The 1,153,433-nt window shown below is 40.8% G+C and overlaps 2 protein-coding genes, 1 long non-coding RNA gene and 2 other non-coding genes across 5 annotated transcripts; 1 reads left to right on the forward strand and 4 right to left on the reverse strand.

Moving 5' to 3' along the window:
- The first annotated feature begins 57,204 nt into the window (after window positions 1-57,204).
- Window positions 57,205-701,558, forward strand: DCC (DCC netrin 1 receptor). The gene is given in 30 exon segments (XM_039911321.1): window positions 57,205-57,304; window positions 63,547-63,867; window positions 149,075-149,359; window positions 160,054-160,204; window positions 162,061-162,197; window positions 293,731-293,885; window positions 296,566-296,686; window positions 384,885-385,015; window positions 385,017-385,042; window positions 400,929-401,083; window positions 432,157-432,305; window positions 434,222-434,360; window positions 440,992-441,041; window positions 527,877-528,018; window positions 530,153-530,263; window positions 540,483-540,677; window positions 573,621-573,716; window positions 582,141-582,379; window positions 586,310-586,448; window positions 591,309-591,416; window positions 598,740-598,934; window positions 605,144-605,176; window positions 628,733-628,798; window positions 637,332-637,494; window positions 645,352-645,578; window positions 646,449-646,565; window positions 653,175-653,336; window positions 662,015-662,227; window positions 690,680-690,822; window positions 698,744-701,558. Coding segments are annotated over 30 exon segments (4,359 nt in total). The 3' UTR covers window positions 698,834-701,558.
- LOC114810946 lies at window positions 266,610-266,747 on the reverse strand. The gene has a single exon (XR_003758635.1). It is a non-coding gene; the product is annotated as a small nucleolar RNA SNORA7 (small nucleolar RNA).
- On the reverse strand, window positions 665,319-665,456 carry LOC114810485. The gene has a single exon (XR_003758184.1). It is a non-coding gene; the product is annotated as a small nucleolar RNA SNORA7 (small nucleolar RNA).
- Window positions 701,559-950,556: 248,998 nt separating the features above from the next.
- LOC114810080 lies at window positions 950,557-953,291 on the reverse strand. The gene is made up of 3 exons (XR_003757811.1): window positions 953,227-953,291; window positions 952,820-952,963; window positions 950,557-950,782 (listed from the first exon to the last, which is right to left on the reverse strand). It is a non-coding gene; the product is annotated as an uncharacterized LOC114810080 (long non-coding RNA).
- A 97,710-nt stretch (window positions 953,292-1,051,001) lies between these two features.
- MBD2 (methyl-CpG binding domain protein 2) lies at window positions 1,051,002-1,137,497 on the reverse strand. The gene is given in 9 exon segments (XM_029059860.1): window positions 1,051,002-1,051,482; window positions 1,055,841-1,055,979; window positions 1,066,440-1,066,617; window positions 1,067,628-1,067,718; window positions 1,088,164-1,088,301; window positions 1,096,006-1,096,165; window positions 1,118,807-1,119,083; window positions 1,119,086-1,119,410; window positions 1,137,450-1,137,497. Coding segments are annotated over 8 exon segments (1,344 nt in total). The 3' UTR covers window positions 1,051,002-1,051,482; window positions 1,055,841-1,055,852.
- Window positions 1,137,498-1,153,433: the final 15,936 nt, after the last annotated feature.

Raw genomic sequence — 1,153,433 nt, forward strand, 5'->3', positions numbered from 1 at the left:
GGCTGGCAAGAACATTGCAGGAAAAGAAAGACGAGTAAAACTAGGAAAGATGCAAAGTGCCCATTTTGCCTACAGTTCTCAGGAGCTGTTGGGACATTCTGGTAGAATTTTAGCTTCTCTGCTAGTAGGGAGAGGTGGCACTTTCCTAAGAAGAAACTGGGGAAAAAAGTCTCAGTTCTGTCTGTGTGCACCTTTGAACTCTGGTGACTGTGTGCTGCTCCCCTGGCCAGAAGGAAGGTTCCATGTGAGAAGGTATTTCTCTCTGCTTACCCGGGCAAATTGGAAGCTAGGATGGGCTAGGTTGGGGTTATTTTAGTCTAAAACCTTTTCCATACAGTGACCCAACAAGGCCTTTTGGAGTACCATATGGCTGAATAATATTAATAGTAATAATAATAATTGTGGTATTTGTTAGGCACTTACTATGGTTTAGGCACTGTACTAAGTGCTGGAATGGATACAAGCAAATCAGGTTGGATACAATCCCTATCCCGCTTGGAGCTCACAGTCTTAATTCCCATTTTACAGATGAGGTAACTGAGGCATAGAGAAGTTAAGCAATTTGCCCAAGGTCACATAACAGACAAGGAACAGAGGCAGGATTAGAACCCGGGTCCTTCCCAGCCCCATGCTCTGTCAACTGGGCCACACTGTTTCACTGAATTCATAGTAAGTGATTTCTGGTAAGTGGGCAGTCATGCTTTGCATTTTCAGCTTTAAACCTCCGTGAAACTAGATATTCTGTAAATCTTAGTCTTTGTGATATTGTTATTCTTTCTAATATGTAATTTTGTTTCAAACTTGACTTTGGAGGCTACTCTGTTTGGAAACCTGTTTAGCTATGATTACAGAGGCCTTCCCAGAGCTATGAACTGGATATTGGCTGGGTTTTATAATCCCTCATTTCCCTTGGATGGCATGGATTTAGGGTGGTCAATCTTAGTCCTAGTTTGGGGCCATTAACTCTAAAACACCAATATCCATCTGGGCGTAATAATTTATAGTGCTCAAAAAAGGCAACCAAATCCAGACTACAAACTCACTGTGGTCAGGGAATGTGTCTGTTTATTGATGTATTGTACTTTCCCAAGGGCTTAGTACAGTACTTAGCACACAGAAAGTGCTCAATAAATATGATTTGAATGATTGAGTAAAATTCCTCACCATTGGCTTTAAAAGCACTCAATCACCTTGGCCCCTCCTACCTTATCTTGCTACTCTCCTACTACAACCAGCCCACACACTGTGCTCCTCTAATGCTAACCTTCTCAATGTGCCCCTCTCTCACTTATGTTGCCGCTGATCTCCCACCCATGCCCTGCTTCTGGCCTGGAATACCCTCCCTCCTCAAATCTTACAACTACTCTCCCCTGCTTCTAAGCCTTATTGAAGAAACATCTCCTCCAAGAGGCCTTCCCTGAGTAAGTCCCCCCCGCCCCCACTTTCCTCTTCTCCCGCTCCCTTCTGCATCAATCTGACTTGCTCCCTTTGTTCTTACAGCAAAGGGCTGTAATCTGTATCTGTAATTTTTTTTTTATAGTAACGTCTGACTTCTCTCATCTAGACTGTAAGCTTGTGTGGGCAGGGCATGTGTCTCGGGCAAGTCACTTAACTTCTCTCTGCCTCAATTACCTCATCTGTAAAATGGGGATTAAGACTGTGATCCCTATATGGGATATAGACTGCGTCAACCTGATTATGTTGTTTCTACCTAGCCCTTAGTCCAATTGCCTGGCACATAGTAAGCATTTACAAAATACCACAAAAAAATAAATAAATTTGAACATGCTTCTGGTGGGTCTTGGGAGAGCAGGAAGGCACAAATCTCTACCTGACTTGCCTTTGCTATGCCCTCAGGAGAATTTGCCCTGCTTTCCTTCCTTCCTTAGGGTGGACCTTTCCCATTACAAGGCTGAGGAATCAGCATCCTTCCAGCATGCAGGACCCTCTCTCAGGCTTGTGACTTTGCTGTCGTTTGAATGGTTTCACATGATCTCTTAATCAACAGCTTTGAGGGAACAAACACATGTATTGGGGACAAACTGTGACACTAGTCGTTCTTTGTTCCACAGCAAATGGTGCTGTAATTCCAAATTGATGCTTGTGAACTGAAAATAATAAGGATTTGATATTTAAGCTATCATGTAAAGCCTAGGTTTGGGGAAATATTATGATAGGGTGAATTCATTTTGATTGAAATATATATAAATTTAGTAGAGCCTTTAGTAGAGTAAATATACGACTCTAATATAATATAAAGTTTACCTTAGTGTAGGGAGAGTAGCACAAAGGTCTGGTAAAGGTGTTGAGGTGTGTGGATTAGTGTTAGAGAAAGTGCTTTGGCGTTGTCCTTGCTTTAAATTGTCATTCAACTGTTAATGCATCATCTCCCTGCTTTGACTGGAAGGGATGAATTTGTGCTAATCAGAAAAGATCCTTTGGTTTGCAGGGACACTGCAAAGCCACTGCATTGCAGTGTAATGTCTTTGAGTGCCACTGAGTTGCAAAGCCACTGTCATTCTATATGGAGCCTCCCTGAAGACAAACCTCTGGGTCTGCTATATACCTAACAGAAGCAGGGCAGTCGGCTGTTCTTTTGTCAAGCAACCATTTATGGCCCCAAAGTATAATCCTAGCATTTTACCTAAAATGTTATAATCAATAGATGGTATTTACTGAGTGCTTCCCATGTGTAGAGTCCTGTAAGCTTGTTGTGGGCAGGGAATGTGTCTGTGGATTGTTGTCCTCTCCCCAGTGTTTAGTACAATGCTCTGCACACAATAAGCACTGAATAGGATTAGACCGACTGTACTAAGTATTTGGGAAAGAAGAATACAACTAAATTCGTAGACATGTTCCTTGCCCATAATGAGTATAAATAATGAAATAACCCAAAATATTTGAAAAAAATGTAGAAAGAAGAGGAGAGAAATTGGAGCAACATGGAAATTGTAATTTAAAAAGATATGCATTAGTTAGTAATTTTATAGAAATATATATAATAAATGGATTTCTCTTTTAATGCAAGGACTCTTGTTTTGGAGAACCTCTGCTATGGAACAGTCCATTGAAATAACCATTGGGTTAATGGGAATTTTTGAGTTAAAGAGGAAACCACCATGTCGGGATGCTCTTTGTGGGCAGGGAACATTTATATCAACTCTATAATACTGTACTTTCCAAAATGTTTAAAATAACTCTGTATAAAATGAGAACTTTATAAATACCATTGATTTGTTGATACAAATTCCTGTATCATTATGTCCTCCACTCTGCAAAATGCTTTACACACTTGCCACTCATTGCAAGTCATAGACCAGTTCCTCTAAATAAAATGAGCAGAGTGAAGGGCTTGTAGAGCATGATATTAGTCTATGAGTTCTGGATTTTAGTTCCGGATTGTAAACTGAGTCAGTATTTAGGAGTTTCAGACTTTCACTAAATCAATTTCTGATTCTTCAAAAATCGGGGCCAGAAAAAATCTCGTGTGAGTCCACAACAGTGGAAGTGTCAATCCCTTTTCAACTGTTCATGGACCACAAGTATAATACATCCTAAATTCACTCCTCCTGCGCTCTTTTGCCACTCTTCTTCTTCCCTTGTCCATTCATTGTGATATTTATAATATGTTTCCTATTCACTCTGTTAACCACCAAAGCTGACACAAATGTACCAGATCAGACACAGTCCCTGTCCTAACTGGGGCTTGTTTTTTTTTTCCCTGTGGGAATGTTTTACCCTCCCTGGAACCCCCTTATTCATTTAATCAATTATATTTATTGAGCATTTACTGTATGTCAAACACTTTACTAAACATTAGGAGAAATACAATTAATTTGGTAGGTGTGATCCCTTTCTAAAGGAGCTTATCCTTTACAACCTCTGAATTCTTCCTCTGAAATATCTTTGTACTAATGTGCTTGCAGAACTAACATGTTCTAGTCTCTTCATGTCCACTTCCCTTCTTGCTACAACTTAATCAGTTTGAATCCACAACAGCACCTGCCAAGGAGCAAGGGGAGAGAGTGGTGCTGATGGAAAAGCTGAATGTTTGACTAATAGTTAACTGTCAAAAAGAGGATACTAATGCAGGTCTAATCTGTGGGATGTGTCGGAAGGGTTAATTAATGAGTATCTGAGCCATAGAAATTTAAAGTTACTTCTGTGGGGTGACCTACAGCTCATCATTATATAGAAAATGGCATTAGCTTTCCCATATGGATCAGGAAGTTAGGAAACCTGGTTCCTAACTCTTCCATTCACCTGCTTTGTGACCTGGGGCAATTCATTTAACCTCTCTCAGTTCAGATAAGATATATTGGAAGCCCTGTGTAGAGCGGGAGTTGTGTTTAATTTGATAACCTTGTGTCTGCTCCAGCTCTTACCACCTAATCCATCAGTTGAGAGCTTAATATGTGCAGAGCACTGTTCCAAGCCCTTGGGAGTGTACAATACAACAGAGTTAGCAGTCACACTTCCCACCCACAAGGAGCTTACAGCCTAGAATAGGTGACAGATAGTAAATACTTAATGTCAGTAGTTTTTATCCTAGTTACTTCACCAAATGGTTTAAATTCATCATGCTTCAGTTTCCTAGTTTAGACAAACTTAGTCATCATAATCAATAGTAGTCACTGTATAGGGTATCCCTGCAAGTCCTTAAGGAACATTCAGAAGAAGTATAAGAAATGCCCCAACTCAAAGAGATTGCAATTTAATAGGAGAGAAGTACGTATACATTGCCAAATACATAAAAAAGTGAGAAGAGATTAAAAAAAAAGTGCAAGGGGATAAATATATCAATAACAAACAGCTGAATATATTAAAGAGTTGAGGGAGCAGAGGGGATGCTATTTCAGAGATAATGAGGGGATTAATCAGAGAATGTTTCATGGAAGAGGGAGGTTTTTTAAGTAGAACTTTGAAGTAGGTGAACTCTGCTGAAGCCAACCAGAAAGAGCAATGTTGGGAGCAGTGGATTTGAAAGAGGGAGTTTGACAGGAGATGGATTCCATTATGAGATTTATTAGGAGAGAGGGACAAACCTATCATTAGTACCATGGGAGAAAAGAGAGGTTATGATAGAGGGAGCCAGATAATGGAGGCAACTGGAAGCAGTGGTCAAGATCTTTTGTTTTATATAGTGGGGAGACATTGGCGATAACCCATTGGTCATGAGAAGCAGCATGGTGTAGTGGATAGAGCACCAGCCTGGGAGTCAGAAGGTCATGGGTTCTAGTCTTGGCTCTGCTACTTGTCTGCTCTGTGACCTTGGGTAAGTCACTTCACTTCTCTATGCCTCAGTTATCTCATCTGTAAAATGGGGATTAAGACCGTGAGTTCTGCGAGGGACAGGGACTGTGTCCAACCTAGTTGCTTGTATCCACCCCAGTGCTTAGTAAAGTGCATTGCACAGACTAAGCGCTTAAATACTGTAATTATTATTATTATTGTAACAAGGATGTTTATAATAATTATATTTGTGATGGTATCTGTTAAGTGTTTACTATGTACTAGGCACTATACTAAGTACTGGGGTAAATGTAAACTGATCAAGTTGGACTCATTTTGTCCCACATGGGGTTAGCAGTTTTAATTCCCACTTAACAGATGAGATAACTGAGGCTTAGTGATGATGGGCAGAAGCTTTTGTCATGCCATGCCAAAAAAAAAGAAAGATTAACCCAAAGTACCATACAGAGGGCTTAATATACATGTGACATCTGAAAGCTGACCTGTAGTAGAAGTGATGGATCACTCTAAGTATTAATGTGGAGTTATCTTCTCTAAAATGCAAACCCCGTGGAGGACAGCAGTTGAGCTGTTTAATTATCTTATTTAGACCCAAGACTTATCAGTAACATAACAATAAGCAGCTCTTGGAAAATAGAAAGAAGGGTGAAAGTTTAGGCTCCAAATTGCCTGGAGGAAAGAGTAAACACGTTTTCTCGAACAGATTTTTCCACTGTGCCTGTGATGGGATTCTTGGTGGTTTTAAAGATGGCTGTTTGCTGCATTTGTTCTATGGCCATGTTCATCAATCAGTAGGTGCAGCCACTGTCAGCTTGTTTCTCAGAAGAGAGATGGGCAAGGAGATGTCGACTGTAAGCCCGTCAAAGTGCAGGGACTGTCTCTGTTAGCGATTTATACATTCCAAGTGCTTAGTACAGTGCTCTGCACATAGTAAGCGCTCAATAAATACTATTGAATGAATGAATGAATGTCACCATTGTAGGTGGCAGGTGGCAGCTGGCATTTCAGGGGAATCTGAATTGAAGATTGATAAATTTCTAGATAATCTGCCTCCTGGAGATTATTTTCTTCAAAGACTTTCTGGAGATGATTTTCCAGGTCTGACTTCATTCTGGCTCGTTGGCTTGATTGCCAAGTCAGTGGTGGCATTTGTTAAGTGCTTACTATGGGCCAGGCACTCTACTAAGTGCTTGGGTAGATACAAGCAATTTGGGTAGGACACAGTCTTTGTCCTACATGGGGGCTGACAGGCTTAATTCCCATTTTACAGAAGAGGTAACTGAGGCACAGAGAAATGAAGTGGCTTACCCAAGATCACATAGCAGACGAGTGGAGGAGCTGGGATTAGAACCTATGACCTTCTAACTACCGGGCCTATCCTCTACCCACTGTGCCATACTGCCATATACATTTTATACATATATATATATATTTTTAATCTAAATGTCCTTTGAATATGGGTGTCCAAAATCACTGAGCAATTATTTCATAGCATTAAAGGCAAAGTTTATTTTCCTTTTTATCCCTTATTTTTTCTTTATTTCACCCCCCTATATCTAGCCATTTTCTGCTCTAAACTTTAGCAGTTGATTAGTACAGAGTACCCCTGGCTCATGGAAGAGCAGTTCTGAGAGAAAAGGAGAAGGGGTACCCTTGAGGGGAAGGGGAACAAGAAGAAAGATGCCATTCCATTCACAAGAAAAAAAGTCTCCATGGAACAAGAACTGAAAAGTATCAACTTCTAAGAATAGAAAGCTGGTGTTAAATATGTGGTTGTGTTCTTATAGAAGCCCTCATTAGAAAGAACTCACAATTTGGTATTAAGTCTTGTGTCCAACACATTTGCTTGCACACAACTCTTTCTACCAACATCGCATTGTCTGGGATCCAGGCAGGAGCATATTCTTTTGAAACTGTTCCATGATCAGTCATCATGTCTTATCCAAAACGTTTATGAAAATATGTGTACTGATAGACATGAAGGTATGTGATGTGGAGAACATGGCAAGTGCTGAGTAGATGCTATTGATTATATAATCAATAGTCACTGAGCACTTACAGTGTGCAGAGCATAATAGGAAGTACTTGGGAAAATGCAATATAATAGAGTGGTTAGATATGATCTTTGCCCACAAAACATAGAGAATAGAGGGGGAAACAGATAGTAAAATAAATTACGGATAGAGTCTTTATATATGTGCTACAGGGCTGGGAAAGTGGTGTCCATCAGTGTGCTTAAGGAGTACAGATCAAAATTCATAAGCAACATAAAAGGGAGAACTTAGACTGGAAAGTGTTGGTTTAAATCAGAGAAGGCCTCTTGGAGGAGGTAAGATATCAGTAGGTCTTTTAACGTGGGGAGAGTGGTGGCCTGTTGGCTCTGAAAGAAGAGGAGGAGTTCCAGGCCAGAGGGAGGACATGAATAGGATACCATAAGAAGGAAGTACTGGAGAGTTTTTTGAATTGTAAAATCTGGACTCAGTATTGGATATAGCATTTATTCATGTTTTTCTTTCCTTGGAAAAGATATGATCTACTTCTGATTCTAATTCTTACTTGGAGCCACACTTTGGTAGCTATACATTTTATTTTCTAGACTGTGAGCCCGTTTTTGGTTAAGGATTGTCTCTGTTACTAAATTGTACTTTCCAAGTGCTTAATACAGTGCTTTCTATATAGTAAGTGCTCAGTAAATATGATTGAATGAATGAATTTGTAATTAAGAACTACAGAAATATCTTGAGAAAACATTAATCATTTTCACTATCATCACTCCATTTCTTCCATTCCCTTGAATGGTCATTGCAGAAATGTCTATGTAAGAGTCCTTGCTGGAATCTTACAAATCTGCAAATGCACTTATAAATCTAACCAATTGCAATTGCAACTTGCATTTCTTTTTCTTTTTTTCTAGCCCCCAAACCACCACTAGTGCTAAACTCTGCTAATACTAAGAAGCTTAAAAAACTCAAAATATTCTCACTAAAATGGAGTCTGAGCTATGACTCACCAACACTCATAGGGGCAGGAATTCCTGGGATGAGGTAACCATAGAAAGAAAACAATAATAATAGAGAGTGTTTGTGCAACTAGAATGAATGATCAATATGTGTATCTGATGGAGTAAACCAGCATCCCAATTATTACTGTAAACAATGCCGAAATGCACTTGGTGTCCATTTACAAACCTTTGGGAAATGTTTTTTGCCTCTACAAGCCAAGGACATCAACAAGTGTGTATGATAAAGGGCAATTTTTAAGATACATTGTCACATGTTTCTAGGGCAAACATTATCGGTAAGATAGAGACTGAGACAATCCAAACTTCACTTACAAGCTACCTAAGTAGTCTGAATATTTTATTAACAACATTCTGATAGAGAAGTTATAAACCAGATCTCACCATAGTTGACAGAAAATTAGAAAGATATAATTATTATGTTATAATCCATTCCTCACATATTCATTTTATGTCTGTTGCAACCAGCTCAACTTATCCTAACTGCATATTTTGTATAAGATGTGCAGATTTGTACTTTAAGAAAGCATTTTTGGAAAGGCTCTTCTGAATACGTTTGTCAAAATGCATTGCTCCTATTATCCTAACATTGAAAATAAAAACAGCAGTAGTAACAATAATAATAATAACAATTGTGGTATTGAATAAGTGCTTACTATGTGCTTGGCACTGTACTACATGCCAGTCAGACACAGTTCCTCTCCCATATGGGCCTCACAGTCCTAGAGGAACAGGTATTTAACTCTCATTTTAGTAATGAGGAGACTGAGGCATTGATAAATTAGGTGACTTGTCCACACAGGAGGTCACACAGCAGGCAAGTGGAGGAGCTGGGATTAGTACTCAAGTCATGAAATTTAGTAGTTGGGTTGGAAAAATACCAACGCATATACCAAAGTGTTTTTTCCCCCTCTTTAGAATGTGCTGTTCTGTTAATGGAAGTCATAGCCCACAAACTCTAAAAAGGAAAACTTAAATGGAAAGAATTAATCAGAAGAAATGTGAATGACCCTCATCAGGTGGAAAGCACGGTTTGCCATTTGCTGGTTGAAAAATGACCCGAGAAAAGTAGAACAACATCACAGCCAATCAGTGTAACACTAGCTTTTACTCAATTAGAAAGCTCAGGGAAATGCAATTTAAACTATTCATCATAAGGGAAACTGATTTGGAAGAAAATTATTTTGATCCACCATATACAATAGCTGCACTGCATACCAATAGAGCACTTCAAATTGGAAACACATCAGGTCTTGGTGATATATAGTTGGAACAGATTAGCATTTCAGTTCCATAACTAAATTTCAGTTCTCACATTTTTAGTCACTTGCCGACTAGTTATTACCCACATTGGCACAACAGGTCCATTTTATATGTATATATCTGTAATTTATTTTGATGTCTGTCTTCTCTCAGCCCCAAACTATAAACTCTTTGTGCGCAGGAAACATGTCTGCAACTCTGTTATATTGTACTACCTCAAGTGCTTAGTACAGTGCTCTGCACATAATAAAAGCTCAGTAAATAAAATTGATTGGCTGGCTGGGAGTACAGCTCACCTGAATCCACCAAAGTCACCTGGTTCAAATAATTTCAGTCTGTTTTCATGGTAGGTCAACGTAGTAAAAGCTTTGAATGCCATTTTCTCCATCACTTGCCTTCTCCAAATGAATAGCACAATGCTGAGTAAACCAGATTTTGACCTGCTAATCCAGTACCAGGATTAGTACATTCCAACCCAGGCAAGATGTGAGAAAATGATCATAACAGGTATGGTGTACGTAGACTCCTCACAGGTCTAAACCACAGTTAATAATAGGGTAGTTGTTAAGTGCTTACTATGTACTAGGCACTGTACTGAGTGCTGGGGTGGTTACAAGCAAATCAGGTTGGACACAGTCCCTGTCCTACATGAGATTCACAGCCTCAATCCCCATTTGACAGATGAGGTAACTGAGGCCTAGAGAAGCAAAGTGATTTGCCCAAGGCGACACAGCAGACAAGTGGTGGAGCCGGAATTAGAACCCATGACCTCCTGACTCCCAGGCCAGTGCTCTGTTCACTAGGCCATGCCGCTTGCCTGCCGTTCCCTTCAACGTGAATGATTTCTGCATGGGCTTTCCTACTTATCACACAACTGAGGTTCTGTCTTCCTCTATGTGAACTGGGAATTTTTCAGGTTCCATGCAAAACATACTTGTCAGGGATTACGATATAATACATGGCTACCATCTAGAGCAGCCAGTTTCCCCCTGGAGGATAAATACTTTTACACTGATCTGGGAAATTGTAGTTGGTGGGCTGAAAGAAACGGTACTTAAAGTTGGCAAAGTGAGAAGGTGGAAGTGTAGGACTTTTAGAAATCAACTGAAAGCGCTTAAACCCGAATCAAATATTTTCTTATACAGAGGCTTCCTATGTAGATTCTGTGCTCATGTAAAGAGATTGATGTTTGTCTCATTGTTTAGTCCAAGTCTTAATTTGTGCTGAGGGAGACCCTTGAAAGATAACCTTCTTAGGGAGAAAAAACATTCTTTTCACCTGGTCTGGGATTTCCGCTTCCAGTGTGGAAGCTATAGTCATTCATTCATTTATTCAATCATATTTATTGAGCACATATTTACGGTGTGCATAGCACTGTACTAAGCACTTGGGAGACTATAATATATAATTAAACAGCCACATTCCCTGCCCACAACAGATTTTCTTTGACTCATTCATTGTCAGTCATATTTATTGAGCACTTACTGCTTGCAGAGCACTGTCCTAAGTACTTGGAATGTACAATTCAGCAACAGAGAGGAACAATCCTTGCCCAACAATGTATTCACAGTCTAAACGGGGGAGACAGAAAACAAAACAAAACAAATAGGCATCAATACCATCAAGATAAATAGAATCATAGATATATACACATTATTAATAAAATAGAGTAATAAATAATATATATAAATATGCACAAGTGTTGTGGGGAGGTGAAGGGGGAAGAGCAGAGGGAGGGAGAGGGGGAATTGGGAAAGGGGAAGGAGCAGAGGGAAAGGGAGGGCTCAGTTTGGGAAGGCCTTCTGGAGGAGGTGTGCCCTCAGTAGGGCTTTGAAGAGGGGAAGAGAGGTACCTTGGTGGATGTGAGGAGGGGAAGCATTCCCATTCAGTGGTAGGACGTGGGCCAGGGGTCAACGGCAGGACAGGCGAGAACGAGGGACCGTGAGGAGGTGAGCAGCAGAGGAGCAGAGTGTACAGGGTGGGCTGGAGAAGGAGAGAAGGGAGGTGAGGTACGAGGGGGCGGCAAGTTGATGGAGAGCTTTGAAGCCAAGAGGGTTTCATGCGACGGTGGATAGACAACCACTGGAGGTTTTTGAGGAGGGGAGTGACATTCTCAGAGCGTTTCTCTAGAAAGCTAATCCAGGCAGTGGAATGAAGTATAGACTGCAGTTTCGAGATAATAATTAGGGTATTGGTTAGGCGCTGAGCGTGAGCCAAGCTCTGTTCTAAGCATCTGGGAAAGTATTAGGAAATCAGGTTGTTCCACGTGGGGCCCATTTTCCAGATGATGTAACTGAGGGCACAGAGGAGTTAAACAGTTTGCCCAAGGTCACACAGCAGACAAATGGTAGAGCAGGGATTAGAACCCACCTCCTCCAACTCACAAGCCCAAGTTCTTTCCACTAAGCCACGCTGGCAGTCTAAGCCACTCTGGATTTACTTCCCCAAGACCTGGTAGTCTATGCTGTGAGTGGCAAAATGCTTAAAAATTGGCAAAAATAAGCTGATCCTGGGGGGTCGAATCCCAGACTTTTCATTTCACATCAATCGGTCCATCCAATTATTTGGTGCTTACTGTGTGCAGACCATTCTAATAAACACTTAGAGAACAGTACAACAGTACTGTTGGTAGACGTGTTCCCTGCCCACAAGAAGTTCACTGTCTAGATGGGGAGACAGACATTAATATAGATAAATTATGGCTATGTATATGTGTTGTAGGGCCGAGGTTGGAGTGAATATCAAGTGCTTAAATGGTACAAAGTTAGTGCAGAAGAGAAAAGGAGTAGGGGAAAATGTGTTTGTTTACACACATTGCCTTTTTCTGAAGCTGACATTTATAAAGGACTTTTAAAACACTCTATTTATCCACAAGGCAAAGGTGCATATAATGACGATTTTCCTTTCTGTAAGCTATGGAAATACATTTTTTTTTTCCTTTTTTCCTGGCACCATATTGCCTGACAAAGAAAATCTGCCTTCCCAATAACAAGTAATATATGGAGCTCATTGGGAGCCCCAAAGTATTCCTTAAAAAGTGAGACAACAGTGATTTTTATTGCTTTAACTTTTTGAAGATGCTGAGTGGCTGTTAGCTGAAAGGCCACTTTTCCTCTTTCTGTTGGACAAAGCATTCAGTCGAGTTCTGTACCTTATGTGACACTTCAGTCCTGATTTTAAGAGTATATCAATTTGAGTCAACCAGTTGCTGGGAATAGTACTTGAGAACTTTGAGCAGAGATAGCATAGAGATGCCATAGATAGCAGTCCCTGGTTTTGTCTGAGAGCAACCCAGAGCTGTTTTGGAGGGGCTTGGAGGGGGTATAAAGACCCATTCTCATTCCCCAATCACAATATATTTTTATGTATGTTGTTGGTCTGCCCCTCTCTCCAAAACAAAAACAACAATTTTGAGTATATCTTCATTAACTCTGAGCTATTTTTGAACAGCTCTAGGCCAAACTGTAAATGTGAATTCATTCATTCATTCAATCATATTTATTAAGCACTTACTATATGCAAAGCACTGTACTAAGAGCTTGGAATGCTTGCTAATGTGTAGTTTCTTTTCAAGTATTCCCCAAGGTGCACCACATCCATTCTTTCTATGCCTCTGTAAGCTAAACTGTAAACTCTTTATAGGCAGGGAATTGTCTGCTAATTCTGTTGTATTGTTCTCTACCAAGTGCTTAAGTCAATGTTCTGCCCATTGTAAACACTCAACAAATAGCATGGATTGATTGATCTGTTCCCTGCCCTTGATTGGAAACATTTCATGAAACTTGATTTGATAAAACAGTTTGTGGTTAAAGACCTGATCCTGGAAATTGCAATTTACAATTATTTGGAATATTTAAAAAATAGAACAATTCAAATCAAGCCTCAGTTGACACCATGGTAGATGAACAGATTTATATGGCTTAGTAGAGCACAGGTCTGGGAGTCAGAAAGTCATGGGTTCTAATTCAAGCTCCGCTATTTATATGCTGCATGACCTAGGGTAAATCACTTAACTTCTCTGTGCCTCGATCACCTCATCTATAAAATAGAGATTGAGATTGTGAGCCCCACGTGGGACAGGGTCTGTGTCCAATCTGATTTAATCAGCACTTAATACAGTGCCTAGCACAGAGTAAGCACTTGAAGTGCAATAATTACTATTTGAATGTGGAAATTCAAGTTAATATTGTAGAAGGTGAGAGATTCACAGAGAGAAATTTCCCTAACTTAGCACTTCACATCTGACATTAGGCATCTTTTCCAAATTCAACCCGAAGCAGCATGGCGTAGTGGATAAAGCAGAAACTTGGGAGTCAGGAGGTCATGGGTTCTAATCCCACCTCACAGCTGGTCTGCTGAATGGCCTTGGGAAAGTCACATTACTTGTTGGGGCCTCAGTTCCCTCATCTGTAAAATGCAGATTGAGACTGTGAGCCCCACTTGGGACAGCAACTATGTCCAACCCAGTTTGGTTGTTTCCACCCTGAGAGCTTCGTACAGTTGTCTGGCACATAGTAAGTGCTTAACAAATACCACGGTTATTATTATAATTATTATTATTTAGCTCACTTTGGTTACCCTCAGAAGAGTAGAAGAATAGAAGTGGAAATTTTCAGGGAAGCCAAAAAGCAAAAAACAAACAAAAAACAGATGGTCACAATAGCAGGGCACAAGATAAAGTCACATTTGCATTTCAAGTCAGTTGTGCCCCTATAAGTCCTAGATCTCTTTCCTCACCATTCCTCCACCAGTCAGAAGATGGAGGCTGGGAAGGGGTCTGGCCTTTTGTTTTGCCCTGAAACCTTTAAATTGCAAGCATCGCAAGAGCAGACACCTCAACTTCTATTTTTTTTTAATTGGCTGTTTCCCAGGATTATATTAAAGGTCTTGTACACAAAAGATGTTCAGTAGCTACTGATGAGGGTGATGTTTGCCTTCTTATTTCACATTTTCTTCATGTTTTTTTTTCCTTGAGGAAACAATGTGGTTTAATCAAAGAAGTGGGGGACAAGATGTCAGGAGACCTGGGGTCCAGACCTGTTTGTGCCACTGGCCCATTGTGTGACCTTGGAGAAAGCATTTATTCATTTTGGTCCTCAGTATCCTCACTGTTGAAATGGGGATAATAACCCCTGCCTCTCCTTCCCATTTAAACTTTGAGTACTGTGAGGGACATGGACTGTGTCTAACCTGGTTAACTTTGTATCTACCCCAGCACTTAGAACAATCCTTGATCTATAGTAAGCAATTAACAAATAATATAATGATAATCATGGTTCTCTTTATCTCACAAGGATATTGTGACGATAAAATGAGTTCTTAATGCAAAAATACTTTGGAAAAGAGAAAATAATATCCAAAAAATTTTTTATTATTTGGTTTGAATTCTTATCCAGTCAGATTCTTGTTCTCTTGACCCCTAGAATATTTCTATAACATTTTTTTTAGAACTGAATCCACACCATCATTATTTTTATATTTTGGCTGATTTTAATATTAAGAAGAGTCTTCACTCCTTGGCAATTGGCCATATATTTGCTAAAATGAAACTTTGTCAAAATCTATCAGTCCAAGGAGCGTAAAATGCAATTACAGTGATAACAGAGGCTCTTTGAAGTACAGACATTAATGCTGAGAATAACACATGGTATTGATTTAGTGCTATTGAGTTTTATAATTATACATTACTCACCAATGGAAGTTAAATAAACTTGTATGAAGCCCTTAACAACAAACCCAGTCATTGTAAATTTCACTGACCTCAGGAAATTGTATCTATAATATCATCTGATGAATGGGGAATATGGGTTTGGGGATTTTCTGGCTAGTAACACATGGGGTTCTGTGATTAGATCTTATCTAAGATTACTGAAATTTGCTTTTTCTACTCAAATCATTTCTGTTGTACAGCATATTCAAAAATCTCTGCATCTGTTTTTATCTTCTGCTGCTAAACTGTAGAAAGTTATTTTCTGAAATGAGGTATCATCTTGATCACTGGTATCTCACTAATAACCATACTTGACTTGAAATTTTTAATTTGGAATATGCCAACAGTTGACAGTCTTAACAGCTCAAGCTATTATAAAGGATCAGCTCCTGAAATTGTGAGTTCATATTGTCTTAGTATTTGGGAATATAGGGTAGTTATTGTATCAAGCAAAACTGCACACATACACAAGCATCATCATTTTCATGCCTCAACTTGTTATAGGATAATTGTAATGATAAAATAATGTGAATTTCCAGTTTCCACAAGTCAGTTGTAACTACTTGTATAATACTGGCTTGAAGAATAGTCCTTTTCCAGTTTGAGCTTTTTGAATTTTTCCCCTAAGAGGAGTTTCTGTTTATCAGAGCTGGGCATCTGCCAAGTCTTTTGTTTTCAAAATTGTCTTGGGAATTTTCAAGTCACCAAATGCTTTTTTCCCCTCTCATAGTGCACTGTGATTTTAGAAGAGTATGTTCCCACAATTAGACTAAACTGGTCTACTAACTTTTGAAAAATGTTCCTCTTTTCTCGACCAAGCCATGTCTTACTCTGATCACAAGCCAGGGAACTCTTCTTACAAGTCGTGCTTCAGGTTGTATGGTGATGGAAACTCATTCTAAGTGAAACCCAAACAAAAACATTTGATATGTATTTAACATTCCAAAAGTGAGAGACAGACACATGTTTGAATCATATCATATCTGGATGATTGACTCAATTACTTGGCTTTTTTATGTGCTTATTGTGTCTTCCTTATATTGTGTTTACATTCCTTGTTGCATTCCTGTTCTTTGTGTAACTACAACATCTACTCAACGAAGAGGTTAAAAACTTGATTACTTTAAAATATTATTTTATCGTATTTGCTCATTTTAGATTGACCATATGTTCCTGCAGTATCATTTTCATTGGAGATCTAATTTATTAATAGTCATGCCTTAAGGAGATGGCACTGCATCAAAATAGGGGGCTTTGGAGGTGCAGGTTTCTGGTTTGTGGAGTTACTGGGAGTATAAGATCCACATCTGTGCCTGTGTTTTCCACTTTCAGACCCTCCATCACTGTAGATTCTCCTTTCTGTGAAACACGTGAAAAACATTGTCATTTGATGAGTTAAGGAAGAGGGTCATCTTAATAATAATGATCATGGAAAGTTACAGCTCTTTCATTCGATTGTCCAAAGGTTTCAATGGGAAATCAGTGAAAATGGAAGAAAAAAATGTGTATATTTGTGTGTTCTCAGTAACATAGAAGGAGGCATATAGCAGAAATATGGCAAACCAACTGGATCCTGAACACTATTGCTTTCATTAGGTGGCTCAAAGAAGGACAGATTTAACTTGATGGGAAAGACTGTTAATTTTAGAAGACAGTTGACTTGTCAATCTTTGATGATGGGTGAACTACTGACTTTTATCAATCCAAACTTCACTTTTGGCATGCTTCATGGCAGACAGAAAACACAGGTCAGAGTTTGAAAGAGGTAAAGTATGTTATTTGGAAATACCTTTTCTTAAGAAAATTTAGTTTTGCTTCTCAATTTAATTGCCTTTCTAACATTATCAATATTGTCCAGATGTAAGGTAAATCCAATCCTCACCTTCCATCAGCACAGAGTGACTCTCCAGGAGATGAGGCCTCTGATAGTCACAGGCTGAGGCCCTGCAGCTTTTCCCATTAATTAAGGTTTGCACCTAATGTCCCACTAACCCAAAGCAAGTACCAGTCTAACTTGTAATTCATTCAATCATATTTATTGAGCACTTACTTTGTGCAGAGCACGGTACTAAGCACTTGGGAAAGCACACTATAACGATAAACAGACATATTCCCTGCCCAGATTGAGCTTACAGTCCAGAGTGGGGGAGACAGATATTAATATAAATATAAAAAAATAACAGATATGTACATCAGTGCTTTGGGGCTTGGGGGGTGGGGGAAAAGGAAGTAAGTTAGGGCGACACAAAAGGGGTCAGAGAAGACGAAAGGTGAGGCTAGTGAGGGAAGGGCTTTTAGATGTGCCTTCAATAAGGCTTTGAAGGGGGGAAAGAGTAACTGTCTATCAGATTTGAGGAGGGAGGGCGTTCCAGGCCAGAGGCAGGATGTGGGCAAGGGGTTGGCGGCAAGATAGGTGAGATCGAGGCACAGTGAGATGGTTAATTTTAGAGGAGTGAAGTGTGAGGACTGGTTGTGGTAGGAGAGGAGCGAATTTAGGTAGGAGGGGGCAAGGTGGTTGATTGCTTTAAAGCCAAATGGTGAGGAGTTTTAGTTTGACGTGGAGGTGGACGGGCAACCACTGGAGTTTTTTGAGGAGTGGGGTGACATGTCAGTCCTGGCTGTGGCTTGAAGTATGCACTGGAGACGGGAGAGACAGGAGGCTGGGAGGTCAGCAAGAAGGCTGATGTAATAATCCAGGAGGGATAGAATGAGTGATTGTATTATTCATTGAATTCATTCATTCAGTCATATTTATTGAGCGCTTACTGTGTGCAGAGCACTGTACTAAGCACTTGGAAAGTACAGTACAGCAAAAAAGGGAAACGATTCCTGACCACAATGGACTTAGAGTCTGGCAGGGGAGACCGACATCAAAACAAGTAAACAGGCATCAAAATGGATAAGTAGAATTATAGATATAGACATATATACATAAGCGCTGTGGGGAGGGGAGACGGGGGAAGAGCAAAGAGAGCAAATTGAGGTGACGCGGAATGGAGGGGGAGCTGAGGAAAAGTGGGCTTAATCTGGGAAGGCCTCTTGGAGGAGGTACACCATCAGTAGGGCTTTGAAGGGAGGAAGAGTGATTATTTGGTGGATTTGGAGAGGGTCGGTGTTCTGGCTAGAGGTAGGACTTGGACCAGGGGTCAGCGGCAAGACAGGCAAGATAGAGGCACAGTAAGAAATTTAGAACCAGAGGAGCTGTGTCTGCCCTGAGATGTAGAAGGAGAGAAGGGGGGTGAGGTAAGAAGGGGCAAGGTGATGGAGAGCTTTGAAGCCAAAAGTGAGGCATTTTTGCAGTTTGGATGGAGAAGAAAGGGCAAATTTTAGCAATGTTGTGACTGTGGGACCAACAGAATTTAGTGATGGATTGAATATGTGGGGGGCGAATGAGAAAGAAGAGTCAAGGATATGCTAAAGTTGGAGGCCTCTCAGGGGCCTCTCTGTGGTATTGCAACTTTCCCTTTTTTTAAAGATCTTGATTTCCAAAAGGATCTCGGTTCTGTTTTTCACACAAGAATAATTTTACCGACCTTCTGACTACCCCAAAACCCACTGATTGATTGATTGGTATACATAGGCCCATAGTAAAATTCAATCAACTGAGATAAATATGGACTGCAGTAAAAATTTTCTAAAGCTTCAATTGCACTGTTTCCGTTTTTTTCTTTTTTTTCAAAATCAGAATTTAATACTTATTCAGAGATATGATTCAGCTGTGCTCTCATTAAAGTTTATTTTGGAGAATCCAAATGTTGAACAGGTGCTGAGAGTGGTTTTCTAGGTACTCAGTGAAAGGGTGATTAAAATGAAAAGAAGATAGAATAGAGTGGGAGCAGGTCAGAAAAGGAAAGTTCATTGAGTCCTCCAGGACACATTGCCCACCTGGCAAACACTACTGTAATCTGGAAGCCAGTGTGCAGAGTACAGCACTTCAAGACAGGAATCCCAAGTTCTAGTCCCAGCTCTGCCAAGAGTTCTGAGTGACTTTGTACAAGTAATTTAACCACTTTTGCCTCAGTTTTTTCATCTATAAAGCCATGGTAATAAACTGCTCCCCCTGTCACTTTAGGCTGCCTGCATTTTGTGGATCAGAGGCAATGTCTAATCTGATCAGCTGATATCTACCCCATTGTTCAGTTTGATGTTTGATACAAAGTGATTATTATTAATAATTATAATTAAAATGTTATATTTGTTACATGCTTACTATGGCATTGCACTAAGCATTAGGAATGATACAATAGGAACAGAACAGGCACAGGCGCCTGTCGTTCATGGGACTCACCATAAAGGTAAGGGAGATAAGGTGTCATTCTTACTTTTAGACAAGGAAAGTGTGGCACAAATTAAGTGACTTGTCCAAGTTAACCCAACAGTCAAGTGGCAGAGTGAATACTGGAGAAGCAGCATGGCCTAGTAGATAGATTGCGGGCCTGAGAGTCAGAAGGACCTGGGTTCTAATCCCAGCTCTGCCACTTGCTTGCTGTGTGACCTTGAGTAAGTCACTTCACTTTCCATGCATCAGTTCCTTCACCTGTATAATGGGGATTAAGACTGTGAGCCCTGTGTGGAACAGGTACTGTGTCCAACCCAATTATCTTTTATCTACCCCAGTGCTTAGAACAGTGTCTGGCACATAGTAAGCACTGAGCATGCATCACAAATATTATCATTATTATTAGAACCCAGGAGTCTAGCGTTCTTTCACCTAGTCCCCACTGCATCTTTATTACTCCATGCTTAAAAAATAACAAATAACGATGCCAATAATGACACATGGAACCCTTGAAGCTCACATGGAAGTCAAGGAAGGAAGGAAAGCTGCCAAGGCAGTCAGATCAGGAGTATCCCATGGCAAGTCTCCAGCATTAAGCTGCCATCTGGATTCATTTCTCAACCTGGGGAGATCCAGTTATAACAATAGGACCTAATCTTACACAACTCATACAGAAAGTAAGACCCAGCACTAAATGTGAAATCTTTAATAATTGTAATCCCATTTGGGCTAACCAAGGATGTATGTCAGCAGCAGCATAGAAGTGATAGCTTCTCTTTTTTATTCAGCCATTTGATTCTCCCCCTTAGGTGGATATATCCAGCATCCCTAATTCCTGCCCCTTCCCTTCCTCACCTTCATTATCCTCTATGTCCCCTTAGTCTGATTGGCTCCTGCCTTTTGTGGCTGAGCTGTAAAATTCTTATCAGTTACACTAAGCTTTTTTTCTAGGACAGAAAGTGTGACTCTTTCTGCCTCTTTTGGTCTTCTGCCCAGATATTATAATTAACTGTCCTTGGCTGGTTGAAACTGCCTCTGGTCATTTTCCTACCTATTGATTGACCAAATCTTATCTGAAGCTTATCAGTACATTCCTGTTATTCTACCTGTCCTTGGTTGTTCCCTAAAACTGTATCTACCATGTCCTAGTGGATAGAGCAGGGGCCTAGGAGCTAGGATCTAATCCTGGCTCTCCACTTGTCTGCTGTGTGACCTCGGGCAAGTCACTTAACCTCTCTGTGTCTCAGTTACCTCATCTGTAAAATGGGAATTAAGACTGCAGCCTCATTTGGGTCAGGGACTGTGTCCAACCTGATTAGCCTGTATTTACCCTGGTGTTTGGCACCTAGTAAGTGCTTAACAAGTACCATCAGTATCATTATTGTTATTACTGAAATTGGACACTTCCCTGATAGCAGTTTGTTGGCAAGACAACAGATAATGTGTTCCACCTTTCCCTATCCCACATTGTTGGCCAAAAAGAGCTATCATGGGTCAGTAGCACAAAAGCCTTCTTCATCTTCAAAGTGGATTCTTATGGGGAAATTTTAAATATGTAAAATCAAATGGATCTTTTAAGCCTTAGAGACTTCATTAATAGAGAAAGGCATTTTGACTCCAATACATTATTGGATGGGAATCCACCCTATCTATGAAATAAATCTATGAGCACTTAACCTGTGTAATCTAATCATATTATTTTGCTTTGAAGGTTTCTTCCTCCCTCCCCAGCTTATTTTACTTCCTATCAGAGTCAGCTTCCTTATGTCAATTATTATACAATATGAAGTATGACCTGTGCACACAGAATTGTTTGTAGTGCAAACCATAGCTGTAATGAAGAGCCCTGTAAATGATAGGCGCTGTAACTTGTAGTTATTTGTCAGTTGAACTGTTTTGGAGAGAATTTTAATATCTAAACGTCTTTCCCTTCACCCTGGTCCTCCTAGGGAGACAAATCGAGGAAACAGAAAATATCTCCTTTTCTTCTATTGGTGTTTGAATTTTTCATAATAGGTAGTAAAAGGTCATTTGAGATGCCAACCCAATTTAATGGTTAGCAGGAAAACTTTTTAATGCTTTGTAAAGGTGGAGGGTGAGAGTGATTTAAGACAAACTATTAATCATGTTTGTTCAGCTGTCTTAGTCTGAGTGCTTCATGTGCCACTTTTCCCTGGTTTAGTATTCACTGAATTGTGGTAAAATGTGAAGCTGGCAAGGCAAAGCAGCCATATTTACACACAGTATAAACAGGAGCAGAAAGAGTGCCAGCAGTAATAAGATCATGAGGCTTGCAGACTGGACAGTTCTGAGAAACTCTGCAGTTGTTAAGAGCTTTAATAGATTCATAAAGCCTAAAGAATTGCTTAAATTTAATCTACTTCCCTGCAAAGAAAACATATTGACAAATAAGGAACTCAAAAAAACTAAAAGAGTGAAGCACAAAGGCAACAATGTGGTCACAGAGATTAACTCTTGTGTTTGCCCTGATTTATAGCTTAAAGTTTAAACCAAAAGTTTAGTGCCTGATAAATTTCTTTGGTGTCTATAGAAGAGTAAAAAGTATTCTGTGTTTGGAAGCTTAGTCTACTGGAAGGCCATACAATTAGATGATGGCTGACAAGGTCTAGTAAGAGCTTCAGTGAATTTGAATGAATCATGGACCCTTCTTCAAAGCCTCAGTATTCCTGTCTATCAATCTGGGCACCACTGGTCCTATTAGAATCCCCCATAATTGCCGTAGTTTTCCAAAGGAGAGGTACATTCTGGCTAGATGCTTTTTAAGTGGATTGTTTGTACCTCATCCTTCAAATTTGACATGTCATATATATATAAAAAAAAGGATTTGAATTCTGTTACAGCTGTAGGGAGGGCAATTTTTCAGCGAGGTGCCCGAGAATCTTCTGATGTGTCCTTCATGTTCACAAGAAATCATACTGAAATGGTTTAGAAAGGGCCCTATCCAATATATGATGATGACCCACATGACAATATTGGATCCAACTGAGAGGGTTTTGAGAAAATCCTGTTAGGGTATGGAGGTATCCCTATCCTGCAACACTCCAAACTATTTTTTTTAAATATGCACAGTGGGTTGCCTCAGTCCCAACCCCCCAATTCCCTCCCACCCCTCTGGCTCTACTGATGTCCTGAGTTGAATCCTGAGCTCTTGACACCATCCTGTCTCTCCTGTGACAGCGAGAATTTGTAAGCATTTCCACCTCTTCATACCCCTATACCACTCTTATCTGGGGCAGTGGTTAGCAGTACATTGAGGAGGATTCAGGTGTTCTCCAAAACTATCTGGGATGCTATTCTTCCAAAGGTAGCCCTGATTTCAGATCACTTTAAAATGGTCTTTATTAAGTAAGAATCAACTGGATGTGAAGGGTGTGTCAATTGCCGCTCACTGTAGAAATCAAGTCCAGCTCTGAAGGAACTGATTTTTCCTTTAATGGGTCACTTCAGAGAGCTGGAGGAGGAATGCCTAGACCATCTAGGACTGGGGTTTTAATAGTAATAGCAGTACATGCTTACCTTGTGCAGAGTACTGTACTAAATGCTGAGAAAATGCAAAAAGACAGGAGTTAGACATGGACCCTGCCTCTCAATCTAGGAATATAGTGGGGTGGGGTGGGAGTGGGAGGGACTGAAGATGTATTCATTGGGAGCAATGAAACACAAAAACGTTAAAACAGCAAAAGGGGTAAGTACTGCAAATATGTAATATACAGTATAAAAACAAAAGCTGTGCCTGAGAGGAGCAGGATTTCTCCTGGTGATTCAGTATACACAGCAGTGCCTCTGCAGTCACTAATAATAATAATAATAATAATGTTGGTATTTGTTAAGTGTTTACTATGTGCAGAGCACTGTTCTAAGCACTGGGGTAGATACAGGGTAATCAGATTGTCCCATGTGAGGCTCACAGTTTTAATCCCCATTTTACAGATGAGGTAACTGAGGCATAGAGAAGGTAAGTGACTTGCCTGCAGTCACAGAGCTGACAAGTGGCAGAGTCAGAATTCGAACCCATGATCGCTGACTCCCAAGCCCGGGCTCTTTCCACTTAGCCATGCTGCTTCCCTCTTTTGCAAGATTCTACGAGGCCTCTTGCCGCAGGTGCTGTTCTCAGTCCAGCCATGGGGGTGGAAAGCAGTATGGGGTTGTTCAGGTTGGGGCCCTGCTTTCTCCCTCAGTAAAGTGTACTGAAGCTTGTTTATTGTTTTTCTAAAAGTCCCCAGAAATAGAAACTCCACAACCCCTCAACAGCCTAATGTAATAATCAGTTACTTTTGAAGACTTCAATTACTTGTGTAGTCTAATTGAACTCTCACTGAAAAATATGCCCATTTGCTCATTTAGATACTCTGGGGCAAAAACAATAATTGGTTCCTGTTTTTCCAACCAGTCCCTTCCTGTTCTTGAAGAAAATGTAAGTTACTATTATAAAATTTACTTTTGCACTTGCAAACCAAATTTGTGTCTTAACTAAAAGATAATAAACCAGTTGTATGAGGAGAATAAGATCATCTTCTAAGAATAATCATTGTTATTATGGTATGTAAGTGCTTACTATATGCCAAGCACTGTTCTAACCACTGGGGTAGATACAGGCTAATTCCGGGTCCCACATGGGAGTCACACTGTTAACCCCATTTCCATTTTACTGATGAGGTTCCTGAGGCACAGAAAAATTAAGTGACTTGCTCTAGGTTACATAGCAACATGTGGTAGAGCTGGGATTAGAACTCAGATACTTCTGATTCCACTAGGCTACACTGCTTTTCAGCATTCTGATCTGTTCAGAGTTCAAACATGTCCTTGCTGGAATTTAGATTGAGAACTGCCTCATAAGGCAAAGAAACGCTAGTTTAAAAATACTCCTTCCGGATCTGATCAATTTTTCCTCCATTAAAAACTTCCCTCTGGATTTAGACGAGTTCTGAAGCATTCAGGAAGGGAAATAGGGTGCAGGTATCTATGAAAAAAATGCAGATAGGTGAGTTAGGTGTCCTAGAGGCAGGGCAAAGCATGAACTGCCTGCCTAAGGTAATGTCTGCAAAAAGAAGAAAATACCTGCAGAAAGCTGAAAACACCCAAGGACGGTCAATGCCAAAGCTTTTTGGTCAGAGATAGATACAGTGTGCTCGAAAGATAATAGAGTGGTCCATGGATGGCTTGAATGACAATATCTTGAGAAAAACGGCCAAATGAATTCTCCTGTAAGTGTCAGTCTGTGGGAATAACTAGATAAAATATTTATTTTGACAGCTTTTTTGTGCCTTCTGCCCCTATAAAGAATACCCCAGGAACCAAAGAAAGATTATATAAAGTGGAAGGTATGAGTTTGGGTTGATAGACTAAGATTTGCAGAATTTGAACAAACATCACATGTATTCGAATTTTGATTTTTCTGGGGTCATTGTCCCTAATCCTATTGCTGCATTACAGTTTTTTATTAGGTCCCTCATATTCACCGTATTAACAGATTTAAGATTGAGGCAGGGTAGATTAAACATTTGTTAAGACTACTTTCGATATTTATTGTACCAATAATTCCACTTTTTTAGGTGGGAAAATCCCTAGTAATTTTCTTTGAAATGACTTGCACCCAGGAGAGCTTATGAGTAACACTGTAAAGATGAAGTGTTTCTTTTCTGAACGATTTTTTTATTCTCTTTTCAGCGCAAGTATTTATTTTTTCCATTTTTTTTCTTCTCCAACGTTGATGTTCATTTCCCCATAGTGAGAACTCTTTTCAAATAAAAATTTCATTGCTGCATGTTAGGCTGGAATGAAACCTCAATAGGGCATCCCAATTTTTTCATGGCTCCTCATCCACACTGGAAAGCCAAACAGCTTGGTTTTCATGCCTCAGAATTGAGACTTGGGACTATGACAACAAACCTGTCCAGAGTAAATCATTTTACGCACACTAAAGTCAAGAAGAAAGCACACTGATTCAATTTAATGAAAATTGCCTAACAGTTGAATGGGGCAACTTCTAGTATCTCTGTGTGTTTATGGTGCCGGTTAACAACTGGATTGAACATGAGGGAGAAGGGTTAGTTTTTGTGTTTTGCTAGATTTTTTTTTCCTATGTTTATCTCTTCTTGCCATTTAGATTATATACAGGCATATGCATATATTTGCAGGAATATATTTGCATGTGTAGATTTATATATGTGCATTTATATGTATGTGTGAATGTTGATACAGATATCTATAGCTCCCCATCTGTAAAGATTTCTAGGCATATATCTAAATATATACACGGGTGTATAAATATATTTGTTGTATATATATAATTGTACATTTTATACAGACATATATAAGATATAGCACACAGTAAGCCCTCAGTAAATACGAATGAATGAATATACTATATATACTAACGTGTGAATATCTTATATATCTATATCCAAGCACCTAGTAGACTGCTGTTTATAAAGTTGGTGGTGAACAAGTATTAGAAATAAACAAAAATACTGTGAAAGAGAATACCTTTCAGTGGATAGCAACAGGAACTCTGCCCCTTATGAATATACCCCTTTTATTCAAGATGCCATGAGTAGGTAAAGAGAATTCTCTATCTTCTCTTTCAATCTTTTGAATGATGGACATTCCTCATTTTGAGCAAAATCACTCCCATGGAAAGGAAACCATGTGTCCTGATAATGATCTCTCCCAATTAGTGCTTCTTCAGCTTGTTGCCCACTTGCCTGGAAGCAGGTGCATTCCTGGGATCTTTAGTTGTTCCAGGTTCACTGTTGTGTTTCATTTCCTCTGCAAGTGCCATCTCCAGATAAGGATTTGCCTGTGAAATGCCTGCAGGCTATGCTTTCCTATTGCATAGAGGCAATACCCTCCGGGTGTCTGTCATCCTGGGATTCAGAGTCACCTAATGATCTCTTTGCTTTCTGTATTTCTTCCATTGTGCATATGTCAACCATATGTGACCCAAAGAATGAAGGATAGGAGTGTGTTTTAATGTGGTATGGAAACAAAGGAGAGTTTCCTGAAGATGATGATATTCAAACTGTAACAGTGTCTGAAATTTTGTGGCTTAGAATTTTGTCTGTTAGCAAGGAAGCTCCACATATATCACTGTGCCATGAATGTTGGCGTGAGGTACATGGTAAAGATCCTTTATATGATTCCCAGTTGAGAAGTGTAAGGTCCCTGCCCACATTCTTAGCCAGCTGCTTGTCAGCTAGCAGTATTTTTGAACAAAAATGTATTTATCGAGTGTTTTTTGTGTGGAGGGTGCTGAGGTGGGTGCTGACGTGTCCTCAGTTGGAGGGCAAGATTTAGTTAGAGGCGGCAAGATTTTTGAATTTGTCTCCACTGTCATGGAAATTAATGCCAATTTCTCTGCTTACCTCCTTTTCCTTGGTATGGGTCCTTATGGTTTTCTCCACCCCATTCAATATTTAGGGCAGTCTCCTTCAGCTTCACTATTAATGGCTACTTCTCATTTCTCCCGATAAGTCCTACAGAGAACTCCCCAAAGAAAGGTCCATCTAAACTCAAGTGTTTGGGGTCATGAAAAAGAATCAAAAGAAATCATAATGAGAAAGCAAGACTTTTTTCTAACCTGAATGAATTGTCCTTTTTATTTCCTTTAACGTGCTTTGTCTTATCTGTCTGAGCCAGAAAAAGTGCACAAGAGAATTGGACAAAGCATTAACTGAAGGCCCTCTTTCTTTTTTTTGGCTGACCACAAGAGGGCCCCAGGGAATAGATGAAAATAAATTCTGCTTGCCGTAGCCTAACTCGGATTTGAATGGAAACTGTATGAACAAAACAATTGCACAGCCTATGGAGCAGCAGGGGAGTATAATATTGAGTAGAACTAAAGCCCATAAAGCTAAATAAAAATGCTTTATTTCAGAACGTTAAGCCATTATGACATAACTTTTAAAACCGCTCACGGTATAAATCAGAGGCTAAGGTTTATGGGCTGGCTTAGCACTCGTTTATCAGGCAGCATTATAATATTGGGGCTCAGATCCCTCCTTCCTCTTTGTTGGGTTAGCTTTTGAATGAACATTAATGCTCAGTGAAGCAGGTTACTTTACGAAGAGTATAAATCAGGTCTGTATGGCTTGTGGGGGGCACTTGGATTCCTGGGCCAGAAGGACTTCTACTATTACACTTTGAGATGCTTCTTAATCAAAAACCTTCCTCTTCCACGAAGCAGTATGGTGTAGTGGAAAGAGCACGGGCCAGGGAGTCCTCTGACTCTGGGTTATAATCTTGGCTCTGCTGAATGTTTTCTCTGTGACCTTGGACAAGTCACTTAAATTCTCTGTGCCTCAGTTTTCCTGTTCTCCCTCCTACTTAGACTGTGAGCCCCATGCTAGACATGTCCAAACTAATTAACTAATTCCTGCTGCTCAACATATCTGATGTGTGACCTTGCGCAAATCACTCCACATCCCTGGAACTCAGTTACCTTGTCTGTAAAATGAGGATTAAGAGTGTAAGACCCATGAGGAACAGGGAATATGTCCAACTTCATTAACTTGTATGTACCCCAGTGCTTTGAACAGTGATTGACAAATAGTAAGTGCTTCACAAATACCATTATTATTTTATTATTGCTAGGAATTTTTATTTTGAGTTGTCAGGATTTAGAACATGAAATTCCTAAATTATAGAAAAAATCATGTAAGACGATTCCACTTTGCTTCGTAAATCCAGAGTCTCCCAGCTATGAGTACTAAATGAGATTTTGGAGTCTGAAAGAGTTATGCAGGCTTCCGAAACTTCTGATTTCCTTCTGTAACTAGATTTCACAATGGGAGAATCTGTCTCTGCCAGAACCATCCATTTTGGGTAGTAGAAGTAATTTTATTTAGTACCTACTGAGTGCAGTGTGATACATTATACCTTGGGGAAACTACAACAGAAGCTCAAGGTAGAATCCCTACCCACAGGAAGCTTACATTTTAATGGGAAAGACATCTAAAAAAATTTGCAATTGGTAGAACTGAAAAAACGATTAAATTTACAATTAAATATTCATATGTATTCAAAGGCTGAAGATAGGTATAAACACCTAGTCTAGAGATGGTTGTTAGATGAATGTATAATTGAATGTAGGAATGCCTCCCTGCCCTCTAGGCTGTGAGCCCATTGTGGGCATGGATTGTCTCTCTCTAGTGCTGTGTTGTACTTTCCAAAGAACTTAGTGTTCTGCACACAGTAAGCACTCAATAAATAGGATTAAATGAATGAATACAGAAATGTTGAAGATAGGTGTAAATTAATATATTTATATCTGAATTGCCTAGTGAGAAGAGCAGGGTACTGGAGTCAGAGGACCTAGCTTCTAGTCCTGTCTTGTCTCCTATGTGGGACAGGAACTTTGTTCGACCTGATTATTTTGTATCTACCACAGCTCTCAGTACAGTGACTAGAACGTAGCAAATGCTTAACAAACACCATACAAATGAAATGAATTGTCTAGAGATGGATGATTATTGGGTTGACATGTTTTAGGGTGTTGGAAATTAACGAGAAAGGGATTATTAGATTAGGTGGAATTTTGATGGTTTGGGGCTGGAGAGCGCATCCCAGGCCTTGACAGTGAGGTGAGCAAGGGGTCAGAGCAGCTTCAGTTAGGAGGTAATTTTGGGAGGAGTGAAGAAGGAGGGAAGGAGTGAAGATAACCCTGGAATCCACTAAATCCTCACCTGAGCAAAAACGGACAATAGTCAACCTGTGAGTCTGACTGCCACATTGCAGTTGAAATTGCTATGGTCCTGCTTACACGAATGAATCACAGGGCAGAACAATTATCCAGTTGAATAGTTAGAGGTGGGAAGAAAGAATAGGGGCCTTCCTCTCTCCTCTTCTCCCATCTCTCTGTGCTTCAGTTTTCCTGTTCTCTTTCCTACTTAGAGCCCCATACTGGGCTGTGCCCAAACTAATTAACTTGTATTAGCCCTAGTGCTTAGAACAGTGTTTGCTAATGGTAGGTGCTTGACACATACCATAAAAAAGTCATGGATGTCAAATGCCAAAGGATGTTTTCCCTAGAAATTGATCATCAAAGCAATGGATTCAAGCTAGAAGAGTGCCAGGTTCTTGGGCTGGTGATACACTGGGTGTCCTGGACTCCTGTTACTTCTCTCCAACTCCCGTACTGGAATATTTCCTCTTCCTCTCTTACTCTTCCGGCAATTTGGGTCTTCTCATGCTCTAAACATTAAAGCATAATATGAAAAGAAAACAGCTCTTTCATGCTTAAAAGACAGAACAGTTCTGGGAGCATTACCTACTGAGTATTCACCAACATTTTTATGCTTGTTTTGTTTATCTGAGAATAGCAGTACTTAGAGGTCAGGGTACTTTATCTCTAATTTCTGCAGAGCTCTACTTAACTATCACACATCCCCAGCTTCATACAGCTAATTATTACACAGTAACCCATAACTGCTGCTGCTCATGATGGTGATTGACGAGGATTGATAGTAATGAGAGAATGATGATAGATGAAAAGCAGGGGCTTTTTTTCTTCCACTATTACATGAATAGTCCATTTTGATGGCCCAGATTAATCAAAAACCAATCAACAATGCTTTCCTTTACTTCAGTTGTAAACAAAGGTAAGAGAAAATCCTTCCTTAAAATTAATGAAGACCCTTGTCCACCCATCTATCTTTTGCCTCACGTCATCAAATTTTGGCATTTCCCTGCCCAGATTTGATACCTTCAAGTCTAACACCTGAGCATCCCAAGGGAATTGTTCTGTGTTGCTTTTTGATGCCAACAAGAAAATAATCCTACCAAGGTGCTGCCCGTTGTGGTCATCTTTAGCAATATTTCGCAAGATGACTCTTTCCAGCTAGGGGGTACTTCTGACAGAAGGTTTGGGTACAACTAATCTAAATCCAAATTAGAGTTGGCAGAAAGCATTCTAAAGACTATCTGTGAGAGGAGAAGAGGAGAAGGGGAAGCTAGGGTTGCCTTTACACATTTCATCACCTTAGGTGGGGAAAAATTCACCACTCCTTCCCTTACTCCAAAGCCATTGTATTCCTTTCCAAGCTAGTTACCTTTCATCAAAGGCCTCATTTTCAACTTGGTTGGATGGAGACTGGACAATTTCTATTTTTTTTTTTTTTTACCACCACTGTTGTCTTCTCTGGTGGTGCATCACTAGTTTATCTTCTGGAGCCATCCATGGGAGGAGATTGTTGGAAAATATGTCTCAAAAAGGTAAAAAGATATTAGAGCCTTTAGAACAGAAAAGAAATATTTTGCTTGCTACCTTTTTTTTTTTTTTGGTCCTCAACCATATTAACTAATGAAATGGAGAATGGTGGTCTATGATTTGGTCAGTATTCATGTTGATATTTATTATGTGTTTACTAAGTTCCAAACACTGTGCTAAGTACTGAGATAAGTACAAGAAAAACAAATTGAACACATTTACTGTCCCACACAAGGCTCCCAATCTAATTATAGCAATAATAATTAATAATATTATTTGCTATTTCCTTGGTGCTGAGGTAGATAAAAGATGATCAGGTTGGACAGCCTGTCTCTGTCCTACACGTGAGTCTCATTCTAAGTAGGTGGGAGAAAAGGTATTTAATCTTCATTTTACTGATGAGGAAATTCAGTCACAGAAGAGTCACAGCACAGCAAGGTCTCACAGCATGAAAGTGACAGAACCAAGATTAGAACCTAGGTCCTCAGGCTCGTACTCTTTCCAGTAGATCATGTTGCCTCCCTAGAAAAGTAAAACATGATAATATTTAACTACTCACTGCTCCATCCCCTTTTTACCCTCTTCAATCTGATTTCCACCCCCTTCACTCTACTGAAACTGTCCTATCTAAGGTCACCATTGACCTCCATACTCAGTAAAGTTAATAAACTCTATTCTGTCCTAATCCTCCTCAGTCTCTCAATTACATTAAATACTATGGCTGTGACCTTTCTCCTGGAAATATTATCTAATCTTGGTTATTCTGACACAGTTCTCTCCTGTTTCTCCTCCTACCTCTCTGGCTGACCTGTCTCCTTTGTGAGTTCTTCTTCTACCTCTGATTGTGGATATATTACAAGGTTCTAGGTGTCCTTCACTTTTGATCTAAAAATCACTCCCTTGGGGATCTCATCTGGTCTCATGGCTTCAACCACTACCTCTATACAGATGATTCCCCAATCTACTTCACCAAGTCCACCCTCTCTCCTCAGAAGTCCCTCATTTCCTCTTGACTTCATTGTATCACTTTGCAGATGTCCTGCTGGCTCTTCAAAGTCAATGTGTCCAAAAACAAATTAATCTTCCCTCCCAAATCCTCTCCTTCATCTAAGTTTATCAGAGTTGACAGCACTCCCCCGCCTTCATCTCTCAAGCCTGCCATTTTCCTTGACTCTTTTCTCTGTCTGTCTGTCTCTCTTTCTCTTCCTCCCCACATATTCAGTCTGCTACCAAATCCTGTTGGTTCTCATCTAAACACCTACCCTACCCCTTTAATCTTAAGCCTATCCTTAAGCCTAGTCCTAGTTGCAGCCCCTTTCTTTAATACTAACACCATTCCAAACTTAACCCTAATCTTTCCATATCCCCAATCCTAATGATAAAACTATGAAGCATATGCTAAGTAGGCTTCTCTACAATTAAAGCTGTTGATAGATTAATTTAAATTTTGGATAGTTAATAATTAGAATCTATTTATCCATGAGTGGTGGCTAAGTAGTTTCAGGCAATTTGTCACTCACCCAAAGGAAAATAATTGCAAGAGAATTTAAACTAGGTTCCTGTAGGATTCATTGTTGAATTGTATTGATGAATATTAATCTGTGTAGAAGAGTTGAATTTCATGCTTCTAACAGAAAAACATCCATTTACTGAAGGTAATGGGTACATGTATTTTTTCCCTTTTACTAAAATTTGGGATCTGTGTGGAGTTTAATCAAAGGGCATTTGGTGTCATAGGTGGCCAGGAGCAAAGAAGGTCTTGGCAAAAGGCTGAAACACCACTGCTCCATCTGCAGAGTATTATCCACATGATTAAGTTCTCTCCATTGAAATCAACAGGACCGTATGGCAATGCTCAGATCTAAAATTATTTCAAATCGTTTCCTGTGCAGTTACAACACTGTCCTTGCAATCTTTGAGATTTCAATTTGGAAAGCTGTTGAAGTGAATAATTTAATGTAGGCTGGCTGTTCCTTCTGTTTTCCCTTTGAGTTCACAAAATTCCAAAAATCATTTTCCTAGAAGCAAACGTAGAATGGATATAATAGGACGTCAGGGAGGTGCAATGGTGTTTGTTCCAACTATGAAAGATGAGATGTGATCTTGAATTTGTTAATCAGACTGAATGTTTTATTAAGTCATGACTAATTCTTTACAGCCAAATTCTCCCAGGGTGCCCCCACACAAGAATTGAGAAGTGACCCATTTTTGAAAACACTAGGTGTGATGATACATTCTGTTGAAGCAAGGGGGCAGTTTGACAGTTTTCAGCAAGGAGAATAGTGAAATCAAGCAAGTTATTTTATTTATTGAGCATTTACTATGTGCAGAGCACTGTATTTCAGAACTTTTGAAATCACAGCAATTCTGCTGATTCAGCTATATTCTTATGCGAAGTCCCTTTATTTAAATAGCTAACACCTGCAATCAGTCAATATTTATGGCTTACTCAGTGAACAGCTTGGTAATACACTTGGGGGAATACAATATAACATATTTAGTAGACATGTTCCCTGCCCAAAATGAGAAAGCAGCGTGGTCTAGTGGATAGATCATGAACTTGGAAATTAGAAGGACCTTGGTTCTAATCCTGGCTCTGCCAATCATCTGCTCTGTGACCTTGGTAAAGTCACTTTAATTCTCCGTGCCTCAGATACCTCATTGGTAAAATGAGGATTAAGACTGTGATCCCCATTTGGGCCAGGGACTGTGTCCAACCTGATTATCTGGTATCTATCCCAGTGCTTAGAAGAGTGCTTGGCATGTAGTAATGACTTAACAAATGCCACAATTATTATTATTGTTATAAAGATAAATACTTTCATTGAGTTAAGCCCATTTTGCTTCTAGACTTAAATACTTTCTCCAGTAGTAGCTGTGGGATGCTTTGGGTAATGTCCTCATTGACATCATTTGGAATGATTATGATATACCATCTAACATTACTAATTTCCCCTGTACATTCCTCTGACAATCCTTTTAGGTATGATGCTCTGAACGCAGTAAGAGCTCAATAAATACCATTAATTGATTGATTGAGTGGGTATTCACTCACATTTTTCTTTAAAGGTAAAAAGAATACCCGTAACTTAATAAACTGCAAATCTAACACTATTCTAGGGAGCTTGGCCCAGGGGATACAGCTTGGGCCTGGGAGTCAGAAGGACCTTGGGTTCTAATCCCAGCTCGGCTCTTGTCTGCTGTGTGACCTTGGGCAACTCACTTAACTTCTCTGTGCTCAGTTACCTCATCTGTAAAATGGGGATTGAGAGCATGAGTCCCATATGGGAAAGTGACTGTGTCCAACCTGATTTGCTAGTATTCACTCCAGGACTTAGTACAGTTAGTAAGCACTTAACAAATGCCACAATTATCACTATTATCTATTATTATATTCAGGAAACCTGTCCTTGTTAAGCCCTAAATCCTATCTTCATTTGGATTTGTGACCTTTGGACATTTGATCTTCATCCCACCCTCAATGCCACAACGCTTGTGTACATATCTTTGAAGTGTATGTTATGAATTATTCATTTATATTAATGTGTCTCCCCCTCTAAACTATAAGCTCATTGTGGGCTTGTCTGTCAACTCTGCTATACTATACTCTTCCAAGCACTTAGTACAGTGCTGTGCATATAATAAGCACTCAGTAAATACAAGAGACTGATTTAAATGATTTAATAATAATAATAATGTTGGTATTTGTTAAGCGCTTACTATGTGCCGAGCACTGTTCTAAGCACTGGGGTAGACACAAGGGAATCAGGTTGTCCCACGTGGGGCTCACAGTCTTAATCCCCATTTTACAGATGAGGTAACTGAGGCACAGAGAAGTTAAGTGACTTGCCCACAGTCACACAGCTGACAAGTGGCGGAGCTGGGATTCGAACTCATGACCTCTGACTCAATAATGTTGGTATTTGTTAAGCGCTTACTATGTGCCGAGCACTGTTCTAAGCGCTGGGGTAGACATAGGGGAATCAGGTTGTCCCACGTGGGGCTCACAGTCTTAATCCCCATTTTACAGATGAGGGAACTGAGGCACAGAGAAGTTAAGTGACTTGCCCACAGTCACACAGCCGACAAGTGGCAGAGCTGGGATTCAAACTCATAAGCCCTGACTCCAAAGCCCGTGCTCTTTCCACCGAGCCACGCTGCTTCTCAAGACTCCAAAGCTCTTTCCACTGAGCCACGTTCTGCCTTTAATGGAAATGGAGAACAGTTGTTCCTTATCATCTACACAAATTTCTTAGGCAACTGTTATGCAAGACGAAATGCCAGTCAGGTATTTACTTTGTATTTGAACTGCTGTCTTGTGAGTCTAGTGCCTACCTCCTAAAAGGAAGGTATCTTAATGAAGAAATATTCAAGACAATCACAGAAGTCTAAATCGATATGATTATGCTCTGGTATGGTCCTAATTGGGTGTTAACTTCATTCAGTGTGCCACATGCAAGATGTTACTTGGAGAGCACTAAGCTCTACAACAACCCATATTATCAGTTAGCATTTTGTTCAGTCGTGGTAAGAGAGGAGTCAGTTCTAGTTTGGTAGTCAGCCTATATACCAAGAAAATGTAGTCAGCCTACGTACCAAGAAAACCATCAAGATACTTGGATCTAAAACCACGCAAATATCTAGCTATGAGTAGGGATTATTTGGGAGAGATGTTTCATCTGCCACCTCTGATTTTTCTTCTACTATCCATCCCCTGTGCATCCTCTCCCCCTTTATTAATCAGTGGGGTTAATACTGTGAACCCCATGGGGGCCATGGACTGTATCTAACTTGATTAGTTCATATCTTCTTAGTATAGTACCTGCCACATAATAATGATAATAGTAATAATGATGGTATTTCATTCATTCATTCATTCAATAGTATTTATTGAGCGCTTACTATGTGCAGAGCACTGTACTAAGCGCTTGGGATGAACAAGTCGGCAACAGATAGAGACAGTCCCTGCCGTTTGACGGGCTTACGGTCTAATCGGGGGAGACGGACAGACAAGAACAATGGCACTAAACAGCGTCAAGGGGAAGAACATCTCGTAAAAACAATGGCAACTAAATAGAATCAAGGCGATGTACAATTCATTAACAAAATAAATAGGGTAACGAAAATATATACAGTTGAGCGGACGAGTACAGTGCTGTGGGGATGGGAAGGGAGAGGTGGAGGAGCAGAGGGAAAAGGGGAAAATGAGGCTTTAGCTGCGGAGAGGTAAAGGGGGGATGGCAGAGGGAGTAGAGGGGGAAGAGGAGCTCAGTCTGGGAAGGCCTCTTGGAGGAGGTGATTTTTAAGTAAGGTTTTGAAGAGGGAAAGAGAATCAGTTTGGCGGAGGTGAGGAGGGAGGGCGTTCCAGGACCGCGGGAGGACGTGACCCAGGGGTCGACGGCGGGATAGGCGAGATCGAGGGACGGCGAGGAGGTGGGCGGCAGAGGAGCGGAGCGTGCGGGGTGGGCGGTAGAAAGAGAGAAGGGAGGAGAGGTAGGAAGGGGCAAGGTGATGGAGAGCCTTGAAGCCTAGAGTGAGGAGTTTTTGTTTGGAGCGGAGGTCGATAGGCAACCACTGGAGTTGTTTAAGAAGGGGAGTGACATGCCCAGATCGTTTCTGCAGGAAGATGAGCCGGGCAGCGGAGTGAAGAATAGACCGGAGCGGGGCGAGAGAGGAGGAAGGGAGGTCAGAGAGAAGGCTGACACAGTAGTCTAGCCGGGATATAATGAGAGCCCGTAACAGTAAGGTAGCCATTTGGGTGGAGAGGAAAGGGCGGATCTTGGCGATATTGTAGAGGTGAAACCGGCAGGTCTTGGTAACGGATAGGATGTGTGGGGTGAACGAGAGGGACGAGTCAAGGATGACACCGAGATTGCGGGCCTGCGGGACGGGAAGGATGGTCGTGCCATCCACGGTGATGGAGAAGTCTGGGAGCGGACCAGGCTTGGGAGGGAAGATGAGGAGCTCAGTCTTGCTCATGTTGAGTTTTAGGTGGCGGGCCGACATCCAGGTGGAGACGTCCCGGAGGCAGGAGGAGATGCGAGCCTGAAGGGAGGGGGAGAGGACAGGGGCGGAGATGTAGATCTGCGTGTCATCTGCGTAGAGATGGTAGTCAAAGCCGTGAGAGCGGATGAGTTCACCGAGGGAGTGAGTGTAAATGGAGAACAGAAGAGGGCCAAGAACTGACCCTTGAGGAACTCCAACAGTTAAAGGATGGGAGGGGGAGGAGGCTCCAGCGTAGGAGACCGAGAATGATCGGCCAGAGAGGTAAGAGGAGAACCAGGAGAGGACAGAGTCCGTGAAGCCAAGGTGAGATAAGGTATGGAGGAGGAGGGGATGGTAGACAGTGTCAAAGGCAGCAGAGAGGTCAAGGAGGATCAGAATGGAGTAGGAACCATTGGATTTGGCAAGAAGGAGGTCATGGGTGACCTTAGAGAGAGCAGTCTCGGTAGAGTGGAGGGGACGGAAGCCAGATTGGAGGGGGTCTAGGAGAGAATGGGAGTTAAGGAATTCTAGGCATCGATTGTAGACGACTCGTTCTAAGATTTTGGAAAGGAAGGGTAGTAGGGAGATAGGACGATAACTGGAGGGGGAAGTGGGGTCAAGAGCGGGTTTTTTTAGGATTGGGGAGACGTGGGCATGTTTGAAGGCAGAGGGGAAGGAGCCCTTGGAGATTGAGTGGTTAAAAATAGAAGTTAAGGAAGGGAGGAGGGCAGGGGCGATGGTTTTAAGAAGGTGAGAGGGAATGGGGTCCGAGGCGCAGGTGGAGGGGGTGGCACTTGCGAGGAGGGAGGAGATCTCCTCTGAGGATACTGCAGGGAAGGATGGGAAAGTAGGGGAGGGGGTTGTTGGGGGGGGAGGGGAGAGGCGGAGGGGTGACTTTGGGGAGCTCAGACCTGATCGTGTTGATTTTCGTGAGGAAATAGGTGGCCAGATCATTAGGGGTGAGAGATGGGGGAGGGGGAGGAACAGGGGTCCTAAGGAGAGAGTTAAAGGTCCGGAACAATCGGCGGGGGTGACGGGCATGGGTGTCGATGAGGGAGGAGAAGAAGCTTTGCCTGGCGGAGGAGAGGGCAGAGTTAGGGCAGGAAAGGATAAATTTGAAGTGTGTGAGGTCGGCTCGGTGCTTGGACTTTCGCCAGCAGCGCTCAGCAGCTCGAGCATAGGAGCGTAGGAGGCGGACGGAGGAGGTGATCCAGGGCTGTGGGTTAGTGGAGCGAGAGCGGCGGAGGGAAAGGGGGGCAAGAGAGTCGAGATGAGTAGAGAGGGTGGAGTTGAGAGCGGAGACCTGATCGTCGAGAGTGGGAAGAGAGGACAGGGAGGCAAGGTGAGGAGAGATGCCATTGGAAAGACGGATGGGATCGAGAGAGCGGAGGTATTTGTTAGGAGCCTACTATATGCCAAGCACTGTTCTAAGCACCGGCTTATAATAATAATAATAATAATGTTGGTATTTGTTAAGCACTTACTATGTGCAGAACACTGTTCTAAGCACTGGGGTAGATACAGGGTGATCAGGTAGTCCCACATGGGGCTCACAGTTTTAATCCCCATTTTACAGATGAGATAACTGAGGTACAGAGAAGTGAAGTGACTTGCCCGCAGTCACACAGCTGACAGGTGGCAGAGCTGGGATTCGAACCCATGACCTCTGACTCCCAAGCCCGTGCTCTTTCCACTGAGCCACACTGCTTCTCTGATATACAGGGTTATCAGGTTGTCCCACGTGTGGCTCAAACTTTTAATCCCCATTTTCCAGATGAGATAACTGAGCCACAGAGAAGTTAAGTGACTTGCCCAATATCACACAGCAGACAAGTAATGGAGCCAGGATTAGAACCCACATCCTCTGACTCCCAACCCCGGGCTCTTGCCACTAAGCCTCGCTGCTTCTAAGCGCTCAGTAAGCACTTAAATACCATAACAAAGACATATGCCTTTCCCTCCATATTGTAAATTAGACTTCCTTTCTCGTCCTCTCTTGATCTGCCTTCAGGGTCATGTGCAAAAGATGGGAGAAGATCTGCAGAAAAACTTCAAGTTATTCTAGAACATCAGTCAGTTCAGACAATAATACAATGCAATTAATTTTTATGTGACATCTTTCATAGGAAAGTATCACAGAATGATTCACAGATGGTTACTGTCTATTCAGACAGTGACAAATAATGTGAAAATTACAGTATGCAACAAGCTGAGGTTAGCAGTTCAGGGTATTATATGGAAAGATGTGGAACAGTTCACAGGCCAAGTTGGAGAATTGAAAACCTAAAATGGGGCAGCTCAATGAGAAGGGTTTAATTTTTTTCAGGATGAGTAAAGATTCAATAGGTTAAATATGAGATGATCTTGACCAAGATGGAATGCTTCTCTAATGCTAACTTTCTCACTGTACCTCGATCTCATCTATCTCTCGTCTTACCTCTTTCCATTGTCCTGCCTCTGGCCTGGAATGTCTTCCCTTTATATATCCGACAGACAATTACTCTCCCCTGCTTCAAAGCCTTATTGAAGGCATATCTCCTCTAAAAGGCCTTCCCTGTCTAAGCCGTTCCTCTTCTCCCACTCGCTGACTTGCCCCCTTTTTTCATCCCTGCTCCCAGCCCCACAGCACTTATAAAGTGTAATTTGTTTATACTAATGTCTGCCTCCCACTCTAGAATGTAAGTTTGTTGTGTGCAGGGAATGTGTCTGTTTTATTGTTATATTGTACTCTCTCCCAAGTGCTTAGTACAGTGGTCTGCACATAGTAAGTGCTCAATAAATATGATAGAATGAATGAATGAAAAGGGTCATGGTAGAGACATTAGAAGGAGCCCCATCCAGGCAGAGGGGGTAAATAAAGTGTCAGAATAGTGGCTCTGAAAGTCATTTGAGGATATCTCAAAAAATGCCCAACCAAAGAAAAAACATGATAGAGGAAAGGTGGCCACATGCTTGAAAATGCCTAAGGTCAGCTCGCTGGAGGAGGGTAATTTGGAAATATATTGTAGAGATTATCTCTGTGTTTTGGAGGAGGAAAATGAAATAGATGTTTCTGATTCAAAGGATGTGCAAGAATAATCATCTGAAGAAATTGAATAGTGAAGGGAAAGGCTTACCACTTGCCAGCATAAGATGTTTGAGGTGTCCTTTACTATGAAATTACATCCTTTCGTGATGAAACGGTCATGTTTCCAGAATATTTCTGGAAAAGATGAAAGATCCTATTTGGTCCTTTTCTCCTGAATGTCTATCAAGAAGGTGGAAAACACTACATCCTAAGAGGAAAGAAAGATGTTCAGGAACAGTGAAGGAGTGGTTAGATATCATCAGAGACCAAAGAGAGGGAAAGCTAAGGTTAAACATTATTAAAAGAGTGAGAAACTCCTTAGCAGTTGGACTCTTCTGGGTCCTCTGAGGAGGGAGATTTATTCAACCATAATTTGTTTACTAAGGTGGACTCATAAGGCTTTCTTTTCCTTTTTACCCACAGCCATTATACAAAAGATTGTTCAGTATTGTATGGCAGTACGCCTGTTAGGTTTTCTGATACAGGAATGCCGTTCATTATTCAAGCAAATCCCAGTGGATTATAATAAGGACTTATATTCTTGACAACTAGTTTTGATGAAATACTGAAAGTGCAAAGAATAAAGATGCTTCAGTAGTCCATGACTTTGAATACCCCTGTCTCTCATTTGCTTTTGTTAGTCTCCAGGAAGCAAATAATCCACACTTGTAATGTCATCTATTTCTGGAGTTGGACATTAAACATTTATTTTAAACATTAAAATGACTGGGCATGCTGGTTTATGGCCCCCACATTTTTATTTTTAATTTCTTTTTTGTTGAAATAGGGGGATTCATTGAATTGAAAAGAAAATGAGATCTGGAAGCTGGGACATCAGAAAATGTAACAAAATAAAATGTGCTCTTCTGGTAAAGATGTTGATGTGTATGTTAGGAAGACCGTGACGATAACCCTTTGCTGGCATGGGGCTGGTGTTCACCGGTGCTGAAATACCATTTTTTATTGGAGGGTTTATGATTCAGATTAGGCCAGGATTATGATTTTTTTTCAAAAATTTCTTTGGGTTCTGAAAACCTGAAACAACATATTCATAACCCATGGCCCATCGGCTTTATGACATTGCTTTCCCTATGCCAGGAAAGAGTGGCTTTGCATTTTCACTACATCCATCATTTATTTCTCAACTCTTCTATTTTATTGGAGCAATGCCATTTGTTTTTTAATGGTGAACATTTTTCCATCTCCTACCAGCAGTTGGATCGAAATGGTAGGGTTTCAATTTCCAGGGGTGGGGAGGGAGGTTTAGAGCCCTAGAATATACAGTCCTCTTATATTGACATGGATATGATTAAGTGCCTATTTGCATGAGGTGCTATGATGCGCTAAGTGCTTTCTATGTCTAATTACTATTGTTCATCTCTCCTTTTTCTCTTTCTTAATGTATATCGAAGATGTTGAGCTTGGTTATTAGGAGTTCATAAATTCAGTAACCAACACTCAGTGTGTTATCCTATCTTTTTGCACCCCTTTTCTTCTAGAAATTACAACTTTTATTCTATGGGAATCAGTATTGCAGCACTGTCATTGAGTAGCTATTGCCTTATCCTGAAAATTATGAGTCCTGAGGTCTCCCCTTCCAAGTTTGTCATTGATTTGCTAGAAGACTTTTGGCAGCCATTTACTCTTGATGGGCCAGGTTTCTTGAGACATGAAAATGTGGTCTGTGATACCTTGATCTACCTTGAAAAAGCAGTACAATGCAGGTACAGACCTGAGAATCTGAAGGTCATGGGTTCTAATCCTGGCTCTGCCACTTGTCTGCTGTGAACTTGGGCAAGTCACTTCATATCTCTGTGCCTCAGTTACTTCGTCTGTAAAATGGGGTTTGAGTCTGTGAGCCCCAAATGGGACAGGGACTGTGTCCAATCTGATTTGCTTGTATTGATTGATTCATTCAATCATATTTATTAAGCGCTTACTATGTGCACAGCACTGTACTAAGTGCTTGGGAAAGTACAATACAACAATAAAAAGTGGCATTGCCTGCCCACAGTGAGATCTCATCTAGAGAGTGAGAGACAGACATCAATACAAATCAATAAAATTACAGATGTACACATAAGTGCTGTGTAGCTGGTGGTGGGGAGTGGGGAAAGCAAAGAGAGCAAGTCAGAGCAATGCCGAAGGGAATGGGAGATGAGAAGAAGTTGGGCTTAGTCTGGGAAGTCTTGGAGGAGTTGCGCCTTCAATAAGGCTTTTAAGGGTGGGAGACTAATTGTCTCTCGGAACTGAGGAAGGAGGACATTGCAGGCCAGAGGCTGGATGTGTGCCAGTGGTCAGCGGCGAGACAGGAGAGAATGGGACACAAAAAATTGTATCTGCTTAGTATGTTCCCTGGCATGTAGTAAGCTCTTTACAAATATCGCAATTATTATTGCCCCAGAGTGATGGTGAAGGGAAGGTAAAGCCTTTTGAACTCCGAGAAAGGTGCTGGCTCCATAAACACAAGGCATTTTTCTTTAACAAGGTAGACTAGAAATACATTTATGATTCATTTGTGAGACAGGCCATCATGCTGCTCCATGGCATGTTTATTGGCTGGACAAGTTAGCCAGGTTTCTTGATGATAAGAAATTTAACTTAAAAGATTTGATGTCAAACCTAGACCTTTTAATTCATACTCTCATGAGCAATTCCAGTAGCACATAGGTTAAAATATCTTTTAGGAATGGGTTTAAATGAGAGGTCTGTGGCTGAGTGATTCTCAGTGGCCGCTCTTTGACAGTTCCCCTTGGCTCCTAGTGGAGGGTGGTGTTATAGAATTGTCGCATCCTTTCAAGTGGGAAGTATCAGGTAACAGTCAAATTAACAGAGAAGCCTTGGGAGTCGAGACAAATTGTGTATCTACAAAGAAGTGGCTGGGTGTGCACGGGCGAACGTGAACATAAATGCTGCTGGCTACTTAGAGCTGTGAATTAGAAAATGAGTGCCGCCTGGGTGACACTGGACAAGTCACTTGACTTCTCTGTGTCTGAAAACGGAGATTCAGAGCATGTTCTTTTCCCTACTCAGGCTATGAGCCTCATGAGTGAAGGGTCTGCATCTGCCCTGATTAATCCTAGCACTAATAGGGGCTTGGCACAGAGTGAGCAGTTAAAATGCCAGTCAATCAAACAATTAATTGTTTATATCAAACACTTACTGTGTGCAGAGCACTTTAATAAGAGTTTGGGAGAATACAATGTGACAGAGTTGACGGACACATTTCCTGCCCACCACAAGCTTACGGTCTAGAGAGGGTCCTGTTGTTATTATTGTCATTAGTACTGTTACTTAAAACCTAGATTACCATGGAGTCAGAACGTTAAGCATATGTTTTTATTATATTTGGCTTTGGAAGCTGCTTAAAAATGTGCACTGGGTATCAATTTTTAAAAATAAATTGTGATATGAAGCACTTAATCTGAGCCAAACACTATACTAAATGCTGGTATTGATACCCTATACAGAGATCAGACACAGTCCCTATCCTACCTCTGGCTCACAGACATAGGAGGGAAGGATAACAGGTGTTTAATCACCATTTCACAAGTGGAGAAACTGAGATACAGCTAAATTAAAGTCACATAGTAGGCAGATGGTGGAGGCAAGATTTTGAGCTTCTGGTGGAGTTTTCTGACAAGCATTGTATATGTAAATCCATAGATGGTTCTGGAATTCCTGACTTCCTTTCAAAGTGTGTGCACATCTATATGTCCCGAATTCACCATTGACATTCATTCAATCATATTTATTGAGTGTTCACTGTGTGCAGAGCACTGTACTAAGCACTTGGAAAGTACAATTGAGACTTCTCCCTCATTCTCAAGTCACTCATGGCTGATCCCTTCATCAGATCTTTCTTCCTGCCTGGACCTCCTATAAGTCTGCTAGATGACAACTCTTCCCATCTTCAAAAATCTCGCCTCCTCCAGGAGGCTTTTGAAATCTCACCTCCTCCAGGAGGCTTCCCCAATAGATTATTTTTCACCCCAGATCACCTCCTATTTATTGAGCGCTTACTGAGTGTAGAACATTATACTGTTGTGTTGAACACTCCCAAGTGCTTAATATAACAGACACATTCCCTGCCCACAGTGAACTTAGAGTTTAGAGGGGGAAACAAACATTAATATAAATAAATTAATCACACATATGTGCATAAATGCTGTGGAGCTGAGAGTGGATGAGTTGAAGTACTTCTGCAGTCACTTCTCATGTGTTACTTTTGTACACATTGTTTTATGTAAATGACTATTTGAGCACTCCTTTCATCTGTATATTTGAGCGCTCACTGTGGGCAGACCACATTACCAAGTGCTTGGAACAGTACAGTACAACAGGGGTGATAGCCTGGTTACCTGCCTACAATGAGCTTACAGTCTAGAGGATATATTTGAGTAGGTAAAAAAATACCATGCATCTGAAAATGGTCATTAGACCTATTTTACAGAAGACACTGGATCACAGACAGTTTAAGCCACATACAAGATCATATAGCAAGTCAGTGGCACAGCAGAGCCTAGAACTGAGATCATTGGACTTCCAGACTTGCTTTTGGTGCATTCTGTTGCATTTCTAGCTCTGATAAAGTTTTCTCATCAGTACCAGTCATCAAAACCCTGCACACAGGGATTGTGGCACACACAACCCCCACTGGATTTCTAACCTATCCTTATCTCTTGAGTAAGCAAACCACTAGACTGAGGATGCTACCAACAAAAGAATAAAAATTGTCCATGTATCATTAAGATAATTGATATTGATTAGCCTCTTAGTAATTTTCTGCTTTTTGTTTTCAGATGCCGGTTATAAATCACACCCCCAACAGGCACTGTGGTTGTGTTTGTGTCTATTATGTTGTCCTGATAAGGCTGGGCAGTGTTTTTCACCTTCCTGATGCGAGTTATTGAGATTGATTGAAGCACTATGCTTGTCCTATCCAAGACACTATGTAATTAATGTTTCATTATGTTAATGCATGCAAATTTGGGAGTATGTGTTTGATTGGGAGGGGAGAGAACAAAAAGGATTAGAGAGTTCACTCCAAAGTACAAATTAATTTATTGCATTACTAAATGGCCTCTGAGGAATGAGGTAGTATGCTAAGGAAAAAGAGAAAAAAAGAAAAATGCTTTAGACATGTTTTTGTCTCTGTGAGCTATTTCACTCTAGGACTAAAACAAGAGGGCTACTCTATAAAGCTGGCTTTAGAAGGTGGGAAAAATCATAGCTAGTTCTATTCCTTCCCAGGTTCTTTCAAAAATATGTATTTTTCAGAGGAGGAGTGGTCACATGGATTATCTTTGTTTATGTAAGTGTGTAGCCTTGCATTTCCACTTTGTTCATTCATTTGAAGCATGTTGGTTCCCTTGAAATTTAAATTTGAAAGCTGGAAGGAGCACCTCTAATCTTGGATCACTGGTTCATCGTCCGTGCAACTGGGATCTTTCTGTAGGGGTCTTGTCACCGTAGGTAACTCCAGAGTTCCTGTCTCTTCTTAGAAGGAAGTGAAATGATAGTTGCTCTCTGCCTGGTATGAACACTTTGCTTAGTGTAATCAGGAATAAAATAATCCTAAGTGCCCCCATAGGAGCTGGTCCAAATGGATTTGCGGTTTCTAGTGGAAGGCAGTCAGCCCTATGAGTAGAAAAGATTAACCGAAAGGACTCTATAAATGACAAATGAATGAATTATTGGGAGTCACTGGATGCGACAGAACAGGTCACCCAGTCTGCTTGCAGACACATATACCTCATTATGCCACTGCCCTTTACTTTTGAAGCTGACACTGTTGACTTCCTGTGGGAAGCCGAAAAGACGGGGGTTGGCGACCTGGCGCCCTTTTCTCCAAGGCTGCCTAGCGTGTCTCATTTGGTCAGAAGGCAGCCGCTGCTGGCGGGATCTGTTGCTGTTGCCTTCTAGCTTCGCGGACAGAGTGATGCACTTGTTTGAATGGATGCACCTCTTTTTGATGGCTGTGAATCAGCCAGGCTTGTCTGCAGCTGTCACTCTTCAGCTCTTGTCAGCTATGCTCCATTGGTTCATGTTATGCTTCAGTGTGCCCTCTTTGGCCCATCTTCTGTGAAAAGAAGCTCTGGCCCATTCTCTTGGACTTAATGAAAATGAGGCAGTGGGCCCAAAGGAAGTGAAGTAGCATCTTCTTATCCTCGGTTTCCCTCTGGTTGGTTTTGGGAAATATGTGCTACATTTCCTGACTAGCTGAAAAGACAGATATCTAGGCAGGGGATTTGATGTTTCTGCTCACACTATGCAAAAACAAAGAACATTCTGTGGAGAGAGTGAAAACCTTGTGTTAGGTTGTTGCACACCCTCCTTGGCACAGAGAAAACAGATGAATTTAATCCACATAATGTGCATGTATCCACACTAGGTTGACCACTGATGCTTCTTCCTTTCCAAGCCCTATACCCCCCTGTACCTCTAAACCTCTGTGGAGCTTTTCAAATGATCCAGTCATACCAACGAGTCTCTGGGAGGTAGTAATAATAATAAGGGTACAGTAAATACAAGTTAATGAGGCTTCACATAATCCCTGTCCCACATGGGGCTCACACTCTTCTCCCCATCTTGCAGATGAGGTAACTGAGGCACAGAGAAAGTCAGTGTCTTGCCTAAGGTCACACAGCAGACAAGTGGCAGAGCCAAGATTAGAACTCAGTTCCTTCTTACTTGTGGGCCCTTGCTTTAGCCACTAAGCCATGTGAGGGTGAGGTATATTCATAGATGATGCCATTGCTGGAGCTAGTTCAGCGTGAGATGGGAAATTATTTGGACTAGAGTAGACAGATTAGCAGTGAATTGCCTCCCTCCCGCACCCCTCACCCAATACAACTTGGTCAGGTGTCTCTCCAGTTTCCACTCTAGTTTCCATTATCTATCCTTTGAGGCAAGTGAAATGAGAATTGCATTTGGAACACCAGAAAACCAACTTGCATATATACGTTCATAAATATGCAAGAGAGTTTTCTCTGTGTTCCAGTGATAATCGCCTTGGACTACCTTGGTTGGGGAATGAGTGGGGAATAGTATAAGGAATAGTATAGTATAAGGACAAGGGAAAACAGAAAAGCTGTGTAGTTTTCATTAAAATAGGAGGGAAGTAAAGAGTGAAACAGGACACTCAAAAGCAGAAAAAAAAGAAAGCGAAGTTGGTAAAGGAGTCACTGAATAATCTAACCCAAGTGCTCAGAAAGGAGGATGTTGGGCAAGACATATATTTGAGGTGGAGACCCATGCTTATTTTAAAAGTAAACTGACTGTGAATCTGTTATGCCAGGGAATTGCTCTGTTGTATTTTACTTTGCCAAACAGTACAGTGCTCTGGATGCAGAAAGTGCTCAGTAAATGTGATTGAACAGATGCATTTTTTATTTATTCCAATTTTCATGTAAGTTTCTGCCTGAATTCCAGTCAGGTATGTTTTGGGAAAATTGGAGAATTAATACCACAATCTTCCTCAAGACCTGTAGTTTGTTCTTAGGTAAATTACAGACTTGAACAATTCCCATAACAGAGTCCAGGTAGGGTGATTTAGGTCATTAAGTTTTACTGAGTTTAATTTTTCCACTGGAGAAACTTTGAAAGGAATATGCTAAAGATCGGATACATTCAAGTACTTTAAAAGCAGCAGAGATAGCAACTTACTCAATGTTATGAAAATGGCAGAAAAGGCTTCGGCAATGCTCACGGCAGCAGGAGGTGTAAAATATGGCAGTCTACAAGCTTTCAGCTTGTAACAAACACATGTCTTCATAATCCCTGTGCTGTGCTGCTCCAGTAGAAAAAAAACGATAGTCTTCCCCTCCGACATCTAACTTTTGATTTCTCCATTTGTGATAAAGAACAAAGTTTGCCCAACTGTATCCAATCTAAGGCACTATTTCTATATATATTCACTATACCAGTGAGTATGACACACTTAAATGACTTGAGTATTGATTCCATCTATTCTCAATAAAAATGCACCTGCCATTATATGGTGGGTATTATTGTCTTTCTGCTCTTTACAATAGAAAAAGAGGAAAGTACGTTTCTAAAAGAACTGAATTCATTCCTGAGGGAGAGTAAGTCTGTGAACTGTCTGCCTCCTCTGTGGTGGGTAAATTGAGTCAATCAATTATCATGACCGACAGGCCGCTACTCTTCCCCATCTTCAAAGCCCTACTAAAATTGCATCTCCTCCTGGAAGCCTCCCTTGAGTAATTGCTCATCTTTCCATCCAATTTTCCCTTGTTAGTGCATCACCCATGCACTTAAATCTATACACCCTAAGCACTTAGGCTCCATCCTCAGGACTTCTCTGCATATCTTTACAGTTGGCTGCTTCCCCTACCTGTAACTTATTTTAATTAGTCTCTCCTGCTAGATTTTAAACTATAGGGATTAAGGGACTAAGCCCTCATTTTCCTTTTTACCTCTCCCTTCTTTGTCAGCCTGACTTGCTCCCTTTATTCCACGCTTCCCTCCCCACATCCCCACAGTATTTACATATATATGTTTCACTTATGTATTTATATTAATGTCTGACTCCCCTTCGAGACTGTAATCTCGCTGTGGCCGGGGAATATGTCTGGAGCTGTGTTGTACTCTCCCAAGCACAGAGAAGCAGTGTGACTCAGTGGAAAGAGCACGGGCTTGGGAGTCGGAGGTCATGGGTTTGAATCCCAGCTCTGCCATTTGTCAGCTCTGTGACTGTGGGCAAGTCACAACTTCTCCATGCCTCAGTTACCTCATCTGTAAAATGGGGATGAAGACTGTGAGCCTCACGTGGGACAACCTGATTAGCCTGTATCTATCCCAGCGCTTAGAACAGTGCTCTGCACATAGAAAGCACTTAATAAATGCCAACCTTATTAGTACAGCGCTCTACCCACTCTAAGTGCTCATACAAATGAAATTGATAGGTTGATCGATTGATTAAGCTACAATAGGGAAGGAATTGTCTCTACTTACTCCCAAGCACTTAGTACAGCACCTTGCATTGAGTAAACACATATTTATGGATTGATGATATATCAGAATTTGATTAGTGTGGATGACCAATACCCAGTAGTTGATGACCAAATTTCTTTTCTTTAAATAAATAGTAGTATGACTTTGGGTAGAATTATATGGATAATTGACTGGACACATTCTAACTCTCTATGAGGCTTTGCAGTCACTTAATTCACTTTGTTGCATCTCCATTGTTTCCTTCCACAAATTAGTGTTAATGACTCAAACACCTCCCATTAGATGTTGCTAGAGTTTTTGTTTAAACAGAAGTTTAAGTTCTGTAGCTATAAGAAGCTAGATTGCAAATATAATGTTTGTCATTTGAATAATCTAAATAATAGAGCAGATTCAGCTTCTTAAGCGTAAAGTGAAGGGAGCCTATCCATGGTGTGGAGGATAAAGCCCAGGCCCAGGAGTCAGAAGGTCATGGGTTCTAATCCCTGCTCTGCCACTTGTCTTCTGTATGACTTGGGCAAATCACTTCACTTCTCTGGGCTTCAGTTACCTCATCTGTAAAAAGGGGATTAGGCTGTGAGTCCCACATAGGAAAGGGACTGTGTCCAACCCAATATGCTTGTACCCACACCAGCGCTTAGTAAAGTGCCTCGCACATAGAAAGCACAGTGCTTGGCACATAATAAGTGCTTAAATCCATCATTATTATTATTATTATTATTACTGAGAGGAACAATGAATAATACTGATGGTGATAATGGTGATAAGATGATAATGCAGATGGAATATGACAGAGGGATCCTAGCTCCATTATTCTGGAGTTCCCTAAAGCCAAGAAGGGAATTGGCAGAAAACCCATCAGCTCAGTTTGGGAAGCTTGGAGTCTTCTGAGCCACACATACTCTCCTTTGACCCTGGAACCATAGGAATTCCCTGGAATTCAGCATTGCTCAAAATAGAGCTGGGTTTCTACAGCTGAGCTCTGATTTCCTACAGTGCCCAGGAAGTTTCAGGGGACTCTGGAGAATTCAGGTTAGAATCTCACCTCCTCTCCTTTAGTGGAAAGCAACATATCAATCAATCCATCAACCATATATGAGCGATTAGTAAGTGCAGATGTATGCAGCATTTGGGAGAGAAAAATTAGAGAATTGGTTAACACACTCTCTGCCCACAGTGATCTTACAGTTTAGAGAGAGAGACAGACATTATTATAAATAAATTAATTACAGATATGTACATAAATGCTGCAGGGATAAGGAAGGAGTGAATAAAAGGAGCAAATCCAGGCATCACTGAAGGAAGTGGGAGAAGAGAAAATGAGGCCTTAAGGAAGGTCTATTGGAGAAGTGCCTTCAATAAGGCCTTGAAAGTGGGGAGAGAAAAACATATTCAGTAAAGGATGCCTAAAGGAATCAGCTGCTTGCTTAAATCTCATTGAAACAATATTGCTGCTTTATTTGGTTAAAGACTAGGTTTTCCGAAGATCCCCGCTGCCCTTAAGATAACTATATTATACATCAATGCTTAAATGGTGAGACAGCAGAACAAGACTGAGGTGGGATTCCATAGCAGGGATCCCAGTGGACTCTTTTTGGTGGTGTTTGTATGAGCAAACACTGTTGGGGAGTTTTCACTGTTGCCTAGCTTCCAGGCCAGGATCATTCTTTACTCCAGTACTCCGTCCTCAATATCTGAAGGGGAATTGGGGTTGACTGAATTCCTCATTGGAATTCAAGGCTAAAAACACATAAGCTCACTGAGGATCTTTGCAAACTGTCATTTTGATGAAAAGGTTAACTTTGAGACAGTGCTAAAACAGGACATTTGAGGAAAGAGGTTCCTGTTCTCTGAGGAGGACAAGAGTCAGTTCCTGGTAATGCTTTGTCCTCCAGATTTTATTTTTCCCAGCCATTTGACCCCCCAGTCTCAGACCCTTGCTACTTTCTTTATTCCATTCTATTTCGCTCGTCTTGCCAATGACTCAAAGCCACCCAACATTTGGATTGCCTTCTTAGGCCTGAGCACTGTTTATAAAACAAAGAGAAGAAGACATTCAGCCACAACATGGTGAGCATCCAGAATTTCCTTCTCAGCAACGGCTGAGCATCAGGTAAAAAGATTGCTATGGGATGCCAAATGAAGTGAGGTTCTAGAGGGGATTGCACCACCAAGCTAAACCTCCCAAAATTATGTCCAATATTTACAGGTCTTTTAGATCTGCCTTCTGAGATACACTATAATTTTCCTACCGAAACAAAGTGCAGCTTCTTGGCGTGGATAAGCTGCTGTGTGTTCAACAATCAAAGCCACAGCCAGAGTCTTTTGGGAATCCTTGTTCTCCTAGGCAATTAAGCTACTTCACGCTAAGCATAGCCTGTCTGTTTGGTGCCAGAAGGTAGCCTTAAATTTTCAGACTCCTGATTCAGTGGTTCATAAAACGTAACTTGAAACCATCATCTGTCCACAATCAGTTTTCTAAACTTTCCTAATGAGCTGCCCCAGTGTAGTTAGAGCTTGGCTGCTAAGCTTCTGGGTTTCAGCAGCTCCAGGAACATTTTTTTTTTCTGCTCTTCTCAGGTCATTGTCAGGAACAAGCAAAGACAGTGGTGCTTCTTCTTTGGAAGCAGTACATTTTAGATGACAAACTTTGCAGAATCTCAGATTTATGTCTTTAATAGGGAAACTGAAGGAAAGTCTCTTTTCTGGTTTTCTGTTTGCTTGGGGCTTTTGGTTTCCTGGAGAAAGTTGGAGTACTCACATTTATGTGCACACACACACACACAGAAAATAGGTGCATCACCCCTCCAAAACCAAACCCACCATCTAAATAAAGACTTCTCAAAGGATATAGTGTGAGACACTGAAGTTTGAAGTGGCCCAACAGGTCATGAATTCTCTTAAGTTGGCATTTTTCATACAACTATGGTTTAATTTATTACCTTGATGATGCTGGAGAGCAGGACAGTATCAGTTTTGCCATTATGAGGCATGGTATCTCTCAAAACAAGATGAATGTCAGCCTTTTAATGAAAATCATTGTTTGACCTCCCCTTGGGGAAATCTGTTTTGAGTATCTCTCAGTCTAAGCTACCATTTCTTCTTTTCTATCACTACCCCAATGTTGCATAGTTTTTAACATTGGCTTTCAGGATGTCTCAGAGGTTGTCTGCTCTCCATGGAATTAATCCTTCAAATTTCTAATAAGATTTTCCCAAAGATGAATACTTCTGCTCAGATGAATCTTAATACTCTACCTAGACAAAGTCACTTTTGTTGCCTGAGTGACCTCTGTAATATGTAATCATTTATCTTTTAAGGGCAATATTAGATTCTCTCTTTCTTATAGATGATGAGTTTGGTTGTTCATCTTTGGCACTTTTCAGGATTATAACTCTTCCTTCCTAATTTCTGATAAACTGATCCAAGAGTGATTAAAATAGATCCTTTCAACATAATGGAATCTGTCTCACATTTGGGGAAAAGCATTCACGTAATAGCTATGAACTACTAAAGTCTGTCTTTGGAAGATAGTGTGTGCAACTCTCAATCTTATGAATCAAATTTACATAGAATAAAATTATTTTGACATTATTAAATTAAACTCGGTTTTAATGTTGGGATAAATGTAATCTCATATGATTGATGCACAAAATACTTTATTTCTCCAAACTTAGAGATGCATTATATTCCTTAGATTGAAATCTCCTTTAGTCCTTTATGGTGCCTGTCAACTCTATTGCACTCTCCCAAGCATTTATGACAGTGCTCTGCACACAGTAAGCACTCAGCTATCATTCTTTGATTGCTGGATCCTGGGAAAGAACATGGTATCTTTTCTAGAAATTATCTTTGTCACAAGTGAGTTTCAGACTTCATGGACTAATGGATGTAAACTGCAACAGAAAATGTTGTCAAGAAAAAGCCCTTAGACTGGGAAAGAGAGAGCACCAGTATCTGTAATATTTGTGTGATGTTCAAGGAAATGATATAGCTGTATATTTATAGGTCACTATCACAATTTCTAGTGATGAATCCCTTAAATTTCACAGTGCATTATGCTGGTCGGTGTACTGCAGTGAAAACAGTCTCAATTCATTTTGAACAGACTAGGATAGATGTAGAGAGAATGCCTGTTTGGATTCTTCATCACTTTGAAATGATGTATCATTAGTTTGATTCCTATAGAAATGTGGTGGGACAACAGATTTATATCACTTCAAGTAGAGAGTCAATTAAAATTGTGCTTTTGGTAGACATACCTAACCAGTAATTGGGGACAAAGGGTCCTGACATCAAAACTGAAGGTGAAAAATGAAAAGCCTTCAAGTAAAAGTTTCATCGTTAATTGATGATGCAACTGTGCACATAACCCTGTTGAGAAGCTGCAAGCCCAGAACATTTCTGAAGATTTGGGAGTGAACGTAAGCAGTGTGGCCTAGTGACTAGAGCACAGGCCTGGGAACCTAAAAGGATCTGAGTTCTAATCCCCGCTCTGTCATTTGTTTGCCATGGGACCTTGGGCAAGGCTTTTCACATCTCTGTGCCTCAGTTACCTCATGTTTAAAATGGGGATTAAGACTGAGCCTCAGTATGGGACAGGGGCTGTATCCAACCCAATTTGCTTGTCTCCACCCCTGCAGCGATTAGTAGAGTGCTTGGCACATAGTAAGTGCAAAACAAATCCCACAATTATTATTATTAATATTATGACCAAAAATAATCTGAGCAGGAGCTTACCAAGTTCTGTTAAATGGCTTGCCATGCATGGTTCCCTGGTTTAATAGGCTAGGGCAGGTTGGCTAACCCAGAGGGATGGGAATAAATGATCCAATGAATTGTTGCCAGGAACTAGCTTGGTGTATGTGCACTCTTTAGAAACTCAAGACAGGACAGAACAAAGACAGGACCACCCTGAACTAGCTCAGAACACCACTACTAAACTTTAGTTGTGATGCTGGTAGAGTATGTGAGGGGTAAGCAAGGATAACTGAATCAATCATATTTATTGAGAACTTACTGCATGCAAAACACTGTACTTAATACTTGGTAGAGTACAGTAGAACAGAGTTGGTAAACGTGTTCTCTGTCCACAGTGAGTTTATAGTCTAGAGGGGAAGACAGGTGTTATTATGAATCTGAATGGACGTTCTTATGAAGAGCTGTGGTATGAGAGAAAGGAAGGGAACTAGTTATGAAAACTGTTGGTTTCATAGGGCTAAAACTACATAAAGCGGATCGCACTAAAGGACAATGCTGGTTAAAGGTGCATCAAACTGACCGTCTCTAGGAGCAGAATAATTGTTTGTGCTGATTTTCAGCAGGCTGCAGTGAGCAAATCACCCAGTTAGAAGCCAGCTTCAAAGGCGGAATCCTGTCTGGACATAAATGTTCCCTGAACTGTGAACACACTGAAATGGATTCCTCTGAACCCATACTGGAACCCCATCTTGTTAGTCACTGGACGTATAACACAACTTTTGGTCCCATTAGCCTTTCATATTTCCTCTTTTGACTTCTGGAACAAATGTTTTACAGTCATTTTGTTATGATTCTTGAGTGAATGAGCAAATTTCTAGGTATAGACAATTTTGAATTCCAACCCATTATTTTCTTATGTTAAGGGATTCCCCCTCCCTCACCAGGAGTGTCCTGATTCGATGCACCATGAATGTAAAACCACTTAATCACCTACAGTGGGAGTAACTGATGTAGAACATTAAGAAAAGATTGGGAGATGGGATTTGACAAACCCAGGCTAGGGCGGGGAAGGACTCAAAGCTGGGGGAGGTTTAGAACAACATCAAAGTTTATCTTTTCAATGTTAATTTTGTGTCTGGCCTAGAGTAAATGATAACCCGAAGGTGATTCTAGTGTTACCTGTAGAGTTGAAAGATCCCATTAAGTTTCAACTTATATCAAATAATGAATCATCCTGTGGTATAATGGCTTGGTTCCTGGAGTAGCAAGGGAAACGAATAGTGTTTAGTTGGGCTCTTATCAGTTTTCTTACCACTGGCATTAGTCAGAGGTCACTCAGGAAAGTGTGTGGGGTTCCCACTATCTAGAGCTTAAAGCTTCAAGCTTCAGATCCCTAAAATGCTCCCAGTGTTGTTTTGATGGTGCAGTGAAGTCCCAAATAGTTGAAGCAAGGCCCTTTGACTTGAGGCTTCTGAGAACTCCATAAAACTCATCTTTCCATTTGAGCCATATATCTTGTCTCTCTGGGATCAGAGTCTCACTGTCATTTTTAAGGGGAGTCCAAAGGAAAGTAGGAATAGCCAAGCCAGGAACAGGGCAGAGTCAGGAACTTCACTGTCATGGAAATGTTGTCCTTTTCATTTAGCTTTGGAGAGTACTGGTTCTTAAACCACTTCCTAGTAATTAATGAGGCAGACTCTCATGGTCGTTGTGGAGTTACCTTCAAACCAGGTGGAAAATCACTGCCAGATCAGTAGCTGTTTTTGCTACCATTTCCTCTTCCCGCCTGTCCCCAACAAAGGGGCTCTTTAAACAGCTGGAGCAGAATAAGGGGGACCTAACATAAGGCCCCCAAACTAATCGTCCTGTGCTTTTAAATAGGTGGGTGGACATTTTCTCACTCCACCATCACCTAATTTTCAAGGGATCCCTATAAGACTAGTTTTCATATTCCTGACCTATGCATTTTTGGGAGAGGAGCTTGGAGGCCAATATTTTCTATTCTAATGCCCTTTTTGACTTTTTAATAGTATTTATTATTGATAATAATAGTGGTAATAACAACAATAATAACACTTCTGGTGTTTGTTAAGCCCTTACTATGTACCAGGCAATGTACTGGGGTGGATAGAGGAAATTGGGTGGTACACAGTTCCTGTTCTGTGTGGGATTCACAGTCTCAATCCCCATTTTACAGATGATATAACTGAGGTCCAGAGAAGTGAAGTGATTTTGCCCAAGTTCACACAACAGACAAGTGTCAGAGTGAGGATTAGAACCCATGATCTTCTGATACCCAGCCCATGCTCTATCCACTATGCCATGCTGCTTCTCATTAATTGCTTACTATGTGCCAGGCACTGTGCTAAGTGCTGAGGTAGATACACGATAAACAGGTGGAATACAGTCCATTTCCCACATGGATTTACAATCTTAATCCCCATTTTATGGATGAGGTAACTGAGGTTTAGAGTTTAGTGACTTGACCAAAGTCACACAGCAAAGTGGCAGACATGGGAGTAAAACCCAGATCCTTCTGACTCCAGACTCATGCTCTATCCATTATGCTACATTGCTTCTCATAATCATAATGAATGATTATAATGTTCCTCAAAAGCCAAAACCTTCTGTTCTTCCATGGGATTAGGTTTAGCAAGGGGGCAATAAAGTCATCTCCAAGATCAGGATTGCTTTGGGCATGTGACTTCTTGGACTGTAAATATGATCCCCAGTCAATAAATCAATCAAGGGTACTTTTTGAGTGTGTACTATATGCAGAGCACTCTACTGATCTCTTGGAAAAGCACAATACAACGGAATTAGGAGACACATTCTCTGACCGCAACAAGCTTACAGTCCAGAGGGGGAGACAGCATCTCTTCCCTCTATGGCGAGCCCAGGCCACCATAATGGGTGAAAGGGCTTGGGGGATGGTGAAGACCCTCCCCTTGCCTCGGTTCTTTGGCCCCATGGCTTGTCTAGTGGGTGCTAAGGTCATTGATGACCCTTCATTCTGACTTGATCTTAGGCCTCCCTAAGATCAGGGAGGGCTGAAGGGCTTGGGATCCATTCTCCCTGGGGTGATCCCAGGAGTCCCACAGTGGCGGGGAGGGGCATGGGGGATAGCAGAGACCTCCCTTTGTCTCAGTTTCTTTGGTCCATGGTTTGCTGAGTAGGTGCTGGGATGGTCAGCGGGCCATCTCCCTGATGTGATTTTAGGCCTCTGGAGTAAGTGGAGGAGCCGGAGCAGTCTTTTATCCGTGGAGAACCCAGTTCTCCCACGGAGGGAGGAGGGTGGGGGTGGTGACAGAGACCCTCCCCTTACCTCAATTTTGTACTCTGTGTCTGACCGAGTGGGCTCCGAGGAGATCAGCAGCCCTTCCCTCTGGCTTGAGCCTAGGCCTTTGGTATGATGGGTAGAGCTGTGGGTCTCAGTGTCCCATCTTTTGGATAGATTCTAGGTCACTGGTAGGGGTGGAGGAAGGAGGGACTTTCCTCGATTCAGCTTTTTGCCCCCAGTTTTCCCGAATGGTCTCAGCCCTTCTCTCTGGGGCAATCTTAGCCAACGTGATCAACTTGTACAGGCTCCACCAGTCTCCCTTGAGCATAATACTTCCACGGGTGGCAGAGAGTCCTGGAGAGACACCACTTCACCTACTGACTTCTCCAAACACTGGCCTGACTCCTGAAGTATTTTTGGAACTTCAACTCATAAAAAAGGAGCACTATGGGAGCTCTGAGAATCCACACTATTTCTCCTATTGCTTCAGGAGGGCTCCTACCATTATGGATTGCCATGGATAGGGAGGAGGCTGGAAGGTACCTTGGTAAATATCCGTAGGCAAAAATTTGTTATGTACTAATTGCTGCAGTAAACCAAGAGTTTTAAGTTCCATGTCCAAAATTACCTCCGGTCACAGCTGGTAAACCTATTCTTTTTGTATTCACAACCCTGCATGACTCATTTCAGCTCTCCCCTGTTCACCATTTCCCCACTCCTAAAGTGGTTGCCTATCCACTTCCACATCAAACAGGAAATTCTTACCATCGACTTTAGAGAACAGCATGGCCTAGTGGAAAGGAGCAGCCTGGGAGTCAGTGGACCTGGATTCTGGTACGGACTCCTCCACTCGTCTCCTCTGTGACCTTGAGCAAGTCACTTAACTTCTCTGTGCCTCATTTTCTTCATCTTAAAAATGGGTATTCGACCCTGTTCTCCCTCCTACTTCCTCTGATTTCTTCTATCTGGCTGCCTACCCCTTTCCCATACATTCCTTCTGGCTTGAAACTCTCTCTCCTTCCATATACACCATTCCATACTGTCCCCACTTTTAAAGCCTTATTAACATCACATCTCCTTTTCCCTGGCTCCCTCTATCTTCTGTGTCATCTATGCACTTGGATCTGTAACCTTTGGACATTGTTATTTGCTCATCTTCTGCCTCACAGCACTTACATGCATATCTATAAATTATATGTTGTAAATTATTTATATTAATGCCAGTCCCTCTAGACTGTAAGCCCGTTCTGCCAGGGAATGTGTCTACCTACTCCGGTATATTGTACTCTCCCAATCGCTTAGTACAGAGATGTTATGTGACTTGCCTAAGGTCACACAGAGGCAGGATTAGAACCTTGGTCATCTGTTTCCATAGAATTCCTTAAAAAAATAAAAGATTTGAAAAATCCTGCTTTAGTGATATCTTCCATCTTCAGATGGAGGCAAGGGAAATAAAGGGATGTTACTGTATAGCTCTTGGATCAATCAATTATATTAAATGTTTACTGTGTGCAGAGCACTGTGCTTGCGAGAGTACAGTACAACAGAGTTGGTAGTCACATTTCCTGCCCACAAAGAGGTCACAGACTAAGGGAGATAGTATAATATACAGCTGAATTCTTTAAGATATAGATTCAACTTTCCCATTTTGAATATTTCTTGAACTCCTTTTTTTGTTTCTGAAAGAGTTTTTATATCTTTTCTTTTAATGCTTCTTTCATTAACTTGAAGTTTTACATTTTTGCTTGGATAGGTATTTCCAACTCCATCAGAAATTACTGTCCTCACTAAATGTAACCTAAAATCTTAGATATAAGATAACTTTCTAAAACTTCTTGGAAAATATATTCTAATAGCGGGTGTCTGTGACTGTACTTTAAATTATTTAAAATGATTAGGTGAGCAAGTACCATGAGACCCTTGCTGGTGGAAGCATTTTAGTATCTTTTGATCTTCCTGGTGAATTACAGTAATAGAATAAAGATCTTTTTTTATTTTCTTTTAGAAAAAAATCCAGATGTTTTGAGGTCCTCATCATGTAAATAAATCTTAGAATACTTCAAGCACTCCCAATTCACTGAAACCTACTGGTTAGTCACCCTTTGATTTCATTATTTAACTCGAGCCATAGCAAAACACATGCTTGGAAAATTTAATTTTACTTTTGTTTCTACTCTTGTTGAGAGAAACAGCCTGGCCTAGGGAATAGACCATGAACCTAGGAATCAGAAGGACCTGGGTTCTAATTCTAGCTCTGTCACTTATCTGACCTTGGGCAAGCCACTTTATTTTTCTGTGCCTCAGTTATCTCATATGTAAAACGGGGGTTGAGACTATGAGCCCCACTTGGGACAGGGACTGTGTCAAACCCTATTTGCTTGTATCCACCCCAGGGCTTAATACAGTGCCTGACTCATAGTAAATGTTTAGCAAGGGCCATAATTATTATTATTATTTTAAGGTACACTTGTTTTTCCATTCTTCAAATGGTCAAAAGGGGAAAGAATAAGATATTTGTCCTCTGTTTATCTTCATCTCACTTGCCAGATCAGATGTCCTCACTATCTAGGCTTTAAAAAGTTTTTAATCTTACTAATTCTGAATGTTAGCCTTTAAAGAAGAGTCTGTTGACAGTGATTGGAAATGATGATCTTAGCCCTCTGGGACTAGATCTGCCCTCCAATTTTGAATCACATGTTATATTCTTGCCCATATGGGTTTCTACAGGCTGTTTTTTTCTTTTGTCTCATGGTAGATATAAATTTGGATTGCCTTTTTGTTTGTTTGTTTTTCCTTCTGAGTAAAAGACCACTAGAGTTCCTGTTTCTGTGAGACAGATAGGGTAGAAAGCATAGAAATCTTTTTGGTTACATCCCCCAAACAGTTGAATTGGACTGGTCGGTTTGAAATTAGCTTCTCAATTAGGAGTCACTAAAATTCACTTAAAAATGCAAGTTGAATAGCACTAAATGAATTATATAGTGTTTTGCACTGTTTGATGAATTGAAACAAAACCTTTGATTTTTCTAGTCCTCCTTTTGGAGTTGTGCCAACTAGCTGTCCCTGCAAAAATCACAATCATATTAGAGAAAGCTTTTATGCTGCTGGTTTCCAGTAATTAGCATATTTTTCTCTGCTCTACTTTAAGAAAATGTCTTTCATCCAGTTTAAACCTTTGGAATTGTCCAGGACATATCCCATCTGACATTTTAGCTTTTGTTGCTTAAAGGTAGAAAGAGATATGAAGGATGGGACATCAGAAAAAGGAAGGAAAGACCAAGTTTTGTCCCCTTTTCTCTGCACAGCATGCCTGACATCTTACTAAGCAGAATACATGACTTTCAAACACATTTCTCCAGTAAAAACATGCAAAAACCACCCCATCCCTTAACACAATAGATCTTCTCCCTAGGAACCTCAGAGAATTGAAAGAATATATAGAAGAATTTTCCATCTCATATGGCAGAACTAATGAAAGTCAGTTAAACGGTGAGGTAGACTATTTCAAAGCTATATGTACTAAATGTGGTTTTTACAAGTAGAAATAACTCAAATTGCAAGTGACTGCAAGGTACTTATATTAAAGAATGATAATCTTTAACTGGAAATTATGTTCTTGCAGCACTGGGAACTCCATAACCCCCCTGGAATGAGGTTATGGATGCTTATATGGAAACATGAACTATTTGTGATATCACATGCTCATTAACTTTTACTGTCACGATCAGTTACGTTAATATGTATTGTGCTTTCTGGAATATAAATTAAATGACCAACAGAAAGGCTTTGTTTAAAAATGATGCCAAGAAAGAACAAAACAGCAAATGCTTTTTAATAACACGTGAGCATGAAGTTCAATTTGATTCCTGTTATGCTAGTTACCCAAAAAGCATGTGCTCCCACAGCTAAGTATCTCAAAGTTGTAAGACCTCAGAATTTGGTTATTACCATTTCTTTAGATTGGGTCATCAATCAAAATCAATGAATGGTATTGAGCACTCACCATGTGCAGAGCACTGTACTAAGTGCTTGGGAGAGCACAACAGAATGATTTTCTCTGTACACATTTAATTCACTGTTGTGACTACAGTGAGAGAACCTAAATATACAGACACAACCTAGATGGATTCAATATGGTTGTCCCATTGATCTTTTCATCAAAAAGTTAGGAAGATACAAAATTCTAGTTCTGTTTTGGGGTGTATAGCTAGCTGGAAGACTGCTTTCATTACACCCAAGGGCACCTGGCTAGAATTGTCACACAGAGACCAACTCCCTGCTGTGTGAAAGTCCCTTTACCAAAGATAAGGATGACAACATGAGAGGGTCTGCCCACCTTTAAAATGTTATCTACCAAAGCCAGTTAGTTAACATCTTGGAATGCAAGAATGAAATGGCATTCAATGGAGTTATATTTAGAGTGCCCTGTCCATCTAGTGCTAACCTTCTCACCAAGTCTCGATGTCGTCTGTCTCACCAAGGACGCTTGGCCTACCTCCTGCCTCTGGCCTGAAACACTCCCCCTTCTCAAATCCAACAGACAATTACTCTCCCCACTTCAAAGCCTTATTGAAGGCACATCTCCTCCAAGAGGCCTTCTCAGACTAAGCCCCACTTTTCCTCATCTCCCACTGCTTTCTGCATCACTCCAACTTGCTCCCTTTGCTCTTCTCCCACCTCTCAGTCCCACAACACTTAAGTATATAGCTGTCATTTTATTTATTTATATTGATATCTGTCTCCCCCATTCTGGACTGTGCGCTCGTCGTGGGCAGGGACTGTCACTGCTAATTGTTGTATTGTACTTTCCTAATTGATTTTGGTCAAGTCACTTAATTTGTCTGTGCCTCAGTTACCTCATCTGTACAATAGATATCAAGATGCTCCCTAGGGGTTAGGGTCTGTGCAAATTTTATTAGCCTGTATCTATCCTAGGGCTTGGTACAGTGGTTGGCACATAGTAAGTACTTAACAAACGCCGTAAAAAAAAAACTAGGTTGTTGGAGTTTCTTCTTACTCTCCACCTCTGTTGATGATGATGGTATTTGTTAAGCGTTTACTATGTTTCAAACACTGTTATAAGCGCTGGGGTAGATCCAAGGAATTCAGGTTGTCCCATGTGGGGCTCACAGTCTTAATCCCCATTTTGCAGATGAGGTAACTGAGGCACAGTGAAGTGACTTGCTCAAGCTGACAAGTGGCAGAGCCGGGATTAGAACCCATGACCTCTGACTCCGAAGCCCATGTTCTTTCCACTAAGCCACACTGCTTTTCAGAAGCAGTTGTAGTAGCAGAGAGAGATTGTGGTGAGAATAGTGAAGGCCCATTCCTTCATCCTTGCAAATAACATGGGCATGGGCTCTGGAGCTGAGTCATGTTGCAAGACCAGCAGTTTTATTTAAACATAACATTGGGATATTCCGCTCCTGGTGCAGCTGGTGTTATAATTCTGAAAGGGTTAGAGTGGACATGAAGAGGGACCAGAGTAGAGGAACAAAAATACTTGGAGTTACAGTCTCTCAAGAGAAAAAAACAAAAGAGCTAAGCTAATATAGCCTAGAGAAGAGGAGGCTGAATGGTAATTTGTATTTGAGTAAATGAAAGATGGTCCTCGGTCTGAATATATAACAAAACACATACATTTAGTCAGAATGGGGTTAGAATGGCATGCAGAGAATTTGATTCATGTAAGCAAGTATTTTTTGAATATAAGGCCAATTATAGTCACTATGATCAGACACTAGAGGAGGAATTATCAATCACTGGAGACCTTTACTAGGAGGATCAACCCACTGCGTCTTGGATGATTTCAATGTGGTCCCGTCTGAGGACAGACTAGGACCAGAATATCCTGTAAGGTCCCTTAGATCCATTAAGGGTCATCTTTTACAATCTTCTCTCCTGCTAAATTCCATGTGCTTTCAAGCCTTTGAAAAAATCACTTTTACCAGCTAAAACTTAAATAGGTCTGCTCCATTCTCCAGATCTCAAGTCTCCTAATGTTTATTTTCTTCTTCTGATTTGCTTTCTCCTCCCCTATTTTGTTTATGGGGGGAGGAGTAGGGGAGAGAGGAAACACTCCAACAATGTTTATGCTTGGGAAAGAACTTATAAATTAAAATTGAGAATTGGTAATTTACTGGGTTTGATCACTGTAAGTTAGTTTTATTAGCATCTATGCTTCAGGATGTGTCTCACCAATTTAAAAACTCATTTAAGCTTTGTGAGCGTTGCTCCAAATTCTAACTTGAACCAAATTTATCAGATGAAAGATTTATTTCTTTTAGAAAAAAGATAGCACCTGAATGGAGGGTCCTTTTTGAAATTTTAGAAATGGTTTTTGTCATCCCCAGGGTATGCTTAAGGGAAGGCTCAGTAGGTGCTCATATCCCTGAAGCAAGTATACCATTTGCCAGGCTTCCTAATGATTAAATGAGAGTTTCAGCCATTATTATCATTTTTCCCTATCTGAATCTCTGAGTATTGGATAACTCTGGAAACCTGGACTTAATAAAAGTTGATGCTTTCCTTATGTTCTGTTTATCTTTGCCAAATGTTCTATATAACCCAGTAACATTGAGTACATTTATCCCAGGGGGTTATTTTCTTTCTTCAGGTTAGGCACGATGGTTTTTTACTTGCATTACTTCTAGAACTACTTGCCAAGGATCCAAGGTGCCTTTGGAGAATCTTTATTAAAATACTACATTTAATTTTTCCTTCAGTGTGAGTGAATATCTTTTGGGTTTTGAATCAATGAACAATAGACTTCCTTCTGTTTTCTTCCAGCTTCCCAGGTTAAAACTTTTACATCCCTGCGGTTCATCTCTGAACCTTCAGATGCTGTCACCATGCGTGGAGGTAGCGTACTCCTGAACTGCACAGCGGAGTCTGATCTTGTCGTACCAGTCATTAAGTGGAAGAAGGATGGTGCCCCTTTAAACCTAGCCGTGGACGAGAGGAAGCTGCAACTGCCCAATGGTTCGCTGTATATACAAAACATAGTCCACTCCAGGCACCATAAACCAGACGAAGGCCTCTACCAGTGTGAAGCTTCTCTAGGAGATTATGGATCGATCATCAGCCGAACAGCTAAGGTGACAGTAGCAGGTAGGCAAATCCTTCCCTTCATCCCTTTGAAATCCAGTAACTGATGTCAATGAATGAACTGATAATGTTTTCCTTCTGAAAGATACAGAGAGGGGAAGTAAATCCTGTGGCACCAAACTGACACTGTTATTTTTAACAAGACCTATATTATTTTTCTGACTCATTTATGCAGTGATTTGGTAATCCTCTACTTGAATACGATGAAAATGTTCTTTAGTTTATGTAAGTTGCATTTACCAGACATTTACATTCTTCAGGATTGGCCCCATCTTGTTGTTTCTGTCACTCCCTTAGATTATCACTCCCTGGAAGCAGTGTGGCTCCGTGGAAAGAGCCCGGGCTTGGGAGTCAGAGGTCATGGGTTCGAATTCCGGCTCTGCCGCTTGTCAGCTGTGTGACTTTGGGCAAGTCACTTAACTTCTCTGTGCCTCAGTTACCTCATCTGTAAAATGGGGATTAAGACTGTGAGCCTCATATGGGACAACCTGATTACCCTGTATACCCCAGCGCTTAGAACAGTGCTTTGCACATAGTAAGCGCTTAACAAATACTAACATTATTATTATTATTATTATCAAAGGAATGTGTATAATAATTTCATCCAACACTGTAATAGCAGTACATTAGAAGAATTGGCCTCTGTGTTGAAAGTCTGTGTGTCACAAGTCATCTGATAACTCTTTTGCCAGGAGCATGGGTTTTCATTTTTGACCAAGGCATAAGGAAATGTTAAATGGGCCAATCTCATATCGTAAATAAAAGAACACCTAATTTTGAGTTCTTAAATATTTTATGAACCTAACTCTTTCTTGTAAGTAATAAACCATTCCTAAATGGATATAATTAAATTTCATGATGATTCTTCAACTCAATTAGAAAAACAGCCTGGCCTCGTGGATAGAGCACTGGCATGGGAGTTGGAAGGATCTGAGTTCCAATTCAGTGTCTTCTACTTGCTTGCTGTGTGATTTTGAGCAAGTCACAACTTATCTGTGTTTGAGTTTTCTCAACTGTAAAATGAGAATTAAATACCTGTTCTCCCTCCTACTTAAACTGTGCGCTCCAAATGGGACAGAGACTGTGTCTGACCTTATTAACTTGTAACTACCCCGGTGCTTAGAACATGTTTGTCGCATAGCCTTCAACAACTACCATAAAAAATATTTATTTAGACTCCCCAGTAATGCATCTTGGAAAATATATCAAATATAAAATCAACTATCTGATGGAAGAGAGAAGAGACCCTGAAAACTTAGTATAATGGTTAGGAAGGAGTCAGAGGATGAAAGGATCAGTAGACTAGCCAAATTGGATGTCAGACTGGGCTATGAACATCTTGAGGATCACTAAATATATCTCTTAACAGTGAAACCATGGATAGTGTGCATAGAAGGATACTTGTCTGACCTAGTGGTAAACTATTTAGACAGTATGCCTTAAAGATCATGAAGAAGGAATATGGTTGCCTGAAATTAAGTGGCAAATACCACCAAGGAATTTATTTTAAACACAACTCCTGAGAAGTAGTATGCTCAATTGGAAAGAGCACAAGCCTGGGTGTCTGGGTTCTAATCCCAGTTCTGCTACTTGTCTGCTATATGACCTTGGACAAGTCACTTAACTTCTTTGTGATTCAGTTGACCTCAATTTTAAAATGGGGATCCAATACCTATTTTCCCTACTACTTAGAATGTAAGCCCATGTGGGACAGGGACTTTGTCTGCCCTGCTTTTCTTGTATGAATGCCAGCACTTCTGAAGGAATTAATGCTTGGCAAAATAGCAGACGTTTAATAAGTACGATGATGATTACTGAAATTTAAGAAATTCGTGCCATAATCAATCAATCAGTGGCATTTATTGATTGTTTTCCATGTACATAACATTGTACTAAGTGGTTGGATGGGTACAGTATAACAGAGTGGATAGACACGTTCTCCACCCACAGCGAGTGTAGAATCTATACCTAAATGGATAGATGATAATTCAGCATCTTGACTGAATAGAAATTTCTGGGCTCTTTTTCATGTTTTCGCCAAATTGCATGTTATGTTCCATGGGAATTTCCTTCAGTGGAAAAGATTTCCAGACGTGCTTTTAGAAATCTGAATTTATTTTTGTTTTCTGTTTGTTTCTTGGGTGAAATGAATTAAGGATTCCATTCCTTCAATATATTGAAATATATGGACAGAGCTTTAGTTTTCTGAACAAAGATGAATAAAATAGTTACTGAGTTACAAGACAAGTCTAGGTTATATCATTTAGTGTCAGTAGGGTCATTCTCAGCATTTAAACCCTTACTATGATGTTTAGGTAGCATATATTAGCGCTATGTCTAAAGAAATTAAGAGTGCCAAATGGCAGAAATTCACAGTGAGCAAATATCTTTCCTGGAATAGAGTACTACAATGATTTCATCATTTGTAAAGCTATGGCAGTCAGTAGACCAGACTTCAAGAAAAAAATAAACTTAAATTCAATGGTGTAGAACAAACTGTTCAGTGTACTGAAGTTGCCTTCTTTATTTATAGGAGTCACTTCTTAAAGTTATTTCTGGTAGAGGAAAATATGGCAATTGAACTCAGCCTTTAATCAGTGGGAACATGTTATGCATTAAAACTTACCAAGTTGTACATTAGCTCTTCTCAGGAATTTCTCAATGATTCTTCAGCTCCTGACATTCACTTAGGTGAAGTAGGAAAAAGAACGGGGAAGGCAAAATAACATCCTAACTTCTTAATTCAATGGCTACTCACTTTTAGTATTTGTGGTCATTGTTAGGCCTATGACTTTAGACATGATACAGAGACAGTCATTTCCACTGATCTGGATTTTGCCACAGCTGCTCTAAACCTGAGAATTTTTTTTTGCAGCAACTCTATATATGACACTCAGAGGTTTCCTCTGAGAACGTGAGAAAATTCATTATTTTTATTTTTTTTTGGTGTTTCACTTCTGCTTTGGTATTGTGCAAAATTCTGTATTCACTTGGGATATTTAACTGGTGAAACAAAGGGAGATGTTTTAGAAAGTGGGAAGGTTAACTTTCATTTCGGGGTAACAGGAAGCAATGATGCTCCTTGGGTATTTCCAAAGAGCCACATTCCCCTTAGTTATTGACATGATCCCTTCCCACAGGAAGCTTACAGCCTAGAGGGGTGACCAACATTGCAATAAATCAGAGATGGGGAAATGGGGCTGAAGGTGCATTTAATATCAACTGCTTAATGGTACAGATCCCTGTGAAGAGACTGTGCAGAAGGTAGAGAGAGTAGGGGAAATAAGGACTTAGTAGGGAAGACCTGTTGGAGGAGATGTGATTTTTAGGATGACTTTGAAGGTGAGGAGAGTGGTAGTCTGTCGGATATCAAGTGGAGTTCCAGACCACAGAGAGGATTTGGGCAAGGGATAGACACTGAGATAGCTGAGATTGAGGTACCATGAAAAGGTTGTTGTTAGAGGAGTAAAATGTGTGGACTGGATTTGTCGGTAATCAATGATATATTGATTTATCAACAAATGAATGGTATTAAGCACATACTGTGTACAGAGGACTGAATCAAGTCCTTTGGAAAGTGGAACAGAGTTGCTGGATGTGATTCCTACCTACAAAGAACTTATAGTCTAAACGGAAAGAAACACTAAAATAGATTAAGGATAGGGAAAACAGTAGAGCATAAGAATATTTACATAAGTACTATATTAAAAGAGCTTAAGGGATACACAGCCAATTTCACAGATAATGCAAAAGGGAATGCATATAGGGGAAATCAAAGGCTTAGTCTGAATAAGCCTTTGGAGGAGATGTGATTTTAGGAGGCTTTTGAAGATGGGGACAGTAGTGGACTGTCAGATGTCAAAGGGGAGAAAGTCATGAGAGAGAACCTGGGCAAGGGTTCAGTGATGAGGCGGACAGCAATGAGGTACAGAGAGTTTACAGAGAGTAGATTGGTGTTAGAGGGGAGTGTGAGGTTTGTACTAGATCAGCGAGGTTAAGTACAGAAAGAAAGATGATTGCCTTAAAGCTGATGGATGTGGTGATGAATGAGCAGAGCTTGGTGATTTTTGAGAAGTGGGGACATATGAATTGATTGGATTTTTATAACAATGAACCAAGAGTGTGAACTGAAATGGGGAGAGACAGGGGCCTGGGAGCTCAGAGAGGAGGTTGATAAAGTAGCCAAGTTGAGATATAAGTGCTTCCATTAGTGGGGAATTAGTTTGTATGGAGAGGAAGTGGTGAATTTTATGAAGGTTGTGAAGGGCTTTTTGTTTTTTTTAAAATAGTATTTAAGTGCTTACTATGTTCCAGGTGCTATACTAACCACTGGAGTAGGTATGAGTTACTCAGTAGTCCCTGTCTCACATAGGGCTCACAGTCTTAGGCCCCATTTGACAGATGAGTTAACTGAGGCCCAGAGAAAGTAAGTGACTTGCCCAAGGTCACACAGCAGGTAGCAGAATTAAGATTAGAACCCAGGTCCTTCTGACTTCCAGGCCTATGTGCTATCCACTAGGCCACAATTGGTGACAGAGTGAATATGTGGATTGAATGAGAGATGAGTCAAGGATAAACCCATGGTTTCAGGCTTGTGAGGGGGGGAGGATAGTGATGCTAGCCTACAGTGATAGGAAAGTCCTGAGGAAGATAGAGTTTGGATGTGAATAAGAGGAATTCCATTTTTTGAACATATTAAGTTTGAGGTGTTGGCAGAACAGCCAAGTAGAGATGTCCTGAAGAAAGGAGGAAATGCAAGACTGCAGGGGGGAAAGGTCAGTACTGAAGCTGCATTTGTGACTCAGAAACATAAGGATGGTAGTTGAAGCTGTGGGAGCAAATAAATTCTCCAAGGTTGTGGGTGTTTATGGAGACTACACCCCAGTTCACATTTTTCAGTCCTCCCCAGATAACCTACTCACTGTGCCTTTTTCATAATTCATTCATTCATTTAATTATATTTATTGAGCATTTACTGTGTGCAATGCACTGTACTAAGTGCTTGGGAAAGTACAGTGTGACAATAAATGGACACACTCCCTGATCACAATGAGTTTACAAGTCTATAGGGGGAGACATTCTCCCATCACCAATATCTTGTTATTGTCATTCCTCTCACCTGAAACTTCCCCTGAGGTCTTTTATCTTCAAACTTTCTTGAAAATCTTCCTTCTGGAGACATTTTTTGAATAAGGTCTACTTTTTTGGGTATTTGTTAAGCATATACTTTGTACCAGACACTGTACTAAATACTGGGGTAGCTGCAAGCTAATCAGGTCAGACACAGTCCTTGTTCCACATCCAGTCTTAATCCCCATTTTACAGATGAGGTAACTGAGGCACAGAGAAGTTAAGTGACTTACCCAAGATCACACTGCAGCCAGATGGCAGAGCAGAGATTGGACCCCAGGTCTTCTAACTTCCAGGGCTGGGCTCTCTCCATTAAGCCACCCTCCTTCCCTAGGCCACCTGCCCAGATTGCTCCCATCCAACAGTCATCCTTAGCATTTATGCATATCCTTGGTTTTTCTTAGCTTACACATTAATCTCTTATTATTATTTGTTATGTATTGAGCACCTGTCACAAGCAGAGTACTGTAGTAAGTTTTTGGTAGGTATGTAGGTATGAAAGACAGAGGTCCTGCCCTTTATGCTACAGGTCAATATAAATTATTTACAAATAATGGGAATAGGTGGAATAGATGAATCTATCATTCCATACCCCTGTTACTAAGAAAATACAGCAGCGTTGTTTCTCTCATTCGTTCCAACTATTTATGAATGTTTGTGGCTGTGCTCCCTTGTTGAATTGTGAGGCAGGGATCCTTATCTCTACCTCAAATCTAATTCAGTCTCTTTCTTCCAAAAATTTACTACAATGTTCTTCATCCATTATGAACTCACCAAATACTCTTGGTTGATTGATATTGGTAAACTCAGCTAATACGTGAAACCCAGGAGGATGGGGTGACATATAATGGAAGCTTATGTATATTAGAAACTACAGAGAAAGTAGTAACAACACAAAATTTTCTGGATGGGGCTAGAGCTGAACCTCTAGGTGAGTTTATTGCAAAACTGGGTAAAGGTGACTTAATGGTTTGGCTTATGATAATTTGTTTTAGAGTCATCCATACAGTCCACAAAAGAGTTTTGGCCTTAGTCTGTGGCTTTCTGTGAATCCTTGCAACCTTTGAACAATTTGTTTCTAGAGCCTGTGAGCCCTTTTACTACATGTACTCTGGTCTGTCCAGTTTTTGTTCATTGTTTTAGAAAGTTATTCTATTAAATTTTGTTGAAAATAATACATTTTAGTCTTTAACAGCCTAAAATCCATAGATTCTTGGTTGTTGGTGTAGGATTATGTTTCCTTTGGCCATTTCAGTGCTTTCTTGATGGAATTTAGTGATTTTTATAGTCCAAATCATATTTGCATTTTTGTTTCTTTTTTGCCAAAATAAAAGCTAAACCACTTTCATTTATTTGAACCAGTATTTTATTCATAGGTATAATTTTTCCTCCAGTACAATAGCTATTTCAAGATGCAAATTGAAGCACTCTGCTTTTAAATAACACAGGCTCATAATTAAAATTCCCCTGTGCTTAAAAAAAGTAATTGGTTACTTGAATAGTTGCTTCAATGAATTCTCATCTAGAATACCTCTTATTTAAATGAGTTATGAAACAATTAGTGGAAGCATATTATGGCAAGACAAGTTAAAATCAACTAAATAGTATGGGACATTTGGAGAAGTGATAATCTGACCTTTAAATTCTTGCTTAAAGGAAATGGGGGGGAAAAGTTTTGTCTTAAGGAAAAGGTGAATTGGCTAGATTGCCTCAGGTCACAAAATGTTCAAAAGGAAAACATTAAGGAAAAATGTGTATATTACTTCCTCCACAGGAACAAACATTAAAAAAAAATGCCATTTGGGCCCAGTTCATATGGAAAAACAGCTTGAAAATATATCCTGGGGACTTATGATGGCCTAAAAGTTTTATTATGAGTAGCTTCACTTGTAGCACAAAGCTTTTCATTTTCAGATAATGACTTTTTTTCAAATGATGAGCAGGAAAAACAAATTACTCCGCTTTTGTAATTTTTAATGGTTTAATGCTCTGTATATAACAATATCTGTGGATCTCTGGGGAAAAAAGGAATTGTGAAAGGTGTATGTGATAATTCCAAGCAATTCTCATTTTATGATACGGTAATGTAATTTCTTTAACAGAATTGGCATTATAAATAAACAGAGAAAGTAGCGCAGATTTGGAGCAAAAATAAATTCTACTTAAAAAACCTGATGCTTCTGAATAAATTAACCATGGGAGAAGGATTTCCTTCATCAAAATATGCCCAACAAAAAGATACCACATTGTTGTAATAAAAATAACTTTAGCATGCTTTTCATAACGAGAAAACCTATTCAGGAAAGCAAAAAAAAAAAAAGATCTCCCTTTCGGTATTATTTTCCCGAAATTCACATATTAAAAACAGTTATTCTTTCTTCTCTCAGAATAAGAAGGGCAGTACTGTTCTATTGATTGTATAAGTAGTCACTGTATAATTTCACTGGCAATGTAATGGGAGAAACACTCCAAATAGCTTTTTGTGAGAGTAACTATAAACAAATTTGAGTTTTAGAGTGCCCCATGGAGTACTAAAAACTGATCACCCTCATGAACACAGGGTTTTTAAAGACTTAAATCTTAGTAACTAAATAGACTAGGTAACATATCTATGAAGAGCTGATGAAAATACAGGTGTCAGTAAATTCAGTAGAAAGCAGAATAATCAAAGTTTTATGAAGTCACTTCTAATGCATTACACTTTTTATGTTTGGGTTGTATTGTCATCTCAGTTTAACATTTTTCTAAATATCTTTTAGTAAGGTGTTTACAGAAAAAATTTGGGAGTCTTTGGAGAACTAATGTGCACCTACAAAAGTCTCTGGGTTGAACATGTGTAAGATTCTGAGGAAAATGATTGGAACGGGGGAGAAATTTCAGTGAGCCATGGGAGTAGATGATTTGAATGCTTTTCAGCAGGGATGCACAGTGTGTGCACATAAAAGCATCGACTAGAGGGCTTGATGGCCAGTTTGATTTGGTCACATTGTTGCTTAATGGATTGGGCAATTTCTGGCCATCTACTTTAGTATATTGCTCTTTAATGCTCCCATTGTTCTTTTTGGAAAAGCATTTTCCAAAAAGAAAGAGGGAATATTTAGTCACATTAAATAAAACGTGTTTAATTTTTAAAAAGCCTCATGATTCATAGTACTGAAGTAACAGAAAGTAAAAGAAACCATTTTGGTAATTTATATTTAACACGGGCCTTGCCTTGATCTCCAAAAGGTCCCCAATTTTTGTTCATAGATGGATAGATAGACATGTGTATATGACTAAGCACCTAGGGAGTAAAAAAAAAATCAGGTGTTAAATTAATATCGGGGCCAATAAACAAAAGATAGCTCTCTACTGGTTAAATCAAGAGAAATAATGTTAAGGTACTTAAGAAACCAAAGTTCCATAATTTGTACCTTAGTCTGGTCTTAATCTGGATTTATTAATGGTATTTAAACTCTATATTATGAGCCAGGCATTGTTCTAAGCACTGGGGTAGATATAAGGTAGATAAAGGTTGGACACAATCTATGTCCCTCATGGGATTCACAGTTTTAATCTGCATTTTTCAGACAAAGTAAAATATATGCCTATATTCACATTTAGGACTCAGTATCTGTCTCATAGCACATGTGACTATGTTTTTCTAGTCATACACCATGATATTCAAATTGGATTTTAAAAATACATTTGCAAACACACAGATGAGCACAGAACTCTGTGTACTAATTAACACAACTTTGGTAAGAACAAACCATGCCAATCTAGTTTCCTTATATGGCAAAATAACAAACATATTAGTGTGTTGCGGGCAAGCAATTGGAATGATGTATATTGACATCCATAAAACACTTCCTTTTTTAAAAAAAATAACCTGCTCATCCACAATCCAGGGAAATAATATTCTATACGGTACTGTAGTGGGGGATCCCATGGATAAGAAGGCAGACAAATGACATTTCGATTCAAGAGCAGTCAAGCATTAGGTTCAAAAATTTTCAGGACTGTACCTGCCCTGACTACTTCTATCAGTATATAGGAGAACGTGGAGATGTTTACATGGATTTTCATTTGAAACAAAGCCATTATTGCTAACTTCTCCATGGCCTAGTTGCTGTTCCCACTTGTAGGCAATCTGTGGAATGAAGTGTTGGCATTTCACTTGCGGGAAAGATGAAACTCATACTTTACATTGTCCTCCAATGGTGGACAGCAGGGGAAAGGGAAAGGTGTGGATTTAGTTTTGTTCATTTATTTATTCATTCATTTATTTTTAGAAAGTAACGTTGCCTCTCAGGCTTTGTGGTACACAGAGAATATCTCTATTTGTGAAGTGCTCCCACTACAGAACTCCAAGACAAGGTTTAATGCCTGTGTCTTAGGAAAATAATAGTTTTAACAACTGTGGCCTTTTACGTGCTTATAATGGACTGAGCAACAAGAAAATTAAGTTGGACACAGTCCTTGTTCCCCCAAATCCTCTGGATGTAGTAGATTTTCTTGCTAGCAGAAAAGTCATTTAGCTACACTGGGTCAAGTGCCAAGCAACAAGTTGGTGGTAAAAAAAAGGCAGCATTTCCCCTGGCTACTTTACAAATGTTCTTCGATTTCATCAATTGGTGAAATTCATCAAAGGCTTACTGTGTTCAGAGCACTGTACTAAATGCTGGAGGGAATAAAATACAGCCCAGTTGGTAGATATGTTCCCTTTCCACATCAGTGTGGCTCAATGAGAAATAATAGTGGGATTACATCAAGTAGAGGTTCAATTCCGTGTCATCCCCACTTCCCCCAATAAACTTGTCCACTAGTTCCCAGCCATTTAGTTGCCTATCTAACCAGTCACTCATTTCACTGATCACTGCCCCAGCTCTGAAGCCAAGTCCTTTCTCTATTCTAAAATTTTACTCAAGCTTCTCTTTTTCCAGAAATATCCTGTTTTCATACGACAGTCTGTAGCCACCTAGGTCCTTTTGAAACCATCTCAGAGTGAGTTTAACTTGTGCATTCATGTTACGTATATGATGATATACTCCATTCTTTATAGGATGTGAACTTTTACCCAATTTCCTCAGTTTCTATCTCTAGGAATATGGGAGTCTCAAGAGTATACTCTTGGCCCACATATTTGCCTGATGTACTGTGTCACAGAGAATTGCCTGTTTACTGGGCATGTCTTTACCTGAGGTTGAGGTTCCTAGATCCTAAATGCTCAGAATATGTTACATCGCAGCATCAGCAAGGGAAAAGAGCAAAATTGGCCATTGTGCCAAGGTGACAGGTTGTAGGCTTGTGTGGTATATGCCTGTAGACTTGGCTTCTTTGGACAGGTCATTAAGTTCCCTCAATTTTCTCATCTGTAAAACGGAGATTAAATACTTGCTTTCCCTCCTTCTTAGACTCTGAGCCCCAAATGGAACAGGTATTCTTCAATCTGCTATACTGTGTTTACCTCAGCATTTAGAATGGTTCTGTGGCATGTAGTGCTTAACAAATATCAGTGCTTAAGAAATCAAGGAGCAGCATGGCTTAATGGAGAGACTGTGGGCCTGGAAGTCAGAAGGACCTGGGTTCTAATTATAGCTCTACCATATGTCTGCTGTGTGACCTTGGGTAAGTCACTTCACTTCTCTGGGCCTCAGTTACCTCATCTGTAAAATGGGGATCGAGACTGTGAGCTCCATGTGGGACAGGGATTGTGTCCAACCTGATTAACTTGTACAGACTCCAGTGCATGGAGCAGTGCTTGGCACATAGAAAGCAGTTAACAAGTACTATGAAAAATCACAAATCACACAATATGAAAGAAAAGACTGACAAAAACCAGAGCAGTAGGGCATTTGGGGTAGAGGAGAAGAGTTATCAGTCTCTTTGAAGCTCAGTCTAACAGCCCCATACAGTCTCAATCACAGCTTTCCTAACATTCAAAAAATTGAGAGGCCTCACATTGCCCAAATTCTTTCTCCCTTTTGGGGCAGGGGCAAGAGGCAACTAGATGTCTGTTGACGTAGAACTGAGCAGCCTCTCTTTCATGTGGTAGGCTGCTGTGGCAGTCTGAGGTCCCTATATTTTCAGTGCAAAATGTTTTTTCAAGTTGAATGCTTCGAAAGAATGTGCACCGAAATATGGAGCGGACCCTTTCACAAAACCAGAAACTAGCTGCCTGATTACCTGTTAAAAGGTTAGATCTAATCAAATTCCATCCTTCTACCACCCTCTCTGGCTCCATGTACACCAGCTATATGGAAGATAGGAAAGCTGTGCTTTGATCTAACAATTTAGAAGGGTTAGAAAATTTTCATATAGATTTAGGCCTTTGTTCCCCTACACCCAAAGAACCCCATTCTCTGAAGTTTAGCATTTTATCATCTTGTCATGCTGTCATAGTTACCCAATTCAAATATTAGCAGACAGAAGTTCTTTCGTCAGTAAATAGCCTGTCCAACCTCTGCCCTACAGTACATCGGGTCTAATGTGGTTTTCCAGGAAGTATAGGTAATGAACCCAGACACCCACTGTGTCAAAGAGAAAATTGTTGCCTCACTTTAAACTTGTACTGGTCTTCAAATATCTGTGGGTTTTAAACTCCAGTTGGGGGGTACTGTCTAGTTTCCCTGAACAAGATGTTGTTATTCATTGACTTCTCAATTGGACATCTAAATTTTAAATCCAGGCAAAGAGAACACAATGAAGGGGTCAGAGTAGGATTGCACACATGATTTTAGTTTATGCATACACCTCATTCACCTTGTGTTCATGTACTTCTCTTCTGAGAAAGTCATTGGTTTACAATTTGCAATGTTGCAGGCATCACATGCTTTCAAATGATTTAACCTAGTGTTATGAAGTCCTGGTTTCCCAGGCTTCCTGATAAGAAAAAATGCAACCTCTTGTCCTGTGAATCTTTCAATCCAGTTTTCTAGTGCTCTGCTGTTCACACCTCAAAATTACCTAGGAACTAGGTTGGTATGAGTGTATGATAAATAATAATAGCTTCAGTTTTGTAAACAGCCTTCCCTTGGCTTTGCAATCTTTGTTGCTTGTTTTCCTTGATTTTTCCATTTTTTCATTCAATTTTACAACAGTGTGCATCCCATACTTGGCCATTTCCACCCTCTGAGTGGAATCCACAGGCAAATACAGTTTTCATGAAGAGTTTATATATTATATATATATATATATTCATATATTCATTTATTCAGTAGTATTTAATGAGCACCTACAGTGTGCAGTGCAATGTAATTCAGTTCTTGCTCTTGAGGAGTTTGTAATTTAATGGGGAGGCAGATAGACATAAATTACATACATACGGTGGAAGCAGAAGGAAAAGCATTGATATAATTTATATGAGCAAGAGTATGGGAAAGTGAAATAACTTAATAAATACATGGATAAGTAAATGGCATGAGTATATTGATATATACATACATGTTAAGCATATCTGACTATAGACAAGTGCTAAAGTTGCCAGTTGTGATAACTTCTACCACTTCTAGTTGTTTCAGCTACGGTTTCCTCTTTGTCGATGTAGGCTTTCAGGGGAGCTACAAATGGTTTTTTATTAATGGTGGTTTTAAATCCAAAAGGGACTTCAAAGAGCTTTGAGTAGTTTCCATATCTAGAGATTTTTTTAAGAAGGGACACAATCCTATCTCAAACGGCTTAGTTGGTACCTTCCCTGAAGAGGGCTAGACATAGGCCCCTTTCCAGCAATTTGATTCACGGTTTCAAAAAATCACTCCAATCAATCAATAGTATTTATTCAACAACTGGAAGACTACAATATAATGGAGTTAATAATGGAGTTTGGAATCTAGTAGGGAAGGCAGATGTCTAAATAGTGGAATAGAAGGATATGTATTTAAGTTTGGCAGGGTTGGGCTGGTTAGTCAAATGATTAAGGGATACATACCCAAGTACATAGGCAATGCAGAATGAAGGGAGAATTGGGAACGGGGAATGAGAGTGGCCGGGAAAGGCTTCCTGATGGAGATATGAAGGACTTTGAAATGGGTAAAGCAGTAGACTGTGGTGGGAGGGAGTTCCAGGCAGGAAGAAAGACATGAGCAGGATTTGATGGTGAGTGGTAAAGTAAGTAGGATGTTGTTAGAGGAATCATGTGTGCAAACTGGGTTTTAGTGGGAGAAGAATGAGGTTAGATGGGGGAATGGAGGGGGTAACTGAATGAATGTCTTAAAGCCAGTAGTAAAAATTTCTGTTTGATGCGGAGATGGATGAGCAATCACTGCAGGTTTTTGACAATCCATTGACAGCTCAGCCAAAATTTAAATACTTCCTGAGCATGTGGAATAGCTTGAGCCAACATAATAGCCCTATCTTTAGGATAACGCTTCCTCATCCTTCATGTGTTTTGGAATAAATCTGGGCCCCTCAAGTTAGAACTCTCTTTCGAGTCACCTACTGTTTCTAAACATTGCTATACTCTGACCTGGCCAGTGTCAATCCTACGAAAAAAAAAAAAAAAAGGAGAGCAAAACCTGGGTAAAAGGTGACATCCTTAGTGCCTGCTACCAAAGGACTACATTTGGGGTTCTTAGAAAGTTCACTGTCCTGGGGGATTTCTCTAAAGCTCCTTCTAGAACAGTGGAATTCAATGGTAGTCCCTCCCAACTGCCTAACATCTCAAACAACATGGTAAAACACTGGTCACAGGTGATTGCCCCTGTTGCATTCGTCACATGGTTAGATTGAAGTTTGGCTGTAGAAAGGCTGAGATGTGATGATGGCCTCAGACAGGGTGACTGAGCTTACTGAAATGCTTGCTTTTCAATGGCTGCAGTCATTTCTGCTGTAATGTGGTAGCTCTTTTCCCGAAGAAACTCATGTTACGATAACCACTGACTCAATGGGGATTGAGTTAAGGTTAAGGGGTGGATGGTACAAAGATATTGGAAGACTGACCTTTTTAAATACTAATTCCTATGTTAGACCCACCACTAGCTGAATGGTTTATACTCTTAGTTGTCATTATTTTACTACAGTAAACGCACTCAGTTCACCCATAACCCATTTTCACTCAGCCAAACTGACCCTGCACCTTGTTTCACCTCATCATTATAAAGCATGAGGGTGCTTCATATGTGACAGGGTTACATTTATAATCTTGCATCTTAGGCCAATTTGTACTTGCCATTACAAATCTTTCTGTCAGGATGGATATATTTACATATATATATATATGAATATACAATTTATATATATATATATATACATACGTATGTAAATATATAATGTATAATTTATATATGTACACATACGTATATATATATATATATATATATATCAATAGCTTGATATATCTTTCCATAGAGAAAAAGAAAGATTTTCATAAACATAGATACATATTATAGGTAGTAATAGTGATAGTAATAGTAATCCCTGCCCACAATGAGTTTACAGTCTAGAGGACGGGCTTACAATCTAACGCTCCTTAGAATATAGCGAAGGAAAACTTATGAAAAAATGGCAAGGGTTAGAAATGTTTCTTTTAAACATCCACACCAAAAGAAATAAAATGCCCAGAGTTGATTTGGGGAGGAGAAGGGTGACTTAAGAACAACTTCATTGTATTGTACTTTCCCAAGCACTTAATAAGTCTCTGCACACAATATGCTTTCAATAAATACCATTCAGTTGTTGATCAGGAACAGTGGGAAGAAAGAAATTTCAAAGAACACTGAAAGGTGCCTATTTCTGTAGAGGATAAATACTCTTGAAGCAGAAATAGAAATCATTTATGGAAGAATTTTAAAATGCATAAAACTAAAGAGAGTATCAATATTAGAAGGTGAAAATTGAGGCAGTGATAGAGTGGAGAGGCCAGTTGTAAAAATGATTTTTTTTCCTGAAAGTTTCTAAAGTCCCAGTCCAGGGCTCACCATGATAGTCCATTGTTCTGAGGCAGTCACAATCTCTTCTGAGAGTCTTAACATCTTGCTTCAGTCCTGAAGTTTAGGGTTCTTTTGCTGTTAATGAAGCACTCTATATTACTCATTGTATAAACCCAATGTACTAATATATCCTGCCTCCTTTACATTTATGTAGTCTAATGCTATCTCTGTAGGACTGTAGGATTTATAGGCTAGACAGAGGTTTGAACAGGGCAGTGAGGAACTTATGGAACAAAAGCAAAACAAGAAATAGTCTGCTGTAGGAAACAGTGGGGCTCCCTCCCCTATTTTTTGTTACCCATGACACAAAATATATTAACAGAGGAGAGATAAGGGCATTGGTCTCTCAGAGGAAGGGGCTCTATGCCTTAACTTATTCCCAGTGGAGTCATTCCATGTTTCTGTAATCCACCAAATAATATTTAGCCAGTCACTTCCTAGGATTCCTAATGTAGCTTTACACAGGGCAGATAAACCAGCAGTCTTCTGCTTCCCACAGGCTATATAACTTACTGGAGAGTTGTAAACTTCAAGGGGAGCCCTGGGTGTGGTAGTAAGGTGTGGTGAGTATACAATCGTGACTACACCCCATCCTTGTATATCTACATATTCCTATGAGAAGAATTACCTAGTAGTTATTGGGGTGGGATAAAGTTTGGTCCCCTCACTGCACTTTATAATGAGAAACTAGGCTGAAAGGATCAACATAGCTCCTCAAAGTGGAGGAACAAACCCACAGTGTGTTCATTTTGCAGAGTAGATCAAGTTTAGGAAAATCTAAGCACTGATTTTACTAGATCCATAGTCCACCTACAATATTCTGTCTTCATCTCCCACTAAAACTGAGCTTAGACATTTCACTTCTATAATAGCCACCTCTCCCCTCTCAGGGTCGCATCTGGAGAATTTCCAGGACTCAACCAGTCTGGACTATGGAAGGGAGAATCAAGCAGGGGCCTACCCATTCCATTCCTAGCTTGGGCAGTGGCTAGCAAGTGGAAGGCAGTGTGCTATAAGTCAAAACTCACCCGAGCTGGGCAGCAGTGGCATGGGAGAGAGTTGAAGGTGGACACTCAAGTTTACTGTTTGGAAGGACGCAATGGTCAACCACTTCCGTATCGTTACCTAGCAAACTCTGTGGATATACTACCAGAACGATTGCCAATGGAGGTGGGACCTTCTGGAAGAGATGTGTCCATGGCATTGCTATGGGTCAGAGACAACAGCGTAAGACAAGACAATACCCTCCTCTAACTTTGCCTCACTCATCTCTCACTGTTGGACTTTTCTCACACCCTCACTCCTATGTGGAACACCCTCCCCCTTCACATCTGGCACCATCATTGTGTTCATCTTTAAGTTCCTACTAAAAAAAAGATTAACAGGTGGCAATGCAGTATTCACATCTGCTATTTCTTTGGAAGTACTGGGAAGATTTTCTTTTCCCATTGTAATATCACAAAACATCTAGGAGTTGCTGTGCGACTGAACCGCAACTTGGAAATTCAAGATGCTATGGCTCTAGTGTTACAAAATATGTCAAAGATGTCAAAGGTTATTGTTACAGAGAAGAAAATTGAGCTTACGTGCTCTTGCACTTTAAATCATGGTTCAAGAGTCATAGAATATCATTTGAAAAAGAGAGTCCTAGAATTGGGTGAGAGCATTAGATTGAAACTTTTGCCTTATTGGGAATGCTTAGAGTTGTATAACATAAAACCAGCAAAATTAACAGTCTGGATTTAGAGCACTCCAAAAAAGAGACAGGAATAAAAACCCCTTTATCATTATCATCATCAACAACAATGTTATTTACTGAGTGCTTACTTTATGCAGAGCACTGTGCTAAGTGCTTGGGAGAGTACAGTGCCACAGAGTTCATAGATATATTCCCTGACCACATTGAGCTTTCAGCCAAGACCTAGTTCCCTGACTAAGCCTTTCTTTCCTCTTCTCCCACTCTCTTCTGCATTGACCTGTCTACCCCCTTTATTCATCACCCCACCCCAGGACCACAGCACTTAGGTACATATCTGTAATTTCATTTATTTTTATTAACCTGCCTCCCCCTCTAGACTGTAAACTATTGTGGCCAGGGAAAGTATCTGTTATATTGTTAGACCGTGTTCCCCCAAGCACTAAGTTGGGAGCTCTGCACAAAGTAAGCACTCAGTATGATTGACTGATGGACTGACTCTCTGAAGGCCTTAAGGACCATGGTTAATGGGAGCTTGCAAATAGAGTCGTGATCCAGGATGAGAATTAATAAACAAAATGGAAAGACTAGAAACAGAAATTTATAAATGTGGAGCTTTACATAGTGATGATTAAAGCTGCAAGGCCCAAGTTAGATGGTCTAATTACTAGAACCAGTCATTATTTTATTGCTGCATGGCTACCGAAAGACTTTCCTAGGGAAAGTTGATGGAAAAAGATTTCAGATTAAAATTAACCTCATATTAGCTCTCCCAAGCTTCCTTTTCTCCCCCAGGTATAAATTAAGTACATTTCCAGTCATTTAATCAATAGCACTAAGCGAATGCTTACTGTGTAAGAGCACTGTACTCAGTGCTTGGGAGAGTACGGTTGAGTTAGTAGACAGTCCTTGTTCTCAAGTTAATGACATGAAACACTTCTATAAGATATTCTGTAAGAACTATAAGTCTCTTCCGGGGATGGGAAGCTGATAGAAAAGGGGAAGAAGCATAGAAAGCCCAGACAAAATTTCCTTTCCAAGCTCTTCCTGAGGAGAAATCAGTCTGGGGACCTTTTTGGCCTGTAGTCTGTAAGCTCGTGTTTTTTTGTTTTATTTTAGGGGTGTTTTCATGGTATTTGTTCAGTGCTTACTATATACCAGGCACTGTACCAAGTGCTGGGGGTAGATACAATCTAATCATGTTGGACACAGTTCCTGTTCCACATAGGACTCGCAGTCTTAATCCTCATTTCGCAGATGAGGTAACTGAGGCACAGAAAGAAATGATTTGCCCTAGATCATACAGCAGAGAAGTGGCTGAAGTCAGGATAGAACCCAGACCCTCTGACTCCCAGGGTCCTGTACTTTCCACTATGACATGCTGCTTCTCTTGGGCAGGAAATGTGTCTAAAAACTCTGTTGAATTGTATTCTCCCAAGTGCTTAGTACAGTGCTCTGCACACAGTAAGTTCTCAATAAATACCATTGATTCCACTGTAGTGCTCCTTCCAGAATAACCCAATACGTTATCTGGGAAGTGGTTTGTCCTTCTGTTCTATTCCTTGTAATTATCGTGCTGGGCCTTTTGTGGTTCTGACCTTCCTTGTTACCCAACAGAGATTTGATATCCTGGATGGAAGAGCAAAGAAAGAGGTAAAATTACAACCCGGGGGCAGGAAGTGGAAAAAATTAGACTATTGTGCTAAATTTTAAACATTTCCTGGGCAAGAGATGCACATTTGTTTGCAGGCAGTGAATGTATTCTTTGGCAAAACATTTTCAATAGATTATTCCAAATCTGCCTGGGGCTAATGCTAAGTGGCTAATTCGCTTTAGCAGTGATGCAGCTGAGCAGACAAAACAAATATTAGGAAACCGCTTACTGCAGAACTCCAGCTTGCCGCCATATCTATATCATCACTAGGGAGTACTTCAGAATTTTTCATCCCCTTATACCCAGTACCCCATACTTGCTATTGGCCTGGGGTCTTCAGAAGCATCCTCAGGCCCCAGGCTGGCTGGCTGCAGAATGAATTGGGTTGAGCTCGGCCATTTGCCGGTTTGGGAAGCAGCTGAAAGGTCCAGCCAGCAGGCACACTTGAAAGAGCACTGACCTTGTCTGGACAAGTCCAACATTTTACCTTTCAGTGCTAGAGTGTTAAATATGGAAAAAGTTGTAGCTACTGCCTGCTTTCTGCTAGTTTGAAAGCAAAGCTGAGAATGCTCGTTGCCATTAAGAAAAAAAAGCAAAACAAAACCGAGACCATTAACTTTTCATTTTTTATATATATCTGCCATTAAGCTCTCCCAGTGCCGGCACATACTGTGACTTTTGTTTGCTATGTATGGTACCTTGAAGTATACCACTGATTGCGAATCATGTGAGGTCCACGGAGAAAGAAACTGTAATAAAAGAAACTTTGCAATGAAGTCAACTAACAGCTTGAAAAACTGCAAGTTCTTTTAAAGCTTCTGATATTTTGTGTCAAAAGAGTAGGAGAAAGACTTCTGTAAAATTCTGAGTCAATTTTTTTTCTTTTGAGTCAGGTGGGGCAGTGCTTGTAGGAGGTGAACAGTGAGCCTGCCATGTTCACAATCATAATAATAGTAAGGATAATGGTATTTGTAAAGTGCTTCCTATGTGCCAGGCACTGTACTAAGCACTGGGGTGATGTGGGCTGCACCATCCTCACTCACACCCCCAGATATTAGGTACATATCCTTCTATTCTGCGGTTTATCCTATTTGTAAGCAGTGTCGCCTAGTGGAAAGAGCACGGGCCTGGGATTCAGGAGGTCATGGGTCCTAATCCCGGCTCCCCCCACTTGTTTACTGTGTGACCTTGGGTAAATCACTTCACCTCTCTGGGCTTCAGTTACCTCATCTGTAAAATGGGGATTTAGACTGTGAACCCCATGTGGTACAGGGACTGTGTTTAACCCAGTTTGCTTGTACCCACCCCCCTGCTTAGAACAGTGCCTGGCACAAAGAAAGAACTTAAATACCGCTATTATTATTTTTATTATTATTATTAATTTTAATTTTGGTCTCCTTCTCTGAACTGTAAACTCCTGTGAGCAGTGATCATCATTGTTACCAACTCTATTGTATGGTACTCTCCCAACTGCTTAGGATAGCGTGGTTTAGTGGAAAGAACATGGGCTAGGAAGTCCGAGGACGTGGGTTCTAATTCTGGCACTGCCACTTGTCTGCTTTATGACTTTGGGTAAGTCACTTCACTTCTCTGGGTCCCAGTTCCCTCATCTGTAAAATGTAGACTAAGACTGTGAGGCCCAGGTGGGACAACCTGATTACCTTGTATCTACCCCAGCGCTCAGAACAGTGCTTGGCATAGAGTAAGCACTTAACAAATGCCATCATCATTATTATTATTATTACAGTACTCTGAACATGTAAAAGCCCAATAAATACCATTGATTGATGGATAGATAATCTGGTATTGCTACTCAGAAGACTGCCGAAGGGGGAGAGGATTTGGGGCTCTGGATATTGACCTGGAGCCTCACGTAGTCCTGTGAGTCAGTATGCTGTGGATCAAGCCATGGCCAGAGGTTGGAATTCCAGGTAGGTCACATTCAGTGATGGATGCTGGCGTCTGCTAATGCCTGTTCTATCCCTTTCAGGTCTGAGTGTAATTCAAATCATCATATATTTTGGATGGTATTCCCCTATTTGAATTTCAAGCTACATTTACATCCTCTGTGTCAATTCTTTGTAATTCCATACCTCCCTCCAGCTCATATTTTAATTAACCCTTTAACATGTGTGCGGTTACCAATCTATGCATAATGGAATCACAATTTCCACCTTCCTCGTCACGCTGGGACATTTTTCATGATCTAGATGAGTCCCCATCAACTGCAGAGTCTTTTTTTTTTCAGTAAACTATTAGCTTACCTCTATTTATTAAGGAAGCTATTATTATGAGGAATTTTAAGCAAATAGTCATTTTGCCAAGCCAGGCTGAACATTTCATGGCTTAGCAGTTTCATGTTAACAATTATTCTCTGAAGAGGATTCCATTGTTTCATGATTAAAACCAACCAGTAAGCCATGACTATCAGAAGGATAATTGCAGGAGGTTTGGACATATACATTTTGGGGAGAACCTGATGAAAAGCCTCTCAGTGGATTACTAAACTTTATGGTAGAAGGGATATAATGATTGCATTGCACTTTTAATAGGTTTATAGCTAAAAATGTTTTTTCAAAATATGGATCAGTAAATGCGTTGCCTTTGGGAATAGTTGATGTCTGATTTAAAAGCTAGAGTTAACTTTTGAGGTGTGTATAAATTGGCAGTTCCACACGACAAAGGAGGGCAAGTATTGCTTGAGAGTAAATATTAAGCCAAAAGTATTTGAGTAACTGGAGACTGCCTAGCACTCTGCTACTCCATAGGAAAGATGCAGCATGATCCTGATTTCAAAGAGCTTTCAGTCAAGTATGGAAATATGAAAAAATGGATTCTAATCTTAACTTTAGTGTATTTTGGCCTTCTAGCTGTCAGCAAACTCCTTAACAGTCTTAGAAGTCGAGTCCCTCATCTGTAAAATGGAGATAAAACTCATTTCTTCTCCATTGTGTTTTCCAAAGATAAGCAAGAAAAGTGATTGGGAAGCACTGTGCAAATCTAAGAATCTTGTTCTAAGGATCGTTATCAGTTTGACTCCTGATTGGCCCTGGCACTGTCAAAATCTGGGTGTAAGCCTGGCTTTGAGAGAGAAATGGGACAAGATTATTCTATGTTTCTGGAAAATGAAGTGGCAGAAGGTTTGAAACCATTTTTTAATTGAATCAAGTTTACCCTTTACAAAACCTCCTTAATCAATTAATCTGCTGTACTTTTTGAATCTTACTGTGGGCACAAAACTCTACTAAACACTTGAGAGAGTACAATATAATGGAGCTGATAGACATGTTCCCTGACCACAAGGAGCTTACAGTCTAGAGAAAGTGCCAGACAATAAAATAAATTACAGTTTTGTATGTAAGTGCTGTGTGGGACTCAGGTTGGGGTGAATAAAGAGTACAAATAGAAATGCAAGGGTGAGACAGAGGGACAAGTAGAAACGAGGGCTTAATTGGAGAGGGCTGCGTGGAGGAGGTAAAATTTTAATAAGGCTTTCAAGGTGGGGAGAGCGTTGATCTGTCAGATATGAAGGGGGAGGGAGTTCCAGGTCAGAGGCAGGATGTGAGTGAGGGGATGATGGTGAGCTAGGTGAGATTGAGGCACAGTGAGTAGGTTGGCAGTAAGAGAGTGAAGTGAGTGTTCTTGGGTTTTAGTAGGAAATGCAAGGAAATGCAGGAAATGTAGTAAGAGTGCAATTGCCACAAGAAAAAAATTATAGTTTTACAAGAAAAATCCTGTTGGTTTTTTTTGTTCCTATCATTTTTGCCCCTGTATGGAGAAGTAGGTGAGGTTCAGGAAGGTTGGTAGGAACTAGGTTCCTCAAAGAGGGTAGTACTATGGGGAGGAAGAGGAACAACATATTCTCTGAGTGACAAGGAGGAAAAGGAACAACATATTCTCTGAGTGACAAGGTAAAAATCTACTCCAGTAGGCAGAATTCAGGAAAACTCATAGCTTGCATCAGTTTGAGGAGAAAAATTTCAAATGGTGTTAGTTTGGACATCCATTTGACTTCCAACCCTTGGTGAGCAATGGTACCTTTTTTTCTGTTTTTCTTACTATCAAAGCAGAAATGGACAGTTAGTGCAGGGTTTCAGGACTGCGTTCAAATTTGATTAGAAGAATAAAGCTGTCACGTAGGAGCATGCTTTGTTTTTCAGATGGGTAAGATTGGGGAACTATTCTGTGGATGTGTATCCTACATCCATGAGCTGGCTAGTGGATTCTGACAGCTCTTCTCAAACAAGAATAGCAAAGCAAATGAACTCTGGCTGGTTTTGATGCTGGTCCAAGAACTCATTTCTAGAGAAAATAAAGAGTAGTTCTATTTAAAAAGATGATTTTCTTAGTACCAAATTGAATATGCACCAAATGCCCTGCAACATGAAACATTGCTTGATTCTTCTTAAGTAAATACTCTCTAAAGGAATCAGCCTGATAAAAAGGACAGTATTCCAATAGATAGGAAAGGTAAAATGCAATTCAATAGAGCTCTGTGACAAGAAGCTACCCCTTCAGTTTAATACGTTTCCCTGGGCCAAGCTCAAAGATACTTAATAAACAAAGGAGCTCTCAAATGCAGGTTCATTTTCAGAAAGGATCTCTGAAGAACCCAACATCTTTTTTTTGTTGTTGTTTTTTGGCGTGTTTTTTTCCAATAGACTTTTCCCAGTGCATTATTTTTATAGGCCAATAAACCAATGGAACCATCTCCATAATGGTAGGATGTAAGTTTTGAGCCAAACAGAAAAAGGCATCTCTCGGGAGGTAGGTTAGCTTGTTGCACGTGCTTTGATGCAGCTGCCTGGGCTTTGATCTAGTTTTGTTCAGCTTAGGGAGACCACTGTAGTCCATACAGTGTCTTGATCCTTTCACACATGACTCTTAACCCAGTTAAAAGGGTCAGGAGAGATCGGAACTGAATTTTCAGGCCGACAAAATTTGGGGTCAGCTCTCTGACATGATGTGTCTAAAGATAGGACTGTTTCTAATTCCCCATTTGTTCCCCATTACTCTGCCTGTGGGTTCTCAGTATAGGCCCAGAGAAGTAATTGAAAAATTCAGTTAAACTCTTCCTTGAATCATCCTCCTGTTGATGTTTTGTGTGTCAATCTTACCTCGTGATACAATGTAAGCATTTGCTGAGGAACTCATCTATAACTAGTCCAGCACATAATATTCGCTAATAGTAAAAGGACAAAATGATTTGGGACAGATGGCCTGCTAGAAGCCAGGCAACTAAAAATACCATAATAGTTTCCAGTATGGCAGATGCTCTTAAAAAAAAGTATGAACAAGCTATTAAACCATGTTATAATGTAACACATATGGATATGCAGTTCCCTTTTCCAGGCATCAAGTGCCAATATTTATAATCATCTTAAGTCTGGTCTTCACAGGCAAGAGAAAAGATGTTCACTGCATGCGGTGGCGGCTCTATAAATATTATTAGTGATGAATAAATATGATAGTGAGGTTATCCTGGACAATGATGAAAAGTATCTTATGTAGAGAATTTAGGATCTCAAAACCGCTTTTACCTTAGTATCACCTACCGCACCAATATACACAAAAAAGACAATTTCTTCAACACCTTTCCTTTGTGTCTTTAGGCCAGTGCTGGAAATAAGGAGGAACCAACCAGAATTCAGCTCCTGGAGTAGGGTTCTGGTTGGTTGTGAGCAGTGGGTCAGGCCAGGCTGGGGAGGGACTGTCCCATTTAGCCTTATCCCCAGTTGCTGCTGTCTTCAGTCACTGGTTACCAACAGCTGCAGCTCCTCCTCTCCCATTGTATTCTGCAGGAAAAACCCTAGCCTTCTCACCAGTTTCATCTTCAGTGTCTGGCCTGCTCAAAGCCCGCTCACCTATCACCACAGCCCCTCCAATCTGGCTTCCACCACTTCCACTCCATTGAAACTGCCCTCTCAAAGGTCAGCAATGACCTCCTTTTTGCCAAATCCAAACAGTTCCATCCTAATCCTCCTCAATCTCTCTGCTGCCTTTGACACTGTGGACCATCTCCTTTTCCTCAATGCATTATCCAACCTGGGCTTCACTACCTCTGTCCTCTCCTGGTTCTCCTCTTATCTCTCTGGCCATTCATTCTCAGTGTCCTTCATGGGCTCATCCTCCCCCCTCCCATTCCCTTACTGTAGGGGTCCCTCAAGGTTCAGTTTTTGGTCCCCTTCTATATTCTCCATCTACAGTCACTTGCTTGGAGAACTCATTCACTCCCATGGCTTCAATTATCATCTCTATGTGGATGACACCCAAGTTTATATCTCCTTCTCTGCTCTCTCTCCCTCAACAATGGGCCCAAGTCCTACCTATGGATTGGAATGCCCTCCCTCCTCAAATCCACCAAGCAATCACACTTCCCCCTTCAAAGCCCTACTGAAGGCTCACCTCCTGCAAGAAGGTTTCCCAGACAAAGCCCCACTTTTCCTCAGCTCCCCCTCCCCTCTGTCACTCTGACTCGCTCCCTTTGCTCTACCCCCCCTCCCCATCCCACAGCACCTGTGTATATATATGTACATACCTATAATTCTGTTTATATTGATGCCTGTTCACTTGCTTTGATTTGTGTCTCCCCCTTCTAGACTGTAAGCCCGTGGTGGGCAGGGATTGTCTCTCTTTATTAATGAATTGTACTTTCCAAGAGCTTAGTACAGTGTTTGGCACACACTAAGTGCTCAGTAAATACCACTGAATGATTGATTGGCAGTAGTAGTGGCTGCCGGTGTTCCAGGTAACATTTTTTAAAAGTCCCAGGACCAGCCTATATACAAGCTTAGTGAGTTCCAAGCAGGTCTTTTGGTTTATTTAAGGACCACACACCAAACAGGCCAGTTCTCCAAACTCAAGCTGAAAATAATTTGGACTCCTTTAATTTTGATGCTGAAAAGTATTTCTCTCTTCAGACTTTCCCAATGACTGCTAACCCCAAAACACTACAAACCCAAAGCATCTGTGGCCAAGTCCACCGACAAGGTGACATGGTTCAGGTTCAGATAAGGTAGAAGACGTGGGTTCAAACTCCATTTCTCTGCAGACCTTTCCCCGTTGTCTTGTAAGGAAGTATCCTATTGTCCATTCTCCATTAGCTGTCATCCTGCTACTAAGCTGAAAATCTCCCATTGACAATTGAGGCTTTAGAGTTTGAAGAGCTGCTCTGCCAAGTTAGAACCCAGCACTGGTTTCTCCCACATCATTCAAGAAACTTTCAATGTTCTTAGAGCAGCAGTGGGTTGTAGGAACCCAGGAAAATGCCAAAATGTTATCCACTTTAATCCAAAATACCATTTCACAATAAAATATATAGTCTTAGGTACCCTTAGAAAACATTCAAGATCATTTCTTTAAAGCCACTCTATTATGACAAAGAAACCAAGCAAAACACCATGTAGTGAATTAAAGCTGAAAATCACCTTGAGTCCTTTGAAGGATTCCCAGGTGAAATGCCTTTCGTCTTTTCAGGATTCTTTTCAGGTTCTCTCAATGACTGCCAACCTGCAGGTCCTTAAATTCTCCATCTATTGTTCAGCTTTGATCTTTCCAAAGAACAGATGCTATGTTTAATCTAGGAAACAACAAAAAAAAGCCTTTTATGTGTTTAAGATCTGATTTGTGAACCAGGGCCAGAGATGCGAGACAGTAAAATTTACCAGCCAGGAGCCCAGAACTCTTAGAGGCTAAGGTGCCTGCAGCTTAGTTTAAAAAATAAAACAGCACATTTTTGTACCGTGTCTATTCTTGGAAACCTTTGTTTCCTGTTTGTACATCATACACTATTTCACCTAATTTCTCCTAGGCCTGTTGGTATTCCATCATTCGTGTTATCAGATGTGACACAACTATTTGTTAGACATAACCAAGAACTGTATTCAAGAACCTCTGGAATTCCACTGTATTCCAATACAGCCACTCATTTACATGAAACAGTGACACCAAGAAGACCATTTAGACAAGCAGCGTGGCTCAGTGGAAAGAGCTCGGGCTTGGGAGTCAGAGGTCATGGGTTCGAATCCCAGCTCCACCACCTGTCAGCTGTGTGACTGTGGGCAAGTCACTCAACTTCTCTGTGCCTCAGTTCCCTCATCTGTAAAATGGGGATTAAGACTGTGAGCCTCATATGGGACAACCTGATGACCTTGTATCTACCCCAGCGCTAAGAACAGTGCTCTGCACATAGTAAGGGCTTAACAAATACCAACATTATTATTTAGATTGAGAAGCAGCATGGCCTACTGGATAGACCCTGGACCCAGAAGTGAGAAAGACCTGGGTTTTTTAATCCTGGTGCTGTCACTTGTCTGCTGTGTGACCTTGAGGAAGTCACTTAACTTCTCTGTGACAGATATCTAATCTGTAAAATGAGGTTTAAGAATGTAAGCCCCATATAGGAAATGGACTGCATCCAACCAGACTAACTTGCATCTATCCCAGTGCTTAGTACAGTGCTTGGAACATAGTAAGTGCTTAAGAAAAACCATAAAATACTGAGAGCAAAGCTGGAGCAGGGTGCATTAAAATAGCTGGCAGAAGTATTATAGAGAAGGAAGCATGGACTTCAAACTCCAAGATGCAGATGCCTAGTTTTGCCTAACATTTGCCAGAACTTGTTGAAATATTCAAGGAGAAAAATGGCTCTTCTGTCAGTAGCGAGAAGGTACCCCCTCCCTTTTTAGAGCAAAGTTTCCAAAGGGAACTGTGAGATGGAATTCCATTTTTGCCTTGCTGCATGATCCCTGAAATTTAATCAATCAATACTACTTATTGAGTGCTTATTGTGGGCTGAACACTGTATTAAGCACTTGGGAGAGTACAATACAACAGAGTTGGTAGGCACATTCACTGCCCACAAAGAGTTCTTAATCTAGAGGAGAAGCTTAGCCAGAAAAGCTCTCCAAGTGGTAAAATACATCTTTTGGCTAAAGCTATATTTAAGTGACAAGGAAGCTAAGGAAATTATTTGGGAGTTACCTTAGACTGAGCCCTGTTTCCAGCCATTTACCCTAGCAAGCTCACAAGTAGGGTCATACCTGAACACATGGTGTCCGATTTCTGTTCATCAGATCATCAGTTTGGTTCTAGAAGTTTTGATCCCCAGTGACTATACATATTTCCTTGTAAACCTTCACTTGAATATTTTCCGTTGTTCTTTTTTAATTGGTAGCACTACATCCTGACTTTGGTCATTATCGTGTTTATGAATTTGGTTCAGCCACAGTCGATGTGGCTATCCCCAAATTTTCAACTTTGGCCTGGAACCCTTATTTTCCTTGGATTGTGTCAAACACAGTGTGATCAGTAATATTAGTCCTAGTTTGGTGGCATTCAGCTAAGTGTCCCTAATTTTGATTTCCTGACAAGAAAGCTTGGGTACCTAATGCTTGACAGATTATTCTCTTATTATCGAAAACTTCATTTTCCATCACACAGCTAAGTTTGACTGGATCATCGCAGACTAAAAGCAGCTGTGGGGTTAGATCAGAAAACTCAAGGAAAAAAAATATTGTATTTAGCTTTCTTTCTGGCTGTGAAATTGCTTTGTTTGTAACCCCAAGAAAGTCACTCTACTTCTGTTTATCACAACAACACCATCTGTTCAGAGACTCTTCAAAACCTGTGCCTAACTAGGTTCAAAATGGAGGACACGATTTTCTCAGTAGTGGGCTCTCTGGCAGTGCATGCAATGGAACTTCTTAGCCTGAATGAGTTAACGTGCCACCCTGGCTGCCATTCTTGTACTGTCAGAGTGTTGCAGATCTCCCGGGGAGAACCTGGCAACTTCAGCATGGTGAACACCCCGATACTCATCTGCCAGCCAAGGCGGATCCAGGCTTGTTAGCAAAGCTAATCTCCATTGTTATAAAATATTTTAATGATTTTAATAACGTGATATTTTATGCCTAGGGATTGTATTGCTCACATTTCCTTCCTCACTGCTCCCCTCCTCCAACATCCCCAACTCAATGTCAGTGCTTCTAAATGGCATATCATGTGTCTTTACAGAACCTAAGGTGTTGGGAAGCAGTAATATTTGGCAGGCTTTTTCGGGATTCCTCTCCAATGGAGCCCATGCAAAATTGGATGCGACCCCCTGTGCCTCCTGATTGGCAGGGGAGGGTTCTTGATTGGCAGCTGCTTCCCAGGAGTACTGTGAGCTGTGCACCCCGCTCCTCACACTGCAGTCAGAGTGGAATTTGGAGACAGCCCTGGGGGCCTTTCATCCAGACAGAGGGACAGGGCTGGAGTAAGAAAACACCCACGTTGCAGACTGTCAGTCAGGTGGCTGTGCTGACATCATGACATGTAGGGTGCCCTCTGGGGCCGGACCAGTGGTGTGTGGCTTCAAATACATTCTCCTGTCATAAAGCGTGCTCTCTGTGAGATTGATGTTGGGGTGAGAGTTCCCCTTTGTAGGCTCAGGACGAATGAGGAATTTTTTAGCTTACAAACTCCTCAAAAGTATTATTTTTCTCAGGCACACCTGACCAAAAACTCCTTTTCTGGCTTGGGGAATGTTCCTGAAAGTTAGCAGTTGCTTCTATCTTGAGGAATTCTATAATCCTAATTTATCAGGGATGCTGTTGGGATTGAAACAAATTTAGTTAATCCTTCCAAAGTTCTTGTTGATGACACCTCAACATCCTGCTCAATATTTACTCAGAAGCAGCATGGTGTAATGGATAGAACACAAGGCTGAGAGTCAGAAGGTCAAGGGTTCTAATCCTGCCTCCAGCACTAGTCTGATGTGTGACATTGGGCAAGTCACTTAAGTTCTTTGTGCCTCAATTGCCTCATCCGTAAAATGGGCTTTAAGACTGTGAGCCCCATGTGGGACAGGGGCTGTGTCCACCCGATTTGCTTGTAGGCACCTCAGTGCTTAGTACAGTGTTTGGCACATAGTAAGCACTTAACAAATTCTGTAATTATTTATTATTATTTCAAGTAATTTTGACTTTTAATTTCCTAGGTGTTCCCTTGTTAATGTGTGATTAAATGGATGCAAAATGAAATGCAATATGGTATACTATGTTTTTTAACACAAGGCTCATTGAACAAAGACTTCAATATTTCCAGGATTTTAGAATAACCATGATGAGGCACGAAGTATAATAATTCATGTTGTTGTGAGAAATTAAAAGCACCAAAGGTATTCTCATGACTGTCTCCTGAAATCTGAACTGCATTCAATCTTTTCAGATCATCACTGGAATTTTTTAAGAACCTACCATGGACAGAGCACCATACTAGCCTGCAAAATAATAAAAGACATAAAAAAGCTACTGTGTGTATCTTCAAGTAGCATATAGTCTAATGGGAGGAGGCAATAATATGCAAATAGATGGGTATTACAGAGTCACATGTCATTTTTCAAAACTTAAAATTGAGAGTGATAATGATAAACAAAACATGACCATTGTACACTTTTCATGGAATTGAAAATGTGGCTGATGACTTTTCCATCGTCAAGCTAAGGAGGGACTAAAAATACCAGTGGGTGATTTAGGGACTTTTGGAGTATAGTTCATCCTCTGTTTATAAGAAAAAGCTCCTGTATGTATTTTTTTATCACATTATAATTATGAGTGCATTCCCGAGAGGCAGTACAGATGAATAAGGGCACCAGAATCTATGGAATAAAATACTGGACTAGGAGTCATTCCAACTGAGTTTTATTTCCAGCCCTACTATTGACTTGGAATTGGAACCCAGCACAGTTTCTCTGATCATCACTTTTGTCCATAAAGAAACAAATATTCCTTTTCTATACCTCCTTCAAGAGTGTATTATCTATCAATCAATCAGTCATGTTTACAGTGCACTTACTGTATGCAGAGCACTGTACTAAACAGTTGGAAGAATACAGTAACAATATAAAGTAGCAATATAAAGTAACAATACAATGGGAAGCAGCGTGGCTCAGTGGAAAAGAGCCTGGGCTTTGGAGTCAGAGGTCATGAGTTTGACTTCCGGCTCTACCACTTGTCAGCTATGTGACTGCGGGCAAGTCACTTAACTTCTCTGTGCCTCAGTTACCTCATCTGTAAAATGGGGATTAACTGTGAGCCTCACGTGGGACAACCTGATTACCCTGTATTTACCCCAGTGCTTAGAACAGTGCTCTACACATAGTAAGTGCTTAACAAATACCAAAATTATTATTATCATTATTATTATAAAAGATACAATCTTTTATATGCAATGAGCTTACAGTATAAATGGAAGACGGACATTTATAAATAAATAAATTATGGATATGGTTATTAACTTCTATGGGGTTGAAGGGAGGTTGTGAATAATGAGAGCAAATCAGGGTGATGCAGAAGGGAGTAGGAGGAAAGGAAATGAACTTAGGGAAGGCCTCTTAGAGGAGATGTGCCTTCAATAAGGTTTGAAGGAGAGTAATTGTCTGCCGGATATGAAGAGAGAGGGTCTTTCAGGCCAGAGGCAGGATGGGGGTGACAAGGTAGATGAGATCTAGCTACTGTGGTTCCCCGCACATAATGAGCTTACAGCATAGAGTGGAAGACAGGCATTAATATGATTTGATTGCTCCTAACTTCCCCATCCCTGTAATCATCAACACCATTCTCCCTTTTCAAGAGATCTGCAAACTTGGTGTCATCTTTGCCATATCCAGAACCTTCCACAGCCCTCACAATAAATCAATCATTAAATCCTGCCTTATTTTGTCAGATCAACCTCTTCCTTTCCAACCATAAGGTCATCACACTGATTCAAGCTCTTATCGTCTCCTGACTGATTAGGTTATTGTACTGGTTTCCCTGTTGCCATCACCTCCCATCTTCCATACTACACTCTGAAGCCCAGATCATCTTCTTTAATTGTCATTATAGTCATTATTCTGCTTGCTCCAAAAACCTCCGTTTTCCCTTTAATCAAAGTCCAAACACCTGACCACTGGTCTCCAGCCAATCCATCGGTTCTCGCCTCCTTTCCTTTCTTCCCTCTTCACCTGCTACTTTCCAGTTGTACTTTGTGGTCCACCCAAGCAAACCTTCTCACTGTCTTTAACTCTCAACTCTCTGTCCTCCAGCTCCTTGCTCATGCCCTTCCCCTTGCCTGGAGCTCTTTGCCCCTTTAAATCTGTAAGACCGCAGATCTCTCCATCTCAAAACTCCAACTGAATCCCCACCTCCTCCAGGAGGTATTCCTTTGTTATTTTTCTTATCCCTAAGTTCCATCTTCCCAAACTATTACCTGAGCACTCATAACACCTATGTACATATTGATTTATTTAATCTATTATTTAAGAATCTGAATATTTTCCCCCTAATTATAAATGATGTCTCGGCTCTGCCAATAGATTGTAAATTCTATGAGGGGAGAGTTTGTCATTTTAACCTCTATTAAACTGTTGTAAACATTTAGTACAGTTCCTTACACACAATAAATATTGTTCATAAACTGGATTCCCCCGCCTCAAACCGTTTTGAAGAGTATGTAAGGCTCAATGTATATATTTATGTAGGGGGTGTGGGGGTGATATAAGGTAAATATAGTGGTGATTTCTATTGGTGTTTTTAACACCCTTTACCCAATGTAATTCCAAAGAGCTGAATTTATACACCCTTCAAAATAAGGCAGAAGAAAATTCAGAAACATTTTTGAGTAAGCTAAAATGTGATGAAATAATGGTGAATATTCCAATAATTGTCATTGATTGAGGAACAGCTAGACAACTGACAGTGTTAATATCTGCGGCTGCTGCTGATGGTTTTTGTTAAGCCCTTTCTATGTGTCAAGCACTGTTCCAGGTTCTGGAGTAGATACAAGCTAATCAGGTTGAACACAGTCCCTGCCCCACATGGGGTTCACAGTCTTAATCCCATGTTACAGATGAAGTAACTGAGGCACAGAGAAGTTGAGTGACTTCCCCAAGGTCACAGGGAAGAGACGTGGCAATGGCAGGTTTAGAATCCAGGTCCTTTTGACTCCCAGGCCCATGCTCTACCTAGTGCAGATTAGCAGTGGGCAGTCTTCAAAATATAGTCCACTGAGGCATCTTGTTTCTACCACATCGCTAATACAAGGACACTACCATAGTGACTTTACAACATTCTTCTCTGCCTACAGATTATTAATGATCAATTAACTATAAAATACTGTTTAACCCCAGGCAGGCATGCCAGATGAGACTTTGATCCTAGCATGTTCATGGTAGAAAATTGTATATATTTCCAGAGTGTTAAAATGAGAAGAATAGAGGAAAAAATTTCAAAGCATAGATGCTAGCTTAGTAACACATAGCAGAAATGAAAATGCTTGCGGCTTTGAGGGAAGTAGAACATTATTATGACGTTGTCTCACAATCTGACTTTTCATTAAAATCAGTAAGAAAAAGTCAGTTCTGTCATAATCCTCCCCCTGCCTGTGGAGTGCTTTTTAAAAGATCCACAATAACCCTAGAACATCGTGTAATTTTACTTTTGATACGAACAAGCACCTATCATCCCCCTTTCTGGAAGTTTCTGGTTAACGTACATGCAAGTTTAAAATGTTTTTACCATTAGTCATTAAGGGATCATTTGTTTACATTACCACCATGTTTCTAATCTTACTCAGAAGAGTGTTCACAGTTTCCCTTCAGTTTTTTCACAGCCAAGCTAGGACTGCTTGATTCCTCCTTGATGCCTTAATTTTGATTGATGCCATATTAAATGGCTGAAAGGCCATTGCAGAATGGTTGCTATGACCACTAATGCTTTGTGTTGCAAAAACCCTTACTTACCTTCACTTCTGGAGTCTTCAGCTGGTAGTTAGACCCTAATAAGCATTCCTTTTATATATTGTGAGTAAAGCAGTGTAGAAACTAAAAGAAAGACATAGAGTGGCACCCAATAAAAATGAATAAAATCCTTTGAGAAGGCATGCCAGATTCTTAGATTCTATATACAGGTTCAAATTATATTTATGCTTAATGGTTTTATTCTGGATTCCACATTGGACTGGTACATTAATGTGACTGACACTTTCAAAGAGCCTCCTACCTTATGGTGTAGTTATAGTATTTATTTAATCTGTTACAGTGCATTTGTTGGGTCATTCTGATGGACAGCTGATGTCTTGTTAAATAACTGTCTGACAAAGGGATGTAGGTTTATTCTCAAAAATAGCCTGAAAAGCCTAGTTTGAGAATTAAAATATTTCCCTAGTTGAAAGAATCCAAGCTGAAGGGAAGGAAGAGGCTCCATAATTAGAGTGGGAGCAGTATATAACAAATTCAGACAAACCCCATTTTGATTCTATATTCTTCCTGCAACACTTAGTGAGGTTCTCTGACCAGAATATTTGCTCAATAAATAGAATTGATTGATTGATTGACATGGGTACCTGAGCATTAAGAATTGGTTTGGGATGGAATCCAGGCAAAGAAGGAGCATTTCAAGACAGTTTGGCAGGGGGAGTGTACCTAGGCTAGTTGTAGTGAGAAAGTGTTTCTGAAACAGTTAAGGAGAGGGAAGATAAGTGAATAGGGAAAAAGGAAGAAGCCAACTAAGAAGATATTTTGGAAAGTGGCCAGACTGAAACTCGGGTGATTTGGAGGGTATGTAAAACAGAAGGGAGGTGAGAAGAGGGAGATGGGACAAAAATATGTAAATTACTAATCTATCATTAAAAGTACGTGAGTATCTACTATATGCTAAGCACTTGGAAAGGATAAAATTGAATTGGTAGAGATGTCTTTGCCCTCCAGAGGAGAGACAGACACTATAATAAATTATAAGTATAGGATAGAAATTGAGTTTAAAGTTACGTACTTAAGTCATCCTCGGGAGGTGGGGCAGGGGAGGGAAGAATGGGGATGGGGCTAGAGGAGTGAGCATCCAAGCGCTTAGGTGATGCAGAAGTGCTGAAGTGGCAGTCATGAGGAAAATGGATGGAAAAATGAGAGCTTAATCAGGGATGTCCTCTTGAAAGATATGTGATTTCAGAAGGGCTTTAATGATGGGGAGAGCCTGGGAAGAGTTCTGCTTGATGTGATTGGGAAGACAAAAGAGAGTATGTGAGCAAGAGGTCAGCAGCAGGATAGATGAAAGCAAGACACACTAAGTGGTTTGCTTTGCTAGGAACAAAGTGTGCAAGCTGAGGTGTAATGAGAAGAGGAGCAAACATAAGTAGTGAGGAAAGAGTTCATTGAATGTTTTGAAGCTAGTGGACAGGCGTTTCTTTTTGGTGCAGGGAAGAATGGTTATAGAAGTGCTGGAGACATGCCACAGAATTTTTGTTTTTTGGTTTGTTTTTTTTTTTTTAGAAAAAAGATCTAAGGCAGCAGAATGATGTGTGGAGTGATGAGGAGAGAGACTGACTAGAGGCAGGGAGGTCAGCATTAAGGCCGATGCATTAGGTGTCTGGGATATGACAAACATGGTGGTATTTATTATTATTATTAAGGTCATGGAAGTGGGGTGTTCTGGGAGAGATGTCTCTAGGGCGTCGCTTTAGGTCGGACATGACTTGACATCATAAGACAACAACAAGCACAATATGTAAAGCACTCTTCTAAGCACTGGGAAAGTTATAAATTAATCAGGTGGGACACAGTCCCTATACCACGTGGGAGTCACAGTCTAAGTAGGTGGGAGATCAGGTATTGAATTCTTATTTTTACAGATGAGGAAACTGAGGCCTAGAGAAGTTAAGTGATTTTCCCAATATACTAACTGTGGTATTTAAGCACTTACTATGTGCCAGGCACCGTACTAAGTACTGGGGTGGATACAAGTAAATCCGGTTGGACACAGTTTCTGTCCTATATGGGGTTCACAGTCTCAATCCCCGTTTTACAGATGAGACAAGTGAGGCACAGAAAAATCAAGTGACTTGCCCAAAGTCACAGACCAATCATTCATTTATTCATTCAGTCTTATTCATTGAGCACTTACTGTGTGCAGAGCACTGTACTAAACACTTGGAAAGTACAATTCAGCAGGAGAGAGACAATCCCTGCCCTCACTGGGTTTACAGTCTAGAGTAGATATGTGGTGCAGCTGGGATTAGAACTCATGAGCTTCTTATTCCTAGGCTCTATCTGCTATTATTATTATATATTATTATTGATGGCATTTGTTAAGTGCTTACTATGTGCAAAGCACTATTCTAAGCACTGGCGAGGATACAAGGTGATCAGGTTGTCCCCATGTGGGGCATTAATGCCCATTTTACTGATGAGGTAACTGAGGCACAGAGAAGTTGTGACTTGCCCAAAGTCAAACAGCTGACAAGCAGCAGAGCCAGGATTTGGACCTATCACCTCTGACTCCCCAGCCCGTGCTCTTTCCACTGTGCATGCAGCTTCTTCAGCAGGGAAGTATCGGAACCTGGATTAGAAAGCTAGAATTGCCAATTATGAGGGGAAAAATTACATGGTGGAGAGGATTTAGGAGGCATGATAAGAAGCTTAATTTTGGATATGCTTAGCTTGTATATCAGCAGGACATCCATGAAGAAATGTGAGGTTTCAGAGGAAAGAGGTTGGAAGTAGCAGGGTAGATTTGTGAGTCATATGCATAGAGGTGGTAAATAAAGCCATGGAAGAAATTATGCTTATCAATCTAGCAGTGGTATTTCTTGAATGCTTACTATAGGCAAAGCACTGTACAAAACTTGGGAGGGTATACTGTGACACAGTTGGTAGACACGTTCCCTAGAGATTGAGTTTATATTGAGAAAAGAAGGGGCCACAAAATTGAGCCACGAGGGAACACCCAAAGTTAAGAGGTAGGAGACAGGGTCAGCTTGCCAAAGACAGTGAAAAAGATCATCCAGAGAGGTAAGAGGAGAACCAGGAGGAACTGTGTCTGAAAAACCAAGATTAGTGTTTCTAGGAGAAGGGGAGGATTAAGTGTCAAAGGCAGATGAAAGCCAATGAGGACTAAGACAAGGAAAGTCCATTAGATTTGGCTGGAAGGAGATCACGGTTGGCCTTGGAGAGAGCAGTCTGTGTTGTGAGGGGGGAGCAAGGCAAATTATAGCCAGACAAGAATGTAGCTGGAGGAGAGGAAGTGGAGGCAGCCAGTGCTTATAACCCATTTGAGGAGTTTGGTTAGGAATGGAAGGAAGGAGATGGTAAATAGTTGCTTAGTGTAGTGGGTTACCAAGAATATATTTTTTTTAAAGATAGGAGAGATATGGATGAGTTTGAAGGCAGAAGGGAAGGACCTATGAGAATGAGTAGTTGAAGACTCAGAGAGGGAAGAAGAATGGAAACAACTGTTTTTATAAGATGTGATGACATAGGGCCAGAGAGATATATTTCAAAATAAGGAAAGGAATCTCCTCTTGAGACATGGCTATGAAGGATCATAAAGTGGATGGAGTGATAGGAGGAAGTTGGGAATGTAAGGGTGAGATTCTGAAGAGGTCATGACTTTTGATTTTTGTCAGTCAAGTAGTTGGCAAGATTGTCAGGGTGTGTAGGAGGGGGAAACTGGGGACACTGGACACCAGGACTGAGGAGTTATTGGATGCAGTGGGCATGGGAGCCGGTAAGGGAGAAGTAGTGTTCCTGAGCAAAGGAGAGGACAGAGATACAGTGGAACTGAGTTCAGCAGAATGGGTAGAGTTGAGTTCTTGGATACCACCATATCTAAAGATTTCTGCCTTTACATTTTAATCAATCAGTTGCTTTTATTGAGCACTTCCTGTTGCAGAACACTGTATTTAGGGGTTTGGAGAGTACAGTATTTGAAAATCAAGCTAACTTTTCATTTGAAGATTTAATAATAATAATTATGGTACTTATTAAGCACTTATGTGCCAAGCATGTTAATCAGATTGGACACAGTCCCTGTCCCACATGGAGCTCACACTCCTTAGCCCCATTTTACAGCTAAGGCAACTGAGACCCAGAGAAGTTAAGTGACTTGCCCAAGGTAAGCATGTAGCGGCAGCCAGGACTGGAACCCAGATCCTTCCTACACCCAGCCTCATGCTGTATCCACTCAGCCACGAATCTGTCTCTTTCTGTAAGACAAGCTATATATAAGCTATTTTCCTTTCATCTAAACTTCCATCCCTCCCAACACCATGTCCAACATCAAGGTTCATAACTCTGCCCCTGCCTGAAAAAGCAGGTGAAGGATGAAAGCCTATCTTCGTAAAGTTTGAATTGGTGGGAAGGTGGTATCAATTTTGACTCCACCTGACACTGTGAGGAGTCCTAGGACTATTTTCTGTGAGCATTGTTGTCTGATTGAATTGCTTTATTGAATTTATCCTGATATTCTTTTCCTGGGTATGTTTCTGCCTTTGTACCTTGATTGTGAGCCCCTAGTGGGCCAGGGACCTTGTCAGAATTAATATCCTCCAGTTATTTTCCAGCAGGTAGTACAGTGCCTGCATATTGGAAGGTTTTAGTAGATGTCAAAGCAAGTAAAATATTTTCCCACCTTCATCTTATTCATTGCTTGGATTCTGTCCTTCTAGCTCCCCTGGTCATGCATCAAAACCGAATGTGCATGAGCTTGTTATCATGATAAAGACAAGGGAAATCTATAAGACTGACTTGGGAAGAAGAACTAAAGTGTACTGCTTGGAGCTCATATAGTACAGAGCTGATCAGATTAGGGGGGAATAGCCAGGTGGCTAACAAGTTGCTTTGAAAAATGTGACCTGATTGATTTTATTTGAAGTTTATATTTTTCACCTTTAATAGGAATTCTACTTTGAAATCAATCAATGGTATTTATTGACCATTTACTCTATACTAAGTGTATGAGAGCACAGTGCAACAAAGTTGGGAGAAACATTTCCTACCCACAAAAAGCTTACAGATTATTGGAATTGATGAATCACAAAAGTCAGACCTTTTAAGATTAATTTTTGTATCAAGTATCTACTGATATTCTGTAACAAGTATCTGCCTGTTAGATTCATTCATTCAATCATTTATTGAGCATTTACTGTGTGCAGCGCACTGTACTAAGCGCTTGGGAAAGTACAATTCAACAATAAACAGACACATTCCCTCCCCACAAGGAGTTTATACTCTAGCGGTGGAGACAGACATCGATACAAATAAATTATAGATGTATGCATAGAGGTTCTGAGGGGCTGGGAAGGGGTGAAGGACTAAGGGAGCAAATCGGGGCCATGCAGAAGGCAGTGGGAGAAGAGAAAGGGAGGGGGGCTAGTCTGGGAAGGCCTCTTGGAAGTGATATTCCTTCAATAAGACTTTGAAGCATGAAAGAGTAATTGTCAGATTTAAGGAGGGAGGATGTCCTGGGCAAGAGGCAGGACATGGGCCCGGTCAGTGGTGAGACAGGGGATCTGACTTAAATCTCTCATTTAGAATAGAACATATCTCTTGTTGGATACTTGACATAGTATGAAAAACAGAAAAAAACAATTTCAACAAGTTGATTACACTGAGTATTTAATAGAGAAAGAGCAAGCCCAGCATAACTCATTTGAATAAATACATTTTAGCTGGTCTATGTGGAACAAGTTTTTTTAAAGTTACTTTTTCAGAAGGAAATTGCATTTTTAAAGTTTTGAATCTGCTTAATGCAAACTTAACATTGTGAACATCTCTTTGAATTATTGGGAATTGGGCCGTGCAGTTAAGATGAACCATGTACCACTGAACTTGGTACTACTTTATTTGCTGTAGTTTACAACTGTGCCTTGCACATGGTAAGCACTTAAATATCATTATTATTATTAAGCTTCTTGTGGGTAGGGCACTTGTTTATCCTCTTTGTTCTAGTGTACTCTCCCAAATGCTTAATAGAGTGCTCTGCACACAGAAAACACTCGATATGATTGATTGATAAGGGAATTATCAACTGAATGGAGAGTGCTGAGGTGCAAACGTTTTCAGCAGCTGGGATGAGTTCCGAGTGGAAACACAGAAGAACCTACTGTTACAGCAAATATGCTGTAGCTCCATGAGCTCTCGTTCCTCTGTGCTGTAAACTCTTTATGGCAGGGAATGTGTCCGTTTATTGTTATATTGTATTTTCCCAAGCCTTAATCTAGTGCTCTGCACACAGTAAGAGCTAAATAAATAAGATTGAAAGAACTGATAAAATGGAATAGTAGCTGACCTCTCCCACCATTGTAAACTGGTTAATGAGTCAGATACTGTTACTGCTGAGAAACAAAGGTGATTGCCTTGAAGTTTTTTCCCAAGGGTTGTTGAGATTGTCCCAAGCCCTCTTAGTCTCAGAGTTTTAGGCTGACCTACAGACTCAAGTAAGAATCCAAATCCCAGCAGATCCATACTAAGTGTATTCACCCCAAACCTCCCAGCAAATCTTGGTGAGCGAACAACCGATAGGAAAGCCAAGTTACTTACTCTAGTTTTTGCTGTATTATTTATCTTGACTATCAAACTTGATACAGATATTTTTTGCTATTTTTTTCTGAAAACCTAGAGTAGCTTTCCAAAAAACTCAAGTTGGAGACAAGATATAATTAGACTGGATACAGCAATTTGGGTCAGTAGACCTTGAGCCCTCTAACACTGTTATAAGCTGCTCACATAGCCCAGAGGGGCAGATGCATTAAAATTCAGTAGATCGCTGTACCTGCAGAATGTCTCTCTGTGTCTGATGATTTGATCCTGATCCTGTGGGCCTGCAATGGTTACCTAGAATCCATCTGCAAAATCTATACTCTACTAAAATTTGAACTATTTGAAGACTCTTCAGTAAACCACATTGCCTGTAATGATCATTATCAGAAATATGTAGCTATTTCAAATGTCAGTGGTAGCTGTGTTTTTTTTAAGTAATCAAAATCACTAGGCTCACCCTAATTTCTGGTTGTTGTTTTTTAATGTATCTATTTTAATTTTGTCTGTACTCAAAGAGTAATTATTAGGGACTAGGCTTGTGTGCTTGACCTTTACATTTGGAGAGCAGAAATTTGGTCTCCTCCTTTTCTGATAGGCTGCTTAAAGTTTGAAAGTCTACTAAGATAATGTAATGTACTAACTAGTTTGACTTGGCCAGCAAACTAACTCTAGGAATTTGTCATCAAAAGGGTTTTCCTGTTCAGATAAGTTAACTTAAAAGTTATACTCAAGGGGTTAAATGGGTAGGTTCTTTTCAATTCAGAAGAGCAAAAAAACTACAAGAATAATTGTGATATTTGTCGGCACTTACTACAAGCCAAGCACTGAGGTGGATACAAATTAATTAGGTCAGTCACTGTCCCTGTCCCACATGGGGTTCACAATCTAAGGGGGAAGGAGACTCCCCATTTCACAGAATAGGAAATTGAGGCACACAAAATTTGTGACTTCCCCAAAATCAAGTGGCAGAGGTGGAATTAGAATCCAGATCATTTGATTCCCAGTCCACTCTTTTCACTAGGCCAACTGCTTTTCTAACTTGAGGAAGAGAGATCATTATAGTTACTTAGGTATTTCAACTGTTCTGGCCACATGAATTACAAAGTTGGAGGATCAGAAGTGGATATTGATAATTCCATATGCAGTGAAAGGTTATACTACTTTATATTCTATTATTCATTCTTATAGATGCAGTGTGCATTCTTATAGATGCAGTGTGCAGAGTACTGAACTAAGCATTTGGAAAGTACAATTCGACAACAGATAGAGACAGTCGATATACAACAATGGGCTCACAGTCTAGAAGGAGAGAGATAGACATGGGCTCACAGTCTAGAAGGGGAGAGATAGACAACAAAACAAAACAAGTAGATACCAGGTATCACTAGCATCAAAATAAATAGAATTATAGATGTGTGCACATCATTAATAAAATAAATAGAACAATAAATATGCACATATATACACCAATGCTGTGGGGTGAGGAGGGAGGTAGAGCAGAGAAAAGGAGTATGGGTGGTGGGGAGAGAAGGAGGAGCAGAGGAAAAAGGAGTCTCAGTCTGGGAAGGCCTCCTGCAGGAGGTGAGCTTTCAGTAGGGCTTTGTAGGTGGGAAGTGAGCTAGTTTGGCGGATGTGAAGAGGGAGGGCATTCCAGGCCAGAGGTAGGACATGGATGGTGGGACAGGCTAGAACGAGGCACAGTGAGGAGGTGAGCGGCAGCAGAGGAGTGGAGTGTGCGGGCTGGGCTGTAGAAGGAGGGAAGGAAGGTGAGGTAGCAGGGGACAAGCTGATGGAGAGCTTTGAAGTGGAGGAGTTTTTGCTTCATGGAAGGTTGATAGATAACCACTGGAGATTTTTGAGCAAGTGAGTGACATGCCCAGAGCATTCCTACTTCTGAATTGAGCCCAACATAACACAGAATAGTTAAGGAATGGGCCACATTGAGTGAACCTAAAATGAAGAAATATGTCAACAGAATGAGTGATCATCTAGCCCCCAAATCAGAACAGATGGCATTTATTTTTGCAAAAGCATGACCGAAAGTGGTTAGGATTCATATCCTAGACCTCATTCAGCAGGTGTTCATTCTAGTGTGCATGGTTACTGCCCCCTGTCCATGCTGAGATAAGTATTGTCTCGGTGTGCAGTGTGCTACATACTCAATTTACCTCTACCACTCCCAGCAGCCCTGAGGTCTTCCCTGGAAGTCTCCATCCTGCAATTGACCTAAACAATCCATTTAGGGTAAAGGCTGTAGGGAGTAGGTGGATGATGAGGGCAATAGGTGGATGTATTTAGAGTTCAATATAAACCTAAAGCTGAGATTCCACTGTATTTTTCCAGCAGGAGGTGAGTAACCAATATACCTGAATTGATGAAACTAATAAGAAAGAAATCTTCAGTGGCGCTCTAGGCATCACTCCACAAGAAGAAAATCACACCAACACTGAAAAAAAATCAAAAGATAGCTCTAGGCATAATACGTTCAAATCAAACTCTTCATAGGTGTTAGGGGGCTAGCATGGAGCGCAGGATGCATTCAACTCTGCACATTCAAGTCAAATGGTTTGGCAGTTCAGCCATGCTCCCCATAGTTCTGGGATACTGGCCAATTAACCTTTTTGGATTCCAGACTAAGCCTCCCCCAGGGAACAGCAACCTGTGTCATCATCATTACTGGCAGCAGCAATATCTGTGGACAGGGAATGTGTCTGTTTATTGTTATATTGTACTCTTCCAAACATTTAGTACAGTGCTCTGCACACAGTAAATGCTCAATAAATATGACTAATATATATATTGAACATCTACTGGGAGCATAGCACTGTACCAGACACTTGGAAAAAAAACTCTAAAACTAAGAGACAATCTTTCCTTAAGGAACCATCATGTTTCATCTGCAGGAATCTCTAAAAAGGAAAGGGGATGGGCTGCGGATTGGGAAATTGTGTGTTTATTTTAGAGTCTTGATTTCAAGTTTACTCTAAGGAATTTTCCCAAGGTAGTTCTGCCCCAAGGTGCCAATCTTCAAGAATAAATTTTACCAAGGAAAGCCACTTCAGTCCTTCCAACAAGGACAAGGGGTTCTGGAATGTCATGGAAAAGAAAGTAGGGAGATAAGAGCTAATGGACTGCCTTAAAGCCAGTGGTCAGGAGTTTCTGAAGGTTTGTTTAGGATTGGAGAGATGTTTGGAGAACATTTTAGAAAAGCAATGCAATCAATGCTATTTAGTGAGTACATTGTGCGGAGCACTGTACTAAGCGATTGGGAAAGTATAATACCACTGATTTGGTGATGTGTTCCTTTTGGGAACATAGTCTACTGGGGCAGACGGACATTAAAATAGACTAGGGATGGGGAAATGGTAGAGAACAAAAATATTTGTATAAGTACTCGCTTGCTGGGGTGACTATCGAAGAGGTTGAGAGTGTACAGCCAAATGCATAGTCAGTGCAGAAGGAAGAGTGGCTAGGGGAGATAGTACTGTGCTCTGCACACAGTAAGTGTTCAATAATTATGACTGAATGAAATAAAGGGTTTAGTCGGGAATGTGTTATTGGAGTAGATGTGATTTTAGCAGGGCTTTGAAGATTTTGAAGAATTTACTCACCCATCAAGATATGATAAAGAACATATAATATTCTACTATTTATGCTAAATTATCTGGAATATGAAATGCCTCCAGGAATTTGTTTTCAATAATTTAAAAATGTACATGTTTAGGTGATTGATCTTATTGGAACTGGCCATTCCAAAAGGACATGAAAATTTCTGTAATCATGATTTTTTGTTTAGCTTTCTAACACTGGAACTCATCCATCTGACTTTTTTTTTATTATGTTGATAATTTCCAAAAGCACTGTCACCTTGGAGTATGCTTGGAATTCAGCATATTGAATTGTTACTTAGACTGTGAGCCCCAGGGTCTATATCCAATCTGATTAATTTGTGTTTGCCCCAGCGCTTAGAACAGAGCATGACACATAGTAAGCAAATATAATAATAATAATAATGAGAAGGTTTTAGAAAATTTGAGAGCACCAAGCATCCTAGATGAAAACATGAACCTAGTTACATATCTTCTGAGTGACTGGAACTGATACTTTTTACTATTGCAGAAATAATCTCTTAATTAAGGGTGATTTGGCTTTTGTTGTTTCTTGTGTTGAGTTCATCATTTATTGCTGGTAAAATTTAGCAGCCACACAATCAATTAAACATATGAAAATCAAGACTTTACACAACAACTGGCTAACATGAACTATGGGAGCACCAGGCTACTGAGATGTTCTCTCCTGTACTAATCAGCAGTGATGTGTAAAGTCATCATGAGTGACAATTACAAACTGCTCATTAGAGGAAATGATTGTGCAGCTAGGCAGGATGATTAGCTGATTGATGTTTGCTAAAGATCCTGAGCTCCTCCCTGGCAGCTCCCTTCTGACAACATTGCTGAATATTATCAAATATGTATTTAACTTGACTCCAATCCAGCTTCCTCGCCTGGCAAAATGGGTTTATGATTGCTCGAAAATTTATTCAGAAGAATATTTTATACATACCTCAAATTATAATAGTATTCATCGTTTGTGACATTTGTCATTTCCAGAAAGCTTTTCTGCCTTCAGTCCATCCGCATAATACCACTGAGATAGAGGGGGTTTTTTTCATTCTCTTTTATGCTGGGAGAAGTCAGGCAGTCAGTAGTATTTATTGAGTGCTTACTGTATGCAGTCCCTCTCAGAGTCACAACTGGAGAGTTTCCAGTACCTACAAGTCTCGGCTATGGGAGGGAGAGTCAAGCAGAGGCCTACCCATTCCATTCCTAGGTTTACTGATTTACCCAAAATCAATAGGGAGGCCAATGGTAGATTGGGTATTAAAATTTGTTCATTCAGTTAATCATATTTATTGAGTGCTTACTATGTTCAGAGCACTCTTGGGAGCATACAATCCAACAATCAACAGCCACATTCCCTGCCCACCAGGAGCTAATGGTCTAGAGACGAGTTTATAGTCTAGAGATGAGCTTATAGTCCTGAGCCCAAGCCTCCAGACCGATATTAAGGCATAAAAGTTATATGAAATATATAAGCAACTGAATATCATTTAACCAGCACAAGTACGGTATTGTAAATATTAATAAGGTAAACATTAATATTCAAATCAATGGAGTTGAATCCTAAATAAGGTGAGGTAAGAAGAAAAATGCCTCCTCTCCTCCCTGTTACAGAACTTTCACAAAGGAGGGGAATTTCAGAAGCTGTTATAATAAAAGAAAAGAAAGAAGGTGCCTAGCAAGCTGGGGAGAGGGAAATTGAGATGTAAAAAAAAATCAATAGATTGGATAGATTCATGGACAAGAGGTCCTTAAATGAATATTAGAAGGAAAAATTAAGAATATTAAAAGACCATTACAGATCATTAAGGGAGAAAATCAAGGATGTTAGAAAGTAACTCAAACATTGATATCTCTGTTGTAAAAATAAATTATGGTTCAGGGTGACCATTAAATTGTGGAACAAGATTATATTCTGTGTGGAAACTCTAGGAACTTGGTAGCCTGTTCTGATTGAGGTAGGCACATGTAGGTAGATGGCTAGCGAAGCTGCATGGCCTAGTGAATAGACCACAGGCCTGGGAGTCAGGAGGTCACGGGTTCTAATCCCAACTCTGCTGCAGGTTTCCTGTGTCACCTTGGGCAAGTCACTTGAGTTCTCTGAGCCTCAGTTACCTCATCTGTAAAGTGGGGAATGAGATTGTGAGCTCCACATGGGATAGGGATTATGTTTAATCTGATTTGCTTGTATCCACACCAGCTTTTCAGTGCTTGGTACACAGTAAGCACTTACCAAATACCACAATTATTAGTATTATTATTAATAGATATTGATGGATATGCATGGGTGAGTGTGGGAGAAGTAAATGCCCCTTTGTCTAGAAAGCAAAGGAAAGTGTAACCTTGGTTTCACCCTGGCCTGCTGAGGACGTTGAAGCCTAACTCAAAGCAGCCAGAGAAAGCCACTGTTTTCTTCTTGGGAAAGCTCAGAAAGGCCTAGGTTTGTCTGAACTGGTTGAATTGGAATTACAGACCATAAATTCTAGGTTTTCTGTGCTCCAACACTAAGGAAAAAGGGCCAGGGCCACCTACTATGGGTGAAGATTATACACTGTGACTGCTATAGGTTGTGATGAAACAAGACTGCTTTCAAGCAACCTCCCTGTGGGTTGACTTGAAGGTGAAGTGGGTTGGAGAAGGGTCCCCGGAGAGATGTGTAATTAGTTCATTTCCTTTAGAGAGCATCCAGAGAAATGCTGTACATGTTATAGAAAGTTCTTTCAGTGAAACCCCTTTGGGAAATTCCTTTTTACAAAATCCAGTTCCATCCTGTCTTCAAGATAAATCAGTCTGTGTAAGAAGCTGGAAAACTGAAGACTTTAGGGCGAATTTCTTTCATGGGAGAAAGGAAAATGTGGAACTTTTTATTTTTGCTTCTTGGCCAAATCCCTGACCCTCTACCCTCTGTTTTTCACTCTGCTGGACATTGTAGAAATGTAAGAAATTGATAACAAACTTTGACAACACATTGATGAGACTGCCCTATTCACCACCTATGTAGCGCCTGCCATCCAGATCAATTACCTCAATTTTCTTATGAGATAGGGGACACACAGGATTTCCTCAATTTTACAGATGAAGAAGCAGAGTCTGAGAGATCATGACTGGTTTGAAGTCCCAAAGTAAGATAGTGGCAGAGTTAGGACTAGAACCCAGGTTTCCTGATTCTCAGACCCCAGTGTTATTTCCATTAGGTTACCACTTTGACCCCAGAATGCTTACCTGTGTCTGTGTCTGGTTTCCCAGTCAAACACTTAGAATTTGCCCATCCATACATAGAACCTTCTCCAGCCAGACATGGAATAATCCTGTTACTCGTGCTCATCACCTTTAAAGGTGAAACTAATGTGACAGCTCTGTCCCAAATTTCAACATTAAAAATGTAGTTGTGTTATAAGGTTGGCAGCTGTCATGTTGGTTTACAGCACCGAATGGTTATTTCATCATTTTATATACAAACAGCCAAATGCCAGCGCGATAGCACTGATACTTTGCAACTATGTACAGCATTTCCAAGAACCTGAGTGCCTTCTGACTAGATAACTCTCTTTTAACACCAGTGGGTGTCTTTAACACATCATCCAGTTTTATAAAAAAAAAAAAAGACAAAAAAAGAAACTGGAACTCATAAAAGCTGATTGACAAAACCAAAGCTATATAGAAACTGTTCCCAGTGGGATCTGAACTCTACCCATAAGATAATTCTTCCTCCCTAAGATACTACAAATTGAATAGCAGCTCTAAATCGCTCTTCTTAGCTACTTGAGACAAAAGTTATTTCTGTTAAACCTAGAGAAATACAAAATTCAGCAAAGTTTCTAGTTCAACTCAAACAGCACCTCTCCTTCAGATCATTGCAAGAATTAGGTATTATCCTAATCTTCCTAGAGAAGCAACGTGGCTTAGTGGAAAGGGCATGGTCTTGGTAGTCAGAGGTTTCATTCATTCATTCAATAGTATTTATTGAGCGCTTACTATGTGCAGAGCACTGTACTAAGCGCTTGGAATGTACAATTTGGCAACAGAGACAATCCCAGCTCCACTTGTCAGCTGGGTGACTTTGGGCAAGTCAGTTAACTTTTCTGTGACTCAGTTACATCATCTGTAAAATGGGGATTAAGACTGTGAGCCCTACGTGGGACAACCGGATTACCTTGTATCTACCCCAGCACTTAGAACAGTGCTTGGCACAAAATAAGCTCTTAACAAATACCATCATCATCATTATTATCCGCACAACGTAGGAAGGAGCATGGCGTCTTGGAAAATGCATTAACCTGGAAGTCAGAGGACCCGGGTTCTAATCCACTTCATTCATACAGCTATATTTATTGAGAGCTTATTGTGCGCAGAGGACTGTACTAAATGCTTGGGAGACTACAATACAACAATAAACAAACAATCGTGGCCAAAACGAGCTTGCAGTCTAGATGTGGGGGAAGACTGACATTAGTATAAATGAATTAATTACAGATATGTACGTAAGTGATGTGGGGCTGGGAGGGGGATAAATAAAGGGAGTAACTCAGGGCAACGGCAGAAGGGAGTGGGAGAAAAGGAAAGGGGAGCTTAGTCCAGAAAACTTTCTTGGAGGGCATTCCAAGCCAGGAGCAAGATATGGGTGAAGAGTCTATGGCGAGATAGATGAGACCGAGGCACAGTGAGAAGGTTAGTATTGGACGAGAGAAGTGTGCAGGCTGGGTTGTAATGAGAGAATAGCAAGGTGAGGTGGGGGTGGGGGGTGGGCAAGGCAATTGAGTACTTTAAATCCAATGGTGAGAAGTTTTGTTTGATGTGGAGGTGGATGGGCAACCACTGGATTGCTTTGAGGAGTGGGGAGACGTCCTGCTTTTGTAGAAAAATGATCCAGGCAGCAGAGTGAAGTATGGACTGGAGTGGGGAGGGACAGGAGGCTGGGAGGTCAGCAAGGAGACTTGATGCAGTCATCATCCTTCACAATCCTTCTTGTCATTGGATTTGGCAAGAAGGAGATCATTGGTGACCTTTAAGAGGGCGGTTGCTGTGAAATGAAGGAGGCAGAAACAGATTGGAGGGCGTCAAGGAGAGAATTGGAGGAAAGAAATTTGAGACAGCAGGTGTAGACAACTCGCCCAAGGAGTTTGCAGAGGAATGGTAGGAGGGAGATGGAATGATAACTGGAGGGAGTCATGGGATCAAGGGAGGATTTTTTTTTTAGGATAAGAGAAACATGGGCAGGTTTGACAGCAGTGCAGAAGAAGCTATTGGAGAACAAACAGTTAAAGATGACTGTTAGGGAGGGATGAAGGGAAGTATTTTGATAAGGTGTGTAGGAATGGAGTTGGATGCACAGGTGGAGGGGTTGGATTTTGAGAGGAGGCAAGAGATCTCCTCTAGCGATAATGTTGGAGAGATGGGAGAGTTGAAGAGAGGGCCAGAAGGGGGAAGGACAGGAGAGGGGCAGGGAGATTTCAGGGAGCTCATGCTGGATAGTATCAATTTTATTAATAAAATAGATGGCGAGGTCACTAGGATCAAGGGATGAGGAACGTGAGGGGATGGGGGCCTGAGGAGGGACCTAAGTGTATGAAACAAAGGGCGAGGTCGATGGGCATGTGTGTCTGCTGTGTGATCTTGGGGAAGTCATTTCATTTCTCTGTGCCTCAGTTACCTCATCTGTGACATGGAGATGGAAGCTGAGAGCCCTATGTGAGGTAGGGACTGTTTCCAACCCGATGAGTTTGTATCTTATCAAGCACTTAGGCTTAGTACTGTGCCTGGCACATAGTAACTGCTTAACAAATACCATAAAAAAATACCTTCAAAGTGGAAGCCTATTTTATACAGTGGAAAAACCAAGACCCAGGGTCTGAAAATGATGTGGCTAAGGTAATCTCTAGAAATGAGTAAAAGTCAGTGTCTATGAGTTTCTATCATATAGTGAGGCCCAGGCTGCTGCTCTGTCATTAAACCATCATATTCTCAAGATATAAATTGATGTTTAAGCCCTAGTTTAAAAAAATCATATTTTCCTACTATTAAAATGCTGACAGAAAAGACCTACTATTGTGTATTCTATTAATAGTGTTTTGGTGTTGCTTGGGTTATGGGTTATATTATCTTGGCATGGCTAAGACCAGGCCCTGCCTTGTTTCTGCCTCTTAAGCCCCATCACATTAGCTATTAGTGTAACTCAAGGATAGAGAAACATCTGTTTTCCTATAATTGATGAAAGCACTAGTCCTATGTTTAATAGTCCTTCATTTTCTTCTACTCTGGTGACTTTTTTTTCCTTGTCTTTAATGCAGCTATTTTCCATGAGTAATTAGCTATCTTGGGGGATCAATTATTGCTCTGATTGTAGAATAGCTGGATTTATTGTTTTCTCCCTGTTGCTGAATATGGTTTATACAGAGAAACATTCTGGTTAGGATGTGTGTGGGTGTGTGTTTCGTTGCATTAGCCAGTTTTCCATAACTACTTCACATATCTTTATGATGTCCCTTTTCTCATATTTCTGACACTGAAGAGTCATCCCCACAACCGGAAACTATGTCCCAGGTAATATGTTCTCCTGAGCTGACCCCACCTTACCTATGCCTGGATAAATTATGGGACTGAAGGGCTTCCTTTTCCTTCAAAACAGAACCAAATTCCTTAGCCCATTTCGTTTTTCAGACCCCACCAGTGGGGTCTACGCTCTTCCTCTTCTTGAAAAAAATTATTCATAACTAAACACGAACTAGCTGAATTACAGAAACCAAATTCTATAACTGAACCTCGAGCGGGATATATGAAAACCATTTCTGAATGATCAGTCTAAATGAATCCAGATATGAGTGAGGTATTGACATCTATGAAAGTGGGATATTGAGGGAAAAAAAGCATCATGACTTTGCCTCTTAGTACAGTGACTCATAAATGTTGCTTTTACTGCTTGATTATTTATTAGAATTATTTCCCTTGTTTTAAGAGAGGCTCTCCATTCTGGAATTTCATATGAATGGAAATAGCCCAAGGTGTAAAAATTTCTTGTACATCTGCCAGTGGACTGAACTTATGATTACAACTCTGTAATCAGGTAGAAAGATCATATGAACCCTTCATCTTTTTTATTTGTCCTGGAAAAAAAAATCACCGATCTGGTTAAAGGATACAGTATTAAGGTAATGCCCCCAGGATTGAATATCATTGCTCTTAAGAGAAGGAAAATTGTAATCAGAGGCAATGCTTCTCAGATACGTGAATTTAATCAGAGATTAGGTAGGCATGCCATTATTTGGACAGTAAGAGAGTCATAAATGTATTTTGGGACTTTAAAAGTTCCTATAGCCAGCTGCTATAGTATTTATCCAGGGTGGGCCTCAAATATTTTTTGAGGACGTGGAACAGACAGACTAGTCAAAATCTGGAAGCACTCCAAGTTCTTCAGAAGTAAAGTTAATGAATCTGGGCACATACCATTTGTATAAAATTAAATTCTAGAGAAGTATAATTATTTCAGCAATCATCAACTTTTTTGGAAATATTTTTCAAAAAGTAGTCATTTAAAAATGTCTTCCTTCCTCCCTCAATTACATTTTTAACCGGTTAATTACAGTGGGTTGTTTAACACACAATCTCATTGGTGAATCATGTTGTAGAGAAGAAAAATCCAATATTAGCTCTTTCTGCACTTTCAAGTTCTGTTTATCTAAAATCTCAGTTGTGAATTAGTGTTTGCCCTTAATGAGCAGATGCTTATGGATGTGTGGTAGTAACATTATCTAACATCTCAAATTGACAAAGACTAATGATGCCTTCTCTACCTTTTTTTTAGCATTCCTAGTTAACACTTATAGCCATCCTTCTTCCTAATGCTAGAATCACCAGAATGATCCATGCAATCTATCCTTTTCTGAAAATCAAGTGAAATGGAATTTTGCTTCTCTAATTCATCCATCTCATAAAATTCAGTTCATTTTCAATTCAGGGTCCAGCATCTCTTCATGGTGTTGAGCATCTAAATTGGGATGATTACTTTATCAAGAACTTAGTTTGGTGTTTCAAAGAACTATGTGGTATTATATGGTCTGGGTTTTTTTTTTCCCCATCCTGGATATTCTTTATAGCTGGGTTTCCTCAAATAGGATCTCTGCAACGACATGCAGCCATCAGATCAGTCAATCATATTTTTTGCAGAGCATTGTTCAGAGCACTGTACTAAGCGCTTGGGCAAGTACAATACAACAGAGTCTGTAGACACATTCCCTGCCCACAATGAATTTACAATCTAGAGGAGGGGACAGGCATTAACATAAGTAAATATATTATGGATATGTACATAAGTGTTATGGGGCTAAGGGAGGAGGTTAATAAAAGGAGGAAATCCAGTGGAAAGGAGATGCAGAAGGAAATGGTAGAAAAGGAAATGAGGGCTTTGTCAGGGACTCTTGGAGAAGGGATGTCTTCAATAAGGCTTTGAACTGTAGAGAGTGATTGTCTGTTGGATATGAAGAGGGAGGAAGTTCCAGACCAGAGGCAAGCCTTGGGAGAGGGGTCAGAGGCAAGATAGATGAGGTTGAATTACAACGAGTAGGTTGGTATTAAAGGAGTGAAGTTTGTGGACTGTGTTGTAGTAGGTGAATAGCATGGTGAGGTAGGAGGGAGCAAAGTAATTGAGTTTTTTAAAGTCAGTGGTAAGGGATTTCTGTTTGATGCAGATGTGAATAGGCTCCCAGGCCCATGTTCTTTCTCCTAGACCTTTGTGAAATATCCTTGGTTCACCCATTACACACTCCTGCTGTGTATGGATTTCCTCCCGACTCTGCTCCCCTAACCTATATTTCCACCCCCGTATCCACTCTCTAAAACTGATTTTGCTTTCTTTGGTGCCTCTTGGTCTTCAGCTTGCCTCCAGCCAGATGGCTGAGGAAGGGGAAGTTTGAGGAGCTGTTCCTCTAGGCCAGGGCTAGCTGAGGAGACCAAAGTAGGATGGAACCTTTGCAGTCTTAAAGTAGTGTTGCCTCAGCTTCCACACTGCTGACACATCCCTTGCACCAGTAAGCGCATGGATTCTTGGTAGAAAGAAGATGGCTGTGGGGCCCAAGAAGGTGCTACAGTCCTGATGCCCACCCCACTCAAAAACCGCAGGTCAGGCTGTATTTCAATTTTATTCATTCATTCATTCATTTAATCATATTTATCAAGTGGTTAATGTACCCACAACAAGCTCACAATCTAGAGGGGGAGAGAAGACATCAATTAAATAAATAAAATTACAGATACATACATAAGTGGTGTGGTGCTGGGGGAAGGGGAGAAAGCCAAGGCAACATGTTAGGACGATGCAGGAGGGAGTGGGAGATGAGGAAAAGTAGAGCTTAGTCTGGGAAATCCTCTTGGAGGAGATGTGCCATCAATAAGGATTTGAAGTGGGGGAGAGTAATTGTCAAAAATATGGAACGCTTCACGATTTTGTGTGTCTTCTATTCTCAGCTCAAGGATAGGGCTGCCTTCATGCAAAAACCAGCCCACACTGGAGCTAACTGGATGATCAGTCACTCAGTCAGTGATATTTATTGAGTGCTTACTGTGTGCAGAACACTGTACTAAGTGCTTGGCAGAATTCAACAGAGTTGGCAGTTTCCTATCCACAAGAAGCTTTCAGTCTAGAGGGAAGAGTGCAGAACCTGGCAGACATCCCAATGGCATGACATCCCAATGTTGTGTCCTCACCACTGCAGGTTAATGGTTTAATGTTATATTGTACTCTCCTGAGTGCTTAGTACAGTGCTCTGTACACAGTAAGCACTCAATAAATGACAGAATGAATGAATGAATGGTCCTCAGAGAGGTTCACTGACTATTGTTATGAATTAGTGGACCTTATCATTGGAGTAATTGTTCAGGGCAGTGGAAATTGCAAAGGAGGACATCTCCTGCATCACACCCTCTCATCCGATTTGCCCTTTCTATCCCTATCATCCTAAATGAATAGATTAGGACCTACCTGAATAGACTAGAGAAGCAGCGTGTCTTAGTGGAAAGAGCAGGGCTTGGGAGTCAGAGGTCATGGGTTCTAATCCTGACTCTGCCGCTTGTCAGCTGTGTGACCTTGGGCAAATCACTTAACTTCTCTGTGCCTCAGTTACCTCACCTGTAAAATGGGGATGAAGACTGTGAGCTCTACATGGGACAATCTGATTACCTTGTATCCCTCCCAGCGTTTAGAACAGTGCTTGGCACATAGTAAGCGCTTAAAAATACCGACATCATTATTATTATTATTATTATTATTATTATTATTAACGGATTCCTATCTTCAGAACATAATGCAGAGCTGATAAGCACCCTGAAAGAAATATTCAGTAGAATATATATACTGGGGAAAAATATTTCAGTAAACTTAGATTATAGCTTCATTTTAATCAGTCTGAGTTAGTGGCATTAATGAGAAACCTATTCTGTTAAATTATTGTGGTTTTTTTTTCTGTTTAGTGTCCAAGGGAAAATATTCTCTTAACTGAAAAAGTATGCACATTAAAGCTCTAGATGTGTGATGTCTATTTCATTTCTAACTTGATTCCCAACCATTACGAACAATTCCTATACATGGCCTTGTAGTTACCTGATGAGAGATATTTGAGACATACAAACTAGATGCCTTTTGAATTTGCCTGGCTAGACACCATGGTGTTATGCAGCATAATTAGACTTTAACATCCCTTCCTTACACAGCCAAAGAGATGAAACATAGTTACTTCCTGAAATGATTTTACTAAGTAGTCACTGTAAACACAGGGTGAGTATTTTGCAAGCTCCCTGTTTTTATTTCACTGCACATTCCACCACCCTTCACTGTGCATTTATGCTCTGTATAAAAAGGTGATTTTGATACTCAAGTCATCAGAAAGGTTACTTGCAGACAGTGGGCTGAAGGAAAAGGATTACAGCACTAATGAGCCAAATCGGTGCAAATGAGAAAATAATAATCTTCTTCTAATTAGAACTTCCTCTTTTCATCCAAACATTGCCCATAAGCTGCAACAATAATCCATTTTCTTTTGTGGTTAAAGTGTTCTCTTAAAATTCAAGCCAAAGATGTTGCTGGGCCAGGAAAATCAAACTGAAAACACATTCATTTTCTTTCAAGGTTCTCATTTTCCTTCAAGGTTCTCATTGTGTGAAGCTCAGAAACTCGGAGTAACAAAGGGTCTTTCCAGTTATTAAAAGCAATTTACACAGTACTCCCTATAACCTCCTAACTCCTTTTGAGAAATGCCTCCTTTCTAGAAGACATCCCTGAAGACCTCAAGTTTCATCTTGCCAGTCTTGACTTGTCTATAACTATAGAAAAGAAAAACCCACCATTGTTCCAGCTGAGATAATTCCACAGTTTATGCCCCTGCAATTTGAGATAATTAACAATCAGAAGGTATGGGGCTCTTTTTTTCTATATGAGAGCATGTATGGCATGTTAATCCATCTCTTACTGGGGGAAGTATGAGTGCTATGGGTACTCAACAAGCCATCAAAAACCGAGTAGACATGAAATGCAGTAAATTTCATGCTTGGAAGAAACCAGAGGAAGAAAATGTGCTTTTTGTTTGTTTTAAAGAGCTTGCCTGTTTAACACAAATCACCTATTCAGAACTGGCCTATTCCAGTCTCTGGCTCTACTACTGGAGAATCCTACTACCCTTTGCACTGTCTCAAAACCAGTTTTGACCTGGAAATCCCTCAAGCAGGGTTACCCACTGTTCATATATTCCACAGAGCATGACCTGGTGGTGCAGCACAGGCCTGGAGTCAGAGGACCTAGGTTCTAATCCTGATTCTGCCACTAACCTGCTGTGTGACGTTGGGCAAGTCCCTTAATCTTGTTGTGACTTAGTTTCCTCATCTGTAAAATGGGGATTCAATACCTTCTCTGCTCCCACTTATAAATGTAATCATTAATAACTGTGATATTTGTTAAGCCTTTACTATCTGCTAAAAACAGAACTAAGTCCTGGGGTTGTTGCGAGATAATCAGGTCAAACACAGCCCCCATCCCCCATGGGGTTCATAGTCTAAAAGAGAGAGAAGAAATATTTAATTCCCATTTTACAAATGAGAAAATTCAGTCCCAGAGTAGCCAAGTGACTTTGCCCAAGGTCACAGAATAAGCCCGTGGCAAAGACAGAATTAGAACTCAGGTTCTCTGACTCAAAGCCCATCTCTTTCTATTGGACCTCACTGCTTTTCAGTCCATCAAGAGTATTTGAGTGCTTACTATGTGGAGAACACTGCATTAAATGATTAGGAGAACACAGTGGCTGCACACAAGGGAGAATACAGTCCAGTGGAAGAAACGGACATTAAATTACCAATCAGGTAATGGTATAAAGGATATGCTGTGGTGGTTAGGAGTGGGTTGAGTAGAAAAGTGCAGCTAGGTTATGGGTGCAGGTGCATAGGCAACCCAGAAGGGAGGTTGAGTATGAAAAGGAGATGAGAGGTTAGTCAAGTGAGGTTTCCTGTAAGAGGTATGATGTCAGTAAAGTTGAAGATGGGTAGAGTGGTGGTCTGTCAGTTATGAAGGGTGTGGAAGTTCTGGCCAGAAGGGAAGGGTCAATGGTGAGAGAGACAAGGTCAAGCCTCAATAAAAAGATGGTGGTAGAGGAATGAAGTAAGTTTTAGTAGGAGTGTGGTCAGGTAGGAGGGATAAAGTTGACTGACTCCTTTTAAAGCCATATAACTCAACCAATTTATGGTATTTATTTAATGTCTACTGTTTGGAGAGCACTGCACTAAGTGCTTGGCCTACCTTTTTCAGAGCTTAATGCAGTGGTTGGCACATAGTAAGTACCTAACAAATACTGCTATTTTAATTATTAATGCAAAGCCCTGTAATTAAACTCCTTGAGAAGCAGCATGGCCTAGTAGAGAGGACCTGAGTTCTAATCCCAGCTCTGTCACTTGTCTGCTGTGACCTTGGACGAGTCGCTTCACTTCTCTATGCCTCAGTTATCTCATTTTAAAATGGGGATTAAAGCTTTGAGCCCAATGTGGGCTAGAGGTTATGTCCAACCCAATTGACCCATCCACCCCAGGGCTTACAACAGTGCCTGGCACATAGTAAATTGTAAGTGTAGTCTGCACACAGTAAGCACACAATTAATATGATTGAATGATTGAATAAATGAATTAAAGTCCTTAACTACCATTAACAACAACAAAAAACTGAACTAAACATATGGGAGAGTTCCACAGAAACAAGGTGTATTGTTCCTACTCTCAAGGAGTTTTGAGTCAGGTGGTGGAATTTTCAATCTAACTCCTAGGCTCAGAGAAGTGTGATTTAGGTCATGGTAGCCAAACGGGATACCCTGATGCTGAAATGATGGAAACTTGTGAAAGGGTTTTTGCTCTGAGGGATAGTTTATTCATCTGCACCAGGACATCATAATGAACTTTCAGTTGAAATTTTTTTCTTTTTTTTTCCTAGTTTCTTAGATGCTTTGGTGTTCTGAGATTATGAATTCAGGAGGGTAAAGGAAGAGTAATGTAAAAATAATAGAAGTTGGGAGCAAGGAAAAAAGCCTTTTGGGAGCTCCAAACCAAGCAATCTTGGATAAAATGTGTTCATTCTATAGAAAAGCTATCTCATGAAAACAAGAAATACATATGTCCTGGGTTTAAATCTTATTTTTTTGACACATTTCAGTTTTCTTCTGTTTTTCCTAACACCTCACTTGAAACCCAAAGATCTGAGCATTTGTACTGTATTTAGCTCATTTCAGAAAAATGGCCGGAAAATATACAACTGCTCAAATCTTTGGATTTCAAGTGAATTGTCAGGACAAACAAAAGCCAACTGAAAAATGTCAAAAAATAATAAGATTAATAATATAATAATCATCCAACAGAACTTGGGATGAAAATGATCTAATAGCTGGGAGTAGAATAGTAGGGGTGTAAGTTAGCAAATGATCCTCATAGGACCCTGGGAAAAGTTTATGAAGTTCTTAGTGTGTTGATGATTTCTAATTGCCTACAGTTCAAAGAAGGCCCAAAATTCATTTAGATAATTTACATTTCATTTGGCTCTTTAGGAAATTCTCACTACACAGGGGGCAATAGATTACTAATTCACAAAGTTAAGTGTACTTTCATATCCATCTTTAAAGCTGTTATGTCATAGTTTTCAGGTGATTATTTAAATAGTGTTCTTTCCAGGAGGGAATATGAATTATAATGCTTTTTGTTTTTCTCCTCTGAAGCTGGAAGGAGAAAAACACAGATGGCAAGAAGAGGGTCTGCATCAGAATAATAGTAATGATGGTATTTGTTAAGCATTTATTATGAGCCAAGCAGTGTTCTAAGCACTGAGGTAGATAGAAAATTGTCATGTTGTCCCACGTGGGGCTCACAGTTTTAATCCCCATTTTACAGATGAGGTAACTGAGGCCCAGAGAAATGAAGTGACTTGCCCAAAGTCACACTGCTGACGTAGCAGAGCTGGGATTAGAACCCATGACCTCTGACTCCCAAGCCCATGCTCTTTCCACTAAGCCATGCTGCTTCTCAGAAGTCATTTTTTATTCAAGGAATGAAGAGGGACTCAGTAGTTTCTGTTGGTAGAGATCCATCTAGGAAGAATCTTGTCATCTTAAAATGAATATACTTGGCAGTTTGGTTGCATGAAATGTTTGTTTTTTTTAATAGCACTTTTTGTTAAGCACTTACTATGTGTCAAGCACAGCTCTAAGCGCTGGGATAGATGTAAGCTAATCAGGTAGGATAAGGTCACTTTTCAACATGAGACTCATACTCTGTTTTGAATACCCATTTTACAGTTGAGGAAAATGAAGTCCAGAAATGTTGATTGATATGCCCAAGGTCACACAGCAAACAAGTGGTGGAGCCAGGATTAGAACCCAGGTCCTCTAAATTTGAGGCCCAGGCTTTTTCCATTAGGCCACCAGACCACACTATTTCCCAAGATAGAATTTCCTTTGGTTTTTAACTGAATGAACTGCAGCAGATTAAGGACATACAGTACTTAGGTTTGAGCCGTTATTTGCATTTTTTGAGCACCTACACTTTACAGAACTCAGTTGTAGACTGGGAACATACAATAAGAATAACAGACACAGTACATGCCCTTGAGGAGCTTACCATCTATTGGAGGAGTCAGACATACATCTATTGATTACATAATAAAATAATTATGGTAATTATTAAGTGCTTAATGTGTGGCAGACACAGTATTAAGCACTAGGGGGAGATACAAACAAATTGGGTTGGGCACAGTCCCTGTCCCACACAGGTTTCACAATCTTAGTCCCCATTTTACAGATGAGATAACTGAGGCACAGAGAAGTTAATTGACTTGCCCAAAGTCACACATCTGATAAGTGGCATATTAGATTAGAACCCACGACCTCTGACTCCCAAACCCATGCTCTTTCCACTAAACCACGCTGCTACAAGCATCCGAGTCTTTGAAAAGCTTTAATGGAAATAATAATAATAACTATGGTAATAGTAATTTTTAAATAGCATTTGCTAAACCCTGCTTGCTGAATGAGTACCATCCTGGTTCTTTTTCTACCTTCCTGACTGCTCCACAGTATCTTGTACTGACTCCTACTCTCTCTCTAACCCTTTTATCCTAAGTGTCCTTCAAGCCATGGTTTTACATACTCTACTTTCTCTGTTTGCACATGGCTTAGTGGCTATAACAAATGCCTTGGGAATCAGAAGGACCTGGGTTCTGATCCCTACCCTGCAGCATGTCTGCTGTGTGACCTTGGACAAATCACTTCTTTTTTCTGGGCTTCTATTACCTCATCTGCAAAATGGGGATTAAGACTGTGAGCCCCACGTGTGCAGGGACTGTGTCCAACATGATTAACTGGTATCAACCCCAGTATTTAGAACAGTGCTTAGCACAAAGTAAGCATTTAACAAGTGTCATTATTATTATTATTATTACTTCATCCACTCACATCACCTCAACCACTATGTGGATGACTCTCTAATCTAACTGTGTAGCCCTGACCTCTCATCTGACCTTCAGTTTCCATATCTCATAATCCCAGGCCATGTCCACTTAATTTCTCAGCTATCACCTCAAACCTAACTCATCTAAAACTCATCTTTCCCCCTAAACGCTTGACCCCCATTCAATTTTTTCATCTCAGAAGCCCAAAACGTTGTTGTCATCCTTGACTTGTTGCGATTTTTCAAGTCTCACATCCAGTCTACTGCTTGGTCCCGCCGGTTTTTCCTGCACAACATTTCTGGAATCCATCACTTTCTGTTACTGTTACTGCCCTAATACAACCATGGCTCGACTATTGCATTTACTTCCTTGCTAGTTTTCTAGTTTGCAGTCTATCTTCCCTCCAATCTATACCACATGCTACTGCATAGATAATGTTCCTGAGGTATTGTTTGGTCTTCATATTTCCTCTCCTAAAATTCCTTCAGTTTTCACATTAAACTTGTCCTCAAAGTCAGTTTCAAAGTTCTTGTTCCACTTTACCTAACTGCTGTCTTCTCCCACTATTCATCAACTTTCTGTCTTTTCTCTCAAGACAACCTTCTAATAGTACTTTGCTGTTGATTTCTCACACAGTTTCGGCAGTTTGGAACTCCTCGCCTTTCCAAACCAAGTCTGCCCATATTCAAATTCTTCCATAAATCCCATTCTGCTTAATTTCCCAGCAACCTGAGCCATACCATCCCTGAGCCAACTCTAGCACTTATGAACTTATTTATACTCTCCTAGGGTATGCTGTTTTTGATCTCTATAATTGTGAATATTTATGTATTTGTCAAATCCCCTTTAGAATATAAACTCTTTTTTGGCAGAGAACATGTCACTTCATTACTCTGTACATCTCAAGCACTTAGTACAGTACAGTGCACTAAGTGGGAATTCAATAATTGCTGCTACTTCTACTATTTGCTTAACTAATAATAATGATGATGGCATTTGAGTACCAAGAAGTGACTAAAACCCTAGAGAGTTAACAACAATATCAAAGTTTGTAATTTACCTAGTGTGAGTTTGCCAGGTTCACAACAAAATTAGGCTTGTATTCCTTTAAGCTTGAAAATCCTTGATTGGAAAAAAATAGAACTATTTTACAACTATTTTTTGGTAAAAATCTCTTATACCAGTTGTCCCTTTTTCATCACTGGTCCTCATTTATACAGCATCCTTATTGTAATGAACTTAGTTTTTTGGGTTGTTTTTTTTTTGAAAGAAGAAAATGGTCATTTCTACTTGTATCAAAAAGTCACAGTTCTTTTTTTCCTTTTCTCTTGAAATTCATTGCCACAGTCAGACCACTACTTTTGCACTGGAATTTAGCCTTCTTTATTTTTCTCAGCAGAACTATGTATAGTTATAATCTATCTCTGCCTCTCCCTGATATATGAAGCTGTGGAATGCAAACACTGAGCATAATATTCTCTGTGCACACATAAAACAGCAAGAAATGCATGTAGAAAACATAATGGTGAGAAATTCACTAGAGAAATGTGGTTTCATGTAACCATCCCCAGATGCTGAAAAATCTGAACTTGAAGTAAGATATGCTACAATATAAAATATTCATGTTACTTATTGGTGTTGAAGTCTACTACTGATTTATTTGAAATTGGTAGTAAAGCATTTATAACAATGCTTCAGTGTTCAGCCCATATAAGCCTTAAGAGGTTTCTTCATGCTTCAGACTTTGGATTTTGTTGCCATTGCTATTATTTTCAGGTAGCAAGGGGCTAAACATTTTCAGAATGGTCAATGATGTCTCCCAAAGCTCTCCCTCTCCAAATTGGATCTATAAGCACAGAAATTATACCGTTACACACAAGTTGGACAGTTCCAACATCTCATGGGAATTTCCTCAGAAAGCGCCCCTTGTTCTCATCTATTTTCTCTTTCCTTTCTCCTCTCCAAAGGGAAGGGATCATAGCCCCATACAGCTTGTTTTTGAAAGATCACCCACCACATGTAGGATTACGAACAAAAATTAAAATGAAATAAATTAGATTTTACTCATTTTTCCCCAAAGTGGTGCTCAGCTGAACCCAGGGATTTACTGTTTATTGATCTGTTACTCTTGGTTGCTTTTCTTAAATTCCTGTTTGTCACTACTCTACATATTTTTTCTCTGGGTTTAAAGAAGGATTGTTCTTTGCTCCTTTAACTCTTCTCACTGTTTTGCCTTTTAGATTTGGCCTTTAACCATATTTTTTTATATACAAAATTTAGCTTATGAAAAAGAAGCCCCATGATTTAACTGCTGAAGCTGCCAACTGACATTAATAAATCCAGCTGCCCTATCTGTATCTTCTAGCTCCTCAGGCAGAACGGCACTGAATCCTTGGGGGTCATTAAAGTTTTTAATGATTTGCAGATGAGATGGTCTTGAATATATGATCAAATATTTTTCTGAGTAACCAGGGCATTTACATGTTTTAAAAAATATGGAATATTTGAAAAATTCATCTTTGGTATTTAAAGCACTTAGATTTAAGGGATGATAGACAGTTTAAAAATATCTAGATAGACAGAGAGATTAAAATAATGGTTTATGCATTCCACCATTCTGCATGTCACAATGAACCTTGTCAGAAGGCAAAAAATTCACTTTTTCAAAATTGCTTTTTCAGTTCTTATCAGTCATCTTAAGCAGCTTTTCAGGGAGGCCATAAAAATAGGTCCAGATAGGTATCATACAGATATAAATTAGGTATTTTGTTCTCCCTCAGGTATTACCTTCTGGGTTCACTCCTTTCAGACATTTGCCACCCCTTCTGCGGGTGGATGCTATTGATTCTTAGCTCAAATCCAATCTATTCTTAGGTATTTTGGCATTTCAATAACCACAGATAGCACAAGACAAAACAACAATGACAAAAAAACAAAAAAAACGGTTAGGTCTTTCTGTGGTTCTGGCCCTTGGCCAAGGTATGAAGCTGCAAGAAACTTTGGCTTACTTGGCATTTCCATTGGGATTTGAAATGCAGTAGAAGAGAAATCTTCCAGGAGTCCCTGTGACATTTCATAGTGCGGAAATGCAGTTTTGAAATGTTTAGTGGGGAATACGGTTTGGGTATTTATCCAGCCGTTTCACCACAGCTTATCATATTCTCCCACCAATATAGCTATCATGTCTGTTTAGAGGTTCATTGTAAATCGCTGAGCCTTTCCCATATCTCTATCACTTGACATTATAAATCGATGGCTGCAATGCAAAATTAAACAAGTACTTTCAGCCCTGTAATTCAGGAGTAACTTGCTGGTGGTATGAAAGCATCCGCCCATTCTGCCTTTTTACTGAAGAGTGTGACCTTCAAACAATAAGAAAAGAGCCTGTTGTATGAAAAATGTATTTTGCCAAGGCACCAAAGATCATAACTCTATTGAAAGGGCTTTCTCTGGCCAAGATTTCAAAGCTGCTGAGAGCTAGCTTTTCAAAGAAGATAAAGGACTAGAATCAGTAACCATTATGGACAAGTTTTATCTATGTTTTGGCATTACACAATGGTCTTTATTTGGACACTTCTGTAACTATTACTTTTGAGTAAAATAGACTATGTTTGACTTTAGTTGGACACTTCAGGTTGATTCCTGCTGTTTTCAGGAATAACATTATCCTTGATTTTAAACATCTCATTTGATGCCACCATTCCGAGATGGGAGTCTTGCTTAGAATGATTACTGGGGTAGAGGAATGCTAATCTTTGCTTTTGGTCTGGAACTCTCTCTGACACTGTGTTGGAAATGGAGGTAGTGCTAGAATGGTAAGCTTTGAAATTCAGGTTGTTGAATTATATCGTATCCTACTTTAGTGCCTCTACATAAACTACACTAAAGCTTGATTAAAAAAAAAGATATGAAGCCTGCTAATGACCCTAGTTAAAATAAATTCTGGATATGTACATAAGTAGAGGAGCAGCGTGGCTCAGTGGAAAGAGCCCGGGCTTTGGAGTCAGAGGTCCAAAGGTGAGTTTGAATCCCAGCTCTGCCACTTGTCAGCTGTGTGACTGTGGGCAAGTCACTTAACTTCTCTGTGCCTCAGTTACCTCATCTGTAAAATGGGGATTAAGAGTGTGAGCCCCACGTGGGACATCCTGAGTCCCCTGTGTCTACCCCAGCGCTTAGAACAGTGCTCGGCACATAGTAAGTGCTTAACAAATACCAACATTATTATTATTATTACTATGGGTACGAGGCTGCCATGAATTTCAGATGGTTAAATAATAATAATAATGATGGTATTTGTTGAGTGCTTACTACGTTCTGAGCACTGTTCTAAGCGCTGGGGTAGATACAGGGTAATCAGATTGTCCCACGTGAGGCTCACGTTTTAATCCCCATTTTTACAGATGAGGTAACTGAGGCACAGAGACTTGCCCAAGGTCACACAGAAGACAAGTGGCAGAGTCAGGATTAGAACCTATGACCTCTGATTCTCAACCCCATGTGCTTTCCACTAAGCCACGCTGCTTCAGAACTAAGTGCATAGACAACACACAAGGGAAAGGAAGTAGAGGGAATAAGGGCTTATTTGGTGAATGCCTCTTGGAGGAGATGTGATTTTTAATAGGACTTTGAAGGTGGGGAAAGTGGTAGTCTGTTGTATCCTATATATTTTAGGTATGATACTGGCACCATTTTGTCCTGTGATTAGCCCAACAGACAGCTGATATCCAGAATCCTGGTGGTCCTGACTTACTCTGGGGAGTGTCCTGAGGGCAGCCAGGATACAATGAGAAAATAATAATAATTGTGGTATTTTTTATGCGTTTACTATATGCCAGGCACTGTACTAAGTGTTGAGTTGGATGGAAGTAAATCAGGTTGGACACAGTCCCTATCCCATATGGAGCTCACAGTCTCAATCCCCATTTTACAGATGAGGTAACTTTTAAGGTACAGAGAAGTGAAGGGACTTGTCCAAGGTCACACGGCAGACAAGTGGTTAGAGGTGGGATTGGAACTCATGACTTTCTGAAGATGATATGAGGCAGAGAAAAACACCTATCTGTTGACTTTGAGGCACTCTTGGCCTTCTTCCTCTTCCTTAACCATTCCCTTCTCTAGGTACATAAGCTCATTCTCTTGACTCCTTCCATGTAAGCACCTCATAATGTGACTCTATCTTTGACTTACTCTTCCCACCCTTTTTCCTGCATCAGAAAAATTTTGAAGGAATGATGTATTTGTCAGAAACATAATAATAATAATAGTGCTCACTATGTGTCCAGCACTGATCTAAGTTCTGGAATAGATATGTGAAAATTAGATCAGATGGAATCCCTGTCCCACTTGGCTCTTACAGTCTATCTATCAGGGAGAACGGGTATAATCCTCTGCTGTGACCTTGGGCAAGACACTTAACTCCTTGTGCCTCAGTTATCCCATCTGTAAGATGGAGATAAAGACTGCAAGCCTCATGAGGGACAGGGACTGTATCCAACCTGGTAAGCTTGTATTTACGCCAGTGCTTAGTACAGTGTCTGTCACATAGTAACCACATAACAAATACTTAAAAAAATTGAATACCCATTTTACAATTGAGTAAATTGAGGTATAGATAAATTAAGTAACTTGCCCAAGGTCACACAGCAAGTAAGTGGCAGAGATGGGATTAGAACCCAGATCCTCTGATTCCCAGGCATTTGCTATCCTTATGTATGGAAACGACAATTTCCATATTGATATTATCAGGTAATTTCACTCCTCTTTGTCGATTGCTAACACTATGGCTCTTCCGGAACTCCAGACTTTATAAATAATTGTTCCTGTTCTCCTGCTCTATGCTTTCAGCTGGTAGTAAATAGGGACCTTAAGAGAAAAGCATCTTTCAGACTTTTAAGTATGAGATGATGTAATGGATTGTGACACATATTCAATATACATTTTTCCCATCTATGTAGCACTCTGTGCCACAGCAGGCATAAGGCAGGAAATATGTCTATGAACTTCATCTCCCAAGTATTTATTACAGTGCTCTGCACATAGTAAGTGTTCAATATATGCCAATGATTGGTAGAATGAGAGCCTGAGTGGTACTGCACAAGCCACTAGCAATGTAATCAATTGCTCTACTCAGATTTTTGGATCCACAGTCTCATTCCTAATGAGACACTATGCCATCTACACTGTGCAGAGCATAAGAACATGTACATAATAAACTCATGAGCCTAGAATGTAAAAGGTCTGTTATATTCCACTCTTCCAAGTGCTTAGTACTGTGTTCTGCATGCAATAAGCACTCAATAAAAATGATTGATTGATAAATGCTGTGGGACTGGGCTGGGGTGAGTGTCCAAGTGCTTATAGGGTCAGACCCAATTGGGAGGTTGAATAAGGAGGGGAAGTGAGGGATTAGTAAGGGGAAGATTCTCGGAGAAGATATTTTAGGAGGGCTTTGAAGATGAGGAGAGTGGTAGTGAAAGGGAAGGACTGGAGTGAGTATGTGAATAAGGTACTGATAGCAAGAGAGAGGAGACTGAGGTTCAGTAAATAGGTTTGTATTAGATTACCCTCTCAAATATCTAATTTACTACATTAGGCTTTGGAACAATTGGGCTAAGTAAGCCCCCTAGTCATCTTCTAATACTTCATTACTCCCTACAGTCATACACTATCATTTTCTCTAGTAATGTGGCAACATCACTATGACATTTTAAAATTAAGAAAAATATTCCATTACCAATGTCAGGGACAAGTTTAACTCTCTCTTAAATAGGTCGACCTTACTTTTCATTCATTCAATAGTATTTATTGAGTGCTTTCTATGTGCAGAACACTGTACTAAGCGCTTGGAATGTACAATTCAGCAACAGATAGAGACAATCCCTGCCCATTGACGGGCTTAAAGTCTAATCGAGGGAGACAGATGGACAAGACAACTTAATCACCATAAATAGAATCAAGGGGATGTACACCTAATTAACAAAATAAATAGGGTAATAAAAAGCTTACAAAAAGCTAGGGTGTTTTTTTTTCTAGACATAGGCCCCATGTTTCTTCTGAGAATAGAGCATTTTAAACAGGAGTAGAATATTTTCATTTGTAGGTGGATTTATATTTTGGGAATCACTTTCTTTAAGCTGAATAGATGGACATTCTAAATCTGAAGAATCTGTTTACCAATTGATATGTAAATTGAGGATCGATTTCCTTTTTCCTTTGTTTCTTCATATCATTCCAAAGAAGATCTGGGGTCTTGAGTTCACTCCCCCCCCCCCCTTGCTTACTCCTTGTTTGAGAAGTAGATTAAATGGTTTCCTTGTTGATTGGCTGGAAGCCTACTCAATTTCCTGGCTGCAGGCCATTAACACCCTGGCAAGAAGTGCTGACAAGAAGATGAAGAGATTTACACATCTGATTTCTGTATTAACAACAGGGAAAAAGCAGTATGTGGGCTTGTCAGTGGATAATAGAATGTAAGGGAAGGATTCTTTTTTTCCACAGGTGCATTTGTCGTTGAAAATTAGCAGTTCAGTTTGGTGTGAACGAGAGGTGGACGGACTCTGATGGGTTCAAATTCATACTCGCCAATGAGAAGTATTTAAATGGCAAGACATGAAGTGTAAAAATTCACACCAACCTTTTAAATTAAAAATTGGTCAGCTATATTAGGTTTAGATCTGGGCTGTGTTTTTAAAATGCAGGAAAGAGTGAAGACATTAAAAATAGTAGAAGGTATAATAATGTTCTTCCAAAAAACCAGTAATGTGTAAATACATGTATAGAGAAGAGAAGGACATTAAAACCTTACTCTATTGCTGTAAATTCAAACCCGGCATGTTAAAATATCCCATAAAGACTAGAAAGGGAAATTTACTGTAGGTTTTCATCGAATGAAATGAAAAAAAAAAACACGTCATCTTAAGTATTTGTAGTGTCAATTTTGCCTGTTCTTTCAGCCATTCAAGGAAAGTTTGGGAGACTACAAGAACTCTTTTGAGATGGTTTATTGTGGTCCCGTAGTTGACCTTGTTAAAAGAGATCTCCTTGTCTTCCCACATAATCCCTCTCTTCCCTCTGACTTTCCCATCACTATAGATAGTACCATGACCCTTCCTGTCCCTCAGGGCTATAACCTTGGAATTATCCTCGATTTATCTCTCTCATTCAGTACTCATTTTCAGTGTTACCAGATCCTGCCAGTTCTTCCTTCACAATATCCTTAGAATCCGCCTCTTCACGTCCACCAAAACTATTACCACACTGGTCCAACACCTACCATACTCCTCCTTGATTATTGCATCAGCCCCCTCACTGACAGCCCTAACTCTGGTCTCTCCTCACTCCAGTCCATACTTTACTCTGCTGCCCTAAAAAAAAGTTGAGTCCACATCTCCCTTTTCCTGAAAAGCCTCTACTTCTGCACCAAACAGAAATTCCTTCCCTCCTACTAATCTCCTGTTTATAACCCAGCCCACACACTTTGATCATCTAATACAAACCTATTTACTGAACCTCAGTCTCCTCTCTCTTGCTATCAGTACCTTATTCACATACTCACTCCAGTCCTTCCCTTTCACTACCACTCTCCTCATCTTCAAAGCCCTCCTAAAATATCTTCTCCGAGAATCTTCCCCTTACTAATCCCTCACTTCCCCTCCTTATTCAACCTCCCAATTGGGTCTGACCCTATAAGCACTTGGACACTCACCCCAGCCCAGTCCCACAGCATTTATCGATCAATCATTTTTATTGAGTGCTTATTGCATGCAGAACACAGTACTAAGCACTTGGAAGAGTGGAATATAACAGACTTTTTACATTCTAGGCTCATGAGTTTATTATGTACATGTTCTTATGCTCTGCAACAGAGTTGATAGTCGCATCACTGGCCCACAAGTTTACTATGTACATTTCCTTATGCTCTGCTGCTTCTCCTAATTTATTATAATGTGAGTCTCCCCTACTAGATTGATACTCTTTGAGGACAGGGATCTTGTTTACCAAGTCTGTTGTATCTTACCTCCCCAAGCACTTAGTACAGTGTATTGCACACAGTAAGCACTCAATAAATACTATTGATTGAGGATTAGTTTTGAAGGTTAATCATTCCTTATAAAGTCTGAGCCCCTCAGGTAGTTAAATAGAAAGAGCACTGCTCTAAGATTTTGCCTCCTGGCTCTATGCTACCAGTGGTAAAGGTTTTTGATTGAAGGGCCACCTAGAGCAATCTATGGGGCTAGAGACCCAGCAAGATTTTTGAAAAATAGTTGATTAATATGGTCAGGCCAGGATACTATGCCTACTGATTCTTGGCAGCTAGGTACTATATCAGCACTAAGGTGCCATCAATTTAGTTGTAAATCATTCTTCACATTAAGAAAAAACATAAACAAAAAAATACCTTCCTATTTCCTTTGAAATGTGCTGGGACCCTTCACACTGGTTGCTCTCTATGTCATTGTGGTTATGTGATTGGTAGGGACAAAAGAGCATGAGTGACCTCTTTGAAGCCACTGTACAATAAACGATTCCTCTGGGCAGGTTCTCAGTAATGAAGTCTCAGGATTGAAGCCTGATGGGAGACTCCAACAGATCAATTATGACATCAGCTTTTACAGCAGTTTCCTATGTTTTCTCTACATCCCCATGCCAGGTAAATAGTACCACTTTGTACTTGTTAAGTCAGAGGAGGCTTTAATAATCTTTTAGCTTCCTTCTGGGAAATTCAATTCTGGCAATAGTTGGTCATTTATCTTACTGATATGAATATCTGGGAGTGAGGAAGGGCAGCTCTGACCACTGCTATGTCAGAGCTGGAAAGGAATAAACATGTTTGAGGTTGGAAGTCAAAAGCAAGGGGAATGTAGACAGAAAGGAGATAGGCATATAGGATGAGTAATTACTCAGGTAAAATACACTCACCAGACATGAAAAAATTAACATCTTTCACTGGACTGACAGTACTTGGAGATCTCCATATGACAGGTGTTTCATAATAAAGAGGCATGAATCATTAGAAGTTTATTACAGTCCAAGAAAATGCAGAAAAAATATTGACCTTCCAACAAATTGCTTATTCTCCGACCAAATAAGAAATCAATTTCCCATCATTGTGACACAACTTCATGACATAATTTCATAGCAGGGTTGAAGAAAATCCCAACTTTAATACTCTTCCTCACCAGCATCCACCCAGTATACTGGAGGATATGATATTGCTAACTATCATCATCAGTAGTATTTAGTACTCATTTACTATTTAGTAGAAGCAATATGTAGTATCTGGAAGCATCTCTTTTGGCGAAGCAGCATGGCCTAGTGGATAGAGCCTGGGCCTGGGAGTCAGAAGGCCATGGGCTCTAATCCCAGCTCCACCACTGGCTGCTGTGTGACTTTGGGCAAATCACTTCACTTCTCTGTGCTTCAGTTCTCTCATCTGTAAAATAGGGATTAAGACAGTGAGCCCTATGTGGGACAGGGACTGTATCCAACCCAATTATCTTGTGTCTATCCTAGTGCTTAAAATAGTGCCTGGCATGCAGTAAGTGCTTAACAAATACCATTATTATTATTATTATAGTAATTGGGTTATTGTTTAAGCACTCGTTGTGCACTAAGCATTGTACTCAGTGCTAGGGTTGGTACAATACAGTCAAATCAAAGTCCTTGTTCCACATGGGGCATAAACTCAGATCCTGCCCTCCAATTGTTTACTACCTAATTGAAATGTACATTATGAAAAGCTTAGGGTAAATACTTTATTAGGCTACCTGAAATAAAACTATTACTCCTAGTGAACCTGGCACATTCTGAACAGACATCAAGTAGATTCTATTGGCATTTCAGTAAACTCATAGAACCATTTTGATGAATACCTTCTAAACATGACTCCTGGAGGTTGCAGCAAAGATGATGATCATGTGATCTCAATTCAAATATTTTCCTAGATTCAGTGAATTTTCCTCACATCCTCAAGTTGTTGAGGAAAAAAAGATCAGTTGAATTTGAAATGTTTACTGGGCAACAAACCTGGTATAAATCTGAAAGACAGTTGGGCCTTTCTCATCCTCTCTCCAGAAAGTATTACTACTCTCAGATGGCAGTTTCTAATGACAGGGATAACAGGAAATCAGTAAAAATGGCTGTAAATTGAATCTCTGATCAGAAACAATCATTAAAGGCCTTTAAATAACTGAAATAGCAATGTGTTCATTACCCCTTTTGAGTCTTCTTTTACCTTTGCTTAGTAAGTCTACTAAAACTGCCCTCTCTCTGGTTACCCATGACCTATTTTTTGCCAAGTTTAATGAATTCCATTCTGGTACTCTTCAATCTCTCAGCTGCTTTCAATCCTGGACTGCTTCTTGCAAATACAGTTTAACCTAGGTTTTACAGATTTATTTTCACTGTTCTCCTCTTACCTTCAAAGTTCTAATCTAGGTCCCTTTCACTTCTCACTGAAAACTAAGCGCTGTCATGGCTGCAACTACCACTCTCAAATCCACCTCATTAATCCTGATCTCTCTTATTATTTGCAATCTTCCATGTCCTGCTGGTACATCGGGTTTATGGAACTGAACTCTTCATCTTCCCTCCCAAATAATATCCTCCACTTAACTTTCCCACCATAGTTGCAACATTATTATCCTCCTCATTTCTAAAGCACATAAACCTCTAATTCTTCAAACTCTTTCAATCCTTATGTTTAATCACTTGCCAAATTTCTCAGTTTTTCTTCCACAATATCTCCAGGATTTACCCCTTTCATTCATTCATTCAATTGTGGTTATTGCGCACTTACTGTGTGCAGAGCACTGTAATAATAATAATGTTGGTATTTGTTAAGCACTTACTATGTGCTGTTCTAAGCGCTGGGGGAGATACAGGGTAATCAGGTTGTCCCACGTGAGGCTCACAGTTAATCTCCATTTTACAGATGAGGTAACTGAGGCACAGAGAAGTGAAGTGACTTGCCCACAGTCACACAGCTGACAAGTGGCAGAGCCGGGAGTCGAACCCATGACCTCTGACTCCGAAGCCCAGGCTCTTTCCACTGAGCCGCACTTGGAAAGTACTATTGGGCAACAGAGACAATCCCTACCTAACAAAGGGCTCACAGTGTAGAAGGCCAAGACAGACAACAAAACAAAACAAGTAGACAGGCATCAATAGCATCAAAATACATAAATAGAATTATAGATATGTACACATCATTAATAACATGAATAGAATAGTAAGTATGTACAATTATACTTTCTCTCCATCCAAACAGCTACCAAGCTAGAACAGACACTTGTCACATTCTCTAGGCTGTAGGCTCATTTGGGCAGGGATTAAATAAATCAATCAATTGTATATATTGAGCATTTACTATGTGCTGAGCACTATACTAAGTACTTGGGAGAGTAAAATACAACAGAATTAAGCAGGCCTCTTCCCTGCCCATAATGAGCTTACAGTTTAGAGAGGAAGACAGACATTAATATGAATCAAGTAATTTGCAGTATACAATTTAAAGATTGATATGTGCATAAGTCCTGTGGAGTTGGGGGAATTTGTCTATCAACTCTGTTGTATTGTACTCTTCCAAGCACTTAGTACAGCACTCTGTAGACAGTAAGCAGTCTGTACACAGTAAGCACTCAGTAAATGAGATCGATTGAAAGCCTTGGTTTGACTACACCATTAGCCTACTCTTGTCTCTATGCCCCAAGTCTCTTCCTTCTCCAGACCATATTTCATGCTGCTGCCCAGTTCATTTTTCTTAAATGTCATTCTGCACACAGTTCCCCTCTCCTAAGACGGTTTACCCATTTCTCCCTGTATCCCTTCTTCCCTCCCTGACCACCATCTTCAGCTGTTCAGCTTCTAGTGGCTTTTTTGCCCGGGACTTTCAAACATGGTCATGCCTCCCTTATCCTAAAAAAGCCTTCCTTTAGCCCCAAGGCTCCTTTCAGTTATTGCTCCACTTCCCTCCTACCATTCCTCTTCAAACTCCTAGGACGAATTGTCTACACCCACTGTTTCTATTTCCTCTCCTTCAATTCTATCCTTGACCCCCTCCCATCTGACTTCTGCCCCCTTTGCTCCACAGAAATTGCCCTCTACACTTTCACTAATGATATCCTTCATCCCAGATCCAGTGACTTATACTCCTTCTTCCACGACTTCTTAGCTGCCCTTGACTCTGTTGACCACTCCCTATTCCTGGAAAAACTATCCCACCTTGCCTTCACTGACACTGTCCTTTTCTAGTTCCTTTCCTATCTCTTTGGCCACTAATTTTCTGTCTTGTTCATGGGCTCTTCCTCTGCCTCCCACCTCCTACCTATAGGAGTCCTTCAAGGCTCAGTTTTGGGTACCTTTCTATTCTCCCTGTAAACCAAGTCCCATGGAGAATTTATTCACTTCCATGCCTTTCAACAACTACTCTCTTCTAGGTGGACGATTCCAAAATCTCCATCTCCAGTCCTGATGTCTTTCCTCTGCAGTCTTACAATTCCTCCTGCCATCAAGACATCTCTGCTTGGATGTTCTGCAGACACCTCAAACCTACCATGTCCAAAGCAGAAGTCCTTATCTTCCCACCCAAACCATGTTCTCTCCATGACTTCCCCATCACTGTAGACATCACCACCAGCCTCCCCATCTCACAAACCCATAACTTTGGTGTTTTCCTCAACTCATCTCTCTTAGTCAATCCACATATACAGTCTGTCTCCAAATCCTGCCATTTAAATCTTCACACCATCCCTAAAATCCACCCTTTCCTCTCCATCAAAACTGCTACCACTTTAATCCAAGCACTTATTCTATCCCTCCTTGATTCCTGTATCAGCCTCCCTTGCTGATCTCTCTGTCACCCCTCTCTCCCCACTCCAGTCTACTTCAGTCTGCTGCCTGGATCATTTTTCTACAAAAATGTTCAGTCCATGTTTCCCCACTCAAGAATATCCAGTGGTTTCCTATCCACCTCCATGTTCAGTAGAAACTTCTTATAATGGTTTTAAACCACTTAGTCACCTTGCTCCCTCCTACCTCATCTGACTACAGTCTTACTACAACCCAGCCTGCACACTTCACTCTAATGACAAACTGCTTGCTGTACCTCAATCACATCTATGCTGTAGCCAGTGTTCTGCCTCTGTCCTGGAATGCATCCCCTCTTCATGACAGATGATCACTCTCCTTAGCTTCAAAACCTTTTTAAAAGCATAGCTTCAACAAGAGGTATTCCCTGTTTAAGCCCTCGTTTCTGCTTCTTTCACTCCCTTGTGCATCATCCTTGCACTTGGAGTTGCTTTCGCACAGCACATATGCACATATCTCTAGTTTTACTTATATTAATATCTGTTTCCCCCTATAGACTGTAAGCTCATTTTGGGCAGGTAATGTGCCCACGGTGTGTTATATTGAATTGTCCCAAGCACTTAGTACTGCTCTCCCTGCACACAGTAAGGGCTCAGTAAATACAACTGAATGATTGATTGATCAAGCAGAAACTCTTGACATTAGAGAAGCAGCTTGGCTCAGTGGAAAGAGCCCGGGCTTGGGAGTCAGAGGTCATGGGTTCGAATTCCGGCTCTGCCACTTGTCAGCTGTGTGACTGTGGGCAAGTCACTTAACTTCTCTATGCCTCAGTTACCTCATCTGTAAAATGGGGATTAACTGTGAGCCTCACATGGGACAACCTGATTACCCTGTATCTACCCCAGAGCTTAGAACAGTGCTTTGCACATAGTAAGTGCTTAACAAATACCAATATTATTATTACTAATCAGTTTTCTCCCTCCTACATTTCAACTCCTTTCTGCCATTTCACCCTAACTTGTAATCTTCCTTAAGCTAACCTATATTTTACCTCATTCTCAGGTCTTCCTTCCAGTCCATTGCTTATACCCTCCCCCGTTTGGAACTCCTTCCCCTTTCACTTCCATCAGACCACTGCTCTCCCCATCTCCCAAGTCCTCTGAAGTTGCATCTTCTTCAGGAGTCCTTCCTTAATGAAATTCTCTCTCCCCACCTTACATCCCCCATCTATTACTTCAGCACCAAATACAACATTATGTAGCACTTATGCCTATGTCTTACATACCCTATTAGTTAAGCATAGATATGTACATATCCCCCGTTTTTCCTTCTCTTTATTTTTAGTTAGTGTTAGTCTTCCCCACAAGATTATAAACTCCTTGAGAGCAAGCATCTTGTCTCCTAATTCTATTGCATTTTCCTAAGTTTTCGTGCAAGTGTATGTGCTTAATAGATGCTCAGCAAATACTATTGGTTGATTGCTCATCATGTCAAAAATCATGTCATGATTATTTCCTATCATTTCCCCACACTCTGTATCTCATGTTCTCTCTCCTGGTTACAATACATAATCAGATTCTATTGATGCATCTCTCCAAGTCTAGTGTAATGTCCTCCTGGCCAACTTGTTCCAATTAGTTTAACCTCTCTACAATCTGTTTTAAATATGGCGACCAAAACCACCCTCCTGAAGAAACACTTTAGCCTGAAGACATTCTTTCCCAGAACCCTGTATTCGCTCCCTGCCACTCTTTAGTTAAAGGATCTAACTATTGATTAAGGATTTCAAGATCTTCCAACAACTAGTTCCATTACTACCTTACAGACTCACTCCTTTTTTTGTGCTCCACCACTGCTAATCTCCCATTTAAAGCCTTTGTCAACCCTTCCCATTACTCTATCAAACTTTGATCCTTTCCTATCCTAAGAATATAGCTCTCCTTCGCATAAAAAACCCACTGATGGTGAAATTCAATGTGAGTGAGCGTATATACGTGTGTGTGTGCGTGAGTAAAAATGCCAACACAAATCTCACAGTGGCATTGAGTACGCACAGAGACTGCTCTCCTGTTTGTAGAACCTGTTGTTGGTTTTGCTGTTGCTTATATCATTCTTGATCTTGTCCCTGCTTCAACAGAGACACTCCTGATTACAGTGTGCTAGACTGGTTTAGGGATAGCAATTGACTCCCACCTTTCATCTTAGATCCTGCATTGTCCAAGGCCCTGTTTTTCCTATCCTTTAATACGCAACTCATTATCACATTATCACTTTATGCAGTCAGACTGCATTTACAGTAATGAAATTTGGGAAAAATACAAAAACTCAAGTGGCGGCATACACACAGTGTCTACAAATGCTCATGGCAATAACTTTGAATTGTGTTCACATTTGTGTTCTTTTTGTTTGAAATTTATAGGCTTGTCACTCAGTGGGTTGAAAACAATTGTTCCAATTCTCTGGACTCTGATTTGCAGTTGAGGCATTTTTACCACTCAAATGACTATCTGAATGGTATCTTTATATATATCTATATGCATAGATATATAGATATCTGTATCTATCTATGGTCTCTATCCGAAGTAACTCTGTGGATAAGCAAGAGCTGTGTTTTTTTCACATGGTGAATCCCTGTAGTACTTAGTTCAGTTCTATTATCCCAGCAGGTGCTTAGTAAATATATGTTGATGATGATGAGATATATGAGGAGGTCACAGAGATTTGCTGTCAATTGCTTTTGCTGCTGAACCAGGAGAATGTGAACTGCAGGAACATCTTCCTTCTCTTAGGGAAATTTCCTACCTTAATAAGCAGCAAAAAATATCTTGTGTCTGAACTTGCCCATTTAAAGCCTGAACCAGTTTATTTACCATATGAGGATATCAGATGTCCAAATATTACTAGGGGTGCAGTGATTTCTTCAGAAGCAGGATAAGTTCTTCCCCATCTTTTTGACATTTCACTTGAGCTGTGTAATTTCTTGGGGAAAAGTGATCTACATTAAGGTAGATATGACTGATTATTGTAAAAATGAAGAGATGGTGGGGTGGTCATTTTTCATTTTAGCTTGCTTATGCCAGCTCTCTTTCTTCAACTCGGTTCTGTCTTGAATATGAAATGTGTTGTGCTCTGGATTACCAGCCCTTTCTGTCATTTCTGTGCCCTTTGCATTAGGTCAGACCCCTAACGTTTGGTGATTGAAATAGGTATCTAGACTCTGGGAACAACTCTGTCAAATGTTCTTCGAAGTCATCCAGTTTTAGTGCCGAATGAAATTCCCTTTTTGATGTTGGGTTTTTTTTTCATTTTCACTGTATGGTATTGGCCGATGTATTTCATTAGCTTCGATTTTATCCCAATATGTATTTCTGAATGAAAATCTAAAGTTGATAGACTTCCCAGAAGCTTTTAATCTATATTTATTATTCCACTGGAAGGGTCCTCTTCAGAACATTATGGGTACTGAGGTTAGAGTCTTTACTGCCACCACCCTCAATGTGATGCAAGATCTAACATTTCCAAAATGGCATCTGAAGGCATATGTTTTTAATGTGTATTGTACTAATCACTGGGGTAGATACAAGCTAATCAGGTTAGACACGGTCCCTATCCCACATGGGACTCACAGTCTTACTCCCCATTTTACAGGTGAAGTAACGGAAACACAGAGAAGCTAAATGCTTTGTCTAAGGTCTCACCCCCACAGCAGAGAAGTGGTAGAGCCAGAAAAAGAACCCAGGTCCTCTCACTCCCAGAAACTGGCCATCTTGTAAATCAGAGGGGGACTCACCAATGGGTGTGGAAGGTGTCGAAACGCTGCGGTGGGAAGGCGATTGCAGAACCCGACAACAGCCCGGGACCTGCAGAAGTGATAGCTGCTTCGGTTCTGTTAGTTTCACTGTGTCTAGAATGAGAGGTAAAATTGTGCTAATTTGGTAGATTTGCTGTAAAACTATTGTTGGTTTAAAGTTCTCACTAACTGTACACTAAAATTAAGACCTAGTGCTTGCACCTTTTTCCCTCTGCTGTTCATTGCACTGAATAATTGTGTTTCCTCCACTGGTTCCAGGTTAGCAATCTACTGCAGAGTTTAGTAAGGATATAATTGACTGGAGAAATCCTTTCAATTGATAGAACAAGGCCAAACATATTGACAGTTAATTGCAGCCCTGTTCTCAGGCCTTTGTTTACTACATAGCTACACTACAAATAGTTTGTGTTTTTTTACCGTAACAAATCACAAATATTAATGAGATAATCAGGAGACATTTTTGCCTCCTTGATAGAACACTGACCTCTAGACTTAGCCCCTTAGGGGTTTTTGCTACATGAATTTAGACATTCACATAACCACTTCTCTGGGGATAATTACCTTTCCAACCTCCCTATTATTGCAGCAACATCTGAGCACTGTTTTGACATCTCCTATAAAATTACTATTTAGGATGCCTCTGAAGCACTTTGAGCTTCTAGGAATTTTGATGTATGAAAAAAATTTTAGTAGCATTCCAATACAAATGGTTTCCCGACCACTGAAAAGAAATGACTACAGTATTTGTTCACACCTAGCTTATTCAGACAGATGTGAGGAACTGTGAACTAATCACAAACTTAAGAACTACTCCATGCTGTGTTTTGATTAGATTATATGCACCCCTTTTCAAGGTGAAAACCTTCATGAAAGATTTTGGTGAAAACATCTTTTTTCTTCAAGACAGGGGTTATGTATAATCATTCTTTAGGTCATTTGATAAAACCTCAGAAGGAAGCAATGCTACCTACTCCATCATTACCAATAGTAGTAAGTGTGTTTATTAAGAACCCACCTGAGGTAATGTCCTGTACTAGGTTTTGGAAGCCCAGAATGACTTTACATTTTAGTTGAAGAGGCAAATATAAATATAAAAATATTTACAGCTAGATAAATAAAAAAGTGGCCATCCTCATGACTGCTAAGGAGTGTGGAAATAAGTTTATAAATTCTAGAATTGGCTGAACTATTTCCTCTGTGCATAAGCCACTTTAATGTCCATTTCTCCCTGAAGACTATGATCCCCTTGTGGACTGTAATTGCATCTCTACTAGTCTGAAAGCCTCCTAGGTTTTCATGTTAAACGCTTTACAAGCACTTATCCTATTCTGCCTTGGTTACAGTATCAACTTTCCTGTCTCTCCCCACTTCAGTCCTTACTTCACTCTAATGCACAGATCACTTTTCTACAAAAACATTCAGTCCATGTTTCCCCATTCCTCAAGAACCTCCAGTCTTCATTTCTGTTTCTCCCACTCCCTTCTGCATCACCCTTGCGTTTGGATTTGCTCCCCCTTCCCACCCCTCCTTCAGCCCCACAGCACTCATGTACGTACCTGTAGTTTATTCATTTGTATTAATGTCTGCCTACCCCTTTAGACTGTAAACCTGTTGTGGGAAGGAATGTGTAAACCAACTCTGTTATATGGTACCCTCTCAAGCACTTAAAAGAGTGCTCTGCACACTGTAGGTGCTCAATAAATATGACTGATTGAGGGATTGTGCCTTTTATCAGTATATCCATTGGATCATGCTTCCCTCCGAGACTGCAGTGCCTGCATTTTATCTGGATAAAAGCATCACTTAATTGTGGAAAAGAGTGATAATTAAGAGAAAGGAAATTAGAAAGTGGATTCTGAAATATTTTATTGTCCACCTTCACTGTTTATCTTCAGTTAGCCTTGCTGGAACTGAACCAAAGCGAATTACACTTTTGATTACCTTCACTCCATGCCTTTCGGCTACTATATGAATTAGAAGTAAAAAAAGGTCTTACTTTGTGCAGTAACCTTACAGGCTTTAATTTGAAACAAACAAAGCATTTAAAATGCCTTACCTCTGGCAATTGTACTATTACTAAATTGCTGAATATTTAATAATGACGCATGTTCCAAACCCCAAGGTCTGTCCCCCAAATGATAAGCCTTTTTATTAAGTGAACTTTAATTACTTAATAATTAGGCCTTATGTAGGAGAGATTGGGATCCTGATAGTTTGCCAACTGCGCTGAAAGGCAAATCAGACGAGCATGGCTTTTTCTGATTAAATTAAAAAAAAAAAGGTTAGCTGGAAAGGAGGCTTCCAGAGAAAATCCTGGAATAAACCTGGATTATGAAATGCTTTATTTCCAGTATTGCTTAATTTTTGAATTAAAGGAGTTGTCTATCAACTTTTTTGAAGGAATTTAATGGGAACTACCTCTATTATTGTTGTGATTGTAGTTCTTCTCATTATACTCCACAAACATTGTTTTTAGATGTTTCTGTAGCTTTAACTGCTTTCCATTCTTTGCCTTAATGATTTTAACTTTACTTTTTGTACCAAAAAAAAGGAAGATGTCAAATGTGCGACTACCTTTGCTATTTGCAGTTCGCATCCTTTGACAGTGCCAGCAGATTCATATAAAACCTATTGGCATTCTGGTAATGAAGCCAGTAGTTAATTACATTATACATAGTTTATGGAATTTTTCCAATGACAGGGAATGATAAATATTGCATTTTTACAGGGAAGGGACTTGCAATATAAACTAGAATCATCCGTAAAAAGTCATCTTTCCAAACACAAGGATAGAGAATTTGTCAATTAACTGTATTGTCCTCTCGTAGGTGCACAGTACAGTGTTCTGCAGGAAATATAAATTCACTAAGTATTCATTCATTCATTCAATAGTATTAATTGAGCGCTTACTATGTGCAGAGCACTGTACTAAGCGCTTGGGATGAACAAGTCGGCAACAGATAGAGACAGTCCCTGCCGTTTGACGGGCTTACGGTCTAATCGGGGGAGACGGACAGACAAGAACAATGGCAATAAACAGCGTCAAGGGGAAGAGCATCTCGTAAAAACAATGGCAACTAAATAGAATCAAGGCGATGTACAATTCATTAACAAAATAAATAGGGTAACGAAAATATATACAGTTGAGCGGACGGGTACAGTGCTGTGGGGATGGGAAGGGAGAGGTGAAGGAGCAGAGGGAAAAGGGGAAAATGAGGCTTTAGCTGCGGAGAGGTAAAGGGGGGATGGCAGAGGGAGTAGAGGGGGAAGAGGAGCTCAGTCTGGGAAGGCCTCTTGGAGGAGGTGATTTTTAAGTAAGGTTTTGAAGAGGGAAAGAGAATCAGTTTGGCGGAGGTGAGGAGGGAGGGAGTTCCAGGACCGCGGGAGGACGTGACCCAGGGGTCGACGGCGGGATAGGCGAGACCGAGGGACGGCGAGGAGGTGGGCGGCAGAGGAGCGGAGCGTGCGGGGTGGGCGGTAGAAAGAGAGAAGGGAGGAGAGGTAGGAAGGGGCAAGGTGATGGAGAGCCTTGAAGCCTAGAGTGAGGAGTTTTTGTTTGGAGCGGAGGTCGATAGGCAACCACTGGAGTTGTTTAAGAAGGGGAGTGACATGCCCAGATCGTTTCTGCAGGAAGATGAGCCGGGCAGCGGAGTGAAGAATAGACCGGAGCGGGGCGAGAGAGGAGGAAGGGAGGTCAGAGAGAAGGCTGACACAGTAGTCTAGCCGGGATATAACGAGAGTCCGTAACAGTAAGGTAGCCGTTTGGGTGGAGAGGAAAGGGCGGATCTTGGCGATATTGTAGAGGTGAAACCGGCAGGTCTTGGTAACGGATAGGATGTGTGGGGTGAACGAGAGGGACGAGTCAAGGATGACACCGAGATTGCGGGCCTGCGGGACGGGAAGGATGGTCGTGCCATCCACGGTGATAGAGAAGTCTGGGTAGAGAAGTCTAAGTAGTGTTGCATAAGTGTTGATTGATAGTGAAAATGTAAAAAAAGTAGGAGGTATATTAAGAATATTAACTAGATGTTATTTCTTGTACAAGCCATAGTGGCCATTTAAAATCATAGGGAAAGCAGTGTGATGAAGCATCAGGGCATCGGTCTAGAAGCCGGAGGACCCGAGTTCAAGTCAGAGCTGTGCCATTAGCCTGCCGTGTGACCATTGTCAAGTCACTTAACTTCTCTGTACCTCAATTTCCCCCTCTGTAATTGAGGTAGTAATATCTGCCTTGTCTCCCTACCTCACAGAGTTGTTGTGAGGGTTTAAATGAACTAATGTGAGTGTGCTTTGGTAATGAAAGCACTATAGTGAATCAAGGTATTATTACTTCAGTATTTAGTGCTGGCCTGGCACATAGTAAGTGCTTAACAAATACCATTATTATTATTACTATTATACTATCAGACATTTTACTCTTATTGTTTGGCTGCTGGTATGGTAGATATTAATCTTTTCATGTGCACCATCTAACTGCTTTTTAATAGTAGACTAATTGCTTAAAATATATGACTTAGAAAGCCTATGTTCCTCATTTTGGGGAGGGTGAAAAAATGAGGTGAGAAATTCCTTCAAATATAAGCGTACACACTTGTGCAACCACAAATAGTCTTAGAAAGGAAGGGAGAGAGAAAACGAGCTATTTTGGTGTAAACATACCTTTAATTATATACTAAATACATAGCAATATTAATTTATATAATATATATGCATCCATTAGCTTAATATTTGCTAGTACATTTACAGTTACCATTTGAGCACGTGGTGTATTGTCATTGTTCATTTAAATATATGCTAGAGTTGTTTCAATTTTGTGTATGCTTAGTTATGATTGTACCTGAATTTTACCATGAACAAAGTATGCACAAATCCTCTGGATTGAACTGAGGCCTTAAATGATTCTCATACACACAAAAAAAAGGATATATTTCATCATTTTTATTTTGTTAATTTTCATTGAGTTATTATTAAATAAAATATAATGAAATCAATTCTCCCCACCAGATTCCAGAAAAAATCCGAGGTAAACTCTTTGCAGACTTGTGCAGCGGGAAGACTAGAGTTCTCAGAGCTCAAGCATAGAGATGCCATTCAGCATGAACCACAGTATGCAGACTGAGGGAACAAGCTGTTTGGAGCTTGGCCAAGAGGGAAGCAGGAGCTGTGTTCTTCCATATATTCTGCTTCTGGAGCTCTGGCAATCCTCACGCTGCCTTTTTGATATCTTCTCCATATGTCAGTGTGAGATATAACGGGCTGCCGCTCAGTGGTTGGTGGGTAAGGAAACCGCCAATACCCTGGAAGGAAATGCTTTTTACTCTGCAACTGGTTTCATATCTGACGATGGGGATGTGGAGACAGAAGTGTCTCTCTCCCTGGTTTTGGAAGAAACATTGCTATGCCTTCCAGAGCCAGAATGGAAGAGGATGGCAGCATTGCCATGGATAGAGCGCAGTTTAAGAGTCAAAAGGACCTGATTCTAATCCCAGGTTTGCCTCTTGTCTGCTTTGTGACTTTGGGCGAGTCACTCGCTTTTCCTTGCCTCAGTTACCTCATCTGTAAGATGGGGATTAGAACTGAGAGCCCCATTGTGGGTCTTGGACAGTGTCCACCCCGATTAATTTGTAGTACAGTGCCTGGTGCATAGTAAGTACTTAAAACACCATAAAAAAGACAACATCCTTATTTCTATCCAGTTAAAGTTTTATGTCCACACGAGTTGATTTTATTTTGGGTGTGGGGTGGGGGATTTATAAACATTTGCTTCCAACAGACAAGCTACAAATAGAGTTCCAAACAATTCATTTTTAAAAAATAAAAAGTGATATAAATCCATGTAGATTTAGAATCCTGAATGCTGGCTTTGCTATTTCTCAGCTCACTGAAATTCACTGAGAGGGCTATTCATTTAGTCATATTTACTGAGCACTTACTGTGTGCAGAACACTGTACTAAGCACTCGGGAGAGTACAGTATTACAATAAACAGACATATTCCCTGCCCTCGACAAGCTAGCTACTAGGATTACCATGTCAAATTCTGTCATGATCAGCAGCAATAGTATTATTTATTGAGCACCTACTTTAATAATAATTGTGGTATTGGTTAGGCGCTTACTATGTGCCAAGTACTAACTCTACTAAGCCTGAAGTAAATACAAAATGATCTGCTTGGACACAGTCCCTATCCCATATGGGCTCACAGTCGTAGTACAAAATAGATCAGGTAATGAATCTGCATTTTACAGATGAGGAAACTGAGGCACAGGGAGGTAAATTGACTTGCTCAAGGTCAGACAGCAGGCAAGCACCTGAGTCAGGATTAGAATCCAGGTCCTCTAAGTCCCAGGGCTGTATTCTTTCCACTAGACCAGGTTGCTTACTTATTTTGTTCAGATCACTCTACAAGATACTTGACAGTATTTGAGGTAAAAAGCATACTCTGTCCCCAAGTAACTTTCAATCAAAGAATCCAGGTAAAATTAGGTTATTTAATGGAAAATACTGTGAGGACAAAGACAGATCCATTTATCCAAATTCTGCACCAGAGCCAGAACACATTTTAACTAATTAAATGGAATATGTACTGTTTAACTAAGTTGAATGTCAGGTGAATGGAGGATTTTGAAGGTGGTCAGTTAAATTTCTAGTAGTTATGGTACACCCTAGAGGTGTGTCAGAAGTGGAGCCTTGTTAGACTCAAAACTGTGCAAGAAAAAGTCTGCAAGTAGGCCTCTGGTCAATGAACCATTGCACACATTAATTGATCTTTCTGGTCCTCATCCAGTAGTAGATCTACTGGAGATATAGATTTTTACTTTAAATGTGTGCCTGGAAGAACTGAACAAAATTGAAATGTAGTGAGTGCAAATAAATCTGTAGAGTTGAGAGGAAAATAGGTTGATGCACCTTAAGGACCCTGTGTTTTCCCGAATACTCATCATCTAGTGCCTTCATCTATTCCAATATGATTCATACATACTGCCCCATAGGTATTGTTGTGAGCTGGGAATGTATCTGTTTATTGTTATATCTTACTCTCTCAAGTGCTTAGTACAGTGCTTTGCACACAGTAATCACTCAGTAAGTGTGATTATATGAATGATTGCCTGGCATATATTCTTTAAATTAAGTTTATGTACTTCGGATAATTTTTTGGTTATGTCTTCCACCATTTTGATATCAAAACAAATAACATATAGTGGAGCATCTGTGTCATTGCAGAATAACTACAGAATGAGAAAGATGGAAATAAAAGGGAGACCTAATGGGTTACTACATAGACCCTGCTTACACCTGATGAATTGCATGTACTTTTGCCAAAAAAACAAAATTAAAAAAACAAATATATTCCACCTGCTGTTAATGATCCTAGACTCATGAAGTCAAAAAACAGAGAAATGATCACTTGGTTGAAATTTGTTTAGAGTGCATCCTTTCTGATTGGCCTGAAATTTTGCATGATTAAATACATGATTGACAGTTTATACACAGAAACTTTGGTAGTTTCTCACTTCTAACTGTCAATGAGAAGCACCATAACCTAGTAAATAGAGCTTGGACCTGTGAGTTAGAAACACCTGCATTCTAATCTGCACTCTCTACTTGTTTGTGCAAAATAATTCTCCATACCTTAGTTACCCCACCTGTAAAATGGGGACCAAGACTGTAAGCCTCTTGTGGGACATGAACTGTGTCCAATCTGATTACCTTGTATCTTCCCCAGCACTTACTACAGCACCTGGCAGAGAATAAGCACTTCAATACAATTAAAAAAACAAAAAAATAATAATAATCCTTGGATTCTGGGAAAGTCTTGAGATTGGGTCAGGGATGGAAGCTGAATAAAGTTGGGCACTCAAGAACCTAACTGCTTAGCAGGGGAGGCAAACGCTTATAGATAGAGGAAGCAATGGAGTATATATGATACATTTGACTCTTGCATTCATGAACACGGTATGCCTGTGCTGTAACTTGAGTTTTCCTTACCGTGGGATTTGTCAAGTACATAACCCTCCTGTGATAGGAAAACTAAATGTGCTATTTAAGCTGGCCCTGAATGGTAGCAGTTTGCTTTTTTCTACTTGGGCAATACATATTTTCTTTCCCTAAACTGTACTCATTAATGACATTCTTCAAGTCATTTAGCAGTCACTATGACCCCTAAACCTTGAGGAAATAAGAGTTTTTGAGAATGGATGATTAGCAAAATAAAAAAAAAGCAAAAGAATAAGCCATTTATGTTTTCTGCACCTACATCCTGTAATTTCCTTTTTGACATTACTTTTTATTTTTCTTCCCAGGACCACTGAGGTTTCTTTCTCAGACAGAATCTGTCACAGCCTTCATGGGAGACACAGTGCTACTGAAGTGTGAAGTAGTTGGAGAACCTATGCCAAACATCCACTGGCAGAAGAACCAGGAGGACCTGATCCTAAATCCTAGTGACACGCGGATAATTGTCTTACCCTCTGGAGCTTTACAGATTAGTAGACTTCAAACAAGCGACAGTGGGATCTACAGATGCCTTGCCAAAAATCCGGCTAGTTTGAGAAGTGGAAATGATGCAGAAGTCAGAATTTTGTCAGGTATGGAATTCTTCTCCTATTGCCATTTTATGGGATAGAGATCGTCTTTACATGAAGTAATTTCAGGCCCTGGTATCCATACCTGTTTGCATCTCATTCTCTTTGGCACTGGTTGATAGATACCATAAAAGTTTTCCATCTCTGAATGCCGAATTCCTTCATTCTAGAACCCCAAATTTCTTAGCTACTGAACCTTTCACATGGGTTACAATAAAGTAGTCCCTTACCTTTATAATTAACAAGCTATAAAACCACATATCTGCTCATTTATAAGTGATCGCAAACTGTGCTATAATTCTTAATGGATAGAAAATATCCTGTCAGAGACAACCTCTCCTTCTTGCTTCCAGTTAGTCCAGAGGTTAAAATGAGAGTGAAAATAGTAAATAGATGTCTGTGTAGAAAGAGTACCCAAAGTTCCATGCTTCTAAATTGGTCAAATTAAAATAAAGGTCACAATCTAGGTGAATGTCCAGGATTTAAATTTGTTTAAAAACGATAGAAGTTCATGGGAAGAATGTCTACTTCCTGCAGCAATTTGAACTAAACCAAATCAATCAGTGGTACTTACTGTGTGCACTTCCTAAGTGCTTGGGAGAGTACATACGATACAACAGAATTGGTGGACACACTCCCTGCCGGCAAATAACTTACATTCTAGAGTGGGAGACAGATTTTAATATAAGTAAATGAATTAAGGCTGTTATGGGTTTAAAGTGGGGCAAATATCAAATGCTTAATGGGTAAAGATCCAAGTGCATAGGTGACACATAAGGGAGAGAAGGAGTAGGGAAAAAGAGGGATTAACTGGGGAAAGCTTCTTGGAGAAGGTGTGATTTTAATAAGGCGTTGAAGGTGGAGAGAATGGTGAAATGAGTATATGTAGGCAGGGAGCATTACAAGCCAGAGGGAGGACATGGGTGAGGGTTCGGTGCCAAGATGGACAAGATCGAGATACAGTAAGTTGATTTTTGAGCAGTGTAGTATGCAGGCTGGCTAGGTTGTAGTAGTAAATCATCAAGATAATATAGAAGGGGGTAAACTGACTGAGTGCCTTAAAGCCAATGGTAAGGCATTTCTGTTTGATTTGGAGGTGGATGGACAACCACTGGAGATTCTTGAGGAAAGGGGAGATTTGGACTGAATGTTTTCTTAGAAAAATGATCTGGGCAGCAGAGACAAGTATGAACTGGAGTGGGGAAAGACAGGAGGCAAGGAGGTCAGAGCAGAGTCTGGTTCAGTATCAAGGCAAGATAGAATAAGTGCTTGGTTCAGTGAAGTAGCACTTTGGATGGAGGGAAAAGGAGAGATTTTAGCAATGTTGTGAATGTAAAAGTGACAGGATTATGTGACAGATTGAATATATAGTTCAAATGCAAGTGATGCAAGTGTGACTAGAATTAACTTCTCCTGGTTGGAAATATGATTTTGCTCACTATCAATCATTCAGTGAAATTGAGTACTTTCTGTGTGCAGAGCACTATCCTAACCACTTTGAAAAGTAAAATGTAGTAGTGTTGATAGACACAATCCCTGCCTCCAAGATCTTCCAACCCAGATTTTAGGGCAGTGTTGATTTTATATTCTGTCATTAACACTAGAAATGAAATTGATAAGGAAAAAGGCCAGAAATACCATGGAATTGATTTAGTGAGAAATTTCACTTTTCCCAAATATGAAGTCCCCTCTCAGGATCACACCTGGAGAGTTTCCAGTCCTTTACCAGTCTCGGCTATGGGAGGGAGAGTCAACATATACCACTCCATTCCTAGCTTGGAAAGAGGCTAGTGAGAGGAAGGCAATCTGCTACAAGTCAGAACTCACTTGTGCTAGGCAGCAGAGACCTGGGAGAGAGTCGAGAGTGAAGACTCAAGTTTACTGCAGGGAAGGTGGCAATGGTAAAACACTTCTGTATTGTTACCAAGGAAGCTCTATGGATCCACTGCCAGAATGATTGCAGATGGAGAATGGGGCATTGTGGGAGAGATGTCCATGGAGTCATTGCAGGTCGGAGATGCCTCGACAGCATAAGACAAGACAAATATGAAGGAGGGCTTTGGGCAAAAATTACTCTCAGTGAGTTTTCACAAGGAGCTGTGTGAATAATAATGAGTATTGTACTTGTTAAACACTTACTCTGTGCCAAGCATTGTCGTAAGGGCTGTGGTAGATATGTTAGGTTGGACGCAGTCTCCGAACTTCACTGGGCACACATTCTTAATCCCCATTTTTGTACAGATAAGGTAACTGAGGCACAGAGAAATTAAGTGACTAACCCAAGGTTACACAGCAGACAAGTAACGGAGCCTAGATTAGAACCCATGACCTTCTGACTGCCAAGCCTCTGCTCTATCCACTACACTATGCTGCCGTGCTTGTAAGGATTGGATGTTGCAGAGGGCAGACTCTATACTATAGACCCGAAAGGCCATTCTGGGCAGGGAACATGTATACTTTGTTGTACTGTACTTTCCCAAGTGCTTAGTCCAGTATTCTGCACACAGTAAAGTGCTCAGTAGATGCCAATGATGGCTTGATTCTTTAGTACAATTGCCTTTCCAGTTGCACGCTGAATGTTATAATAATAATAATAATGATATTTGTTAAGCACTTACTATGTGCCAAACACTGTTCTAAGCATCGGAGCAGATACAAAGTACAGGTTGTCCCACGTGGGGCTCCCAGTCTTAATCCCCATTTTACAAATAGGTAACTGAGGCACAGAGAAGTGAAGTGACTTGCACAAAGTCACACAGCTGACAAGTCGCGGAGCCAGGATTAGAACCCACAATCTCTGACTCCCAAGCCCAGGCTCTTTCCACTAAGCCACACTGCCCCTCTGTGTTATCCAACAGTGTGTCTCCTTTCTGTGTTTCTGAACAGAATTGCAAAGAGAAAACTCCTTTTTAACCATTTTGGAATGCTATAATAATAATAATGATATTTGTTAAGTGCTGAGTGCTATGTTTGCTATGTGGTGAGCCCTGTTCATTTCATAACAGAAAGTACTTATAGCTGCTAGGATTTAGGTTTGGGGATGCAGCTATTCTTTTTAGGGGTCTTGAGACTATTAATGAAATAGTTGGAAAGAAAAGGAAACGTGTTAAGAAGACTTGATTTCATGGCACATCTTGTTATTTTTCTACACTAAATGCATTCAAAAATGAAATCTAAAATGGGGATATCATTCTGCAGTAACAATCAATCAATCATGGTATTTATTGTGGGTAGAGAATGTGTCTCTTTATTGTTATATTGTACTCTCCCAAGGACTTAGTACATGCTCTGCATATAGTTAGCGCTGAATAAATATGATTAAATGAATACTGAGTGCTTACTATATGCAGAGAGGAGTTCTCAGTATCCTTATGCTTCTTCAATCAGCATAAAGAGAAATGATTTAATGTATAAGTGTAACACATCCCAAACATGGCTTACAACAAATCGGTTGTGTATTGAAATGAAAGAAAAAAAAGAAGAAAAACTTGAGAAAGTTCCAGTTGGATAATTCATTGTCTCAAAATTGTTAATTTTCTATTTTCAAATAATAATAGCCCTATGTTAAGACATTAATACTGACTGCTCAAGTTATTTATCCTCATTATTTTTTAGCCTCTATTTTCTTTGGTTTTTGGCAACATTGAAAATTTACCAAACACAATATGGATAAAACTGTGGTTGGGGAATCAGTTGCACTTTTTAATGTATATTTCTTTGAATAGAGGTGTCTGAATTATAAGTGGTACTTCATTTATTGAGAAAGGCCCAAAATGCAATAGACACAAATCGACCAATCAATGGTATTTGAGTGCTTGCTGTGTGCAGAGCATCGAACTAAGTGTATGGGAGTATACAATACAATAGAATTGGAATACATGATCCCGGCACCCAGGGAGCTTATAGAGGGGTAAACATTCATTAAAATGAATTAAAAATTGGAGCAACAAGATAAAAGAAACAGTTGGTGTTTTGTCACATGTAAGACAGCACCCAATATTTTAGTAAAATACATTTTATATTCTACCTCTTTCCCCTTTAATACAATGTGCTGTTTTAAAGTTCTTGCCCAAATCATGATTTCTACAGAAAACTGTTTCTTTTAAACTTCCTTACTGTGGCTTAATAATTAAAATAGTATTTGGAACCCATCTTGTCATATGAGGAACCATTTCCTAGTTCTTTCACTTACACTTCTCTCTAGCTTTCTCCCTCCACCAAAAAATTTTTAAGTCCTGACCTATACATTTAATGTGTTGACACAGTTTTGCAGTGTCTATTATGAACCAGAAAAGTCTATTTCATCCTTCTCCTCTCCTCAAGTCACTACATATTTCCTTTATTGTCACATAACATCAGAAAATGAGCCTATTTTCACCCAACATTTACACCTTTTGCTAGTTCCAACTTTAAAGTCTTGGGCTAATTTCATATCAAAATAATTTCTCTCTTAATCACATGTTAGGATTCTGGATATTTAGACCTTCTTTAGACAGAAGGAGAAAAATCACTCTTTCTAAAGTAAAAAATGTAGATTAAATTGTGAAGGGTTTGACTTTAATGTCTGTCTTTCACTCTAGACTGTAAACTCACTGTGGGCAGGTGAAGCATGTAACAAATCTGTTGTATTCTCCCAAGACCTTAGTACAGTGCTTTAAACAATAAGGGCTTAATAAATATCATTGATAATGATGATGATCTTGATTCTTAAAGATAGGATGCCTGTTATCTTGGAAGTTAGGGCACCAAACTTGAATTAATAGGGTTAAAAATTCTGATAGATTTGGGATTATACAGGGGTAGCCATGTATTATTCTTTTTTTGGTCTAAAATACTCATTATTTAAATCTCCATTTTTGAAGCTCCCTAAAGTTTAATAAATCTGTCATAAATTCAGCTCACTTTTTTATCCTTTTTAAGAATGGAGGTGAAATTGTACTCTCGGGGTTTCCAAAGTCACCCTTTCTTGCTGTGATGAAGATTATAGTACCTTGACAAAAAATGATATGGTTCAGAAACTCAAAGTCCATTCAAAATTAAGAACAGTTGTATATCTGATCCATATTTTAATATAAAATTTGACTATGAGATGAAATTAGCATTTTTCAACCTCCAAATTAGAGATTGCATAGACTAAGTGGGAATTTATAGATAGGGACAAAACTTCTCAACAAACAGCCCTCCACATATCTTTAATGAAAATCCATGCCTAAATCAAAAATGTTTTCAATAGTGTAATACATTCTAAACCCACACTTCACTGATATTCAAAAATTGTGACTTTTGGATTATTTAACTTAACATTAGCACATCATAATGAAAACATTTGGTTTCTTGTTTGTAAATTAAACGAAAACATATTTTTTCAGACCTATATAAACCTACTGTGAAACCATCCCCCAAAATGAATCAAAAATAGACTTTAATTGCCAAGAAATATAGCAATGTTTTGCATGCATGGAAGGAAAATGAAAAGGCACAGATATGGGAATATTTGGAGAGACATTGTGTCACTTTGGGGACCAAATTAATTATAGGACAGAACAGAAATAATAGAACTCTACAGCAGTTACTAATGACTATTAAAAATGACTCCTTTCTCCCCTAGCTCAAAGCCTTTAGGCATGGGACCAAATTACAACTTATTTTTATGACATGCATTCAATTTTTTGTGATAATTCTAGATTGGATTGTTTTTTTTTTCTTCTAAAGATATCCCAACAACCAAAATAGGAACGAGAATCATTTTAATATCAGGACACTTTTCTCCAGAAGTATCTGTAAAGGCCCAGATTGTGGGCACATAGTTCAAGCTGAAATTTATGAGGCAAAGCTGAAAAAAGGGTGGTGATATAGATAAAAAATGCAAATATTGAGATCTAGCTGTAGAGTGCTGGGCATGTTTTAAATTGACTCTTCTATTTGGTAAACAATCAGAGGGAATAACAACAGTGTATTGCAACAACCTTAACTTTCCAAATGATTGGTTTCAGTGTACTCATCTGTAAAATGGGGTATTCTTTGCCTGTTCTAACTCATACTTAGTGAGCCCCATGTGGGTCAGGGACTGTGTCCAACCTGATAAACTTTGATCTATCCCAGCATTTAGAACAGTGCACAACATATAAGACAAGTTTAACAAATACCATAATATGAGTACATACCATAATAATTGATAGCTCACTTCAAAATGCACTATAGCATAATTTTAATTAAAAAATCACAAAAGAGGAGGAAAAAGGGACCAAGGCTGTGCTACTGACTTGTTCAGCTGTGTCTTCCCCCACTTAAAAAATCTACCCAGATTAAAAAAGAAAATATTTTGTAAAAATGCTCAGATCTTATAATTGGGTTCTTACTGGTTTTTGGATTTTACCAACATCATCATTTTTCTCATCTTCCTCTTGACTGGGCAAAAATAATTTTTTAAGAACAGAATCACAATTTTGAGGGGTTGTGAGATAAAGTTTTTGTATAAGGGTGAACGTGTAAAATCGAGGTCTTGAAGTAAGCTCATAGAAAGCCTGGTTATATCACAGAAATTTTAAAAATAGTGCTTGAAAGATTTTCACAGAGTCATGGGGGAGTCACAAAGAATGTGGGGGCAAAAATCCTTGTTGAATGGATAGTGGGTAACTCCAATAAAATTCCTTCCCTGTGTCCCTCTTGCTATAATGGGGGTGGTTTATATTTCTATTTTCTCCCCCTCACTCTTGGCTAAAGGCATTTGGAGAACAAGGGGAAGCTGATTTTCAGCAAACATCTTTCTAGAAATTAAATGTAAAAAATAAATCCCCAAAGGGAGAGGTGGCGGGTGCCCTCATTTTCACAAGTATTGCAGTAAGAAGATTGCATTAATGGAACCCAGTATCAGTGTTGTTATCCTTTTACCTTATTATTACATATCAGCACCCATCCCTATCACATAGAACAGCTTCTGCTAAACCAGCACTGAATTTCCATCTGAAAAAAAGGCAACAAGTGACCATATAGTGGTTATAGCCTTTAATGCATTCTGTATACAGAGAGATCAGTATCACTTTAATGACCGATTTCTCTATTATTGCTCGCATATAACTCTGGCCCTCTCAGCAGGATTAACAGTTCAGGCACTAGGCATGACAGTGAGATTAGGTCAGAGAATTAGGCTGGCCATTCCTCACTGTCAGGAAAAAGTAAAATTGGGTTTTAGTCCATATGAATCTAGATCTCTTTTAATCAAATTTAGAAATATGACTGGGTTCTTATGAACATTCCATTACACTAGTGACACATTAAAAGAATCAGAGCTCTCTAGTGTTAATGTAAAATTGATACAATAGGGAAATATATTTCTGTTGGCACCAGCGAAATATATTTTCCAGGAGGCACAAATACATCATGGTGCCTTCTCCTGCCTGCTGAGCCTAGCCCATGCCTACCAGCACTGTCATGTACCACCATCAACATTTCTTCATCCTAAATCCCTAGGAAAGTGAGAAGAAATTTTTTTTTAAATCTATTGAAAGCCCCCAGAAAACTGTATTCTTTGGATACCATAACTCTGGCTAGGTCTCTACTAAAATCAATTAAGTCAATAAGAACCTCTCATCAGAATTTCCAAATCATAACTCAAAATCTTATTTTATTTATGGGATTTTTAAAGGAAAATCTTTAAATCTTAGGTACATTTGCCCAGGAATTTAGTATTTAAACTTAGTATCAGTGATTTGGTATTTATGTAGTTTCTCCATTCTGTTTATATTTTTCCCCACCCAGTTTTTCTTTAATTCAGTATCTATCGATGAAAAAGTACTTTAAAAGTCAAAAACAAAATAGGTAGTTAAAATGAAGTGATACTCTGAAATATATTAAAGAAGATTTTTGTCATTTAAAAAGTATCTTGATTTTTTTTTTGCATTTGAATGAAAATTTAGGGGCTCCTTATTTTGTTGCTAAATGAATTTTCCATTTTTCCTTCAAGCAGGTTGTCTCCAAACTTCATATGTATTTATTTATTCTGTAGTAAAAGTCGAGGGAACAGAAAGCAGAAACTTCTGTCCAAGTCTGAAGATTTGTTTTAACTATGTGGTTATTCAAATAAGGACTCATTTTGTTGATTATATGCTAATAATAATGATAATTATGGTATTTGTTAAGCATTTACTCTGTGCCAAGCATTGCAAGGTAATCGGGTTTCCCATGTGGGACTCACAGTCTTAATTCCTATTTTACAGATGAGGTAATTGAGGCATGGAGAAATTAAGTGGCTTGCCCAAGGTCACGCAGCAGACAGGTGGTGGAGCCGGGATTAGAACCCACGTGCTCTGACTCCCAAGCCCGGCCTCTAACCACTAAGCTGCTGTTCTCTCTCATGCTGCTAAGTTGGAGACATAGTCAAATGTGGCTGTGCTCAAAGGAGGAGGAGCAGGGCACTGCTGGAGGTGCATTTGTTGATCACTAAATTTATGGTTTCAGGAGATTGTAGAGAAATCCCCCAGGGTAAATGTCTCAAACATCCAAGAATAGTTTGGCCAACTGTCCCAGTTTTCAGAAGATTCTGATATTGTGCTGAAATTTTTATGTCAGTTTTTGAGAAAAATTGTGGTATTTAAGTGGTGATGATCACTGTGCTAAATTAGGCTCTGGGATAAATTATCAGTTTGGACACAATCCCTGTCCCACAAACGACTCACAGTCTACAGGCAATGGTGGACAGATGAGGAAACTAAGGTACAGAAAAATTAAGTGACTTGTCCAAGGTGTACAGCAGGCAGGTGGAGGAGCCAGTATTAGAATGTAGGGCTCTTGATTCCAGTCTTGTGCTCTTTTCACTAGGTTATGTACAGGTTTGGTCCTAAGCCTCCCTCTGTTGTGGTTCCTGTTGCCCACTTCAGAGATGGGAAGAAAGGCCTTATATGAAGGGCTGAACATGTTGTAAATGGGCTACCAATTGAAGGTCCCCATAAGAATTTCCCTAACTCTTTCCCTTTCCAAAGTTCCTCCTGCTCTTCTCCTGGCCCACACCCCATTTTGAACTTGACATTCACAAACTGGAGAGTGGGGACCTAAAAAATTATTAGGGAAAGTGGGGCACAAGCCGAGACGGGATATGTGTTAAGGAAGAGACAGAAAATATGTTAGTGACGGTGAATCTATAGGAGTGGGAGTAATGACCTTCTGTACTGCTGTGTCAAAACACATACTTTCAGTCCCTTAAATTATTAGGGAAAGTGGGGCACAAGCCGAGACGGGATATGTGTTAAGGAAGAGACAGAAAATATGTTAGTGACGGTGAATCTATAGGAGTGGGAGTAATGACCTTCTGTACTGCTGTGTCAAAACACATACTTTCAGTCCCTTTCATTGGTCATCTCACCTCACACCCACTAAGGGGGTTGGTTGCTTGAGGAGAATTTCTGTTACTAGATATATACACCAAAGCATTCTCTTAATTCACCTTTTCATATCTTTACTACAGTCATTTCCACTTTCTGTTGAAGACACACTGTGTGTAAGGTGCATGAAAAACATATTTCAATCATTTGTTGTTCCAATCTGGAGATATTTTTCTGTAAGCCTGGTTAAACAGGAAATAACACATTTCATTATGAAGATAAATTATTTTGGTTTCTGAAATAACTAAAAACAGATGTGAAATGCCCCCACAAAATTTGGGTTTCCACATCCTTCTCAGTCACAACAGGATTTTGAATGAAGAGTCAATTGTATTGACTTTTACAGACATTGTAATTAATATTGCCCTGATCCTTTATTAGGTTCTATCTTGAAAGTATCATGTGGTCTGTGGTTTCATATTTTACTTGCATATGAGACAGACATTGACTAAAATCTCTTGATTTGTATTCAAGACCAAACTCTCTAATGGTGAAGTGTCTATTTGCTTCTTGCGATGCAAATAAAAAAAGTCAATTTTCTGTTCACATGTAAATCTTCTAGATAAACTTCAGTTTTAGCATCTGATGGTCTACAGGATTGTGGTGTGTAACTTCGGGCATTGAGAAATCAATTATTTCTAAATTTTGCCTATGAGAGATGTGTTTTGATAGAATGGTCGTTGTCCTCATCAAAAGTATTTATTGAATTCCCACAAGTACAGAAAGTATCTGCATTCTAAGCTGAACTAGATACATCTATGATGAAGAAGGTGCATAAGAAATAAAACATGATCTTTGCACACAAAAAACTTATACTAATCCCCTTAAAATCTGTTAAACAGAATATTAGAAACAACTATGTAGGTTTTCAAGTCTGGGTTCTGTTTCTGAATTTATGGAGCGCAGGGTGTAACCCAGTGGAAAGAGCACAGGCCTGAGAGTCAGAGGATGGAGGTCCTAATCTCGGCTCTACCACTTGTCTGCTGTGTAACTCTGAGCAAGTCACTTTACTTATCTGTGACTCAGTTTCCTCATCTGTAAAATGGGTATTCAATACCTCGTTCTTCCTCCTACTTAGACTGTGAGCCCCATATAGGATGGAGACTGTGTCCAGCCTAAATTACTTGTATCTATCCCAGTGCTTAACACATACTAAGAGTTCAACAAATGCTATTATTATTATTGTTATTATTATTAGCCTCTCTTCTATCTTTATCACTGGAATAGTATCCTTTGTGTATTTTATTTATCTTAGATGCAGTTCTAATTTGTGTAATATTGTAATAACAGTGAAATAACCCTTTGCTTTCCTTTTTATAGATCCAGGTTTGCACAGACAGCAGATTTTCCTCCAGAGGCCAACCAATGTGGTTGCTATTGAAGGGAGAGATGCCATTCTGGAATGTTGCGTGTCTGGGTTTCCTCCACCAAGCTTTACTTGGCTGCGAGGCGATGAAGTGATCCACATCAGGTATCTTATGATATTTCTTTGTTAGCATTCAAAAACAGAATGTAGACAGTCACTGTGGCCTTAGAGTACACACCTCTAGCAAGACAATCGTTCATTTCCTACTTTGCTTTTTAGATGCAAGTAAAGAACTCCTTGCCTAAGTAATTAGGCTTGACTTCCAGAGACCTAATATAAAGGAGGGTTTAAATAGTAAATTTCTTCCGTGGAAAGTCCTCATTCTTTGGTCTGTAACTGAAACACTATGGCAAAGCTCAACTGCAGTGAAGTTGTACAGGCTTGGGAAACAATCTCAAAGAGAACCAAAAACAGATGTATACAGGGATTTATGGGTTGAAATGAAACTCTATATGTATATCTATCAATCAATCAATTGATAGTTTGTTTTTTTATTGAGCACCTACTGTGCATAGTGCTGTGTACCTCACACTTGGGAGTTTACAGTAGACAGTATCCTGGCTCTCATGAAGCTGAAAACATAGTGGGGAAGACAGACGTTAAATTTTAAATTAGACATTAAATTAATTATATGACATTAAATTCAAAGCAGGACGAAGCAACAGAGCATAAAAATATGCACATTAGAGCTACAGGGGGAAGTAAGTTCCCAAGTAAGTTCCTGGTGCTTGGGTAATGTGGAAGTAAGGAAGTGGCAGTTATGGGAATATAGGATGGTTAGATGAAAGATTAATGCCTCCTGGAGAAAATTTGATTTCAGACCACATTTCATTTGAAGATGAGCAGATCAGTGGTTTTCCATCTGTAAAAAGGGATGGAGGGACTTAGAAGTAGGAGAGGAGGTGTGTGCACCCCAAATCAAGGTAATAAAACTTCAACTACCCTGGTAATGTGAATATAAAACAGGTTGCAAAAAAAGCAAGGTGAACACCTGCAAGCTATCAAATATTACATCCTTAGGCTTAGACAGATTATTTCTGCTTTGTAATTTGCTCCTCTTGCATGCTTTGGCAGCTGCACCTAATCATCCAATGTGGAAGAAGTTTAACCCAAATGATTTCCTGTCAGGAAGCAAAGTGTGGGTACCTTCCTGAGCTTCCGTTCCAGGACTACAAGAAAAGTATTGGATAGAAAGGCTGGAATTATTACGTGGCTCAAAAATATTTAGACAGATTAATGATTGTTAGGGATATTAGAAATCTCTTTAATCTTGAGAATCATCATAGTGTTCCTTCAAGCATTTTTTTTGATGTCTGAGTCAGAATCCTTGTTGAAATGGACCATTGAGTCTGACCCAGATTCTCTTATGTCACTGATACTAGACAGAATAATTGAGAGAGTCTTTTCATTGAATTAATAGTCTTTTTAAGATTGGAGTTAGAAGATTAGAGATAGCATTTATTGATTGATTTGTTTAACTTATACTAAGCCCCTTAAAATCTGTTAAAAAGAATATTAGAAACAACTTTGTAGGTTTTCAAGTCTTGGTTCTGTGTTTCTGCATTTATGGAACGCAGTGTGTAGCCCAGAGGAAAGAGCACCGGCTTGAAAGTCAGAGGATGGAAGTCCTAATCCCGGCTCCACCACTTGACTACTGTGTAACCCTGAACAAGTCACTTTACTTATCTGGGCCTCAGTTTCCTCATGTGTAAAATGGGTATTCAGTACCTTGTTCTCCCTCCTACTTAGACTGTGAGTCTCATGCAGGATGGGGACTCTGCCCGCCCTGACTTACTTGTATCTACCCCAGTGGTGTAGTGCATTGTCCTAGGTATTTGGGAAGTACAGAATAAAGAAGGGACATATTTTGTCCCTGGAAAATTACCATATAAAAATTATCTTGGCTTTTTAGGGTTTGGGAGTCTAATAATAACCTAATCTCACAATTTTCTTTTTCACAGGACCAAAAAGTATTCTTTGTTAGGTGGCAGTAACTTGCTTATCTCCAATGTAACGGATGATGATTCTGGGACATACACATGTATTGTTACCTACAAAAATGAGAACATTAGTGCCTCTGCAGACCTCACAGTAATGGGTGAGTACAAACTCCAGACTGACATAAAGTATACCCTCTGCAACACAATCACTGCCTGCCATTTGAAGTGAATTGCTTCATTTATACATGTATAAGCAGAAATTCTAATACTAAATCTCCTTAACTTAGTTACATATAGGCCAAATTCAATAATTAGATACTTCATTATGGTATGTTTGTATGCTGTAGATAAATGAAACCCCAAGAGAAGTTGTCTATTCAGAAATACTATTAAATTTATACTATACCAAAAAAAAAAATCCCTCAGGGTAGAAACATTTAACTACAAGATATTCACATAGCTGGATAACAAGTACAAACAGTGCTCAAAATCTAGTGTTCAAAATTTCAAGTTATGGTGCTGGTCTAAGCTCATGTTTACTAGCAAGGGACTAGATGCTGGTGTTTGAGTGGAGAAGAATCACTAAAAGTAAAGTCAGAGAAGGACCATTTTTCTACCATGAGTTTTCAAAACTACAAGTGTGCCCCCTTCCAGGAACACAATGTCCTGTAATTCAGAGGTTGGTGCTATAAGTCTGTATTGTATAATAATGCAACTCATGCAAGAATACTAACTTGCAATTGCCTATGCAAATTTGGATGACATAATAACTTCTTCATGTGGTGATGACTTTAGATGCTTCCTATAATTTGGGCAAGATGACTTGAAGTTTAAAAATTAATGTTTTTTCAAAGGGTAAATTGTGACATCATTATCATTGTCTGCTCTTATCTGGTAGAAGATATAATTTTGCTCTTTTAATATGACAAGTTTCTGTACCATCTTACTTTCGTTAAATGTGGGTTAAAACCATACTGTTCTCAGCTAATACCTCGTCAAACAATGGCATAATAACATCAGTTATCCTTTTTGCTTTCTGGCTTTAAAGCTCATGCATAAAAGTGTTTTCATTAATAAACAGAATTTTCATTTAAATAGAGCATATAATGTTTGTTTAAAACTCCCTTTATTTTTTTTCAAAACTCCTAGGGCAGATTAATTTTATCCACACATTGAACAGGGTCTCATGCATTTATTCTAGAAATAACACCGTGCACGATTTCATGACTAAAGCTACAGTGCTTTTAAAAGAGTACAAGTTTGTTCACTATTTGGTGGTCTTGTTGTTCAGTATAGAAGATGGGAAAAAACATGAATTGAAAGTTTCTGGAATGCTACATATTTTCAAATTTCAGAAACTCTGAGTGACAGTATTTGCTATTAGAATCATTAATCATTTTTGAGAATAATTTTCTCATTTTGGATATGATATACTATGCTAGAGTTGTAATGGACTCTCATATATGAATATTCCCATGCAAATACCTCAGGTCAGCTTCTAAAGTCAAATCAAGGTTAATGGATGTATCCTGATTGCAACTTTTCTATCATTTGTCACATTTATTAAGTTCATTTTACCAAAGAAAAACTGTGCCCTCCAAGATTTCAGTGGCAGCTCTGTGGATGAGTTGGAAACCTATGTTAATTTTACTTGGCGTAATAACCGCACAGATGATCTAGCTGGAATAAAGAAGGCCCCGGTAGAATCAGATCGTACGTCTACGCCCTAGATGTAGATTTAATCATTTTGCTGCTTTCCAATTTAGAAGTAGCACTTTAAATAACAATGAAATGGTTATTTATTACAAAATTTATACCACCTTGAACCTTCTCTTTCTTTCAATAAAAGAATGGATGGTGACGTAATAAGTAGATGCCAGTGGTTCTGAACTGCTGATTTATTTCTTTCACTTAGTTTTAGCTTCATTTTCAAAGTGAGAGCCACTGAAGCACATGTTCATTAGAGATACTCTTTTCTTCATTTCATCGAGTTCATAAAGTGTTTATCATCTGAGTTGAAAGTGCACAGGTTTGAATTGTTTACATATAGCTAGAGGTAGAATTTTTTTATTTAATGAGTGAATTCAGGCTTAATTAAACATAAATTTTGGGTTATACCTCAAATGCTATTAAAAAAGTAATATATAAACAAATGTGTCAAAGACATTTAGTTCTTTTTAAAAGGTTGATCCAAATTAAATGGAGTAGAGCCAATTAATCAATCCATGGCATTTACTGAGCATTTATTGTGTGCAATGCACTGTAATAGTGGTTATGAGAGTACAATTCCACAAAGTTGGTAAACACTTTCCCTGCCCACGAGGAGTTTACAACCTAAAGTCTAGAGCCAACAGTCGTATTAACTTGGGTATGCTATATTTCTGCCGTTACCCTTGAGAAATCTAAACAAGATTATCTTTAGCTGATTTGGATCAAATGCAGCAACCATGCCCTTCGTAGCTTTTCTTTCTTAAGCACTTTGTTTTTGGCACTGTTTTTCTTTTACAGGAATATTTTGATTAATACTCTTAACTCTCTCAACTGCATATCTGTTCATAGAACAATCCCACCATGCTATTTGTACTCTTCAGTATATTTGACATCGTTTATCTTGAATGGAAACAACTAAGGGGCTCATCAGGTTTTCATGGATAGTAAATGGTAAATCTTTATTCAGAGAGAGAAAAAAAATCCATTTACAATCTATCTGAAATCCTCACCCCATATTTTTCTGAACAATAAAACAAATGGAATTAAAAAACAATATCAATTGGCCTATTCTTACTTCTAAAGTCACCTTCCAAATCTCATTTGACTTACCTTTCTGGCTTCTAAGTTTCTACATCAAAGTCCCTTAAAGTTTGAGTTGATTGTGTCCTTTATTATATGAAAAATTTTCTGAAGACATTTTTTCATCTTCCCTTTATGCACATTCTCTGCACACGGGTTTAAAGAACTTCTGAAACCCCCTTTCCTGTGCTCTTTCAGATAGCTAATAACTGTTTCAATGAGCTAATAACTTACTGACTCTACCGACAGTCAGATAATAGAACAGACTACCCAGGGAGGTGTTGGAACATCATCTTTAGAAAGAGTCAAGAAGGGAGCAGTCTGGGAAATATGGGGTGATGTTACAAAAGCCTATTAAAGCTGTCAGCCAGTAACATAGGGTGATGGGGAAAAAAGGCACCTAATAACTCCCTAGCTGCCTTTAGCACAGATTAATGTGGGGGACTGATATGAAGACTGACAGGCATCTAGCCTAGGAAGCATGAACTAAAAGAAAAGTAGGGCTTTAATGAATAGGTAGGTTGGGGTCCAGAAAATTCAGGGGTCTAGTCTAGCCTCTGCAGTTGAGCCAAAGAATAAGGTAATTTAGAAAAAAAAAAAGCAGTACTTGATCCCTGCCTAAGGATATGGGAAGGTCTGTCAGCATCTTGTCCCCAAAGCACCCTGTAGCAATCCATATTATAAGGAATCAATGTATTTTGTGTCTAGCACTTAAATTGAATTCAATATGAAATGTGAGCTTTTAAATTATATCTGAAATAGGAGAAAGACCCTTCATATTTTATCTACAAGGTCTGAGATTGTGAGTTTCCTTACACATCTAAGAGAGGATGGTTCTTTAGGTAATAAATCTATCATTTCACAGCTCTGTATGTTTTTTTATAGTTGATAGTTTGTCTCTAATTTGTAGGAAAAAGCATGCTGGAACATCACTGAATTCTTTGCAGGGGTCAGTAATCATGTGGAAAGAGCAGAAACAGTGGACACAATACATTTAGATTTTCAAATGGGTTTTGATTGCCTTCCACACATAAATCTTTTTAGAAAAGCTGCATATTCATGGGATTGGAGAAAATTTTCTCACATGGGTAAAAATGGGCAAAAATATAGAAAATGTAGTGTATGGAGTCATGGACACGTAAGTATTCATCAGGATTGAAAAGTGTAAATAGTGGGCTCTTCCAATTGTTTATGGACTGATTTCATAAACATTTCATAAATGAACTGGCAGAGGGTAATTGCTCTGAAATTTCCAAATCTTCACATGCGATTGGGTGTAGAAATGCAGTGCAGAAGGGAATAAGCAAGCAAGAAGAAACTATCAACCAGAGTAAATGTGCAGAAAACTGGCAGCAGAGTTTTATTGCATGCGAATTGAAGGTAATGCATTTATAGAAAAAGAATCCAAGCTACAAATATATGATGGAGAGTCAACCGGTCAAGAATATGCATTACGTTCTTTGTGTGGAACACTATATCAAGTTCTGGGAAGAGTACATTATACTTTGCAGATATGGAACCTGCCATCAAGAAAAGCAGCATGGCCTAGTGGAAAGAGTATAGGCTTTGGAGTCCAAGAAACTGGGTTCTAATGCTGGCTCCACATTACATTATGTGTCCTTGGATAAGTCTCTAGACCTCAATTTCCTCTACTATAAAATGGGGATTTGATCCCTGTTCTCCCTCCTACTTAAAATGTAAGACCCATATGTAAACTGATTATCTTGTATTACCTCAGTGCTTTAGTAAAATGCTTGGCACATAGTAAGCACTTAACAGATACTACTGTTATCAAACAACTTGCAATCTAGCAAGAGAGAAAAAAACTAAAACCGTTAGGGGAAAGTAACAAGAATTTAAAAATCTGCGCAAACATGATTCGGTAGGGCAGGAAAGGACATAAGAAGCTTGTTTTCATACCACTCACTCAGTTCCAGTAGGTATTCTCCCCAAGGTGGCTGGCTTCCTTCCAGGTGATATGGAATCTTATAAATGTCCATTATCCTGTTATACTGTACTCTCCCAAGAGCTTGGTGTAGTGCTCTGCACACAGTAAGTACTCAGTAAGTTCCATAGGTTGATGGATTGGTTATGTGGAAGTGCCGGAATTACTGAGACTCATCAGAGGTCTGAGCTATCAGAGAATCAAATCAATAGTATTTATTGAGCACTTACTGTGTGCAGAGCACTGTACTAAATGTTTGCGAGAGTACAACACAAGATCTTGGAGTCATTATTAAGTGTTCCTTCAAGACACTGGTTTAATTTAGGGAGGAAATAGAGACTGAAAAGCAGCTTGAAATAGTAGGAAAATCACAGGACTGTGTGACAAGAGACCTGGGTTGGAGTCCCAGCTCTGCCACTGGCCTGCTATGCTTCCTGGGGCAATTCACTCTAACCTCTTTGAACTTCAATTTCCTTGTCTGTAAAATGGGGATCAAATAGACTGTGAGCTCACTGTGGGACAGGGACTGTGTTCAATCTACTAACCTTGATTCAACCTCCCCCTGTTGTTAGCACACAGTAAACATTTAAAAAGCGCCATCAGTATCATTAGTATTATTGCCATATTTAATAGCCTCTGCAGCCCAATTATCCCACCCTTATAGTTGAGAAGGAAATCAAATATTTTCTTTGTACTAATCATTATAGAGAGTGATAGCTATGGGCTAGGGGGAGGAAGTGGAGGAGCAGAAAAGGGTGACAATTAGGAAAAGCGGATGGGGTAGTTCATTAAGGCTGCTACGTACCAGATAGAAGGAACCAAGGCATGAGAATTGGACAACACACTGCTTTGAGAAGCAGCGTGGCTTAATGGAAAGAGCACAGACTTGGGAGTCAGAAGTCATGGGTTCTAATCCCGACTCCGCCACTTATCAGCTGTGTGATTTGGGGCAAATCACTTAACTTCTCTGTGTCTCAGTTACTTCATCTGCAAAATGGGAATTAATACTGCGAGCCCCACGTGGGATAACCTGATTACCTTGTATATACTCCAGAGATTAGAATAGTGCTTGGCACATGATAAATGCTTAACAAATACCATTATTATTATTATTATTGTATACAGCACTTGGAAGAGGTGATTAGAAGTAGGAGAAACAATTTCAGTAATGATTAATGATTATGGTACTTGTTGAGTGCTTAACATGTGCCAAACGCTACTTTAAGCACTGCGGTAGATACAAGTTAATCATATTGGACACAGACCATGTACCATATGGGACTCACAGTCTTAATCTCTATATTTACAGATGACACAACTGAGGCACAGAGAAGGTAAGGGACTTGGCTGGGGTCACATGGCAGACAAATCGTGGAGGCACAATTAGAATTCAGGTCCTTCTGAATTCCAGGACCATGCCCTTTATCTTCCTCTTCCTTCTTTCCTCTTCCTTCCTTTTTCTTCTCCTGCTTTCCTTAAAGCTAGATATAATTACCAGATAATAACATCTAGTTGTTAAATTAGAAGCAAAAATTAGACAAGAATTTGGAAAGTTATGTGAGCATTGGGATAGTATAAAATGTGTTCTTTTCAGGAAAAAACATAAAATGAAACTCTGCCATTTCTTTGGTTTTCTGTCTTTGTCCATGGTTCATACAACTTGAATATGTTAGCACGTGGCTAATTCAAGCAGTTTTGTTAGCATCACCATAGGAAAAAAAAATAAAGAACAGTCAAAATCAACAAGGGGAAGTGGAGAAGCTTCCATATGAAAGTGTATGATTAGATGATATATGCTTAATAAATTCTCTTAATAGATGAAATATGCATATTGGGTTCTCCCCATAGCTTGATGGTTAATACCACTAATTTTAAATCTTTGGTCGTGTAAAAGTTCTAGTTTTCAGAACTACTTTTGAACAAGATTATTTCACATTTTTAGACTGCATTGTTGAAAAATTCTAATGACTTTGTGAATTTTATAATCTTTTGATTCATTTTAAGTGTTACACTAAAATGATTTAGATGTTAGATGTGAAATCAAAGTTACAATGATTCCTTCAAGAGAATAACATATTATATATTTGGATATGATTCTAGGGTGTTAATGTTTCATAATTTCTCAAGCATTCTACATTTAAATTTTCTCTCTTTTTATGATATTACATAGTTATGCAATATTATATGAACAGTAATTTCCAAAGTGGTTAATATACATAATGTACAACAAAATATACAATGTAGGGTTAGTTCAAATGATTGTGTCTATTGCTTCCTCCTAATCTAGTAGGTTGATCACTATCAAAGAAAGATAGGTTAATTAGATAGAATTTTTTGTTTAAATTATTGCAAATGGTCCAGAAATGTATATTTTGATTTCTTTATGCTGCTTCTTAGTCCTTTTACAGTCATAAAGCTAAGTGATATGAGTTGGCCTCTGATACCATTAAATTGTTTGGGCAAAGGATCTTGGAGGAGGTGAGGTTTCAGAAGGGCTTTGAAAATAGAGAGGGCTGAAGTTTGAGAGATTTGAAGTGGGGTGGAGTACCAAGATGGAGTCAGATGCAGGGAGTTTAGAAGAAGCTACAGTGAGAAGATACCCATGGGAGAAATGGTGAGAATAAAGTGGGAGGAATAGGAGTGGAAAGGTAAGAGGGACAGAAATAATGGAATACCTTAAAGCTAGTCACTCAGTGAATTAGTCACATTTATTGATTTCTAAAAAAAATGTGGTTTTTAGGTGCTTGCTAAGTGCCAAGCACTATGCTAAATCCTGGGGTAAATGCAAGATCATCAGATCCCACATGAGGCTCACATTGTAAGTAGGAGGGAGACAAGGTATTGAATCCCCATTTTACAGATAAGAGAACTGAGGCCCAGAGAGGTTAGCTGACTTGCACGGTCACACAACAGGTAAGTACACTTGTATCTGTGACCTTTGGTCATTTGACAATCATCCTACCCTCACCTCTGCAATAAAATAGATATCTTTAAATAATATATTCCAAGTTAGGTACTGATGTTAATGCCTGTCTCCCCTTGTAGATTGAAAGCTTGTTGTCATCAGGAAACGTATCTGCCAACTCTGTTGTGCCAAAGGCTTAGTATGTGCTCTGTACATAGCACAAAAACCACTGATACCTCATCAAACAGAAATATCTTAGTTAAAACAACTTTAAAGCACCTAATTACTTTGCTCCTCATACCTTACCTCCCTGATTTCCTACTACAACCAAGCCCTCTAATGTCAACCTACTCAATCTCATTTACTTGGCTTCAGACCTCTTCCTCTTGCCTGAAAGAAACTCCTTCTTCATATCTGGCAGATGATCTCTTTCCCTACCTTCAAAGCAGTGTTTAAAAAATGCATCTCCTCTAAAAGACATTCCCCAAATAAACCTTCATTTCATAATATCCCACTCCCTTCTGTATTGCCTTTGCACATGGAATTGCATCTTCATTCACTACCTTTATTCCCTCAGCCCCACAGCACTTACGTACTTATGTACAGTGCTTAGAACGGTGCTTGGCACATAGTAAGCGCTTACAGATACCATCATTATTATTATCTGCGACATTTATTTATAGTAATGTCTTTATCCCCTTCTAGACTGTAAACTCATTGTAGGGAGGCAACCTATCTTCCAAGTCACCCAACCACTAAATACAGTGCTATGCACACAGTAAATGCTCAGTGAATACGTCTGATTAAGTGGAAGAGGTGGAATTCGAATCCAGGTTTTTTGATTACCAGGCCTGTGCTCTTTCCATTAGGCCGGCTGGTCTCTGTGCAGAGACTGTAACTATACACTGCAATCTTCTTGTGGGCAGGGGTTGCTTCTACTGACTCTGTTGCATTGTATTTTCCCAAGTATTCCGGGCAGTTCTCCGTGCACAAGAAGCCCTCTATTTATACCATTGATTGACTGTAGAGCACTCAGAGCAATCGATTGATTTCAGTGCAATCGATCATATTTATTGAGCATTACAGAGTACAATATAACAGAATTAGTAGACACTTACTTGCCCAAAACAACCTTTTGATCTACAGTACGGTACTAAGATCTTGGGAAAGTGCAATAAGACAGAGAAGCAGCGTGGCTCAGTGGAAAGAGCACAGGTTTAGGAGTCAGAGGTCATGGATTCTAATCCTGGCTCCACCATCCGTCAGCTGTGTGACTTTGGGCAAGTTACTTCTTGGTGCCTCAGTTACCTCATCTGTAAAATGGAGATTAAGACTGTGAGCCTCATGTGGGACAACATGATTACCCTGTATCTACCCCAGTGCTTAGAACAGCGCTCGGCACATAGTAAGAGCTTAACAAATACCAACATTATCATTATTTTTATTATTATTATTCGACGGGATCCTTGCCTTTGAAGAGTTTGCAGTCCAGCTGGGAGGAGATCATGTTTGATGTGGAAAGGTTTTTGAGGCATGAACAGGTGACATTTTAGAAAGATGATTGAGGCAGTGGAGTGAAGTATAGGCAGCAGATTATAGAGGCTAAAGTGAAGTGATCATTCAAAAGGTCAATCCCCTAGAATGGTAGTGGTAGCCAAAGAAATACTCAAATTCTCTCCCTCCTTCACATAACCCCTTCCCCAACACACAACACCTACTCCCATGAACTCCCATGAACTCCCATGTCTTTAGATAAAAGTGATATATATAAATACATATGCATATGTGGGTCTACATAATCACGTGTGTGTATCTATACAAATAATACCCACATAATAGAGAGGGAGATAGAAGAAGAGGTGCTATTTCTCTATTTGCCCATCCAAGTGTTTATCTATAGCTAGTTCTATATTTCTTGATTCTATTTATAGACCAATGGGGGAAAGTGAATTTTGACTCAAACTTCCAATAATAAACATGAATTCTAATCATGCCTCTAGCACTGTGAATGTAAGTGATCTTTGAAGTGTTTGGTGGTTTGCATCAACTAAACAATTTTGCATCGCTTTAAAGTATATTCAGGTTTAGCACAGAAATGCCCCAAGACCATAAGACACTTTTTAATCATGTCAGGATTTTTGGAAATGACATAAATTATTTTTCCCTTTACTGTGATTAGAAGTCAAATGAGCTGCAAAAAAAAAAAAAAAGCATAGACAGATAAGGGAAACAGAAATACTATGGAAATGGGTGGTTTGTAATTCATTCTTAGAGATTTGTGTTAGCAAAATCAGTCAATTGAACCCCCAAATTTGTCTTTTTAGACAGTGCTCACTTCCACAAGTGATGGCTGTGAAATCATAAAGGAGCAATGCAGAAAACAGTAGCATTTTTTACAAGTGCACTTTTCCCCCCTGGTTTTCTTCTGATAATCCCTGTCAAAGAAAACTAAAGCAAAAATCAACTTCCAGTGCATTTTCCTTTCTCACAAAATCAGGTTACCTTATTCAGGAAAGCTGGTTAGGGAGAATTGATGACATCAGATTTTCTGCTGTCACTTGGGTGACTTTGGTTTGGCTTTCTATTGCGTGTACTGTTTGCAGTTTGTACTTCTAAATATCAAATGTGCATTGGATCTCTAATAGCTGACTGAGTGAAGGAGATGGGATGAGCTCTGTACCTCGATCTTGCCTATCTTCTCGAATGACCCCTTGCCCCCGTCCCCCCTTGGGCCTGGAGCTCCTTCCCCTTCATACAGACAATCCACCACTCTTTCCACCTTCAAAACCCTCCTAAAATAATATCTCTTCCAGGAGGCCTTCCCAGGCTAAGATCTCATTTCTCCCATCTGTCTTGCCTTCTGTGTTATCTATGCACATGGGTGTATATCCTTTTAACACTTTGGTACTCGTCCAAGACCTACAGCATTTGTATGCATATATTCCTTCATTTCCCCTATCTCAAGTTAATTTTAATTTTAGACTATAAAGTAGCTGGGGGAAGGGGTTGTGTCTATTATCTCTATTGTACTGTCCTATGCACATAGATCAGTCGTTAGTCAATTGTATTTATTGAGCATTTACTAGGTGCAGAACACTGTACTAAGTGCTTGGGACAGTACAGTATAACAGACATATTCCCTGCCCACAACAAACTTACAGTCTAGATCAGGAGACAGACATTAATATAAATAAATTACAGGTATGTACATAAGTGCTGTGGGGCTGGGAAGAGGGATGAATAAAGGGAACAAGTCAGGGCAATGAAGAAGGGGAACGGAGAAGAAGAAAAGAGGGCATAGTCAAGGAAGGCCTCTAAAAGGAGATGTGCCCTCAATAAGGCTTTGAAAAGGGGGAGAATAATTGTCAGATTTGAGGAGGGAAGGCATTCTAGGGCAGAAACGGGACATACGCAAGAGGTTGGCAGCAAAAGAGATGCGATCAAGGTAAAGTTAGCATTAGAGGAGAAAAGTGTGAGGGCTGGGTTGTAGTAGGAGTGTAGCGAGGTGAGGTAGGAGCAGACAAGGTGAATGAGTGTTTAAAGGCAATGGTGAGGAGTTTCTGTTTGATAGAGAATTCATCCATGAATCTAGGCTTCAATTATCTCCAGCTGCCCACTGATAGATTTAGGGCCATTCAGATCAATCAATAAATCGATGGTATTTATTGAGCACTTACTGAGTGCAGAGAGAGACTGCACTGAATGCTTAGGAAAAAGTGGTGGGCAGGGATGGGAAATAAGTCCGTCATTGGACAGGGATTGTCTCTATCTCTTGCCGAATTGTACATTCCAAGCGCTTAGTACAGTGCTCTGTGCATAGTAAGCACTCAATAAATACTACTGAATGAATTGCTATCTATAGTGTAGTGAGAGAAACACTTCACTTCTTTGTACCTCTGCTTCCTTATGATAGCAAAGTAACTGATAAAAGTGTCACCAAGTTTCATATCAATCAATAAATGTTTTTTTTTTTCCTTATTTGAGCACTTACTGTATGCAGAGCACTTTATCATTTGGGAAAGTACCATACAATAGTGTTGAGAGACCCAATCCTTGCCCATCAGGGATTCATCTAAAGGGGGAGACAGATATTAAAATAAATTGCAGATGAATAGAAATGGTGAGGGTGGGTTGAATATCAAGTGGTTAAAGGGAAATATTTTATTTCAAGAAACCAGATTTGGCTCAAAATACAAATCAAAATCAGAGATGAGGGTGAATGGTCTAATAATTAACAGATCTGGAAGAAAAAGGACTACTTTGATTTTCAGTAGGAAATTACAATTTGCAGCAGAGTCTCAATACAAGTCACTCTTCCATGATACATAATAATAATCACGGTATTTGTTAAGTGCTTACTATGTGCCAAGGAACATTCTAAGCACTGGGGTAGATACAAGGTAATCAGGTTGTCCCACGTGAGGCTCACAGTCGTAATCCCCATTTTACAGATGAGGCAACTGAGGCACAGAGAAGTGAAGTGGGGACACTGGGGACATTGTGCTCCCCTTCTCGGCCCCAAGGACATTGTGTCCTCGGGGGACATTGTGTCCCCCTGCTCGGGCCCGGGGACATTGTGCTCCCCAACCGCTCCCCAACTCTGCCTGAGGCGGCCATTTTGGGAAGGCCTCACTCCCTCTTCCCTCTTGAGGTGATTCATCTCTCCCGCCCCCGCCCCGGGCGACGACGTCCTTGTTCTCACCATGTTACCTTACCTTAGCCGCCGCCTACGGCCGCCACCCACCCCGGACAACCTCAGGGCCCCCCCGCCGCCACAGGGTTATTTGGTCATGAGCTCTGGGACTCTCTCGGCCGCTGGACTTTGAGTCTGATCGGGTAGGGTCGGCTCGTCCCCCGACCCTGGTCATCGCCTGCTTATTAACACTATTGTAGTGTGCCTTACTGTAGCATGTTGCTATATTTGCGATCTCGCTTGTTATTGTTTATTGTCGTCAGACTTTGAATTTGATCAGGTCGCCCCTTTATCGAGTCTACCCCCGACCCTGATCATCGCCCCTTTTATTAACACGACTGTATTGTATCATACTGTATCATGTTGCTATATTAGCACTACTGTATTGTATCATACTGTATCATGTTGCTATATTACCGATTTCGTTTATTACTGTTTATTGTTGTCAGTGCTGCCACCCACCTCTCTGGCCTCGCCATGTCCCTCCTCCCCCCCACCACCTCCCGCCCCTTCCTATCCTCCCCTTCCCCTTCCCCTCTCTCGCTCAGCTCTTTCCCCCCTCTCCTCTGTCTCCTCCCCCCCTCCCGCCCTAGAACCCCACTTTACCAGCGCTACCCCTCTTCCCCCTCCCCCTACTCTTCCCCCCACCAAACCCCCTCTTCACCCCCTCCCCCCTTCTCTCTTCCCCACCCATGCCCCATCCCAGTCCTCTTGTCCCACCGCTACCCCTCGTCCCCCTCTCCCCGTCCAGGGCCCCGCCACCTCCTTCCCATCCAAACCCTCCCCTCCCCCCCGCCCTTCCCCCCTTCCCCCCCTTGCACCCACAGCTACTTTCAAGTGTGGCCTCTGGAACCCCCGCTCTATTACAGGTAAGCTACCTTTCATCCATGACCTTTTCCTCTCTCGCTCTCTCCTCCTCCTCGCCCTTTCGGAAACGTGGCTCTCTCCCGAAGACACGGTCTCCGCCGCCGCTCTCTCCGGCGGAGGCCTCTCCTTCTCCCACTCCCCCAGACTCACCGGTAAGGGAGGAGGCGTCGGCTTCCTCCTCTCGCCCCGTTGCCGCTTCCGCACTATCCCTCCTCCCCCCTCCCTCTCCTTCCCCTCCTTCGAAGCCCATATCATTCGCCTCTACCACCCACTCCGGTTACTTGTCGCCGTCATCTACCGCCCTCCCGGTCCCACCTCCGACTTCTTCAACCACCTTGACCCCTTTCTCACCTTCCTCCTCTCCTTCTCTCTGCCCACTCTGATCCTTGGAGACTTCAACATCCATACGGATGTACCCGACGACTCCTCTGCCGCCCGCCTGCTATCCCTCCTCGACTCTGCCGACCTCCTCCTCCACCATACCGCGTCCACTCACCGACTCGGTCACACCCTCGATCTCGTCATCTCCTACCGCTGCACTATCTCCTCACTCACCGACTCTGAAATCCCTCTCTCTGACCATAACCTTCTCACCTGCCTCATCTCTCACACTCCCTCCCCCTGCAGATCTTCGCTACTGCCCCACAGAGACCTCCGCTCTCTCAATCCCATCCGTCTTTCCAATAGCATCTCTCCTCACCTTGCCGCCCTGTCCTCTCTTCCCACTCTCGACGATCAGGTCTCCGCTCTCAACTCCACCCTCTCTACTCATCTGGACTCTCTCGCCCCCCTTTCCCTCCGCCGCTCTCGCTCCACTAACCCACAGCCCTGGATCACCTCCTCCGTCCGCCTCCTATGCTCGAGCTGCTGAGCGCTGCTGGTGAAAGTCCAAGCACCAAGCCGACCTCACACACTTCAAATTTATCCTTTCCTGCCTTAACTCTGCCCTCTCCTCCGCCAGGCAAAGCTTCTTCTCCTCCCTCATCGACACCCATGCCCGTCACCCCCGCCGATTGTTCCGGACCTTTAACTCTCTCCTTAGACCCCCTGTTCCTTCCCCTCCCCCATCTCTCACCCCCCAATGATCTGGCCACCTATTTCCTCACGAAAATCAACACGATCAGGTCTGAGCTCCCCAAAGTCACCCCTCCGCCTCTCCCCTCCCCCGCACCAACCCCCAGCGCCTACTTTGCTGGCGGACGGTTACACTGCTCCGGCCCCAGGCCGGTCCGAACTGGTTATGGGGCGTTATGGGGAAGATACGGAGAAATTGGTTGGAAACTGGGAAACTGGGAAAATCAGTAGTTTGTGGAAAAATAAGAGCTCCGCCACAGAACTCGATAGTCAAAGTTCTCTAATCTGAAATCTAACTGGTTTCACTTTCATCACTAAAATTATTAAAATCCTAGGCAAGACAAGTATATAGTATCGTCGGTTGGAGCGATTACACCCGTTTGGCAAATTCCGGCTAAATCCCGTATCGGTCATTCGTCTTGTCTCCGGTCCAATGGAGGGCGACAGGTCCTTCACCGGCCAGTGTCCATTGGTGATGCTGGCCTGTGGAAGCCAAGTAAAAAGTATAAGAGGCAGAGCGAGCATTCATGACTGGGGCTAGGAGCTCTCAATAAATACCTTCCACTGATTATTAGCTTGGCTCTTCGTTTGGAAATGACAGAAAGGTTTCTCCAGGCAATAAACGTTAGATCCATGTTCTTGCCAGCTCCTGTGCACGTTCATTCATGCAATCATATTAAGTACTCTCGGTGTGTGCAAAGCACTGTATTAAGCACTTGTGAAAGTACAATACAACAAAAAGTGATGACATTCCCTGCCCTCAACGAGCTCACAGAGTTAGTTCACCTGCTCAGGGCTGCTTCAGCCCAACTCCTAGTGTGGCCTCTCCCTCCTCCCCCATCATCCTCTCGGGCCTCCCCGGCCTCCCCACAAGTGTCAGTTGTGAGCGCTACGTAGCCAGGGAGTCAGAAGAATCTGGGTTCTAATCCCGGCTTTACCACTTACCTGCTCTGTGGCCTTGGGCAAGTCACTTCACTTCTCTGGGCCTCCGTTACCTCATCTGTAAAATGAGGATTAAGACTGAGTCCCACGTGGGCTATGTTCCGTGTCCAATCTGGTTAGCTCGTCTCTCTCCGAGAGCTTAGTACAGTTCCTGGCACGTAGTAAGTGCTTAACAAGTACCATCATTGTTATTGTGCCATTTTCCCCACCTGCCACTTGCACGTGATGGTGTCTGTGATTGGATCCTTTCTGTACGCAAACATCAGGAATGAGCTGCAGGCTGTTTCAGACTAATTTCTTCCTCTTCTCACCCCGTGCACCATTACGAACGTCTCCCTGTCCTGACCTGTTCAGTTTCCAATTATGGTTACTGGGTTGGTTCTCACTTTTGGAGTAGCTCTTTTCTCTTCCCCATACCCTCCAGATCTTCCCCCTGACAGAGAGAGAGACTGTCTCTTACTTTTTTCTTTCATTTGGGAAGAGTTTGGGACTATTTGTCAGGAGAGCTGAGAGGCAGCATGGACTAGTGGATAGAGCATGAGCCTAGAATCAGAAGAGCCTGAGTTCTGTTTCTGGCTCTGCCACTTGTCTGCTGGGTGACTTTTGGGCAAGTCACTTGGCTTCTCTGTGCTTCAGTTCCTTTGGACGAGGACTATATCCAACCTGATTAGCTTATATCTATCCCAGTGCTTCATATAGTGCCTTGGACACTTTGGAGTCAGGGCTCATGAGTTCGAATCCCAGCTCTGCCACTTGTCGGCTGTGTGACTGTGGGCAAGTCACTTAACTTCTCTGTGCCTCAGTTCCCTCATCTGTAAAATGGGGATTAAGACTGTGAGCCCCACGTGGGACAACCTGATTCCCCTATGTCAACCCCAGCGCTTAGAACAGTGCTCGGCACATAGTAAGCGCTTAACAAATACCAACATTATTATTATTATTACTTTCCCATCCTTCCCTGCAGTATCCTCAGAGGAGATCTCCTCCCTCCTCGCAGGAGCCACCCCCTCCACCTGCGCCTCGGACCCCATTCCCTCTCACCTTCTTAAAACCATCGCCCCTGCCCTCTTACCTTCCTTAACTTCTATTTTTAACCACTCACTCTCCAAGGGCTCCTTCCCCGCTGCCTTCAAACATGCCCACGTCTCCCCCATCCTAAAAAAACCCGCTCTTGACCCCACTTCCCCCTCCAGTTATCGCCCTATCTCCCTACTACCCTACCTTTCCAAAATCCTAGAACGAGTCGTCTACAATCGATGCTTAGAATTCCTTAACTCCCATTCTCTCCTAGACCCCCTCCGATCTGGCTTCCGTCCCCTCCACTCTACCGAGACTGCTCTCTCTAAGGTCACCCATGACCTCCTTCTTGCCAGATCCAATGGCTCCTACTCCATTCTAATCCGCCTTGACCTCTCTGCTGCCTTTGACACTGTCGACCATCCCCTCCTTCTCCATACCTTATCTCACCTTGGCTTCACGGACTCTTTCCTCTCCTGGTTCTCCTCTTACCTCTCTGGCCGGTCATTCTCGGTCTCCTTCACTGGAGCCTCCTCCCCCTCCCATCCTTTAACTGTTGGAGTTCCTCAAGGGTCAGTTCTTGGCCCTCTTCTGTTCTCCATTTACACTCACTCCCTCGGTGAATTCATTCGCTCTCACGGCTTTGACTACCATCTCTACGCAGATGACACGCAGATCTACATCTCCGCCCCGTCCTCTCCCCCTCCCTTCAGGCTTGCATCTCCTCCTGCCTCCGGGACGTCTCCACCTGGATGTCGGCCCGCCACCTAAAACTCAACATGAGCAAGACTGAGCTCCTCATCTTCCCTCCCAAACCCGGTCCTCTCCCAGACTTCTCTATCACCGTGGATGGCACGACCATCCTTCCCGTCTCTCGGGCCCGCAATCTCGGTGTCATCCTTGACTCGTCTCTCTCGTTCACCCCACACATCCTATCCGTTACCAAGACCTGCCGGTTTCACCTCTACAATATCGCCAAGATCCGCCCTTTCCTCTCCACCCAAACGGCTACCTTACTGTTACGGGCTCTCGTTATATCCCGGCTAGACTACTGTGTCAGCCTTCTCTCTGACCTCCCTTCCTCCTCTCTCGCCCCGCTCCAGTCTATTGCGGTGTGGCTCAGTGGAAAGAGCACGGGCTTTGGAGTCAGAGGTCATGAGTTCGAATCCCGGCTCTGCCACTTGTCAGCTGTGTGACTGTGGGCAAGTCACTTCACTTCTTGGTGCCTCAGTTACCTCATCTGTAAAATGGGGATGAAGACTGTGAGCCCCACGTGGGACAACCTGATTCCCCTTTGTCTACCCCAGCGCTTAGAACAGTGCTCTGCACATAGTAAGCGCTTAACAAATACCAACATTATTATTATTATTATTATTCTTCACTCCGCTGCCCGGCTCATCTTCCTGCAGAAACGATCTGGGCATGTCACTCCCCCTCTTAAACAACTCCAGTGGTTGCCTATCGACCTCCGCTCCAAACAAAAACTCCTCACTCTAGGCTTCGAGGCTCTCCATCACCTTGCCCCTTCCTACCTCTCCTCCCTTCTCTCTTTCTACCGCCCACCCCGCACGCTCCGCTCCTCTGCCGCCCACCTCCTCACCGTCCCTCGGTCTCGCCTATCCCACCGTCGACCCCTGGGTCACGTCCTCCCGCGGTCCTGGAACGCCCTCCCTCCTCACCTCCGTCAAACTGATTCTCTTTCCCTCTTCAAAACCCTACTTAAAACTCACCTCCTCCAAAAGGCGTTCCCAGACTGAGCTCCTCTTCTCCCTCTACTCCCTCTGCCATCCCCCCTTTACCTCTCCGCAGCTAAACCCTCATTTTCCCCTTTTCCCTCTGCTCCTCCACCTCTCCCTTCCCATCCCCACAGCACTGTACTCATCCACTCAACTGTATATATTTTCGTTACCCTATTTATTTTGTTAATGAATTGTACATCACCTTGATTCTATTTAGTTGCCATTGTTTTTACGAGATGTTCTTCCCCTTGACTCTGTTTATTGCCATTGTTCTTGTCTGTCCGTCTCCCCTGATTAGACTGTAAGCCCGTCAAACGGCAGGGACCGTCTCTATCTGTTGCCGACTTGTTCATCCCAAGCGCTTAGTACAGTGCTCTGCACATAGTAAGCGCTCAATAAATACTATTGAATGAATGAATGAATGAATGAAAGTGACTTTCCCAAAGTCACACAGCTGACAAGTGATGGAGCTGGGATTAGAACCCACGACCCATGTCTCCCAGCCCTGTAGACTTTCTACTAATGCTTCTCGTGACATGAATGCATACTTCTCATGACATGAATTGCGTATAATACATCATTATATGTAGGTTTTCACTTTACAATGTTTTCATTATGAAAAGGTTGTTTAATTGAATTAGCCTAAAAAATAGAGATTAGTTTCCAGATTCTTTCAGCATATGATTTCCTACTGAAAACTGGGTTTCCTTTACAAACACACCCATTCACACCCATCCACCTCCTCTCAGTGCTAGCATATGCAGTGTGGGAGAAAAGAATATTTTGACGCAATTCTGAACTGAGTATTGACATTCTGGTTTTTCTACAGCTGAATTTTGGTTTCTGAAGTTTGGATTTTAGTAAACAAAGTAAATGGTATTTCATTTTCCTGGTCTTATTGTCTCATTAAGGTTAGCCATTTTCCCAAGTTTATATAGCAATGAACAAGTAAATCTTACATTTTTCTTAACACAAAGCTCTAGTTCTATAGAGGAGTTAATGTTATTCATTAAGTTTTATAAGAAATGTAATTAAGAAGTGAAAACCGTTATTAAATTCCAGTTTAAATATTTATGAAGTTTTCTTTTCCCTCTTTAACAAAAGCAAAGGCGTATAGACTGGTAGAAACCAAGCAGAGGAAGATTGAAACATTCACAAACACTATTGCTAAGCAACTGTACAAGAATGTTCCGAGGTACAGGTACTGTGAAACCTCCTGTGGGTGTGCCTTTACCTCTCTTCAAACCTGTTCCCTTGCTAATGCTATAGATTCTAGATTCCTTTTGCAGTGACTTCCTTAGTTTGGCCTGCTATTAGCTAAAAGATCAGCAGTGAAGATGCATAGAATAGGAAATATGCTGCTGAAATATATCAGTTTTTTTTAATAATAATAATATTGGTATTTGTTAAGCGCTTACTATGTGCCGAGCACTGTACTAAGCACCGGGGTAGACACAGGGGAATCAGGTTGTCCCACGTGGGGCTCACAGTCTTAACCCCCATTTTACAGATGAGGGAACCAAGGCACAGAGAAGTTAAGTGACTTGCCCAAAGTCACAGAGCTGACAAGTGGCTGAGCTGGGATTCGAACCCATGACCTCTGACTCCAAAGCCCGTGCTCTTTCCACTGAGCCACGCTGCTTCTCCTAAATGATAAAGGATTTTACTACAGTGGGATGTGTGTTCCCGATGCTTTCTTCAAGTAGATCAAAATCATTGCAAATGCGATGGGAAGCTCTGTGAAATCATTTTAATCACAGCACAGAATTCCCTCCTGATTAAAAAAAAAAAAGACTGCACTGTTTATAAATTCATGTTTTCCCATCTTTAAAGACCAGGAAGAAAAAAAATAGCCATGTGATTAAATTATATAATTCCATTTTTCCTTGGTGTGCTATTACTGACATTCAAAAAGCAGTTAGAGAGTTTGGTTGTTTAGTAGTAACATTGTATCACCAATTTACAGGGCCTGAATTTTTAAATAAGCAATTTTACAAGGAATTGGTAGAAGAATAGGGATGGGCTAAATACTGACAATTTAGTTTACAAATTATCTCTGGGATTGTTGACTCTTGTTCAATACAAAGATGTCTTCAGAGAGGTAGATTGAATACAGGGAGCCCTTCCTTGCTTGTCTAAAATATCCTCAAGTAGGATATCACAAGAGTGTCTCCTTGCTACTCTTTCCCTTACCTTTCAACTCACATTTGGTCTGGGAACTAGAGAGAAAACAAATCAATTATTCAGAGCCTTGTAATCCTGGATTATTCAAGCCCTTTCCTTTCCTTCCACCTTCTGACAGTATACTTTTTGGCCACCTTTCTATATATCAACACTCTCCAAATCAGCCATTAATAGGATGGCCTCTGAATCAGAAAAGGTGATGTGTAGACATCGTGGGTACCATTTTGCAGAAGACAGATTTTCTATAATCCTAAAACTTTTTTGGGTGAACTTCTGACCTCTCCACTTCCTCCAGAGTCTTTGCCCTTTCCCAGACTGGATAATTTGAAGTCTGGCACCACATCTGAGCTATGGAACTGCCATCGCTCAGGGCTAAAATTTTTAAAAGACAAAAAACAATTGGTTCCTCATTCGGAACTGGACAGGGAATAGGCCGGCTGCAAAGAGGAGTCTGATATAAAACTGGACAACTTGCTACCCTAAGTAGAATGCAATGCATAATGATGGGTGATAGACTCATGAGAATATCCTCTATAAATTGTAGGAGAAGAGGAATAAAAAAGCTAATCCTGAATGGTGCTGGGAAATGATGGCTGAGGTGGTTGAGATTATTGCCCCCAAAAGATGACCTGTCAACTTCACTGATTCCTATTATCCCCATTCCATTGTCTATGGTAAATTAGAGATGACTCCAGTGAAGAGTAGAGTGGAAAGGATTTAAGATCATGGGTGAGTGATATGCCTCATATTTAAGTTGCTTGCATGTAAAAGCATTTTAAGTATCAAAGAACACACTGAAGCTAAGTGGAAATCATTAGAATTCAAGTTCCATGGAAGAACAGACCATATCTTTAAGTTCTTTACAACAGCCCAGAATTCTTGAAAAAATTTCCCGTTTTCACTGTTGAACATACTGTGTAAAGAAATAAAGGCAAGAATCTTAATGTGAAAAACCCTATGAACCATAATTCTATATGGAGATTAAAATACCTTTAAGTAAACAGTTTGCAATCACAAGATTTATTATGACCCACCATCCTTGAATTAAAATCTCACACAACCACGATGGTGGTAATTCTTATTCCTTTGCTACTCTAATTTGGAATCTTAGACACTTTTCTATTTTAAAGTTTTATGTGCATTTCAATCGTGCATTGTATATTCTTAGATAAGCAGTGTGGCTCAGTGGTAAGAGAACAGGTTTAGGAGTCAGGGTCATGGGTTCTAATCCCGGCTCCACCACCTATCAGCTGTGTGACTTTGGGCAAGTCACTTGACTTTGCGGTACCTCAGTTACCTCATCTGTAAAATGGGGATTAAGACTGTGAGCCTCACGTGGGACAACCTGATTACCCTGTATATACCCCAGTGCTCAGAACAGTGCTCAGCACATAGTAAGCACTTAACAAATACCGACATTATTATTATTATTAATGCTGACCCCAATTATCCCCCTGTGTTAGGTAAGGTTTCTGAACAGACTTAAATGGACCAGAGGAAATTCTAGGTCCTTTTTCTCTTTCTCCTCCTCCTCCACTCCCAACACAAGGATATACACATGATACATGACCATCAATCTGCCTCTTGAAGACCTCTCACTTGGGCTTAAGGACCTGCACTGAGAAGACTTCAGCCACCAAAGCAATGATTCTGTCCTTGAAGCAGGTGCACCACTGCTTCAAATAGAGAATAAGCAATGGGGCAGAAGGTTGGTTGCTCTCCTCTCCCCTCTGTTATTGAGAGTGTTCAGAAACCTTTACAGGGAGACCAGCAATATCCTTATTATTATTGTTGTATTTGCCTTTCCTCAGATCTATAATTTATAATACCGTCCCCTCTACAGGTTGCAGGAGGAATGCCTCTTGATAGAAGTAAGCCCCTTTTAATTTATAAATAGTAAATTATGTAGGACACAACGCATCCCATCCCTGAGGTTTTCAAATGCTCTCAGTGATAAAGCATGGAAGGTTCTTAAATAATGCAAGGAGTCTGCTGTGTTTGTATTAGCAAATTCCTTATCCAGGGCTGTCCAAACCCTACAAGCTGTAATTGGTAATTTGGCCAGGAGCAGCTGTGGTAATAGGTTGCAAGGAAGATTGCACATAACTTTGAATAGGACTATACAGAATGAGGTGAGTGAGACAGCAAGAGAAATTGTAATTTTCTAGTCCCCGATGAGGATTTTCTAGAAAGATTTGAGAGTCACGGAGTCTTGATTCAAGTATCTGACCTACTCTTATATAAGCAAACCTCCTAGAAATGTTTTGCTAAGTCATAAAAAATGTCAAGTTATCATTAAAAGTTTTCTTAAGAAGTTATAAGATTTTTACAGCAGTCTTACATAGGTAAATGGTAAGCCTAGTAAAATATTGCTGATGACTATATTAGCTTTCATTATTTTATTTTATGCTTTAGTTTCTTCATCTCGTTCATCACTTTGAGAGGTGGAAGAAAATGCTAGTGGCTGAGATAAGTACTTCAGCCAATGGCTGTTAATTTGGGAATCTGAAATTCAAGACCATATAAATATATGCTTAGCAAGATGAATAGTTTCTTGTTACATTTAGAGTTGTTTGTGGTATAGTTCAGAGTTGGTGTTGAATGAAACTCTCGAGTGCAGGTCTTGGCAAAACTCTCAATGAGAAGTGAAGGTCTGGGACAATTACATTTTAGCAGTAATGAAACATATCTGTTTTATCTTCTAGACTAATTGTGGGTTTTTTCAATTTTAAATCACATCTATTAATGATGATGTGTTGACAACTTTGTCTTATGTGAGTCATTGAAAGAGCACCCCCAATCCACTCTAGCAGCCCGACATAGTTCCCCAAAGAATGAATCAGCATGACAGGAAGTCCAAAGATACGTGGTTTACTGGATACCGTAGAACCTGTTTTACCTCTGCCTCCCACCCCCTAACTCTGGTTCTCCAAGGCTCAGTTCTGGGTCTCATTCTATAAGTACCTTGGAGGAATCATTCACTTCAAGTACCATCTCTATGTGGATGATTCCAAAATCTACATTTCCAGCCCTGAACTCTTTCCTCTTTACAGTTTCCTATTTCCTCCTGCCTTCAGGAAATTTCTACTTGGATGTTTTTGCTACCACCTCAAACTTAACTTGTCCAAAACAGAACTCCTCAGTTGCCCTGTCCAGAACCAGACTTTCCCATCACTGTAGACATCATCACCATCCACCCTTTTTCACAAACCCATCAGCTTGGCATTATTCTTGACTTATTTTTCTCATTCAACCCAAAATTAAATATGTTAGCAAATGCTGTTGGTTCTAACTTCAAACATTGTTAAAATCTACTCATTACTTTGCAGAGCCAAGGATTTACCCTATCCCACCTTGATTACTGTATCAACCTCATTACTGACCTCCCTGCCTCCTGTTTTAACCCACTCCCATCCATTCTTCACTCTACTGCCTGGATCATTTTTCTATAAAAAGTTTAGTCCATGTTTCTCCACTTTTTAAGAATCTCCAGTGATTACCCATTCACCTCTGCATCAAACAGGAACGCATTTCCTTTGGCTTTAAAGCACTCGATCACTGTATTTGCTGATTTCCTGAGACAACCCAGCAGGCTCACTTCACTGTATTGCAAACCTACTCATTGTACCTCAATCTCAGTTATCTCACCAGACCTCTCGCCTACCTACTTCTGGCCACGACTTCCCTCCATCAATCAGTAAGTGGTATGTATTGAGTATTTACCATGTGCAGAAAAGTGCTTAGGAGAAGACAACAGAGTTGGTAGGCACATTCCCTTTCCACAGGGAGTCTAGAAAGGGAGTAGACATTAATGCAAATGAATTATGGATATGTGCATAAGTGCTGTGAGGCTGAGAATGAGGTCAATATCAAGCGCTTAAAGGGTGTAGGGAGGGGGTATAGGGGAAAAGTGGGCTTAGTTGGGAAGTCCTCTTGGAGGAGGTACTATTTTCATAAGGCTTTGAAGGTGGGGGGAGTGATGATTTGGTGTCCATGACAGAGAGCACTCCAGGCCAGAGAGAAGTCAAAGGAAAAGGGTTAGCAGTTTGAGGGACAAAGATCAGGTTTGGTACTAGAGGAGTGTAGTATGTGGGCTGGGCTGTAGGATAATGTAGGTGGGGGCAAGCTGATTGAGTCCTTTGAGGCTTATCATAAGGAGTGTCTAATGTGGAAATGGATAGGTAACCACCGAAGGTTCTTGAGGATTGGAGAAACATGGCCTGAGTGTCTTTTAAGAGAAATGATCAAGGCAAAAGAGTGAAGTATGGCCTGGAGTGGGGAGGGATAGATGGCAGGAAGGTGTCCTAGGAGGCTGATGGAGTAATCAAGGTGGGCTATAAGTGCCTGGCTCAGAATAGTAGCAGCTTGAATGGAGAGGAAAGGGTGAATTTTAATGACTTCAAATGACTTTTAATGACTACCTGTCAGAACTGACAGGATTTGGTAATTGAGCATGTGAGTTGAGAGAGATGAGTTGAGTTTAATAACAAGGCTACGAGCTTGTGATATAGGGAAGATAGTGGTATTGTCAACAGTGATAGGAAGAACAGAGTTTGGATGGAAAAAAGAGTTCTGCTTTGGGCATGTTTAGTTGGAGGCATCAGAGGGACTTCCAGATAGAGATGATCTAAAAAAAGGAGGAAATACAAGACTCCAGAGAAGGAGAGAGGTCAGGAGAGATGAATTTTGGAATCATCTGCATAAAGATGGTAGTTAAAAACTTAGGAGTGAATGAGTTCCTCAAGAGAGTGGGTAGAGAGGGTGAAGAGAAGAGGATCCACAGTTATGCCTTGAGAGACCCCCATATCAGAGAGTGGGAGGAAGAGGAGGAGCCTTCAAAAAAGACTGATAAGAACCATCAGTGAGGTGAGAGGAGAAGTAGGAGAGGACAGTGTCAGTGAAGCCAAAGTTGGATAATGTTTCAAGGAGGGAGTGAGTGGTAAACAGTGTTGAAGGCAGCTGAGAAGTTTAGGAGAATTAGGATGCAGTAGAGGCCATTGGAATTTGTGAGGAGGTCTTGATGACCTTAGAAAGGGAAGTTTCTCTGGAGTGAATTGGATGGAAACCACACTGGACAAGATCAAGGAGAAACTTGCAGGAGAGAGTGGAGAGAGCAGGGATAGACACCTTTCTCAAGGAGTTTGGAGAAGAATGGTAGGAGATATATGGAGCAATAACTGGAAGGAACCATGGAGTCTAAGGAGGGTTTTTTAAGGATAGGGCCCCTCTCCCCACCTTCAAAACATTACTGAAATCACATCTCCTCCAAGAGGCCTTCCCTAACTGAACCCTTATTTCCTCTACTCCCTCTTGCTTCTGGGTCATCCTTTGGATTTGTATCCTTTAAGCACTTGATGTTCACCCCAGCCTCAGCCCCATAGCACTTATGTACAGATTCATAATTTGTTTCAATATCTGTCTCTCCCTCTAGGCTTGTTGTGGGCAGGGAATGTGTCTACCAAGCCTGATATTGTACATTCCCAAGTGCTTAGAATAGTGCTCTACACACAGTAAATGTTCAGTAAATACAATTTTTAATTGATTCCCACACAGGCACACCAACTAGAGGTGTTACTGCAGGTCCTATAAAACTGTGTACATAAATAGTCAGGAAAAACAAGTCAAAATGTCTTTTTCATCACAGAGTTATCCAGGTCAATTAGACTGAGCAGACAGAGCATGCATTCCAATTTGTTTGGACCCCTGAATAAGTCTTGATTAATAGATGGAAAAGTGGCCAAATGAGAACTAGGTGAGGTTTTCTCACCAACTGCTAGGTTGAAATGAACAAGCGTAACAAAAAAAAAAACAAAAAAAAACCCAAAATAGACAGGTACCTAATTAAAAAAAATCAAGCAATGGCATATTATTTCTTAGCCCCCATGCCTTAATAGAGAAATGTTCCTAATTTCTTCATTTCACCCTTTAGAGCTTCACTAGAGTTAGTATGCAGTGCTGATTATTTATTAAAAATGCAAATACTGCAGAAGGAATTTATGTAACTGACACTCAATTATCCACAAAAGATGGTCCAGGCAGATTTAGAGATGTTTGCATCTTTGGGTCCGACACAGATTGACAAAGGGATTTGAATAATTTTGCAAAGCAATAGGTTCATTCCTTTGAATGCTACCATAAGGGAAAAACAATTGAACTCCTTCAGGTGCAGGGAATGTAACAGGAAGCCAGTTGTATGAACACATGGAGTTTTATCATTCTTTCTGGGGCCTACAATAATGGCTGTGGTAGCTGCAGTAATAATTTAGTGTCTATTTTGTACCGAATTTAGTACCTTAAGTGAAGTGAAGAATTAGAAGAGAAGTATAAGATGAAGTCCCTGCTCTTGACAAATGTACTCTCTGCTGGCAGGGGGAAACACACACACACACACACACACACACACACACACACACACACACACACTAGGTATGTAAGTACGTTCTTGGGAGGCCATGATGAATGGGGTGACCAGGGTGAGGGAAGGAAATGTATATGGAAAAATCATTTGGATTTGTATTCCATGTTTGCACTACCTCTGGAAATAATCACTACTGTATCGCTAATATAAACCTACTCATTTGGCACTCATTAATGTAGATTATACCCTCACTGTGAAATAAAGGTTTTTTAGTTTTTAATATTAGATTGTAAACCCACCAAGGGAATGCAGTGTTTGTTTTTAATGTGGTTTCTCCTAAAAGCATAGTATTCTGCTTTTTAGGCAGTTCCTAAAATCCCAGTGATTGATTAATATGCATTTTTGTTTGGAGGGTATAGAAGCAAGCACAGAATTCTGAGGTGTCTTTTCACCAGTTTGATTTGAATGCATATAGTGTCTATGAGTACCCATTTTGTTCAGTTCAAAACCATTTAAGGAGTTTAAATGCTCATCAAAGTTGCTGAGTAGCAGGCATGCATACATATGTGTCTGAGCTGTCTGGATGAAGCCTTCCATTTGGATTCATTTAAAAGAAATGATTTAAAACATCAAAGTGGCTTCTTGCCAGGCAGTTATGTTTCCACAAATTTGGCACCTTAACCAAATATTTTAGTATGTCAGTGCTCTGCACGGGGTAAGCACTCAATAAATACCATTGATTGACTGAATAGAATGCAGGACCCAGTAAAACAATGAAGGCATATAAAACTGCAATATCACATCATTACAACTCTATAGTGATCAATAAATAAATGTTGTTTGGCAAGGGAGCTCTGTCTTCCTCTCTTTCCCATACCCTGAGTTCAGAAAAGCATTGATAGACTTTAATGAATGCTTTTGTGGGACTCTCTGCAATAGAATACTACACTTTGCAGCAACCTGAATGTGTCTCTATTTTCTGAAATTGTAGGGTGTGATGGAAATGTTTTCGATTCTTACTGGTGTTTGCACAAGCTGGAAGGTAATCTGAGCTCTAGCATTGACTCATCTTTCAACACCTCCATAAAAGAGTCTTCACCCCAACCTTCCCACCCATGAAATAACAATAGCTACTATCTTCGCTTGGGTAACTGTTACCAGAGTTCTATTGCCATAATTAGATTGCTCTCTGGTGACCTTGAGGAAAGGCCCTAAAATATACAGCTATATTCCAAAACAGCCGTGCTTTCTGGATCTTGGAGATAGTACCTGAATTTTGGCTGAAGTTTTATTAGGGAAGTGAGCTCCATAACACCAATTTTTAAGATGTTTTGCATACAGTATACTTTTAATGCATTGTGCTGGTGATGGAAAGTGTCCGATATCCAGATTTTTCCAGCAAAATAATCACTTTCAATTGAAATTTCTACTATAATAGTGCAGTGAGAATGTGATTTGGTTATACCAAACTCTGGTAAATGGAGAATGCTTTTCAGCCTAATCAAAATAGTCCCTATTGCTCTCTCTGGCTTGCAATGGAAAGTTCAGGGAGATAGAGGTGGACAGGAAGAGTTCTAGGGCAAGGAGATTTGGCTCAAGAGAGCATGTCCTTCATTTTCTAATACGATGCTATTGACTCACTACTCTATGGGAATTGTTAATGTGTTATGAAAGGTGCCCTAAACTGTGCCCACCTTGCTAACCTCAACCCTGGCTCTCTGAGGACTTGCACTGTTACTGTAGTTTTGACCACTAAGCATAAAGTTTATCATCTCTTAAATCTTGTTTAATGACATGATGAAGACAGATTCCATAGTCAAATTTCTCTGAACTAGAGTTTGCAGCTTTTTGATTCAAAATTTGTATTACTTTTTGACTTACAGATTCAGCCAACATACCGTAATGCAAAAACTTCAGCCAGCTCTCTAAGAAATCTATCCTCAAATTTTGACATGGGTTTCAGGGCATTTGTTCCATTGACCTTCCTGTTGTTATGTTTCCTCTTTTACCTTTATAGGTCAGCGGGTCTTTTCATAAGAAGATTCATTCAGTGTGACCCAGGGAGTCATAATTCATGATTGTGAGGACCCCATTCCTATAATTGAGGAAACAGTTATGATATTTATTTATTAAGTGCTCAGTGACAGGTGGCTAAAGGGGCACCCCGTGGAGCCCAGAGCTCATGTGTAGAGACGCAGCATGGTCTAGTGGAGAGATCATTGGCCTAGGAGTCAGAAGGACCTGGGTTCTAATCCCAGATCCGTCACTGCTGTGTGACTTGGGCAAGTTACTTAACTTCTCTGTTCCTCAATTTACTCATTTGTAAAACGGGGATTAAGACTGTTATCCCTATGTGGGATAGGGACTGTGTCCCACCCGATTATCTTGTATCTATTTAGAACAGTGCTTAGAGTAGTGCTTGTTACATAGAAAGTGCTTAACAAATGCCATTATTCTTATTATTAATTGCTCTAAAAATAATTATGATGTTAAGCACTTACTATGTGCCAAGCACTGTTCTAAGCACTAGGATAGATATAAGGTAATAGAGTTGTTCCACGTGGGGCTCACAGTCTTAATCCCAATTATATAGATGAAGTCATTGAGGCACAGAGAAGTTAAGTGGGTTGCCCAAGGTCACACAGCAGACAAGTGGTAGAGCTAGGATTAGAACCCACGTCCTCTGACTCTCAAGCCCATGCTCTTGCCACTAAGCTATGCTGCTTCTCTAGAGTGGAGGGTGTCAGCTGTAGCTGTATCCCAGTTGGGAGGGGGGAAAAAGGGATTTCTTGGGGCAAGGCTGACATTGGGGTTCATAATGTGGGTTGGGAGACCCTAAAAAGCTGGATTCTCCCACTGCTTCTGGCTGTCCCATTCCTAGGGCTGCAGTATTAGCCTCATATCCACATTAGCTTTGAGATGGAGTCTTTGCCCATTTTCTTGTCCTTGGTCAAGCTCCCAAATATTCACCTTCTCTCCAAGCACTTCAAGGTGGCAGAGAAACTTCACAAGCTCTCTGTATCCTGGACAAATGCTGGCAGGGGAATGCTCCTCTTCTTATAAGACCAAAAGTATGGTATTTGTTAAGCACTGGGGTAGATAAAGTCAACAGGTTGGACACAGTCTCCATTCATTAATTCATTCATTCAATCGTATTTATTGAGTGCTAACTGTGTGCAGAGCACTATACTAAGCACTTGGGAGAGTACAATGCAACAATAAACAGTCATATTCCCTGCCTACAGTGAGCTTACAGTTTAGAGTTGGGGAGACAGACATCAGTGCAAATAAATCCATTACAGATATGTACATTAGTATTGTGGGGCTGGGAAGGAGAAAGAGCAAAGGGAGCAAGTCAAGGCGATGCAGAAGGGAGTGGGGAGATGAGGAAATGGTCGGGAGGGGACTTAATCTGGGAAGGCCTATTGGAGGAGATGTGCCTTTAATAACGCTCTGTAAGTGGGGGGAGAAATTTGTCAGATTTGAAGAGGAAGGGTGTTCTAGGTCATAGACAAAACATGGGCTATGGATCAGCGGTGAGATCGAGACATAGTAAGGAGGTTTGCACTAGAGGAGTAAAGCGTGTGGGCTGGCTTGTAGAAGAAGAAGAATAGCCGGTTGAGGTAGGAAAGGGCAAGGTGGTGGAGTGCTTTGAAACCAATTGTGAGGAGGTTTTGTTTGATGCAGAAGTAGATGGGCAACGACTGGAGTTTTTTGAGGGGTAGGGTGACATGTTCTGAATGTTTTTTAGAAAAATGATCTGGGCAGCAGAGTGAAGTAGTACTGGGGTGGGGAGAGACAGGAGGATGGGAGGTCAGCAAGGAGGCTGATGCAGTAATCCAGACTGGATAGCATGAGTGACCATATTAACATGGTAGAAGTTTGGAGAGGAAAGGGCAGATTTTAGCTATGTTGTGAAGGTGGAACTGACAAGATTTAGTAATGGAATGACTATTTGGGTTGAATGACAGAGAGGAGTCAAGGGTATCGCCAAGGTTATGGGCTTGTAGGGGCTCCCAGTATATTCATTCATTCAGTCGTATTTATTGAGTGCTTACTGTGTGCAGAGCAATGTACTAAGCGCTTGGGAGAGTACAACACAACAATAAGCAGATGCATTCCTTTCCCACAAGGACCTTACAATCTAGATAGGGACAAGCTTACAGTCTAGAGGGGGACTAGTAGGAGGGACTAAGAGGAATAGTATAAGTAGGAGGGAGAAGAGACATTAAATACCCAATAATCAGGTGAGGAAATGGAGGCACAGAGAAGCTAAGTAACTTGCACAAGGTCACGAAACAGGCAAGTGTCAGAACTGGGATTAGAATCCAAGTGTTCTGACTCCCAGGCCTGTTTGGTATCCACTAGGCCATGCTGCACCTACTCTTACTTGGGTCCTATATTCTTTCTCCACGAGGCATTCTCAGGACCACTTGTTCATTTATGCCCAGTGAACGAAACTTCTCAAGAAATCTCCTAAAATCCTGTAAATGATCACCCAAATACTACTTAGTGTCTGTCTCTTTGGATTTGATGATGCTACAAAATTCTATTAGCGGATTCATGGAATGGGTGGGGGTGGAAGTATTCATAGATGCTTTGCTTTGTGTTATTTTACAATACTTAGAAAAGTCTGGATCCTAACCTAACAAATTGGGAACAGAGGCAGGCTCAGATCTCCTAAAAGCTCTAGCCACCTTCCACACTATAGAAATTCACTAAATGCAACATGGAGCAGCCTTTTTAGAAAAATAAATTTTATCTTTACCAGGTTGGATAATGATTGAGTGTCTATAGAGGTTATTCTCTACCAGTTAGGCCTTTGAGAAGATGGATGCTTCCAGAAGAAAGCACCAGAATAGTTTTGATGAAAATGACTTCAAGATCAAAGCCCTACTTGAAGCTAAACGAGCAGTGCAATAACTGTACTTTGCAGATCTTCCTAAGCCTGACAAAAGAAATGCCATTTAAACTTAGATCATGAAAAACAGAATAAATTATGAGGTTCACATGAGAATTGGTGGGATATCTGACTGAAGAAATTCAATACCATGCAGACCATCATCATACCAAGAACATGCCACGAATGCCAAAAGTTAGGATTACAAACAATGAGATTGTAGATTCAAGATATTACTGGTCACATCACATCTCTGGGCTGGAGGTGTGAGGATAGCTGGTTGAAGGAGATTAGTCAAAGAATTCTTTTTCTGCCACTTGATGTTGGTAGCTATTGAAAGTGTGGATAAAGTAAATATTTGCAAGAACTAGTGGAGCAAAATATCAAAGGATGTAACACAGCAATGAAAAATTGGACACAGTCACAGAGGACTGGCCAGCCTAATGTCCAGTCATCAGAAATGAGGTAGAGCAGAGACTTTGGAAAATAGTGGCACCAAGAGGGAGTAACAGGACAACAACAGTCAGTCCTTCTTATGTATTGAGCACTTACTGTGTGCAGAGCACTGCACTAATTGTTTGGGAGAGTACAGTATGACAATATAACAGGCACTTTCACTGCCCACAATGAGTTTACAGTCTAGAGGATCCTGTGGATAACAAATTCAATAATACAGGAAGAGGCAATCTTTACAGGAACGTGCTGTAGAAGGGATTGCGAGTCATAAATTGATTTTTATCAGCCACACCCGCTGATTACATTTCATACATGAATGTTTGTAAGAGCTAAATTTTGTACGGTGGTTTAGCAGTGTTCTCTCTCCTCTCACCAGTTTTGATGTTTTAATTCCTTTTTTTTTTATTTTTGAGAAGTGCTTGCACTTTCCTCCTATCATCTTTGATTAGTTTTAAAGTGCCTCTAGGTAAGCAAGGCCTGCAAACTTTCAGGTACTCCTGAGGGAAGATAAGTAACCCAATTTAAAAACAGTCATTTTTGTTCTGCCCCTGGATGCACTTCTTGAAATGTACCTAACTTGTGAATTTTATATTATGTACTACATTTGTGATTCTGGGATGGGAAGTTTGTCTTCTTTCATTTTTCCTTTCCTTCAGGCGCTCTCTTTCCGTTATATTTGTCTGATTGTCAAAAGCTTTATCTTAAGAAGCAGTATGATCTAGTGAATAAAGTGCAGGATTGGGAATCAGGAGATGTGGGTTCTTTCCCAGCTTTGCCTGCTCTGTAACCTTAGGCAAGTCAGCTGACCACTCTGTGCTTCAGCTTCCTCATCTGTAAAATGGGAAATAAATAACTGTTCTCCCTGCCTTTCAGCTTTAGCCCCAAGCAGATCCAGGGACTACTTGTAATTTGATTATTCCCGAATCTACCCAAGTTCTTTGCATAAAGCAAGTGCTTAACAAATATCATTATCATTATGGTATTCTTTAAGCAGTTGTTACATTTCAAGCACTGTTCTAAGAGCAGGGGTAAATACAAGATAATCAGGTGGAACACAATGCTTGTCATGCATGGGGCTCCCACATGAAGTAGGAGGGAAAGCAGATATTAGTCTTGTATTTTCCCCTATGCTTAGTAGAGTGCGTGGCATGGAGTCAACGTAGAACAATTACCACTGTTATCCGCTTTATGGTTATGGGAGTGAGCAAGCTAACTCCCTTGGCTGCCCAATCTCTCTTGTTGCTTGGCTCCGTGCTGGTGACCCTAATGAGTGGGAACACTGGGGACAAAACCCTTGGCTTATCCAGCCAGGAAAGCTTTTTCCAAGTCAGTCAAGGAGTGGTATTTATTGAGCCCTTACTTTGTGCACAGCGGTGTACCTAGGGGAATAGACTACTGCAAGACCATGCAGTCTGTGAAAATTACACGTGAACCACAACCTTTATGAGAAGCAAAGTGGCCTGTAAGACCCAACTAAGAGAAAGTGCTGCATGGGTTAGTGGACAGTACACAGGCTATCTTGTATCTAGCCCAGCATTTAAAACAGATCTTTTGACACACAGTAAGCACTTAAATGCTACTAGTATTATTATGATTACCATCTGATAGCCCCTTTGATATACGCCAATGCTGATAATGAGTAGGTTAGCACATAGTGGAGGCAGTAATAGAAGGAGAACACTTTGTTCTGGGGAGGCCTCAAGAATCATCTGACCCTTTAGACAATAAGACCTTTGTGGGCAGAGATCACATCTACCATCCTATTGTATTATATTTCCCAAATAATAGTGGTCACATCACATCTCTGCTCTTTCCTCAATCAGGGGAGAAAGACACCTTAATTGCAATCACCTGGGTTTGCTTTGGGCAAAGTGGTGGAGTGCTTTGAAACCAATTGTGAGGAGGTTTTGTTTGATGCAGAAGTAGATGGGCAAAGACTGGAGTTTTTTGAGGGTTATCAGGTTGCCCCACCCCCTGATAAAGGGTTATCCCTAAAACTTTGTAGCTACAAGACCCATCATTTGCAATATTCCAGATATAGGTTTCTTGGTTTAGAGCTCATTTATTTCACCTTAGGAGAATCAAAATTGGGTTGACCATTGAATTAACAGACCAAACCTGACTTGTTATTCGCATCTAAGTTTGTGAATGAATGAATCATAAGAAGCATGGAACATTTCATTTTCTACTAATGAATGAATTCCTCATGGCATGCTAAAGCATAATCATTATGGGACTCCATGCTGGGCAACCTGATCCCATCCAGGGGCTCATTGTGGAACTATTACTGTTTACTTACTAGCAAGAGGAGCTTTGGGGATTATTAGGCAAAATTAAAACAGGGCAGCACTGCTGAGACAGTCAGCTTCGTCTCTGAAATTCTTCCTCTTAAAACTAATGTTGTGAGGCCTTAACTGTTTTTTTTATTGAGATTTAAGGGATTGAAAAAGGTCATCACTATTTGTGAAGATTTTGTGCTAAATTTGTTTCATCAGATTTTTTCTATCGGTTCTTTAATATGTAAATGAGATTTTTATTTACAAAACCCATTCCCACCCTGATTCTCTGACAGCTGTTCAAGTGAAGAAGAGCAACCAAAAGCCTTTTCTTGTTCCTTGCTTCTTCTTTAACAGAGGTTCCAAAGCCTCAGTGCATTTACCTGGAATTCTGTGAGGGGACTTTCAGGTTCTGATTGATTAATCATAGTATCGGGTTTACTGCTCTGTAGGTCTCTTGCTGCCAATTTAACGTTATGAACCGTACCTATAAAGTTAGCTTGCTCAGCAGCTTTTGAGTTGGGCCCTGTTTAGCAGTTGTTCTCTAATTCTCCATGACTCCAAAGAGTAGAATTGGCTCCAGGATGATGAATGGTAGTACTGAAGAGGATATCCTTAGAAATTCCAGTGGAGCTGTTTGACTGATTCAAAAGCTAACCTATGGGCTGATGACAAAAAAAAAAGGCATTCTCTATACTTGCGCATAATATTTGTTGATGATATTTGTTGAGAACTTGCTATGTGCCAGACACATAGTCTACTAAGCATTGAGGTAGATACAAGGCTATCAGGTCGGTCACAGTCTCGTTCCTACATGGGGCTCGCAATCTAAGTGCAGGTATTGAATCCCTGTTTCATGGATGAGGAAAATGAGGCACAGGGAAGTTGAATGACCAAGGTCATACAACAATTTATGAATTAATGATTTGATGGAGAATTTACTGTTTGCAGAGCACTGTACTAAGTGTTAGGGAGTCTACAGAACAACAGAGTTGGTAGACATATTCCCTACCCACAATGAGTTTCCAGGCCAGAGCAGGCAAGTGGTGGATCTGGGGTTAAAAATAAGTTTACTCTAACTCTCAGGCCTGTGTTCTTGGTTTAAAATCCAAATCCCCTTACCCCCAGGCCTGTGTTCTTTCGAGTAGACCACACTGCTTCTGCATGAGTACAGTACAACAGAGTTGGTAAGCATGTTTCCTGCCCAAAAGCTTAGAGTTTAAAAGAGGAGACAGATTTTCAAATGTTACAGAGGAATGTGTTATAGGGGAAATGGCAGGTTGAAATGGTAGGTATTTAAGTGCTGTGGAGCTGGGGCAAGTAACTAAGTGCTTAAGCCAAGCGTATAAATGACTGAGAGGGGAGAGCAGGTAGGAGAAATAATGACTTAGTCATGCAAGGTCTCTTGGAGATATGATTTTAAAAGGATCTTGAAGGTAGAGAGAAGTAGACTGTCAGATATGAAGAGGGTGGGAGTTGCGGGCCTGAGGGAGAATGTGGGCGAGGGATCAGCTGTGGTATAGACAAGATGGAGCTAGAGACAGTAGGTTGGTGTTAGAGGAGTGAAATGCGTATATTGGATTGTAGGTGGAGGAAGAGATGAGGAGAATCTAGAAGAGGACTGTGTTAGTGAAGCCAAGGTTAGATAAAGCTCAAGAACCAAGCTCAATTTCTCCTGTTCAGTGGGAAAGAATGGGTAGTATATGGGCCTTGCACTTCTTGTGTGACAAACATACATGGTGCTGATTGGAGTGAGACCAGGCAGGGGAGAAGGACACAGTGCAGCCAGGATCATTTTCTGTCAATTCTGCAGTGTTGAGTTGTTCACCATTTACTCCTTCCCCAAAAATTTCTCCCGAGATCCATATGGAGAAGGATTTGGAAGGTGTACAGTGGCTAGTGGTGCCTGCTACTATTGTCTTAGATGCTGTTCACTGGAAGCTGTTTCTAGCAGAGAAGAACTGGTAAAGACATTCCAAAATCTACAATAACCAAAAATACATTGTAGCCTCACTCTTTCCTCAATGCTTCTAAAAATATTATCACCTCAGATTATATGATGCTTTTCTTTTGAGACCCTCAGTGTACCATCAACCTGTTCATTTCTCTTCAGAATATCACACCACCTAATTATTAGACATCTCTGATGGAATCTCCCATCACCAAGGTGACCTTCAGTCCAATTATGAGGGACAAACGGGGTGAAGGAGTTGATGGTGATGATGATGATGATAATGAAAGGTGAGCATCAGTCACCCTCTCTTATTCCTGACAACTATATTCCAGCTGAGACAGTAGACAGACAACTATGGAGCACATTAAAGATGAACACAGTTGCATGTACCTAAAGGAGCATAACTTAGCAAAGAAGCTGTACAGTAATATCGTGAACCTGCAGTCTTTGACTGCCCAAATTGGCAGGTTTATTTTTTGGGATTCCTGCTGACTCAGTCCACCATGCAAGATGTCCTCAGTTGTTCTGTGATTATAAACCTTAACCACTGGTGGTTTAATCCCAGGAGCCAGTTCCCTTCTTCTCTTTCACCCTCCAGTCCGGTGAGGTAGGGATCGGACATTCGTCTGTCTGTAACCCATTATCCTCCAAGACCATATTCACCCTTCCTTTCTCTAATGACATGAAAATGTTATTGACAAAAATCGCCCACCAATTTGTAAAATTCTTTATCAATCCACTCAGACCACACCATCATATTTTCATTTATCTTGACTTTGACCCTATAATTTGGTTTAGAGGCAGCTGTGGTTTAAATGCAGAGTAGGAAGACCTCTACAACCTTTCTCTTCGCTTGCCATTTTTTAGATAAGTGAAAAGGATGTGGACTATTAAGATATGTCTGAATTAAGGGCAAACAATATTGGCAAAGGTCTTAAGAGGCTCTGGTTTCTAGTCCAAGTAGTCTTGATGACTATTTCTGGTTTCTGAGAAAGCTGAACAAAATAAGGGACACTCACTCTGGAATTATTGTATTAGGAAAAGACTTGATTGTCAAATAGCAAATGTGCTTTCTATCATATGAAGGAAAATCGTTTTATATGAGACTGCCCTGATTTACTCTGAATGCTAATAACTGTCAAAGGACTAGCAGCAAATCAAAACACAAGTGCTACTAAAATGAATTTCTAAGCCAATATTGAATGTATTTTCTTGTAACCCTTAGGGGAGAGTCTGTGGAGTCCAGTGCAGGAAAGATATGGGGATTGATGAAATCAAAACCTAGCGTCTTTAGTGTGGACAATCAAATCCAGTTAGCGCCAGCATGTTCCCACGTATTTTACCTATAAATGAATCAGAGTGGAAAGCTCATTTCTTAGTTTTCAATAAATATTCCTGCCTTTGTTCTTCTTTAAGATGATGCTAATGACAGTGAGGTCTTATTATTATTAATGTCATTATTATATTTGTTAAGCATTTACTTCGTGTCAAGCAGTGTTCTAAGCTACATAGATGGGTACAAGTTAATCAGGTCTGCACAGTCCCACATGGAGTTTAAAGTTTTAGGAGAGGGTGGGAACGGGACAGGGATTAAATCTGCATTGAATGAATGAGGAAACTGAGGCACAGAGAATAATAATAATAATTATGATATTTAAGTGCTTACTATGTGCCAAGCAAATCAGTTTAGACACAGTCCCTGTCCCATGTAGGGCACACAGTCTTATTCCCCTTTTTATAGATGAGGTAGCTGAGAGAAGTTAAGTGACTTACCTAAGGTAATACCGCAGGCAGCTGTCAGAGCTGGGATTAGAATCTAGTTTGGCTTACCCAAGACCCACGCTCTTTCCATTAGGTCATGTTGCTCCTCCTTCTATATATATATATATATATGGCATTATGTTCCTGTGAAGATAGTTCAGTGCTGAACTGAGTTTTTCTCATTTCTAATGTGTTTGTCTCTGTTTTTGAGCCTACATTTTTGCACCCTGATCTTCATGAAGCCTACCCTTAAGACAGCAGCAGCTATTTAGACAGCAGATAGTTTTATAGGCCTTCAAATGATGTGAAGTTTGATGCTTTATTGTTGCCAAGCTCTGCCTGTCAGTCCCTCAAAAATATTCGGCCAAAGTGGTGTTTATATATTTAATACAGTTCCAGAGTTTAGATGGCTCCCTGATAAACAGTGTTTTGGAAACGTGAAATCCAAAAGTATTCATTCTTTCCATCAATCATAATAATTGGGCACTTACTATGTGCAGAGCACTCTACTAAGCACTTGGGAGAGTATAACAATATAACAGACACAGTCCCTCCCCACAGTGAGTTTACAATCTGGGGTGGAGGGAAGTGTGGTGAGTGGAGACAGACATTAGTATGAATAAATGAATTGCAGATATGTGCATAATTCATTTATTCATTCATTCAATAGTATTTATTGAGCACTTACTATGTGCAGAGCACTGTACTAAGCACTTGGAATGTACAATTCGGCAACAGATACAGTCCCTGCTCCATGACAGGCTCACAGTCTAAACAGTCAGCAAAGCAAAACAGAACAAAACAAAAACAAGACAATATCATCAAAATAAATAGAATCAAGGGGGTGTTCACCTCATAACAAAATGAATAGGGTAATAATATATACAAATGAGCACAGTGCTGGGGGAGGGAAAGGGGGAGGAGCAGAGGGTGGGGGGGAAGGGAGGGGGAGCAGAGGGAAAGGGGGGCTCAGCCTGGGAAGGCCTCTTGGAGGAGGTGAGTGCTGTGCAGCTGGGAGGATGATGAACAAAGGGAGTAAGGCAAGGAAGAAGGGAGTGGGAGAAGAGGAAAGAAGACAGCCTCTTGGCGGAGATGTGTCTTCAGTGAGACTTTGAAGGTGGAGGAGAGTAAACGTTTGTAGGATTTGAGGAGGGAGGGTGTTCCAGGCCAGAGGGAGGAAGTGGGTGAGGGGTTGGCGGCAAGACAGATGAGATCGTGGTATGGTGAGAAGGTTAACATTAGAAAGGGGTATGGGATATTGGTCTAGGGCCAAAGAAAGATATTAAATATTATCCCTTAGCATCTTATCTTCAAACTTTTACAAACATAATTGACTTTTAGTAACTTTTATCAATTGTTAGTTTACTATAAATTTGGATATATTTTACTATATAACCCAGAAATCTTGCAATATATTTTCCATTAAGAATACAGGGAAGCAGCACTTCCTAGTGGATAGAGCACAGTCCTTGAAGTCAGAGGATGTGGGTTCTAATCCTGTCTCCACCACTTATCTGCTGTATAACCTGTACAAGTCACTTCACTTCTCCTTGCCTCAGTTACCTCATTTGTAAAATGGGGATTAAGACTGTGAGCCCCATGTGGGATAGGGACTGTTAAATTACCTTGTATCTACACCAACAATTAGTGCAGTGCCTGACACATACTAATTACTTAACAAATACCACAACTGTGAAACAGCATGACAGTAGATAGAGCATGGACCAGGGAGTCAGTAGGATCTGGGTTCTAATCCCGGCTCCTCCACATGATTGCTATGTGACCTTGGACAAGTCACTTAACTTCTCTGGGCCTCAGGTACCTCATCTGTAAAATGGAAATTAAGAGTGTGAGCCCTATGTTGGACAGGAACAGTGTCCTACCTGAATAATTTTTATGTACTCCAGAGCTCTGTGCTTTCTTTTGAAATGGTTCTAGTAATCCCATATCTACAATCCTGGCTGATCTGGATATCCTTAGATGAAACCTTGTCTGAAATTAGGGACTAGTTATCAGGACTAGGGATTTAAGGTTATGATTCTCTTTTCCCTTTCTGATGTGGCTCCAATCGGATAATGGACTAGAAGGATGGAAAGAATAAGCACAGGACCTGAGATGGTTGCTTAGCTTGGCTCTCAAAACCAGGGACGAGAAGGGCTGTTTATGATTCTTCATTGACTTTCATCTTGAAGGTGGGATCTGGGGGTTAGTGGGGAGGGTAAGTGGGTCTTAATGACTGTCTGGGCTGGTAGACCCAAGATAATGCCTTCCTTTATTATTTATTGATCGCCTCCAATACTTGTATCTTCCAATTCAGCTCCCATTTCTTCAGGGGAAAAAAAAATCCCAGGAAAGTTTCTTATGTGTTTCCTCAATCCACAGTGAAGTCCCTGTATAGCCCCAGATTAGTTTATTCTCCCATCATATCTCAATTTCTCCTTCTGCAAAGTGGGAAAAGTGTGAGTAGTCACCTCCTACGTGTTCTGTCTGATCCATTCTATTGTAAGTGCCTGAAGGGTAGAGGACTTGTCTTTTTCTATAGTTCCTCTCCACAGGGCCTATTTAGCCCCAGTAAGCACCTAATAAATAACACTGATGGACTGATTGCATTACTGTCATCAGTGAGATTTCACTCCTCAGTGATACTGTAAGGAGTCACAAAAATATGTCCAAGATCTTAGACTTCTTCAGATTAGAGGTAGGCAAATAAAGTACCATATTCTGGTTTTACTCTGTATGAACATGCCGCTGTGCTTTAGTGTTATGGTGAGACACGTCGTATAATCTTACAAGCCTGAAGAACAAATGACAGACTAAATCCCAACTCTCAATGGGATTTATTTTCCTTATCCAGCTTCATTCCTTTAAAGGTAGGGAATGCTTTCTTCTCTTTAACTGCCAATCACATGGAGCTTGCACAGCTCCTTTGAAGTTGTTTTCTTGTCTTCAGGAGCACACTCACCCATGGGGGTGATTTTCACCACTAAAATGATCCTTCTTTCCACTATTGATCTTGAGCTACTTTCTTTTGGTTCTATTGCTTTCCTTAAAGCTCTGTGGTGTTGAGGCTTTGTTAAAAAAAACACTGAGGGGAAAATAGATTTAAGCTGCTTATTTCCTGGAGATGCTTAAGTACAAAGGCCTCCTAATATTTTAAATTGTGTTCAGTGACAAGTTGGAAATGTTAAACAACTCAGAATAGGTAATGTGAAGTGAAATGTTGACAGTTTTCCAGATTAATGTGCTTGCATCTGGTTTGGAGAGTCATTCAAATAGAAGTGAAGCAGTGTGATCTAGTGGATAGACCATGGGGATGGGAGTCAGGAGGACCTGGGTTCTAATTCCGCTTCGCCACTTGTTTGCTGTAATAAAAATAATGACTGTGATATTTGTTAAGTACTTACTATGTGCCAAGCACTGTTCTAAGCACTGAAGTAGATACAAGGTAATCAGGTTGGACACAGTCCCCGTCCCACATGGGGCTCACAGTGTTAATCCCCATTTTACAGATGAAGTAACTGAGGCACAGAGAAGTGAAATGACTTGCCCAAATGATGCAAACAAATGATCACAGCAGACAAATGATGGAGCCATGATTAGAACCCATGTCCTCTGACTCCCAAGCCCATACTTTTGCCACTAAGCGATGCCGCTTCATTCATTCATTCATTCAGTCGTGTTTATTGAGTGCTTACTGTGTGCAGAGCACTGTATTAAGTGCTTGGAAAGTACAATTCGGCAACAGATAGAAACAATCCCTACCCAACAATGGGCTCACAGTCTAGAAGGGGGAGATGGACAACAAAACAAATAGACAGGTATCAGTAGCATCAAAATAGATAAATGGAATTATAGATAAATACACATCATTAATAAAAATAAATAGAATAATAAATATGTACAAATATACACAAGTGCTGGGGCGGCGAAAGGGGTAGAGCAGAGTGAGGGAGTAGGGGCGATGTGGAGGGGAGGAGGAGCAGAGGAAAAGGGGGATCAATCTGAGAAGGCCTCCTCCAGGAGGTGAGCTTTCACAGCTTTGCCACTAGGCCATGCTCTTTGACCTTTGGCAAGTCACTTAATTTATTTGTGCTCAGTTACATTATCTCTAAGCCCCATGTGGAACATAGACTGTGTCCAATTTAATTAGCTTATGCCTACCCTGATGCTTAGTACAGTGACTGGCACATAGTAAGTGCCTAACAAATGCCATAAAACAAAGTTTTCACTCAATAGTATTTATTCACATTGTAATAAGCACATGGAAGAGTGCAATGTGGGTAAAAGACACTACCCCCATCCTCAAAGAGTTTAACCTTTAATAAGGGAGGCAGGCAAGCACATAATTATTCACACTTATGAGGACAAGAGACAAATGTGATTGATTATACAGGTTAAGGGGTCCATGAATAAGTGATTAAATAACTGCATAGTTATTATAATAACTGTACATTGCTATGACACAAAGGCTATAGGTGACTCTTGGGATGATAAGGCCAGTGAGAAGGAAATTAATTAGGGGGAATATCACCTGTCAGTCAATTTTATTTATTGAGCACTTACTGTGTGCAAATCACTGTACTAAGTGCGTGGGGGAGTATAATTTCAGGAGGGCTTTGAAGGTTGGGAGACTTTGAGCTGCTCATCCAGCCCTCCTTCATTTCCATCTCCTCCAAGAAGCCTTCCCTAACTAAAACCCCATTTCCCCCTATTTGCCATCCCATCTGGGTTGCCTATATACTTGATTCTGTTCTCCTTAAGAATTTTATATTCACTCCATGCTCAGCACTTATGTATCCTTATGCTTTATTATAACCCTATCTTTAATTTATTTCAATGTCTACCTCTCTCACTAGACTGGAAACTACTCATGGTCAGGGCGTATTTCTACCATTTCTATCATATCGATCTCTCCCAAGAGTTTTGCGTTGTTTTTTTTTTAATGGTGTTTGTTAAGTGCTTACTGTGGGTCAGCAATACCTCTACTAAGGATGATGTAAGGCTTCAATTTATTTTGGTATAGATCCCGAGAGAAAGGTATAATATAGCTTTCTTCATTAGGATGAGCAATTCTAGATTGGTTATTTGCATTTAGTTTCTTCCACTGTGTTTATTTTACTCACATATACAATTTAATCATTGACATAAATTGCATTAACACTGTTTGAGTGTTAAAGGCACATAGTTCTGTGGTAGGCATTAAAGGAAAATGTATTGGGATCCATCACTTTCTTTTCAAAATGTCCTTTGAAACCTCATCTGGATTTCATTGGGCCTGTTTGACATGATAATGGTAGTCTGTGAGTTCTTGTATTGGAATCTGGGCATTATGCTTTTTATTTGTTTTTCTATTTGAACATTGGACTTGAAGAATCTCAAATAGCAAGTTGAGTGAAATATTTAATGTGCTCTGTATTGCTCTCCTAGTTTCTTCTTGGTTTCATTTTAATAAGAATGCCAAGAGAGAGGGAGGTGAAAGACTATGCATTTATTTTCTGCAAGCAGATTCCTGTGCACTCAGTCCAGCAACTTGTGAACTTGTGAGAAGGTTCGGAGAAGGAGTTACTATTGCTATGTATGGGTGAGGTCAAAGCAGATATAATTGTTATCGCCTTTATGTTTTTTTAAAAAATGAATTGCCAGGAAGATGTAAATTCCCTGTGGAAACATTTTTTATTAGAGCAGTCCAAATCCACAAACAAATATTCTTGGCTTCCGTGATAAATTTCATCATTCACTGAACCTTCTCACTTCACTGTCCATCTAGAAAGACTCCTACTCCATAGATTTGCATATACTTTTCATGTTCATTCTCTTTAATAAATTCAGAGCTCTGTTGCATGAGCTTCAATTATCTTTTGGACAAAAAGTAATGGTTGGGAGTACAATGTCAATCAAGTCTGCATGCTGAAGGACTTTCTTTCAACCTGTAAGCAAAGTTAGTAACATAGTGACTTCACTGACTTAATTGCAATCTATTGCACAGCCATTGATGGAAGTTTTCATAAATTTTAATTGTTTAGTTTGACATTAATTGCCCTGTATTTTTGCTCTATTCTTCCCATGTTTTTCCAAAAGATTCTGACTAGAGTCTTGCCAGTAGTGGAAAGCAGTGAGATACCAGAGTAATTTCTTCAGTTTTCTTGGTAAGTGTGGTTGCCTGTTTAAAGTCATCCGGCATTTCTTCAGGGTTTTTGATGTGCAAGAAAAGCAAGGACAAATGTCTGAGAATTAGTTGTCCTCTTTGTTTATGAGGTAAATATAGGAATGGCATCAGGTACAGATTATTTTTAAATAGCATTAAGGCTATGCCTTTACTTTTGGCTTGTTTCCTGTGCTGCATAGGACCTTCCCCATCAATGGTTAAAGTTGTGTTCAAAAGAGAATTGTAATATTCTCGCCATTGGTGTAAGATTTTGTTTCTACTTTTCTCTAATTTCTAATTTCTTTTTTTCTAATTTTCTACTGTGGTAGGTTCCATTTGATATCATCAATTGGAACCTACCACAGTAGAAAATTAGAAAAAATTTGATATCATCAATTAATACTGGGTGTAGGGCGATTGGTAAAATACAATATAACAGAGTTGGTAGCCAAAAAAGTGAGTGAGACCTTTTTTACTATTTTCATTGGCAGTACAGAAGAATTTGACATCAACAGGACAGGGTTTGGGCAACTGCTATGTAAATTTGAGACACGTGCTTGGTCAAATCAAAGTTACAGTTAAACTGCCCAACCTTCTCTCTGTCATCACTGTATTCAGGTTTATGTGGTAAGTTCAGTCTCTCTTTCATTTTTGAAATGTAATGAGGGATCTAGAAGTCAGATTATAAATCTGATCCACTGGGAAACTTTACCGACTGAGCGGGTTACTGGCATCATCGAAGCCTTTAAAACACTTATCAAAGAACTCTTGTACCCTGATTAGTGTTCAACTTACTGTGTCAGCTTAGCACCTCTTCATATACATTAATCAGCCCATAGTAATAATAATGTTGGTATTTGTTAAGTCCTTACTATGTGCAGAGCACTGTTCTAAGCGCTGGGGTAGATACAGGGTAATCAGGTTATCCCACGTGAGGCTCACAGTTAATCCCCATTTTACAGATGAGGTAACTGAGTCACAAAGAAGTTATGTGACTTGCCCACAGTCACACAGCTGACAAGTGGCAGAGCTGGGATAATTTCTAGAAGACTGCCTCAAGCTCTTCCACAGTGCACACACTCTAAATATAGATGTCGTCCCTGTCCTCCGTGGGTATGGATAATTGAGAGAAGGCGCTATTCACTGCTATGATGCACATGTTTAAGTTTCATATATTTGGAAGAATGGAGGCAGCTCACATACATATAGACTGCTGTTTAATGGTTTGAAACTTTCTAAGCTTGGCAGAGCTAGAGTTTGACATCATTAGGCTCTACAGCCTGCGTCTTAGAAACAGAAGCAACGCCTATTTTGAGTCAAATTAAAGCAAGAGAAGGCAAGAGAAAATTTCCCTCCAAATTCAAAGTGCAATTGAACCATCTTCTAATACTTTTATCTTATCTGCGTGCAGCCAACAACACTAAAGTTTGAAAAATAAAGAAAATGAACTGTATTTGCTGCTTAACAGCTATTGCAGTTTCAGAGTAACTTCCATTTACTTTTTCCATGATTGTAATATTTGTAACAAAGAAGAAAAAAAATCAACGTACATTTATGATCGAGCTGGGAGGAGGGATCAGAGAATAGAATAATGGGTAGAAGAAGAAATCATTTTAAAATGAGAATCCGTGAATCTTGGGTAGAATAGGAGATATATCCTCTTAGTAGTTGCATAAATCATTTTCTTTAGGAGAGTACCTATTAAGCTCAAAATCTATTAGATAAAGCATCCAAACTAACTGGCCGGGAGAAAGGATTTTCCTTTTTTCCTGTTCTTTAAGAAACAACAACAACAACAAAAACAGAATAGACTGCACTACCCTACAAGCAGATGACCACCCATTTCCTGTGTCTGTTATATTGTTATACTCTCCCAGATGCTGTGTATAATGCTCTTCACACAGTAAGATCTTGATAAATTGATTTATGGATTAATCTATTTTGGGGGATTAAGACTGAAAATTGAAAAATAATTTATAACATGGCTCATTGAATAGACTCATAATATCCATTAACTTTATGCTATTGGATGAAACTAGGTGTTATTATCTACACTGAAGTGGATGTCAGGCTCTCTATATGATCAAAATTCAGGGGAATTTTTTTTCCCATTTGGAATTTTCATTGTTTACATTATAATTGTGAGGTAAAGCACAGTCCTTGTGCGGTAAAGCACAATCCTATTGGTGCTCAGAAGTTTAGTTTCCTTCTCCATAGTCTGTTGTCTAAATGCAGTCAAACAATCAATCAGTGGTATTGAGCACTTACTGTGTGGAGAGCTCTTGGCCACAGCAGGGCCAGTAGAAGGAAGATGAGCAATTGGGTTACCGAGGGAGAACTCTAAGTTAGCATGAAGTCTTCTGGTCTAGGAACAGGAAGTAGTAGTGACAACTAGGGCAGTAAGATAATGGGAGGCCTTAGGAAACCAGGGGGAAGATTGGTAGTGCTCCTGGAAATGGGAGCTGAAATAGCCATCACCTTGGAAGTAGTCTACAGTATGTTCTTCAGGAGTTTTCTTCACTATGGAAGTGGCAGAGTCCACACACACATGACTTCCATTGTCTGGCCTGTGAGCGTAAGTAGCTAAAGCACCCGAAGAAACTGAGGGGAATCAGAAGAAAGGCACATTGAGGAAGTTACGGGAAGGGGTGCCTCAGATCCCATCCTTTGAGGAGCAGTGAGCTGTAGTGGAAAGAGCACCGGCCTGCAGGTCAGAGGATCTGGCCTCTACTTGACCATTGTGTGACCTTGGGCAAGTCACTTGACTTCTCTGTGCCTCAATTTCCTCATCTGCAAAATGGGAATTCAATTCCAGTTCTCCTACTTATTTAGATTGTGAGCTTCATAAGGGACAGGGACTCTACCCAACCTAATTATCTTGTTTCTACCCCAGAACTTAGTACAGTGTCTGGCAGATTGTAAGCCCATAATCTATTATCATTATTATCATTATAATTATTATCATCCATAGTGCCCTTCCCAGGGGAGAGGCATGAATGAGTCTGGAAAGCATCAACTATTGCTGAAGAATTTTTAATTATCCAGTATAGAACTCAAGTTACCAGATTTACCCCTGAATCTTTTTGTTGCTAACTTACCTACTAGCAGGACTGACCTGAGGATAGCTCTTTATTTTCCCTCTTGGCTGAAAACAGTGAAATAGAACCTCAGTAACAACACCATTTCCTTTTTACAGCTGTTGCACACAAACAAAAAGTGGAAAAGGTAAGCAATTGGAGCACTGCTGAGGGCGACAAATGGTGCTTTCCTTGTCTGTGGAAATAAGGCTGTCATCTCACATATTCCTGCTCCTGAGCTGCCACGCACACCATCGGCCACTAAATTGCTTTTACCGTTCACTACCTTTGATCTCTTTTCCATGTTCTGGTGTTTATATATATGCTAGCCTTAAAAAAAAAAAAACACCTACTCCGGTTTATAGAAAAAGAGATATTTACCTTCACAGTGCTAGGTTGAACAATCATACATGTGATTTGTTTAGGATGGGAGATTTAGAGAAACATAAAGATCATTCTAGGGTTTCTCTTGGCCTTGGAGCTTCTTATAAGCAACTCCCTTTCTCTGTTATCTTGGATCCCCTCTTTATAGGTGGGTCTTTCAACTGGGGTTTTTTCTGGATGGATGAGGTTGCTTTGAAGGCACCATTTACACTGACCTGAAGTTAGAACTTTAGACATTCTAAAGATATTTGATAATAATGATAATAACTGTGGTATTTAAGTGCTTGCTTTATGCCAAACACTGTACTTATGCTCAGGGGAACCTGTTAAATAAGGGTCACTTATGGGCTCACGATCTAAGTAGCAGGGAGAACAGGTACTGAATTCCCATTTTGCAGATAAGGGAACTGTGGCCCAGAAATGTTAAGTAACTTGCCCAAGGTCACACAAGCAGGCAGAGTCTGGATTAGAACCCAGATCATCTGACTCCCAGGCTTGTGCACCTTGTGCTCGTGGCACCAAAACCAATATGCCAAAAAGCAAAATCTTTCCTTCACCCTTTTCCACAATCCAATGAGTACACCTCCATGCTGACCGTATAGACTTGACCAATGGGCAAACTACTCATCAGCTATCAGAACTGAAGTGAGGCAATGGTCATTGAAAAGCAGTATGGCGTAGTTGATAGAGTTCGGGCCTGAGAGTCAGAAGGTATTGGGTTCAAATCCCGGCTCCGCCACTTGTCTGCTGTGTGGCCTTGGCAAGTCGTGTCACTCCTCTGGGACTCAGTTACCTCGTCAGTAAAATGGAGATAGAGACTGTGAGTCCCATGTAGGACAGGAACTGTGTCCAATCCAAAATGATTGTATCCATCCCAGTGCTTAGTACAATGCTTGGCACAGAGTAAGTACTTATAATACCATTATTACTACTGGAGTCATTGTTCAGCACTGGCTTCAGGAATGTATGGTTAGAGCATAGCCCTGAGAGTCAGAAGGACCTTGGTTCTAATCCCAACTCCACCACTTGCCTGCTTTGTGACCTTGGGCCAGTTCCTTCAGTTCTCTGTGCTTAAGTTCCCTCATTCGTAAAATGAGGAGCAAAAATGTGAGGTCTATGTGGGACAGGGACTGTATCCAAACTGATTAACTTGTATCTACCCCAGGGCTTAGGACAGTTATTGGCACATAGTAAGTGCCTAACAAGTATCATTATCATTATTATTATTCCTACATTTAGTTGTATTGAGTGCTTACTGTGTGCATAGCACTGTACTAAACACTCGGGAAAGTACAACACGACAATAAACAGTGACATCCCTGCCCACACTGAGCTTACACTCTAGTGTGGGGGAGAAAGACATCATTGCAAATAAATAAAGTTACAAATGTGTACATGTGTCATAGGCTGGGAGCAAGGAAGAGCAAAGGGAGCAATTATTATTATTACGCATATTCACTCTATCACCTTTAATTACAAGGAAAACATGGATCTCAGGTGGTTATGAAGTACGGGACCTCAAAATATAGCTGGCAATCCATCAGTTATATTTATTGAGAACTTTCTGTGGTTAGAGAACCATGTTAAACACTTGGGGGAGTATAATACAACAAGAGTGGGTAGACATTCCCTACCAACAAGGAGCTTATAGTCTTGAAGCAGAAACTCTTCACTATTGGCTTCAAAGCTCTCCATCACCTTGCCCCCTCCTACCTCACCTTCCTTCTCTCCTTCTATGGCCCAACCCGCACACTCCGCTAACCTCCTCATGGGCCTTGTTCTCGCCTCTCCAGCCGTCAACCCCTGGCCCATGCCCTACCTCTGGCCTGGAATGCCCTCTCTCCTCACACCCACCAAACTAGCTCTCTTCCCCTCTTCAAAAGCCTACTGAGGGCTCCCCTCCTCCAGGAGGCCTTCCTAGATTGAGCCCCCCTTTTCCTCTGCTCCTCCTCCCCTCCCCATTGCCCCTACTCCCTCCATCTGCTCCACCCCCTTCCCTGCCACACAGCACTTGTGCATATTAGTAAATATTTATTATTCTATTTATTGTATTAATGATGTGTATATATCTATAATTTATTTATCTGTTTTGATGCTATTGATGCCTGTCTACTTGTTTTGTTTTGTCTGTCTCCCCCTTCTAGATTGCAAGCCCATTGTTAGATAGAGATTGTCTCTATCCGTTGGTGAATTTTACTTTCCAAGCTTTTAGTACAGTGCTCTGCACACAGTAAGTGCTCAATAAATGTGATTGAATGAATGAATGAAGGGGAGACATAATTCATCAGTTGTATTTATTGAGCACTTACTGTGTGCAAAAAACTGTACTGAGGAAGTACCAGTTACAAAAAACTGTACTGAGGAAGTACCGGTTATCTAACAGGACTGGAGGGGAAATGCGCCTGAATTGAGTGAGTGTGTATAGATGTGTGTGAAGGACTTACACATCCTAGCTCTCCTCCTTCAGCTTTTGTGGACGGGTTCGTAGTGATGACATAAATACATAACGTCCAGAATACCATTAAAAATAGAGATTTCAAGGGTTCTGGTAGGAATCTTATGGCAGCATCTGTAGTTGGTTTTATTAAAAGCAGTTTAAATTCCACTGCCTAGAGCAGTTTGGAATTACAGAGATGGGCTGCAGAAATTTACATTTTAATTGAGGCAGAAGACAAAATAGGGCATGGTGCAGCGTTCACACATTACTGGGGAGAATAAATAAGATATGTATCAGCTCAGAAAACCAAAACGACTGGTCGTTTTTCACTGCCTCCTGCATGTTATGTTTTCGCAAGGCACTGAGCAATGCTGAACTTACTTCTCTGAGAAAATTGTTCCCTTTGAAATATAAACCATTTCAGAAAGCTTTGATATTTCTTCTTAGTGCCTAACCAACTTTATGAGTACACATGTGTATCATGCATGATGTGTTTGCATATGTGTATTTGAACTGTCAGTAAAAAAAAAAATTCCTTGACAATTTCTTTAAAGCAAATCCATTGGGATAATATTGTTGCATATGTATCAGAGTGATCAGCACCAAATATCTACTCCAATCCTATATTCTCAGTGGTTAGCAGTTGATTTTAAATGGTTAAACAGGAGTTGAATTGATCAGAGTTGTTTCTTTGAATAATGCAGGATACAGTGTATGTCAGAATGTGCAGGATTGATTTTGCTGTGCTCAGGAAATGGTCACCTTGGGAGACGTATCTATATGTGGGTGTATACTCATGTTTCTCCAGATCTTATCCGTGCTGTGTGGGTGTGCTTGAAACGATCTGCGCTTGATGAAGACATCGTTCCACATGCTGAGTGTGCAGAGATTTTCATTTGTCAGACAACTTACACTTGCAGCTCCTTTTGCTGTTTTCAAATCTGCTTTGCTTCTCCCTCTAGACTGTGTTAGACTATAACACTTATCCTTGTAAGCAGGGCAAATGTCCACCAACTCTGTTATATTGTACTCCCTGAAATGCTCAGTCCAGTGCTCTGCATGTAGTAAATACTCAAATAATGATTGATCATTGATTATTTATTACTGTGGCAGAGAACTGCAATAAGTACTTGGGAGAATACAATGTAACAGAGTTGGTAGACCTGTTCCCTGCCCCCAACGAGCTATGATTGATTGATTTATTCTTCTTTCAATCTTCCTGAATTCTCTGTTCAAGGCTAGCAAATACTCTTCTGAACAGAGAATGTCAGGTGGGTTTGTCAACTAGAATGCCTGTTTTACCACATAGTTTGAGACTGTGCTTCAATATGTCCACTAGTTTACCACTATCTGTAAATCATTTGCTAGCTCTCCGTATTGAACTCTCTCAGCTCACTCTACAGTAGCTTTTTGGGTACCTCCCTTCCCATCCATCCTTCTCTTAGGTTCAGTCAAGGAGCTGTGTTAGTATTTGGGAAGCAGCATGACGTAGTGGATAGAGCACGGTCCTGGGAGTCAGAAGGACATGGGTTCTAGTCCTGGCTCTGCCACTAGTTTGCTATAACCTTGGGCAAGTCACTTCACTTCAATTTGCCTTGATTACCTCAACTGCAAAATGGGGATTGAGACTGTGAGCCCCAACAGGGACAAGCACTGTCAACCCCTATTTGCTTGTAGTGCTTAGTACAATGCTTAGCACATAGTAACTGCTTAACAAATACAATTATTATTATTAACATAGGCATGAAGATAAAAACTAAATGTATTCTAGCATGTCATTGTTGGCACTACCGACTTGCCCCCTAACATGGTGCATCACCTTAAGGGGATGCTGATAAAATTGATTGAAAATCTGGATAATCAATCACACATATTTATTGAGCACATATTGTGTGCAGAGCACTGTACCAAGTGCTTGGGAGAAAACAACATGAAAGAGTTGGTAGACATGTTTCCTGCCCACAATGAGCTTACAGTCTAGAGGAAAAATGGCATTTATTAAGTACAGGCACTGAAATAAGCCCTGGGAAATAAACAGGATAATCGGGTTGGACCCAGTCCATATCCCACATGTGGCTCACAGAAATTAGCCCCATTTTACAGATGACTTAACCGAGGCATAGAGAATTTATGTGATTTGCACAAGGTCACCCAGCAGACAAGCAGTAGAGGTGGGAATTAGAACCCAGGGCCTCTGACTCCCAGGTCCATGCTTACAACCCAAATTGTTCCTGAAAAACATATCTTCAGTTAAAACGTTGTAAATCAGGATCCATTATGTCATAGGAGCAATTTTATAAATTAGAGATTTGTTCCTGACCCAAGGTGAGATACACTATTTTCACCAAAATTATCCAGAACATGGTCAAATAGAGGTGAAGAATATAACTACAATAAAGTATTTATTCAGGCATTGAGTTCCACATTAGGAAGTCAATTTTTCCTTCATCTGAAGTAAAATGGACATATTTGACCCTCCACCAGGCAATCAGGTAAACTTTCTCAACTTCAATTCCCTATTTCCCTCCCAATTGCTGAATAGTGTTTTTCTATTGCATTATGGCTCCCGTGTGCCATCTATTCTCCACTAACCATGCCTGTGGAAATTCTTGCCATAAAAGAGGGTAATGTTATAAAGCTGAAAAGATATCAATTCAGTAATATAATGATGCCTCTATTCCCTATGTGGTCAGCCTGGGTCTCACAACCATATAGAAGTTAGACAGCTTTGTTGACTTTAATTTAATATGAAGGCTGTTCTCCTAACTCATCAATCTCCCAAAAGACATGGCGACTTGGAGAAACAGCTTGGCCTAGTAGATTGAGCATAGGCCTTAGAATCAGGGACCTCAGTTCGATTAATGATTCTGCTGTGTGACTGTGGATGTGACACTTTACTTTTCTAGGCTTCAAGTTCCACATCTGTCAAATGAGGATAAGATACAAGCTCTCTCTGTAATTTATTCATTCAATTGTATTGAGTGCTTACTGTGTGCAGAGCACTGTACTAAGTGCTTGGAAAGTACAATTCAGCAATAAAGAGAGACAATCCCTGCTCACAGAAGGCTTACAGTGACAAGTGCTTAGTACATTGCTCTGTTCGTAGTAATAATAATTATAATAATTATGGTATTTGTTAAGTACTTACTATGAGCTGAGCACTGTTCAAAGCGCTGGGGTAGATACAGGGTAATCAGGTTGTCCCACTTGGGGCTCACATTTTTTAATCCCCATTTTTACAGATGAGGTAAGTCAGGCACAGAGAAGTTAAGTGACTTGCCCAAGGTCACACAGCAGACAAGTGACAGAGCCGGATTAGAACCACGACCTCTGACTCCCAAGCCTGGGCTCTTTCCAGTAACCACACTGCTTCTCTAATAAATACCCTTGATTTATTGATTGATCATCATCACTTTCTGTTGAGAAGGAAAAGGTTAATGTTGAGAAGCATCTGCCAGGGTGGGTGAGGCCATTTCCAGGAGAACCTATTATCCAAGATAGCAGTAATAACAGATTACTATTATCTATAACAGATTATCTAATAACAGATTGTGAGTTGAGAAGAGATGGAGCTTTTTGGAGACAGTAATGAGTTACATATGATGGTGCTAATGGGAAATTGACTAGAAGCCCTGCTGTGATAAGGCCTGAGTTGTCTATTAACTGATTTCTGCCCTTCTAATAGTCAATCAGCGAGTGCTTATTGTGTTCCAAACACTGTACTAAGCATTTGGAGAGTACCATATAGTAAAGTTGTTAGACACAACATCTACCCACCAAGTCTGACCTGTCAGATACAAAGGAGCAGGGAACTTCAGGTCCCAGTGACCAGATGCCATTGCACAGAGGCCATTTTTAATGGAGCAAGAAACTCATTTGAATTCATTCACTCATTCGGTCGCATTTATTGATCACTTACTATGTGCAGAGCACTGTACTAAGCACTTGGAATGTACAATTCGGCAACAGATAGAGACAATCCCTGCCCAACTAGGGGCTCCCAGACTATGCAAAGAGTATGTAAGATACTAGGCAATACTAAGCCTCTGGGTGGCACTCACATGAACCACAGGACACAGAATGAGAGCCCAAGATTGGAAGAGGTGCTTCTTGCCCTTTGGCTATCACATGGCATTGCTTGCTTTTTTAAAATTTTTCCCTCTCTCTTCCCACCTGGGTTCTGCCTTTTGCTGCTTTTGCCACTAGAGTCTGGTTGCCAGGCTTTGTACATCTCTTGGTTTGGGGGTCTTTGGGCAGAAAGAGGCATTTTGATGGACTAAGCTCTGCGGGGACCCACCTAATGAACACAGATGTAGTCACATAAGGGGACTTTCTTGCTGTTGGATAACTGTGGGGGAAGGAATCATGGGGGCCCTGACTAACACTAGTTATCCCCCCAGGGTAGGGATGCAAATCCCAAGGGAAAGAACTCGGGAACTCCAGAAAGTTGAAATGCAGTCAACATCTCTCAGTGTTTTGGAAAGTGAATTATTTCAAGTTTTCCTTTCCCTGCTAAACAAAAAAACACTTTTAAAATGTATCATCTTTAAAATGCATTAAGATTTACAAAATTAAAAAGGAAAATATGATAATTGGAAAATTTTGCCAGTGGCAACATGCATTGTAATATTAATTTCACCTATGAAATAATCTTTAAACTACTTGGGCAATTTTGATATCATATGCGCCCAGCAAATATTTTGAGAAGAAAATGAAAAGGTGAATTCTGTAGACTGAAGTTTAATTGCAGTTCCTGCTCTGTTTGAAAATTTTTCAATATGTCATTTGACCCTGCCCTCTGTTTCTGACAATTTTGCTCAGTTTAGTCACAAATATTCTTGACATTGGAGCTGATAGCATTTTTTTTGAAAACCTTTGTAATGATCTAAAAATTAATACACTTGAAATTATCTAAACAACAAAAATGTTATATAATAGTTCAATTTTTGCTTATTTGTCTCAAAATCATTCAAATTTGCTACCCATTTATTAACTCCTATTCTTTAGTAGTCATGGTTTCCCATTCCATACAGAAGCAATAACCTATGAAATTGATTATGTACTGAGAGGCTGCCTGTAAAATTAGTAAGTAACCCTTGATGTCCTGGGACACAGTAGTTGCATTCTTCCAGAACACTTCATTAAGAAAAACTCTGACGCTGTGCTGATACACACTCTTGTTTGTTCTTGCACCACAATGTGCTGTAGAAATCAATCAATCAGTTGTATTTATGGATCACTTACTGTATACAGAGCACTGTACTAAATGCTTGGGAAAGTACAATATAACAGAATTGGTAGACGCATTCCTTGCCCACAATGAGCTTAAAGTGGGAGTGGGAGAGTATTCAGGTTGGAGTTGTTGGAAGAACGTTTCTTAATTCTGTCATGGTATTCTAGCTGAAATGCACAATGTAACTATAATTCAGTCTGATTCTACTACTTAGGGTGATGTGGGAAGCTGATAGGTACATTCCTAAAGACAAGCAGTGTGGCCTAGTGTATAGAATATTCTACTTGCTTAGTCGTGCTTAACAAACACCACAGTTAATGTTATACTGGCACTTCGACATTCCCTTTGCCCACTTCCTCCTCCACCACACCTCATCCGTTTACCAACTTGGAAAAAAAACCCAATCTCATTATCTGCAGTCAATGTACCATCTAGTCTCTAACCTCACAAACTCTGGAAAAAAAAAATCATTTCTTACAACCTTCTCATCTGGCTTCTCTCCCACACACCCTCTCCCTGCGAAACTGCTTTTTCCCTTCATAGAGAGATCTCTAATCTCTCCACCTCTTCCAGTTTTCCAAAGTCAACTGTAGCATCTTTGGCCTCTCTACTGAACCAAACATCTTTTTATATCCAAATCCATAACATCAATTCCTCCCTCTCCAGTGAACTCAACTTCTTTACACCCTTGTCTCTATATCAGTCTCCTACAACCAACCTGCAGCCCTGGATCACCTCTGCAATATGCTTCCTCTGCTCTTGGGCCTAAGCTATGGAGTGCTGTGGGCTGAAATCTGGGTATCACCCCAACTTTTTTTAATGGTATTTGTTAGTGCTTACTATATGCCAAGCACTTTATTAGGTTCTGGGGAAGTCAAGTGACTTGCCCAAGGTCACACAACAGACAAGTGGCAGAGGCAGGATTAGAACCCAGGTCCTTCTGACTTCCAGCACCATGCTCTGTCCATTATGCCACACTGCTTCCAACTAGTCCATCTCAAACTTGTCCTTACCTACTTTAATGCTGCCCTCTCTTCTGCTGGACAACAATACTTCTTCATCCTTACTGACTCCCATATCCATTGCTTGCACCAACAATTATAAGACTCCCTGCCCTCTGCGTCTCCCGTGTCTTGGCCGTAATGACCTTGCCACCCATTTCTCAGAAAAAATGAAGACTATCAGGCAAGATCTCCCTAAAATCTCTCCTTCACCTCTAAGAGTCCCACATTTTTCCATCTATTGCTTCTTCTTCTTTGCCTCCTTCCTCACTGCCTGCAAACATGCCCATTTATCCCTTATCCTAAAAAAATCCTCCCTAAACTCTATGATACTCCTTGCTGCCCCTTCAAAGCTGAAAGCTCATTGTGGGCAGGGAACATGTCTACCCTCTGTTATAATCTCCCAAACTCGTTTTCTCCTAAGCTTTAATACAGTGTTCTGTATGAGGACTCAATAAATACGATTGACTGATGAATGACACCCTCCATTTATCCTCCCCTTTCCCTCCTACTTTTCCAAATTCCTTAAGCAAGTAAACTTATACCCTCTGACCACTTTCTCTCCTCTAATTCACTCCTTGATCCGCTTCAATCTGGCTTTCACTCCTACACTCCATGGAAATGTCATTCTCTAAGGTTACCAATGATCTCATTCTTGTCAAATCCAATGTACTTTATCCTAATTCTCCTTGACATTTCAGCTGCCCTTGCCATTATGGACCACCCTCTTCTCCTGGACCACTATCTAATTTCACCTTCTTTGTTACTATCCTTGCCTAATTCTCCTATTTGACTGCTCAGTATATTTTCCTGGCTCCTCCTCTGCCTTCCACCCTCTGACAGTGGAGGTCCCTTATGGCTCAGTTCTACATCCCCTTCTATTCTCCATCTAAATCTACTGCCTTGGAGAACTTATTCAATTCCATTACTTCAACTACCTTCTCTATGCAGATGCTTCCCCAATCTACAACTCCAGCCTCGACCTCTCTCCTTTTCTGCAATCTCACATTTTTTCCTGCCTTCAGTTTTTAAGAGCTTATTATGAGTCAAGCACTTTCTAAACACTGGAGTAGATATAATGAATCAGGTTGGACACCAACCCTGCCCTACATGGGACTCACAGTCCAATTAGAAGGAAAAACGTCTACTTAGATGACCCTGGACAGTTCAAATTTAAAATGCCCAAAACAGGGTTCCTCATGTTTTCACTAGACTTTCCCTATACTCTTCCAGACATTCCTATCACTGTGGACACCACCATCTTCCTCCTTGACTCACAAGTCCAAACCTTGGCATTATCCTTGACTCATCTCATTCATTCAACCCGCATTATTCAGTGCATCATCAAATCTTAACACTTTTCCTTCACAACATTTCTAGAATTTGCCCCTTCCTCTTTGGTGGATCAAAGCATTTATATCCCTCCTTGACAAATGCATCAGTCTCCTCACTGACCTCCCTGCCTCCTGTCTCTCCCCACTCCAGGTCATGCTTCACTCTGCTGCCGGTATCATTTCTCTAAACACAACTGAGTCCATGTTTCTACACTTGTCAAAAATGTCCATTGATTGCCCACCTATCTTCACAAACAGAACCTCCTTACCACTGGCTCTGGGCGTACTCAATCAGCTCTTCCCCTTCTCCTTCTCCTCACTGATCTTCTATAACCCAATCTGCTTATTTCACTGTTCCAATGCCAAGCTACTCACTGTTCCATGATCTTATCTGTCTCACTTCCGTCCCCTTACCCATGCCCTCTTTCTGGCCTGGAACTTCCCCCCAACTCGCCTTCACAACTGACAGATCAGGACTCTCCCCATCTTCAAAATACTATGAAAATTACATTTCTTCCAAGAGCCTATCCCTGTCTAAGGACTCATTTTCCTAACATATTCATCTTCCTTTCCACATCACCTATGTTCTCTTGGGTGTGTTCCCCTTAAATACTTGGCTACTCACCCCATCACACTTATGTACATATTGTGCTGCTTCCCCTATCTCAATTTATTTTAATGTCTGTCTCCCCCTCTAGACTGTAAGATCCTTATGTGCAGGGATCAAATCCACCAACTGTATTGTATTGTACTCTCCCTTAGTCCAGTGCTTAGAATACGATAAGCACTCAGTAAACACCTTTGATCCAGGAAATGCCTCAAGATGAGCCATTAAAAAACAAACCTTTGACATCCTTATAAATTATTTGGTTTGGTAAAACTCTCAATATTTTACTTTCTTGTAGAAATATATGTGGAAGGATAAAAGTTGCAGTGATTTTGGTATTATTAAGCACGTACTCTTTCCCAAGCATTGTTATAAATGCTGGGGTAGATACAAGATAGGTCAGACAAAATCCCTGCCACACATGATGCCCATGGCCTAAGTGGAAGGTAGGAGGAATCATTTTGCACCACTTTTTCTTTAAAGGTTTATCTCTTTATGTTATTAAAGAAAATCATTTTCATCCCTTAATCCCCTGAGTTTTGACTTTCATTGTCTTTGATCTAAAATCTAATTCAGCAATAATTTAATTTTGATATGATTTTCAATTTTGATTTCCTCTGGACTTTGAAGTTGATATGAAGCATGAATCAAGTACCACAAAAGCATGGTGTTAAGATCATGAGAGGGTAGGATTGTGTTGACATATTTTCAAAAAAACAAAAAGTTAAACTTGAAAGCGTAGTGATTAAATGATATCAATCAGAATGAGAACTTCTTCCTCATGAGGTAAATCAATGAGAGATAAATTTATTTCATATTACAATTGAGTCTCTTGAAGTCCAGAGACCATGTTTAGTAAAGTACTCTGAACAAAATAAACATTTAAAAACTACTTTTACTGCTACTCTTATATAACACCCTTGGATAATTGACTATGTCCAGGACATGGATAATGTTTGGAAAACTCAGTCAATAATCACATTTTTCAGTCACAATTCAAATAGTAGAAGCATCATTATCACCAGAGTCATCTTTAAGTGTAAAGAAAATGTATAGATCAAAGTGAGGAGTAATACATCCCTAATGAATGATTTTTTTTATTCCCAGAGAATATCTATAAATCTATAATTCTATTTATATTGAAGCCTGTTTATTTGTTTTGATGTGTATATAGCTATAATTATATTTATATTGATGCCTGTTTACTTGTTTTGATGTCTGTTTCCCCCATTCTATACTGTAAGACCAATGTGGGGATGGATTGTCTCTATTTTCAAGCTTTTTGTATAGTGCTCTGCATACAGTAACCACTCAGTAAATATGTTTGAATGAATGTGATCTCCAAATAAGCATCCTAGATCTGTAGAGCATTAGAGCTAATTAGTCTTTCCCAAGTTCTATAAGCTTCATGGGACTCAAATTCAGAATCAATAAAGGGCTTCTGCTAGTGCTAATTCCTTCATATCTTGGGTTTGCATAATTTCCCCTTAAAAACAAAATGTTAATGTGTTTTAGACATTGCATGACTTCCACCAAGCTGAATTATCCTTCAATTTATCCATTTGGGTTTAATCTCTTAAAATGTATTTTGCAATTTAAAGCTCCGAGAAATGTATGGGTATAACAAATAGACAAGACATTTAAAAACAGCTTAGGGTTCTCAGTTCCCCAAACAAGTGGCATATTGTCCCAAAGCAGAGACCAACACACAGCCACTCCTGCCTTTCTTTCTCTAGACTGTAAACTTGCTATGGACAGGGAACACATCTCCTAATTCTGTTATACTCTCCCAAGTGCTTAGTTAGAGCTCTCTGCCCTTAGTAAGCACTCAATAAATACAATTGATTGATTAATTTCTTTAGTAGTTGTGAGGGAATAGGTTAAGATTTCATGAAGAGAGATGTAAGGAAGGGTGATTACTTTAGTATTCCTCTTATTCTGCTCCTTTCCTTTTCCTTTGGCATATGGAATCTGTTGGAGAATTCGATCTTCCACTTTCTAGAGCCCCCATGAAATTCATTAGAATTGCTTATCCCAAAGGGTCTATCACTTCTTATCTAACACGCCCTTCTCCAGAAAGAAATATTCTTCCTCTTTTTGAAAAACTGCACTGACTCAGATGACCAACTAGCCAAGTTAAAAAAAATACTCTAAAATTTATAAAGTGTACACTTCTTGGTTCATTTACGTCAAGACCACCACAGCGAGTGTATGTTGATTTCGAGACTCAGCATGGAGTAACATCTAGTTAGTGGAGTGAACCAAGAAATTGTCATCCTACTTTCTCAGGAAAAGTTTTTTTTTCTTCTTCTTTATGGACAGGTTAAATAAAATTGCAATTAGAAAATATCCCTCTGAGTAAAATACAATTATTTTGTGACACCTATTGAGGAACATAGAAGTTTGCTATAATGGGACAAAGTGCTGTGAGATTTGATGGAAAAGGACAGTTAATACATGCAGAGTGCTTTCCTGATTTCTCTCTTGTGAAGATTTTTAGCAAGATCAGGCTGTGACTAATAAGTGCAGTTCGGTAAAGCAAAGAGGTCAACAGGGCCGAGTAATATAAATGAAATTGATCAATCAGTGATATTGTAGTATTTTCTGTGTGCAGAGTACTATACTAAGTGCTTGAGAGAATAAAATACCATGGAGTTGGTAGACACATTTCCTGCCCACAACAATCTTACAGTCTTGAAGGGGAGGCAGACATTAATATAAATAACCAATACACATTCTAATTCTAGAATGATTTGACTGTAAGCATTGGAGCTCTCAGCATTATAACTTCTCTCCACTCATTGACTCTCATACTTGTTGGCTGCACCATTATTCCAGATCATTAACTCCCTTCTGAAATTCCCCCTGCCTACCTTCCTCCTCTCTTGCCCACTCAGACCTGGGTTCTCCAGAGTCCTCCCCTTAACATCCATGACTCCCTCTCACTTTCACATTCACACTGTCATCTATCCATCTCTCAAAAAGAAATCTGCCTGCCTGCTTTCAAAAGTGCCTTCCTTAACCTATGCCTCTGATCTCATGTCCTCTCAGTCAGTCATATTTCTTTAGCGCTTATTGTGTGCAGAGCACTGTAATAACTGCTTGAGAGAAGATATTACAAAAGAGTTGGTAGATATGTTTCCTGCCCAAATACCATCTAATCTGTCAGATTTTAGAGGGAAGGAATTTTCAGACTGAAAGAAGGGTATAATCAAGAAGAGGTCAGAGGCGGAAGAAACAAGAACAAGGCACAGTATATTTTAGGAATGGAGAGATGTGTGCTGAGTGACAGCGTAGAAAAGTGAAGCAGAGTATCGACTGTATTGTCAATACACAGAGTACAGACAGTATTGACTGAAGAGGGGAGACACTCTAGGCAGAGAGTCCAGGCTAATTTAGATTTAGGTACCTGGACCAATTTGATGGCTTTTGGTTAGAGAGGAACAAGCTGTCCTGCATATACTGTGGAGGAAAAACAACAAAATATAGTGACAGACCAAAAATGGGAGTCAAAAAAGAAGGAGTAATCAAGGATCACGCCAAGGTTGGAGGCATGACAGTCAGGAAGTATGGTGGTACGATGAAACAGATAATTGTAGTAGAAGGAAAGTTTTTGTGAAGGAAGATGAGCCCAGTTTTGGACATATTGAAATGGCCTGGAAATAGGAAGAAATGTGAGAATGAAGAGAAAATGGCCAGGGCTAGTGAGGTAGATGGAGAATAATCTGAACAAAGGTGGTAAGTAAAGGCACAGGAGAGGATGCGAGCCCCTGAGTGAGCATATCATGAGTTTAGCATTTGGTAGCATTGCTCAGCATTTTTCATTCATTCACAATTTGAAATTATAACTAGAAGCTTCTCTTTGTTAACTTTTTGGAGAAAGGGTGCTAAAACTGTAGATTCTTGTGAGTAAAGTTGCGGGGGGCGGGGGGGGGGGGGCAGCAAGGTGATTAGGATTCCAATTATCACAGGGGAGGGAAAAAAATCAATATGTAGACAAAGTCTCCATACCTCACTATTATTTCATTTTCACTTGTGATTTCCAGTAGAAATTTAAACTGATGAAACCAAAGTCAAAAATGTACCAAAATTTAAATAAGGGAGTCTTGTGGCTGTAACTAGTGTAACTAGGTAAACAGGTTAAAGAGTTCTAGTGGAAAAGGCATGGGCCTGGGAAAAAGAGGGACCTGAGTTGTAATCCTGGATCCTCTACTTGTCTGCTGTGTCACCTTGGGAAAGTCACTTAACTTCTCTGTACTTCCACTAACTGCTCTGTGAAATGGGATTATAACTGAGAGTCCCATGTGGGACAGGAACTGTGCCCAACCTGATTGTCTTGTATTTACCCCAGAGCTTAGTACAATGCCTAGCACATAGTAAGTGCTTAACACATACCTTTTTTGAAAAGGTTCTGACAGGAAGCTGTTTCCACTTCTGAAAGGCAAGGCAGACTTATCTGGAAAAATTGTTGCAGTTAAATATCATAAGATCGGTAATTGTTCCTTTTAAATTTAATTGATAGAAAAAATGTGTCTAGAGCCTAAAGGGAAACATTATAAATGTATTATGAGAAATACTTCAGAGGTATTTGCATATGGAGATCATCTGTGCTCTAAATCATAGGATAACTTGTTCCTGAGCATTTATGGTATTCAGAGGAAATAGTACCCCTCCCGAAGAGTAGTGGTAAATAGGAAAAGAGACAAGAATTGGGGGGATCTTCTGGCCTCATATATATGCAAATAATTTAGCAGCATAAAATTATCAAAAAGGACTAAAGTAGGATTTACAAAATAAATAATCAGTCTCTGTCCATGGTGGAATACTGATTAATATTTTCATAGGGAGCTGGGACATAATGATGCATAGAATTGCACCATCTTTGGATGACTTTCAAAGGTTTGCCACGTACTGAAAATGTTAGTGCATTTCAATTTGCCATGCCAATTTGCCAAAGTAATCAAACAAGTCAACCAGTGGAGAAGAAACTGACTTCAAAGTCCTGTGACTTATTGACATATCCCCTGGGTCCTCCCACAAGTGACTAATACAGATGAGCTCTCAGGTTTCTGGAGTACCCACAGTTTTGATGATGATGATGATGATATATGATAAGTGCTTACTATTGCCAAGCATGTTCTAAGTTCTGGGGAAGATATAAGCTAATCAGTTTGGACGTAGTCCATGTTCCAAACTGGGCTCACATTCTTAATCCCCATTTCACAGATGAAGTAACTGAAGCCCAGAGAAGTGAAGTGACTTGCCCAAGGTCACACAGCAGACAAGTGGTGGAACCAGAATTAGACTCCAGGTCCTTCTGACTCCCTGGCCTGTGCTCTGTCCACTAGGCCATGCTGCTTCCCTAAACCCCGTTGTCCCTGAACTCAAATTTAGGGGAAAAGGACATCCCATCCCTGGTCCTCCTCGCCCTGGAGTTTTTGGGAAGCCAAAGGGTTCTCGTATGAAATGAAGTTGTGTAGAGTCCAAACAGCAGAATTCCAGCTATTACAATAGCTACACCATAGCCTGGTACACTTTCCCAGCTGCAAAAAGTAAAGAAGTGACTTTCTGCTAGTTTCCGTGGGTAAGGCACACCACGTTTCCCCTGAATTATGTCTGAATTAGAAATTCATGCATTGTATTGAACTGTCTCATCTTCGTTTCCTTTTTCTGCTGGTGGGGCTGCTTTTTGAAGAATATGTTGTTGCATTTTATGTTTAGCAAATTATTCCAGTGAGTAATGCACAAGCTGCTTTCCTGATGGATTTTTTTCTTAGTCCAGAAATTCACCATCATGCACCATCCATTATTTTTACTAATTGCTTCATATCATTTTATTTCTGAGTCAATAAGGATTGCTAAAAGGGATTAGAAAATGCTGTTGATTAAGTGCCAGTCTAGCATAAAGATTTAGTTAAAAAAAAAAACTGCTTCCAATTGTCTCCTATCTGGAGAAATCAAGTTTATTTTCATCCTATTTTGCTATTCTTTATTCATAGGGAATCTCCACCATCTTTTTTGTGTTGCCTCTGAAGGTATAGATTTTTCGTTCTTCCTTAAATCTAATACTGCTCATGGAGTTCCAAGCTGTGGCATTTTGATGGAGAACTCTTTATTGGAAGCAAGCCATAGCTCTCGGTTATTTTATGGGGCTGATCCATGTGCTGCATTTCTACAGATCATTTATGCTTCTCTCCAGAAGGCTAGCTAAAGCTGGCACAGCTATAAATGCTTGGACAGCCGACCGAAGATTGCATGTTCTTTTTCTTTCTACAAAACAGTAAACAGGAGTGAACTCCTAGGGAAGCAGCAGGGTACAATGGAAAGAGCACGGGCCTGGGAGTCAGAAGGTCATAGGTTCTAATCCCAGCTCCATCACTTATCTGCTGCATGACCTTGGGAAAGTCACTTCACTTCTCTGTGCCTCAGTTCTATTATTTGTAAAGTGGGGATTAAGACTGTGAGCCCCATGCGGCCAACCTGATTTGTTTGTTCCCACCCCAGCGCTTAATAGAGTAAGTGCTTAACAAATACCACAGTGATTATTATCATCATCACCGATAGGATAGGAAGGGTGGATTTTACTTTGGCCTGCAAGGTAAAAAGGCAGTTTCTCTATCTGTTTGTTGATGGTAGCATAGACCAAGAAAATAACTATAATTTCCAGTGAAATAAAGGCAAAGTTGTTAGCCAAAATGTTATGATTATGGACAGTAACTGACTTTATAGTATCACAGATATGCATCATTTTAGTGTCTATCTTGCCTCCTCCTGTATCAAGACTTATATTTACATACCCCTTTTATAAAATGACAGTACTTAACTTCTTGAGTTTCAGTTCTAGGTTTTTCAGAAAATAAATACTCTCTGTGGCAAGAAACTTGCATGGCATCTTGAGGTTTGAGTAGTTGGAAGAAAACAGATTCAGACAACAGAACCAAAATAACTAGAATAAAAATAAGTTATAGACAGGCAATAAATACGTTAGGAACAAGAGTTATTGATTGCTAAGAGGAAACTGTCAGCCAACAGAGGTAATCCTCATCAAAATCAACAACTGAATTATGGGTCAGGCTAAAAATAAAAATATTCCTGATTCTCCAGCTCCTCCTCTGCCTCCCACCTCCTAACTGTGGAAGTCCCTTTAGGTTTAGTTTGGTGTACCCTTCTATTTTTTTATCTATACCAACTCCTTTGGGAAAACTATTCGTTCACATGGTTTCAACAACCATCTCTATGCAGATGATTCCCAAATTTGCCTCTCAAGTTTCTCTGCAGTGTCATGTTCCCACCTGCCTTAAGGATATCTCTACTGGAAGTCCCACCAACAGCTCAAACTTAACCTATCCAGAACAGAACTCCTCATATTTGTTCTCTCCCAAACCTCTCCAAGTCTTTCCCATCACTGTAGACAGTACCCCCATCCTACCTGACTCGATCTGTAACTTTGGCATTTTCTTTGGCCCATCTCTCTCATTCAAACCACGTATTCGGATTGTTAACCAATCTTATTGGTTTGAGTTCATAGCATCTCTAGAATCTACCCCTTCCTCTCCATCCATGCTTGTCCAAGAACTTAGAATAGCCCACCTCTGCTATGGCTTTAACCTTCTTTCTGACCTCCTTGCCTCCATTTTCTCCCCACTTCAATGCATACTTCACTCTATTTTCCAGATCATTTTCTAACGAATATCCTCAACATGTCTCCCCACTCAGAAATCTCCAATACTTGTCCATCTGTCTCCGGATCAACCCGAATCTCCTTATGATCAGTTTTAAGGACCTCAATCACTTCTCTCCCTCATATATAACCTTTTTAATATCCTACTGCAACTCAGCCTTCATACTTCACTCCTCCGACACCAACCTATTCACTGTACCTCCAACTTGTTCCTTTCACTGCTAATCCCTTGCCCACATTTTCCCTCTAGTCTCAACTCCCTTTCCCTTCAATAGAAATTGAGACTGTAACCCAAATGTAGGACAGGGACTGTGTCCAACCTGATTTTCTTGTATCCACCACCCCAGCACTTAGTACAGTGCCTGGCACATAGTAATAACTTAACAAATACCATAATTATTATTATTATAATCATTATTACCTGTAGTGAGTACTCAATAAATATATCATATTTTCAGTATAATTATTTGTATATATCTGTAATTCTATTTATCTATTGAGGGTATCGATGCCTGTCTACTTGTTTTGTTTTGTTGTCTGTTTCCCCCTTCTAGACTGTGAGCCCACTGTGGGTAGGGATTTTCTCTATCTGTTGCAGAATTGCACTTCCTAAGCACTTAGTACAGTGCTGTGCACATAGTAAGCGCTAAAAAAAATACAATTAAATCAATGAATATTAATTTGGGGTCCTGGTTTTGAGTTTGTCCATAGGGTTCCCCAGATAAATTGACATACTCTTTAGAAAATCATTCTCCTAAAGCATATTTTCAGTATTTTTTTCTCCACATTCAAAAATAGTGAAGGGCATTCTTTGAATACAAGGATGTACTGTCATAAAACTTTAAAAAATATCAGAGAACAGCTAAGGGTTGTCTAGATTAAAGCTCTTTGGGCTAGGGAATACATTTGGGTGAAGTACTTCATCTCCATCAGGCTTACCAACTGTCTTTGGTGGAATATTTCATTTCACTGGATAGGAGAAAATTGTCCAGGTCCCCATATTTTTGATAAAGTTGCTATGATGACAGAGATATTGATTTACATAAGTACCATGAGTTTAATCCAAGACATACTTTGCTGTATTGAAAAGGGTAGGGAATACAAAGTAGAAAGACAAGCCTGATAAATAGTGATTATAAGAGGGAGTGATGTTCTTAGAGAAGAGACTTACAGGAGATCATGACATCAAAAGGGAAATAGAAAATTTTGGTATTAGCCATGTCACATACCCAGATAAAATCTTACTAGCGTCATTTTTAACCCCAAAGGATAAGGATATATGGATATTCATATATGCATGTATGTGTACACGCACACACACATACTAGAGAGAGAGAGAGAGAGACATAGAATCTTTTCTTTCAGAGTGACTTGTCTTCGAGTTTGGATTTGATCTTTAACTGACCCAAGGACCTTGTTTCTGTTTATTTAATTCAGCCCAACATGTTTATCTTTGTTCTTTGCCAATAGGCAGCATGTAAGGATTAACTCAAAGTCTGATGAATGAGCAGTACTATAGTACTCCACAGAATGAGATCAAAGCAGGGAGAACTGCTTTATCAATTCAAATGTGGAATTGCTAACTTTCATTTGGACATTCAGTTTACTAAGAGTTTTAAATGCAAGTACTTTGGGGACAAAAGAGAGGGGGCTATTTGGGATTTCACTTGGATGAATCATGTGCACCCTCTTGCTGAAAAAAGTCCATGTGGGGATGATTAAGTGATTTCCTAATGCTATTTGATCATTCCAGCTAGTTGCTCAGTGTTTTTCGTCTTACACTTGAGCAGCATAACTTTCATTCCCTTACTGTCATGGTATCTAAACTCTTGTTCTTATGAAGCTTCTTTTAGAAATGAGATGAATGGTGTCTTATGATTCTACAGAGATGGGGTATTAATCTAGAGAGAGAGCTAACAGTGTTCTTACAGTAGTGTGTGCTACTTCTATAATTTTCCTGCTCTCCCTGAATTAGTTGTTGCCTATTTTAGTATCTTGTACTACATAGAAAGAAAACATTTTCAGTCCACGGCAGCCCAGAGGTATCAAATATTTAGACTCATATAAATGACATTGGAGGCACAGTTGACAATACTGCAGTCACAAGGGTTATTTCTTTGAACATTTTAAAGCCATCTTGTCATTATCTCTGGTGTCATAACTAGAGAGTTCAAGAAGTGGTAAAAAGACATCATTTTCAAAGGAAAAGTAATAGACTCTCCTTTCGTTTTGTAGTTGCAGTGTGTCATAAATTATTTTCTGGGCTCTTAGGTGGAATTATATTTAGGAACTTCTAAGTAATGAACAGTTCCTGTGATTATCAATAGGCTTGGCTTTCTTTTGACACATGACAGAACTCAAAGCAGTTTATCACTTCATAAACATCAAAACCCTCACTATGATCCGTTTAATTATAAATGTTTAGGCTCATGTCATTGAAAAATATAGTTTCTGACAGGTTTTGGAAGCACTTGTTCTTGAAGTGGTATTACTCTTGAAACAGCTGAAGAGGAAAGAATATGGTATGTTGTGTTACTTTTACATTTAATATGCCAGCATCAAACTTAGGGAATGAGATAGATTGGATGTGATACAAATTGACCTCTGCAATGGCCTTGTGCTGAAATATGTTCTTTATGAGAGTCAGAAAAGTTGATTTTGGGCTTTTCCAAAGTTAGAGAGTTGGCCTGTTAATACTGCATAATGGAGAAGAGAAACACTACCCTAGGGACATGTCTAAGGTTGGAAGCCAAGGGCTGAAGACACCAGGGAGTTATATGAGTTTATAATAATAATGATAATAGTAATTAGTAATACTATTATCATTATTATTATACTTGTGGCATTTGTTTAAACCCATACGTGTTGGGGTAGGTACAAGATAGCAAGTTAGGCATAGTTCCTGCCCAACATGGGGCTCGCAGAATAGTAAGAGGGAGAATACCCATTTTACAGATGAGGAAGCTGATGCCCAGAGAAGTGAAGTGACTTTCTCAAAGTCACACAGCAGGCAAGTGGCAGAGCCAGGATTAGAATCAATTTTCTATGACTTCCAGATCCATGATCCCCCCATTAGGCTTCTCTAATGCTATAGTGTTCTGAAGACAGAATTGCTAAAACCTGATACAGTACTGGGTGGAATGCCATGGAGAAATACTTTCAAATCAGTATTTCCAAGGCCTCCACAGTATGGTCTCTGCAGCCTGATCTTTCAATTTATCAAGCAAGTTGGCCTCCCCCCAAATCAGCTCCCCTTTGAATCCTGAGACCTCTAGCCACTCATTAGCTAACTAGTTAAAATATTAGAAAGAACCAGTATTTCTTAATTAAATTATAGATTATTGAAAGCAAACCATCAATTTATGATTGATGTACATAATTATACATAATTATAATATAATGATTTTGTAGGACACATGCTCTAGGTCAACTATGTTTTTATGTACTGTGAAGAGACCTTGGCTGTGCTTTGCAAAACACGTGCTTTGATCTAGGTTCTCCTTTACCATTCAATTCCTGCCAGACTAAAAGAATTCAAAGGGAAGAGTCAGTATTTCCATTCCACATTCCTTATCACAGTTTGACAATTTGAAAGCTCTTGCATTTTGTGACAGTATCCTGATTCATGTAAAACTTCGAGGTTCTTCATGATTTAGATAAAATAAAGATTCTCTGAAGAGTAGCCAAATGTTTTTGCTCATAAACTCAAGATAACAAAATCCTAAAAAGTTTGTATCCTCTCTAATTTTTTTCAGTTCTCTATAGTTCCACTGAGCCCAGTAATAACATAAAAACAGATATGATTTGGGAGTTTAGGTAGAAGTGATCTTGTCAATCTTGCAAGTGATAATGCAAAGGAAATTTGAAAAATGTAACAGTCAGCCTACATTTGGGACCACTTTGTTTTCCTTGTACTAAGCCGGGTAACCAGGTCCTTCAGGTTCCTAAGTTACATTCTGCTACATATTAGACCACACTCTTGGGCCAGGAGAGTTATCTTTTGGTTCAAAGATGACACTGTCAACAGTGAAACTGTCCATGTGTGTCTTTGAGAAAGAATCTCCTGTCAACTTGTACACTTTGTCTATGAAAATATAGTAATGCACCTTCTCTGCACCCGATACACATGAGCATCACTCAGGAACTCAAAAGCAGTTTGGCCTAGTGGAAAGAGCACAGTTCAAGGAGTTAGAGATCCTGGGTTCTAATACTGACTCCACAACTTGTTTACTGATCGTTGGCAAGTCACTTAACTTCTCCGTACCTCATTTACCTTAAATATAAAAATGGGGATTAAGACAGTGAGCTCCATGTGGGACATGGTCTATGTCCAACTTGATTATATTGTATCAGCCCAAGCTCTTAGTACAGTGCTTAGCACATAGTAAGGACTTAGAAAAATACCATTTTAAAAACAAAACAAGAAAGAACCATTGGTCTGGAGGACGGTGGACGCGAGTTGATATTGCGGTAGTGGCAATGATTTATCCCAAGCCATCCGAACTCTGTTGCTTAGACTTCTATACCCAGAGGCCTGCGATGAGAGATATCTGGTAATGAGGACAGATGCAATCTGTAGTCGCATAACAAAATATCTCTGAGATCTCAGTAGCAGCAGACACCACTCTGCCCTTACCCATTTGGTAAGCCAATATTGACTTTGATACTCAGAGTGGATTAGTGAGGATTGGATTGGATTTTTTCCCACTCTTAGGCTATTATGCTATTTAACAATAACTTATGATCCTCTAAGTTTCTAAAAGTGGCTCACCTACTCCCAGAAAGTAGCTCATTTCCCAGAATTTAGGAGGCTGGATGACCGCAGGTATTTCAGACAGCTATTCTATAGCAATCCAAAATGTGAAACAAAAGTCTGAATGGCAAAATAAACAATTTCATAGCCTAGCACAGTCCCAAATGATGAGAAGTATAGGAGAGGTGACAAGTGTAGCAAGCAAGCTAACCTGGTAGGCAGATTTCAGGATAGAGATTGCCCTCCTTGAACAAGTTATTTGCCAAGATCAGGATACTAAGAGATAGACTAAAAAACATACACTGGCCTTGTATTGGACAAGCCCATTAGTACAGCAGGTATCTATACTTAGTACAAACAATATGGCAGGTTTGTTGGTCACATGTCTGTCTTTTCAGACACAATCTTTGTAGATAGGCTTTCCTCATCCATGGCTTCCTCTTCAAAAGTGAAGCACCACATGAATGTTTGTTCCCTCCTCCATCTTCCTATTCTCTTTCTCTATGTGCATGTCTCCTCCTTAGTCCATCCCTTCCATATGTGAATATGAGTTTATATAAAGCCCATCTTTAGATATTTTGCTCTCCTGAGGTGGGGAATAAGTGGCTTCTCCTTCCTTTGTCCTATGATGTTGTTATGTTACATTGCACATGCGTAAGTGACATTTGAATATTTTTCTTCCACCATTTCTGGCCACCTGACCAAGTGCCTGGGTCAGCTTGGCTCCAAAACACTGACTCTAATGATAGATCACTTCTGCCCTGGGTGACACAAATATCTGCCACCATCTTAAGAAAGCCTTTGCTATCTTTGTAATGGACTGCTGCAGTGCCCTAAAAGGATTGCTCACCTCTTTTAAAGTCTTTATCTGGCCCTGGTTTGAGAGAGAGGGACCAAGTCTACCAACTCTAATGGAGTGTACTTTTGCAAGCACTTAGTACAGTGCTCTGCACACACTTAGCTCTCAATAAATACCTTGATTGATTGATTTAAAGAGTGAGAGTTTGGTTCTTCCAGAGCTATGTGATAGAATTGACAGGGCAAACACTAGACTTGTTGTGGGCAAGAAATGTGTCTTTATTTTTATATTGTATGGACCCAAATGCTTAGTACAGTGTTCCACCTACAGGAAGTGCTCAACAAATGAGATCGAATGAATGAATAGGTGGGTTAGGAGGTTTGTAGAATATTTCAATACTGGATTATTGATTTTAATCCAAATTTTTGGCAATTGTAGTCTTTCCATTGGATCTGAAAGCAGGGCAAGCTTTCACAGTTTGGTAAAGCTGAGGGTCTCTAGTTCCCATTGTATCTGTCTTTTCACACATCAGTTAACATTGCAGAGCAATTCATTTTCTGGTAGGGAGCCTGTCTCAGATAATTTTAAGTGGATAATCAGTGTTTTGTTTTATTTTCTACCTCACTAAAGAAATGCATTTTAGGAAGGCAGAGGGCTGTGAAGCATTTCGGGAATTTGAATCCAAGTTCTAAAGCCAAGTCTCCATAGGCCAATTTTGTATTTCAAAGATAATTTTCCCAAAGGAAGTTTGATTTGAGGTGTGTCTGCATAGAGCTAATCTAATCTAAATGGGGATTGTGGCATGCAGAAGGGATCATACATTTTGAAGTCCATCTGCCCTTACACTGATACGTTCTCCTAAAGCCTTGTCCATTCCTCAGTCCTTTCTACCTCAGACTGCCTTTAAGTGTTCACAGGGCCTAGAAGTGCTGCCTGGGAATTGGAGGCCAGTGTCAAGCTGCCAACACTCCCGAGTAGTTGTTCTAAGTCAGGTGGGTTACTGTGCCACTCAAGAGCAAAGACACAATCATTAACTGCATGACCTCAGTGTAACGCTTTTCAGTCTGTCCACTTTGAATTACAGAGAAAGTACTATTCCCTCTAGAGTGTAAGTTTGTTATGGGTAGGGAACATTTCTACCAACTCTATTATCTTGTACTATCCCAAGTGCTGAGTACTGTGTTGTGTACACAGTTAAGTGCTCAATAAATACCACTGATTGATTGATTAACCAGCTAAAGAACTGTATATGGCCATTACCTTTAAAATAGCAGCCAAATTCAATAGTATATATTAAGTGTGTATTTTGTTCAGTTGGCTGACTACTAAACACTGGGGAAGATTATAGTTGAGGATTAATAAGACAGGGTCTCAAAATCTAAGAAAAAGGTGGGTGGGGAAAAAAAAGCGATGTATAAGCAAGGTAAGATGATGAAAACAGCAAAAACCTATATGAAAACAAGGATAATAATAAAAGTCATGAGCTAATGTAGATTACAACTAAGGGAGCCTTTATGGTGTTTTCACTGTGGCAAGAGGCCTGTCCCAAAGCTTAAGAGATGCATCTTTGGAGGGCATCGCTTTTCCTTGTTCCCATGTACTAGCAAATAAAAGGGCAATCTAAAGAGGCAGTAAAATGAAAAATCTCCCATTCATGTTCCAAAGAAAACAAGTTACATGGATTATGTATATACGGTCAAACTCAGTGAACTTTTGGAGACATTAAATCCAGTGGTTTTGGTAAAAATTTCTTGTCACATCCTAACCAGTTACAAATCTTTTTCACAGCATGGTCATCTCCCAAATTTTGCCCACTTAAATCCATCCTTGAAAAGGGTTAATCCTAAGGCTGAGCAGGATGGGGAGGACAGTTCATTTAAAAACTATCATTGTAAATCATAATATCTAAAGACTCACACCTCGGTATATCCGTGTATCATTTCTGTTATAATCTCTGGAAATTGTTTTGCGCCTGTTTCTTTTGTGAAAGTGTAAGCTTTTTGAGGGCAGAAATCTGTCTTCTAACCATCTTGTACTCTCCCACAGCCTTAGTACAGTGATCTGCACTTAATAAGAATTCAGTAAATTTAATTGATTTATTAATTGACCAACCAGGCAAGGAAACTCCCAATGCCATATAGTGTTTGGAGGAGAGGAAACTAGGTAACTCAAACCTTAGCAGTCTGAATTGCTCTTCCTAGTGAAGGATCAGGGAGCTTCAAGAGAGAGTCCACTGAAGTTCATAGCCAGCTTTGACTTTCCTTCTTTGCAGGCCATTCAAGGGTTGGAAGGACCACTTTCAGTAAGCCTTAAGTCAGTAAAGACTCTTTTATGGTGGTGACCTGCAAGAAAAATATGGACTTATTAGGAGGAGGAGGAGGAGGAGGAGGAGGAGTAATGTTAGCATGCTCCCTTTATTCATCTCCCCTCCCAGCTCCACAGCACTTATGTATATATCTATAATTTATTTATATCAATGTCTGTCTCCCCCTCTAATAGTAATAAAAATGAATAATTATGGTATTTGTTAGGCCCTTACTATTTGCCAGGTACTGTTCTAAGTGCTGGGCTTGATACAAGCAAATTGGGTTGGACATAATCCATGTCCCACATGGGACTCACAATCTCAATCCCCATTTTACAGATGAGGTAACAGAGACACAGAGATGTGAAATGACTTGCCCATGGTCACATAGCAGACAAGTGGTGGAGCTGGGTTTAGAACCCAAGACTTTCTAACTCCCAGGCCAGGCTTTATCCAGTACTCTATGCTGCTGCTCTAAACTGTGGGCAAGGAATGTGTCTGTTTATTGGTATATTGTACTCTCCCAAGTACTTAGCACAGTGATCTGCACACAGTAAGCACTCAGGATTGACCAAGTCCACAATCACCCCAGCTTGTCCCATTATGTCCACACCTAGAATGGACTGAGAGTCAGATAAAAGTGTCAGAGCAATTTGGTACTTCTCTCTATAGCCCTACTCAGAATGCTGGAGCCTTAGAAATCCAAGACCTCAACTCCCCTTCAATAAAATCCTAGTGGGTTACCCACTGAGTCCATCTCCAAGAAAATATCCACAGGTATGCCTTGTGCACAGTGATAATAATAATAATTGTAGTATTTGTTTATATGTGCCAGGCACTGTAATAAGTGCTGGGGTAGATACAAGTTAATTGGATTGGACACAGTCCCAGTCCCACATACGTTTCCCAGTCTCATTCCCCATTTACAGATGAAATAACTGAGGCACAGAGAGGTTGAAAGACTTGCCCAAGATCACACAGCAGACAGGTGGTAGAGACACAATTAAGCCCAGAACCTTCTGACCCCTGGGCCCTTAATCTATGCACGAGGCCACACTGCTTCTCTGCATAACAGGCATGGACACTCCTGTGTTGACTGGATCTAGAAATGATTACACCTAATATTGAGGGTCAGGTCTCCATCTCATTTAGAGTAAGAGAAATAATTGCTCTAGTGAATTTAGAGGCTCAGTTTCCCTAAACAAATGAGAAGAATGGTTGGTTTATTTGTTATTTATTGGTATATCATACTCTCCCAAGTAGATAGCACAGGCATCTGCACATGGGAAGTACCTTTACCTCTACCTTTTCACTGGACTTCAGACTCCTGCAGCTTCCTTCAGTCTTTCCACCTGCTCCCTCAGAGGACCAATCCAATTTTGGTTACACCTATCTCTGGTTACATTTTATCACAATATCAGTTTGTCCCCTTTTCTATTGCTTTCTATAGAAGAGCTTTCTAGAGAAGCAGCATGGCCCAATGGATAGAACACACTACTACTATTTGTCTTGGTTTGCCTCTACCAGGGATACCTCAGAGCTAAATTCTGGAAGGGTGCAACAAATTTTGGTTGCAAAGCTCATCCACTTGAAGCAACTGTCCTTACTATCATTATAAATGGCATTTGTTGAGCACTTCCTAGGTGAAGAGCACAGGTATGGGAGTCAGAAAGGCCTGGGTTCTAATCCCTGCTCCCCCACCTGTCTACTATATTGACCTGGGGCAAGTCACTTAAATTCTCCGTGCCTCAGTTCCCTCATTTGTAAAATGGAGATTAAGACTGCGAGCCCCATGTGGGACATGGATTGGGTGCAACCTGATTAGCTTATATCTACCTCAGTGCTTATTACAGTGCCTGGAACACAGTAAGCACTTACCAAATACCATAAAAAACAGGGCAGATCCTTGGAATTATCCTCTGGTCCAATTGGTATAATAATGTTAGTATTTGTTAAGCACTTACTATGTGCAAAGCACTGTTCTAAGCGCTGGGGGGATACAAGGTGATCAGGTTGTCCCACGTGGGGCTCATAGTTTTAATCTGCACTTTACAGATGAGCTAACTGAGGCACAGAGAAGTAAAGTGACTTGCCTAAAGTCACACAGCTGGCAAGCGGCAGAGCTGGGATTAGAACCTATGACCTCTGACTCCCAAACATGAGCTCTTTCCACTGAGCCACTGAGGTTTCTGGAAAGAGCTTCCCAAAGTTCTGCTGATGGGTAGTGTGGGGGTAGTGCCCTATTCAAACCAGTGAATCACTCAGACTTACTTCTCCCCCACTGAACAGTTTCAACTGATTAATGTGGAACCATTTATCAGTGTCCTACTTTTTGGGGTATTTAAGTGCTTACTATGTGTCAAAAACTTTTCTAAACATTGGGGTAGGTACTGGTCAATTAGGTCGTTCACAGTTCCTGTCACACTTGGGATTCACAGGCCAAGTAGGAAGGAAAATAGGTATAGAATCTCCATTTTGCAATAGAAAAATTGAGATACAAACAAGTCAAGCTATTAGCATGAGGTCAAACAGCTAGCAGTGGGCAGAGCCAGGATTAGAATCCAAGTCCTCTCACTTCTGAGCCCACACTCTTTCCTCTAAACCATGCTGCTACTTGCCTTGGTTTACCTGAACAACAGATACGTCAAGGCTAGACATCCACCGTGTGGAAAAATCCATCATATTTGCAAAAGTCATCCACTTAAACTTCTTTCTATTATCATCATTATTATTCATGGTATTGATTGAGCACTTAATATGTGCAAAGCACTGGACTAAACACTTGGGAAAGTATGATACAACAAAGTAGGCAGACACTTTCCTTGCCTACAACTAGCTTACAGTCTAGAGGTGATTACAGACATTAAAATTAATAATTTGTAATCTAATTTATAGATCTCTACATAACTGCTGTAAGGCTAAGGGTGGGGCAAATATCAAATGCTCAGAGGTCACAAATTTAAGTGTACAGATGACATGGAAGGAAAGGGAACCGGGGAACAGAGGTCTTAACTGGGGAAGGCCTCTTGGAAGTGATGTGATCTTAAAAGGATTTGAATGAAGGACACTCATGGTCTGGAATATATAGGAATTCCAGGGTAGAGAGGAAATGTGGAAAATGGATTAATGGTGAGATTAGGGCCCAGTGATTAAGCTGGTTATAGAGGAGCAGTGTTTATGGGCTGGGCTGTTGTAGGAAATTGATGAGGTACGGTAAGGGGGATCAGCTAATTGAGGGCTTTAAAGCCAATGATATGGAGTTCCTCTTTGATATGGGGGAGAATGGGCAACCACTGAAGGTTTTTGAGAGGTGGAGCGGCATGGGCTGAGTTTGTTTTTAGAAAAATGATCCTTGCAGCAGAATGAAGTATGGACAGAAGTGGGGAAGGACAGGAGGCAGGAAGGTCATCAATAAAGCAGATGTAGTAGTCAAGGTGGAATAAGATAAGTGCTTGGATCAGCATGGTAGCAGATTGGATGGAGATGAAAGGGTGGATTTTAGCTGTGTTGTGACAGCTTAAATATGTAGGTTGAATGGAAGAGATGACACTACGACCCTGTCTCTAGCTTTTCATTTCTGCTCACTGACATGTTTTTCTCATGAAAAGTGATGATTCCTCCAAATAAGGTCTTGAAACTGGAACCATCCCAACACTTCCAAATCTGTGAACCAATTTTAAAAAAAGGAAAGTTTGATATTTTGATGCCACTCCCATAACTGTAAACATCATTTTGGACTGTTTCTTTTCATCTACTGCAGAAGCTTGCAAATATTGGAAGGAACAAGATTCTGAGCAGGGAAATTTTAGAGGAAACCCCAAGTGATACCATGAAGTCAATCTGACTTTATTTACAGAGATCCGTCTCTTTGGCAAATTCCCCAGATATTGACTGTTTTCGAGGTGGCCCTTTTTTCAAGTGTGCTTGATGGGAACCAAATCCCCTGTAGCTTACATTTCGTGGCAACAGACTCTCTGTTTTCCACATCTTCTGACTACCAGTCCCGTGCTCTTTCTGTAGCAAAAAGTAAAAAGGTGGGAGGCAGGGAATCAGCATGGATGTGATTGAGAGGGTGTCTGGCAAGTGCAGTGAACAGGGCATGGAAGAGGGGGAGGGTGTGGGGTGAAACTCCCTTTGCAGCCAGGTCAGGGTGAGCAGTGAAGTTGTCAGAGGTATATGCTCTACATTTCACTTTTCCTCTTGGGAAGGGTCTGCATAGGAGACTCCCTCTGGGTTCTAGACCCATTCTTCTCTCCCTTCTTGCCCCTGAGGGGCCAGGGACAGAGCTGGGGCTCCCTTCCAGGCTGCAGAAGATACAAGAGCGGAGGTGTGATGGCTCAGACACCCACTCAATCACTTCCATACTGCTTCTTCAACCACCCCTGTCTCCCACAGTTTCATCTTTGGCTACAGATAGAGCATGGGAGTGGTAGTCAGAAGATCTAGGAAACAGAGAGTTTGCTACCATGAGATGCAAGTTACAGGATACGTGGTGCCCATCATACCATTCTTTCCAAGTTCAACACCAGGGATGATTGCATCATTGGCACGGGGAACTTAATAGGTAGATGTGCCCACCAATCAGAGAAAGTGACTGGAGGGATAGATAATAATAATGATAATAATGATGGTATTTGTTAAGCTCTTACTATGTGCAAAGCACTGATCTAAGCGCTGGCGGATACAAGGTGATCAGGTTGTCCCATGTTGGGCTCACAGTCTTCACCCCCATTTTTCAGATGAGGTAACTGAGGCACAGAGAAGTGAAGTGACTTGCCCAAAGTCACATAGCTGACAAGTGGCAGATCCGGGATTAGAACCCATGACCTCTGACTCCCAAGCCCGGGCTCTTTCCAATGAGCCATGCTGCTTCTCAACCTCTGTTGTGTGTAGAAGAACCCAATAAGCATAGGTTTCCAGGAAGCCTTTACTTTGACGTGGGAGTCACAGATTAGCAAGTCACAACCCTCTTGAGTTCTCAATACACTGACAATACACTATCTGGTGTTCCCTAAACACTACATTCAGAGCAGTCCAAGGGATGTGCACTATTAGAAACTGCATCCAGGATTCAGTTGACAGCTCTGTGAAGGTCTTAGTAATCATAGCTGAACTAGATTACCCAAGCAGAATAATGAGCAAAGTTATGATTTAATCAATATTACAAATTGGAGAAAAAAGCAACAGAATATTTAAAGGTTAAAGTTTACTAGATGATATTTAAAGTTACTGTGGTTTTCATGGCTTAGATTATAGTTAACCCTAAATTACTTACCCTGGCTCCAATTTACCTCAGATATAATTCATGCATTATGAGATGCATTACTAACTGAAACTCTTCTTATAATAATCATAAATAAGTTCTCATTAAGCTCTTACTATGTTCCACACACTGTACTAAGCACTGGGGAAGATACGAGGAAATTGAGTTGGATACAGTCCCTTGTCCTCATGGGTCTCACATTCTCAATCCCCATTTTACAGATGAGGTAACCTAGGTGCAGAGAAATTGACTGCCCGAGGTCACATAGCAGACAAGTGATGGAGTCGGAATTAGAACTAATGACCTTCTGACTTCAAGGCCCATGGTCTATCCACTATGCTGTGCTGCTTCTCTGTGTAGTCCTAACCAGGATCCAATTTAAATCACATTTCACAGGAAACACATAGTTAACAGTTAACAACTGAACTTCCTCTCCAAGTTTTTTCCCTGAGAAGAATTTGGTCTCCCTTCCAGGAAATTTAATCTTTCTTATTGGCAGAGGAACCAATCTCCAATGTTGACCCAGAATATCCCAAAAGCTTGTGGGTGGGTGTGTGGGCAGACTCTTTATGCTTCTGTTCCCTTCTCTGCCGTTAACTTACCATTCAGTTTTGGAAGGCGTTTTCGATAAATGAATCATATTTATTGAGTGCTTACTGTATGCAGTGTACTAAGTGCGTGGGTAAGTATGGTACAGCAAAGTTGGTAGACACATTTCCTACCCAGAAGGAGCTTTTAGTTTATAGAGGAGCTTGCAGTTTGGAGCACACTCCTTCTTGTAACATCTGTCCACTTCAACTCTGCCAGAACACAGCTTACCCCATTTTCAGAGCTCTTTTCAATTCTCACCTGTAGGAAGTTTCCCAATTCATTTATTTTCTCCCCAAGTCACATTCTTTGAAGTATAATCTCAGCATATTTGCACCCAATACCTCTCATTGCACTTTGTACATAGCAAATTTTGTTCTCTTGTATTGGAGCACGTTCTCCTATTTGTATTTCATTTAAAAGTATATCTCGCTCTTTATGGTCAGGGATTTTGTTTTCAAACTCTGTTGAACTTTTCCAAGTATGTAGTACAGTGCCTTCCACAAAGTAAGTCTTCAATACATGCTCTTAATTAATTTTGATATTAATCCAATGCACATTGAGAATTAAATCAGGCATTTCCTTTACCTTCCTAAATAGTCCATGCCGATGTACAAAGGACCTTTAGTAATTTATTTCATTTCTGTTTATCCTAGAAGCCAGTGATAGCACCAAGAGAGCTGGATTTCTTATTAGCTTATGTAGCTAGAATTCCAGAAGTCGTTTTTCCTCTTCCAGACTTCCTCACTAATTTACTTGTTAGATTTTATTTAGTACTAAAGACTGAATCACAACATCATTCGGGCATTCCTGAAAAGGAAAGAAAAAAGGGCATGCTACTGTTTTTCCCCCTTTGTTGTGCATGAATTGTGGGGTTTACTCATACATAAACAATCTTGCAGAGACTGGAGCCAGCAAACTGACCAATCTTCAAACAAGGTGCATTTGAATGCCAAAGTTACCATATTTGATCCCCATCAGCTTGGAGATGCACATTCATTGTTCATGTTCGGTTTCCTGAAGGCACCCAGGATTCTCTTTTGAGGTGACTGACTGCATTTTTTTTTTTTTTGGCAGCCGTGGTGTGAGGATAGGCTCTCTCATTACAAAGTTCATGGTATCTTAAATGTCAAAGGGGGAAAAAAAAGAATCAATACTATTCCCATGGCATCTCCTCCATGACTGCAGTTTATTAAGAAAAAGCCAGACAGGCGGTGTGAAACAATGACAAAATCAGCAAAATTCCACTCAGACAAGCTTATGACTCTGGGTCTTGCTAGGCTGTTAACATATGCTGTTTACATTTACCTTCTGTAGTGTAGGGAGATGATAGTTCAAGCAATTTATGCCATTTTGTCTTTCGGTTTTTATTTAAATATTCAGAACCTTTTGGTGTCATAAACAGACTCGAGATCCAGGCTAGCCTCATGCTCCATCCTATATAAGTCCATAAACTCTCTTCAGAGTGTTTTACATTAGTACATATTTGCCAAGGGAATCCTTATAGCTCTGATTAGAGTTTCCAGTCAAACCTCTTCTAATACATATAGACTGATTAATTATAGTGACTAATCTGCAGCATGAAAATGCTTAGCTCAAGCACCCTGGACTAATCCATTATCAGCGCTGATTCCAAGTATGGACAAAAGGGAAGTCAGTGAACAAAGAATTTCAGGGAAAGTGGGGAAGTGTGAGCCAGGTTGCTGAAGACAAACCTTAGAAATTGCTAGAAAGGTGATAATCAGAAGTCAAAGGAGCTCCTGAAGGGACTTGGCCCGAAGAAATCTCATAACACCACAGAGAGATAATTTAGCTAAAGGTTTGAATCATTCCCTAGTGATAGACTGAATGACTGGACAGCTCCATCACCGGGAATCAGAACATGGACCCCTACCACACTCGGCATGCACCTTTGCCTGAAAGTAAATGTCAAGAGGAGCAATGCCAGATGGATGTAGAAATCATCTTGCTAAATGGCTGCTTAGATCAGTTTCATTATTACCCGTGAGCTACTCTGACCTCGTCAGCTCTGGGGAGAAGAGAGCTTAAGTCATCGACCCTGTCAGTGAATATCCAGCAGCTGGTTCAGTTCAGTCAGAGCACAACAAGGTCTGGTTAGGTCTGTGCTATGTCCTAACAAATGATAATGACCGCCGAGAGGCAGTGGAATTCCTTAACACACAGGGTGCCATCAGATACGATATGTTTGATTAGAACGTATTAATTGTGATGAGAGGTTTCAGCCCAGTTGCTGCATTGTCAAGTCATTAGTGATATCAGCGGGGTTAAAATCAGCCTGACCGAGTTGAAGCAACTTGTTCAATGAATTGCATTTGCTTTGACCTGAAGTATTCAGAGATGCCAACTGTACTGGTTGTAATCTCCTCCTATGGAAGCCAGAGTGACTCTGCTTTATTTGGCTGGCTCTTGTAAAGAATTATATGGTGCCCTCTGTTTTAACAAGGAGAGGTTACAAGTATAGCAATGAAAGTTGACAATGAAATAATATCATATCACATACCTGTAAGATTAGCATAGATAGGCCAATTAAGGAAGGGGAGATGGCTATGGTTTCCTGCGAACTGTCAGCTGGATAAAGAGGCAGGTGCATCCCTTGGCAAGCAATGTTAATGACTAGAAGGACTGCATTAAATTGCACTGCCTACAAAAAGATCCAAATTAAGGATCAAAATAAACTCACGGACAACCAATGAAGGGTGAGTGTTACAAGAAGAAAAAGGGTAGGTACTTGAGCACGTAAAGCCTTGAGCTGTAGAAGAGCCGGTAGAGAAGGAGGGAACAGGGAACAGCTTGTCCCGTCCAGGTCTGCCTGGCATTTCCTTGTTCTTCTTTAGTGCCAAGGGCATCATGGGCAGCTGAAGGCAGGGCAGAAGTATCAGGAGTGAAAAGTCAGTACTAAAAATTGAGGTTATAACTGCACATGTCCTCAGGGAGTCCATTGTGCCTCCCAGCCACTGTTCGCAAGATCTTTGTCCCACTCTTGGCTCTCCTTGGTGTGCTCCTTTCTCCAAGATGGTAGGCCCTGGTGGAAACTAGGATGGGTCAAGTCTGGAGAAGGGCTACCCAAACCTGGCAGCTGTGGCTGAATTTATTTCTAGTGTGGAGATTACTTCCTAGACAGAGCCTAGGATGCCAGCCTATTTTGATTGGCATAATCAAAATGGTTGTGTGTCTTTGAGCTACTTAGGCTCTGTCATGTAGTGGAAAGAAAATGGTTCCAGGAGTCTGCTGATTCAGGTTCTAATTCTACTCTGCCACTATCGGTCGTGTGACTTTGGAGAAGTCACTTAAGTTCTCTGAGCTTGTTTTCTCAACTATAAAATGGGGTAAGGTGAAGCAGCATGGCCATGTGGAAAGAGCACTGGCCTAGGACTTGTAGGAATATCTTGTCCTCAGCAGCACTGAGGACAGGGCTTGGTACATGGTGAGCACTTAACAAACACCATTAAAAAAAATTTTTAAATCCATACAGTGAATCCAAACAGCCTACCCCTGTTCCAATGAAGAAGTTATGAGTTTGACTGCCAATGCTGAAATGATTGCTGGTATTTGTGGAAGTTCATTCTCTAGGCTGTAATTTCATTGTGGGCAGGGATTGTCACTGTTTATTGTGATGTTGTACTTTCCCAAGCACTTAGTACGGTGTCCTGCACACGGTAAGTGCTCAATAAACGTAACTGAATGAACATAAAACCTATACAATTAATCATGCCAGAACATGTGCTTTTGCTATGTGTTTTGGGTAGAACGTGATAGCAAAATTAGGGAATATTTTTTGACAATGTGTGTCTGGATAAAGTGAGATAGTGTCAGAAAAATAGAAATGTGTGTGTAAATGATGTCAGTCACTGTGTGAGCTCTACAATGTGTGATTTTGTGAGCATTGGGTTCTGCAAGAACACAACTCTCACTTTCTAGAAGAACTAAATGTTCATTTCTCCCATGGGTCTCCAGCTCTCAACTCACTGTAGAAGAGGGTATTCGTGAAAGTGAAATGAGAAGCAGCATGGCCCAGAGCAAGGCCCTGGGAGTCAGAAACATCTGTCTATTAATTCTGGTTTTGGCCCTTGTCTACTGTTGAGACCTTGGGCAAGTGACTTAATGTCTCTGTTCCTCATTTACCTCATCTGTAAAATGGAGATTTCAAACTGCGAGCTCCACATGGGATACCTACTATGTCCAACCTGATTAGCCTCTAGCTATTCTAGCACAGTACAGTGCCGGACACATAGTAAGCACTTAAATGACATTTAAAAATAAAAAAGCTGAGTGCCCCAAGATACCCATCCCTTAATATCAAAGTATAGGAAAAATCCTTCATGTGTTAATTTTGCAGGCAAGGAATGTGTCTGCCAACTCTGTTGTATTTACTCTCCCAAAAACTTAATTCAGGCTCTGTACATAGTAAGAACTCAATAAATACCATTAATGACATTATGTACTGGGCTCAGAGTCTTGTTTCCCCAGTAATAATAATAATAATAATGCTGGTATTTGTTAAGTGCTTACTATGTGCCAAACACTGTTCTAAGCACTGGGGTAGATACAGGGTAAGCAAGTTGTCCCATGTGAGGCTCATAGTTTTAATCCCCATTTTACAGATGAGGTAACTGAGGCACCGAGAAGTGCAGTGACTTGCCCAAAGTCACACAGCTGACAGGCGGCGGAGCTAGGATTAGAACCCATGACCCCTGACTCCTAAACCCGTGCTCTTTCCACTGAGCCACGCTGCTTCTCTACAGACCACTGTTTAAATGATTTAACATATGTTCAGTGTGGCTCAGCTTTGCAAATACATTGCAAACACTTAGCCCAATACATTTTTTCCCATAATTTCTTGAAAATATGAACTCCCCATTATTTTCTTTTGCCCTCAAAGTGAACGTATGCTTCCCAAATGAGTTTTTCCAAGGATGGTGTTACCAGTGCCAATGTTTATAAGATTGAAGGGATGGGTACAGGATAGGGTGAGAGGGGCATGCTGAATGCCAATTTGGAGCTGTTGGAGTCGTCTTGATGCATTTTCAGGTTCAGTCAACCATATTTACTGAATGCTTACTGTGTGCAGAGTATTTGTATACTAAGGGCTTGGGAGAGTACAATACAACAGAATTAGTAGACACATTCCATGCCTATATCGAACTTACGTTCTAAAGGAGGAGAAGAAAAAATTGAGATTCTTCTTCTGGAGGTTGTCTCAAAAGTGGCTAAAAACCTAAAAATATCACAGGATAACCAGCTCAACACAGGAAATAAACAATACCATAAATGGCAGGTTGGTTAGGATTGCATTCCTACCATTTCAGGTTCAGTGCATTTGATTTCTGTCAAATATATATCTCATGGACACTGTAGTGATTCTGATCTCAAATGCAGCCAAATATGCAAAATATGCTAAACAGTTTAGCTTATGAAATACAAAATAATTTTTTTTAAATGATAGGATTTGTTAAATGCTTACTATGTGTCAGGCACTGTACTAAGCACTGGGATGGATACAAGCAAGTCAAGTTAGACACAGTCCCTGTCCCACGTGAGGCTCACAGTATCAATCCCCATTTTACAGATGAGGTAAATGATGCATAGAGAAATGACGTGACTTGCTCAAAGTCATACAGCATTCATTCAGTCATTCAGTCTTATTTACTGAGCGCTTACTGTGTGCAGAGCACTGTGCTAAGAGCTTTGGGAAGTACAATACAGCAATAAAGAGAGAAAATCCCTGTTCACAAAGGGCTCACAGTTTAGAGAAGCAGCATGGCTCAGTGGAAAGACCCCGGGCTTGGGAGTCAGAGGTCACGGGTTCTAATCCCCACTACGCTGCTAGCCAGCTGTGTGACCTTGGGCAAGTCACTTAACTTCTCTGTGCCTCAGTTACCTCATCTGCCAAAATGGGGATTAAAACTGTGAGCCCCATGTGGGACAACCTGATCACCTTGTATCCCCCAGCACTTAGAACATTAATTCATTCATTCAATAGTATTTAGTGAGCGCTTACTATGTGCAGATCACTGTACTAATTGCTTGGAATGTACAAGTCGGCAACAGATAGAGACAGTCCCTGCCCTTTGACAGGTTTACAGTCTAATCCGGGGAGACAGACGGACAAGAACAATGGCAATAAATAGAGTCAAGGGGAAGAACATCTCATTAAAACAATAGCAAATAAATGGAATCAGGGTGATGTACATCTCATTAAACAAAATAAATAGGGTGATGAAGATATATACAGTTGAGCGGATGAGTACAGTGCTGAGGGGATGGGATGGGAGGGGGGAGGAGCAAAGGGAAAGGGGGGAGAAGAGGGTTTAGCTGCGGAGAGGTGAAAAGGGGGGTAGAGGGAGCAGAGGGAAAAGGGGAGCTCAGTCTGGGAAGGCCTCTTGGAGGAGGTGAGCTTTAAGTAGGGATTTGAAGAGGGGAAGAGAATTAGTTTGACGAAGGTGGGGAGGAAGGGCGTTCCAGGACCGTGGGAGGACTTGGCCCAGGGGTCGACGGCGGGATAGGCGAGACCGAGGGACGGTGAGGAGGTGGGTGGCAGAGGAGCGGAGCGTGTGGGGTGGGCAGTAGAAAGAGAGAAGGGAGGAGAGGTAGGAAGGGACAAGGTGATGGAGAGCCTTAAAGCCTAGAGTGAGAAGTTTTTGTTTTGTGCAGAGGTTGATAGGCAACCACTGGAGGTTTTTAAGAAGGGGAGTGACATACCCAGAACATATTTGCAGGAAGATGAGCCGGGCAGCGGAGTGAAGAATAGAGTGGAGCAGGGAGAGAGAGGAGGAAGGGACATCGGAGAGAAGGCTGACACAGTAGTCTAGCCAGGATATTATGAGAGCCTGTAGCAGTAAGGTAGCCATTTGGGTGGAGAGGAAAGGGTAGATCTTGGTGATATTATAAAGGTGAGACCAGCAGGTCTTGGTAACGGATTGGTTGTGTGGGATGAACGAGAGAGATGAGTCAAAGATGACACCAAACTTGTGGGCCTGAGAGACGGGAAGGATGGTCATACCCTATCCCATGGTGATAGGGAAGTCTGGGAGAGGACAGGGCTTGGGAGGGAAGATAAGGAGCTCAGTTTGGGTCATGTTGAGTTTTAGGTGGCGGGCAGACATCCAGGTGGAGACGTCCTGGAGGCAGGAGGAGATACGAGCCTGAAGGGAGGGAGAGAGGACAGGGATAGAGATGTAGATCTGTGTGTCATCTGTGTAGAGATGGTAGTCGAAGCCGTGAGAGCGGATGAGTTCACCAAGGGAGTGAGTGTAAATGGGCAACAGAAGTGGGCCAAGAACTGACCCTTGAGGAACTCCAACAGTTAGAGGATGGGAGGGGTTGGAGGAACCTGTGAAGGAGACCGAGAATGACTGGCCAGAGAGATAGGAGGAGAACCCTGAGAGGACGGAGTTCGTGAAGCCAAAGTGAAATAAGGTGTGGAGGAGAAGGGGATGGTTGACAGTGTCAAAGGCAGCTGAGAGGTCAAGGAGGATTAGAATGGAGTAGGAGCCATTGTATTTGGCAAGAAGGAGGTCATGGGTGACCTTAGAGAGAACAGTCTCGCTAGAGTGGAGGGGACTTCTCATTGTTAGTCACAGAAGGCTCTCTGCCCTCAGAGGAAGCTTGACTGAACATAATTGATGATAGAATGTGGTCCACTGTGGTGTGGAATTATTTCCATATTATCAAATAAAGCATAAGACTAATGTATATTAATCATAATGATCCATAGTAATATTTAATCCACTTGAGGCTCTTTAAACACTACATGCCCGTAAAATGACACCTTTATAGGTAAATATGCCTAAATTCATTTTTAAAAGCACTGCATAAGCAGGCTGGAGTCAGATAACGAAAATATCAGGGGAGTAGAACAGTGCTTTGCACATAGTAAGCGCTTAACAAATACCACAATTTTTATTTTAGAGGGTGCCTATTGTGTGTAGAACACAATAGGCCAGGGTTAGAACCCATGACTTTCTAACCCCTGGGCCCATCCTGGGCCCATCCTCTATCCACTATTGCTATGCTGCTTCTCATTACGCCGTGCAGCTTAAAAGAAGCTTGTTCTGTTTTGCTATCAATTTTACTGTCTGAATGAGTCGGTCATGTTTGGAGGTAGGATATCTTTTCATGTCCAGAATTCTCAGGCCTGAAGGATTGAGTGAACATCCCAAACTGTCTTACAATTCTGGAATGTCAACACCTGACAAGAATGAGCCTCGGATGGCCTAGTGGAAAGTGTGCCTACCTGGGAATCTGTGTACCTGGGTTCCAATCCAATCCTCCACCTGTCTGTTGTGTGACCTTTGGCAACTCACTTTAACCTTGTTGTACCTTAGTTTCTTCTTTAAAATGGGGATAAAAGACTTGTTCCTCCAGTTTCCTTTGCCTGTCAACTCTATGTGGGAAAGGGACAGTGTCTGTCCTGATTAAATTGTTTCCACCCCGGGACTTAATACAGTGTTTGGCAAATAGTGCTGAGCAATTATTACCATTATTATCATTACTGTTTTTATTAAGTGCCTGTGTTTGACTTTTCGGTTCTCCTGCCATTTTCTTAAAGCATCTTATCTAGAGGTACGGAAGTGATGAAAAGAGCTCTGTGATAGATGCTTTTGAAAGCAAATGCATCAAGTATTTCCATTTTAAATACACTCAAAAAGTGATTAGACCCACTCATATAGTATTGCTTTATAGTGGTTTGGTTTTGTTTAGTTAATATTGCAATTAATCTTGGCAAAAATCTGTCATCCCTGAGCTGTTTGCAAGTCATGATCTGTTTGTCTAATCTACTGCAACAACAACAACAAAAAAACCTCGTCTAATTTGATCTCTCGTTCTGATTGAAAATAAAAAATTGATATTGTTTTGTTTTTTCATGGTGAGATAATTAAGATGCACTTGTATTTCTAATGAATTTAATCTCCATTTTTTTTTGACAGTTCATTTTTCTCCTAATTCAAAAAAGGGGAGAATTCGTTTTGCCATGTTTGCACACATCTAATATTCTTTTATTCAGTTTCTGAGCTAGTCAGAACAATATGCTTAATCATGCACCTCCACTACTAGGAAAGCAAATCTAAGCAAAATCCTTTGAAAGAGGATATTAACGTTATACAGAATCTCACATCTGCCCAAAACTAGAGGGATTTTTTGTTTGTTTTCTGTAGATTCAGGATGAAAACCAAAAATCATTTGAATTAAACACGTATATAGACTTTAAGGTTAAAATGTCGTAAGGTATATTTTTAAAAATGGTATGAGACTCCAAGTGGAGCATTTCAATAAGCCCAAAATTCATTCATTTTCCTCAGTGGACACTTTACTGTTTCACCTGCCTTGAACCTTGTCTAAAAGAGGGCCATGAAAAGAAGTTACATTTTAGGATGAAGGTCGGCATGAATTATTTGCTGAAGAGAAATGTTTTAATTAGATGTTGCGTAATCATGAGGGTCCAAGCTACTGATGCATGGACTGTTTTCAGATACGCTGTGTGCATGTCCTGTTCAGAGTACTGTACTAAATATTTGGGAAAGTACAATACAGTAGAGCTGGGAGATTCAATTCCCGCCCATGAGGAGTTTATAGTCTAGAAGGAGGAGTCTGTATTCTCGAGGGAGGAACTGGCTAATCTAGAGGTGAACTGTGGTACTGTGATCATCTTGAAAAAGATAGAACAATAAATTGGACACATGGAAAATCATTTTCATATGAAGCAAATGGGTATAGTGTACATTGAAGGATATCTAGCATTTGTTCTTGCAACACCTGGATTAAGCTAATACTTAGCACAAATGAGTTTGTCTTTGTTTAGTCTTTTATCTCACGCACACAATCCCCATTGTCTTATGCCATTGAGAATGAGACCCACAGTCATTAAAACCAAGAGTAAGAACCTTTTTCATCATTTAAATTAAAACCTTAATATTAAGATAAAAACTATATGTCCTGAGGAAAAAAATATTCTCACTGTTAGTCACAGAAGGCTCTCTGCCCTCAGAGGAAGCTTGACTGAACATAATTGACGATAGAATGTGGTCCAGTGTGGTGTGGAATTATTTCCATATTATTAAATAAAGCATAAGACTAATGTATATTAATTATAATGATCCATAGTAATATTTAATCGACTTGAGGCTCTTTAAACATTACATGCCCATAAAATGACACCTTTATAGGTAAATATGCCTAAATTCATTTTTAAAAGCACTGCATAAGCAGGCTGGAGTCAGATAATGAAAATAGCAGTATATTTGATAGTGTATTATTGTTTGGGAGACATTTAAATCATTCATTTTTATTATGACCCTTATCTGCAGGGAGTCAATAAACGGACACTCAAAAAAAGCATGTTCCTCAGGGAAAAAAAAACCCAACAGTTTGGTAAATATCCTCCTGTTTAGATGTAGTACAGCTTTAATATGCAAGTTCCTGTATCTCACCTGCTGATCTTTATTACTGATTGTTGTGAAATGTGTGGCCTTTCAAATGTTTGTTTGGATCTGCCGAAGTAGGTGGTTGGTCTATTGTCCTCGATTTGGCTTATCACTTCTCACAATCAGGGTGGTAAATGTTAACTATCACCTTGCAACAGATTTACTTTCCCAAGTCTTCTGTTCTCTTACTCTCTGTTATTTATTGCTCAGGTTGAAGACTGCTATGATTATATCACAAAACTTTAACAGATAAATAGTACTTATGCCTATGCCCAGGATTTGGAACTGCCATTCACTTCCAATCACAATTTAATCTCTGCTCCAGTTTTCCTCTTCTCCAAAATGGACTTGTATTAGGACTCATACCTGGGAGAATATTATGGGGCTGAATGAGGAGAAGTTGGTAGCCCTGTTAAATTCCTTCTCTGAGAGAAGGGCATAGATTAGAATAGACTTGAACTGTAATAAATAAGGTCAAATTAAGACTGGAGTCTCTGAAACTGCTTCAGGAACTATGAACATAGCAGAGGATGTTATAAGAGAAGAAGGTTGAAAAGAGAAATTGTTTCTTAAAAATTTTAGAAAGGACAGCTTGATGTGAATTTGGGAGTCCTAGAAGAGATGTAAAAAGCCGGCAAGTCTGAATTCCAGTGTTTCCCGTTGAGAGGCAAAGGAAGGTTGAGATGGAAAAAAAGAATGAACGGCAGAACATATATTACTAGCCCACCCAGCCCAATGTCCTTCCTTTGACAGTGGTAATAGGGCCTTGGAGGACCTGTGTTATTGTTGACCTTCTTGACATTCATCATAATGTTTAGGGATGTACCACCTGACATTCCTTATGTTCCCTCTCTTACATTCCTAACTTTCCTATCAATAAGCCATTGAGGACTACTCTTCCAGAGATTTAACCAAGTTCGTCTTGAGTCGCTGATTTATTTATTTTTTCTTGCCTGTGATTCATCATTCCCATAAGCTTATTAACCCCTGATTGAAGAAGTGTCCTTGTTTTTGGTGTTTGGGTTTTTTTGTACCCATCGCTTTCAAGCTGGCAAGTGAGGAAAGGTTCCATTCGAGTCCAGAAAGCTCAAATAGCTGGAAATGTACCTAACCTTCTCTTTGGATGTGCTAAGTGAACCTTAAAATAGCATGGATTACATGAGGAGTTTGATCCTAATGTAATGGTACTATTTAAACTAGTTTTCTTTCCACACTATCATGTTTTGGTTGTTCATGGGCAGTTGCCTCGGATTTCTTCTCCCCCTCCTCTTCCCTCGTTCTTGGTAAAGGAAAGTGGGGGGGAAAATGTAACTCACACATCAATTTGGATGCTTATCAACGACTCTTGAATAAGTAGAATAGAACTCAATCATTCAGTCAGTTGAGTTCTCCTTGTGGGCAGGGATCACACCTACCCTATTTCATTGTACTTTCCCAAGCTCTGCACACTGTTTTATTTTGCTGTCTGTCTCCCTCCTTTTGAGCCCGTCATTGGGCAGGGATTGTCTCTATCTGTTGCCGAATAGTACATTCCAAGAGCTTAGTACAGTGCTCTGCACACAATAAGTGCTCAATAAATATGATGGCATGAATGAATGAATGTAAGCACTCAGTTAATACCATTGATTGATTTGGAGGCACCCACTGTATATAGATCATTGTGCTAAGTGCTTGAGAGAGTACAAAACAGTTGATAGACCAGTTCCCTGCCCTCAGAAGGTTTATAATTTACTGTGGGAGAAGAATCTGAAATCAAATAGGTGCAATTTTTAAGTGTCTGTTAATTTTTCCCATATGTAGTAGGCATGTCCAAGATCAAGATGGATAACTTAGGGTTGGCTGTATGGTATTTTTGAAAGAAATAATTCCTAATTGTCTTCACTTAATTTTAGAATAGAACTATATAAGAGATCAAAATTGCAGAAGAAGATTTAAAATGAAAAACTTAAATCCCTTGTGATTAGCTCAATCAAACTGGTGGCCTTAAGTTTCCTGAACTGGCTTACCTTCCTTTACTAAGCTATCAGTCAGTAAATCAATGGTATTTATTGAGTGCTTACTATGTGCAGAGCAATGTACTAAGCACTTGGAAAAGTAGAATACACTCTCAACACCACCCTTTCTATTGAACTCAACTCACTCACTCCCCATCCTCATCTCCCCATCTCGTATTACTAATCCAGAGCCCAGGATCAGGACTACAGACCACCTCCTTCAATCCTGTGTACAAGCCGCAGAGCATTGCTGGTGGAAATCTAGATATCAGCCCAATTTCATCCACTTCAAGTTTACCCTTACATGCTTTAACTCTTCCCTGTCCTCTGCCTGGCAAAACTATTTATCCACCCTTATTGACACCTATGCCCATTGTCCTTGCCAGTTGTTCCAGACATTTAACTCCCTACTCAGGCCCCCTGTCCCCCTGACCTCACCATCCCTTGCGCCGAATGACCTGGCCACCTACTTCATCAACAAAATTGACACTATCAGGCATGATTTCCTGAAAATCTCCCCTGCCCCTCTCCAGTCCCTCCCCTCTCCGGCCCCTTCTTCAATTCTCCCATCTTTCCCAGTAGTATCTCTAGAGGAAGTCTGCATTCCCTCAAAATCTCCCCCCTCCAACTGTGCATCAGACCCCATTCCTTAGCACCTCATCAAAATAATTGCCCCATCTTTTCTTCCTTCTCTAGCTGCCATCTTCAGCTGTTCACTCTCCAGTGGTTTCTCCCCACTGCTTTTAAACATAGCCATATCTCCCCATCCTAAAAAAATCCCTCCCTTGACCCCATGGCTCCCTCCAGTTACTACCCCATCTCCCTCCTACCATTCCTCTCCTAACTCCTTGAGTGAGCTATCTACACCCACTGCCTCAAGTTTCTTTCTTCCAATTTTCTTCTTTATCCCCTCCAATCTGGCTTCCTTCCCCCTTTTACTCCAAAGAAACCACCCTCTCAAAGGTCACCAATGATCTTCTTCTTGCCAAACCCAATGACCTCTATCCATCCTAATCCTCCTCAGCTTCTTAGCTGACTTTGACAATGTCTTCAACTCCCTTTTCCTGGAAACATTATCCAAACTCGGCTTCCCTGACACTATCCTCTCCTGTTTCTCCTCCAATCTCTCTGGCCACTCTTTCTCAATCTCTTTCATGGGCTCCTCCTCTGCCTCCCATCCCCTAACAGTGGGTATCCCTCAAGGTTCAATTCTGGGTCCCCTTTCCTCCATCTACCCCCATTCCCTTGGAAAACTCATTTAGTCACCCAGCTTCAACTACCACCTCTATGCTGATGACTCCCAAATCTACATCTCCAGCCCTGATTTCTCTTCCTCACTGTATTCTCGCATTACTTCCTGCCCTCAAGACATCTCTACTTGGATGTCCTCTTGTCACCTCAAACTTAACATGGCTAAAACTGAACTGCTTATCTTCCCATCCAAACCCTGTCCACTTGCTTTCCCATCACCGAGGGCGGCTCCATCATCCTTCCTGTGTCACAAGTCAATAACTTTGGCAATATCCTTGACTCCTCTCTCGTTCAACCCACATATTCAAGCCGCCATCCCTAAATCGTGCCAATTCTACCTTCACAACAGCACTAAAATCTACCCCTTCTTCTCCATCCAAACTGCTAACACATTAATGCAAGCATTATCCTATCTTTCCTTGATTATTGTATCTGCCTCCTCGCTGTCCCCCTGTCTCTTGTCTCTCCCTACTCCAGTCCGTATTCCATTCTGCTGTCTGGATTGTTTTCCTTCAGAAACGTTCAAACCATGCTTCCCCCCTCCTCAAGAAACTCTGGTCATTGCTCATCCACCTCTGCATCCAACAAAAACTCGCCATTGGCCTTAAAGCACTTAATTACCTTGTTGTCTTCTACGTCACTTCGCTATTCACCTACTATAACCCAGTCCGCACATTTCGTTCCTGTAATGCTAACCCTCTCACTGTACCTCAATCTTATCTATCTCACTGCTGACTTCTTGCTCATATCCAGCCTCTATCCTGGAACCTCTCTCTCCTCATCTCAGACAGATAATTGCTTTCCCTCACTTCAAAGGCTTATTGAAGGCACGTCCCCTCCAAGAAGCCTTCCCTGACTAAACCCTCCTCTCCTCTTTTCCCACTCCCTTCTGCATCACCTTGACTTGCTCTCCACTCATCCTCCCTCCCATCCCCACGGCACATATGCATGTATCTGTAATTTATTTATTCATTTATTTATATTAATGTCTGTCTTCCCCCTAGACTGTGAGCTCACTGTGGGCAGAGAATATGTCTGTTGTTATACTATACTCTCCCAAGTGCTTAGTGCAGTGCTTTGCACATAGTAAGTGCTCAATAAATAATATCTAATGAATGAATGAATGAGTACAACAAAGAATCAGCAAATATGTTCCCTGCCTCTAATGGGCTTACAGTCTAGAGAGGGAGACAGAAATTAATATGAATGAATAATTAGTGGCAAGTGCATGGGCTTGGGAGTCAGAGGATGTGGGTTCTAATCCTGTCTTCGCCATTTGTCTGCTCTCTGTCTGCAAGTTACTTACCTTCTCTGTGTCTCAATCACCTCATCTGTAAAATGGGGATTGATACTGTGACCCCTACGTGGGACAACCTGATGACCTTGAGTCTACCCTAGTGCTTAGAACAGTGCTTGGCACATAGAAAGTGCTTAACAAATACCATAATAATTATTATTATTATTATAATGCATCTTGGTAAAATTCAGGACCTCTCCTGTCCAAGGCCCAAATTTTTGAGACATAGAATTGTGGCATGAGTGACTTAAATAATGATAACAAAGATAATGTTAATGACAGTAGTAGTAATAATAATTATTACTATTATTATAATAATGTTATTTGTTAGTCCTTAGTATGTGCCAGGCACTGCACCATATAATAATAATAACGATGGTATTTATTAAGTGCTTACTTTGTGCCACACACTGTTCTAAGTGCTGGGGTAGATAATAGGCCATCAGCTTGTCCCAAGTGGGGCTCACAGTCTTCAATCCCATTTGACAGATGAGGGAACTGAGACACAGAGCAGTGAAGTGACTTGCCCAAAGTCACACAACAGACGAGTGGTGGGCCTGGGATTAGAATTCATGACCTCTTGCCACTAGGCCAGGCTGCTTCTCTGTAAGAAAATTGGGCTGGACACAGTCCCTGTCCCACAAGGGCTCACACTCTTAATTCCTATTCTACAGGTGAGGCAACTGATGCATAGAGAAGTGAAATAACCTGCCCAAGGCCACACAGCAGACAAGTGGTGGAGTCAGGACTAGAATCCAGATCCCTCTGACTCCCAGGCCCACACTCTCTCCACTAGGCCACACTGCTCTTTATCTTTAAAGGGAGTCTCATCTCTTTCAGCTGCTGCCTAAGCTTTCTGGCAACTGGCCCACATTTGTCCTCTGTTGCCATTAGGAGCCCCAGCTCACCTGTCTGAGGATACAAGCCCCAGGGTGCATCATCCCCACTGAGAGCACTACAAAACTCTCACAGGATGTATTTGGCCTTGCCTGGCTAAAGCCCTCATTTCCTCTTCTCCTTCCTCCTTCTGTTTGCCCTTGCAATAGGATTTGCACCCTTTATTCACCCCTAGGCTCATTCCCATAGCATTATGTACATATCTGTAATTAATTTTTACTAATGTCATTATCATCGCCATCATCATCAAAGTAAAAATGAATGTCCTTTTTCCTCTGTGCGTAGTAAGCTTATATTATGTAAGTAAATAATGAGGAGGGTTAGTATAGTTCAATGCATTCCTCTAAAGATTATGTAGAAAGGGTCATTATAGTATTTCCAGTGAAACTACTAAGCTTTCCAGCAATCCCTGTATTGATAAAGGGAAGATATATGGAAATAAGTTTTGGGGGAGAAGCATTAATTTACAGAGTTGAATTTGCTTTGAGTGCTTTTGGTGCACTTACTGTCACCAAATCGAGTTGGTTTTAAATGAACAAGATTTCCTGGATCTTTTCATCCAGATAATCACCCCTTTGGCCAGGCACTTTTCAGATTCCAAGTATCAGTCTCGGTATCAGTCTCCTCAGGGCCTCCAGTCAACATGCTTCCAATCTCTCCTTTCTCCAATCCATATCTCATTACTCTGCCTACATCATTATAGGACATTATCATTCTGTTCATATTTTTCCACTTCTCCAAACCCTCCATTTGTCTATGCATCAAACAGAAACTCCTGAATACTGCCTGGCTTTAAGGCACTCAGTCGGATGTCTCCCTCTCACTTCTTTATCCTCTTCTCCCACACTACCCCAACTCATACTCTTCATTCCTCTAAAGCCATTCTACACATTATGTTTAGGTCTTGATTATGCTGCCTCTGACCCCTTGCCCCTACTCTCCCTTCTACCTGGACCTTCAACCCCCTTCAAATACACCAGCCAGTACATATCGCCATCTTCAAAGCCCTTGCAAAATCAGTGTCCTCCGATAAGCCTTTAGTGATTAATTTTTGTTCTCCACAGGTCATATTCTCCAACTACCATCTCCACATTCCAGTGTCATTTGTGCAGTTTTGTTCCATAGCTCTTCTACATCTAGTGACTTGCACCACCCACTTTTGAGCACTGGCTGATTTCCCTAACCATCTTTCCCTTCTTTTCTGACTAACTTATTTTGTGTCTCTCTACTTCAGTGAAGTTAAGATCCTTGAGGATAAGCACTGTGTTTTCTAACGCTGTTGTACTCTTCCATAAGAAAAATGAGACAGGGAGGAAATAGAAAGAAATGACACTGGGTGCTGCAAATATTAAATATGACAAGACAGTAAGGGACATTCTTTTTGTATGCATAATGTGCTTGGGACTGTGGATTTCACATTGGCCTTTTCATACACAAACATACACACACACACTCTTAGGTGAATTTCACTGTCATTGATATCTGTGTCAAATCAAAGATAAAATATAGGCATACTTATGTATGCATTCACACACATACACATGCACACACTTTCCCAAGAGCTTAGTATAGTACCCCACTCACAGTGGGCACTCAATAAATCCTGTTGATTGATTAATTAATGGATAATTTTTGTCTCCCCTATTTGAAACTCCTTGAAGGTAGGAAGCTTGTGTTTTGGCTCTGTTTTACTCTCCCACATGTTAAGTATAGTAGCTTGTACTCAGGAGGCAGCCAGTTAGTGCCATTCAGTGATGGATTGATATTCTCCCAGAATGTGGTGCCATGTTAGATTGACTTGGCAAAAATAGACCAGTGCCACGTGGGTCCCAGCCTAATAAGTAGAGTGCCTTTTCTCCATAACTAACACTAGTGAAATACTCCAAAAACAAGGAAGATGAAGTTGACATATGTAATTAGTAATTTTAATAATAATTGTAATTAGTATTATATTATCAAGATTGGCTGTTTTACTTGCCTTGAAGAACCAGGCTCTTTTTTTTGTTTAGTTTTTATTAATGAATCCTACTCATTGTAGGGGAAGATCATGCCATTTAAAAAAAAAAAAGTTCATTTTTGCTTTGGCCTGTTTTACTAAAGAAAAACCTCTTTGAATTTGCAAGCCATTTGAGAATTAGAATCCTGATGGGTTATGTGCATCCATTCCCTGCAAATACAGTTTCTCTTTGATGGAAATACTAACCTCCAAAGGTCACTGAATATCAAACTGTAACCTTTCACCTGCAAGAGAATGGTATAAATGTATTGTTTTTTTATGTGTTGAAAAGCTTCAAAGCCTTAACTAATCTATTGCATTCACATGGTTTCCTACTGACATGTCTGCAGAATTTAGAGTCTTATTCTCAATGTTTTCGTAATCTTATTGGATGGAGGAGGGAGATTCGTGATGGGTTTTGTTTCAGCATAGCAATTTTCAAGTTTGCTGAGGCTCAACCCACTGCAATTTTTAATGCAGAAATCAAAGTGTGTCTCTTAGAAGAGATTATTTAATGCATGGATAAAAATGTGTAATACCTCAGAGTATAATTCATATCTGAATGTTGAGATTTTGGTCAATTTTAACATAGGTTTGAAACATGTTTGTCAGTTTTCCCTTTCCAGGTCTATCACTGTGTGACAGAATTTTTTTTTTCTTATCCTGGCTGCTTCTGATTTTCTGTGTGATTTTAAGCAAATTAATTTACCTCCCTGGGTTTTATATTCCCAATTGTAAAATGGTGACATCAGCCCCTCCTGCCTCATAGGGATGTTGAGAAGCTGAATAAGATCATGGAAAAATATTTTTGAAGTAAAAGTACAATTTTGATACAAGTTTAATCATAGGTTCAGTCTAATAAAGTTCATTCTAGCATGTATATTTTTTGTCATATCAGTTACAAACACCTATATATCCTATGCAATTTACATCTATTCCTGGGAGAAGAATAAAAGTTAGCACTCATCTGTCTTTTAGATTGGCCGGTAGTTGGGAGACAGGGATGTTGAATGTACCTGGATATTAGGAACTCTAAAATGTCCTTGGGTTTTCACTGTCTCCTGTTTACTGAATGTGAAAATTTTCAGTGGTAGGAGGAAATTTTTCAGATAAATATTCCACACCTGTAGAAATAGGCTAACTATATGGGCAGTCAGGAAAATGTGAATGTCCTGGTTTTTGTTTCCTCTACAAATATTTTGTCACATCAACTCCAGTGGATTAGCATTTAATTGTTAATAAGAATTAAAAGTACACCACTAGTGAAGGAGGAAGCTTAGCTATTAACTGGAGGAGTAGCAATAAAGCCAAATAAAATAATCAAGCAAGGCAAAGAAAAGTGAACTGTCAGGAATATATCATTTTTACATTAATTACTATTATAACATGGCTTACCCTATGTCACACATAATCAGTTCTTCTTATATCACATCATGCTATATCCAGATATATGTGCATTATCAGAAGAAAATTACCTAGTTCCCAAATAACGTTCAAGGCTTAGTGAAAATATGGTGACACCCTGGTCCTTTGATATACTTGAATCAATAGCTCTTAGGGCACAGCACTAATGGAATTGGAGGCAGCCAAGTTTTCTGAGGTTCGGTGGTAAGTTTGAAGGTGAATTTGCATCTTCTTCAAAGATAAAATACATTTTCTTTTAGGAAGAGTATGAGTAGTGTGGGATACAGTTCATGTGAGAACTACTTTCTCTTCCCCCTGCTCTCTCCATAGGTTATTGATTTGTCTGCCAAACTTGAGTGTAACATTTAAAACACTTAGGACTAGTTTTAAGTAAACTGAATATGGAGTCCCCTGATTCATACAACTTCTTGGAGATCTGCTTGTAAGAATTCAGCAACGATCAATGATAATCAGTAGTGCTCTAGTTTCTTGGTGTCTTTTTATGCTACTGGACTAAAGTTGAAGTACACTTACAAATGATAAACAGTGAAAAGTGGGTGTTTTTTTCTGGCATCAAAAAAGTGGTTTCCTTCCAAGCTTTCTCCAAATCTGGACCAAAAGTCTTGTGGCCCTAGTCTCGCCTAAAATGTATTGATCCCTTTGCCTGGCATTCTGTATCTAGATCACCAAACTTCCATGAGTTGTGATGATCAATACTAGACCTACAACTCTATTAAAAATCTGACTAACATATGGTTCAGGAAAATGGGACCAGTTCCTCTTCCTTGCAAGATATATCCCTATTAACAGTAGAAATAGTGGTAGTATTTATTAAGCAACCCCCTGACGTATGCAGGAAACTTTACTACGCACTGGGAAAAAAATAAGCGGATGAGAGTTAAACACAGTTCCTTGCCCTTCAATCTAAGAATAATGTGGGAAAGGATTTGGTAGCAAATGCAATAGGAAAAATAAGGCAATAGAAGTATAAAGACAACACAAATTAAAACAACACAAATTACAAAGCTCAGAGTCCAACAAGTCAAGTGGTAATGGGGGTCAGGTACTGAAGGCATAGTGAGCCACATCATCCAGGGTCCATTCACAATCAGTGTTCCCAGATTTGTAGAGACTGCTCTTCACCAGTTAAATTCATAGGATATGTTGGAAGCAGGGGCTCCAGTGGTGGGAATTGGAAGGTTACATTCCCGTTTCACTTTGGCTTTTCAATAGTGACATCGTGTTGCTGACTCATTTATTTTATCATTGACTATGACCTGCCCTGCACCCCAAATCCTTTTTCTACTGAGCTCGTATCTGCCCATTATTTGCTTTATGTCTCTTAATGCTCTATCTTGTATTTGCCACTATTGCACTACATGTGGACTTGGGAAAAACATTTTCCCAGTTTGTCTATGACACATTGAATTCCATTTATTTAAATTGAATTTTTTAAGTGCTTTACTATGTTTCAGGCAAAGTAATAAGTGTCTGGTTATTTACAAGGTTGGACACAGTCCATGTCCTACATGGGGCTCATCTTAATTCCCATTTTACATATGATGTAACTGAGTCACTGAGAGGTAGAGTGACTTGACTAGTCATACATCAGGCTAGTGGCGGAGCCAGGATTAGAACCCAGGTCCTCTGGCTCTCGGGCCCATGGTCTATCCATCTGGTCACATTGTTCCTCAAAGTTTTTTTCAAAATGTTAACATCCCTGGCAATTAGCAACTCCTCCAACTAGCAATACTACCCATTTTTAATGCCACTTTTGGAGACAGAATTCTGGATTAGATGCCCCAGTATAGTCATTGCTTATCATGTATTCTTTAACATTATCTAAAAAGTGGATGATGAGAGTCTTTGTCCTCCCCAGCTGGCAAACCTTTGATAGCAGCTCTTAGGTTGTCATATTCAAGATACACATATTAGTAGGTAGGGTTAAACTTTCTACCTTATAAATGAGAATGTCCACATAGGCTACAAACCATATTCAATTTCAGTGTTTAGCACACTGATATTCACGATATCCTTCACGATATTGCCTCAAAATCTTCTATAGTTATGTGTGATTCTATTAGAGCTGTTAAGCTGTTGAATTGGTCAGCAAAATTACCATACGTATTTCTTTGTACACCATTATTTTTCTTGACATAGTGACCATGGAAATGTAAGGAAAGCTGTGCTTGACTGATCTGCTTTTTAAAGCAAACACAGCCATGGTAAGGTACAAGAAAGGAGATTCCTTATACTTAAATTTCCTTTGCCACAGGTCTTTATCAAATCTCACTGGGAATAGGAAGCCTGAATGAATGAGATAGATTGGATGAAAACCTTCAGCTAAGAAAAGCAGACTTCATTTAGAGAAAAGGCTGAGTATTGGCTTATGCTTGCAAATATAACCACAGATAATGGAAAGTTTCAATGAAACTCTTTCATTCAAAAATGTGTGTTTTTCAAGTTTTATTTCACTGAAGATAAAATAATGTAATACCAATATTTAGGGCATGAAATTTGGAGGTTAAAAATACAAATTCAAGCTATAATGTGTTTTTAATTTTTTTAATCCAGTTTTCTTTCAGCTTTTATTTTTTGTCACACAAACATCTGCATGACAAATGTTTCATCTAAAATATTCTCTATGTTTCATAATCATTAGAAACAACAATGACATTTATTAAGCATTTACTATGGGCTAAGACCTGGAGTTGGTCACACAGTTACGTGATCAGACACAGTATTCGATCCACATGGAATTCACAATCTATCTTCTTTTTTTAATAGCATTTGTTGAGCATTTACTATGTGATAGGTACTGAACTATGACTGGTGTAGGTACAAGATAATCAGGTTGGACATGGTCCATGTCCTACATGGAGCTCACAGTCTTAATCCCCATTTCACAGATGAGGAAACTAAGGCCCAGAGAAGTTAGAACTAGATAGAGGCAGAACTGGGTCTAGAACTTGAGACTCCTTACCCCTCTTCCATGCTATTTCACTAGGCCAAACTAAATAAAATAAAAGCTGAAAGAAACAAATATAGTGAGATAGGATCCCCAGATGTTTATAATTAAAATGTGTGCTGAAGTAGAGCAAACTGGCCATTTATTTGTAATTGCTAGTTGAGTTTGCTCTTAGAAAATGTGCCCTAGATTAGTTTTTTCCTCTTTTATTGGTAATTCATCTATCAGAATCCTTTCAAGATTAGAGTAATTGTGTTGTAAGCTATAGTGTCATTTCCATTAGTGTTTCATAAAAATGATCTGTTTTGAGACTGTGATCTAATTCTAGCCTTCACAGCTAGGCAAGGGTTAAACTAGGTGAGTTTTGCTTGTGACTAAATACCAAGCAATGAATAACTAGCCCCTTGTGACCTTGCCACCTAAAAAAGACTTCCTACTCCCATTTGTTTTTCCATTTTTCTGATTTCAATACTAATATTCCTTTATATCTGTAAGAATGCAGCTCTACTACATTGTCAGGGAGAAAAAATGTTACTTAATACTTCTTCAAAGGCAAGGCAGACCTGAAACACAGCAAAGTTTAGTTGACAAACGTACTGTATTTAACATCCTTACGTACTTTATAAAGTGAATAAAGTGCTTGCCTTCCTAAAATCTCCCCTTTCCAGTCCCTCTCTCCTCCAGCCCCTTCTTTGACTCCCCCATCCTTCCCAGCCAAAAGTCAAGAGAAGACTTCTCACGTCATCTCAATATTGATCCCCTCCACCTGAAGCCCCAAGTCTTTCCCATCACACCTTATCAAAATACTTGCCTTGCTTTCCTCCCTTACCACCAACTTCAACCTTTCACTCTCTAATTGATCCTTCACCACTGCTTTCAGTCACACTTGTGTATCCCCTAGCCTAAAAGAAAAAGCCCTCCCTTGACTCTATGGCACCCTCCAGTTTTTGCTCCATCTCACTCCGGCAGTTTCTCTTCAAATTCTCGAATGAGTTGTCTACACCATTGTCTCCACTTCCTTTCCTCCAATTCTCTCCTAGGCTACTTCCAATCTGACTTCCACCCCCTTCATTCAATGGAAACTGTCCTCCCTAAGGTCATCATTGATATTCTTCTTCCTAAATCCAACAACTACAGTCAATTCTGTCCTACTCCTCGTCAACTGCTCAGATGCCCTTGGCCTTGTGGACCACCCCCTTCTCCTTGAAACATTATATAACCTTGGCTTCACTGACACTGTCTTCTCATGGTTCTCCTCCTATCTTTCTGTCCACTCCTTCTCACTCTCTTTCACAGATTCCTCCTCTTCCTCCCATCCCCTAACTGTGAAGGTCCTTCAAGACTCTGTTCTGGGTCCCCTTGTATTCTCCATCTACACCAACTTCCTTGGAGAAATCATTTGCTCCCATGACTTTAACTACCATCTCTATATAGATGATTCCCAATCTTTTCCAGCTCTGACCACTCTCCTCCTCTGCAGTCTTACATTTCCGGCTATTTTCAGTACATCTCTACTTGGAAGTCCCACTAATTACCTCAAACCTAGCATGTCCAAAACAGAACCCTCATCTTTCCACCTACACCCTGTCTCCCCTCTGTCTTTCCCATCACTGTAATGAGTCCCACCACCCTCTCTGCCTCACAAGCTCATAACCTTGGCATTATCCTTAACTCATCTCAGTTATACAATCCATATAGTCCATCTGCCACCAAATCCTGTTTGTTCTACCCTCACAACACCACTAAAATTTACTCTATCCTCTGCATCCAAACTGCTGCAACCTTGATACATGAAGTTAGATTCTTCTTCCACTACAGCCTTGACCTCCTTACTGATTTCCTTGCCTCCTGTTTTTCCCACTCCGGGTTCTTATTTCACTCTGCTTCCTGAATCATTTTTCTAAAAACACTTTCAGTTCACATCTCCCCACTCTTTAAGAACCTCCAGTGGTTGCCCATCCACTTCCCTAGCAAACAGAAACTCCATATTATCTCTTTTAAAGCACTAAATCAGCTTGTCCTCTGCTAGAGAAGCAGCATGGCTTAATGTTTGAGCATGGGCTTGGGAGACAGAGGACATGGGTTCTAATCCCAGCTCTACCACTTGTCTGCTGTGGGACCTTGGTCAAGTCATTTAAACTTCTCTGTGCCATAGTTTCCTCATGTGTAAAATGGGGATTAAAAGTGTGAGCTCCACATGGGACAACTTGATTACCCTGTATCTACCCCAGCACATGGAACAGTGCTTGGCACATAGTAAGTGCTTAACAAGTACCATAATTATTATTATTATTATTACCTTGCTTTGTTGATTTCCTACTATAGCTCATTCACTTAGCTCCCCTAATGCCAACCTACTCACTGTACCTTGGTCTTATCTATCTCACCACTGATCCCTTGTCCATATCCTCCCTCTGGCGTAGAACTCTCTTTCCCTTCATGTATGAGAGACTGTCACACTACCTACCTTCAGAGCCATCCAACAGTCACATCTGTTGCAAGAGGTTTTCCCCAAGTAAATTCTCTTTTCTCCTACTCCCTTTCCCTTCTACATTGTCCTTGCACTTGGATCTGAATCCTTTAAGCTGTTGATATTCATCCCAACCTCAGCCACACAGTCACTTATGTCTTGTCTTGTTTTATGCTGTCGAGTCTTCTCGAACCCATAGTGACTCCATGGAAGCGTCTCTCCCAGAATGCCCCACCTCCGTCCGCAATCATTCTAGTAGTGTATCCATAGAGATTTCTTGGTAAAAATACAAAAGTGGTTTACCACTGCCGCCTTCCAAGCAGTAAACTTGAGTCACCACCCTCGACTTTTTCCCATGCCTCTGCTGTCCAGCAGAAGTTTTAACTTGTAGCAGATTGCTTTCCACTCTCTAGCCACCGCCCAATCTAGGAATGGAATGGATATGCCTCTGCTTGACTCTCCCTCCCTTAGTCAAGACTGGTAGAGTACTAGAAACTCCACAGGTGTGATCCTGAGAGAAGGAATCACTTTTGTACAAATCCACAATTCATTTTAATGTCAGTCTCCCCCTATAAATGGTAAGCTCCTTGTGGGCAGGGAATGTGTCTCCCAATTCTGCTATATTGTACTCTTCCAAGTGCTTAGTATAGTGTTCTACTCACTTTAAGTGCTCAATAAATTTTATTGATTGATTCTTTTTTTTCCTTGTAAAGAAAACAGCAGGTGACTGTTCATTTAGTATCCATGGACAGACATGAAATAATTCACTCACAAATGTTTGTACTTCATGACTTCTTTTGGAAGAAAATATGTAGGAAAAATACCTGAGAATGGGAAGGAGGTTCTAGACCTCATTTTTTCTTAATGAGAGATCAGTGATCTCATGGAGCTCAAGAGTTCTCTTTGTTTTCTCTGTTAGTCTGAATACTTCTGTCCTAGAATCATTATTTCTCCAAACAACTCCTTTGGTTCATTTCTTTTTCCAAAGCAAGCAGATCAACTAGGAAATTCCACTGCCTATAGTGAAAACTTGATTAGCAAAACTGGTCCTATATTTTCCCATAGTGTTATCTGTTCTGCTCATACAAATAAATATGAAATTTTATTGCTGTGTATGCATGTGTGGATGTAAAGGAGGTGAAAAGACTTGGGACTAGGGTGGCCAGGAGTTTTCCTTGAAACATCCAACCGCTGAGGAATGCGTGATAGGTAACATGCTACATTGGAATTGGTCAGAAAATAGAAGCATCTCACTGATAGATTCTGATCTTTCCCCACCTGAGTGCTACTCAACTATCATATTCCCTTCAGAGGTCCATGTTAATTCAGATGCCTCCTCAGAATCATTCAATTCTTCAGGATTAACTGGGGCCAAGAGAGGCTAATGGCTGATTTTTTTTAAAAGACACAAAAAAGCTATGTGACATATAAAGGTGGGGAAGAGAATCTGAAAACGAGATAGACCATAGAAAAACTTGACTACTGACCATACTAGTTATGACATGACAGGAGTCCAGTTCAGGATTCCTAAATGATAATGATGACTGTGGCTGGGGGTTTACATGCCAATTTGTCACTTGAAGTTCAAGGTAGAAAGAGGAGCAAGGATTTTAGGCAGGTGGATACTGGAAGAAACAAATTTCAAAGAGTTTAATAAATTGGAAAGATACCATATGGGATATTTTTAGCCCTGATGAGAAACTGGAATAAGCAAATCTGGGGGTCCAACTAAACTGAAAGAAAAAAAAATTATGTGGGCCATTTTCTTTATTGTCCCTGTTATCCCCATGACATTCACATTTTTGTCCAAGAACCTAATTTATGGTCCAGGGCCAGATAGGAAGGTAGACTATGTCTTTGGATTTTTAAGAGACTGTTTTTCAGAAGGGTCTAGTCATATTTAGCTTGGGTTCTTTTTTCACCCATATCTAACTTATCAACTTTGAAACTTCCCAGGTAAAGTTAAGGTTCATGGTTCACCCAAATCTCTGCTCTGTTTCATATTTTATTTAATTTGATTTGTGCTTCCCAGTGATCCCTGAGTGGATAATATTTTATTGAAAGAAAATTGACTTTGTATAATAAACAATCTTCTTTTCAATTTCAGATTTTGCACCTATCTCTTTCTGGGGTACAGGGTTATGATGAATATTTGTTAATTGCTTATATCTGCATGGAAAACATTCAATTAACAACCATGAAAGGAAAGAAATGAAGGAAAGACCAACTAAAAGGAAAATTATGCCACATCACTTTTAATGATATTTTATAAGTTGAGATGTTCCACCCCGAAAAATTCAACAGTACATAATGTAGTAAGGATAATATGTAGAGTTCATGACCACAATTACAATAATTAAAGATCCTCTAGGATCTCAAAATCTTACGGAACTTGTATTACCACATTTGTAATCGAGAAAAATCTAAGACTAAAAATGATTTCCTTGATCACCCCTTATTTTCAGCTATTTGTTTTGAACACTTTGATTTTGGTGTTAAATTTCTGAGCCTAGATAAAATTTAGGAAAATTTATTCTTCTGGCTTTGTTGCCAACCAAATCAAAAGGCACCAACTGAAAAATGTTAAGCATGGCCTCAATTTTGTTCTCAGTGAAGACAAAAAATTCCTACTTTTTGACCTGAGACAATCATAGTGCTTGGAAGTGTGTGTTTAAAATCAGTTTGGTAGAGTGCTTAATGATTACTTACATGCTTATTTTCTGAAGCCAGGAGCACAAGAATTGAAAATAAATTCTTTTGTTCTGAAGGTTAAAGGTCAAAGAAGTCTAATGATTCTCCCAAGGCCAAAACTCATTTCCTTCTTCTCATCACTTCTTTGCTTTCCAAACACCTATTATAGTGCACAACATCAAGTAGAAGCTCAATAAATGCTGCTACTATTTATCAATCAATCAAATGTATTTATTGAGCACTATGAACAGAGCACTGGTCCACACACTTAGGAGAGTAAAACAGATGTGTTAAACACATCCCCACCTTCTACTACTAAAATGAAAATAATTTGTTTAGTGCTTACTATGTGTCAAGTAATGTACTGAGTGCTGGTCCCAAATGGAGCTCGCAGTCTACATGGAAGGGAGAACAGTTTTGAATCCCCTATTTGCAGATGAGAAAACTCTCACCCTCTTTCTTTAAAGAGTTATGAATCCTTACATCTGTGAATGAGAGTGAATCCCTGTCTGAGACTACTGTGCCCTTACTCATCACGGAAATCTGTGGTGCATGGTGAAGCTGCGTTGTTCGAGGGGTTGTAGGCCGCTTATAATGGTTCCTACTGATGGCTGTGGTGGGCCCTCCAACCACTAAAGGAGTCTCAAACTAAAGGCCACCAGACACCACATTATCTTAAGTGAGCCCTTCTACTTTGGTTGGTGGCACTCTCAAGTTATTAATAAGAGATCTGCCCTCCCTCCTCACGTCCTAGAGACGCTTATTCTCCTCCCCTTCGATGCCTTATTGAAGGCATATCTCCAAGAGGCCTTGTCTGACTAAGCACTACTTTCCTCTTCTCCCCCTCTCTTCTGCATCACCCTAACTCACTCCCTTTACTCATCCCCCCTCCCCAGACCAATAGCACTTATGTACATATTTGTAATTTATTTATTCCTATTAACGTCTGTCTCCCCCGCTAGACTGTAAGCTCATTGTGGGCAGGGAATGTGGCTTTTATTGTTATACTATAATAAATGTATTACAATATTTCTTAAGCAGTTATTATGTGCCAGTCACTATACTCAGCACTTGGGCAGATACAAGCTAATTGAATTCATTCATTCATTCAATAGTGTTTATTGAGCACTTACTGTGTGCAGAGCACTGTACTAAGTGATTGGAAAGTACAAATCGGCAACAAATAGAGGCAATAGGCTCACAGTATAGACTTGGACACAATCCCTGTCCCACGTGGGGCTCGCAATCTCAATTCCCATTTTACAGATGAGGTAACTGAGACCCAGAGAAGTGAAATGACTTGCCCAAGGTCATGCAGCAGAAGAGTGGCAGAGCTGGGATAAAAGCCCATGATCTTTTGACTCCCAGGCCCGTGCTCTTATCTACTATGCCATGCAGCTTATCAAGTGCTTAGTACAATGCTTTGCACACAATAAGTGCTCATTAAATACAATTGAGTAAGTGAACAAATCAATCACAGCAAAGTTCTGTGAGCCTCCATCCTTCTCCCCTCCCTGTCACATCTAACTGCTGTTGCAGCTCTTCCTGCTTCCAGAGAACAGTTGTCTGACAGGTTTTTTTTAGATCCTAAAGCATTGGGCTCTTGGCTCTTAATTTCCCTTTGTTGGTATTCTTGGAAGAGGGGACAATTAAAGCTAAATCAAAGCTGTCACAATCATTTTGTTCTTTCAAGAGCCAATAGTAGGGATGTGGTGTAGCTGTGTAGTGAGCCTGGAGTATTTCTGTCACTGAAAACACATCACTGACTACGGCCTCACTCTCCCTAATACCTCTCCTCTTTCGGGGTTCTTGCACTTGGATTTGTACCTTTTAAGCACTTGATAGTCACCCCACCCTAAGCACATACATACCTATCCATAATTCATCTTAATATCTGCCTCCCCTTGTGGACTGTATGCTTCTTGTGGGAAGAGCATTTGTCTCCCAACTCTGTTTTATTGTACTCTCCCAAGTGCTTAGTACAGTGCTCTTTGTACAATAACCACTCAATAAATGTGAACGCATGATAGATTGTCATTTTAAAGGATTTTTTGAATATTAAACATCCATGAATGTGAATTAGAAATTAACCTTATGATTGCAAATGGAAGCAGACAAAATACAGAGATGTGAAAAGTAAGAAAGTCAAAGAAACGTATAGTCATTGAAAAGTAGTCCATAAACCATGTTCAAGTTTTAAATTTCACCAAATGCGTGCAAAATGAAAACACACATTCACCTTCCTCAGTGGAGTCAAAGATAGAATTGCAAAACTGTGGTGCTAAATCAAACCTTTTAAGCATTTTGATGAAGCACTATGTTGCATTTTGACTCTTATTTACATAGTAATAAATGTTTCTCGATTAAATGCAATAAGATGCATGCAGGTGCGAGCAAAGGTTTTTGTTGACAACAGAAAAAGTGGATTTTCCTGCTTAGTCTTAGCCAATCTCCAGTCAATGACAGTTAGAGGTGCTGTTTTCTAGCTGGTGTAGAGATGTAAGGATATGATCCTTTGATAGATATGCAAACTGAATGGCAGAACGCATTATCCTGTGAAATATGTATATTCTATTCATGACATGTACCTAAGGTCAGTTAGAATCTATTGTATTGCTTGGGTACCAGAAAAAAAATGTCACCAGAAAGAAGCAATACCAAAATATACTTTCTTCTTTATGGAATCAATATACTTTTCATGCCATAGGGACTTAGAAACAACAAAAAAAGCTTGTATTTTGGAGTCAAAATAATTGAAAATAGCTTTTGAGTTCGGTGCATGAATTCACTCTAAGGGGAATAAAGGAATTAGTTGCCCTCACTCCCAACAAAAATAATGTGCTAGGAAGAATAGCTAAACCAAGTATATATATTTTCCATTTGATTCTGTGTTGTCAGCCCTTTGGAGGTGATGCAGACATTTATTGATTTGACCTTTCTTTTGTGATGTATGGGTTTATTTGTATTTTTAAAGGACATACTTTGAATGCACATTTTAAATCTGTATTTAGAGGAGACATGGCTTACCTGCTTGCATGCTCCTCATTTGCCTCCTATCAGCTAAAGTGGGACTCCCTCAAGGCTCATTTCTGGGAATCCTTCTATTCTAAATCTACAGCTACTCCCTTCAAGATCTCATTCATTCCCATGGCTTCAACTACCATCTCTATTTGATGAAGCACTATGTTGCATTTTGACTCTTATTTACATAGTAATAAATGTTTCTGGATTAAACCAATAAGATGCATGCAGGTATGAGCAAAGGTTTTTGTTGACAACAGAAAAAGTGAGTTTTCCTGCTTATTCTTAGCCAATCTCCAGTCAATGACAGTTAGAGGTGCTGTTTTCTACATCTACATCTCCAAATCTCCATCTCCATCGTTTCTTTTTCTCCGTCTCTTCAGTCTCATGTATCCTCCTGGCTTCACCTCAAAGTCACCAGTCCAAATTAGAGCTCCTCATCTTCCCACCCAAACCACATCCCCCCCCAACCCTGTTTTTCCCATCACTGTAGACAGAATTCCCATCCACCCTGTCTCACAAGCTCATAACCTTGGCATTATCCTTGACTCATCTCTGACTCATTTCTTTTATTCAACCCACATATTCAACCTGTCACCAAGTCCTGTCAGTTCCACCTTCACAACATTGCTAAAGTCTGCCTTTTCCTCTTCAACTGAGCTACAACCATGTTAAACCCTGGCTGATTGACTAGCACACAGAGGCTTATACATCATTGAAGGGGATTTCACAAAATATAATAATAATAATAATGTTGGTATTTACTAAGCACTTACTATGTGCCGAGCCTGTTTTAAGTAGATACAGGGTAATCATGTTGTCCCACATGAGGCTCACAGTCTTAATCCCCATTTTATAGATGTGATAACTGAGGCACCGAGAAGTCAAGTGACTTGCCCATAGTGTCACAGCTGACAGGTGGCGGAGCCGGGATTAGAACCCATGATCTCTGACTCCTAAACCCGGGCTCTTTCCACTGATCCACGCTGCTTCTCTCAGGTTCTAATGATTACAGATGTTCTGCTTTTACTCAGAAATATTTGAGGATACTATTAAAGCCAGGGGAGGGAAACCTGGAAAAATGCCAGAGTAATTTACCTGAAGAGATTTTGACTAGCCTTTCAGTTAGGCAGGTTGTTGGACAAATATGAAAATATTTAATCTACAATCCAATCAGTAGTGAATGAATCACTGTTCAGTGATGGATTCCCCCCACTCAACTTCCTCTTTCCTTGCCATGACTTCACCGGGGGGGATGCATCAGGGATGTTGCTTAATTCCTATAATCATATGGACTCAGGAAATCAGTAGGGGTTTTACCTGTGGGGATCACCAAAGGCTTAGGTAATTAGGGAATTGAGGCTTAACAAAGTGAAAAAGCAGTAGTTTCCTTGAATCCTCTCATGAACTTCTATCCAATTTCAAAACTGAGCAAGACTGTTTAGTCCTTAAAGAAGGTGTTTTTGAGCACTTAGTGTGACCTTTAATCATCAAAGCATAGCTATGTAAAGAAGATACTTGGTTTTGCTGGCAGATAGAAGAAACAAAACAGAACAATGTGGTATAGCCCCTCCTTGCCGTGGGTGGTTTTTCCAGAATTCAAATGTCAAAATTTCTTGCTGCTCACAATGCAGAATTCAAGCTAAATCAAGGAATCTCAGGGCATCATCTCATATCCGTAAAATGGCAAAATAATGATCTTACACATCGTGAATGGGATATTTTATTCAGTTCACTTGTGCTTTAAATGTGGTTATGTGATTTCAGAAAACTCAGAAAAGAGACAGTTAATTAAAAGTATAGTGCAATATTTGGGCCCAATTTAAATTATCCTCTTTAGAAAATTTTGGTTTGGTTTATATTTTCTATTTACTCACCCTCCTTCAGAAATGTTCTTAACATTTTTTTAACATTCCTTTCAAGAACCATAGTATGGCTAGAAAAATACATCTGCTTCCAAGTTTTAATCCCACTAATTCTAGTTCAGAACATGGCTACGTGGATACTGCCCATTCTAACTTCCAAAACACATTCATTAATTCAAAACATTTATTGAGTGCTTTCTGTGTGTTTCAAGAGGCCACATAGAAATCTGTGTCTCCAAATGGATTATTGTCTCTCAAAAATTGTTGGTGGTGACTGAAATAATGACAAGTCTCTAACACTGGAACAGCCATTTCTGGAATGACCTTGGACTGCTTAAAAACCATATGACATTCTTGCTCGCTAATCACATTAAGACTTGTTGATCCCTTTTCTATTTGATCAAAACATGACCGCTTCTTTTGGTCTGAAAGATGATGATGTAATTGGCTCAGGTGGTAGTTGGGAGTTTAGTTCACTGTCCTTTTCCATTTCTCTCTGCATCTGAATACTGATGCTGAGGGCCAAGGTTATACTAATCCAGAGCATCAAGTGAGGGATATAAAAAGCAAAGATGTTTTGAAATATTTCTCAGGATTTGTCAACCATCTTTACTGAACTATTTTTTGAGTACTTTTTCCAATACAAAAAATATTTTTTTTGTTCAAATTTGAGAAGCAGTGTAACCTAATGGATATAGCACAGTTATGGGAGTCGCAAGGACTTGGTTTCTAATCCCCGTTCCCCCACATGTCTGATGTTTGACCTTGGACAAGTCACGTCACTTCTCCATGCCTCAGTTATCTCATGTGTAAAATGGGGATTAAGACAGTGAGCCCCATGTGGGACATGGGCAGTTTCCAACCTGATTAGCTTGTATCTACCCCAATTTTTAGTACATACACAGTAAGCACTTAACAAATACAATAAAAATATGGAATATTTCTTATGCCAAATTAGGGTATAAATTATTAAAAGTAACATATAAATTACTTCCTCTATCTAGGCCAGGAATATATACGTTGCCTACAAAATTTATGATTAGTTTTTAAAAAAACATTGCACGTTACTCTCAGGCTAGCCTGACAGTGCTGTTGAGAATAGTTTAACTGACTCAAGACATAGCACTTTTATTCTTTTAAGCCTTGCCTTCTGAATCATTTAGAATGGCAGTTCATCCTGAACCTGCTGTTCAGCATGTGTCCCTAGCCCCCTATCTCCTCTTTAATTGTGTGTGGAGTAGGCAAACTTGAGACAGCAGAAATTGAAATGGGAAATGTAGTTTCCCAGTGTTCAAAGCTAGCAATAGAGAACACTTGACTATTTCTGTCTGAGAAACAGGCTTGTGGGACTTGGAAATGAGTTCTCTTATGTAATGCTTCCTGACTGATGTACAACTGAGACCTGTCTACTTCCAAGGCAGATAAAGATTGGTCCACAGTGAAAAGTGATATGCATTTTTGAGGAGACAGGGACATTGGAGTTTTAAAAGGAGGGAGGAAAATATATTTTAATGGAATATTATGGGCTTCCAGGGCACTTTATTTCTTCTTTAAATTGACCAATCAGCAGTGAGTTTAACAACCTGCTGAGTGTTTAGACGTATGTTGTAAAGACTATGCTTCTATCATCCTGGGTTGTATGTGCATTGTGGTAAGGTGCACTCTCAAACTGTGTGACACAAAAGTGGATTTTTGGGAGACTGCTGAATCAGGCAGCCAGGAAGAATGAAAATCTTCACTAAAAACAGAAACAGCTCTGAAGTAGGACAAACCCAGCAAATAAGGCCTCTAGTAAATGATGTGGAAGGGTGAGTCAATTCTGTATAGGTCTTTTTGGTCCCATGAGCATGTTTGGATGCATCAATAACATCTTCTAATAAGGAGGACAGTTGTCTAAATATCTATATATCTATATCTATCCACACACAAACAACACCCTGTCCTCTTCCCAAATCTTTAAGCAAATGTATGTGTGTATGTGTGTGTGTGTGTGTGTGTGTTTGTATGTGTAAAATTAGGAACAGGGAGGAGAGGGAGTCATTTTTCCCCTTTATTAGCTGCTGCTAATTTCTCAACCATAATCACTTTATCAAATCTACCTCCTTTCATCTAGTTAATGCCTATCAAAAAGTCAAATTTCCTTCTCTCCATTCCACCAAAGACACAATTCCATGTTTGTGTCTTCCAAAATTACAAGCTAATCCGGTTGGAAACTGTCCATGTCTCATGTGGGGCTCACTGTCTTAATCCCCATTTTACACATGAGGTAACTGAGGCATGGAGAAGTTAAGTGACTTGCCCAAAATCAGACAAGTAGGGGAACGGAGATTAGAAACCAAGTCCTTGCGACTCCCATAACTGTGCTGTATCCACTAGGTAACACTACTTCTCAAATTTGAAAAACAGAAGTGTTTTTTGTACTGGAAAAATTACTCAAAAATAATTCAGTAAAGATGGTTGACAAACCCTGAGGAAGATACAAACATGGAAGACACATTGCACCAGGTCTATTAGTCAATCATTTGCATTTATCATACTTTTTGAATGTGCAGAACACTGTACTAAGCACTTTGGAGAGTACAATACAACAGAAGTTAGCAAACACATTCCCTGCACATAATGAGTTTACAGTCTAAAGGGGGGAGACTTGGGAAACCACACTAAAATTAGAAAACATAATCCTTACCCTGAGTTTAAAATCTAGAGGGGCAGACACATGAATAGGAGGAAGTAATATGATATACTTCGTGGGTTGTGAGGAAACAATAATCAATCAGTGGTATTTACTGAGAACTTTCTTTATTCAAAGCCTAGCATTTAGTGCTTGGAGAGTACAATAGAATAAGTAGACATGATCCCTGCTCTCAAGGAATTTACCATCTAGCAGGGAGCTTAAGTGCAAAAGTGGTAATGGGGGATACTATCTAGGGAGGTTACAGTGAAAGTCTTCTGGAGGAGATGTGACTTCAGAGATAATTAGGAGAGAGCTGTGGCTTGTATGATATGAAGAAGGAAGACTTTCTAGGCAGTGGGGAATGAATGACCAAGAGGTCAACAGTGGGAGAGTTGAGAAAAAGATTCAGTGAGAGGAACCAGTAGGGTAGCTGGGATGTAGTACTAAAACAGAGTGGTTAAGTGGCATGGATGGAACTGACTGATTACCTTGAAGTCAAAGATGTGGAACTCCGGCTTGATGCATAGAAAAATGTGAACTAAGCCATGAAAAATAGTACAAAACAACTGTCTCTGTTGTGTTAGGAATGAATTAATTTCTCACTTCGGAAACTTCCAGCCTTTGACACTATGATTCATCTCTTGGATTTCTTCTATTTCCTTACCATGAATCAGTAGGTGGTATTTATTGAGCACTTACTGTATGTGAAGCACTGTACTAAGTGCATAGGAAGGTACAGTAGAATAATAGACATGATCCCTTACCTCAAAGAACTTATGAACTTTTAAAATATTCTCCAGAGTTTATTTCAAATGGTACTTCTAAAGTGCATACTATGTTGCGTCAAGCACTACTCTAGTGCTAGGGTGAATACGAGTTATGTCAGACAGAGTGTCAGTCCCACTGGGGCTCACAGTCTAAGTAAGAGGGAGAATAGGTATAGAATTTCCATTTTACACTTGAGAAAACTGAGGCCTAGAGAGGTTGTGACTTGATGAAGGTTACACAGCAGGTAAGTGGTGGAGCTGCTATTAGAACCCAGGCCCTCTGACTCCCAGGTCTGTGCTCTTTCCATTCTGCCATTCTGTATCCTTTTTTTTAATGTCATTTATTAAGTGCTCACTATGTGTTAAACACTCTTCTAAGTGCTGGGGTAGTTACTAGTTAAACAGGCCAGATTCAGTCCCACTCCCACAAGGGGCTCACAGTCTAAGTAGGAGGGTGAACAGTTATTGAATCCCCATTTTACAGTTGAGAAAACTGAAGCACAGTGAAGTTAAGTGACTTGCCAAAGTCACACAGGAGGCAAGTGGCAGAAATGGGATTAGAACCCAGATCCTCTGACTCCCAGGTCCATGCTTTATCCACTAGGCCACACTGTTTCTGCAAGAAGAACTCTGCCACAAGAACTCTGAAATTATTTGTCAATAGTTAGAAAGCGATAGTGCTACTATCAGCAAGTATTTCCATGGCTCCCAAATATACCCACTGTGAAATGAGATGTTGTAGGACCAAGTAAAACCTAAATTAGTTTATCTTCTACTGCTGTACTGCGTAAATGCTCTGTGCCTTCTGGAATCAGTCACCAAGGCAGAAGAAAACATTTCTGAAAGAACAAGTGCCATTCCAAGCGCTTAGAACAGTGTTCTGCACATAGTAAGTGCTTAATAAATACTATTGAATATATATAATATGAGATGATATATCATCTCACCTCTCTCGGAAGAAATACAACTTTCTTTTGGGTTGGTAAATTCAAGCACATTAAAGGGAAAGACAACAACTCAAAGCTTGTGCCTGGGTTTTGCAGCTTTTAGCCACAGGAGTGTGCACTTTGGATCAGATTTAGAAAAGGGTCATACCATTTTCTATGTAAGAGGAGATTGGAGGCCCAGAAGTAGATTTCAGATGAGTGAAGTCAAGGACTGCAGGATATCATGGATATAGATATGATCCTGAAAGGTACAAAAGGCAAAGGAAAACATCAAGGTTCAGGATGAGTGGGAGATTATGGGAAGGAGGTGAAAAATGGAAAGTCAGAGAAGAAAGAGGTCAGAGGAGATGAAGTTGAATGAGAATGTTTCTCTCACTTCAAGAAAGTTCCTGGCTCTTTGACATCTCAAGGCAAAGGAAACTGAGCCAAACTCTTAAATTTCAGTCAGTGCAAGTGGGGAGTAGACCTCAGGGCAACATTGTTCTTTGGGTTGTTAGGTAATAGCCAGTATGCCTAGGACAGAGTCAGAATATTCTGCAGCTTTCATCTTCAGGGTGGAAATAGAAAACTTGGAAGCTTCCCCGTGGTGCTGCTTCATTGTAGTTCCTTTTAAATACATGATCCTACCTTTACAACGCATGACCAAAAAAGGCTCCTTACATAGAAAAAACTACAAGAAAACGAAGCCTTTATTTCCGATTGGGTTACAGAGGTTGACATTTAAAGACACAAAGAATAATATTTAACTAAAGCTATTTTGTGTATTTTGTACACTCTTTCTAACTACACAGGTTCAGGCATCTTCACATTCAGGCTGTTGACAGGGGTTGGGTATTTAATGACAGCAGGCCTTTTCTCTGGGTCAGTAGAAACACATTTCTTATTCAAACATGGAAAGAAAGGACATTTTACATTAGAAAGCTGACATTTCTGTGAGATAAAAATTGTTTCTCACTGTCTCTGGATCAGCTGTCACATCTGGGAAAGAATCTCTAAGAAATGATGAGGTCACCCAAACCCAGAGTTCTCTCAACAAGCTGTTCCCTCTTGCATATGTTCTATTAGTGTCTGAGACTCCCTTCTCAGGCTCATTACAGAACTTCTCTGACATTATCTTCAAGAAGCACAAGGCTCTCTGAAATAGAATAGGAAGCCCTAGGTTGTTGGTCTCTTTCCAAATATTTCATAAGGCACATTGTCTGCAATTCTTGTGGGCAGATATATTGTAGGTCCATTCAAAAGGGCCTCTTTCAATTCTGCATCCCATTTAAAATAAAGTCTTAAAGCAGTCTTCTTTAGTATACCATTTGGAATTGAAGGGAAATTAGAAGAATGTGCCATTTCTGAGTTGTTCTAAGCAAATTCTTAGTTTTCTTTTTCTAGAGTGCTCTTGGGTGAGAGAGTAAGCCAATGGAGAGAAAGTGAGACAGGAAAGGGCTTAGTTAACAAGCTCTGGCTGCACTAGCTTGCTAGTGGGAAAGAAAGCAAGGGAAATCAAACATCCTGAGGAAGGTTTCTCTCTGCTTCTTAGCTGAGGCTGTAAGCTTGTTGTGGGCAGAGAACCTGTCTACCAACTCTGTTATATTGTGCTCTCTCAAGCTTTTTGTATAGTGCTCTGCACCCAGTAAGTGGTCAATAAATTGGGCTGAATATCATATTCTTTCTTCAAAGTATGTTTTCAACATAAACTAGTACAATATTTGGATAATCCATTAGGCTTATGCCTTCCCAAGGTTTATACAGTTTGCCATGGAACAACATTTGAAATTGCCATCCAAGGTAGGAAAAAAAAAGCTATTGCAATACAGAGAAACAAAGTTCTATCTACATTTTCAAATTGTGTCTAACATTTGTATTATTCCTTTCCCCTTCACCTTCAAACATGCTCTAATTGGACCCTCAGGTAGGCAGTTAACACCCAAACTATTGTCTATTCTTGTCCTATGTTTATGCTTTGTTCTGCTTTAGCATTTAACCCCTATGCTGCATTTGCTGCCAAGGACCCCTTTTCAGAAATCAGTTCACCTAGCAGGGACCTTGGGTAAACTGCAAACAATGAACTGTGTGGGCTGCTATTTTGCCGCCTAAGGTGGGCAAGGGTGTTGACAGCTCCAAAAACCTTTCAGAGAGAAATGGTTACTATTTTCTTTACCTGTTCATATGAAAGCATGGTAAAAGCAACCTGTGAAAACTCTGGTGCCAAGATGTGTGGTGACATAAGTTCTAGAAAGTTCTGAACATAATGAAAAATGACAAGTTAGTAACCCAGAAGATCTCAGAACAGAATTATAGATTTCAGACCAACAACTGTTTTCAAGACAGTTTCTCACAAAAGTACACAAGCAGGTTACACAACATTTTTTGACTTTGAATAAAAGTCATCCTTACTATTAACGAGTCAACTCCCCAGGGTATTGAGCTGAGTTTCCCAGAGGATGAGAGAATCATTAGTACAGTGCTCTGTACATAGTAAGCATTCAATAAATACTATTGAATGAATAGTCTGACATCAGTTTTCAGATTCCTTATGTCCTTGAGCAATCAGGCCTGTAGAAGGCTATCCAAATAGTGCAAGAGCCCATGACTGAGTCATGGAGGTGACTTACTCCATCTTTACTATTACACGTACCATAAAAGGCCTCATTTCACCTATGATTTTCACAATTCTCCCCAAGATTTCCTTACTTTTCACCTACCAAGAGCCTTCTTTGCCTAGCTTGAGTGCAGTACTGTTATACATTAAAATATTCCAAAGTATGATTTTTTTCATTACTGAGAAATTTTATGTCTTTTAAGTTTTTCCCTTATCTTAGAATAAAAATTGACTAGCCCAGACAGTTCGAGTTCAGTTTCTCAGAGAGCAGACTTTTAAATTTATTTAAGGTGTTTATCAACCTTAAAAAAAGGTATTTCATTCAATAGTATTTATTGAGCGCTTACTATGTGCAGAGCACTGTACTGAGCGCTTGGAGTGTACAATTTGGCAACAGATAGAGACCATCCCTGCCCAAGGATGGGCTCACAGTCTAAACGGGGGAGACAGACGGCAAAGCAAAACAGACCAAAGCAGAACAAGACAACATCATCAAGATAAATAGAATCAAGGAGATATTACACCTCATTAACAAAATAAATAGGGTAATAAATAATATATACAACTGAGCACAGTGCTGAGGGGAAGGGAGAGGGAGACATTATACTAATGTCTGTCTGCCCCCTCTAGACTGTAAACAGACGATGGGCAGGGAAACGCATCTGCCAACTCTGTCGTATTTGACACCATCGTACCAGGCTTGGGCAAATATTTATGACGTTGGCTGTTGACACCATCGTACCAGGCTTGGGCAAATATTAATGACGTTGGCTATCTGAGAAGCAGCTCAAGATTACTACACAGTGATATACCTGGCTGCCTCAGAGTTGGAGGGACTTTGTCTGATATTTTCTCATTACTAATGGAGTAAGGCCCACATACTAGGCCCAGTCTTGTTCAACCGATTTTGTGTAGTCATGCAGATATTTCAGCAAAATTGCAACGAGATGGCACCTCCTCGCCATTAACTTTAAAGCACTCAATCAGGATGCCCCCTCCTACCTCACCTAGCTGCTCTCCAACTACAACCCAGCCCGCACACTTTGCTCCTCAAATGCTAACCTCCTCACTGTACCTCAATCTCATCTATGTCACTGCTGACCTATCATCCACATCCTGCATCTGGCCTGGAACGCTCTCCTTCCTCATATCCAGTAGGATATGAGGATAATACTCTCCCTTCAAAGCCTTATTGAAGGCAGATCTCCTCCAAGAGGTCTTCCCTGACTAAGCCTTCCTTTCCTTTTCTCCCACTCCTGCATCACCCTGACTTGTCTTGTCTTATGCTGTTGAGTCTCCTCTGACCCACTGCAACACCCTGGGCACATCGTTCCCAAAATGCCCCACCTCCATCTGCCATGGTTCTGGTAGTGTATCCATAGAGTTTTATTGGTAAAAATGCAGAAATGGTTTACCATTGCTTCCTTCCACGCAGTCAATTTGAGTCTCTGCCCTCAACTCTCTCCCATACCACTGCTGCCCAGAACAGGGGAGCTTTGACTTGTAGCACATTGCCTTCCACCTGCTAGCCACTGCCCATTCCTAGATTGCTAGAAATGGAATGGACAGGCCTCTGCTTGACTCTCCCTCCCATAGTTGAGACGGGTAGAGTACTGGAAACCCCCCCAGGTGAGACCCTGATAGGGGCACCCTGACTTACTCCTTTTATTATCCCCCCTCATAGGCCCACAGCACTTACATACCTCTCGGGAATTTATTCATATTAATGTCTGTCTCCCCCTCTAGACTGTAAGCTTGTTGTGGGCTGGGAATGTGACTGTTTATTGTTATATTGTACTCTCCCAAGCACTTAGTACCATGCTCTGCACACAGTGAGTACTCAATAAATATGATTGGATGAATGAATGAGTGAATGAATAAGGAGTCTGGAAGATGGAGTCACACTATGGCCTTAATCCTCTGGGAAACACTTTCACTGCAACAGGCTGGATGAATTAATGAAAGTTCTTGAAGCACTAATGGAAGGTTTTAACTGTTTAAAGGAGCTGATATACACTTAGGTCTGTTTGTGCTTTGGGATCACAAACACAAGACATGCAGATGATGATTGTGAATTGTTTTGCTGAGTTATCAAAGTGCTGTGGGGCTGAAAATTAGCCATAATAATGGTGATAATTATGGTATTTGTTAAGCACTTACTGTGTGCCAGGCACTGAACTAAGCGCTCGGGTGTATACAAGCAAATTGGGTTTGACACAGTTCCTGTCCCCCATGGGACTCACACTCTCGATTCCCACCTTACAGATGAGGTAACTGAGGCACAGAGAAGTTAAATTACTTGCTCAAGATCACACAGCAGACAAGTAATGGAGTCAGGATTAGAAGCCATGAAATTCTGACTCCCAGCTCTGTGCTCTGTCCACTATACCATGCTGCTTCAGAAGACCAAAGTCATGGATCAGTCATGGAAATCTTTGGTCAGGTTTGGATCAGCCCACAACTGACAAGCACACACACAGGGCTAAGGATTTCCACTGGCAACATAGAGAAGAATGCCATCACTGAATTCTGCTAGCTAGCAGATCCTGTCCAATGAGCAGTGATAAATCTGAGGCTTCTGGGTTGTTGCTTTTTGTTGTTTTGATATTTGTTAAGTGTTTACCATGTGTTAAACATGGTTCTAAGCACTGGGGTACATACCATTTAATTAGGTTAGACACAGTCCCTGACCCACACAGGGCTCACAGTATAAGTATTGGTGACCGAAGACAGCAAGTAGCAGGGGATTGGAGAATCCTCCCCCAACACACAATGACACTGCCCCATCTCCATCCTGGAATCTCCAATCCAGAACTCCTCCTTATCCCAGAGCTGAGTTTGTCAGTTCCAGCTTACTTCCAGCACAAAGATGCATCAGCCTGATGAAAACCTCTATTCTAAAACTGGAAAATCATAGCAACCAGAGGAAGAGATGAAAATGATTCCAATCCTTGTGGGTTAACATACAATGGTACAGTAAGGTATAAACTTTACAAGCACATAAGGAGGATGTAATTGTAGATCATTATGTTCAACCGATTTTGTGTAGTCATGCAGATATTTCAACAAAATTGCAGCGAGATGGCACCTCCTCGCCATTAACTTTAAAGCACTCGATCAGGGTGCCCCCTCCTACCTCACCTGGCTGCTCTCCAACTACAACCCAGCCCGCACACTCTGCTCCTCAAATGCTAACCTCCTCACTGTACCTCGATTTCATTTAAGTCACTGCTGACCTATTATCTACATCCTGCCTCTGGCCTGGAACACTCTCCTCCCTCATATCATATGATGTGCTCTCCCACATTGCTTAGAAACCTTACAATCCATAGTGTAATCCTTGAACCCAAAGGAGACACGTGCACAGACCCTTCTGTCCCTCCCACACCCATGAATAAATTCCATGTATTTATAGAATTCCATCATTATCTGACTGGCAGCATCAGAAATGGAGGAACTTTTTCTGATTTTCATATATATGAGATACATTAATAGAGATCTGGCCCATGCATTAAATATGTGGATAAATGTGCAGCCAGGAGATAAACATGAATGACCTATAAATATCTTGAAAGATTTCCGAAAACATTATGACAGACCATGCCAGAACATTGATTTTGGTCAGAATGGAGAATTTACAAGTCACAGTTCTGTTTGCAATTGAATTTTTACCCATTTGTGCTAGGATATGTGGTAAAAATAGCTATTTGCTTTAACGCCCTCTCCCTTTTCTCCAACTTCTTGTTCTTCAAAGCTCATTTCAAATTTAATGTATCAGGTCATTGTAGAAGCTGCCTGGGTTTGTTGAGATTGTTGAGTGCTTAGATGAGTAAGGACACCTGGAAAATAGGCTGAAGGAGCCTTCATTAGCTATGAAATTCATAATAATAATAGTGGTATTTATTAAGCACTTACAATGTGCCAGGCGCTGTACTGAATGCTGGTGTGGATACAAGTAAATTGGATTGGACACAGTCCCTGCCCCTCGTAGGCTTCACAGTCTCAATCCCCATTTTACAGATGAGGTCACATACAGCAGGCAAGTGGCGGGGCCTAGATTAGAACTCACGACCTTCTGACTCCCAGGCCCCTCCTCAATCCACTATGCCTGCTGATTTGAGAGAGACCCATACATGGTATACATGTGGAAGTTCAGTTCTCCTGGGAGGAGTATCCCCAAACATTCCAAAGATGACAATAACTTTCTGAGAATGACTTGGGTTAGGTGGCTAAGGTCTGCAGCTGTTCTACAACACACTTAAATATCCCTCTAAAATAGAGGTAACAGATAGGCACAGGGTAGAGAAACTTTACTCTGTTTCCCCCTTCCTGCTCTGATGGATAAGTCGGAGAACCCATAGTGTGCATGTTGAAAATTACCGGCCTTTGTGCATATTCTACCAACTCTCACCATGCTGAACAGATCATATGTGTAGGATCTGGGGTTTAATCACCCACCCTGCTCTTTCCAGGTGGAGTAGGGAAATGGCAAGCTGACTCCAGTTCCTATAAGTTGTCAATATTTTAAAATATTTATATTTATAAATATACATTTTAATTTATATATAATTTATATTTATGTACATAATTACAATTAATATGATTAATGTATATGGTACTATGTTAATATATGCTATGTTAATATATATAAATAGTATACATATTTATATATATATGTAAGATTGAAGGATTGGCAGAGGTGCAAGTAATAGGAAATAGAAGGTAGGCGGCACATCTATCTTTAGGAGCAAATTCTCTAATCTGCTAAATGGATAAGAAGATTCAGGCTTTAACACATCCCTGTCTCTGATAGTGAAGCCCAGCATAACGGCTCTTTAGGTGACAGGTACTATTCAAAGCCATATCTTAAACCTGATGGTAAGCTTCATAGTTATTTGGATATGATCATGCATTGTGTGGTTTTTCTTATTGCCTTAATCATCTGTTTGCACAACTGCAATGTTCCCAATTGAAAAAAGCCCATTTGCACCTAATATACACAAAGCACAAACTGGCAACAAATAAACTTTAAGCATTTGGTGATGGTCAATTGCTCCAGACAGCAAGGCCAAAGGGGAGAGTAATGGGCCTGAAAATCATTATTTCTTCCAACAATTAAGTAATAAAGAGTTTCCTCGAGTCCTAGATACTCTCTAAAGAGCACACATTCCTTGGAGCATCCAAGGTGTTGTGCTGTTTAAAAGCTGAATGGCATCAACTTAGGTGTAATGTTGTTTTTTTTCTAATTTACTCTCGTGAATTTTATTCTTCATTCAATTGTTATTCATTTCAATTGCTTACTAGTATGATTTCTCTTGTTCGCTGGCATCTTAAGCTACTGTGTGGTTTTTTAAAAATGCCATTAGGGAACTGTTGAAGAGATATCTCTGGGAAGCAGTGTGGCCTAACGGAAGGAGCCTGGGAGTCAGAGGACCCGGGTTCTAATCCCACTTCCACCACATCTGCCGTATGACATTGGGTAAGTCACTTAACTTTTCTAGGCCTCCATTTCCTCAACTGTAAAATGGGAATGAAATACCTCTTCTCCCTCCTATCTATACTATGAACCTCATGTGGTTCAGGGAGATTGTCCGACCTAATTGACATGTGTCTACTCTAGTTCTTGGAATAGTGCTTGACACATAATAAATGATTAACAGTTGTTACTGTCATCATTATTATTATTATCATTATTACTATATATTACCTACTAGCTTCTCTGGCCCCTCTCAGGGTCACTCCTGGAGAGTTTCCAGTACTCTTCCAGTATCAACTAATAATAATAATGAGGGTATTTGTTAAGTATGTACTATGTGTCAAGCACTGTTTTAAGTGCTGGGGTAAATGCAGGGTAATCAGTTGTCCCACATGGGACTCACAGTCTTAATCCCCATTTTACAGATGAGGTAACTTGAGGTGCAGAGAAGTTGTGTCTTGTCCAAAGTCACACGACTGATAAGTGGTGGAACTGGGATTAGAACCCATGACTTCTGACTCCCAAGCCTGGGCTCTTTCCACCAAGCCACACTGCTTGATAGAGTCAAGCAGAGGCATATCCATTCTATTCCTAGCTTGGGCAGTGGCTAGTGAGTGGAAGGCAATTGGCTACAAGTCAAAACTCACCTCTGCTTGGCACCGGCATCGTGGAAGAGAGTAGCGGGTGGAGACTCAAGATTACGGCACCTAAGAGGCAATTGTAAACCACTTCCGTATTTTTACCAAGAAAACTCTCTGGGTACACTATCAGAGCGACTGCAGATGGAGGTGGGACATTCTTGGAGAGATGTTTCCAAGGTGTCGCTATGGATCGGTGATGATTCAACAGCATAAGACAGGACAAGCTTCTCTCGTCTAAAGACCGATATTTCTTTTAGATGTGCCAATTTGGAGTTTGTTTGGGATCTGTCCCATTTATATAACTTCAAATCAGCTGATTAGGCCAAAATAAGAGGTGATATACCAGCAAAAGGATTGAAAGCAGAGTTATTATAGAATGATCATATGGAATAACTCTCTCAAGAATTCTGATATTCAAGCTAAAATAGGACATTTTCTTTTATAGATATCAATTGGATTTCAATTTAGAATAAGGAAGATTAGGGTCAGCACTCAAGTTTTATTCCTAATTCCAGACTAGGTCCTCTCTGGGAAGGAAAAAAAGGGAAAATTTAATTCAAATTTTAACCTTAATTCTAGTTACCGATTCTGCCATCCAGAATATTGGAACATACACTGAATTTTTCTATCTGATTGTAATTTTCACATTTTTCTTTGTCACAGGGGCCTTCTGCCAATATCCCTTTTTGGTAGATTGATACTTTAGCCTCTATATAGATGTAATGCTAGTACTTGAGAGATTCTATAAGATACCAAGATCAGTTGAAAATGGGGATAATTTATTTTTGGTAATGAATTCTGGGTAAGAAAATAAAACATAAATCAATATCTTCCCTGCAGTAATATTCCTTGTCTCATATTGTTCCTAAGTGTTTGGTAACTCTCAGGAGAGAGGCTCATGCTATACAAGTGGTCAGATTTGAGAGAATAGTCTTTGTTAATATTCACCCCAAAAAACCTGTATTCCTCAGTATTTAGCTGGTTAGAAAGTATTTATTTACCCCATGTCCCAGTATGTAATAAAGTTTCATTTATTCTCCTTGAATTGTTAGGGAAACTCAGGGAAGAATGGGGGAGGGAGAAACACTGTGCCATCCTATGAATGGTTAAGGAATAGAAAGGAGGTCAAATGCTGAAAGAAGAGGGAAATGAATTTCACTTCAATCCTCCACGTCTGGCTAATGATGCAATTCACGCTTGGCAGTTCTTTACATGGAGATTATTTCTGAATAACTGTATTTCCCTTGGAAAATACATATGTTTTATAATACATATATAAGTGTATTTCCAAAAGGCATATTTCTGTCCCTGGGTTCACTATAGATTTGTGGCCAGACTGAAAGGAGCTGTGTGGGGTGCTCAAGTCCAGAAGAACTGAGGTAGAAAATGCTGGGCCCAGAAGAATTTTGCTATGGAAACTTAATAATAGTTGTGGTTTTTGTTAAATGCTTACTAAGTGTGAAGCACTGTACTAAGTGCCAACCACTCTACTAAGTGCTGGGATAGAGACAAGGTAACCAGGTCCCACATTAGGCTCACATGCTTAGTAGGGAGAGAACAGGTATTAGCGTGGCTCAGTGGAAAGAGCACGGGCTTTGTAGTCACAGGTCATGGGTTTGAATCCCGGCTCGGCCACTTGTCAGCTGTGTGACTTTGGGCAAGTCACTTCACTTCTCGGTGCCTCAGTTCCCTCATCTGTAAAATGGGGATTAAGACTGTGAGCCCCACATGGGACAACCTCATTCCCCTGTGTCTACCCCAGCGCTTGGAACAGTGCTCGGCACATAGTAAGCACTTAACAAATACCAACATTATTATTAAATCCCCATTCTGTAGTTGTGGGAACTGAGACCCAGAAAAGCTGAGTGATTTACCCAAGGTCACACAGCAGGTAGGTGTCACAGCCAGGATTAAAACCAAGATAACCTTGACTCCTAGGCCCATGCTTTTTCCACTGGGCCATGCTGATCAAGCTATAGTGGAGGGTACAAAATTGTGTGTAGTACGTAGAATGTAATAATAATAATGTTGGTATTTGTTAAGTGCTTACTATGTGTCGAGCACTGTTCTAAGCGTTGGGTTAGATACAGGGTAATCAGGTTGTCCCACGTGAGGCTCACAGTCTTCATCCCCATTTCATAGATGAGGTAACTGAGGCACTGAGAAGTTAAGTGACTTGCCCAAAGTCACACAGCTGACAATGGCGGAGCTGTGATTAGAACCCATGACTCCTGACTCCTAAGCCCAGGCTCTAATTTACTCTGTAGTTCTGAGTGGGCAGGAAACACATCTGCTAACTCTGTTGTACTCTCCAAAGCACTAAGTACAGTGGTTTTCACATAGTAAAAGCTCAGTAAATATCATTGATTGATTTATTAAGCTTCATCTTTTTACTCTAATCTTGTTTGTTTTTGTTTTTTATTTTAAGGCATCTGCTAAGCACTTACTGTGTTCCAGGCACTGAACTAAGTGCCTGGGGGAAGATACAAGCTAATCAGATTGGACTCAGTCCATGTCCCACATGGGGCTCACAATCTAAATCTTCATTTTACAGTTGAGGTTACTGAGTCACAGAGAGGTTAAGTGACATGGCCATGGTCACACACCAAATAAGTGGCAGAACTGGGATTAGAACCCAGGTCCTTCAGACTCCCAGACCTATGCTCTAAGCCCTAGGCCATGATGATTCTCCTACCTTCCAGAAGTTATTTTCAGTTGGAGCACTTGGTTTTGTAAAACCAACTCTACTCTTTATCTCTCCCTGTCAATACCCATGATGCTTACAGTCAAATAGTAGTAGTAAAAACCCTCTCTGTTGTCCTGGTGCTTCCTGTATGAATTGTTTCAACCTCATAATAATTTTAGGGAACCTTAGAAAATGCATATGATATAAAGGAGAGATGGTTTTACCCCTGTTTGGAAGCTGTGAAAATGGAAATTAAATTCCTTGAATGATTGGCTGAATAATAATAATAATACTAATGTTGATATTTGTTAAGTGTTTACTAAGTGCCAACACCGTTCTAAGCACTGGGGTAGATACAATGTCATCAGGTTGTCCCACATGGGGCTCACAGTCTTAATCCCCATGTTACAGATAAGGTAACTAAGGCCCAGAAAAGTTAAGTGACTTAATAATAATAATGTTGGTATTTGTTAAGCGCTTACTATGTGCAAAGCACTGTTCTAAGCACTGGGGGGATACAAGGTGATCAGGTTGTTCCATGTGGGGCTCATAGTTTCAATCCCCATTTTATAGATGAGGTAAATGAGGCACAGAGAAGTGAAGTCACTTGCCCAAAGTCACACAGCTGGCAAGCGGCAGAGCTGGGATTAGAACCCATGACCTCTGACTCCCAAGCCCGGGCTCTTTCCACTGAGCCACGCTGTCCAAAGTCACACAGCTGACAAGTGTTGGAGCCAGGTTTAGAACCCACAACCTCTGGTTTCCCAACCCCAGGCTCTTTCCACTGATCCATGCTGCTTCTCTAAGTGGGGGCAAGTAGGAGGTAATATATTTGGGGAAAAATAGTTACCAATGCAACTACATGAGGATGTGCCCAGAGCTTCTTTTAGCCAGTGCTCTGGGAAGAAATTTTTGGATTCATTTTTCCTTACGATCCTATATTGTATGCTATATAATGTATACATTGTATACTGTTAGGCTTGCCCAAAGTGCAATGGAATGCTGCACGTTATCAAGAAAGTCCTGGAATATAAAAAGCAAATTTGCCTTTGTATATGACAATCAGCCCATAAGATGTGCCATTTATTGGGTCAGATCAATGATCCATCCAGCTCAGTATTATCTAATAATAATAATAATGTTGGTATTTGTTAAGCGCTTACTATGTGCAGAACACTGTTCTAAGCGCTGGGGTAGATACAGGTTAATCAGGTCGTCCCAGCTATAACGAAGGTAGCAGAATGCTTAAAGAAATGACTTGATGATCTCCTCCCTTAATGTCCATCCTAAACTTTAGAATATAGTAAATATGTCAAGCAGTGTGACTTAGCAGAAAGAGCCCGGGCTTGGGAGTCTGAAGTTGTGGGTTCTAATCCCGGCTCTACCACTTGTCAGCTGTATGACTTGGGGCAAGTCACTTAATTTCTCTCTGCCTCAGTTACGTCATCTGTAAAATGAGGATTAAGACTGTGAGCACCACGTGGGACAACCTAATTACCTTGTATCTACCCCAGTGCTTAGAATGCACAGTAAGAGTTTAAATACCATTATGATTATTATCATTCTAACTTCCACTAGAAACCATTTGTCAATTAATTTATCCAAGCATCTTCCCAATCTAATGATATTTCAGCCTGAATGATTTCATGTAGTGATGATCTACAATATAACTCTAGTTGCTGCATCTAAGGAAGGACACGAAAGGGGAAGTACAAAGTGCAAGGAAAACAACGAGTAGAATAGAGGAGTTTTCTTTGCAAGGAGAGACTGAAAAGGTTGGGATTTCTCAGTATGGAAAAGCAAAAGCTGAGAAAAATCGCGATTGAAGTGTACAGAATCCTGAATCAATTGATCAGTCATAACACTGAGTGCTAACCGTCTTCAGAGCACTGAGTGGGAAAGTACAAATAAAATAAAGTTAGTAGACATGATCCTGGCCCACAAGGCGTTTATGGGTTTGAACACAGAATTGTTCATTCAGTCATATTTATTGAGCTCTTAAGGAGTACAGAGCACTGTACTAATGCTTGGAAGAGCACAATGTAACAACATAGACACATTCCCTGTCCCCAGTAAGCTTACAGCCTAGAGGGGGAGACATATTAATATAAATAAATACATTACGGATATACACATAAGTGCTGTGGGGCTGAGTGGGGAGTTCACTGAATTGTAAAAAAGGACATGGGTGATATTCAATTACTACTCTTGGTTAGTAGGCTCAAAATAAAGAAAACCTTTCTTCACATGATGGGTAGAAAATCTATGGAATTTATTGTGGCAGTAAGCCATGCAGGTTGAAAGTATCAGTAGTTTAAAGAGAGGTTTGAAAATATGCATGGGCAAGAAGTTCATAATGAGGTTTGAGATGTGAAAGGAAAACGTAGGCATACTAGCTGGTATAACCGTAACCTATTAGGACTGATGTCTAGGAGGGAAACCATCACACTGTTGCTCTGAGTACCACTGTTCCTCAGAGATGACAAAGTACAGTCCTAGATGCACCACTGGTTTGATTTCCCAAGTTTTTCATTTCTTATGATAGAATTCAACCTTTATGATTTCTTCTGACCATTTATCTTCTCCACCTGGAAATTTATTCATGCAAGTAACAAAATTCCATAAGATTATAAAACACAATCAACAGTAAATACAAAAGTTTCCCTATTCATTTGAAAAAAGTAGCAAACCTGGTCATCCACAGCATCCTAAAAAAAAAATCACTTATCCCTTCTTTGATTTCCTGCTGCTTATTGGAGCTTTCATCTCGGCACAGGCCTTTTCTGTCCATGTGGAGTAGTTTTTGTCTCTCAAAAGCCTTTTCGAAGGAATGGTGTATGAGAAATTCAAAAGTCATTATGAGATTATTTGAAATATTTGCTCTAGTATTTTGGAGAACAACTCAGAAGATTACAATTTTGGAACTTCTTATGAGAGTGCATATAATAATAATAATGCTGGTATTTGCTAAGTGCTTACTATGTGCCGAGCACTGTTCTAAGCACTGGGGTAGATACAGGGTAATCAGGTTGTCCCATGTGAAGCTCACAGTCTTACTCCCCATTTTACAGGTGAGGTAACTGAGGCACGGAGAGGTTAGAGTGAGTTTCCCAAAGTCACACAGCGGACAGGTGGTAGATCCAGAATTAGAACCCATGATCCCTGACTCCTAAAGCTGTGCTCTTTCCACTGAGCCACGCTGCTTCTCCTGTGGTTTCACATTAACACCCACAAGGTGTTTTAAACAATGCAAGACTTTGAAATGGCTCTTTGAAAAACATGTATTCTGCATACAAAGAAATATCAGTGATGTTACATGAAAATTAATCTAAATGCTTCCTAGGCTGTGTGAATATTCAAATTATGATAATGGCAAATTTCCATATGGAAGAAGAGAAACTGAACATTAAAGTTTGTTTTTACTCCTGGTGAGGGTATGTGGGGAATAGGAGATTCATTAGTGATTTTGCGCTATATTAGCAATTTTCCAGCACTGCAAATTTCTATCATAGTGCAACTAGCATTATGATAATGAAGAAATTAAATTAAATTAGCATACTGTATACCATTCCGGGGAAATAATATATTATAGTAATGCAGGACAATAGATAATTACTAGTACGATAAGAATGTGTCCACATTAAAGATAATCCAGTCAATTTCAACTCCCTAACCTCATGACCAGTTTCAACCAAGGAATGAACTCAGCCAAATTTCCATATTATTGATTGAATCCATCTATGCTGCAATACTAACAGCTCTTCTCTGTTGGGATGTCTCAGGCCCATATATGTTTCATTTTATTTAATTAATTGACATACTTTTCAAACCTCTACCTACTTATCAGTGTACAGGTCACTTTTATGCAAGCACTTGAGTACTCAAAATGCTTATTATATATATTATTTTTTCTAAATTGGGTTTTTAATCTTTCCTCATGGCAAAACACCATTAACTGCAACTGTTTAACTGCATTTGGAAAAATAAATGTGTTCTACAGTACTTTCTGTTTAATAAGCTATGGGTTTGGGGAATAATTTGAATTACAAATATGTTTTCCATTTCAATATAGTGTTTTCCCAGCCCTTTGAAATTTTGAATTCTAAATTTACATTCACACCCCCACTTTTTCTTTTTTTGCAGTTCCTCCATGGTTTTTAAATCACCCTTCAAACCTGTATGCCTATGAAAGCATGGACATTGAGTTTGAATGTGCTGTATCTGGCAAGCCTCTGCCTACTGTGAATTGGATGAAGAATGGAGATGTGGTCATTCCTAGTGATTATTTTCAGATAGTGGTAATTATTTTACTTTTCTTTTCCAATTAGATTACCTATTTTGTTAATTCTGTGGTGGTTATTGCATTATTTTCTGGGATAGGTGTAAGGAGCAAGAATATCTGTTCATAATTTTTTAAGTGGTTAAAGGCTATTTTCCTGAAGTAAGTATAATGAACATCAAGTGAATCAACTTACTCCCTGCGGTTAGTTAGTAACTGGCAATTTAAGAGTGAGAGTGTCTGTATTCTCTTATCCTTTATTCAATAGCATACTGACTCTGAACCTCCATTGAAAAAGGTCAAAATGGAAAATGATCAGCCAAGGAGACTGAGGGCTTAATCTCATAAAACCTCAGATTTTAAGATTAATTGCTCCAAAGATTTGGTTGAGGGGGAGAGAAATATTTCTCTTGACATTCAGAGTATCCTGACTAACTCGTGGTGTTTTCAACATTCATATAAGTCAATAGTATTTGAGCACCCGCTCTCTGTGGAGCACTTGTACTAGGCACTAGGGAATATTCAGTAGGAGAAAAAGACTTGGCCCCTGCCCTCAGAGAGGTTGCAATCACATTAATATTTTCCATTTATTCATTTTGAGACAGGTTTAGCTGGTTATCCTATTTCCAAATAAACTGAGTGAATCCCAGAAAGGTCTTTTGCTTTCTTAGTATCCTTCTTTGAATCTGTGATGGGCTAAAATTAATTCTCCAGCTCCAAGCTTCAATCCTGAGATCAGATCAGTCTATTTGCTATCCATGTTATAATTACAGGTCTTTTTTTTCTGCCTTTCCATTGGGAATTAAATGATTTTTACAGGAGTGAAAATAGAACCTACCTACATTTATCATCTACTTCACTGGTCCTCACCACTGTAAATTGCTTTATTTAAATGTGATGGGAATGTTGAGAAAAAAAGAGAATTTAAGGTTTGCATAATACACTAATCCATTAGTTTCTTTAAGTGCATCACGATTAGCGCTACAACTGAATTAAAAATGACCTGCCATTTGGCAATTTGAAACCTGCTATAGGTGCCTAAAATATGTGCTGTTTGCATCTAAAGGAAATGTTGGGTGCCCTGAAGGACATGTGATAGAATGTAACATTCATTTTCTTTACTGTCTGAATAACCTTTTCCCAGCGTGGCTCATTGCAGTCTCTCCATTTAAATGTTTCTGTTGGTGGTGACAGGGAAATTAAGTGGGCAGTCCTTTCCCTATACATAGCAAGACATCTCTGAGATATATTGTTCTCGGTGTCCTTCGATGGTTTAAGATGCCTGGAAGTTTTTGGCAAAAGTGATATATTATGACATGTCATGAGCATTGCATCTAACACAAATTGCACCTTTTATGGGAATTGCCAATTAGAGATTAAGCAGCTACTTGTAAGAACTTTACATAAACTGAGAATTGGCTACCTGATGCTGAAAACAATTAAATATTCCCAGTGAGGTAATATTTTTCTGTTAATGACTTCGGTGCAAGAGATTTAGAATGGCTTAAACATGGGAAATGCAGACAAGTAATTTTTATATTAATAACTAAAACAAACCCAGTTAGTGAAAATTAAACATAATCCCTAGATACTTTTTATCATTCTTAGTTAAAAAAAGATTGCCTAGTCAAATGGATGTGAGAATTTGTCTGACAAGTGTTTGAGATAATTTGTTGGCAAAATTCATTTTTTTTCCAATTACTAAAAGATCCCCTTGGGCCAGAAAGGGAAAATGAGTCTGTTTTCTTTATTAAATGGGAACCAATAAATCCTCTACAAAAAAAAATAACCCAAACAAACAAAAAACAAAACAAAGAAAAACATTTACTGAGGAGAATGGAAATGTTTCAGTTTCAAGATTTCCCCTTGTATACAGTAGTGGAGTAGATGTTGCTTTCAGTCTGTTTCTATCCTTTGACGAAGGCAGATGTTGAAACTGACCATACGCTATCATTAGCGGGGAAGAAGCGTGGCTCAGTGGAAAGAGCCTGGGCTTTGGAGTCAGTGGTCATGGGTTTGACTCCCGGCTCTGCCACTTGTCAGCTGTGTGACTGTGGGCAAGTCACTTAACTTCTCTGTGCCTCAGTTACCTCATCTGTAAAATGGGGATTAACTGTGAACCTTACGTGGGACAACCTGATTACCCTGTATATACCCCAGCGCTTAGAACAGTGCTCTGCACATAGTAAGCGCTTAACAAATACCAACATTATTATTATTATTATTGTTAGCAAAGAATAAATAGCCTCACACTGTTGTTGACGTGTGGTGCTCACTCTCTCAAGAAAAGTTCCACACTTCCATCTGGATGGCTCGTACATTTGTATTGTTTTCTTTTGGGGAACATTTCATTCTAGGATTATGTCAGACTAAGACAGAATAAATTAGCAGATGGCATATTTATTCAATCATATTTAGTGAGTGCTTACTATATGCAGAACACTGAACTAAACGCTTAGGAGAGTACAATATAACAATAAATGGACACATTCCCTGCTGACAGCGAGCTTCCAGGTTATGGGGAAATGAACAAATGGGACTGAATAACAGAAGGGAAGGGAAATTTAGAATAGGTAAGCCAAACTGAGATATTTTAAACTAACTGCTCTTCTTTCACAAGGAACTATTAATGAAACTCTGTAGACTCGATTGACTGCTTTGCTTTTACAAACTCCCTGACATCTCTTTCATCTCTCTAGGGGGGCAGCAATTTACGGATCTTGGGTGTAGTGAAATCAGATGAAGGTTTCTATCAGTGCATGGCTGAGAATGATGCTGGAAATGCACAGACTAGTGCACAGTTAATCATCCCTGAACCTGGTAAGACACAAGACTAACTATCCTATATATAATGTATCCTGTAAATATCCCAAGAGAATAATTTATACTGTGTTTCCCTTGTGATTCCTCTAGCCATTTTGAAATTGTTGGGCAGTCAAGTGGCACACTAGATGCAGGGTTATACTTCCCCTTAAATAATTAGGTATTTCTTTGAAACCTATCAAGTAGTCTGCACTTTTCAGGAGTGGGTGGCTGGAAAGAAGAGAAAGGTTGAGTAGTAGCTGCTTAATCCACCACCAGTTTACCCTTTCCTAGACCCCTTCCATGGTAATATCATATGGTATTGAACCCAATACCCATTGGGTCACATGGGGCCCATGTCCTTACCACCCAGTGATCATTAATGTACCCCTTGGTGTCCGGACAGCAGCAAACTCAATAGAGGAAGAAAGGGGAATGAGACAGAGGGAGGACAGTGAACCTATTTTCCAAAATTTCGTTCCCATGGAATTTCTTTCTAGATGGATTTTCCTTCCCTTTCCTGTTGACTCCCTTAGCTTCCAGATCCATTCTGCTCAGCAGAAAGTGCATCCTGTAATTCCAGATGGAACTTCTTGGATAGAAGGCTGGAAATGGAAAGAGAGGGAAAGCTAGAGGAGCTGTACTTCCATGGAAAAAATCCTCATCCGACAAACTTTACAGTTTATACAATTACTTTACAGTTGGAAAAGGACATGCAGAAAATCACAGTCTTTGGTACCCTACCTGACAACAAAGTGCTGGTTACAGATCACTGGATAATTATTTTGAGGGAAATTCTTTCCCCTAGACTTGGTCATCCTGATCAGAAGTGAAGAGGTATTAAAATTGTTTTCTTCAAAAAATAATTTTCTGGAATGGATATAAATATGAGAATTACCTTCACAAGGCCAAAATAAGTTGAACAATTCACAGAAAAAACATTTTTTTTCCCAAGAATGGCATCCCAATTTCCTAGTTGAGATGAGGTGATGTGTCCTCTTGATATAATGCTGAGAATGAATTGTTGTTCAATATCTTCCAAGTGTTCTCAGTAAACTAAGAATTAAACAGAAGCTTTCAACTCCTTTGTTCCTACATTAGAGTTGTCCTACACTATCACCCAATCCTTGGAAACAAATGACTTGGGAATGGTGGCTCTTGAAAAACTCAGTTAAAAGGAATGAATCTTGTATGGAACAAAGGACATTGAGAGTTATTTTCCTAATGAATAGGAACATTTTCCCTTTGTATACAAATTTGAATAGGTTTGAATTATTTTTCTTTTTGCCAGATTCAATTTTGTTCACATAGAAGCACTATTTTAAAATAAGTGCTTCTTTAAGTAGCTGTAATACATTTAAGAAGAGTGGCACCCTGCTTTACATCAGAAAACAAACATGCTGGACACACAGGTGCAGTGTTACATGTAAATATTTGCCTGAAATCATAAATAATAATACTTGTAAATGTGGTTTCCTTCATGCACCTCTATTGAAAGCAGAAGTAACCTGAAATTCTGGTCTGAAAGAGCAAAACAATATTCTGAAAATTGGACAGGCCAAGTCAGTATTCTCAAGGTTGTTAATTCCCATTAGGTGTGTGTGTGATATGTGGACATAATGATTTTTGGCTAAATGTCTTCCCTGTTAAAGAAAAGAAAAAGCAAAGAGAAAGCTATGAAAACATGGCTTTTGAGTACACTAAACATTCAGTGCATGTTGGCTATGCTGGTAAGGGTATGTGGGATCAGCATGGTAGACTTTCTCTTAGGACCAGCTCATCCATGGTAAATCTCACCAGAGGGACACACTCAGTTCAACAGGTAATGTGGGAAAGACTGTGTCTTACGTGTAGCCAGAGTCTTTTTGAAGCGTATGAGAGCCTGGATAAACAGGTCCATTTTAAGCTGCAATGTATTTTAATCCATCAAAAAGACCAGCCTACAGGAAGCTGGAAAATCCATTCCTCTTTCACCTAGTTGCTCAGGTGTTTTCAGTAAATTTTGCTGTCTTGATCAGTATCTATTTGGTTTGGCATAGGATTAGAATTAAAGTAAAAGAAAATGAAGACAAAATCCACAAGAGCTGCAGGACACTATTGTAACTATCTACATTCCCCCTTATAAATGATGGATTACTTTTTCCTAGCTATTTAATCAGATCTTCAAACAATGCCACTCCAATTCCTCAGAGATGGTGAGGAGGCCAGCATGCACAGATGGTAGAGAGGCAAGCTATAAATATAAATTAAGCAATGGGACTGAGCATGGTGGGAAATACATAGGCCTCTCTGTTTAAATTTTGTCAATAAGTGGTCACCATATATTTCCAAGCTCAGTGGGAGCTCTACGTTGCACAGCTGTTCAGTTTTGGCCTGTCCACGGGCTTCTGACTGGGAGTTACCCCTAGCAACCAGAACAATCTGCTTCTTACTGAAGCATGGACAATGACCTATTGCTGCCAGCATTTACTCTTGGTGGGCATTTTGAAGTTTCACTATCATCTTCTGTAAACAGTCATCCTTTTTGGTACCTAGTCATATCAGGTAAAAGAAAAACAACAACTATAATCTAGAAGGTGTAAATGCATTTACCATCTCTTCTGAAAATGTTCAGGAAGAATAAAATTTTGCTTGTTGATCTAGTGCCACAAGTGAAATCATTTCATTTGCAGTTGTAGAAGAGAAAATCTTCACCACTGTTATCATTTGCAGTAGTTTTGCGACTTAGAATTTATGGATAATATGTGTGGCCTGTGAGCGTCATTATCACACAGAGAAGTAAGTAAAGAAAAGTTCTAATTAGAGAGTGATAATCAGAACAGATGGACCAAGAAGTTGTCAAATGATGTTTCTCAGAAGAGAAGCCCCCGAAGAATGAAAAGCCACAAACAGTGGCAACGAATAAGTTAAAGTCATCATTAATCTGAATGATGCTGATTTCATGAATAATTCAGGGTAACTGAGGTTTTACATTATGTCAAGTACACATGGCCCCTATGACTCCCTTCTGAGAAGTGTTTTGTCCAAATCCTACCTGAGACATAGCAGTTAACAGTCAATCTATCATGGAAGCAGCCAAGATTGGGGATGGATTGAACAGGAAATTGTGTGGCTAGTCACAGTTTGATGTGGAAAATCAATGGAAACCTAGGAAGGAAGGAATAGAGAATCGGCATGGGCAAGTGGAAAGAGTCAGGCGATCTGGGTTCGAATCCCAGACCCAGTACTTGCTTGTTGTGAGACCATGGGCAATTCCCTTAACTACCTTATCCCTCATTTTCCTCACTTGTAAAATGGGAGTTAAATTCTTGTTCTCCTACTCCTTAGACTATGGGTCCTATATAGGGCAGGGACTGTTCCCTACATGATTACCTTGTCTCTTACCCAGTGCTTTGCACATAGAAAATGCTTAAGAACTACCACAATTATTGTTAATAAGTCTGGGTCCCAACTTGGTCACAAAAAATAAGCATTATCCCCAATGTGTGAAATATATGCTGTCCTATGTTTGTTTTCCAAATTGTAAGTTAATTGTGGATGGTAGATATACACTGGATAGTAAGAATGATAAGAACTCATTGATTGCCCGTGTTGCCTAGGAAGGATTACAGATTAAAAATGTTGCTAAAATATTAATGTTTTTCTATAAAATGGAATGTTGTACAACCTAGAATTTGTTAAAATATTTAAGTCCATCCTTGAACAGAAGTTGTAAAAATGGTCTGCAGACTGTTTTACAGTTTTTTGTTTTCATATGTCATTCATTGGAGAGGAAAACTGAAAAACCTAAAGAACAGTAAAAAGTCTATAGGCGTATAATTGTCCAGTATATTAACTGCCACTAACTACATACAGTCTTATTGAATGTTGCTTTTCCGTAGTAACTTCAAAGGGATTGTAGGAGGCAATGAGTAATTGCACAGTTAGTCTTAACACTTCAAGATCTGTTAGAATTTAATTTGCTACAGCACTGAAATGACTATGTAAAATGATGTAACCCCAAACAGAATGATCTACTTGTTAATCTGATATTAGTTACTGGTAGATCCATTAAGTTTTATTATCATTTCTTACTGTGGGAAGTGCTTCCATTATTTAGGACTTGACTGACTTTGTGGGGTCAAATTATTCTTCAGTGTTTAAAAATGCACCTGTACAACTATCCAGTTACCAAACCAAAGACTTATGTAACTATGTGCAAATAGGAGTTGTGCATAGAAAAATCACTGATCATATGAAATGTTCTTCAATACCCAAATCTTTGTTAAGGGCCTCTGACTGTGTGAGTTTTTCAGTCTCGCTGAGGTCTTAAGTACTATGCTTTTGTTCTGGCTATGAAATGTACTTCCAAATTTCACTTGTCTCCATTTAAAGGTTTCTGAAGCAAAATGTGAACCTCCAGTACCCAAATCCTGCTTTTGTGTGAACACTACATGCCCAACTGAAGTTTCTTGTGATGAGGAACTAGTTGTCATTGGTTAAGACCAGTTGTGACCCCATAGAATCACCAATTTATATCCTAAATTCATATGCCCTTAATATTAAATTTTAATTCATATATATTCACTCCTAAAACAACTCTAACAGGATGATTAGCTGAGAATAACATCAATTTTATGGAGTGGGTTAAAATATTTCACTATATTGCCCTTCCACAAGATAAAAGTAAAGGGGAACTATTTTGACCTTGGGAAGATCCTTTAGTTGAAGCCAATCCTTGGCCATGGAATTCAGGATTGAGGCCAAAGATTTTGCCAAGTTTAGTTTTGTAAAGTTTAGTAGCATCTACTAGGTGGTAAAATCTCCTAGTGTGCACCTGCTTCCATTCCCAATGAGGTGTAGCCCTCAGTTCAGTCCTGGGAAGAATACCCACATACCCACCAGCAGTAAACGGAGAAGCAGAAATAATTCAGATTCCATTTTCTCTGATGTTCCTGGTTCCCTGAGGGCTGAGAGAGCAGCCTCTGTCCCTGCCTACTACCTTTCGGCCCCTTTACCTTTCCCCTAGTGCCAAGCTCACAGTGGGCAGGGAATTTTCTATTTATTGTTATATTGTACTCTCCCAAGCACTTGGTTCGGTGCTCTGCACAAAACAAACGCCTCAATAAATATGATTCAAGGAATGAATGAACTTGGGATTTCCTGCCTTCCTATTGATGATGATGATAATGATAATAATGGGATCTGTTAAACATTTATGGTGTGCTAAGACAGCGATGGGGTTATACATCATACCCTGCCTTGACTTCAGCATCAGTCCCCCTGCTAAGCTCCCTGCCTCCTGTCCCAGCTCAATTCTGTCCATTCTTCACTCTGATGCCTGGATCACTTTTCTACAAAAATGTTTCCTCACTCTTCCAGAACCTCCATTGGTTGCCCATCCAACTCCTTATCCAACAGAAACTCCTTAACTTGGCTTTTAAGCACTCAGCCAGCTCCACCCTTCCAATTGCATCTCACTGATTTTCTACTACAACCTAGTTTGCACACTTGCTCCTCCACTGTCAACTTGCTCACTGTACCTCAGTTATCATTATTATTACTTTGCTATTTGTTAAGCGCTTATTATGTGTCAAACGCTGCTCTGAGAACTGGGGTAGATACAAGGTAATCATGTTGGACAATCTCTGTCCCACCTAGCATTTACTGTCCAAAAGGGAAGGAGAATTTTTTATTTGACTCCCATTTTACGATTGGGGAAATGGATACACAGGAAGTTAAGTGACTTGTCCAAGATCAAAAGCAGGAAAGTGGCAGATCCAGAATTAGAACCCAGGTCCTTTGACTCCCACACCTCTGCTCTTTCCACTAGGCCACTTGATCTCATCCATCTTGCTGCTTACCTCTTGCCCACTTCCTTCCTCTGACCTGGAACTCCCTCCCCCTCCATATCTGACAAGCCCTCGTTCTTCCCACTTTTAGAGTCACATCTCCGTGAGGCTTTCCCCATTCCTCCACTTCCTCTCTATTCTGAGCTGCCCATGAACTTGGTTCTGTACTCTTCTAGCAGCCTGGCATAATGGTTAGAGCATGGATCTGGGAATCAGATGGTCATGGATTCTAATATAGACTCTACCACTTGTGTGCTATGTGACCATGGGCAAGTCATTTCACTTCTCTGGGCCTCAGTTACCTCATCTGTAAAATGGGGTTTGAAACTTTAAGCCCCACGTGGCACGGGGACTGTGTTCAACCCAACTTGCTTGTATCCACCCCAGTGCTTAGTACAGTGCCTGGCACATAATAAGTGCTTAGCAAATACCATAATTATTATCATTATTCATCCCACCCTCAACTCCACAGAATTTATGTGCAAATCCATGGTTTGTTTATATTGATGTATGTCTCCCCCTCTTGACTATAAGCTCCTTGTGGATAGTACTCTGTTGATTCAATTCTTTCAATTGCATTTATTGAGCGCTTACTGAACTAAGCACTGGGGAAAGTACACTATAACAATAAACTGACACATTCCCTGCCTACAGTGAGCTTACAGTCTGAACATCTCCCCATTAGTTTCCTGCCCTAAGAACCTCAACAGGGCAGCAAGAGAGAAGGAGGTAAGATGGTTCATTGTTACATCCTTCTCCCAGGAAACAGCATTCTCACTGTTGTTGTACTCAACTGTTGTGCTATATTCTCCCAAACTCTTAATTCATTGCTCTGCCCCCCATAATCACTCCATAAATTCCATTGATTTAGTGATTGATTAAGTGATTGTCTACTCCCTTGTTCTTTGCTCTTGCCACTATTTCAGGTTTTTCCCCATTGAACCTTGAAAGTAGTATTCATCGATAGTTAGTTTTGGTCCCATGGATGGATTTGGGGGAGTGTAGTCCATGGTGGCAGTTAACTTGATATTTATTCATCTTCAGAAAAATTGGATGAATTCTGTCTTATACAATCACCTGCAAATATATGAGCAATGATCTTATCTGAGTTATGGCTACCATTTGTGTCCCCCATTTTATCCTATTTCAAACATAGTGATTTTGGTAGACTCAATGGGATATTTGGATGCAATGTTTTAAAAAGAGAATTATATTTCATGGCATCTTGAAATGTATAGGAGCTTCAGGGAAACTGGAGTAGTAACACAGATTTGAGATTAGATTTTGAAAATGTAAAACATAATATACTAAGAGGTATGTGTCTTGAAAGGAAGGTTAAAAATAATGCCTTAACTATTATGTGGAAATCTTGCTTATCCATGCTCACAGTTTCTGCTATTGCATGATTCAGATGACCATTAAGTCAAATTCTCCACCACTGAACCCTCTCCTGCTTTACAATCTCAAATATCCCCTTGGCCTTGGGTCATCTTCATCTGACTGACCAACTGACACTAAACTCAATGTGTCTATAATCAAATTCGTCTTCTCTCTGAAACTTTCCTCCTCTTCCTATATTTTTCATCACTGCCAACAATACATTATCATCCTCAGGACTTAATATAGTACTCTGCACAGAATAAGTGTTCACTCAATAACTACAACTGATTTATATATCTCCACTTGGATGTCCCGCTGAAATCTCAAACTTAACAGGTCCAAAACAGAACTCCTTATCTTCCCACCTGAACCCTTGTCCTTCCCCGGATTTTCCTATCACTGTACACAGCACCACCATCCTTCCTGACTCACAAGCCCAGCACCTTGGGGTTATCCTCGTGTCATCCCTCTCCTTCAACTGACATATTCAATCTATTACTAAATTCTGTCACTTCTACCTTCACAAGATCACTAAAATATACCCTTTCCTCACAATCCAAATTGCTACCACATTAATCCAAGCACTTATCCTATCCCTCCTTGATTTCCATATCAGCCTCCTTGGTGACTTCCCTGTCTCCTGTCTCTTCTCACTCCAGTCCATATTTTACTCTGCAGCCAGAATCATTTACTATACAAATATTCAGTCCATGTTTCCCCACTCCTCATGAGCTACCAGTAACTACCACCACCTCTGCCCATCCACCTCTGCTTCAAAGAGAAATTCCTTACCATCACCTTTTAAGTACTCATTCACCTTGCCCCATCCTATCTTATCTCACCTCACTGCTCTCCTCCTACAACTCCACCAACACACTTCACTCTTTTAATGCCAAATTACTCACTGTACCTTGATCTCACCTTCCTCGCCATGGATGTCTTGCCTACATCCTACCTCTGGCCTGGAACACCTTCATCTTCATATCTGACAGACAATTGCTCTCCCCAAAGCCTTATTGAAGACACATCTTCTTTAAAAGGCCTTCCCTGAAAAAGCCCTCATTTCCTCTTTTCCCACTCCCTTCTACCTCATCCTGATTTGCTCCCTTTATTCAGCCCTTTTTCAACCCCACAGCACTTATTTATGTGTGTGTAATTTATTATATCCTCTCTAGGCTGTAAGCTCATTCTGGGCAAGGAATATGTCTAATAATCTCTGGGATATGTATTATATGTAATCTATTAGTAAAGTAATTAATATATTAATGTACATGCATTAATATAAGAGAAGCAGCATGGCTTATTGGAAAGAGCATGAGCTTGGGAATCAGATGATGTGGGTTCTCATCCCAGCTCTGCCACCTCTCAGCTGTGTGACTTTAGGCAAGTGATTTCATTTCTCTGTGCCTCAGTTACCTCATCTGTAAAATGGGGATTAAGACTGTGAGCCTCATGAGGGACAACCTGATAACCTTGTATGTACCCCAGCACTTAGAACAGTACTTGTCACAAAGTAAGCGCTTTATAAATACCATTGTTATTATTATTATTACATGTATTAACATATTTGTACAATGTAATATATTGTACTGTCCTAAGTACTTAGTACAGTGCTCTGCACACAGTAAGCACTCAATACAATTGATTAATTGGTTGAACTGATTGACTGTCTTATCCCAGAAGTGCACAGTGTAGTTGTTGCCTCTGATTTCAGTCTGAGTCATTTGCTTCTCAATAACATTTTATCTCTAAGTCCTGCCAGTACTTTTTCTTAATTATTTCCTAGATTTTCTCCATTCTCTCCACCATTACTACAAGCACCTTGATGCGGTTTGAGCTCTCATTTCTTCCTTGTCTACTGGCCTTGAGAGTCTCCTATTTTCTTTCTCCCCTAAGTTACAGCTGCACATTATTGCCTTCTTAAAACACCTCATCTCCCTCCTCAAAAGCTTCCACTTATGCGTATTTTTTTCTCGTGTAAAACAAACCCTCCTAATACTTGATTCTGACGTTTTCCAACAGATGAATTCCTGTAGCCTTTCCACTCTATTATCCAGCCACATTCCAACTCTTGCTCTCTGCTCTTCCTCATATAAACTTCCAATTATGCTTCTCTCCCCTCTTTGATCATTTGGTCCAGTCTTTCCAGCTTCTTGAAACTCCTTCCATATCTTGCCCTTGAAAAGCTCCCCTTAAAGGTTATGTCCTCCAAAACTCATTTCCCAATCTCCCACCTTTCTTTTAACATCACCCCATCAGATACCTTAGTAATCATTGGTATACCTGTTTATTTTTCATTATAATATATATGTAGAATCATTTACTATTTGTATATTGTCAGTTGGTGCCTACTGGCCTCCAGTAGATTGTTAGTACCTTGACTGAAGGGATCATGTCTTTAAATTCCTTTTTATGTTTCCAAACACCAAGCGAAGTGCTCTGCACACGATAGGTACTTAGTAAGTGCTGTTGATAATGTTCAATTTCATATACGTTACCCTGAGTCATAATTTGCCACTTGAAAAATAGCCTCTGGTCAAGTTATCCTCCTCTAAAGAGATATAACATACTTAGGTTAACATCTTTATTTTTAAAGGTTTTTTTCTTTGAATCACTAGAAAGTTATATTGAATATGTACCAGTTTTTAAAAGTTCCTCAGATACATACAGCATCCAGCAACATGCTTTGCATATGGTTACATGACACACTTCATGAGACAACCCATGGTATACTTATGCTTAAGGCAAAAATAAAATGCCCCTTTGCCCTCATTGTTTTAGGCTTGGGTACATTCTCCTGCTTTCTTTCTTTTCCTCACCCTAAAAGAGATCCTAGCCTTCATATCTACTCCATCTCGTTAACTCCTATCTGTATGAGCATTTAGAATATCTAATGGAAGAGGCAGTTTAACAGGGTAAAGAAAAGGGTTGTGTAATCCTTCATATTCTCCAACTAGACAGAAGAATTGTTTACCTCTCATTATCAGTCATACAAAGGTTCTGAATCGGTCTCAAAATGGACTCCCTAAGCATATTTTTTATAATGTTTTGCTAGTGAATTAATCAGCACAATCATGCATATATAACCTGGATTTTTGTATTGCCAAACCTGAATGCTTAACTTTCTTAATTTCTAACTCCTACTGCTTTGCGTATTGCCACACAAATTACAAATGCTACAATATATTTTGACAACCCTTTAAACTAAATAATAACTACGGCATTTGTTAAGCACTTACTATGTGTCAAGCACTGTTCTAAGCCTTGGAGTAGATATGTTAATCCCTGTCACACATGGGCTCAACAATTTTTTTGTTTTATGCCCTCAGATTAGAAGACTGTCACTAGGGTCCAAAATAGGTGCTGGAAAGCTATAAAATATGTCTTCAAGCTAATATTCAATTTCCAGCCATGGGGCACCAACACTGACAAATTACTCAGTATATAAGCACTCTCAAGTTATGGATTATCAAAATAATAATAATAATAATCACAGTATTTGTTAAGCGCTTACTTTGTGCAAAGCACTGTTTTAAGCACTGGGGGGGATACAAGGTGATCAGGTTGTCCCACGTGAGGCTCACAGTCTTAATCCCCGTTGTACAGATGAGGTAACTGAGGCACAGAGAAGTTAAGTGACTTGCCCAAAGTCACACAGCTGACAAAAGGTGGAGCCGGGATTAGAACGCATGACCTCTGACACCCAAGCCCAGGCTCATTTCACTGAGAAACGCTGCTTCTCAATAGTGGTTCTGACACATTGCATCAACCAATCATATTCATTCATCATTTCTTCTATGCACAGCACTATACTGAGCATATGGAAGAGTGCCATACAGCAGAGTACTAGGCATGTTCCCGGTCCAAAAGGTGCTTACAAGCTAGAAGAGGAGACAGATCTGCCCGCCACCTAAAACTCAACGTGTCCAAAACTGAGCTCCTTATCTTCCCTCCCAAGCCCTGTCATCTTCCTGACTTCCCTATCACTGGGGACCATCCTTCCCGTCTCTCAAGACTGCAGCCTCGGTATCATCCTTGACTTGGCTCTCTCATTCACCCCACACATCCAATCCGTCACCAACACCTGCCGGTCTCACCTTTACAATATCACCAAGATACGCCCTTTCCTCTCCACCAAAACAGCTATTTTACTGGTATGGGCTCTCATAATATCCCGGCTGGATTATTGTGTCAGCCTTCTCTCTGATCTTCCTTCCTCCTCTCTCTCCCCGCTCCAGTCTACTCTTCATTCCCATGGCTCAGTGGAAAGAGCACGGGCTTTGGAGTCAGGGCTCATGAGTTCGAATCCCAGCTCTGCCACTTGTCGGCTGTGTGACTGTGGGCAAGTCACTTAACTTCTCTGTGCCTCAGTTCCCTCATCTGTAAAATGGGGATTAAGACTGTGAGCCCCATGTGGGACAACCTGATTCCCCTATGTCTACCCCAGCGCTTAGAACAGTGCTTGGCACATACTAAGCGCTAAACAAATACCAACATTATTATTATTCCACTGCCCGGCTCATCTTCCTGCAGAAACACTCTGGGCATGTCACTCCCATGCTTAAAAACCTCCAGTGGTTGCCTATCAACCTCCGCTCCAAACAAAAACGCCTCACTCTAGGCTTCAAGGCTCTCCATCACCTTGCCCCCTCCTACCTCTCCTCCCTTCTCTCTTTCTACTGCCCACCCTGCACGCTCCGCTCCTCTGCCGCCCACCTCCTCACTGTCCCCTGTTCTTGCTTATCCCGCTGTCAACCTCCTCCTCCTCCTCCTCAACCTCCTCCTGCGGTCCTGGAATGCCCTCCCTCCTCACCTCCGCCTAACTAGCTCTCTTCCCCTCTTCAAAGCCCTACCAAGAGCTCACCTCCTCTAAGAGGCCTTCCCAGACTGAGCTTCCCCTTTCTCCTCTGCTCCCTCTCTGCCCCCCCACTTCACCTCCCCTCAGCTAAGCCCCCTTCCACCCCCTTTCCCTCTACTCCTCCCCCTTTCCCTTCCTCTCCCCTCAGCACTGTGCTCGTCCGCTCATTTGTATATATTTTTGCTACCTTATTTATTTTGTTAATGAGATGTACATCCCCTTGATTCTATTTATTGCTATTGTTTTTGTCTGTGTCCCCCAATTAGACTGTAAGCCCATCAATGGGCAGGGATTGTCTCTGTCTGGTGCCAAATTGTCCATTCCAAGCGCTTAGTATAGTGCTCTGCACATAGTAAGCACTCAATAAATACTATTGAATGAATGAATGAATGAATGAATGAATGAATGAATGAACATTACACTTCATTACAGATTGGTACATGAGTACAGTGGGGATGATGGGGTGATTTTCAGTTGCTTAAAGGGTATAAATTCAAGTGCCAGGAGAAGTGCAAGTGCAGAGGGAAAGGGAGTAGGAAAATGACTAAGTTTGGGAAAGCCTCTTAGAGGAGATATCATTTTAATGAGGCTTTGAAGGTGGGAGGGTTATCGTCTGTCAGATATGAAGGAGAAGAGAATTCCAAACCACAGGCAGGATGTGGGCAAGTGGTTGGTGATCCGATAGATAAGATTAAGGTACAGTGAGTTGGTTGGCATTAGGATAGTGAAGTGAGGATGGTGACTTGTAGTAGGTAAGGTAGGTAGTGAGGTAGGATAGGCAAGGGCAAAGTGCTTTAAAGTCAATGGTTAGGGGTTCCTGTTTGTTGTAGAGGTACCTGAGTAACTGCCTGAGGTTCTTAAGGAGAGGGGAAACATGGACTTTTTTTATTAGAAACATGATCTGACAGTATAATGAAGTATGGACAGGAGTCAGGGATGTCAGCGAGGAGGCTGATGGAGTAATCAGTTAGCATAAGTGTTTAGATCAGTGTGGTGGCAGTTTGGATGGAGAGGAAAGGGCAGATTTTTGTGATGCTGAGGGCCATGAGTTGAATGAATTTACCCAGTCATTTTTAGGGTGACTTAGCAATAGGCTACATTAACATAACTAACCTAACTAAAATAGGTCATGAATGTCACCCTGAAAACTGGAACATATTTATTTGATTAGCACTTAAATGCCACCCAAAATATATTTTTTTCTGGGTTGTTTTTTCCCTCCGTCTGACTGTTGCATGCAAGAATTAGACTCCAGAAACACTTCTGGAGGAAGGACAAAGTTTGGCTCTTTGCCTTCGGTAATTGAAAGCCATTCACTTTATACTGACTGTCCTTGTTAAAGTGTTAAATATAGACTAATGGCTTGATATGGATTTATGTAATGAGCTCAAAAATTGATTATAAGGCAGCTTGGTGTAAGAAATGGGCAACCACATAGTAAGATTCAACAGTACTCCTACATTCCATCAATCTGGCAAGCTCTTCTCTTGTTTTGGAGAGAGTTTTTTTTTACCCTTCCAATCAGATTCATCTCCATCTTCCCAGGCCTCTCATTCTCTCCATCTCTCTTTGTTTTTCTCCTTTGTTTATTTTTGCATCCATGTGTTCAAAAACACAATGAATTAGAGAGATCTGGGCAAACTCCTAGGGCAGCACTGGTAGTTCTGTAGACATCTAAAATCTTTTCTCTGAGTGACTGGAAAAAATAGCCGCTCCGGTCCATAGTCATTCATTCAATCATATTTACTGAGCATTTACCGTTTGCAGAGCACTGTACTAAGTGCTTGGAATGTACAGTTTGGAAACAGATAGAGACATTTGCTGCCCAACAACAGGCATATCCTCCTTCTCTCTTCCACTCACCTCAAGAAAAATCATATGTAGCATATTCAAGTGTTAATTATTTAGTTTGGGCAATGTGAAGTTCATTTTGAAAATGAAAATATTCAGAAGTCAAAGATGAATTCAGAGAGATCTCTCTCTAAGATGGCTCTCCTTGGTCACCTACCTTTTTGGACCAAATTATATATAACTGTAATTGGTGTCAGAATTGGACTGCCAGGGTTGGTCTATCATTTTTAGATTGAATATCGAGATTTGTAATTATAATGTCTTTCATTTCCATTTATATTCATTGGGGTCTTATTCTGCTACTGTTGCAATTTCTTCTTTTGTCATTTGAGTGAGTTGGAGATATCAGGGCAAGAGAAGGGTAGGGAGGGAAACATTTACTTCGGGGAAATTCTACTCCCTTTCACAGAACGTTTCCATTTCTCTAAGGCACAATAAAGCCAGGAGACCAGTCATCAAGAATGGCGATTTACAATTTAAGAGCACTTAATATAGAATATGTCCTTGTTGAGGAAGATCAGGTTGGTCCCCACACAGCAGTAATGGGAATTTCACTTCAATGAAAGGTACAGTGGGGTCTCTCAATTGTATTTTTTAAACTATGTCCTGTCCTCATCAATTCATGAAATATATTGGCCATAGGGAGTTTAACATCATCCCAGAACCATTACATATTATTTCCAAAGTGCAAGTTGTAGTAAATAACCTTAACTCCCATTTTCAGTAAACATTCACAAATTGAACATGGAGTGGAGTACAACAGAAACGAAATCTCTTGGTGCAACATTTTTTACTGATTCTTGTGATGGTATGAATATTTTCTGAGCCTTCATGTTGCAAATCCAAATTTACAATACTTGGTCAGGGATACTCCATTCCAAATTTTCTTACAATTTTCCCTCACTTCACACTGGTTCTTTTCCAGCCACTGGTAACTATTTATTGAAAAACTCACAAAAGCCATGTAAAACTATACTAAGTTCTAAATGAACTTTTTATATAATGCATCTGTTCCCTGCCTTTAAACATTAAACCATAAAATAAGAAATGCTCTTTTGGGGAAAATCAATGGCACCTTAAGTCCAAAATTTTGTCTCAAGTAATGGTAACAAGATTAACTAAGCTTTGATGATGGCCTCATTGACAGTATGGTACATTTATAACCACTGGAATGGATATCAAGTTGAACACCATCACACCGTTCCTCCAAGCACTCTAGATGTCCCTTTGGAGACAGAAACCTGGGGTGGATGGACCATTAATTGGAATCAGTAATTATATTGCTCTAGTTGTAGATTTATACAGACAAGCTAAACTCTGAAGTATACCCATAGAAAATTATTCATGCTTGAAAATGCAAAATAAGTCTATCTTTGCTGCCATCATATTCCCTGATTTAATGGATCAAATGGGCAAACATGGCAGGCAGTGCTGTTACCTTAATTCCAAGTCTGCAACCTGCTACTGTCTCCACATTCAATTTTCATATACTACTTGTTGATAAGACCCTTGTCAAGTAGTGGCCAAAGAGAGAGGAGCCAGAGAAACCTAATATTCTCTTAGGCCTTCATTCTTCATGGAATCTAGATTGAGCTATCTCTAAGGTAGGGACTCTTCTATGGGAATAACACATGCACTGAAAGAATTGGGCTCAATCAGACTTGAATCAGGTTTTGAGGCCACCTGAAAGATCATGGAAACCATCCAATTCAAAATTAGGAATTTGATTTGACTTTGCCTGCAATCTCTTGGCATACTGTAATTGTTTAAAAATTTTAGATGGATTCATATGAGAGTGATACAATGGCCTTTGTCTTTTATTCTCTCTTACTTTGGTTATGAATCCTGGATCACGTAATCTTTCACCATTTTGATTAACATGTCAATGAAGGGACAACTGGGAATAATGTATATTATATTTGTTTTCATCAAAATCATCTCTGGGAAATCCTCCTGGCAATATCTGTAACTCTGAACTGAAAAAATGCAGTGAAGATTTTGAAGGTTTGTATGTACTTGTCCTTTTCATCAAAGAGGATTTAGGCTAATGAAAGATGAGAAGATAACAAAGCTATATGTACAATACTAGGAAATAAAAATGTAAACAAATCATAGATGTTTTAATTTGTGGTTATAGAATTTTGGCCACTTAAGATTTTGTCTTCATGTACCTTCCAATAAACCTGCAATATTTTCAACTCAATTGAAACAAAGCAGTAACATTCCTAAATTTAACCTTGGAATCAACTTTTCTGAAATATATAGCATTAATAATTCACCCACTCTGAAATAAGGTGGTGGAAAGAAAACCATTTCAAATGTTGGCTGCCATGATCAAGTTTGTAAAAGCATCAAGCATATGTGACTTCATAAATATTAAACAATAAAAAGATTTCAACAAGCTGGATAACATGGAGATCCAGACTTTTTACAACATACGTACGTACATTACCTCACCACTATCAACAAATAACCTATTTACTGTTTATGGTAGCAATCATACCATGACCCTTTATGAGATAGTTAATTTAATGTAGATAAAAAGGTTTTCCCTCATGGGATAAGACAAAACTAACAGTAACTTGCTCTGGCAATATCTGAAAATCATTCCATTCCTAGTGGTTAGTTGTGTGAGACAAGAATTATATTTGCATTTATTAAAGAACAATTCTCTAGATTTTTTTTTAATTCATTATTGAAGTTTGATGATGAAGTAACTTGCTATCGTTGCTATGAACTACATGGCAGGGCTCAAAATCAGACGTGGGCCTTGAATAGGGCAAATGCATTAACACAGTAGGAACTGTCTTTATAGTAAGGAAGGGTGTAACTGTCACATCAGTCCTGTCAATCATACTTACTTGCATGGATACCTCACTGTCAAGGATGCCTTTGAAAATGAAGTTCTATATACATTTACTAGGAACACAATAGAAGTAAAATACCTGGAACCTGCAAGGAGCTTCCAGTATAATGGAAGTAAATGGGCCCAAATTGCTAATTACACAAAAAGTAATAGAATGATATGTCATAGTTAAGATGAGAAGTTATAAAAGTGAGCACTAAGGTGACGGTGGTGGTGGTGGGTGGAAGTGTAATTGGGAAGTAGAGGTTAATCGGGGAATGCCTCTTAGAAGGAAAGGGATTTTTAAGGTTGCTTTAAAGGAGTTGAGGGGCTTGGTTGGGTGGAGCTCCTGTTTGTAGGGAATTCCAAACAGGGGAAAAGGCATGAGAAAGAGATGGGATTTCTGGGAGTGATTTAGAGTTAGAAGGTTAATCTGAGAAGACCAAGTAGTGGAGCTGGGGACAGCTTCAGACAATAAGCAGGAGCGGCACTGATGAAGAGGGTGGCTGTAGGACAGCGGAGTTAAAAATTTGAAAGCGTCCAGCCAGGTCAGGAGGGGGCTGATGTTGACAGGGACTATAGAAGGGAACATGATTGCTCCGGAACAAGGTGAGAGATTAGTAGTCTCCCCAGAGAAATATGCTAGGTGTTCAGAATTGGATGAACTTAATAATAATAATATAATAATAAAATAATGTTGGTATTTGTCAAACGCTTACTATGTGCAGAGCACTGTTCTAAGTGCTGGGGTAGATTCGGGGTAATCATGTTGTCCCACAATAGGCTCACAATTAATCCCCATTTTACAGATGAGGTAACTGAGGCACAGAGAAGTTAAGTGACTTGCCCAGAGTCACTCAGCTGACAAGTGGCAGAGTCGGGATTCAAACCGCTGACCTCTGACTCCCAAGCCCGGGCTCTTTCCATTGAGCCACGCTGCTTCTGTTAGACTATGTGATGTAACACATACAGCATAATGCAGTGATGTCCTATGAGTTGGGAGGAAACAGTGATGTTTTCTCCACCTCAAGGGAGATAAATAATGAAGCCAGCCCTGGCAGAGTTGTAACAGGTATAGGGACAATTCCATGTGAGCCATCACCCCCACTGTTTGTTTTTTTTAAAATTGTACCTCCAGTCTTGGTCACTGAAGCTTTTTGACAGTATCTGAGTCTTCATTTAGGGCTGAAAGCACCTAGAGTGGTAGATATCTGTATGGCTTCTTAGTTCTCCAAGTGCTTAGAACAGTACAGTTGGGTAATAATTGTGCCATTTGTTAAGCACTTACTATGCGTTCTAATCGCTGGGTAGATATAAATTAATCAGATTAGACACAGTCCCTGTCCCACATAGAGCTCACTTTCTTAATTCCCTATTTACAGATAAGGGAACTGAGGTACAGAAAAGTTAAGTGACTGGCCCAAGGTCACCCATCAGACAGGTGGCTGAGCTGGGATTAGAACCCTGGTCCTTCTGACTCCTGGGCCCTTGCTTTATCCATTAGAACACACTCCCTCTGATTAATATGATTGATTGATCAATTTGAAGCAAATCCTCCCTAAATTTCTGCCCTCTATTTGAACTTGCACTCAAAAGAAAAATTTGGCAGCTAAGCAGGAGAGTAAATAGAGCAAGGTGAATTTAGCTGAGAGGAGCCTTTAAACCAAGGCTTATGATCTTTTTTATGATAAGAAATAAGTAGTAATTTTAGGGTTTTTTCCAGAATAGAATAATATGTTTTGGAGTTTTTTAAGTTGCTGATATGGGCAGCTATATGTATAGCAGAGACTTGAGACAGAGACCAAAAACCAGCTGAGCGGTGTTGAGGATTTGAAGGTGAAGGAGGAGAAGATCGACAAAATATTATAATTAAAGAGCTAGAGACAGACTAAATATAAGTGATAAAACACATATCTTCACTTTTTGTTTTGGCTATGCCAAGGTTTGAGAATTAGGGATGAGTATTCCAACAACACAAGCCTGTTTAGTTATACTCTTGGAAGAAACAGTTTGAGCATGCGATTTGCCATGGAAATAGTGAGTACAGCAACTTGAATTTTCCTCTAAGTAAGGTTTAGCAAGAATGCGACACCTCCTTTATGAGTTTACTGGTGTGTGCTATAGATAAGTTATATCTGAATAAGATGATTCACCAGATGTTTGATGCAGGTTTCCCTAGAGAACTTCAGGATGTTGTCCACTAGACCACGCTGCTTAAACAAGTAAGCCTGTAGAGCCAAGCCTATACTTACATAAACAGCTACAACTATAATAATGTAATAGCCTCTGTATATCAATTGAAGACTTCTGAGACTTGAATCCTCTCTCAAGTTAGCAATGTTCGTATGGGATCTAATCAGTATGAGGAATGTACCTCCACAGATGACACCTGGGTTGGTTTGAAAGTTTTAGTATCTCCTACAAGTAACAAATACATATCTAGAAGCTAATTCTCTTACTAATTGATTCTATTTTGCCTTCCCATTGTCTTAAACAGTTTTTACTCTGGATCATCAGCAATGGTCTAATTATGGAGTTGAATGAAAATATGAATCAAAAACACTCTGGTATAGTTTATAGTGAAACATCCTTATGGTCTGGATGGCTTTATCAGTGAATGTATGTGATGACCTGTTGCTGTACTTAGGTTCCTAAATTATTGCTCATGAGTCTCTGATGTGTAGCATCTCTAGTCACTGTATAGTGAGACCGACACATGCTGTCACTGGGTTTGGGAACAAAGAAGAGCAGATATATTAATCATTTAACAAAGATATTGAGATAATTCATCTCTACTTCTCTGGGGTTTATATGAGATTTAGGTAAAATAGTATCTGTGAGTTTTTTTCCTTTAAGAAGGAGAAAAAGCTCCTTTTTTAGACATTTATCAAAAGAGTACCACCATGTAAATGGTTTTTTAGTATTACTCTGATATTTAAAATGAGCCTAACCCCACATCAGTCCAAATCCACTTTTCCTAAAATAAACTAGTGAAAAGGGCATAGATTTCTCTGGGATTTGGATATTTTGGTTAGCACTCACTTAGTCCGATGGGATTTACACATCTGACACATCTGAGCAATTTCTCTGAGTTTGTCCTGCAAAGTGGAGATGCTGTTAACTCACTTCAATCAGTAGATTATTACCTTTTGTGAGAACTATCTAGGCTTTGGGTCTCTCTTTTCTTTCCTGCTGCTTTCTGTTTGCCTATTTCACTACTCATATGAGCATCACCAAAAGATGGGCAAAAAGAGAAAATAAATAAACTCCTTCATATTTTAAACTTGGTAGTATTTCAGGAAGAAACAATTTGGTACTAGGGAAAATTATCACCAATGTTCAAAATTATTATTTTGGGGGGTATTTAGGTGCTTACTTTGCATCAGACACTTTTCTAAGCACTGAGGTAGGTACATATTAATAAGGTTGGATACAGTCCCTGTCCCATGTGAGACTCACAGCCTAAATAGAAAGGAAAATTGTGGCACAGAGAAGTTCAGTGACTTACTCAGGGTCACATATCAAGCAATTGGCAGAACTAGAATTAGAACCCAGGTCCTCTGATTCCCAGTCCTGTGATTTTCCCACTAGGCCATGCTGCTTTGTGTATTATTTGTAAATGTCATTCATCTCTTCTTTACTAACTTTTCCCACTTCCATAAGCAGAAGTGATAGTTTCCGTTTGTTAATATATTCATATTAAAATAATAATAATGATGATATTTGTTAAGCACTTACTATGTGCAAAGTACTGTTCTAAGCTCTGGGGGAGGGCTACAAGGTGATCAGGTTGCCCATGTGGGGCTCACAGTCTTAATCCCCATTTTACAGATGAGGAAACTGGGACATAGAGAAGTGAAGTGACTGGCCCAAAGTCTCACAGCTGACAAGTGGCGGAGCTGGGATTAGAACCCACAACCTCTGACTCCCAAGCCCATGCTCTTTCCACTGAGCCATACTTTGCTTTGTTTCAGAGCTTTTTGAAGTCCTCTGGCAACAGATTGTTATTATTATTGTCATTGAAGAGTTGACATCTCAGGATGCTGAAATATATTTTGTCATTTGAGTTTTTGGATACGTCTTTAGTGCTAATTTCTGAATCACTGTAATTAACTCAAAGACTCAGAAATTTTCCACAAGCAATCTCTATGCTTGCATTCCAGTGCCTTTTAATATAGCATTTTTGTTACTTCCCTATAACTGAGTCAAATTTGATAGGTACAAATTTGAATGGCAGTTCTTTGCAGTCATAACACTGACTGAAATTTTGCTGGTTTTTAGATTTGGAGATATAGCCTTTACCTGACAGTTGGGCTATCACTTATGGCTATCAAGATACTGTAGTCAAAAGGAGCTAATGGAGGAACTTCCACACCCACCACACTTAGGTATTGGGAAGGATTTTGAAATCCTGTTCTCTACAGTCAAAAATTTGGAACCTTGAATATGGTACATCTCCAAGGTGTTTCCCCCCCAGCCCTGCCTTTTTCCGATATTGTTAGGGTACTCTCGAGTATTTAAAGATTTAGATCTTGGCCTTATCTAATTATTGACACCTATTTAATTTCTCCTTTTATCCAGAGCCAAGTCTGGTACAGCTGCTATGGCACATGGAAATACATCATTATTGCCAGCACAAGCTGATTGGCATTCATGCTTGAGTGTCTTTTTATTTTCTCCTTGGCTGCTGGGAGCAGCCTGAGCAGCTCAGAAACTAAAGAGCTTCATCTATTAGGCGTGACAGATTTGTATTCAGCGGTAAATGCCTGACCTTGCTCAAACTCCCTCATCCATTCCCATCATTCCCTCCCCAGATGAAAGATTCTGCTTAACTCCTGCTTCCTGTCTGTTTCCTTGGCAACAAGGACTAAGCGGTTCAGCCTAAGAGAATAACTAATAAAAGAATATCTTGGTTAAAGGAAAAAGTGGTTTTTAAAAAAAGATTGGGGGTCTGCCCAAGCTTAAATGTGATGATTGTTCCAAGTTGGGGTTTTCAAATAATTTGAATCAGAGTAAAGAATTTGTAAATATTATATAACTGTGAAATGGCTAATAAGTGAATTGCAAAGCTACTGGATTCTAGCTAGAGAACAAAAGAATTTAAGCTTTTAGTTTCCATTTGAGTTACATAATGAGAACAGAGTGGGTTTGTAATGAAACTGGCATTAATCTCTTAACTGTGAATGAGTGGGTGGGAGAAAATTTACCAGGATACGGTCTTGAACTTGGGAGGTCTTGGCGAATCTCTGATGGATTTGTATCATACATGATTTTCCATCTTCTTCTTATGAAGAAGTTAATCTACCATTTTAACCCATGAGACTTCTGAGGTTAGAAAATTTGATTTTATTTCTACCCCAAGAAGGCAATCTTTATATCTTTTGTTCTACATAATTCTTTAATGATGGACCTCAGAACAGCCACAGAACTCAACTTTTCTGGAGATCTTGCACTTCACAATTAGCCTGCTGTCAGCTAAAAGGTAAATTCTTTTACCCTCCATCAAAGCCTCTATGATATTTTGGAGAAAATCTTCTACATCTCATCAAGCCTTTCAAACTATTTTAGGAACTTTGTAAATCCCAAGTAATAAAGCCCTGACCTTGTAAGAGGTGAACAGACCTCTTTATTGGTCTGGAAAGTTCCATAGATTCCATCCTTCTTTCTATTAACTTTTTGTTTTTGAGGGTCAGGACTTCAAAGTTCTGCATAGGGTCTCATTTTTCTCTTTATGTTGATTCGAGTTATCCTAAAGTTTTCTATCACTGGACACATTTTCAACAAATCTATAAAATAAAATAAAAATTCAACATTGATCTGAGCTTCTCTAGCCTTGGCAGTTTCATTTGTATAAAGGTTTAACTTCTATTTCAAGCATATTATTATGAACACATATTTTTATTGTTATAGAATCTGAGATCATCAGCTAAAATTTTGGTATAAGAATCATAATTGCACCTAGAACTCAGTTATACAGCACTAGATTCATGGCCTTCTTAACTTGATAAAGAATAGTACACCCCTCTAAGATTTATAGACTCTAATTACAAGAGACATTCTAATTCTGAACTGAATATTCTCGAGGTTGAATACATCTTCAGTTCTATTCCTCTGTGTCATGATGTTTTATAGCCCTTATGTCAAATCATGGAGTCCAAGTTGGGTAAATGCTGCCATTTTATGATCTGAAGGTTGTCCAGTAAAAGCAATATGGAAAAGTAGAGTGGCCTAGAGCATGAACCTGGAGGTCAGAAGGATCTGGGTTCCATTTCCAGATCCGCTACTTGTCTGCTCTTTGACCATGGACAAGTCACTTCTCTATGCCTCAGCTCCCTCATCTGTCAAATGAGGATTAAGCTAATAATAATAATAATGATTATGGTATTTGTTAAGCGCTTATTCTGTGCTAAGCACTGTTCTAAGCACTGGGGTAGATATAGGGTAATCAGGTTGTCCCATGTGGGGCTCACACTTTTAATCCAAATTTTCCAGATGAGGTAATTGAGGCACAGAGAAGTTAAGTGACTTGCCCAAGGTTACACAGCAAAGTAGCAGCAGTAGGATTAGAACCCATGTCCTCTGACTCCCAAGCCTGTGCTCTTTCCACTAAACCATGCTGCTTCTCTATTTGATTATCTTGAAACTACCCCAGCACTTAGTACAGTGCCTGGCACATTTGACAAATATCATTTACAACAATCACAACAACAACAAAAGCAAGGGATTGCCTGTTCTAATTACAGCTTTATGAGCACCCTCCATCCCCACAAGAATACAAATCTATTTTTGCTGTTAGAGCTAACAGGAGAAATACTTTTCAATGGGACTTTGAATTGTACCTGCAAAATTTTTGACTGTTGGGTTAGCATAAATTATGTGATGGCCAGACTATGCATGCTGCCTAAATTCTTTTCAAGAGGATCTCTTGATATTTCTCTTTAAGATCTTTTTGTTTCCCCCTTTTCAAGGAGATTATCCCAAACTTCCATCTGGAAGAGGTGTTGGTACATGGAAGAAAGCTATGCATTTCACATCTTTCCTTTTCTTTCATTTTTGGGGCAAGGATGCTGCCTATTTGGTTAACTTGGTAAATGATGAGTGGATTTTAGACAGTTCTGACTCAAGTAAAGAATATCAGAGTCCTTTTCATAGGAAGGCAACAGTGCTGATGGATTGGATGATTCTGCTTACTAGTATGTGGTCATTTTCTAAAAGGGCACTGCAAATATGTATTCTATTTGGCACTGGACTGGTACCGTATTTTTTTCTAATCTAGTATTAGATAATAATGATGATGATGATGATGATAATTGTTAAGCACTTACTATGTGCAAAGCACTGTTCTAAGAGGATACAAGGTGATCAGGTTGTCCTACGAGGGGCTCAGTCTTAATGCCCGTTTTACAGAAGAGGTAACTGAGGCACAGAGAAGTTAAATGACTTGCCCAAAGTCACACAACTTACAAGCAGCGGAGCCGGAATTTGAACCCATGACCTCTGACTCCCCAGCCCATGCTCTTTCCACTGAGCCACGCAGGGACAAGGGCCTTTCTCCTCAAGGAAAGCTGCAAAAATTGGATTTAGCTATGGGATGTTTAAGGAATGGCTCATTTGAAACCCAGTGACTTCCTTTTTTGAAATGCTCAAGTTTTGTCAGGGAATCTGTTATCCTTTCACTTCATTCACTTAGAACTGAGAGTGATGGAAGAAGTGAAATGGGATCTTGGGCAAATGTAATAATCAGCTCTCAGCATATGTTGATCATTATGATGCAGTGGCTTTATTGTGCTGAAAATAATCATAATCACTTTATATACATTACAGTTGAACTATAACAATCATAGTTATTGAGTGTTTACTATGTGCAGAGCCCTGGACAAGGCATTTGGGAGAGTACAATGCAATGGAAATATATGCCACTAGAATTGCCAATAAGGTCAGCAGTTTAAAGCTGAAAATTTCTCATCTTGCCGTTTCCATCTACCAACACAAGAGTAACATTACCCTACCCTGCCCTACACACACACGTGCACGCACATACACACACACACTTACTTCCTGCTATAACCATCTTTAATCTTCACCCCATAATTTCTCCTCTCTCGTCACCTTCCACCCCTAACCATGTCCACTGATAGGTCACAATACTACCTCAATACTACCCAATTCCCCAGTTGTCTCTTCCACCCTCTACAATCGCATTCTGAAACTCCAGTTAAATGTGGCCTCTGAAAGCTCTCTTCTACTGAGTGAACTTTACTTACATTCTGGACCTGTGTATTTTTCACTCACCCCTCCTACTCGCTGTCCCTAAGACATGGCTCACTCCATATGATACTATATCCCTTTGCTGTTTTTTCCCAAGGTAATCTCATCCTCTACTACTCCTGAAAATGTATTTAGCCTCGTTATCACCAGGGACTGTACCATTTTTCATCCTCTCCAACTCTGATTTGCCTCTTTCTGATCAAAATACCTCATCCGACCTCTTCATATTCACATCCCCCACCCCCCCACCCCCATCCTCCAATAATGGGATTAAAGAGAAATTTCTGTTGTAGATAGAAAACTTGATAAATATAGAAACAAAAAGTACAAATAAACATCTGCTTTTCTGAATGTGGAAATGGGAATCTATCCTGGATCTTGTTTAATTTCGTATTTTCACAAAAGGGAGTGCATAGTGAAATCTTTAACATTATTACAGGAGAAATGCAAGTGGGTATAAACTGAAGGAATACCTCAGGTAGCTAGCTGAATGGATGAAAATATGGACGATGAGCTCTGGTATAAACAGATGCCAAGTAATATATCTTATGGAAAATAATATTCTTTTTTCTGTATGATGCTTGGCTCTAGTGATTCAGTCCCAACTAGAAAGAAATCCTAAAATCATTTCATATTTGACTACTTCAAATTAACAATCCAAATTGATGTTTCTATAACAGTTGTCAAAAAAGTCAACAAAATGCTAGGCATCATCAAAAATTACGTAAATACCAAAACTATAGTTCTGGCCTCTATTTAGAACAATATTGCTTGAGGACTTTGAACATAGTATTTCTGCAGCTTAACTGTTACATCTTAGTAATAAATGGGTTGAAAAGATGGGGACTGAGATGGAGATATGACTTAAGTTTACAAAACAATGAAGGGTACGAGTATGCCATACATAAAATTGTCATTCAACATCCCATAAAGCCCAGGCTTAGGGGGCACCAATTGCTGTTTGAATTTTTTTAAGATAAAAAGAAACATGATTTGATAATGTATGGAATTCATTATTCCAATAGTAGCTGGACAAACAAAAATTTTTAAAAATTAAAAACATAAAGTTTGGAATATTAAAGGGGTATGTCAGAATTGCTTGACCCTAGCTATTTGGTTGTATGTTAAAAAAGCAACTATCACAGTGGTCCTGTCTGCATTTTTAGTTGTAGTACTGAGAAAGAAGCAGGAAAGTATGCTTGGGTGTATGAAGTATTGATTATCTAATAGTGCACAAATTTAATGGCCAGGAATCATGGCCCCAAGTAATGTACTTTTCAAATAATTTTTCGGAAGTTCAGCTTTGGTTTTCAGGGAAAAGTAAAAGCCAAGAGGATAATTTGGAACTTGATGGCTCTATTTCTTGAGATAGAGTCTTCAGAGAGCCTCTTAAGTTAAGGTCTGAGTTAATTCTACTCATGGTCAAAAGAGAAAGAGAATACTATGAATAGGGGGCTAAAACACAAGGGACTGTCCGTGTTCTTAGAGAAGCTGTAAAGAGCACAGGCCTGGAAATGAGTAGATTTTGGTTCAAATCCTGATTCCCCCACTTAACTGCTGGATGACCTTGGGAAAAGTCACTTACTTTGTGCCTCAATTTCCTCATCTGTTAAATGGGGATTAAACACTTGTTCTCCATCTCTGCCAGCCCGTGAGCACAGTGTTGGATTGGGACTGTGACTATCCTAACTATCCTGTATCTACCCTAGCACTTAGTACACTGTTTGGCACATAGAAAGAGTTTACCAAAGTTATCATTATTATTATCATTACCACCATACATGTGTTGTATGTAGATCTATGATTAGAGAGGAAAGGTTTGTAGGGAGAAATGTGAGGCCACTGTGCAGAAAGGAAAAAACAAAACATGTAGCTGACCAAGCAATAGACATTAAATCTAATGGATTAAACAAGCCAATATTGTTGTTAAAATATGAACATCCCTAATCACATTAGTTCCATAAACCTTCCTCTGAGCAATTGTTCCTTCTAGAAATTGAACTTTTCAAAGAAACTTTGATGGAACTACTGATATACTAATCACAATTTCTAGGAATCGGAGGTTTTACTTAAACTATTTCAGTAATGCATTAGTTATAGACTGGCACTTATCCAACATCAAATTAGCCTGGAATTTCAAAATAGTTGCTGTCCCTTAAACCCACTTACTAAAACGAACAAAAGAACATTTCATTCAGTGATACATAGGTCGTTTTCATCCTCTTTGCACTCTCTGTGTTATCCTTGGCACTACCAAAAAGGATTTTTATGATTCAAAAAAAATAGGCAGCAGGTATTGATCACATCACTGGTCTTTATTCCTGAAGTACAGTGGAGAGTACATTGATTTCTCTGCCGTCTTAGGTTTGTGGAGTTCCTGGAATTGTTTTTGACCTTCTTTTGAATTGCTGAACATCAAGTTGATGAGTTTTCTGTTGCTGCTTCCAGTTCATACTATTTGAAGATTTGCATCAGTAGGTGTTGAAAGTAATCCTTCTGTCCAAACATTTTCTAGCTACCGTATTTCGCCTCACCAAAGAGCAGCTGTTTAGAATCCTGTTGTCATGCATTTCCATTTTTTGGGGACAGTATAGCTTAGTGGAAAGAGCATGGGCCTGGGAGTGAGATGATCTGTGTTCTAATCCTGCCCACCTATTGCGGGTCCAGAGGCAAATCACTTGATTTCTTTCTATCTCAGTTTCCTCGTCTGTAAAATGTTAATTCAATACCTGTTCTCTCTCCTATTTAGGTTGTGTGTTCCATGTGAACTGTGGCTGTCCTGATTGTTTCTTATATACCCCAGCACATAGTGAAATTATTGGTACACTATAAGTGCTTAAGTATTTGTCTTTATTATTATGATTATTTCTTAATGTCACCATTCAAAATCCTCTCTCAAGATCATAATTACATAGATTTATTTTTCATAATATTAGCTTTTCTGCCATGTTTTTGATCAATCTTGTTGAGCGAAAATGGGAAAATTCCTCCCCATTTTAGTGTTCAAAAAGATCCCCAGCTTCAAATGTCTGGATATTCTGGTATTAATTAATAATGATAGTATTTATTAAGCGCTTACTAAGTTTCAAACACTGTTCTAAGTGCTGGGGTAGATACAGGGTAATCATGTTGTCCCATGTGGGGTTCATAGTCTTAATCTCCATTTTTACAGATGAGGTAACTGAGGCATAGAGAAATTAAGTGACTTGCCTAAAGTTTCAGCTGATAAGTGGCAGATCCGGAATTAGAACCCATGACCTCTGATTCCCAAGTCTCTTTCCACTAAGCCATGCTGCTTCTCTTAATTGAAATATGAAATATGAGAAAAGCAAAATCAAGTGTTTTGATATATTTACCTTTGTAATTATTGATGCACTTTTTTAAAAGATATATTTATGACCCAGAACCCTTTTTGAACTTTAAACAATAATAATAACAATAATTACAGTATTTGTTAAGCACATACTATCTGCCAAGCACTGTTCTAAGCACTGGGGAAGATACAAGATAATCAGGTTGTCCCACTTGGAGCTCCAGTCTTAATCCCCATTTTACAGATGAGGTAACTGAGGCACATAGAAGTTAAGCTCAGTGGAAAGAGCCCGGGCTTGGGAGACAGAGGTCATGGGTTCAAATCCTGGCTCCGCCACTTGTCAGCTGTGTGACCTTGGGCAAGTCACTTAACTTCTCTGTGCCTCAGTTACCTCATCTGTAAATGAGGATAAAGACTGAGAGCCCTATGTGGAACAATCTGATTGCCTTTTATCTATCCCAGTGCTTAGAACAGTGCTTGGCACATAGCAAGCGCTTAACAAATACCAACATTATTAATGTCATGCACATTTGAAGATCTAAAAATTGCACGTGTTGATTGATACTTTCACCGTTGACAGTGCCACTCATTTTTTTTCAGTTCCTTAGACTGTGAGCCTCATGTAGGACCGGGACTGTATCTGATCTGATTATATTCCATTAATCCCAGCATTTAATATAGATCTTGGGACATAGTAAATATTTAACAAATTCCACAATCATTATTGTTATTACTAACAGATGCAAATGCATAGACAATGCAGAAGGGAGAGTTAGTGGGAGCAATATTTTTCCCAAATTTTTCCAGGACTTGAAAGGGCAAATTCATAGGGTTGTGGAAGATAATGGCATCATAAACTAGAAGAGGAACCTGCAATCTATATTACTCAGAAGCCGTATTTAGGTCCTCCTGGAACCAGATATTGCTCTTGAAGTCATAGGTAAATTGTATGCCGGGCATGCAAAAAGCTATAAGAGTCACTTTGAAGAAAGCTAAGTTAATGTGTGATTACACTGTCCAATTGTCTGTTGTGCACTAAATGCCCAAAGGCTTCACATTATTTATCTCTTCTGCATTAAAAAAAAAAGTTTCCAATCTCTTGCCAAGATTTCAAAATATTTTTATCCCATGTAATCTGCACCACGTAACTTAAGTGACCTAAAAATATAGGAGATTATGGTCCTGAGTAATGCCCAAATATATGATGCAGTATGTGCTTTATAGCAGATTTTTTGGAAAGCTCAGGTCTAGCTCTCTTCTTCTATGAATGTGTATGGTACCTGAGTTGAAAGCTGAATATCATCAAACGTAAAGTTAGGTTGGTAGAGAACATTCTTTGGGTTTTATCTTCACCTGTAGTTTGAAAAGTATAAATTTATTTTCTAATCCAAGAAAAAAAAAATCACAGAACATCTGTTTAGTCAGCCAAAGAAGGATTGGCACATTTAATTCTAGTCCAGAGTAATTTAAACATATTGAGTTCTGTGGATGTGTTCTTAAAAGCTTAACTATCAGCACATTTTAATAATAAAAAATAGCAATTTGGGGATTTACAAATTAATTAAGTCCCCATAGAAACAGGCCTAAACTCAGAGGATTAGAGTTGGTCATGAGGATGAATAAAATAGGATCTGGGACTAAAACACTCTTCTAAATGAGGAAAATGAGTTCTCTTCAGTGCCTTCTCATGCCCCCAAAGATGTGATATTTCCTGAAAGATTTTACTCATTCTACTGTGGTGAAAATCAAAATACTTCATCCAGTATTTTGCTCATTATAAAGTCAAGTCCTGAATATAAGATCCTTTTCCACTTTCTGATCATCCTCTCCCATGGTTTCAACTCCCATCCTGTGAGGAGGACTCTTAGGTCTGCCTTGCTAGTCTTGACTTCTCTCCTCTACAGTCTCACATCTCTTCAGGCCTCCAGGATATCTGTATGTAGATGTCCCACCAGCTTTTCAAGCTTATTGATAAAAACTGAACTCCTCATCTCTTCTCCCAAATCTGTTCTTTTATCTAACTTTCTGATTGCAGTTGACAACACTTCTAGCCTCCCCATTCCTGAGGCCTACAACCTTAATATTTTACCCTCCTTCATTTTCAACCCCTATATTCAGCCTACTGTCAAATTCTGTTGGATTTCCTCCCACAATATCTCTATTCCCTCATTTCCCTCCTTCCATTCTCCTTTCTGTGTCACCTATGTGCTTGGATCTGTGCCCTTTCTCTTGTCTTATGCTGTCAAATTGTCTACAACCCTTAGAGGATCCACAGACACATCTCTCCCAGAATGCCCTACTCTCCTTCTGCAATCATTCTGATAGTGTATCCATAGAGTTTTCCTGGTAAAAATTCAGAAATGGTTTACCATTGCCTTCTTCCACGCAGTAAACGTGAATCTCCAGCCTCGACTCTCTCCCATGCCATTGCTGCCTAGCACAGGTGAGTCTTTACTTATAGCAGATTGCCTTCCACTCACTAGGCACTGCCCAAGCTAGGAATGGAATAGGTATACCTCTGCTTGGCTCTCCCTCCCATAACTGAGACTGGTAGAGTACTGGAAATTCTCCAGGTGCAATCTGTATCCTTTAAACAGTTGATATTTACCTCATCTACAGCACTTATGCACATATCCTTAATTTGTTTTAATGTCTGGCTCCTCTCTAGACTGCATGCTCCTTGTAGGCAGAGAATGTGTCCCCCAGTATCATACTCTCCCCAAAGTGCTCTGTACTCTGTACATAGTAAGTGCACATTTCCTCTCACGACACAGCTCACACTCTTCATGTCTCCCAAGCTAACTAACTATGACTATGACCCATTTTTGGCCCTCCTATCTCCAGTCTATTGCTCTTGTTCTCTCCACCTGCCTGGTACTTCCTCACCCCTCCAAATCTGACTAACCACGGATCTATTGCCCATGTCCTCTCTACCATCCTGGAATTCTATTCCTTTTCAAATCTGACTGACTACAAATCTCCCTATATTCAAAGTCTGTCTGAAATCACACCTTCTCCAGGAGGACTTTCCCAATTCATTTCTAGTTTTACCAGCACTTCTTCCAGTGCAACCCTGAATAACACAAGCTCATATCTTGCACATATACCTAAGGATGAACTCATATACTAAGACCCTATTTCTATTCTCTCCCGTCTGAGTATTATTTAAATATTTATCTCCCCCACGGACCCTGAAAAAATATACAAATAGAATGTAAAGTGAGCCCCACCTGGGAAAAGGACTATGTCCAACCTGATTATTTTATTACTTCCCTCTGGTTTAGAACAATGCTCAGACACATAGTAAGTACTTAGCAAATGTCAAGATCATTATTTACTGAGGGCAGAGGCCACGTCTATTACTTCAGGAGAAGCAGCATGGCCTAAGTGGAAAGACCGAGGGCAGGGGGGTCAGAAGGCCTGGTTCCAATCCCAGTTCTGCCAATTTCTTTTTGTGTGACCTTAGGCAAGTCACTTAACTTCTCTGGGCCTCAGTTTCCTCAACTGCAAAATGATGAATAAATATCGGTCCTTCCTCCTACTTAGACTGCGAGCTCCTTGCAGGACAGGGACCATGTCCAATTTAATTAACCTGTACTTGCCCCAGCACTTAGAACAGTGTTTGATACCTATAAAGCACATAACAGATGCCATTAAAAAGTGTTTAGTACAGTGCTGTCCATTTAGCCGGTGCTCAATGACCAGAGTTGATTTGCTTGAAAGAACTGTAAGCTCACTGTGGGCAGGGATTCTGTCTGTTTATTGTTATATTGTCATATCGTGATTTCCCAACCAGTTAGTACAGTGCTCTGCATATAGTAAGTACTCAAATACAAATGACTGACTTGCTGACTGAAAAATTGGATAATAGTCAAAGTACTGAAACTGACATACTCCGAGTCCACACCTGGTTGTTTTTTTCCTAGAGTGAAGGTTATTTAAGGGCCCGAAAAATTCTGAGCAACTGTTTGGTGATGCCAGAGATGAGTTGTATTATCTCAAGTGCTTAGTACAGTGTCCTGCACAGAGTAAGCCCTCAATTAATATGATTCATTAATGGGGAAGCTCTCTTTCCTCTTCATATCTGTCCCTAGTGTATCCATTTGCTTTACTGATAATGAATGTGGATAGTTAGAGTTCCTATTGTTTTTCTTTCTCTTCCTTATATATGAGGTGTGTGCAAATACAGATCCCACAAATCCAGAATTTCTGGTTATTCCTCTGAACTTTCTTTTTCTTTACCATTGTTTTTGACCTAAAGAAGTGTTTAGCAATTTGTAAATGATAGGAGTTCAGAAATTGAGATACAGAACATTTAGTGTATGACCAATTACAAGACATATGAGAACGAGTCCAAACTCCAGAAAGTTACTCTTAAACTCAGTTATCCTGAAACACATAGCAAGATTTCAAGATATGTACCATAAGTTCTGTAATAAAGCTGCAATATAAAGCAATACTTTTACAGTTTAGCCTTTTTGTTGTCATAATTTGCAGCCATAACTTTAGTTTTTACCATCGAGACATATAACTATATATGCATAAGATAATAAAAATGTACATATGTAGTTAGATTCATTAGTTCAAGGGTTACTATTAAATTACCACTGTGGCTGGCCTTCTGTGATTTGAAAGAGTTAAAAAAAAAACCAACTTTCCCTAGTGCCTAATTTAGCCACTTGAAAGAGTTTCAGATTTTCTATGTGTTCTGTGATATTTGGCTACCATGGTGATGTTCACCATTCAGTCATTTTGTGTGATGAGGATGTTATAAATAGTGAAGCTTTCCCAGACTGCAACCCAAAATGCTTAGACAGTCTCAAATGTCAAATACTGACAACACAAAGGTCAACACCAGCACTGAACCACAACAAGTGCAATTTTCATCCACGGCATATCCCCTCCCACCAGCTTTACCATGCTGACTAGCAGTGGCCTTAACAGAAGTCAAAGAGATTATTTTTACAGATTCTGATCCAGGATCCAATTTTTACCGTGTGTAAAAAGGGCTACCTGGTTAGTATGTGTGATGAATTGCCTCCTCTAATCCCTGTGGATTTATCAGCTACCTGCTGATGTAGACCATGGCAGATATTTCCTATTTTAGGCAGATATTTACATCATTTCATGCCACAATCTGTTCCTTTCCTATTTTAACAGAAATTTCAGGTGCTAGAAATTGTAATGTACTTTTTCAGCCAATAGGTTTTTTTTTTATCAGTCTCTGACAATTTGTAGTCTCACACTCTTGCTTTTGCAGTCCTCAGACTGCAGGAATTATTCTAGTGTGACCATCCTTTGAATGTAGTCTTTGGTGTGTTCTTGATTCATGCCCGAGGCAGTTTGTCTCCCTGCCATTTTTACATTACCCTGGTGAACTGAGTGGAGAGCACACTCTGTAAAGCCGAGAAGTTTGCTATTAAACTGGGGCACTGAACTGTGCTCATTCTGCTCACTTTTATATGAATGCAGAAGTTTCGTGAACATCTTAAAGATGTTGAATTTTATTCAGGAAAAGTGATCAAAGGACCTGAGGGTTGACAGTGGTTTAGATGAATTTTGTTTCTTTCATTTGACCTTTTACTCATGTCTGAGCTTAATGAATTAGAGATTCAGTAACTTGGACTCCTGTTTTCCTTTGCCAAAAATGTATCGCTTGATCAACAAGGCCCATTTTCTCAAGTATAAAACGCGGAGCTAACCATCCCTACCTTCTATGTTTCACAAGGGTTGGTCTGCACAGGTCCAGTATGAACAGGGAGGCCAAAGACAGGTATGTCAAAGACTCTATGGTATCCATATACTATATATCCTTGGATGGGGCAAATTGCTTAACCTCATTAGGTTTAGTATTAGGAGCACTTTTAGCAGTCCTTAGGCCAAGTAATAACTTTAGAATTGAACGGTTGAACTGTTATTAAGCCAATTAATAATAATAATGTTGGTATTTCTAAGCGCTTACTATGTGCAGAGCACTGTTCTAAGCTCTGGGGCAGATACAGGGTAATCAGGTTGTCCCACGTGAGGCTCACAGTTAATCCCCATTTGACAGATGAGATAACTGAGGCACCGAGAAGTGAAGTGACTTGCCCACAGTCACACAGCTGACACAGTGGCAGAGTGGGGATTCGAACCCATTTCCTCTGATTCCCAAGACTGGGCTCTTTCCACCGAGCCACGTTGCTTCTCTAATTAATTACCTAATTAAGGTAATGTCAGATAGGATTATTTACCTTCTCTTTAAGCAAAGTGGTGCAGGGGGAAGAAAGTCATCATTCTAGCCTTGCACAGGTTCTAGTCACTATGCAGACATGCGCAGCCTGGTTTTACAATGATCACACTGTGGGCTAGTCTTCCTCAAGCGATAGTGAAGAGGGTGACAAAGTAATGATGTAGGTAGTTCTTTTGGAGCCTTCTGTGTAAGTTTTCCTGCTGGAGTTCTAACAGGGCTCTCTAGGGCAGCCAGGTGATTTGCTAATCAGGTTAAGAAAACTGTCTGCAACTATGGAATGCCAAAGACAGCATTCCCATCACAGTCTGCATTTTAAGCATGCTCAGTGAGGGCTCTCAGTGAGCTCTAATCAGTTAACTCTCTCTCTCTATTGTTATCCACTTCTTGCCCCTTTTTCCTCCACCTAACAAGCTTCTGTGGGACTTTATTCCTGATTGTGCAGCTATTGACAGACAATAATCACTGTCCCCACCTTTAGAAGTCTTATTAATAACACATCTTCTCCAAGACGCCTTCCTCAGCTAAACCTTCATTTCCTCTTTCTCCCACTCGCTTCTGCATCACCCTTGCACTTCAATTTGCCAACTTTATTCACCCCTCCCTCAGCTCCACAGCACTTATGTACATATTGGTATTAGACTGTAAGCCTGTCAAAGGGCAGGGACTGTCTCTATCTGTTACCGATTTGTACATTCCAAGCGCTTAGTACAGTGCTCTGCACATAGTAAGCGCTCAATAAATACTATTGAATGAATCAGAAAATGAAACCTCACTCCAAACTCAAGCCAAATGCTTCCGGAAATTACACAACTTCTGAAAAATCTAAACAGTATTGTCATTCCCATTTCGAGAGAAGCAGCGTGGCCAGAGAAGCAGCGGGGCTCAGTGGACAGAGCATGGGCTTGGGGGTCAGAGATCATGGGTTCAAATTCCAGCTCTGCCACTTCTCAGCTGTGACTGTGGGCAAGTCACTTAACTTCTCTGTGCTTCAGTTACCTCATCTGTAAAATGGGGATGAAGACTGTGAGCCTAACGTGGGATGACCTGATTACCCTGTCTTTGCCTACCCCAGCACTTAGAACAGTGCCCTGCACATAGTAAGCGCTTAACAAATACCAACATTATTATTATTATTAAGTAGAGAGAAAGAAGTGTTGACTATTATCCAAGAAAGAGCCTTGGTATCTCCTCCGGGAGAAAATAGAAAAGGTATTGTGGGATTTGATAAGAGTCCTATCGTGATATATTCAGAGTTTGTTCACAGTGAATAAATCATCTGGTTTTTGCATTCCTACCTAAATGGAATCTTAGATTAACTTTTCTTTCCCTATCTCTATTCAAGTGATTGAGGAGCAATTTAATTGTATTTAAGGGCTGCTTACCGTGTGCAGAGCACTGTACTAAGTGCTTGGGAGAATCCATTATGCACTACTGAAAAGAACATGGGCCTGGGAGGCAGAGACCCTGGGTTCTAATCTCTACTCCATCACATGCCTGTTGTGTTACCTAGGGCAAGGCACTTAATTTATCTGTGCCTCAGTTACCTCATCTGTAAAATGGTGATCAAATACCTTTTCTTCTTCCTACTTAGATTCTGAAGCCTGGTTGGGTCAGGGACTGTGACTGACCTGATATTTTGTATCTTCCCCAGCATTCAAAACAGTGCTTGACACATAGTAAAGCACTTAAAAAACATTATTTCTATTACTATTATTATTATCTTTAAAGCTCTGGAATAAAGATGGGTGACTAAGAACTCCTCAAATTTCTATCTGAATGATCAGAATTTCATTAATTACCACATCAGTTACCTAGCTATGTGTGCTGAGAATTCAATGAAAAGTATCTGAAGGTTCTGCAGATGCATTAGGAGATAATTCTCTATCTTAGCGAAATAAATTGGATATTAAGTGAAATTTAAAAGTTCAGCAATCGGCAGGTTTTATTCCTTTTTTAATGAAAAGAGTACTTTTCGCTGTGAGGTGGCCTTTTTGGTCCCAGTTAAAGTAGATGAGTGTCAGCATCCCAGAAGTCATGACTGGAACAGACATTAATTATCACCTCTGGTGTTGTTCTCAGCAGAGAGGTCAGGGTTCACAGAGTCCACAGATTTCTTTCTTGCCTCTTCCACCCCTCCTGGTCAGGGATGACTTTTGGCGGTGAGAAGGGCAGCCTGGAGAAGTGCCAATTACTTCTCTCCCTTTTCTTTTGATAAACATGTGTTCACTCTTTGAGGTTATAAATCTGTTTTATACCATTGCAAAAATATATCTCAAGTACTCTGCAACTGGAAAAAAAAAATCTAGTTTCTCAGCCTCCACAGTGATCAGTAACAACAACTGGATGAAAGTATGCCCATTTTGTACAATTTTCTCATATATCTTTCTCCTCCTTTGGACTAATTGCATAACTGCAAAGGCAGTAGTTTCTTCAATGGGTGTGAATCTGTAGAGAAATGGAAAAATAGAAACTCTGCCAAGCTGCAGTCATTTTAGACATTTAAGTGGTTTTGTAATTTGCTGTTACAATTGGGGAATTTTCTCCAGGAAGCTTCATTGTTTTACTGATCTTAAAGAAGTAAAGGTTGTATTAAAAGCTCTTGGTTCCTATACAGTTTAATACAGGCTTAGGTTTCAAATTTTGTTTTGTTTTTTTAATTCCAAGAATTTTTCCAAAGTGCATAAAGCCTTTTTTTTCCAAAATAAGATCCATACATTGAGGGTTGATTTAAACCCTAAGGTCTGTTTTTGAAGGTTCAGTGCAATAAAACCTCAAGGGCAACAACTGATCAAGTGCTGATGGCCCAGTTCTTTTATTTGTGCAACTTTTGACCTTCTCTAGAAACTTTTCCCCGGGCAGACTAATAACATGGGGAAACGTGCTAAATGTGTCCTGAAAACAACATGGATTTGAAAGATATGGGCTACTGATGTTGAACTCGCCTCAGAGTTCATGTACATGATAGGCAGGAATCCCGTCATGGCCCTTTAGAAGCACCCTAAGCTTTAATAGAAACAAACTCAAGGGCTGATATGTTTCTTAATTTGGATTAGAAGGAAAAGGCAATGCTTCCAGGCTGGAGCAAGCAGCTTATTCCACTTGAAGCAACACTGCTTGGTGGATATAGCACAGACCTGGGAGTCAGAAGGACCTGAGTTCTAATTTTGGTTCTACCACTTTGCGTGTGACCTTGGCAAGTCACTTAATTTATCTGTATCTCAGTTACCTCATCTGTAAAATGGGGATTAAGATTGTGTCCCCTATTTGGGAGAAGAACTACATCCAACCAGGTTAGCACTTAGTATAGTGCTTGGCACATAGTAAGCGCTTAACAAATACCATTAAAATAATAAATAAAAAAGCAGCAGTATATTGTAAAGGCAGCATTTGTGGTTTTAGCCCAACTGCCTCTTTTAGAAGTTGGCTAAATACACTGAACAGTTACATTTCTCTGCCTTAATATTTCTTATCAGTCAATCAGTGGACTTTACTGACCACTCAGTGGGCAGAGCACTGTACTACTGGCAAAAGTATAATACTGTAGAGTGGGTAGACACAAAAACCTGACAGTCTTGAAGGGAAAATAGACATTAAAATAATTTACAGACTACAAGGATTTGTACTTCTGTGCTGTATGCTTAAGGGAAACAACTCCAAGTGCATAGGTGACACAGAGGAGTTGGCTGGTAGGGGAAATGAGTAAAGTCAGGGAAGACTTTGAAGGTGGGGAATGTAGTGGTCTGTAGGATATGAGGGAAGAGGAAGTTCCAGGATACAGAAAAGGTATGCCCACGGGGTCAGTGGTGGAATAGATGTAGAGAAGGTAGGTTGGCAGAAGAGGAGCTGTAGATGTATTAATTGGTTGTAATAGGAGATCAGTGAGGTAAAAATAGAAGGAGCAGAACCAGTATAAGGAGTTTCTGTTTGATGCAGAAGTGGGAGGGCAAGCATTGGAGCTTTTTGAAGATTTTTCCTCATTTATTATATGAATGAGATGATTCCAAATTGAAAACATAATTCAGATATCTCCAGCCCCATGCTAAAAAGCAAATGCCTGATAGTTTTTTTGGTTTCTGGCTCAAAACATATTTATAAAATCAGTAATATAAGATCAGTAATTATGGTACTTGTTAAGCGATTATTATATGCCAAACATTGTACTACCACTAATGATAATTATGGTATTTGTTAAGCACTTACTTTACTATATGCCAAGCACAAGCAGCAGCAGCGTGCTCAGAAGAGCACGGCTTAGAAGCAGTGTGGCTCAGTGGAAAGAGCACGGGCTTTGGAGTCAGAGGTCATGGGTTCGAATCCCTGCTCGGCCACTTGTCAGCTGTGTGACTTTGGGCGAGTCACTTAACTTCTCGGTGCCTCAGTTACCTCATCTGTAAAATGGGGATTAAGACTGTGAGCCCCACGTGGGACAACCTGATTCCCCTGTGTCTACCCCAGCGCTTAGAACAGTGCTCGGCACATAGTAAGCGCCTAACAAATACCAGCATTATTATTATTATTTCACTATGCTAAGCTCTATGCTCTGGTGTGTATACAAGCAAATCGGGTTGGACACAATCCCTCTTCCACATGGAGCTCACACTTAATCCCCATTAACAGATGAGGTAACTGAGGCACAGAGAAGTTAAGTGACTTACCCAAGGCTACAGAGCAGACAAATGGTAGAGCCAGGATTAAAACCCATGACCTCCAACTCCCAGGTCCATGCTCTATCCAAAATGCTATGCTGCTTCCCAGCTGGGAGACTCGCTGGGCAGATAGAAGTTAATCAGGTTGGACACAATCCCTGTCCACGTGGGGCCACAGTTCACTAGGGACCACAGGTATTGAGTCCTCATTTTACAGATGAGGCAACTGAGGCACAGAGATGCTAGGTGACTTGCCCAAAGTTACACAACAGGCAAGTTGTGGAGCTGGGATTAGAACCCAGGCCCTCCGATTCCTAGACCCATGCTCTTTCCACTAGGCCACATCTATGTTTTGAGAGTTTTCCTTTAAATTACTTTCCAGCCAAATAATATTTACACGTTTTCTTAAAGAAAAAATAAACTGAAGCACATTAAATAGGAAATTACTAGGAGTACTTTGGAAAGCAATGAAAAATGTCAGATTGGAGAAGAGTAATTGTTAAGCATATTTTTATCATTTTAATACATTTAAATAGGATAAAAACTCAGTAAGGAACAGCATTTCATTCTGAGAAGGCTCTATAAATGAGCTTCAGAGAACATTAAGTGACATTTTGCCTAGCCTTAGATAATTTATTGATTCTATGCTAATACTGCTACAAATTGAATATAGTTTTCAATAATTAAGCCGTTATAAAACATATACACAATTACTGTCTTTGAATCTGTGTCTTAAAGTTGTACAAAATGATCTCCTCTCATGCACAGACGTGTGATGGGGCGATATTTGTATCTATCCCCTCTAAAAATAAAAATATATTATCATACCCCATGCTACTTGGACTCCCAGTCAGCCCCTGCTCCAGTCCTGGAAGGATTTAAAATTCATGGCAGGTGGGGTCATCTCAAATACATATAAGGCCATAGCTATTTTTTGTAGCTGATGAACAGAGATGTGAGAAGACCGAAGCTCTGGCTGTTCACCCAGACACAATACTTTATTCCCCTTGAAATATTTATTGTTGTCCTAATTCCTTACATTTTTATGTTAAACCATGTCTAATTCTCACCTGTATATTTTATCCCAGCATATTGTGTGGTGCTTTGGGCACATAGGAAGTGCTATTACTATTTCCACTTCTACTGCAATATATAAATATCCTAACTAGGGAAAAATGTGCTATTTATACTTTATTATAATATTAGTGTCTACAGATCCCTTCTCTACCTACTTCCTAGTAGATGTTCCTTACAAGAGTGTAGCATGAAATAAATGGTGGTTCTATAATCTATAATATAATATAATTCTATTATATAATCTATAACCCCGAGTGGCCTTAATAAATTAATCCATCAATCATATTTATTGAGAGCTTACTATGTGCAGAGCACTGTACTAAGTGCTTGGGAGAGGACAATGTAGCAGAGTTGGTAGATATGTTCCCTGCCCACAGTGAGGTTCAGGTTTATTCCCCCTGCACTTCAAAAGAAGTTAATAACCTTTTTTTCCTCATAATTTTTCTTACAAACCCAGATGCACTGCTCTTCTACCTCAGTTTTAGAATCTATGTGTTCCTTTTTTTTTTAAGCCTAAGCAACACCTGGAAAAAAAACCACTGCGCTTTAGTGGTGTTCTCCTACAGTTCCTTTGGAGAAACTGAGATTGTAGAAGGGGCAGCAAAATGCATCCCTGCCTTTTCAGGACAGGGTGGGGGAGAAGAGATTATTTACATGCAGATCAGCCACACTGAGCTGAATTGCTTCTGTATAGAATAACTCAGACCTTCCAATCTCCCTAAATACACCAAGCTCAGGCTTTAGATTTCTGCAGGCCTCTCTACTTGATTACATTTATGGTTGAATTCACAAATTTATAAAAATAAGCCCATTTATTTATATGGGGCCAAATGGAATACAGATGAAGAATATTTTCTATGTTGAATCAAAGAAATGTGTCCAAAAGCAATTATTATTTTCAACTTGAAAGCTAGACCCATTGCGGTTCGTACTCATATGTGAGGCTCTGCAGGCACCTCCTTCCATGCTGAGCTTTATTTGACATGAACTCTAAACTCCTATTTACTTTGAGTATGCTTAACGTCTGCAGATTTTATTCTAAAGAAAACGCACTTCTTGTTACCAGGTTAAAGATTTGTCTCAAGATGAGATTTAAAATAAAATGAACAAATTGACTAACATGAATTACTGTGTCTGTCCTGGTTATCTTGTACCTACCTCAGTGATTTGCATAATGCTCATACGTAGTAAACACTTAGATATTATTATTGTTATTTTATTTTCATTTAAATAATGGCTATTCAGTCATGTGACTTGGGTTGAGAATTTCAATTCCCATTTCCATCAAAATCAAAACTCAATACAATTGTCTTCTGAATAGCCACTACCCATATTCCATGGGTGTTACATTCTTGAAGATTGTAAAGACCACTGCTTTAAGGAATATTTTTGGTATAGCCCTTACATTTTCATCTTGACAGACTGCAGATATGTGCACGACCATTTCCTCAGACGTTGCGTTGAGTTCTTGCCGGATGAATTTTGTCTAAATCAGTTTCCTGATTCCCCAATAGCATTCTATTTACAATATATAATGAAAATGCATGTTAGGGAAGAATTGACAGTATATACCTCAGTCTAAAATTGGGTCGAGGGAAAAGAATGGGTCAGAGATTGTGATGGCAAATTGTAAGTTAGCAGACAGTCATTTGGAAAACCTTCCTAGACTATGCAAATTTTTCAGATGTGACCAAAAATCCAACCAACACTGTTTCTGGTTTGGAATGCTATTCAGTAAGTGCAAGCTCTGGTGAATTAGTACTCTGAAAGAGTTAATAGAGCTACCAGAGGTGCCTTACTTCAAAAGAAAAAAAATGAGACCTTTAAGGCTTGGAAGAATCTGGCTCATCATTCTCCATTTAGGAAAGTGAGTCCTGTTGTTTCAACTGAGTCGATTGAATTTTCTCGGACATTTAACACACCATGTTTCCTTCATTTGGCCTTATTTTTATTAATGTTTGTCTTTTAGATAGAACAGGTTTCACTTAGGATGGATTATATGGGAAAAGGTCGTGTCTTTGAAAGGATTCGCTTGTTTATTTTCCCTTAGAAATGCTTGGGAACTGAGTTCAGACACTTGTGTATCAGAGAAGCGATCATATAGTAGAATCTTCTTCATTAGGCCAGTAAAGGATGCAGAACTTGCCAACTCTGGTCACTAGAATGCACATTATTGGCAAATATTATCCAGTTTTCTTGCTTGTCCTAGCTGAACAGCTAGGCTTAGACCCCCAAATTGATGGTTCCAGGAACTTTGGTAGAAAAAACTGTGATCACAGGTCTTGACCTACATGGCTTACTTTTGCTCTCTTCATAATACACAATATACTGATTCAAGAATTCTTAATTTTCAGAGTATGCAACACACTTATTCTCTAGGTTGTTTCAATTTTCCTGCCCAGGCTAAATCTGTTGACCAATATTTATTTTTTTAAAACTAACACTGAGTGTACTTTCTTTTGTGTCTTTATTGGTTTTATTTTATGCGCAAGCAGATCAATGAACTTTTAAACAACAGAATTTTCATTGGGCAGTTTTTTTGGATGGAAATTTAAGTCAATCAAAATCTATTAAAAGGGAAATATTAATCCTCAAATGTCAAAATGAAGCACTTAATAGTGGCCCCTTTAGCATACAAGGATTTGAATTATTCATTTCAGAATATCAGGAGTTAGTTACACAAACACATTCAGTCAATGCCTAATGGGGGATGATTACACAACTCTATCAAAGACCTGAACAGCAGGTCCTTTATTTTTTTTTTATGTGAGTAACCTATCCTCACATCATTTTTATTATATCATCAACTCTAATTGCTCCCCAAATATGAGGTAGTAAGCAAAAAACACTAACATCCTCCCCATCTCTCGTCTATAACTTTGGCATTACTTCCTCCCCAGTCTGTTCAGTCTGTTACCAATTCCTGTCAGGTTTTCCTCCACAACATTCCCAGATCTGCCATTCCTCTCCACCCAAATACCCACTCCTACAGTCCAGAAAATTGTAATGTCCCTGTAATGTTACCAAGGATTCACAGCCCTAAATCCTCATTGAAAGATCCTCCGGAATATTTAACTGCCTGTAACGTGACCCCAGTCAGCCTCTGTTAGGTCCTAAAGTCTTCCAACACTCAAATTCTTCTATTGATGATTTAGGGACCTCTGCTCAGTGCTCCTCAAATCCCTGCACCCCTGTCACTGTGACCACTTTTCGACTGAAGCGTAATAATAATAATAATTGTGGAATTTTTAAGCACTTACTATGTGTCAATTCATACACAAGAATCAAGATCATCAGGTCCCAAATGAGGCTCACATCCAAGTAGGAGCAAGGAGAGATGTTGAGTCCCCATTTTGCAGATGAGGGAACTGAGGCACAGAGATCTTAAGTGACTTGCCGGAAATCGGTGGACCCAGAATTAGAACCCTGATCCTCTGACTCTCAGGCCTGTGCTCTTTCCACTAGGCCATGCTGCTACTCGCTCACTGTGGACAGAGAATGTCACTGTTTATTGTTGTGTTGTACTTTTCCAGGTTCTTAGTAAAGTACCTGTGTGCCTGTGTTCTTATCTCCCGGACATGGCTCACAACTTCCTCACCTCCAAGATAGCAGAAGTTCTCCTTCATCTATCTGGTCCCTCTACTTCTTCCCCAGTGCTTTTGTCTGATTGGCTTGGCTGCACATTTACTCTTCCCTAAGGGAGGGGTAAAACAGAGTGGCTCTTCTGCCTTCCTTCCCCTCTCCAAAATGTGGGAGCCAGGAGAACTGGGTGTTACAGTGCCAGCTTGATTACTGACTGCTTCATCCTCCTTAGGTCTATCTCTGCCACCAGTCTCCCTCCTCTTCAGTCCATGCTTCACTCTGCAGCCTGGATAATAATGTTGATATTTGTTAAGCGCTTACTATGCCCCAGGCACTGTTCTAAGCACTGGGGTAGATACAAGGTAATCAGGTTGTCCCATGGAGGGCTCACAGTCTTCATCCCCATTTTAGAGATGAGAGAAGTGAGGCACAGAGAAGTTAAATGAGTTGCCCAAGGTCACACAGCTGACAAGTGGCAGGGCCCGGATTAGAACCCATGACCTCTGACTCCCAAGACCATGGTCTTTCCACTGACCCCCGCTGCTTCTGGATCATTTTTCTCAAACAGCATTCAGCATGCTTACTGAGTGCTTACTCTGCAAAACACTGTACTGAGAGCTTGGGAGAGTACACTATAACTGACTTGGTAGACATGTTCCCTGCCCATAAAGAGCTTACAGTCTAGAAGTGGAACTCATCTGATATTAGAATATCTGACATTAAAATATCTCAAGACAGTACTCTCAGGGAACAGCAGTAAAACATCCTATTGAAGGGATTAAAATGATTGATTTGGCTTCCCAGAAATTTTTGATGACTCACCTTTCTTCACAGATTAAATGAATAGATCAGTACCATTCACTCTAACAAAACCTTGAGTTCTGAACCAGCCAATAAACTTTGATAGACATAAGTTTGCTCTACTAGAGTCTCTCTCAAAGGGAAACCTAAGCAAGTTAATTTTATGAAAAAAGATTGTTTACCTTGTATATGAAAATCTAATGCCTATGAATCATATTAGAGGTTACTTAATCCATAAGGATTTGTTTTGGAATATATAGAGAGAATGTTGACTTTTATTATAGCACATTTTTACAAAGTTATATAAGCTTATTTATAAGATTTAAATGTATTTTTGTTCAAAATGTTTCTTTCCAAGAACAGCGATGTTGATTTTGTAGCATATCATTTTAGTAGTAGATTAGCTATTTAGTAAATAAACCAAACATATTCCTTTGAATATAATGTTTGCCTTCATATTTTAGTGTATGTCAAAAAAAGTATCTTCTATAAAGAAGTTAGATGGGGAATACTAAATAGGAGGTTGCCAGAGCAAATTAGCTCTATGTTATTCTAACTTTCATGCTGTAGAAAACAATTAAAATTTACAAGAAATGCAGCAGAAAAATTACCCAACTAATAAGCAGTATAATGATTACAAATAATGACTATTGGGATGATTATATAGAATAAACACATAGCTTAGTTCTAAATTATTGAAAATATTGCTTGTTAATTTTAGTTTTTGTTTAAAATCTGGATCCATATGATTTAGGTTTGAAACCACATTGCCTAATCAGCACCTTACTAGCTGTTCAATATGTTTTTTTATCTTGATCTGAAATAAAATTGCATTCAATATTTTAAGGTGAGAGCTGCTTTTCAATCATTCTATTTTTTTTCTTCATAAGTGATACTCCTATTCAAAGGTCTGCCAAGGGAATCAGATGAATACTTGGAAGTAAGGCTATGAGAATTAACTTAATTGTTAATCTGTTCTATACGAGGGATGAAACCAGATGTATTTTATCATTTGAAAATACCAAAAATGAATTGCACATTTAACACTTCATTAACTATGGAGATTGCTCTGAAATCTGGTAAGAAGGTTAAAGATACTGAGACTCCATCAAATTTTCATTTGGTCATGTCAAGATAAAGTTAGAAAAGTTAGAAGTCAAAAAAGTGCTTCAAATGACATGATCAATTGGTTGTTGGAAAGAGGAATATATTGTTGAGGTTAGTTTTTTTTTTAATCTTTAGTAGTGCTTTTCTCTTTGAAAGAAAGATCAAGGCCTCCATCTGACTGCTGAATAGATAGTTGCTCACTTTTAGCAGTTATGTTAATACTTGGGCTTGTAATGTCCCATTTAGTGTGCTTCGAGAGTCCTGAATTCCATATTTAAAAAGGCAAAACAAGACCCGGTTGCTACTATTCTTGGCACGTGGTAGTTCCGGCATAGACTCCCAAACCTGTCCTCTCCCTGACTTTCCCTAACTGTGGATGGCACTACCATCCTTCCTGTCTCACAAGCCTGCAACCTGGGTGTTATCCTTGACTCTGCTTTCTTATTCACTCCACACATCCAATCCGTCACCAAAACCTTCCAGTCTCACCTTCACAACATCACCATCATCACCACCCCATTTCCTCTCCCTCCAAACCACTATGTTGTTGATACAATCTCTCATCATATCCCAACTGGATTACTGCATCAGCCTCCTTTCTGATCGTCCATTCTCCTGTCTCTCCCCGCTTCAGGCTAGATGTCACTCTGCTGCCCGGATTATCTTTCTACAGAAAAGTTCTGGGCCTGTCACTGCCCTCCTCAAAAATCTCCAGTGGTTGCCTGTTAACCTGTTAAGCAGAGACTCCTCATTATTGGCTTCAAAGCTCTCATCACCTTGCCCCCTCCTACCTCACCCCCCTTCTCTCCTTCTACAGCCCAGCCCTCACACTCCGCCCCTCTAACTTCCTCACTGTGCCTCGTTCTCACCTGTTCTGCTGTCAACCCCTGGCCAGTGCCCTACCTCTGTCCTGGAATGCCCTCCATCCTCACATCCGCCAAACTAGCTCTCTTCCCCTCTTCAAAGCCCTACCAAGAGCTCACCTCCTCCAGAATGCCTTCCCAGACTGAGCCCCCTCTTTTTCCTCTGCTCCACCTCCCCTCCCTATCACCCCTACTCCCTCCCTTTTCTCTACCCCCTTCCCTGCCCCATAGCACTTGTGTATATTTGGACATATTTATTATTCTATTCATTTTATTATTGATATGTATCTATCTACAATTCTATTCATTTTGATGCTATTGATGCCTGTCTACTTGTTTTGTTTTGTTGTCTGTCTCCCCCTTCTAGACTGTGAGCCCATTGTTAGGTAGGGATTGCCTCTATCTGTTGCCGAACTGTACTTTCCAAGAGCTTAGTGCAGTGCTCTGCCCATAGTAAGTGCTCAATAAATATGATTGAAAGAATGAATGAATGAATAAAAGTTAGTTATTGATCAATGCTTTTTCTCAAAAAATGGACTAGAGCATATTGCACTAGCTTTGGATTTTTAAAAAAATCTGTTTTCAGGTGCCTGGAAGAAGCCCAGAGGGCTCTTGGATTCTATGAGAAATTGGATTATTTTATTTTAAAGGAAGAACTTGATTCATTGGAAATTGTGAGCAGTGGAGCTAATAACAATTAATGTTTGTGGTATTCTTAAGCACTTACTGTGTGCCATGCACTGTACTAAGCACTGGGGTGGGTACAAGCAAATCAGGATGGACACAGCCCCTGTCTGACATCGGGCTCAGAGTCTCAATCCTTCTCAATCAGAGAAGTAAAGTGACTTGCCCAAGGTCGCAGAGCCTAGTGTCAGAACCGGAATTAGAACTCACAACCTTCTGAGTCCCAGGCCCATGCTCTAGCCACTGCGTCAGATGGATAATAGATCCTCATACTACTGTTCATGGAAGGGAAAAGGCTATGACATTTTATCTCACTGTGCTTTTGCTCACTCTTTCTGGAGGTGAATTTCTATTTTATCTTGCAGAAATGGTTCAAAAACTTTGATCTGTGATAAGGTTTTAGATTCTTACTAAAGCTTAAATAAACCTGAGAATAAGCAAAGTTAAGTAATAGAATTCTATTGTTAATCTTTTATTATTGAACAATCTAAGCATTTATTGTGAGTCAAACTCTGTTTAAAGCACTGTTGCATAGTCAATTCATATAGGCTTTGCGATCCAAGTAGAGGGAAGACAGACAAAAAAACAATAAAAATGAATTACAAGATATAGTGCAAATTAAAGATTAAACAATCCAAAATTAGAAACATTTAAATAACAAAAACATGCGCAAGAAGAATTGGAAATTCTGAAATAACTATTGTTTAATTATTGAGTGTTCACTGTGTGCATGGTAGTATTTGGGAGAATTAAATAGAGGTAGTACACAAGGTCCCTGACCTCAAGGAATTTACAGTCTGGTTTGAAAAACTGTCAGTAAAATGACATAATTAATCAACCTTAGGGTTTCAATATATATTTTTTCAAAATGTTTCTTTCTAAGAACAGTAATGTTGATTTTGTTACATATCCTTTATTAGTAGATTAGATATTTTAGTAAATACACCCAGCATATTCCCTTGAATGTAATGTTTTGCCCTCACACTTTAGTATGTGTAATAAAAAAAAATCTTCTATAGAGAGATTAAATCAGTCTCCTCTTCTCCCTCAAGTGCTATACCAAGCAGTTGGGGAGTAAAATATAATGGAGTTGGTAGACTCATTCCCTGGCCACAAGAAGCATACAGCCAGAGGGAGTTAAGATGTATAGATGAGAAAGAAGGAGAATGGATAGATAGGTGAGTGCTTAAGTAATAAGGTATGTACAAAATTTCTGCAAGTAGTTGTGAGTACCAACTGCATAGATGGCATAGAAGTGCTGAGGAGGCAGTTGAGAAGATATGACCCAGGGAAAAGAGAGTTTAATCAGGAAAGCCCTCCTGGAGGCTATGTGATTTCAGAATGGCTTTGAAGAAGGGGAAAGGGTAGTTTGGATTATAGGAAGTGGGGGAAATCAAGGCAAGAGGAAGAGCGTGAAGAAGAGGTTAGAGGTGGAAAAGATTAGAGCAAGGAGTAGTGAATATATTAGCTAGAGAGGAACAAGAGTATGAGCTGGGATGTAGTGGGAGGAGAGAGTGGATAAATAGTAAGGAGAGAGTTGACTGCATTCAAATCAACTGTCAGGAACATCTGCTTGATGCAGGGGGAATATGAACAGAATAACATTTTGGAAATAGATCCAGATAGCAGAGTAAAGTATGGATTAAAGAGGGGAGAAACGGAAGGATAGGAGAGAGTGAAAAGGTTAACGATGTCATCAAGTTGGCATATGACAAGTGTCTGGACTAGCGTAGTGGCCGTTTGGGTAGAGAGGAAGGAGCAGATTCTGGCATTTTGGAGGAAAACAGACAGGATTTAGTGACAAACTGAATATGGGAGTTGAAAGAGAGTTCAAGGAATATTAAGGTGTTTAGATTTGGCAAGAAAGAGAGGACATTTGTCATGTTGGAAAAAGTCGTCTCAGAGATATGAAAAGGGCAAAACACAGATCATAGGAGATCAAGATGAGAGAGAAGAAGTGAAGGCAGTGGGAATTTACAACCTTTTCAAGAAGTTTGAACAGCAGTGGGATCTAAGAGATGGGACAATAAGTCAAGGGTGAGTGGGATCCAGAACAGTGGTTTTCATACCATTGTTTAGCACCACTTCTCCTAGGGGTGTTTCCTTTGGTTCTAGCAGGAGTCCGGTTTTCATTAAACTATAGATTACTGTTACTTGTCTCTCCCATTTCTGCAAAATTCAGTATTACAATCAATATTTACTAGGAAAATCAATCAATTATTGGTATTCATTGAGAGCTTAATGTGTGCAGAGCACTGTACTAAGTGCTTGGGGAAGCAAAGTACAATAGAGTTAGTAGAAAAGATCGCCACCCACAAGAACTTAACAGACTAGAGGGAGGGTAGTAGTCAGCTGGACACTATTAGTGGTATTTTTTGAGCACTTATTGTGTGCAAAATACTGGGGAGAGCACAATGCAGCATAATTGAGACACATCCTTGATTATTGTATTAGCCTCCTTGCTGACCTCCCTGCATCCTGTCTCTCCCCACTCCAGTCTGTATTTCACTGTGCTTTCCAGAGCATTTCTCTACAAAAATGTTCAGTTGACATTTCCCCACCCCTCCACTCCCCACTCCAGTGGCTGCCCATTCACCTTTGCATCAGACAAAAGCTCCTCACCATTGGCTTTAAAGCACTCAATCACTTATCCCCCCCTACCTAACCTTGCTCCTCTTCTACTACAACCTCATCTGCACTCTTTGCTTCTCTAATGCCAACCTACTCACAGTACCTCCATCTTCTCTAACTTGAGGCCGACCTCACCCACACCATGCCTCTGGCTTGAAAAGCCCTCATGTCCGACAGGCAATTACTCTCCATTTCAAAGCCTTAATGAAGGGCACGTCTCCTCCAAGAGTCTTCCCTGACTAAACTCTCTTTTCCTTTGCTTCCACTGCCTTCGGTGTCACCCTGACTTGATCCCTTTAACCATCCCCCCTCCCTGCCCCACAACATTTATGTACATATCTCTAATTAATTTATTTATATTAATGTCTGTCTTCCCTCTAGACTGTAAGCTTGCCGTGAGCAGGGAATATGTCTGTTATATTGTTATATTGTACTCTCCCAAGAGTTTAGTACAATCCTCTGCACACAGTAAGAGCTCAAAAAATATGATCAATTGATTGATTGATCCCAGCCCTCACGGAGCTTACACTCTATGAAGATTGCACGTATTGGTACTAAGTCCTTGAGCTTTTTGAAATAATTCTGACATTAACTAAATTGGCATTTTGGATAAAGCTACAGAAAGGAGTGTGCAGATATACCTAGGAATTTGGAATTTAAACTGGATGGATGGAAAAGCATAAATGAGGCTAAATAGGGATTCTGCTTTCATATGTATTTTTATTCCTAATGAATAGGATTTTCCACTGTGCTTTAGGAAAATTATCTAAAATTTTCTGTGTCAAATCTCCTTAAGAACCTGTTCCTAGTCACCAAAGTGTTTCAGCATTTTAAAAAGGAAACTTGAAATGTTTCTCATAACTTGAAACTTGAAAAGGTAACATGAAATGAGAAACATCTTTTAAAAATCGCCTGAAACATATTCATTTTAAAAGTTGCTAACATTTCTGTGTTGGATTACGGTGATTTCAGGAAATGGGCTTTCACCCTTTTATCTTGGCAAAATGCTGTTTATGTTTTAAAGATGAACAACTCCTCATGTGTTCCACTGAGGAAAAATGAACTGAAGAAATAAAGCATTGAATTAAAAACATCTTTATAGGCCCTTTTCATTTTCAGAGTTAATAGAGCTAAGCATGTACAGATGGATGGAATAATTATGTAGTTTTTCAATTAGTTAATAAAATAGTGGCAGTTCCTCTCATCTTGGAAGGGTGATGCTCTCATTCTTTAGTATTCATAAAACTCTGACCTAAATCATGATTGGTTGGACAAGATATTTTCCATTTTTCAAGAATACTCTTCACATGGACTCTATTCTATCCTAATTCTCCTTGACCTCTGAGCAGACTTCAAAACTGTGGACCACAATCCTCTTGGAAACACTATCAAACCTTGTTTTCCCTGTTGTCGTCCTCCATGGCTCTCCTTCTCCTTCTCTGGATCATTCTTTATGTTCACTTTCAGAGGCTCCCTCTCTGCCTCCCACCCCTGAACTGTGGGGATCCCTCTATTCTGGACGTCCTTCAATTTTCCATCTGCACCAAGTCCTTTGGGGAGCTCATCTTTTTTCATGGTTTTGACTAGTACCTCTACACTGATGACTCTTCCCAAGTGATTAGTACAGTGCTCTGCACACACTAAGCGCTCAATAAATATGATTGAATGAATGAATGATTCACAATCTACCTCTTCAGTCTTGATCTTTCTCTTGTAGAGTCTTGCATTTCCTCCTGCCTTCCAGTAATCCCCACTTGGATATCCTGTCATCATCTCAAAATTAACATATCCAAAACAGCTTCTCCTCTTCTCTCCCAAATCCTTTCCTCCCTCCAACTTTCCCATTATTTTAGACAACACTACCATCATTTCTGTCTCAAGCTAGGGAGTCAGTGGACCTGGGTTCTAATCCCAGCTTTGCCACTTGCCTAGTGTGTGACCTTGGGCAAGTTACTTAACTTTTCTGTGACTCATTGGCAAAATGAAGATTCAGTACTTTTTTGTTTTCCTTCCACCTGGACTGTGAACCCCTTGTGAGATAGGGACTATGACCAACCTATTATCTTGTATCTTCCCCAGCACTTAGTACAGTGCTTGGACCAGGGTAAGTGCTTAACAATACCATCTTGATTATTATTGCTGTCTCACAAACCCACAATCTTTTCCTTTTCCTGAACTCATCTCTCTCCTTCAGCCTGCATATTCAGTAAGCCGCTAAATCAATTAATCAATCATATTTTCTGAGCACTTAATGTCTTGTCCATTCTATCTCCACAGCATCTCTGGAATTTTCTCCTTCTTCCCCAACTAAACTGCCACAAAAGTGATTTAAGAACTTGTCATATCTCATCTTGACCATTGCATCAGCCTCCTCCCTCACCTCCTTAGCTCCTTCCTCTCTCCTCTCCAGCCCATACTTCACACTGCTACCCAAATCCTCTTTCTAAAAATCATTCTGCACGTATACCCCTACTCCTCAGTGCCTCCAGTGGCTGCCCATTCATCTCTGCATTAAGAAGAAACTCTGTCCCATTGAATTCAAGTCACTCAAATAGCTCTCTTCCTCTTACTTGTCCTCACTTTTCTCCACTACAACTCAGCTCACAAATTTGCTTTTCTAATTCCAACCTTCATCCTGTCTTTCAATCTCACCTCATCATCTCTCAAATACTTTTTCACACCCTCCCTCCTATCTGGAACTCCTTACCCTATATCTGACAGACTCCCCGTCCCCACCCCGCCCGCATCAATCTTTAAAACCCTATTGAAATCATACCTCCTCCAGGAAGGTTTCGTAGACTAAGTCTCTTCTTTCTACCCTATTCTCCTTCCTTACTCCCTCTCTAATTCACTTAATCCTACCCCCTAAGGACTTAGATGCTCCCTCCTTACCCCCATTCCCACAGAATTTATACAATGCATACCCTTACATTTATGGCTTCCCCTCCCTGTAATTTTTTTAATGTTTGTCTCCCCCATTAAACTATCCTTTGATGGCAGGGATCTTGTCCACAAACTATATTGTACTCTCCCAAAAATTTAGTACAAATGCTCTGATTATGTTGAAGGGGTATTACACTGATTATTTGATTGATACAGGATTATTCCACCTTGTAACATCCAGAATCATTCTGCAAGCAAGTACCCTTTAGGTCCTGTTGCTTCAGAAGTTTACACAGCATAAATATGCTGAAAACTCTATGGGGAACTGTTGGTTTTAAGAGTAACTGATGTTGTTGTAGCAGAGGATATTAGAGGCATGGGTAGTGTCTGGTGAGAGTGCTGGAATAAAGATTACATGCTGTAGGGGAGAATTCTGTGGGAATAAATTCATGAACTGATGGTAGGAGAATGGACATGAGACTGTGAGAAAGGTCAGAGATAATGTGAAGATAGGAAAAGCTGTTTTTGAAGTATGGAAGAAGGGTTAGGAAATTTGGATAGATGCTAAAGTAGGTTATTTGGCCAGTTTTAGGAGAATATCCTTGGTCTCATGTATTGCTATGGAATTTCTTTGGAAGATCTTTGGTCCCATGTACTGTCCCCCCTAGTTATGGTCAGGGAATGTGTCTACCAACTCGTATATATCATACTCTCCTAAGCACTTAAGACAATGCTCTGCACACAGAAAGTGCTCAACAAATATAATTTCTGAAGTATAAGTGCCGATACAATTTTTCCCCACCATAAGAAGTCCTAAAACTAGTGAGATAAAAGTCCAAATCTGAAGGCAAACGGGGAATAAAGGGGAATATTAGGAAGTATATGGGAGGTTAAAATTATTATATTACACTGGTCTCAAAGACTGTAATTGGGGCCAACTCAGCTCATGTGCCTAATAGTGAACAGATAGGAGCAGCTCCCTACCATATTGCCCAAATACGAGGTATGTTATCTTGCTGTTGAGTGTTAGCTATTATTGAGCATCTTTATTGTGCATTTCTTTTCTACATTAACAGAAGACCAGGAACTCCATTCTGGTTTGTTCCTTCAGCTTATTGAAGGCCTGCTAAGCACTGGGAAGATCTAATACAGTAATGTTCCTACATTTTAGATACCTTTCACTGAAGTCTTGCCACAATAAAATTTACATCATTTCCACTGAATTGCTAATTCTATAAGGACAGGAACTTATTAAAAAAAAAACCAACCCTGCTGAACTCTCTTAACTATCTTTTATAAGTACTCTAATCATAGTAGATGCTCAATAAATATTATTCACTGATCAACTAAGATTGCTGAATTTTGAGATTAGGTATTTATTTTGAAAGAAGTACCATTACAGATTTCCCAAAGACTCTCTCCAGAAATGGTCTTCACAACTAAGGAATGAAACTCCATTTCTTGACCTTCCTGTTTTTTAATATGTCTTCCCAGCAATATAATTTGTCTTGGCATGTCAATCACCGGAAATGTTTTAGTGTTTATTATTGAAAATAGTAATACTAGTACCAGATGTAAAATGTATGTGATTGACAATTCACTGGGTAATGGAATTCTTATGTGATTATTAAACATTTTTGCCTTAGCTCCATGACAAATTTGAATGATCCTAGGAAAATTGCATTCATTCATTATTTGCATTATTTTATTAGAGTGTATATTATTTCAACTTAATTAAAATTAATATAATCTTCATGATCTATTTTCATGGCACTTTATGGTTATTTTAAACAGTTATTCTCTATGTCTCATAATAAATATCAAAGGTCTGTGTTCATTACAATTACATCTTACTTTTCTGTAATTTAGGGATAATTAAACTATCTTCCATTACAAGGATGAGGAAGAAAAATTAAATTATTGAAAATAATTTTTCAATGATGCAAACTCTCTTCACTTCCCCACATGGCCAGCTGCTAAATCCTGCTACTCCTACCCAACATTTCTCAAATTTGCCTCCAGGATCACCAATCAACTGCCACATAGTAAGCGCTTAACAAATACCACCATTTATTTTTATAATCTTTATCTAGTTTCTCTTACAACCTTCCCAGGCTATTCATTCATTCAATAGTATTTATTGAGCACTTGCTATGTGCAGAGCACTGTACTAAGCACTTGGAATGTACAACTGGGCAACAGTTAGAAACAGTCCCTGCCCAGTAACAGGCTCACAGTCTAATCGAGGGAGACAGACAGACAAGAACAAGGCAACATAATCACTATAAATAGAATCAAGGGGATGTACATCTCATTAACAAAAAAAATAGGGTAATAAAAATATAAATAAATGCGCACTGTGCTGAGGGGAGGGGAAGGGAGAGGGGGAGGAGCAGAGCGAAAGAGGGCTTATCTGAGGGGAGATGAAGAGGGGAAGGGAGGAGGGAGCAGAGGGGGAGCAGAGAGGCAGCAGAGGGAGCAGAGGGAAAAGGGGAAGCTAAATAGGCTATGATATTTTACCTAGCATAGTTCTTTCTAGGTATACCTTTTCACGTCGATTCTCAACATCACTCACAACAGGTCCAATACTAACTAGACTTCTAGAGATCCCAGACAGATCAAATAGCTTTGCAGTATCGCTTGCAGATTTTGGATTGGGGTCAGTTTGAACAGGAGATGTCCTTACATTTTTCTTGCTGGGATCATTTAGCTAAAGAAAAGGTTAGTCCATGTCTCACCACTCATCAGAAACCTCCAATGACTGTTCATCCACCTCCACATCAACCTGAAACTCCTTACCATCAGTTTCTATAATAATAATGGCATTTGGTAAGTGTTTACTACATGCTGAGCACCGTTCTAAGTGCTGGGGTAGATACAAGGTGATCAGGTTGTCCTACTTGGGGCTCACAGTCTTAATCCCCATTTTACAGATGAGATAACTGAAGCATAGAGAAGTTAAGTGACTTGCCCAAAGTCACACAGATTATCAGTGGCGGAGTTGGGATTAGAACCCATGACCCCTGACTCCCAAGCCCGTGATCTTTTCACTAAGCCATGCTGCTTCTCTAAGGACCTATGTACTTGACACACTACTCGGCACCCAGATTCTCCAGAAATTGTGGGCAGTGATTGTCTCTCTTTATTGCTGAATTGTACTTTCCAAGCATTTAGTACAGTGCTCTGCCCACAGTAAGAGCTCAATAAATATGATTGTATGAATAAATACCACTCTAGACTGTAAGCTCATTATGGGCAGTGAACCTGTCTGTAATATTTTCATATTGGACTCTTCCTAGCACTTAGTAAAGGGAAGTAAAGAAGCAGCATGACTCAGTTGAAAGAGCAGGGTCTTGGAAGTCATTAGATTGTGGGTTCTAATCCTAGCTCCATAACTTGTCAGCTGTCTGACTTGGGGCAAATCACTTAATTTCTCTGTGCCTCAGTTACCTTATCTGTAAAATGGGGATTAAGACTATGAGCCCCATGTGGGACAACCTTGTATCTCCCCCAGTGCTTAGATCAGTGCTTAACAAGCGCTTAAAAAATACCATTATTATTACTATGCACTGCATACAGTAAGCATTCAAAATATACATTGACTGATTGCTTAGTGCTCTGCACACCGCAATTGCTCAGTAAATATCATTGATTGGTTGAAGGGATCATTGGAACTACTGGTCAGTACAGTTGTTCCACTAATTGAATCATCCCCCTTTCTCTTTCTTATCTGAGGGTCCCAGCACTGAGAGTTTGTTGTTTTTTTTCCTGAATGAAAGTCCCTGAATGTTAGTTATACCAGGCAACCAACTCCTTCACCTGCCCTTATAACTAGCTTTTGACTTCTGAAGCTGTCTAATCTATTCCTGCCTTTACCCTTGCTACTCCTTTTCTGTGGTTTTCCTCAACTATCCATCCTACTTTCACCTCTTAGTCTTCCTTGTCTGCACACTCTGCCTGGAATATCCTGCCTTTCTCAGGACTTCATGGTCTCTCTGATCATTCTTAAGATTCCACTTCCTTTACAGAAGCAGCATGGCCTAGTGGCAAGAGAACGGGCTTGGGAGTCAAAGGATGTGGATTCTAACCCCAGCTCTGCCACTTGTCACCTGTGTGACGTTGGGAAAGTCACTTTACTTCTCTGTACCTTTGTTACCTAATCTGTAAAAATGGGGATTAAGACTGTGAGTCCTAAGTGGGACAACCGGTCACCTTGTATCTACCCCAGTGGTTACAACAGTGCTTGGCGCATAGTAAGTGCTTAACAAATATCATAATTATAATTAGAGGCTTCTAAAAAGCAGATATTATTTATCTTTTTCTGTTTAGCCCATAACAGCACTGTGTGTAAATGGTCAATCGGTAACCCTATTTATTTTGTTAATGAATTGTACATCGCCTTGATTCTATTTAGTTGCCATTGTTTTTACGAGATGTTCTTCCCCTTGACGCTGTTTAGTGCCATTGTTCTTGTCTGTCCGTCTCCCCCGATTAGACTGTAAGCCCGTCAAACGGCAGGGACTGTCTCTATCTGTTGCCGACTTGTTCATCCCAAGCGCTTAGTACAGTGCTCTGCACATAGTAAGCGCTCAATAAATACTATTGAATGAAAGTATTAAATGATGGTGACAGTGATGGTGATAATGATAATATTAATTATAACAAAGTGTAATAAGTGATTAGAAGTTTATGTACTCAGAGGGGAAAACCACTCATCCATCCATTCACCCCCCACCGCTTTCACTAATTAGAAGATAGAGGCTCTGATCTGAATGCCGTCCTGGTTAAAGATTTAATGTTTTTTGAAGGATTTATGCATTTTCATCTTTACACATTTATTTGGCTTATTTTTAAGGATTAAAGGCAACAGTAACTGCAGACCTCTTTTTATTATTGCAATTATTTTAGAAGCATGACTCTAGAGATGTTTCTTGGAAAATAATCTCCTTGTGGTCATCTGGAAGCTTCTTGATAAACTGGCTTCTTTGCCAAAGTTTCACTAAAGCTGAATGTTATATGCCATGAGAAAATGGTTAGGATAAAGGCAGAATCCTATATTTTGGTTCTTATGGTTGAAATTCTCTTGACTCATAAAAGCAGTTGCATGGAAGTCATATACTTGTGGACTCACCTTGACAATTATCTTTTAAGCCACATGGCCCTCAGACACACTGTCTTTGATTCCCATTAGACCAGAAAAAACCCATACTTATCTTGCTTGAGAGATCTTGTCTTCTCGGCATGACCTTGACACTTACTCCTACCACAACCCTGCTTTTTCTCTTAGTCTATGCTAAATGTTTTGCCTTCTGTCCTCTTTTTCACAAGTCCAGCCAAGTAGAGTAAAACAGTTATGCTTTTCCAGATGACAAATGTCCTTTTGCTACGTTTTATCATCCCAGCTGTACAAAGTTTTATGATAGCTACTTATGAGGCTAGGTTGAGCTGTAGCCAAGAAAAACAGTGTCTCCTTTGCAGTCTTAAAAAATCTGGAAAATAACTGGAAAAAGTAGAACTTGTAGACCTGCACTTATTTTCAATGTTGTCACTGATTTTTTTGTAGACAGTATTACTCAGAATTGATTGTACCAGATATTAACCAGAAGTACAGTAGGATCAATCAATCAATGGTATTTACTGAGTGCTGACTCTATACACAGCACTGTACTAATCACTTGGGAGCTTGGGAGTCCCAGCCAGATCACTCCCATTCAACCCATTTCTATGCCTCACACCTTCCCTAATAATAATAATAATAATAAAATGTAGGTATTTGTTAAGCACTTACTATGTGCAGAGCACTGTTCTAAGCACTGGGTAGATACAGGGACAACCTGGTTAGTTGTGGAGTCTGGATTCAAACACATTTCCTCTGACTCCCAAGCCCAGGCTCTTTCTACTGAGCCACGCTGCTTCTCTAATCCACAAACCTTTCCTACAGCCTTAGTCAAGTGTGCCTTTGGCAACTGCTCTATTTTAGGAAAGTTGCCCTTCATTATTGACCTGGTCCTAACCCAGTCACTGCATCTTCCCCACTTCCCCCTCCAGTTATCGCCCTATCTCCCTACTACCCTTCCTTTCCAAAATCCTAGAACGAGTCGTCTACAATCGATGCTTAGAATTCCTTAACTCCCATTCTCTCCTAGACCCCCTCCGATCTGGCTTCCGTCCCCTCCACTCTGCCGAGACTGCTCTCTCTAAGGTCACCCATGACCTCCTTCTTGCCAAATCCAATGGCTCCTACTCCATTCTAATCCTCCTTGACCTCTCTGCTGCCTTTGACACTGTCGACCATCCCCTCCTCCTCCATACTTTATCTCACCTTGGCTTCACGGACTCTGTCCTCTCCTGGTTCTCCTCTTACCTCTCTGGCCGGTCATTCTCGGTCTCCTTCGCTGGAGCCTCCTCCCCCTCCCATCCTTTAACTGTTGGAGTTCCTCAAGGGTCAGTTCTTGGCCCTCTTCTGTTCTCCATTTACACTCACTCCCTCGGTGAACTCATCCGCTCTCACGGCTTTGACTACCATCTCTATGCAGATGACACGCAGATCTACATCTCCGCCCCTGTCCTCTCCCCCTCCCTTCAGGCTCGCATCTCCTCCTGCCTCCAGGATGTCTCCACCTGGATGTCGGCCCGCCACCTAAAACTCAACATGAGCAAGACTGAGCTCCTCATCTTCCCTCCCAAACCCGGTCCTCTCCCAGACTTCTCTATCACCGTTGATGGCACGACCATCCTTCCCGTCTCTCGGGCCCGCAATCTCGGTGTCATCCTTGACTCGTCTCTCTCGTTCACCCCACACATCCTATCCTTTACCAAGACCTGCCGGTTTCACCTCTACAATATCGCCAAGATCCGCCCTTTCCTCTCCACCCAAACGGCTACCTTACTGTTACGGGCTCTCGTTATATCCCGGCTAGACTATACTGTGTCAGCCTTCTCTCTGACCTCCCTTCCTCCTCTCTCGCCCCGCTCCGGTCTATTCTTCACTCCGCTGCCCGGCTCATCTTCCTGCAGAAACGATCTGGGCCTGTCACTCCCCTTCTTAAACAACTCCAGTGGTTGCCTATCAACCTCCGCTCCAAACAAAAACTCCTCACTCTAGGCTTCAAGGCTCTCCATCACCTTGCCCCTTCCTACCTCTCCTCCCTTCTCTCTTTCTACCGCCCACCCCGCACGCTCCGCTCCTCTGCCGCCCACCTCCTCACCGTCCCTCGGTCTCGCCTATCCCGCCGTCGACCCCTGGGTCACGTCCTCCCGCGGTCCCGGAACGCCCTCCCTCCTCACCTCCACCAAACTGATTCTCTTTCCCTCTTCAAAACCCTACTTAAAACTCACCTCCTCCAAGAGGCCTTTCCAGACTGAGCTCCTCTTCTCCCTCTACTCCCTCTGCCATCCCCGCTTTACCTCTCCACAGCTAAACCCTCTTTTTCCCCTTTTCCCTCTGCTCCTCCCCCTCTCCCTTCCCATCCCCACAGCACTGTACTCATCCGCTCAACTGTATATATTTTCATTACCCTATTTATTTTGTTAATGAATTGTACATCGCCTTCATTCTATTTAGTTGCCATTGTTTTTACTAGATGTTCTTCCCCTTGACTCTGTTTATTGCCATTGTTCTTGTCTGTCCATCTCCCCCGATTAGACTGTAAGCCCGTCAAACGGCAGGGACTGTCTCTATCTGTTGCCGACTTGTTCATCCCAAGCGCTTAGTACAGTGCTCTGCACATAGTAAGCGCTCAATAAATACTATTGAATGAATGAATGAATTCTCACAATCACCGAAACCTGGATCTCCCCAGTTGACAGAGTCTCCCTTGCTGCTCTCTCTAGAGGGGGACTTACCTTCTCTCGCTCCCCCAGACTCCCTGGGAAAAATGGAGGAGTTGGCTTCCTTCTTGGTCCCCAATGTCACTTTCACACCATCCAACCTCCCACTTCCCTCTCTTTCACTTCCTTTCAAGACATATCATCCACCTATACCACCCACTCTGATTACTAGTCATGGTCAACTAATAACCCCCAGGGCCAACTTCCAACTTCAATCCAACTCATCTCCAATCTCCCCTTCTCTCTTACCCTCCTCGACTCTCCCGATATTCCCTGCAAATGATCCAGAAGCAACGTGGCTCAGTGGAAAGAGTCCAGGCTTGGGAGTCAGAGGTCATGCGTTTGAATCCTGGCTCTGCCACTTGTCAGCTGTGTGACTGTGGGCAAGTCACTTCACTTCTCTGTGCCTCAGTTACCTCATCTGTAAAATTGGGATTAAAACTGTGAGCCTCACATGGGACAAACTGATTACCATGTATCTACCCCAGCACTTAGAACAGTGCTCTGCACATAGTAAGTGCTTAACAAGTACCAACATTATCATTACTTTTGTATAACAATAATAATAATAATAATAATAATAACGGTATTTGTCAAGCTCTTACTATGTGCGAAGCACTGTTCTAAGTGCTGATAATAATGATGGCATTTGTTAAGCGCTTACTACGTGTCACGCACTGTTCTCAGCGCTGGGGGGTTACAAGGTTATCAGTTTGTCCCACATGGGGCTCACAGTCTTAATCCCCATTTTGCAGATGAGGTAACTAAGATCAGAGAAGTGAAGCAACTTGCCCAATGTCATGCAGCTGACAAGTGGCAGAGTCGGGATTAGAGCCCACAACCTCTGACTCCCAAGCCCATGCTCTTTCCCCTAAGACACACCGCTTTTCCAAGTGCTTAGTGCAGCGCTCTGCACACAGTAAGTGTTTCATCAATACAAATAACTGATTGATTGAGGGCAACTAGGATTTGGTAATAAAGGGTCAGCTTTGCAATTATGAAGAGAAAAACATCATGAGAACATTCCATTTAGCTGTCATAGTTACTGACATGGGTAGTTCTATGCAGTATGACAGCAGTCAATCTTCAGAGCCTAAAAATGCATTTGGTCCAAAATGTATTTGGTCCAAAATCCCCTCTGGTGTCATGAAGGATCGAAGGGGAATAGTTTAGATAAAAAGCAAATTTTCCATTTAAAATATGAATGGGCTATTATAGCAGCACAATTTTCCTGTATAATCTTTTAAAAAGAAAGCAATTCCTCCTTTCTTCTCAAGCAGACCTTTGAAAACCTCTAATTATACAATTTATTAGGAAAAATTAACTAATGTGTACTCGCTGCTCTGAGCTTTGAAAGGTTTAAGGATCAGCAAGTTCTGTAACCGATTTTTAGATCATTGTGTCTTGAAAATACCCCGCAGTTCCTGTTATCTGATAAAGATAAAGCCAAGTTTTAAATTAAGCATATTGGAAACAACAGGGAGGTTAACCATTAAAGAATTATTGAAGTTGTAGGAGGCTGAAGAGAAAGCATTAGAAGCTCTCATGATAAATCTTTGAATGGTTCATCTACATGAGTAGAGAGGAATAACTTACCCTCCACAGGAAGTAAGCATGCATTTTCTAATTTTTATAGTTTATATGCATTCTCACCAAATTCAGATTCGTTTTTCTTGGTGATATTTTTATTTAGTCATAAAGCTCATATAAATTTCACAACATTGTAACTGCCTTCTTGTCTTGATTTAGTTCCATATATTGTTTGCTCTGTAAAATGATCACAAATTGTGCTTGCTTTTGAGTAACTTGGGGATTAAAGGTGTTTTATCCATATTTCAAAGAACCTCATAAACATTTTGTTTTATTTGTGGATGTCTAAACAAATGTGTTTTTCACTATGATGTTTTCTTTTAGCTTTGTGATAGGATTTATAAGGAAATTTACTTTTTATCCAGTTTTCAGTGTCATTTTGATTTTGTGATAAAATGTAGGTGATGTCCCTACTCCAAAAAAAATCAGCTGAAAGATAGGTATTGAGTTTTCCCCCAACATAGCATGAAGTGGAAATAAACAAAATAAACAAAAAAGGCTGTACATGGTTGATAACTTCTCTGTGCCTCAGGTACCTCATCTGTAAAATGGGGATGAAGACTGTGAGCCCCACGTGGGACAACCTGATTACCCTGTATCTACCCCAGTGCTTAGAACAGTGCTCTGCACATAGTAACAGACATAAACAGCCATGTAAATTAGGGTTGACCCATGGTTTATTTTGAATTTTGGGCAAATCACTGAAGTTTTCAGTGCCTTAGTTTCCTCATCTGTAAAATGGAGATTCAATACCTATTCTCCCTTCTCCTTAGATTTAAGTTCTCTATGGGACGAGAACTTTGTCTTGTATCTACCGCGACATTTTGTACAATGTTTGGCATACTGTAACAAATACGACACTTAGCAGAAGGTGGAAAAAATTAATTTGAAGGCAAGTAAGAATTTTTTATGCCAATTGAAACTATGGCTCTTGGACTTTAAACTATTGATACTTAATCAGTCGCATAATTGTCTTGACACAAATATGGGAAAAATGGTTGAGAAGTTTTTTGGATCATGCCTAGTAGAAAAAGCATAGGCCTGGTAGGAGGACCTGGGTTCTAATCACGCCTCTACCACTTGACTGCTGTGTGATCTTGGGCAAGTCACTTAACATATCTGTGCCTCAGTTACCTCATCAGTAAATTGGGGATTAATACTGTGAGCCCCACATGGGGGACAACCTGATTACCTTGTATCTACCCCAACCCTTAGAACAATTCTTGGCCTATAGTAAGCGCTTAACAAATACCAAAGTTATTATTATTCTCTGTGGCTCAGTTACCTCATCCATAAAATGGGGATTAGGACTGTGAGCCCTATGTGAGACAGGAGCTCTATCCACTCCAATTGTTTGTAACCACTCCAGTGGTTACAACAGTGCCCGTCACTTAGTAAGTGCATTACAAATACCACAATTTTTATAGTATTTTATATATTTGATGATTTTTTAATGCATCGTAAAAATGACTCTGGAAGTTAAACACGAAAGAGTTTAAGCTCCTAGAGGACAGAAAACATTGGTATTTATTTATTGAGTGCTTGCTATGTGCAGAGGTCACTGGGAACATTTGGGAGAGTATAATATGATAAGGGCAGTAGACATGATTCCTACCCACAAGGACCTTACAGTCTAGAGCAGGAGGCACCAATAAAAAATAAATTATAGTTTAGGTAAATGGGAGCATATAAGAATGTGTGGTAGGGGTGGAGTGAATATCAAGTGCTTAAGGGGCACAGCTTTAAGTACAAAGGTGATGTGGAAGGGAAAGGGAGTAAGGGAAATAAGGTCTTGTCAGTGAAGGCCTCTTCACCGTATGTGATATTAATGAGGCCTTGAAGGGGGAAAGAATGATGGTCTGTTGGATATATGAGGTGCAGGTAGTTCCAGACCAGAGGGAGGATATGGGCAAGGAATCAGCGATGCAATAGGAGGATGAAGGTATGTTGAATGTTTTTTGAGAAAAATGGTCTGGGCAGCAGAGTGGAGTGTGTACAGGAGGCAAGGAGATCAGTGAGGAACTGCATGATTTTGGCAAGGAACCTATCTACCAAGACTGCTGTTTTTATTCTCCCAAGTGCTAAGTTTTTGGCATTCTGTACACAGCAAGTGCTCAGTAAATAAGACTGATTGACTGACTGACTGACTGACTGACTGACTGTCTTGGACATATATAATCTAGATTTTTCCCAAATACTGCCCTTCCACTTCAACTAAATGTCCTGGGTGGAACTAGAACTACCCAGAAAAGGTGTGTAAACTTAGTTATAAAGTATGCTTTTGTTTTGTATATTTTCAAACTCAGGTCATCTGACAAAAAAACAAGTTTTCCAAAAATAAAATCCTTCTCTGAAGAAAACAGGGAGAACAGGAAGCTCTAACCTCCATCATCTCTCACGTTCCATAACTTAAGGTCAAATTTCTTAATACCTATATCACTCTAGATGTATTATTTCCAGTAAATGGAAACTGAAAGCCATTGTGATTGTGGTCTAAGCAAGCGAGTTAGTGATTACAGTGTACAAATGTCTAAATCATTTTTCCAAGATCGTTGATTCAGCATATCGGAGAAATTGCCGAGAGTCCTAGGTACTATCCTTGTTTTCCCTCTCAAACTGCATCTGTATGTGAAAATCATCTGTATAACTATTCCCTTAAAATGATTTAATAGTCATAATAATGATAAAAATTGTGGTATTTGTTCAGATCTTTCTATGTTCCAAGTACTGTACTAAACCCTGAGATAAATGCAAGATAGTCAGGATGGACCCAGTCCCTATCCTACATGAGGCTCACAGTCTAAGTAGGAGGGAGAACAAGTATTGAAATCTCATTTTGTAGATGAGGAAATTGAGGGCCTGAAAAGTTAAATGACTTGCCCAAGGTTACACCATAGCCACGTGGCAGAGTCACAATTAGAGCTGAGTCCTTCTGATTTTCAATTATCTAGAATTCAGGCAAAAGAGACATTATTTTTACCATAACCATCCAGATAATTTGCTAATATAGGTCTAACTGCACTATGATCTTTGGGACAAATTATTCTTGACCGTTTTTCCCTGGTTGAAGGTAAACGCGTGGTAAGCAGAGCATATTCTATACTACAAATTCGTTTTGGAGCATGGCTCAGTGGAAAGAGCCCGGGCTTGGGAGTCAGAGGTCATTGGTTTGAATCTCGGCTCTGCCACTTGTCAGCTGTGTGACTGTGGGCAAGTCACTTCACTTCTCTGTGCCTCAGTTACCTCATCTGTAAAATGGGGATTAAGACTCCGAGCCTCATGTGGGACAACCTGATTACCCTGTATCTAACCAGTGCTTAGAACAGTGCTCTGCACATAGTAAGCGCTTAACAAATACCAACGTTATTATTATTACTATTATGGGCAGGAGATATAGCTAACAACTCATTTATATAATACTTCCCCAAGTGCTTATTACAGTGATCTGCACCCAGTAAATGTTCAGTAAATACAATTGATTGTTCAGTGTTTTCCCTCTCTCCCCACCTCCCCCAGTAAGATGTTGTAAGTGGAATGGCAGAGCTGGAAAGTATTCTGAGCTCCTCAGAAGAACTTCACTGTGTAAATACACAGCATTATTATTTCATACCCTCACCCATCCCTGCTCTGCATCATTGTCCTTCACAATAGAGACGTTAAGGTTGGAATAGGCACAGAGATATAGCAGCAGTGGCCTCTTCATATCAAGACTTGTATCTACACCAGCATTTAGTGCAGGACCTGGTACATAGTTTGAGTGCTTAACACGCACCTTTTATATTTAAAAAAAAAAGACTAAGGCTTTACTCTGAGGTCTTGGTGAGACGTTTACAGTGCCAGTGTCTGTAAGATTCCTGTTGGAACCTCAGAAGGAGGGTCTAAGGAAGAGGGCCGCTTATGACATAAAAATGCCAGCTAAATGGGAAAGCTTATATTTTTTAAAGATGGTTGCTCTAGTTGAAGCCAGTGAAGCAGTTGGAATATTTAGTAGTTTCCTAAAGCACCAACTCTATATTTTTTTTGTGAAACCTCAGATATAACATTAGTGTCATGTTTGAAGAATGCACTAATACTGTCTAATGCTGGAATTGTAAATTCCGTTTAGTCTGGAAGGTATAGGGCCACCTGTTATTTTGTAAATCTAAACAACATGCATTTAGTGGATGATAAAATTAAGGAAGCTACTGTATGAATCACTGATGCTAATTCTCTGGCATAAATGTAGAATGATATATTGTATGATCCTGGTAACTATGCCTGAAATCATTCTAGAGTAATTCCTTCGCACATTTTCTTCTGAAAAAAGGGGGAAATGACATATTTAACTAACACTGATGTATATTATTGGAATTCATATTTCTCTGATTTCACAAACAGTAGAACATCATAAAATAATTCACATAACTATTTATAAAAATAACATTTCTTTTGCCTTTGTTCATCTGTTTTTACAAATGATGGGTCTGTTTTGTTCATGGGAGGCAAGACAACCGCAGTCCTTGTGGAGGTACATTAAGTCTTCCTACACATTAGGATACACATTCCTATACATTCCTAACATTTCTAAAATGCATTCCTCATGTGTGGGAAGTGTTAATACACCTCTACAATGAGTCTACCATGTCTACCAACTCTATTGCATTTTACTCTGCACATAGTAAGCACTCAATAAATATCATTGATTGATTACCAGAGAACAGTTTACCCCATTTTTACCCATAGGCCTAAGGTCATTTATTGATTAAGCTTATTGATTGATTAAAACCCTATCCACAAGGAGCTCACTATCTAATGGCTTTGGATTATACCCACAAGACATTTCTGAATTATTCCAATGTGTTGTCTTTCCAGAGCACTGCAGTGGTGAAATTGGAAATCATTATGTTTTCTTTGAAAATATGGAAGCACTGTTATATGTAAATGTGTATAAAGATGTGAATGGAGAGATATGTATTTTCCATTTCTGGTGTTCGCCAGCTGAGCAAATTGTTCTTCTTGTTTGCAGGAAAAAATCAATTGAAAATACAGCCATAATGACTGCTTACATTTATGCAGTGAATGGATCTCAGTAATTAACTGACGTACACTAGAAAATCAATGAGTAAAAACACCAGTGATCTACCCTCCCATTTCAGTAGAGCATTACTTGTGCCACTCTGTCCTACAGTCGAGCACAGCTGGGGCAGCCTTCTCAGCCTAGCTCAGGTGACAGCTGTCATATTCAATTAGTCAGCAGGAAAAATGCTGTAAAAAACTGTAGGTTGAGAGCAATTCATTCACTTTGAAATAATCCCTCTGGAAATTTGTGTCTGTGAAACCTGTTGGCCATCTTTGATATGCTCCATGGTAGTGGCTCCCCATTTATCCTAAATGAAATGTAATGGAAGATATGCACGTGATTTAGGAGCATGACAACATGAAGTGGAAAATCTAATGTGTGTTATAGCCGTGGATGGCCCGAAACCATTTCTGCACAAAGCCAGCCTTTCACACATAGGTGGACTCCATTTTAGAATTGGATTCATTCATTCAGTCAGTCAATCACATTCCTTGAGCCACTTACTATGTGCAGAGCACTGTACTAAGTGCTTGGGAAAGTACAGTACAAAAATAAGCAGTTACATTCCCTGTCCATAATGAGCTTACAGTCTCGAGGGGAAGATGCAAGATACAAGATTCAGATGATCTTTTTTCTCATCCCCTAGGGAAGATATACCTCCTTAATCAACTCACTCTCTCCTTTAAATTTTCAGAACTCTGTAGTTAAATGCTCACATGATACAGTCAGATATTTGACATCTGGGTGAGGCATCCCTTTCCCACTCTGATGATCTCGGGGGCGAGGGTTACCAAGCCTCCTTACCCTTTGAGAATTTACCAGATCAAGTCTGAAAGAAGGAAACATTTTAGGCTGGGAGCAGGAGAAGATGGTAGGTGGCTGGTAGTATTACAGCCCTTTCGCAAGGCCACCATAAGCTCTTCCTTGCAGATCCCTTGTTGACAGTGGAAGGTACCCCAGCCACCTCCTTAATAGTAATCAGCTAATCAAAGGTATTTAGTGAGTGCTTACTGCTTGCAGAGTACTGTACTAGATATTTAGTGTGAGCTATGTTGGCCCAAAGTCTTTCAAGAGGCCTGCAGCCTTAAAAATGGGAAATTTTAGAAACACTGCAGGAACCTCACCAGTTTGCACCTAATAGGGAGCACAAGAACTGCCTGGAGGCACTGGAACTGCTAGAAGCACTGGAGGTGAATAGGAAAATGATAGACAGGTTGACCCACTAATAAGTTTATTCAATCTGCTTGATAACTTTGGCCTGCACTCCTAACCTTTAAGTTGGTTTCCACATCAGCAAGACTGCAGATTGGGTCAAAGTCAGTCCACGTGGTTGCTCTTTGTAACACAGGCACTCTAAATGAATCAACTCCAGATCACAAAGAGTGAATTAAATCCCCAACTACTTTACAATTACCCTTTCTATTATTAGGGTTTTTTTTTTTTTGCTTTTTATCAAGTTCTGATAACCTAAACATGGCTAGTTGAGCAGATATCTGGGACCCAAGACTCTCTCAATCGATGATATTTAGTGAGCCTTATTGTGTATAGAGGACTATATAATAATAATAATAATAATGGTATTTGTACTGTACATTCCAGGCACTGTACTAAGCTCTGGGATGGATACAAGCAAATTGGGTTGACCACAGTCCCTGTTCCACATGGAGCTCACAGTCTTAATCTCCATTTTACATATGAGATAACTGAGGCCCAGAGAAGTTAAGTGACATATTCAAGGTCACACAAAAGACACGTGGCGGAGCCAAGATTAGAACCCAGGTCCTTCTGACTCCCAGGCCCATGCTCTATCCACTGAGCCACACTGCTTCTTTCATCTCTGGCTCTCAACCCTTCCATCACCAACGTACTGCTCATGACTTCTCCCCTTCTTCTCCCCCATTCTGGTATTCCCTCTTTCCTTTCTCCCTCACTATTCAAATCCATCCTCTCTAGGAGTCATTCTCTCTGTCAGTCACTTTATAACTAATGAAAATGTTTGTTGTTAATATATTTATTTGTTTACATGTTAATTACTTGCCTCTCTCACTCTTTAATATAATGATCAGTTTATATCCATTCTCTCATTATATGTGAGCACATAAAGGGAAGGGATCACTAATCTTCTTCAGTATGTTCCTCAAGCACCTATTCAAGGATGTTGATAATGTTAAACCAAGAGGTGGAGTTTTTTGGGTGAGACTTTTGGAGATTTTTGATGATTTTCTAGGAACAGAGCTGTCCAGAAGCCTGCTGCTATCCACTGTCCTTCATTTCCTATTCTGAAAGGTACCAAAGATCAAACTTAGTGGGCTAGCTCAATCTCTTCTGGAGGGGTCCCAGTGGACCCCTTGAGGCAATATCAAGAACAGAGCTGCCTATGAATGAGTTCTTCACCGAGACTCACATTGAAGAAACCTCGGCAAATGACTATCAAAAATCCTATTTATGATGGAAAATAGTTTCTTTTCCTCCAGGACGATGAGGCAGTTCTCATTTGGACAGTTTGAATGCAGTGCTGGTCCCTCTGGGCATAAGCCAAAGAGACCCAAACAAGAAAATAGCTCATTGACCAACGTCAAAAGATTCTGTCTTCTTGCACAGCCTCATCCCTGGGGCTGAAGCCTAAGTAGAAATATGTGATTCATTTTGCCCTTGAGCTTTGTCACAGTAGCAGAATAAGTGAAAGCTAAAAGTGTGCATAGAAAATGAAGAAATCACTCAAACTTGCTGCCAAACTTAAGGATGCTGCCAAACTACCTTCCAAATAAATCTCGTTTGTGTTTATGAAGAGGATGCTGTTTATCCACACATTATATTCTTGCAGAACCTGTGTGTCCAGTTTGTTTAACATTTCAAGAGAAATAAGGGACTTGCTGAAAATCATATTACACAATACTGACTAGAATTCATATTTGCCACATGCAATTCAATGACCGAGTGGACACCTGCTTTATAGGTAATGGATACGAGCAAACATTGAACTTCAATTTATTCTTCAGCTCTTGGAGAAATGATTGATAAGACTTTAGTGTGATTCGGCCATGTAGTAACAATTTTTATCACCTGACAACAGTCATTTCAATTAGTTGTGTTTCTCCACAATTCTGTATAGTTAAGCCTGTTTTTCAGATGACAAAATGAAGATCTGGGGAATACTGGACACTAGATAGAAGTAGATGTGATCACGTTTGCTTTAGAGCTATTGTATCACTAAATTCATCTGAGCTCTATGGTTTATATTTCCAAGCTATATAACTTAATACATCTGAGCTCTGTGGCGTAGATTTCCAAGCAGAATATGTTTCTCACCCACCATTGGCCCCTCAGATTTACTAGTAAGTACCCTGAGGTGCTATTATAAATAACTAAGACTAAATTACATCTGACAGCCCAAATGAACAAGGTACTTTTTGGGATAAAGTATCCTTGACTTTGATGATGTTGGTTCAAAAACTCCCAAGGGAAGTTGTAAGGCTTTGAGGCAAATCAGCAGACTGGAAGTATACAGGCTGTAAATCTTAATTCTAGTTTTGCCATCATCTCATTTTGTAACAATGTCAAGTCACTTAAGTTTCCTATGCCACTGTTCCTTCTTCTGGAAAACCAAAATGGTAAAAGTGTTGGTTTGTTGAAGCAACAGACTCCAACAGCAATGGAAATTGCACCTAAACTAAGAGAAGCAGCATGGCTCAGTGGAAAGAACACGGGCTTGGGAGTCAGAGGTCATGGGTTCTAATCCCAGATCGGCCACTTGTCAGCTGTGTGACTTTGGGCAAGTCACTTCACTTCTCTGTGCCTCAGTTACCTCATCTGTAAAATGGGGATTAAGACCATGAGCCCCACGTTGGACAACCTGATCACCTTATATCCCTCCCCAGTGCTTAGAACAGTGCTTTGCATATAGTAAGCGCTTAACAAATACCATCATTATTTTTATTATTAGATAAAAGTTGTCAAGTTACATCATATTTCAGGGTCCTGAGAGGAGTCGTGTGAGTTATTGAAGTCCTTCTTTAGGAAGATGAGTCTTATGATTTGATTTTTTTACCCAGTTTCCCCCACCCCGATGTAGTCGTGATTTCTCAATGATTTCTCAGTGGTAGGGGGAAAAGAATCTTCCTTCTCCCGATCACCCTGACTAAGCAGTTCAATAGCCTACTTCATGCCATCCTATAGGATGCTTACATTTCAATCTTGACCCATCATTTGTAGTGCAAAACTTTTGCAACCCTAACAATTCTGTATACCTACCCACAGACTCCATAGGGATTATGGGGTAGTCATTTTTCTGTGACTGACAGGTTGTGTAGGGGAGAATATCTAGGGCTCTGTCCTGGTTACTATTATTGACTTGGAGTTACCCGGTTAGGAACAAGAAGATAATCCTACCCTTTTGCTCATTAGCATGAAAAATTGAATTTGTTGTATTTAAATTACTGAGTTCCATACCTACAATGGCAAATACTTTTTCAAACTAGATTAAATTTCAAGAATCATTTTTCCTAAGTCTTCCAAAGTCAACCTAGGATCAGTAAGCAGCATGGCTCAGTGGAAATAGCCCAGGCTTGGGAGTCAGAGGTCATGGGTTCTAATCCTGGCTCTGCCGCTTGTCAGTTATGTGACCTTGGGCAAGTCACTTAACTTCTCTGTGCCTCAGTTCCCTCATCTGTAAAATGGGGATGAAGACTGTGAGCCCTACATGGGACAACCTGATTACTATGTATCTCCCCCAGTGCTTAGAACAGTGCTTTGCACATAGTAAACGCTTAACAAATGCCATAATTATTAATTATTATCATTATATATTTTTGCATTTATGGTATTCTTCCTCATGTTGGTGACGCTAAACACTATGTGGGATAGGGACTATGTCCAACCTGATTAGCTTGTATCTACCTTTGGGACCTTTGGATGTTTGATATTCACCCCAACTCCACCACACTTATGTACATATCTTTACATTACATATGTTAAATTATTTCTTCATATTTATGTCTGTATGTTTCTCTAGATTATAAACTGGCTATGGGCAGGGAACATGTCTATTAATTCTGTTGTATTGTACTGTCCCAAGTACTATTAGAGTGCTCTTCACACTCTACTAAGTGACTAAGTGGACACCTACTTTCAATAGTAATGGATTTGAGCCAACATTGAACTTCAATTAATTCTTCAGCTCTTGGAGAAATGATTGATAAGACTTTAGCGTGATTCAACTATGCAGTAACAATTTTTTATCAATTTTTATCAGAAATGTAAGTTCCCAATAAAAACAGTTGATTGATTGACTGAATGATGGGGCTCAGAGTCTAAGTAGAACAAAGAACAGGTTTTGAATCCCTATTTTACAGTTGAAGAAATTTAGCCAAAGAAAAGAGAACTGACTTCCACGCGTTCACACAGCCGGCAACTGGCAGAGCTGGGATTAGAACCCAGACCCTCTGACTCCCAGCCCCAGTGCTGTTTCAACTAGGCCACCCCGCTTCTCATTTATTTCCATAATCTATCTCCCGTTTATCCACAGATACATTAAATTCACACTGAGGCATCAATTCCCTTAGAGGCAGAATCGTATGGACCTGAGTCTTGTCTTTTTAAATCCTTCTGTTTTGCACTGCTTGCTCCCCAGACCAAGCTGCCGCATGTTGAGCCAAAGGAAAGAAATATCCCTTCTACCACATCTCTTCACTGTGTTCTAGAGTTGTCATGCTGTGTACTTTGAAAGACACCATAGGCTTTCTTCATTGGAGTTGACTCATCCACTGTAATTAAAATCACAATTGCTCTATGACTAATTCATGCAATTCGAGTTGAGCACTTTCTGTTAATCCACTAGTGTGTGCTCAGGCAGAAGAGAGAGGTGATGTAGGGTGCTGTTTGTGGAGGAGGATGTTTACTTTCAAGAGCATCGGCACCCAGCAGCTAAGTTGACTCAGTCACAATTCACCCATGGAGCTGCTATTCTCCTCTGATTTTCTACAGTGTGTCTGCACTTCAGAAAATTAAGCTAGAGAGGGAGATAGATATGCGTGGTAGATATGATAGGTTATGATATATGATAGCGCAGGAGAAGAGTGATCACATTTGTGATTATCCCCCAGAAGCTCTGCCTTTGTGTCATCTCTCCTCTCTCTGAGAGCTTCTAGGAAAGGAATATAACTATTTTATTCTGGGCCAGGCAAGGTTGGCAAAGTGTTTTATTAACCATTTAATTTCTGTCCCTATCAAACATTCCTCAGTCCCTCCTTTCAAGTTAGTATTCATGTAAGGTGGTGATAATGATGATAATGATGTTGAAGTCTCCCTTTCTAAGACATGAATAAGCCTTGGTGCATTCACAGAGACTTCTAGACCAGTAGCATGAGCAGAGAAATTGATTTGAATGCTGTTGGCTCGTGCTGTGTCACTTAATCCTTCAGTGGTATTTACTAAGTGCTTATTACGTGCAGAGTACTGCACTATATGACTTAGAATAAAATATATGAGAGTTGGTATGCATGTTTTCTGCCCACAGGAAGCTCATGCCTGTTCATGCTGGCTTGGGAGTCAGAGGTCATGGGTTCTAATCCCGGCTCCACCACTTGTCAGCTCTGTGACTTTGGGCAAGTCACTTAACATCTCTGGGCCTCAGTTACCTCATCTGTAAAATGGGGATGAAGACTGTGAGCCCCATGAGGGACAACCTGGTCACCTTGTATCCCCCAGCTCTTAGAACAGTGCTTTGCACATAGTAAGTGCTTAATATCAACATTATTATTATGTTCCTGCCAGGGCAGAATGCCATTAAAGAGTATGCAAGTGGAGATTCCTTACTTCGTGAAGTGTCTGCAACAATTTCATGTGCAAAACTTGTTTCCAGACAAAGTGCCTACCATATAGGGCTGTTACCGATTATAACACCATAGACCAGCAGTAGCCATTGCGGTCTCCAGCATCCACGTTACCCAACTCTTTCCAAGATTGATGCTGTGGAGTCTGTTGTTCTTGGAAGTTCTTGGAGGTTTCAATAAGAAACCTTTGCCACTGTTCACATTGTCCCAGAAACATGCACCTAATTTTGACCATTTCAGTGTCCACACTGTGGTGGGAACTCAATAAGTGCTATTGATTGATTGGTGAGCTGGGAATTGAAATTTATCAGGGAAGATGCAGAGAAATAATAGGTTTATGCCATAGTTTGCGTTCACTTTTTCTCCCACTGCTTCAAAATACAAATGTAGGCACTTTTGATGATATTTCTTTTATGGCATTTGTTAAGCACTACTCTGCATTAGGTGCTATAATTCCAACCTAATAAGGTTGGAAACAATCCATGGCCCACATGGAACTCACAGTCTTAATCTCCATTTTATAGGTGAGATAAGTGAGGCTTAGGGAAGTTGTGACATGTCTGAGGTCACACAACAGTCAAGTGCTTGGGGGAATTAGAACCCAGGTCCTAAAGTTTGCAGTTGCCAAAGCATTGTGAGACTATCATTTGAGCTGTGTTTTTTTTGTATGTGAGAGGTAGTTACATGAGAGAGGTATCCTTATGCCCAGTTCTGTGCGGGTTTTGAGCTTCGGGTTTTTCAAGTACAGTCAACCTAAAATATCTCAGAAACTCTAGAGGAAATGTTCACTTTTATTCACTTCATATTTGCAGCAAACCAATTTTTAATGAGGTGTGTTTTTCTAAAAAAAATAACTACCTTATTTCACATCCCTCGCCTCCTATTCTTTTGGATGTTCCTCTTATTTCTCAAGTCCTTGTCCTTGTGTACATACCACATGAAGACACAAATCCCAAAGTCTGGGATATGTTATTCATAATTCCTTTGATATATTTTAAAACAAGATAAACTACCAGCTTTCTTGTTGGGATTATGCGTAGTTAATATGCCCAGAGTCAAGATGCCAGGTCATATGAAATCTTTAACTCCTCCATGTTTCTCGGATCCTATGGTTTCACATCACACATTTGCGCCTAGGAATCCTGTTCCTTTACAAATGTGTCAATAAAATACTTCAAATTTGTTAGAAGCCCATACAAGAGCAAAAGGGACACCTCACTTGAGGATTCACTCAATTCATTCTTTCATTCAGTCATATTTATGTGAGTGCTTACTATGTGCAGAGCACTGTATGTATTAAGCATTTGGGAAAGTACAATACAACAATAAACAGACTCATTCCCTGCCCTCAAGGAGCTTACAATCTAGAGGCAGGAAGACAGACATCAATATAAATAAATTACAGATATGTACATAAATGCCATGGGGCTGGGAGAGGGGAAGAACAAAGGGAGCAAGTCAGGGTGATGCAGAAGGAATGAAGGAAGGATATGGGGCTAGTCGGGGAAGGCCTCTTGAAAGAGCCAATGACTTTTTGTCATCATTAACATTATCATCCCCATTTATTGAAGGCCTATTATGGGAAGAGTGTCACCTTCAAAGAGATAGTAGATATTTTTGTTACTTTTTTTCCCCTCTGTAGAAATATAAATAAAATTTGGTCCATGTTTTTGCCTCTGTTCTCAAAAGATGGTCTAAGATACACTGTAAGCAAGTGGTAAGAGTGTGGCCCTGGGAGTGAGAGAACCTAGGCTCTAACCCCAGCTCTGCAAATTGCCTGCTGGAGGACTTCTCCATGACTCAGTTTCCTAATCTGCAAAATGGGTATTCACTCTCTATTCCCCTTCCTACCACAAGAGCCCTTTGTGGTACAGGGACTGTGTCTGACCTTATTAACTTTTATCTATCCCAACGCTTACAATAGTGCTTGTTTCACAATAAGTGCTTAATAAAAGCCATAGTAATAATATCAGCATTTCTCCCATTTTAATAGAAAAATGCCCAGCTTTCCTTGTACCCAACTTAAACATATTCTCCACCACTTTTCTGCTGTGTGACCTTGGGCAAGTAACTTCACTTCCCTGTTCCTCAGTTACCTCAGCTGTAAAGTGGGCATTAAAACTGTGAGACCCACGTGAGAGGGGGACTGTATCCATTCCAGTTTGCTTGTAATAATAATAATAATAATAATAGTAACAACTGTGGTATTTGTAAGCATTTACTATGTGCCCGACACTGCACTGAGCTCTGAGGTGGATATCAGTAAATCAGGTTGGACGCAGTCCCTGTGCCACATAGGGCACTCAGTCTTAATCCCCATTTTACAGATGATGTAACTGAGGCACAACGAAGTAGTGACTTGCCCAAGATCACACAGCAAACAAGTGGTAGAGACAGAATTAAAACCCACAACCTTCATGACTCCCAGGCCCATGCTCTATCTACTATGCCATGCAGTTTCTCACTATGTCTTGCTGCTTTTCCCCACCCCCAGTGGTTAGTACAGTACCTGACACATAGTAAGTGCTTAACAAATATCATTATTGTATTATTATCATTATTACTATCCAAAAATGAGCTATACATGTATTAATATAAAACTGGGAAGGTCCAAATCCATACTTAATTCTGTTACCCTGATAAGATTTCTAAATGTCCATCTCCACACATGTTGCCTCTCATCAGAAACCTATACAGTGTTCTCACCAACAACCCCAATGGTCCTGACCATGATTTGAGGCACTCAATCAGCTTAATCCTCCTAGCTATCCTCTCCCTTCACGCACCATACTCCAGCTTCACACTGTTTATTCTTCTCCAACTAACTTACTCACTGCCCCAATTCTGTCATGCCCACCATGTCCAACCCTTCCTCAATACTTTTTGCCTTCCTGGGACTCCTTAGCACTTCAAGTACACCAAATATTGGCTCTCCTCATCTTCAAATTCTCACTAAATTACATTTACAAGAGGTCTTCACCCGATTGATTATCATCTCACACCATCATATCCTTCCAGTATTACCTTAACACTTCTCCAACTATGCATTTATGTGCTGTAGAAGCAGAATAGCATAGTGGAAAAAAACATGGGCTTGAGAGTCAGAGGACCTGATTTGGAATCCCAGCTCCACCATTAGCCTGTTGCATGACCTCGGGCAAGTCATATAACTTCTCGGTGACTCAGTTTCTTCATCCATAAAATAGGATTTAATATCTGTTCTCCCTCTTAGAGTGTGAGCCCTACGTGGGACAGGGCCAGTATTATCTTGTATCTGCTCCAGACTTTAGTATAGGGCTTGGCACTATAGAACACATAGTAAATGTTTAACAAATACCTCAATCATTGCTATTATTATCCACTTACAACCATCTGTAGCACTTCTGTATGTTCCAACAACTTATTTTTTAAGTTTGTTTTTCTTCTTCCCCCTATCTATTTTTTGATCTCCCCTATTAGATTATAAACTCCTTTGAAGACAGGAATTTTGCCTATTTAATCTATTTTACTTTCCCAAGCACTTAATACAGTGTGCTGCATGCAGTAATACTACTGATTGTTTACTTCAGCTCCCCAAAGGGTGGGACAAAATGCTTGATTTTAATTAAGTAGTTGGGTACTTACTATTTTGACTGAGCAAATAACTCATCATTTCCCCTCAAATCTCCCAGAACAGTTTGAATATAGGGCAGAAAGTCAGAAAACCTATGGCCTGGGCCTGCCTTTGCCATTCCCTGGGACGAACACTGAACCTTTTTGTTTCTCTGATTCTTAACTGCCCTAATTTGTTATCACAGGAAGATTTTAAAATAAATGAGATCATATATATAGTTTTGAAATCTGAATATTTATCTAAATGAAAGTATAACCATATCCATTAAGGCAATCTAGGAATTCATGTTCTTAAAAGTCTTGTTTTATATTAAACATCTTTACTCTTTGTGAAAAGTTCTTTGCAAGATTTTTTTAAAAGTTTCAAATGCAACCATTAAATTATCAGTGCTTCTTCTTGTTATTTGTCCTTTCTTCCCAAATAGAATTCAGCTAGGTCAGGTGTACAAATTTATGCTGCACTAATCTCATTAATGCAATGGGAATTCTCTGTATGTATTTGAAAGCCATAGCTGACCCATTTTTATTCCAAGGAGAAAAATCTATCTGGCGAAGAAAATAAAGCATTCATTCAATCATATTTATTGAGCGCTTACTTTGTGCAGAGCACTGTACGAGGCGCTTGGAAAGTACACTTCAGCAAGAGAGAGACAATGCCTACGCAACAACGGGCTCACAGTCATTTTGGATGTACAGTTTAAATTTTTATTGGATTAACACTTTTTAAAATTCCCCAGTCACAAGGTCAGTCAGCAGAGCAGTCTTTCTATTACTGTTGAAAATGTCATTGGTAACTGAGATAAAGGGTCTTCATTCAATCGTATTAAGTGCTTAACTGTGTGCAGAGCACTGTACTAAGCACTTGGACGAGTACAATATAACAATAAATAGAGACAATCCCTGCCCGCAATGAGCTCACAGTCTAGATGAATCAAGCTCACAAGTTTAGCTGAAGCGAGATTCATAACCAAGAATCAATGAATTAGTCCTATTTATTGAACATTTACTGAGTGCAGGGCACTGAACTAGGTGCTTGGACAAGGAAAATACATTTTCTGCCATAATGTGCTCACTGTCTACAGGGAGCCGACGGAAATGCTTATTCCAATAGTAGTTGAGTTCACAGCAATTTGCATAGACATTCATGGTGCCTCTTCATTTCTGTAAAGTTGGGAAAAGACGTATTGAATTTCATTGTATTATTCAGTATTATTAGATGACGGAGACTCCATTAGGAATGAAATATGAGTTTCCATCCTTAGACTTCAGACTGAGAACCTGTGATATTGTTTCGCATGGTGATGCTAACACTCTTTGTGCCTGTCATTCATATTACCGGTGAGATGTGGAGAAACATGTAAGCATAAGATGCACGCCTGTTGTTTTCTTTACCTAGAGTAGGAGAAAGAAAAACAAACAACAAAAAAAACACCCTAACAAGTGTGTGTGTGTCTGGAGCACTTAGCATTCATGCAGCTGAAGTCGAGATTTTAAGTATGTCCCCTCCCAATAATCTGTTTAAACTATTAAATATATTAGCCATCTACAATTAAGAGGAATTGACAACTTGCATGTTTCCAAAAATAAAACATATTGATTCATATTTTCTTTTAAAAGATCATTATTTCACAAACTCCAGGAATTAACACAGGGAAAGTGATGGGAGTTGGTATTTGGCCACAGTTTATGATTACATAATGTGTTTTTATTACCTTAATCCATCATTTCTGGTAGTTATTCTTTCCATTTGCCTACTTAATGGATTTTAAGTACAAGTATCCCCTTTTATAGGTTGCAGCTTTACTGTCGTTTTCCTCTGAGACATTAAAAATGATGATTCATCCATGTGTTCACTCAGCTACAGTTTAAATCTGAGAGCACTAAGCATTTTTACATGCCAACAAAAGGGATTGGAATCCTAGGTGGTGTGGAATTTTTGCATTTATTCAGGTGAGGGCAATGCACACAGATGGAAAATGGAGGCACACATCCACCAAAAAAAAAAAAAGTCCCATTCCTCATATACCCTAGCTTTTACATAATTCTTCACAATACCACAAGTTAATTCTATAAAGATAATTGGTGTCCAGCAATGATTTCCCTTCTTTTTCAAAAATTTCCCTGTAATGTTTTTGACATATGCCAAGATTCAAGCTAAGTGCACTTGCGAATAGATGCTTAATAAAGTCCATCCCTGCCCATGCAACTTGACTTTTGGTAACTCCTGACACCCACAATCAGTCCATTCGTATTCATTTCAGACTGTTAATAGCATAGTTTCTCTTGCTGAACCTTTCATGCTGCATTGAAAAGATGGTCATAGAAATTTCGTAGACTTAAATGGAGTCAAATTTGTGCCTCAAAATGGCTCTTACTTGACACACATCATATTCCAAACCAAAGTAAATGTCAAAATCTCTAAACCTTCTTCTCAAAATCAGAAGTCAATATATTTGCGATATTTTATTTCACCAGTGATTATATGGGCTGGTGAGATTAATTTATTTAACCTTTACCACTTAATAATGTTTTAATGGCCAGAAAGTTATCACATAACTTTCACAAACTACTACATACTCTCAGGGTAGATCTAAAGTGCTGGAAGGATTTGTTTTAATGTGATTCACCACTACCTTGCTAAGATTTCCAATCAGATGACTGTACCTGAAGGTTAATTCATTAACTGAACATTTCATTTAGACTTATGGGTAGCAATGAAAACTTAGACTGAAAGCATAAAAAATATGTCTGATGAATTCATCTAATGCATTTTTATTGCCCAGACTTTGTCATACAGTTTAATAATATCAAATGACAAACATAGAATAATAATAATAATAATGTTGGTATTTGTTAAGCGCTTACTATGTGCAGAGCACTGTTCTAAGCGCTGGGGTAGACACAGGGGAATCAGGTTGTCCCACGTGGGGCTCACAGTCTTCATCCCCATTTTACAGATGAGGTAACTGAGGCACAGAGAAGTTAAGTGACTTGCCCAGAGTCACACAGCTGACAAGTGGCAGAGCCAGGATTCAAACCCATGACCTCTGACTCCAAAGCCCGGGCTCTTTCCACTGAGCCACGTTGCTTCTCTAGAAGGTAGCATGAATTAGGATTACTTCTTAAATGTATGCCATACTGATTGTTATAGCTTTGAATGTGTTCTCGTAAATGTTCCTCATTGACAAATACAGTGTCACTGTGTCAGGTGGGATTGGAGCAATCCGTGGGAGGAAAATAGAAGGGGATAAAGGACATAGCAAGTTGTGTTGGAAATTGACCCAGCGTGTCATCCTTCTCCCCAGTTGCAGAAGACCTAGATGAAGGGGAACTAATAGAAGTGACAGGTCCCTGAAGAGACAATTCCAAAAAGTGGAGAAAATAAACCAAACAATGAGAAGAGAGAAAGACAGAAGGATTTGAAGGGAAAGAAGAGACAGCCAACAGTATCAGATTGTGCAGTGATTGATAACAGACACTTGGGAAAATAGAAAAAAAAGGTGATAAAGGAAATGAGAGTTAAACATAAAGTCACAAAATCTTGGGAAAGAGCTAAAGGGATTTCAAGAGAGGAGCAGCGTGACCCTAGTAGAAAGAGCATGAATCTAGGAGTCAGGAGACCTTGGTTCTATTTCCAGGTTTACTACTTGCCTGCTCTGTGGCATTAGGGTAGTTACTTAACCTCTTTGTGCCATGTAATAAGAACTTAACACAAGTGTCATCATTATGATGGCTATCATTATTAGTATTAGAAATAAAATGCCTGGAAAGATGTCCTAGATTTCAAATTTGATGCTGACACTGTGGAAATGAAGGGTAAGATTAACATGAAATAAAGACTTGAGACCAGAATGAACAGAATAAAGTGAGGATTGTTGTTCCTATGGCATACAGAAGGCTGGTTATGAGAAGGATTACAAAATGAAAGAGCGAAAGTTATTTGGGAAGCCAGGGAATTACATAGAGAAATTTGTAGATGTGAGGCAGGAAAAGAAAGAGGAGAAAAAGTAAAAAAATGCATGTGATATGGAGAAATAGATGGAGTCAGATGACAGAATGAAAAAGGGCAATGTGGATGATGACACCAAGAGTTTACTAAGAATATTACTGGTGTTTTCTCAAGAGAAAATGGATGTTGGAAGGATAAGTGTGTCTCTTTCAGACCCAAGATTAGACCACTACATCCAAAAGGAAAGTCAACGTTTTACAAGAATATTTTTCACAGAAGTTAAAGATTTGCCTCCCATCAGTGCAAAGGTAGCTCTTTGTTTGTGCTCTAGTTCTGCCAAAGGAGGAACAACTCTTCACATGTATTTTAATTGTTCCCAGTGGAATAGGAAACTATAGCTACATTTTCTAAGAGGAGATTAATGAGTACAGAGACCTGAAACTTCTCTGTTTAGAAAGTGTTCCTTTTTGTGTCCTCGCATGCTCCAAATAATTATTGTCACATCACTATTCTGCCATAAAAACAGTTTTGCAAGAACTTGCACTTCGACTGAATTGTTCAACAGCTGAGTTGCATACATTTAGATGAGTTATAGTGTGGTGATAGTAAATGTTGAGAAGTTTATTTCCCATGGAAATAAATGACAAGTGTACTCTCTATTTGTGAACCATCATTTTATGGATAATGTAGATATAAGATATGTGTTTGCTCTTCCACGTCAGTTAAGATGAAGGCAATGGACAATACTAGTAGAAAATATCTTGTTCTGAAAAATCATGGCTAAGCATACAATAAATCATCCAGAACACTGCTTAGAAGAATGATAACAGTGCGCACGCCTCTTCTTCCCACAGTTGCTCATCTTCCTTTTTCTCCTTCCATTCTCCTTCCCTCTTTATCCCTTCTGTTTGAAATAAAAATGCTTAGCAATCAAACAGTTTAAATGTTCCACATTAATTCCAACCAAAAAGATTCCTATTGCTTCTGTGGTAATTTGTGCTATCTGTTAAAGTATGTGAAAGGGGAAGAGTAAAATCTGAAGATCCAGCGGGGGTGAAAAGAGCAGGCGTCAAGATAATATTAAAAAATGGATCCAGTCATACTCATCAGTGTTCTAGATGCTTAATAAAATATTTCTGATGAAGGTGAAGTGCCTGTAACAGATAAGGATTGTGTTTCCTTCTTTGTCTTAATTGATTATATGCTTATACATAAGTGATGTGTGGGGTCACTGAAATTATAAGCCAACTAATATTTCTTTCAAATTTCAAGTTTCAGTGAATCCCCAAATACATTTACTCTCAAGCTAGTACTCTAATAATGTTAGGAATTGAGAGTAATTTTAGGCAGACCTAATTATTGTAATATTAAACTACATACTATAGGGCTCTTTTATTAAAATCTCTTTTGTCAGTGGTTTAAAATTTTTATAACCCTATCCAAAATGTTGAATTTTGCTAAGAGGAAATGGTCATCGAAACAGCTAATAAATTTCTGGCTAGGAATTTTCACACATGGATATTTGAGTGGGCTGGAACAGAGAAGAATAGTCTTTTTCTCATCCCACTCATTAATGATATATTTTAATTTCCTCTTCTTATCTTTAAACTAACAAGTAGACCAAGCTAATGAAAACAGCTAGTTGCTGTAGAAGCAATATGCATATTCTTTTCATTTAGCAGCCTAGGGAATGAGAAGTTGAAGAGCGACAGGGAAATAAGCTTGCTGGTTGATCTAATATTTAATGCAAATTAAATATTTTTGCATTTTTATGAACACATCATATCATCCTTCATACGCTGGTTAGGTAGCGCAGGTCATGCACTGTTAATGAGCTCAGAGTAAATTAATGCCCATAAACACCTCACAGTATGAAAATGAAACAAGTCATTAGTAATTTGAAGAATTGTGACTTTACAGAAAATAAAACTGAGTACTGTAATTATTATCAAAGCTATTTCTGTAGGCATAACCATAGTGGCAACTTTGTGATGTTAAAATTATTTCTATTCCTTTATTAATATCTTTACAAAAATCATTTCCCCCTTTTGGACTCTGGTGTGATAAAATAAAAGTTATAAAAATAATATGTTATTATAGAGGGGCTAGTGCATCTGTTCTCCTCCATGACAACTGATAACGAAACCGTAACCATGGTGACAATAATGGGTCTGCGAGATTAGGCCCAGGCTGAAGATTAGGGGAGGAGGAAAAGGAAGTAGTTATTGGTTCCAAACCAGGGTTCTGCTGGGTAATGAACAGCATAGATGCCTGAAGAGACAGTAACCCTTGTTTAAGATCCTTCCTTTTACAATAAGGAAAAGGAAGTAGTTATTGATTCCAAACCAGGGTTCTGCTGGGTAAAGAACAGCATGGATGCCTGAAGAGACAGTACCTTGTTTAAGATCCCTTCCTTTTACCATAAGTGAAAAGTGCTCTCGTGGTTAATGTTCATTTTCCTGTTTAGTTTTGTTTGAGTTGATTTTTTGCCACTTAAACGGACATACTCTAAAGGTCACTAAAAGAATACACCTTCCCAGAACATTAATGTACTCACTTTTGTCTCTCCCTGAAAATATACAAGTACCCACAACCTGACATTTGTAAGAGCAACTCATTTAGAGTGATATTGTCATAATTTAGGAACAGGAGCTACTTAGTTGAAAATACCATCTTGTATTAATGTACAAGCTGGTAGGATGGTGCCAGCTATCAAGGTACTTATTTCTCCTACCCCTTTGGCAGTGACATTGCCTTAAATATTTTTTCCAGAAAAAAATATTTTTTAATACTTGTCATCTTTACCCCAGAAAGTTATATTCTGACATCCCCCTCCACCAGAATATTCCTGCAAGGGCACAGGAACTGGCTATTATTATCTCATTTTACAGATAGTAAAGAAAGATATAGAGAGGTTAATTGCCTGGCTTGAGGTCAAAGTGATTCCTACTGGTAATAGAAGCATTCATTAAATGAAAGCTGCTAGAACCAGTTTCCTGATTCGTAGTCCTCTCGGTTGCTGCTCTGTTTCACCTTTTTGTGTACACCACTGAAATTCTGTATCATGACGCCAGTAGTCTGAGCCCATAATTGACTTTTGGAATGAAAGAACCTATGAAATTATCTAGGATTGATTATGATAGAGAGGCCCAGGATAAATTTTTTCGATGTCCATGCTCTAATATAATATTAACAACTGCATGTTTCATCCCATTGACTGGCCTCAGTGTCCATGGCTGAATTAGATTCCTGAACTGATGAATGAGATCTATCTGATATCTAGATCCTCTTACCACTTGAGTGCTGAAAGGAGGGGCCTGGTTCCCATTAGAGGTATGTAAAATGGCTGAAAAAGTGTTCAGTAGTGAGTGTTCAGGATTCATGAAGAATCCTGAGAGCCCGGGCTGGGAGGCAGAGGTCATGGGTTCGAATCCCACTTCTGCCACTTGTCAGCTGTGTGACTGTGGGCAAGTCACTTCACTTCTCTGTGCCTCAATTACCTCATCTGTTAAATGAGGATGAAGACTATGAGCCTCACGTGGGATGACCTGATTACCCTGTATCTGCCCCAGCACTTAGAACAGTGCCTCTGCATATAGTAAGCACTTAACAAATACCAACATTATTATTATTATTAATCCTGTCAGAGGTGCCCCTTTTTATTACAAGTCTGACAGGGTAGAAAGGGGCTAGGGTATTAGTGTCTGTAAGGTCTGGGAAGCAGCACTGTTTAGTGGATAGAGCCAGGCCTGGGAGTCAGAAGGATCTGGGTTTTAATTCTGGTTCCGCCACTTGTCTGCTTGTGACCTTGGACATCTTTGTTCCCTCATCTGTAAAATGAGGATTAAGACTGTGAGCCCTATATGGACCAGGGACTGTGTCCAACCTGATTATCTTGTATCTACCCAACACTTAGTTTAGTGCCTGGCACATAGTAAGGCTTAAAAAATACCATAAAAAATGTGCAGAGTCTTGCTCTAGAAGCATTTATAGAACTCCTAAAGGACACCAATTTTGCCTCACCTGGTTTCTCCTGCATGGGGGGCTGAAACACCATCTAGGAACAAAAGGGAGCCTCCAAAATGTTTTCCTAAGCCTTTCTTCACAACTGTCCCCAAATGAAAAGGCACTGGGATCCAGGCTGCCTGTATAGTAGAATATCTATTTAAGAATTTGTCCTTATAGAGTGATAAGCATAGCAAATAAGAAAAAATTTCCTGAGCAGCTGTCTGGATTCTTGAGATCTTTGCAGTAACAGAGAATTTTGTCCTCCATCTGCTGGGGTGAAAGCTCAATCACAGCAGTGATCCCAGAAGCCTCTAAAATGGGTAAAATGGAAGAAACTGAGTCAAACATTCTTACCATCCAACCCAATCCCTGACAATTTTCTAGTTGTCAGTGGAAGAGGCAGTGTGTTCAATTGAGGAAAGGCAGCAATGTTTTGTTGTCTGTCTCCCTCTTTCTAGACTGGAGCCCATTGTTGGATAGGGATTGTCTCTCTCTGTTGCCAAATAGTACTTTCCAGGTGCTTAGTACAGTGCTCTTCACATAGTCAGTGCTCAATAAATATGATTGAATGAATGAATGACTACTGGAAAGAGATTGGGCCTGGGAGTCAGAGGACCTGGCTGACCTGGGTTCTAATCCCAGATCTGCCACTTATCTGCGGCGTGTTCTGGGGTAAGTCAGTGTGTCTCAATTTCCTTATCTGTAAAATGGGATTAATAATAATGGTGGTATTTGTTAAGCGCTTACTATGTGCAAAGCACTGTTCTAAGCACTGGGGGGATTCAGGGTGATCAGATCGTCCCACGTGGGGCTCACAGTTTTAATCCCCATTTTACAGATGAGGTATCTGAGGCCCAGAGAAGTTAAGTGACTTGCCCAAAGTCACCTAGCTAGCAAGCGGCAGAGCCAGGAGTCGAACCCATGACCTCTGACTCCGAAGCCCAGGCTCTTTCCCACTGAGCCACGATGAGCCCCAGGTAGGACATGGACTGTGTCCAACCTGATTATTTTGTATCTACCCCAGCTCTTACTACAGCGCTGGCACACAGTAAGGACTTTACAAATACCGTTTTAAAAAAGGCAGCTCATGGCTCCATAAAGTCTCCAATCATCTTAAGGGATTTTATAGTTATCGCAAGGTAGAAACCCTTGTTTGAGTTAGTAAACTGAGTCACATGTTCACCTTCTGCCTCTCCCTCTTCCTCTAATTGGATGCTGTTCCCGTCATTCCCTGTAATACTCCCAAGCTTCCCTCAGTGCCATCTCCTTTTGTCAACCAACGTGATCCTGGTTTCCTTGTAAAATATTCCTAATGCCCTAATGTTAGCACAATCCTTTATGCTTCCACTTTTTGTTCGTTCCTTTTGTTTCCCCCGACAACTAGGCTTTGGCTATTAAACTCAAAAGTGGTAGGGTTCATGGGTTTAGGACTCTTAAATACTGAAATAGAATTATAAATAACCAAAATAGGAACCATCTAATGTAAAAAGTTGATTATGAAAAGCCAGACAGCATCCCACTTAAAGCTCTGGCAAAGACCTCAGTTACCACAGCTGTATTAGATTCCCAAATCGAATAATGGCCAGAATCAGATTCAATCGCTATTACAAATTGGAAGAAAACAACCAAGACCAAGATTGAAATTTAATTCCACTCAGGTTTATAGCTGGCAAATGCAAAGCTTTTTTGCCTGATTTCAAAAGTCACTTACCATGTTACTTGGCCTCAAGGATTCTCCTGGGGCTTAGGCTTTTTACTTGGAAAAAAGGGTAGAAAAGACTTTAGACTGTGGAATAACCTCATGTTAGATCACTGTAGCTTCCATTTCTCCCAATGATAATACAGATCTCACCATATGGAAATCATTTTCTGGTAAAGACCCCCAGATTTAGATGGAGTTTTTTTTACTATTTGCAGAGGAGGTAAACACCTACAATATCCCCATGGCTTCTGTGTGGTATAAGGAAAACCAGGTCCTTTGTACTCTGGACAATTCTCTTGCCAGATTTCAGTGGAGACTGCTATTGAGGGGTTTTTAGAGTTCACTATTTTGGCTATGAATTATTCAGTTAACACTGACTTTCTTAAACTCTGAATCTGTGTGACTTGCTTCTCTGGCAAGCAGAGAATCGAAGGTATGGGCTTCAGAAGCAATAAAAGTGCGACTTGTGGACAAAGCAGTTTCATGAATTTTCATTTCATGACTTTGGTGCAGGATTAAGATCCTTCTAAAACCTAAGCAATCCCAATGTTGTGGTTGATATTTACTATCAGAGTTTATTGACTGAAATGTAGTATTTTATGGTGTAGTTTTACCTGCTATATTTTTCTTTTTTCTCTCTATTCATTTTATCCATGCTAATGTCCCTTTGCCTTGAACCCATTGTCTTCCAATGTATCAGTTCCCTCTGTGACAATTGCTCCTACTATGACCCAGACCTCTCTGCCATCAGCCTCTCTGATTTACTCCTCTCCTTCCCCTTTAGCTATCCCAAGTTCCAGTGTCCTCCCCTCCGCTCCCCGTGATGTGGTCCCTGTCTTGGTTTCCAGTCGCTTTGTCCGTCTCAGCTGGCGGCCTCCTGCAGACGTCAGAGGGAATGTTCAGGCCTACACTGTCCTTGTTCTCCAGAGAAGGTGACAACAGGTAGGTGTCAAAAGCCAAGGTCACCCAAAACTTGCTCTTATCCTCACGTCTTTGTTTTTATTGTCATGTCTTTCTTTCCACAACCTAAGAATAGAATTGTTGCCCTGTGAAAGGCAACAGAAAAATGTGTGCCTCTAGGTTCAGGATGATTCAGCATTCATTCATTCAATCATTTATTGAGCACTTACTTTGTGCAGAGCACTGGATTAAGTGCTTGGGAAAGTACAATATAAGGGTAAACACATTCCTCCCCACAATGAGTTTATAGTCTACTGGCTATTCAAGGTTCCTCTGAAGAGGTCTTTACCTGCTTCCAAAGCTTTGAAGAGTTGGTGACTAAAGTAAATGGAGTAGTAAAGACTCTCTGCCACTTGCCTGCTGTGTGACCTTAGGCAAGTCACTTCACTTTCCTGTGCCTCAGTTCCCTCATCTGGAAAACGGGGGTGAAGACTGGTGAGCCTCATGTGGGACAACCTGATTACCCTGTATCTACCCCCAGCACTTAGAACAGTGCTCTGCACGTAGTAAGCGCTTAACAAATACCAACATCATTATTATAACTGAGACACTAAATGACTTGTCCAAAGTCACCCCGGCGGGCAACTGGAAGGCTGGGATTAGAACACAGGTGCTCTGACTCCCAGCCCTAAAACTCTCTTCACTAGACCATACTTTTTACCTTCTATATGAAAGGGGCATTGGTATTCCATAGGAATTTAACTTCTTTTATTTCTGGGAATTGTTGAAAGAGTTTAACTTTCTCCTTTAAAATGGAATTGCCTTGGAGGAATCTGTTTATGTTTAAGGCCAAAATAACACACTAATTCTGTTTTTTCCATCAGCCTCACTCCTCCGAAAGGCCCTGAAGTGAGTTAGTTGGGATGTCACAGGTATTCTGGTGCTTATTGAAAGTAGCAAGGGCAGAGCTGTGGACAAATGTCAATTGTGTTCTAAATCAAGCTATGAGCTTCTGCAGTTCCATGTGCCTTTCCCCTCGACACCCTCGATGCTTCAGTGTGACAGTTATAGATTGAAACTGGTAGGCAGTATACATTAGGATGAAACACCAAAAATTAATGATAATTCTTGTCAGAGTGTTGCTTTCATGAACGAAAACTCAAAATGTCTCTCCTTTTGACTAACATGACAGCACTGAAAACATATCTTTAACCAGCTTCCCTTTCCTCTTTTGACTTCAATTGACCATTAAAAAAATGTCATCCACTGAAGTGTTAGCCTGCTGTGATAAGGATAAACTCACTCTATAGCAGGGGTTACAATGTCCCAGGACTGTGATTCCTTATAGTCTCAGGAAATTATCAACATACCACAGTGTCATGTACCCACTAGCTGCTCAGTAAACACTGAGACTGACAATGACTCTGGTAGTCATTCAATCAATCATATTTATTGAGTGCTTACTCTGTGCAAAGCACATCATTAATATTGCACTTCAGAGTGTGTTCATTCCATGAACTATACAAGGTAAACACACTTATTTCTGTCATTTATCATTTATATGGTATAAACAATCATTAATAATATAATAACCATGAATTGTATAGAAAGTTTGAGCCAAGATTTTTCAGATATGGAAACTGAGATAGAGGGGCAATGTTAGCCAAGATCAGAGAGCTTAGTATCTGAAGCCAGAAAGTTTTTGATTCCCAGATTTCAATTATGTTAAATATACTTAATCATATATCAGTAATTTTTCTGAAGGTGTCATATAAGACAGAATTTAATGAACTATGGTCATTCGTTGAGCCAGATACAAGGTACCCAGTGAAATCAATAGCATGACCATAAGCCCACGGCTCCTAAATCTAAAATGAACCTCGTCACTTTATGCACTTCTTGACCTTAGATATGGAGAAAACAGGATAATTTGTCTTCAATTTTTGTAGATACTGTTGAATTGAAATATTTGTACCCAATAGTTTTATGAAAATAGTGAATTTGACATTTACCTCAGGTAATTGAAGGATATTTCCCACAGAATACTGTGAAAGCATATGTTTGAGAATTAGCAGTGTCAGTTCTGGACAGATGACAGCCAATTCCACTTCAAACTTTTGAGGTAGTTTTCTTCTTTAAAGATCAGAGAATAGGATGTTTAGGGATGAGGAAGAGGAGGAATTCAACTCATAAATTCCTAATTCTCTCTGCACTGATATCTTGAACCCTTATTAGTCACTTATAAGCCCTCCCTTGTTCCCTGACTTGTTTGTAACACAGTGGTTCATCAGATTCTCAGAGGATGAAGTTAAGCTTTGAAGTTGGACAATCAAATTCAGTGGAAAGAATCAGTAAGCAAATGGTGAGGGAGGGGGGAGTAGCCTGTATGTAATCGGGGGCAAAGATAATGTTTACCAGCTCTGTTGTATTGTACTCTCCCAAGCACTTAATGTAATGTTCTGTGCACAGTAGTGCTCAAAAAATACATTGATTGACAGATTAATTGGTGAGGTGTTCACTTCCAGACAGGCACTTGATTGTGATGATGGTAATTATGAAGTTTACCAAAGGAAACACCTTAGCCTAGTGGAATAGAGTCCAGACCTGAGAAGTTAGAAGGATCTGGGTTCTAAACCCGGCTCCTCCACCTGTCTGCTATGTGACCTTGGACAAGTCACTTTTCTGTGCTCAGTTACCTCAATCTGTAAAATAGGGATTATGACTGTGAGTCCCATGTGGGACATGGACTGTGTCAAACTTAATCCTCTAGTTTATAAGCTTGTTGTGGGCAAATGAGCATGTCTACCATATCTATTTATAACTGAACTCTCCCAAGTACTGAGTTCAGTGCTTTTTACAGAGTAACGCTCAATAAATACATCTGATTGACTGAATGATTGATGTGCACTAAGGACCAAGGATTTCTTCTATGCTTCTTCCAAGTATTTGGTACAGTCAGTGCCTCTGAACTCTTGTAATTGCTCAATAAATACCACTGACTGGTACACACAAGTTAATCAGACTGGATTTCAGCCCTTGTCCACAAAAGGCACACAGTCTTAGATGGAGGGAGACAGGTATCTTATCCCCATTTTACAATGAGAAAATGAAAGAACAGAAAATGTAAGTGATGTACCCAAAGTCATAACAGCCGGCAAGTGGCAGAGCTAGGACTAGAATTTATGTCTCAACTCTTGGTCTCCTCTTTCCATGAGCGCAGACTGCATTTGTTTCCTAAAGATTTAAAGAGGACAAGTTGGAGATCATTTTTGTTATTGTAGAACAAGAAAAATCATGAAATTTGCTTTCCAGTCTAGGGCTTCCATGGATATAATGATGGGGTTTTGGGAATAGAGTAGTAAAAGACCCTTTATTCTCAGCTTGAATTAGATAATGTTCTCACACTGGGCCTATGCGAATCAACATTCTAGTCCTCTATTAAGCTCCTGTAGACAAACCTGCATGAATGTGTTAATACCATTTTCTCCCTAATACAGAGGGCAGAATCAGGCTCAACAGACTTAATTTAAACCTCTAAATATCTTTCTTCACTATAATGCAAAATGCTTTTTCATCTAACAACTCATTTTCACCTCACGACATTACTGGGAGGTAAAAAGTGTCTGCATTATCTCAATTTCCAATAGGTTAGATCTAGGTACAGAAGGCTGGTTATATGATTTATCCGAAGTCACCAGAGTAGAATTAAAATTAGAATCATGGTCTCTTGACTCCCAGCGCAGTGCTTTTCATTTAGCCACACTGCAAAATCTGTAAAGATATTTATATTCCTCCATATTCATGATCCACCATCTTTATATTTTCTAATGGAAGCATTTTATCCAAGTCACCTCATAAGATGAGCTTTTCCATTGCCATCTCTTTATCTTCAGTTGCTTCTTGGTTGGCCTCAAGCAGAAGAACAGTAAAGACCTTGATAATCCAAAACACTACCATATGGCCTTTGAAACTCCCTCCAAGGAAATTACTTCATCTTTCTTTCCTAAGATGGGGAAAGAGGGAAATGTAGAAGTGAATTTTAGGGAGGAGAATTATCCTCAAGTAGGGACAATGGAAGCTTCTCTTCAATTCATTCATTCAAGTCAATCATATTTACTGAGCACTTACTGTGTGCAGAGCACTGTACTAAGCACTTGGGAAGTACAGTTCGGTAACAGATAGAGAAAATCCCTACCCAACAACAGGCTCACGGTCTAGAAGGGGAAGACAGACAACAAAACAAAACAAGTAGATAGGCATCAATACTATCAAAATTGATTAAATAGAATTATAGATAAATACACATTATTAATAAATAAAGTAAGAAATATGTACAATGTACACAAGTGCTGTGGGGAGGGGAAGGGGGTAGAGCAGAGGGAGGGTGTAGGGATGAATGGGGAGGGGAGAAGAGCAGAAGGAAAAAGAGGGGGACTCAGTCTGAGAAGGGCTCCTGGAGGAGGTGAGCCCTCAGTAGGGCTTTGAAGAGGGTAAGAGAGTTACTTTTGGTGGATGTGAGGAGGGAGGGCATTCCAGGAAAGCGGTAGGACGTAGGACAGTGGTCAACGGTGGGACAGGCAAGAACGAGGCACAATGAGGAGGTTAGCGGCAGAGGAGCGGAGTGGTGTGGGTTGGGCTGTAGACTGGAGAGAAGGGAGGTGAGATAGGAAGGGGCAAGGTGATGGAGAGCTTTGAAAGGCAATAGTGAGGAGTTTTTGCTTCATGCGAAGGTTGAAAGGCAACCACTGGAGATTTTTGATGAGGGGAGTGACATGCCCAGAGCACTTCTGTAGAAAGATAATCCCAGGCAGCAGAGTGAAGTATAGAGGTGAAGCGGGAAGAGACAGGAGGATGGGAGATCAGATGCAGTAATCCAGTCAGGATATGATGAGAGATTGTACCAGCAAGATAGCGGTTTGGCTGGAGAGAAAAGGGTGGATCTTGGCGATGTTGTGAAGGTGAGACCGGTTGGTTTTGGTGATGGATTGGATGTGTGGGGTGAATGAGAGAGCGGAGTCAAGGATGACCCCAAGGTTGCGGGCTTGTGAGACAGAAAGGATGGTAGTGCCACCCACAGTGACGGGAAAGCACCAGGGGATTGGGGTGAATTAATCAGAGTGATGGGCTCTACGTGGAATGTCAGGTTAAGGGACTATTGGGTAATAATGATACCATTTTAATAGAGCTGATGTGAACCCAAGCAACTTTGAGCCTCATTGGTTAGAACAGTGTTTGACACATATTAAGTACAAATATAATAATAATAATAGCTTAATGAGCTCAACACAGTGTAGTTTAATCCACATGCAAGTGTGATACTTCTCTATATGCAAGCACACACACATACACAGATATATAGCTCTTTAGACCTGAAACGAGTCTTCACAAGATATGTGAATCAACCTGGCCTACAGATATCTGAGTCTTTGTGTCTGAGTATGGTTAGAGATTTCATGTCTTTACTCTCACAGTACTTATCACAGTGCTCTGAACAGGCAAGGCTCAATAAATGCCATTTATTAATTGGCTGATGGAAGACCCCATGTGAATAATTATCTGTTTGAAATGCTATTGGCTGGGTATATGCTAACACCAAGGCTGGTAAAACTCTAAGATATAAGCTCATTGTGGGCATAGAATGTGTCTACCAACTCTGTTATACTGTATTCTCCTAAGTGCTGAGTACACTGCTCTGCACACAGTATACACTCAATAAATATGATTGATTGAACGGTTTTAGTTACAATGGTTCCCAGATCAAAGAGTGACAGTGACTGAGAACGTGATCCTGACAAAGATGCCTACTGAAGCCTGCCTCATGACATGAAAATTATTCCAAGAAAACAGAATGCAGAGCAAGCATTACTGACAGTCCTTGAATCATTTACTCAGGAGCTATTATAGTCTGATGAATAAAACAACATTCAGGAACTGCTGAATCCTGAAGACTGCTCTTGAGGCATATTCATAAAGCAAGCCTATATAAGACCTTTGATGATACCTTTTGCTTGTTGACCTGGATGTGTTCCCTGGTGATTTGGTAGGGAATTCTGACTTCCAGTTCCCTTGTAGCATAGAACAGAACAGAATGCACTGAAGTGCACTTACCATGTAGCTGCTTTACTCTGATAAGAATTATAGAAAAATCTAGCAAAACACTTTCCTTCTATTTTGACCCCATAGAAGGGGCAAAGGATCTTGGTGAACTTTGTAAATTAGCTTGGCAGTTTCTGGTTACTGGTCTGTTTATTATCATCGTTATTATCATTATTATTTTTTATTATTGTTATAACTATCATCATATGTGTTAAACATTTAGCATTTGTCAGGCACTGTACTAAGTGCTGGAGTAGATACAAGGTAATCAGATCAAAGGCAGACCCTGTTCCACATGGAGGTCACAATCTCAAAAGGAGAACATGTGTTGAATCTCCTTTTATAGTTGAGGAAACTGACACACGAAAGTGAAGTGACTTGCTCGGCCACACCACGAGCAATTGGCAAACTGGTATTAGAACTCAGGTCCTCTGAGTTCCAGGCCCTTGGTCTTTCTACTAAGCCATGCTTTTGGATGATATACAGGAACAGTATAAAGACTTTGATTTTGCTTCCTGCAATTTTCATGTATATGTCGTGGTTTAAAGGTCATGTTAGCCAGACTGTTGTGATTCGGATAATGCAGGAGGATTCTAGCTAGAATCTTATCCACAGTGGAAAACGGTGAGTGATGCTAGTAGTTTCCATAATCTGAATTCTCACTTTTCCTCTTAAATGTGGTCATTACAGTGACATCTTAGAAGTCCTTTGACTTTATTCAGGCTCCATATTTTCAGGAAGGTCTTTGCAGATGTATGAAAATTAGGTCCCCTAGTTATTTATAGCATTGTCAGATTGTCATCATATCCAGGTGCTTTTTCATTTTTATTGACTTTGTAATATTAAGTTTGTCCAAAGTGAGAACTAAGGCCTCGATATTACATTTTGACCAGTGTTTTATGCCTGGAAAGGGAGCCTCCTCAGTTTCTGAAGATCATTGAGAAGATCAATAGTGTGTCCTTGTCACTTTAACAAGACTCCTTTTTTTTAAAAAAGTGGGTATTTCCACCTATTTTCTTGGTATCTTGTGGTAGTTGATAAAGAATCATATAGCTTCTTTTAGTGTTAAGTAGAGTCCTAAATATGATCATTAGCATATCCCTGAATCTTTTCAACTTCAGTATACCACTACTGGTCATGCATTTCATAACATCAAATTGCAAGACAAGAACATTCCGATGTGATCGTGGTGCATAGCCAGTATACCATAACAAAAAGCAATGTTTGTCCTATTACACTTTCCTGGAATAAAGCATATGAGGAGAATGAATAGCAACAGGTCACCAAAACTTCTGCTTTATGATGAGCTGAACTAGAAAAATTGAGGGGTAGGAAAGGAAGAGTACTCAATCAATCAATGACATTCATTGAGCACTTTTTTAATGTGCACAGCACTGTAATAAGTACCTGGGAAAGTACTTGTCTATGGAATGGGTAGAAACGCTCCATGCTCACAGCCTTCCAGTCTAGGTGGGGAGGCAGATGTTAAAGTACATTATAGACATGCATGTAAGAGCTATAGGGCTGAAGGTGGAGTGAATGTCACATCCTTAAAGGTACAAATCATAGACAACACAGAAGGAATATGGAGTAGGGAAATGACAGCTTAATCAAGGAAAGCCTCTTGTAGAGGATGTGATTGATTTTAATATGACTTTGAAGATGAGTAGAGTGGTGGTTGGCTGTATATAGAGGGGGAGGAAGTTCCAGGCCAGAGGGAGGGTATGGCAAGGGTTGGCTGTGAAAGAGACAAGATCAAAGTACAGTGAGTGAATTGGAACCAAAGGAGTGACCTTCACAACATCACTAAAATCCATCCTTTCCTCTCCTTCCAAACTGCTACCAAATTAATCCAATCACTTATCCTTTCCTACTGTGATTACTCTATCAGCCTCCTTGCTGACCTCTCTGCCTCCTGTCTCTCTCCATCCCAGTCCATTCTTCACTCTTCTGCCTGCATCATTGTTCTACAAAAATGTTCAGGCCATGTTTCCTCACTTCTCAAGGAACTCCAGTGGTTGCCCATCCAACTCCAGATCAAACAAACCCCTCACCATTGGCTTAAAGCATTCAATCACACTGTCCCTCCTACCTTACCTCGCTACTCTCCTACTGCAAACCAGCCCACACACTTCACTCCTCTAGGGAAGCAGCGTGGCTCAGTGGAAAGAGCCGGGCTTGGGAGTCAGAGGTCATGGGTTTCGAATCCTGGCTCTGCCGCTTGTCAGCTGTGTGACTTTGGGCAAGTCACAACTTCCCTGTGCCTCAGTTACCTCATCTGTAAAGGGGGATAAAACTGTGAGCCCCTCATGGGACAACCTGATCACCTTGCATCCCCCAGCACTTAGAACAGTGCTTTGTAAGCACTTAACAAATACCACCATTATTAATGGTAACCTTCTCACTGTACCACAGTATTGCCTATTGCATCACCAACCTCTCACCCACATCCTGCCTGTAGCCTTAATCATCCTCCCTCCCTCATATTTGACAAACAATGACTCTCCCCGCCCTTCAAAGCCTTATTGAAGGCATAGCTCCTCCAAGAGGTCTTCCCTGACTAAGCCCTCCTTTTCTCTTCTCTACTCCCTCTGTGTCACCCTGAGTTTCTCCTTTTATTCACCACTACCTCCCAGCCCCACAGTACTTATGTACTTACCTGTAATTTATTTATATTAATGCCTGTCTTCCCCACTAAACTGTAAGCTTGTTGTGGGTAGGGAATGTGTCTGTTGATTGTTGTATTGTACTCTCCCAAGTGCTTAGTACAATGCTCTGCACACCATAAGCACTCAAGAAAGCAATTGACTGACTGACTTGCCTGACTGGGTTTTGAAAGGAAATCAGAGAGGTAAGGTAAGGGGATGAGCTGCTTAAGTTATAAAGCTGATAGGAAGGAGTTTCTGTTTGATGTGAAAGTGGATGGGTAACCAAGGGAGGTTCTTGAAGAGTGGGAAGATGTGGACTGAACTTATATTTAGTAAAATGACCCTGGCAGCAGAGTGTAGTATGAACTAGATTGGGGAGAGACAGTCAACAGGGAAGTCAATGAGGAGGTTGATGCAGTAGTCAAGCCAAAGAATTATTATATACGAGGCAATACCCCACATGATATATTATATATACATGGCTTCCTGGGAGAAAACCCACAGTGCTGAAATGGAGACCGGCATGTAGGAATCAGATGGATTAGATGACTCTCAAAAATTAAGAAACCGATTCAAAACTAAAAATGACAGAACTACTGAGAAATCACAACAAAACCACGAAGCAGAAGCAGTGTAACCTATTGGAAAACCATGGGCCTAGGAGTCAGTTCTAATCCTGGTTCTGCCACTTGTCTGCTTTGTGACCTTGGGCGAATCCTTGACTTCTTTGTGTTTCAGTAACCTCAGGTAATTGGGGATTGACTGTTAACCCTCTGTGGGGCAGCTACTGTATCACCGATTATCTTGTATCGACCCCCAGCATGCTTCATGTGGTGACTGGAATATAGTAAGAGCTTAACAAATGCCATAAAATAATTTTTCAAAATCCAAAACAAAGATCCAAACATCTTCACATACACCATGGAAGAGCAATCAATTGTGATTGTGAGAGCACTGTATTGAGCAATTGGGCTGGTATAAGTACATCAGAGTTGATAGACACATTCATTCATTCAATCGTATTTATTGAGTGCTTACTATGTGTAGAGCACTGTACTACGCACTTAGAAAGTACAATTCAGCAATAGAGAAAATCCGTGCCAACACCAGGCTTACAGTCTAGGAGATTCATTCCCTCCCACAAGGAGCTTACAGTCTACAGAAAGAGATGGCTAATCACATCTGCTTTTCAGGCATACTGAAATATCTTTTTCCAGCTAATTAAGGGGATAGAGTTGCTCCTATATGATGTTAGATGAAAATATTGTGATTGTTTAACTTAAAAGATGGTAACAGACAGGAGACACGATCAGAGTCTAATAAACATGAAAAATTTGGGTAGTTTGAAGAGGGAATTATTGTTAACATGCTAGCTGATGGATGACTGGTTTGACCCAATATGACATACATACCGAAAGAGCTTGTAGTTCCATGAAACAAAGCTCAAAGCTAGATTGTAATATCCTTAAGGACAGGAATCATAAATTATAATTTTATTTTACTCTCCCTGGTGCCCCGGTCTTAACATGCTCCAGTGAGATTTCCACCCTGGTTCACCCTCATATCCTCATTCTCACTGCAACTTCAGAAGGAAAAAATGAGAAGATTAAAAGTTCTAAAACTCTCTTTTTTTTTTTAAGATGAACATGATAACGTTGTCAGCGAGGAACGTTAACATGGTTCTTCGGCCTTGAAGCAACTAATTAGGCATTTGACACATTATGACAGCATTTGTTGCTCACCTAAAAGGTGTACAGAAACAGCTGTAATTTCATTTTAACACCCTGGTGGGTTTATTTAACACAATATAGATTCAATTTGAAAATTGCTTATTGAAAATTCATGATTATGAATGTCCCCTTGTAAAAGCTTTTTAGTCCAAATCTGCTGCTGATTTCCTTATTAACAAAGTCTAGGCTTATGTGGGGATAATCAGTGACAATCTATAATAATCAATCAATTCATACATCATCACCCTCAGATTTTAATGGTCACTGCAAGAGCCACCTCTCTCTTCCAATGGGCTAGAAGTATATTTTCAGAATGAAACTGATACCTGCCCTCATGTGACTTGCCTTGCAGAACTAAATAGGAGAGTGGCTGGTTGGGTTGTTATACTATTCACAACACCTCCTTTAGACCTGCATGGTTTAGTTAGAGTGAGGGAGAGAAGTTAGAGTTATCACACTGACTGTTGTCTCTGATTACCAATGGGTGCCCCTTTTGATTATTAAATTTAACAGCTTTTCATAGGTGGCTAGAGAAAGTATGCATTGTCTTGCCTCTCTTACTTTGTGTAAGCTCTGGAGGGAGTTGATGATATACTAATAAATACTTTAATAGCCACTAAATAATAACGAAATAGTATTTCATAATTATTATGGTATTTGTCAAGTGCTTACTATGTGCCAAGGACTGTACTAAACAGTGGGGTAGATACAACCCCAAATGAGGCTCACAGTCTAAGTAGGAGGGAGTAGGGTTTAATATCCATTTTATAAATGAGGAAACTGAGTCACAGACACTGACTTGCCCAAGGTCACACAGCAGAAGAGTGGAGGACTGAAACTAAAATGCAGGTCCTTTGACTCCCAGCACCAGGCTCTTTCCCCTAGACCATACTGCTTCCCATTCAAGTTGAATTACTTGTTTTGCATCAGAGAGGAGCCAAATGCACTTTGCAGTTGCCAGACCTCAGATATACTGATGGGGTTAAATCAGTTCTTTTGTAAGCCTAGGCAAAATGTATATTGCTCCCTGCACTTCTCCTGAACCTAATATGATGTGAAGAAAATATCTACAGTGCTCTTCAGTAAGGAATCTGGGAAAATTTAAGCAAAATGGAGCAACCCTGGTCATTATCCCTGACTGATTTCTCATCTTAAAGATAAAGATTGTTTATTTTCCTTCAACTATATGTTCCCCAAAATACTGGCACATACTCTGAAGGAAATAGGTGCTCTATCAATTCTACTCCTGCTGCTGGTGCTGCTGGGGTCTTTGGCATCTCTTCAGTATGAGTGTATTGAGGAAAGCTTGTGAAGCGACTAAGTGATATAGTCCTTCATTCAAGCCTAAGGAATGAGCACTTATGCATCATTATTCTTCATGGATTTGGCCATAGTGGTGACTTCTTCAATAGTTGGAAAAAGCGCCACATCTTCACATATTGGTGGGGTTTCTGTGCTTTGAAGGCCTTATAGTCAGTCATGGGTGTATTCAGGAAAATATCAAAATGTTTTCAACATCTCAGAAGTCATTGCCACTCTTCAGGCGCCGCATTACTGGGTACAAGATCCTGTAGTTTCTAAATAGTTGTGTAATTGGGACAGTGGTAGTTTGCATGACCATTTATCATGCATGTCACTTAACTTGATTGGCTTGTCATGGCCTGGATTTATAGAAACCTATTTTTGTCAGGTTCTTGAGGTGCTGTGAAGTATTGTTGATTTAACCACACTGACGAGTTCATCAGGATTCTAAGGCTGCTCCATTATATTCTGGCTATTCCTCTCAAAACCAGGAGTGACCTGCCTGATCTATTCCCCATTAGACTGGAGCAAAACAGGGTTTGTAGAAAGCTCAATCTGTTCATTTATTCTAGAGTCATGCTGGAGGATGCAACAAGGGACCTGAACTCTGGCATTAAAATAATCTGCTGATCTTTCTTTGGAAACCTCTTCCAATACAACAGGCTGAAAACATCATTTAAAAGCCTAGAGACATTCATTAAGAGGTGTTAAAAGCAGATAACTATGCCTAGAGGCATATACTCAAGAAGAGGGCCGCAAATGATTGTGATCTGCTTTTTAGGGTCAGCCTGGTGATATGGCCTGATAGTGAATCCAAATAAATTAGTGATAAAGTAGACAACCTAAACTAGGGAAATTATAAAGCTACAGTTCTTGAAATACAAAACTAACACTGTCCAAGGATTCTGTTACCTAGGCAGGGAATTGTGCAATGATGGAAGATATGAGAGGAAGTAGAAAATTGAATCAAGAGTGCCAGAATATCCATTGAGACTATGAAATATGGAATATTGACAATGTGACTATTACAATAGTAAATGTGGTATTGGTTACGCATTCACCATGTGCCAAGCACTGTACTAAGTACTGGGGCTATACAAGATAATCAAATCCCCTACGGGGCTCACAGTCTAAGTAGGATGGAGTACAGGTAGGTATTGAATCTTCATTTTGTAGATGAGGGAAATTGTCCAAGTCCATCAAGGCACATTGCAGTCAAGAAAGGAGTGGCTCTTCTTAAACAGAAGCTCTGAAAAGATTATTAATCTGAGGGGAAAAGGTGAATATAGTGCCAGGGGCTACAGAAAACAAATGCAACAGCACAGAAAGATGTTTTCTGTGTGCATATGATGGACCAGGCTGTTGGCTACCCCCAGGCCTCTAGCATTCAAGGTAAACCTCATCATCAGAGGCCATATTGAAATATGTACAAATATAAGTACCATACCTGTCAGTGGGGATGTACACCTGTACACACCCACCTTGTACACAGTAGCCCAATCCCTGCTATAAATTCAAGGTGAATAAATATAATATATGTACAAGGTATATTGTATGAGTGAAGGGAAGATGGATTTACAGATCTTGCTACAAGGTAGAAGAAAGAGTGGAGCTAATGAATGATAGCAAGGTCAGGTGTTTTGGTGCCCTCACTTAACTTCGAAGTTTGCACTTATCGGGAAACCCACCCCACCAAATCAATTAAGAGAAAAAGGAGTGAAGGAATGAGATCTTGTTTTGCAATGTATTTGCTGCCACAGGCCATTGAGACCTGAAGGGTAAAATTATGTCCTCAGAATCATGGAACAGAACAGGCCAAAGAGTATGGGCTTCTGGACTCCTGCTGTTTCCCTGAAAAAAATTGCACCATGACAACTAGAACATCCCAAACACAAAAAGTGGATAAAGTGATAAAGCCTGCCTTAGTAAAATGTGTCTGTTCTCACAGGAGAAGAAAAAAGCAATCCATCTGTTTCACTACACAAAAGTGCAGGGAGAGTGATATCCATAGAGATAAGCAATCCTTAATTTCTTCTGTTTAACTGTGAAGATTATGTCGAGGCCCTTGAATACAGTTGGATTAGGCTAGAAAGCCTGCATTAGTTGCCTACAGAATGAGGCAAAGAAAGAATAATAAACTCTGTACCTTAAATCTGAAACACAAATTGTATTTGCTGTTGTGGAAAGACACACTTAGGAAATGATGTAGGATGTTTTGTTTACTGCTAAAGAGGAACCAAACAGATGAAGAAAAAACCCCAGATACTTTAAGGACTTATTACTCAGAGCAGAGATCATCCTACAGGAAACCGTGAGGAAAACCTTCTCTCCCAGAATACCTACTTATACATTATCTGAGGCAATAAATGGCTTCCCAAAGGAGATCAAGGAAGTTCATAAACAACAAACCAAAACCCTTAAAACAAATAGGTACATCAAGATATCACAGAGGAGCTGCTAGGTGGATTGTTGAACTGAATCAGGTCTCATTTCCTTCAAGAAGTTGTCAGAGGAGTTTTCAGGCCTTTAATTTTACTACTTCTTATCAGACCTCTCCAAGAGCTCTGAGGAGGAAAGAACCCTTTCTGTTTCCTAATCTCTCAAAGTGAATCTGATAGGAAATACCAATAAAGTGCTCCTGGCAGCTCCATAACTCACTGAAAATTATGTTTGTTTGCAATGTATTTGTATGTGCCATCTCTTTCTCTTCTCAGGTACTGTACAGAAAAGTTCTAGTTTTGATCTTTTCTCTATGTCCTACCTTGTTTTAATTGGCTCTTATGAGGTGGTCTTCCCTCATCAAACCAGTCTCCTAATGAGGAAATGTTTTGCCAGATTACAATGTGAAATTCCAGTTGGAGACACAGCATTCTTTAAATCAAACCTGAAAGTTGATTGTTTCATTAGCTTGCTTGGGCAATCACCTCATTCATATTTTGAGATTGATATTTTCTTTCCATAAACTAAATTGAGCAACTTCACTGGAGGGACACAGATACTGGTGACCCACCCCAGTATACATTTGTTTCACTTAATTGACTATTAACCAAAAGTAGTTGAACAGGAAACCTAGTAGCCAAAAACCCACCAAGAACAGAAAGTAATGAGTGATGTGCTGGCTTGGCATTGTATTAAGGGGACCTAGGTTAACCTGTTGCAAATAGGGCATGTTAGTATCCTTTCCTATTTCATTAACATTAAGAAAACACATCTGTTAATAGCATTAATGAGCTTTGAAGAGCGTAATTTGGGGGACAATAAGAACATTTTTTTCTTTTAGCTGAATGCACTTTCATCTGTGACCTTTGGCAATTTGATATTTGTCCCACTCATAACCCCATAGCTCTTATGGACATATTTATAAATTATATATTCTAAATTCTAAATATTAATGTCCATCTCCCCATCTTGACTGTAAACTCGTTGTGGGTAAGGAACATGTCTGCTAACTCTGACACAATCTCCCAAGCACTTAGTACAGTACTCTGCACATAGTAAGTGATCAGTAAATACCACTGATTGATATTTATGATTTTGCAAGCATCTTCCTGTCTGTATTGCAGATGGCTTAATAGCCATGTGTGCGTCATTCAATTATATTTATTATATTTATTGTTTCATACTTATATATTACTTATAATAATTGCGGTACTTGTTAAGCACTTACTATGTGCCAAGCACTGTTCTCATTTTTGGGATATTTACAAGTTAGTTAAGTTGGACAGAGTCCCTTTCCCACATAGGGTTCACACTCTTAATCCCCATTTTACAAATGAGGTAACTGAGGTGCAGAAAAATGAAGTGATTTGCCCAAAGTCACACAGTAGGCATATGGCATTGCCGGGATTAGAACCCATGACCTTCTGACTCTCAGGTCTGTGCTCTAGCCACTTATTGTGATAAGGCAAGGCAGAAACCTAAAGATTTGTATGGTTTATGGAAAAGAGTTCATCTATGAACTCTCTGAACCCTGATGACATTTGCCTTGTTCCTTCCAGTAAGTTAATTTGCCACTGTGCATCATAAAGGTCTAACTTTGGTCGAAATTGTTAGTGTTAGTGTTTGCCTACCTCACTACTCTTACATATTAAAACTAGTTCTAGTGAAATGAACTCTTTTTGACCAAAGATCTCTGTGGAATTTGTTTTTCAGAGAGCGAGCATTGAATACTTCCCAGCCTGGATTTCTTCAACTTACAGTGGGAAATCTGAAACCTGAGATGATGTACACATTCCAAGTTGTGGCCTACAATGAAAGGGGACCAGGAGAGAGATCACAGCCTGTCAGGGTGGCCACCCAACCTGAGTGTAAGTATTAGCATAAGAGGTAGAGACTGGAAGAATTTAGACATACTCCAGCCTCCAAATCTTGGGATTTAAGACAGATGATTACCTACCAACAGGAAGAAATCATTTGAACAAATATTTGATTTTCCCAAGGCCAGATTTATATAAGTATAATAAGGTGAAAAACAGTGAAAAAATTACCTTGGTAATTTAAGGTTTAGATTGTCCAAATGGAGCGAATAAATCAAGGAGTTAGCAAATCTCCATTCTTCCTTCAAAATATCATCCTGTCCTCTGTGTAGTCACACCTCAGTTTCTCAAATTTTGACACTAAGCATTTACAGAGTATTGTTCTTTCATGAAATATCTTCCAATGAAGACATTTCCTGCCTTTGTCAGTGTAATTAATAGGAATTAAAATGATGTTAACTGGTTGGACAATGCCTTTGTTTGTAAGAGGCCCAAAAAAAGCAAAGACAGAGGTAAGCATATTGAATTTTTATATTTGCCGATAACAACCCAAGCTAGATGTATTCAATGGCAACAAATGAGAATCTAGGAAATGTAGTGAAGCGACTTGGACAACTGTGGTGAAAACTGTAGTAACTGTTGTGTCATATTTATCACCATGACTTCTTTGTATGCTTTCCTCAACATTGTGGTCTTTTTTGTGTGCATGATCAGAGTAGGGTAATTCTCAGTAAATATTTGGTATTGATTATGTCTATATATCCTTCAATTCAAGAATGGGCCTTTCCTTGCCTTTGATGGACTGTGCTTGAAATGCATGACCAGTGTCCAATTCCACTCTGTAAAGATTGTCCTTTGTCCTGCTGATAGACTTTTCACTGGCAGCATTTGTCTCTCATTAGGAAACACAATATAGACACCCTAGTCCTCATATTAACTATCAGAAAAGAAGGTGCTTTTATGCATAAATTTCATTCTAGTATTTTCCATATTGGGTTGAAATAGTTTCCAGAAAATAGATTGACTCCTTCTCCATCTGCTAACATTAAACACCTAACAAGAGTTACTGAAGAGTAAATCTTTGCCAAATCCAAACCTTATCAATAATTTGTTTCACTTAATCGTCCCTTAATTTCAAACTGTATAAAACATTCCTCCTTTCTTTTCTTTACTTGAACCAGACAGTTGGTTACATTTAAGTTAGTTAAGTTAATTTGTACTGATTCATAGGCACAAGTACATTTGAAGTTAGTATTAATATAGATACAGTTTCAAAATACTACTTGTACTTATAAGTTTTTCAAAGTGCTTAGTTCATGTTGATAAGAAAATGCTACCCTGCTGTCTCTTTATTAGATCTAGAGTAAATAATTATGCTATGAATAATATGTGATATATGCCCTCTCTATAAATCTAAATGACATTTTGGCAACTAAAAGCATTTCTGAGATTTTTAAAAAAATGTTGGTATTTCCAAGCTCATTCAATCGAATATCATTTTCAGAGGTGTGGCAGCATTTCTTTTTTAAATCCCAGCTCTCTACAAATTGTCCTTCACCTAAATAGTTAGTTCCTTTCAGTCCTAAGAGTTTATTTATAAACTCGATGATAAAGAAAATATAGACTTCCTATCATTATTTCTTTCTCTGACAAAATGATTGCATCTGTTGGAAAAAAGGCTGTTTCTTTATCACTATTTCCTCAGACCTGATGCATCTATTGCACAATAAAATTACACAACTTCTCTACAATTTGAATTTCAAGATTCCTGTAATAGGTGAAAATATCAAAGGTATTATGTAATTCTGTATTCTTAAAGAATATAAACAGATGAAAAGTAAAACAGAAATATGCCTGTCAATGACTATTCCTGAAAGTGCATACATTTTCCTAGTAATCAGTTTAAGAGATCAACAGCACAAGATCCAGCTTATGAAATAATCACCCAGAATAGAAGAGCTGCATTTGTACAAGGTTTTGTCTCCAGATTAAATCTTCCTTTTTCCTAAACCCTTACCCCCTTCTCTTCTGCTTTTATAGTGTATAATTTCACGACTGTATTATCAGTCAGGATTTAAATCCCTGCCTTCTTAAGGCTTTTCTAATCTTTTCTACCACATGTGGAGACTTTGTGAATTATTATGTTGGTCCTTTAAGACGTCGTTAGGGCAGTTCAATAGCAGAGAATGTTAAAATGGGTTATATACCAGCATGGAGGCTTAGGTTAATGTAGATAGTCTGTTTGTGGGACCTCAAATCAATTATCTTCTATAGCCTCTATGTTTAAGATACGTAAGACATAAATCTGGTTCACTGTGCTTTTTACCCTGAAGGAAATGTAGAAGATCATGGAGGTATTGCCCAGAAAAGTTTGATTGTCATACATTTTGTTTGGGTAAATATTTGTCCTTTTCTGGAATTTGTCTTGTAATTTCTTGAAAATAACACTTCCTTAATGTGATAGGTCAGGTCTGCCTACATTAAACAACATATTGCCTGATTTATCCCGATAATTTATTGAAAAATATATTGGAACCTGAATATATGTCACTAATTGCTTTCTTGATGGTGTGGAATGTTAAGGGGAAGTTGATAATTCTCTGGGCAATTTGAACTGTAAAGGCAGTCCAGTGATCTAATTTAGTCCTAAAAGTTCATTTTGAGGGGTGGGTTTTTTGAATCAGCTATTTTTGCTTCAGCAGAAAATTAGTCTATTCCTCTCTTTAATTTGACTGTATAGTCCTAGACTAATAAGATGACTGTGCCACTACCCTCTTGCTCCAGTAAAATCAGGGGAGCACAGATTACAATAAATTTTTCTCAATTTTTGAGTCTCGTGGTAGGTGATGAGAAGCAGCCTGGCTCAGTGGAAAGAGCCCAGGCTTGGGAGTCAGAGGTCATGGGTTCGAAATCCAGGTCTGCCACTTGTCAGCTGTGTGACTGTGGGCAAGTCACTTAACTTGGCTTTGCCTCAGTTCCCTCATCTGTAAAATGGGGATTAATACTGTGAGCCTCCTGAGGGACAACCTGATTACCCTGTATTTACCCCAGTGCTTAGAACAGTGGTCTGCACATAGTAAGCGCTTAACAAATACCAACATTATTATCATTATTATTACTTAGGTCATCAAAAATCATTAACTGGGAATGGGTGGCAAAGGAGTTAAAGAGTAAGGGAGTGCAGGCCCTATGATTCATATCATAGAAAATCATGGAGGCATTTCCCGAAAATTTTGATTGTGTTCTACATTTCGTTTGAGTAAATATTCATCCAACTTTTGATTCTGCCTTGTAATTTCTTCACTATTACAGTTGGTCATATGATACATCAGGTCAGCCTGCACTAAAAAGCATTTTGCCTGAATCATCCAGTTAATTTATGGAAAATATATATTGGAACCTGAATTTCTGGTTTGAAATTGTGTTGAGGCAAAAGGAATGGGTTTAAAATATAAAACTTAGTATGAATACATAGCAACATCTCTAACAGACCAGAATCAAGTAGCCCCCTGAAAACTAGCAAATAGATGAAAGTCAAGTGGCTTAGTTTACCATTTTTAGGAGCCATCATTCCTTATACGACTAAATTCCAAAACCTTAGGATGGATTACAGCCTGCTTATAGCTTTCCTTCACCCAGCATTAGCTCTTTCCAAAAGTTAGATCTATTCTTTCTCCCTCCTTTGCTGTTTCCTTTTCCACTTTCCCTGTTTCTACCCTAGTGTTCTCTCTGTGCACTACACTTTTCTATCCCTGGACCCATCTCTTCCTTTCCCTACCAGTCTCTTTTCTTAATTGTGTTAAGAAATCTGTCCATGTCTCTCATCATTCATCCTCATAGTCCCCTCTCTACACGGATGTGCTTCTGGGTCAGTAGGTTTCATCTATCACTCTGTGTGTGTTTTGTCCATATGTGTATATTGTGTTGTGTGTTTCCCTCTATGAATTTGTCATCTTTTCCATCATACCCTTTCTTATGCATGGATAGGATCTTACCATCAGGAAAATTATCTTCAAAACTTAAGCCCTTAAATATCTTTGTTTTGCAAATCCTTGTGATTATTTATCTATGAGTATATTCATAATTCTGTATGTATTCCTCGGCAAGTGATGTTTATTTGCTTTGCTTTGCTCCTGTGAGTTTCTAGCAAAGTTTGCTCACAATTCCTGTGTGTTTCCATGTGTACCACTGTGAATATGGGTGCCTGTATACATCTGCTTATGTGGGTGGAAAGTCAAATTAATCAGAAATTCAGTCTTTATTATTCTGGGTTTGAGATGGAAGAGATTCTCCAAAAGGTGAGAGATTCTAAACAGTTATAAAGAGATGGGGCTTTCAGTACAATCACCATTATACAATAGCAGACAGCTTGAAGTAGGGCAAGGGGTTTTAGTTTGTGGTTGAGGAAACTAGTTTTTGCCTAAGAAATGATTCTTCAAAATGTCACTTTCAAACTGGCATGTTTTATATTGTTAAGGGGAATTGGCTATATACAGGTTTTCTGATTGGTTGTCAGAGGGTCAGGTCGTATCCTGCCTTATCTCAAATGCTTTTCTAGTTGGAAAGAGATGGAGAAATACATGTATGGGTTCAATAATGCAGTATTGTTGGGAGACAAGTACCTCAAGGAAACTTAGCTTTAGATTTAAGGGTCAGGGAGGAAGAGACAGAAGAGGAGATAATTTTTAAGAGGATGACAGCAGAAATGATGACTGAGGAGACCAGTTCAACAGTCCATTTTCTCTAGATTCGGGAGCTATTGTGTTGAGAAGGATTTCTTATAGGATCCAACACTGTTTCAACTCACCAGAACTCTCCAAAGTCTCTCTCCTGCTGGATAATCAGCATCATCTCAAACATGGTATAGTAAAGACTGAATACCTCATTGATAATTTTATTACATTGTTATTCATTGGGGACAGCCTGCTAAGTGCTTGCCATCATTTTCTGTCATTTTTTGTCTCAAAAATGCAATTTTTCAAATCTGTTTTCTAGTCATGCAACATTGGGGTAATTTTTTATGCTTTCCTCCTCCTGCTTTTTTTCCTGGATCATCTCTCAAATCTATCCCTTTATCTTTATTTTCACAGTTAAATCCCTAATTTGCAATCTTTTTTATCTAGATGTCTAAAGTCATCTCCATGTTGGGCTCCCTGCTTCTTTCTTTTCTACTCCTCTAACCATTCAAATACTCCCCAAGATCATCATCTTTTCTCATCTTTGATCCAGTGCTCTCAAAGCCCCGATGAGCATTGATCCATTAACCCTCACATCGATTACAAGTAATCTGAAAAAATGCAAGTTGGCTTTCAGACAGCTGTCTATTCCTGAGGAGTGTTTACATACTAGAAGACTCTATCTTAGCATCTTAAGAATATGAATCAGAATTGTTTCTAAGGGTGTTACATCTAGAGCACATCAAAGCATCAAATCCATTTGATAATTTTATTATAGGCAATTATTATTTGCTTCACATTCAGTGCTACATGGAGGGAGGAGTTGGGGTGGAAAGCAGGGGACCAATGATAAAAGCCCAAAACAATCAGTCATTTGCCCAATGTCAGAAACTGAATTCAAACACTGTTCTTGAGATTCCTGCTCCAGTAATAATAATAATAATAATGTTGGTATTTTTTAAGTGCTTACCATGTGCAGAGCACTGTTCTAAGCGCTGGGGTAGATACAGGGTAATCAGGTTGTCCCATGTAAGGCTCACAGTTAATCCCCATTTTACAGATGAGGTAACTGAGGCACAGAGAAGTTAAGTGACTTGCCCACAGTCACACAGCTGACAAGTGGTAGAGCCAGGATTTGAACCCATGACCTCTGACTCCCAAGCCCGGGCTCTTTCCACTGAGCCCCAGTATTACTGCTCTGTCCTTCTAACCACTCCTTTGAAAGAAAAACATTTATTTTGTAATTATATTTTAACACTTACTTTCATATTTCATGCATAATTCCATTTATTGGAGAAAATGTATAATAGACATTGGCATTAGCAAATGTAATGTGATCCACTTGTGATCTAAAAACACATGTCGATGAAACTAACATTGTAACTCCAAGAGGAAGGGAAACAGCATGCTTAATTGAAAGAGCACAGACCTTGAGTCAGAGAACCGGTTCTAATCCTGACTCCACCACTTATATTCTCTTTGATCTTGGGCAAGTCACTTAACTTTGTTATGTCATCTATAAAATGGGATTAAATCCTTCTCCATCCAATTTAAGACTGTGATCCCCATGTGGTAAAGGGACTGTGGTACAGCCTGATTATCTTGTACATCCAACCCAGGGCAGGGTACAGTTTCTGGTACATAGTAAGCTCTTAGCAAGTACCATTTTTTAAAAATAAACCAAGATAAATATGTATAATTTTCTTCTGCAAAGTACTCTACATGTCTTAATGGAAAATAGTAAGTCTGAGACCAGGTAAAGTATGGCTGGGGGGGAGAGTAAACAAACAAACAAAAAACTTGATCTTTAGGGGTTCTTTTTTATAGATATGTTTTAAAGGCATTATTTAAATATGTTAAAGAGTGCACAAATTACTGTTCCATCTGACACCTGTTACAATAATGGTGAAGATATTTATGGAGTGCAGTGCATTGTATTAACTGCTTGCGGAAGTAGAACCAAAGTATAAAATATAGAGTCTGTCAATGATCCTGTCATATAAATATCAGTGATGGCCTAGTCTTTATCATCATTCAGATCAGAACTATAGAACTTAGCCTGTGGACAATCCAGGTAGCATTGCCCTTGATAGCTTTGGAAGGTTAATTAGGGAAACAGTTTGTCCCAGTGGATAGAGCAAGGGCCTGGGAATCAGAAGGACGTAAATTCTAATCCCAGCTTCACCACTTATCTGCTGTGTGACTGGCACAAGTCACTTTACTCAGTTTCCTCATCTGTAAAATGGAGTTTGAGATTTTGAGCCCTATGTGGGACAGAGACTGTGCCCAACCCAATTACAATGCAGATGGCAGAACTGGGGGAAGACCTCTTGAAAGAGATGTTACTTTAATAAGGCTTTGAAGGAGGAGAATGTGACAGTCTGGCATATATGGAGGGGGAAGGAGTTCCAAAACAGAGGGTGGATGTGAGAAAAGGATTGGCAGTGAAATAGATGAGATTGAGACACAGTGAGCAAAACTGATGTTAGAGGAGCAAAGTGTGTGGGCTGGGCTGTAATAGGAAATCAGTGCGGTGAGGTAGGAGGGGGTGAGGTGATTGAGTGCTTTAAAACAGATGGTTACAAGTTTCTGTTTGATGTGGAGGTGGATGGGCTATCACTGAAGATTCTTAAGGAATAGAAAGATGTGGACAGAACTCTAAGAAAAATGATCCTATCATAATAGCAAAGTATGAAGTGGAATGGGGAGAGAAAGGAAACAGTGATGTCAGTTAAGAGGCAGGACATGGTAAATGCTTAGTTCAGCATAGTAGGAGTTTGGATTGTGAGGAATGGGCAGGTTTTAGCAATGTTGTCTAGGTAGAATAAGCAGGATTTGATGACAGATTGAATATGTGGATTGAATGAGAGATGAGTTGAGGATAATGCCAACATTATGGAATTCCGAGATTTGGAGGGTAGCATTTTTGACCAAAGATATGGAAAGACATGGGGGAAGATAGGGTTTGGGTGGGAAGATGAGGAGCTCTATTTGAATATGTTAAATTTTAGTTGTGGGAAGGATATCCAGATAGCGATGTCCTGAAGGCAAGAGGAAATGTGAGACTGCAGAGAAAGAAAGGTCAGGGACTGGAAAGGTAAATTTGGGAAGTATCCACAAAAAGACGGTAATTGAACCCATGGGAGTGAATGGGTTCTTCAAGGCATAGGTGTAGATGGAGAGTAGAAGGGGATCTAGAACCAAGCCTTGAGGGATCCTCACTGTCAGAGGAAGATTCTGTAAAAGAGACTGAGGAGGAGCAGTCAGAGAGATGGGAGAACTAATCTGCTGTGAAGAGGGAACATGTCTACCAATTCTGTTATATTGTATTCTCCCAAAAACTTAGAACAATGCTCTACACACAGTATGTACTCACTGTATACAGTTGATTGATTAAGGACAGTGTCAGTGAAGCCAAGTCTGTATAATGTTTCAAGGTGAAGAAGGTTGATTTACCGTGCTGAAGGCAACTGAGAGGTCGACAAGGATTGGGGTGGATTAGAGGCTGTCGGGTTTGGAAAGAAGGTTACTGGTGAATTTAGGGAAGTTTTCATTGAGTGAAAGGGTCAGAGGCCAGTTTGGCGTGGATCAAGGAGAGAATTGGAGGAGAGGAAGTGAAGACAAACAGTATAGAAACCTCTTTCAAGCAGGTTTGAAAGGAATGGAAGGAGGGAGATGGGGTGATAACTTGACGGAGCAGTGGGGTCAAGGGAGGTATTTTTAGGATGGGGCGTTAACTGGAAGAAAGCAGTGGGGAAGAAAGTGAATAGTTGAAGATGGGAGTCTGGAAGGAAAGGCAGTTTGGGTGGCAAGTGCTTTAATAAGGTGAGAAGGGGTTGGATCAGAGATGGGCGTAGAGACATGCTGGAAATCAAAGCCACCACCCACCTTGAAAAGGTCACCAGGGAATGGAATACCATTTTCATACAGCTCTTCCATTCCATATAGTCTCCATCTTTATTTCCAATCAATCACTCATATTTATTGATCACTTACTGTATTGCAATAAAATACAGTATAATAGATTCAGTAAACACACTTCCTTCCCACAAGGAGTTTATGGTCTGGAAAGGTAAAAAGACATAAAAATGAATGACAGATATGTACATAAGTCCTATGGGACTGAGACTGGGGTAAATAAAGGGTACACATTCAAGTGCGTGGAGACTTGCACTTGGGAACTTCATTCTGTTCCTCCTCCTCTTCAGCAGCAGCAGCATAAGTATTAATTGGGTGCCTACAGTAGCTAGAGCCCTGTACTGTGCCTTATTGCTTGGAAAAGGGGATGGTGGGAGTGACTTTGATTTTCTGGGTACCCCTTTTCCTGAGGCATTAATCACTCAATAAATCAGTTTTATTGAGCACTTAGCACCGTACTCAGCTCTTGGAAGAGTATTATATAATGGAGTTGGTAGAACCCATTCGCAGCCCACAACTCAGCTTTTTTTGCCTCATGAACTGAGAAGTCCCTGCACCTAGTTATTAAGCACTTCATCTTCTGGATGTTGGGCTAGAAAAGCCACTTGAATTCAAGGCATCTTATTGACTCTCATTAAGGAAAGCTTTACTTTGAAAGTTTAATTTCTTTCCTGCCCTACCAGCCATGACACCAGAGTAAGCCCAGATTTGTTAATTTTGCTTAACTATATATAGTCATATGCCTACAGTCTCCTGAATTATATCTATGCTTATATTTGCTCACTTATAATATTACATATATTACATTATACAGAGAGAAAATATAAATATACATTATGTACCTCATTATATATAGATGAATATTACATATATTTACATATATAGTATGTAGATACATTATTTTATTTGGCTGTGAGCACCATGTGGGACATGGACAGTGTCCAACCTGATTTGCTTGTATCTACATCAGTGCTTAATACAGTGCTTTGGCACATAGTAAGCAATTTACAAAGACCATGAAAAAATAAAAAATGTTGGATTTTTCTGTGTCCCATGCCAGGAACATTACATTATAAAAATATGTTGTTTATGTTGCACTATATTCTGAACAGTAGAAAAGATAATCTTCAAAGACTACTAGTACAGATAAGTTGGTGCTATTTTCCCTTTGTGCTGAGAGCATTCTGTAGTGAGAAGAATGCATCTGTGATGTTGTCTTCACAGATGTTTTGTCATCCAGGATTTCACTTGTGCTAGCTGACGTTTTATTGAGAGAACAAAAGTGAGGCAACCCATTTTGGTAATTAGAATGAAAGAAATAGTGGGGTTTTGATGTACTACTGGCAATTTTATATATAGTTTTTAACCTAATGAAGTGTTCGTGTCAAAGGAAGGCAAAGATGCCTTGTGGAAAAAGCATGGCCTTAGGAGTCTGAGGACCTGGATTCTAATCCCAGCTCTATCACTGTCTGCACTGTGACCTCAGACAAGTCACTTAACTTCTCTGTGCCTCAGTTTTCTCATCTGTAAGATTAGGATTAAAGCTTTGAACCCATGTGGGACATGGATTATGTCCAACCTGATTATCTTATATCAATCCCAGAGTTTATTACAGTGTCTGGCACAGAGTAAGCACTTAAAAAATACTATGAAAATAAAATGATGGTTTTGGTCATCATGATAAATGTCTATTTCCCCTCTCATGATGCCTATTGCAGAAAGGAAAAAAAAACAGATTATTCCAAAGTCACATGAACAAATGACATAATCACCCTAAGCAGTGCTCATGAGGTCAACCCAGACTCTACTTGCTGTACCACTAAGGTTAGTCCAATCTAAAGATGAAGGTCATCAACTGAGAATGCCCTCTTACCTGGCCACAACAATTCCGCTGAAGGAGCGATTTTTGTCTCCTGAAACAGTCATGAAGGAGTACCAGGAAAGAGTCAGATGCTGAAAGAACACTTTTCCAAAGTGCTTTGAATAGTGATCTATGCCTTGGATTTGTTCCCAGGAGGAAATCAAGTGCTTGACTACATTTAGAGAGCTTGGCCTAGCAGTTCTGGGTTCCTGACAGCCACGTGGCAGGGGTAATGGAAATCTATGCTAGACTAAGCCTCCAAATTAGTTATTAGTAGAGCATATTATAACAGCCTCTCTTATGGAAGACAGAAGCATGAATATCTGAGAAACTTTATTTCACTAGCATCAAAATGGAAAAAAGGCACTCCATTTCAGCTTCTACTTCTGCTTGTTAATCTGCAAACAGCCTCAAACTCATCTGAGTGCTTTGGGTTTCTGCTAAATACAGAAAGCTATGTGACCTTCAAATGAAATGTTTTCTCACCCCCAACTGGCTACGTAAATGGACAGTGACAGCCCTTTGGCTACTGTGGGGACAAGCACAGGGCAGGGATCATGTCTGCTAATTCTGTGTATTTTGTATGGTATTTGTTAAGTGCTTACTATGTTCCAGGGACTGTATTAAGTGCTAGGGCCAGATGCAAACTAATGAAGTTGGACACCCTCCAGGTCCCACATGGGGCTCAATGTCTTAATCCCCAATTTACAGGGTGAGGTAACTGAGGCTCAGAGAAGAAAAATGACTTGTCTAAGGTTACACATCAGACGAGAGGTGGAGGCGGGATTAGAACCCAGGTCCTTCTGAGTCCTAGGCCCGTGGTCTATCCACTAGGGCCGCATTCTGTCCCAAGGGCTTAATACAGTGCTTTGCACGTAGCACTCAATAAGTACGATTGCTTAGTGGATTGATAGATTAGAACTGTATCCCTTCCTTTCTAGGCCACAAACAGATATGTGAATGTTAAATTGGGATAGCCACGTTGCCATCTGTACTTCTGTAGATTCTAAGCATTCCTTTGAAACTCAGCAACTAAACAGAAACAGGATCTTGTTTCAGGATAACTACTGAGCTTAACTTGGTTTTTGGCATTGAAATTCTGTGTTTTCCTTTTGCAAAGGTCTTTGGAGATTTGCATCATGAAACCATCATAGAGTAGCATCCTGAGGCTTGGTAAACTTTGGGGAAACCATCCTTGGGAGAGCCCAATGCCATGTAATCAAGCAGAAAAGGCAGCATCTTCTAGACCATAAGCTTATCTCTAGATTTTAAGCTTGTTTTGGGCAGGGGATGTGTCTGTTTATTATTATATTACACTCTCTCAAGCACAGAAAGCGCTCAATAAATACAACTGAATTATTGAATGAATCTGGAATATACACCAGAAAAGAAATAGGCACTGGAAGACCTGTTCTGGTTGGAATTGTTTGACGGGAGGTGCTTTCTGTGTTTGGCTTCTTTGAAGCTGAGTCCTCTAGACTCAATATCACTGGGGCTGGCCTCTGCGGACCCCATATTGGCACATGGGTCAAAGAATGCACTTGTTCTCAGGGGATGGTGTTAGCCCCTGCCTGAGGGCCTGGGCCTGTGGTCAGACGACAGGGTGTGGGGCAGACAGCCACCAGCAGTGTTGTCTGCTCCCAGAGAACCTACATGATTCCAGGTGGGACATGGGGGCTTCCCCGGGGTGGGGATGGAGGAAACCTCATCCACAATCCTGCTGCTCTCATTCTTTTGTCCATCGGGATAAAGTATCTGACAGTCTAAGAACCTGAGTCTTCTCCTCCTCTGCACTGGGAATAAGCGAGAGTCTCGTCACAGAATGGAATACTTTGGTCTTCAACCCCAACCATATTCCCTGCACAAAGCCTAGTCTTGTGGAAATGGTGCCTTGGCCTCAGCCACCTTCTGTTCTCGTACAAGTCAGATTTTGAGACTCCTTTCTCAAAGTAATATCCCAAACTCTCCTGATTTCACAGGAGAGCCTCTTAGAGGATATTGTTCCTCACTTCCTAGTGGGTAGTTGTATCACACTGCATGACCTTATTTTCTAGATCTGTTCAAAACTACGGTTAGGTCTGAGGAAGAGTTAAATTTAGGACTTGGTTCTCTCAATATGCGGTAAGAAGTGAGACTTAGTAGAAAGAGCATAGGACTGGGAGTCAGGAGACTGGGGTTCTAATCCCCACTGTGGCACTTGTCTGCTGTGTGACCTCGGGTAAATTTCTTCACTTCTCTTTGCCTCAGTTACTTCATCTGTAAAATGGTCATTAAATGTCTACTCTCTCTCTCCCCTTTACACTCTGAGTCCTATGGAAAGTCAAAGACTATGTCCCGTCTGATTATATTGATCTACCACCTCACTTAGCAATACCACAGTTAGCATTACTAGTAGGGAAGTTGTCTATCAATTTTTGTGTATGTAATAATTAAAGCAATAATAATGATAGTTGTTAAGGGCTTATTATGTGCCAGGCACTGTTCTAAGTACTAGGGTAGATAAAAGCTAATCATGTTGTCCCATGTGGGGGTTAATCCCCATTTTACAGATGAGGTAACTGAGGCCCAGAGGAATTAAGTGGCTTGCCCAAGGTCACATAGCAGACAAGTGGCGGAGCTGGGATTAGAACCCATGTCCTCTGACTGCCAAGATTGTCCTCCATCTACTAAGCCTTGCTGCTTCTCCTAATAATTATAGTATGTGTTCAGCACTTACTATCTGCCAGGCACTGTACTAAGCGCTGGGGTGGATACAAGCAAATCAGGTTGGACACAGTCCCTGTCCCATGTGGGCCTCATAGTCTCAATCCCCATTTTACAAATGAGGTAACTAAGGCACAGAGAAGTAAAGTGACTTGCCCAAGGTAACAAAGCAGACAAGTGGGAGGGCCGGGATTAGAATGCATGACCTTTTGACTCCCAGGTCTGTGCTCTATCCACTATGCCATGCTGCTTCTGTACTCTCCCAAGTGCTTAGTACAATGCTCTGCACCCAGTAAATGCTTAATAAATGCCACTGATTGATAGCATCATGCAGAGATTAGTTAAGATCCCTGCCCTAACCTCTTATCTGTTTTAAAACTGTATTTAATTGTTTATGTGATAGGCCTGTAATCTATAAATTTAGGAGACGATGTATCAAATGTGTGTGTGGGGGGCAGCTGTTTATGATTTTCTAATGTAAATCAGTTCTTTTTAAGATATAAACTCTGCTTTTTAAGTTAATTGGACATATAAGGTGCCCCACACAATTCCATTAATATTTGAAAACCTTTCTGATGATATGGGATGAATCCCTAAAAACAGTACCCTTTAACATTCGAAAACCTTTCAGATGATATGAGATGAATCTCAAATAACAGAAGCCTGGAAGGAACTGTACCCACCTTGTTCAGCTGTAACGTCTTTGGGTGGAGCTGTTTACTGAGGTCACAGGGCTAAGAGAAGAAGCAGTGAGGTCTAAGGGAAAGAAAGACCACCGACCTGGGAGTCAGAGGACATGGGTTCTAATCCCATTTCCACCACATATCTGCTGTGTGATCTTAGCGTAACTGAACTTTTCTGTGCCTCAGTCACCTCATCTGTAAAATGGGGATTGAGACTGTGAACCCCATGTGGGACATGGACTATGTCCAACCTGATGTTCTGTACAAGTTCGAATTCCGCCTCTGCCACTTGTCAGATGTGTGACTGTGGTCACGTCACTTAACTTCTCTGTGCCTCAGTTCCCTCATTTGTAAAATGGGGATTAAGACTGTGAGCCTCATGTGGGACAACCTGATTACCCTGTATCTACCCCAGAACTTAGAACAGTGCTCTGCACATAGTAAATGCTTAACAAATACCAACATTATTATTTATCCCAGTGCTCAGCACAATGTTTTGTTTGTATTTGTATTTGTTAAGCACTTACTATGTGCAGAGCACTGTTTTAAGCGCTGGGGTAGACAAAGGGGAATCAGGTTGTACCAGGTGGGGCTCACAGTCTTAATCCCCATTTTACAGATGAGGTAACTGAGGCACAGAGAAGTTAAGTGACTTGCCCACAGTCACACAGCTGACAAGTGGCAGAGCTGGGATTCGAACTCATGACCTCTGACTCTAAAGCCCGTGTTCTTTCCACTGAGCCACGCTGCTTCTCCAGTGTCTGACACATTGTACTTAAGCGCTTAACAAATACTACACACACAAAAAGTGCCTGGCATAAAGTGTTTAACAAACACCATTTAAGGAAAAAAAAATCATTTTCTTTATCTGCATCATGTATGCCCAGTGGGAATATGGTAGGATTGGACCACCCTAAGTCTTTATGGGCCAACAAGTGGCCCTTATGATTTTGTTTCTTTTCCCAGATCACAATGTCTTGGTTATGTTGACTCATGCTTGCAGGGCTTAGAACATTTTGTGAGTCTCGAAGATGGTTGAAGGGAGTGAATCAAAATCCCTACTACATTATGATGAGGTGACTGAAACTCAGGTGGAGATTCACTATGCTGGACTAGTGGAGGAGTTGGGGGAGAGGGAGAGATTGTTTGTGGGGGACCGAGAGAGAGAGAGCTTACCCGACCACTACCTTCTATGCCCCATAAGAAGGCTCTGCAGCCCCCTCAGCTCCAAGATTGCATTGTACCTCCCCTGGCTCTCAGCTGTTCTCCATTGAGGGGAAATGAGCCCCAGCTGTACGTCATCTGCAAAGGGCAGGAAGATACAGAACCCTTCTAGTCCAAGGTATTGCTTCTTCAATGACTGCATGAAATGGAGAGAGCAGAAGAGTGGTGAATTTTCTGCCAGCAGAAGCGTTTAGAGAAGAATAACTTGGTCAAAGCAGAAGGTATGAGAGGACTGATTGCACAGGACTGGACTCTTTGGGTAATGTTGGTAGAAGGAGGGAGGAGAGATTTTTATATTAAACCTATGAATTTGCTGATCTGGAAACATATTTTGAACTTGTGCTTTGCAGTCATCTCTTTATCCAGATGATGCTGTCTTTCTGTGTATGCTCTCTGATCTCCTTGCTCTGTAGTGTTGTCCCAGGAGAGCATTGCTTCAGTCAGTAGAAAGGTGCTTAGTTTTATTAAAATTTTAGCTTTTTAAGTGACAGCTTGGAGTGTATAAAATCACTTACCTAATTCAGTAGAAAAAAACAAGCATGAAAAAGCACAGATGGAAGCTGTGTCCATTGTTACTAGATGGTGGGGCAAAAGGTTCGTGGCTTATACATCTAAATCTGTCACTTTTATGACAGAAGCCATCTGTCATTTTTTGCCTTGCACATAAGCTCTGTATTGGTTTTATGCATTTGGTCAAGGGCAGAATGGTGGAACATTGAGCCATTAGTACCCTGAAGGCTCCAAGTTAACACTCTCACCTACTTCATTGTCATAGTCAGCACTTAACAGTTGGATCAAGTTTCCCCCAACGATTAACCTTTTTCAGTCAGCAAGAACATTTATTATGGGTTTAACTTTGACTGTGTGAAGACCCGTTCATGAAATATATGTGGACATTGGTTCAGACACAGCTTCTGATACTGAGGCAGCTGAGAAACTAAAGGGTAGGGAGGGACAGGCACACTATTAGAGAGAAGAGAAGGAAATAGACAAATTGAAATGATACTATTAGCAATAGCAATTTATTTCTACTTAAAGGTGATAGCCTTTGGGCTCTTTGACTCCTATGACCAAGCAACTGCCTCCATCTTCTCAACATTCTCAATGTTATACAGAGGCTTCTGCTCACCCTCTGATCCTGTTACTACCTACTAAAATATGGACAGTTATCTCCTACACTTTCCCTTCCTGAGTCCCACTTGAATGGCCAATTCCCTAGATCATGTCCACCAATGCTAGGTAGGGAAACTGGGAACTGACAATTCTGGGCTTTCAGCACCCTAATTAAGGCACGGGAGACCCAGATTACCATCTTAGGCTCTTTATGATGCCCACAGAGATGAGGCTAGACAGGGGAGAGTTGGCAGGAAGTCCTGGCTGGTGGCCCATGTCTCTATTTTGAATGCTTCAAACCCAAGAGGGTACAAGAAATCCCAGCATGGAATTCCCACTCTGGAAATCCACACTTGGAAGTAATAATAATAAATAATAGTGGTACGTGTTAGGCGCTTACTATGTACCAAGATACAAGTTAATCAGGTTAGACACAGTCCTGTCCCACATGGGGCTCTCTCTCTTAATCCTCATTTTACAGATGAGATATCTGAATCCCAGAGAAATGAAGTGACTTGCTCAAGGTCAACACAACAGACATGTGGCAGAGCAGGGATTCATTCATTCAATTGTATTTATTGAGCATTTACTGTGCGCAGAGCATTGTACTAAGTGGTTGGAAAGTACAATAACACAGCAACAAAGAGAGACAATCCTTGCGCACAACAGGCTTACAGTCTAGAGGTCCTTCTGACTCCCAGGACTATGCTCCATCCACTAAGCCACACTGCTTTCTCCCTGAGATAAAGGCAAGGCTTGGTGCTCTGTGGCTGCTCTGCTGGAGATTGCTGATCTCTGCTCTAGACCCCACTGCCTCTCTTTTTGATGATCTCAGGTAACAGGCTAGGTTCCTAATAATTTCTAAACATTTGAGGGCATAAACAGTTGATGAAATGAACCATCTGCCTAGCATTAAAGAAGCAAATAAATCTAAGTTGACCTCAGAGTGAGTGAATGCCATGATTAGTTTCAAATAGATTCCTGTTGTTAGAGATTAACAGTATGTGCTGGGTCTCTTTTAAGGCTTCATATGCCAGGTGGGTGCCAGGAACATAATTCAGTTCTCTGTAGAGTGTCAGCATTCAAGTGCCAGACACTTGGATGAAGCAGTGAATTTCATCGCTCATCTGATTATGGCATATTTAAACATTGGCTAAGGGAATAACCCTGAAATCATTGAGGTGTACATGTCCTGGCCTGAAACATGATAGAGTCAGAAAGCTCACTTCTGTGTCAGTGAGCAACCTATGAAACAAATAGGGCCAGAATTTGGTGTGGAGGTAAAATAATGAGTTATCAGGAAATACTGGGCCAAGTCCTCCAGTGGAACCAAGGGAATTAAACACCGCCTGGGACAACCCTGAGGTTGAAAATCAATTCATTGGATGAGAGGTTAAGAGAAATCCAGTGGGTGGACCTGGGATAGAAAACTTCCACCAGTGCAGCAATGGTAATCTAGAGGGGAGGGATTGCTGCCTCAATTGTAAGCATGCCCAGCACCCATTTCTGCATTTTGCACACAGTAAGTGATCAATAATTGCCATGGCTTGATTAGTTGAGGTAAAGTTGTCCCAAGACAGCACTCAAGTTGTCATTCCTTTGGCATGGATCTACAGGCTTATTTGAATCAGATAATAGCCTTTTTAGGTCCCCAGTGGTATAATGTGTTTATGGAAACAAATCAAAATTCACAAATTCTTAACTGTAGAACTCTTATATTGAATTTGATGAGATAAAAGGATGCTTATTTCACTGCGTTGATTCATGCAATCGTATTTATTGAGCGCTTGCTGTGTGCAGATCACTGTACTAAACACTTGGAAAGTACAGTTTGTCAACTGAGATAATCCCTTCCCAATGCTCATATTAAATTAGCAACAGTTATTAGTCAATGACAGTCAAAAAGTATCCATAGCAAAAGTTGTATCAACAACTTCACAATACGGAAGGAGTGATGAGTTCTGCTCACTCAGAGGCTGAAAGCAAGCTGGCTCCATAATTTGCAGTTTCCAGTTATAAATCACCTACCAGGCCTTAGCTCTTATCCCCCTACCTAGGTGCTCAATCCTCTCATGCTGCATCACAGTAGAAATTGAAAATAATTCTTACTTGCATTTTTTGCATAGATGTTGTCAAAATTGTAGCTTTTTCCAGATAGAATTGTCACTTTTATAAGGAGCTCATACCATGTGATTTTGAAGGATAAAAGAGCATTGATTTGTGCCATTCCTTCTTTTTTTAATCCCCACATAGCATTTGATCACCATGAGCCTGAATGCTGTTTGGATTAGTAATTAAAAATTTGTGTACCCAGACTTTCATTTTTACCACTTGCCCTAGTCCATACAAAGACAAATTTTTTCATGCATTTTATCAGCCTTTGAACAGTGACACATAATGTGTTCTTAAAGTGTCCTAAATTAGCCGAACATAGCTTTTTATATATAGATGCTTGACACTTCCTCTATCAAGAGGAACTTGAGGCTGTTATGGATCTGAAATGTATTGAACTCCAAAGCTATTTAAAAGCAGTGGAAAACTTGATCTCTTCTGAGACATTAAAGAGACACTTTGGTCTCTCTGGACACTGTCTTTAAACATATTTTTTTTCCAGCAATGTCGTTAAGAGTCTTTGATACTCCAGGAATGCATTTTTTGCTGCCATTGCCCTGACACTTTCCACCAGGATTTGATAATTATCAGCTAGTAAAATTAAAGCCCAAAAAGTAGATCTAATCCGTGAGCCCAGGGAATCACCCCAGCGTGCACTTTTACTTGAATTCATTCTCAAACTTCAGTTAAATGATTTGCTACTGAAGTCTATTTGTCTTCTTAGCGCTATCTCTGAACTAGCCCAAATCTTCCAACTGGTTAATGAACTCCTTATCTTTTGAATACTGAAAATGAAATAAACTTAATCCTCACAGTGGTTCAGCCAGTGTACTGGGAGCCTTTTAGATGCTTCCAATAGATATGGAACAACCAGGTTTTCTTGCCCTAGGGTATTATCAATCTTTTCTTTGAATATATGTATGTGTAGGGGACTTTAAAGCAGCTGCATTGTAATAAATGATAAAGAACTCCAAGTGTGTATTAATTTCACCACAGCCAAGGTCAAATGTGCACTCTCTGCCGCTGCCGATGTAAATTCTTCAGGAAAGATTTGTGTGTGTGTGTGTTATATCAATGAAGTATATAGTTTCAAAATTCTCAAAGCACAGTCATTTCACTAAAAGATATTGTTTTTTGGGCCTTAGAAGTCTGCATTGTTGCTGCTAGTAATTATTTTCAAGATCCCTAAAAGAGGAAAATCTCCACATTAAAGGTCTATGCTCCAAAGAGCTAAATTTTGAGGTAAAGGTAGCCCCAGAAGAGAGCAAAATAGATGGAATGCTCTGAAATTCTTTGAGTGCTTTGATAAAAATGTTTCACAGGGATATGTTGGGAGCAACTGTGTTGCCAGTTTATTCCTTGGGGTATCAGTAACACGTGCACCCACGGGTGAATTCTCTGGTGGTGGTGGTGGTGTCTTTAAATATGAAAGACAAAGTGTGTGTATGTGTCTGTGCACGCGTGCATGCAAGAAAACACATATATGTACATATGTAACTATGTATAAAGAATTCCTTAGTGGTCTAAGAAAAGTGCATTGCCAGGAGTGTTAGAAGGAGGAGAAAAATGAAGTTTTGTCTTCAGTGCTTAATTGTACCAAAAAGCTAAATTCCAGTAACTTTCCCATTGTAGTTGATGATGGTGGTGGTGATGATGATGACATTTAAGGGCTTACTATGTGTCAAACACTGTTCTAAGTTCTGGGGTAGATACAAGCTTATTGGTTTGGACACAGTTTGTGTCCCACGTGAGGCTCACAATCTTCATTCCCATTTTACAGATGAGGTAACTGAGGAACAGAGGAGTTGTGACTTGTCCAAGGTCACACAGCAGAAAAATGTCAGATCTAGGATTAGCACCCAGGTCCTTCTGACTCCACGGCTCTGTCCACTAGGCCATGCTGCTTTCTACCTTCATGCTTCTAAATAATCATAATAATATTTTTAAGGCCTTACTAGGTGTTAAGCACTGTTCTAAGCATTGGGGTAGATACAAGTTAATCAAGTTGGACACAGCCCATGTCCCACCATAGGCTCATAGTCTGAATTTCCATTTTACAGATGAGGTAAATGAGGCAAAGAGAAGTGACTTGTCTTAGGTCACACAACCGACGAGTGGCGGAGTGGAGATTAGAACCGAGGTCCTTCTGACTCCCACTAGGCCATACTATTTCCTGATCAATCTGCTCTCAACCAAGAGCCCACTTGGCTAGGAGGGTGTAGAGGAATACTCAAATGTCATGAAATTTCACATTTCAGAGAGTTGCAGTTTTTCAGTTTCTGAGTTCCAGAAAGAACACTCCCTCTAAATCATGAGGATGTTCAGCCTTGAAACTCAAGGATGTAGAATTCTGTCATAAGATTGCAGGACTCCTGTACAGGTTCCAGGACTTTTACCCTGTTTTCAGAGTTATGTATAAAACTTTCAACCTCCTTGCCTCCTATCTATAATTTATTTTAGTATCTGTCCCTCTTTCTAGATTGTAAACTCATTTCTCATTCTACTGTACTCTCCCAAGGGTTTAAAATAAAATAAATTGTGGTATTTGTTAAGCACTTACTATGTGCAAAGCACTATTCTAAGTGCTGGGGGATACAAGGTGATCAGGTTGTCCCATGTGAGGCTCACAGTTTTAATCCCCATTTGACAGATGAGGTAACTGAGGCACGGAGAAATTAAGTGATTTGCCCAAGGCCACAGCTGACTAGCGGCAGAGCCAGGATTAGAACACGTGACCTGTGACTCCCAAGCCCGTGCTCTTTCCACTGAGCCACTCTGCTTCTCTAATTTTTAGAGAAATTTAGTGTGCTCTGTACTCGGGCCCCAGGAAATACTATTGACTGATGTACACTCAGACACACAAGCAACACCCACACATGTCTTCCCCTTCAAATGAAGCATCTTTGGAGTGAAATTCAGAATCTTCTGTTAGATGTTAGGACCCTTATCTTTTCAATTCCTTAATCAGTGATTAATATGTTTAAGGAATCAGAAAATCCTTCTTTGCAAACTATTGTGAACACTTGCTAGATAAAATCAAAACAATTTCTTATGTGCTGCTATTGGTGTTCCATACATAGCTCAGTGATCTTCATTTTTTTGCTAAATATACTTTGGTTGGGAAAAAGTAAAATTCTAGTTTTGATCTTATATGAATATGAAATTGCAATTGTAATGACTGAAAAAGGTTTATAATTGTTGTTTTGTAGAACTTGTGTGGTGTCTTCATTTAATTGGATTCCTTAAAATGTATTGTTGCAGTAACACTCTGTCCTTTGCTTAGAAGTATCCTCCATCAATCAATTCCTGGTGGGAAAATGATTGTAATTAGGAAAATTCTGTGAGTTGCCCTTCTAATGCTTCTCTTAGTGGACAGTAGGATCTGAACAAAAACACTATAAGCATTGAAAACTGTGGACATTATTATGGAACATCTTACTCTTTAGTAAGCCTGTGACCTGATGTTCTTCAAGGTTATTGTGCTACTACATTGTTTCAATCTCTGGATTAAAAGGGGTCAGCCTGAGAGGTGCTGCAAGTCACATGGGGAGATTGTGCATTGAGGATGGATTCAGTTGGCCTCCGTCTCAGAACCAGATATAGAGAACCACAGTTTAAATTTACAGAATGAAGATTATGAGCAGTGTTTGGAATTTTGATTCAGCTAGTTACTTAGGACCCACAACTCTGTTCTATCTGCTCCTGAGGCACCTCGCCCAGGTATGTCCACAGTCTCACTGGCTCCACCCTTCCTGTGAAGCTACCGCCTAGCCATAGAGATCATATCTGCACAGCCTGATTCTTGAGGTTCTCATAGCTGACATTAATAGTGCTATCAACTAGTTTTAGGTGAGGAAAATCATGTTGGTAGTGTTAAATATGTGGATTGGATTAGCCATCTTCTACCTATTCATCCTAGATCTTTTCCCACTACACCTAAATTCACACATTTTGATCCTTTTCTGTCCTTATCTCTCTCACTGCCAAATTCTCTATTAAACTCTCTTTCCCTTTTTGCTGCTCTTTCTGAAATTAAAGCTCCTCCAGGAGGCCTTCCCTATTGATTCACCAGCACTTCCATGTCACCTAAGCACTTCAATTTTTGTCCCCACTCACCACCATAACACTTATACATATCCTTAAACTCTGTTGCCTCTTTCTACTCGAAGGCATTTTATTGTCTACCTCTTCAATTAGATTGTAAAGGGCAGGAATTATGTTTACTAACTTCACTGTACTCCAAGTGCTCTGCACAGAGTAAGCTTTCAGTAAATTCTATTAACGTTTCTTGATTTTATTGACACCTTACAAACTATTTCACTCCTGCACCTTTGAAAGCATGCATTCATTGTGGTCTTTACTAAACACTTACTGATGTTAAGCACAAATATAACAGATCAAAGTAGTCCTTGTCTCACAAAAAAAGTATAAGTATCTTATCCCATTTTACCTAGGAGAGTATAAGTTACTTTTATCTGAATGAGTCAGATAAATGCTGGTCATTTATCTGATTGATTCAGGTAAAAGGTGGATTTTTTGCCAGGTAACCAATGTTAATTGGAGTTTTAAAATATACACTCCTAGAGGTAAAGCTCTTTCTATTTAATTGTTTTGTATATCCCCTGAGAGAGTGCTAATAATAAATAATAATTCATTGCGAAATGCCTCTTCCACTGCACTGTGACGGTCTCACTGTGGAATCCCACCCATTACTTTCACTTCTTCTCACCTGATTGTTTTCCTCTTAGGCTTTCAGTGCTCCTTATAGATAATCACCAGAATTCTGAAATAAAGTAAATTTCAATGGTTGCCATGAAAGCCTATCAGAGGAAAAGTCTTTCCAGTGAAATACAGACCACCATTTGGACTTTCACCTATTCGCAGTTTGACAGTTTAAGTGAATAACCAGCCCCCCTCCCGAAGCATGTGCAGAACTGAAGCACTAGATATTGAATCTCATTATTGTCACATAGCTTTCAATCTAGCTTAGGTCAACAAGCTGCTATTTTCAGAATGACTTTCAAGACACTCAACTAGGAAAATCATAATTGTTGCTCTCAACATGTTATTAAAGGAAGCAGCCTGCAATATGTCACTGTATTTTTATGTGACATAATTGGCAACATCACAGGTTAGCAGACAGTTCATATTTTTAAAAACGTAAAACTTTTGGGTAATAGCTACTTCCTCCAACCAGATCCTGTCAGGTTTCTGAGGATCAGCAATAGAAATATGTGCTGTAGTTTGGTGCTTTCTTCTTGCCAAATGTCTGTCATATCTAGCTAATAGTTCGGGCAAGAAGGGGTTTCATTATGTTAATAATTACATTGCCTGCAGCCCTTTAGAAGGTGCAATCCCCATACAGAATAGAAACAGATTTCTTAGAAGTAGCATTAAAGCTGTTAACTACAGGGGACAAAAAAAATCAAAGAAGCAATCAAAGCAGGCACTTCATTGTCAATACATGCAAACAGTTTCAAAGATGCCTTGCATCTGAAATGTGTTCAGTTTGGAGATCTGCAAAGGAACTGGCTGTTTGAAGGAGTGCTTTGTGATCTAAGTATATTCTGATTACTCCACACCAAGTGGGGAGATTTTCCTTTTCTTAACGAAGCTGTTTTAGAAAAGATTTTTGAAAGAAAATAGCAGAGGTAGTTTTCAGTCTAACATCCTGAACTGTTTGTGTTACAAGGAATATAGCCGTCATCTTGAAGCTGACAAAAGGCACTAGGTTGCAAATCCATTAGTTTTTTTCTGCTTTTTCAATGTGTCTTACCCCACCAAGTTGATGGTTTTTAAGAGTTAGATTGTATGGCAGTGGATGGGAATTTTGAAAAGTTTTAAAATGTCCAAATGTTCCATTGTTCAACCTGAGACTTGCCAAGGACAAAGGTTTGGTTTTTTTTTAAAAAAAATTTCCCATTAAAAGCATCTACTTATTGGAAAAGAGACAGCCACCTCATTGTTACTTATGAAAAATAGGTCATGTTTTCAAATGTCTAAAAAATTTCTGGAAAATGGATTTATTTTCTATCATTTTGGAAACCCTAATATTTGATCTTCTAAAACACTTTAGATTGAGAAGTGTCAGACCGTGCTGTGATTGTTTTAATTAATATGTGGTCATTTCTATATTTGATCTCTTTTTCAATCCAAGCAAGTAAAATGAAAATGTAGAAATGGCATGTGCATTGTACGTATGGGTTCGTGAATATTAGAGCCCTAACATTTTAATAAGCTATACAGAATTGAATCATAGTTATTCAGTTGTCTTTGAAATATGCCCAGGTTTGAAAACCTAAAGGTTAATGCTTGTGGCATATACAACTGGGAGTTTTTCAAAATGAACATGTTACTGCTAAGGCCTCCACTTCCATGTATAAGTGCTCAGTGGAGTTTCCATGAGTAATTTAATTTATACCACTAGAACGGTAACAGAAATTTCTCGAAGCTCTTGACCTGCCCCACTGATCTCCCCAAATCATGTATTTATTTTTCCATATGCTCTTTTGAAATACATCCCCTTCAGGAGGGCTTCCTTGATTTAATCTCCCCGTATTCTATTCCCAACTGTGATTTCAGCCTATCCAGGAGCTCATAATCACTTAAGTACTCACAGTCCCAACAGCATATATACATAATATGTGAATATATATATTGATATGTGAAAATATATGTATATTCATGTCTATATACATCTACATAAATATATGTAGATGTATGTGTATTATATGCTACATTAGTTTCTATCTAATAATGATTTGACACTAAGTGCTTACTATTTGTCAAGCACCAAGTACTGGGATAGATGTGAGTTAATCAGGGCTACCACAGTCCCTGCCCCTACATGGTGCTCACATTCTAAGTACAAATGAGCACAGAAATTGCATCCCTATTTTACAAATGTGATAATTGTAAGTTAATTGACTTGCCCAACAAGGTCACACAGTAGGCAGAATGTGGAGGCAGGATTAGAACCCAGGTCCTCTGACTCCCAGGCCTGTGCTCTATTCACCAGGTCACACTGCTTCCCACATTGGCATCTGTAATTTATTTGGGTCTGGCTCTTCTGCTACCTTGTGAACTCTTTAAATACTTGTATGTTATCTTCTCTTGAATTGTCCAGAGCACTTCGTACCATCCTCTTCATCCAGTAGGCACTTAATAAATGATATTTATTGATTATACAATTCTAAATTATTTCTCACAGGTGGACTCTCAGCTACATTTGAAAAAATTTAATCCAACTGAGATTTCTTTGCATTTTCCATGTATCTAAAAGGCCAGTATTTCAGGAGGAAGATAAAGATAGTGTTGATGATAATAATAATAATAATAATAATGTTGGTATTTGTTAAGCGCTTACTATGTGCCGAGCACTGTTCAAAGCGCTGGGGTAGACACAGGGGAATCAGGTTGTCCCACGTGGGGCTCACAGTCTTAATCCCCATTTTACAGATGAGGTAACTGAGGCACCGAGAAGTTAAGTGACTTGCCCAAAGTCACACAGCTGACAATTGGTAGAGCCGGGGTTCGAACCCATGACCTCTGACTCCAAAGCCCGTGCTCTTTCCAGTGAGCCACGCTGCTTCTCATGGGATGGGATTAATTACTTGCATTCATCATTTTGTTGTTTTAAAATCTCTCCCACTGTGAATTAATAGGTAACTTGATGAAGGAGTGCAAATATTATATGCTATTTTCCACAATATTATTGCCCAACAGAGAGTATCAGTCAAGATTATTAAAGGTATCATTGCAGATTATTAGCGATACCATCAAATTGCTTGACTGGCTCACTGACATATTAAATGGAATGTAGAAAAAGAAAACTTAAAATGTATTGATTTCACATCTAATTCTTATTACCATATGTCTATATAATGTTCTTGGGGCATATTTGTTTTTTGTGCTTTAAAGTCTTTTTCAGTTGTTTTGGCTAATGGTGCTAAAAAGAATGAGAGAGATAAGGATCAGGGTGGGGAAAGTGTGGCCAAACACAATTTTGTCTGTCACTTGTGTGAATGGCTTCATCTTTCCAAAGAAGTGCTGTTACTATAGTTACACTTCTTAGGTTGTATATTTGAGTGAATGGAAACCTAGATAAGTAGGCATAGTGAACAGTACACTTTGCCTCAGAGGACTCTTTGGGGAAATATGAATAGGTCATTTGTAGTAACTTTTTTTTCTCCGGAAACATTCTAATTCTGTAGAGAACAGGAATCCTAGAAATGGTTTTGCCTGACTAGAGTTTCCATCAGTTATCTGTACTTAACGTTTATTGATACAAAAGCATGAATACAGAAGTAAATTCAAATGAATGGATCGGTTCCCGGACGTTGTCTCATTCACTACCAGCACTTATAAGAACAACCCCAAAGTCAAAATCCCAGGACTGTTTTAATTCCTGAATAATTGGCAAGGTCATCTCTTTTTGAGATGGGTGGCTGTTGTCTCAGTTTTTGAAAGTCTAAAAAAGAGAATTCTCAAGCTATTTGGTTTCTATGAGAAATATGACCTATTCACAATGTTCTGGTAAAAAAAAAAAATGCTGCACTGTCATACTTAGCCCCTCTAAGGGCATGTGTGTTGACAACCACGAATCACTCACTTGATGGAATCATAAAGATTTGAATGAATCGGGCCAGGTCCTCACTGGGTGATCATTTTCATGAAGAAACAGGGGTTACCCATGGGTACATGTTCAAACTGTTTGGGCTAGGACATCCATTTTATGATCATTATCTTTAAAGCCATAAAAGTGTTCTCTGTGTGAATGAGGATAGTGTGAAAAATGAAGTGTGCCAGGATAATCAAAAGACAGATGGTTCAGCATAAGGATTGAACCTGAAAAGTCCGTCTGACCTTTGGGCAAGACTGACTTGGGTTTTGGAAAATATCCTCAATTCTCTACAGTTCTCTCTTTTTTTCCTCTTCATTTGCCCTACAAATTTGAAGTTGCATGCCCGAGTACTTCGCTCGCACTTTCTTTTGTCATCCTCTTTTAGCCATTTAGAAGGTGCTGTCTGACAAAGCAAACCATGTCCAAAAGCCATAAATCTTTAACACAGTTATATCTTAGTCTTTTCATGTAACAAATCACATGTTTTCAGATCTCTTATAACATTAGGAACACATTCCTGATGAATCCTGGTTCTCCACCTATCTCTGTCCTCTCATTCTCTGTCTCTTTCACAGGCTCCTCCTCTGTCTCCCACCATCTAACTGTGGGAATCCCTCAGGGCTCAATTCTGGATCCTCTTCTATTCTCTATCTAACTTTGGGAAGCTCATTTGCCCGCTTGGCTTCAACTACCAATACCCTGACCTCTCTCCTTCTCCACAGTCTCATATTTCCTTCCTTCAGGACATCTCTACTTGGATGTCCCACTGACACCTCAAATTTAACATTTCCAGAACAGAACTCCTCATCTTCCCACCACTGAAGACAGTATCGTCATCCTTCCCTTCTTACACGCCCATAACCTTGAACCTATCCTCGACATCTCTCTCACTCAACCCACATATTCCATCTATTACCAAATCCTGTCAATCCTACCATCATAACATCACTAAAATCCACCATTTCTTCTCCATCCAAACTGCTATGTTAATCCAAAAACTTATTCTACCCCACCTTGCGTACTAAATCATCCTTCTCTCTAACCTCCCTGCTTCTTGCCCCTCCCCAGTCTGGTCCATACTTCAATCTACCGCCTAGATAATTCTTACAAAAAAAGTTAAGTCCGCCTCTTCCCATTCCTCAAAAACTTTCAGTGATTGCCTAGCCTCCTGTGCTAGGCAAACAGAAACTCCTTTCTATCAGCTTTAAAGAAGTTAATCAGCTTGCTCCCTCCTACCTCACCTAACTGATCTTCTACAGCCCAACCTGCATTCTTCACTCTTTTAATGCCAACTTGCTAACAATAATAGTAATAATTGTGTATTTGTTAAGTGCTCACTATGTGCTAAGCACCGGGGTGGATACAAACAGGTCAAGTTGGACACAGTCTCTGTTTCACGTGGGGCTCACATTGTTAATCCCCATTTTACAGATGAGGAAACTGAGACACAGAGAAGTGAAGTGACTTACCCAAGGTCATACAGTAGACACATGGTGGAGCCACAATTAGAACCCACAGCCTTCTGACTCCCAGGCTCGTGCCATATTCACTAGAGCACACTGCTTTGCCCTGATCTCATCTATATCTTCTCTGACCCTTTTCCCACATCCACCTTCTATCCTGGACCGCACTCCCCCTCCGTATACACCAGATGGCCTATGAATCAATCAACTGTATTTATTTAGCATTTACTATATACAGAGCATTGTACAAGTGCTTGGGAGAGTACAATGCAGCATATTGGGAGAGTACAATGCAGCATAGTGTCTGCTCTGTGACCTTGGGCAAATCACTTCACTTCTTATGCCTTGGTTACCTCATATGTAACAGGGGATTCAGACTGGAAGCCCCATATGGGCTTTGGACTCTGTCTAACCTGATTACCTTGTATCTACCCCAGTGCTCAGAAAACCATCTGGCAATAGTAAGGCCTAACGAGTACCATTGAAAATACAGAGATGGTAGTCCTCTGTCCACCATGAGCTACTGCTCTTCCCACCTTCAAAGCCTTATTAATCAATCAAAAGTATCTATTGAGCACTTACTATTTGTAGTGCACTGTACTAAACACTTGGGAGAGTAGGGTACAACAGAGTTGGCAGGCACACTCCCTACCCACACCACGTTTACAATAGCAGCGTGGCTTAGTGGAAAGAGCACAGGCTTGGGAGTCAGAGGACATGGGTTCTAATTCCAGCTCCCCCACTTGTCTGCTGTGTGACCTTGGGCAAGCCATGTAACTTTTCTGGCCTCAGTTATCTCATCTGTAAAATGGGGATTAAGACTGTGAGCCCCATGTGGGGCCAACCTGATTACCTTATATCTACCCTGGTGCTTAGAGCGGTGCTTGGCACATAGTAAGCGCTTAACAAATACCATAATAATAATAATAGAGAGTTCAGATCCCATCTCCTCCAAAAGATCTACCCCGATTAAGTCCTCTTTTCCTCATCCTCTTTTCCCCAACTTTTTCTCCCTTCTGCATCATCTATGCATTTGGATCTGTATTCTGTGTACACTTGATATTTCTCCCAACCTCATCCCCAGACCCCTTATGTACATGTAGCAATTTATTTATATGACCATCTGTCTCCCCTTCTAAACTGTAAACTCATATGGTCAGGGAACTCTCCCAAGCTCTTACTACAGTGCTCTGCACAAAGTAAGCACTAAATAAATACCACTGATTAAGGAAAATTTATCTCACACTATAAATGCTGTGTGACCAGTCTTGCACACAACTGTTTCCTCTATCACGTAGAGCTCCATCCTCTTGCCAGAAGACCGTGCCATAATTTCCCAACAGTGTCCCATCCCAAAATGTGTGACATCTGTTTTATGAGAACTGATTGCATAAGTAAATTTAACTTTCTTTAAATGTCAGACTGGTTCAAACGGCAGAAGTTCGAACTTTTGAGAAGCAGCATGGCGTGGTGTATAGTGTATAGGCCTGGGAGTTAGAAGGCCATGGCTGCTGTGTGACCTTGGGCAGGTGACTTCACTTTTCTAGGCCTCAGTTCCCTCATCTGTAAAATGGCACTGAGACTGTGAGCCCCATTTGGGACAGAGACTCTGTCCAACCTGATTTGCTTGAATCCACCCAGTGCTTAGTACAGTGTGTGGCACGTTGTAAGCACTTACAAATACCATTGTTATCATTATCATTATTAAATTCTAGAAACATTGGCCAAAACAGTCTAGGTTTCCTGAGACCAAACTTAAGTGAATTGTACTGTTGTGGCCAGGTTATAGGTGAAACACAACCTGGACCAGAAATTCTTCCAAAAACCCTCAACAAGCTGCAGAACAGGACGCAGAGCATATTGGCAGAGAACTAAAAAGCTGTCAGCAGCTTTTTGAGCTCTCTGATGTGTGACAGGACTGAGAATAGTCCATTAAAAACAATCTGAGTCTGAGATCACCTTGGAGTTAAGAAGATCATATGTAGCATTGAAAACAATGGGGTTTAAAAGGCTGTTTATGAAGGTTGTGTATATAAGGCACTTATTTTTATTTACTGTGTAATTGGCAGGAAGTTAATCATTGATTTACTGTATTTGTTTAAGCTTCACTCTTGTCTCTGAGAGCGATTTTGTTGCCTGTAAATTAAGTTAGCTCTGATCAGCAATTACTTTTAGTTTCTTGATATTCCTTAGAGGAGCTCTCGAGGAAATCCTTTCCTTTGAGGAAATCAAACAAATACTGAGAACTACAGATATTCTGATGTCTGGTCCTGAGTTGAATAAACAACATTGCCAGCAATACCATGATTAACCTAAGAGCAAATTATTCTTTTCTTCAGCTTATTGTTTTGTCATTAGAAGGAACTTTGTAAGAAGATGGATAATGCTTTAAACATTTTCAGAGCACTATTTTGGCTTTGAAACTCTTAGTGTCCCACTGTAAGCTAGGGATGCTTCTAGCCAGGCTTTCAGGCACCACTGAGAGAGAGGTTTTTTCTGACTCCCTTCAAGAGCTTGGGGTTTCTTCAACCTAGAGCAGCTAGGTTAGTAAAAGCTGAAATATCATCATGACATATAATCCCTGACCTCAACAGATTTACCTTATAAAGACAATTAACCACATATGCATATATGCATATTATCTATACTTGAGAACACTGTTACATACCAAGACTCATGGAGGATTCATATTTAGATTAAAAGCATGAAACACCTATAAAGTGATCTCATAATTTTTTCCCCATGCAGTGCAAGTTCCAGGACCAGTAGAAAACCTGCAAGCTATATCTACCTCACCTACCTCAATTCTAATTTCATGGGAACCTCCTGCCTATGCAAATGGTCCAGTACAAGGTTACAGATTGTTCTGCACTGAGATTTCCACTGGAAAAGAACAGGTAAGTGAACTGTATCTTATTGCTACAAAGGGGAACACGTTTCCTTTGGAATAGTCATAAAACTATGAAATGGAGGTTCAGAAGGGTGGTGACATATTGAGTTCATTGTGGGCAGGAAATGTGTCCATTTATTGTTGTATTGTACTCTCTCAAGTGCTTAGTACAGTGCTCTGCACACAAGCAAAATTTGATTTGAATGAATAAATTAATGTGGTTAGTTGATTCAAGGTAAAATGCTTCTTGGAAGAGAACATTTACTCTGAGCAGAAAATCAGATGACCAGTGGAATGAAGTCCATTTAGGGCATACCAATTTTCTTGGCAAATATATGAGGCCCTTTTTGAAGTGTTAATATAGTCTGGAGGATGCACTGAATTGAGTTATTCTGACAATATGTCTTCCATTTGAATGTTGCTTTAAAATTAATCGATGCTTGTATAGTTTAAAATTTCATGTAATTTTTTTGTTTTTAAAATGTGCATCATCTGTTACTGAAGTCTATACTGTAACATGCTTAATTACTGTAATGATAAGCATAGATTGTATGGCCCTTCCAGAGAGCCATGAGCTGTTTTGGTAGTGGGGAGTGTGAGGGGTGGGGGGGCGGGGGATGGTGGTGGAGGGTAGCAACCATTAAATGGCTCAGAAGGACCAGTAAGATTATCTTGAATGTTTAGAAGAGCAGGGGATCTCTCAGTCCCAATCCACCAGGCTCCACAACAACTCCTGTAAATTTACCCACATATTTTTTTGCACTGTTTTTTTAGTCAGTAGCTCCAAGAATCCAGTGAATTTCAGGTAATTTGATAAGGAAGCCCCAATATGCAGCAGCATTTTCCAGGACCAGATAGGATTAATACTTGCCAGAGGTCTAGACTATAGAAACACTGAAGCACCTAAAACTAGCAGAGGCAAAGGAAGAGAGGAAGAAGCATGGAATCTCCCGCTCCCAAACAGATTTACATTTCACATCAGTGACCTATGCCTTTACGTTCCCTATGAGAAGCAACATGGCTCTGGAAGGAGCACGAGCTTGGAAGTCAGAGGCTGTGGGTTCTAATCCCGGCTCCGCCATTTGTCAGCTGTGTGATTTTGGGCAAGTTGCTTCACTTCTCTGTACCTCAGTTGCCTCATCTGTAAAATGGGGCTTAAGACTGTGAGCCCCATGTGGGACAACCTGATTACCTTGTATCTCCCCCAGTGCTTAGAACAGTGCTTGGCACATAATCAGTGCTTAACGAATGCCATTATTATTATTATCACCCCTTTAACACCAAGCAATCTTGAATAGTCTCCCACTTCTTGTCTCTTATATTTCTCCCTCTATTTGTTCATTTTTTTAAGTATCTTGGAGTCAATTTAAGGTTAGAGAATTTCACTAGTTGTTCACTACCCAGAATGATGTCACTAAAATGACTCTCTGATATGTACTTAGTTTTCTAAGCAATGTAGTTGGGGTATGTTGTCCCAGATTTAATAGGAGATTTTAAAAGTCAATATCCTCATCTGTGCATCCAGTAAGTCTTAGGTTTTAGGGGGTAATTGTTATTATAAAGGACTTGGTAATATACAGTTTGTCATTCTTTTCACATTGGTTTTCGAGTCACTACTTTCAGGTTCTTAGTTAATTTCAGCCAGAAGAATCTTCCGAAGATGGTGTGTGGAACATTATGGCTGAAATTGGAACATTATGGCTGTAAAAATGAAACGGTGATGTATTAACATCATCTGCGGAGAAAGAGGTGTTAGTCAGCAAGTCTGTGTTACAGGTTAACTTTTACAACACTCAAATAAGGATTTAAACTGTAGTTTTGTGAGCAGAAGGCTAATGCCTAACCCATTTATTCCTCAGAATGACTCTCATATCTACTTTAATGTTCCCACTTAATAACAATTTCTGCTTTTTATGTGCCCAGAATATAGAGGTTGATGGACTATCTTACAAACTGGAAGGCCTGAAGAAATTCAGCGAGTATTCCCTTCGATTCCTAGCTTACAACCGCTACGGACCTGGAGTGTCCAGTGATGATCTGACTGTGATTACTCTCTCTGATGGTGAGTTGAAACTAGTCACGTCAAAATGGAGACAGTGTATTTCAGAGAGTCATTTCTTTCCTTTTATGATTATGAAATGATTCTGAGTTTTGTAGTCCAAATACAATGCAAGTTTGAGCTGCCCAACCATCATAGTTTTTAAGACTAAATATAGGTTTTTCAGGAGTCCCATTCAAGGCAGGGTTTGTTAGTATCAGATGGAAGTCAAAGTCCAGATGTTGAATTCAGTTATACTGTATTCACTTGCATATTTGGCTCCACTGCATGAATTTCTCTCCTCAACCCTCCACCACCCCTCACCCAATATTTGAGAAGGAAATCAAATATTATTTTTATCAACAAGGCAATGAACATCAGGAAGAGGAGTAGACTCTGAATGATCTTGTGGACTCCAGAGAAGGAAGAGAAAGATCTAGAGAGCCTAGATCTGGGCTTGCATAGACAAGCAAAATTCTTGTAGGGGTTGGGGGTGGGGGGAGAAGAAGGTAGAAGTCAACTCTTAAAATGTATAAGCACCTAGTACAGTGCTTTGCACACAGTAAGCACTCAATAAATATAATTGAATTGAGTGCTTATGCAGTTTCAAGTGGCCTCTTCCCTTTTCCTTATCACCTCCATTCTGCCTCCTTTTATACTTTATTTTTTTCTTCTCTTTTTTCTCCAGCCCTCCTGTTTCTAGACTTAATTCCTATGATCCCATTTAGCTGTCTTTCCCTGTTCTTGGGTGGCAAAAACAATGTAAAAAGTGGGACCGTTCTGCATATAAATATGGTATTCATTGTTGCTTTGTCTTTTAAAATTTCAATCTCGACAATCACTGATATTCCTCTTAAGAACAATTTTAAGAATGCTTTTCTTTTCCCAGACTTGAATCAATCTCTTCCTTACCCCTCTCCAAGGGCCTTCCTGGTTTGGAAAACAAGATAATTTTTCCAGATCCCATACTTCAAGGAGCCCCTTGCCAGGGCCACAGTGTGAGTCAGAGCTGTGGGCAAAAACAGGATAGCTCATCTACCTGCTGCATTAAAGTGTTCTTCTTTCTGAGACTGATTGGTAACTCAACATATCAACAGTTTTTATTTATTGTCAATTGTATTTATTGAGTGCTTATTATGTGCCAAGCACTGTACTAAACACTTGGGAGGGTACAATATTCAGAGTTGATAGACATGGTTCCGCACCCAAGAAACTTACAGTTAGTCCCGTTCTTTTAAAGCTCCCTTTCTCAGTTTTATGAGAAAGGGAAAGATACCAATAGCCAAAAACAAAAGGTATTACCAAGGAAAAGCAAGTTATTGAAACCTATGATCGTCCCATATTCCTCAACTTCAGCTGTGAATATTTTTTCTTCACTAATTCTGTAGCTCATTTGAAGCTCCATTTTTTATTACTTTACATCTTACACCTCTTCAATATTGTCCCTTAAGTTAGTAATTCTCATGCCCATCCATCTCATTCTCTTATCACATGCAGTACAGAGTGGGTTGTAGCATAATTAATTACTTCACACTTGTAATTATGAAAACAAAAGAAAACAAGTGAAAATTAGTATTTTACATAATTTATGTAGATTTAATTCACACTAAGAACCAAAATGCTGTGGGGCTGTGGTTTTAAATGTCGTAAGTGAGCAAGATAGATAGTTTAGTAGCCTAAAATTTATCCCTTGGCAGTGTTTCAACCTTGCTGTGTCACCAGAGAGTCACGTTTACATGACCCTGTATACAAAACCAAAGTAGAGAAGCATGCAGTCTCCTTCCCATCAAGGTCTCACTTTGAACATCTGAAAAGTGGGTGCTTGATGATTTAACTTTTCCTGTTGTTGTACCTAGGATCTATCATTAGGTTCTCAAAGGTGACTGGAATTTTCCTCAAATTAAGATTAGAGTTTTTATAAATTTCATGCTTTTAATTCAGGATAGACTGTCTATGAATGTCGAGGTCAGACATGTTTCTGTTCTTAGAGTGTGCTTGTCTGTCAATTTTCATTTAAAAAAAAGTCATGCACAAGGAGAGGTGTCAAGTGAATCCTACTAAAGTTTTAAATAGATGCTCCAGAATGCAAAGCTTTCTGTATTCCGAATCACCAAATAACTATTTTTTTCTTGTTTCTCCCAGTAATTTGGTTAAAAGAAATTCGCCTTCCTAGAGTTTATGGCTCAAATCGATCAAAGGCAATTTTTGAGTGCTTACAGTGTGCAGAGTGCTTGGGAGAGTACAGTGCAACAGAGTTGGTAGATGCATTCCCATTCCTTACCTTCAACGTTCCAACTCAGTAGTGATTTTTAGACTTTTTTTATGGAAGGTCCTTCTTCTATACAACCTCTTAAAGTAAACAACAAAATCAGTGCTGAGTTACATACCAAGTTCAAAAATCCAATTTAGAGAGGGAGGGAGGAGTTACTAACAGTCAGCATAGCCAGTGTCAACTAGGTCCATATTCCATGCTCTAGGGTGGCATGAACTTCAAGGGGAATATTTAGAGATAGCAGTAGAGAAGCTAACAGTATTGGAAGTCAGTGTGAGAGCCTGTAGTAAAGCCTAGAGCTGTGGCCACAAAATGAGAAAGCACAGGAAGAAAAAAGAACTTTCTAGTTATAGCTCCCAAGAGGGCCTGGAAATATTGAAACAAATCGAGGTTGTGTACCTAAGTATGGCCATAAAAGATTGACTTTTCCCAAAGGTAAAATATACAGTGTTACACATCACGAATATAAGGGTCTTTCCCAAATAATTTCTATTATGAACAGTTTCATAGAAAGAATGTATATATAAATATTTTAAAATACATTGATATCTTTTCATTTATGTTTTTAAGTACTTACTGTGGTCCAGGCACTATAAGCGCTTAGATACATACTAATCATGTTGGACACAGTCCATATGCCACATGGGTCTCACAGTCAATCCCCATTTTACAGATGAGTCTCAGAGAAGTTAAGTAACCTACTCAAGGTCAAACGGAAACATTTTCCAATGCTTTAAAGATTTTGAAAATATGAGAAGAAAATATTTCATATCTAATTTTAATCCAGACGATGCATGACTTCCCTAAGGATATAGAAAGACTCCTTGTAAGCACTCTGTGTAAAATGAAATCATGAGTAAAACTGCATTGAAAGTTTAGGTTTAGATTTCAGCTATTCCTCCAGTATGATCTCTTTTTTTTGTTTGAATTCCAAAGTTGGTGGATGAGTACATAGATCCTGGCATCTAGGTGACAGTTGCACATTTGAAAACATGAAACCAGGCTTTTAAAATTAGTTTTAAGTTTGGCTCTGAAAGTGTTTTTGAAGTGAAAGCAGGCTGAAAGGAGAATTAATAAAACATCATCCAAATAGCAAGAAATAATAAAATGGTTGAAAATGGAATCATTCAAGTTAATGTGATAGGTATAGGATTGAAAAATATATGTAAAAACCCATACATTTTGCATGCATAAAATTTACTTGCTAGCCAGGTCAGAAGAGGTGAAATAATTTGGAACATGTAGGTGGTTGGGTTCTAGAGATATCAATAGAAGAAGAGGACTATTTTGGAGAGAGTGGGCATGTGGTTGAGGTAGCAGAATGAGTTTATGTTCAGAATTCAGAGATGGAGGTGTAAAGGATGGAATCTGTGGTGTGAGACCTGGTGCCATGTTGGGACCTGGACCTTTTATAATAATCAAACTTTGCACCACCAAGCCAGGTTTGGGTTAAGGTGTGGTACAAGTAAGGTGGAGTCATAGGTCAGAAAGCTGACAATGCTGAGGAAGTGTGAAGTTGACAAAATAGCTTGATGATCAAAGAGTAAATTGATGCTTCTGAGGCTCTATGCAAGCAAGGGATTTGGAAGAAGGAAGTGAGAGCTATGAAATACAGCACTGTGACCTGGAGGACAGTAGGTTATGAAATTAGTAATTATAATGGGTGGGAATCTTGCTTAGGTTATAAATTTTGCTTGTCATTGAGCCCTTTTTTTAAAGTATCTTAGGGTAGAAGAAGTTAAATAGGATTTATATTCTTAGAATAAAATTTGAATCAATTATTAGTATTTTTTTTTCTTTGTCGGCCTTTTTTCTTTGTCTTCATTAAGGCCACAAAAATAGAGAATAGCTGTTGTAAGTGACAAAGACAATTTCAAACAAACAAACAAAATTAACTAGCAATGGGAAACTTGTTTCTCAAAGTCAAGAATCCATCCCAGTCTAACAAGTTCTATACTTTAAAAAAGCCTGGAGATCTAATTTTATACTTTAAATGCCATAAGACCTCAAAGGGACTAAGCTAATGACTGAAATTTAATGTTGGCAAAACTTTGTTTTTATTTAAATATTTTCGGCTTTTCTTTAATCCAAATGAAAAGATTCACAGTGGTTAGGAAAAAAGCAGTTTACGTTAATAAGCTTCTACTGTAATTAATGACTGCTGTAAAAGGTGGAAAAAACAAAGGCATTTAAAAATATATTTTATGCAAAGTTGAAAAGTTTCTTAAAAAGTAATAAGAATAAATTAGGATTTGAATCCTCTGGAGGGCTATTCAGGGTGATTGAATTTATGTTGACTAATTCAGAGAGATTTGTGAGGAGGCAGCCTAGTTTCTGCCATTCTTCCCTTTTGTGATGGTGCTACTGTGGAAGATCTCAGCCCAATAGAACAGAGACTCTCCTTTAATGTCAGAAAATTAGAGATGATCTGGCCAAGTATATAGGCTGGATTCATATATCTGGTATTAGATTGGGGCCCAGGGGAGCTGGGTGGAGAATTGTAGGTAGTCTCTCAATGTATTCTGGCCATAGGAAGGCAAATGACGAGGGGATGGCTGTGTGCTTGACAGTCCTTAAAAAAGAAACTATTTCTCCTTGTTTGGGAAGGGGGAAGCATGGGAAAAAGAGAACTTGTAGCCATGGCAAAATATCCATTTGCAAAAATATCATAAAAGATGACTTGTGCCTTAGAAGAACCAATAACAAGCCAGTAAATCACAGAAGGAGAATTATATACTATGGGAATGAAAGGCAATGTGGAAATGAGAATGATGTCTTCCATTTAGGACAGGACTTAAAAACCTAGTCAGAAATGAACCTTTATACTGCTTCCTGTTCACTGCTGCCATCACTGGAAGAAAGTACTAGGCTATTAGAAATGAAATTTACTACCCTACCTTGTTCCACTGGCTGCAAACTTCCCAAAGAACTAATTTCTAACTGGAGAAATAAATTCTACATTACTTAGAAATCAAGTAATGATGGAGCAGTAAGTAAAATGCAAAATATTTTGAAGGGTTTTGTTATTGTTTTTTGACATTTTCTGGGTATTAATAAATTTACCATTTGCAAGTCTCTTTTATTACCTTTTATGTTCACTGGCTAGTGCTATTTCAGTGAATGTGAATTGGGTGCTGAAACAGATAGAAAAGTAGTGGGTTGAGCCAGTTAATACAGGTAATTAACATACTTCTCATTGGTAATATCAGACCTATTTTGTTTGCAGTAAATGTGATTTTTTCATATTCATGGAGGGCAGGGATAGTAGGGACAGAGTGAAATTCCAAGTCAGTTCACAGAACTCAATCTTAGCCAATGATTTCAACCCTCTTTAGGGGTTTCTCCTGGACCAAGTATTTCCTCAAGCTGCCAAAACAAGTTAGCATCCTGAGGTCTCCTTTTCCACCCTATCGGTGGAGGGTAGAGAAGCAGTGTGGCTTAGTGGAAAGAGCCCGGGCTTGGGAGCCACAGATTGGGGGTTCTAATCCCAGCCCCGCTACTTGTCAGCTGTGTGACTTTGGCCAAGTCTCTTAACTTCTCTGTGAAATTACAGTTTACCGTTCATTTTACAATTACCTCATCTGTAAAATAAGGTTTAAGACTGTGAGCACCAAGTGGGACAACCTGAATACCTTCTATCTACCCCAGCACTTAGAACAGTGCTGGGCACATAGTAAGCACTTAATAAATACCATTATTATTATTATTGTTATTGTTAGAATTACCCATAATAGACCAAGCAGCAAAGTGAAGAGCAGCATAGACACCTACCCCCAAATGCTGGAAGAACATCTACATAACCAGTTCCCCAATAATTAAGAATTGCAAACCATTTTGCCTCTCAAGTACACTAATTTATGTGCAGTAAAAATATATGATACAAATTTAAAGGTATTTCTGGTTTTGCCTCTTGAGAAGACAGATAATCTCTTTAAAAGGATTAAGTAACAAGGGTGACCATTTCAGTGACATATTCCATCATAAAACCAGGCGAATCCTTAAAGGCACTGCCTCTGATACCGTAAAAGCCAAGTGAAGCAAACGCTATCCCAAGTGATCTCATTTGTTTCACTAGAAGGTTATCGCAGCAAAGCAGTAATTAAATGGAACTATTTGGTGTCACGGCAGGAGCTCTTCTGTCTAGCTGTTCTGGGGCCTCTCTGGGCAGATTACTGTCTGTCAGAAGTGAGAAGAAATGAACAGATGCAGTTACTTTTCATCTCTTCAGGGGCTCTTTGAAGTGCCACCTGGATTAACTACAGCACATCTGATTAGATTATGAACCAAGTGGAAAAAGAAGCATTCATAGTTTTCACAGGGAAGGTTGGATTTTTGTACTCCGAGACTCTGGCAGTAATCATTCCCAACTTTTGTTCTTTTTAGTGCCAAGTGCCATGCCACAGAATGTCTCCTTGGAAGTGGTAAATTCAAGGGTAAGTCCACCATATGTTCCGTTTCATTACCACTTCATGTCCATCTTCAGCATCATCTGTGCCCTCTGGGGGCTGGGGAGAGGGGGAAGAGAATGGTTTTAATATGGAGAAATGATCTGAAATCAGTAGAAAGCTTGGCCTTATAGTCTTTTAGAAATGGTTGAATTGTGCCATCCTTTACCTTCTAGGATTTCAATTTTGGTGTTATTGTTTAAGGTGCCCAAGTTCAACATGTTCCCTCTTAATGAACTCTGGCTTGAGAGAGCTTCTTTTGTGTGTGGACTTTCTTATATCCGTGTCTTTGGGCATTACTTCTATTCTGCACTGCTTTGCAAAGCAGCAAGAGAGTTATGGCAGCTCAAATGAATATTAAAGAAGACATTAGGAGATGCAGCAGTCTGAATCTCCAAAGTTAGTTTATTCAGGTGCAGGAATGATGCCTTGAGAAAGTCATTTTTGACAAGATTTTAATGGTCTTATCCAATGAAAGGGTGACTGCCTCCCTCTTGGTGTGAAATGTCCAATTTACTTCCAGAATGGCATTTTCCTCTGAAAGAGGCCTTAGAAAGCGATGATAAGAAAAAAAAAGTAAAAGTGGAGAGAAGTAAAGGGGAAACTCAAGGTCAATAAATCAGGGATAATAGAGGTCATTTTGGAAAAAAGACTATTGAAGATTGTAGAATCACATTCTTCTCTGCTTTAGGTTCAGGTATTTTGAATATTTGTACCTCTAAAGCTATAAAGATTGCCTACCCATATCTCATTTTTATTTGGCTGCTAATAAATGACATTTTCCATTATTCAAAAATTGTCCCTTTCAGGGTCTTTCAGTAAGTTGGGTTATTGGTCAGCATTGCCCCCTTTAGTTTATCCTGATGTATTTTATTCATAGTGTAGCAATTCCACTGGTAATAAAGTAATGAAGGGATCTCCTCCAGCAGAGCATGGATATTTCTTTAAAAAAATCTGTAGTAAAAAAAAAAATGAATTCTTTGGGTTACTCACTTTGCTAGACTAACAAGTGTGAATGATACTCCTATATAATGAAATCTTCCAAAGGCTACATGAAAGCTAAATTGCATCTAGAATCATGATTTTCTTGCTGGGCTTTCAGTAATAAGCCAGAGGATAAGTTTTCCCAGGTCTGTTGTTTGGAAATTCATTTCTGTCCCAAATCTGTATGGGGAAATATCCAACATCAGCTAAGTCTAAACCATAACCTAAGATTCCTGCTATTGCAGTATTCACCTCATCATCATCATCAGTGGTATTGAGCACTTATTGTGTGTAGAGCACTGTACTAAGCTCTTGAGAGAGTACAACTGATTTGGTAGGTGCGTTCCCTGCCCACAAAAAGCTTAGACCCTAGAACCTAGTGGAGAGAACACATGCCTGGGAGTGAGAAGGACCTGGGTTCTAATCCCGGCTCCTCCACATGTTTGCTGTGTGACCTTGGGCAATCCACTTAGCTTCTCTAGGTCTCAGTTACCTCATCTGTAAAATGGGGACGTAAGAGTGTGAGCCCCATGTGGGACAGGACCTTTGTCCAACCTGATTAACTTGTATCTATCCCAGCGCTTAAACCAGTGCTTCACACATAGTAAGTGCTTATCAAGTACCATTATTACCATTATTATCTAGAGGTAGATTCCATCTCAGGCTTTTATATTTATCCCTGTCCAGAGTCTGTACAGGGTCATAGAGAGATGAGGTGAAGTTCAGTGGTCTGCCAACATTCAGTTAATCAGTGTAATATTTATTGAACACCTGCTGAGAGACAGGCACAGTACTAAGCGTTTGGGGGCTATATTAAAGAAGCAAGATGAATGGTTTCTGCCATGAGGGAGCTTGCAATATCATGGAAACCAGCTTGGATAGCTGCTAATGAATAGGAGGAATCTTGGATCAATCGGGAAGTAATATTTAAGAAATCTTCTAGCTCCACCGAATCTCTCCAATCAACCCAGCATTTTCCAGCCCTACCATTCTAACTTATCACAAGCCACATTTTGTTGAACTGAAATCAAGGCTGACAGTGATGGTACCTTTGGGAAACAGGCAAGATGCATTCGTTTCCTCTTTATTTTCGTCAACCTTCCGTGAGAATTATCTCATGCAGTCATGAACAGAAACACCTCCATGTCTATTCTTCTCATCCATCTACTCATTGTTCTTGAAGCACGGAATTGATATTGGGATATAGCTTGTCCACTTGTATTCGAGATTCCAATTTGACTCAAATCCACTATCGTTGCATTGTTCCTTCAAGATCACAAGCCAATTCCCTGGCTAATTTTCTTAGCAGAAATGGCATCAATTCTGATGTTTTGTTTCCCACATCTATTGAGTGACAAGCAAAAGCTTGGGCAAAGGGTTATAGGTATTTACTGGATCAAAGATAAATGTAAAGATATTCCTAGGTAGACAAGGCTTTTGCCTATTCACAACACTTCAGCTTTGGAAAATGACTTTATTCAGGCTCATTTTAAAATATTTTTTCGTTTTGCTTTTCTTGCCTCTCTGCTTTCAGAGGTCCTATTTCTCAATTAACATATTTATGTTTTGGCCTCTTTTTCTTTTATCGTTAAACTCTTTGTTCATCTGTAGTCTGTTTTCTCTAGTTCTTTTCACTCTCAGCTTCACACTGATCTTTTCCCTTTTATCCTCCTTGCCCTGAGTAAGTTAACATAGAATGAATCGATTAGACCGTAAGCCCGTCGATTAGACTGTAAGCCTGTCGATTAGACTGTAAGCCTGTCAAAGGGCAGGGACTGTCTCTATCTGTTACCGATTTGTACATTCCAAGCGCTTAGTACAGTGCTCTGCACATAGTAAGCGCTCAATAAATACTATTGAATGAGTCCTGGAAATAGTCAGTAGGCACAGATGCATTTTTTTCACCACAAATGACATGATACAGAATTCGAGGGGATAAAAAAATAAAAAGACCATCCTTTTGAGTCTTATGCCTTTTACTGGAATAGTGAGGAAAGATTCTCATTGCAACTTAATGTGCTATTAACTTGAATGTTAAAATTTCATTCACTAAAGTATAATTCTAAGGCAATATTATATGTATGTCCAAAATAAGATGGATAATCTTTGAATTTGTATACTTTCATTTTTTCTAAATCACATCATAAGTTATTTCATTTTATCCTGATAGTATTCCTACAATTAAGGCAATGAAGGTATTACTTTTCTTATTTACCAGATGAAGAGAAACTTTAAAGTGCAGAGACGTTAATTTACCTACGCACAGTCAGTCAACCAATGGTAATTACTTAGCACTTACTCTGGACAAAGCACTTTACTAAGCACTTGGGAGACTCTATACTGTAAACTTGTTATGTACAGAGAATGTGTCTGCTAATTCTGGTTATAGTGTAGAGTTCCAAGCACTTAGTACAGTGTTCTGCACATAGTAAGTGCTCAATAAATACCATTGATTGATTAATTACATTACAGTAGACTCGATAGGCACTTACGACCACAAAGCGGACTAATAATAATTGCGGTACTTGTTAGGAGCTTACTATGTCCCAAGCACAGTTCTAAGCGCTAGGTTTAGAATGTTAATCAGGTTGTACACAGTCCCCATCCCATGTGGGTCTCACACTCTCCCCATTTTATAAATGAGGTAACTGAGGCCCAGATAAGTTAAGCAACTTGCCCAAGGTCACACAGCAGACATGTGGTGGAGCTGGGATTAGAACCCATGTCCTTTTGACTCCCTGATCCATGCCCTATTCACTACACCACACTGCTTCTCAGCTAGTTGAGACTAGTGAGAGAGCTGGGACTAGGTCCCCACTAAAGAATGATACTCTATCCTTCAATAAAATATAGTATAATAAGAATATTTAAGAATAATAATAAGAATAATATTAAGTGCTTAGTACAGTGCTCTGCACATAGAAAGCGCTCAATAAATACTATTGAATGAATATGTAGGAACTCTTTTGGATATTAATTATGATTCACTTATTTATTCCAGAAAGAAAAACTACAAATGGAACACATGTTTAATTTTGTATGTATGAAGTTAATGATACTTAGAAGTTACATGTGGGAGAAGCAACTATCTGCCTTCTCTTACTCGACTGTAAACTTCTGAAGTGCAAGGATCATGTCTACTAACTATCATATTGTAGTCTTGCAAGCACTAGTACAAACACGGGTCGGCGAGTCAGAGGGACCTGGGTTTTGATCCTGACTCTGCCACTTGTCTGCTGTGTGATGTTGGGGTGAGTCACTTAACTTCTCTGTGCCTCAGATACCTCATCTGTAAAACAGGGATTATTAATAATAATGGTATTTGTTAAGTGCTTACTATGTGCTAAGCACTGTTCTAAGCACTGAGCACTGTTCTCAGTGCTGATACTATGAGCCCCATGTGGGACAGGGACTATGTCCAACCTGATTAGCTTGTATCTACCCCAGTGCTTAGAGCAGTGCTTGACATATAATCAACACTTAACAAATACCATACCAAACTAATATCATTAGTTGATTAATTGTGTGTGGAAGAAGAAAGAAAAGTAATACTAGAGGGATCTCCATTTTCCTGGGGATTCACCTGGCAGGGCTAGATAAACCCCAGTGACAAGGAGAAACTTCCACAGACTCCATATCTCCGTGGTCTGCAGAATGAAACTGGAAAATCCTAATGAGCCATGTTGGGCCAAAATAATGCATAATGATAATGTTTATATTTGTTAAGTGCTTACTGTTTGCAGAACACTGTTCTAAGTGCTGGGGTAGATACAGGGTAATCAGGTTGTCCCACGTGAGGCTTACAGTCGTAATCCCCATTTTGCAGATGAGGTAACTGAGGCCCAGAGAAGCTAAGTGACAGTCACATAGCTGACAAGTGTCAGAGCTGGGATTCAAACCCATGACCTTTGACTCCCAAGCCCGGGCTCTTTCCACTAAGCCATGCTGCTTCTCTTAGCACTGCTGAGCTGGCTCTGAGCCAGGTTGTTCTCAAAACCCAGTATCACTTCTGGATAGTATAAGCATCATAATTTTGCAAATCTTACCTCTCTACCTTTCAGTCTTGTAGATTCCTTTTGAACAAGGATTGCATCTACCAGCTCTGCTGAATTGTACTTTCCTGAGTACTTAGTACATTGCTTTGTTTAGATTTATACTTCAGTGAAGCAATGAACATGAATCTAAACTACTGTAAACCAATTCATACAATTTTAGGCAATTTAATGTTCTTATTAAACAAATAAATGGATCTTAGAGCAAATTAAACCCAAGTGGTCTTTGGAAAGCCAAATAACTCGACTTAGATTAGTTCATTTTGGACACACAATCAGGACGTCTAATTCTCTGGAGAAGACACAAATGCCGGGAAAAGTCCAGGGAAAATGAGAAAGAGGCAGACCAGCAGGTAGATGGATAGAGACAACGACAATGTAAGAACCGTTAGGTTGTGGGTTATGACAGAGGACAGGACGTTCTGGAGAAAGTATATCCATGATGTTGCTGTGAATCGGAAATGATTCGACGATACAATAATAGCACTGTTCTTATTAAACAAACACTTGGGTTGTGAAAATTGATCATTAAGCCTAGCAAATGGAAAATGGACTGGGATCCTTTTATCTTGGGCCATTTCTAAGAAAGAAAGTAAGTGTTTGCATTTTAAGTCGCTAGTTCAGCTCATAAAGGTACAGAAATCCCTGTGACTCTAGGTAATCATTTATTATTTACTGCTTTCTAAGCTTTCTAAGCTCTGGGGTAGATACAAGATACGGTCGATTCAGAGGTCACAGAATGAGTGTAGTTCATTTGTATTTAATATAGTTCTGGTATTTAACTTTTTTCATGGACTAGCAAGAATTCAACACATTTTTTGCTCATTAAAAACATCTGCTTCCAGAACCAAAGACAATGAAATAAGTGGGTTCATAAAGCACTTCAGATATAGGAGCATATTACTACTGAAAACTATGGAGGTACTTTCTGTTAAATATGAAATGAGACTATCTATCAAAATAATATCATTTAATATTTCTAAATAACTGGAATAGTCTGACTCATGTTTCATAACATCTGCACCTACAAAGCAAGCGTAAAAACTGTGATTGGGATGTTTAGCTGAGCCCAGTTTGAGATAGCGACTGTGTCCAACCCAGTTTCCTTTGTATTCCCCACCAGCGCTTAGTTCAGCGCCTGGCACATAGTAAGTACTTCACAAAAACCACAATTATTATTACTTTTAACTAATCAACAACTGAACCTGTTATTTTGGAACTCTAAAGTTTCTCTTTGTCTAGGGCCCCTCCAGTGGTTGGCATGAATAACTCTCCAACCAAGGTTTCAGAGACTATTCTCCAGAAAGAAAATGAAAACTGCACAGTTTCTAATGAAAAGAAAGAATGAACCAGTCAAACAGTTCATCTCTGCCTTAGATTTAAAGTAATTATTTTACATAAGTATGAAGAAATATACTGGAAAATATCTTGCTCATGTGTGGGCTGTCATGCTGGGTTCAAACCAGGTTTCTGAGAGTGGCAGATTCAGAGACATTGGTCAGATTTATGTCTCAAGGGTGCAATTACTGCATAATTGAGAATGAGCCATGGCTGCTGATGGTCCTCCTAACTGAGCCATTTGAAAAGCATTTTCCGCCTCCCACACTTAAGGCTGTAGCCTGGGATAGACTCTTAAGTTATTGTGGTAATCAATGTGGGAGGAGGGATGCCCAGAAGAGTTGGAAAAGGGGTCTGGGGATTAATTTGTAACCCTGTGAGTGCTAGGAAAGTTGAGCTCACCTTTGCCTTGATCTCATAAACTGGAAAACACACCGATAAAGAGAGAGAATTCCTAACATCATTTGATAGTCTTTTAGGTACTCAGCAAACAGCTCTTGAAATAATAATCATGCTGGTAATCAAGCTCTGCCACGTGTTTTTGAACAGATAAACATACTGAGTAACCTAGAAGCACAAACCCTTTCTTCTATGAATGCTTATGAATCTCTGTGGCAAGAAGTAAAACCTTGTCTCATTATTGCTATTGTTACCTTCATCTGTATACTCTCAGCTACACAATGCTCTCCACGTGGGACAGACTGTGTCTGATAGCTCTTATTTATATTTCTTCCAGAATTTAGTTTAGTCCTTGGCAAGAAGTAAGACTTAATACCGTAATTAATTTCAATTTAGACTTCAAGGCCATACATTGATTGATATGTCATTGGGTAGATTTCAAATTAGTGATTCTAAGACAATATAGTTCAGAAAATTTAGAAGATATTCTATCTGTAATATAGGGTATTATTTCAAGGGCCTAAATCCTTTCCCAAAAGGAAAAATTCAAGTACTCATATTATTTAGAGTTCATAACTATCCACCAAAGTCATTTACAAAACTCTTCAGCTGTAGAGGACAAATTCTGACAGGGTTGTGTATACTTTCCAGTTGTTTAGTTTCAATCTTTGATTTGACACTTTAGAATTGGTGTAAGGATGTGTTAAAGTTTGGTAAGGGTAAAGTTGCCAGCAGTGAAATGAGTGCCGAGTTATTTTCATGAATGAATGACTGAACGGACCTCTGTAACTTAAGATAACATTGCATCCTCAGATTCTCAATGGGCCAAATTACAATTCAGACAAAATAAAATAGGCATGCTTTATGACTGGCACAAAAGTGCAGTAATGGGTCAGTTCAGTTTCCATTATTTTAAAATGAGAAAAATAACCTTAGTGCTCCACTGATAGCCTTACCTCTGCAGAGAAATTACAAATTTAATGAATTACAGAGACATTCTTCAAATAGGTAAATAATTGTTAGATGAGGGAGACAGATATGGTACTGACAAGGGATTCTCTTTTCAGAATTCCTACTCCAATGTTATTAACTAATCCAAATTGGCAGAGAGGAATACTGTCCTTACATTTTGGGGTTCAGAGCCTATACTGATCCATTGTGGTAATAAAGAGTTCCCCAGGAAAATGTTACCCAACCCCCATTGTGGTATAGAAAGCCAGTCTTTAGAAACAGAGAGTGAGTGGTGGAGAGCTTTGCTTCCCAGGATTTATAGAGGTAGAGCAGGGATGGGGATGAGCAAAGGTGATGGAGGGGAATCCAGTGGAGTGTAAGAACCTTAGCAAAAAGCTCCCGTTTTACCCTCTCATTCTCTTACAAATGCAAATCTCGGGAAATTGTGGTATTCCTACCGCCCCCCACTTCCTCATGCATCCGCAGTTGCCCTTCTGAGACTACCTGCCCTTTGGAGGAGGGAATAGTTTCTCCCCAGAATAATGAAAACTGTGCTATCACCACCCCACCCCAATTCAATTTTACTAGACCTTCTTATATAAAGCACTAAACTTTGAAGTTTAGCTCCTCATCTTCCCAATCTCTTCCGGAGGCAGGACTGCTTTATCCACCGGGCACATTTGCCTACTCCGGCCATCAAGGTCTCAATAGCACTCATCCCCACGGCCATACTATGGTTTGCCACAGACCCTACTAAAAAATAATCAGTAGTACCAGGGAGAGATGAGCCTAATGATGATAATGATGTGTGATGATAATAACGATGATAATCTGGGCCTGAGGGCTGTATTAAGTGCCAGACAGATACAAAACTTAGTCACAGTCCCTGCCCTATATGGGGGTCTCAGTTTAAAGGGAAGGGGGAATGGCTACTTTATCCCCATTTTACAGATTAGGAATTTAAGGCCCAGAGAAATTAAGCAACTTGCCCAAGGTCACATAAGGACAAGTGGCTGACTGAGCTGAGACCAGGCTTTCTCACTTCAGTACCATGGCTTAGTGGAGAGAGTATGGGCATGGGAGTCAGAGGACCTGGGTTCTAATCCCGGCCCTGCCACTTATCTGCTGTGTGACCTTGGGTGAGTCACTTCACTCTTTGAGCCTCTGTTCCTAATCTGTAAAATGGGGATTCAAAGTGTGAGTCCCATGTGGGATAATCTGATTACTCTGTACCTACCCCAGTGCTAAGAACAGTGCTTGGCACATAGTAACCACTTAACGAGTACCATAATTATAATTATTAATCCTGTGTTCTTTCCACAAGGTCACACAGCTTGGTGGTATAGAGCTAGGAAGGAGAGGGGAAGAAGAGGCAAATTTGTTCCACTGTTTGTTTTTTCTTTCTGGCAGATCAGATAGTCGATCCCTTTTGCTGAGTGGGGATTTTTCATTTGAATTTCCAAAGAAGGATGCTCTTACTAATCTTGCTGTAGCCACTATCAATTAGTTTGCACAAACATTGACATTTGACAAGAAGATGAGATTAAACATCTGACTAAATTTAAGCCTGCTGAGGCTTCCAGACACTATTTTAATATTACACGGCTATTTATACTTCATTACACAGACGTAGTCTTTTTCATGGGGTTTAATAAGATTTTCCTCTTCACATCACATTTTTCTGTGGTGGAAGATTTAATTTTGAGACCAAATTAAATTAAATTTAGGCCTGGCAAGATAGCAGCTTGTGAATTTACTATGCAGACTGACAGATGACCCAAACAACTGATGCTTCCTGTATACTTCCATCCAGTTTTATGCTGGACAGTCCAATTTTCGACCGTCCCATTCCCCCATGCTAATACTCATATGACCCTGGATGCCTTTTTCTGATATTTTTATTTTAAGTGTTTGTCGCCATCTGTTTTTCAATCCTTACCACTGTTCCCCATGATTTGGAGGCAACTCCTGCACTTTCAGGGACTGGGAGGGGAACACAATAATAATAATAAATTCTGGTACTTGTTAAGTTCTTACTATATGCCAAACCCTGTTCTAAGCACTGGGGTAGGTACAGTTAATCAGTACTTATGAGACGAGGGGTAATATGTTCAAGATTCTTCAGATATCTGCCCACTACCTTTTAATGTGTTCTTATGATGATTACTCCTCGCTGCCCTCCCTGCCTGTAGCCTCTACCTTTTCAGAACATACTGTATTCTAATGTGTAGATTGTTTGTTAAAATATTGTTCTGCACACCATATCTCAGAAACTTTCAATAGCTGCCCATTCCTCTCTGCATCACACAAAAATTTATGACCAGTGACTTAGTCACTCATTCTCTATCTCCTTATTAGGTACTCACCCTGATCGCACTACACCCCAGCATGCTGTCTTCATTCCTGTCTACCAATGCACTCACTGGACCTCATTTTCATTTCTCCCAACTTCTTGCTCAAGTCCTCTCTCCTGCCCGTAGCTTCCTCCCATTTCATATCCGGCAGACCTTCATTCTCCCGATTTCAAAGCCCACCTAGAAGAACATTTCCTCAGAGAGACTTTCCCTGACTAATTTTTCATCTCTCCAACTTCAGCATGTCCAGGTGCCTAAGCATTTCTGGGTGCCTTCTTTACTCACATCCCCATATGGTAGTTATTGCATATCTTTATACTCTATTGCTTTCCCCGAAGCAGCATGGCTCAGTGGAAAGAGCACAGAATTGGGAGTCAGAGGTCATGGGTTCTAATCCCGGCTATTCCACTAATCAGCTGTGTGACTTTGGGCAAGTCACTTTACTTCTCTGTGCCTCAGTTACCTCATCTGTTAAAATGGGGAATAAGACTGTGAGCCCCACTTGGGACAACCTAATTACCTTGTATCTACCCAGAGCTTAGAGCAGTGCTTGGCACATACTAAGCGCTTAACAAATACCAGAATTATTATTATTATTATTAAATTGTAAGTTTCTTGAAGGCCAGAGTTATCTACTTTAGTGTATTCTTCCAAGTGCTTAGTACAGTGGTCTGCACAGAATAGGTGCTTAATAAATGCTATTGATTGATTTTTGAAGCCTTCTATACATATCCAGTGTAATTTTGGCTTGTCAGAGGGGTGTCTGATAATTTTGAGTGCCATCAGCAGCCACCCTCTGTTTCTAAGTCTCTTGATAGGCCCCTGTTACACCATTTCTTTGAACAAGGGCCACTTTCAGGTGTTAACTAGGGCTGATGTTCTTTTAATGTACCCTACTTTCAGGCCTGTAATCCTATTAGGCCAAGGTCTTTCCTCCTGAAAACCTAAAGCACCCAGGAGGACAGCATTCAAAGAAAATAAAAGGTTAATATTTAGGAAACCCAAGATACCCTTTGCTTCATGGAATCAGAACAATCTTTCTGATTCCAAGTTTTTCTTTCCAGTCTGTAACATCATTGAGTGTTAGGCTAAGATGACCTGGTCTGGTTTCAGTGAAGAGCAGTGAGCCAGACACAAGGTCACTGCCAATGGCTTAGTGAAATCCAGAGTTACTTCAGAGAAGCAGCTGTAAGTACTCTATACAACTTTAGCTTAGGGTAAACAGTGAGACTCCTTTTGTCACAGGATTTTGGAATTGAAGGGAGATCCATTTGACAGACCAGCTGTTCTTTTAGTTGGTTTGTCTTTTATGCACTAGTTTCTATTTTATTTTAAAGTGACATTAGTGAGGACAAAAAAGAAGCCTGGTTTTATGGGAATAAATGCCTGACAGACTTAAAATAAAGACTTCTTTTCAAAATACGAGAATGCCTGAGGATCTTTATCATCCATACCCATAGAAAGCTGCAAGGAGAATGATAGAGTGAATACATGGCTTTAAGATCAGCATGGATTTTTCCAGAGGTGTATATTCTTCAATATTTCCAATTTCTGCTTTATACTCTAAACAGCTGAAGTGAAGTCCAAATGAAAGATTTGTAGATCATGTGGTTACAAATATAAAAATTCTCAGGATCAAAGATGATATCAAATGAAATAACCTTAGCGGGAATGCAATCACTGAAGAGAACTCAAAATACCTTGTAGGAAAGACAAGGCAAGGTCCCTTGAAGAATTCTAACAACGGGCTTAAAGATTTATTCCTTTGTCATCACTGGCTTAACTAGGACAACTGTAGCTTTTGTTCAACTAAAAGCCTCAGTGACTGGAACATTACATGGATATTTACTTTGGTTAAACGAAGCAGTCTTATTACAAGACAGCACTCTCTGACAATACTAGGGAAGCAAAATAAAGAATTGAAAGCCACAATTCATGAGGCTTAGCCTTGGCACTGATATTTGGTTCACTGGGACAAGTCACTAAACCACTAGGTCCTCACTTTCTCAGTCTGTTGGAATGAATTAATACTCCTTGTGTCTTTCCTTTCAATCAGAATATCAGACATTTATTGAGCAACTAAGGCATACGATATGGTGTCCTAAGCACTTGGAAGTGTATATCAGAAGTAAGACACCCGGGATTAACAATACTGCCTAATGTAAAGAGCATGGGCCTGGGAATCAGAAGGCCTGAATTTGAATTCCGGTATTGCCATTGTCTGCTGTGTGCCCTTGGGCAAGGTGCTTCTGTGCCTGTTCCCTCATCTGTAAAATGAGATTGTAAGCCCTATATGGGGAAGGAAATTCATCCACCCTAATTAGCTTATATCACTGCCAGTGCTTAGAACAGTTCCTGGCACATAGTGAGTCCTTAAATACACACCATTAAGAATACATGTATAAGACAAGCATTAGTGGTTTTGCTTTTAAGCACTCTAGAAGTTACAGAGAAGTACGAGAATAAGGTGGTGGGACACTCGCACATCAATATAGAAACTATACCTCTTTGGAATTTTTGAGGAGCAGCATGACCTATTGAAAAGACCATGGGCCTGGGTGTCGAACAACCTGAGTTCTAATCCTGACTCTGTCACTTGCCTGCCGTTTGATCTTGGGAAAGTCACAACTTGTCTGTGCCTCTGTTTTCTCATCTGTAAAATGGGAATTAAATCCTATTTCCTCCTACTTAAACTGTGTGCCCCACATGAGACAGGGACTGTGTCCAATTTAATTATCTTTTATCTTCTCCAGTGCTTACTAGAGTCCTGGGGACATTGTATATACTTAGTAATTCGATAAAGTGGCTAATGTAGGCACTCTCTGTAGGCATACATTCATTCAATCGTATTTATTGAGTGCTTACAGAATGCAGAGCATGGTACTAAGCACTTGTACATTCTAAGCACTTAGTACAGTGTTCTGCATACAGTAAGTACTCAATAAATACGATTGAATGAACAAATGAAAGTACAATACAACAATGAATAATGACATTCCCTGCCTGCAACAATGTTTATTATGACAATGGGACCTTGCAGTTTTATAGGAATTTCCTTTTTTAGGACCTCTTAGTCTTTTTGTATCATACCTATTAACATCTCAGGGAAGTAGGAGTACTATTATTGTTTTTGCAGCAGAGGTACAGACTCTGCTATTTAACTGGGCCATTAGGCTTAGAACTCAGGTTCCCGGAATGCCGCTTCTTCCCAACACATTTTTCCCCTGTATTTCCCAATACATTTTTCCCTTTCCCCTGTATACGTTCAGCTCTAGTTTATTCAATTTTTCAGATGATTTTCTAAATGCACCAGATGTAGTGAAACCCCATTTGCCAAGACTTTTCCATCAACACTTAAGCACTGGTGAATAGTAAGGGAAAATGTATGTAAGCCTTTTATCATTTAAAATGAAACTATCAAAGATGTTTTATGTTTTATTCTCAAAATAAACAGGAAATACTCATTTCCTGGGTGAATACAAGCTCAACCAACCCAAACGGGTTGTACAGTTTGAAATTCCAAGTACCCATTATAGGCCATTCTGCATAATGAGTAGTCTTCTAGAAGGCACTTCTTTCCCCAGTCTCTGTCCCCCCGGCAAAGAGAAGTGGAATGTTGAGGAAGTTAGTTCATTCAGTGGGGAAAAAAAACAAGCCTCTGAAGAATTAGTGACTTTTTGGCTAATTGACGATAGCCATTAATCAGGTTTGCTGGATAATTGTTTGATTTCCCTTTTGCTATAGAGCCATCACCTTAAACTTTTGAAATAAAAGGTATTTTGCATTTGAAGGGTTTTTTTGGATTGTTTTTGTTTCCTGTGTTGCCTACTACACAATTTTTTATTACTCGGTAGGACACAGACAACAGGATCCTTGCTGTGGGGCACATCCTGTCAGGGTGAAGCAAACAGATGCCAGCTGTTCCCACTAGAAAAAACATATTTTATCATTATAAGACACAGATGCAAGGCAATCAGCTGGCACTGAAGTAAAGCATTATTCTTTAGCAGAGGGGGATGGATAAGATTTAGTTGAAATATAAAAGCTATCATTAGAACACCCTAGTTTGGGGGTGCATGCCTCAAAAGGCTATATATATATATTTTAAAAGCAACTGTTAATGATCTCAAGAAGAAAGGGGAATTTCCATCTTTCTTGGTAGACATAGGGTGCCTAGAAATATGGCATAAAGAAAGCAAGTTTGTGGTGAATAGGAAAGAGGACAATTTGAGGTTCAGGTAGGTTTAAGAAGAACCTCTTAAGTGTTGTGAGGAATGATAAGCAGAAAGATATATTAAAGTTAGGAAGCCTTTTGTCCTAGGGGAAAGAATGCAGGACTGGGAGTCAGGAGGTGAGTGCGCTAATCCTGGCTCTGTCACGTGCCTGCTGTGTGACCTTAGTCAGGTCACTTAACTTCTGTGTCTATTTCCTAATCTGTAAGATGATTAAATATCTGCTGTTGCCTCCTGACCTTTGAGTGAGTTCTGTGTGGGACAGAGTGTAAGCAGTTAACAAATACCACAGATATTACTGTTACTTTTGGTTGAGACCCAGACAAGGGAAGTACAGGCAAAGGATAGAATGAATCCAAGTTGAACTGTGTCCATTCTTAATCAGTGTTATTTCTTGAGCACTTACTGTGTTTAGATGTGAGAGGTGGATAGAGCAAGGGTCCAGTAGTCAGAAGGTCATGGGTTCTAATGCCAGCCCTGACACTTATCTGCTGTGTGACCTAGGATGAGTCACTTCACTTCTCAGGGCCTCAGTTACCTCATCTGTAAAATGGGGATTGAGAGTCGGGGACTGTGTCCAAACAGATTTGCTTGTATCCATGCTATTCCTTAGTAAGCCCTTAACAAATTCCACAATTATTATAATTATTATTATTTAAAATATAAAAATTTATATTATAGTAAGCATGTAGGACTTTACAATAGAGTAGGTAGACATGATCCTTACCAATCAATCAGTGGTATTTATTGAATGCTTACAATGTGCAGAGCACTATACTAAGTACTTGGAAGAGTGGACTACAACTGAGATGGTAGACATGTTCCTTGCCCACAGCAAGCCTAAAGTCTAGAATGGGAGACGGACATTAATATAAATAATTTATAGAAACATAAGTATTGTGGGGCTGAGGGTTGGATGAATACCAACTGCCCAAAGGTCACAGACCCAGGTGCTGAGATGATGCAGAGGGGAGAAGGAATCAGGGAAAAGAGGACTTAGTCGGGGAAGGACTCTTGGAGGAGATAAGACCATAAATAAGGCTCTGAAATTGGGGAGACTGGTAATCTGGTGCATAAAAACAGAGGAAGGAATTCCACTCCAGAGGGAGGACATGGGGGAAAGGGCCAATGGTGGGATAGATGAGATTGGGGTGTAGTAAGCAAGCTGGCATTCGTAAGCAAGCTGGCATTCGAGGAGCAAAGTATGAGGGCTGAGCTGTAGTAGTAGATAACCGAGGTTCAGTAGAAGAGGTCAAGCTGATTGAGTGTATTAAAGCTGATTCTAAGATATGATTCTATTTGAGGCAGAAGTGGAGGGGCAACCCCTGGAGGTTACTGAAGAATGGCGAGGTGTGGACTGAGAAGTGTTTTTTAGAAAAAATTATTCAAGCATCAGAGTGAAGTATCGGCTGCAGTTGGGAGAGACAGAAGGCAGGGACGTCAGTGAGGAGGCAGATGCAGTAGTCCATGAAGGATAGGATGAGTACTTGGATCAGCATAGCAGCAGTTTGGAGAGGAGAGGGTGGATTTTAACAATGTTGTGAAGGTAGAATCAACAGGATTTGGTGTCAGATTGAGTATGTGTGTTAAATGAGAGAGAAGAGTCTAGCACCACAGTAAGTTAACAGACTTGTGAGATAGGGAGGCTAGTTTTATTGGGAAAGACAGGGGTTGATTCCGGTTTGGGTGAAAAGATAAGGAGTTCTGTTTTGGATATATTTAGTTTAAGGTGCCAGTGGGACATCCAGATTGAGATATCTTGAAGGCAGAAGGAAATGAGGGACAACAGAGGAGGGAGATCACAGATGGAGGTGTAAATTTGGGAATCATCTGCATAGAGATGGTAGTTGAAGTCCTGGGAGGGAATTGAGTTCTCTAGGGAAGTGGATGTAGATGGAGAATTAGAAGAGGACCTAGAATTAAGCCTCCAGTTACTTAGACTCTTTAGACCTAGTTTCCTCATCTATAAAGTGAGTATAAGATAATTACTCTTCCTGCCTTTGGGTCCTGAAGCTTATGTGATCTGAGTCTCTTATATCAACTGTGGTGCTTAACACACTGCTTGGCACAAGACGAAGCCCTTAATAGGTACCATGATTATAATTATTGTTATTACAAAACATCTGCTCAAGATCAAAAAGAGGGAAAAAAATGATGTAGGCAGAGCATAATTATTTTATTCTGGACAAAGGCCTTTGTGATCCTGAGCATAAAACAATCATTCATAGCCTAAATCATTACTTTCAGGGCTTTTATTGAAGCTATTTATGAACCAGCAACTATGTGTGATGTGACAATTTTTCTATCATGTACTTTAGAAAAGTGAGATCCAGTTAAGCTCAGGTAGATATGTAGATATGGAGAGGTTCAGGGCAGCCCACAGGGTAACTGGCCATGGTAGAAAAATGAGGATTTTTAATGAACTTCTCCCTGACCTATGGACTCCTACTTCAGGCAGAAGGGGTGCCACATTCTTGGGGCAGCTTTACCTACATTCCCGCTGGGAGAAACTTCAGGGAGCAATTGCAGCAGCCAACCCGCCCCAGACTAGAGCATGGAGGCAGCCTACTTAACTGTGGAGTAGAGAGACTCTTCTCCATCTTCTGTGCTAGCTGTCTCCTGCTGATATCACCATCTTGGGGTGTATATGGTGTCCCTATGGGTTCTCTGTGATCTGTATCTCTATATCTCTCTAGCTCTGCCTGTCAGTGTCTAGTCATCTCTGTGTCTTTTTAGGTCTGTCTCTCTCTCTTTGAGTTTTTCTATCATCTTTCTGTCATTTTCCCTTATTCTCTCTTTGTTTCTTTTTCTCCAAAGGTTTCTCTCCCTCTTTAGACTTTAGTTCCTATTCCTTGATCACCGGCCCCCAACTCAATGGAGAGCTTCCCTCATACTCTGACTTTAAAAAAAATAGAAAAATACATTCTTTTATTTAAATTTCTTTTTGAATAATGTTGTTAGGCAGTTAATTTTTTAAAGAAATTAGTGATTTACAGTTCTTTAAGCCACAACGCACATAAAATGTATATCCATGTGCCGTGCTACATGTCATGAGAAAGGTATGAAATAACTGATGATCCTGGAAGTTTTTTGAGAGAGCTAGACTCAGTCACTTATTTTGGCTGAATCTAATGGGCTCTTTTCAATCCTAATTTTCTTTGACCGCTTGACCACTTTGGACACCGCTGACCACTTCTTTCCCCTGGAACTGCCATCCAATCTTGGTTTTACTGACAAGGGTCTCTCCTGTTTCTCTTTTCAACTCTCTGACCTCTCTCTGTCTCTTTCACTGGTTCTTGTACCACGTTTCACCCCTTAGCTATGGATATCCCTCAGGGCTCTGTTATGGGTCTTCTATGTTTTCGTATTTTACCCTCACTTGGAGGACCTATCTGCTCCCATGACTACAGCTACCATCTCCATGAAGATATCTCCCAAATTTGTTTCACTGGCCCCAACCTCCATCCCCAGCAATTTTGCATTTCCTCTTGCCTCCTGGACTCCTCCACAAAGTTGAACTGACACCTCAAGTTCAATAAAACTGAACTCCTCACCATCCTTCCCAAACCAACTTCTGCACCTAATTTTCCCATCAGAGTTGACACCACCATTCTTCTGGTCGCAGAACCCTACGACTTTAGTGTTATCCTCAACAGCATACTGTCTTCTAAGTCTCATATTTTCTATTGCTGAATTCCACCAATTTTTATTCGACAATATTTCCTGGATCCAATCTTTCCTCTACATCCAAACAACCAATTAATGGTATTTTTTAGTGGTTGCTTTGTTCAGAGCCCTGAACTAAGTGCTTGGGGGGAGAACAGTTAGTAGACACAATCCCTATCGTCAAGGAGCATTGCGTCGAATGGTGAAGACAGATATTAAAATGAATTGCAGATAAGAAAAGGAAGTTAGTGAAAAGATTTGTGCATGATACTGTGAGAGTATGGATAGGGTAAAAACCCAAGTGCTTAGGAGCCCACCACCTTATATAAAATCTTGCAATATTCTGACTAGGCTTCCTTATCAATCTCTTTACTGATCTCCCTGTCTCTAATCTCTCCCCTCTCCAGATCATTGTTCTCTCTATTGGCCAGATTCTGTGCATGTGTCTCAACTCCTCAGAAACCTTCAATTAGTTATTTTTCTCTGCATCAAGCAGGAACTTCTGATCATTAACTTTAAGACATTCAATTAGTTCTCATCCTCATACTGATCTTAACTCTTTTCTCACTTCACCAGTCTTGGACTCTTTGTTCTTCCCAACTGAACATTCTCATTATACCTCATTCTTTACTCTCCCATCTACAACTTCTTGTTCAGTTCATGCCTCCTGCCTTGAACTATTCCCACCGTTCAAATCTGCCAGACCACAGCTCTCCTTTATCTTTCTTCAAAGCCCTCTAGAAACACAAATCTTCTAGGTGGCACTTCCAAATGTGCCCCACCTCCTCAGGTCACATTCAGTAGTTACCCTTAGCACTTAATGAATGTTCTCAACTTATTTTAATATGCACTTATTTGTTTATTAATACTTCCGATATCAGTAGATATAATGTTTTATAAGCGGCTTTTATCATCCGCCCAGATGTTAGACTCCTTGAGGATAGTGACTGTAACTAAGCTCGTTGTGGGTCGCGACTGTGCCTACCAATTCTGTTAATTATACTCTCCCAAGCATTTAGTACAGTTCTCTGCACACAGTATCCATTCAATAGCCACAATTGACTGCTTGAAATGTACTCTCCCAAGCATAAAATAGGGGCATAATATATTTTTGTGATTGGCTATTTGAAGAACTAGGTCAGCCCTGCTATGCTTCTGATTTCAAAGTTGATTTATCTCTTTATTGGGTGTTCTTTAAGCTACTTTCTGAACTCTAAGGTGATCTTTGGAGAAATTGCAAGCATGCATGCAATGAGTTTGAATAACTTGAGAAGCAGAATGGTCTGGTGGATAGAGCAAGAGCCTGGGAGTCAAAAGGGCCTGAGTTTCAATGCCAGCTTTGCCACTTATCTGATGTATGACCTTGGGCAAGTCATTTAACTTTTCTGCACCTTCATTACCTCATATGTAAAATGGGGAATAAGACTATAAGTCAGTCCCATGTGGGATGTGAACTGTGTCCAAGCTGATTCACTTGAATCCGTCTAGGGCTTAATACAGTGTCTACACATGGGTGGGTAACATTTACAAAATACCATGAAAAAAAGAGAAGTAAAAAGGGCATTTTCTAAAGCATAGTTTCAACAATAGTCTAGAGTGCACTACTGCCAGTGTGAAAGTAAAGAGACATTTAAATGACAACCTTTGGCTGAACGGATGCATTCCTCCCTCAAGTTAATCTCTTCCTTCAAATCCTTGAAGAGAAAAAATCATGTTATATGGTTATGTTTCTAATTAGAAGGGTTTTTTTCCTAGAAACTATTTTTCATTAGTTCAGACCAAAAAATAATATAGCATTATTTTCCCTTGAGATCATCAATCGACTAAACACTTACTATGTGCAGAGTACTGCACTACTAAACCCTTGGGAGAGTACAATGCAACAAGAAGCTGAAAGTGAGTGGGGCAGGCAGACATTAGCATAAATTAGACATATATACGTATGTGCTTTGGGGCTGAGAACGAGGTGAATATGAAGTGCTTAAAAGGTACAGATCCAATTGCAAGGGTGACATAAAAGGGAGAGGGAGATAGGGAAATGAGGGCTTAGTTGGGGAAGGACTCTTGGAGGAGATGTGTTTTTTTTGTAGGGCTTTGAGAGTGAGAAAATTGGTAGTTTATTGAATATGAAGGGAGAGGGAGTTCCAGACCAGAGACAGGATACGGGCAAGAGTTTGGGGAACAGATAGATGAGATCAAAGTACAATGAGAATACTTGAGTGGTAGCAACCACAAGAGCAGGTTGGAGTGTTGGTTTCTTTTGGGAACGTGATACAGGCTGATATTGAAGAGTTACATCCTGATGGAAAGGTCTCCAGTGATCTCATAAATGTATTGGAACTACTCCATCATTCTACCATTTCAGAGCTCTCTCCTGAATATACAACAAACTCTTAAAGAAGGAGAATAAATTTTAGATGTTTTCTTTTCTTCCAAGGTCACCATCATGTTTTATTTCTTTGATCTCTATCAATGTTATCTGATTTTAAATAGGTAAAGGAATATTTTGGTTTTCTTTATCAGCTCTCTTTCCCCACTGGCACCCTCTTGTTTAGCCAAACGAGGGAAAAAAGTCTTTCCCTTTATTATATTTCAGCAAATGCAAATAAAAACAGTGTGGCCCTGTAAACAGAGTTTAGGCCTGGGAATCAGAAGGACGTGTTCTAATTCCAGTTCCACCACTTGTCTTCTGCATGATCTTGGGCAAGTCACTTAACTTCTCAGTGTCTCAGTTTTCTCTACCGCTGCACATAGTGCAGTGTCCGGGACATTGTAAACGCATAACGAATACCATAAAAAAAGAAAAGACCACTCATTAAATTGTGTTTACATTGGGAAATGTCCACAGAACTGGATTGATTCCAGATTTATTTATACTTATCTAGTTTAGAGAACTTTTAAGACCGGGCAGAAATCATTGAGTAAACTAAGATTTCCTCCAACAAAACCCAGACAATAATAACCATTCAAGATATAAATAGAATAATAAAGCATTCATATGGACACAGTTTGGTTCTAAAATGCATTCTTTCTCTCCATTAAATTTTATATTATTGCCATTCAAATGGGTGACAGCAATATTGCAGAAGGTAGATAGATTTTCTGCTGTTGAGTTCAACCTCCAGAATATCACTAATTACCAATTCCATTTTCTAATGCAATGTCAACCTTGCTCTAATTATGACAAAGTCTCTGTCAGTCAAGAGTATTTACTGAGCAAGGACTGTTTCCAGACGTTGTCCTTGTCTCTGTGAAGAGTTACAAAGACTGAACAAGACCAGGTCTCATCACTGGAATGGAAGGTTGTCAGAAATCTTCTCCTAGGATATCTGTTCCGACTTTTTTTCTGCTCATTAATAATGGTATTTGTTAGGCATTAACTTTTTGCCAAACACTGTACTGATTGTTGGAGTAGACATAAGATCATCAGATTGAAAGCAGTCCAACCTCATTGGCTGACTAGAGGGCTGCAGACCGGGATCCTGATTCACCTCTCAGCTCATACAGTTGCTGGTTCTGGGTAAAGCCAGGGATAGGTGATCTGATCTGATTGCTTTTTTTTAAAAAATGGTATTTGTTAAGTACTTACTATGTGTCAGGCTCTTCCTTGAGTAGCGGGGTAGATATGAGCTAATTAGGTTGGACACAGTCCATGTCCCACATGGAGCTCACAGTCTTAATCCCATTTTACAGATGAGGTAATTGAGTCCCAGAGAAGAGAAGTGACTTGCCCAAGGTTATAGAGTAGATAGGTGGTGAGCCAGGATCAGAACCCAGAGGATCTGACTCCTAGGTCTGTACTTTATCAACTAGACCACACTGCTTTCTAGAGTGAAGATCTCTTAAGTAAGATACCTTGCTTGGAGATAGTAGCAAGAAGAGAAGCAGCCACCCAGCCCTCCCAGAGCTGCTTTCGCTTCTTGATGATTGTTAGAAAATTAAGTTTCTCCCCCACTTCCTCTAGGCCAGGCCCAACTGAGGCCCAGAGGCTGGGCTAACTCTTCTGGGACAGAGTCAAGTAACACCGATTAGACTGTAAGCCCGTTAGTGGGCAGGGATTGTCTCTATCTGTTGCCAAATTGTCCATTCCAAGAGCTTAGTACAGTGCTCTGCACATAGTAAGCACTCAATAAATACTATTGAATGAAGGTCATTCATCTCAATGCCAACTCCTTGCCTACATCCTTGCTCTGACCTGGTACTCCCTCCCATTTCATATCCAACAGACCACCAGCTACCTCCACCTTCAAAGCTGTATTAAAATCACATCTCCTTCAAGAGACCTTCCCTGCCTAAACCTCCATTTCCCTTACTCCCTCTTCCTTTTCCAAGTGTGTTGTCTGTACATGTGGACCTGTACATACTAAGTACCCCACCCTTAGCCCTCCAGAAGTTATGTATGTATCCTTACACTCCGCCGTTTTCCCTGTCAGTAATTTATTTTAGTCTCTCTCCTCCTCTAGTCTGAAAGCTCCTTATGGTCACGGTACATTTCTACCACCTCTATTGTACTGCACTTTCCCAAATGCTTAGTAAAGTGCTCTGCATAGTGCTCTAAACCTGGCTCCATCACTTGTCTGCTGTGTGACCTTGGGCAAATCACTTTGCTTCTCCTTACCTCGGTTACATCATTGCAAAATAGGGATTGAGACTGTGAGCCCCACATGGTGGACAGGGATTCGGTCTAACTCGAATTGCTTGTATCCACCCCAGCACTTAGTGCAGGGCCTGGAACATAGTAAGCATTTAACAATTACCTTCATTATTATTATTATTATTATCATTATTAATAATAACTAGTATTGATTGACTGGTTGTGAACAAAAGAGAGAGAAAATGTGTGTATTAAGTGCTGTCCATTTGCACTGTATGGAGTCAACATGACTGAGGAAGGGGCAGGACTTTTCTCCCTGCCAGCCTCTCCTATTTTGGGAGGAAAAAGCCAAGGAGCTTCTTGGAGCTCTGTGGAGAGGGAGGAGTGAAGGTGAGCATCAGGCCAGAAAATCTCAGTTGGTCATGGCACGTGGTACAGGGCAGTGAATATCCTCTCCCTTATTCCCACAGCATGTCATGGGTCTTTACTCTTGATCCCCTCATAGATCTCACTTACAAAAGACTGCCTCGCTTAAGCTGCGCAGCTGGACATGCACAGAAATCCGAGGCTGTCCACAGCTCCCGTCTGTCTCTGTTGTCTCTCTGGCTGGAGAGACTAAATGCTAAGTGGTACCATCATGCTTTGTATTTTTTAATGCTATTTATTAAATACGTACTATGGGTCTAAGTGCTTGGGTAGTCTATCAGGTTGTACAAAGTCCCTGTCCTACAGGGAGCTCACAGGATAAGTTGGAGGGAGGAGAATACAATTCCCATTCTACAGATGAGATAACTGAAGCACAGAAAACTTAAGTGACTTGCCCAAGGTCACGACAGCAAACAAGTGGCACAGCCAGGTTTAGTACCCAGGTCCTCTTACTCCCAGGCCTATGCTTTAGGCAATTCTGTTTCTGGATGACATCGATCATTTTACAGGTCATGTAAGATTCCGGGTAAAGGAGACCAGCCTCGGGCTCCAGGATCAGTTGAGCTAGCTTTATGTAAGGAAAGATGTTCAAACTGCTTGTTATGTTGCCTATGATGCCTGTGGTTAAAAATCAAATTGACTTTCTATTGACTATTCTGAAGAAATCTATTGTCTTTTAATAACACATTCATTAGTCTTCCCAAGGACATGATTTTTTAAACATTTACTTTTCTAGTGTTTTTTTTAATCTACTTGTACATTTTGGGATGATGTTCAACTTGGGTAGCAAACCTTGGTAAATTTTTGAAAAGGTTGCCCATTAGTAATCTGATAGATTGATATAAATGAGCGGGAAAAGTGTTCGCTGCCTATAAGTTTGCATAGTGTTTTGAGCAGTCACGTGGTCACTTCAAAAATGCAAACTTGTTAATGGAATAAGCATTCCGATTTTTTTTTTTTGGTTAAAAAAAAAAGGAATACATGGCAGTAAATTAAAATACTGTCTGATTTCATTGGTTTTGAGGCATTTATCAAATTTTCCTCCAATTTTTCTCAAAATGGACTCCAAAGGGAAAATGATTCAAGGAGAAGTGATGTTAGTCAGCCAAGAAAAATGTCTAATTTAAACAGAGTTGACAGGACTATGCATTAATGATGGTGTGACACAGCTAACAAATTAGTTAGTTAAGCAATCAAAAAGGAGAAAACTGGATTATCATCCTCACCACTTAAAAAGAGAGACCTCTGCACCCAATTGTGTTTAACCTTTAAATCTATTACTTACAGAGAAGACCTCAAAGAACAATCTATTTAACCTTTAAGTCTATTACTTATGGGAAGAGTCTCGCTGAGCATTGTGCTTAACCTTTAGAAGGGGAATTTTGCAGGTTCTGGGTGATTTAAAGAATCTCTTGTTTCCTGTTTTTAATTATTCTCTGTCTTCATTACAAACTATTGTCCTGGAAGATATTGTAGCAGTTCTACCTTTGGGAAATTTATAGTATTGGAGAGGCATTATTACTATGCCTCCAGTCCTTTAATAGCTGCTCTAATTAATTTAAAAAGCTGCATGCTAAGTTTCATTCTATGGAATTACTATGTGATCTACAAATGTCTCCATTTTAGGGACATTAGTTAACATATCCTGCACATAGAATGTCACAGATTCAGAGGTGAGACATCATTTCTTTAAGCCTGAGGTAACTCTAAAAAACAGATAGTGGATGATTTCAGACATCTTGCAGCTTACAGAATTAGAAGAATTGAAAATAAGATATTCACCCAGTTCCATCCTAGAGCTCATTCATGTGGATCTTTCTAGGGTGATGAGATAAGGCAGTGGAACATGGGACATTCCCATATATTTAGAAAGATTCAAATGGTTCCAAAACATTATCATTTTTTCATGCTTAAAGGCTCTAGAAAGGTCAGTTGCTTATTAACATTAAGCAATAAAGGACCAAAGCTACCAGTGAAGAAATAAATTTTAGCCCAGTTATTCAAGGAATATCTAGAGGCAAAAATAAGATCATTATATTTTTCTACTCCTTATATTGTATGCACTTGAGGTATATAGGTATAAAGTCTCTAGACTGAAAGCTCATTATGAGCAGGGAACATTTCCATTGATTCTGGTGTCTTGTACTCTCCCATATAGTGCTCTGCATATAGTAAGTGCTCAATAAATGCCACTGATTGATTGATAAAGTAGGGTATAGATTACAACAATAAAGTAATACTAAAATGATCAAATGCCGAGGCATGAGGCCCAATTGGTACTATTTAACTCAACACATATTACTTTTCTTAACGGCCGAATTTTCATCAGTGGGCTGCCAGAGAAGGTATCTAGCAGGCAAGTCTCTCACTGATTGTATACAGTTATCATCACTGTGTAATGTCACTGGGCAACACTACATTAAGCCATTCAGCAGGGTTGACACTCACTCAGTATTGAAATTGCTTTCAGTGCACTTTAAAGATCTTGAATCATTAGGGTTTAGTGATGCCCATTACGATGGTAACAATTCCTTGTTCTTGAGTTCCCTTCTTAGGGCCATTTTGGAGTCTTTCTGTGTATTTTAAACTCATAGTTTTGGTTGTTTGTAAGATGGCAATGTCATATTCAGCAAAAATGGTGGCTATCAGTAAGGCGAGGTAGACATACACTTGAGATTTAAAAAAAAAATTTAATATAAGCATTAAGAGAAAAAATTGTCATTTTGGCCCCATCAAGGAACCAAATAATTCTGTCTTGGGAAAGAATTTGAATTGGTGAAATACAGAGGAATGCAAGAAGACTATGGAAAGTGTCACATTTTGGGAATTTCCAGTTCCTGTCCCAATATGAGAGCCCCCAAAGCCCCTGGATTGAGAGGGGCCTGAATGCCTGGGTTCTCCTTATTGCCCAAAAGAAGGTCATAGTTTTTCCCTACTGGAGTTAGGAGAAGTTGTCAGCATCTCCAGAAGCCAGAACTCTCCTCGGAATTGCTGCCACTGCTCAATTTAATTATGAGTATTATTATGAGTATTATTATTACTATTAGAATTTAAGTGTTCACTATGTGCCAAGTATTGTACTAAGCACTGGGGGAGATACAAGTTCATCAGGTCGGACACAGTCCCTGTCCCACATGGGACTCATGTTCTAAAGTAATGGGAGAACAGGCACACACAAGTTAAGTGATTTCCTAAGGTGATTTCCTCAGGGTCACATAGGTGAGTGGCAGAGCCTGGATTAGATCCCAGGTCATCTGCTTTCTGGGTCCATGCTCACTCCGCTCAGCTACACTGCATCTAACAACTTAGTCCAGGGGGTCAACCAGCACCCCCCTATGTTTAGAGGGCAGGTGGTGCTGATATTTTCAGAGGTGAATTGGCCAATCTGCCCCCTTTAGAAAGTGTCCCCTCCATAAACACAAAACAACCTGGTTAAAGTGGAGCAGGCTTTAATATCAACGTGCATAGATTATAAGCAAATACCACTTCCTGATCATGTTAACAGCATGAGACAGGAAATTTGATTTGAGTGGTCTAGTTATCGCCTTTATGACCCCTAACATATCTCAGAATATGCACTTCCCTTCTGTCTGTCTCTCTCTCGGTTGTGGCTGACCACCTCTGCAGTTTGCTACCCCTAGTCGCATCCTATGTCTAAGGGCACATTCTTCATTCTCTCAGTGCAAGTACTGAAGGAGGAACACACTAGCTTATCCAAAAACCTAAAGATTTCATTTTTCTGCCTCATCTGTACATAACTTTAAATCCTATTTCTTCTGTTGGTTAGCACACACCCACTTCTGCTGATTGAACCTCTCTCTCAATTATCTAGGAGGGAAAAAATGTTTGAAGTGTAATGTAAAATTCCTCCTCTGCTTAATGATTGCCTCCCAGTAATAGAGTTCACAGTGCAAGGGCGAGGGAGAACAGATATTATTGGCCAATTTATAGATGAGGAAAATGAGGCACAGAATGATAAGTGAGTTTCCCAACATCACACAGCAGATAATAATACAGCTGGCATTAGAACATAGGTTAAGCCTGTGTTCTAGACTTCTGTGGGTCACATAAAGCAGGGAAGAAGGGCAAGAAGATAAGTGAGCAGGGAAGCAGCTAGGTTGAGTGGTAAGTGCATGGGCCTGGGAGTCCGTGGGCCTGGGTTCTAATGTTGGCTCCCCCACTTATTGGCAGTGTGACCTTGGGTAATCACCTAACGTCTCTGTGCCTCCATTTTCTCATCTGTTAAAGGGGGATTAAATCTTCTACCCTCTGAATTATACTGTGAGTGCCGTACTGTGCCAAACCTGATTATTTTGTATCTATCCCAGAACTTAGATCAGGTTCTTACACACACATCCATAGCAATGTGGCCTAGTGGAAAGATCACAGAGCTTAGGCCTGGGAATCAGAGGACCTGTTTAAATCCTGACTCCTCCATGCACTTGCAGTGAGACCTTAGGCGAGTCATTTAAATTATTTGTGCCTCAGTTCTCTCATCTGCAAAATGGAGATTTGAAGGCTGTTTTTCCTCCTGCTTAGATTGAGAGCCCCATGCCAGGCCTGATGGCCTTGCATCTCTTCCAGTGCATATTACAGTGCTTGGCACTTTTGATGAGAAACAGTGTTGACTACAGGATAGAGCACAAACCTGGCAGTCAGAGAACATAGGTTCTAATCCTGGCTACACCATTTACCTGCTCGATGACTTTGGGCGAATCATTTAACTTCTCTATGCCTTAGTTCCCTCTTCTGCAACATGGGCATTAAATACATATTCTCACTCCTACTTTGACTGTGAGCCTCAAGTGGGACCTGATTATTTTGTATCTAACCAGCAACTTCCCTCTCAAAGTCACATCTGGAAAGTTTTCAGTATTCTTCTAGTCTGGACTATGGGAGGGAGCATCAAAGGGAGTCATGTAATAATAATAATAATGATAATTAAGGTACTTGTCAAGCACTTACTATGTGCCAAGCACTGTTCTAAGCACTGGAGTAGATACAAGGTAATCAGGTTGTCCAATGTAGGGCTCACAGTCTTAATCCCCATTTTACAAGTGAGGCAACTGAGGCACAGAGAACTTAAGTGGTTTGCCCAAGGTCACACAAGACAAGTGGTGGACCGAGATTAAAACCAGGTCCTCTGACTCCCAAACCTGTGCTCTTTCCACTAAGTCCTGCTACATATCCATTCCATTCCCAGCTTGGGCAGTGGCTAGTGATTGGAAGGCCATCGGCTACAAGACAAAACTCACCTGTGTCGGGCAGCAGCAGCATGGATAGAGTCGAGGGTGGAGACTAAAGTTTACTGTGTGGAATGAGGCAATGGTAAAACACTTCCATATCTTTACCAAGAAAACTCTATGGATATACTACCAGAACTATTGCAGATGGAGGTGGGGCACTCAGGGAGAGATGTGTTCATGGCGTCGCTGTCAGTCAGAGACAACTCAGTAGCATAAAACAAGGCAACTAGCACTTATTATTATGATTGATACGTAGTAAGTGCTTAAGAGGTACCTTTAAAAAAATCAGAAAGCAGGTGGGGGGAATATGTTCATTATGTTTGCTTGGACCTGGGAAGAAGGGGAAAAATGGTAAGAATAAAACAGATACAGAGAGTGCATTCATTTAGACTGCCACCAAGAAAGGTGGGAAAGTTATAATACAGAAAGTGAGGGAATGGAGGGCTCCAAGGAAGGGGTAAAGGTCAAACTCACACTGCTGCCTAATAACAATAGTGGAAACCCTCTAGATCATGGAAACCCTCTAGATCACCAGGCCAGATGCCAGAAGACTATGACTGCAGCCACCATATGACTCCCTTCAACTTCTTTCCACTAAAAGGCAGCATGAAACGAGGCATGGACTAGTAGATAGAGGATGGGCCTGGGAGTCAGAAAGACCTGGATTCCAGACCCAGTTACACCACTTGTATGTTGTGTGACCTTAGGCAAATCACTTCTCTGTGCCTCAGTTACCTCATCTGTAAAATGGAAATTAACATTGTGAGCCCCGTGTTGAGCAGGGACTGTGTCCAACATGACTACTTTGTATCTGCTCCAGAGCTTAGAACAATACTTGGCACAGAGTAAACTCTTAAGAGACACGATTTTTTTTTAATGGCATAAGGTAGGCCAGCCTGAAAAGTGGTGAGTGCATAGCTAACATTGTCACACCCATGGTGGTGAGTCCATGTAGGCAATGGCCTCACAGTGCCTACATCCTTCTGCTGGAGAGCCTCATCTAACATTTATTGCTGCATTGTAGTTTCCAAGCTCTTAGTACAGTGCTCTGCACACAGTAAGTACTCAAGAAATTTGAATGAATGAATCTAAAATCTACTAGGTGTGCCCTGAGAATCATGTGGTGCTGAGCCCTGGACTTGATTTTTGCTAAATGTCCCTCCAAACACAGCAACTCAAAAATTGCCATGCATCCAGAGGCTGGTTCTTTCTCATTTCCAAGTAAAAATGGCTCATTTTGTTGGTGCCAGATGTGAACATAGAGCTCATCCTTATTATTTGGGGGCTGTGGTTAGTTGAACAGAGACATCAGCTATTTGTGAGGAAGAGTATGCCTCTTCTGATGAGCCAGGCAGGGGAAAGAGAGGGTGCAGGTGGCAATATTGATTCAAATCAATAAGGAGAGGAAAGAAATTGGGTCAGAGGGCAGCTGACGGACATTCTGGAGATATTTCTATCTGTGGATCCATAATGAAGGTACCACTTGGTGCTTTCAGAATGATTTAGAAAGAAAAGGGAGGAGATGTTTGGAAAGAGCTAACTACAAGTCCTATCTTAAATAGAGAAATTCAAGTGTCTTTTTTAGTGAAAACAATTATGGAATAAAATCCACTAATTCTTCTTTGGTGATAAAACATTCACATCATTTCTGATGTGTCATTAGAAAGTACCTCTCTTTGTTTTAGGAGAGCTTTCAGTGCTCTGAATTGAAAGGAAACTTTTACCTACGCACATGAAAGTAATGAAGGAACAAGAGAAGCTTCATCACCATGTTAGATGGGAAAATGGGCACAAAAAATGAAACAACATAATGAAAAAGGCAAAAGTGTGTAGGTTTCTAGAAACCTCATTTGTCAATTCATTAGGAGGGATTTCATTTCTAGAATATACAATAAATATGAGCAGAACAACTTTGTCCTGGCATTCTTCTTTCCCCAATGAAGGAAACCAGAGGGATACCCCATCCCTTCCAGTTCTGTTGAGGAACCTCGTTATGCAAAGGGGGATGAAGAACAAAGGAAAAATACAAACCCTTAATACAAAAAGAGAGAGAGACTTCATTAGAGCAAAAGAAATGTTAATGGTATCACAGGTCTCAGAAGAAAAAAAGGCAGTCTTCTATCCTTTCCATATTTGTAAGATGTTTGTTTCTCTCATATAAATAATGGGCTGGACTCATTTCCTTTTCCCCATTAAGGCTTGTAGAGGAACAAAGAATCTTGAACCTAAGACTTAGTTTTTCTTTTATTTTAAATGATACGTGTTCTGTGGCCATTCGAATAAACCTCTGAACCTCCCCCACCATGGGGGTCATGCTAATTATAGAGCTGTTAGACATAGCCCCTCCTCCCAGAACTGCCTCCTATAGTGCTGAACTTAAGCCTCCAGTTCCACTGGAGTGGATGGTTGATGAAGCAAAGACAGTATTTTTGTGAATATTTAAAATGTTAGGGATTTTGCTATTATTGGCCTGGGATATTAATATAGGGGAGTCAAGGTAAAAGGACTGGCTCTAACATTTAATTTTGACTTTTGTGTGTTTATTTTTCCCATTCCCCTAAATGGCAAGTGAACTGTTAGCAAGGATGGAAAATATCATATTTTCCCAAATATCTTATTAGGCTCATTGCTCAAAGTAGGAGTCCAAGAAACATTAATAATACATTAGAATGCATTTTAAAAATGAAATGTATATTTGAAAAGGTTACATCAGATCATTCAAGGAGTTAACAGTGTTGAAGTGTAGATCAGTCTCCTGTAAATCCTGTTTTATATTTTATTTGAATTTAATATGGTCCTTTGCCAAGGACTCATTAAATAATATTGTTAGTCACTCTATGGCAAGCACTGTATTAAGTGCTTGGGTAGTTACAAGATAATCATGATGGACATAGTCTCTATCCCACAGTTGGACTCATAGTCCAAGAGGAAAGGAGAACGGATATTGAATCGCCATTCAGCAGATGAGGAAACTGAAGCACAGACAATGAAGTGGTTTGCCCAAAATTATGCATCAGGCAAACAGGAGAGCTAGGCTGCAAACCTAGGTTCCCTGATTCCCAAGCTCGTGCTCTTTTCACTAGGCCCCACAGCTTCCCAGTCTTTACCCAACTTTATAAATAGGCCATGCCTAGACATATGGCGATGGATGGAGCCTCCCATCAAGAATTACCAGTGAATCTAGATTAGGTGACTTCAGGACCGAGACCCTGCCTATAGGACCCGATAAAAAGTGTTCGTGGTTTATGCAGCACCACTAGCACTCCTTCTCTGCCAGTGATTTTCCTGTTGAGTCATAGGTGGAGCAAGGAAGGAGGCAGCAACATTGTGAAGTACATTCAAAGGTTTTTGGGTTTTTTCTTGTCTGGCAAATTGACTGCAATCAGAGGGTTATAATCCAGCAGGTGGTTACCTTGAGAATCTAAGCATTTTGTTCACATCAATGGCTTTGAGTCTATGCCCGTTTCTCCCAGACTGTGCCTACATATATTCACAAGTAGGGTTGTAAGGAGAAAGTGCTGTTGTGAGTACCTGCTGGCACCCTGAATCCTTTCTCTTCCTCTCTATATCTTCTTCCTGTGACATGGAACCTCTTTCCCCATTTGGTGGCTGCCCAATTGGTGTGTTCTACTAAGTAAAGTGTAGGTTATGCTAGTCCAACTCTACATTGCCATTATTCAAACTCCCCCACACTGATATATTTTATACTTCAAGGAATACCCTTTTACATCCCCAAATATACAGCACCTATTGTTAAAGCATTATTTACAACATAGGTAACCTGTGTTCTGTTATACTTCTCAATCTCCTTCACACATATCCAATTTTGAGGTCCATAGGATTTTAGTGCATAGAGCTGTGGCTTCATAATTCAGGTTGGAGACCCCTCAGGGCTACTATACAAAAGTGCTTTCCATGTGGAAGTCTTTAGGCATTTGTTTGGCTAAAATAATCCACAAAACACAAACTGAATCCTGAGATTCTTCAAGATCACCATTCTTCATGCATTTTTTTCCAGCTACTCTAGAATGAAAAATGATAAACATGACACTGCTGAATAGACAAGGAATATAGATGATCACATTCACCCTGGAAAGAATAATCATGGAAAAATGCAAAAATCAATGGGCCAAAATAGTCCAAATTCTGGTATTCTGGCATGCACTGATAAACTCTCACTGTCAATGTTACCTTTGAACCCCAAAGGACAGCTAGATTTTAAATATAAGCATTATTATGAGCATTATTATTATATAGGTGTGGCATCAGAGAATCTGTGCCATGCTGTGAATAGAAAAGTTGAAGAAAGTGGACTGTTTGCCTCAGAATATAGTAAAGGTAATAGAAACTTTGGTATTTCTCTCAACCCAAAGGAAATTCCAGAAAAATCTCTAACATTCTTGTAGCTCGCATTCTACATTATATTAAAATATGACTGGTTATAGAAATTGTGAACGGAGGAGCTTTTGGAGCTCAACGATCAACAAGAGAGGCAGCAATTTCAGCATTCTGCTATTACATAAAGGAAAGGTGAAGTCCCTTTCTGCTGGTTCCTGGATGCAAACTTCGGCCCTGATGATAGTAAATGGATTCTTGTCTTGCGGTATTATGATGCTGAGTATCAGGACAGTGAAGGAATGTCATTTGAGCAGCTGGAGAGCTGAGTCCTCATTAGGAGCATGAAGGTAACATTTGGCTGACTAATAGACTGTAGGAAAAAAATGCACTATTACTTGAAGAAAAATCATGTCGCACTTTCCGCTGATGGTGCTGCTTGGGGAAAACAATTCAGTGGTGACCAGACTGAAACTAATCAATCTGAACATTGTGAGTTTGGGGAGTCTCAAGCTCTTCACTGATAATCTGTAACGAATCAGGTCTTAAAGGAACTCTCTATGCTAGGTGGTGAAAATCATTTCAAATGCCTGCCATGGTGACACGCATTATCTTCCATGCGATCGGAGGATAACGGATGAGATAGGCAAGCTGGGACCAGTTGCCACTTTGTTTCTGAAGTGCTCACAGGCGACTCCATGTCGATTTAATCAAAAGATGTAAACTTGGCAAACTCAGTGAATGACACTTCAGGGTGCTATTTGCAAAACGCCAGAGCGATTTGCTGGCAGACTGTGGAGTGAGAGGTTGCGAGGAAACTTCAGGCTCACAAGAGTTTTCAGACTAATGGACGTCAGAAAGCAGACATTAGCTTTTACAAATGATTTTCATGGAGGGTTAGTCACATCAATTGGCATGCACCATCACTGGCCTCTCAGCTGAAGTGAGCTGGCAGAGAATTACTGTTCTGATTGTTCAAGTTAAACAAGTTCTTCGGAAGAAACAGACACTGAAAAGGCATCTGTTGCTCTCCGTTAGGTTGGAAGAGATTGGACATCCGGAGAGCTATCTGCTTGGTTCACCAAGTAACCCATAAGGTTATGTCCCATCCACGAGGTCCCCATGTCCCAGAATAAAGTGCTGAAGAGGCTGCTAATACTAGAGGAGCCATATGGCTTAGAGGATAGAGCACTGGCCTGTGAGTCAGAAGGACCTAGGTTCTAGTCCTGCCTCCTCCACGTGTCTGCTTTGTGACCTCGGGCAAGTCATCTAACCTCTCTGTGCCTCAGTTAACTCATCTGCAAAATAGGGATGTTAACTGTGAGACTCTTGTGGGATGTGGATTGTGTCCAGTCAGATTTGCTTGACTCTCTCCCAGTGTTTAGCATAGTGCCTGGCACATAGTAACTACCTACAAAATACCATAAGAACAGAGCACTGAACCCTATTCTCTCCCTTCACAAGGGGGAAATGGATTTGAGGCTTGGAAACCTTGATGAACAGAGGAGTAACTTAGAACATTGCTTTAACCTGACAATTCCACTGATGGAGTAGGCACAGTTCAGATAAACATGGCTTCAAGGGCAAGAATGGAAAGAGGCTACACAGCCTTTTTTTTTTTTAACCTCTACAGGGTACAGAACTGTGCCCCTTGGCTCCAGGAGGGAAGGCTCAGGTTCACTGTGCTTTTTGAAAAGCTTCCGTTAATTATATAGGCTCTGACAATGGGATCCAGACCCCCAAATTCACTTTCAACAGTGACAACTCCAGTGTGATATATAATAAAAAAGCAGTCTTTAAAATGCATAAGAAAAGTAATAGTTTACTTTCTCTGAAGTATATATGTGTGTGTGTGAATATATATGTGTATATATATAATATGTATCTGATATATATTTTAGGTATCAGTGAAGAGTTAGAAGGTTATTCTGCAGCAGATGAAACTAGTTTTTATCATCTTTTGTCTAGTTTCACACTGAGTTTTATTCTTTCCATTATGAAAAGTTGAATTGCACATCATGAGACACTTTTGCAATATATTTAGTTTTGTCGGAACTTGAAACCATTTTTGCATTAAAGCATATCCCTCCCACTGAAAAATTCCAGGTTCTGCCTTCTGCTCTCCAGTTAATAAAGTGAGATATTCTTGATTATGCGTTAGTCTTCACAGCTTCATCTCCTCACTAAGAATTTAGAAGAATCATCTTCGAATGGCAAGCGTGGCTATTTATGTCTCAGAACCTCATTAGGATCTGATTCAGGTGCCTGATCGGAAATAACTCACAACTGCCAAAATGTTTTCCTGTTCCTCAGAACCAGCTGTTTTTTGGAAGCCATCTTCTTCCCTGGAGCTGATACTTTTGTCTTGAATAGAAATTGGTGGTAGAAAAATCTGAGAAGTTTCTCACTTCACCTTTTGGTCATTCATAGTGACCTCTGTTCAGTGGAAGAGACCTGGGTGCTCTTTCCCAAATGCAATATTTACTACAAAATAGAATACAAGAATAGAATACAAGAAGAGAAGAGAATCAGAATTTTGAGAGGCTTTTAAGAAACAAAAAGATCATAGTTCCCCACTCCATGTGGGTTAGAGACTCTGTCCAACCTGATAACCTTTCACCTACCCTAGGCCTTATAACAGTACTTGGCATATGCATAGTAAGCATTTAACAAATGCCATTAAAAAAAAAGCCAAAAACAGAGGACTTTGCTGACTAATTTCTCCCCCCACACACACACTTTATATCTCACCAACTGCCACTTCACTGACTTCTAAAGAACACCACGTATTCCAGAATCACAGTGAGTGGATGTGTTTGTTGACCAATGGCTGCTGTGTCACTTTGGGCAAGTCACATAACTTCCATGGACCTCAGTTTCCTCATCTGGAAAATAGGTATGACACCTATTCTCCCTATCTTTGAGATTGTGGATAGGGATTATGTCATATCTGATTATTTTTTATTAACTCCAAAGCTTTGGCACTGAGTAATCACAGTATATATCATTATGGAACACTATCAAAGTATAGAGTGTTATACTAATAAGAAAACATTTGAAACCACCAGTAAAATTAGCCTCTGACAATTACTACAAAATTTGGGTATCCTGAGAAATGTATCAGGACTCAAATATTACTCTGTGTTGCACTTTAATCTCCATTAAGAAAATAATCAACTCCTAGATCCAGGCTACTCAGCCAGGCTGGAGGATGCAGCAAGGAATCTGGAAGCTGGTGTCAGAATACAGTTCTGCTCCTCTGGCAAATGCCCTCAACTCATTGGCATTTCCAGTGGGGCGGGGAGGGGGTTAGAACAGAGGGAGGGAGTCACAGCGATGGGGAGGGGAGGAGGAGCAGAGATCATTAGAAGCCCTTAAGTCCTGCAAGGAAGGACAGGGTAGTCAGAAGAAAAGCACAGGCCAAGGTGTCATAGAAGTGGGTTCTAATCCCAGCTCTACCACTTGCCTGCTGTGTGACCTTGGACAATTTACATAATTTCTCTGGGCCTCAGTTACCTCCTCTCTAAAATAGGTATTAAGACTTGTGAGCCCATGGACCATGTCCAACCTGATTATCTTGTATCTACCCCAGTGTTTAATATGTAGTAAAAGTGTTTAACAAATACCTTAAAAAAATAGGTGTATAGGAAGTCAGTGAAACTTTTTCCCCATTACTGTGTTTTATAATAGTATGTTTTATGATCATTCAGTTAGTAACTAAAAAGGATGAAATATCAAATGTGGTAGCAAATGTTCCCGAATATCAATTACAGGGAGGAAGATGATTTATAAAAAATTTGCTCATACATTCTGGTTTGGAAAATAGAATCATAAGGAAGAAGGTAATGACAATCTAAAGCATCATTGGAGGGAGTTCCCAGTTAAAGAAAAAATGGAGATTCTTATTTTAATTCGTTTGGGGCACTTCTCCATTTTAAGTATATCATTTATCTTTTCTTATTTAGTAGTAAGAGTCATCTTAGTTAGATAAACCAATGTGCTCCAGCTTAAAAGTCTAAGGTTGTGAGTGATTTTTCCTCTTCTATATGTATTGGTTAGCTGTGAAGAGTGGAGGAGGGGAACTAGCAGTTGAACAGCAGGGGATTTGGGTATTCTGCAGTGATACCAACCAACAAAGGTGAATATATACTATTATGTCTATTTTCCTTAAGGATGCATCTCTAAATTTTTAAGGAAGAAACAAGTTAGCCAAGCATAATTTTATTTGCAAACCTTAAGTGGAAATATGTTTGTCATGGCTTATTCTTACCCTTCCTGAATTGAATGATTTAGTCAGAAAATCTTTAAATAATAATTCTTGTTGGCTACTAAGAAAAAAATCAGCATATCAATGCACGCACATTTTCCCTAAATTAGTTTGTAGGGAGGCATGTTGAATTGACTGAAGAGCAATACACATGCATTGCATATGCTAATGACAAGTAGCCTTCATTGTATGAAGCATTTGAAAATTCTCTTATTTTTGTCTTTCTAATTAGATGGAAAACCAGATTGTAACAAACTAATTTACAGTAATGTGGCCAGTCACATCACCTATCATATAATTCATTCATTCATTCAATAGTATTTATTGAGCGTTTACTATGTGCAGAGCACTGTACTAAGTACTTGGAATGTACAATTCATTACAAGTAATTATGTGCTCATTACTTAGGACAGAAGCAGTGTGGCCTAGTGGATAGAGCACAGGCCTGAGAGTCAGAAGCACCTGGGTTCTAATCTCCACTCTACCACTTGTCTGCTGTGTGACCTTGGGCAAATTGCTTGAATTTTCTGTACCTTAGTTCCCTCATATGTTAAAGGAGTTAAAGACTGTGAGCCCCCCGTGGGGCAGGTAATGTGTCCAACCTGATTACCTCGTATCTACCCCTGAGCTTAGTACAATGTCTGGAGCATAGTAAGTCCTTAAATACCATGAAAAAAAAGATAGATTTTGCCATCCCGTATAAAATATAACCAGTCCACTTCTGGTTAAGGTTTATTGACTGGATACTCGCTGTGAAAAAACCGCATTTTTTTTTCTTGGCACGGCTGTTGGCTGCACCTCAGACTGGGGTAAGAACTGTAAGGTCCCTAACAACAAGGCTCATGTCTACTAAATCTATGGTACTTTCCCAAGTGCTTGATACAGTTCTCTACATAAACACTCAATAAATATTACCAACCAGTTGATTAACACAAAGGCCTTTCTACCTGTGTTAAATGGCCTATTCAGTTCCGGGGCTTGGAACATTGGTAAGAAAGGATTCTTGGAGGAACAGTAAGATACATAACCTTTCTAACTTTTCATTCATTCAATTAATTCATTCAATCTTTTTTTACTGAGTGCTTACTGTGTGCAGAGCACTTTACTAAACACTTGGAAAGTACAATTCAGCAACAGAGATAATCCCTACCCAACTTTGGGCTTACAGTCTAGAATAGGTGAGACAAACAACAAAACAAAGCGTGTAAGCAGACATCAATCACATCAATATAAATAAATAAAATTATAGATGTATACACATCATTAATAAAATTAATAGAATAATATTTATAATAACAGTATTGTGTGTGTATATATACATATCTATATGTACAAGTATTGTGGGGCGGGGAGGGGGTTAGAACAGAGGGAGGGAGTCGCAGCAATGGGGAGGGGAGGAGGAGCAGAGGACAATGGGGCTTAGTCTGGGAAGGCCTCCTGGAGGAGGTGATTTTTCAGTAGGGCTTTGAAGAAGGGGAAGTGTTCTAGTTTGGCAGATGTGAGGAGGGAGGGCATTCCAGGCCACAGGAAGGACATGGACCAGGGATCTACAGCAGGACAGGCGAGAACCAAGCACAGTGAGGAGGATAGCGGCAGAGGAGCGGAGTGTGCGGGCTAAGCTGTAGAAAGAGAGAAGTGAAGTGAGGTAGGAGGGTCGAGGGTGATGGAGAGCTTTGAAGCCAATAGTGAGGAGTTTTTGTTTGATGCAAAGGTTGATAGGCAACTTCTATCCCTAGGGTTAAGGATGTTTTCCAGGGTTTTCTTAACTACTAGTTCAAGGGATTTTGCTTATTTTGGGCTTGGAGAATTCCAAGATTTCCACTGGAGTTTTGCTCTTGAAAGGACAACTGAATTGGGCCTAGTTTTAAGATGTGTTTTTTGATTTCCATAGCATATATTGAGATCTAGGAATTTTCATAATTTACTAAGTCTAATTATCTTTTCTTTTTATTTCATCAGTTTGTCAAAAAAATTTAACATTGTTTCTTTTCATTTGAATCAACATTTTTCATAACAGTTAGCTTTTGTATCAAAAATAAGATTGCTGATATGTGTTTTGTCCCATGCTAAAATGAGATGAATTGATCCCATAATGAAGTCTCATCCAGAATTCTGATGAAACTTTATGTAGAAGTACCCTGATAGGACATTTTTTGTAAATGATTTTTTTCCATCTACAGGAGGATTGTGTTTGAGAATTGAAGACTTTGAAGCCTATTGTTTCAGTTTTGCTTCTGTAACTTCATGTGTGTTAAATGAGGATTATAATAGCAGTGTGATTGGCTTTTCTTCAGGTTCTTTAGGACACAAATACACTGCTCCCTGACCACTAGTCCCTAGAATGTGAGATCATAAAGTATAATTAAATATGCACAGATCTACCTGAGGTACCTAGAGATGGCATATAAAACTGTATTTTTAAATTCACCATATATATAAGCCTACAAGAGTATATGAAAAACTATTAACTGAATCAAAGAAAAAATTGAGTGGCTGTTCAACTCACTGGGGGTGTGATAAATTAAAAAACAGCAGGAGCATCCATCGATTAATCCTTAGATATGACTTTAAAATTCAAGTCTGGTGTTGAGAGGATTATTACATTTAGAGGAAGAACTTGGCCTAGTGGATGGAGCACAGACCTGGGAGTCTGGTCATGGGATCTAATCCTGGATCTGCCACTTTTCTGTGTGGCACTGGGCAAGTCACTTCACTTCTCTGTGCCTCAGTTACCTCATCTGTGTGCCCCATGTGGGACAGGGACTGTGTCCAACCCCGATTTGCTTGTTGTACTTACCCCAGAAATTATTACAGTTCCTAGGACAGAGTAAGCACTTAACAAATACCATAATCATTATTATTATTAGAAACTTCAAAATAACATTTGTGCAACCTATTTATATACACAATTAAATATTGTTCACCTAAAAATTGTCTGTAGCATAACCTAAGTGTGTATATGACTAGAGTTATTTTTCCAGGGTCCCCTCTCTACTGTCACTCTCTTAGGGACACAAGAGGGAAAGGGAATCACAAGAATTTGAAGGAGGAGCTGGGGGAATTCACAAAAAGGAAGTTAAACCATGTGATTTCTCAGAAATGCTATTGTTAAAATAATGTATTTTCTTTCAAGAGAAAAAAGAGAACCATTTCTTCACTTTTGTTCTCTGGATAGAGACCTCACAATTTACTGATTGTTTCACCCATCACAGATATTAAAGGGCAAAGAAGAGCAGTGGGCAAATATCACAGATTCCACCATATGTTGTAAGGTATATATGTTCATGGAAATCCTCATCTGTGAACTATTTGTTTGTGGTCATGTCTGTCTTCCCCTTCTAGATTGTAAATTCACGGCGGGCAGGGAATGCATCTTGTAGTAATTTATTAGTGCACAAAATAAGCACTCAATAAATACCATTGATTGATCGATTCCAGAGTATATCAGGTAGATCAAATCAGCTGGATAATGTTACCTTTTAAACACCTATTAGGCTACATACAGTCAACTCCGTTGAACAAGGAGTAGCTTTGTACCTGATAGAAGAGCATGAGGTTGTATCACAGCTGTTCATTATTTATAACTCCTGGATTTATTAACCTTCTCATTCATCTACCTGCTCAAAGACATGAACTAATTTAGTTCAATTACAATAATATCTTGTATTTATATGTCTCCTTTCCCTAAGGAGCTGAAATCACTTTGAAGAAATTATCTAATTAACTTCCACATCATTCCTACACCATAGCTATGGAGCAGAAATTATTTTCCTCATTTTATGGGTGAGGAAATCGAGACATTGAAAGAGTGACTTTCCCAGAGGTCAGTGATTAGCTAAAAAAAAAAAAAAAAGGATGTTTTCCTGTCTCCCTAGTCTAAAATCTTAAAACCAAGAACCCACACAAACTGGTTATTTATGAATCTCAAGAACCATTTTATATACCTAAATACAGAAAATCTGCCATGCCTTTCTCCTGATTTTTCCATGTACATAATGAAGCCCAAAGCTGGTGTGGTGCTGGGGAGAAGGTAATGAAAGATATATGAGCACTATGATTTGGCAGGTGTCTAAACAATGCCTGATTAGAAGAGATGCATGTCACTTAAACTATATTAGCATAAAGTACGGATATTTTTCAAACAATCAAAAGCAAGTTTGCTGTGGTTCAAGAGGCTATAGAGGAAATTATCTGAGGTACCCTCCCTGGAATGAATATTCAAGGAATAGCAAGGGGGAGGGGTGTAAGGTTATGTAGCTTATGAATAAATATAAAGGAAAAGTGGATGTTAAGGTCCAGGGAGGGTAATCTGGGAGCTGAAGTGGCTTAGACTCATTAGCAATTGAGATATTAGATATTAGATATTGGAGTGTTTTTTTCCTTATGCCTTGCTCTTGCCTGAAACTTTTACCACCTGCCCATCCAAACATCTACCACTTTCCTCATCATCTTAAATGCCTTACTAACTCACATCTCCTCCAGGAGGCCTTCCTTGATTAATATCGCATCTTCTCACTCTGTTTCCTCTAACCACTGTACTACCACTTCAGGGCTTCCACCTCCCCTGTGCACTTGATTCCTCCCCGGCTAAGTACTCAGACACTCACCACATTTCCTCCCTGCCGTAGAAGATGTATACATGTCTTTAAACTCAATTGCTTCACCCTGTTTCCCCTCTCGGCTCCCACCCCACCCTGCTAGGTTGCAAAATCCTTGAGGACAGAAAATGGCTCTACTAACTCTTTGTAGCTGAAGGGCTGATGAAATGTTTTATTCCCTATGCAAAGAAAATTCTCTGGTTTTAATTTCCAGTAAGGCAGTACAAACTTCCATCCTCAGTGGGACTCCATCTTTGGCTGTGAGTATGGTAGGTGGCCTGAGCTCCCTGAGCTTTCTGGGAATAGCACAGGTTTACAGGGTAAGAAAGGCTTCCCCATAAAATAGACCATTCTCTGCCTCTAGGCAGAAATGAATGTCATTTTAAAAGGATTTCCAGCCCATGGGGTTATTTTATTTCATTTGCTAAGTTTGGTGTGGTGAAAGAAAGGAAAGGCAAAGGGTAGAGTGGAATATTTTGATGCTATATGCAAATTCGCACATAATAGGGAAAGCAATATGGCAGAGTGAAAAATTGGTCAGGACTGAATAATAATAATAATAATGTTGGTATTTGTTAAGCGCTTACTATGTGCCGAGCACTGTTCTAAGCGCTGGGGTAGACACAGGGGAAGCAGGTTGTCCCACGTGGGGCTCACAGTCTTAATCCCCATTTTACAGATGAGGTAACTGAGGCACAGAGAAGTGACTTGCCCACAGTCACACAGCTGACAAGGGGCAGAGCTGGGATTCGAACTCATGACCCCTGACTCCAAAGCCCGTGCTCTTTCCACTGAGCCATGCTGAAATTAGCAAGTCCTGAGTTCTACTATTAGCTCTGCCTCTGACCTGCTGTGTGACTTTTGAGATGTCTGTCAACCTCTTTGGTCCTTAGTTTCATCATCTGTAAAATGGAAATAAAGTTTGTGAGCCCCACATGAAAAAGGGACTGCTTCTGATCTAAAAACCTTGTATTAGTGCCCGTGCTAATTAATGTCATGGTATCATAATTATTATGCCATCAGGTGGGTGTCCTGATGGAAAGTTGTGATTCTTAGTCACCTTTTATGACAGGAGGTTGAGAGTTAATGACTTTTCTATTATGGGTGTAGAGAATCTTCCAGGAACACTGAAACAAAGCTGATTTGAATGTATTTTGGAAATCACTATTCACGTTGACCTCAAATACATACAATCTCCCAAAATAATTACTAAGATACAGAATGAGTCTAGATGATGTCTCCTGTCAGTTGTTAGTTTGGGTTGCTAAAAATTTTAATTTAAGAAATCTAAAATGGCATAATGAGAATAAGTTCATTATTTGAAAGTAATAGAAAATCAGGATTACAAGAAAGTGTTATCATTAACCTATTTTTGCATTAGTTGAGCCCAGGTGTCGGCTCTGGTTACCCCAGATATGAGATAAAGGCGTTGGTCAGGGTGTTTGAAGTATAAAGAACTCAAGAGCTCTCACCCTTTTCATAAAAAGTCCTGATCGATAGAACATTATGTTTTTGAGGTACTCTTAGCATCTTTAAAAAATAAATCTCTTCTGGTTTTTGCTCTTTTTGATTTGTCATGCAGTATTTCTCCTCATATGCTAAATTTGAATACAAAATTTCTAGAACAAGGAGACTTCTATGTTGACGGAAATTTACAGTCTCTAAGGTATCTCTGATCAGAGCTGCTTTATTGTACTTCTCGTGTTTTGTGATCCATTTCCTTCTGTTTCTTTAACAGTAACCTCATATGTAATAAATACATAATTTGACCACGTTTGCTGCAACAGTGCAATAAAAAGTCCAGTACATATAACAGTGTCTAACAAACCATCCTACCCTCTCTCACGACCTTGGTTTTGAGTTTAACTATAATTAATGAACCACTTTTCACTATCTTGTGGATGGGGTCAATAATGAATCTGAATCTGCGTCTCCTATTAATTTGAGAGAGCTAATGATAATCAATCTTTTGAAATGGACAGAGGACAGGAAATGCTAATCTATTCTTAGTTCGATTATAAAGTAGTTATCCAGTGTCAGTTCCTATGAACTCAATAATTCTGATCACTTTTCATGGAATGAAATAAAGAAAAAAATAATATATCATGGGCAAGGTAATATCCTTTCAAGACAATATGGCATCAAGCCAGGTAACCTAGTAAGTACATTACTTGTTAAGAATCAAAGGTGATTCAGTTGTAATTATATTTGTTTTTTTTTATAATTTTTCTTATAATTTCAGGGATGGTAATTCAACAGGCTTCTCTCTTGATTAAAAAAATAATAATAGGTATCAGTAATTGGGAGATAAGGAAAGGTGCCCATCTGATGAACATGAGGGAACAGAAATGTTAGGGTTAAGGTAAAGTATGGAGAGTAATTTATATAATTGTACCTGCCCATTTGCTTTGAAAAAAGCCTAGTGCCTGGGAAGAAATGCACTGGGAATGGAGGGAACATTAGACATGGTTGATAGTTCATAATCACAAATATGATGATTGGAATAGTCAAAAAGTTACCCTTCCTTGGGGATAGAGAATGCAAATACTGGGTTAGGAGTGGCAAAGGTTTTCCTTTTTCTTTTTTCTGTTTTTGGTTTTATTTTTCTCATTTGATTCCTTTCCTTATACCCTTACTGTCATTTGGAGCTGTTGGACTTTTATCCACTTCGAGGCATGAAAACTTATTTCTCTTCCTTCATGTTCCCTACTAGTGGTAGTGAGATCACAAAAGTGAAAAGAGAAAAAGAAGTACCCTGCTTACTTTTCAGTAGTCTTTTTTCACTTTTTCAGATTTTTCACTCAACTTTCAACTGTAAATATCCACAGTTTATATTATCTGTCTCCCATTCTAATAATAATCATAATAGAAATAATAAGGTGACATTTGTTAAGCACTTACTCCGTACCAAGCATTGTATGAAGCACTGAGATGACTACAAGAAAATTGTGTTGGACACAGTGCCTTTCCACTTGGGAAGCTCACAGTCTTAATCCCCATTTTACAGGTGAGGAAACAGGCCCAGAGAAGTTGTGATTTCACCAAGATCACACAGCAGACAAGTGGAAGAGCTGGGATTAGATCCCAGATCCCTCTGAGACTCATGCCCATGCTCTTCCCACTGGGCCATGTTGCTTCTCAAGTCTGTAAGCTCATTTTAGTTAGGGAATGTATCAACCAGTTCTTTTGTATTGCATTCTCCCAAATGCTTAGTACAGTGCTCTGCATACTCTGTGCACCCAATAATCAATAATACCACTGACTGATTAATGACCTGAAAGATGTGGAGCTGTTATCTTTTTCTCCCAGTGCTATGACCCTTTTTAGTCCCATTAGAAAAATCACTGTACTAAAACACTCCTATGTAGAGCATACTCTTGTATTTGCTAGCTGACTTCAAAGAATGTGAAGCACATTATTTTTGTATAACCTTCCATATTTGCCAGTGGACAGTCCCATTCGAGGGCCATTCTAATTTCCCAGAAATCCCAATGCCTTTTTCTGGGACACTTAGGCAGTTGTTGAAATTCATTCAATAGTATTTATTCAATAGTATTTATTGATGAACAAGTCGGCAACAGATAGAGACAGTCCCTGCCGTTTGATGGGGTTCTCAAACCTTCAACTTCCAGAGCTAAAAGTGGCATCAGTTGCTGCAGCAGTGGTAAGGGTTGGTTTTGTCATTCCTTGACAGTACTTTCAAGAGAACTACAAAAAAGTGACTTGCCAGATTTTCGTGGACTGTGATAGGCTTACTCCAAAGCTATTATTCTCCTTGAGTTTGAGCTATGGAAGTTACTCGTGTTTCCCAGATCAGAATCATCATTGCCAATTATTGATTTTCAAATGTATCTTATGCATAATCAGTGAGAGCCAAGTTCAGAATAACATTCTGGTTCATCAAATCAAGGGAAATCAAACCAGACATTTAGATTCATGGCTGGCCCTTTGCCAAAAATCTAATGCTTCCACAAAATGCAAGCCCAGAGATGGGTTTCATCTGAATAAGACTCTTTTGTGTTTTCAAGTCATAAAAAAGTAAGCGCTTCAATCTTTCAGAGATTCCCCGGCAGTCGAGTTGTATTTTGAGCTTATTACTTTGGTGTGGCTGAGAACTTTTATTGTATCTGTAATGTTTGATTTCCACTTGAACACAAGCAACAAGAATAAGTTTGTAAAAGGTCTCTGGAGTAAATTTACACAGAAACAAAATTAATATTAAGTGTTGTCACTGTCTTTATTTCACAAGTGTTCTCTACAAATAAAGATCCTCTATGAAGCCTATGGTCAACAGATGTTTACGATTTGGTCACCCTATACTTAAGCAATTAATTCTAGAGTAGTACCTGTGTACACACACACATACAGAATTTTCAGTAAGTAAAATAGTTTTCCTTAGTTTGGGTTTTTTTTTTCTCCAGAAAGGAAGAAAACCTTAGAGTATTTATTAACCAACATAATTGCATCTCCTTCTAGGAACTATTTTAGAATAATTGAGTATCTGATTTTGTTTATCCCAAGAAAATGTCAGACAAAAATGGACGTAAAAATTACTTCTCAGGGATGTCTAATACAGATTACTCAGGCTTTTGTTTTTCTCTTTCCCAATATCCCTCTCACATTTTTATTTCCTTATTCAGGTTTTTGTTCTTTCATTTTTTTAAGCCTCATAAGTCTTAGGTTCATGTATCTGTTCAACTTCTGAAAACATCTGGGTTTGAAACAGAGGTATATTTACATGGGAAAACTTGATACTGACACAATTTTAAGATGCCCCATTCTTATTGTGTTTAAGTCTTCGAAATAACCTGAGTGATCCTAACAGCCTAAGTCTCAGACATCAGATAATAATAACTCAACAGATAACAGTGCTGTGGACATGGAGAGTTTCAGTATGAAATGAGGATAAATGAACAATGAGGAAAATAGTATTAAAAAGTCGACCTTTGGCATAGAGGACAATTGCCTTTTATAGGCTGTTTTCTCCCCCGTCATTTTCACTAGGTTTTTTTTAGGTCAGATAATCTAGTATATCAGTGACTAGATGGTCTCAATGGTAATGTCTTCTCAGGGGCATCTCAGTCTGACTGAGAATATCGAAACTGAATTCAAAGTTTAAAACTTGTACAAGTGGACAAGTGATAGTTTATGGGTGAGGATGTCCTTATAATATTAACTTGAAATTCCCCAGGAAAAGAAGATTGACAAATTAGGCAAGAATGTGTGTGTGTGAGTGAGAGAGAGAGAGAGAGAGAGAGAGAGAGAGAGAGCTTGAGATGCCTTGGAGAAAGTAGTCAATACTTACTCTGAAGAAAAGTAGTACCCTCTCTAGTGAATAATGAAAGAGTGGTGGGTTTTCCTTATTTACCACTTCGTGGTAGAAATTTATCTTTGACTTGTTGAGGTATATAATTCTCTGTTTTTCTTGTACAAGCCTAGAGAATCCACATTTTTGGTCAATTTTACTATATTTCCTTGTGTTTTGGCTATCAGATTTCATCTCTGTGGCTCAGGGCTGTACCCAAAATCTCAATCAATAAATTGTATTTATTAAGCACTTACTGTGTGCAATGGACTGTATACTATATACTATAGAGTACTATATAATAGAGTTGATAAACACATTCCCTACCCACAATTAGCCTACAGTCTAATATAAATAAGTAGATTATGGATATGTGTGTAAGTGTTGTGGGACTGAGGAAGGGGTGAATTCAGGGTCCAATTCCAAGTACAAAAAGCAACAGTGGGAGAAGGGAGTGGGAGAAGAGGAAATAAGGGCTTAGTCAGGGAAGGCCTCTTGGAGGATGAGTATTTTTAATAAGATTTTGAAGGTTGGGGAGAGTGATCATCTGTCAGATATGAAGAGGGAAGGGGTTCCAGGCCAGCGGCAGGACGTGGACTAGAGGTTGGCGGTGAGATAAATGAGATTGAGCTAAAGTGATTATTTCGTAAAGAATGATGCAGACATTAGAGTCAAGTATGAACTGGAGTGGGGAGATACAGGAGGCAGGGAGGTCAGCAAGGAGGCCGATAGAGTAATCAAGGCAGGATTGGATAAGAGCTTGGGTTAATGTGGTAGCAATTTGAATGGAGAGGAAAGGGCAGATTTTAGTGATGTTGTGAAGATTGAATTGACAGGATTTGGAGACAAATATAATATGTGGGTGGAATGAGAGAGATGAGTCGAGCATAATGCCAAGGTAACCAAGCTGGTGACACAGGGAAGATAGGATAATGAAGGGAAAGTCACGGGAGGACAGGGTTTGAGAAGGAAGATAAGGAGTTCTGTTTTGGACATATTAAGTTTGAGATGTAAGTAGGGCATTCAAGTAGAGATGTCCTAAGTCAGGAAGAAATGTGAAACTGCAGAGGAGAGAGATTGGGGCTGGGGATGTACTATTTAGAATCATTTGCGTAGTGATAGTAATTGAAGGCATGGGAACAAATGAGTTCTCTGTGGGAGTGGGTGTAGATAGAAAATAGAAGGGGACCCAGAACTGAGTTTTGAGGGAATACCACAGTTAGGGGTTGGGAGACAGAGGAGGAACCTACAAAAGAGACTGAGAAGGAGAGGCTGGGGAAATAAAAGGAGAACCAAAAGAGGATAGTGTCAGTGAAGCCAATGTTGTATAGTGTTTCCAGCAGAAGGGATTGTTTGACGGTGTTCAAGACAGCTATGAGGTCGAGGAGGACCTCAACCACTTATCACAGTTCTTTATTTGGTAGGAAAATATCAACCTCCCAAGAGCAGAACCAAAATAGAGAAGTAATAATTTTAATGATAATGTCGGTATTTAAGTGCTTACTATGTGCAGAGCACTGATCTAAGCGCTGGGGCAGATACAGGGTAATCAGTTTGTCCCACGTGAGGCTCACAGATAATCCCCATTTTACAGATGAGGTAACTGAGGCACAGAGAAGTTAATGATTAGCCCACAGTCACACAGCTGACAAGTGGCAGAGCCGGGAGTCGAACCCATGACCTCTGATTCCAAAGCCCATGCTCTTTTCACTGAGCCACGCTGCTTCTCCAAAGTGACAGGTGGGGGAGATGGAGACAACCCCAGGATTAGAACTCATCATGTGAGAGGCTAGTACAGTAATAGTCAAAGAAAGGGACTCTGGGGGGAAAAAGGGATAGATAAAGGTGTGGCACAATTTAGCAGGAAATGAAATGGTGAATGTCCTTGTTTCAAGGGAATCCTTGAGAGGCTTCCCAAGGCAGGGCCTCTAAGAAATTTGGAGAATGTGGAGATTGCTGTAGCACAGGGCCTGATAGGGGAAGTTACTGTTACAGTTTCCCTACAGTGCACGTGTGTGTTGTTTTTGGAGGTATGGGAATTGTGAGAGTATGTGAGGTCAGCTAAGTGGCATTAAGGGCCTGGAATCAACCACTGGTATTTATCCAGGGCTTACTGTGTCTAGCACTGTATTAAGCACTTAGGAGAGTGCAATGCGGCAGAGTTAGAAGATAGATTCCCTGCCTGGGCTGAGCTAACAGTCTAGAGATGAGGGGAGAGAGGTGCATGGGGTTGGAAGAGTGTGTTATATGATGGCAAAGAGGTATGAGACCATATTGCTGGAGTTTTCCTAAAGGATTAACTCCTTATCTAATCAGTTAAGCCCAAAATTTTCATAGCCCCTAACAGGCTCTGAGAGGAGTAGAGAGAAGGAGCAAGGCACAATCTCTATTTATGAGGAGCCACTTGCCAGAAAGTTATAATATAATGGGGAGACAGAACACAGAAAAAAATGCAATTCCATAATATATCATACATATGTATATATGTATGTATGTATATGATATACAAGTAGCCATAAAAATGCATAAAAATTGATCTGGAAAGCATATATCTATATAGTTGACAGAGGTGTAAATAAATCTGAGGAGTAGCTAGAGGAGTAAGGTGACCAGAACAGCTTCAGGTGGTGGTAAACCAAAACAAGCTTCATGAAGGAACTAAACTTTGAAGTTAGAGGAGGGAATTGCTGTGGACTGTCAAATGGCAGAGGGAGAGCATTTCTGAACTGAGGGAATAGACTGAACAAGAAGATATTGGATAATGAAAGAAATTGTGAAACTAGAGAGAAGAATGTGTTAGGTGCTGCTGATCCATTCCCTTGTACCTGATCCATACAAATGAGGTAATTTCCCAGCCTATTTTGATGGCACTAACTCAGGGAATGAAGTTGTCTATGGGAGGCTTGACAGTGAGTGCACATTTTCCCACCAAAAGTACACTTGGCTGAGAATGGTTTCCTTACTGTGCCTAGTCAGTGGCAATCTAATTGCTCCTTTGAAAAGCATTGAAATGTTCAGCATATTCATTACATGTGTGGCTACACTACAGTCATTCAAATAGTAGTGACTTTTATATAGATGTAGAATAGTATTTAGGGGTAAAATCTGGGCTCAAAGTGAGCATCTGACAATTCTGTATTTTTTCAGTAGCTGAAAGGTTCCTGGTATAGAATTTGAAATACAATCTCTAGTTCCCCCAAGGGTCTGAATGTAGCAACTGGGTTCTGTCTGCTGCTTAAAACATCTCAGTGGAAACTCAAACATAATAACCATTGTCAAATATCAGTTACATCAATGGGTTTCTAATGTGAATCAAGATAACACATTTTTTATATGATTTGGTTGGCTTCCTCTTCTATGCTTCCACATTAGTAATGTCAAAACAATTAGAGATAAAATAGCTATGAACTATTAGTTATGTGTTACCATATATGAAAAGGCAGGTAATGTTTTCTCATTAGGTAAGTACTGGATTGGAAAGTCTAATTTTCTTGAATTGGAATTTTTTTTACTATATTTTGTGTCCCACAGTGGTAGGAGGGCCATTTCTCTGCATACAACCTTATTTATGTCCTAGATGAAATAATCTGGAAAAATACCCATCAAATTTTCAAGGACTTGAAAAGTGTATGGGATCATTAGTATTTTGGAAAATGAGGAGTAAAATGCTTTGTGACTTAGGCAAATGGTAAATAATACACCTTCAAAAGCAGGGTGAAATTCAAGAGGGACAAATATAAGGTAGTTCACTTAGGGATTTTGAAAAACTAACCCATATACAGGATAGGAAAGACTGAGAACACAATGACATTGGTGGGATAATGATAGATGAGGAAGTGGGAAAACAAAAGAAGTATTAAAGTTAACAGTAAGCTAAGAGTGAACAGTGTAGTGTAGTTATTTATAAAAATAAAATGATTCTGGGATGCATTAGTAGAAGAGTGACATACATACTCCATCACCATCATTATTCCAGATTCTGAGGATATCTACCTTCTTACCTTGGGTAAAAGTGATAGAAAGTCTTCATCACTATCTTCTGTCAGACAACCTCCCCACCAACCTCACTGCCTTTGAAGGTTGACCAACATCAACTCCCCAGAAAGAACAATCCTCTGAAATATTTCTGGCCGTTGTATTCTCTCATTGTTCATCTAAACTCCTCCTTTCTCTCTAACCTAGATTGGCATAATTTTTGAAGAAAGAGATATTTAGGCAGAATATAAAGGAGACCGTCTCGGTTCTCATAAGGCTGAACCCCAGGATGGACTATTTTAAGTTTTCCTTGCCTGAAGATCTTTAGAAAAATAAATTGCTGCTGCTTGTCCTAAATGGTGTAAGATTTTTACTGTCTTGGGACCAACAGTCTTCCAACTCTAGGATTCAATGAGGATAGAGCTTTCGACAAATTTCCCATTCTAGAAATTCCTAAAAACCAGAAATTTAATGTGCTAATGGCCTTAGAAGTGGCACATGTCCTCTCGTCCTTCTCAACTCCTGTTCTTTCTGAAACAAATCCGAAATAGCATTGGATGGCCTGCTAATGAATTATTTATGTCAGGTTCTAACAATATCTTCCAATCCTTCAGATTATTTCTGATGTCCTTGTGAAATGTAATTTTGTCCCTGAAATAACTGAAATTATTTTCATGAAGTGTTTCTGAGAGTCTTTAGAATGTCTCATTGGACTAGAATAACTAGGCTCATTCCTTACAGTTTTCATTAGAAAACATACAAAATTGTTATGTGATTGCAGTCTTTCAAGACTAGTTAAATGATCATTTATCAAAATCATAGCCTAAAAATGGCATCTGAATATTAAGTGTGGGAGCAAGTCCACGAAGAGACTTCTTTCCATATACATCAAATTTCCAGTGAATCAAAATACACTGTTTTCTAATAATATGGGAATTACATTCTTAGCAAATCCTGGGTTAAAGGAAATATGTGTTTGAGAATACACATCTTGAGCAGTGCTACCTATAGTCATTTTTTCCAATACCACATTCCATTCTATCTAGGCAGACTTCGGCTGTCTTTAGAACATTTCCAAATTTCCTATTGGTGCTCTAACAAAACTGTGTAGTGAAAAAATATTAAAGTTATTGAAGTATTAGGTGCATGTAGAAGCAGCAAAAAGGTGATTATTCAGATACTCAAACTTTTGGAAAGTGGACAAAATGAAATCTGGTTATAATGGGCAAGTGCTTGCCCAGTTGTTGGTTGTTTACATTTTTTTATTTTGGTTTAGTCTAAAGTGTCTTAATTTATATAGTTGATTGGGTAGCTACAATCTGAGCAAACAACTTTCTGCCACATTTCACCTAAGAATAGTTAGACAAAAACACTTGGTGAAGATTTGAGAGAGAAGAGAAAGAAAAAAGTATTAGTTTGTATAATAATTCAAAGACGAGTAGTAGGACTAAATCTAGGATCTTGAATGTGGGTGCTAATTTATAAAGAAATAAACATGCTGTTTTTAGATCAGGCTCAAAGTATTTTTTCACCTGCTTAAAGCACTTCCTTTTCTTATTTGTGTCAAGTGACTTGTCTATTCGAGACACCTGAGAAGTGGATAAAAATCAATAAATAAGTGTGCTTGAATAAAAGTTTTAATGTTTGAATTCAGCCAAATGAGATCTGATTGCTGGGATTAACATGGATTTCCCAAATTGCAGTTTGATCCAAATTATTTAAATAGTGAATACTATTCAATTTCCATATAAATCAAACTGTTATACTCCAAAGAGCAAATATTGTGTCAATATTATAATGCTGTTCTGGGTGGCAATTTTAACACTAAATATTAAAAATCATTAGTGTTACTTAAAAGCTTTTCATTTGCTAACAGCTTCTTTGGTTGATTTAGTAAATTTGGTTTTCATACCATGGAAAACAATACTTTTTAATACATTCTACATATTTTTCTAAGCTTCTTTGAAAGTTAGCTTAATAAGGCTTCCTTAGAATACCAGTTTCTTCCTTCTTCTTCCTTGCAACTCAGAGACATCCTCCTTTCAATTCAATAGCAATTCAGGAACTCAGTTTTATTGTCCAAATGTGTTTTGGAAGGAGGGTTCATGCATCATACAGCCAACAGTGCCCACTTTTGAGCTCCTGTGACGTACGGTAGCCGTGGTGAAAATTCTTGTCTCCCATTATAATAATGATAGAGACATAAATCAATGGGACTCTGTGCCTGAGACCAAGAGTTAATTAAGAGTTTGGGAAAGAGAAGTTTTAACCAAGACTTTTGCAAGATCTATTTAAAAGGAAAATTGATTAGTGTGCTTAGAACAGCAGTGACATTAAGTGTATTCTGTAGTTTCTCCCTTGAACCACTAGTTAAAACATTAAAACACTGTCACATTTCTGCATTAATAATTTAAGATACTCTCAAAAGAATGCTAAAAAATAATTCCAACTTTGAATAAACCTTATCTTGTAATCAGTCACATCTGTTTTAGGAGCACCTATTTTTAGGCACAACAATTCAATATTTGTAAATAATAAGAAAAATATACAAATGTCCCAGAATTTGGGCTTTTCTTCCAATATACCTGTTTAATCTATAGTGAAACAGTTGTTCTTGCTCACTTTAAATGTTTTGAATTTCATGTTGTGCTAAAGCAAATTCAATTTAGGACTTCCTTCACTCTGGAAATCGTTGTAAGATGCCCTAGGATGCTGGGACAACTTGAACTCATTCATTCAATAGTATTTATTAAGCACTTACTATGTGCAGAGAACTGTACTAAGCGCTTGGAATGTACAATTCGGGCAACAGGTAGAGACAATGACAGGCTGCCCAATGACGGGCTTACAGTCTACATTACTTCCCTTTGCTTGTTCTTTCAGGCACTAGAATAAAGTAATGCAGGATCTTCAGATAGTGTTCAAATGTCCTGCTTTTAAAGAAGCAGGCCTAGTGGAAAGAGAATGGGTCTGGGAATCAGAGATCAGGCTTCTAATCCTGGCTCCACCAAATACCTCCTGTGTGTCCTTGAGCAAGTAATTTAAATTCTCAGTGACTCATCCTTTGATTTGCAAAATGGGTATTCAACACCTCTTCTCTCTCCTACTTAGACTTTGAGCCCCCTATGGGACATGATTATCTTCTCTCTAACCCAGCATTCAGTACAGTGCCTGGCACATAGTAAGCACTTAACAAATACCATAATTATTAATGTTAGGCAGCATATGTAAAAATTATTGTCAATGCATACCAAGTTCAAGGGCTAATGGAACTGGCACCAGTTTTGGTTATCTCATTCTTAATCAGTATATGCATAGTGAATATATTCAACATATTGGGCAAGTCACTTAACTTCTCTGTGCCTCAGTTACCTCATCTGTAAAATGGGGATTAAGACTGTGAGTCTCACGTGGGACTACCTGATTACCCTTTATCCACCCCAGTGCTTAGAACAGTGCTCTGCACATAGTAAGTGCTTAATAAATACCAACATCATTATTATTATTATTATTGTTATTATATCCTATAACCACAAGGTAGATATTCCAAATATCCAGGGACGTGATTATTCCTCTCAAGAAAAACTTGGGCAGTAACAAATCTGACACTCATAAAGTTATGTGACCTTTTAAAATTTAAACTGTCTGTGAGATCTCTTCTGAATCTGTATTCTTCAACCTGCATTCTGCATTCTGAATAAATATAGCATAAAGCATTTTCCTTCCATTTTAAATCTTAGGCCCTTTCACTTGTTTCAGCCTATTGAGAGAAGCAGCACAGCTTAGTGAAAAGAGCATGGGCTTGGGAGTTAGAGGTAATGGGTTCTAATCCCTGCTCTGCTACTTGTCAACTGTGTGACTTTGGGCAAGTCACTTAATATCTCTGGGCCTCACTTACCTCATCTGGAAAATGGGGATTCGAGATTAACACTGTGAGCCCCACATGGGACGACCTGATTACCTTGTATCTATCCCAGTGCTTAAATGCTTAACAAATACCATTATTATTATTGACACTAAGATGAAAACAGCCCTTTTTTAAAAACTAACTTTTCTCACCAATGGAAAATTTAGACAAATATTTTAATCAGTCATGAAAAGGAACACTGGCTTACAGGTCACAAACCTGGAATTATTGGGTGGAGTGGAAAGGGAGAGAAAATAAGGAATGGTGGAGAGTAGAGTTCTCTCTCAAATGGAAATCAGAGGATAGCAATGAAAGTAATATAATGAAGTTTGCCCTCTATTTTACCTCTCTTGGTTTTTATAGATACCTGTGTTTGTAAATAAATCAGTCCATTTGCTGTGATGACATCCTTGTTTTCTCTTAACTGACTGATAGCAGGAATTAATTGAAAGATAAAATGCTAACTAGAACTGAACACCCTTCTCAGAATCGTACCTGGAGATTTTCCAGTACTAGATCAATCTCAGCTACAGAAGGGGGAATCAAGCAGAGGCACAACCTTCTTTCTAGTTTGGGCAGTGGCTAGCTAGTGGAAGGCAATCAACTACAAGTCAAAATTCACCTGTGCTGGGCACCAGTAGCATGGGAGAGTGTCGAGGGTGGAGACCCAAGCTACGGCGCGGAAGAAGGGAATGGTAAACCATTTCCATATTTTTTATCAGTAAAACTTTATGAATACACTATCAGAATGATTGCAGATGGAAAGTGGGGCATTCTGGGAGAGATGTCTAAGTGGAGTTGCTATGGGTCGGCGATGACTCGCCAGCATAAGACAAGGACTGGAAAGGTAGCAGTGATAAAGTATATAAGGCCAGAGGAAATTTTATTCACTGTATAGAATTTTGGAAGCAATCTGAAAAGTTGAAATGATTTCATGCTGGAGATTCCAACTAAATAGTGTCACTTTGCTGTCATTTCCATCCCGATGTGCCATGGATGTAAACCTTTATCCTCAGCTCTCTTTAGAGACAGTAGCTATAATGCCTCAGTGAAAGAACCTGTCCTTTTCCTGTAGCCCAGAATACCACTGACTAGTTAATGGTTTTGGGCTCGGATCTATGTAGAGTCAGCAAAATGTAGTGTTTCCTGTTATCTTTTCAAAGTTAGGAGCCTAATGGCAGTACTCAGGAAGCCGCTGACTAACAAGATAATACCTTCTTTGTATTTATAAGTAATTTTCTAACTTGTTATAAACTTTTTACCTGTTGCTTTGGCTCGACAGAACCTTTGCCTTTCTCTTCTGTAGAGCATGACCTAGTGGAATCTATTGCATGACCTAGGACAGGACCTGGATTCTAACCTTCAATCTGCTATTTATCTGCTGTGTGACTTTGGGCAAGTCACTTAACTTCTCTGCGCCTCAATTTCTTCATCTGTAATATAGGGATTAAATACTGTACCCTCCTACTTAGACTGTGTACCACATTTGGGACAGGGACATGTCCAATGAAATTATCTTTTATCTACTCTAGCTCTTACTACAATGGTAAATAATGATGCTATTTGTTGTTAAGTGCTTACTATGTGCCGACCACTGTTCTAAGTGCTGGAGTAGATATAAAGTTATCAAGTTGTCCCACGCAGGGATCATAACCTGTAAAATGAGATGAGGCAACTGAGGCACAGAGAAGTTAAGTGACTGACCTAGAGTCCCACAGCTGACATGTGGCCGGACCCAGATTAGAACCCATGACCTCTGATTCCCAAGCCCGCTCTCTTTCCCCTGAGACATGCTGCTTCTTGGCACATAGTAAGTGCTTAACAAATACCCTAATTACAATTATTATCTACAATACTTTCATACAGTTGATGTACATTGATGTAAGTGTTTAAAAATGGTGTTAGAAGAGGTAAAATTAATCCCCAAATGGCTTTGCATGATTCTGGTCAAATTCAATGTCAGTGTTCTTTTTTTGGGTTTTTTTTGTTGTTGTTTTTGGGGGTGTGGGGTGTGTGTGTGTGTGTGTGTGTGTGTGTGTGGAGGGAGGGAAGGAAGGAGAGAGGGAGGTGAAGAGGTTTCCATGGATGGGGAAACAGAGGATTTTTTGAGAATTGGTGGCAGTCAGAATTGGAGCTCTTTAGGGATTTCATTTCTATAGGAAAATAATAATGATAGTGGTATTGAGGTCTTACTCTATACCAGGCACTGTACTAAGTGCTGTGGTCAATTTAAGATAATCAGATCCCACATGAGGCTCACAGTCTTAAGTAGGGGAATGAACTGGTATTGAATCCACATTTTTCAGATGAAGGAATTGAGGCACAGAAAAGTTAAGTGACTTATCCTAGGTCACACAGCAAGTATGTATCAGGGCACAGATTAGAACCCAGGACCTCTGACTCCCAGGCCCATGATCTTTTCACTAGGTCATGCTGCTGACAGTGTCAGTATTTAACATTAATGACTGAGGTGGTAAACATGGCAGGACCTTAGTGCTAAGGACAAAGCAACAAAGAAAGGTGCAGAGGAAAGCTAAATCCTATTCTAGGAAAAAATAAAATGAGATGGGAAATTTTACTTTGAAGAATCTCTCAATTCCTAGCACCTCCAAATAGCCGTTCAAACTTACAGGCAGAGCCTTCCAGCTGTGGACTCGAGGACCCACATCCTTGAAGAATTTGAGCAATCCTCTTTATTCCCACTTCCCACTCTTGATCTCCATCTCATGACCAGGTTCAGACCAGTAGTAAATCACACTGATATAGGTCACTAAAGGCTGCAGACTTGTCCAAAGCTTAGCATCCACAAAACTTCTACAGGGAGGGAATTAGTAGTCTGACTTTTTTCTGTAGCCAGGCACATACTAGTCAGTTCGTCGTCTGATGAAATTCTGGGTGATTCAATGTGCATGTTGATCTATACACATGCTATATTTGCTTGGATAATAAGAACATAGCCTGAGTATTCATTGGTCCTGTCAGCCTTACTTCTACCTCAACATCCTGTTAGTTGAATTGACAGCATATATAATTTTGACAAAATTAGAAAATCTTGTGGAATTGGTTTTGTCTAGTTCAATCTCTGACAAAGATGTTAGAGAAAAGATGCTGTTTCTTCTTGCACTGAGAAAAGTCTAAGTACACTTAGTTCTGAGGAAAGCAATGCCTCACAGTGAAACTCTTCCTCTTCTCCACTGAACTGTGCCCAAGTGATCCTTTGATCTTATGAAGAAATAAAGCATTCACTCTACACAAAACCTCAGCTAAACAGTACCTCAGCTAAAGAGTGCCTCAGCTCAGCAGAGCATATCAGCAGCAGCTCTGACTTATTTATAGCCAGTGGGACTTCAGGTTCTTTGCTCCACACATTTATAAAGCCACCAGGTTCGATGATGGTTCATGTGCTGGAAATTTACTGCTCTTGAAAAGTTCCCACTCAGCCACAAAAAGGGAAATAAAATGGCATATGCCAGCATCCTTGCTATGGTTCTGTTTTCTGAGTAGTCCTGAAAGTCGGTAACATGCTGGATGTCCTTTACTTTCATAAATAATGGGTCAGAAGGAAATTTCATTTTTTGGGAAAGGTGAAAGAACTAGGATTGATTTTTTTTTTATTTTTTTTAGCCACTGTGAAATTGTTCTAAGGCATGTGGCCAAATGGAGTCAATATAACTTGCTCTCAAACTCAAAAGCAAAAGGGAAAATCTGATTAGTTCTACAGTGCCCTACGCTGAACGTTTTGACATAATTCATTTAATGCCTACTCATTTGAACATTCTGAGAAACAAAATTTGTTCTAAACTTTCAGGTATATGAGGACCATGACCAAAGAGCAGACAGTGCTCTTCAACATTTCACTGTTTTTCATTAAATCCAGTTCTGTTAATGCCATAATTGTGTCCCTGAAGAACTCTTGGGAAAATAATTATTAGAGAAACCATAGATTCCATGAGAATTAATAGGTTGAGAGATAGTTGGTTTGAGATAATACCATAAAAGGCATTTTGGAATCAAATTTCTGTAAGCTTATTGTGGGCAGGGAATGCATCTGTTATTATGTTGTTCTCTCCCAAGTGCTTAGCACAGGGCTCTGAACTCAGTAAATGCTCAATAAATATGATTAAGTGACTGCATTATTTGCTCTTTTATAATATTTAATGTTACTTTACTGCAGTAAATATAGCACTGTAAAGTGGTAGAAATAAGAAGCCACAGGCAATAAGGTGTAATACTGCAGAGCTGATGTTGTTCTTCAAGCCTGAGGAAGAGGCTGTGAAATGTGGCAGCCCCATGTGGCCAATGCCTCACATCCGAGTGCTTAGCACAGTGCTCTGCTCACAGTAAGTGCTCAATACCTACGATTAATGAATTCCAGAACAACTGTTTTTCCTAGTACTATATCTTTACATGCACCGTTATGGCTCGTGTTGTATCCAATCCAACAATGTGCTTATGATTTCCAAATAGTGTTCAATTCAAGCTATGCCACAAAAGCACAGTTTTAATAGAAGATAGATAAACCGTAGAAAGCCTGAGTATCTTCTGTTAGCTAGCTGTTATTTTCATGTTTCCAATGATGTAGTCACTATTGTGACTAGAATCCCTGCAATGGTAATGTTGCTTATCCAAATTTGAATCTTGAGCAGTGTGAATGGGAAGAGCTCAGTGGGTGATAAATCTTTCAGTTAATCATAATGTCCTCCAGGGAACCTGATGCCTTATCAGTGTATGCATCAACTTTAGCAATAGCTTGGAATGTTCTCCTATCTAACCGGAATCTGTTTCTTCCATTGAAGGCAGATAAATAGACTAGCTTCAACAAGAATTTTAGGAACAAAGTTTGTATTTCTACCTCCTCTGAAGTGAACGTATTCTTAAAGAGATACTTTTTAGTATCTGTTTCTAAAACTACTAAAGCTAGGGGCAGAATTATGTCTACATTTCCCTTTTCTTGACCAAATACTTGAGGCACCAAGACTTTCTGCATCCTTAGGCTGATAAATTTGGAGCTAAACTAGATTGGGATAATAGGTTGCTCTTTCAGGCTTGCTTGGTCTTTAATGTTAAATATCAAAAGTGAATGAAAGTCTTGTAATCTTTGATCTTTCATGTTTTCTGATCATCCTCATCTCCAGCAGTCAAAGCAACAGTTAACATAGTCTCAGGGAGATGGTATTTTCCTTCTCCACCTTTGTCCTTGGAATAGTAGCAACTACTTTAAATAGGCCTATCAGGCAACATTTCCTAGAAGAGTAAGTGTAAGAGGTATTGAAAGGAGCCAAATACAGGGAAGATAGCTATGATCACTTGCAAGAGTAATGGGTCAAACTGTGGTCCATCAGAAATTCAACACAAAACCAAAGGTTTTCATCAACAACACAGGACTTCAAGCTGTTCCCAGATCCTGCCACCTAAGGTAGGATATGCAGTGATGCACGGATAGACACGGAAAGCAGAATCAAAAAGGCAAAACATTTTCAGGAGACCGCCAAATGGAGTTTGGCAAAAAATGGAGATATCATCGAGACCAATCTTCATGCCAACTTGAAGGTGTATGGGACAATTTTGGTGTCTCATCTTTATGGTTGTGACACCTGAACCTACTAAAGAAGGTGCATCTAACATCAATAGCAGTTTCCTCAAGGCCACCTATATTGATAATAATATTGGTATTTGTTAAGCGCTTATTATGTGCCGAGCACTGTTCTAAGTGCTGGGGTAGATACAGGGTAATCAGGTGGTCCCATGTGAGGCTCACAGTCTTCAACTCCATTTTATAGGTGAGGTAACTGAGGCACAGAGAAGTGAAGGGACTTGCCCAGGGTCACACAACTGACAAGCAGCGGAGCCGGGATTGGAACCCATGACCTCTGACTCCCAAGTCCAGGCTCTTTCCACTGAGCCACGCTGCTTCTCGTGCTCCACCTATCATAGAGTCACCTAGGTCAAGATTTTCTGGGGGGAAGTATTTGTAATAATAATAGTTAAGGTATTTGTTAAGTACTTACCAATGTGCCAGGCATTTTACTAAGGGCTGGGGTAGATCAATCAAGCAATCAATGGTATTTACTGAGCAGTTATATTGTGCAGAACACTATACTAAGTGCTTGGGAGAGTATATTACAACCAAACTAGCAGAAATGTTCCCTGTCCTTAACGAGCTTAGAGTCTAGAGGGCCAAACTATTAAGAGCCTGAAACCTTGCTACCTATGCCATAGTTATCATTGTTTCCGTCTTTTCAAATTTTCATTTCATATTCCCTTATGTGTCTGTCAACAATTATAATAATAATTATCATGGTTCTTGTTAAGTGCTTACTATATGCAAAGCACTCTTCTAAGTCCTGGGAAGATATGAGATAATCAGGTTGGATACAGTCCCTGTGCCAAGTGAGGCTCACAGTCTTAATCCCATTTCAAAGATGAGGAAACTGAGGCACAGAGAAGTGAAGTGACTTGACCAAGATCACACAGCAGACAAATTGGGTAGCTGAGATAAGAACCCAAATCCTTTTGACTCCCAAGCCTGTGCTCTATCCACTAGAACACACTGCTTCTCAATTACTAAAAACGAGATCTAGAAATGCAACATTGAAACAGAGCTCACAGAAATAGAGCTCCGCTGGGTGGGATATGAGGGGACAATGGAAGACCACAGGAGACCCAGGTAACTGCTGTATAGTTAAGTGTATAGTAAACTGGGTACACATCAGCCAGGAGAGCAGAATAAACTGCTTACAAATGTAGTGAAGCACTGTATGTCTCAAAGAATCAAAAATAGGAGTGGACTGCTGGGAGACTATTGCAGCAGGCAAGTGAGCTGGGCGGACAGCAATTGGAAGACAAATTGTTCTCCTGGAGCAATGATTATGTGAAAATTGGTATGCCAAAAAACAGGCTCATAAATAGAGATGGGATGGGCCGTCTTCAAGACTAATCCGTTGACATTGGGCAGGAAATGTGTTTGCTTATTGTTGACTGTGAGCCCATTGTGGTCAGGGATTGTCTCTCTTTATTGCTATATTATACTTTCCAAGCACCTAGTACAGTGCTTTGCACACAGTAAGTGCTCTATAAATACATATGAATGAATAGAAAGAAGCCATTTTTTATATGCAATGTAGGAGGGTATGTAGTTCTTGCATTTTCTTTTATGTTTAAGATCTTACTATCTTATTAGCATTTTCTTTGGAAATGACAGACATATGTGCTGGTAGAGGAATTACTGCCCAGGGCTCCACCAATCCTGAAATAATTTTTAGAGAGGTCATTAGCACATAGGTATGGGTGTATATAAATCTGCAGTATATGTGAACTATAGATATATGGATGGGTGGTATATATCCTCAGATCCAAAGGTCTTTACATTCTAACTTTACTTTTGAAATTATCTTTCTGGTCAGATATCATCATTTTCTTCTCCCTGGGATCCCCTAACAGCAGGAGCCCTTACTCAAAACATGTCAGTGTAGGAGAGGACCTGTCAGCTGGGTATCTAGCAAATTCTGATCAACTGCATTACTGGGTAGGGACTATTTGATTAAACTGAAATCCTAAAATGGCTCCCAGTTCTCATTTAATCCAGTGATTGCTCCCCTGCTCAACCTTTAACCAGACTGCACAGAAGGAGAAACATTTACTTCCTTCTCTCAGTGCCCTTTCACAGTCTTCACTGGCAGTTAATAAGACATGGTGAAAAGACCAAATGGCAGGCCACAGGATGTAGGAGAAGAAGGAGCTGGGGGCTCTAAATTGACAAAAATTGGCTGAAGGCCATTTTACTACTGTGCTAGAAATTTCTTATTGGCAAAATACAACCTATACAACAAACAGATTTGGAATGGTTGAAATGGATTCCAACAGAAGTCGTATGAGTTGCCTAAAGATAGAAGCTATGTAAATATAATACATTATCATAGGTTATTATTGGGTATAAATTCAATTTATATTTTACCCTTTCAATAATAATTGTGGTAATTGAAAGTTTTTACTATGTGCCAAGCATTTTACTAAGTGCTGGGGTAGTCACAAGATAATTAAATCAGACAGTCTCTGTCTCATATGAAGCTCACAGTCTGAGGAGACAGGAAAACAGGGGTTAAATCCCCATTTTACAGATGAGAAAACCGAGGCACAAAGAAGTTAAGGGACTTGCCCAAGATTATACAGCAAGCAGAACCATAAAATTGAAGAAGTGGAAGCACCTTGGTTTTCATGAAATAGTTCAGGGACAAAGGAAAAGGAAATGCATTTTTACAACAGAGTTGATTTTTTTAAAAAGCAAAATTCTGTTTATATATTCATTCATTCATTCGTATTTATTGAGCACTTACTATGTGCGGAGCACTGTACAAAGCAATTGGAGAGTACAGTTCAGCAATAGAGACAGTCCCTGCCCACAACAGGCTTACAATCTAGAAGGGGGAGACAGACATAAATGTTGTTCAACGTGTGCAGGAGGGGAAAAACACTTTTTACCAAACATAGGCCACAGATACAAAATTTAAAGACCTGTGTTGAAAGACTTTGATCTTTAATCTGCAAAAGAGAAAATCCCATATAATGTTTGGCATTGTCTTATGAGAAGCATTGTGGCTCAGTGGAAAGAACACTGGCTTGGGAGTCAGAGGATGTGGGTTCTAATCCTGCCTGTTCTAATCCTGGCTCTGCCACTTGTCTGCTGTGTGACCTTGAGCAACTTCTCTGTGCCTCAGTTACCTCATCTGTAAAATGGGGATTAAAGTGTGAGCCTTACATGGGACAACCTGATTACCTTGTATCTACCCCAGCGCTTAGAACAGTGCTCAGTACATAGTAAGTGCCTAACAAAAACCATAATTACTATTATTATTACTAACTTGTCACTTGTGTCCTCATTAAATAGCATTTTAATGAATTAACTCTCTTTTTAATAGAGAGATCAGTGGCAAAATTATTAAAGAGTGCATGTTTTCACAGCAGACTGAATACCTATTTTAAGGAACACATGACTTGGAGAGTACTTATTTTTAAAAAGTTTAATATTTTATGTTATTCAGTAAGTCTAGAGTTCAGTCAGAATCCATGAAAAAGATCAGCCCGGAGGTTTAGACTGCCGAAAAATGAATCTTTAGTTAGGCTTTAAGATGGTAAATTGATAAACTAGGTTGGAGGAAACCAAGACTACCACCTGCTTGGATATGGACGAGTGCCCTCTGATTTACTCCAGAGAAAACGGAAATGCACTTTCATTTTTTATAGAGGGCCAGTCCTCCGAGATTCCAGTTGGGGAATCAGCACCTTTTGGTGACTCTGTAATATTTCAGTCTAATTTGGAACACATTCTGAAAAGAAATAGATATGCTGTAGAGATAAACTAAGAGAAGTAGGACTTTAGCTGAGTTTTTTTCGGTGTTCATTTTTGCCCTCAAACTACAGCAAGATGAATGATTTATGAGGCAAGCGCTGTGGCCTACTGGAAAAGAACACAGGCCTGGGAGTCAGAGGACCTTGGTTTAACTACTTGCCTCCTGTGTGGCCTTGGGCAAGTCACTTAACCTCTCTGTGCCTGTTTCTTCAACTGTAAAATATGAATTCAACATCTGTTTACTCTCCCTCTTAGACTGTGAGTTCTAAGACTGTCTGACCTGACTGCAGTGTATCTTCTTCAGTGTATAATTCAGTACTTGGCATATAGTAAGCACTTAACAAATACCTTGGCTTTTAAATCGAGAAAAATGAAACTCGTGAATATCCCTATGTTATTCTAGATTACTGATCAGTCATTAAGATATCCATAAATATATATAGAAAATTAACTCACAGAGAAGTATTAATAATACTTAGGTCACTTCTCTTCACTCCTCTTGAGTGGTTACCCATTCCTCTCCTCACCAAGCAGAAACTATTGTCTATAAGGATCTTTCCCTCTTATACATTCACACACTTATCTCACTGAACAAGAGTTCATACTCCTCATTCCTCTCAACCTCATCCTCTCAACAACCCTTCTTCTCCATCCCACCAAATTGTACATTCCAAGCACTTAGTACAGTGCTCTGCACACAGTAAGTGCTCAATAAATGATTGAATGAATGAATGAATCCCACCTTGGATCTTTGTCATGCAGCTTTCCCTATCTATAATTTATTTTAATGTTTGTCTCCCACTCTAGACTTAAAGCTCCTTGTGGTCAAGTATAATATCTATCAATAATAATGATTATGGTACCTGTTAAGAGCTTAGTATGTATCGAACACTCTTCTAAGCTCTGGGGTAGATACAAATTGATCAGATTGGACACAGTCCCAGTCATTCATTCAGTCGAATTTATTGAGCACTGACTGTGTCCCATGTGGCATTCACACTCAATCCCCATTTAGAGATGGGGGAACTGAAGCACAGAGAAGTTAAGTGACTTAGGCAAGGTCACACAGCAAACAAATAGCAGAGCCAGGATTGCAGTCCAAGACTTCAAGACCCATGCTCTTTCCAGTAGGCCATGCTGCTTCCTCTCCCAAATTCTTGGTACAAATCTCTACACCCAGTAATCATTGCCTTAATGATAGATTGGTTTGATGTGGAGGTGGATGGGGCCACTGGAGTTTCTTGAGGAGTGGGAAAACATGGTCTGAATGCTTTTGAAGAAAAATGATCTGGGCAGCAGACTGAAGTCTGGACTGGACAGGAGGCAGGGAGGTGAGCAAGGAGACTGAAACAGTAATCATGGTTATGTACATAAGTGATGTGGGGCTGAGGGATAGGTGAATAAAAGGTGAAAATTCAAGTGCAAGGGCAACACAGAGAGAATGAGAAAAGAGAAAATGAGGGCTTAGTAGGGGAAGGCCTCTTGGAAGGGAGATGCTTTTTAATAAGGCTATGAAGGTAGGAAGAGTGATCACTTATCAGATATGAAGAGGTAGGGTGTTCAGGCCAGAGGCAGGATTTGGGTGAGTGGTCAGTGGTGAGATGGATGAGATCGAGGTAGAGTGAGTGGCTTGGCGTTAAAGAAGTGAAATGTGTGGTCATAGTTGTTCTAGGAAATCAGGTAAGTAAGGTTGGAGGGGTCAAGGTGATTGTGGTCTTTAAAGTCGATGGTAGGAGTTTCTTCTTGATGTGGAGATGAATGGGCAATCACTGGAGGTTCTTGAGGAGGGGGAAAGCATGGACTGAACATATTTATAGAAAAATGATCCAGGCAGCAGAGTGAAGTAAGGACTGAAGTGGAGAGAGACAGCAGGCAGGGAGGACAACAAGGAGATTGATCCAATAGTAAAAAGGGCTAGGAAAAGTGGATCAGCATAAAGGCAGTTTGGATGGAGAGGAAAGGGTGGATTTTACCGATGTTGTGATGGTCAAACTGACAGGATTTGGATGAAAAACTTATTAAATGTGGGTTAAATGTGAGAGATGATTGAGGATAACGCCAAGCTTATGGGCTTGTTAGATAAGTCCATGAATGATTTGGGGATTTCAGTTGTTCAACATCTATCACTGTGGCCCCAGATTCATCTTTGTGAAAAATGAGATCTGCACTGATGGCTGATCATGTGGTAGAATCAATTCCCACACAAGTCAGCTGCACAATTCCCAAATGTCTCTCAGCACCCTCAGAGATGTGCCCTGCATACTGTCATTGTGTATTTCATGTGCTCAGAAAGGGTGGGAATCCTCCCACCCCTCATTATAAATTGGCATTCATTCATTCAATTATATTGAGTGCTTACTATATGCAGAACACCATACTAAGTGCTTGGGAGAGTACAATATAACAGTAAAAATACCCATTCCCAGCCCACATCGAGCTCAAAGTGTAGAATCACATTCTGTGAATTTGTTTCTCCATACTCTCTGTGTTTAAGGTGAAGAATCAGATGCATGGTTCATCTTTTTGGATCCAATTCTGTTAGATTCAGAAGTAATTGTTTCATGAGATTGAAATTGGGCTTATGTCACTAGGCAACCCTGAACTAAGGACTAAGACTGCAGATCATCCTATTTTCAGAGCAATTTAAGGTGGATGTGCGATTAGACACTACAGCCAGTATGCAGTTACTAGCACAGGGAACACCCTGTGAAGCCAATAGGATAATCACCAAATTGGAGGTGTTTGACCAGTGCACAAACCACCATTTTAGAAAAATGATCCAAGAAGAAGCGTGAAATAGGGATTGGAGAAAGGGAAAAACTGGAATCATGGAAACTTGTGAGGAGGTTCAATCAATCAATCATATTCACTGAGCACTCAATGTGTGCATAGTACTGTACTAAGTGTTTGGGAGAGTAGAGTCTACCAGAGTTGGAAGACATGTTCCCTGCCCACAGCAAGCTTTCAGCCTAGAGGAGGCTGATGGAGTAATTGTCAGAATAAGACAGGTGAATGAACATGGGTGAAGGCCATTCGGATGAAGAGGAAGAGGTAGATCCTAGAAATGTAGAGAATTCCTGTCTGGAACTCACTTACCTCTCAAGTATGACCGATCACCGCACTCCCCTTTTTCAAAACCCTTCTGAAATCCTATCTCTTCCAGGAGGGCTTACTCATTTGCTCTCTAGTCTCTCCAAGTTCCATGTCCATAATTGCTGATTCATGCACTAATACACTTGTCTTGTCTCATGCTGTCGAGTCATGTCCAACCCATAGCAACACCACAGACACATCTCTCCCAGAATGGCCTGCTCTTCATCTGCAATCGTTCTGGTAGTGTAGCCATAGAGTTTTCTTGGTAAATATCCGAAAATGGTTGACCATTGCTCCTTCCACGCAGTAAACTTGAGTCTCTACCTTCGACTCTCTCCCATGCCCTTGCAGCCCAGAATGGGTGAGTTTTGACTTGTAGCAGATCGCCTTCAACTCACTATCCACTCTCCAAACTAGGAATGGAATGGTTAAGCCTCTGCCTGACTCTCCCTCCCAAAGCTGACACTGGTAGAATCCTGGGAGTTCTCCAGGTGCAACCCTGAGAGGGATCTAATGCACTTACGCCTGCAAATATGTCTTTCCTTCTTCCACCGACTGTAAATTAATGTCTGCCTCCCCTGCTATATTCTAAAACTCCTTGAGAGTAGAGACCATGTCTATTTATTATATTTTACTTTCTCTAATCACTCTGTTCAGTAGTCTTTATCCAGTAAGTGCACAATAAATACTATTGGTTGATTGAGAGGGAGATGTCTAGGGTAATGTCAAGGTTGCCATTCTCAGAGATAGGGAGGTTAGCAGTGTTATCAACTGTGATTGGAAGGTTTCGTGGAGGAGAGGATTTGGGAGGGAAGATGAGTTTAATGATGGACATCTTGAGCTAGAAGGGCCTGTAAGGACATCCAAGTAGAGATGTCCCAGAGACAGGAGAAAATTTGAGATCACAAAGGAGACAGGTTGGGTCTGGGGATGTAGATATAGAAGTCAACTGCATAGATGTGATCCTCAAAGCCAGGGGAACAGATAAGCTCCCCAAGGGAGTTAGAGTAAAGTGATAAGAAAATAAGCCCTACAATAGAGCCTTGAGGGATACTTTCAGTTATTATTGGAAATCAAAGGAAAAACTACTTAAAGATACCAAAAAGGTATAGCTAGAGTTCAGGAGAAGAACCAAGAGAGAACTGTGTCAGTAAAAGCAAGGTCAGGAAGTATTTTCAGGATATGGAAGTGATCTACAGTGTTGTAAGTACTTGAGAGGTTGAAGAGAATGGGAGGGGGTTCCTGGAAATTAATTAAGGAAAGCTTTCTGGATGAGGTGGACTTTGAAGATCATTTAAAGTTGAGAAGGAAAGTCTTACAGGGGAAAGGGGTTTGATAAAGCAGCCAAGACTTCAAGGGCCTAAAGAGAAAGATACAGTTAAAAGGTGATCTTTGGACAAGTGAAGATCTTCTTGGTAAAAAGTGGAGTACTACTTGGTCCCAGCCAAAAAATAACGGTATGAAAGTTATTACTCGGGTTTTCACTGTATATATAAAGAAGCAAGCTTCCTTTTGAGCTGTGACTATTGACTTTCCCATCAAGCGCATAATAAAGGAATCAAGAAATGTTATTTCCAAGACTTGAATATTTATTGAGAAAAAGTAGAATTATGTGTTTGGGTTGGGGTAGGGCTTGGGAGCTTGGGGGGTATCTGTTATTATCTGGGGGGATTTTTTGCTCTGCCTTTTGTCCCTACTGACAATGATAGATTCAAAATGATTTCTCATTTTGTAGTGTAGCTGCAGATTGTCCACATCTAAGTCATTGTTGGGCAGCATCTACTTATCAGTATTGCATCATTCAAACAAACCATATTCATATGTTAAAAATGGAAATAGCTGTGAAAGTACTTTAGAGTTACTTTTAATTTGCATATTAATAGCCTAATTACTTCAGAATTATTGTACTCCTTGTTTTATAATCCAATGGCTCTCATGCAGATACTATTTTAAATAATCAGCCCTGGTGTAATCAGTAATGAAAATTATAGAGAACTACAGGTGCTCCTAATTGTTTATCAATTAGATATGTAATGATTGCATGCCTAATTGAAATCTTGATTAAAGTATTGATAGTTACCCATGGTCTTCAGAGTAATGAACATTCTCTTAGTAATCTTCAAACTGATATGCTTCTCATGGGTCACATAAGAATCCCTCTCTGTATTTCAGGAACAATGGCTGTACTGTTTTTGTTTGCATAAATTAAAAAAAGGAATAGTAAAACAAGAAATGGCCTGACATGTTTGTGGAATGGGTATGTTAATCTTAAAAGGTTGATTTGCGTGTTACCAGTACTTTCCGGCAAATATTTCGTAATCCGTGTATATCGAGGTTTGGCAAATTTTTGGCCGAATGCAAAGATGTTGTGATTGATATTCAACAGTTAATCAATCTGTCAATGGCATTTATTGAATGCTTACTGTGTACAGAGCACTGTGATAGGATTCCTGTTTGCCAGGTAGCTGGAGTGAGTTTCAATTCTGACTTGCTGATTGATTTCTAGTTTGGGGATTAGAACAAAGAAATAGAATGAATCTGAAATCTGTCTTTCAATAAATGATACTTGAGATACAAGAAGACAGTAAAAAATCGTTCATATACGTCACCATATATAATTTTGCTTTTGGTGTATTCCAGTTATTTTAACCTGTACACTTACTGTCAAAATCAGAATAAGAATGATATTAAAGAAATGTTCTCTAGCAGTAATGAAGACAATTTGGATTCATGGTGTAGTAAAGTATGAAAAAAGTAGCATTAAGGAATTGTATTCAATCCCTGAATGTTAAATCAATCCATTGTATTGAGTGCTGTGTGCAGAACACTGCAGAACAGAGAAGCAGCGTGGCTCAGTGGAAAGAGCACGGGCCCTGGAATCAGGACTCATGAGTTCGAATCCCAGCTCTGCCACTTGTCGGCTGTGTGACTGTGGGCAAGTCACTTAACTTCTCTGTGCCTCAGTTCCCTCATCTGTAAAATGGGGATTAAGACTGTGAGCCCCACATGGGACAACCTGATTCCCCTATGTCTACCCCAGCGCTTAAAACAGTGCTCAGCACATAGTAAGCGCTTAACAAATACCAACATTATTATTATTAACACTGTACTAAGCTCTTGGGAGAGTGCAATATAACAATATAAGAGACACATAAATGAGAAGTAGGGGCATAGAGTACAGTTTTTATACATGTAAAGTTAAGTAACCTGCAGATAACAAATAGTCATTTGTGGTCATGTTACAAAACACACCCTGCTGTCTGTAAATAAAGACTTTGCTTTTAGGACTCTTTCTTTCTAAAATAATCTGATAACCATCTTGTTTTGTAAATAAATGTTTACAATTGAAGAAATCAGTAAATAGAACCAGATGGGGTTGGACTTCTCTACTCTCATAAAGGGATGTGGAAATACCGTGATTCTTCTTTTGATGTCCTTATGACTATAAGTAGTGAAGCAGCCTAGGGTGAAAATCTGATGGCAGTAGATGATTAATACGAGGCAGTGGCTAGCAAGAATTTCTGTGGCTTCTAGGGAAATGCTACCTTGGAAGTTCCAAACTAGGAGATTGCCTTTCTTTGAAGTGTTTGGATTTATATGTTCTTTAGGTGATATAATTTTAGATGTGAGACGAGATGAAATACCATAGTTGAATGTAAAGAAGTCTGGATGAACAACAGCAAGATCACCCTCAGGATCACTATAACAATAATTGCGACATCTGTTAAATGCTTAATCTGGGCCTAGCCTTGTTCTAAGCGCTGGGGTATAGATAAGATATTCAGTTCAGACACAGTCCCTGTCCCACATAGGGCTCACTGTCTAAATAGGAAGAACAGTTATTGAATCTCCATTTTACAGATGAGGAAACTGAGGTACAGAGAAGTTAAGTGACTTGCCGCAGGTCACTCAGCAGACAAGTGTCAGAGCCTGGAATCCAGGTCCCTGACTCCCAGGCTATGCTCTTTCCATTATTGGGCCAGATGGGCCTTGTATAAATTGTCAGCCAAGGTGCAGCAGATTACATCTGGGAGACTCCAGGTACTTGTTATCTCCACTGTGGCACTGGGACTTTACATTATATTCTAAATTTAAGTTTATTCTTTGAGAATCTTCCCACAGAATCACCTTCCTACTGAGAAGATGTTCAAGAAGAATTTTAAATTTAAGGGAGGTAATGGAAATCCTTGTTCTCCCCCATTTTTCCCATTGGACATATTTTCTCTCCAGTCTTTATGCAAACACACTTATAAGAGATTATTTACATGCCACAGCATCATTTCTTCGGTCCAGTAGGACTGTATGGTTTTCCCAGAGGAGTTCAGCTAGGAGAAGGAGGCATGCTTCCTGTAGAGGGAGAGAACAGAAGAGCAGAGGGCCAAGGAGAGGAAGGAGAGAAGTTGGATCAACATTATTTATCAGCCGCATTTATTGAGTAGCTCTAGCGTGTGTGGGTCACAGTAGAGTAAACAAACAGGATTTCTGCCATCAAGATTCTTACAATCAAGTAGTTGTATTTCAACTAAGGGTTTTGTTTCGCAAAAAATTTGAGGGGCTCTCTTCTCTGCAGACTCCCTTATTTTTTGCAAGAAAGACAATTTGCCCAAGACGGAGATGGGTGGCGATAGTTAGCCTCATGTAGTAGAGGTCCAAACAAATCTATTTTGAAAAGCATTGTGGATTAGTGGCAAGAGCACAGGCTTGGGAGTCTGAGGAGGTGGGTTCTAGTCCTGGCTCTGCCACTTGTCTGCTGTTTGATCTGGGGCAAGCCACTTAACTTCTCTGTGCCTCACTTCCCTCATCTGTAAAATGGGGATTAAGACTGCGAGCCACATGTGGTACAACCTGATTACTTTGTATCTACCCCAGTGCTTAGAACAGTGCTTGGCACATAGTAAGTGCTTAACAAATACCATAATCATAATTATTATTATCTGCTTATGGACATATGCTGTGTAAATACGAATATGTCCTGGTTAAACATGGGCTGTGTGACACAAATATTTCAGGTTGAGAAAAGGACACTGGCTTAAAATATCCAGATCTTTGAGGTGAATAATAATAATAATAATGTTGGTATTTGTTAAGCGCTTAGTATGTGCAGAGCCCTGTTCTAAGCTCTGGGGTGTATGATCAGGTTGTCCCATGTGAGAGTCACAGTTAGTCCCTATTTTACAGGTGAGGTAACTGAGGCATAGAGAAGTTAAGTGACTTGCCCAGAGTCACACAGCTTGAGATTAGCTGATATAAAATATCTAGATAATTTAAGGTAAATGCCAAGAGTTTAGTACAATGCTCTGCACATAGAAAGTGCTTAATAAATACGATTGAATGAATGAATGAATGAATGTACTTTGGGGATTACAGTATCCATATGCTGTCCTGCTTTTGGACAAGCGGAAAGTGCGCAACTCTGTGAATTAGGGGACCTGGGATCTCCCCCAACTTTGCATGTAAGAGAATACCTGTTGGGGCTAAGACATCACTGGTGAAGGTTTCTGACCAAACTAACCCCTGTTCCATGTGCTGGACACGTCCACTGCAATATGGATGACATGGGTGGTGAAGACCCCAGTAGCTACCAAGTCAACAGCCTGCTGGGTTCTGCTGATGGGCATGGAATCAATCAGTCGATCATATTTGTCGAGTGCTTACCCAGTGCAGATTGTCTGTCTCTCCCTATTAGACTGTAAGCCTGTCACTGGGCAGGGATTGTCTCTATATGTTGCTGAAATGTACATTCCAAGTGCTTAGTACAGTGCTCTGCACATAGTAAACGCTCAATAAATACTATTGAATGAATGAATGAATACTAAGCCCTTGGGTGAGTACAGCATTGCAGAGTCAGTAGACACATTCCCTGCCCACAGTAAGCTTACCACATTTTTGTAAATGAATCCCATACATAAGCGTGCACATTGTAATACCCTGCACCTTCCCTGGATGTTTTGCTTATTCCACTCTTTGCCCCAGTAGAATAAGACTGTCTGGCCCAAGAGAGTTCAAGTAGTACTACATAACTCGTTTTCATTATAATCAATTCCTTTGCTTAAATTACTGTTCCCAAAGTGTAAGGACTGAGGCATGACCATCATTCTCAATGGGGGCACCTCATCAGTAGGAACACCCTCATCCAGATAACTCATGTTTATATATTTTTTTGCTCACTACCACAAAATTTTAGCTCCTTTTGTTATTGATGTCAACCCCGTTCTTGTTTACATCAAACAATAATGGAAATGTGATATTCAAATAGGAAATTAGCCTAATAATCTATATTCCACTATCATTCGATGACTAAACCTGTGGTTAGGAAGATAAAAAGGTCAGCATCAAGCAGGATATGGTCAAAATGATTTTCATATTCACATAAAGCAAATCATAATGCACTCATGGACATAGAAACCATCACTTCTGCCTATGAGTTATGCATATCAAACCTATAATCTTGCATGACATTTGGAACTCAAATATTTTCTTTTATTCCACCAACACAATTAAAATATTTCATCCCATTTGATTTTGTAAGACATAAATACCTATGTAAGTGAGCACTCTGTAATTATTGTACATTTTAACAAATGACCTCATAAATACATTGTAATGTCTCATGTAATTACATGGTAAATTCTGTTTTTTAAAGTACTGCTAGAAGATTGAAAGCCTGCAGGTTTCAGAGATTAATTAAGAAAACATAATTTGGTAAGTCTGGTTCAGACACTCCCATTAAAGTAAATGGAAGTTGGCCATTATAAGACATCACACGGGTATTTAAAAATGGCACATATATCTGGGCATATGATCCCAAGAAGTGAGAATCAAGAATTCACTACCCTAGGTAGGTCTTCATGCAAGAGCTTAATTGGAGAGAATGTTTTATTCATTTTTTCTAGGATGAAATTAGCTTGCTAGGTTATCTGAACTTATTACCATTTTTAAAATTAACTTATATATGGGCTTCCATAAGGTATCATTTGGCATGAAAAATATCCATATACATTTGAAGACAAAATGTATTCATAAATCTCAATGATTCAGCTAATTTTGATATAGAGGTCCCTGCATGGTGGATATATTACCAGTATCTTCATATTTTATAGTCCCTGTATTTGTTTCCCTTCGGTTGGTTGGTTGGTTGGTACTTCCTACTCATTCAACATTTTATTTAGTAGCATTTTACTTTTCCTCTCAATTTTTCATCTTTCATTATTATTTGAAGGCTCATTTCTCTGTTTGTGGCCTAAAAAAATGATCATTATTGTTATTTTATCTCGATTATCATATGAACCTCTTTCAACTTTGATAATTTCATTTCTGAATTTTTTTAAAAGGTTAAATTTTGCACACAGTTATTTTAGTGAAAGTAACGTCTTTGGGTTGTATGAAGTATCCAATGGGCCTTTCTGGGAAACAAATTTCATCCCACTGTTTAAAGAGCTTTCATGTTTCAGTACAACAAGTTTCCTTCACTTTGCCACATGATAGAGCAACTTCCTGGTGAAATGAATTTTTTAAAAAAATTATGCTAGTTTGAGTATATCTTTCAACTGAATATGTTGATTTTCATGTTCTAACATAAAAAGTAACAGTCATGTAGATAATCAGAAAATGATAGTTATTTCTCAAATAATATTCTAACCGTTGTCTTGGAACTTTTAAATTGCCATGCTCTCCAAAAGAATGGCTTTTTTTTCATTTTTTTCAAAGGAGAAGGAGTTCCAGGCCAGAGCAAGGAGTTGGCAGTGAGAAAAATGATATTGGGTTACAATGAGTAGATTGGCATTAGAAGAGTGAAGTGTGTGGGATGGGTTGGACCAGGAGATCAGTGAGGTAAGGTAGGATAGAGAAAGCTGATGGAGTGCTTTAAAGCCAATGGTGAGGGATTTCTGTTTGTTATGGAGGTGGATGAGCAACATTGGAGTTTTTTGAGGAGTGGGGAAAGGAAGACTGAACATTCTTTAGAAAAAATATCCTGGCAGCAGAATAAAGTATGTGCTGGAGAGAGGAGAGGCAGAAGGAGGGAGTTGAGTGAAGCACCTGATACAGTAGGCAGGTCAGGATATAAGAACTTAGATCAGTGGGATAGGAGTCTAGTTAGAAAGGGGCATATTCTAGAGATGTGATGATGGCAGAACCTATGAGATTTGGTGACAGACTGAATATGCAGATTGAATGAGAGAGATAAGTCAAAGAAAATGCCAAGGTAATGGGCTCATGAGACAGAAAGATAGAGGTGTTCTCTACAGGGATGAGAATGTCTAGGGGAGGTTAGGGTTTGAGTGGAAAGATGAGAAGTTTTGTTAGGACTTAAGTTTAAGGCAGGGGTGTGACTTCCAGAAGGCATGACCTGAAGGCAGGGGGAAATATGGACTGTTGAGGGCTAAGTAATGGGATTGCAATTTTCATAAGAGCTGTTAATTTGGATTACAAATGTGTCTGGAGCCCCTGTAAGATCTACCGGTCCTTAATATAAGGGTTGAATTATGACCCATCTTGGCACCGCCTCTCCTGTGATTGTCATATGCAGGGAATATTATGCAATCTAATCCCGGACTAATGCCCATTCCATAGTTCTCTCCCCAGACAGTTCCAGAGGAAGGGTCTGAACAGCCTCTTCCTTCTATCCCAGCCTCGGGAGTCAGCTCCAGAGGAAGGGACCCAAGAGAAGTATGAAAGACATAATCAAAAAGAGAGTGGTCTCCTATTAAATAAGCCCTAAATAAGTGAAAATAGTATAGCAGCATAATTAATCTTATTTATTGAGCACTCACTGTGTGCAGATACTGTACTAAGTCCTTGGGAAACTACATCCACTTGTCAGCTGACTTGAGGCAAGTCATTTAACTTCTCTAGGCCTCAGTTACCACATCTGTAAAATGGAGATTAAGACTGTCAGCCCCACATAGGACAACCTGATTACCTTGTATCTCCCCCGGTGCTTAGAACAGTGCTTGGCACATAGTTAAGAGTTTAACAAATAACATCATTATTATTACAATATAGCAGACAAATTCCCTGCCCACAACAAACTTACAATCTAGAAGGGGAGACAGACATTAACATAAATTATGGATAGGTACATAAACACTGTGGGGATGAAGGAGGGATGAATAAAGGGAGTAAGTCAGGTTGACACAGAAAGGAGTGGGAAAAGAGGAAACAAGGGCTTAGTCAGGGAAGTCCTCTTAGAGGAAATCTGTCTTTCAGAAAATTTTCTGTCAAATATGAAGAGGGATGACATTTCAGGCTAGGGCAGGATAGATGAAATCAAAGTACAGTGAGTAGGTTGATGTTAGAGGAGCAAAAGTGAGCGGGCTGCGTTGTAGTAGGAGAGCAGTGAGGTTAGGTAGGAGGGGGTTTGACTGAGTGCTTTATAGCTGATGATAAGGAATAATCTGTCTGAAGTGGACATGAATGGACAGCCACTGGAGATTCTTAAGGAATGAGGAATCACAGACTGAACATTTCTATAGAAAAATGATCTGAGCAGCAAAGTATGGACAGGAGTAGGAAGAGGCAGGGAGGTCAGCAAGGAGGCTGATACAGTAATCAAGGCGGGATAGGATAAGTGCTTGGATAAGCATGGAAGCAGGTTGGATAGACAGGAAAGAGTAGATTTTAGTGATGTTGTGAAGGTTGACCCTAAAGGATTAGTGATGAATTTAATATGTGGGTTGAGTGAGAGGGATGTGTCAAGGATATTCATTTATTCAATCAATCATATATATTGAGTGTTTACTATATGCAAAGCACTTTACTAAGCACTTGGGAGAGTACAGTGTAAGAATAGGAACATTCCTGCTCACAGTCTAGAGGAGAAGACAGACATTAATATAAATAAATATATACATGAATAAATATGTAAATTACAGGTATTTACATATGTGCTGTGGAGATGGGAGGGAGGCTGAATGAAGGAGCAAGTAAGAGAGGCACAGAAGGGAGTGGAGAAGAGGAGAGGGCATAGTCAGAAAAAGCTTCTTGGAGGAGATGTGCTTTCATTGAGGCTTTAAAGTGGGGGAGAGCAATTATCTGTCTGATATGAGGAAGGAGGGCATTCCAGGCCAGAGATAGGATGTGGGTGACAGGTTGGTGGTGAGAAAGATGAGATTGAAATACAGTGAGAAGGTTAGCATTAGATAATGCCCAAGATATGGGTTTGTGAGGCAGGAGGATAGTGGGGCTATCTTCAGTGATGGGAAAGGACAGAGGGAGGACAGGGTTTGGGTTGGAAGATAACGAGTTCTGTTTTGAACATGTTAAATTTGAGATGATAGCAGTACATCCAATTAGAAGGCAGGAGGAAATGTGAGACTGCAGAGAGAGAAAGGGATCAGGGTTGTGGATGTAGATTTGGGAATCACCCTCATAGCGGTGGTAGTTGAAGCTATGAGAGAGAATTAGTTCTCCAAGCGAGTGTGTTTAGTTGGGGAATAGAAGACCAGAACTGAATCTTGAGGGACTCCACAGTTAAGGAGTGAGAGGCAGAAGAGGAGCTGGTGAAATAGAGTAAAATGGAGCAGCCAGAGAGCGATGAGGAGAACTAGGAAAGGATAATGTCAGTGAAGTAAAATATGATAACATTTTAGGAGAATGGAATGGTCCACAGTGTCAAAAGCAGCTGAAAGGTCAAGGAGGATTAGGATGTAGTGAAGGCAGTTGCATTTGGAAGGAAAAAGTCATTGCTGATCTTAGAAAGTTTCTGTGAAATGGAGGGGGCGAGAGTCAGATTGGAGGTGGTCAGGAAGAGATCTGAAGGCAAGGAAGTGGAAGCAGTGGTTGTAAACAACTTGATCTTGTAAATTAGAAAGAAATGGTAAGAAGGAAGTAAATAGCTAACTCGAGGTGAGTGTTTATTCAAGGTAAGGTTCTATCAGAATAAGGGATTATCAGAATAGATTTTATCAGAATAGGGGATGCATAGTGAAATAGGGGAGCCAGTGGAGAGGGAGCGATTGAAGATTGCAGTTAGAGATGGAAGAAGGGAGAGGACAAGTGTTTTAATAAGGCACAAAGTGATAGGGTTGGAGACCACAAGTGTGGGGGATAGATTTTAAGAGGAGGCGGGAGCTTTTTTTGGTACTGTGAGGAAGGATAGGAAAGGTGAAAAGGGGACAAGAGGAAATAGGATTGGAGAGGGGCAGGGGAGATTTTAGGGAGAGCATGCAAGATAGTTTCAATTTTATCAATGAAATAGGCGGCAATGTTATTAGGGATAAGAGATCTTGGGAAGCTGAGGAACAGGCTATGTGTGAGGGAAGTTAAAAGTATGAAGACACTGGCACATGTAATGGGCATGGGAATCAATAATGAAGTTTAAGAAACCGAGAGAGAGAAACAAAAACATCCCCAGGCTCAGTGGGCACCTCATGAAACAGTAGTTAAGCTCACAATGGGTTAATTATCCATTCATTCACTTGTACTTATTGAACCCTTACTGTGTGCAGAGCAGTGTAATAAATGCTTGGGAGACTACAATACAACAATAAATGAACACTTGCCTGGCCCCTAATGAGCCTACAGTCTCCATCCACACATACCACCCACTAAAAATAGCGATGGCCTCCAAAGCAGGATTCCAATTTTACACGATAATAAATAAAAATGTGTGGAAGATGTTGGTAGAGGACCACACTGTTGTAGGAATTAATTTCCTTAGGATCAAATACCAATTTGGTTACAATAATGTAGTACTAACAAGCAAAGGTAAAGGCCTTCCATTCTGTAGATTTTGACCAAGATAAGGAGGAAACAGAAGTTGAATATATTGCCTTCCAATTAATAAATCCTGTTTCAAAACACAGAGGAAAAGAAGTCTCAGAGTTGTGATGGCTACTTTCCCATTCTTGTAAGGAAAAGGTCAGACGTCACTTCACAGCCTCCAACATTGATTTTCTCAGAGTCAAGGGTCACATTACCCCCAACCACCAGTTCCCATTCCACCCTCCCTGCTCGGGCCCGGGGACATTGCGTTCCCCTTCTCGACCCTGGGGACATTGTGCCCCCCTACTCGGGCCTGGGGACATTGTGCTCCCCTGCTCAGCCCTAGGGACATTGTGTCCCCTGGGGACATTGTGTCCCCCTGCTCGGGCCCGGGGACATTGTACTCCTCAACCCCCCACCCACTCCGCCTGAAGCAGCCATTTTGGGAAGCCCTCACACCCTCTTCCCCCTTGAGGCGATTCATCTCCCCTGCCCCGGGCGACGATATCCTTGTTCTCACAGTATTACCTTACTTTAGCCGTCATCTATGGCCACAACCCACCCCGGACAACCTCAGGGCCCCCACCGCCGCCTCAGGGACATTTGGTCATGAGCTCTGGGACTCTCGGCCACTAGCCGCTTGACTTTGAGTCTGGTCGGGTCGGGTCGACCCCCGACCCTGGTCATCGCCTGCTCATTAACACTATTGTATTGTATCATACTGTACCATGTTGCTATATTACCGATTTCGCTTGTTATCGTTTATTGTTGTCAGTGCTGCCACCCACCTCTCTGGCCTCACCAGCCGCCTGACTTTGAGTTTGATCAGGTTGGCCCTTAATCGAGCCTACCCCTGACCCTGGTCATCGCCTGCTTATTAACACTACTGTATTGTATCATACTGTATCATGTTGCTATATTACCGATTTTGTTTGTTACTGTTTATTGTTGTCAGTGCTGCCACCCACCTCTCTGGCCTCACCATGTCCCTCCTCCCCGCCTCCTCCCTCCTGCCCCTTCCTATCCTCCCCTTCCCCTTCCCCTCTCTTGCTCAGCGCTTTCCCGCTCTCTCCTCTGCCTCCTCCCCCCCTCCCCTCCCCCGCCCTAGAACCCCACTTTACCAGCGCTACCCCTCTTCCCCCTCCCCCTACTCTCCCCCCCACCAAAACCCCTCCTCACCCCCTCCCCCCTTCTCTCTTCCCCACCCAGGTCCCATCCCAGTCCTCCTGTCCCACCGCTACCCCTCATCCCCCTCTCCCCATCCAGGGCCCTGCCACCTCCTTCCCATCCAAACCCTCCCCTCCTCCGGCTCTCCCCTCCCTCGCCCCCTTGCACCCACAGCTACTTTCAAGTGTGGCCTCTGGAACCCCCGCTCCATTACAGGTAAACTACCTTTCGTCCATGACCTTTTCCTTTCCCGCTCTCTCCTCCTCCTCACCCTTTCAGAAATGTGGCTCACTCCCGAAGACACGGTCTCCGCCGCTGCTCTCTCCAGCAGAGGCCTCTCCTTCTCCCACTCCCCCAGACTCACCGATAAGGGTGGCTCAGTGGAAAGAGCCCGGGCTTGGGAGCCAGAGGTCATGGGTTCGACTCCCGGCTCCGCCACTTGTCAGCTGTGTGACCGTGGGCAAGTCACTTAACTTTTCTGGGCCTCAGTTCCCTCATCTGTAAAATGGGGATTAACTGTGAGCCTCACGTGGGACAACCTGATTACCCTGTATTACCGCCAGCGCTTAGAACAGTGCTCTGCACATAGTAAGCGCTTAACAAATACCAACATTATTATCCTCTCACCCCGTTGCCACTTCCGCACTATTCCTCCTCCCCCCTCCCTCTCCTTCCCCTCCTTCGAAGCCCATATCATTCGCCTCTACCACCCCCTCCAGATACTTGTTGCTGTCATCTACCGCCCTCCTGGTCCCACCTCCGACTTCTTCAACCACCTAGACCCCTTCCTCACCTTCCTTCTCTCCTCTCTGCCCACTCTGATCCTCGGAGACTTCAACATCCATATGGATGTACCCGATGACTCCTCTGCCGCTTCCCTGCTATCCCTCCTCAATTCTGCCGACCTCCTCCTCCACTATACCGCGCCCACTCACCGACTCGGTTACACCCTCGATCTCATCATCTCCTACCGCTGCACTATCTCCTCCCTCACCGACTCTGAAATCCCTCTCTCTGACCATAACCTTCTCACCGGCCTCATCTCTCACACTCCCTCCCCCTGCAAATTTTCGCTACTGTCCCACAGAGACCTCCGCTCTCTCGATCCCATCTGTCTTTCCAAAAGCATCTCTGTTCACCTTGCCGCCCTGTCCTCACTTCCCACGCTCGATGATCAGGTCTCCGCTCTCAACTCCACCCTCTCTACTCATCTCGACTCTCTCGCCCCCCTTTCCCTCCGCCGCTCTCGCTCCACTAACCCACAGCCCTGGATCACCTCCTCCGTCCGCCTCCTATGCTCGAGCTGCTGAGCGCTGCTGGCGAAAGTCCAAGCACCAAGCCGACCTCACACACTTCAAATTTATCCTTTCCTGCCTTAACTCTGCCCTCTCCTCCGCCAGGCAAAACTTCTTCTCCTCCCTCATCGACACCCATGCCCGTCACCCCCGCCGATTGTTCCGGACCTTTAACTCTCTTCTTAGGCCCCCTGTTCCTCCCCCTCCCCCATCTCTCACCCCCAATGATCTGGCCACCTAGTTCCTCACGAAAATCAACACAATCAGGTCTGAGCTCCCCAAAGTCACCCCTCCGCCTCTCCCCTCCCCCCCCACCAACCTTCTCCCCTACTTTCCCATCCTTCCCTGCAGTATTCTCAGAGGAGATCTCCTCCCCTCGCAATTCCTTGAATTCTATTTTAACCACTCAATCTCCAATGGCTCCTTCCCCTCTGCCTTCAAACATGCCCACGTCTCCCCCATCCTAAAAAAACCCGCTCTTGACCCCACTTCCCCTTCCAGTTATCGCCCTATCTCCCTACTACCCTTCCTTTCCAAAATAGAACGAGTCGTCTACAATCGCTGCTTAGAATTCCTTAACTCCCATTCTCTCCTGGACCCCCTCCGATCTGGCTTCCGTCCCCTCCGCTCTACCGAGACTGCTCTCTCTAAGGTCACCCATGACCTCCTTCTTGCCAAATCCAATGGCTCCTACTCCATTTTAATCCTCCTTGACCTCTCTGCTGCCTTTGACACTGTCGACCATCCCCTCCTCCTCCATACCTTATCTCACCTTGGCTTCACGGACTCCGTCCTCTCCTGGTTCTCCTCTTATCTCTCTGGCCGGTCATTCTCGGTCTCCTTCGCAGGCGCCTCCTCCCCCTCCCATCCTTTAACTGTTGGAGTTCCTCAAGGGTCACTACTTGGCCCTCTTCTGTACTCCATTTACACTCAATTCTCCATTTACACTCACCCCCTTGGTGAACTCATTCGCACTCACAGCTTTGACTACCATCTCTACGCAGATGACACACAGATCTACATTTCCGCCCCGTCCTCTCCCCCTCCCTTCAGGCTCGCATCTCCTCCTGCCTCCAGGATGTCTCTACCTGGATGTCGGCCCGCCACCTAAACTCAACATGAGCAAGACTGAGCTCCTCATCTTCCCTCCCAAGCCCGGTCCTCTCCCAGCCTTCCCTATCACCATGGATGGCACGACCATCCTTCCTGTCTCTCAGGCCCGCAATCTCGGTGTCATCTTTGACTCGTCTCTCTCGTTCACCCCACACATCCTATCCGTTACCAAGACCTGCTGGTTTCACCTTTACAATATCACCAAGATCCGCCCTTTCCTCTCCACCCAAATGGCTACCTTACAGCTACGGGCTCTTGTTATATCCCAGCTAGACTACTGTGTCAGCCTTCTCTCTGATCTCCCTTCCTCCTCTCTCGCCCCGCTCCAGTGTATTCTTCACTCCGCTGCCCGGCTTATCTTCCTGCAGAAACGATCTGGGCATGTCACTCCCCTTCTTAAACACCTCCAGTGGTTGCCTATCAACCTCCGCTCCAAACAGAAACTCCTCACTCTAGGCTTCAAGGCTCTACATCACCTTGCCCCTTCCTACCTCTCCTCCCTTCTCTCTTTCTACTGCCCACCCCGCACGCTCCGCTCCTCTGCCGCCCACCTCCTCACCGTCCCTCGGTCTCGCCTATCCCGCCGTCAAACCCTGGGTCACGTCCTCCCGCGGTCCTGGAATGCCCTCCCTCCTCACCTCCACCAAACTAATTCTCTTCCCCTCTTCAAAACCCTACTTAAAACTCACCTCCTCCAAGAGGCCTTCCCAGACTAAGCTCCCCTTCTCCCTCTACTCCCTCTACCGCCCCCCCTTCACCTTTCCGCAGCTTAACCCTCTTTTCCCCCCATTTCCCTCTGCTCCTCCCCCTCTCCCTTCCCATCCCCTCAGCAATGTACTCGTCTGCTCAACTGTATATATTTTCATTACCCTATTTATTTTGTTAATGAAATGTACATCGCCTTGATTCAATTTAGTTGCCATTGGTTTTACGAGATGTTCTTCCCCTTGACTCTATTTATTGCCATTGTTCTTGTCTGTCTGTCTCTCCCAATTAGACCGTAAGCCCGTCAAATGGCAGGGACTGTCTCTATCTGTTGCCGACTTGTTCATTCCAAGCGTTTAGTATAGTGCTCTGCACATAGTAAGCGCTCAATAAATACCATTGAATGAATGAATCAATGAACATTAACAAAAATCATTGCAGGATAGTTCATAGAGAGGAGTTTTAGCTGGACATGTACTGTTATCATAATGGTCCCAGTTTTGAATATCTATGTAAGAGGATAGGGGAACTGTAGGTAGCTCTTAACAGCAGCACACTTTTCATGTTGAACTCAGTTCTGAACATATTAACATCAGTTCTCTTGTGAGAATATAACCTAGCCTGCTCCCCTCCATGTCATTCACTCAGATCCAGTTTAGGTCACGAGAAGCAGGATGCTAAGTAATAATGTTGGTATTTGTAAAGTGCTTACCTTGTGCAGAGCACTGTTCTAAGTGCTGGGATAGATACAGGGTAATCAGGTTGTCCCACATGAGGCTCACAGTTAATCCCCATTTTACAGATGAGGTAACTCAGGCACAGAGAAGTTAAGTGACTTGCCCACAGTCCCAAAGCTGACAAGTGGCAGAGAGGGATTCGAACCCATGACCTCTGACTCCCAAGCCTGGGCTCTTTGCACTGAGCCAAGTGGAAAGAGCATGGACCTGGGAGTCAGAGGATCTCGGTTCTAAGCCCAGCTCTGCCCCTTGCCTGCTGTGTGACCTTGGTCAAGGCACTTAATCATATTTATTGAGCACTTAGTGTGTGCAGAGCACTAAACTAAAGTACAATATAACAGAACTGGTAGACACATTCCCTGCCCACAGGGAGTGTCTTTATCTGTTTCCTCATCTGTCAAATGAAAATTCAACACCTATGCTCCATCCTACTTAGGTAAGTTGAACAAGAATTGTGACTGACTTGATTATCACATATCTACTTCAGCACTTACTACATTGCTTGGCATATAGTAAGCACTTAATAAATACTACTCAGGGAGACTAATCCTGGGGGCTCTAGTAGTCTGTACCACAAGTCTTTCCTGTGTGGATCTCAAATAAGCAGGTAGAGGTAGCAGAGAAGCAGCGTTGCTCAGTGGAAAGAGCACGGTCTTGGGAGTCAGAGGTCATGGGTTCGATTTCCAGATCTGCCACTTGTGAGCTGTGTGACTGTGGGCAAGTCACTTCACTTCTCTGTGCCTCAGTTACCTCATCTGTAAAATGGGGATTAAGACTGGGAGCCTCATGTGGGACAACCTATTACCCTCTATCTACCCCAGCTCTTAGAACATAGTAAGTGCTTAACAAATACCAACATAATTGTTATTATTTCCTACCATTAGGGACCAGCAGAGTCCTGGGAGAGCATGATCATTGGCTCCGTCCTCACCTACACCTCCCAGCTCATGGTCCTTACCCTGAGTCCATAATGTGTTTTACCTTTGTTCCCTCCTCAAATCCAATAGATAATTACTCTCCCCACCATCTTCAAAGCCTTGCTGAAAGCCCATCTCCTTCAAGCAGCCTTCTCTGACTTAGCCCCCCTTTCCTCTTCTCCTACTCTCTTCCGTGTTGCCCTGACTTGCTTCCTTTGTTCACTCCCAGCCCCACAGCACTTATGTACATATCTGTAGTTAATTTACTCACATTAATGTCTGTCTCCCGCCTCTAGACTGTAAGCAGGGAATATGTCTGTTTACTGTTGTACTGTGCTCTCCCCAAGTGCTTAGTACAATGCTCTGCACACAGTAAGTGCTCAATAATATGATTGAATGAATGAATGAACTAGGAGGGAGAGAGCGGCTAGAGTGCTTCAAAACTGGTGGTCTGGACTTTCTGCTTGATACTGGGGGTTGTCCTACTCATTGTATGGTTCCACATTACAGAAGTCAGTATCCTGGTCCAATTCAGGACTGAGAAGGTAAGCTCGCTGTGGGCAGGAAATGTCTGCTTATTGTTATATTTTTCTCTCCCAAGCACTTAGTACAGTGTTCTGCACATAGTAACTGCTCTATAAATATAAATGAATAGTGAATATTGAGGATTTAGGCTTATCTGCCCATAGCTTTGGGTTCCAAGGACTGATTCAAGAACACTTTATAAAGGAGTTTGGGAAAAGAAGCCCAACTCAGTTGTGAGGGAGATATGCCAGGGACATGCAGGGTCTCAGAGATCATGCCGGAGTGGACATATTCTCTAGCAGCATAACGTAGTGGTTAGGACACGGGCCTGGGAGTCAGAAGGTTGTGGGTTCTAATTCTGGCTCCACCACTAGCTTGCTATGTGGTCTAGGGCAAGTCACTTAACTTCTCTGGGCCTCAGTTACCCCATCTGTAAAATGTCCCATGTGGGACAGGGACTGTGTCCAACCTGATTTGCTTGTATCCATCCCAGAACTTAGTATAGCACCTGGCACATAGTAAATGCTTAATAAATTTTTTTTATTTAATCAGAAATAGAAGTGGGTGTCTATAACTACAGAGGGTAAATGTATATGTGGCCGATGCACTCCTTGCAGTTGGTTGAAAACTTTTCCAAGTTCCATTTTTCCAAGTTCCAGGTTGTTCTGACTCTATTGGCATCATGCCTTTCCTGGAGCTAAAATTCATTGTGCAGTTAAGACGAGCCATGATACTATTTATAAAACAGTGATATCCTCAAATTAAGTTTCCAATGAGAGCCAATTAGTCCCGGCTGTATACTGATACACCCTGGTTGGAATAATTGGCTCTATGAAAACAGTGATAAACAAAAGAGCATTAAGCAAAGAATGCAAAGGCCATCAATGCATATCTGTGATCAAAAATTAACCCAAAACAACATAAATGTTTTAAGAACACTGCCATTAAGGTAAAAATATAAATGTGCTAGCAATTATAGTCTTATTTTGATTTTTAGTATGTTTACAAAAGATGTAAATATTTCATTTCCAAAGGATTTTCTTTTACATTGTTCTCTGGAAAATACCTGAGATTCTTCTTTCCTAATATAAAACAAAGAGCTCTGTTTTTAATATCTTTATTTATGTCATCCATAGCTCTCCACAGATTGATGGGAAGGGAAGGTGAGAAAAAGTGTGGTTTGAGCTATGGTAAAATTTGAACAGGCTGCAAAATCAGAGTATTACTTCAACATGAGTTAGGGTTATAAGAAATCCCGACATGAAAATTCAACAAGCACTATCACCAAAAAGCACAAAGAGAAGAAGATTTGTAACAGGGGATCCTTGTAAATAAATGACTCATAAATTGCTTTTCTGCTATTTTCTTGTCCATCATCACATTCTCCACACAATTTATCTCACCTTCTAAGGGACAGTTTTGTTTACTTTGTGCCGTTAAAACCTTGGTGTCCAGTTTATTTGAACTGGGTTGAGCACACAACACCCTGAGGCCTTTTCTCCCCAATCTTGCTGAATCCTGGAATTGTGCCCCCTCACATAAGACTGTCCTTTCTTTGTGCAACTTTCCGCATTAACATCTCTTGTTTTACAGAGCATCAAAGTAAGTTGGCTGCCTCCCCCACCAGGCACACAAAATGGATTTATTACTGGCTATAAAATCCGACACAGAAAGACTACCCGCAGGGGCGAAATGGAAACCTTGGAACCCAACAACCTCTGGTACTTGTTCACAGGTCAGTGTTCACACTATATAGTCTTGCAGGATTTTGATGAATTAAATGCTTTGGGAATAAAATACACTTTCACTTCAAGGGAACATTGATTTCTTTCCTGGCAGGTGACATTTATTGGCCCGAACAAGAATAACCTTTATATTTTTAACTTTGTTTTCTCCGTAATGCTCTTACGACATACTCAGTTACTGAATTATCATCATAATGAATTTCTCACATAACTCTGTTGATCAGTGATTAGATCCAGATTGACTTCTCAGAATCCCGAGTCAACAGAAGATCTTTTTTCCTGATACAGCGTAGCCTAATGAATGCATCCCATTTGCAAGTTACCCTTTCCCTATAAAATTGTTAAATATGAGTGAATCATAAATATAAAATATAATTTATTAAGGAAGTCTGCATAGTACATTTAACTCAAAAAAGTATTTCGTTAACACTGCTAATCGTCATAAAGGTTATTCTACTGAAAAGTGGCAAGGAAAGCTGATTCAGGTAGTACTATAAATTTATGCTGGAGCAGAATGATACCTTCTTTAATTTAGAATCAGGGCCTTCACCTGGGTAAGTGATACAGGGAGCCTCTGTGTTGCATATAACCTGAAGGTTGAATGCTTGCTTCACTCAAGATTATGTTCAAATGGGCCCTATTTCAGGAATGTATATATAATATATATACCCGCCCCTTCTGTAGCTCTTCAGGCAATAGTGCATAATGTTAGTGGAGAGAGTGCAGTGGATTCCTTGTAGTTGGCAAGCACTGAATAACCACCAAATGCTCCAGAAACATATTTCTATAGCGATTGTATCAGTGAAGCGAGAACCTGTTTGAGAGCAATCCAGAGTGAATTCATAGTTTTTCCATTTCATTGCCCAGTCACTGATGAATGTTATCAATTTCCTTTAAGAGAGGCCCCCACACAGTGTTTAAATGGGGAGGGTTTTACCAAAATCTGCTATTCAAAAGTCTCACCGCTATTCACAGTTTGGGCTTTGACTGTTAGAAACTGGCAACTGCATGGGTGTCTTAAATGGAGGATTGAAATGATCAGGTGTGGATACTTAAAGTCTCTTGATAAATCTTTATTTGTTAGGCAGGTGTTCTTTGCAGGATAATGAGACAGCTGCAGTAACAAAGTAATTCAGAGTTATAACAAGGGTTCTAAATAGCTGCTATTGGTTTTATTGTGGGAACCCATGTCAGCTAAATTTTAAAGTGCTGTTTTTAATTTTGAGTGCTCTTCCCGGTAGTTTGTTTGTGATTAAATTTAACAATTTTCTGGGGTTTCATAAGCAATATAGAATACATATAATGATAAACATGTATTGGGATTTTATGGCCTGAAAAATAGAAACAATCACAGAGCAATTTTCTAAACGGGGTTAGCGTTAAAGGAAGACAATATGGTTGGACAACTTCACCAACTTCAGTTTAAGATCTGAACAATTAGAGATTCAAAAGGGCTATTAGACTGAAGTTAAAGCTCATTTTTGTAGAGAATGGTTTTCTATCAGGAATTGGAGAGAAAGGGATGAAAATGGAAGAATTACTGGTAGAACGAGGAATCAAAGTCCAGCAAAAATTGAAAGAGGTTCCAGGCCAAGCTACCAAAGAGATTGCTTTTCTCTTCATGCTATATTATGGCAGTTGAGATAAGCCAGCCTGTTCTCCAGCTAACAGCATGAAGATTTGTGGATCGAGAGGCAGAAGGTTGAGTTTTTTCCATAGATGCCTTGCATTTTATGTTCCTCTTTCCTCAGTCCAAAAAAGCCTAGCTTATTGACCTTCACTAAACAGCCGAGACATAACTTTTTAGACTGGCCATTCTTGATTTATAGGTAGACTCCTTCTGGACTAAAGGGAAGAATGATCCTATATTTTTCATTATTTTTTCGTATTTCATATTCTCTGTGAGTCCTGAGGCTGTTGTTATAGGTGCATTTTGACAAACTGGAAAAAAAGACCTATGGGAAAAAGTATTATTGTGATGACTGTCCTTATATTTGTTGTGCCTTTGTGGTATAAAACAAACTATTATTGCTTTTGCTAATTTTGCTGCAACATTAGTAACTCAGATGCAGTTTTCTTGTATTCCCTCATTCACTGTTATTGACAAAATTGTGTTTCTAACAGGACTTGAAAAAGGAAGTCAGTATAGTTTCCAGGTGGCAGCCATGACGGTCAATGGCACGGGACCCTCATCAGACTGGTATACTGCTGAGACACCGGAGAATGATCTTGATGGTAATTACTTTCTCTTCCCAACTACTGTTCCTGGGTTAACCATTCTGGTTATCATCTGATTTCTGGATGGCTGAACAATGAGAGATAAGTTTTGTGTGACAAAATCCTCATCTAGAGTTTTAGAAACTCAGCTTTTGCTGATTACATCCAATACCCAGTCTCAGTATTCTGGATGAGTGGATATAAAAAGTAAAAGGAAATTGAGAAGGTAGCATCTCTATGTGCATGGTTTCGCTGTAGTGATCTAATTCCATTCTTGTCTTCTTAGGGTTTGGTATGTTTTGAATTATATTCAGCATATTTTAATTAAACCATACCTTTAATTCACCCCTAAAGCAGACTGTCCTTTAATAATGATGATAATAATTACGGTATTTGTTAAGCACTTACTATGTATCAAGCACCCTTCTAAGCATTGGGGTGGATACAAGTTAATCGGGTTGGACATAGTCCTTGACCTACATGGGGCTCATAGTCTTAATCCCCATTTTACAGATGAGGTAACTAAGGCACAGAGAAGTGACGTGATTTGCCTAAGCTCACACAGCAGACAAGTGGCAGAACCAGGATTAGAATCCAGGTCCTTCTGACTCCCAGGCCCATGTTCTATCCACTAAACCACCCAACTTCTTTTCTGAGCTGTCAAATGTCAAAATATGTTATTTTGACATGCTTATGATTTTGTCAGGAATCATTATGTTAGTGATTTCCCTTTACATTGTAGAGGAGTTTATTATGCAAATAAGAAAAAAATCAAATTCAAAAATTAATTCATCCCTTGATTTGATAGTGTCTTTGGAATATTAATCTACAGAAGTGAACTATTCCTATTAGTAGTAAAACCACATAGTAATTGATTAAGATAGGAAGGAATCAGTCTTCAAAATCCCAGGATTTTTAATAGTTCTAGAAATAAGGATAGAGATTAAAAATAGGGAGACTTTAAAAATGACTCTAGTATCTAAAAGAAAACATGAAAATGGGACTGAGATATCTGTCTACCTTCAACATAAACCAACTGTAGGTATAAAGAAGCAAATGACAATAGTGATAAAGTCTTGATTGAAATAGTTGTCATGTGATCCAGAATGGTTAAGAAATACAAATAAAACAAAACTAAAGTGGGAACTAATATGAAGTATACATGAAAAATAATGTAATCTCATTGTGGGTAGGCAACGTGTTCTTCCAACTCTGTTATATTTTGCCAAGTGTTCTACACACAGGAAGTGCTCAGTTAATATTGATGATAGTGATGAGTGTTGTGTGATGAATAAGGTGCTATCAAAAAAAAAAATAGAGGATAGAGGTGGTAGGTATTGCTAAGTGATGAAAACACTATGAAAATGGTCTTAATGTGTATTGCTTAAATAACCTTAGATTTTATTTCTGCTAAGAAGAGGAATGACTGCCCCTAGAGATGAGGCCAGAATCTCTGAAGAAAACAATGTGGTGGGTGGAGGCAAGAAATTGTATCTGGTCAAATCATTGGAGTGGAGGGGGGCCAGGGAGATTAATAATAATGTTGGTATTTGTTAAGCACTTACTATGTGCAGAGCACTGTTCTAAGCACTAGGGTAGACACAGGGGAATCAGGTTGTCCCACGTGGGGCTCACAGTCTTAATCCCCATTTTACAGATGAGGTCACTGAGGCACAGAGAAGTGAAGTGACTTGCCCACAGTCACACAGTTGACAAGTGGCAGAGCCGTGATTCGAACCCATGCCCTCTGTCTCTAAAGCCCGTGCTGTTTCCGCTGAGCCACGCTGAGAGGTGCGAAAGAGATCTCTAAGCAGCTGCCTTTTTTATGATCGATCAAGGTATCAATCAGTGCTCACTGTGCTGAGAGAACTTCACTAAATGCTAGGAGAATACATTGTAACAGAATTAGTGTAGTCATTCCCTCCCCACAATGAGTTTCCATCTACAGGGAGATACAGCTATTAATATAAATACATGTATTATGAATATGTACATCAGTGCTGGGGACTAAGGGAGAGGTGAAAAAAGCATGCCAAACCAAGTGCAGAACAGAACAGAACAGAAGAAGAAATAAGGGCTTAGTCAGGGAAGACCTCTTGGAGGAAATGTGCTTTCAATAAGGCTTTGAAGGTGGAGAGAGTAATCATTTGTCAGATATGAAGAGGGAGGGTGTTCCAGGCTAGGGGCAGGATGTGGGTGAGAGGTCAGTGGCAAGATAAATGAGATAATAATAATAATAATGGTGATGGAATCTGTTAAGCACTTACTATGTGTCAACCACTGTTCTAAGCACTGGGGTAGATACAAGCTAATCAGCTTGGACAGAGACCCTGTCTGTCTCACGGTCATAATCCCTATTTTACAAATGAGGTAATTGAGACACAGAGAAGTGAAGTGATTTGTTCAAGGTCACATAGCAAACAAGAGGCAAAGATAGGAGTAGAATCCAGGTCCTTCTGACTCCCAGGCCTGTGTTCTATCCAGATTTGCTTGTAACCCCAGCGCTTAGCACAGAGCCTGGCAACATAGTAAGTGCTTAACAATTACCAAAAGTATGATTATTATTATCGATGGAGAGAGCATTCCAAGTCATGCCTCAAAATTGCAGGGAGGTGACAAGCTACAGCATTGAAAAAGTTTCAGCATACACCAGGTGGAGGTGGCCAGGTCCAACACCTAGAGCTGACTCAAAGATCCTGGAGTTGAAACTTACTGAGGGGAGGCATTTCCAAGATGTGAAATCATTCACATTCATTTGAACATTAAACAGGAGCGAGCAAAAATGAACAAAGTTGCAGTACTAAACAAACTTTTCTAGTGAGGACTAAGAGAAGGTCTAAACATATTAGATGAAGTAAATCAAAGGACATAGTTAAAAGTAGAGAGAAAGTGTGTGGATTAATATATGCTTGCTAGCTTTATTTTGCAGGTAGCCAGATCTGTCTTCTGTGAGGGAATGGACACAAGGATGAACTCCAGAAAATAATTTCCCTGCACCAGAATAACAGGAATAATGTAACGTATGCTAACTTTAGTCAGATTTATGTAAAATTATGTATAAAAATTGGTATTTTGCTGAAGAACATCAGAGTGCTAGAGGATAGGCCTCAAGTTATTGAGTTTTTATGGACCCCCTGAATCCCAAACAACAAGTAGCACAAGTTACACACATTTGATGCCTGTTCTTTGGGATTTCACCCTCTAAACAACTGCTTGACTAAAATATCTCACCTCCTTTAATCAGAGTGAACTAGTGATAGTTGATAAATCAGTGATATTTATTTGAGGTTTTACTTTATGCAGAGCACTGTACTAAGCACATGGGAGAATATAATCCAGTGGATTTGGTAGAAAAGTTTCTATCCACAAGGGGCTCATGCTGTACAGGAAATCAATTGGTGGTATTCACTGAGTACTTACTGTGTGAAGAACACCGTACTAAGCAGCGTGGCTCAGTGGAAAAGAGCCCGGGCCTGGGAGTCAGGGGTCATAGGTTCAAATCCCGGCTCTGCCATTTGTCAGCTGTGTGACTTTGGGCAAGTCAGTTAACTTCTCAGTGCTTCAGATACCTCATCTGTAAAATGGGGATTAACTGTGAGCCTCATGTGGGACAACCTGATTACCCTGTATCTACCCAACGCTTAGAACAGTGCTCTGCACATAGTAAGCGCTTAACAAATGCCAACATTATTATTATTATTATTATTATTATTATTATTAAGCACTTGGCAGAGCACAATCCAGTCTGCAAAGCTTCTTCTGGGTAGAATCTAATCAGTGTTCGAAGAAATCTGTAATGCTCTGACCCAGTTTGGCCTCCGTATTAAATAGGGAGAGAATCAGTTCTCTTAAAAATCATTCAACTCTCCAAAATGTTACCTCCCATGACCTTCCTTATCCTTCTCAGACCCTAACCTGTTACATGGATTTCTAGTATACTTAATGTATACAGTGAAGATAATAGAAATACTATTACTATCAAGTTAAAAAAAAAAAAAGCCAGATCCTGACAAGCGATTTAAACAGACATGTCCTTTGCTCTTCCATTCAATTATCCTGGTTCCTCTTTGTCTGCTTTTTCTTAAAACTAGAAGTTTAACTTGTCTAAAGAGAATCTGTCCTGGTCCTGCCAATCAGAGTAAAAGTTTTGCGATCGTTTTTGGTCACCTTACTTTTATAAAACTATAATGGTTCTATACCCACCACATCCACCAGCAGATAGGAATTTGAACTGCTTTTAAGATGTGCAGTGCTCTTATCCAAACCAACTCACCCTTTCAACTAAGCCCAGTTCCTTGTTTAATTTTGTTTTTTCTCACAACTCGAAAGAAAGACATTTTCATATATTTTATAAGCAGCCTCATTAAATCAAACAACTTCTGTAAGGTTTCTTAAATGCCCATTCTAAGATATTTTAAAAATGACATTTCCTAATCAACGTTATTACTAAATGGAACTATAACTATTTTGTCATTCAAATGAAACTTTAAACACTCCTCTCTCCAGTGGCCGTTGATGTATCCAATTTCCTTAGGCAAAGATATCCGCAGGGAAGCTGCAGCAGAATGACAGTGTGTACATTTAGTTGCATATTTTTCTGAGGTGCTCTGTGAATTCCAAGGGAGAAATCTACTCATTACTGTGGTTACCCCGATCCCTGCAAGTGTCAGCTGAATAGAAGATGTGCTACTGTACAGATTGTTAACTGCAATCCCCTTCTCCTCCTCTGACTTGTGCACTCCACTGCTTGGCCTAAGCAGCATGAAGATAAACAGTATCTTGGAGAATTACACTAACTCCCCATGGGTAGGCCTTTTAATTAGTATGTTTTGTTAGTGATTATAAATCCAAGCATCAGCGCTTATTCAGGGTTCCCTGGAAAGTGTGTATGCTATTACTGACAGCTGGGAAGTTTTAAAATATTTATTTTGAGCCTCAAAAATATAGCTCTTTAAAAAAAATAATGAATCAAGCTGCTTAGTTTTTCCCCAAAGGGCCTGATTTAAATAGCTTGTATAAGGATGCAAGAGAATCTGTGATTAAGTTTGTAAAGGTATCTTTCAAGAGCAGGCACCCAGGATGCACCACTGCTGCCTTTTCAGTGAACAGATGGAAACTATTACCCACAATCAACAGTAATGGTGCCTCACTCCTGCCCTGCGTGAGCGTGTAAGAGCAATGACAAGTTAAATGTTTCCGTGGCATGGCTTCTTCTCAGAATGCAGCACTAACATTGGGAAATTATAGAATTATGAACTGCATCCTCAGTATATAAATAGAAAGAAAAATGAGGCATTAAACTGTTCACTTAACTGGCAAGATATGTTCCTCAATGTTAATTCATTTAGTCGGAGGAATTTGAGAATTCTAATGTATGAATAGGAGCACATAAGAGTAGAGTCTCTGGAAACTTATGGATTCCAGGAAGACATAGTGACTAGGAAAGATTGCATTTTGCTAGATATCATGTCATATAAATTATTTAACACTACAAATATATGAACAGAAAACAAAGCAGAAGACAGAGAAAATGTTGGAAAACTCAGAAAGATGCTTCCAGTTTGATTATAACCTCAAAGGCTACAGAATACAGGTACAATCTAGAAAATATTCAGCAAAATTAGAAAGAAGCAGATATTTTTCAAGCATACTCAACCCATTGGCAAAAATTAATGGACTGAAAATCCTTTGTTTCCAAGTCCAAGCTTCTTGAGGCTAAAGGACAAGCATGTTGTATCGAAGTAATCCTGACAGCTTTTTCAAGGCCGAATAGGTTATTAGAAGAGTTCCTTCTGAAGATAAGGCTACGTACAAGGTCAACAGAAAGGGAAAATAACAATCAAAAGGAAAGAAGAACGGAGAGTAGATCAAGAGCTTGACAGTTGAAAGAGGCACTTATTCTTGGATAAGGTCAATGGCAAAGATGTAAAGTATTTTTTCTTTCAAGAAAGCTAAATAAACTGGAACTCATCTGTTGACAAACTCTTCATTCAATTGGATTTGCGTGCCTGTCGTGTGCAAAGCACTGCACTAAGCACTTGGGACAATACAATGTAACAATAAACAGACACATTCCCTGCCCTCAATAATCTTATAGTCCATCTATGTATTGGGAATAAGTGTGTAAAGGTAGGTATTTGGGGCAGCTCTATGGCTGATATAACCTGGAAAGACTATCAGTCAGAGAATGCCTGTTGGAGTAGATGGAATAAGGTGTAGATGAGTGGATTTGGAGGGAGAACATTTAAAGTAATTCAGTGATGGCGTTTAATGAGAAATTGTTGTTGCATGCAGAGCCTTGTACTATCCATTTTAAGAAAGTATAATCGCAATCAGTGGGATATAGCAAAGGTCCATGGGTAGGCCACAACAAAGAGACTGACCAGACTAGCATGTGGCAGTGAGAAGAGGGACTGCTGTCCTTGAGCAGAGATATTAAGAAGGTTGAGGTATCAAGAGGTGGTTTTGATTCTAATCCCGGCTCTGCCACTAGTCAGCTGTGTAACCTTGGGCAAGTCACTTAACTTCTCTGTGCCTCAGTTACCTCATCTATCAAATGGGGATTAAAACTGTGAGCCCCACGTGGGACAACCTGATTCCCTTGTATCCCCCAGCGCTTAGAACAGTGCTTTGCACATAGTAAGCGCTTAACAAATACCACAAATTATTTATTTTTATATTTGTAAAGCACTTACTATGTGCCAAGCACTGTTCTAAGAGCTTGGGTAGATACAGGCTATTCAGGTTGCACATAGTCCCTGTCCAACATGGGGCTCACAGTCTTAATCCCCATTTTAAAGATGAGGTAACTGAGGCCTAAATAGGTGAATTGATTTACCCAAGGTCACCCAGCAGACAAATGGCAGAGCTGATTAGAAGCCATGTCCTCTGATTCCCAGGTCTGGGATCTTTCTATTAGGCCATACTAGAGTGTCAGTCACACGTGAGTCTTTTCAGTACACATCTACAGTGCCAAGAAGATCTCATTTTCAGTAATGCTAGCTTCAAAATAAGGCCAATTGTACATAGTTGAATGTATACATATATATACACACATCAAATAAAATTTGCTCTCTCTGAGGACACACTTTGGCTTGTGGTGCTAAAGAATTGACCTGCTACAGAATTAGCTGCTAAAGAAGCGGTACTGCCTGTTACAGGCATTCCAGCTAGCTCATTCCTTGTAGAACCTGCAGAAAGCCACTGAAGTGCTAGTTCCTCAATTTCCAATATGGAAAGTCAGCATGGAGTTATTCAACCTCAAAACAGTTGTAACTAAAGACTAATACAAATGATGGCAAAATAGCACAAAAAATAGAAATTCCTTCTATTTTTATAGTAGCTCTCTTCCAAAAAAAAGCTTTAAAAAGTTTCAGATCTACTGAATAATAATTAACCAGCCTATTATCAGAAGTCTTGCTTCAGCAAATTGCTTAAAAAACATTTCTTTAAAAGGAAATAATGTTTTAGGTTCCACAGAAGATATGGACAAAGAGGTAGATAGAAATAGGAAAGCACTTAAGAAATGGTGTCCTGAAGTTGCCCAGGTATATAATTTGGATTAAATTGAGGTAAATAAACCAGAGAAACACTAGTTGAATACCAACAGAAATTATTAAAGACAATTGGACTAGAATAGAAACCAAGGACACAATAGAGAACTAGGGTTCATTCAGAGAGAAATAAATGAACATATGAGGAACAGTAATTTATCTCAAATTTAGGGAAGTTTTTAATGTATTGTCACAGAAGAGACTAATTGATAAAATAGTCATAAGGTTGGGATTGAGTTCACCTAATGAGGTTGTTAAAGAGTAGCAAAGTGGAGTTCAAATATGCATAGAAGTTTATAGGACTGCAGAAACTGTTCAAAATAGCTTTGTTTAGCAACGTTGCTAGTAAGGCTAAAGAGGCGGTGTAATGTTTCAGGTGTTACAAATAACCAAAAAATGTTATATTAATATAGTTAGGAATACATTGGATATCCAAAGACTATGAGTAGTTCCAGTTATACAAATATGTAAGTTATTTACTCTGGTTCAAACTTAGAAGGGTACATCCCATAAAAAAACAATACAGTAAAGAAGGGATGCATAGAAAAGTGTCAAGTTAAGAACATCAGCAATTTTGATAATGTGTTCTGATGTATCCAAAGAAATTGCAAATGAGTGTCCTTAAATATAACCTTAGAGTATAAAAGTCATAAATGATAATTATGTAATAAATGATAATTGTGATACTTGTGAAACTCATTTAGGATTTGTCTCAGAAACAACATGGTTCATTTCATTTGTTTCATTTCTCTGACTCCATTTTCTTTTGGAAGACTCTTGTCATAGAAGGTTAATTGTCCCAAATGATTTCTTAAATCTTAAGGGGATTTCAGTTTAACTAGGGAAATCAATTTTCTCTGTTTTATTTTCCTAGAAAGATTGTCTCTTTTTACTAAAGGGATTCACAGTTATATCATGTGATTAGAATGGGCCAGATCTGTTTATGTCTGTCTTTCACCCAGCATATTTTCAAAGCGAGCATTGCTTATAAGGAAAACACTAATGTTGTCACTGGGAAGTCCATTTAAAAACAGATCTCTTTGTAAGGGAAAGATGATTTCAAGTGAGAAATTAGTAAATGCCCTGTTACCTCATTTTTTTTATTCCAATGATATTTAGGTTTGAATATATAAAAAGTTCTTAATGCTATGTTTGAGAATTACATGTATCATCCAGATCCCCTGACAACCGGCCAAGAGGAAATGGGCCTAAATCAAAACCAGGAGGAGAGACTTCTTTGGGGAATAAGGGATAGTTCCTGGATTCCTGAATAAGACTGTACTTTCTTTGACTTGCGTTCTAGAAGCGCACATTTGCCAGTGCACTGGTGTTTAGATAACCTTTGATTTGTCCAAATCAAAAAGGGAAACTCCTCTCTTGTACAGATTTATATTTCAAGGTGAACTGCAAGCATCATATTTTCAGGGGGACTGAGAGAAGGTGTTTTGTGTTTGGAAAATACTTTTTTTATTTTTAGACAGGTTTATTTTTGTGATCAATGATGGTAGCATAGTGTCATTCAGATTAACATTCTTTCACATGGTTTAAAGAAAACTTTCAAACCCAAGCTTTTTAACACACTTTAGACTGTTTTCTGATTCCACTGCATTATAAGCAATTCTTCCAAAGACTTAAAATGTGTTTAGCAGAATTCACTACAAAGCCATTAAATCCCAAGGACACAAGTGTTCCTTCTGTGACAGCAGGATTGAAAAGTATGAATTCTTCTCTTTCATCTCTTTTATTACTTTTTTCCAAGGTTTATAGTGGGAATCCTTCAGAATCAGTTTATGTCTGCTGTTGGAGTTTATATCCATATTTTCAGTTGTACTGTTTTTTCAGTGATGACTTGGCATACTACATCCTAGACTTCTTCAGGGGAGAAAGAATAGCTTGTCTTCTTTCTGCTCTCTAAGAGGTAGGCCACTGAGCTGCTTTTCTGAAAAAGGTGATGATATGGTAACAGTAAAAACTCAAATTAAAGACATCCCCATTTATGAAATAAGCTAGAGCTAGAAAGTCACTCATAGAACATGGATTAGGTTATGAAATATCACAATGTTATGCAGTGCTCTAAGGATGAATATTTTGTGATCTGACCCTGTTTCATTAAACACAATAAGTTTCAAGTCCATCCAGAGCAGTGAAACAGGACACTACAAGTTTGCTTAATTTCAGCAAAGGATATAGTTTTCAGAGACGTTTAACTTTGTCTCACACATAGGACTAAACAGTGCAAACCAACTATATTACTACAGATGGCTTTCCCTGAACAGTACCTCAAATGTCATTCTTTCTTTTTTTTCACCGTTATGGTTTAAAAGTAAGTGACTATGGAAAAGCAGCATTTCATTTCCCAATCCACCTTCTTAGCTAAAGTCAAGTTTCACACTTACTAATGATGCTGGAATAAAATAGGAAAAGCTATATACTGAAACACGTGTGTTCTAATATCACAAGTAATTCAGTGTTCTGAAGTGTGTTGCATCAGCTAAGTCAATTTATGGAAAAGTAAATCCCATAGTAAGAATATAGAAAAAGAAGAATGCATATACTGAAATATATGACAAACACATAAGGATTGAGGGCATGCAACTGAATGAAGACATACAACAAAACTGTATCCCTTCTAAGTGGTAAGTCAAATGGCTAAAATGCTAACATTTGTTCTCTTTGAATCCTAGAATCTCAAGTTCCGGATCAGCCAAGCTCTCTTCATGTCAGGCCACTGACAACCAGCATTGTTATGAGCTGGACACCTCCACTGAATCCAAACATTGTGGTTCGAGGTTACATCATTGGTTACGGTGTGGGCAGTCCTTACGCTGAGACGGTGCGGGTGGACAGCAAACAACGCTATTATTCCATCGAGAACTTAGGTATGTGGTGCTTGTGTGTGGCCTGCTTTGAACAACTCTGAAAGCAATAATCTGTTTATAATAGAGTAAGGTTTGTGTCTGTAAAGTGACAAGTCATTTTACTTATGCTGTCTTTGAAGCTAGGTCTACCCCATTGGAATTGAAGGCCAAGAATGGCAAATTTCATGCCTCTTCACCTCAGTTCACACTGTCACTGTCAGTGCCCTGTTCCACAGGCCAAATACATCTCCCGGCTGCCTCGTCTAAAGCCCTTCACTTTGTTTCATGAGGAGCCAGGAGCCAGTGAATACACTGATGAAGCTGCTCTGTTTTGTAGCCTTCGTCTGCAAAATTCATCCATGGGTTACATGGTCTCAGTCAATGGATTAGCACCAGATTCCCTCAGGAGAGCAATAGCCCTATTTTGACCTTTTTCCCAGTTCCCAAAGTGGATCGTTCTAGTAACTGATCTTCCCTATACACTCCCCCAGTGGAGAGAAGTAAGTAGGATCCCAACTGTGCCAATCAAGACAGACTTTTCAGAGTTGTCATTTAATTAGAGTTTGTGGAGATTGTGATTTAACTTTGTTCAGTTATAATTCCATAGATGATAACTTTGAGTAACAATTATATTTTAAATAGGAGTAGTGTTGGAAGCCTATATAGAAAACCCAAATCCCCCAACCCTTCCTCTTTTGAATAAGTTATCTGAATGTTTCCTCTGTTCTCTTGGTATTTGTAAGAAAACTTTATCATATGTAAAGGTGTTTATCATCTCCAGATCAATTTTATAGAGTTGCCTGAGATTTCATTGAAACAATATAAATTAGGAGAGTTACAAGTCATGTTTCATCAAGGGAATAATAAAAACAAAAACCGAATGAATCACAGATTGGGGACATGTTACATCTGCCTAGTAATAATAGTAGTTGTTAAGCATTTACTAAATACAGAGTACTGATCCATGCACAAGATAATAAGATAGACACTGTCTTTGAGTGACACACCCTGGAAATGTGAGACTGCAGAGATAGAGAGGTCAGAGCCAGAGCCAGAGCCAGATTTGGGGTTCATCTGCTTCGAGATGATAGTTGAAATTCTGGGTGTGAGTGAGTTCTCCCAGGGAGTAGATGCACTGTTTCCACCAAATGACATTAATGGAGTTCCAAAATGATTACTCCTAGGCCAGCGAGAAAGTGAAAAAGTACTGTTCTGAGGGACTTGACCATTCTATTTTAGAAAATTTGAATGGTGAAAAGGGCAGAAGCAAGTCTGTCGCCAGCAGCAGAGGGCATGGTTATTGAGAAGCCTGGTATCCAAATCAACACAGTCCATGTGAGGCAATGCCATGAGTTGACATCTCCCAAGTGTATCACCGTAGGCCAAAACCTTGTTAGCCTGCATGTTGATCTGCCACCACCCAGTGGAAATTTGTCCATCTTTGAGTGCTTGGTTTAAAAATGAAAATTTTCTCATCTAATCCCAGTGTTTGAATTTAATGGAAATCATGAAACCCATATTTTATGACTGTCAAAATTGTCAGGAGACTTTCATTTATCCATTATTCAGTACATACTGTCTCTGACTGTACATCTTGATGTCATGCGTGCTTTGGAGAAAGATTGTTTTGGCAATAACAGAATGGCTTTCTAGTCCAGAGAGACAGATTCAAACTCAGAATGAAGCCATTAGCTCCATTACCTGTATTGTTTCACCGTGGGGTTTGCTAATGCACTTGTATGTCACAAAGAAGCTGACCAGGATTTGAAAGTCAGTCATCTCTTTGCCCTAAGAATTTGAAAATTTGGGTGATAGCATTTACTCTTCTCCAAAGATGACATATTGGGATGTACCATTCAAACCCCAAGAAAAGAACTCCAAATCCCTGGCACCCAAGCAATTTATTGGGTATTATTAAGAAGGCACCTTTGTTTCAGAACACTTATATTCTTTTTGACCAAGGACATGGTTAAAAAACTGTAAGAAAGAATAGACTTCTCCATCCATAAAGTCCCCAAGATATGTCCAGGGGAAGTGGATTGAGGGCTCTCTTATGAAAAAAGAAATGAAAGCTCAAATAGCCTGTTTAAACGGTCCCGTGCTTTTCCAACAGGGTGCCTTATAGTGACAAGGGACCTGAGCATCAACTCAAGGCACCCCGTGATAACTCCGCCTTAAAAAGTGTCAAACCTGGCTGCATCCAGGTCTAATGCATTTCTAATCAAAATTAAATCAACATCTTCTGAATTTAACCACTTCTTATATGGCATTTAAGTGCTTACTCTATGTTAAGCACTGTTCTAAGTGCTTGGAGGGAGGTAGATAGAAGTTAATCAGGTCACACGCAGTCCCTGTCCTACATGAATCCCCACTTTACAGTTGAGGAAAAAAGCAAAGAGAAGTTGTGACTTGACTTGGGTCACATAAGCGGGCAAGTGGTGAAGCTGAAATTGGAACCCAAGTTATCTGACTCCCAGGCCCGTGCTGCTTCCTTTAGGCCACCACATAGGACAGAAGATCAGCAAGGGACTAGATCTTCAAACTTAAATGATTCTACAAACACTTCTATGTAAAAGTTACTTGCCTTGAACATTTTGTGTAAAATTCCAAACTAATCATGCAAAATGATAAAGAATTTATTGTCAAATGACTCTAGGGAAGCATTAGATTAGAAGAATTAAGATAGTTATATATGAAAGTCCACACCTAACCACTCCTGATCCAAGGGAGATTAAACAAACTGGTTGGGGATTCCTGCAAGGATTTACTTTTTTCCTACTCTAATCAGTCTACTTAAAATGATCACATATCTTAATGAGAATGAATGGAGATCTTTCAACACCTCTGATGTGGATTAACAATGATGTGTAAGGAAGTAATGTTCTTTGAACTGTGCATTGCCTAAGGAGAGGATAAATATGCAATTGAATTTTTTAGGATTTTAATGAATAGCAATCCCTTCCGTTGAAGTGTTTTAACTAAGGGAATAAAGTGCCAAACATTACCACTCATATTTAAATCATTTCTTGGTTTCATTTCCTGCCAATGCTCATGGAAATATGGATCATAGCTGTGAGACCAACCTTCAATACCGTCTCTGTTCCTGACTAGCCCTGGGACCCTAAACAACTTACTTATTCTTCCTGGGCTTTGTTTTCTCTACTTGATTAGGATTCCTGCACCTGCTTTCCACAGGACATTTGTGAGTTTAGGTATGGTAACAGATATGACTGATCTGTAATCCGTACGGAAAAAAAAATCACAGATATTATCCTTATTAATGATTATCTGCCACCTGTCAGCTGTATGACTGTGGGCAAGTCACTTAAATTATCTGTGCCTCAGTAACCTCATCTGTAAAATGGGGATTAACTGTGAACCTCATGTGGGACAACCTGATTACCCTGTATCTACCCCAGCACTTAGAACAGTGCTCTGCACATAGTAAGCGCTTAACAAATACCAACAGTGTTATTATAATATACCCTTTCCCAAAGAGAGCCCAACACCATTTTATTGACTCCAGCAGTTTAAAACTCTAATTCGTGAAAACCAAATATTTACCAGCCAATGCTAAAAATATCAAGCACCCAAAATCTCAAACAGTTATGAGAACATGAGGTTTAACGCCATTAAACTTGAACTCACTCTATTACAGAAGAGTCAAGTCTCATCCACCTAAATTGTTGTGCCTTCCTCCTTGAGATTTTTTTTTAACCTGGGGAACCTCAATGGAAATTGAGATTGATCTTTTTGAAGTTCTGTGAGAATAGTAGCCTTTTATAAAAGGCCTTGCCTATTGAACCTGCTGGATTTTTTGAGTTGCCTTCAAGGCCAGCCTTAGGGGTAAGATATTAATAAAATATATTGTGCGATTTGTAGGCACAGCAGGGTACCTACTCTAAGAGCAGGAGTGAGCATCTTCACATCCATCCTCATGCTGCAGGTTTATTTATGAAAAGTTAATTTTTAATTGCGAAAACAAAAATGGAATTAACAGACTGGAAAAGACATTCTAATCAGCAGAACTAATGTCAAAATACCAGGTCTAAATAATCCTCATTTTATCTTGGAATATTTTTCTTCCATTCTTTTTCCTGTTGGCTCAGTTCTCCTCTAACACAGGGGTTTGGTTCTTTTTAAAGAAAACTCATGTTAGAGCATGTCCAATGCTGGGAAAGTGCAAACAAACTGTTTTTTCTGACATTGCAGCATGCTATATCCAAACAGGCTCATGTTCCCAATATTCTTCTATGACAAAGTTCTTATCCAAAGTGGTATTTGTCAAGCGCTTATTATGTGCCGAACACTGTTCTAAGTGCTGGGATGGATAGAGGTTATCAGGTTGTCCCACGTAGGGCTCACTTTCTTAATCCCCATTTTACAGATGAGGTAACTGAGACACAGAAAAGTTAAGTGACTTGCCCAAAGTCACACAGCAGACAACTGGCAGAGTCAGAATTAGAACCCATGACCTCTGACTCCCAAGCCTGGGCTCTTGCCACTAAGCCATGCTGCTTCTCTAATGAAAATAAGTCAGGGCAGAATTATACTCACTTGCTTTTTAGGGGATTTCACTCTTTTAAAATAAATAAATCCACCATTTTGTGATGTGAGGGACAGACATCAACCTCTCCACTTTATGTGTAAGCAAAGTAAGACCCAAAGAAATAAGCGAATGAGCAATAGCTATCCACAAATACAGCTTTTATTTCTGTTGTCTTATTTTTTTGCTATTTAAAATCCCCTCTCCATTTATTAGGAATGGATTACAGCTCGTAGGTATGTTTTTTAAAAAAAATCAACAGCTCCTTTATGTATAGTGAAGGAAGAATTTAAGTGGATTGTGCATTTATAATTTGAGGGAAAAGAGAAATTTAAAAAAAATTTCATCTATGAATACATAAAATATGTCTCTCAAAATACAAGGAAATACTACACATATAGAGAAGATATTTCAGGGAGAAAAGAGTGTCTTTCTCAGAAAAAAATTTCTGCTTTGCAATCATAGGAATAATTTTAATATAGTTTGGTACATTGAAATTTTCATTATTTCATTAACACTAAAGTTGTTAATAAAATTCTAACTTGGAGTCTCTAAGAATTAGGTCTCTTCCCTTGTGAAGATCTTGTGAACCTTTATAACTCCCACAGTGAATTGCAAATTCAGGGCAATCAGTTTAAGTTGAAATGCTAAATAAAGCCTGTCCCAAAAAAATATTTCTCCATGCATGGACTATATCTTTAAATTTGCAACAGCAACAAGGTTGCTGAAATCAGAAAAATCAATGAACTCTAGGGGAATTGAATGCAAGTGACATAAAGACATATGAATAAAAAATGACTATGCATCAGAGTTTATTGCTTTGAGTTGAGTGCATTAAAGGTGTTAGATGACACAGTTGGGCAAGGTTTTTTGTATACATGTACCTTTTGAAATGGAATATCAGTACTTGCTTTGCAGGGAATTTCTGTGGCCTTCTTTGATAACAAAATGCTTTTAATCACAACTAGCATTCTAATATTACAAATTCCAGGTTAAAGAACGGGTTACTGAGAATTCTCACACTCCATATATTTGCATAGTGAATGAGGAACTTTTGAAAGGGTTAACTTTAAAAATCACTTTAATCATTTTTGAAGCTCCGGTACATACAATGCCCTCAGGGTAACATGTTGGTTCTGATAGTGTATTTTTCATTTGACATTTTGGCAGACAGGGCACTGGGATGGAGTTTTAGTAAAGACAGCTGTAAATGTAATTACTTTGCTACAACTTGCTCATTTTCAGTTCTGTTCAACTTACTCTCATTTCTTATATTTAATATTCTTTGTTTCTTACAGTGAATTTCATTTGCCAGTTTCTTACTAGCTTCCATGAGTGGGTTTGGGCAAGTCACTATACTTCTCTGTGCCTCGCTTACCTCATCTATAAAAGAGGGATTAAGATTGTGAGTCCTAAGGGGAACAAGGACTGTGTCCAACCTGATTTGATTGTTTCTACCCCAGCACTTAATATGGTGCCTTGTGCATAGCAAGTGCTTAACAAATAAACAAATACCACAATTATTATTATTAATAAAATGAGGATTATGACTGCTCTATGTGGGACATGGACTATGTACAACATGATTTGCTCTTATCTACCCCATGGCTTAAACAGTACCTGGCATATAGTAAGTGTTTAGCACAAAACATTTAAAAATATGTGCATACTTCACTCCCTGACTAATGGTTACCTTTAAATAAACTGGTGGCATGAATCAATCAGTGATAATCATTGACCACTCACAATGTGTGGAACACCATACTAATGACTTGGAAGAGTACAGTAGAACAAATAGATATATTTATATCATATAATATATAATATATAACATATATTATATAGATATAAGCTCCTGCCTTCAAGGACCTTACAATGTGGTGATGAAAACAAATATTAAAATGTATTACAAGTAATACGAAGATCATGTACATAAATTCTGTGGGGATGGGACTGGGATGAGTGCCTTAGTGTTTAGGGGCTATGGACTGAAATGCATGGGTGATGCAGTAAGGAAAAAAAATAGGTTGGGGAGATGAAAAATTAGTCAGGAAAGACTTCCTTGAGAAGATGCAATTTTAGAAAGGCTTTGAAGATGGGAGAGTAGTTGTCTCTTGGATCTGTGGTGAGGGAGTTGGAGGTAGGAAGGGAGAGTGAGAGCAAGGGAGGATTGACAAGGGAGGAGAATAGAGTAAGGCACAGTGAATAGGCTGGTTTTAGGGGAGGGAGATATGCTGGCTGGGCTGAAATAGGACTGGTGAGGAGAAATAGTTGAGGGGGAAAACTGACTGAGTGCCTTAAAGCCAATAGTGAGGAGTTTTTGCAAGTTTCTGCTTCTTATGGAGATGGATAGACAATCATTGGAGGTTTGGGAAGGTTTTTAAGGTTTTGATCTATTTAAGCTCGTGGGGAGAGGAACAAACCGATAGGAGAGCTATAGTTGGTCCCGAATTTTTCTATTTGGAATTTTAGAATTCCAAATTTTTCCTAATTTTTGGAAAAATTTAGAATTTTTCTTGATTCTATTTATTGCTATTGTTCTTGTCTGTCTGTCTCCCCCGATTAGACTGTAAGCCCGTCAAAGGGCAGAGACTGTCTCTATGTTACCAATTTGTACTGTACTTAGTACAGTGCTCTGCACATAGTAAGCACTCAAATACTATTGAATGAATTTCAGCTTCATGTGGAGATGGATGTATGACCAATGGAGGTTTGGGGAGGTTTGTGAGGTTTTGATGTATTTAAACTGGTGGGGAGAGGAACAAAATGAAAGGAAAGCAGTAACTGGTCTCCCTGATGGCTGTATGGAGACTCTTTGAGGATGGTAGGCATTAGCCAGAAGTCCTCTTCCCTAGTGTTTGAAGCAGTCTAGACTTTTATTCATGAATGCTAGTTTCTCCCAGTAAGATTCTAATGAAGTAGTTTCTTATGTTATATTGGGTGGTATTTGTTTCAATCCCTGCATACCACCCAGCAAATCAGGGGAAGCAGCATGCTCAGATGACCACAGTCATTTAGTTTTCAGATGGTTTCTTAGCTCTTGTGCCCCACTGACAATCTCTTGTGTCTTTTTATTGGTAGTGGGAGAGAAGAGTGGTTCAGGCTTTGCAGTTGATTAATAATAATGATGATAATAATGGTATTTGTTAAGTGCTTACTATGTTCCAAGCACTGTTCTAAGTGCTGGGTTAGTTACAAGGTCAGCAGGTTGTCCCACGTGGCTCACAGTCTTAATCCCCATTTTACAAATGAGGTAACTGAGACACAGAGAACTAAATGACTTGACCAAAGTCACACAGCTGACAAGTGGCAGAGCTGGAATTAGAGCCCACGACCTCTGTCTCCCAAACCCGCGATCTTTCCCTAAACCACACTGCTTCTCTACACATTAGGTCAGCAGGGAAGAGCAATTTCTGCTTCTTTGTCCTCTCTTCTTGCCTCCTGCTGGAATACCACCCCCCACCCCTGGGAAAAAAATCTGATGGTTGAATAAGAATAGCCTGAGCCAAAAGGGACTTTTCTGATACTTTACAAATTGCCTCTTGATGAACTTCTCTCTCACTTTCCCCAGGCAAAGATAGAGTTAATTTGACATTGTTTTCTGCAGTTCTTGCTAGTTCTTGTCAAATATTTGAGAAACCCGATTGCAATTCATTTTCCCAAACTATAGCTAATTTGGCTTCTCTCTCCTCCATTTTATATTAACTAAATGAACAGGAAAGGGAAGTGGACTTCCACTGAAGCAGTGTCAAAATTAACCCTTGTAAATAGCCTTGCTTTTTTCCTTTATTATAAAGCCGTGTAGTACTTTATGTCAATTATGCTGGAGTGTACAGTCTTTTAAAGTACACAAGAAGATTCTTTCTCAAAACTTTGATGTCCCCTCTTTAACAAGAATTGTCTGGAGCAGAGGAGAATCTTTCAGTTACTTTTTATAAATTGAAAAAACCCCAAACTTGACACCCAAATATTAATGAAATGTATTTTAGGTCACAATTCCTGCAGTCTTCAACAGAGCTTTTTCTCATGTCCTTTAAGACATGTATTAAAGGATTAACACTCGATATAGTACTATATGGACAAAAGTCAGAGACGTGGGATAGTTTCTTGCTATCCAAATATTCCACTTTGTTGAAAATGTAAATGCTGGGGGAAAAGTGGAGTTGAAGTGTCCTGGTATTCTGGGATACTTCAATCAGTAGTATTTATTGAATGCTTATGATGTGCAGAGTGCTGTATTAACCCCTTGTGAGAGTAGAGTGTACAACAGAGCTGTTAGACAGAATTCCTGTCTAAATGCACTGGACTTCTAGGAATGCTTGTGGCACATAAGCTGAGCTTATACTCAAAAGATTCCATTCTAATCATGAAAATAATGGTTAAAAATGAGCAAGGACACCTGGGATTTGGTGCAAGGTATGCTGTCAACCTATACAACTCTATCCCATTCTAGGACATTGGTATTTTTATTTTTCCGACAGTCAATATTAGCCTACAATGAATCAGAAAGTATGGTTACCCTAAATTCAATTTAACTGAAATTAGAGTAACCCAATGTGGCTTAATCTCTTCATTTTTTAGCACAAGCTTGCTTTCCTTGTCTCTGCTAAAGAGGGTCAAGGTAAGCAGAGTCAAATTGATCACAAATCCCAAATTATTGGAGTCTTAATGAAGTTTTCTTGTAGTTACACTGTCTGTTGACTGAGAACAAACGAGCAGGTGAAGTGTCTACACCCAGAAGTCAAGGTCTAAGGGAAGATACAAAATTGAGGAAGAAAGTATTTAATTTGCTGCAAGTGCCTGGGCAAGAGTCCTCAGTAATTCAATTATGTGAAAAAGGCTTTATTCCACTTTTATTGTGAATAATATATATGCTTAATTTTTCAGAATCTTTCAGTGAAATTAATGTTTATGTCTGAAGCTAGAGAATACAAATATTGGTCTTGTTAGTGACTCCGGGGAAGGATGAGGGCAAGGAAAATTGAAGTCAAATCTTTCAAGCTTTTTCTCCATTTACCTTTCCTGTGAAATGTCAGGATTTGTGTTTCTCAATAAAAGTCAGGCAAGAAGAAAATAGACTTGGACTTATTTCAGTGAGTAGTGCACATGGGCACTTTTTTGTTGACTAAGAGCTAAGAACATTTATAGCAAAGAAAGCAAATTGTGTTAAAAAAATGCAGACCCAGAAATCATACCCACAAGAGGAAAACTAAATGATTTACCATTTTGACAGTCTACTTGACAATGCTAAAGTTCCAGTCAGCCAGTGTTGGATATGAATCAGTGAAAATTAAACTAATCTTCCCAAATGGTGCATGTGGAAAAAATAGGGGGAAAAATATTCTTCTGGCATACTTTATTTGGGGCTTTTTTAATCTTTAGGAACACGTTATAGTTGAGTTCTCCCTATTTATAGGGGGGTGACAAGAAACCCCCAGGAGATGCTTGATACATGTCAATACTTAATTTCAGGAGATCAGATGACTAAGACTAGGAAAGAATACATGTAGGCTGAAGTTTTTAAAACAGTATCCTGATACTGCCATCATCAAACTATGAATAAGAATTTTCGTATTTGTTAAGTACTTACTAAGCTCTGGGGTAGATGCAATACAGTAAGATCAGGCCTATTAGCTGTCCCAAATGGAGCTTATAATCTAAGAGGGAGGAAGAACAGTATTTGATCCCCATTTAACAACTGAGGCACAGAGAAATACCAACAGGCAAGTGTTGGAGCCAGGATTCAACCCAGGTTGGAGAAGCAGCGTGGCTCAGTGGAAGGAGCATGGGCTTTGGAGTCAGGGCTCATGAGTTAGAATCCCAGCTCTGCCTCTTGTTGGCTGTGTGACTGTGGGCAAGTCACTTCACTTCTCTGTGCCTCAGTTCCCTCATCTGTAAAATGGGGATTAAGACTGTGAGCCCCACGTGGGACAACCTAATTCCCCTATGTCTACCCCAGCGCTTAGAACAGTGCTCGGCACATAGTAAGCGCTTAACAAATACCAACATTATTATTATTATTATTATAATTCCAAGTTTTCTACTCCTTCCACTAGGCCATACTTCTTCTCTAATAAGAGATCCGGTGTGTGGGACATCAATGTTAAGGAATCTTCTTTTCCCATAGGTTATTTGTAGTTTCCTCCCAATTACAATTGGGCTGGGGTCAGTTTTTCCTCTGCAGAGCCCCAAACCTGCAACACAACCAAATTAATAGTGGACTAGGACAAACTGAAAGGGTCCATTTATGGAAAACTTTCTTCCTCACCTATATTTTTCACTTCTTGCCAGAACATTATAAGTAAACAAGAATGTATCATTTATGGTGTAGATATTGTATAACTCTATAGATGACAAGATTTTAAAGCCCCAGGATATATGGATATCTTGGAAAGCCAGTTTTACAACATCCTAGCTCTCAACATAACCAGAAGTATATATATATATTTTGGACTCGGGGGTTAGGGGGGCAGATATTTTTAAGTTATCTCCTCCTCCAAAGCCACATACTTAGGGAGTGATATAACCATGCAAGATTCAAAATAAAGTATTTATTAAAAAAAAATGTCACCAACTCCAGAACTGCTGTTTCTGTCCAGGATTTTTCTATTTAGTAACCACAAGAAAGGGTGGCAGGCAAATCCCTAAAACCATGACTTTTTTGATAAATCAGGACAAATTAATTCATTCATTCAATAGTATTTATTGAGCGCTGACTATGTGCAGAGCACTGTACTAAGCGCTTGGAATGTACAAATCGGTAATAGATAGAGACAGTCCCTGCCCTTTGATGGGCTTGCAGTCTAATCGGTGGAGACAGACAGACCAAAACAATAGCAATAAATAGAAACAAGGGGATGAAATGATTATACTTATTATCAAAATTTAGCTCCTTAGAGGAAAGAAATTTATGGACTAAATATTTGAGTGTTCTTTTTATTTGTATAGATGCCATCATAAACACGCTTCAGTGTTTCACCTCATAGTATATACTAACATTGTGATAAACATTCTGTCACTAGGTCTTCAGTAGAAAGACAATTGCAGTGAAGATCTAAATCTTTAATAAAACCCAAATTAAAAATATAATTATTAGTGATGCTAGAAAGATATTCTACAAAATAAGAGAAGCTTAAATTTGAATGTTAGCTCTAAAATGTCCATTACACTTCTGCATTCTGTAATGGTGAATATACATACCGCCACCCAACACACACACCAAACACACACACACACAATGAGGCAAAATTTATTTTGCTGTTATAGAGGAATAGTTGCTTCCACTTGTAGAAATATTTTGAAATTTGTTAGAATTCAATTTAGCTTTTTTTTTCCAGGAGATAAAAATTGGATTCATACATTGTATACCCCTGAATTGAAGATAACATTAATGAACACCCTAAATTTGATTTATTCATTCAATAATATTTATTGAGCACTTACTATGTGCAGAGCACTGTACTAAGCACTTGGAATGTGCAATTCAGCAACAGATAGAGACAATCCCTGACCAATGATGGGCTTATTTGATATTAACCAAGGCTGATATGAAATAAAACTCCCCCTGGAATTTAGTTGAGAGTTTTGTAGAGAATCCAGAGGCCTTGCCTGAACCAGATTCCTAAACAAGATCTAAGGCAGGATTTAATTAGTACTACAAATTTGAAAAGAATGCAGCAGGTAATACTAAATTGAGATTTAAAGGTTATTATTTAAAACCATCGAGGTTTATGATGGCCATGGATAAGCAAAAGGAACATCATGGCCTAGTAGAGAATGGGGCTGGGAGTCAGAGGAGCTGGGTTCTAATCCCAGCTCTATCATTTGTCTGTTGTGTTCCCTTGGGAAAATCACTTAACGTTTCTGTTCCTCAATTACTTCATCTGTAAAATGGGGATTAAGAGTATGACCCCCGTGTGGGACAGGTACAATGTCCAACCCAAATACCTTATATAATAATAATGGTATTTGTTAAGCACTTACAATGTGCCAGGCACTGTACTAAGCAATGGGATGGATACAAGCAAATTGTGCTGGACACAGTCCCTTTCCCAAGTGAAGTTCACAGTCTTGATCCACATTTTAAAGACGAGGGAACTGAGGAACAGAGAAATTAAGTGATTTGCCCAAGGTCACATGGCACACAAATAGCAGAGACATGGTTAGAACCTATGACCTTCCAACTTACAGGCTTCTGATCAATATAGCTAACCCATGTTTAGTACAATGTAGGGCACATAGTAAGTTCTTAACAAGTATTAAAATGAAATGGCTAAGCAGGCTATGACAAATCAGCTATCATGTGCTTGTCCAGGTAGCTGACCCTCAAGAGATTTCCTGGGGAATGGCTAGAAACAGAGTTCAGTCTAAGAAACACAAGTTTTTTGGGTTTTTTTGTTTAAACCCCCCAAAATAGCTTAATGATAGGGAAATATATTACTCTATGAAGGCTCTCCTTCTGGAGACAAGGCAGTAAGAAATATGATAGATAATAGTAAGCTCCAAAATCCTGAATCCCACTCACTCAGTCCCCTGGAGAATTTTGGCTCCTTCCGTAGTCGGAGTGTAGCTTTCCTACTGTTAACAAAGGAGCCAGCCTCCTCCCAGAATGTGATTCAAACTATTCTCAGGAGTAGGGAAAGATTTGATTTCATTTTGCTTTTCTTCTACTAGGCCTGTGACCTTGCTGTCTAACAAAATTCAATATTGATATTAGATTTTGCTTTGTTTTAGAATTGAAAGAGGGCAGCAACAAAATCAAATAAAATAAGAAAAAACCTACAAAAATATAAAGCTGTTTATATGCAATAGAAACTGACTTTTGCCTTAGTGGATATAGGGGTTATGTATATACACACACATGCATACATATTACATTTGTAATATACAAAGTGTGTGAGTGACAAAGGTATACCCAATTGTCCAAAGCCAATGGGATCATGTTCTCAGAGAAGTGTTTGTGTGTGTTTGTATGTATGTATAGACACATAAACACATATACAATTACATTATTGTCACAAAAAACAAATGAGAACACAGAATGAAAACAATGAAACTGTGGAAGGCAGTCTACCAATTGTGAATAAGAATACTGTTATATAAAATTATAATTCTATGTGCTTTTCATTATCTTAATCTTAGTACAGTTATTCTGTATTTACATTAAAGGAATTTTTTATCCTTAGAAAGCACAAACCCATCTCCCCTTATTCTCAAAAGTCATATAATAATAATGTTGGCATTTGTTAAGCGCTTACTATGTGCCGAGCACTGTTCTAAGCGCTGGGGGAGATATAGGTAATCAGGTTGTCCCACGTGAGGCTCACAGTTAATCCCCATTTTACAGATGAGGTCCCTGAGGCACAGAGAAGTTAAGTGACTTGCCCACAGTCACACAGCTGACAAGTGGCAGAGCCGGGAGTCGAACCCATGACCTCTGACTCCGAAGCCCAGGCTCTTTCCACTAAGCCACGCTGCTTCCCCTAGTAGGCTGGCTACTGGGGCTATTTGGGCAAAAAGACAAACTTGGAATATTGATATTGTTCTCCACTTACTTTTTTTAATGGTATTTGTTAAGGGCTTACTTTATTTCTGGCACAAATTTCTGAGGTAGATGTAGATATATTCAACATATATCAGATTGAATTTATATTATATAAAATATATATACGTGAATTATATTATATCAGGTTGAACATAGCCCCGTCCTATGTGGGACTCACAGTCATTATCCCCATTTCTCTGAGGCACAGAGAAGTGACCCATGGTCACATAGCAGACAGGACTAGAAGCCAGGTGCTCCCAGGCCCATGCTCTGTCCACTAGGCCATACCGCTTCTCACTACCATTTTCAGTTTTCAACACTTTTGCCACTGACCATCTCAAAGAACCATATTTAGAAATTTTCCAAGTATGGGAGAATTGCATTCCCTTTATAAGAATTTATTGACTAATCCCCAGTAGATTTTTATATCTCAGATACTGTGCACTAATGCATAGTCAAAAAAAAATTGAGGAAAGGGGATAAATCCAGTTTTCAGCAGTATACATGCTGTTCAAGAATCAACCTTTGAAGCCCTGTGTACTACTCCCAAGAGACAAACTCTATATGATTGAAGAATTCTTTGCAAAAACTACAACTAATTTAGAAACTGGCTTAACTGAAAAGCATTATAAATGGACAGTGCTTTCTCATAAAAATGGGTTTTAGAAGTCTTTTGGGTGAGTGTTATGAGAGGGAAAGCTTTTAAGGTGAAAAATGATAAAAAATGAATTACCAACTTTTGTAAATAAGATTAAATTACATCAAATTTGAAAATAATGGCTTTGGACAGATGCCTTAAGAGAATGTTTGCAGGTTTTATTTAGATGTGACTTTCATTGCAGGTTAAGAGATAGAAAATTTCTTTTTCACCTGAATGATTTTTTCACCTATGTGTTTCATTCATTCAATAGTATTTATTAAGCGCTTACTATGTGCAGAGCACTGTACTAAGCGCTTGGGATGAACAAGTCGGCAACAAATAGAGACGGTCCCTGCCATCTACATTTTCAGATATGCTCTATTTGTACTATTTTTTTACTTGGTTCACTGATGTACACACCCTTGAATCTTGCTGCCTCTCTAGGCCTTTTAGGTCTCTGACTATAACTGTCATTAAGGATTTATAACTTTCAAAATACAGATGAGTTGTGACACTTCTTTGCAGCGAACCATTACACTTTAGTCTAAGTAAACTTTAGGGGAGAGCCTGGTTTAGTGCCTTCTGATTTCTCCTAAGTTTATGCATCCTGTGCTTAATTCAAAGGAAGTGAAACTTTCTCAATGATTTTTCTGCTGTTTATTTAGCATCTACTTCTTGCTCCTTTAATTTAGCTTTACATAGTTTTTCATTGTCTAAATGAAGATCGCAAGCACATGGTATTAGGACCCACCTTAGGTAAATAGTAGCATGATTTAAAATAATGATAAAATCATAAGTGCTCCACAAGGCACAGAATGCTTGATGTTTCTGCTAATGGCCTTGTAAACAATTCAAATATCCATGCGGCATCAACCGCCTTGAATGATAAGTAAATACCTAGAGTCACCTCTGATTTCTAGAGAAGAGGCAGTAGTTATATCTATTTGGTAGATTTGGTTTGAATATCTGATTGTTCTGTTGACACTAAGCAAATAAAGTGTTCAGTACTAAGTTGTGAATACGGATAGGAGAAAAAAAATTTAATGGAAAAAGATGATGGTGCACACTCAGTGAACAAAAGATGATGACGTGGTATAACTTTTTTTAACATTTTGCTTAGAGTTTTTTCTGTTGTTCTACATACACAAATGATAAAGAAACATTAAGCCCCAAAATGTTCTTTGGTCTAAATTTTATGGGTATTCCCTGCAGATAGTTCTTTTTATAACTGAAATGTCTAGAGGATTCTGGTGAAAAGGTATTTAAGGCTTCAATTTTCTAAATAACTTTTGTGATAATTTATAAAAGTATAGGCCATCCATCAGGTAATTCTTTAAATTACTTTTACAGAAAATGATGTTGTAAATGCATATGTTAATGCATACCTTGGATTCACTGACACTGTCCTCTCTTGTTTCTCCTCTCTCTCTGGCCGCTCCTTCTCAGTCTCTTGCTGACCTCTCCTCTGCCTTCCACACTCTGAAAATAGAGATCCCTCAAGGCTCAGTTCTGCATCCTCTCCTATTTTCCCTCTACACCCACTCCCTTAGAGAGCTCATTTGCTCCTATGGCTTCAATTACCATCTTTATGCAGATCTAACCCTGACCCCTCTCCTTCTCTGAAATTTCCTCCTACTTTCAAGAAAAATGTACTTGAATGTTCGGCCAACACCTCAAATTAAACGTTGAAAACTGAACTTATCTTCCCATCCAAACTCTGTCTTCCTTGGATCTTTCCCACAGACAATATCACTATCCTCCCCAACCTTGGGGTTGCCCTCAACTCATCTCTTTCGTTCCACCAAATGTTCAGTTGTCACCAAATCCTCAGTTCTACTTTCACCATGTTGCTAAAATCCATCCTTTCCTTTCCATCCAAATTACTAGCATGCTGATCCAAGCACTAATCCTATCCCACCTTGACTACAACATCTGCTTCCTCGCCAACTTCCTGTCCTCCTGACTCTCCCCATTCCAATCCATGCTTCACTCTGCTGCAAGAGTCATTTATCCACAAAAACATTCAGTTCATGTCTCCCCACTCTTCAAGAACTTCCATGGCTGCCTATCCATCTCTTTATCAAACAGAAATGCCTTTCCATTGGCTTTCAAGAAGTTAATCAGCTCACTTCACCCTACCTCACCTCACTAATCTCTAACTATAGGTTAGCCCACCCACTCTTCTTGCCTAGTCCGGTTTACCTACTGTGCCCCTCTCTTGACTATCTTGCAGCTGACATCTTTCCCTCATCCTCCCCCAAGCCTGAAACTCCTTTCCCCTCTACATTTGCCAGACCACCACTTTCTCTACAACCTTCAAAGTACTCTCCCAAGGACTTAATACAGTGCTCTGCAAACAGTAAGAACCCAATACATAAGATTGAATGAATAAATCAATGAATTCCCTGGGTCACATCTCCCAGAAGCCTCCCTCCATTAAACCCTCTTTTCCCTGGCTTGCTCTCCCTCCTGCATCATCTATACATCTCAATCTATGACCTTTGGATCCTTGATATTCTCCCCATCCTCAACCCCACAGTAATGTACATATCTTTAAATTACATTTTATAGAGTATCTATTCATGTAAGTGTCTTTCTCCCCCTCTAGACTGAAACCTTGTTATGTCAGAGACTATGGCTGCTAATTCTGTTATACCGTACTCTCCCAAACGCTTACTACAGTGATCTGCATATAGCAAGCACTCAATAAATACAGTTGATTAGTATTTATAGAATGCTTATAAGTAAAATTTAGGATTGAAAATCTATGTAGACTAAAAATGATGCATCTTTTTTGATAATGCATAAATTTTCATCTTTTCTACACTCCTTGAAAATAAAAATCATCCCTGATTCCACCTTAAAAACAAAGCTTTTCATTTCATGAGTAAGCATTAATAGGACACTCCATGGATGGGAGCCCAGTCAGTTCATTAACAGGTTTTAATGCCTTTAGAGTTGGATCAGTTCAGAAATCATTACATCTTATGCCCCAAAAGATTAGAATGGCTGTGTGTGACTGTTCTAATATTGAGCACTGGCTAAAATGCTCATTAATCAGATGATAACCTCACTATTTATAATCATAAGTGAACAAGCAGCATATTGGAATTCAGCCTTTTTAGAATTATTCATTTTAAAATCAGTCAACCACTGACTTATGTGACAGAAAAGGCTGAGAGAGAACAGTGGCTGATTGCCTTGCGATTTATGAGCCCACCTTGTGTATCTCTCACTCACTACAAAAGAAAATACTGAACGGCAGTTTTTTTTCCTGAAGAAAGCAATGCCATTATGGATTTTATATCCCAGAATCATAGTATATTCCAGTCAGAGTGCTAATTTTTCATGGGAACTTCCTCTGCTATCTGATAATTTATCTACATGTATATGAAGAACACGGGTGTAAGGAAATGCTAGCTGGCTATCCTTCATGTTTGAAGGTGATGCTGCTAGTGGTGAGATTTATCCAAATATGGAAGTGTAGCTTACAAGGCTGATGGGCAGGTAGCAACCCATTCCTTAATTTGTGGCTCCATCCCGCTATTTTCAGGGCATGTTGTTTGTGAATCTATCTTTGAGTATTCTGGTCTTCCCAAACAGTCAATCAATCGATGGTATTGAGCACTTCTTGTGTGTAAAACACTGAACTATGTGCTTGGGAGAGTACAATGGAGTAGGTAGAAATGAACCCTTTCCTCAAGAAACTAACAATCTAGTGGGAGAAAAGTTCATTTTCTGACTGTTGTATATGATGTAAACCTATCTGGTGCTGTCTTCTAACTGTACACTAAATGAGTGTTGTTTGAATCTGAGCTTCCCTGTGTTTTTAAAACATTTATTTTCATCCCATGACTGAGAATGTCCCATTTCAGCAGCCACTTTGGTGTCCTGCTCTCATCCTGCTATCATCATACAGAAAAGCAACATGGCTGAATGGAAAGAGGCTGGGATTGAAAGTCAGAGGTCATGGGTTCTAATCCCAGCTCCTCCACTTGTTAGCTGTGTGACTTTGGGCAAGGTCATTTAACTTTTCTGGGCCTCAGTTACCTCAGCTGTAAAATGGGGATTGAGACTCTGAGCCCCACATGGTACAACCTGATGACTTGCATCTCCCATAGTGCTTAGAACAGTGCTTAGCACATAATAAGCACTTAACAAATACCATCATTATTATTATTATTATTCTCTATGCCTCAGTTACCTCAACTGTAAAATGGGGATGAAGTCTGTAAACCCCAAGTGGGACAGAGATTGTGTCCAACCTCATTAACTTGGATCTACCCCAGGACTTAGAACGGTGTTTGGCAAATAGTAAGTGCTTATTAAGTACTGCAATTATTTATTCTTATTACTAACCCTTTTGGAAATCCTGGCAAGGCATTCAGTATTTAGTGTGCTAGTAACTGATCCTTTCTTTGTCTCTGAATGAACTTCCTGTGGTCAATCCAAGACTCAAAACAATGTGGAACTTTAGACACTTTTTCAGCTTTGTTGTGCCCTGGTTACCACACACTGTCCATTCATTAACTAAAAAATATACTAGATGTGTTGCTCTCATTTTTATTTTTACTTCTATAGGGAGTAAGAGGCAGGCTCATCTTTGAATGGATATTCCCACGTTATTTGAGCAAGTATTTCTCCATTAGTTATGGCCATCTTGAATACCAAAAAAAAAGCCAATTCTCAAAACAGGGGAGCAAACAAATTATTAATGAAAATTAAACGGAAATTGAAAGCTATTTAGAAAGAAACACATTTCCCATTGTTGAAATCTACTGGGATAAGTTCATTCCAGGATGCGAAAGAAGGGTATAGAACAAGCTAAGTTTCTTGGAAAACATATAACCAGATCAAAGAAGACTTGAAAAGCAAGTATGTTGTGGAATTCTGCTAACTCTGCTTTACTGAATCCACTCTAGATTTTATTAAGCTGTTTCAAACGTCCTGTGCATGACACTAATTGATTAATCCACAGTATTTGTTGAATATCTTCTGAATGCAGAGCACTTGACTAGGGGCTTTGGAGTGGACACTACATTTAGTAGATACAATCCCTCTCTTTAATGAGCTGACAAGCATATTATAGATTTTTAAAATATGATAAAGAAGAATTCTACCTGAATACTCTAGGGAATTGTGAGTACTTAATTGAGGGATATTAATCTCCATTTTTCAGATGAGTTAACTGAAGCACAAAGAAGTTAAGTGACTTTAAACAAGGTGAAAGCCAGAGGCAGAGCCAGGATTAGAACATAGGTCCTTCTGACTCCCAGGCTTGTGCTCTAACCACTAGACATGTTGCCTGTTAATCTGGGAAGGCCATCTGAAGGAAATGCAATTTCAGAAGGGCTGTGAAGATGAGGCTATAAAATGTGAAGCGTGTGGAAGTTCTGTAGGGTAAAGAAGATGTCCTGGGAGGAGAGAATAAATAAGGAGTAGAAAGGACTATGCGCTTTAAGACCAGTTGCCTGTTTTCGGCTTGATAGGAAGTCAAGGCAACCATCGGAGCCTTCCGAGGAGAGTGAGGGACGTGTGCAAAATGCCACTTTAGAAAAATCATCCACCACTAAAGTAGGAATGGAGAGAGGAGAGCTAGGACGCAGGGAGGTCAGTGAAGATGCTCATGGAGTAATCAAGCCTGGAACTGACAAGTGCCTGAGTAAGTGTGGTCTCAGTTTGGATGAAAACTAGGAGCCAGGTTCTGGAAATGCTGTGGAGGGAGAATTGATGGGATTTAGTGACAGAGTGAATATGAGTGTTGAAAGAGGAAGAGAAAAGGCTAATATCAAGGCTACTGACTTGAGAGATAAGGACGATGATGGTGTTGTCAACATAATGTCATCATCATCAGCTGTATTGAGCGCTTACTATGTGCAGAAGACTGTACTATGTGCTTGGGAGAGAACAATGGAACAGAGTCGGTAGACACCTTCCTTGCCCATAAGAGTTGTACTCTCCCAAGCGCTTGGCACAGTCAGTGCTCAGTAAATACAATTGAATGAATGAATAAATGAACAAGCTTACAGTCTAGTGGGGGAGAGAGACATTATTGTAAATAAATAACTTAAATATTGTTTACACTTTATAATATATGATTTATAGATGCAGAAAATTCTGGGGAGAAGAAGATTTGGGAGGAAAGATGAAGCATTTAATTTGACATTTAATACTCAAGGGAGGCATCTTTGTAGACCTGTCATGAAGGGAGGTGGAGTTGCAGTAATGCAGAAAGGAGAAGGGTTTGGGCTAGTGAGGTAGATTTGGGAATTATCTGCAAGGAGGTGGTAGTTAAAGCTATAATAATGATAATGATGGTATTTCTTAAGCGCTTACTATGTGCCAAGCTCTGTTCTAAGCTCTGGGGAAGATACAAGGTAATCAGGTTGTCCCATGTGGGGCTCACGATCTTCATACCCATTTTAAAGGTGAGGTAACTGAGGCACAGAGAAGTTGTGACTTACCCATAGTTATATAGCTGAGAAGTGGCAGATCCAGGATTAGAACCCATGACCTCTGGTTCCCAAGCCCAGGCTCTTTCCACTAAGCCATGCTGCTTCTCAATAATAATAATAATGGCTGGGGTGGATACAAGCAAATCACATTGGACACAGTCCCTGTCCTAGTTGGGGCTCACAATCTCCATCCCCATTTTCCAGATGAGGTAAAGGAGGCCCAGAGAAGTAAAGTGACTTGCCGAAGGTCACACAGCAGACAAGTGGCGGAGAAGAGATTAGAACCCATGACCTTCTATCCACTATGACAGGGTGTGGAAGAAAGAGGAAGAGCTGCTGAAAGAGACTGAGAATGACTAGCCAGAAATGTAAGAGGAAACCCAGGAAAGAAATGAGTCCAAAAAAACTAAAGTGGTTGATATTTCCAAGATATGTTCTTGGTCCACATGATCACAGGTAGCGGAGAAATTGAAGAGGATCAGAATAGAGTTTGTTAGATCTATTTATTATTGTTGTTTTTATTATTATTGTTATTATCTTATGCCTGGATTTCTCCCATCAGTGCTTCTTTGCACGAGCGTAGAAGTGTAAGAAGGCTGCAGTGGAGGTGATCGGGGCTGGGGGTTGGAACTCGAGATCAGCAGAGAGAAAGGGGTGTAAAGGAGTTGAGGTCAGTGGAAAGGGCAGAGTTAAGTATTGATTTGTGTGTTGAGAGAAGGGGGAGTCCAAATGAGGCATGATGGCATGAGGTAAGTGAAAGAGGGCTAGAGATCAGAAGTCTCTGGGGAAAAAAGAACAATTTTGCATAGGAGAAGGGAGTTGGGGAGAGATTATAAGGAGGTTGTGAATGAAGAGTGGTAATTCATTGTTTCTGAGCTTAGAGATGTTTCACTGACGAGTGATAATGTCATCCAGAGTATGTCCAAATTGGTGAGTGTTTGAACTACCGTGGAGCTGGAGATATGTGGAATTGTGTAGTGAGAGGAAGTGGATGGCTATAGAATCGCAAGAATGTTTTTATGGATTGGAATGCCCCCCGAATGCAGTGGAGAGGCAAAGAAGAAAGGAGAGAAAGATATCAAGGTCACTGAGAATGGGGCCAGGCAACTAGTAATATTTCTATGGTACTTGTTAAGCACTTCGTCTATTTCAAGCACTATTCTAATCACTGTGGTTAGATGCAAGTTAGTTTGGAGAGAGTCCTCCTTCCACATAGGACTCACAGTCTAAGGGGAGAAGGGAGAAGAGGTATTGAATCTCTATTTTACAGATGAGGAAACAGTGGCACAGAGAAACTAAATGACTTGCACACAGCAAGCACTTGACAGAACCAGGATTAGAATCCCTCTGCTGCCCAGTTCCATGCTCTTTCAACTCTGCTTCTCATAATTATGTAGATGCTAATGAATTGAGTATTAAAGGAAGAGAATGTAAGGGGTGGAGGGAATGAGACAATGCAGAAGGGAGCAAGGAGCAAGCCAACACTTCCCCGATTTTTAATGAATCCAAGGGAAGTGGAAAAAGATGAACTCTGGAGAGAGACACAGGAGGACAATGTCATCAGGGGAAACCAGCTGGAATAATTCTAGGTTGCATCCTTAGTTTGTATTGGAAGTGTAAATCCCTCTCTAATCCAGATGCAAAATAATACCTAGTTCATCCCTCTTGTAGCTTCCAAATGGACTCAACACCATTCATCATTACCCTTTGTTTACAGATATTTGATGAGTTTTCCAAACACGTGACTTGTAATATAATCCAAGCCAATTTTAAGCAATCAGGTATGAAATCTCTATTAAAAATCTAAACCCTACAGCATCAACAGCTCTCACTTTATCCAGTAATGCTGCAATCTGATGTTTTGCTATGACCCATACTCCTTGTTATTTTAATTTCATTGTCCTCCAGGTGCTTGCAGATTTTTCTCACTGCATTTCTACCGTCTGGGTAAATATTGATGTCAATCTTACCAGATGGTTAATTACTGGCTCAGTTGATTTTAACTGTGATTTTGGCCAAGGTCTGTTAGTTTTTTTTGGTTCTTTTTTATACAAATAAATGTAAGTGGATAAAACTACAAATGTATTCAATTCCCTTGCTAACCCAGGCCGAGTGCTATCTGGATCTGATTTTTGTCTACATAGTATGCTGCATTTGTACTAGTAATAATAATAATGATAATTTTAGTATTTAATAACTTAGTATGTGCTAAACACTACAAGAGTAGGGGTAGGTACAAGATTGTCAGGTCAAGATTAAATATACCTGTAATTTATATTAATGTCTGTCTTCCCCTCTAGATTGTAAGCTCATTATGGGCAGCGAATGTGTCTGTTTATTATGTTGTACTCCCCCAAGGGCTTAGGCCAGTGCTCTGCACAAAGTAAGCACTCAATAAATACGATTGAATGAATGAATGAAGGTCTTACAAGGGGCTCACAGTCTATGTAGGAAGAGGAGGAGGTATCGAATTCCCATTTTGCAGATGAGGGAACTGAGGCAGTGAAAAGGTAAGTGACATATAATAATAGTAGGGCAGTATTCACTGAGGGTCCCTTTGTTCCCATATACTGTAGGGAAGCAGCGTGGCTCAGTGGAAAGATCCCGGGCTTGAAAGTCAGAGGTCATGGGTTTGAATCCCGGCTCTGCCACTTGTCAGCTGGGTGACTGTGGGCAAGTCACTTAACATCTCTGGGCCTCAATTACCTCAACTGTAAAATGTGGATTAAGACATAACAAATACTAACATTATTATTATTATTATTACTTGGGCAGTTGACATGTGCAAAATCATGAAGTGAAGTGTTCCCTGCCTATTAGGAGCTTGAATGCTAATGAAGAAATATAACTGGAACAAGTTTTGCATGAGCATAGTATGGTGGAGACTGATGAACCCCAATGGCTCCAGTATTTGCATCCATATAAACGTAAAAGGAAAAAATCATTTTCATGGACTTCTTTTTTCAAATAGTATTTGTTAAGCATTTACTATATGTCAAGCACTGTTTTAAGTGCTGAGGTATATACAAGCTAATCAGACTGGAAACAGAACCTGTCCCGCGTGGGGTTCACTGTCTGAAGAAGAACAGGAGAAGCAGCATGGTGTGGAGAGGCAGTGTATGACTTAGTGGATAAAGCACTTGCCTGGAAGTCAGAAGGTCAAGGGTTCTAATCCTGGCTCTGCCCCTTGTCTGCTGCGTGACCTTGGGCAAGTCACTGCACTTCTCTGTGCCTCAGTTACCTCATCTGTAAAATGTGGATTGAGAGTGTAAACCTCACATGGGACAGGGACTCCGTGTCCAACCCGATTTGCTTGTATCCACCCCAGCGCTTATTGCAATGACTGGAACATATAAGTGCTTAACAAATACCACAGTTATAATTATTATTATAATATTACATTATCATTGTGGTACTTGTTAAACTCTTAATGTATACTAAGCATTGTGCTAAGTACTGGATATCATACCAGATAATCAGGTCAGACTGAGTCCCTATCCAGCATGGCAGTCACAGTCTAAAAGGGTGGGTGAATATATTGCAACCCTATTTTTACAGATGAGAAAAATTAAATATAAAAAACTTAAGTGACTTGCCCAAGATCACAGAGCAGGCAAATGGCAGAGCCACGATTAAAACTCAGGAGCTAGAATTAGAATCAGTCAGTGAGTGATATTTCTTGAGCACTTACTATGTGGAGAGCACTATACTAAATGCTTAGAGCCCAAGAGCCCTAGGAGGGAGGCAATAATAATGTTGGTATTTGTTAAGTGCTTACTATGTGCAGAGCACTGTTCTAAGCACTGGGTAGATACAGGGTCATCAGATTGTCCCATGTGAGGCTCACAGTTAATCCCCATTTTACAGATGAGGTAACTGAGGCACAGAGAAGTTGTGACTTGCCCACAGTCACACAGATGACAAGTGGCAGAGCCGGCAGTCAAACCCATTACCTCTGACTCCCAAGCCCAGGCTCTTTCCACTGAGCCATGCTGCTTCCCCTAGTAGGGAACCACTGTGGCTTAGTTGAAAGAGCGTAGACTTGGGAGTCAGAGGACTTGGGTTCTGATTCCTGTTCTGCCACTTGTCTGCTGTGTTACTTTGGGAAAATCATTAACTTCTCTGTGACTCAGTTATCTCATCTGTCAAATGGGAATTAAGACTGTGAGCCCCATGCGGGATACCCACTGTGTCCACTTTTATAGACTGTAAGCCCGTCAATGGGCAGGGATTGTCTCCATCTGTTGCCGAATTGTACATTCCAAGTACAGTGTTCTGCACATAGTAAGGGCTCAATACAGCGTGGCTCAGTGGAAAGAGCACGGGCTTTGGAGTCAGGGCTCATGTGTTCGAATCCCAGCTCTGCCACTTGTCGGCTGTGTGACTGTGGGCAAGTCACTTAACTTCTCTGTGCCTCAGTTCCCTCATCTGTAAAATGGGGATGAAAACTGCGAGCCCCACGTGGGACAACCTGATTCCCCTATGTCTACCCCAGCGCTTAGAACAGTGCTCGGCACATAGTAAGCGCTTAACAAATACCAACATTATTATTATTATTATTATCAATAAATACTGTTGAATGAATTAACACTTAATTCAGTGCCTAGCACATGATAAACACTTAACTAATACCATAAAAATGTAAGCGTCTGTAAAGCCTTTTCTTCCAATCAGCATAGAATGGATGGTTTTCTTTTCATCCTCTTCCTGATGCACCTGGATTAAATTTTTCTAGCTATGTTTATATGGAAGAGAAATATACTCAGTAGAATATCAGTTTTATATTTATTGAGCCCTTACTTTGTGCAGAGCACTGTACTAAATGCTTGGGAGAGAACAGTGTTGGTAGCCATGTTCAATGCCCATATATTTGTGCTCAGAAAATGAGCATATTAGTTGAGCACAGTTCTGTCAGGTTGTGTTACTTGAAATTGTGGTTACCTCATGAATAGGATTCCTTCAAAGCTCTTTTCTGGGTCCCCTCCTTTTCCCACTTTTCACTCATTTTCTTTGGGAGGCCATATGCTCCCATGATTTTCAACAACCACCTCAGCCTTAGGAACAGGGCTTGGCACATAGTAAGCACTTAAATACCATCATTATTATTCTCTGTAAAGAGCTGCAAAATCTATCTTTCCATCTCAGATCTCATCAATAGAGAAGCAGCGTGGCTCAGTGGAAAGAGCACGGGCTTTGGAGTCAGAGGTCATGGGTTCAAATCCCGGCTCAGCCATTTGTCAGCTGTGTGACTTTGGGCAAGTCACTTCACTTCTCGGTGCCTCAGTTACCTCATCTGTAAAATGGGGATTAAGACTGTGAGCCCCACGTGGGACAACCTGATTCCCTTGTGTCTACCCCAGGGCTTAGAACAGTGCTCGGCACATAGTAAGCGCTTAACAAATACCAACATTATTATTATTATTATTATCAATCCTGTGATCTCATTTTTCCTTTGGGCTCCAGAACAAGCAGCTTTGCCTAGTGGATAGAGCCTGGGCTTGGGAGTCAGAAGGACGTGGGTTCGAATCCCAGCTCTGCCACTTGTCTGCTGTGTGGCCTCCCACAAGTCACTTCACTTCTCCGTGACTCAGTTGCCAAATCCGTAAAATGGGAATGAAGACTATAAACCCCACATAGGACATGGACTATATCCAACCTGATTATTTTGTATCAACCCCAGTGCTTAGAACAGTGTCTGGAACATAAGTGCTTAGCAATACCATACAAAGAGCATCTCCCCATGGTTCTCCTTTCTGCATTTTAAGGTTGATATGTCTAAAACTAAATCTGTCTTCCCTTCCAAATTCATTCCTCCAGTGAACTTTCCCATTGCAATAGACAGCATCACCTTAATTTCTCTGAGGCTCAGCACCTTGGTATCCTCTTTGACTCTTCACTCTCTTTCAGCTTGTCAACTGCTGAATTCTGCCATATTTTTTTTCTTTGATAGTGGTAACGGTATTTGTTGAAGCACATGTGCAGAGCCCTCTTCTAAGCACTGGGAAAGAATACTAAGGTGGGTCCCTCGTGGGGCTCACAATCTGAGAGTTGAAGTAGGGAGAAGGGATTGGAAACAGACATATTTTTAGGAGTGCTAAAACACTGAAAGACAAAGCAACGGAGTAGACAAACTTAACTCCAAGTTGCGGAGGCAATTGGACTAGTCTTTGAGCACACAGGAGCTTGTCAGCAACAGGGACCCTCAGTGGTGGGACGGAAAATGGTAGACTACAACGTTGCCTGGATCCCTACCTGCCTTTTCACCCAAAAAGCCACCATTCTGGTGCAGACCTCAGTCCCATTTTGGCTACATTCTGCATCAATCTCCACAATGGCCTCCATGCATCCACCCTGTCCCCTTTCCAGTTCAAACTTCACCCTGATGCATCCTGCAAATGTCATCCTGCAAATGTTTCTTTTATCCAAACTTTTAATGGGTACCTTCTCCTCCCTATGTCAAGCAGAATGCCTGACTTTAAGGAATTCCATTAGCATTCACTCACTCTCTCTCTCTCTTCTCCTCCTTCTTCTTAATGCATTCACCCCACTCACACTCTTTATTCCTCCTAAACTGACCTCACTGTGCCTTATTCTGTTTTCTTACATTTGATTTATAATAGTATTATTTAGGTGCTTAAATTACAAGAAAATGAGGACTGACTTCTTGCTCACCAAATCCTCCTATCTCAACTCCCTCCCCCTGAAGTAGAATCCAGGTCTTCTGATTCCCAGGCCCATACTCTACCCACTAGGTTATGCTTACCTACAGTTGACAGTTAAGCAGCAAGGCCCAGTGGCAAGAGCACTGACCTGGGAGTCAGAATCGTGGATTCCAATCCTAGCTCTGCCACCTGTCTGCTGTGTGACCTTGGGCAAGTCACTTAACTTCTTTATGCCTCAGTTACCTGATCTGTAAAATGGGAATTAAGAGTGTGACCCTCATGTGGAGCAGGCACTTGGTCCAACCTGATTACCTTATATATACATAGCTTTTAGAATAATGCTGGGCACAGAGTAAGTGCTTAACAAATACGATTGAATGAATGAAATACCATAATTATTATTATTGTATCCTACATTTCTAAATTAGATTGTCTTTCAGTTCAACATCTTATTTGATTTTTTTCTAGGGGGGGTGGGTTGGGGTTGATCTCTTCAGCCCTCTGAACATTGGACTGTGGTTACACCTTTCTTCAAGATCCAAACCACATTGTTTGTATAATCTCAGCCTGGTGGGTAGGTGTTAGCATAAAGGATTTAGTATTCTTCAGTGGTTGTACTAAAGTATTTAGACTAAGGCAGCAAACAGTGCTGATTGTTTTATGGTATGGTGTCAAGTTCCTCCCAGTGTTTAAGGAAGTTTATGTAATTGATGGGTGGACTCTATTACCTGTGTTTGCTCTTTGAAATCTTTGAGTTGAATTAGTCCTGTTTTGAGGATTTTGGCTTAATCATTACTTGAGATAGTGGCTTTGCATGAGAGTTGACTGTTATCATGTTGCTCTATCTTTCTCTAGCTAAATTGCTATAATTTTGCAGTGCTACTCGTTGCTGTTTTCCCAGGCTGTGGCCTAGCCTATATAATCATTTTATAAAGCTCTTACTGAGAGGATACTTGTTATTGACTGTTTTGTCATGTCAACATTCACAGGTACAGAAGACTTTTGCTCTGCTACTTGCTATTAATAATTAAATCAACCGTGAAAATAATACAACAAATTTCTAGCCACCATAAAATTTTCTTAACCAGCCTCTACCCCCTCCAGTAAATCAAGTGTTAGTATAATAAAAGCAACCCATATTTTTCTTCTCTCTTATTTCCACTCAACAGGTGCCTATGTACCACGTTGGTAAAATGATTAAATGATAATCCAGCCTATTCATTTACCCTTGTTTCTGGGGGGGGGGGAAATACACAATGAGACCACTATGGTATTGGATGGCAAAAGAGAGCTTTCTATCTTTCACCAGTTTGAAGGATTATGACAGTTCGTTGTAGGTGTTTAATTTCAAGATAGTTTACTGTAATCAACCATATTAGTACTGGTCCATTTCATTTAATTAAAGCCCTTCAGATCTAGTGGAAGCCAGTGGGTTGCACAAGGATTTTACAGTCAGGTTTAGTGGCCTCTAGTCAATACATGTGGTGTCCTCAGATCACTAGAAGGGACAGTTATCTGCATTAGAGACCCTGCCTCTGGTCTAATTGCCACAGTTTGACTTGTTGGCAGTTGAAACGGAGAGGGCTACAGCTCTGTGAACTGGAAGACTGAACACCTGATCTTGGCATGCTGGTGGTAGAAAGAGATAGCTACCGCTCCTACATTTGAAGGACCTCATCATCAGTGAATAAAGCAGGAGCAGCAGAAGACGGTAGAAGCAGTGTGGGTTAGTGGAGAGAGCACAACATTGCTCCATTTGAAGTACCTCATGAACTGTGAATAAAGCAAGAGCAGTGGCAGAAGGTAGAAGCAGTGGCTTAGTAGATAGAGCACATTCCTGAGAGTGAGAAGGACCTGGGTTCCAATCCCTGCTCTGCCACATGCCTGCTGTGTGACCTTGGGCAAGTCACTTCACTGTGCCTCAGTTGCCTCAGCTGTAAAATAGGGAGTAAGAGTGTGAGCCCCTTATGGGACAGGGACTGTGTCCAACCTGATTAACTTGTACCTACCCCAGTCTTAAAACAATACTTGACACATAGTAAATGCTTAACAAGTACCATAATTATTAATTATTATTAAAGCCCTACAGCCTCACAGGCTATCAATCTGGTCACTTTGACAAACATTTAATGTACAGATAATTGCTAATTAAAATAGTCATGTCCTTCCAAACATTTCAGCTGAAATTGTGCTGAAGCTTCAGGTCAAGAGCTGGACTGGTCACCTAGTCCATCCTTCTTACCACTGAGCAGGTTTGCCCTTTTTTTTAGAGATATTTAAGAAGCAACATGTCTTAGTGAAAAGAACACAGTACTGGGAGTCAAAGGACTTGGGTTCTATTCCTATCCTTGCCACATCGCTGAGCAAAACACTTTTAACTTTTCTGTACCTCAGTTCCTCATCTGTAAAATGTGGATTTCATAGCTGTTCTCCCTCCTACCTAGACTGTGAGCACTATGTGTTATAGGAACTCTGCCCTATTTGATTTTGTATCTAGCCCAGTGCTTTGCTTCACACATAGAAACTGCTTAATGAATGCTAATATCGTTAGTTTTATCTCTATTATTGTTTTCTATTTTACCCTTATAGGACTGCAGTGAATTAGAGCCTGTCGGTGCCCATCAATATAATTTCATAATAATAATGATAATTGTGGTATTTAAGTGCTTACTATATGCCAGACACTGTACTAAGCACTGGGGTAGATACAAGGTAATTGGGTTGGACACAGTCCCTGTGCCACGTGGGAATCACAGTCTTCGTTCCATTTTGCAGATTAATTAAACTGAGGCACAGAGAAGTGAAGTGAGTTGCCCCTAGTCACACAGCAGACAAGGGGCAGAGATGGAATTAGAACCCAGGTCCTTAGGACTCCCAGGCCTGTGCTCTATCCACTAGAACACACTACTTCCCTTTGTAATTTCTTGCCTTAGGAACATAAACAGTGGCATACTATGTCAGACCAGTAGTCTGTCCAGCTCAGTGTTTAATCTCTGGCCAGGTCACTGATCCTTATAATCAGTATTTTTAAGATGATTTCCTCCTGTTCTGGTCTCAATCAGAGGTAAAGAACAGATGTATTATTAAGTCAACGCTCAAACTAAATAATCCTGTAGAAATATGGGCACAGTGCAGAGTCACAAATTCAAACACAGCAAATGAATGACTTGAAATCAGACCAATCATTCTAAATTACTGGCATGGTACAATTTCCCCCCAAATTATGCATGTTTTCCAAATAATTTTCACCTGACTAATGTAATTACAATAAATTAAAATGGAATGAACGTTGCGGCTCTCTTTTCAGAGAAGGGTGGTGATGGATAACACCCCAGGTATTTGTTGGCCTAGTTTTAAGATCAGACTCTGCTTTTTGAAATACACAGTACTGCCTACAAACACTTGAAAATGTATCCCATTTGGAACAGCCAAAATTACCGTTAAGTGAACTCAAAATAATGGGCTCTGAACATGATGACATTTTAATTCATTTGGTATCCACTGTAACAACAGCAGAGCTGTTTGGTACATTTCATATTAACATAGAGGGGGTAGTTCTTTAGAAATTCAATTTTGACTTTGTATGCAAAGTGTAGGACTCTGAGCATATGCAACAGAATTGTTCTCCAGAGTACTCTGCTCCATTACACCCCCGAAAGAACTGAACTTTGAGCCAAAAGTCTGAGGTTAATTTCCACAATCTCTCATCGCCTGCTTTAGGCTTAAGATTCTCTAGTCCCAGACAGTGCATCCCCTTGATAACTTGTGAGGCAATAATAGCTCAAGAGTGGGGCTATTTCTGGAGGTGGCCGAAACAAGGGACACTCCTCCCCACTAAGGTTCAGAGACCCTAGCTTGATAAATACTTCAAATACTGGACTGACAACTGGACAGTGACTTGTTGAAGGAAGCCTATTAGTGGAAATTCAGAAGGGGAATCACTGAGGGAGAGCACAAATGGACATTTTCTTCCCCTTATGTGCTAGTACAGTGCTCTCCACATAGTAAGCGCTCAGCAATAGATATTTCCTATCTATTAACTGAAATGTTAACTACACCATTACAATAATTCCACTGCTACAGTATAGCTGGAATAGTGAGGGAAGTCTAAAACTGGAGTCTTTGATAACTAATTCACTTAAATGTCCATTTTCCCAATTTATTATTTATACAATATGTGGAAGTACATATCAAATTAGGAATAACAGAATTTTTCAGAAACATAAGTGTTGATGGGCCTTTCTAAGATTAAATACTATCATGAGTTCTATGGTCTGTGTATTTATTGTCACAAAGAGTTTACAAAATGATCCAAATGGCTCAGTACACAAATAACGAACAGTACTATGCACAGAGTAGTAACTGGGACTCAGGCAAAAACTCTAATATTCTGAAATCCGGAAGGGATGGTTAAAGCCTTTGAAAAGCAAATAGAACTAACCACAGAATCTAACAATGCAGAATATACGGCAACTTTGATCTGGTGATTTATTTAGCAAGACATGTGTTGGGTAATGGTTGTTCTACGGACAAATCGAATAACCTTGAAGCAACTGCTATGTTACTATCTCCATTCTACCAGTTGAAAATGTCCTGTTCTGCAGGATAAACGGAAAGCTTGACTCTGTCCAAAACAGGCTGGTGCAGAAGGGGTGAAAACACACACACACACTCACTCACTCACTCATCTAGACTTATTTTAAGGATTTTAACTAGGTCATATTGTTTTCCATCTTTCCCACTCCCCTCCCCATTTAGCATGTGATCTTTTGGGCTATTTTGTTGCATTTTAATTTGAGGTCATATTTAAGGTTCACTGAACTGTACCGAAAGTGTATTATGCCCATTGGTGAGAGAACAGAAGTTTTTTTTTTAAAAAAAAATTCTATAGTTATCATTTTTAGCATTGATATTTTAAGCATCTATTATTATCTGGTGTCAGAGGTTTGTGGAGGCTTGGGAGAACTGAACATCAGAGCAGAGAATCCAGCCACTTGTAAAGACATTTAAACTGTTTTCCAACGTAATTCACTTCACACTTTGCATTTACTTTCTAGTAAATGCTGACCAAGAGTATTTCCCAGGACTAACTTATATGACCTTATTTTTTTCTGCAGAGCCAAGTTCCCATTATGTGATCTCCCTGAAAGCCTTTAACAATGCGGGAGAGGGAGTTCCTCTCTATGAAAGTGCCACCACCAGATCTCTAACGGGTAAGTTGTTTTGTTTTTAAATGTGCTTGGGACAATTTAGTGGATTTAGGCTTATGACAGCCGACGTAATCTGAAACCATCATGAAATATTAATCAGTATTGTTTGAAGAGCACTGTCCCATGCTGATTCAATCACTTTTCCTATCCTGCCTTGACTACTGCATCTGCCTCCTCACTGACCGCTCAGCCTCCTGATTCTCTTCCCACTGCAATTCTTACTTCACTCCGCTACATGGATCACTGATCAACAAAAAGTTCAGTTCATGTTTCCTCACTCCTCAAGAACCTCCAGTGGCTGTCCATTCACCTCTGCATCAAACAGAAAGTGTTTTCCATAAAAGAGTGGAATGAATCCTTTATCAGTCCTAAAGCAACTTGATTTGCCAGAGGTTCTTTTGGATCAAGGGTCATGCCAGGGCATTTGCAAACTGAGTGCTTTACCACTGAGTGCTGTGAAGAACTCAGCTTGCCCCATCCTATCTCACCTCACTAATCTCAGCCTGCACACACTTCACTCCTCTAGCACCTGTTTACTCACTGTTCCCCAAGATCATCTATCTCACTTTCAAGCACTTTCCCATGTCCTCCCCCTAGCCTGGATCTCCTTTCCCGTCCATATAGCTCAGACCACCACTCACCCCCCTTTAAAGCATTTTTAAGGTCACATCTTCTCCAAGAGGCCTTCCCCAAGTAAACCCTCTTTTCCCCGCCTCACTCTCCCTACTTCTTCATCTGTGCACTTCAATCTGTGACCTTTGGATATTTGATATTCACCCCAACCCCAACAGCACTAAAGAATATAAAGTCCTATCTTTACATTATATATCATAAATTACTTATTCATTAATATTACTTTCTAACTCCCCCTCTAGACTGTAAACTCGTTATGGGCTGGTAACATGTCTACTCTAGTTCTGTTGTATTGGACTCTCCTAAGAGTTTAGTCCAGTGCTCTGCACAGAGTAAGCACTCAATAAATATGATTGATTGATACTAAGAAATTTGTAGACAGTAGAAAGAAGGACTGAATAGAGTATGTAAAGAAAGATCTGTACAAAAGTACAATAGAAGGTAGAGGGTGCAAAACTGCTGAGATAATAGTAATTGTGATAGAATCTGTAAAGTGCTTACTATATGCCAAGCACTGTTTTAAGCACTGGGGTAGATACAAAGTAATCAGGTTGTCCCACATGGGGCTCACAGTCTTAATCCCCATTTTACATATGTGGTAACTGAAGCACAGATAAATTAAGTGACTGGCCCAAGGTCACACAGCAGACAAGTGGTGGAGCCGGGAATAGACCCATGTCCTCTTACTACCAAGCCAGTACTATTGGCATTAGGCCACGCTAGTTGGGAGGATATGAACTGGGTAGAAGGTGGGATTATACAAGGGTTTTGGAGATGGGGAGAGCCGAGTTGGAGGGGATTTGAAGGAAACGTTTGCTCCAGGGAAAAGAGTGTAGAGCCAGTGGTCAGTGGCATGGGATTAGAGAACAAGGCACAGTGAAAAGATTTCTGTAGAGGGAAACAGAAAGTCTAAACTGAAATCTAGTAGAAGAGAGTGAATAGGTAAGGGGAAAAAGGAACTGGTGGAGAGTTTTATAACAAGTGATTGAGAATAGGGTATGCACCTATTATATTTATTAAATTATATTTACTAAATGAGGTACATTTTTATTCATCTAATTTTATTTCAGTTTAACCAGTTATCATAAACTCAACTTGAGTTACTTAAACACAACCAATTCAATGATACAGGCTGATTAGCCAGTTTGTGAATATGACCTCTTGTTTCTCTCTTTTCTTCTTTCTCTTGATCTCTTTTCATTGCAATGAATCTAAACCCTAAAGGAGCGGTCATTAGTTCAACCATTCTCCCCACAACCTTCTGGGGTGGTGGGTTTGGGGACTGGTGCTAGGCAGTTCAAATACAAATAAGAATATGTCCAGATGCTCGTTTCAGTTTGGAGAGGCCCTGGTATGAGCCTTGATCCAAAAGAACCCCTGACAGCTGCTATAGGATTGATAAAGGACTCAGCCCACTCAAGAGCTGGATCCAGGATAGCCCTGGAAGTTATAAATATATCAATCAATCAGTAGCATGTATTGAGTGCTTGCAGTGTGAAGAGCACTGTACTGAGCATTTGGGAGAGTGCGATAGACATCTTCCCTGCCGAGAAAGTCCTTACAGTGAAGAAATGTACAATGCTTTCACCCAGCTGTCACCCACTTTAGCGTGGACCTGCACCTTTGGCTCAACTAAAGACCTACTGGAATCACCTCAAGCCCACAGTGGATCTTCTGGGCTCCTACCACACCAGATTAGAAAATCCATTTTTACCGTACATACCTAGTATCCAACAGAGGGAAAATGGAATGAAAGGCCTTGGCTTTCTTCCAGCTTTGATCAACGATGCCTGGTGTTGACCCTCACTTCCAGAATGAAGTGGACAGCTCTAAGGAAAAGAGGGAAAGCTCAACTGGTTTACACTGTCAGAGCAGTTGGTTATCAGAAACTTACGAATCAGGACTTTCTCACCAATGGACATCCATTCTGCAACAGGACTTCCAGGGGAAAAATATGTCCAAGTAAAATTGCAGTTGCAATAAAATACAGCCTAGTAAAACTGCAGTGTCAACAAAATACGGCCTAGTGAAACTGCAGCATCGACAATGTATGGCCTGCTAAAACTACATTGTTAGCTGGGACTGGGGAAAGGCCTAGAAATTAGGGATCTGGGAAAAGGCTATTTTCATCTACCTCTCATTACCCCTTGGCCAGCTCCCCTGGTCAGTTTTCCCTGTCTGGTTCTATTGCTTCAGTGCCTGTCTTCACTGGCTCTCCCTCTGATGTATTGGAAACCTGAAGTTAGCCAGTCAATAGTGCTACTTGCTATCACCTCTAAATACATGGTTGGTAGAAAAGAAAATTGAAACTGGAAGCTAAAACAGGTTTAAGGGCTTAAATCATCAGTACTCTGGCCCCCCATTAACTGTGTTAATTGAGAGAAGACTATAGGTTTTCCATTTCTGTCCCACAGATTTTCTTCCCATAAATAATTTTATTTCCAGCTCTAGTAATAGATCCTTATAGTTGGGTTAATGGATCAGTCTCACAGATATTTGGATATCGGGAGATATATTAAGATGTTATCCAGTAACTTAATTCTATCTCTACTCTGTACAGAGTTAGGCTTTGCAATATTAGTTAGAAGTGAATTAATGGAATAAATAACCTCAGAGATGAAATAAATGCAACTGAGACTCAGCTAAGTAGAAGGTAAGTTAGATCGGTAAAGGGGGGATGAAGCCTTCTCATTGCTCACTGCAGTAAGTCCATACAGAGGCGAATGGGAATAATGTTTGGAGTCTTGACAATAATGGAACCAATACGTCTGATTTGCCTTATTTTCCCCTCTGAAACTTGCCACATCACAGTGAGATCAATTATACTGATCAGCAATGCTCATGATGAGACATATGAATAGACCTTCCCTTTCCAAGACTAGCCCTGCTCAAGTCATGAGATGAAATATAAGTTCTGCAAGAGTCTCAGGGAGAAAGGAGGATGGAGCAGGCAAAAAAAGTAAAGGCAGTCAAGATAATCAGGAAAACAAGCAGTCTCTTCCTCACTTGGAAAATGAGGCATGATTTGGTCATATATCCTTGAATATACCCTGCAGTATTAAGAACTTTGGATGATAGTGAATGTGGTTGACAACAAAATGGAAAGACATCAGTCTGAAGGGAAGGAATAACAAAGAATCACCAAGTAAAACATGCACGAAACTCCACATGGAAAGGAAAGCAAACTTTGACGCAATACCTTTGTGAAGTATTCCCACACGAAATCTTGGAAAATGGCCAAGCCAGCATAAAACCAGGGACATCCCTAGGAAGGAAATCATCTACAGAAGTCTTGTAGCAGGGGGTTTAGCACTGCAGTGCTTTCAGGGTAAGGTTTGTTATTTGATCAATGGTCCAGTGAGCCTTTTAAAATAGATATTGGTCCTTTGAAATCTCACTAGATTAATTTGGTTTAGAATTTTGCCTTTTTTAAGATGTTTTAGTCCCAGATATTTCAATATTGGTTTATCCAGTGGGTTTTCTGAAAGGTGATTTTGAGGGAGGCTGTTACACTCCTTTATCAGTGGAGCTGATTGACAGCTTCTGTTTTTTGTGGAGGTGGATGAGCAACTCTTGAGGAGTGGAGAAACATGAACTGAACAGTTTTGGAGAAAAATGATCCAGGCAGAAGAGTGATATATGGACTGGAGTGGAGAAAGACAGGAGGCAGCACTCTGCCACTTGTCTTCTGGATTACCTTGGGCAAATCCTGGAGAAAGACAGGAGGCAGGGAGGTCAGCAAAGAGGCTGATGGGCTTTGTGTTATCCTATAGAATACCTTCCTGAAGCTGGGTTAGTTCCTCTTTTAAACAGAGTAGTCTATGGCTAGGTACTCCCCTTTTCTTCATCTTTATGGTCCATATTCCTTTGGATGGAGCTCCAGAATCCACAACCCAATTCAGTCAAAGAAGAACTTTTAGGAAACTGTTCAGCCAGTAGAGAAGGCCATTTAAACTTATTATGAGCTTCTGATCCAAGAGGCTTTGCAGGAAAAAGCAAATCAAGAAGTTGCAGCTCTTTGGTAATTGTCCAAGAAATAGCTTAAAGGCACAGGATATGCTTAAAGGAAGAAATTTTCTAAATAACAGACATCTACACTTAAACATCAACAAATTCACTATTTGGAAATATGTAGAAGCATTCAGTAGTCAATTTTCAGAAGCCAAATGATCTAGTCATTGAAAACACAAGATTCCAAAGACAAAAAATAGTGTGCTTCAGACTTGAAATGTTCTTCATTCATCAGTTCAAATCACCTATTTTGGAGACCCCAACATCTTCATTCATTCATTCATTTAATCATATTTTCTGCTTACTGTGTGTGAGGCACTGTACAAAGTGCTTGGGAAAGTATAATAGAACGGTAAACTGTCACATTCCCTGCCCACAACGAGCTGACAGTCTCTTCACAAACTGACATGTGGGTTTCAAAATATGCTGAATGAAAGCAAAAGTATATATTTGTCAATTTTTACTGGACTAAAATTCAATGTGAGTTAGGTGCCTGTCAATAAAGGATCTGGAAATTTTCATTATTTTTGCTGCCCCCAGTAAACTATGCTCAAAAAATGAGTTCAAATTGGAGCAAGCGAAGAGATCTTCTCTTCTTTATTTGGGCAAAAGAAGTTGAATCCCATATTTGACAAATATTTTTCCCCAAGTTTCTAAGATCCTCACAGACACAATAGGATCTTCAGTTTTCCCATTATCACATCCCAGATCCACTTTGTTTTAAAGGAGCCATAGGGAATAGGGAAGAAAATTTTAAAACAGGGCTCTGTCGTTAGATTTTAAACACATATTTTTCTCTGTTTTCTCTTTTTGTTCCTTCTTCCAAAGACCACAGCCTGGTGAGATACTAAATAATTTATTGAAAAATTATGATGAAATGCCATGGACATACTAAGGCAATCATCTCATAGCAGCAAGAGTCTGCTCTCACTACAGTCGTGATGATATTTGTTGAATAACTTGGGTTTTTAAGTGTGCACTCACAGAAACTAATATTTAAGATGCCCTAAAAACCCTTGAGTCCTGAACTAGTATAGCTTTTTTTAGATCATCAAGCAGTCAAAAAAGCTACTCACAAAGTGGCAATATAAAGCCTCGGGTATTGTCCAATTCAATTTTAAAAGAACAGTAAGTGCAGTATTTCCTTACATATAAATAAGATTTTCTTCATCCAACTTATCCACATCAGAAAAGTGTGACAAGATTACTTGAAATCAGTAAGAAAGAACCTAACAAACTTGGTAAATGTTTCAGAACAGAAAGTAGTTGTATCAAGGCAGTCTGCAGAAGGACAGACATCATTCCAGGATTTCACTGTGACTTTGAAGCATGGCCTAGATTGGCACAGTTTAGGAAAAGCAAACACCAATGATATCGTGTTTGTTAATGTGTTTGTGAGCAACAGTTATCTCAAACTGTGTGGTCTAGCTGGCGGCAAAGCTTAACACAATATGGATCCTTCCACACTCCCATCACTGGCCTCAAATAGTTTTATCATCAAAAGGCAGCATGATAGGTTGTCATGATCTTACGTTCCATAAGAGAAACACCCACGCTGCCCTATCAAAATGTTCATATGGCAGCAGACTGATATTTGAGTTGGCAAAGTCATGGAACAGCTATCAGAAAACCATAAACCACCTCCACTGACACTCGATGTGCAAGTTTTGGCAATGGATACCAAACATTGTGACCCTGTCATCAGAGTGGATCAGGCCTTTGACTCACTGGTATATTCTGGCAGCCCAGATCTTGAGACCGTGGGGACGGCATTCAGAGAAGCCATATGCAGAGAGGCAGCAGATGTTCTTAGCTTTGCCAAGAGAAAAGATCAAGATGGGTTTAATAAACATGACTGTGAAGTCAAGCAGCTGCTTGAAGACCACTCACAGTGAAAACTGAACACAGATCAGCAACAGTCTATTGACTGAGAAAAAACTGGATTACCAGAATTGCAAGTAGCTGCCTAAGTCACATTTAGGAATCGCTGGGCGATAAAAGCTGAAGGGCTGCAAGCAAAAGCAGTATGGCTTAATGGCTAGAGCACAGGCCTGGGAGTCATGAAAACTTGGGTTCTAATCCTAGCTTTGCCACAGGTCTGCTGTGTGACCTTGGTCAAGTCACTTAACTTCTATGGGCCTCAGTTACCCCATACTTAAAATGGGGATTTGTGAGCCCCTTATAGGACAGGAACTGTGTCCAACCTGATGGACTTGTACCTACCCCAGCATTTAGAACAGTGCTTGGCACATAGTAAGCCCTTAACAAGTACCATAATAATCGTTATCATTAGCATCTTAGAGTAAGGATAGGGAGAAATATAGGATAGGGAGAAATATTTCAAAGAGTTCCAGGTAGCCTATGGACCGAAATACAGTAGCTCTAATGCCACCCTAAATGCTGACAAGCCACAGCTATTGACCAGTCGCACTGCAGTCCTAACTAGTAAGTCATCAGAGTTCTTGAGTGTATATTAACCATCCTGATTATTGCTAGAAGTTCTCTTCCTGCAACAAACCACTTACATTACCACTTGAGAAGCAGCAGGGCTTAGTGGCAAGAGCCCGGACTTCGGAGTTAGAGGACCTGGGTTCTAATCCCAACTCTGTCACTTGTCTTCTGGATTACCTTGGGCAAGCTGTTTCACTTCTCTGTGCCTCAATTTCCTTTTCTGTCAAAGGGGGTTGAAGACTGTGAGCCCCATGTGGGACAACCCGATTACCTTGTATCTGCCTCAGCACTTAGTACTTGACACATAGTAAGCACTTGTCAAATACTAAAATTATGATTATTATTACTACTGAGGGCTGTAAATCAAAGTTCAAATGATAAAACTGCTGGTTCCCAGGGCATTGCTGTAGAGATGTACAAATAGGTTGGAAGAAGTGCCACAGGTTTCAAAGATGTACACAATGTCCATTTATGTAAGTGGAAGGTCAGCTGTGCCTCATCTCACAATGTTCATGGGGTAGCTCTCCTAGCCACTCCTGGGAAGGTTTCAGCAAAGGAATGAGTTATCAAAATGGCCAGCTAATGGAAAAAATACTCCCTGAAAGCCAACGTGACTTTAATCTCACTGCAGCACCACTGACATGATTTTCCCACTAGACAGTTGTAGGAGAAATGTAGAGACCTGTACATGTTACTCAGTAAATAGTGGTGGTCTGTGAGTCATTGTTTCCCAGTTTGGCTGTATGGAAGAGGTTTAACCTCTTAAAGTCATTCCACGATAGTGATGGAGTTTGGGATTAAGGCTGATTTTCAACACCATCGTTATCACAAATGCGTTCCCACACCAACACTTCTCACTATAACATTCCCGGTCTTGATAGCTGATGCTTTCCCTGGCACCAGACATAGGGTCTGCATACAGCATCGCCTAGATGTTGAACTGTTGAATTTCTGAAAAAGTTGCTGATTTCCTTAATAATTTATTCTGTTTTAGTTCTCAAAGTAGTGTAAAGCATTTTAAATAACCATGAATTTTAATTTCACACTGAGCTATGACAACAAACCTTAGAAATGAAACTTAAATATTGACTTGAGCAAGGTGTACCATTAGGTTTTAGTCTGTTACTGTGTAACAGGAATATGGTTTATGATGTGATATTCTGTAGAAGTAATGGCCCTTTTTCTGTTCTTCCCATGTTCCCTTTCATCATTATTGCCATGCATTTAACCCATTGTGATGTGTTATCACTGGTATTTATGTTTCAATTATGTTTTTATTTACTTATTTGTTTATCTCATTTGGGTGTGCTCATTTGGTGGGTATTAACCCAGATCCCATTGATCCATTAGAAGTTGATTTTTATCCTTTGCTTGATGATTTCCCTACCTCAGTCCCAGATATCTCCACCCCCATGCTCCCACCAGTAGGTGTCCAAGCTGTCGCTCTTACCCACGATGCCGTGAGGGTCAACTGGGCAGACAACTCTGTCCCTAAGAATCAGAAGACAACTGAGGTTCGGTTTTACACCGTACGATGGAGGACCAGCTACTCTGCAAATGCTAAGTACAAGGTGATGTTCTACTTGGTACCGCAGCACTTTATAGAATTGTTCTCTTCTAAAATAGATTAGTCGAATGTGCTTTTTTGTCTCCGTTGTACCTAGTGATTTAATTTTATAAACAGCTATTGTTTATCATATTTAAATATAGAAACTTGAACAATTTCGAGGGGAAGAGCAATTCTGCATAGCAAGGATAATAAATATCAAGGTTCTCAAAGGAAAGATTCAAATGAAATGCCCCTGAACACCATGTTCTGGTTTTAAAGGGATGTTTTGGATTAGTCACCCTAAAGTGCTGAGATTAGAAAACCTCCATAGTGACACATAGCAAAGCTATTATTTGCTCCTCTGCATCCCATTTCTTTCTTTTTTGCAGAACCAAGGTTGTCATCAAAGCAGAGACCAAAATTGGACCTCACTGGTAGAGATAATGTACTGTATACAGTTTCCTCAAAGGAGCCCACATCCCAGGCATTATCTTCTTTATCTCCTTAAGAATTCTCTCCTTGGATAGTCATTCTCTGAAAAATTCAAATTTGAAAAGGAAATTTAATTGTGTACTATCTGCACAACACTATGGCAAATAGAAATGCCAGAGAACCCTGTGCATGCTGAACACATCAATCTTGGGGGTGATGCTTTCTTCCTGTGATAATCCCTGATTTGGGCTATGGGCATCACAGCCTGATCCTGAATCATTTATCCCAGCATTCAACATCCTTGCATTTGTCTTGCATTTGTTAGCTGCCAGTTAGACTCAGAAGCTTTGACTTGTTCAGAGTATGGGCAGAAACCCCAGCCAAGATCCATTTGAGAGCTCTCTGAAGGCCGCAGTAATCACAGTCTAACCCGATTTACCAACTAGGTAATGTCAGAGTCTAGATTTAATAGTACAGCCTGGAAAAGCTGGTTATGAGATGATATTTGAAACTGCTGGGTACCAAGCTTGACTGCCTGTCTACCAAAAATGAACCTAGTGCTGTAGCAACATGGCTAAACAAATGTCTTTGCTTGGGGAAGTGGCTGGAGCAGAGAATGGGTTTACTGACTCCTTTGCATTATACTCTCTCAAGTGCTTACTTAGTACAGTGCTCTGCACCCAGTAAGCACTCAGTAAATACCACTGATTGATTGAAAAAGGGCTCATAATATAATTAACCCCAAATTCAGTCACCCATTTTCCTTTTTATCCCAGGTATAGCTTGCCCAGGGTGAAGTAGAATACCACATGACACTCTTTATGGTGTGTTCCAAACTGGGAGGTGGTCCCAAACTCACAGCACAAAGATCTAAAAACTGATCTTCCTCTCCAATATCACCTTGAGGAGAACTTGACCCCAACCCCAGATGGGTGGGAGATTCCCACTATTTCCATATGAGTCAGTTTCCTCTCAGAATAGCCAGGTAGTTTCTATGGGGGTTCAGGGCTCTGTTTCAGCTTCCTTCCCTACAATTCCCCTGTCAGATCTGTTGAAGAAGGACTTTTAAAGTACACTGCTGCATCTGTGACCATGGTAACACTTCCCATGCTGTGTTCCCATGATTCCCATCTAATTCCCATGATTAGCTGTGGACCATAGGTGTATGTTAAAGAATGGATCAGCCCCATCTTGGACAGCGACTGCATCTGACTTGATTATCTTGAATCTAACCCCGGAAATAGAACAGTGCTTCACACATAGCAAGTGCTTGACAAATACCATTGGGGGGGGGCAAGAAAAAGGATTGTTTAACAGGATGGCCTACTGGAAGGAGCATGGCCCTGCAAGTCAGAGTACTTGGGTTCTAATCTCAGCTCTGGCATTTGCCCGCTGTTTGACCTTGAGAAAGGCACTTAATTCCTCTCTGCCTCAGTTTCCTCATCTGTAAATTGGGGATTCAGTGCCCATTCTCCCTCCTACTTAGACCATGAGCTCCATGTGGGATAGGGACTGTGTATGACCTGATTAACTTGTATATCTACCTCAGTGCATAGAACAGTACTAGACATATAGTAAGCACTTTACAAAAATATAATAATTTCTAATCAGTATATTTTGAATGTGTTTACAAAGATCAACATAAAGGGAATCAATTCACGTCACAAGGAAATTTTCATATGGGAAGACTTTCTCAGTTTCCAAATGGAACATATCCCTATATCCCTTACTTCCTTCTCTTTAGGCTCAATCCTTATAAAGTTCAGCCTTCCTGTCAGCATTCTGCCTTCTTCACCTCCTGGAATAAGATCTAGAGGAACCAAATCCGCACCTTTCTGGAGGTGCAATTGTGGGAGCTCAGTAAGCAGGACCCCAAGGAGTTAGAAATAACCCTGTAGACTGTAATCTCATCGTGGGCAAGGTCTGTGTCTGTTATTGTATTGTACTTTCCAAGGTGCTTAGTACAGTGCTCTGCACACAGTAAGCACTCAATAAATACGATCAACTGACTAATATCAGCTGCTGCCTCATGTGAATAGATTTGCTTTCATTCCCTATTAAACCTAAACTTGCTCCCAAATATTTAGACCATATTTGTGACTATGTTTTAGGGTGGTCTTTGACCTGAATAACAATTTGGTTTTTTTTTTAATTAGGAAATATTAAACAAGTTGGGACTGCAGGGTTTTCTTGGGATAGTTTACTTTGGGAAGTTATTTGTTTGCCTCTGCTTTCCCAGGAGTAAAATGGATGTCTTCCCTCACTGGAGGGTGGTGAGGAATAAATCATAACAGAATAAAAGCAATATGAAATGCTTAGGATTTGAGGAGATGGTTGCTATATAAATGCTAAATACAAGAGGACTAGAATTTACTTGATAGTCTGCTCTCAGTAAGGTAAATTGCACTGGTACCAACTAGAAAAGCAAAATAAATATTTAACCCTGCAAGAAGTGCAAGACCTAAATATCACTATAAATCTGTATTTATAAGAAACATAAAAAACCTCAAGGTCTTCTGTTCTTAAGGGTAATATGTTTCAACCTGGGGGATAGTGTGGTTTCTTAAGAGCCATTCTGATCTTTTGGCTAAGGAATAAAACAACTTTAACCTTCCACTAAAGTTTTTTTTAACCTATTATTCAAAGCCATGAAGCATCTAGGGAGCCAGTATATTTGAATAATTCTGACAAAGCAATGCAAACCAATATAATCCTTTGACTCATTGCAGTTGGTTATTACTCTTCCACTCAATTGTTCAAGTGACTATACTTAAATTTTTATGTTTACCATTTATTGCTTTATAAATTTAGGTTTCATTTGCTCAAATAAGACAAACCCTTGCTTTTAAGTATATAAATCATTGATGGATAAGTTATATACCATGTCTTTTTTATAGTAATAATATGAATTCCAAGACCTCTAAAATATCACTACCCTAAAGCTGTTTTTAATCATAGAAAAGAAGTAGCATAATGGTGTTTTAATTTAGTGACTGGCTGAAGAGTAATAAGGACCATGTATTAATGAACAACATGATTTTAAAGTCCTCAGGCTGCTGCAAAAACAATGTTGAATACAGTTCTTTTTTTTTAGACTGAAATGCAGTCCAATACAACTGCCCAATCCTGCTGTCAGTTCAGTGTAAATATCCCCTAAAGCAAGGAAACGTATGCCTAATTAATGATAGAGTGGCCTTTTATAGTACTGGATATGGTTCAGGGGTCAGTTAGGAACAGCATAATCTCACACTGGGAAAGGTTGACGCTAATTTGTCCTTCAGCACAACACTTTTCTAAAATTCAGAATGTTTCTGTTTACAGTTTACCGAAGTGCAAGTTAATAATGTTCTCTACTTTGCCAAAAGAAATCAGCCTTTGTGTTCTGTTCTGGCAAGTGTTTTCACTGCCAGGCAGATAGTAGTTTTTATAGTTGGCTTCTTCGAGATCCTTTTTTCGCTGTCTTGATTTACCATGTTTATAGAGGCCATTGTTTGTATTCTCTTCACTTTCTCTGTTACAGTCTGCAGATACGACGTCTCTGAGTCACACAGCAACGGGCCTTAAACCTAACACAATGTATGAGTTCTCAGTCATGGTGACCAAGGGGCGGAGGTCCAGCACATGGAGCATGACCGCACACGCCACCACATATGAAGCAGGTATGTCAAGCTTAGACCACTTGTGAGTTTTCCGACCCTGGAATTTAGAGCTATGTTTCATTATAATAATGATAATAATAATAATTGTACTTGATAAGGGTTTATTATGTGCCGAGCACTGTTCTAAACTCTGCAGTAGATAAAAGTACCCACTCAAGTACTCGACTACAGAAGGGAGAGTCAAGCAGAGGTATATCCATTCCATTCCAAGCTTGGGTAGTGGCTAGTGAGTGGAAGGCAATCTGCTACTGGTCAAAACTCCCCTGTGCTGGTCAGAGAATTGAGGGTGGGAACTCAACCTTACCATCGCATGAGGAAGCCATGGTAAACCAATTCCATAATTTTACCAAGAAAATTCTATGGGTGCACTACCAGAACCACTGCAGATAGACGTGAGGCGTTCTGGCATCCATATAACCATGGTGTTGCTATGAGTTGGAGCTGACTCGAAAGCCTAGACAAGACAAGATACAACTTAATCAGACTGCACAAAGTCCCTGACTCACATGGGGGCTCACGGTCTCAATCCCCATTTTATAGATGAAGCAATGAGGCACTGAGAAGGAAGTGACTTGCCCAAGGTCACACAGCAGCCATGTGGCAAAGTAGGGATTAGAATCCAGGACTTCTGACACCCAGGCCTGTGCTCTTTCCACTAGGCCACACTGCTTCCAGTCAGCTAGTAGGAAGTGCCAAAATGAACCACCAGGTAAGCAGGCCTTGGCTGACCTATAGGCACTTTGTGGACCTGGAGTGGCTGAAAATGCTGACAGGCTTTGACTGTTCAGGACTTTGTATCAGTTCTTGTTCTGTTAACGGTACTATATAATCTAAAGGACAAGTTTATAGTGAGAAATAATATTAATGATATTCATTAAGTGCTTACTACATGCCAAAAACTGTACAAAGCACTAGGGTAAAGACGAGACACCTACCTGTCCTGCCAGTCACGCAGTCTAAGTAGGACAAAGAAAAGGTATTGAATCCCCATCTGCAGATGAGGGAAATGAGGCTCAGAGAAGTGACTTGCCCAAGGTCAAACAGCAGACAAATGGCTCAACGGGGATTAGAACCCAGGTCCCCTGACTCCCAGGCCTGTGCTCTTTCCACTGAGCCTTGCTCCTCCTCAGATGTGTTGGGGAACCTGGGTAAGATGTCAGGAGATTCCCAGGAACATTGAACAGAAAAAAACAAACATCACCAGACTGCAATTTTCAGGTGACTCACATTGGGAAAACACAACCAATATCCTGAGAATCAAGAATCAGTATCAAAGTAGTGTAAATAGGAAAAGGAAATAAAGAAACTTAAAGTTAGATGGAAGCACGTTTAGAAATGATCCAATCAATGAAAATGAGTAAGAGTAGTCAGAAAAGGAGTAATGAGCAGAGTTCTAAAATAATAATGAACTATCAATATAAATAAGATTATAATCATCATCATAAATATATGTTGAGCACCTACAAGTTGAAGGCCTTGAACTCCAAAGGGTTTGCATAACCTTGGCTTAATACAGTTACTTCTTTGAAGTAGCTTTTAATTTTAAGCAAGGCCAATAATACAAATAAAATAGATCAAATGAGCATGTAGAGGCTTCATAGGAGCATATGTATTATAAATGCAAATTATCGACAGGTATGTGTAAATGCTTTTACACAGAAAGGAGGAATGGAAAATTGCAGTGGGCTAGTCTGGATTAATAAGCAGATTTACCAACCTTCCTGGAATAAATGGATTCTGAATAGTTTTCAAAAGGACTGGCGTCCTGTGGAATTCTTCTAGTGAGAGACAGCATGAGTAAAAAATTACATAGAGGAGTTGTTTGTTTTGTTGTGCAGATGACAGATGTGCAGATGAATGATATGTATTGAGCACTTACTCTATGCAGAGCCCTTTACAATACAACAGAGTTGGTAGACATGTTCTCTTCCCACAAGGAGCTACGGTCTAGAGGACCGACCAGACTTGAAAAGATCCTCTTCATCTGTTGCCACCCAGTAGAAGGATTTCTTACAATAATGCAGTAAGAGCTACATAGGAAACAAAGGTGTTTTTTTTTAATTGTGGGCAGGAGCACTTTTTAAAAATAGGCATTTGGGGGAAGTTTGAAATGAGTTACTTCAGTAGAGAGATTTATCAAAAATGAGTGAAAGATTTGAGATCATCCATTGACCAAGGACATGAGTGCATATTTAGTATGCAGGTATATATACACCCAGAATTGGAAATGGACTGCATCTTGTGCCATGAGAGAATCATCCAGATCAGGAGTAATCCTGATCTAATCTAATTAGTAATCTAATCCTGGCTCTGCCACTTGTGTTCTAATCCTGGCTCTGCCACTTTTCTGCTGAATGGCCTTGGGCAAGTCACCTCATTTCTCTGTGCCTCAGTTACCACATCTATAAAATGTGGAATGATGCTGAGAACCCCACATGGGACAGGGACCGTGTCAACCCAGTTTACTTGTATCCACCCCAGAGGCTAATACAGTGCCAGGCAAGTGGTAAGTGCTTAACAAATACCACAATTATTAATTATCATTACTATTATTCAAGTGACTTTTATTTCCTTCCCTACAGTCTAGAGCTCAACCCGGACTGCACTTTAGAGCCATGAAGGGGAAGGAGCAGGGAGAAAAACCACCAAGGCAGTAGAGGGATGCCCTGCAGCATCAGGATCTCTACCCGCAGAACTCCATGTTAGAAACAGCTCAGGACTCACCTCTTTGCCCAAGCTTGAGGTGCTAAAGGGGAATGCTTTCAATAGATTTTTTTTTTAAATAGAAACTTCCATTTTATCCCAAATTCTATGGGAGAACACCTGATTATAGGAGGCAAACTTTAAGCCCAGTGCTCATTTTCATGAATTGGTTAAATAGACCCAAACCGCTTATTCACTTCTGCACCCATTGCATCAAACTTGATGTCAGTCCATGGCCCTGGCTGACAGAGAGCACTATTTCACATTCCTTCCCCCACTTCCAACCCTGTCTATACTCTATGGCAAGGAAGTTAGAAGGGACAGGCAAACCAGAACTAGATGCTAGATTCCTTAGAATCTAATTGGACAAGATGAAAATGATTGTTAACTAGGAGTAAAATGATTGTTAACTAGGAGTAATAATAATATTTATTAAGTATCTTGTGTAGAGCACTGTACTAAGTGCTCAGGAAGTGGGAGTGAGAATAGTACCTGTCTACCAGGGGCCTCACAATATAAAAACAAAAATGGGGAAAGGAGATGGGAGACAGACAAACAAGGAGGGAGGAGGAAGATTATCCCAGCTGTACCACTTGTCTGCCAGATGACCTTTGCCAAGTCACTTGTCTGTGCTTCAGTTACCTCATCTGTAAAATGGGGATTCAGACTGCGAACTCCATGTGGGACAGAGACTGTGTCCAACCCAATTTGCTTGTATCTATCCCAGCGCTTAGTACAGTTCCTGGTACATAGAAAGTGCTTAACAAATACCATCATTATTATTACTAGATCACTTAGTCAATATGAAGACAAAAGACAAATTTATGTAGAGTATTTCAGCTAGAACTTCAGCTCAGAGTCCAATAAATGAGAATGGTGAGGAAATATAGAATGGCTGAATAAAGATGTGCATTAGGAGAAGAGTTAGGATTAGGGTTAGTCAGGAGGTTATGGTCTTGAAGGGCACAACATTGGATATGAACAGCATCAATAATCTCAGAAGTAGCGAGGAATTTAGTATTGATGAAATTTAAAGTGCACAAATTATGGTTTGGAGTTGGAGGAAAACAGAGATAATAATAATAATGACGATATTTGTCAAGTGCTTACTATTTGCCAAGTACTGTTCTAAATGCTGGGGTAGATACAAGGTAATCAAGTTGGCCCACAGTCTTAATCCCCATTTTCCAGATGAGGTAACTGAGGCACAGAGAAGTTAACTGACTTGCCCAAAGTCACACAGCTAAGTGGCGGTGCTGGGATTAGAACCCATGACCTCTGACTCCCAAGCCCGTGCTCTTTCCACTAAGCTATATTGCTTCTCCAAAGGACTTAATTAAGGTTAAATGGATCAGGCACATTACTAAGTGCTTGGAACTGTTACGCACTCTACTTGACTTCTCTTTGCCTCCCAAATCTCCCCCAAGCACTTGTCACTAAGTGTCACACTTAGTCACTTCAAGCACTTCGTCACTCTTCCCACAATATTTATATCTTTTACATATACCCACACATCTTTAATCATGATTGGTCTCCAGTGCTTATTACAGTGCCTGAAACATAATAAGTGCTTAACAAATACCACAGTTATTATTATTATTATTCCCCTCCTTCTGATTTATTTTAACTTCTGTCTACCCACTAGATTGTAAGATCTCTGAGGGCAGAGCTAGTGTCGCCTGACTCTACTCATTTATCTCCTAAGCATTTAGCTCCTCACAGACTAAGCCCTCATTCAATACTTTGGATTGATTGGTTGATTGTACTTGGGAGAGTACAGCAATAATGAGAGACATGTTCCCTCCCAATGGGAGACAAATATGATCCTAGTTGATGGATGTGTATACCTACCAGTTCACTCTAAAGAACCAAAGATTTTTATTGGGAATTAAGTTTACCACTCTGCAGAAAAAAAATAAATGCTCAATGATTGTATCTGTCAACCTGAATTCTGAGAATAGAAACACATTGGTTTTCCAGGACAAACATCAGTTGTTTTGGTTCAACTCAAGCTCTGAACAAGGGTAAATGGCAATTGAACAGAGTATATTTTTTGAGCAGACTGCAAGAGAGGCAAGATTGCCATCGAGAATCCCATTAATGCTTACTTTTCTTCATTTCCAATGACAAAACCTTGTTGTTTGTTTCATTCTGAAGCCCCAACCTCTGCTCCCAAGGATTTGACTGTCATTACGCGGGAAGGGAAGCCGCGAGCTGTCATTGTGAGCTGGCAGCCTCCATTAGAAGCCAATGGGAAAATTACTGGTAAGGATGACTTTGAAATGTTTCTTTTTGTTTGGTTCTTTCTTAGTTTGTGCTGCTTTTACATCTTTTGTTGGTGTGCTTGTTTCCAGCTAGAATATTTCTTTCCTTCTCTTTTCCTCTCATTTCAAACTGAAATGGTGAATTGCTTTAGGAATTTTCCATTGTTAAACTGTAAGAAGTTGAATGGAGAATGTGTGCACCCTTTGTTTTTAATTGCCAAAAATAACAATGCATTTTTAAAATGCAAAATTACTGAGCCCGCTATTCTGTTAAGCTCTTAAAATGACTAAAAATAGCTGGTCTACCAGTGATGGAATACAAAAGATACATAATGATTTTGCACTCAAGTATTACATAAAATAGTGAGTTTATTGTTGAGTTTTATTTTTTGCAGCAATACTGTAAAGCCAGGGTGATAAGCAAAAAACTTAATTTTGCTGATAGAAATTGAACTTAATGGAAATTTCCCAGTGACAGATTTTATTTTGCAAAATATTGCTGATAACATCAATGTCTAATGAAGACATCCATTAGTAGCTTGTAACATTAATTTAGTATAAAAAATAGAGTTCTATCAGCAATTTTGCATTTAAATAATCACTTTAGGCTTTTAATGGTTGTCTCTATAGCATATAATTATTATGAAAAATATTGTACAACTTCAAGTATTCACATTATGGTCTAATTAACTCCAACTACTGGGTTAAGCTGTGCAAGTCTTTTTTGCAAATAAAGAGTGCAATTCAAGCCTCTGGGACCCAGATCAGATCCCAACAAATTTTGTTCTCAAATGGTGTGCTGATTTTTAGGGTGGCTTATTTTCACACATTTTCAAAGTGCAAAGTACTTGAAATTGAAATTTGAATTTAAAGATTGGTTTCCTTGAGGAAATTGTTCTTCCCACAGTAACAAAGCAGAAACTGTTCATTGCATGTCAAATGAACAAGAGGAAGAGTTGTGAAAGAACTTCTTTCATGTGTGCAGTTGTTTGTGTTCAAAATTTTTGATAAAGGCATCGTTTTTAATTTGAGATTTTGTTGCTTTAATTTGTACCTGATGCTTCTTGCTTTGTCTTTGTGGTTTTTTTTAATATTTTCATGATTCTTATTTCATTTAATTACATCTAGTTATTGACAACCTTGTGGAAAAATCAGTAAATTCTAAATTGAAGAAACTGAAATGAATTAACATACAAATAATATGTACAAAAAAAGTCAAATTTCAGCTCTTCAGTTAAAAATAAGCTACATTTTCTGGGCAGAGAAAATATACCTTTATCTTGAACAGATTTCTTCAGAGAGTCAGTGTAATTTATGGCATAACTTTTCCATATGGAGGTCAGCCCAACTGAATCTGTCAAGTCAAATAAAAAATAGATTTTTATATCAAGAATTAGTATTACATATAGGCAATTAAATTTTGTCTAGCAAAAACGATGACGCAATCACAAATGTGAAAATTTTGCTAATTAAATGATAGAAAAGGCTATTTAATATTGTTTTGATTATGCAGAAAGTAATATTGCATATCATCAAGGGTATTAAAATTCTTCATTGGTGTTTAGGATGTAAAAATGATGTTTTTCATTCTTGAATTATTGTTTAAATCTGATACGATTTGGTTATGAATGTGACCTTTTTTCTAGGACAGTCTAACCAGACTCAATGAATACAGAAGTGTAAAGCACAAATAATTGAAAATTCATGTATTTAAATCATCTTGCTGGATTTTCACATTTATTACTTCATATTTGGGCACATCTAATTACAACTGAAACACTATTTTAAAATGTGGATGCCTGCAGAGCAGGGGCCTTGATTACTTAAACTAGAAAGATTCCCCTAAACTAGTTCTTTTTCTGTTCTCATTTGGTTTTCCAATTTTCCATTTCACTGGGACTTGTCCTGGTAAACTGTTAATTTTTGATCTTTTTCCAAAGTTCCAGGTGTATCTATGTACAAGGAACACCACTTTTATCATCTGTTAATTTTTGATCTTTTTCCAAAGTTCCAGGTGTATCTATGTACAAGGAACACCACTTTTATCATACCCTATCAATCATTCATTCATTCGTATTTGAGCGCTCATTTTTTGTAGAGCACTGTACTAAGCGCTTGAGAGAGTATAATACAACAGTAAACAAGCACATACATTCCCTGCTCATACGGAGCTTACAATCTAGGGTTGGGGGAGACATTAATATAAATAAATTTCAGGTATCTACATAAGTGCTGTGGGTCTGGGCTGGGAAAAGAACAAAGGGAGCAAGTCAGGGTGATGCACAAGGGAGTGGGAGAAGAGGAAAGGGGGGCTTAATCTGGGAAGACATCATGAAGGAAATGTGCTTTCAATAAGGCTTGAAGTGAGGCAGAGTAAAATTATCTGTCAGATTTGAGGAGGGAGAGCATTCCAGGTCATTTGGTAGGAGGTAGGCGAGGGGTCGGTGGCAAGATGGACAGGATCAAAACAGTGATAAAGTTAGCGTTAGAAAGTGAAGTGTGAAGACTGGATTGTAGTAGGAGAGAAGCAAGGTGAAAAAGGAGAGGGCAAGGTGACTGAGTGCTTTAAAGGCAATGGTGAGGAGTTTTCGTTTTATATGGAGGTGCATGGGCAACCACTGGAATTTTTTGAGGAGTGGGGAGACATGTCCTGAATATTTTTGAAGAAAAATGATCCGGGTAGCAGAGTGAAGTATGGAATGGAGTGTGGAGAAGACAGGAGGCAGGGAGGTCAGCAAGGAAGCTGATGCAGTAATCCAGATGGGATAGGATAAGGAGTTGTATTAACCTGGTAGCAGTTTGGATGGAGAAGAAAGGGCAGATTTTAGAGTTGGTAGACTCATTTCCTGCACACTAGGAGCTTACAGTGTTGAGGGAGATGCCGACATTAAAATAAATTGAAATGGAAGTAGGGGTAGAAATTGGGTGGGGAGGCGAGATATTAAAGGGAAAGACTACCTGGAGAAGAGGTGATTTGAAGATGGGGAGTTGAGTGGTCTGGATGATGAGTAGGGGAAGGGAGTTCCAATCTGTTGGAAAAGGGTGAGCAAGAGGTTGGCAAAGAGAGAGATGAACCTAGACAGAGTGAATAGATTGACTTGAGAGGAGTGAAAAGTACAAATTGGGTTTTAGAGGGAGAAGAGAGTGTAAAAGTAGTGGGGAGAGAACAGATCGACTTCTCCTTTATAGCCACCGGTCAGGAGTTTGTGTGTGATGCCCAATGGGTAAACACTGGAGGTTTTTGAGGAGTGCAGAGATATGTGCAGAATGATGTTTTTAAAAAGTGAACAGCTTTCCTGGAAAGTGGAGCAACTGGAGGCAGGGAAGCTGATGCAGTTGTCAAGTTGGACTCTGAAAAGTGCCCAGATGAGCCAAGTGGCAGTTTATATCAAGAGCAAAATGACAATTCTGGAACTTTTGTGAAGGAAGAACCGACCGGATTTGTAACAGACTGAATATGGGGTAGAAAGAGAAATAGTGAGTCAGAGAGAGAGGAATCAAGGATAGAGAAGCAGCGTGGCCCAGTGAAACGAGCACGGGCTTGGGAGTCAGAGGTCACGGGTTTGAATCCCGGCTCTGCCACTTGTCATCTGTGTGACTGTGGGCAAGTCACTCAATTTCTCTGTGCCTCAGTTCCCTCATCTGTAAAATGGGGATTAAGACTGTGAGCCTCACGTGGGACAACCTGATTGCCTTGTATCTACCCCAGGGCTTAGAACAGTGCTCTGCACATAGTAAGCGCTTAACAAATACCAACATTATTATTATAATACCAAGGTTATGGGCTTGAGGATGATGGTGTTGTGAACAGTGATGGAAAACAGGTGGAGGAGAGGATTTGGGAGAGAATCCATCTATTAATCAATCAATGGTATTTATTGAGCCCTTGCTGTGTGCAGAGCACTGTACTAAGCACTTGGAAAAGTACAATACAATAGAGATGGTACACATGATCCCTGCCCCTAAGGAGCTTACAGCCCTCAAGGGGAGACAGACATTAAAATAAATTACAAATGACAAAAATAGGAGAAATGGAGGGAAGCCGAGTTCAAGTTCGGACATGTTGAGCTTTAGATGCCAGTAGGATGTCCAGAGAAAGAAAACTTGAGTCAGGAGGAGATGTAAAGTTACAGAGGAGAAGAATCTGGATTTAGTGAGGTCGTTTGGGAAGTCAAATGCATAGAAGTACATGCTGAGTCTATGAGAGTGGTGAGCTACCGAAGGGAATGAGTGTAGATTGAGAATGCAGTACAACTCAGAACCGAGGCTTGAGGAGACAGAGGAGGATCTGGTGAAAGAGACTCAGAAGGGGAAAGTGGTGAGTTAGAAGAACCAAGAGACCGCAAATGGGGTGAAGGGGTATCAGTGACAGCCAGGGGCTTGAGAACCACCCACCCACCCTGCACCTTTGGATTCACTGATGCCTCTGTCCCCCCTTGGCAGTGGAAGTTTTAATGCAGAAGAGCAGCAGTGGTGACCAGGGCTTGTGCAGGTCCCATAACCAACCCCTCATCCTGATTATTTTTATTATAATTATTGTTGTAATGACATTTGCTAAGCTCTTATGAAGGACTGCTTTAAGTGCTGGAATAGATATAAGTTAATCATGTTCAAAAGTCCATATCCCACATCGGGTTCACTATCTAAGTAGGAAGGGGAACAGACATTGAATCCCCACAGAGAAGGAGTGTGGCTTAGTGGAAAGAGCACAGGCTTGGGAGTCAGAGCTCATGGGTTCTAATTCAGGCCCCGCTACTTGTCAGTTGTGTGACTTTGGGCAAGTCACTTAACTTCTCTGTGCCTCCGTTACCTCATCTGTAAAATGGGGATTAAGAGTGGGAGCCCCACGTGGGAAATCTGATTATCTTGTAACTACCCCAGCGCTTAGAACAGTTCTTGGCAAAATACCATCATCTTCATTGTTATCATTTTACAGATAAGAAAACTGAAGAATGGAGAAGTTAAGTGACTTTCCCAGTGTGACACAGCAGGCATCTGTCAGGCCTGTGCGCTTTCCACTAGGCTATGCTGAACCTTCTCTTGCCTCTGCAGCCTAATGGATAGAGCATGAGCTCTCAACTTACCTTCCAGCTAGATTCCAACACTAGGAAATCAGAATGACCTGGGATCTAATGTTGCTACTTGTCAGCTTTTTGCTTTAGAACATGGACTGTGTCCAAACTGGTCAGCTTGTAACCCCAGAGTTTAGTACAGTGCCTGGCACAGAATAAGCACTTAACAAATACCATGAAAAAAAGATGCCAAGAGATGGGAGCACTGCCCAGCCGCCCAGGGCACCCAGTGGGGCAAGATGGAACCTGGGAACATCTCTGGCACAGAAAGCAAGAACAGCAACCTGACATATAAGATGGGGAGAGACCTCCCTTCTCTTCTGCTTGCCCAGCACCCTCCCAGAAAGGAAAGAGAGGCTTCTAATTGGCTTAGGAGTGTGTCCAATCATTACTTGTCCCTTTCCCTTTATGGGACTGGCTCACCGATTCTTCCTTCTTCCTCTCTACACCTTGCGGATTTTTTTTTTCCTTTTACTGTTTGAGAGAGGAAGACCCAGAGTTAACAAAAGTGCTTCAGTGAGAAATAAAATAATACATAGAGAGAAGAGAGAGTGCAGCAGTCAGAGAAAAACAGACAGGGACACAGGCTCAGAATAACACAAATTGACACTGCTGTGAGATGAGGAAGTAAGGGAAGTTGGAAATCTGGAGACCTATAGAGTCTTAAGCACATTATCTGATCTTTCTTGTGACATGTTTATTATCCAACAGGAAGAGAAGCTTTTCATTTCTTCCGATAGGTAATCATTTAGCATCTTCTAACATCATGCCACCTGCTCCAAGATTTTTTTTTTTTTTTTACTGCGAATGAAATCTGTTCCACTGGCTCAATTAATTGTGTTTAATGAGTGCTTACTTTGTGCAAAGCACTGTAATAAGTGCTTGGGAGAGTACAATACAGTAGAATTAGCAGTCACGTTCCCTGCCCATAATGAGCTTACAGTCTCGGCTCAGTACCAGGGCAGTCAAGAATTTATTACTGTTTCACTATCCTATCCTATGTCACTATTCTGAATAAGGATATAGGGCTGTATTGGAACAGTAAGGTCTAGACTCTTTTGGCTAAATGTTCATGTGTTTCACTGTCTAGATAGCTGTACCTGTCTGTGAGACTTTTGTTATTAGTAGCTCTTTCCCTTCACATGATACACTTCACTTAATCCATTCATCAATTAATGTTATTCTTCATTAAATTAATATTTATATTGAGCATCTTCTTATTCTATATACCAGGAAGTGGGAAAAAATTTACACACATGAAACCAAAGAAAGATAGAGTTTTTGCCTCTCTGAGTAGACACTGTAAGGCAGAATACATAGCTATAGCTGCCCATAGTGTGTTCTCAACTTACCTTCCAGCTTAGCTTCCAACACTAAGAAATCCATACCTAAGGGATTTGGCAACAGTGTTTTCTTATGTTGGAGGAATCTTTCCCATTTTAAGAGCAGTGTTTTTTCCCACATGACTGTAAAGTGAAAAATATGTTTCCTGTAAGCATTTATTGAAGAACATTTTTTTAAACAGAGTTTGAGCACATGGATTGTTTCCTAAGTGCTGTGGAATTTTATTAAGGAGAAAAAAAGATACAGTCCTCACCTCAAGCCTGCCAAGGAAATAGGAGAAAGGTCTTGGAGAGGATGATTCCTATGTCAATCTAGGGAAATTATCTTTATAGGCTCAAATGCTAACAGGAATCTTAGTACTAGGAGACCCTTGACGGAGACTAACTGAAAATTTGTCTCACCCTATTCCTGACAAGTTCCAGTCAAACTTTATCTCACACCATACAGTTCAATTCATGTGTAAGCTTCCAGTACATTTTTTTTTTTCCTTTTGACAAGCTAAATGGTACAAATGAGCTGTGCTTATTCAGGCAGGCAAATTTACCATCAGAGGTCTCTTGTGAAATACCGTGACTACTGGATAACGTCTTGGTCCACAGGATGAGTGATTTTTTTGAAGTCAGTGACAGAAACCTCAGTTCTGTTAGATACTGAATTACCCGTGACATCACCAGGGAAAAAGATGATCTGTGGATTTTACTGTTTCATATTTTAGTTAAATTTCTAATCTTATTTTGATGGACACACTCCCACTTATGAATTATTGTTATTATTAATTATTCAGATGAGCATTATTTTTCGTAATGAAGAAAATTATTTAAAAGTTTTAAGTTGATGAGGGTGTAATATGCAGTGCGTAAACTAATCAAAGATTATGATTTATGTTATGATATGTTCTGATTTTCCAGCTTATATCCTATTCTACACTTTGGACAAAAACACCCCAATTGATGACTGGATTATGGAATCAATCAGTGGTGACAGACTAACTCATCAAATAATGGATCTCAGTCTAGACACTGTGTATTACTTCAGAATTCAAGCCCGTAATTCCAAAGGGGTGGGACCCCTCTCTGATCCCATTCTCTTCCGCACACTAAAAGGTTTGAGAGTCTTTTCTTCTTACTTACCTGTGTATTTCTGGGAGACATAGCAAGAAAAAGGTTTTGGAAAGAAAGTCAGGAGCTCGCCTCTCACCATGTATGACAACAAGAGATGCAATGGAAGTTTGCAATAAATTAAAATGTACTCTTTATCCTAAAGTCACGATGCCAAAGAAAGATCTATAATATTATCACGTTTCCTGCCACCAGCACTGAGGCTGTTGTGAATAATGTGAGTTCTTTCATCTAAACTCTTTCTGGAATTTCCAATCAATTCCTTATCTGTTAGCTTCATTGGAAATATAATGGAGTGAAATTCATCAACCATTTTATATAAGGAAATAAGTATTAAGAAGTCCGGGGGTATGTAAATAGCATAGTGGCTATTGTCCAGATGCATAAACTAAAATATCTGAGTTGATTTTAAAGATGGCTATAAAGACAATTTAGAATTGAAGTAATACATCTATTTTAAGAAAATGTGGTGACTTGGAAAAGTTTTGAACAGAATAATTTCGGGAGAAAAATGCCACAGGCTTTGGAGAATGAAAATAGCATCCTGGTAAAGGGTAGTTATACCTTCATAAAATAAAGTATCAAATCCCAAGGGCAGTGATTATGCAGAAATGACAGTTCCAATATAAACCCTTGCTAGATGAGGACAATTTTGCCAAAGTTTTTCTTCCTTTCTGGAAGCCTCACCCTCTGAAGAATATCTGAAAAAAGATTTAGAGCTAAAACAAGTTTTAGCATGCTAACCTAGGCAATCATTTTCGCTACAGTGCTATTCAATAATAATAAAAATGTGTATTAAATGCTTACTCTTTGACAAAGCACTGAGCTAAGATCTGGTGTATATAGAAGATAATCAGATGGTACATGATGCTTTTCTACCATGAGACTCACAGTTTAAGAAGAAGAGAGAGCAAATATCTTATTCCCATTTTACTGATGAGGAAACTGAAGCCCAGAAAGATTAAATCACTTTCCTAAAGTCACACAACAGGCTCCATATCTGATTGAATGAAAATTAAATTCAGTCATCTCTGATTGGAGTTTCAGAGTTTAATGGAGTTTCTGGTCAAAGCAAGAAACCTACCATTAGATGTGCTCCATTTAAACACAATCAGCGTATACAAAGATCAGAAGGATTTCTCTGTGTCTTAGACTTGCTTTTGTAGCTAAGACTGAGTTGGTCCAGACATAATAGAAAATCTGAACCTTAGACAAACAGACCTGGCAGCATAGGCAGAAGGTTGGAATCTTGTATTTGCTAATATGAATATCTCCAAAGAATGCACAATCCACCATTCAACCTGAGTTGGAAAACCTTCATCTATGGTTTTAATAAATAAGCAGATTCAGGGAAAAATTAAAAGAAAATGTATCCATGTGTTCTGAGCTTATCACAGGGTAATTCAGGATTTTGGCATTTACATGTCCATGTCAGGTTTCACTCAGGGTGCATTATTGGGTGTACCCTGATTATTCATTGTCTACTACCATGAAATGTGACTAGATAGGGCTTTGCTAGTTCTTCATTGCTATCAACTTTAAGGTGCCAACCTAATTTCATGCTCACATTTTGTGGCAACTAATAGAACTCAAGAGATAGTTTAAGATGAACCAAGGCATCCAAAAATAATATGCAGCAGGGTAATGAGACATCAGAAGATTCACAGACTCCAAAAGATGATTTAATGAACAAGCTGTCATATACTTCATACTATTTACCTAGTGAATCATAATATTCATCTGGGAAATGCACCCTAGGCGAAGATCAGCATATACCACAAAGATAAATTTGTACATGTGTTACATCCTCTACCAGTCCTTGAGGAATAGAGCTAATATCCTGCTATGAATAGTTAATGATTCCCACCCTAAATATGTCATGTTCAATGTTATCCAATGGGATTTTACAAATCAGCCTTTACCCACAAGGTAAATCTTGAATGCATTCTGAATTATGTAAAAATGTTGATGCTTTCTGCCCATAATGATAATTAAGAGAGGCTTTCCTACCTCTCACAGTATTGTGTGATGATGAATGTTCTGTTGGAAAATAAATGAGATTTGAAAATTTCACAATTTTCACAAGAGATTTGAAATCAAAAGGAACCAAATCAAAACTTGTAACCTGTGGTGTTTACTTTGAAAGGCTTGGCTGTAGTACTGAACTGCCTGAAATCTTCCAGTGCTTTACTGGGAGATACAGACACATGTTTCTCTGCCATAATGCTCCCATTCAGGAACATTGGCAAATTTATTTCCTTTACCAGCAAATCCCTTTCTGTCCAGTACAAGCTTTTATAGCCTGAGATGGAAATGGTCTTTATGTACTACTCCCCACTAAGAAGAGCTACAGAAAATCCATATTGTCATTAACAGTTAAGAAAATCCTCATTCAGAAATGAAAATGAAGTGTGAAGAAACACTAATGAAAAGAATTCAAAGCAGCTTGCTTTCTTTTCTACCTGAAACAAAATAACCTGGCTTGGGATGAGGGTATGGGGAAGAAAGGGTGGTTCTATTGTGTTAAACATAAGCTTCCTTCTCTCCATTTATCACTGTTCCCCGTTAATGTCAAAAATGGTGACAAGTAAGTCAAGAAATCCCACTGACTTCAAATTAATTCTGTAACAAATGTGTAATTTTCCTTATGCCTGACAGATGCAGGTAACAACCCCAACTGAGAATTTGATTTTGCTAAATATTTTCTCATTATATTCAACTCCAAAAAGACTTGAGGCTCTGCTCTGTTCCATACTACACATCCCACCACTAATTAAAAGTCCAGAATTCTCATCATTACCTGATTAAAATAAAAGTTAGGCCCTTTAAGGGTCTAGTGAAGTGGCAAGTGAAGCCAGGAGGTTATACTGAGGAAACCAATTTTCTATTAAAATCCACATTCATTTTAGTCATCCTCTCCTTTTCTAGGTAAGGCTAGAGACAATGGATGAGAGACCTGAATGTTTTCTATCAAAGATGGACAGGGTGTGAGAGAGCATGATCTAGGACTTTTCATTATTTCTCAAAATTTCTGTCAAAAAGAGATCCTTATGTAGGGAAATTTATCCAAGATATTCCAGCTGCTGCAGCTTTAAATATTTCTGGGCAGCTTGGTCACCAACAACTATGCATGTTTTCCCTTTCCTAGCTGCACAGTGCCCTCTAATGCTGTACCTGGTTGTTGGTTAAAACTCCTTTTTCTTTTCAGTTCCTAAACTTTTTAAGTGTGAACCTCCTTGACCTGCCAGAAGCAGCTGTTTTCCTGTGAACTTATTACAACATTAATAGTAACAGTGATGATAATGGCATTTGTTAACCGCTTACTATGTACCAAGTACTGTTCTCAGCGCTGGGGTAGATACAAGATTATTAGGTTGACCCACGTGGGGTTTACAGTCTTAATCCCCATTTTCCAGATGAGGTAACTGAGGCCCAGAGTGCTTAAGTGACTTGCCCAAAGTCACACAGCAGACAAATGGCTGAGCCGGGATTAGAACCCACAACTCTGACTCTCAAGAAAAAGCACGCTCTTTCCACTAAGACATGCTGCATTGTGTTCCATAGCCTTAAGAAAAAACAGAGTTGTCCCCTGCTGGGACAATTCATCATCGGTCTTGGAAATAGATGTATTTAGTATACTGCAGTTTTAATCAGCTCATATTCTAAATGCAATTCATTTTCTTAATGCTTTCATTTGTTCATTCAATCCTATTTATTCAGCTCTCACTGTGTGCAGAGCACTTTACTATGCCCTTAGGAGAGTACATTACAACGGTAAACAAACACATTCTCTGCTCACAATGGGTTTACAGTCTAGTCTAGCCATACCTGAAAAAGAATAAGATAGGAAGGATCTGATATCCTATTGAGGAATCTGCTTTTATCTCCCAATCAGTGTGAATCTGAAAGGCCTTCAATCAGTGGTATTAATTGAGTGCTAACAATGTTCAGAACACCATATTAATTCCTTGGGAAAGCACAGTACAATAATTAGCAGATACCTTCCCTGCCCTTAATGAGTTTATAATCTAGAAGGAGAGACAGGGATAGACAGGGATTCATAGAAATCAATCATTTGTAATATATAATTTAAATACATGTACATAAGTTTTGCCATTTGTGTGACAAAAATCAAATACCCAGTGGTCACAGATCCAAGTGCATAGGCATCACAGAAGGGAGAATGAGCCAGGGAAAAAGGCTTAATCAGGGAAGGCCTCTTGGAGGAGATGTGACTTCAATAATGCTTTGAAAGTGGATGAAGTGGTTGTCTAGAGGGAGTTCCAGGCTAAGGGAAAAGGCTAAGGGAAATGTGGAAAAGTAGTCGGCCGCAAGATAAATGAGATCGGGGCACAGTGCGTAGACTGGTGCTAGAGGATCGGACTGTGCAGGCTGAGTTGTAATAGGAGATCCGTGAGGTGAGGAAATAATATTAATACTGGTATTTGTTAAGCGCTTACTATGTGCGGAGCACTGTTCTATGTGCTGGGGTACTTACAAGGTAATTAGGTTGTCCCACACAGAGCTCACAGTCTTAATCCCCATTTTACAGATGAGGTAACTGAGGCACAGAGAAGTTAAGTGACTTACCTAAAGTCACACAGCTGACAAGTGGCAGAGCCGAGATTAGAACCCACGACCTCTGATTCCCAAGCCCGGGCTCTTTCCACTAAGCCATGGGATGGGGTGAGCTGACTGAGTGATTAAAAGCCAATTGCAAGGAGTTTCGATGTGGAGGTGAACGGGCAGCCACTGGATATTTGAGGAGTGGGGTAACATGGACTGGGTACGGACTCTCAAATGAATAAGAGCTAAACTGAAGTGCAAATTGTTATGGTTCTTCATTGCTGTTGTCTCAGTGCAGATGAGAAGAATGGAATCCACTAATGTATGTTCCTGATTATTGGCAGGTCTATATAACACCATCTCCTTTTAGGTCTAAGTCTGTATAAAGTTCCTAGTTATAGTTTTAAAAAGCATAGTAAAGATTTTTATAGATCTAGTGAGACCTGGGTTCTACTCCCATCACTGCCAGTTGCTTGATGTGTGACTTTGGGTAAATAATTTATCTCTGCCTCAGTTTCCTCAAATGTCAAATGGGAATTAAATATCTGTTCCTTCTTAGACAGTGAGCCCCACATGGGGCAGAGAATGTTTCCAACCAGATTAATTTGTATCTACCCTAGTGCTTAGAATGGTGTTTGACATGGCATAGTGGATAGAACACGGCCCTGAGAGTCAGAAGGTCATGGGTTCTAATCCTGACTCTGCCATTTTTTTTGCTGTGTGACCTTGCAGAAGTCACTTCACTTCTGTGTACCTCAAGTTACCTCATCTGTAAAATGGAGAGCGAGACTGTGAGCTCCATATAGGACAGGGACTGTCCAACCCGATTTGCTTGTATACCCCCCCAGCACTTAGTACGGTGCCTGGCACTTAATAAGTGCTTAATGAATACTATTATTACTATTGTTATTATCAACAAATAATATAAATGTCTTCAATTATGGTTACATTTTGTCCACTGAAAAGATGCCTGACTTTTGGAAGACTAGTTGGTTGGGGGTTTTTTCCCAAAAGTGAAGAAAGAGAAGTTTTTAACCTCATGGCTGTATATTATCTGGGACTTCAGCGGCTGAAGGTTTCAGTGGAATTTAAAGTGTTAACAAGTTCAGTTTAGATAGTATGATTTTTCCAGCTTCCTTTTATTAGGGATCATCATGCAAATTGGTTAAACACTCATAAGAAGGAGAAACAATGCAAGAATCTGTCAGATTAACTTTCAATCTAACGGTGATAATTACTCTGTAACTGCACTTTTTTTTCTATTAAATCTACCCTTAATTAAACTTTCTTGAGGCTCATTCTGGTTTCATGTTCACAAGAACAATAGAAGTAAATAATTTTGCCAGTCTTTGAGATGAGGGGGGAAGGGTCAAAAAAGGAGGAAATGAACTTTAAAAGTAAAGATTCACAGTTCACTCTTCCTTTTTCTCAAGAGTTCCTTTGAAAAGGCTATGGCAAAATACCACCTTTTAGACATGATCGTATCATTTCAAAAGCAGTGGGCAACATATCATGATATGAAAACCTGCTAACAAAATTATTTGTTTGATATGTCAGCTTGCCTACTGGGAACTGTCAAAGTCTAATGATATTATCTTTTTTATTCTTTTTTTTTTCTTCCTCCACAGTGGAGCACCCTGACAAAATGGCTAATGACCAAGGTATAGTGGCCTCAATCTGTCATTTTTTTTTTCCTGTTACAATCAATGTTGTATGTTCGGGAACTCTGTCAGTCGTCACTTTGCATTCTGCCTTTCACCTGGGCTGAACACCTGATGAGGCAGACACTGGTGTGATAATTAATCTTGGTAATGAAGTTCTGCTCGACTGAGGCTTCTGCTTTGATGGGGGAGATGTAAATTTTCTTGAGAGGAAATTGTTTTGTCTCTTTTCTGAAGGACCAATTAAAATGTCAAGCGTCTTTGTATGAAATAAATTTTTAGTCTCTCTGCCTGCACTTTTGAATAATTCACATTAAGTATAATTAAGCTCAGTCTAATATTCAAGCTCCTTTTGCACCCTTTCATAAGCTATAGATTAAAGTTCTGAGGCTGCCCAGTGAAAAGGAAATAAATAATTTTCTTTCTCCCCTGATCAGCCTCTATAAACAAATACAATTTGAATTGTCAACTTTTTTGTAATACTGCCTCAGCTGATTGTAAAAAAGTTTTCCAGTTGCTTAAATTTGTTGTTTCTCAAGAGATGGAATGCTCACTTTTTTTTCATTTTTCTCCTCTTTTGCTATTCATGTTTCATATAGTGCAAAGATATGTACATTCATATGTATGTATACATATCTAGTTTTAAATAGATTCATGTAGCAAGACAGTGATGATATCCAAGAGGGAAATGGAGGAAAATGTGAGTTCATTTCCCCAGCCGTGAGTAAAACAAAATTTGGTACTATCCTGACATGTATCCTGATCATGCTGGATCAGGACTAGATAAACATGGCACAAAATGATTACAAAGTAATCCACTTGAAGAACTAGAATTTTCAGGGAGTACTATTGTGTTAAGCAAAAAAAAAAAAAAGGGACAAATCTGCAAATGTGAGTAGCAAGAATAGCACAATGTTGATATTATTCTCTATTCCAAAGATGATACCACTCACAGCTTTCTGCATTGGACTTCCTACTGTCAGTAAGAGATACTTGAAAGCATAATGTACTATTAGTCATCTTCCGTTCATGTGGCAAAAAAAGCCAATCTATTTCGGAGGGTGTTTTTGCTATTGTTAGGTTATATTTCTAGATGCCTGAATTTCTGATGTATATGAGAACTCCCACAGCAGTTATGAATTATTTCTCATTAACATTTTCCTGAATTATATTGAAATGCATAACTCTATTCAGAGATAGAAACTACACTGAAGTTCCCTACCAAAATCCTTTTGAAATTGAGGGAAAAGGTGATGTCAGAGAAAAAGCAATCTTCATTTATTTTACTGAAGGAAGAGTATCCTTTCATGTGTTTATTTGGCTTTAAAATGCCACCAAAAATAACTTAGGCTATTAATAAATGGTATTGAGTTTACCTTGTGCAGAGCATTATACTGAGTACATGGGAGAGTACAATACAACAGAGTGGGTAGACACTTTCCCTATCCACAAAATAATTCTATTCATGAAAAAAAGTAAAGCAAAAATGCATTATTTATTTAAAATACTCAGAGTAATTCTAAATCAAAATAAGAAAAAATTATTAACAATCTCTTTCCTTTAATAAAAATACCTTGACTAGCATATAACATTTTTGTTCCCAAAACACTTTCATGTTACTTAGATCATGTATGTTATCACAACATCCCTGTGAGATGAGAAAAGGTAGGTATTAAAATCCTTATTTTACAGATGAGAAAAGTGAGGCATTGAGGTTGTGACCTTCCCCAAATCATGCATCAGGCAAGTAAGTGACATAGATAGACCTGGAACCTCTAACTACACTAGAAAAAGATTTGAACTTGTCCAGGGTATAGTAATGATCGCTTAGTTATGAGATGCAAAATGTCAGCTTAAAGCAAAACACATTTAGGAGATATAGATGATTATCACCCTCTGATTTATCATGTCCTGTTATTTTAGAAGTGTCCTGCCTCTCTGGGCCTGAGAGAATTTTAAGTTTTATTGCTGGACAGACTTGAAGAGCATCAGGTGTGCAAGGGCATTGCTAAAAATGTGTAAATCAAATAATAAAAGGGGAAGGAGGGAGGATCACTCCTTTTCTTTGATTTCTATTTAGATTTTCCTCAGATTGCTCATTTTAGTTCATTTTTCAAACTAAAAAAAAAAGAATTTCAAATGGGGAGTGTAACCGTGCATCCTAAAATCTTTGCATCAGTCCCAGAGTTTGAGAAACTCTTAGATAACTTTTAAAATGGACCAAAGTGTCCTGGAATTTGGGCCTGCCCTGGCTAAACTAATGATTCTTCCTGGAAGCAACCCCTAATTGCTCTGTCTCCTTTTAAATGTCTGGACTTTCACATTTTAGGTAATACATGCTCAATGTAGGTCCCACAGCATACTGGAACTTAGAGCTTGGATATTTCAGAATGCTGGGACACTTGATACCCTCACTTCTAGTCAACTCATCACTAAATCCTGTCAATTCAGCCTTCAAAACATTGCTAAAATATGCTCTTTCTTCTCCATCCAAACACTACCATGTTAATCCAAGCCCTTATCCTATGCCACCTTGATTACTGCACCAGTCTCCTTGCTGAACTCCATCCCTCCTGTCTCTTCTCACTTCAGTCCATACTTCATGCTGCTGCCCAGAGCATTTTTTTTTTACAGATGTAGTCAATTCACGTTTCCCAGGTCCTCAATAACTTCCAGTGGTTCCCATCCACCTCTGCAGGAAACAGAAACTCCTTATGATCAGCTTTAAAGGACTCAATCAATCACCTTGCCCCCTCCTACCTCACCTCTCCTACCACAACCCAGCCCTCAGACTTTGCTCCTCCAATGTAAACATACTCACTATACCTTGATGTCATATATCTTGCCGCTGACCTCTCCCCACATCCTGTCTCTGGCCAGGCCTATATTCTCCCTCTTCATATCCAACAGACAATTTCTTGCCCCTTCAAAGCTTTACTGAAGGCACATCTCCTGCAGGAGGCCTTCCCTGACTAATCCCTCATTTCCTCTTTTCCCACTCCCTCCTCCATTGCCCTGACTTGCTCCCTTCATTCACCACCCCCAGCTCCACAGCCCTTACATACATATCCATAAAGTATTTATTTATGTCTGTTTCCCCATCTAGACTGTAAACTTGTTGTGGCCAGGGATGTGTCTACCAAACTCTGTTATATTGCTATATTGTACTCTCCAAGCACTCATCTCAGTGCTGTGCACACAGTAAGCACTCAATAAATATTAATGATTTTCTTTCCCCTTCCCTTCTTCTAGACAAACAAGAAGCTGGTAAAGTCATGAAAGTATGGTATAGTGTCCCAATATCTTGATTTTCAGTCAAATAATTTGAACAGTATACAGATGGTATACATGTTATGAAGTTGATGCTTTCCAAATTTAAAATTGAACACAAATCTTTGGGAAGGTTTACAGTATTTGATTATTATACAATGGGATGACACCCAACAGTACTTTAAGATTAAGATTGAGAAGCAGCGTGGCTCAGTGGAAAGAGCCCGGGCTTGGGAGTCGGAGGTCATGGGTTCTAATCCCAGCTCCGCTGCTTGTCAGCTGTGTGACTTTGGGCAAGTCACTTTACTTCTCTGTGCCTCAGTTATCTCATCTGTAAAATGGGGATTAAAACTGTGAGCCCCACAAGGGACAACCTGCTCACCTTGTATCCCCCCAGTGCTTAGAACAGTGCTTTGCACAAAGTAAGCGCTCAACAAATACCAATATTATTATTCTCATAAAGAAAGCAACATAGCTTCTTCAGCACCATATAGCTCTTTATAAAGAGCATCAGTCTTCTGAACTGATGTCCAAATGAATCAGAAGCAGTAAGATTGAATTTCCTTCTCAAACAAAATGATTTAAGTAGGAAGGGATAATTGCTCTGAATTTTACCAAACCCAGCACTTCCAGCACCAGTTTGATCTATTTTATTAGTCTATTCCTCAAATGACTTGGCCCCTTTTTAGTGTAAAATGATACTGTAGCTCAGTTTCTGACAAAAGCTCAATCTCTACTAGGAGAAAAATTTGTTCTGAATGAAAACTCGGCAACCCATGCAAGTTTATTCTCTCTGATGAATTTGACCTAAAGAACCAGCAACCTGCTTTTGAGTTGTCAGTGAGAAAATCGCATAAAGTTTGGGTTGTTTGGAGAAACCTCTTTTTAAACTCCTTGTCATCAATTACCTTTCTTACTCTCAAATGTTTTGGGTGAAGCGGTTCAATAAAAAATTGGAAGTAGTGATATTTTTGACCAGTAGTGGTTTTGGAGAAGTATTTCTCTTATTTCTGGTACTCCATACATATGTTATTTGGTTTATATAGCTAGGTAGACTTTCATTTATTTTTAATAATCAGCAGGTTCTTCATTAGACACCCATGATTTTCTGCCTCCCGGCCAAGGAGTGATTTCGGATACCACTATAAATTAGGCACGTGCATGAACTGTTTGTATAATCACAATGATGGCCTGCACTCTATCCATCTTTGACCAACAGAATGTATTTCAAGATGGTAGAACAAGGTTAGGAGTGTGCAGTCCATCACCTCAGCAGCAGGGTTGATGAATTCTTCTCTTATTGTAAACCAGGGTAGAGTTAAGTAGTTATGTCCTTCTTACACATTACTGAGTACATCACTTTAGGAGACCCAGTAACTGGATGCAGTCTGCAGCCACGAAATGAAGCATCTCTTTGGGCCCTTTTCTGTAACAGGAAGAGGGCTATCGTAATTCAGACCTGCAAAAATGATGTAAAATCAGCAGTGAATGTAGATTGCAAAGTTGGAAATAGATTCCAAAGGCTTTCATTTCAGGGGCATTCATTGATTCTGAAAGGAATTGGAGGGAGTTCAAACTTGTCCGTATCTTGTGGTTGCGTGTTAATTATGTGCAGTAGTTCTAGCTATTTTGATTGTACTCTTGTGTATCCAAATTACTGAAATTATTGGTTTGTAAACGGAGCCATTAAGGCAGCATCTTTTCCTGTGTACTTTCCTGTATATTGTTGATTCAATCCATTGATAATGTTTAGCTAATCCCTACTGTGTGCCAAGAACTATAAGTGCCTGAGAGTTAGACATGATCCCCCTGCCTTCAAGAAGTTTACAATCTAGCATGTAAATACCCAGGATCTCTTAAAACTCAAGAAAGACTGTAGCGTATCTTTTTAGGTATCTTTTTAATATAGGGGACAATTCTCTTATTGAGCTGGCTCAGATTCAGTCTGGAGTCAATGCAAAAAAAGAGGGATAGACCTATAGAGGTATTTCCCAATTCTATGTGACTTCATGCTAATCCTTTTCCTGGAAGTGAACCTGAATTTTCAATTTCTAAACCTGTTTTTTTGGCAGTTCAATAATTAATTAGATAAAGTCAATGCGTAAAATGCAGGCTATAAGATTTAACACCTCCACAGTCAGGTATTGACATCCCTGCTACATACTATTTCCTAAGGGAGTGACAGATCTGTTGCCTTTTTATATAATGAAAGTTAATATGATCTAGATTGGGGGAGAGAAGGCAGTAAATGTCAAGTTGAAATCACCAGCTATCCCCTTACTTGGTGAATATATATATATATATATATATATTTATATTCCTGTGGTATATTTTCATATATTGTTGATTCCGTCAACAGTATAGCTGGATAATGAATTGAAAAATTTGAGAAATAGCTGTTAAACTGCCCAATGTAATTTATTATAGGCTTTATTTTTACTCTGGTTTTATTCCTTTAAGAGCTAGTAGGACATTTTTCTTGTATTAAATACTGCAAATCCTTTCTCCACTACTTTTCCAGTACCTCCCCCACCTCTATCCCCATCTTTTTTCAAACATATGCTGTCTCTCCTATCCTAAACAATACCTCGCTAGTTCCCATGTCACCCTCCAGTTATCGCCCCATCTTCCACCTATCATTCCTCTCCAAACTCCTAGAGTGATTTGTCTACACCCACTTCCTCTATTCCAATTTTCTTCTTGATCTCCTCTAATCTGCCTTCCACCAGATTGGTGGAAATTGTCCTTTCCAAGGTCACCAGTGACCTTCTTGCCAAAACCAATGTCTTCTCCTCCATCCTAATCCTACTCAACATCTCAGTTGCCTTCAACACTATCGATCACTCCCTTCTTGAAACAATTATCTAATCTTGGCTTTGCTGACATTGTCCTTTCCTGGTTCTTCTAGCTCTTTTGATGTTCCTTCTCACTCTCTTTTTCAAGCTTCTTTCTGTCTCCGATTCTCTAACTGTGGGAATTCCTCAAGGCTCAATCCTTGGCACCCTACTATTCTCCTACTATTCTCCTCATTTGCTCCATGACTTCAATTACCATCTCTAAACAGATGACTCTCAAAACTGTGTCTCCAGCCCTGACTCCTCTCCTTCTCTTCTATCTCATATTTCCTCCTGCCTTCAGACATCTCTACCCGGATGACCCAGCAACATCTCAAATTAAAATGTCCAAACCAGAGCTACTAATCTTCCCACTCAAACCCTGTTCTCTCATGTTTTTCCCATCACTGTAGACAATATCACTATCCTCCCTATCTCACAAGCCAGTAACCTTGGCATTACCCTTGACTCGTCTCTCTCATTCAATCCATATATTTAATTTGTCAACTAATCCCGTCAGTTCTATCTTTACAACATCTCTAGAATCCACCCTTCCCCTCCATCTGAATTGCCACCACACCAATCCACCCTTATATTCCCCCCTTGACTACTTAATCAACCTCTTCTCTGACCTGCCTGCCTCCTGTCTCTCCCCTCTCCAACCCTAACTTCACTCTGCTGCCTGAATCATTTTTCAAAAAAAAGTTCAGTCCAGGTGTCCCCCTTACTCAAGAACCTCCATTGGTTGCCCATCTGTCTTTGCGTCAATAGAAACTCCTTTCCATTGGCTTTAAAGCACTCAATGAACCCTTCCCTTCTACTTTACCTCACTGATTTCCTATAACCCAACCTGCACACTTCACTTCTCTAACAACCACCTTCTTACTGTACCTAGGTCCTATCTATCTTACCACTGACACCAAACCCACATCCTCCTTCTGACTTGGTATGCCATGCTGCTTCATATCTGACAGATTTCCCAGCTTTAAAGGCACATTAGAATCACATCTTCCCCAAGAGGCTTTCAGCAAGCCCTCATTTCCCCTATTTCCTGCCTATTCTCCATTTCTTAATGGTATTTGTTAAGTGCTGACTGTGTGCCAGGTACTGTACTAAATTTTGGGGTAGATATGAGCTAATCAAGTTGGACACAGTCCATGTCCCACATGGGAATCACAGTCTTAATCCCCATTTTACAAGTGAGGTAACTGTGTCACAGAGAAGTTAAGTGTCTTTCCCAAAGTCACTAAGCAGAGAAATGGCAGATGTGGGATTAGAACTTCTGACCACTCAGGCTTATGCTCTATCCATTAAGCCACACTGTTTCTCTATTGCACTTGTATTTGGATTTGTATTTTTTAAGCGCTTGGCATTTTCCCCAGCCTCATTTTCCCGCACAGCACTTATGTACATATCTGTAATTTATTTTAATGTCTACTCCTCCTCTAGACTGTAAACTCCTTGTGGGAAGGAAACACATCTGCCAACTTAGTTATATTGTACTTTCCCAAGTGCTGAGTTTAATGCTGTGCTCACATTAAGTGCTCAATAAATACCATGGATTGATTGATTGATAGGACCAAATGTGCTATCATAACAGTTCTTGCAAAAGGGGAAGCAGGATGGCCTAGTGGATAGGGCATGGACCTGAGAAAAGGACCTGGGTTCTAATCCCAGTTTCGCTGCTTGTCTGCTGTGTCAATTTGGGTAGGTCACTTTCCTGTGCTTCACTTACCTCATCTGTAAAATGGCTATTAAGGATGTAAGCTCCACTGGGGATGGGGACTGTGTCCAACTTGATTAACTCATATCTACCCCAGTGCTTAGGACAGTGCTTGGCACATAGTAAGTGCCTAACAAGTACCATAATAATAATTATGATTATTAATGTGTTATTTTGGAATACTTCTAAGTACATATTCATATGCTGTAATTGTGGGAGCAAAACCCTGATTTTAGGTACTTAATCCATGAGTTGACATATATAATTCCTTTATCATTAAGGGACCAAATTTGCCTCAGGTGCTCTGTTCATAAAATTTTAGAAATTGCAGAGAGAAGCAGCCTTTGAAATTATCAAAATTGTCTGTCTGCCAAGACAAATTTTTAACTATTTGTCTAACTTCAGAGACAGATGAGCTCAGAAAAACCCATGAACCTAGGAGTTGCTCTTCTAGGTTGCAGAAAAGTGTTGGCTCCCAACTCTCCTTGAGATGTAAACTATTTTATCTCCTTATTAAGAGAAACAGAGAACCACCCAGTGATACTCCTTGGGAGCAAGTGTCCCTACAACCTTCATTCAACCTTTCAACTGGTCCTGAAGAAGTGACTGTTTCAATTCCCCCAATTAGGTTTATCATAAGTATCAACCCATTGAGCATGTAAAGGTATATACATTAGAAAGAATAGAGAGAGAGAGGACAGTAAGGAAAACATTAGTAAAAAAGCACATTGAGCCTACACTTTATCCTGCAGTGTCCAAGACATTGCACCCAATTTTTCCATAATGAATATGTTCATTTACATGTTTTTGTTAAAATGTTATTAGAGGATGTTTATCTGATAACCCAGTTTGGATACTGTACAAGCAAGTTTAGAAAGAAATGACCTGTTCACCTGAAAATGGTGTCAAACATGAGTGAGTACCAGAACCTAATAGCTGCTTGGCTTTCAAATGAAACAATGTCCTTTCAAATGATAGATTTGTTGTCACAGTCCTAAATATGTTTTGCATCACATTGAATAGTTTTTTTGTGTTTTTTTTTTCTCGAAACCTATCTTTTCACCTGAAGTCATAAATAGGTCCCTATTTCACCCAGCCCCCTCTTGCCCCCAGATAATGAGGGGCTTTTCATAAAAGAGCTTGTTACAAAATAGACATGTCCACTTTTACATTAGAGATTTCATGTGTGTTTTCATATAAGAATGCACATATATTCTTTAGGCTAACATAAATTACCTTTAATTAGAATATCCATGGATAATATTGAAGGCAATTTTTTTTTATAAAACATCTGTGAATGGAATCTACTTTTCAGAACCGTTTAAAAATTTTTCATTATTGCATTGTATAGGCTATATATACATATGTGCAGTGGAGTTGATGGTAGGGTGAGTATCATAGTGCTTACCTAAGTACATAGGCAATGCAGAATTGAGGACAAAATAGAGTGGGGAAATGAGGAGTTGGTCTTGGAAGATTTATGGGAGGAGATATTTTAGGAAAGTTTTGAAAATGGGGAGAATAGTGGTCTGCGCATATGAAATGAGGAGGGAGTTTCAGGCCAGAGGTAGGACATGAATGCGGAATAGGTGGGAGAGACAAAATTGAGTCTCAGTGAATTGTTTTATTATTCATTTCATTATAGCAATTAATTTTCTCATGTTTATATTTTCTGATGCATTTTTAAATGGGTCAGTTTTGGATAAGCCCAAAGTTTGCTACTCAAATTAAAATTTTAACCAATTTCCTTCCCATTTAAACTTCAAAGCTACTCCAATTTCTCTGAGTCTCAGCCAGTTGCTCATCACATTAAATAGCATGAAAGAGAGGCCTTCCTAAAGTGATATTCATTTTGAAAACATGATTGGAGTGGATTAACACATGGTAATTACTATGCTCCCATGTCCCTGAAACAAAAGATTTGTACCTTGAATACTTCAGTGGGGGTTTTCCATAGTGAGGCCTAGTGGATAGAGTATGGGCCTGAGAGTCAGAAGGACCTGGGTTCTGATCTTGGCTCTACCACTTGTCTGCTGTGTGACCTTGGAAATGTCACACAACTTCTCTGTGCCTCATCTCATCTGTAAAATGGAGGACATGGGCTGTGTCCAACCTGATTAGCTTGTATCTACCCTAGCAATAAAGTGCCTGGCACATAGTATACCATAAAAATCAGGAGTACAACCCCCACTTTATAGAAGAACTGAGTGTGCATCTCATCTTAGAGGGTGCCAAGAAAGCTAATCAGCCACTGGAGGTTTTGAAAACTGTATATTTAATGATGACGAGGCTGGGTTATATGCAATGGTTATATGCTGTGTGGTTTTTTAGAGCAGGGAATAACCTGCTGAAAGAGGTAGATTTTTGGACTTTTACAAATCTGGAAGGACTGGAGGCAGAATTAGATAAGGGACCACACTTTGTTCTAGTTAGAAGGGACAACTTGATTTAATGGATGGAGGGACAGAGGTGGGGACAGATTATGCTTGACCAGTTTGTGCCTTTCCCAGGACTGTGGCTGAGAAAGTGGCATAGCCTAGTGGAAAGAGCACTGGCTTGGGAGTCAGAGGACCCAGCTTCTAATACCATCCTTGCCTACTGTGTGAACTTGGACAAGTTGCCTAACTTCATGGGCCTCCATTCCCTCAAATGTAAAATGGGGATTCAATACCTGTTCTCCCTTCCCCTTTTCCTGGGAGCCCAATGTAAAAGAGGGACTAGGTTCAATGTAATTCCATCATATCTACCTCAGCACTTAGTACTCACAAAATAAGAGCTTGACAAATACAATTATTATTATTATGTTTTGGATATAGGTACCATTAAGACAAAATTATCATGTGGCAGCTTCTCAGGCAGTTGAATCACTGGAGAAGTATTGGATTCTAACTTATGCAGAATTTTTTTTAGTATTATTTCATAGTGATTGTTAAGTGCTTATTGTGTGTCATTCATTTATTCAGTTGTATTTTTTGTGCCCTTACTGTGTGCAAAGCACTGTACTAAGAGCTTGTGAGAGACACATTTCCTGCTCATAGTGAGCTTATAGTCAAACACTTTTCTAAGATCTGGTAGATCCAAATTTATCAGGTTGGACATAGTCCCTGTCCCATGTGGGTCTCAAAGTCTCAGTTAAAGGGAGGAGGATTAAATTCCCATTTGTTGAGGAACCTGAGTCCTAAAAAAGTTAAATGAGTTTCTCAAGGTCAAACAGCAAGCAACTGGCAGAGTTGGGATTAGAATCCAAGTCCTCTGACTCCCAGGTCCATGTTCTTCCCACTGGACCACACTGCTTCCCATCTTCAATTCTAAGAGAACAGGGAGTGAAAGAATGAATCACTACGTTCAAGACAGCATAAATTCTTAATAGAGAAATATAGTGTGCTGCCTGTGCTAAAAGAAGGCCAAACCTGAGAAACAGGGCATAAAAAGACCCTTCCTATATACTTTATTAAAATCAGTAAAAGGCAAGAGAATCTTTCTAGGGGAAAGTCTAGATTTTGTCTTAGCATGTAAGTATGCTTCATGGATTCCATAATAAGACTGAGGATAAGGCTGGAAGGCCAATTGGGTTCAGAGGACTTTGTTTTTACTGAAAAGGGTATTCAGCAATAGTACTTAACATGACACCTACCATTTTACACCTCAGAAACTTTTTAATATCATGAATAAACACAATGTTAACTGTTTCCATTTTCAAGGAAATCAGGTTTGCAAAGCAGTCTAGTCATGCTTGAAATTTAGTTTAAGGTAATCCAGCCTTTGTAGCATTTGGATTATGGGATGTATGCTTCTATTCAAATATTGGAAACAAAAGCATCTTTAGGTGGGTTCTACAGGAAACTAAATAAAGCCACCTATTCTTCCAATGACTTTCCATAGTCCAGCATAGTTTCATCACAATTTTACATGAGTGACTGCAGGTTCAATAGTTGCTGGCTACCCACTTTAAGCCATTTTGGCAAAATTTATGATTCTGAAAAGCCATTATTCTCTTTTCTTCATACTGTGCTTTTCACAGTTCCAAATTTAGAATCAAACTCTGAGACTGTAGAAAACATGTTAGATGATTTTCAAATTAAAATATCTAAGAAGCAAGCCAGGGAATGACATAGAATATTTAATATGTAGATTATATCACTAATCAAATAAATAAAAAGAACAGTATGTGCATCTGCATACAGTTTCATTGCATTATTGGTAGTTCCATTTATAGTTACTTAAATGAGAGTAACAGCCAAATTGATATAATCCAGGAACGAATGATTCACTGCATGGATTATCAAGGGTCCTTCTCCTTCCTGCCCAGATTTTCATAATTTCACTCCTTGTTCACGCACTTCTTGAGAATGGGCATCCAGCAGAGCTCTTTTAGTAGAACTGATATGTGGTTTGGTGGGAGAGAGGATGAAAAGTAATTATGAAAATGGAGTTTGAGAAATAATTTTGAATTTCCATCATTCATTTTAATTATCTTCTATTATCATCAGTAATAAGGAGCACAGTGTAGCCATTTATTTTGCATCATTTTTTAAAATGACCTGATAAAACTCCTGATCATTTCCTCATCCTTAAAACATAATACCTTAGGATATGAAAGATGAATGTTCGAAGGTCATGAAGATGACCCTCCTAGTCAAAGATTCCTGATTCCTTCCTGTTGCTCAAAGATTTCCCCAGGGCTTCTGCCTTTAGTTATCAAAAAATCCTCTCTCTCTTTGCACTCAGGAGGAGAGCTGAGCTGCCAGGAAAAGAACTCATTTAGGTAGTCCTCTCAGAGTCGGGGAAGAGAATTGTTGAATAGCCAATGGAGATATTTTCATCCTTCTTTGAAAGTGACAAGTCCAGAAACAACTTTTGGTAGTGAGCAGCAATGAGTTGGGTCTTTTTTTTTTTTTTCCCCAAACTGGTTGAATGGGACTTTCTTTATGCTTGTTAGACTGCTTGTAGTGCTGCAACCTAATATATCTTTACACTGTCCATGGTTTAAGGTGGGACAAATGGTATAGAAAGATTATAAAGAGGACCAAAACTGCATCAGTATACTCTCTTACTAAAGAAGAGAGACCCATGTCTTTAACTCTTAAGAAAATGGAAGGTTGAATGGCAGCAACCTGATTTGTAAATCTTGCATTCAAGGATCTTCAAAAGAAAAAAAATAATGGAATTGGTTTATGTCATCTGGAGAAGACAAAATCTGGAGAAAAAACTAAATTAATTGACTACGGGATGGGTGGTTATGAGCAGTTGATGTCTTCTTTGTTCCTAAAACAAGGGCTTTATTTAAAGTGGGAAAAATTGAGGTTAGACATTTAGAAGGCATTCCTTTCTATGAGAACTGTGGGTCCCTGAGCTATCTTGCCAAGAAAGAGGTGCCATCTCCTCTCAAGTCTTTTAGTATCAAAGCCATCAACTTTTCTGTGGCCTCAAGTAAAGCAAGTGCTCCGTAGAGGCAGGACATTGAATTAAACTACTCAATGTTCTTTCCAGCATTTCTGTTCTCCTTTTCATTTCAACCAATAGCCTTGACAAATGGCAGCAATCAGCACCAAAAGTAACATTTATTAAGTGCATATAATGTATGAATCATGGTTTTCAGCATGGCATTTTAGATAGAGCAGCGTGGCTCAGTGGAAAGAGCCCGGGCTTGGGAGTCAGAGGTCGTGGGTTCTAATCTCGGCTCCGCCGCTTGCCAGCTGTGTGACTTTGGGCAAGGCACTTAACTTCTCTGTGCCTCAGTTAACTCATCTGTAAAATGGGGATTAAAACTGTGATCCCCACGTAGGACAACCTGATCACCTTGTATCCCCCAGTGCTTAGAACAGTGCTTTGCACATAGTAAGTGCTTAATATTGTGCAAGGAGCCTTCTGACACTTCATCAGTTGGTTAGTTTATGAATATAAACATGCCTTAAGTATAAAATGGGAGATCAGATTGGTCTTGCAATTAATCAATCGATGGCATTTATTAAGCACTCATTCTGTGCAGAGCACTATACCAAGTACTTGGAAGAGGAAAATACAGTTGGCAGACATGATTCATGCCCTCAAGAAGCTTACAGTCTAGTTAGTGGTTGGACCACTGTGTCCAACGAGAGACGCCCAAAGTCTAGGAATCTACTCCAGTGCTATTACAGTCGTTGGCACATAGTAAATACCATACCTACTTCCTGTTAGAAGGAAATGCAGTACCTATTATCAGTTTGTTATAACAAACATATATATATATATAAATGCATATACATATATGATAGGCACTTCTGAATCAATCAATGGTATTTATTGAGTGCATACTATGTGCAGAGCTCTGTACTAAGCATTTGGAAGAGTAGAATGAAATTGAGTTGGTAGATACATTCCCTGCCCACGTCAAGCTTACAGTCTAGAAAAGGTCTACTGAAGTTGAAATCCAGGTCTGGATTTGATCCAAATTAATTATTGAGAAGACATTAGTATGAATGATTGAATCTGCCATGAGCAGACATCTACCTGATGCTCTCCTACTTCATTCTGAGCAGGTATTTTCTTGTTCAGAACAAATGAGTCATTTCGAGTTAGGAAAGGGAAGAAATGACAAAAATAAAGGAAATTCAGTGCACTACTCTGAACCAGACATATATGTGCAGGCTATGAGTGAACTGGCTTATTGCAGGGAAGAATCAGGACTGTCTGACCTGGGAAGATATGGGGACATGGTTGATGATACATTCTATTATTGCAGATCTGAGCTCATAAAGATCATTCCTTTCTGTGTAGATGTTTTTTGTCACTTTCAGGCTCTGCTGCTGTTTTAGTCTGCCTCTTGGTATCCCAATCGTCCTGAAGCTTCTGCTGAAGGAAAACAATCCTTCTCTCAATTGCATTTACACAGCACTTAGTGTGTGCAGAGCACTGTACTAAGCAGTTGTTCCTTGTCAATTTAATCGGTCAACTGCCCCACAACATTTCATTGTTATAACACATGGCCTGAAACTGTGCTTCAGTATGTCACTAAGATGCTTTTCTTCATTCAGTCGTATTTATTGAGAGTTTACTTTATGCAGAGCACTGTATTGCCCTCCTCACCCGGGTGTGCTCCATATAGGAACTGTTTGGGTATTTTCTTCAACCATTCTCTTCCCTTGCCCCATTTAGGGAAATTGCATGGTTATCAGTGTTGTCTCTCTGCTAGTGAGCTGACTGCATTCCATACGAACCACATTCTATTGTTGGTAATCTGTTCTGCCATCTCATGTTACAGTAGTACAAAACCAATTTCTAATGAATTAAGCAATTCGATCTCAGAATACTGATGGGGAAGCTATAGTCTCTTCTTCCTGTTGATTTGCAATTACTCACTGTTCTTCACCCACATTTAAAAAATAGAGTATATCTCCAAAAAGGCCACCAGATCCATAACTCTGAGTTGAGTTGAGAAACAGGCCATTTACCTTAGAAAGAGGTTATTTCTCATTCTCCTATGGGAATCAAAAAGCATTTATAAAATCATTTTAGAAGTTTGTCAACAAATGCCCAGGACAATGTATTATTTAAAGATATCTTAATAACAATAATAATAAGATGTTTGTAGAATTTATGAAATCCATCTCCTCAATGTCCTTTCAACCTAAAAAAGACAATACTAAAAGTGAAAAATAATATGAAGCTCCACCTATGACTATAAAATCATTTATAAAATCATGAGAAGCAGCGTGGCTCAGTGGAAAGAGCATGGGCTTTGGAGTCAGAGGTCATGGGTTCAAATCCCAGCTCTGCCACTTGTCAGCTGTGTGACTGTGGGCAAGTCACTTAACTTCTCAGTGCCTCAGTTACCTCATCTGTAAAATGGGATTAAGACTGTGAGCCCCACGTGGGACAACCTGATTCCCCTGTGTCTACCCCAGTGCTTAGAACAGTGCTCTGCCCATAGTAAGTGCTTAACAAATACCAAGATGATTATTACTATTATCATTTTAACTTACTTCCCTGAAATGAATAGGTTTTTCTGACTCATTTCCAGTATCCTGAGTCAGTTGCCACATTTAAACCTTGCTTGGCCCATGTTTATTTTCTGTGTAATTCTTCCTCTGCCAACCCTTTCATGCACTCCACGTAATTACTGGATTTGTTCTTCCATCAGGCATTTCTTGCCTTTCTCTTGACTTTCAGCCTGGGATGACTTTCAAGTAAATAAGCCCTTAATAAATAACTTAGCTTTCTCGGCCACTCTTGTTCCCAGCATATTTGCCAATAAGAAGATATATCTCAAAAGTAAGAAATTAATCTTTTTTTTTCCCCTCAAGGGATAGTTCTCACAGAATCCAAAGGATCCCACTCAGATCCACTTGTTAGCACTAGCTTACCACATTACTTGCATAGAATAAATTCACAATTATAGCATTCTGTGCTTTTTAAAAAAAATCTACTTTTATAGTTTGTTTTTTATTTTTTCCTATAGAAAACAAGGCTCTATAACAACCTTTTGGTCCTTATCTGATTGTGAGACCAGGGAAGAAAATTAAGAATTCTCAATTATGTGAAACTCAGAGAATAGATTTGAAGTGCTGTGAACTCTTGTTTGAGAGAGGCAATTAATTATTTATTAAGAGTTTTTCTCTGTGCAGAGCACTGTACTAAGTGCTTGGGGGATATATAACGGAGTTGGTAGACACACTCCCTGACCACAGTGAGTTTACAGCCTAGAGGGGGGTAGAGGGACTGTTTTTAGAGGGGAAAAAAAAAGTCCCCCTTTTGCTTAGAGTTTCCAAGGGTTTGCTTTCCCGGTCTTGACTTTTGACCTTGTTGGCCACCTACCCATTAACTCTATTGCTTTCCTTTAATCAGTGGTATTTATTGAACATTTACTGTGTGCAGAGCTTTGGAGGAGGTGCTTGAGAGAATACAATACTCTTAGAGAGAATTTATCCAATACTGATTCTTTGAGCCACCAAGTCTATATTTAAAACCCATCATGTTACATTGGACTGTATTTACATTAGGATTGTATTCCAATGGAATTGTACTTAATTACTTTGAATTGCTTTTATCATTTCAAGAAATTCAGCAATCAGAGAAAAATGCACAATGCAAATACAATTTCCTGGAGTTTTGGGATATAGTGGAATGTGAAACAGAGAATTAGAGACAGCCTTGTCATTACAATATGCATAATAAATTACTTCTTATTTACATTGATAAACCTGAAAATAGACTAAAAAGTGATTTGAGAGGATAGAATCAATTGTGAGTTAAGAAGAGAAAGATAAATTCATTTAGGATAAATTGGGAACTGTATAACATTGCTAGGTTTTTTGCCCTATTCATTTTATTGGATTTGTTTTTGTAATTATAGCTTCTTACAAGCCTTCAGTATACATTGCAGGTGAGGTGATAGGAAGAATGGAATCAGATGTTAGCAGAATTAAATGGAGAATTGAGGTGGCTAGCCAGATCATTCAAGCCCCAAACCTTTGCCTCAATTGTCTGGTATTTTTAGATTTTTATAGCTGAATTACCCAGATAGTTGCTTCAAAGTCTCACTTCATTTTGGTGGTTTTAGATTTGACCTGTGTTTGTTTTATATGTCTGGGTTTGAATCTGTTAATAAAACAAGTTATAAGGTAATTCCATCTCGACTAAGTATAGTATAAAGCTTACAGTATCTTCCGAGTTTTTAATTTATTATCTGACAAGATTTGCTGTATATTTATTGCCCAATGTGGACATTAATGTAATAAAATACCATGTCAGATTCAAAATACTTCAATGGTTCAACAGTTCCACTGGACTGTTAAAAATGCAGGCAAGGTAAACTACAAATCAGTTTCAGGTCCTCTCAGCTACCCTAAAATCATCTCATTTAAACAGGGCTCAAGGAACTTCACAGTAATGAAATTAGGATTTCTAGAGATTTGCTTCAATTTTCATGGCCACTTTTCACAGTGAAAGGTAGTGGTCAGTGCATTTCCGATCAGTTCATATTTTCTCATTTTCTTTATGCTTGGTGAGCATTAAAACTATCTAGCTTCCAAATCAGACTGATTTCAACCAACTGTGAAATAAATATTAGACAAGAAAAATAGTGTTGAACACCTACATCACTCAGTGAGATAGTCGATTAATGAATGGGCACCCTGCAGCACAACCAGTGAAAATATACTTCTCAGCCCCTTAGTCAAAGAGATCGATAGTTCATCAATATCCTGAAGAAGCACGTTTCTTGCTTACTTACCTCAACACTGCAAGAAACTTCAATTACCTAAAACACAATCTTGTCGATTGATGACATCTAGTGTATTTTGCTGGGCCTTTTAACTATTGTTTAATTTACTTCCCTGTTATCAATCTAATTACTACTAACTAGAAAAATTAAACTATTCCACTACACCAGCTTCCTTGCATGTAAATCTGGTTGTGAAGCTTCCTGGTACCTCCATTTTATTTTTAATAACATTTTCCTTGAGTATCTCATCTTAGCTTGTAGCCTGTCTACACTGTATCTCATTTTACATCTTATTGACACCATTTGAAAAGTATTCTACACATTCTTTGAACTCAAGGTCTTTTTCTTCCTGAAAATTGAACATCTGGAAAAGGTAATATAGTGGATTGTGGGATTTTGAAATTTTGGATTGTTTTTAAATAAGGTGAGTTAAGATTCAAATCATTTATGTAGGTTCCAGCTAAGAGAGGTTCATCCCCACAATATACCCTTATGAAGACATCTTGATGCCTTCAGATGATGTATCCAGATTTGTTATTGAACAGGGGTGTGCTCTGCCTGTGGAAAGGGGCAGACAATGTGTTTTGTATGCATGGTATTCCTAGGCTCTCAGTTCCTCTTCCCATGGGTAAGCCTTGCTCTCAAGAACCCATCATATCCAGTCCTGTCAAATTTAGCATTGGGTGGTTTACATAAGCACCTCTGAGTGCACCTTTTTTTGTTTGTTTGTTTTTTATGCTACAAGCTAAGTGCTCACTATGAGCCAGGTACTGTACTAAGCTCTGGGATAGATACAAGATAATCAGGTTGGACACCATCCCTCTCCCACACAAGACTCACAGTCTAAATTGGAGGGATGAGGATTTAATCTCCATTTTATAGATGAGGTAACTGAGGCACTGAGAATTTAAGTGACTTGCCCAAAGTCACGCAGCAGAAAAGTGGCAGAGCCAGAATTAGAATCCAGGTCCTCTGACTCCCAGGCCCCTGCTCTTTCCCCTGGCCTTGCTGCTGTCAAAGGAACTTCTCCCTGTTTCAATCAATGAGTCAATCAATGGTACTTATTGAGTGCTTACTGTGTGCAGAGCACTCACTGCATTAAGCACTTGGGAGAGTACAGTACAGCAGAGGTGATAGAGATGGTTTTCTGCTCACACAAGCTTAAGTCTGGAGGGAGAGACAGATATTAATGTAAATAAATAATTACACTGTATAGTTTATAGATATGAACATAAGTGCTGTTGTGCTGAGGATGGGGCAAATCGCAAATGTCCAAGGTTCACAGATCCAAGTGCATAGACGACGCAAAGGAGAGAGAGGGAGCTGTGTGTAGGTGTGATCGTGGGCAAGTCACTTCACTTCTCTGTGCCACAGTTACCTCATTTGCAAATGGTGGCTGAGACTGTGAGCCCCATGTGGGACATGGACTATGTCCACCCTGATTTACTTGGATCTACCTTAGCCTTAATCAGGGAAGGCCTCTTGGAGGAGGTGTGATCTTAATAAGGCTTTGAAGGTGGAGACAGTGGTGCTCTGATGTATGTGTGTGGGGGGAGGAAGTTACAGGCCAAGGGAGGAAGTTCCAGGCCAAAGGGAGGACATGGGGAACGTATCCATGCTGAGATAGACAAAATTGGTCACAGTGAGTAAGTTGGTACTAGAAGTGAAGTGTGAGAGTGGAGCTTTAGTAGGAAATCAGGTAGGAGTGCATAAGCTTCTTGAGTGATTCAAAACCTATGGTAAAGAGTTTCTGTTAAATGTGGAGGTGGATGTGTAACAACTGGAGGTTCTGGAGGAGTGGGGAGATGTACTGACCCTTTTTTTTATAAATAAAATGATCCATGCAGCGGGGTAAAATATGTACTAGAGTGGAGATAGAGAGTGGGTAGAGAGGTCAGCAAGGAGGTGGATGCAATTGTCAAGGTGGGATAGGATAGGTGCTCGGATCAGCGAAGTAGCAGTTTGGATGGAGAGGAAAGGGCAGATTTTGGCAATGCTGTGAAGGTTGAACAGACAGGATTTGGTCACAGATTGCATGTGTGGGTTGAATAACAGCTAGAACAATGCCAAGGTTGTGGGCTTCCTTCTCCTTTCAGCAATGAACTTCATTTTTCAAATGTCATCAAGTTCCTCGTTGAGTGATTTGACTTTTTCCATCCTTCCCATGTCTTATGTAAGGTGGAGAGTTCTATCATAGCTAGTTCCTTTCTATATAAAGAACCACTTAAAACTCTCTCACTCTTTCTTTTTCTATGTACATATTTCACCCAGCTCCATTTAAACTAAAATCCCCACCAAGAGGTTTCCTTATATTTTTATTTCCAAGATATCCTTTGGTAAATGAAGCTAGGAAATTCCCCACTCAAGTTCCTGAAATCAGACTCACTGCTTTGGGGAGAGTTTGACATATTAGATGTTGCCTTCTGTGATCTTTTTTGGTAAATGAAACAGTGTATAGAAATAAGTTAAAGGTGAAAATCTCTAATTTAAAATATACTTTAAACTGTTGCTAAGTTGGCTGGTTGTCAGATTTTCTACTGGGCTGTCCATTCTTCATTTAGTCCATTCCCTGTCCAAGACAGACCTGAGACTCGATTCCCCTATACATTTTTATTGTCATTCCCCAGCTGCCATCCAGCATGGACTCACTGACTTCTATGGCCCAAAAGCGGAATCTGTGTTCAGGGGAACCTGGGAAGGGAACTCAAAGGTTCTGGAGCAAGTAGGGAGGGCCATGTCTCTCACTTAATAGATGCTCTGGTTTGGAGGGATTTTGGTGTACTTAAACAAATTGGACTGCTTGACAGATATCCTTTTAATGATAATAATTATGGTATTTGTTAAGCATGGACTGTGCACCAAGCACTGTTCTAAATGCTAGGGTAAATACAGGGTAATCAGGTTGCCCCACATTTGGCTAATATTTTTAATCCCCATTTTACAGATGAGGTAAGTGAGGCCCAGAGAAGTTAAATGACTTGCCCAAGGTCACACAGCAGGCAAGTGGTGGAGTGGGATTAGAACCCATGTCCTCTCACTCCCAAGTCCATGCTCTTTCTACTAAGCCTGCTGCTTCTCTATATTAAACTGCATGCCAGGTATAACACGTGCAACTTTGTGTGACTTGTCATGTGTGATATTTTTGAATACCATCAATGACTCTCCTTTTTGCCACATATATATTTGGTTGGGTTTTTACATTAAGTATAATAATAATAATGATGTTATTTGTTAAGTGCTTACTATGTGCCAAGCGCTGTTCTAAACACTGGGGTAGATATAAGGTAATCAGGTTCTCCCACATGAGGCTCACAGACTTAATTCCCATTTTACAGGTGAGGTAACTGAGGCACAGAGAAGTTAAGTGGCTTACCCAAAGTCACACAGCTGATAAGTGACAGAACCAGAATTAGAATCCATTACCTCTGACTCCCAAGCCCATGCTCCTTCCACTAAGCCACGTTTCTTCTTTTAAATGTAATAAGCTTAGATGATTGACTGAGTTGTGACACTATGAAATGTACAACCTGCTAATGAGAAATTTCAGAAATAAATATCATTGCAAATCTTAATACAGCTTGGCAAATTAGTATATGCCTCCAGGCCCAAGACTTGAAAGACATTAGTATTACTGCAAAATATCAGGCTGTGGGCAATTTATCGTTTTATAAACACTAGAATATTTTGCCCTCAAGAAAGTAGTCCATTACCATTCACATCATGACAGTGAGAGGCCAGAAAAGTGCTGGAAAGAAGTTATCAGGCCAGTAGAATAAAATATCTGTCAGCGCGGATATAGTAATAAACTTTTATTGATAGTTTATATGCTCATCCGTGGCATTTGTTGAGTGGTTACTGTGTGCCAAGCATTGGACTTCAGAACCTGCAATACAAAGTATTGATTTCTGAAATTGCTCATTAGTAACTTGTACATTTCACAGAATCACAACTCAGACATTCATCTAGGCTTATTATATTTAAAAGCAGATATGGAATAATTCATGTAAAAACTCAGTCAAATGGATGAATAGCAAGAAGACTGGTCAGTGATGGTCCCCACCTTCAGAGAATTTAAAATAAAAAAATAGACTTCATGTATGTTTACAGAGAGGAGATCATTTTAAAAATAACTCATTTTCCTAGAATGTTGATCATTGTGTAATCAAGGGGAGGGGAGGGGAATCATTGTGTAATATTTGCACACTGTATATACATGGTTCCATTTACGACAGTCCGATTAGACTGTAAACCCGTCAAACGGCAGGAACTGTCTCTATCTGTTGCCGACTTGTTCATTCCAAGCGCTTAGTACAGTGCTCTGCACATAGTAAGTGCTCAATAAATACTATTGAATGACAGTCTGATGAAATTGTGTATTTGGGAATGCTGTATATATATATATTGTAATTCATCATTCATTCATTCAATAGCATTTATTGAGTGCTTACTATGTGCAGAGCACTGTACTAAGCACTTGGAATGTACAATTCAGCAACAGATAGAGACAATCCCTGCCCAGTGACGGGCTCACAGTCTAATCGGAGGAGACAGACAGCAAAGCAAAACAGAACAAAAGAAAAACAAGACAACATCATAGATAAATGGAATCAAGGCGTTGTACACCTCATTATCAAAATAAATAGGGTAATAAATAATATATACAAATGAGCACAGTGCTGAGGGGAGGGGAAGAGCAGAGGATGGGGAGTTACCTAATTCCATTTGACTGGAATCAAGTAGGGCCCACTATTCAATCACATTAATTGTAAAAATGATTATATTGGAGTCACCTGCGTTGAAGGTAGAATAATCTGATTTGGATGGTTATGTATTTTCCAATGCATTGCAGTCCCACATGCTTAAATGTACCTGTCATAGCAACTATTGGAAGAAAGCATTATATGAAGCAATGCTAGAAATAATATAACTCCAAAGGAACTTGCTGGCAGGTTCATAAAAAAATGTGGAAAATATGCAGATTGTTTTGTTTTTAGTTGTTGTTTTTCTCCAAACACAGTGTAGTATCACAATTATCTTCTTTGTCATGTAACAAAAAAATACTTGATACTTGATAGCTAGATGAGATGTGCTCTCATCTTGTAGAATAATAATGACAATTTACCTGCACTCAGAGAAATGTCAACCGGGAGGCAGCAGGGAACGTGTGCCTCTGAAATATGAGAGAACCAGTATTAGACTTGTCATTGGAGGCATGACCTATGTGGTCCATCAGTTCTGACAGGTTTTTTGACAAACATTCTGACTGATTCCATTGTCTCACCTTTTTCTGTCACTTAAACACGCACAACTGAGAAAAGAATCAAGCCAATTCCAAAGATAGCAATTCATTTTACTTGAAAAACAACCTTATTTTATGGGGGATTTCTCTGCCACAGAGAATAACCTTTTCTCACATTCTCTAATGATTTAAATATTGTCAGATCCTATTTTTAGTGGCTAATCAGATCTTGTTCAATTTTTATTTTCTCTTTTTGTCACTGTTTCTGACATGGCTTCTCATTTAACAGGTCGTCATGGAGATGGAGCCTATTGGCCAGTTGATACGAACTTGATTGATAGAAGCAGTCTTAATGGTAAGAATGTAAATGAGATTCTAACAGATTTGTTTTAATAATTAATTGGTTAGTCCCATATGCTTTCTCAGGAAAAATTCCCATTGACAAGGTAAGAGTGCCAAGATGCCCAAATTTTTGCATGTGTCACAGTGGAAAAAATATTTTAATATCGATGGTTTGGGGGCCAATCTTTGAATTAAGCCAAAGGCCATATAAAGAGATGGACCTATCCCATGTATTTGGAATAAATCCCAGAAGAGGAGGAGCCACTATTTTGAGTCCCCATAAAATTTTAGAAGCACTTTGGGTGCACAGAAGGAAAAGGATACAAGTACATGGTGTTCTATACTTAAACATACAATATTCTGTGGCTTAAACTACCAGAAACGTTTAGGCAAAGCAAAGAAAGTTAAATGTTTAGTCAAAGGTCATATTTAGCAATCATCCTCTGTTTTTTCTCTTATGCTTGCCAAGAAACCCAATACTTGTCCTATACACTTGCTGCTAAGAAATGGCCTTTCTAGCACCCTCAAGTTAACTTTGCCCTTGTCCTCACTGCTAGCTTCAAGATATTCTCTTAAATATAATCTTCATTAATTATTGTCAACACATTTTATCTTTTATCTGTTACATATAAACAAAAATGCAATTCATTTCTGCCTGCAGTTAATTTTATAATTAACTAAGCAGATATCGTAAAATACGGTTTCAGCTGCATGGAGCTGTTTTTACTTTACACATTAACACCCTCATGAAATGTGTTAGTGTCTGCAGGGGTCACAGTGTAAGGATTAAAGAAATAATAACTGAAATGAAATAACTAAAACCGTAATGGTTCTTGGAATGCGGGGTTAGTACAGGTCAAGGAAAATCTAGGAAAGCTTTTCTAAGTGTTTTTGCCCCCATTAAACTAGCCAGAACCAAGCTAACAATGATAAGGCTCTCAGGACCTTCAGAGTTCATTGCTGATGAAAATGATACTTTTGATTGCCTCACAAAATAGTCTTCCCAAGAAAAAGAAGGTGCCAAGAGATTAGAGGGAAATGGAATAGATAATTAAGAAAAATTAATTATCCCCGGCAGCTTCTAACCATGACTGAATAGTTAATATATGTTCTGTAGATTTAGCAAATGTAAACCACAGGGATGGGAAATTATCCGGTATTAATAAGCATGTCCTAAAAGATGCCTTGTATGTGCGCATATTTGTCTGCCAAGTTAAAAAGTCCATACTGCCTGCTTGAAACTGATCCCATGTATGAAAAAAAAAGTCATTAATTTCCAGTTGAAAATACATTCCAATCCTGTTCCAGTTTATGTGAAGTTTATAGGCAAATCGTCTTTTTTCTCCATAGAAGATACTTTCATTTGAACTAGGCTGATAAGAATGACAGTAATTGGGTGGAATATAAAAAAATATCAAAATGAGGATTGTGCAATGCATTTCATCATGTTTTATTTCAATTTATATAAGTCTGCTAGAGGGAAATACAATATTAATCCTGACCTAATATACATAATTAAGGCACAGGAGAAAGACATGCAGATTACAATAGATTAATTGAATTTGATTACTATCAACAGGATTTTAGATAGGTTACCAACACTTTTTTTAAATTATCACCTAATGAAGTTCAGTGTTTTCATGTTATTGAATGAATGACATAAGCAGAGCATTTCAAAGTATCACATAAACCCTGATGTACATTATCACCTAGCACATACCTGATTAAAGTGGATTGATACTCATCAAAGGTGGAATTGGAAAGGAAATAACAAAACCAAGTCACCTTTTACCATTATATTTTGCCAGTAGATAAACGATTGCAAATTTGCAATTTTGTTTCAGCTTGGACCATTACAGGCAAATCAGAAATGGTATCTGATACTAAACTAGAGTCATCTAATTAGAACTCCCCTAATATCTTCTGCTTGCGAAGGGGAGGGGGAGTTCATTTTCCAATTAGTTGGGATGGAGGGTTATAGCACTGTTACTGTCACAACGCATTACTTACCCCTGCCTGGTTCACAGACCACTTTAGAAGCAAGAATTTTCAGTCTGTACGAAGACAATATGCATATAAATGTTCGTAACATTTCTCTTTAGAGGGGTTGAATATTGCATAGGGCTATTGTAAATAAGTTTTCAAAACAAACAAATAGTGAAGTCTGACTTTATTTTAGGGCATACTGGTTTAGAACTCCCTGTAATTTCACATGCTTGTAATAATGAATTTGCTGACCACATTTGAAGGGATTCTTAAATGAACAAAATTTGCATGAAAATGCTTTGGACCCAAATTGATCAGAGTATAGGAAATACTGGAGATGTGGAATCCTTTCTAGCTGGCCAGCAAATTGAAGTTATTATCAGTCAACCAATCAGTAGTATTTATTGAGTGCTTATTGTACTGTGCTAAGTGCTTGGAAGAGTTCAGTATAATAAAATCATTAACACAAACCATGCCCATAATTTCATATGTTCTCTAGCTTTATGATTCTGTGGGTCTAGGTTTCATATGAATGCATTCCTATTGGCCTAATAACTTTCAAAATGTGAAACATTTCAACTTTGAGAATCATGAAACTTTCAAAATGTGAAACATATCAACTTTGAGAATCATGAATCTTCATTTTAGGTTAGCAAGAAACAAATAGTATTAGGACTTTGGGACTGAATCAATCAATGGTATTTATTGAGCACTTGTCTGCAGAACACTGTACTAAGTGCTTTTCATTCACTCAATAATATTTATTGAGCGCTTACTATGTGCAGAGCACTGTACTAAGCGCTTGGAATGAACAAAGTGTTTGGAAAGAGTACAGTATAACAGAGGTGGCAGACATATCCCTTGTCCATCAGGACTTTACAGTCTAGATGGGTAAACGGGACTTCAATTATGGAGATGTATATAAGTTCATTCGATCGTATTTATTGAGCACTTACTTTGTGCAGAGCACTGTACTTCTGCAGGGAGGAGGGTAGGGAGAATACCAAGAGTTTAGAGGGTACATATTCAAGTGCAAGGACGATACCAAGGGGAAAGGGATTAGGGGAAATGAGGGCTTAGTCAGGGAAGGCCTCCTGGAGGAGATGTAATTTTAATAAGGCTCTGACAGTGGGGGGGGGGGGGAGTGACAGTGTGTCAGATAAGCAGAAGGCTTGAGGCAGGATGCATACAAAGGGTTGGTGGTGAGATAGATGAGATCGAGGTACAGTGAATATGTTGGCAACAGGGGGGCAAAGTGAGCAAGCTAGGTCATAGTAGGAGAGCAGCAAGCTGATTTAGGGAGGGACAAGATTACCGAATGTCATAAGGCTGATGGTTTCTGATTGAAGCGGAGGTGAATTTGAGCTATTGGAGGTTCTTGTTGAGGGGTAGTCATAGCCTGCACCTTGTTTTACACAAATGACCCAAGCAGCAGAGTGAAACATGAACTGGAGCAAGGAGAAAGACAAGGCAGGGAGGTTAGCAAGAAGGCTAACACAGTAGTAAACACAGGATAGGTGCTGGGATCCACATAGTATCAGTTTGAATGAAGAGGAAAGGGCAGATTTTAGTAAGGTTGTGAAGGCAGAAGGACTTGGTAACAGATGATGGTTTTAGTTGAGCATGTACTGTACGTCAAGCATTGTTCTAAGCACTGAAGTAGACAGAAGTTAATCAGGTTGGACACAGTCCCTGTCCCACATGGACTCACAGTCTTAATCCCATTTTACAGGTAAGGTAAATGAGGCACAAAGAAATGAGTGCTCAAGGTCAAACAGCAGACAGGTGGTGGAGCAGCGATTAGAACCCAGGTCCTTCTGAATCCCAGGCCCTCTATCCTCTATCCACTAGGCCATGCTGCTATGGGTTGAATGAGAGAGCTGAATCCAAGACAATGCCAAGGTTATGAGCTGTAAAACAGAGAGGATGGTAATGCTGTCTACATTGATGGGAAAGGGGTTTGAGTGGGTAGCTGAGAACTGTTTTGGAATGTTCACTATGAGGTGTCAGTGGAGCATCCAAGTAGAGATATCCTGAAGTAAAGAGTAAGATACAAGGCTACAGAGGAGGAGATAAAATAAGGCTGGAAATATAGATTTGGGAATGATCTGCTTAGAAGTTGATGGAGGAAATGAGTTGGAATGCTTTCTGCTTATTCCTTTCCTCCTGCTTGGAATTATCTTCCTCCACCTTCACTCCACCAGACCACAGGTCTCCCTACCTTTACAGCCCTCCTGAAAAACCACCTCTTTGAGGAGTCATTACTTAATTTAACTCCACCTTCCCAGGTTGTATCCAACCTAAAGCCAGCCACACTTAGCATTTGTGTTCATACATCTTTAATCTCATCAGTGTTCTTGACATAGATTAACTTGTACTCATTTATTTTCCTCTTTATCCTTCCATACTTTTGCTATCAACAGCCAAGGCATTTGTGAGTGGCTTGTATCTATTACTCCCATCAGACTGCAAAGGAAAGTCTTTGCATGCTACTCAGTTGTCCTCGCCCTTGGGCTTAATACAGTGCTTTTCACTCAGAAGGTGCTCATTCATTCATTCAATTGTTTTATTGAGCTCTTACTGTGTGCAGAGCACTGTACTAAGCACTCGGGAGAGTACAATACAACAATAAACAGACACACTCCCTGCCCACAATGAGCTTATGGTCTAGAGGAGGGGAGACAGATATTAATGTAAATAAATTACAGTTATGTATATAAGTACTGTGGGGCTTGGTTGGTGAAGGGGATGAAAAAAGGGAGCAGGCAGAAGGTGCTTGGTGATGCAGAAGGGAGTGAGAGAAGAGGGAAAGGGGGACTTAGGAAGTGCCTTTGGAGGAGGATCTGGACTGTCATTACTAGTGGTTCCTCTGACCCAGTTGTAATGTCCAAACCCCAGCCCAGTAATTCCTCTTGTATGTGTCCAGAGAATGTATCTAGGTGTAGAACAAATAATTCTGAGCAAAGCTAATGAAGAAAGGCCCATCCTGAACACACACCAAAAGACCCTGTGATAAAACGTCACAGCTCAACCATCCTGATTGTACTTTCTCTTCTACATTCCCAATCCAAGAGAAGGCTTGGGCAAGTTCTATACAACAGAGTTGGTAGATTTGTTCTCTACCCACGACAAGCGTACAGTTTAGCAGGGTAGAGCCCGGGTTGCAGAAATTCCTGAAGATGTAGCCATTCAGGTAGTCATTCGAGTACTACTGAATGATTGGTATAGCAATTAAGCTATGTCGCCGCAGACCTCTCACCCACATCCTGCCCCTGGCCTGAAGTGCCCTGCCTCCTCATGTCTGACAGAAAATTACTCTCCCTGCTTTCAAAACCTTAGTGTAGGGAAATAAATCTCTTCCAAGAGGCCTTCCCCGAAAAAAGCTTCCTTTCCTCTTCTGCCATGCCCTTCTGCATTGCCCTGACTTGCTCCCTTTATTCATCCCCCTTCCCAGCCCCACAGCACTCATGTACGTATCTCTAATTCATTTCTAATAATGTCCATCTTCCCTCTAGACTGTAAGCTGGGTGTGGGCAGGGAAAGTGTCAATTTATTGTTATATTGTACTCTCCCAAGCACTTAGTGCAATGCTGTGCATGCAGTAGGCCCTCAATAAATACAATGGATTGAATGAATGAACTTAACCTCTTATAGTGCTAGTTGAAGTCTCACATTCTTATTTCTTAATGTGGGTAAGGTAGCAAAGCCTTTTCCAATGTTGTATAGAACAGATTTCAGGACAGAGCAGGGGTTTTTTCAGTGAGTTCCTGGTCTTAGTGAGCACTTAGTCTCAATGTGTGTAAAGTAAAATGTTAGGAAAAGGGCAGCTAACCTCCAGACCTTTTAATTGCTTCAATTCCAGCCCTAGTAAATATGGTCATTAAAAGACAGTTATTTTTCTGTGATTGAATATGAAAGAATTTTTTTACAGTTTTTGTTAAGCACCTACTATGTTCCAGGCTCTGTACTAAGCACTGGGGTAGATACAAGGCAATCAGTTTGGACATAGTTCATGTTCCACATGGGCAGCCTTAATTCCCATTTTATAGAGAAGTGAGGCACAGAGAAATTAAATGAGTTGCCCAAGTTCACAAAACAAGCAGTTGGCAGATCCAGACTTAGAACCCACATCCTCTTACTCCCAGGCCTGTGTTCTTTCCACTAAGCCACTTTGTGATTGAGTCCCTTAAAATCAATGGTCTGAACTTCTTGCTTAATATTGAGGTTTAAGTAACTGTTAGGGTTAAATGTAGAGGTTTTTGAGGAGTGGGAATGTGTGTAGACCAACTCTTCAGAAAAATTGTCTGGGTAACATGGGCTTCAATGTTGGATTTATCACAAAGAAGGCAGATTGAGTGAAGAGTCTCTTCAAAATGCTTACAGAAATACTTCCTTATCTCTAAATTTGCTGTCAGATGAGGATTCAGCATAGAAATGCTTAGCATATCTTTCCCTTGCATCTTGCTAAAATGAATAGATAAATACTAGCAAATCTGGAATTCCCCACCAACTTTGATCTGGTCAAGAAAACTTTGAGTTTTGCAATTTTAGAAAATCGGGTTTCCCAAAATTGCATAAAATGAATTTCAACTAACTTGGAGAAAGAAATTTGGTCACAATTTAGTTCAGCCACTGATCCTTTTATGGTCAGTTTCGGGTTGTCAGTGGCTGCTTTCCCCAGCTGTGGCAAATTCAGCTTGAAATTGGAACTGAAGTGAACTTTTAGGGTAGAATCACAAAGTTCTGGATTAAAGATTTATCTTAGAAGTTCTGCCACATCTTAGCTCTCACAAGATCAATTGCCACCAAGATGACCCCACTAATGTTCAGTAAAATCCCAAATTGTCATATTCTGACAGGACAAATTGCATCGTCATGGGAGGCAAGACAGTTGAGAAGTAATTCTGATGGTTTATGGCTCCTTTGTCCCTTTAAGGGAAAGCTAATTTGGTTTTACAAAAGTTCTTAGAACAATTATGGTGGTCCCCTCCTCCTCCTTTTTTTTTAATACTCTAGAGTTTGTTCTTGCTAATAACACAATTAAAAATTTCACAAATGCTTTTCTAGGTCACAAAAAACCCCTCAAAATTAATTTACTAAATAGAATGTGAATAAGATATTTTAACTAAACGACTTTTTAACTGGAAGCAGAACTCTAATTTAGGAAGCTCTGACCTTTATTACTGGCTCATTGTTTTTCTAATAAAGCAAAACTGCTCCCTGGGAACTTTTTTTTTCCCCTTTGATTCAAAGTTCAGATTTTATTTTTCAACTAAGTGCCATTCAAAAACCTTTGACAGCTTCATCTTCTGAGGATCAGGACCTGGGATGAACACTCTCTTGGTTGTCCTCTCCCTTAGTATTACATTGAACTGATTCCCAGCTTATATAGCAATGAGTCCCATCCATTAGCTTGCCTAACCTAATTATCCATGGGAAGTCAGATTTGGCTCTACCTCACTTGCTGGGCAGATCAATCGCAAATGCTTGGTGAGTTTGCCCTAGAAGCAGGCTATAGTCCCCTTAGGCCCAGGGAAGTATAACTGCCCCCCAAAGACCAGCTCATGGGGGGTGGCAAGACCCTTCCCCATCCCCTACCTACCTATCTGGTCTATCTCTTTTTCACCATTGCTCCTCTCCACCAATCCCGCCCACTGAAGGTCTGTTCTCTCCCACTCACTTCCCCTGGAATACCTGCTTGGCTTTCTGGTCAGTGGAAATCATTTTTGATCTGGACTCTCAGACATATTATGCTTTGGGTTTGTGGCTCTTGAGTTCAGGTAAAGAAAGATCTAAATTTTTTTGTGTGTTTTGTTGATTATTTATAAACCTCTGAGCATAGTAAGGTAATTTCAAGTTGAAATATGAGCAATTACACCCCAAATGGAGATCTGCGAGGTAATTCAGGCTAAATGGTTAGCTGAGGGTTAGGGAATCAGTCTGTTAGAAATAGAAATGCCCTATTGCCTTTTTCCAAAAGAGACAAAGTCCATGTTTGCTGGATTTTTTTTTTTGTTTCTGCTTTCAATGCCTATTGACTTCAGGATCGAGTTATTTCTAAGGGATTAATTACTGACTAGGGTAAAGAGTTTGAACCCCGATATCCAGCTCTCTCCGGTAGGTTGGTAAACCACAGAAACAGTTTTCATCTTAAAAATGACTATTTGTTTATTTCCTATGATCCTCAAGGAACTTCAACATCTTACTTTATGAAATGATTCCAAGCCCATTGACTTCTGTGAAGTAGAATCCATGGTCAGTGATTTGGTTGTGAATTGTATTTGCTTTCTAGATGACTTACTTCTAAAGGGCACGAGAGTAAACTGTGGTTCTTCATGTCAAGAAATTTGCCTTTGGGGACATTAAATAAATAGGATTTTTTCACCAACATTTAAGAGTTTATGTTGCTCAGGAATCTGTTTAGTTTGAAGTAACATTTTTTCTTTTATCACAGTTTATATTTTCCTCATGTATGTCAAAACCAGCCAGTTCCCTCCACCTCACCTTTCTAACCCTTGTATTTTTGTTTGCTTGTTTTTTTCTGGCTTATCTCATGCTAGAGCCACCAATAGGCCAAATGCACCCACCTCATGGCAGCGTCACACCTCAGAAGAACAGCAATCTGCTTGTGATCATCGTCGTCACGGTCGGGGTCATTTCGGTGGTGGTAGTGGTGATTGTTGCAGTGATATGCACCCGACGTTCATCAGCTCAACAGAGGAAGTATGTTTCAGTAAAAATAACCCAAATAGAGGAGTTTACCTGCCTGTTCGATGCCTTAAATTACTTAATTTGGTTTTCCTTTGAGGACTGTGTTTACCTGACCCTCTTCTATTTCACCCACCCCTTTAGGTACTCGCATTTAACCTTGAGTTCACATATTAAACTTGCATCAATGAATTAATGAGTCAATCAGTGGTATTTATAGAATGCTTACTGTGTACAGAGCATTTTACTGATTACTTGGGAGACTATATTACAATACAGTTGGTATACATGATCCCTGCCCACAAGGAGCTTCCAAGTTTAGATGAGATGACAGACATCAAAATAAATCGCAGGTAGTAGAAATGGGAAAGTATAAGTATATATACCTAAATGCTGTGGGGATGAAGTGAATATCAAGTAATTAAGAGGTAGAGATCCAAAAGCATAGGTGATGAAGAAGGGAGGGAGAGTAGGAAAGGATAGATTTTAGCAATGTTGTGAAGGTTGACTATGTGGGTTGAATGAGAAAGAAGAGTTGAGGATTACACTAAGGTTATGGGCTTGTGAGGCAGGAAGGATGGATGGTAGCTCTGTCTACAGTGATGAGAAAGTCATGGGGAGGACTGGGTTTCGTAGAAAGATAAGGAGTTCACTTTTGGACAAGCTTCATTTGAGGTGTCGGCTGGATTTCCAGGTAGAGATGTCCTGAAGCCAGGGGGAAATGCGAGATTGCAGGGAGGGAGAGAGGTAGTTGAAGTCAAGGGAGCAAATGAGTTCTCCAAGGGAATGGGTGTAGATGGAGAGTAGAAGAAGGCCCAGAACTGAGCCTTGATGGACCCCCATTGTCAGCGGGTGAAAGGCAGAGGAGGAGCAAGCAAAAGAAACTGAGAAGGAGCTTCCAGAGAGGAGAACCAAGAGAGGACAGAGTCAATGAATCCAAAGCCGGATAAAGTTTCAAGGATAAGGAGGTGGTCTACAATGTGAAAAGCATCTGAGAGCCCTGCGGGGATTACAGTTGAATTAGAGGCCATCAGATGTAGCAAGAAGATGGTCAATGCTTACTTAGAGAGAATTCTTTCTGTGGAGTGAAGGGGACAGAAGCTAGATTGGAAGGAATCAAGGCGGGGAAAGGGAGACAATGGGTGTAAATTACTCTTTTAAGAAGTTTGGAGGGAAATAGTATGAGGGATATTGAGGATAACTGCAGGGAGCTGTAGGGTTAAGGGAAGGGGTTTTAGGTTAGGGGATAGGTAAGTGTTTTGGAAAGCAGAAGAAAAAATGCTGTTGGAAAGTGAACAATAGAAAGTGTCAGTCAAGGAGTTAAAGAGGAAGGGGGCAAGTGTTCTCAAAAAGTATAAGAATAATGATATTTGATAAGCACTGACTTTGTGTCAAGCACTGTTCTAAGTTCTAAAATACAAGCCTATCAGGTTGGACACAGTCCCTGTCCCACATAGGGCTTACAGTCTCAATCCCCATTTTACAGATGAGGTAACTGAGACCCAGAGAAGTGAAGTGACTTGCCAAGGTCACAGCAGACAAGTGGCAGAGCCAGAATTAGAGCCCAGGTCCTTCTGACTTGCAGACCTGTGTTTTATCCAGTAGGTCATGTTGCTTCCCTTGATGAAGCGATGAGATCAGAAGCACAAGTGGAGAGGATAGATTTAGAGAGGAGGTGAGAGATCTCATCTTGAGTTACTGAAGATAGTATAGGAAGAATCAAAGAGGGTAAAGGAGGAGGTAAGGATTGTAAGGGAACAGGGGAGATTTTAGAGAGAACATGCCTGATGGTTTCAATTTTCATTCATTCAATAGTATTTATTGAGCGCTTACTATGTGCAGAGCACTGTACCAAGTGCTTGGAATGTACAAATCGGTAACAGATACAGTCCCTGCCCTTTGACGGGCTTACAGTCTAATCAATTTTGTTGATGATGTGTGTGGCCAGGTCATCAGGGGAAAGAGATGTTTGGGGCGAGGTACAGGAAGTTTGAGGAGGGAGTTAAATGTCTGGAACAACTGCTGGGGCTGTGGGTATGTGCACTTGCGGGATGGAATGAAAAGAAGTATTGTTGGCAGACAGAAGTACTGTCTCCTACAAGCTCTTCCCTTCGTGATGCCTATACTCTTCGATTGGTATCATTCACTGATATCCACCCCATCCTCAGTCCCACACAACTTATGTACATATAATAATAATAATAATGTTGGTATTTGTTAAGCACTTACTATGTGCAGAGCACTGTTCTAAGAGCTGGGGTAGATACAGAGTAATCAGGTTGTCCCATGTGAGGCTCACAGTTAATCCCCATTTTACAGATGAGGTAACTGAGGCCCAGAGAAGTTAAGTCATTTGCCCACAGTCAAACAGCAGACAAGTGGCAGAGCCGGGATTCGAACCCATGACCTCTCTGACTCTGAAGCCCAGGCTCTTTCCACTGAGCCAAGCTGCATCCTTACACTCTGCTATTTCCCCTATCTGTAATTCATTTTAAAATGTGTTTACCCCTTAAGACTGTAAGTTCTTCTGAGCATCAGTCTTGTCTACCAAGTCAATTGTACTTTCCCCAGGGCTTAGTATAGTGGTCTGCACACACAGTACGAACTCACTTAATACCATTGATTGCTGCTTTCACAGCTGCCATATCTCCTTTTTTGGGCACTTGGATGTTTGGAGAAAAAATAGATTCAAAATGAAAAACACTGCAGAGTCCAGTGGGAATCCAGAGAGACATTAGTATCGCATATTTCCTTATTCTGTATCTGCGTTAACTTTTAGTTCATCAATGGTGGATGTAGCACTATTGTTGTCTTTAAAAATCAGGAAGTCAGACGCGGTCTCTCTGTACTTGCTCTCCCACTTATTATTCGGCTTTTTCTAAAGAAGTCCTGAGTCTCTGCTTTTGAGTGGATTGTCTGTAATTTTGCCTCAGGCAAGAATTTACTTCTCTGTGCCTGAGGCAAGAACCCATGAATGGCCATCTTTACAAAGATATACTGCAAATTCCTAGCAAGAGATTTACCAGTATTATTTTTTTCTTTTCTTCCTTGCTAGGACTTCAGCATTTTTCTCCCATTTTCTTCTTCAAAACTTAGTACTTTTATAGTGTACAATGTTTGGTGACATAGATTAAAGCAGATATGCAACACAGAAAAAAGTGCTGTGTCTTGCATTATAACAATAATTGCAATATTTGTTGAGCATTTACTATGTTCCAAGCACTGTTCTAAGAACTCCTTATCTTCCCACCCAAAACCTATCCTCCCCCTGACTTGCCCATCACTGTAGACAGCACCACCATTCTTTCTGTCTTACAAGCCTGTAAACTTGGAGTTATTTTTAATGCCTCTCTCTCATTCAATTAATCAATCAATGGTATTTATCTAGTGATTACCATGTGCAGAACTCTTTTCTAAGTGCATGGGAGAGTACAGGAGAATTAGCAGACACATACCCTGCCCATAATGAGCTTTCATTGAATCCACATATTCAATCTTCACAAGATTTCTAAAATTCACCCTTTCTTTTCCATCCAAACTGCTACCATGTAAATCCAAGCACTGATCCTATGCCCCCTTGATTACTATATCAGCCACCTTGCTGACCTCCCTACCTCCTGTCTCTCCCCACTCAAGTCCATACTTCTCTTTGTGGTCTGAATCATTTTTCTACAAAAACATTCAGTCCATGTTTCCCCACTCCTCAAGAGCTTCCAGTGATTGCCCATCCACCTCCACATCAAATAGACTCGATAGAGTAGACTTTAAAGCAGTCAATCACCCTCCCCACTCCTACCTCACCACTCCCCTACTACAACCCAGACTGCACACTCTGCTCCTCTAATGCCAACCTGCTCACTGTACCTTGATCTTGTTTATCCCACCTTCTGTCTTCTCTCCCACATCCTACCACTGGCCTAGAATGCCCTCCTTCATACCTGAAAATTACTCTCCCTTGCTTCAAAGCCTTATTGTAGACACATCTCCTCCAAAAAGCCTTCCCTGACTAAGCCCTCATTTCCTTTACTCCCATTCCTTTCTGCATCACCCTAATTTGCTCCCTTTATTCAACCCCAAGCCCCACAGCACTTATGTACATATCTGTAATTTATTAATTTATATCACTATCTGTCTGCCCAGCTAGACTGTATGTTCATTTTAGGCAGAGAATATGTCCATTATATAGTTGTGTTGTACTCTCCCAAGCGTTTAATACAAAGCTCTGCACACAGTAAGCCCTCAATAAATATGATTGATTGATTGATTGGGGTAGATTTAAGATAATCAGGTTAGACACAGCCCATGTCACTTATGGTGCTCATGTTTTAATGGGAAGGGAAAATAGGTATCATCTCTATTTTTCAGATGAGAAAACAGAGACAAAGGAGAAGTTAAGTGACTTATCCAAGGTCACACAGTAGGCAAGGCGCTAATTGGGATTAGAAGCCAAGTCCTCAGACTCCCAGTCCCTTGCTCGTTTCACTACACAATTCCTCAGGCAAAATTTTCCATTTTTAAGGTGCAGTTGGAGGGCTGACTTATTGCTCCTTTTCCAGAGCCAAAGTTTTGAAAAAAAAAAGACGTTCCATTACCGCTAAGAGGTGGAATTTGGAACCAGATTGATTTTTCAGTAAAAATAATGTAAAATAAAATAGCAGGGCTTTTTTCCTACAGAAATCCCACTGGGGGAATCCTTTGAAAAATCACAAAACAAGAACTACATAAAAGTCAACAGTCACTTGGGAGGGCTAGCATCCAGGAAAAAATATGTGAAGGGAGGAGGATTCTGGGTTTTTTTAAATTTTCATTTTTTTGAGTCTCCTGCCTGAGCTCCAAAGCCACCAACTCCCAGGTCTGAGAACTCTGGTCAGGAACGGACCAGCCACTACTTTTGCCTTGCTTCCACCTCTCTCGACCTCTGGTGATCCCAGCTTTGGATGCCACACAACTCCTAGCTGATCTTGCTACCAGTAATCCACAAATCCTTGACTCTTCTCTACCATCAATCAAGCAGTCAATCACTGTGTGCCAAGTACTGTACTAAGCATTTGAGAGAGTACAATACAATAGAGTTGGGAGGCAAAGTCCCTGCCCACAAGGAACTTACAGTCTAGTTGGGAAGGTAATTAGTAAAATAAAGTAGATAAGGGAAGCAGCAGCGTGTAAGACTGTATCCATAAGGACTGTGGACTTGGACTGGGGTAAATATCAAAGTGTTTAAGGATTACAAGTTCAAGTGCATAAGCAATGAAGAAGGAAGAGTGAAAAGGGTGGGAAATGGGGCATTAGTGAGAAAAGGCCTCTTGGAGGACATATGAGAGCATACGTAGTTTGCCTCTTTACTTAATTTTTGGCCACAGAAAACCCCTGGATTCAGTGGTGTTACTGATTGGAAAAAGAAGATCGATATCTAATTAAGATCTTTGTAGATTGTTGGAGTCTCTGTTGCTGTTGGGGCAGAAGTGAGTGTGGCTGCACTATTCACAAAAATCATTCTCTTTTCCTTCCATGTTCAATAGTGGAGAAGCACTGTAGTCTAGTGGAAAGAGCAATGAACTGGAAGTCGGGAGTTTGAGGTTCTAATCCCAGCTCAGGCAATGACCTGCTTTGTGACCTTGAAAAACTTACATCTCTGAGTCTCTGCTTCCCATCTGTAAATTGGGAAAAGATGTCTTCCCTGAACCGGGCAGGGACTGTGTCAAAATATATTATAATTATATATTATATCCAATATATTACATTATATATTATATATAATATATACATATATTAGATATTAGATATATTGCATTAGATATATATCAATATAGGTTTTTAATATGTGATCAAGGATGTTACTAGAATAGATAATAGCTAAACATATCCTGTACATCTACAGGTAACATATGATCTTTCAAACCATTGGCAGCAGAAAACAGGTGTGACTTGTCAACTAGAAGATCTTTAAATGTTCAACATCAGTAGGCAAACAGGATAAAAAAACAGAAAAAAAGGACAGCAGAGATTACTTTACAGGAAAAATCCCTCGTAGAGTCCCTTTAAAATAGGAGAAAAATGGATGGTTAGAAGTGCTTTGGGGATACTTATTGAGGATCACTCTAAAGTTTCCAAAGGATAAAGAAGAAAAAGCAGCAGAAAATGGAAATAAACAAAGCCCATAACAGTCCTTCGTATGTTGTTTATGTGTTTCTGTAAGCACATGTGGGTTTCTATTTCCTGTGTTTCCAACATTCTGTTTCTGTAAATCATTCAGTTTTTCTGTCCCCCTAGATTTCACAGAGTTTCATTCTCTCCATCTCCCTGTGATCTCAAGTGCTTATTATGTGCCAGGCACTATACTAAGCTCTGGGGTAGATTCAAGCTAATAATCAAGTTAGACACTGCTAACACTTTAAACTTAACCTATTCAAAACTGCACTCCTCATCTTTTCTCCCAAATTCTCTCCTCCACCTAACTTTCCTATCACTGTTGACACCACCACCATTTTCCCTGCCTCAGAGCCTGCAACCTGGGCATTATCCTTGACTCCTCCACCTCTTTCAACTCCTGTATTTAGTCTGTCACCAAATCCTATTGGTTCTTCTTTCACACTTTTACCCTGAATCGGCTCGTTCCTCTCCATTCACATTTCCACCGTGCTGGCCCAAACACCGGCCATATCCCAACCCAATAAATTAATCGTATTTATTGAGCATTTACTCTGTATAGAGCACTGTATTAAGTATTTGGGAGAGTACAAAAAAGAGTTGGTAGAGACTTTCCTTCCCACAACAAGCTTACACTCACAGAAAGTGACTCGGTTGCTCTACTTTCTGCATTAGTCACTTTGCAGATGCCCCTGATTCCAGTCTCTCTCCTCTCCAATCCACTTTATAATTTGCTATCCTGAACATTATTTTAAATTATCTATACATCTCTCCATCCTCAAAAACCTCTGCTGCAGCCAGCAAGGGCTCTTCAACATTGGCTTTAAGGCACTCAGTTAACTCTCCCTATTAACTTACCCTTGCTTCTCTCTTCACTCTACCTTAGCTCTGGTGCTTTACTCTTCTCAAGCCAGTCTGATCACTGTGGCTGGTATTAATGTCCCTCACCTCCAACTCATGCTCACAGCCTTCCTTCTGCTTGGAAACCCCTACCTCTTCACAATCACCAATCCACTGCTCTCCCCATCTTCAAGGCCCTTTTGAAATCACATCTCTTTCAGGAACCCTTTCTTGATTAATCTTTCAAATTTCTACCCTATTTTACTCCATCCTGTCACTTCAAAATTTCCATGGTCAGGCCCCCAGTTCCCATTGCCTTAAAATACATATCTTTATACACTATTGCTTCCCCACTGTGTAATTTTTTTAGTGTCTGTTCTACTCCCATTAAATGGGTAGCTCCTTGATGACAGAAATCATGTCTAATTCTCTTATACTCTCCCAAGTCTTTCTTCAGTGCTCCACACACAGAAAACTCTCAATGGATATTTAACAGCTTATGATCATGTGATTCATTCACAACTATTGAGGGAAAAATAATCAGAAATTATATTTATTGAGCACTTACCTTGTGCAGAGCACTGAACTAAGAACTTGGGAGAGTATAATGTGCCACTATAACAGAGTTGGTAGACACTTTCCCTGCCCACAGCAAGCTCATTCTGGACCCTGAGTTTTAGATCCCAGAATTTTAACATAACATCTTAATAACATGGGTTATCTCTAGAGCACAAGGGAAAGGTGCCCAGTCAGAGGTTGAATCTGACAGGCTCATTCTGAGAAGTCCTTTCATCTGTCACTCTGCATTTGACAGACACATGAACTGACTGGTCAGTGGATCACCAGACTCCTGTTTTCATATTGAAATCACAACTTTCTTCCCAGGAAAAGGGCAACCCACAGTGCTGGAAAGCGGAAGGGTAGCCAAAAAGACTTGAGACCTCCAGACCTGTGGATTCACCATGAAGAAATGGAGATGAAGAATATGGAAAAGCCAACAGGGGCCGATTCTACAGGAAGGGACTCGCCGATACAGAGTTGTCAAGACATAACTCCTGTCAGTCATAGCCAATCAGAAACACAAATGGGCAGCAAGAGTGCTTCACATTCTGGTAATGCTCTTCTTCTCATTCTCATAAAGAAAGCTCAGTTTTAACAGTGCTCCCAAAGCACTGTATCATTTGAGTTTCTTTGCCAATCATTTCCTGAGAGCTCTTGATTAATCTAGAATTGATTATGCAGAGTGGGCTATCCCTGAATTGTTTTTCCTTCTCTTTCTCCTCCTCAACCTCGAGCCTATCACCAACTGTTAGTTTCTTCATTAAAGGGTGTGTAGGTTAAACAGGAGGAGGAAAAAACTCAACTCTAGATTTGTTGCCGACAACAGTACTGATTTGGTAAAAGAGTAGGCTAAAACCACTGATTTCATTGTTTTTTGGATTATCTTTTTATTTCAACTATCCAGGCTCCTGTAAAGCTTTGCAACATTTGCTCTCAGAAAAGGTTGGTTTTTTTTCCAGAAGGATCCACATCATTGGTCTCCCTACCATTGTTTAATTCATCTGAAGGAGCCAAAATGTTATAGTCTTCTCTCTGGTCCATTAGACTAAGTTTTATTGTCAGAGTGCACAGCTGGGTAGGTCAGTGTGGGAGTAATGACAACTACTTTCTGGCTTTTAAACATTTCAATTATTTGCATGTTCTAAATGCAAGGGACATTGAATGAGCCGATATTATCACTTCTACTGGAGGGATTTTATTCACGTTGCCTGAAGTCTACTTAAACCCATCCGAGCCTAGAAATTCATCGTATAAAATTTGAAACACAGTTTTCTTGTGGGCAACAAGATCTTGAATTGATAATGTAAGTCCTTAGAAATATGTTTTGAGCAATAGGGTTTGGCATCTCAAGTTTCATAACATGGTATGAGAGGAAAGGTTTGTCAGAGAATGCCTTTGGTGATGTTGTTTGATCTCTTTAGGACCGGATTCGGAAGATGTCGGAAGCAGCATGTCCACATTAGAAAGATCACTGGCTGCACGCAGAGCTACCCGAACCAAGCTCATGATACCGATGGACTCCCAGCCCAGCAACCCACGTGAGTGAAGCTTTTCACTCCCACAGACATCCAAGTTCCCTAAGATTAATTCTTTACCTAGTTCCTTGAGGCAGTATACACTAGTGCAGGGGTCAGAAACTCTTTTTTTATGGTATTCGTTAAGCGTTTACTATGCTAGACACTGTATTAAGCCTTGGAGTAGGTATAAGTTAAACAAGTTGAATGCAGTCTCTGTACCAAAGAAGGCCTATAGTCTTAAATCCCATTTTTCAGAGGAGGTAATTGAGATACAAAGTTAAGTGACTTGCCCAAGGGCACACAGCAGTCAAGTGACAGAGAGAAATTAGAACCTAGGTCCTTCTGACCCACAGCCCGTACTCTAACCACTAGACCATGCTGCTTCTATTTTCTTTTAAAGGTTTTTCCTGTGAAAACCTTTAGTCTTTACAGGAGAGCCAACCAAAATAAAACCTTGGAGCTGCTGGAGTACAAAGAGTCAAAAGTTATGGCCTTCCCGTATGACACATGCCCAGACCCAGTAGTCAGAGGAACTGTGTTCTAATTCTTCCTGTGCCACTTGCCTTTCTTGTGTCAAGATCCTTTGACTTCTCTGGTCCTCAGTTTCCTCATCCCTAAAATTGGGGTTAAATATCTGTTATCCCTACTCTTTCCACTGGGAACCCCATGTTGGACAGAGACTGTGTCTGATCTGATTATACTGTACCCACCACAGCACTTACCCAATATTTGCTACAGAGTAAATGCTCAACAAATATTATCATTATCATCCAGAATTCCTTATCTTCGGATTTGTCCACTCTTCATTCCATGAACGGAGATTTGCAAATTACAAAGGATGTGTTTTAAAATTCTGACTACCAATCCTGTTTATCAGAGGATATGTAAAATATGAAAAGACAAAATGGGAAATATTCTTTTTCCCTTAATGACTCTGTCACTTCACATCCTCTCTGCTGTGTCCAGTATCTTCCTGTTTTGAAGGGCTTGTTAATTTTCAGGAACAATACCTAATGAGTCCAGGCATTTTTCATTATTATTGTAGTTCATTTTAAAAGAAGATATTTTTGCAGAACACTCAATAAGACAACTTTGTAAAGATTTGACTCATATTGCTTATACCATAGCTGCATGTGTAATCATGTGGAAATGCAGCAGCATATTTGCACCTAGAGTTGTAGTTCAATTTGGTGTGGTAGATAAACTTCCTGATAATATGGCTTTCAAGTATTGAGATTCACCAAGGTAAGATATATCAAAAACTTTGTATAAACCAAAACCTAATCACATCTAAAATGAACATGCCTACAACAAGGACTTTGGAGGATTATTTTTGCAAGATGACAGTTTTTTTTTATTGTTGTTCATTATTTCTCACCAGACAATAACGTGCCTAACAATTACACTTTTTTCTTGTTTTGGGGTTTTTTTTTGCTTCCAACCCCAACCCATGAAGAAAATTATTATAGTGTAAAGCCCATTTATCTGGACTCACACAATATGTTCATCTTAACCATGTCCTTAAAAGACAGAAAATGTGATATATAAATTAAAAAAAACAAATCTATATATACACTACATTTACAGCAATTTGCCCAAGGCAAAAGTTTATTCCTGATATGTTCCAGATGTGTCAGCACCCTGGGGTTTCATTTGTTCTGTTGTGGATGTGTGCACTGTATGTCCATTAGAAAGCAGGTCCATTAATAACTGTGAAAGTTACAAATTCAAAACTGAGCAGCAGGAAGACTTTAATCACTGATAATACTGAAAGTTGTTGATAACATGAGAAGACTTTTGGAGCAAATTATTTATCAGGCAGGAAGTGATAGCTATCAATCCTTTCATTCATTTTTTTCATAAAAGTATTACTGTAGAATATTTTTCTGTTTTCTCTACATCACATATACCACATTTTTTAAAAAATAAAACTGCAAATTGTCTATCCATTTATCTCTCTCTCAAGATTTCTGAGAATCCAGAAGATAATATCAAGGGAATAGCAGAGACCCTTTCTTTGGCACATTTTATGAGGATATTTAACAGCTGTGTTTCTGAGACAGTTCAGTGCATTCCTGACTAAAAGCAAGGGCAAGCCCTAGCTGGACTCTTGAATTCTCTTCTTATCCTGAAATTCTTCAATAATAATGTGATGGTATGATGTGATAGGCAGTGTAGCATAGTGGAAAGATCATGGGCCTTGGAATCAGAGGACCTGAGTTCTAATCCTGGATCTTCCACTTGTCTGTTATATGACCTTTAGCAAGCCACTTGACTTCTCTGTGCCTCAGTTTCCTTATCTGCAAAACGGGGACTAATTCTTACTCTCTTCTACTTGTGAGCCCTCTCTTCTACTTGTGAGCCCTATGTGGGACAGGGACTGCATTCAACCTGATTATCTTGTGTCTACCTTAGTACTTAGTAGAGTACTAGTACTAGTACTTAGTAGAGTGTATGGCACACAGTAAGCCCTTAACAAGTACCATTTATTTAAAAAATGGTGTGTCTAACTAGAATCAAGATTAAGCTTCTATAGACTAAGGTAGATTAAGCTTCTATAGACTTCATCTCTTTGAGGTGAAGGATCATATTTTCAGCTTTCACTGTATATTCTGTATATTCACTGTATATTCCCAAGCGCCGCAGAAGTGAAAAAGTGGAGAACCAAATTTAAATCATTTCAAAAACTGGTTTCCACCAGACTAATGCTACTCTGTTTGCACAAATAGGCATTCAGTAAATTGAGGTAATGAGGATGAAGCTTAAACAATGTCCCTTAATGTATTGTATTTGTCAGATGCAGAAACAAAATATGAATGTTGTGTTTTGCTATTTTTTAAAAAATATATTAGAGCAGACACTGCATCTACACTTGACTTCTATCCAAGGCACTTGAGCAGAAAAGGGGATTCTTGTGGCCATCTGCTCCTCTAAACCTCACATCAGGAGGAGGGGTGCCAAGGGTCAGAATCTCCTTTCCTATTCAGACACCCTCAATAGAAGCAGTATTCACAGGAGAACCTCTAGCCCCTTCCCTTCCTGGCCACATTGAAAATTCAAATAAGGAGGCACTCATGGAAGCCAGGGGCACAGTCCATTTCTGGTTCAGGCTGCTGCAGTCAGGGATCAGGGCGGCAATTTGAGCTTGTATTAAGCTACTTTAATGATCTGACTGTCTGAGGTGCTGCTTTCAAGGAACCTAGTGTACAGGTCGACTCCTATTAGTGTTTTGTCTGCATCGGCATGAGCGAGTAGGGATGGCTCCTGAGCCCATGGCTGGTTGAACACATACTGAAAGACTTGAATGCCCTGACCGCATACCCTGATAAAGTCAAACATTATCACCCCGGAGCCATTAAAGTGATAAGCATATGATATTGTAAAGTGTGCTCAAGTAGGGATGAATGATAAACTCAATTAATGAATAAAAAACAAAAAAAATCAGATAAATATGTTAAAGTTCTGAGATTGCTAAGGGAATATTATTTCTGGGAAGCTGAGGAGATAAATCAGAGAACGCTTCATAGGGGTAACTTTAAAAGGTCATTTGAAAAAAGAGGAAAGGATATTCTTTGGCAAAGCTGATGGGGTGCGGTACTGTAGCCTTGGAGGGAATGTATGAGCCATGAACTGGAGGCAGAAGAGTCAAGAATGAGTATCACTTGCTAAGTGTCACTTTGTGTGCAGTGCACTGTGCTAAGCATTTAGGAAGGGTAGAATAAAGAAGTGACATGTTTCTTGCCCACAGAGAACTTACATTCTAAAGGGGGAGTGAGAAGCTTTGCTTGAGAGGAACTGAGATATTAAATAGAGGCCAAGAAATGTTGCTTCATCCCTATTTGTTAAAGCAAAGGGTTGTATTCTCACAGTTTGAATAGTATTCCTTGATAGAGTGATCATGGAGTTCAAAAAACAGTTTGAAGGAGAAAAGTGTTCTCACTACCCCATGTCACCATCCTTATACTATGATTGGGTTCCCATTACTTCAAATCCTATGCTTCTAAAAAGCCACTTTTTTGGCATTTGGGAAATTTCTTTATAATGCTTTATTTCTTTTTTTCAAATCTCAGTTTCAGATTTTGTATAGACTGAGTTCAGATATTACATTTTTATAGGATGTTGTAAAAGTTTTCAAATATGAACTGCACCACTCAGGGAGCTACATAATTTGGTGAGGGAATTTCTACTTTCAGATTCTTAGTGCAGAAATTCAGTTGTTGGCAAGCTGTGTCAGAACAGATTTCTTGTCATATTTGGTTACAGAGTAGAGATTTATTGAAGTAGCTTGCCAATATCTTTCTCCCAACTCTTCTACACAAATGTAGCGTCACAGTGAATTCTGCCATTTCATTTTTTTTTCTTTCTATACCTAAAGGAAAAATAATCAAAAGATATTTCAATGCATGGTGTTTTATAAGATTTAATACAGAATTATTGCTTTTGCAGTAAATGCATTATAAATGGATGTATTCTATAAACTTTCAAGAGTATATTTTAGCTCAAAATAGTTCAAAAGTGAATAATGAACACTGGAATACTAATTATTTTGTTCCAGGAACAGATGCCAACCATTAAGTTTTTCTGATAGAAACATTTAATTACTGCTTTAAAAAGTTGAGTGCCTTCAATGACAAAATGTCCTGGCTTGGTTTCAAACATCAAAACAGCAGGAAATGAGACGTTATGCTGCAATGACTGAAACACCTAGAATAAGAAACAGATTTGGTCTTTCCTGGTCTTTTCTTGCTGTTGCCTCAATAATTCTGGCTAAACTATTTTCTCTTACAAGAGTCCAGAGAGTGGCAAAGTTGCACAATGGATTAAGATCTTTAGGCAAATGTGGTTATTTGAGTCTGTTCATAAGTGTAAATCCTTGGAGCATGCTCTATTTTGGAACACCAATTTGGAGAATTATATGTGGTAATAATAATAGTTGCTGTATTTAAGTGCTTACTATGTGCCTAACATTGTTCTGAGCACTGGGATATTTACAAGGAAATCAGGATGGACACAGTCCTTGTCCCACTTGGGGCTCATAGTCTTAATCCCCATTTTACAGATGAATAACAGAGGCACAGAGAAGTTAAGTGACTTGCCAAAGGCCACACAGCAGACATGTGGCGGAGCCTGGATTACAACCCCCATTCTCTGACCCCCAGGCCCATGCCCTTTCTGCTAGACTAAGCATTCATTCATCACCTCTTTACTCCCAGGCACAATCTGAGAAATGTGCTCTGATTTTATTTCCTTTATAATCACTTCCTCTTGGACTTGCTGAGAAATCAGGGAGAAAGGGACTACTTCTCCAACTCCCAGATTTGAAATGCATAGGCTTTGGAGATGTAGGGGTAAAGAAGGGAGTTCTTCAGGAAAGGGCTGCAGTTGAATACTACAATTCTAAAAGAGTGAAGATTTGTAATGTCTTCATTTTCAAGATATGAGTGAAATGGAGCGAGAGGAGCTGTGAGTTGGTGCCTATGGTTTGTCACCAAAACTGCTAATGTTCTATACAATACAATAATACAATAATGTTTAACACAGTAAAGAGTAGGTAGAAACAATCCCTTCCCTCATGAAGCTTGCAATCCATTGGGGGAGAAAGACATTAGAATAATGTAAAAGAAGCGGAGGCAACAGAGTATGATAATATCGCCATAAGAACTGTGGTTCTAGGTTGAAGATCCAAGTACTTAGAGGTGAGAACTCAAGTGCAACATAAAGCTGGAGTCTTTTGTAATGTATATTAATGATTGTCTTCTCCGTAGACTGTTAGCTTCTCATAGGCAGGAATCATGTATACCTGCAATATCTTATTGTACATTCCTAAGCTCTGCACATGGTATGGTCCCAGTGAATGCCACTGAGTCAATCAATCAAACAATCATATTTCTTGAGCCCTTCTCTTTGCAGAGCACGATACTAAATGCTCGGGAGAGTACAATATAAGAGTTAATAGACATGTTCCCTTCCAACAAGGAGTTTGCAGTCTAGAGGGGGAGACAAACATTAAAATGAATTACAGGTATGTACATGAGTGCTCTGGGGCTGAAGGTGGGATGAATATCAAAGGCTTAAAGGGTCCAAATCTAAGTCCAAGGGCAATGGAGAAGAGGGAGGAAGCAGAGGAAATGAGGGCTTAGTCAAGGAAGGCCTGTTGAAGGAGATGTGATTTTCATAAGGGTTTGAAAGTTGGGGTAGTAACAGTCTATCACGTATGAAGGGGAGGGAGTCCCACTTCATATTGTTTGATTAATTGATTTCCTATTGTGTATAGGGGACTTCTAATAATAGTGGTTTAATCTAGATCTTATGGTCCTAGTCGATCAGTGGCATTTATTGAGCACTTACTATGTGCAGATCATTGTTCTAAGTGCTCGGGAAAGTACAATATATTAGAGTTCGTAGACATATTCCATTGCCACAGTGAGCTTCTTTTCTTTTGAATGTCTACAATATATGAATCGAGCTTTCAACGTTGCTCGCTACAGTACTGCCAGCTGGTTATCAGAACCCCCCATGTCTACGTAGGGTTGGTAGTTATGATTTGACTTTTAGTTTAAACACCTTTCCTTCTGCTCTTTTGTGAGCAAAGGCTTTTAGGAAAAATTAATTCAAATCTCTGTCTTACAGCTGTTGTCAGCGCCATCCCAGTGCCAACACTCGAGAGCGCACAGTACCCGGGAATCCTGCCGTCCCCTACGTGTGGATACCCACACCCACAGTTCACACTGCGCCCTGTGCCCTTCCCAACGCTCTCCGTTGACCGAGGCTTTGGAGCCGGAAGAAGTCAGTGTAATGTATTTTCCTTTATTCTGATATTTGCTGATTGGTGTCGCTTGAGTTGGACAACATCCTACCTTTCTGCTGAGAAAGCCTTCCTTTACCAATGATATTGATGTCAGAGCCGATATCACTAGTGTTAAAATCACATCTGGATCACATTGTTGTAGAACATTTACTAGGGATATTTCAGAGTGGTTCCCCTTGACAGCGTGGGTCGAACCTGAAAATGGCTTAATAAAATGTCACGTGGTGGATGTTTGAAATGGGGACCATATTTTGCCTTGGTAAAGTAGCAGTGAAGCTCTTGTGCTTCAATTTAGATTACGTTGTATGACAAAGATGTATGTAATTCCTTATATTCAATCCTGATTTACAGATCAATCCAATTTATTGAATGCTTGAAATATGTAGACCACTGTATAAAGTACTTGGGACACTGCAATGCAACAGAGTTGGTAAACACATTCCCTACCCACAAGGAGTTTACAGTCTAGAGGGGAAGACTTGACTGAATGCTTTTTTTTTCTTCTCTAGTTGTCAGCCCAGTCACGTGACAAATACTGTACAATGCCCTGCACACAATAAGCACTCAAATACTTTTGATTGACTGATCTTGAAATCAGTGGTGATATTTCCTCATTTTTGAGAACTAGATTCTGGAAAAGAGGCTGTAAATCGAAAAAAGGATTTTTTTTAGGACTTGATTCTTTTTTCCTGCCCCATTCAATTATTTTCCCCCAACACTGCATTTTTATGTCAATTTTATGGCTTTCATTTCTTAGTTGTGAACAACTCAGCTCTTGTAAAATAGGATATTTTGCCATAGATAAGACTGCAATAAAAGTTGTATTTTAGTAGTTCATCAAAGGAAGTTTTAAGAAACCAAAAAATATCTTTCTTGTAGCAGGACTAGAATTAAAAGAAATCAAAAAAATTGATCAGATATCAGATGGATATACTATCTCCTCTGCATATTTTTTCATCATTATTATAAACTAGAGAAAAATTGAATGAAACTTTGAATGTACCTGTAAATTAGTAAAGAAAGTCTGTTAGTCTTGCTGATTAGGAGAATCTCCAGACGCAAAAACTGCCAGGACCTGATCCTTAGAATCAGACCTTTTGTCCTTCTTTACTCTTCTTTTAATTATCTTCTCTCTGGCAGTAGAGGAATTCATTTTCATTGTTTCCTCAATAAAAATAGTATCAACAATTATGATATTTAAGCACTTAATAAGTTCTAAGCTCTGGGTCAATTTAAAACAATTTCACTGGACACAGTACCTGTCCCCATGGAAAAATCATTTTCTGGATGAGAAAAAGGAGGTACAGAGAGGAGTTAGGTAATCTACCCCATAGCCCCACAGCAGAAAAATGGTGGAGCTGGCAGTAGAACCCAGGTGTCCTACCATTCCCATGATCTCTTTCCACTAGGTTACACTGCCTCTCACACCTTTGCCTATTTCCTCCATCTCTTAATTTTTTTTTGATGGTATTAATTAAGAGCTTACTATGTGCCAGACACCGAACTAAATGCTGGGTAGATACAAGCTAATCAAGTTGGACACAGTCCATGTTCCACCTGAGGTTTCCAGTCCTAATCCCCAATTTACAGGTGAGATAACTGAGGCACAGAGATGTAAACTGACTTTCTCAAGGTCATGCAGCTGACAGTGGCAGAGCTAGGATTAGCACCCAGATTTCCTGCTTTGTTTCCCATTCTGTTATTGTAAAACTGCTGGATCTCTAGAAGGATAATGCTAAATGAATCTAGAACACGGATGATTGATTAACAAAAATATTTTGCAAGTTAAAACTAAAAGGAAGAGAAGATCAATAGGTTAGAGTGCGGTCTGGTCTTGGATACTCCCAAACTTAAGTTTGAATATTTATTTATTGAATTTCCCTTTTATGGACTGTATAGTTTATTTAACTGGGCTCTGAAGTTTCAGATTTAGATGGAAATATTTAGTAAGTAGTCCCATGATTGATACACTGTTTATACCTACTCAAATTTGTGAGTTAATGGCCATTTATTTTTTTACTAACATTTCAAGGTCATTTTTCCCCAAATAACAAGGAATGGAAGCTGTTTCAAATTGAGATAAGAAAAATAATTTAGTTTATACAATTTTTCCAGGAAATTAAGCATTCCCCAAATATCATGACCTACCATGAAGTATTACTGATAGTCCCCAGGTAAACTCCAGGTTAATGACTATTAGTTTCCAAATGATTGAGAGCATGTTAGTCCAAGTTATTTTCTCTTGTCTCTAATTTATTTCATTGTCTATATCCCTGCCATTAGGTTGTAAACTAACCCTTGTGGGCAAGGATTGTGCTAGCAATTGTATTGTACTCTTCCAAGTGCTTAATACACTGCTCTGCGCTCGGTAAGCACTTAATAAATACCTTTGACTGATCAGCAAGGGAATAATGCTTGATTACCCTTGGTGATAATATAAGATTTACTGTTATGTAGTAGAGAGATTAAACTGCACTCAGATCTAAAGAAAATGTTTGTCCAACATTTCACACAATGTGGAAAGATCTATTAATCACATTTTGATCTTTGCAGCCACAGCTTAGATAAAATCTTGCTGTCTGCATCACCTTTGATCAAAAAGGGCAGATATAGAGTACATGCATTATTGGGATTTCCAAACATCACATCTATCTGGAACTGCTCTTTATTCCACCAACTATCCCATTTTCTTGGAGATATCTGTCGGGAGAGGGCACAAATCTATTTTGTGTTTGAGTGAAAAGCCCTATCTGTCTGCAAGAATGGAGGATGAGGAAAGGGGAGTGCGCCACTCTTTTTGCTCTCAATAAATGTAATCTGGTAGCGCAACTCTTTTAAAAAAAAAAGCTATAAAATTTTATGCCTATACATAAATATATCTCTACATAAAGACCTTTCAGTTACTTCCACTTTATTGGTGAATAATATTTCACTATTAATAGTATTATCTTTGATTAATAAAGCCAAAGTGTTTATTCTTGAAGTATCTCTCTGTCCCTCTCTCATGCTTCATATCCTTCTCCCTGCTCCTCTTCCTTCTTTCTCCTGCTCTCCTTCTGTCTTTCTATCTCTGTCTTTCTTCCTATTTCTTACCAGTTTTTATATCTCTACCTTTCCAACTAAAGTGCAACACATAGGAACATTAAAACCTGAAAATGTATTTCAAATTGCTCTATTAGCAAATTTCCCTTACATAAACTCCAAAGAAACCACTACTTACATAATATTTTATGGTAAGTAGCTTCTGTCATATCCAAGACCATTTAGAAGTTGCTTTGACAGCTTTTTTCAACACTCACCGATTCGGAAATTAGCATGTCACTAGTTAAATTTGCCAACTCCTTTTGTCTCCACATTGCAGCGTCTATATAAATGTTCTCATCCATTAAAAAAACACCTCTTTCTTAGGTACAGGATAAAATAGATTAAACTAACATAGCCCTAACCAGCTAAAAACTTCCATGTTATAAAATCCAATTAATTAATGGTGACTATTAAACACATACTGTTCTCAGAGCAGTATACTGAGCACTACGGAGTGTGCAATAAAACATGGTTGGTAGATATGCTCCCTGCCCACAATTAGCTTACAGTCTAAGTGGGGAGATAAACATTAAAATAAATTACTGTTATGGACACAAGTGCTGTGGGACTGAGGGTTGGGTGAATAGTGCTTAAAGGGTAAAGATCCAAGTGAATAAGTGATACAGAAGGGAGAGTGAGTAGGGAAAGACCTCTTGGATGAGATGTGATTTTAATAAGGTTTTGAACATTTTAATAAGGCTTTTGAGTGGTGGCATATATAAAGGGGAAGTGAGTACCAAGCTAGAGGGAGAATGTGGCAAGGAGACAGTGGTGAGATAGATGAGTAATGTAACATTAGAGAAATGAAAGAAAATACAAAGTTTTATAGACACACAACAGCACAAAGAAAAGAAGTCAGGGAAAACTAGGGAAATTCAGTAGACAAACAACAGGATATGTGCTTGAATTGCTTTGCAGCCACAGTAATGGTTTGAACTTAGCCAGGCACACTCTCTTGCCCACCCTCCATGTTGCCAATGGGACTGATTGTGAGCTGGCTGGCAGTGTGGGTTCAGTCTAGGTCATTAAATAGACTATCCCTCTTCAACATGGACATCATTGTATGGGCCCTCATCCTTTTTATTAGTCATTCCTTAGTATGTTGATTTATTTAGGGTTGTGGTTCTTTTTCTGTTTTTGACAAAATTTCACAGGGAAAAATAGAAGTTACCACACAAAGCAAAATGCTTACCCAAAACAAATTCCCGCCCTCCCCAAAATTAAATAATAATTTCATCTACATGCTAGGATTCAAGGACTATTTTGTTTAGACAAAAATACCCCATCTCAGCAATACTGCCTAGAATTTCCCCTTCCTACTATGTCTACCAACCATGTCCCCACAGCCCCCGCCCGCCACCCAGGGAAAGAGCACCCAATATATCTGAGGAGCACTGCACTGCTCTCAGCGCACACAGCTACCCTTTATACCATTTTGTCCATGGAGTCCTGTTGATCTAGAACATTCCTCATCAGAAAACTTTACCCAACACTCCCCTACTCCCAGAGCTACAGTGAATTTTTCCTTTACACAGATGTATATTCAACAAGCCTGTCATTCGAGATTAGATGGTATTGGGCTAGTTTTGGTCACTGATTTATTTTTGTTTTTTCTTTGCAACATATTCTGAAGATCTGGTTCTCTACTCTTGCCATCTCCCCATGAATTTGTCGCCCTGCATAATTGGGCTCATTATGCATTAAGCCCTGTTTATCAAGGCACTTTATCTTGTAATCTTTCCCTGGAGTTTGGTGCTGGGAATATTCTCCTCAAATAATAGGGGTCTAGGAAAGAAGGAAAATCCCAATTTCCATTTGCAAAATAATTTTGCTATTAGTCGATTGTGATTATATATGCATGTTGACATGAATTACTATAGAGTGCCTTGAAATTTTACTCTTCAGTATAATTGCATGTTGTTTGTACAGTCAATTCAGTCTGTTGTTCCAGTGTCTGAAAATAAGCAAACCTTCCAGGGCTAATTTGATTCCAGGGCAGCAACTAATTCTGTTTCAAAATGAAGGGAGTTACTGGGATGGCACAGATATCCAGAAGTGGTAGAATAATAATAACTGTGATATTTATAAAGTGCTTACTATGTGCCAAACACTGTACTAATTGCTGGGATGGATTCTAAGTGCTGGGATAGTTAGATAGAAAAGCAGCATGGACTAGTGGAAATAGTACAGGCCTGGAAGTCAGAGTGCAGGGGTTTTGAGCCTGGCTCTGCTGCATGTCGGCTCTGTGACCTTAGACAAGTCACTTAACTTCTCTGTGTCTCAGTTACTTCATCTGTAAAATGAGGATTAAGTCTGTGAGCCTCAAGTGGGACAGAGACTGTGTCTGACTCGATTAGCTTGTATCTACCCCAGCGCTTAGTACAGAGCCTAGCACATAGCATTTAACAAATATCACAATTATTATTATACAAGAGAATCAGTTCAAACACAGTCCCTGTCTTATGTAGGGCTCATGGTTTATACAATGGAGATGAGGATACTTAGGCACAAAGTTGTTAGGTAACTTGCCCATGTCCCACAGCAGGCAGAAGGCAGTGACAGTATTTGAACTCAGGTCCTCTGACTCCAGTGCCCATGCTCTTTCCTTTAGCCCCTGTTTTTTTCTTTTAGAATAGCCTTATGCAACCTCCAGCATTCATAGACTGGATCTTTTGTTTTTTTCTCCTACAGTGGCTATTGTTCTCTTGCAATCAGCCCTTCAAAACTTTTCTGTCCTTTTCCATTTAAAATGTAAAGATTTAAAATCTACTATCTCCCCTATCTGCAATTTATTTTAATGTCTGCCTCCCCCTGTAGACCATGAGCTCCTTGAGGGCAGGGATTGTGTCTAACTTGACTGTATTGTGTTTTCTAAACTGTGAGCCCCTTGTTATGTAGGGATTGTCTCTATTTGTTGCCAAATAGTACTTTTCAAGTGCTTAGTACAGTGCTCTGCACACAGTAAGTGCTCAATAAATATGACTGAATGAATTTTCCCAAGTACTTACTACAATGATTGCCTCAAATGATAAGCACTCAGTGAATATCATTGATTGATTTTGGTTTCATCCCAGAGTCTCTCCCCAGGTTGTTTCATTACGGATAAAGTAAAATTCTACATGGAGCGAAACAAAAGCAATCCAATTATTTTGCTGAGCTACTTCAAACCTCTAGTCATTGATCAAGAAGATTTATATGATTGCTCATTCCATCTTGGCTATCGCTTATGATAAATTTCCCTTCACGGATGGTCATGCTAAGAGGGCAACCTTGTTTTCCACGTCACCGAAGGCCATTTCCCCTTACTAGTTAGAGGTCAGGTCTGTGAGTACTTTATATACCAGGTCTGTGATAACCTGGTGTTGAAAGTCTACAACCAAAGACTCCTCGTAGCTTCGGGGAAAAGGCAGTGGGTTTACTGCTACCTTTCATGAAGCCTGTTTCACAATCCAGTGATAACAACTGGATTGAGGATAGGCTTGAGGAGGTGGTAGAAAGCATTTTGGAAATTAAATGGACCAAAATGGCTCTTGCAGATTTTAGTTCCATATTTTAGAAGGAGTGAGAAGTTAAATAATTTAGCAGCAAAAATGACAAAAGGGGAAAAATAGAACAAGCAAGGATATGTTAAGGGAGAATGAGTTATCTAGTCTTGAGGGACAACTAAGAGATGACTGAGGAATTAGTTTCTCATAATAATTACAGCAAGATAAATTTAGGTAAGACCAAGGATTAGTGAAAGCTAAAATGGTTTCATGTAGGAAGCTTTGAAATCTCCTTCCCGGGCAATTTTTTGAAACAGGATAAATTCCATTTGTTTTTGTTGGTTTAGGTGTTGCTTGATTTAGGATTCAACAATCCCTATCTTTCCAGCCAGACCTTCATGATTAAATAAATATGGGTGAAGATCAACCTGTGAGGGAGGGTTCACTATGGGGAAATCTACAGATGAATAACTAGAAAGGGTGGTGTGGAACAACTCCACCTAAAATTCATTCAATAGTATTTATTGAGTGCTTACTATGTGCAGAGCACTGTACTAAGCACTTGGAATGTACAATTTGGCAACAGATAAAATCCTCCTAATGTACTATCCATTCCAGACCATCACATGTGGAGGCTTTAAATCACCCTGCAAAGACCTAAACTAGAATTCTGTATTTAAGGAGAGTGTCTCATTATATCTTTAGTGGCTGCCAAACAACCATGATTCAATTAAGCTCAAATCCTTCTAATCATTGGAAAAAAGGAACCTTCATCCATTTTTGGGGGGGGGGAGGCGGTAATGGCCCCATTTAGATATTGGCTGCTTTCAGTTTTCCTTTCTGATCTGTTCTTGCTGTATTTTGCAACCATCCCCCTCTTGTTTGCCCTTGCCTGACCTCGGGTGGGGAGGTGAATAGGGAGGGGTTCTCAAAAAGAAGTTCATTGGCTAACTTCTCTGTGCCTCAGTTACCTCCTCTGTAAAATGGGGATTAACTGTGAGCCTCACGTGGGACAACCTGATTACCATGTATCTACCCCAGTGCTTAGAAGAGTGTTCTGCACATAGTAAGTGCTTAACAAATGCCAACATTACTATTATTGTGTTGACTTTGACTCAATAAAGTGAAAAATTCTCATCTTTCCTTACCTTAGGCAATACTCTTTCGCTATGACACATAGAAATGGAAGGGTGTTTTTTTCCTGAACAGACCACTTGAAGCACTAATGTTTCTTCATAGTGATTCATAGTCATGTAGCTATTCAAGTGGACAATTTAAATTATGGCCATTGACTTTGCATGTGAATGAAGACATGCTTTTGATGATGTGAGGCTTTATTTGGAGACTGATTCCACCATACTTTCAGTCTGGTTCCTTAGTTGTGCCACTCAAGTGTTCAGTGCTTCCTGTGGACAGTTATAAATGATTGCACTAAAACTCCTCAACTATAATAATCTTGCTGAAAATTACAACTTTTGCTACTGAAGAGGAAAGATTGGAATTCTACATCCACCAGAAACTTGTTCCAATAGAGTCAAATTTCATGTAACTTTTAGTTGGATATACTTCTATTTTGATCTAGGAGATAATGATAGCAGTTGTTATTTGTATCATTTTTTTACAAATGCTTCTGAAAACCTAGCCACTTTGGATTGAGAGCTGACATAATATGTTTAAATCACAGAAGAATTGGCATATTGGTTGCTGGGTAATAACGTACCCATCTGCTGATATGGCACATTGAATTTGACTGCATCTCTGACTTTTATGAGGAAAAATACATTTTTTTTCTGCCTCTGTCTCCTATGACTATAGTGAACTACCATGCAGGTGATATAGAGTGAGAGGCAAAATAGACTTTTCTATGGTTGCATTTTGAAGGGGAAGTCCTGCTTTGTGGGATTTTCTTCTTTTTCCAAGGCATCCTTTTGACATGTAATCATTCTCATCATATATCCAGACACACATCACTGATGGCAGGGACTGTGGAGAAAGGAACGGATGGCTTGTTTCGGGGGAGAAGGCATTGCCATTAGCCAGGATGAAAAACAAGCATCTCCTATAAGCCTGATTCTCTTTTCCCTCCACTGCAGCAATGAGTGAAGGACCAGCCACTCCACAGCCATCAATGTTACCACAGACTCAGCCAGAACACTCCACTAGTGAGGATGCTCCCAGTCGGACGATCCCCACAGCCTGCGTTCGACCCACTCATCCTCTGCGCAGTTTTGCCAACCCCTTGCTACCTCCGCCAATGAGTGCAATAGAACCGAAAGTCCCTTACACGCCGCTATTGTCTCAAACAGGTAATAGTTTAACTTCTACATGTGTGTGGACATGATTTGGAGGTAAATATGAAAATCACAGAGCTGTCTAGACCTGACTTTTCTCCAGGATTGTTCTTCATGGTGAGAGTACTGTGGACCATTTGTCAGTAAAGAGATCTGTGTGTAGCCCATTACAACAGAATCAGAGACATATTTGTTTCCTATCTTCTAGACTGTAGGTTCCTTGAGCATATATTCCTTTTCTCTTTTTCCTTTAACTACATCTCCAAAATAAGTAATTTAACCAAGCCCTCAAACCCTCTTATTTATTCATTCATTCATTTGTATTTATTGAGTATTTACTCTGTGCAGAGAACTGTACTAAACGTTTCAGAGAGTACAATACATTCCCTGCACACAATGAGCTTACAGTCTAGAGGGGGAGACAGCTATTAATATAAATACATTGAAGGTATATACAGAAGTGCTGTGGCACTGGGTGGGCTGTTGACAAAAAGGAGCAAGTCAGGGTGACGCAGATGGGAATGGGAGAAGAGGAAAGGAGGTCTTAGGGAAGGCTTCTTGGAGGAGCTGTGCATTCAGTAAGGCTTTGAAGGGAGAAAAGTAATCATCTGTCTTGATTTGAGGAGGGAGGGTGTTCCAGGCCAGACACAGGATGAGGGTGAGGGGTTGGCAGCAAGATAGATGAGATTGAGGTACAGTGAGAAGGTTAGAGGAGTGAAGTGTGTGGGCTGGTTTGTAGCAAGAGAATAGTAAGGTGAAGTTAGATGGGGCAAGGTGATTGAATGCTTTATAACAAATGATGAGAAGTTTTTGTTTGATGTGGAAGTGAATAGACAACCACTGGAGTTTTTTGAGTAGCGGGGAAATACGTCCTGACCGTTTCCTGTAGAAAAATGAACCTTGCAGAAGAGTGAAGCATGGACTAGAATGGAGAGAAACAGGAGGCTGGGAGGTCAGCAAGGATGCTGATACAGTAATCAAGGCCGGATAGCATAAATGAAATGTGAGGATAATTGTCTGAAATTATTAAAGTGCTTTCCTCCAAGATGGGGTTGAGATTGAGGCTCACTCTTTTACATTTGCTTTCTAGAGAGTAGACTTTGAATGAATAGGCAAAGAGAGAAGCTTTAACTAAACTGAGTATCTTGTTCTATCTGCATTTAGCTCAAAGGTTGCATCTCTCCATCACTGAAATAAAAATCCTATCTACTCCGACTTTCTATTTAGGACCTCTGCAATATTTTGATTAAGGATACTCTTGACAGTCAGCCAGAAGCTCCAGGAAGTACACATGATCTCCTTTTGCATATGAATTTATAAAACAGGCTGTAATTAAGTAACAGGATTTTTTTGAGCTCTTATTAGGCACAGAGCCTTGTACTAGACCAAGGGAGTTGTAAGAAAGACTAAAAACCTAGTCCTCTCCTCAAAGACCTATCATTCAATGGGTGGACTGTTCATCCTAAATGGATCTCACTTAAACTTATACGTGCTATTCCTAGGGCTGATTTCAGAGCATAAAGTTGAAAAGGCCTGGTTCCTTTACATCCTCTTGGTAATTAAGATAATCTGAAATGCTCCTGCTAGGAGGAAATGAAAAGCATAGCTTTTCAATTCAGCTCTAGAAATTCTTCTTCTAATAATAATTATATTATTTGTTAAGTGCTTAATATGTGCCAGGCAGGCATTGGGGTGGATATAAGCATTTGAGGTTGGACACAAACTCTGTCCCACTTAGGGCTCACAGTTTCAATCCCCATTTTACAGATGAGGTAACTGAGGCAGAGAGAAGTGAGGTGACTTGACCAAGGTCACACAGCAGAAACGTGGCATAGCTGAGATTAGAACTCATGACTTTCTAACTCCCAGACACTAGCTGTATTCACTATACCATACTGCTTCAATGCCCAAGCCTGTTGACATTCAAGATGTGATGAGTTTTCTTGGGTTTGGCTCATTCTGAACGAATGTCTGTGTAATGTCAGCTTCCAAATAGTTGTTCATATAATTTTCACACATGTATTCTGGAAAGCTGTAGGCTGTGATGGTAGCTTTTAAAAATTTATTTAATTCTGTTAATCTATCTGGTAGCCACAGGGGCATGGCAATCTCTGAACCCTTAGAGCTTGTGCTAAGCTAAAGGGAGAGAAGGCTTGGGTCACATAAATGAATTTTTATGTCCCTTTCCCTTTGAGCAAAAAGACATAATGCATTTCTTAAAATGGGACCTTGGAGGTTTAGCAATTTTATCCTGATTCATAAAATAGGTTAGTACAAATCACACTGATAGAAGGAAACAGATCATGAGAAGTAGGGTAGAGTGTTGAGCACTGAAGCAGTTCTATAACGGAACTGATTCACCTCTATGCAAGCAAGGGGCTTCTAGTTGCAGGTGTCATAGAAGCCTGTGAGATGTCAGGCTTTTATGAGTTTCTCAACATTCCCTCTTCCAGGGAGAAATTTGTGTGACTGTGTGGAACTCCTGGTGGCCACATAGATGCCACTGAGGCACCTGAGTAGAAGGAAGAGAAGGAGATGAAAGTGAATGGGAAGATTGTTTAGATTTTGGGTCATGTGCTATGACTAACTTGTTCAAGGGAGATAGGGGATAAACATCCTATTACTCCAGACAGAATTTCAGCCCCTTTCATGGCTGAATGGGCTCCTTCTATAAAAATTGCTTCTTCAGTCCCCAGAAGCCAAACTCAGTTATTTAAAGTATCAGTGTAGACCTGACAATTTCTTTCCCACATCTAGAAGCAGTACGATCATTTGACTCAAGCTTGCCGTATTTATTCCCCATTCATGTTTGACTTATTCAATAAAAGCAAAGCTAGTTTCTAATTACTGAAACTGTACTCAAAATTCATCCCTGCCTTTGTCTTGTCTTATGCCGTCGAGTAGTCTCTGACTCATAGCGAGGCCATGGACACATCTTTCTCAGAACGCCTCACCTCCATCTGCAATCATTCTGGTAGTGGATCCATAGAGTTTTCTTCATAAAAATAAAGAAGTGGTTTACCATTGCCTTCTTCCATGCAGTAAACCTGAATCTCTGCTCTTGACTCTCTCCTATGACGCTGCTGCCCAGCATAGAGGAGTTTTGAGTTGTAGCAGATTTCCTTCCACTCGCTAGCCACTGCCCAAGCTAGGAATGGAAGGTATAGGCCTCAGCTTGTGTCTCCCTCCCATAGTTGAGACTGGTAGAGTACTGGAAATTCTCCAGGTGCGACTCTGAGAGGCTGAGACACTTAAGTGTCATTATTATTACTCTTTGTGCCCAGGGAAGTTATGTTCCTCAATGAGAAGGAACAAAGCTGATGATATTTCATCTTGTTTAATATCCTATTCCATTCCATCATTCTGAACAAGTTACATAGAAAATGTGTGTTCTTTTGGTACCATGAAAATAATCTAACTTTATGGATAGTGAGCCTCATGTTTGACAAATTCCCCAAGGAATTGTTGGTGAGATGGCTTTACAAAAAGATTATTCCCTTTTTCAAAACTACCGAAGCTCAGTTTCTGCATTGCTAGAATTGATTGGAGTATTCCTGCCCAGGTTTTGTGCAGGGATTTGTGGAGCACCAGGAGGAATTCTACCAGGAGGGCTCTCAGCACCCACCTCCTGCCAACCCAGAGACATCTCTGCCTAGGAACTGATGAAACAATTTTAAAAAGGAGCCATTCAAAACACTGGAAAAACCAGCATTCTTTTTTCTCCTGCATGTCACATATTTTACAATATCGGAAAGGAAAGATTTTCACATTTTTCTCACACGAGGTGACTTTTACTTAAGCCATGTCATGATTGGGTCAGGCCATTGTGCTAGCCGGCCTTAGGTCCTGACAGTAGAATCAGGATAACTGGAGGTCATGTGATAGTTACCTCCCTGACATGCATCCTAATGTTTAAGGATGCACCATCCAACATCCCTGCCATTTGCCTAGTTGCCCATTATGGCCCCATCAATTTAAGCTTATTAGTGTTTTCTTCCTAGACAACTTCCCGTTGGAACAAATTCCATACATTTACCAACCACCTCTGAAGTGTTACTTTCATTTGTTGTGAACTTGAAATTGGTAGTTTCATTTTGATAATAATTCGCCCTGCCTCTTGGGAAAGGTTTGCAATTTGGCTGCTATTTTGTACAGACATGGAATTCTAGAGACTATTTTGAATTCCTTTTTTTTAGAGCGATGTTTTTACTGGATATTGGATATGGTGTGCTTGTAAAACAACATATTTGTACTGGCTGTGAGGACAAATTACCCACAACATACCCTGTTTTTTTAAAAAAAAAAAAAGTGAAAAAAACCTGAACACCTGCAATCCATCATTAAGTAATCCAATTTGTGATTGCAAACAAGAGAGAGAAATCTTGTTGGGCTGTTTAGTATGTTGTTGTTTTTGGCTGAAATAACACCCACATAGTGTAGTTTATCACCAAGAAGAGCAGTATTTTGTGTTATTTTATATGTGAAATGTGTATTTCCCCCAGTGAACTAGTTTCATAATATAAAAATGCATACTGTTGTGTATGAGGTTCAGCATATGATGTCTTGAGTGGTTTTACTTTCTACCTCTACATTTACTTTACCTTGTGCTCTTGCTTGAAATATACATATATTTTTAAAGTTAATTATTGCTTCATTTCAACTCTCTCACTATAAACCCTTTCTATTCAGATTCTTCTGCCTTGTAAATTAAATTTCTTCCAGATGAAACATTTCCCCTAAGCCTTCTCCTTCAAATCCTTTATTGTTGCCCTTGGCCCTCAGCTCATTCCAGAATGTCTCACTTTATGATTTCTGTCTTTGGTGACACTTGGTAAATAGTGTGCTTTTAAGAGAAAGGTGCTGTTTACTTATTCTAAAAGAGAAAGGAAATTAGCCAGCTGACAGATTCATGAGCAGTGACAGTAACTGCATTCTTCTTAGCCTGGTGATAAAATACTTAGGGCTTTCAGCAAATTTTAATTCTCTGAAAATCATTACTTCAGTCAAGCTGATTGATGAAGAGAAGTAATTCCCATTTCAGCATTTTTTATTCCTCAAATCATTTTAACTTAGAATACAGAATAAAGAAATGTGCAATTAGTAATAACTTTCATCACCACAAGCAGTTGCTTTGGAACAGTGTAATGTTAAGCTTTCTCTGATTTCTGCAAGACCAGTGTCGTAATTTTGATCCGTAGCACCTGCTAAACCATTCTCTTGGCTGCCTATGAGGTTTCATTTTTTGCAGTAGCCTCAGAGGTGCTGCAACCAGTTGCTATTTAGGGAAACCAAATGACGCAAATGACATTGGACCTGGTTGGAGGTCACAGGTGAACTGGACAAAGTTTTAGGCCTCCAGTAGATGCCGATAAAGGTAAGTTGCACTTTTGTCTTGCTCCAATTTAGTTTCCAAGTTCCATGTCATTGAATTTTCATAACATAAGAAAATTACAGTTTGAAATAGGTATAACTAATCAACTTTTGTGGAATTTCCTGATCCCTTTGGGACTCAGTTGCTCCATCAGTCAATTAAGATTGACAATCCCTACCTCATAGTAGTTTTTTAGAAGGCAAAAATTAAGAGGAAAGTCATCATACCATCATCAGATGAGACATTCAGCTAGCCAGAAGCCATTTACTTTTCCTTCAACCTGCTCAGTTCCTTCCTCTGAGAATTTGGCTCACCTCATTCTTTGGTATTGTCTAGCGTTTCAGTTTCATCACTACTCTGTGATGGAGTGGTTCCATTTCTTAATACTTAATCCGGAGAAGTGAATAACTGTGCAATCTTTCCTTTACACTTTCCATTGTGTTGGCAGTCACTTCACTTTGCAAATCACAGTCATACACATATAAGTGATTTGGCTTAGGCCCCTTTCAGGTTAAATAGAAAATGTTTGATGGAGTGTTGAGCTTATTGCATTATAGATCTGACATAAATTCTACAAAGGGCCAAGAAAAGGGATTTTTTTTCTTTACAAGCAAAAAATTCCTTTTAGCTGGTGAAATGATCAGCTGCACTTTAAATGAACCTGGATTAGGAGATCATTTGTCTTCTGTAGCTGTAAGTCTAAGGGAAAAAGCAAATGTGACCTCTTAAAGAGTGGCTTTTATATTGTTGCACAGTTTTATAACTTTAGCCCTTTCAAGCTCTTTTATCTCAGTAAGGATGTAAAGCTGTTGTGTTTTCCTCCATTTACACATTACTTGCCTTAAAAAAAAATCCAGGGCCTTCCCATCTTTTCAATCTTCCAAAAGATCAATATGTCAGGGGACATGACAGGCCCAAAACGCACTTGATTGTCCTGCAAAATTGAGTTTGATTTTTTTCCTCTACAAATTGTGGCATGTGATCTAATTTGTCTGAGAAGTGATAATAGAGAGAGGGTGGGGGCTGCCTACAGTGGACAGAAAGGGTGTCTGATTTATCTTTTAGGGCTACTTGGGAAATCACATATTCCTCCTGCTTCAGCCTGATCTTTTTGGCAAGCCACATTTCAGTAAATATGCTTTCAGAAAAATTGGCAGTAAATTATTATATTACATTGTTGGCAGGGTTCATTAGACACAGCCCCAAATACGACGTATCAAATTCAGCCATTTGCAGAACTGCTTGGCTACCACACTTTCTTCTCTTGGTGAGATGTGAGTGCCCTCAAGCAAACCCTGCTTGGCAAAGGCATAAATTCATTCATTCATTCATTCAATAGTATTTATTGAGCGCTTACTATGTGCAGAGCACTGTACTAAGCGCTTGGGATGAACAAGTCGGCAACAGATAGAGACAGTCCCTGCCGTTTGACGGGCTTACAGTCTATTCGGGGGAGACGGACAGACAAGAACAATGGCAATAAACAGCGTCAAGGGGAAGAACATCTCGTAAAAACAATGGCAACTAAATAGAATCAAGGCGATGTACAATTCATTAACAAAATAAATAGGGTAACGAAAATATATACAGTTGAGTGGACGAGTACAGTGCTGTGGGGATGGGAAGGGAGAGGTGGAGGAGCAGAGGGAAAAGGGGAAAATGAGGCTTTAGCTGCGGAGAGGTAAAGGGGGGATGGCAGAGGGAGTAGAGGGGGAAGAGGAGCTCAGTCTGGGAACGCCTCTTGGAGGAGGTGATTTTTAAGTAGGGTTATCATACAACATAGTAGTTGCGATGCATGGATTTGATTTTCCTGAATTAAATATGCCCCTTCAACCTCTGTAGGAACAATATATAGAGATAGATTGAGAAGGGGAAATGGACAACACCAGAAAAGCTACCTGGCTGCTTTCTGATGAGTAGAAGTGAACCTTAAGCAAGAGGAATCACGAAGTGTTTTAAGGAGGTAGTGAATAATGTGACATTGCTGTGGATTGGTTGGAGTCACCAGGGGCAGGCTGGTCTGTGTGTGGCAATTGGAAATGGGATGACTCTTTTTGAGCAGAGGCTTCAAGAAGACTGTGACACCATGAGACAGCATTGACTATGTGGAGCCAAGAATTACAGGTAGTAAATGGGACAGTGCAGCAACTAACATATTTTACAAGCACCTTTTGTGGGAGGGATCGATGGTCATTGGAGAAGCAGCATGGTGTAGTGGATAGAGCACTGGCCTGGGAGTCAGAAGGTCATGGGTTCCATCCCTAGCTCTGCCATTTGTCTGCTTTGTGATCTTGGGCAAGTAACTTCACTTCTCGGTGACTCAGTTATCTGTAAAATGGGAATTAAACTGTGAGCCTCACGTGGGACAACTTGATTACCTTGTATCTACCCCAGGGCTTAGAACAGTGCTCAGCACACAGGAAGTGCTTAACACATTCCATAATATTATTATTACCTGTAAAATGGGGATTGAGACTGTGAGCCCTATGTGGGACAGGGACTGTGTCCGATTTGCTTGTATCCAGCCCAGTGGTTAGTACAGTGCCTGAAACATAGTAAGCACTTAGCAAATACCATAATGATTAGTTTTTGCACATAGAATCAAATCAGTTGGACATAACACCTGTCCTGCATAGGACTCACAGTCATAATCCCCATTTTACAGAAGAGGTAACTGAGGCACAGAGAAGTGAAGTGACCTGCCCAAGGCCACAGAGCAGACAAGTAGCAGAGCTGGGATTAGAACCTATGATCTTCTGACTCGGAGGCGCATTTTCTACTCTCCCATACTAGCCACCTTGTCTTTAAACCTGGAAAGACAGCTAAGTACCTATTCATATTCAATTGTATTTATCGAGCACGTACTGTGTGCAAAGCACTGTACTAAGCACTTGGGAGAGTACAATATAACAATAAACAGACACACTCCCTGCCTACAAAGAGCTTACATATCTTATTCTATAATTACCTATAGCTTTCTTTTATGGTTAATCCCTCTGCACCATTTTCCTTGAACTCCTTTGTAAGTTATGAGTAACATTTTCTCATTATTCCAAACTTGTATAATAGGTTTCAAGAAACACTTCCCCTTCCTTTAAATTACTTCCATTAAATTCATCAATACAAAGAGGAAGTCCAGGCATCTAAATGTAATCTTTTTAGTAGGCTGAACCAATGTGGTGGGAAATTATGAGCATAATGGGGCAACAGCAAAATAAGATGCAATGCAATATTTAAAACACATTCCCCCATTCAGCAGACCAAGAAAGTGTTGACAAGTTTGGGGAAAATGGCAGCATTAGAGAAGAGCTCTTGGAATGTGCCAGGGGCTGTAAGTACATGGCTGTACATTCATTCATTCATTCATTCCATAGTATTTATTGAGCGCTTACTATGTGCAGAGCACTGTACTAAGCACTTGCATGGCTCAGTGGAAAGAGCACGGGCTTTGGAGTCAGAAGTCAAGGGTTCGAATCCCGGCTCTGCCACTTAGCTGTGTGACTGTGGGCAAGTCACTTAACTTCTCTGTGCCTCAGTTACCTCATCTTTAAAATGGGGATTAAGACAAACAAATACCAACATTATTAATGTACAAATCGGTAACAGAGACAGTCCCTGCCCTTTGACGGGCTTACAGTCTAATCGGGGGAGACGGACAGACAAGAACAATAGCATTAAATAGAATCTAGGGGATGAACATCTCATTAAAACAATAGCAAATAAACAGAATTAAGGTGATGTACATTCATCTAGACTGTAAGCTCATTGTGGGCAGGGAACATGTCTACCAACTGTGTTGTACTCTTCCAAGCGCTTAGTACAGTACTACTTAATAACATGCTCTGTGCATAGTAAGTCCTTAATAAATATGCTTGATTGATCTCTGGTGCGTGGGGCAGAAAAAGCTGATCCTTATCTGGAAAATGGGGATTGAGACCTTGAGCCCCAAGTGGGACAGGGACTGTGTCCAACCCAATTTGCTTATATCCACCTCAGTGCTTAATACAGTGCATGGAACATAGTAAGGGCTTAACACATACCATAATTATTGTTATTTGGATTGGTTTCTTTAAAATATCCCCTGGAAAGGCAATGGATTGTCTGTATCAGTATAGTGAGGCAAGAGGCATCAGAGCTGTAACCCTCAGGAACAATTTATTCTGAAATTTCTGTAGCAAACAATAGTGGTTAGAGGTGGGGACAGATTTGTAAAATAAGGCCATCAATAGCAATTTGTGCTTTTGCCTGTTATGCTTTACAGAAGAATGTGTAATAAATCACTCTCCACACAATGATGTGCTTCGGCAGCCCACTAGCCAATAGTGAACTATTGGAAAAGTAGCACAAAAATCAAATCAAGAAAGCTGGTGTGCCTTTGAGAGATACAGAAGTCAACATTGTGCTACAAAGTAGAGGATCAATAAAACTCTGGTAGAGTCCATTTTTTTTAAGGTTATGGCCCTACCCAAATAGGCATATTGACTTTTCTAGCAGCTTCACCAGTGTCATCTATAAAATATATCCTTCACCAAATGACAAGGCAGGATCACCAATAACAAGATCATCATCATCAGCAATGGTATTTACTGAGCACTTTGTGCCAAGAACTATACTAAGTACTTTGGAAGATCCTGCAGAAGCAGCATTTATTTAATATATAGGCTTATCACTGACTTCTCTTCAACACTTAGTCCAATGCTCGGCATGAAAGTTCTTAATAGTATTATTGACAACTATCTTTTCATCTCACCATTTTATTTTACAGCTTACTTTTTACAACTATTGTAGGGAGTGAATTGATATTGAAATTTCAAATTGTTTTCCCTGACAAACCAAACTCAGTTCTCTTCCCCCATATTTGTCTCACAGCATATGGGAACTATTCACAAAATCCACTACCAGTGGAAAGATGAGTAAGATGTTCATTCGGGAATGCTTTTTAGAAGTTGTCTTTTCAGAGGGATTTGGAGGTGGGATAGATTGGAATATGAAGGATTTGAAGATAAAGGGAAAGATACAAGTCATGAGTAAGGTGCAGTTTGAAGGTTAGTTTTGGAGGAGCAAAGAGAGTGACAGGAGTGGAATGGAGAGGAGAAAACAGGTAGGAAAAAAAGGAAGCTACCTGGTGGACCAGTGGTTCCAATCCAATGGTTCGGAGGTTGTCGTTTTAAAGAAGCAAAAAAAGGTCACCATTAGGGTTTTTGAAGTGATGTGTTCCAAGTGACACATGCAATTGAATGTAATTGAAGAGATGAGGTGGGGAGAAGCTTGAGGCACAGAGACCAGTCAAGAGGTTGCTGCAAGAATCCAAATGGGAAGTCATAGCTTGAAAAAGAGTGATGCTCACTAGAGTGGAGACAGAGAACCCGACCTAGAAACATCTTAGAGGAAGAACCAGCAGGATTTAGAGAGACTGAATGTCAAGGAGTCAAAATATTTAGGAATAAGGATGGTAGTGTTGTCAGCAGTGAAAGAAAAGAATTGGAAGGGAAGATGAGGTCAGTTTATGACAAATTGTGGTTAAGGTATTGACAGATCAAACAAATGCACAATAGAATTATAGAGAGAAAACATAAAAAATATTGGAAAAAGTCATGTCTCTCCTACCTTCTGTGGCATTTAGATTTAGGATCCATGAGGTCATTCCTTCATCTGTACTTTGTAATGGTCAGGTGTTCAGTTTATTATTGTCAGAGATTTTTCGAAGAGGCCACTGGAGAGCAAAACAAATAATTCAAAGGCTTGGAAAATAGCATTTATAAAGTAAGGTTAAAAGAATTAGTTTTATTTAGACAAGGAAAAGTGGAGAGAGGATTTAAGTAAACAGACCTGTATGAGTGATCATAAACATACGTTCTGTTTTCACTGAGCACAGGAGAAGAGGGCATTGAGTATAAATTACAGCAGAAGAAGTTTAGGTGAGGCATTAGTGGCAACTTTTCTCAATGAAATAGCTGTGACTCTCACTGGAATTCCTTACCATGAGAGGTGTCAGATTTCCTTCTCTGGAGGTTTTGAAAAGTGGGCTGCTCTCTTCCTGCAAAGATTCGAGTGCACTTCTGCCTGAAAGCATGGGGCTGAACAACATGATCATTCTAGCTTCTTTCCAGACCCAATCTTGTGATCCTTCAGCAGCGAAATAGAGAGCATAAGTCTTGTTTATTAGAAAGTTTCTGAGGGCCTGCCTGAAGATGAATGATGCTATATCGTTGCACAGTATTGAACCAGCCTCTCCTTGTGCATCAATCTGGAGGCATTAGGCACTTTTGTAATTTACAGGAGAGCATTGATTATCCAAACTAACTGGGAGTGAAGGACAACCATGCATACAGATAGCCGGTGGACAACCTCTAGACTCTTGGAAATATTTCGCCCCCCCCCCCATAGTTAAGAGACTTGACTCTTTACCCTAGCTGTTGCTGGGCCACCTCACTTGCCACTACTCCTAAGCCTATCCACCTCCTTCCCCTTCTACTTCCTCACATGATCCCACTGAGGAGGAGCAAGCTGATTTCTCTCTGCCTTCTCATCTGTTCACTATCAATCAGTGACATTTATTGAACGCAAAGCATGGTATTAAGAACTTGGTAGAGTACAACAGAGTTAATTGGCAAATTCCCTGCCCACAAAGAGCTAACAATCAAGAAGGGAAAACAGGCATTAATACAAATAATTTATGGTAGACAATTTAAAGATAGGTACATAAGTACTATGAGGTTGAGGGGGATGAATAGCAAATGCCCAAACGTCACAGATCTGAGTGCATATATGACACCAAACTAATTATCTTCCCCTCTTCAAAACCCTACTTAGAGCTCACCTTCTCCAAGAGGCCTTCCCAGACTGAGCTTCCCCTTTTCCCTCTGCTCCCCCTCTACCCCCCCTTCACCTCCCCTCAGCTAAGCCTTCTTTTCCCCCCTTTCCCTCTGCTCCTCCCCTTCGCCCTTCCCCTCCCCTCAGCACTGTGCTCGTCCACTCAATTGTATATATTTTCATTACCCTATTTATTTTGTTAATGAGATATACATCACCTTGATTCTATTTATTGCTATTGTTTTAATGAGATGTTCATCCCCTTGATTCTATTTATTGCCACTGTTTTTGTCTGTCTGTTCCCCCCTGCCCCCCCACAATTAGACTGTAAACCTGTCAATGGGCAGGGACTGTCTCTATCTGTTGCCGATTTGTACATTCCAACCACTTAGTACAGTGCTCTGCACATAGTAAGTGCTCAATTAATACTATTGAATGAATGAATGAATGAATGAATGAATGACACCGAAGGGAGATGGAGCCAGGGAAAAGAGGACTTAATCCAGGAAAGACACTTGGAGGAGATGTGGGGAGAGTGATGGTTTGGCATATATGGAAGGGGTGGGAGTTCCATGTTAGGGGGGAGGATGTGGGAAAGGATTAACTATGAGATAGACTGGATAGGGGCACAGTGAGTAAGCTGGTGTTAGTGAAGTGATATGTGTGGGCTGGGCTGTACCTGGAGATCAGTGAAGTGAGGTAACTATATTCACTAACTATATTCACTCTACCCCCTGCCTGCTACAGTTATTTCCACTAAGATACATTTAGGCTCTCTCCAAGCAAAAGGTTACCAATCCCATTATGCTTCTCCAGTAGATAATGCCAATAGTGCCTCGATTTGGAAGCCTGAAAAATACATGGAAGTGGATCAAGTAAACCACCAAATTAGCTGAGGATTTAATTAAAAACTCTTCAATGTGAAAAAACTCTTATAGTTCTGAAGGAACTGAAAATGTAGACATTATCATCATTTCTTCCCCAATTACATCTAAGCCTTCACCCATAGAGACCTTTTGTAAAAAGTGTCCGTTAACTGTTTTTAAATTTCTTGTTCTGAAAGTTTAATCTTGAGGGAAGAGACCTGAAAGAGTATATAGGCAATGGATGAAGCATCTCAGAGGCTTCAATGTTCTGACTTTAATCTTGCACCGGGGTTTAAGTTGTGTATATTTATTTTTATTTCTAAATTTCTATATTTACCAGTCCACCTATTCTCCAAATGTGGAATGCTTTAATGTGGGTAGCCAAGGGATCCTTACCAGGTTTTCTGTTTTGATATATTTAGAGGGGGAAATGGTGGACTGATAGGTCTCTATGCAAGTAAGGGGAACTATCAGTTTGGGGTGAATTTGCAGATGTGCAAAAATTGGATTTCAAAGAGTCCACACTTCCCAGAATCATTTCCAAAAGCTTCCCTGTGTTGTTCTTATATCAAATGCCCTGCTCTCTAGAGTATTACAGTTTTTGAATCTGTAATTAGGCTTCCTCCTCCATTTCTAATACTTAATTCCCTTTGAGGAAAGTACCTCATTCAAATCTTATTGTCCTATCTCATCTTGCTAGCTATCTTTAATTTTTATTTATGGTCAAGTAAACAGTAGTAGTAGATTAAAAAGAACAGGTTTGGAATCAATTAGATGAAAATTTTTAGTTACAGTAATGAGTTCCTTTTGGGCTTTTGACACCTCTGAGATTACTGATATTGGTTAACAAAAGAAGTTTTGATGACGCACACATTTTCCTTTAGGCCCGATCAAGCCCAGAAAAGTGAAACCTATAGATTATCCAGATAATGACTTCATTTATGAGAAGCAGCATGGCGTGGTGGACAGAGCACAGGCTTGGGAGTTAGAAAGTCATGGGCTCTAATGCCAGCTCTGCAATTTGTCTATGTGACCTTAGGCAAGTCACTTTTCCCTTTGCCTCACTTACCTCATCTGTAAAATGGGAGTTGAGACTGTGAGACCCATGTGGGACAGGGACTGTGTCCAACCCGATTTTCTTCTATCCACCCACCACTTAGAACATTGCGTGGCACAAAGTAGGTGCTTAACAAATACCATAATTATTATTAAATCTATCTTTTAAGCAAAAAAGAAAAATCTGCTTACATCTAAAAACCCAAGAAATGTGAAGCCTGAATGGAGTACATGCCTGAGGATCTCGGAAAATAATCTAGATATGTGTCAATTCTTTTTGGCCTTCCACTGGAGATATTTATCATTTCTTAGTCACTGCTCAGGGAAAAATCCACTGTCTGATTCCCACCCACCAAGTTGTGCTCTGTGCTTCTTTTCTCCCACCGTTCCACAGTTATTCATTATTTGATATATTGGTTCACTATACCTTTAAAACATTTGTTCTTACCCATGAAAATTACTAATGCTCCTCAGGTACAAGTGGGCTGTTTCCCAGACACCTTTCTGGGATCCTCTCTTGCAGTTGAATGTTGGTCCCAGCCTGGAGGTTGCAATGATGAGACTGATCCAGAAGGCACATGTGAATCTTGTGATACGTCCGATCTAACAGCTATAAAAAGGTTGGACACAATCACCACTCAATAGACCTAAAAGGGATGCAGTCACATCAAGAGTGATAATTGGATTCTGAAGCAGGAGAGTTTCTCTCTAAACCTGGAAAGCCTCTCTTGATCGATCCTTTTTTCTGCTTTCCTTCCCGTGAAATGCAGGTATGAGCGCACACATTAATGAAATAACCACCCCAGGATACTTGGGGCCCTCTTCTAAAAGCATTTATTATTTGGGAACATGTTGGATTAACAGAAATTCAGAGAACAAAGAGACAGTTAGCCTCATAAGTAATTTTTAGTGGTAAACAATAAATGTATTGATGCTGTGAAGGCTAAAGTAATTTTAGCTTTTTTCATTGAGCAGTGAGGATAAAAGATGATATTTTTCTATTTTATTGGCTACCTTAATCCCTTTGTGAACCACCAATTACTAAAAAGAGGTGTCTTGGGACCTGAACATACTACAAGGAGGATTACACCAGGAATTCTCTTTTATTTGATCAAACTTTTTAGATCATTATTTTCTCATGGAGGTTCACCATGGGTTTTTGGCAACTGGCCCATTTAAAAGGACTTGTTAAACAAATTATGAATATATCAGCATCAAGTGATCTAGGAAACTGCCCCTATTGCTTCATATCACTATTTCAGGCTGCATTAAAAATTCCCCCATTAGAACCTGTTGTGTGAACATAAGTCTTTGAAACAGGGGACCACACTTGGGGAACTGGACCCAAATGGCACCTTGTGCTGTAGGGGCATAGAAGGTGGCAAAGGATGATGAAAGAATGATTAAATTAATATTTCCCAAAAAGGCCTGAATTTAAAATGCAATGAGCAATTCAGACTCAACTTAGCAACAGAAGGGACTAATATGTTACCCAGGAAAACATTTACCTCTGTGAGTGTCAAGAGTATTTCAAAATTATAGACTTTGGAATGGTGCCATACCCTTAGTGGGTATGGCAAAGGGAGGGAATATTAATTTCAGTTTGTTCATCTAGTTAATATAGAAAGCTGTACAAAATTTCTCAACCATGAAGTGCGTGTGTGCTGAAAGCACTTTAAACCAATGAATGTGTTCTCTAAATTCTTCTGAAGGGTATGTATGAGATTGTGTGGCTTGGATATACACACAGCCTGCCATTATGTCAAACTGTGATAAAAAATCTCATGAAGGGAACTCATTAAAATATTGTGGACTATGTGAGTGAAAACTGCAGAGATATTCTTTCAGTTCCTGAAAGTAAAACCCCAACCCTTCCCTGTAACATTCAAAACAATCCTGTTGTTTTAATGTCTGTCTCCCCCGTTCTAGACTGTGAGCCAGTTGTGGGCAGGGATTGACTCTCTTTGTTGCTGAACTGTACTTTCCAAGTGCTTAGTACAGTGCTCTGCACACATAAGCACTCAATAAATACAATTAAATGAATGAATGAAGTGAGCTAACTTCTTGCCCCTACATAGGAAGAGAGAGAGCAGGCTGCCAAAATCCCTGAGTGCCTTCTTGGGACTTGGGTGGCTGGGGGGAAATCAGTTTGTTAGTTTTATGGTACATATTAAGTGTTTACTATGTGTCAAACACTGTTCTAAGCACTGGGGTAGGTACATGTTCATTAGGTAATTTGATTCAACAGGTTACAGTTACATCCCCAGTTGAATCCCCAGTTTACAGTTGAGGAAGCTGAAGAATAGAGAAGTTAAATGAATTGCTCAAGGTCACACAGGAAATAATTGGCAGAGCTGGGATTAGAACTCAAGTCCTCTGACTCCCAGGCCCATGTTTTTTCCATGCTGCTGCTCTCCAATCCCCTCATCATCTAGAATTCAGTTTTTCTGCAGGAGGCCTCCTCGCTTATGCCTGGTCTCACACTCTAGTGAGAGTGAGTGCCTGGGCATGTGAAGGGTCGCTGGCAGCTACCTATGGACAATTGTCAGCGTGGCTCAGTGGGAAGAGCATGGGCTGGGGAGTCAGAGATCATGGGTTCAAATCCCAGTTCCACCACTTGTCAGCTGTGTGACTTTGGGCAAGTCACTTCTCTGTGCCTGTTACCTCATCTGTAAAATGGGGAAGAAGACTGTGAGCCCCATGTGGGACAACCTGATCACCTTGTATTCGCCCCATTGTTTAGAACAGTGCTTTGCACATAGTAAGTGCTTAACAAATACCAACATTATTATTAGAGAAGGAGCGTGGCTCAGTGGAAAGTCTAAGACTGTAAGCCCTCCATGGGCAGGGATTGTCTCTATCTGTTGCCAAATTGTACGTTCCAAGCGCTTTGTACAGTGCTCTGCACATAATAAGCACTCAATAAATGCTATCGAATGAATGGAGATAGCCCGGGCTTGGGAGTCAGAGGTCATGGGTTTGAATCCCAGCTCTGCCACTTGTCAGCTGTGTGACTGGGGGCAAGTCACTTCACTTCTCTGTGCCTCAGTTCCCTCATTTGTAAAATGGTGATTGAGACTGTGAGCCTCATGTGGGACAACCTGATTACGCTGTATCTACCCCAGTGCTTAGAACAGTGCTCTGCACATAGTAAGCGCTTAACAAATACCAACATTATTAATTACCATCCTCACACCCTTGGGTGGCTGCTATCACCTTCAACGGGTTTCAGTGGCAGGTAGGAAGCTTCCCTGCAAATGGGCACCTATGTCATGGGCCACTGGGAGCTAATTAGCTCCTTTGGTGAGCGACTGTGTTTGCATTTGGGGTGAAGGAGAGTCTTCTCTCCCATGTGCCTTGAGGGGGACACTGGTACCACAGCAATAACCAGCTCTCTGCAGTTAACGATGAATCGGATAAAGCCATAGCTTCTGGAAACTCTGTGCTGCCACTCTACAAGCATTTGAATGCATAAATGGCAGTTAGTGGGCTCACTTACCCGAGGCAAGCACTCTCCAACTTGACGCATGGCCTTGGAGTGTTCTCGTTTCTGCACCCTGCCCTGCCACCTTCCTTTTCACCGATCTGCAAAACATGAAAGGAATTGCCTTGGAAATTTTGGGTAGCGATAGTAGATTGTAAGATCCTCGAGAGATGGGATCATGTGGGAAGCAGCACGGGCTTGGGAGTCAGAGGTCATGGGTTCGAATCCCTGCTCTAACACTTGTCAGCTGTGTGACTGTGGACAAGTCACTTCACTTCTCTGTGCCTCAGTTACCTCATCTGTAAAATGGGGATTAAGACTGTGAGCTTTACATGGGGCAACCTGATTACCCTGTATCTACCCCAGTGCTTAAAACAGTGCTCTGCACATAGTAAGTGCTTAACAAATACCAACATTATTATTATGCTTTTCAATCTTATTGTAATAAATACTGGGAGAGAAATTTCAGCCACAGTGACAGCCCCTCTCCCCACATGGATCAGAATTTGAGAAGCAGTGTAGCCTAGAGTATAGTGCATGGACCTGGGAGTCCTAAGAACCTAAGTTCTAATCCTGACTTTGGGCAAGTCACTTAACTTCTCTGTGACTCCGTCCCCTCCTCTGTAAAATGGGAAATAAGACTGTGAGGCCCATGACCCCATGGGCTCTGCCCTGCTCATTTTGCTTTGTGTCTACTTTTGCTTTGTGTCTAAATCCCAAGAAGAGGGGCCTGAAGGTGAGCACTTGTCCTCTCTCCCATTGACTGCCATTACTAAGGTAACCCTAGCTTCTGCAGGACTAAAGGATCGGAATAAAACCTTGGTGAATGGGATGCATGATTCCAATACTTTCCCCTCTCTTTCCCAACAACCAGCCTCTCCAAACAGGGAGAGAAGAAACTAGAAAGTTGAAGACATAGGGAAGGGAAGAAGGAGGATTGTCCTTAGTTTGTCCATGGGGGCTTGGAGACTTGGGGACAAGAGAGGTGATGGTTCTAGGGAAAAGTTGTATGGGAAACATCAGACGGGATTTGAGAGAGAAGAGTTGGGCAATCCTAAGGACCCTGACATTCAGGCTGAGAGTGGTTAAGATTATTACAAAATAAAAAATACAGAGAGAAAAAAGGGAAAAGAAAAGGTGAATTAGCTGAAATAGAAGTTTCTGAAGAGAATCAAAACATAAACAGAAGGGGTAAAACAGCTCTTTGAAATGTTATGATACAGCCAGAGGAGGAAAGGAGGAAGCACAAATTAGAAAGACAAGATGGAGGAAGAAAGTAAGAGGATTAGAAAATTGAGAGCAGGATGAAGAATAGGAGATCAGATCAAAGAAAGCAAAAATAAAGCCTAATCTAATCACTTTGCCATTGATATTCAGTCGCCTGGCTAATTAAATTGCTTAGGAACCAGGAGCAAAGTGCCACCTCAATGGGAAAGTGTAGATACCTTTAAGCAAATATAGAAAAAGCAGATATGCTAGAAAAGGGAGAAAGAGGAAAAAAGATGATCAATCAACAGTAACAAAAAATAATTTTGCAAATGAACAGCCTAGGAAACATGCAAAAATTTGAAGGGAATAAACATTACAAGAATAGCAGAAGCAATGGAAGAGAAAGGATAAGGAAGAAAGAAAACCCTGTCTTTCAAGAGCTGTCGTGTGGTGCATAGATGATGGTGCTATAATGGTGAGGCTATATCAATGAGTATTTTCTCCCTGAGAAAGAATATCTTGTACACTTGACCACTTTGTACATGAAAATATAGTAGCATACCTTTCCAGGTGTCTTGCCATTCAGACTGAGCCACTTTCTCAGACATCAATGGGTAAGGGTGAAAGGAATGTCCTAGGACCAGCAGAACATGCATTTATTAAACTTGCTTTTTCAGGAGTGGACACAGTGAGTCCATAGTCCATCTGTAACTGGAGGGATGCACTGTGAGACAGCTGGAAGAGGAAAGAGATGCAGTCTGTCATTACCAAACTATATCTCAGACCCAACAGTGGTAGACAACAGTATGCCCTAATCCATTTTATAAACTAACATTGAATATGATACTATGAATATGTCTGTCATAGGACAGTGGAGGCTTTCCAATTTCTTGTGAAAACCAAAATAAAAGTGAAAACAAGAAACTATTAAAAAAAAGCAAACAAAAAGAAAACAAAGGTAAAAATCCTTATTCTAAAATAAAACAAACAAAAAACATACAAGCCAGGGAACCTTGCTTCTCCTGGTGAGCACTTGTAAGGGTCAGGAAAGTAGATTAACAGAAAAAGTGAGACAGCTTACCTTGTTTAATGCCTTCCTGTTTCCTAGATCTAATTTGAACATGATGTTGAACAAGACTCTCACTACCAATGTACATGGAACTGACATTTAGAAGGGGTTCAAATCAATCAGTTAATCAATGATACTTATTTCCCCACTTCTCAAGAACCTCCAGTGGTTTACCACCTACCTCTCAGTAGCAAACACAAACTCCATATTATCAGTTTTAAAACACTCAATCACCTTGCTCCTTCCTGTGTTACCTTGCTGCTCTCCCATTACAACCTACACTCCACTCATCTCTGCCAACCTACGCACTGCACCTCAACCTTGTCTCTCTCTCCACTGACCTCTCACCCACAACCTGATACTGGTTTGGACCACCCTCCATCTTCATAGCTGACAAATATTAGAAACAATTGAAGAAGTGGCATAGCTAAGAGGAAAGAGCATGGGGTTGTGAGTTAGAGCTCATGGGTTCTAATCCCAGCTCTGCCACTGGTCTGCTGTGTGACCTCGGATGAGCCACTTAACTTCTCTGGACCTCAGTTACCTCATCTCTATAATGGGGATTAAAACTGTAAGCCCCATGTGGGACAACCTGCTTACCTTGTATCTTCCCCAGAGCTTATAACACTGCTTGGCACATAGTAAGCACTTAACAAATACCATAATTATTATTATTATTCTCTTCATTTTCAAAGACTAATTGAGGACAAATTTCCTCCAAGTGGCTTACCCTGATTAAGCCCCCATTTCCTCTTCTCCCACTCACTTCTGTGTTGACCTCACACTTGGATTTACTTCATTGTTTCACCCCTTATTTCAGCCCCATAGCACATATGAAATGTATCTGTAATTTACTTATAACAATGTCTGTCTTCATCTCTGGACTATAAGCTCACTGTGGGCAGGGAACATATCTACCAACTCTGTTATTTTGTAGAGAAGCAGCGTGGCTCAGTAGAAAGAGCACAGGCTTGGGAGTCAGAAGTTATGGGTTCAAATCCCTGGTCTGCCACTTGTCAGCTGTGTGACTGTTGGCAAGTCACTTAACTTCTCTGGGCCTCAGTTCCCTCATCTGTAAAATGGGGATGAAGACTGTGAGCCTCACGAGGGACAACCTGATTACCCTGTATCTACCCCAGCACTTAGAACAGTGCTCTGCATATAATAAGCGCTTAACAAATACCAACATTATTATTAGTATTACACTCCCAAGCTCTCAGGACAGTGCTCCGCACAAAATAAGTTCTCAATAAATGTGATTGTCTGCAGCCTTACTCCATGCAAAGAATTGTACTAAGCACTTTGGAGAGTCCAAAACAGAGCTGGTAGACATGTTTCCTGCTCACGACGAGCTTACGGGCTAGAGGGAAAGTGCTGGGTACAGATAATGAACTAATGGGAAATAAAATATTCAATTATCCTTGTTGCCCAGGGGAAAGGAGAACCAGCACTCCAGGGCCTCTCATTTCCTGGGCTCAACTAGTGGAATAGAACACCAAGGAAATCTGCCTTCTTACTCCTCAACTCCAAAGACCTCCCAGTCACCCCACCTCACCCACTCACCAATTGGAGACATAATCCATTTCATGTAGCACAGTTTCTACCCTCACCAACTCTGAAATTCCTCTATCCACCACGACCTTCTCCCCTACTTTCTATCCTGCACACCTACTCCCAACAAATCTGTCCTGTTCCCCCATGGAGACCTCTGATCTTTTGACTCCTTCCAATTTTCTAATCATCATGCCCCACGTAGTCTCCATTACCTAAACTAGCTTCTCTTAATGTATAAATCATTGCAGTCTTCACAGCCCTTTTCACTAATCTCAACTCACTCAGTATCTACCAAAACTATTCTCCGAAGTGCTTAGTACAGTGCTCTGCAAACAGTAAGTGCTCAATAAATTACACTGACTGATCAGCCATCTCCCTGCTCTCCCTGCCACCAGTCTATCCCCATTTCAGTCCAATACTTCACTCTCCTGCAAGGAATGTTTTTCTCAAACATTTAGTCTAGGTTTCCACACTCCTCAAGAACCTCCAGTGACTGTCCATCCACCTCCACATCACATAGAAATTCCTTACCATCTCCTTTAAAGCACTTAATCAGCCCACCCCCTCCTACCTTACCTCACTAATTTCCTAGTTATGACCTAGTCTGAACGCTTCATTCCTCTAACACCAAATCACTCACTGTACCTCAGTCTTGTCTATCTCGCTGTTGACCCCTTGCCCACATTCTCCTTGTGGCCTGAAACTCCTTCCCATTTCATATACAACAGACAACCACTCTCCCCACCTTCAAAACCTTATTAAAATCACAGCTTCTTTAAGAGGCCTTCTCTGATTAAGCCCCTTTTTCCTGTATTTCCAATTGCCTTCTGCATCGCCTTTGCATTTAGATCTGTACCCTTCAATCCCTTGATACTTACCCCACCTTCATCCCTCAGCACTTACCTTCATAGGACAGCACAGAATACTCATTGTGGGCAGGGAATATGGCTGTTATATTATTTTGTACTCTCCCCAGCCCTTAGTACAGTGCTCCGTACATAGTAAGAGCTCAATAAATACAGTTGACTGACTTTACATACAGTACGCCCTCAATGAATACCAATGAGAGAGACGCTTACCCCGTTAGCTGCTTTCCTGCTGCTTGTTCCTTGATGGGTCTGGCAAGTGCAGTTGACATACCTCTGAGACGAGAGAGTCTGCCAGTGCTGACTGGAACTGGAAGTGGATGGAAGTGATTCTCTAGACAAGCTGATTCAGCTTCAATTGCTTGTGTTCTTCTCACCCAATTCACTCCTGCTGAAATACTGATAGATCAACAACTGTGGCCAGCATAAGCTCTTCAGCCCCTTTCTGGATTTTCGTAGCCCTAAGTATAGACTGACATCAATCAATTGTATTCATTAAATGTTTACTATGTGCAGAGCAATGTACTAAGCACTTGAGAGAGTACAATACAACAGAATTAGCAGACACATTCCCTACCCATTACAAGCTAACAGTCTAGAGGGGGAGACTGACAGTACTCTGAATAAATAATTTATAATATATATTTTACAATGCTAAATTATCATCTGCTGGGGCCACCATAAACTCCTCACCCTTTTATCTAGATTTTCACAGCCCTATTTCTAGACTGAAATGTCAAAGGATCAACTGCTAAGACCAATAAAAGCTTCTCACCCCCTTACTTAGATCTTCATAGTGTTATATGAAAATTTCTAAAGCATTGTATTGTAGAAACTCTTGAATATTAACTAGTTGATGAAATTTTGCCAGGAAGTATTTTTTTCATGAAAAATTGCTTACATCTAAGTCTGTAGAGCTTTCTCCCCAACAGTGGTGTCAAGGATTAGTGAGATGTTTTTAACTCAGATTTAAATATCCTGGGTTTGAAATAAAATAAGACCCACATACTGCACATTTTGAGAAAAAACATTCCAAGTTAAATGAGTCATTTTTTCATTCTCCCACCCCATGAAAGGTGATTGAACTTATTCATTCATTCATTCAGTCAATCGCATTTATTGAGCGCTTACCATGTGCAGAGCACAGTACTAAGCACTTGGGAAGTAAAGTTCGGCAACAGGTAGAGACAATCCCTACCCAACATCGGGCTCACAATCTAGAAGGGGGAGACAGTCAACAAAACAAGTAGTCAGGCATCATTACCATCAAAATAGATAAATAGAACCATTGATAAATGCACATCATTAATAAAATAACTAGAGCAATAAATATGTAAAAATATATGCAAGTGCAGTGGAGAAAGGGGGTAGAGCAGAGGGAGGGAGTAGGAGGAATGGGAAGGGAGGAGGAGCAGAGGGAAAGAGAGGGCTGAGTCTGGGAAGGCCTCCTGGAGGAGGAGAGCTCTCAGGAGGGCTTTGAAGAGGGGAAGAGAGTTAGTTGGGCGGATGTGAGGAGGGAGGGCATTCCAGGTCAGAGGTAGGACGTGGGCCAGGGGTCGACAGCAGGACAGGCAGGAACGAGGCACAGTGAGGAGGTTAGCGGCAGAGGAGGGGCATATGTGGGCTGGGCTGTAGACAGAGAAGGGAGATGAGGTAGGAGGAGGCAAGGTGATGGAGAGCTTACATGGCTGAATTTAAACAGCTGATCCACTATCTGAGAAACTGTAAGCCTGTTACTTATTGAATATCTATATCAGTCCCCACTGCATCCCACTGCGGCAGATTTTCTAATATAAAATGGGTCCTGCTCTATGGTCATTTTGCAAACATAGGATACTCTATAGTCACACTTGAAGAGTACCTTGAAAACAACAGGCCTGGTTTTCAGTCCCTTTGAGCCCTTGATTCTACACTAAATGATTTGATCCATATCCATTTTAAGCATGTCTACTTCTTCATAGTTTTATTCCAAGCAGTAAAGAATTGGGAAGGGTTCTAAGGGGGTTATTAGAGTGTGTTCGGGTGTGTAGGTGAAATTCAGCATGAACATCAGCTGTATGAATTTAGGCTTTCCAAGATATCGAGAGCTCTATTCCATTGTCATTCAAAGTCATATTCTTCCCAGAGAATAACTGTGAGGTGGAGTCTTCTGGTGAGACAGTAGTGAGATCTGCAGTGGCAGCCATATATTATGTCACTAATGAGTAAATGAAATATTTGCTAACACTACCTTGAAAAGAAAGCTTAAAAACATCAAACCCATGCTGTGGCTGCTTGCACAACATCTTACCGTGCTGCTGGACAATCTTTGCAGGGTCCCCATGTTATGTTCTCTTCCAGCAGGACCTGTGATGAGAAGAATACCATTAAGACCAAAGTGATGTTCAACGGCGTAAAGTTATCCATCTATTCCAGGTGTTCTTCAAAAGCCATAGCATGTCCTTTCAAAACTCCTTCTTTTCAAGGTCTCAACATTCTGTCTGAGAAAGAAAAAGTGAAGAGAGAGATTACAAGGGAAAGCATCCTGTAAGATGATGATTGGAGGTGTTAGAGAGCAAAGGGTTTGGATGGGAGGTGGGTGGAACTTTAGATCCTGATTCTTGTCCTGGATGATAGTTGCTGCAGGACCAGCAATGGAAGCCATGGTGGGGCAGTGATAGACAATATAGAGAATCATGATGGATGGCAGATCCGGGGCCAGGAAAGATCAGGCCCCATTGTTTCTCCTTCCCAAAATTCCCCCGGCATTTCCCTCAAGGAATCCAAGATGTGGATTCCTGAGAAAGGCTCAGGAGATTGTTTACTAAACACCCATGAGGCATCATTACTGCCATTGATTAAGTTAAAGTGATTGCTTAAATATGATCCAGTTATGCTATTTGTTTTTTGGGTCGGGGGGGTTGGTAGTTTGGTTTTTTTTGGTGGTGGGGTGGTAAGTGATTGTGTGTTGGTTGCAGGAGACAAAGAAAAACCCCTTAATTTCTGTTTTTCCTCTTCATTAATAAATTGAAAAGATAAAAAACATTATTTTAGTGGTTTAGGACTCAATTACAGTAATCAATGAGTTATAACTTAATTTGTCCAAGGTTTTTTTTAAATTTAATAGTATAAATATACTGATGGAGAAAAATAATGCACCCATCCTTTGAGTAAATTTCCTAAACCACAGAGAGAAAAGTAATCAAATCATGAAGTCAGTTAATGATAAAACTGCCCAGTCCTGGCTTGCAAGTAACAAACAGTACAAACTGCCTCTCATTTTGACAAATGTGCTCTCTATGCTATCCTAGTTATTTAAAGATCACTGAGAAAGGAATCTACTGAAAATCTAATTAACCTCAGTATCTACAACTAATATTAAAGCACATTCAGGCCTCTGGCCTGGTAGAGATGGAATATTTTTAGAATCCATGTATCCTTGAAATTGAAACCCAAATGGTGGGTTTTGATCGGCAAAGTGGACAATCTTTGTAGTGATTAATCATTATTGAGCATTCAGAGGGTGTCAAATACTTTATAGAATAATTAGGGTGTGGGCAGGGATTGTATTTATCGCCGAATTGTACATTCCAAGCGCTAAGTACAGTTCTCTGCACATAGTAAGTGCTTAATAAATACTATTGAAGGAATGAATGAATAATACATGAAAATAGAAGATCAATAAGGAGAGAGAAAAGGGGAAAGTCCAAAGAATGGAAGCATGACTCCTTATATGAGTTGAAAGAGGATACCACTGACAGTGTGATTCTAGATCTGCAAGTGTGTCTGAAATGACCCATGAACAATTTATAATCTTTTCTACCTTTTGAATGTGGAAAAATAATATCTTGTTAATATTATATGTTCGCCAGTTGAAATGTCTGTATTTGCTTAATTGACTGTGGCAGGACCGAAAGTGAATGTGATTTGTTACCAGAACAGCCAAGCATTTAAAACTGCCATCACTGACCGGTGTTGGGAGAGGGGAGGGTGAAAGCTACTCGGACTCACCTGCCTATGGACAGCGGAAATCCCACAGGTCCCCGGGATCAGCTGGCCAGATGTACCACTTCCTGTGGTTTTTGGGATGGTCCCACCTTAATTTTACCTCCGCTGATTGATATCTTAGTTTTCCTCACCAGCTCCTTACCCGGTTGCCATCTGTGGTTGTCTGCTGACTATATAATAATAATAATATTAACTGTGGTATTTAAGTGCTTACTATGTGCCTGGCACTGTACTAAGCCCCGGGGAGGGTACAAGCAAATCGGGTTGGACACAGTCCCTGTCCCACATCAGGCTGACAATCTTAATCCCTATTTTACAGATGAGGGAACGGAGAAGTTGTGACATGCTCCAAGTCACACAACAGACAAGTAGCAGAGCTTGAGATTAGAACCCATGCCCTTCTGACTCCCAGGCCTGTGCTCTATCCACTGGGCCATGTTGCTTCTCATCACGAGATATTCCAGAACTTCATGCTTTATTTGGTCTTTAGCCAATAAGTGACTCCGGTGGAACTGCTCAGAGTCAGATACAGGATCTGGGGTCGCTCCAGTTATAGTAGTGGAAGATAAAATGGACAGGTCTAGACTGTGAGCTCATTGTGGGCAGGGAATGTGTCTGTTGTTATATTATACTCTCCCAAGCGCTTAGCATAATGCTTTGCTCTCAGTATGTGCTCAATAAATACTACTGAATCAATCATATTTATTAACAATTTACCGTGTGCAGAGCACTGTACTAAGCACTTGCGAGAGTACAGTGTAATAAAGTTGGTAGACACATTCTCTGCCCACAGCGAACTTACAATTCATAGGGGGAGACAGACATTAATATAAATTATGGATATATACAAAAGTCTTTGGGGTTCAATTTGGGGTTGATTCTACTTATCATGATTGCTTGTCTTGTTTTTGTTCGTCTGTCTCCCCCAATTAGACTGTGAGCCCATCGATGGGCATGGATTGTCTCTATCTGTTGCCGAATTGTACATTCCAAGCGCTTAGTACAGAGCTCTGCACATAGTAAGCGCTCAATAAATACTACTGAAGCAGCGTGGCTCAGTGGAAAGAGGCCAGGCTTGGGAGTCAGAGGTCATGGGTTCGAATCCCAGCTCTGCCACTTCCCAGCTGTATGACTTTGGGCAAGTCACTTCACTTCTCTGTGCCTCAGTTACCTCATCTGTAAAATGGAATTAAAACTGGGAGCCCCACGTGGGACAACCTGATCACCTTGTATCCCCCAGTGCTTAGAACAGTGCTTTGCACATAGTAAACGCTTAACAAATACCACCATTATTAAATGAATGAATGAGGTTGAGGGACAGGTGAATAGAGAAAGCAAATCCAAATGGAAGAGTGATGAAGGGAGTGGGAGAAGAGGAAATGAGGGCTTAGTCAGGGAAGATCTCTTAGAAGAGATGTGCCTTCAATAAGTCTTTGAAGGTGGGGAGAGTCCAATATGAAGGGGGAAGGTGTTCCAGGACAGAGGCAGGATGTGGGTGAAAGATCAGCGGTGAGATAGATGCGATCGAAGTGCAGTGAATACACTAGAGTTCTGTCGACCTTTCATTCGGTCTGGAACATAACATCATACTCTGTTTTGATAGACCCATCCCCCTTTAAAGGAGAGACGCTAGCCTTCTTGATTTGATTTTCAGCTTCCTAGTTTATCATCACAGCATCACTGGCCAATATGTTTCCTAGGTAACCAAATTCTGTGACAGCACTTAGTTCTGGATCACAAATATCGATTTCTGGTTATATGTATGGTTTGCCCAATGCTGGTTGGTACATGTGTTCCTTTGATTTTCCTTCATGCCTTGGTGAAATAGTTTACAATTAATTTGCATGTCTGCTTGGAGGTATGTATAAGTCCAGGGTTCATTTACCCGCAAGTAGCAATTCTTGAATGACTATCTCTAGGACTATGGATGATGCTGGCAGTCTGTTGAAGTGGAAGTGTAATCAAGCGCCTTTGTCCAGGTCGCTTTGAGAGAGATAAAATCAACGCATTTACAGGTTGAGAGTCTGTCTTCACTGTAACGGAAAAAACATAAAAATATACGATCTGTGGTGTATCTTTACTGAGAAGCCGTCGGCTCCAACCTGCTGATTTTGGATTTGAAGATTTGGGAGTTAATATTCTGCATATCGCTTGTGCATATTTCATCTCTGAATATTTTTTTTCTGTTGCAGGGCCTAACCTTCCCAAGGCTCAGGTTAAAACGGCATCCCTTGGACTGGCTGGAAAGGCGAGATCTCCTTTGCTACCAGTGTCCGTACCCACGGCTCCAGAAGTGTCAGAAGAGGGCCACAAACCGACAGAGGATCCTGCCAGTGTAAGAACAGCTTTGAAAATATATGCTAATATACAAAAATAGACTGTCTTCATTACAGTAGTTTACTCCATGCTGTTTTGAAATCTGAATGTTCACCTGGCCTCGTTCAACCTATATATAGTCTTACACCAAATGTCTGTGGTTATGGCATGTGGGATAATAATGATAGTAATTATGGCAGTTGTTAAGCGCTTACTATGTGCCAGGCACTGTACTAAGCACTAGGGTGGATACAAGCAAACTGGGTTGGACACAGTCCCTGTCCCACCTAGGGCTCAGAGTCTCAATCCCCATTTTACAGAGGAGGTAACTGAGGCACAGAGAACTAAAGTGACTTCCCCAAGGTCACACAGCAGACAAGTGGGGGAGCTGGGATTAGAACCCATGACCTTCTGACTCCCAGGCCTGTGCTCTATCCACTACACCATGGACTACACCATGGACTACACTAGGACTGTGCTCTATCCACTACACTAAGCAAGTCTAGCTTGCTTGAACACAGTTGCAGATTGTATGGCTCAAGTAATATCTCTTGGCTAAGAAGCTGCCTGCAGTTACTGTTTCAGTGAATAGAACCAGAAAAGCAATCTAAGCATGTTTTATGTAATGTTTATATTGGCTGGGTTCCCACAATATACTCTGATATTAATTACCCAGGCATCTCAAGCTAAAACATGTCTTCATTTAAGAATATGACCATTTGTGGTGAAAGAGTATTTGGAGCTCAGGATTATCTCAGATATTGGGAACCTTGACTGTCCCTGTCATTTTTAAATAGAATGATAGGTGTTGGCAGGAATGGTCATCAATAAGAATAAAACATTAATTACTCAGCTCCCTGCAAAAGCATTTTGTGGGACCCACATTATTTGCATAAACTGCACAAGAAGCAACATGGTGAGGTGAAAAAAGCATGGGCCTGGAAATCAGAGGACCGGAGTTCTAATCCTGACTCTGCCACTTGCTCTGAGATTTATGATAATCGATCAATTGTATTTGTTGTTGATAGGATACTGTACTAAGCACTTGGGAGAGTACAATGTAACAATATAAACAGTTGATAGACATGTTCCCTCCCTACAGTGAGCTTGTAATCTAGAGGCAATCACTTAATTTCACTGTCTCTTTGTTTCTTCAACCATAAAATGGGAATTCAATACCTGTTCTCCATTCCACTTAAACTCTGAGTCTCATGTGGGACAGATACTCTACCCTACCTGATTAATTTGTATCTTCCCCAGCATTTAGAACAATGCTTGTCATATAGTAACCACTTAACAAATGCCATAATTACACAATTATTTAATTACGGACATCACCTTGCTACTTTAGCCCTGACCTCATCAGGAGTTATACAAAATATGCCTCAGGGCATAACACATGAGAAGAAAGAAACAAAAAGAGAAATGAGCAGATTTACTGGTTTATCCTTTCTTCATTCAAATCAGCAGTCTTGTTTTTGATCTACTCAAACAGGGCATAGTAACCACAACTATTTGTTCATAATTCAGTAGAACATGCTTAACCAAAATCCTCAGGAGCTTATGGGACAGGGACGTGGCATAGTGGATAGAACACAGGCCTGCGGATTAGAATGTCATAGGTTCTAATCCATGCTTCACTACTTGCCTATTGTGTGACCTTGGGCAAGTCACTTCACTTCTCTGGGCCTCAATTCCTTCATCTGTCAAATGGAGATTGAGACTGTGAGCCCTACATAGGTCAGGGACTGTGTCCAACCCATTTGCTTGTATCCATCCCAGCACTTAGTACAGTGCCTGGGACATAGTAAGCACTTAAATACTACAATTATTATTATTATTCTATTTCCGCCTTCTTGTTGTCCTCACTCCCAAGCCAATAGTCAGGGCTGTTTGAGGGCTGGAGTTCTGATCTGCCACCCGACCCCGCTACCAGATCATCTGGATTTATGTCAGGAGAGCAGCGGGGTGGGGAGACCGGACTGGAGGAAGGTAAGAATGACTGAGAAATTCTGTATGCAGAGCACTGTACTGAGCATGTGGAACACTCATCTGATCCTGGTGAGGATTCCAGGGAAGGCTTGGAGAAAGAATGAGCAAACACATAGCTCAGGGTTTCAAGAAGAAAATGATGAGGAAATAAATGGAAGAGAGAGAGAGCAATAAATGAAATATTGAAAAAAACAGGCAAAGGGAAGAAATAAAGTACATTTAATGGGAAATAAGATGTTCACATATGAGTAAAAAATACTGTGATTATAGAAAATGAGAGGATAAATAATTCATTCAGAAATATTAAAGATTGTACTACTGGGGACAGAAGAGTTCTAAAGAGTAAATGGATAAAAGGATTGAGAAAAATGACAAGCAGAAAAAAAGTATTAATTTGAAGAAGACTGAGAAAAGCAAAACAATAATATTTAGAAAGGTGTGCAATTCCTGGGACTATATTCTGAGAGACAGCAGATAGTGAACAAGAGGACAGGACTACCTTTGTTGGATTGCTCTCAAAATAAAGAAAAGAAGGAAAAACAAACAAAAAAGAAACTGATTTGAAATATGCTATTGCATTTGAATTCTTCTTCAAAGGTATGAAGACAAATGAAATGAAAACAAATTAATTCATAGATTAGTCTTCTACCCAGATGTGAATCTTGCCTAGTTTGCAAATAGGGAATAAAACACTTGAAATGAATAAAGTAACAAAACTCTATTAAATAGTTCAAAGCATTGGTGTGCAATGCTGCTTGCATTTGGGGAGCAGAATTATCTTGGGAAATTCTAAATTTTGTTGGAAGATGAAGTATTAAAAATCAACCCAACTATTTCTTCCCCAGAAAATCACTTATGGGGATTAATGTTAATTTAAGACTGAAAACTTTCTCTTGATTTTATTGTCAGCAGTATCACAATGAAATATATCAAATATAGAATTTGCCTATTGTGGTATTTTGGAAAAGTGCAAGAGTACTTATTCCAATTTAAATACAAATCTAGTTTTTTATGTAACTGACATAATAATGTGGCTGAATTTATTCTTATACTCCATGTTCCCCAAGCCTGCACCATTTTATAGTTGCTCTTAGTGACATTTACAGTGACATAATATTCAGCCTAATTATCTGTACTGCCCAAATACTCTCCTGCTGTAACTCTCATGCCAGGTATGACTAAGAGAAGCAGCATGGCTCAGTGGAAAGAGCACGGGCTGGGGAGTTAGAGGTCATGGGTTCAAATCCTGACTCCACCACTTGTCAGCTGTGTGACTTTGGGCAAGTGACTAAACTTCTCTGTGCCTCAGTTATCTCATCTGTAAAAATGGGTATTAAGACTCTGAGCCCCACATGGGACAACCTGATCACCTTGTATCCTCTCCAGCACTTAGAATAGAGCTTTGCACAAAGTAAGCACTTAACAAATGCTATCATTTAGAGAAGCAGTATGGCTCAGTGGAAAGAGCACAGGCTTGGGAGTCAGAGGTCATGGGTTCTAATCCTGGCTCCTCCACTTGTCTGCTGTGTGAGCTTGGGCAAGTCACTTAACTTCTCTGTGCCTCAGTTACCTCATCTGTAAAAATGGGGATTAAAAAATGTGAGCCCCACGTGGGACAATCTGATTACCCTATATCTACCCCAGCGCTTAGAACAGCGCTCAGCAGATAATAAGTGCTTAACAAATACTATAATTATTATTATTACTCCACCCCCTAGATAGAAATGCCACTTTTGAAGCTGCAATTGCTTTTACAGACCTCTTGGGGGTAATTTAATGATTAAAAGTATCTCTGCAGTAGCCAATTGTACACTTTATTATTAGTGCAGTTTATTAGTGCTTTTTTGCAATCAGTATTATCTTAGTGAGTTTTTGCCATAGGCATTTAAAAAAATACATTGAGGAAGGGGAAAAAAAAAAACCCACATTCCAGTTAGTCTTACAAAGAGTTCTTTGTTGTGCCTTGTAATATGCAAGGTACATTCTAACATCTTTCCCAAAAGGCATTTTTTTCAAAATGGCTCATGGAGGATAGAGAGCAAAGTCATTCCATCTGTGAAGTGTAACTCTGTTTTCCTTACTTGCAACTTTTAATCTTGGAGGTCCTGACAGCCCCTTTTCAGCTAGCAATTTCTGTGGCAGTTCCCCTAATGCAAACAAATAAGAAAGGAAAGTATAAAGATTTCACATCTGGAGGGAAAAGTATTTTCAACTAGCATCGTTAACTGAATCTCTCTAGGAAAATGACAGAAATCTGGCCCTCACTGACTGAGGTTAACACACAGCTTATGGCTTACTACTCCATGGTAGCTCTGGAAATGAAAAAGACATGAGTAAATCCAAGCCCTCGAAGTAGTGGCCTGTTAGCTAAAATCCTGCTGCAAGACTTTGGGCATTTCTTCATTTGTAAAATAGAGATCAAATATCTTTCCTACGTGACAGTCAGGCCCATGTGTGACAGGGATGATATCTAATCTGGTCATGTCCTATCCAGGAATTTAACTTAATGCTTGGCACAGAAAAGCACTTAACAAATACTGCCAATTATCATTATTATCAACGGTATGTTCATTTGGATTAGGCCACCGTCCCACTTTATTTGTAATAATAATGGTGGTATTTGTTAACTGCTTACTGTGTCCAGGCAATGTACTAAGTGCTGGGGTGATGCAAGAAAATAATTAGGTTGAGCACAGTCCCTGTCCCACGGGGGGCTCACAGTCTTCATCCCCATTTTACAGATGAGGTAACTGAACCACAGAGAAGTAAAGTGATTTGTCCAAGGTCACATAGCAGGCAAGGGGCAAAGCTGGAAGGCTGATCCTTCTGACTCCCAGCCCCAGGCTCTTTCTATTATGCCACGCTGCTGCTTCTTGGTCCACAGAAAGGGCCTTGGAGCAGTGGGGAAGAGGGAAATAATAAGAATAATGCATAGTATCTTCAAGCATCACTTGTTGCTATTCTGAAACCTAATAAGAGGTTGGTTGGATCATGGTTCAGACTAAGATGACTGATTAAATCAGACCTTCTGCAGGAGTTCTTCCTTAACTAACCCATCATTTCCCTATCTATTCTCCCATCCTTGTGTATCACATATGCACTTGGGTCTGTGCCCTTTAAATACTTTGATTCTCTCCTCACCTCAGTCCTATATCACCATTCGTCACTCTGATACTTTAATACCCTATCCCAGATCCACAAACACTCATGTACTTTTCCCTATACTCTACCATTTCCCCTATCTATATTTTATATTAATATCTTTATCTCCCACTAGACTGTAATCTCCTTAAGGGCAGGATTGTGCCTACCAAATCTATTTTATTGTACCTCATACCTCATAGGTTGCTCCTAGTAACCTGTCAAATGTCACTGGTTGATCATTTATGTTCTTAAATTCCTATTTTTGGAAGCCTTTTATATAATGCCATTAAGAGGGGAATTAGGTGCTCTTAATGAATCCTTTGTAAACCTCACAGGGCAAAGTGGCTAGTTTAAAATCACATTTCTACATTTGTCACTTTATATCCTCTTGGACAATAGTCAATCATTGGTATTTAGTGATTGCTTACTCTATGTAGAACATTGTATTAAGGAGGGTATTAGAGAGTAGATAGAATAGATAATTTTATTACAAATCCTTGCCTCTTTCCACCTCATAAACCAGAGTTGCACTAGCAAACTATCTGCATGATTTAAGAACAGTAGGTAAGTTTCAGAATCAGTTACTAGAATAATTCCAGCTAAAAAGCATTGATTGGTAACATTGATTCTTTTTCTTGTCCTTAAATATCTGAATAGGTGTTTGGGGGCCTCAATTATGTAGATTAATTATGACATTTATTAACATCTTACTCTGAACAAATACCTACAAGCATTGAACTAGACATAAAATAATTACTCAAACATTGCAATGGGGCTCACAATCTAAAAGGAAGGGAAAGGAGGTGGAGGCCATGGGCTGGGGAGTCAGAAGGCCATGGCTTCTAATCCTAGCTCTGCCACTTGTCTGCTGTGTAACCTTAGGCAAGTCATTTCACTTTTCTGTGCCTCAGGTACCTCATCTGTAAAATGGGGATTGAAACTGTGAGCCTCAGGTGGGACAGGGTCTGCATCCAACCCCATTTGCTTGTATCCACCCCAGCACTTAGTACAGTGCCTAGTTCATAGTAAGTACTTAACAAATACTATAATTATTATTATTTGTAGGAGCAGAAATTGGAGCACAGAGAGATATAGGGGCTGAACCCAAGGTCCACCAACATGCCAGTGGTAGAGCAGGGATTAGAACTCCGGTCTCCTGCACCAGAGGTCTAGGCTGTTTCCACTAAGGGAGCATTGAGAGAGGTTGAGGACAGCAAGTTCCCAACATTTTTGAAGACACATCAGTTCCCAGGAGGATCAGCCATGGTATACTCCTCCGGCTGCAGTTGCTAAAGCTGCTGTGAGCGAGCTGCTCCAGGGGAAACTGCTGCTCATTGAAATGACAGTATCCAGGCATCACCTTCTTTCCCTCCTCCCCCTTCTCTTCCCATCTTCCTCTACCCTTCCTGCTGGCTGCTACAACCGATGCAGTGAAGCAGATCAGCAGCACAATGATGTCATCACCTTACACTATGCACGGCAAAGGTTAATGACAGCAGGTATCATGTTTAAGGCCAAAACGTATACACCTACTGCTGAAAATCTTTATTTGGCTCTTTGGCATAAAGAAACTTGCCGGACCCATTAGCATTTAAGTTCCTCGTGGATAAGGAACAGGTCCCTTTCTTATCCATTTGTTCAATTTTATTTATTGAGAGCTTACTGTGTGCAGAGCACTGTACTAAGCACTTGGGAGAGTACACTACAACAATAATAAAAATAGATGGCTGTGAGGGAATGCATTTGATGTTATAACCTTGCATCTATGCTGGAAATTCGGAAAAGGTCAGTCTTTTGTAAATGATTGTGGAATTTGATAAGTGCTATGTACCAGGCACTATACTAGGCCCTGGGATAGATATAACATAGGTCCCACATGGGGCTCACAGTTTAAGTAGGAATGAGAAGAGGGAGTGAATCCCTGCCCATTTTGCAGATGAAGGAACTGAGGCCCAGAGCAGTGCAGTGACCTTCCCAAGGTCACCCAGTAGGTAAGTGGCAGAGATGGAATTAGAACCCACATCCTAAAAAATAAAAATAATGATGGCATTTGTTAAGATCTTACTATATACTATATGCAAAGCACAGTTCTAAGCTCTGGGGAGGATACAAGATGATCAGGTTGTCCCGCGTGGGGTTACTGTCTTAGTGCCCATTTTACAGATGAGGGAACGGTGACCCAGAGAAGTGAAATGACTTCCCCAAAGTCACAGAGCTGACAAGAGGCAGAGCCAGGAATTGAACCCATGATCTCTGACTTCCTAGCCTGTGCTCTTTCCATTGAGCCTCACTGCTTCTCTATAGTGCCATTGTCTTTATATTTTCCCAGTTTTCCAGGCTAGAAGGTGCTGGGTGCACCTTTTTAAAAATAATATTTAAGTGCTTATTAAGTGCCAGGCACTGTACTAAGCATTGGGGTGCATATAGGTTAATCAGGATGGTCACAGTCTCTGTCCCATATGGGGCATTCAGTGCTTCTCCAGTGGCTACTACAGTGCACCACACCAAGTGGGTGCTCAGTAAGTACTACTACAAACATAGGTGTTTCGCCTAAGGAACCAAAACCAAAAAAAAAAAAATTATGTCTCTGTAGCTCATGGAAAATGTGGTGTTGGATCTGAACCTTCTTAGGGAAATGCCAGAAAACTTTCCTACTGGAATAAAGCTATAGCTCCCTCAATCCCTTTCGGTAAAACAGGAAACAGTCACTCAAGGACACCTGTTTTGCCATGCTTCTTTTAACTGTGACTGCTCAGTCATGGGTTGGACTATTCACTGACCATTTGCTTTTGGTGTCTTTCCAGGTCTACGAACAGGATGATTTGAGTGAACAAATGGCAAGCCTGGAAGGGCTAATGAAGCAACTCAATGCCATCACAGGCTCAGCCTTCTAACGGTTATTGGCGATAGAGCAATTGAATTATTCCGGGAACATTGCAGCATACCAGGATTTCATACACAGCACACTTATGCAGACACACACACGCATCCTACCATCAATTCAGAGCTCAGAGGGGTTCTGTAGAAAAATGCCACATCCTGAAATATCACCATGCATATCAAGTGATGAGACAGAGGCCCCTCATCAAAATCAAAAGAACATCCCATCTTCACCCCAAAGGTCAAAGCTGAAGCTGCTGGAGTAGTTCTGGCCACTTGCTTTGATCAGCCGGCTGTTAAAAGTACGCACAGGGCATAACAGAGATGCCGCTGTGGAGGCTTGTCATCCTTTAAGTGTAGCTCTAGTCTTACATCAAACAGGTTCATTATTTAAGCGCATTTCATATCATACCACATCAGCGAAAACTTAATGTTTTGTACTCGCAAATCCAAAATGTCCATGGGAACTATAGCACCAAAGGATTGGACATATTGCCAACAGCACAAAAAACAAAAAACAAAAAAAAGTCCACCTATTTTTTTTCATTGCTCAGTCATTCATCTTGCACAAGTGATGGGTATGGGCAGTGGCTGTAATATTCACCCAATTTCAGCAAGTATTTGTAAATCCATCCTTGGTTAGCGTTTGTGTATGGAGAACAGGAACATAAAAATCTGCACAAGTGGCACTCTGCCAGCTGCAGTACACTTACAAAAAGAGGATACAATATGCAATCTTCTCAGACACAAGGTAATTACGTGCTTAAGCTTGTAATAGACCACTTCTAAATATGGGTGGCTTTTTTGCCATACCACACTGTGATGACATTTCAGCACTTCACCGAGGCCAGTCCTCCTCAGGAGCGCCTCGGGACTGACGAACCCGCCTGATTGATCCCTCCGACCCCTACGAGGTGGCTTGTTCACATGCCGCTTGACACCACTTCTGGTTGCTCCCGCAGCTCTCCATGAAAACCAGACCCAACGCAACTCCGAGGAAGGGACAGTGGACAAGATGCTGCTTTTGAAAGAGCCATTCTTTGGGTGCCATGGTTTCTCCACCCTGAAACTTCTGGCTTGGTAGCATGATGCTAACCTGAGTCCTGAGTCAGAGTGAGGTAGATGGGAATACTTCATGTTGCTTCTCAGATTCTTCCCCATAAATCCAGTGGACCTTCTTTTATGTGGTTTTTCCCTTCCTTGCCTGCCTCATCCCCCGCCCTTCTCACACCTCACCCTTCCCCATCCAAGCCAACAAGGAACCTTAACTTTAGAGCACTATGTTTATCCACACACTAATGGGTTGAATTAAGGAAATTTTGTGTGCATACATTTAGTTAATGAATTTTCAGCTGCATTCAGAGTTAAATTCCTGTTTATGCAGCTGAATCACCAAAAGGGAGCTAATTTGAATATTTATCAGTTAGGAGGCTGCAAAACCCAATAAGAGAGTTTCAGCTGAATTATTCCATTCAGCTCTGCCTTTGATTTCAAGCTTGAGTGGGCCATAATTTTAAAAGAGCATGGAAGGGATAGGATCTTTACAACCTAATAGCTCCTTTTATTAGATGGGTAATTATATGTGAATCCCTGAATGAAATATTTTGAGCAAATGGCAGTGGAACAGAGGAAATAATTCAGTTTTTTTTCCCCCTTGTGTCAGGGAGGAAATCTGATGTCAGAGAGAGGCTCATTCAAATGGCTCATTAGAAGGTTTAAACTATTTGTGGAAATCTTCCTTTTACCAAACTGATGGTTTTAAAGAACTCCTTCCTAAGAACTAAGTGGCATTATTTTAATGAGTGGGAGATATATCTCTCTCTATGTATAGAGAGAGTGCTATATCTCCAAGTGTGTGTGTGTAGGTTTGCATTCCAAGTGAATATCTAACCAGACACACACACACATATACACACACGCCAGATACAAACCTCCATTCAACCCTGAGGCTAGTCATTTTCCACCTTGAAATTAAATCTCCCACGAATGGAGCTGTTGCTTTGGCAAAACAGGTGGGGATATGTTTCTAAGAACATCCTTTGCCTTCCAAGAGAAGATTTCCTGTTCTTTAAGTCATAGAAGAGGAATGTGACCTTCAGGGCACCCTTGGTCCTTGAGAAAACCTCTTGAGTGTTTGGACTAACACTGTCTATGTAAAATTGTCTGCATCTTTACTCAGCTATATGAAACCCACACAAGAGAAATAGGGATTTGACCATGAGCTTTTTTAATACTTCCAGGCAGGACTAGTTACTTTTCATAATAAACAGGCATCATAACAATCCAAAACCTCAAGACCTATCATGTTTGGTCCTTGATCCCCAGGAGGAGAAATCAAAGAATTGGATTTGGGTCTTTAATTTTCTGAATGCATTTGATGTGTATAAAAAACTGTTACTACACTTAATAATACTATTACTAGATATATCACTAATGCTAAATACTATATAATGTTTTATCATTTTTAAACATACTACTCCAAGATGTATCATTTATGTTTAAAAATGCTATAACAAGACCCATAATAGGCCTTTGATGGGAAAGATCATGTGGCAAAATTAGTTTGGCCAGTGGTGGCAAGCAAATCCCAGCTTGTGGCCCTTAATGCTTCTAGCTCTAAGTCACCTCCTGTAAGGGCATATTAACTCTTTGCAGTGGTACTCTGATATCATATAATAATGTTGGTATTTGTTAAGCGCTTACTATGTGCCGAGCACTGTTCTAAGCGCTGGGGTAGACATAGGGGAATCAGGTTGTCCCACGTGGGGCTCACAGTCTTAATCCCCATTTTACAGATGAGGGAACTGAGGCACGGAGAAGTTAAGTGACTTGCCCACAGTCACACAGCCGACAAGTGGCAGAGCTGGGATTCGAACTCATGAGCCCTGACTCCAAAGCCCGTGCTCTTTCCACTGAGCCACGCTGCTTCTCCACCTCCTTCAAGGTTCAGGAAAGAGGTCAAGATCCTGCCTTCCTGGGATTTGTCTGGGCGTGAGAGTGGGCCAGAAGCAGAAGGAATGGAGAAAGAGACAGAGAGCAGGGGAGCAGTCGTTTTATCATCTTCATCATCACCAACAAAAATCACCTTTCTTGTGTTTATTCCCTGCAGCAGACTGGTCACAACAGGAACATACTCTAGGCCAACTGCTGCAGCAGAAGATGTCGGGGAGGGAAAGAAGGGGCTCACCCTTCATGACTCAAATAAACCCCTTCTTTCCCTCCCCGACATCTTCTGCTGAACATTTTATGGTGTTCATCTCTAGAACCGCTCCTAACAATGTAATCCCTCTAAAGATTTTCATTCATTCATTCAATAGTATTTATTGCGCGCTTATTGTGTGCACTGTACTAAGCACTTGGGAGAGTATAATAAAAGAACAGACACATTCTCTGCCCACAATGAGCTCACAGTCTTGACCAGCAACTTGAATTTCTGGATTTCTTTTCAATTTTTCCACCCTCTAAGCACTTGCCTGGAATTAACTTTTTTTTACATTGTGGGAGATGGTCCTCTGTTTTGCTCCTCTTTCCAATCTAATTAATCCAGTACAGATTTGTTTTAACTTATAACTCCGAGTCCCATAGGGTTACACTTGACAGCTGAAACAGGAATCGTGACCCTGTGAATTTTGCCAAGCTGCATGAATAAGAGAGGAAAATAAAATTTAGCTTAGCAGAGTACAGAGCAGGCCCACAGGCACAGAGACTGAACTGTTGACAAGAGCCCCTCCCTGAGAAGTTCAGTAATTTTCCTTTTGTATTTCAGCTTGATAAGAAACCTATTTACTCTCCCCAGGAAACTTCTGAATAAGTTAAGCACACTTAAAGGCAGAGAGCTCAAAATCTGTAAAGTGCATTTTTGAATAGTGCTGCAGGCAGAAAGAAAATATTGTTTGTAATACACTTTTAATAGGGATCCAGGTGCAGAACTCCTCTCATTTCTGAGAGTCTTTGGCTTCTAGAATATTTAAAGTAACCCTAAAAACTTGATCTTTAAGATCTCTTGTAAATATGGATGTCGTTATACATCACATTAGCCATGGCCAATCTGAGGAAGGTATCATCACCCTGTGACTTGTTAAGATCAAATTTTAAAGTCCACATAGGTGTAGGGGTAGATGCTGCTTTAATTGATCCCTTTAAACAGAAGTCTGTGATTGTAAATGGACTTTCTTTCTGCATGGAGATGGCCATTTAGGATTCGGCCTGGTGTTGGCAGGTTCACATTGTGACACTGACTGAATTTGCATTTCTAGTCTGGTGCTGCCTAGGATAGAAGGCTGATAAATATAACTATGTTCAAATATCTACCAACAGCCACCTTTCTCATCCTCATCCCAACTGACCAGAACCTTTCTGAAACAGGAATTCCCAGAGGACTGGGATTCCCAGAACTTCTCCCTTTTCCCATAGTCATCCCCAAATTAAACTTTGTTGAGCTTCAGAATAGATTCATACCAGAGCATAATCAATCAATGGGATTTAATTGGCTAAATCTCTGATTTTGGTCCAAACCACTTGCTGCATCCCTAGTCACTAGTAGTATAGCTTGTGTGTAGATTCACTTAAGAAATAGAAAGCACACACATTGCCAGAGTCTTCAAGATATTCATGAATTCAAATCTGCACTAAAATATACTCAGTGGAAATTCATTTTGTCCTCCAGACTAACAAAACAGCTGGTAGAGCATTGAAAATTCTGACTCATCTACTCCAGTAGATAGCCCAAATCTATAACTTTAGGAATTCAGACATATGGTGCAATGCTCTGTAATAATTCAATTCATTCAAAAGCATGTATTGATCAAACTAATTACTTATCCAAATATTCACCATCCAGAGCTATTGGAAATTCCCAGGAGTGCCTAGACATGTCATGCTCCAGAAAGAAGACAATTCAAAAACAACCTATACTTATGAAGGAAATTTAAGGTTACATTAGCCTAAGCTCCTTTCTACCCCTCTCTGTCTAATAATTGTCTTGTCCATCTTCCGGGGAGATTTCTGAGGCTTCATTATTTTTTGTACCCTCAGGAGAGATCAATTTGATCATTGCCATCTGTCATTTTTAGGGTTGGAGAGCAACAATACCACTCCAGTTGTCATGAGCAAAAAGTGGTATGGGGGCCAATGGATTTCACCATATGCTGTACATGTATTTTCAAATGCAAGAAAGCAATGTTGGGAGGAGGAGGAAGAGGAGCAATGCTGTTTTTATTATTGTAAAGTACGTGGCAATTCTAACCTTTGGGAATTGTCACCATGTTTGGGGATGGGTGGGTGGGAGGGTGTACTTTTTATAAGTAATATTTAATTTATTATTTAGAGTGTGTTCTTTTGGATAATTGAGGATAAAAGGGATATCTGGTTGGAAATTTAGATTGGGCTGTTAAAGCTGCAGTGTTCCATCTCTCAGTATACTCTGTTTAGAATTGTATTAGTCATACCTAAGTATGAGAATTTTCTTAGGCAAAAGTATCTGGCTAAACATCCACTGGCTTGCCTCTTCTCTTTCCCTGCCCTGTTCCTCTGCCACTTTCAACCCACCCTCAAGACTGACATGAAATAATTCTCTGATCATTTGGTTTCACATTAGGAAAACCATTATCAATTATTCATTCCAAGGGCTTTGCCACCTAAGTCAGACAAATTGTTAGTGTACTAGTGATAGGATTATCTGGTAGAAATGGGTATACTACAGCTTTAACTTGTCTTAGTAAAAAAAAAAAAAGTTCTTGTTGTTACTGAACCCTCAAAAAGGTATTTTGAGCCTATAAATGGTTTCTTTAAATTGTTGAACTCTAGCATTGTTAACCAAATTAGACTAGTGATTGCAATATTTAAGTGTAAATCTTGTTCTATGAGAAAGGAAACTTCCTTACAGTTTAAAAAAAATGACTGTTTCTACACACAATCTTGTATACTACTACATAAGGAAAAGGGGGTTTTGTAATGCACTGTAGAACAGTCTCATATTCATTTTTTTATAGAAATGTTATTCCAATGGTGCATTTTTGTTTAATAAATAAAGTTTTGATACAAAATGTTGTGTACTCTACCAGTGTAGATCTCGTGTTTCAATTTTTTGAATGATTGGGATCAAATTCAATGTGGATATTCCATTATCTTGGATAAATGAGTTTTTCTTAGATAATTCCTTTTGAGATTCAAAGATAATGCTATCAAATTTCAGAATTAAACTGGGTTGGATTGAGGAGAGAAATAATTTCATGAGACTGACAATTCCTGACAGATTATGTGCTTGTAAAGACTATCCCTTGATCACAATTTCCTAAATCTAGCTCCTGGCCCATTTTTTTTTTTCATTTCTCCCTCTTCATGTCGTGGTCTTCTGGGAGCATCTTCTCAAAGTCAGGCATTCTGCTCTATCTAATGCTGTTGGCACCCAACTGTCCACAACTATGAAAGCAATCAATCAGTAGTATTTAATTAACTCATATAACTCATATATTGAATGTGAGGTATCGTACTAAGCCCTTGGGAGAGTAAAACAAGACAAGACAAGCAAGAAAGATACATATCCTCTGCCTCCAAGGAGCTTACCATCTCACACAACACTTGAGATTTGGTTTCACAAAATTTTTAAAACATTTCTTTTCTCTCTCATTCTTTCAATAATGAATGATGTATAATATCCCTGCTTCAACTCCCGGAAGCAGATGGGATAACCTACCAAGACCTCATGCTCAATATGCCTAGAACTGTGAACTTCCCATCTTCAGTATTAAACTACACATCATAGTAGATAACACTTTGCCCTAGAAACATGCATACTGCATATAAATCTTCAACATCTATCCCTAGTGATCAACTTTCTCATTCCACCTGTCCCCACATTCTGCCAGTTATTACTGAACGCTTCCCCATTTCACCCTTTCTTCTCTTATCAAATAATTATCATACTAGTACAGGCTTTCATCATATTTCTCAATGAGGCCATTGTAATAATCAGTCAATCAATAGTATTTATTGAACCCTACTGGGTGCAGAGCAGTGCTTGGAGGAGTACAAAAACAAATTAGAAAACATGATACCTGCCTTCAAGGAGCTTAAACTCTAACAGGGGAGACAGACACTAAATTACAAGTAGGAAAAAGTAATAATACTATGCTAAGTGTTCTGGGGGGAGTGATTTTCAAAGGGTTTAAATGGCATGAAACTACTGTAGTAAAAGTTGAGGGGGATATGAAGGGTGAAGAGGTGAGATATTAATTCTCATTCCTCTTCCAGCCTCCAGCCTCTCACCATTCTGCAGCATTCTATAGATCATCTTTCTAAAATATTGTAAGCACGCACTTCTCTTTCAGAAGAAACTCCTGATCTCCCTCATCTCTCTCCCTCTTGCTTATCAGATCTGTTCCCCCTCTATACTATACCCCACACACTTTGTCTTCCCAAGCTAATCTTATTTTGCCATGCTTTCAACTCTCAGTCTCCCAACTGCTTGCTCATGTACCTTCTCCTTCAAATAATGATGATAACTATATTTAAGAGCTTAGTGTGTGCCAACACCGTTCTAAGCACTGGGGCATCTATGTCCAAGTTAATCAAGTCAGACTCAATCCCTGTTTCATGGGCCTCACCATCTAGGAGGTATTGAATTTTAATTTTACCTATGAGGAAACTTGAGCACAGAGAAGTTAAGTGACTTGCACGAGGTCACACAGCAGGCAAGCAGTAGAATCAGGATTAGAATGCAGGTCCTCTGATTCCCAGGCCCGTGATCTTTCCACTAGACCATTTTGCCTCTTCAAATCCATTAGATCACTGTTCTCCCCATCCAGATCTCCTGAAATTCCATCTTCTCCAGAAGCTCTACCTTTCTAAGTCCCATTAATCCAACTACTGCCTTTAGTTCTTATATTTAAATATTACTAGTAATTTAGTTCATGTTAATTCCCACATAATTCTATTTATTCTACTATAGCCCTGCTATCAATAGTTATCAATGTTCTTTCTCTGCTCTCACTATTAGTAAATAGTTTGTTTCTGCCTGTCTCCACATGATTTTAATTTATCGAGGATATGCGCAAGTATTGTACACTACCAAGTGTTTAAGTAGACTGCACACAATAGGTATTTGATAGATACCAATGATCAGTTTATTGCATTGTTACGTGTTTTTATTTTTTTCCATGGTTTTTAAAAATTTACCATCTACATTACTTCTCCTTTCTTGTCTACTCCCACCCTTGTTACCCCCAGTGTAGTCTATTCCAGGTCTTAAAAGCTATGTTCTAACGCCAGTGGCCCCAACTTCCTCCTCTGTTGCCCCTCTTAACCTTGCCAACTACTTTATTGAAAAAATTGAGAAGCAGTGTGATTTAGTGGATAAAGTACAGGCCTAGGAGAAAGAGAACACAGATTCTAATTCTGTCACTGCCACTTGCCTAAATTGTGACCTTGGGAAAGCCACTTAACATTTCTGTCCCTCAGTTTTCTCAACTGTAAAATGGGGATTCACTCTGTGTTCTTCCTCTTACTTGACTGTGAGCCTCCTGTGGGTTAGGCCTGTCTATGGCCTGATTCACCTGTATCTATCCCAGCGATTAGAATGGTACTTGACATATAGTAAGTGCTTAAAAAATATTTGATCCCACGAGGCATGAGCTCCACAGATTTTCCTCTTCCTCATCTCTTATAGCCAGACATCACATCTCAAGACAATATCTCTTGCCTGCTTTCAAACTCTACACTCTCTACCCATGTCTCTGATCCCATCCACCCTCACATTTCCTCTTCCCTCCTGGATAGTTCCACAGACACCTTAAGATCATTATTGCAAAATACGAACTACCTCCTAATGCTCTCTTCCACCAAAAACATGGCTTAGTGGATAGAGCATAGGCCTGGGAATCAGAAGGTCATGGATTCTAATACCAGCTCTGCCACTTGCCTGCTCTGTGACCTTGGGCAAGTCACTTCACGTCTCTGGGCCTCAGTTACTTCATCTGTAAAATGGAGATTGAGACTGGGAGCCCCACATAGAACAAGGGACTGTGTCCAACCCGATTTTCTTGTATCCATCCAAGTGCTTAGTACAGTGCCTGGCACATAGTAAGCGCTTAAATACCATCATTATTATCACAGTTTTCTTATGGTATTTGTTGAGTGCTTATTATGTGCCAGGCACTGTACTAAGTGCTGAGGTAGATACAAGTTAGGTTGGATACAGTCACTCATCCTATCCAGCCTAAACTCCCAGTCTTCTATCTCTCCCCACTCCAGTCCATACTGCACTCTGCTGCCCAGATCATTTTTCTATAAAAATACTCAAGACATGTTTCCCCACTCCTCAAGAAACTCCCGTGGTTGCCCATCCACCTCCTCCTCAAACAAAAACTCCTCACCATTGGCTTTAAGCACTTAATCACCTTGCCCACTCCTACCTCACCTCGATACTCAACTCCAACGCAAAAAGCACACTCTGATCCTCTAATGCTGACCCTCTCACTGAGCCTCGGAATCATCTATCTCATCCTGAACCCCTTGTCCCATGTCCTGCCTCTGCCTTGGCATGCCCTCCCTCCTCAAATCCAACAGGCAATTACTCTCTCCACCTTCCAAACCTTATTGAGGGTATATCTCCTTCAAGAGGCCTTCCCTAAGTCCCCCTTTCCTCTTCTCCCACTCCTTTCTTCGTCGCCCTGACTTGCTCCCTTTGTTCATCCCCCTCTTCCCATCTCCACAGCACTTATATACATATCTGTAATTCTTTTATTTATATTAATGTCTGTCTACCCACCTCTAGACTGTAAGCTCGTTGGGGGCAGGGAATGAATGTCTCTGTTTATTGTTATACTAATGTTTAGTACAGCACTCTGCACACAGTAAGCACTCAATAAATACAATTGAATAAATACAGTCCCTGTACCAAATAAGGCTCACAATCAATCCCCATTTTACAGATGAGGTAACTGAGGCACAGAGAAGTGAAGTGACTTGCCCAAGGTCACACAGCAGACCCATGCCCATGCTCTATCCACTAGGCCACATTATTTCTCACTTCCTATCTCCAAAAAACTATAAACCCTTGACTCTTAACTCTCTTTCAACTTTCACAATCAGTCTGTCCCAACATTCTGCCTGTTCTCCAGCCACCACCCTGGTCCCGGCATTTGTAGTATCTTGACTTGGGTACTCAGCCTACTTACTGGTGTCCCCTCTTCCAATCTCTCCCTTCTCCAAGTCATACTTCACTGTGATTCTTGGGTAATCTTCCGAAAATATTACCCTATGCTCAGCTTCTCATTTCTCAAAAATCTTAAATGGTTATCCATTCATCTGCACATGAAATAGAGACTTCTTTAAGATACTTCCTCAGCTCTCTCTCTTCTTCTATTATACCTTATCCGGCACTGCCTACTCCCCCACAATGACACCTGTTCACTGTGCCTTATGTTCATCTCTCCAACCTTTTCTTTGTGCTCTTCCTCCTATCTGAAAATCCTTGTCCCTTCAAATCCTTCAGGCAACTGATTTCCCCATCTCCTGAAGTTCTACCTTCCCAAAAAAGGAGCTCTTCTCTAATTAATTTATCTTCTTTCTGGGTTTTCTTCCAACTAGTACCTCAAAATTTATACAACATGTCTGCACCTAGGCTGCCACTAGCACTTTCAGTACATTCCCTATTATTTATGTACTTATTAATTCTTCTAACCATCTACCCATTCTCTTCTATCATATATAGTTTATTTTGGACTCTCTCACCACTACATTGTAAACAATATATCCGAGTTGGCAGACAAGATCCTTGACCACCAAGCACTTGCAGTCTAGAGGGTGAGACATACATTAACATAAATAAATTATGGATATATACATAAGTCTTGTAATGCCAACCTACTCATTGTATATCAATCTTGTCTGTCTTCCACCGACCCCTTGCTCACATCCTTCTTTGGGCTGGAATTCAGTCCCTCCTCATATCTGATAGACGTTTACTTCCTCACCTTTCTTCCGTGAGGTCTTCCCTAATCCCTCATTTCCTAATAATAATAATGATAGTAGTAATTGCGGTATTTGTTAAGCACTTCTATATGCCAAGCACTGTTCTAAGCACTGGGGTGGATACAAGCAAATCAGGTTGGACACAGCCCCTGTCCCAAATGGGGCTTAGAGTTTCAATCCCCATTTTACAAATGAGATAACTGAAGAACAGAGAAGTGCAGTAATTTGCCCAAGGTCACACAGCAGACATGTGAGGGAGTCAGGATTAGAACCCATGACCTTCTGATTCCCAGGGCCATGCTCTATCCACTATGCCATGCTCCCCCTCCTTTCTGCGTTGCCTTTACATTAGGATTTGCACCCTTTATTCACCCCTTCCTCAGCCTCATAGCATTCGGTCATTGTGGGCAGGGAATGTGTTTATTTACTATAATACTGTATTTTCCCAAATGCTTAGCACAGTGTTGTGCAAACAATAAGCTCTCAAGAAATACTATTCAACAATCGAGTGAATGGATACCCATATGTCTCCTCCTCTAGACTGTAAGTTTGTTGTGGGAAGGGAACGTGACTATCAGCCACAGTTACATTGTAGTTTTCCAAGTGTTTAGGACAGTGCTCTGACCACAGTAAGCACTCAGTAAGCATGACTGATTGATTACTACAGGACTGAGAATGCGGTAAATATCACGTGATTAAAGGGTGCAGATCCAATTGCATAGATGATGCAGAAGAAAGAGGGAATAGGGAGAAAAGGGCTTAATCGAGGAAGGCCTTTTGGAGGGTATGTGATTTTCAGTCTTTGAAGGTGGGGAGAAAGGTGATCTGTCATTTATGGAAGGGGAGGGAATTCCAGGTCAGAGCAAAGATCTGGGCAAGGGGTCAATTCTGAAAATATCTGAATAGCCCAATTTTCTATATGAAGGTGTACAAATTGGAAGTTTGTATTGTATCCTGGCTAAAGTAAACCTGGAGAAGGGCATAATGCCTGGGGTTTCTCTGAAATAAACCTCAAATAGTGGTTTCTCACCCCTCCCTCCATGAGACCCCACTCTCCCAGTTCACCAATGCCTTTGTCCTTGCCAAATTTAATGGAGTCTACTCTATCCTTCTTGACCTTTCGGCTTCTTTAGAAACCAGAGATCACTCCAGATGCTGCAAGAGGATCCTGCCAGATTTCACCAGCTCCTCTGGGAAAATAACCTATGCCCCAAGATGAAACCAGATGGCTTTGCCCAAAGTAAGTGCTTAACAAATATGATTGAATGAATGAATGAGAGACCAGAATAAACTAATTGGCACCCAAATGGACTGGAGAAGTTAAAACCTGACAGGATAAATTACAAAGTGACAAATCTGTGGTACTTAGGAATCTTTTTCTTCCCCACCTGTTAAATGCAAATCCAGAATACCCAGGTCAAATGAGGAAAGTGAGAAGTGTTCTTATTTGTCATTCTAGCTCTTTTCAAGAGGAGCAATTCCAATTCTCATGTAAAGTGAACTATGCATTCCTCTATCCGATCTTCAGACAGTAACTGCCCCCTACATCTGATTATAAGCATAATTTTTTACAGGAAAACTGTATCCACTTGCTTCTATTAAGAGCAAACCACCACTCTTCCTTCCTTTGACACCTAGTCTGCCACCTTAGACCATTTGTCATGATTCACAATAAGTGGTGAGACAGTTATTTCTCTCAGTAGCCAAATGGCTCTATTAGTAGTTCATAATATTCCTTGAAATAAATAACAAAAATCATTTTGGGGGGATATATTACTTTCAGGTTTTAAGTACTGTTCTGGTTTATAAATTAGTAATGATTCCTTAATTTCCATGTCTCTGTTAATACGTCCCAACTTTTTATGAAAATTTGATAAAATACCCTTTAATAGACTAATCTTTTATCTCACTAATGAGACTCATGGGATTCCATCTTTGTGCGATTCTTCAACTCCCAAGTGAACATTCTGTGCTTTTTTTAAGACCGTTTTTCAATCACAAAACTGCCTAATGACCAGAGTATTTTGAACTTGTTCTCTGTTCTCATTTTTCGGTCCATAGGCAAGTACAGGAAAAATGCAGAGAACACCACCAAGACCTTTATGTTGTATCCACTGAACTTGCAAGAGCATCTGACTCCACTGGCTGACCAATTTTCTACTAAACAAATTTGGCTGCCTTGAGAAACTCACAAACTAGTTTTAGGTTATTCCACAAAGGGCCTAATGTAGTTGGGGCCTGGGAGTGGGGGACGGCGGGGAGGTGGGGTCTCACTCTTTCCACGTTTCTCAGAATGCGTGGGTAGTAGTTTCAATTCTATTCATAATATTCTATGTTGCCGCACTTGAGGATTTAATGAGAGATCTGAAAGTTGGCATCAGATATGCTTCTGAAACACAGAAAAACTCTCTCAGCTTATCGGGTTAAAAACCTTCATTCATTCATTCATTCATTCATTCAATTCCATTTATTGAGAACTTACTGTTTGCAGAGCACTGTACTAAACGCTGGGGAGAGTACAATATAAAGACATATTTCCTGCCCACAGTGAACTTACAGTCTAAAAAAGGTCTTTGGGATGAGATAGTGGTTCAGATACCAGTGGATGACTCCGTTCTAGGAGCATGTACACAGGAATAATAATTGGGGTATTTGTTAAGTGCTTACTATGTGCCAGGCACATAGTACAAGTAAATCAGGGTGGACACACTCCCTTTTCCCACATGGGTCTCACAATCTTAATTCCCATTTTACAGATGAGGTAACTAAGACACAGAAAAGCTAATTGCCTTGTTCAAGGTCAAATAACAGATAAGTAGTGGATCCAGAATTAGAACCCATTTCCTTCTGACACCCAAATCCAGTGATAGAGAGTAAGCCCCCAACTAGAACAGGGTGATATAAAATACCTTTCAAACACGTCCATGTATCCCCTATCCTTAAAAAAGCCCCGTAAGCCCCTTCCTTAACTCCATGGCACCCTCCAGTTTTTGCCCCACTTCCCTCCTACCAATCCAGGTGTAGTGGATAGAGAGCTGGCTGGGGAGTCAGAAGGTCATGAGTTCTAATCCTTGCTCCACCACTTGTCTGCTGTGTGATCTTGTGAAAGTCACTTGCCCTCTCTGTGCCTCAGTTACCTCATCTGTAAAATGGGGATTGAGACTGTGAGCCCCAGATGGGACAGGGACTGTATGCAACCTAATTTGTTTGTATCCACCCCAGCACTTAGTAAAGTGCCTGGCACATAGTAAGTGGTTAAATACTATTATTATCATTATTATTCCTTTCCAAACTTGTCAAGTGCAGCGTGGCTCAGTGAAAACAGCACGGGCTTTGGAGTCAGAGGTCATGGGTTCAAATCCTGGCTCAGCCACTTGTCAGCTGTGTGACGTTGGGCAAGTCACTTAACTTCTCGGTGCCTCAGTTACCTCATCTGTAAAATGGGGATTAAGACTGTGAGCCCCACGTGGGACAACCTGATTCCCTTGTGTCTACCCCAGCGCTTAGAACAGTGCTCGGCACATAGTAAGCACTTAACAAATACCAACATTATCATTGTTTACAGCCGCTACTCCACTTCCCATCCATTATTTCCTAGACGCAACCTGGCTTCTGCCCCCTCTACCCCATTAAACTGGTCCTCTCTAACAATGTAAACTTCCTAACTTCGTTTGCCAAACATGATAGACTTGTATCTACCCCAGTGCTTAGAACAGTACTTGACACATTGTTAAACCATAAAACCAAACAAATCTCTACTTCATCCTACTCTTCCTTGAACTCTCAGATGCCTTCAACACCATATACCAGCCCCATCCCCTGGGAAACATTATTGAAACTTGGCTTCACTGACACTTCTCCTGATTCTCTCCTGTCTGGCTACTCCTCATCATGTATTCTCCCTTTCCATTTGCCATCTACACTCACTCCCTTGGGCAAGTCATTCACCCCTATGGCTTTAACTACCATTTCTAGGTGGATGAATCCTAAATCTACATCTCTAGCCCTGATCTCTCTCCTTCTAAGCTATCTTGCAGGTCCTCCCACCTTCAAAACATCTCTTCTTCATTATGTTCAAAACAAGCCTCAAATTCCTATCCAAACCCTGTTCTCCCATAGACTTTTCCATAGCTGAAAACATCACTCTGACTCCCTGTCTCACAAACCTATAACCTTGGCATCGTCCTCAACTCAGTTGACCTGCATTTTTAGTTTATCACTAAATCCTGTCAGTTCTACTTAACTACTTCTCTAGAAATCTCTCTTTTCTCTCCATCCATACAGCTACCATGCCAATCTAAGTACTTATTTCCTGCCTTGACTACTGCATCACCTTCCTCGTAGACCTCTGGCTCTCCCCTATCCAGTCCATACTTGCCTTTGATTCCTGGGACATTTTTCTAAAAAAAATCCTCAGTCCACATCTCTCCACTCCCCCAAAATCCCCAACGGATGCCCATCCATATCTGCATCAAACAGCATCAGCTTTATGGCTTCTCCTCATCCTATCTCACCTCGATGACTTCTTATTACAACCAACCCACACACCTCACTCCATGAACACAAACCTACTCAATGTTCCTTGAGTTTATCTATCTTGTCACTGACCCCTTGCTTACATTCCCCCACTGGCCTTGAACTCACTCCCCCTTAATATTTAACGGATCAAGGCTCTCTCTCCATCTTGAAAGCTTTGCTAAAGTCATATCTCCTTCAAAAGGTCTTCCCTGAACAAGACTTCACCTCCTCTATTTGCCCACCCTTCTGCATCACTACTCTTATTTGCCCTCCCTTTGGGGCCACCTAGGCACTTGGGTCTGTACTTCTTACTCACTTCAATCTTTGCCCCACCCCCACAGCACTTATGTACATATTTATGACTAATTAATTTGAATTCTGTCTCATCTAGGCTCTAAGTTCCTTTTCATAATTGTTAAGAACTTACTAATAATAATAGTAACGGTATTTATTAAGCGCTTACTATGTGCCAAGCACTGTTCTCAGCTCTGGATAGATACAAGGTTATCAGGTTGTCCCAAGGGAGGCCCCATTTTACAGATGAGGTAACTGAGGCACAGAGAAGTTAAGTGACTTGCCCAAAGGTACACAGTTGACAAGTGGCGGGGTGGGATTAGAACCAACCTGCTCTGACTCCCAAGCTCATGCTGGTTTCCACTAAACTACGCTGCTTCTCTAAGTGTTAAGGACTATTTCAAGCCCTGGAGTAAGTACACATTAATTAGGTCAGACACAGTCCAGTTCCCTCACGGGGCTCACAGTTTAAATGGGAGGGGGAACAGGTATGCCCATTTTACAGTTGAGGAAACTGAGGCACAGAGAAGCTAAGTGACTTGTCCAAGGTCACACAGTACAAAGTTGACAGAGACGTTAGAAACAAATCATTCTGACTCCCAGACCCGTGCTCTCTTCACTAGGCCACACTGCTTCTCCTTGTGGGCCGGTATCATGTCTAGCTACTCTATTGTATGCTAGTCTCCCAAGTGTCTACTATTCTCCCAAGCATTTACAGTGTTCTGCACACAGTGTGTACTCGGTGAATTCCACTGATTGACTGATCCCTTCAAACAGAGAGGGTTGGAGGATCAGAAGGAACAGAGCATAGACTAAAAGTCCCATGGTGCAAAGAGATTGTTTTTGCCTACACTTCCCATAAACTGTTGGCATATTTTAGGAGAAGAGTGGCTTCTCTGCTAAGAGTGGAAAAAGCCCTCCCCACAGGAGAGCCTGAAAATTAAATCATACAGATGGAACTTTCTGTGGGGCCATGCTGGGTGATCATCTCCTGGTTGAGATTACACCATAAAAATTTCATATGGTAAGGTATTTTTTCTCTTCTGAAGCTATACCTGGGGTAAATTAGGGTGAGTTAATTTGGAGTAATTTTCAGACCTAGACCTTTTGTCCAGTACTTCTCCAAAAAAAATCTCTAATCACCTGCATAATGAAACAATAAGTTTCTGTTGGCGATACAATAAAGTGTGGATCTTGCAGTTGTGAACCTCAGTGGCTTTATTATCTTGAAGCTTTCAATTTTGGGTGTTGCTTTTCTTTCTAATTTGTAGTACTGATTAAATCCTGAATTTGGTCATTATCTTGACTAGTGATCGGGTTTACTCATGATCGTTGTGGCCTGCACACAACTCTCAACTGGGTCTGGGACAGAGTTTCTAATCTCATATTTTCCTTGGATGCCCTTAGTACAAGATGGCTAATTTGTCATCCCAGTTTGGGAGTTATTCAGCTAAGCAATCCTATTTTCAATTGTATGAAGCTTCAGAGTCTAATAATGAATCACTTTGTAAATGCATCACAATACTAGGAACTAAAATTAACATTAGTCGCAATGGAATGTTTTCATCAGCAACACTAAATTTAAGGCAGTCACCTTATTTTTGCTACCTACGAAGTACGTTGACTAATAATGCACAGGTAAAGGGCAGAATCAAAGAGACGAGCATGGCTTTTGGAAGACTGAAAGATAGAGATGATGGGGGAATCTTCTCTACTAAATTTATGGTCTACATGGCTGTTGTGTGACTAATCTTCTAGACGATTGGGAGAGACTGGGACATACTACAGAAGACATAATCACCTCCTGGAGCAGTTTCACCTACTAACAATGTTCAACATCAACTGGCAGGATAAGATTATCAACACACAAGTTCCTGAACCATAGTTAACTAACCCATCAGCACTGAAGTAATGCCCAAAGCAACTCAGTTCCCTGGGTGGACAAATCCAATTGTGCCACAAGAAATGATCCTTCTATGTAAATCAGACAGGAAGATGTGTCAATCCTTCATCTGTCTTTTCATTTACATTTTCATCTATAGATAATATCTCACCCTAATAGCAATACTTTTGAATATGAAGAATGGCTATATGCATTTGTACATGTGTATGATATAATACATTTATAGAAGCATCATGATCTTCTGGAAAAAGCATGGGCCTGGGAGTCAGAGGAGCTGGGTTCTAATCCCAGCTCTGCCACATACCTGTTCTGTGACTTTGAGCAAGTCACTTAACTTCTCTGGTCCTCAGTCCTCTCATCTGCAAAATGGGGAAGTCAATACTTGTTCTCCCTCCTACTTAGACTGTGAGCCCTGTGTGGGATATGATTATGGTGTTTCTACCCCAGAACTTAGTACACTGCTTGGTACAAAGTAAGTGCTTAACAAATACTGCAATTAGTATTCTCTCTCTAAATTACACACAAAAACACACATTCATATACATATAGATGTAGAGACAGAGAGAAAGAGAGAGAGAGAGGGAGGGAGGGAGAGAGAGAGAGAGAGAGAGATGGAGGCTGGCTGGGATGGATTGATTAGATGGATGGATGTCTAGGTAATATAGCTCCATGCAATATTCAAGTCAGTGCTGTCAATGAAGATCATCAGTTGCAGGCTGGTACATTATGTAGCCAACATTATACAAATCAAAAGACATATTTTATGTAGCACTTCCAAACACTTCCTCACCCTTTCAGAATCTCCATCCTTTTCTAGCCTACTGAAATTTATTATGCTAAGTTTTTATTTGCAGTTGCCTAGTGTTATACAGTATTCCTGACATCTTCAATATTGATGGTTAAACACTTGAAATGAAAGGTCACAGAATCACAGAAACTCAACTGAGATATTTTTTTTTCTCTTTACACACTGGAAGAAATACATTTGGAGGCAGTTTTAAAACCTATTTTAAACAACGGCATGGGATTCTACGAAATATGCTTTTTAGTGCTTTATCAACTTTAGGGGAAAATATTCATTAAAATGGACATTTTATGTTTTCCCCAGCTTAACTAAATTAGATGAAATTTAACACTAAAAAGTTGGTAAAATGCAGCTGTGTATCTATATGAAATTTTAGTAGCAGATTTTTCTTATATTAAACAGTCTCTTAATCTGTCATATCTTTTATTTATTAAGATCTTTGAAAATTAGAAATCCCCCTTCTAAAAATTATTTACTTCTAAATAATCTGGTCTAGGAATTTTTAAATGAAAACTAAACATCGACTGATATTTCGCTTTCACTTGTTGACGTTAACAGAGCTCGGGGTAGCCGTAGTCAATGTTATTCATTATATTTGGGTTTATGTTTTTCTCCTTCTTGATGTTTTTGCCAAAAAATGTGATACTTTCTAACCTTTCAGTCCACTTTCACACAGAAATTCTATCATTTGTCCTAAATTTTGAGTGAAAGGAGTTATCAGGCTTTTAAATAGCACTTAGTTGCTATATGTTTTTCTGATCAGTATCCAAAACAATACGTCCTGGGAAACTTTCAGCCCGTCAAAGGGCAGGGACTGTCTCTATCTGTTACCGATTTGTACATTCCAAGTGATTAGTACAGTGCTCTGCACATAGTAAGAGCTCAATAAATACTATTGAATGAAAACTTTAGGCTTCTTGGGAGTCATTCTTTCTACTATATTTTTTGTATACAAGCAGCTTCATAATCTCTTAAACGTTAAATGACTTTTGCTTGAGATAGCCACATATTTGAAGGAAAAATGCTTTACAAACTAAACGATCCAGATAATTGATTCAACTCTTTGCTAGGTGTAACTTGTCCTAAAATATGGCAGGTGATCATACTGATTAGACTGGTGATCAGACTGAGATTAGCAGTGTAAGTAACGGTATTCTATCATACAGCTGGATTTTACCTAGACAAAATTCTATATTGTCTTTTGAGATCCGTAGCCACCATCCCTGACTTCCCTTCTGAAAATATCCAGTCGTTGCACTTTTAACCCACTTTGGGTGGCCTCTCCAGTTCTAACAGCAAAATACTGTGAATTTTTTTTTTGGACAGAAGTGATATAACATTTGCTGTGGACTTAAGAGAAAGGGAAACAGGGTTTCTGCTGATGAAGGTGACACTATAATTGCTGTTGCCACAAAGTCCAAAGAGGTTTGGGTACTTTTGCTGAACATCCCAAAACCTTGGATTTGGTAGATCCTACTCTAACTACTAGGCTGTTGAGGGTTGGAACATTAGCATGTACTCTGTAAATTTCACAAGCATGCCTCCATCTTTAGTGGTTCCTCTCATTTAACCATGGCAAGCGCCCCGTTTGAATAATGGCGGCGGCGGGGGCAGCTCGGAAGGCCTCGGGCTGCTCCGTGTTAACGGAGGAAGAGATCCGGGAGAGGTGCCGCCTCCCTCACCGAGCTCTCGGTAACCCCCACGGTCCATGAATGGCAGCTGCAAGGAGGGGAAAGTCTGAAGAGGCAGGGTGGAACAGGCAGGACATTGGAGGGTCAGAGGGGATACAGAGAAATGTGAGGAGAGATGAGAGCACTCAGGGAGGTGGTGGAATGGACTTAAGAACACGGGGAGAGTGTCATGGATAGTGGTGAGAATCAAGGAAACCCAAAGTTCCCATGAATCTTTCACAGGTCTCAGCTGATATACATATTCAGGTGCAAATTTCCCAGCCAAGCATCAGTCACTGCATCAGAAATAAGGTTGACATTAATAACTCAGACCTCCCACACAGAATAGATATATGGCCAACTCTATTGCCAAAGCTTTGTCACTGAACAAGAGTTCATCACCGTGTGACTGTATATCTATCTTTCAGATTCAGAAATGATGCTATTGGGAGATAAATTTTTTTATAAGTTGTACAAGTATAATTAATGAGACCTCTGTGTGACTAGTAATCCCTTCTCAATGGTGTACACATGAAGATTGTCCCTTACTACAATGAAGCATTTCTTACCTACAGAATCTGGTGCCATTTTCATTTTTCACCTTTGGGTGTCATAATATTTCTGAATTGTCTGTGCTAAGACTCAGTCACCTCATTTCTAATTACTGCAAACAAGACACTGATCTGTTTTCTCCTGCTATCTTCCAACTGTAAACCTCTACACCACAGCATTTGAGGTTTCGCTTCACTTTAAAGAATATCTTCTGTCCCCCTATTTCAGTCCATCCCATAACTGTTTAGTTGTACTGCTATCAACCACTTTCCACATGGGTACTTCCTGACAATATATTGCTTTGTTGGTGATTGTATCCCCAGACTACACTGTTTTGATCTTATATTGGCACTTGATGTTAAATACGGGATGGAAGATATGTTGGTTGAAGGAAGCAGATGTAACATCTGAGATATGTTTAGGTCTTGTAGCCACAAAGGAGGTTGAGAATTATGATGAATCTATAGACCCTCCATTTGCTCTGAAACTCAATGACATCCTCAGCCTATTCCTCATAGGACTTATTAGCCTTTTTACTTTGAATTGCCCAATATACTAACTTGGTTACACCTAGCTGCAAACTGATGCTGTCACATTAGGTCACTTTTGCACAACGAGATGATACAAAGACAAGAGTCCAGCATTACTTGAAATTGCTTCGGGTGTATATAAAAACTGATTTGGCAGATTTGAAACTGGGATGGTGAAGAGATTGCAGCAATATTGCTAACCATCAACACAGAGTTTCTCTCACTATGATGGAGGGAGAAGCCATATTGGCTTTTTGAATGCTGTTTGCATTTATAGATAGTCTTCAGTGCTTAGTCTGGTGGTGAGTTGTAGAGTTCTGGTTATTGTCAGCTTTCACATTTGAACAGTGACCCAAATACCCTATAATACCCTTCTGTACTGAGGAGCAGCAAGCTACTGGAAAACTACCAAGAATATTATAATTTTCTGAATAATCATTGGTATTTATTGAGGTCTTACTGTGTGCAGAGCACTGAATTAAGTGTCTGGGAGAGTACAATACAACAGAGTTGGTGGACATGTTCCCTGCCCAACAAGAAGCTTACATTTTAGAGGGGAAGTCAGGCTTTAAGCTCTTTGTGGACAGGGAATGTGTCTGTTTATTGTTATATTGTACTCTCCCAAGCACTTAGTGCAGTGCTCTGCACACAATAAGCATTCAATAAATACGATTGACTGATTTTAAAATAAATTATTGATATGTACATAAGTGCTGTGGAGCTGAGGGTAGGGTGAATATTAAGTCCTTAAAGAGTACAGAGCCAAGTGCAAGGGTGATGCAGAAGGGAGAGGGAGTAGGGGAAAAAGAGGGCTTAATCAGGGAAGGCCTCTTGGAGGAGATGTGCTTTTAAAAACGCTTTGAGGGTGGGGAAGAGTGGTGTTCTGTTAGATATGGAGGGGAAGAGAGTTCCAGGACAGAGGGAGAAATTGGGACAAAGCAGAATTGGCAGCAAGAGAGATGAGATCAATGTACAGTGGTACTAAAGGAGTGAAATGAAGGGGCTGGATATAGTAGGAAATTAGTGAGGTAAGATAGGAGAGAAGGTGACAGAGTGCCTTAAATCCAATGGTAAGGACTTTCTCTTTGATAATGTAAGCTCCTTATAGGCAGGGAACACATCTATCCATCCTGTTAGGGCTGGGCTGATTAGAGGTTATTCTTGGTCATCTAATAACAGGTAACACCAAAGGAAAACCAATGACTTATAAACCTGCAATATGAACCCAAAGAGGAGACAGAAGACCTCACCTAAACATTGAGTCCCATATTTCACCTGCCTCTACAGTCGATCAAAAGAACTGGCCTGATTCAAGACAGCAATCATTAACTAGCAGCCTCGCAGCTTGGTATCCCAAATTCTAATCTGGCAGACTGCCCCGTCACCACCTTGGTGAAGAAGCCTTCATGCTTCTTTCATGTGGGTGCAAATGGGTATTGCATGAGAGGACATGTATCTTCTGTGCCTGTCTACCTTCCTGCCTACTGGCATAGAGCAGCTAGGTCAAAGGGAGGATGAGACAAGAGCTTGGACAGGTGAAATCCTGGAAATCAGAATCCAGTTGTTGCCCAGGTTGATCTTAATGATATCCCAAGAACAAGATGTCTGGAAGCAGGAGATTTTTTTTTTGTTGTTGATTTGTTTTAATAATATTTGTTAAGCACCTACTATATACCAGGCACATAGATACCAGATAATTACGTTGGCCACAGTTTAATTCCGCTATTACAGATAAAGTAACTGAGGCACAGAGAAGTGAAGTGACTTGACCAAGGTAACACAGCAGAAAAGTGGCAGAAATGGTATTAAAACACAGGTCCTCTGATTTCCAGGCCCATGCTCTTTCCACTAAGCCATGCTGCTTCTCAAATTATTTGGTGTCCTTGAAAAATCTTGTGGCTAAAATAACAATATGGGATTTAGAGAAAATTATTGAAAATTCTTTAATAATTCATTCATTAAATCATATTTATTCAGCACTTACTGTGTGCAGAGCCCTGAACTAAGTGGTTGGGAGGGAACAATATAACAATAAACAAACATAATCCCCACCCACACTAGCTTACATTCTGGAGGAGAGGAGACAGATATCAATATAAATAAATTGCAGATACGCACATAAGTGTCTTGGGGCTAGGAAGGGAGATGAGCAAAGGGAGTAAGTCTGGGAGATACAGAAGGGAGTGGGAGATGAGGAAAGGGAACATTTGGCAGAGAAGCCTTCTTGCAAATGTTCCTTCAATAAATCTTTGCATGGGTGGAGAATAATTGTCTGTGGATTTGAGGTGGGAAGGTGTTCCAGGCCAGAGTCACGATGTGGGCGAGGGGTCAGTGGCAAGATAGGCAAGAGCAAGGCACAGTGAGAAGGTTAGCGCTAGGAGAGTAAAGTGAGCTGGGTAGTAGGAGAAAAGCAGGGTGAGGTAGGAGGGGGCAAGGAGGTGGACTGCTTTAAAGCCAATGGTGAGGAGTTTTTGTTTGATGCAGAGATGGATGGACAAACAATGGAGTTTTTGAGGAGTGGGGTGACGTGTCCTTAACATTTCTGTAGCAAAATGATTTGGGCAGAAAATGAAGTATGGACTGGAGTGGGGAGAGATGGGAGAATGGGCGGTAAGAAAGGAGGTTGATGCAGTAATCAGGCAGGATAGGATGAGTGATTTTATTATGGAGGTAACAATTGGGGTGGAGCGAAAAGGGCAGATTTTAGCTACATTGTGAAGGTGGGACTGATAGGATTTAGTGATGGATTGAATATATGTGGGCTGAATGACAGAGAGGCGTCAAGGATAATGCCAAGGTTTTGGGCTTATAGTAGTTCTGTCTAGTGATGACAGGAAAGTAACTGGGAAAATGGGGCTTGGGCGGAAAGATAGGGAGTTCTCTTTTGGACATGCTAAGTTTGAGGTGACTGGAGATGTCTTGAAGGCAGGAGGAATGGAGAATGGAGAGGGGGAGAGAGAGATCAGGACTGGACAGGTAGCCCTGCAAAATGAACCCAAAGGGGAGACAAAAGATCACACCTAAACATTGAGTCCTACATTTCATCTGCCTCCAAAGTGGCTCAAGAGAACCGGCCTGATTCAAACATTGACTAGCAGGATCACACATTTATAATATCACACATTTATAAGGATAATAGTGTATGTATCCAGTGCACTTGTAATAGTTCATCTCCATGCTTTCATACTCTTCAGGTTAATAAGAATTGCTGAGACAGCAGACAAACTGACATCCTAAATGTAGTTTCAAGGGATCTCTACTGTTCATATTAGAGCTCAGAACAGACCTCTTCCTGATCCACATACTCATATATGTACACACACATGCTCATACACACATACACACGCATATTCCCACCCACCATCCCCTGCTCTCCCCACTTTCTTTACTCTTTAGAGAAAGACACTTCGATAAATGATCCTGCCCTTTCAGCACTGAACCTTAGAAAGCCACTGATGCGCTATAAACATCTCCAAGTTTAGAGAAGCTCAAGGAATTGAACCCCAAATGAACCTTCCCAGGGGCTTAGGGATAGTGTCTTCAATCACTCAGGCTTGATGATGAAGCCAGGCGAGACCGGATCCTGGAGAAATTGAGTGCAGTATACCAAGGCCAACATCTGGTTGTCCCACATTTATTTTCGATCCCAAAAGGATGACTTTCAGACACAAAGTAGATATTTTGTTCTGAAGATCATCCAGGATCTCAGCAACCTCAGGAAACCAGTCCTGGATCCTGCAGTCATCTCAACAAATCGATAGGGGCAGACATTCAATCATATTTAATGAGCACTTAGTGTGTGCAAAGCCTGTGTAGTGGCTCATGTTTTGAAAGCCTAAATGAAATTTAAACCTAGAACACTGCCTTCGGTCCTGGAGATGTCCACTAACATTTTGAACGCCTAGATGAAATTTAGGCTTAGAACAATGCCTTAGTTCCTGGAGACACCCACTGGCTAGCTTCTCTGCCACTGGATATTTGTCTACAGGAATTTATTCAAGGCCCAGGGCTGCATTTTGAGCCTTCTGGGTAGACAGGTGCCATCAGACTATTTCCTACTCCACCTCCCTTCATTTCATCCTTCCCTTCATAGTCTCCCATTTCCCTTTCATTCTTTAATCTTTTTTATACTGCCCTTCACTGCCAGTTTCCAGATTCCCCTGGTGAAGAAGCAGAAGCTGGTGAGTCAACAGAAAAGAAAATAGGGCTCTAAGTGCCCACAGATACATCTTGAACTCTTGGATTTCTAAAGTGGGTTGTGTGCTTAAAAATCTTAAGCAACCAAAATTGCACTCTAAGATTAGAAGTGGGAAGAAACAGGAGAATTCATTTTCTTTCTGGGACAAATTTCAGAGTTCAAAGCTCAGCTCTAAAAGGTATACAAAAATTACACTGGTGTCCCAGTTCAGCTTTCACCAGGATATTTCTAAGTCAAAATGGTAGCGGGTCTAAATTGCAACAAAAGAACATCCATGTTGTCACTAAGGACAAATACGGTTAAGTTCACAGTCTCTTATTGCACCTCCTTTCAGCATTACCACCTAAAATTAATTGAATAGAAATGGGTCCACTACACATCCCTTCTTTGCCACACTGGGAAAATGAATGGACTAGACTGAGCACCCCTGGTCCTGACAATGTTTGGTATGCCATCATGAGGCAATATCAGAATCTTAAGGAACTTTCAGGGGAGCCAAATTTACTAAGTAATTTCCAGAGTCCATATCTACTGATGGGATCTAATTTTTCTGAAAAGTCTATGAAAACCATAGAGATTTTGCTTTTCCCATATCTGATGACTCAACTTCAATCACTACTGCTATTACTCCATCAGTTCTGTCTGCTTCCCTACCCACTCATGCACAGCATTTTGAATGACAAGATAAAAACAGGTTCACTTTTTTTTATACTATTTGTTAAGTACTTACTATATAGTGGTATTTGCTAAATGCTTACTATGTGCCAAGCACTGTTTTAAGCACTGGGGTAGATACAAGGTATTCAGCTTGTCCCACATGGGGTTCACAGTCTTCATCCCCATTTTACAGATGAGGTAACTGAGGCCCAGAGAAGTTAAGTGACTTGCCCAGAGTCACACAGCTGATAAGTGGAGGAGCCAGGTCTAGAACCCACTTGGACCTCTGACTCCAAGCCTGTGCTCTTTCCACTAAGCCACACTGCTTCTGTATACTATATGACAGGCACTGTGCACAGAGTAGTTAAATGTTTTGTCCAAGGTCACACAGGAGGCAAATGGCAGAGACATGACTAGAACCCATGTCCCCTCTAGACTTTAAGCTTGTTATGGGCAGGGAATGTGTCTGTTATATTGTACTCTCCCAAGCATTTAGTACAGTGCTCTGCACAGAGTAAGCACTCGTTATGTACAATTGAATGCCTGACTTCTGATGCCCAGGCCTATGCTCTATCCACTAGACCATGTTGCTTCATCTATAAAGATTTTCTTTTTTCCCTGCATTTTTCATCTTTCAAGTTGTGTTCCAAGAAATGGGATATAGTAAAAGAAAGTCCTGTTGGGGATCATGAAAACACCTCAGAAGACTCAGTCTTTTAGAATGCTCTGAATCCTGGGTATTCAAGCTCTGCTGAGTCTCCTATTTTCCAGATCTCTGGCTATCAGAGATCAGGAAGCAGATGCCCTGTAATGAGGTGCTAGTGAAATTGAGATGTTGAGAAGTCTCAGAAACTCAATGCCTCCTCATTCAGCTAGCCAAAAGTGGCTAGCCAAAAGCATGCTTCTATGAGAATAAAACAAAAAACGCTAAACACTGGGTGGCTGAAAACTGACCAGTTGAAGAGTTGAACAGAAAATGAAATCATAGTCTTAAAATTTTCAGTAAAACTTGAACGTGAAAGAAAAACATTAAAATAGCAGGAGTCTTCATATCAAGAAACTCAAACAGATATTCTGGTTGGTTTCACTTAAGAAATCAGAAATATCTTGCAAAAAGTAGCCTTAATCGGCTGTCCTGATGTATTTTCCATACTAACATCATTTGGCTACAGGAGAATTTGAAATAGATCTAATTTATTAGCCCCAGAGGAGTTTTTTTCTTTTTGTATACAAAATAAAATATTCCCCACTGACTAATAAAACACTAAATCATGATAAATTTATTAGATGACCACCATTTTAAATTCAGACCAAAGCCTCAACACGTGCTATTTATCATGGGTGGGTTTATCCTCTAGTCATATTTCTCTGTGTTTAAATGTGATATAATAGAAAGGCTTTCATTAATCCCTGCTGACATCCTGCTATAGTACTTTCAAGGACTCGGGAGCATGAAGAGAAAAGTGGTGGTTCAGAACTCACTGAGGTCTACAGCTGGATCATCATTTAGAGATAATGTCAGAGGAATAGAACATTGTTATGGGGTAATAGCTGCCTGCTGTCAGATTAATGCTGAGATGAAGGTAGATAGAAATCTTTCTAAATCAACTATCAAGGCAAATCAGAGGTGTTTGTTTTCGAAGTGGAAGCATCTCTATCTCTCTCTTTCTCTCTGACAATGTACTACTCTAGTAACCCTGTATCTTTCTTTTCAAAGGTTCTAGAGTCTCTGGAATTGGGTAAGGGCAGCCTTCAATGAAATAGAAATTCTCCTTATACTCAAAATATTTGTGGATAGACAGTCAGGAAACTTATCCCAAACTGATTCTTCCCCTTAACTTTCCCATTTTTGTCAACTGCATCACCATTCTCCCTATCTCAGAAACATACAACCTAAGTTTCATCCTTGACTCTTTACTACTAATAATAATAATTGTGGTATTTGATAAGCACTCACTATATGCCAGGCATGACACTAAGCCCTAAGGTAGATACAAGGTGACTGGGTTGGACATAGTCCTCGTCCCAAACAGGGTTCACAGTCTTAATCCCCATTTTATAGACTCTCTAAAGGGAACTGTATACTCTTATTTTTCTGGTAGGATCCAAAACAACCTTTAAAAATTATTGTTGACAACTCAGAAAGAGAGTCAGTTGCCATTTTTAGCTTCAGAAAAAAATAAAAGGGCTGATGATTTGATGACTCAACTGACTCCACATCAAGTACTAATTCATGACACCCTCACCCTAGAATAAATGGGATTGGCGAATGAGAGGAATTAGAATTTTCCACCCCTATTAATATTAGCTTCTTGTCTGGATCTCTCCTCTCAATAGATCTGCCAGTTAAACTTAGGAGGGCAGCATAATTCCCATCACAGGAGATTCATTGAACTGGCCATATATTTAGGGATTCAAATAAACTAGGGGATAACTGTGGGCTGGTGGAGGTGGGGAGGACTCCCATTGAGGTCACAATTTCTTTAGGGCAGTGTCCCATGGTATCTAAGAATATGTGGTGAGAAAAAAAGTTGGAAAAGATGATTGAATAGTGACAAAGAGAGGTAAAGGGGAAAAAAGGGGATCAATTCATTCAACCACACTTGAAAGTATATAAGCATAGAGACACTCTCCCAGATGGACCTAGAATCAAATAGCAACAATTGAGTGGAGCCGAAGAGAGGAAAAACCACCACACTCCCCAACTTCAAAGTCTTATTAGATTCATATCTCCTCCAAGAGGAGCAGGTCTTTCCTGATTAAGCCCTAATTTCCCCTATTCCTACTTTCTACATTGCCTGTACATTTGGATCTGTACCTTTTAAGCACTTGATAATCAAGCTCACCCTTAGCCCCACAACACCCTGTACATATCTGTAATTTACTTTAATGCCCGACTCCCCTTCTAGACTGTAAGCTCATTGTAGAAAATGTGTCTGTTTTACTCTCCCAAGTGCTTAGTACAGTTTTCTGCACACAGTAAGCAATCAGTAAATATCATCAATTGACTAACCGATGGATTGATGATACTGGTTAGAGTCCCTGGCCACTCTCCTCTACTGCCCCAGCAACAACACTCTGCTGTCACTAGCCCCTTCTCCTCTATCCTCTATCACTCCACTGTTTTTCCAATGTGACTAGTCTGAATGCAGATCTAGCCGACCCAAAAACCTCCAAGGACCAAATGCCAAGAAAGATTAACTACACAGAATCAGCCGTGGTGGTCAGAGAAAGCAGCGAGTTAGTGGTAGAAACTATCACTCTGCTTCTCTGTGGCTCTGCTTGGCCTAGCTTCATCCGTCATAAGCACACACACTTTTTCGGATGCGGACGAACGGCAGCCTCAAATGTGTAAATATCCAGTCTCTTTAAGCTATGTGATTCCTGAGATTGCTCTGTTTCATTCAGAATAGATCCTTATAAGCAGGAATTCTCTTTTAAGCAGTACTCATTTTTTTATCCTTACCTTTGACACCTATAAAGAGGGAGTGATTTTTTTTTAAAAAGTAGAGTCTTTAAAGGTTTTAGTTTTGCATGTGATAATTTAACGGTGTTTGATCCCAGCACCTGCAACTCCTTGAAAATTAGAAATCTGTTAGTGCCTGCCTAGCCCCAGGGAGTTAAAGAATTTGACTGGGTAGGAGAAGTGTTAAATAACAGATAGAGATGGTTGTGTGAGGCAGACATTCAAGAGTCCCTCATTCTTAAAAAAAAAAAAAAAACAATAGAGAAGGAAAAAGAATTCTCTCTCTCAATAGTGTGTGGTTCCAATCAATATCAGCCACAGAGACTTTGTTTCTTGGGAATATACTGGAATGGGGAAATGCCAAACTGCTTAGTCTATGGACAAAATGATAAAGGGGTTGGCAATTAATTACGGCAATCTAAGGACACAAGCAGATCAATAACCAAGTTAGATTAAACAAAATTAATAATGTTTCTTCAGTTGCTTGCCTTTCTGGCACTTCTTCATCTAGAACTCTATAGAGTGTCCTTCAGACTTGAACATGTTTTGACTCATGATGTGACTTCTCACCATGTGTGAGGAGCAAGAAAACTGGTCTCTTCTACACTTTACAACTTTGAAGAGAGTAGAGAATTATTTTAGACACTTCCCTAGTAGGGATGAACAATGATTTCTTAAACAGGGCTTATCAGCCACCAAAGATACTTAAAAAAATTGCTGTCTGGTAGACTGTAAGCTCCTTCAGGGCAGCGAAGCAGTGTGCCCTAAGGGAAAGAGCAGGGGCCTGGGAGTCAGAAGACCTGAGTTCTTATCAGCTTTATCACTTGCCTGCTGTGTGAATCTGGGTCACAACTTCCCTATGCTTCACTTTCATCATCTGTAAAATGGGAAGTAAATATGTGCTCTACCTTCTTCTTAGACTTTGAGCTCCATAAGGGACAGGGACTGTGTCTAAACTGCTTATTTTGGATCTACTCCAGTGTTTAAAACAGTGTTGGGCAAGTAGTTAATGTTTAGTAAATACCACAACTGGTAGTGGAAGACAGGAGTCAGAGGATTATGAAGGTGCAGGTGGCAAGGGAGTTTTAAGAGTTTACAAAGGGAAACTAAGGAGGGCAATTGCATGCTTCTAACATGCTTGCCCATCTTTGATGTGGAATTCATTTGGTTAGGTTAACCAACAGGAAACAACTATGGTGAAGGTTGATATAAAAAGACACCAAGGTGTGAAAGAGCTGACTGGTGTAGAACCATATTCAGAGAGTTCTTGGAATACCCAGAGTGCTTTACAGCCTTATATAACAATATCCTAAGGTCTGTTGTACATGTTCCTTTTTGAATGCAGAGCAGAAATTTAAGAGAGTAGGAAGGGAGCTGGAAAGCGCACATAACCCATTGAAAGAAAGACCAGATGATTATTCAGCACCCTAAGAGAGAGGTGAATACAAAAGCAAGAGGTCACCCTATCTATTCAAAATACCTGATTCAGAATTACTAATTCATTCTTATTTCAGTCATATTTATTGAGTGCCTATTGTGCACAAAGCACTGTAGTAAGCGCTTGGGAGAGTGCATTACAACACTAAATGGACACACTCCCTGTCTTTTAGCTCCTGGAAACCAGTCAGCTCCCAATTTTCACCCCCTTAAAATTCCCTGCCTCCTTTTCACAACCTGTGCTCAAAATAAAAGGTTGGCTTCTAGAGCATGTACAATGTATGTACACACATACACACACATGAAAACATAAGGTGTCATGACCTCCACATCACACCTAAGTCACTGTGGTAGGAATTTGGCTCTTTGTGACAGGGTGTATATCTGTACACCTTCCAACTTCTTTCGAGAATCATGGAAATCTTAGCATCGCCCTCTGCTCCTATTCCTGCCAGGTTGATTCTAACTGATGAAGCAAGAGAGATTCAGCGTATCTACCCCAGCGCTTAGAACAGTGTTCTGCACATAGTAAGAGCTTAACAAATACCAACATTACTATTATTATTATTCCAGACTCGGAAGGATTGTGCGTAGGATAGTTTTTCTATTCACTATACCAGCCAGCCCTTAAACTCCGCTTATGGGAACCGAAACTCACGGATACCAAGAGGTGAACTTGTAATTTACTGAAGTCAAATCCATTCTAACATTGCACTGTGGTCAACAAGGTGGGTAAAATTCTCCCATCATTCACGTCTCCAGACTAACTCACTCACAGTTTAACCAGCAAATCAACTCCTCGGAAACCCCCCGCCAAGAGGAAGCTAACTGCCTGCTACCACCTACTGGAAATCACAGAGCTGTGAATCCAGATCATGTACTTTAGAACATGAATATGTATTTTTAAGCTTCAAAAGGAGATGATTCTTGTCTTGCCTGTCGGTATTCTCCCTTGGACAAATTTGACAAAATTCCCTGACTTCTGATAATCAAAGACAGCAGGACTCTCCTTAATTATTCTTCCCACTTGTGTTAAAACAAAGTAGACGGGCATAGCGGGGTTCATTGTTTTACTGACCTGCCTAACTGTGCTCAAAATCTAAGCATTTTCCATCAAGCCTATGAGATTTTTTGCTTTATTGCTATGAAGTGATTCGTTTCCAGATTAGTTTGTAAGGGTAATGACAAGGGAAATCCACCAGATGGCGAAATGATATGAAATCCAATTCATTCCATAAAAATCTCTCCCTCCGGAATTATACAATAATAATAATAATAATGTTGGTATTTGTTAAGCGCTTACTATGTGCAGAGCACTGTTCTAAGCGATGGACATCACAAGAACATGTCTTAGCCTGGAGCAACAAGTTTTCATCCTATACTTTAGTAGAATACTTTGATATTCAGAAAGCTTTGCAGTGATCACAGTTGGAACAGATGAGACCAAGTGACACGATTAAAGCTTGAGCCTTCAGACAGGGTATAAATCTGCCCCAAAGGTGGAAATCTAACTAATTTTTAAAAGCCCCCAAAAAAGAAGTCCCATAAATGTTCTTGCTAAATTAGTCAAGTGGTTAGCAATTCTCAAATTTCAGCTCTCTCCACACTCCATATTTTACTTACACCCTAACATTCTCAGTCTCACTCCCCCACCCCTGCCCTTCCATTTGGGCCAAATTTCCTGTAGAGAAATACATGAAACCCACTCTCTGGAGTTATATATTTTCAATGCCTCTTTTATTTTTAGCAGACTAAGACAGAAAGGTGTAATGACTTGTCCTAAGGCAGCTAGCAGTGTCCTAGAAAATCCCAACAGAAAACTAAAGTTGTCACCAACATACTATAGTAGTTCCTTCATTATATCAAGAAGAGTCATGTTCTAAAATGTCTACTAACCAATACGTGAAAATGGATGATCAATTTAGACCTGCAACCATAGTGAGCCCCACAGAGGTCCTGTTTCTCTTTCCCTGAGGCACTAAAGTTGGGTAAAAAATTAGGTACTAATACATTTTATTAAAGTTTTGAAAAATGTTAAGTTCATTGTAAAAACCTGATGAGAACAGAAAAGCACTCAATGTAGATGTTCCAGGTGAGAGCAGAAGGTATAAGCAAAATAAATGTTTCTGGCTAATAGAATTGATTTCATAAGGACACTTTAAACTCACATCGAAGAACTTACAGGTTATGAGAGAGAGTTTTTCATTTTTGTGAACAAAAATCACATGGAAATGAATAAGGTTAAAAGTTGCATATTATAACAGCAGTGATTATCTAAGAGCAAAGGTAACAGCAGCCCACTTCATGTAGTACTGTAATAATAGTGATAGCCTTTATTAATCACTTATTTAATGCCAAGCATTATCCTAAGTGTTGGAGAGATACAGGTAATCAACAATGCTCACAATCTAAGAGAGAAAGAATGGTGAAGGGAATGGAATAAAATGTGATGGGGAAGGATTGTCCTGTAAATTTTGAACTGAAATAGAATTAACTGTGGAATTACAAACAAAATAACTGTCTTCTCAAGCATTAAATACAGCTGCCATTCACTTTGCGTGTGTAATAGTTATTTGAGGATCATACTGCCATCCATTTCCCTGGCATGCTCTGCCCTGTGAGGTTGTTGTTAAGCTTATAAAAATCACATCTCCAAGAAGACTTTCCTGAGCACGCCCTCATTTCCTTTTCTCCCACTCCCTTCTGTATCGGTCCTGCATTTGGATTTTCACCCTTTATTTACTCCTCCATTATCCTCTCAGCACTTAGGTACATATCTGCAATTTATGTATTTATACTAATGTCTGTCTCTCTTCTAGATGGTAAGCTAGATGTGGGCAGGGAATATGTCTACCAACTCTGTTGTATTGACTTTCCCAAGTGTTCAGTACAATGTTCTGCACACGCAGTTAGTGCTCAATAAATGCCACTGATGGATTGATCTGTGTTCCAGGACCTTGTTGATATTCTCCTCATGTCATTTTACCTCTCAAGCAATGACACTTATGGGGTGCCTACTGAGTGCTAATCAATCAGAGAATTGTAATAAGCGATTGGGAGAGTACAATATAACATGCTCCCTGCCCACAATGAGCTTACAGTCTAGAGGGGTTGACAGACTGAATATAAATACATGTTAATATAAATCATAATATAATGGTTATATCATAATAGCCATATAAATAAAATACTGTACTAATTACTTGAAAAAGTACAAGTACCCTGCCCTTAGAGATCCTGCAACTGAATGTGGGAAAAAGCCAGTTGTTTTTTCCAAGATGGTAGTGAAAGCTGGAAGAAGAATACATTTTGATGTCGAGAGGTTTTGTACATGATGCTGATGAAACAGCTCAGGAAATGGACTCTATTAGAAGGGTCACGTCTCAGCAGCCATTTAGAAAGATGGACAACACCTCAGCTTTCGATACCATTAATGCATTGGTCGATGAACATTCAACTTGGTGTGAAGTCTGTTGTGTAGTTGCTGCCACTTTGGCAATCTCTCAAAATCTAGTCTGCTCTCTTAGATTCTGCTTCATATTTCCTTGTTTACCATACACAAGTGTGGAAGGGAGACCAACTCTAAAGATACAGTGAAGCACATTCTTAAACAATGCAATGTGGCAGTGAACTACTGGAAAGGCACTAAAGCAGGCAGACCAGCCTGATGGGCAGCAATCAGGAAGGAGGTGCTCTCAAGCACAGGTTTCAGCAAGATTTGGGCTAAAGAGGCTCAAAAACTGAGGCTGGTCCTGAATGGAAGAAACACATCAGCCAAACTGGGACCTACCCTTGTGGTCACAGGGAGGAATGAACTGTCATTTTGGCCACAGCCATCTGGTAGCATAATTTTCAAATGAAGGAGCTGCTTGTGAGCATCACTGGGCAGGGACTGTCTTTATCTGTTGCCAAATTGTACATTCCAAGCGCTTAGTGCAGTCTCTGCACACAGTAAGTGCTCAATAAATACTATTGAATGAATGAATGACTAGCCTGTGTATAAATAGCTTTACTGATGAAACACTTCACTGTATCCCCCGATTAGGCCATGGAACTCTGCTCTGGTCTGTTCCAAGAGCTGTCTGGATCAAGTATTCTGTGCATATGGTCAAGCTGCAGATGTGTACATATTAGTGACAGCAAGAATAGGCAGCTACTCTTTGTCCTGTTAGTTCTAATTCCCTGTTTATTGAAAATATCTCCTTCAGCTTATTTTATGATGTGCAAAAGCAACTGAAACCCAGCCAGGTGAATTGATAAAAATGTTTCCAAGGTAAAGTTTAAAATTTTCATTCTACTGTCCACTGGCTCCCTCTCTACATAATCCGGCCACACCTCTTTTAAGAAGCAGTGTGGGTCAGTGGAAAGAGCACAGGCTTGGGAGTCAGAAGCCCTGGGTTCTAATCCCACCTCCACCACTTGTCTGTTGTGTGACTTCAGGCAAGTCACTTAACTTCTCTGTGCCTCAGTTACGTCATCAGTAAAATGGGGATTCAGACTGTGAGCCTCACGTGTACCTTGTATCTTCCCCAGTGCTTAGAACAGTGCTTGGCATATAGTAAGTGCTTAACAAATACCGTCATTATTATTATTATTATTAAGAAAGGTATGCAAGATGGCAGCCTGCCCTAGTTCACCTCTGAGGTCATTGTAAGTGTTTTTAGGTTAGGGGAGGCAAGAAAAACAGAATTCTGACTTCATCAATTTTGTACTAAGGGACCATGGGGGGCCTGTATACAAAACATCCAGGCAAAAGCGCAGAAATTAGCAAGTACTTGATTCCTATCCAACTTCTTGATGCACAACAGCTGTCCCAGCCCATCTGTTTCTCTAGTTCTTTCCTCCCCTCACTCACCTACATTAACAATCATTCTCATCACGAAATGATTCAGAATCACTTCAACTACCTCTATACACCAACTTTCTCTGTGTCTCCATCCTTCTTTCTCTCTCTTTCTCTCTCTCTATGTATATATATAATTGTGGTATTAGTTAATTTGTTAATTGTGTTATTTTTGCACTGTTCTAAGTGCTGGGGTAGATAAAAGCTAATCAGGTTGGACACAGTTCATGTCCCACTTGAGGCTCACAGTTTCAATCCCCATTTTACCAAAGAGGGAAGTGAGGCATAGAAAAGTTAAATGATTTGCCCAGGGTCACACAGCAGACAAGTTGCCTCACAGAGGTATTTGTGGACATATAACCTAACCTTTTCCCCTAGCCTAACTTTTTCCCCTAAACTAACCCTTTCCCCTGGCCTAACCTTTTTCCCTGGGTGGAACATTTTCCCCTGGCCTTCCAGGCTTGGTCCTGAAACTTTCTCATTCCAGTTTTGGCCTCCCAGCTTTTGCCTTCCAGCCTTGGCTCCCCAGCCACTCAATCCTCCGTCCATCCATTCAGCACCTCCTCTTCCCCTCAACTAAAATTCACTAATTTAGTGGCAGGACACAGGTGAAAAGTTGGCAGTGAAGTAAACAATATTGAGGTACGGCGAGTAGATTGGCATTAAAGTTATGAAGTGGGCAGGCTGGGTTGTAGCAGGAGAGCAGCAAAGTGAGGTAGGAGGGGGCAAGCTAATGGTTGACTGCTTTAAAGTTAATGGTTAAAAAGTTTCTATTTGATGCATAGGTGGGTGGGCAGCCACTGGAGGTTCCTGATGAGTGGGGAAACATGGACTGAGCATTTTGGTAGCAAAATTATCCAAATAGCAGAGTGAAGTATAGACTGGACTGGGGAGAGACAGGAGACAGGGAGGTCAACAAGGAGGCCGATAAAATAATCAAGGTGGGACAATGGTTACGTGACTGGATTAACATAGTAGCAGTTTGGATGAAGAGGAAAGGGTGGATTTTAACAAGATTGTGAATCCTACAGGATTTGGTGATGGATTGAATATGTGGATTGAATGAGAGGACTCAAGGATAATGCCAAGGTTATTTTCTTGAAAGACAGCAAAGATGGTGCTGCTGTCTACAGTGATGAGAAAGCCAGGTGGAGGACAGGCCTTGGATGAGAAGATAAGAAGTTCTGTTTTAGACAGGTTAAGTTAGAGGTAATAGGAGGATATCCAGGTAGAGATATATTGAAGGTGAGAGGAAATGTAAGACTGCGGAGAGGAAGAGAGAACCGGGCTAGAGATGTAGAGTTGGGTTTCATCCACATAGAGGTGGTAGTTGAAGCCATGGGAGTGAATGAGTTCTCCAAGGGAGAGGGTACAGATGGAGAACAGAAGAAGGGGACCCAGAACGGAAACTTCAGAGACACCCACTCACTTACCCAGGAGAGCCCCAATGCAGTGAACATTGCAAACTGCTATATCAGTATGATGAGGCAGTTTCTTGCTTATAAAACCCCTAGGTTAAGGAAAACATGAAGTATCACTTACTTGGGCAGAGTGCCACACACAGACATTTTTCCCTTTGCCACATCACATTGTATCCAAACAGGCTTGGGTTGATGGAGAATGTCTCCATCATAGCCAACATATACATTGAAAACGAATGTTATGGCAGAACTGAGTTTTCTGGAGAACTGACTATGTCTTTATTAGATTTACCTCAATCTCATCAATCTCACCACCGACTTCTCACCCACATCCTTTCTCTGGCCTGAAACACCCTCCCTCTTCATATCAGACAGATAATCGCCTTCCTCCCCTTCTAAGCATTATTGAAGGCACAGTTCCTCCAAGAAGCTTTCCATTACTAAGCCTTTCTCTCCTCTTCTCCCACTCCCTTCTGCTTTGTCCTGAGTTGCTCCCTTCATTCATCTCCCCTCCCAGCCCCACAGCATTTATCTATATATCTGTGATTCATTTGTTTATGCATAGCAATATCTGTCTCCCCCTCTAGACTGGGAAATCATTGTGGGCCTGGAATGTGTCTGTTTATTGTTATATTGTACTGTCCCAAGCATTTAGTACAATACTTTGCACACAAAAAGCACACAATATGACTGATTGAATGAATGAAGGAATGGATGTACCTCCTCCTAAAGGTTTACTAATCCTGTGGCCAGATTCACACTGTACATTTGAGAAATTTGAATTTAGATATCTGTTGGATTTATCTTTGTTTTCCAAGGGATTATATGGGAAGTACTAATGAGCAAAATTATATGTCCACAAATGCCTTTGATATATATTTGTCTCCTTTGAGGCTTTTGGAAACTGGATAATCTGAACCTTCAATAACTGGAGATACTGTTTTTGTTAAGTGCAGAGTTTTTAAGGCATTCAAGTGCAGCTGAAAGAACACTTAATGCAAACATAAATCTTTTAAAATATTTATGGTGTACAAGGCAGAACACATTTTGTATTTATAGGGAAAAAATTTTAAATGAAGAGCTGATATCGTCTTTTCCCAAGAGATACAGAACGAGAATTAGTCCTACTAAATAAATAAATCCACTCTAATATATCGATGCTGAAGGTACAATACAATTTCTATATGACGAATATGCATATCTGAAAAAGACATAATACTAGTAAAAAAGGAAACCAACTTCAATTGAAGAATGTGTTTAGATAGAATTACTAGCTGAATCTTTGACTCATTTTTACTTTGTGTTTTTTATGGCCTATGTAGATCACATAATCTGCCTGTTTCAGAACTGCTTCTCTATCACCCCAAATATGGTCATTTATCTTCATTTTAAATAGGGTTGTAGACCCGATAAACCTAGTCCAACATCAAACAACAAACCTCTGGTGGCCAGAAAGTCACTAATCCTCTTGTTACCCCTGAAATACATCTCCTTTCGGTCTATCCACCTCATTCATTCATTCATTCATTCAATAGTATTTATTGAGCGTTTACTATGTGCAGAGCACTGTACTAAGCGCTTGGAATGAACAAGTCGGCAACAGATAAAGACAGTCCCTGCCGTTTGTCGGGCTTACAGTCTAATCGGGGGAGACGGACAGACAAGAACAATGGCAATAAATAGAGTCAAGGGGAAGAACATCTCGTAAAAACAATGGCAACTAAATAGAATCAAGGCGATGTACATTTCATTAACAAAATAAATAGGGTAATGGAAATATATACAGTCGAGCGGACGAGTACAGTGCTGTGGGGATGGGAAGGGAGAGGTGGAGGAGCAGAGGGAAAAGGGGAAAATGAGGGTTTAGCTGCGGAGAGGTAAAGGGGGGGTGGCAGAGGGAGTAGAGGGAGAAGAGGAGCTCAGTCTGGGAAGGCCTCTTGGAGGAGTTGAGTTTTAAGTAGGGTTTTGAAGAGGTGAAGAGAATCAGTTTGGCGGAGGTGAGGAGGGAGGGCGTTCCAGGACCGCGGGAGGACGTGGCCCGGGGTCGACGGCGGGATAAGCGAGACCGAGGGACGGTGAGGAGGTGGGCGGCAGAGGAGCGGAGCGTGCAGGGTGGGTGGTAGAAAGAGAGAAGGGAGGAGAAGTAGGAAGGGGCAAGGTGATGGAGAGCCTTGAAGCCTAGAGTGAGGAGTTTTTGTTTGGAGCGGAGGTCGATAGGCAACCACTGGAGTTGTTTAAGAAAGGGAGTGACATGCCCAGATCGTTTCTGCAGGAAGATGAGCCGGGCAGCGGAGTGAAGAATAGACTGGAGTGGGGCGAGAGAGGAGGAAGGGAGGTCAGAGAGAAGGCTGACACAGTAGTCTAGCCGGGATATAACGAGAGCCCGTAACAGTAAGGTAGCCGTTTGGGTGGAGAGGAAAGGGCGGATCTTGGCGATATTGTAGAGGTGAAACCAGCAGGTCTTGGTAACGGATAGGATGCGTGGGGTGAACGAGAGAGACGAGTCAAGGATGACACCGAGATTGTGGGCCCGAGAGACGGGAAGGATGGCCGTGCCATCCACGGTGATAGAGAAGTCGGGGAGAGGACCGGGTTTGGGAGGGAAGATGAGGAGCTCAGTCTTGCTCATGTTGAGTTTTAGGTGGCGGGCCGACATCCAGGTGGAGATGTCCCGGAGGCAGGAGGAGATGCGAGCCTGAAGGGAGGGGGAGAGGACAGGGGCGGAGATGTAGATCTGCATGTCATCTGCGTAGAGATGGTAGTCAAAGCCGTGAGAGCGAATGAGTTCACCGAGGGAGTGAGTTTAAATGGAGAACAGAAGAGGGCCAAGAACTGACCCTTGAGGAACTCCAACAGTTAAAGGATGGGAGGGGGAGGAGGCGCCAGCGAAGGAGACCGAGAATGACCAGCCAGAGAGGTAAGAGGAGAAGCAGGAGAGGACGGAGTCTGTGAAGCCAAGGTGAGCTAAGGTATGGAGGAGGAGGGGATGGTCGACAGTGTCAAAGGCAGCAGAGAGGTCAAGGAGGATCAGAATGGAGTAGGAGCCATTGGATTTGGCAAGAAGGAGGTCATGGGTGACCTTAGAGAGAGCAGTCTCGGTAGAGTGGAGGGGACGGAAGCCAGATTGGAGGGGGTCTAGGAGAGAATGGGAGTTAAGGAATTCTAAGCATCGATTGTAGATGACTCATTCTAGGATTTTGGAAAGGAAGGGTAGTAGGGAGATAGGGCGATAACTGGAGGGGGAAGTGGGGTCAAGAGTGGGTTTTTTTAGGATGGGGGAGACGTGGGCATGTTTGAAGGCAGCGGGGAAGGAGCCATTGGAGATTGAGTGGTTAAAAATAGAAGTTAAGGAAGGGAGGAGGGCAGGGGCGATGGTTTTAATAAGGTGAGAGGGAATGGGTCCGAGGCGCAGGTGGAGGGGGTGGCACTTGTGAGGAGGGAGGAGATCTCCTCTGAGGATACTGCAGGGAAGGATGGGAAAGTAGGGGAGAGGGTTGGTGGGGGGGAGGGGAGAGGCGGAGGGGTGACTTTGGGGAGCTCATACCTGATTGTGTTGATTTTCGTGAGGAAATAGGTGGCCAGATCATTGGGGGTGAGAGATGGGGGAAGGGGAGGAATAAGGGGCCTAAGGAGAGAGTTAAAGGTCCGGAACAATCGGTGGGGGTGACGGGCATGGGTGTCTATGAGGGAGGAGAAGAAGTTTTGCCTGGTGGAGGAGAGGGCAGAGTTAAGGCAGGAAAGGATAAATTTGAAGTGTGTGAGGTCGGCTTGGTGCTTGGACTTTCGCCAGCAGCGCTCAGCAGCTCGAGCATAGGAGCGTAGGAGGCGGACGGAGGAGGTGATCCAGGGCTGTGGGTTAGTGGAGTGAGAGCGGCGGAGGGAAAGGGGGGCGAGAGAGTCGAGGTGAGTAGAGAGGGTGGAGTTGAGAGTGGAGACCTGATCATCGAGAGTGGGAAGAGAGGACAGGGTGGCAAGGTGAGGAGAGATGCTTTTGGAAAGACGGATGGGATCGAGAGAGCGGAGGTCTCTGTGGGGCAGTAGCGAAGATTTACAAGGGGAGGGAGTGTGAGAGATGAGGCAGGTGAGAAGGTTATGGTCAGAGAGAGGGATTTCAGAGTTGGTGAGGGAGGAGATAGTGCAGCGGTAGGAGATGACGAGATCGAGGGTGTGACCGAGTTGGTGAGTGGGCGCGGTATGGTGGAGGAGGAGGTCGGCAGAGTCGAGGAGGGATCAGGAAACTACTGATTTATTCCTTAATAGCAACCCCTTCCTTGAGTTGAAGATCATTATTAAATCAATTTCAACTGCAAAGTCAACTCTTTTTAAAGCAAAATAGCCCAGTCAATAAAGGAATGGTATTTATTGAGTGCTATGTGCAGAGCACAGTATTAAGCGCTTGGGAGAGTATGAAATAACAGAATTAGCAGACACATTGCCTGCCCATAACGAGTTTACAGTCTCTTAACAAAAGCTGAAGGATGACCTCTGAGTAAGGCCAAGCGAAGGGGTGGAGCCTCAAGAGTTGTTCATTTCCACTCGACTCAGGCTAAATTGCTAACATACAGAGCCAAAACACTGAATACTTACCAAGGGAAGAGATATGGGCTATTATTATTATTATTATTGTATTTGTTAAGTGCTTACTCTATGTCAAGTACTGTTCTAAGCACTGGGGTAGATACAAGTTAATCAGGTTGGACACAGTTTCTGTCCCACATGGGGCTCACACTCTTAATCCCCTTTGTACAGATGAGGGAATTGAGCCCCAGGGGAGTGAATTGACCTGCCCAAGGTCACACAGCAGACATACGGCAGAGCTAGAATTAGAACTCAGGTCATTTTGACTCCCAGGCCCATGCTCTAACCACTAAGCCACACTTGGTTTGTAGGGGATGTTGAGAAGCTGCCGTTCCCATCCCTAATCCACAAGTATTCCCATCCTCTTAATACACCCACCTCTTCTCATTTCTTCCCCACACTGATACCAGGTGAAGAGGCCATTTTAGCCTGAGAAAATGATCCAGATGCTATTTTGGACAAAATTCTGCCTTAATGGGGTGTGGCCTACAGTCATTTAACCCTGTAGAGGAAGAGTTTCAAGGGAAATTCTGTGGACCCTTTGACAATTTGTTTGAAACTTTATTAATGTAAATCTTCCCTGCTTATCCTCACAAGGTAGCGATCACATTGAATCAAGCACACTATTTTTGTATATTTCTTTGAAAATATAAAAGCTGAATTGTTAATTGCATCCCTAGGATTTTGTTTCATGCAAAAACAATCTCAGTGATTTCTTCAGTTAAATATCCCAATTTACGTTCTTAAGCATTTTGCTCACTAGTTGTTGAATTCTCCCATTATTTAGAAGGAACATAGAGGACCAAGTGCATGGAGCTGAGAGGAGCAGCACTAAGAAATACATAGGAAATTCATTTTTGCAGCACCTAAAAAAAGCTGCATTTCATAGAGTTCCCAAATCATCTGGGAATGAGAGCCAATAAGCAAACCAAGTCTTTAAATGAATGAGTTTATGCATTTTTTTTCCTCTCTCTCTCCTCTCACTTTCCTTTTCCCCTCCACCTTTAATCCTCACAGCTTCCTGCCTGCTGGAATATACTCTGATTGCTTTAGTCAATAAATCAACAGTACTTATTGAATACTTAGTGTGTGCACAGCACTGTATTTAGTGTTTATGATCATCAATCAACACTATTGAGTGTCTGCTGTGTGCAGAGGATTGGACTAATCACTTGGGCAAATACAATACAGACAGTTATCATCCCTGCCCTCAAGAATCTTACAGTCTAGTAAGGGAGACATATACTAAAGTAATTTACAGGTCAAGGCAGGTAATATAGAGTACAAAGGCATTCTGTGTTTCTAGGTGGTGCTTTTATTACCAAAGCACCTTACATTATTTAGTTATTTACTAGCAGCATGATCTAGTGGCAAGAGCACGGGGTTGGGATTCAGAGGACGTAGGTTCTAATCCTGGTTCTGACACTTGTCTGCTGTGTGACCTTGGGCAAGTCATTTTACTTCCCTATGCCTGAGTTACCTCAACTGTAAAATGGGGATTAAAACAGTTAGCTCCACGTGGGACAATCTGATTACCTTGTGTCTACCAGCACTTAGAACAGTTTGTGGCATGAAGTAAGTGCTTAACAAATACCATAATTATTTAAGACGTACTTAAGTGCTGTGGCATGGATTTGGTAATTTGCCAGTACACACACTCAGAATTTTTTGTAATAATAATTATATTTATTAACTGCTTACTATGTGTCAAGCACTATACTAAGCATTGTGGTAGATGCAAGATAATCAGGTTGGACACCTCTGTAGCTCATGAGGCTCAAAGTCAAAGTAGAAGGAAAGAAGATTTAAACATTTTAAAGATGAGGGGACTGAGGCATAGAGAAGTTAAGTGACTTGGCCAAGTTCACACAGCAGGCAAGTGGCAGAAGAGGAATTAGAACCCAGGTCCTCTGACTCCCAGGCCCATATGTTTTCTACTAGGCCACACCACTTCTTGAATGTAAGCAAGTGTGCTGGTATATTTTGAGTAGTTTTATGCATGTCAAAGCTTGGACAGTAATCAGTCAGTCTTATTTACTGAGCAATTATTCATGGCAGAGAACTAAACTCAGGGCATCGATGAATACAGCAGAAGCAAAACATATTTCCTGCCCTTGGATATTTAGACATTTGAATTTTGTATGGCTTTCCCCTCTTTCCAAAGGAACTACACTAAATTTTTATATAAAAGTTATAAATGTTTGGGAAATATCGTGAACTTTTCTCAAGCTCCTTTTCCAATAACCCTAACAAACCAGCTCTCACTAAGTGCCGCTGGAGTAGTAGCTGCAGGCCTGTATCATGGAATCGGCATCCGATTCCTCTTGATGTACCTGAACTCGGTGTCATCAGACCTTTTCTAAATGTTTGATTCAGAGTGCTGTGAAAATGTCACTCATTTATTTTTAATCGGTGGCATTTGTGGATGTTCAGGGTGACACTAGACTTCTTCCTCTTGTGAATCAATTGTTTTTACTGGTCCCTCTTCTCTTCTCTGGGCACGCTCATATTTAAGATCCAGAATTTCTGCTTTAATTTCCCTCATCTTGAATCTGAGTCTTTTGGAATCTAATAGCAGCCACGTCATGTTTATGGAGAGAGGAGAAAAGGAAGAATTTCCCCTTTTTCTACCTTGCCTATAAATCAATCTGTGATATTCATTCATTCATTCAATAGTATTTATTGAGCACTTACTATGTGCAGAGCACTGTACTAAGTGCTTGGAATGTACAATATGGCAACAGATAGAGACAATCCCTGCCCAATGATGGGACACAGTCAAAACGGGGGAGACAGACAGCAAAGCAAAACAGAAAAAAACAAGACATCATCAAGATAAATTGAATCCAGGAGATGTACACCTCATTATCAAAATAAATAGGGTAATTAAAAATATATACAAATGAGCACTATGCTGAGGGGAGGGGAAGGGGAAGAGTAGGGGGGGAGCAGAGGGAAAGGGGGGCTCAGTATGGGAAGGTCTCCTAGAGGAGGTGAGCTCTCAGTAGGGCTTTGAAGAGGGGAAGAGAGTTAGTTTGGTGAGGATGAGGAGGGAGGGCATTCCAGGACAACAGTAGGACATGGGCCAGTGGTCAACGGTGGAATAGGCATGAATGGGGGATGGTGGGGAGGTGAGTGGCAGAGGAACTGAGTGTATGGGGTGGGCAGTAGAAAGAGAGAAAAGGCAAGGTGATGGAGGGCTCTGAAGCCAAGAGTGAGGTGTTTTTGTTTCGTGCGAAGGTTGATAAGCAACCACTGGAGACTTTTGAGAGGGGAGTGACATGACCAGAGTGTTTCTGTAGGAAGATGATCAGGGCAGGGAATGAAGAATAGACTGGAGTGGGAAGATACAGGAGGAAGGGAGATCTGAGAGAAAGCTGACACAATTATTGAGTGCTTACTGTGTTCAACTCACTGCACTAAACACTAGGGAGAGTAAAGTACAACATAGTCTGTAGACACATCCTTTCCCAAGATAAGCTTGTAAGACTGTAGTCTGGAGGGGCCCATTAGTGAAGCCAAGACTCCTCCTATGTGTCTCCCAGAACTGATGGAAGTGGAATCGGGGTGAGTAGTTATGGCAATATCCCCATCCTTCAACATCTTTCAGTGTTCCTAAAACTGTTTTTCAAAACAAGAATACCTTTCCTGCCCTTGCCATGCAGCTGAGGGTACGGCAGAGAAAACAGCTGCTCCATTCTCTCGGGGAGCCAAGCTTGCACACGGTTGTATTACTCCCTTTCCCGGTGTTTTGTACAGTGCTCTGCATCCAGGAATCCCTTAATAAACACAATAGTTCCCAGGAGAAATGTATGGGAGACTCCTCTTACCTCTATTCCCAAGAGGTTGTCTTGGTGGTGTCTTTTCTAGAAGCAAAGAGGAGAATCAAGACCATTTAACAGCCCCAGAATCTGGACGGTTCCTTCAGTACACTAATGTGGGTTGACACGGAACTGATAACTGCTCTTTAAATAACTCTCTCTAAACAGTTGACATCTGGCATAAATAAACGGCTATATTTTCCTAGCTGGTTTATGAACATGTCATGTGGAACAGAGCCCAAAGCCTTATTGAAGCCAAGATATATGACATCTATTGCTTTTCCCATCTATAAGTCTGGTTCCTCGGTCATAAAAGAAAATTAGATTGGTCTGACATGATTTGTTCTATACAAAAAAAAACAAACCACCCACACTGGTCACTCTCCCCCTGCTTCGTTATGCACATTGTCTGCCAAGAACTAAAACTAACAATTTTTCATTAAAAAGTAAAATTGACCAAAAATTTAATGTTTTTCCACACACAAAGGCCTCTACCCTCCATCTCTAGATGGATAGCTACTCTTTATCTGCCTTGGCCTGATATCATGGTTGCAAAAAGGACACCAATATTCTCATGGGAAATTAGAAAATCCAGATCCATAAGCATCCATTATTTTGACTGCTTCAAACTCTACTCTAAAATCCCCTGAGAACATTTATTTAAGTTGCAGAGGTAGGTGGTCTAATGTTTTTGAAGTTACATTTCAAAGAAAAGAGAGATTGGTTAGAAAGAAGAATGTGAATGATTTCATTTCTTGGTGACCAATTTACACAGTTTTAAAGCACACTTACAAAGGTAATGCTATCTGTCTCAAAAAGCTAAGAAGATCCATTATTGTTTTCAGGAATGGGAAGGGAAGTCCTTCAATCAAAGGGATCTCTAAATAGTGGGGTGAAGTATTATAGCCCATCATTCACTATCAATAAGACTTTGACCCTACAATGACATCCTGTTACAGTGATTCCCAGGAGAAGAGGAATGTTTGTTATTCATAGAATTTCAATTCATTCAAATTATGTTGAGTCCAGTGGGTGCCTGGCCAATTTTAGGTCACGTGCCACTGGGCATGGGATTTACTTCTATGCCGGTTTGTTCTCCAGGAATATCTATGAGTTACAATTTTGGAGGTTGTCTGACCTATTCAGGTTTTACCTTGAGTCTCTCCTCCCATTCCTTTTTGCTTTCCAGATCATGATTCAATTTAGCATCATTAGATTTAAACCTTTGGGCCTTCCTTCTCATTCTTTTAAAAATTCCTTCTCTTTTCCCTCTCCCCAGGCCTTAATAGAGAGAGCATACAAGTTCTCCCTTCATTCTTACCTATCACTCCTTCTCTCTCACTCCCCAGGTTCAAAAATGTGGCCCTCAGGCTCCCAAAAGACATCTCATGCTTTCAAAAATCCCTACCAATCCTTTCATGGAATGTCATGGATGTTCATGGATGGACACCAGCAAGATGACCTAATCTTAACTCCCACCGCTGTGCTTGAGGGTCCACTCCTGACCCCTCCTCCATTTTTAAAGAGTTTAATCTACATCCTTAAACCCAATCAGTCAATTGTCAGTCAATTGTATTAATGAACACACTAAGTGACTGCGAGAGTACAGTTTAACAGAGTTGGTAGACAATTTCCCCACCCATAACAAGCTTACAGTCTAGAGGAAAAGACGGACAATATAAATAAATCACGGATATGTGCATAAGTGCTTTGCGGCTGAAGGAGAGGTGAATAAAGGAAGCATATCTAAGTGAAAGGGTGACCCAGAAGGGAATGGGAGAAGAGGTAATCTGGGAAGGCCTCTGGAGAAGGTGTGCCTTCATTAAGGCTTGGAAGTAGGAGAGAATGATTGTCGGATATGAAGAGGTAAGGCATTCCAGACCAGAGGCAGGATATGAGCCAGAGGCTGGTGGTGAGTCAGATGGGTTAACATGGTGCGGTTTGAATGGAGAGGATAGGGTGAATTTTAGTAGGGCTGTGGAGGTTGAACCAACAGAAATTAGTGACAGATTGAGTATGTGGATTGAATGAAAAAAATGAGGTGAGGAAATGCCAAGGTTACAGGCCTGTAAGACAGGAAGGATGGTGGAGCTTTCTACAAGGATGGGAAAGTCAGGGGACGGGCTAAGTTTGGGTAGGAAGACAAGGAGTTCTGTTTTATACAGGTTAAGTTTGAAATGGGGCATCCAGTAAGGATGTCCTGAAGGCAGAAGGACATGCAAGACTGCGGAGAGGGGGAGACACCAGAGCTGGAGACATAGATTTGGAAATCATCCACAAAGATGGAAGTTGAAACCATGGGAGTGAATGAGTTCTCCAAGTGAGTAGGTATAGATGGAGAATAGAAGGGGACCCAGAACTGAACCTTGAGAGGTTCCTATAGCTAGAGGGTAGGAGGCAGAGGAGGAGCCTGTGAAAGAGACTAAGAGACTATCAGAGAGATAGGAGGAGAACCAGGAGAGGACAGTGTCAGTGAAGTCAAAATTGGATAATGTTTCCAGGAGAATGAGGTGGTCAACAGTGTCAAAGGCAGCTGAGAAGTCAAGGAATATTAGAGTGAATTAGAGGTCTTTTGATTTGGCAAGAAGAAGATCATTTGTGACCTTTGAGAGGGCAGTAAAGTGAGTGGAAACCAGATTGGACGGGGTCAAGGAGAGAATTGGAGAAGAGGAACTGGAGATAGTGGGTGCAAACTTTCACTCAAGGAGTTTGGAGAGGAATGGTAGAAGGGAAATGGAGCAAAAGCTGGAGGGAGCTTTGGGGTCAAGGGAGGATTTTTTTTTTTTTAGGGTCAAGGAGACATGAGCTTGTTTGAAAGCAGCTGGGGAAAAGCTACTGCAGAGTAAACAGTTGAAGATGGAAGTCAAAGAGAGAAGAAGAGAGAGATCAGGTGCTTTGATAAATGAGAAGGGATGATCAGATGAACAGGTGGAGGGGGTGAATTCTGAGAAAAAGGAGAACTTTTGGGATAATGCTGGGAAAGATGGGAGAGTTGAAGAAGGGCAAGAAGAGGGAGGGATTGGAGAGGAGCAGGGGAAATTTGAGGGAGATCTCATCTGATGGGTTCATAGACAAGTCATTAGGGGCAGGAGATGGTGGAGGAGAGAGGACTGGGGGGTGTGAGGAGAGAGTTAACCATCTGAAACAACTGGTGAGGGCAATGGGCCTGAGTGGCAATAAGGACGCAGAAATAATTTTTCTGGGCTGAAGCAGAGGTCAGTGTTAAAGGATGCAAGGATGATCTTGAGGTGGATGAGACCAGCCTGATATCTAGTTTTGTGTCAGCAGCACTCTGCGGCTCACACACGAAAGAGTGATGAAAGCAGACTGTGGAGGTGAACCAGGATTGTGGGTTAATTGTATAGGATCAACGAAGGTATGGGGGGCAAGTGAGTTGAGTTCAGTAGAGAGAGTGATGTTGAGGGTGTTGATTCAGTCTTCAAGGAAAGGTAGTTTGGGTTTGGAGATGAAATGGGGCATGGCAACTCAAGAAAATTGGATGGGGTTGAAAGATCAGAGGTCTCTGTAAGTCTCTGGGCATACCATCAACAGGACCAAACACATTTTAAGCAGGTGGAGACACCATTTCTTCAACATTTTGGAAAGTGTTTCACAACTATTTTTATAACTCCAAAATGTTAAGAAATGGAACATTTGGGAGTTATAAAAATAGTCCTTCACTCTGTTTTTTCATCTATGAAACCCCAGATTTTAAACTGAAGACTACCTTAAGTCTAAAGAGCTTGATATCTCACCCTCCTCCATATTTTGCTTGAATGAATTGTAAATTCAGGAGTATAAGTATGGGTGGGGCTGAGAAATTGTAAACTAGAGTGAAGCTGTGATTTGTTTATGTTTCTTACCATCTGAAGTACTGAATTTACACTCCCTTTAAACTAGGAAAGAATCATGTTCAACAACTTTAATTCTGTGTTGCTGTGAAACGAATCAACCGACAAGGAGATTCAATGCTACGGAAAAAAAAAAAAAAACCACCCTGATTTGGAGAAAAGCTATTTCTTCTCGCATGCACAGAGGGTATAATCTCATTAGAGAAAATCCAATTTACTGGCTATCTTTCCTGTGGGACTGAAAAGTAATCTTGTGGCAGTCAGAGAAGTAGCATGTAGGAGGAGGAACCTCTTCAGACAAAAGCAGCTTTGGTGTGGGTGAGAATCCCCAGGGACCTCGCCTCCTCACTGCAATCACACTGTCATCCTTACCTTTGGCTCAGCACATCTGCCCAGGAAAAGCATGAACATGAGCTGATGAGTCTAAATGTGAAGCACATTACCGAGGCCAATCTTTCCACAGAATGGACACAGTGGAAAGTTGTTTTTTCCAAGCAAGAGGCATTACTCTGATTTAGCTGAAAGAACCCCTCAAGTCTAGCATTAGAGAGGTCACAACTACAAGTCCAGGTGACTTTCCCATTTACATGTTGCCACCTTTTCTCCCTATCATCCTTCTCTGGGGAACAATGGTGGGTGGTGGTTGCTTTCTGTTTGAATTAATAAAATGTTCACAAGAGTGAAACCAGCCTGATGCCAGAGTGATTGAAATATAATAGTCCACTAGGTTTTCTCTTCCCAAGCTTTTCTACCTGAGGAGCATTTTCCCCAGAGCTGCTGGGGCTTGGAACAGGTAGAATGGGAACACAGGTGGGCTCCTACAGTTCCAATAATCTAAGAAGCTGACACATTTGTGGAAGAATGAGAATGGAGTGAAATAACCAGTGGTGGGAGAGTAACACAACCTGGGAATAATGGAGCCATCTGTGTTTCTCCTGGTACAAAGAAGCCTTATTAGAGAAATCACCAGAGCACACACATACATTTTTCGCTTTGGGGCTCACACTGGAAGACAGTGTAGTGGAAAATGTCAAACAGCAGAACTCATCTTCAATCAGGTGGTATTTGTTTCTCTTGATTTTGGAGAGTTTACAGTACTCTACTAGTCTCGGCTACAGGAGGGAGAGTCAAGCAGAGGCCTAACCATTCCATTCCTAGCTTGGATAGTGGTTGGATAGCAAGTGGAAGGCAATCTGCTACAAGTCAAAACTCCCCTGTGGTGGGCAGCAGTGGCATGGGAGAGAGTTGAGGGAGGAGACTTGAGTTTACTGGGTGGAAGGCAGCAATGGTAAATCACTTCCATATTTTTACCAAGAAAATTTTATGGATACACTACCAGAACGATTGCAAATGGAGAGTGGGGCGTTCTGGGAGAGGTGTGTCCGTGGTTTCGCTTTGGGTTGGACATGACTCAACAGAATAAAACAAGACAAAGGTTAATAATTCAGACAACTACTTTCCGGATACCTGACTTTCCTCTTACCCTTCTGGATACCTCATTTTCCTCTTACCTTTGAAGGTCTTAATTCCATTTAAAATTCTGAAGATTTTCTATTAGGAACTAAGTGAAATTCTAGTCTGAGTAGAAATCTTTCTTCATTATTTTTACAGGGATTTTACATTTTGGGGAGATTTGCTTTGAATTTGTCCATACATGGGTTTCTCCTGTTGTCATCAGGGAATTCAATGAAACATAAATCCTGGCTGCCAAGGCAAGCAATATAAACAGTATAAATTGAATGGAGGTGGTCATATTACAAAACAGCTTCAACACAGCTCACTAGGATTCTAACTGACTTCGAGGATTTGCCTGATCAGAATAGCAAAGACATGCAAAGTCTGACCAGGTGAAAAATACAATGGAGAAAACCCACAAACCCACATAGGGGAAGACGTACAATTCAATACCAAAACTACACCTAAGCCTGCCTTAAGCCTCCATTTTAATAGACCCTCATCTCCAAAGTTTTGAAATGTGAGGCAGGCACCTGGTGAAATTTAGAAGTCAAAAGGAAATGGCCTCTAAAGAAAAATTAATTACATATTTTCAAATGTTCCTAGCAAAACTCACAAATGTATCGCATATAAAGATTTTATTTTCCTCTGGGAGATAAAACTGATCATTTCTTTTTCTAAATAATGTGCATTCCAATTAAAATTGCCTTTAGCAGATAGTGTTATTCCCTAAATTTGATGGGAAAAAAAATCAGCTACCTGGAGAGAGACAGTGGAATTGACCCAAAATTTCTGTTCCTGGGCAGTGTGATTTTCCTGCCTCTTTTCATACAAATTTCACTGAAGTTTTTATTCAAACCAATCCTACTCTTTGAAACTCCCCAAACACTTATGTTGAGGGCTCATGGTGGAATTGCCTCCTCAGCCTTAGTAGAAGATAGATTGGCAGCTTTTTAATGTAGATTCTGTAGAGAAAATACCTGTCCTTGAAATAGGTTTTTAACCATCAATTGGCCCTTAAACTACAAAGAAGAGGATAGGCTCACTAGACAAGTATAAGCCTAATCTTTGACTTGAAAATTTTACTTCCCCTTTCCCTAAACCACAGGGAACTAATGTTCAGTGGATTTTCTGGATTGTGATACAAAGTTTTCCTGTTTTATTTCCCTCTTTAGACTATAAGCTTTTTGAGGGCAAGGGATGTGCTATTGTTCTTTATTGTACTGTACTCTTCCAAGTGCTTATAATAATGTTCTGCATGTAATACGTGTTCAATAACTACCACTGATAGATCAATCGATTCCTTCATCCCTGGCTCCTCTCTGTCCCACACCTCTTTCTATTCAATTCTTTGGACAACTGGTTTCTTGCTTCTTCTGCCCTTGTGCAAGGATGTAAATTGTTCTGGTGAGAGGTTTTCTGAAAATGGTTAGTATGACAACTGATCACTTCCCCAAAAATAAGGCATTGTCTACATGACAATTTATTTTCACTTGGGTAAAGTCTATAGGATCTTGTGGAGGATAAATTGAAGAATGGGAAAACTGAGCCACTGAAAATGATTTTCTTTGATTTTCAAGTCTAAAAGGCCCCATCTTTAATGAGTTGATTTTCTTGGCCTGGGCCCTTGAAGACAGATGCTTCAATAGGCCAATCCTAAATCCTAGCTGGCCTGTTTCATCACTGCTAGTGGTACAGAAATCAGGCAGGAGACACTACAGTCTGGCTGTTCATCTGTAAGATGAAGACTATGGAGGAATAAAGAAGGAATTAAGAAAGGCAAGGCCAAGAAACCTTGTTACCTGAAATGGAGAAAATAATTCCCTCCCCTATTTGCCATATTCAATTGCTTGTTGCTATTAAAAGTACATTAAATCATTCAAATTCCCATGGGTTTAGTGGGGGTTTTTAAAATCCAAACTGAACTCAAAGACAGGGTTGTATCTTACATATTGCATGTAGCTTCCCTGCATCCAGCACAGTTTTCTGTATATAATGAGAACTTAATGGATTAAGGGGAAAAAATAAACACTTTCTTAACCCTGTTTCTTAACAAAATATATGCATTATTTTCATAGCATCTAACAAGTGCCTACTGGGTGAAGAGACCTCTGAAGGTATCCAACATCTACTTGCATTTCAAATGAAAAATACCTCCCTCTCAAATTAATAGTTTATTATGAAAATCTTTGAGACAAAAAGCCAACTCCACAGATGTGGTAATCTGATGATGCTCTCTGCAGCAACTGAACTGAGCGGGGAAAAACTGCCAGAGTTGCTTACTTGTCAGGGCAAGCTATCCGTGGTTGTCGCCCATTACCAGCCCTGTCTGGCAGTCTCAATAAGTTTCAGAGGCAAAGAAAGAACCTGGGAGTCAGAAGGACCTGGGTTCTAATCCCTGCTGTACCTCTTACCTGCTCTTGTGACCTTGGGCAAATCACTTCACTTCTCTGGGTCTCATTTCCTTCATCTGTAAAATGGGGAATAATACTGTAAGCCCCATGTGGGACTGGAACTGTGTCTAACCCAATTAACTTGTATCTACCAGAGCATTTAGTACAGTGTCTGGCACAGTAGTGCTTAACAAATACCACAACTATTAATTATTATTATTATTATTATAGGGTAAAGTCAGGCATGAGGAAAGAGCATTTCTGCATAGAAATCTGGACATGAAGCAGAATTACCCTCAATACCTTAATTCTTTTCAGTATCTTCTTTCTGATTGGACCCTGTTCTTCTCCCCTTCCTTTCTGTTCTCCCACTTTCCCCCCCACCCTTGGAAACCTTTTGTTTGTTAATAATCCAGGATTTTAAAGCAATTGATTTAAAGCTCCCTGTTGAGGAATTCTTCCTAATGGACCTAGTGCAAATCATTTGAGCAGTAAGTCATCCGAGTCCCCATAATTGTTCTATTTGCTCTTTCACTCATGTTTCCAACAGGCTATGTAGATAAATCAATACGGTATAGAATGTAGATCACTGTCCAGGGGTAACTAACACTGGTCCCTTAGATAGCCTTGCATTTAGAGACATTATAAAGTGCAGAAACCTAGGGTACAATTGGATATGATGTAGAAAAAAACCCCTCAGAATATCAAGCTGCAGATCAAGTGAGGGTTTGAGTTTTAATGCCAGTTCCATTGTGATTTCATTTCACATTTTACCTAATTCTATTCCACTTTCACTACCATCATCACATAAAATGTCTTTGATGCCTCACCATTTTTTTTTCTTATATGAGGTCCCTCAAAATCAAACTGGGGCTGACAAAAATAAAAGGATTGAAATAAAAGCTTAGAGTGAGGAAGAAACTTGTAGAGCATAGTAACATAGGGACAGAAATGAAGGAGGTTGGGAGCAAAGGAGTGGGATGGTGTAGTTCTGGAACAATTCACATCTACTCTCCTATCTGCTTTATGATCAGTGATATTTATTACATTTATTAAATGCTTACTCTGGGCAGGGCACTGTACTAAACCCTTGGGAGAATACAGAATGATATCGAGTTGGTAGAAATGACCTCTGTCCACCAGAAGCTTTCAGTCTAGTGATATATAATGATTCAAGGATACCTATGGGCCTTTGACTCTCGTAGTGATCTTTGTAGCTTTTGTTCTATGTTGTTTCCAATTTTTTAAGACCTTTTTTTCATGTCCAACCTGTGAAAATTGTTTAAATTATTTAATCCGATTAGATAGGTTAAGCTACAGGAGTGATGTAGCTAAGCCTGCTTTAAAGTGGTGTAAGTCCACTTGGGCCCACTCTCCATCTTGCCCCTGAAGCCTCTCTTCTCCCTTCCGACCTACGTCTGCTGGGATGAAATGCTGGGACTCCAGGGAACCGCATTCTTTGTCATCACCACTCTGGAGGTGATGCCTGAATCCATGGCAACTCCCTCCTCCCTTCTTACCTTTTATCACCGGGGAAGCCTAACTAATAAAGGTGGAAAAATCTGTGATGGCTCAGACCAGAGACCTGGAGCTGTGGGACTCCTGAGGGGGCTATTCCTCCCCAGCAGTCCCAAACCACTCCCTTTCTTGTTAATCACTGCTACTGTAGTGTTGTTGTATTTTATTGAATTTATTTCTTTTCCACTTGCCTGTTTCCCCACCCTTTTAGACTGGAAGCCCCTGAAGAGTGAGCACTGATAGCCCAATTGTATTCTGCACACAAGATATACGTAAAACCATACGTTATGCCAGGCATGTGCCGAAATGGGAGGATACCACGGGCACCATTTTGTGGAAGTGTGTGAATTTCATGGGCTCATTCAGTGATTACCTGGGGGATACTGAGCCTCCCCACACATTCTTCAAACCAGCTTGGAGGTTTGAATTGACTTTTCAAACTGCTACAGTTACCCTTCCATCAATTTAAGATGGCAGTGTTCTTTAACAGAACTTAAGACCCAAGAGGCCTTTTAACAGTGATCAGAAGTGCTACTCTGTTGAGCTTGACCACAACTGAGAAGGAGAAAAGCATTTCCCCAACTACATGAAAAACTTGCATTCGGTTGCAGCCGGCATAAAAATTTTAAGGAAAGATACCGCAGTGTCATCAAGTCGTAAAGTGTTTTAAACCTTTTCTTTGCCTTGTCTTTTGAAATTTAAAATGAAATTGTCACTAAAAATAGATCCCTAAAAAAATCATTATAGTAGAAGCAAACACTGAAGAGCACGGCAATATTCTACTACATTTGATACCTCCCTGTTCAGTTCCACTCAAATAAACAAATCTCCTACTGACTATAATATTTAATTAAAAGCAGTGCTTTGTTGCCTGCATTTAGGCTTCTGAAATTGCCATAGTGTATCTGATAGATTTCAGAGCAAATCAATGCTTACATTCTGCTGAAAGTATGGTAAATTGAAAATGACATTGTATATTTAACTCACTGGAAATTTGTCACTAGTAAACTCCGACTAGCCTCTGAATATTTTAGATAATTTCATGCACAATCTAGACTCCAAGAGTCTAGACGACTTTTCAATGGAATTAACATCAGGAAAAGTCACTGAATCCAATTGAATTTTAAATCCAATACTTGATGGCAACTCCCCAAGCCCCTCCAAAAAGTTAATCAATCAACAAACCCTCTCCTGAGGTAAGTCACTGAAAACATTTACTTACATCTATTTACTCATATTTGCAAATAACATTTAATGTCCACTTCCCTTAATTGGGTACTTACATGATCAAATTCTGTAGCCCACAAATACTCTATAGAAGGCTAGTCACCTTCCCCAATATACCAAGACTTTGACAGAGTCCATTTCCTTCCTCCTAGAAAGTAATAAGAATAATTTATTCTAAGGATTCTATTTCATGATCCCAGTTTTTCTAAGAGATGGCCAGGGTCCATATTTAAGACAAACACAGAGATGAAATGGCGTTTTTCAGTGACTGAATTGGGTGTCTCTTCTCTGAAAAATAAACGGTCAATATGCAAGGTGTTTCTACGGTCCTGGAGAAAACGCAGTCAAGATGGATGGTAGCAATGAAAAACCAAGTATTTGGAAAGAGGCAAAGTGGTGTCCTTTGCTCTTACTAGGCAACAACAACAACAGTAATAATAATTATGGATTTGTTCAGCACGTACTATGTGTCAAGCACTGTTCTAAGCACTGGGGTAGCTACAAGCTAATCAGGTTTGGACACTGCCCCTGTCCCACATGGGGTTCACAGTCTTATCCCCATTTTATAGACGAGGTAACTGAGGCATGGAGAAGTTAAGAGACTTGACTGGGTCACACAGCAGGCAAATGGCGGAGGCAGGATTAGAAGCCAGGCCCTTCTGACTCCCAGGCCCATTCTCAACTACTATCCCACATGATACTAAGACAGTATCTGTGCTTAAGTTGGAGAGGTTTGCCACAATGATTCTCCCTCTAGGCTGTAAACCTTAAATGCAGGGACTGTGTTTCCTAACTCTAATCACTTACTCTACCAAGTTTTCTGCACAAAGTAGGTGCTCAGTAATTGCTCCTGATTAATTAATTCACTTTGAGCCCTTAACCAAAGTGGAGAATATGATGGGGAGAAAGAAGAAGGATTTCTCCCTTCCAGGGTTCTGGAGAATGAATGTGGAGCTCTTCTGAGCCAGAAGACAACAGAATGAACTATATTTAGGAAGAACAGAGAATGAACTAAAACTTTGGAACACTACTTAAATTACCTTGTTTGCTTATATAGTCTGATTGCATTAAGCTTTAGCCATTGTTATTTCCAGAATACTTGGTCAAAAGAGGCTCAGGAAATAGAGAATATTTCAGTAACCTTCTCTGACTGTAGAAGCATTATTCTGGGTAGGAGCTACAAATTTATAAATAGATAAAAGGATTCTAGTTAATGGAAGCTCAAACTTAAACTAAATGGATAATTCAGAAAAAAACAAAAAAACAGTTGCAGAAACTCCCAGAACACTATATTTCTGGCTCTCACCCCTAACTCTCCTTTGGGCCAACCATTAATGAGATGAAATCATTATACTGGCAACTTAGGAAGACAGCTCTCTTTCTATAGTATCCCTATTGGTTTGTCTTAGATTTTGTATTAGTAACTTTGACACTAAAATGATGTGGGTTAAGTGCATCATAAAGATAAGCCCTTTGGTCTCCATTCTGGCTTTTTCAACTCTTATGAGTCTGTTCTAGGTATAAAAACTTACTATTCTTCTGCATTAGAACATCTTCCTTGCTCTGTCTTACAGTTTCTTCCTTGTGGGAGGAAATCCTCAGGGTCTTTACAGTAGTAAAAACACTCAGATCAATCCCAGCTTTATGGCCCAAAACACATAATCACACAACTCCTGGAGAATCAAGACAGAACAGTTCTCCTCAAAGGACAAAGCAAGAATCTTGTGGAGAAGGAGTGTGCCATAGAGAAGCAGCATGCCTAGTGGATAGAGCCTGGGGCCTAGGAGTCGGATAAAATGGGTTCTGGTCCTGGCTCTGCCACTTGTCTACTGTGTGATCTTGGGCAAGTCCATTACTTTTTGTGCCTCAGTTGTAAAATGAGGATTAAGACTGTGAGCTCCATGTAGGTCATGGACTGTGTCCAACTTGATTGGCAGTGATTGGCACATAACACTCAATTATACTGTTTGATTGGCTTCACAGTGCCTCAGTTACCTCATCTGTAAAATGGGGATTAGGACTTTGAGCCCCATATAGGACAGGAACTGTTCAACTTTTAGATCTTTTATCTTCCCCAGTGTTATAACAGTGTTTGGCACATAGTAAGCACTTAGCAAGTACCATTAAAGAACAAAATGCAAGTGGCACTACCCAAACCACTAGAACTACAACCAATTTGGCTGGGCAGATTCAGCATCCTGAAGTCTCAAGCCTGAGGCTTATCCAGTGTTTGGAGTCCATTATCTTATTAGACAACAATGCACAGACAATGAAGCAGGAAATAGAACCAAAGCCAGTGTGACTTCTGGGAGATTGGCAGAGCGAGGTAAAAACAGGGAATTAAATTGAAAATCAATTAAGCTTCTATATAGTTTCAGGACTGGGACCTCTGGCCAAAGGCACCACACAGCCCCCAAAACAGGTCACCAGTGTTCTTTACATATAAAGCAGTGAACGAATACCATCACTGAGTTTCCTGGACCATAAATACTATTGAATGAATGTTTAGCGCACCAGCAATGAGGAACTATTCATTCTAACTCAGATTCCCTGGGCAGGATGGAACAATACAGGATTTCCAAGCAACTGCTTTACTGTGACCCGAAAGGGAGCCTGGATGTGCAGGAATGGCTGAGTAAAGGTATTCAATATATAGTTACATAGCATGTGACAGACCAGCTGGTAGACATCAAAAACAGATAATAAGACCAGAAAACAGCAATTGAGATAGGAAAGAAATGCTCTCTTTCAGTGGAGAATTCATAAATATCCGGTTCCCAAGAGAATGTCAAAAACAGAGTCTGTAAGTGGCAAATGCATCAGTCCAGCAAGAGCCTAATAATAATATTGGCATTTGTTAAGAGTTTACTATGTGCCAGACACTGTACTAAGCGCTGGGGCAGATAATTGGGTTCTACACATTCCCTGTCCCACATAGGGCTTACAGTCTTTATCCCCGTTTTACAGATGAGGGAACTGAGGCCTAGAGAAGCGAAGTGATTTGCCCAAGGTCACACAGCAGACAAGTGGTGGAGTGAGGATTAGAACCCAGGTCTTCTGACTCCCAAGCTTGTGCTCTTTCCACTAGGCCATTGCTTGATCCATCCAAGCAATATGAAATGGACTATAGATCAGGCCTTGCTGTTATGCCACACTCACATGAATGGATAGGCTCTGATAATCTCCTTTAAAAACAAAGGCCAGGAGTATATATTCAGAACTATGCTAAATAGCATTACCATCAGCATAATTACTGAAGGCTAGAATAAAACTTTATTGAAATTGCTTTTCCAATAGTCACACTCTTTTCAACCTCTGAATATTGAGTTCTCACTAAACTACAGAGGGAGATGCGTGACAGGAGGATCTATTGATTTTAAATCAGGAAATAGAGACATCCAACAGTAGCATGACTGGTTGTTATGATATTCAGTGCCTGAAGGGATTTTTTCCATGGCAGTGGGAATGAATTATGCCTACACTCATTAAACATTTTAATGAGCCATGGATAGTCATCTCTTGCTGGTGCACATCTCAGAAGGCAGAGCCAAAAAAAAAAAATGAAGTATATAATTCAATGGCACTGCCTTCTTGAGAAATATGGTGTCAGCATAAAGGAAAGTCTCTCAAGGCTTTCGGTCCCGAGCAATATTATGAAGTTCCAATTATAAAGCTATAATATTAACAGAATAAAAAGGAAAATAAGAGTGATCTAGGTAAACCACTAGACTAGGACCAGTGGGTTTTCAGCACTGAAATTCAGCACTGAATTGCTAAAATGATTTCTCACTCATGCTTGTGGCTTTAGCCCTCTTTCATCTCCTCATTTAATTTGCTGTTAATTGAAATACCTGAGGTGTTGAGACTTATGGAAAGAGTCTTTAATGCAAATCTAGTCACTTTCCAAGCAAAAACATCATTTCGGATTAACATTGGGGTTCGTCCTTCTGTAATTCTTTTATCCTTTCACTTTCCTTTTCCCCTTCATTCCTGGTCTCTTTGTTGCTCTCTCTCTCTCTCTCTCTCCCTTCTATTTTTTTTTCCAATCCCAACTTGTTCATTCCAAGGGATCATTGAAATATTAACTGGGAAAAGAAGCTGAACACAATTTAACTTGTCCATTTCTACAAACAGAAATAGAAGCTGTGAAATATTCAGTTGAATAATTTTTTTAATTGATTTGGAGGAATGGACTAACAGAACAAAGCAGAGATGAATACTCAAACTCCAAATAAACTAGCCTCAAGATACTTCAGATTCCGTAAAATAGAATAAAAATACCACTTTTGGTGGTGACTCAAAAAGAAATCTGGGTGATTCAGCTTAAAAGTTTACGAGAAATACCAGCTCTCTTGAAGGAAGCTTTTACTTAGACTTCTCATTTGCTTGAATTGGTACAGATACCCTTTGGACTTTGTCCAGCTGTTGCAATAAATCAGCTAATATCATTAATTCAATAAGATTATGAAGTAGAGTTTAAAAATTGGAGAACTGGAAAGATTTTTTTACTCCATTCTTAACCAAAAACCTCATCCTTTAATCAGAAGCAGAAGAGTGACACATTAAATGACAGGTCTGGAAGGTGATTCACTTCAGTCCCTTGCTTCCTGGTAGATGAATAAACAATTCATGGAATCGCCCTGAAGAGATTCATTTATTCATTCAATTGCATTTATTGAGCACTTATTGTGTGCAGAGCACTGTATTAAACACTTGGGAGAATACAATATAACAATAGACATATTCCCTGACCATAATGAGCTTATAGTCTTGGAGCTGGCTCAACTTTGATAGCCTGGGCAGGTGTTTTACTACTCAAATGTTTTTTTCCTTATGTTCACTAATACCTCTCTAAACTGTTGTCCCTTTCCTCTTAATTTCAGTTTTTGTCCAGTGAAAAAGACACTATTCTGGAAATCAAGAAACCTGGGTTCTGGTCCAAGTTTCATTCATTCATTCAATCATATTTATTGAATGCTTACTATGTGCGGAGCACTGTACTAAGTGCTTGGAATGTACAATTCAGCAAGAGAGACAATCCCTGCCCAACAACGGGCTCACATTCTGACTGCAGCTGGTTAATGTGGGCCAAAACTGAGCATGTACTTCACAGTGTGCTGGACCCTGCTACCTACTCTTTCATTGCACTTCATTTTTTTATGGTATTTGTTAAGTGTTTACTATGTGCCAGGCATTGTACTAAGCACTGGGGTAGATACAAGCCAATCAGGTTGGAGATAGTTACTGTTAAAAACAGCATTCTGAGCATAGCAGCTCTTGATCTAAATGACTCTGTTTTTGTCTCAGTAAGTCCCCCATTTCAGGTGGGATGTATATCACATCTGCAAATTCCAAATTCCGGGGGACAGGAGATTGCTTCTTTCCCAAAACAGATAAGGCCTGCTTGGACAGGAGATTGCTTCTTACCCAAAACAGATAAGGCCTGCTTGAAGAGTCTCTTTAGTCACTGAAGAAAACACACTTGTCCAGTTCTTTTGTGATTGGCTACTTCTCCTAAACGTTGCAAATAAAGGCACAGCCAAACGGGAGAGGGGGGCCGTTGTGTCACTCGTACCTCTCCGGAGGTGAACGGGCACTCGGTCACCTTCCTCTCTTTTCTGATCTATCCAACACTGTCTCTGAGTGTTACTTTCCTTGCTTGCGTCACCACCTTGGGTTCGAATCCTCACTGCCTTTTAGTTCCATTCCCTTTTCGAGTACAGTTACTGTCCCAGATAGGGCTCATGAGGAAACAGGCACCAAGAAGATAAGTGACTTCCCCAAGGTCACACATCAGACAACTGACAGACCGGGGATTAGAACCTAGGCCCTTCTCACTTCCAGGCCCTGGCTCTTCCACTAGGCCACACTGCTTCTCATGCCCCATGCCCCTCCAGGAATATGACTGACAGGGATGAAAGAGTGTGAAGCAAGTCATTGCCACTATAATCAATTCCTCTGCACAGATTCTCAGTCCTGAGGTATTGGACGGAGGCTCACCTGCAACTCTGGATGAAAGACTCCATCACCATTTTTTGCTACTCTCTGAAACCTCCTCCAGTATCTCCATGTCCTATTTAAACTATGATTACCCAAACAAACCAGAAGAACTATTTCCTGAACTTTGCAATAATATAATCCTTTAAATATCTTGTGGCTACATTGTTGACTGACATTCAGTTTGTGGTTGAATATATCTCCCAGGTAATTGACTGTTGCATTTCTTCTCAATCAGTAACATTTGCTGAGCACCTTCTGTAAATAAAAGAATACATTCCCTTAAGGAGCTTTACAACCTAATAGCCATGACCAGAAGATAGGGGTGAGGTTTGCTAATTTACGACTCCTTTGATAATGAATGGCTTCTGGCTGCGCTACGTTTGTGTTTCAGATTCCTCCACTTAAAACATTAGTTCACTATCTACTCTTTCCACTCTCTCCTCTGATTGATTACCCCAGGCAGGAGATCACGGGAGAACAAATCTACCTGTTGATTCTTCCACACAAGTGACACAATGCCTTCTGGTTGAACAAAGGAAAGGAAGGGGTGTGGCACTGACCCCAGATGGTCACTGAAATATTAACTGGGAAAAGAAGCTGAACACAATTTATCTTGTCCTTTTCTATAAACAGAAATAAGAGCTGTGAAATATTCAGTTGAATAATCTTTAAAATTGATTTGGAGGCATGGACTAACAGAACAAAGTAGAGATGAATACTCAAACTCCAAATAAACTAGATTCAGGATACTTCCGATTCCATAAAATAGCATAAAAATACCACTTTTGGTGGTGACTCAAAAGGAAATCTGGACGATTCGGCTTAAAAGTTTACAAGAGAAATACCAGCTCTCTAGAAGGAAGCTTTTACTTTGACTTTTCATTTGCTTGAATTGGTAATAATAATGTTGGTATTTGTTAAGCACTTACTATGTGCAGAGCACTGTTCTAAGCGCTGGGGGATAGGTCATCAGGTTGTCCTACGTGAGGCTCACAGTCTTCATTCCCATTTTACAGATGAGGTAACTGAGGCACAGAGAAGTTAATTCAATTCAATTCAATAGTATTTATTGAGCGCTTACTATGTGCAGAGCACTGTACTAAGCGCTTGGAATGAACAAGTCAGCAACAGATAGAGACAGTCCCTGCCGTTTGATGGGCTTACAGTCTAATCGGGGGAGACGGACAGACAAGAACAATGGCAATAAATAGAGTCAAGGGGAAGAACATCTCGTAAAAACAATGGCAACTAAATAGAATCATGGCGATGTACATTTCATTAACAAAATAAATAGGGTAATGAAAATATATACAGTTGAGCGGACGAGTACAGTGCTGAGGGGATGGGAAGGGGGAAGAGCAGAGGGAAATGGGGGGAAAAGAGGGTTAAGCTGCAGAGAGATGAAGGGGGGGTGGTAGAGGGAGTAGAGGGAGAAGAGGAGCTCAGTCTGGGAAGGCCTCTTGGAGGAGGTGAGTTTTAAGTAGGGTTTTGAAGAGGGGAAGAGAATCAGTTTGGCGGAGGTGAGGAGGGAGGGCGTTCCAGGACCGCGGGAGGACGTGGCCCAGGGGTCGACGGCAGGATAGGCGAGACCGAGGGACGGTGAGGAGGTGGGCGGCAGAGGAGCGGAGCGTGCGGGGTGAGCAGTAGAAAGAGAGAAGGGAGGAGAGATAGGAAGGGGCAAGGTGATGGAGAGCCTCGAAGCCTAGAGTGAGGAGTTTTTGTTTGGAGCGGAGGTTGATAGGCAACCACTGGAGTTGTTTAAGAAGGGGAGTGACATGCCCAGATCGTTTCTGCAGGAAGATGAGCCGGGCAGCGGAGTGAAGAATAGACTGGAGTGGGGCGAGAGAGGAGGAAGGGAGGTCAGAGAGAAGGCTGACACAGTAGTCTAGCCGGGATACGACAAGAGCCCGTAGCAGTAAGGATATGACGAGAGCCCGTAGCAGTAAGGTAGCTGTTTGGGTGGAGAGGAAAGGGCGGATCTTGGCGATATTGTAAAGGTGAAACCGGCAGGTCTTGGTAACAGATAGGATGTGTGGGGTGAACGAGAGAGACGAGTCAAGGATGACACCGAGATCGCGGGCCCGAGAGACGGGAAGGATGGTTGTGCCATCCACGGTGATAGGGAAGTCTGGGAGAGGACCGGGTTTGGGAGGGAAGATGAGGAGCTCAGTCTTGCTCATGTTGAGTTTTAGGTGGCGGGCCGACATCCAGGTGGAGATGTCCCGGAGGCAGGAGGAGATGCGAGCCTGAAGGGAGGGGGAGAGGACAGGGGCGGAGATGTAGATCTGCGTGTCATCTGCGTAGAGATGGTAGTCAAAGCCGTGAGAGCGAATGAGTTCACCGAGGGAGTGAGTGTAAATGGAGAACAGAAGAGGGCCAAGAACTGACCCTTGAGGAACTCCAACAGTTAAAGGATGGGAGGGGGAGGAGGCGCCAGCGAAGGAGACCGAGAATGACCGGCCAGAGAGGTAAGAGGAGAACCGGGAGAGGATGGAGTCCGTGAAGCCAAGGTGAGATAAGGTATGGAGGAGGAGGGGATGGTCGACAGTGTCAAAGGCAGCAGAGAGGTCAAGGAGGATTAGAATGGAGTAGGAGCCATTGGATTTGGCAAGAAGGAGGTCACGGGTGACCTTAGAGAGAGCAGTCTCGGTAGAGTGGAGGGGATCGAAGCCAGATTGGAGGGGGTCTAGGAGAGAATGGGAGTTAACGAATTCTAAGCATCGATTGTAGACGACTCGTTCTAGGATTTTGGAAAGTTAAGTGACTTGTCCACAGTCACACAGCTGACAAGTGGCAGAGCAGGGATTCGAACCCATGACCTCTGACTTCCAAGCCTGTGCTCTTTCCACTGAGCCACGCTGCTTCTCTACCCTTTGGACTTTGTCCAGCTGTTGCAATAAATCAGCTAATATCATTAGTTCAATGAGATTATGAAGTATAAAGAGTTTAAAAATTGGGGAACTGGTAAGATTTTTTTTCCCCATTCTTAACCAAAAACCTCATCCTCTAATCAGAAGCAGAAGTGTGGCATATTAAATGACAGGTCTGGAAGATGATTCAGTTCAGTCCCTTGCTTCCTGGTAGGTGAACAAACAATTCAGGGAATTGCCCTCAAGAGATTCATTCATTCATTCAATTGCATTTATTGAGCACTTATTGTGTGCAGAGCACTGTACTAAACACTTGGGAAAATACATCAGTGTGGTGGAGGAACGATGGGGCTGCTTACCTGTGCCCCGACATCTTCTCTTCTTGTCTCCAGTCATGTTCCATATAGGAAGTAGCATGGAGTAGTGGTTAGAGCACAGGCTTGGAAGTCAGAAGATCATGGGTTCTAATCCCAACTCCTCCACTTATCAGCTCTGTGGCCTTGGGCAAGTCACTTCAATTCTCTCTGCTTCGATTACCTCATCTGTAAAATGGGGATTAAGCCAAGCCTGTGAGCTCTACGCGGGACAGGGACGGTGTCCAACCTGATTTGCTTGTAACAACCCGAGCATTTAATACAGTGCCTGGCACATAGTGAGCTCTTAACAAATACCACAATTATTATTATTACTATTATTAGATTCACCCTCACAGAGTGTTTCCCACAAAACTCCAGCTAAGGTTTCTCAGTCAAGCATACAAACCAGGCCCTTATTCTCAGTCTTCCTTTGTACCTTCCAACCTTCGCACCAAACAAAAACTCCTCACTCTTGGCTTCAAAGCTCTCCATCACCTTGCCCCCTCCTACCTCACCTCCCTTCTCTCTTTCTACAGCTCACCCGGCACGCTCCGCTCCTCTGCCGCTCACCTCCTCACTGTCCCCCATTCACGCCTATCCCGCCGTCAACCCCTGGCCCACAACCTACTGTTGTCCTGGAATGCCCTCCCCCCCCTCACCTCCGCCAAACTCTCTTCCCTTCTTCAAAGCCCTACGGAGAGCTCAACTCCTCCAGAAGGCCTTCCCAGACTGAGTCCTCCCCTTCCCTCTCCTCCCCTCTCCGACCCCCACTCTCGGCTCTTCCTCCTTTCCCTCTCAACTGCACTGTGCTCATTTGTATATATTATTTGTATATATTTATTACCCTATTCATTTTGTTAATGAGGTGTACATCCCTTTGATTATATTTATCTTGATGATGCTGTCTTGTTTAGTTCTCTTTTGCTCTGCTGTCTGTTTCCCCCATTTAGACTGTGAGCCCGTCACTGGGCAAAGATTGTCTCTATTGCTGAATTGTATACTCCAAGCACTTAGTACAGTGGTCTGTACATAGTAAGCACTCAATAAATACTATTGAATGAATGAAAAGTCTTTCCTCTAATCAGTTAGTCAATCATACTTATTGAGTACTTACTGTGTGCAGAGCACTGTAGTAAGTGCTTGGGAGAGTACGATTTAACAATACATCATACACATTCACTGCCCACAGTGTGGTTACAGTGCAGTCTACTCCAAAACCACTGCATCCAGCTTCTCAAAGTGAAGAGAAGAGTCAAATAACACTTGTTCAGGATCCAGGCTTCCAGGTCCAGTAAAATCAGGAATAAATAGGTGGTCTCTGGGGAGGGGAGGCAGGGAGAGTTGCCTATGCCCCTGAAGAAGAAGGGGCGAGACCTTGTCCCACCCTACTTCCTCCTCCTTTCCCACCTCCTTTTCATTAGGACTGTCTTATAGTAGACCTGAAACTGAGGATAATCACATTATAAAACCACCTCTAACATGGTCAATCTTGGAGAATTTGCCAAACATTAGGATCTCTGTTCATAATATCACATTAGCTTTATGGTACCACTGATATGAGGAAGAACAAATACATAAACTGGCAATAGCAAGAGTATGAAAAGGTGAGAATAAATGAATGTGAAAAAATAGTGCAATAAAATGAGGTGGCAATTGCTAAGGATTATAGGATAAACATAAACCCTCTTGTTATAGTGCTCCATACTAGATGGTTGGCAAGTATAGGATAAAGAAGTCTGTTACACTCTATTTCTCAAGTGAGTCAGAGCTCATGGGTTCGACTCCCGGATCTGCCACTTGTCAGCCGTGTGACTGGGCAAATCACTTAACTTCTCTGTGCTTCAGTTACCTCATCTGTAAAATGGGGATTAACTGTGAGCCTCACGTGGGACAACCTGATTACCCTGTATCTACCCCAGCGCTTAGAACAGTGCTCTGCACGTAGTAAGTGCTTAACAAATACCAACATTATTATTATTAAGTGCCAATAAATTGTACTGCATCAAATGAGCCCTTGACAAATGCTACTATTATTCATTCATTCATTCAATAGTATTTATTGAGCACTTACTATGTGCAGAGCACTGTACTAAGCGCTTGGAATGAACAAGTCGGCAACAGATAGAGACGGTCCCTGCTGTTTGACGGGCTTACAGTCTAATCGGGGGAGATAGACGAGAACAATGGCAATAAATAGAGTCAAGGGGAAGAACATCTCGTAAAAACAATGGCAACTAAATAGAATCAAGGCGATGTACATTTCATTAACAAAATAAATAGGGTAATGGAAATATATACAGTTGAGCGGACGAGTACAGTGCTGAGGGGATGGGAAGGGAGAGGGGGAGAAGCAGAGGGAAAGGGGAAAAAGAGGGTTTAGCTGCGGAGAGGTGAAGGGGGGTGGTAGAGGGAGTACAGGGAGAAGAGGAGAACCAGGAGAGGACGGAGTCCGTGATGCCAAGGTGAGATAAGGTATGGAGGAGGAGGGGATGGTCAACAGTGTCAAAGGCAGCAGAGAGGTCAAGGAGGATCAGAATGGAGTAGGAGCCATTGGATTTGGCAAGAAGGAGGTCATGGGTTACCTTAGAGAGAGCAGTCTCAGTAGAGTGGAGGGGATGGAAGCCAGATTGGAGGGGGTCTAGGAGAGAATGGGAGTTAAGGAATTCTAAGCATCGATTGTAGACGACTCGTTCTAGGATTTTGGAAAGGAAGGGTAGTAGGGAGATCGGGCGATAACTGGAGGGGGAAGTGGGGTCAAGAGCGGGTTTTTTTAGGATGGGGGAGACGTGGGCATGTTTGAAGGCAGCAGGGAAGGAGCCATTGGAGATTGAGTGGTTAAAAATAGAAGTTAAGGAAGGGAGGAGGGCAGGGGAGATGGTTTTAATAAGGTGAGAGGGAATGGGGTCCGAGGCGCAGGTGGAGGGGGTGGCACTTGCGAGGAAGGAGGAGATCTCCTCTGAGGATACTGCAGGGAAGGATGGGAAAGTAGGGGAGAGGGTTGGTGGGGGGGAATTTGCTCTCTAATGGAGGAGATAGACATAAAAATATTTATGAATATTTACATTTCGTAATAATATTGATGGTATTTGTTAAGCGCTTACTATGTGCAAAGCACTGTTCTAAGCACTGGGGGGGATACAGGGTGATCATGTTGTCCCATGTGGGGCTCACAATTTTCATCCTCATTTTACAGATGAGGGAACTGAGGCACAGAGAAGTTAGTGATTTGTCCACAGTCACACAGCTGACAAGTGGAGCCAGGATTTGAACCCTTGACCTCTGACTCACCAGCCTGTGCTCCTTCCACTGAACCACTCTGCTTCTCTATCTTCTCTTTCATCTTCTCTATCTTCTTCTTTCATCTTCTCCTCCCTCCTGCATCACCCTTGCACATGGATTTGCACCCTTATATTCACCTCTCCCTCAGCCCCACAGCACTCATGTATATATCCATGATTTATTTATTTATATGAATGTCTTGTTTCCCCAGCTAAACTGAGAGCTTGTTGTGGGCAAGGAATGTGTCTATCAACTCTGTTGACAAGGTTGACTTGGTGAGCTGACACTCAGTAAATACTTTGTTAAGTATTAAAGGTGGCTATCGAGTTAACACTACCTGGGGATGGTAAAAATTAATCAGGGTACTCTTTCTGGAGGAAATAGATTTCCAAGAGGACTTTGAAGATGGAAATAACAGTGGTCTGGTAGATTGGAAGACCAATGGGAGTTCCATAAATGAGTGGAGAGCAATGTGTGAGCAAGCAGAAGAAGGATAGATGAGATTGAGGCACAGTAATGGGAAGAACAGGGTGCACGAGCTGGGAAATAGTGGGGAAAAAGAGAGCAACTATCAATTAATCAATAGTATTTCATTAGCCCATACTATGTGGAGAGCACTGTACTAAATTTTTGGAAAAGTGAAATATTAAAGAGAGTTGGTAGATATGATTCCTGCCATAAGGAAGAATAAGCCAAAGGAATACAATGGTCAGAAGTTCCTATCTGATATGGAAACAAATGGTTAGCCACTGGATGTTTTTCAGGAGTAGGAGTTTGCTGCTGCAAGACCTTTCTGAGTGAGACATGGTCTAAGAGAATGTAGAAGAGACTGAAGAAGGGAGAAGTTGGAAAACTTCTTCCAACTTGTATTTGTAATATTTTCCATATTTCAAAATATTACCTTGTACTTTCTTTTTTCATTGACTTTCATTCTGCTTTTTCCAAAAGATTATTTTCAATATGTCAAGGTGCCTTTGAATTTAATTCCTGTTTTCCAAAGTTTTAGCAATTTATACAATTGACTATATTTTGGGAAAATTTCCTCTCGTAAAGGACACATGGCATTTTAAATCTAATTAAGAATTGTAATAATGCATTTATACATTCATGAAATAGTCCTGCAGAGTATAAAAAGTAACATTACATTAGGACACATGCAAAATGTGTCAAGGATTGAAAAGGATTTGAATAGGTAATAATAATAATGGCATTTGTTAAGTGCTAACTATGTGCCAAGCACTGTTCTAAGTGCTAGAGTAGATACAGGGTAATCAGGTTGTCCCACGTGGGACTCACAGTTTTAATCCCCATTTCATAGATGAGGTGAGAAGCAGCGTGGCTCAGTGGAAAGAGCCCGGGCTTGGGAGTCGGAGGTCGTGGGTTCTAATCCCGGTTCTGCCACTTGTCAGCTGTGTGACTGTGGGCAAGTCACTTAACTTCTCTGTGCCTCAGTTCCCTCATCTGTAAAATGGGGATGAAGACTGTGAGCCCCACGTGGGACAACCTGATTCCCCTGTGTCTACCCCAGCGCTTAGAACAGTGCTCGGCACATAGTAAGCGCTTAACAAATACCAACATTATTATTATTATTATTATGAGGCACAGAGAAGTTTAGTGACTTGCCCAAGGTCACAGAGCAGATAGGTGATGTTACAGCTCTGATATTATTTGTTGAGATAGCTTTAAGGAAGAAATGTGGTAACCCCACATTAGCTCCTCAATGGTCACGTGTTAAAATTTAGCCAAATGGAAAAATGTCCAGTTCACTAGTTGGCTATGGAAAGCTGAACCGAAAGGTTGTTTTTTTGTTGTCCTGTTTCCCATTAATAACAAAGAATAGCTCTAATAAAGCAGGAAAATGAAACTGCAATGCAAATTCTACCTCAAATTCACAATGAATCCCTAACTATAAGATTTACTTCGCTAAACAAACAAAATATTTAGGTCTTCATGCCTTCCTAGAGCAATTTTCTAATTTGTTTGCAGAAGTGAGAGTGCTAATAAAAGGACTACTTTTATCCTCCCACATCTTTGCTTGCTCTCCAAGTAATGATGGCAAAACCACTGCAGGACTGCCTTTTGATCTTTGCTTAGAATATATCAAGCCTGCTTGGCATGCAGATATGCTAATCAAAGGTCTAGATGTCAGCAGAAAGACAGGATCCTGATGGATTGCCATTGATCTTATTGCTATTGATGTTTTTTTGACTTGAGGATGATTTCTATTCATTGATTCACTCTGTGACCTCGGGCAGTTTGCAATCTCTCTAATTCAGTTTCCTCATCTGGAAAATGGGGAGGATAATTATTCAGGCTAGGTTCATAGGAATGCTTTGGAACTGATTCAAACTTTCTGCTTTGAGCTTCCTGGAGGAAAGGTGCTATGGAAATCTACCGCAATGTTTTACCTCTAACTTGCCAGGCCCCAAACTATCAGTGGTGAGAGTGTTGATAGATGAACAGGGAAGAGAAAGCTGGGAGGAGAAAATTAATGAAGATTTGGCAGAAAATCAAGCATTTTAGGGTGAGCATTAAGTCTTGGAGACAACAATTTAATACTATTAGTTGTCATTTGGGGTATGACTGCAAAATCAGGGCCAATATAACTCTTCCCAGAAGACTCTGCAAATTCCCACAATGTAACAAGCCCGTCACTGGGCAGGGATTGTCTCCATCTGTTGCCGAATTGTGCATTCCAAGCACTTAGTACAGTGCTGTGCACATAGTAACTGCTCAGTAAATACTATTGAATGGATGGTCAGCGGTGCTAGTAGTTAGTAGGAGGAAACTTTTACACGCAACTTCATATTGTTACATGGTGCTCTCCTAAGAGATTACTTAGTATAATCCTCTGCGCCCAGTAAGTGCACAGTAAACATGATTGCTTGATTGATTGGGTGGACAGCATCATTTATGAAGCCATTAAGGGACAAAATGAAGGTGGAGGTGAAAGCCACCCCAGGAGTTATGGGGCAAATGGCCAAATCTCTTCTGGAGTAGTCCAACTGACAAATGGCATCGTAATGGAAACAATGCTACTACTTTTTCCCAAGAGCTCAGTCTCTTCCCTGGGAGTCTTTTGTGCCCTTGACAATTAGGGGTACATGGTGCTGATGGGGAAGCAGCATAGCCTGGTGGCTAGAGCATGGGACTGGAAGTCAGAAGGACCTGAGTTCTAATTCCAGTTCTGCCACTTGTCTGTGTGACCTTGGACAAGTCACTTAACTTCTCTGTGCTGCATTTACTTCATCTGTAAAATGGGGGATAAAACTGTGAGTCCCTTCTGAAACAGGGATTGTGTTCAATCTGATTAGCTTGTATCTACCTCAGCTCTTAGTACAGTGTCTAAGACATAGTAAGCACTTGAAAAGTGCCATTAAAAAGGGATTAGTATCAATAAACACTTAAAGACCCCCTTCTTTGTCTTCTATGATAAAAATGCAAACTTTCAATCTAAAATTTCAAAGAGGAAAAGTGTGTTTTGAGGCTGGAAATCAAGACAAAGAACATACCTGTTTGACAATGGAATTAACCTACTGTCATTCACCAACAACGAAAGTTGTTACTTGTTCTCCCTTTCAGTATAATTTCATTGTCAATTCAATTTTGTGAATTTAGGGATTTTTCAATGTATTGCTTTTAAAAATAAACTGAAAAAAGTATTTGATTGATAATTTTGAGCACAAAATTGATATCTACACTGGAATATGATTTCCCTGCTTCTTGCGCAGCAAATGTCTCAGCATCATCTAATTGTTTATTTTCTACAAATGTCTTGGCATTTATCTTGCAGCAGGAGATCATTACCCAGCCATAACATTCCATTTCCATTGACATTATCATTGCATTATTCCATTTTCATAAAAGGAATTTATTTACTGCTCAAAGAGAGGATGATTTAATTAACTATAAAAATCAACTTAAACACATCCTCTCCTTCAACTCTTATTTTTTTCCCCTCAAAATGAATATATACCACAGAAGTGGCCTTGGATCAACTAAAATCAATTCATTATGTCTTTGTGCAGGCATCTTTCCTTAATAGTTCCAAAATCTGCTCACCTCTTCCTTTACATGGAAGAGATTTTCAAACTTCTTGGGTTAAATTCTTATCATTTGAGGACTGATGTTTACTTTTATGGTTTTTTACTTTGCTTCTCACTGTGACAGCTCTGCCTATTCTGCTCAGATGGAAGAGTAAATGATAATAGGAATAATAATCTGAAACATGCTAAGAGAAATAGTATCTGTTAGTATCAAAGCCAACATTTCCATAGTTGGAGCTAGAGAGAAATAAATACAGTTATTACTTGCCTCATTTCTATACTGTAAATAACCATAACCTAACACTCCCTTTGCTTATGAAATGCCTTGTGCTTATGTACCATAATTTGATTAATTTATTAAATCAAGAAAGACTACACAATCAGTAAGTTTGAATAAAAATAAATCAAGGCCCATAGTAATGTCTTTTTGATTATTTTGATCAAATCCTCATAATAGTGTTATTTATCAAGCACTTACTATGTGCCAAACACTGGACTAAGCACTGGAACAGGTATCAGATAATCAGACTATACTATACCACCTTGGGATTCAGTCAACGAATCAGTTATATTTATTGAGTATCTGTGTACAGAGCATTGTAATAAGCACTTGGAAGAGTACAACAGAATTGATAGACAAGTTCCCTGCTCACAACAAGCATACCTTTGAGAGGAAGAGAGCATATAGTAAGTGTTCAATAAATACTATTGAATGAATATTAATGTAAATAAATAAATTACAGATATATACATATGTGCTGTGGACTGAGGGAGGGGTGAATAAAAGGTGCAAATTCAAGTGCAAGGGTGATGCAGAAGAGGAAATAAGGGCTTAGACAGGAATGGTCTCTTGGAGAAGATGTGCTTTCAATAAGGTTTTGAAGATGGGGAGAGAGATTGACCCAGCAGATATAAAGAGGGAGGGAGTTCCAGGCCAGAGGCAGGATGCCGATGAGAGAAAGCTGATGAGATAGACAAGATCAAGGTATAGGGAGTTGGTTGGCACTAGGGGATTGAAATGTGCTGGTTGAGTTGTAGTTGAAAATCAAGGAGATAAGGTAGGAGGGGACAAGGTGACAGAGTGCTTTAAAGGGGTTTCTCTTTGATGTGGAAGTAGAAGGACAAGCACTAGAGGTTCTGGAAGATTGAGGAAACATGGCCAAGAAGATTTTTTAAACATATGATCCAGGTAGCAGAGAGAAATATGAACTGAAGTGGGGAGACAGAGGAGGCAGGGAGGTCAGCAAGGAAGCTGTTACAAGGATAGGAAAAGTTAATGGATTGAAGTGGTAGCAGTTTGAATGGAGGGGAAAGTAGCCTACTTGCTAAAGGTCAGATCAATTAAGTTGAAGCGGGCTATCTCTTTTTTAATGGGTCACAAAACACAACTATGGTTTAGCATCTAACATTTGTCCTCACACTGGGGCTGGGATAAAAGTCACACAACTGGAAGGCGGAATGAGACATTTTCAGACAATTGATCTTTCTAGGTAACCACCCAAAGTGTGGAACATGCTACTGCTTACTTACCTTAAGGAGTATTTATCTCTGGGAAGTATCAGCTCTGGGTACTTTCAACAAAGCAATCAAGACAGAAAATCCAGTCTGTATGGTTGTAGGTGCCACTATTTCCTGAAAAAAACAGCACACAAAAAACTTGTTAAATATCTGCATAAAGTCAACCTGGAAAAAAATGTATTCAGAGACCATACCCTGAAAATTGGTGCAGTTACACATAGAAGAGAGCACAATTTATTCAATTCACCTATTTATTCAATAGGTGAAAATGATGCTTAAATTTCAGGAAATCATTTTTAAAATTTGAACTGTAGTTTATATGCATTTGGCTGTGCGCCTTGCTGATAGAAAGTACTCATTTCCCCCATTCTGTGCTCATTAAACGCCATCACAAAAAAGACAAAAGTAATCACCGGATAGACTCTTCAAATTCTCCCGAAGACATTGTTCTGCCTCACTGGCATCAACCATTAGGTAAACTGAGACAGCTCTGCAAATGCATTTCGAATCCATTTTCAAATGCAGATAGGTCGATTTGGGGTTTTAAAATGGTCTCATGCCTATAGCACACATTGCTATTTATCCCTCAAGTGTCTTGGTCATAAGCAGCCATTCTGACTCTCTGCATTAGCAGGTACGAGTAGTTGTGGAACTTTCTTCTCCAATCTATTCTCCCTGGACACAGTGCTGAGTAATTCAGACCCACAAGAACCTGCTGCCTTAAATTATCTAGGGAGATCGGTATTTTGCCCTGTGATAACCAGACATTCAATATCAAACTCCTGAAGAATTAGGATCCAAGCAAGGAGCTTCACTGCAACATCACAACAAGACTACGGGAGCAATAAACCCAACCTATGAGCATTAAGATATGATGCTGCATATCAGACCCCCTTTGAGACAGTTGTGATTGCTCTCCCCTACTTCAAAGCCTTCTTGAAGGCACATCTCCTCCAAGAATAATAATGCTGGTATTTGTTAAGCGCTTACTATGTGCAGAGCGCTGTTCTAAGCACTGGGGTAGATACAGGGTAATCAGATTGCCCCATGTGGGGCTCACAGTCTTCATCCCCATTTTAAGATGAGGGAACTGAAACACAGAGAAATTAAGTGACTTGCCCACAGTCACACAGCTCACAAGTGGCAGAGCTGGGATTCAAACCCAGGACCTCTGACTCCCAAGCCCGTGCTCTTTCCACTGAGCTATGCTGCTTCTCTAAGCCTTCCACTCCTCTTCCCCCTCTCCCTTCTGTATGACCCTGACTTGCTCCCTTCATTCACTCTCCCTCCCATCCCCACAGCACATATATATATATATATATATCTGTAATTTATGTATTTATGTTTATTAATGTCTGTCTCCCTCTCTAGACTGCGAGCTCGCTGTGGGCAGGGAATTTGTGTGTTTATTGTACTCTCCCAAGAGCTTAGTACAGTGCTTTGTACACAGTAAGCACTCAATAAAAGCAATTGAATGAATGAATGGTTATGGCAAAACAACAACAACAAAATTGGTTCAATTAAAACTGCTCAAAGATCTTAAAAAAGCAACGTTACAAAGCAAAAAAACCTCCTGACACCTTGTGACTTCTGGTGAACATTTAGAAGAGAAGCCTAAAGATCCTATGACATTACATGCAGTTAAAGCAAAATAATAATACTGATGATGATGATATGTACTAAGTGTTTACTTTACTATGTGTCAAACACTGTTCTAAGAGCTGGAGGAGATACAAACTAATCAGGTTGGACACAGTCCCTGTCCCACATGGGGCACACAGTCTTTATCCCCAGATGAGGTAATTAAGGCACAAAGACTTGCCTGAAGTCACACAGCAGACAAGTGGTGGAGCTGGAATTAGAACCTAGGTCTTTCTGACTCCCAGGCCCATGCCCTCTCTACTAGGCCACGCTGCCCCTCAAAATACCGTGCACCACCAGAGTGGAATGTCATGGTTGAGTAGATAAAGGGTGGTAAATAAAAAATAAAAATAAATGTTGGTATTTGTTAAGCGCTTACTATGTGCCAAGCACTGTTCTAAGCGCTGGGGTAGACATAGGGGAATCAGGTTGTCCCACGTGGGGCTCACAGTCTTAATCCCCATTTTACAGATGAGGGAACTGAGGCACAGAGAAGTTAAGTGACTTGCCCACAGTCACACAGCCAACAAGTGGCAGAGCTGGGATTCGAACTCATGAGCCCTGACTCCAAAGCCCGTGCTCTTTCCACTGAGCCACGCTGCTTCTCCGACAGCAGCAGTGGTACTGACAGCCCCTAAAGAACTTCATTCATTTAATATTTATTGAGAGCTTACTGTGTTCAGATCACTGTACTAAGTGCTTACACTGCTGAAAAATGCAAAAGACACCACTCGTACCACAGAGGAGGAACAGAAAACATCAGACAGTAGTAATGCAAGAGTAGTAATGTTTTCTTCTAAAAAGAACTTGAAATAATAATGATGCTATTTGTTAAGCGCTTACAATGTGCAAAGCACTGTTATAACTTCACAAAGTCCATCTGGCTCCTTGTACAGCTTCATCAGCCTTTATTTTTTTTTTTAAGCAATCTCACACCACTGAATGGTAAGTTAGGCCTTCAGGTGAAGCCTTAAGGCAGTGGATCACAACCCAGTTTTGCTGGATCTAATTCGTTATAGGTCCGTTGAGAGTAGAAGACCAAAATAGATAATACAAGATTGGCTGAATTGGGGTTTATGCAAAAACGTGGAAGGAGAAACAAGAAGTGAGAAAGCTGCAGTATCTCAGACGATTATGCAATCAAGAGAGGGTTTTTCTCAAGCAGAAATTTAGACAAGACTGGCAATACCAAGAGGCTGATTTTAAAGCAGTGTCAGTGACATATATGGGAATGTTTACAAGCATACACGTGCAGAGACAATACATAAATCTTTGCTATACTGTTTGTTTTTTGAGAGATTTGCCTGCAACAGAGTGCTGTGTTGCTGCCTACCACTGGTGGCACCATTTTGTCTGAAACAGCAACTCAAAGTCGGAACAGGTTTTTTTTTTCATTAATGCAACAATATAGCTTAGACACTTTAACAACAGCCTTTAATATTATTGAAATACCTTTATTTGAATCTATAGGACCGTTACTTCTGTAATTTAGAATTGTTCTAGTATAAGCCATTTAATTTGTCTATGACTATTGTACTTCCAAATGATGTATTCAGGATGCAGCATGTTTGGAAGCCTCCATAATACTTATAACACTATAATTTGAGATATCTGGGCAGTAGCAAAGCTCTGGTGCTGAAGTACAGGTAAGATTATCAGACTCCTTGGGGCTCCAGCTTCATAATATCACCTGCTTTAGATAAATCCATTTCCCAGTTTGGGAAATTAAATCAAAGAGAGGTTCACTGATCTGTGAAAGTCACAACACATCAGTGTAGAAATGGGACCAAAACTTGACTCAGGAGTCCCAATTATTTTTTCTGGTATTGGTTAAGCACCTACTAAATGTCAAGCATTATTCTCAACGCTGGGATAAATACACCATAATCAGGCCAAATACAGTCCCTGTCCCACATGAGGCTTACAGTCCACAGAAGAAGGAGAACCGATATTGAATCCCCATTTTTGCAGTTGAGAAAGCTGAGAGACAGAGAAGTTAAGTGATTTGCCGAAGGTCACCCAGCAAACAATCGGTGGACCACCTAGGATTAGAGCCCAGGTCCTCAGGCTCCCAGGCCTGTGCTTTATCCCGTAGACTACACTACTTTCCAATTCCCATTCTAGACCTTTTGGGGGCTAAAGTGGCTCACACAGAGGTAAACAGACCACAGATAGAAAACAATGTATTCCTTCATTATGTTCCTCAAGCTCTCCATTGCATCCTCATACCGCCACCAAAGATTGTAGTAGTGTTGCCAATTTATCAAACAGCATATACTGAGCACCTACAGCAAACATATTACTATACCAAGCAATTCGGAAAGTACAATAGAGTTATAGATATGATGTCTGTCCCTAAGGATGTTACATTCTAGTAGCAACAGACAAAAACATAAATTACAGATAAGATGAAACAAGGGTATGAAGATATACCTAAATGATATAAGGAAGTGTGAATACCCAAATCTTTAGGCGAGGCAGAAGAGCTAAAGTAGCATTTGGGAAGAAATAGAATGGGGACACCATTCCACCAATCTATAATACTTATTGAGCACTAACTGTAGGTTGAGCATTGTTCTGAGCTCTTAGAGATGAGTTGAGGGATATGAGAGGAGTGTGAGAGATTATAAAGGAAGACCTACTGGAGGGAATGTGATTTTAGAAGGATCTTGAAGATGAGGTGAGCAGCTATCTGCCAGGTGTGAAGGGGAGAAAGTTCTAAGCCAGAGAGAGGTAGTGAGAGGGAAATCCAGAGACACAATGACTAGGATGGCTTGAGAAGAGTGTGCCAGGTGAACTGAGGTTTAATGGGACAATGGTAAAGATTACCGCTGGTGGTATAAAGCTGATTGAGTGCCTTAAAGCAAATAGTGAGGCGTTTCTGCTTGATGCAGAGAGTGCTAAGCACTTACTAAATGTCAAGTATTGTTCTAAGCCCTGAGGTAGATACAAGATAATCAGATTGGACCAGTCTCTCTCACATATGGGGCTCACATTCTAAGTAGTAGAGAGAGCAGAAATTTAATTTTCATTTATGAGATGGTAGCACAGAGAAGTGAGTTGCCCAAGGTCACACAGCAGGGAAATTATAGGGTTGGGATTAGGACTCAGATCCTCTGACTCTCAGGCCCAAGCTCTTTCCACAAGGCCACGCTGCTTCTCCAATATGAGATATATAACAAGTGCCTGGACCAGGGGAGTGGTGTTAAGAGATGGATTCTCAAAATGTTGTGGGAAAATCAGCAACATGGTTCAGTGGAATCAGTCAAAGCAGGCTGATTCCTCTATGGCAATCTTCAAGCTGAGATTTTATGCTAAACCTAAAGTTTCTCAAGCCATTTGCAAAGCCTTATCCCCCTCTAGAGCATTATGAATCTGTCAGACAATAGTTTAACAACCAAGTGGGCCAGTGTCCATTATCCCCATTTGGAATGGCCTAGAATTGCGGCAAGGCACAGAGATGTTGTGTGTTTGTTAGTGCCTTCTCCCAATCTTGTGCTTAAAACTCGACTTGTTTTGAGAACACTATACAGCTTTTTAGTCACTGCTTTCAAGCTTGGCAAAACACACACTTGTGAGCTCTCAAGGGAAATAGAAAAATTGATTAGGGAGCAGACTGGGAAAGAGGAAAAGTAACAGATAAGCCTAGTGGATAGAGCATGGGCCTGAGCGTCAGATGAACCTGGACTTTAGTCCTGTCTCTGCTACTTGTCTGCTGTGTGATGTTGGGCAAGTCACTTTACTTCTCTGTGCCTCTGTTACCTCACCTGTAAAATGGGGATTACGACTGTGAGCCCCACGTGGGACAGGGACGATGTCCCAACTAAATACCTTGTTTCTACTCCAGTGCTTAGAATTGTTCCTGGCACACAAGTGCTTAAGAAATTCCATAAAAAATGTTAAAAAAGAATAGTAGGCCCCTGACTTTGCAGAGGAGTCTCTTCTCACATGAATTCCTCTTTGCTCTGCAGACACAGCTGTATGACGTAAGTACTCTCCACTGCACCCTTTGTCATCCTAGTTTACTGGGATTGGCTTCAAATATGAGGCCCCTCAGAGGCAGGGAAATATTCCCTGCACCCTCCCATTCCAGACAACACTGTTATGTTACTCTGAATGTTCACACAGTTTCATAATGACATCATACAGAAGTCCATTTGATCCCTTGAACCTAAAGCCTTTCTCCAGGGACACCTTTCACCCATGACATATCTTTCTCCCAGGTTCCCTAGGTTCACACAGGCAGAGCTTCCACTGGATGGGTACTTTTGAACTTCTAAGTCAATCAGTTAATCATATTTATTGAGTGCTTACTATGTGGAGAGCACTGTACTAAATGCTTGGAAGAGTACAATATAACAGACATATTCTCTGCCTACAGTGAGTTTACTGTGTAAAGGGAAAGACAGACATCAGCAGAAAGAGATACCTAGGTGCTCTGGGGCTGGGAAGGGGAATGAATAAAGAGAGCAAGTCAGGGTGACAGAGAAGGGATGGGAAGAGAAGGAAAAGAGAACATAGGGAAAGCCTCGATGGAAGTGTGTCTTCAATAACTTTCCCTCCTGAAAGCTCACCTCCTCCAGGAGGCCTTCCCAGACTGAGCCCCCCTTTTCCTCTGCCCCTCTTTCCCTCCCCATAACCCTGATGCCCTCCCTCTGATCCACCCCTCTCCATGCCCCACAGCACTTATGTATATATGTACAAATTTATAACTCTATTTTATTAATGATGTGTATATATATAATTCTATTTATTTATATTGATGCTATTGATGCCTGTCTACTTGTTTTGTTGTCTGTCTCCCCCATTCTAGAGTGTGAGCCCATTGCTGGGTAGGGATGGTCTCTGTTGCCGAATTGTAAAGTGCTCTGCACACACTAAGTGCTCAATAAATGACTGATTGACTGAATGAATGAATAAAATAAGGCTTTGAAGTGGATGGGAGAGTAATTGTCAATCAGATATTTATTCAATTGCATTTATTGAGAACTTACTGTGTGCAAAGCACTCTACTAAGCACTTGGGAGAATTCAGTACAAAAATAAACAGACACATTCCCTACCCACAGTGAGTTTACAGTCTAGATGAAGAGGGAGGGTATTCCCAACCACAGTCATGATGTGAAAGGTCAGTGTTGTGATAGATGAGATAGAGGTACAGTGAGTAAGATGGCATTAGACTTGTGCAGTGTGCAGGCTGGATTGTAGTAGGAAAGTAGTGAAATTATGTAGGAGGGGGAAAGGTGATTGAGTGCTTTAAAGCTCATGGTGAGCAGTTTCTGTTTGTTGGCCAACCATCAGAGGTTCTTGAGAAATGGAGAAACATACACTGAACGTTTCTGTAGGAACATGATCTGGGTAACAGAGGGAAGTATGGCCTGGATTAGGGAGAGACAGGAGGCAGGGAAGTCAGCAAGGAAACCACCCACTGCCAGCATCCAGAGAAGCAGCGAGGCTCAGTGGAAAGAGCCTGGGCTTGGGAGTCAGAGGTCATGGGTTCTAATTCCGGCTCTGCCACTTATCAGCTGTGAGACTTTGGGAAAGTCACTTAACTTCGTTGTGCCTCAGCTACCTCATCTGGAAAATGGGGATTAAGACTGTGAGCTCCACGTGGGTCAACCTGATCACCTTGTATCCCAGCGCTTAGAACAGTACTTTGCACATAGTAAGCGCTTAGCAAATATCATCATAATTATTATGATTATCCAGTTGCTTCCTTGGTGCCATGCCTTGAGACTACTGGTTTTCTCCTACCACATGAAGCTGACCCCAAGACTCTTGCCAAACACCCCTGTTTGGGGACTTTGTCCTAGAACATTATTATTGTTGAGAATTTCTAATCAAACAAAATTAGAGTGCTTAATGTGTGCAAAGCACCGTAATAAATGATTAAAAGAGTAGAATAAAGCAGACTTCAGAGACACATTCCTGGCAAACAAGTTTGCAGTCTAGGGGGAAAGATGGACATTAATATAAATTACAGATATGTACACATGTAGATCATCTATCTGGTTTGTACTCCCCATTAAAAGTATACCAGTTTGTTCATGTAAACTATCCTGTTAAAGACGAGTGATCTCATATAGAAAGAGCTCCTCTATTCTAGAGACACGACCAGTATTTCAAAGAATGGTGCCTGATGGGATGCCCACCTTGAAAGAAAAGAGCTTTTTATAAAAAATGACTTAAAACGGAATGCAAGCCAAACTATAACTAGCATAAGCTTCCCAAATTCCACACATTTAAATTTGAAAGAGGCCAACCTAAAGCTTGTGAAAAACTCTCTGGTGCTTTCCCACTCTTGAAGCCGAACTGTGAAATTCAAATGGCAAGAATGCTGTTTTATTTCTGCTACAAGGAAATGTGGAAAAATATGATGGTCCTTTTTTTTTTTTGCCAATATTTGTCTGCGTTAAATTGTGTAGCATCTTTTTGTGTCTTCTGGATTTCTGCCCAACAGATGTCTTTCTTCCTATGGTAATGTTGTTAAATAAAACTAAGAGAAATGCTTCTATCTCCTCTTACAGATTCCTTCATTTTTGGTCTTACCCAGAAAGAAACTAGTCTGAAGAATAGTGGAAAGGGAAAAAATGCTAATCGTTGGACTATCTGTCAAAACAACATTGTGTTCTGCTTAATCACACAGTTATTGGTTAAGCTTTATAATGCAAAAACAGTCTTGTTTACTCATAATACTCAAAGCTTGTTACTGAATATCCATACTTTCTCGTTATTTTTTCTAACTTTTAACCAACCTCTCTTGATAGAAAGGTTGGGCATTCCTAATAAAGGCCCGTATACTGGGTTTTAAGCAGAGAAGCAAATTTGCTACTGACCAGGTTCTTTAAAAAAAAAAAAATACAGATCAAAAGGAAAATTGGCAGGATTTCATAAGGTAGATTCTTTTTTCTTTCTTTATTGTTGTACTGTCATACTATCCCAAACAGTGATCTGAACATAGTAAGTGCTAAAAATATGCATTGATTGATTCACTGATTACAGTGGTCGCTCCTAGGAAGCCTGGCCTAATGGTAAGAGGATGGGATGAGGATACAGAGGATCTGAGCTCTATGTCATCTAGACCACAAGCTTCTTGTGGGCAGGGAGCATATCTACCAAATCTGTTATAGTGTACTCCCAAGCGCTTAGTATAGTGTTCTTCAGATAGTAATCACTCAATAAATGATTGATAAGCCCAGATATGCCACTGGGCTGCTATGTGACTTCCTACAAATCTCTTAGCATCTCAATCATATTTATTTAACTTTTTTTAAATGGTATTTGTTAAGTGCCTATTATGTGCCAGGCACTGTTTTAAGTTCATATAAGGAAACAGAGACAAAGAGAAGTGAAGTGACTTGCCCAAGGTCACACAGCAGACAAGTGGCCAAGTCGGGATTAAAATACTGGCTATTTGATTTGGTGTTTTGTGCCTTTGTTTATTTGTTCATTAACAGAGACTCTGGTGCTTAACAGAATGCTGTCACAATTTTCCAAATTGAATGTTATTGCTTGACTCAGAATTATATGTGATGTATTGTCTACCAACCTGATCAATTATTGGCAAAAATAGGAGGACTTAATTCAATAATCAGGCAAAGATAGAAATAGATTGGAACTGTGACCCTTGGTGATAATATTCTGTGCCCAATTTTTCTCATTACCACAAAGTTTGTTTTCAATCATATAAAATATAAACTATGTAATATAATTCTTCTATCTGAAAATCCCAAGAAGGTAGCCAAAAAAAGCAATAAAATATGCCAAGTCCAGGGTTTTCCAGAACAGTTAACTCTACAACACACAAATGATGACATTTGGTTCAACAGCCTCCTCTCTTCTTGACTGCCAGTGTTATAGACCATCTGGATAGGTTAAAGATTCTATATCAAACTTGTGGGTAATTTTTGATAGATCCAAGCTGAAGAACAGTTTATTTTCCTTCCTGGATATTTCTGAGGAATTCCCATCAGATTCACTTTAGTTACCCATTTACAGTTCAGTTGTCTCGAACACCTCCCTCCTGTGCAGTCTCTAGAGAGACTTTCTCAACTAGTTTGTTACAAATATAATCGGATCGGAACATATTATCACCACTGTTACTATTATTATGCATACAAATGTCATCTGATAGACACTTAATGCAAACCACTGTACATGTTACTCTGGCAATTTTTAAAAAATAAAGCATAAAATAACCTGAATGGAGTTCTATAGTTGTAGATATTTAGACCATTTCTATTAGCCTTTAGGCTTAGTTTAAAAAAAAACATGGTAGCCAACTTGCTAAGTCAAACACCATGTCTAAATGATGAGTCTCTTAAAAGTGAAACCAGGCTGACAAGAACTCTATTATTAATAAAGTCAATAAAGCAATGGTATTGATTAGCATTTACTGTGTGCAGAGCCTGGGAGAGTACAGTATAACAGAGTTTGAAGACATTTCCCTGATCAGAAAGATTTTACAGTCTAGGGGATTGTAAATTTGCTGTATGGTTAGCTTTGTGTTGGGTGAGTATACTGGTGTGTCTGCTGCTGAGGAGACCTCACGGTGATTTTTGATGCCACCGACCACAGACAGTACTTTGTCTCTAGACTGTGAGCTCATTGTGGGCAGGGAATGTGTCTGCTGTTGTATCGTACTTCCCCTAACGCTTAGTACAGTGCTTTGCACAGAGTAAGTGCTCAATGAATGCTATTAAATGAATGAATGACCCTTGATGACCACTTGGCACTCAGTCAATAGAATTTATTGAGCATTTTCTGTGGGAAGAGCACTGTACCATGTCTGTGTTTGGTAGAGTACAAGAGAGGTAATAATAATAATGCTAATAATGTTGGTATTTGTTAAGCGCTTATTATGTGCAGAGCACTGTTCTAAGTGCTGGGGTAGAAACAGGGTAATCAGGTTGTCCCACATGAGGCTCACAGTCTTCATCCCCATTTTACAGATGAGGTAACTGAGGCCCAGAGAAGTTAAGTGACTTGCCCACAGTCACACAGCTAAGTGGCAGAGTTGGGATTCGAACCCATGACCTCTGACTCCCAAGCCCGTGCTCTTTTCACTGAGCCACGCTGCTTCACGATTGCTGCCTTTGAGGAGTTTACTAAATATTTGCCTATAGGAAGAAGGAGAGAGACACAACCCATATAAGAAAAGGGAAAGATTGGTAAATGAACAAGTGCTTAAATAGTAGAGTACATAAATTGATATATGTACCTATGTGCTACAGGTAGCTGTGAATGCATAAGTAGGAAGGAGAGGACCCGGGGAGAAGACAGTTTGTCACAATTCCTCTTGGAAAGGTGGAATATCAGGAAGCCTTTAAAGATGGGGTCTGGTGGATGGTCTATGTCCTTACTGTCCTTTGTTCTCACCTATTTTAACTCTGGCCCCACTAAGGACATAGTATGTGCTTAATACCACAATTATTATTAATCTTGTTATACTTCTGTGAATATTCAGTGCATTTTTTTTAATGGTGGTGGTTAAGTGCTTACTACGTTCCCGGTACTGTACTAAATGCTAGGGTAGATACAAGATGATCAGGTTGGACTTACTCCCTGTTTAATCGCGGCATAGCCTAATGGATAGAGCTTGGGCCTGGGCGTCGGAAGGACCTAGGTTCTAATCCTGGCTCTGTCATTTGTCTGCTGTGTGACCTTGGGCAAGTCACTTAACTTCTCTGTGCCTCATGGTAGATGGACATTAAAATAAATTACAAAGAGGGGAAATGACAGTCTAAGAATTTGAACACAAATACTGCGGGGCTCAAATTTGGAATGAGTACAGGCAAGAAGGGAGAGTGAATAGGGGAAATTAGGACTTAGCGAAGACCTCCTGAGGGAGATATGATTTTAATAGGTTATGATTATTGGAGGTGGCAGGGGAATTGGAGGGAAGGAAAGGGAAAACTACTTTTCCCAGTGATTTTTCTAAGTTTCATACTGGATAGCAGCTGTTTGAGAGCCAAGCTCTCATAGAACACTCTGTCTTTCTTACCTCTCTGATCTTGGGCCAGACAGCAATGGGCTGCTTTGCTCTGTATTTTGACCTGGAACATTTGGTGATTCATCTTCTGTTACACTTTGTGGGAAAGGCTAATCAAGGTATTAAGACATTGGCTGACTTACTTTAAGGTCTCTTTTTCTGGATCACAGTTTCCATTTAAATCTTCTTTTGCCTCCAACCCTCTAACAGTGGAAGTTCCTCAAGGTTCAGTTCTAGGTCTCCTTCTATTCTCCATCTACACCCACTCCCGTGGAAAGCTCATTCACTCCCATGGCTTCCACTACCCCAGATGATTCCCAAATTTACCTCTCCCAGACTCTGCATTCCCACATTTCCTCCTACCTTTAGGACATCTTTACCTGGATGTCCCTCAGTCACCTCAAACTATACATGTCCAAAAGAGAACTTCTTGTCTTCCAACATAAACCATCCTCCCTATCACTGTAGACATTACCACTATCCTCCCTACCTCACAAGCCTGTAACCTTGACATTATCCTCAACTCATCTCTCATTAAACCTACATATTCAATCTGTCATCAAATCCTGTTAGTTCTACCTTCATAACCACTGAAATCTGCCCTTTCCTCTCTAGACAAATTGCTACACCAATATCCCAGCATTCATCCTATCCCAACTTGATTGCTACATGAGTCTCCTCACTGACCTCCCTGCTTCCTCCTCTCCCACTCCAGTTCACACTTCAATCTGCCCAGATTTTTTTTTTAGAAAATCATTCAGCCCACATCTCTCTACACCTCAGGAACCTCCAGTGGTTGCTCATCCACCACCCCAAAGAGGATTCCCTGCCATCTGCTTTAAAGCACTGAAATAGCTCTCCTCCTCCTACCTTACCTCACTGATTTCCTACTACAACCCAGTCTGCACACTTCACTTGTCTAATGTCCAACTACTCACTGTGCCTCAATCTAATCTCACTGCTGACCCCTTGCCCTCTTCTTCTTCTGACCTGGAAATCCCTCCCCTTCCATATATGCCAGACCACCACTCTCCCCACCTTCAAAGCCTTATTAAAATCACATCTCCTCCAAGAAACCCTCCCTGATTAAGCCCTCTTTTCCCCTACTCCCTCTCTCTTCTGTATTGCCCATGTATTTGGATCTGTACCTTTTAAGCACTTGATATTCACCCACACTGAGCCCTTATGTACATATCTATAATTTCTTTATATAAATGACTCTTTCCCCCTCCAGACTGTAAGCTCTTCATTTGCAGGGAATATTCTTACCAACTCTGTTGTATTGTATGCTCCCAAGTGCTTGGTGTAGTGTTCTGTACAAAGTAAATGTTCAATAAATACTATTGATTGTATTCTTTTTTTGATTTTCTCTCCAAATAAAATATTATTTATTAACAATCATATTAAGTCAGACATACACTTCTTCAAAGGATTTGGCTAGAGTTCCCACTTAGATTTTACTTCTTAATTTCTTTTAATGCCTGCAGTGGTGTGAAGAGTGTTTTTTCTCCTGATTCTATGTACCTCAGCAAGGTAGGCCCAGTCTCACAAAATAAGAGATACTAATAATGATAACTGTGGTAGGTATTGAGTGCTTACTATGTGCCAAGCACTTTACTAAGCTTTGGAGTAGATACAAACTAATCAGGTTGAAAACGGTCTCTGTCCCAGATGGGGCTCACAGTCTTAATCCCCATTTTACAGATAAGGCAACTGAGACACAGAGAAGTGAAGTGACTTGTCCAAGGTCACCCAGCAGACAAGTGGAGGGTGCAAGTTTAGAACCCAGATCCTTCTGACTTCCAGGCCTGTGCTTTATACTCTAGACCTTGCTGCTTCTCATAAAAGATTCCTGTGTTCTGAAGGAGAAAGACAGACATAACCTAGCCCTCTATATTGTCCCTCAAGATATCACCCCTTGCCAGGATGGCTTTGCTTCTAGAAGTGGAGCCTACCAGTGGGAGATTTGTCCAGCTTGGTTTTTATGATTCAAAAAAAAAGAGTACTAGCTACCCTCTCTTTCATCTTACTAAACCCATAATCAGGAGATCAGGAGAGAATCTCTTCCTATAGGATTACTGTAATTGTTGTTGTTGTTCAACACATACTGAAATGCCAAAATAGTACAGTTAGCTATATGGCCTTCAAATGCAAAAAAACACAGAATAGGCTTTATTTTACATTTGTTTTCTTTTACACAGACTCGTATAACCCAACACTGTCCAGATGGCAATTTTCAAAAACTTAAATCTATTAAGCCAAAACTGCATCTTTCAAGTGAGGAAATCCAGGTTGGGAGTTTATGGACTCTCTAAATGTAACATGATCAAGTCTCAACCAGTGTGCCAGGTTTGAGCTGATGCTATTCTTAAATAAAATTAGATAAGATGCTGCAAGCCAGAAGCAAGACACAACATATTTGCCAGCTGTTAGCATAATGTTTACACCATGAACTTGAGACCAAAACAATTTTACAGCATAATTTACAAAACAACCCAAGTATAAAGTGTTTTGCAAAAGGTTTTTTCCTTTTTTTTCCAAATAGACACCTATTATTTCCCAAAAGCATCCTAGTGAATAAAGGTCAAGCAGTTTCCCTTACCATTGCAATATTTGGACTCCCCTAAGGTGTGGTATCCTCTTATTCTTATTTCAATTCTTATTCTTATTTCAATTTGCTTTATATGGAATTGTAACATTCCAGAAAAGGAACCACTCGTATGATACCATGTGGGGACCTGAGGATTTGGAACTGCATCTGAAGAAATATATTGTTTGCCAGTTTAGAGAACCTTGCTTAAACAACTGAAATTTGTAGCTTTGAATACCACAGATCCCAGTCTTCTGGGCTTACAACAGCAAAGATATTGCTGAATTCTGAATATAAGGGAGAGGATTATACTTCTATTACAAATGAAGGTAGAAGAAGAGTCCTTTTATGGTCAGCTCTTGATCACATTTGAAATATGCTGGTGAAAGGAAGTATGTTTTTATTTTCTTCACCATTCACTCTAAGCAGTCTCTCATTTCTTGATAAAGTATAATCACTGAGGTCTTAACAATTTAGGGACTGCCTAAAGCTGGATCTGTTCAAAGTCTTTAACCTTGACCAGTTAGGGCTGTATAATTTTCAGCTAGTTGGGCAATAGACTGTATCTTAATTTAAATCTAATCTGTAAATTAAATTCTTCCCCTTTCCATCTTATGATAATACGACAGAATAAAGAGAAATATAGCTCCATATCATTCACACTTGACTTCATCCAAATGTTATCATTTTACAGAAATTTGAGGGTTCTGAAGTCACTTAACCTTTTCAAAACAGAGTAAGTAAATATGAAGAGGTTTAAATTTGACTGTAAACACACTTCCTTCCTCAGCTTGGTAGAATTCAAAAGGAAGCCTCTTGTGATTTTGGAACTTCACATTGTCCTTCATGAGTTAGCCTATGATTCTCAACTGTTCATGGTACCATCATGCTATAAAGCAGTAATTGTGTTCTTGAACGACCTCACATTATGGAAAACTGCTTTCATACTCACACCTTTGCAAACACAACATGTATGCATACAACCATTTCTTCTTTCACCAGATAAATTTAACCCACAGATACACCTTTGGGAGATCAACTCCTTCATTACTCAGAAACATTCTATGAGAGTAACATAATGAAAATGCATGTTTTGAGAACACTGACCAGAGATAAAGAAGGGAGTGTAGGTAGTGAGAAATAAACTTAAGAGGTACACAATGACTGTGAGAAAACTTCAATGGATGGCTGAACAATTTAGGGAAATTGTTGTTTTCTCCTAACTTACTGAATTCAATGTTTACAATATTCATCAATCCCGTTTATCAGCCACAAAATTTCCAGGAGACCTGAAGTGAATCTTCATTTATCTTGTCACAACCAGACTTAATTACCTTTCTTTTAAAACCAATCTGCCCTCCAGATTCACACATAAGTTGTGTTGGCATGGTTACCTAACCCATTACTCCAGGAGTATTGATCCCATAATTCGCCAGAGCTATAAATTATCTTTCCAATATTCAACATTATTGAGTGCGATGTCAGTGTTCAGTTCTAGAAAGCTGCTACCGATCCGGAATCAGATACTGGATAACAGATCTTCACTTAATGGCAGTTTAACTCAGTATGGAGAAAAAATTGGAAAGTGAAAAGATGTATGAAAAAAGAGTCATGTGTTTAAGGCCACATGCAAATAGTGGAGTCAAAAAAAAGGGTTTTTATCCCCTTCCAAATCCTGATCTCAACTCTTCTGAATGATTTGGGGATGAGCCTCTAGGCACTTACTCCTTCTGCAGAGGCTTACACTGGGTTAGCGCAGAGGCCATTCCAGAAGCTTTCAGCAGCCTCTTTCAGGCTGCTCAACAGCTAATGGAGGAGAGTTCAAAGAGAATGTAATGAAGGCCCTGCAGAGCAGCCAGATTTGGGGGCTAATTGGTATAATGATGCTTCCATGGTCTTCTCCCTGCTCCAACCCAGGCCTCTTTTAACACCCTGCTGCAAGCTAAAGCTATTCTACTTAGTCTTTATGAGCCTAGGGGTGGAGGTGCAACCTTTCCATCTCTTTCTCTCCCTCCCTCTGGTAAAGACACAATGGGCACTCTCCAATGTTATAAGCCAGGCGACAGCCCTGAGAGAATCAGAATTATTTGGTAGCACAATTTTAAGTTTGTTGTACTCTACCCATCCAATTTGATTGTCACACTTCCCACTGGCAGGGCTCCCACAGTCATCAAAAATACCTAACGACATTTATTTAGCATCCATATGGCACTTTATACTTGCAAAGTGCCCTACAATCATTTTTATTAGCTGTTCCTCAAAGACAATACTCTAAGGTAAGCTGGCAGCATCACCCTTACATCTCTGGGAAATGAACGAAGGCACACATAAAGGAAGTAATTTGCTTAGGGTCACAAGGTAAATTAGTGGCAGAGCTGGGATTGGAACTCCCAAAGTATTAGTTTTCACTCTTTGCTCAACACAGTGAACTAAGCTGATAAAGTCTCTGAAAGCCCTCCTATTCCATTCTATGCCTTTGTTATGATATAGTTACTGAAAAATTAACTAATGCTAGAAACCTAATTGAAAGTGTGGTTGCTACTTTTCTAATCGAAGCAAAATGTTACTTGTGAATATTTATAACACTCGCTGCCTGATTTTTCCTCCTGTAAAATCAATCGATCAATCAGTGGTATTTATTGAGCACTTACTATATGCAGAGCACTGTACTAAGCTCTTGGGAGAGTACGGTACAACAGAAGGGATAAAAACTGGCCAATTTTCAGAAGCACAAATCCTGTAGTGGGATAGGGAAAGAAAAGGAACTTACAAATGCACACACATGGTAAGACAATATTTGTGACTCTCTTCCTCTCCCCAGCCGGATACCAATCGTGTGGCTATGAAAAAAGTGTGGCTCAAAGTTGGACTGTGGAGGAATGTAACAGAGGCAGTAAATCAGCAGTTATAATTCTTGGAGGCACACAGGCTGGCTTCAATCTACTCTGTGTAAAAGACATGCCCCACCATGCGTAAATCTGCCAGCTTTGCTGAGGGCCAACACATTGTCCCAGCAGTGTCAGGAGGGAATTGTGTGGAAGAAAGGGCTACACACACTTTAGGAGAAAGAGGTTTATCCTGGGATGGCTCACCAGTGTCTCAGTCAAATATTTAATCGATCAATCAGTAGTATTTATTGAGCATCAGCTGTGGGCAGAGAATTGTACTAAGCAATTGCAAGAGTACAACAGAATGAATAGCACTCTGCACACAACTGTAAGCCCGTCATTGGGCAGGGATTGTCTCTGTTACTGAATTGTACACTCCAAGTGCTTAGTACAGTGCTCTGCACATAGTAAGCAATCAAAAAATACTATTGAATGAATAGACATAGACTCTGTCCTCAAGGAATCAATAGTATAGCAAGGGAGACAGAGAGTAAATTACAGAAAAAATATAATAATAGAGTGTATAAGATGCATACACAATGCATGCATGTATACATACATGAGATCTCAGAAGGCCTTTGAAATTGAGGAGAGAAAGACAGGAAGGAGTCAAAAACATATTAAGATAATGGGCTTGAGAGACAGGGAGGATAATGGGATTATCAACTGGGATGGAAAAGTTAGGTGGAGGGAGAATTTGGGAGGGAAAATGAGGAGCTCAGTGTGAGACATATTGAGCTTGAAATGCTGGTATGACATTCATGTAACAATATCTTGGAGGCAGGAGGAAATGTGGAATTGCCAAGAAAAAGATAATTTGGTTCCATAAAGGTAGACTTGGAATACAACAACAGAGAGAAGGCATTTGAATCCATGGAAGATGAGCACCACAAGAATTTATTCTATCCAGCCTTGATTACTGCATCAGGCTCCTTTCTGACCTCCCTGTCTCCTGTCTTTCCCCTTTCCAGTCCAGGCTTCACTCTTCTGCCTAGTCGTTATTCTACAAAATCATTTGTTCCATGCTTCCCCCCATCCTCAAGAACCTCCAATGATTGCCTATCAAACTCTACATCAGAGAAAAACTCCTTACCATTGGCTTGAAAGCACTCGATCACCTTGACCCCTCATATCTTACCTCACTGATTTTCTTCTAAAACCCAGCACACACAGGTTCTCTAACATCAACTTAATAATGTTGGTATTTGTTAAGCGCTTACTATGTGCCAAGCGCAGAACTTATGACCTCTGACTCCCAAGCCCGTGCTCTTTCCACTGAGCCACGCTGCTTCTCTAACTTGCTCACTGTAGCTCAGTCTCATCTACGTCATCATCAACCTTTCACCCACATTCATTCATTCATTCAATCATTTTTATTGAGTGCTTACTGCGTGCAAAGCACTGTACTAAGCGCTTGGATGGTACAATTTGGCAACAGATAGAGACACTCCCTACACAACAACGGGCTCACAGTCTAGAAGCGGGGAGACAGACAACAAAATGAAACAATTGGGACATAAAGTCTGGCAAGCAGCAATCAGGTAGCCCTTTGATCAGTCAGTGCTCAGGTAGCAACCAGAGAAGGAGCTTAAGTTTAGAAGTTAAATTAAATGTGCTGAAGGTACTAGAATTGAGTGTCTATCAAAGGAGCGGGGTTCTAACTGTGGCTCCACCATGTGTCAGCTGCATGACTTTGGGCAAGTCACTTAACTTCTCTGTGCCTCAGTTACCTCATCTGTAAAATGGGAATTTAGACTGTAAGCCTTACATCCTGCGCCTGGTCTCAAACTCCCACCCACTTCATATCCAACAGATGATTACTCTTCCCACCTTCAAAGCCCTGTGAAAATCACAACTTCTCCAGAGGCCTTCCCCAACTAAGTCTTTATTTCTCCTAATCCATTCATTCAATGTATTTATTGAGCACTTACTGTAATTGTCCTAATCCCTCTCCCTTCTGCATTACCCTTGCACTAGGATTTGTAGCCATTATTCATCCCAGCCGTAGCCCCACAGCACTTATGAACATGCACATAATTTATTTTAACATCTGTCTAACACCCTAGACTGCAAGGCCCTTGTGGGCAGGGAACATGTCTAACATATTGAACATGTCTACAAAATCTTATATTATACTCTCCCAAGTGCTTAGTACAGTGTTTTGCACACTGTCAGTGCTCAATAAATATGATTAATTGATTGATGGTGAAATTTTATCGACAGATGCAAATATGGTTGAAAGACCAAGATGCAATTGACACTCTATTCTTTGCATAAGGATAGTGCCCTGCTGCTTTTTCCCTGAACAGGGTCCATCTCTGATTTGTACCTCTGTCTAATCTCAGCCTTCACAAACTCCTCTTCCAATTCCAGGATGATCTGTCAACTGGTCTCCCAAGTGTTCACAGCTATACCATATTGTTTAATCCTCTTATATTACATTTTACTAGGTCTTTAAATCATTTATGTTGTCCTCTCTCCTCTATGAACCCCTTTTCAATTCATCATGATGAGGAAGAGCTTATGCAGTAGCTGAATCTTCAGTGCCTTCCTTGCTTGTAAATTTCTACCCTCAGATCCAGGTCATAGATTATAATCAAATCACAGTCAAGGCCTAGAAAAATGGTAAAGCAGATATCAGTATTCAAGACCTTGACTGAGATAGTAACTTTCTCAATTTCCTTAAATCAAAGGTAATATCTTCACATTTTGTACAGCTTTCTATACTGAAAAGGACTTCTTCAGTGGTAAAAGACATGTGGTTATAGGGTTTTTGAGTTTGTCTCCTAGACAAACTCACTTATGGGGATAGGGGGAGAAGGGGAGGCAGAACAAAGGAAAAGATAAGGAGCTATTTATATCATACAAGAAAAACATAATATAAACCACACACACACACACACACAAAACTAAAACAACAATAGCAATATTGGATGGTAAGTGTTCTTCATATGAGCATCTCAAAATCCTGCACAAATACCGAGGCCCAAATCCTCACAATCCCTGTGACGAAAGCTGCAGCTGTCAGTCTAGAATGCACAGCAAGACAATGCTGGAGATGGGAAGAAAACTCAAGATGTCTGTTTCCTTGCCCTCATCTTTCTACAGGAAGATCCATCATCTTTTCATTCAAGGGGTTAAGAAGCTACCATTAGCATAGACTGATATTATGGGGGCCAACCTGCTTTTTAAAGGAGTTTGATTTGTTTTTTCTCTCAATGAGAAAATTGTGTGAAACTGGAATTTGAATTATGAAGTTGTGCTCTTGTCTAGATATTTTTGACAGTGACTCTTTCTCTCCTCAAACCTCCCTATACTCTCTTTGTATTGTAGGTTATAATTATTAAGTGACAGCTCTTTAGTCCATGACGGGGTGAGGATTGGGTAAGGAGCAGCCTTAATCTGAACCACAAGCATAGAAAATGTCTTCTGCTACTTTCTATCTTTACTGTAATTAATATTATTCCCCTCTTCCTTGAAATAGTAGGTGTTGACTAGTTACTAACTAGAAGTTGCCAGTAAACCATTGTACATTTTTTAAAAAATCTTCTTCCTGTGTGTGTTGGATTTCCTTATTAGCAAATGAATAGATAAATAGACATTTCGCCTGTCTTAGAAATTCCCTCTATTGCTAAATGGAGTCAGTGTGTCAAATAGATGATTGAAGCACTGGTTCCATCTAAAATGGGCTAGGCGTCATTTTATTCAGAATAAAAGGCAGTGGCAAAAACATGTTTCATTCGTTGGGTGAAATTTATAGGGGCTTTCAATTCTGTTGAAGTCTCATAAACTTTTTGAAAACATGCACTATATATGAGCAATCTTCTGCCTCATCAGCTAAATCAAGATATACCTTCTTTTTTATACGCTCCACAGCATCCTCAAGTATAGAACTGGAGAAACATTAACTGACCATATGAGAATGTACAGCTCTGGCAGCAGATTGCAGATATCCTGAAAAAAGGACCAAGCAAAGAGGTCAAAAACGGAGCTACTTTGATAGATGTCCCATCTGGAATGCTGTTTTCGAGATGATATTTCAGGAATTTCATTTTCAAGCCAATTACAGCAACCACAGGAAAAAAAAATCTTAAAAATAGATAGCATTTAGCTTTCTGTCAGGCTAACAATCCACAGCCAAATGATTCTCTGAATCATGCTAAGAAATGGCACATATTGCCTCGTTGACATTCTGAATGTCTCAAAGTAAGTCACTGTCATATATTTTCTTCCTAACTGGTTATGAAATGAAGTGCCTGAATAGCCTCTTGAACACGAGACCTTTGCAAACAAGGTTGCCTTAAGGGCTGACTGTTTTGAAAGCCTAATCACTTTGACAATTCCTTCTAAAAGTTGACTAAGAGTCAAGGAGCAGGTCAACTAGGTTCTGACATACTTTAATTTGATGGGAGATTTATTTTCTCTTCTTTAAAGAGAAACCCATAGAAGAGAAATATCAACATGGTAGAATATTCCCTAATCTTTTCACTGAGGTTTTATCAAACCACATGGCCTAATGGACAGAACATGGGCCTGGGCGTCAGAAGACCCCGGTTCAAGCTCCGGCTCTGCCACTTGTCTGCTGTGTGACCTTGGACAAGTCACTTCACTTCTCTGTGCCTCAGTTACCTCATCTGTAAAATGGGGATTAAAATTGTGAGCGCTATGTGGCTCAGGAACTGTGTCCCAACCTGGTTAATTTGTATCTATCCCAACACAGATCTTAGAACAGTGCCTGGCACATAGTAGCGGTTTAATAAATGCCAATAAAAACATAAATCAATGCTAGTTATTGATAGACTAAATGTTAAGCACTTGGGAGAGAGCAGAAGACATTTTCTGTTCTCTAAAGACAAGTCCACAGAAGACTAATATCAACAGGTCAGAAGATATTCCAAACTCTTCTCACTCTGGGAGCCAGTTTAGATACTGACCCTTAGTATTAGGCATTGAAGATGACAATTAAATTTTAAATAATAATAATAGGTTAAAAGAAAGTTGTTATAACACTGTTCAGTTTACCCCATATCTTTTCACTCTAGTTTCCCCTTAATCTCCAACCTCTAACTCAAATCAATCAATGAGTGCTTACTGTGTGCAGTGCACTGTATTAGCACTTAGAAGAATACAACATAGTAGACAATATAACACTCAAATGGACAATTGCCACTTTGTCCTACAAAAATCTGATAGGTCTGATTCTAAAGAATAAAATAGAGTGTGAAATCCTCCACCACATACATCAGATTTGATATCAAGATTTCACAGGAACAGCAGAGATAGGGAATTTTGGTCCCTTGGTTATACACCTCACACATATACTTCTTTACCTAAAATGGTATACTATTCATCCAATAGAGCAGCGTGGTCCAGTGGATAGAACAGGGGAGAGATGGAAGGACCTTGGTTCTTATCCCCACTCCACCACTTGTCTTCGCTGTGACCCTGAAAAAGTCACTTTACTTTTCTGTGCCTCGGTTACCTCATCTGTAAAATGGGGATTAAGACTGCGAACCCCATACGGGACAGGGACTCTGTCTAACCTGATTATCTTATATCTGCCCCAGCACTAAGTAAGGTGCCTGCCACCTAGTAAGTGCTTAACAAATACCATTTTTTAAAATGCAGTGTTGTATTCAGTGGTTGGAGAGCTCCCTTTGACTTGAATACAAAATAAATACCCACAGCTGCAGGATGGACTAACTTGACATTGTGACGCTCTGTTCGAAATGTAGAATGAAAGAAAATTGCTATGCAATTTCCTTTCTTACCTGAGGTAAAATTAAATCACTTTAGGCTTTACAAACTGAAATTTCAGAACATGAATTACACTAAAATTCACATAGGCCATAAATTTTCATGTAATTGGAAAGAGGGCTGACTACATGAATAAAAAATCAAAAAAGTAAGAAACTGTAATTTTAGTATGAGACTTCATAAAATTTGCTCAGGAAGTATCTGGTGACTAATGCATCCTATACTTTATAATTTCTTTCTTGGGTGGCTCAATTATCCACTTCCCATCCAAAAAGGTGTTGCAGATGTTTTTTGTGGACACAGAGGTGAGACGACCCTTACCTCAGCCGCTGTTTTTAACTCCAGAGGCAAGCTCATGACTGACTGCAGGGTTCATTCATTCATTCATACATTCATTCATTTATTTATTCAATCATATTTGTTGAGTGCTTACTGCATACAGAGCACTGTACTATGTACTTGGGAGAGTATAAAATGACAATGAACAGATATATTCCCTGCTCACGACCATATAGTCTAGATGGGGAGATAGACATAAGTATAAATAAATAAATTACAGATATGTTCATAAGTGCTGTGGGGCTAGAAGGGGGATGAACAAAAGTCAGGGTGATGCAGAAGGGAGTGGGAGAAGAGGAAAGGAGGGTTTTGTCAAAGAAGGCCTCTTGGAGGAGATGTGTCTTCAACAAGGCTTTGAAGGGGAAAGAGTAATTACGATTAATTAAACAGGTAATATGGCTGCCAAGGTGGGGGGCGAAGGAGTGTAATAACAATAATAATAATGATGTTGGTATTTGTTGAGCATTTACTATGTGCAAAGCATTGTTCTAAGCGCTGGGGGGGTACAAGGTGATCAGGTTGTCCCTCGTGGGGCTCACAGTTTTATCTCCATTTTACAGATGAGGTAACTGAGGCACAGAGAAGTAAAGTGACTTGCCCAAAGTCACACAGCTGGCAAGCAGCAGAGCCGGGATTAGAACTCATGACCTCTGACTCCCAAGCCCGGGCTCTTTCCACTGAGCCATGCTGCTGGGTACCTTCTCAGAGGAAGAGTATACAGAGGGTCATTATTTAGTCCCTGCATCAAATCTATTTCTGAGTCCCAACAACTCTTTTTTCAATATTTCATCCCTTCCACTTTTAGACAAAACTCCATGGATTTCTCTCACTTAAATACCTCCCACTTGGACTCTTTAATACCTCCCCTTACTGGTCTTCATGCCTCCAGCCTCTTCCCTAAACCAATATACCCTTCTCCAAAGCTTAAAGCAGCTACCTGCTATCCCCTAAATTAAATAAGACTTCATCTGTGAAGTGCTGTGGCTTAGTGGAAAGATCATGGGTCCAGGAGTCAGAGGACATGTGTTCTAATCCCAGCTCTGCCATGTATCTGCTATATGACTGTGGGCAAGTCACTTAACTTCTCTGTGCCTCACATCTCTGTAAATGGGATTAAATCCTACCTGCTCCTACTTAGACTGTGAGAACCATGTGAGACAGGGTTATCCAACCTGTTTAACTTGTATCTACCTCAGCCCTTATTACAGTGCTTGGCAAATAGTAAGTGCTTAACAAATACCATAAAAAAACCACAAACAAAATCTCACCCCAGACTTCAAGTTTCTCCACTGAATCCATCAAACCAAGTGGATCTGTTTCAATCAGCAAGTGAGGTAGCTCTCTGAGGGTGCATCATCAGAGGCAGCCAAGTGTAAGAGTTTGAAGGGTCCAACATCTGTCTATTGGAAGTGGTATCCATGTTTAACAGAGACCTGGAACGGAGGGGCAAGGACTGTGGAAGGAGGGAGGTAGGGGAAATCCCTGGAGAAAACCTCTGGTTCGTGGGTTTGGGTGGACTTCCACTGATATCATTTAAGTTACACTGCATAACAGAGAAGCAGCTTGGTGTAGTGGAAAGACCCCAGGTTTGGGAGTCAGAGGTCGTGGGTTCTAATCCCAGCTCTGCCACCTGTCTGCTGTGAGACCTTGAGCAAATTACTTAACTTCTCTGTGCCTCAATTACCTCATCTATAAAATGGCGATGAAGACTGTGAGCTCCACAATGCACAGAGACCAAGTCCAACCCAATTTGCTTGTATCCAGCCTGGTGATTAGCCTGGCAGTAGTAAGTGCTTAAAAGCCACAATAATAATAATAATGTTCTGTTCATCATCATCAGTAATAACAGTTATTATTGATGAAGATGATGAACAGAATTGGATTGTGGGTAGGACAGCAAATTTTTTCCCCGCTTTAGGGCTCCCAAAGAGGCCTTCCCAGACTGAGCTTCCCCTTTTCCCTCTGCTCCCTCTGCTCCCTCTCTGCTGACCCTCTGCCCTCTGCTCCCTCCCCCTTCCTCCCTTCACCTCCCCTCAGCTAAGTCCCCTTTCCCTGTGCTCCTCCCCCTCTCCCCACCACCCCCAGCACTGTGCTTATTTGCATATATTTGTATATATTTTTATTGCCCTATTTATTTTGTTAATAAGGTGTACATCCCCCTTGATCCTATTTATCATGATTATGTGGTCTTGTTTTTGTCCGTCCATCTCCCCCGATTAGACTATGAGCCCGTCATTGGGCAGGGATTGTCTCTATCTGCTGCCAGATTGTACATTCCAAGCACTTAGTACAGTGCTCTGCACATAGTAAGCGCTAATAAATATTATTGAATGGATGAAGTTAGCTCTGAGACTGCACTGCTTTCTGACTACACCCCACCTCATTTTCCACTCTGTCAAAAGACACCTCTCCACTGCCTTCTCCCATAATAATAACAAATGTGTTATTCAAGTATTCACTATGGACCAATCATGGCCTAGTGGAAAGAACACAGACCTGGGAGTCAGGGGACTGGGTTCTAATCCCAGGTCTGCCACTTGTCTGCTGTGTGACCTTGAGCAAGTCACTTAACTTATCTGTGCCTTAGTGATCTCATCTGTCAAATGGGGATTAAAGCTGTGGGGTCCATTTGGACTAAGGACTGGTCCACTTGAATAACTGGTATCTACCCCAGTGTTTAGTACAGTGTCTGGCACGCAGTAAGCACTTAACAAATACTGTATAACCAAACAAAAAAATCAGGTCAGACACAGGCAATTTACCACATGGGGCTCAGTCTAAGTGTAAGGGAGAACAAGTATTGAATCCCCATTTCAAAGATGAGGACACTGAGTCACAGAAAGTTAAAGGACTTGCCTAAAGTTCCCAAGACAAGCAGTAGAAATGGTATTAGAACCCAAGCGCTCTGATTCCCAGACATAAAACTCTCCCTTCTCTGTAACTCACTTCACACTATTTCTCTAAAGAATGCTTCCCTTCTCTACTCAACCAAATTATACTCTGTCTACATTTTAAGGCTCTACTAAAAATATTTGGCATTATCTTACCATCCTCCTCTCCTTTGGTCAAGTGATTCAATTTATCCAACTCAGCATCTATGTTTATCCCTCAAACCTTGTTCTATTTGTACCACTGTTGTTCTCTCCCTGAATCACACACTCATTTAGATTGTGAGCTCGTGGTGGGCAGGAATGTGTCTATTTGTTGTTAGATTGTACTCTCCCAAGCGCTTAGTACAGTGCTTTGCACACAGTGAGCGCTCAATAAATACAATTGAATGAATGAATTTAATTGAGCGAGTGAAGCAGCATGGCTCAGTGGAGAGAGCCTGGGCCTAGGAATCAGAAAATGCAGGTTCTAAACCTGACTCAACCACTTGTCTGCCACAGGACCTTGTGCAAGTCACTTAACTTCTTTGTGCCTCAGGTTCCTCATCGGTAAAATGGAGCTTAACACTGTGAGCCCCAGGTGGGTCTTTGACTGTGTCCACCTTGATTATCTTGTATCTATCACAGTGCTCAGTGCAGTGCCTGACACATAGTAAACACTTAATGAATACCATTAAAAAGAAATTAATGTTTTGTGTTTACTTGTCTCCCCCATTAGACAAAATGCCTTTAAGAGGAAGTCTATTCTTTTTTTCTGGTTCTATGATTTTTTCAACATCTAATCCAGTGTTCAGAAAAAGAGATTTAATAAACATCAATGATCAACGATGATGATGCTCCAACCTACAGAAATGTGTACATCAGACAATTCCACCTGGCACCTCATTCATTACCATCTATTCATTAAACCCTCCTAACCTTTGTCAATCAATGACGATGATGATGTTATTTGCAAAGCACTTACTATGTGCCAATTACTGTTCTAAATACTGGAGTCAGCGAACTATTCAGTACACATTCCTCCCTACTCATTTACCTCTCCGAGAGAATTACAGGAAGACCACTATCACTCTCAAGTCAAGAACTTTCTACCATTTCCACCAAACTATCGTTTATAATTTTACATTTCTTTCTCCAATATAAATTTTTGTTGGCTTTCTGAGGCCTAATGGCACAACGATCACTTCAGAGGTTTTATAGCTCGAACACAACACACAATTGGATTGGATTCTTTCTCCCACTCCCTGTTTATGGAAGGAAGGAGTTATAAGGCCAGGACTTGGAGAGTCACTCCAGCAACCAGGGATTCCAACTAGTGGGAATTCCCTTGAGGAGGGGTTTGGGCCATCATTAATTCTTTTAGTCACCAATTCAGTCCTCTTTGTAAAGTTGTTCAATCAACAGTACAAAAAACAGAGGGTATAGATTCATGAGAAGGGGCTAAGAGACGAAAGAGAGGCACAACCTGAAACGGCGCTGACAGAATGAATGGTAGTTCTTCTGCAGTTCTGTAGCTCCTTTTCTTACAGGTAAAGCAGCAATGCCTTGAGCAAAAAGGAACAGGGAAAGCAGCAAAGTAGCTCTGGGCAACCCAATCTCAGTACAGCAGCAACTGGACTGCTCATTTTACATCTTCATTTTACAGATTAAGTAACCGAGTCACAGAGAAGTTAGGTCACTTGCCAAAGGTCACAAAGTAGACAAGTGGCAGAGCCAGGATTAGAAACCAGGTCCTTCTGACTCCTGGACCCATGATCTATCTACTAAGCCATGCTGCTTCTCCGTTTGCTTCCAGTTTTCCTGCATCCCCTGTGATAGGTCTAGGGGATCTTCCCTCAGTTCATTCATTCAGTAGCATTGATTGAGTGCTTGTGCAGAGCACTGTACCAAGTGCTTGGAATGTACAATTAAGCAACCAAAACGTCTCTACAGCCTTTTAAAATGATCTTGGCAGAAAATTCCAATTTAATTCTCTTTCCTAAGTCAGAGCAGGGGTCTAAAAGGAACAGCATCCTTGTTCTGGGCTTTAGGAATAAACCACATATCCCATTCGATTTTTGATAGATAGTGAAGCCTATTTTCTAAAAGACACACATAAAATCATGGGTACATTTTCAGTAGATGAATAGTACTTAATGGAGTTTTTGATCTACTTTAGATTCTATAATCCTTTTGAATAACAAATATATGAATAAATTCCATGAGAGCTGAAATTAATGCCTCCTCTGGTTCCTATAAAAGAAAATGTCAAAATGCCACCATTTCATTTTCTACGCTTTGTCTGGTAAATCTTTATTGACTCTCTAATAATTTTCACCTGGCCTGACACCTTTTACTATAAAGGAAATATTTAGGGCCCTTTCATCAGATGAATTATAAATGAAGAATTGGCTCCTGGATAATGATCAGAGGAACCAGAATCTGGGGAGAAGGGAATAATAAGAAAAATGTGAACTTTAGAAAAGAGAAAATGATGTTATCCTTAATGTCCTAAGAAAGACCAGAGAGAGCAGGGTGAGGGGGAAATCAATCAAGCAGTTGGGAGAGTACAATCTAAAAGAGGCGGTGAGCTCCAGGTCCAGAGAAATGCTGCTTTCAAACCCACTCTACAGACAGGAACACTGAGTTAAAGAAAGAGCACGAGCATGTCTCACCCAGGATGGTAATTTTTGGATTCCATTCATAACCCAGCTGCTACCGACAATTGAACATTTCCTTGGCCATTCAAGATGTCCTTTGATTCATTTTATGTTACTTACCCCTGAATCTACTAAAGGTAATTTTTTAATGCTCATCTTCCCACATCAGAACAGAGATATAAATGTACCCTTCAGACTATAAGCTCCATGTGGGCAGGGTACCTACCTACCTACCAATTCTTTATATTGTACTCTCCTAAGTGCTCAGTACAGTGCTCTTCTCACAGTAAGCTCTCAAAATATACAACTGATCAACTGATTAGCCACTATTTTACTCCATTAGCAAGAGGTCACTGGATGTACTAGCATTTGTATGGCATACATTTCCAAACTCAAGTAGTAGAGATATTCTGCTTTTCTCTCAGGATCTCTCTCCTGCTAAATTAATCTAGCTCTCTGGACTCCCGACTCCTTTAAACTCTCAGCTCAGGGAAAGGAAGCAACACCAGATGGTAACAAAGCAGCCAGTGTCAAAGGGTTTTCTCTGCCCAGAGGCTCACACATTTTTTCCCTGCTTCTAATATGTGATGAGCATGTATGTGTCAAATGCTTCAACCATTCCTCATTACATTTGACTCATCCAGGTCCTAGGGAGAGGTCACTGTATTCCCTGCAGCCAGTAAATGTGAGCTCACCCATCAGCAAAAGTGTCTACACCTGGTACAACTTCACAATGAATCTGAGATCTTCAAAGAAATCTTTAAGGACCCAAATGCATGTTGGACTTCGTGTAGAACTGAGAAACAACCTATTTCGAGTCATGTTTAACCTTCTGGCCAGCTCTGGATCTCAATTCCCCCATTCCCTAAATATCAGCTCGATTAGAATGTGCAGTGGTTCTGAATGGTAATTAGAGCTAGGCAAAGCCCCAAGCATTAGGGATGTGTGATTTCCAGGTTGGACACATCGACTCGCATGTCTATAAAGGGAGTCTTTCAATTACCCCCATGTTGTACAGCAGAAGCCAAGAACAAATGTAGGTAAATTTAACTTGTTTTTATTAAGCCATAGAACAGCATCAGCTGCCAGTACAAGAATATACAGTAAGGGCCGACTTTGTTGTTGGGGCCAATTCAGATTACTCACTGCATCAGGGGAAAACTTTGGCATGGCTTATCCCAAACCACAGAAAATCAACAGTCACAGATTCTTAGCATTTATTGAAGTTTCTATTTGGAATGCTATTTAAGCTGGGTACATTAGCAAATAAAAAAATCACCAGCTGGGTCAATTATTGCCAACACTGCATAAGGCAAGAGGAATCACTGTAATTAGTGAGCAATTTAAACTTGATGAACAGCAAATGGGATCCCAAGAAGTCCAGAAAAAAAAATCCAAAAAGGTAAATGTGGCCAAATGACTGAACCTGAGAAATCTAAACCAGGATATGTTACATCTCTTCCTCTTTCTCCTTCCTGTCTGCTGTTAGAGAACTAATGAGCAGTGAAGGGGGCCAATTTACAAAAGGGACAAGGAAAAACTATGAGAATATTGATCCTGAACATGAATCAATCCCCTGAAATTCAGATAGTTCTACCTTTTAGCCTGGACCAACCATGTCTACACATCGTAACAAAATATTTGTGGCAGACAAAGCACTCAGCTCATTTGGTCCAAAGTCTGTCCAAATTATTGAGATTCAAGCCTGTGAATGGACAAAAAGATGCAGGCAAGAGCCAGATTCATTGAAGAAATGGGAAGGAGGAGTGAGGAAAAAGTATTTGAATCCTGGAATTTTCTCACAAACAATATGCTGCTAGACTCATAGACCTGAGGTATGTCTTACTCTCAATGGAAAAAAAAAGCCCACAGTGTCTGAACTTTTAAAATTCACTAAATTAAAGTGAACAATTATCTGGTATTAATTCCATTTTACCTGAATTAACCAGATAATTGACAATCCTTTCTTTTCTCCATTTAGCATGTATTGACATAGTAGCCATAAAAACATCTGGAACACTGCCAACATGATGGACCAACTTCAGATGGACCAACTTCAAAACTATTTTACAGTTAAAATTAAATTTTGATTAGCTTGATTAATATTGAAATATAAATATTGGCTACATTTCCTTGTGTACCATCATACAGAATATAAAGGTTTCCAAAAGGCTTATCAATAAAAGCTCCATTCTCCAATTTCTGCTCCTCGGAAGAAAATATCATTGTTTTTAAACAATTCACTTAGCATTCTTCAGAAGAATTAAGTTTGCCACCATTTCAAAGTTCTATGGTGACTTTAATTTGCTCAGCCACATGTTTATAAAGCTGGCATTTTTTTATACAATATAAACACAATCTTGCTTGTCATTTGGGTTTTCTCCAAATTCCCTCAACTCTGAATACGTAGATATAATGCTCTAAATTACTGTTTTCTAATTTCATTTCCATTCATTTTTAGAGGCCTATTCCATTTCTCAGCTATTAGGAATTTTACAGTAAAACAATTCATCACTTCTCCATGTCCTTTGGGAGTTACTGGTTGCTGATCATAGTAACCAAGCAGAAAACTTTAGGGTATAATAATGTTTCTAGGATTACCAAAATGAAAACTCAATCTGATAGCGTAAATTAGGACTAATTATAATAATAATGATGATGGTATTTGTTAAGTAAGTGCTTACTATGTGTGTAGCACTGTTCTAGGTGCTGGGGGGTGGGAGGGTGATACAAGGTGATCAGGTTGTGTGCTTCTTAAAGACCAAAGTCTAGACAACTGCATAAGGTATAGTTGCTCCTACAATACTGTGGAGTTTAAACAAATCACATCTACACTATAAATCACCCAATTTCTTCCCAACAGATGTTGTAGATTCCTCTAGCTCATTCGTACTGCAGGAGCTATTATGCTCTTTGACAAATAGATAGTTCCTGGTACAAAGGCTTGGATTCCAAAATCTGTATAATTCCCATCAGGCTCTCCATTGAGGAGAAATTGGAAGAGGTTCTATGGACTTCCAAGACCAGTGATGCCAACCCAGATAATCACTTAACACTGTACCCTGACTAGGCCTCACTGGGTAGTCGTGTTAACTTAGGGACACCAAATTTGGTTGGGAGAAGGTGTTCAGAAGAGTGACAGTCACCTCTCACCTGGTCCCCAGAGCTCTCGTGTGCCACTGTGGGTTTCCTTTCAGATCTCCACTACTTCAGGAGCTCAAGGACCTGGGTGTTCTGCATCAGAGGGACCAGGAAAAGCAGCATGCTACCCACTAACTTTCACTGGTGTGGGTTTCTAGAGGATCTCCATAGTGCTGAGGACCTTGAAGTACAAAACATTGAAAATGGGACACTCCGTGGTCCTTTGCCAATGACATGGGCATCATCCCCCTCTCCTCTGCCCAAGTCCCCTGTGGGAGGCTTTCAGGTCTATCATCTGCTCTTGGATTTGCACCTTTTATTCATCCTTCCCTCAGCCCCACAAGACTTATGTACATAGCCCTAATTTAATTATTTATATTAATAATTATAATGATGATGGCATTTGTTAAGCACTTACTAATGTCTGTATCCCTCTCTAGATTGTAAGCTCTCTGTAGTCAGGGAACGTGCTTACCAACTCTGGCATAGTGTACTCTCCCAAGAGCTTAGTACAGTGTTCTGCAAACAATAAGTGCTCAATAAATATGGTTGATTGATTGAAGCAGCGAGGCTAAGTGGAAAGAGTACAGGCTTGCGAGTAAGAGGTTGTGGGTTCTAATCCCAGCTCTGCCATTTGTCAGCTGTGTGACTTTGGGCAAGTCACTTAACTTCTCTGTGCCTCAGTTACCTCATCTGTAAAATGGGAATTAAGACTGTGAGCCTCATGTGGGTCAACCTGATAACCTTGTATCTATGCCAGCGCTTAGAACTGTGCTTGGCATACCATCATGAGAAATAGCATGGCATAATGATGTTGGTATTTGTTAAGTGCTTACTATGTGCAGAGCACTGTTCTAAGCGCTGGGGAAGATACAGAGTAATCAGGTTGTCCCTCATGAGGCTCACAGTCTTAATCCCCATTTTACAGATGAGGGAACTGAGGCACAGAGAGGTTAAGTGACTTGCCCACAGTCACACAGCTGACAGATGTCAGAGCAGGGATTCAAACCCATGACTCTGACTCCCAAACCCGTGCTCTTTCCACTGAGCCATGCTGCTTCTCTGTATAGTGGCTAGAGTACAGGCCAGGAGTCATGGGTTCTATTCCCAGCTCCACCACTTGTCTGCGGTGTGATCTTGGCAAGTCACTTCACTTCTCTGGGCCTCAGTTACCTCATCTGTAAAATGGAGATTGAGACTGTGAACCCCACATGGGACAGGGACTGTGTTCAACCTGATTTGCTTGTACCCACCCCAGCACTTAGTACAGTTACTGGAACATAGTAAGTGCTTAACAAATGCCATAATTATTATTCTAATTATTTTCTGCTTCTTCCATGATCCCCACAAAATCCCGGGAAAGAATAATATAGAAAGAAGGTCACAAAGTGTAACACAGGCCATAAGTTCCGGCTCGGCCGTTTGTCAGCTGTGTGACTTTGGGCAAGTCACTTAACTTCTCAGTGCCTCAGTTACCTCATCTGTAAAATGGGGATTAAGACTGTGAGCCTCTCGTGGGACAACCTGATTCCCTTGTGTCTACCCAGCGCTTAGAACAGTGCTCAGCACATAGTAAGGGCTTAACAAATACCAACATTATTATTATTAAGTCCACCATTGTAGCTAACTGCAGTTAACTGTGACTGAATTGGGGAACAATATGTCCCAAACCTGCTTTGTACCAGAAGTTGAGTGTGTACATTTAAGAGGACTCAAGTATGCAGATCATTTTCTAAGGCAGAACTGTCTACAGAGAGCAGTCACAGATGGTTATAGTGTTTGATTTTCTCCCACTGATCTCAAGGCCAAATAGAAACTAGCATAAACACACATGCATAAAATGCTCTCCTAATGGAACAGTTTCTTCTTGCAGTAAAGAGCTTAGCTATAAACCCAGTTAGTTATAAGATAGATAAAACAGGATCCGCTAAGTTATCTCCACAAATCCTTCTTAACTTCCACAGTCTCAGGAGCTGCAAGGTTTTTGCATGCTGAGCAATTCAAAGGAAGCAAACAGACTGTGTATATTTTTCCGGGCAGTCCTTACGACCACCCTTATTCTCTCTAGGGAGTTGGGAATTGGGTGGGTGGAAGAGTGGGAACAATGGAAGTGACACCCTTCACTAGCCAACAGAGCTGGTGACCAGAATGTTATCTCATTAGCTGAACATAAAGGCAATGCACAAAGACTTTGAGGGAAATTTTCCTACTCTGCTCACCTAAATAGCGGTTTATTCATCCCTGGGAATTGACCACACTACTCTTGCTCTGAAAACCTGCCAACACCAAGCAATTAAAGCCTCACCAGTCACTGCTGGAAATCAAATATTAGTCCCTACGTCATTATTCAACCCACCATCTCTAGAGCAGTGACCTGCCTTTCAATTCTCCATTTTTATGTAAAGCTGCCAATATCCCTGGGGCAGAAAAGTGAAATTTAAGTTAAATGAAAATAACATGAAAGAGGAAAAGCCAAGGTGCCTCCCATAATCAACCTCTTAATTCAAATGTTTACCTCCCCATCTCAGAAAGGAAGCAAATCTCCATGGCCCAGTCAGCCATGGAGTCATATCAGTCAGATCTTCCTGTGAACATCACACCAATTTTCACTTCCACAGTGCCCACTGACCTGAATATGAGCTGCACAAATTTTGGACTTCCAGGACAGAAGTAGGAGCTAAATAAAGGGAGGCATTCAGAAGCCTAACGGTGAATGTGAATTTGCTTGTAAGAAGGATGGTGGACTGATGGACAGAGAGTAGGATGAAGGAGTTGCATCTGTGAAGACTTTGTCCCTCTCAAACAATTAATGTCAATTAATGAAAAGCAGTATGCCCTGGCAGAAAGATCATGGACCTGGGAGACAAAGGAACTGGGTTCTAGTCCCATTTCTGCCATCTGTCTGCTGTGTGACCTTGGCTAATACTTAACTTCTCTTTGTCTTAAGTTTCCTCACCTGCAGATTGAGGATTCAGTGTATGTTCTCCCTTCTACTTATACTGTAATACCTGTGTGGGACAAGTGTTGTGTCCAACTTGATTATCTTAAAACAACCTCAGCACTTAGTACAGTGTTAGGCACATAGTAAGTGCTCATTAAATATTATTATTGAACACCTACAGTGCAAAGTATTATACTAAGTGCTTGCCACTTACCTTCTCTGTGATCTTGGGCAAGTTGCTTCACTTCTCTGTCTTAGTTCTGTCATATATAAAAAGTGAAGATTCACTACCTGTTTTCCCTCCTACTTTGACTGTGAGCTTCCTGTGGGACCTGATTATCTTATATATCTTCCCCAGAACTTAGTACAGTTCAAGGTATTGGGGTAGATACAAGTTAATGAGGAAGGATGTGGTTCCCACCCCACGTGGGTCTCACAGTCTAAGCGGGAGGAAGAACAAGGATTGAATCCCCATTTTACAGATGAGCTGAGGTACAGAAAAGTTAACTGACTTGCCCAAAGTCACAGAGAAGACAAGGGACAGAGCCTGGATTAGAACCCAAGTCCTCAGAGATCCAGGCCTGGGGTCTTTCCACTAGATCATGCTGCTTCTCTAGGAAAAGAGGATAGTTACAGGAGGCAGTGCTTTGGTAATGGGGTCCACCCCCAAAAAATGAGCAGAGAAGCCAGTGGGGCCCAGCCTGCTGCCTGCTGGTCACAGCTCTCTTCTGAGGATGCCTGGCCTCACACTTGCCTGTAACTACCCAACTGCTTAGTACAGTGTTTGGTACAAAGTCTCAGTTCCCTCATCTGGAAAATGGGGATGAAGACTGTGAGCCCCACGTGGGACAACCTGATTAACTTGTATCTACCCAGTGCTTAGAACAGTACTTGGAATATAGTAAGCACTTAGCAAATTCCAAATTTTTTTAACAAATACCATAATTATCAATATTATTATTAATAATCATCATTACTTCTGCTCTCCAGAGACTTTTAATTCTCCACTAGTCCCCCAAACTGCCTCCTCAACAACAAATCCACTTTCTCTTAATTATCTGTTAATGACCTCTCTAAACCAAGAAATAATCAAGATTCCTCCTGGAGGCAGAGAGATGAAGAGCTGCAGGATGAGTTGATGATTAAGCACATATAGTGTGGATCACTACCCCAGCAAGCAGGCTAATTGAGAAGATGAGAAGGCGGAGGAGGCCAGGAGGATTTTAAAGGAATTCCTTGGGACAGGCAGGCTCCTTTGTCATGATACCCCAATTCTCACAATTTATAGGCCAGAGGTCCCTCCAAGATCCAGACACACTGGCATGGACAGACTTGAGACAACTATTTTAAGAAAAACCCCATCTTTGTAATGCTCCAAGCAGTGGGTACACTGGTAAGGTCAAAAGGGGGAACAGTTTGGGTGTGTTGGGGTGTAGAAGGGGGGTTGGCTAGGACCCCTGTAAACCTGAAGCCGGGGAGAAGCAACGTGGCTTAGTGGAAAGAGCTACGGGCCTGGGAGTCAGAAAGTCATGGGTTCTAATTCCAGCTCCTCTCCATGTCTGCTGTGTGACCTTGAGCAAATCACTTCTCTTGTCTAGACTTGTTACCTCATCTGTAAAATAGAGATGAAGAGTGTGAGCCCTAAATGTGACAGGGACAGTATCCAACTTAACTTGCATCTACCCCAGTGCTTAGCACCTAGTAAGTGCTTAACCAGTACCATCATCATTATTATTACTATCCTTTGCATTATTCTGGTCCTGCTTCTCACACATCTACAAAAGAGAGAGGGAAAAGAGACAAACACAGACACAGAGTTAGAGAGAAAACTCTCTTTTGATTTCAAAGATGATGCTACTGACAAGTGAATCCTAGCAGGAAAGGGAGTGTGGAAGCAAAGACTTATGTGTGAAGTAGTGTCTTCAGGTGTTTCATTTCCTGTGCTAAATAAGGGCTCTTCAGCAGTGGGACATGAATGCCAGGCACTTCATAGACACACATTTTTGCAAAATGAAATTTGAAGCCAAAGAACAGAAAACAAAGGCAAAGTTTCATTTTCCTGGAGCTATTGACATTTAGTTTTACAGAGAATTGGAAGAAGCAGTCTCTATATCAGTTTTTGCACAGTGTCCACTTGAAATATGTTCTGCAGTTTCCAGAATGGGCATCTGAAGGCAAGGAGGTGACTCCATGAAATCATTGTTTTTAAATGAAGGTTTACAGGAGGTATAGGAATAGTTTGAGGACTAAGGCAAGTTTTCTCCAAGAAACTGGATGTTGATGCCTCTCCAGTTGTAAAAACAGCCTGTATAAATGTGTTATCACTCTATTAGTCTCCTGGGGGGGAATGAACTGCAGTCTATCATTAAAAGATATCCCTCATTGGTTCTGACAGCTTGAATTCTATGGGGCAATGGATTCCCTTCATTCACAAGAGGAGCTAACACAAAACCATGACATGCTGTCAACTACTCTGGAGCTATGTTGTCGTGTGTTTTAATTTTGTCAAAACTTATCAGCTCACAGTAAATCTTCTGCATATTTTAAAAATGCAATATGCTCTGCTGGGAGGTAGCTGGCTGGATAAACGATTTTATTCCCCTCTTCTGCCACCTTGCTTTGAATTGAATTTTTATTTACCATGAGGCAGCATCAGTTTCTTACTCTTATTCACCCTCTCTTTTAATCCCCTATTAGAGGTGATAATCTATATAACACGGGAACATTTGGTAAATGCTAACTGCTTTTCAGAGTTACACAGGCAGCTAAAACAGCCATCAGTATTTCATGACCTCTAGACTGGAAGCTCTTTATGGGCAGGGAAACTGTCTACCAAACCTGTTATAATGTGCTCTCCCAATCACTTTTACAGTTCTCTGCACACAGCAAGAGCTCAAGAATGATGGACTGAACTCTCACTTTTAACCATACTCTTAAAGGGATTAAATTACCTAGGCATGTAACTTGAACACCTATTTTCTTCTTAAATGTCTTCTGAAAGATGGCCATTCAATATCCAGCTATATCTTGCTCTAGTGCCCCTATACTCTTTCTACAGTGAAATCCTTGGCCTCTCCCTATTCCATTCCCAACTCAAATAACATCCATATCTGCAAGTTAAGTATATGTTCATTTCTTTTATCCAGCAAGGCCTAGTGGAAAGAGCACAGGACTAGGAGTCATAAAGCTCAAGTGTGAGTCCTAACTCCATCACTGATTTGCTGTGGAATCTTGGACAACTCACTTAACCTAAATGGACTTCAATTTCCTCACCTGCTAAAATGGAGATTAGATAAATTATGAGCCACATACAGGGAAGGGACTATGTCCAATCTCAGAACCTCATTTCTAACCCATCACTTAGCACATAGAAATTGCTTAATAATTCCATAATTATTATTATTGCCATGATCAGTGGTCCTCATATTCTGAAACTTCCTCCTGTTATAATATGCTGAGATTTTTTAAATCAAATCCTCAAGGGGTTTTCTTCTTCTCTCCAGTAATACTCTGTTTGCTTCTTCCAAACATCCATCATGGTCTCACTGGGTTTGGGCTATATCTTGGCTCTCCCTTGTATCACTCCAGAAGTTGAATTTTTACCCATAACAACCTGGAGCGGATTGTGCAGTATGGACCATACTATGGATCACTTATCAGTCTTTTCAATCTCCCCACACACTGCTAGTAATCACAGTGAATAAAATCATCCTCAAATAAAAGATAGTTACATGTAAAGTGGCAAAGCAAGAAGGGACCCATCCCAATAAATAAGGGACACTTGGAACCTCTATCTGCATGTTTAGGTTGAACTCTTTTCAGAAAACATTTTAGTTGATGATGTGAACATAGGTTCCTGTCACCAGCTATTTTACCACTTTTTTGTTTCCCCTGACAGTGGCTTAACAGCACACAAAAAGCCGTGAGCAGATCCACTCTACAGAGAACTTAAACCAGGGAAAAAAAAAAGATAATTTAGCTGTAGAAGCCAGAAAAGGCTGTAACAGCTCTGTGTAAGAGTTGTTCCTAGGTTTTATTAGCTAGCTCTTTCACATTCATTTAGGATTCCTGCAGCTGAGAGCCAGATAACAGCCATCTATAACATGTCCTCTTTCAATAAACTAGGTCTCAAGCTGCTACAGGTTTCTCATTAGCAACCTCAGGATCATAATTACCCCAGTCACTGCAACAGTGTGTGCCAGATATTTTGTCAAAAGCCTCCATCAACTAGATTCCTCATTAAAGTAAACTGATTCAACATGACAGATTCCAACTTTGCTTAATATCGCCTTCTAATGGTTAGATGGACCATAATGAGCTAGTCCCCCAAAATACCTGGTGGGTTTTATTTATACTAAACAGATGTTATTGTGGTGAGCTGGCTCTGAAAAAATGCACCTACTTGTTCATAAAAAAAACCTCATTAGGTAATTTATTTGCTCTGCTTTTTGGATACATACTTGGGCAGTGTTTTAAGTATGTTGAGAAAATAATGAACAAAAATGGAGAAATCTTAATGGAGAAGTTTCAGAAGCAATGGTCATTTCTCACATTTTGGATTTCATTCAAGTGCATGTGAACTCCAGAAACCACTCATTTTCTTTTTCTTTTAAATAGACAGGCAGGTTCTCTCACTACTACAGTAAATGTGCAGATTGTGGAAAATTTTCCATTATGCAAGTCATTTCACCCATTCAAAAAATCTGAATTTAAAAGATTCAGATTTTACAGAAACCTGACCACCAACAGAATGTTGTCACAATTGTGTTTACATGGAAACATGGAAATATGTTTATTATATGGAGATAGATAAGAGAAAGTATTCCACAAACCTCTACTGAGTGGTTTTCTTCCAGATTCTGTTTCTCAGGAGTCAAACCCCTCTTGTGGGAAGGGGAAGATGACCCAAGGGGAATACAACAATTGGTTAGACCATTTTTTTTTTCCCCAGTAGCTGTCAATGAAGCAGACTGTAGGTCTTTCAGAGGCTGAACCTCTACAGGAAAAGCACTCTGCATAACCTCAACTTAATGCTTTCTCGCCCTTCCATGCTGGCAGGTGATAGAAAAGACTAAAAAGAAATCCTGCCGGTATTAGCTGGCTAACAAAGCTGAAGTCACAGGGGCTGTTAAGCAAAGTGATCTGTGCAATTGCTTTTGAACTGATAGCAACTTTGCCATCACAGACTTGCCTTGTAAATTCTATTTCTGAGGTAAATGCAAAAGGCAAGTTGTATATTTCCGAGTGCCTTCTGAAGAGGTTCACCACAAGTAATAGGTTTGCAAATTTTGCTCCGTACTGACAGAGGGAGTCAGGAACCTTAGGCCTCTGTGAGATTTCAGTGAAATCCTGGAAATTTCAATGATAATGCAATACCATAAATGGTTCACACTATGGTCTGTCTAGCCCAGGATTCTGCTTCCAACAGCAATAGAATTTAAAGGAAGCCAGGGATAGCTGCTCTCTTTGACAACCATCCCAATATTTATGGTGTAACTTCCCTAACATCTCTTTCTATAAGTCAAAATTTCCTCTTAGAAAGCCATGAGAAGCAGCGTGGCTCAGTGGAAAGAGCCCAGGCTTGGGAGTCAGAGGTCATGGGTTCTAATCTCGGCTCTGCCACTTGTCAGCTGTGTGACTTTGAGCAAGTCACTTAACTTCTCTGTGCCTCATTTACCTCATCTGTAGAAGGGGGATTAAGACTGTGAGGCCCACGTGGGACAATCTGATCACCTTATATCTCTCCCCTCACCCCAGTGTTTAGAAGAGCGCTTTGCACATAGTAAGCGCTTAAATACCATTATTAAATTACTGTCTACTTTCCCATGTATTTATCCAAACCTACCTTGAATCTGATGTTTTTGCACTGTATAATAACTTTATTAATTTGTAATAATTTATAATAATGTATAACAATAACTCTCCCCCACACTTTCAAGAGGATTTACCACACTAAGTCCATTTTTCCTCATCTCCCACTCCCTTCCACATAACCTTGACTCACTCCTTTTGCTCTCCCCCTCTGCCACAGCACTTGGGCTCACGGGAGAAGCAGCATGGCTCAGTGGAAAGAACCTGGGTTTGGGAGTCAGAGGTCATGGGTTTGACTCCCGGCTCTGCCACTTGTCAGCTGTGTGACTGTGGGCAAGTCACTTCACTTCTCTGGGCCTCAGTTCCCTCATCTGTAAAATGGGGCTTAATTGTGAGCCTCATGTGGGACAACCTGATGACCCTGTATCTACCCCAGTGCTTAGAACAGTGCTCTGCACATAGTAAGCACTTAACAAATACCAACATTATTATTATATATCTGTAGTTTTATTTATATTGATGCCTGTTTGCTTGTATTGATATCTGTCTCTTCCCCTCTAGACTGAGAGCTCATTTTGGGCAGGGATGGTTTTTCTTTATTGCTGTATTGTACTTTCCCAAGCTCTTAGTACAGGGCTTTGCACACAGTAAGTACTCAATAAATACAATGAATGAATTTTCTGCAAGTGAAGTTTTTCCTTTTATTGTTATGAACTACCACTTTAAAGGTTTCTTGGCTACTCCCTTACCCAGAAACACTCAGTTCTCCTTGTTACACAGGAATTACATTCTTCCAAAACTCTGCATTATGGAAAACCTGTACTCTGAGTGAGCTGTGCTGAATCTAAAGTCTGACATTATGAGAACATGCTCTAATTCCCTAATCAATCAATGGTATTTATTGAATGTCCTTTGTATTCAGTCACCGTACGAAGCATTTGGAAAAGTTCACTAGCGTTAGAAAGCATGCCCCTCCAACCCCCAACACGCTTCCTAGAATTTACTGTCTAGAAGGAGAGACAAACATAAAATTATTCCGCTGTCCTGGAATGCCCTCCCTCCTCACATCCACCAAACTAACTCTCTTCCCCTCTTCAAAGCCCTATTGAGAGCTCACCTCCTCCAGGAGGCCTTCCCAGACTGAGCCTCCCCTTTCTCTCTGCTCCTCCTCCCCTCCCCATTCCCCTCCCCCCAGTACTGTGCATATTTGTATATATTATTTATTACTCTATTTTGTTAATAATGTGTATATATCTATGATTCTATTTATCTCAATGATTTTGTTTTGTTTTGTTCTGTTTTGCTTTTCTGTTTGTCTCCCCCATTTAAACCATGAGCCCGTTATTGGGCAGAGATTGTCTCTGTTGCCGAATTGAATGAATGGAATGAATGGAGTACTACATGAGGTTCAGGTCTTTCAACTTTAGAGCTAGGAAAAGACAATTAGCTCTGAAGTTGAAAGACCAGAACCTCATGTAGTACTCCATTCAATTATATTTATTGAGCACCTGCTGTGTGCAGAGCACTGTACCGAGCACTTGGGAGTGTACAATACAATAAACAGATGCATTCTCTGCCCACTACAAGCTTACAGTCTATAGGGGGAGACAGACATTAATATTAATAAATAAATTACAGATATGTAATGTATGCACAGACATACATGACAGATTACAGGGTTGGCGGATGCATTCCCTGCCTACAAAACTTTTCTCTTAACCTATAAACCTACTCTTAAATTCAAACTTAAACATCCCCAAAACCTGTTTCCTCAGAACCTTAACCACTAATCCAAACCCTAATCCCAACTTTTCACTAACCTCTAACCCTGCCCTCTGCCCTAGCTCCCACCTCACCTCTACACCCCTTCCCCTCTCCCTCACCCCAATCAATCCCACCATTAGAGTTCTTGGGCTGTTGCAGGGATTGACGTGGTCTGGAACTGAAAAGAGATGTTTGACACTGAGGATGAAAATACCCACATCCAGGTGTCCCATGATTTTCTTTCTGGAAAAACTGTGCCTTTAGTTCAGTTTGTAATTTGAATTTCTTTTCCCTAGGTACATTACCTTATACTAGTTCGCACAATGTCAACTGTCATATTTTATACCACATTCAACTTTGAGACCTTTAGTTTATTCACACCTCCATGGCATTTCACTACCAATATGGCTTAACCGCATCATCAAACTTGGAGTGTTCTCTGCACACTCCCTCTTCTGGAACATTTAATGAAAATGTCAAACATAATTGGCCCTAACCCCATTCTCTGAATAACTCCCCATTTACACATCTCCGTCCTGAAAAATAGCCCTGGATCCCAAGATTCTGTTTCAATCAATCAATCAAAGGTAATTATTGAGCATTTACTAGGTGCAGAGCACTGCACTCAAGCTTTTGGGAGAGTACAATATGACAAAATTATCAGACCCGTTCTGTGACCATAATGAGCTTACACTCTAAAAGGACGAGCTATCTGTTTATCCTGGCATCTAACTATGAGAAAACATTCACTCCAATCCCACCATCTCTCCTGTTTTCAAAAGAGACTTTGGTCATGGTATTTTGTCTACATGAATATAAACTTTTTCAAAATACTCCAGGCATGATTCTCCCTTACAGTAACCATCTTAACTTTCCCCAACAGGCTGTGCTTTTTCCAAGTTATAGTTCACTTCTGGGATGAATGGGAAACCTCTCAAAAACATTAAAATGGCATTAAGCATAGCACCCAATAGCCTCCCAATCCTCGGGAGAGAGTCTGCCTGTATAGAATAGCCCATGCCGAGAGAACTGGTTTAAGCTGGGCAGAGAGCAAAAATGAGAGAATTGGTCTTTCTCCCTGCTTGTAGAGAGAACATCTCTACACTGGATCACTCTGCCCAAGCATTACCCAAATCTTATTGCCCTAGTAAGGAACATGGATTGAGGACAGATCCTGGGAGAAAGGGAGTCAGCTAGTAAGTACTTCTGAAGATTCTCCATGTGCAGGCTGGATAATTCCAGGAGATTCTAAAAGACATTTGCTGTGCTCTTTAAAAAAGCTGGATCCTCAGGCCAAACCTATACACAGGAAAATAATTCCCCAAAGCAGTTCATCCTTCTCTTCAGCCACAGAAACTGTGGGTAAAGAGAAAATTTTAAAAGGGTGCTCAGAGGAAGACTCATATTTGATATTTCTCACTTTGGGTTTACAAAGCAGCCCATGTGTAATAGGCTTTCACTTTCAAGGACCTCAAAGAGCAGGGCTAAGGCAAGGAATCCAGTCACTAGTTGTGTCTGTGTGGGGTAGGCATCTTTTCTGAGATAAAGTTTCCAGTTGGAAAGTCCTTCTTTTAATCAAATTTTTATAGATGCAATTCTATTGTCAGAAGGCAAACAAACCCTGTGGAGGTTGATATCATACTTGGAGGACTAATGATTTTAGATCCTACTTCAAAATCCTCCTTGAAAGTTCCCTCGTCAACATGTCTTTCTGAATGACAGATTCACTTCAAGCTTTCCTCTATTCCCTTTCCTCCTTCCTCCCCTAAATATTCAATCCTTCTAATACTTTTGATTCCCCTCCATGTTGAACTGTGGCAAAAATTCCACTAAGGATAATAGTGCAAAATATCTGCGAACAGCTAATTGTATAATGTGCTTTTCGGGGAAGCAGCATGGTCTAGTGGAAAGAGGTTGGGCCTGGGAGTCAGAAGGACCTGGGTTCTAATCCCACTCCACCAAATGTCTATGTGACCTTGGATAAGTCATTTCACTTCTCCATGCCTCAGATACCTCATTTGTAAAATGGGGTTAAGACTGTGAGCCCTTTGTAGGACATGGATTCAGTCTAACCTGATTATCTTGTGCCTACCCCAGCACTTAATACACTCCCTGGCACGTAGTAAGTGCTTAACAAATATTTAAAAAAGTTGCATTTTTTGCTTATTCACGGGATACATGTCCATTAGGTTCATTTGGAACAGGTTTAGGGTTTTTTTTATAAATTTGCTGATGTTGTTCTTCAGCCAATGGCTGCTGTTAAAATCCAAGTGATCCATGTTTCATTCATTCAATTACATTTATTGAGCACTTACTGTGTGCAAATCACTGTACTAAGTTCTTGGGAGAGTACAATACAATATCAAAGAGAGACATTCTCTGCCAACAGAGAGCTCGCAGTCTAGAAGGGGTGACAGAAGTTAATATACATAAGAAAATAAAAGATATATACATAATGTGCTGTGGGGTGGGAGGGAGGATGTATGAAGGGAGCAAGTCAGGGCTATGCAGAAGGGAGTGCCAGAAGACGAGAGGAGGGCTTGGTCAGGGAAAGCTTCTTGGGGGAGATGTGCCTTCAATAAGGCTTTGAAGTTGGGGAGAGTAATTATCTGTCTGATATGAGAAGGAAAGGCATTCATTCATTCATTAGTATTTACTGAGCACTTACCTTGTGCAGGACCCTGTACTAAGCACTTGGAATGTACAATTCGGCAACAGACAGAGACAATTGCTGCTCAATGACGGGTTTACAATCCCAGGCCAGAGGTAGGATGTGGGCAAGACATTGGCAGCGAGATAGACGGGATCAAGGTAAAGTGAGAAGGTTAGCATTAGAGGAACAAAGTGTGCGGGCTGGGTTGTAGTAATAATAATAATGTTGGTATTTGTTAAGCGCTTACTATGTGCAGAGCACTGTTCTAAGCGCTGGGGGAGACGCGGGGGAATCAGGTTGTCCCACATGGGGCTCACAATCTTAATCCCCATTTTACAGATGAGGTAACCGAGGCCCAGAGAAGTTAAGTGATTTGCCCACAGTCACACAGCTGACAAGTGCTCCATAGGGAGGTGAGGTAGAAGGGGGAAAGGTGATTGAGTATTTTAAAGCCAATGGTGAGTGTCAGACTCCGGGAGAATCAGGTCACACATTTATCTCTTTCATTGTACTGATAGCTATATAGGATGGAGCAACTAGTAGCAACAGTAGCTTCTTCACTTGAGAAGCACAGATGGGGAGATAAAGAGAAACAGAGAGTTGTATCAGCTTACCTTCACATATGTGCTAACCTACTGAAGAACCCACCTCATTTTAAGACCACTTTTCAGTTTTTTATATGGATTTGTTAAGCCCTTACTATGTGCCAGGTACTGTACTAAGTGCTAGAATAGATACAACATAATCAGTTTGGACTCCAAGTCTTAATCCCTGTTTTACGGGTGAGGTCTGTGTCTCAGTGAATTTGAGTGAATTGCACTCAGATCAGACACTTAAGATGGTTCTGATGGTGGTCTCTGCAAATAAGTGTCCCTGCCCATTTTTTTTTTCTTAAATGACATACGTTAAGTGCTCACTTTGTGTCAAGCATTGTTTTAAGCGTTGGAGTAGATACAAGTTCCCCGCTCAGGGTCTCACCTGGAGAGTTTCTAGTACTCTACCATACTCGGCCCCTGGAGGGAAAGTCAAGCAGAGTCATACCCATTTCATTCCTAACTTGGGTAGTCTAGCAAGGGGAAGGCAATCTACTACAAGTCAAAAATTCACCCATTCTGGGCAGCAGTGGCATGGGAGAGAGTCAAGGGCAGAGACTCACGTTTACTGTTCAGAAGGAGGCAATGTAAAACCACTTCTGGATTTTTACCAAGAAAACTCTATGGCTACACTACCAGAACGATAGCAGATGGAAAGCGGGACATTCTGGGAGAGATGTGTCTGTGGTGACGCTATGGGTCAAAAATGACTCAACGGCATAAGACAAGATACAAGTTAATTAGGCTGGACAAGCCCCTGGCCTACAGGGAGCTCAGAGACTAAGTAAAAGTGAGAACAGATATTGAATCCCCATTTTACAGTTGAAAAAACTGAGGCACAGAGAAGTTAAGTGACTTGCCTGGGGTCACACAGCAAACAATTGGTAAAGCCAGATTACAATCCAGATCATTTGACTCCCAGACCCGTGCTCTTTCCACTAGGCCACTCTGCTTCCCATTGTGCCCAAGCCGCTCAGCACAAAGTAATCACTCATATTCCATTGATTGGTTATTTGGTTCCTTCTCCCCTCCAGTCAAAGAGAGTTGGTCCTTATTTTCCCCTTGGAGTGGAAGGTGGTCAGGGTTTGATTTGTATGAAAAAGGTGTCAGGGCTCAAATTTCTATACAAGGCTCTGATACTTGGGAAAAGAAGAGCCCCCACCCAGTGTTCCTGAAGCTAATGGGACTATAAACTGGTAATTCTAGTGGGGCCGGCACTAATGTAGCACAGAACAAGGTGGCTGGGAAAGCAGAAACACTGTCTTTGTCCTTGGTTTCTCCTCCCACTAAGCTGCTCCTCAAATCCTCCTTGAACTTGTCCCTTCATATCCATTCCACTCTAGAGCTGTTTAAAAATAAACAAAAAAAAACCCCAGCCTGAGAATGCTGGTCCAGGACCCAATTCTTCCCTTACAATAGATCAAAGCAGACTACAGAAAGTAGGATGATCAATTCAGAATGAAAACCTACAAGTCACACTTTACCCAACCCATGAATGCCAAGTTATGGTGGGCAGATTGGACAAGTGGTCCTGGGATAATAGAGGTTGCACAAATGAGAAAAGAAAGGAGAGGGGAGAAGAGGGGAGATGGGGTGGGTGGAAAGAAGGAAAATATGTACACTGCTGCTGTCTGGATACGAGAAGTAAGTATGGATTGGTCTAGGAATGCTCATCCACTGATCCTAAGCCAGCCCACCCCTTCCTCCTCCTTTTGGCTCCCTTTGCCCCCTTCAATCAGTAACACTAGTCTGAGAAGAAGATTGGTAAGGTAAGCAAGATGGCTGCCTAGATTGGAGGTTCTTTTCAATTGAGACTAGAAGAGCCATATTGATAAGGAATATAGCCCCAAAACACCAACCCAGATCCCTCCCAAACCTGCAAAGAAAATAGGTCCAGATCCAAATCCATCTGTGGCTTTGGACAACAAAATGGCCAGTCAGACTAAGTAAGGAAAATCTTTTTGTGGATTCTAGCTGGGCTGGTGTGAAGTAGGGATAGAAATTTAACTAAACTACTTAAACTATGAATCCTATGTGCCATAGGGACTGAGTCCAACCTGATAAACTTGTATTTACCCCAGTACTTAGTGCTTCACCTATAGTAAGTGCTTAACAATACAATAACAATGCTATACAACAATAATAATAATTATAATTGTACCCATGCAATTCTCTAGTCAAGAGCAGTGACATTATTGCACTCTCTTGGGCTTCAAAAGAGATAAACTGACTGTGATTCACTGCTGTGACTTAGCATAGAGTGGAAGCTTCTTAAGAGAACAGGCCAGTCAATTTCTATTACTGTATGCTCTTGAGGAATTAATACTGTACTCTGCACAGTTTGTACTCATAAAACACTAATGAATGGACTATTTAGTGCTTGCCAATTTTACAATCTAATATGCAGTATATTCGCATAATTGGAATTAGTATGTCAATTGAATATTCTAAAGTCTTTTGACATAGGGATTTGAATAAACTCAAATAGTTCAGAAAAGTTATCTAGTAACTCTTGTGCAAATTTCACTTTGGTCTTTGTTTCTAAACTAAATACTCAGGGTGGGTGCAAAAAGCAAACATAAGCAATTCACAATCAGGTCTTTAGCATGCAACCACTGTCTTTTTCCTGAAAGAAGGTATAATATGTTGCAGATTGGTAAGTGACACTGCCGAAAGCAGAGGTCTTATCTTTCCAATCAGATGAGAAAACAGAACTACAGAAGATGGAGGTTTCTGACCTTTCAATTTACAGCCAGCTGAGAAATGATTCCACAGCCTTCTTCCCTTCACTGCTCTCAAGAAGAACATGCATTCGCTCAGGGAGCTTACTGTTGCTTATTTAAAATTAGAAGGATATGTAGGATGCTATGACTTGCACTATAAATTATGAAACTCCATTTCTTCAATCTATTTCCTGAAGACTTGTTTATAATTAGCAAAAATGGAATTCAATAAAATCACTGCTTGAAGAAAATTTGCAGGGTCTAAGGAAATTTAAATAAGGACTGATAAAATACATGAGGATAGGAAAAATAAAGTTTCTGATAGGTGCACAGGGAAAAAAAGAAAAACAGCATGACCCAGTGGAAAAAACACAGACCTGGTAGTCAGAGCACTGGAATCTAATTCGAGGGCCATTACATGCTGCAGACCTTGGGTATGCCATTTAACTTCTGTGCCTTTGGATTGCTCATCTGTAAAATGGGCATGAAACACCCATTATCCCTCCTTTTTGTACAGTAAACCCTCATGTGGAATAGGGATTATGCTACCTAGCACTTAGTCAATGAATCAAACATATTGAGCTCTTACTTTGTGCAGAGCACTGTATTAAACACTTGGGAGAGTACAATATAATGGATTTAGAGAAGCATCATGTCTTAGTGGCAAGAAACCAGGCTTTGGAGTCAGAGGACATGGGTCATGGGTTCTAATTCTCGATCTGCCATTTGTCTGTTGTGTGACCTTGAGCCAGCCATTTAACTTCTCTGGACCTCAGTTACCTCATCTGTAAATTGGGGATTAAGACTGTGAGCCACGTGGATGAGACAACCTGCTTACCTTGTATCTACTCCAGCACTTAGAACAGTGCTTGGCACATAGTAAGCTCTTAACAAATAATTATTTGTTATTATTTGATAAAAATGCTCCTGCCCACAATGAGCATACAGTCAAGAGGGGTGAAAAAAGGGTGCAAATTCAAGAGCAAGAGCAAGGCTGAAGGAAGTGGGAGAAGAGGAAATGAGGGCTTAGAGAAGGCTTCGTGGAGCAAATAAAATCAATCAGTCATTTTTGTTTAGCACATACTGCCTGCAGAGCACCGTACTAAGCCCTTAAACGAGTAAAATATAACAATTTAACAGAGTTGGTAGACAAAGTCTCTGCCCACAACAAGCTTACAAACTAGAGAGATGAGCTTACATTCTAGATTGCTTTTGAACGTGAGGAAAGTGATCATCTGCCTAATAAGGAGGACTCCCAGGCCAGAAGCAGGATGTGGGTGATAGGTAAGAGGCAAAATAATAATAATTAATAATAATTGTGGTATTTGTTAAGCACTTACTATGTGCAAAGCACTGTTCTAAGTGCTGGGGAGGATACAAGGTGATCAGGTTGTCCTATATGGGGCTCACAGTCTGCATCCCCATTTTACAGATGAGGTAACTAAGGCACAGAGAAGTTAAGTGACTTGCCCAAAGTCAGATAAGTGAAACCAAGGTGCAGTGAGTAATTTGGCTTTACAATGAAGCAGTATTGGTTGCAGTCGGAATTCAGAGTGGTAAGGTTGGAGGGGGAAAGATGACTGAGTTTTTCAAAGTCTATGGTAAGGAGTTTCTGTTTGAATCAGAGGTGGATGGGCAACTGCTGGAAGTCCTTGAGGAGTGAGGGAAATGACAATGTTTTTTAAGAAAAATGATCCAGGCAGCAGAGTGAAGTATGGACTAGAGCAGGGAGAGACGGGAGGCAGGGAGATCATCAAGGAGGCTGATGCAGTAATCAAGGCAGGAAATAAGCACTTATATTAACATCAAAGCAGTTTGGATGGAGAAGAAAGGGCAGACTTTAACAATGAAAGGTTGAGTCTACAGAATTTGGCAAAATATTGAATATGTGGGTTGAATGTGGACAGATGAGTTTAGGATGACACCAGTGTAATAATCTTGTGAGACAGGGAGGATGGTGGTGGTGTCTACAGAGATGGGGAAGTCATGGGGAGGACAGGGTTTGGTTGGTGTCACCCATTGCCCACGGACGGGTTCCTTTGGGAATTGGCAAGGTGAGAGAGAGAGAGGGAGAGAGAGAGAGACTGGGGTTTCTAAGTGTTATACAAAATTTACTTTGCGAGGTAAATTGAATTATTTGATTATTTTAGACATGACAAATTGAATTATTTGATTATTTTAAATGTGGTGAATTGAATTATTTGATTATATTTGAGCTTCTCCATCAGGAGGAGTATACTTATGTGTTACTTGCGTGTGGCAGAAACAACTACTTCCCACCCAGGAGGATTTTGCTTATGGTTTGTTTGCACATGGTGAGACAGCTAGCTCTCACCCAGGAGCACTTCCCACTCAAGAGGAATCCACTTATGTGTTACACACCCGTGGTGAAGCAGCTGGCTTCCAGTCCGTTGAGTGTTCAGCGGGACAGGACACTCCCCCATCCCGTGGCTCCTCACTCTGCAGACAGAGCTGATTTCTCACATTCTGGGCAGAGGTGACCCACAGCCAGCGGCTGCAAGTCTTGAACTGCTGCACAGGTCAGAGGCCGCAGGTGTTTATCACCACTGCTCCTAGGTCATTCCAGCTTCTGGCCTCAGTTTATTCAATCTATGCCCTTGCCCCCTCCTCCATACTAATTTGATTGGCACAGGGGCAAGGGACTTCTTCTGTATTCCCATCTTGGGCTGTGAATCTAGCAGTTTTGGTTGCAGGAGCAGTATCCCACCCGCACTTCCAAGTTCCACCTGCTGGCTCAGGTGGACACGAGATAGCATTTGAGCTTGAGATAGTGGGTTGCCCGGGGTCACCTTGGGACATAGACTGCAGGTCCCCTCTGCCCAGAGCCTGAGAAGCCCACTCTGCCTGCACCAAGTGAGAAACCATGGGATGGGTGAGTGTCCCATCCTACTGAACACTTGTGGGGCGGGAAGCCAGGCGCTTCACCGTGAGTGTGTAACGCATAGTGGATTCCTCCTGAGTGGGGAGTGCTTGTGGGTGGAAGTTAGCTGCCTCACCACATGTGAACAAACTATAAGTGAATTCTGCCTGCATGGGAGCTGGATGATTTTGCCATGCGCGAGTAACACACAAGTATATTCCTCCCGATAGGGAAGCTCTGATATCATTAAATAATTCAATTTGCCACATATAAAATAATCAAATAATTCAATTCACCTCACAGAATAAATTTTATATAAAACTCAGGCTTTCCATTCCCAGTCTCTCTCTTTCCCTCTCTCACCTAGCAGATTCCCAAACAAACCTGTACCCCCACAATGGGTGACAGGTGGGAAAATAAGGAGTTTTGTTTTTGACATGTTGAGGTGTTGGTGAGACATCCAAGTAAAGTGTCATGAAGGCAGGAAGAAATGGGATACTGAAGAGGAGAGAGATCAGGGCTGGAGATGTAGATTAAGGAATCATCTGCATAGAAATGGTAGTTAAAGTCATGGGCGTAAATGAGTTCTCCAAGGGAACCAGGGTAGATGGAGAATTGAAGGGGACCCAGAACTGAGGCTTGAGGAGCTCCTATACTAAGTGGGTGAGAGGCAGAGGAGGAGCCTGAGAAAAAGACTGAGAGTGAATGCATTATTAGCGTGCTTAGCATATTATTACAAGAACTGAGTTCATATTTTACAACCTATTAGGGTGTTAACCATCTCCATTAACAGTTTCATGAATACAAAAAAAAAGTATCTAATTTCATTTTCCCTAGTAGAAATAGGAAATCCATAAATCTGGGCCCAAACATTTCACAGGCAGGAAGAGCAAGTGAGAAAAAGAACAGTTCATTAGAATGAATTTGAAATCTTAAGAAACAATTAATTTAACAAGTCATAGTCTGGGTTACTCTGGTTCCTTTCACTTGGATAGGCACTTGTGGGACTCAAAAAACCAATGAGATAATGATGATGAAAGCACCTTACAGCTTGGTTAAATGACTTTTCATTCATGCATTTCCTTTCTAATTTTCATATATAATTGGGTTTCCCAGTTTGATCATGTGAGAAACAATCGATTAGTTGTATCCCTTAGTTTGGTGAAACACACACATAAACACATGTAAACGCAAACATTCCTCACTGTGGGCAGGGAATGTATCCGTTATATTGTACTCTGCCAAGAGGTTAGTACAGTGCTTTGTACACAGTAAGCACTCGAAATGATTGACTGACTTCAGTAGATTCTCTTAGTCACCTGACCAAAGAGACGCCAGTAGGCTTTCTTGCTCCATTTCTTCCACCATCATCACATCCAATATCTAAACCTAAACTCAATTTCATGATTTCCTGTAAGAAAGGTTATGACATTTGGTATTTCGAGTCATTTCCTGTTATTGCTTTCCTCTGCCCATGCCCATATAGCATTTTTCAAGCTCCCTACCACGTCTCACAATAAGAAATTTACAGTAAAAAGCTTTGCCTATCCAGAAAGGTTAATTTAAACAGTAGCAATTGAATTTGAGGGCTGGGGCATGGGAGCTATGTAACCCTCAGGCTACAATTGACTGCGATTGCCCTCTGATCTGGGAGAACTTCATGGGCAGTTCCATACCCAAATGGACACATTTAAAGATGAATCTGTCACTGCTTGTAAACTGGCCGAGGCTGACATGGGGCTTTGGTTTTCCTCCAATTACCTCAGACATCTAGATTTCTTAACATACCCTCAGGGTGAGAGGCAAGTAGGTAAGTGAACTGATATCTAATAGTTTCTCAGCATTAATAACAGGAATTAAACCATCTTCCCTCTTCCTTCAAACTTTGCATAAAATGGTGTTTGGGAGGAATCCAGGATTCCAGGGCAGGCAGAAATTGGAATAGGTTAGACTCATGCCTTCAGTTCCCTAACAATCAGCTGCTTCCAGAGACCAAACTTCTTTCATTCAGGATGTGAAATAAACTACTATTGTTGGGCAACTTGAAGCATCAGCTCAGGGATTCCCCTTACTAGAAGACCCCCATCAAACTGGAGAGTTGTGTAAGATGGGTTGCCCTTTGGCCTGCCTGCTTTAGTAACCAAATGGTAGCAGGAGGTGCTGAAGTAGGCACCAATTGAGAAGCAGCATGTTGTAGTAACTAGAGCATGAGGCTGGGAGTTAGGAGGTCACGGATTCTAATTCTGGCGCCACCACTTATCTGCTGTGTGACTTTGAGCATGCCACTTCACTTCTCTGTGCCTCGGTTACCTCATCTGTAAAATGGGATTGAGACTATGACCCCATGTGGGTCAGAGATTGTGTCCAACATGATTTGCTTGTATTCCACCTAGGGCTTAGTACAGTGCTTGGCACATAGTGAGCACTTAACAAATAACACTATTATTATTAGGAGGAGGAGGATCAAAGCAATAGGCATCAAAACCCTGCTTTTCTTCCTTCACATCACCACCCAACCAACAAACAGGAATGGGGCCTTCCAGGGAGGAGAAAGGGTTCATGATCCATTCCAACTTCTGTCACTTAGCTTTGAACATTGTTCAAGTCCTTCCTGGTCTCCCAAACCCAATCAACTGTGGTGCCCCCAACAGTTTTGAAGAAAATCTAAAGAACAGACTGATGACTTCCTGGAACTTAAGCTGTCAGGTAATCAGGCAATCAATGGCATTTACTGTGTGCAGCTCACTATACTGAGCCCTTGGGAGAGTACAATATAACAGAACTCAGAGACAACTGCTTTCGTATCACCCTTGCCCTTGTATTTGCACACTTTATTCACCTCTCCTTCAGCCCCATCTCACCTCTTCTTCAGCCCCACACTTTAGTCACCTCTCCTTATATACACATCTGTAATTGATTTATATTCATGTCTGTCTCCTCTACGCTTTGCGCTCATTGTGTGCAGGGGATTTGTCTCCCAATTCTGTTATACTAAGTGCTTGGGAGAGTACAGTAAAGTGCTCCCATCACAGTTAGCTCTCAATAAATATGATCAGTTGATTGATTGGTGCCTAAAAACAGGCAGAGAAAAAAATAGGATTTAGTGCTGGACACAGAGAGAAACAACTCAGATTATGGAGGAAGAGGTTCAAAAGGTCATTATCTATAGCCCCTGGAAGTTTTAGGAGAGATTAGCACTCCATCCTCCTAGAAATCAGTCCTAATTTGACTGGCCTCGTGCATGTGGGCCTGAGCTCTTTGAGAGATCCTGAAAATCTAAGTTTAAACTGAAATCACCCACCAATGTCTCCTAAAACCCAGTTAACTCAGGCTAAACCTACTTTTATCTGATCTGTAGCTTGGAAAGAGTGCAACTGGACCTTAAGGCTCTGTATGCTCCTATGGGTAGGAATGGTGTCTACCAAGTCTGTTGTACTGTAGTCTCTCAAGAGTTTAGTACACTACTCTGTATATAGTAAATACTCAATAAATACCATTAATGGATTAGGACTGGACACAGATTCTTGTCTCCTGCCCAGGAAGTCTTTTTTTCTGGGTGGAGATCAGGTGGGTAGGAGGGGTGTGTAGCGGGTAGAAGTAGAGAGGGGAAGAGGGGGAGAAGGAGAGAATTAGTTGTCCTTTGGTTCAAAGGTGATGTAGTTAATGGTGAGATCATCTGTGATCATCTGTGTTTGTCAGAGAGACTCTTGCATACTGTGTCCATGGAAATACTGGAGACAGGAAGAATAACAAAGCTAAATCACAAGTAGTAGCATAAATATGGTGAGATGATATAGCTCAATAAATAATAAAAGACTAATTAATATAAATATTCATAAATATGTAAGTGTTGGGGTTGGCATGACATACAAAAATGATATTGGTGAGTGTTGGGTTGACACTTCTGGGATGTGTGAATTAGTCAGAGAAGGTTTCCTGGAATTTTAGAACAGTTTGAAAATGGGGAGAGTTGTGGTCCGGTAGATTTAAAGAGGGGAGTTCCAAGCTGTAGTAAATTTGAGCCCCATTCTGGGCCCCTTACCATTCAGCTGCTGTGCTTAGATTCCAGTGTCTTAGAGGGGAAAGGTATCTCCTACCACCATCAGTAAATGACTTGAATTGCTTCGGTGATGATTTGCATTATCATCCATATTCTCTCTTGCACAATCCCCCCATCCTTAAATAAACATGATCTAATAGAGCCAGATAGTTAAATATATCCTGATTTTCCAACAGACCTTAAATCCCTGACCATTGATCATTTTCATTACAATTTTTTCCTCACAATTTCATTTTGTACTCTCCTCACTGAAGATCTTCTAAAAATTTGAAAAAAAAATTCTTGCAGCATCATTTCCTTAACTATCTTCCAAACCAATTAATTATACTAACTAGTCATCACAGTTCTATAAACCTTGGCCTCTAAATAGCGAGTTTAGAATCACCGTTAGGGCCTTTTACACCATAATTGATCATGAAGCATTTTGACCTGATCTCATCTTTATGTTTATAGCACTTTCAGGCATTTTTATACCCTTCATAATCTTCCAAATAATATGCTCTAAAAATCACTCATGGGAGCCTCATCTGTAAAGCACTCTTAACCTCCTAATGCAATCATTCATCCCAAATAACTTAGAGCACACATTCCATTTCTTGGTATCTGGAGTTAGTTCCCTGTGTTCTCGGATCCACAAAATGATGTTAGCAGTTGAGATGTCCTTTTAATCATCAACTCCATACCAGAATTTAGAAAGAAATGAGACTGAAGTTTGCAAAACAGGCTACAGGAATTATTCATCAACCAATGTACTGACTCAGCTCTGAGAGCAAAGCACTGTACAAAGCACTTGGAAGGGCACAACAGAAGCAAGATTCACAGTCTCTGCACTCAAGGGACTTACAATCCAAGGGGTGGGGGGGTGGGGGACGGGGGGACAGACAAAAATTATTCACAAATAGTGGGAGCGTGAAAAATAACTGGGAAGTTACTGAATGTTTACTTTGTGCAGAGCACTTTACTGAGCACATAGAATATAAAAGAATGGGTAGACATGATATTTGCCCTCAGTGACCTTACAATCTACTGGGAGAGACTGATATAGGTGGACACCAAAAGCATCTCTCCATGAATTTTAGAAGAACTGCTATACCTCATATCCTTCCACTTCTGTGGAGAGTGGGAAGACTGGGCTTAGAACTGAAGCCCAAACTTATATTAGTGTCTCATCAACCATATGTGTGGTAGTAAGCTCAAATTATCCACAGAATGAGTTAAGTATCTTGCAGAATCAGCAGCCGTAGTGCCAGAAGTGTGTTCTTATTTGCTATATGTTTGTGTTTGGATAAGTTATTTTCCACTTTAGCAGTCAAAGTAAAACCAGAAGGCAAGTTGCAAGAACATCACTTTTTCCAGGGTTCTGAGCTCAAACTTGAAAAATGGAAAGTCAACTGTGGACTACCTTTCAGCTCACCTAGTAAGTGTCAGATGTTCTAGATAAGCATTCTTCAAATAAGGCTACCGCGGCAGCAAGTAGCCCTTTCTTTCTGTAGTTTCCCTACTCACTCTCACCCCAGCATTTGCTGCTCCCTCCATCACTTCTACTATACACTCTTTCATTGGACAGCATTTATAGAGCCTCCAGCTTTTCCAGGGCAATGGACTGAGAACTTTGGGGAATTACAAAGGTTGAAAACAAGATCTGTTTCCTATCTTCAAAGTGTTTACAATTCTAAGGGGAAGGGAGACCAGACAACTGCTGTATATAGACAAAAATTAACAGTAAAGAGACAAAGAAGAAGTATGTATTAAGGAAAATAATTGGATATTCATGTACATGATATACAGGACTAAACCAGTTCAGGGACATATAATGCTGGAGGGACTGCAGTGTTCAACTGCATGATGAAAGGTAGTTGAAGGGCAATCTGGACTTGTTGCTGGAAAAGTTCAGTACATGGGATGGTCCAATCACCTAGCTTTCACAGCAATTGGTTAAGAAAACTTCTGTGGAGAAACGTGAGAATTAAGTAACTCTATCATCGAAGGATGAGAAAAGATAGGAAAGGTCAAAGATCCTTGGTCTGAGTTACTTTTGTGCTATCTATTCAGGCTTTGAGACTATGTAGCTATGGCCAGTTTTTCGATTCCTCCCCCTCTCCACCTGCAATGAGAGAATTCTAATTCCTCAACTAATCACACAGGGATAATGGAGTCCTTTGAAGAAAGGTTAGAAAAACACTGAGCATCTCAAGGAATAATGTCACACAAATACAACCGTTATAATAGTTTATCCCAGGGATCAAACTGTTTGGATTCCACCAGATTTAAGAGAATCAGCCACTGTTACTGTAAATCCTGAGAATTATTAGAAATATGATTTTCACTAGAAACTGAGAAATGCTGTGAGGCAATATATCACAGGAAGGGACATGTAACAGAGGAAATATATTCCTCACAGGATATAACCAAATAATCCCTCTAGACTGGAAACACCTTGCAGGCAGGAAACTTGTCATGTCTACTGTATTGTACTCTCCCTAGCAATTAGTACAGTGGTCTGTGTGCAGTAAGCACTCAATAAGTATCATTAATTGATAATAATCAAATCAATCTAAAGTCAGTAATTCATAAACTAATAACAAATGTAGCTCTCATTTGCATTTAAGATCTTATTCTATTCTATCAATTCTATGGGCAGTAGAACTTGATACTGATCTGGACCAGAATTTACTATAAGAACAGTAAACTCCAGTCATTCAGAGAGTGAGTTGTCTTGCTGTTCCCTCCATCAGATTTACCAATATTTGACCTGGTCAAAATCAGGAGTGATTTTTTTGTGTGTGTGTGTGTGTATGGTATTGGTTAAGCACTTACTATGTGCCAGGCACTATACTAAGCTCTGGGGTAGATACAAGCTAATCAGGTTTGACCCAGTCGATGCCTCATGTAGGGTTTATAGTCTTAATCCCCATTTTACAGATGAGGTAACTGAGGCATAGATAAGTTAAGTGATATGCCTGACATCACACATCAGACAAGTGGCAGAGCCAGGATTAGAATCCAGGTCCTTCTGATTCCCAGGCCCATACTCTATTAGGCCACATGGTGATTTCACTGTCTTTAAAGTGAAGCCACTGTCTTAAGAAGCCATGGGGTCAATCTACGTGAGGCAAATATCCAAGAATTCTGTGCTACTTTTCCCAAGACTTTTTCTTCCACTATATTTCTAGGGTCTACATGGTCTGTAATGACACAAGATGAAAGAGCAAACGAAAATCTTCTTCCCAATCAAATGGTTCAAAGCAACAACCCCATGGCAACTGGGAACTTTCAATCAATACTCAAAGCCAGACTGTTTTTATCCTGTGCATATCTCAGTAAAATAAGAGTAGTTGGACCCTACCTCTAAAGAACTTGCAGAGAACGTAATAGCCCAGCCTTCTCTCCTCGCAGACACTTTCATGAGCACACATGGACTCAAACGTATACAGTGAAGAGCTAAGCGGAAGTGGTAAGAAAAAAGAACAGGTGGTTGCTTCCCAGACTTCCTTACATTGCTTCTTGGCACTTAGCCAGGATCCATGCTGAGTGAGGGAAACAGAAGATCTAGTAGCTATGACCATGGGAAGGACTATCCCCCAATGGATAAAGTCTTCTAGACTGTAAGCTCAGTGTGGGCAGAGATTGTCTATTGCTGAATTGTACCTTCCAAGTGCTTAGTACAGTGCTCTGCACACGGTAAGCACTCAGTAAATACTATTGAATGCATGAATGAATAAAGCTCAGGCCTGGGATCCAGAAAGTCTGGGTTCTAATCAAAGCTCCACCTCTTCCCTGCGTGGAACCCTTGGCAAGTCACTTAACTGTTCCGTGCCTCAGTTTCCCCATCTATTAAAATGGGGATTCAATGCCTTTTTTCCATCCTACTTACACTGTGAGCCCTATGTGGGACAGGGACTATATTCAGCTTGATTTACTTATATCTACCCCAGCCCAAAGAATAGTGCTTGATACATAGGAAGTGCTTAATAAATATCACAAAAAAGCTCAGCTAGTGCCATAAACAATCTTATCCTGTCACAAAGTCTTTAGCCTGACTGACTGTCCACCTCACCAACCATCACACACAGATGCAGGACATTGCCTGTCTCAGTGGTGACAGAACCAAGTAATGCGATATGTAATGGACCTGCTGAAAATAGAACAACTGGCCAAATTAGGCATAGTTTAGACTTCTGGAAGGTATCAGCTGCAGACACACCAGTATAATCAGGGCATCCAGGAATGGATTGACTTTTTGTGAGCTTAGATTTAGAATGTAAACTCCTTGAGGGCAGGTATCACATTTCTAGACTTCAATTGTACTCTCCCAAGAGATCTGCTTAGTGCAACTAATTTTCTTGGTTCTCTTTCCTAACTCTCTGCCTGCTCTTCATCAAACTCTTTCACTGGCTTTTCTTTCTACCCACTGAGGGATTCCCTTAAATCTCAGTTCTGACTCCCCTATTCTTCATCTACACCCATTCTCTTGTATAACTTTTTCCACTCCCAAGGTTCTAACTACCTCTATATGGATGATACTTGTCTGACCCACCAACATCTCAAACTTAACATGCCCAAAGCTGAACTTCTCCTCTTCCCACCCAAACCCTTTCTTCCCTCAAACTTTCCCATCACTACAGACTTAGAGAAGCAGCATGGCTCAGTGAAAAGAGCACGGGCTTTGGAGTCAGAGGTCATGGGTTCGAATCCTGGCTCTGCCACTTGTCAGCTGTGTGACTGTGGGCAAGTCACTTAACTTCTCTGTGCCTCAGTTCCCTCATCTGTAAAATGGGGATTAAGACTGTGAGCCCCACGTGGGACAACCTGATTCCCCTGTGTCTACCCCAGCGCTTAGAACAGTGCTCTGCACATAGTAAGCACTTAACAAATACCAACATTATTATTATTATTACAGACAGCATCACCATACTCCCTCTCTCAAAATCCCCTTAAAAATTAACGCCTCCCCTCCTCAACTACTGCATCAACCTCCTTACTGATTTCCTTGTCTCCAGCCATTTCCCACTGCAGGCCATACTTTACTCTCCACTCATATCAGTTTTCTTATATATATATATATATATATATACCATTCTGCACATATTTTGCTACTCATCAAAAAACCTCCAACGATAAGCCATCCATCTCTGTATTAAACAAAAACTTCTTACCATCACCTCCAAGGGACTCGATCAGCTCTCCCGACTCCTACCGAACCTAACCCTTCTATCATTACTATCCAACCCACACAATTTGTTCCTCTAAAACCAACCTACTTACTGTACATTGATCTCATCTCTCTTGCTATCAATGCCTCTCTCACATCTTTCCTCCTACCTGGCTCCCTTCCCTTTCATATCCAACAGACCATCAATTTCCCCAGAGAAGCAGCATGCATAGTAGTTAGAGCACGAGACTAGGAGTCAGAAGGTCATGGATTCCAATCCCAGCTCTGGTACTTGTCTGCTGTGTGATCTTGGGCAAGTCTCTTCACTTCTCCATTCCTCAGTTACCTCATCTGAAAAATGGGGATTGAGACAGAGACCCACATGGGACAAGGTCTGTGCCCAACCCAATTCGGTTGTATCCATCCCAGCGCTTAGTACGGTGCCTGGTACATAGTAAGCGCTTAACAAATACCATAATTACTATTAATTAGTATTATATTCAAAGCCCTACTAAAATCATATCTCCCCCAGGAATCCTTCCCTATCTAACCTCTATTTCTCCATCCTATCATCCCTCCCTTCAATGTCATCTATGTACCTGGTCTGAAGCCCCTAAGCCTTTTGATATTCACCCTTACCTTAGCCTCATAATTTTTAGTGCATAGCCTCATTTTCTGCTATTTCCCTTATCTGCAATTTATTTTAATGTCTGTCTCACCCACTAGATTGTAAGCTCCTTGAGAGCAGGGATGTCTACCAACTCTATTATACTGAATTTTCCAAATCACGCACGTAGTACAGTGTTCTAGACATAGTAATGAATACCACTGATTGACAGTATCCACTCAATATTGATTGCTTCTAGAGGATCATGACACTAAATGCTAGAATCCAAACAACCAATCACTGCAAATAGCCAAAATGGCTCCATAGAACTGTAGGTCAGATTTTTTTTTGTCATAATTCTTAACTGCATAATTTCATCATTGGATAGATGTATATGATACTAGGGACAGCCTTGGTGAAATCAAGGATGTATGCTTGTAGTTTCTCTTTTTCAATGTTTCTGCCAACTGAAATTCAAAGGGAAAATAATGGTGTTAGAAAAGGGGATCCTAAAGAGTTTGTTAGCAGTTCTTGCCAAATGGCTATAAAAATGTTATCTGGATTTATGGAGGTCATTTCTCCTATAATCACATAAAACACCTGTAATACCCACCTGTCCAGACTTATTTTTATGGTATTGGTTAAGCACTTAGTGTAGGCAGATACAAGCTAATCAGGTTGGACACAGTCCCTGTCCAACATGGGGCTCAGAATCTTAGTCCCCATTTTACAGATGAGGTAACTGGGACACAGAGAAGTTAAGTGACTTGCCCAAGGTCACACAGCACACATGTGGCAAAGCCAGGATTAGAACCCAGTTCCTTTCAATCTCAGGCCCTTGCTTTTTCCACTAGACCATGCTGCTTCTTAATTCCATGTATTGACTACAATCCCACATGTCTAGGCAACAGTGTTTTCCAACTACCCACTGACTGTAATCTTGGTTCCTAGAAAATGTTGCCTTTTCTTCCCTACCTCTTCCTTTCATTACTGTATTTGTGAGAGAGCTCATTTTGGAAATATGTTCACCACCTACTTTATTACTGAAACCAACATTACCTAGCTGAGCATTCAAAGATCTTCCTTTCTATACAGCATTTCTTCATTTTAAATTTGCTCACCATCCTTTCCAAATTGCTTAGAATTTTATTTTGCAAAATGCTAACAATGTCCTTTTTCCCAGTTTTTTTCTCAAATACCTGAAAGCCACAGGAGCAAAATCATTTAAAATCCTTGCTATATTTTGTGATTAAATATATGCAAGACACTTACTTGCAAATAATAATAATAATGTTGCTATTTGTTAAGCACTTATTACGTGCCAAACACTGTTCTAAGTGCTGGGGTAGATGCAAGGTTAACAGGTTATCCCACATGGGGCTCACAGTCTTACTCCCTATTTTACAGATGAGGTAACTGAGGCCCAAAGAAGTTGTGACTTGCCCAAAGTGACAGCAGACAAGTGGCAGAGCCAGGATTAGAACCCATGACTTCTGACTCCAAAGCCCGTGCTCTTCCCACTAAGCCACGCTGCTCCTCAAATATTAATATTGCAAATATTAGTTTGCAACTGTAGTTCGACTTGCTTGACAAGCACATACATTCAGGACCTTCAAAAATCTCTTTTGAAACAAATGTGGATGTTTTTGTATACAGTTGATAAAGGGAAATTTTAAATGATCTTTAAAAGCATAAAACATATTGTTTACATCATTTTCTGAATAATTTACAAGCCAGGGCTTTTAAATGTCATACTATAAGGGATTCATTACTGATGAATGAAGCAAAAATGATAGGAGAGTGTTGAATTTTTATAGCTAAACTGAAGACAATAAAACCACACTAAATACATATATATATGTAAACTTTATGAATTAAACTTGTAAGAGCCAATTAGATTTATTTTTATCATATACACACCTGTTATTAAAGTTTAAAGTTGCACAAGGATTTTACTAAAACCATACATATTTACACACACACACACACAGAGTTTTAATTTTTTCAATTTGCTTTCCAATTCTCAGGGACTTTCCTTTAGTTATCTAAATTTTTCCTGCTACAGTTCCAAATTTCAACGATCATTTAAGTCCCATTTTCACTTGCTCATTGAATTATTCTGTTCAAACTCAAGATTGAGAGATGCAGCAAGCTGTATTTTACACTGGCTTATATTATAGCTCTGGGACACATAAAGCAGTCTTTGGTTGGCAAAAACAAGTTGCTCTATCACATTTTGGCACAAGTATGCAGACTTAGAAGAATGTTTTTCAGCATAAACTGAAATCAAAAAACAATTTTATTTTCTGTCTCTGTGGATGAATTTAACAAATTTTAAGGAAAAAATGCAAATAATTAGCCAACAAGAAACAGCCTGGAGCCAGAAAAACTGGGTGCAGTTGTATGTAACGTGAATACTTGAATTGAGGGCCAAAATTCTATCTCTCCAAGTCTCTACTGATGTCCTTCTTTTTGTCCCTTTTGCCATTCATCATATTGTATTCTAGTGTTTTTCCTGCAAGTCTAGATCTTTGTATCTGCTGCAATACCTTCATATACAGTCAAGGATTAAATTTAGTAGTTAAAAAAAGTCCATTTTTAAGCACCAATCAATAGTATTTATTGAATGCTTACTGTGGGTAGAGCTCTGCACTAAGCATTTGGGAGAGTACAATATAACCGAGTTGGGAGATATTTCCCCTGTCCACAAGGAAATCTTGGAATATACGGTTCATAGAAATAGACTAGAGAATGGAGCTTAAATAATATGCTATTATTGAAGAGAGACATGCTGGTAAGGAAATTTGGGGAAATGAATGGAGATGCATAGCCTAATTTGTACTCCCTTAAGCTATAAGATGTTATTAGTGCTTTTGAAAGGAATACCAAATTCAAATTTTATGAAATACTCTCCCCTGGATATAATCAATTAGATTTCCTCTGACTGTTACAAAACACCTGACCCAATGTTGAGCTAGATTTTCCCTGTGTAGCTCTGGAATATAGGTACCATAGACATGTTTTAAATTGCATGAACCCCTTCAGGCCACAAAGTGGCTATGTAGAAAATTACTTGTTCATCCCTCGGCAGTAACACAGATTTTGACCATAATAATAATAATAATAATAATAATGATATTTGTTAAGCACTTACTATGTGCCAGGCACTGTACTAAGTGCTAGGGTAGATTAGAGAAGCAGCGTGGCTCAGTGGAAAGAGCCTGGGCTTTGGAGTCAGAGGTCATGAGTTCGAATCCCAGCTCTGCCACTTGTCAGCTGTGTGACTGTGGGCAAGTCACTTAACTTCTCTGTGCCTCAGTTCCCTCATCTGGAAAATGGGGATGAAGACTGTGAGCCCCACGTGGGACAACCTGATTCCCCTGTGTCTACCCCAGCGCTTAGAACAGTGCTCTGCACATAGTAAGTGCTTAACAAATACCAACATTATTATTATTATTATTATTATTATTCAAGCAAAACAGACAAGTGGTGGAACAAAGATTGGAACCCATGACCTTCTGACTCCAAAGCCCGTGCTCTATTCATCACGCCATGCTGCTTCTCATCAGTGGTGTTGACTATGTGCAGAGCACTGGACTAAGTGCTTGGGACAATACAAATTTTTATGATTTTGTATTTTGATCCTAATTAAAGAATGTGCCTTAATGTAGGCACATTTCCTCCAAGAAGCCTTCTCTGACTAAGCCTGCCTTCACTCTTCTCCCTCTCCCTTCTGTGTTGCCCTGACTTTCTCCCTTCAATCATTCCCACTCCCAGCTCTGCAGAACTTATGTGCATATCTATAATTTATTTACTTATATTAATGTCTGTCTCCTCCTCTAGACTGTAAGATCATTGTGGGCAGGAAATATGTCTGTTATATTGTACTCTTCCAAACATTTAGAACAGTGGCAGGTACACTGTAAGCACTCAATAAATATAATTGGTTGATTGACTCTTTCATAAAACATCTTATCAAAATGTTTGCTTCAAACTAATGTGGCAATTCACATTGTTTGACCACATGGAAGTTTACCTTAATTTATAATAAATGTTAGTAAATCTAATTAAGGACAACTATAATCTTTCTCTCTCTCGCGTGTGTGCACACATACATTCAGTCACTCAAGGTTCTCCTATAACATGGGGCTTGTATTCACACAGAACCCATATTAAGAAAACTCACACTATAGTAGTACTCATTCCATGCCAATTATTCTAATCAGACACACAATTATTTCTTCCACCCTGGCATGTCCTAAAATTTCACCATCTCATTGTCTCCAAAGGACCAAGTGAATGTGTATGTAAAGGCTTAATTTTATATTTGAAGAATCAACAGCTTGTCAGTTCAATTCAGTAACTAAATTCTGCTACCTAGATAGCACAACCTTAAATGGTGTATGGACAAACTAGGAGGTAGAAAATAGGGAAATGATGACCACCAGAGTTTGGGAGAGATTGAAGAATTTGTAAACAGGGATTCAGCTTACACCAAATGGAAGATACAAAGCTGGAGTGATGATCATCTTAGAAAAACTGGACGGACTTACAAGAAGACACATCCAGATCCTTGAGTATTTCCACTAGCATCATCCCTGAACTACAATCACTATCAAAAAGATCAATAAATTTGAGCACTTACAATGTATGTAGAACACTGTACTAAGGGCTTGGGAGAGTACAATATAACAGAGTTGGTAGACATGTTCCCTGCGCACAGTGAGCTTACAGTCTAGAGGGAAGATGACCAACAATGATCAATCATATTTACTGAGCACTTACTATGTGCAGAGCACTGTACTAAGCACTTGGAAGAGTACAATGTAACAGAGTTGGTTGACGTGTCCCTGACCAACAAAGAAAAATGAGGTTCTGAAGTCCAGTAGGCTCACCGGCCTATACTATGCTCACTAGCCTTTTAGCTACTAGCCTCACTAGCCTATTGCTGTGGGGCAATTCTCACAGAAATATAGCTTTGCTGGGCAAGATTTGAGAAGAATGGATGATAGTTTGATGCTCACCAGTTGCTATATTTAAATGCCAAGGACACACATTGCAAATAGAGAGAGCAGGACAATTATCCTCATTATCATCAGCACCTTTAAAATATTTTATTAGCTCCTACTGGATGTAGAGCACTGTATGAAATGTTTGGGGAACATGCAGTAAAAGAAAAAGATGCATACCTTAAGGTGGCTGGTAAAATGGTATCAATTGAAAGATGGAATCAATCAGTGGAATTTATTGAGCACTTACTGTGTGCAGATCAATGCATTACACACTTAGGAGAGTATGATACAACAGAGTTGATAAACATGATCCCTGCCCACAAGGAGCTTTATAGTCTAGTGGGAAGGCAAATGTTAAAAATAATCAATAAATCAGTGCTATCAAGTTAGACACAGTCCCTGTCCTACATGGGGATCAGAATCTTAGTCCCCATTTTACAGATGAGGTAACTGGGGCACATCAGTGTTATTTGAGTGCTTACTGTATACAAGGTACTGTACTAAGCACTGGATGGAGTTGGTAGTCATATTCCCTATCCAGAAGGAGTTTAAAGCTTAAATTATAGCTATGTACAAAAGTGCTGTGTGGCTCAAGGTGGAGTGAATGTCAAGTGCTTAAAGGTACAGAACCAAGCTCAGAGGCAACATGGAAGGGAGAGCAATTTGGGGAATTGAGAGCTTAGTCTGGCAAGACCTCTTGGAAGAGCTGTGATTTTAGTAAGACTTTGAAGGTGGGGAATGTGGCAGACTGCCATATAGGAAGGTGGAGGGAGTTACAGGCTAAAGAGCAGAGAGCTAGAGATGCCTCTTGGAGGAGGTAAAATTTTAGGTGGACAGGAATAGGTTTGATGGAGAAGAAGAAGGATGTTCCACCAGGGGGAAATAAAATATAAGTGTTCACCCTCGGAAGCCTGATGGAGTATAACAGTAGTGAGATTTCCTTAGACATTTGCTTCTGACTGCCGATACAAGAAAAAGGAATAGACAGATTTTTATTACCAAAGTGTATTATGCCTCCAGAATTAGGTTCAAAACTGGAATTTGAGTCAGCCAATTATATTAGCAATTCTGAAGCACTGCATGAAGAGTGATTCTTCTTGGCCAATCTTTTCATATGAATAGCAAATGAGCCACAGATTCAGACCCTTGCATAGGGCTAACCATCTATGTATTCTTGACACCCATCTCCTTGGGGTGCTGCCAAAACCCAGCTCATCAACTCAAAAGGTAAGGGATTCAATTATACGCTTTCATGGCCAATAATAAGCTCTTCATTCCAACACAACTTTCATCTAGCAACTTTTATAGCCATTTTCAAAGATGATATACTAAAGAATCAAAACCACAAAGAAGCATACATGTTTTATAGGTAGAAAAAAATGACTTGAAAGGGAAGTTTCCACTAGCAAATGCTCTGGAGAACTAAAATCAAAGTGTACATATTGGCCTCAATTACCCAGGTTTTCCAGGTAGCAGTGGAGCTTTTTTAAGCTTGAAAATTCCAGATAATTTACAAATCTAAGTGACTATAGTTTGGGTAAATAGTTTTATATATTCCTAAATTGATTACTTTTGTTTAGTAGTCACTGAATGGATTCAACATGGTAGGCCTCATACCCACTATTCATTAATAGCTTCCTTCTTTCATTTACTACATAGTATTCAGGCACTTGTGAGATGTCAAGCCCTGGAGTAGATACAAGATTATCAGATCAGGCATAGCCCCTATCCAACATGGGGCTCACAAACCAAAGAAGTAAGGAAAGCAAGTATCTTATCCCCATTGTATAGATGAGGAAAACAGAGGCTAGAGAAGTTTCCACTTGCCCAAGGTCACACAGTAAGCCAATGGCTGAGGTGGGGCTAGAACCTAACTCTCCTGACTCCCAGTTCTTTTTAATGTTCTTTTCACACTAGCTATCCATGTTACCTTCTAAGGACTTATCTCTCAAATCATTTAAATCAGGTACTTATACCTCCAACTGTTGAATTTCCTAGGAGTTTGAAAATAATACCCAATATCTTAGGGAATGTCAGCTGCTGCCCCAGGACCATTGTGGACCCAGCTGCATTTTCATTGTTTAGCCAGCTTTCCTGAAGAATGCCAGGTAGCCTTTATCTCTCCACAAGCCATCAAGCCTATTCTTCCTTGCCTTCAGAGAGTCAGGAATTTTTAATCATTGACAAACAGTGTGACCCAGCAGACAGGAGACCTGCATTCTAATACCAGCTCTACCTCTCGGCTGCTCGCGACTGTGGGCAAATCACTTAACTGTTTTAAGGGAGGCAGTGGGAATCTTATCCTTATCTTATCATTTTACAGATAAGGAAACTGAGGCACAGATCAATTAAGTGACTTGCCCACAGTCACCCAGCAGCCAAGTGGTGGAGCTCGTATCAGAACCCATGTGTCCTAACTGCTCTGTGCTCACTTTCCTCATCTGTAAAATGGGGATAAGAATCCTGCTGCCTCCCTTAGACCATCTGCCCCATGTGAGACAGGAACTATGTCTGTTCTGCTTTGATGGTTTCATAACATCACTAAAATCTATCTTTTCCACTCCATCTAAACTGCTACTGCCCTGATCCAAGTACTTATATCCCACCTTGACCACTGTATCAGCCTCCTCACTGACCTCCCTGCCTCCTCTCTCTCAGCATTCCAGCCCATACTTCACTCTGCTACCCCCACAATTTTTCTACAGAAATGTTCAGTCCACATTTCCCCACTCCTCAAGGACTTCCAGTGGTTGCCTATCCACCTTGGCATCAAACAGAAAATCCTTACCATCAGCTTTAAAGCATTCAATCAGATTGCCCCCTCCTACATTGTCTTCTTTTATGCTGTCAAGTCATTTCCAACCCTTAGCTACACCATGAACTCATTTCTCCTAGAATGCCCTGCTCTCCACCTGCAATTGTTCTTGTAGTAGGTCCATATTATCTAATAATAATATTGATGGTATTTGTAAGCACTTACTGTGTGCCAAGCTCTGTTCTAAGTGCTGCAGTAGATGCAAGGTAATCAGGTTGTCCCATGTGGGGCTCACAGTCGTAATCTCCATTTTACAGATGAGGTAACTGAGGCACAGAGAAGTTGTGACTTGTCCAAAGTCACACAGCTAACACTACTCTTCTACTACAATTCTGCCAGCACACTGCACTCCTCTAAAGCCAACCTACTCTCTGTACCTTGATCTCATCTATCACACCACCAACCTTTCACCTGTCTCTGGTTTGGAATGACTGCTCTCTTCATAACTGATGGACAATTACTCTCCTTCCCTTCAAAGCCTTACTGAAGGCACATCTCCAAGAGGCCTTCCCCATCCAAACCCTCATTTCCCTTTTTCCCACTCCCTTCTGCATTGCCCTTGCACTTGGATTCACCTCCTTTATCAACCCATAAATGTCTGTAATTTATTTATATTAATGTCTATCTCCCCTTCTAGACTATAAGCTCTTTTTGGGCAGGGAACTTGTCAACTAAATCTGTTATATTGTTAAATTGTACTCTCCCATGCACTTAGTACAGTGCTGTGCACAGAGTAAGTGCTCAATAAATATGATTAATTGATATTTCTGGGCCTCAGGGTGACACTGATGACCCTCTTGAACACCAGACAAGGAGACACATATTACATCACACGTACTGCCCCAAGCACTCTGTGCTATGTGATGATGTCCAACTCCAATTTTTAAAAGTACCCCAATTTTCACAATCCTAGAGCATTTTTCCAGTGGCCCCGTGCACCCCCAACTTACTCCCAGAATCGTTCCATACTCTTCCCAGGTTCATATGTAAATGAGTCACAGAACACCACAGCAGATGCCCTGGCAGAGGGTGACTTGGCACTGAAAATTTTAAACACATAAAAGCATGCAGTTCTGTATTACTTCTAGATGAGGGGTTGGCAAACTGACAGGTGGACCAACAGAAGGCCACCCTAACCTCATCTAAACAGACTGGTCTCGCATAGAATTCTTTCTAAAATGTAACTTTCCAATAGAAAATTCAGTTGGGAAAGATACCAGTTTTTCATGTTGACATGATAATATTGTTACATATTTTTCCCAAGAAGTAGCACAGAAACGGAGTCATTAGCAGAGGCTCCTACCCCCTGCCACATTGGCATATCCACATCACCTAACATCTGAACTTAAGTAAATACCTTTATATTTTGTTACTTCACCCAACTATAATTTTAGTATCAGTCTTCTTTCTTAGACCACTGGCATATCGACATCACCTAACATCTGCACTTAAGTACATACCTTTATATTCTGTTACTTTCCCCATCTATAATTTTAGTATCAGTCTTCTTTACTAGATCATAAGATCCTTGAGAGCAGGAATAGTGTCTACTGACTATTGACTTTCCCAAGCACTTAATACAGTGGTCTGCACAGAGTAAGTGCTCAATAAATATAATTGATTGATTGAATAATTCTTATTCTCGTCAGTTGCCTAAGTAACCACCTGGTAGTAAACTGCATTCTCTAAGGTCTAACCCTTTGGATGGGTCAGTGTGTCCTATAGTAGGAAAGAATGAAACTAAACAGAGGGAGTGCTGAACTAGTGTCCAATGGAGAGAAGAATCTCTAAGCAGAGAAAGGTTTGCTTTCTTAAAGTGATTTGGGGAAAATGGAACATATAACTCTAAGATCCTCATATAAGCTCTCCTCAAGACAGGAAATGTGTCTACCAGCTCTGTTATATTATACTCTCCCAAGTGCTTAGTACAGTGCTCTGCATAAAGTAAGCACTTAAATACAACTGATTGAAATGGCAGGGCCAATTACTGAGACATAAGGAAGTCTCCTGTCTGAGATCTCCACTACCACAGCCATTTTCAGGAATTCTGTAGAGAAGAGGCAGGATAATCCAACTCCGGACAGGGATAGGGGTTATTTAACAGAGCCAATGATGATGCAGGGTTGCCTCGTTTGAACATGGGTTTGGGACTCAGAGGGTTTGAGTTCTAAGCCCAGATCACCAATTACTTGCTGTGTGACCTTGGGCAAGTCACTTAACTTCTCTATGTCTCAGTCACCTCATTTGTAAAATTGGGATAAAATGCCTGTTCTCCATCCCTCTTAAAATGTGTCATGTGGGACAGGCTCTGATTCAAACCTGACTTCCATGTATCTATCCCAGTGCTTAGCACACTACTTTTCACATAGGACATTCTTAACCAATACTAATATTATTATCATCATTATCTCTTCAAAGTATTCATATGTGTTCTTTAGATCTTACCTAAGCAGTTGAGTTCTGTCTCTATCGAGGAGCTAAACAGTTATCTACACTTTTACTTCTATATTTTTATAGACAGCATCATTCTCTAATCAAATATTACATTCTAAGAAACTGACTTCCTGAAGCATGAAATGGATATATAAATACAATCCAGTGACCTGTAACATCCAATTTCAAATATTTCTTTTCCCAGAAAAAGCCCTCTCACAGGTAATACAAGATCCTCATTCCTTGGAAAGGGAATTGTAAATATTCAAAAGCCTTAATCATCTAAAGTGAGTTTGAGGCAATTACATTTATTCTGCTCATCTTTTCAATTTGCCATAATGAACTATTTTGCCAAGCCCTGCAGTGAGAATTCAATTGTCTTGTCCTTCCTCCTGGGTTTCATTCATAGAGTGAATGATAAAATGCATGGAGTACATATTTACAATGACATAAGTCTAAAAACAATCATTACATATTGTTGTACAATATTTTGGCTTTCCTTTACCACACATTAGCTTATTCCAAGGAAGTGTCAGAACCACCCACAGGGCAATACCAGGCTTCTGAGGGGCCAGAACAGGGAAGCTGCTGATTGGCTCCCCTTGCCCATAATCCACACCCACAGCCCTTGAACTAGTTAAGCCTCCATTCTGGGGGGGATCAATATTGTCAGCTCGACTTTATAAATGGAGAAAACAAGGCACAGGATGATTAATGGCATACCCTCATTTTGTCTTGGTGGGCTTTTAATTAGAAAATGGAGATTTGATCCCCTTTGCCTCCCTTGGCTATTTGGAATAGCCTCTCTAGGGGCAAGACTGGCATGGGTCTGGACCAGAAGAGTCTTCGGATCTGTTTCGTCTTTCCCAGAAGTGATCACCTTTTTCATTCCATCATGTGAAAAACAAAATTATTTCCCAATGTGAGGAAAACATAATGCAATAGTATATTTAAGACACATTAAGATCTTGACTGAATTGAACAATAAGAAGGATATTCACAGTAACAGGCATACAGCATCCTTAAATTGTGTTTTCTTTTTTCCCTCTCAATCCACAAAAGGAGGAAAAAAAATCCTTCGAAACTAGTTTTCTCCGTGATATGTCACTGGTGTGTAATGGGCTTTTGGATTAGAATAGATCCTTTTTATTATGCATAAGTCATTTGCTTTAGATTTTGACTGCTTGACTGCTCACAGAACTTTCCTCTTATCTATTGGGAGATTGGTATGTCTCCATTGTAATGGTAGACATTGAACAAAATTGCAAACTAACTCATGATTCAGCCAGGAAAAAAATATATTGTATTGAAAAACAGCTTAACTAAAATGACACAAACAATTGCAATAAAGAGAAAAGGAAATTATACCCTTTTCAGAATGCCTTGGATTTAATATAATGCATCAGAGATAAATATATAATTTGAATTCTTTGTCTCCTTGAAAACACAACAATCCATTCAAAAAACACAAGAAACTATAGGCATTCTGAAACTTACAGGGCATTACAAATTATAATTAGACTTTCCAATTCCCAAAAGGCATTGTCTCATTAGTAACCTTAATTACTCCATGGGTTTTCTTCAATTTTTTTTGTTCGATTTCAAATGATTTAACTCTAGAAATGAAGTTATTTTCTTTACCACTTATTTAAACTCTCTGTGGGCAGGGAATGTGTCTCCTATATTGACTTGTGCTCTCCCAAGCTCTTAGTACAGTGCTCTGCACACAATGTTTAGTAAGTATGATTGATTGATTGATTTCAAGAATGTGAGACTGTTTTGTTTTGCTCTGTTTTGCTTTGCTGTCTGTCTCTCCCATTTAGACTGTGAGCCCGTTTTGGGGCAGGGATTGTCTCTGTTGCCAAATTGTACATTCCAAGGGCTTAGTACAGTCCTCTGCATATAGTAAGGCTCAATAAATACTATTGAATGAATAATTCAGTGGCGGGGAAATAAGCAGTTTATCATTCTATTCTCCAAAAAGGAAAGGAAATGTTACATCAATCTCTTCAATACAGTTTGAAGCTAGATTAATTTTTTCAAGTACCTTAGCTTTAATAGTAAGCTATGTGTTTTAAGCATATATAATTCAAATAAAGGTTGCAATGACAGTGGATGCATGATTTAGGCCCTCTCTCCAGGATCCTCTACTATTGGTATCCTCATGAAGGATCCACCTTCAGAACAAGAAATCTCACTGTAATTTTCAATTTTTCAGCCTCTTCAGAGAGACATCAAGGTAGAAAACTTTTGCTCATAAAACATTTATCTTTGTGGAACTCAATATAGTTCATAGCTTTAAGGAGAAGCTAGTAGTAGAAAAAAATATCAACAATATTTAATAAAAGACTCATTGGATGCACTGCACTTAACCAAGTGCTTGGGAAGTACAAAAAAGAAGTGATATGTTCCCTACCCACTAAGACTTCAACCATAATGAGGGGAAAAACATATTTCCAAATAGAGTTTATCACCATAAGACTATAAGTGCATTGTGGCTAGGGAATGTGACTGTTTATTGCTATACTGTATTCTCTCTCTCTCTCTTAATACAGTTCTCTGCACACAGCAAGTGTGAATGACAAATATGATTGAATGAATATACTACTGAATAAACAGATATATAAAAATGTTGAGGATGGGTGTAACTAATCACACAAGTCCCAGAAATGGCTAATGGATCTGTACTACTTAGGGTATTGGAAATCAATCAGGGAAGGCTTAGTGGAGGTGGGATATGAAAATGCTTTTGAATAAGGGTAGAGCTCTGTGTGCCTATAAATCTTCCTATGTTACAAACAAGAAAATAAGAAACTTAGCCCTTAAGGAATTTTCTAAAGAACAACCTATTAGAGTTCCAGAATTTGATTTTCAATTCTCCTCTAACCACAAGATTAGTCCAAGATGTCTTTCTCCTAGTGCAATGGTTATTATGAGTGGTAAATAAAGGTGGACAATCAAAATTAAATGATAGTGAGCTCAGATCAATGTGGAATTCAAAATTTACTTATTTTCCTTCTTGTTCCTTAAGATCGCTCCATTTATTATCTCCAACTAGGTCCACTGTGGTATTGGGTGCTTTTTTTGGTTTTTTTTAAAATTTCTCTATGGTATTCATTAAGTGCTTACTAGGTATAAAGTACTGTACAAAAGATAATTAGGTTGGACACAGTTCACATCCCACGTGGGGTTCACAGTCTTATTCCCCATTTTATATAAGAGGTAACATAAAGAAGCTAAATGACTTGCCCAAGGAACTCAGGTTTCCTGACTCCCAGGCCTGTGCTCTATCCACTAGCCCATCATCTCTCCAAAACCAAAAATACATTCATAGTGTCTGCATTACATGCCTGAAATATGAAGTAGTGATTAGGTCTCTTCATATTTCATTTGCTTTTTAGTTTCACATAGTGGGTGTCTCTGTCCAATGCCAATAGAAGGATTAAGAATGTCAACATAAAATTAGAATAATAGAATAACAACAAGCAGGATTGCCCAGTGGATACAGCAAGGGACGGGAGTCAAAAGAACCTGTGTTCTAATCCTGGTCTGTCACTTGTCTGCTGGAAGACCTTGGGCAATTCACTTAACTTTTCTGTGCCTCAGCTACCTCATCTATAAAATGGGGAGATTGTGAGCCCCATTTGGGATATAAACTGTGCCAAATCTGATTAGTTTGTATACCCCAGTGCTTAGTGCAGTGCCTACTACATAGTAAGTACTTAATAAATACCATTAAAAAAATTCCTTTGGTTAAGTGGCCCCCCATCAAGTGATGGACAAGCCTTGGTTCTGAAAAACTGCAGAAAGGAATTGATTATAGTGATTGTGATGTGTTCAGGGCCACTGCACTCTCTTTCTTCCAGTCACTCTCTTTTTGATGTGGCACAGGGTGCAAAGAAAGAGTTGGTAGGCAGGGCAGGCATGGTCAATATTGTAAAGTACAAGCAAAAGGGTTCTTGTTGTTTCTTTTTATGTGCAGAACCCATTTAGAGTCAAAGAAATCCCTGCATAGGTCCAATGCACAAGGCCATATCCCAGAGGACAGTGTCCTGGGTATCCAGAGTGGCCTTTCTTACCCAGATTAGCCAGTTATCATTCAGGATTCCCACTGAGGCCACCTTCTTCACAGAACTCCCAAGGTGGTTCCTTGTTCAAAACTTTTCTCCACTGATAGGATAGACCCATCATACAAGAACCCACGTCTCCTGATTCCCAGAGTAGTGCTCTTTTCACTGGACCAACAACATGCCTACAAAACTACGCTACAAATAGGACTACCATTTAAAGATCATGTTACAAGACTCTGCAAATTATTTCCTTATTTCTTAAGTTCTTACTGCATGCTAACCATGAGTTAGGTAAAAAAAAGAATCGGATTACCTACAATCCCCATCAAAAGTGGAACTCCTAATCTAAGTTCACATGAATGTAAAGAACCAGGTATTAGGTGACTTGGATCAAATGGTACTGTGGGGTTATGATATTCAACTCATTTGGATAGGATATTATCTGACAAAGAGAAGTTCTCAGTAAAAACACACACCCCCAACTGCCAAATTAACCATCTGGAATCTGAGGGTCCCTGGTGAAGGAAAGTATGTAATGGAATTATTACTGTTGCCTTCTTCTGAATTTCACATGCACACATTCTCTCTCATTGTCATTTATATATATTGATGCCCTTGATTCTCTATTTGATTTAATCACCAAGAATCCTGTGCAAAATACCTAATGGGAAGAAAAATAGAATCAGGGTATTGCATGCAATAATAAACAAAAATTAAATCAAAGAAGGCAGAGTGCTCAGACAGCCAAGTGAAAGTTACAAGTAGGGAATGCAAAAATATTTCAAACACTGTGAATGTTGGGGACTCATAGTTGTTTGGTTAACCTTATATTGACATGAGAAGAAAGCTCTTACACTAAACTATAGAAATAAGAGATACCTGAATAATCAGGTGGAGGGTGTAAACTAAGGATCAGAAGCATCTTCAAAATTATAGCTAATTCATACCATTAAGAGCTATAGGGAGAGAGGTGAGATATTCTTTAGAATAAACTATTGTGCTACCCAAAATCTCGAAGTGACTTTAACAGTTCTCAAACTGTTTTGACTCTCTTTCAAAGCATGCATTAGGGACAATAGCTCACTGGGAATTAAGGCTGTCTACACTGACAAAATGATAGAGGAAATTGAGCAATGGACGCTGGCAATTTGGTCGATGTTGGCTGTCCAATATAGCCAAAGGTGTTATATTTTCCCTCAATAGTAGGGTGTGTTTTTTAACCTGAATTAGCTGGATAATTGTGTCATCTTTCAACATCATTTCACCTTGGGGGAGACAATCTGACAATAGGTTTGTTTTAAGGAATAAACTAGGAAAAGGAAATTATGACTATGTCATCCAAAAATGATGAAAGGGCTATATTACGAGTAATTGGTGGATAAAAGCAAATATTTTCAGAGAACTCAGAATATCTACGTAAATATCAGATACCTCTTTCTTTGTGTCCTCTAAGTTGGAAGATGACATCGCCAATAGAGAGATGTCATTTGTGTGTGATTGTTTTCATGAAACATGTTCCACATGAGATCCATGAAAATGTTAGGGAGCTACAATTTCTGGCCACTTAACCAATCAAGATAAGCAATATATTCCTATCCTTCAAGACCAAGGGTGCTACTCAAAGAAACAGGAGCCAATAAAGCTGCCCACTATACAAAATTTTGGAATATCCTTCCTGCAGTAGGATATAGGCTTGACCTGCTTATGCAGAAATCAACACAGGTTAAACTAACCCATCAACCCTCCCTTACTGTTGCCATGTACCCAAGAGTGCACACTGACAGATGTCTGGTAAGAGTAGCAGGTGCAAAACATGGTATTAGAACAGAAAGTCTGTGTGGGAGGCCTCAGCAAGTGATTATACTTTGCCCTCATCCACTTCATTAGTTATTTGTTGAGTATGGAACCTTCACTGACTATAATAAAGATTCAAGGTCTTTTTCTTTTTTACTTCAGGCTGAATTCCATGAAAAAAACAAATGAAAATAGATGAAGAAAGGGAGAGAGAAAATCAGGTCCTGGCTAGACATTGATGGTTGCAGAATTGTTTCTATGAAGAAAAAAAAGTCCAGGAAGAAAAATCTTCAGCCAGCCACTCCCTGTCCCACCACCCTCTATCAATCGAGAGACAGCAATAGCGTAATGGATAGAGCACGGGCCTGGGAGTCACAGTGATCTGTTTCTAATCCCAGCCATCCCACTTGTCTTTTCTGTGACCTTGGGAAAGTCACTTCACTTCTCTGTACCTCAGTTATCTCATCTGTAAAATGGTGATTAAAACTATGAGCCCCATGTGGGACAGGAAGTGCATTCAACCTGATTAGCTTGTGTCTATCTCAGGGCTTAGTACATTGCCTGGCACATAGTAGATGCTTAACAAATGCCATAAAAAATGGTATTATTAATTCATTTAATCATATTTATTAAGTGCTTAATGGGTGCAGAGCACTGTGCTATGTTCTTGGGGGTGCACAATACAAAAAAGTTGGTAGATGTAATTCCTGCCCTCAAGAAGTTTGTAGTCTAGTGCAAGCTTACACCTCCACAAAAAGAGAAAAATGGACAGTGCAGGAGGGGAAGCTTCCCCCAGTTCAAAACAACCAGTTGTTGGTTCTTCGGAGTGGAGTCGATCGCTCTGAAGAACTACAAACACCAAAAAGTAGATCAGTACTGTGGACTGTCATGATGTAGGCTTCTACAATGAGCAAGAAATTCAGTCAGTCAATGAATAACGCAATGAAGAGTCCTGTTCTAAGCCTCTGAGAAAGTACAATAGAAGCAAAAAGCACAATCCCTGCCTTTGAGGAACTATCCAATTGGGGAGGCAGGTTAGCATAAATGATTTACAAATAATGAGAACAGAAGAAACAACAAAGGCAAAACTATAAAAAGCAAGAGTATGGAAAGATGAATAAATAAGTGAATCAATAAGTAGAAATTGGATCACTGACTATCCTTTGGGTTTTCCTCCAATCCTTCATGTTCCATTTTGTAATCATTCCCTTTTAGTATAGAAAGTGCATTTTAAAGAATGAGTTTCTAAAATCTAACATTTTGTTTCATCCCAACAATAACAGTGTCCTTCTGGCTTTGATTTCATTCGACCAAGGCTTTGCATTAAATGAGTCAGCTTTTGCATGACACAGAGATACATTTCTCTGAAACTGACAGCTAATCTATAATGGAATTAAAGGGGATTTATTTCTGCTTTACAACCAAAGGCATGATCAAACGACAGGTGTTGGTCATGGTGGCTAGAGAGGCAGCCAGAGAAAGACAGAATTCAGAGGTCTAAGGAGAAAGAGGTAGTAGGATGGGGAAGATATCAGGCTATGAAGAGGTACGCTAGGGGAAGACTCTCTCTCTCTCTCTATCACCATTCCACTGTCACATCTCCCCAAGCATTAAATGCACAGCTCTCACTAGGTGATCCTGAAATAAGGGATGAGTTTCTGGTAACCAACTGATGCTCTCACTGTGCTAATAGATTTTATGAGACAAATTTGACCTGCACTTAAACTTCTTTTAGATTTTTTGGCCTGAAAGAGGAGCCAGAAAATTGCCTCAGTTCTGCATTACCTTTTGAGCTGCAGGCACACAGCCCTGAGTCAGTCATTCAGTCAATCCTTTTGAGTGCTTAGTGTGTGCAGAGCACTGTACAAATGCTTGGAAGAGTACATTGTAAGGGACACATTCACTGCTGACAACGAGCTTACCCGCCCAAGTAGATCAAGATAGGCAGAACCTGGAACTGCCACAAACCTTCCCACTGCTAAAGCTTCAGGAATAATAATAATAATAATAATGTTGGTATTTGTTAAGTGCTTACTAGATGCCAAGCACTGTTCTAAGCGCTGGGGGAGATACAGGATAATCAGGTTGTCCCACGTGGGGCTCACACACTTTTAATCCCCATTTTACAGATGAGGGAACTGAGGCACAGAGAAGTTAAGTGACTTGCCCACAGTCACACAGCTGACAAGTGGCAGAGCTGGGAGTCGAACTCATGACCTCTGACTCCGAAGCCCAGGCTCTTTCCACTGAGCCACGCTGCTTCTTGACTTTTGGAAATGGGTAGACCTGACAGACATAGAAAGCTTGGAAACTGCTCTATTAGCTATAACATTTTCTAGCTCAACTATTGAATTTTTTCTTGAATTTATCACGTTGTTTCTTTCCTTGAATGTTTCTCACCAGTGCCTCCCAGTCCCCTTTAGGAGTATAAATCCTCTTCAGGCCAGGAAATAGGTCTAAATTATTACTTTTGTACACTATACTGTATTTACTTTATACATATTATGTGCTCAAAAGTCTAATAAAGTGATATATACATGTAATTACATACACATGTATACATAGAGGGTTCCTTTTTCCAACCCACTAAAGATGATACTTTATGTCAAAAAGAATACATTTTAGAGATCTTGATATTGCTCTCTACACTTTTCCTATGTCTGACATTGCAAAGATCATTTATGCTGTCGAGTTTAGGTCTGAAGACTCAGTGGGAATTTTTTAGTCTCCATGTATTTTCTAAACAGCAAAACAACAAATGCCTTCTGCTTTTCTCTCCTCACTTGCCCACTTCCATTTCTCATTTGTAAAATAGGATTAAAATAACTTATCCCTCCCTCTTAGACTGTGAACTTTGTGTGGGACAGGGACTATGTCTGATACAATTCTCTTCCATTTACTCCAGGGCTTACCACATAGTGCTATTATTAAATGTCATCATCAAACTCTTTCATTTCCACTCTTGCCAAATTTTGGATCATTTTATGATTTGACTAATAAAACCACATATGGATTATGTACCTCATGATCCTGAAAATTTTCATATTGTTAATGATGAAAGAAAACAGTCATCCTTTAATTAAACCTTAATTCCAGATATTTTATGGGATCATATTCAACTTAAGCTTCCAGGTATTAACATTTCTGATATTAAATTCATTCTTTACATTTTCCTTCAGGTAACCCCAGGACTTTCATACATTAGTTCCAGCTTTGACCCTGTGGGAAAGAAATTATAAATAACAGACTTCTGGAACCTTGTGAGCAGCAAATGTGTCTGTAAAATGGTTATATTGTACAGGATGTGTCAGGATGGCTTAGTGGTCTATGATCCAGACTCAACATCTGACTTTTTCCTCCTGGTGATTCTGGTCTTGGAAATGTGATTTACAATAATAATAATAATAATGTTAAGCACTTAAAATGTGCTTTTAAGCCCAAGTCAATCTAGTTGGACATGGAGCTCACACTTTTAATCCCCATTTTACAGATGAGGTAACTGAGGCCCAGAGAAGTGAAATGACTTATCCAAGGTCACACAGAAGACAAGTGGCAGATCTGGGATTAGAACCCAGGGCCTTCTAACTCCCAGGTCCTTCTGACTCCACTAAGCCAGTCTGCTTCTCCAAGTCATCTGCTTCTCTAATTTTGTAGCATTCGATATTTTTTAGGAAATGATCATCCCATCTCACCTTCAACGTCAATTCATGTGAGAGGAATGGATTTAGCTGTTATAGTGAGCTAAAATGAGGCCACAAGGTGGGCAGAAGGAATTATCATAATTCATCTAAACAGGGCTAAAGTCCCAGCTTTAATCTAACTTTCATTTCAAGATTCTCACCGAGAGAGTAGCAGCAGTGATTATTATTAAGTCTCTATGGCTTTGACTACTTAATGACAACTACCAGAACCAACTATACTATGACTATGAGCCCCATGTGGGACATGATTATCTTCTATCTAACCCAAGGCTTAGAAGAGTGCTTGACACATATTAAGCACTAAATATCATTAAAAATACAATTAATATGACAAAAGGCCCCTAAGGAGTCATATTAATCATGCCCTAGGACACTGTCAACATTCTAAATAAAACAAAGGTACTCTACAAGCCATATTTTTGCCTCTGCTTCCACCTGTTCCTGGAATAACCTGGATCATGTACTATGAGCAAGATGAATTCACCACTTCACAGCTAATCCATCCAAGTTCAGACCAGAACTGTATAAGCCACAAACACATGCTGATCAGGAAGTACACTAAAGAGTGGGTCAAAACTCCATCCTAATTTGGCAGATAACCTCTCTTTGATTTGGCTTCCACAAGCTGATGAATCCCATTCAAACAATTAAGAGAACAAAGCTCATGTCTTTCATCACAAATTTTCAGCTGTAAATGGGGATTTGATACATGTTTTCCCTTCTACTTTATACTGTGAGCTTCATGTGGAAAGGGACTGTTTCTGACCTGATTATCTCCTATCTATCCTATCAATGGTATTTATTAAGGGTGTACAATGTGCAGAGCACTGTACTAAGCACTTGGGAGAGTAGAACAGAGTTGGTAGACATGTTCCCTTCCCACAACAAGTTTACTGTTTAGAGACGAGCTTACAATTGTGCTTAGAACACTGTTTGGCATATTCTAAGCACTTTACAAGTGTCCCAGTTATTAGTAATAGCAGTTTAAACCTCCTCTCCACCTCTCTCACCTGATATTTCTCTGAGTCTGCCATCATACTTCATATTTTTTCATTCGCTCCTGACTGCCACCTCTTCCACAAATTAGCTATCCTTTTCCCTTTTTATGGTTTTCCCCTCTAGAACACTGAACATCATATCCAGCTTGGGAGCAGAGACAGTATTCTAAAACACCAAAAACAACTGGTTTTAAGTTTGAAATTTTCTAACTTTGTTGTAACTCTGCCTCGATTCTTAAAACAACTTTAATACTCCTTTCTATGCATTTCATTACCTCTCATAGCAAAGAAAAACTGTCAAATCTAGCAAAAATATAAGCATATGCTTAGTAGAGGCAGAAATAGAGGAGTCAGTCAATCATATTTATTGAGAGCTTAGAACACTGTACTAAATGTTTGGGAGAGTACAATATAACCATTTTACAGACACATTCCCTGCACCCAAGGTTCCCAAAGTCTGTTATTTATAATTTCTTTCCCACAGGGTCAAAGCTAGAACTAATGCATGAAAGTCCTGGGGTTACCTGAAGGAAAACTTAAAGAATGAATATAAAGCAGAAATGCTAATACCTGGCAAGTTAAGTTGAATGTGAGTCCATAAAATATATGGAATTAATAAGGTTTAATTAAAAGATTATTGATTGTTTCATCATTAACAATATGAACATTTTCAGTACAATAAAATATACATAATCCATATGTGGTTTGATCAGTCAAAACGTAAAATGTCCCAAAATTTGGTAAGAGTGGAAATGAAAGAGTTTGATGATGACATTTAATAATAGCATTAAGTGGTAACTCCTGGAGTAAATAGAAGAGAGTCATATCAGACACAGTCCCTGCCCCACACAAAGTTCACAGTCTAAGAGGGAGGGATTCTGTTTTACAAATGAGAAAACTAAATCACAAAAGTGTAGAGTGCTGGAGCAGCCAGCTTTAAAGTCTTTCACTGGGGCTTATACACTTATACATGTAATATTTCAAAGGCTTTTCCCCAGCAATAACTGAATTTTATTATGACAGGATGCTTCATTTGCACATGAATAGCTCAGGAAGAAGAGAATCCCATTTTGCCGCATAGGTTTGGTTTAGTTTCAAAAAAAAAAAATTCCAGAATTTGCTATCAAAGTCCTTTACAAAGAGATGCAGTGGGGATAGAAAGATAAAAAGGGAAAGGGGAAAGGAAGAGAAAGTTACAGAGTAAATATTATTTGTGACTTTTCACCTGGTAAGGTGGGGAAACAGAAAAATGGTTCTATACTTGTTTATTACAGCCACACCACATAAATCGGAGGCTGTGAGAAGCAGTGTAGAAAGAGCAGTGGCCTCAGAGACAGAGGACCAGGGTTTTAAACCCACTTTTGTGTGGTTTTGGGCAAGTCATTTAATTTCTCTGGGCCTCAGTTTCCCCCTCTGGACTAGCTCTATCCTTCTTGTGGATATAGAACATATCTAACCACCCTGTTATTCTGTACTCCCCCAGTCACTTAGTACAGTGCATATGGTAGGCACTCAGTAAATATAATTCATCGATTGATTCTAAAATGGGGATTAAGTATCTGTTTTTCCTCCCTTAGACTGTGAGCTCCATGTGGAGTAAAGACTATGTCCAACCTGATGATCTTGCATTTGGTGCTTAGTACTGTGCTTGGCCTATAATAAACACTTAACAATACAACTATTGTTAATTATTATGTGCTACAGGGTTCTGAAGGAGCAACAAAGAGTCAGGGGCCAGAGACACTGTGGAGATTCCATCCTGCCAGGTGATTTTAGCACAAGGTTTCTGGTACAGACCTCTAGGGGAGCCCAGAAAGCTACATCTCACTGGCACCAACTCATAACAATGTAGTATTTATCCCAGATTCAGTACCATTGTGCAAGGAGAGCTGGTATTCAAAAAGGGCTTGGAAATTATTTAAACCCATCACCATGTTTGTGGAGACAATGTTCCTAAAATACACATCATAGTCCAAAGACATTTTTGATAGTACTGTTGAGGGAGATGACAATGGTAGTCAATATTCAATGCACTTTCTGTGCATTGAGCATTCTGTTCTTTGCATCTGGTGGTCTCTGATGGATCCCAGCCTTGTGGTGGTATGGAGCCCAAACTCCCACCCCTCCCTATAAATGAACTTATTGGATTTTAAAAGAAATAATTATGGGGTAGTTCTCATCACTCCATTGCCAGAAATAAGTAGTATTGAATCATTAACATTCAATAGCAAATTAACCTGATCTGTAACTACCCCAGATTTAGAACAGTGCCTATCACAGAGTAAGCACTTAGAAAATACCATTAAAAAAAACAGAGGTGTCCATGGGAGGTTGGAGGGATAGCAGCTCAGTGGGGAAATGCAGGGGTCTCTGTGGGGTCGCTGGTGCTCTGCACTTGGGAGGCCACCTGGAGATGACTTGTTTTAGAGACCTTTGGGGGCTATTGAGAAAGCATGCCAGGCTAAGAAGTATAGCAGTACTTTTTCTCTCTGATGGCACAGGACAAAGCAGCACCAGTTAGGACCCAAAATGGGAACAATTTAGAAGATGATCAGAACATGACTCCAGATTGTGAAGCAGTTTGGGCAGGAGGATGTCCCCTCTAGACTGTAAGCTCACTGTAGGCAAGGAATGTGTCTATGGGTATATTGTACTCTCTCAAGTGCTTAGTACAATGCTTTGCAAAGGGTAAGCACTCAAATACAAGTGACTGCAATAGCATCCTCCACTTGTAACTGCACTCTGCCCCTGCTGATTTTAAAAACAGTAGTGACCATTTTGAAGTTTTCTTCATTTTAAAGTTGCACTGGAAATTAAATTTAACAAAAGGCATGGTTTTAAAACAAAGACATATAGTTATTTTAAAATTACAAAGTATCAATATCTGTAGAAAAGAGAGACTTCACAAATAAAATTGTGCGATTGCCCACATGAATCAGGTGCCAGCTTCAATAAATATTGAAATTTATCTATTTATCCTTGGAATTCATCCATTATTTTATCTCCCTTCAGTTTTGAGTGAAGGGATATGGCATTCATTTGATAAAATTGGAAGAAGAATCACTACACATGCTTCTCCCTTTGATAAATTTGGTCCAACATAAGAATATCATATCAGTTTGGAGAGAAAAGAACAGTAATGGCATCCTGCAGGAGAGAAAATTACAGAGTTAATTGCTCCAGCATCATTGCCACACGTTAGGATTGTCAGACAGTAAAGAAAGTCCCTGCTATGTATAATGCAAATAGGTGAACTTGCCAACACAGAAATGGATTTGGATGGAAAATTTAAGCGCTTTCAAGAATATTGCACTGCCTCTAATTTGCCACATCTCCTCTTTATTCATTTGACTTATTTCATTTGGCTATGCAGATGGATTTGATTTCACTTGGTACTCCTGGTGAAAATGAGTGCAAGCTGACCAGAATTTTTAAAATTTCTCACATTATAAGAATGTTCTACCAATAGAGAAGTGAGGAATGGCAGGTAGGTTGTTTTTTTTTTTACATTCAGATTTACCATGATGCTAACTGCCACCTCTTTCCCCCTGGACACTTATCTTGTCCTGGAGAGTATACTGATATTCCCCAGCTAGTACAGGTGCTGAAATCGAGCAGAAACTGTAGCTGGCTCCATGTGATGGAGAAGCAACTGTCAATGAAGCCAAGCATAATCCTTCTCTAAAACACTATAAGCATTATTATTAAGTGCATTTATTGAGTGCTTATTGTGTGCAAATCACTGTACTAAGCGCTTGGGAGAGTACATCATCAAACATATTCCCTGCCCACAATGAGCTCACAGTCTAGAGGGAGAGACAGACCTTAATAGATGACAGGTATATACAGATAAAGCATCCCCTAGTATTTGAATTGATCAGTCACCAGTATTTATTGAGTGCTTAGTACGTGCAAAGCACTGTACTAAGCACCTGGGAGAGTATAATACAACATAATTAGTAAACATGTTCCCTGCCCTCTCTTGGGAGAGTTATAATTACAATAGAATTAACAGATACATTCCCTGCACCTAACAAGCTTCACTCTAGAGGGTGAGTGACACTAATACTAGTAAGTATTTAATGATATGTAATTTAAAAAGTGCTGCAGGGTTGAGGGTAGGGCAAATATCAAATGCCCAAAGGTCACAGATCCAAATGTGCAGATGACACAGAAGAGAGAGCTGGATAAAAGAGGGCTTAATTGGGGAAGGCCTCTTGGAGGAGATGTGATCTTAATAATGCTCTGAAGGTGGGGAGAGTAGTGATCTGGCATTACTGAAAGGACAGGGAGTTCCAGGCTGGGGGAGGACATAGGAAGGGGGTTGGCAGTGTGATAGAAGAGATGGGGCACAGTGAGTAAATTGATGCTAAAAGGAGAAAGTCTGTGGGCTGAGCAACAGTCAGAGATTAATGAGATGAAGTAAAATGGCTGCCCTGATTGACTGCTTTAAAGCTGAGAATAAGGAGTTTCTGTTTGATGTGAAGGTAGATGAGCAACCACTGGAGGTTCTTAAGGAGTGGGGAGACATAGATTGAACTTTTTTAGAAAAGTGTTCCTTGCAGCATAGTGAAAGAGTGAAGAGAGAATCTGGAGTGAAGTGAGACTGGAGACCAGGAAGTCAGTGAGAAGGCAGATGCTGTAGTCATGCTAGGACAGGAGACTTATTAGAACAGTGTGACATCAATTTGGATGGAGAGGAATGGATGGAATTTAGTAACACTGTCAAGGTAGAACTGACCAGATTTGGTGACAAATTGTGGGTGGAATGAAAGAGAAGAGTCGAGGACAATGACAAAGTTACAGGCTCGTGAGATAGGGAGGTTAGTGGTATTGTTTACAGTGATGGAGAGGACAGGGCTTGGGGAAAGATAATGAGTTCAGTTTTGGACATGTTTAGTTTGAGGTGTTGGTGGGACATCCAGGTAGAGATGTCCTGAAAGCAGAAGAAAATATGATATTGCAGGAAAGGAGAGAGGTCAGGCTGGATCCTACTCAAATATTCTAGATTTGGGAATCATCTGCATAGAAATGGTAGTTGAAGCCATGGAAGAGAATGAAATCTCCAAGGGAGTGGATATGGGTGGGAGAATAGAATAGAATAGACCCTTGAATAACTCTCCCATACACAGTCAGAGGGTGGGGGTAGAAGAGGAGCCTGAAAAAGAGACTGAGACAGAGCAATCAGAAAGAGAGGAGAAGCAAGAGAGGACAGTGCTGGAAAATCCAAGACTGGATACATTTTCAAGGAGAACTGCGAAGTCTAGAGTGCTGAAGGCAGCTGAGAAGTCTAAGAGGATTAGGATAGAGTAAAAGCAATCAGATTTGGTGAGAAGAAGGTCATTGGTTACTCAGTCCATTGGCTATTTGCATGGAGTGAAGGGATCAAAAGCCAGATTGGAGGGGATCAAGGAGAGAATTGTAGGAGAGGAAGTGGAGGCAACTTGCTAAAAGAGTTTGGAGTAGATTGGTAGGATGGAGTTGGGGTGATAATTGGAGGGAGCCATGGGGTCAGGGTAGGGAATTTGTAAGCATGTCTGAAAGCAGTGGAGAAGAAGCCATTTGAAAGTAGAGTTGAAGATGGCAGTCAAGGAAGGAAGGTAGAGGTGACTGCTTTAATAAGGTATGAAGGGAGAGGGTCAAGAGCACAGGTGGAGGAATTGATTTAGAGAAGAGTTGAGAGATGTCTTTTTAATATACTGCAGAGAATAGAGGGAGAGTTAAAGAAAGCAGAGGAGATTGTGAGGACTGGAGAGGAGCAGGGGATGTTAAGAGGATCATTCCTGATGGTTTTGATTTTGCTGATAAGTATGTGGCCAGGTCATTAGGAAAAAGGTCATGGTGGAGGCAGGGAGATAGGTTTGACGAGGGAGTTAAAAGCCTGGGGGCAGAGGATATAGGAGTGAATATGGAACAGGTGCTGTTGAGGGCCAAAGGAGAGGGCCAAACTGAAGTGAATAATAATGAATTTGAGGTGGATAAGGTCAGAGAGCTGTCTGGGTTTCTACCAATAACACTCTATAGCCCAGGAACAGAAGCAGAGGAAGCATACATGGAGGTGATCCATTCATTCAATCGTATTTGAGTGCTTAATGTGTGCAGAGCACTGTACTATTCAATAGTATTTGAGTGCTTACTATGTGCAGAGCACTGTACTAAGCACTTGGAATGTACAAATCGGCAACAGATGATGCATACACACTCAGTTCAGCCACCTAAAATTAGCCACAGTGATTTAATACCATTACTAAATACTTACAAATCCTCTCAAACACTATGAACAAAACAAAATTTTTGAATCAATCAACATTATTCACTGAGCATTTATTTGGCACCCTAAAAACATTGGAAGAGTTTAATAAAAGTGCAAGTTATGGTCCCTGGCTTCAAGAAGTTTACAACCAACCTAATGGTGGAGCAGGAGAAAAACAAATCAATAACTAATGGTAAATGGTGTATGAACAGGGATGGTGATGAATAAACCAGTAATAAAGTTCTTTTCTTTGTTACTCAAAGCTCTTATTCACAATATGTATTATGCTTATTTAATAATAATAATAATAATGTTGGTATTGTTAAGTGCTTACTATGTGCCAAGCAATGTTCTAAGCACTGGGGGAGATACAGGGTAATCAGGTTGTCCCACGTGAGGCTCACAATCTTAATCCCCATTTTACAGATGAGGCAACTGAGGCACAGAGAAGTTGTGACTTGCCCACAGTCACACAGCTGACAAGTGGCAGAGCCAGGATTCAAACCCATGATCTCCGACTCCCAAGCCCAGGTTCTTTCCACTGAGCCAAGGAAAATGTCAGATAAAGAAGTGCCAGATACACCTTCTTTAGAAGTCTTTCACCCTGGGTGAAGACGCATAGGTACGGTCACCCCAGACTTCTAGCTCATTTCAAATATTCCAGTCATGACCCAACGCACTGGTGAAGATTGGTGAGGACACATCTCCCCCAGAAAGCCCCACCTCCATCTGCAACCATTCTGATAGCGTATCCATAGAGTTTTTTTGGTAAAAATATGGAAGTGGTTTACCGTTGCCTTCTTCTGTGCAGAAAGCTTGAGACTCTACCCTCAACTTTCTCCCATGGTGCTGCGGCCCACCATAGGTGAATTTTGACTTGGAGTAAATTGCCTTCCGCTCGTTAGCCACTGCCCCAGCTAGGAATGGAATGGGTATGCTTCTGCTTGACTCTCCCTCACATGGCTGAGACTGGTAGAGTACCGGAAACTCTCCAGATATGACCCTGAGAGGGCTGAGGACCACACACCTTCCTTTAAACCAGTAATGGTGATGACCACACACCTTCCTTTAAACCAGAAATACTATTAATATCTAGTATAAAATCACTTCAGAAATGCTATTACTGAGAAGAAAGATCACAGTGCTGACTTAGACGACAAATTGGATTTAATAGATTTCAAATCACACATAGGTGGTGATCCTGAAAGGAGAAAAATAACTGGACTGAATGAGACTGAAAAGCTAAATGATAAGAACCATATAAATGTAATTACTAAGTCAGACCAATGGTCCATTCACTTCAAAGCCGACAACAGAATGGTAATAGAAACCATGTAATGGTTTCCTTTTTCCTATCCATCCTAATGGCTAGAGATAGCCCACCTAATAGCCAGCACTTTTTCCTTTAAAGCCAAAAACTATCACATTAGGAACAATTATGGATCTCTCCTTGAGTAATTTATCCAAACTCTTTTTAACCTATCAACATTTCAGCCCACACAATTTGTGTGGTAATGAGTTCCATATGTATAGGTCTCATTGTATGTTTTAAATCTACCCCTTCCAAGCTTCATTGGACAACCCTTGTCCTGGTTTCAAAGGATTTTGTGAACAATCATTTTCTGCTTGCCCTTTCCATACTCTTCACTATGTTATGAGCTCGTATCTCAGAGAAGCAGCGTGGCTCAGTGGAAAGAGCACGGGCTTTGGAGTCAGGGCTCATGAGTTCAAATCCCAGCTCTGCCACTTGTCGGCTGTGTGACTGTGGGCAAGTCACTTAACTTCTCTGTGCCTCAGTTCCCTCATCTGTAAAATGGGGATGAAAACTGTGAGCCCCACGTGGGACAACCTGATTCCCCTATGTCTACCCCAGCGCTTAGAACAGTGCTCGGCACATAGTAAGCGCTTAACAAATACCAACATTATTATCTCCTAGAGAACTGAAATATGTAGATTCCAATTTATCTAACTCCAAGCAGCAAAGTGCCATTCTCCTTACTGGGAAAGTGCTTCACTTTGACCCATAGTACCCCGGATGTTCCACAATTCCATCATTCTTTAATTTGGGGTTCAGAAGATTCTGCTTTTTATACCATCCTGCAGATCTCTTAGAAAAGTATTTGAAATTACCTCAGCATCAGGCTCTGGCAACTTCAAAGTAAACTAGGATGCCCTAAGATGTTCACCAAGATCTTCAATCTAACTCATCATAGTATTGTCAGTCATGTCAGAATTGATGGGATCCTCTATGACTCTTTAACCTCATAATAATGGTGTTGGTTAAGTGCTTATTGTGTGCCAGGCGCTGTTGGGTCAGACACAGTACCTGTCCCATGTTCTAGATAATTGAGGCTTTTGGTTCCCAAGTTTCTAGGTCACTGAGGCTCTGGTTCCTGAGGTCGCCAGCTCCTAGATTATAGAATCGTGAGGTTCTAAATTACTTAGGGGTTAGGCTTGTGAGGTTCTAGATCACCACGGTTGTAGAACATCAAGGTTCAAGGTTCCCCGAGGTCCTAGGTGCCTGGGGGCCACTCACTCCTGAGTACCCACTCTCTTGGGGACGCCAGACTCATGATGTCCTAGATTGTTCAGGCTCCTGGCGTCCCCAGCTCTTAGACTCTAGACTCACTAGGCTCTAAGCTCCAGGGGTTCTAGAATCCCGAGGTTCTAGATCACTGGGGTCCTTATCTTCCTGGGATCCCTGGCTCCAGAGTTTCCTGTCTCCTGAGGGTTCCAGTCTCTGGAGGATGCAGCCCCAAGTTTCTCAACTTGTGAGGTTACTTTCTTAGGGGCTTCAGACTGATGATGTTTGAGATTGTTGAGGTTCCTGTGGTCCCCAGCTCCTAGAGAGTGGAAACTCAGGAGCCAGAGCCCCTCAGAACCTAAAGCCTCAGTGATCCAGAACCTCACGAATCTAGAATCTCAGGAGTCTAGCTAGAACCACATGAATCTAGAGTGTAGGAGCTGGGCACCTCAAGGGGCCTCAAGAATCTAGATCATTATGAGTCTGGAGCCCCCGAGGATGTGGAAACTCAGCCCCTCGGCACCTAGGACGCATGAGGTTCTAGACCACTGAGGTTATAGACTCGTGAGGTTCTAGACTCGTGGGGTTCTAGATCACTGAGGTTCTAGATCACTGAGGTTCTAGATCACTGAGGTTCTAGGTTCTGAGGGGCCCTGGCTCCTGAGTTTCCACTCTCCTGGGGGCTCCGGACTCATGATTTTCTAGATTGTTCAGGCTCCTGGGGTTCCCAGCTCTTAGACTCTAGACTCACGAGGCTCTAAGCTCCAGAGGTTCTAGAATCCCAAGGTTCTAATAATAATAATAATGTTGGTATTTGTTAAGCGCTTACTATGTGCAGAGCACTGTTCTAAGCGCTGGGGTAAACACAGGGGAATCAGGTTGTCCCACGTGGGGCTCACAGTCTTAATCCCCATTTTACAGATGAGGGAACTGAGGCACAGAGAAGTTAAGTGACTTGCCCACAGTCACACAGCTGACAAGTGGCCGAGCTGGGATTCGAACTCATGAGTCCTGACTCCAAAGCCCGTGCTCTTTCCACTGCGCCACGCTGCTTCTCCATTGGGGTCCTAGGTTCCTGGGGTCTCTGGCTCCAGAGTTTCTGGTCTCCTGGTCCTGGGGGTTCCATCCTCTGGAGGATGCAGCCCCAAGGTTCTCGACTTGTGAGGTTATTCTCTTGGGGGTTCCAGACTCATGATGATTGAGATTGTTGAGGTTTCTGGGGTCCCCAGCTCCTGGAGAGTGGAAACTCAGGAGCTCAGGGCCCCTCAGAACCTAAAGCCTCAGTGACTGAGAACCTCACGAATCTAGAACCTCAGGAGTCTAGCTAGAACCACATGAGTCTAGAGTGTAGGACCTGGGGACCCCAAGGAGCCTCAAGAATCTAGATCATCATGAGTCTGGAGCCCCCAAGGATGTGGAAACTCAGGAACCAGGGCCCCTCAGAACCTAGGACTCGTGAGGTTCTATGATCACTGAGGTTCTAGATCATTGAGGTTCTAGACTCGTGAGGTTCTAGATCGTTGAGGTTCTAGACTCGTGAGGTTCTAGATCACCGAGGTGCTAGACTCCTGAGGTTCTCGATCACGGAGGCTCTAGACTTGTGAGGTTCTAGATCGCCGAGGTTCTAGGCTCGTGAGGTTCTAGATCATTAAGGTTCTAGATCACTGAGGTTCTAGACTCGTGAGGTTCTAGATCATTGAGGTTCTAGGTTCTGAGGGGCCCTGGTTCCTGAGTTTCCACTCTCTTGGGGACTACAGACTCATGATGTTCTAGATTGTTCAGGCTCCTGGGGTCCCCAGCTCTTAGACTCTAGACTCACGAGGCTCTAAGCTCCAGAATCCTGATCTAGATCATTGGGGTCCTAGGTTCCTGGGGTCTCTGGCTACAGAGTTTCCCTTCTACTGGGGGTTCCAGTCTCTGGAGAATGCAGCCCCAAGGTTCTCGACTTGTGAGGTTACTCTCTTGGGGGCTCCAGACTCACTATGTTTGAGATTGTTGAGGTTCCTGGGGTCTCCAGCTCCTAGAGAGTGGAAACTCGGGAACCAGGGCCCCTCAGAACCTAAAACCTCAGTGATCCAGAACCTCACGAATCTAGAATCTCAGGAGACTAGCTAGAACCACATGAGTCTAGAGTGTAGGAGCTGGGGACCCCAAGGGGCCTCAAGAATCTAGATCATCATGAGTCTGGAGCCCCTGAGGATGTGGAATCTCAGGAACCAGGGCCCCTCAGAACCTAAGACTCATGAGGTCCTAGATCACTGAGGTTCTAGATCACTGAGGTTCTAGACTCATGAGGTTGTAGACTAGTGAGGTTGTAGACTAGTGAGTTCTAGATCACTGAGGTTCTGGATCATTGAAGTTGTAGACTTGTGAGGTTCTAGATCGCTGAGGTTCTAGGTTCTGAGTTGCCCTGGCTCCTGAATTTCCACTCTCTTGGGGGCTCCTGATTCCTGATGTTCTAGATTGTCCCCAGCTCACTCCAGACTCACAAAGCTCTAAGCTCCAGGGGTTCTAGAATCCTGAGGTTCCAGGTCATTGGGGTTCTAGGTTCCCGCGGTCTCTGGCTCAGAATTTCCGGTGTCCTGGGGGTTCCATCCTCTGGAAGACCCAGCCCCAAGGTTCTAGACTCGTGAGCTTCTAGTCCCCACCCTCGAAGGTTTATTGAAGGCACATCTCTTCCAGGAGCCCTTCCCGGATTAAGTTTTTATTTCCTTTTCTCTCACTGTTTAGGAAGAAATAACACCAAATTGACTACTATGACTGTGACTTCAGTCAATCAGGGAGAGGGCAGCCTCCCTCCTGCTCTGACACTGTGCAGTGGGAAATAGTAGTAATGGCATTTCCTGAGCACTCCAGTACAACACACTGAACTAAACACTTAGTAAAGTATGACAACAGCATGGCCTATTGGCACAAGAATGCGATTGAGAAGGCTTGTAGGAGAATGAGTACAGAACCATATGTATCACTTAGCTCTCTGCCTGAACACCATCTTTCTTTACAAAAGGAATCTTTCTGAGGAAAACAAATCATTATTTTCTATATTATGGAACCATTTTTTATCAAGAAAATTTAGCTATGTTTCACAACAAATTAGGAGTTGGTTAATGATAGCCCTGCAACAGCCAAGAGTTATTTGTGCAATTCTGCAGACTTAATATAGCTCGGGCTTCACTTGGGACTGCAATCAAGCCAGTGATTTCACCCTAGATAATCGATCACTGAGGAAAAAACTGGCAGCTGCACCCTCTTCCTCACCTGCCTCACTTCAGAAAATACTTCTCCTTGGAGTGGTATCTGGCTCAGTAAACAAGGAGTGAACCATTCTGCTTCCCTGAGTACCTCAGTGTTCATTTACATGTTTCAGTGTCCCATTCCCACAGCATCCCCCCCTTCCCACATACACTCACCTGCAAAGTGCTTGGAAAGTACAATTTAGCAGAGTTGTGGGTTAATGGTACAATACTGGCAAAAGGACATGTTAGCAAGGGAGATCAATTCATGGGTGAAGGTGCTGTTGAATGAGCCAATTTGTGTGACAAAAGAAGGTAGTTTGAGTACAGAGACCATATGGGGTGAGACAACTGTAGTATATTGGAGTGGGTCAGATTATGGAAGTCTCTAATAACAAGGCAAATTTAAGGGGGCGGGAGAGGAATAAATAGAGGAGGAGGGTGTGGTCTGCTTGTCACATCTGCTAATTCTGCTGCACTCTCCCAAACACTTAGTTCAGTGCTTCCAGGTATGTTGAGATTTGGGATAGGTTGGGAAATGGAAACTCAAGTTAGCAATACTTCTGACCACCAGAAATATCCCAGGAACCAAGCATTGATAATGCCAAAATTCTAAGTCAAGAATGAACATTTGATAGAACATTTGACTTTATAATCTTTAATAACTGTACAGTCTCTAAAATCAATTCAGAAATCCCTCTATCAATTAATGGCATTTACTGAACACTTACTAGGTGCAGAGTAGTTATGTGCCACCCTCTAGGTCAAAGTCACCACATTTTGCTGGTTTGCTCAGTGGTGGGTCAGGGCAGTGAGGAAACACCCAGTTTGCTGGAAGGGGCAAGGAAGCAGGGTGTAACACCTACCAATCCCTAAGGGCTTGATGTTGGCTCCTGCTATGGAGACATATGTTACCCAGTCCTCTGGGTTAAATGGAAATGGGCACTCAAAAAGCACTGTTGTCTTTGGTATTTACTCCAGAAAACTAAATCTTGCCCAGTAGGGAAAACTAACTGAAGAACAAGGACCATGTCTAATTTCCACGTGTCTACTCTTTCCTAAACCTTAGTATAGCACTCTGCACAGTAAGTATTTAATGAACACTATTACTATACTTCAATGCAAGCTACCAACACTGATTTAATTATAAAATGGAGGTTCCTATAACAGTTAATATCCATGAGAAAAAGACAGGTTAATGATCCCTAACAAGCACATTCTTTCAACAACAATGAGCAAAACCTTTGCAATCCAGTACCTTACTAGCTAGGAAGATCTGAAAACCCACTTCTGAGAATCCCACGTTGAACAAAGATGACTGAATCGGCTCCAGGAGGATTTTCAATGCTCGAGTCTCCTCCGGGGAGTTTGCAGTTTGTCCCCCGGGGCAGGTGCAAATGATTTCTGCTAATTAGCAAACAGGCTTCAACTGATGAGCTGCAGGTACAGCGTTTTCCCTCTCCTCCCCTCCCTTCCCAGATCTTTTCCTATAGCCTATGTAATGATTAAGCAGCCTCACGCTAAACAACATTAGGGAATTTGATACCTGAACAGTTAGCACCTCCCATTCCCCTGAACAGACTGGGCGAAGTTGTAACTGAATTGTCACCAACAAGTGCTGCGAAGTTTAGTAGAATGCAAATGCTTTTCTCCACGTTCTTTAAAGCTGACATATTGGTACATCTTCAAGATGAGGGTAAAATCTATTGTTTCAATTGCATTTCACATGTCTTTATCTTCTTCTTACATGCCATCGAGTCATTTCTGATTCATAGTGACATTATGGTTATTTTTCCATAGAGTTCTCTTGGTAAAAAATACCAGTGATTTACCATTGCCTTCTTCTGAGCAGTAAAAACTTAAGTCTCGGCTGTTGTCTTTGATCATCCGCCTTTTACTCTTTCCCTTGCCGCTGTTGCCCATCACAGTTAAATCAACTTTCATGCTTTAGCTTAGACCTTTACATTCTGGGTAACCCTGAGGACAGAGTATCTCTTTAGTGGCATTCATTCAATCGTATTTATTGAGCACTTACTGTGTGCAGAGCACTGTACTTAGCACTTGGAATGTACATTTCAGCAACAGATACAGACAATCCCTGCCCAACAATGGCCTCACAGTCTAAAAGGGAAATAATGGTATTTGTTAAGTGCTTACTAAGTGCCAAGCACTGTTCTAAGCTCTGGGGGAGATACAAGGTAATCAGGTTGTCCTATGTGGGGCTCACAGTCTTAATCCCCATTTCCCGCATGAGTTAACTGAGGCATAGAGAAGTTAACTGACTTGCCCAAAGTCACACAGCTGATAAGTGATGGAGTAGGGATTAGAACCCACGATCCGGGGCTCCCAAACCAGTGCACAGATCTAAGTTGTACATCTAACTGTAGGACCCGTGTCTCTCTTTATAGCTGAATTATACTTTCCAAGTGCTTAGTACAGTGCTCTGCACACAGTAAACCCTCAATAAATATGATTGAATGACTGAATGAATAAGCTTCATTAGCATCTGCAAGCTCTCCTGCCACTGTAAGGCTTTGATTCACAGGAGAGTTATAATGTTTATTTTCCTTTAATTATACTGTTCCCATCTTGGCTCTCAATAATAAGAAATTGCTTAGAAATCTATTGATGAGGTGAAGGGGACTGGATCCCAGTTTCTGGCTTTGAATGATAAGAACACAGTGGTGATAGTAATTATAATAGTATTTGCTTAGGTTTTACTACATGCCGAGCACTGTGCTGAACACTGGGAGAGATTTGATATTATCAAATTAGAAACAATCCCTGACTTGGATCTATCTCACTGCTTAGAACAGTGCCTGCCACATAGTAAGCCCTTAACAAATACCACAGTTAAGGGCCTCACAGGACACAAGCAATGATCCCTCCAGGCCAGTGTTCAGCCTACCAAAGGTAGTATTGGGATGCTTGAAAGGAAAAATGTGTTGTTGCCCTCTTTGACTTGCAAATTAATGATCAATCAGTAGTATTTGTGCTCTTACTCTATGCAGAGCACTGAACTGAGCACTTGGAAGAGTAAAATACTGTAAAATTATTAGCCAAATTCCCTGCCTGTAAGGAGTTTATAATCTAGAGGGGGGGATGATTGTGGAAGTACCATCTAGTATCTCAAACTTTCCCTCTTAATAACCAATCCTCAACAACTTATGCATTATTTGAAACTGGATATTTTCTGTCTGCAATTTCCTGTGGCAAGAATTTCAGTAAATTTGCCATCCTGGTAAAATTGTTTACTTTTTGTTTAGAGCTTACTCCTTTAAAATTTTAATAAGGTACCCCTGCATCATAGTCTTCTAGAATTTGGGGAACAAAAAATATCTACTTCTCTCTTCCCACCCTTCATGATAATGTGGAGTTCAATCACATTCCTTTTGATCCTCATTCAATCGACTGGAAACTATTTTGGGGAAGGGAATGTATGTTTACCTAGGCTGTAAACTCCTAGGACCTGGGTACAGTGCTCAGCACACAGCAAACACTAATAATTCCTAAAATGCACAATTTGAAGCATACATTGTGTTAATGTTCTCTTCATCTTAATTTGGTTGCCAATATACCTGGAGTGTAGGTAGAATGGCCCTTAGGCTATATCAAATGTTTCACCACTGGATCTTCTTGAGCTGTTGAACATTTCAATTTTGTTTGCCAATCTGTTCTTTCTCCCCTGCATTCCTTGATAATCAAGTGATCAAATGACTAATGAGCAGCCAAAAAATAAGCAGACGAGAAATGACAGATTGCATTTAAACTGCAAAGCTGTACTGATAAAATAAACTGACAGCTCTTGGCTCCTCTATGGAGCTGAGAAAAAGCTAGGGGGAAAAGAATGAACGCCCATATGGACAATATATCCCTGCCTTGGAGTCTACCTATCGTGGAAAATGACCAGGATCCCAGGCACGAGGAGGAACTAGCATTTATGGAGGATGCTGAGAATTATGGCCATCCTGAGGACAGTCAGCAGCCAAAGTAAATAAAGTCCATATGGCCCAGCTGAAATTGTTTCCATACACTGATTGCTGACTAGTTTGAACTTTTCATTTGTTGACATGGGAACAGCATCTTCCAAAAATCATGAAGAAGAATCTCAATCCTCCAGTCCAGATGATCTCAGGAAAATGACAGAAGCCGCAGCTTCCAACGGTAACTCATTTGTTGGATTTTTCCAACTCTAATTGCAATCACTGTTCGAACATACTAATGGTTTGTTTCTCATTATTGGGTTTGGTTGCTGTTTTTCACCAGGGAGTCATTTTGATTTGACTATTTTATCATTTTAAGGCAGTTGGGGTAGGATACCATTAGAAGTTACTGGCCTGACCTTTTCAGGCTTCTGTTATTTGATTAATAGATTATTCATGGCAGGCACTCTTACAGTTTCCCCTGCCTATTGCATATTAGGCAGAAACACAACCTAATATATTTTAAATACAGGCATGTTGCAACTCAACACTGAAAACTCCTGCATTATTCATTCATAAAATAAAATCAGAATAAAATAAATAGGAGGGACCTCAAAAGGTCATCTAATTCATCCCTCAGTCTTTGGGCAGGACTTATCCAAATGCTGTTTGTTTGTCTCCTATCCTGGTTTTACAGATTTTTAAAAAAAATTTGTCCTGATAGCTTTAATTTTCCAACTCTTAATATTCTACATGGCTCTAGTGGCTATTTATTATCTCGCATTCTGCATGGTCTGGCTCTTCCCAGGTTCTATTTCTGGATTACATTAAGCGTCCCGCCAGCCTTCCTAGTCCCTACTTTGTCTTCCACTCAAACATGCAGCTCCTCCAAGAACCAGCAGTAGGAAGCAGCATGGATAGAGCTCGGGTCTAGGAGTCAGAAGGTCATGGGTTCTAATCATGACTCTGACACTTGTCTGCTGTGAGACCTTGGGCAAATCATTTCACTTCTCTGTACCTATTACCTCATCTGTAAAATGGGTATTACACTGTAAGCCCCATGTAGGACAGGGACTATGTCCAACCTGATTACCTTGTATCTATGCCAAAGCTTGGCACATAGTAAGTGCTTAGCAAATACTCATTATTATCATTATTGTTATTATTATTAATAACAGGTATGATATACTACCCCTTGCAAAAGGAAGATTTTTCATTATCCCAATTCAAAAATACACCTTTACATTGTCCATGTATTTATACAAGAATTTCAAATGATACCTAGATATATTCCAAATGATATCCCCAAAGCCTCCAATTCACATGTTAACCCCACAGATTCCCAAACTCTTTAAGAATCTTTAAACCAAATTAATAAGCCTAGCATTTTTGTTTTTGTAGTAAACAGAATGTGGCAGCAACCCAGGTTCAAACTTCTCTATATATCTACTAAGCTATATGATCGTCTACAGACCAGTAGCCCAACAGTTACAATATTTCCAAGATCTCAAAAGTTGGAAAGATATGTTGTAGTGAATCATAAATGTATTATGTAAAATCCATGAACCTGGCCTCAGGAGACGTAGGTTCTAATCCCAGCTCCACCAAGAATAACCTTGGACAAGTCACTCAACCTCTCTGAGTCTCTGTTTCCTCATCTGTAAAATGGGAAGAAGGTATATTAGGAGCCCATGTGAAAGAAGAACATTGCATTCTCCCCAATTCTGATCACATAGTAAGTGCTTAAAGTGATATATCTGGTATGATTGGTATTTATCATTTGTATTAATCACTGTAAAAAAGATGCAAAAAGTTGATTGCTGCCTTTTCTGCTTTTCCACCCCGCTGAAATGGGAGGGGTCCTTGGCAGCAAGGGGCAGGTAGGGTGCTCTTTCGGATCCCAGACTTCCCAAAATGTTTTATTGGCATCTTGACGCATGGGTTGAGGGCTGCCTACGAGGTGATCCAATTAATTAAGAGCAGAAAATTCAATGCAACCTAAATGCCATCTTCACTTGAAAGCTTTTTCCACAGTGATGAAGTGGACCAGCTAGGACAGCAACCTTAACTATGCAGTCCTTCAGACATTTAGCCACCAGAGGCTGAGAAAAATATTGCCACTTCCTCCTGTTCTGTACGATATGTTGCACTGTGCATGCATGCAGCAGCATTCTGTATAGCATAATGATGTCACGTATTTGAACCTCCGCCCTCAGTGTATTCCTCTGGAAGGACCCCTGTGTTATACTCAGACAATCTTGTAAAACTGTCTTGCCTTTAGTATCAGAGGTATATGTCCAAGAGTGCCCAAAGGAATTGGAGTATGTATAAATCTTCCCCCAGACTCAGAAAAAGACTCTGTGAGAGGCTTTTGGATAGCTAGGAGACCGTCTCAGCAAATGCTTTGAGAAGGAATCCACAGTACATGAGTGACAACCAATAATTTAGTCAGAGACATTTAGGGCATTTAAAGAGAAAACTAGAAGTTACTTCAACAGAAAATCTTAACCCTGATTTGTCTGTCTAGGGAAGCAGCATGGCTCAGTGGAAAGAGTCTGGGCTTCGGAGTCAGAGGTCATGAGTTCGACTCCCGCCTCTGCCACTTGTCAGCTGTGTGACTGTGGGCAAGTCACTCCACTTCTCTGCGCCTCAGTTACCTCAACTGTAAAATGGGGATTAACTGTGAGCCTCACGTGGGACAAACTGATTACCCTGCATCTACCCTAGTGCTTAGAACAGTGCTCTGCACATAGTAAATAGCAACATAATTATTATTATTATTCCCAGAGAGTGTGATTAGATAATGGTAGGCAAATCAGCCCTTGGAAAGCCTGCTCCCATGAGTTGCAGTGAGGCACTTTTCAGTCAAAGTCCAGGAGAAGAGAAAGCAGAGGGAGACTTCCTTTAAGAAAACATAGGTGGCTTGACTCTTCCCAGACAGCCCTTTCCCGGCAGTGAAAGGAACTGAATCAGTCCCTTTGTTTCCTAGGAAATGCAACTTCCCCTTTCCTTCTCACTAATTCTTTGGTTTCTGGTTGGATGATCTGAATGCACACAGCTCTCACCAAAATCTGATAGAATTGTGGCACAAACTCCCATCCCCTAACAGAGTTTAGTTCTGGGTCCCCTTCTATTTTTCATCTTCACCCACTCCCTTGGAGACCTCATTCACTCTCGTGGCTTCATCTACCATCTTTATGTGGATGATTCCCAAATCTGCATCTCTAGCTCTGATCTCTCTCCTTCTCTGCAGTCTCATATTTCCTCCTGCTTTCAGGTCATCTCTACTTGGATATCCTGCCAGCACCTCAAACTTGACATGTCCAAAACAAAATTCCTTATCTTCTCACCTGTCTTCCCTGTCCTCCCCATGATTTTCCAGTCACTGTAGACAGCACCACCCACCATCCTTCCTGTCTTGCAAGCCCAAAATCTTGGTTCATCTCTCTCATTCATCTCTCTCAATATTCAGTCTGTCACTAAATCCTTTCAGTTCAATCTTCACAGCATCACTAAGCTCCACCCATTCCTCTCCATCCAAACTGCTACCACGTTAATCCAAGCACTGATTCTAACTTGTCTTTATTACTGCACCAGCCTCTTAAGACCTCCCTGCCTCCTGTTTCCGTCCTTCCAGTTTATACTTTCATTCATTCAATAATATTTATTGAGCGCTTACTATGTGCAGAGCACTGTAGTAAGCACTTGGAATGTATAATTCAGCAACAGAGACAATCCCTCATTCTGCAGCCCAGATCATGTTGTAGAAACGTCATCATGTTTCTACAAAAGCATTCAGTCTTCATTTTCCCACTTCTCAAGAATCTTCAGTGGTTGCCCATTCACCTTTGAATCAAACAGAAGCTCCTTACCATCAACTTGAAATCACTCAATCACCTTGCCCCTTCCTACTTTACCTCTCTGCTCTTGTTCTTCTTCTACAACTCAGCTCGCACACAGGTCTCCTCTGATGCCAACCGACTCACTGTACCTCTTTCTTGTCTGTCTTGCTGCTAACTTCTCACCCATGACCCACCTCTGATTGGGCTGCCCTCCCCCTTCAATCACTCTCCCACCTCCAAAGGCTTATTCTTGGCAAACCTGCTCCAAGAGACTAAGAAGTACATATCTTCATTCAGTAGTATTTATTGAGCGCTTACTAGGTGCAGAGCACTGAACTAAGTGCTTGGAATGTACAATTTGGCAACAGATAGAGACAATCCCTGCCCACTGATGGGCTTGCAGTCTAATCGGGGGAGACAGATGGACAAAAACAAGACAACTTAATCACAATAAATAGAATCAAGGGGATGTACACCTCATTAACAAAATAAAAAGGGTAATAACAATATATATAAATGAACTCAGTGCTGAGGGGAGGGGAAGGGAGAGGGGGAGGAGCAGAGGGAAAGGGGGGAAAGGGAGTTTAGCTGAGGGAGGTGAAGGGGGGCAGAGAGGGAGCAGAGGGAGCAGAGGGAATAGGGGAAGCTCAGTCTGGGAAGCCCTCAATACCACCCGACTCATTCTCGTTTAAATTATACACTATAAATTACTTATTTATATTAATGTCTGCATCCCCCTCTAGTCTGTAAGCTCACTGGGCAGGGAATGTGTCTGCCAACTCTATTACATTATACTCTTCCAAGAACCTAGAACAGTGTTCTGCACACAGTAAGTGCTCAATAAATTTCCTGACACACTTCCTCCCTCTCCAGCTTGCTCCAAAGTTATTGTATTTCCATCCGTGGTCCTGCTCATAGTGGTGCTGCTTCTGAGAGGCAGGCACTTTTAAAATTTTAATCACTGCCCTGTGACTGACCCCTGCCGCCCAGAAACCTGCTCCCCCTGCACCCCGCAGTGTGTGCTAAGGCAATTGACTCATTCAATCACCAACTGAAGTTAGCCCAGTAACCATGATACCTCAAACAATCAATCAATAAATGGAGTTTTTGAGGGTTTACTATAAGCAAAGCACTATAATAATAATAATTATAATGGTATTTGTTAAACCCTTACTCTGTGCCAGGCACTGTCCTAAGAGCTGAGGTGGATACAAGCAAGTCAGAATGGTTTCTCTATTTAAATATTCATCATCAAGTGCAAGAAAAAATTATATCCATCAGTATAAGCATCCCTCTTCAACTTATTTGGAGAAAGTCCTGTGAAGAAGTTGGTTTTCAGGAATCTTCCAAAATTAAGAATTTGCTGTGTGACCTTGTATAAGTCACTTCACTTCCTCTTGCCTCAATGACCTCATCTCTAAAATGGGGATTAAGATTGTGAGACCATGTGGGACAGGGACTATGTCCAGCCTGATTAGCTTTTATCTACCCCAGCTCTTAGAACAGTGACTGATGCTTAACAAATACCATGATCAATAAATGCAATTGATTGGCTGAACATGAGGTGTAATCCTACCACCTGATGGGTACTCTTATGTTACGATACCAATCCAAGGTCTCCCCTTTGGGGTTCCGTCAAGGGAAATAGGTAGGGTACCTGCCACATCCTTGATCAACTAGTGATATTGAGAACTTAGACTGTGCAGAGCACTGTGCTGAGCATATGAGAGGGTTCAGTAGAGTCAGTAGACAGAAGTCCTACCCTAGTCCAGTGGGAGCCATGGCTGAGATTGGAACATACTGGCGGAGAAGGGCAGTGTTGGCCCTGATCCACTACTACAATAGGCAGTACAGTGCTCAAGCGCTTAGTACAATACTTTGCACACAGTAAGCACTCACATATGACTGAATGAATAATACACAACACTGCTGTCCTAGAACCGTATGGTTTGCTTGCCATACAAGTGAGGGCAAGGATGTACAGAGGTGACAATCAGGGTGAGGGATGGGAGAGAAAAAAAAGGAAGCTGGAGAAAGCTGCAGAGAGCCATACACAGAGGCAGACTTGGCCACTGCCGGAGTTCTCTGACCTAAGGATAGAGCCTGGCAGGTAAGGCACCCTTTGGCACAAACCCAGGGCTTCCCAACTCTCAGACTAGAAACAAGGAAGCATTCCCCACCATGTCAGCTGAAACCCCTATGTTCTGGGTGGTTCATTATTACAAATTCAGAACCATTCTATTTTACCAGCAGACTATGATAAGGTTAAGTGGCAAATAACAATCCTTCCAGCCCTACATCCCTCCAGGTTTGACTATTCAGCTCTTGTCCTATTAGACAGTGTATATTGCGTGACCTTTGTGGTCCAGAAAATTAAAACAAATTTTAAGTGAATCCACTTCTTTCCACCTCCTGAAATGGGCTTTCAGCTTTTATCTTCCCTATCATCTAAAACCAATGGACCAGGACATTTCTTCCTAAGAACTAACCTTTTTTCATTAATAACCATTTCTTTGTTGCTGCAAATCGCTAAGTCCTACGAGGAATAAGATGTGTCACATTGACGATGAAAGAGCAGCTTCCAAACCCTGCAGATTTCACTTGCCTGCTGGGAGGTGAAAACACCCAAAGACTGAATAGCTTTGGAATCCGTTCAATCGAGCTCATTTTGCTACTCATCGGGCCGTGGAAGGTTTTATTTCCCCATCAAGTTAGCAAAGCTCCAAATTTGCCTTTTCTTAGGTAGGAGAATTCTGACTCAAGTTCAATCAACAAAACAACTCACAAATCTATTCACCTTCTAAATCTCATTTATCACCATCAAAATAAATGAATATTCCAGTCTGTTTAGAATGACACATTTTACAGATTATGGTCTTCATAAAATCTGGCGGGTAAGTAAACCATTTTCACTGAATGTGCAAATTTATTTTGCCTTGAATAATCATTCTTTGGGGATTTACTAATAAGTTGCTGTTTTGAAGAGAATTGATTAAGCATGGGAAGCAAGGTAAGCAGTGAATTCTTCTTCTAGAAACTCTCACAGAAAATTCCTGAACCCATTAATCTGTTGTCATGAATAAGGACAGTGACTCTGCCTTCCTCTCAAAATAAGAATGAAAAATTAATAAAATTATGGGCTCAGTTGTCTTCCAAGGCTAAATCTCTCTCTGATTAGGTACTTAATATTAGTAATAATAAATATGGCATTTGTTAAGCACTATTTATGCTTAGTACAGTGCTTGGCACTAAGCATAGGTGTAGATACAAGATAATCAGGTTAGGCAGTTTTTGTCCTACACAGGGCTCACAGCCTAAGGGGCAAGAGACCTGATATTGGATCTCCATTTTATAGATGAGAAAACTGAAGGAGAGAGTAGTTAAGTGACTTGCTTAAGGTCATACAGCAGGCAAGTGGCAGAGCCCAGATTGGAACCAGGTCCTCTGACTCCCAGATCCATGTTTATTCAAACTAAATGGTCAGCTAAGAGCTGAAAGAGTTTTTAATTCAATGAACTTAATAGAATGGTATACTGATGAAATGAATGTAAGTGTAACCCCCTTCCCTAACCCTGTGGGAGAAAGGTGAGCTATTCCTTGAATAAGAAGGAAGCTGGGCTCCTACCACCTGGTCATAACTTCTAATTCTCAAAACCAGCTACTGAGTATGTGCAGAGTAATTTACAAAGGAAACATCCCTAGTGGGTAAAGCATGGGCCTGAGAGACACAGGATCTAGGTTCTAACAGCGGTTCTGCCACTTGCCTGATTTGTGACCTTGGGTAAGTCACTTAACTTCTCTGTGCTTCAGTTTCTCAACTGCAAAATGGGAAACCAAAATCTGTTCTCTTTCCTACTTAGACTGTGAGCCCCAGCGGGGGCAGGCTCTGTGTCTGACCTGATTAACTTGTAACTATCTTAACATTTAGAACAATACTTGACACATAGTGAGCACTTTAGATATACCATTAAAAAAAAGGAAACAGAGAGTGTAGGCTTATTACATATGATACATTAAAAACAAAGGACATCTGTCAAAAAGAAGTGTTTTAGGAGCCTAAAATGGAGAGAGAACCATACCTTTGCAAACCTTCAATCTATTTTGCAAGTTACTTAAAGGGCCATTGTTTACAGTAGTCTCCCAAGTACTTAATACAATGCTCAGCACATAGTGAGCGCTTAATATATAATGAATTGATTGATTAGTCTTGGAATGTGACAGCTGCAGCAATACCTCTATTAACTAAAACAGCAACAAGCTTGAAATAGAAGTGGATGCTGGGAAGATAAAGCGGCAGCCTTGAGCAACTTTTCTTCTCCTAGATACAGCATTTCCTTGTGCTACGTTGTCCACAGGGCCACTCTCTCCCTCATCCTGATTAAGATCTGTCCCTCATCCTCTATTCCATAGCAGGCAAGTAAGAAACTGATAAATTGGGACTTTCCATCAGGAATATGCCCTCTTTGCTCCTGGCCCCAATCTCTTTTCACCATCCTGAGTTTCTTCTTAGGGAGCTCAGAAAGGAGCTGTCACAGGCCATCTGCAGATTAAACACCTGTCCCTTCATCCCACACTCCACTGAGGGGAGCAGGAATAGGTAGGGGGCTTGGACTTAAAGGGAAAATAAACCTTCCTTACTAATCCTCAAGAGACTGGCTATCCAAACCGAGTGAAATCAGGGACCTCATCAGTTTGGTCCAGATGTTTACCCAGCTCAAAAGGCTGGTTTGTTTACATCTGCCCTTAGGAGGGCCCATGGCCATAGCCATCAATGACTAGAAAGCTGCAAGCATGTAAGAAAGTCTCCCGAAGCATGGTGACTCTCTCAGCCATACTCACCCCTGTCAACTCATTCAACACCCCTGTCAACACCCCTGTCAATTCATTCATTCAATAAATACTACTGAATGAATGAATGAACTCCATCAACAGGTGCAGCACTAATAAACAGGCTCTGCTCCTTACCTGCCTGTAATTCCTAACTCCTTCTACCTGTTTTCCATTATTTTTCTGACCCATGTTAGAGACCTTGCCTTTATTTCCATGGTTTCTCCATTTGCACATTAACTCTAGGAGGAAAAAAAATTCCTTCTTTCTCTCTTCTTTGCATGTGTTCCATTTATAAAGTATTTTCTCTGTGCCCCTCTAAGCAATTAATTTGAATAGGAGAAACACTACAAATGAAGTAGTGTGGCCTATTGGAAAGACCCCAGGCCTGGGAGTCAGAAGGACCTGGGTTCTAATCCCAATTCTGCCACTTGTCTTCTGTGTGACCTTGGGCTTCTCTGTGTCTCAGCTACCTCATCTGTAAAATGGGGATTAAGACTGTGAGCTCCATGTGGCACAGGGATTGGATCCAACTGGATTAGCTTGTATCTACCCCCCAACTTAATGCACTACCTGGTACATAGTAAGTGCTTAAAAATGCCATTAAAAAAGAAGTCAGTAGGTAAAGATTCAAAGGTTCAGATTCATTCACAGTGAAACTTATCTAAATGACTAGAAATCCTTCTGAAGCATTACTTTTGTCTGCTCTTGGAGAACAGGAATCCAGATTTAGTTGTAACTGCCCATAGAACTCAGTTGGCTACTCTGCCTGCAGCGGTGCCCAATGCAAGCTGATGAAGGAGTAGAGGGTTGGAGGAAGAGAGGAAGGAAGGAAGGAAAAACTGCCTGGCAGGGTGGCAAACTTCATTTCACCTTGTGTCAAAGCATGTTTTCCTCCATGCTGAACCAGTAAGCCTTGTCCTCCCTGTCCTGCTCTCCCAGTGGCCAACTGAAACCTCCCAGTGGCTCCTCTGACTGTCATGGAACCAAGCAAAAGGAAGAAGGCAAATGTGATGACAAAAACAGACACTTGAAGTAAAAGGTAAGTTTTATATAAGAAAAATACCTTATTTTGTAAGAGAAAGATTGAAGCAGTGCTGCAAAGGTATACGTGACAGGAGGCCAATGTGTAAAGGAATGATCTAGCATGTGTTAAAACCAGTCCAGCCATGATAAGAAACAGGTTTTCACCTCAAATGCTTAAAATAAAAAATTGTAGTGAGGAATGTTTGAATCAAACATAAGGTTGATGGTTGAGAAGCCCACAGATATCAATAGGCCTTTCCATTCACCTTTCAAAAGCCTCTGACACTTTATCTTTCACTAGAAGACCTATTCTTTCTCCCTTAGGGACCACACACTAATCACAGAAATACTGTCTTCAAAAGATAGATCTGATCTTTCTTTTTGCAGAATTTCACTGGTGATTGCTGTCAGTGATAGTCTCATGTCACTGCCTCCTCATCTTTCAACTTCCTAGGTTCCAGGACTGATTTCTGTAAGATTCTACTCAGCTCTAGAGCCTTCATCATCTTCCTCACTATTTCCAGAACTGCATTTCCAATCAAATGTACACCTCATCACAGTCTTGAAGCTTCAGTCTTCATGCTGTAAGAAGTAGGGCATTCATTATCCCTTACCCCAGTACTCTCCTAAGCACTTAGAACAGTGTTCTGCTCATTGTAAGTGCTCAGTAAGTATGACTGATTGCTACTCAATCTTATTCCTCAATTAACCTGATTGAATTTTTTCTCTTTCCTTAATACATTTTTCTTTTGGGTCTTCAATCAAGAGCTGGATGGGTTCCTTATTCCTACCCTTTCCAAAAAAACATACATTTTGTTTTAGGTAAACATACTCTGGAATTTGGAAAAGCAGTTTGGTTAAAGCAATGGTGTAAAATAGGCTTTATACATTTCAAGGTTCATGAAAGGCTAATAAACCCAGTGAAGGTCTCACCTGAAAATATCAAACTAGGCACACTAGACTATGTAGAACTCATTTTACTCAATCAGAAGGATGAATGGCTCATGCAGCCCTCGATGAGACAAAATAAATTCCCCTCCTGTGTCATTGAAAATGTATGAGGCTAGGGCCAGGGTTCTTAATGATCCCATTATGTCATTACTAATGACAAAACTAAACTCTGTCTCCAAAAAGGCATAAGGGAAGGAATAGCTTTAAGCTTTCAGCAACTAGCAGTGGTCTTGGACACAGCTACTTTGAGTCATTGATCAATTCATCCTCCCGACAATTAGGGAAGTTAAAAATGGCTTCAGCAAGTCTATCAGTTCAGAGACATTATTGGAATTTTCACCTGGTGGTTTTGCTAGATCCTTTGACCACATAACAAGGAGCATTTAATGATTCTAACAGTAAGGGAGACTTCTGTTGAGGATAATGATCTGTCCTTACAACACACAGGGCCAGTCATATCATGTAACCAATATAGAGGATTGCTTCTAAAGGTGAACCTCAGGTTAGCAGAACAAAACATTGGAAAAATTGGACTCCCATTGGTAAAAGAAGGTTCTATTTCTCTGGGTTGAATAAACCGGGCTCTCAGTTTTGAAAGTTCAGCTGAAAAACAGAGATACACATCCTTATTCTAGAGAATAAGGATTTAGAAAAGAATTTATAGAGAATTTAGAGAAGCAGCATAGCTTAGTGAAAAGAGCCCGGGCTGGGGAGTCAGAGGTCGTGGGTTCTAATCCCGGCTCCGCCACTTGTCTACTGTGTGACCTTGGGTAAGTCACTTTACTTCTCTGTGCATCAGTTACGTCTTCTGTAAAATAGGGATTAAAACTGTGATCCCCATGTGGGATAACCTAATTACCTTGTATCTACCCCAGTGCTTGGCACATAGTAAGCACTTAACAAATACCATTATTATTATTATTTTAGAAAAGTTGTGCTCCAAAAGACTCCTGAACCATAGACATTCCCTACTATCTCCTTGCTGTTTTGCTCCTTATTACAGTATAAGTAAAGAGACGTGAGTTCCCCAAATAACTTAGAAAACTTGTGAAAATTTTGACCCTTATTTGTTTTCTTGTCAAGACAAAAATACAGAGAGAAAAATATATCCTTTTTGGTTGAAATACCATGTTATCGCTTCACCCATCAGGAATCTCCTAACAAGCACCTTCAGTTTCTGACTCAAGGTGGCTTTGATGGTTTGTCAACTTATTTTTAGTTATTGCCTTTCTGGAGAAAAATGATTTGTCCTGCTCATTCTTCCCGCTGACTGTTCATAGTATGTCAAGTGCTGTAATAAGATAAGAAACAGCATGGAGCAGTGGATAGAATATGGGCCTGGGGGTCAGAAGATAATAGGTTCTAATCCAAGCTCCACCACTTGCCTGCTGTGTGACCTTGGGCAAGTCACTTCACTTCTCTGGGCCTCAGTTACCTCATCTGTAAAATGGGGGTTGAGACTTTGAGCCCCATGTGGGACAGGGGCTGTGTCCAACCCTATTTGCTTGTATCCAGTCCAGTGCTTAGTACAGTGCCTGGAACATAGTAAGTTCTTAACAAATACCATTACTATTATTATTATTATTAATAATTAGCCTTGACCTGATTGGTTTGTATCTATCCCATTGCTTAAAGCAGGGCTTGGGACATTGTAAGCACTTAACAAATGCCATAATAATAATAATAATAAAGTTGATAGACAAATTCATATCCATAATTTACTTTAATGACTGTCTTCCCCTCTTGACTCTATGCTCCTTTTGGACAGGGAACATGTCTACCAACTCTTGTACTGTACTCTCCCAAGCACTTAATGCAGTCCTCTGCACACAGTAAACACTCAATAAATACCACTGACTGACTGATTGGAGAGTTGAAAGAGCGCAATTGGAGGAACCAGTTTTATATAATCAATTTGTACAATCCATTCCAGGAGTGTGGACAGCACTGAGATTAAGAGAATACTCTTTCAATATAGTGGAGACGTGAGCATGGCTGAGTGAAATGGGAAAGAAGCCATCTATCAGAGAGTGAATCATTAAGTAGGATGGGGCCAAGTGTTTTTAAAAGTGAGGAAGGATGGGTTAAAGGCATAGGTTAAGGGAATCATTTTGAAAACACGAAGATCTCTTGAGAGATAACTGGCAAGGAGGAAGGTGATTTGTCATAGAATTGGAGAAGTCAAGAGGGAACTTTGAGGTGCTCCTCACCTAATGGTTTCAAGGTTGTTAACAAAGAAGTTGATGAGGTGTTTGGGGTCAAGAGAAGGCAGAGGAGAGGAGCAATAGAAGCTTCAGGAGGGCGCTAAAAGTTCAAAATGATGGGTGGCAAAGGTCATAGTTGGTTTAGCAGAAAGATCACAGACTTGGGAATCAGAGGTTATGGGTTCTAATCCCAGCTCCACCATTTGTCTGCTATGTGATCTTGGGCAAGCCACTTAACTTCCCTGTGCCTCACTTCCCTCATCTGTAAAATGGGGATAAAGAATGTGAGCCCCACATGGGACAGTATGATTACTTTATCTACCCCAGTGCTTAGAACAGTGCTTGGCACATAGTAAGTGCTTAACATTATACCATCATTATTATTATAAGAGGAGATGAGGGAGGAGAAATCATGTAGCTGAACTGAAGAAAGGAATGGCAACACCCTATCACCATTGGCTTGAAGACACTCAATCAGCTCTCCCCCTTCTTTCTATCCTCTTTCATTTCTCACTACAACCTCACCCCATACACCTCTCCCCTCTAGCCCCAGCTTGCTCACTTATAACCCAATCTCATCATTCTCACTGTCAGCCTCTTGCTCATGCCCTCCCTCTTTCCTGGAACTTCCTTCCCCTTCATATCTGGCAGACAACCACTCTCCTTTTCCTCAAAGCCCTTCCTATATCTCCTCCAGGAAGCTCCCTGTGGGCAAAAAAAAAGGTCTACCAATTGTTATATTGTACTCCCCCAAGCACTTAGTGCACACACACAGTAAGTGCTCAATTAATACAATTGAATGATTGATTGATTAAAATCTTCCCTAACATCTCATCTCTCCAGCCTATTCTCCCTTCTGCATCACTTAAGCCCTTGCATTCATAGCCCGAGGACTTTGTTATTCATCCCATCCCTAACCTATTTTTGCACATATCCTTCCTTGTTCTCTATTACCCACACCCCACCATCTGTAATTTATTTTGTCTGTGTGCCTCAATAAATTATAAGCACATTGTGGGCAGAGAGGGATCATGTCTACAAATTATACTGTACTCTCTTATGCATTCAGGATAGTGCTCTGTGCACAGTAAGTGCTCAGTAACTACCATTCGTTCAATCGTATTTATTGAGCACTTACTGTGTTCAGAGCACTATACTAAGTGCTTCGGAGAGTGCAATATAACAATAAACAGACACATTCTCTGCCCACAATGAGTTTACAGTCTATAGGGAGCTTACAGTCAAAACTATTTGAGAGCGGTTGTAAATCTGCTCTTCTGCTTCTCTATCCCTGAGGGCCATTTTGGATTTGAATGTAGGAGATCCAACCAAGACTTAAGTTTTTCTTGCTCTGAGTGATCAGAAAGATGTCCTGGATGGAAGGAGGCATGTCCAGTTCAAACTAGAATTCATGAGGCTATTCTGAGCCTTCCCTAGAGTAAACTTGCTGGAACTCCAAATGGTTCTCAGGCACTGGGAGAGATCAGAGAGACAGAAACAGCTATTCAACTAATTGAATTCTCCTTTATAACTACTAGACATTGGGTTCCCATGATTCAAGTAAGGATGCATCATTATTAATAGAAAACCATAGGTCTATAGAGAATTTAAGAATAAAAGAACTCTATACACACCTAGGGTGCAATCAGTCAGATTTTTAGAAAGTCTGTGATGTCTGAAGCCGTGCATGTGATTTTTGAACAAAAATATTTGGGAAAGTTTCTTTCCCTGCCCCACCTCTCTTTGAAAACCTTCCTTAATAAAAATGAATTTCAAAGGGAAGTCATGCAGATATTAATGTTGCTTTTCTTTGCAACCCTGGAAAGATCCATCACTCTGATGATCTCGTCCTTATTTGATTATTCATTCATTCAATAGTATTTATTGAGCGCTTACTATGTGCAGAGCACTGTACTAAGCGCTTGGAATATACAAATCGGTAACAGATAGAGACAGTCCCTTCCCTTTGACGGGCTTACAGTCTAATCAGGGGAGACAGACAGACAAAATCAATAGCAATAAATAGAATCAAGAGGATGATTGACTATGTGGGCGAGAGACATAATGGCACAGCCTAGCCAAGCAAATGATTGCTTGTTATTCAATATGTCATTTCAATGCATCCTCTGACTCGGACAGCAAGGGGACAACATGCACTGTAGATTCTTCTTTCTCTTCTTTTTGGGAAACAGATGATAATTTGGTGGTAAAGGTGTCAAATCAAATCAAATCAAAAACCTGAAAGGTTGCTTAGTTCAGCTTCATACTCTTTCTAGCTTATTCCTGAAGAGTTTGGGTAAGAATAAATATGCTTAAATACTCAAGTAGACTAGTCAATGCCCCAAATAAGCTTGGCTGATAATGATACAAAATGCATTAAGAACAAGGCCTTCCCAGAACTAAAGTACCTGTGATTTAAATGTTATCTCCTGGGTGATTTTTCTAGCCAGAGTAAGAGTGGGTTTCAAGCCACCACTCTACATAATAAAGGGCATTTGAGCATCTTTCCACTAATGAAGACTGGAGGGGCTCACGTCTAAAGGTCGTGGGCAAAATTGCTTAGATTGTATAATGTACCCTACATAATGCTCACTTTCATTGGGGGTCCTACTTTCAGTTACAATAAGACTAAGGTTTCTTCATTTCCAGTCTAAACCCAGGGTGTAGACCATAAAAGTTAACTTCCCGGTCATACTTGCTGATTTCATGCCAATAAGAATGTCATCGTAATGTTGTTACACAACCAGCAATTACAAGGAAACTGAAACTGGCAAAATATATGGCTTAGTGGAAAGAGCCCAGGCTTGGTAGTCAGAGGTTGTGGGTTCTAATCCCAGCTCTGCCACTTGTCTGCTGTGTGACCTTGGGTAAGTCACTTCACTTCTCTGTGCCTCAGCTCATCTGTAAAATGGGGATTAAGACTGTGAGCCCCATGTGGGACAACCTGATTACCTTGTATCTACCTCAGTGCTTAGAACAGTGTTTGGCACAAAATAAGCATTTAAATACCATTATTATTGTTATTATCATTAAAATGAAAAAAAAAGTTTGATCTGGCTTTTTAAAACTTTTTAAAAACAAAGATTCAACAGTCACCTGTACAAAGCATTGACAAAGTAGGTTACATTCAGTGCGTGATGAAAAGTGTGAGAACACTGACAAGGGTAAGTGGTTAAGAGAATAGATAGACAAATACCTGCTCTTTACAGACATAATAAATATATTGAATGGAGAAGTCAACACATAGCCACGGTGTTTACAGCGTGTAGTTGAAGTATACTCTGTAGGTGGGAAGGGGTTTTTTGCTTTTATTTGGAGGTTTGGGGAAGGTTGAAAGAAGTTCAATTTTTTTTTTGGATGTCCTTAGTCTTCACTTACCAGAAGGTATTTTTTACGATAAGCTTTTTCTTAGATTTAAATAATTCTGATTTAAATATTTTGAAAACATAATACAGTTTTGGCTTTAGCACTCCCTGAAATCCAGGCTCTCCAACTTTCAACTAAATAAGGCCTTTATATAAACAATTACATGAAAATCCCTCAGGCAAAACCTGGCAATTAAGGTTTAGAATTCTTGCCTTACAAGCTTTCCAGGTCTCAAGAGATAAATGTTGCTGTCAGTGAGGGTAAACAGAGATGCCCCAGTCAAATAAGAACAGTCAGAGAAGAACACTGTAGACAACCTCAGTACTTCAAAGTCACCACTTAATAGAAACCATCTTTAGATAAAAATTAAGCAAACCACCACAAACTCTTCTGACAGACTTCTGGTCAGCCTCATCCAATAAATGATTTAGGAGATTCATTCATTCCTTCCTTCTCTCTCTTTTACTTCACTCTCCAAAAAAAGTCCTCTTACAAGCTTTATGCTAGTTGTTGGATTTTAAATTGTAGCATCACAGGTAGAAATTAATTTGCAAGACAACTTCCCAGTATCACTCATTTTTTATGGCATTTAAGTGTTTACTGTGTGTCAAGCACTGTTCTAAGTGCTGGGATAGAAACAGGCTAATCAGGTCAAACAGTCCCTCTGCCACACAGGGGTCACCGTCTAAATAGAAAGGAGAACAGATAGTAACATTAATAATAATAAAGGTATTTGTTAAGTGCTTACTTTGGGCAAGCACTGTTCTAAGTTCTGGGATAGATACAAGGTAATCAGGTTGTCCCACGTGGGGCTCACCATCTTAACCCCCATTTTACAGATAAGGTATCTGAGGCACAGAGAAGTGAAATGGCTTGCCCAAGGTCACACAGCAAAATGGCAAGGCCGAGATTAGAACCCATGTCCTCTAACTCCCAAGCCCAGGCTCTTTCCACTAAGCCATGCTGCTTCTCTATATTGAATTCCTATTTTGCATTGGAGGAAACAGACATAGAGAGCTTAAGCTACTTGCCCAACATCACACAGAAGGCAAGTGGTGGAGTTGGGATTAGAACCCATGTCCTCTGGGTACCAGGCCCATGCTTTATCCGTTAGGCCAAGCTGCTTCCCTGAAAACATTTTCCATTTATCTTGCCAAAATAAACCTCTATTTATTTTAAATAGAAATGGGACTAGTTTCAACTGGGTCTCTGAACAGGTGCCAGGTGGGTATGTCCCAACTCCCAGTGTCAGTGCCATAATGATGGTGGGTCCATTCCCTCGCCCTCTACAGCCGCCCTCCCCTACAGGCAGCTCCAGGTTGGGCTGCAGTTCCTGCTATATTATGGGGGGATATCAGGTGACCAAGCAAAACACTCTGACAGGAATCAGAGTAGCTGCCAATCCACCAATAAATTAATGGACAGTCCGTAAAACCCAGTTAAAATTGGTGGTGTCCTTAGAGACTGTAAAAATATTTCAATGCCCCAAATCTGTCCTTTGGGCAGCAGAAGCAGTTGACCCCACCCATTTGGCAGCAGTGGTGAGAGGTACAATGTCCAAACCCCTTCCACCTCACAACCCTCCCAGTGCTCTGTCTACTTCCCTTCCCAGGGGTTCCGAAGGATACCCCCAAAACAGGTAGTTGAGAACAGGCTCTGGGGGAGACAGGAGGCCCTGGGGAGCCAGGTGGACACCTGGCATGTCTCTTCTCAGAGTAGCTGCACCAGAGGTCACTTGGGGACCAAATTGACCCTTCTTACATCTCTGGGGGCTGCTCTCCCATTATTGCTGGGGCTTTTGTGGATGGAGATGAGTATGAAAAAGGAGTGATAGGAAGCTGTTATCAGGGTAGTTGTTCAAGGGTGTCAGGGCCAGGACTACTGCCTCATGGGCCCTTGGTTTGAATGACCCTGGACCTTTATCTTGAGATTCTCATACTGTGTCCGATACGGGTCATGACCCTTCCCTCACCATGGGGCAATGGGGTATAGTGACCAGTGGCCGGGTCTCTCACACCAGCCTAGGCACAAGCCTGCAGGGTGACCACAGGCAAGAGACTTTGCCCTTTGGGCCTCAGTGTCCTCAACTTGGTCTCCCCAGTACTAACACTTCCACCTTGAACAGCAGATGTAGAACATGTTTTCGGAGCCATGAAGCTCATAAAAGACACATATAAAATGCACACTTGTCAAATGCTAGTACTGTGCTCTGCATGCAATAAGCGCTCAATAAATTCATTCAATAGTATTTACTGAGCACTTATTGGAGAAGCAGCATGGCTCAGTGGAAAGAGTCTGGGCTTGGGAGTCAGAGTTCATGGGTTCAAATGTTGGCTCTGCCACTTGTCAGCTGTGTGACTGTGGGCAAGTCACTTCACTTGTCTGTGCCTCAGTTACCTCATCTGTAAAATGGGGATTAACTGTGAGCCTCACGTGGGACAACCTGATTACCCTGTATCTACCCCTGTGCTTAGAACAGTGCTCTGCACATAGAAAGCGATTAACAAATACCAACATTAGTATTACTATTATTATTACAATATAACAGTCGATAATACATAGTAAATGCTCAATAAATATAACTGACTTACTGGCTCCATGGGGCAAGCATGTTTTTTATGAATACCAATTTTGATTAATACCAGCGATAATGATATAAGACATGAAAACTGCCCTTCTATGTTAGAGGGGTTTTTGGCTAGCAAAAATGACCCTGGGAAAATGATCATGGCAATGGTCAGTGTGACTATAGCAAGTTATGATCACAAGTGCAGAACATTAAAGTTGCTAATATGACTAAATACATATAATGAAATTACTATCAGATGCATAAAAACATTGTTTTACCCAACTTTTCTATCACATGGTCTTATGTGAAATTTATCTATAAGAATTTTTTTCTGTTCATGCTGTTTGTGAAAAGCACTCTCAGCAAGTTGGCAGTTGGCATCTCTCATCAAGTTGGGTCAGGGTTGCTGATTTGGCGGGAGCACTATTCTTTGGCTGGAGAAAACTCTTTGCCACTACCCTACTCACCCACTGAATTATAAGCTCCCCAATCAGTCAATCAATTGTATTTATTGAGAGCTTATTGTGTGCAGAGAACTGTACTAAATACTTGAGAAAGTACAATATAACAACAGAACACATTCCTTGTCCATATTGAGCTTACATTCTAGAGGCTTGCTTAAACTGCAAGCCTCCTTCTACATTTATTGCATTCTCCCAAATACTCAGTATAGTGCTCTGCATACAGTGAATTCTCCAAAAATACTATGGATTGATTGGTAGTGTGGCCCATGGTCTAGGGTGGTTTCCTCAGCCCCCATCATCACACACTTCTTGCTCCCATTTCCCACTCTAGAAGGAAAAGTCATGGTTCTCTTGAATACCCCTTTGGCACCCATAGGATTGCCTGATTTTATCATGATAATCAAGTTGGACCCAATCCCTGTCCTATGTGGGGCTCACAGCCTTAATCCCCATTTTACAGATGAAGAAACTGAGGCACAGAGAAGTTAAGTGACTTGCCCTAGGTCACACAGCAAACAAGTGGCAGAGCTAGATTTAGAACTCACATCCTTCTTATTACCAGGCCCAGACTCTATCCACTAGGCCATGCTGCCCTTCATTTTCTTTTTGCATTGAGGAGCAGAGAGTCAGTTATTTAAACCTCAAATGAAGAAAGCTATTTTGCCAACTAATACCTTAAGTCCTCTTCAGACAGTTTTCCCAAATTTGTGATTTGAACCTATTTGAAAGCTTAAAGCTTGGCAAATCAGAAGGTCTTAGATTAGCAGGATATGAAAATAGCTCACTCTTAAAAACATTTAGTTGAATATCAACATAGTATTCCTCTTTGAATCTTTGCCTCCTTTTTTCAAGTGGTATTCTATTCCCTCCTATTCTTTGAAATCATTTCCCTTAATAAATGGGACTTCAGTCAGGATGCTATCTACATTTGGTTCATCTCCATTCTCCATTTAGTTTTGAAAGTCAAAGGGAGAGGGACTCAAAGAAATACAAATATAGATTACTAGATTACCATGCAAGGGCTTTAACATGCTGCAACCAAAGGAAAAATTCAGATATCCAAAAGATAAGTCTGAGAATGGTTATTTTATCATTTATTTGACAGACATTCTCAAGCAGAACAAAGTACTATAGGTAGAATTGTCTAGCAATGATTTTTTTGTATTCAACATAGCTGATGAAGTGTGTAGTGTGCAATATTTATTCTTCCTCAAGCGTATACGTGAGGGGAAGATTCAATCACCTAAAAATTTTACTCAGGCATCATTATTTTGCATTTAAACCACAACTGTATTTCAAACCCATCATCAATATACAATAAATCCATTCAAATGCCCTCATCAAGCCCTTAAGCACACATCCTCCTATTCTACGGTTCTTTGAAACATGAACAATTCCGTTAATTTCCAGAATGGACAGCATTCAAGAACAACTGTCCTCACCGTTAGCTAATCAGTGCAGTGATTGCAAACCAAACTGGAAATCTTCTGGGATTTGTTTCAATCCTGGAAACATGTTAAGGACTAGCCCCAGTTCTATACTTTCAACCTAATCCTGAACTGACTTCATGTTATTTAGTGCAAAGATATCAGTGGAGGTGCTTTGTGCTTTCTACTTGAGCTCCAAGAAAGGGTATATAGAGTGGAAAAGCAAGAGAAGACCAGAAGTAGGGGAAGACTCATTTTCTACAGATACAAATTCAGAAACGCTGCTACCTGTTGCTGGAAGGTAGAAAGAAACAGAAGCCATAACTAGGCCCTCTTAAAGCACAGACAATAAAATCAGGAGACGTAGTGGCCACTGCTGCTTGACACACACTGACACAAAATCACTTCCTGAAGCAGCAAAAAAAAATCCTGACATTATTAGGTGTGGGAGAAAGACACAAAAATAAATTTCAAGTAGAGTGTAGCAACGGAGTCTAAAAATATGTACTTAAATGCTATCAGATATTGGGGAAGGGACTGGGGATGGAGATAACATAAATGTGGAAATGCTGAAGATTAATCAGTGAAGGCCTTCTGGAGGAGATGTAATTTCAGATGGAGAGAGAGGTGGCCAGCAGAATGGGAAAGGGGAAGGCGTTCCAGGTAGGGGAAAAGGAGTGCTCAAGATGTCAGTAATGAGAAAGATGAGAATGAGACACAGTGACTAGGTTGGCTTCCAAGGATCAAAACATGCCAAAGTGAACTGGAAGGTGATAAATAGAGGGAAGAGGGCTAGTTGATAGAGTGCCTTGAGGCCAATGGTCAGGAGTTTCTTCTTGATATGGAGAAGAATTTGTAAGGCTGGATATTTTTGAGGAGTTTAGAGGCATGATTAAATTAATGTTTAAGAAAATTGATCTGGGCAATCATGGTACTTATTGAGAGTTTACTGTGTGCAAAATATTGCACTAAGCACTTGGGAGAGTAAATACAATAGATAGATACAATCCCTGCCCACAAGATGCTTAGACTAGAGATCAGCAGAGTGAACTATGGATTGTGGAGGATAGAAACTGGAGGCAGGGAGGCCTGCAAGCAGGCAGTTGCAGTAGCCAAATAGGGATAGGACCAGTGCTTGGACCAGTATGGTGGCAGTTAGGATAGAGAGGAAGGGTTACCTTCTGGAGATACCCTGAAAAATGAGCCAGCAGGATTTGGTGACTGACTGAATATGGGGATTGAAAGAAAAAGGGGAGTCAAGGATAATGCCAAGGTGGCAGGTTTGAGATATGGGTGAAGGATGGTATTATCAACAGTTTTAGAAAATTTAGGAAGATAATCAGTTCCCTTTTGGCCATCCATGTAGAGAAGCCGTAGAGGCAGGAAGAGTTGCAAGATTGCAGAGAAGGAGAGAGGTTGGGGCTAATGAGCTAGTTGAGTTAGATTTTGCCTTTTTATGCATAGAGGTTGTAGCTGAAGCTGAGAAAACAGATGGACTCCCCAAGGGATGAGGGGAACACTGAGCATACAAGGTGATCCAGAACAAAACCTGGGTGGAAAAAGCAGAGAAGGGAACAGAGAAGTAGTGGTCAGACAGGTAGGAGGGAAACCCTCCCTTGACCTCACAGCTCCCTCCAGTTATCTTCCCATTTTCCTCTTACCATTCTACTCCAAACATCATTTTCACCGATTGTCTCCACTTTCTCTCCTCCCCTTTTCTCTTTCATTCCCTCCAATCTGATTTCTGACCATTCATTCCACAGAAACAGCACTCTCTAAAGTAGCCAGTGAACTTCTTCTTGCCAATTCTGGCAGCCTCTATTCTATCCTAAACCTTCTAGAGACCTCTCAGCTGCCTTCAAAAGTGTGGACCACACCCTTCTCCTTGAAACTTTAACATTGGCTTTTTTGATATTGTCCTTTCTTGGGTCTCCTATCTCTCTGACCACTCCTTATCAGTCTCTTTTGTGGACTCCTATTTTGCCTCCCACCCTCTGTGTGTATTGTGGGTCGGGGGAGGAAGGGGCAACATCCATTCAAGGTTCAGTTCTGGGTCCCCTTCTATTATCCATCTACTCCCACTCCTTTGGAAAACTCATTTGCTCCCATGGCTTCAACTACCATCTTTTTGTGGATGATTCCCAAATCTATATCTCCAGCCCAGATCTCTCTCCTTCTCTGCAGTGTCACATTTCCTCCTGCCTTTAGAATATCTCTACCTGGATGTCCTGCCAATACGTCAAACTAAACGTGTCCAAAACTAATCTCCTTATCTCCCCACCCAAACCCTGTCCTCCCCCTACCTTTCTCATTACTGTAGATAATAAAACTATCCTCCCTCTCCCACAATCCCAGAACCTTGGTGTTGTCCTTGACTCATCTCTCTCATTCAACCCACATATTCAAACTGTCACCAAGTCCTGTCTTCTACCTTCACAACATTGCTAAAATCCACCCTTTCCAAACTGCTACTATGCTGATCAAGTACTTATTGGATCCCACCTTGACTACTACATAAGCTTCCTTGCTGACCTCCCTGCCTCCTGTTTCTCCTCACTGCAGTCCATACTTCACTCTGCTGCAAGGATCATTTTTCTAAAAAAAATTCAGTCCAAATCTTCCCCACTCCTCAAGAACTCTAGTGGTTGCCCACCTATCTCCTCAACAAACAGAAACTCCTTATCAATGGCTTTAAAGTACTCAATCAGTTTGCCTCCATCCTATTTTCCCTCGCTGATTTCTTACTACAGCCCAGCCTGCACACTGTGCTCCTCTAGTGCCAGCTTGATTCACTATGTTGCAATCTCATCTATCTCACCATCGGCCGCTTGCCCAAGTCTTCTCTCTAGCCCAGAACTTCCTCCTCCTCCATGAACACCAGACCACCACTCTCGTCACCTTCAAAGCCTCATTAAAGTCACATCTCCTACAGGAGGCCTTCTCTGATTAAATCTTCTTTTACCCAGTTCCCTCTCCGTTCTGCATCGTCTATTCACTTGGATCTCTCACCTTTGGGCACACCCTCAACCCCACTGCATGTATATACATATCTATAAATTATATATTTATATATAATAATTATATATGTCTGTTTCCCTTTCTGCTCAGTGGGGCAGAGACAGTGTCTACTAACTCTGTTGTTCTGTCCTCTCCCAAACATGTAGCACAGTGCTCTGCACACAGTTAGTGCTCAATAAATACCACTGATGATGACGATGAGGGCAAGCTTATGCTCTAGCAAGGAGGATAGACACTGAAGTAATTTATAGAAAAGAGGAAAAAGTAGTGGATATAAGCATTTAGCACTTTTAATAGTTGAGTGTGTTAGTTATCATATATTTTCAATTCATTGAATCATATTCATTCATTCAATCAATCATATTTATTGAGCGCTTACTGTGTGCAGAGCACTGTACTAACCGCTTGGAAAGTACAATTCAGCAACAGATAGAGACAATCCCTACCCAACAATGGGCTCCAGTCTAGAAGGGGTAGACGGAAAACAAAACAAAACAAGTAGACAGGCATCAAAAAATATGAAAGTATTGTTAATGATTATGAGTGCACAAGGACAAATGGTGCAGAATGCTAAAACTGTGCTAGGGGAAGAAGAGAAAACCGTGGAAGTCTTCCTGGAGAAGATGCATTTTCAGAAGAGTTTTGAATATGGGGAGAGCAGTAGTCTGGCAGATTTGAAGATAAGGGAATCACAGACTTGAGCAAAAAGTCAGAGGTACAATAGATGAGAAAGAGGCACAGTGAGTACGTTAGCTTGAAAGGAATGAAGGTCACCTGAGATGTAACGGAAGATGAGAAGGGATAAGTCTGTCTCTGTTGCCGAATTGTGCATTTTAAGTGCTCAGTACAATGCTCTGCACACAATAAGTGCTCAATAAATACAATTGAATGAATGAATAAGTATGAGAAAGTGCCAATTAAATGCCTTAAAGCCAAAGGTCAGGAGTTTCTGCTTGATGCCGAGAAGGAAAAATAGGAAGGTAAGCTGAGGTTGAAACAAAATGGGCTGCATGCCCAGACAAAAAATGAAATGTGATGGTTTAGGTGAACAAAACAGGCAAACCAATCATTGAACAAATTAGTTAGCTGGGTGTCATATAGCAACAATAAACATGATTGGGTCAACTGTTATTGCTGCCTTAGACCCAAATGGCTAAATGTGTAGGAGAAAGGCAGTACGGCATACTGTAAAATACACTGGCCTGGGAGTCAGGAGACCTGGGTTCTAAGTGCCAGTTCTACCACTGGCCTGCCATGTGACCTTGGGTTTAATCTTTCTGTGCCTCAGTTTCCTCATCTGCAAAATGAGGATAATAATTCCTTCCTCTTCCTACCTTAAAGGGATGTTGTGAAACTATGCTAAAGCACTTGGGAAAAATTTTAAATTTAAAAATTTTAAAAAATACAAATACAAGATATTGCTATGATGCAGTAGAACTATAAATATTACATACATTTGTGATAATTATTTTAAAATGTTTATAGCAACTGGTAAATTACATACCATCTTGGTCTCTATTTTTGAAGAAGATATTTAAAAAATGGAGAGAGCTCTGGGCTAAGAGGAAAAAAATGGAACAAGACAGAAAATAAGGCCTAGGAGGAAAGGTTAAGATAAGTGAGCTTGTTCTCTGTGGAGAAATGATGACTAAGGGCAAAAAACAACCACCTAGCTAGGCATAAATGGGAGTTATAAACACTCTGCAAATCAGATAGTCTCCTGAGTCAGGACTTGGAAAGGGATTTTCACTTATAATACGATTAAATTGCAGCTGTTAAAATTTAGGTTAAATGAAATTTGAAGACTGTGAATAATTCAGCAATGAAAGCTGCCACTAGAGGAAGAGGAAAGTGGCATTAAAAGAGATTCCTAGAGATGCTGTAGAATACAATGTACCAAACAAGTGTAATAATGTCACACCCATCACAACAATGCTGAGAAATAAACCAGACAGATTTCTTAGCCTTGATAACACAGGATGCATGCTAAAAGAATCATTTCTCCTGAATGACATGTCTAATCGCAGTCAGAGTAGAATGAGGAATAGCATGCTCATAAACTTCTTGAAATGAATCTTCCCATGAATGTGCTCTATCTAGCCTTTTTTCCAGTAACCCAGGGGTGGGTTCTCCACCCTTCAAGGGATCACATGGATTCCTGACTAGCTCTGGAGCATAATGTACAAGCATAACATAATAAACCAAGTATTCAGAAGTGCTACCACTGCAAATTTCAGGTTAAAGAGGGCAGTTTTCGTGAAATATATACCTGGCATTTTATGAATACATATCTACCTACCTGTCTACCTATCTATATTATATTGTCACATCATCTTTGCACATCAAGGAGATCTCTAGATAGGTAGATAGATGGATGGATAGATAGATATAGATAGATAGATAGATAGATAGATAGATAGATAGATAGATAGATAGATACCTCCTTGGAATGCAAACATAATTTAACAATAGAATCCTACCCTTGGCTGAAAATACAGTGTAGAACTGTCAATCTGGTCCTGCGCAATTGCATGCAAAGATAAACCCTTGTGCTGTGTGTTTGGCTCTTACAGCTTTTCTTGTTTTCAAATCTGCCTCTTAGTATCCCAAAATTCCTAATGTCTCTCTTTGAGGAAAGTAATGCCTCTCCTGATTGTTACATTCAAGGGTAATGTACCTGTTGCTCCTGTCTTCCCAAAGTCCATCAAAATACCATATCATTTGAGATTATGCACAGTGAGTTGTAGAAATATTTATTTTTGCCCTCCTTCCTTATACATGCCCCCTTTGAGCTCAGAAAGCAACATCAAATTGGCTTTTCTGCTGTCATCAATGCTCTCCAAATATCTCACTCAAGTGAAACTGAGTGGGTGGTGAGTTTTGCCTCAGGCTGGTGTACTAACTGCGTTCCAAGACCTCAGTATTGATAACCCTGCAATCAGTGAGACTGCTTTACCATTTGCTGTTGAATATGTCTTGTGTAACACGAATAAAAGTGCTTGAGAATTCATATGGGCCTTCTGATGTAAACCTAGCTCTCTCACATCTGTGGAGAGTTGGAACCTATAGATTTCTGGTTTGGTATGATGACTGATATCTTATTGTCACCACACTATCGATCTCCCAAAGCACACTAGCATCTCTGTTAATCTAGGCATTGTTGGACAGCCCTCTAGAGATCCAAATTGGAGAAGCAGCGTGGCTCAGTGGAAAGAGCATGGGCTTTGGAGTCAGGGCTCATGAGTTCGAATCCCAGCTCTGCCACTTGTCGGCTGTGTGACTGTGGGCAAGTCACTTAACTTCTCTGTGCCTCAGTTCCCTCATCTGTAAAATGGGGATTGGGATTAAGACTGTGAGCCCCACGTGGGACAACCTGATTCCCCTATGTCTACCCCAGCGCTTAGAACAGTGCTCGGCACATAGTAAGCGCTTAACAAATACCAACATTATTATTATTATTATTAATTCAGTGACAACAATCAATTTTGTTTTGCCGATAAAGAGCTTGGGCTGATAATAGTGTTCTTTTGGTGCTGTCTACTACAGAGCCTCAAGTTTATTGGTGCTCCATAGTGTGAATCAGTGATGATCATTATCATGTTGCTTTGTTGTTTGTATCTCCAGGGCACAGTAATCAAAGTGCAGAGCTTCCACTCAAGTGTCTCAAAAACTTTTAATAATGCTTGTGGCCTGCTGAATTGGCAGAATTCCCAAAGTAGCAGAAATGTATTTTGACAGCTTCTGTGTTCCTGGCCTCATTCTCACTGAATAGGTTGAATGAAACTGGCCCTTATACAAGCCTTCCTGTACCCCAGTAGTGGTGTGAAAAGGCTCAGAAAGGTTACCCTCAAATTTGGCTTAATTGGTCATGCTGCTATGGAGTAAATTTGAGATCTGGTGACCTCCTCAGAGCAGCCAAATTGACTTTTTTTTTTTTGCCCTGACCCTGATCTACTACTTTTTTTTATTTATTAAGTGTCTACTATGGGGCAGACACTGTTTTTAAGTGCTGGGGTATTTACAAGGCAATCAGATTGGACACAGTCCCACATAGGGCTTAATCCCCATTTCACAGATGAGGGAACTGAGGTGCAGAGAAGTGAAGTGATTTGCCCAAGATCACATGGCAGAGCAGTAGCAGAACTGGGATTAGAACCCAGGTCCTTCTGACTCCCAGTCTCTTGCTCTATCTACTAGACCACACTGCTTCTCTAATGATATGTTTGCTAATGGTACTGTTAGCACCAGAAGATGTTATCCACAGTAGGCCAGTGCTGCAAAACCACACCGAGAAGGTGCTTAGAAGCAGCTTCATTTTCTGTTGTCAGGGCACTGCAAGACTACAATGAGGAGGTGCCCAGAAACAGTTATTGCAGCTTTATTGCCAACATATCAGGGAAGATCGCAGCCTCGGTCATGATCCAAATGGTGTTCTCTAACGGGGACAGTGTCAACCGAAGAGAGTCACACTGACTACTATAATCTACCCATTTACATATACCTTCAGGTCCATTCTCATGCTATTGACCCTCTTTTCCATTTTGGTCCTTCTGTGATTAGTTGCTGGTCGGGTGGGCTGCTGTCCACTCCTCTCCTGAGGCTCCCCATGTACCAGTCTCAACCAGTTTCAACTAGGGCTTGCAGTTGGTGCTTGCTTACAAGGTCCCTGGGGAGTCTTTTCTTCTGATGGTCAATATTCTCAAGATTAGTCTTTTCAATTTACACCTGGCCTTCAGTGTTACATCCTTATCTGCATTGCTGGCATTCTGCTGTATATCCTTTGGTATTCTCTGCCCTTTAACGTGTATACTTATACTCCCTCTCCTTGGAAAGAGCACGGGTTTTGGAGTCAGAGTTCATGGGTTCGAATCCCGGCTCGGCCACTTGTCAGCTGTGTGACTTTGGGCAAGTCACTTAACTTCTCTGTGCCTCAGTTACCTCATCTGTAAAATGAGGATTAAGACTGTGAGCCCCACGGGGGACAACCTGATTCCCCTGTGACTACCCCAGTGCTTAGAACAGTGCTCGGCACATAGTAAGTGCTTAACAAATACCAACATTATTATTATTATTATCATTGTACACCCCTACAGGTTTTAAATACTTTTGTATGGCCTACGAATATGCGGGAGATTTGGCTAGCTGTACTTCTGCATCTGTCCTCCTTCAGTATTTGTGTTACTTTCTAGTGTGAAACCTCATTGCAATTCAGTGAGTGCACGGTGAATAATATGCTACAGAAACTGATCCAGAAGGACTCTGATTAGGATGGAGGGTAATAAAATAGCTACAGCAGTTTCCTTACTTTTATACTAGAAGAGGACGATTACAGTGGAATCTGAAATCTTGTGATGTCTCCTCAGCATCCATATGTTGAGGAAAGGCTCAAGCAAAGAAATGGACTTTCTAGTATTAACTGAGCCATTAGATGATCCTGGAAATGGTGGATAAATGAGGATTTAGCAGGAAAATTGAGTCCCCAAATCTCCAATTTTTGCATAATTATATGCAAAGTCATTAATATTTCATTCTTTGGATAATGATCTCAAATCTTCCACTTTATTTCTGCCCATCCAAAACGAAACATACCCACTACTACCAGATCCTCTTTACCCAGTAGGCTAAGCGAAGATAAGCCAAAACCTGAAGCTAAACATACTTATCAGAATTCACTTCCAAAGACTACTTTTCAGGAAAATCCACAACTATTGGATTAGAGTCGGAGGATAGAAAAATGAGTAGATTAGATAAGAAGCCCATTCTCAGGATCACATATGAAGAGTTTCCAGCACTCTTGTTTTAAAAATGGTGTCTTTGCATGCGAGGAGGAGGAAAGAGAAGATTAGTACAGTCCTTGGCACATAGTAACTGACTAACAGATGCCTCAGCTACTAAGAAAAGGGAAGGGCAAAGCAGACAATGAGAAAGGAAAGGAGAGGCAGAGAGGAAATAGGAAGAAGAACTGGACTTGCAGGATGGGAAACAACAAACTGTATCAAAATGCTCACCGGACCATTACTTGATTTCTTGGCAGCCCGATGCCTATTTTTGGTCAGCTACCAAATATTAGGCCACATACGCCCATTCCCGGCAATAGCATACCATCAAGCCTGTAGGCAAGGAAAATAAAAATCAGGAAACAGTTTTCCACACTTTCAAAAATGGAAGAGCACCCCTCTGGGAAAAGGAGAACTTTGTAGCACATGGGAAAATCGCATGAGGCCTTCAGTTTGACAACTCAGCCACTTTATAAACATGATTTCATTTTAGGCAGAATATAAACAAGTTTCACTCGAAGCTCTCAGCAACTAATTGGTCCACTTTAAAACTAGTTACGCTATGTTCATTACGGCTATGTTCCCATTTGAAAAGCATTAGCGTGCATTTTTAAATACTTAATCATGGAAAATTCCATTTCAAACTCAGTAATCTAGCCTGCTAAGTTTCAAGTTGATGTAAATGTCAAAGGCAAAAGATAGAAAGGTTTAATCAGCTAAGTATATTAATTTTTTTGACAAATAAGAAGTGGACTTTCACCATGTAGGTTCCCAGAATATTCAAATAGAATTTTTTTTACAAAGAAACAGGCAATCATATCTTGAAATGATCAACTTCTCAGAGTTCATTTTCCTCCAGTCCATTTCCCACACTTGGAATAAAACTCTCTCGTGCCTTTTCTCTTGCCTATACATCCCACATCCAAAATGATACATCTCCCCTTGGCTCTTATGCATGATCTTCACTTTCTAAATATGAAAATTTCTTTGAGGAAAAGGAAGTAATATTAAAATAACTTTTAAAAGAGGAGGACACTTACTGTCCAACAATAATCTAAACAAAAATGATAAAGAGCTCTTCATTTTCCCTGTCCTCCCATGTCTTTCCCATCACTACTGACAGTACCACAATCCTCCCCATCTCACAAGCCTGCAATGTTGGTATTATCCTCAACTTACCTCTCTCATTCAACCCACATAATTCAATCTGTCACCAAATCCTGTCAGTTCAACCTTCACACCATCACTAAAATTCACCCATTCCTCTCCATCCAAACTGCTATCATGTTAATCTAAGTACTTCCTATCCCTCCTTGACTATGGAATCTGCCTCCTGGCTGACCTTCCTGCCTTCTGTCTCTCCTCTCCAGTCCATCTGCTGTCAATCCATGTTTCTCCACTCTTTCAGAAGCTCCATTTCCCATCCACCTCCACATCAAACAGAAACTCCTTATGATACTCTTTAAAGTGCTCACTTGCCTTGTCCCCTCCTATCTTGCCCTGCTGATTTCCTACTACTACTGAACCCACCCACTTTGTTCCTCTAACACCAACCTACTCACTGTACCTCGATCTCGCCTATCTCACTGCCAAACTCTCACCCACATCCTGCCTCTGACCTGGAATGCCCTCCCTCTTTCCTGTCAGTTCCACCTTCACAAAATCACTAAAATCTGCCCTTTCCTCTCCATCCAAATAGTTATCACATTAATTGAAGAATTTATCCTATCCCACCTTTATCACTGTATCAGCCTCCTTGCTGACCTCCGTCTCCAGTATCTCACACTTCATTCTGCTTCCCGGACCATTTTTCTACAAAAAATTTCAGTCTATGTTTACCCACATCTCAAGAACCTTCATTGGTTACCAATCCAACTCCTCATCTTACAGGAACTCTTATGATAAACTCTAAAGCACTAGATCAACCTTGTTGCTTTTCTACTACAACCCTGCAAGCACACTTTGTTCCTTTAATGCCAACCTACTCACTGTACCTCGATCTCTTCTGTCTTGCCGCCAACCTCTTGCCTACAACCTGCCTCTTTTTGTTGGGGGGAAAGGGGTGAGTATTTGTTATGTGCTTATTATGTTTAAGGCACTGTACTAAGTGCTGAGGTAAATACAAACTAATCAGGCTGGATACAGACCTGATCCCATGTGGGTCTCACACTCTTATCCCCATTTTACAGATGAGGTAACTAAGGTACAGAGAAGTGAAGTAACTTGCCCAAGATCACAAAGCAGACAAGTGGTGGAGCTGGGATTAGAACCCAGGTCCTCCTGACTTCCAGGCCCATGGATTAGTCACTAGGTAATGCTACCTGTGGCTTGTAACATCCTTCTCTTCATAGCTGACAAATAATCACCCCCCCCCCCCCCGCAACCTTCAAAACCTTATTAAAGGCACATCTCCTCCAAGAAGGCCTCTCCTACTAAGTCCTCATATTCTCTTTTCCCACTCCCTTCTGCATCAACTGTGCACTTGGATTTGCTGCTTTTATTTACCCCTTCCTCACCCCTACAGCACTGTTTGTAATTTATTTATATTAATATCTGTCTCCCACTCTAGATAATAATAATAGTAATAATGCTGGTATTTGTTAAGCGCTTATTATGTGCAAAGCACTGTTCTAAGCCCTGGGGGATACAAGGTGATCAGGTTGTCCCACATGAGGCTCACAGTTTTTAATCCCCATTTTACAGATGAGGTGACTGAGGCACAGAGAAGTTAAGTAACTTGCCCAAAGTCACACAGCTGGCAAGCGGCAGAGCCGGGATTCAAACACATGACCTCTGACTCCCAAGCCTGGGCTCTTTCCTCTGAACCACACTGCTTCTCTAATAATGATCCTTCCTGTTAGCTCATTGTAGGAAGGGAACATGTCTACCAATTCAGGTATATTTGTATTCTCCCAAATGCTTAGTACAGTGTCCTGCATACAGTAAGTGCTCAATAAATACAATCAATTCAATGATTGTGCTCCTCTAGACCAGGAACCCCACAGTAAATTCAGGGTCTGTTTCAGGTGATGGCTTGCTATCTGTAGATCTAGGTGTTAGGCATTCTAACTTTTGAGGTTGAGCCGTATTCATTCATTCAATAGTATTTACTGAGCGCTTACTATGTGCAGAGCACTGTACTAAGCGCTTGGAATGTACAATTCGGTATGTGACCAATGTATATAATGCCTGGAGTAGTTATATCATTGAGGGGGAGAGGACGATTATAGGAAACATAACATAAAGGAACAGGAGGACTGGGTGGGGCAGTTGTGGGAAGTGGCAGGATGGGGAATGGATCAAGAACGACAATGACAACAGTGTCAGAGAAGGACAGTGGAATTTCAATAAGAACAACATGAACCACTCATCTCCAGAAAGGGCAACCATGACACAAAAGAACAAAGGAAAACATCAAGACCAGTAATTAGGGAGGGAAAAGCTCCCCTCCTTCTCCAGACAATCAGCTAGGAGTTCTCCCTGAGTATGGACATCACAACAACTGAATTGGCCATAATCTCCCTCCAAACTATTCAGACCCTCCTTGGGAATGCCCCAGACTGCCCAAAAGTGATGTTGGAAGTGAGGAAACCCATCTCTGGGGCAAAAGCAAGAAAAGGGCATAGACAAAAGGGCAATTTGAGGAAATAGTAATGGTCTCTCAATCCCACAGTCAGGGGGGCTCCCGACCCCCCTGGGTAGAAGGTAACCACTGCTGGGGGAGCCAAGGGGGTGTGGCGGTGTTCCAATATCGTTGTACTGTACTCTTTCAAGTGCTTAATACAGTGTTCGACAAACAGTAAGTGCTCAATAAATGCAATTGACCGACTGACTGACTCTGTTTCCAGTAAACGGCACTGCTTAGGACCCCTTGTTCTCCTGGTACGTTCTCTGGATAACCATGCTGGGAAGCTGGGACGTGGGTTCCGTTGCTTCTGTGGGAGGTTCTCTTCCAGGGATGTGGCACCATGTCAACAACAATGGGTATGGCTGAAAGGACAAATACCCCATGTGACAGAATAGAGACTCAATTAAAGTGGTTGTAAGTGCTTTTCTGTCCTCTACTGAACTGAAGTCATTTGCTTCTCTGTACTAAAAAACTATGAAACTATAAAAGAACTATGGAATGAACTTCTTAGCAGGAGTTCAAAAAGTAAGGAGATAATGTGTCCTCTGAGATTTCACTCTTGGACAGAAAGTGCAGACCTGACCCTAACCCTTAACTTTATGAAGTTTCCTGAACTCCAAATTGTCCTGACGGAGTGCCAAAATGGCAAAGCCACAGAAATAAATCCAACACATGTCAACAAGAGCAGTAGTACTTGGTGATTGTATTTTATTCAGAAGAACATTCTTCATTTTCCTTTCACACTTTGTCCCTCACTCCTTCCCACCCTTTTTATGAAAAAGAGCTCTTGAGTTCAAGATTCTTTGAGTGAGTCATGGTTTAAAGATTAATAAGAGAGGGAGTCCAGGAAACATATTTTTGTGGATTTTAAAGGTTCTAAATATAGTTTCCTAATTCAATCTCTCTCATGGATCCCTAACTCCATTTTAGAATATTGAAGATTGGAGTGAACCATGCAGACAAGTTTGACCCTTTCCCTGGAGCTGAGCACTGCACTAAGTGTTTAGGAGAGTACAACACAACAGAGTTGGTAGGCACATTCCCTTTCCACAATAAGCTTATACTAGAGAGGGGGTAGATAGACATTAAAATAAAGACATAATTTATAATATATAATTATAGATATCAATCTAGCAGCATGGTGTAGTGGACAGAGCACAGGCCTGGGAGTCCAAAGTTCTAATCCCAGCTCCGCAACTTGTCTGTTGTGTGACCTTGGGCAAGTCCTTTCACTTCTCTGGGCCTCAGTTACCTCATCTGTAAAATGAGGATTGAGACTGTGAGCCCCACGTGGGCCAGGGACAGTTTCCAATCAGATTTGCTTGTAATCATCCAGCACTTAGTACAATGCCTGGCACATAGTAAGTACTTAACAAATACCTTAATTCTTCTTATTATTATTTATTGAGTTCTTACTCTGTGCAGAGCACTTGGGAGAGTACATGCTATGGGCATAATCAAGCTGATTACAAAGACAAATGAAGTAAACAGAAAAATTTTTTAAAATTAGTTTTCAATAGAAATGACTGCTACTGAGAACTGGCAAACTCTGACTGGGGAGGTAGCAACATGCAATCAGATTATCCCCAAGCAGTGGGCATCTACCGTTGGGGGGAAAAAATAGCTGGATTCCATGGTTTCTAACAAACTTTCTTTCTCTTCCCCAACTCGCAATCTCTCTTGAGTATACAGCTGTCTGCTGGACTCGTGTCACTGCTCTCTGGGTTTCAACTTTTAGAGGCCCTGAATGGGCCACACAGACATATCCTGGTGTCTTTTAAAAATTCATAGCGTAGAGTTCTTAAAGAGAATGTAAACTAAGATCAAAACCCAGGCCCTAATTCTCATCACCATTAGCAAATATTAATTGATTTCCCACTGAATAGGGGACCATTGTCCTCTACACTATAGAAAAGTAGATGAATGGAAAAATCTCTTTTGCCTAAAAACTAAGTACTGTTTGTTCAGCTTCCAATCACAACAACACGTAGGTAGGTCGATATTGACTAAGAGCTCAAATGAGAAAGAAACAGATGAAAGTAGATTAGATCAAAGTGTTCAACCATGGACAGCTATAAGAATGGGCTGGTTAGTGTAATTAATCTTTCATGTATTTTTTTTTCTGTCCCAGTGATAAATGTCTTGGTCCTGAAAAGAAAAAGATTCTTATGACTCTAGTAGTAGGGAACATTTTGGAAAGCAGTGTTGTCTAATGGGTACGGTCCGGGCCTGCGAGTTGGGAGGACCTGGGTTCTAATCCCAGCTCTGCCACTAGTCTGCTGTGTGACCTTAGGCAAGTCACTTCACTGGGCCTCAGTAACCTCATCTGCAAAATGGGGATTAAGACTGTGAGGCCCATGTGGGGTAGAGACTGTGTCCAACCTGACAAGCTTGTGGCTAACTCAGAGATTAGTACAGTGCCTTGCATATAAGAAATGTTCAACAAATACCATAACACAAAACAAACAAAAAACCAGTAACTAACAATAATAATTTCCATCACAGTGGAAAGGAAAGTCTCTTCAGATCTACAATCCACTCTAGCAGGTATTTGTGGCTCTTATTTTGCAACAGCAAAATAGGCTCTAAACTGTAAGCTCAATGTGGTCAGAGAATGTGTCTCTTATATTGTTGCATTGTTCTCTCCCAAGTGCTTACTACAGTGCCCTGCACATAGTGAGTGCTCAATAAATATGATTGATTGAGTGAAAAAACAAACTAGACTATAAATTCGTTGTGGTCAGGGAACGTCTACTCGAGAAGCAGTGTGGCGCAGTGGAAAGAGCCCGGGCTTGGGAGTCAGAGGTCATGGGTTCAAATCCCAGCTCTGCCACTTGTCAGCTGTGTGACTGTGGGCAAGTCACTTAACTTCTCTGTGCCTCAGTTCCCTCATCTGTAAAATGGGATTAACTGTGAGCCTCCCGTGGGACAACCTGATGACCCTGTATCTACCCCAGCACTTAGAACAGTGCTCTGCACATAGTAAGCGCTTAACAAATGCCAAGATATTATATATATATTATTGTTGTACTCTCCCAAGCACTTAGTACAGTGTTCTGCACACAGTAGATGCTCAGTCAATACCATTGATTAATTAAGAACAAGTTGTGTGGAAATATGACTCAAGACAGAATGCTCAGAGTACCAAATACAGACTTGGGATTCTAGACTTACTCAGCCTTTAACATGATACATCTTTGAAGAGTGTCACTCTTTCCCTTGTTCCATAGTTTTACAATCCAGGGAATGGAATAAATAGTATTTGACTTCATTTTCTTCACAGAGAGATTCCATGAACATTAGAAAGCACTGAGTTAATATAAAATTGGGCTGGAAATGGAAAATAGAAACAAAAAGAATGTTTTTGCAATAATCCATTTTCAATCCATCCAGTTTTATCCATGAAGACTGATGCAGGCGGAGCATGCCTTAAAAAAATGCTTTTATACATTTAAATGTCAAAAGCATCCACAAGCCCCCTTCCTCCATTCTATAGGAAAGGGCCAGCCCACCAAACTTCCACATTTTCCAGAAGCTTCACTTCTGGAGAGATCTTCACCAAGCCTGGGTGCGAAAGCAGGCAAGGTTGGACAGGGGAGATAGTTTATTGCATGGACAATACAGTATGATGTCCTCTTTAAACCACAGGGTCACTCCACCAATGATAATAGAAATAACTGTGGGGGTTGTTAAACTGTCATTATGTGCTGGGCACTGTACTAAGCGCTGGGGTAGATACAAGCTTATCAGGTTGGACACTGTCCCTGACCCTCATAAGGCTCACCGTCTTAATCCCCATTTTACAGATGAAGGAACTGAGGAACAGAGAATTGAAGTGATTTGCCCAAGGTCACACAGACGACAAGTGGCAAAGTCAGGATTAGAACCCATGACCTTCTGACTCCCAGGTCCATGCTCTATCTATTAGGCCACGCTGCAATGTCAGGCATATTTCCTTACTCAGGCATAGATTCTCAGGCCCTGGTCATTCTTCCATCCATCAAGGCACAATCCTGAGACTAGGGAAAAATTATTTGGAGACTAAGTATTTGTTCCCAAACCACTGCACCCCCTGAAACAAATCTGAGAGCTAAATACTTGCCTCCCAGGTAGGGTTCCTAAAGACTTGTAAATTTTAAAAAATCTGAATATTCAAAAGGCAATTGATTTTTCAATGAGAGAAAATTTAGATCTTGCATAACTAGCATAAGTGGTAAGTGTTCCCCACAAATACATTAGTCAATTCCCAGTCCCTAAACTTCTTGGTTCTCCCTCCTTGAGTCTTCTCCATTGTGATTTTTCCCTTATAAAATGTGAAATCATTTGAACCAGCCATAAAAATCTAAATGCACGGTTCTCTCCCCCAAACTGAGAACACAGTTGGGGCTATGGTTCTGCTGAGAATTCCCTTTTACACTGAAGAGTACCTGGAGGAGGTGATTGAAATGAGAAACATGTGGCTTTATGTTCAGAATGCTTCTCTGCCTAATTGGAGCAGATTTATGAGTGCAGCATAACGACTAAATTTCTCCATTTTCAACATGGGCAGCATGATAAAATAAGCCTGAGTAATATTCAATCTGCTTTGGTTTATGGAGAGCTTTATAGAATTAACACATAGATGCTTGTATACTGGGTCTGCACAGATGTTTGCATTCATTTACAATTCTTGTGGCAGCACAAACAATATGAATTCTGTTTAAGCAGCATAATTAAGAATTTCTATTGAATACTTATTTTATAACATTATCAAGGGGGATTAACTAAATAAAACACACTTCTCCCTCCTTTTTAAGAAAGAAAATTCAATACAGATAGGACTATAGCCTTCCTTCCCAATACACACACTACTGAGGTAACATTCAAAAGAAAAACTATTTCCCCAAACCATTACTGTATTTGAATTTCTCATCCACCATTTCTCTTCCCATTCCTATTAAAAAGAGCAAATCAACTCCAGGAACAGAACATTACTGCTGTTTACTGCAAAGACCGTTAGCAGGTTCCTACTGGTTGTTCCAGCTAATAATTTAATACTCTGAATGCCATTATGCTGTGCTAGAATGATCTTTCCACTTTTCTGCCAAGATCAGCGTGGCACTGTTTATAAATAATATTGTACTTTACTGATGTGATAGTGTGTAATGTATTCCAGCATATCAAATGGCATGACTTCCTTATTATAGAAATAAATGGAATAACGGGTTCACCTGAATGGTTGGTATCATGCATAAGTGGTTTGTTTTGTTTTCTTAAAGTATAATCCAGGAAGAGAAGCAGAAGCCTTGGAAATTATTACTGTAGCAATCTATTTGCAACAAAACTGCATGAAGCTGAAAAAATTTCTCTGTCCAGCAAGAAAGTCCCTAAAGTTCATTACAATAAAGTTCCACAGCTCCCAAACTTGAAGTTGATCCAAAAGCCTAAATAAAGGTCACAAGAAGCTGCACTACTGCCTTATAGGAGGGGGCTGACAAGGAGGGGGATTGTTTTTTATTTTTTAAAATGGTACTTACTAAGCACTTTCTATGTGTCAAGCACTGTACAAAGAGATGCGGTAAGTACAAGTTACCCCACATATCCAATCCATCACCAAAACCTGCCGGTCTCACCTTCACAACATCACCAATATCCACCCTTTCCTCTCCATCCAAACTGCTACCTTGTTAGTAAAATCACTCATCATATCCTGACTGGATTACTGCATCAGTATCCTTTCTGATCTTCCAATCTCCTGTCTCTCCCCACTTCAGTCCATACTTCACTCTGCTGCCTGGATTATCTTTCTACAGAAACGATCTGGGCACGTCATCTCCCTCCTCAAAAATCTCCAGTGCTTCTCTATCAACCTTCGATCAAGCAAAAACTCCTCACTATTGACTTCAAAGCTCTCCATCACCTTTCCCCCTCCTACCTCACCTCCCTTCTCTCCTTCTACTGCCCAGCCCGCATACTCTGCTCCTCTGCTGCTAACTTCTTCACTGTGCCTAGTTCTCACCTGTCTCGCCATCAAACCCTGGCCAACGTCCTACCTCTGGCCTGGAATGCCCTCCCTCCTCATATCCTCCAAACTAGCACAATTCCCCCCTTCAAAGCCCTACTGAAAGCTCACCTCCTCCAGGAGGCCTTCCCAGAATGAGCCCCCCTTTTCCTCTGCTCCTCCTCCCCTCCCATCACCCCAACTCCCTCCCTCTGCTCTCCCCCCTCCCCAGCACTTGCGTATATATGTACATATTTATTATTCTATTCATTTTATTAATATTGTATATATATCTATAATTATATTTATTTATATTAATGCTATTGTGCCTGTCTATTTGTTTTATTTTGTTGTCTGTCTCCCCCTTCTAGACTGTGAACCCATCACTGGGTAGGGATTGTCTCTATTTGTTGCTGACTTGTACTTTCCAAGGGCTTAATACAGTGTTCTGCACACATAAGTGCTCAGTAAATATGATTGAATAAATTAATGAAATTGGACAGTCCCTAGCTCACCTTCTAGACTGTATGCTCATCCTCTAGACTGTAAGCTTATTGTGGGCAGGGAATGTGTCTGTTTATTGTTATATTACACTCTGCCAAACACTTAGTACAGTGCTTAGCACACAGTAAGTGCTCAAAAAATGCGATTAAATGAATGAATGAACATGAGGCTCCCAGTCTAAGTAGGAGGGAAGATGATTTGAATCCCATTTTACAGATGAGGTAGGTTGAGGGAAAGAGAAGGTAAGTGACTTGCCCAAGGTCACACAGCAGATAAGTGGCAGAGTTGGGACTAGAACCCAGGCCCTCTGACTCTAAGGCCCCTGATCTATCCATTCATGGGGGGGGGAAAGTGAGGCATCTTTTGATGTCTGCACAGGAAGAAGAAAAGGGCTAAAACATTAGAGCTGTTCTACCTTTCACTAACAGCCATTCTCCTACCCAGCTTAATGGCCCTGAGTGTTCCCATAGGGACCCATTGTCTCCCATCCCTTAGTTCCTAGAAGCTTTTTCCAAAGATTCCTCCTGCCAGTCAACAGAGCCCGGGAGGGTTGCAAGCTTTAAGGCACCAATCAGCCAATCAGTGTTATTTATTGAGTGCTTACTGTGTGCACAGCACTTTATTTAAACATTTGGGAGAGTACAATACGATTAGACACAACCCTGCCCTCAAGTAGTTTACAATCTAGTAGCACATGATCTATATTCTTAGGCATAATGTAGATAGGGATCTGAACTGGAATATTCCTCAAATTGAGGAAAAGTGAAAACCTTCTGAAAATCCAAAACTTGAGTTGAATTTAATTATTGCACACCTTCCAAGGGAAGAAGAAGGAGAAGGAGGAAAAGGAGGAAGAGGAGAATTGTGGTATTTGTTAAACATTCACTATGTATCAAGCATTTACTAAATGCTGGGGTAAATATATGATAATCAGGTCCCATATGGGACTCACAATGAAAGTAGAAGCGAGAACAGGTATTTAATCCCCATTTTGCAGATGTGAGAATTGAAGCACAGAGAAGTTAAGTGACTTACCCAAGGTCACACAGACAAATGGAGGAGCTGGGATTTGAAAAGAAACAAGTCTTCTGACTCCCAACCCAATGTGCTTTCCACTAGGGCTACGCTGCCATGTCAGTAGGCTTCTTACAGTAAATGTTTGTTTGACTCTTGATAGCATTAGCATTAATTCTGGGTAAATTATTTACTTAACTCTATAACTAATGACTACCTGGAGCAGTAAGAAGTCAGATGACTTTCATCTCTAAGATCCCTTCTTATACTTCTCTTAAAATTGTCCTCTTGTTTTCTTGACTCTATTCCTTGTTGTTGCAATTCAGGGTTACCATTGTCTTTATCCACTTACCCCCATTCTAGATTGTGATCCCCACATGGGAAGAGGACTATGAATGATCTATTACATTTTGTATATACCACAGTGCTCAGAGCAGTTCTTGGCACAGAGTAAGCACAGAATAAATACCATACCTCACTGTAGAAATCCCCTTACTTTATACTAGAAGCGGCATGCCTAGTGGATAGAGCCTGGGCCTGGGAGTTAGAAGGTCATGGGTTCTGATCCCAGCTCTGCCACTTGTCTGCTGTCTGACCTTGGGCAAGTCACTCAACTTTCTGTGCCTCAGTTCCCTTATCTGTAAGTGGGGATTAAGACTGTGAACCCCAGGTGGGACAGGGACTGTGTCCAACCCATTTATCCTATAACTACCCCAGTGCTTAGAACAGTGTCTGGCACATAATAAGTGCTTAACATAAACCATAATTATTATTATTATTACAATACAATAAAAGGCATGTAGAAAGGATTGAATAACTGCAAATCTGCCCAGTTTAGACACATTTCTGGTGGTCCAAGGGCATTAAAAATATTTTCCACATAATAGATTTTCCCTACACATCCTACCTAGGTATCAAGTTCTGAAATCAGGATCTTTCTTTTTCCAATAATATTTTTATGATCCTATTCTTAGTCATATAGCTGCATACCAGCTCTCAGTTCCAGCAGCACTGTTGTTTCTTGGACGTCACACGGTTAAACTCCAGGAGAATGATTGAGAACAACTGCATAGATGGAATAGAAATCGTAAGTCTTCCAAGCAATATGCTCACACATTTTATAGAAGAATAAAACAACGGGGGTAAAAATGGAATGGAAAAGCTTCCATACCTGCTATGGGAAAGCCTTCCATTTTGGAGTTAAAAAAATCTACCACTTACTCTGTGAATCGGCCTTAGTTCCTGCCATAGCCAAAATCTCATAATAATAATGCTAATAATTATGGTATTTGTTAAGCGCTTACTATGTGCCAAGCACTGTTCTAAGTGCTGGGGTAGATACAAGGTAATCAGGTTGTCCCACATGGGGTTCACAACTTTAATCTCCATTTTACTGATGAGGTAACTGAGGCACAGAGAAATTAAGTGACTTGTCCAACATCACACAGCTGACAAGTGGCAGAGGCAGGATTAGAACCCACAACCTCTCACTCCCAAGCCCGTGCTCTTTCCACTAAGCCATGCTACTTCCTTCCTCATAAGAAGCAGCATGGCCTAGTGGACAGAGCACGGGCCTAGGAGTCAGACAGACCTGGGTTCTCATCCCGGCTCCACTGCCTGTCTGTTGTGGACTTTGGGCAAGTCACTTCACTTCTGTGTGTCTCAGTTCCCTTATTTGGTAAAATTGGGATTATGACGGCGAGCCCCAGGAGCGGTATCCAACTTTATGATCTTGTATCTACCCCAGCATTTAGAATAGAGCTTGACACACAGTAAGCACTTATCAAACAATACCATTATTATTATTATCATTATCATTACAGACTCTGGAAACCCGGAACCCTCCCTTCCCCTTGTCAATCCTGGAATTGGGATTCATTCATTCATTCAATAGTATTTATTGAGCGCTTGTTATGTGCAGAGCACTGTACTAAGTGCTTGGAATGTACAAATCGTCAACAGATAGAGACAGTCCCTGCCCACTGACGGGCTTACAGTCTAATCGGGGATGGGGGAAGGGGAATAGCCAAGAAAGGACTGGATGGAGCAATCACCTTGTGCTCCCCATTTCTTCCTATAACTCACAGACAGTCTTAGGCAACTGCCTCCATCCAAATTGCTACCACACTGAGTCAAGCACTCAACAAATCTGCCTACTACTTCATCAGCCTCTTTGCTGGCCTTCCTGCTTCCTGTCTCTCCCATCTCCGGTCATTCTGGGGCCTTTTAAAAAGAGTTAACTCTTTACTCTTTTAAAAACTTAACTCTTAAAAAGAGTTCAGTCCATGTCTCTCCATTCTTCAGGAACTTCCAGTGGTGGCTCATCCACCTCCAAATCAAATAAAAACTCCTTACCACCTGCTTTAAAGCATTCAATTAGCACTCTTCCCCTCATAGTGAACCTCACTAATCTCCTCCTACAACCCAGACTTCATGCTTGGCTCCCTAGTACCAACCACTGTACCTCAGTCTTGTCTGTCTTACCAGGGAACCCTTGCCCACATCCTCCCTCTGGCTTCCCTCCCCTTCCATATCTGACAATATTTAATCAATCAGTTGTATTTTTTGAGCCCTTACTGTGTGCGGAGTATGGTACTAACCGTTTGGGAGAGTACAGCACGACAATATAACAGATACATTCCCTGCCCACAACGAGTTTACAGTCTAGAAGGGGAGACTGTAAATAAATAACAGATATGTACATAAATGCTATGGAACTTGGGGTGGGGAGTGAGTAAAGGGAGTAAGTCAGGGTGATACAGAAGGGAGTAGGAAAGGAGGAATTGAGTACTTAAGGAATGCCTCTTGGAAGACATGTGATTTTAGTAGGGCTTTGAATATGGAGAGAGTGCAGGTGATTCCCAAATCTACATCTCTATTCCTGAATTTTCTCCCTCTCTGCAGTCTTGCATTTCCTCCTGCCTTCAAGACATCTCTACTTGGATGTCCTACTGACACCTCAAACTTAACATGTCTAAAACAGAACTCCTTATCTTCCCAACCAAACCCTATCCTCACCCTGACTTTCCCTTTACTGTAGACAGCACCACCCTCCTTCCTGTCTCACTAGCCTTGGTATTATCCTTAACTCCTCTCTCACATTCAGCTCAAATATTCACTCTATCACTTCATCCTGTCAGTTCAAACTGCTACCACATTAATCCAAGCGCTTATCCTATCCCACCTCATTCCCCTACTCTTTCTCCCTTCCTTATCGCCTATATTCTTGGATCTTTACCCTTAAAGCACTAGATATTCACCCCACCCCCAACCCACAGAATTTATGCACAGTTTTTTTTTATGTTATATAAGTTCTTACTATGTATCAAACCTTGTTCTAAATACTGAGGTAGGTACGAGTTAATTAGATTGGACACAGTCCCCTGTACTGCATCAGGCACACAGTCTATGTAGGACAGACAACAGGCATTTAATCCCCATTGTACAGCTGAGGAAACTGAGACAGAGAGAAATTAAGTGACTTGCCCAAGGTCACACAGCAAGCAATTGGCAGATCTGGGATTAGAACTCAGTATCTCTGACTCCCAGGCCCGTGGTCTTTCCATTAAGTCACAGAGTGCTTATTCTTATACTCTGTACTTTATTTTAGTGCCTGCCTTTCCCACTAGATTGTATGCTTCTTGAGGACAGGGATCATGTCTACCAACTCTATTGTATTTTATGTTCTCCCAAGCACTTAATGTAGTACTCTGCACACATTAAGTGCTCAATAAATTGAGCACTATAGATTGATTGATTAAGAAGGTAGGTGGTCCTGGTAGCAGCTGTCAGAATTGCCCTGTGGGTTAAGAAAGCAGCTGGAGCTGAAGTGAGGAAAGGAGAAAGAAAAGGAAAAGTAGTGTTGCCTATTGGAAAGAGCACAGGTTTGGGAGGCAGAAGGACCTGAGTTGTAATCCCAGACTGCTGCTTGTCTGCTGTGTGACCTTGGGCAAGTCACTTCAATTCTCTGTGTTTCAGTTAACTCCTCTGTCAAAGGGGGATTAAGACTGTGAGGCCCATGTGGAACATGGACTGTGATCAACCTGATTATTTTGTATCTACCCCAGCACTTAGTAAACTTAGTGCCCCTGCCGCATAGTAAGTGCTTAACAAATACCATTATTATTACTATTATTATTACTATGAGTCCAATGTGGGATATGGATTGTGTGCAACCTAACTTGTATTTGCCCCAGTGCTTAAAACAGTGCCTGGCACATGGTAAGCACTTAGCAATAGCATTTAAAAAAAAGGGGAGGGAGGAGGGATACCCAAGTTGGCCAGTAGTTACCACCCTAGTTTTCATGCTCTATTTCTCTCTCTGTCTCTCTCTCCTCTCTTTTTTTCTTAATATCTATGGATAGAAATGTAGTCTTAGCCTGACACTGCTCCCTAAGGGTACCAGAGGTTAGGGAGGGCAACCCTGGCAGATGACTGGATATCAAATTGCCCACCTCAACCACTCCTTGTTACACTCCATCATGTTGCCAATTCTATCCCAGGCCAGGGCAGCCCAGTAGGCAAATATACTACTGACCAGTGAGGAAGTCCAACTCTGTGCATATCTCACTACCAGCTGGTTGCCCACTGAATCATCTATGATGTAACCAGCCACTCTCTTCGAAAACTAAGCTCCATTCCAAAAGCAGAGAAGCAAGTACAGAAATGTTGTAGCAGCTACTTAGAGTTCATACAGTGATTTACATAAATCCATATTCAGTGATGTGTCAACTTTTCTTTAATATAAAGAAGAAAGTTTTTGAGAGAGCCTAGGGATGTCTTTGGTGTGATGGGTACTAAATAAATGCAATTTGTTATTGTGGTTATTATTTGTTTCCTTATCAAAGTCTGCCTAAGGCCTTTATGGAGTAGTTTTCCTCTGAATGTTTATTTTGACTGAAAAGCTCTCTTCTTTTGAATTTCTTTTAGCTTGCTGACTGCTATAAAGAGTGCACATCAAATGCAATATTTTTAAAGTGATGTATCCGTGTGAAGCATGTATCAATGGCGATGGAGAGGAGGAGGAAGCACCCCAAGGGATCAGGGTTAAGTCTAGTTATTCCTGAAGAGGGAGGACCAGAAGGACATGGGGAATGAGTATGCCTGTATGTGTATACGTATACACACAGATAGAATATAAGCTTGCCTCCTATAATTCAGTAGCTGCAGTGAAAATATCCATGTTTCCTTAAAAGCACTTTGTGTCAATAATGCTGGAAAATAATGAGTTGGGAGAAGAGTTTTAAAATGATTGAAATAGTCTTAGTATCATACCTGGTGAAATTCCAGAAATTTGGAGAATGACAAAAATGCCTTATGCTTGTTCCAAGGTTTAAGAAAGTAAAACTTAAGGTAGACTATTGTTTCTCTGTTACTTCTCCGATATCAGATTCTTACCAGTGGTGATTAGCACTTCACCAATAATAATAGTATTTATTATGCACTTTCTGTGTGCAAAAGACTATTCTAAGCACTGGGAAAGAATTGCATAGGTGGGAATTAGACACAGACCCTGTCCCATAAGGGGTTCATAATAAGGCAGCTGGATTATTGTTTAATATCTTCTTCAAATAGAAAGTAATTTTTCCTCTCTAATGCTGCCAGAGAACTATGTCGAGGGGAAGGAACTTTTATTAGTGGTATTTGTTAAGAGTTTACAATATGAAAAGCACTGTTCTAAGCACTGGGAGAGATACAAGTAAATCAGGTCAGACAGTCCTGGACCCACATGGGGTTCACAGTCTAAGTAAGGAAGAGAACAGCTATTGAATCTCCATTTTAAAGATGAGGAAACTGAGCCCAGATAAGTTAAATGATTTGCCCAAGGTCACACAGCTGGTGAGTGGCAGAGCTGGCATTAGAACCCAAGTCCTCTGACTCCTAGGTCCTGTGCTCTTTCCAATAGGCCATGCTGCTTCCTTTTTTAGTTCTTCATTTATTCCTTAATTCCTCTACATTTAGTTTCCTTATGCTCTAATTGGAAGGCAGAGGGTAACCTATTCTAGCCCTGTGAGCCGGTCACCTGGCTGTTGCTCAAGATCCTGCTGATTATGGAAGTTATTCTGCTGGGAGGTGACACTTGTGGGAACTGGAACATATCTGCATAGGAAAAATGGGAGATGTTTTTTCTTTTCTTTTTTGCAATCCTTCTGGCAAGTCACAACTTCTTTGTGCCTCAGTTATAGTAAAACCGAGATTAACTGTGAGTCTCATACGAGACATAGATTGCAACCAACCTGATTAGCTTGTGTCTACCCAAGGTTAACAAATACCATTAAAAAAAAAGTGGCCACACAGTCCAGGTAGTCACTTGAAATAGCAGAGCTGCATTCCTTTATATTCTAGACTGTAAGCTTGTTGTGGCTAGGGAATGCATCTGTTTATTGTTCTATTGTACTTTCCCAAGTGCTTAATACAGTGTTCTGCACATAGTAAGTACTCAATAAATAAATACGAATGAATGAATTCACAGCCTGTTATAGTAACTGTGTTCTTTATTCTAGTCAAAAAAGTGAAAATATGCATTCTGGTAGAAAGATGACTTCTCTTTTAGGGCAGGGTTTATGTTCTTAAAGCAGCCTACATTTATGAAAACTTTATTAGTAGTAGTAATAATAATAATAATGATAATGGTACTTGTTAATAACTTACTATGTGCCAAGGACAGCCACTTGTCTGCTGTGTGACCTTGAGTATGTCACTTCACTTCTATATGTTTCAGTTAACTCCTCTGTCAAAGGGGGATTAAGACTGTGAGCCCCATGTGAGAGATGGACTGTGATCAACCTGATTATTTTGTATCTACCCCAGTACTTAGTACACTTAGTGTCCCTGCCACATAGTATGTGCTTAACAATTACCATTATTGTTACTATTATTATTATTAAGACTGTAAGTCCAATGTGGGATAGGGACTGTGTGCAATATAACTTGTATTTGCCCCAGTGCTTAAAAGAGTGCCTGGCACCTAGTAAGCAGAGACTATCCCAGAGACGAGAAGAGCTGGCAGTAGCTGACAGAGGGACATAATGATGTCATCAACAATGCCAAAGCAACAACGGCCGAACGGACTGACTGTGGAATAGTAAGAAAGTCCATTTGAAGATCCAGTAGCATGGAAGGAATACTGTCTGCAGTACCATTTTTCCAAATACTTTGGATTTATTTAAGACCAAAAAGATATCTTAAGTGCTGTAATGCATCAACTTACATAACCATTTGTATAATGGAGCAAACAATCCTCTTGGCCCAGTGACCAAAGCCTTGAACTCAGAGGGAAAGGAGATGTTGGGGTAAGTCTCTTTAAGGGGAGTTTACAGTCAGGGTACAAGTAAGGGGAAAGAACTGGAGTGGTATGATTGTGCCCATGTAAAGGAGACAGGGGTTGAAGATCTGTAGGAAAAGGTATGCATACGGAGAAGGAGGTTCTCCTCCTTCTTGCTGATCTCCCTGATTCCAGCCCCTTTATCTCCTCCCTACAATCTACATTCCATACTGCTGCACAGATCATCTTCTTGAAGCATTGCTTGGCCCATGTCTCTCCTCTCCCCCAAACCCTCCACTGGCTTTCTATATCCCTTTGTATAAAAAAAAACAAAACAAAAAAACCCTCCTATTTAACTTGAAGGTTTTTCACCAACTGTCCCCACCTTATGTGCCTGCTCTCTTGGCTCATAACTTCTTAAATCTCTTTCTTCTTCCCAAACCAATCTTCTCACTCTATCTCTCTCTCTCTCCTCTCTTTCCTGCATCCCTTCACTCTTGCTGTTCCCATGGCTTGGAAATTCCTCTACCCCAATTCCGACATACCATAGCTCTCCCCACCTTCAAACCCCTCCTAAAATCTCATCTCTTCCAACATGCCCTCCCCAGTTAATTTCCCAGCACTTTATGGCATATAAACCCCATTAAGTCAACTCTAGCACCTATGAACTTACTTCTAACCCATTTTAAGCACTGTTGTATTAATGTTGATTTAGTGATTTATTTTAACCCTCTAGATGTAAATGTTCATGTAGACTTTAAGTTCTTGTGGGCATGGAATGCATCTGTTTATTGTTATATTGTACTCTCCTAAGTGCTTAATACAATGCTCTGCACACAGTAAGTACTCAGTAAATATGACTGAATGAATCAATGTTTGTTTCCTCCATTAGAGTGCAAGCTCCTTGTTGGCTGTCTTCTCTGTCCCTCGCAACAATGATGTTGGATGCTGAAACCATGACTGGGTTGCTAGGCCACTACTCTGTCTTGTCCCCAGTCTCAGTAGAGAAGGAAAATTAGGGCCCTACCCCAACCTGCCCTCAATCTTAAGCCAGTTGTGTACACTATCTTGAATATTTACTGAATATGAGCTGAGCTTGAATATGCCCTCTGTCTAGGCGGTCCTGGCCTTCTGTATGTGTCCTGCTAGTATTATATGAGTCTACATTCCCCTCTACCCCACAGTGGATCTGTGTCTAAATTCCCACTTTCCTCACCCTGTGTGTATGTTTGTGTGGTTAGGTGTCTACCTCCCTTGGGTTCTGTGTATATGTGGGTGTGTCTGCTTTTCATTTTCCTCCCAAGCCTCCCCACCCCCACCCGGGATGCATCCCTGGAAGCTCTACCTTTGAAAATCAGTCATATTTATTGAGCATTTACTGTGTGCAGAACACTGTACTATGAGCTTCGGAGAGTACAAAACAACAGTAAACAGTGACATTCCCTGCCCACAACAAGCTCACAGTCTAGTGTGGGAGGAACAGATATCAGTACAACTAAATAAAATTACAGATATGTATATAAGGGCTTTTTCCCTCTCAGGGTCATATCTGGAGAGTTCCCAGTACTCTGTCTCCACTACATGAGGGAGAGTCAGGCATTGGTATATCCATTCTATTCCTAGTTTGGCAGTGGCTACCGAGTGGAAGGCAATCTGCTACAAGTCAAAACTCATCTGTGTTGAGCAGCAGTAGCATGGGAGAGAATCAAGGGTGAAGACTCAAGTTTACTGCACAGAATGAGGCAATGGTAAACCACACCCATATTTTTTTACCAAGAAAACTCTATGGATACACTACCAGAATGATAGCAGATGGAAGTGGGGCATTCTGGGAGAGATGTGTCCATGGCGTCACTATGGGTCAAAGATGACTCGATGGCATAAGACAGACATAAGAGCTTTGGGGCAGGGAGCAGGGATGAGCAAAGGGATAAAAAAAATTACAGATATGAACATAAGTGCTATGGGGCTGTAAGGGGGGAAGCACAAAGGGAGCAAGTCAGGGTGATGCAGAAGAGAGTGGGAGATGAGGAAAAGTGGGGCTTAGACTGGGAAGGCCTCTTGGAGGAGTTGCGTCAAAATGACACCCTTGTCCTGCTCCAACCTTCCTATCTAGCAATTCTTGACAGGAGTGAGGTATTTCTTCTTTTGCCCTTGTTTCTAATGGTATGTCTTTAAATACTTCCAATAATTTGAAAATTATTTGGAGATAACCAAAGGCCCAAATTCATTAGGAACTGCCAGAAAAAAGACTACTGTAGTCAATCATTGTTTCATTCTGCAACACATTCACCGGCAAGAAATTACAAACTTCAGGATATGATGATTGCATTTCAAACTACATTTTAGGCTCTCCCACTCCTTCTCCTTAAATAGGTTATGCAGCTGGTGGGGTTGAAATTTGGATATTAAACTTCATAAGGATTCTCAGACCATTTGATGAGCAAAATAAATCTGGCCAATCATGTCAGAGCACACTGTAAAATTGAGCCACAGCTGTTTCTGCTAAATTCTAATCTTTCATAGGTTTGTTTTTGCGGGGGTGGAAAGGGAAATTAGATCATATAAAAGTTATAAAAACTAACACTGAAGCATATCTTCAACTGTACATATATATCCTGTCTTTGAATTTTCAAATAATTGCCTCTGGTCTGCAAAATCACCTGTGAAGCCCAAAATAAATGCAAATTCCATTATAGACTTTTTTCTCAGCCCTTTGAGATTAATTTCTCAAGTTCTTCTGTTTTTTCATGGCAGGCAGAGATAGAACAATGCTCTCTGAAACAACACAATGTTAAAAAGGCTTGTTAAAATACAACCTCATTAATTACTACTGAAATCAAGTTATATTTGCTCATCCATTTTCAGTGCTTCACATTCCCCTAGATGTAGAAGAAAAGTTATCTTATTCTCAACGGTGCTTAAAGATTGATACAGTGAAGCCCATTCAAATTCTACATTGTGAAGCAGAATCAATTAATTTCATATATTTGAAAAGTGGCAAGCATCATTGGTGACTTTTCCTATTTTAGTCTTATTACAAATATTTCTTGTGCTGTCAATACCAATAACACACAAATTGCTTATATTGTAAAGTTGCCTTTAATTGAAATACCAACTTTCTCCCTATTAATCACACTGTGATTGGAAAATATTTTCATGTCAAGTAATTGATTCAAAAGTTCATCATCTACGCAGAGCAAAGTATTTAATTCAAACAATTATCTGGATAATTAAGGCAATTTTCTGGATAATTCAAGCCTAGAAATTTTCACCTAATTTTTCAGGGCTCAAATTTTCAGTATGAACTTTTTTAAATTGCCCGAAAACTGACAGTAAAGTCTGGGCCACAAAGCTGTCTTTTGTTTTTGTTTTTAATGGTAATTGTTAAGCACTTACTATGTGCCAGGCAGTTTACTAAGCACTGGAGTACATACAGACTGTCCCACGTGGGGCTCACAATCAATCCCCATTTTACAGATGAGGCAACTAAAGCACAGGGAAGTGAAGTGGCTTACCAAGGTCACACAGCAGACAAGCAAAGGAAGTGGAATTAGAATGTTGGTCCTTCTGACTCCCAGCGCCATGCTCTATCCACTAGACCACACTGCTTCTCAAGATTTTCCATGCCCCTTCAGTGACAGAGAATGTTGGTTGGCACCTCATGCAGTTCAGTTTGCACAAATAAAGACATTGGCAAGAGGAAAGCTGTGCTTATTTTATTTAGTTTTTAGCTTTATATCCTCTGAAGTGTAGGTTAAGAGCAGGTTAAGAGCCACTCAGAAGAGTGACTCCCTACAGTTCCTCATGGGCAGGGAGCATGTCGACCAACTCTACTGTATTTTATCTCCCAAGCGCTTAGTCTAATGCTCTACACATATTAAACAGCGTGGCCTAGTTGAAAGAGTATATGCCTAGGGTTAAGAGGACTTGGTTTCTAACCTCAGCTCCACCATTTGTCTGCTGTGTGACCTTGGGCAAATCCCTTAACTTCTCTGTGTATGTAAAATGGGGATTAAGACCATGAGTCCTATGTGGGGCAGGACTGTAGTCAACCCAATTAACTCGAATTTAGCCCAGCACTTAATTCAGTGCCTGGCACATAACAAAGACCATTAAAAAAAAGTAAGTGGTCAATAAATATCATTCACTGATTGATTAGGGCCAATGCAAGCAGTGAAGCAGAAATAAAAAAAACTTTTCTCAGCTACTCAGCCCAACACAGCCAAGGCATCAGTGAGCATGAGCAACTTCCCAGCATCTTTTGAAATTTATGACCCAGGATAGACATTCCATTGCACTGATGATACTTCAGCAGTCTCTTGAATTTTAGCAGTCTACTTTTAAGACAGGCCAATCTTATGTAGCAAAGGTATTTTTCCACCATGTCATACTCTACAGATGGACTAGTGGATTTCGCATGCCACCTACTTCTTGTTTAATCACATGACTCAACCTCACTACAAATCCAATCAGAACTCCGTCTTCCAACCTGAAGTGACTGCCCCAACACAGGTGCTCATACAGACAAGAAGGCAGACTGTTTTCCATGAAAGGCTTCTTGTATCTGAAATCTCAGGACTAAAAGAACCTTAAGATATTGATCTTTAAGGGGTAGCAGTGGGTTTTAGGATCCAGTAGATTATCCTACTCCATCTCCAAAGATTATTTTAATATTCCTTGTAATCATACCAAATGATGGAAAGATTTCCCATGCCCCTTCAATGACACAGAGTTTTGGTTGGCACCTTGTGCAGTTCAGTTTGAATGAAAAAAGACATTGGCAAGAGAAAAGCTGTGCTTATTTCATTTTCTTTATAGCTTTATATCCTCTCAACCATTTCTTTACTCCTTTGGATTTCCTGGGAAAGGCCTGAATGGAGCAACATCATATCAAGATGAATGTCACATAGAGAAAACTCATTCAAAATGCCTTCACATTCTCCCTTTATATACATATCTGATACAGATTTATGTTGTGCATTTATTCTACTTGGAATCCCTTGGCTCTCATTTTTGAAAATACCTTAAAATAACTTTTTTTATACTGACTCTTCCTGTCAAATTCTATGTGGAAAGGATGCTTTGTGTGGGATGTACTCTTTTTAGTAGTCGTATACTGCCCTTCAGTTTATTCTGTGAAATGAAACCACTGGGTAAAAAAACAAAAACAGCTCATAAGCAGTCACAAATCTCAATGTATGTATCCTTATAGGTTATAACTATATCCCTCTTTCCTTACCTCTCTGCCTGTCTTCCAACGATATGCTATATAGAAAGGTAATTGGTGGCACAGATTGGGGAAGGGTAAAAATGTGGGTAACTCATTAACAGTGACTAATTAGTTTGAATCTGATTAGTGCATCAGAAACTGTTCAAGCAGGAAAAAAGGTTCTGACAAACTCTTAGTGCTGCTTGGTTCCCCACTGTGATACTAAGCCTCCTTTTCCATGCCTCCATCAAACTAATAAATGCTTCATTTTTAGGAGAAACAGCAGGTGGATTTGGTCAGCATGGTGCCTTAACCTCTCTGACTTGCTAAAGTAAAATATATTTTGTGTCTTTTACTAGTCAAAAATCAGAGAACAGATTCCAGCTAATTGGAGTTATGAATTAGTTCTAGGATGTCTTAGCCGCCACAGGGCAATCATGTGACCAAATTCACCTACAAACCCTCACTGATCCCATTGTAAATCCTTTCCGTTCAGAGAACCAGCAGTATTTTCCCCACTGAGTGAAGACTCAGAATAACTTTGGGAATGATCAAGTCCGTGGCATTAGGAGGAGATTTCCCAGTAGGGAAACAATTGTAACTGCTTCCCCTAGCAACCCTGAACTACTTCTACTGGCTATGTCCCACTCAGGTTGTTAGTTTGAGTCCACTGGCTATGTCCCACTCAGTTAGTTAGTTTTAGTCCACTGAGGGACTAAAAGAGGGACAGAGAGATAAAGGGAATCACCGCAGGATTGAACCTGAAAAGATCCCTAGCTAAAAGAGGGACAAGAAAGTGAAAATTCAAGCGGAAACCTCATCATCCTTAATCTGCTTTCATCAGCAATCTTTGAATTTCAACTCTCTATGGACTTCTCTCATTTTCTATATCTCTGTTCTTTCCTACTTTTCTAGCCCATTGTTACTAAGGTACGGTGTGAAGTTAGTTGATACTCCAGGATTTTATCAAGAAGCAGCGTGGCTTAGTGGAAAGACCCCAGGCTTGGGCAGTAGAGGTTGTGGATTCTAATCCTGCCTCTGCCACTCATCAGCTGTGTGACTTTGGACAAGTCACTTAACTTCTCTGTGCTTCAGTTACCTCATTTGCAAAATGGGGATTAAGACTGTGAGCCCCACATGGGACAATCTGATTACCTTGTATCTACCCCAGCGCTTAGAGCAATGCTTGGCACATAGTAAGTGCCTAACAAATACCATTATTATTATTATTACAGATCTAAAGTTCTCTGTCTCTCTCTGCTACCAAGGCCTTCTTAACCTAAATCAATGCATGGATTTTGCCACTTTCCTCTGTTTCCTTTTTTCACTGTACACCTGTAAACACATGGTTAATTAAATGTGATATGAATTTTTGATCAATATAATTTATCGAGCACCTAAGTGGTAGGCCCTGCATTAAACACTTGTGAGAGTATCAGTACACTTTCTAATCAATCAATGGCAAGTGCTTTCTGTGTGCAGAGCCATGTACTAAAGCACTTAACCAATTAGAATACAACAAAGCTGGTATACACATTACCTGCCACAATGAGCTTACAGTCTAGAGTGGGAGAAAGATAGTAACATAAACTACACAGCGTGTCCTATAATTTTACACTTCCAACATGTAAGCAGTTAGAATTGCAATTTAATAAGAGTAAATGCAAAATTCCCATCTGAAAATCCTAAAACGTTTTCCCACTCATTTTACATACTTATAAACATCTTCCTTCCTTCATCATTCATCATTTTAAAAAATGGTGTTATTCTGAACTTCTTTAGTTTGCCCAAATGCCCCGAACATATACTTGTCAGCTGTATGACTGTGGGCAAGTCACTTAACTTCTCTGTGCCTCAGTTCCCTCATCTGTAAAATGGGGATTAAGACTGTGAGCCTCACGTGGACAACCTGATTACCCTGTATCTACCCCAGTGCTTAGAACAGTGCTCTGCACGTAGTAAGCGCTTAACAAAAACCAAAACCAAAACCCAACATTATTACCCATACATATATGTTTGGGGCATTTATATATGTTTGGGGCATTTTTGAGTATATTTTCCCCCAGAAAGAATAGTTGGATCCAACACTTGTTCTATTAGTCACAATTCAGCTTTGTAGAAGTTAAAAATATGAGTTTGAGATGGCACAGGAAAGATATTTTTCATGAGATTATTTCAGCACTATCTTCTTCCCCAGTTCTGGTTGGTCTGAACTCTAGCTACTGCCTTGACCCTCCCCTTACCCACACCCTGTAGAGCAATAGTATGGTCAGTGAAACAGAGCTTTGGGCTGCAAAATCTGTGTCCATTATGTGGAAGAGCCCACTTGAGTGAATCCAGGGAGGGAGGGATAAAACAATTAGCACAAAGCCCCTCAAAATCTTATACCCACCTGTGAGGAATAATCTTGCCTTTGATAAACTTGGTACTTAACCTAACATTAATACTGCACGAATTCCATTCAAAAAGTTATGCCTTCCCCAATCTTTACCTCTGCTCATCTTTCTTTATGAACTTGGCTCACGGTGAAATTCATCATCAGCACAGTCACATCAAAGAAACATAAGAAGATGTTGGAGTCTTCAAGGGTCCATGACATAATTTGAAGAAATAAAGATAATAATTTTTTCACTCTGGGATATCAAAGGCATTCTTTGGCTTTCAACAGCTTCTTGTCAAAAGAGAAGTCTGCATCAGACCCTGGCTAGAGAGGAAAACATATTTTGGACAGTCAGTCCAGGAAGGAAATCCCCATTGTTCTTCTGTAATATTAAGATATAACTTACCTAGCTGTGTGCATTTTTAAGGACCACATAAAGCACCAGTAGAGAAGGGAAATTGAAAACTAAATTACATGTCATAAATGAAAAGGTGGCACCTTATATTTAATAAAGTCACTATTGAAAGTTCAATATGAGTTAATTATGAGTATTATGATGAAGTAGAGATCCACTTCATAATTGTGATGCTCACTGAAAAGATTCCTAATTCCCAATTGGAATTAAACTAATATATACCTATTTTCCAGAAAAAAATAAAAGGAATACTAACTGGACCATCACTTAGAAAAACAGGCAGAATTTGAGTAACATTTTATTTTGAGTTTGATAAGCATTGCTTGCTACTAAATAGTAAAGCTGCAAATAGCTTGTTTCAATTGACACCTACTTGCCTTACCAACTGGGTCCATGAACGGAATAAACCCTAAGCTCTAATCATGCCAAGTACAAGTAATTCTGTCAAGGATTTCATCAGGATCCTTTAAAGAATTCTTAGCACAGACTCATCCTTCAGCTTCATTCTAATATCCCTGCTCTTATATACATCACGGGAATGATGACATTTAGAAGGATGTATCATCAAAATATGTCTATCTCTTGATATATTGTCTTTCACACCATCACTCTTAGACCTATCCAGAATTTCTAGTAAGTGAACACTCATAAATTATATTACAATTAAAAATAAAAGATTACTTAAAATGTAATAAGTGTATTTGGCTGTTGCTTTTATATGGCAGCAAGATTTGTGACATTTTTTAAATCTTTGTGACATTTTTAAATCTTTGATAGCATTATTGTGTGATGTGAGAGCCTCTTTTTTTTCCTTTCTTCTTTTTTAATGGTATTTGTTAAGTGCTTACTATGTCCCAAGCACTTTATTAAACACTGGAGTTTAGTAAACAAGCTAATCAAGTTGGACACAGTCCATGTTCTACATGGGCTCACAGTCTTAATCCCCATTTTACAGGTTCATTCATTCATTCAATCGTATTTATTGAATACTTACTGTGTGCAGAGCACTGTACTAAGTGCTTGGAATGTGCAATTTGACAACAGATAGAGACAATCCCTGCCCAACAAGTGGCTCACAGTCTAAAAGGGGGGAGACAGACAGCATTGTCTGAGGCACAGAGAAGTGACTAAGCCCTTTTTTCCTTTCCTTCCACTCCCTTCTGTGCTGCCCTGACTTGCTCCCTCTATTCATCCCTCCTCTGAGCCCCACAGCACTTATGCACATATCTGTAATTGTTTTTATTTATATTAATGCCTGTCTGCCCCCTCTAGACTGAAAGCTTGTTGTGGGGAGGGAATATGTCTGTTGTATTGTTATACTGTACTCTCCCAAGCACTTAGTACAGAAGCAGCATGGTTTAGTGGAAAGAGCCCGGTTTTAGGACTCAGATGTTGTGGGTTCTAATCCCTGCTCTGCCTCTTGTCTGCTGTGTGACCTTAGGCAAGTCTCAACTTCTCTTTGCCTCAGCTACCTCATTTGGAAAATGGGGGTGAAGACTTTGAGCCCCATATGGGACAGCCTGATTCCCTTGTACCTACCCCAGTGTTTAGAACGTGGTAAGCGCTTAACAAATACCATCATCATTATTATTATTATAGAGTGTTCTACATACAGTAAACACCAAATAAATACTTTTGATTGCCTGGCTAATTGACTGAAGTGAGTTGGCCAAGGTCACCCAGCAGACAAGTGGCAGAGCATGAATTAGAACCCAACTCTGCCTGACTCCCAGACCTGTGCGCTATCCATTAGGCCCTATCCACTAACCATCTCCGACCATTATGAGCAGAGACCAATTCCTATCAGGGAGGCACACTGTGACTCCCACTAAACTGAGCCCAGAAAACTTATCACAACATTTCCTTGATAAACAAAGTGTCTGTATTCAGACACCTGAACTATGCAGGGCAGTATTAAAGTAAATCCGTTCCAAGGAAACGTCTACCTTGTCTCCATGAACCCGAGTATTTGCCTAATGAACAGGGCTCGATTGTAACCACAAATCCAACTTCCAAAGCCTCTTAAAATGTTTCAGATGAAGCAGGGTCCCCAACAGTTATTCAGCAACAGGTGGGCATCTATTCAATTTTCTTTTTTTTTCTACAAACAGGTCTGTTGTTGTGGGGTGTAGATAGGACTTGGGTGTGTTTGTTGAATGCAATTGCTTGTGCTCGTGTGGTCTAGTGATGGGGAGATTAGTGGAAACCTGTGGGTGTCTGACAGTGTTAAGGGGAGGTGGGTGTGGTGTTTTTGGCGGGGAAGTTCAGTCTTCTGTTGTTTTTTTTTACCAGGTAGTCCATCTGGGCATTTTTATCCAGTTCAGATGATGTGTTTCCTATCTAGTATGAATACAACACTGGATGCCTTTACATCCAGGATTTTTATTTTCAGCACTGGGGCTCCCTCTGCCAAGTTTCCAACCTGAGTTCAGCAACTCAGAATTGATACCTGCATTCAGAGAGACCTCAGAGGGGAATGAAGGCTTGGGATCAAGTACAAATGAGCAAGGTTGGGTGTCCAGATCAAAGGACTGTGGGAGCAGTCATGCCATTGGCACTTATGGTGCTGTAAGCTCACCGTGGGCAGGGAATATGTCTTATGACTCTGTTGTATTGAACTCTCCCAAGTGCTGTGTACAGTGCTCTGCACACAGGAAGTGCTCAATAATGATTAAATGGAGATGATGATGATGAGGCAGCATGGTGTAAAGCAGGAGAAGTTCATACACACACACACACACACACACACACATCATATGTGGGCAATGGTTCCTGCCACCTATATAGTTGATAGCACCATCTCCTCCTGGGGAACTGCTCTTGTTGATCTTGTGGCAAATGTCAATCAAGCCCATGGACAATAAAAATGGTGCCAGGCCTCAATGAGAGACAAAGGAGGAAAGAGAGGCATAGGATATAGGTATCCTCTCTTTGCTCCCATTCTCCATGTCCCTTATAATAAAAATGTTAATTTGAGAAGCAACATGCCCTAATGGGAAGAATAGGATCCTAGGAGTCAGAGGACCTGGGTTCTAATCCAGCTTCACCACTTTCCTGCTGTGTGATCTTAGGCAAGTGACTTAATGACTCTGTGTCTCAGTTTCCTCATCTGTAAAATGGAGATCCAACACTTGGCCCCAGGTGTACAGAGCTCTACACAGAGTAGGCACCTAATCAATATCATGGATTGATTATACAATAATTTTATTTCAAAAGACAGGAAATATGCAGATATGCAGATGTTTATTTTCCTATGCTAATTTTCTCCCCATCAGCCCTAGAAAAATAGCCATTTATTGCAGATTAAATACTTTTTTCAAGAGTCAGAAAAGTTAAATTTACATTTAAATATGGCTCAACACTCATGTCTTAGCTTCTCATTTTACTGATGTTCATTTAAGCTAAATAAGGTAGCATATTCTATGTGCCGTCTTTTTCTGTTACACAGTGAGCTACTTTAGGGGAGCATCTGGTCTTATACATTCTGTGAAGTGTCCAAACTTTGTATGCTGCTTTGCATTAGTGGGTACAACAAGCTTTTATGACTTTGGTGATGTATGACTTTGGTGATGCTTTGAGCTCCTTAGAGAAGAGGGGCAATGAAAGTTGAAAATACTGCTAATTGAATTTCATTTTATGGTCCAATGGTGCAAATAGTTTGGAAAAATTCCCTAGCATCTCCATTCTGTTCCATCTCTATTACTAAAACTGACTACAATTCCAAAATGAACTTTTTTGAGTTCATGAGAAGATCCGTATTGACACCGCCAGAAAATGGAACTCTTTATCAATAGACACATAAAACATGGCAATGACGATGTCAACATCCCCACACAGGCCCCAGGTTTAAGTTATGTCTTCATTCCCATTCAGCCCATAACTTTTCGGTTAAAAGCTCCAAACGACTGTCAAGTGAGACTTCTAAATGATTGGTGTAGGAAATGAATCCAATAAATAAAAAATAATAAACAGAAGACTGTGGTGCAAACTCTGATTCATTAGAAACTGGAGTGGGACCACTAAAAGAGAGTCACGATGATCACTGTCAAATATGAATTGCCCAAGGGGGCATTAAATTTTGCTGCACTATAAAGAACTGAAGGAAAACGCCTTATCCCACTGTCCAAACAGACATTTTCTAAAAAAGATGCCATTAATATATAAGAACTAACAAATAAGTTGCAGATATTTCAGCAACTGTCCATCACTGGTTCCATCCTTAATATTTTATCATTCAATCATATTTATTTAATGTTTACTGTGTGCAGAGCATGGTACAAAGCATTTGGCAGACTACAGTATAACAATATAACAGACACATTCTCCACCCACATTCCCTCTGGTTTACAGTCTAGAGAGGGAGACAGACATTAATATAAATACATTTCAACTACATAAATAAGTGCTGTGAGGTTGGGAGCAGTGGATGAATAAAGGGAGCAAGTCACGTGGAAGGGAGTGGAAGAAAAGGAAAAGAGGGCTTAGTCAAGGAAGGTCTCTTGGAAGAGTTGTGTCTTCAGCATGGCATAGAGGCTAGAGCACGAAGCTGGGAGTCAGCAGGTCATGGGTTCTAATCCCTGCTCTGCCACTTGTCTGCTGTGTGACCTTGAGCAGTCATTTCACTTCTCTGGGCCTCAGTTCCCTCATCTGTAAAATGGGGATCAGGATTGTGAATCCCACGTGGGACAGGGACTGTGTTCAACTCAATTTGTGTATATCCACCCCAGTACTTAGTACAGTGCCTGGCACATAGAAAGCACCTAACAAATACCATAATTATTATTTTTATTATTATTTTAAGACTTTGAAGAGGGGGAGATTATCTGTCTGTTGGATAAGAAGAGGGAGGGCGTGCCAAGCCAGAGGCAGGACATGTGTGAGAGGTCGATAGTGAGATAGATGAGACAGAGGTAGACTGAATAGGTTGGCATTAGAGGGATGAAGTATGTGGCCTGGGTTGCAGTAGAAAAGCAGCGAGGTGAAGTAGGAGGAGCCAAGATGATTGACGGCTTTAAAGCCCATGGTAAGGAGTTTCTGTTTGATGTGGAAGTGTATGAGAAACCACTGGAAGTTCTTGAGGGCTGGAGAAACATGGACTAAACATTTCTGTACAAAAATGATCAGGGTGGCAGAGTGAAATATGGACTGAAACGGGGAGAGAGAAGAGGCAGGGAGGTCAGCAAGGGAGCTTATACAGTGATCAAGATGGGATAGGATAAGTGCTTGGATTATCTTAATAGCAGTTTGGATGGTGAGGAAAGGGTGGATTTTAGCAATGTTTTGAAGGTTGAATCGACAGGATTTAGTAGTAGATTGAATATGTGGGTTTAATGAGAGAACAGAGTCAAGGATAATGCCAAAGATATTGGCTTGTGAGATAGGAAGGATGGTGGTGCTGTCTTCAGTGATGGGAAAGTCAGAAGAAGGGCAGAGTTTGGGTGGGAAGATAAGGAGTTCTGTTTTGAACATGTTAAATTTGAAGTGGCAGCAGAATATCCAAGTAGAAATGTTCTGAAGGCAGGAGGAGATGCAAAATTGCAGAGAAGTAAAGAGATCTGGTCTGGAGATGTAGATTTGGGAGTCATCTGCATAGAGGTGGTAGTTGAAGCCATAGGGTAGAATGTGTACTCCTAGGGAATGGGTGTAGATGGAGTATAGAAGGGGAAACAAAACTGAACCTTGAGGGACACTCACAGTTAAGGAGTGGAAGGCAGAGAAGGAGCCTGGAAGGCAGAGGAGGAGCCCACCAAAGAGACTGCAAATGAGCAGCCAGAGAGTAAGGAGGAGAACCAGGAGAGGACAGTGTCAGTGAAGCTGAGGTTGGATAATGTTTCCAGGAGAAGAGGGTGGCTGATGGTTTTGAAGGCAGCTGAGAGGTTGAGGGGGATTAAGATACTTGTACTTGGCAAGAAGGAGATCACTGGTGACCTTTGAGAGGGTGGTTTCTATGGAGTGAAGGGGACAAAAGACAAATTGGAAGGGGTCATGGAGGAAATTAGAGGAGAGGAATTTGAGGCAGTGGGTGTAGACAACTCTCTCAAGGAGTTTGAAGAGGAATGGTAGGAGGGAGATGGGGAAATAACTGGAGGGAGCTGTGGTGTCAAGGGAGAGACATGGGCATGTTTGAATGCAGTGGGAAAGTTATTGGAGAGCAAACAGATAAAGATGGTGGTTAGAGAGGAATGAAAGGAACAGGCAGGAGCTTTGATTAGATGCAAAGGGATGGAGTTGATGTGCAGGTGGAGTGGGTGGACTTTCAGAGAAGGCAGGATATCTTCTCTTGAGATCCTGCTAGGAAAGATGGGAGAGTTGAAGAAAGGGCAGAAGAAGGTAAGGACTGGGAAGGGGCAGCACAAGAGATTTTGGGGATATCATGCCTGAAGGTTTTGATTTTCTCAATAAAGTAGGTGATTAGATAATTAGGAGCAAGAGATGGGGAGGTAGATGGACAGGGTGTTTGAGGAGTTGGTTAAACATCTGGAACAACTGGTGGAGAAAATGGGGATGGGTGTCAATAAGGATGGAGAATAATTTTTTCCAGGCAGAGTTAAAGCACATAAGGATGAACTTGAAGTGGATGAGGTTGACCTGATATCTAGATTTCTGTCAACAGCCCTCTGTGACTCAGGCACAAGAGAGAAGGAAGAAGGCTGTGGAGGTGATCCAGGGCTGAAGGTTAGTGGTATGAGATAGACAAACGGATAGAGGAGCGAGTCTGCTGAGTTCAGTAGTCAGGGTGCTATTGAGAGCATCAAAGGAAGGTAATTTAAGTATGGAGTCTAAATGGGGTATGAGGAATTGAGGAAATTTGATGAGGTCAAAAGATCGGAGGTCTCTGTAGAGGAACAACACCAATTTATTAGGGGGAGATGTATGGGAGAGAAGGGAAAGTGAAGAGGTTGTGGTCAGAAAAAAGGATTTCACAGATGGTGAGGGTAGAGATTGTGCAGTTACTAGAAATGATGAGATCGAGTGAGTGTCCAAGTTGGGAAGTGGGAAAGCTGGGGTGGAGCAGGTCAGTGGACTTTAAAAGTGATTGAAATCGGGCAGTGGAAGGGTCATCAGGAACATTTACATGTATATTAAAGTCCCCAGGATTAATATAGGGAGTTTGGACAGAGAGGAAGGCAGAAGATAGAGCAAAAGCTGAATTATGCAGTGGACTTAGCAAAGAGGATCTGTTTCATTTTTTTTCCAGAATAGGGAAGACTTGGACCTGTTTGAAAGCAGAGGGAAAGAAGCAATCAGAGAGCAAGGAGTTGAAGATAGCAGATAGGGAGGCAAGCAAAGTGTTTTTATAAGATGCAAAGAGATAGGGTCAGAGGCGTAGGTAGAGAGGTTAAATTTTGAAAGCAGTCAGGCAATCTTCTCTTGAGAGATGTCCGAGAGGATGAGAGAGTTGACAGGGAAGTAAGAGAAAGATTTGGAGGGAGTTCATGTCTGATGGCTTGCATTTTGTCAGTATAGTAGTTGAAAAAGTTGTCAGAGACCAAAGAGGTGAAAGGTGGGTCTTCAGAAGGGAGTTAAAAATCTGGAGCACTTGGTGTACTCTCTCCATTTTGCCCAGAAATCTCATGGGATTTTCTACACAGTGGATTTCCCTTTCTCTTCTTTATTTGTTAGAGTTCAAATAGAGTAGCTCCTGAAAATGGAATGTGGCACTTTTTCTGACCCCATGTCTAGTTCGGATAAGCACTGCATCTCTAAGCAGGATTGTTCAAACCCCAGAGGTGATGCTGAAAGACATGGCTGTCTCTCCTCCAAATGAAACCAGAATGGGGTGGCCTATAGGGAGCTTTAGACTGCAAGCAGCTAGAAAAGGTAAGCTGTATGGGAGAGAGCCTCTGTTTCCCTTTACTAATATCCAAAGTCATTACTGCTCCACAAACCCCTCTTAACAGGAGCCTTGTTTTGTTCTGAACTACATTTAGCCTCTGCCCCTGATCCTGGGGTCTGGATACAGTATTGAATCAGGAATTGAGAAGAACCCCCAGAATTAGAACAGGGATCTGGATCAGATCTGGTACTAAGATCATGTCAACTGTGTCAAGAGAGACAAGAATACATATTTTAATGTGCAAATTGGTATACATTTATTCTCTAGATAAATCAATAGACTGTAATCTCCTTGTGGGCAGGGAACATGTCTACCAACTCTGTTTTATCGTACTCTCCCAAGTGCTTAGTATAGTGTCCTGCACAGAGTGAGTACTCAATAAATACAACTGATTGAATAGAGACAGATGCCCTGTGACATATGACATCACTGATGGTGAGATTTATATTGTTGTGTGCCAACGCAGCTGACAAAAGTGATGTGTAAACAGACAACCCTTTCTACATTTAAACATTTAAAATTGCCTCTTGCTGTCCCAGTGCATTGATTTCCCTCATATCTAATACTGTTTTAGTTTCTTCCCAAAGGAGAACCTCCCAGTGCTTAAGTTCTAAGACAATGATAGCATTTCTAATAGCTGTATACCAGGCAAATGTTGCTGCACAGAGTGCAAAACACACCATTAAGAAATCGTTGTGGAATTTGTAGACCTTACAAAAGCACTTGATACAATGAGCATAATCAGGCGCTGGCAGCTATGAGACAAGTTTGCTGCTCTGAAACATTTAATATCCTAAGACTATTCTGTGATGAAATGGTTGGTCAGAACTGAAGCCTAGTCTCCCAATACTTAGTATGGTGCTCTTCACATGGTAAGCCCTTAATATATGCCACTGATTGATTCTGCAGATCTCATTGCAGTTTCTACCTAATTCCTCATATCTCTATTCCTTCTCCTGACCCAACTCTTCAAAAAGGGGATGCATCCTGGCTGCCTTTACTTCTTATCCACCAATCTTCTTCATCCACTATATCAGATTTTTACCCCCTTCACTGTCACCACCTGCAAGATCACTACCTCCTTACTGCAACCTCAAGTAGTCTTTGCTCTATCCTTATCCTTCTTGGCCTCTCTGCCACTTTCAACACTATTGATCACTCCCTACTATCCTTAGTTTCACCAACCCAATCCCCTTAGGTTCTCCTTCTATCACTGGTTCTCACTCACTAGCAGTGTAAAGTAGTAGATAGAGAGCGGGACTGGGAATCAAAAGAACCTGGGTTCTATTCCCGAATCTGCCACTTGTCTGCTGTGTGACCTTGGGCAAGTCACTTGAGTTCTCTGTGCCTCAGTTACCTCATCTGTAAAATGGGGATGGAGACTGTGAGCCCCATGTGGGACAGAGACTGTGTCCCATCCAATTTGCTTGTATTCACCCCAGGGCTTAGTACAGTACCTGGCATATGGTAAGTGCTTAATAAATACAACAATTATTATTATTAATTATCATTATTCCCATGTGAAGAGCCATTGTTTGAGGCTTTAGGTATATACAAAACTCATTAAAAAAGCAATTCCTGAACTAGGTATAGCCTTGTGAAGCATTCACAGGCCTAGTAGTCAGGGGACCTGGGTTCTCCTTCCAGCTCTGTTAATTCCCTGCTGTGTAGCCATGGGCAAGTCACTTAAATTCTCTGTGCTTCAGTTTCTTCATCTGTAAAATGGGGATTCAATATCTGATCTCCCTCCTACTCAGATTGTGAGCCTTATGTAGTCCAGGAGTGTCTGATCTGAGTATTTTGTATCTTCCCCAGTGCTTGTCATATAGCAAACATTTAGGACTAAGAAAAATAATAGACACAAGGGAAAAAACAAACATTTTAATAATAAATCAATACCCAAGCTCTAGGGCAACTGATGCTGTGGCAAACCTGAGAGGATTAACCAGAGACTGCCTCCTGTCCTGGAGTCATTAACTTTTAGGGAGTGTTGAAAGAAAAAAAAAAAGGGGGAGCTGGTGGGCAAAGCTGAAGAGGGAGAGTATGCCAGGCTGGGGAAAATGCGTGAACAATAAATCAGAGGCAGAAGAGTCAACAGTGAGGGACAGCAGGGAAGTTAGGTTGGCTGGAGAAGGAAAAGAATGCATATAGGTAAGAGAGATACTCCTAAAGGACAGCCATGAAGCCAATGATTAAGAATTTAATTTTATATGAGGAGCAGTAGGAAGACATTGGTGATTTCTGAGAAAAGGTGTGGCATGATCTGACTTTCATTTCAAAAATCTTAGGTGTGATAGATGTAAAATAGGCTGAAGAGGGAGCCTGTCATGATAGTTTACCCATGAGATCATGAGAGCCTGTAGAGTACTGGGATGTAGGTTATAACAGTGGAGAGGAAGAGGCCATCTATAAAACTGTACAAAGATGGAAATATATAATATACATAATTATGATGCTTTGGGAATGTTATTTAACCCCAATCATCTTGTCATTGTCATTTAAACTGCAGTCAGATAATCTGACTGAGTCCAGGATGAAGAATTCCAGGTTCACTAACTCAGAACATAAGGAAATATATTTAAACCTGAGATGACATTTATTAGAAGTCAAAATAAGCATATGCCATATAAGACTGATGAATAGGACAAGTAAATACTAGGTCACAGTTTTGCAGAAGTGAGTTTCACTATGAAAATGGAAATGTGCTCTACAAGGATGCTTTAGACAAGACTGTCTAGTTATAGTGTGTTTTATTCAGAAATTTGTCAACATACCACAATGAGTATACAGTTCAGTAATTGGCCCAAATGTGTCAGGAAAAGAGTTTCTCAAGTAGAGAAGCTTCAGAAATTCCCAGTTAGCATGAATTTTTTTTAAGCTCTGTCTTGATGGTACATACAAGGAGCACTATGCCTTGTATTTAAAATGTGAAAATTTAGGGAGACTTTTTGTTGCTGTTGATCCTTTAACCTTTAGCAAAATAGCGATGACTGAGATATTTTTTAGTTCTCAGATGAATGTTGCATAGAATTATAAATATATATCAGGTCCACACTAGCAAAGTGAGGAGAACTGAACGCATACAACAAAGAAGTTTCTTGACTTGGGTGATCAACGGATAGTATTAATTGAGGATCTACTATGTGCAGACCATTCTACTAAGCATTTGGGGGAGTATAGTTAAGAGGCAAGGTCTCTTCCCTCAAGGATTTTACCATCTAATGGGGAGACTGGTAGATAAGTTATTCACATTCACAAAAAGCTACTGTTGCTGAGTACAGAAGGATGGAAGGAAAAAATAATTCAATAATGAAGAGCTATTTAATACAAGACTATGCCCAATCTTATGGAGTTTAAACATAAGGGCTTCACAAGACTGTTGGATGGCACTACCTGGGATGGTAGAGCTTGATTAGGGAAGGTCTCCTAGAGGAAGTGGGATTTCAGGAGGGTTTCAAGGTTGGGGAGAGGTAAGGTCTGTGAGATTTGAAGAAGGAAAATATTCCAGGCATTAGAAGGGAATGTACAAGGGGTTAAGAGGTGGGAGATTTAGGAATGAGGTAGCAGCAGGAAAGGAGCATGACCCAATTGAAAGAGCACAGGCCTGGGAGCCACTGTACATGGGTTCTAATCCTGGATCTAACACTTGCCTGCTGGGCAACCTCTGACAAGTCAGTTAACTTCTCTGCGCCTCAGTTTCCTCACCTGTAAAATGAGGATTCAATACCTGGTTCCCCCTTAGACTGTGAGCCCCATGTATGACAGAGACTGTGTCCAACTTGATTAACTGGTATCTGCTCCAGTGTTTAGAACAGTACTTGACAAAGAGTAAATGCTTAGCAAATACTATAATCAACATGAGGCACAGTGAGGTTGTCCACTTAAGAGGAACGAAGAGTCAGCTGGGGTACAGTGGGTGAAGAAAATCGTTGGAATATCTTGGATCCAATAACTCTCAATTCCTCACTTGGCCTTGCTGATGTCATTTTGGCCGAATAGCAGCCCGAGGACTTTCAACCCTTTTTTAAAGATCTGTTCCCCTGCCATCTTAAGATTTCATCTGAAATACTGCTCCCCATTCCTCTTTTCACACCCATCCTAACCCTCCATCCCTTCACATCCAGGAACTCTTCACCTCAATGCCCACCCCACATTCTCCCATTCCCAAACCTACTCCCAGAAATTTTCAATGACACAGTAGCAGCAACAACTGGAGTACAGCAGAATAGAAACTGCTGATTTACACCTTTCAAGCCCAGGGACCACTTCCTGTCATTCTCCTGAAAGCCCCTTGTGGGCAGAGACTCTGTCCAACCTGATTAGCTTGTGTCTACCCTAGTGCTTAGTACAGTGGTTGGCACATAGTAAGTGCTTAACAAATAGCATTTCCTCTCCTTCCATAAATGCCAGACCACACCTCCCTACCTTCAAACCTTACTAAAATCACATCTCCTCCAAGAAGCCTTCCCCAATTAAGCCCTCTTTTCCACTTCTCCCTCCCCCTTTTTTTTTAAGTGGTATTTGTTAAGTGCTTACTATGTGCCAGGCACTGAACTAAGTGTTGGGGTAGATACAAGCTAATCAGATTATACACAGTCCACATCCCACATGGGGCCCACAGTCTTAACACCATTTTACAGATGAGGTAACTGACATAAAAAAATTAAATGGCTTGCCCAGGGTCAGGCAACAGCATTTGGATACGTACACTTGAATATTTACTCCACCCTGAGCCCCATGGTACTTATGTACATATCCATAATTTATTTATTTATATTCATTTCTGTCTCTCCCTCTAGACTGTAAGCTCTTTGTGGGCAGGGAACATGTCCACATTGTTCTCTCCCAAGTGCTTAGTTCAGTGTTCTGCACACAGTAAGTGCTCTATAAATACGATTTATTGACTGATACATTGTTCTACACATAGCCCTCAAGCAGCATGGTGTAGTGGATAGAGCATGGGCCCGGGAATCAGAAAGTCATAGGTACTAATCTTGGCTCTGACACTTGTCTGTTGTGTGGCCTTGGGCAAGACACTTCAATTCTCTGTGTCTCAGTTACCTCATATGTAAAATGGGAATTAAGACTGTAAACTCTATGTGGGGCAGGGTCTGTGTCCAGCCCGATTTTGCTTGTATCCACCTCAACACTTAGCACAGTGCCTGGCATATAGTAAGCACTTAAATACCACAATTCCTTCTAGATTGTAAACTCATTGTGGGCAGGGAATGTCACTGTTTATTGTTGTATTGTACTTTCCCAAGTGCTTAGTACAGTGCTCAATAAATATGTTTGAATGAATGAATACCATTAATGGATTGACTGATGGATTTCCCAGCAACAGCATGAACTCTGGGAGGCTGCCAGCAATTTCTCTTCCCTCCTGCCCTGGCTGCTACAACTACATTCTCTTACATTTTCACCTCACAGGGAGTCTAGAGAAAACAAGCTCAGCAACAACAAGAATAATAATGTTGGTATTTGTTAAGCACTTATTATGTGCAGAGCACTGTTCTAAGCGCTGGGGTAGATACAGGGGAATGAGATTGTCCCACGTGAGGCTCACAGTCTTCATCCCCATTTTACAGATGAGGGAACTGAGGTCCAGGGAAGTGAAGTGACTTGCCCACAGTCACACAGCTGACAAGGGACAGAGTTGGGATTCGAACCCATGAACACTGACTCCCAAGCCCGCGCTCTTTTCACTGAGCCACGCTGCTGTTATCACGGTCCTAAGGCCAGTCCTAGAGTATGCTCAGAAATCTCCATGGAGAGTAAGTTCCTTTCCGGTGTAATTGGAGTCATTAGATCAGTATTATCATTTTAGTCTACACGATCAAAGTGAAATGGACGATCAATCTGTGCTTTTCCAGCAAAAAGAAAATAATGGACATGTCTGAATGATCCAATGTACCCAGACCTCCCACAGAAGGAACACAGTTCATGAGAAAATTCACTTAACTTACTTATCCTAGACCTGCTTGGTTCCTGACTACAGGTGCCATGGCACTGGCGACCAAACAAGACTGGAGAAGGCTTTGGGAAGGGGTGAAGGCTAAATACAAGGGAGAAGAGGGAAGAGGTGGGAGAAGAGAGGGGAAGACACAGGAGAAAAGGGGATAAGAAGAAAACAATTAGCTGCTGTCAGGAAGAGGTGAAGTTAGAGGAGGTAGAAAAGCAATGTCATGGATCTCTTCTAAATGTCACTACAATGATTTCCTCATATACCAAATGGTGCCAAAACCAAATTAATTTTCACTTGATCTCACTCCATGAGGCCTCCCCAAATTAATTCTGCCTGACTGAAGTTTCAAGACACCTTAAAAATCCTCAGCACTTGTGTACATACAACACTAAATGCTGCCAGTTTGTCAGGTAGAGGTGTGCATCTCTGTCACTTGTATTGCATTTATCTTCATTTTCCTATATTTCATCAAATATGTCCCCGATTGGATTATAAAATCTTTCAGAATAGAGATTGTATCTTATTCTATCTTGGTAATTCCCCAAGGATCTAGAGCAGACAGCGCTGTGCACTCAAAAAAGAATCTGAGATGTGGAAATGTCACTGTCCGAGGACTTTATTGATAAAGATGCATCATCTGCCTCCACACCACTGCTACAGAGCTGTACTTCATTCCCAGAATCTCTTTGGCATTTAAAATTTCACTTCAGCCGTTTGTGGAACTGGGAGGTTACACAAACCTTCAGAACCCAGAGTATTATTCTATTCAGAAAATTGTGGTTTGGTACAAAAAGACGGGGTAGTTTTTGTTAATATTTTGTTGTTTTTATTTAAGAAATATTTCCCATTTTCCAAACCTTAAAGTGAGTCCAGGTGACTGAGTCATGAATGCTCTTGTCAGTAGCACTTGACATTAACTCTACTGATTGCATCAGAAAAAAAGGCTGCATGATTTGGAGTGATTACTTATCTGAATTTGGAAGGTAGTCTCATCTGCTCGGAAGTCATGAAGTCTTTCAGAAGCAGGACAACAGAGCAAAATTTAAAGGAAAATCCAAGGATCTGCTTATATCATCACCAATTTTATAATAAAATGATGGTCCCAATTCTCTCCACCATAGTGGCATGCTCAACCTCTAAATAACAACAATATGTGTTGGTGTCTTAGCATCCTTTCTCTTCTATGATCTTATTTTCTCCTACCCTCCAACATGGTTGGTAATTCTAATAAGGGAGCACAATACAGGGAGCAAAATTTTCAAACTCATAATTTCATAGTTTCCGGTATCTTCCCAAACTTTTAATGAAATTATATTGCATTTAAGCCATATCACTAAAGAATTCAGGCCCAGCTTTGGTTGTGACAGTGTTCAAACACTGGAACCAAAGGACTAAAAGACAAGAAGGTTTCTTGCCTGAAACTACACTTCCCAGAAGACAAAGACGTACATGACCCAAATTCACCTGGGAATGAAAATCAATCAAGTTGAGTAGAATTTTCTCTTTTGGAAGTGGTGGGGGGAGTTAATGAAAATAGGGTCATCTCTAGAATTATCTTTCTGCCTCTCTCTCACTCTGGCTCACCTCCTGGGAAAAAAGACACATAGCCTGCCATTCGAAAACAAACTCAGAACAGTCCCAATGTCTGCCAGTAAAGCAAATAGAAGCCTGTATATCCAAGAGTGCGTAATTTGCTCTGACTTAGTTTTCCCTTCTTTCTCTTCCTAAGAATGAAACAAAAGTTATTCTGTGTGTCAGTTTTGCACCTTTGGAAAGAGTATGGAACACTGGGAAAGACTATGGAAATAAAATAGATTCATCTCAGGCCCTTATTCCAGTAATATATCAAATCAGTCAATCATTTTTTTTTGAGCACTTGCTGGGTGCAAAGCTCTCTACTAAGCACTTGAAAGAGTAAATATAACAGACTTGGTAGACACATTCTCCACCCACCATGAGCTTACAATTTAGAGGGAGAGGTAGACATTCATATAAATAATTTACAGATATGTACATGAGTGCTGTGAGGCTGAAGGTGGGGTGAATAAAGGTGAAAATGCAAAAGCAAGAGCAACACAGAAGGGATGGAAGAAGAAGAAATGAGGGCCTACTCAGGGAAGGCTTCTTGGAGGAGAAGTGCCTTTAACAAAACTTTGAAGGTGGGGAGAGTGATTGTCTGTGAGATATGAAGAGGAAGGGCATTTCAAGCCAGAGGCAGCATGTGGAAGAGAGGCCAGTGGTGAGATAGATGTGATACAGGGTACAGGGAATAGACTGGCATTAGAAGAACAACATGTGAGAGCTGGGTTGAAGTAGGAAAGCTGCTAGGAAAGGTAGGAGCGGGCAAGATGATTCAATGCTTTAAAGTCAATGGCAAGAGTTTTCTGATTATGATATGGAGGAGTTTGGAGGTTCTTGATGAGTGGGAAAACAGACTATGTTTGAAGAAAAATGATCCAGACAGCAGAGTGAAGTATGGACTGGAGTGGGGAGAGAAAGGAGGCAGGGATGTCAGCAAGGAAGCTGATGCGATTAACAAGGTGGAATAGGAAAAGAGCTTTGATTAATGTGGTATCAGTTTGGATGGAGATGAAAGGGTGGATTTTATTGATGCTGTGAAGGTTGAACTGATGGGATTTGGTGACAGATAGAATATGTGGGTTGAATGAGAGAAATGAATCAAGGATAACTCCAATGTTACAGGCTTGTGAGACAGAAAAGATGGTGGTGCTGTCTACAATGACAGGAAAATCTAGAAGAGGGCAGGATTTGGGTGAGATAAGGAATTCCGTTTTGGACATGTTAATTTTGAGGCATCAACAGTATATCCTAGTAAAAATGTCCTAAAGGCAGGAGGAAATGTGAGACTGCAGAGAAGGAGAGAGATGAGGGTTGGAGATATAGATTTGGGAATCATCCAAGTAGAGTTGGAGCCAGTAGAGTGGGGTGAATGGGGTTGGAGCCATGGGAATGAATGAGTTCTCCAAGGGAGTGGGTGCAGATGAAGAACAGAAGGGGACCCAGAACTGAACCTAGAGGGACTCCTACATTTAGGGGGTGGGATGCAGAGGAGGAGTCTGTAAAAGAGACTGCGAATGAGTGGCCAGAGAGATGGAGGAGAACCAGGAGAGGACAATGTCAGAGAAGCCAAGGTTGAATAACATTTCCAGGAGAAGGGGGTGTTTACACAGTGTCAAAGGCAGCTGAGAGGTCGAGGAGGATTAGGATGGAGTAGAGGTCATTGGATTTGGAAAGAAGGAGGTTATTTGTGACTTTTGAGAAGGCAGTTTCTGTGGAGTGAAAAGGGTGGAAGCCAGATTGGAGGGGGTCAAGGAGGGAACTGGAGGAGCAGTTCTAAAGTGGCTTTAGAGAACTAGTTAGACCAGTTCTAAGTGCCATATAGCAGTCCCAGGGCATGGGATCATGATGAGTGATATCTTCAAAAGGCTAACACCAAGAAATGAGCAGTAGGACCTAGTGGACTTGGGAGTCAGGGAACCTGGGTTCTAATTTTGGCTCTGCCACCTGCCTGCCCTGTGACTGTGGGCAAACCACTTAGCTTCTCTGGGCCTCCATTTCCTCATCTGTAAAATGGAAATTATATACCTAGTCTCCCTCTTAGACAGTGAGCCCCATGAGGGACAGTGACTTTATCCAAACTGATTTTCTTGTCTCTATACCAGTACTCGTACAGTGTTTGGCACATAGTAAGCACTTAAATACCATATTCTTAATTCTTCTTATTTGTATTACTCATTCATTCATTCAATTGCATTTATTAAGTGCTTACTATTTACAGAGCACTGCAGAGTACTTGGGAGAGTACAATATAAGAACAGACACATTCCCTGCCCAAAATGAGCTCACAGTATAGTTTATTATTATTATTATTGTATGAATTTCCTTTGGGTGTTTTAATATCATTCACAACAAGAAAGGAGTGTAGATGGTGGGTATAACTAACTGGCTTCAAACTCTCCATCACCTTGCCCCCTCCTAACTCACCTCCCTTCTCTCCTTCTCCATGCCAGCCCACACACTCCATTCCTCTGCCGCTCACCTCCTCACTGTGCCTTGTTCTCACCTGTCCTGCTGTCGACCCCCAGCCCACATCCCTACCTCTAACCTGGAATGCCCTACCTCCTCACATCCACCAAACTAGCACACTTCCCTCCTTCAAAGCCCTATTGAAAGCTCACCTCCTCCAGAAGGCCTTTCCAAAATGAGCACCCCCTTTTCCTCTGTTCCTCCTTCCCTCTCCATCGCCCCTACTCCCTCCCTCTTCTCTACCCCCCACCCTATAACATTTGTGTATATATGTACCCATTTATTATTCTTTTTATTTTATTAATGATGTATATATATCTATAATTCTTTTTATTTACATTGATGTTATTGATGCCTGTCCATTTGCTTTGTTTTGTTGTCTGTCTCCCCCCTTCTAGACTGTGAGCCCACTGGGTAGGGATTGTCTCTATTTGTTGCTGAATTGTACTTCCCAAGTGCTTAGTACAGTGCCCTGCATACTGTAGGCGCTCAATAAATACAATTGAATGAACAAATTAATTAATAAAATAAGCAGAACCTCAGATTTCTGTCTCAGAACACTCCTTCTAAAGGAGAAAAAAAATCTTATCTTCATTGGCAGTATTATTCCAAACTGGCTTAGGCAATGTTCCTAAGAAATTCGATTTTTACATTAAATTTGACTCAAAATCTCATATATCAAGAAGAAAAAATCCTCCCTCATTAAGACCTACTGTGCCAGATTCCAATTTGAGGTCCTATATTTCAGCCCAATAGCGCCCATTCAGACCTGTGACATATATCTTGCAAAGTTATGTTTATAATTAACACTAGTTTACGGAGCAGATAAAAGTGGAGAAACATTCATGCTATAGTCACACTAGAGATAGTAATGAGAAAATTGCTATAATGTCAACAGCTTTTATCATCATGCCCAAGTCCATACTACATAAATTCGCTGGATAATTACGGAAGCAAGAATGAATACAATAATGAAACTCCCTCCTGCTGCTTTCAATGAACTGTTCTCCCATTTCTTCATTTACCAGGTCAGATTGGACCCAGGAGAAACAGTGATGAGTTTATACAATTTTACTGTGAATTTCCTCTACTTAAACTCTGTCATTGATCCAATTCCTTACAGTTTGTTGGTATTCAATAAAAGTATAAATGTGTTTATATTTTTAATCTTGTTATTACTCCCTGCATTATTAACTAGAAGGGAAAATATGGCCAGCTGAGCACACTGCCATCCTAACTGTGACAGACTGTTGAATACCTAAAATAATCTCAGATAAATCACTAAACTTTTTAATTATCCAGGAGACATCAGTGGAAGAGAAACAGCCTGGTTTGGTGATGTAGAATGGATTGGCTCTTTTAGAGAAGCTTGAGTAGGTTCTGATAACAACAATGTTCTGAGAAACAATATGGCCTAGTGGATAGAGCATGGGCCTGGGAGTCAGAAGGATATAGGTTCTAATCCCGGCTCTGCTGCTTATCTGCTGGGTGACCTCGAGCAAGTCACTTAACTTGTCTGTGCCACAATTACTTCATTTTTAAAATGGGGATTAAGACTGAGAGCCTTTTGTGGGACAGGTAGTGTCAAATCTGATTAACTTGTATCTACATCAGTGCTTAGCACAGTGCCTGGAACATTGCAAGTGCTTAAGAAATACTATTAAAAAAATACAAATGGCAGAATGAAAATTAATATGAGAGTGATCTTTCCAGGCATTTGGAAGGGAATGCCAGAAGCCAATCACCATTCAAATCTGCACCTTCTATTTGGATGGTGTTGGCAGACAAAGCAGAGGAAGGGAGGCATGGGGGCTCAGCAAAAGCCAGTTGTGCCAGAGTTGACACCAGGTAATAAAAATAATAATTGTGGTATTTGTTAAGGGCTTACTGTGTGCCAGGCACTGTACTAAGTGCTGGGGTTGATACAAGCAAATTGGACTGGACACAGTCCCTGTCCTATATGGGGCTCCCAATCTCATACCCCGTTTTACAGATGAGGTAGAGGCACAGAGAAGTGAAGACTATATGCCAAAGTCACACAGAAGACAAGTGGCAGAGGTGGGATTAGAACCCCAGCCCATGCTCTTATCCACTGCACCAATCCCAGAATTCTACATGGACTGTAATTATAATCCTGTGATGTAGATCCCAGATCCAAGACATTTTAAAAAGTAAAAAGTTTGGAGTCCAAGACATTGCTCCTTATCCCAGAATTGAGCATTTGGCCAGACACTGGATTTTTTGCAGGCTCATGGGTTGTCTGAGTCTTTCATAAGGTTTGCTTTAAAGTAAATTTCTTCATCACCTTTTATCTGCAGCTAGGTAACCACTTTAAAAATCTAAATCATTTAAATGATATTCTAGTTTTTACCCAATTTCTTCAGGAAACCAAGAGTTTGTGATGAACACTTTGAGGACAGTGGCTCAGATGCCCCACCTCTAAATAATGAAAGCATTTCAAACCCATTTGTTCAGTATATAATGTGCTGTCTTCAGAAGGAAAAGCATCTAGGATCATTTTACACTATCATTCAACCTACTTTGGAATAAATGCTAATTCTGGAAGGCTACTTCAGAGATGCCACTGGAAAGCCAAATAGAGTTAAAACTGAAGTCTTCAATGAATCTAGTCTGTGAGGTCCTCGTGGGCAGGAGATGTGTCTACCAACTTGGTTATGGTGTACTCTCCCAAGTGCTTAGTACATTGCTCAGCATGCAGTAAGCACTCAAATATCATTGACTGATTGATTGATAGTGCAGTAACATGCCTCCAAACAATTCAAGACCAGTTCTTCATCTGAATAGTCATCATTTTCTAAAGCATTAGCCACCTTTAAACAATATTTTTTAATTTGTCCAATTCTGACTCCACTTACCTGCTGTGTGACTAAGGGAAAATCACTTAACATCTCCGTGCCTCAGTTTCCCTATTTAGAAGACGCACGGCCTAGTGGATAGAGCACAGACCTGAGAGTGAGGACTTGAATTTTAATCCTGTCTCCACCACTTGTCTATGTGACTTTGATCAAGTCACTTAACTTTTCTGCGCCTCAGGTACCTCATCTGTAAAATGGGGATGAAGACAGTGAGCCACATGTAGACACGGACCTTGTCCAACCTGACTAGCTTGTGTTAACTCCGGAGCGTACTTCAGTGCCTGGCATGTAGTAGAAGGAGCAGTAGGAGAAGTAGCATGTCTTATTGGCTAGATCACAGGCCTGAGAGTCAGAAGGACCTGGGTTCTAATCCTGTCTCTGCCACATGTCTGCTGTATGACCTTGGGCAAGTCATAACCAGATGAAATAACCTGCGCCTCAGTTATCTCACCTGGAAAATGGGATTAAGAGTGTGACCCCTCCCCCGCCATGTGGGACCCCCCCCCCCCCCCCGGCCATGTGGGACAGGGACTGAGTCCAAGCTCTGCCACTTGTCAGCAGTGTGACTGTGGACAAGTCACTTAACTTCTCTGTGCCTCAGTTACCTCATCTGTAAAATGGGGATTAAGACTGTGAGCCTCACGTGGGACAACCTGATTACCCTGTATCTAACGCAGTGCTTAGAACAGTGCTCTGCACATAGTAAGCGTTTAAATACCAACATTGTTATTATTAACTTGTATCTACCCCAGTAGTTACAACAGTGCTTGGCACATAGTAAGTGCTTAGCAAGTTCCAAAATTGTAATATAGTAAGCACTTAGCAAATACCATAAAAAAATGTAAAATGGGAACAAATCTCTGTTTTCCCTTCTCCTTAAACTGTGAGCCCCCTGAAGGATTGGGACTGTGATTGACCTGATTATCTTGTATCCACTCCAGCACTTAATACAGTGCTTGGCATACTTGCAAAATGTCATCATCATTATTATTATTAGATATATGCATAATGAATGTGTAGTTATATAACATTTTGATAATAAATAAAAATAAAAAATAAATGGTTGTATTTGTTAAGCGCTTACTATGTGCAAAGCACTGTTCTAAGCACTGGGGGATACAAGGTGATCAGGTTGTCCCACGTGGGGCTCAGAGTCTTAATCCCCATTTTACAGATGAGGTAACTGAGGCACAGAGAAGTTAAGTGACTTGCCCAAAGTCACACAGCTGGCAAGTGGCGGAGCTGGGATAAGAACCCACGACCTCTGACTCCCAAGCCTGGGCTCTTTCCACTGAGCCACGCTGCTTCTGGACAAGCATTGCATTCTACCTTTGCAGTAGTTCATTCCTCTGGGCTATTTTAACAACTTTATTCTCTAGTCCCAGGACATAGTCTTACAGCTACCTCAAAATCACCTTTGATTCAACCCTTAGGTGGGCCATATTCTGGAAAGTTTACAAGGAATCATAAAGCAAGAGATATTAGGTGGAAGCCCACAAAAAGTTGGCTTACTCGAAATTTATAAAATTTGCATAAATATAGGTGCCTTGATGATTATGATATTTCCGTTTCAAAGGGAACATCTCCAATCCCATTCTAAATCCATTTGGTGCAATAATGCGATGATGACCAGCATCCGGCTTTGGGAAAAGTAGTCTTGTTCATGCATGGTAACCATTCCCCGCTTGAAAAGAAAATCATTTACCATGTATTATAATAATGGCAAATGGTGGCACTTAGAATTGAAGAAAGACTGCCAGAGGGAGAAAGGAAGCAAAAAAAAAAAAAAAATTAGTGCAGAGGAAGGGAAAAAACAAGTTAGAGTGTAGAGACAATCATCTCAGCTTGAATACTCCACACCTCACAGATTTGCAAAGAAAAAAGTCATCCTTAAAGCTTATCATCATCAGCCTAAAAATAGCCATCCCCTCAGGTTCTGCTCTAGTCTAGCCAAAACAGACTCTTTTGCGATGGTCAGAAAGGACCGCTCTCCTCATGAAAATCAACCCCCTGAGAAGAGAAGCAGCAACTGAGCAGGAAGGATATTCTCAAAACAAGCAGTCACCTAAAAATGTGTCCTGCAAATCCTACATTTCAACTGGCTCATAGTCCCAGTTGCTCCAAAATGTAAGTGAAGACTTAGGTGGTTAATATCGATCATTCTGTCCTGGCTTCAAAAAAGCCAGCAAACCTAATAGCTCCAAAAAGATTTCTAAGATGAAGCCGAGCTTATTATCTATAAAACAAGAAGTAGGAACAAAAGACAAGGTTTCACTCTGTGTCAATAGTTAAGCAAATACCTGTGAAATGTCCCCTGAGTTCGCAGATGACATAAGAGCCTCATTAATACCAAGAGTGGCTGCCTCCCAACCCCGATTTTAATATACAAATGATTCTGCTGTGATTGTACAGTCAGGTAACAGTAGTTATAAACAAAAGTCTTGAGTTCAGTAAAGGAAAAAAAGTCAACATTTTTTTGTTATTCCCCAAACTCTCTCCTTAATTATGCCACTTAGCTCCCAGTGGTGTCATGAGCATTAACAAATTATCATTTTGAATCCAAACTATTGCACTTTTCCATTTACAAGGGTCTGAAAGCTCTTTCAAATAGCACCAGGAGACAAGTGATTTTTTTTCTTCATCTCGTGAATAATTGGAGGCATCTTGAGGCACAGAGAGGTTCACTAAATGGCTCAAGGTGACCCAGCACATTGTAGAGAGAGCCAAAAATCATCCTAGGAAACTCCAACTTCAAATTTAATTCCTTAGCCACCATTCAGCATTGCAGTATACATTGTTTTGGATGAAGCATATAATTTTTAATTTTTCAATAGAAAGTGCATTCAGTACCTATAGAGGCCCATGGAATGAAGTGAATCCACTCCTTTCAGACACCAAATGCATCCAGACCTCAAAGACAGCTGGGTAGCAGGAACCAGCCTGCCTTTAGTCTCTGCTGCCCTCTGGAGCAGGAGATTCATTCATTCAATCATATTTATTAAGCACTTATGTGTGCAGAGCACTGTAATAAGCAGTTGGAAAAGAACAAAACAATAATAAACAGTGACAATCCCTGCCTACAGTGAGCTCCCAGAGATAGGACGATTATTGACCATCAGCTCTCTGGGAAGTTCTGGGCTCTCTCACCTCCAATCTTGGCCACTGCCATATTCAGTTCTCTCCAATTTCCCTCAGCATTACCAGACCTTGACCCGATGAAGAGGCGGGGGAAATTGAGCCACGTTCCTCCTCTTTACTGCCAGGCCCCTTCCCTCATGCTCTCCATGATCTCCATGTTCTCCTCCTGGTTTCTCACCCAATCCCCAGGGAGTCAAAGTGGGAACTGTGTCTTCAGGAAATGTATTTGTCTGATCCTGAGCTGGGGGAATAGATGGAGGGAGAGAGGAATTACCAGTACTGAACTCCAAACCCTCAGCCAGACAACTGTTTCTTTTGTTACTGCAGCACGCTTTATCCACTTTATCCAAACAGATATACATATCAGATGAACGTTTTCTAATTTCTTTCTAGCCAAAACATCTAGTGAAAGCACATATTTCAGCTGAAATATTTGTCCATTTAACCAAGTACTATATATGCATGCAAATTTGTCAGCAATATTTGATATAAAGGGTTAAATGAAAAACAAGCAATTTCCTTCCCCAACTTGGCCACATAAAGTCTTTCCAGGACCTGCTTTAGTTTGAAGTCAGTTTAAAGAGAAATTAGACTTTTGGTGGGACAAATGGGCAATTATTTGCTTTATAAAAGTTGCTCATTTTACAAGTTGCTGAATGCTTGGAAACAGGAGGAAATTTGCTAACCAAAGCTGCTAGGAAAGAGGGTTCTTTGCCTCATTGAAAACGTCTCCTGTTGGGAGCTGGGGTGGAGGAAACCTCCTTGGAAGTAATACAGAAAAGGTGAGTTTCGGCTATGAGGGATCCTCAAAATACAAATCAGGCTGCTGGAGGGTAGGAAAAAAAAATCTATCAGATAAATTCACTACTGAAAAGAAAAAGAAAGAGAAATTTAAAAAATAAGTGATGAGGAAAATGAAATCAGAGTGAACAATGGTATGAGTTCTATTTAAATATGCCTTAGAGCTATTGGATGACAATTGTATTCTAAAGGGAAAGAAAGAAATCTGCTAGAAGAAGGGTTTCATTCTTAACTGGCTCTCAGATAAAAATAAGGCAAGTCATATATGGGATATAATAAATATTACCAGAAGAAATCAAGGCAGCATTAGAAAAACAAGAGGAGAAATGACAAGGCAGCTGCCAACGAATCTTCTGAGAGGGGAGGAATTTGATGCAAAAAATGAACAGCACAAGAGGAAATAGGCCTCCAGCCAGAAGCTTTGCTAGCTGGTGAATAGTTTCATCAGAGTTGGGTATCATTTTGACAGACTTTAGCTTCCAGTGTCTTGTTTAGCTTCCCATTGGCTGAGGAGTTTTAGTTGCCCTCCCTGACTTTTCAGAGAAATTAAGGACCAAACTAAATTCTCATAAATGTTTCACCTCGGGCCCACAATTTGGTAGCTAGCATAATGCTTTGATTTCTATGGGTGCTCAGGGAATACTTGGCTATTATTGACTACTGATATAATTTCCCTCGGTTCTCCTGGAGTTTGTTAGTTATGGTATTTATTAAGGGCTTACTAATTTCCAGGCACCATTTACACACTGGAGTAAACATAAGGTAAACAGTTCATGCAGCACTTAAGTCTCACTTCAGCTCACAGTCTAGGTGGGTTACACTCTCAACGAACTTCAGGTTAAGGAAAACTGAGGCTCTAATATGTGCACCTTGGTCAATGCCTTGTACCCATTAATTTCTTCAGAAATCCCATCATATTCTATCCAGATAGACCCACACTGTCAGAAGAACATATCCTAAATGACTAACAGTGTTCGATCCAAAACTGACAGTGCAAACAGCATGAGGGCCAAGCTGAGTTTAAAACTGAAAAAGGAATGAAACATGGTAGGGATGGAAGAGAACGGCTTATGCTGTGAAACTTCTAAGTGTGGAGACTGTAACGGTCCCTTCACTTTCAAGGGGCTTTTGCCCTGGATTGGAGGTCCAGGGCTCCTGCAGTAAAATCTGGTGGCCCCTTGCAAAGCCACAAGGAGATCAGGACACAGCTGTGAGCTTGAATCATCAGACCACTCACTTAGGCCCCAGCCTGCCTTACCTGCACTAGCCCAGACACCCGCCAGGGCTACCAACGCTGATTGGCCCATCCCAGAAGAAAGAGGGATATTTGGGTGGCCTCAGTCAGTGATATTTACTGAGCACTTACTATGTGCAGAATACTGTACTAAGCACTTCAGATAGTACAATACAAAAGAATTAACAGACATGTTCCCTGACCAAAACAAGTTTACAATCTTGAGAGCCTTGCCTCCATTACCTGCTTCTGAGTAGTTCCATCTCATGGGCCTCAAAGTTCCTCCGGTAATTTGTTTCCACCATCCATACCTGAACTGCTTTGAACCCCAAAGAAGCATGGGAGATTTCTGGGGGTTAACTGTTGACCTTCAGGTTCAGCAGACAGCTAGGGAAGAAATACGGTAGCCTCAGCTCCCTCCCTCCAGTCTTCTCTGGAGTTGGTGAGCTCGATACAAGCACAAACAGCAGAGGCTTCTGTTTATAGAAATATGAAAAAGCTCTAGGTACAGAAAATACTTAAGGCAGGCTCTTAAGCCTTCCTTAGCTGGGAGTGAATACTCAAACCAACAACAAGACAGCAGAGGCTTTAAAAATACAATCCAAGCTTTTAACTGAAGACTTTGTAATCTGTTTCTTAACCTAGGTTACCTCCAAAATTAGCTTCATTCACTTATCTTGCAGGGAAGGCTTATAACACATGGCTCTTGGGAACCACAAGATGGGCATGACCATCATTTTCAGTAGAGGAAGGCAAAGTAGAGGCCAAGAGACCAAAGGAAAGAAACATGTCTGCCCACCGGTTTAAATCCTTTCTCCTGTTTGCCGAATCCTTCCCTGGAATTGTCCTGGCTCCAGCTGAGGTCATCACTAGGTGCTCAGTTTAGCCAATCTCTCCAAGAGTAACTCACAGAATATTTAGGAGTGACACCTGGCCTGCCCTCAGGGTCTTAAAGCCACAGTGTTTCAATCTAGTGCAGTGTGAGTTCTGGCTATTTAAAAGTTTTTTAAATTACATAGTAAAGTAGTGTGGCCTTGTAAAAAGAATCTAAGCCTAAAATTCAGAGGAGCTGGTTACTAATCCCAGCTCTACCCTCCCATGGGCAATTTATTTAACTTCTCTCTGCCTCAGTTTTCTCATTTATAGATTGGGGATTATGACTGTGAGTCCCCTGTGGGTCAGGGATTGTGTCCAACCTGATTATCTTGTAACTTCCCCAGTGCTTAGTAGAGTGCTTGGTACCCAGTAAGCTTTTAGCAAATAGCATTAATAATTGCTGGGATCAAGGGAAAATGTTTCCAGGGGAATCTTTTATTGTAAAGTGGCTTGTTAGGCAGAGATTGACTACACCCAGAGCTAACGGGAATTGGGGTGGGGTCATCACCTGGTGAGGGGCTGGCAGTCTGGGAAGTACAATGGAGAGTTTAAGAGCAGGATCACTCAATGATGTAGTTGTTCCATCCATAATCATTTGCTCTCAAAATGTCCCTGGAGCCATAGGTTCTAGGACTGATTTGTTCTCAAATGGAGAAATTCCACTCAGGGCTCAGCGTAATTGCCCCACTCCATCCTCTCCTAGAGATACCTCTGACTGATTTGTCTCCAGGCAGTATTAATTGAGAACACCCACTGTGTGTCAAGCACCACATAAGGTGCTTAGAAGAGTAAAATAAAGGTCCCTGCCCTGAAGGAGTTCACAGGCATCAGAGAGGAGGCCAAGAGCCATATCACAGAGAGGAAGCTCCCTCAGGCAATCATGACCAATTCAGCAAGAGTGTAGGTCTCTATCCCTAGTCATAGCAGGCCAAGTAGAAAGTAACCTGGACGTGGTGGCTGGACCGATGAAGTAATCCAGTGCTTAGTACAGCACCTGGCACATAAGTAATTTAACAAGTACCATTAAAAAAATCAATTGATGGTATTTATTGAGTACTTACTGTTTGTAGAGCGCTGTACTAAGCACTTGGGAAAGTACAAAACAATAGAGTTGGTACACATGTTCTGTGTCTACAGTTAGAGTCTTGGGTGAAGGAAGGGATTCTGGGGCAGAAAAATAGAGCTAGGAAGTAAAATAGGAGGGGTAAAAAGCAAAATGAATATTCCTTCAGAGGATAAAGGGGAAAATATTACTAACTGCATACAACAATTGGTCAGGGTGTAAGGCCACTTGATTTGAGCACTATAATGTGGATGGTACTGAAAATGAGCTATAGGATATTTTATGGCAGGGAAAAGAGTGATGAGAAAATAAAGTGCTTCTGTTCTAATTAAGTTATGGTCTCATCCATACAGTGTTTTTCCAGCTGAATTCAAGCTTACTTAATTCTTTGCAAACCCTCTTCTCCAGTGTTGTATCCCTAGTGTACCCAGAGGAGTTTAAAAGTGTCTGAAAGGACAGATTATGGAGCTAATTAGGAACACAATATTTGGGAACACTGAATCCAAACGGAGAAAATGTCTATAAGAACAATGAGTTTTTTCCTGATCGTGGACCTTTACTGTTATCCTGCCTGTATCTATAGTGATTCCAAATTATCTGCCCTTTGTGAGTCTAGATTTTCCCATAGCAACATTTCTGAACATTAAAATAAAGTATGGCTCAAACCCTTGAATAAAATTCACCTCAGGGCAAGATGAATTGTGCCAAAAATAACTGCCCAGAGAATTCCTTTGTCTAATTCTCTAAATTCACTCTGCAGGGCTTTTTGTCTACTTCCACCAACACCCACACAGAGTAGAGGTACATTTTAATTAACAACAGAGCTACATTTTTCGTTGACTGCACCTTTAAGTCTGTGAGCCATTTGGTAGAATACCATCCACGCAATCATTTCAGAAGAGCCAGAGATCAGACAATGGATTTAGGTCACTTAATGAGTCAAAGAAAGAGGCCAGTTTCAAAGAATCCACTTTGCATTGGAAAATGAATTCCCATAAAGGATTTATGACAGCTAAATCACTACATTTTTGTTCTGTATTTATTTAATCAATCAGTCATATTTGAGTGTTTATTGTGTGCAGAACAGTGTACTGAGTGTTTGGGAGAATATGAAAAAACAATATTATTCCTCTGGACTGTAAACTTGTTGTGGGAAGGGAATGTGTCTGTTTATTGGTATATTGTAATAATAATAATAATGATGGTATTCATTAAGCACTTACTATATACCAAGACCTGTTCTAAGAGCTGATAGATACAAGGTAATGAGGTTGTCCCACGTGGGGCTCACAGACTTAATGCCCATTTTACAGATGAGGTAACTGAGGCACAGAGAAGATAAGTGACTGGCCCAAAGTCACACAGCTGATAAGTGGCGGAGTCGGGATTAGAACCCACAACCTCTGACTCCTATGCCTGTGCTCTTTCCACTAAGCCACACTGCTTCTCCATACTCTCCCAAGCACTTAGTATAGTGTTCTGCACACAAAAAGTGCTCAATAAATTCATTCATTTGTATTTATTGAGCACTTACTGGGTGCACAGCACTGTACTAAGTGCTTAGAAAATATAGTTCAGCAATAAAAAGAGACAATCTCTGCCCTCAGCGGTCACTTAAACTTCTCTGTCTCTCAGTTATCTCATCTGTAAAATGGGGATTAATAATATGAGCCCTTTGTGGGACAGGGACTGTGTCCAAGCTGAATGATATGTATCTACCCAGCACTTAGAACAGTGCCTGGCACATAGTAAGCACTTAACAAGTACCAAAATTATTATTATTAAGTGAAAGTATTTGAAAAAAGAGAGGAATGATTCAGAGTTTGAAAAGTTTCTGGCATCTTTAATTTAAGCAGCTTTTCCAACTGAAGTTAGGGAAATGTCAGTGGCTATGTTTAACTATCCACATTTTCCCAAAATAAATTTTATAAAAAAAAAATCTCAATCCACTGAATATCTCTGTTGCTTTTACCAGTCCATAATGTTAAAAAGACTTCAAATATTTTTTGCAAATTATTTTCCCTAGTTTTTTGCTTTCCTGTTCAAGGGAAGGGGGTAGACAAGATTTAAATACCCAGATCCATAAGATTCACAGATGGCAGTAATTCTTGAGGTTTGTCTGACATTTGAAAAGCTTCTGAACCACACTACTCTTATACTTTATGACAGGAGCAGAATCACTTGAGGGAATTAATCTGCTCCCTGACCTAAAAGACAAATGTATTTTTCCCCCCTACCTGCTAAGAAAAGCTATCACCATTTAATATCTATCAGACCATTGTTTCCTCTGTTCAATGAGAGTGCAGGATGGATTATTTTTTACTTCAATTAGGAGAGAGAGAGAGAACTTGAGTCCTTGAAAATTCATAATATTAATAGTTTAAACTAGAGTTCCTTAAATGTTGTTATAAATTAGGTAGTTTAAAATTTCTGACAACTCAGCAAACGAAAAATTGATTCATTAGTTATTTAGATGCTTGGAAGATTCCAGAGATAAACTCACCATATTCATCTACCAATTAGCATTTTCTCCCAGAAGTCTGGGATTCCCATTGTATAGCTAAGCATGAACCACGGAAAGGTGTTGCTCACTTATTCTCCACAAAATAACGTGCAGCAGGTCTCGGAGCTATCTGCTTTGACCAAGAAAAGATTGGGCCAATTTACTGAAGTTACAGAAGACAACCTGGTTGAATTTTTTACTAGAGCCAAATTAGAAACAGTGTTACCTAGTGGAAAGAGCCCAGGCCTGAGAGTCAGAGGGCCTGAGTTCTAATCCCAGCTCTGCCACTTGATTGCAGTGTGACCTAGGGCAAGTCATTTAGCTTCTCTGTGCCTCAGTTCACTCATCTGCAAAATGGGGATTCATTGTTGTTTTTGTTGTCTTATGCTATTGAGTCACTACCTGTTTTCCTTCTGTGAGACTGTCAGCCCCATGTGGGATCTAATAATAATAATGTTGGATTTGTTAAGCACTAACTATGTGCAGAGCACTGTTCTAAGCACTGGGGTAGACACAGGGGAATCAGGTTGTCCCACGTGGGGTTCACAGTCTTAATCCCCATTTGACAGTTGAGGGAACTGAGGCTCAGAGAAGTTAAGTGACTTGCCCACACAGCTGACAAGTGGCAGAGCTGGGATTCGAACTCATGATCTCTGACTCCAAAGCCCATGCTCTTTCCACTGAGCCACGCTGCTTCTCTGATCTGCAAATCTGGGATCTGGGATCTGATTATCTTTGTATCTACCCCAGCACTTAGTACAGTGATTAGAACATAGTAAGTGCTTAAAAATACTGCAATTATCATTAGTAGTATTGTCATTATTAATAACAATAATGATAATAATCACAGCTCTCCCAATTGTCTGCTCTGTTACCTTGACTTCTCTGTGCCTCGGTTTTCTCCTTTTTTAAAATGGGGATTCAGTTCTTGTTCTCTCTCCTACTTAAACTGTGGGACAGGGATTGTGTCTGACCTAATTATCTTGTATCTACCCCAACACTTAGTATGGTGCTTGACATATAAGCACTTAAATACCAGAGTTATAATTATTATTATTATAATGGTATTTATTAAGCGCTTACTTATGCCAAGTACTGTTCTAAGCACTGGGGTAGATAAAAGGTAATCAGATTGGATCCAGTCCCTGTCCCACATGGGGCTCCCATTCTCAATCTTCATTTTACAGAAGAGGTAACTGAAGCACAGAGAAGTCTATTGACTTGTCCAAGGTCACAGAGCAGACAAGTGGCAGAGTCGGGATTAGACCCCATGATCTCTGACTCCCAAGCCCGTGAGCTTGCCATGGGTCATGCTGCCTAATAATTGCTATTATTGTTATTATTATTGCCTTGAACACCAAACAGTTCCCTGGTGAGGAGGATAATGAAGTGAAGTGACTGAAGTGAATGAAGTGAAGTGAAGGTCATGGAGCAGTCTAGGGCAGAAAAGGGAATTTTAGTTGTAAGTCCCTCAAGGGCAGGCATTGTATCTTTGTCTTCTTTTGTATCTTCCCTTGGAACTCCAAATTTCCCTATTTGCAGAAACAGGACTTCAGCCTAGCCATTCTGACTCCTAGAGTCATGTTTTTTCCACTGGACAAACAGCCGGGAGAGGTTATCAGTAATGAAGATTTCTAGCCAAAGAAACACCCAGGCTTTCCTTAAGGTGGACAGAAACCCTGAAAAATACCTGGCTAATGACAGCAGTAAACACAGCAGCAGCTACCAAGGAAACTATCTGCTATGTTTGACGTTTGACTGCTGGGCACAGTATCGTCAGTCTGTTATCATCATTTTGACATGTAAAAAACCCTTTTGATGCACTTTGGAAGGTTCCTACACTCCTGTCCGTCTGAAACCATTGAAAACACAGTAGGAAGAGACAAGACAGCACGAGGAGCACAATGAAAACCACTTTCACTGTGATGGCCGAGTGTCCCATCACTAATACAGATGAAGCTGGTGAGTCTCCATTCTGAAACTTGAGAATCAAGCACTCTGCAGAGGAATTGTAGTGGCTTGTGCATCGTCATTCACATCTCTCGACCCTGTCAGCCACACACCCACTGGGGCTTGGAGATCAATGAGAGATGAGGCAGGCAGAAGGGCAGCGTATTGTGAAGTGCATCTGTGATCTTCACCCACATTAGCAGCGTGAGAAGCAACATGGTGCAGTGGAGAGAGCACGGGCATGGGAGTCAGAAGGTCAGGGGTTCATTCATTCATTCAATAGTATTTATTGAGTGCTTACTATTTGCAGGGCACTGTACTAAGTGCTTGGAATATACAATTCGGCAAAAGATAGAGACAATCCCTGCCCAGTGACGGGCTCACAGTCTAATCGGGGGAGACAGACGGACTAAAACAAGACAACATAATCACGATAAATAGAATCAAGGAGATGTACACCTCATTAACAAAATAAATAGGGTTCTAAACCCTGCTCTGCCACTTGTCTACTGTGTGACCTCAGACAAGTCACTTCACTTCTCCGTGCCTCAGTAACCCCATCTGTAAAATGACCCCTACATGAGACAGGAATTGTGTCCAGTCTGAATTGCTTTTGTATCCACCCCAGTGCTCAATACAGAGCCTGGCATATAGTAAGCACTTAACAAATACTATAATTATTATTCTAAATTATTATTATTAGCCAGCTCCAGGCATAACTGGCATAAGAACCACTCTGTTGTATTGTACTCTCCCAAATAGCACAGTAAGAGCTCATCATCTGTACCGCTTCCCCCAAGGGGCTACCAAGAAATACTATTGATCCTGAAATCATAAACATTATGCTGGCACTTAGCCATTGAGTCATCATCTCCTACAAAGGAAAACATTTTCTCATAATTACAAGTGTTTCCCACCACTGTGCTTGTCACATAATGGTCACTTTTCTAACCAGGATATGGAGAGAAAATGCACTGGGCGAGAATCTTGGACCAACTTTAAAATTATCTGTGCAATGATGGTCTGTGTTCTTGGGCCTTTGGCAGCACCCAATCTCCCTTCAGATGTCTTTACCAAGAGGCAGACAAAGGCAACTGCAATCTTCATGTACATGGAGGTCAAGGAGAGGCAGCCAAAAGAAATCTATTAATCCGGATTCATTCACTCATTCATTCATTCAATCTTATTTATTGAGCACTTACTATATGCAAAGCACTGTACTAAGAGCTTGGGAAAGTACAATATAACAATAAAGAGGCACTCTCCCTGACCACAGTAAGCTTATTGTCTAGATTCCAGATTAATCAGTCAAGCACTGGTTCAGTGAGCATTTAACGTGTGCTCAGCACTGAACTAAACACTTGAGAAAGTATAATAAAATAGATTAGACACCATTCCTGCCTCAAATTTACAATCTAACAGGCACGACCTTAATCCCCTGACTTCACATGAAACTCCCATTGGTGTTTAAGTGTACCTTATTCTTTTGTTCATCAGACAAGATGAACTCTCCAAGTTTGGCTAATTGCCCAGAAATTCCTGGTAGCTGGCAAAAACGTGTCCAGTCTACAGTTATTGCTGTAACATGAAGATGGATAGGAAGAAAAAGCATGAGAACCTGGTATCTATGAGCCAGCATCTGCAGCAGGACGTCTCCTAGCCAGACTCACCCCAAGTAAATCCAAGTATGAAAGAAACCCCTAGCTACACACAATTCTTTCCCTCTGCCCTGGAACAAGGGCAGAAACATGACTGCAGTGAAATAGAGCAAGCTGCATTTCACTGTTTTCTGACACACATATATAAGATCCCATACAATTAATGAGAATGCAAATTAATGAAACTATGAAGTGGATTCATCCTCACTTCCAGATTCAATATGTGGTTAAGAATACACAGAGTGATGTAATCGTATCACCAAGGCACACACTTGTTTATCTAATACACTTGATGTGGTAAAAAAAAGAAAAGGATGCAGCAGATAGGTGATTTTTTATCTTATTTTAAAATTTTGAAAATGAAACAGACTATAGGAAACTATTTTTGTACTACTGCAAGAACTAGCATTTACAGAGCTTTCAAAGCTGCACAGGTTTGAGAAAAAGCAACTTATTGGTTTTCCAAGGTAACCATAGAAAAACTTTCCATAAGCTGGCTATACTAACAGCCTTGTTCAGGTTCTGAGCTGGAAGGCTCAGAAGCAGTGTTGCCTAGTGGGAAGAAAGAGCATGAGACTGGAAGCCTGAGGACCTGGGTTCTAATCCCACCTCTGCTATTTGCCAGGAGTGTGACTGTGGACAAGTCACTTAACTTGTCTCTGCTTCAGTTTCCTGATCTGTAAAATGGGGATTCAATACCTGTTCTCCCTCCTACTTAGAGTGAGGAACAGGAATTGTATTTTGTATCTTCCCCAGCACTTAAAACAGTGCTTGGCACATAGCTAGCACATAAAAAATTCCACAATTTATATTGCTAAGGTTATTTTATCTTCTTAAGTAACATTTTGTTTTCAAATCTTCCCCTTCTTACATACCTCTACTCTTTGGGATGAGTCTATATTTGTCCAATCATTTTTAAGGCTCCTAAATTGGATTATTTGATTCCACTGCTTAGTCAACAAATGGAACATTTGTGAAGAACAAATGCTCTGTTTTCAATCCAAAACTGAATACCATTAATACAGACTACATACAGATAAATTTAAAGACTTTTTTGTGTTTAACATTAGCATTCTTTGCAAAATGTTTTCCAGGTTATCTTTTCCTCATCTAATTTACTATTTACTATTGGACCAGAATTACTACTACTCATGGATGTTTCTGTTCTACTCACTTGGTTGATCTTTTCCATTTCTTTCCTGAGGATGACTTTTTCTCCACGGACAGCCTCTTTAACCTTGCCAGTTAGCAGGGCAGGATTTCTGTTTGGGGGCTGTTTGGTTTTGAGATATATTTTCCCTAATGTTTATTAATAGCTTCCCATTCTCTAGTCAGTCCTTTTTTTTTTTGTTTTCTACCTGCCTTTTCTTTCACTAAAGATTGCATTTTTCACAATTTCCTTTTTCAACAATTAAATTCCATAGTGTCATTGTTGTTGAGCTTTCCATTTCCTCTTCCTCCCAGCAAAAATGATGAATGTCATCAAGCTTTAGTCACTATCACAGAGCCGTGGCCCTGTATGTGCTTTTCTCTAGACTGTAAACTCACTGTGGACAGGGAATGTGTCTGTTTATTGTTTTATTGTATTCTCTGAAGTGATTAATATTTAAATACATATCTTTAAATTACATATTATAAATTACCTATCCGTTCATATTAATGTCCATCTCCCCCCTAGACTGTAAACTCGTTATAAGCAGGGAATCTGTCTGCTAATTATGATGTATTATACTCTCCCAAGGGCTTAGTACAGTGTTTGGCACACAGTAAGAGCTCAATAAATATGACAGAATGGATGAGGATGATTGAACTTCCTGAAAGAGACACTGTCCACTAGGCAGAATTAAATGTAATGTACTGTGGCCATGACCAATAGCTCCAATAGGTTCTTTTCAGTTCAGGAAAAAAAGTGATTTATTCTATCAACAGCCTTGCCTCCACTTCTCTGCCCGATGAGTTTGCTTGATTCCACCAGTCTACAGGAAGATGATAAAATTCTCCTTCTACTGCTATCTGATCTGGTTTTCAATCTACCTCAATCTCCCCTAACATTCCCTGATCATTCTTTCATCCTGGGACAACTGGGACAGTGAGCCTCCAGATGACAAAAACAAGAGCACACTTAGAGTTCCCACCTGCAAAGTGAGATAACATCAGAAATCAAATGTGGAACCCCAGCACATCGAAACGTTTAAAGCCGAGCTGGTTGGAAATTTGTTCTGGGTCCAGAGCAGCTGAGGGCATCCAGATCAGAGCCAGTCTAGCCACCCAGGTCTGTCCAACTATGCCCTTCTGCCACCATCTCTGGAGCCAGTCGCTGGAAGGACCACTACCCTGGGGCTTGGAGAATCCTTGTGCCAGCCCATATTGTTAAACCAACCTGGACTTTCTGTCTAAACTACCCCTTCCACAGCTTAAAGGTAATGTCCTTCTCTGGCTACCCCTACCTGGTTTGGAGCAGTCCACGGAAGTGGCAGTGGCCCAGAACCTATGGCATCTCCTGCCCGGGCTCCTTCTATGGGACCAGAACAATGCCAGACTATTTTATTTAATGGTATTTGTTAAGGGCTTACTATGTACCAGGCCCAATTCTAAGTACTGGGGTAGATATAAGGTTATCAGGTTGGACACAGCTCATGTCCCACATGAGGCTCACAGTCCTAATCCCCATTTTACAGATGATGTAACAGAGGCTCAGAGAAGTCAAGTGTCTTGTCCAAGATCATGCAGCAGATAAGTGGAGAAACCAGGATCAGAACCCATGTCCTTCTGACTACCAAGCCCATCCTAAATCCACTAGGCCAAGTAGCTTCTAAATCTTTTAATTATTTCATTATCCAAACCCTTTGGGGCACTGATTTGCAATCCTACAATTCAAGCTCAGGGGTTTCTCCTTAAAGATGGCAAGTGTGGCGGAAGTTCCTGTCATTGTTTTTTCTCTCTCCAATAATAATAATAATAGTATTGGTTAAGCACTTACTATGTTTCAAGCATTACTCTGAATGCTGGGGTAGATTCAAGCTAATCAAGTTGGACACAGCCCCTGTCCCACATGGGGCTCACAGTCTTAATCCCCATTTTACAGATTAGGTAACTGAGGCACAGAGAGTTAAGTGATTCGCCCAAGGTCACACAGTAGACAAGTGGCAGAGGCAGGATTAGAACCCAGGATTTTCTGATTCCCAGACCTGTGCTCTACCCACTAGGCCATGCTGTTTTCCCGCACAGACAGTTGGAAAGAAAACTTGCTTGCATTTTCAATGCAGTTTACCCATGATTTTGGCAAAGCAGAAGCAAAGGGCGTACCACATTTTTTTTTTTGCAATAGTTAAAAGCTATGAGTTAAGCACTGTACTAACCACTGGGATAAATAAAAGATGATCAAATTGGACATAATCCCTGGCCCACATGAGGTTCACAGTCTAAGAAGAAGGGAGAAAAAGTAATTCATCTCCATTTTACAGATGAAGATACTGAGGCACTAAGTAGGTAAGCCACACAAAGTCAAAGTCACACAGCACGAGAGGAGAAGCCAGAGTTAGAACCAAATCCCCTGACTCCCAGGCCTGGGCTGTTTCCCTAGACCACTCTGCTTCATGATGGATTTGCCAGCTTAGTCCCATTGACTTTTGAAAAAAGTTTGAGAGACTACCTGAAAACGCTGCTATGAAGATCCTGAAAAAATAAGCCACGCACTTATCCGTAACAATTTACAAAGCCCAGTCCCTACAGGTTTGACTTTCAGGGTAATTACCCAGCATCAACACGCAAAGATCGGGGACCAAAGCAAGCTCACAAGCATGCCCAAATGTGCTTGCCATTACTAAAAAGGGGTCAGCTGCCAAGGTCATGAAGAGAAAGCCAACTCCTTCACATTCAGCTGGGCAAGAAAATGACTAGTTGAATATCACTTCAAAAGGAATTCTGATCTAGGTCAGAGGTACCAACACTCAGAGAGCAATTAAGGGAGACCTATTAGCCAAACATCTTTCACGTCGGCCCCAGAGACGGGGGGTTTCTACTTAGAGACCTCCTAAATATTGCCGAGAATAAGGTGTTCTGGGTGACCCGGCCTAAAACACAATGGGGAGCAGCCGGGCTCATTTCAGATACTGAGCTGTCTATTCAGGGTATCATTTTTCCTTTCACAATTGGTTGCTGAAAGTGCAGTGCTCCAGCTCTAGACACTGAAACCAATGAATCAAATATAATGAGTCTGACATGTCATTGAATAAAACACAGGGAAGCTTTAGCAAAAACACTGTTGGTTCCATACCACTGCTTCCCCTAGATTCGGCGTTTGAATTTTATTGTTTTGTTGCTATAGACTTTTCACAGATGAATAGCCACATTGCTTCCAATAAAAGCTTTTCTTTGTGCCTGTCTCATTTTCACAGTACCTACTGACAGGGAAGGCACTGTGGTGATAAGTTAACATCCAGGAAAGCGGATGTCTTAGAGGACAATCAGTAATACATGCCTTAAATTTATAAACATATAGCATCTACCCCTAGACATATAAAGGAATATACTATACTAGGGGTATTAAATACACTGAGTAGCTATGTAACCAAATTACTTAAGTTGTTTTGTTTTATTTTTTCACTTTGTGTACTTTTCAAGTCAATAAACACTGAATTTTCAAGAAGAGCAAACCAAGTCAGGAGAATGTATGGGATAATACTGTTTTAGAACCATGTGGTTCATTTTTCAACATTACCAGCACAGGTGTAAGAGGGCATTTGATATAGAATCTGAGAAGATACTAGCTAGGGTTCTTGGGCTCAATTCTGACTCTAAAATTACTAAGTCTTAAGGAAGTTGCTCTGCCTTTCAATTCTCCAGCTATCAAATGTGGATTGCAAATATCTTGTAACGGCTGAATGTCAAGACGAATGGTGTCCTGGAATTAGAGTAACTGTATTAATATAAAATTCATTCTAGATTTATTTAATATTTAGCTAATCTTCATCTACTTTAGGCTTTCTTAAAATCACCAACATTCACAAAGGGCTTTGGAAATACTAACTACAACTTAATCAGCCTCATTTTCGAAGTCATTCTTCACAATATGATGATGTCCACCTTCCTCGATGGAGGCACACCTAAACTGATCATCTGTCCTATTTTATACCAGACAATCCATTTTTCAGCTGGTCTGTCCCCTGTCAGGGGTAAAGATGCCACTGGATATTAGGTCAGACATTTCCATTTTCAGCACCTAACCTCTCTCCACCAAGGTTCCCTGGCAATTTTCAAAACGGTGAAGTGGCACCTGAATTTGGAGGGAACTGGGAGAGGATTCCATCTGTATCAAACAGAAACTCCTTGCCATAGGCTTTAAAGCACTCGATCACCTTGCCCCCTCCTACCTTACCTCCTTAATTTCCTATTTTAACCCAGCCCACACACTTTGCTTCTCTAATGCCAACCTACTCACTGTACCTTGTTCTCATCTATCACCACCAACTTCTAGCCCACATCCTGCCTCTGGCCTGGAACTCCTTCCCTCTTCATATCCGACAGACGATCACTCTCCCCATCTTGAAGGCCTGATTGAAGACACATCTCTTCCAGGAGGCCCTCCTCAACTAAGCCCTCATTTCCTCTTCTCCCAGTCCAACCTCTGTCACCCTTACACTTGCATTTGTACCCCCTTTCTACCCCTCCCTCAGCCCCAGAGCACATAAGTACATATCCATAACTTAATTGTATTAACGTCTATTTCCCCCTCTAAACTGTAAGCTCATTGTGGGCAGGGAACATGTATGCCAAATTTGTAATATTGTACTCTCCCAAGCACTTAGTACTATGCCCTGCACACAGTAAGTGCTCTATTAATATGACTCATTGAATGATTGATTGGTATTACCACATTTCTGGAGCAGGATGGAGGCTTGGGATGGAGGCTTGGGATGCCCCTGGGGAAATGATCTAGATTTGGGCAGCGTGGCTCGGTGGAAAGAGCCCCGGCTTGGAAGTCAGAGGTCATGGGTTCGAATTCCAGCTCTGCCACTGTCAGCTGTGTGGCTGTGGGCAAGTCACTTCACTTCTCGGGCCTCCCAGTTACCTCATCTGTAATATGGGGATTAAAACTGTGAGTTCCACGGGGGACAACCTGATCGCCTTGTATCCCCCAGTGCTTAGAACAGTGCTTTGCACATAGTAAGCGCTTAACAAATACCACCATTTATTTATTTTGGGGGGGCAGACCTCATACTAATTTCTACAAATGGTTGCATATGGTATCACTTGTCATATTATGTACCCAATGTTCAACACTGCTGTAGACATCAAATATCTAGTGACAATTCTAAAGCACTCTGAAACCTACAGCTTTAGATTTGAGCTTGTAGCAATAAAGTTACAGTATGGAAATTGAAGGAAAGAAGAATGAAAGAGAGAGAGAGAGGTGGGGGAGGCAGATACAACATATTAATAAAGTCTGTAAACAGGAAATACTTTACTTATGAATGATTATAGATAATAAATCAAAATATCTCAGCCTCTTCCACTTATATGTATCATAAAAGCACCCAACACTCATGAATAATTCTATCTAGCCCTTTTCAGAAAGTCCAAGTGAATTATAGTTCCTCTCATCCCAACCTTCTGAAACTGACATGTGTTTCTGGAACATAAACTTGTAAATCCACCCTTGTAAATTACGGGTTGATTTCAGGAAATCAACTCATGGATTTTTTACCAGGCTAACCTACCTTATTATGTATAACCCTTAAATAGCTGTTACTCTGTTTCATTAAATGTTCATCTTCAAGATGTTTAAAACTGGAAACTGTCTCAAAAGTGGACTGCATAGTGCTGCAATAGAAATTATATTTTCAAAACTGCATGGAAAGAATATGAGTCTGGGAATCAGAGAACTTGGCTTCAAATCCTAGCTCCACCACTTGTCTGCTGTGTGACCTTGGACAAGTCACTTAACTTCTCTGTGCCTCAATTACTTCATCTGTAAAATGGAGATTTAAAGCTATGATCCCCATGTGGCTAACATTCTCATTATGCCCCCATCTCATCTATCTTGCCTCCTACCCCTCCCCCACATCCTGCCTCTAGCCTGGCAGAACAAGTTCAAGAATATTCAGTTCTTTTTTTTTTTTTTTAATCTAACAGAGGCAAAAGGAAGTTAGGTCTTCTAAAACTTAGTTTCAAGCCAGGCATAAAACATTCTTTGTAACTGATCTGGGATTTAAGAAATTGAGGCTCACATGAAGTGAGGAAGCCAACCATGAAAAGAGGATGTGAGGAAATTAGTCTCACCTTTTTAAACAAATTAAAGGCCCAATCTAGAGTGGCTGTAATTTGTTCTTGGTCCCTGATGCTTGGTGTGGCTTCAAAGCTTTGAATTTTGCTCTGTTATTGCATCCTCCAAAATCATTTGAAAATGGCCTTAAGGTGGAAGAGGTTTTTGGATGGCCTGTCTACATCATCGGTCCCAAAGTCACTCATGGGACAGTGATATGCCCACAGTCAGAGAGACACAATTCAAAATCTCAGGCTAACATCCATAGATACTTAGCCATACTACTAACCCTTCTGATCATGACGATTCAAGAAGCATCCTATAGCCTTCATGCACTTCATGGTTCTATCCAAATATGAATATTATTCATATTAATGTCTGTCTCCCTCTCTAGACTGGAAGCTCATTATGGGCAGGGAATGTGTTTGCTAATTCTGTTGTATTGTACTCTCCCAAGTGCTTAGAACAGTGATCTGCATATATTAAATGCTCAATTTATAACTTTAATTGATTTATCAGTTGATCTGGGACTGAAACGAAGAGGAACAGTGTCGATTGCAGCAGGGGACAGGCCGCTGCTGTTTCTACCATAAATTAAAAAAAAAGAAAAAATAATCTTACCTAGGAAATAGGAGAGGCAGTTGTTCAGCAGCTTTCCCCTCTCCCTTCATCCCTATGGGTTACAATTGGTTCAGGAAAGCATGTGGATGGAGGTTAGGCCTTATTTGGACTCAGGGACTTAATACCGTTAAGCACTTTTTAAATAGCGATAACTGACTGATTGACCAGGATCAGACAGCATTCACATATGTGAAATCTTTTACTTAAGTCAGAATACGGGTAAAAGATTAAATCAATTCTGCTGAAGCAACCAGGAGGCTGGGTCTAGTAAATTCTGCTGATTAAAGAATAGCTTTACGTGTTATCTGGTAAACTTAGTTTCAGGCTAACACTTTCTCATATCTGCTGACAACTAACAAAAAAAATTAAGAAAAAAAAGTCAGTCTGGGCCACTGAGATTCAGCATGTATTTCAAATGTGCTATGAACACAAATAATTAATACAGTAGAAGTTTATTTTTTAATGATCCTGTAACCATTTGTAAAAGCCTTTTCAAATTGCTTAGGACACGAAAGGACAATAATTTGCTAACTGCCTTTACATTAGAATTATTTGAACACTGCTCTAACCTATTTATTACATGATATATTACGAGGAGGGAAAGTAAATTGTGCAGACATGTGTATCACTACATTTTCCCAAGCATAATATTCACTTTTGAGATTAACAAACACAACTGTATATAGAAGAATGTTGTGGGGTTACTCCCCCACCCCCTCGCCTCACCCCTAAGTGCATTTAGAGGACACAGCTGTACTAAGGGAGGTGGGGGACTGTGGGGGGAGAAATCTGCTCCAAGTCACCTGACTCCTTATGTAAGAAGTCAGAGGTCAGATCCCTCCACAGTGAATCCCAATTAGCTCAACTGACTGTTTTCTTCTACAAATCTCCTATCCAATCATGCTTTGTAAACTTGAAAGTATGATAAATGATCCAAAATAAGTATTGAACTATCAAGAGTCAAAATATCAACTTGACTAATTAATTAGCCAATTAAACTAATCATTATTCCTAAATTTTGTCTCACCCAGCCTAGCCTAAGTCCTAACCCTAAAGCTAAACCTATTTTCCCTTCTCAAATTTTAGCCATAATTTGTGCTATCATTAAAATTGTTGACAGATTAACTTGAATCTTTGAAAACTAGACATTTCCTCCCTTTGTAATTGCATTCTCCTCTGGAGTGACTCTTTTAGTTTTTTTTTTTTGTTAGTTGTCAGTAGATATGAGAAAGTGTTAGCCTGAAACTAAGTTACAAGATAACACATAAAACTTCTCTTTAATCAGCAGAATTTACCAGACCCAGCTTCCTGGCTGTTTTAGCAGAATTGATTCAATCTTTCACTCATATTCTGACATAAGTAAAAGATTTCACATACGACAATGTTGTCTGATCCTGGTCAATCATTCTATCAAGTAATTATTAAGTGCTTAACTATACTAGGTGCTGGAGTCAATCACTGACTTTTAACACACATATCTTCTCCCCAACTAGACTACGTTCAATGTGGCCAGGCAATGTGTCTGTTTACTGCTATATTGTATTCTCCCAAGCACTTAGTACAGTGTTCTGCACACAGTAAGCACTCAGTAAATATGACTGAATAACTATTGATCTACAAAACACTTAAGACTATGAGCCCCATGTGAGACAGGCAGGGACTGTGTCCAACCTGATTTCCTTGTTTCTACCCAGTGCTTAGAACACTTCTTGACAGATAGTAAGTACTTAATAAATACCAGTTAAAAAAAGTAAGTCTATAGTCTTGAATGGTTCCTGGGATACATGTTTCTCATTTTAGTTCCTCCCATATTTTAAAGGTGGGTTCAGTAACACCAGAATAAATACAAAGGGGAGTTCCAGAGGGAAACTCAGAGGGAGACCTAGACAGAGTGACACAGAGAGAGTCACTCAAAGCTCACATTCCAACATCCCTTTATCAGTTTTGACTCCTATTCTCCTCCTGATCCCTTTATATTTGAGGGTCCAAAAACAGGATGTAAAAAAGTCCCCTTCATGACTTGAAACTGGAAGATTCTAGTTTGAACCAGAATAAGAAGGCTCAGTTAGTCACACTGGTGTTGAGTAATACCACACAGTGTCTATCATATCTTATTAACTCATTCCCCTCACCACTGTGAGGCTGCCATCCTTGCTGTGTTCCCCAGATGGAAAAAATTGTCAGACATAAGGGTGCATTAGGTGAGTTTAAACTGCTAAATCTGAGCTAGGGGAAAGCCATTTCAGTCTCTTAGTGGTTTGAACATTCCCAAATCTGGATGTCACTTTAGGACCCTTTCTAGGAGACCAGCAAAGGAGAATGACTGAGACATTTTGTTTCTTTAATGGTATTTGTGCTTACTACATGTCAAGCATTGTTCTAAGTCCTGGAGTTGATACAATCTAATCAGGCTGGATGCAGTCTTAATCTTCATTTAACAGATGAGGTAACTGAAGCACAGGGAAGTTGTTACTTGCCAAAGTTCTCACACTAGACAAGTGGTGGAGCCGATTAGAACCCAGGTCCTTAGGACCCCCAAGCCTGTATTCTATCTACTAGACCATGCTGCTTCCTTGCAGTCTCTTTTTTAGAACTTTGAACATGTTCTTTGAATGTTTTGATAATACTTTTTTCCTTTCCTCCTCTACCCCTGTAGCATCATTAAAATGTTTTCGATTTTTATAGAATTTCATATTCGAAAGACCAGATGGAATTTGCATTGAGAAAACATCAGTAGTGGATCGGGGCCTCTCAAGCCAGCTTTACTTTGCCTATCTCGTCTCGCAAAATTGAACAATTCACAACACAGCATGGGACACAACAGCAGGATAGGCACAATAAAAATTCAAGCAGATGGATTTTTAAAAGAGACAGAGATAAAACAGAATAATTAATTTTCAAAAAGAGACACTCAGTCCTTATGGAGATCTACTAGGAAATACAAGAGCAGATCAAGGTGGTGAGTGTTGGTTTGTTTTTTTGGTCACTGGAATCCCCAATCCTACATCAAAAGCATCCAACTTAAAACCCCCACTAGTTCTTAGGACATTAAAGTAGCAAATCCCATTTTATTCATTGGTTAGCCCAGATATGTTAAGCAACTTAAGCTCTTCAAAATAAACCTTAAGTTGAACAATAAAACAAAGAATGAAATCGAGGCAGCTTTAAGCTATAACAAATAATTGTGAGATTTTGAATTACCAGGAAATACCAATCTCTTTCAAGAGCAAATGTTTTCTTTAAACGTTAAGCAGATCCTTTAAAAGGATTTTATGCCCATCCATAGATGGACAATGGAAGGGAGTAGTGCTTATAGATCTTTTAATAGTTGGAAGATAGAGCTATGTTCCCATCCCGGAGTCCTAGAGAAACTAGAGGGCAGTTTAGCATCCTTTTTTTATGGCTATTTCTTACTGTTCTTTCCTTTCTCCACTCTAAACTCCCATTTCATCAACTTTCCTCCCAGGACTATATCATACCCCATAACACTTGTTGCTTGGGGGTTGGATGGGTAAAAATAAAATTGCATTGGGCTGGCACCATTTGCCTATATCTTTGAATGCCTCTTTTAAAATTACCATTCCAGTATTCTCAGCCTTTGTTTTTAGCAGAGTTTTTGGTAGTTAGCAAATAATTTTAGTCTCAATTACCTGAGGTACGAAGAGAGAATGTGAATTTTTTAAAACTATTCAATGACCTTGTCTATGCTAGAGAGATATGAGGGTAAATATATTTCCCATAGAAACTGGGCCTTTTTTTGCCCAACATAATGCATCAATCTAACCCTAATGGGTATAGTGTCAACCAGACAGGATGGACTTTTTTTGGTGGGGGGAGGAGGGCTTATGCATGTGTGTGTTGGGGGGGGTGGCAAGGGGTATAAATGATTCTACATTAATGTTCGAAATTGGTGCTGCTGATAATGAGATCCTTCTGCATGCAGCTGTAGCTGAGGAAAGACATGACCTGCAATAACAGTCAATGCCACACTTTTTACAATCAAAAATCATCCTTTGCTGGACTGATGTGATTGCATTTGCAGCACCAACAGCTGTTTCCCCTATGTCCTCCCCATCCTCTCTGAGTGCCCTGCTATAAACAGCACCTCAGTTTGTTGGGGGGGGGGGTTTATGATATATGTGAAGAGCTTACTAAGTGCTGGGGCAGGTTCAAGATAATCAGGTTGGGCACAGTCCCTGTTCCAAATAAGGCTCACAGTCTTAATCTCCAATTTACAGAACTGAGGCACAGAGACAGAGAAATTAAGTGACTTGCCCAAGGTTCCACAGCAGACAAGCAGCAGAGCTGGGATTAGAACCCAGGAAATTCTGACTCTCAGGCCCCTGCTCTATCCACTAGGCAATGCTGATTCTCAATTTTTAGTGTTTAGTTTTTCTAATCAGTGGTATTTATTGAGCACTTATTATTTGCAGAATGCTATACTAAGCACTTAAGATAGTACAATACCCGAAGTGGGTAGATATATTCCCCACCTACAAGGAGCTAAGAGTCTAGAGTGAGAGTCAGACATTAATATAAACAAATGACAGATATGTACAAAAATCTTGTTCTCCAATCCTATAGCCATCCTTCAGGGGTCTTAGGAACTTTTCCAATATGACATCTTTTCTAACACCAACTAGCTAACATGTAAGAAGTTATTAGGATAGTAGAGAAGCGTGAGTATTGTGAATAAATTTTTCAAATAGTTCTGTGCCACCATGAAGAGTGAACCAATAGCACAACAAAGAACTAGAGCACAGAGCCTTCCCATTTCAAAATGTGATTTCTTCTGAATACAAATATTTTTTTTTTCAGTAAGGTTTCCTAGTGTATACTCACCATGTGACTTTCCTAGCCTGAAATAGATGACCTAATCACCTAGTGAAATATGTTGCTTAGACATTGTGCAAGTCATTTTCCACAAGCAAATTATGCCCCAGCTTTTGAAAATCTCCCCAATTTGCTCAAGGTCACACAGCAGACAAGTGGCAGAGCCTAGATTAGAACTCATGTCCTTCTGACTCCCTGGTCCATGATCTAGCTACTACATCATGCTGCTTCTCATTACTCTCCTCACTGTGGGTGGGGAACATGTCAACCAACTGTTGTATTGCACTCCTCAAGTGCTTAGTACACTGCTCTGCATATAGTAAGAGCTCAATAATATAATTGATTGATTCTCTGTGCTTCAGTTTCCTCAACTGCCAAATGGGGATTCAATATCTATTCTTCCTCCTACTTAGACTGTGAGCCCCATGTGGGACAGGAACAGTCTCTGACATGATTCACTTGTATCTACTCCAGCACTTAGAATAATGCTTGACACATAGTAAGCATTTAAAAAATACTGTAATAGTAATTAGTGTTTACTGAGTGCAGAGCACTGTGATAAGCACTTTGAGAGAATACTCAGGTGGGAATTAGACGTGGTCCCTAGCCCTTAGTGTGACTCACAATTTAAGAGTGTAAGTGGGGAGAAAGGATTGGAGACAGATACATCAGAAGTGATGAGGCATGGGCTTGAAAGACAGGGAGGATGGAAGTGTCTGCTTCTGGCCTGGAATGCTCTCCCTCCTCATATCCAACAGACAATTCCCCTGCTTTCCCCACCTTTAAAGTCTTAGTGAAGCCACAATTCCTCCAAGAGGCCTTCCCTGACTAAGCCCTCCTTTCCTCTTCTCCCACTCCCTTCTGTGATGCTCTGACTTGATCCCTTTATTTATTCCCCCTCCCAGCCTCACAGCACTTATGCACAATTTTTTTTATATTAATGTCTGCCTCCTCACCTAGACTGTAAGCTCACTGTGGGTAAGGAGTGTTTCTGTTTTTTCTTATACTGTAGTCTCCCAAGAGCATAGTACAGTGATCTGCCACATAGTAAGCTCTCAATTAATATGATTGACTGACTGACTGACCGAATGTGTTGGGAAACTCTGATGTTTTCAAAGAATGACCCTTTCCCTTCAGAGGGCAATGGACCATGCAACGGTGAATGTAGGAGCATGACCAAGGGTTGTGTGTTCTGGGGGAGGAGAGGCAGGGCACCAGCCATATGCTACTGACCATTCTGCCAGGCAAATGTTGGCAACTCCTACCCTCCCCTAGACCCACATCACGAGTGTCTCTTCCATGTTGGCTACCAAAGCCACTGTTCCCTGAGAAGCCGTTATTCATCAGAACCAAGCAGAAGCCAGATGTTAAAAAGTGAAATAGATTGGGGCAGAAGCAGAGTTTCTCCCGTGGGCAAATGGAGTGTTAACTATCAATCAGAGGTATTTATTGAGCCCTTCCTTTGGGCAGGACATCATCACTGTTCCCTCCACTTCAAAAGCCTCTTCAGCAGGAGCAGATTCAACACCTTTTTTTAAAATCATTTTGTGTCATTGCCATCTTCATTTACCTTGAAAACTCATAACATTGTGCTTTTGGTAAATCACACACTCCAACCTGTAATTAATGAGGAATAAACCGAGCCCATTTTATTTTGTTCAGAATCCACTTATTAATAATAATAACTTTAGTATATAAATATGTACTATGTGCCAAGCACTGTACTAAGCACTGGAGAAGATATGAGATAATGAGGTCCTACAAGGGGCTAACAGTCTAAGTCGGAGGGAGAGCAGGTATTGAATCTCCATTTTGCAGATAAGAAAATTGAGGCACAGAGAAGTGAAGTGTGTACCCAAGTTCACATGGCAGAAAGTGGTGAAGCGGGGATTAGAACCCAGGCCCTCTGACTCCAAGCCCATGCTCTTTCCACTAGGCCATGCTTCTTTCCTCCCGAAATGTTGAGTTATGAATTTCAACTGGATATTTTTACCCTTTGGAAACAGTAAGCAATAGAAAAGTGCAATTTCCAGGCTGAAAAGAAATAAAGAATATTAATACTTTGGCGAAAGCCACAAGAATATTATCCACTTACCAAATAACATTTGGATGCTTAGAAGTAAATTACTCTTATCAAATGCAGATTTAAAGTCTCTTGAAATATGCATCTGTTCAAATTGCAGAAAGGGAATCTCGATACAAGTGTAGCAGAGATTTGCTTAAAAGCATTTCATATGTTTCAGTCAATCAGCAACTATTTATCGAGACCCCAAAGAAAGAAAAGCATTTTATTATGCTAGATTGTTCCATGTGATAGAATCTGTTCACTCTTGCAAACACAAAACCATCACCAAAGGAGGTACCCGTGGCTATTGATCACAGTCTGTCAGTCAATAATAACTATGGAGGGCTCACACTGTGCTGAATACTGAACTAAGCCCTTGGAAGAGTATAATAGAGTTAGGAGACAGTAAATGATGATGATATTTAATTAAGTGCTTACTATGTGCCAAGCCCTGCTCTAAGTGCTAGGGTAGATACATGCTAAACAGGTTGGAGACCGTCCAATATGGGGTTCACAGTCTTAGTCCCCATCTTACAGATGAGGCACAAAGAAGTTAAATGATTTGCCCAAGGTCACACAGAAGACAAGTGGCAGAGTTGGGAATAGAACCAAAATCCTTCTGACTCCCAGGCCCGTGCTGTATCCACTAAGCCATGTTGCTTCTCATCATCCGTACCCTAACAATCCCTGCCCTCAAAGAACAGGCACTAACATCTTCAGAGAAGCAGCATCACACTGGAGAGTTTCCAGTCCTCTATCAGTCTCAAATACGGGAGGGAGAGTCAAGCAGAGGCCTAAGAGCCATTCCATTCCTAGCTTGGCCAGTGGCTAGCGAGTGGAAGGCAATCTGCTACAAGTCAAAACTCACCTGTGCTGGGCAGCAGAGGCATGGGAGAGAGTTGAGCGCAGAGACTCAAGTTCATTTCACTGAAAAAGGCAGTGGTAAAAATAAGGGAATATTAACCAGCGGGGGTAAATAATAATAATTAATAATTATGGTATTGGTTAAGCACTTACTATGTGCCAGACACTATTCTAACCACTTCCATATTTATACCTAGAAAACTCAATGGATCCACTACCAGAACCATTGCATATGGAGGTGGGGCGTTCTGGGAGAGATGTGTCCATGGTGTCGCTATGGGTCGGAGACAACTTGACAGCATAAAACAAGAAGTAGCAGCGGTATTGACTAAGCACTTACTTCAGGAAGAGTGTGTTATTAAGCTCTGGGATAGATATAATTCCATCAGATATGGTTCTTGTCCCACACAAGGCTCACAATCTAAGAGCGAGAGAAAACAGTTATTTAATCCTCATTATACAGATAACAAAACTGGGGCACAGAGAAGTAACTTATCCAACCAAGGTCACTCATAAGGCAAATGTCAAAGCCAGAGTTAGAACCTCAGTCTGCTGACTTCCAGGTCAATGCTCTTTCCACTAGGACACACTATCCTTGGCTGTGTCCACTGGACTAGCCAGAATTGTTTAGTAACCACAAATAAACTTGTACGACAATATCAATCTCTCTTTGGGTCAGGTCTCTTTTGAGTTCAAGTCATGATCAGGATGAGGAGAGGAATTGTCGGGGGTGAGGGTGAGGAGGAGAAAAGTGTAGGTACCCAGGCCATTGGGGTGATCCTTCCCACAGGTGTTGAAGCTAAGCTTCTTAGCTTGCTCATTTTAGGCCTCCGATAAGACCCGAGTTTCCTATAGGGATAGAAAAGATGGAGGATGGTGACTTCCTGGGCTATTAGCTCTCTGAGGTCAGTCCCCTTCAAGTCCTCCCCACTAAAAACCCTGCCTCTTTTTCCTTCCACACTCAAAATGAAAAATTGGCACTTTGAGAAGAGAATATGGAGACAAGGGCAGAAGTGAGAGAGATGGAAGAGAGAGGCAGAGAAAGTAAGCAGAGAGCAGTGTGGAGGGCTCGTGAAGAATACTATATTACAATAAACAGACACATTCCCTGCCCACAATGAGCTTAGAGGGAGATGGACATTAGTATAAATAATAATGCATAATATGTAATTTATTTATGTGTACATCACTGCTGGGGATGAAGGTAGGAAAAATGCAAAATGTCCAAATCAATCAAGGCCATGGGTTCTAATTCTGGCTGTGCCACTTGACTGCTGTGTGACCTTGGGCAAATCACTTCACCTCTCTGTGCCTCAGTTCCTTCATCTGTCAAATGAGGATTAAGACTGTGAGCTCCACATGGGACAGGGACTGTGTCCAACCCAATTTGCTTGTATCCACCTCAGTGCTTAGTACAGTGTCTGGCATATAGTAAGTGCTTAACAAATACATAATGATAACAATAATTATTATTATTCCTCTCAGCACCTGATTGCTGGCTTCCGTCTGCCGTTTCACCGCCGCCCAACCTCGGGTTTCTAACTCTACCCGGTTAAACCTTCCCAGACGAGAACAGAAAGGGGCCCCATCAGAGGGAGCCAAGTGGGTGGTGCCAACTGACCCGGATCATTTCCCAGGCAAAGGCGTGGGTTATTATTATATTATTATTATATAATAATATATGATGTTATTAATAATAATAATATATTAATTATTATTAATATTGATAATGGAGGGCTACTGGGAACCTTAGACCCAGCAAGGCATCCAAGCTAGAATGATTCCCAATCAATAATAAAAATAATAATGGCAATAACGGTGCTATTTATGAAACACTATTTGCCAAGCCCTGTACTGAGCACTAGGGTAGATATAAAATAATCAGGTAGGACAGATTAAGAGCTCCTTGTGGGGATAGGGGGAAAGGAGGACAGGGTTAGGGTCTAATTTCCACTTGTATGCTCTTTCCCAGAACTTAGTACAGTGTCCTTCACACAATCAGCACTTAATAAATACTAGTATTACTACTCCTATGAGAGAAGCAGTGTGCCTAGTGGAAAGAGAATAAGTTTGGGAGTCACGGGACCTGTGTTCTAATTCTGGCCACTTGTCTGTTTTGTGGTCTCGGGCAAGTGGTAGTCAGAACCCAGGTGTTCTGATTCCCAGTCCCCTACTCTTTCAATTAGGCCCTGCTGCTTCTTCTAATAAATAACATTGGTTTTCACTAAAACTACTTTCTCCTCTCAGTTGAAGAGAATTGTGACTCGACCTGAATGAGTTCTTTGCAGGTACCCACCTGGCCATAAAATAGCAAGAAATTTTCCCAATTGTAGAACATTTACTATTCTGAGCAAGTTTCTAATCTTCCACCATTTGTAGGCTACTTTTGAAAATTAACACATTCCCTCTGGACCCTATGCTGAATTAAAATTAATGTTCTGAGCCTCTATGACCCACACCCAATCATTCACACCCTGAAAAGAGTGGATTCTTATGTTAGAGAAATATTTCTTCTCTTGGAATTTAAAATAGCATTACCTCAACATTTCCAATTATGAAAAACTTACTGAGAGAGGAGAAGAATAAATGGATGGAGATCATAAAACAATGTTTTTAGGTTGATTTAAAACCACAAAACTTCATTATTCTGCCCTTACACTAAAAAATAAAAAAGATTGCAATGCAACACTGGGAAATCCTTGAAAGAAAACTTGTAAATCATCTATAGGATGACAAAGATCTACAGTTGTGGTGGTGAAACATAAATTTAAACAAGTAAGATTAAAACATAGTATAGATGAAGTCCATGTGGAAGCAAACTTTAAACTAAACGAGATGCTAATGTATCAAAACCATGGGCTCTTGAAATCCAGTAGCAGTGAATTAACCGTTATAGTAGGGCCAAATGCCAATATTCTACCTTTGCTAATAAGATTTTACAATGCTCTCCCGTTCACTGTAATGAATTACTTGACTTTGCTGTTTCACTGTTGTCATTTTCTCTGTGAAGACTTCCCAACTTAGCCAAAGCCTGTCGTGCAAGACCTAGGAAAAACCTTAAATGAACAATGCCGATGGAGTTTGAGCAAGCAACTCATCAATATACATTTATTAAGGTGTGGACGTGGCTGCCCAGCTATTCAGATGGGTGAATCCATGTAGACTATAAATCTGAATAATTCAGACCAAAGAAAACTGACCACTTTCACCTAAATTATCTGAATGATAGCTTCAACTCACTACTTTTACGGCATAAAGTTCATGGACGAGGCCTTGCTCTTTGATCAATCGATGGTATTTATTGAGCACTTACTGTATAAAGAGCACTGCACTAAGTGGTTGGAAGAGTACAATATAACAATAAACAGACACATTCCCTGCCCACAATGAGTTTACAGTCTAAAGAGGGAGACAGACATTAGTATAAATAAATAATGTATAATATGTAATTTATTTATATGTACATCAGTGCTGGAGGTGAAGGTAGATCAAATGCAAAATGTCCAAATCAATCAATCAATGGTATTTATTGAGCATTTATTATGTGTAGAGCATTGTACTAAATGGCTGGGAGAGTACAAATACCATCATTATTAATACAATATAACAGAATTCACAGACACGATCCCTCCCTTAAAGAGTTTACAGTTTAAAGGGGAAGACAGACATTAATATGAATAATTTATAATATAGAATTTGAAGATATATGCATGAGTGCTGTGAGATTGAGGGTGGGATGAATATCAAGGATCCAAGTTCTTCTTCTGCCATCCTTCAGTGCTAAGTTCCAAATAAGTGCTCAAAAAACAGGGTTAACCACTGAAAAACCTAGGAGGGAATGAAACTCACTTCTGAAACAAATAAGTCTGAGAAATCTCCAACTTTCTATTTCAGCCTCTGCCCCTCCCCTTTCTTCAAAGAACTCTGAACAGTCTTAAAGACACTGTAATCAATCAGTGGTATTTACTGAATGCTTATCGTGTACATTGTTCTAAGGACTTGAAAGAGTATCGTACAACAAAGTTGGTAAACAAGTTCCCTGTCCGCTTTGGCTCAAACCCAAGAACTGGAGAAAGGAGAACAACCTTATGAGAGGTCTGACATCAAAGGCAAGGGGAAGTTTATGAAGCAGAATAATTTGATTTCCTGACACACTGCCTCTTTTTTATCCATCCCCTGGATCACAACATGCTCAACGATTTGCCATCAGTAAAAGTTTGACTAAATAACAGAGCCGGAGTTTTCCCTATCACACTTAGAGGCCTCCGTGTTTTCTGTGAGGCTTCAAAGTCAGCCTGCCCCCAGACGGCTCATGTCAGGTACCGAAGCCATCTACTGTAGCTTGTAGGAGTCGTTTATTTGCAGGCCCTATCCATCAGCTTTCCTTTGAAGGGAACAAAACAAGTTACTTTATCATTTTGCTGTCACTCTTGTTAATGTTGGGGTGGGGAGAGGGGAATCATAAAATACAGCAGAGTGCGGACATCAGTAATATTCTCCAGCAGGCTTAGTGGAGGCGGTGAGGCTAATCAAAAGCAACTTCACTGGGAACATTTTTCTCATTTTGATGCTGGGAGAGGGCTGAACTGTCACATCATCAGTGCTAATGGGAGTCCTACACATAAATCCCCAGGCGAGACTTCAAGAAGCTCTCCATCTTTTGAGTCACTGTGACGGTCATGGAATTTCAGGGTGCTGTAAGGGTCCCAGATTTCCTTTGCAAGCAAGCATTTCTGAGTCTAGGAAATGTCACCTAAGAATGGAATCTGAGTATGCTTAGAATATCTTGTTCCAAATCACAGAGTTTCCATAGACAAACTTCCCAAAGACATATTTGGGCTCCCCTGATCTCACACACACTTGCTGAGGAAGTAGAGTCACCAATGACATCACAGGCTCAGGATGTTCTAAAATTGTCAACCCCAGATTAGAATGCCTATGTTTAGGTGGTCATATTCTTAACTCATTTCTGCAGGGTGACCTTGATGGAAGTGAAACGAGAAGAGTGCCTGTCTCCTGGCCCTCTGAGGAATCCCTAACTTCGGGTGGAGAGAAAGAAGAGGGCCAAAGGAGAAGCAGAAGGAGAGAGAGGGAGCGGAGGCAGGGATGGAAGTGGGGGAAAGAGTGGGAAATACAATAAAGAAAGGTTGAGTGAGAGATGAAGAGGGAGGCAAAGATGATAGCAAGAAGAGAGACACAGAGATCTAAAAATCAGAAACAGATCATTGTGCCTCTTTGGGCTCCTCTGCCTAGATTGAGCCTCTTCATGGCTGTCCAGAGTGAAGGAACAAAACATTCTCGAAGAGAGAAGCAGTGTGGCCTATTGGAAAGAGCACCGACCTGGAGTCAGAGGATATGGGTTCTAACCTCAGCTCCTCTACATGTCTTTTGGGTGACTTTGGGGTAATTCACCTAACTTCTCTGTGCCTCAGTTTCAATTTCTGCCTGTCTTCTACTCCTGTGGAGCATGGAGTTTCATTGCCAGGGAGCTGAGAATGAGAAATGTCAGGCCAGATTCAATCAGGGGAAGCAGTATGACCTAGAGGAAAGAGTAATAATAATGTTGGTATTTGTTAAGCGCTTACTATGTGCAGAGCACTGTTCTAAGCACTGGGGTAGATACAGGGTAATCATGTTGTCCCTCGTGAGGCTCACAGTCTTAATCCCCATTTTACAGATGAGGCACCGAGAAGTCAAGTGACTTGCCCAAAGTCACACAGCTGACAGGTGGCGGAGCCAGGATTTGAACCCGTAATCTCTGACTCCCAAGCCCGTGCTCTTTCCACTGAGCCACGCTGCTTCTCTACAGACCTGGGAGTCAGAGGACTTGAATTCTAATCCTGGCTCTGCCACATGCTGCTATGTGATGTTGGACAAATCACTTAACTTCTCTGTGCCTCAGTTACCTCATCTATAAAATGAGGATTAAGACGGTGAACCCTGTATGGGACTGGGACTGTGTCCAAACTGATCATTTTGTACCTAACCCAGTGCTTAGTATAATGCTTTGAACATAGGAAACACTAATGAGTACCATAATAATTATCATTATTCAAACCATCAAGGAATCTTCCTGAATGGGAAGTAATACATCCTAATACTTCCCTTGGATTTCATTCCATTTTACTTGTTAGATATCAATATTAATTCCTTACCACCTGTTTAATGAACTCTGGTCAATGCGTAACTTATTACCAAACTGCACGTTTTGATCATTTACAGTTTTGATCATTTACAGTTTTGCTTCAAACCCTTAGTTTCTTGCTTCCCTGAATCACAGAATTCTATTTACATTAGAAAATGAACTTCAAACTTCACCCCTTTCATGGTTCATCACACTTGTCACCACTGAATTCTACATAGGGGTGAGAAACAAAGCTACGTTCAATCCCTTTGACTTTGTTTTCTGAGGTAAGAGACATAGTTAGAGGTTGGGTTTAAGTGGATTCAGATTTAATAAATCATATACAGCCTCAATGGCAACCCAAAGTGTCGGCCAAATGGCTTGGTGCTTCCTGGTGGATAGAGCAGGGACTTGGGTGTTAGAAGGTCATAGGTCTCCTCCCAATTCCTCCACTTGTCTGCTATGTGACTTTGGACAAGTCACTTCACTTCTCTGTGCCTCAATTATCTCATCTGTAAAATGGGAATTGAGGCTGTGAGCCCCACGTGGGATAGGGACTGTGTCCAACATTTGTTTGTACCTACCCCAGCCATTTTGCACAGTGCTGGGCACACAGTAAGTACTTAACAAATACCACCATTGCGGTCCTGGAATGCCCTCCCTCCTCACCTGCGCCAAACTAATTCTCTTCCCCTCTTCAAAACCCTACTTAAAGCTCACCTCCTCCAAGAGGCCTTCCCAGACTGAGCTCTCCTTTTCCCTCTGCTCCCTCTACCCTCACCCTTCACCTCTCCGCAGCTAAACCCTCTTCTTCCCCCTTTCCCTCTGCTCCTCCCCCTCTCCCGTCCCATCCCCTCAGCACTGTACTCGTCCGCTCAACTGTACATATCTTCATTACCCTATTTATTTTGTTAATGAGATGTACCTCACCTTGATTCTATTTATTTGCTATTGTTTTAATGAGATGTTCATCCATCCCCTCGATTCTATTTATTGCTACTGTTTTTGTCTGTCTGTCTCCCCCGATTAGACTGTAAGCCCGTCAAAGGGCAGGGACTGTATCTGTTACCGATTTGTACATTCCAAGCACTTAGTACAGTGCTCTGCACATAGCGCTCAATAAATACTATTGAATTAATATTACTATTATACCCATTTCCAGTTCCAGTTTCCCCCACCTTCCTACTTTGGGAGTCACAGTTGGTCTCAAAGTCATGAGTGCCTTGAAGTGCAATGTAATTCAGCAATGCAGTGCCCTTATTAAAAAGGCCAACATGGTACTGAGATGAGCTACAGGAGTGTCATATGCAAGAGCTAGTTAGCATTTATTCCATTGTACTTTACACTTGCCAGAGCCTTATTAGAGGTCCCCAGAATGAGCTACCATCCAGTTCTGAGCACCAGGGATGAAGGGGATAAAGAAACCTTAAAGTCAAGGAGATTTTATTAAGCCAATAAGATCTCCTGATTAGCTCTTTAAAACACATACAACAACAGCATTTGACTTCCATGAGAAGTCAGCGCTTAAACAATGCTTGGCATATATTAAGCGCTTAATAAATGTCATTATTATCCAGTGCTTAGAACAGTGCTTGGCACATAGTAAGTGCTTATTATCATTATTATTGTTGTCATTATCATGAGATACAGTGAGGCCTAGTGGGAAGAGCATTTGCCTGGGAGTCTGGGGAACTAGGTTCTAATCCCAGCTCTGCCACTTTCCTGATTTGCAGCCTTGGGCAAGTCCCTTTAATTTTGCTTCAATTTCCTCATATGGAAACTGGGGAATCAATTACTGTTTCCCTCCCATTTAAGATTGAGACACCCAAGTGGGAAAGGGGATGACCCGATTAATTTGTACTTAACCCAGTGCTTAGGATGGTGCTACAAACATAGTAAGTGATTAGCAAATTCCATAATCATGATGAATCAATGAAAATATCCCAGAAATATGGATAAGGATACCACCTTGGTCTTTGTATAAGGCTTTATTCCCACAGCCCTCTAACTACTTTGCTCATTTTTGTCCTTGCAACAATCCTGCGAGGTAGCTAGAAAGTAAACTATTATCCCCATTTTGCAGATGAGGAAATCAAGGTGCCCAGGGTCATGCAGCAGGCCAGTGGCAGAGCTTGGATTTGAGCACAGGTCTTCCGGCTTCTAAACCTCAGGTTTCCACTACAGTGCATGCCTCCCCTGCATGTGGTGGGGGGGAATATTAAGGAAAAAATGAACAAAGAATTGGGCAGAACCTTGACAAAAATGCAGGATGCTGGGGGAGATTTTTAAACAAAGTGATATTTTGGTAAATGAGTTAAATCTTATTTTGGGAGTTTGTAACCAACTGTGTTTTGCCTCTAGCTCTGCTACCCTGGGTAGTCATTCAAATAAATCGATGAGATTTGGGCCTCTGGATTACTATAAGGTCTAAAACCAGGCCTTGTTTACAAAGTTCACTTCCTTAAAATGTGAGCCTCATGGGGTCTGATCTGATTATCTTGCATCTATCCCCGGGCTTAGCATAATGCTTAATGCATAGTAAGTTCTTAATAAATCCCGTAACTAACTAACCTTGTACATAAAAGAAAGGAAGAAGAGACTCCATGGTTCGCACCACTGCTCTAGTTGTCATCAGGGACAACTTCATTCCACAGAAAGCTGCATGACATCCCATTGAAGAAGGATCTATACGACTTAGATTCCTTGGAGCACCATAGGATTTCTAGTTAGAGAGATAAATGTCGTGGTATGAGACTTGCAATGGGTTCAGTACATGGCTGAATCAAGCAGCCCCAAGGCCTTGGGCTTGAGCAGAGGCATAGACTAACCCAGTGAATACAGCACAGGTCTGGGAGTCAGAAGGACCTGGGTCCTAATCCCGGCTCCACCATTTATCTGCTGTGTAACCTTGGACAAGTCACTTCACTTCTCTGGACTTCAGTTACCTCATCTGTAAAATGGGGATTGAGACTGTGAGCCCCAAGTGAGACAGGGACTATGTCCAACCTGATTTGCTTGTATCCACTCCAGTGCTTAGTACAGTGCTGATTGGGTTGGACATAGCCTCTGTCCCACATGGGGCTCACAGTCTTAATCCCCATTTTACAGATGAGGTAACTGAGGCACAGAGAAGTTAAGTGACTTGTCCAAGGCCAAACAGCAGACAAATGACAGAGCTGGGATTAGAGCCCATGATCTTCTGACTCCTAGGTCCTGTTCTATACACTACTTCATACTGCATAGTGGTCCCTGTCCCTATAAACCAAGCTCAAAAGCCCAATGCTTGGGTTAGATCTGCCTAGAATGGAACCTAGGGACCCAAAGTTTCCCATAATTTTTTTAGCTGCACACAAACTGACCTGTTTAGCCCAGGTTTGGGGTAAATCCCAAGTGTTTCCAAGCAGGGCTGAAAAGACTCCATATGGTGGCCTTCTGGTTTCACTAACAATAATAATAATAATGGCATTTGTTAAGTGCTTACTATGTGCCAAGCACTGTTCTAAGCACTGGGGGAGTACAAGGTAAACAGGTTGTCCCACGTGGGGCTCACAGTCTTAATCCTTATTGTACAGATGAGGTAACTGAGGCTCAGAGAAGTTAAGTGACTTGCCCAAGGCCATGCAGCAGACAAGTGGCAGATGTGGAATTAGAACCCAGGTCCTTTGACTCCCAAGCCCATGCTCTTGGCACTAGGCTGTGCTGCTTTCCTTCTTGGCTCCACCACCAAACAAGATCTGTCCAGGGACATAAAGCAGGTTGTAATTCCATAAAGGCTGAGGCTGTGTCTTCTAATTTTATTGTATTATCCCAAACACTGAGCCCAGTACACACTCAGCAAATACTAAGTTTTACTGAATTTGATATATTGAATATAATACACAAACAAGCAAAATACATGACTGGATACAGAAAGTAGTATGCAAATGTTCTATGGAACCTCTTCTGGAGTTTGAAAAATTGTTACAAATTCACTTTTGGTTAACTTTTAAATATGTAGATGCATTAAATGAAAAGAAGAATTTGAAATAACTGTGCTAGCTTTTAAACTACTTATACAATTCTATATATTTATTTGCTTACTGTAGTTTTTAAATTGAACACATTGCTTAAAAAACCTCAGGGCACTAGCATAATCAAATACTTCATGGCATTAAGGTAGTTTGAGTCACCAGCAGCCATAGCAACAAAATATCAGCATATCGAAACAAAAACAAGAAGCATATAGGCATATGCCATAGAATTGTTCCTACCAGTGAGAGTGATGTATATTGTTTACTATTTATAAGTATTTTAACTGTTTTGATCACTAGAGAATGGTTTAAAACTCCACTAGCTCTCCCAGTGCTGTAAATAGCCCTCTGGAAGTCTGAAAGAGTTAATGAATGAAAACAGGGGAAAATTTCTTTGTAGCTCAGACAGAATTTCACAACAAACTCTTGTCTCCATAGCTTCTAAAAGAAATGAGTTTCAACAGCAGGAGGCAAGATTAAAATTAGAACATGTGATAAATCAACATTAGGTGATCAATAAGTCTCAGTCCATATGGATCAACATTTCTGAGGACTCCTTTTAATAACTGGGTAAGAGGGAAACGTTGCCCTATTAAAAGCTGGCTCTTCCAAAGAGATGGGGAACCCATTCCAGCTATGCCACTTTACCTCTGTCATCTTTCGTGACTCAGTGGAAAGAGCCCGGGCTTGGGAGTCAGAGGTCATGGGTTCAAATACCGGCTCTGCCCCTTGGTAGCTGTGTGACTTTGGGCACGTCACTTAACTTCTCTGTGCCTCAGTTAAAATGAGCCTCATCTGTAAAATGGGGATTATCTGTGACCCTCACGTAGGACAACCTGATTACCCTGTATCTACCCCAGCACTTAGAACAGTTCTCTGCACATAGTAAGCACTTAACAAATACCAACATTATTATTATTATCACTGTTGACATCATTCTCCCTGTCCCAGTAGCTGGCCTCTTAGTTTCATTTTTGATTTCTCTGTCATTTACCTCCCACCTTCATCCATCTCTCAATATCACCAGGTCTTCCTCTATTAATAACATTTCACAGTTCAGTCCCTTCCTCTCCTCTTTTATTACCACAACCAACCCTGACCCTACTTACCTTCTGTCTGATTTACTGAAACAGCCACCTAACTGGTCTTCCCACTTCAAGTTCCTTCCTTTTACACTCTATTCTGCATATACCTGCACATGTTGATTAGTCTGTAAACCCCTCATAGGGCAGGGATTGTTTCTATCTGCTGCCGAATTTTACATTCCAAGCACTTAGTATAGTGCGCTGCACATGAATGTCACTGTAAAACTACTTGGAATACATACATTCCTTCCTCAAAAACCTCCAATAGTTTCCCATTTATTTTTGCCTAAAACTAAAACTCCTGTTAATTTCAATGTTTTCTTTTCCCACTACATCCCTTGTTTAAATTCCATGCCTCCTAAGCTTACCTGTTCCTTATCTACACCTTCCTCCCTGCATAAAATGCCCTCCCCTCCACTCTACCCCTACCTAGCTTTTGCCTCACTCTCAAAATCCTCCTAAAGAAGTCACCTCCTCCAAGAGGTACACCTTGACTAATCTCCACCTTCCTGCTCTTATCTCTCTATCAGCAGTATTTGATTCATTCAGTTGTATTTATTGAGCCCTCACTGTGTGCAAAACACAGTAAAAACTGCTTGGGAGAGTACAATAAAGAGACACATTCCCTGCCCACAATGAGCTTATTTCTTCATATTTATCTTTAAATCTATTCCTTACTCTTATTTGTTATATATTAGGCAATATATGAACACTTGTCTCCAGCATTTGATTGAAAGTTCCTCAAGGACAGGGAGTTATACAATATTGTATGTTCCCAAAAGTTGCAGAACGCACTCAAAGTTGATGATGATGATGATGATCATTATGATACCATGTTACTGATATAGATTGAAAATAGCCCTAGCAATACTGGGAGAAGGAAACTCAAATGAGCAAAAGTGGGTAGACCTTAGCTAAATATGGGTTCTCCTGAGGATTGCTATTGTCTGTCCATAATCCTAGCCCTGCCTTTATCTCACAACCAGGCTCATATTCAAATTCAACCATTTCACGAATCTTTCCTTAAAAAATGGGAAAGGGGGAAGCAAGGGAGAGAGATAAATTTATTTATTTATATTAATGTTTGTCTCTCCCTCTAGACTGTAAGCTCATTATGACAGGGAGCATGTCTCTTTACTGTTATAGTGTACTCTCCCAAGTGCTTAGTATAGCGCTCTGCATGGAGTAAGTGCTCAATAAATAAGATTGAATGAAAGAGACAGAGAGATAGAGACAGAGAGACAGAGACAGAGAGACAAAGAGAGAAGAGAGAAAGAAAATGAATCCAGAGGAAACTGTGTTACCTAGTGAAAAGAACACAGGCCTGAGAGTCAGAGGATCTGGGTTCTAATCCAACCCTGCCACTTATCTGCCATTTAACCTTAGACAAATCACTTAACTTCTCTGTCCCTCAGTTCTCTCATCTGTCAAATGGGGATTAAATACCTGTTCTTCCTCCTACTTAGACTGTGAGTCCCAAGTGGGACCAATTATTTTTTTTCTACCACAGCACTTATTACAGTCCTTGGCACATAATAAGTGCTTAACAAATACCACAATCATTATTATTCATTTTTAGAGAGACAGAAAGAGGAGGCCGAGAGAAAGAATCAGTGCAATCATCAACTATCATCTTTTGAGTAATGACTTGGTGCATGGCAAAGTACTGGGAATTACACGGTTCCTGACTGAGGGATTGTTAGTGAAAAATGGATTTCAAAGTATTCAGTTGTTGATTTGAGGACCAATCCTGCCTGAAAGTAAAGGATGGATTCGATGAAAGTCATCAGGATTCTGATTTTATTTAAAGATGATCTTGCCACCCTAATAAGATCATCATTATTTTGACTTTGACTTTAATTATGCATATGATGGGATCAAAGGAAAGAAATTTATAAAATAAGAAAGTAAAAGCCTGCATTGCACTGTTCCTGGAGCAGCTGTGGTTATGAATGTTGTCTGGACATAAAACAAAGACATGTGTAATGTGCCTCTATGGACACATAGAGAAGCAGCATGGCCTAGTGGAGAGAGTTCAGGTCTGGGAGTCAGAGGATTTAAGTTCTAATGCAGTTCTGCCACTTTTCTGCTGTGTGACCTTGAGCAAGTGATTTAAGTTCTCAATGCTCAGTTACCTCATCTGTAAAATGGGAATTAAGACTGTGAGCCCCACCTGATTAGCCTATATCTTCCCCAGGACTTAGTACAGTGCCTGGCACACAGTAAACATTTAACAAACACCATTTAAAAAAAAAAGTGTACAACCAGAAGAAAAAATGTAATTACCTCAGTCCATAAGCTTTCTTGGGGCTATGAACTATACCATTCCCAAATAGCTTATGCAAAAATAAGGTAAAAATAACCTGGAAAAAGTAACAACATTAAACCATGAATTTCCTATAATGTCACTGATGCTTCAAGGACTAAATCCCTGTTCAAACTTGCCATTTTTTTTTCAGAAAGCTCAGACTGCTTGACACTGTGGGATCAGAGCCAGCTGCAGTGCTTCCCAGGACTGTGGTGGTTCTGATCGGATTCCCAGCTTTCCATGGATCTAAACACCCCTTGATCGCTCTAGATCAGAAACAGTTTTTCCCCCATTATATCACTGATCCACTGAATGCTCTCATCTCCATCCTATCCCATCTCCCAGTTTGGTGGGGAAAGACTGCCCAAATGACCACCACCATCACTGGAAGGCATCACTGAGGGCCCCAACCCCTGAACAGTTAATTCGCAGGTAGACCTTGTGGTCTGACACAAGAGGGTGGATATATCTTCATTCCATGGGGGTCAGTCACAATTACCGGAGAGAACACATATCACCACAAGCCCTCTTGATTAAGGAGCCCACTGGCCCCGACTGCAGTATGGTCTACTGGAGAAAGCACGGGCTTGCGAGTCAGAGGACTCAGGTTCTAATCTCAGCTTTGCCACTTGTCTTCTGAGTGACCTTGAGCAAGTCACTTAACTGCTCTGTGCCTCAGTTACTGCAGCTGTAAAATGAGGACTAGGACTGTGGGCTCTACATGGGACAGGGACTACATCCAACCTGACTAGACTCTAAGCTCGTTGTGGGCAGAGAACGTCTACAAACTCTGTTATACTGTACTCTCCCAAGTGCTTGATACAGTCCTCTGCACAGAGTAAGTGATCAGGAAATATGATTGACTGATTGACAGACTGATTGCGTATGTTCACCAGCCCAGCATTATCTGATCCACTGCAGTGAGGGCAATGATACTTCAAATTTGCTGCAAACCCTTTCCAGCTAAGCAAAGTCTCCACAACTCCTCCCTGAAATGAATATGATTCCCTTCCCTTTTCTTCACCACCCCTTTTCCCCACCGACCCAACTGGAGCAGTCTGCGCTTACTCCATTTCCCATCACCCCTCCCTTTGGAATATGGCAACACATTAGTTCCCAGAGTGAAACGGAGTTCTGTTTGTGATGAGGATTTTCAGGGCCCCTTCCCATACGTACCATCTATTTCTAGCAGTGGCAGCAGCTGTTATTGGTAGACATAACCCAGCTCATTTCACTGGCCCAGAAACTGCTGAGCCTCACATCTGCCAATACCATAATAATAATAACAATCATGTGGTATTTGTTAAGAGCTTATTTTGTGCCAGGCACTTTAGTAAGCGCTGGGGTGGATACAAGAAAATCAGGTTGGACACAGTCCCTGTCCCATGTGGGGCTCACAGTCTCAATCCTCATTTGACAGATGAGGGAACAGAGGCACAGAGAAGTGACTTGCCTAAGGTCACACAGCAGACAAGTGGCAGAGCTGGGTTTAGAACCCAGATCCTTTTGATTCCCAGGCCTGTGCTCTATCCACTAAGACATAATGCTTTCTCAATTCCAATATTAACTGCAGTTGTTTTTTTGGTTTCTGAAGAGTACACCTTCTCTGATGGTTTACGATAGACTCCTAACTTATGTAATAGCATGTCTCCCTGATACCTTAGGAATTGTATTTCCAGTTGCCTGGTACAAGTCTCAGGAGAGTGATTCCATGAGAACTGTTCTTCTGTAATTACTGCTCAGTCCCAGGACACACTCCTAAAAGTCTCAGGAACTCTGATGAGGGGAGAGGCAGGGAGAGAGCCTAATGATGTGGGAGCTCCAGAAAAAGACTCAAGTCGGGCCCAACCAGCCACCCCATCCCCTACACCCCCTTCCCACCTCCCCTCCCTCCACAAATCAGGCTAACCACTGAGACAGCACTGTTTAATCCAGCAGGTGGAATGTCAGGCCTGGAAATTGGGAGATCTGTGTTCCAATCCCAGCTCAGTCACTGAGTCTTGCTTGGGAAAAAGTGTTTAATTTCACTGGCCCCTGATTTCCTCAACTATAAATGAGCATCATACTATCTGTTCCTACCAAATAGAGTTTTTGTAACAATAAAATGTGAAAATAATAATAATAATTGTGGTATTAGTTAAGTGCTTATTATATGCCAGGCACTGTACTAGGTGCTAGGGCAGATAAATAATAGTTGTGTTGGACACAGTCCCTGTCCCACACAGGGCTCACAGTCTTAATCCTCATTTTACAAATGAGGTAACTAAAGTACAGAGAAGTAAAATGACTTGCCCAAGATCACACAGCAGACAACTGACAGTGGCAGGACTAGAACCCAGGTACTTCTGACTCCCAGGCCTGTGCTCTATCCTTAGGCCACACTGCTTTTCCCCCTGCTTATCTGTTATTCTATGTAAAGCAACTAATTCAAGGTTTTCCTTTTTAATGTGTTTTGCAGTGCTGGGATCCTAAATTTTGCCCAACTCAGGGTGGCTAAGACCTCCTAGGTGGGTACACAAGACCATGGTTGTCATTTACCCCACTGACCAGAAGACCCCCTCACCCTAGGCAGGCAAACCAGCCCCATGTCTTGGAATTAACATTAACAGGGAACCTTGAACCTGGAGTCTTTGTGAGCAAGGAAAATGTTTGTTATAATGCACTCTCCCAAGTGCTTTGAACAGTGCTCTGCACACAGTAAGGACTCAATAAATAAGACTGACTGACTGACTGACCTTAGCTTAAAGCCTCTGCCTCCCTCGTTCACCTTACACTTGCTGAAAGCCAGTTAGGTGAAAAATTAGTCAGGCAAGTTTTCCCCACTTACATGTTGCTTTGAATGTAATTTGAGATGTTTCTGCTCTTCTTAGAGCATATCACAATACTAATAAAATTCTTTAAGCAAAACATTATATTCTAGCATTCTTTTTTCGTATCCCCTAACCTGATAATGTCTCCTATTTTTCACATGAACAGATCGCGTCAGATTTTTAATTTGAAATTATGTGCCTTTCAAGCCCATTTATTTTGTATGATTTGTTAAGAACACCAGTATCATCAAGCTAATTATGAGAGGCGAATGACTTACCATAAAATTAATGTACCTCGCGCCCCCAAAGTCAGTTATTATTTAAATTCATCGATTCTTCTTTCTCCATGTATAATTACTTTTAGATATGTGAATGAAAATGAGTAACAGTTAAGTAAAAAGGAAATGGTGAAATTGATTCACATGTCCTACTTTTCAGAATCATTAAATATTCCTCATTCTCTCTGCAGCCTCAAGGAACAGGATGCAGAGCTCAGGAAATCACTCAATAGATGGGGCTGTTGAGACAAAAGACGCTATGTGCTGTTGTATGAAGATCCGCCTCTTACAAGGATGCATGGGTTTACCACGAGGGATGCGTTTACTTTCAGCTCAGCCACTCTGGGAATGGTTTATCCACCCTTTCTTACCTTCTGCCCTCCGTGGGAGCACTGCTAATTAGAATCTCCATCAGAGACAGCCTGATTTCAGTGAGGCAGCCACGGAATTAAAGGGTCTGTCTCACCACTCATTTTAGGTTTTCAGGACGTTTTTGCCTCAGAAACCTAAAGCCGACTAGGACATGATCACTGCAGGGGGAAAAAAAAATTGGCTGAGAAGCATGCTCAATGCAACTGATGAGAAGCTTGTCATAAAGAGAAGTGTACTAAAAGCTGTGTATGTGTTTTTATGGTATTTGTTAAGCGCTTACTATGTGCTAAGCACTGTTCTAAGCTCTGGGGTAGGTACAAGCTAAGTCTGCACCCAGTCCTTGTCCCACATGGTACTCACAGTCTTAATCCCCATTTAACAGATGAGTTAATTGAGGCCCAGAGAAGTGAAGCAACTTATCCAAGGTCACACTGCTGACAAGTGGCAGAGCGGAGATTAGAACCCAGGTCCTTCTGACTCCCAGGCTCATACTTTATCCACTAGGCCATGCTGCTTCTCTTTCTCCTGCCTTGCTTAGCCCAAAGCCAATACTTTGGGGGGGGGGGGGGGGGTGGGGGGGGGGTGTGTGTGTGTGTGTGTGTGTGTGTGTGTGTGTGTGTGTGTGTGTGTACCCACCCACCCTTGTGTTGGGGTGGGAGAGGGAAGGAGAAGTAGTCTATGATTTGGGCAAAACTTGAGCTTCCATGGCTGCTTGTGAACCAGGGCCTGTAGCCCAGACTCCAGAAGCATTTCTCTTTTTGTCAGTTCCGTGATCCCGACCACTTTAAACCATAGGAGGAGATGAAGTCAGTTTTGCTTCACTTTAGGCACTCGGAGAAAGCAGTATGATGGAGAGATGGAATTGTTCCCTGAAGTGAGGTTTGGGGAACTGTCTGTGGTGTTCTGTTTCTGAAGAATTATATTTGTTTCATTTCTGTGGGCTAGGTCCCTCAACTCAGTTTAGAGTTGGCTGAAATGAGAACAAGGCACAGTGAATTGATTGGCTTGAAAGGACTAAAATGATTGAGTTAGAGTGTGGTAGAAGAGAGAGGATAATAATTAGGGTACTTGTTAAGAGCTTACTATGTATCAAGCACTCTAAGCGCTAAGAAAGATACAAGACACCCAGGTTGGACACAGCCCCTCTTCCACATGAAGCTCAGAATCTACACAGGAGGGAGCAATATTTAATCTCCATTTTTCAGATGAAGAAACTGAGGCCCAGAGAAGTTAGGTCGCTTGCCCAAGGTCACACAGCAGACCATTGTGGAGCTGGGATTAGAACCAAGTCTGACTCCTAGGTCCGTGCTCTTTCCACTAGGTTATGCTACTTTCAATTAGTAGGAGGAAAAGAGTTGATTGAGTGCCTTAAAGCCAGTAGTCAGGAATTTCTCCTTGATGCAGAGTCTTTAATGTCTCCCCCATTGTTGGTACACAACGTTAGCTATTTCAGCATGGCAGACACACATGCACAGGATGCCTTGGAGTTGCTGCTGGGGTGGGGTGCCTAGCACATATGGAGAGCAGAGTCCCAGGGCTGTTGCAGGGCAGCATAAGGTCTAATTTCCTGACCTATTTCTTAAACAACATCGAACTATTATGCTCAACAAGATCAGTGGAATGGAGCGATCTTGGACAGGAAGAAGAGAAAGTCCCAGAAGGAAGAAGGACCTTTGCCAAAGATAAAGAGCAAAGCAGTGGATAAGTCAGGACATATGACCAATGTCTGGCTTTGAGACTGCTTTCTTCTGTTTCAGATAAACCCAAGGCATCTCAAGCCCCAGAATGCATTCCAAAACAGGGTTCAGGAAATAAAGGTGGATAATCTGCAGAAGTTGGCTACTTTAAATAAGAATTTAGGCCCACAGAAGTGCTAGAATACCAAGTCTTATTTGTGAATGGTGTAAAAGTATGAAAAAGTAAAGTCAGGCACCTTAACAACAAAGTCTCCATAAAAGTGGTTTACAAATAAGATAGGTTTATAGAGATGACTGAATCCATTTTAAGTTATTTTCCTGCAGACAAAGCAATATTTACAGCGTTATCCACAACATCAAATAAAAATTGCCTTGAAAGTGTATTCGGCACCAAAAATTATATTAATGTAAAAGTTATAGTATAAAACAAACGTAAACAAGTTAGGAAATTCAAAGTTATACAATAGCTTCACCACCCTAACTTGGACATCTTTCAAGAAGATATAACTACAGAAATGCAGGTATGCTCTTGAGGTTAGAGATATACATACCGTATTTCTCACCAATCGCACTCTACAAGTATTACTGAATGATGGCAGTAGAAAGGCATAAATTAAACAGCCCGTGCTGTAGAGACCCAAAGGAGCTCATGCGTATAAATTTGAATTTTCTGACTGCCATGGTATGCAGTTTTCAGCTATTTCAGAATTTCAAGTGACTTTTTTTTTTTCTTCATTGACTCCTGAAACAAAGAATGGGGTCATTCTGGATAGGCAACCAGCAAGCCAGAATGCAAAAATAAGAGGAACACTAAAAAAAAAAAAAAAAAAAAATCGTGACTAGGGAAATGTCACAAGCCTGCTTTCTTAAAAGGACCAGGAGTTACAAGGAGAAGAGAAAAGGAGGATTGAGGTAAGCGCATTACAGCGTGGCTCAGAGAAGCAGCGTGGCTCAGAGGAAAAAGCACGGGCTCAGGAGTCAGAGGTTGTGGGTTCTAATCCTGGGTCTGCCACCTGTCAGCTATGTGACTTTGGGCAAGTTACTTGACTTCATGGTGCCTCAGTTACCTCATCTGTAAAATGGGGATTAAGACTGTAAGCCCCCAGTGGGACAACCTGATTACCTTGTATCTACCCCAGTGCTTAGAACAGTGCTTGGCACATAGTAAGTGCCTAACAAATACCAACATTATTATTATTACTCTGTGATAAATAAATAATTCAGCATACGCTGATGACACCTCAGAAGATAAGGACCTAGAGGATAGCGTCTATGAATGGTACAGACCCTAGCATATTAACATAACTGAGAAGCAGATTGGTCTAATGGAGTCAGAAGGACCTGGGTTCTAATTCTGGCTCCTCCAATTATCTGGTCTGTGACTGGGGCATGTCATTTAACCTTTCTGTGCCTCAGTTATTTTATCTGTAAAATGGAGAATAAGACCATGAGCCCCATGTGGGACAGAGATGGTGCCCAACCTGACAGATAAACCCTAGTGCTTACTGCAGTGCCTGATGTATAGTAAGAGCTTCAAAAATGTCATAAAAAATCTGTGCAGAGAAGCTACTCAAATCCTGATGAGAACATAATTTATGACTTTAGAACCCCTCTCGTCCCAGGATACCTGAAAGCCTTAATCATCATGGGATTTTCAAGTCATCTTCAGGATGTCACATGCCTGGAGGCCAGAGTTTTTCATGCCTCCCCCACTGTTGGCAGATGACATTAGATTTTTTTAAGATGGTGGACACAAATGTACCGGGTTGCCTTGGAGTCATCGCTGGGGTGGAGCATCTGGGGTTGGGTAGAAGCCCCCAGCAGGCCTGGAGAGCTGAGTTCCAGGGCTGGGGCAGGGGCAGCATAAGGGCTAATTTCCTGACCTAGTTCTTAAACCAAAAAATCAAAAATCCTTCAGAGACATTTTTATTTCAGCGAACTGCAGGGAGATATTAGAGGAGGATGTGAACAAGCTCACGGGTGCCTTGGCTTTGGGCCAATATCCCCAGGGAACCTCGAGTAGCAGGTCCTGCCAGGGCTGCCTACATCCCAGATAGCCAGCAGGAGTACATAGGCAGAAATAGCTGGATACTGGCCCAGGCAGAAAGTCTCATGGCTAATGGACTGGCTGCCTCAGAGAGAGAGAGTGTGTGTGGTGGGGTGTTGAAAGGTGGGGGGTAGTTTCCACAGGTGGGGAAGGGGCTGAAAAGCTGTTATGGGAAAGCAGCTGCAGAACCTAGATGTGAGATCCCCCACAAAAAAAAACCAAAACAATTTAGAACTGTCCCTGCCCTCACCACTTCAGGGACAGGGTCCCCAAGCCTTCCAAAGACACTCCAACTTTGCCCCATCAATAGCCTGGAAGGAGACAAGACCCTTCAAAGGACAAGGCCAGTGGATCCCACCTTGTGCTTGTCCTGTGCTTGTGTTTTGTCCTGCCTCGAGACGTCACCCAGTAAGCCTCCGGTCCAAAGAGAACCATGCCCAGGATCCCCAGGTCCTTTCCCTTCAACCTCAATTAAGCGGGGCCCAGAATATACAGGATTCAAAGCTCTGGGCCATCTAAATCAAGTAGTTCCATCACTCCCAACCAAGGTGCTTAACTGAAAAACAAATGGCAAACCTATTTGGAGCAGCCTATAATAGAAAAGACTAAAAATGGCTGACACGCATGCAAAAGAGGGAAGAGGGAATGGCAGGCCATGCTGCTTCTCTGACTTGGCCAGTTACCGTATCTTGGTGACTTGCTGGATTTTCTTCTTAATCATGTGGACAAACATGTCAACTCCACTTGCCAAAATTTTTGAATATCGGGGCTGAAGTGCCTTCCTTTTTTCCCATAAAAAATTCTGGAGTTGGTATTAGTCAGACATCCTCCCCTGCCACACAAATCACTGTTAGAGGAGCTAGTAAAGTGCCAGGAGCACAGAAACATCCGCTTAAATCTTTTGAACCTGAATTGAACATCCCTACCATTCTCCTGATCTATGGGCATGATATTTCCATTGACGCAAACACTGTGGCTAACAATGCATGAGATACAGAAATAGTGGCTATGTTGCTCTGCATTATGGGAAGTGCTGAGGGGGTTTGGATTGTCTAGTCCATTAGTAACACAGTGTACTGGCAAAGCGAAGAGATGGTCTTGTTAAAGTCCCTTATGGAGTGATGGTGGCTTCGGAGTGGATAGAGCATGGGCCTAGGAGTCAGAAGGTCCTGGGTTCTAATTCTGGCTTCACCTTAGCAGGCACTACTCAGTGGTACAAATGTTATGTTTGCTGATGGTGCGGTCATCTGAGAGACATGACACAAACGTAACAAACACCACTTGATCTTGGGCAAGTCACTTCACTTCCCTGTGCCTCAGTTATCTCATCTGTAAAATGGAGATGGAGACTGTGAGCCCCACTTGGGAGAGGGACTGTGTCCAACCTGATTTGCTTGTATAATAATGTTGGTATTTGTTAAGTGCTTACTATGTGCAGAGCACTGTTCTAAGCGCTGGGGTAGATACAGGGTAATCAGGTCGTCCCACGTGAGGCTCACAGTTAATCCCCATTTTACAGATGAGGTAACTGAGGCACAGAGAAGTGAAGTGACTTGCTCACAGTCACACAGCTGACAAGTGGCAGAGCCGGGAGTCGAACTCATGACCTCTGACTCTGAAGCCCAGGCTCTTTCCACTGAGCCACGCTGCTTCCCACCCCAGCATTTAGTATCCACCCCAGCATTTAGTACAGTGCTTGGCACATAGTAAGCACTTAACAAATACCATTAATATTATTTATTAAATGCTTACTACATGCTAAGAACAGTAGTGAGCACTGAGGAAGATACAGGATAATCAGGTCCCACATGAGGTTAACAATCTGTTAGAAGGGGGAACAGGTATTGAATCCCCATTTTGCAGATGAGTGAACTGAGGCACAGAAAAGCAAAGTAACTTGCACAAGGTCTCACAGCAGGTACATGGCAGAACTGGGATTAGAACCCAGGTCCTCTGACTCCCAAGCCCATGCTCTTTTCACTAGGCCACACTGCTTCTAGCCCATGGGAGCAAGAGTCAAGGAGAGAGCAGAAAGATATGCAATCCACCGATTCTTATTCCCAGCAAGCTTTCAAATGCACCGTATTGATTCTCAGAGCTCAAACGAAATATTTCTTCCCTAAGGCAACAGGAGAAACACCTTGGTTCATGTGTTTCACTGCTGTATTTGAGACTCAAATATTAACCAAAAGATGCTGGGAGACTGCCCAGATGGCCTTTCTAGGACTGTTTATAGATTCTTTCCACAGACTTTATATTCTGGTCTTTCCTAGACTCTGGCTTAGAGATTAATGTAACTTGCTAAAACTCAGGTTCTTGTCCCAGTTCCTCCATCCATTAGTTGAGGCTCTCTTTGAAAATTCACAAACTCTGGGCCAGTGTCTTCATCTGTGCCACCTCTGTTTTCCTTGTGGTAGAACTTCTTAGAGCTCCTTAGAAGGAAAGTGTCACCTAAGCATTAATGGGATCAATATTTAAGCTACCTCCTGAAGTAAAACACCTCCTCTCTCTAGCCAGGCCAAACTTCTAAATGTTACCATAAGCTGATGGTGCGGACATCCGAGAGACATGACACAAACATAACATTTGCATCTCTGAGTCCTGCCTGCTACAATTGTTCCACACCTCTGAACCCCAAACCTCCTAACTCCATCCCCATTTAGGTTAACCTTCATACCAGAGAAGATGCAACAGAATAAGTGATACAATTAGCCCTTGTGGACTGGGAAGGCAAAGTTGCCTTCAGATATGCTCTTCCCTCCCCTTCCATAGGTCATCATTACATCATATTCCATGTATGGTGGCAGGCAAGCGATTGATCGATATTATTATGTGGGCTGGGAACATGTTGCCCAACTCTGTTATACTGTACTCTCCCAACCACTTAGCACAGTGCTCTGCACATGGTAGCATGTAGTGGATAGAGCACGGGCCTGGAAGTCAATAGGTCATGGGTTCTAATTCCATGTCTGCCACTTCTCTTCTGTGTGTTCTTGGGCAAGTCACTTCTCTGTGCCTCAGTTACCGCATCTTTGAAATGCAGATTGAGACTGTGAGCCCCACATCAGGCAGGGACTGTGTCCAATCCAATTTTCTTGCATGTACCCCAGCACTTAGTACCTGCCTTGCACATAGTCAGTGCTTAACAAATATCATAATTATTATTATTATTAATAAATAGGATTGGTTGATGGTGAGAGGGTCAGGGGCAGAGATGGGAGCAGGAGCCGTGGCAGAGATATCTGGACACAAAACAGAGTTCTACTTATTGGTTGGATTAACGTGGTAGCAGTTTGGAGGAAGAGAAAGAGGTGGATTTTAGCGATGTTGTGAAGATTGAACAGACAGAATTTAGTGATAGATTGAATATGTGGTTTGAATGAGAGAGAGAAGTTAAGGATAACGCCAAGTTTACTGATTTGCAAGACAGAAAGGATGATGGTGCTGTCCATAGTGATGGGTAAGTCACAGAGAGGACAGAGTTTGGGTGGGATGATAAGGAGTCCTGTTTGGACTTGTTAAGTTTGAGGAGTTGGTGGGACATCCAAGTAGAAATGTCTTGAAGGCAGAAGGAAATGTGAGACCACAGAGAGAGATAGAGATCAGGGCAATCAGACACTCCCACCAACTCTCCAGGAGGGAGCCACCTCCTACTGTGGGAATTTAGACCTGGAACAAGAGAAGAGGCTGTTTTTTCAGGCATCCGTGTCCCGGTAGGGCCCAGAGCACGGTCTCCAGTCTCCTTCTTCTCCAGACTGCCCTGGCCCACCTTCAGCAGGGACCCAAAACCAGCAGTGGAAGAGGGAGTAGCACCACCAGTGAGAGCCCTTTCTTTCCTCTTCCTCCCCTCACCCTCACCTTCCACCTCCTCTAGTCTCTCCCAGGACCTGACACTCTACCCCTATATTCCACATTAGTAAGACAGATGAAGAGAAGCAGCGGGGTCTAGTGGAAAGATATCAGGCCCAGATGCCCAGATTAAGAAACAACTTCAGGGTGCCGGACTGAACTGTGGCTCGCCTTTGGAAATAAAAACACTTCACACATCAAAATAACTCTCTAACTGTCCGTGAATATTATTCTGATATCCCCCAAAGTCATACTATAGGGGCTTTGGCAAGCAAATGAGCCTTTGAATACTCTCCCCATTTTCAAAGCCCTATTATAAGCACATCTCTTCCAGATAGCCTTCCCTGATTAATCTCTCATCACCCCACCCTATTTTTTACCCTATTTCATCATGTATGCACTTGAGTGTGGACCCTCTAAGTGATTAGGTGTTCACCCACCCCCTTTCCTCACTGCACTTATGTACATTTTCTTATACTCAGTCGCATCCCCTACTTTACTTTATTTTAGTGTCTGTCTACCTCACTAAGTTGTGAGCTCCTTGAGGGTAGGGACTGTGTTTGCTAATTCTATTGCACTCTCCCATGTCTTAATACCATGTTCATCAGAGAGCAAGCACTCGGTAAATACTATTGATTATATAGTTTATGTGGCCATACTTAAACTGTATGCCTCCATACACACATTTTCACCAATTAATTCTGATTTTAGTTTATCAACCATAAACAAAGGTCCATTTTAAATCAGCTTGAAAGTAACATACTTTTTATATTTTAACAAACTCCAGCTGGTCTTTTGTGAGGACCTTAATCCATTTGATAGACCAAAGCAAATTCCAGTTTATGCACATATGAGCATCTTGTTGGCAGAGCCGCTACTGAGGGCTAATGTAAATAGATGGTATAACGAAAAGTGGATGTTATTTTTCTGTGGAACTTGGAGTAGCATTTTTACAGCCTTGTTTGTTTTCAATAAATGCAGAAACTACCTCAGAACATGTCTACCAACTCCACTGTATTGCACTCTCCCAAGCGCTCAGTACAGTGCTCTGCACACATTAATTGCTCAATAAATAGCCTTGATTGACCTGGTTTTGCCCACATTAAGACAGCATATAGGTCAATACTAAACCTAAAAGTAAAGCTTCACTATGCAAAATAACTATTGACTGACACTCCCATAAGCACAAACTGAAACGATAGTCACAAGGAAACAACATTTATCAATATTAAAGGGTGTCTTTAGTGACAGTTCAGTTATTACTCCAGTACCTTTATTAGCTGAAGCAATAAATCATTCATCTGAAGGATGACTGTTGAACTCCATAAGACTATGGCAAATTTCCCACAACACAATCCCAACACAATTTGTTAGTATCATGGTGAGTGTCCTCACCTCTCATGTGGAAGACCGGGGTTCAATTCCCCAACTGGGAGTGAAACAAGCTCTCCTCTAGACTGTAAGCTCCTTGTAGGAAGGGAATTTGTCTATCAGTTCTGCTATGCTTTACTCTCTCAAAGTATTAGTACTGTGCTTTGCCTATAGTCAGCACTCATTAAATAAGATTGATTAATTGAAACCATTACTGACCTTTGGTAATAACTTGTTCCTCTAATTTCTCTTCTGTTCTTCCTGTCCCCTGAAGCTCACAGTCCTTGATTTTAGCCAACTAGCCTCATTTTCTCCTTGGTGTTGGTTTACTACACCCTGTGACTAACGGGCTAGGATTCATTGATAAGGTGTTTTTAACAGTACTTGTTAAGTGCTTACTATGCATCCTAAGCACTGGTGTAGATTCAAGATAAACAGGTTGAACACAATCCCTGTCCCACATGGATTTCAGAATCTAAGTAGGAATATGATTCAAACTCCATTTTGCAGATGAGGAAACAATGATAGAGAGAATTAATCATATTTATTGAACGCTTACTGTGTACCGAGCACTGTACTAAGCACTTAGGAGAGTACAATATAACAGAGTTGGTAGACATGTTTCCTGTCCTAAAAAATATGTCTCCCCATATTAAAATAAATTAAGGTTATGTACATAAAGTAAAGTGACTTACCCAAGGTCACCCAGCAGACTAGTGGTGGAACTGGGTTTAAAACCGAGGTCCTCTCACTCCCAGGTCCTGCTCTTTCCCCAGGTCATGCTTTTGAATAAGTTACAGTCTTTGAAAAACATGATGCTTTCATTGGGTCAACCAAGATACTGAATATCCAGTTCAACCCTGATGCTCATTAAATAGGGATAACAACAATAATGATAAGCAGGTTCTCCCTGACACTTTTTCTCAGCTATTCTAATGCCCATTTCAGTGGCAATGGGAATTCCTGTGTTAGGAGCCCAAATCACCACAAATTGGTGTCAGTAATGCTTTACTCTTTAATTAATATGTTCTGGATGTCCTCTGAGTGCCTGATACGATGTTCGGTGTGTGGAAGAGCTTATTGAATTTTTCTTCCCCATTTAAGGGTCAAATTCACTTTCTGTAGTTTCTTTACGACACCTATTCTGAAGATTGCTAGGCTTTCAACAGCTGCTTTAGCAAAGAGTGATCTGTTTTAAGCTGACTGCCAATATTTATGTGCCACGAGTTTGGTTCATCTTCCCTACAAATATTCTGTTGCTCCTTGCCTAGGGAGCAATAGGCAATTGGATTCTTACTAACTACAGACATTATTTTGTTATTTAAGTTGCCTCTTCAGCAGGACAGAAAAGAGTATTTACTGTGTAAGAATCAATGTGGCCTAAGGGAAAGAGCACAGCCTAGGAGTCAGAGGACCTGGGTTCTAATCCCAGGTCTGTCACTTCTCTGGTGGATGACCTTGGACAAGTCACTTCCCCTCTCTGGGCCTCAGTTACCTCATCAGTAAATTGGGGATTAACACTGTGAACCCCAGGTAGGACATGGACAGTTTCCAACCTAATTATTTTGTATCTTCCCCAGTCCTTAGTACAATTCTTGGCACATAGTAAGCATTTAACAGAGAAAGTCATCTTCCACATTGGAAGAAGATACCACTGACAGTGAAAGTCATCTCTGAGTGTGTATGTAGAGTGGAAAAGGTCAGTGGAGGAATTCTCTTGCAGCCACAATGTGCATACAAATGGGTTGCCCCTTGTTATGTTGTTATGTTTGATGGAATAGGAATGATTTTCACTAGAAATCTTGACTGTGTTATTGGGAAAACCATGTGAAACTTTCTTAACACCATGCCCCGGAATCATTTTTCTATGCATTTTTTTAATGGTATTATTTGTTAAGCTCTTACTATATGTCATTCACTCTTCTAAGCTCTGGGGTAGATACAAGTTTATCAGTCCCTGTCCCACATGGGGCTCACAGTCGAAGTAGGAGGGAGAACTGTTACTGAATCCCCACTTTCCAGATAAGGAAACTGAGACACAGAGAAATGACATGGCTCACCCAAGGTCACACAACAGACAAGTAGAGGAGGTAGAATTAGAACCCAGGTCCCTTGACTCCCAGACCTGTGCTCTTTCCACCGGGCCACTCTGTTTCTCAGGAAGTCTTCTAGACTTTGAGCCCATTGTTGGGAAGGGATTGTCTCTACCTGTTGCCAAATTGTACTTTCTAAGCACTCAGTACAGTGCTTTGCACACAGTAAGTGCTCAATAAATTTGATTGAATGAATGAATGAATTAATTAATGAATGAATAACTAGTTGGCCCAGGTTGACCCAGCCTGCACACTTTGCTCCTCTGGTGCTAATCTTCTTACTGTGTCTCGATCTTGCCTGTCTCACCACTGACCTCTGGCCCACGACCTACCTCTGGCCTGGAATCCCTCACTCCTCTAATCTGACAACCACTCTTCCCCACTTCAAAGCCTTACTGAAGGCACATCTCCTCCAAGAGGCCTTCCCAGACTAAGCCCCACTTTTCCTCATCTCCCTCTCCCTTCTGCATCACCCTGACTTACTCCCTTTGTTCTTTCCCCAAAACCAGACCCAAAGCACTTACGTGTATACATGTAATTTTATTTGTCCCTTTGCTCTTCCCCCTTCCCAACCGCAAAGCGCTTATGTACATATCTTTAATTTTATTTATTTGTATTGTATTCATCTATTTGTATTTATTTGATTTATGTCTGTCTCCTCCATTCTAGACTGTGAGCTGGCTATGGGCAGGGAATGTCACTGTTTATTGTTGTATTGCACTTTCCCAAGCACTTTAAAGTGCTCTGCACACAGTAAGTCCTTAATAAATATAATTGAATGAATGAATGACCTCTCAAGGACTATTTCCAGCCTCATAATCCTATGGACAGGTAAGTAAATTGCTTAATCTGCTGTTAAATTAAAAAGTGAAAGGTAACTTCATATAAATTAATTCCCTCCATAATTTTTGCCCAAATCTTCTCCCCATCACATGTCCTGGAATTATCCTAATTAGTAGTTTATACATATCTTCATCATCTATTTATTGGGTGTAAATCATTTGTCCAAGGCATAGAATAAAATTGAAATTATAGAAAAAAAACATAATTTTAGCTTCTATTAGCACCATGCTTTCTCCTGTCCACAACGGTGTGATTCTTAAAACTAGTTACATTTACTGAACAACAATAGTTCTCTTTGAAGGTGCTGTGCTTCCACAGGCCTTTAGTGAGAGAGGTGTGATTTCAAGCCATCCAATTAGAAATCCAGTTGAAAGCTGGCAAGAGAATTACAGTGAAGGAATATAAATTACATCTCCCAGGAAGCAAACTGACTCGCACTTGGCAACAGTTGGGGTTGTCCTGAGCAGAGCCAAGCCCCGGAGTTCTCCTGGGGACAGACATAAAATCTCTCTCCTTTCTTGGCTATAGTCTTCCTTTTTCCTTACACTGTTTCCCTCCAGCTCTTAGAAGCAGGATCTACATCATAACAAGCCTCTTTATCACCTAATTAAACTCGTGGGAAGGTAGGCCAGAGGAGTAAAGGACTGTGATCTATTTTGTGGTTTTCTACAAATACCACCATTATTATTATCTTAGTTAGTGGTTTTAAATCTCCATTTAAATATCCTCTTACATTCTTTTCAATTGTAATAGAGATTAAACATTGATTATGACCATTTGTCTGCCTGAAAATTTGGTTCAACCATGATTACCATGATTATTAGGTGTCCGGCTAGCTCAGTCCAAAGAGCATGAGATTCTTAACCTCAGGGTCATGGGTTTGAGCCCCATGTTGGGCATAAATCCTTTTCTTCGAGAAGAAGCATGGCATGGTGGATAAAGCACAGAATTGGAAGTCAGAGGATCATGGGTTCTAATCCCGGCTCCACCACTAGTCTGCTGTGTGACCTTGGGCAAGTCACTTCACTTCTCTGGGTCTCTTCTATAAAATGGGGATTGAGACTGTGAGCCCCATGTGGGACAGTCTTCTCGATTTGCTTGAACCCACCCCAGCACTTAGTACAGTGCCTGACACATAGTAAGTGCTTAACCAATACCATCATCATCATCATCTACTATGGGAGTTCGCTTGGCCTAGTGGGAAAAGCACAGGAATAGGGGTCAGGAAACTTGGGTTCTAGTCTCAGCTCTGGCCACTGGTGTGCTATGTGACCTTGGGCAATTTACTTAACCTCTCTAAGACACAGTTTTCTCTTCTATAAAATAGGAATAAAATAGATGGTGAGCCTCATGTGGGCCAGGGATCGAATAAATTAACCTAATGTTGTTTCCACCCCAGCACTTAGAACATAGAAAAACACTTAGAAATTATTATTATTATCATTATTATTATGACATTCAAATTCTGGCCAGTCTCCCTATTCACTTTTCCCTTTGATTTGCACTGGACTCATGAGGTTTAGTATGTGTTATATATTTATACTGTGCTCAGACCAAAGCAGCAAGGCAAGTCCAGTGATCTCCTGAGTTTATCACACTCCACATCAGGCAACTAGACACTGAGCCTAACCGTGATTTGCAATCATTCATTCATTCATTCAATAGTATTTATTGAGCGCTTACTATGTGCAGAGCACTGTACTAAGCGCTTGGGATGAACAAGTCGGCAACAGATAGAGACAGTCCCTGCCGTTTGACGGGCTTACAGTCTAATTGGGGGAGACGGACAGACAAGAAAAATGGCACTAAACAGCGTCAAGGGGAAGAACATCTCGTAAAAACAATGGCAACTAAATAGAATCGAGGCGATGTACAATTCACTAACAAAATAAATAGGGTAACGAAAATATATACAGTTGAGCGGACGAGTACAGTGCTGTGGGGATGGGAAGGGAGAGGTGGAGGAGCAGAGGGAAAAGGGGAAAATGAGGCTTTAGCTGCGGAGAGGTAAAGGGGGGATGGCAGAGGGAGTAGAGGGGGAAGAGGAGCTCAGTCTGGGAAGGCCTATTGGAGGAGGTGATTTTTAAGTAAGGTTTTGAAGAGGGAAAGAGAATCAGTTTGGCGGAGGTGAGGAGGGAGGGCGTTCCAGGACCGCGGGAGGACGTGGCCCAGGGGTCGACGGCGGGATAGGCGAGACCGAGGGACGGCGAGGAGGTGGGCGGCAGAGGAGCGGAGCGTGCGGGGTGGGCGGTAGAAAGAGAGAAGGGAGGAGAGGTAGGAAGGGGCAAGGTGATGGAGAGCCTCGAAGCCTAGAGTGAGGAGTTTTTGTTTGGAGCGGAGGTCGATAGGCAACCACTGGAGTTGTTTAAGAAGGGGAGTGACATGCCCAGATCGTTTCTGCAGGAAGATGAGCCGGGCAGCGGAGTGAAGAATAGACCGGAGCGAGGCGAGAGAGGAGGAAGGGAGGTCAGAGAGAAGGCTGACACAGTAGTCTAGCCGGGATATAACGAGAGCCCGTAATAGTAAGGTAGCCGTTTGGGTGGAGAGGAAAGGGCGGATCTTGGCGATATTGTAGAGGTGAAACCGGCAGGTCTTGGTAACGGATAGGATGTGTGGGGTGAACGAGAGGGACGAGTCAAGGATGACACCGAGATTGCGGGCCTGCGGGACGGGAAGGATGGTCGTGCCATCCACGGTGATGGAGAAGTCTGGGAGCGGACCGGGCTTGGGAGGGACGATGAGGAGCTCAGTCTTGCTCATGTTGAGTTTTAGGTGGCGGGCCGACATCCAGGTGGAGACGTCCCGGAGGCAGGAGGAGATGCGAGCCTGAAGGGAGGGGGAGAGGACAGGGGCGGAGATGTAGATCTGCGTGTCATCTGTGTAGAGATGGTAGTCAAAGCCGTGAGAGCGGATGAGTTCACCGAGGGAGTGAGTGTAAATGGAGAACAGAAGAGGGCCAAGAACTGACCCTTGAGGAACTCCAACAGTTAAAGGATGGGAGGGGGAGGAGGCTCCAGCGTAGGAGACCGAGAATGATCGGCCAGAGAGGTAAGAGGAGAACCAGGAGGAGAAACCAATCAGAGGAGAAAGGCAGGGTCACTTCACTTCTGTGTGCCTCAATTACCTCATCTGTAAAATGGGGATTAAGACTGTGTGTCCCATGTGGAACAGGGACTGTGCCCAACCCAATTGCCTTGTATCTACTCCAGAGCTTAGGAAAGTGATTGGCACATAGTAAGCACTTAACAAATACCACAGTTATTATTATTGCTACAATACATCAGAGTTGGTACAGATTCAAGAACAGATTCAAGTGTCTAGTCTGGTGTTCTGCACACATTAAGCGCTCAATCAATACAACTGAATGAATGAATTAAAATGTCTTTCACGGGAGTTAGCTACAGCGCTTGACAGGTCCAAAACCTATTTGGAATGGTTTAAATGAAATCCTCAAAGTTACTGTGGGAAGCCACCATTTCCATTTCCATTGCAAGTTTCAAAGAACCTTAATAATTATGAACTCTCTAGACTGTGAGCTCGTTGTGGACAGAGATTGCCACTATTGCTCTATTGTACTTTCCCATGTGCTTAGGGCAGTGCTTTGCACACCATAAGCACTTAATAAATACGATTGAGTGAATGAATGTTCATTCCGAAATGCCCACATCAGCAGTGCTGATACTGCTGGTTATCTGATAAACAACATGGCCTTCCAGTCAATCAATCATTGGTATTTATTGAGGGCTCAGTGTGTGCAGAGCACCCTACTAGGTGCTTGGGAGAGTACAAGGGAAGCAGCATGATTTCTGAGTTCTAATTCCTGCTCTATCACTTGTCTGCTGTGAGAACTTGGTCAAGTCACTTCATTTCTGTGTGCCTCAATCACCTCATCTGTAAAATGGGGATTAAGACTGTAGTCCCACGTGGAACAGGGACTGTGTCCAACCAATTACCTTGTATCTACTCCAGAGATTAGTACAGTGCCTGGCACATAGTAAGGATTTAACGAATATCACAATTATTACTATTATTACAACAGAGTTGAGATACAGTTCCTGGCCACAGTGCTAGCAGGCAGTGGATTCTTCTGACTAAACTTTACCACTGAACTGCTTATTGCTTGTGAATCACCTTTGAAGAGACAATGAGGATGACTCAGAGATAAAATGTAAATCTTAAAGGAAGGACCAAGCAGAAGTTCAAAGCTATTAAGAGACAAGTGATTTGTTCTCTTCTGCATCACAGAACTCCAGTGCTAGAAAGGATCTCAAGAACCCCATCCCTATTAGCCTGAACTAGTCCAGTCATAGCAAAAATACACATATTTGTAGAAACTGTTGGGATATGGAGAAATCTCAGTTTTTAAAAGTGAGAGCACCCAGGCTTGGTCAATCCTTCATTTGGCAGAGCTAGGCACTCAAAATGACAAATGTTAGAGTAAATATAGGGGACAGAAATAAATAAGAGTGATCAAACTCCGATTACGAGAAGTGATTTTGCCTCAAAGAGCTCCAAGTATTTTATACAGTGCCAGATATTCCCAGAGGCTTGTCAGTCAGACTGTCATTTGTATTTACTGAGCACTTACTGTGTGCAGAGCACAGTACTAAGAGCTTGACAGAGTACAATACAACAATGAACAGGCACATTCCCTTCCCACAATGAGCTTACATCTAGCGGAGAAGACAGACATTAATAGGAATAAATAAATTGGAGTTATGTGCATTAGTGTGGTGGGGCTTAGAGGGGGGATGAATAAAAAGAGCAAATCAGGGCGACACAGAAGGGAATGGGAGAAGAGGAAAGGAGAACTTGGTCAGGGAAGTCCTCTTGGAGAAAGCCTAAGCATCTCTCAACTTCAGAAGCTACATTCATTCATGCTGAGGGAATTACAGCGTCCAGAGCCTCACATTCATGTGTGTGTCACTCAGTGGAGTGATCTTTTCGCACCTCACTGGTGCACATGAAGAGGATATGACCATCAGTCCTCGCAGATTTGAAAACAAAGAACCATATATAGCCAAGTGTCAACCAACATAGATATCCACAGTGCTGAGGTTATTGCTATGGTGACAGGAGTGACAGATGCAGCCAACATCAGGTGAGGTTAGTCATTTATAGAGAGCCTGCTTTATGCAGAAGCCCGTACTAGGCTCTGGGGAAGTTTCATGAAATGAATTAGTCATGGGAGACAGGCAGAAAAAAATTCAACCTTTAAAGTTCATATATCTGTCCCTCAGTTCAAAGATGACATTCCTGATGATGAGCTTGTTAAAGCGGCCTGTGCAAGGATTGCTGACAGGAATGTCTGACTGAAAATCCTCACCACATCATGAGTCTGTAAAGATTAGCCTTTGTGGCTCCACTGCCGGTTTACTCTCAGAGCCTGGCACCATTTTCCTTTGATATTCACCCCACCTTCATCCCTAGAGCACTTTAGTACATATGAGTAATTATTTTAATGTCTGTCTCCCTCTCTAGCCTGTAAGCTCCTTGGGTAGAAAAGGATCATGTCTACCAACTCTGCTATATTGTACTCTCCCAAAAGCTTATAATGATACTCTGAATTTAGAAAGCAATCAGTAAACAAATAGAGAGAAGCAGCATGGCCTAGTGGATAGAGCACGGGCCTGGGAGTCAGAAGGACCTGGATTCTAGTCCCGGCTCCACGAGTTGTCTGCTGTGTGACTTGGGGCAAATCACTTCACTTCTGTGTGTCTCACTTACCTCATCTGTAAAATGGGGATTAAGACAGTGAGCTCCCATATGGGACATGGACTGTGTCCAGCAGATTACCTTGTATACACTCCAGTGCTTAGAACGTTGCCTGGCACATAGAAACCACTTAACAAATATCATAGCGTGTGAGCTCGCTGTGGGCAGTGAATGTGTCTGTTTGTTGTTGTACTCTCCCAAGTGCTTAGTACAGTGCTTTGAAAGCAGTAAGTGCTTGATAAACACAAATGAATGAATGAATTAATAATTAAAAAAAAAATAAAGCTTGGGACCAGCTTTGGATCACTTCACCAGACAAATGGAATTTAGTTGGCCAAAGTTAGAAAAGAGCAGCCGGATATGTGATCCTCTGAAATCCCATCAATTTTTAGCTCTGAGCCCCCTCCCTTCTGCAATTGTGATAACAAATTTTGCAACTTTATCTAAGCTCAGAAGTATTGCATATTTATTTATTACTGTCATTATTTATCACTCCTTCATAACAGCTCCATCTCCCACTAGCAAAGTTGGAAAGCAAGATTGGGAACTCCCTCCTCCTTCACACCCAGCAGACCCACCTCTCTCCTGTCCTTCAAAACCATCCTAAAATGCATATCTCCTCCAAGAGGCCTAGCCTGACTAAGCCCTCATCTCTCCTACTCCTTCTCCCTTCTGCATCTCCTATGCACTCCTTTAAGCACTTGATAGTCACCCCACCCCTAGTCCCAGAGCACCTAAGTACATATCCTTATGCCCTGCCATTTCCCCTTTCTGTAATTTATTTCAAGGAATTGTGTCTACCAATTGTATTGTATTCTCTCAAGTACTCAGCATGGTGCTCTGCATATTGTAAACACTCACAAAATAGTAATGGTTGAATGTCTATAGAAACAAGATTAGAACTCAGAACTTCTACACAGTTTGGGTGCGTTCTCTGGATATTCATGTTTCATCTTTGATAAGTATAATGCTGAATTAAAGCCCTGTTGAACATATTCAATTGATCTGGAGCATAAACACAGCTTGAACATCTTTTGCAACATAACCATCAATTCCTCACCAATACATACACCTTATAAATTCTAATTCAAAACAATTTTTCAGAGTATTTCCATTGATTTTCAAACAAAACCAAACTGTAAACAAGTCCATCATTCATTTCCTATATGGAAGTATCATACCGCTAGAATTCAGTAGAATGAAACAGACCACAATGACGACTCACTGTGGTCTGTATTTCATTTTTGGCAGCCACAAAATGAGAAATGAGGAGGTTCTTTCACAGAGAATCCCTGACAGGTGACTTTTGAAATGGCTTCAAAATGGATGTGAATGGAAGTCTAGTACTGAAATCATTCTTTGAGGTTTTGAAGTACGCAAGTCACTAAACCTGGATGTATTCAGCATTTAAGATTAGTCAAATCAGAACCAGCATGTGTCTCCCTCTCTAGCCTGTAAACTTCTTGGTGGGAAGAGAACATGTGTACCAACTCTGTTGTGCTCTCCCAAATGCTTAGAAAAATGTTCTGCACTTAGTAAGCTATAACTAATTAAATAAATAGAGAGAAGCAGCATGGTCTAGTGAATAGAGCATAGGCCAGGGAGTCAGAAAGACCTGGGTTCTAATCCTTGCTCTGCCTTTTGTCTGCTGCGTGACTTTGAGCAAGTCTTTTAACTTTTCTGAGCCTCAGCTACCTCATCTGTAAAAAGGAAATTAAGACTTTGAGCCTGATATGGGAAAGGAACTGTGTCCATCCTGATTACTAAGTATCTATCCCATTGCTTAATACAGAGCCTGCCACATAGTAAGCACTTCATAAATACCATTGTAAAAAAAAAAACACAATGGGGACCAAATATATTCAAAGTTGGTCTCTGAGAATAGAACCCAAAGTGGCACAGCTGAGATTAGAACCCGGGTCCCCTGACTCCCAGCCCATACTCTTTCCAGTCTACCATGCTGCTTCTCCTTTTCATCTCTTCCATGCTGCCCTTTTGCTCATGCCTTTCCCCCTGTTTGGGATTCCCTCCCACTTCAAATTTTTCACACCATAGTTACCCAAGTGAGCAAATCCAGTAAACCATAGCTTTCCCCATCTTCACTGAGAAGCAGCATGGCAGAGTGGATAGAGTTTGGGCCTGGGAGTCAGAAGGTCATGGGTTCTAATCCTGGCTCTGCCACTTGTCTGCTGTGTGACCTTGGACAAGTCACTTCACTTTTCTGTGACTCAGTTATCTCATCTGTAAAATGGGGATTGAGACTCTGAGCCCCAGGGGGGACAAGGACTGTGTCCGATTTGCTTGTATCCACTCCAGCGCTTAGTACAGTGCCTCTCACATAGTAAGCGCTTAACAAGTACTACAGTTATTATTATCATAGGCCCTCCAGGAGGCCTTCCTGGAGAAGCAGTGTGGTTCAGTGGAAAGAGCCTGGGCTTGGGAGTCAGAGGTCATGGGTTCGAATCCCACCTCTGCCACTTGTCAGCTGTGTGACTGTGGGCAAGTCACTTAACTTCTCTGTGCCTCAGTTCCCTCATATGTAAAATGGGGATTAACTGTGAGCCTCTTGTGGGACAACCTGATACCATGTATCTACCCCAGCGCTTAGAACAGTGCTCTGCACATAGTAAGTGCTTAACAAATACCAATAGTATTATTATTATTCTCTGAACAATTTCTAATCTCCCAGCTGACTACAACACTACAACACCACCTGAGCACTTTAGTACTTACAACTTCCTCCATGGCAGCTACTACATAGCTCATATACCCTATAACTGTAAGCTCATTGTGGGCAAGGAATGTGTTAGTTATATTGCTACATTGTACTTTTCCAATCACTTAGTACAGTGCCCTGAACACAGTAAGCACTCCATAAATATGATGGATTGGCTATCACTTAAGTACCAGCTCATGTAGATAACCCCTTTCTTTTAAGCTATTTTAGTGGCTGCAAGACTGTAAACTCTTTGAGGACAAGATCACATCTAAACAAGTGTACCCTCCCAAGTACCCTGCACTTGGTAGGTGCTCAGTAAACACTAGTGATTGATTAAACAAGTCTCATCTAATAATGGAAAGTGTAGTTCTCAATAGAATCAAAGTTTCCTAGTAAGAGACGAAACATCAGCCTGTGGAGTGTTGTGAGCCACTCATTGTGGGCAAGGAAAGTGTCTGTTTATTTCTGAATTGTACTCTACCGAGCGCTTAGTACAGTGCTCAATACACAGTAAGCACTCAATAAATACAATTGAATGAATATCTCGGTCCAGAACCTGGGATCTATACAGGTCTCACTGAGGAACCAAACACCATGAAATAAATGGTATTTGTTGAGCACTTACAGTGGGCAAAGGACTGAACTAAGCACCTGAACTAAGCACCTGGGAGTGTGCAAGACAATAGAATTGGTAGGCACAATCCCTCTTCAAGGAGTTTACAGTCTAGTGGAGGGAACACAGACATTAAAATAAATTAAAGATTGGGAAAATGACAGAGGGTAAGGATATGTACCTAAGTGCCATGGAACAAGCATCCAATACTTAAGGGGTTCCAGGCCCAAGTACATACTCACACTGGGTCACTCCCTAGGTCTCAAAGAAGGTCTGGTTCCTTATCCCAACATCCCCAAGTAAATTAACAGGTTACTTTTCCAATTTAAAAATAAGGAAATGAATACCACTGAGATGTGCCTTGCTGAACCACTAGCCACAACTTGGGAAAGACCTATTTTTCTTTTTAATGGTGTTTGTTAAGTGATTACTATGTGCCAGACACTGTACTAAACGCTGGGGTAGGAACAAGCTAATATTCATAGTCCATGTCCCAAATGGGACTCACAGTCTTAAATCCCCATTTTACAGGTGAGTTAACTGAGGCACAGAGAAGTAAAGTGATTTGCCCAAGACCACACAGCAGGTAAGTGGAGGTTCTGGGTTTAGAACCCAGGTCCTTCTGAGTCCCAGGTCTGTGTTCTATCCACTAGGCCATGCTGCCTCTCAAAAATCATATTGATTGATCTTTAAAATCATCAGAGCAGTGTGTGATAGCAGCCAATTGAGACTATGAGGGAGGGAATAGAGAACTAAACAGAAAGCAGAGTTTGCCACTATACCATACCTGGGCACACTCTCACCTGCACTTCTGTGGGTACTTCTGGGTGCTACATCTGAGGAAGGACCCTATCATGGCTCAAGAAGGGACAGAAATGGGGAACAAGGATTATCTGGAAAATGAAGTCACTTCTGTATAAAGCATAAATTCAAAGAATTAGGACCTTTCAGTCTGAACAGGGGCCAACTGACAGGAGACTTGATTGAAGTTTACAAAATCATGAAGGGTAGGGGTTGGGGAAACATGGAATTACTATTCCACAAATCCAACACATCCAGAGTGATTGAAATTTGAAGGTAGTAGAGGCAGAGATCGCTTTTGCTGAATTTACACTTGTCCTTGTCTCATATTGTTTTATTTTTCCTCTTGCAACTTTTGCCAGTCCCCTCTCCCTCCTTTTATTCTTAGGTTCTGAACCCCTAAGGGACCAGGGACCACATCAAAGTACTTTTCCCCAGCACTTAGTACAGACTTCCTTTGCTTCTATTATTATTTAATGTCATAAATACTCACTTTTAATAAAGAGATATTCAACTCTCCACGACCTTCTAAAGTCTGCTAGAGCAATCCTCTAAGGTGTTCCTATCACTAAGTCATTCTGAGAAAGAGCACCATCACAGAAGGAAGTTTCATGTTGAAAAAGGCAGTATATATGACTTCTCATTACCATAAGAAATTTTAATCAACGATTCCTTCACAAAAATGAAGAAACAAAATGAAAGAAAAGTAGGGTTAGGCAGCCTGCTGAAAATTCCAAGCTTGTTTGAAAAGTTGAGATTTTAAATACTATTTCAATTTAAATAATGTCTATCTTTGGTGTATGTTTATACACCCTCCTTTAGGATACGCTTATTCTTGACTTACATATATTTGCACATACCTAACTATGCTCTATCAATCAATCAGGATTATTGAGCACGTATTTTAAGCAGAGCACTGTACTAAGTACTTGGGAGAATACACTACAACAGAGTTGGTAGACATGTTCAATGCCACAAAGAGTTTATGATCTAGAGGGGAGAAACAGACCATAAAATAAATTAAAGATAAATGTTGTGGAGCTGAGGGTAGGATGAATAAAGGGTATAAATTCAAGTTCTAGGGTGATGCAGAAGAAAGAGGGAGTCAAGGACATAAGTGTTTAGTTGGGGAAGGTCTTTTGGAGGAGATGTGATTTTTAATAAGGATTTGAAGGTGGGGAGAGTGATCTCTATCAGATATTAAGGGGGAGGGAGTTGGAGGCCCGAGGAGGGACATGGGAAAGGGGTCAGAGTGAGATAGATGAGATTGAGGTACAGTGAGTAGGTTGGTGTTAGAGGAGCAAAGTGAATGTGCTGGGTTACAGTAGAAAGTCAGCAAAGTAAGATAGGATTCAGCACAGAAGACAGAAGGAAATATGAGACTGCAGGGAAGGAGAGAGAACAGTGGTGGAGATGAAGATTTGGGAATCATTCAACCAGCAATGGTAGTTGAAGCCATGGAAGTGAATGAGTTCTCCAAGGGAGGGAGTGTAGATGGAAAACAGAAGGCGACCCAGAAACTGAGCCTTGAGGGACTCCCATACTTAGAGGAGGAGCCTGTGAAAGAGACTGAGAATAAGCCCCCAGAGAAAGGAGGAGAACCTGGAGTTCCTCCCTCTAGACTGTAAGCTCCTTATGGGCGGGAAACATGTCTACATATTTTGTGTTCTTCCTAGTGTTTAGGGTATACAACTGATTGATTGATGGGGCCTTGTCAGTGAAACTAAGGAGAAGGGTTTGGTCCTATGTCAAAGGCAGTTGAGCGGTACAGAAGAATGAGGGTGGAGTAAGAGGCCTTTGAATTTGGCAAGGAAGAAATCATTGGTGACCTTTGAGAGAGCTGTTTCCATGGAGCGAAGGGGGTAGAAGCCAGATTGGAGGGAGTCAACGAGAGAATTGGAAGACAGGAAGTGGAAGCAATGGGTATAGACACTCACTCAAAGAGTTGTTCCTGCCATCAGCAGCTTCCTTCTGCTCCAACTATTTGTAAAAAACTTGAGTCAGTGTCCCCATTACACTGTAAAACCCTTGAGAGCAGCAACTGTGTTGCTTCCTCTGTCATACTCCCCAAAGTACTTAGTGCAAAGCTCTGCCCCAAGCAGATAATAAATACTATTCATTGATAGATCAGGCTCCTCTGAACAAATGAGTCAAAAAACAAAAGTTTATTAAACAGATCAGAGGATCTAAATCTATAAGATTCAAATAAGGGTCAGCTATAGAGGATATATAGAATTCTGACTCTTTCAGCAATTTTCTTTAATTTCAGAATGTCAGTTCTAGGGTAAACAATTTTAGAGTCTTATGCAGAGTGAAAGGACTTTAAATGTGTTTTTTTTCCCTCTGGAAAATTAATTCCTTTAGTAATTGGGCAGCACATTTAATGATCCAGATAAGCATTAGAGCACAAACAGTTAGGTTAGTAATGGAGGCAGAAGGTGCTTATCTATCCTCAGTGGTAGATAATACAAATGCTGCTAATACCCTCAGTGATAGCATGGGGTGTCAGTGGGGATAGTCAGTGGGGCAAAGTGATGAAAGCATCATCTTTGAGATTCTCAGGCTACAGATTCAAATTTCTAGAGGATTGACTTGAAAGTGGAAGAGTTTCTGGTCTGTCATTCAAAGCCTTTGAGTCTTTGCCCTCAAAGCCTTTAATGAAAGTGTGTGGGAAGGGTGGGGGAAGGATTTAAAATTTCCAGATCTCATCATCATCACCACCATTGTGGTACTTTTTAAGTGCTTATTAACAGTGCCAGACACTGTACTAAACTCTGGGTAGATACAAGAGAAGCAGTTCAGTCAAAATTCCTGTCGCACATGGGGCTCAAAGACTAAGTAGGGAGGGAAAACAGGTATTGGATCCCCATTTTAGGGAAGAGAAAATGAGGCACAGAAAAGTGAAATGACTTTCCCGACGTCACATGGCCGGCACTTAACAGAGTCGGGATTAGAACCTAAATTCTCTAACTCCCCAGCCAGTGCCCCGACCACTAGGCCATATTACTTCCTTTGTGATTCTTTCTGCAAGGATTGAGTTTTGTCCTGGGAACCATTTTTGGATTTTAGCTGAAATTGTGAATTAGCCAGCTGTCAGACCTTGTTAGTCACCCTGTAAATATTAACTATACTTATTTGAGTTACTCATAATATCAATAATCTACTCCACAATTTATAACCTCCTCCAAAGATTCCCGAATATGGCAATATTTTAACATTACTTCCTGATTAATTGACCTACTCCAAAAGAGCTCGGAATCAAACATAACTCCACTTTGACAGAAGTTTATTCATCTTACATTCAATGTCTACGATCTAGAACAGCCAGGGAGAGTAAAACAGATCAGCAAATCCATTAAAGAGACCTGAAACTTTGTGAAATTGCAACTATTAGTAATAAATGACAGTGTCCCATTTAAAATATAAGGTGATGTTTACACCTGGACAGTTACACATTCCAGAATCATGGCTTCCTACAGGAACATGCCAGGACCAGATTTTAGGACCTCCATTAAGGGGACAAAATGAGAGCTAAAAAGCCCACAGTTGCCATGACAGCTGGACAAGGTTATGACCAGTTTCCACAAAAACACAAAAGAACATGTTTTGTCCTCTCAGTGTAAACATGGCCTGCTCCATTTTTACTCAAAAAAAAAAAGAAAAAAGATAGGGAATACCACTTTTCTACCTTAATAATTTGGTATAATCTTGTAATCAGGCTGAAATATTGGATTGGCCCAAAATCAGTGGAGTCAGACTGACTTAATAGTCATAATAATAATAATAATAATGTTGGCATTTGTTAAGCACTTACTCTATGCAGAGCACAGTTCTAAGTGCTGGGGTAGACACAGGGTAATTGGGTTGTCCCATGTGAGGCTCACAGTTAATCACCATTTTACTGATGAGGTAACTCAGGCACAGAGAAGTTAAGTGACTTGCCTACAGTCACACAGTTGACAAGTGGCAGAGCTGGGATTCGAACCCATGACCTCTGACTCCCAAGCCCAGGTTCTTTCCACTGAGCCACGCTGCTTCTCTATTGTGGATTTACTATAATAATTATGGCATTTGTTAAACTCTTACTTTGTACTAGGCGCTTACTTTGTACCAGGCACTGTGTGAAGCACTGGTGTGTAAATCGGGTTGGACACAGTCTCTTGTCCAACAATGGGGCTCCAAGTCTCAACCCCCATTTTACAGATGAGGTAACTGAGGCCCAGAGAAGTGAAGTGACTTGCCCAAGTTCACACAGTAGACATATGGTGGATCCAGGATTAGAATCCATGACTTTCTGACTCCCAGGCCAGTGCTCTATCCATTAAATCATGCTGCGGAGAGGAGAGTAAAACAGTGACCCATTCACCCAGAGAAACTTGTTTTCCGTCACTTGGATGGAATTTGGGACCTTTAACGTATTTACAAAACAATAGAGGAACAGCATGGCCAAGTGGAAAGAGCATGGGCCTGGAGGTCAGAGGACCTGGGTTCTAGTCCCAGTTTAGCCAACTGCTTGCTGTGTGACTTTGGGCAAGTCACTTAACTTCTCTATGTCTCAGTTCTTCTATTCTCCCTTCTACTTAGATTGTGAGCTCCATGCAGGACAGGGATGTGTTTCACCTAATTAACTTGTGTCTATCCCAGTGTTTGACAAAAAATAAGCCCCGCTAGACTCTAAGCTCCCTCTAGACTGCGAGCTCATTATGGGCAGGAATGTGTCTACTAATTCTGTTGTAATCTCCCAAGTGCTTACTACAGTGCTTTGCACATAGTAAGCACTCAATAAAAACCATTGATTGATTGATTGATAAGTGCTTAACAAATATCCTTTGAAAAAATTCAGCTGTCTTCTAGACGGTAAACTCATTGCAGGCAAGGAGTGTTTCTGTTTATTGTTAATATTGTATTTACCCAAGCGCCTAGTACAGTGCCTTGCACACGGTAAGCCTTCAATAAATATGACTGAATGAATAACCCCCATGCTTTTGGTGCTGCAGCTTCAGCAGGCCAAATACATTCTTGCATTTACACTACATGCCCAATGCTGGTCAGGTGATCAAATACATGGCTCAGGGGAAAGAGCCCGGGCTTGGGAGTCAGAGGTCATGGGTTCAAATCCCAGCTCTGCCACTTGTCAGCTGTGTGACTGTGGGCAAGTCACTTCATTTCTCTGTGCCTCAATTACCTCATCTGTAAAATGGGGATTAACTGTGAGCCTCACGCGGGACAACCTGATTATCCTGTATCTACCCTAGCGCTTAGAACAGTGCTCTGCACATAGTAAGCACTTAACAAATACCAACATAAATAGTCCCAAACGAACATGCCTCTGAGGTCTGTGTTCCCCAAGAGGTTTTAGGATTTGAGAGGGAACGCAGCAGCAGCATGAGAGAGAGTCTAGGGTGGAGATTCATTTACTACATGGAAGAGGGAATGGTAAACCACTTCCATATGTTTACCAGGAAAACTCTATGGAGATACTAACAGACCAATTGCAGATGGGTGGGGTGTTCTTGGAGAGATGTGTCCATGGCGTCACTATGGGTTGGAGATGACTTGACGGCATGAGACAAGACAAGAAGAGGCCGATGGTCCTTGACTTCTGAAATTTTGCCCGGTCAAGCATGAGACAATTTTCACAAGGACTATTTCCTTAGAAATATCCACATCAAGACCTGTTCGGACTGTGGACTCCCAGTCACTAAATGCTCAGAAACTATCGAGACCCACTTTTTGCAGAGGAAAAAATATTTTAAATGTGACACTTAAACAGTGCCTGGCACACAGTAAGTACTTAACAAATACCATAATTAATTAATTAATTAGATCCTGATCTTACAATCAGCCTCGGCAGAGGGCTTTCCTGTGGTCCTCGTCTCACAAATCACAAGTCGCACTGTGGCATGTGGCAGGCTGAAGGTACAGAGAGCATGCTGCTCTTTTGGCCATGTTCCTTTGCTGATCTCAACCAAGCAGTCACCTCCTTTCTCATCCCAGACCAGGCTGAAACTTGGCTGGGGACTATAACAATGGTGGCATTTGTTAAGCGCTTACTACGTGCCAAGCATTGCTCTAAGCACTGGTACTAGCTTTCTTGGGCAATTTTTTAAGTCCCAGGTGATAGAGAAAAAATCTCATTGACCTCAGGCCTGGAACTCCCTCCCAGTTCATTTCTTGCAGTCCACCACTCTCCCCAACTATATAACTCTTCTAAAAAAAAAAAATCACCTTTTTTTGGGTACTTGTTAAGTGTTTACTATGAGCCAAGCACCGTATTAAATAAGTGCTGAGATAGATACAAGATAACCAGGTCCCCCTGCCCTCCAAGGGGCTCACAGTCTAAGTAGGAGAGACTAAGATTTAATCCCCATTTTACAGATAAAGTAACAGGCACAGATAATTTTTCTTTTGCTTTGGGAGGGGCTTGCATTTTTTTTAATGGTATTTGTTAAGCATTTACTATGTGACAGGCACTGTACTGAATGCTGGACTAAACACAAGCTCATCTGGTTGGACACCACAGTTCATGTCCCACATGAAGCTCACAGTCTCAATCTCTATTTTACAGATGAGGTAACTGAGGCATAGAGAAGTGAAGCAACTTTCCCAAGGTCACATAGCAGATAAGTGGCAAACCCCGGATTATAATCCAGGTCCTCTCACTCCCAAACCCTCACTTTTTCCGCTAGGCTACACTACTTCTCTTAGAGGCCTTCCCCTACTAAGCCCTTTTATCTCCTATCTGCCCTCCCCTCTGGGTCAATTGTGCACTTGGTTGAGCACTTTGATAATCACCCCAGTGATAATCACAATACTTTGTAAATGTAAATATTCTCATACTCTATTTTCCTTACCCATAATCTATTTTAATGTCTGTCTCCACATTTAGACTCTTAGCTTCTTGGGAGCAGCATACCAGTTCTGTTGCATTGTAATACTAAGGTGATGGTGTTTGTTAAGCACTTAATATGTGCCAAGCACTGATCTATTATACTTGCCCAAGTGCTTAGTAACAACTACTTTTCCAAGGCCTTAGTAAAGTGCCTCTATCTCACCTGACTTGTCGCTGCCCCGGGGCCCACAACCTGCCTCTGGACTGGACCGACCTCCCTCCTCAAATCCTCCAGACAGTTACTCTCCCCTGCTTCAAAGCCTTATTGAAGTCACATCTTCACCAAGAGACCTTCCCAGATTAAGCCCCACTTTTCCTCATCTTCCACTGACTTGCTCCCTTTGCTCTCTCCCTGTCCCCACGCCCCACAGCACTTATGTATATATCTGTCACTTCTTTTATTTGTATTGATGTCTGTCTCCCCTCTCCTAGACTGTGAACTCACTGTGGGCAGGGAATGTCACTGTTTATTGTTATATTGGACTTTCCCAAACGCTTAGTACACTGCTGTGCACACAGTAGGTGCTTAATAAATACAATTGAATGAATGAACGCTCAGTACATAATAAGCACTCGGTAAATTCCACTGATTGATTGATTAGCACAACTCTCCCCACCAACATCTCTTTAGCACAGCAGGTTTTCTCAGAACCTCAAGGAGAAGAGGGAAGCAGGAAAAGAATGAGTTGCAGTAAAATGTAGTGGAAAGAGTCCGGGTCTGGGAGTCAGAGGACCTGGGTTCTAATCCCAGCTCTGCCACCTGTCTGTTGTGTGACCTTGGGCAATTCACTTTGCTTCTCTGTGCCTCAATTACCCTTTCTGTAAAATGGGAGTTAAGACTGTGAGTCCTATGTGGGGCCAGGACTGTGTCCTACTGGATCACCGTGTATCTAACCCAGTGCTTAGTACAGTGCCTGGCACATAGCGAGCACTTAAAACTAAAAAGGAAGAGGGCCCTGCTGACAAATATATAAATAACATATTTATACTAATGTCTGAATCCCCCTGGGGACTGTGAGCTCATTGAGAGCAGGGAACGTGTCTACTAACCTTTGGATTGTACTTTCTCAAGCCTTTAGGGCCGTGCTGTACATACAGTAAATTCTCAATAAATACTGGCAACGATGGTGATGATGATGGTGATGATGATGATGATGATGAATCTTGCTCTCCTTTCCCTGTGAACACAGGCCCTCCCTCACCCATGGAATGAGTCCTTGATTTCACAATGATGGCCCACACTGAACATTATAACATTAATATCAGATGGGCCTATAATAAAAAACAGTCGTAGTGTCTAATCTTCCATGGAGATTAGAGTTTCAGACCCCTCACATCAACTCACTCAACTTCAAGCTGTTTCATCATATCACCAAGATCCTGCACAATATCAATCAGTAAGACAGGATCTCAAATACATATTTAGAAGGGTCAGGACACCAGCACCAAAGCAGTACTCATTGCAGCATATTTAACTGAGCCAGAAATAAAGAGAAAAAATGACTACAGGCAGATACCTAAACATCTGCTGTACGGTGAGCTGAAGTATAGGGCCGAAAGCAAGGAAGAAACATTTTAAAGATTCAGTGGAGTATAAATGAAGGCAATGAAGATCTGCTTTAGAGAGCCGAGAGGCAGCAACTGTCAAGAAGGAACAATAATACTGAAAATCGCTCCAGTTGGGCACCTGGAAAAGTGTCACACAAAAGAATCATCTTTGCCCATGTCTAATGAGGAAGGGACTCTTAGTCATAGACAATCAATAGTGTCTACTGAGCACCTACACAGTGCAGAGCATTAAACTAAGGGCTCAGGAGAGAGTACAAAAGAGTTTGCAGACAAAATCCCTGTCCTCAGTCCCTGTCCACAGGACTCACTGTGTGCAGAGCACTGTACCAAGCGCTTGGAAAAGTACAATACAATGAAGTTGGTAGACACAATTCCTGCCCACAAGGAGCTTTCAATCTAACAGGGGAGACAGGCACTAAAATAAATTACTTAGAAGGGAAAGGAAAGGAGTCTGTGTGAATTAGTCCTTAAACCACATGAATGGGTAAAATCTCACTGTTTTTAGTGTCACTGAGCATAAAAGCCACATGTACAGGTGGATTTGGATGTGGATGAATTTATCTGATAACATTAATAGTTGCAAACGTAGACAGGAAATAGAAAAACCAAATTAAAAAAGCATCATATTCTTTAGGGGAGTTAACGTACAGTGCAAAAGCAATGAGGCTTCAGTCAAAACAGAAGGTTTATAGAGCAGAATATGGAGCTGTCCCACATTCTCTGTGAGGGTGAGACTCTCTACAGATGCCACATTCAACATTCATTCATTCAATTGCATTTATTAAGTGTTTATTGTGTGCAAAGCACTACACTAAGCTCTCAGGAGCAGGAACCATATCTTTTAATTCTAATGTAGCTTTCCAGTAAGCCCTGCTATTGATCCATTAAAAAAAATTAATAATTGTGGTATTTTTTAAGCCCTTATTAGCTGCCAAACACTACTAAACACTGAGGTAGTTATCTACAAGGTAATCAGGTCCCACGGTCTAAGTAGGAAGAATGGGCATTGACTCCCCATTTTGCAGATGAGGGAACTGAGGCACAGAAAAGTTTAGTGACTTGCCCAAGGTTGCACAGCAGGTAAGTGGCAGAACCGGCATTAGAACCCAGTTCCTCTAACTTCTATGCCATGCTTTTTCCACTAGGCCATGCTGCTTTTTTGGGAATCATCAGATCTGAGTTCTAGGGTGGTTCTGCCTGAATGTGGCTACCTCTGGGAAAGAGCACACTTGCCCTTTTCAATGTGGTGCACACTCTGCCCACCTCTTCATTTAGTTACTCTCCATGTCCCAGCCAGGACAAGAGTGGACAAGTGGCAGTACACAAGCCCCTGGCACTGTAATTAATTCCTCTCCTCTAAAGTCTCAAGACCTAAGCCCATGCTTAAGGTGATAGATACCAGTCATTCCCAAATGCCTAGTACAGTGCTTAAGACACAGTAGGTGACCAATAAATATTGCCAAATGGATGAAATCCAGATCCCTAAAGTGGGTCCATCGCCATGACTTCCAGGCTATACTCAGTATTAATTGGCAAGATGGGATCACAAACAACAAAAACCTTAAACAGAGTCAGCCTTCTAGCATGGATATTATGTTCACCTGAGCACGGCTTTGCTGGATAGGACACCTGAAGGGAAAAGATGCTGCCCAGACAGCTGCTGCATGGTGAGCCGATGATATGAAATGCAACCTCAGACACTAGGCTATCACAGCTGAAGCTTGGAGACTACCTACTTTGACTGAAAGCTAGCTTTGCATGATATGAGTGCCATTTCTCAAGCTGAAGCTTCAAAGGGATCACGAGTCAAAGAGACAAATACAAAAAACCATGCCAGATCCCAAAAACATCAGAGACCAGATGACTTAGTCTATAGAGCACAGACCTGGGAGTCAGAAGGACCAGGGTTCTAATCCTGACTCTGCCACCTGTCTGCTGTGTGATCTTGGGAAAGTCATTTCACTTCTCTGGGCCTCAGTTACCTCATCTATATAATGGGGATTAAGACTGTGAGCACTACGTGGGGCAGGGACTGTGTCCAACCTAATTAGCTTGTATTTACCCCAGCATTTAAAATAGTGCTTGGCACATAGTAAGCACTTAACAGATGCTATTATTATCATTATTATTATTATTGTTAGTCAGGCTCTTAATGAGGTGAATGAAATCCTCTAGTTGCTCTGTGGACCTGGACAAGAAGAGCAAATGTGCCTGTTCAATCTGATCTAAATCTAAATCGTCGCCCCTGTTATCTCTCCCTCTCTCCAGGCTTGCATCTCCTCCTGCCTTCAGGACTGCCTTCAGGATATCTCTACTTGGATGTAATAATGTTGGTATTTGTTAAGCGCTTACTATGTGCAGAGCATTGTCCTAAGCGCTGGGGGAGATACAGGTTAATCAGGTTGTCCCACATGAGGCTCACAGTCTTCATCCCCATTTTACATATGAGGGAACTGAGGCCCAGAGAAGTGAAGTGACTTGCCCACAGTCACACAGCTGACAAGTGACAGAGCCGGGAGTCGAACCCATGACCTCTGACTCCGAAGCCCAGGCTCCTTCCACTGAGCCACGCTGCTTCCCCACCTCCCTCCACCTCAAACTCAACATGTCCAAGACAGAGGTCCTTATCTTTCCTGCCAAACCCTGTCCTCCCTCAAACTTTCCTGTCACTGTAGACAGCACAACCCCCCTTCCTGTCTCACAAGCCCGTAACCTTGGTGTCATCCTTGATGCCGCTCTCTCATTCAACCCACACATCCCATCCGTCACCAAATCCTGTCTGTCTCACCTTCACAACCTCGCCAAGATCCGCCCTTTCCTCTCCATCCAAACTGCTACCACGTTAGTACGATCTCTCTTCCGATCCCAACTGGATTACTGCATCAGCCTCCTTTCTGACCTGCCAACCTCCTGCCTCTCCCACTTCAGTCCATACTTCACTTCGCTGGCCGGGTTATTTTTCTGTAGAAACATTCAAGGCATGTCACTCTCCTCAAAAATCTCCAGTGGTTGCCTATCAACTTCTGTATCAAAAAAAAAACACCTCACTATTGGCTTTAAAGCTCTCCATCACCTTTCCCCTTTTTACCTCACCTCCCTTCTCTCTTTCTACATCTCTGCCCGCACACTCCTCCGGTGCTAACCTTCTCATTGTGCCTAGATCTCATCTGTCTTGCCACCGACTCCTGGCCCATGTCCTACCTCTGGCCTGGAACACCCTCCCTCCTCAAATCCACCAAACAATCACTCTTTCCCCCTTCAAAGTCCTACTGAAAGTGCACCTCCTTCGGGAGGCCTTCCCAGATTGTCCCCTTTCCTCAGCTCCCCCTCCCTTCCGCATCACCTTGACCTTCTCCCCTTGTTCTTCTCCCACTTCCCTGCCCCACAGCACTCCTGTATAAATGAATATATCTATAATTCTACTTACTTATTTTGATGCCTGTTTACTTGTTTTGATGTCTGTCACCTCCCCTCTAGTCTGTAAGCCCATTGTGGGTGGGGATTGTCTCTCCTTATTGCTGTATTGTACTTTTCAAGTGCTTAGTAGAGTGCTCTGCACACAGTAAGCACTCAGTAAATACGACTGAATGAATGAATATCCACTGGTCTTCCCCTGCCACTAGGTATGCATGTGGGAGGGAGGTGGGGAGAGATGGGAAGGGGAAAATTGGGGGGGGGGACGATAAGAGCAATCATTTCCTAAAAAGTGGGAGGTGGGGAAGGACAGACATTGGTATCTCAGAGATGCCAAACCTGATTGGCTGCCACCATCTCCCTCTAGACTGTAAGTTCATTGTGGGCAGGGAAAGTGTCTATCAAGTCCATTAGATTGTACTCTCCAAAGTGCTTAGTACAGTGCTCTGCACACAGTAAGTGCTCAATAAATATGATTGCTTATGGAAACTATCTGATAGCAATTTCCAGGATCTCACTCATAGTCCCACTCAGATCCTGATCTGGAATTGTACCTGACTTTTACCTTAGACTGTGAGCCCCATGTGAGACCGGTTGACTGAGACCATTCATTCATTCATTCATTCATTCATTCATTCATATTTGAGTGCTCACTGTGAGTGCAGAGCACTGTACTAAGCACTTGGAAAGTAAAATACGGAAATAAAGAGAGACAATCCCTACCCAACCTGATAATCTTACACCTAGATCAGTACCTAACACTTAACAAGTGTTACTTAAAGCCCTAACACTTAACAATTACCACAATTATTATTATGCCGTGTGACCTTTGGCAAGTCACTTAACTTCTCTATGCCTCAGGTTCCTCCTCTAAAAAACAGGGGTCAATACCTTTTCTCCACTGTACTTAGACTGTGAGCTCCATGTAGGACAGAGACTTTGTCCAAACCTGATTATCTAGTAATCAGTGCTTAGTATACTGCTTAGCATATAGTAAGCACTAAATGATAATTATTATTATTATTACCCTGGAATGAAATTAGCTGTTCTTGTGCTACAGTCATTTTGTAGAAGTGTGTTTTCTTTCATGCTCTTTTCCACAAACTATAAAACCAAAAAATAATTTGAAATGCTTTCAAGTGCTATACCAAGGTAAGGAGTCTGAGGCAAAAACAGGCAGTCTTTAATTTTCTGCCTTAAGATTTCTTGATTTGAGATGATAGAGGAGAAGGTAGCTAGCACTACTGTATAACTACCTCCTAGCTAGATGTTTATCTTTCAAATGGTTTATTCGATAGTAGCGTACTATCTTGCTTGTTTTCTGCTTGAGTTTTCTCCTTAGCTAGGCTTTGCTCTTTCCCTCCACAGTTAAAAATTATTATAGCTGCAAAAATAACCTTTTTTGCCCCATAAAGATTTCTAATTATCTTTAAATTACCCAGTACTCCCTCAGGGGATTTGATCCAGAGAGGTAACTTTAAAATGTTAAAGTATGACCCAAACCAGCAAAAGTTCATAAGAAAGGCTCCTTAAAATCACTAAACTTCTGAAACTGCACTCCAACCCTAAGAAACAGTATTAACTTTGCAAATTTGAATTAAAATGTCTTTTAAAAACAACTACAGTGTGAACTGGCTTTCTTACAGGTGTTTGAAAAAGAAAAGACTTCTTTATTCTACCCCAGCAAAGATTTGTGAAACATAATTGTCTTAAAGACATTCTCCTCCTTGGAATTATAGATGTTTGCTATATGACAGCTAAGCTATGAAACTTCCTTAAGAAAGGATTTTGGAAGAAACATATATATACAATGGCAAAGTTTTGGAAAGAGAAATTCAATCATTCCAAGATGGATTCACTGTTGATTGCTTAATCAAGAAGCAGTGCTGCCTAGTGGAAAGAGCACAGACCAGGAAGTCAAAGAACCTGGGTTCTAATTCCAGTTCTGCTTCTTCTCTGCTGTGTGACTTTGGGATCATCCATAAAATGGAAGGGTTTTCTCATCCATAAAATGGGAGAGTTCAATCCTACTTCCTCCTACCTAAAATGTGGGCCCCAGATGGGACAAGGACTGTGTTCAACCTGGTTACTTTGCATCTACTCCAGAGCTTAGTACAGTGCTTGGCACACAGTAAGTATTTAACAAATACTATAATTAGTTAATCTCAGTTCAGAGGGTAGGGGAAGAGTTTGGGAGAGGGATTTAATTACCTATCCCCCCCCACCCTTTATTAATCCACTCTGATTACTGCACAAATGAAGGTTTACACATGGGTGAGTGTGTGCAGTAATGTCCACTGTGTTGAGGCCTGAGAAATATTCTATTCTGTGTTGCCCCAAAATACCTATCCCTCCTACCAACTACCTCCGAATCTGTATCAGTATTGCTGCCATCCTTTTATTTTCCATTTCTTGTTCTAATAGAGTCATTTTGCTGAACTACACCCTGGATCACTGTATTTTAAAAGTCCAAGGTATTGGTATGAGATATTTTGTAGTTTAGTGGTTCATATTACTCCAATAGGCAATTAACCATCCACCACCACCAAAAAGTCAAACCTGCAATAAACACTGAATTGGAGAAGAGGGAGGGGAGGGAGTGGAAGGGGATTGCAATAGGTTCCAACCTCCTTTTTCAGACCTCAAAGGTTACCTGGTAATTCGTTGTTATATGGGGTCATTGCCGCTGGCCATCAGAAGGGTAGCAATTTGAATAGGTTCCCCACTTACCTAAAACAGTGATTCTTTTATATTTTTCTCAGAATCCCTTAAAATCTCCCATCCCCCTCCCTGCTTGACTTAAAGTTAAGTGGACTTGCTTAAAGTCACACAGCAGAGACAGGATTAGAATCCAGGTCCCCTGACTTTCTGGCCTGTGCTCTTTCCACCAAGCAACATTACTTCTTGATTAAGCAATCAAAAGTGAATCAATTTTGGAATGCTTGAATTTACATCCCTCCCTACACATAAAAAATAAGAAGCCCACAATGCTTACCTGTTTGCATTCGAGAAAATTTTCAAGGCCAGAAGTTATGTTGGGTGCCCTTTCATCCAGCTTTAGAAAATCACCATGTCTTACTGACTTTGCGTCCCTCAAATGTCATTCCCCCACCCCACCTGCTGAATTTCCTACCCTTGAGTCAGAGCTAACTTTATGAGTTTGAGATAAGGCATTTAGTAAGACTCTACTTTCCCTCCTCCCAAGCTCCTGAGTTTGACATCCTCCATGATTGACTCAATCAGTGAGAATAAGCAGAGGTGGAGTGGAGTTTGCCTCTGTCAGTGCTCTGAGCTGGGCTGGTGAGTGGAGGGGAAAGGTTAACAGAAGATGAGGGGATCCTGGATGGTGTGGGTCTATAAAGGCATGCAGAGGCATTTGTTCAGACACCCCCTAACATGAAGCCTCCCGAACCCAAGGGCCCTATCCAATGTGCCCTCTCCTAATAAATGAATTAATGAATTTATATTAATATCTGTCTTCCCCTCTGGATGGTAAGCTCATTATGGGCAGGGAATATGTCTGTTTGTTTATTGTATTCTCCCTTGTGCTTAGTGCAGTGCTCTGCACACAGTAAGTGCTCAAAAAATACAACTGACTGATAGACTCTTAGCCCTTGAGCTCCTAGCCCCAAACCTTTTTTTTAAGGTATTTGTTAAGCACTTACTCTGTGCCAGGCACTGTTCTAAGCTCAGGGATTGACACAGAGCAATCAGGTTGGACACAGTCCATGTCCCTCATGAAGCTCATAGTCTAAATCTCCATTTTACAGATGAGAGAAGTGAAGTGACTTGCCCAAGGTCACCCAGCAGACACATGGCAAAGCTGGGATTAGAACCTAGTTCCTTCAGATTCCCAGGCCTGAGCTTTATCCATTAGGCCATGCTGCTTCTGTACATCCTTAGATAACCAACAAAATCCCACTTTTTCCCCATTCAGTCTTCATTTTAGGCTGCACTTTGACTTGATGGACTATTTCCTTTACCAGAAGCTTCCAAAAGTGTCACATATCTTCTATTACCTTTTCTTCCAGAGAGGCCTTCCCAGCCCAAGCCCCACGTTTCCTCATCTCCCACTCCTTTCTGCATGACCCTGACTTGCTCCCTTTGCTCTTTCTCCCAGCCCCACAGCACTTATTTATATATCTGTCATTTCATTTTTTTTTATATTGATGCCTCTCTCTCCACCCCCAGACTGTGAGCTCATTGTGGGCAGGGATTGTCACTGTTTATAATGTTGCTGTACGTCCCCAAGAGCTTCGTACAGTGCTCTGCAAACAGTAAGTGCTTAAAAAATGCAATTCATTTCCCAAGGGAAAAATCAGAAGCAGCACTGCATAATGATAAAGCACAGGCCTGGGAGTCAGAAGGACCCAGATTCTAATCCTGATTCCACCACTTGTCTGCTGTGTGCCTTTGAACAAATCACTTCACTTCTCTGGGCCTCAGTTCACTCATCTGTAAAGTGGGGATTAAAATTGTGAGCCCCATGTGGGACAGGGACCATTTACAACCTGATTAGTTTGTATCTACCCCAGCACTTAATACAGGACCTGGCACATAGTAAGCACCTAGCAAATACTATCAAAAAAAAAATTGGAAAACTGTGAGCACATAGGTCAAGAATATCAGACTAATGCAATTACTCTAGATTGGTTAACAAGTGATAAGAGGCCACCAATCATTAGGCAGCTCCTTACTTAAGTAGCTACTCTTACTGCTCCAGCCTGGGGCGAGGAATTCTGCCCTTTTGGTAATTAGGATTGATGATCAAGAGTTACTGAAAAATCCCAGAGGCTCAACAATCCTTTTAGAAAGGAGGAAAAGTACCCAATTTAGCCATTGAGCTAGTGATCCTTTCTAATATAAAACATGAGTCTGAGAAATCTTCCCATTTTTTTCTGTTGTTTAGATCTCTTTGGGGAGAGGCCATGTCTGACAAGAAAAAGATAAGTATTTACTCTTTCCTACAAAAGTTCCCTGGAGACACGGTTCTGTCAATACAACAGTTTTTAGGCCAAACGTGCCCTAATAGGAAGCCGGAATCAATACATCTGTTTTATGCTTTCTTTTGAGAGTGTTTACAGTCCATAAAGGATCCAATATTAACCACTTTATTATTTGTCCTCCTGCGAATGAGTAAAAAGATTTCATTAATGTTTTTGTCACAACTCAGATAAAGACTTTACCTAAAAAGTGGCCAAATTATTCAAGTTTTAGGGGAAGTTCTCAGTCTGGGAAGCTCAAAGTTTAGAAACATTTAAAGCAGAAGCAGCAGGACCTAGTGGATAGAGTACAGGCCTAGGAGTCAGAAGGACCTGAGTTCATTCACTTAATCATCTTTATTGAGCGCTTATTGTGTGCAGAGCACTGTACTAAGCGCTTGGAAAGTGCAATTCGGCAACAGATAAAGACAATACCTACCCAACAACAGGCTGCCAGTCTTGTTCTGCTGTGTGACCTTGGGCAAGTCTCAACTTCTCTGTGCCTCAGTTAGCAACATGGCTCAGTGGAAAGAGCACGGGCTTTGGAGTCAGAGGTCATGGGTTTGAATCCCGGCTCTGCCACTTGTCAGCTGTGTGACTGTGGGCAAGTCACTTAACTTCTCTGTGCCTCAGTTACCTCATCTGTAAAATGGGGATTAAGACTGTGAGCCCCACGTGGGACAACCTGATTCCCCTGTGTCTACCCCAGTGCTTAGAACAGTGCTCTGCACATAGTAAACGCTTAACAAATACCAACATCATTATTATTATTACCTCATCTGTATAATGAGGATTAAGACTGTGAACCCCATGTGGAACATACACTGTGTCTAACCTGACTACCTTGAATCTATCTCAGTGTTCAGAATAGTGCATGGGACATAGTAATCACTTAACAAATACCATAAAAATTACTAAAAGCAGATCCAAGGCCTTTTTTTATGGTTTTTGTTATGCACTTATTATGTGCCAGGCACCATACTAAGCACTAGGATAGATAAAATATAATACTGTATACTCAGGTTGGACACAGTTCCTGTCCCACATGGGGTGCACAGTCTCAATCTTAATTTTACAGATGAGGTAACTGAGACAAAGAGAAGCTAAGTGGCTCGACCAAGGTCACACAGCCGAAAAGTGTCAGATCCAGGATTAGAACCCAGGTCCTTTGACTCTCAGGCCTGTTTCCAGAACTGAGCCAGAAGCATAAGCATGAAATAGCTTTAATCTGGTGGGACAGATGGCAATTGACCCACAGATCAAAAAACACAGCCCACCACCACCATTTTACTTTTGAATTCCTGAACCAACTCCAACCGCTACCCTTCAATGGAAGATCAGTATTTTGGGCCACATCAGTCTAGAAAAGAGATCTTCAGAGTGAAGAATCTGTTAATGCACTACTTCTGAAGAAACCGAAGATCTCTTCTGACATGCAGTCTACGTATTCAATCCGGCAAGTGACTTGCCCAAGGTCATGCAGCTGACAAGCGGCGGAATCAGGATTAGAACTCAGGTCCTTCTGACTTCTAGCCCCAAGCTCTTTCTACTAGGCCATGCTGCTTCTATTTGCACACAGCAAACAGAGAAACAAGGCAGAGGAACTCTTCCTCTCAGTTAGATCTGTGGAATCCCAGAATTTCTCTTCTTTACCAAAGGCTGCCCAAAGCGAAGAGTCATAAATAACCTGGCTCTGCCACTTGCCTGCTGCGTGACCTTGGCCAAGTCACTTATCTTCTCTGTGCCTCAGTTTCCTCATCTGTAAAATGGAAATTCAATATCTGATTACCCCCCTACTTAGACTGTGAGCCCCATCTGGAATAGAGACCATGTCTGTTTTGGTTAACTTGTATCTACCCCAGTGGTTGTTTGGCAGCTAATAAGTGATTAATAAATACCACAATTATTATTATCCCAGAAATGATGCTTTCCCTCTAAAGCCAAATCATGAGTAAAATGAGATGAGCAGGTGAGCATTTACTAAATATTTAATGGCACTGAGGATTTCTAGATGAGAAGCAGTGTGGCTTAATGGAAAAAACACGGGTTTGGGAGTCAGAGGTCATGGGTTCTAATCTCGACTCCGCCACTTGTCAGCTTTGTGACCTTGGGCAAGTCACTTAACTTCTCTGTGCTTCAGTTACCTCATCTGTAAAATGGGAATGAAGACTGCGAGCCTTACATGGGACAATTTGATTACCTTGTATCTACCCCAGCGCTTAGAACAGTGCTTGGCACTTAGTAAGCACTTTACAAATACCAATATTATTCTTATTATTATATTAGATTGCATTTCATTCATCTTCTACCTTGTTAAAGGAACTATGCAGTTATCCAAAGGAATATCAGATCTTGAAGTATCATCATGTCAGCACAGCATAGTGGATAGAGCACGGGACTGAGAGTCAGAAGGGCCTGAGTTCTAATCCTAGTTCCAACACTTGGCTGCGTGACCTTGGGCAAGTCATGTTTATTTCATCTGTAAAGTGGGAGTTGATACTGTGAACCCCATTTGGGACATGGACTGTGTCCAACCTGGTTAACCTATCTCTAGCCCAGTGATGATGATGTTGGCATTTGTTAAGCGCTTACTATGTGCCGAGCACTGTTCTGGGGTAGATACAGGGTAATCAGGTTGTCCCACATGAGGCTCACAGTTAATCCCCATTTTACATATGAGGTAACTGAGGCACAGAGAAGTTAAGTGACTTGCCCACAGTCACGCAGCTGACAATTGGCAAAGCCGGGATTTGAACCCATGACCTCTGACTCTGAAGCCCAGGCTCTTTCCACTGAGCCACGCAGTGTTAAGTATAGTGTGTAGTACATAGTAAATGCTTAACAAATACCTTTAAAAAGTGGGGGTGAGGCACAGACCTATTATAGCATGCATCACTTTTTGTGCATGATAGAACCTAGTAGACTGCCAAATCTCCTTTGCTTCTCAGTAAATATTAATTGATGATGGTCACAGAATGAAAGATTTGGGAACATCTATTTAGTTAGGAATGGTAATTATGTTTTATTAGCTTGGTTATGGTTGATTTAAGAGAAATGACTTGAATGTATTTATTGCTGTTTGCATTGCCCTCTGATGGGGGCAAAATGCATCCTTCAAAATCATCACTGTTGCTTGTGGCTGCCACTGTCACTGAGACACAATATGCTCTACTGATTCTCTGGGTAGCTGCAGGAAATTCCTTTCACTGGGAATTGGTTTGGGGTCTGAAAGGACAGAAGCCCACGTTCAGTTGGGTGTACCTGGAAGCCCCAGAGCACCTGAACACTCTATCCCTATAAAGCAAAGGAAATACTGATAATAATAATAGTTGGGGCAGTTGTTAAGTCCTTACTATTTGCCAGGTACTGTACTAAACTCTGGGGTACATATAAGATAATCGGGTTGGACATAGTCCCTGTCCCACATGGGGCTCACTGTCTTAATCCCCATTTAACAGATGAGGAAACGGAGGCACAGAGAAGTTAAGTGACTTGCTCAAGGTCAAACAGAAGACAAGTGGCAAAGCAGCATTAGTACCCAGATCCTCTGACTCCCAGCCCCATACTCTTTCCATTAGGCCACACTGTGAACAATAGTTGGATTGATAAAAGAAATGAGAAACAAAGCCAAAAAGGCAAGAAACATTTCATTCATTCATTCAATCCTATTTATTGAGCATATACTGTGTGCAGAACATTGTACTGAGCACTTGGGAGATAATACCTCTATCACATCTCTGTTCCAGAGCTAGAATCCCTGCTCTGTAAATATTCTTTTCTCTAGACTGTAAACTAAATGCGGGCAGAGAATGTGTCTACCGACTCTAGTATATGACACTCTCCCAAGTGCTTAATACAGTGCTCTGCACACAGTAAGCACTCAATAAATACAATTGATGGATTGAGTGAAATGTATATGAGAAGCAGCATGGCTTAGTGAAAGAACATAGGCTTGGGAGTCAGAGGTCATGGGTTCTAATCCCTGTTCTGCCACTTGTCTGCTGTGTGACCTTGGTCAAGTCATTAAACTTCTCTGTGCCTCAGTTCCCTCATCTGTAAAATGGGGATTGACTGAGAGCCCCACGTGGGACAACCAGATTACCTTGTATCTACCCTAGCACTTAGAACAGTGCTTGGCACATAGTAAGCACTTAAAAAAATACCATCATCATTTTTATTATTGTTTACTAATAATTTCTGTCATACTTTCCCAAATGCTTATTGCAATGTTCTGCACAAGGTAAGAGCTCAATAAATACCACTGATTGGTTGATAATGAAAACTGGGGTATTTCTTAAATGCTTAGTAGGTATCAAGCACTAGGCAATGGGGTAAAAACAAGATAATCAAATCAGATAGTCCCTCTCACACATGAGTCTAAGTAGGAGAGAAAACAGATACTGAATCCCCATTTTACAGAGGAAGAAGCTGAGGCAGAGAGGTTTAGTGACTTCCCCCAGGTCACGCTGCTGGCAAATGTGGAGCTGGGATTAGAATCTAGGTCCTCAAACTCCCAGGTGGCGCTTTTTCCACCAGGCCACACCGCTTCACTGCTTCTCAAATGAAGTTAATAAAGATTAGGGCATTCCTCAACCTAAAAAGAACAGTAGGCATAATTAGTCTGTTCTGTTATTTGATATTCCCATTGCCCCCCACACACATTTATACACTATTTGTCAAAACGAGTAGAGCAGCAGGAAGAGCAAAGAATGAGACACACCAGTATCATGTTTGGCCAAAATTGTCTCCTACCTCTGCCAATAAGTCATCTACTCCCGCTTTGATTACCCTTCTTGCCTTTGACAAAGGGCAGTGCCGGAGCACAGAAACTGCTTGTTATCAATCTGCCCCTATGCCGCTGCCAAACATTCCGGGAATGGCTCGGCATATGAAAGAGGAAGTGCCAGTCAGTGATGTGGGGCCTTGTCTTACTGTGTTTAAATCAAGAATGGATGAAAGATTCGTGCTAGGTGCCACCCTCCACGGCGCTGAAACTCTGAAGCATTTAGCTGCAAGTACTCGGTGACGTTGGGCCTCGGTGATGAGGACGTAATGGGCAGGGAATGTCTGTTTGTTGTGGCATTGAACTCACCCAAGTGCTTAGTACAGTGCTTTGCACACAGCAAGCGCTCAATAAATACGAGTGAATGAATGAATGACAGTGTTTGATTTAGAGAATGCCTCTGCTGTTTCCTCCAAGTCTGCTTTTGTGAGAGGTAGGGAGTCAGACGTTGGGGTCTCAGAGGCACCCAACCCATTTGGATCATTGCGAACAGGGAACGTTTCTACCAATTCTGTTATATTGTACCCTCCCAAGTGCTTAGTACAGTGTTCTGCACACTGTAAGCACTGGATAAATATGATTGATTGATTGGTCTGTGCCTCTCTGGGCTTCAAGGAGATTAAGGAAGGTTGCAGGAGGAAAAGGAACCTAAGGTAACAATTCTTAGATGTTACCCAAAAGATGCATTAAACTCTGCATATACCAACCCAACCAATAGAGAAGCACCATGGCCTAGTGGAAAGAGCATAGCCCTGGGAGTCAGAAGGCCTGGGTTCTAATCCTTACCCTGCTAATTGCTTGCTGTGTGACCTTGGGCAAGTCATTTCATTTCTCTATGTCTCAGTTCTGCTGTTCTCCCTCCTACAGTCTCAAGACAGTAACATCATTGTGGGCAGGGAATGCGACTGTTTATTGTTGTACTCCCCCAAGTGTTTAGTACAATGCTTTGTGCACAGTAAGCATTCAATAAATATGAATGAATAAATATTTAGGCTGTTAGCATATTTAGACTGTTAGCCTCATGCAGGACAGGGACTGGGACCAAGTTAACATATCTAGCCCAGCAGTTAGAGCAATGTTTGAGAGAGTAAGCGCTTAACAAATCCCATTAAAAATAGACAGAGTGGCAGGATTCATACTTGGCAGGATGCTGTCCACGCGAGAAATATACTCCCAAGTGCTTCCCACTCAGAGCCATCTCTTGAACTAGTGGGACTTAAAGTCTACTTAATCGCCAATAAGCGCCAAACCATACAGGGTCTCGACATCACCCAGCACACACCACCACTCTCCCCATCTTCAAAGCCTCGTTAAAATCACATCTCCTCCAACAGGTCTTCCCCGACTACGCCCTCATCTCCCCTACTCCCTCTCCCTTCCGCGTCACCTAGGCACTTGAATCTGTACCCTTTAAGCACTTGATATTCACCACTCTCCTCCTCAGCAGCCCTTATGTATATAGCTATAATTCATGTTCATGTCTTTCTTCCACTCTAGTCTGTAAGCTTCTTATGGATAGGAAACGTGTCCACCAACTCTATTGTATTGTATTCTCCCAAGAGCTGAGTACAGTGTTCTGCACATAGTAAGTGCTCAATAAATACCACTGATGGTGATGTCGACATTCAGCAGGCAGTCCACTTCTACTTAGCCAGAGTTGTGACTGCACTGAGGATCAGCCGTTAAGGGGCTAAACCCACCCACGATAATCGCAACAGCGCTCGGCAGAGTTTAGAGAGCGGCCCATGAAATGACGTGAAAGATCCAGTCAAAGGTTTGCCGGCCCAAACCAACTTTAGCAAGCAGTTGTAATTGATCAGTCAATCCATAGTATTTACTGAGTGCTTATTATGTGCAGAGCACTGTACTTAGCACCTGGGAGAGTACAATACAAGAGAATTAGCAGTTAGGTTCCCTGCCCCTAACAAGATTACAGTCTAGAGGGGAAGATAGATATGAATATGAATAAATAGCCTGAAATGGGATCAGCACCATGGGTTGGAGGTCTTTTTTCACCACCGGTCTGTGAATGCCAACTAGTTTGTCACTAGCTGTATTAAGGCCTTTAGTGTTAAACACAGCTCTTGGGTGGGGCAGGAGGCCTTATTTGAACGTCTGTAATCAGGCACGGGCCATCAGCAGGGAAGACAAAGGTGACAGAATCGATGGAAATTGCTGGAGCCAAGACACCCCAGTGACAGCTGGGAGAGAGACTGCAAAAAGAACAAAGACTGCAAAAAGACTGCAAAAAGAACAATAGCCCTGGCAACCTTGAACCATCCAGAGTGCAAAGGTAAGAGGAAACAATATTTGAAAGAGACACTAATGGGCTTAAATTTCAAATTAGACCTGCCTTTGATTGCCAATGTTTAAACTTATATTAAAGGAATATGGCCATCAAGGGAATTGTTCTCCACACCAGATACAGTGTGTGGTCATAGTGCTGCTGGCTCATTAGGACAAAATAGGGACAGAGTTCTGATGGAAATGCTAACAAGTTTCAGGAACAAGTTTCCGAATGTAAGCCATTGTTTAAACCACACTGACCTCTAGAGGTTTCCCCCTCTCTACGACTGTACCTTTGCTTAGTACTTGGCTCAAAAAGAGGCTGGTTTTATTCTCAGTAGGGTGGAGGCAGGAAGAAGGGGATCAGAATATTTCATCTAAATACTATCAGGTTAAAAATAGTATCTGGTCAATGTATTTTGAATGTTCCAGGCTCCGGTAGCTAAGCTTGTTGTAGATGAGTCCGAGAAACTCGAAATTTGAACTTCTGGCCGGAGAGAGCAATTGAGGAGACAAACAAAATGGACCAAGGCTTTTTTGATCTGGTCTCCCAGCGTTGTCCTTCCCACATCTCTGATAAGAACTAAAAGTTCCCCATCAGGGCTGAAACGACCCAAAGTAGTGACTGTCAATTCCTTGAAATCTGTTCATCACCATCATCCTCATCATCATCGATAGTATTTATTTAGCACTTACTACGTTCCGAGTGCTGTACTAAGTGCTTGGGAGAACACAGTACAACAGAACTGATAGACATGTTCCCTGCCCATAATGAGCTTACAGTCTAGAGGACAAGCTCCTTACCAGTCTCCTTTGACACTCTCTCCCTCCAAAGGAAAAGTTGGAACCCATGCATTAGAGGAAAGAATGAAATGCTCATTCTTTCAAAAATTGTTTGCAGTACAAAAGCAGGTCCAAGTCCAGACATTTGCTTTGACCTCAAAAATGGGAAGATGAAGTGAAATCAAAGAACTTTTCTTGATTAGTAAGTCTGCTGCCAGAGAAACATAGAGATATCATGCTAGAGAAGCAGTGTGGCCTGAGAAGCAGCATGGCCTAGTGGAGAGAGCAGGGGCCTAGGAGTCAGAAAGACACAGGTTCTAATCCTGGCTCCACCACTTATCTGCTGCGTGACCTTGATCAAGTCACTTAACTTCTCTATGCCTCAGTTTCCTCACCTGGAAAATGGAGTCTGTTGCCAGATTGTACTTTCCACGCTCTTAGTACAGTGCTCTGCATAAAGTAAGTGCTCAATAAATACGGTTGCATGAACGAATGATTAAGACTGTGAGCCCCATTGTGTCCAACTTGGTTAGCATGTATCTATCCCAGTGCTTAGTACAGCAAGCACATAGTAAATGCTTTACAAATACCATTAAAAAAAAGAGAGAGAGAGGTCAATTCTCCAGTTTTCCATCAGGCAGTCCAGTTTCCAACTGATCTATCTCCAGTACAGACCCAGCATTAGAAGCCCTTAGGTCCATAATATTTCTTTTCAGCATTAAGTCTCCTCCCACCTCAATAATAATAATGTTGGTATTTGTTAAGCGCTTACTATGTGCAGAGCACTGTTCTAAGCACTGGGGTATACAAGGTAATCAGGTTGTCCCACATGAGGGTCACAATCTTCATCCCCATTTTACAGATGAGGCAACTGAGGCACAGAAAAGTTAAGTACTCATGCTGAGTTCTGCTCAGAGGCGGTGTCCCTTTCCACAGAAGTCTGAAAAAGGAATACAGAGACTCTGGAGAAAGTGAGGAGAATAGAGGGACCCCATCTGAGAAATGTTTCAGGCTTGGATGACCTCTGATGGACTTTCCCAAAATAATGCAAGGGCATTAAAGGAGTGCCTGTCTATTTGGTATCTAAAAGTCCTGTTGGCTGCACCCTAACTGTAGCTATTTGGGTTCAGACAACAGAAATCTACCAGAGCATGCTGATACACCCCTGCCTTGGCTTGGGGAATGACTTGAAGTTAACTGCATTGCTGCAATTTCCCATAAAGCAATTGTTGAATGAGGTGCTTTCCCTCCGCCCCCATTTAGGACAGCATAATAGCTACAGGGCAGTAGGCAGTAATTTTGACCACGTCCTGAAAACAGCAGAGCCTAAATATCCTTGTCGGGAATAAAGCCTCTTTATTAAGAGTCCTTCTCGGATCCACTTTGAGTAGTTTTGGATCAAGAACAAAAAATGAGGGTTCAAGTGATTGAGGTGAAATTTCATTCCCAACCCTAATGAGAATTTTAGCTCCTCAGTTCTAACGGTTAACATTCGTTCCCCTGAACATATTTCATTTCTTGGTGTCTCAAGGACTTTAATGAATAAGCACCGCATCTTAAATGGACTCAAATAAAACTAAGTCTGTTCACTCTTTTAAAAAGTAAATGTCATGCTCAAGAAAGATGTGAAACTTGCGGTAGCTATTAAAAAGAGTAGAGACTGTTCCTCGGTTTGGTTTGTTAGCTCAGATTTGTCCATCTGAACTCTTCCCCTTTCCTGACACATCCTAAAAATGAAAGGCTGAGAGAGAAAAATAATTTTCCCTTTCACCATAGACCATTTCTTTGGATTTCTTTTTTCCTAGTTCCTCCCCTACCCAAAAAGACTGAGGAAAAAAAATTTCTTCACTTTCTATATTTCAGTCCCAATTTTAAAATTGTCCTTCATATTCAAGAAGACACTGCTGATGGTAAAATAACATTAATTTATGAGTGCCTGTGAGACTAAAAAGTCCAATGCAAGAACCACAGTGCCAGTCATGATTGGGCATACAAAAAGTTGTCCTCTTATTTTGTCACATTTGGGTTTTTTAATGGTATTTGTTAAGCGCTTACTATGCGCCAGGCACCCTATTGGGGTAGAAACAAGGTAATCAGGTTGGACAGTCCATGTCCCACAGGGGACTCACAGTCTGAATCACCATTTTATAGATGAGGGGCACAGAGAAGTTAAGTGATTTGGCCAAAGTCATGAGCAGGCAAGCAGTGGAGTTGGGAATCCTGATTCCCAGGCCTGTGCCCTATCTACTAGGCCATGCTGCTTCTGTTTGCAGCACTGGCACAGTTTTCCCTTTTACTTCCTCAACTCTCATTTCTCACCAAATTTTTGCTTGAAAAGAGCAGCTCCTTTCTTGCTAGCAGTGTGCCAAACCGGTCTGTCTGCAGTAACTGGCGCCCAGTGTTCAGCTGGGATGCAGCATTGACCGAGTGTTTTGTTTACTGAGTTCCTGAAAACCTTTCCTCTGTCCTTGCTTGTTGTTTCCCAGTTTGAGCTCTCTATACAACAGCTGTTGGAGTATCCTTCTGCCATTCACTCTCCCCACATGTCCCACTCATTGCAGCAGTGTTAGGAAGAGCTTAGCTTTGATACTAGGAGACTGACTACAGCCCAGAATTTCATTGCTTGTGATTTTTAAGAAATAAAAATACCTTCAACCCCTATCCCTTAGCACATCCATGCACGTCATTTTCCTTTCTTTTGTTGTTCCTCTTTGCCTCCCACCCCTTCTCGTCGCTCCTCTGCCAACTCCCGTGTGTCCCCTCACCCTCTCCTCTCTGCTTTCTCAGATGTAGTTCATTCTTCAAGGATTCTGTGGAAGAATCTGACATTCCTTCTCCCTCCCGCTAAACAGGTATCGCTTCGACCCAGCAGGTGGCAGGAGTGTCTCAGTCCCCTGCTTTCAAGAACATTGCAGCCCAAGGAAATGGAGATTTCTCAAAATCGTTCAGTCTCCCACTGACAGTTCGGAACAGTCCGAATTACATAACCTGTACAACCACACAGGAGCTGCCGGTTCATTTTCATTCATTCATTCATTCAGTATTTATTAAGCGCTTACTGTGTGCAGAGCATTGTACGAAGTGCTTGGGAAAATATCATACAACAACCAACAGTGACATTCCCAGCCATTTTTCTAAAACATCATCTGCACACATCTCCCTACTCCTCAAAAACCTCCATAGGTTGCCCATCCCTCTCCACCTTAAGCAGAAACTCCTGGCTATCAGCTCTAAGACACCTCCTCAGCTCGATCCCCCTATTATCCTGGCTCCTCTCCCATTCCCACCCGGCATACACAGCTCACTCCTCTAATGCCAACCTATTTACTGGGCCTCGCTCTATTCTCTTCTGTGACAACTTCCCACTCATGCCTTCTCTCCCTCTGAGAAGCCCCTCCCCCTTCACATTCAGTAGACCATGGCCTGTCCCATCTTCAAAGCCCTTCTGAAATCACACCTCCTCCAGGAGATCTACCCTGATTCATCTCTCATCTCCCCCATCTTCTTCACCCCCTACCTCAGCACTTCTGTGTCATCTGCACACTTGGGTTCTCCTCCCCGATCCTCACCCCTGATAGTAATCAGTGGTATGAACATCATTTTAAACTCCTTCCTGTAATTTATTTTGGTGCCTGTCTCCCTTACTAGATTGTAAATTCCTTGAGTGCGGGGATTACATCTGTTGAATCTGTTGTACTATCCCTAGGGCTTAGCACAGTACTCTGCACAGCATAAGCACTCAGGGAATACTCTTGAGTGATTGCGACCTCCTTTGCAGCAGACATTCCCACGAACTTGGAGAGAGCATCCGAAGAGTGCCTGCCTGCTCTGCCCCTACTTTTTTAAATAAGCTCTACTATTGTCATGAGAAGCTTCTTGATCATAGGCCTTAGTATCAGAGGACCTGGGTTCTAATCCTGATCCCGCCATTTGCATGCTTTGTGAATTTAGGCAAGTCATTTCACTTCTCTATGCCTAAGTAATCACATCTGCAAACTGGGGATTCAGTGACAGATTGTGTGTCATATGGGATAGGGACTGGATCCAACCTTTTTCTTTTATGGTATTTGTTAAGCGCTTACTACGTGTCAAACACTATTCTAAGCACTGGGATAGATAAAAGTATACCAAGTTGGATACAGTCCCCATCCCACATTAGGTTTGCAGTCTAAATTGGAGGAAGATTTAACTCCTATTTTACAGGTGAGGTAACTGAGACACAGAGAAGTTAAGAGACTTGCCCAAGGCCATTCAGCAAGCAATTGGCAGAGCTGGGATTAGAACCCAATTCTTCTGACTCCCAGGCCCTTGCTCTTTCCACTTAGGCCATGCTATTTCAATTATCTTTCCATTTAGGCCATACTGTCTCAATTATCATGTATCTACCCTGACTCTTATTACAGGGCTTGACACATAAGTACTTAACAAATACCATTATTATTATCCCCTGGGCTACTTCTTCCATTATTTAACCTTTAGTATCTTTGAAGAACTGATCAGGTATTCCTGAGCAGTTCACAGGCTCTCTCTAGCAGATTCCACTTATATGTGCTTAAACTAAATCAGATGGTTGATGAGATGCTAGAAAAAATAATCAAATGAGATCACACCTCAACTTTTCTTTCTCCTTCTTCTTACAGGTGTCAGAAAAATGTTCTAAAAATTTTAAAAACATTCCCAGATGCCAGGCAGAGGACAGCAGAAAGGTAAATTCCAGGCAATAGCTGCAAATGAGAAAAATGTCTTCAGTTCTGGTTAAGGGACGTGTGAGCTCCCTGTGGGACAGGTACTGCTGCCAACCCAATTTGCTTGTATCTACTCCAGCGCTTACTACAGTGCCGGACACATAGTAGGCACTTAATAAATACCACAATTATTATTATCAGATTCCTCCCCTCTCATCTTTCCTCTCTGCCCACAAGCTGTTGGCCAAGGAAATATCCATCTCCATGAGGATCCATGGCTGGAACTTCTATCGAAAAATGTCATTCTAGAAAGCCGGAGGGAGGAAAGGAAACTGGAAAAACCAGAAACACGTTTTAACTCTAGAGATTAGTTATTAACTGGGTTCATCTCTGTTAACGTTTCTCCCCACCCTGCCAAGATGTAATTACCAAAGAGGCAGCACTGAGAAAGGTTAAAGGAAATAAGCGAGGCAAATAAAATCCCACCTACTGTAACACATCACAATAAAGGTAATAGTAGTATTTATTTAGTGCCCAGTTGGTACAGGGCACTGTAATAAAAATAATAGTGGTATTTGTTAATTGCTTACTATGTGCCGAACACTGTACTAAGTGCTGGGGTAGATACAAGATAATCAGGTCACACCTGGGGCCTGCAGTCAAAGTAGGAGGAAGAACAGGTATTGAATCCTCATTTTGCAGATGAGGGAACCGAGGTACACAGAAGTTAAGTGACCTGCCCAAGGTCACATGGTAGCTAAGTGGCAGAATTGGGATTAGAACCCAGGTTCTCTGATTCGCAGGCCTGTACTCTTTCCACTAAGCTACACTGCACTGTACTAGGTGCTTGGAAAGTACAAGATAAAGTGGTACTTTCCCTACCTACAAAGAGCTTCTACTCCAACAGAAGAGTCAAACATAAAAATATTTACAACTTGCGAAGGAATTCCACTGCCCAAGATGGAATCAATACCATTCGCTGGCAGCACCACTTCTCTGTACGTTTTAAGAAGTTAAAGTGTCCTCAGTTATTCTATGAAGATTTCTCAGCATTTGTGCATAAGATGGCAGTTCCTCCTCAATGCCATAATTTATGTCTCATAATGCACATACCCTTTGATCACAAAGGGTGGGGAGAAACGGTCAGTCCAAGAAAATACAAGTAGGAGTGACGAATAATTTAACTGGAATGTTTGCTCAGGGTTTGTACCCGTGGCTGAGGTCGCTGCCCCTTCATTTTCTGGCTCAGATCCAATAAACATCAAAAGTTTCTATATAGAACAGGGTCCACTCCAATGTCAGTGTTTGTGTGTATGTGTGAATATGTGTGTATGGGTATATATTATTTTATATATATATATATGTCTTTCTCACTCTCTCTCTCTCTCTCCATTGTAAAGTCTCGCAAGGCCCAGAAATCTCCAGCTATTCTCCAGACCCCACTTGGCTTAAACTGAGATGGAAATTTGGTGATCCAGTCCAATCCAGTCTGAAAGCAAGGCTTGGACCCAAATGGAAAGAACCCTGATGTCACTGCTGCTGCTCATTTGTGGTTGCCCCAGAGGCTGCTGGGAGCTGAGGTTCCACTAATCTAGTCTCAGTCCCCATTTTCCAGATGAGGTAATTAAGGGCCAGAGAAGTGAAGTGAGTTGCCCAAGGTCACACAACGGGCAAGTGATAGAAGCGGCATTAGAACTCAGGTCATCTGGCTCATCAAGGAGTGGTGGGGGAAGGTCTGCAGTGGTGACGGAGAGGGAAGCCTTGGAGGGGGCTTCCCCAGGGGACAGGCATCAATCAATGGTATTTATTGAGCCCTGTGTGCACAGCACAGCCTAAGCACCACTGCCATCTGCCTCCCCACATGCCCACAGCTCAGCCAAGCCCTTCTCCCCCAGTTTGACAGTCCTAAAGGGTCTGAACTGGAAGCCACAGAAGGAAACGACTGGCAGCAGTAGCCACAGTAGTGATAGGGGCAGTAATGGCAACAGCAGTAGCAATTATCTGTTCATGCCCAATCCCTTCCTGGAATTCTCTTTCCCTTCACAAGACCTAGAGAAGCAGCATGGCAGAGTGGATAGATCACAGGCCTGGAATTCAGAAGGTCATGGGTTCTAATCCTAGCTCCACGTCTGCTGCGTGACCTTAGGCAAATCACTTAACTTCCCTGGGCCTTAGTTACATCATCTGTCAAATGGAGATTAAGAGTGTGAGCCCTAAGTGGGATAGGGACTGTGTCCAACCTAACTTGAATCTACCAAAGATCTTAGAACAGTGCTTGGCTCACAGTAAGTGCTTAACAAGTACTATCATTATTATTATTATATGTTAAAGGAATAGAGAATTGTGGGAGGATGGTAGTACAATGGAGGGCCAGAGAATTGGTGGCAGGTGTGAATTGAGAGAAGAAAGTCCACTGGAATGACTCTTGGAGGAGATGGGACTTCAAGAGGGCCTTGAGTTGGTGAGAGCTATCATCTTGCTTTGTTCTTCAGTTTGTTTTATGGTATTTGCTAAGAGCTGGGCACTGTACTAAGCACTGGAGTAGATAAAGACTAATCGACTAATCAGTCCCTGTTCCGCATAGGGTTCTTAGTTGTAATCCCCATTTTCCAGTTGAGGGAACTGACACAGAGAAGTGAAGTGACTTGCCCAAAGTCACCCAAGAGACAAGTAGCAGATCCAGGATTAGAAGACGTGTCCCTCTGAGGCCCATGATCTATCTACTAAGCCATGCTGCTTCTCTAGGTCTTGTGACAGGAAAGAGAATTTCAGGAAGAGATTGGGCAAGACCAAAGGTTTGGATGCTGGAAAAGTGTTGAGCAGGTGACACTGAAGTGACATTGAACAAGGTGAGCTGGGAATGGCAGAAGAAAGCAGCCTAAGGTGTAGTGAGTGAAGAGGGCAGAGAAGTGAGGAAATAGTTGGTGGAGGGCCCTAAAGTCAATGGTAAAGAGTTTATACAGAGGAAAAGGAGGAGAATAATGAGAAGCCACTGGAGGTTTCTGAGGTGGACTTTTGGGGAAATTGGTCAGCATGGCTTAGTGGAAAGATCAGGAGTCAAAAGACCTGAGTTCTACTCCCAACTCTGCCACTTGCTTGCTATGCATGAAACCTGTGCCTCTTGCATCATCTTAAAAAAAATGATGGTATTTGTCAAGCACTTACAGTGTGCCAAGCACTGTTCTAAGCATTGGGAGTCCCAGTCCCACAAGGGGCTGACAGTCTAAACAGGACAGGGGCAGGTACTGAATACCTATAACATGGGGATAAAATACTTGTTCCCCACTCCTCTTAGACTGAGACCTAAGTGGTACAGGAGCTGTGTCCAGTGTGGTTAACTTGTAACTGATTAGTTTGTTTCTACCCCAGCGCTTAGGTGTTGGGCACAGAGTAAGCCTATAATAAATACTGTCATTATAATGATGATGATGCTCAGAGAGGCCGAGTGTGATATTGACTGAAGAGAGAATGAAAGCAGACCAGTGAAGAGACTGATGCAGAAGTGTAATCAGGAGATAATGAGCGTTCTATAGGCATGTGCTATGTCAAGCACGTGCTGAGAACGTTGTTTTTCGGCAACGGTAGGCTTCGAGCCCCGTTTGGGAATCATTTAAGGCAAGACTGGTCAATGTGGTCTACCTACCCTGGTTGTGGGGAGGGGCCAGATGGCCTTAGAGAAATTCAAGATGGAAAGTACCAATAGCTAGATAATTGCTGCAATAATTAAGTACTGCTGTTGATGTTTAATAGGGATCATTACTTCTTTCCAGGAGATAAACTGCTGGTGAAAAGGCTCGGTTTGAGGCCTCATTGTTTATTCTTGAGTTATTTATCTCCCCTGGAAAAAAAAGTAATTATGACTTAATTATCTCATCCCATAATTTGTGGAGACTGAGCACCAGGGAAGTTCTATGGCTCCTTTTCAAATGGTTTGATTTCACCAAAATGCCCCGTAGCAGTATGAACAATTTGAAGCCTAATAGGCCGAGTGCCCACCATGGAAGGTAAATTGCTTTCTAAATGTGACCGTGGGGAAGGTGGGACATCATGGCATCATCTGAGAGGAAGGATACAGCTGGCTGGTAAACATCACTAGAGTCATTCCAGCAGCTGTGGAGGTGTTTCGTGTTGGGGACCGGGAAGGAAGTGGTGGCGGGGGTCGGGGCGGGGGGAGGAGGGCTTGTCAAGCATCAGAGGACCCAGGAAGTCATAGCCGACCAGAAAGGAATGTTCCCTATCCCTCTTTTTACTTACCCCAGCACCGGATGACTATCTGGTAGCAAACTAGACTTGCCAAACTTGCCCAGACCCCGATGGGGTCCTGACTGGTTTCTGGGGTGGCCAGTGACAAATGAGACGGCAAGGATCATCAAGCTTTACTTGTCAACTTAGCTTGCTACGGTAGAATACATTTCACCCCACGCTTAATTCAAAGGGGTTTTGAAGGCAGGTCAGGGGATGACCAACAAATCTAGCTCAAAGGGGTCTCACCTTCCATCTCTGGAGGCCTCTTTGGTTTCACTGAGCTGCTGAGGTCTGCGGGAGGCAGGGGGTGCTCCAGCCCAGAGACTACGTTGGGGGCTGGGTCCGAGAAGGTCCAAAATGCAATGATCTTTAATACAGTGTCAACTCCTCTGTGCAGTGCCCTACATAGTAAGCACTCAATAAATAATATTTCATTGATTGACCCTATGGACCCTCAAGTGCTAATCAACTCACATCAGTGAGCTGACTTTGGAAGAATATAATAATAATAATGATAACAATAGTACTTAAGTGCTTTCTAAGTGCCAAACACTGTTCTAAGTGCTGGCGTAGTTACAAGTCAGTCAGGTTGGACAAAGTCCCGGTCCCACATGGGGCTCACACTCTTAATCCCCATTTTACAGATGAGGGAACTGAGGCACAGAGAAGTGAAGTGACTTGCGTAAGGTCACACAGACAGGTGGCAGAGCCAGGATTAGAATCCAGATCCTTCTGACTCCCAAGACAGGGACTGTGAGCCCTTTGTGGGACAGGGACTGTGTCCCACCTGATTAACTTATATCTACCCCAGGGCCTAGAAAAGTGCTCGGTACATAGCAAGTGCTCAACAAATACCATAATTATTATCCAACATTTAGTACTGTGCCTAGCACATAGTAAGCACTTAACAAATGCCAAAAAAAAAAGTTAAATGCAGGGAAACCAGTTCATTAAGGCAGCTAGACCCACCTAGGAAGGAGAGTGAGAACTATCTCAATATAGCATGAAGTAAAATGACATTTGAATCCACTCTGCCCACATAAATACCCTTAAGGCATCAATTCCCCAGGAGACTGATTATCCTTCTGCTGCTGCAGCACGCAGCTTTTCTGTGCATTACAGGAAAAAGAGAACGACAGCAGATTGGCATGAATTCCACAGGAAAACCAAAAGGTCAATCAATCAATCAGTGGTATTTACCAAGCATCTACTGAGTAGTAAATGCCTGAGAAAGTCCAACAGAAGCTAGAAACACATTCCCTGCCCTTAAGGAGCTTACGACCGCAGATGGGAGTGATTCAGAGTAGAGATGTCAGCTTTCCATTCCAAGTGCAGGTTCAAAGAGGCTGCCAGGAAGCATTACTGAGGAAAATACATACACACACACGCGCGAAAAGCAGACCCTTCAGTCATTGTGCACCAGCCTGAAACCAGAGCTAGTTCAAAAATGAACTGAAATGGGAAAGTTTACCCTCACTGAAGCAAAAAAAAGCAGCTGGCAGGTTCAGTTAAAGCCCTGATCTAAGGGCTTGGGCAAATCTACATTTGACTAAAGCATTCCCCAAAATAAACACATGCAAAGCAAAGAGACTCTTGCTTCAGAAAACTGAGCATGTGGGATGTGGCTGAGGGAACAGGGAGATTACAAAGGAGGAAAACTCTGCTCCCCCTAAAACTCTGCTCATCGACCATGGCATTCTGGGCCACACCCAGGGCAAATTACAGGCCTAGACCACTCCTGTCAGCAACCAGGGGCCTTGTCCTCGCCCAAGGAACCTCGTGCTCCTTGCCCATGCGAGCGTAGGGCAGGCACAGACCTGCACTGCAGAGCGTGGGGCTTGCCATCATCACTATCACCTAAAGCATGGGCCTGAAAAAGACTTACCCCAACGCAAAGGGAAAGTGGTTCCATTTGGCACTTGTCCCTCTAACATCCGATCATCTTATGTACCGACAACACGTGGTTACATTTGATGAAAACTAGAAAATTAGAATTCTCCTCAAAATCTCCCCTATCCAAACTGGCACTGGACCAAGGTGTTTTGGATGGCTCAAGTTTTTACTGCAGCCTATTAATCATCAGTGAGAGGTGGAATGGGGTGATCTTTCTGGAAAAGGTAGTGAGTGGAAAAATAAACGAGCAGGGCATGGTGACAGGGAACGGATGTCTTAATACTGGTGAAAATCAGTAACTCTGGCTCTTTTTCTGGGGTGTTGGCTTGGGGTGGTGTCAGCCAAAGTATGATTTTTATACCCTGCGCCAACTCTCGCCCAACATGCTGCCTCAGAACTAAAATTGACCTGCGTTCTGAAAATCAAAGCGTCCTTATTCTTCAACAAATAGATTCCGGTCAGTCTGTGAATATAATCATTTATTTTGTCTTTACAGTGATGATGGAAGAATGTACAGGTGTCTTCTCTCAATAGAAGTATAAAAATCTGTATATACAGTGAAGTCATAATAATCTTTAATTGGGAAACATTTTTTTTCAGTTGTCCTGATTCATCCATACTAAAACTGTAGGGGAAACAAATATTTAATACAAGTATTGTAATTCCTGCAGATTGCAACCTGATATCAAAAGCTCAGCTTCGGTTTAAGGGTACTGCTTGATATTAAAAAGACTACTTTTAAGTCATAGGACACAAAATAAAGATCAATTTTTGAATAATAGATATATACATCAAAAATATGTCTAAAAAGGCATTGGTTAACGCTATTAGAAAGCTATATAAATGTGCATGGGTCCACTTCTTCTTTTAAGCAAAAACCAGTGGAAAAAATCATCGCCAACTTTTAAGAATTTGCCCTTGGGGAAAATCAGTTGAAAGTACCTGAAAATGAAAAAAAAAATTATAATTAGTCCAATTATTTTTCAGGTGAGAGCTGTTCTGTTGATTGGAAGCTGTAGTGAATGAAATAATTAGAACTACCTAAGTTTCAATTAGAACTTTCTTCTTAAAGCCCTGATTAGAAGTTTTGGGGGGGTGGGGATATAGCTTTTAGTTACATAACTTAGAGGTTAGATGTTCTGCATAATGCTATTTTTATCTGAGTATGGAAAAGCGGCCAGATACTTTATGGCAAAAATATTTTCTTGATGAGCTATTATCTTTTTAAGAAATCTCATCTTCAAAGAAGTCATACACACTTGTTCAAAATCATTTTTTACACAATTAAATGAGGCATTTTGCGGCTACAAAATAGGAGACATGGGGAAGCGAGATCAGATAAACAGCTACTGTAAAATGCAACAATATCTGAAAATATTTAGTGCTGACTAAATCAATAAACATTTACTTGCAATGAGTTAGTCATACAACTTTATTAATACTTGTCAGAACAATTTTCCATTGGGAGGGGAGAATCTGTGAACTAATAATTATGATCACAAATTATGCTGTTGATGCTTTTGTCAGTCTCTCAATTTAATCAAAAGGAATGAAAAACTTTTACCCTTACATAAACATCAAATTTTGAACACCCTATACCAGAGAATATATTCACTTTGGACACCAGGCATTTCCTACAACTGTAGCATCCCAGTAACTTAGTAAGCCTCATCTGTAAAATGGGGATGAAGACTGTGAGCCCCACATGGGACAACGTGATAACCTTCTACCCCAGCGCTTAGAACAGTGCTTGGCACATAGTAAGCGCTTAACAAATACCAACATTATTATTATTATTAGGCCTTTAACATTTATGAATGGTTCCATGCTGAAACCTTTCTAGGAAGCCCAATGGTCCTGAGTTCACATCTAAGGAAAAACTTCCTTTTCCAGAGCTTTGATTAAAAGTTGTGCCAGTGATACAATATCCTTATATGAATATGTCATGGGGTCCATGCCACTATATCAAACAACAGTAATACCAACAACAAGATAAATGACCTTCTCTACAATACAATTTACCCTTTCTTCCGAATGCCAGATTTTGGATTGATTTATTCGCTTCACTCCTAGTGTATATTGACAATATTTTCCTCTTTCAAGTTCAACAAAACATTCCTAGTAAATAAGTTATTCAGGGCCCTTCTACAGTGCTTAAGACACATCACAGGCACTCAATAAACACTTGAATGACAATAGCATTTTTATCTGCCCAATCAATGTTTCCATATGTGTCAACTTAATATGGACAGAATGGGCATTCATTGCTACAGCTAGGGAATTAATTATTACGCTGACTGTACTCTCAATTTTGATTTTACATTCTCACCCGAGCAAATAAAATTATCATGAAGAGGCACTGCTAATCAATCCATACATCAAAGGTATTTATTAAGCGGTATGTGTGGAGCATTGTACTAAGCACTTGGGAGAGTACAATACAACAGAATTAGAAGGTGTGTTCCTCGCCCATAACGAATTTGTTAATCATTCACAATCTACAGGTATGCAGCTCTGAAGGTTACCAGGGCAAAAATTCGTTGAACAGTCGAGTATACTCTGAAAAGGGTTAAATTAAAAATTATTCCCACGGAGCATAAGCAATTTGTTTAAAGCTTTCAATATGATGATTTCCTACTTGCCATGCAGTATTTAGTAACCATATCCTTCTAGTCCCTGTCAGGGCTGCCCAGATTGGACAGTGCCACGAAGGTGGCTCTGGGCTGAGCCCGGTATCCGCAACACCTCTGTCTCAATCAGTCAATTAATCAATGGTATTTATTGAGCACCTAAATATGTACAGAACAATGTACTACATGCTTGGAGAGTACAATACAATAGATCAATTGGTGGTATTTATTGAGTGCTTACTATGTACAGAGCAGTGTGCTAAGCACTTGGGAGAGTACAATACAATAGATCAATGGCATTTGCTGAGTGCTCACTATGTGCAGAGCACTGTAATAATAATAACTGGTATTTGTTAAGTGCTTATTGTGTGCCAAGACACTGAACTAAGCACTGGGGTGATTACAAGGAAATTAGGTTGAACACAGTCCCAATCCTACATGGGGCTCAATCTACACAGGAGAGGCAGACATTAAAATAAGTTACAGATAGGAGAAGCAGTAAAATATAGGGATCTGTACAGAAGTGCTGAGGGCTGAGTATAATAGTAACGAAAGTATAGCAGTGGAATTTAAGCACTAATTAGGTACCGCACATTATACTATGCACTGGGGAATACAAGATGAGCAGATTAGCCAGGGTCCCCGTCCTACACTGGGCTGACGATCTAATTAGGAGGGAGTCTCAAAGGGCTAAACCAGTACAAACTCAAGTGTATCGGTAATGCGGATGAGGAGTTCTGTTTGTGAGGAACAGAGGGATGTCAAAGTAAAGATGTTCTGAAGGCAGGAGGAAATGTGAGACCAGAAAAGGAGAAAGGTCAGGACCGGAGAGGCAGATTTGAAAGCTGCCCACAGAGAGTTGGTAGTTGAAGCAAATGAGTTCTCCAAGGGAGTGGATGCTCGGAGAACAGAAGAGGTCCCCTTCAGAACTGAGAGGACAGTGTCAGTGAACCAAGGTGCAAAACACTCCCTACTGCTGCTAGTAGCCCTTACCCCCACATTGGAGAGAAAAGGACAACAGTTTTCCATTGATTATGACTGTCCAGCCCCAAATTTGGCATTTAAGAACTGAGAATGGGAGCAAAAGAACTGGTGACAGTGCTAGTGGTTTGTACAGCAAATCACTGTATTTACTGAGTGCTTACTGTGTGCTCTATGTTACACTCTCTCATCCTTAACAGTCACGTTACTGCTGAGGCATCAAGTGCTACTAATGAGGAGGCGGGGTGCAGCACATTGCCAAGTGTGCAGAAGGGTTGTCATGCGCAGGACTCATTTATGGATGAAGAGACTGAAGCACAGTGCTGAAGCGGTGCCTTTGGGTGATGCGTTGGGAGCCCCTTTGGTCAGCTCTGCCACCGCTAGCCAGTGGTTTTCAGGATTGCCTGCTGGGCCTGTCCACCTCAAAACATATCCTTCCTCTTTTTAGGACCTTCACCGGTGCTGGCAGATCCCCAGTGGGCAGAACTGGGACTAGAACCTAGGTCTCCTGACCCAGTCTAGTGAGATATGGGGAGGTTGAAAAACAAAAGCGGTTCCCACCACTGTTATTCCGGGTGGAGCTGGGAAAGGAAGGCTAAGGGACCAGAGTGACACATGTTTGGCATATGCTCCTAGACTCTTTGAGGGTGGCAGATGATCTTTTCTCTTGCTCTGAGAATTTCTTCCAACATTAGTCAAACAACTGCCTCAAGACGAAAGCTTCTTGTGGGCAGGGAACGTTATCTACTATCCCTGTTGTACTGTACTCTCCCAAGAGCTTAGTACAGGGCTCTGCACACAGTAAGCGCTCACTAAATACCATTTCTTGACTGGTACACCAAGCCAAGACAGCCTTTGGGAGAACTCCAAAGAAAAAGAACATTCTAAAACTGTTTTTGGGGGGGGGGGTTTGGTTGATTGTGATAATATGTTAATTTTCTTGCCCTGTAGATAATCTATAATCAGAGGGGGAAAAAAAAACTACCTCTGAGAACACTGGATGACCTAATCTTTTTGAAAGGGGACAATTCATTTAATAGCAAGAAGCAACTGAGGGATGACTGGACAAAAATACATTCTCAGAAACACTTTTGCTAGAAGGATTAAGTTTATATCATTGAGCTGAATACCTCTCAAAGAGGAAAAAGTCACTAATCAATAAAGTAAAATGATTTAACTTAAAACTGGATAATTAACCTGGATGCTTCCTTTTCAAAACCAGTATGTGAGAGGCTATTTCTCACCTCAAAGACCCTTGCTTATCCGTTTTGTCTATACGATCCTTTGTCTGTATGGTATTTATCTGTATTTTTCAGTAAAGATGAACAGCACATTTCCAGAATGGCTGGCTGAACAATTGGGCACAGTCTACCATGCCAAGAAAATGTTCTTGAATTCACTCTGGTTGCAGAAGCATCCAAAAGTTGCCCTGCCAAATTTTGGAAATACTAAAACCTTCAGTCTAGAACTAGTTTAATGTACTATAATCACACAGCATTATTTTCTTGTTTACTACAGTTGCTTACACTTTATTTCAAAAGCAACTTTCTCCCTGTTCTTATAAAGTTACTATTACCCATAGAAATTAATTATATCTTTCTGATTTGTATCCACTTACTCGTTTAGCAGCACTTTTTGTTAGGAAATCAAGATTAAATGCTTAGCTATCATACTGAATTTTAGTTTTACCTGATCATATTCTTATGCCTCATCTCCACTGTCCATTTCAATATCCATTTCCTCAGTATCAGCAGCTCGTGACAAGATGTCTGCCATTAGTGCTTCTTCCAATTTCTTACGCACCTGTTGGACTCGTTCTTCCTGTTTCCTATTTTAAAGAGATTAATGAAAAGCATTAGAAGTTTCTGAAAATGCTGACTACATTATGGTATGAGGTAAATATCCCCAAACTAGAAAACTTTGAAATCGAAAATGTCATTTTTCTCTGCCCTTCCCAAGGCTGCACTCTCTGATCTCCTCCCAGCCAGATCACACTAACAGACAGCCAGCACTGAGAAGAGTTTCTTTATGTATGTGATACATACTTGGAAGCAGGACAAAGTCATCTTGAATATAACAGTCATCACCCAAACTGTGATTAAGTTTCTTTTAATCGATGCACTAAAGCGAACCTATTAAAATATGCTGAGCAAAAGCCATACAGTCTCTACTCTTTGTATCACTGATGAGAAGGTACTATTTTCTACTAATGTAAATATTCACATTATTCTCACAAACTCAGAGCAACCAATAAACCATTTCCCTTGACTCTGCCAACCTTCTAAATTCAATGTAGCTGCAACTGAAGGACTATTAAATCTCTCAGATATGGCCTGGAATTATTTCAAAAAAAGAGATCCCTTGGATGGTATCTTTTAGTCCATTCCAGCTTTATTATTCTTTGACTATTTGCATTTCCATTAATGAAACAATCTGACTGATAAATTTAGAGCATCTCTATGCCAATCTCCCGATCTCTGCATCTCAAGATGTGAGGGGCAAAAAAGAAAAAGGTTCACACGCTCCAAAATGCATCTAAACAGCAAGGAGATCTTTGAAAAGTCTTCTGTGAAACACAGTTTGGCATAAGCCATACATTATAGTGTTTAATTGAGCTGAATGGAAAAATTTTGTTTTGAGAAATGGACAGGAGTTACACGTATGTTGAAGGCTTTAAGTTCTTTCTATGTTCCTTTTAAGAATGAATTTAAATAAAGCTATGTAAAAAATAGTAATTGAAACTGAGTAGTGGGAAGAGAAAATGAAAGTGCGGGGAAGTTGAAAATTGAGGAGAAATATACATGTATATAATACAATAGTATATATGTATAAAATATACAGGTACATTTTGATATTAACCTTGACAGCCTCATTTCATAAACTCATTGACGGACAAATTAATGCTGCCCACATACCATGCTAGAAAGAATTTCTTCAGGTCATTTAATCTCGACAACAAGCATTTCTTTCTCGTGAAGACTAAGGCATAACTCCCAACCTGCCCTCTATAAGAGCACTCTTTGTATCAAACAATGGTGTTGAGGTTATGCACTTCTGATAAGCCATCATTATGCCACATTATGTTCCAGATCATTCGTGTTAAATGAACGAGCATTTTAAAGGCAGAAAATTGACTTACAGTACAGTCAAAAAACAGAACAGTAGAACATTGATTATCTGGAATGATTGAATTCAAAAACCCTAATCATCCATTAAAGTCTCCCACCATTCTAACCATTCCTTTTATAATGTTCCAGAGGTATACATCATCATACATGGATCATCATACATACACCATTGCTCACATGGACTTGTGGGCAATTTCAAGGGTCTGAATTATACCCATCTTACTGTTTTAATTACTGCTTTAATAAAGCTGACTGTTCAATCTACCCTTCTAGTCTAGATTACTTCCTCGTAGTACATGTAGTTCAGTAAATTACCATCCCTTTGACATTACTGTCTCAAGAACCACAGCATGTACAAGATGAACACTGCATTTTTCTATTCTTTCCTGAAATTCCACATTAAAAAAAAAAATCTCAGCACACCTTCCAATTAGGATGAATGCTATTTTCAATATTACTGTGTTAAAAAGCCAGAGAAAAAAGTAGCTACTCATGATCAATTTACTAAGCTAAGGTCTTTTGGGTTTAAACAGACAAAGTTATACTGCTTGCCATAATTTTTGTTAGTACAAGTACTGATCAAAGGATACCTATAATTTGCATCTTTTTTAAAAAGCTATTAAAAGAAAGTCTTTTTAAGAGCACATCTACGTAAGGCACGGTGCCGGTACTGAAGGAATTGTTCTAGTCTTCTAGGAATTTATAATATAAGACTGATCGTCATCAATGGTATTTACTGAATGCTTACTTTGTTCAGAGCCCTGAACTAAATCCTTGGGCGAGCACAACAGAGTTGGTGGACACGCTCCCTACCTACAAGTTTGCAATCTAGAAGATAATACTGAAATGGAAAAAGGTACCAAAGGGTACTACAACATACAAAACTGAATAAACATCAAACAAGGTATCTGCATGATGCACAAAGTAAGGTAGAAATAAATGTAATTTGCTGGGGGGGAGAGGAGAGAGGTGTTAGTCATGGGTGTTACATGTTTAGACAGGGCAGAGTTCTGGGAATTATTACTTCAACTCCAGTTAGTCAGAAAAAGATAAGCGAGTGGCATTCCAAATAAAAACCACATTTGTCAAGGGTAAACATCAACCTACTGAATAAAGTATTACCTAAATTAAAAAAGCTCCATTTTAAATAGAAAATGGCCCTGTTTTACCATGTACGAAGCTTCTTTAAACCCAGTTCCTGCCCTTCAGGTGCTTATATATATTAAACAGATGCCAGAAATGGATGTTGAAAAGGTGTCGCTATAATGCCATTGCAACACTATTCAAAACTCATATATTTTATTTACTCAGGAGGAAATTCAAATTCAAACTGCTCTCCATCAAACTGGTTCATCACAATAAATCCTGCATAATGTGCACTGAAATGGCTTTTGAAAAAGAGGATTCCCCGTGGCTGATGAGAATTTCTGTTAGAAAGGACCAATTTAAAGGAGGAGGCTGGGAGTGAAGGAAAACAGTGATTTTGCCGCTGAGTCTGAGGACAAATGCGTTGTCATAACTTTGAGTTCCAGGGTACCATTAAATTGTATAGACTGAACTATGGAGGCCAGGGAGTTGGCACTACATGAATAGAGCAGTTCAAAAGGAGAATCGGGAACAGCTATTGATGAAGAGATGCTGCGGTTCGCTAAAAGCAACAATAAAATTAAAATCCAAATTCAGCGACTAAAATGTTCCACCCATGGGAAACAAGTAACTTCCCAAGAGAAACTCAATCTTATGGCTGTTAGATGAGCGTGTTTTCAGGAAAAGTATCTTCCATTAATACAAACTTAAAATCCCCACACGAATTATAACGCAAAGGGACCTGAGTTTCTCATCCCGCTGACACCTATTATCTCAGGCAAGTGACTATTATGCTGCACCCTGTTGAGTGCCAGTATTGGGATACTGTAATTGTGGATGCTAAATAAAAACCCCTGCTGATTTTAAAAAGCTCTTCTCCACAGTATACCCTCTGCTTATCAGTTACAGAGTATTCTGAATTAGTGGCCCAGGTCTTTTGGACTCAAGAATGACAAATTTTTCTCCCAGCAGACCAATGAATCTTTGGCTCCATGTGGTGGGAAGAAGCCTGCTTTCTATGCCAAATAGCCACCCCACTACCACTGTACATCTAAATGGTGTTTTTCTCTTCCTTACCGCCCCTCCAAAAATACTTTGTGGGTTTTATTACTAACTTGTAACATTCTTGTGACGTTTACCTACGATGAATAATTTCTAATAGCAGACCTTGAGATCGATTTATTTAATTCAGTCTGATTCTGCGCTAACAATCTAATTGTTAGGGAAGAGGCACTTGAGAAAGTGGTGTCCTTTAGATTTCTAGCCACGTTTGGTCAGTGTGCTGTGCTCTATTTCAGGAAAGGCTTGGACTTATTATAACCTCCTACTTAAAGCACCTCCAGAATGTTGAATTCTGAGCCAACAGGGGTCACTTTGGCTACTTTGGAGAGCTTTTATGGCTTATTTAAAGGCTGTTTAAAATAAGCTGGAACCATTCCCAAAGTGATCCACCCTGAAAATGAAAGAGTTTGATACCACAGGTAGTGCCATGCCTACCCTAAAAATTTTAGTTGTATGTATAATGACTCATAAAAGTTTTTTCTCCACAACTCTGTTCCTCTTAAAAAGTATCCCTTCTCCCTAATCTCTCCTTAACCCCTCCACACCCCCTACTGAATTACAAGCAATCTGCTTTGATTTCTTACTGAAAGAGAAACATGAAAATGACTCGCTTCTTACATGCTTTTTGAAATGAGTATCAATCGATACCCACTATCAATCAATCTATCGAGCGCTTAGAGTTATACCTTGCGACTTTTATTCCAAGATATGGAAATTAAGGCCACCATCTTTTCTTTTCTTTTTTTTTTTCATTTTTGCCTTCACTCACAAATCAATTTCAATTTCACACAGTGGTCTGGTCAAAAGGGGAACCACATGATAGTGATAGTTGTAGAGAGTGAAGAAGTGGGGTGGAAAAAGTTAAAAAAAACCCCACCTTCTGGACACACCATCTAGGAACAGTGGAGCCATGTTTTCCCAGAACCCGCTTTTCCTGGGCCAGGCTAATGGAAAATGGGTGAAAGCAATACATTCCTTTGGTCATACTGGAGGGTGAGAAGGGTGAATGCCAAGCCTGGAAGGGTGAATGCTAAGTCTGAAAATCAAGACTCGACTCACTTCTCTTGCCTGGAGCTGATATTGCCTTTAGAGCTGCTGGAAACAGTGGTGATAGCGTTTATTAAGTTCTTACTACATGCTAATCACTGAGGAAAGCCCAAGCCCTAGGGCCTGAATCTCTCTTTCTCTGCCACACAAACCATAGAAGGAGTCTTACTAGAAGCCAGGTCCTGGATCAGGAAGGGCAAGTAGAAGGGGATCAATCAATCAATCAGTGGTAATTACTATGGTAATTATAGGGCACTTCTGATGATGATGACGATGGTGTTTGTTAAGTGCTCACTATGTGCCAGGGATTGTTCTAAGCACTGGGGTAGATACAAGATAATCACGTTGGACACAGTCCTGTCCCATATAGTGTTCACAGTCTTAATCCCCATTTTACACATGAGGGAACCAAGGCACACAGAACTGAATGACTTGCCCAAGATCACACAGCAGACAAGTGGCAGAGCCGGGATTAGAAGCCATGACCTTCTGACTCCCGGGCCCACACTCTATCCACTAGGCCATTATGTGCAGAGGACTGTACTAAGAGCTAGGGGAGAGTACAATCCAACTGTGTTTCATAGACACGTTCCCTACTCACAAGGAACTTCAAGACTAGAGGCGGAGGATTTGAATTACAAATAGAGAGAAAATGGTTCTACTGGCTTCGAGCCACAGTAGCTGGGACTACTCTCCCTTTTCTCCATCGCCTCACTCCTTCCCCTGGGGCGCCCAGGATGGAATAGGCGGGCTTAACTCCAGTGCCAAGCCTCTATGCTCGCCTCTGTACGGATTGTGCAATCTAGTGCAGCAGCAGCCCTATTGGGAGAGCAGATGGAACAGGAGATGGGGACGAGAGGACAGTGAAGAGCTGGCATGTGGACCGGTGGACCCCACTGCCCACCCAGATCCAGGCAGGGCCACTGCAGGAGCGGACAGCGTCACCTGGCTCACCCGCCGTCCGGGCCCTGCGTCACAGTCTCAGCCGGGGGCAGGCGCCACATTAGGGACACGCTCCCGTGCTGCTGGCAAGCCCCCGATTTGGGTAGTTGAGTGGCCTCCCTATTCCCCCCCTCCCACACCAAAATCACCCACTTTGAAATCATTTCAACCGAAAACGGGCATACCGGCACTAATTGTTTGACCGATGGTTAATTCCACACCCTTCTGGCTTACTTCCACCAGGGTGGGAGGAGACATAAGAAACCAAACTAGCTTACTCACAAGGACCTCCTGTTGCCAGGGCTCAGTATGTACCCTGTTGTTGAACAAGACTCTCATTACTGAGGTACGAGCTGTTGGCAATGAGAAAGGCTGTGGTACTCGAGATGCTGGTTGCAGAGAGTGAAAGAATGGAAAAGCAAAAAAATGAATTTTAAGGTAAGTGGATAGAAAGAAGGGCCTGTCTTCCTTGCTAGTGTTGGGCCTTAGGGGGCTTCTCCACTCCTCATTCCCACATTCCTCTCACTGGTGAGAACCCTTTGTAAACATACAGGACAATTTCACAGTACTCCATTTTAGCCATGGGCAGGGCAATCATGCTTCCTCAGAGGCCTCTTCCTTTCCTGGGCTAAGCCAGTAGGAGGACCAGGAAAGAAAGCCATAAGAAATGACAAAGGCAAAAAAAAATAAAAAATAAAAAAAAAATAAAACTTGTGGGGGCGGGGAGGACACTGGGGGAGGTTATACCTTGCTTGCTACTTTCTAGTTAGAGAAGCATAGCAGATAGAACCCAGGCCCGGGAGTCAGAAGGTCATGGGTTTTAATCCCAGCTCTGCCACTTGGCTGTGTGACTTTGGGCAAGTCACTTCACTTCTCTGTCTCATTGCCCTCCTCTGTGAAATGGGGTTTGAGATTTTGTATCCAACCCAATTTGCTTATATCCACCCCAGTGCTTAGTACAGTGCCTGGCACACAGTAAGCACTTAAATACCACAACTGTTAACAGGTTCAGCATACGTGTAAGGCCAGTTGGGAAAGCACAGAGCCTTCATGTACACACTATAGTTGCAACAAGGACTTCCATTTATGGAAGTCCTAATCTTTGGGAGCTAGATGTAAGGTTCCCCTTGTCTAGAATTCCCTCCCCATAATGACTGAAAAGCTCAAAATTGTTCATTTTAAGGCCTCGTACAAAGCCTCCTTATAATAACTGTGTTATTTGTTAAACGCTAGTGCCAAACACTGAACTAAGTGCTGGGGTAGATAAAAGATAATGAGGTCCCATTGGGGCTCACATTTCAAGTAGGAGGGGGCATTTTGCAGATGAGGAAACTGAGGCCCAGAGAAGTTTAAGTGACTTGACCAAGGTCACACACAGCAGGTAAGTGGCAGAGCCAGGACTGACTGGCCTTCCCAGGTAAGCTTTTCAAGAACTTTAGTTTTAAGCATACGGACTTATGTAAAGAGTCCAAATAAATGAACTTCTTATGAAATCCATAGTAAACCACTAGATAGTAAGTGTTCATATGAACTGAATTTATATTTAGCTATGCACTCCTTCCAAAAGAGTAAATGCGGGATCTGTAATTTCCCCTCAAAAATAACTATGGCATTTGTTAAGCACTTATTATGTGCCAAGCACTGTTCTAAGCATTGAAATAGATATGTGGTAATCAGGTTGTCCCACATGGGGCTCACAGTCTTAATCCCCATTTTACAGATGAGGCAACTGAGGCACAGAGAAGTTAAGAGGCTTGCCCAAGGTCACATAACAGATAGGTAGCGGAACCAGGATTAGAACCCAGGTCCTCTGATTCCCAAACCCTTGTCCTTTCCAGTAAGGCATGCTGTTTCCCTCAATCCAACCAGGGGGATTAAAAAAAAAACAGATTTGCAACACAACCTCTGATTTTCCTGCTTCTTCCTGCCTTCAAAGATGACAATGCTGCCCACAAATTCTCTACAATTACTGCATAATTTCTGTGGACTATTTTACTACTTTGATCAATAGCTGTTTTAAACCCAAACATGGAAAAATTATTTCGTGTGCCTCAACCACAAGTAGGTGGCATATGCCTCAAAGTTTTTATTTTGGGATTGGTCCCAAAGCAGATTTAGAGCAGCATTATGCAAATACCAGAATTTCAATGCCTGTTTGCAACCAGAAAATTTTATGTATAAAGAAAACACACTGGGATGATTCGAAAGTGCCCTCTGCTGGATATTTCTGGGAATATTAACAATCAATAACATTGTGGGGCAATGAAATGTCTCGAGAAGAACCCCAGAATCACTACTTCTTTCCAGTGATTCATACATACATTTATTCAGTCGCATTTACAGAGAGCTTACTGTGTGCAGGGCACTGTACTAAGAGCTTGGAAAGTACAATTCGGCAACAGAGACAATCCTTACCCAACAACGGGCTCACAGTCTAGATTCATTGCCCATGATGCTGTAAATTTCCACCTCAAGTAGGGAACTCATTAATCTACACACGTGTTTAATGTATATGCCTAGCACGTTGTTGGAGTCAGTAACACAGCAGTATGTTAATCTTTGCATGGACAGTTCAAAGGTGCAGTTCTAGCTCCTATATGTTTGCAATCTAATGAAACAATCCCAATACAATATTCAATAATTTTCTGCTTGGGTTCTTTTTTTCTCCCAGGTTATTATCAGAGGTGGAGTCAGAATGACAGCTACAAGAGAGATTATTAAGTTAGCTGTGCTTGGAAGATACACCATTTTCTGGTTTTATTTCATCGAGAAAGGTTTCCTAAAGTTAATGGCCTCTATGTACTGAGTTTTAGTGAGAGGAAAGAATTAACTTGGTGAATGTGAATTGGAAAACTGGTTTTGGCATACAACATGTCATGGAACAAGTCAAGGTCAGTAGACTAGTACCGAAGAAACAAAAGAAAGGAAATCAATCACCATTCATCTTAAATTTTTGGTTTTGTTAATTCCAACCCCATGTCCTGAAACAATTGCCTTTATAGTGACAGCTCATTTTAATGTGTCATCATTACCCCCAAGAGGGTGTAAAATGAAACAAATTTGAGTCACATCCTCACAAGCCATTAAATCAACATTTTACTAAGAATTCCAAACCAATGCTGATGGGGGTATTTATGCTTAATGAATCTGAGTTGGAGCTTAACTATTTCATAAAACAAATCTTTAATACTCTGGACCAAACTGTCCCTGTTTAAATTAGCCAAGTCACCACTCAAAACGTTCTGATATCAATGCTTTCTGAGAAATTAAATATTGCAGTTTTTTTTTGGGGGGGGGGCGGTTCATAGTACTTAAGTGCTTACTATGTGCCAGCCACTGTACTACACTGCTGGACTAGACACAAGCTAATGGGGGGGACAGAATCCATGGGATTGGGTGACCTAGAATGCTAGTTCCTGCTCACCCTCATCACCCCAAGTACCCCGCTGCTCTTCCTGCACACATCTCTGGACTGTTCATTTGCTGTGGGCAGGGAATGTGACTGTTTATTGTTATATTGGACTTTCTCAAGCACAGCGCTTTGCACACAGTAAGCATTCCGCAAATACGAGTGGATGAATGAACCTGGAGTAGATCGCTAATCGGGTAATAAAATCATGCATGGGCATATGCTATTGTGTATTTTTGGAAAATCAGCAAATTACCCTGATTGGGTTCCACTGTCCTACAACTTTTTCCCAAGATCACTTGAATTTTGGGATGATGCTATGAGAACTGCAGGGTGTGGTGCTACCAATTAAATAGAAGCTCTAATAAGTTTCCTTCATCCATTTACTTGAAAAATAATTTCAAAATTAAATTTTCTGACCTCAACACTTAATTCAAGATCAGGTTGTCCTATCGGGAGGCTGATACTTAACAGCTCATCTAAAATGTATTTTAAATGGCTTAAACAATGGTGATGGGCTATTACAAGCTATGCAGGGAATGTCTTAATAGCCAAAGGATATACCTCAGAGTTATTAAATGAGCTTATAGAACTTGTCCGAACAAAACGTTTTTAGCATTTCAGTTAGCTCACCTGCTTGTTCACAGTCTCTAATTAGTGTGATCACCATGGTATGATCTTCCTGACAGTGGTTACCTTATGGCGACATGTCTCTTCTAATAATAATAAGAAATGTGATATTTGTAAGTGCTTTCTAGGTGCCAAGCACTGTACTAAGTTCTAGGGTAGATACAAGATAAGAAGACTGGACACAATTCCTGTCCCATACGGTGGTTGCAGTCTAAGAAAGAAAACAGGCATTTCATCCCCATTTGGCAGAAAAGAAAACTGAGGCACAGAGAGGTTAAAAGACTTGCTCCAAGTCACACAACTGGCAAGAGGCAGAGCTGGGATTAACCCCAGGTCCGTTAAGAGCTCTTAACGTGCTCTTTCCACACCGCACTTCATCTATTTGTGTGAGTTCAGAACTAACTATAAACCAGACGTAACAGTGAAAAGCAAGAGGGGATTAATTGAAGATCTGAAATGCAGTCTGTACAACAACAGTGATATGCTGCTTACTGCGACAATGCCTCTGTTAGCCGCTCAGTCATCTGCAGAGAGAAGACAAATGATGACCTGTTTCTCAAGCACTTGATATGTGGGGAGGTGAAGTAGGGCAACTACAAGCAGGGCACCCAAGGATACAAAGAAATCTCTCTCTGTGCTTGGTGGCATAGTTATGCAATGCTGGGAGAGAGCAGGACACAGTCTAAACTGAAAGAAAGCAATCAAATTTGAACCCAAGGCTTTAGAAAGTCTGTGGGGCAAAAAAAATATAATAATAATAAAGGAAGAACCTCAGAGAGCAACTGGTGATGCAAGAGTGGCTTTGACTGCAAACTAAAAGAAGCTGTTGCTTGTACTTAGGATGAAATGGCCTGGCTGGTCAAGCTGAACCTATATACGTGGTTAGGACCACGCAGGACAATGAGGTCTGATGCCTGATTGTTCCCACTTGTCGCATGGGGAAGAAAATATTAATCTATTGACGATTACGGTCAAACGCTTTACCTAATGTCTTCATCTGTAACGATGAAAGCTTTGCAGAGGGGTTGAGATGTGTTCAGCCAAACAGCAGGGTTCTTTTCAACAGCAGCAGAGATCTGCCCTGTTATTGGTGCGGAGCTGGTGTGCAAAGCGCTGGCAACAGCAGATAGTAGGGTCTCGTCGTTGTTACCCGGACCAACTCCTGAAAATATAAAAACAAAAAGTATGGTGCATGTCAAATGAAAGGATGTCTCCGAGAACCTGGAATGCTATCTTAATATCATCGCTGGTTAGGAATCTGATATTTCAACCACAGCAGCGTGGCTCAGTGGAAAGAGCACGGGCTTTGGAGTCAGGGTTCATGAGTTCAAATCCCAGCTCTGCCACTTGTCAGCTGTGTGACTGTGGGCAAGTCACTTAACTTCTCTGTGCCTCAGTTCCCTCATCTGTAAAATGGGGATTAAGACTGTGAGCCCCACGTGGGACAACCTGATTCCCCTATGTCTACCCCAGCGCTTAGAACAGTGCTCGGCACATAGTAAGCGCTTAACAAATACCAACATTAATTAAACAGCAAAGAATATCCCATCAATTAAGTAAAATATTTACATTCTGATATGGGAAATACTTAGCATTCACAGATTTACACAAAAGCTGATTGATTTAATAACACTTCAATGTAACTTTTATGTCATCTACTATGACACTAACATACATAAAAGGGACATACAGCTCTTTAAGCAAGGTCAATTATTTCAGTGATCTGGGTCTTTTTACAGCAGTTGTATTTGTCCTCAAATGTCCTTTTGAATATATCCCTTGAGGTCTGAAACAGTTTAGCTCACTTTTACGTTAGGAAAGACCTTAATACTTTTTACTTCGGTGTTCTCGGGAATAGTACCAATGTGGACACATTACACTACTGATTTTGTATAAGGCTCACAAGTAAAAAATACCCCTAAACAATAATGCACAGGCAGTTTTGATTATTAATAAATGTTAATTTGAGTGCATTTGTGTGAGCTGAATGCAACACGGAAAAATCTCGGAAGAAATGGAAGGAACTCTTGTTACTGTGAAAGATTTCTGAGCAACATAAATCAAATAGCCATTCCATTATATTTCTGGTATTTTCCTTGAGGGTATTCAAAATATCCACCACAATTTCACTTAATAAGGAATGCCATCTACTTAAAAAGTCTATGCAATTACCTTGAAGACCTTTTGGTAGCTCCATGCTTTTTATAATTTGTTCTGTTACGTCAGATGCACTTAGCCCTTGAAGCCTCTTCTCCCAGAAAAGCTGAAATATGAAAATGCCTTGGTTAGCAGAGTAGAAAAATCCATGAAAACCAGAACCAGCCTACCCCAGTACCTTAGCATAGTACTTGGCCCATCTGCATGGTCACTATCATAATTAACAATACAGTTGAATCATGAAATGAATTCATTTTCTTTGTCCAAGATGTTATCTAATGAATATATAATTCAGCAAGTATCTTTCAATTTTTTGAAATATGTCAGCTTGAAAGGTTTACTCAACAAAAGCTGTCCTGTATTTCTATTGCTAAGCAAAGTTACAGCATTGTTAAAAATTAGAATATAAAAGGAAGTATAAACTAAAAGTATACAGAGAAATCATTCATTTTTCTCAGAATTACTATAATAAACTCCTACAAATTTCAAAAAGGCAAATTCGTATCTGCAAACTAAGTTTTTTATGCCATAAGAAACCAGTAGCCATCTTTTCATGTGTTCTTTAGCATAATTCATACATTTAATCAGTCGTACTTATTGAGTGTGTACTGCTGCGAAGCACTGTACTAAGTGCTTGGAACAGTACGCTATAACAGAGTTGGTAGACATGTTCCCTGCCCACAAGGGGCTTACAGTCCTGGATTGTAGTTACAAATATTACCATTATAGTTGTAATTGCAAATCTGATGAGTTCAATGGCTGACACCCCTAACTACCTATTGAATAGGCTCAATATCCTTCAGTGATCAATAGTTCTCAGTATTATAATGACAACTTTTCCAAGTTTTCCACCCTTATTTTACTTTTTCCCATCGTTGTGTCTCATTAATCTTTAAATCATCATTTTAACGGAACCTTATCTGATTACACATGTACAGAAGAAAGGTGGCTATCTGAACTAGCCTGGGCTCCTGTTCAGATTCAAAAGGTATGTGTGGAGCGGGGCGGGGGAGAGAGACACAAAGAATACTGGATTTGGGCATTTTAGAAAGATGGACATCCTCTCTCTTTTGTATTCCTACTTAGTTCTGGTTCAGAGAAGTTAATCAATGCAGCTTTAACCTCCACCAGGAGTGGACAAACTATGGCTTGGGCAGCAGGCAGTCCATGAAGTGGGTCAATCCCGCTGCCCCCCAGATCCAACGAAGAATACAGCAGTAGTAATAATATTTATTAAGCCCTTACTGTGTGCAGAGCATCATACTAAAAAGGCTGGGAAAGTTTACAAGGGTGGGAATTCGAGCTGGACACTGACCCTCGAGGGACTCATGTCTGCTTTGTTCTCCTATCATGAGGGGGTTCCATTCCTGACAAACCCCACGTTAAGGAAAACTCGCAACATAGTAAGTTTGACTCGATTACTGCTGCACACGGCTCTCAACCATTTCTGGCGACACTGCAGTGTGTTCTGTCCCAACAAGCCCAGCTCCTTAACTTCCCAACAGCATTAAAACATACAGGGAAAATAGAGTTAGAGAAAAACTGAGTGTATCATCATCACTGTGGCCCACATCGCCTTGATTCTATTTAGTTGCCATTGTTTTTACGAGATGTTCTTCCCCTTGACTCTATTTATTGCCATTGTTCTTGTCTGTCCGTCTCCCCCAATTAGACTGTAAGCCCGTCAAACGGCAGGGACTGTCTCTATCTGTTGCCGACTTGTTCATCCCAAGCGCTTAGTACAGTGCTCTGCACATAGTAAGCGCTCAATAAATACTATTGAATGAATGAATGAATCAGCATGCTTATAGTGGCTGTACATTTGTGTGCAACATGATGGCTCACATAACATTAATGCCACAACAATTTTATGATACATATTGTATGTGTTGTTTCCAATAACTTACTAAACAACAACAATTTAATAAAACTTGCTAAAAAGTTCTCTGGCCCATCAGGCTCTGCAATCATACGCACTACTGAATGAGTATGGTTGAATAAAAGTTAAATGCAGTAGTGACAAATAGGACACAGATCTATATTCTGTACCAAATGATCAGAAAAAGCTTGTTCATTGTCCATGTTTTCCTCTGCATCTCCTTTCATACAAAAATCAACTTTAAAATCATGGGTAAACGCTTTGCTTTGGAAATACCGAAAACTGCCATGGATGTGACTTAGCTGGGGCAACAAAAGGAAGAAATATTAATTAACACAATTAACACACAATTTTTAAATAATGCGATAGTGGTGAAACAAGGAAAGGATGAGCAGGGCAGCTACAGCTGCCCCACATATAGCAGAATTGGAGATATAAAAAAGTTACAAGCCACAGATCATCTGGAACCCCTCCCTTCTGATGGACACCAAATGGACAGGGAACCTTTCTTGCCTCCTCAAAATTGGGGAATGGAATTAAGCATATTCTGAGATCCTGAGCATGGTAGGCAAAAAACGGCACTTCGGTTACAACATGAAGAACACCTCACAACCTCTCTCATTCCACATGCTGCTCTCAATCAATCACTCACTCAATCAATCAATGTTTGATAGTACAGAGGTTTATACTAAGCACTTGGGAGTAACTTCTTCTCCCCCACAAAAACCTTACAATTTAGAGGGGGAATAAGTCATTAAAATAGATAGGGGAAATGGGAGAATATAAGGATGTGCTCATAAATCCTGGGGGAGTGGAGTGAATAACAAGTGTTCAAAGGGGCCAGATCCAAGTGCACAGGCAATGGAGAAGAGAGGGCAAAGAGGAAAATTAAATCCTTCCCTGACTCTTGTAGGAGATGTAATTTTAGGAGGGCTTTGAAGGTGGAGAGTGATGGGCTGTCGGATGCGAAGGGGGAGGGAGTTCCATTCATTATTGTCTGGCATCTGGTGACAACATCTAGTTCCTAGGAGATTGAAGGGATGTGAAGGAAATGGGGAGGAGAGTAAGAAGGGAGGTGAAGAAAAGGCCAGAAAAGAAAAAGAAGTGGAAACTGAGGTATGGGAAGGAAAGATTTGACTTGGGGGGCATGAAATAGCCAGAACAGTAGGCCAATCAGGGGAGAAACAGAGTGTGGGGAGAAAAGTACAGGGGAGGAAAATGAAAACATAAAATAGGCAAGAAAGAGAGGGGGAGAGGAAGATGACTACTTTAAAGCACTCAATCACCTTGCCCCCTCCTACCTCACCTAGCTGCTCTCCTACTACAACCCAGCCCACACTTTAGCTCATCATATGTCAACCTATTCACTTTACCTTGATGTCATCTATCTCACCACTGACCCCTCATCCACATCTTACTTCTGGCCTGGAATACCCTCCCTCTTCATATCTGACAATTACTCTCCAACCTTCAAAGGCTTACTAAAGGCACATCTACTCCAAGAGTTCTTCCCTGACTAAGCCCTAATTTCCTCTTCTCCCATTCCCTTCTTGCCGCCCTGATTTACTCCCGTTATTCAGCCTTTCCTCAGCCCCACTGCACTTATATGCATATCCATAATTAATTTATATTAATGTCTGTCTCCTCCTCTAGATTGTAAGGTCATTGAGGGCAGGGAACATGTCTATCAACTCTGCTAAACTGTTATATTGTACTCTCCCAAGCATTTAGGACAGTTCTTGGCACACAGTAAACATTCCATATATGCAACTGATTGATTAATACTGAACTCTTCTATTGAGAAAGAGAAATGAGTCCAAAGAGTGGGAAGAGAGGCCAATTTTAGACAGATTCCTAAAGGAGGGAAAAAGACTTCCAGAAAGACAAGTGGAAAGAGATTATGATTTAGAACAAAAATTAAAAGAGGACTATAGGAAGAAAGCAGACACACAGATTGGAAAGAACAAACTCGGTGGGAAAGAAATAGAGGAGAAAAGGCAAGACAATATACTTACTTCCAGAAAACAAGCTAACACACAAGTCAGACAGAGAAGGTGGGAGGGGGGAAAAACATGAGACCAAGAGAAAGGAACTAACTTGGAGAGGCACAGAAGACCAGCAGGAAGAAGAAATAAGGGAAGAGAAATATGCTTTGGACAAAACAGGTACCAGGGAGAAGACAGAAAACGCAGGGGATGAAAGACTAAGAGAAGCCACAGAAAATACAACAAGGTTTCCCAGGGAAAAGACAATTCAAAAGTCTCCAAAACAATAAGATTTAGAATTAAGAGGGTGAGGGAATTTTCAGCCTGAAGTCTATTTGAGGTGTTAAAATAACCTTCAACAACTGTCCACAGATACCTGGAGCCATACACTCGGAGCAATGTAATAGGGTACAATGGTAAACGGTAGGTGAAAGAAGGTCAAAGAGAGTAAGCGCTTAGTAAAGTGCTATGCACCCAGTAAGTGCCCAATAAATTCCAATGATTGATAAGACCAAGCCAAACCCATGTTTTCCTCAAGCTCCTTGATGGCAGGACTGTGTTTGATAATAGTACTCTATGCTACTAAGCACCTAAGACACTGCGCTAACACTGAAAGTGAACAGGAGGAAGTGTGGCCTAGTGGAAAAACCATGGGACTAGGAGTCAGAGGACCTAGATTCTAATTCTGGCTCTGACACTTGCCTGATGAGTGACTTTGGGCAAGTCACTTATTAACTTCTCTAAGCCTCAGTTTTTGCATATAAAATGGGGTTTCAATACCTGTGGGTTTTTTTCTGTTTTTCTTGTTTTTAAATGGCATTTGTTAAGCGCATACCGTATGACAGGCACTGTACTAAGTGCTGGGGTAGATATAAGCTCATCAGGTTGGACACAGTCCAGGTCCCACGAGGGGCTCCCAGGCCTGTGTTCTTTCCGCTAAGCCAAGTTGTTTCACGCTGCTGAGCCTGTTCTGTCTCCTACTTAAAATGTGAGCCGCATGTGGGACAGGGACCGTGACCAACCTGAGTAATTGTAATGACCCCAGCATTTAGAATGGCACTTGAAATTTAGTAAGCGCTTAACAAATACCATAAAAAACCCAAAAACAAAATAAATATTGATGAATGGAGAAAACAGAGGAGTGGGCTCATGTGGAAACAAAAATAGAAGAGAAAACCAAAAGGGAAGGAGAGAACAAGTTGACCTTAAAGATAGGTGTGAAGAGGGATGAACACCTTGAGAGAGGTGGTGGAGGATGAATTTGTGGAATGGCTCTTTGCTGGTTCCAAGATAGATCAGGCCAAGAGTTACTCACAGGCACTGGTCTAACAGGATTATCCTGGGAATCCAAAAGTGGAGAAGTCCATGGAAACTGAACAAGTGGAAATTCCAAACTGGCAGAATGTCCACTAGGCCTGCACTGTGTGAAACAATAACTCACAATAAAGACCAAACAAACCCGAAAGCCAGAGGAATGGGAAAAAGCTGGAAAAAAAAAATTGCAGTTAACCACCAACTGCTTTTCCATCCTTTAGACCCCAAGCAATATGGTCTTAAGGATATAGGATTTATGTACAGCAGGGGGCTGGGGGGGATGGAGAAGGAGGAGGGGTGGATTTGGGGAGCTCAGACCTGATGGTGTTAATTTTCCTAATGAAGTAAGTGGCCAGATTGTTGGGGGGTGAGGGATGGGGGGGGGGGGGCGGGGCGGAGGGGGTGGAGGAACAGGGGCCTGAGGAGGTAGTTAAATGTCTGAAACAGCTTACGAGTGTGAGGGGCATGGGTGTCAATAAGGGAAGAAAAATAGTTTTGCTTGGCTTGGTGTTTAGACTTTTGCCAGCAGCGTTCAGCAACTCGAGCATAAGAGCGAATGAGGCAGACAGCTGCAGTGATCCAGAGCTGTGGGTTAGTGGTGCGAAAGCAACGAAGGGAAAGGGGAGCGAGCGAGTTGAGTTGAGGATGGAGTTGAGAGCAGTAATCTGGTCATCAAGAGTGCGTAGAGAGGATAGGGAGGCAAGGTGGGGTGTGATACGCTGAGAGAGATGGATGGGGTCAGGAGAGCGGAGGTCTCTGTCGGGGAGTAATACAGCTTAACAGGGGGGAATAGTATGAGAAAGGAGGCAGGTGAGAAGGTTATGGTCAGAGAGAGGGATTTCAGAGTTGGTGAGGGTGGAAATAGTGCAGTGAATAATAATAATAATGTTGGTATTTGTTAAGCGCTTACTATGTGCCAAGCACTGTTCTAAGCGCTGGGGGAGATACAGGGTAATCAGGTCGTCCCACGTGAGGGTCACAGTTAATCCCCATTTTACAGATGATGGAACTGAGGCACAGAGATGTTAAGTGACTTGCCCACAGTCACACAGCTGACAAGTGGCAGAGCCGGGAGTCGAACCCATGACCTCTGACTCCGAAGCCCAGGCTCTTTCCACTGAGCCACGCTCCACTTCTCTTGCAGTGGTAACAGATGATGAGATCGAGGGTGTGACCAAGTCTCAACCCTCTCCTCTACATTCCCATCTTTCCCAGCAGTATCTTCAAAGGAGATCTCCTCCCTCAAGTGCCACCCCCTTCACCTGTGCTTCTGACCCCAATCCTTCTCATCTTATAAAAACTCTCAACCCTTTCTTCCTCCCCTCCTTCTCTTCCATTTTGAACTGCTCACTCTCCTAAAAAAAAACCCTCTTGGCCCCACTGCCCCTTCCAGTTATCGCCCTATCTCCCTCCTACCCTTCCTTTCCAAACTTCTAGAGCAAGTCATCTACACTCGCTGCCTCGAATTCCTCAACTCCAACTCTCTCCTGGACCCCCTTCAATCTGACTTCCGTCCCCTCTACTTCACCGAAACTGCCCTCTTAAAGGTCACCAATGACCTTCTTGCCAAATCCAATGGCTCCTATTCCAACCTAATCCTCCTCGACCTCTCAGGTGCTTTTGACACTGTAGACCATCCCCTTCTCCTCAATACGTTATCCAACCTTGGCTTCACAAACTCCGTCCTCTCCTGGTTCTCCTCTTATCTCTCTGGCCGTTCATTCTCGGTCTCCTTTGTGGGCTCCTCTTCGATTCCTCAAGGGTAAGTTCTTGGTCCCCTTCTGTTCATTTATACTCACTCCCTTGGTGAACTCATTTGCTCCCATGGCTTCAACTATCATCTCTACGCAGATAACACCCAAATCTACATCTCCTCCCCTGTTCTCTCTCCCTCTCTCCAGGCTTTGCCTTCAGAACATTCTCCACATTAATTTCCACCCACCACCTAAAACTCAACCTGCCCAAGACTGAGCTCCTTATCTTCCTGTCTTCTCTCTGACTTTCCCATCACTGTAGATGGCATTACAATCCTTCCCGTCTCACAAGCCCGCAACCTTGGTGTCATCCTTGACTTCACTCTCTCATTCACCCCACATATCCAATCTGTCACCAAAAGCTGCCAGTCTCACCTTTACAACATCGCCAAGATCCGCCCTTTCCTCTCCATCCAAACTATCTCGCTGATACAATCTCTCATCTTATCCTGACTGAATTACTGCATCAGCCTCCTTTCTGATCTCTCATCCTCCTGTCTCTCCCTGCTTCAGTCTATATTTCACTCTGCTGTCCGGATTATCTTTCTGCAGAAATGCTCTGGGCACATCACTCCCCTCCTCAGAAATCTCCAGTGGTTGTCTATCAACTTTCGCATGAAGCAAAAACTCCTCACTCTTGGCTTCAAAGCTCTCCATCACCTTGCCCACTCCTTCCTCACCTCCCTTCTCTCCTTCTGCAGCCCAGCCCAAACACTCCACTCCTCTGCTGCTAACCTCCTCACTGTACCTCGTTCTCACCTGTCCTGCCATCAACTCCTGGACCACATCCTACCTCTGGTCTAGAATGCCCTCCCTCCTCACCTCCACCAAACTAATTATCTTCCCTTCTTCAAAGCCCTACTGAGAACTCATCTCCTCCAGGAGTCCTTCCCAGACTGATCCCCTTTTCCTCTGCTCCTCCTCTCCTCCCCATTGCCCCTACTCCCTCCCTCTACTCTACCCCCTTCCCCTCCCCACAGTACTTGTGTTATATTTGTACATATTTATTACTCAATTTTATTAATGATATATATATATATATATATATATATAATTCTATTTATCTATTTTGATGCTATTGATGTCTGTCTACTTGTTTTGTTTTGTTGTCTGTCTCACCCTTCTAGACTGTGAGCCCACTGTTGGATAGGGACTGCCTCTATCTGTTGCCGAATTGTATTTTCCAAGCGCTTAGTATAGTGCTCTGTAAACCATAAGCAATCAATAAATATGACTGAATGCATGAATGAATGTACACATTGAAACTGCAAGTACAAAAAATGCAAATTGGGGAAACTATACGTCTTAACATGCTAGACTATGATTCTTTCTGGGCCAATTCCTGGGTTTTTGGCAGATACTCAATATTCTCAATATAGTAAAGACTGGATTTACCTGAAATAAGGAAGGCTAGGAATAGTCCAAAAGAGTTACCATTAATTTAGCTTGCCTTCTTTCCATTCACTACTCTTGAAAGGCTAAACCAATATAAACTGGCATTGTTGGAGCTTCCTCTAGAAAGACAGCCCTTTAAAAGGGGGCAGGGGGGTGAAGGGGAGGGGAGATGCTCCCTGCTTAATGAATTTCTGAAACTAGGGCTGTATAAACTCAAGTATTATTTTTGAAATGAATAAGACTGATGAGCATTGTGGACAGGAGTCAAACATTCATTTTGCTTTTTAAGTCCAGTTGAGGTGAATTGAAATGGGGAGGGGAATCAAGTTTAGGAGTTATTTGTGAAATGGCTCCAAGAATACTTTTAAGCCTTGTAGCTTTATGTTGGGCTAAAAGTCAGACTTCACAAGGACCAGCAATATCCTATAACCTGAAGGGCATCCAAGAAAATCTCACCTTTAAAAATATGATATTATACATTACTAAAATGCATTTTCCTAAGTTAAGAGAAGTTGATAAAGCCAATAAATATATTTAACTGGATGAGAGATTGTTAATATTATCAGTTCCCCACTGCTCTAACAATGCTCATGCAAATCACCACAGGAGGTGGAAAGAAATCAGTCAGGGCAGGAATTTTAATAAAATCTGAAAATACTGACCATGAAATGTAGAGTAACATATAGTGGAAAGAGCTAGTAAAAATGTTTGCATACCAGTGGGAACTTTAGGCAGAGGAATACAGAGACTTGCTATTGTAGATGAGCTCATACCAACAAAACAGGAATACCAAAGTATTAAAATGCTTTAAATTAATAGTGTTAATATATATTTTTTATAGACTAGCTTTTTTCCGCAGCTCTCAGAGGACTTTATATCATGTTGTGCTTTCTCAAATGTACATTATTAACATTCTAGTAGTCTCTGGTTATAAACTGGCCTCTATTTGTTATTCTCTCCTACTTCTTTAAAGTACCCCTGCCTGACACCTTTGAAAAGCCCTCGGTCAGCCTCATTAGTAGAATTACAAAAAGAAGAAAGCTCTGAAAGGGGAAAGGCAATCACAACCACGATGCTGGATGGAAAGAGGGAATCCTGGAGCTAGCGTCTGGGGGAATAATAATAAAAAATATTGGTATTTGTTATGTATTATGTGCCAGACAATATACTAGGCTCTGGGGTAGATATAAAGCAAATCAGGATGGACACAATACCTGTCCCACAAGGGCTCACACCCTTATCCCCATTTTACAGATGAGGTAACTGAGGCACAGAGAAATAAAGTGACTTGCCCAAGGTTCACACAGCAGACAAGGCAAAGCCAGAACTAGAATCCAGGACCTTCTGACTCCCCAACCCGTGCTCTCTCCATTAGGCCACGCTGTTTCTGGCACACTGGGAAGAATAAACAAGGAAGGTGTCTCAAAGAAAGCAGGAGAGGGATCAGTGACTCTGACATGGCAAGAGTTTGAAGTACAAACCAGGAACAGGCCAAGGCTGAAGGACAGATAGACCAGGGGACAGTTTTGGAGAATCCAGTTGTGGCTTACTCCAAGTCCCTGCTGACAGAAAGGCACGTCCTGACAGTCACGAAAGGAAATGCAAAATGACACGCTCAACTGAGACTCACTGCTGTATGCAACCTACAACTCAAAGATCTACTTACTGAGCCATGATCCAGGGGTAACCAAGATAAGGGATTTGTCTGCTTGTGATTCATTCCTTCATTCAACAGTATTTATTGAATGCTTATTATGTGCAAAGCACTGTACTAAGCACTTGGAATGTACAATTTGGCAACAGAAAGAGACCATCCCTCGGCAATGATGGGCTCACAGTCTAAACGGGGGATTGTTGCTGGGCCCTGTCTAGGAAGCTGACTTTGGGTCCACCCAACTGATGTGTACCTCTTAAGACTCTGGATTTATTCATACCAAGGGCTTCTACATCCTCAACACTGCTGGGATGTGGTTTAAGACAGTCATCATAGATCCAAATAACTAACTAGGAGAATGAACTGAGCTAACTGCCCTCCAACAACTTCATTACCACCTTACATATCCACCCACTTCATGGGAGCATAAATTAGTGGAAAGTGTAGGTCTTGAAGTCAGAAGACCCAGGTTGGAGTCCCAGTCTGCCACTGGTTTACTGTGTCACTTGGGGCAAGTCACTTAACCTCTCTGAGCCTCAGTTTCCTCAATTGTAAAATGAGGATTAGAAAGACTGTGAGCCCTGTTTGGGATGAGGACTGGGTCCAAAAGATCTGAAAGTTTTGTATCTACCCTGGAGACTGCCACATATTTGGAGATTTTAAAAAGGCTGTAATTACTATTTTACTATTCTCCAACTCGCTCTGTTCATTCTTGCCAAGCTAACTTTCTAACTTATTCTTGATTCTCCCACTTCCACCTCTTCGGTCATACTGGCCCACCAACCTGGAAGTCCCTGCTCCCCACCGAAACTGACAGACTACAGCTCTTCCCACTTTCAAAGCTCTCAGAAACCGCCCCCTCCTCCAAAAAACCTTTGCAGTGCTCCAAATCACATCAAACCTACAATTACCTCTAGCCTCGTGTTTCTCCCCACTCCTGTCCTTACTTCACTCTGCTGTTCATATCATTTTTCTAAAAAAATTCAGTCCGAGTCTTCCCACTCTTCAAGAACCTCCAGTGGCTGCGCGGCCACCTCCGCATCAAACAGAAACTCCATACTATTGGCTTTAAAGCACTGAGTGTCAGCTTGCCCCCCTCGCTGATTTCATACCACCAAATTTCATACCACCAACCCATCCTGCACATTTCGTTTTTCTAACACCAACCTGTTCACGGTACTTCAATCTCATCTGTCTCACCACCGAACCCTTGCCCATTTCCTCCCTATGGCCTGGAATCTCCTCCCCCTTCATATAGGACACACTGCTACTCTCCCCAACTTCAAAGCCTCATTAAAGTCACATCTTCTCCAGGAGGCCTTCGCTGCTAGGCACTCAAGTCCCCTACTCTCTCTCCCGTCTGTGTCACCTACGCTCTTGGATCTGTACCCTTTAAGCACTTGATATTCACCCCCCCACACATTCTCCCCCTCAGCAGCCCTTACGTACATAGCTGTAATTTATTTTCATGCCTGTCTCCCTCTCTAGTCTGTAAGCTCCTTATGGATAGGGAATGTGTCTACCAACTGTTTATTGCATTTGCCCAAGCTCTTAGTACAGTATGCACTCAGTAAATATCATTATTTACACCCTCCATCACTTATGTACACTTGTATAATCGATTTAAATTTTGTCCATTTATCCTGACTGCCCTATCTGTGAATATTTTTATGTCTGTCTCCCAATTTACAGCATAAGCTCTTGGTGGGCAAGGAACGTGTCTTATACTCCTGCTGTTCCTTCCCAAGTGCTGGATACAGTGCACTGAACCTGTGGCCACTAAAACAACCTTACCATTTCTACTGCTACTGTTTCCTGACAGCCAGCGTAATCAAGACTTGGCCATCTTTACATGATTGCTAAATCTAAAAACAAAGGACAGTGTTGTTTAATAGTTTTCCGCATCAAGTAGGAGAGGGCTAAAAGGAAACAAATTTATAAAATTTAATCTGTTGAACATCTTTCTCCATTCTATTCAAACCTATCCCCTTAGTAATTTAGACAGTATATGCTTTTGATTTATCTATTTCAACACCTATTTCACTTTCTTACCTTTATCTTTTCCTATATTGTTTGGGCTACTTCTGAAACTGAATTCCTTTCCATTATTTAAAAGGCAGCTCCAAGGAATTTAGAGTCACTTCTTGAATCCATGAGCAAATGTGGGGATATCTAGACAATCATTTAGTTTCCCTAGTTTTTATTTGCTTGTCTCATTCTCTGGATCAATAAATCAATGATTCCACAGAACTATATGCAGTTTTTCTAAACCAAAACCAACAAAATCAACACCTGAACACTTACTGTGTGGAAAGTACTGTACTAACAGTGCTTGGGAGAGTACAGTACATCAAAATCTTCTATGAGCAGTAGTATAACCTTTAACAATCCCAAGAATATGTTGAAATTTAAAAATGATTTCTTTCAATACATTTAGTCACTATTCACAATGAAATGTTAATATTCACTTGCAATCAATATGTAAACTCTAGAAGATTCATTTCCTTAAGAGGTATTATTCCTAGTTCAGCAAGCAAAAATATAGCAGACCACACCTTCATTTGACTAGTACCATTCACACAGATTTTTAAATAAGGAACTTCTGAAATACGATAAACTGGTATTCTAGAGTAACTTAAAGGAAAAACGTGAGATACACTACAACTAGGAAAGGATTGCCTCATATTAATGTGAACGTGAGATACACTACAACTAGGAAAGGATTGCCTCATATTGATGTGATGAAAAGAGCATTTGTGGTAATTACATGTAATTCATTAACATATTTATATTGGCAGAGTATAGCAGAGTATTGACAGATATGTTGGATTATTAAAGGAGAATTGCTGGAAATAGTTAAGGAAAAAATTGGGGAGGTAGGTCGGTGTGGGTAGGGATTGTGGCTCTGTATTGTTGAATTGTACTTTCCAAGCGCTCTGCACACAGTAAGTGCTCTACAAATATGACTGAATGAATGAATGAAAAATTATTGATACCAATTCATCAATGAGAGAGAAAAATAAGGGATTCTACAAAGAACTATCTCACCGCTAGAAAAGCTATGAAGGAGTGCAACCATCACACTGTTACTCCAAGAGTTCTTTGATGTCACACTCGGACCCAGAATCCTGAACCAAATTAACCACTTCTCATGAGCATTTCTAATTCAGAATGTAAGGGATTACATTCTGGGTCCACTAGTGGCTTGGAGTAGCACAAAAGGAAACTTGGGGGGACAGTGTGCAATTCAACATGCTTGATAACATAATCAAAGTCCAACACCCCTAACTTCCCCTTTAATAACCCATTAGGAAACCAAAGACCATAAACGTACCCAAACCTCTCCTGAAACAAGTAAAAGTAAGTAAAAGTCACTACTATATATTAAAAGCAAGTACGCTATCTACAGACACCCTTCTCGGGAACATTAGTTGAATTTCAGTGTTTCCCCCCCCCGCCCCAGGCTAAAGGAAGAGATTGTTATGTTAGTCAAGGCATTTGTCTATTGGACAAATTGCATCAAGTACATTAGATCATTAATACAATAATATTTAAATCAAGATAATAGAATGTACGAAAATAAACTGATATTAGTTGAGCGGATCGGTTTAGTGGGCAGATCATACAATGGGAAATCAGGAAACCCTGCTCCACCACTGACTTAATGTGCAGGCAAACGACTTAACCTTTCAGGACATAAATTTGTAGTCGGACCTCTGAAATTCCAGGAAAAGAAGCACTGTGTATGTGTTCATCTACTCACAGATACATATACATGCAGTAATCCCCATAGGCATTTATTACTTTCATACCCATGGACTGAGAAGCATTTTTAAATATTACAGATACCAATACGATTACCACATTAAATATTGAAAAACTGAATAGTCAAAATGACTGTAAAACTAAATATACATATCTACAAATGTACTGATGATGTATATAAAAAAATTCACAAGTTAAGTTTATATAGCTGCACGTTGTGGGAACTAACTGGAAAAGGGATATTTTAGTGGGGGCTATGAATGTGAGGAAATTAGAGATCTGTCAGATTTGGGGAGGGAGACTGCCAGGGCAACAGTCGAAGCAAGGAAATAGGGGTGGGAGAGTTGAGGTTCAGAGAGTTTGAAGATTAACTTGGGAGAAACAAAGAGAGGGAGTTGGGGAATAGCGGGTGAAGAAAGTAGATAGGTATATGGAGTTGAGTTGGTGGAGAGCTCTAAAGCTGATTGTGAGTTTTTGTTTGGGAAGCCAGTGGATGACTTCAACAAATGGAGGGAGGTGTGCCAAGTGATGCTTCGAGAAGATGATCCATGATTTCTCCAGATGGGTGCTGGGTCACCAGTTATTTGCTCACATCACTGGCCAGAACCAACAATATTGGGAAATCATGATATTTAGTCGTTCCCAATTCCAAATCAAAGTTTGGAACTACTTACTTGAGTTTGAATCTTGGAAGTCCACAGCAGTTCTGAGATTGTAGTAATTAATTACAAAATAACAATGAAATCAAGAATAGCCTGGAGTCTAGTTTCATCACTAAGTACTCTACATATTGTCTAGGGAGAATTTGAGAATTTTGTAGGACTGCAGAAATGGCCAATAGAGAGTTAATATCAGGAATATAAGAAACAGGTAGATTAGGCCACCCAAACAAAGCAATTCTGGCTAAGAATAGAGGAACAGAGTCTTAACAGATAAAGTGAAGCAAATCTATGGAAAATGCAGCTGCAACTTGAAGGTCATGGCACTGAAGACAAATCAAGGACACAGGGAATAGGGCAGGAAAGGCAAAGTGAATGAATTTAATATGGTATGGGTTTTATAAAGGCCTGAAGAGATATAATCCATACTAACAAATTAAGCAAATGAGACTGAACATGGGTACCTCATAGGAAGTTGCTGAGGGTAAAAGTCACCCATAGGAACAAGATGAATATCAGCAAACTGAAAATTTGGGCATATATGAATAACTGCTTTGGCACCAGCAGTGCTTTCAGCACACAATAAGTGCTCAATAAATAAGACTGAATGAATGTACGATTCTGTCAGGAAAGGGTCACTGACAATACTTTTGGAAAAATCTGTACAATCAATCAATATTTGCTGAACACTGTGTGCAGAGCACTGTACTAAATGCTTGGGAAAGTACAATGCTACATTTAGACTGTGAGCCCTTTAAGAGACAAGGACAATGTCTGACCTGATTAATTTGCATCAACCCCAGTGCTTAGAACACCGCTTGACACATAGAGAGCACCTAACGAATACCGTAAATTTAATAATCTTGCAGACACGTTCCCTTCCCACCAGTGTTGATTCCAAACTCTCCCAAATATAACTTCCCTGGGAATCTTTACTGACTTTAAAACATGCAACTCACTGAATTCCCAGTTATATTTCCAACTCAATTGGCTTCATTATTAAATCAGAAAAATATGATTGAGATAGGGTATTTTTTCATGTCTACACAAAGGAAATAGAACACGAAACACCTTGTAGACTTCACATTTATGCTCATCCACTTCTTGAGGACAAAGAAACAAAATCCCTGCATTTACCCATATACTAACAGCAAAAGAAAGGAGGAACGTGCTCAGTACGAAGTTCTTCTGGGTGGACTAGGAACTAAGGGGAGGAGTCTGGGAAGCATTTGGGATGGATTATTTCTTTGGTGATGATAATACTAATAATCACAATAATAATAATTGTGGTATTTAAGTGTTTACTATGTGCCAGGCACTGTACTAAGCGCTGGGGTAGATATAAGGCAATGAATTGGACACAATTCCTCTTCCACATGGGGCTCACGGCTTTCATCCCTAATTCATAGATGAGGTAACTGAGGCAAAAAGAGGGAAGTGACTTGCCCAAGGTCACACAACAGAGAGAAACCAGGTTCTCCTGACTCCCAGGCCCAAGTTCTATCCACTAGGTCATGCTACTTCTCCCTAAAAGGCCCAATCCTTTGACAATGGGATGGGGCACTGTAGCATGTGGGACCAGTGGGTCACTTTAAGGAAGGATATCTCTCGTGAAGCCATGATCGGGGAATGTGATTCCCCCCAAGAATTCGTGATCTAGCGGGACAGACCTGCTACCTGAGTGGATCGGTGGGGGAAGCAGCAAGACGCAGTGGATATAGCACAGGCTTGGGAGTCAGAGGGTCATGAGTTCTAATCCTGGCTCTGCCACCTGTCCGCTGTATGTCCGTGGGCAAGTCACACTTCACTTCTCTGTGTGCCTTCATTACCTCATCTATAAAATGGTGATTACGACCAGGAGCCCCATGTGGGACAGGATCTGTGTCCAACCCGATTTACTTGTATCCACCCCAGCGCTTAGTAGGGTGCCTGGACCATAGTAAGCACTTAACAAAAACCATAGTCATTAATATTATTCTCATTCTTGGTGCAGTGTCTACCAGAGGACATTAGGATGGGGCGCTTTACTAAAGAGGATCCGTCATAAAACACGATCCTGGTGTGGGGTTGCTTTGGCCATGATGACTTAAGGGGCTATCTTGTTATCTGAATCCGTCAGTGGGAAGAGCCTTGCCCAGGTCACAATATTGTGCCTCACACTTCTTTGTGCAGTCCGGGACTAAAATGGGAAATATAAGGCCTGAGGGTAAGGGCTGCTCTGTGGACCAAATGTCGATGCAAACAAGTTATACTGAGTTGTTACACCAAGACCCTGTGATTGATATTAGCTTAAAAATCAAGGAGGTGCTCAGTAGGGAAAAAGACTAAAAAAATTCCAGAACAAAGAGAAAAACAAGAATATGTAATCACAAGCTTTGAGAAGTCTTTTCAGGGATAAAGACAGAGAATGTCGGATAGAAAACCACTGAAGTGCTGAGAGTAATATGCCTTTCAGTTGTTGGGGGATAAATTAGAAAAATTTTCATCTTTGCTAGAATCCTTGAAACTAATGAATTATTTAAAAATATCATAATTGGCAAATGTTACTCTAAGCTCCCAGCTAATCTTTGTATTTTGCTTAAAAATATTTTTTTTTCAAATAAATTTTCTAATGTTAATAAGAAATGGAAAGAAATAAAGTGTTATCAAAAATAACCTATATCAAATATTTTCCACATTTGTCTTAGAAGCATTAATCATATGAGACTATGTTTTCAAGCACATCTGGCTATTTGCATTATCACCGTATTCTAAAATATTATACAGAGTATAAAATAATTCCCCTAGATGTGAAGAAGGAAAGTTCAGGAAAAACTGTATATGAATTCTGTAAAATGCACACCCTCTGCATCATTTTATGTAAAATAGCCATTTTTTTTAAAAAAGCTTTCAAGAGAACACTCCCCCACTGGTATTTGACTTACACCAGAAAGGTTCTCATTTTGAAATAGTTACAGAATTCTGAAATACCTAGTAAATGAATAGGCATTGTTGACCTTTGCTGTTAACTTTAGAGACAAACGTAAGGGTTTTTAAATGTATTTTTATTCTAAATTTATGAGTTCAAGAATACTGGTAGTTTAATGATTTTCTCATCAGCATAGTAAGCAGCATGATCTGGTGGAAAGAGGCTGGAGTTAAAAGCCCTAAATTCTACTCCCAGGTCTGCCACTGATCTGCAGCATGACCAGAGGCGTATCTCTAAAACCTCTCATTTCAATTTCCTCTTCCTCAAAATAAGGGTAACATTATTTATTAATTAATCAATCAGTCAAAAGTATTTACGAAATGCTTACTGCATGCAGAGCACTACATTAAGCATTTGGGTGAGAACAATATAACAAGAGTTGGTAGACTCCTTCGCTGACCACAATGAGTTTACAGTCCAAAGGGATTCCATCCTTAATGTTTCAGAACATTGTGAAAATTAAATAAGGTAAATGATGTGATCATGCTTTGGAAAAATCAAAGTACTACAAAAATTTAAGATGGCATTACTATTAAAAAACACTAGATACATTCTTTTTTACTCCTATTTATATTTTTTCCAATCTTTTCTATTTCCATACTAACATGATGTGGTCTCTTTCATCAAAAAATGCATTCTCTTATAAATCAATCGTGTTGACTGAACACTTACTATATACAGAGCACTGTACTAAGTGTACTAAGTGCTTGGGAGAGTACAATAAAACAAAGTTGGCAGACACGGTCCCTGCTCACAACGAGCTCTGTAACTTTTAGACTAAGGAAGAATCACTGCAGTAACAAAAGACTTGAAAATACACATAATGAAAGGGTAAAATGTTACCCACTCTAGGATTAAATGCCAGGCCAAAAAGCAGTCCAAAGTGGTTTAAACACAAAATTGTATGCCACTTTTTTGCAAAGGATTAAAATGTGAGAAATGGACCTGTAGGTATCCAGGCTCTCCCCCAGATTTGAGCATACAGCAAAAATTTCCAGCTGGAGTGAAAATAAAATTGGATGATTGCTCTTGCCACGCCCACCACTTGAGAAAAAGTAAATTTCCAAACGTTTGGGTTTTTTTGGTTTTTTGGGGTTTTTTTCAGAATACATATCCTCCACAAGGGAATAACATAACTTCAAGTATCTAGATTGGCCTACAAAGAAAATGCATTATTTTGAACTCTTTTTGCTCTTCAACCTTATGGATTTCATCACCCATACTAAAGGCAGGAAACCTAGAAACACGATTTTCTGTTTCATAAAAATGAACAGGTAACTCAAATGTGCATTTTTTAAGTGTAGTGGAATAATTTTTCCAACTCAGTGTTACCATTATCATTTTCTACCTAGGGGATAATCAGGTGGTACCATTTTTATGGCATTTCTTATATATATGATTGAGAAAGACTCAAGAAAACACTTCCCAAATCCTTCCAATTAGCTGACTCCCCATCAGCAAAGGCTTTGTCTTTGCCCAGAGCACTGGCGTTTCAATTTCACCTTGCTCTGATATCTGGACAAGGAAAGTTGAAGACAGAGTCAGGTCAAAGGAATTGCATGTAATCAGGAAGCCCAGATCCATCGTGAGGAAGGTGCTGAACTAAAAATGCCATCCCACCTTCATTATTTTTTGGGGACTATCTTTTAAGGGCCACAAATTATGAATTAGATTCTGAAAAAGAATCACTCAATGAAAATCATTATGAGGAAAGTGTTCTCAATCACCAAAAAAGCCAGGGGGCAAAATGGAAAAGACCTCAGATAGGCACAAATAAAGGAAATTATCAGAAAAGGCCTTTGCCGAGGCAAAGTTCAGTGGCAAAAAATCCTTTCCTGATATAAGTTTTTGGACCACCACCAGTTTGGGGACTACTAGGTGGTGCTGTTAAATTGAAGGTGAAAGCCCAAAACAGAAAACTGAATGGCCCAAAGGAAAACCTAAGTGGTGACAAGAACCTAAAGGCACATGCAGGTATGCATCTTTTAGATTGGATGTGATACACTTACATGGCCCCTGCTGAACCTCTTGGGGACCAACAGTAAAGCAAGTTTAGACCTTCAAATCTTGAGACATCTATAGCAAGATGTTGATCCAATGTGGCTCCAAATATCTTCTGTTTTTCTGGCTCACCTAAAGAGGAAAAAACACTATAGAGGATGTGGGAACTGAATTTCTTTATGTAGCCTCTTCTAGAGCAATTGCTTGAAAAATTTGGCCTCTTCCTTATGAAATCTAGGGGTGAGATACATGTGGGATTAATGAAAACCAAAACCAAAAAAAAAAAAAAAGGGTGGAGAGAGACACGAGTTTGAAATAGAAGTGAGAGCAAAAAGTAATGATTGTGGTTCAACTCTGTGTCTGTTTCTTAGCTGGGAAAGAGCAAGAAGAGAAAGGGAAAGAGACACAAACACACACACACACACTTGAACAAGCTATTTTCTCTAACAACTATTAATGTGCCCTTGAGGTACCTAAACTTGTTGAGACTAACTTAAGCAAGAAATGGATAAATAAGATTATCGAGGCCCTTTGAGAACATTTTATTATAGCTCTCTCCCCTGGTTATTTAGCATTATTGGCCAGTAGAGAGACCAAGCTAGACTAAGCTAGTGCTTAGATCTCTGTTCCTTTTTAGAACAATATTTTGGTGTGATGTAATGAAGTAATGAAGTAACAGTAAGGGGATTTCAATTAAATCTTATATACTAAAGGAGCTTATTGAAATGGGGTATTGAAAAACTGATTTGTACACAGGGAATCTAATAAAAAACTAGGGAAAGCATCGGTTTCAAACTATTCTGAGTTAGTATATAGTATCCTAAAAACAAACTTCATCCATTTGCAAAAGAGGAGCCTTCTAAAGCAAGGCTTTCACAAGGACTGGAATTCTAAAGGAGGCTAACAGAATGAAATCAGCTGGTCTTAAAATATTGGTGGTGGATGTCAGCATAGAAATGGCAAGATTTGTAATATTCAAGCATTAAAATTCCTCCAAATGCTTTTTTTCAAAATAAAGGAAATTTAAATTTTATAATCTTTACCTGTTTTAATGTAATTTTTAAAGTGTAAAACAATGTGACTTTCTTGGCATCTTTGGTTTTAATCAAAGCCCATTTGAGCCAGATCAGAACGTAGTTCTACTTCCTGAAAAAATAAGGATGGACATGGTCCTTACCTGACGCGGCTGTTCGTTCATTCGTTGTGGGTCCGATTTCACTTTGTTACTAGGGTGGTTGGTAACTTTGGTTACTGGTTGTTTGAAAATTGATGCTGTTTGTCGGATTGGCAATGTTGTATTCAAGTCTGGTTTACCCTGTAAGCATATTTTAAAAAATGATGACCAAGCCTTGCGTAAAAAAATGTTTAAGTAATTAACTCATTTTTATATCTTTATCAGAAAAAAAATTTTACTGTTCCAAAAAATTGCCCTGGTTTCCCATTCTTGACAATGATTATTCACACTCACAGAATCTGAATGCCTTAATGCAGCACTTTTTTGTTTATTAAAACAGACCACAACTCTCCCCATCTTCAAAACCCTATTTTTAAAAAAATCACATCTCAGTCAAGAAGCCTTCCCAACTAATTCCTTTTCCCTTATACTTCTCCTCCTTTTTGCATCACCTAGGTACTTGATCTGTACCCCTTAAGCACTCTGATACTCACTCCACCCCCACAGACTTATGTGGAAATTTACTGGAATGTCTGTCACCCCAGCTTGATTGTAAGCTCCTTGAGGGAAAGGATGAACTCTTATTTTACTGTACTCTCCCAAGCACCTGGTACAATGCTCTGCAACCCGTAATCACTCAATAAATGCTACTGATTGACTGAATTGGTCAACTGTTCACATTTGATCATTTTTATAATGCTAGGGAAAAAAAACTATCAAAAGGCTCTAGCTTTTCATATCAAATTGTTAACAGCATTTACATACTGTCAATCGGGGTGCTTGTGGGTAGAGAAACCACAGCATATTGCCTAGTATAACTGAAGAACAGTTTTCTGTTTCTGTCAGTAATAGCTGTATTTCTTTTCTGGGCTCAGGTTTACTATTCTTGTTCCTACCCAATTATGTTATTTATAGTCTCCTACAATGATCTGACCAAATTTCCCCCTTTTTGAAGCTTTCCAACTTATTCTTCAGATCTTACTCTTCAGAGCATCTCTATTTTGCTATAGTCCTATTTGAAGATCCACATTTGTATCTAACTCAAGTCTCTAACTTCAAAATCATCCTTTCAAGCCCCAAATTAAAAGTCAGGGAAGAAGGATCAGACGTAGATATTTTAAAATCCATAAAGGAACATATTTACTCCCAAGCGATTGCTTTAATTCCAAATATGCATACAATTAAAACCAGGAGAAATAGTTCTGCAAACAGCTAATGTTATGAATACAATTCTTTGAAGAAGACTAATATTGCCACTAGATTCTTTGAATTCAAATAGTTCTGATCTTTCTTAAGTAATCTGCCAAGGAATTAAATTGACTGAAGTGGAAAACTAAGCTTCTGGTTACTAGCAAATCCAGAAAATAAGGCTAAATTTCGAATTTGATTTTAGAGGGTTTACGTTCTCCACATGTTTAACTCTTCCCTTTGAACGAATGATGAAACTGGAGCAGAAGCTCAAATTTTACTTGTCTTGGGCCCATTATCTCCATTCTAGACATCTGCACTCTGGTATCAGCCCATATCCAATCCAATCCCCTACCCTGGTCTGAATCTTCAAATATATGCAGGAATCTTCCTGCTCTTGCCTACAGTACGGTATTCCTTCTCGCCTACAAAGTCGAATTCTAGAACTAGGAAGAACTAGTGGCGGGTTAATGCCAGCCACTCTCTATGAGTTAGGAATCAATTATTTCTCCTTAATTTTTATATTGTGTTTGAACTTATATAAATATGAATGATGATAGAATGGTCTTAGATTAGTAATACCCACTATATACTGCTTCTAAATAAGCACAGTATATTCTATTTATTGCTTTTCTTTGATTCTCTGGTCTTTGGTGGTGAGATTTTCAGAAGGGCCTGAGGGGGTAGCCAATAAGACATGTGACCAAATCGTCCCCAAATTACCTACATGTAATGTCCTTTGTGGCCCATTTGCACCTGCTACACAGAGAATCAAATCCCACCTTCCTTAGGCAACATTTTTTGAATGGTATTTGTTAGGCATTTACTATGTGCCAGGCACTGGGTTAGATACAAGATAATCAAGCTGTAGACAACTCACGCCTCACAGTCTTAATCCCCATTTTCAGATGGATAATGGGGGCGCAGAGAAGTTAAGTCACTTCCCCAAGGTCACACAGCAAAGTGGCAGAGGCAGGATTAGAACCCAGGTCCTCTGACACCTATCCACTAGGCTTGCTGCTTCCCCAATTATCATTAGGTTTCTGTTCTAGATGATGCTCCATTCCTAACTGTGGTTCGACAGGCACTATCTTTCGCTGCCTCCCAACTCTCATCGCTGTAATACATCATTTGAGTGTTTGTTTCATCCTGTATCTATTTCTTGTCTTTCCTCTAAGGCTATAAACTTCTTGAGGGTAAAGAGTGTAACCTCAATCACCTAATATAACAGCGAGCTAATAGCAATCCTCAAAAAGCAGTTGTCAGTGGTGATGATACTGATTATTATGTTGATGGTGAATTAAGCAAGCGCTTTATATAGTGCTTGGCACATAGCACTTAACAAATACCACTATTATTGTTATTATTGTTCTTATAGAATTTATGCCCAGTAAGGTACCAGACTGAAAAATATTCAAGTCTCTAACTTTGGTTTTACTGTCACACAGTGCTCTCCTAATTCTTCTTTTACCTCCCTGGCCTGCTCAGTCTCTTTCATTAGCTTTCCCTCTGCCTCTCACCTCCTAACAATGTCTGTCCCCCTTAAGGCCCTGTTTTTGTCTTCTCCTAGTCTCACTTTACATTCACTCCCTTCCCAAGCTCATCCGCTACCATGGCCTCAGCTGCTACCTCTTCACAGATGAGATTCCAATTTGCTTTGTTGGCCCCAATCTCTCTCCTTGGCAAACTCACATCTGCTCCTGCATCCAGGACATCTCTACAGGGCTGTCCCACCAATACCTCATGCTCAAAATGTCCAAAACTTGACTCATCTTCACTTCCAAATTCTCCTTCTTCTAATCTTCCCATCACTACTATCCTCTCCATCTCCTGCCTGCAACCTCAGCATTATCCAAGCTTCGCCCTTTCTTTCACACCCATTACTCAATATATTACCAGATCCTCCACAACATTTCCAGGATTCACCCTTTCCTCACCATCCAATCTGCCATGATCCTTGCCGTGGCCCAGCTTGAGTAGAGTAAAAGCCTTCTCACTGGTCTCCCAGAATACAACCTCCCTCCGCTCTCTAGTCTACACTTCACTCTGCTTCTTGCATTATCCTTCTATCATTCTGTACATCTCTCCCACTGCAAAAACCTCCAATGATTGTCCACTCCTCTTTGTATAAAGCAAAAATTTATGACTTTTAGGCACTCAATTTCCTTGCTACCTATCCACCCTCTTCTCCACCACATCCCATCTTGTACTTTTCATTCCTCTCAAACTACTGTGCCATATTCTCATCTCTCCCACCACCTACCTCTTATTTACATCCTCCTCCAGTTTGCAACTTCCTCCCTTTCCTATCTCTGTGAACAATTAATTAATCTTATCTCCCTGATTAACGTCCACACACCCCCAGCACTTCCGTGCCTTCTACGAATTTACGTGCTGAAGGGGGCTGAGAGTGGCCTACGCACCCACCTTACATACCCTATTACTTAGGGCCTAACTCATGCCCATATCCCTTTTTTTCCTCTGAATTGCAATTTATTTTAGCATCTGTCTTCCCTGCTCCTTAAGGGTAGGGATCACCTAATTCAATGATCATCTAATCCCCTCTACTCTCTCAAACACTGAACACAGCGCTCTGCACAAATGCACTCAATAGATATTAATGATTTTCTGAAGTAACAATTAAAAATACTTAGACACAGTAAAACATTTCTAGGACATGACCTCCTGGGTTGTACAGAAATACAGATATGTCTTCTCTATGTTAGGGGGGTAAGGGGCATCATTGTAACTACTGAGTCAATATTATGTTAATGGTATATATGACTGCAGAATTCAAAGATAACCACCAAGACTTTCATTTTCCTATCTATATACTATAGTTTTATATCCTTTTAGACTCTGAGCCCGTCGTTGGGCAGGGATTGTCTCTATCTGTTGCTGAATTGTACATTCCAAGCACTTAATACAGTGCTCTGCACACAGAAAGCGTTCAGTAAATACAATTGAATGAATGACTGAATATCGTCATGTAGGAGAATGCTTTAGACCTGTGCCACTCTGTTATTTTACTGTAATTAACATTATAAAGTTGCCAAAAAAGTATTGGAGAACTCCATTCAGGATGGCTGAGGGCAAGGCTGGAACATAAAGCAACACCAGACCTTGACTGAAACACGTAATAGCATGTGCACAATCGGTACTTCCCTCACTGAATGTATTCGCACCAACATTGTGAATCATGTTATACCCATATAGGGTAATGAAAATACGAGTTACCAAAGAAATGACTGTATAAGCTGTTGAATATTTTTTTTTCCCACTAGGACTGATCAAAGGCAACTGTATCAAGCCTTAACTGCTGACCCACACGAAACTCACATACACAGTAACAACAGGCAGAGATACTGAAACAAAACATCAAAATAAAGAAAACAAGAGAAAGTCCCAGATTGGACACACAGACAAAGGAAGAAGGTATCTATTAGGTATATGTTTGGGCCCAACTGGATGACTATGCTAAAATTTGTTGAGCCTTGATTACTTGGTCTTATCATTCGTATAACTTGAATACTGTTTTTTGAGAAATGAAACACACTACTAAAGGGTGGGAGGGAGGGAGATTCACTTAAGATTTATATTCTGATGAAATCGGAGATAAGTAGCATAGGGTAAAAATTCACAGGCACACAGATTGTCTCTGAATTGCTCTGTCCCATTTTCTTAAAAAGGCTAATCGGTCCAGCCTAAATTTGAGTGACAAACTAACTCTCTGCGGGAAAGGTGGGTGTGTGAAAACCAGCCTCAGTCCTGTATACACAAGCCCGAAATCTTACACTAACCTAGAGGCCTGCATGCCTATAACTTACCTAACCTGACCCGCAGGTCCCTGAACTGCAAGTCGACTTGGGTAATTGGTATTGGCGTGCGCGTACAGGTCGGTGCGGGTAAGGTCCGTTGGCAATGTTCTGGATGGCTACAACCCACCGCCCGGGAGCCCGGGGAAAGCTGTGGGTGGGACAACCCATCCTTAGGCCGTCACTCCTGTTCCCTTTTTTTCTCATTCCCTTCTCCCATCCTACCCCCGGCCCCACCTAATAGCATCCTGGCCTGGCTCCTCCTGCCTCAGCCCCTGGCCTACACTGGTCTTGCCCGAGGGGAGGACAGCAGGGCGGCTTTCTGGGCAGAGGCAGAAGGAAAAGGTACAGGTCCATAGGTGGCTGCCCTATTAGTAGAGACTTAAAATACCACAGTTTATCTGGCTCAACCCACTGGTTCCTGCAACACAGTTTCAGGACATGCAAGCAGATGGGGTTTTTTTTGCAGCCACAGGTGAAAAGGTGTGCAGTCATGGGGAGAGTACCCGTATTTAACAGAGGACCAGTGTGGGTCTCTAAGCTGCATTTTCTTTTTTTTGGTCCTGAGTGAAACATTTGCCATGCAAATTACTTCAAACCACTTTTTACATTAAAATATTTAAAATAAAACCAATGGATTGAATTTATAAAATCGCAGCCATCTTAAAATAGCATATTCCCCAACTAAAGATTACTGCTGTTTCAGGAGCTAAACTAATGCAAAAAATGCTGAATCAATGTCTATTTTCTCTGAAGTGCTCATTTACTCTGGAAAAATAATTCAGTAACATTTTGTAAATTGAGCAATAGCCCATGAACATGCTTTATTCCAATAATTTCCATTATGAAGCCTCATATCCAGTGCTTTTTAAATAATCCAATTAAAATAAGTGAATTAAATAAAATAGAATTACATTAAAAATAAACCCATTTCATCTATCCCTTTAGAGTTCCAGAATTTCTAAAACACAAAAACAGCAGTGTTCACATATGGTGCTTAGTTCGGATCAGGAACATAATTTGGGAATTAGGGAACGAATTCTGACACCACCAGCCCATTCTGATTCAGGGCAATACAGCAACAGTAAAAATCAGTTTACTAACACACACCTGACAGTGGACTCAGTGAACCTTACAATGAGAGTCACACCCCCATGTGTTATAGGATAACTATGTGCTAATCCCTAACACTCCAATATGTTCAAGATTTTCAGGCAAAGCATTCAAAATGGGCTTCAGACAACAGAAAAATGGAAAGAAAAGTGGTCTTGTTCCCATGAACGCCTTCAATGAAACTTCATTTTTGCTTCAGTTGGAGTCTGATAATGATAATAATTATGGCATTTGTTGAGCGCTTATATTATGTGCCAAGCACCGTTCTAAGCACGGAATGATTATGGTACCTGTTGACTGCTTACTGTGTGCCAGGCACTGTAGTAAGTTCTGGGGTGGATACAAGCAAATCGAGTTGGACCCATTCCCTGTCCCACATGGGTTCGATTCCCGGCTCTGCCACTTGTCAGCTGTGTGACTCTGGGCAACTCACTTAACTTCTCTGTGCCTCAGTTACTCATCTGTTAAATGAGGGTTAAGACTGTGAGCCCCACGTGGGACAACCTGATTACTCTGTAACTACCCCAGCGCTTAGAACAGTGCTCTGCACATACTAAGCGCTTAACAAATACCAACATTACTATTATTATGGGGCTCACAGTCTCAACTCCCATTTTACAGATGAGGTAACAGATAAGTGAAGTAACTTGCCCGAGGTCACATAGCAGACAAGTGGCAGAGCCGGCATTAGAACCCATGACCTTCTAGTGGTCATAGAAAACAAAAGTTCTGCTCTTCATTTCTTAGGAAACTTATCTTCCACCATATTTAGGGGCAATGTGGTATTGTACTCTCCCAAGTGCTGAGTATATTGCTTTGCACACAGTAAGCACTCAATAAATACGATTGATGAATGAATTTTAATAGGTTGTCCTATTCTCAGCAATGTGATGGGGTATACTTCTTTATATCATCCACTTTTATTTCAGTTCACTGCCTACTCTCTGTATTTCAAGATGTAATTGAAAAATTGTCTCCAAAGACTAATCCTTCATCCAAACTAAGGGTGAAAAAATAACTAAGCATCAATGTATGGTTTTGTAAAATGCTATATGCAGAGTGATCTTTACCTAGACTGTGCAAGTTCTTTAATAATAACTGGAGGTAAATTTTGCTGAGCTAAAATATTTTGGAAAACTAAGAAATTCATTCATTTAATCGTATTTACTGAGCACTTTCTGTGTGCAGAGCACTGTAGTAAGCGCTTGGAAAGTACAATTCGGCAACAGAGACAATTCCTACCTAACGAGCTCACAGTCTAGAAGGGGAGAGACAGACAACAAAACAAAACAAAGCAAGTGGACAGGCATCAAGAGCATCAATTTTACAAAACCAAAATAACTTCTTAAAGATCGCTGGTCACTGCAGGCCTTAAAATGTACAAAACAGTGCTGCTTTATAACGTTATATTCTATATATCAGATAAATTTATATTATTCTCTGCATAAGGCATATTATTCACAATCATGAACAATTTTGTGCCTACTGAATTCTACACACTCTACCAATGTGCATGAACCAGGCAGGATATTATTTGAGAATTGATATACCAGGTTAGCAGATAAAAAAGTAACTGCAGAAATCTTGCTCTCCAAGTAATAAGTCCTGCTCTTGCAGAAGTAATAAGATAGGAACCCAAAATAATCTTGGACCAGGCATAAAGTATGAAACGTCCTACAAGGAAGGATTTTTGATTATACAGATATGTGAAACAAAGACACTAACAAACCTTATTTTGATTGAGTGGATCATTTCTTAGTCTCTGCTTGTTCTTCTGTAATTTACTAGGCATCATCTTTCCAGTTCTGAAGTCAAAACTGCTGAGGTCAACAGTATTTCCCAGGTACCTTGCCAATTGAGGCTTACTTCTGAACTTCTTACCACTCGGACTAGAAAGAAGAACACATTTTGTCATGTTTCATTGTACCGAGACAGGATAATCTTTTAGACAGACTTCTCATTACTCCAACCTTCCTCCTGACTGGGTATTCCTCCACCCAAAAAACCAACTTCACGCGGCTACATTGTATAGAGACCCAGTCTGCCTTCTGGTCTTCTTAATTTATGGGGATTTCATTCAAGTCATAAAACACCAACAACAATAAAATCACTTACAGACTAACATCCATCCAAAACAGAACTCCTTAACTTCCCACTAAATCTTGTCTTCCCCCTGCCCTTCTCATCACTGTAGACAGTGCCACTATCCTCCCCCTCTGACAAGCCCACAACCTCAGCAATATCCTCGGCTCCACTCTCTCATACAACCCATATATTCATCCTTTCACCAAATCCTGTCGGTTCTACCTTCACAACATCGCCCCAATCTATACTTTCCTCTTCATCCCAACTGCTGCTCGTGCTGATCCCAGCCCTTTGCCTCTGTCTCTCCCCCCTCCATACTTCATGATTCTCCACCAAGTCCATACTTCACTCTGCTGCCCAGATCACTTTACTTCAAAACTCTTCAGTCCATCTCTCCCCACTCCTCAAGAATCTCCAGTGCTTGTCCATTCAGCTCCACAATAAACAGAAACTCCTTACCATCGGCTTTAAAGCCCTCGATCAGCTTGCCCCCTCCTACGTTACCTCATTGATCTCCTACCACAGCCCAGCCCGCACACTTCACTCTTCCAATGCCAGCTTGCTCATGGGCCCCCTATCTCGTCTATCTCACCACTGATAACTTTCCCCAGGTCCTCCCTCATACACCCACATACCCTAGACCAACTACCCATATACACTAGACCACCACTCTCTTCATCTTCAAAGCCTTATTAAAGATACATCTTCTAGGTTCTAATCCCAGCTCTGCCACTTGTCTACTGTGAGACCTTTGGCAAGTCACTTAACTTCTCTATGCCTCGTTACCTCATCTGTAAAATGGGGATTAAGACTGTGAGCCCCATGTGGGACAGGGACTGTGTCCAACCTGACTAGCTTGTATCTACCCCAGTGCTTAACACACAGTAAGCGCTTAATATCATCATCATCAACAACAACAAAAGGGAAGCAGGGATGAGAAGTCCTCCAAATGCTTCACGGACTTTTACTCCACTGAGCTTGTGCACACCACAACTGGAATACACAAGCTCCAGGCCTGGGGGCTGAAATCCGAGCACTTTCTGATCTCATCAGGACCCAGATACTACTTGCAGCCCAAAGAGTAGATTAAAAGCCAGGGCTCCTGGGCAACTACACTGAACAAATGTAGCACCATCCCCGGCAGTTGAACAGTTGAACAGATGAGGGGAACCCAGAGACCACAGGAAGGGAGAAAAGAATATTAAGCAGGGGATTTTAGGACGTTTTGGGGGGAAGAGAGAGTTGGGGCTAAATCCAAAAGGGTGGTCCAAAGGTGAAATGACCATGTGCATTGGACATGGATTTGGTGGATGTGAGAGTCTCTCATGAGGTCAAAAGTAGTTAGATTCATTCAATCGTATTTACTGAGCATTTATTGAGTAAAGAGCACGGTACTAAGTGCTTGAAAAGTACTATGCAGCAATAAAGAGAGACAATCCCCGCCTACAATGGGCTTACATGGGCTACAGATTATTACACGTCTAAAATAAAACCATATTGACAGTGAATGGTATACAATAAATGTTATATGTATCCGTGATGCAAAGGTGAATCTTTTTCTTGTTAGCTCTAAAAAAACATTCAGCATAAAATCATGATCCAAGTAACTCTTGAACTCTTTCAATAATCTGTGTGACACAGTGTAAGTACCTGAAAATTTGAACTGTTCCCTCCCGGGGTTTATTCATTAAGCCCTAGAGTGTACTATCCTGAGTTTAGAATCATTTGGAAATCTCCAAAAAACAGAATGGATCACCCTAACTGATGACCCGGAACCATTCAGTGGAATTCAATGGGTTTGAGTTGACTTTTTATCCAGGGAGGTGTGACAGAGTGCATGTGTACATATTCACATATGAATGAATGCGTCAAAGGATCTGCATGTACCTCGGCTTGGTGAAGATAGGTGAGTGGGAGGGATGATGAGGGACAATCAATCGGTATCGGTAATATTTATTGAGCACTTACTGTGAGCAGAACAATGCATTAAGCACTTGGGAGAGTCCGTTTATTGTACTGTACTCTCCCAAGTGCGCAGCACAGTGCTCTGCACACAGAAAGTGTTCAATAAACACGACTGAATAAATGAATGAAGGAGACCATCAGTGAAGAGTGTTGTCTAGATATCAGGGGAAGTGATGAAGACATCTGTTGAAATGACTAGTAAGGGAAAATTTAAGATTTCCACTTATTTAATCCAATTTTCTCCCTAGAATGAAGCCGGGCGGCAGTACCTCTTCCAAATTATTAGGGACTATTTAGTAGAGAAGGGAGACTGTCAGCTTGTGTGGGCAGGGGACTTGGGAGAGTACTGTATTCTCCCAAGCATTTAGTAGAGTAGCATTTAGTAGATTGCTCTGAACGTAGTAAGCGTTCAAATACCACTGATGATAGATGAAGTGGGCAGAGTACGTCCCGCAGGCCATATCCGGTCTGACAAGCAATTTAATCCAGTTTCAACTGGTTCCGAGCAGAACGCTTTGAATTTTTACCTTCTACAGCGTCGGATTAAAGTGATTCATCTCCAATCCAGGATCATCTTGATTTTGAAGCAAAACAAGAGTAAGGGTGATCTTAGGTGCACTTTGGTATCGCTGCAGATTTTTAATGGAAGCGATCTGAAGGATTTTGTGATTACAGTGATCGTCAATAGTTAAACTGGCACAAAAACTCCAATCCCATTTAAATTTTATCACCCTGATTCACTGAGTGCCTGTGTGCAGAGCATTTGCCCTAAACATGGGAATCATTCACACACAAAATGGGCTACGGGAGGGAAAATCTTGTGACGTGAACTCAGGAGAGAAACTACTATACGGTTCCGCTTTTATGCAACCTGTTGCCACTGTCAGAAACAGAACACTGATCTGACTCAGTAAAGGCACAGAGCAAGCTACAGACGGCCCACAGTCTATACAGCCTGGGATCAATGTTGTTTGATATCTCGACAATCCAATGCATCCAATGCAAGGTGCAAACCAATTGAAGAGGCAGTTATAGTCTCTTTACCGGCAAAGAGTGCTTACAATTTAAGTAGTTGTGCATAATTTTCAAGAGCTGAATGGATATCAAGCAGAAACTCCTCACTATGGGCTTCAAAACTCTCCATCATCTTGCCCCTTCTCATCTCACTTCCCTTCTCTCCTTCCCCATCCCAGCCCACACACTCTGCTCCTCTGGTGCCGCCCACCTCCTCATTGGGCCTCGTTCTCGCCTGTCCCGCCGTCGACCCCTGGCCCACGTCCTGCCTCTGGCCTGGAACGCCCTCCCTCCTCACATCTGCCAAACTAGCACATGTTCCCCCCTTCAAAGCCCTATTGAAAGCTCACCTCCTCCAGGAGGCCTTCCCAGATTAAACTCCCTTTTCTTCTGCTCCCCCGCCCCTCCCCATTGCCCCGACTTGCTCCCTCTGCTCTACCCCCCCTCCCCGCCCCATGGCACTTGTATATCTATGTACATAATACAATTATAGTTCCTTTTAATGATGTGTCTGCATCTATAATTCTATTTATTTATTCATTCATTCATTTAATAGTATTTATTGAGCGCTTACTATGTGCAGAGCACTGTACTACGCACTTGGAATGTACAATTCGGCAACGGATAGAAACAATCCCTGCCCATTGACGGGCTCACAGTTCATCTGTTTTACTTGCTTCCCCCTTTTAGACTGTGAGCCCGTTGTGGGGAGGGACTGTCTCTGTTGTTGATTTGTACTTCTCCAGCGCTTAGTAGAGTGCTCTGCTCAGAGTAAGCACTCAATAAACACTATTAAATGAATGAATGAATTTATAAATTGAGACCCTGATAAGGGTTCGAATGCATAGAAAGAGAGATGCTCAGAAGGAGTTGGCCTGCTAGAAGCAGCAGCATGGACTGGTGGATAGAGCACGGGCTGGGAGTCAGAGGACCTGGGTTCTAATCCCGGCTCCACCACTTGTCTGCTCTGTGACCTTGGGCAAATCACTTAATTTCTCAGCTGTAAAGTGGAGATTAAGTCTGTAAGCCCCATGTGGGACACGGGCTGTGTCCAACCTGCAGCAGCATGGCTCAGTGGAAAGAGCACGGGCTTGGGAGTCAGGGCTCATAAGTTCGAATCCCAGCTCTGCCACTTGTCGGCTGTGTGACTGTGGGCAAATCACTTAACTTCTCTGTGCCTCAGTTCCCTCATCTGTAAAATGGGGATGAAGACTGTGAGCCCCACGTGGGACAACCTGATTCCCCTATATATTCCCCTATTCCCCAGCGCTTAGAACAGTGCTCGGCACATAGTAAGCGCTTAATAATAATGTTGGTATTTGTTAAGCGCTTAGTATGTGCCAAGCACTGTTCTAAGCGCTGGGGTAGACATAGGGGAATCAGGTTGTCCCACGTGGGGCTCACAGTCTTCATCCCCATTTTACAGATGAGGGAACTGAGGCACAGAGAAGTTAAGTGACTTGCCCACAGTCACACAGCCGACAAGTGGCAGAGCTGGGATTCAAACTCATGAGCCCTGACTCCAAAGCCCGTGCTCTTTCCACTGAGCCACGCTGCTTCTCAACAAATACCAACATTATTATTACATTATTAGGTCATGGGTTCGAATCCCAGCTCTGCCACTTGTCTCCTGTGTGACTGTGGGCAAGTCACTTAACTTCTCTGTGCCTCAGTTACCTCATCCGTAAAATGGGGATGAAGACTGTGAGCCGCACGTGAGACAACCTGATTACCTGTATCTACCCCAGTGCTTAGAACAGTGCTCTGCACATAGTAAGAGCTTAACAAATACCAACATTATTATTAGCTTGTTTCTGTTCCCCAATTCTGTTGTATTGTACTCTTCCAAGTGCTTAGAAGAGGGCTCTGTACATAGTAAGCGATTAATAAATACCATTGGATTGACTGATCTACCTTATCTTAGTACAGTGCCTGGTACATAGTAAGCACTTAAATACCATAAGAAGGAACTTTATCAAGATAATAATAATAATGTTGGTGTTTGTTAAGCGCTTTACTATGTGCAAAACACTGTTCTAAGCGCTGGGGTAGATAGAGGGTAATCAGGTTGTCCCACCTGAGGCTCACAGTCTTAATCCCCATTTTAAAGATGAGGGAACTGAGGCACAGAGAAGTGAAGTGACTTGTCCACAGTCACACAGCAAACAAGTGGCAGAGCTGGGATACGAACATAAGAAGGTGGTAACCACTGAACCTAAATTGGCAAAATTCTTGAAAATGAAAAGTCACCAATCAGCAGAACAAGTTTCTACCTCTGCAGTTGCCTTTAAAGAATAACAACACTGGTGTTTATTAAGCCTTTACTATGTATCAAGCATAGGCTATGTACTGGGGTAAATAAAGGTGGGCATTAGAGAATCAGACACGACCCTATTGCCTCAGGGTTTACTGTACGAAGATTCCATGCAGGAACCCTAAGTGGTCACTTGGGCATGCCATTTCCCCTCTCTTCTTTCAGGAGCTCTGAGAATATTTTCCACCATTTCTGAATGTAGGATGTAGATACACTAAATTATTCGAGGTCGATATTTTCCATCATTTCTGAATGTAGGCTGTAAATACACTAAATTGTTTCTATCGACTACCTGAGGAATACACACACACACACACACACACACACCTATCTTACAAGAGTTTAGGATCGATGTAACCTATACCTACCTATTTACCTTCAGGATAAATGGACAGCAACAATTCCTAGGTGGGTCTGTCAAACTCATATCACTTATTAGCTTCCATGACTGTGCATTCATTATATATCTAGAGTGGCCTTTTCCTCCTTTAAGCAACACCACAAAAAAATCTAGATCACTGGGAGCAAGGGAACGGGGCAAGGATACTGTTCTGGGAAGTGGATAATGATAACTCTTTGAAAGAAAAAAAAGTGGTGCATTGTGAGGCACAATACAAGTAATCTGCTTTTGACAAACTGTTGAAAACTGATTTACAAACTAAGACTAGATCAAATCACTGGTGATGCTTGGATGGGGAAGTTTATTTCAACAGATTACTCAAATTAGGCATGCACTAAAACGGGATCGCTAAACTACTGATTTAAAGCTCTCCATCACCTTGCCCCTTTCTAGCTCACCTCACTTCTCTCCTTCTACAACCCAGCTCGCATACTTCTCTCTCCCAGTGCTAGCCTTCTTCTCACTGTGCCTCCATCTCGCCAGTCTCACGGGGTCGACCTCTGGCCCACACCCTGCCTCTGGCCTGGCCCTCCCTCCTCAAATCCACCGGACAACTATTCTCCCCCGCCTTTTCAAAGCCTTATTGAAGGCACACCTCCTCCAAGAGGCCTTCCCAGTCTAAACCCCACTTTTCCTCATCTCCCACTTCCTTCTGAGTCGCCCTGACATGCTCTCTGTGCTCTCTCCCCTCCCAGCCCCACGGCACTTATGTAGATATCTGTCATTTTATTTATAATAATGTTGGTATTTGTTAAGCGCTTACTATGTGCCGAGCACTGTCCTAAGCACTGGGGTAGACACAGGGGAATCAGGTTGTCCCACGTGGGGCTCACAGTCTTAATCCCCATTTTACAGATGAGGTAACGGAGGCACCGAGAAGTTAAGTGACTTGCCCAAAGTCACACAGCTGACAAGTGGCCGAGCCGGGATTCGAACCCATGACCTCTGACTTCAAAGCCCATGCTCTTTCCACTGAGCCACGCTGCTTCTCTTGATGTCTGTCTCTCTCCCCCTCTACATATGAGCTCGTTCTGGGCAGGGACTGTCACTGTTGATTGTTGTATTGTGCTTTCCCAAGCGCTTAGTACAGTCTTCCCCTTGACTCTATTTATTGCCATTGTTCTTGTCTGTCCGTCTCCCCCGATTAGACTATAAGCCCGTCAAACGGCAGGGACTGTCTCTATCTGTTGCCTACTTGTTCATCCCAAGCGCTTAGTACAGTGCCCTGCACATAGTAAGCGCTCAATAAATACTATTGAATGAATGAATGAACAGTAAGCACTTAATAAATACAATTGAATGAATGAATACATAAACTGTTGTTGGTTACCAAACTTTCAATTACCTGAGCTTGCTTGGGTAATGGGCTTACTTCTGTAAAGGCCAATGGCCAAACTCCTGCTCGCTGCAAAACACTTTCAGGGTAAAAACGCTTAAGCCTTCCATAGATTTGCTTTCATCTGACTTCTTTCACGCCCCACTCGATTATTCAAAACGGGCCAAGCCATACCTAAAATTTAAGGCTTAAACGCAGGACGATTTTACAAAGTAGGATGAGAGGTGACAGTGTTAGATATATTTCGCTCTGTAGCAAGTTTGACTTGCTGTCCACGCTATCCATAATGCTTTCTAAACAGGAAATATTTTAGAGACTTCCTAGGGCTGCTAACGTGGATCTTCCTCAAGGGAGTTGAGAGTTAGACACCACACTCTCACCCACACTCAAGGCAGTTGAAAGCCTTAATTAAAGATAAAAGCTTTTCTTTTTTGGAGGAAATTTACTTTAAAAAAGGGATCCATCGTAAGAAAAGCCTAAGGATATAATGGCTTTAAAACAATACCCCCTTTAAACAAATGAGATAGCACACCGTGACCTAGTGGATAGAGTACAGGCCTGGGAGCTAAAAGGACGTGGGTTCTTATCTCTGCTCTGCCAGGTGACGGCTGTGTGTGACTTTAGGCAAGTCACTCACTTCTCTGGGCCTCAGTGACCTCAACTGCCAAAACGGGGATTACGACTGTGAGCCCCAGAGGCCTTCCCAGACTGAGCCCTGCGTCAGAGGTCATTGGTTCTAATCCCAGCTCTGCCGCTGGTCAGCTGTGTGACTTTGGGCAAGTCACTTAACTTCTCTGGGCCTCAATTCCCTCATCTGTAAAATGGGATTAAGACTGTGAGCTCCACGTGGGACAACCTGATCACCTTGTATCCCCCCCGGCGCTTAGAACAGTGCTTGGCACACAGTAAGCACTTAACAAATACCATTATTATTATTTCCATCTGCCCCTCCTCCCCATCCCATTGCCCGTACTCCCTCCCTCTGCTCTACCCCCTTTCCCTCCCCACAGCACTTGTGTATATTTGTATATATTATTTATTACTCTATTTGATGTGTAGATACCTATGATTCCATTTATCTATTTTGATGGTATTGATGCCTGACTACTTGTTTGGTTTTACTGTCTGTCTCCCCCTTTTGGACTGTGAGCCTGTTGTTGGGTAGGGATTGTCTCTATCTGTTGCCAAACTGCAAATAAGCACTCAATAAATACGATTGAATGAATGAATGAATTACAATTTTCTTGTATCCAACCCAATGCTCAGTGTACAGTGCCCAGCACATAGCGCCTGACAGAGTAATCAAGGCAGACCAGGATAAATTCTTGGGTCAGCGTAGTAGCAATTTGGATGGCGAGGAAAGGAGGAGTTTAGCAAGAATGCGAAGGTAAAACCGACAAGATTGGTGACAATTTACAATAATACAACATTGAGATCCTTTCACGGCAAGAGCGTGGGGCAGGGTGGTAGCTGTTTGTGGGGCAACGAAGGTCGGATCCGGGAAATGACGCAGAGGAAGAATTGGCAGGATTCGGCAATTAAATGAATGTGAGGGAAGAAGAGAAGCTTCATGTTTGATATATTTAGAGCTTAAAATGCTGGTGGGATATTCTCCTACTTATACTCTCCCACCTACTGAGACAGTGAGCTCCATGTAGGACAGAGACTGCACCCAATCTAATCAACCTGCATGCATGAGCATCACTCCAGCACCTAGAACAGTGTCTGGCACGTAATAATAATTGTGGTATTTGTGAAGTGCTATGTATGTGCCAGGCACTGTACTAAGCGCTGGGGTGGACACAAGTCAGTCGGATTGGACACAGTTCCTGTCTCATGTGGGGCTCACAGTCTCAATCCCCATTTTACAGATGAGGTAACTGAGGCCCAGAGAAGTGAAGTGACTTGTCCAAGGTCACACAGCAGACAAGTGGCAGATCTGGGATTAGAACCCATGACCTTCTGACTCCCAGGCCCACAATCTATTCCTATGCCATGCCCACTTTCTTATCTTAAAAGGAAAGGAGGTTCCTTCGTGACAACTAAGAAATCTGTTTTCTGATTTTCATCTCTAAGGTAAAAATCCTAAATATTGGCCTTAGGTTCAAAGAAGCTATGCAAAGAAATAATGTCCTGTATTCACACACTGCAGTGTTTCAAGAGCAACCAGTGGGAAACTAATAAATGTTGTTTGATGATAAAAGCCCATGATAAAAGTTTCCATCTTGGAAAAGGTGCCAGAATTCAATAAGAATACAGAGACATGTATTCATTCTTGATAACTTGTTCTCACTTCTACTTGGACTGAGCCCCATGAGGAACAGGGCTGCATCCGACCTGATTATCCTGTCTCTACCAGCACTTACTATGTGTGTGGCAAGCACCATACTCAGCGCCTAGCCATTATCACAACTATCATTATTGTCACTATTATTATGTTATCGTTACTACAGACGATGTTTGGGAGGACTGTTTTCAGTTATCGTCTGACTGTGGAAACTGGCATTTAGGAAAAAAAAAAACCAGCAGCCTACTCTAGTGGAAAGACCACGGGCCTGGGAGTCAGAGGATCTGGGTTCTAACCCTAGTTCTGCCACTTTTTGACTGTGCGGCCTCAGGCAAACTGCTTAATTTCTCTGTGCCTCAACTGTAGAATGGTGATTAAGACTGTGGGTCTATATGGGACATGGACTATGTCCAAATTGATTAGTGGGCTTCAGCACGTAGTGGAGTGGCCGGCACAAAAGTGAGCACTTAAAGACCATTAGGGAAAAAAAGGTGCGGCTAGCACCCATATCCACGAGCCATCCCACATCAAGATATACAACTGACACTGAGTGCAATGAAATAGCTCCACATGTGGCCCTCCCAGGGGCTAAAATTGATGCCACTCTTGTTGGGTAACAATAAAGTCGTCAGTCCCCCAGCACCCTTAGCACTGGTAGAGAGTGAAGGAATGGGATAAGGAAAAAAAATTAAATGGCTAAAAATACAAAAAAAAAGCCCAGAGCCCTCACCACAGCAGTCAGGGCCAGGGGAACCCAGCTTATCCTCTCTTCTGGATCAGGTCAGTGGAAAGACACGCTAAAAAAAAGTGACCTGGCTTATTCTCCTGCCCTCCCTTTGCACGATTGTCACTCTTCAAACCAATGGATGCTCCATTTCAAAATACAATGACTTTTAAGGAAATTGGTAATGGAGTTCCCAGGTTCAGACAGTGGGAGAAAGGGAGAAGCTAAATAAAATTAAAACACATGGTGCTCAGACGCTTCTTTAGGTGAGCCAGAAGTCTCGGGCAGAAGACTTTCTTAGAAGCCCCCTCGTTTTCCTGGGCAAAGCCAGTGGAAGAACATACCAGTAAGCACTGACTTACCTTGGTTCCTGGCCCTCCTGCTACCCGCTCTTGGATCTGAATCCAAAGAGCTTCCTCTTCCTTTTTGTTGCCAGACCCAGGACCAAATCCCACACTTCCCTACCTGGTGAGAACTCACTGACAAACTCAGTGTGAAAGCACATACGACTTCAAAAGGCAGTGCTGAGGAACCATGATTCCCCTTAGCCCTCTCCAACGCCCACCCCGCCCCGCTTCCCTGGGCTAAGCAGGGGAAAATGTGGAGGCTGGGGAAATAAACAGCCAGAGAGAAAGAGAGATGGCCAAAATGAGCACCAGCAGCAGAAACACTAGAATATGAAAAACAGCTACAGATGTAAAAGAATTTCACTATGGGCAGCGGGAGTGTCTGCTGATTCTGTTGTACTGTACTCTTCCAAGCACTTAGAACAGTGTTCTGCACATAATAAGCCCTCAATAAATACCACTGATTCCACCTTTCCAGTCTCCCTTCCTCCTCTTTCCCTCTATGACAACTCCTCAGTTGATCGGCCTGACTCTCCTCTTTCCATTTACCTAGCTCTCTCACCTGCCTGTATTCACTATTCACCTACTCTTTCCTCGGTGATTCTGGTCCTTGCTTGGTGCCCTTCCTCACTTAATTTTGACTTTCTATTCTTGTCCTCTACTCAATTCTTCTCTCTCTCCCCATCAGCTTTGTTCCTCTCTGAGTTGCTCTTCTCTTCTCCTCACTGCCTTATGGCTTCTCCACCCTCTCATTCTTCTTCCTCTGTGCCTTTCCCTGTCCTTTCCCTCACGTTTGTTAAACCCATCTCCTCCCCCAGGGTCCCAGGGCTCTCTACCTAGAGTTCTCCGGGTCCTACCCCTCCCCAGCGATCCTCACAAGTTTGTCTAAAGAGAAAAGGAACCCATCACGGCCCTGTGCTCCAGGCAGGTAGGTATTCAGTTCCCCCCGGGGTAGGTCCAGTTATCGCAGGAAGCAGCATGGCATCGTGGACAGAGCACGGGCCTGGGAGTCAGAAGGTCGTGGGTTCTAATTCCGGCTCCGCCACTCATCTGCTCTGTGACTCTGGGCAAGTCACTTCACTTTTCTGGGCCTCAGTTACCTCATCTGTAAACTTGGGATTGAGGCTGTGTGCCCCGCGTGGGACAGGGACCGTGTCCAACCTGATTAGCTTGTATCCTCCCCAGTACTCAGTTCAGTGCCCGACGCATAGTGAGCACTTAACAAATACCATAATAATTATTATTATTATCCCCACCTCCCTAACCTGAGGCTCTTGAATGCACTTCCACTCCTACAGGGAATGGAGTTTACCGCTACGGTGATGTTAGCAGGCAGGAGGGAGGGAGAATGCCACGCTCATTGGGCTTCCCTTCCGTGGCTGTGTTCTCCCACCATACCAACCAAATGGCAGACTAGAATAGACCAACTAGCAGCATTCCCCATGAATCAACCAATGGAATTTACTGAGTGCTGAGTCCTCTCTGATCTTCCATCCTCCTTGCCTCTCCCCACTTCAGTCTATACTTCACTCCGCTGCCCAGATTATCTTTTTATAGAAAGGATCTGGGCATGTCACTCCCCTCCTCAAAAACCTCCAGTGGTTGCCTATCAACCTTCGCACGAAACAAACACTCCTCACTCTTGGCTTCAAAACTCTCCATCACCTGGCCCCCTCCTACCTCCTCCCTTCTCTCCTTCTCCAGCCAGCCCACACACTCCGCTCCTCTGCCGCCGCTCACCTCCTCACTGGGCCTCCTTCTCGCCTGTCTCGCCGTCGACCCCTGGCCCACATCCTGCCTCTCTGGCCTGGAATGCCCTCCCTCTTCACATCCGCCAAACTCTATTCCCCTCTTCAAAGCCCTCCTGAGTCCTCCCTTTCCCTCCACCCTTCCTCCCTTCCCCATCGCCCCTACTCCCTCCCTCTGCTCTACCCCCTTCCTCTCCCCACAGCACTTGTGCATATTTGTATATGTTATTTATTACTCTATTTTATTACTGATGTGTAGATATCTATGATTCCATTTATCTATTTTGATGGTATTGATGCCTGACTACTTGTTTTGTTTTGTTGTCTGTCTCCCCCTTTTCAACTGCTGGGCAGGGACTGTCTCCATCTGTTGCTGAATTGTACACTCTAAGCGCTTGGTTCAGTGCTCTGCATACAGTAAGCGCTCAATAAATACGATTGAACGAATTAATGAATGTGCACAGCACTGGACTGGGCACTTGGGAGAGGACAACTCTATGAATTTCACACTGTGAAATCCCTGCCAAGAGAAAAAGACCATCGTTGCAGGCCAGTGCTCTTCGGATAAAGCTGGTCTTCAGGATGGATTTCTCGGAAGGGTCCTCTAAAGATGAACAACTGTTTACTAACAGGGGAATTTAGGCATTAACATTGGAGATTACGAAATTCTGAAAGACCGACTCAGAAGTTCCGTGGCTAAACTTAGAAATGAAGTTTTCAGTTACCACTAAGGTGAAAATACTTGGGATTAAATACTGTTTCACAGCTGGGCCTTGCCAGATGATCCTGGAGTAATGTCTGTGGTACTAACTAAAACTCTTTGATTCTACACATTGAAATGATTCTGAACAGGGCCATCGTGGGTACTATGGACACAATTATCTTAAATGATAGGTCCAAAGTGACTAAGTATTTTTCTAACATTTTGAGGCCCAAAATAGAATTAACGTCTGCTACTGGGATACAAAATAAACGGAAAGAGGGTGCGTGTGTATGTGTGTGTGTGTGTTGCAATTTTCCGACAGACTTTCTACCTAATGAAAAATTTCTTTATGTTAATTATCCATATTAAGGAGTTACCCTAAGAGGAAAAAAAAAAGAGATGACTGAAATTTCTCCTACAATTCCCCAATCTCCTTTTGGCCAGGAGTTTCAACCTCCTCCCTAAACCACACTTGTATCTGAGATAACAAGCAATAATGATTGTTTACCCTCTGTATGGCATCTGATATATGTGCTAATGAGCAGTAAAAGTACTTAAAGACCAAGTGAGGAGATGAAAAGGACATTGATTAGCCACCAACTGTAAAACGGAGTTGGCCGTATTTGTTTGCAGCAGTTTATTTCTGATTCATCAAGCAGGTCTCTAACGGCTTCCAGGCAACACACTTAGTTACAACTGTGGCTCTAGGTTTCCACAATCTCGTCAAGTAATTTACTTAATGCTTCATCTCCTTTTCAAGTCAGCACTTCCTATATTCTCAAAACAGTAAACCAATGGCAGAACATTGTATGATGCAATTTTTAAAAACACGTTTCAAAAGCAGAACTCTGGGCTGCATATTTCTATCTGATCCACTTTTTCAAAGTCAGATGTGAAGCTCTTCATTTTAAAATCTGTAATTACTTCAACGGAGGTAGTTGCTGTGTGGGTTTGTTTATATATATATGCATATATATATATAGATAGATAGATAGATATAAAATGGTGTTTGTTCAAGCGCTTACTATGGTCCCAGCACTGTTTTGAGCGCTGGGGCAGACTAGTGAGGTAATGAGGTTGGAAACAGTCCTTGAACCACAGCCTAAGTAGGAGGGAGAACAGGTATTTATTCCCCATTTTACAGATGAGGCAGCTAAGACAAAGAGAAGTTAAGTGACTTGCCCAAGATCACACAGAAAAATGGCGGTGCCAGATTTACAACCAGGTCCTCTGACTCCCAGGGCCTGGGCTCTTTCCCCTTAGGCCACAGTGCTTCTTTTGCAGGATCCAGTTTTGCAAGTGAGATTGAAAAATAAATTTCTGTCATCCCCCTCTCTACAATGAAATCCTACCTGAAAAGCCGAGTCTCCCTCAAAAAGAGGGTATTGTGCCAGGCAATTTCAGAATTAGTGGGATTTCTCCTCTTGCACCCGCTAACAAACGACGGTTTTCTCTGGATGCCTGCTGAGCATCTTTCCAAAATGAGCCAAACGGAGCACGGGCGCTGAAAAGAGCGAACCTAGGTGGGACGGACCAAGAGGGGCCCAGGGAACTAGAAAGGAACCTTGATTGGTGAGTAGCCTGTCCCTTCTGCCAGCTTCTCCCGAGGCCTGGATCTCTCCTGGCTTTAATAATACTAATGGGGGTACTTGTTAAGCGCTTTACTATGTGCAAAGCACCGTTCTAAGCGCTGGGGGAGATACAAGGTGATCAGGCTGTCCCACGTGGGGCTCACAGTCTTAAATCCCCATTTTACAGATGAGGGAACTGAGGCCTAGAAAGGTTAAATGACTTGCCTAAAGTCACCCAGCTGACAAGCGGCGGAGCCGGGATTAGAACCCTTGATCTCTGCCTCCCAAGCCCGGCCCCTTTCCACTGAGCCACGCTGCTTCTCCTGATCTGCTGATGCCACCTGCTCCAGGCTAGCCTGTCCCCAGCCTGCTGCTAGGCGAGGCATAATAATAATAATGATAACAATGTTGGTATTTGTTAAGCGCTTACTATGTGCAGAGCACTGTTCTAAGCGCTGGGGTAGATACAGGGTAATCAGGTTGTCCCACGTAAGGCTCAGAGTCTTCATCCCCATTTTGCAGATGAGGGAACTGAGGCCCAGAAGGGTTAAGTGACTTGCCCAAAGTCACCCATCTGACAAGGGGCAGAGCCGGGATTAGAACCCAAGACCTCTGCCTCCCAAGCCCCGACTCTTTCCACTGAGCCACGCTGCTTCTCCTGATCTGCTGATGCCACCTGCTCCAGGCTAGCCTGTCCCCAGCCTGCAGCTAGATGAGGTGGGCATAATAATAATAATAACAATGTTGATATTTGTTCATTCATTCATTCATTCGATAGTATTTATTGAGCGCTTACTATGTGCAGAGCACTGTACTAAGCGCTTGGGATGAACAAGTCGGCAACAGATAGAGACAGTCCCTGCCGTTTGACGGGCTTACGGTCTAATCGGGGGAGACGGACAGACGAGAACAATGGCACTAAACAGCGTCAAGGGGAAGAACATCTCGTAAAAACCGATGGCAACTAAATAGAATCGAGGCGATGTACAATTCATTAACAAAATAAATAGGGTAACGAAAATATATACAGTTGAGCGGACGAGTACAGTGCTGTGGGGATGGGAAGGGAGAGGTGGAGGAGCAGAGGGAAAAGGGGAAAATGAGGCTTTAGCTGCGGAGAGGTAAAGGGGGGATGGCAGAGGGAGTAGAGGGGGAAGAGGAGCTCAGTCTGGGAAGGCCTCTTGGAGGAGGCCCAGCCGCTTACTATGTGCAGAGCCCTGTACTAAGCGCTGGGGTAGATACAGCAGATACAGCGCTGAGAGAAGCAGCGTGGCTCAGTGGAAAGAGCCTGGGCTTGGGAGTCAGAGGTCATGGGTTCAAATCCCAGCTCTGCCACTTTTCAGCTGTGTGACTGTGGGCAAGTCACTTGACTTCTCTGTGTCTCAGTTACCTCGTCTGTAAAATGGGGATTAAGACTGTGAGTCCCATGTGGGACAACCTGATTACCCTGTATACCCCAGCGCTTAGAACAGTGCTCTGCACATAGTAAGCGCTAAACAAATACCAACATTAATATTATTATTATACAAGGTAATCAGGTTGTCCCATGTAGGGCTCACAGTCTTCATCCCCATTTTACAGATGAGGTAGCTGAGGCACAGAGAAGTGAAGTGACTCGCCCACAGTGACACAGCTGACAAGGGGCAGGGGCCGGGATTCGAACCCATGACCTAGGACTCCCAAGCCCGGGCTCTTTCCACTGAGCCACGTTGCTTTGCTGTATCCATCGTGGGTTGCCACTAGTCAACATCTGTGCTAGGAGCAGCTTTTTTTAGTTCCCACAGTCTTTAGGAAAAGGACACTTCCTATGCTGGATTTAGTCTTTAATGAACTAAGCTTCCAGAAAAGAGTAAACTCTATCGAGTCAATCTATATGGCTGAAAAAGCAGGAAGACGAAAGGAAGCAGTGTGGCCTAGCGGGAAAGAGTACGGGCCTTAGGAGTCGCAGGACCAGGGTTCTGATTCCAACTCTGCCCCTTGCCTGCTGCGTGACCTGGGGCGAGTCGCACAATACTACTTTGTGCCTCGGTTCCCTCACCTGCAAAACGGGGATTCAAAACCTGTGCTCCCTTCTAGCTAGGCTATGAGCCCCATGTGGGACCTGATCATCTTGTATCTACTCCAGTGAACAAATGTTATTAATATTATTCATAGTACTCTGATGGTCTCAAGGAAGCCCTACAAAAGAAAAAACAACAAAACACCGGCCCTGGTGTGGGCCAGTGGACAGAGCTCTGCTTTGTAGCAGACGCTCAAAACTATATGCTCAAATACCCATTCTATAAAACATGTTTAGAAACATAAATAATGTTTTACGTTCAATTCCAACCCAACCCATCACCTTCCAGAAAATAGGCTGCAAAAGGTTAGAAGAGCGCCAGTTTGAGAGGTTCAAGCAAATGGAAACCAATATCTTCTTTCACAACTACATCTCTCAACTCCACCCTTGGTGCGGGGGTGGGGGGAGAGAGGGGAGGAGGGCGGGGAGAAAGAGAGACCACATGAACTGCCATAAATTATCAGTAATCCACAGGAATTTTATTAATTAACTAGCAACCGAGGACTCTGAATCAAGTTAATTTCACTTCTTCGACCCAAAGCCTGACACAGGTTTTACGGGGCACAGCAAATTGTACCCCCCAAATCGATTGGCTTTTGTTTCCAACTGACGGGTCTGTTCAATTAATATTGTCAGACACACTCCTCTCGACACCGTTTTAAAAAAAAACCTCCTTTTGGACTACCTAATTCGTAAATTGGTCTTAACCGCAGGTGCCCAGTCAGCCTGTTGACTCTCAATCCTCTTCCTTGGATCCAATTTTCAAATCCTTTAGCAGAATTCCTGGGTTGTTTTAAAGAGGAGGTAAGAGGGCAGGTGCGAGCCTGTCCCACCCCACCCCGTCAAAGTCTTCTGAATAAGAAATTCTCTTCCTCTGTCCAATGACCCCCCCATGCTCAGAGTGATCTCACACTGGCCAAGGAATTATGTAGTCCGTTTTTGCAGCCCTGTAGACCAAATAATTTTTTTTTTAATCCCCCTTCTTCTGAGAAGGAAAGTCACACAGGCTATTGGAATGTATTGTTGCCATATGCATCAGAGTAGCGACCTGTAGACACTGTGTGACTCTGGGGCCTTTTTTTTTTTTTTTTTATATATAGAAGGTGATCTCCTGAGAATGTAATGGCATCTCCAGATTGTCTACCGAAGACCTAGTGTGTGGGTTCTCGAATTCAGCTCCTAAGAGGGCCAACTAAAGCTTCCCTTGTCACTTTCTCACAAGAACACACACCACCACCCTGTGATGCAAATCTTCCCCCGTCAACAAAACGGAACGGGGCTGAGGAAATATGAAAATGAGATATTTGAAAAAACGGTAACGATTAAATTGGCTTGGCCTGAAAATGAAAATGAGGGGTAGGTACGGGTGGAGAATAGCAGTCTTCTATCTTCTCTGGGATCAATTTTTTTTAAAAAAAACACGGGTTAATTAGAAATGACAAAAAAAAACCTTAAGATTCCCAATTGGCAGCACTCCAAAAAAAAAACCCAACCTATAAACTGAACTCGATAAAAGTCGAAAAGGGGTCCAACCCAAATCTCACAAAACAACTGACAGAACCCTTCCAGCTCCAGTCCTGAGAGAAGGCGCCACACTAACCCAAAGACAGTTTGAATGACTACGTCATCCTCAAAGCAAACAAACGACATCTCTGGGCACCTGCCAAAAGGAATAAAATCTAACGTCTAGGATGCTTTGCCGGGAACGTGCTACTGCCTGGTCCTCGAGGAGTTCAAAATCGGACAGAGACAGTGACCACAGCCTTGCTTAAAAAAATTATAATAATAACTGCATAGAGGTGATCTGCTGAGGTGATGGTTAGTGGCCCAAACCATTAAGCGGTCCGGGCTCAATGAGCGGATGTCCGGGAAGCCTAGGTGACCCGAATGTGACAGTGAGCAGCACCTAAGGCGGTGAATGAACTGTTTGGCTGGAAGAGTTTTACCCGTCCAACGACTAGAGTAATTGACTGGAACAGAATAAGGGTTGATGATTTCCTTAATTCCGGTTTGGTGAGCTTTTAGAATCGTCTCCAAGGGCACCGATATTCACCGGGGAACATGCAAAAATCTCTGCAAATGCACTTTCTTTGCATAATTAATTTGCAGAGAGCCCCGCTCTACCCTGTACTTCTAAAGACACCCTATCGGGTACAGGCCACGTCGCCCAGTGAACTCCCGGCGGACCACAGAGTTACTTTAAATTCCATCTGCCCTTCTCCTTTAACTCAGGGAGAGAGGACAAGTTTCCTCCTCTCTCTGGGGGAGCGGAGAACAACTAATTATTGACTAGAAAACGACTCTGAAAATAGGAGTCTTCCTATGTGCATACGCTACGCCACCGCCACCACCAGCAGTCGGCAGATTAAAATCAGCAACCACATCCTTAGGGAGACAAACTTTTTTCAGTCTGTCCCGAACATACTCTGGGCTTCTCCCCACGGTAACCGGGCCCTAGGATGTAGGGGTGCATGCTAACCTGTCAGAGCCGGACGAGAAAAAGAGGTACTCCTCAAAGGGAGAGAACCAGGCTATCTGTCTTCTCTTTCCTTGACACCCCCTAAACTACTCAATAGACTGACCAATAGATAGCCTGGCTGGTCTCACCGGAGCAACCGACAGAAAGTGTAAGGACTAGAATACAAGACCAGAGAAGGCGGGTCACAGGAGCGGGGAGAGTTTGGTGTAAACGCATTATGGGTGGGGAACACTTGTGCTCATTCTGCTGCACTGTACTGGCAGTGTACTCACAGTGCTCTGCACAGAGTAGGCGCTCACTAAATACGATTGCTTGAAGGACTGATGAGGCAGGTACGGAATGATGCAACAGTATTCAACTTTACGGATGACTTGGTTAGAGAAAAGCGGCTGTCCAGCTCTCTTCCACCTCCACCGGGGACAATACACAAAAATTGACTTGAGCTAAGGGGAGGCCAGGCCTTTTTCCGGTCTGGTGCACATTCCATTGCACCTAGTAGACGGCTCGGCGCTCTGTAAAACGCTCAATAAATGCTGCTGATGGTGGTGATGGTGATGAAATGGAAAAAAGATTAGGTTAACTCTGCAAAACTTCCTGAGAGGGAGCGTTGCGAAATCTTTGCTGAAATAACAGGATAATGACCCATCTGTCTGGAAGGGTTTAGAATCGTGAAGTCATCCTTTGATTGATGAGGGAAAAAAAAAACACCTTCACACTAGCTGAAAGCAATGGTTATGGAATGAGATGACGCAGAAAGATTTCCCCAGTGTACTCGTTCAGGATATCTTTTTTTTTTTTTTTTTTTTTGTCTAAGACCACTAACACATAGCTGTCTTTATATTTTTTTGAGAGCGGAGAAAAAAAAAAATAAATCCTGCCCTTCCATATCGAAGCAACAACTCTCCTCGGGAAAAGGCATTTTCAATTGCCGATCTGATAAAAGTAAAACTAAAACCGTGTTACCCTATCTACCCACTACTCCCACGTGTGTATGATTAACACTTTTGAGATGAATCTAGTGCACTTTGGGAGGAGGGCCACAACAGTGACCTGGTCTTACAATTCTGATGAATGTCACCTTTTTAACCCTCTCCCGGACTCACCCCCCCGGCGAACGTCTTCCAACATCGTTTCCTCCCCAAACCTGATTCCCAGCCCTGTGATGTTTCCCGCCCTACCTTCACCCCCCTGCTCCCTCAGCCCCTCCCCAGCGCCTCAACTCTGCTCTTCTTCACCAACCACTCTCTCCACTAGCCTTCTTCAAATTCCAAAGCTTTCCCGCCACTCTTTCCTCCTCGCTACCTCGGTCCTGGATTCCCAATCTTCCCACCCGTCAGTCCCGGGCCCTCGCCCCTCGCATCATCATCTTGGGACCCTCACCCTTAGCACCACCATCCCTAGACCCTCGCCCCTCGCATCATCAGGCCTAGACGCCCTTAGCACCATCGGGCCTAGGCCCTCGCTCTTAGCCCCATGGGTTCGGGACCCTCACCCCTGGCATCATCAGTCCCGGGCCCTCGCCCCTAACACCATCAGTCCTAGAACACCTGCCCCTTAGCATCATCAGGCCTAGACACTCACCCTCCTTAGCATCACCAGTCTGGGCTCCTCGCCCTTAGGACCATCAGGGCTAGACCTTCCCCCTTGGCACCATCAGTCCGGACCCTTCACCCCTAGCCCCATCAGACCTAGACCCTCACCCATAGTATCATCAAGCCTAGACCCTCTCCCGTAGCATCATCATCAGTCTGGGCCTCTCACCCTTAGCCCCATCAGACCTAGACCCTCGCCCTTACCATCATCAGTCCGGGTCCCTCACCCCATCAGACCTAGACCCTCCCCCTTGGTATCGTCATCAGTCCGGGCCCCTCGCCCCAGCCCCATCAGGCCTAGACCCTCACCTGTACCATCATCAGTTCCCTACCTTCACCCTGTGGCATCATCAGACCTGGACCCTTGCCCATAGCATCATCATCATCAGTCTGGGCCCCTCACCCCTAGCCCCATCAGACCCGGACCCTGCCCCATAGCATCACTGATTCTAGAGCCTCACCCCGTGGCATCATCAGACCTGGACCCTCCCCTGTAGCATCATCATCATCATCATCATCATCAGTCCGGGCCCCTCACCCCTAGCCTCGTCAGACCCGGGCCCTCCCCTGTAGCATCTCCAATTCTAGACCCTTGCCCCTTGGCATCATCAGACCTGGACCCTCTCCCTTGGCATCATCAGACCTGGACCCTCTCCCTTGGCATCATCATCAGTCCGGGCCCCACACCCCTAGCCCTATCGGACCTAGACCCTCCCCCTTGGCATCATCATCAGTCTGGGCCCCTCACCCCTAGCCCCATCAGACCTGGACCCTCCCCTGTAGCATCATCATCAGTCTGGGCCCCTCACCCCTAGCCCTATCAGATCTAGACCCTCTCCCTTGGCATCATCAGTTCGGGCTCCTCACCCAGATCTGGACCCTCCGCGGTAGCATCACCAATTCTAGACCCTTGCCCCGTGGCATCATCAGACCTAGACCTTCCCCCTTGGCACCATCATCAGTTCAGGCCCCTCACCCCTCGCCCCATCAGACCTGCACCCTCCCCTGTAGCATCATCACCATCAGTCCGGGCCTCTCACCCCTCGCCTCATCAGACCTGGACCCTCCCCTGTGGCATCATCACCATCAGTTCGGGCCTCTCACCCCTCGCCTCATCAGACCCGGCCCCTCCTCTGTAGCATCATCACCATCAGCGCGGGCCCCTCACCCTCGACATCCCCATCAGTCTGGGCCTCTCACCCCTCGCCCCATCAGACCTAGACCCTCTCCCTTGACAATACCATCACTCTGGGCCTCTCACCCTTAGCCCTATCAGACCTGGACCCTCTCCCTCGACATGCCCATCAGCCCGGGTCCCTCAACCTCAGCCCCATCAGACCCGGCCCCTCTCCCTCGACATCCCCATCAGTCCGGGCCACCAGGACCCTCCCCTGGAGCATCATCCCCATCAGTCCGGGCCGCTCACCCCATCAGACTCAGACCCTCTCCCTTGATATCCCCATCAGTCCGGGTCCCTCACCCTTAGCCCCATGAGACCCGGCCCCTCTCCCTCGGCATCCCCATGAGTCCGGGCCGGCAGGACCCTCCCCTGGAGCATCATCCCCATCAGTCCGGGCCTCTCACCCCTCGCCCCACCAGACTTAGACCCTCTCCCTTGACATCCCCATCAGTCCGGGCCCCTCACCCTTAGCCCCATCAGACTCAGACCCTCTCCCTCGACATCCCCATCCCTCTGGGCCCCTCAGCCCTAGCCCCATCAGACTCAGACCCTCTCCCTTAGCAACACCATCAGAGTCAGAGCCTCTCCCTGGAGCATCATCCCCATCAGTCCGGGCCCCTCACCCTTAGCCCCATGAGACCCGGCCCCTCTCCCTCGGCCTCCCCACGAGTGCGGGCCGGCAGGACCCTCCCCTGGAGCATCATCCCCGTCCACCGGGGCGGGTACCTGAAGTAGTAGACATCGCTCTTGCCGGCGCTGAGCCCCGACTTTCGGATGACTTCCTCCTTCTTCCAGCCGGGGGGGAGGGCCGGGCAGTCCATCCTCTTGCCGCTGTCGTTGGGCCGTCCGGGCCGGGGTCCGGCGGGGCCGGGCGGGGACGGGGCCGGGGCCGGGGCGGGAGGGGAGGGCGGGGGCGGCGGGGGCGGCGGGGGCAGGGGCGGCGGGGCGGCGGCGGCGGCGGCGGCGGCGGCGGCGGGACCGGCCTCCCGCCGGGAGCCGCCGGGGGACGGCCCCGGCCCCGGCCCCGACCCCGGCCCCGGCCACGACCCCGGCCCCGACCCCGGCCACGGCCGCCGCCGCCGCCCCCGGCCCCGGCCCCGGCCCCGGCCCCGGCCCCGCCCCGGCCCGCAGGCTTCCACCGCCCCCGCCCGCCCCCGGACGCCTCCCTCCGCCCGCCGCTGGCCGGGGCCGGGGCGACGGCGCTGCCCGGGCCCCCCTGCTCTATGGCGGAGCCGCGGCCGGGCCGGTCCTGTCCTGCGGCGGCGGCGGCGGCGGCGGCGGCGGCTCCGACGGCTCCTCCGGAGGCTCCCGCCGCGCGCTCCCGCTCCCGCTCCCGCGCCCGCGCCCGCTCCCGCTCCCGCTCCGGGCAGCCGCGGCCTCCCCCCGGGTGCGCGCGCATCCAGCCCCCTCCCCAGCCCGCGCGCCGCCGCTTCCGTAACCCTAAGCCCTCGCCAGCCCCGCACGGACGCGCCCACGCGGACACGCGCCCCCACGCGGGGACGCGCCCCAGGACGCGCAGGCGCACGCCGTCCCGGGGCGGGGGGGGGGGGGGAGGCGGGGAGGGAGGAGGGAGGAGGGAGGGAGGGAGGCAACGGCCGCCGCTGACTCACTCGCTCACTCATTCATTCGTGCACGCACTCATTCATTCACGTACTCATTCATTCATTCACGCACTCATTCATTCACGAACGCATTCATTCATTCACGCACTCATTCATTCACGAACGCATTCATTCATTCATGCACGCACTCATTCATTCAAGCACGCACTCATTCATTCATGCACGCACTCATTCATTCATGCACGCACTCATTCATTCATTCACACACTCATTCATTCGCGCTCATTCATTCATTCACGCACTCATTCATGCACGCACTCATTCATTCATTCACGCACTCATTCATGCACGCACGCACTCATTCATTCACACACTCATTCATTCGCACTCATTCATTCATTCACGCACTCATTCATGCACGCACTCATTCATTCATTCACGCACTCATTCATGCACGCGCTCATTCATTCATTCACGCACTCATTCATGCACGCACTCATTCATGCACGCGCTCATTCATTCACGCACTCATTCATGCACGCACGCACTCATTCATTCACACACTCATTCATTCGCACTCATTCATTCATTCATTCACGCACTCATTCATGCACGCACTCATTCATTTATTTACGCACTCATTCATTCACGCACTCATTCATTCATTCATTCACGCACTCATTCATTCATTCACGCACTCATTCATTTATTTACGCACTCATTCATTCACGCACTCATTCATTCCTTCATTCCCTCATTCATTCATGCACGCACTCATTCATTCATGCACGCATGCATTCTTTCACTCCCGGGCTGCCTATTTCGACAGATGCTCTCTCACCCTACTTCAATAGTATTTATTGAGCGCTTACTATGTGCAGAGCACTGTACTAAGCGCTTGGAATGAACAAGTCAGCTTGTATTACGGGGTGCATATTTCGACAGATCCGCTGTTACCCCACTTTATTAATAATAATAATAATGTCGGTATTTGTTAAGCGCTTACTCGGTGCCGAGCACTGTTCTAAGCGCTGGGGGAGACACAGGGGAATCAGGTGGTCCCACGTGGGGCTCACAGTCTTCATCCCCATTTGACGGATGAAGGAACTGGGGCACGGAGAAGTGAAGTGACTGGCCCACAGTCACACAGCGGACAAGCGGCAGAGCAGGGATTTGAACCCATGACCTCTGACTCCAAAGCCCGTGCTCTTTCCACTGAGCCATGCATATTTCTACAGATGATCTATCACCCTACTTTTATTACAGGGTGCATATTTCTATAGATCAGCTATTACCCCACTTTATTAAGGGATGCATATTTCTATAGATCATCTATTACCCCACTTTATTAAGGGGTGCATATTTCTATAGATGATCTATCACCCTACTTTTATTACAGGGTGCAAATTTCTATAGATCAGCTATTACCCCACTTTATTAAGGGGTGCATATTTCTAGAGATGATCTATCACCCTACTTTTATTACAGGGTGCATATTTCTATAGATCTGCTATTACCCCACTTTATTAAGGGGTGCATATTTCTATAGATCATCTATTACCCCACTTTATTAAGGGATGCATATTTCTACAGGTTATCACCCCACTTGACTAAGGGGTGCATATTTCTACAGATGATCTATCACCCTACTTTATTAAGGGGTGCATTCTTCTACAGATTATCTATTACCCTACTTTTATTACGGGGTGGATATCTCTATAGATGATCTATATCACCCTACTTTATTAAGGGGTGCATATTTCTACAGATGATCTATTATCCCACTTTATTAAAGGTTGCATATTTCTATAGATGATCTATTACCCCACTTTATTAAGGGGTGCATATTTCTACATATCTGTTATATCTATTACCCTACTTTGAGCATCAGCCGCTAGGCCGCTGCGTGACCTTGGGCAAGGCACTTAACTTCTCTGTGCCTCAGTTACCTCATCTGTCAAATGGGGATTAAAACTGTGAACCCCACGTGGGACAACCTGATCACCTTGTATCCGCCAGCGCTTAGAACAGTGCTCTGCACTTAGTAAGCGCGTAACAAATACCACAATTTATTACAGGATGCATATTTCTATAGATTACCTATTACCTCACTTTTTTAAGGGGTGCATATTTCTATAGATTATCTATGACCCCACTTTATTACGGGGTGCATAGTTCTATAGATTATCTATGACCTCACTTTATTAAGGGGTGCATATTTCTATAGATTATCTATGACCCCACTTTATTACGGGGTGCATAGTTCTATAGATTATCACCCTGGATTATCTATCACTCTACTTTACTAAGGGGTGCATATTTCTATAGATTATTGCCCCACTTTATTCAGAGGTGCATATTTCTACAGATTATCTATTACCCTACTTTATTCAGAGGTGCATATTTCCACATATCTATTACCCTACTTTATTGAGGGGTGCATATTTCTATAGATTACTACCCCACTTTACTAAGGGGTGCATATTTCTATAGATAATCTATTACCCTACTTTATTAAGGGATGCATACTTCTATAGATTATCTATTCCCCTACTTTATTAAGGGATGCATACTTCTATAGATTATTACCCTACTTTATTAAGAGGTGGATATTTCTCTATATATTCTATATATCACACGACTATTTGATGAATGATGTGCAGATCTCCCACCCTCTACTCTTCCCCTCTCCTCAGCACTATGCTCGTTACTATGTATTATTGATTACCCTATTTATTTAGTTAATGAGGTGTATAGCTCCTTGATTCTATTTATAGTGATGATGTTCTTCTTGTTTTTGTTTTGTTCTGTTTTGCTCTGCTGTCTGTCTCCCCCGTTTAGACTGGGAGCCCGTCGTTGGGCAGAGATGGTCTCTATCTGTTGCCCAATGGTCCATTCCAAGTGCTTAGTACAGTGCTCTGCACATAGTAAGCGCTCAATAAATACTATTGAATGAATGAATGAATCTCTGTTGATCTATTTTGATGATGGTTTTGATGCCTGCTTGCGTGGTTATGGGGGTGCATATTTCTATATATCATTTATGACTCTTTTTGATTAATGCTGTGCAGATCTCTGTTGATCTATTTTGATGGTATTGATGCCTGCTTGCTTGGTTTTGAGGGTGCATATTTCTAGAGAAGCAGCGTGGCTCAGTGGAAAGAGCCCGGGTTTAGGAGTCAGAGGTCATGGGTTCTAATCCCGGCTCCGCCACCTGTCAGCTGGGTGACTGTGGGCGAGTCACTTCACTGCTCTCAGTGCCTCAGTTACCTCATCTATGAAATGGGGATGAAGACTGTGAGCCTCACGCGGGACAACCTGATGACCCTGCATCTCCCCCAGCGCTTAGAACAGTGCTCGGCACACAGCAAGCACTTAACAAATACCAAGATTATTATTATTACATATCATTTATGACTCTTTGATTAATGATGTGCAGATCTCTACTGTTCTGTTTTGATGGCATTGATGCCTGCTTGCTTGGTTTTGGGAGGGTGCATATTTCTATATCATTTATGACTCTGATTAATGAAGTGCAGGTCTCTATTGATCTGTTTTGATGATATTGATGCCTGCTTGCTTGGTTTTGGGGTGCATATTTCTATAATAATAATAATAATGTTGGTATTTGTTAAGCGCTTAGTATGTGCAGAGCACTGTTCTAAGCGCTGGGGTAGATACAGGGTAATCAGGTTATCTCACGCCAGGCTCACAAGCTTCATTCCCCTTTTACAGATGAGGGAATTGAGGCACAGAGGAAGTGAAGTGACTTGCCCAAGGACACGCGGCTGACAAGCGATGGAGCCGGAATTCGAACCCATGACCTCTGACTCCCAAGCCCGGGCTATTTTCACTGAACCACACTGCTTCTCATGTAAAGGGCTTACTATGTGCGAAGCACTCTTCCAAGTGCTGTGGGGGGCCGGGGGGGAGATTCCAGGTCATCAGGTTGTCCCATGTGGGACTCACAGTCTTCATCCCCATTTGACAGATGAGGGAACTGAGGCCCAGAGAAGTGAAGTGACTTGCCCCCCAGTCACACGGCTGCTAAGGGGCAGAGGCGGGATTAGAACCCACGTCCTCGGACTCCTAAACCCGGGCTCCTTTCCACTTCGCCACGCTAGTCCTCCCTGCCTTAGAGGACAAATATGGTGAAGATCACGGAGCGGACAACTACTACGCTCCACCCTTTCGTGATCAATCACTCACTCGGGGTATGTAGTGAGCGCTTACGAGGTGCAGAGCACTGTACTAAGCGCTGGAGACTACACTGCAACAGAATTTTAACGGGCACGTTCCCTGCCCAGAGCGAGTCTAGGTGCAGAAGAATGGGCTGAACCAAACGGCCGTCCTATCTTATAATAATGTTGGTATTTGTTAAGCGCTTACTATGTGCAGAGCACTGTTCTAAGCGCTGGGGGAGATACAGGGTCATCAGGTTGTCCCACTTGAGGCTCACAGTCGTCATCTCCATTTGACAGGTGAGGTCACTGAGGCCCAGAGAAGTGAAGTGACTTGCCCACAGTCACACAGCTGTCAAGTGGCAGAGTCGGAATTCGAACCCATGATCTGAGCCATAATTGTGGAATTTTGTCAAACGCTTACTACTACTACTAAGGGTGATATTTGATAAGGGCTTACTATGTGCCGAGCCCTGTTCTAAGCGCTGAGATGGATACAAGCACATCAAGGGGGACACAGTCCCTCTCCCACGTGGGGCTCACAGTCTCCATCCCCGTTTTACAGATGAGGTGACTGAGGCCCAGAGAAGCCAAGTGACTTGTCCAAGGTCACAGAGCAGACAAGTGAGAAGACAAGTTTTTGAGAAGCAGCGTGGCTCAGTGGAAAGAGCCCGGGCTCTTGGGAGTCAGAGGTCGTGGGTTCTAATCCCGGCCCCGCCCCTTGTCCGCCGTGTGACTTTGGGCAAGTCACTGAACTTCTCTGTCCCTCAGTTACCTCATCTGTAAAATGGGGATGATGGCTGTGAGTCCCTTGTGGGACAACCTGATGACCCTGCATCTACCCCAGCGCTTAGAACAGTGCTTGGCACATAGGGCTTAACAAATACCAACGTTATTATTATTATTATTATTATTATTATTAAGTGGCAGAGCCGGGGATAGAACCCATGACCTTTTGACTCTCCGGCCCTAACCACTAAGCCACGCTGCTTCTTGGTACGTTATTTAGCGTAGCTCAGTGGAAAGAGCCCAGGCCTGGGAGTCAGGTATATACATATATGCTGCGGAGAAGGGAGGGAGGATAAAAGAGCAAGTAGGACTGGCGCAGAAGGGAGTGGGAGAAGAGGAGAGGAGGGCTCAGTCAGGGAAGGCTTCCTGGAGGAATATAACAAAGTTGTGTAGAACATAAATATTTATATGTAACAGAGTATAACAATATAACAGCCCACAGAGAGGGTACAGTTTAGAGGGGGGAGGTTTGGAGGTTGGGGGAAATTGGTTTGGGGGTTGCGGAAAGGGCAGTAAGAGAGAGTGAGACTGAGGTGGCCAGTGAAGAGAAGGGAAGGGAACGCGATGATAACTGCTGGAATGGGGCAGGGGATTGAAATGGGAACTGGCTGTTAGCAAGAAGGAGCAGGAGAGAAAAATGAATTAATAGGGGAGGGGCGATTAGCCAAATCGCCTCCCAGTTCGGTTCGTTCTGGGTGGGCCCGTTTTTTTATTTCTCCTTTCTTTACTTAGCAGGCTATCAACTTGCCTGATTGATCTATTGCATCAGATTTTTGCGAGGGCAGCGCAGAAGCCATCTGGTATATTACGAGTGAGACTTTGAAGGACAAAACTACACTGATGAGAGGGGAGGAGTTAGTGAAGATTAGTATAATCGGGAATCCTCTGTTCTTGGCTAGGCTCTCCACGGAGAAAATGTACTTTATAACTCCAGATAAGAACACATGCAAGCATATTTCACCGGTTGGCTTGAAAAGTTCTCCCTAACACTACCCATATATAACATGAAAAATTGGGCCTATACACATTAATAGAAAGCTTCCTAATGTCGACGTTCTCCTGCCCCAAAACGTTGTTTTGGGGTTTTTTTTAAGCCTTGGCCTCCGTTTAACCAGTCTTTCACTAACCAATAATCCCAACACTGGCGTTCTGATATTAAATAACTATAAAATTTGAGTAAACTTTTCTTAGTAAAGGAAAAACAAAGTGGCCATAGTCTAAATCTGCCCAAAACAAAATGCCGCAGGGTTCCTTTAAAAATAAGCATAGGAGCCATTCCCATCTTTTATTCTGTATAAAACGTGCTTCAGAGGTCCTGCTGCTTCATTTTCTGCCGTCTGTATCTACGATGCGGTAACAATAATGTACGTTTGACAACAGCGTGCAATCAGTGGTGTCGGTGAGCAAAATATTGCTAGAAATGGGAAGTAATAGATCGCATAGCAAATTGCAACAGTGAGCTGGCTGTTGAAATGCCTTAGCACTTTTTCTGCCTTCCTGGCGTCGAGAAAGAGTCCAAGAAAATATTTCCACCTTATTTTAATATATCAGCCACAGCAAAGGCATTCTGGATCGTTTTAGGATTTAGCCAAAAAAAACCCCAACAACAACAACAAAGAATTAAAATAGCGATGCAAAGTGGCTTGATTAAAAAAAAGGGGGACCTAGGCTCTAATCCCGGCTCTGCCGCTAGTCTGCTGTGTGACCTTGGCCAAGTCACTCAATTTCTTGGTGCCTCAGTTACCTCCTATGCAAAATGGGGATTTAGGCAGTGAGCTCTATGTAGGACATGGACTGCACCCAACCTAATAAAAATAATTAATAATAATAATGATGGTATTTGTTGAGGGCTATGTGCCAGGCATTGTACTAAGCGCTGGGGTAGATACAGGCAAATCGAGTTGGACACAGTCCCTGTCCCACTTAGGGCTAAGAGTCTCAATTCCCATTTTACAGATGAGGGAACTGAGGCCCAGAGAGAGAAAGTGACTTGCCCAAGGTCACAGAACAGACAAGTGGCAGAGGCGGCATTGGAACCCGTGACCTTCTGACTCCCAGGCCTGTGCTCTGTTCACTAGGCCATGTTGCTTCTCATTTAGTCTCTTTATCCTGTCTCTGCCTCTGTGCTCAGTACGATCCCTGGAACGTAGTAAGAGCTCCACAAATACCATTAAAAATAAACCAAAAAAATGATGGCATATACTTAGACGTCTTAGATGGGTAAGTTGAAAACGCTAAACACAATTCTTTGCATTTGTACAGCATGGTTATTTTCTTTACCTCCAATTGGTTAAATGTAATTATTTTTTCTTTTAGCTTTACAAATAATAAAATAAACTGCTCTTCCCTGTAGTAAAGTGTAGTCTTGTATAATACAAATTAACTCCTTGCAACTGTAATAAAGCTCAAATAGAGAAACAATGCTTTATTAAGTAATCGGAGGGTGTGTTGAGGTTCCTTTCCTCGGTCTGGCACTTGAAAGGGTCCTGCTGCCTTTTCTTTAGGATAAAAGTGAAAGTTAAGAACAAGAGAGGTTTTTGTGAGTAAATCGGTCAATCAAACAAACAAAAGAAATTATCCCCCTCTGTCATCTGTCACCTTGCAGGTGGCTAGAGCAGGTGCAAACAAACCAACTGCCACCTCCTGGGAGGAGGCTTTCTTTGCATTTTCTTTTTGTTAGGAAGTGCAAAGTTGTTTTCCAGGTGAAGCTCAGGGCACTTACCATTTTGGAGATGGCAGGGTTACTCTCTCAAATTGTATTGTTAGTGAATTTTTGCTCACCTTTTGGATTTGTTTAAAACATTTATCTTGGTACTTTCCAGAACGGTTCCGTTTATAAATCACCAAACTTGTAACTTGGACACATTCATAAACTACCAACTTTGCCAAATTATCAAAATTGCATTTGCCCCACTTCATGGATAGCTCATATTATCTTTTTATACCGTTTGTTCCGTGCTTAGTGACTCTCTTGGAATGTAAGAACACGTGTTGCGGTCATAGGGCTAAATAACCACTTGCCTATTTTACCCGGTAAAAATGTTTACTTTAAGATACTACTTCTGAGAACTGGTTCTCCTATCCCGTAAAGTCTAAAGAGTGCGGTGGGGATTAATCGTTTAAGGGAAATGGGAGCACGGCCAGAGCACAGCTAAGTTTACATTGGAACTGCAGTTAGCACAATACAGTTTGCACACAGTAGGCGCTCAGTAAATTCGACTGAATGAACGAATGATTATTTTAAATTGGTTGAACTCACTGTTGTCATCAAAGCCCTCCATCACCTTACCCGCTCCTATCTCACCTCCCTTCTCTTCTTCTCCACCCAGCCCGCACACTCCGCTCCTCTGCCTACGCTCACCTCCTTACTGGGCCTCCTTCTCGCCTGTCCCGCCGTCGACCCCTGGCCCACATCCTGCCTCTGGCCTGGAATGCCCTCCCTCCTCACATCCGCCAAACTAACTCTCTTCCCCTCGTCAAAGCCCTCCTGAGAGCTCACCTCCTCCAGGAGGCCTTCCCAGACTGAGTCCCCCTTCCCTCTGCTCCTCCTCCCCTCCCCATTGTCCCTACCCCCCCCCCCCCGCTCCACCCTCTTCCCCTCCCCACAGCACTTGTGCATATTTGTACATATTTATTACTCCATTTATTTTATTAATGATATGCATTTATCTATGCTTCTATTTATCTATTTTGATGGCATTGATGCCTGTCTACCTGTTTTGTTTTGTTGCCTGTCTCCCCCTTGTAGACTGTGAGCCCGTTGTTGGGTAAGGATTGTCTCTATCTGTTGCCGAATTGTACTCTCCAAGCGCTTAGTACAGTGATCTGCACACGGTAAGGGCTCAATAAATACGATTGAATGAATGATTAATTGATTGGCTAAATCTGCTATCACCTAACTCCCTTCTAGAGTGAATATTGTAGTGCTGTTCACACTCCATGCCGGAAAGCAGAATGACATCTTCAAGTCCATGCAGGAAAAGAAAAATGTAAAAGTTTATTACCGTCTACTTGGAATGGGAACGTAGACGTAGTTAATAATGTTGGTATTTGTTAAGCGCTTACTATGTGCCGAGCACTGTTCTAAGCGCTGGGGTAGACACAGGGGAATCAGGTTGTCCCACGTGGGGCTCACAGTTCTTCATCCCCATTTTACAGATGAGGTAACTGAGGCACCGAGAAGTTAAATGACTTGCCCAAAGTCACACAGCTGACAAGTGGCCGAGCCGGGATTTGAACCCATGACCTCTGATTCCAAAGCCCGTGCTCTTTCCACTGAGCCACGCTGCTTCTCTAAGTTAGAAGCAGTGCACTCTACAGCTCAAATAGGAACAGAGCTGGAGGAGAGCAACTGAGGTAAAATAATAGAGATAAGGACTTAACCGGAGGAAATATGTAGTAAGCAGTGACTGGAACTTTTGAAAATGCTAGTTGGTCAGTTAGTCATAGTTTCCTGCTGCTTTAGTAATTGTGGGAGGCGGGTATATGCTTGTTTTGATTTCACTACCTAGAGACAAAGGGCTGCATTCCAGGGAAATGGAGACAATGAACTGTTGGCTCATCATTTCTGTTTCTATTATATTGAGTCTGGTGGGGTTCTGTCTGGTCAGTACTGGTTCAGTTTGTGGGTAGGAAGTCCACATCACGGGCAGGCCGTCCAGGCATTCTGAACTGTCTGGAGGACTTCAGGATGACAGTAGTAAGTAGTAGTAATAATAATAATGTTGGTATTTGTTAAGTGCTTACTATGTGCAGAGCACTGTTCTAAGCGCTGGGAGAGATACAGGGTCATCAGGTTGTCCCACGTGGGGGTCACAGTCTTAATCCCCATTTTCCAGATGAGGGACCTGAGGCCCAGATAAGTGACTTGCCCACAGTCACACAGCTAAGTGGCAGAGCTGGGATTCGAACCCATGACCGCTGACTCCCAAGCCCGTCCTCTATCCAGTGAGCCACACTGCTTCTCTAGTAGTAGTAATATTAGCAGTAAAAGCAGGCTTGGGTTCTAATCTTGCTGCTGTGTGACCTGGGGCAAGTCACTTTGCTTTCATTCATTCATTCTATCGTATTTACTGAGCTCTTACTGTATGCAAAGCGCTGGACTGCACTGTGCTAACTGCAGCTTTAATGTGCATTTAGCCGTATTCTGGCTCCGATTTAGCTCATTTGATTAATCCCCACCAGACTCTTTGGACTGTACTAAGCGCTTGGGAGAGTACGATATAACAATGAACACATTCCCTGCCCACAAGGAGGGGTAACAAGTAATCATAAATAAATTAAGTTACAGATATGTTACAGATATACAAGTAAGCGCTGTGGGGCTGGGAGAGGGGGGATGAGTAAAGGGAGCAAGTCAGGATGACGCAGAAGGGAGTGGGAGAAAAGAAAAGTGGGGCTGAGTCAGAGAAGACCTCCTGGCGGAGATAGGCCTTCAATAAGGCTTTGGGTGGGGGAGAGTAGTTGTCAGTTGGATATGAGGAAGGAGGGCATTCCAGGACAGAGGCGGGACGGGGCAAGAGGTCAGCGGCAAGATAGAGGAGATGGAGGTACAGCGAGAAGGTTAGCATTAGAGGAGCAAAATTTGTGGGTTAGGTTGTAGTAGGAGTGTAGCCAGTTGAGATAGGAGAGGGCAAGGTAATGGAGTGCTTTAAAACCAATGGTGAGGAGTTTTTGTTGATTGCGGAGGTGGCTGGGCAACCACTGGGGTTTTTTGAGGACTGGGGAAATGTGGTCTGAACATTTTTGGTAGGAAAATGATCCAGGCAGTGGAGTGAAGTATGGACTGGAGTGGAGAGAGACCGGAGGTCAGCAAGGAGGCTGATACAGTAATCGAGGTGAAATAGGATAAACGTGATAGCAGTTTGGATGGAGATCACTTCCCCAGGCCTCAGTTACTGCATCTGTCAAATGGAGATTAATACTGTGAGCTCCATGTGGGACAGGGACTGTGTCCAACCCGATTTGCTTGTATCCATCCCAGCGCTTAATGCGGTGCCCGGCACCAAGTGAAGGCTTAACAAATACCATTACTATTGGTAATAGTTGTAGTAGAGAAGCAGCGTAGCTCAGTGGAAAGAGCCTGGGCTTGGGAGTCAGAGGTCATGGGTTTGAAACTTGCTTAGTACAGTGCTCTGCACATAGTAAGCGCTCAATAAATACTGTTGAATGAATGAATGAAACCCAGCTCTGCCACTTGTTATCTCTGTGACTGTGGGCAAGTCACTTCACTTCTCTGTGCCTCAGTTACCTCATCTGTAAAATGGGGATGAAGACTGTGAGCCCCACGTGGGACAACCTGATTACCCTGTACCTACCCCAGCGCTTAGAACAGTGCTCTGCACATAGTAAGCACTTAAAAAATACTAATTATTATTATTAGTAGTAGTAAAAGTATTATTAGTAGTAGTAAAAGTAGTCAGAGCAGCAGCGCAACAGAAGTAATAATAATAATCATAATTGCAGAATTTGTTAAGCGCCGGCTATATGCCAGGCCCTGTGCTAAACACCAAGGTGGATAGAAGCAAATCTGTCCCACGTGGGGCTCACAGTCTCAATCCCTATTTTACAGATGAGGTAGCTGAGGCCCAGAAAAGTGAAGTGACTTCCCCAAGGTTGAACAGCAGGTAAGTGACGGCACTGAGATTAGAACCCACGATCTAGTAGTAATAGGAGTTGCAGCAGTGTGGTAGTAACATTTATTGAGTGCTCCCTGGGTGCAGTGCAGTTCAAGAAACACTTGGGAAAGTAAAAAATAAGGATTTGAAACTTCACTTCCCACAAGGAACTTCCACTCTATTGGGGGAAGCAGACCAAAAAATATTTACGGTACTCAAAATAAATAGTTGAACATATGATGAGATAAAAATATATACACAAGTGCTAAAGAAGACTGATGGAGTCATATGGCATGGAACGCTGGGTCTGAATCAGGGCAGGCACAGGTTGGTGGAGGGCTTTGAGTAGGGGGAAAAATTTGGTCTGTCAGATTAAGACTATGATACCCATGCGGGACAGAGACTATATCCATCCCAATTTGCTTGTGTCCACCTCGGCGCTTAATACAGCACCTGACAGTCAGTATGGGCTACACGAATACCACAATTATTATTATTAAAGCAAGTTGGGGGGTAGCAGGCGAAGCGAGCTAATATGTAAGGGGTGTTGGTGCGGAGCCTTGAGGTCAGAGAGAAGGAGTTTTGGCTTGACAGAGAGAGACATTGAGAATCACTTGAGGATTTTGAGGAGCCATGCCCGCTGAGTGATGGTTCAGGACTGTCATCTGTGCAGCAATGTGTAGTACAGATTATAGGGGGAAGAGGCAGAGGCAGAGTGATCATTGAAGAGAATGTTATGCTACACTAGATGTGATCAAGATTTTTAAAGGTATAGAAACTGGGTGGCTCGGGGAACCAATCCATCAGTCAGTCACTGGTATTTTTTGAGTGCATCCTGTATGCAGAGCCCTGAACTAAGCGCTTGGGAGAGTACAATACAACAGTGATGGTAGACACATTCCCTACCCTAAACAAGCTTAGTCTAGAGGGGAAAACAGACATACATAAATAAATGTATTAATATATAAAGACATACATAAACTAATTAGTGTATTAAGACATAGATAAATAAATAAATTACAGAAATGTACATAAGTGCTGCAGGACTGAGGGTGGGATGAACATCAAGTAAGGGCCCAAAGGGGACAGATGATGCAGAAGGGAAGCAAGGTTCAGGAAAAATGGGCTGCATTTGGCAGCAGATTGAACATGAGATTTGTAGGAGAGCAAGGAGTCAAGGGTGATGATGATAATGATAATAATAATTGTGGCATTTGTTAGACACTTACTACGCGCCAAGCACTGTATTAAGTGTGGGATTAGAACTCCGGTACTTCTGACTCCCAGGGCTGTGCTTTTTCTACTACATTGCCTCTCACAGACTCAGTCTGTTGAAATGAATATAGATATATTGGTCACTGATCTTCATGGACAAACTGATTTTACAGATGGCGAGATTGTATTTTGTGTGCAGACATGACTGATAATCCTTTCCACAATATAGATTTTAAAAATTGGCTTTTGTGGTGTTTACAGATTTTTTTTCAGACAGGAAAGATTGTGGTGTTATTGACTGAGACAGAAAATCAGGAGGAGGAGTAGATTTAGGAGGGAATATGAGTAGGCCAGCTTTAGGTATATTGAGTTTGAAGTAGGAGGAGAATATTCAAGTGGCATGTCCTGCAGGCAAGGGGAGATAAATTCAGATTGCAAGGTGGATGCAAAATCAGGGTTAGAGAGGTGGTTTTAGAAGTTATCCACACAGAGATGCTGTAACTGAAGCTCTGTTGAGCCGAAGAGCTCTCCAAGAGAGTGGATGTGTAGAATGAGACAAGAAGGGGACCCAGTAGGACTTTCACAGCCAAGAGATGAGAAGCAGAAGAGCAGCGGGGCCTAGTGGCAAGAGCACGGGCTTGGGAGGCAGAGGATATGGGTTCCAATGCCGACTCCGCCACTTGTCTGCTGGGTGATCCTGGGCAAGTCACTTCACTTCTCTGGGGCTTAGTTACCTCACCTGAAAAATGAGGACTGAGACTGTGAGCCTCTTGTGGGACAGGGACTGTGTCCAACCTGATTTGCTTATATCTAGTCCAGTGCTTAGGACAGTGCTTGGTACATAGTAAGCACTTAACAAATACCATAATTATTATTATTATTATAAAACAAAATTGAGAAGGAGTGGTCAGAGGGGTAGGAAGTTTTACTGTGCCAGCAAAACTGAGGCCTGGTAGTATTGTTTCCAGGAGGAAAGAGTGGTTTAGACTGTTTGGTTCTGGATTCTCCCTTCTAGAGAGGGGAGTGGCCCAGGGGTTTTTTTAATGGTATTTGTTAAGCTTTTACATGTGTTTAACACCATTCTAAGCACTGGAATAGGCACTCAGTCTCAGTCCCTGTCCAGTGTGGGGCTCACAGTCTAAGTAAGTGGGAGAACAGGTATCCCCATTTTACAGTTGAGGAAACTGAGGCACAGGGAAGTTAAGTGACTTGCCCAAGGTCACACAGCAAGCACTTGTCAGAAGTAGGATTAGAACCCAGGCCCTGATTCCAAGGCCCATGCTCTCTCCACAAGACCACGCTGCTTCTCTAACTCTATCGTGGATTTGATTTGTTCTGGCACTTCGTGAACAAAACCTGTATCCCCTGAAGGTGAACCAGTCTCGCCAGGGAAAGCCAGATCTATGCTGGTCTCCCCACAGGGCTTTCTCCCTTTTCCTCCTTCTCCACCCTACTCCAAGGGAAGCCCAGGCTAGACAATTTTAACAAGATAGAACTAGCTGCCTCAGAAAACTAGTGGATAGATCACAGGCCTGGGAGTCAGAAAGACCTGGGTTCTAATCCTGGCTCTGCCACTCATCTGCTGTGTGACTTTGAGCAAGTCACTTGACTTCTCTACACCTCAGTTCCCTCATTTGTAAAATGGGGATTAAGATTGTGAACCCCATGTGAGAAATGGACTCTGTCCAACCTGCTTATCTTGTACCTGCCCCAGCACTTAGTACAGTGTTATGCACATAGTAAGTACTTTAAAAATGCCATTATTATTATTATTATTATTATTATTATTATCATTATTGCTATTATTATCCCAGCTCCTCCACTTGTCTATTGTGTGACCTTCGGCAAGTCACTTCAATTCTCTGGGCCTCAGTTACTTCATCTGTTAAATGAGGATTGAGACTGTGAGCCCCACGAGGGACATGAACTCTGTCTGACCTGGTTAGCTTTGTCCGACCTGGTTAGTGTGTATCTACCCCAGCGCTTAGTCCAGTGCCTGGCACATTCATTCATTCAATCGTATGTATTGAGCACTTACTGTGTGCAAAGCACTGTACTAAGCACAGAGAGTATCATAAGCGCTTAACAAATACCATAAAAAAGCAAATGGCCCAGAGTTTTGATTCATTCTTGCACTTCATGGAGCAAAACCTGGGTCCACTGAAGGTGAACCTGTCTTTCCAGGGAAAGCCAGATCTGTGCTGGTCTCCCCATAGGGCTTTCTGTTCTTTCCTCCTCCACCCGACTTCAGGGGAACTCCAGGCGAGACAATTTTAACAAGGTAGAACTAGCTGCCTGAGAAAACGTGGCACACAGAGGAAACTTTCTGGAGCATAAAGAGCTGATGGAAATACAGAACTGATATTCTAGGCATCTAGAAGCGGTTTTGGTTGTTTCTAAAAATAACGGGGAGTAGTATCTCAATAATCCACCAGAACTCAGCTCTCCCCCGTCTTCCTCTTCACTAGGTCCCAAAACAATCAGCCTCATTAGTGGTTCCATTGCAAAATCACCTGGGCTATCCTACAGAGGGCCTGTCCAAAAATGTGGGCTTATGCCAGAAACCAAGCCCCACTTCTACTGGCAGAGAATAAATCCAAACTTCTGGCACCAGAGGCGAAGTCCCACCGCCCTCTGCCAGATTCCAAGGGAGAGTCTGTGGCCACAGGCGGCTTCCCGCCTTGAGCCTCCCCACTCCGGCAAGACTAGGCTTGAAGCCAAACAGGCCTGAAAGAGCTTGATTCTGACCCATCTCAGAAGTGAAGCAGGCCTGGGCATAGCCAACACCAGGAAGGGAGTCTTCTCCCCTCTTCTTCTCTCATCCTTCTGGGATGAGAACTCAGCTCTCTTTAATAATAATAATAATAATGGTATTTGTTAAGCACTTACTATGTGCTAAGCACTGTTCTAAGCCCTGGGGTAGATACGAGTAATCAGGTTGTCCCATGTAGGGCTCACAGTCTTAATCCCCATTTTACAGATGGAGTAACTGAGAAACAGAAGTTAAGTGACTTGTCCAAAGTCATACAGCTGATAAGTGGCAGAGGGGGGATTAGAACCCACGACCTCCGCCTCCCAAGCCCGTGCTCTCACCACTAAGCCACGCTGCTTCTCTATTGTCCTCTGCTCTTTCCGGTGAGTCTTGCTGACTTTCTAAGCTGGCAACAACATAACCGTGAATTCCAGGTGAAGTTAAAATTTACCATGGCTTCCCAGTATGCGGCTCTTCGGCCCTGTAGGAGTTTCATTCCTACAGAGTAATAAGGGTGCGAAGTGAGCTAGGAGTTCTGAGAGTCAGGAGGGAGAATGTGGCAAGGGGGGAAAAGACAAAAACGTCTTTCCTCTTCTTCCTATGTTCTCCTTCTTTTTGCTTCTCTCCCTACCAACCCGAAAATTTGCTTTTTTTTCAGATCCCCATTTGGAAGTTTCTAGTTGAATTCCCAATTCATTCATTTCTGCTGACTTGTTGGAACTGTTTTCCTTCAGTTAAACCACTGACTTTCTCTCTGGGTATCAGTTTCCTCACCTGTAAAAATGGGGATTAAATCATTCTCCCTTTCCTTTAAACTTTGAGCCCTTAGTGGGACAAGAGCTGTACCCAAATTGTACCTTGTATTTACCCCTGCATTTAGTGCGGTTTGCCTAAATTGCAGTAATCTAACAAATGCCATAGTGATTATTATTAGCGCACAGAAAATGAATTCCCCACCAATTATAGTTGGTGACTGGATGGAAAGGAAGAGATGGATCCACAAAATGTTTAAGAGAAAAAAAGTGAGCAAGATTTAGTCGTTGATGAGATGCATAAATTGGAGGCCAGTGAAGAATCAAAGATGACACGAAGGCTGCGAGGTTTCAAGTTTTCGTTTTAGGGTGCATGCTGGTATTCTCAATGGAGATGGGAAAGTTGGGAGAAAAGGGAGGTTTAGGAGGGGAAAATAAGAAGTTCAGTTCTGGAAATGTTGAGTTGAAGATGCCGATGGGCCATCCAGGTGGAGGTGTCCTGGAGGTGAAAGGGGATTCCGAGATGGGATCACAGGGGAAAATGACAGGGAAGGAGTGGTAGATTTGGAAATCATCTGCTTAGAAATGCTAGCTGAAATCACGCAAATAGGTGAGTTACCCAAGAAAGAGAGTGTAGAGGGAGGAGACTAGGACAACAAGCAGCAAGGGGAGCAGTGTGGCCCAGTGAAAAGACCACAGACCGGGATGTCACACGACATAGTTTCTAATCCCCTCTCTGACAAGGGCCTGCAATGGGCAAGTCATTTCATTTCTCTGGGCCTCAGTTCCTTCATGTGTAAAATGGGGATTAAATCCTCCTCCTTCGACATACTGTGAGGCCCATATTGGACAGGGACTGTGGCCAACTTGATTAGCTCGCATCTACCCCAGAGCTCAGTACAGTGCCTGGCACATAGTAAGTGCTTAACAAATAACATAAACAACAGCAAGCACAGAGACTTGAGAGAAATCCAGGGTTAGGCGAGAAGAGATGGAAGAGGAGTTAGCCAAAAAAACCCAAAAACCCAGAAGAGTGGTCAGAGATGTAGAAGAACAAGGATGTAACAGAGTTTGCTAGACAACTCAGCTGAGAACATCCAAAAGTTCACAACTGAGAGAGACTCATCTCCTATCACCAGGGTGACAGACCATAAATAAATAAACCAAAAACATGTTGAACCCTTGAATCCCTGTGCCTCCCTTCCTGGTAGCTCGCCCCACCCTATATAAAGCACTGGCCTGGGAGTCAGAAAGACCTGGGATCTAATTCTGGCTCTGCCACTTTGCTGTGTGACCTTGGGCAAGTCGCTTCACTTCTCAAGGTCCTCAGTTACCTCATCTGTAAAAGGGGATTAAGACTGTGAGCCCAGTGTGGGAAACGGACTGTGTCCAACCCAATTACCTTGTATCTACCCCAGCACTTAGTACAGTGCCTGGCACAAAGCAAGCACTTAAATACCACAATTATTGTCACAATTATTTCCCCTCACCCTATCTTTACTGTTACAATGTTACAATATTCCAGACTCATTGCAAGGTTGATGGCCATGTCGCCCCTAGCTCCTTGATGAAACAGCACCAGACTGAGAATTTTCCACAGATCCTAAGAATAATTAGTTCTGCCATAACATGTGTTTTCACTCCATGTTTTATCTAGGACAGGGTTGGAGAATTAGGGAATGGCCTTCCAAAAACACAACCCTGTTCGAACTTGGCATGTTACGTTATCAGAACAAACTGCTTGTGCTTATGCACCTGTACACGTGTATGCAGTGTTGGAATGGATGAGTCCTGCAGTTAGTTTTCCGTAGTTCTGCCAGAATGCAACCCTTGCATTATAGGAGAATTGAGCGTTCTAGCACAGGCATATAAGTAAAGCATTATTAACTTTTTTTATGGTATTTGCTAAGTGTTTACTATGTGCCAGGCACCGTTTTAAGAGCTGGTGTAGATAAAGGTAATCAGGTTGGATACAGTCCCTGTCCAACATGAGGCTCACAGTCTTAGTCCCCATTTTGCAGATGTGGTAAATGAGGTACAGAAAAGTGAAATGACTTGTCCCAAGTTCACACAGCAGACAGGTGGCAGAGCTGGGATTAGAAGTCAGATCCTGCTGATGCAATAGTAAAGAAGAATTCCTGTGCTTGGATCGAGAATTCAAATAATTCCTAGCTGGCTGCCCATTGAGCTGGTATCCAGATTGCTTGGAATAGAATGAGAGGTGGGTGGGCACTACTGGAGCCTGGACTGGAAGCTTTATTGGCTTGAGAAGCAGTGTTTCCCATGGAGAGAGCGCTCTCCTGGGAGTCAGAAGGATCTGGATTCTAATCCCAGCTCCACTGCCTGTCTCCTATGTGAATTTGGGCAAGTCACTTCTCTCCTCTGTGCCTCAGTTACCTCATCTGTAAAATGGAGGTTAAGACTGTGAACCTCATGAAGAATCTGGACTGTGTCCAAACTGGTTAGCTTGTATCTGCCCCAGCACTTAGTATGGTGCCTGGCACCTAGTAAGCATTTAATGAATACCATTAAAAGAAATACAACTTTAATTTAAACAACGAAACCATCCACCTAAAAACGATATCACATTACTTTGAAAACTGCCTTGTTTTCTTTAAGAAACAGATCTCAGCAGGTCCCAGAGTTTCTAGGTACACCACCTTGCGATTGCAGAATTTTGGAAAATACAAGCCAGTCATCAAAAGTGCATCTTCTCTGTGATTTGAACAGGGCTGAACTAGGCTCAGAAGTCTTTACTGGGGAATCCCCGCATAAACATTTGAGAATGGTGGAGTTGACTCAGTAATAATTATAATAATAATAGCATGATGGGTATTTATTAAGGGCTTACCATGTGCCAAGCCCAGTGCTGAGGATGAAATCTCCTCTACCTCTGTGTGTCTAGATGTGAGGCAGTGGAAGGGGGGCAATCAGGCTGGGGGAGTCTGGTGTCCTGGTTGGTCAGACTTTCCCTGGATCAGAATAGATTTGAAAGAGCTGGAAAGGCAGAAGGGGAAAGTGCTTGAAGGGAGATGATCCCATATATGTGGGATTCAGATAAACCAGGTAAATAGCCGCATTGGGCAACGATTTGAGACTGTGTTTGGTGTCCACAACAGTAGAGAAGCAGCGTGGCTCGGTGGAAAGAGCCCGGGCTTTGGAGTCAGAGGTCATGGGTTCGAATCCCAGCTCTGCCACTTGTCAGCTGTGTGACTGTGGGCAAGTCACTTCACTTCTCTGGGCTTCAGATACCTCATCTGTAAAATGGGGATGAAGACTGTGAGCCCCACGTGGGACAACCTGATTCCCCTGTGTCTTCCCCAGCGCTTAGAACAGTGCTCTGCACATAGTAAGCGCTTAACAAATATCAATATTATTACTCCGGAAGCATATCAAAAGTTTAGAATGTACCCGCACGCTCAACCCCTGAGAATGGTTTCCTTAGATAATATAAATCAGACATAAATAATGCAAGTAACTTACCAACCTAAATGATAAAATCAATCTAACTCTCATTTCTCCCCTCCAACCCTGTCTTTCTCTTTCTCTCTTTCTCCCTCCCCATCTCCTGGGCTTTCTTGCCGGAGTCAATGAAACCAACTCGATGGTAGATGGCTCACAGTGATGTAGTTTTAATTCTTTCCAGGAGGAATGAAATGGCATTATTTCCTGTGTTGGCATTCTGGAAGAAACTTTGATTTTCTCTCTGTCCTTTATCTGACACTTTTTAGCTCATCAAAACAGTCAAAGAGTAAATCTAATTAATCCTCCTTATACCTGCTTTTCAAATTCCACTAGCCTTTGACTTTTTATGTCCCAATTTGCTTCAAGTAATTTTATTTATGCCATCAATCAATCAATTATATTTATTGAGAGCTTACTGTGTGCAGAGCCCTGTACTAAGTGCTTGGTATAGACCTTATAGATTTTTGGTTCAAAATGTATTCCCTATCAGGCCTTTCAGAAAGCATTTTGTAAGCACCATTGATTCAGAAAAAGCAGTCACCCAGTATCAGAGAGGGGGATAGAGTATAATGTAATGGTAGTTATTCAAATTTCCAATAAATCAGATTAGACAGATTTGAATTCTGCCCACCTTGCTGTATCTTAGAACAGTTGAGATAAGGAATATTATCTGACTGTACTTTGACATGTAAGGCCTATTCGTGTTGACCTAAGAGAGTATGAGAATTGCCTTTGTCTCTGAAACAGGAGGTAGAAGTGGGCTGTCTTCTCAGTGATTCATGGTGTAATAATAGTAATAATGATATTTCTTAAGTGCTTACTATGTGCCAAACACTGTTCTAAGAGCTGGGGGAGATACAAGGTTACCAGGTTGTCCCAGGTGGGGCTCACAGTATTAATCCCTGTTTTACAGATGAGGTAACTGAGGCACAGAGAGGTTAAGTGATTTGCCCAAAGTCTCACAGCTGACAAGTGGGGGAGCTGGGATTAGAACCCACGAACCTCTGACTCCCAAGCCAGGGCTCTTTCCACTAAGCCATGCTGCTTTTCGGTACAATACTGTGTAGGCCTACAAAGAGGTCAAAGCGTTGAGTTTTGAGGGGGTAGGACCGCTAAGTGCTAGGCTTTTTGTTTTTTAAGGGTATTTGTTAGGGACTTATTATGTGCCAAGGTACTGTTTTAAGTGCTGGGATAGATATCAGAATAATAATGGTGTTTGTTTAGCGTTTACTATGTGCCAAGTGCTGTACTAAGCACTGAGGCAGATGCAAGCAAATCAGATTGGACACAGTCCTTGTAACTGAGGCACAGAGAAGTGAAGTGACTTGTCCAAGGTTACACAGCAGAGACGTGACGGAGCCGGGCTTAGAACCCAGGTCCTTCTGACTCTCCAACCCATGCTCTATCCACTAGGCCGAGCTGTTTTTACTGAGGCTTTGGCTTCCAGGAAACAGGCTGGTAGGGGTAGAAGTCCCCTCTTCCATCTGAGGTACAAAATCTTTGTAACTGTGGACTTGGAATCTGCTGGGAGTGCCAAAAGGCCCAGACCAGTGCCAGAAGCCAGTAAAAGGTGCCCACAGCCTCCAACCAGGGCCAGGGCCCACAAGGGGTGAGAACAACCCACAGCTAAACCCTATAATCCCACCGGGCCCTTGGAGAGCACTGGACGCTAACTCTAAAGCCTAGGGAAGCAACAGGGACTTTCAGCTCAACTCCATTGCCAGGTGTGGGGGCTGATCTGGGGGTGAGGGTAATCTCTAGGTGGGTCATATATTCCATTTAAGGCAAGGAAAGCATCAATATGTCCCAAAGACTCTGCTTCACTTTTAGAGGCTATGTTATACTCCCTGACTGGTTGGAGCTGCTTATGGGGAAATGTCTGGAGGATTTGGTCAGTGATAACACATTTACCTTTACCAGACATATTCTGGATCACAATCTAGATTGCCATGAGGCGGGAATGGTGGGTATGGACAACACTTCTAAATGCGCCTCATGTCCTTCACACATCCCAGGAGAATAAGGACTTTTTCAATTATTTTAGGCAATTTATAACATTAGATTTGAATGAAATTTGAGTAATATTTCAATTAAAAATGATCAGGTGAAGCAAATGCTGATGGATGTATGACTGTAATTAAATGGAAAATACTGATAGAAGGGCATGTGAATAAGTGTAACTTAGTCCAGTAGTTAGGATAGAATTGCTAAGGTTATTCATTTATTCATTTCATTGCATTGTATTTATTAAGCACTTATTGTATGCAGAACACTATGCTAAGAGTTTGGGAAGGTACAATACAACAATAAACAGTGACATTCCCTGTCCACAATGAGCTCACAGTCTATAGTGGGGAAACAGACATCAATACAATAAGTAAAATGACAACTATATACTTAAGTGCCGTAGGGCTGGGAAGGAGAGGGAAGAGCAAAGGGAGCAAGTCAGGGTGATGCAGAAGGGAGTGGGAGATGAAGAAAAGTGGGGCTTAGTCTGGGAAGGTCTCTTGGAGGAGATGTGCCTTCGGTTAAAAATGGTCATTCTTCAGGGTTTTGCGTGGGCCCAAAGAAAAGTTCTCCCTATGGTATAATATTGCCTAACCTACTGTAGTATAGGACTCTAGCATATTGATTTAACCATTGAGGTATAAAAATTGCACTGGCCTGACTTCCTCCCTTTATTCCCCATTTTGCCTATATTGCCCCCTTCCAGCCCCACAGCACTTCTGTACATATCTGTAATTTATTTATGTTAATGCCTGTCTCCTCCTCTAGACTGGAAGCTCATTCTTGGCAGGGAATGTATGTTTATAGTTATATTGTACTCTTTCAAGCTCTTAGTACAGTGCTCTGCACACAGTTAAGTGCTCAATAAATATGATTGAATGAATGAATGAAAGGTTACTCTTATTTTAAATAAGGTAGGGGATGCAGAACCTCAAAATCAAATATAGTTAATCTAAATATGGTCTCAAGCAAAAAGATTGATTAAAAGGAATAAAAATTAGCTAAGGGATCATATGATGGGCAAAGAGGAGTGACACAGTTTGAATTTTAAAAAGAAGTGGAATGAGGAGAGTATCATGGGGACAAGTGTTAGTTTTCTGAACACACATGTTCATTTTTATGCTTGCTATATGTCCAACACTGTTCTGAGTGGTGGGGTAGATACAGTTAATCAGGTCAGATACAGTCCCCATCCTAAATGGGGCTCACAGTCTAAGTAGGAGGAAGACAGGTATACCAATTTTATAGCTGAGGAAAATGAGGCACAGAAAGTTGTCATTTGTCCAAAGTCACACAGCAAGCAATTGGCAGAAGCGGGATTAGAACAGAGGTCTTTTTGACTCCCAAGATTGTGCTATCTCCATTAGGCCATGCTGCTTCTCCATTCATCTGGGAAAAAGAGTAAAGTAGGGAGACAAATGAGCCTAGAGAAATTAGAATTCAAATCATCATCAAAAAACAGCAAAACAAGTCAATTTAAAAAAAAAGAATTAGTAAATCTGCAGAAAAATCTGAATTTTCTGCTTCGTTGATGTCAATCCTTTGAAGATCTTAAGTTCGGAACACACTCAGCTTGATCTTCCCATTTAGGCTTGACAGGGTTCCTTCCTCCCCTTCCCCAAATTCTCAAAAGTGGCTGAGATTGGGTCCAATCACTCCTGGGGAATGATGGTGCTTCCGAAACGGGTCCTGTGGTTCCAAGATGACTTTGAAGTCAGTGAGACTGCATTCATGAATGAGAATGTCCCTGAGAAAGAAGCTCTTGCAAATGTCTACACTTTGTACATTAAAATAGTCTAGTGTCTTTTCTGGCTTCTTGCTACCTTGGGTGTACATTGCTTAAAACACTACCCGTTTGGGGGGAGGGGGAAGCATGTCCTACCTCCTGCCGGATGGGTTACACTTGAGTTATTTTTGCAGCAGTAGTGATGGTTTGCACTGAGCCATGCACACCCTCTGGGTCCCATCCCCTGGGGCCCAGCGTCAGTCAGTCAATCAGTCACTCTTATTTATTGAGTGCTTACTGTGGGCAAAACACCCTACTAAGTTCTTGGAGGAGTTCAATATAGCAATATACAGACATTCCCTGCCCACAGTGAGTTTACAATCTAGAGGGGGAGACAGAAATTAATGTAAATAAATAAATTACAGATATATACATAAGTGCTGTGGGTCTGGGAGGGGAGATGAATAAAGGTAGCATGTCAGGGAGATGTAGAAGGGTGTTGAAGAAAAGTAAAAGAGGGCTTAGTCCAGGAAGACCTCTTGGAGGAGATGAGCCTTCAGTAAGACTTTGAAGAGGAGGAGAGTAATTTTCTGTTAGATATGAGGAGCGAGGGTGTTCCAGGCAGAAGCAGGATGTGGGCTAGAGGTTGGTGGGGAGTTAGACGAGATCGAGATACGGTGAGAAGGTTGGCATTAGAGGAGCAAAGTGTGTAGGCTGGGTTGTAATAAGAGAGTAATGAGGTGAGGTAGAAGGGGGAAAAGGTGATGGATTCATGCTTGTCACACTTTGTATCAAGCTTGGTGTGATGGTCAGTAAGAAGAAATACGTATAGCCTGTGGTCACAGAACAAGAATGCCCTGAAACCTCAACCAAAAGAGCAGACATTAGGGCACCCTCGCCCACTTGGTCAGCTATGGTTGAGCACTCTAGTCAGATTGGTTTATTTGATCATGAAAGCCAAGGAAAAAGCAAAAAGATGAAATAGAAAATCTTTAAAAACCACAAGGAACAAAGGCGGCAGCAACAACAAAGAATATACACAGTTGTCCTTTGCACAACTAAACAGACCAGCGCTGGAAAACAGCAAGAACATCGGAGTAGAACATTTGTGGCCAAGGGCCTTCAGTTTCACTGCCCCACACCTCTCACCAGGCTTCTCCCTCTGGGCAGATCTGAGGGCCTGATACCGGCAGATGACTGATTGTGAAAACATCCTCCTGTCAGCTTACCGCTTTGATGAGGAAAGACCTCTTCAAAGCAAGGATCCTTTAGATCCACTGAATCATCCTTCTTCAGACCCTTCAGCCTCAGGAATCATTTGGGCACTGACTTCTAGTGACTAAGCAAAGCCTTGGTTCTGGGCAGAGAATCAGAGTTGTAGAAAGACAGGCTTCAGGCTGCTGTATCTTATTCTAAGGCAGTTGAGGAAACCCTCAGCAGACTCCCTCTCTTGGCTCTACCATCCCCGTCCCCCAGCACTTGTGTATATATGTACATATTCATAATTCCATTTATATTTAGGATGTGTATATATCTATAATTCTATTTATTTATATTGATGCTCCTGATGCCTGTTTACTTATTTTGACGTCTGTCTCCCGCCTTCTAGACTGTGAGCCCATTGTGGGCAGGGATTAGAGAAGCAGCGTGACTCAGTGGAAAGAGCCAGGGCTTGGGAGTCAGAGGTCATGAGTTCAAGTCCCGGATCTGCCACTTGTCAGCTATGTGACTGTGGGCAAGTCATTTCACTTCTCTGTGCCTCAGTTACCTCATCTGTAAAATGGGGATTCAGACTGTGAGCCTCACATGGGACAACCTGATTACCTGTATCTCCCCCAGCGCTTAGAACAGTCCTCTGCACATAGTAAGAGCTTAACAAATGCCAACATTATTATTGTCTCTGTTGCTGAATTGAACTTTCCAAGCGCTTAATACAGTGCTCTGCACACAGTAAGAGTTCAACAAATACAGTTGAATGAATGAATGAATGAATTCTTTGAAGTTGATCACCCCTGAGGGAACCGGTTCATATCTACTTAGTGTACTCTCCTAAGGGTTCAGTACAGTACACAGTAGGTGCTCAATAAATAATATTGATTGATTGAAATGATTTGTTCATCATCCTAGTTCTACTCCTTACTTTTCCTCTCTAGTCAGGCAGTGTTTCTGAACAGTACTGTACGGAAATGTCTGTCTCTGGCACAAGGAAGAAACAAAACATTTTCATTTGCATGGTGTACAATACTGATATGAATGACCGACCCCCCTTTTTAATGAAACTTACATGAATCCACATTTTTCTTCCCTTAAAATTAACAAGGGAAACAGAAAAGGAAATTTTTCTTTTGTTTTTCCAAGTGCTGAGTTCAGCGCTCTGCACACTGTAAGCGCTCGATAAACACGATTGATTGATTTGGTAAGTTCTACCTGACTTTAGGACTTACCTGAGACTTTTGACTTTAGGGTTTTGCTTGGAAGCGCTATTGTTTTTAATAGGCTTAATTCATATTTCTTTGTAAAATAGCACCTTAATCGTTGAAACTCTTCCTTCTTCTCCCTTCAACTTATCTCTGTTTTTCTGGCAAGATGTGCTCCATAACTGAAAACCATGTGTTTCAAGTATGGTTCTAGCATTACGGCATAGAGATGGGCTATTATCCTTCCTACCTGACACATCGTCACTACATTCACCGCAAAACACAGAAATACAAAGACTATCATTTTCATTTCATCTTCATCTGGGTTTCCTTTTTTATTCTCTGAGACTGGAATGCCAGGACATCAGTTAGGCGGGGTACTTGGTAAATGTCAATCCAGCTCCAGGACCTAGCTCAGAAAAAAGAAGTCAAGAAAGACAACCTGCATGAATTTTCCCCAAGCAACCCATTGTAAATTAAAGGATGAACTATTCCCTCAGTCTCACAGCTTCCCTGGAGATTCTTTCCTCCTTCCCCACAGTCCAGCTTTTTTATATACCAATCCCCCCAGTTCACCTTAGTTCTAATTTGTCGACTGATTCTAGTACAGGAATGGGTGCTGAGCCTGGTGAATCACTTAAAGACCGGCCCAACAAGTCGAGCCCATTATGGAGCAGTTTTGTGGTTCTTGTGTAAATCGTAGCCCTGCAAGGAGAAGTTAGGTAATATATTGGGCTAAATGACCTCAAGGTCAAATTTAATGCTGTGATAGTATACGTATTATCGCTGGAACACATAAAAAGAAACCCTAGTGTTAGAGGCTAAGCAGTTGGCCCATAGTGCATTTTCAAAACATACTGGTTGGGTTTTTGTGTTCTAAAATAAGGCCTTAATATAGCGCAAATGAGTCACCTTCAGAGCCCCTTTGATGCTCCTTTACCTCACCAGGAAGTGCATTTCTGCAACACAAAGTGAAACTTGTCCATTTCATGAGGTCAAGGATGTGTTCAAACATGAACCTTATAGCAAGGACTACAAGTCTCTCACTTAATTTTAATTTAAAAAAAACAGTGCATCTCTCCATAACTTTTTCTAATTATCTAGCATATGATCTTTGCCTACCAAATCAGCACTTCTAATTCTGCACAAGCAGGGGGCTGAACTGAATGGTAAATTTTTCCCATGGCCAAAGTCCATGATGCATTTGTGTGGATGAACTTTCCAGGAGGTGTGGCCTAGTGCATAGAGCATAGACATGGGAGTCAGGAGTGCTGGGTTCCAATCTTAGTTCTACCACTTGTCTGCTGTATGACCTTGGGTAAGTCGCTTTTTAATGCCATTTGTTATGCACTTCCAATGAGACAAACACTGTTCTAATCGCTGGGATAGGTATGCGTTAATTAGATCAGACATAGTCCCTATCCCGCATGGGTCTCCCAGTCAAAGTAGGAGGGAGAATGGGCATTTAATTCCCATTTTACAGTAGAGGAACTGAGGCACAGAGAAATTAAATCACTTTGCCCAAGGTCACACTGCAAGCAATTGACAGAGCTGGTCCCAGTTCTTCTAATTCCCAGGCCTGTGTTCTTTCCACTAGGCTATGCTGTTTCTCTATCTCTAACTTCTCTGTGCCTCAGTTCCCTCATCTGTAAAATGGGGATTAAGACTGTGAGCCTCATGTAAGGCATTGAACTGTGCCCAACCTGATTTGCTCATATCAGATACAGGATTAGCTTGTATCTACACCAGCGTTTAGTACCTGGCACAGAGATCCCCCTCAAGACTGTAAACTTGCTGTGGGCAGGGAATGTGTCTATCAGTTAACTCTATTATAGCATAGTCTCTCAAGTGCTTAGTACAGTGCTCTGCACACAGTAAGTGCTCAATAAGTATGACTGATTGATTGATTGCTATGGGTAGAGAGACTTACGTCTTTGTGCTTAGATGGAGTGACCCTCTGCTATGACCTATTATTGAAATGTACATCTAGGGCTAGTCAATTTGGGGCCAAATCTTGCTAGGGGGATCAAGTTCTTTCCCAGAATTAGTAGGCTACTTTGCTGTAAATTACATCTTTCTGGTCAGTAAGGTACCATTCAGTGCACTGAAGTAGTAAATAAAACCAACAAACGTTGCCCATATGCTGAAATATGTAAGTAGATGTACCTTGGAAAGAATGTTATTTACTAGTTTGTACACATCCTACAGCCTACTGTCAGCCCTTAATAACAAGTACTTCATCAATAAATAGAAGGCCTTCGTGTTTCCTATCCACTGCTTCTTTGTATTTCAATGAAGAGAAACTTCTGTAAAATGAAATCTTTGTCAGTTGAATATCGCATATTTGCTAAATCGAATTGATTGGATGGTTTGTATTGAGTGAGCGATGGGTCATATTTACTTCACTGGCTTGTTCAGTCAATCCATGGAATGGGAATAAATAGCTTCCCTCAACAGCCTGGGATGGTTTCCAAAGGGCTCATGACTATGGTCAAAGAAGAGACAGTTTCAGTCCTGGGAGACGGAAGTCATCCTCTATTCTTCCAGTCTCTTACATTCGATTTACTCCTTATGCAGAATTTGTGAGGCATTCCATATTTTTGTTGCACATTTTTCTCTGCATCAAACAGAATATGTGCCTGAGGAGACACATTTACTCTTGATTCTGGCCTTAAATACTATCCCACTTAGATTTAAAAAAATAGCAGCAAATGCCATAGTCTTGCAGCAATTTATTTTCCTCCTAGGGCCCAGTGATACTTTAGGGGTTAAAGAGGCATATTCATTCCTTTAAGCTTTGGGGGCTGCTTATTATAGCACAGCTTGAAAGAGTGAATGTGTTCCCATAAGCACCAGCAAGTGAGTTAGGTTCTGGGGAAAGTCTAGCTCAGTGAGTTCAAGGGAAACTGGCTGGTTTAATATCCAGAGGGATACCCTTGGATTTCCTCAGAAACTATCTGTGAAAAATAAGTTAGGAAGAAGACAGTCGACTTCTTTTACACAGGGGTCCAGTGATATTTGGAAAAAGCTTTGAGTATTTCCAGGATAATGAAAAAGGAACTTAGCCAGAACATGCTGAGGGGAACCCAAGTCTATTCAATGTCCATGACTTGTTTCCAGGCTGAGATAATCCTATATTTTCTGAACTAAGGTGACCAGACATGATGCGGTTAGGTCAGGTGATCACCCTTCTTCGGTGTCCAAAGCACGACCATTCCTTCTGCCACCACAGAAGGAAATCGTGTAACTGTGTGGCAAGAGTGGAAGTGTCGCGGAAGGAGGGAAGAAGAGCAGAGTAAAGGCTGCCCAATCTCTTCTTTTTGTTTCTCTCCTATTACTTCCTCCTCTTCCTCTCTTTTCCTTTCTCTCCACTGGCAGGAGCAGCCATTGCTGTTGCCATAGGCATCACCACCTTGATTGAGCTGGACCATACCAAGAGTGATCATGAGAGCCTTCACAACAACTGAAAACATCACTTCAGCCGCCTCAGGCCACCCATGGATGGTCCTAGAATGCACTGAGGGCTGCTGCTCTGCAAAAGAGGGGGGAGAGGGGCCTCTCCTTCACTCTTCCTCCTCCTCCTTTTTTTATTTTTATGGTATTTTTGAAGTGTTTACCATGTGTCAGGCACTCTACTAAACGCTGGGGTAGATAGAAGTTAATCAGATTGGGCAAAATCCACATATCCCACATGGGGCTCACAGTCTTAATCCCCATTTTACAGATGAGGTTACTGAGGCACAAAGAAGAAAAGTGACTTGACCTAGGTCACACAACAGACAAGTGGAGGAGTCGGGACTAGTACTCAGCTCTTTCTGTCTCCGAGGCTTGTGCTCTACCCACTAGGCAATATTGCTTCTCCTGTTGATCTCTGCAGTTATTGCCTCTGAGGTGGCGGAGTGGTGGTGGAGAATGACAACAGAGGATGGAGGAGCTGCATGGCCTATTAGAAAGTGTTCGTGCCTGGGAGTCACAAGACCTGCGTTCAAATCTCTGCTCTAACACTTACCTGCTGTCTGACCTTGGGCAAGTCACTTCACATCTCTCCACCTCAGTTTCCTCATTTTATTGTTGATGGTATTTGTTAAGCACTTATGATGTGCCCAGCACTGTACTCAGCACTGGTTATATACAAGGTAATTAGTTCAAACACAGTTGGTGTCCCATACAGGGCTCACAGACTAAGTAGGAGGAAGAACAGCTGTTGAACCCCCAGTTTACAAATGAGGGAACTAAGGCAAGATGAAGTTAAGTGACTTGCCTAATATCACATAGCAGGCAAGAGGCAGAGCTAGGATTAGAACAGTGCCTTGCACACAGTAAGCGCTTAACAAATGCTATCATTACTATTAGAACCCAGGTCTTCTGATTCGCATCTGTAGAATGGGAATGCAGTATCTGTATTCCCTCGTACTGATCCCCATGTAGGAGGGGTCCTGGATCTAACCTGATTATCTTGTATGAATCCCAAGGATTAGTACAGCACACAGTTAGTGCTGAACAAATGCCACAGTTCTTAATATTAGTATGGAAGCAGAAATGGTAGTGGCAGTAGGGAGTGAATTTATCTCTCTCCTTTTCCCTTTCTTCCTTCTCTCACTGCTTCCTCCCTTTCTGTCACTTCCTTTGTATCACGTCTACTCTCTGCTCCTTTCTTCCTTTCTTTTTTGGCCCTCACTCTCCCTTATCCCCCACTCCTTTTCTGGATTTTCAGGTCTGCACCCTGAACCTCAAAAAAAAAACCCCAAAGATCACCTTATGGTGAACTAGCACAACAGCACTCCTTTGCTAGTAACTATCTAGGCCAACGGTGGTGAAAGAAAGGAGAATGGGAAAAGAGAGAAGGTTATCTACTCTCCACACTAGGGAGGTCCTGTTGCTAATACTCTAAAAGAATGAATGTGTCAATCTGTTCTTTACTTTCATTTCCTTCTCTTATCCCCTTAAGCAATGTCAGAAAAGACTGAGGCTTATTGAGATGCAAGATGAACTCTCTTAGTGCATTACTAATATCCCACACTTAAGATCTGGTCCCTCTGCTCCTCCTCCCCTCCCCATTCCCCCATCTCCCACCCTCTGCTCTTCCCCCTTCCCCTCTCCTCAGCACTGAGCATATTTGTATATATTATTTATTACACTATTTATTTTGTTAATGATGTGTATATCTCTGTTCTATCTTGACTTGTCTCTCTCGTTCACCCCACACATCCTATCCGTTACCAAGACCTGCCGGTTTCACCTCTACAATATCGCCAAGATCCGCCCTTTCCTCTCCACCCAAACGGCTACCTTACTGTTACGGGCTCTCGTTATATCCCAGCTAGACTACTGTGTCAGCCTTCTCTCTGACCTCCCTTCCTCCTCTCTCGCCCCGCTCCGGTCTATTCTTCACTCCGCTGCCCGACTCATCTTCCTGCAGAAACGATCTGGGCATGTCACTCCCCTTCTTAAACAACTCCAGTGGTTGCCTATCGACCTCCGCTCCAAACAAAAACTCCTCACTCTAGGCTTCGAGGCTCTCCATCACCTTGCCCCTTCCTACCTCTCCTTCCTTCTCTCTTTCTACCACCCACCCCGCACGCTCCGCTCCTCTGCCGCCCACCTCCTCACCGTCCCTCGGTCTCGCCTATCCTGCCGTCGACCCCTGGGCCACGTCCTCCCGCGGTCCCGGAACGCCCTCCCTCCTCACCTCCGCCAAACTGATTCTCTTTCCCTCTTCAAAACCCTACTTAAAACTCACCTCCTCCAAGAGGCCTTCCCAGACTGAGCTCCTCTTCTCCCTCTACTCCCTCTGCCACTCCCCCTTTACCTCTTCGCAGCTAAACCCTCTTTTTCCCCTTTTCCCTCTGCTCCTCCACCTCTCCCTTCCCATCCCCACAGCACTGTACTCGTCCGCTCAACTGTATATATTTTCATTACCCTATTTATTTTGTTAATGAATTGTACGTCGCCTTGATTCTATTTAGTTGCCATTGTTTTTACGAGATGTTCTTCCCCTTGACTCTATTTATTGCCATTGTTCTTGTCTGTCCATCTCCCCCGATTAGACTGTAAGCCCGTCAAACGGCAGGGACTGTCTCTATCTGTTGCCAACTTGTTCATCCCAAGCGCTTAGTACAGTGCTCTGCACATAATAAGCGCTCAATAAATACTATTGAATGAATGAATGAATTTATCTTGATGAGGTCTGCTCTAGACTGCTTGTTTTGTTCTGTTTTGCTTTGCTGTCTGCCACGATTAGACTGTGAGCCCATTATTGGGCAGGGATTGTCTCTATATGTTGTAGAATTGTACACTCCAAATGCTTAGTACAGTGCTCTGCACATAGTAAGCGCTGAGTAAATACTAATGAATGAATGAATGGTCTAAAAGGATAAAGATGCCTAACTAGCAGGTCTCTGAGAATAACTGTGGTATTTGTTAAGCAGTTACATCGTGCCTGGCACTGTAGCCTTGCCTTGTCTTATGCCGTCGAGTCATCTCTGACCCATTGTGACACCATGGACACATCTCTCTCAGAACGCCCCACTTCCATCTGCAATCGTTCTGGTAGTGGATTCAGATACAAGCGAATCGGGTTGGACACAGTCTCCGTCCCAAGTGGGGCTCACAGTCTCAATGCCCATTTAACAGATGAGGTAACTGAGGCACAGAGAAGTTAAGTGATTTTCCTAAGGTCACACAGCAGACAAGTAATGGAGCCAGCATTAGAACCCATGACCTTCTGAGTCCCAGACCCATAATGTACCCACTCCACCATGCGGCAAGTCGGTTGTTAGTGTTATCTTCTAGGTGGGACAGCATTTTATCTGTAGTTAGCAGCAAATAAATAGATGGTATTTGCAAAACAAGATAGTGCTTTCTTTTGCTTTGTCTTTAATGACATTTGTTAAGTGCTTACTATGTGCCAGGCACTATACTAAGTGCTGGGGTAGATACAAGCTAATCCAGTTGAACACAGTCTATGTCCCAGATGGGGCTTGGAGTCTTAATACCCATTTTACAGATGAATCAGTCAATCAGTCAGTCAATCATAATTATTGAGCACTTACTGTGTGAAGAGCACTGTACTAAGTGTTTGGGAGAGGACAATATAACAATAAACTGACAAATTCCCTGCTCACAGTGAGCTAACTGAAGCATAGAGAAGTGAATGACTTGTCCAAGGTCACATAGCAGAAAAGTGGAGGAGCCAGGGTTATTCATTCATTCATTCATTCATTCATTCAATCATATTTATTGAGTGCTTACTGTGTGCAAAGCACTGTATTAAGTGCTTGGGAAAATACAATACAACAATGAACAGACACATTCCCTTCCCATAACTGAGCTTACAGACTAAAGGGGGAGACTGATATTAATATAAATAAATAAGTACATAAATAAATTACAGATATGTACACAAGTGCTGTGAGGCAAGGGAGGAAGAATAAATGAAGGGAGCAGGTCAGGGTGACACAGAAAAGAGTGGGAGATGAGGAAATGAGAACTTAGTCAGAAAAGCCTCTTGGAGGTGATGAAGCTTCAGTAAGGCTTTGAAGGGGCGGGAGAGTTATTGTCTTTTGGGTATGAAGAGGGAGGGTGTTCCAGGCCAGAGGCAGGACAGGGGCAAGAGATCAGTGGAGAGATAGATGAGATCAAGGTACAGTGAGAAACTTAGCATTAGATGAGTGAATTGTGCAGGCTGGATTGTAGTAGGAGAGTGTCAAGGTGAGGTAGGAGGGGAAAAGGTGAATGAGTGCTTTAACGCCAATGGTGAGGAGTTTTTATTTGACGCAGAGGTGGATGGGCAACCACTGGAGTTTCTTAAGTGGAAAAATATGGTCTGAACATTTCTGTAGGAAAATCATCCGGACAGCAGATTGAGGTA

The sequence above is a fragment of the Ornithorhynchus anatinus genome, chromosome 3, assembly GCF_004115215.2.
Source record: "Ornithorhynchus anatinus isolate Pmale09 chromosome 3, mOrnAna1.pri.v4, whole genome shotgun sequence".
NCBI lineage: Eukaryota > Metazoa > Chordata > Mammalia > Monotremata > Ornithorhynchidae > Ornithorhynchus > Ornithorhynchus anatinus.